Source organism: Crotalus tigris, unplaced genomic scaffold (genome assembly GCF_016545835.1).
Source record: "Crotalus tigris isolate CLP2741 ecotype Arizona unplaced genomic scaffold, ASM1654583v1 scf7180000024151.2778019, whole genome shotgun sequence".
Classification (NCBI taxonomy): Eukaryota; Metazoa; Chordata; class Lepidosauria; order Squamata; family Viperidae; genus Crotalus; species Crotalus tigris.
The window spans coordinates 47,490-1,200,922 of NW_024100413.1; the positions used below are offsets into that span (position 1 = coordinate 47,490).

At 37.0% G+C, this 1,153,433-nt stretch overlaps 4 protein-coding genes and 1 long non-coding RNA gene across 30 annotated transcripts; 4 read left to right on the plus strand and 1 right to left on the minus strand.

Annotated features, from left to right (window-relative positions):
* The first annotated feature begins 791 nt into the window (after nucleotides 1-791).
* On the plus strand, nucleotides 792-142,920 carry PDLIM5 (PDZ and LIM domain 5). Of its 16 annotated transcripts, none has more exons than XM_039322865.1 (22): nucleotides 792-945; nucleotides 9,368-9,494; nucleotides 42,162-42,313; nucleotides 70,707-70,749; nucleotides 72,874-73,301; nucleotides 78,694-78,708; nucleotides 80,159-80,176; nucleotides 81,078-81,250; nucleotides 83,410-83,446; nucleotides 86,592-86,621; nucleotides 90,358-90,477; nucleotides 91,326-91,427; nucleotides 92,155-92,283; nucleotides 93,663-93,872; nucleotides 95,439-95,579; nucleotides 97,428-97,562; nucleotides 109,171-109,352; nucleotides 132,619-132,775; nucleotides 137,047-137,227; nucleotides 138,672-138,792; nucleotides 140,399-140,514; nucleotides 141,506-142,920. In XM_039322865.1, the coding sequence occupies exons 2-22, from the start codon at nucleotides 9,399-9,401 to the stop codon at nucleotides 141,593-141,595; spliced, it is 2,676 nt and encodes an 891-aa protein (XP_039178799.1). In that variant the 5' UTR covers nucleotides 792-945; nucleotides 9,368-9,398; the 3' UTR covers nucleotides 141,596-142,920. The 16 variants fall into 16 exon arrangements, with proteins under 16 accessions (XP_039178799.1, XP_039178801.1, XP_039178805.1 ...); XM_039322867.1 differs by having other exon boundaries at nucleotides 109,174-109,352; XM_039322871.1 differs by lacking the exon at nucleotides 72,874-73,301 and adding an exon at nucleotides 78,020-78,036.
* A 49,037-nt stretch (nucleotides 142,921-191,957) lies between these two features.
* On the plus strand, nucleotides 191,958-380,095 carry BMPR1B (bone morphogenetic protein receptor type 1B). Of its 9 annotated transcripts, none has more exons than XM_039322850.1 (15): nucleotides 192,064-192,083; nucleotides 197,342-197,405; nucleotides 261,763-261,841; nucleotides 269,625-269,687; nucleotides 305,536-305,731; nucleotides 345,091-345,250; nucleotides 357,846-357,948; nucleotides 359,012-359,114; nucleotides 364,397-364,493; nucleotides 368,032-368,179; nucleotides 368,985-369,177; nucleotides 373,302-373,599; nucleotides 374,907-375,082; nucleotides 377,249-377,379; nucleotides 379,569-380,095. In XM_039322850.1, exons 5-15 carry the CDS (start codon nucleotides 305,659-305,661, stop codon nucleotides 379,692-379,694), a joined length of 1,608 nt encoding a protein of 535 aa, XP_039178784.1. In that variant the 5' UTR covers nucleotides 192,064-192,083; nucleotides 197,342-197,405; nucleotides 261,763-261,841; nucleotides 269,625-269,687; nucleotides 305,536-305,658; the 3' UTR covers nucleotides 379,695-380,095. The 9 variants fall into 9 exon arrangements, with proteins under 9 accessions (XP_039178782.1, XP_039178787.1, XP_039178784.1 ...); XM_039322851.1 differs by lacking the exon at nucleotides 192,064-192,083 and adding an exon at nucleotides 192,111-192,481; XM_039322848.1 differs by lacking the exon at nucleotides 197,342-197,405 and having other exon boundaries at nucleotides 191,958-192,083.
* Nucleotides 380,096-388,966: 8,871 nt separating this feature from the next.
* On the minus strand, nucleotides 388,967-750,766 carry UNC5C (unc-5 netrin receptor C). 2 transcript variants are annotated; one of them, XM_039322861.1, is made up of 17 exons: nucleotides 749,933-750,766; nucleotides 533,435-533,656; nucleotides 508,915-509,058; nucleotides 493,437-493,540; nucleotides 466,553-466,733; nucleotides 465,461-465,628; nucleotides 461,154-461,318; nucleotides 442,072-442,128; nucleotides 439,211-439,402; nucleotides 435,753-436,097; nucleotides 433,356-433,443; nucleotides 427,665-427,833; nucleotides 423,485-423,718; nucleotides 418,679-418,828; nucleotides 416,898-417,062; nucleotides 399,218-399,396; nucleotides 388,967-396,707 (listed from the first exon to the last, which is right to left on the minus strand). In XM_039322861.1, exons 1-17 carry the CDS (start codon nucleotides 750,054-750,056, stop codon nucleotides 396,542-396,544), a joined length of 2,853 nt encoding a protein of 950 aa, XP_039178795.1. In that variant the 5' UTR covers nucleotides 750,057-750,766; the 3' UTR covers nucleotides 388,967-396,541. The 2 variants fall into 2 exon arrangements, with proteins under 2 accessions (XP_039178795.1, XP_039178796.1); XM_039322862.1 differs by lacking the exon at nucleotides 442,072-442,128.
* A 20,462-nt stretch (nucleotides 750,767-771,228) lies between these two features.
* Nucleotides 771,229-777,765, plus strand: LOC120298810. Of its 2 annotated transcripts, XR_005554231.1 has the most exons (4): nucleotides 771,229-771,388; nucleotides 771,692-771,848; nucleotides 774,033-774,146; nucleotides 775,584-777,765. It is a non-coding gene; the product is annotated as an uncharacterized LOC120298810 (long non-coding RNA). The 2 variants fall into 2 exon arrangements; XR_005554232.1 differs by lacking the exon at nucleotides 771,692-771,848.
* Nucleotides 777,766-960,783: 183,018 nt separating this feature from the next.
* LOC120298811 (uncharacterized protein K02A2.6-like) lies at nucleotides 960,784-1,121,193 on the plus strand (the record flags this gene model as incomplete). The annotated part of the gene is made up of 3 exons (XM_039322884.1): nucleotides 960,784-961,092; nucleotides 1,120,300-1,120,787; nucleotides 1,120,890-1,121,193. Coding segments are annotated over exons 1-3 (1,101 nt in total), but the record flags the coding sequence as incomplete, so codon positions are not given.
* Between the last annotated feature and the right edge of the window lie 32,240 nt (nucleotides 1,121,194-1,153,433).

Sequence of the window (1,153,433 nt, forward strand, 5' to 3'; positions counted from 1 at the left end):
CAATAGAATTCTGCTCTAGAAAGACATTCTGGGAATTGCATAAATCTGCTTCCTTTAAAGGAGATGATGGCTTCCAAACTGATTGATCAAAGGGATGTAGTTCAATTTTTTTCCACTGAACTTTATTTTGTTGTTTTGGCTTGTATTTTTATTATATACAGTCCAGAGTCTTCGTATTAAATGTAATAAGCAAGTAGAGAAGAATGCATACAGCTTAGGGTCCTATTATTGGTTTGTGTTCTCTCAGCTTGGTTTTATACTTGTTGGTCTGATAATGTAATATCTACAAGGGATAAAAAAAGCTAATAAAAATTGTGTCTACGGCGGTAACCGCAACTAAGAAATGCTACGCCTGAGAAAATCCAGACGATCACTAGATGGCAGCAAAGATGGCAATAGTCCAGAATAACAATGACACGCAGGTCCCCTGTTGCACGTGTGTACGCAACATGCTTTCATGCACAGTTGAAATAAAATAAATTAGAAATCGACTTAAAGAGGCGACTGGACTTGGCAGACTCTGCTAAATTCACCAACCTGGAAACTTCAGCCTGTTAAACGTGGTTAACGCACTAGAATTTGGGCAGGGTTTTCATTAAATGGTGTCTTTATTTCTCCGTCCTCGTTCAAGCCGGCAATTCTGGTCTTAGGGCTCCATTGCGGTCTCATGCAAAGCTGCGGGCGCCCGAGGTTCGCATGAGAGCGAGGCGCACGCCAGGGCCGGAAGGTAGCCCGCTGCCCCCGCCTCCCTCCTCTCGCTCTCAGCTGGAGCCAACCTCGCCGGTCCTCCTGAGCCGGAGTGGGGAGGGGCCAAGAAAGGGGCGGAAGTGCAAACAAGAGCTCGGTGCGAGAGGGCTTCGGCTTGGAGTTTGCCCTCTTTCGCGCACACGCCAGTCGGTCGGAGCGCTTGCGGTCTTGCGCGCCTCTCCAGCCTCCGCTTTGGAAGTGAGTGGTGGACGGGCTTTGCGGAGAAGGGACGGAGGGAGGGGAGCCGCCCTAGGCTGGAGGGAAAGTTTTCTTGTGAGGTGGTCGCGGGAAATAAAGGGCGTGCGGACGGGGCGAAGGAGGCTTTTGCGCGCCTGGGAGGAGCAGCAGCGCGTCCGCAAAGGGGACGAGGGAGGCGAGGCGCTTCCGCGGCACCTTGCAGAATGGGAGGGCTGGGTGGAGGCGTTCTCCCGAGGCGCCGGCTAAAATTTGCACCGCGTTTGGGGACGGAAATGGAGCCGGGGGACGGGGTGGGAGCTGCTACTACGACCCCAGCGCCCTGGGCAGAACCAGAGCTAAAAAAGAGACGCTTTTTACTCGGTAGAGTCCCTTCGTAGTTCCGTGGTGAAATGTTCCCCTTCTTGAGCTGGCCCCTCCCGTGGCGTTGTTTTTTAACAGACGTGCCTGTTAAATGCTGCTGTAAGGTGTCGCTTCTTCGATTCCCGCCCTCCTCTTTCTTTTAATCTAAGAGTTGAGAAGCGGCAACAAGTTAATATTGCTTGGTACCCCGAGATTAGTTTGCTCAGGTTGCTGTACTTCTACTTTTCTTTTTCTTTTTTTCCAGATCTCTTTCACTCCCTCTCCTTGCCTTCCTCCCCAGCCACCAACTCATTTCATCAACAGGACTTTCCTTAAGTGGCCCGACTGCCTGTTAGTAAATCAGTAACTCCAGGCATGTTAAAAGACAGTGGAAATAAAATAAAATCAACTGGGCCATTTTTTTTTCCCCGCGGGAGGGCGATGAAGTAAAGCAGACGTGTGAGAAATTTGCTTTATTTGCTTTTTGTGCTCATGACTTTTTGGCAGCTGCCAAATAATCTAGATCCAGTCCATCCACCAACTTTGTAGCTAGTGATATGTTGGCCTTCAATGCCTGGCACCAATTAAGAAAATTTCTTGAGATTTCTGTTTACCAAGATTTAAGGAGCTCTGGGATTTCTATTAGTGCCTGCAGATAAATGCAACTTTTGAATATGCTACGTGTGCATAGTTGCACATGTTGAAGCTACCAATTTCTTCCATTGCTCTTGTTATCATGAAGAAAATGTAGATTTCATAAAAGGATCCACAGGCAAGCCATTAAAGCAGTTTTGCTTTTTTTTTAGTAAATTTCTGATGAGTGTTTTTCAGTAATACTTTAAGGTGCTATATTAAGTATATGCTTGTGAATGGAATGAGAATAAGCACTTGGAAGCTATAAACAATGTCCTAGAATAGACAGGATTATGGATTTAAGAACCACTAGTGATATTTAATATTTGATTATCTCCAGACTCCCTGCTTCCCCCCCCCCAGACCTGCATGCTAAAAATCATCAAATGATATCTAAGGCTAGAAGAAAAAATTTCCATTTCCAAGAAACTTTTAAAAGTGTTTCATTAATGTCAAGTAACTTTTGCACTGAGATAGACTGTTTATAATAGTTGTATGCTAGTGTGTTTATGCAATAAATTCTAGTGATTTCCGTATGTTATTCCAAACATTTATTACAAGTTATCCAAAATCAGTTAGCCTTAATTAATAAGATGGTTTTTCAATCCATTAATTCATACAAAGGGAACAGATAGGCTTCTGAAAGACTGTGGCCAAGAACTGATTGACAGGCCTTGCTATCCCTCTGAAGTTCTGCCTGCATTCCTAGCTATCTGTCAGGTTCATGCAATATTATGATCCTAATTATTGGATGGTCAATTGGTTATGGCTTACCATTTGCAAATACTGTGTTGCAAATGGTTGCTTGTTCAACAGACTAGGACTCGACAAGGTACCACTCAGCAGATGTGTAAACACGCTCTCTCTTGATTCTATGACTGAGGCATCAAATATCAAACAGCCACTAGAATGTTGCTATTTCAAGACTGTATTTTTTTTTTAAAAAAAAAAATTTGTCCAAGTATATTTCTCTTGGAGATACCTTTAGATATGTATCATACTAAAAGATTGTGCAGAGTTGTTACAAGTTGGGTGGCATACAAATTTAACAATAAAATTGTATTTTAAATTGGCATTCTGATCAGTCCTAAGCAGGGTTTCTAGTTTTGTTGATTTGCCAACTACTGTACATTCATCTAAAATAAATATTCTTCAAAAAACTATGGTTCACCCACGCTACTTAACTGACCTTCCATCTTAGGTATTAAATAACTTTACAACCATTTCTGCTCTGGTTTTATTTTTAGTGTTATAAAATATGCAAAGATATGTAAGAGACACATATTTTCGACCTAGAAAATATTATAGCATTGTAACTTATTTGAGATCTGGGCCAGGAGAAAAGCCAGATCTTTCCATTCTAAAAATTATAGCTTGGCTGCTTGTAAAAAAATACTTCACTTGCTTAATGTCATTGTATTATGTAAGTTGGGGTCCCCAATCCCCAGTCTGTGGACCAGTACTGGGCCGTAGCATGCCAACAACCAGTCCGCACAAACAAGGAAAGTTCCATCCACAGGATGCAGGTACCACACAAAACCAGCCCCCCTCCAGTCCAGGGAAAAACCTCTCTCCATGGTCCCTGGTGCCCAAAAGGTTGGGAACCTCTGATGTAAGTGACATGCATCAATTGCTGCACTGTATTGCAAGAGGTAGGCCAAATACTTCTTTGAAGGCTTTAATTAATTGAAAAACTTAACAAATTTTATTATTGCTTATCCTTATTCCACTATTGGTAGCAGTTATTAAATCCATAAAGATAAATATATTTTTTAAAAGATAAAAATGGGGAAGTAAGTGCCAGTTTTTGCAAAACCATTGTAAAATATCATGCTTGCAGGATAGCAATAGCACTTAGACACAGTTGTTTTACTGTGGTCACATGACCACAAAGGGTCTTAGAATGAGGGTGTCATGGAGAGATTGGATTTTCCCCCCCTCCAGTTCCTAGTCAAATCTGGCCCATTTTTGAACTTAGTCTTTTGCTGATTTCTTTCCTCACCACAGAGTTGGTCTTATTTTATTCTCTTTTCAACAATTATTCTGCTAATGTCTAGACAGAATCAAGAGCCCCTTTCCATAATTTCTTTTTAACATTATGTTAAGTTGGAAAGAAAAAACAAGATAGGAAAAAAACATGCAAACTAACCTTCCCTGGAATTACTTCCAACCCTTTTGCCAACAATGGCTATAAAAGCTCCTGCATTTTTGTTGTTGTCATGAAATAACAGGTTGCCTCTGCATAGGCACATTTGGAAGGCAGGCTGCATATGGTCCAAGGTGGGTCATAACTATAGAAAGGAAACTACAAGTGTGTTAGTATGGGTGAGTGTGCTTTAGAATGGAACTGTTAGCAACATTTGGAGGGGCTGTTCAATGCCTGCTCTGCTAGTTATGCACTGCGAAAGTATTTTATGAGAGGTTCCTTCACAGCCCCTGTAATGTTATTTGGCCTATTTTTGAACTCCAGCTTTCTTTTGCTGGCACTTCCCTCTATACTAAATTTAGGCACTTCGGTTTTTGGACAGTTATTCTGTGATAGCTAGACAGATAGAAACCAACCTCTTTTAATTTATTTCCAACATTCTGTTAGGCTGGAAAGACTAAAAAGCTTATTTGGCATACTGCTTATTCTTTAGTCCGCACTGAGAGCCTTCAGCTAAGTTATAGTGTGTTTTGATCGTAAATCATGGTTTGTGGCTTAATGCAAGGAAAAAAACACAGTCATTCTCCATCACTAAAAGATGAACCAACAGGAAAGAGTTAACTATATCTCTTCCTGATAGAGAGTAGAGCTTTTCTACTTTCCAAAACAGACCTCTCCCCTCAACCTTAATTCTGCTTTCCATAGAGAATGGATTGAAAGGAGATACCCGTAACTAGAGATCAGATTACAATGACACTTGCCATCTGTAATTGTGATGTGTTTAGACTGAGTTTCAGTAAAGAAAAGGCCAAATCACACTCTGTTGAAGTCAATATTTGCATATGAAAAGAGCAGATTTCCTCATGGAGGAAGAAGAAGTCTTAAGCCCTGCCTTCCAGCAGGCAGAGGTGGAGTTAACACTTTCCTATCAGGTTCATTGTTTAATGACCAAAATAGTTTAGGGCCAGTGTTTCTCAACCTTGACAATTTTAAGGCATGTGGACTTCAACTCCTAGCATTCCACAGTCAGCAATGCTGGCTGTGGAATTCTGGGAGTTGAAGTCCACATGCCTTAAAATTGTCAAGGTTGATAAACACTGGTTTAGGCCAAGTCCTGACACAGTCCTCAAGCCATGGCTAAATAATCAATTGGAAGAGAGCTGGAAGGGACCTTAGAGGTCTTCTAGTCCAGCCCCCTGCTCAAACAGGAGACCCTATATCATTTCAGACAAGTGGCTGTCCAGTCTCTTCCATGACTTAAGCTATAATAATAATAAGCTATGACTTAACCTTATTAAGGATAGACCTTCATACCACAATGGAAGCTAACTTGAATTGTTGGAATTCTCGTCCTGGGTGATATCAGAGTTGCAGAAAGAGAACAAATGATATCTAGAAAATTTTATCTGCTGGGTTTTCAGCCCATCTTATTTTGGGCAAACATCAGGCATTTTTATAATGTATCCACATGAAGCATTTTCACTTTATAAGAGAATAACTGATCCTTCGCTTTCCATGATCTTTCAAATGAAAAATGGGCATTTTCAACCTTGCTCTGATTTTTGAGAACAGCTTCCTTTTTTACAGTCTCCATGCAAGCAAGAACACAGTAGCCAGTGAAATCATGAATAATATCTTAGTCAGAATTAGTGCTTCTCAGCTTTCAACTCATATGAAGTCTCTGAAGTTCCTTTTTCAGGTTATGAATTGCCCCTCCCCCCATACAAACATAAATGTGCTAATGTTGCATTACTTGTATTATTATAGTGCCATTAAACAGCAGAAAATTGGTATATAAAAAACCTTCAAACACGTTTTCATCTCAGAATTTAAAAATGCCCAGCCCTAATTTCATCAGCATATTACCATCCACTTCTTTATTTTTCATTTTTCTTCTTCTTGAGCAAAGGACTCAAATGTTTATACACCAATGCACAAAGTATGAACAGCAAACAGGGTGAACTAGAAATTCAGGTTAATGAGGGCAGATACGATATTGTTGCCATTACGGAAACATGGTGGGATGAAGCTCACACATGGAACACACAGCTAGAGGGATTTAAATTATTTAAAAGAAACAGACCAAATAAAAGAGGAGGTGGAGTTGCTCTCTATATAAGAAATAACTACATCTCCACAGAAATAGAGTACAACAATGATAAAAACTGTCTTGAATGCATTTGGGTCAATATAAAAGGGGGGGGAAATGACATTGCCATAGGTGTATACTACAGACCACCCAACCAAACAGAGGAAATAGATGAACTTTTGCTAGTCAGCTAACTAAGGTATGTAGGAAGCACATCACAATAGTAATGGGGGACTTTAACTACCCTGACATCAACTGGGAGACAAACTCCGCACCAAGTGGAAGATCAAACAGGTTCCTGGCAAACCTAGCAGACACCTTTGTCTCCCAAAAAGTAGAGAATGGAACTAGGGGATTAGCCATTTTGGATCTAATTCTCACTAACAGAGATGAAATGATAGACGGTGTTGGAGCCATAGGAACCCTGGGAGGAAGTGATCATGCAATATTAGAATTCAACCTTATAGAAGCACAACCAATAGAACACAGTCAAACTAGAGTCTTGGACTTCAAGAGAGCTAATTTCAATAAACTTAGAGAGGGCTTGGGAAGGATTCCATGGATGAGAATCCTCAAGGGGAAAACAACTCAAGAAGCTTGGGAAATTTTGAAAAATGAGATACTAAAAGCACAGTCTAGCACAATACCAACAAAGAGGAAAAATAACAGCTCTCAAAAGAAACCAGCATGGCTGCATAAAGAACTCTCTGACAAATTGAAAGATAAAAAGGACAAGTATAGAAAGTGGAAAGAGGGGAACATAACTAAGTCAGAATATCAGCAAATAGCCCGAGCCTGCAAAAATGAAGTGAAGAAAGCCAAGGCTCAAAATGAACTAAGGCTTGCGACCAAAGTCAAAAATAACAAAAAAGCTTCTTTCAACATGTAAAAAACAAGAAAAAAGTGAAGGAAATGATTGGTCCATTAGTGGGTGGAAGTGGCAAGAAGGTGACAAGCAACAGGGAGAAAGCAGAACTATTTAACTCATTTTTTGCATCTGTCTTTACACAAAGGGAAAAAAACAGACCAACCTATCAAAAATAGTGCCATAAAAAACAAAACAGAAACACAAGTTAAGATAGGCAAGAAAATCGTTAGTGAGCACCTGTCCAGCCTAGATGAGTTCAAATTGCCAGGACCAGACGGATTACACCCCAGAGTTCTCAAGGAACTGGCAGATGTGATATCGGAGCCACTGAACTATATTTTTCAAAGATCCTGGAACACAGGAGAACTACCAGAGGACTGGACAAGAGCTGATGTAGTTCCCATCCTCAAAAAAGGAAAAAAAATGGATCCAGGAAATTACAGACCTATCAGCCTGACCTCAATACCTGGGAAGATCCTGGAAAAGATAATCAAACAACGAATCAACGAACACCTAGAGGCAAACAAAGTCATTACTAAAAGCCAACCTGGGTTTGTCAAAAATAGATCATGCCAGACAAATCTTATTGCATTCTTTGACCAAGTGACAAAATTAGTGGATCAGAGGAATGCTGTGGACATAATGTACTTGGACTTCAGTAAGGCATTTGATAAAGTAGATCACAACCTACTACTTGACAAGATAGAAAAATGTGGGGTAGACAGAACCACCACCAGATGGATCCGTATCTGGCTGACCGGCCGTACTCAGCGAGTGGTCCTCAATGGAACTGCATCTATATGGAGGGAAGTGTGTAGTGGGGTGCCCCAGGGCTCTGTTCTGGGCCCAGTACTCTTCAACATCTTCATCAACGATTTGGATGAAGGGATAGATGGGGAACTCATCAAATTTGCAGACGACACCCAGCTGGCAGGAATAGCCAACACTCCAGAAGACAGGCTTCAGATACAGAAGGATCTGGACAGACTTGAACACTGGGCACTAACTAACAAAATGAAATTCAATGGTGAAAAAAGCAAGGTTCTACATTTAGGCAAGAAAAACCAATGCACAAGTACAGCATAGGTGGCACCATGCTCAATAGTAGTAACTGTGAGAGGGACCTCGGAGTCCTAGTAGACAATCACCTAAATATGAGCCAGCAGTGTGCTGCAGCTGCCAAAAAGGCCAACACAGTGCTAGGCTGCATTAACAGAGGGATAGAATCAAGATCACGTGAAGTATTAATGCCACTCTACAATGCCTTGATAAGGCCACACTTGGAATACTGCATCCATTTTTGGTCACTACGATGTAAAAAAGATGTTGAGACTCTAGAAAGAGTACAGAGAAGAGCAACAAAGATGATTAGGGGACTGGAGGCTAAAACATATAAGGAACGGTTGCTAGAATTGGGTATGTCTAGTTTAACGAAGAGAGGACAAGGGGGGACATGATAGCAGTATTCCAATATCTCAGGGGCTGCCATAAAGAAGAGGGAATTAAGCTATTTTCCAAAGCACCTGAAGGCAGGACAAGAAGCAACGGGTGGAAACCAATCAAGGAGAGAAGCAACCTAGAACTAAGGAGAAACTTCCTGAGAGTGAGAACAATTAATCAGTGGAACAGCCTGCCTCCAGAAGCAGTAAATGCTCCAACACTGGAAGTTTTTAAGAAGAGACTGGACAGCCATTTGTCCGAAATGGTGTAGGGTTTCCTGCCCGAGCAGGGGGTTGGACTAGATGACCTCCAAGGTCCCTTCCAACTTTACTACTATTACTATTACTAAATTTGTTCTGAAAATAGATTTCAGGAGTAAAATGCAGAATAAATTTAAGACATGCTTAGCTAGAATCTCTAAATATCCACAACTTAAATTTAACAGTATCCACAACTCTATAAAAGATATTTCATTCTGTATCCGAATTGTTTGTATATTCCAGAATAGACAGGAAGAGAGAGATCTCCTTCCTTAGAAGAAAGAAAATAGACTGGCTTGAATTATACTTTCTGCTAAGTGCTTTCTTTGGTTCAGGCTAGCGTGATGTATGAATCCAGTCATTATGGCACATTCAACAAATAATTAAAACACATCCCCCTTTTCTCCCCATTCAAGATTCCTGGAAGAAAATGAAAGTTGATTGCATGGTTGTCCATTATACATTTTGAGGGAAGCTTGTGATTTACCTAGAATCTAGATTATATATGCCTTGTACTAAGACATAAGGTGGATTAGCCACTGTGGTGAGTGCAATGCATGAACCCAGTCAGAACATTAGCATCTGAGCTGCTTATGGACACTTGGGTTGTATCTTTAGCATTCAGAATCTTCAAATGTCTCTTACAGATTGTTCCCCTGAGAATTACTGCAGAAGACCATGAATAACTACAGTGTTTCACTGGTGGGTCCAGCTCCTTGGGGATTCAGGCTCCAAGGTGGGAAGGACTTCAACATGCCTCTCACTATCTCTCGGGTAAGCATGTTTAAAAAACCTTTTAAGCATCATCTGAAATATCGTGTCAATACAGGTATTCCTCGACTTACGACTACAATGGATCCCCACATTTCTGTTGCTAAGCAAGATAGTTGTTAAGTGAATCACTGCAGATGTTAAGTTAGTAACACAGTTGTTAAGAGAATCCGGCTTCCCTATTGACTTTGCTCGCCAGATGGTCCCTAAAGGTGATCACATGATCCCAGGACATTGCAACCGTCATAAATATTAACCAGTTGCCAAGCGTACGAATTTTGAACACATGATCACGGGGTTTGCTATAATGACATGTTGAAAAATTGTGATAAGTCATTTTTGTTAGTGCCGTTATAACTTATTTTTTATTGAAAATTTTTTAAAAGTTTTACAAAAAACAAAAAAAACAACAAAAAACAACCCTCCCCAAACCCTCCCAAGCCACCCCCCTTCATCCCCCCCCCCGAGCTTCCCAGAGCTGAATATAGGCTTAATTAAAATTTTAAAAATTCTAAAAAAAAATTAATATACATTAAAAAAATACTTAAAAAAGAAAGAAAGAAAAAAATAAAAAAAGAAATAAAGGAAAAGAAAAGAAAGAAAGAATACAATCTATAAAATATCAAATTTAAATACAAGTTATGAAAAAGCTAAATGGTATTTTTTATAACCAATTTATATTGTATGAAATTTATCCATTTTTCCCATACGGCAAAAAATTTCTCTTGTGATTGCTCCTTTAAAAAAGCCGAAATCTTTGCCATTTCCGCCAGATAAGAAACTTTAAGAAACCACTCTTGTAAGGTAGGCAAAGATTCCTTCTTCCAATATTGCCCTACTAACAGCCTTGCGGCTGTAATTAAATTTAACATCAATATAATCTCTTTAGTATCACAATCAGTAACACTACCTAACAAAAATAATTGTGGGGTAAATTTTACCCTCCTTCTAAAAATTCTTTGAATATTCCACCATATCTTAATCCAAAAGCTTTTATATTTTTACATGACCACCAGATATGATAGTAAGTAGCATCCAAACATCCACATCTCCAACATTTAGGCTGTAAGTCAGGATACATACGAGACATTTTTTGTGGATCAAGGTGCCATCTATAAAACATTTTATAAAAATTCTCCCTTAAGTTCTGGGCTTGCGTAAATTTAACATTTCTCACCCAGATAATTTCCCAGGTATCCAATAGAACTGGTTCACCAAAATTTTGTGCCCATTTAAGCATACAATCTTTGATTAATTCTGATTCTAGTGCCGTTATAACTTTGAATGGTCACCGAATTGTTGTAAGTTGACTGTCTCTAAAACGTTTGTAAATAAGTATTTTAATACCAATATTTTTATTGGTTGCTATGATACCTCCTATGAGGTATGCAGTTTTGGAATTTAGCTGTACTTTAACAGAAGTAGTGACTTACTGGATATGCCAAGAATTGGCACTAAACTAATTTTTCTTATGTAATATTTTATTTCAGTAGCATGCTCATCTCCTGTTGACCTCCATTGAGAGAAAAGAGGCTTGGTTCATATTCTGGGTTTAAGATCTGTTTGATTTGCCTTGTTTTGGTTTGAACTATTAATGGTAAACTGAGGTCTGTGGCCTAGTGACAACTAGTGTGATTAATTCTATAAAATTAATTCTATAATTAATTCTATAATGCACCATGATTTAGTGGAATCTATACATCCAGACACAGACATTGTTAGCTAAATTTGGTTTTTCAGTGTGTGTGTGTGTACATATATATATATATAAATAAATACATCCGACATGAGTGATGGGAGGATCAATCGACCGGGCCCCATAACGAGGTCTATGAGCCGTGTTTATAAGCTCGTTTGGGCTTATAAACGAGCTCCCCCACCCTCTGGCTTTTAACACCCTGACGATGATGGCAGCAATACAGCCATCGAAAGCTAGGTTATCTATTTATTAAACATTTAATTGTTTTATCTCCTGGTGCTCGTTTTTATCTTTTGAATATATATATATATATATGTGTGTGTGTGTGTGTTTGTGTGTGTGTGTGTGTGAGGGGTCTTTGTGCTCTCTGAGCTTGGTTGTTTTCTTGCAAATATTTCATTACCCAAACTAGATAATAGCATCTGTGCTAGATGATGAACTAGCTCTGATGAAGCCACCTAGTTTGGGTAATGAAATGTTTGCAAGAAAACAACCAAGCTCAGAGAGCACCAAGGACATTTCATTTCAGCCCTGAGCTCCTTTATCAATACATACGTTCTTGGGAGAGGCTGCTTTTACTGAATATCATATGTCAATCAAGGAGATGGGGTGGAGAGTGATTGCTGAGGGAAGAAAACTGTGACCTAATTTGGGCTGGTCTGGTCACTAACTAGGGAAAATCCTACATTGCTTGGGACAAAGAAATGTGACTATTGCTTGGGAAAGGGCAGCTCTGTGCTGTCTTTAGCCAGAAAGCGTTTCCTGTTGCTATTTCAAGCTACTGCATTACTTTTTACAAAGCCTGATGCTTTCAATAAAAAGGAAGCTTAAGTTACTATATCTATAAAAGGGCCCTTATTGTGTGTGATGATAGTCCAGCCGCAGAGGAAAGCATCCTGACCTTATGAGAGCAAGCAGGTGGCTATCGCAGACAAAGGGAAATATGAAAGAAATGCAAAAAGAAAATGTCACAGATTAAAAATGTTTTTTCAGTGAGTCAATACTTTCAAAGAACCGTCAGTAAGATATTTAAATTCGTCCTAGGTTGCCTAGTTTTTGTGTGTTTTGTAAATTCTTTCTTTAGAATAGAAGATGCTATATTGTCCTCTTGTTATTAAAGAAGAAATTTATGAACTCATTGTTTTATTTAAAGAAATATAAATAACTAGCAACAGATTGAACAAATCTATTGAAATGCATTCACCATTGTGTTATAGCTTTTTTCAGAAGTTTACAAAAAAAACCTGCAGTTCAGAACATGCTGTATCTCATGATCACCATGAGTTGTTAGATCACCAAGAAGGGAATCTAGAACACAAAAGTTTTAAGCAGTTGCAAAAATTATACATATCACTGGTACTGTCTGTTATCAATAAGTATCCATAACTATCTGGTGGATATGCTGCATATGAAAAGTTGGGTAGTTCATGTTTTTTGCCTGTATCGTGAATAGATCTGGAAAACAGGTGAAGTATATTATGTTAGTATCAAACGTAATGTTTGGAATTCATTTCTGAACATATTTAGAATTATATTATTTTAATATTTTTGTTCTTTTTGTCCAAAATAGTTTATTGCTTTAAGAATATACATTGATTAATGCTTGATTCACTAAATATTTACTATATATATATATATATATATATATATATATATATATATATATATATATGTAGGTCTTTGGTTGTTCGGGTTTTTTTCCCACGTAAAATTGCTGCTCGAGGCACGAAGCTGAAAGCACCAGCCTGAAGATGACGAATGGGACTTCGTCGAAACGTCGCCAAGACACTTCCAATTTTACGTGGGAAAAAACCCGAACAACCAAAGACCTACATACAAATACCCCGAAAACCTCAGAAAACATATAGTATATATATATATATATATATATATATATATATATATATATATATATATATATCTTTAATAAGAATAGTGAAAATAAAAATATGATTCCTGGGTGAATCCATAGTCAATTACCAATAAAACGTGAACACCAGGAATATAATAAACTATAAAAGTTTAATACCATCACCGATCACCAAGCTTTCGTCAGATGCTTCTGACATCGTCAGGGTTAATGCTGGTCTATCTTTGTATCTCTATCTCTCTGTCTATTCCCCTATTCCTATATCTATCTGTCTGTCTGTCTGTGTCTGTCTATCTATTTATCTATCATCTATCTATCTATCTATCTATCTATCTATCTATCTATCTATCTATCTATCTATCTATCTATCTATCATCTATCTACCATCTATCATCCATCATCTATTTCTCCCTCTAGCTAGCTATCATTAATGTACATATTGACTATATACACTGCTCAAAAAAAATAAAGGGAACTCTTGAACAACACAATGTAATTCCAAGTCAGTCACACTTCTGTGAAATCAAACTGTCCACTTAGGTAGCAACACTGATTGACAATCAATTTCACATGCTGTTGTGCAAATGGAATAGACAACAGGTAGAAAGCATAGGCAGTTAGCAAGACATCCCCAATAAAGGAGTGGTTCTGCAGGTGGAACTTCTCAGTTCCTATGCTTTCTGGCTGATGGTTTGGTCACTTTTGAATGCTGGCGGTGCTTTCACTCTAGTGGTAGCATGAGACGGAGTCTACAACCCACACAAGTGGCTCAGGTAGTGCAGCTCATCCAGGATGGCACATCAGTGTGAGCTGTGGTAAGAAGGTTTGCTGTGTCTGTCAGTGTAGTGTCCAGAGCATGGAGGCGCTACCAGGAGACAGGCCAGTATATCAGGAGATGTGGAGGAGGCCGTAGGAGGGCAACAACCCAGCATCAGTACCGCTACCTCCACCTTTGTGCAAGGAGTGACAGGAGGAGTACTGCCAGAGCCCTGCAAAATGACCTCCAGCGGGCCACAAATATGCATGTGGCTGCTCAAACGGTCAGAAACAGACTCCATAAGGATGGTATGAGGGCCCGATGTCCACAGGTGGGGGTTGTGCTTACAGCCCAATACCGTGCAAGACGTTTGGCATTTGCCAGAGAACACCAAGATTGGCAAGTTCACCACTGGCGCCCTGTGCTCTTCACAGATGAAAGCAGGTTCACACTGAGTACATGTGACAGACGTGACAGGGTCTGGAGACGCCGTGGAGGATGTTCTGCTGCCTGCAACCTCCTCCAGCATGACCGGTTTGGCAGTGGGTCAGTAATGGTGTGGGGTGGCATTTCTTTAAGGGGCTGCACAGCCCTCCATGTGCTCACCAGAGGTAGCCTGACTGCCATTAGGTACCGAGATGAGACCTTCAGACCCCTTGTGAGACCATATGCTGGTGCAACTGGCCCTGGGTTCCTCCTAATGCAAGACAATGCTAGACCTCATGTGGCTGGAGTGTGTCAGCAGTTCCTGCAAGATGAAGGCATTGATGCTATGGACTGGCCCGTTCCCCAGAGCTGAATCCAATTGAGTACATCTGGGACATCATGTCTCGCTCCATCCACCAACCCACGTTGCACCACAGACTGTCCAGGAGTTGGGGGATGCTTTAGTCCAGATGTGGGAGGAGATCCCTCAGGAGACCATCCGCCACCTCATCAGGAGCATGCCCAGGCATTGTAGGGAGGTCATACAGGCACATGGAGGCCACACACACTACTGAGCCTCATTTTGACTTGTTTTAAGGACATTACATCAAAGTTGGATCAGCCTGTAGTGTTTTTTTCCACTTTAATTTTGAGTGTAACTCCAAATCCAGACCTCCATGGGTTGCTAAATTTGATTTCCATTGATAATTTTTGGTGATTTTGTTGTCAGCACATTCAACTATGTAATGAACAAAGTATTTAATAAGAATATTTCATTCATTCAGATCTAGGATGTCTTATTTTTGCGTTCCCTTTATTTTTTTGAGCAGTATATAAATAGGAGCAAACCCCACATTCACTTGCATTGATGATGTTACCTAGTTGGTTAATAATGGAAGATGCTATATTGACCTCTTGTTATCAGTAAAAGAAGTAATGTATAAGTTTGTTGTTTTATTTAAGGAAATAAAAGTTAAGCAGCTTGAACAAATGTATTGAAATGCATTCATAATTGTGAATGCAAACAATCAACCTTAGAATGCCAATGACTCCACAGTTTGAACCCTGAGCTACAGATATTCTATTCTGTTGGAAGCTGTGATCACTTGTAATCTACTTTTCTGATGGAGAAGAGAGTGTGTGTTCTAACAACCTTAATACTTGAAATAGATACCTTAGTACCTTTAAGAACAGTTGGACTGCAGTTTATGTTTCAAAACATTGTTCTCAGAGCCTACCTACAGATTTTTAAATTTTGGACGATCAAAAGGGTACATTCTAACTGGCTGATCTGGGGAAAAAAAGCTAAATAGGATCAGAAAGTGGTTTTACATCTCCAGGAAATCCCAGCACTGATTGAGTTTGGAAGCTGACCAAACGATATCCTAAATATGTAATCAGTGTGTCCCTCTCACCGCTCTAGATTAAAGTTAATATTTAGTGTTCATGGGCACTTTTTTTTAGTCTGAAAATAATGTACTTCACTCTGGTATGCCAACCAATTGCTTCTTTGATAATAGAAGGGAACTAGGTTGTGCTTCAGAACAGAGTGTTCAACATAGAGCTTTCCCTTCCTAATACAGTCAAAAATGTTAGTAATTAAATGTTGATAAAGAAATGCAAGAACAAAGAAACAGGGCTGTTTATGTTCTTCCGCTGTCTGTTTGTGACCTTCTGAAGTTTGGAGCACTCATGCGTGCAGTTCATTCTAATGTGTGCATGCTAGTTATTTTTATGGCCTTTGTCTGGAGTTAGGATCAAAACACTGGTTCAAGCAGAATTCTGTTTAAAAACAACAGTAAATTGAAATTAGTTTCTATTACCCATAAAAGCATCTGCCATCTTAAGTAAACTACTAAAACCGGTTGACTATGATTAAAATCTATCAATTGGTTTAGCACCTTTAGTAAAATATAGTAGTGATTTGTTTGAAATTGAAAGCAAGATTGTAACTTTTGTACTTGGGATTTCCATGAATGGTTGATCAAGTGGGTTTGATGTATGTTAATTGTATATTCATGAAAACGCATAAAAGTATCATGAAATTTTTACCTCCACTCTTGTTACAGCAAATTTCCTATGTTTCTTTATGTGCTTTATGGTACAAGGAAAAGATGGGTTCATTGGATGAAAAAGTCAGATGTACATCTAGAAGACTGATCAAATAAGGTTTAGAATAGGCAAGATTGCTGCATTTAGTAGTAAAGCTTTGTAAAAACATACGCACAAGGTAAGCGCAGAAGAAAAGATGATTGAATGTAATATAACTGCAATATGATGCAACTAAAATAGAGACAAAGGATAGTTTAGAATACATTGTAATTTTAAACCTGACTAGATGGCCACAATCTATCAAGTCTTTTTAACCAACCTTCCTTATACTTTTCAGATATGATGGCCTTCATTTCCCGGGATACTGAGCCACTAGCTCCAAGATAGACCAGTTTGGGTAGTGGTTAAGGCCCTAGGATAGGAAGCAGGAGACTGTGAATTCAAGTTCCACCGTATTTATGAAAACCAGCTAGGTGACTTTGGGCCAGTCACTCTCTCTCAGCCCAAAATCTCTCAGATTTTTAAAATATATTTGGGATATAAAGATAGATGTGTTAAAAGATATTTAACTAGGTTAAGTCTTTTGGAAAGAGCTGGCCATTAAAAAAGAATTAGCCTTGGAAAATAATTGCCACTTGTTTTAATTTTTTTTGACATTTTAAAATGACTTAGTAATAATTATATCCCAGTAGGATTGTTCTTGGAAATGAGTGGAAGATTTTTTTTAAAAAAAGAACCATTATTAATATAACATGAGTAGGCTCCTGGATTTTGCTTAATGTGTCAAAGATTAGCTATGTTCAGTGGTGGGAGTCAGCCAATTTGCACCACTTTGGCAGAACCAGTAACTAATTTTCTGTTGCCCAGGCCCAGAATGGACTTCCGGAAGTGGCATCCACACAGAGAACCAGTTGTTCACATATTTGAATCCCACACTGGCTATGTTCATTCTGACACATTTTAATGGATAACAGTTTTCTTACTTTCTCACACTTCATTGTTTTGAAGAGAATAATGTATAGCTGAAGTATTTTTCCTTAGTCACAGCAGGTGACTTCAACCAACCTTGGAAAGGCTAAGCAAGACTGTGTAAATGGTAACTGCTGGGATGGGAAACCATCAGGAATGCTATAGGATAGATTTGGATGCTAAAAACTGTTTCTTTCATACTGTTGCCAAGAGTTCCATGCCTGGATATCATTATTTTGCTTTTAGGTCAGCTTTCTGAAGCTCTAGGCTGGATCTATATGAGGTCTTTTGATAGAAGGGCTGTAAAAAAAAGTACACACACACACACACACATTTCAAATTATATGCAGTTGGAGATAAGAACAGTGAAATTCATGTGCTCTCTTTTTGCTGCATCATGAATGCAACATAAGAAACCACCTTTCTTTGGGTCCGCTTGCAATTCTTATTTCCAAATAAGAACACTTAAAGTGGCTTAGCAGAAAACTAGCTGCAAAAAAGTTCAAAAGAAATCCATTTGAATTCATTGCGTTTAAGGAAAGCTAAGAAGAGTGAGACACATTGGTTTTCTTCTTTTCCATTCGCCCTTAGGGACTGACTGCTTCAGTCAGTGTCCCCACTGTTTGAAGCAGCTATTTTTAGTCGTCCTTCCCCCCCCCCATTATTCATTTGCTGATGGTTATCTTTAAGGGCATTGTGAGAGGCGATGTGCTGCTGAAAAGTTTGTTTGTTTCTCTTGGTGGACAGCCAGGCATATATGAGTTTCTAACTTCTTTTAGTAGAAAAAGAGAGAGATTGCACTATCCATAAAAGGAAATGCATGATAAAAGTTTAAAATAGGAAGAATACTGGTATTTCCTTGACCAAACGAAATGTTTTTCATAGTTGGCTTATGAACCTTGGGAATGTAATACAGCAGTCCACTGTCAGCTTAGCCCTTAAATGCATGTCTGCAATAACTTGCAAATTCTACACTGTTTTGGTATCTGAAAAAACTTTGTTCTAAAGACTGGTCTGCATTAATTTATTGAATCTAGTAAGTTGCTTAATAAAAATGGGGCGCCACCCATGCTGACTGGATCCTGCATTTTTTAACAGTAGATTCTAGTTTGTGTGCTCTGTAAATATTTTGGCATACCTATTGTGTATTTTTGACCTTTTCATGCAATAGATTAAAATAAAAGGGGGAGGAGGAATGTTTTTCTTTTACATTTCACGGCTCCAGTTCACATAAATGTTTCCTTCACACTTCAATAAAGAGAAGTCTGACTTAGATATGCTAAGATTTCAGTCAGGACATTCATATTGAAGTTACGTTAGCCCTGTTTGCTGCCATAAGCTAAGACTGAGTTTCTGACATTGTACTGGATTAGGAGCTGAGGTTTACTTAGCTGCTTGCCTGCCATGGCAGTAACTCAGGGAAGTATATTTGTTATTTTCTCAGTTTTTTTAGTTGCATGGTTACTGTTGAGTAACCATGCAACTAAATGGGGTCCCGACCCACAGGTTGAGAACCACTGTTCTATGTTGTTAAAAAATTTGTTTTCAAAGATGTTTCAGTCTTCAATACCTGCATCTTCAATACCTGCGTTTCTCTTTGGGCTATCATGTTACAGAAGTGCCTTTCTCAGCCGGAGGCTCTTAAGACATAGTTACATTTCCCAGAATTCCTAATGACCAAATTCCATTTGGAAATTCTGGGAATTTCAATCCCAACGCATGGCATCGTTATAGAAAGGCTACTCCATATGTTCTCTGAATGTGAATTTCAGGTCTGCGAGAGCCCATGATGTCTATTACATAACCTTCCATGTATGTTATGGTTAAGTGCTAAAGCAAACACTCTCAGACAACCCAAATATCTTTTAAACATATGCTTTCTTGGCTTGTATAGCTTCTTTGTTCTCTCTCAGTTGCAGATGGGACTTAAGGGAATTAACCTTTCCCATTTTCTATCAACTATTTGACAGCACTTCTGTAATATACCCAAAATTCATTAACAAATCATATAAGTAGTGATCATGAAATCTTTTGCCTTAGAAAAGTAGTAAGCTTTTAAACAGTCTTCTGTGAATTGCTACAGCCAAGCATATGGTGGCCAAATAAAATTGTAAAATTTTTTGTGAGGTTTTTTGTTTGTTTGTCATGCTTCTTTATTGTATTATAGTTTAGTTGCAACAATGGCTTATAACTAGCAAAAGGCAAGATATTATTGGAAATTACAAAAAGTAGTAAAAATTAAAATAACTTCATTTTTTTTAAAATCACTTTTTATCAATATATTTCCATAATAAATAAAGCTTATGAAAAAAGGAAAAGTAAATTCAAATATTTTCAGAAAAAACAGAAGCAGAAGATAATCTTTTCCCCCCTTATTTTGTTTATAGATTTCCCCCCAAGAATATTCCATAATTTTTGATCTGAAATAACAAGATGCATTAAAGTTGTATAGTATGGTTCTTATCAAATTACCCAGTACACATTATTACACATTCTGTTCAATAAGGAATGGAATAATGTTAAAGATTGTTATTTCTACATATCCTAGCTATAACGTTTCCGTAACTTGTGGAATGGAGCCGCAATATATTTATTTATGTCCTGTTACTGTAAGAAAAAAGTAACAAAGATGCCTCATTTGCAAGTAAGGTAATCTAATCTTCCTCCCAAAGGTATTGTATGTTTTTAGTAGACCAAGTGAGATTATTGCTTGAGTATTTTACCTTGATTCTTTGGGTTAATGATGCTATTTTGGTGAGCAAGTCACAAGCAAGGCAATGATACAATTTTGGCTTTAAAACTACAGATCTGTTGGGAATTGGATATTTGTTCCATGAGTCCTTCTGTTCTGATTGAGAAAGTAATTTGTTACAAAATATGTTCCCTCCACCAGTTCTTCTCATTTGTGGTGGAGTTTTTCCTTTATGAGGTCACCTATCATGCTATAATGCCATATGGTGTGTCAGGTAATTGATTGATATAATTTATTACATAAACCATGTAAATAACTTTAAATAAACCAGGGCTTAACCAGGGTGAAACCAGTGACTGTTTCAGAAATTGCAAGGTACAACAATCAGTTGCATGTCACTTCCTACCATATGATAGCATCCCCTTAAATTGTATGTTGTTTCTGTGAGAAGCCATTTCTAAGTTATGCATTAAGCTGAGCAAGTTGAAACATTTTGCCCTTTCACTTAACCCAATATTGATTATTTGATTATGGTCTCTTGTCCGTGCTAAAGAAAAAAAGTACATGATATAAGGTGAGATTGCGGTAATTATTTCCAGATTTGTCAGTGCGGTGCAGATATCCTGAATGACCTTGGTGTGTTACTTTTCTCTCCTCTGGTATGCATCTGTTCCCAAGCCTCTTTAAGTGGCAGACTGGTATCTAACTAGAAAACATTTCCTTTTTTGGGAATTTTGTGAAACTGTCAGCTGAATCTGAGAAAGAAAAAGTAGCAGTTTGCATTTTTGTACTTGGAAGAGGAAGAATGACTAAAGAAAAAAAGTAGTTCACATTTTGATCCTGTTGTAAAATATAGTGTGTGAAGGAAAACAAAATTTTTCTGGTTTTCTGATTTAGTTCCTATATTGATGCAAAATTGCTGAGTGGTATTTGCTTAGTGTTGGCAGTTTTAGTATTTTATTTTATTTTATTGTATTGTATTGTATTGTATTGTATTATTGGTATTATTATTGATCATTACACAAGCAGATGTTCAGATTAGATTTGGCATTATTATTTATTAGCATTATATTTAGTATTAGCAGTATTAATATTAACTAACCTGATGCTTGCTTACTTTGTGAACATAGTATCAGACTTATTTAATATATTTTATTCCTCATTTTAGATAACTGTTTTCTCTTATTTTCCTTGTTACTTATATGACAAATATGTCTGCAAGTCTGTCGTATTTTTTTAATGTTAAAAGTGTCCAGAAGCTTTTGAGCAATTCACTTTTTCAATAAGTTTCAGTGGCTGGATTCTGTTATTGCATTACACCCCAAACTCCTTGCTTGGTTTCAACTGTTTATTTATACTATGGTTTATGGCTTTGTGTGTTGTGCAAAACCAAGTTTGTGCATTTTTCATTTAGCTTCTTCCATTGTGCTTCTTCTTCCATTGTGTTTCTTCCATTTAGCTAAAATCAAATCATGACATCTTTCTTCTGGGGGGAAAAGGCAGTGGATATGCATGACCATAAATAAATTAATTAAGGTGATAGAATTTCACTTTCTCAGGGAGGCCTAATAAGGTTAAGCTTCTGCTTATTCACAGAGTTCACTTTCTCAGGGATAGAGGATAGAAGCAGTTAAATGGAGAAGTTGTGTGGAGGTGAAAGTGTCTTCTCAATTTAAGCAGCCAGATTTTTTTTCCTCGGATAAAGCTATGGTAATAATTTTTGCTCCTGCAAGTTAACACACAACTTTTGTTAATTTTCAGATAACCATCTGAATTCAACTTTTGTGTTTGTGTGTTGGAAAAAAATCTTCTGAAGTGTAGCCGAAAAGATAATGTATTTCCAAATACTTTGCTACTTTGCTTTCTCTTCCTAAACCAACTTCTCTCCTTGTAACAGAAGGCTGTTAACTATATAGAGCTGCTGAGATATCAACTTCTGGATTTTATTGCAAAATAACGTTTTTCGGTGCATGCACGTTTGATGATTTTTGTGTCATTAGTTACCTATCACAGATTTCTGAAGTGTATTCTTTAAAAGCATATCTTGAAAAAAGTATAAAATAGCACTCAACAAACTCTGAAGTCTATCTAAGCTCTTTAGCCTATTAATGTTGTGTTTTTCATGTAGAAACATACAGATCTTTGGATCCTGTTGTAGATCTGCTAAAACTAGTGGGACCAATTTGTTGTGCCCAGACAAAATCCAGAGTCTATATAACATATTTTTGTAATTATTGGTGATGTGTTATTAGAACTCTTCTAATTCCTCATTGCTCTGGTTGGTTGTATTAAGATAAACTAGTAAGCAGAGGTCATTGTACATCAATTTTGGGGGAGGGTGTTAGGATAAATTGCTTGGTGTGGAATTGAACTTAATCATAGTGCCAAACTTGCCTCTGACCTAAAACTTCAAGATAGTAATTATTCACTTACTATAAGACTGAAATGTTTAAAAAAACTTTTTTTATGCACATCTCTATACATAGTTTGAATTATTATTTTTTTTTAAAATGTACCAAATACATGTAAACGTATTTCTTTGGATATATAAGTTACTGCAAAACATTATGTTGTAGTAATGTATATAAAGCAGTTCAGATCTGAAACACATTATTTATTGAATCATTATTGCTTTTTTCTTGCAGTGTAAGAACCATTTAATTTTCTTTAGAAGGCACTTATCTTACCACGAATGTTATAAACCTGATAGGAATTAATGAAATAATAAATACCAGAAGTGTCATTTTTGGAAAAATACTCTTGTGATTGGTAAGCCTATTCAACACAAACTCTGACTTTTCATGAAAAGAAAGATAAATGTTATTTCAATGCAGTGTTATAAGCTGGCCTTTATATATAAATAAGCTGAACAGGAAATAAGCTGGGTGTTTGAGAGAAGATAACAATCTGTATATGTTGCAACTGGTCTGCCTTATTCAGTTTTTAGTATTATGGAGAGTAAGTGGATGATTTTATAAATGGCTAGAAAATATTGCTATGTGTACTTTTTAGATTAAGGAGATAAAGCTATTCCATTGCAGTTTTTTTAAATAAACATTGTTTATTGAGATTATAAAATACATATACCAGTTGATGTGTTTTTATGATTTGATGACTATTGTTAACTCTCAAGTGCAACAGAGAGACTGGATAATATCCAGGTCTTATGGATGTTCTTAGCTTCCAGTGGGTGTTTGGGGAATTGTCCTGTCACTGCATGGGCAGCTCTATGTGATATCTGGTTGATCTGTGAAAGAGAGTGTTCAGTAGGGTTGATCCTCAATGACTTCTCTTGGGCACCAGCTATAGGGATTCCTTGGTTTACTGAATTATTGAGGGAGATGAACTGCCAAAGGAGTGATAATAGTAAAAGACTAGGAATGAAGATTATCAGAGATGAAACAAGGGCTTATTTAGGTCTACAACATGATGTAGTAATAGATCATTAACACATCTTTGCACATGATATATTTGCAGCATTATTGAAAGTGTCCTCTTTTTAGAGTTTTTGGATAACTTTCTAGCCTTTGTGGAAGTTAACTTAAGAGAACCCAAGCCTTCATACATAGAATTCTCTCCTCCCAGTTTTCCTCAAGCAGCTATCAATGAGAGAGATAGGGCAAAGAGAGAATGACTACTTCTAAGACACTCAGTAAGTTTTTGAGTCCAATTTAAGGTGTTTCGACCTTTTCTGCTTTCAGGACTGTCTTTTTCTTGAAGAATCTGCCTGCCCTGTGTGATTTAGCATGGAAGAAAAGGATCAGGAGCACTGACATCCGTTAGAAAAGTAGTAGAGAATGTCTTCTTTCCAAAGACATTTAGGCAGGGTTGGTTTTTTTTTTTTTTTGCACAGTGAAATACAGAAATTGCAGATTCTGATAAGGTATTGAGGTTTTGTTTTAATGTCCAGAATAAGGTTGCTACTTTAATGTGCATACTGATCTACACTGGAACGTTGTGTCCTCAATTCCAAGAGGGTCCACTTATGATATGAATCATCTCTCTCTGTACAAAGTGATGGAATCTCAATACCAAAGTCTGTTGAAATGCTGTAATCAGTAGTACTGTATATAGAATCTGAGCATGTTTCTGCCTGGGCTTGTTTTCTAGTAATAAAAATCTACTTCATCTAACAAAAGATAAGAATTTGGGGAAGAATTCTGAGAATTCTTCTTTTTAAAAAAAAATCTGAAGGCAGTTGGATTAATCAGAAGCAATTCTGCCTTCATATACAACTTTCTTATCCTCATTGACATTGCGGCCCTGTGTGAAACTCGTCTAGCCAATGAAGGTCAGCTCACAGAAACAGGAGGCGGCTACACATTCTTTTGGTGTGGACGTAGCAGTGACCAACGTCGTGAGTCTGGAGTTGGCTTAGCAGTTAAGAACCATCTTGTTCGCCAACTTGCCAGTCTTCCTAAGGGTGTGAATGATAGACTAATGACACTGCATCTCCCATTACTAAGTGGAAAACAAGCCACACTGATCAGTGCCTACGCACCCACAATGACAAATCCAGATGAAGTAAAGGACATGAAGATCTTGATGCCCTACTTTCATCTGTGAAGTGCACCGATAGGCTGATTTTACTTGGTGATTTCAACGCGAGAGTGGGGTCCGATCACTCTACCTGGGATGGCGTTATTGGTAAAAATGGAATTGGCACGTGTAATAGCAATGGCCTGTTGCTATTGAAGACATGTGCTGCTCATGATCTGGTCATTACTAATACCATCTTTCGTCTACCCACCCGTAAAAAGACGTCCTGGATGCATCCACGCTCCAGACACTGGCATCTCATTGATTATGTATTGTGCGGAGGAAAGACATGCAAGATGTAAGAGTAACTAAGGCTATGCCAAGTGCTGACTGCTGGACTGACCATAGACTCATCATTTCCAAGTTAAATATTCACATCAAGCCAAAGAATCGTCCACAGGGAAACAGAGTTGTGATGAAAAAGATCAACGTCAGTACATTGGAAAACCCCGACGTAGTAGCTTCATTAGTAAAAGATCTTGACAATCAATTCCTGGAGCTGCAAATACAGGAAAATGCTGAGAAGGACTCGGAATGTTTCCGGGACATCTTGCACTCTTCTGCACTTAAGGTTCTTGGACCCTCATATAGGAAGCAGCAGGACTGGTTTGATGAAAATGATGAAGAGATTAAGGCCTTGCTTGCCAAAAAACACCATCTCTACCATGCTCATCAGAACGACCCATTGTCAATATTTCAAAAGAAAAATGGTTTTATAAACACTCGCAGGATTGTACAGAGCAAGCTCCGCAAGATACAGGACTCCTGGCTGAGTGCCAAAGCAGATGAAATCCAGAGGTTTGCTGATAGAAACGATGCCAAATGATTCTATGAAGCCCTTAGATCCCTGTATGGACCTCAGCCCTTAGGAAGCTCTCCTTTACTGGATTCGAGTGGTGCAATTCTTATCATTGAGAAGACCCTGATTTTACAGCGTTGGGCCGAGCATTTCCACTCTGTGCTGAACCGCCGATCCACCATCAATAATGAGGCAATTGACAGGATATCCCAGGTAGATATGAACTATAGCCTGGATGACCTACCATCAGAGGCTGAAACCTCACAGGCCATCAATCAATGTTCCAGTGGTAAGGCGGCAGGATCTGATGCAATCCCAGCAGAAGTCTATAAGGCTGGCGGTGCTGTGCTTGTTGAAAAACTTACCCAGTTGTTTCGATCTTTCTGGAAACAAGGTTCCATTCCTCAGGAACTGAAAGACGTGTCCATTGTGCACTTCTACAAGAGGAAAGGAAATCGACAAGTCTGCAATAATTATAGAGGAATATCACTTCTCTCTGTTGCAGGCAAGATCTTTGCACGAGTGTTGCTAAATCGCCTGATTGACCATCTGGAACAGGGTATACTACCTGAGACACAGTGTGGTTTCCGCAAAGAGCGTGGCACAGTGGACATGATATTTGCAGCTCGACAACTCCAGGAGAAATGTCAGGAGCAGAATCGTGAACTATACACCACCTTCGTGGATCTCACCAAGGCTTTTGACACAGTTAGTCGTGAAGGACTATGGCGCATTATGTCGAAGTTTGGGTGCCCTGACAGGTTTATTCTGATGGTACGACAGTTCCATGATGGCATGGTGGCTCGTGTTCTGAGTAACGGTGAAGCCTCAGAGGCCTTCCCTGTTACTAATGGCGTTAAGCAAGGCTGCGTGCTGGCACCAACCCTGTTCAGCATGATGTTCTCAGCCATGCTGTCAGACGCCTTTCAGAACAGCTCAATGGGAGTTAATCTGAGGTACAGAACCGATGGGAAACTGTTCAACCTGCGAAGACTTCAGGCTGTCACCAAGGTAAAGGAGGCTGTGCTACGAGATCTCCTCTTTGCTGATGACTGTGCCCTTAATGCAGGATCGGAGCAGGAAATGCAAGCCAGCATGGACAAATTCGCAGCCGCTTGTGACAACTTTGGCCTCTTCATCAACATGAAGAAAACTGAAGTGATGTACAGCCAGCTCCAAAAGCCCAATATCAAGAGCCTACCATCACAGTAAAGGAACAAAAGCTGCAAGCAGTGGACCAATTTACGTATCTTGGTAGTACCCTCTCCCGTGCAGTGACAATTGACATCGAGGTCAACTGTAGAATTGCCAATGCAAGTTCTGCATTTGGCAGATTGCGGACTAACGTGTGGGACCGCCGTGGAATAAGTCTTGCTACCAAGCTTAAAGTTTACCAGGCAGCAGTGCTAACTATCCTATTGTATGCTAGTGAGACCTGGACAGTGTACAGGAGGCATGTTAGGCAACTGAACTACTTCCACATGACTTGCCTTCGTAGAATTCTGAGGATCCGGTGGCAGGATAAGATACCAGACACAGATGTCTTCTCCAGATTAGGCCTATCATCAGTTTGCACTCTGTTGATGAAAGCCCAGATGCGCTGGGCAGGCTATGTTGTAAGGATGCCAGATCATCGCATCCCTAAACAGTTCTTCTATGGTGAGCTGTCTCAAGGAAAGTGATCGCACGGGGACAAAAGAAGCGATACAAAGACATGTTAAAAGCTTCTCTTAAGTCCCTGGATATTAACACCATCTCTTGGGAACTTCTGGCGCATGATCGATCAACATGGCGCACCTTGGTGTACCAGGGTTGCCAGACATATGAACACAGAAGGACAATCTTGGCACAAGAAAAGCGAGCACTCCGCAAAGCCAGAGCTGCAAATGCTGAATTAACAGTGTCTACATTTCTTTGTTCAGTATGTGGCAGAACATTCCGTGCTAACATCGATCATATTAGCCACCTACGGACACATCGTTGATGGCCCATAACCCCCAAGATGTCAAGGTCTTCATCGAAATCGATGGACAAACAACTACTAACTCTTATCCTCAAAAATGAGTTGATTATAATAGAGTAATGTATTGGAAGAGGGGTTGGAAGTGTATGCAGTGCACTACAAAGCTCTTGTGGATGTTTCAATTCCATGCAATCTTATTTGTGAATCTGATCATAAAACTCCATATACCTGTGCAAATGTATCTATATGTGCAGTGAGGTCTGTTGAAGAGCTTGTGAACTTTGGGAATTAAAGCTAAATCTAGAATGTAATTATGTAGCCAGGCTGAAACTTAATCTGTAAGGCAGTGTGTAAAAGTGAGCTTCCAGGGTGCTAGGGCTTAAAATAACTTTTGCACTCCCTCCTCGGGACTATAATATCCAGCCTCTTGTATAAAGTATTGGTGGAAGTAGAACCTATTGCTTGGAATGGGCATTTGGGACATTATTTGTTTTTAAACTTTTCATATATATATGAAGAGAGAGTGACTTACAGTTTTGTGTGGTGGTTAATTAAGGCATCAGGCTAGAAACTGCAAGACCTTGAGTTCTATTCTCACCTTAGTCACAAAACCAAATTGCCCTAGGAAGGAGGCAATGGCAAGCCACTTCTGAAAAATCTTGCAAAGAAAAATACAGGGAATTGTCCAGGCAGTCTCTGAGAATCAGACATGGTTGAACAGACGTATAGTATATCATATATCGGAACTTATATCAAATTTAAGGATTAATACGTGTTTAATATAAGCTTCCCTTACCAAAATCCTCTAATATTAAGAATAGTACAAATCTCAAAGCAATGGATTAATTATTAACTTTTGACTACTCTAGTATTCTGGGATTTTACCATCCCGTTTGATAGGACTGAGTGCCAATGATAGAGGTTTTTAATATTTTCTGTAATTTTGGAGTAAGGGAGGAAACTCTTAATTTTTTCACAACCACCCCTCAAAAATTGACTCTCCCAAGGTTTGGCATGCAAATTTGCTTTAGCTGCAGAGATTACCTAATATAAATCCTCAAATTGCTGGGTACGACATTTTGAAGAACTAATAGAAAGCAAATGCTTTTTGCCTTCCTTCAACCATGCAAATACCCTTTAAAGTTAGAGTTCAGGATGAGAAGGAAATAGACTTATCTGGATAGTCAAGGGTGGTCCTTGAATTCATGATGGCACCCAAGTGCTGTGGATGATTGTAGTTTCCTGTGTTTACATCCTTAGGAAAGAAAAAGTGTGCCTCTGCCATGGTCTTGGTGTGGAGAGCAAACTGTTTTCAGCCCTAAATCCATTCCAGCTGTGTCTCTGAGTAGGCACAGGGTTACATTAGGAAAGTAGCTAGGTTTCCATTGACATAGATTTTAAAAGCTGGTCATTCTGCATGTCTCTGGAATTTGTTGTTTTTTCCCCCCAAAATATCAGGACTGATGGTAAGTCACTTTTGAAACTCTGATGGTTTGAAAACAGTGATGTGGTATAGCTGTCTGCAGTTGAAAACACCAGATAGGTCTACTAATCCCCTTGTGTGTGCTGAAAGAGCTAATTGCGATACTTATGTCATTTATAATTGCTACTTCAACTTCTCTGTATCTCCTGAGGTTATTCTTTGGCTTGCATACTCTGTACAGTGACTGGACTTACAACTGGACTTACAATTCTGAAGATCAGCTGCAAGCATCATTTAGTGTTTAATGCTGTCAAGGGGATTTCTTATTGGACTTCCTCCAGTTCTAACAAGTAAAATACTATATAAATCTGTGTACTGCATTGTAGATTAAAAACCACAATTGAAGGATTGTTGAATAGGTATTTGCATACATTGACATGCTTGACATTGGGCAGTTACTGTAATGGAGCACCACAATTTTTGATTATGCAGAATCAGAATAGCCAGGTTATCTATCCCTAGGTTAGTAAGCGGCTTCATGATTCTAAACTATTATCTTTTCCATTGTAAATGGAGGCTGATAATGATTCTCATCATTGTCCATATGGTTTTGCATCCTTCCCAAACTTTTCTCCAATCAGTATGAATTTACCTATACTGGGATAATTGTTTTATTTAATGGCAGGTTCCAATTTAAGGATTGCTGTGGATTTTATTCAGATATAAAGCTGTTCCTATTCTTTTTGTTCTAATGTCTTAACATCCTTTTTGAAAGGTAATAAAGCTACCCGCTTCTCTTTCACTTTTAAGCTTTTCCTGTACTTACAACTATGTAATTTCTTATTGTCAGTTCTGTTGCATTAAATGCACAGTTTTGCTCAGTTTTCCAAGACAGGATTCTTGGCCTTTTAAAAACTTGTACTGAAGTCAATTTACAACTGCCACTCCTTAAGTGTTTAGAACTAAGATCTCTATCACTCTTGAAGCTAATTAGTATAGGAAGCTTATATTGTCAACAAGAAATTGAAATTAAGATGCATTGTGTATGCATAAAACATGCTATGAGATGTGAATGCCAGAAACAGCTCCAGGACACATTAGTCATTTGCATGTCAACTGAACTGCAAACTTCTAAGCTTCTGTGTTTCATCACAACATGTCCTGTCCTTTGTCTCTTTGAACTTTTCTTTCAATTAATCTTGTTTTTCAAGTGAACTTTCCCAGCTTGTAAAAACTAGTAGTTTTTAATTAAAAGGGTTGAAACCATTTTCTCTGCAATTTACCCAGTTCTGTAATGGGTAAATTGAAGGGTCAAGCTTTGCAACAGCATAGTGTCATTTATCAGTGTGTATCATTAGGTGTAATTAAAAAAAATCATACTGTGTATAAAGTGAAGGAAAAGTCTCTTTCTAGTTGATCTCAAATGTTGATAACTTCTTGGATCCATCTATGTAGTTTTCTTCCCATGCTTCTTCCTTCTGATTTCTCAGTGCTAGCTTGCAATCCCAGTGGTCTCTCAAGGAATCTCACTCAAGTACTGATCAGGCCTGACCTTGCATAACCTCTGAGTACAAACAACGTTGGTCAGCGTAGGCTTAAAATGGAATTGTATATTTTCATTTCATTTTTTTGTGGACATCTTGCTGCATGAACCAGGCCTCAATGTTAAGCCCTAAAGCCCTTGTTTAGGGAGGCATAGCATGTCAGAACAGAAACTATACTTATTATGTTTAAAGCAGATTTAGCATACTGTATAAACCCCAATACTAAAAGTCGTGTTGGAAATCTGGGCTGATGCCAGGAAAAGGGTCTTTTTGTATTTACATTCTTCTTTTATATAGTATTGAAGATGAAAATGGAATGTTTTCAAAATTGAAATATTACCTTGAAATCAGCCTTGCTAAATTAAGTGTCGACATAGGATGAGGAATAGCTTATTTCTTTGATCTTATAAACAACAGAATTAAATCTCAATTGAGTTGTTTTAATTTTTCTATTACAGCAAGCAAGAAACTGGAAGATGAATAAGATGACATTGGGACTAAAATGGTATAGGATTGGATTATAACATTAGCAATTTTAAGGTTATGCTTCCTATTACTTCCTTGCTTAATTTTTCTTATTTTAAAGTAGAATACTAACATTTTTTTTCTTAATTTGGTAAATTAATTGTATAATAGTGAAGAGATAGGCCAATAATGGTTAAAGTGTCAGGCCAATTCCTGCTAGAAGATGGCAGTCATATAAATTTGTTTAATGCATTTTTTTTCACAATATAGAATAAGGGTGATATCATTCTAATACCCATAACTATAAGTTAATTTTTCATCTTCATATGCTTTTCCTTATTTGGTCATTTTTTTGTTCTTGGCAGAACAGACACCAGTCTTGTCAAAACCTGAATCTATTGTCTGTCATTGTTTTATTGTATTTAGTTATTATATTGCTTGAAATATTTTTTCCTTTTTTTGCGTTGTTGCTCAGCATTAAAAATTCCTTATGTTGACAGCTGATTTAAACTGTTGATGTGTTTTTGGGTTTTCCAATGAAAATGCTTTTTTTTTTAAATTTAAGTACATATTGTAAGCTTTGTATAAGCATAGCATATTCAAGTATACACATATAAGAGTGTTTTGTATTGCAAACCCTTTTTTAAATTAATTTATTTATAACATTTGTATAGCCATGTGTTATCTTATTATCCAACTCTGTATGGCTCCCAATCAAAAGTTAAAACAGCATAAAAGCCATATTAAAATTATAAAAACTAAACCCATTAGAAACAAAAACCTGGCTTCCAATCAGACTTCTGATGTGCAGTCTCCTCTTTTTATCCCAACAGTTGTGGGAGAAGCCAGCTCTTCAAACTTTATGGAAGAAAGACTAAGACCGCAGAGACCTGCCAAGCTTCAGGGGAAGAGTGCTCCCACAGAGCAGGGCTTGCCACTGAAAAGAAAGATGGCAATGTTATTTAGGAAAGGGACTGTGAATAATTGTATGCACTATTGAGAGTTATCTTTCCCAATATATACACAGTATGTGTGATTGCATAAAAAGAGGATACAGAAATACTTTAAATTGATATACAGGTACGATCACAGTTGAGCTCAAAATTCCAGTTGTTAAGTGAGTTGCATCTTAGTTTTTGACCTTTTCTGCCACAGTTGTTAAGCGAATCAGTGTGGTTGTTAAGCGAATCATGCAGTTGTTAAGCGAATCTGGCCTGCTCCATTGACTTTCCTTGTGGGAAGCCAGCCAGGAAGGTTCCAAATGGCGATCACATGACCCCAGGACAGTGCAACTGTCATAAACACAGTTGCCAAGTGCTCAAATTTTGATCAGGTGACTATGTTGATACCGACGTGGTCATAGGTGTGAAAACTGGTCATAAGGCACTTTTTTCAATGCCACTGTAATTTTGAATGGTCACTAAACAAAAGGTTGGAAGTTGAGGACTACCTCTATAACCCTTCCCCTATTAAATAAAAATTGCGTAGTACTTTTGGTTGAGAACCAGTGTGATAGTGATTAAACTACTCAGCTGACAGTAGGAAACCTAGTGTCTAGTCCAGTGGTTCTCAACCTGTGGGTCGGGACCCCATTTGGGGTCAAACAACCATTTCACAGTGGTCGCCAAACAAGGCTGTCCGCCATTTTTCCCCCCTTTTCTTTGGCCACGCCCCTGGCACCCGGTGATATATAAGTGGTTGGGGGTCACCACAATATGGGGAACTGTATTACGGGGTCGCGGCATTAGAAAGGTTGAGAACCACTGGTCTAGTCTTTTCTAAGATGGGCTTTAAGCCAATTACTCTTTCTTGATAGAGTAGTTGTTAATGGGGAAAAATTAGTGCTGTCTAAAAACTAAATAAACCTGCCTCAGTACATTTGAAATGAAAGTCCCAAATTAAACATACTTAGCTACTTTCAAGCAACATGCAGAGCTGTTCACTGTGGTCTTATTCTAGCCTCACGTCTTGCTTTGCACCTGACAGAAGAAGCATAAACAACTCTAAGTGGTCATTGATCTTTTGGACAATATGATAAATATTAATATCTGAATTTGATTATTATTGTTATTATGCTGCTCAGTAGTGGCTACACTAGATGTTTGATGGCTGCCAGTAATCTATTTCTAGTCCCTGACTTACAAATCTCGCTGTGGCAAGATTTAAGATCTCTTTGTCCGGCAGAATATTGTCACTAGAATATTTATTTTTGGCTTATCAGATAATGATATATGCTAGAACCACTTACTCAGAGCAGTTTATAGCCATGTTTAAATAAAATATCAGTTGAAAAGTGAATCAAAGCAGAAGTTGAATTAAGTTTTATTTTTTTAAGGTTAAACTACCTGATCTAGCCTGCATTGAAGGTTTCAGATTAAGTTCAGTTAATTTAAGTCATAATTTGAGAGAGAGAATAAGAATATGCTGGCGTTCTACTTTGATAAGTACTAAAGGCAGCCCAAAAGAAAAAAATCCAGAGTACAAAATGTTAAAAATACATCAGAAATTGTAAAACATCTGTAAATATTTAACAAAGTTCATAAAAGTTGTGTCTTACAGACTTCCTAAATACTCAGAATGCAATTCCCACAGAATGTTTTCCATTGTCTAAGAGCAATTCACGAAAAGAAGAGAGCCTTTGATAGCAGGGACAATTTTAAAGGCTTTCCATTGGATCTTAACACCTGGGTGGATTTATAATATGAGACACTCTGTCTAGCGGTTAAGGCACCAGGGTAGAAGCCAGGAGACCGTGAATTCAAATCTTACCTTAGCCATGAACCAGCTAGGTGACCTGGAGCCACTCATTCTCCCTCAATCCAACCCACCTCAAAGAGTGGTTTTTGCGGGGAAAATAGGAGGAGATAGAAATATTAGGTATGTTCACTGCCTCGAGTTATTTGTAAAAATAATAAAGGCGGGATACAAATAAATAAATAATGAGTTTAGGACTTAAAGAACATTATAAATAACTTGAATTTTTCCCTTAAGTAATTGGCCATGGATGCTGATTTTTTTCACTGTAGGATTTGTATGAGACACAACTTCTGGACCTGTTTCAAAGGCAGCCCCATGTAGAAAAGGATCTCTGAGTAGACATAGAGCCTAGGCATCTTCTTCCCAGGGAACTGGAATCACCCTAATTAAGTTGAATTTCAGTCCATGAAGTCAATCTCCTATTTTGATTGCTATCTCAAAGCTGCTTTTTCAAAAGGCAACTGGACTTTCTTGTTTTTTGTTTTTTCTTTGAAAACATTTAGTTTCTCATCCAAGAAGCTTCTTTAGTTCAGTTCACTCCTTTTCTTCAGTTTTTCAGCCTTTTGGAAAAGCACCTTTGGGGCAATCATGACCTGGATGACTAAGAATCTTCATAGATGTTTTGATTGCTAGGTAGAAGCAGAAGCAAAGTTCTAGGGATATCAGAGACATCTGTTTGGAGCTATGGCTTTTCCAGGAAGAAATCCCCAAATATGAAATTAAAAAACAGAACAAAGCTCTTCTAATACTGAGCATCTTAGTAATGAGGTCAGATCAAGGGACAAAACCAACCAATTTTTCTTAATAATGCCGACATTAAAGCATTCTTTCAAAACCCTCTAGGCAGCAATTGTGTTTTTTATTTATCTAAACATGCTCCTTTCAAAAATATGCTAAGTGGCCTTTAATGTATTATTTTGATACCCTGTTTAAGATCGTTTTATCTCAAAAGGAGCTAAGCACAAACAGTTGCAAACCCTGCATGTATATCAAGAGCTCCTTTTTTTCTTTTTAGACCATTTGGGTGTGTATGTATGTATGTATGTATGTATGTATACACACACACACACTGTATATGTCCCTACTTTTGATAGGATTTGTGCCATGTCATTAATTCAGTAGTAATGAGTGCTTGAAGTATCATTACTAAAATCTGTTCCTACTGAGGATTTTTAATTCATCCAGGTATTTTTAAATTTGGTGACTTCTTGCTTCAAAAATACACATCTGGAATGGACACCGGTATCCACTTTTAGCTTTTAGCAGTCCTGATTAACATGGTGAAAGATAGATTTGATGCGAGTTTGTACTGAAAAAATAAGTTGAAGGTACAATTCATGGACAATTGGACCAATTCATCAATGTTATGGGGATCAGTTGTCATTAGTCTTGCCGACAGTATGACTGCTTCTAAAGGTCATCTACTGGAAGACTAGTAACCTCTTGGTACAGTTGGTCAGCTGATGTGAGAAGAGATTGCTAGACTAGATGGTTCGAGGTCCCAGCAGGGCACTGCTTATTACTTAGGTTCAATTGTAAATCTTTCATCCATAGAAAGTAGATGAATAAGAATGCTTTTCTTAAGCCATGTATAGGATTAGTTTTTAGAAATTAGCATGTCCTAACTTGTCTAATATACCCCCCCATTTTTATACAAAAACTTCATATTATAACCCCATTTTTTCCTTCTCTGCAGTCCATTCCACTCAGGTTGCAGGTCACAATAATTTTGTCAGCTTTTTTCAATAGAACTTTCAAAGGCTCATTAGAAAAAACAACTTGACAATATGTTTCCTGGGAAAAGTATATCTTGAATTTTTTTTGACAAGTTGCTAGCAGTGTCCTTGTTAGCTACACAATGTGCTTCAGAATGCAGGCATTCGCCAAGAGAAAGTTAGGTTTTTTTAGTTGTAGGAAGGCAATGCAAGATTCTTGCAGGAATGATCTACATTTTGAAGCCCAGAGATGCAGATAGAAAATTCTTGAATGGTTCTCCATGTCTAGGAACAATAAATCAAAGATCTAGAACAATAATTCATGTAGAAATTAGATTAGGCTGGAATCTTAGGCAGGGAATTAAATCTGAATTGGACAGCCTGAGTTCCCTTAGCTTTGTGGGTCATTTGTATGATCACATTTGCAAAAACTGAAAATAGATTTTTGGCATTTTTGATGGGAAATGGATAAACTAGAGTGTAATTCCTGAAGCAGATATATCGCAGTCAAGCAAGTCCAAATTCTGTCTCCATATGTGGCTGGCTCTCTCCTCTGTCTTCACTGCATGCAGCTCTTTACCATAAAGATTTGCAGAATATCAGACTGCTAAGTCTGGCATCATTTCCTGACGAATATATGGGATCTCTGTATAGTTTGCCATGAACAAAGTAAAAAAATTATAAAGCTATAACTGAAATAAATAAAATTATCTCTGTCCATATTGTGAAATAGTATAAATTTGCTAGACTACACAGAATATGCAAAAGTAGATGAAGGATTTTTTTTTCTTTTTATTTGCATACTGAATTACATGGTACAACAAAGAAAATCACTAATGTGACTCCCAGATATATGTTACTTGAAGCTACACTTTCTGGGCAGTGTTACCTGACTATAAATTTATGTTATGTAGCTTGCCAAGAAGAATGTATGAAGAGTATTTTGGAATCCGTATTATTGCAGACTGACATACCATGGCATGGTATGTGTCTAATGACATTTACAGTACTAGCAAATGTCATGTACATTTGGGCTTTGGGCTCAGGCAGAGTCTTGCCCAGCAGTAAATATACTGCAGTGATGCAGTATCTAAGCTATGAAATATCCAAACTGGCAATATCCTATGTCTCCCGTCCATCTGGGAAGCCAAATGCTTTCTCAGCTGATTTGTTCATTAGTGACTCATTAAGAATCTTTGAGGTGTGAAAAATAGTGCCTTACCACAAATCAGGAAGTTTGAATATCAATAAGCCTTGAATTGTGGTTCTGATTAGCTAACCCTCTTTGCCAGAAAAAAAAAGTTGTAGAACTTTCAAATGCTCATAGCTATTAGAGTTGAAAAAGATATTTGATAAATGTCAGCAAGTTGCTAGGAAGAGTAGGGGATCCAAGAGGCTCTTGGTTGATTTAACTCAGGGGTCTTCAAACTTGGCCCTTTTATGACTTGTGGACTTCAACTCCCAGAATTCCTCAGCCAGACATACTGGCTGAGGAATTCTGGGAGTTGAAGTCCACAAGTCATAAAAGAGCCAAGTTTGAAGACTCCTGATTTAACTAGATAATCAGGTATATTAATGGGAGAGGAACAGCTTAAGGAACAGTGCTCAAATATTTATGCACACAGGTCTTATATAATCTTATGTAGAATAAAAATGCACATTTTCTTAGACTTGAAAATAAAATTAAAATGTGAGAAATGTGAATTCCAAGTAAACTCAGCATTTATTAGGTAGGTAAAATACTTGGAATTTACATTTCTTATGACATTTTTATTTTGTTTCTAAGTCTAAGAGATGTGTATTTTAAGAGAGAAGTGAATTTCAATTCAATTCTTAAAATTCACAAGAATGAATAATTTCAGAGCTGTTTGACTGTAGGCACCCAATATTAAAGACAAAAAAATTGTTTTAACACTTGATACAGAAAATACAAACACTTTTTTGTCTTTCTTATTAACAATTATTAAGATTGGGGTATTGTGCTTCTCTACTTGAATTCTAACATCCCAAAGCACTTCAGCATCTTGATTTTCTATTACTTTATCTATTTTGTGGTCCTACCAGTCCTTGCTTGCAGCATATCTTGCAGGTATCCCAATGCTTCATTCTTGCTATTTTATAATGTTATTGTTTGTATTCAGTTTGCTATACGTTCTTGCAACAGCTAACTAGGTGCTCTACTGCAGGGGTGTCAAACTCAATTTTATTGAGGGCCGCATCAGCATTGCGGTTGCCCTTGGGGGGCCTGATGGGTGTGGCAGGGTGGGTGCAGCCAGGGTGGGTGCGGCCTACTGGGTGGGTGTGAATGGAGTGGGTGTGGCCTACTGGGTGGGCGTAGCCAGCTCTACGTCATTCGCATCAAGGGTGCCTGTGGGGGCCGGGGCAGGAGTGGGACAGATCTAAGGGTCTCTGGCAGAAAGGGGTGGGACAAGGGCAGAGCCCATCAAGCCAGATATGTGAAGTAGGCAAGGGCCATTTGCTGGCCACTTCCAGGCGATAGTGCATTTCTTTATTCCTCACAAAGGGTGACACCTCCCCAGTGTACACCCAGGAGGCGGGGCAGACATGGCAGGGGCTGGTTCCTCGCTGTTTCCAGATGGCCTTGTGAGGCTAAGACTGAATGCATTTCAGCATAGATAGCCACCACAAAATTGTACATTGGCTCCCGGCTGGCCAGGGCCAAGGCAGCGGGGGCCGTTCCCTCACTGTTTTCAGGGTGGTTTCGCAGGCCACATGAAACCACTTTGCGGGCCTTGTGTTTGACATGTCTGGTCTACTGTTTCTTCAGCTTTGCTGATGGCATTTGCTGTCCGTTGCGGTCTTCTAATACTGGCATTGAATGCAATTGTTCTTAAGGCTTGGTCTTGTGTAGCCAGAGTTAGCCTCTCTGTCATTTTAATATTACCCAGAGCAGAATTCTGCTTTTATTCTTAATGATATTATTTTAGCATTAGATTGCACCTGGGTTTTTACATGGTTTGATCCTTTTCCTGGTCTTGAATAGTATCATTAACTTCCTTCCCTTCCCACAAAGGAATTGTTTTACACAAAAGTATTGGCAGTGACAGTCCCAAACTGGAGCTTTGACTCATAAACACTAATTCTTCCATAGGCTTCAGGTATGCCCAAAATACCCTCTGGGGGATAATTGTCCCTAGTTCATGAGCCACTGGCTTACAAGAAAAGAGTTGAAAGTTTGGTGATGAAATTGAATCCACTGATTTGACTAGCTGTCCCTTTCTTATCAGGTTAGAAGAGGATACATGAGAAATAGAGAGTGGGCTCCCTATAAATAGCATTTGGCCGAGTCTGCAGTATCTTCCATAAACCATTCCAAATCAGACATTGAGTATCTACCCTGCCAAAAAGCAGCATGTGCTCACTAAAAGGAACAAACACTGATAGCAGTAAATCTGAATGTATTGTCACATGAACTCAGCCATTTCTTGTATATTTAGTGGTGTGATCGACACAATCATGCGAACGAGTTACTTTAAGTATCCCACAGTTTTCAAATGGTTTAAAGTCAGTGTACTTCAAAAGCACAGAATCAATGAGATTTGTTTCAGACAGAAGGGGAAAATAACAGTGCCTCTTTCAATAAGCAAAGTCCCAGCAGAAAATACTGTTAATATGCTGCTTGAAGGTGCGATTAAATATAATGAACCTAAGAATATAAACGTAATGGACCTAAGACAGTGGAATTTCAGGAAAATTGTCTTGAATATCACAGCAGTCCAGCAGTAGAAATAATTATCAAATGATTAGGGCAACCTTTGGTAGAGGTTTTCAGGAACAAGACAGTTGATGTTTTGACCTTGGACGTCTTGAATTAAATAATGGGAATCTCTTTTTTTTCCAGTTCTATCAATTCCTTTTAAGGTTGATAGCAACTAGACATCTTATCTGCTTAATTAAATATGGGCCACCAAAATATTAACAAATAACAAGGAGCATTGGATTAAGGCATACAAATCATTTGCACAATTATGACCATTGTTTTCCTGTATTATCCTATTGTTGACATCTCTTGGTTAGTTGGATAATTTGAGGCTGAATAAATTGGTGGTATGAATTCAGGTTCACCTTCTTTATGAAAAAACAGCAATAATCCTGAATGGCATGGAGAAACTGGATGTGGAAAAGGATTTTCTCACCTTAACAGAATTCAAATGGTACTAGACTTGGAGGTTTGTGGACATGTAATGATTCTAGGCTGAGTCCTCCCTTGACTTCACTCCCATGCTCTGTCTGCTCTACAGACAGCTTGGCTGTTTTATGTATTTGAGCACTAAAATGGAATGGTAGAAGGCCAGCTCAGTTTTTTTTTTATATAAAAGAAAGTATTCAGGCATGTGATGCAAACTGATTTAAATCACCTTGGCAACACATCTTTTCTGATTATGGTTTGATTTTTATTTGGAATCTGGACCAAGTCTAAAAACCCCCTTTTGGGGTAAGTTAATGGATTTGTTAATGCCAAAATATGAACCATTTACGGTAGATATTTTATTAGCATGCATTTGGATGTACTAATGTTGTAAGTAAATAAAAAATATTTAAGTGTGACTAGACATATGTGACATTTCTGTGGCCCGTATTCTATGTAATTCAGGTTAGTTTGCTATCTGGAGCTTTCCAGTGGCATCATGAATTGGAGCCCAGAAATGCAGATAGAAGAACTTTAAGAAAAAAATAAACCTAATTTATAATCATGGATAAAATACAAGTACACTGTCAAAATTAAAGACTTGGAATCCAACATGAATCATTATTACTTGAATGGTAGCTAAAACAACAGATATAATTGTTGAGCAATTGAACATCTTTTTTTCAAAACAAAGATAAAAGAGTTTTATTTGAATAGGATATAGTGTTTACATTCTCACCAGTAGCTCCTGTGTCTCATTATGGCGCTATAATGTTTTTAAGTAAACAAAAAACACATGAACCGTGCTTGAAATTAGATAGGATAGTAGCCCATGCATGATATAGTAGGAAATAATCCCACATTGGCAGTCTGCATGGAAAGGATAATCTGTTTTTTTCAAGTTTTCCTTTCATTTAAAGTTTTTGTATTGTGATGCCATTCATTTATTTGCTGCTTGGACTTGCACTATTTCATTACTTATCCGAAGAGCCTGTAATATTGTCTGCAGATGTGAATAGTTTGATTAGAATATTTCGTGTTAATATCCATGCTGCATAGAAGGCTGCTTTCTAACTTTTATAATATATTATTATGTTATATTGGTGATCATTAACTTTTTTTTTCTTTTCTTGTGTTAGAAGGCTTTACTCAAATCCTAAAATTAATTCAGTTTTCCCAGTGTACTGTTTGATTGCAGGTGCATATAAGCTCCTGTAAATAAATAATATATATGCTTTTTGTGCTGTCTGAAATTGCAAGTTCTAAGTAGTGGAAAAATACCATTTTTTTCTCACTCCGTCTGGTTTGAATGAAAAGAATTAAAATAACTTTATATTTTTTTGTATTGTACAAATATACGAACATGAGAAGATCAACTCAAGATCAAAGGAAATAAGTATTTGAAATTGGACATTTAATTTAGATTTATTGTTGAAGAGATTTAGTTTTATACTTAGGATTTTGATACCAACTAAATGAACTGTTAAATGAAATAACAATTTTATCTGGCTTATATCCTAAGATAAGTAAACCTAAAGGAATTTACAAAGGAATGCTTGCATTCCCTCAGCTATTCTTGTTCTATCTATAAATCTTCTCTTGAAAGTTACCTTTTGGAAGAAATATTGTGTCTGTAAATACCCTTAATAGAGGAGAAGATACATGTCTAAAATCAGACTTGAGGTTTTATAATTAGTTGGCTGAAGAAAATAAGGTTGTTTCTGTACTTTTTCTTTCCCCAATACTCCAATCCGATCTTCCTCAAAGGTTGGTTCAGTTCAAGGACCTCCATGGAGAAAGCATTACAAGATACAGTAATTATCTTCTGTGAGTTAATTCACATCTTAATAGCCAATTTCTACATGCAAGCTGAAAACATTTGGACTCCTTAGATCTTTTCTTAAACAACTAAGTTTGAATTGTCTGATTGGAATTTTTCCTGAACCCAGTGCAAAATAATAACTTGAATTTCTGTTTATTTATTTGACATGCAAGTCCCGCAATGTTATGTTGTGCTATATCAAATCTTGTGATAATTATATGATTACTATGATCAAATTGCACTTTATTTTATCTGTGATATATTTTGTACATCAACTATATTTAATAAATATGGGCATTTTTTGTCTCTGGAAATCTACTACTGTGATCCTGATGGCATAGGATTGACTTTTCTTAGGATATACATAAAGTTGTGCGTACCCACAGTAATAGACTTGCATAAACTAGATGGTTGGGCTTGCAACAAATTATATGTTTGTTAATATATTCATTTCCAATTTGACCATTATTGATAACCCAGTTTCCTAGATTTACTTATTGTTCTAAGACAAAGATTGTTTACTAAAATATCTTCTATAAATTTGTAATTGAAACTTAGTAACTTGGGTATGATTTTCATTAGAAAATTATGCCAAGATTATTAGTCCTTAAAATGTATGCAAATGCATTTTGTATTGAGTGATGTGTGATAGACAAACTGTGGCATATTTATAACCCATAGTTGATTAGTTTAACATAATTTAAGTATGTTAATGTAAATTAAGTAAACCAAGCTATACCATGTGTTATGGAAATCACAGTGGCTGGTTACACCAAATAACCTTAGCTAGAACTGAATAGATTAGGTTTTGATTTAATACAACATTGCAACCTGGTTGACTTCATTTATTATTCACCCCAACCTAAGAGGATTTTATGCCTTTTCTATAGAGTAGATTCTCTATAAGAAGACAGTATTCTTATCAAAGTTTATTTCACTTTGAAATGTTTGTAATTCTTCTTGTTGGCTCTAATGACTCCATTCTCAGAATGAAAATGAATAATACTTACATTACTATGATTTTGCAGTTGAGCGATGGAGGCAAAGCAGCTAATGCAAACGTCGGAATAGGTGATGTGGTCCTTAGCATTGATGGGATAAGTGCGGAAGGTATGACTCATCTGGAAGCACAAAACAGAATAAAGACCTGCTCGGGTAATCTGGTTATGAATCTGCAAAGGTAATTATCATGATTGTTGGTATTACCATGACTATTATTGAATAACATTACCTTAGAAGAAAAAAGCATGCATTCTTCTTTCCCGGAATGCCTATGCTTTTTTTCTAACCATGATTGTACCCTTCATTTGTAATAATGACAGCTTTGTATGGCACCATCAATTTATTATTTAAAAAACAGTCGGACAGTTGTATGGTATAAAATTGCAAGCACCACTTGCATCTATTTCCCAATCCTTCTATGGAGAACTAAAATGTCATCTAACCTAGCTTTATTCATAACAACTCTTTAAAACTTATTTTTGAAATCATATATCCATTGCTCCCTTTTTAACTTACTATGAAAAATATATTTTTTAATATATTGTAAAAAAAATAAGGTTGGTAAACATAGACTCCTTTAAAATAGTCTGCTTCCAAGTTTACCAGTATGTGTGACAGTTATGAAAAAGCCTTCAATTGTACTCTACTAGTTTCCTTCAAAATTCCTTTCTGTATTTTTAGCCAATGATTTGGTTCTGTGTATTAAGGAGTAGTGGCAGAATGTATTCCTTAAATACAAATTTAAATTAATACTCTAAATGGAAGATCAATGTTTAATACTGTATGGGATCTCATCCTTAGGATTTGAATAATAATATGAATAGATGCAATAAAGTGAATTATACATCCCAGTGACACTACAAACTATATCATTGGCAGAAGTTTTCTTGCCACCCCATTGATCATAAAGGATTACACAAAATAAAGTGCACTCAAGAAGGAAATACATCCACTGCAATATTTTTCCAAGAAAATCAAATGGACATTCATAATAAAGAAATGTCAACCTGACACTAGGTAAAGTGTCCCCCATTCATAAAGTATCCATCAAGTTGCGGAGGAGAACAGTATATGTCACTCTTAGGCTGTGATTTGATTAAAGTTGAAAGAATGTTCATCTTCTAATATGTCAAGAAGCAGAAATAAAGTTTGATGATGTTGCAAAGATACACGTATTACTAGTATATGAAACTTGTATGTAGTATTAGAGCTAATATTAGGTGAAACCATGACCCAGGACAAACCTGATGTTGCCAGAGCAGAAATGTCAAAACAGAGACATTCTGGGAATCAGTGAATTGAAATAAATTTCAAATCCACTGCAGACAAGAAAAATATAGGAGAAATGAGGTAATTATCATTATATATACAAGTGACAGAGTCAGTGATCAGATATGTTAGAATGATTAAAAAGAACAATAGCATGATTTCAAAAAATTTAGAATGATCTCAAATTTGATTCCAAGGCAAGCCAATCAGGTATCTTGCTGATTCAAGTCTTGTGTTGCACCTCCAGATGTGAGGAAGTGGAAGTTGAACTGTTCTGTAGCAACTTGTCAACACCACACCCAAAAAAACCACAGCATGTTCATTATATGAGACTGGATGCTAAAGTTGGAACTAAAGTAGCATCTGAAATAATGGAAACATTACGTTTCTATGTATAAATGAAGCAGGAGACAAGCTAATAGTTGTGCCAAGAAAATTTAATATTTATAGCAAATACTTTTCCCCCAACAACCTAAAGCTTGAATTGATGCACCACATTAACAGACGGATGACACCAAAATAAAATTCATTATGTACCCTGCAAGAAAAATGGAAGAGTTTTATTAAGTCAGCAAAAACAAGATTTAGTACTGCCTGTGGTTCAAATCACACCACTAGATCTTATTTTTTTCTCTTTGAAAAGATATTTTTAAGTTGTAATTTTGCTCAGGCTTCTTGAAAAATTACAACTTGAAGAAAATCATCAAACCAACATGATACGATGATTTCCCTATGAAAATGTGTTGAAAGTAAAAAATTTATAGGCTGAGATTTTAAAGTGAAGCAAACCAAAATTCCAGACATGCAAAAAGGAAAAGAAGCGAAATGGCTGTTTGCTGATAGGTTAAAAGTATTCTGCCTCTTTCAAAATGGAAAGCAAAAGGTGACAAGGGATGTGTGTCAAAACAAATTCATATTCAATACATTTTATAAAATGCTGAGTTTCGGAGAGGAACAGGAAAGCACAAGGTAAACGAGCAATAAAAATATGAAGGATCAGAGGTTTGTTAAAGAAAATCACAGAAATCAAGAGATATCTTATGGAAAGATGGGAACAGTAAAAGAAATATTTAGGAAGAATATAGAAAGAAGAGATGGTATGAATATATGAAAGAACTGTAGAAAAAAATGACAGATATAAATGATTACTGATTTAGGGCGGGTCATTTTAGAAAGTGAAATTAAATGGAGCCTAGAAAGTGATGCTAACAATTGCCGTGATTTTATTAAATACTGATCAAATTGTTTAAAGTCTTTCAAAATGGTGCAGTTACAGTGCTTCATCTGATTTGTATGGTGTTCAAACTAGAACAATGGTCTAGGGCAGTGTTTCCCAAACTTGACAATTTTAAGGCATGTGGACTTCAGCATTGCTGGCTGTGGAATTCTGGGAGTTGAAGTCCACATGCCTTAAAATTGTCAAGTTTGGGAAACACTGGTCTAGGGATTGGAAAAGAACAATTTAAATCTCAATACCAAGTATGGTCTCTTCTAAAACTATAAAACAATTGTACCTAATCTGGATGTTGTAGGAAAAGCTCAAGAGCATACAGAGCTCAAGAGTGTACAGTGCAGACAACACATGGATGCAAACTGTCAAATGCTATATTCAGAAAAATACAGAGAAGGGAAATCGAAATAGAAATGTGTTCATTATTTACTGATTATACAAACACTTACATAGACCACAACAGATTGGATAACTCTTAAAAACCTGGTTTACCAGATTACTTTGTTTGCCTATTGAACAATCTGCATGATGACCAGGAAGCATCAACTGGAATAAAGAACAACTAAATTGTTCAAAATAGGGAAACTGTATACCGTCCCCGTGTTCAATTAACATACATGCAGACTATATGATGAGAAATGCTTGAGTAGAAGAAACAGCAATTGGAATTAAATTGTCGGGAGAACAACTTCAGGTAGGCTGGATACTACTGACACTAGAAGTGAAGGAAGGCCTAAGAAATCTCTGGCTGAAGATAAATCAAGAGAGTACAAAAACTGGTCTGATGTTCAATATTTAAAAAAACCTAAGATTCATCAGATAAATAATAGAATTGTTTGATCAAAAGTAATAATTGATCTCTTGAATCTATAGCCAGAGATTATGTTGATCTGAAGCATGACTAAAACATTCCAGTTCTTTGTATGAATCAATTATACAATCAATTACATATCAATTATTTAACTAGTCAACTACATTTTAGGCTGTCAAATATATACCTCAGCAGAAGTATCTTCTGAAGCTAATAGATCATCTTCTGAAGTTAGTATTTTCAAGAAGTATCCTACGAAATTAGCACCTTAGTGATTTTTTTCTCTAGCATCAGGTCTTGATTCCTGAAAACCCATTATCGCAACAAATAATCTCTATGGAGGAGTTTTAAACACATTCTTTCTGCTTTATTTCAATCATTGTAAGAATCCATTCAGCCTTCAATAATGAAGGATTTGCCAACCCCAAAATAAATGAATTCAACTCCATTCATTACATGTGATGCCCACTGAGATTTGCAGGAGAATTGAATTTCTGCTGAAAGCTAACTTCTGGATATCTAAGAAGTGCTGTGGAATAATGTTGACTAATATTGGGACAGAAACAGTAGAAACTAGTTTTTAGTTTTTATTCAATGACCAGTTTACAAATCCTTGGAGGTTTTTGTTACACTAACTTGATAGAAAATGAGTCAGTGTTTCAGCCCCTGTGCAGGATGTGACTCACTAGTGACTGCCATCTTGCCGCTGGAGCAAAGATTGTACAGGATTAGGCTGGTAAAGATCAAATGAAGAGTCCTTGGAACCAGACATGGCATTTTAGCTTTGTTTAAGAGGGAATGTTGTCTTATGGTCTTATGCCAGTTTCCAGTCCTACATTTTCCATCTGTTTTTAATCCTTTTTGCATCTGAGAAACATTTGACAATGTATTTTTGTAGCTGTGCCTACGCAATGGTCTTCTGCCATCACAGATAGATAGTAAATGCTTTGAGCAACTTTTACAAACCCAAGTAATTCAGAATATGCTGGTCTGAGAGGTGGCCTTAAATATTATTGACTGTTCATAAACTATAATTCATTTCATCAGATGCACATATATTTTTATAATGCAGTATGTTTTTTTATCCATTATTTAGTGTTCACTAAAATTATTCTACATGTAAGCCTTGTATTGCCATATTTCATTTTTCACTGACCCTGATTGCATTTTTATACATTTATTATAATTATTTATTAAATTTATATGCCAACGTAAAGGTTGTACACCTATTGAGAATTATACCACAAAAGCCTAACTTTTGAACAATATTAAATATAGAGATGGCTGTCACTTTATTTTATTTTATTCCAACCTATTCCTATCTTACATTTTAGCTTCATGCTTTAGTTTTAAACAAATAATATTCTGGGGGGGGGGGAGGGGGGTTGTCCTAGGGATATAGTTTACAGTGGTAACAACAGTGACAATAATATTCTGTATTCTTTTAGTCTATGTTTAATGTTTTGTCTTTTTTTTACTTTCTAAAGTTTGTTAGTTGTTTTCCCTCTGTACGACTCTTTCACTGTAATAAAATTGACTGACCATAAGCTTTTACCATATCTCAAGGTTTTTGCTGGAATAAGCTATATTATTGATCACAGTCACAGTAAGACTCATTTACTAATTTGCAATTTGTGCTTGCATTAATTTTTTTAAATGCAATGCCCGTAATTAAAAATACATAGGATATACAATTATACCCTCAAATTATTTACATTTCATTTATTACTTCTGTTTAACCCAAGATGTGCATTCCTAATTTGTAGCATAGCTGCTCTGTTAGAATTGAGCCAGATTTACAAGAAAAGTATAAAGCACATCGTGGGATATCAGACTGATGAACAAACTTTTAACTTTTGTCCTTATACTTTCTGTGGGTTGATCTCATATGTAACAGCCAATCCAGAATGGCTGCTTTGCCTCAATATCTTTTGGTTAATTGAAAGATGGGTGGCTATTTTAAATAAATAAAATAGGTTTAAGTGATTTTATATGTTTTTTAAAATTTTTGATTGGGAGCCGCCCAGAGTTGGTTGAAAAATGGATAGCTAAATAAATATTTTAAATAAATAGATTTAAGTGATTTTACATATTTTTTGGGTTTTGGAGCCGCCCAGAATTGGTTGAAAGATGAGCAGCTATATAAATATTCTAAACAAATAAAATAATTTTAAGTGATTTGATATGTTTTTTTTTATTTTCGATAGGAAGACACCCAAAGCTGGTTGAAAGATGGGTGGCTATAAGCATGTTTTAAATCACTAAATAAAGGCAAAATCAAAACATAATGGTTCAGCTGAGACAACTTAACAGTAGTTAGCTAGAATTTCTGAATTGAGTTGATTCAAATACAACTGATGCTAAATTTCAAATGATGATTTAAGTGAGTTTGTATTACATTGTGTTGTTTAATTGTTGGTACTATTTTCTCACAGTTAGATATTGGAGGAGAAGACCTGAATTCATTTGTAAGCTAGGGTATATTATAAGCATCAGTATAATATTTAAATATTGATAAAATATTGAATTCTGCAAAATGAATTAAATTATTAGGAACCCTCTTTCTCTAATAGTTTATTATTAACCAAGTTTCTCTAAGTTTCTACTTCACTTTTAATTACAACATTCTGTGGCAATTTCTATTTAAAAGTTTTATATTTCTAATAACAAAATGTTGCCTGAGAAAAATAAAGTACACAGTTTCATATAAAACTATACAACTTGAAATCACACAGTTTACTGTAAATGACCTTTTAAATTTTGTATTGAAAGACTTTGAGAAGTAATTAATGTCATTTATCATCAGAACATTTCTTTAGTCCAGAATGAGTTTGAATTCAAAACAATTTCTATGCTCAAAACTTTCAAGATTGTTTTGCACTCAAAATCATGTGCTTGGTATTTGAAACAGTTTGAATTCAAAACATTTTGTATTATATTTGTGAATGGGCTCATGCTAGTTACTACTTGATAATTTTAAGTAAAACTAATAGTCTTAATCTTCAGACATTTTTAATGTGAATATAGTTACCTGCAAAAGAGAAAATTGCCTATTGTGAGTCTGCTTAAACTGCAGATTTGCACATGATTGCAGACCTAAAAAATTATAAGAAAAATAAAACCTGTAACTAGAAGTTGCCAGTTCATCAGATGAATATATTTTTGTTAACATCCTTAAGCATTTATTGTGGGATACGTTCTCACTTTGCCATTTTAAACCACAATTTCAAGTATATTGTTTTTTTAACCTTTTGTTCTACGAAATGTGTCTAATAGCATTTTTATTAACATTAAGGTTGTGTCCAGTATTGAGCACAGCACAGTCTAATAAGTATTGGCTGGCAAGATGAGAATAATGTTGAAAGTTCCAATATAGTTTGAGTTAAGAATGGATTTTTGATGGTAGGAAATGATAGCCAGGGTATTCTGCTAAATTTACTTGCAAAACCCGATTTAAATACTTACTTGCAATATTGCACAGCTTGTTTTGTTCATGTATCCTGAAACATATGTACTCTATTTAATGTTGTGAACAGGCCTAAGCATCTTTCATGGCAATCCAGCTTCCCTAGTGGCATTGTAGCACTTTGCTCTCAGGTTTTTTATTTTCCTTTTTCAGTGAAAGTTTGTTGTTTTCTTTTGTTTCACATAAGAACATATGGAAACCAGATGCTCCTCTGGGGGTAAAGTTTCAGTGATTTAACACAACTTAAATAAATTAAGTTGGTAAGCTACTAAGAAAAATATAAGTGGAATGTGGTTTTGGAATCAGTTGAATAAGGATGAATCTCAACCACTTTTTTCCCGTGTTCCAAACATTAACCAGAAGGATAGATAATTATTCTTATACAGGTAGTCCTCAACCACAATCACAATTGGGACCAGAATTTCCATTGCTAAGCAAGGCAGTACTTAAGTGAGTCATGCTCAATTTTACAATCTTTTTTTTTTTTTTGGCCAGGATTAAACAAATCACTTCAGTTGTTAAGAGAATCTGGCTTTCCCCATTGACTTTGCTTTGTCAGAAACCTGCTGGGAAAGTCTCAGATGGTGATCACATGATCCTGGGATACTTAACCATTGTAAATGCATGCCAGTTGCCAAATGCCCAAATTTGGATCATGTGACTGGGGATGCTGCAGTGGTGGTAAGTTTGAGGAGCTGTTGTAAGTCACCCTTTTCAGAGCCGTTGTAACTTTGAAGAGTCATTAAATGAATGGTTTGTAAGTTGAGGACTACCTGTATTTGTCCTTTTTTAATTCTGGGTTTACCTTTTTTTGTGGATGTTGAGAAAATGTTACGTTGATTTCGGTTATTTTTAAAATGTTAAATAATGGAAGATAGATATATGAAATTATGCGTGGTTTGTCAGAATTGGATAATGAGCACTTTTCTTATTTTTTTATAGTGATAGAGGTCAAATGTTGTAAGTTTTAGCACAACAAAATATATGATGCAGCAAAATTATAAGCTGCGGGATATGTTTCCAAAAATGTGGTAACCACTCTACACCTAGAACATTTTGAAGAGGATGAAAAAAATGTAGAATAAAAGTTGGAAGGGCTAAACATCATGCAGGTTAGACTGTGTATATCTTTGTTTGAAATATTGGAAACCTGCTTTCTGTTTTAAGGGGCTCCCCAAACAGTTTAGAATAACAATTACTGGGTTCAGTATAAAAATACACGAGACTAAAAGAAATGGAGAATTGGAGGGTATATAGCTAACAGCTCATGTTCAGAGCAAATGGTTCTTCACTGCTTTTTGTGGCAGAACAGTTGGTTTTGAATTAATCAAACATACACATGCACACATACACAACCCATCAGTTGTTACTTTCAGTTGTCCATGCTAAGGAACAGCAGTTGGACATAGCCTTTGACTTCTTGCCCTGCTTGAACGCTTTTTTAAAGCATCAAATTGGTTCAGGGTTTCCCTATGAGAAATAAGACAAATGGTAGGCCTTTTGGTCTGTTTTTATGTTTGTGTCCCTTTTGTATAACATTTATAAACATTTTCTGTGGAGCTTGGCAAAGAAAACAAATCAAACAGGATTGCTGTACTGTGGGAGCAATTCAGTTGAAGCGATTCCAGTGCTTGAGAAACAGAATTTATGGATTAGTTTCTGGAAATACTTTTCCTAGCATAGGATATCTAAATATCTATATCTATCTATCTATCTATCTATCTATCTATCTATCTATCTATCTATCTATCTATCTATCTATCTATATCTGTATCTAAATATCTCTATATACACACACACACACACACACACACAAACATATATACATACTCTGGTTAGAATAAAAAAAATCTTAGTTTGAACAATAGTTACATATTGTTACTATCTCAGTAATAGCTTGTATATTTTCTATTTCATTTAGTACATTTATATTTTCACTAAGTGATTTAGGTTTTTTCAATTTTCTTCATTTCATGGAGAAGTAAAGGGGAAAAAAGTCTTACAAGACTCATTTTTAAACTAAACTTGAGAAAGTATTTATTTTTAAATTTTCTCTCTAATTTTAAAGTAAAAAAAACTAACAACCAGACCACCACCTATCTTTCAGAATTTCAAAACATACTCTTAAACAGCTTCAAGGGAGCTTTTGCAAAAATTAATCACCTCAGATATTGAGGGATTATTTTCTGTTACAAATGCTCCTTTTTATTTATCCTTATATTTTTTAGATGTTATTTCTTATTAGGGGAATGGAAAACATCTTTGTATATGAACAGTCTCAGATTCAGAGGTAACTATTTTGAGTTCAGAAAGCTGTTTCAAGTTCAGAAGTTGTTGTGCGTGAAAGAAAGGCTGTCTTGATCTTCTGTGGAAGTTGATTACTTTAATTTTGAGAAGTTATTTAGCTCTTCAAATGCAGAACAACTGAAACTACCTGCTTAGAAACGGAAGTGTTTGAAATCAAAATATTTTGCAAACTAACATTTCTGGTTTTGGAAAGAAGTCCTTTGGATTACACTGTGAAACTTCCTTACTTGTACTGCCCAGTTTTCTAATGAAACAAAGCTCAAATATGAATTGCCATATTTCTCATTTAATGGTGGTTTGTTTGTTTGTTTTTTTATTGCTGTCATTATTGAGAGATCTCTAGGAAATTTTACTTCCGCAGTCAGAATTGGAATTTAATGAAATGTCTTTCGTTTGAGTTGATCTGTAGCCATTGGGCATACAAACTGGATTGCAGTGTTGTTTTGTGAGAATGTACACTGATTAGCATGCTCCTGCAGCTGAATGAAAAAATACCTGCACACAATACACATATAGCACATACATACTGATTTCATTTTGGTAGAATAGAGAATTGCATAAAAACTACTTACCAGATAATTATGTTACTCTAACCCTAACTTTTTCACATATTCTACTAAGGATATCACTTGAAAATTGGATGGCAGAACCTCTGCTAACAAAGACTTTGAATAGAAAATATGTGATAATCATCATTTTCTAATTACTTAAATTTCTTCAGTTTCCAAATGAAGGCATGCTTGATTCTTTTTTTGGAAGCGAGTCCCAATCATATCATAGCTCCTCTGAAGTACTTCTCTTCATGGTAAAATAAGTGTAACATTCTCATATTTGTCAGGAATTAAGATTTGCCATTTATCCATTATACAGGTAGTCCTTGACTTACAACAGTTTGTTTAGTGACCATTCAAAGTTACAATGGCACTGAAAAAAATTGACTTATGATTGTTTTTCACACTTACGAGCATTGCAGCATCCTGTTGATCACATGATCAAAATTCAGATGCTTGACAACTGGTTCATATTTATGACCATTTTAGTGTCCCAAGATCATGTAATCACCTTTTGCGACCTTCTGACAAGCAAAGTCAATGGGGAAGCCAGATTCACTTAACAACTTGGTTACTAACTTAACACCTGCCGGGATTAGCAACTGTGGAAGAAAGGTCGTAAAATGGGGCACTTAATAAATGCCTCACTTAGCAACAGAAATTTTGGGCTCAATTGTGGTTGTAAGTCAAGGACTACTTGTATAACAGTAATTTTGCTTGAGGAATATAATTTATATCACATTCTATTCTACTTTTTAAAAAAATGGTCCGATGCGAGTTAAAAACTGTAACTAACTGATTATTTTTTATTTTCATGCCAGTGATTCCTCTAGATTATAATTCCTACTATTTTCCTTAATTCCTATCTTGAGTATTACAGAGTTGCCTCACAATAACATTTTGTGATTTGTCCTCATGTACTTACTACTGTTCTGCTTGGAAAATATAGTCTTAATTTAGAATTATAATTCAATATTTATATGTTGTGCCCAGCCAGGTAGCAGTCAGATGGTAGCACTGAGCCAACCTTGGTTGATCTCAAAAAGCCAAGTAGATTGAGCCCAATTACTACTTGGATGAGAGACTGGTCGAGAAATTCTAGGGATGTAAACTTAAATAAAAAGTTGAAAAAAACATAAGTAAGACAAAGGCAGCATACTTTTGAACTAATTCCAAGAAAATGATTTGGAGTCAACAGGAATCGCTTTATATTCTCATTATTGCCTGTAAATAATTTGGGTTCCATGGTTGATAATATACTGTTGGATAGACATTGACCCTGTTTACTCTTTCTCCCCCATATGCCAAATCATTATTTGTGTAATTTGGATAATTTCCAGTTGATGTAAATTGGATAGAGTCCAGATGATGAGTTACATTGAATCTGTAAAGTCAGTATAGCACTTCAGATCCTGTTGCTGTTGTTAATATATGAACAATATTTATTTTGCTGATTTTTAAATCCATCCTCCCATTAATATTTTGGGCAGAACTGGGAGTTTAGTACACCAAGTGACTTTTAATAACTGTGCAGTGATGATTTTTGATACCATATTAACTCAGACATATGGCATCCCTGGGCTACATTGATTAATTGGAGTCTCCTAAGCTTTACTACCTTAGATCAGTGTCTTAGCTTAAAGCTGGCTTTAATTGGGACATCTACAGCTATGACTTTCATGTTTGGTTTGGGGTTTTGTTGTAGAATCCTGAACAACAGTAATGAAGATGTGACAGAATGGGAAGTTGGTCACAATCTAGTAAACATCTTCATGAGAGTGTGTTGTACTTGTATGTATACAAGTTTTGTAGAAGGATTGGATAAAATTTTAATCTTTGCAATTCTTTTGCAATGAAAGTTCATTGCTTCTAGTTTATGGTAATCTTTTGCTTTATACATTTGCTCCTCTATTAAACAAGAGGTTACTTCGAAACTTAAAAAAAGAAGGAAACTACTTTATACTGAGCAACATACATGTAATACAAAGGGATTTTTATTAGTGCTTCTCATATTGACTAATTAAGTACTGCCCAGGATTAATTTAGCAAAGTATAGTCAGTGATGGCATATAGCATTGTTATTTCCAAAAGGCTGGCCCTGAGAAAATCTCTGAGTATGTTATTTCTTTATTAAGTTCTTTGGAAGTGAAACTCCTGACCCATAGCTGGCAGGCAGTTTTACAATCAGGCAAAATTATTTCCTGTTATGAAGTGAAAGGACCTTTTTTTCCCCCAGTAATTCTGGAATGTTGGATTAGCCATTCTAAAGCCAGCCTGTTCCTGCATTTAGGCACCAGACTTGCTGTAATGAGCCAAAGATTAATTCACTTGGTGCCTTAATAGATAACTGCTTTTGTTTCTCTAATGTAGTATTTTTCAACCTTGGCAACTTTAAGATGTTTGGACTTCAACTTTCAGAATTCCCCAGCCAGCTGGTTAGGGCATTCTGGGAGTTGAAGTCCATGTACCTTAAAGTTGCCACAGTTGATAAACATTGATCTGAAATGCACCCTTTAGAAGTATTGTAGATACCATTGACATTTATTTTCTCACCTCTTACTCTCTAGTTCAGTGTTTCTCAACCTTGACCCTTTTAAGGCATGTGGACTTCAACTCCCAGAATTCCACAGCCAGCATTGCTGGCTGTGGAATTCTGGAAGTTGAAGTCCACATGCCTTAAAAGGGTCAAGGTTGAGAAACACTGCTCTAGTTTGTTGAATTGATACATTCTTGCTAGTCAGTATTAGAAGGAATCTTACACTTTGTGGACCTCTGAAAATGTTCATTTATTTAATATGTGTGCCATCAAATTAGTAAAACTCCTAGAAGCTGCAGATGATCAATTTTAAAAAAAGCTCTGTATCTTTTAATTAAGAACCCAAGAATATAGTAATTGAACAAGAAAACATCTTGTTTAAGTTTTGCATCTACATTTTTTTTAAAGGCTAAACATTTTCTTTCTTCAAAACTAGCCTAATACTTTCATTGATTTTGTGAACAAGATTTATCGGTGAGTCATTCTGCGTTATCTAATGCTAAAATAGAAACATTATACAATGGCATAACCTTCAACTGCCTCCATTTAATTAAAAGGAAAAGAGATTTAAATGTTGGTGCCTGGATCAACAACTTTATTCAGGAGCACAATCATTGACGAGATTTGCATTTACAGCTGTGTGTCAAATTCCTCGTAGATTACATTCCAAAAGCTGTTGTTACATTAGAATTTATAAAAGGTCAGATAGAAACTGGACATACATAGAATCACTGGTTGGCTAGATCATCAGATCATCTGCTTGCTCAGTGCAGGTCCCCAAAACAAAACAACAGCAAAATTTGGCTGTCCAGCTTCAGCTTGGAGAGCACATCCAGTAAAGGGAACCTGCCACCATCTTCAGAAATTGGTCCCATTGATGAACCACTCTTTTTTTTAAACAAGTTTATTATTTATTACTGCTTAGTTCCAAAGATAAGATATAAAGAAATTTTTTTTTAACAAACTTCTGATACCAACAACAAAAACAAAAAACGTGTACAATAAAACCCCAGGTATCAAATACATCATTGACAACTAACATTAAACATATCAAAAAAATCTACTCCAGCTGAATGCTGACAAATATATATAAATATATAATGTATTCTCTTCCCCTTACATCAGTGGCCCCCAACCTTTGGGGCACCAGGGACCAGTTCCATGGAGAGAGGTTTTTCCGTTGACCAGAGGGTGTGTAGTTTTGCGTACTGCCTGCATCCTGCGGATGGGGCTTTGCTTGTTTGTATGGCCTAGTTTCTGGCATACCGCAGCCCAGACCAGGTGTCGTGGACCCCTGCCTTACATAACAGGTCTATAAATAATTATAAACTTTCCCATCTATATTTGACAAAAATAGTATATTACACAAAAAGATGAAAACAATCCTCGCAGTGGTCACCATATAAAAAAATAATGTCCCAAACTGTTTTTCAGTTCTTTGTCACTGTTAACATTAGTATTTTTTTTAACAATCAGAATTGTCTTCCTCTGATTTAGTACTTCTGTTCCATTTATACCTGTGTATGATGTCTCCTCAGATACTTAATGCCAAGCAATCTGGTTTCTTCAGCCCATCCTAATGGGAATCAAAGCTCTGCAAGACCATCCCTTGCTTTTCACATGTAGGAAATCATATGGTGAAATTATTTATATCACCTTTAGGGAACTGATCTGGATAACCATTTCTGCTCATTTCTATAGAAACAGAGATGAACAGAAAATAGGTGTTCAGGCTTCTGAGCCACCTAGAATTATTAATTTGTGGTAGCCAGTAATCAGGAAGGGTCTGGTAGAGTCTTTTGCAACTAAAACATTTATTAAAAGGCATAAACTTCCATGGATCATAGCTCACTTTACCAGATGCAGTAACTAGTGATTGAGACAACATGTAGACTTAAAAAATAATTTCTGATTCTCAAATATTTGACAATGAAATTGCTTGCCTTACTGAGCATTAGGTTCACACATGAAAATTTTGAGGCTAAGGCTTTGGTCTGAATCCACTAGTGCATTCAGAAACAAATTTCAGGGGTCAATATATTCTAAATAAAGATATTGCTCAGTAGGCCTGAAATATGCCCGCTTGTGTTGTAAACTAAAGGTCCTGTTATAGCTGTACTCTCAATGGCAGGATTTAAAAGTATAAATTTCTTGTCAGTTCAGTGGGAAAATGTGTTTACTTTGGTTACAGCCCAGGAAGTATTTTCTTAAATGTAGATATTTCCTAACAGCATAGTCCACAAATAAAGTTTGCAGTTCTCCTCTTCTTAACTTAATATTTATGCATTTTTCCTAATGCCTTTTTTTAAGCTAAAAAGCTCATAAATCCAGGTTATAGTGCTTTGAAAGATATTTACTTCTATGCCATCTGCTTCTAGTCTATCTTGGCTAATGTTGAAAAGCTAAGCAGGGTTAGATGTGGTTAGACTTGAAGTACCAGGAAAGCCAGGAAAATTAGGAAATAAAGAAATAAAATACTGGAAGAAACCAAACAATTTCTTTATTGTTATTATGGAAAATACATGGATGTGTCCATGAAATCATCTGATCTCAAGCAGATGAGACTTTTCTGCAAGTAGATAAATTTTTGTGTGGGTGGACTAAACAGATATAAATTGTTTCTGCAAATGAACAGAGAATTAAAATGCCCCAGAGGATGCTGAATTCTCTTTTTCTTTTGCTAATTTTCAGAGACAGCTGAGCTTTTCAAACTGAATGCATAAACGCATTTCTTTTTTTGCCAGTTGTAGCTTTTATTTGTTATCAGAAATTTGTCTGTTTGGCATGTTAAAAGATAGGCGTGGATCAAACTGTGGCCAATGATTCATTTGTAGGTGTGGATTTTATTCAGACACACAATTTTCAGTTGAATAAAATCTTAAAAGCTACAGTTTGAAATGTTCTATTTTATCTAAATTTGTAAGCTCCTCACTTCCACCTTTCAATCAATTGCTATTCCTAAATTCTATATGCTTCTCCTGTTATGGATCTTCAATAATCCATATGGCCTTATGTCTAGCATTTATTGTTGTTAATCCATGGAAAGAATGAATAAACAGAAAGAATCTTATTCAGTCTCTGATATTCAGGTAGTGCTCGATTTATAATAGTTCTTTTGGTGACCAGTAGCACTGAAAAAAGTGACTTAGGACTGTTTTTCACAATTACGACCGTTGTAGCATCCCCATGATCACATGATCAAAATTTAGATACTTGGCAACTGACCCACATTTATGATGGTTGCAGTATCCCAGGATCATGTGATCACCTTTTGTGACCATCTGGCAAGCACAGTCAACGGGGATGCCAGATTCACTTAACAACCGTGTTACTAACTTAACAGCTGCAGTGATTCACTTAACAACTGTGGCAGAAAAGTTTGTAAAATGGGGTAAAACTCATTTAACAAATGTCTCACTTAGCAACAGAAAAATTGGACTCAATTGTAGTCATTAATCAAGAACTATTTGCATAGCATTAATTGACCTATATTGTTTGTGAATACTTTAAACTGTACCAGATCAACTTCCACTCCACCCTTTGTCCTCACTTAGTGATTTTCTCACTTAGGAAGAATTTCTACTTAATTCATAGTTTCTGTTAGAGAATGCAGATGATTAGTTGGCTTAGTTGATTTGCTAGATAGCATTCAGAACATGGCAGTATTGTCCTTGTACATTTATTTTAAGCTCAGCTTGTTTGGATATGGAGAAGATGACAAAGGGAAACAATGTAAGTTTGGCTAGCATTTATCATAACTTCTTAAAATAATACTGATGACTTGGTGCATGAGCTCTGGTGACATTTAGTCTTGCTGGCATTCTTTTTTCCCCCTTTTAAATAGTTAGTTGGTATCACAAATAACATTGAAGTTAAATTACATGTTCTTTAAATTAGGAAACAATATACTTTTATCCAGATTGGATATCTTTATCTATGAATGTGTTTAATCCCTAGACGTTGATGGTATGTATGTCAGAGAAGACAATTTACAGTCAATAATGTCCTACAGTGTCATAAATGGATATAGTCAGGGCTTTTTTGTCATACAATGCCTAGAATGGAGTTCCGGCATCTTTTTTGGATGGAACCTTATAAGCTAGGCAAGGCGGGTTGTATGACATGTGTGAGTTCCAGCACCTTTTTTTTTTTTTACAAAAAAAAAAAAACACTGGATATAGTTATGGACAGGTTTTACCTATAGCCTTACTGTGAAGCAGCCAAAGGAGTTGAGGTATGGAAAGTACAATGAAATAGCAACAGATTTTACTATGAATTATAAGTGTAGAAGCAATTCATGAATGAATTAAATTGCTAAGATAGCAGGGGAACAGGAAATCGAATGACCTTATTTTACTAATACAAATAATAAAATACACATTTTATTGGTTTTTTTAAATTCTTAAGAAAAAGTACTCAGGACCCACCGTGGTGGTTGGGTGGTCCAACATTCAAAAGTAAAAACATATATAAACAACTCAACTCAATACATTTCACTATCCCCTCTCTATTCTTAAACAGATATTTGATGAGCGAGCAGCAGTTCCCTACTATGGATTATGATAACTTAGTATCACTTAGTTGATTAATGCAATTTTAAATTTAAATTTAATGTCATTAAATCAAGTTAAATAAATACTTTTAATGTTACTCCTAACACATTTCATAGATTCCCATTTCTGGTACATAAAAGATGACAGATTCAAATTTTTAGGGAACTTTCCTGAGACAAAGGCTGCACCCTGCCCTACACATTCTCGTTACCACCCTTAGTCCTCTGGGTAACACCTACCTCAAACTGAACTTGACCCTTGGTGATTACATCAACTTGGTTGGTGGATGGTTTTTTTCCCTCCCAAGTTTGTGCTATTGCCTTTTTATCATTTTACTCCTTTGCCTGTAGTGCTGGGATTCCTAAGTGGTTACCATGTCCTAATCATATCTGACCCTGCTTAGCCTTTTTGAGTTCAGTCAAGGTTGACTACATGCTGTCACCTGATGAGGCCCTCTAACTAATAACTGGGATCAGAGCCTGCTTCCTTGTCAGTTGTGCAAATAAAGAGAAATTGATATTGAAGATAAATTCTTCTTGTCCTAGAGGGGGTTATTTAATATATATTTGCCTTTTATATTCTCAGTCTAGTGATGACTAAAACAGATTTTTTGTTAGTAGCAGCTAGAGAGCAAGCTTCTGGCCGCAACTGATCAAAAGGGAGTCAACTGATGATATATACTTTAAATATATTAGATAGTACATATGTTTACTAAATACTAAATGTATATGAATAAAATTGCACTATTTGGGTGTTCTTTTTTTAAATACCCCATGATAGTAACAGTTTCTAAAACAAATCACACAGAATTCCCAAGAATATTGAAGGAAGGCAATTAAGACTGGTTTTTCTCCAGTGTACAGACCAGGGATTCTATTGACAAGTTTCCCATATGTTTAAGTAACATAATATTTGCAAGAGATGTGGTAACAAATAGGACTTTGGGCTGAACATAGGAAAGATTTAAAAGAACTTGAGGGTCCTTGAATATAAGACAGCAGTTTTTGATGTGGGGAAATTGCAATCCCTGTCCTCATTGTATATTGCTTTCAATGCATTCTTAGATCTTTGATTTTTGCATAGTCAGATATATTCTTTGGTGGGAGAACCATTAATATCTATATCAAATCTGGTATAGAGCCAGGATTTTCACAGTGACCTTTTAATAGCAGTGCTTCATTATAAAGAAATAACCCTTCAGTGGGGCTGTTATTTATCTGGAAAACTGTAAGGCAGTGGTTCTCAACCTGTGGGTTGGGACCCCATTTGGGGTCGAACGACCATTTCACGGGGGTCGCCAAACAACACAGTCCACCATTTTTTTCCCTTTTTCCTTAGCTGTGCTACTCCCTTTTATTCTATTGGCTTTTGAAAGCCAATAGAATAGACTCTCTTGAATAGAGTCTAATTCTATTGGCTTTCAAAAGCCAATAGGAATTGTCCAGGCTGTCTCTACCCTGCTGAGCCCGCCAAAAGTCCCATTCTGCAAACGGTGCTGCACCAGTTGAGTAGTCCTCAACTTACAACTGGTTGAGTAGTCCTTGACTTACGACCGGTTGGGGGTCGCAGCATTAAAAAGGTTGAGAACCACTGCTGTAAGGGAAGAAACTGGTTATCCTTAGAAGAAGCAGTTTTTATTATCTCCTTTTTGTATCTAGAAAGATGTAGAGATCAGAGAAAGTCACTTAGTGGGTTTTTATTTTTTGTTGTTAAATTTTACCATTCTAATTTAATCAGATGTTTTATTTGTATATAAGTTTGTATTTGCTATTTTGGATACTTTTGTAAGCCACCTGAAGTCTGTGGGATGAAGCACAGTAAAAAAACTTAGCAATAAATAAATTTTACCTTTTCTACTCTAAAGTTTGTTTTGCGTGTGAAACAAGATTTACTTCATAAACCAGTAGTCATGTTATACCCACTAATTGAACTTCCCTGGGTGTAAATTTTATTACAGAAACTTGGTTGCTTTTAATGTCTTCCATGGCCTAAATGCACCCTATAAATATGCCAGGGGAAAAAAAAACCCTGTGGTGGTTTCTTGGAGTTAAATATGTTTGTAATATCAGTAGACAGCTCAAATGCCTTTTTTAAAGAACTATCCTTCAGGGAAATTGCTTGTTTCTGCCATGTTTGGTTTGCTAGTTATTGTACTAACTGGAAATTTTACAAGCCACAGTTTAATTTCCGGAAGTGCTTAGATCTGTAACAAATACTCAGATGTATAGTTTGAAATTTGTGTTACATAATCCTGATTTATTTTAAGCTTAAGATGTTGGATAAACCTTGTCACTGTGATTAATAAGTCATAAGTTGTATCGTAATATTACAGTTGCACTTTCCAATTAAACATAGTTAAGCAAATCATAGTTTGGTATACTTATTTTACTTTGTTTTGTCACTGGATATTTAGAAGGATTTATTTAGAAATAAAAATTGTATTAGTTTCCTGGACACAAGCATTCTTGTGACCATTAATTAGGAAATTATTTCCATTTTTATCTCCTATATATAGATGTTTGGGGGTGTATGAGTATTCATCAGGACACAAACATAATATGTAAATTGGTAGAGCTACTAAATATTCCACTCAGAACTGAGAATCTGCCCTTGATAGAAACAGAATTTGTTTGTGGAAACACCTAATGTTAGAATATTACTGATTCTTTTTACAAGAGTTTTTTTTCTTTTGGTTAAATTAAAATAATAGTTCCTACAATAGTTTTCATATTTAGTTTTCAGACAAAATAGTACAAGCCCTCTCTTGTATATGATCACCAAGGATTGCCTGTCAATTAGTTAACTTAGTGCAACTACTCAACAATTCTGCACCAACAGGGTCAGTCAAAAGGCCACAGTGTACTGCCAGTGCTGAGGTTCAGCTTACTAAAAGCAGCACTGAAGACCATGGAATTCAAAGTATAAGGTCTCCAATAACCTTCTGAACACTTCATGTACCTAAACCACCTTTCCTTACTATGGCCACCTAGTACACCTAATACAGTGATCAGATCAAGAAGAGATATGGGAGGAGGTTAGGAACTAAATAGAGATTGCAATTCATCATGAGTTTACTTTTCAGTTTTGAATTACTACTTTTAAGACTTTTTGCCCTTACTTTGCCACTGAGGGAATGTGACCATGTTCATAAACAGCTAAGGAGTCACAGCTTCGGCAGAATCAGTAGCTAATTTTTTGTTGCATAGGCCCAGAATGGACTTCTGGAAATGGCATCCACAGAGAGAACCAGTTTTCTCATATTTGAATCCCACCACTACTGAAATCCAAGCTTTATGTTTCATATATAGATTTTATGTCTAGACACTTTATAAGGTTACTATGGAAGCTCCATGTTTTAGCATGCCATAGTAATACATATGTTTTCCTCAGTAATGTAAAATGTTCCTATTGTCCTTTGAATAATTGTTCATTTGCTAGAATAAGATTTTTATCGGTACATTAATTTTTTATATATATGTTCTTGTTGCACCATTCTGTCTAACATTTGTAATCTCCATTTCATTATTTAATAAGGCTTCTTTTTCTGTCTCCTGTTTTAATTCCAAGAATAATCTGGCAGTCAATAGCTGCATTGGATTCCAACTTTCTTGTTTGATTTCAATTTACATTGTTCAATTATTAAATACTGTCCATTAATTAGTAGTGGTAAGAAAATAGGTGGTTCTAAACAGAGTTGAGGTTGTTTAATGGTACTATGTAAAGCCTCAAATATAATATTTAACGGGGATACAAAAGTATAACATTCTCATGTGGAAGATGTATAAATAAAGGAAATAGAGTTTGCCCTATCTTATTTAAAATAGACCCAAAACTGTGGCAGAACAAGATGGCATGCAATTTGGAGATTCGCTTGAACCCATGGCTCCTGCTTGGGAGCAGGTGACAACTGTGGCCAGGAGGATCATTGCATAAATCTAATTGTTTCTCCTTGTTCCACTAGATCTGGCAGGATAGGAATGCTCTGGTTCCATTCTATGAAATAATCTCCTCTAGCAGATACCAGAAGAAATGCTTTCTCTATGATAGCACCTCCATAACGGGATAGTATCTCTCCAAAAGTTTGGATAGGCCTGAGCTTGTTAGCCTTCTGTAAGCCTTGACTTTTCCCTCAGGCTATGGCCAATGATATTCGTTGAGTCCAGAATATAAAGTTGCTCAGTTTCTCTTTCCCCCGTTATAAGGGCCCCAATAGCAGTGTATTTTTTATGTGTGTTTATTATAGTTGGGGGAGGGCGTATAGATATTTAAGCTCTTGATTCTACTTTTGCGTTATATTATTGGATTGTTAAAATTCATAATTTATATGAATTGTTGGTCAACAAGAGCCATTTTGTTGGCATGAGTAAACCATTAAATCATATGAATGAATGAATGAATGAATGAATGAATGAATGAATGAATGAATGGTCAATCCAGGTTATCCATCTGAATATCTAGGGAGGAGCTGCTAAAGGTCATGAATTTGATGGGCTGTGACAGAAAAAGCAGAGCTTCTTGATGGTAACCTCTATATTATGGAACACAAGGTGTCAGTGGTGTAATTGATCTAATCTTCTATAGGAGATGATCAGGCTGAACCCTGAGGGTGGAGTTTAATGTTTAATGTTTAGAGTCACTACGCTGCCACAAGAGATCCAAGTCCATCCCCCGTGAATTTCATTGACCCCTAGCTAGCTCCAATTTGCCTTAATTATGTAGTCCAGATTCTTGTGTATGAGTAGCATGAGTAGGAATAAAATTTTAGTGCTTTGAACACAACTGCTGTTCCTGATTATTTGTGCCTAACATCTTCCTATCAATCAGGAAGGTTGTTAAACCATTTTGTTTCAGTGGGCCATCAAACCTAGCAACCCAAGGGCAGTTAGTAGGCAATTTTTATTACTATCATTCTGAAAATAAATTGTGATTTGTGTCTGGGGTCTTTTTTGTGCCCTGTCCAGAGCCAGTTTGTGCACTGGAAAAATATAGACATATTTTAATATAAAAATAAACATTACCAGACCTAGTAGTTGCAGAGTTTCTTAGGGTGTTGATACTCTGAGCCATGCCCGATAATACTGTGAGAAAATTCCCTTGCTGGGTTTCCCAGGGACAGGGCTGGAAATCTGGCAGTAGGATTAAATTCAATGGAGAGGTGTCAGTAGGACTTTCACCCTTGATTGTCAACAATTTCAGCAGAACTGAATTGTAGGTCATAGAACAATTTTACGAGACATGTATACTCTCTTGGCTTCATGCAGCCTTTGAGGCTAAAAAGAGTACTCCTCCATGATAAAATCTCTAAATTTCCCTTTAACATTAAAAATAAATTAAAATTTTGGCTGGTAGGCTGACTTAATAACGAACAACTGGCAGTACTAATATTAATATTAATACTACTAAGCTCTGCTTCATTTTGCCTAACCCTCTTATCTTTTACTACTTTTTGATAGCTTTTGTTTTAAAATATACTGATTAATCTTCAGTTGTTAAATTTATTTGCTATTTGTTTCTACAGGTAGTCCTCAACTTATGATCACAAATGAGCCCAAAATTTCTGTTGCTAAGTGAGACATTTTTAAGTAAGCTTTCCCTCATTTTACGCCCTTTCTTGCCACAGTTGTAAAGTGAATTGCTGTAGTTGTTAAGTTAGTAACATGATTGTTAAGTGAATCTGACTTTCCCATTGACTTTGCTTGTCAGAAGGTCGCAAAAGGGGATCACACGACTCCAGGACACTGCAATCGTCATAAATATGAGTCAGTTGCCAAGCATCTGAATTTTGATTATGTGACCATGGGGATGCTGTAATAGTAGTAAGTGTGAAAATGGTCATAAGTCACTTTTTTCAGTGCCGTTGTAACTTTGAATGGTCACTAAATGAACTGTTGTAAGTCAAGGACTACCTGTATTTAAACTGCACAACCAAAAAAACCATTAGTTTGCATCATTTTTAAAGTGGTGTACCTTCTTTTAGGAATTGTGACAATGGAGAGAGTTCAGTTCAGGGAAAGCCTGGTGGTGCCCGCTAAGAAGATGGAGATCAATTCTTTTAAGGAAGCCACCATTTTAAGCTCCTGAAGAAGACCTTGTTGGTCAAAATGCATTTGACAGATTTGGACATTTTGGCTTTCAATTTTAATTTCTAATAGTACCATCTACTCTTGAATGTGATGTCTGTTTTGTAGCAAGACTGTTAATAACACATGTTTTAAATGTGCTGGAATTGCAGTAATCTTATTCATCTATAGTTTACATAAAAGTGCTTTTTTCCCCTCTCTCCCTAACGACTGCTTGTATTATTCAAGCTAGCTGCCATATTAGCGATTTTATTTATGCTTGATTTTATCTAAAGTAGTATCTTTTGAAGATGGAAAAATAAATCAGAAAAAATGAAACGTAAACTCAGTTATTTTGTACATGTTATGAAGTGCTAGTAATGTACAATTGCATTCAGAATACTCAGGACTAAGGGAGCTTTTGTTTTGATTTGTCTCTATTATGCTGAAGTAGAAATTAATGTTACTCCCACACTCTAGTGTGTCTTATTTATTATTCTTAACTGATTCAACTCAAGGCATACCTCCTGTCCAACTCAAAATATATTTGTAGAAACTGGCCATCTGCTAAAGCCCTATTAGGTCATGTTTCTTGTCTTAATTACACTAATAATTATGCAAAAAAAAAATTGCACCCTATTTTGTGCTCATTTTTTTAGCACCGAGAAGATTGGCATAATTTTTACATTTTATGGATATGTTCCAGCGTGCAGACATAGCAAACCTACCGTATGTCTGCTCTTTACTCATGCCTACCATTGTAGATCAACTTCTTTCTATAATTAATTCAACCTTTTTTTCTTTCCACTTTTATTTCCACTTCTTTTTAGTGTTTTAGCCACCTCCAGATTCTACTTCTCAATAGTACTTCTAGTTTCTTATTAGAATTTCAGCACTGTATTTCCTGTTTGCTAATATTAATTCTTCCACTGATCCTGACAATAATGTCTAGATATTCTTGGCTTGTATTTCACCTGACCGGCCTTGTTTAGTCTTGAAAATTAAACAGGAACAGATCAGGATTGGAGACTACCAGGAAACTCCAAGATTATGAAATAATTGGAGAAAATTTTAAAAAAATCCCAGTACAGATAATCCTCAACTTACAACCACAATAGGCCAAAAATGTCTGTTGCTAATTGAAATATTTGTTAAGTGAATTTTACTCCATTTTACGGCCTTTCTTGCCATACTTGTTAAATGAATCACTTCAACTGTTAAGTTAGTAACACAGTTGTAAAATGAATCTGGCTTCCCCATTGATTTTGCTTGTCAGGACGTTGCAAAAGGTGACACCACAATTGTCATAATTACGAGCCATTTGCCAAGTGTCCGAATTTTGATACTGCAACAGTCAAAAGTTACTTTTTTAGTGCAATTGTAACTTCGAACAGTCACTAAACAAACTGTCGTAAGTCAAGGACTACCTAAACCTCTTCCATATTGTTGCTAAGAACATTAAATGGCTATGTCCATGTGTTTAATTTAGAGGAGGCTTTATATGTTATCAATGGCTTCCCTACATTGCACCATTAACAGTTTTTATTTTCTCCATCTCTTCCTCCTTCATATTCTTACTTTTTCAGTCCAGTGCTTTTTCTACTTGGTTGTACAACCCTATCTGTTCAATCTTTAATTTTCTATCCTTTATTTTGCTACTTGTTATACTAGAGTTTGGTCTAGAAGACAATGATTTCTGGTCCTGAGTCTTGTCTGACGATCTGGTTTTGCTCACTATCTGACAGAGTTCCATGCTAACATAGAAAATAAAATAAACAACCATGGGAACAAAATCTCTCCAATAAAACGAGAAATCTTTTGCAATATTACTAAAATAGCTTTTTGGAGTTAGGAGTTAAAACCATAAAATGTCAACTTAGAGAATTATGTACCCACGTGCCTTACTATTAATTGACAGTATGTAATATGCTATGTGGCAGAATTCAATCTAAAAAAAGTATTCTTACAAAGTAAATCAAAGTGTGTGTGTGCGTGTATGTATGTTTGTATGTATTTCACTCAAAAAATCTTGTCTTCAAACTGTATACAAACATAGTAGGTTGTAATGACAAAAAATGCAAAAGCTTTATTGGAGTAATCTCTTAGAATGAACATGAAAGTCAGAATGTGATATTTTTCAATATCTTTTTGATCTGTTCCTGTTAAAAAAGAATGTTGAGAGAGGAAAGAGAAAACTGATAATGAAATGATAGCATTTAGCTTAGTTTTATGATAGAATATGGTAATATTCCGTCATAAAATAATGCTAATATTGATAAAAAATGCACTTAATACTGTAATTGTAGTTACAACTAGGATAATCATTATGGTTGCCAGAATGATATATTAACTCTCAGGTTTTCCATTTTTCCTCTTCCTACCTTTATAGAGGTAGTTAATGTAACACTGCTTATTGTATTAATCCATTTTCTGTATTTCATAATATATAAAGTCAAGCTAACCATGAGCTTCTGAAGGCAGGGGTGTTAACATCTAGCTTGAGTATCCAAATTAAACTCCAGGTTCATTCCATTTCTAAAAATCCTATTGTTTATTGAATACACAGCATGGTAATGTCAAAGCAAAACTAATTCTGAGGTTCCCAGATACCAGTTCCTAGCATTCAACAATAATTTCTCCAGCCAAACCCCCACCCTCTCACACGGTCTTTGTAAACAATTTCACTTTGTTATGGGAACTATCTGCTTCCTCTCCACACCTGCTGCATTGTCCTTGGAAAGGTTTCAGGCTCTCACAGTCTTCAGCGGAATCGTAGAGGTTTCATTTCTCCATCTAACCTGTTCTAAAGCAACACCTCCCCCACTTTACTCTAATGGCAGGTTGAAACAAAGAGGTACGGAGCTGTCAAAGTTTAATTCTTGATAGGGGGTTGATTTAATTTGTCAAGATGTCTTTGTGCAAATAACATGTAAATTGAGTCATTTGCATGGTGATGCCATAGCATCTTTGTGACTTATACGAGACACCTGTGCATTGTGGCTAAGCCTTAAACTAATATATTATCATAGTTGCAGGATTTTACTTGACTTGGTAGAAGCATGTTGAATTGAACCAGCCTCTAAAAATAGAACAATTTCAGATTACTTATGTGTTTTGCAATTATTGAAATGCTGGCATTGTCTGTGAGATTATGGAATATAATGCTTGCAACAAAATTGTATAGTAAAATAGCCAAGTCTCTACCCAATGTTGTTTAGCTTTTTGCTTGAGTGTGATTGTTAACTTCTGTCTTCTTCAGCCAAATACTCAAAACTATTGTGTTATGATGTGCTCCTCCTTTTCCATTCCCTCTTGCATTTCAGCTTTTTGTTTTTTAAAGTAAGTTGTGGCTTTGACTTGAAACAAAGCAGTTTTGCCTTGAAGCAAACATTTCCAGATTGCTGGATGACTTGGCAGAGTTCTCAATATTCTTTTTTTAAAGTCTGAAATAAGTAGGAAAAGATGAACCAAGGAGGAAAAGGTGAAAAAACAAGAATGCAAGGAATGAAGAGTTTGTTGGCTCATATTTCCTGTAGAGAAATATGAAGCATTATATTCCACAATCTCACAGACAGTGCCAGCATTTCAATAATTATATGAAATGGCTAATATAGTGCTAGAAAGGGTTGAAGTGGATTTATTGCTTTGCCTTTTCTGTATATATGATATCCACATTAAAAGGGAAGAGGATATTTAGAAATAATTGTTGCAGCAGGAGCAAATGTGGTTGGATCAGTACTTCAAAGACTTACTGAACTGTTGACTATTTTTGCTTAAAATATACCTGACTAATTAAGCAGGCTGCAATCTGAAGGCACAAAAAAAGCTTATTCTTTAAATTAAATAGATTTACTATGGAGTGGTTGAAAAGCCAGTAAGCTGTCTATTAACTCTATTAAATAGAGTTCGGACACTCATATAATAAATGGGTCATTTTAATAAATATCTGAGTTTGTTCTTATGTTTATTATGGTTTTCTTTTCTAGGAATTCATAAAATCTGGTTGGTTCTGATGCAGATATAACATTTCCAATTAGTTAATTGACACTGAAGGAACACAGAGCAACTGCTTTCAATTCTTATTCTGTATTCTGCTTATTTTTCCATTCTTGCAAGAAATAATTGTTCCCACTTTTCCATTGGTATAGAATGGAAATATATATTATATAATGTATTATGCTCTTTATATAATATAATGCTCTTTGGGCATGAATAATGCTCTTAATATTAATATAAATTATTGTAAATTATAGTGATAGGCAAACTCTTTGCACATAAAAAGTTAATTGTAATTGTGAACGGGGCTTAGTTAATGGATAAATTCAGCCACTTATTTCAATCTGCCCAATCTTGATCTATAAGGACCCAGTACATCAAAGCTGCCATTTCTGCAGGGCAGGGCTGCCTGGTCCTGTTCATTAACTTTTGTTTTCACAGCCACATCAGTGCCTATGTGTGTGCAAGCAAGACTGTTCAGCGTTATTCAATCCTGAGTAATAATCAGTAGACTATTTCAGGAATCTAGCCACAAAATGAATTTAAAAATACGCTTTTGTTTGGAAGTAATTGAATCAGCCCTTAATATGTAAGAAAACTGCTTTCAGTCTTGTTTTTTCAGTACTGTTTTTGCCAGCATAAGTTCTTTTATTTTTCTTTACTGGAGCCGTAGCAATCTTGCTTCCATTTTTTAAAAAAAGATTGGATGAAGTTAAGAGTTATAACTTGAAGGGGGGGGGGAAGAGGAGACAACTAGGGTATAAACAAATTTCTCAAGTGTTCTTAAGAAATTATTTCATATCAGATTAACTGAGCATCAATTTTGTGACTTAAATGCAATAGTCAAGCTCAGAGCACCATTAATTTTTAGTCAAAAATGAGGATCATGCTCCAGACCTCTAAAATAATTTAATGTACTATGGCTGAATACATTTTGTGGCATCTTTTCCACAAATCAGTAGTGCATCTTGGGGGTCCCAGACCTGTATTTCGCAAGTCATTTCAAGAAATTTACATGCACTTTAGAACTGAAAGAACACATGTATTGTAAAGGGAAATTGCTGTAGAAGTTTTATATATTTTAATATAAATATAAATATATAATATGTGAACATTATCCAAGAAATTATGATAGCTAGTTTAAAAATAGATAATAATTATTAAAAAAAATCAGACTCTTCACAGATACGGTGTAGAAGGAAATGAAATGTAAATACATGGGAAGAAGGCTATTCTTTTAAGCTTTTATTTATGTAGCAACCTCTAAAATTCTCCTTCAGTTTATTTTAGAAGTAATTCATTGGCAGTCTATGCATGAAGTAGGAAGCAAAACCAATTGAATAAATGAGATGATGCCATATACGTTGCCACTATTGTATAAACTGCAAGCAATGTGGTTTTTGTTAATACGTTGGAATGTTTTATCATTTATGCATGGGCCCGTTGAGTTACAAATCCATTCAATATACAAAGCCATTCTTGTTTAATTTTGGAATGCAGATGGTTTGCTCTTCAGTTTTGCTTTGCTGGGCGTAGATGCTTTGCTGCTCAATCTACATCTTTGGATGTTTGAAAGAAGACTTTGATTAACAGCTGATGTAAGTTTGGCTGTACTGACAAGTCCCACTGATTAGCACTGATGAATTATTAAGCATGAATTAAGTCAATGGGACCTGAAAAAGTGTTTAACTTATCTGCATTGTGATTTAGAAGCTAAATTGTAATGGACCATATGGGATTGTGGGATAAATTGCTTTAGAAGCCATGTAATTTGTTTCCTTTTCTCTTTCAGACCACCTGCAGCTCCAAAACCAGATCCAATTCCTGTGCAGCAGGTAAGGGGTTCTTCCCCAGTTCCTAAGTACAGGGGAATGCTATTGTGGTCAATTTACTCTTTCACATCTCTCAATGTGTTGATCTTCCAATGCAACATGGCTCTATTATATGTCCATTTCATTCATTTGGACATACTTGAAACATGCTATTTTGAAATCCTTGAAATATGCTATCTTCTTTATCTAAAAATTTGGTAATAAGATGTAATTTTTGGCTTTGAAAGTCCTCCTTACTGCAGCTATTTTGGAATTGGCCAAATTTATATTGGATGATAAGCAACCAATATTAAAAAACACTGTGGTTAGATTTCAAAAACAAGGACTAACATGGGAAATATCTGTTGTAGTTCTTACGGAGTTTTCTTTGAGTTGAATTCAACTCCTGGGGATTTCATAGTCACCCTTCCACAGCTTTTTGGGGTAACAGTAAAGAAGTGATTTGTACAACCTTCCCATTCCAGCGTATTTTCTCCTCCTTTCTAATCCAGTCTACCGTCCTAGAATTTCCTAATCATTCTCCATCCAAGTTTGATACTAATCCAATCCAGTTTAGCTTCCAAGCCTAGATAAAGTTAACAAAATACTACTACATGTAGAGATCAACCATGTTCGTAAAAGGCCTGTTCATTTCTTAAAATTCTAAGAGTTACTGATTACGAGCATCTTTATTAGTAGCTTTATGAAATTAGAAAGATAGGTACCACTTCTGTGGGAAGGTAATAGCACTCCATGCACTTCAGCATATAGTCATGCTGGCCACATGACCACAGATGGACCACGGAAGGACCACACTGGCTCCTTCAGTTAAGAAACAGAGATGAGTACCATCCCTAGAGTTGGACTCGACTGGGCAGAAAATCCTTACCTTTACCTTTACCTTATCTTTTATAAAAAGGTAGCTTAATATAAGACTTTTCCTGCCAGATCTTCAACGGTATGATACAATTACTAAGAGGAGCCTGTAAAGATACAGAAAGATTTGCTTTCCTTAGTAGAACATGATCTCTAATAGGTGCCTGTTGACTTGCTTAGCTACATTAAGATAAAATTCATGTACAGCAAGTCTGATGGCTATTGTAGCACAATGAACTGAGTAAAAGAAAGACACGCTGTCATATTATTTTGCAGCAAAGATATCCCTTTTCAAACAAAATATGTGAGTTTGCCTTTAAGTTAAGCTAAGATAGCAATAGCTTTTAAGTGAGGGAAGGTAAGATTAGGAACTCCCAAAGTCTGGTTATGTGCAATAGAACTTGTAAATTATTTTTTCTCTGGTGTGAGAGTTCTAAATGACCTCAAACTACTTTTGAAACTAACTTCTAAAAACAAACCCGGTCATTTGTCACTGGAAAGGAGGGGTATTGTTCCAATATAGACCTGTCCAAGACACATAATCCTTTAGTACAGCAGTTCTCAACGTTTGTGTGACGGCGACCCCGTCACACAAACGTTATGCGCATGCGCGGCGCAGCGCACATGGGGGCAGCCCCCCATGCATGCCGCGCATGCGCGGCACCGCCCCATGCACGGCATGCATGCGCGGCGCCCCCCGGAGGCGTGGCACCGCCCCCATGTGCAGCGTGCATGCGTGGCGCCACCCCCATGTGCAGCACGCATGCGCGGCGCCCCTGGAGGCGCCCCATGCACAGTGCGCATGCGCGGCGCCACCCCCGGAGGGGAGAAAATGGCGGATCGCCGCCTTTGGCGATCCCTGAAAAATGGTCAATCGACCCCAAATGGGGTCGCGACCCATAGGTTGAGAACCGCTGCTTTAGTAAGTAAAATTTTACTATGAGGATTCTGTCTTTCACTGATTTACCTGTAACCCTTGCATTGGAAGACTGCACTTGTGTCCTAACTGCTGGACCCAGTTTATAGTGAAGTTTTTGCCTAAAATAAATCCAGCTCACGCATGTTGTTGGGTTTTTTTGTTTTCAATGAAGCATGCTGTGTGATGTTGACAGTCAGTGTTTTAAAGCACAAAGTTGTGTACTTGCAACCAGTCAATCATCAATGGATGTTTCACAATAAAACCGCTGCAGATGTCATGGATATACATTTTGCATGTGTGTGTGTGCACGTGTGTGGCTTTCTTGTGTATTTTTCTGTTTTTATTTCACCTAGGTAGAGCCTAAGGACCTAGTTAAGCCTGTGCCCATTGCATCTTCAGCTGTGCCCAAAGTTTCATCCACAACCAGCATGGCCTTCAATAAGGCCCCCAGGCCCTTTGGAGCTGTGTCCTCCTCCAAGGTCACTTCCATCCCATCACCGTCATCTGCCTTCACACCAGCCAGTGCCAGTCTTCCATTACATGCTTCTCCTACACCTCTGGCCACTGTCACACCTCCCCCATTCACTGCCTCAGGAGCGCATGCTAATGTCAAAGCTAATGCTGACCAGCGTTGCCCTGTGTTGAGTGCTGCAAAGCCTATTGTTAATACCCCATGGCAATCTCCACACAATGCACCGTTCAACGAAAGGGCTCCAGAGGTGACAGAGGGGCAGCGAAGTGGATCAAGAGAGAACCAGGGTGACAGTAAACAGCAAAACGGGTAGGTAGTTTTAGGGCAGTTTTTTTTCTTCCTGTTTTAAACATCTCAAAAAGTACTTCCTCAGTAATGCATTGATTGCTCTTTCTACCTGAAATTATAAGTGTAAAAAAAGTCAGGTTAGTTTATAAAGTGCAATCTGGGCAGATCTATATACAAGGAACTTACTTACTTTTATAAATCAGATTTATAAATTGATGAGAGTGTTCTCTGCTGGAGATGATAAATGCCAAATTAAATTTTTCAAGGGTTCACAGCAAAATAAGAATGACTATTGAAGATTTAAATGCACAGCAAAGCTGCAGGCTATTGTGTTGCTTTGATTTTACAAGAGAAAAAAGAGGTTCACCTGTTGTGGGAAATGTTCCGTTTCACCTTTCCAACCAGGCATTTTCTGTGTATATTCCACACAGTTTTCTTCTTGTCATCCTTTATATTAATTCAAGGCTTTTTCTGTACTTAATGACTTTCCCCTACACCTTTTGTTCTTATTCTTCTGCAATTTTCATTTTCTTTTTAAATTTGCAATTATATTATGCTTCTTGACTTACATCATCAACAATATGGACTTGTAAACATATGTATAGTACATATATAAGTATATTTTTATATTATATAATAATTATATTATACTTACAATGTAAGTGTAAACATGAGCTGTGGCGCCGCAGTGGTTAGAATGCATTATTGCATAATTTTGCTGGCTGCTGGCAGTTCGATTCTCACCGGCTCAAGGTTGACTTAGCCTTCCATTCTTGCTAGGTTAGTAAAATAAGGGCCCAAATTGTTGGGGGAAATATGCTGACTCTGGATACCACTTAGAGAAGGCTATAAAGCATTGTGAAGAGGTATTTAAGTCTTAAATAATATTGTTATTGCTAAGTATAGAGAAAGTAATTAGATAGGTTTTTTCGCTAAACCTATATAAATGCATAATGTATTGCAACAAGAATACCACAGGAATGCTGATGGTATTGCTAAGTGCTATTGCTACTTCCAATTTCTGGCAAAAATGCCCATGGCAGACAGTGGGTTCACTTCATGACTTTGTATTCACTTAACTATGGTGATTCACTTAACAACCAACAAAAAATATTGTAAAATCAGATTGGTCACATGATGACCTGCTTAACAACCATCATGGTTTACAATAGTAATTCCAGGCTCAATTACACTCAAGACTATTTGTAACATTTTATCAAAGTAATTTGTAATTGTGAGAAGCCATTAAATCAGGAATGGGAATCTGAAGAGACAGTTACTATTGTATTGAGAATAATCATATTTCATTTTGAGGAAAGCAAGATGATAGAAGGAAAGCTCAATCTCTCAATTCATGTTTTAGTTTCCCATGGTTTTATTTTTCCTCTCTGTCTCACTTAGTACATTCTACTAAAAAAAAAAGAAGTTCATGATTCCGTAATTTATATAGCTGATTGTCAAGTATGAATCCCCAAGGACTGTAGTTCTGTCTATCGGAAGAGATTCAGCAAATCAAAGATCTAAGAGTATGAGCTTGTGAAACCCTTGTCAGTTTGAGTAACTATTATAAGAGTGGATCAGAATCAGGCTTAACCACATCTAATACTGCAGCTCTATTCCATGACTATAAAAGATCAGCACTGGTAATATAAGATAGGCACAAAGCAAAAACAAAAAATGGTGTGGGAAACCAAGGCTAAAAAAATAATTTCAAAGTTACTTAGGCATAGATCTAAAAAAAAGTGATTCACCGAAAGGACTATCAAATAATCCATCAAGTTCCAATTTGCTTATTCATATTAGTTCCCCTAAGCCAGGGATAGGCAACCTTGGCTCTTTTATGACTTGTGGACTTCAGTTCCCAGAATTCCTGAGCCAGTCATGCTGAGGGAAAAGGGAGAGGTTTCCAAGCTGAGCCATGCTGGCTGAGGAATTCTGGGAGTTGAAGTCCACGAGCCATAAAAGAGCCAAAGTTTCCTACTCCTGCTCTAAGCAATGTGTATAGGTCTTAAGTTATAGATTGTTGAAGCAATTGACCTTTGTGTGTTCAATTTTTTTTCTTCCGACAGCACATTTCTTTCAGTAAAATACCTACTATGTAAAAATGGCACACATATTATTTTACGTAGAGGGCATAGCTATTGTTAATAGCCTTAAGGACATAATATTGTATGCAGCCACACTATCTAAAATAGAGAGGATGAATTCCTGACAAATCTCTCAGTACATATAAATAAATCTTGGCAATGCTTCGGGCACCCTGGCACAAGAGCTTTTGCAAATCTAAAGCATAGCCCTGCCATTCAGTTGCATTTATTAGCATTCAAAAATAATTTATAACAACTAAAATAATTTTGTATTAAGAAGACAAGCAAACTATTCCCCCCCCCCCCGGCAAGATCCAGTCACCCACTGTAATTACAAACAATTTTCTCTACAGTTAATGTATGGAATTGTTCTCATTACTTTATGAAATCCTCTATGAAAGAGCTTTATGCCAAGTATCTGTCTATAAAGGAGCCTACATAAGCCCAGACATTTAGATCTGTAATCCTATTTCCATTTTATAAGTTTGTTGGTTTATCAGTGTTTGAACTGAAGCCTTTTTTTTGAACCAAGTTGTTGAATTATATGATGTTTTGTTTTTTTAAAAAAGCTTTTAAGTTTCATAATAAATGAAACTGGTAGGATCAACCCACATGTTAGCTCTATTCTTTAAAACTGACTGAGGTGTCCTGACAAGATGCAAAATCTGAAAATATGGTTTCAAATGATGCTTGTGCAGTTATTTGTGTAAGAAGAATTTGCTTACACATGAAACATCTAGTGCTGATTAAACAGTAAGATGTTGCACTCCCCTTTTTTACAAATATATTTAGAGCTTAGTAATACAATCTGTTTACTGAAACAGGCATAGATGGTAGCACTATATCTATTCAAGCAATGTAGTTTGAGATTAAACCTTAGCAATTAAAAAGGGCTTACGTTTGTGTCATAAAGAATTACTTGCACAGATTAGAAATTAATTCAGAGAAAGGAGTAGTTCATTTATCAGCATATAAAATGGAAAGACCAGTGGCCTTTGCATCCTTGAATGAAATATTCTCATAAGCTTAACATGAAATTCAGTGCTAAATAAAGGTTTGTATTATAAGGAGAATGCAGACTTTTAAAACAATATGCATATTGAACATGCATATAATTATATGCAATTATTAAGCCTGGCACAATTTTTTATGCATAGAGGTACAAGTTTATTGAAAAATCAAAGGACTTGCCTTACGGTAAATTATAAAGAATTGGGCTATGTTTGTGTTTAATAATTCTAGTTATTTTTTTTATATATATTCTTTTTTTAATAGTTCCTTTTTCAGTCTTTTTGACCCAACATTGTTGTTACCCAATATACCTGATAGCAATCATTTAGGGAAACTCTAAGGTTGAATTGGCATTCTAAGTGCATCTATTTAAACATTATGCTACATCAGCTTTGAACAAAAATGTATTATAATGACTCAGCAGTCCTGAAAGTCTGGAATACTTGCCTTGAATCCAGTTGATTTAAATTTTAGCAAAATACAGATGAGGTTGCAGCCTTTGTCCAATATTGTTGAGTTTGCATGTTTATGCAATGCAATGCAATGCTTTGTCTAGTTTTTCCAGAAAAGATACCAGTAGCCACTTGTCACAGAGTCTGAAGCTGATTGAGACTGAGGTGTAACTTGACCAAAGTCACTTAGTAAGTTTCTGTAGCTAAGAAAGAGATAGAACCTAATGTCTCTTGGTCCACCACCTTAACACCATCTTGGTCCAATCACCAACTTAAGCATGTATAACATGCTTTCTCCATATTTCTGAAAATACTGTAGTTTTTGTAGAGCAATATGTATGATTACTAATGCTTTATTTTTTTACCAAAGATAATATGAATTTCTAAGTGCGTGACTGCATCTCTTAATCAAGAATTATATTTAAAGTTGGCAGATAAATATAATTAATCATATTAGGATTTATCATGCGGTATAGAGATAGAAACAGCTATTTCCACTTCATTGATATCAAAAGTAATTGAGTAGTAGCAGCATACGACACCTAGTGGATGGATTAACATTCTTAGGCCAAAATGGAGAAGCAAATGTTTTAGTATCTTGTGCAAATCAGCCACTGTGTAATCAACAAATGAAGTAAAATGTCTAATCTATCCTACTTCCTATAAATCTGTCTTAAAATAGAGTGCTCCTTGGATTTTGGCAGTTTATAAATTTAAAATTGACATACATGTCCAACTGAAGAAGAATAGATACTCCAAGAAGGAGCTAGTTAGATAATGATATAAAGTCACATCTTGAAAGGAGTTTCTGCTATGGGGCAGTGAATGGCTAATCCAGTGTTTTTGAAACTTGGCAACTTTAAAATGTGTGAACTTCAACTCTTGGTTAATGACTGGGGAATTCTGGGAAGTAAGAGTCCATACATCTTAAGGTTGCCAAATTTCAGAAATGGTTTGCTCTTTAAGTGCCTGCATGTGATTTTGTTTTGAATTGTGTTCTTAGTTCATGCATGGTAATTAATTTTATGCATTAGATGGATCCCTTGGGCTAATCAAGGGATAAAATAGATTATTTATATTGGTTTGAAATGTATGAAAACATGTGAACTTACATGGTTTGGGTATGATAAAGTAGAACAGTAGGGAAGTTGCTATAATAAACATATTGATTTTTTCACTCCCTTTACAGATTACAACAGTGACAAAGTTAGTATTTGTTCCACTAGAATGGAGTTGTGCTTTGTGCTTTGGCATGTGCGGCTGTCCCAGAATTAAATTTCTGCAAAATAGAGCCTTGGCTTTTGAAGTTAAAGCAACATAAATTGTTTGCATTTTCACTGGTGTGTGGTTTTATTTACAATATTAAATTTTGTCTTGAGTAACTGGCAAACAGTAGAGATAATAACAGCGAATGAGTCTCTTTTTAATGTCTGCGATTAGACATTAAAATGGGTGATTTTTTCTATCCAGGTAGAAATAAATGAAGACATTTATTGGAATTAAATTTAATTCAAGGATTTTTCAGCCTCTTTCTTGCCTCTTCCCTATTCTTCCATTGACTTAGGGAAGAAATAAATTTGCCATGACTTTACCTTAACTTGTTACACCACCTTGTGGCATGGTGGGGTAGCTGCTGGTAAAAGTCAGCAAGAAATCATTCTAGAAATACCAGTTGGAAATTCTGTTAGCTTCATCTCCTATTCATGATTAAATGAAACTATTTTTCCCATTTGGCTTTAATATTACAATTAACTTTTATTAACTCTTTTTTTGCTCCTATTTTCTATGTTATTCCTTATCTGTACTTGAACATCCTGGAATCGAATCCATTGTTTGTGTCTTTTCTGTCCCTCATTCCTTCAGTAACCCTGATGAGGTGTAAGTACTTTACTAATCACTCTCTTAATGTTTGAGTTACAGTTTATATAAAATAATTGCTGTATTCTGTAGGTAGGCTTTTTGAATTAACTTCCATTTTCTCTAAGTTTGGGAATGTTAAAATACTTTTTGTTTTGGTGAAAGAATTAAAAAAACTATGCAATAAATTAACTTTTTCCAGTCGTTGTTCTCCTGATGTCTTGAACTACAATGACCATCATTCCTCTTTAGGGTGTATTCCTAGGAATGATCAGAATAATTGACACTGTAGTACAGTAGTAGAATTGGGAAAGGTTGAATCTGAAAAGTATATCCTTTCTCTTCTTTCTGTCCAGTATTTTATATGGAGAGTTTTAGTCTATATTCAGTACAGTGGTATCTCGGTACCCATCATTAATTGGTACCAGGAAGTGCGATGAGTACAAAAAATGATGAGCACCCAAAAAAATTCCCCATAAGGAATAATGTAGTGAGTCACAAGGCAGTCGACACCAGTAAGTTGTAGCTTGTGTATTGAGTACCAAACAAAGAATGAATACTGGAACAAAATTTTCATATCAAAATGAGTTGAGTACCAAATTTGATGAGCTTCAAAGCAGTTGAGTACCAGAGTAATACTTTTTTAGTGTATGGTGAAAACATGACAAAGAGAAATAAATGTATACACTGAATTACTGAATTCATTCTTAAAATAGAAGTACAGTATCAGAAAGTTTAGGAAGTAATTTGATGCTAAATGTCAGACAAAAGATCTGAATAGCAAGAGGTGCTCCAGGGTGAGCATCATGAGTTTCTGTGTGATAGAAATTATTAAGCAGAGATGGAAAAGTCACCTGGATTTTTAGATGACCTTGTGATCTTCTTATACTAGATTCTATAATCCTGTTCAGGTATTGCAAAAAAGGGCCAGTCATAGTGTGGGTTGCAATAAATAGCCTTATCTTCTCAGTAAAGTTGAGTTGATGATGTCTGTGAAGTTTCCCAAGAAGACTGTAGTTTATAGTGGAGAACTGTTGCTTATTCAAAAGTAACTGCAAAGGGTCCCACATTTGGAAGAAAAAAAATACCAATATGCCCAACAGTATCAAACAGAATAGGGTGCTTTTGCTTCAGGAGAAATTGGCTAGATGCGTATGATTGTTTTTATTAGCTGTATAAGCTCACCTGACAGGTTGGGAGTTTGCCCATTCTTCTAAATAGAAAGCAGCCCGTCAGCTTTATGCCAAGCTTAAATGGGGAAATTGAGAGGATAAAATGAGGCTCAAATAAGCCAATACAGTTTCTTCCTTGGGAGAATAAAATTATTATTAAATTATTTTATTTGGTGACTTGTCAATAGTAAAAGCAGTTAAACTTAATACTTCTAATTCTTTTGTCTTTCTGTTCTTTCTTCTCCTTATGCTGGACTGTCTTGTATTCTCTTCCCTTGCTCTTTCCAATATGATAAAAGGAAAAACCCACCTAAACGGTAATAGCCATGTGCCTTTTTGATGTTCAATATTATGTGCAGTTTTTAACTATGGTCTGTATTTTTGATGAGGGTGGGTGTGGAGAAAGGGAGCAAGTTGTGATAGTTTACAGTTTGCCTGAAATTGTTCTGCATATCCATAACTAATTTTTGTACCATTCCAAATTCTACTTAGATTATCATTTCGACCAATTTAACTATTGCCTTTCTCTCCTTATTCTTCTATGCTAAACAGTGGCAATAGGATTTCCTTCCTTCTTTCCTTTCCTTTCCTTTCCTTTCCTTTCCTTTCCTTTCCTTCCTTCATCTATCTTTTTCATTGACTTGCTATAAGACAAAATCTTACCAGTTGTTTTGTATTTAAGAAATTTTCACCCAAATTCATACATGTAGGATCGCGTAATCTCAGTACTGTTCAACAATGCAAGTTAGCCATTTTAACAGTTGATCGACTTCATAATATTTTTTAAATTTATCATTCAATTAATGTGGTAAACTATATTTTAGAATAGATATAGCAAGAGAGTAAAAAAAAGAGAATAACATTGCTGTATAATATTTTTCTGTGGAAAATGTAATATGTTTTGTTTTTCCCAGAGCCCAATACAAGGAGATGCAGCCATGTACTATCTTATTAAAAATTGTTCACTGAATTAAATGAAGGATTCTATGAATTATTAGCTTCTATTCATGCAGATTCTAATGTAGATATTGATTGCAGCTTATGTTTCTTTAAAAAGGAACAGCTGAAACCTGGATGCCATGCACTTTAATTTTTTTATCTAACCTGAAGGAAGCAATAACTTTCTCCAGCAAGATCTATATTAAATACATATACTTAGCATCTTGGCCTTGATCAATGTAACTCATCAAGTTTTATTGCCCTTATTCGTTGTATTAGTCCACCACGGAAACACGTCGTGTACAGAAATACAGATTTTTTCCATCCACCGGTTCATAGCAACAACAGCAAGAAGAGACTGATTGAAGATACTGAGGACTGGCACCCAAGAACTGGAACTACTCAGTCACGTTCTTTCCGGATCCTTCAACAGATCACAGGCACTGAACGTAGTAAGTATCTAAAGAAGAGAATATCTATAGCTCAGGGTTAAACTATGTAGTCCTTGGTGCTCTTTTAACTTGGTCATTTGCTTGCAGATGTTTCATTACCCAACTAAGTATTGTTACACAAGTGTGCTTTCAGGTTCAGCTTATGATCACTCACTCACAGGACTGGAAAACTGCCACACTTAATCTCAAATCAACTGAACACTGAGGCACACATACTGAGGCCCAAATACACCCAATGAATTTAAAATAACAGCGAACTTTTACTGATATATTTTTGCTCTTACACATGGTCTCTCTCTCATCCATCCTTACCCAGCATCCATTATTAGGCTGCCACACACTACCCAGAGGGATGGAAGCCACCAAGTCTGGGATCCAAAAACCTACTCAAGTAGACTGGGCAGGTTTCAGGACCTCTTTTTATTCCCTAGAGTTTATTGGGAGGGCTTTCCATGCAGGCCCAACTCCTTTGTTGGCGAGACTTGGGGAGGGGCTTGCCATGTGCTCAAACCCAACTTTTGTCCTTTTGTTCCTTAATGAATTGGTTCCAGTGGTGGGATTCAGACAGTTCACACCACTTCAGCAGAACCGGTAGCTAATTTTTTGTTGCCCAGGCCCAGAATGGACTTCTGGAAGTAGCATCCAAACAGAGAATCGGTTGTTCACATATTTGAATCCCACCACTGCTTGGTTCCTTTCCCTGAGGGAGCTTTTCCTAACCTTTGTCCACTCTGGTTACATGCCATCGCCACGTTTAGGAATGGTGGCTTTGGCCTAGTCTCACAGTAACATCATCATGGTATCTAGTTGAATAATGAAACATCTGCAAGCAAATAATCAAGCTCAAAGAGCACCAAGGACTACAGAGTAATAACTAGTCGGTACAATAATATAGAACTGATGACTCTCCCATATGCTATATATCTATATATTTATGCATTTTACTTTAGTTTTTTTTTCCAGTAAAAATTAAATATCTAGGTGGACTTTTTGCCAGGGTTAGATAAATCTCTTGATTTCTTCAGTTTCTTATTTTTCTCACTTTAAAATTTAATTCAGCCTATTTCCACATGATTAAGATTTTTTTTAAAAAAAAAATGCATGAAGAGTAGTAGTTCAGCTTTGAGAATCCTCCAGGAAAAAAAGAATTCATTAACTCATTCATATTCTCACCCTTTTTCATTAATGCTGTATAAATATAATAATCTAAAAGTGATATTTTTACTTTTTAATTAAAAGGAATTAGTAATGAAATATAGCAGCATTGTATATTTGGCCAAGTTTGAATGGTAAAGAACAAAACAGTAATAAATATGTGAGAAATTAATTCTGTGACCCTGGTAGGTCTTTGAACTTAAGTTCTTTTCATGAACTACAGAGCTGATACTTTGAAAATGGAAAGTTTTTAACAGCACTTTGCAGTATGTTTATTAAGTGGTTTGCTAAATGCAATAAATACTGATGGATTATAAAAATTATAAAAATTCACAGAATTTTTAAGTAGCAATTTAAACTGTGGCAGGGTATTCTACATATGTATCTTTTAGAGCAGCAATGGTGAACCCTTTGGGCCCAGTGTGTCAAAAATTCAAAAAATGCCTAACTTTGATGTGTCACATACAGACTAAAGGGAAACAATTCATGACAAAGATTCACTTTGGATAGTGAGATGGGTGGCACATAAATACATACATACATACATACATACATACATACATACATACATACATACATAATACATACATACATAATTGTAAATATTTTTCAGTTTGTCTCCCAGAAAAAAATGCCTAGCTATGGCACTCCCGGGTCACATGAGGCTTGGAAACTTCGGAGAATTGTCTTTTGTCTCTGAAAAGAGTGGGAAAGCATGCCCCATTCTTGCATGCTTTTGGGTGGCTCCAGATCCCATGTGAGAGGGGGACCCTTCTGTGCAATGTCCAGAGGTCAAGAGACCACATGACAGTACACCACATACGCCAAAAATGACATAGCATGTGTCATAGGTTCGCCGTCGCTGTTTAAGACCATCATAAGGCATTTGTAACAATAGGATGTTTAGATATTAGTCTTGTCATAAATTAAGGATAAAAGTTTCATGGATCAATGAAGAAATGGCAACTTCATGGAAACTGAATGAATGGCTTATTTTGTTGCAGTGAAAGAACCAGAATCAGACAATCTAAAGAAGACAAAGTAAGATAATTATTTTATATATTTATAAATTTATATATATTGCATGGATTTGGTTTGATGTATTAAAAGAAGTCTTTAAGATGTCACAAGATTCTTTATTTTTCCAAAAATCATGGACATTTTAAAGTTCTGGTTCTTGTTTGTATGGCATTTATTTTTAAAGTAAATTGGGATAGGTCTAAAATTGCCAATTTAACATTCGTTATTTTAAAAAGGAATTTGCATAAAATTGAATACTTATGTAGGCATCTAAATTTATTAATAATACTTACAGAAAAATGGAATGGTGTCATTAGTAGAAAGGAATATTTTTAAAAAAAAAATCAGAACTAGTAATCAGACGTTTAGAGGTAATTCTTTAATCTTTTTAAATGTTTTAGAAGTTTGATATTTTTGTTATGCTAAGGAGATTTAGAATTATATGTTTCACTACTGAAATATAGGCCAAATGTGAATTTTAAAATAAGTTTTTATGAAAAAACTAACAAGAATTGGAATGCTACTGAATCTTTATTTAAAAATAACATTACCAGTGAGGCAGGTCACTGCAATTCCTAACACGTCCTGATTCCTTTAGCTTGTGAATATTTGAAATGTTAGTGTGTCTTCCATCTGTCTTGGACTGAGAATGGTCTTATTGACTGCAGGATGGAAGCTTTAAAAGCATAAGAGTCTGTACCCTTGTTTTATTATTTTCCTTTAGAAGATTTTATTATTAAAAATTGTATATTGCTCATCTTTACTGAGTTTTCCTAGGATAGCTTACACTGATCACAATATTAAAAAAGCTGAAATCAAAACAATAATTAAATGTAAAATATATGCAAAATAGCAGAATCACAAAGCTTCACAGAAACACAAAGTATCAATATTTAAAATATAAATCTTTTGTCTGCTGCCAAAAAGACAACAAAGAAGTTGCTAGGTGTGCCTCTCTGGGTAGAGTGTTTTGCTATTGCTTGGTAGCTTTTTATTACATTACAACATGAGGTTACATCTGGAACAGAACCTCTGAAGATAACCATAGAGAAAACATATAATCATATAGGACAGGCATGGCAAACTCACGACGTCATGTGATGTTGTGCGACATATCACGACTTTTCCCCCATTGTTGATTTTTGCCCATTGCCGACATTGGGCTGGGCGCGATTTCGGCATGACGCATCCAGCCCACAGGCTGACAGTTTGACATACCTAATATAGGAAGAGGCAGTGTGATCTTGATGCAAGTTAACCGGTATTTAAATCTTGAGCACTATACAGAGTTATGAACCTATATTCTATGGAAGTTCTCTCAGTCAAAGTAAGTTCCTTCAGTTATAGCTGCCTTGTGTTTGAGCAGTTTTGTAAGATGCTGTAGAATTAAGTGCTTAAGATTTGTGGACTATGCAGTATTTTGTATCTGCACTTTTACTTGTAATTATACACAATTATTCTAGCAGCAAGGTTTATTGGCAGTATTAGAAATAGCATACACTTTTTTTCAGTAAAAAGTTAGATTCTGCAGTGAGATAAACTAACCTCATTAACATTACCCAACTTACCTTGCATAACTGTGACTTTATTAATAATGGAAGGACAGCAGCTTCTATTCTAGCCTTTGAAAACCAGCAGATATTGACTGCTTGTTTCAAGTGTCAGTTCACAACCAGAAGGAATAGAAATTGGCTTACTCATAAATGTCGACAGTTTGCACAGAAGTGCAAGGACAATTAGTGTAAACTCAGATTACTAATTCTGATTCTGAATTCTGCATGCTTTGGTTTGTCGTGTAGAATGGTTTAAGATGTAGACCTCCTTCCTCTTATCTGTCTTCTTTTATCACTTCTCTCTGCAGGGACAAGATCCCCCTCCACATCATAGGCCCTAGATACACAAAATTACGTGACTGGCACCATGGCGTTTCAGCACGTGTCCTTAACGTCCAATGATTCGCCAGTCCTAGAATTTGAATGAGTCTTTTTCTTCCTCTTTCTCTTCCAAATGCTTTGCAAAGAAAGAAATGACAAACAAACACAGCTTTGAGAAAGTCTAGCCTTTTATCTATCTTTTTTTTTTCTTTAAGAAATTTCCTGTCAGTGTATTAAGAATGAGATGAATCTGTTCTGCTTCTGCAAAGCCAGCATCCTCTGTAAAAATCACCATGCAGACACAGGTGGCATAGAAAATTCATAATGACTTGAAAAAGGCAAAAGTAGGGTGCCTTTTCTGGCAGGGAACCTGGCTCTTATTTGAAAAAGGTGCTATGTGCTAAGATATGGAGAAAGTTACAGAAATGCCTGTGTTGGAAAACATGCATAACAAACTATTTAAGCATCATTATGTACTTCCGATACAGCTCTGGTTCGATTCAGTAATATCAACATTTGTTTCTTGTGTTAGATATATTTTATGGCAGAATGTAAATGTTTTCAAAGAGGTAATGGAAGAAGAGGGTTTTTTATGTTAGTTAATGGGTCTTAGCAATAGTTGTGTTATACAGCACATGTTTTACTTGAGGAAAATGTTGTGTGTACATCTGAAGCCATGTGAAGTCTTCTGGACACAGATTAAAGTAAAAATTATATTGTAGAAGAGCCATGTAAAACAGCAAAAGAAAATAGTATGACTTAAATGAATATAGGTTTTATTTATTATGAAGTGGATTGTTTGGAGCTTCTTATCAATTTTGATCATGCATATTACTTTGTAATATAATGTATTATAGTAGATGCCTACTCATCTAATTTAGGCTATGTGGAGCTCAAAACTACTGAATAAATATTGCATTTCATTTGCTTTCTCTTTTTTCTTTATATTCTTTCAAAGTTTGCACACGTAGGTACCATACATAAATTTACTTGAAAACATTACTGGAGAAGGAAGGGATAAGAAAGGACTGCTGGACAGTGAACTTAAAGAAACTATATATTTCCTCAGATCATGTTTTATTTTTTTTAACATTTAAAGGGAGCTGCTATCATGCTTACACAAGAACTCCAAGGAAAAATGATTTGTTTACATTCATATGTATAACAAACTCAGATACAAGCTTTGAGGGGAAATGCTTCAAACATGAACATATTTTCCGTAGAATTTTCTTGTGATATTTATTTTGTCTTTTATGACAACTGTTGTCACTTTCTATTTGCTGATGCTTTAGGGAAAGTCAAACAGAGAATGGAGATCTGAGGTAACTTAGTTCTTTGACATTAACAACACATGTGCACAAAAATTACCAAATACAATGACAGAGTGGTGCTCATCATGTGGTTAAATTCTGAGCACCAATGCCTAATACTGTCTTAATATCTGTATTTTACCTGTTCTTTATGAGAGAGTTAATTACTTAACTGATGCTTCATTCTTTAAATCACGGAATTGCTAAACTTAAGAGTGTAATAAAAAGTCACTTCTCTTTACAGTGCATGTGCACCACATTATTCTTCAGTGAGTACACAAATAGTGCAGTGTGACACTGATCTGTATTCTAATTGTCCCACCTGCTTGTGAAACTGTTCTGTAAGTGCTGTTGTTGCTTTTATTTAACAATTGTGGTGATTTCATATTTTTAATCATGCTAAGAGTGCATTTCTGTAGTTGTATGTTTAATTATAGGCTGCATATAATTAAACCTGTATCTTTACTCAAGCTTAGTTTTAGTTGTATGTTAGTGTTCTACAGTAGCATTGGGTCAAAAACAAAGTAAGTCCATTACATTATGATAAAAATAAGTCCAGTACATATACATTAAAAAGCTTCGAGTTGGTATCTTACTTATCTCTTAATTGACTGTATAGTTTTACATAGATCTCCCCATCTGCATTATGGAAGTGATAATACTTTCAGGAGTAGTGTAAAGAAATGTCCTAATAACACACAAAATGTGTTATTATCTCATTGTACACTATGGAATGAACCCTAGATAATTGAAGAATCTATGGTTTTCTGCCATAACTGAAATCTTGCTTTTGGAGTTATTAGGAGCTCCTAATATAAAAACATGTTAGGGATTCTGTAGGTATTCATGGGAGATATTTGGGAACACTTAATCTTTAATTTCTAGGCACTGTTAACATTTCTGCTGACTATTTAGTGGAATTGAAGATGGAATTCGTGGCAGATGTGGAAATTACTTTAAATCAAATTTCCCAAACCTATGTCATGATAGACCATTTTTCTTTCCAGTATTTTTTTTTTGCAGGCCCAAAATATAAACATACATGTATACCAAATGATGGGTAAACTTTTGTGCATGAGTAAGTTTTAAAGACTTAGGTTGCCCAATACTCTGTGAAGGCTTCAGAGAATTAGTCACTCTTTTTCCTCTTTCCTTTTCAGTAAATGCTATATTCTGAGTAAAAGTGAAAGAGAAAAATATTTGTGTATTTTCTAAAGACTAGGCATTTTTTATCTCAAGGACCAGTACCAGGCTGCACATTGCAATATGGAAATGCTTTTCAGTGGGTACTTAGTTACTTTGCTATCATTATTTTGAGGCTTCAGTCTACTGTTTATGTTGCTTTTTTCAATGTTTAATCTTGTACTTGAGCCATGTTAATCGACGGCAATAAATAGGCGTTATGAATTAATCTTCAGAGTAATCTGTAATTTTTTTTAGCCCTCTCTTTTAAATCTGTCTGATTTCCATTTTAGAGTTGCAAACCACATTAAGGATTGCATGTGGCATGATTTCTACTCTGAATAATGCAATGTGATATTATATCCAGGATTATTTTAGTTCTTACTCAGTACTATTTGACCAACAGTGCCAGATTGGATTATTGCAAATTGGTGGAAATGGCTAAACATCTGTCTTTACTGATGTGGTGCTTTCCAGATGTATTGGAACTACAGTTCTCAGTTTCAAGACAACATGATTGGATTCTGGGAACTGAAGTTGATAAAAATGCTTTGTATCTTCCATTCAGTATTTGAAATGAATAGAATTTGTACATATTTTTTTTACAACAGCAGAAGTACAGACTGAATTCTCATTTGTTTACCATATGCTACTGTCATTATTGTAACAGAACATTTGATCTCTGGCAATAATTACCAGAATATTTGCCAGAAAAAAATGTCTCAAATACTTTCAGTTATCCTTCTAGTGGTGGTCTTTCATTTTTGTAGCTTTGTAGGTCAGGAAAATACTATGCAAATCAGTCCTTGCTAGGTTTTTCTTTGCTCAGAAAAAAAGCATTACTTTTACCAAAAATGGGAGAATACTGTTTAATAAATATATTTTTTCTGTAATTATTTCTATGTTTTTTTCTTAGTGCTTTTTTTAGGTCTATCTGTCTTTGTCATTATATGTCTTTTCTTCATAGCACAAAACTGTTTTCACCTCAACATCATTGCAGTTCTTCCTTGTTGTAACCAAGTCACCAACTTGCTATCAATATTCCTTAAGCAAAAATAGTGATATTCATCAAAAGACCTGCCAGTCATGCTTCTCACTGATAAATAGTACCAACATTGAACAAACAAAGGCATTTAAATACCTAAGGATGACTTTTCAGTCCTTCACTGCTAGAAGAGATCAATCCAAACCTGTCACTAATTGAGCTAGGCCTAAATTTAGGATTGTATTTTTAGAGTCAATGGAGGTGGTAGCCAACTGTGTGTCCGCTACCATAAATATTTTTTAGAGCTAAACTGATCAATCTTTTCCTGGATGGTTTCCATGCAGGATTCTTTAAAGATCTAAGATATATTTTAGTGGTACAGTGAAAAGCTTTAAAGTCCACCCTCCATGGGTCCTAGAAGGGTCCTAATTCATTTTTCATAATTGGAATCAGCATTTGTTTTTATGGGAGTTTGCATTAGCTTCACCACCTTATATTGAGCTTCACAGGAGGTTTTGTAACCCTCTCAAGTCTTCTGAATGATATTTTTTTTACCAAGAAAAAAAGTTTTGATTAATATTTATAAGCTGTTACATTTAGTGACTTTACCTACCCATTCACCTCCCGCTATGATTAAAACAGGAGACATTGATTCACCCCTGGCCATGTACCTTCTACTGTTTCTCAGCCTGGGAAAAGATATTGATTTTGATCCTATACAACATAGCTTCTGAGTTCAATACCGAATTTTATTAGGGTTTGAAGAATCCATCACAGAATTAAACATAATCTTGATATCACCGCATTACCATTTGAAAGACTTGAGAACCATTTGGTTGTTTCCAATTTTGATTAGGGCTGTATATTTATTTATATTGATATATTCATTCATTTTCTTGCCACAATGAAACCTGGATGCTTGCTTCTTATGATGAAAGGCATAAGTATTATAAAGAGCCATTGGATTCTGATTGGAGTCAGTCCCTTCTCAGAGATCCCATGCCTCCCCCTTATGTTGTTATCAGTTTTAATGCAAGCACTTTTAATTTAATCCCTATTCTTGCTGTTTTTAATCTCCAAAACCATAAGTCTTTCTATAACCTAATTCCCCTAGATCTTTATGTCCCGTTGCTATGTCTAATTGCCATGGTGGCACAGTGCTTAGAATGCAGTATTGTAGTCTGATTCTGCCCACTGCCAGGAGTTTGATGCTGACCAGCTCAAAGTTGACTCAGCCTTCCATCCTTCCGAGGTTGGTAAAATGAGGGCACAGATTGTAGGGGGCATTATGCTGACTCTATAAACCACTTAGAAGTGCTGTCATTATTATAACTGTATAACTGTCACTATTGATGGCTGCTACACTAGACTATGAAAACAACCCCCCCCCCCCAAACCTGGCTTTGTAGGGCAGAACATACATTAAATTTGTTTCTCTCTGAAGCTAAGATTTTTTTTAACAATCTGTAATGTATTTGATTGCCTTATATTGTTTCTATTCTGTCAGAAGTTGTATTTTCTACAGTAGCTAGACTTGAAAATACAAGCACTCTATTATTATTCCATATAAATCATATCTAGAAATATAATGAATGGACTAGAAGCTCAGCACTCCCATTCTGAAGCTACTCAGATCTGCGAAATACCTGAGGAATTTCAACAATCAGCACCACCACCACCACCACTACCACAGCCTCAAAGGTTGGCTCATCTTTTGTGATTCCATCAACTCACAGGTCACAGTCATGACTACATTTTGTTATGAAAACTTATCTGTACCATGTAATAATATAACCATTAATAATATCTTAAGAAATGAGAGGTATTCTTGATTAGGTAATTATCACATTTGAAAGTCAAAGCACTATGTTTACCGTCACTTTACTACCAATTACTATTAGATTGCAGGCTTTGGGGAAAACAACAGTTGATTCTTTTTTGCATAAAGGGCATGTTTACACATAATAACTCTTCATATGTCATGTGCTTATTGCAAGGAAGGTTGCTAAGTGATAAAGGAGACCAAGGGAAAATTACTTTGATCTCAACTGCTGTGAAAAAAAAGTGTTTTTGTTATTGATACTCTTCTATTGTGAGGTTAAACTGGGGACACAAAGTAATACTAATGTGTCAAAGGGCATGGCATAAGATGAAACAATTTCTATTGTAGATCTGATTAAATTTGCATGCTGCATTTTTATTGAAACTTCCAGTATTTTTAGGATGTTTTCAGAACATTAAAATATAAGATAAATCTGGGCATCCTGAGGATCTCTTGTTATTTTATCAAACTAATTATTGAATTGCTCCAACGATCTGACTTGTGTGTATCTACTCAGTTTTGACTGTTTTAGAAGAATAGCAGGAACTGTCTAAAATGCAGCAAACTTCAAAGTTAGCATGGATTCTAATCAAGTCTTTCACCTTCAACCTAAACAATTTTGCATATAGCCAAAGAAATGTGTAAATGTAGACTTCGAAAAATTTGTTCTGAACATTTGACTTATTCTCTTACTGGGGTGGAATGAAAACAAACTCCCATGAAACAGGGCAGAAGCAAATTCAACTAGTTCTGTGACCATAGAACCAGCTCTTACTACCATTTCTTCTACCACACTATCTGGACCTAATCTCTCTCCATCTTTCAGGAGGTAAATACTTCATGGTTTCTTCCATATATAATATGTTCTTCGTTCACCTTGTTTTTCTATTACAATATGTATTTCCTGTATTTGAACAACAGTTTTATTGGTAGAATTCCATAAGCTATTTGGAAATATTATCTCATAATATTATTAATGATCATAACATCTGAAGAAAGATTGTATTATTCTGAATTTGTACATGGATATCAATAGGTATTCCATCACTTCTAAAAGAGACATATACAGTGATTAGAAAATTAAATGTAAGATTAGTATTTTAAATCAGTAGTACTTTGTTAGGCATAACTTAATTTCCATTTGTTCCAATAAAGCTAATCTAAATATGGAGTCTTCATAGGTGGCAGTGCCTTCTCCAACTTGACTTAATTCAAAAAGAGTCAGCTTTAGTAGTATTTGTACCATCTGAGAATTCCAAGGAATTTGGCTGAACTAGGAAAATAAAAAAAAAAATACCTTAAAAGAAGGCAAATTCTTTCTGGTATTGCCAAAAAAATGTTTGAATGGATGCCATCAATATGATCTGAATTTTTACTTTTTTAATATTGACTAAATCTGGAAATAATCCATTGTAAGGAATAAAGAGCTGTATGGTAAATGCTGCACAGCATAGTCTATACAAATATTAAGATTTAAGATCAAACCAATTTGTAGGTCCATAGCTAATTTTAGAAAATTTATGTTCTAAATTTGTATTATATATTTTCTTCTTCAGAGAACTTTTTCTCAACAATCCTCTGGAAGCCTTACCCAAGTGTGCACCTCATCCACCTGTGACCATCCATATTCTGAGTATTAACAGTCAAGTAGCCACTGTGTCTAAAACAACATCAGCTATTGCTAGGTAGTTTTAAATATATCAGTTGGATACTGTTTGTAAAACCATAGATGTATTAGAAGGGATTTATAGATTAGCCAGTCTAATCCCAGCTGGGTGCAGAAATTCTTTACACAATTCTTAACCAGCACCAGCTTTAAAATTCATAAGAACTACTGAGATAGTAAAGTGTTTGTCACCTTGTAAAACTAAGGGAAAAGGCAGATAAAATCATTTTCTTTCTAATAGTATATTATTTGACTGCTTTTTTTTCTTTTTCTTGTGACACATTCAAATTTGCACACTTCCCTTGCAGAGAGGGGATTCTCTGTATCTTTTTTGTGCCCGTAAGAGAATTTTGTGTTATAAGATGGAGAAAGGAGTATTAAAAGGCTAGAAGTTTAGTAATGTTGCTTTCTTTTTGACTTGATAAAAAGGTTAATTTCTAAAGCAATATACAGACATAGCTATATCAAACTATTTAAAAGTAGATCTGAGTTTATGTACTGTCAAATTATGCTGACTTATTCAAGATGACTATGTATACATTTAAGTCAAAAGCAAATGCTTACTTGAGGATAACTTGATAACTGTTGAAGTTGTTTTATTCCACCAGATGGCAGCAGTTTATTGAGTAAAAAAACAACAACCTGTAGGTAGAGTATTACATAATCCTTGAGATCATATGTTTGGGGTTCTTTGTAGGTAAAATAAAGATGCCAACACCTTCGTACAGATATAATGTTCTTTGATGGATTCATAAATTGCTATTAAAAATCATAAGTTACTATTTCATCAGAATCAATTCCTGTATAAAGAAAAAAGTTGCATATCATGTATATTTAGCCTTCAATTAAAAAAAAAATCCTTCCTAGAAACAAATAGTTTAGTTCCTCTTCAGAAATATCCGGGTGACCTTTCTGTGGCATTTCAACCGACTTTGATTCAGTGTAATTTATAGTGCTCCCATCTACCAATCTTCCTATTTATCTTGTGAAAGGATTGTAACATCTAGTTTTAGGCAAGGAAACTATATTTCTTGGAAAGTCAGAAGCTGGAAGATCTGGGAAAGACAACCATGATTATATTTCCTTTTATTTCCTAAAAAGTGGACTATTTTCAGAGAAACAAAGAACATTTGATAATGTGCGATTTATATATACTACCCCTGTCCATCTGCATGAGGGCCAGATTTGTGGACTTTAATTTTTAGAATCCCTACTTGTAGGACCATTGCTAAGAGAATTTTGGAAATCCTTAGAGTCCAGAAAGTGCTTAGGTTGGGAAAGACGGTTCTAGATCACAAATCCTTCAATATATCTGTTAGTTCTCTCTTTAATTATTTTCTTTTATTTATTGAGCAATCAATATAGTGTCTGTTTAAACCTAACTCTTAATTGATTAAGGTCAAGAAGACTAAAAACTGGGTGTTATGAATTGATTGCCCCAGTTTCAAAATTGGGGACAAATGAAGCTGATCATAAAAAGAACGTACCCATGATGAATACTGTGGGAACTCAGACCTTTGAACCACTAGTACTTTCTCTTGCTTCTGTGGAATCTACTTCAACAGCCCAGCCTGAGAAATCTACATTGGAGCCTCCATTTCCTGGCAGGTATTCATATGATGACATTATTGAGAGTGACTTAAAAGACTTGGAAACTCCTTGTTCATCTTATGGTTATGTGCAACAGTTATGATAAAGCAGAAAACTAGCTGCTGTCTACCTATCTTAGTTTTCTACCAAGGCAGAGATTGAAAAACAGTATTTACCTTCCACAGTGTCAGCATGCTCACATACAAGTATCTCCAGTGAAAATAAAATATTAGTAAATAATAAATATGAATGACTATTATTTCAATAGCAACAAGTCCTTCACCAAACAAACTGAATATAACATTTCTTTGAAACTTAAGCAGTATCAACCTCACCTATATTGATTTTTCCTGGGAGGGCAGCATCTTGAAATTATATTTACTCCAAGAACTTCTTAAGAGAGAGTTGCTCAGCATAGCTTTATACATTTTTCTTCATTACTACCTTTTTTTTCTGTGAGAGATCGGCTACATTTTTAAACACCTGAAGTTCTTTAAACATTAACTATTGATCCAAATCATCTGAAATAAAATATGCTATGTTAAATTCAGAAGAAGCGATCAGAGATTGTATGCGTTTTTTAAAAAAAGAAATACTTTCGACAAAACCTCTGCTGCCTTCAAGCTATAATTTAAAAAGGCAAATATGTAGCTTAGATGTTGTTGTTCTTTTGAGAATGATAAAAAGCTGCCACAACTTAGTAAGATGGAAGAGCCTTTCTCCTCCATGAAAGCTTCATAAAGCATCCAGACTAATCTGTTGGTCCCTGACATCTGGCAGTAGGTACAATCAAATTGAAAGGAGTAGGATCGGATCCATATCTTTCTTTTTCCCCCTGTTTTTCTGTTCAAATTCTAGCTTCCAGAGGACAATTATTCTTCTAAATATTTGAACTGATAATTTTATAGAGGATTTCTGAAATTAAGCTGGGGACTGTGTAAACTTAGACAAAGATCTATATTCGCTATGGAATTGAAGACTTCTTATATTGTTTTACTGGCTTAGTGCAGGTTCCAGTCATATGTCTACTTTATATAACAGCCCAATGAGAATGCTTTCGATAAGTAGGTATGTAACACCAGTCAGTTCCCCAGGCTGATATTTGGGTCGTGTATTTTAATCATAATCTGATGCACTTTTTTAATTAAAAAGAGATTACATTATTAAGATCAGTGCTTAATAATGCACTTCAAAGCAATACTGTTCAGGCTGCAAAGCAAAGGCCATTACACATTAACTGGACATAGGTCCCACTGAACAAATTAGGAAAATATAAAGTTCTGTTTCTAATGCTAGCCATTTGGAAGAATTCAGGCAACCTAAATGAAATTTTCCAAAACTGTCAAAAGTTTGAAAAGACCAGACTATAAGACTCTGACTTACACATTTTCTAAAAAAAGGCACACATCGAAGTAATATTTCTATTAAGAAACAATTTGTCAACATTTCTGAAAAGGTTGATGTGCTGGTATGCTGCTATACCTTTCAGATTATTTTTGAAATTGTATGCATAACCTATGCTTATCTACAATTATCTCAGACTCAATTTTGCTTTCTTCCCTTGGACTTAATCTTGTATCATAGGAAATTGATATTGGAAAATCCGTTGGGAAGTTATTTAACATATCCTCAAATGCCCTTCACTTCAGTTCCAGTGGAGGCAACAATGCATATTAGGAATAGTGCTGCTGCCGCTGTGTCTGCTGCTGTGTCAATGCGTTCCAGGTAGACATTACATTGGAAAAGAATATGAAAGAAGTACAAATAGCATAGAAGCCCAGAAATATGTGAGATGTAGTTCTGAGTGCTTTTAAGATAAGAAATAAGTGCTAGTACTTTTAATATAGTTAATTCAGTATTGGATCATGTAGCTGAGTCTCAATTTATCAGTTAATTGGATTTACAACTGAAAAAATTGTTTCCAGTAATATGATCCAGATGTCCATATATATACATGTATGTATTTATGGATATAATTGACTTCTATCCCAATGAGTCTGACTTTATAGTAATTCTGATTATAACTTGAATTGATTGCTCTGAACAAAACCTCAGTCTCTCACCTTTAGATTTTGTAAAGGAGTTATAATCAGGATGTAAGGAGGATCATTCTAATTATTTAAATGAATTCATAGAAGGTAATTGAGCAGCTTCTGTGTTTGAAATTTAAATAACTGTTTGACTTAACTTTCTAATTTTGACATATCAGTATCGCTGAAATCTGAATTATCCTGTTGGCATATAATTCTAGTTAGGCAGTCTCTGAAGCTAAATGGGGTTGGTCCCAATTAGTGCTCTGTCAAGGGACTGGCTGGTAGCTTATCTAGGAAATTGGAAGAGATCCTGGATTGAATCAGTATAAATTGAACGTAAAAATTTCTTTATGTATTTTAGTAATAGTACAGTATGTTCTGTCCCAGCCTATGCAAATACTTGCTCAACTGCTTTACTCACGAGGAAAAACCCTCTTCATGGAACCAGGCAGGACCCACAAGAGAAACAAACCCCTTTTTATTTTTACACACCTGACTCAATGTCCAAGACTTTGGAGGCAAACAACCCAATCAACAAAACACAAAGCCGCAGCGTGAACGGTTGGCTTTGGCAACCGGCACCTCCCACACCTCCCCCTTTTATAGTCCAGCCAGGGTGTGGCTTTTCTTTTGCCTCTGGAGCTGCCCCACTGCCTTCCTCTGTCTTGCTTGCCTCTCCTCTCTGCGCATTCACGCATCTGGGATTGGCCCCAGTTGTTCTTCATCATCACCCAACTCAGGCTTCCAAAACTGCTATGTCTCTGCCCGAGCGTGAGTAGAGGGGCTGGGCTCCTTGTCTGACTGTGAGTTTTGGTGCTCCTCAGAGCATTTCTCAGACTCCAATGTCACTCCAGGCCCCTCCTCCTCATCTGAGACCTCAGACTTGGCTGCCGGATCCACTGGCTGGTGAGGAATCACAACACAGTATTTCATGAAGTCATTAGGTCATCATATACAATTTCCAAGTTCATATTTATCAAACAGTAATATGTTTTGCCAAGATATGTTTAGATTGAACATTTCTTCACTGATGCAATTAATATGTCATGAAGAAACAGGATGAAGAGACTTTTGCAGATGCTTTAGATTTTAGTAAGATCTGAGCTACAGATTCATTTATCTAAGATCTGAGAGCATTACTTGGTAACATATATTGATTGATTGAACAGCAATGCATGTTGCTTTAAAGCAGAGATCCCCAACCTTTCCACATTTACAGACTGGTGATGGGTGGAGGGAGTGGGAATAATTACATGCAAGTGGTGGGTGAGCACATGCGCAGCTCCATTTGTGCAAATGGCAGGCAAATATGCCCATCGTTCGCACAAATGGACCTTTGCACACTCGTGTTCCCCTGCTACTTCCACAGCCCAGTTCCGAATGGGCCACGGTCTGGGAATTGAGGATCCCTACTTTAAAGTATTCAGGTACTAGAAAATGAAAGAAGCTATTTCCCTCTTTTGTTTTAGAATGGATAACTTTCTGTTTATTTTATTATGATAATTGGTTTCCTTCTATTTTCTCTTTAAATACTTACTAGACTCCCAGATCATAGTAGCTATCGTTCTCTCTTGGATGCTCTTCTCATTACTCCTATTATTAAGCCCCCACTTCTGGAAAGCACAAGGCCATCAAGGAAATCTACAAGTGTTCTGGAGATGCAAAGGAAGTGGAGGTAGTAAAAGTATAGCAGAAATTGTCCTGGCACTTCATCCTCATCCTTGATCTTCTAACTCGCTCACTGTTTGGATTGCTTTTATTTAAATCCTTCTCACACTATTGTAGTAGAAATTATACCTTTGTTTTTGCTTAAGCTCTTCATTTTAAAAATGAAGGTATGTCACTGCTTTATTTGCACAAAAACTTTAGTGCATGAGTAGTAGTCACTCATTACTAGCATAGTATCTGTATCAGACTAATGGAGTGGGAGAGAAAAGTCATATTTTAATGTTAGGCTATGCTAAAACATTTCAATCATTATAGGAAAATGTTTCATAAATGGCTCGTATCCATTATTGGTACCAGTCATGTTGTTCAAATCAGGTTAATTTAAGATATTTTAGGTTGGTGGTGGTCCTCTAATTCATTTTGAATTATGATGTGATTCATGGCACAGAACCATTTTCCTTTATTTGAAAAGTATGACCTTCAGTTAACTCCAAGGTGGGAAAATATTACTAGAGTGGAATCAATAGGTCTGGATTGAGGTACTGGCAGAATTCCTTCAGTGTGGAAACCACATGTTGTTCTAAAGAAGTATTCTTAGAACAGAGAGGCTTTTTTTCTCCTATTCCCCTGATATTTACTGACTTAGTCTGACTGCAGTAGTTGGGAAATGGGACAGCAAATAAAAGATTATTCACACATTTGCCACCTACTCCATAAAGGTTTCACGTTTCCTGATGGGGTGGTGCATTTTGCTTTGTGTCATACTTTCTGACCGCAGCTATGATAATATGAGAACCAACTTTTCTGGCAACCAACTTTATTTTAACCAACAAAGTAGAGGTTTTGATGATTTAAATGCAGCTTGCTCATTTATTGTGTCTAATAAACTATTTCCTTTGGGACACTTGGATGATTTCATTGTTAAAATGCTTCATAAGCGCACATTATTCAGGTTATCCAAATGTTAACATATGAAAGCTTATGTTGTGAAAACCTTCAAATCTTTTCCATGATCAGTGGAAAGTCACTTTTTGTGATCTTCCTTCCTTCCTTCCTTCCTTCCTTCCTTCCTTCCTTCCTTCCTTCCTTCCTTCCTTCTTTTCTCAGCATAAACCTCTGTATATGATCCTCCTCAAGTCTGAGTTTATGTTACCTTTGAGTTAACCTATGTTACCTTTATGTTATCTTTAAATAGTATGAAAATACTCTCTGTATTTAACAATAGCCATATATAGAAAACTTTGGAAGAATAAAAAAAACCCTTTTCTAATTGTGAATGAATGAGAAAGTAAGTGCAACTATTTTCAACTATAAAATGCAACTTTAGCCAAACATAAAATTTATGACCTGTGCCTTTTAACTAACAGTAATATCTGCCATGTTCTGACAGCACATATAATATGCTTCTGACCACCACGGTATCTTCTGTAGTTTTGTATTCCTTGTTGATGGTTACTTTGAACTTGACTGTATCTTTGAAGACTCTCAGAAGCAATTCTTCACTTGTTCTTCCTGAATTTTACTGCAAACACATCCAGAAAACATCAAGAGTTATGGATTAGGCATGCCTTTTAGATGAATGTTGCATACAAAGTTTGGGCACCCATGTCCCTACTCTGTGTTTCAAGAAAACACTAGATCACAGGTCAGCAACCTGCAGCTCCGGAGCCGCATGTAGTTCTTTGAGCCTTCCCCTGTGGCTCCCAGCTTCCTCTGCCATTTGCAGAGAGAGAGAGAGACAGAGAGAGGCAATTGCGCTTCCCTGCTTCTCTCTCTGTCTCTCTCTCTCTCTCTCTGTGTGTGTGTGTGTGTGTTTGTGTGTGTAAAAGAGAGTGCACTCACAGTGTTCTCCGAGGAGTTGAAAAGCTTATTGAGCGGAGCTCCTCCCTTTGCTGCGTCTTTGCAGGAGGCAGGAAGCAGGAAGGGCAGGAGAGAGCTAGCTAGCCCAGCTATGCTGACTCAGGAATTCTGGGAGTTGAAGTCCATGAGTCATAAAAGAGCCGAGGTTGCCTACCCCTGAGCTTGTTGGAGAACAGCTTGAAGCCAGCTTGCCAGGTAAGCAGCAGATAGGAGAGAGGGAGAGAGCGGGGGGACAGAAAGAGAGAGAGAGAGGGAGGGAGGGAGAGAGGAAAGAGAGAGAGAGAAAGACAGAGTGGGGGAAGAAGACTGGCAGACCAAGGGCAGATAGAGAGGGATGGAGAGAGAGAGAGAGAGACAGAGAGAGAGACTCTTTTGACATCTAAAATGAAGATAACACTGCATATATCCGTTTTTACACACACACGCACCTATAATAAAGGTAAAAAAGGATATATGCAGTGTTATCTTCTTTTTAGATATCAAAAGGATTTTGCGGCTCCCGTTGTTTGTTTTCAGAGAAATGGGTCCAAGTGGCTCTTTGAGTGTTTTGGGTTGCCTACCCCTTCCCTAGATGGATAAAAACTGATACTCGTACAGAATTAATCACATGTTGCTACAGATTTGAATGTAGACTCAAGATCAGAAAACAGTGCAGAAATTTGGATAAATTTTCAATTTGTGCTATGTATTGTAGTTTCTGCAATCCACTTAAGAGGTTTCCCCCTCCCCCATTCTTGTTTTTGGAGTTTTTTTCTTCTACTATTCCTTTCACAATTTTTGTAGCTCTGAAATATTCTTAAACCTTTTTGCCTGGGCTGCATGGTTGAGATCTCCCCAAAGATTTTTGATAATTCTGGAAATTTTCAATAATAGTTCTGGAAACTTTTCAGGCTATTCCAAAACCCTTGTTTTTCCCCATAGGTGTTTCATTTCATTTTATTTGTTTATTAGCAGCTCGCCTTTATTATTTTTACAAATAACGCAAGGCAGTGAACATACCTAATACTCCTTCTATTTCCTATTTTCTTCAAACAACAACCCTGTGAGGTGGATTGGCCTGAGAGAATGATTGGCCTAAAGACACTCAGCTGGCTTTCATGGCTAAGGTGGGACTTGAACCTACGGTGTTCGGGTTTCTAACTTGATGCCTTAACTATTAGAACAAACTGTCACTCCTTTTTCAGGGTTGGTTTAGGGTCCAAAAATATTTTGCAGCCCACAAAAAGAAACATATGCTTATAAATAATGTAGGAACCATCCCAAACCAGTGCTTTTTTTCTATTAAAAAAAAAAAAGGTGCTGGAACTCACACATGTCATACAACCCGCCTTGCCTACCCTACAAGGTTCCATCCAAAAAAGGTGCCGGAACTCCGTTCTGGGCGTTCTATGGGAAAAAAAGCCCTGTCCCAAACCATCATGTCTTGGCCTTCAAACCAATGTCTTATAAAATTCTTGCTAAGCTGTGTTTGTGAACCAGCCAAAATGCTTTAGAATTATGGGAGAAGGATTGTTCTGAGAAAAACGATATTACTCAGGTTCTCCACAAACTAATGAACAATGCATATTTTTCAGCTCCTTTTTTCGTATGACATTGCTAAATATTGCTTTAACAAAGATCAATGTTCCACAAGCAAAGCAAGGGAGAGGAATTTACCCTTGGGAGAATTGAAATTAGAGGTTTCTAACATGCAGATTAAAGTTAGGGCCAGCACTGCTTTTGCATGAAAAGCATGCAAAATTATCTGTAATTATCAGGCAGTGGTTATTGTATTAGAAGGGAATCCATTTTAAAGGAATTTGCTTTCCTCTAAAGTAGTGTTTCTTGATCTTCGCAACTTTAAGAGCCATGCTGGCTCAGAAATTCTGGGAGTTGAAGTCCACGAGTCATAAAAGAGTTAAGGTTGCTTAGGCAGTATGAGCAAATAATATACTGCTCAAAAAAATAAAGGGAACACATCCTATAAGAAATCCTATAGGATGTGTTCCCTTTATTTTTTTGAGCAGTATATTAAGACTGAGGAAGGGATGGGAATCTTATTCAGTTTCAGAAAATCCACATATTTCATTCTGAAAATATTTTTGGACATCTTTCTCTTGTCAAACCTTATTGATGGCTCACAATCCACAATGATAAAAAAACAAGGAAATAACAAATGATACAACACAAACAAAATACCTCTATCAGCCAGCAATGCAATCTGGAAGCCAAGTTGTCATGGTTTAGAACAATAGGGGTAGAACATAATATGCAGAAAGAAATAATTTTGACTAAATAGGTCTGTTGAGCTTGATACATTCCTGGATACAAGCAGTCTTCAATTTATGACCACAATTGAACATTTTGGTCCTAAGTGGTAAGTCAAGGTACCCACATGACCACTTTGCTACTTTCCCAGTTGATGTGGGTTGTTAATTGAACGCAGGGTGCTTCGGGATGAGGGAGGCCTGACACAGGCCATGTGGGAGGACGGTATGCTACAGTGTGGCGCAAAGCCCCAGCTGCCCCAGCCAAGCCTTGCATTGCAGTACCCATCACTGCCACCCACCAATGCTGAGGATGCAATTGCTCCTGCCACTCAATGCTTGAGGTGTTTTCTTTCTGTGGAGAGCTTCACATGACTCACCTGAAGCAGCTACCAGTTGCATCAGGCTTTCTTTTCTGGAATCTAAAATCCTGGTGCACCTTCAGAACACTTTAAAAGCCTAGCATGACGTCAGAGACTCCACAAGAGTTCACACAGAGCTTCCAAATGTTTCCCAAGTTGTGTAGGGTTTCCTAAGGCCTCAGAAGGTGAGTGTGACTTTAGAAAGCTTTGAAATCCTGGTGTGACTGACTCCAAAGACTTCTCAACTTTCACGAGACTTCCAAAGATTTCTGAAATTGCGAGATTTCCAAAGCCATCCAAAGTTGTTTCACAATTCTGAAATTTTCAGAAGCTTCATGCAAATTTTGTTTGTTTGCACAAACAGGCTCCAAGAAAGAAGGCCTGAGGTGACTGAGACCTGCCTTGAAAGGGTTGTAGACACTTTTCCACAGCAGCAGAAAAACAGCCAAAAATAAGTGGCAAATGGCAGATCCTTAAGAGTACTGAGCAGTGAGGCAATTGCAGCATTCCTGAATTCTTGTGTATCTTGGAGAGCGGTGCAAGGCAGTATTTGTGAGGGGCAGTGGCAGAACAAGGGTTGAAGCAAGCCTGAGCCTTAGACAATTGAAAGCTACTTTAGGCTCAGTGCTATGGTTAACCACCTTATAGAGCAGCCTAAGGTGGAGATGGAGATAAGTAAGGAATTTGCAGCAGCCCTGCAATGATAATGGTGGGCCTGCTGCCAATGTTCAAATTTTGATCATATGACTGTTGGGTGCTACAGTGGCTGTAACTTTGGGCAGCAGTCATAGCTCCTTTCATTCAGCACCATTATAATTTCAAATGGTTGCTGAACGAACAATTGTAAGCTGAGGACTGCATGTGATCCTATTGGCATCTTCATAAAATTTAATTTTATACAAAAATATATGTTTATTGTTTGGAATGATGTTAAATAGCTGCTTTTCCAAAATATTCTGTATCTGAGAAAAAGACAAAAGAGCTTTGGATGATTTGGATTTTCAGAGTTTTTCATATTCTTTATAAGCACAGGAGGCAAAAAAAATCTTGAGTCAGTTTGCCTTATTTATCTTCCCCACTTCTATTTTTTCGTATGCCTAGCTGTTCTTTCTTTTTCCTTAGATTCTACTAGAACAATGTTGCCTTTAGCAATATAAACATTTATCTTTATAATTTTACAGTGGAGAGTTATTTAAAAGGAGAAAAATACGAATCTCTTCTGTAGAATTTCTTTGTGTTTTTTGTGAGTCTGGCACTAAGTATTTTTTATGTTGCTAAATCCAAGTAGTTTTTCCAAATATTTTTCTCATAGCCACAAACATTGTGAAATGATTATTATATTTTAAGAATAGTTTCCTTTGTTTAAAATTCCACCAATTGCAAAACAGAGGATATTTTTAAATTTTATTAAAGTAAGTGTTTCAAAAAATAATAATTTTAGGTGTATTTAAATAAAGCTATTCCTTAATTTTTAGTCCAAAACTTGGTTGCACATTAACTCTTAACATTGAAGGAATCTGGTTAGCTTCAATCAATGGCCATTTAGAAGTGACCTTTTATGAAAGTTTGACATTTTATGACCGACGATCATGACATCACATTTGGTAAATCAGGGTTCCCAGCCCAGTGGTTTTCTTATGATATTGAGTAATAGAATGGCATGGATATCTTTCATCATTTCAAGTTCATCCTACTCGTTCCCAGAATTATATTAAGTGACAGTGTTCTTAGCAATTAAAATTGGAGTTCTATAAAAGAACTAAAATAGGTTGAAAAGATTTTTTGCTATCAGCAGTTGAAGAAGAAGTATCTCTTCTGTAAGTCAGATGCTTTTTAGATTGAATATCAGAATCTGATTTAAAATTCTCATCTGTCATGGGCTTATGACATTGGCAAAAGATATTAACCTCATCCTTCCTGTCCTTATAAATTTATCCTAAGCATAGGTGAGATTGTGCTATGCTTAGAATATTTAAATTTCTATGTGTGTTGCTAAGATTAAGAAATGATCATCTTAGCCTGGGTGTTCTGTAAATTGTGGTGCATTAGTTCTAGAGATTGGGCAAGCCACACAGCAGTTTTCTTATACGGGTTATTGATTTTGTTCAATTTGGCAGTTATTATTAAGAAAGAGAAGAAGTCACTGCTTGGAGTATTATTTGTAAGGCTTATGGAAAAATACCAATATATGATATTCTAAGACATTTTCTGGCTACACAATGCATTATACAACCTGACATTTCTTTATTTGGTCCAATTTTGAGGCAGCCCAATGACTCATCAATGCCTTGATGACTCTGAATGGCTTTGGTACAAATAAAGGGGAAAAGAATGCTCATAAACATATATACTGTAAAAGCAGAACCTGGCTGACCTTGAATGGGCCAAGTGAACCAAGGGAGAAGTTAAATAGATTAAAAATAATAATAAAACCAAAAGAATTTTAAAAAGACTGATCAGAAAGCACAAATCATATTAAGTAACTGCTTTGTGTGTGTCTTTAGCTTGCAGAGGTCATTTAATAAGGTTTTCATTTTAAGTATTTTGCTTTTATGTCAGCTTATTTATTTCTGGAAATTTTCTAATTTGGGAAACATTCACTTGGAAAAAATACAGCAAAATGGCCAGTGCCATGCCAGACTATTTATGGGGAAGCCAATTCTTTTTGGAAGAGGGCCTAATGTAAAAGAATTATGACATATAAAAACCAAAGTGGTGGTCCTGCTCAAATGTTGGCACTTTCTTTGATTGTATACCTCTAGCAAATCTCAGACTATTTTCTGAAAATAGCTTTTGAAAATAGCTTTTGATAGTTTGCAGGGAAGAGGTGCCTATCATATTAAATATGTTACAATTGGAATCTAAGTCACTCTTCAGCCTAAATTTCTCCATCTTAAAATGTCTTTCTTCCCTAAAAAGCAATATTGTCTTGCATTGTATTGCATCTTAATTCTTGAATTTGATTCACAAAGGAAATGACTTGGGAAGTGACAAAATGTCTCTTTGTTCACTTTTAAAAGGCCTGTTCTTTAGAAAGAAGATTATAATTTAGGAGAATGGGAAAGGAAAAAAAATTATTATTTGGGAAACTGTATCTGCTTGATAAATTTAATTTTACCTGGGGGGGGGGAATACAACAAATGAAAAAGTAGTGAGGATAGGGTTCAGTTCTCATGTATCTCATTAACTTTGATTTACATGTCTCTGTATTAGTCACTATAGCTAAATTAAAATTTACTAAATGTCATTAATGATATTTTGCGTATTCCATGCCAGACTGATACACTTAGTTCTAATTTGATTTCTTGATAACTTAAAGCAAGTTTCTTTATCTTGAACCATGAATACAGTGACTTCAAATATAACTTCAGGTACAAGCACTTTGTATTGAAATTCAGGTAGTTTGTTCACACATGGGTTTCTGTTATAAAGTTAGGTAAGAAATGAAGACCATTGTAGTGAGGATCCATAGCCCGTGTATCATGGGGGCCTGAGACCCCAAATTAATTCAGATTTAATAACTTTTTGACCACATTCACATTTTGTCTTGTCTCTGCCCGCTTTTGGAATTGACCATTCAGAGCAGAACACTTCCTTTACACCTTCAATTCAAATTGGTAATTTAGGGATGCCAAGAAGGAATCCTTATCAAGAGAGTAGTCAGTGCCTCTCTCTTCTTCTTTTCCTATATCTGGTGTAGCTAACCACAGAGTTTTCATTTCTGTCTTTTCCCATGCTATCCAAAGGTTGCAAGATGTAGTATGCAATATGGAAAATGGAAGAATACCATTGTTCTGGCTGATGAGTGCCATAGTGGATCTGCATAATTCATAGAAACAGCTGGAATGGCATGGATGCTCATTCCTTTACTTATCATGCATTTCCTCTCTATCCAGTTGTAAAGGTGTCTGTGCAGAGGAAGGGAGAAAGAGAATGTGATAGCATATTGTAGAGGCAGATTGGTGTGCTGGTTTATTTAGCATAGCTTTGTAAGCTTTGAAAGTTGGATCTTAAATAAGTGAACAGATAGTCCATCTGTTATGGATAGCAAAATTGCAATTAGATTAAAATACAGTAATTAATATACTATAAATGCTTGATGGAGACCTTGAAGTTGCAGATAGGAATTTAAATAAAAATCCTGTTGAGTTCCAAGGGATTTTAAATGCAGAAAAAAGACAACTTACTTACTTACTTACTTACTTACTTACTTCCCTCCCTCCCTCCCTCCCTCCCCCCGAACTGTTTCATAGTGATGAAAATAGATTTACTTGAAAAATATATCCAGTTGCCCTCATGTGTGTTCTGGTATCCTTTTGGATATGGTAACTTGACAGATGCCAAATTGTTGTATTCTTTTTCTTCCTTAAACCAGGATCCATTAATCCAGTGGTTCTCAACTTTTTTAATGCCGCGACCCCCAACCGGTCATAAGTCGAGGACTACTCAACCAGTTGTAAGTCGAGGACTACTCAACTGGTGCAGCACCGTTTGCAGAATAGGACTTTTGGCGGGCTCATCAGGGCAGAGACAGCCTGGACAATTCCTATTGGCTTTTGAAAGCCAATAGAATTAGACTCTATTCAAGAGAGTCTATTCTATTGGCTTTCAAAAGCCAATAGAATAAAAGGGAGTAGCACAGCTAAGGAAAAGGGGGAAAAAATGGCGGACTGCGTTGTTTGGCGACCCCCGTGAAATGGTGGTTCGACCCCAAATGGGGTCCCGACCCACAGATTGAGAACCACTGCATTAATCAATCTCCAATGCACAGAATTATATTAGAAAGCAATCTGCTATGGAAATTAGCATTTTTTCAAAATCAGGATGTTGCATATTGATAACATTTCCATGAGCATAACTATAAGCATAATATAAAGATTAACTCTGGAAGGAAACCCAGAGGGAATGCAGCCACAGGAACTCAAAATGTTCTCTGTTTTCGTTATGAATGTCTTACAAAACTAGTTCCAATGTTATTGGTGTGTGAGGTCTGCTGCAAATGTTGACAGAAAGACTTTTGCCAACCACAAGAGGCATAGCATGTGCCATAAATCAAAAGTTTCATGTGAAGCCAATTGTTCGGCTAGACTTCAGCCTTTCCTCCTTTTAAAATGCCCACAGTTTCTAGTTTCATGCTTACGAGTTAGCTTTCCTAGCGTGGCTCATCCCACTTTTCATATATCTTTCAATATAAATTTACATATTTAAATGCTTTTGGCAATACAGATAGTTCTCAACCTAGAACCATTCATTTAGCGTCTGTTCAAAGTTACAGTGGCTCTGAAAAAAGTGACTTTTGACTTTTTTTCACAGTTACATCCATTGCAGCATTCCCAGGATCATATGATCAGAATTCTGACGCTTGGCAACTGACTCATATTTATGATAGTTTCAGAGTCCTGGGGTCACGTGGTCACCTCTTGCGAGCTTAAAACAAACAAACTCAATGGGAAAGCCAGATTCACCTAACAATTGTGTTACTAACTTAACAACTGCAATGATTAACAACTGTGGCCAGAAAGGTTGTAAAATGGGGCAAAATTCACTTAACAAATGTTTCACTTAGCAACAAAATGTTTGCCCTATTGTGGTTGTACGTTGAGGATTACCTGTACAGGGATTTTTTAAAATTTGCCCAATACCTGTAATCTCATAATTCCATTGAATTTGTGTATTGTTCAGTAGATTTCATGCCTGATATATCTGGGCTAAGATAAAGCAATTTAACCCAGATAAAGAAGGCACAAAACCTACTGAACAGTACACAAATTTGGATAAAGAATCGGCAGCAGTCTTTATGTTAATATATTCTTCAGCAGAACCATATGTGAAGTCAATTTCATCTTTGTTAGTTATAGACTTAATGCAGTCTTCATTGATTATCAGGGGTTCCAAAGCAATGCAAATGTGAAAAGAGCATGGCTTTTTTTGGTACTTTTAAAAAAATCATACATGTATAGAGTGGATCTTGAAAGATATATAAAATAGTTTAATAACTATAGTATTTTACTAATACTTTTGTGAAAACTGCCACCATCAGCCATAAGCAGAATTTAAAGTCTACATAGCTTTACTATTTAGAAAAGATTCGAAGAAGGCAAGCCAAATGCTATAATTATTATAATGTATAGTTTGAGAATGCTTCCATACAGTTATTTCCTTTGGAATATTTTCAAACAGATTTACTAAATCAGACCAATGTTTTGATAGTGAAAATATAGAATTTCCAAAGTGACTTAACCTGCATGCAAACTTAGAACTAAATCCAAGAGAAACTTGTCATTTCCCAAGATGTAAACTCCCCCCCCCAAATTGCTTCAGTCTTCACTATTTCTTAACCAGCAGATCTTACCAGTTATGTATATGATATACATAATATTTTTTCGCTTTAAGGCATGTTAACTTTCATATTTGCTGAATTGAAATTTTCATCAAATAAATGATGGATACTAAATTCAATCTGTAAAATATATTCTAACAGCCAGAACCATTTTTTAAAATAGAATAAATGAACAGGAAGGCCCTCAAATGTTTTAGATCATTATATTCATAATTTAAACTCTAAACTTGTCTGACCACATCTTGTTAAGTCATCTTTTTTAGTTTGGGATTGAATTGTGAAAGGCAATTCCTCTTTCTTGGATGCTTACTTAATTGCCTGAAATTCTGTTCATGGTAACGAGAAAATCTTTGTTTTATATACTGTGAAAATGAATCCTTCTGGACTTTGAAGAAATGCCTCTATATTTATTGTCAAAAACAAATCAATCAGAATGTGTTTCACATAAGCATATCTTTGCATTAAATCTAAGATCAAAATTGTGGGTCTTGTTAGTACAAGTGGAAAGGCACCAACTGTCTCTGTCATAAGAAGCAGTTAAAATGAGATCCTTATAAACTGCAGTTAATGACACAGCTAGTTTATCTGAAACCTAGTTCACATATGGATGACATACAAAGTAATATGGATTAGGGTGTCCCATGAAATTTCCAGCAATGTGTGCAAAATTGAGAATAAACAATGAAGGAGCAGTTTTTCTGCTAATACTTAAAATTAACTTTCTTTGTATTTGTATAAAGGAACATTTTCATTGAATTCTTGTGCTTGTTTGGGGATTGTGCTAAACTAATATTTTTTTTCTTCAAGCAGCGATTCTTTGGAACCCACACAATTTGCTACTTGTACAGCTGCTGCTGTAAGAAACGTGCCTGAAAACCCAGAAAATGGCGCCAGTAGGCCTATTTCAGCTGCTTCTGGCACAGGATTCAAGCCCTCAGGACCTCAATATGCTGAGAAAACCTCTGGCTGGGAATCTTCTAAGCAATCAGGTAAATTACTGAAGTGTTTGTGTGGTTACTGATTTTGAAATCAAATATTTTATATACAAATATTGATACCTAATAAAATTTGATATCGAGTCCAGATTTGTGCTTTATTTTGGTTGAAAATTTAATTTTAAAATGCCATACAAAACTATAGAAAACAGAAAAGCATATCAAAATTAATAAAATGCATTTTCACAACTGGATCCACTATAGGTAGAATTGTTGTGAAGAATAAAGACTGCCCTTTTAAGACAAGAAGCATGGGAGTTGGTTTTGCTTAATATGGAATTTATTCATATACTGATTTGGCGTGTTAGTATTGTGTACCATATGATACAAAAATATACATCCTACTGCACATATATTTGTAATTAGGACAAAGCAGAGATTCAGGTCTGTCTTCATGTATGTAATACCGTGACCAAGATAGGGCATGTCCATAAATTTAGTACAACTATATGTTGAGTCAGTTTATATGGACACTAGAATATGATACTTTGTGTTTAATAATGGAAGAAAAGTGACTCTCGCTAGAAAAGTGACTGGGCTAGAGCAGTGGTGGCAAACGTATGGCACGGGTGCCAGAGGCGGCATTCAGAGCCCTCTCTGTGGGCACGCATGCCATCGCTCCAGTCCTAGGCCTTCAGCTGAGTTTTATAAAACCTTTTCACTTTAGGCTTCCGCCACCATGTGCAAAAAAAAAAAAAAAAAAGGTTCAATCAGTCAATTTCAACTTCTCGTGGGAAAAAAAAGATCTTGCAAAGTTGGAATTGATTGATTGAACTTTTTAGTTCCACCCAGTCTGCCATTACCGCCCCAGCCATGCCCACCCAATGGGCCACACCAGCCAGTGGGCCACACCCACCCGGCACTTGACGATGCATAAGTGGGTTCTGGGTTGCAGTTTGGGCACTCAGTCTCTAAAAGATTCGCCATCCCTGGGCTAGAGTCTCAGTAAATAATAATATATAGAACAAGGAGAATAGAGAACGAATCAGTTGCCTATGCCTACTTTATGGCATAATATAAGACTGTATATTGAATGGCTCTTAATATGTTTTAAACAATTTTAAATAATTGTTTTCCATATAGGAAATGTTTTTCAAGGGAGAGCTGGATTTTTTTTTTTTTTTTTTTTTTTTTGAGAAAGAAGTTAGGATAGAAGAATTTCCTTCTCTCTCCATAGTTTTAGATCTTTTTATTTTATTTGTTTTAGCCCTGTTGAACAAAGGAAAGCTGAAATGAGATCATAACCCCGGTGACAGTTTCACTGAGCAACCACTTCACTTAACAACTAAGTTGACAGTCCCAACTATGGTTTTTAAACAAGGACCACCTATGTGTTGTACTCACTCAGAAATATGCAGAATTGAGTAGGGGGTACATACAGTTTTATCATTGTTATCAAGGGCCCAAATGAGCATGTTAGCCAGGAGTGTCTGTCACCAACTTGATTGCCATACCATAATTATTACACTTTTGCTAAAGCATTCACCATGGTTCTCATTAGCTACAGAGCCATTTTCAAATAAGGTAACCAACCTGCCATATAGGACAACCAGTATTGTATTAAAAAAAACTTGCTAAATTTTTTAAGACACTAATCATCACAATAGTCTTGCTGATTTACTGTCACTTGTAAAGCACTATCTAGGAATAACTCCTAAGTTTGATTTTTTGGGGGGCAGTATGATCATTCTCTCCTTTGATATTTGTGAGGCTGCTGTTTCAAAATTTTAGACTTATAGAGACCTTCCTTGTGTGAATGTTAGGTATGAATTGGTTTCCCCCCCCCCCTCACTTTCATTCAGTACAGTCTATATTGAAGATTTTAAGCAACAGCAATTTCATGCTGTTGTGTTTTAATCATTTTTTTCTCATTCAGTTGAGCTCCATGAACTTTACGATGCTTCAGCATAAGACTGCAGTCTAGAATTATGTTAATTAATTAATTAAATAAGGCATCAGTACACTAGAAATCAAGCTTGTAATTATTGTTTTTTTTTCCTTATCATTTGTAGGTAGATCATACACTTATGCACATAGCAATTTGGTAATTCTAAAACGAGCATATTAGCAGTTTTTAGATTCTCCTTTTGTTTTTCCTTAGGCTGCAATAACACAGCAACAAAGCAAATCTGTTAAAAGGTTGACTTCATTAACTCAGTGGGAAATTTCTGAGTTAAAACATATTGGATTGTGCTGCTGAAATCTAATAAGGAAAGAAAACTATAGGCCAGGGATCTTCAAACTCGGCCCTTTTATGACTTGTGGACATCAACTCCCAGAATTCCTCAGCCAGTGTGCCTGGCTGAGGAATTCTGGGAGTTGAAGTCCACAAGTCATAAAAGGGCCAAGTTTGAAGACCCCTGCTATAGGCTATTAACCTGAGTAGGTGGTCCTTGACTTACAACCACAATTCGGACCAGAATTTCCATAGTGAACTGGTGCAGTCATAAAGCAACTCATCACACAACTGGACCTGATTTTATGACCATTTTTATTGCATTTGTTTAAGTGAATCATTGTGGTGGTTAAGTGAATCCAGCTTTTCCAATTGACATTACTATTGGAAAAAGTTACAAATCGTAATTATGTTTGCTCAGGATGCTGTAACCAGTCATAAATGTGGGCTGATTGGGAAGTGCCCAAATTGTGATCATGTGACTGGATAGTGAAGAGTCATAAGTGTGACAAAAGTCATAAAACACTTTTTCCAAGACCATTATAACTTTGAACCATTATTAAACAAACTGTTGTAAGCTAAAGATTATCTGTATGTCTTATTTTTTTTTTTCAAATACTTTAGTAAATATATTTCCAATTGAAGATTTTGATTCATATGCATAGTAAAATCATAAATGTACTTAACTGATTTTTGGGGTGCTTATGTTTGACTTTTGTTTTAAGTACTGTCAGTTAATATAAACTGAATATGATACATGTGGTTCTTTAAAGTTTCTAAATTTAGCTCAGAGTTTCATTTATTTTAGAGTAATGTTTTTTTTGGTGTGGGAAAATTTATCATTGTGGATAAAGTTTATTTATGTGGAATTCAGTCTTCACTCTTATAAAAATGGCCAGTCCTGAATAAACTGCAGTTTAGTTTTCCTGATGGGCTTCTCGTCCAGAGAATGTTTTCACCCATAATTTTACATATTTATATGGACTGATGGCAGAACGAAGGGAGCAATAAAGACAAGGAAAAGCAGATTTCTCTAGAAACTTGACAACATCTTCATGCCTGTTTGGCTAATCTCTGGCTGTCTTCACATAAAGGACTTTTTGTAAATCTTCTGGGATAGCTCTGTGGTTGCTCAATGTGGAATCATTATCTGACTATTATGGAAAGGTCTGCTGACTTTAAAATGGTAGGACTATAGCAGTGGTGGCAAACCTATGGCACATGTGCCAGAGGTGGCACTCAGAGCCCTCTCTGTGGGCACGCACACCATGCCCCAGAGATGGCAACCGTCCCTCTTCAACCAGCCACCCACTAACCCGCTAAGGTCCCATGTGGCCGGATGCATCCGAGCATGGCTGGTTTCCCTCCCTCCCGTCCCATCCCTCCTGGCCTCGCATGCTCTCCTTTTCCCGGGCATGACCCATTGCATCACCTCCTCAGCTGTCGGCCGGCTGTCCAGCTCAGAGATGGCTTCTCTGAACTGCTGGCGGCAGGCTGCAGAGCCCCAGAGTATGCCAGTCGAGGGGCCAGCAGGCTGTGGTTACGGACAGACACTGTCGGCCCCCATGCACCCGCTGGCCTCTATGCAGGAGCCAATGGTGTCAGGCAGCAGCCACCCCAGCCCCTGCCTCGCCTTGCCCTGCGACAGTGGCACCCCAGCCCCTGCCTCGCCTTACCTCGCCTCACCCCGCAGGACGAGCTTCCTGCCCATCGCCCCACCTGCCAGAGACCCCCTGGATCTCCCCCAACCCTGCGCGGCCCCCACAGGCATCCCTCCCCATGAGCAACATCAAGGTGACCATGTTCACCTTGGCCACACCCACCCAGTCTGCCATGACCACCACAACCAAGCCCACCCAGTGAGCCACGCCCACCTGGCACCCGGCGATAAGTGGATTCTGGCTTGCAGTTTGGGCACTCGGTCTCTAAAAGGTTCGCCATAACTGGACTATAGGCTTGTTTTGAACTTATGCTTATTCCTCTGTCTTGGTGCTACTTGACCTCTCAGCAGCTTTTGATACCATCGATCATGGTATCCTTTTGCGACGGCTTGAAGGGATGGGAGTGGGAGGCACTGTTTTACGGTGATTCTCCTACCTCTCTGGCCGGTCACGATCGGTATTGGTGGGAGGGCAGACATCAACCCGAGGCCCCTTGAATGTGGTGTGCCGCAGAGGTCGGTCCTCTCCCCCCTCCTATTTAACATTTATATGAAGCCGCTGGGTGAGATCATCAGACAGCACAGGGTGAGGTTTCATCAGTATGCTGATGATACCCAGTTGTATATCTCCTCCCCGAGCTCTCTCAGTGAAGCGGCCGATGTGATGGGCCGTTGCCTCGAAGCCATGAGGGTCTGGAGGGTGTTAACAGACTCAGGCTCAATCCTGACAAGACCGATGTTGCCTCCCAAGGATTATGTCGGCTGTCCAGTGTTGACTCTTGCGGAGGAAAATATACCCCCTTCGGAGCGGGTTCGCAACTTGGGTGTCCTCCTTGATCCACAGCTGAATTTGGAACATCATTTGACGGCTGTGGCTGGGAGGACCTTTGCACAAGTTCGTCTGTTGCACCAGTTGCGACCCTACCTGGTCTGGGAGGCTCTCCTTACAGTCACTCATGCCCTCGTCACCTCATGTCTGGACTACTGCAACACGCTCTACATGGGGCTACCCTTGAAAAGTATTCGGAGACTACAGTTGGTCCAGAATGCAGCCGCGCGAGTGATAGTGGGTGCTCCTCGATACACCCACGTTACACCTATCCTCCGTGAGCTGCACTGGTTGCCTATTGGTCTCTGGGTCCAATTCAAGGTGTTGGTTATTACCTTTAAAGCCCTATATGGCTCAGGGCCAGGCTATCTGTGAAACCGCCTACTACCTCATAGTTCCCTTCATCCGGTTAGATCCCACAGGCTGGGCCTCCTTCAGGTCCCGTCGGCCAAGCAGTGCCATTTGGCGGGGCCGCGGAGGAGGGCTTTCTCTGTGATGGCGCCCACCTCTTGGAACCAGCTCCCCCCGGAGATTAGGACCACTCCCACCCTGTTGGTTTTCTGTAAGCTGCTTAAGACCTGGCTTTTCCGGCAGGCCTGGGGTTTATAAAATCTGACCCCTGGATGACTGTTCTTGTGCTGTTCGTTTTGTTATGTTTTATGTGTTTTTATTGTTAGCCGCCCAGAGTCCTCCGGGAGTGGGGCGGCTTATAAATTTTAAAAATAAAATAAAATAAATAAATGCTGAAGAGGTATTTTTGGTATAAAATACCTCTGCCACCACACATTTGTAGAATAAGTACAATCTCTTTTGTTTTCTCCACTGTGATTTTTAAAAGATTTTCTACTATGTGGAGAAAGATTAAATCAACACTCCATCCTTGCCCCTCAAAAATCCTCTTTTGTAGTGGGAAAAGTTTGGCAGAGAACTGTTCTGAACTCTCTGTGCTTCATACTAAAATAAGAAAAAAAGAGCACTTGCAAGGCGTTCAAACCGGTCAGTCCTAGAAGAGATCAACCCCGACTGCTCTTTAGAAGGCCAGATCCTGAAGTTGAAACTCAAATACTTTGGCCACCTAATGAGAAGGAAGGACTCACTGGAGAAGGGCCTAATGCTGGGAAAGATTGAGGGCAATAGAAGAAGGGGACGACAGAGAATGAGATGTCTGGATGGAGTCACTGAAGCAGTAGATGTGAACTTAAATGGACTCCAGAAAATGGTAAAGGACAGGAAGACCTGGAGGAACGTTGTCCATGGGGTTGCGATGGGTCGGACACGACTTCGCAATTAACAACAACAACAATTCAGTTTTTCTTAATTATCTTTCTTCATTCAGTCCAATCAATTCATCCAATCTTTCTTTTGGGAACCTTTTTAACTGAGATTTGCCAACTGAAATTGACCACTTATCAAGTTATGCCCTTGACCCTCCGAGTTACTTAAAAAAAACTAATTTACTCTTTCAGGGTACTTTTAATCTAGTTAGATCTGTTCTAGTTTTAAAGATAGTCAATTGGCATACTGGTTAAGGTTTTGAATTGGCATAGGTGAAACCCATAGTTTACCTCAGATATTAAAGCTCAGTAGGTATTCTTTGGACCAGTCAATATCTGTCAATAGAACAACCTGACAGAGTGACAGTTGAAGGGAAAAATAGAAGGTGGAATAATATGTATGCCACATGCAGAAAAGAGAGGTTCCAAGGCAATCCGTTAATCAATCAATCTAATAAATAAAGCAATTAGATTCAACCACACTTGTGAATGGATGCATTTCTTTTTTTAAAAAATGTCATATTGTTAGGGAAAGGATTCACAATTATTCTTAATTACCAAAAATGTATATTTAATGTGGTAGGTAGTTTTAATTGTGTGGCCTGGTTGTCTTATGGCTATGTTTGACAATAATTGGAGGGGATTTGGAGGTGTGATACCTCAAAATACCTTGAGGTGGCGATAAATCATTGCATTTGTACTTTCTTGAATTGTTTTCTTTGTCTTTCTTTTTTCCTCTTTCTAATGGGAGATGAAATGGGGGTTAACTTTTAGAGGACAACTTATATTTTGAGTGCACAGTGTTCTTTCATTTATGGTACATTTAACAGAAAAGATCTTTAATGTTTAACCTGCTAAGTATTCTGCATGATGGTAGAAGTAAGTGTGTAACCCCTGTATTTTATAACACAAGCAGGGCAATATTTTGAACGTTTTTTTTTAAAGTTTCTCATGAATCTCATTGCTTGTAATTTATATTTATCTTTCATTTGTTTTACTACTTTGTTTAATAGAATTAAGCCATTTCCAAGCAATGAGATTTGTTTTGGAGAGCTTGCCTTTTAAACTGAAAAGGACTAATACAGGAGTGAAAAAATATAAGAATGTTTGGGGCAGACAAATCTTTGTTTGGGTCAAGATTAAGAGTACAATATAGGCATGTGATTCTGCTTGCATTCCTTTCCATCATTAGTTATTCATTTTATTGCTTTAAAAAAAGTTTCAGCTACAGTGATGCTAAGTGATAACTATGCTTCTCCTCAAATTTACCAGAATTTGAGAATCTGGAATTAAGTTTGGCCTCTATAGTAATCTGAAGTGATATGTGTTGCAGTGCTCTGAAACATGTGTTTCTTCTTGGGAAGCTTTAGAAAAATGAAAATACTATTTATTTATGTATTTATTTTATGTAGCTACCCATCTCACAATGTAAGCACCTTCAGTTCAGTTTGTGCACTATCATGGACCAGGACCGGGCTGCAGCATGCCAGCAACCGGTCCGTACAAACAAGCAAAGCCCCATCCGCAGGTTGCAGGCAGAACACAAAACCACGCACCCTCCGGCCCACAGAAAAACCTCTCTCCGCAGAACCGGTCCCTGGTGCCCAAAAGGCTGGGGACCTCTGATCTAGATCCCACAGATTTGCAGACAAAGCTTGACTTGCTTGCGTGGCCTGGTTCCTAACAGGCTACGAAATAGTACTAGATCAGTGGTTCTCAATCTTTTTAATGCCACGACCCCAACTGGTCGTAAGTCGAGGACTACCCAACTGGTCGTAAGTCGAGGACTTTCCCTGCCCAGGAGCGCCGCGGATGCATGGTGCCGCCCCCTGCGCCAGCCGAGGCGTAGCTGGCAAGCGGCAGAGATGGCACAGGCCGACTACCAGCTGGGCCACCAGCTGGCCCAGCCCAAGGGAGGTAAGGCACCCGCCAGGCCCCACGCGTGCCAGCAACCCTCCTTGTGCCCGCCGGCCTCCCACCTCCCACCCCTGGCCCTCTTTTACTTACATTTTTAGTAGTTGCTCAGCAGGGAGGGGTGGAAACTTTCAGACAACTCGCCTTCGCTGCAGACAACTTGCAGCACCGTTTGCAGAATGGGACTTTTGGTGGGCTCAGCAGGGCAGAGACAGCCTGGACAATTCCTATTGGCTTTTGAAAGCCAATAGAATTAGACTCTATTCAAGGGAGTCTATTCTATTGGCTTTCAAAAGCCAATAGAATAAAAGGGAGTAGCACAGCTAAGGAAAAGGGGGAAAAAATAGCGGATTGTGTTGTTTGGCGACCCCCGTAAAATGGTTGTTCGACCCCAAATGGGGTCCTGACGCACAGGTTGAGAACCACTGTACTAGACCATGGCTAGAGGGTTGGGGACCCCTGTCTTAGTTCACTGTTTTCCCAGTGTTTGAAAATCTTACAAATTGACCTTTATAATTAACTCCCAAACTTGTGACTTACTTTATGTAAAGAAAAATGCGGAAAACATAAAAGGAACAAAGGAAGCAACAAACACATAGACATATTGTATATTTATACTATTCAGACCAATCTTAAATTCATTATTAAATCTTAACTATTCAGAATAAATACTGATCATAATATTTATGGAGAACCAGCGTATAAAGAGTATGTGAAGAGATACTGGTAAATTTGTGAATTAATTTTGAATGTTTGATATGGTGATAACCACATTGGTATGCAATTGAAGAGAAACTTCATTTCTAAACCATACCAGTCTTTGAAATGGCAATTTAAAACTGATGGAAATTAAATAAAATGGGGCAGTAATAGGACAAGGCTATGTGATATGAATAAGTATCTCCTCCTCATCTTAAACGTTCAGTATACAGTCCTTGCCTTACAACCATTTGTTTAGTGACTGTTCGAAATTACAATGGCACTGAAAAAAGTGACTGATTTTCACTTACGATTGTTGCAGCAGCCCCACAATCAAAATTTGGACACTTGGCAATTGGCATGTATTTATGACCATTGCAGTGTCCTGGGATCTTATGATTACCTTTTGGGACTTTATGAAAAGCAGTCAATGGGGGAGTCAGATTCAGTTAATAACCATGTTACTAACTTAACAATTGCAGTGATTTACTTATCAACTGTGATTAAAAAAAGGTTGCATGATGGGGGCAAAACTCATTTAACAACTGTCTTGCTTAGCAACAGAAATTTTGAGCACTTTTATGGTCATAAGTTGAGGACTACCTGTATTGAAGTCGATAGCCATCCCCGTAAAACACTTTCTGGACTTTCCAGAAATCATAACACGTGTGGAATTAGTCTCACCTTAAGATTGTAAGAAGGATTCTTAATATGTTTTAAGACCTTTAGTCTTATGTTTGTTCATGTGGGATCTTTCAGTCCCAGAATTCTTGAAAACTATCAATATCCAACTTGGCAGAACTTTAAACTGCTTATAAAAAAAAAAATACTGTAGACTTAAAACTATCCAAAACAGATTCTAATAATGTGGGAATTCTAGATGCTGCTTATATGTCTGGACCAATTAGTGCAATTGGAACAATGATTATACTTAACAAGTTGCTGCTTTGTAGTATCAGTCGATGCAGGACTAAATGTGCCGCAGAGAAGTGAAGAGGGTGTTATTTGACACGAGGGTGGGCAACATCTTTGGACCTATAGGCATGACCACAACCATTTCAAAAGACTGGATGTCGGTCATTCATCACAGGAATGCCAGCACAATATAACCCAAAATGTAGCATCTGTTCATCTGAAGGCAAATAGATACGTTTTTTTCCTTCTAGCTGATCCAATATGTTTTCTGTGATTCTGCTTATCTTTATTCTTTTAATGGAAAAACGGGAACATTTCCAAATAAAGCAATGAACTAGCTCCCTTTTTTAATTTCCAAAATGCTTATAATTGATATGAGGCTGAGCAACATTTTTTTTTTAATTGGGATGGCACTGTGCGGCTGGTATTATATATATACACCATCTAATTCAGGGGTCTTCAAACTTGGTCCTTTTATGACTTGTGGACTTCAACTCCCAGAATTCCTCAGCCAGGCATGCTGGCTGGGGAATTCTGGGACTTGAAGTCCACAAGTCATAAAAGGGCCAAGTTTGAAGACCCCTGATCTAATTAATTCAATAAACTTTTAAGGAGTGGACAGTTGAGAAGACTGCAAGTGTCAGGGGTGGCAGACTAGAGCTGTTCGGATACAAAACCCATACAGCATTGGTGGATTTGATTTTGACTTGGTTTTTACAAAGTTTCTTTGCTGTATTTCATCATCTTCATTAAATCTTTATTTGATCATAGACCAGCAGCATGTATTTTGAAACTGAGCAGGACATTTAAATAAAAGTGTCCTGAAAGAGTTGAGTACAGTTAAAGTTCAATAGCAACATCAGAGGAGTTTGTTCCTGATGAATAGACAGCCCAGTATTAATAATACTAAATTGTTTTGGCATACCACAGGGTGTGACAGGTTAATGAATGTGAATTCCAGTGTAGCCAAGCAAAGTGTTCTGAAACCACACCAAAGGTCTTCGTGAACATCACCTGTTAAAGCTGGGGCATTTCCTTGTGATGTGAGATGCTAACCTGTTGCAAGCATTATGGAACAGAATAGATGTACCTTTGGTTTTTTCCCCCCCTTTTCTTTTACCTATGTAAAATATGATGATTATGCAACTCACTTTCAACCAGAAAAACCAGCTGATAGAATTTTCATAGGTGGCCCTTGATATTTGCGATGGTTTTGTTTCAACTTGCAGATAACAAAACCATGGATAAGAAGACCTTTAAAAACCTGCTTTACTCATGTACAAAATCCACCTGCCATTTTGCACGTGGAAAGAGAGAGAGAGAGAGAAAGAACTGCAAATATATGAAAGCCTTACCTGCTGCTAATGAAGTCTGGTCTGTTTTTATTAACTGTAGGGTAAATCATGAGTAGTGGAGCCCTGGATAACAAAGGCACCTGTATGTTGTGGTTAAATGGATTTTAAAGCGGTGTATTATTCGTATCTAGTACCTTGCAGAGACAATTTCAGAATTTTTTATTTAGAATAAGAGTTTTGAAATGCTCTTCTTTCTCACAACTTTCATCTCCTCCCACATCAGATGCAAATGGACTACATTAATATGCTCCAACTCATTTTCCTCCCACTAACACTGAGCCACCCTCCTGCCACAGTCTCTCTCCATCTTGTTCTCAAGGAAACCACAGCTTCATTTCTTTATTAACTTTTTAAATAAGTCTCCCTATTCGTTGTCTCATTTAGTCTGCCGCTTTTGGCAGCCAGATGGAGTCAGCATTCTCCAGGTCAGCCCAAATACTGCAATTTGAAATTAATTTGCTTTGGAGGATTATTTTACATATGGCATAAGCAGTCTTCATTATAACCATGTCATTGTTTTTCAATATGGATAACTTTCAGATGGATGAACTTCAATTCCTAGAATTCTGAGAAATGTCCAGTCCACATATTGATAGGATCCTCAAGTTGGGAAAAATTACCATAATTTAAAATCTCCAATATGTGACTTCCTTTAGTTCAGTGGTTCTCAACCTTTTTAATGCCGCGACCCCCCAACCGGTCGTAAGTCGAGGACTACTCAACCGGTCGTAAGTCGAGGACTACTCAACCAGTCGTAAGTCAAGGACTACTCAACTGGTGCAGCACCGTTTGCAGAATGGGACTTTTGGCGGGCTCAGCAGGGCAGAGACAGCCTGGACAATTCCTATTGGCTTTTGAAAGCCAATAGAATTAGACTCTATTCAAGAGAGTCTATTCTATTGGCTTTCAAAAGCCAATAGAATAAAAGGGAGTAGCACAGCTAAGGAAAAGGGGGGAAAAATGGCGGACTGCGTTGTTTGGCGACCCCCGTGAAATGGTCGTTCGACCCCAAATGGGGTCCCGACCCACAGGTTGAGAACCACTGCTTTAGTTCATTTAATTACTGACTGTATAGTCAACAATTCCCCCCTCCCCCTTTATGTGTATGTGTGTGTTTGTGTATATGTATACCTTAGAGCAGTGATGGCGAACCTTTTAAAGACTGAGTGCCCAAACTGCAACCCAAAACCCACTTATGCATCGTCGAGTGCTGGGTGAGTGTGGGCCATTGGCTGGGTGTGACCAATTGGCTGGGCGTGGCTGCATTGGTAACGGCAGACTGGGTGGGACTAAAAAGTTCAATCAATCAATTCCAACTTTGCAAGAACTTTTTTTTTCCCAGGAGAAGTTGAAATTGACTGATTGAACCTTTTTTTTTTTTTTTTTTTGCACATGGTGGCGGAGGCCTAAAGCAAAAAGGTTTTATAAAACCCAGCTGAAGGCCTAGGACTGGGGCGACGACGCGTGTGCCCACAGAGAAGCCTCTGAGTGCCGCTTCTGGCACCCGTGCCATAGGTTCGCCACCACTGCCTTAGAGTGTTGATTCTGGGCAACTGCCCAGACCAGTCCCTGCAGTGTTCTTGGTAAGATTTTGGAAGTGGTTTGCCATTGCTGGGTTCATAGGCTGAGAGAGAACAGCTGGCACGAGGTTGCCCAACTGGCTTTGTGCCTAAGGCAGGACTAGAACTCATGGTTTTCCAGTTTCTAGTGGATTATCCAATTCTGGTTTAAAAGTTAAACTGAAAAGATGTTGGAAGTGCACTGGCAGGTCTTGAGTCACTGCAACCATAGTTATGGCCATTGTTTTACAAGTATCCCTTATTATAAAATCTCAGAGATTTTCCCAGAAATCTTTATGATATAAAGCTGTATAAATAATCTAAAGCAGAAGATTGCATTCAGTTTTCCTTACTTACTCACCTGGTAGAAAAGATTGGTGACCAAACTGTTATATATTGATTAGCTAATTATTGCGATGTCCTGCAGTAACATACACTTTTTCAAAAAGATTTGTTGTCAGATCAAAATGAAGCTGTCACTACATAGGATTTTTATACAACCAAAGGTGTTGGCATGGGGGGGGGGGGAGAGAGCAGCTGAAGATACAGAGATCATTGTATCACCATAGAAATGCCGTGGTTTACCTGATTGTGTTAGGTACAATGGAATATGGGTGACTTCATCCATATCTCATCATTTGATATACAATAACTATAGTTTGGATTACAACTGGATACTTTAGTTACACTGGATACACAAGCAGTTAAAAATAAGGACAATATGAATACATAAAGAAATAAGTTGCCAACTTTTTTCCCAGTTCCTTGATTCCCCCCATCATCTACCAAAGTTATCTCTTTCCTCAAAAGGTTGGTAAAATTAGTTCTATCCCTCTGCCAGTCAACTCTATGATTCTTCCTTATCTTCTCAAACTTAAACCCATTGACATTTGTTTTAATTTGTCGTGAAATTGTTATCAGGCTAATTGTTCTATTTCAGTAGTAATGTATTCCATGGTGGCTTCCAGAAAAATAACAAACTTTACTAATACAATTCTTCAGTCATTTATTTCATGTAAAATAATTGTAGCCTTCCCACAAATAAAAATATTGTATTATGTTTTCAATATTGTAGGTAGGATACATGTCTAAAAATATATTATTCAAGTCCCATGCCATAAAGACATCCTCATACATTGAATTCAATGCAGAATGATGATGCTGTACAATATTTGATCTCAACAGTTTTAAAAGTTAAGTTCCTCCTTTGGCTCAAATGTTAATTATGTAGCTTACTGCAAATAATACTACAAGATGTAAACCATATGCTTACAAAGGCAAGTATGTAGGCATTAGGGATATGCATCGGTTCAGACTGAAAGGCAAAAAAGTTCTCTTGTAGAAGGCAATCATGTCACTTATCTATAAATTCTTAAACTAGTATATGTTATCTCTGGAAAAGGTGTGGCAGTTTTAAGATACTACATTTCCACTCCATACTATTCCAGAACACATTTTTTGCCCTCCTGACTGTTGCAAGCATGAACTTAATGGGACGATACTCCAATTTTCTTCTTTCTGAAACGGACTTTGGAAGGAACAAAGCAAACCCCACAAATTTTACTGAATTTTGACTGGCCCATAAATGCTGCAGATGAGAAAATGATCTGACCCAAGCCAGCCCAGAATGTTCATTTTAATTAAGAAACTTTACAGTCCATTTAATCTGAGCTCTTTAGAGATGAAAGACTAGCTGCTACAGCAGGAAACTAACCTTCTGAAATTGTAACCCGGCCTCTAGTGCACCGGTTGTGATTTTTCATGGTGCACATTCTAGCTTTCCCAGACATTTTAAGAAATGATAACAATATAATCCTTCCTGTTTTGCCTTTCATCGTAGGAGGATTTAAAGCTTTAATTATATTCCACAAATCTAGTAAAAAAAAAAGTGGCTGTTGAAGGCTGTGCTTTCTCTCCTTGCCTAAGCCCACGCCTTTTAGGGAAATGTTCAGAGACTGAAATTTAGTTGGTGGAGTTTTTTGTGGGAAGGAGGGAATATTAATAGCATTTAAAACTCATCAATATCCATTTGGCCTAGAAATAAGAGCCAAGGAGTTATAGTCTATTAAGTAATAGGAACATCTATTTTCTCCCATCTGTTGTACAGTAGTATGATTGTGGTTATATAAGCCCCTGGATGACAGCACTTTATAATGAAATTCTGGCACTTGTATGCAGAGAAGTATCTTTATTATTATTTATAGACTTCATATGATGCCTGATCTTACGTTTAAGTGAGTGTTAAATTGGTCAGTCTTAGTTGTTGCTATGGTCAAAAAAACATCTGTCAGAGAAAGGTTGGTTCAAGTAGTGGACTTTACTCTTGTCTTAAGTAAGGTTTTAATTCATTATTAATATTTAGCATTAGACTGCTATGAATAACACCTAGTCTGTTCTGAATAGTCTCATGTTTCTCTAGAAAACAGAAGCATTTCCAGAAAAAACACTGTTCTTACAGAAGAATAATTACTCCATTTCAGTCCTCTGAAATAGAGTATTTTATTCCATTCTGGATGACAGCCATTATTAAAAACCTTAACAAATTAACATGTACCCAGAAAAAAATCCCCTAGAATTACAAGGGGTCTGTTCCAAGTTTTACAAAGAACAGAAGAGAATTAAAAATGGGAGACCTTCATTATCTAAACAGCTTCCAATTGGTGGATGATGGAGAACATTTCTCTAATATTATTACAAGAAAGCAAGAACCAGGAGATGAAAACTGCAGAGTTTTATATTTTGGCTAAACCTTAGAACAGAGCTCCCCAACATTTCCAGCTTTGCAGACTGGCAAGGGGGGGGAAGAGATGGTTCTGTGCAAGCAGTTGGCAAGCGTGCACGCATGCAGCTACATTTGCACAAGCGGCATGCACGCGCTCCTGCTACTCACGCAAATGGAGTGCATGCAAGTGAGGATGCGCACACACATTTTCCGCATCCCAGTTGCAATCCCCTCACAACCCACTAGTGGGCTGCGACCTATAGGTTGGGGTCCCGTGCCTTGGAAGATACCTCTTATGAGAGCCAGTTGCATGGTGTATTGGTTAAGGTGCTGCACCCATGAGCAAGGTGACTCAGGTTCTAGTTCTCTTTTAGGAACAGAAGACAGTTGGGAGACTTTGGGCCAGTTGGTTCCTTTCAACCCTGATCATGACTTGGAACAAGCCAGCTGAAAAATACAAGCCAGTTTTTGGAACATTGATTATAGGATGAGCACTAAGAACATTAGGAGGAGTCAGCTGGATGACCATGGTTCAGCCAATCCTGCTCAACCCAATCTACCTCACAGGTTTGTTGTGAGGAAAATAGGAGGCAGGAGTATTAAGTATTTTTTTCTGCTTTTAGTCTAATTCATAGTGTGTTATGGCTGTCATCATAGATAGATCTAGACAGCTATAGGTGTTGAAGATTAGCTGTTGGTTTTAAAAAAGCACTTGGGTGGCTAATAATCCTAAAATGGACGGGCAATTTTATCTTGCTGTAGCTTTGTTGTCTTTGTTGGTTTGAAAGAAGACAAAGAAAAAGACCCACTGTGGAAAAAAAAAATCTATCCTGTGCAGTTCATCTGCCAGAGATGGAAGCACTTGAAGATAAGTGGTTTACCAGCCAGAGAAAAACAGCTTCCAGCCTAGACTAACAAACAAACTGCCAAGCAGAATGCTTAAGCTCTTTCTGAAAATGTTAGTTTATTTTATGTTCTACAGTGAAGCTGGTATTTTCTACAGACATCTTTATCTTTTATATCCCAAACAACAGGTGGTGTTTTGTGTTTGTCTCAGCATAAGCTGTCCTTGAGTATTTATGGAGTTGTACTATTCAAACAAAACCCTTTACATGCACACAACTGAAACAAATAGAATCAAAGTATTTACTATCTAATCGAAACATATATCTTGGTGTATTTTGCAAAGAAAGTTTTAGTTAACATAGACAACACTCTGTGCCCAACAGTTGGACAAATTGTAAGGTAGTCTCCCTATGTATTAAATAAAATATGAAGTTGTTGTGAAGAGTAGCATATATGGTTAGAAATTATAACTGAGGGACAACGGTTCTATGATTAGTTTTGGGTTAGTTGTCCTACAGTATCCTGGTATAAAATTGTAAAGCTACAATAGGTTCTAAGGTTCATCTTCCTATGAAGTACATACGGGATTGCATATACAATGCATTCAGAAAGTATTCAGACCCCCTTCCCTTTTGTCAATTTTGTTATGCTGCAGCCTGAATCTACAGTTGTTGAAATTAATTTTGTTTCTCATTAATCTACATTCAGTACCCCATAATTTTAGCATAACAAAATTGACTAAAGGAAAGGAGGTCTGAATACTTTCTGAATGTACTGTATTTTTGCTTGCACACATTTCAAATATTGCCCTCTTCGGTTTGTCGGTAATCTACCACAACTGTGATAATTTTTTTCAACACTGTTGCAATATTCATTTTTCACACCTATGACCATTGTAGCATCCTTGTGGTCATGTGATCAAAATTTGGACACTTGGCGACTGTATTTATGATGGTTGCAGTGTCCCTGGGTCATTGATCACTTTTTGCGACCTTATGATAAGCAAAGAGGGAACCAGATTCACTTAACAGTTGTGTTACTAACTTAACAACTGCAGTGATTCACTTGATAAGAAAGTTACAAAATGGGGGCAAAACTCACTTAACAACCGTCTTGCTTTGCAATGGAAATTTTGGTCTCAATTGTGGTTGTAAGTCAAGGACTACCTGTACTAGTAACTTTCCACTCTTTCTATGTTAATGATAAAGACAAGAACATTTTTTCTTTTAGAACAAGTGACAAAATATTTGACACCAGCTGTAATACATTATGAATTCAGATTTTTATTTAATGCTCCGCTTCCCAAATGCAGTTCAGAATTCATTATTGACTTTCGTGCAAATGATGTGCAATAACATGTTTTTATTTCTAACCTAATTGGGGGAACAAAATCACAACAGAGGAAGTGTGACTTTTGTGGGCTATTAATGAGTCTCATGCATCCCAAATCCAAAGTCTATCTTTCTCTGTCCATTGCCTCAGAGTTGTTCATAATTCCAGATGCTGCAACAATCCAGCAATTGAACAGTGCTAATTAGTTTTCTATATTAACAAAAATTGTACATTTTAATTGCAAGCATTGGGCCAGTAACAAGACAAAGAAGTTTTAAAAGGGATTGGAGAAATGCTGAAGGGGTGCAGCTCATCAAAGTTTCAATGTCACCATCTGTAATCATTTCCAGGGTTTTACCTGAAATATACAAAGAAAACGAGGTCCCATGGGTTCTTCTACGTGTTTGAAGTTACCCAGGCAGCAACACTGTGCTCCTACAAAAATGTAACTTGGATAAGTGCAACCTTTTAAAAGAGAACTTTTCAAACACAATGAAAATTCTCAGCAAATGCATTAGATTGCTACCTGGGGTATTATAATCAGGAAGAATCCATAATTACATAGTTGCTTCATCAATCTCAAGAATATGCTCTGACAATTTTCCTGTTTGCTGATTGTTGAAAATGAAGCCGTAAACTCTCAAAGGTACTGCTCAAAAGTGCAATTTGACACAAAAAACAGCACCACCTTCAACCCTTCAACATTCTTTTTCCTCTTTCCCTCTTATCTGTGTTTATTTGTAGACTTGAAGAGCATTTATAGTTCAAAATAAAATACTATGATCACTAGGTCATAATGGAATGCTTCAGAGACAGCAGAGTGCCAATTTCAAAGAATACAGTGTTTCTTGATCATGAAAAGTTGACCAATTACTTATTTATTGTACCCATTTCTCTGGAAACCTTTTCTATTTCCTTTACTATCGTTTATTTATCAGGAGAGGGTTATCCTGATACTGCATCATAAATAACTACAGGTGTTTATCACACTTTAGTGAAAAGTGGGGGGGAAGCATTGATTGTTGTCACTTTAGGACTGAAAACATTTCAGAAGGTGCCAGCCTTATCTCTTAACTTAAACAGTTTGTCAGACTTTGAAGTTTAATCAGGCAGAAAAGGTGTGTGACTAAACTGCCTTTTCAGTACAATTGGCAAAGCATGAACAGATAAATACACTTTAATGAATTTGACTATAGGCAGAGTTAAAAGCATGCAAGATACTATGGCAGAATATCTGTTTTTGCATTATTTCTAAAGATGCAAAATAGGAGCCGTAGGACAAAAAACAAGGACTGGTCTGGTAGATAAGATAGGTGCTACTTGTGTTGAACCTCTTTTCAGATATGGTAATATAGTTAATGCTACTTATTGCAAAGGCCTGTCAGAAAAATTGAAAAGCAAATACACACTTAAGAATTTAGGACACGTAATTAGAGTTATCTATTTCTTTGGACTTGGATGGCACTCAGTGGCTCAGGATTAAGATGCTGGGCTTGTTGGCTGGAAAGCTGGTAGTCCAGGTTCAAGACCTGAGTGCCACATGATGGGATGAGCTCCCACCTCACCCCAGTTCCTGCCCACCTAGCAGGTCGAAAGCATGCAAATGTAAATACTTAACCACCAAGTTAACAACACTTGGTGGCATAATGTGGCCACATGATTGCGGAAATGTCTTTGGACAGTGCTGGCTCAGTAGCACTACCATGTTTCCCCGAAAGAAAGACTTACCTCCAAAATAAGTCCTAGCTTGATTTTTGGGGGTGGGCCTAGTTTTGGAGCGAAGTGCATGCCTAGGGCAGGGGTGAGGGGGATTGGAGCTGCCCCACGGACCTGGCACCTGCTTACCGTTGCAGCCAGGCTTCCCATGAATCAGCACCTGCCTCTCCGGCCCACTTCTTCTGCAGACAAAGGAAATGCCTCTGCAGCTGAGAATGGAGCTCTGGCATTTTACCATAAGAGATCTTCCGGAAAGGCCTCTGCAGCCAAGAACCAAGCTACATCCATAGCTCGGTTCTCGGCAGCAAGGGCCTTTCCGGAAGGCCTCTGATAGCGAAATGCAGGCCGGAGCTTCATTCTCAGCTGCAGAGGCATTTCCTTTGGCTGCAGAAGAAGTGGGCCGGCTGGGCAGGCTGTTGGTGCCACCGTGAGGTAAGACTGTGGAAAAGACACTTCCCAAAAATAAGACCTGATGCCTCTTTTGGAGGCAAAAATAAAAAATAAAAAAAATAAGACCAGGTCTTATTTTGAGGAAAACATGGTAGCAATAGCACTTAGACTTATATACCGCTTCACGGTGCTTTACAGCCCTCTAAGTGGTTTATAGAGTCAGATTATTGCCCCCAACAATTTGGGTCCTCATTTTACTGGCCTCAGAAAGATGGAAGGCTGAGTCAACCTTGAGCCGGTGAAATTTGAACTGCAGCCAAGAGTCAGCAAAAGTAGCCTGTAGTGCTGCATTCTAACCACTGTGCCACCACGGCTCATGGCCTTGAAACTAAAATAAGCCCTATCCCCTAGAGTCAGCGATGATTAGCAGAATAAAATTCACAGGGACTCCTTCACCTTCGCTTTGCCTTATTTCTTTAGACTAGCAGTAGCTCCGTAGTGTTTCCAACAAGATATTTTTCCAGATTCTGTGTAGAGATGAGAAAGTTTACACTGGACTTCTTTTGCACACAAAGCATTTCTACTTCTACTGATGTCCTTTACTTTCGAATATTTGGTATTATGTTCACTTATTAACCCCTTGTATATTATGTTTATCTGTGAATAATTCAGCATTTCAGACATGGTTGATTTTTCACCCTGCTTTTTTGTTGAAATCCTTTGTTGCTTGTTCTTTAATTTCCCTTTTAGCTGCGGATTTTAAAAAAATGGACTGTGATGTTCCCGAGGGTAGAAATACTATTTTCAAAGCACACCATCCTTATGTGAAGATCCTTTGTGAAGGAATTTATTTTTGATGCATATTTCAGATATTTCATTCCACTTGGATTTCCTTTTAGTAAAGGGCAAAGTATGATTAGTTCTTTGCCTGCTAATGGTACATTTTATTATTTGCTTCATGTAATTGTGCAGCTGAAAATAGAGTAAAGTTTATTTAATAAACCTTTCTTTATTGGAATTGGATAATTCTAGGTAAATTGTTTTAATGGGAGCTAGCCTTTAAAGTCAAAGTAATACAGACTTGCTAGAATGCTATAATATACTAGAAATATCTTACCATTTGCAATTAACAATGAATTCAGTTCCTCTGTCCAGTTCCAAGGACAATTTTGCAATAGAACTAGACTCTAAACTCCATTCAGAAACACAATCTTTTTAAAAAGTTCAGTTACATTCCAAGCATTTAGGTTTAAATCTTAGATTAGAAATTTCTTATTCCATTTTTTCTTCTGATGGTTAATTTCACTTGTACCCTTTGGACGTGACATTCTAGAGATTTATCTAGAGAGTCAAGAATGAAAGTGTAAAATATGTTAATGATAAAATACAGACAACCTTGGAGGATATAGATAACCTGGATTCATAAAAGTCTGGTCTCAAGTCCAGATATGGGTGAGAACCCTCAGAGGAAATAAGGAATTCCTGTCAAGAAACAATTTGTATCACAATCATGAAAATATGTTTCTCAGCATTATCTCTCTGCAAAGGATTTGAGGTGCTTCAACAGAATAATGGAGTTGGAAAGGACCTTGGAGGTCACCACGAGGTAAAAAAGATGCCGAGACTCTAGAAAGAGTACAGAGAAGAGCAACAAAGATGATTAGGGGATTGGAGGCTAAAACATATAAGGAGTGGTTGCTGGAATTTGGTATGTCTACTTTAACGAAGAGAAGGATGAGGGGGGACATGATAGCAGTGTTCCAATATCTCAGGGGCTGCCACAAAGAAGAGGAGTCAAGCTATTTTCTAAGGCACCTGAAGGCAGGACAAGAAGCAACAGATGGAAACTAATCAAGGAGAGAAGCAACCTAGAACTAAGGAGAAACTTCCTGACAGTTAGAACAATTAATCAGTGGAACAACCTGCCTCCAGAAGCGGTGAATGCTCCTAAGAAGAGATTGGACAGCTATTTGTCCGAAATGGTATAGGGTTTCCTGCCTGAGCAGGAGGTTGGAGTAGATGACCTCCAAGGTCCCTTCCAACTTTATTATTATTATTATTATTATTATTATTATTATTATTATTATTATTATTATTATTATTATTGATCATCGCACAGTCAGCCAGATGTTCAAACTGGATTTGGCATTTTGTCTATCTATGGAGTCCTTACCCAGGGCCTGGGATAGGCAGATGTGGATGTTTGATGGTATTACAGATGTCGTCGCAGGATGGAAGCAGTTCCTAGTAAGGCCGCCTTTTGCAATTGACTAATAGCAAATTTGTCGATGCCAATGGTGTTCAAGTGGTGCTCCAGTTGTTTTGGGATTGCACCCAAGGAGCCTATGACTATTGGTACTACCCTTGCTTGCTTTTGCCACAGTCTTTCTATTTCTATTTGTAGGTCTTTGTATTTTGTTATCTTCTCCAGTTCTTTCTCGTCTATTCTGCTGTCTCCAGGCACTGCCACGTCCACTATCCAGACTTTTTTGTCTTTCTTATCGACAATTGTTAAGTCTGGGGTGTTATGTTGCAGGTGCTTGTCTGTTTGAATTCTGAAGTCCCAGAGCAGTTTAATTTTATCATTTTCTATGACTTTCTCTATTTTATGATCCCACCAGTTTTTGCTTACAGGCAAATTATATTTCTTGCAGATCTTCCAATGCACCATTGTTGCTACTTTGTCATGCCTTTGCTAATAGTCAGTCTGTGCGATCTTCTTGCAGCAGCTTACCAGGTGGTCCACTGTTTCTTCAGCTTCTTTGCGTAGGCGGCACTTACTGTCTGTGGCTGTCTTCTCAATTTTGACTTTATATGCATTTGTCCTTAAGGCTTGGTCTTGTGCAGCCAGAATTAGTCCCTCGGTCTCTTTCTTCAATTTTCCAGCTCTTAGCCATTGCCAGGTCTTGTTATTATCTGCTTTCCCAGCTATTTTTTTAACGTATTGGCCATGTAGTGCTTTGTCTTCCCATGCCTCTATTCTGTTCTTCATTTGGTCTTTCTTGTAGGCCAGTTTGGTCTCTCCAGTAGTCAGTAAGCCTTCCTGATATACTAATTTCACTGCATCTTCATCATTGTTCTTCAGATATTCTTCCAAAGCCATTTTTTTTTCTTCAACCATCTGATATACTTGCAGCATTGCACGCCCACCTATTTGCCTTGGTAGATAAAGTCTGTCAATGTCACTGTGTGGATGAAGGGCATGATTGTCATTTTTATTATTATTATTATTATTATTATTATTATTATTATTATTATTATTATTATTATTATTATTATTATACCCCCTGCTCAGGCAGGAAATCCTATACCATTTCAGACAAATGGTTGTCCAGTCTCTTCTTAAAAACCTCTAGTGTTGGAGCACCCACTTTTGGAGGCAAGACATTCTCTCCTTGATGAGTTTCCACCCATTGCTTCTTGTCCTGCTTTCAGGTGCTTTGCAGAATAGGTTGACCTCCTCCCCTTCTTTTTGGCAACCCCTTAAATATTGTAATCTTTTTAACCTGAGACAATGTGAATCAAGCACTTCCCAGTTTATTTGTATCACTGAATCTTCCACTTGGTTTGCACAGTTCTGAAAGCATCTCTGTTCATAAAGGGCATTCATGCACATGCAGAGGCAACCAGAAACGGTTTTAAAAAGGGTCGCATGAGGTTTTCAAAAGATGTGCTCAGTATTCAAAGACACTTATATTTGCTGAGTGAAGCAAATCATTTGAATGCTAGACACATACCTAATCATCACATATTTATTTCTATCAAGAAATTTCTGCTTAATAATTGTGCATTTATGTACTAAAACATTGGAATTGCTGGCATTTCTCCTTGCAAGCTCAATGTTCGGTTTTCTCCCTTTTAAATTCATGGCAGCGGGAAGTGGATGGATTTCCAACAATAATGCAACATCTGGTGAGAAAACAACAGCCACACTTCTGCAAACTAATGAAGGTACTTTGGTTCAGAGAGCAGAGCATATTCCAGCAGGCAAGCGGACTCCAATGTGTGCTCATTGCAATCAAGTTATCAGGTTAGTATCATTGTCTATATACATGGTTGCTTTATGTGAGATGCAGGGCTGTACTTCTTATTCTACAAGGAACTTATATTGAATAATTTAAACCCATTGAATTGAAACTTATTCAGCGCTGTTCTTAGTTTAATCTTGAGTGCATTGATTCATAACTCTAAATAAATGCTAATTAATTAGGTTCATACAAGATGGCCAGCAAGATTAATGCATGCTTCCATCTGGAACTTAACATAAAGCTGAGAAAGTATCCACTTCTGTCCTCTGAAAATTGCTTAAGCATGTGAGTTCTTACATAGTTGAAATACTGCGAGTATTTTACTAGTTCTCATAATTGTCTCAATCATAGAATCCAGGAATTTGCATTGATTGGTATAATATCAAGCTTGTGGCTTATATGAGCATATTGTTAGAAGTGGATAGTCACACAGGTTTGGAAAGTAAAAGGAAAGACAAGTGAGAAGGTAATATAGTAGAATCACCTGGCATTCTTACAAAGATTATATCATGTTATTTCTTTACTCTTGCAGTGCAATACTTTGGGAAGCTTATGATTTGTTGTTGTTGTTGTTAATTGCGAAGTCGTGTCCGACCCATCGCGACCCCATGGACAATGTTCCTCCAGGCCTTCCTGTCCTCTACCATCTTCTGGAGTCCATTTAAGTTCACACCTACTGCTTCAGTGACTCCATCCAGCCATCTCATTCTTTGTCGTCCCCTTCTTCTATTGCCCTCAATCTTTCCCAGCATTAGGCCCTTCTCCAGTGAGTCCTTCCTTCTTATTAGGTGGCCAAAGTATTTGAGTTTCAACTTCAGGATCTGAAGCTTATGATAGCCTTCAGCTTTTGGGGTTGAGGTTTTAGCATAATTACAGTTCATGCCCTTTCAGGCAATATTACCTGTGAAAAGATAAGAACTGGATCAAGTGACATTCCACAGCACATCTGTGTTGTAGCCAAATGCACTGTACACCTAGTTACTATACACTAATGCATAAAATAACCATGATGTGCAAGTCTCCCAAATTTAAGAGTGGTATCTCATAACTTTTTAATTGATATCCTTAATTATTGATGTTTATCATCTAAAAGTTACCACATTTTTTGCAGTCTTATTACAGGGCCTCATTCTATCTTGCAATATCAACATGCTAAAGTACCTGCTTTTTCTCATGTACAATACCTGTGAAATATTTGTAGTAAAATTCTAATAGATTGCTAATGTGCAACAGCTGAGGAGTCTCAGAATATCATTGAATAAAATAATTAAATTTGTTGTCAATTTAAAATCTTGGTATTTAATATATTTCTGTATTCCTTACATGGAACGGAATTTTTTTTTTAAAAAAAGTATGAGTTTCTTTACATTCTTTTTCTCCCTAAGTAATCATGGTGTTACCATTACTGACAAAGAAAAATTTTCTGCAAGATAAATGAGAAACTAAAGTACAATTTAACTGTCACAAGAAGTGAAAAAACCATGTTGGATGGGAAAAAATACTTGAGATAAAGTTTGCATTTTTATCATGCCTTCATGAACCTTTAAAAATCAGGACAACCTCTGGTGATATATCAGCTACTTGGTGCTTACTTAATAGTATGAAAATACCCGTCTAACTTTCTGTCTTCCAAAGAATATGAATTTTCTATCTATATCTTTTCACTCATTGTCTTGCATGAATATTAACAGTTCAAGCAAATGATCTCCACAGAAGCATTTTTTCACAGCTATGGGACTACATCAATGACTTAATTTAACTCAATATTTTACTTTCCATTGACATAGTCATAGTTGGCTACCTCAGAATATAAAACAGCTGTGCATTTACACATTTCATCCAAATTATCTTCATTCGTGTAACAGGACGTTGACTGATTTACATAAATTTCGTATTTAAAAGGATTACTGCTGATGCTGTCCATCTCTGTTTGGAATATAAATCCAACTGATGCCTTTCTGTCAACTATATTATGTTTTTTTGCCTGCATGTGATTTCTACTAAGTCATGCATAGTATAAATAATAAAATTGAATAAGATTCTATGTTACCTCCTCAGTGGCATTAGATGTGCTAATCGTAGCACCAGAGTTAATTGATTCATTCAGAATATAAGATACTGGAAGTAATAATTTTCTTTTTCCACTCACTGGAGCTTTATTGCTCTTTAGGCTTCAAAATATGAAAATTCTCAAATGGCTGAAGAAAACTAAAGCAGACCAGGTCTAAATATTCTTTGCTAAATGGGAGTATCAAAATACTTAGCCGTCCTTCCCAGTTCCTATTATGCTTTCTTCCAAGACTGTACTTTTAGTGCAGACAATTGGAAACTTGATCCTAAGCAGGGCCAAAAGTCTTCCTCAGACTTGGTTTTTTCTAATGAGCCTCATAAATTAGCCCATGCTGTGAGAAGAGAGCAGTTTGTTAAACATAAGGTCTTAAATTGGATCCCTACATAGCTGAAAGAGCATCAGTATTAAAAGGTGCTTGTACAGAGGTTAAAGGGTATCAGCTTAGGCCAATTGTTCAGATAGCCACATGGCAGCAAGGTTACCTGTAGACATTCAAATGTTTGTATTTTTCAAATGACTTATTTTTTTCCCTTTTAATACATTTTTATTAGTTTATCAAAATATAAAATACAAACGGAAATTTTTAAAAAGTAATAGACAACTAGGAGGAGGAAAGGAAAAAAAGAAAGTATGGTGCAAAGAGGTTAAAGCAGGGGTGTCAAACTGCCAGCCCACGGGCCAGATGCGTCATGCCGAAACCGCACCCACCCCTTTGCCAGCAATGGAAAAAAAAGTTGTGATACGTTGCGACATGTCATGTGACATTGCGAGTTTGACACCCCTGGGTTAAAGGAAAGAAAAAAAAGTACCGACTTCCAACTCTCTTTAGCACAGTAGAAGATAACAACATTACAACCTCAACTTTTTACTCTAACAAAGTAGTATATAGTAGCCGTTTCTATAGCAACAAACCTATCTAATCAGCAAAAACAAAGTCAAAATCTCTCCTTTTTTTTTCATTGCAAGCACAAAATCCAGAAGCAATTCTCTTCTTTGGATAAAAGAGTCAGTTTGACTATCTCCGCTTCTCCTTGCTGTGGGGAATAGTATATGCTTCTGTTTATTCATTAATCCTTATAAACCAGTGGTTCTCAACCTTTTTAATGCCGCGACCCCCAACCGGTCATAAGTCAAGGACTACTCAACCGGTCGTAAGTCGAGGACTACCCAACTGGTGCAGCACTGTTTGCAAAATGGGACTTTTGGCGGGCTCGGCAGGGCAGAGACAGCCTGGACAATTCCTATTGGCTTTTGAAAGCCAATAGAATTAGACTCTATTCAAGAGAGTCTATTCTATTGGCTTTCAAAAGCCATTAGAATAAAAGGGAGTAGCACAGCTAAGGAAAAGGGGAAAAAAATGGCGGACTGCGTTGTTTGGCGACCCCCGACCCACAGGTTGAGAACCACTGTTATACACTGTCATAATTTATATTAAAAATTCCCTATATTATTTCAATTTTTAAAATGATTTCTTAAAGGTGCAAACATAGGGAAAATACTGCTTTATATATTTTGAGAAATATTTACCCTCTCTTATATATAGTCAGAAAATAGTTCTAGTGACGAAATGGCGTACATTCTTTTTTTCTTTTATATGAAACTTTTCACTTTGGTTGATTTAATTCTGGTTTTTGATTTGGAGGCACTAAACAAAAACAATATATTCAATCATTACGGTGAACACATCAGAGTATAAGGAATTTCTATCACGTGTTTATCACCTCGTGTAGAATCAGAAAGTTCTACCTTGATCTAGAACCATTTTTTAGAAATAAAATGTTTCAGTTTAATTGTATTAAAGCATAAGCATCTGTTCCAGAGTGAAGCACATTGTGAAACCTGTATTTATTCCACTTTTGGATAACATATAGTGTACTTCTAATATCTCTTACATCACTTTTAGGTCTTCAGTACCTTATGTTCCAAAACTGGGATTGTTTTTAGCTATCATAGTTTTTTTCAGAATTTGTCTTTGAGGAGATGAAAATATCCATTAAATGCTTACTTTGATCAGTGCTTTTTAATGGAATTAGATATAACCACTGATACCTCAAAATAAAATAAAAAATCCAGTAGAATTGTCTTCTCTCATTATCAATAAATTTTGTTTTCTGTCTCCTGAAAGAAGATAGGAAATAGATGTTTGACTGTATTTCATCAAACATGGAGTTTAAAATTAATATTTATTTTTATTTGAAATAGAGGGCCCTTCCTTGTAGCATTGGGAAAATCCTGGCACCCCGAAGAGTTCAATTGTGCTCATTGCAAAACTTCCATGGCTTATATTGGTTTTGTGGAAGAGAAGGGAGAACTCTACTGCGAGGTTTGCTATGAGAAGTTCTTTGCCCCAGATTGTGCCCGATGCCAGAGGAAGATACTTGGAGTAAGTAAAAGGTCAATTTGTAATTAACATTACAGATTAGATAACTCACCTCAAACCAGCTGTTTCTGTAACTAGTATTTATTGATTAAGGAACAATACAATAATTTCTTAATCTCAATTTCAAAATTACAATTCATCTGCAAAATTGTGCATTGCCTTTCTTTAGTTCTTCTCATTCCAGAATTATCCCATTGTACCTTAATCCCAGTCTCAGCACCTGGCCAGTGTTGTCTGGGATTGGAAGCAACCTGGATCTGGTTTTTATTTAAATGGAAAACACCAGAAATTCCAGAGCAGTGGATAAGCCTGGGAAATAGAAAAACATCCCAGTAAGAGAAAATCACAAAATTACTGTGATATTACTCTTAGGAAAACTGCATAGATGTATCTGTAGAGTCACAAGGAGTTGAGTTTGAGAGTAACTTTATCATGTGAAATTATGTAGAGGAGCCGGGATAGCATAGGATGCAGTATTGCAGGCTAAATATGCACATTGCAAGAAGTTTGATCCTGACCAGCTCAAGGTTGACTCAGCCTTCCATCCTTCCGATCAGTAAAATGAGGAGCCAGATTGATGGGGGCAATACAATTACATTGTAAACCACCCAGAGAGTGCTGTAAAATACTGTGGGACAGTGTATAAGTCTAAGTGCTATTACTAGTGCTATGTAGTTTGGGAAATGCTAAACTGGATATGAAAGCCAAAGTTTTAGCATCAGCTCTTTAAGTAGAGTTCAGAGAGGCGAGTGGTGTATGCTTATATAACAGCCAGTTTCTTGCTTGATAATGGCAGTTGAAAATCCAAACTAGTTATTCAAAATAGTAACCAATGAAACTGCTGACAGTAATGAATCCTGAATTATGATTATCCCCCGAAGCTGGGAAAAAATAATTTTTGAACAGAATCTTCCAATGTCAAATGGAAAGACTTTCCAGCATTTAAAAATGTTTCCAATTCTAAAATATCATCACTGAATTTTGTGATATTTAGAACACAAGGTGTCTAGAATTCATCCAGGTCCTTCTACCACAGTGGTTCTCAACCTTTCTAATGCCGTGACCCCATAAAACAGTTCCCCATGTTGTGGTGACCCCCAAGTGGGTGTGGCCACCAGTAAGAGGGAGTAGGACAGCTGGGGAAAAGGGAAAAAAATGGCGGACTGCGTTGTTTGGCGACCCCCATGAAATGGTCGTTTGACCCCAAATGGGGTCCCGACCCACAGGTTGAGAACCACTGTTCTACCAGATTTACAGTCCTTAGCATTTTGTTAAACAGAAGCTGTAGAGTTGATAACATCAATGCTCAAGACTTGCAGTTTCCAGTTTTTATGCTTTAATGCTATTCCAAAAATATAAAGAAAAAGCTATCTGATTCAAATATTAAAGTACTCACGCATAAATCCTGTTTGTGTTTTGGTTTGCTTTGCTTTGGTTTCTACACTAGGAAGTAATAAATGCTTTGAAACAAACCTGGCATGTCTCCTGCTTTGTGTGTGTGGCCTGTCACAAGCCAATTCGCAACAATATTTTCCATTTGGAAGATGGTGACCCTTATTGTGAGACAGGTGAGCATTACCTATAGCAACTCAAATGAGGGGAATAAAGAAATGAGAAGACATTAAAAAAAATACTGAGCTATTCTTTCCTTGCTGATGGGAATCTATCAGTTCAGCTGATAATGTTTCTATTTTTTAAATAAAAATTGAAAATAAGTCAATTGCATGCTGTTAGCAGCATCTAAAGTGGAGCAGAATGTCCCCCAGTTACGACAATAATTATTTCACAAACAAAATAGATGCCACAAAGTTGGTAAATTAAAAAAAATATACCACCAAGATAAAGAAGAATATTTGTAGTTCAGGGTTGAGGGGTCCTTGATGTTGAACTTGGTTGTTTACCTACAGACATTTCATTACCCAAACTAGGTAACCTGATCAGGGGTAGTAGAAAGTGGGGTTTAATCCAGCTTCACAACCTGAATAGAGGTAACAAAGTAATTACAAAAATAGTTGAAGCATTGATCTTGCAGTCAGTGAATTTCATGGGAGATTTCTCTTCAGTTGGAGTTTCAGGTGAAACGACAGGTGATATGACAGAATCAGAGATAGAAATTCAATGTTCACATTTGCAAATCATACATCTCTGATCTGCCCCTTTATGAACTTCTTGCACAGATTATTTTAGGCTGTTGTTTCCATGGTTAATGTAACAGAAGAAAAATCTTAGACTACCGTATGTGTCTGGGGTTGAAAAGGAAAACAGAAGCTCTTCAGTCTGTTCTGGCTACTGTTCTGTAGAAAGCTTGTAAACCTCTTAAAAGTCTAAACAGGAGCCAAGTTAAACAGGTCTACATTTGTTTTCAGTGAGATATTGTGAAATAGAGATGAAAGAACTTGTCAGATTTAAAATAAATATATTTGAATAATGTGTCATATCAAAGATAGCACACAAATTTGGCAAGGTTCTTGAGTTGACAAAGTAGTTCTCATTTAACTTCAAGCATTGAGTTGGTAGCTGGAGAAATGGGTGTACTTGATTGTTTATATAAATCACCACCTATCTTAAATAAATTGTGCATAATTTCACCTCTGCAATAAATAGATTATTGAAGTACATGTGTATGGTATGTACAGAATATGAAAAGAATTGTATAAAAATAGTCACATAATTTGTTAAAATTTCTAGATAAATTCTGCTTTGCATGTGATTATTTTATTATATCCATTACCATATAAATGGAATGTTATCTTGGTCTTTCTAACAGAATCAAATTATTTGATACAAAATGTTTATTCGGAAAATTACAGTGGCTCTAATAATTCCCATGTTGCTACTTAGTTTTGATTTTTTTTTTTTATGCATCATACCAATTCATCAACTTTCAATGTGAACCTCCAATTTCTGAGCTGCAAAAATCAGGACAGAAGTTGGAGAGCAATAAAGAATTCTCTGTATGATTTTTGCTGCCATTTGGTAGTGATAACTAATTTTGTACCCTTAATCAGATTGCCAGATAGCAAAATATTTAATCATTTTCCAAGCAACAGTTGTTAAACTACAAAGAGAGAAAGTCTTCAAGAATTTTGTCCACTGTTGTAGGCATTTATTCTCTTGTGGATTTTGCTGAAATTGCTGGTATTCTTTAGATGTCCATGTTATTGTATTCTACAGATTATTATGCATTATTTGGTTCCATGTGCCATGGATGTGAATTCCCTATTGAAGCTGGGGACAGGTTTCTGGAAGCCTTGGGCCATACTTGGCATGATACCTGTTTTGTGTGCTCAGTAAGTATAAAAACCATATTATGAGTCATGTATGGAGGAATGTGCAGAAGGTGGAGAGGAGTGAAAAGATAAGAACAAGCCAAACTGGCAGAGCAAAACGTCCAGCATCAAGTCCAGCATTCTATTCTCCACAGATTATAATGAAAAGCCCACAAGCAGACCATGAATGTAACTTCTCATTAACAAGAGTATGAAGAAGTTCAAATGTGCAAGCAATAGTTATTTAACATAGAATTCCATCATTTAGTTCATCAGGCATTATGGTTATTGCTAGTCAGTTACTCATGCTTTGATCCTGTCTAGGCTACATGCATTAGATGTTGGGATGCTATTACAAGGGGGTTTAAAATTTCAGCTGCTTATGAAAGCTTAGTATTTAGTATTTGGTCATTCCCACATTGGGTTCACATTAGAAACAATTATTATCTTATTTCCAAGCCTATTCATGGTGCTAGTGTTGATTTTCAAAGACTAAAAAAATAAGTGTAAAACCTAGTGTTAAAATTGTACTCTTAGTATTTGGTTTTTATAGTAAATTTTTTGATAGATTTTTGTTTTACATGATTGTAATTGTAAAACACAGTTTAGAAATGTTTAATAACAACCATCAGGAAAATAGAGTTGGGGAAAACTATGCAGAAGTCAACAATATATTTAAGAAGAATTTCTTAAAGCTGGAGCGGAATTCTCAATAGCCCATAGAAAATGAAAAATTGTGAGTGGAATGCTAGTTGATTCTCATGCAGAAAAAAAGCAAGGAAACTCAAAAAAGAGGGTAAATGGATTACAGAATGTGGAAGTCAATATGATCATCTGAACCAGGACATTTTGCACCACTTTCTTGTAGATCCCACTTTTATATAATAATTCACCATGACAAAAGCAAAGAAATTTAGTTAGTTCAATAAGACATTGAGTACTGAATGGATCTGTATTTTATGTATGTATATAAAATTTTAGAACACTTGGTTTTAATTTTATGCTATTTCAGGTATGCTGTGAAAGTTTGGAGGGCCAGACTTTCTTCTCCAAGAAGGACAAGCCTCTATGTAAGAAACATGCTCACTCAGTGAACATCTGAAAAATTAAAAATTACTCAAATAGAGAAGAAGAAAAGAAGATGGTTGGGTATTGGCCTTCAAGATGTATTTATACAAACTTTAAATTTGTAGAAGCAATGACATGGGAAGGAATAAGGTTTATGACTTCACATGAAACAGAAAGGAGCATAACTAATTAGCTTTGGCCTCAGAGCTTTTGGTTGTGTTTCAGTTATGAAACTGAAATTTTCAATTCAGAATTAATTTGGAAGGCATCAGGTTGGAAATAACTAAATTAAAGTATATAATAAAATATTGAAGCTAAATGTTTGTTATTAATGAGAGTAAATCTAAAAAAAAGTGGATGTTGCTGATTGGTTTTTATAATCAAGTAATATTTTGCCTTAATCCAATATTTTGTGGTAAATTTTGCATTATTATTTAAATACTGTAAGTGATATGCAGCTTCTTGGATACTGCAAGAAAGTAAAGAGGGTGATGCAAGAACTGTGGTACTTAACAAATCTAGAATTGGGTTTGTAGCTGCTTTTCAGGTAGGGACAAACATTTTGTTTAATTGATCAGTTCAGGTAGAATCAAGCTCTTTATCAAAGAAACATTTGTCAGTGAACTGAAAAGAAAAGTCTTCATTATCTTTCCTCTGGCTTTAGACATCTTTGCATGTCCAATTCTGCTAGTAGGGTTTCCAATCCCTTTTGAAGGCAGAACTCTTATAATTGTATTCTGCTGAAAGAACTGTTAGATATTTAGATTTTCCAAAATAAAGCTAACAACTATTGGCACAAAAGGGAGCATTAATGTTTTTTAGAGAATTTGAAACAGTTATGTGTCCACATAGTTCCTTTAATTCCCATGGGGAATACAATTTGTCTTTTGCCTTCATAAAAAAGTTAAATAAACTTCATCCATCAATGATGAAAAGTTCTGTAAGTGTTCAAGAAGAATATGTGCATTATTTTGAAAAACAGCAGATATTAAAAGGAGTCTAAGTAGTACACATAGATAGGATTGAGTCAAGCTCTTGATTACATAAAATAAGTCTATAACTTATCATTTACATTGTGTGCACATAGCACTTATTTTATTGCTGTAACATACAGAAAAGGGTAGGGGATTTTAATTCTAGCTTTCTTAGGCATAGTAAGTACTGAGATTTTTATTTTCTTTTATGGTTTTGCCATCAGCTGCTTTTATCATATGTATATAAAATACATACTGAATTATGTTGAATTTCCATGCTTGTTTGCTTCTATACATGTGTGTGCATGTGTGTGTGTGTAAGTGTATTAACTAACTCTTCGTCCTGTATATCTCAGCTCCTCTTTTGATAACATTAGGAAGAAGAGAGAAAAAGGAAAGACAATTGATAATGTAATGTATTCTTTAATACAAAGGTTTAAAGCAGTGGTTCTCAACCTTTTTAATGCCGTGACCCCCCCAACCGGTCGTAAGTCAAGGACTACTCAACCGGTCATAAGTCGAGGACTACTCAACTGGTGCAGCACCGTTTGCAGAATGGGACTTTTGGTGGGCTCAGCAGGGCAGAGACAGCCTGGACAATTCCTATTGGCTTTTGAAAGCCAATAGAATTAGACTCTATTCAAGAGAGTCTATTCTATTGGCTTTCAAAAGCCAATAGAATAAAAGGGAGTAGCACAGCTAAGGAAAAGGGGAAAAAATGGCGGACTGCGTTGTTTGGCGACCCCTGTGAAATGGTCGTTCGACCCCAAATGGGGTTCTGACCCACAGGTTGAGAACCATTGGTTTAAAGGAATACTTTGATAGATTCCCAAATGGGCAAAGAATTTAAATAAACTGTAAGTGTTCTGAGAAGGCTGTGTCAAGGATCTTTATGAGAGTAGGGGAAAGGTCAAAATTTGCAAGATGGTGAGCTTAGCGTGATGATTCACGCCTCCCACTTTTGTGTGACACTGACAATTTACACAGATAGGATGGGGCTTGGATCACTTTGCTGCACCTGCCATTTATACCTTGGGAATCCAGAAGGACATTGGCTCCTACTACCTTTTGGAAACTCTTTACCTTAAGAAATTAAAAATTACGATACCTGTAAACAAAACTGAAGCATTGAAACAAAGAAAGGCATAATTTGAATACTTTAACATTTACAACTTGAAGCCCTCTTGTAGTCAAGTAGCCCTCATAATATGTTTTCAGAATGGCCATGAGATTCACATGAATGCTTTTTATGTGTACTATGGATCAGTGAAAGCTGAACTATGATAATTTTGCATATTAAACTATAGTATTTCCATATTGGAACCAATTTAGAGTTCCCAAGTATTTAGTAAAGAAAGGAGGATTATATTGAATTTTGTGTAAGTTGTGTCATGCGATGATATCACAAGTTAAAGAGAGTTGATATTAAATCTTCAATAGTATTCATTCCGATGTTGTAAATATTCCAGCATTTTCATTTGAGAAGCATGGAATAAAGAAACTGGATCATTGTTAGCCAAAATAATCTATTATAATCAAACAAATTTAAATTAATCATATTTAATTTAGATTGTATTGTTTTTTATCAGTCTGTTCTAAATCTGTATGTAGCCCATAGATATGAGGTTTATTCTCTATTCCTTAGCCTTAGATATATTTTTTCATTCATTAATAAATATGATTCATTCATATATATAAATATCATATTTATGTATTATAGGAGAAATATGATTACCAATCAGCATTTCACAGGACAAATTACAATTTGCAGAATAAGGTGACTTTGATTTTAGTGGCAAATGTCCAACATTTGAGAAGTTATTTTGCCCTGCATTCTGTAAATACATAGCCTTCTCTTGACTTAGAACTTGAAGAATTGTAATTTCAGTCTCTGGAGAGTGCCAGATTGAATAAGATTGAACTAACCGCTGTTATTAAAAATGTAAATAGGACACAGAAAGAGAGAAGGATAGTGAGTGGGTAGGTTATGAACACTTTTCATAAATTACAGGCCACTTGTTTTATAAGACAGAATTGAAATTCACCTTATTTATGAAAGCTTAGATGAAGAGCAAGCTTTTGCATATTGTAATTAATTAGTACACCATTCTTTGTAAATAGACTAATGTCCCTCTGATACAAGAGCTAAGGTAAAAATTAAAGATGGTTGCACTTTGGTCTTCATATCCTACTAACCAAGGGTGATATTCAAAAAGCAAGATGAATGAAGATGGATTTGGTTATTCTATATCTTTTGCGAATTTACTTTTGTTTCAGTCAGTTTATATTCTAATGATCTTGATATCTCATCTTATTTTATTGCTCTGTTTTAAAACAAGTGTTTTTTTTAATCTTTGCCTAAACACATAACTGCTTCTGTTGTCATTTGTCTAAATTCAGTTGTAAAAAGCCTAGTCATTAACTTGACTTGATATACACATCAATAAACATATCTGTGGAATTATATTTTTAATGCTTTGTTTTAATGTCTTTGAGTTTAATACCATCACAGCAAAGTGGCCATTTATCTTTACCTGTAACAAATTATTTGGTTTTATTTCTTTTTTCTTTCATCAGCTGGCAGAAAAACACAGTAGCTGACAAAATTGTATACAAAGATTGCCTGATGCTCTTTCCAAACTAGAGATCGTCAATAGGACCGCAATTCTATCTCCTCCAGCGAGGTTTATCTGATTCTCTATTTAGCCTTAGCACAAAGCATTCTCTGATTTCAGTTTACGATACTTAACCATCTATAGTAACATGGTCTATTACTTCATGATAACAGTAGCTCATGGGATTCTAATGAGCCTGGTATTTTTCTCTCTAGGAGAATGTACTGTTTCTTTCAACCTTGTTTGTACAACGAAAAAGGAACACTGCATATGACTATAAAAAGCTAGAGGTAAATTACAGGAATCTGCCCTCTGTTGCAAGTGTTTAGGCTACTATGATGATGAATGCAAGTCTATTTAAACAGCATATAAACTCCAAAAGTAAAATTATTAAAGGTATCAAGACTCTTTTCAAAGCTTTGACAGCAGAGAGTATATTATTCTATCCTTTTAGCAACAAGAAACAAAAATATTCATTTATCTATCAGGAAATTGTAATCTAGAATAATATCTGTGCCCTTAAAGCTAAATATAAGCCTTTCATTGTTCAACACAAGAAAAAAAATCAGCTGACTGGTTGAACTGTATTATAGTAAGGGTCTTCATAGCTTTTTTTTACAGAACTTGGGATAAATTTCTTTATTCGATAAAACCTTAGTTTAGGGCAAAGTTTAACTTTTCTGGGAATATTAATATCTTGTTTCAGACAAGGTGTTGCTAATATTAGAAATTCATAGAGATTTTATTATTAATTGACCAATGTTAATTAGAAGGAGTTACCAGAAATAGCATGAGGTTTACTAACAGCAAAAGAGAAGTCACAGAAAGATCTTAGCTTTCACTGAAACCACTTAAAAGGATATTACAATTCCTCTAAGAAACTGTTGGTTATCATGGGACCTCTCAATAAAAAGTATCCTTTGTGCTATTTAAAAAAAAATTTTTTTTAGAAAAAGCCATTTCCTATCAAAGCTTGTAAAATGACTTCATTCTGAGAAATCTTTGTCTTACACTTGGCCCAGAAGTCTTGATTTTACAGTCAAAAATCAGCATGTAAAAAGTGTCCTGACTATTTAGTTTTTTTAGTTCATGCAGAGAAATTATTATAATACCTATTTGTTTCACTGATCATGTATCATAGTGAAGTTTTATTAATCCTTATTTGAATTTTAAAATCTTAATTATCTTTTTAAAATGCATGTAATATTTTTAGAAAATGGTTAGTTGGGTTAAATACATTTTATTCATTTAAAAATCTGTTTTCATAGTTCTTCAACAACTGAAACTGTGGAATTATGTGATTTTTTTAAAGAGAGATAAAATGATGTGCTAATTTTTCATTAAACATGAATAGCACCAAGGAATATGTAATCAAAACAACTTTTAGTTTTGCTGGTCATAAAGTATCAGGATGTGCAGTGTACAGTAGTGGCCAAAAATTGTGGAAACTTTTTGGGAAAAGTATTTTTGAGGTTTGATGGCTAATAACACCACTTTTTTTGGAGAAGTACCATAAAATTATATATCAATGGAAAGATAATTTAATCAAGAATGTAATGCAACAAAGTTTGTTCAATTATCTGTACTGTATTCTATGAAAAGTTATAGCCAAATAATCAGAAAAAGGAAGCACAACTTGCTTAGATTGATATCAGGTAGCTTTCCTTCATCTGATTGTAGCCAATGAGCACGAGTGTTTAGAGAGCCAATCAGGTGTCATCTTGTTTTGGCAATGAGGCAATCAGATCACAGTATGATTCAGTTATTGATGTCATGTATTGAAGCTGAGAGGAGGACATTTCTCAGTGTGTTATGTGATTGCTATCAAGTTGGTTGGGTTTTTTTGTGTTCTTTCATTTAGTGAGCTTGTAAAACGTAATAAAATTAAAGTAATGGTGCAGAGAGTTGACTGGTTGCCCAGAAAGTGATGTAAAATAGTATTATTAAGTGAACAAGGCTACAGTTATAAAGAAATTAGAAGAAAAATTGGTGGAAACTTAACCAAGGTGGCATTTCAACTGTATACTTTTCCCAAAAGGTTTCCACAATTTTGACCACTATTGTATTCCCTATCACTGTTATTGTTCCTATTCGTCCACAGCTAAACTTTTGATTCTTCATGCCTATATCAAAAAATAAGCCACTTTAAAAATAATTGGTCTTCTCTGTATGATTATTCTAGAATTGATCATGTTTTACAGAGATGTAGCTGTTAAAATAATGCAGTACTGTCCTATTACTTTCTGTTTGGCCATTTGGTTGTTTCACGTGCATTATAAGAAATTTAAAATGCCCGGTTAGTTTGGAACAAAGCCTGAAAATTCCCAGAGATGTAAAATATAGTGTATGCATTAGTTGAATAATGCCATGCCAATTGGGCTGGATTTTATCCATAGTTTCCAGTAGTTTCTTTTGCTAATTTAGCTTCTCAAACAGAGGTTCTCTCACTGAGATGGTGGGTACTTACAATACAGAAAGATGAAGGAAGCTCACATGATACTCATTGTCTCACATGGGAAAGCTATTTAGGGAGAAAGTGTAAAGTCCATTAAACATTCACAGTTTTAGTTACATGCCAACTGATATTCTACTCATGGAACAAAGCTAAGCGAGCCATTGGAATTGACCAAGTGCCTGTTTATAGAAAGTGAATGTTGAGCTGTACTTATTGAACTCAATATCACTTAGAAAATAATAACTAGGACTGCAAAGCATTCAGCTGGAACTTCATAAAGCCCATTGGCGTGAGTGAAGTTCCCCTCCTTGAAGTATTAAAGCAGCTGTTCGCTCTGGAAGGTCAGCTCAGCTGCTTTGAAGATGCTTCCTGTTATCTGTACACATAGGAAAACCTGTTCACGGTCTACTGAGAGTCCAGTGGAGAGAGTGGTTTGTGCCTTTGTGCATGTACACGCAGTGAAGGAAAGTTTTTAAAGAAGCTAAGCCAGCCCGTTGTAGCTCCTTTAGCATGTTTGAGAAAGGCTTTCACTCCAAAAGCTTTAATATTTAGCAATAATCCAGCAATACGTGACATCTGGATTTTTTTATATATACTATATTGATAGTGATGGAGCTAGTCTACTGCAGTATATTTACCTGTGGCTGTTTTTTTACAATTACCTGGAAAATCAGGACACTTACACTGACTGACACATTCAGAATTGCTTCCGCAGCTCAGGTCCTCAGTTTAATTAAGTAGCAACATTAGGGCTGAATACTAATTGGAAGGAAATAAACAAGAGATGCCAAAACAATAAATGTAGTACAACAAGCAGTTCAATTTTTGTTATATAATCCTTCAGCAAAATTTCAGAGGAACTCTGTTAAAATGAAAAATGGGATTCATTTTTTTACCATGTAATCTGCCAAACACTGTATTATATTTTTTTAAATGTGAACATTCTTAACAGTGGATTCTTGTGGATTATCTAAAAAAATAACATCTTTGTACTCCCTATGACAATATTTTTTTATAATACACCCACTCCTCATTTAGTAACTTCCTCAGGTGGTGACTTTAAACAAGTATGACAGTAAGAAAAAAATCATTTTCTAATCAATGCACACATTGATGACCAAATAATAATTTGTACACCTGACTACAACATACATCAGAGAGTAACACTGACATAGGTGTATAAGAAACATTTCTCTCTCTCTCTCTCTCTCTCTCTCTCTCTCTCTCTCTCTCTCTCTCTCTCTCACACACACACACACACACACACACACACACACACACACACATCATTTTGCTTAACATGATTCATGGTGGACATGTAAAACAGCCAGAACATTTTTATTACAAATACATGTGTTAATTCAGAAGATTTTAAAAGTTCAACTATGACCAAAAGTACAGACTTTTCTTTTGGGACTAATTGTCAGGCAACTAGAAAAAAGTCACAGAACTTTGTTTTCATATGTGGCAAGTGCACCAAGACTATTATATGTTCAAAAAAGGAATAGCTCCAGACTACTTACCACAGAGGAATGATTGTAACCTCTTTATGGTCGACTGAAAATCCCTTTTGCGTGAAATAGAAAAAATACACTCATCATTTGTGGTTTCCATCATTAGGGAAAGAAATGGATAATAAAAAATAGAGTTTTTTTGTAATTGTGGAGTTAGAGAGAATTTTTTAAATGTAATTGTATTTGCCGCAAAGAAAATGGAAAGAACTTTTGAGTTCTTTCTATACTTTTGTTTTTTCTTTTTTCTTTCTTTACTGCTTTTGCATTTTATTAGTCTGTGTTAGACTTTGTGTGTTTTGTAAAACTTTTATGAAAAAAAATTACTGTAATAATTTTGCTTAACATCCTGGTCATTGGAATGAAACTCAATCACTAAATAAGGAATGGGTGTATCGCACAACAAAAATTACAACCAGACTTAGAATGTACAATTGAATGAAGGATACAAATGAAAGTTAGCATAACAGAAAAACATTCTGGTACTACTAAGCTTCAGGGATGATAGCTTAGGTTTCATCCCACCCTCCTTGAACAAACAATGCTCTTCAAAAGGTAAGGGACTCCTGAATATGTCTTCTGGGGTTAAGATACAAAGCTTCACAGACTAACCTCTCCCACTTTCTAGGACTGTGGTGTTATTTCTTTTTTGAATGAAATATGAAGAAAAATCAATACGGTCTTAAAATAAATGCTAACCTATTTTTTTTCAGGGCACCTTATAAAAACATTGCTTTGTGATGGAGCATATCTGAAAAATACAAGAGTGCTTTTATAGAACTTCATTCATTTCCAATTTATCTTACTGCATAAATGGAAAGCTCACATCATTCTGGATGATGGCTTAAAGCCTCTGGGAGCTTGCAAACCATGAAGAAATGCTTCCCTAATTAGAATAATAACCATAAACAGTCAAACTGGCATATATATATATAAAACATACATTGTGGATGAAAAAATAACATATGCTTTCCAGCAGTGATGGTTTTATATCTGAGCTGATAACAACTAAGCATAGGTTTTCTGTCATATGCAAGCTGAAATATTCTACAAAAAGCACTTTAGAATATAAGAAATGTATTGCTATAGATTTCCCCCCTAAAACATAACATTTTAGATGTTTTGATGGTGTCTTTGCTAGCCTTAGATCTTCCAATGATGCACCCATGACACCCTTAAGATATATACAGTTTTTAACTTGGTTACATATTTATATGCAGGTAGTACTCAACTTACAACAATTTGTTTAGTGACCTTTCAAAGCTACAACAGCAGTGAGAACACTTTTCATTTTTCACACTTATGACCACTGCAACATCCCTATGATCATCTGATCAAAATTCAGACTTGGCAATATTTATGACAGTTGCCATGTCCCCGGGTCATGCGATCATCACCTTTTGTGACCTTTTGACAAGCAAAGTCAATGGAGAAGCCAGGCTCACTTATGAACCCTGTTAACTAACTTCACAACTGCAGTTATTCACTTAACAGCTGTGGCCCATAAGATTGTAAAATGGGGCAAAACTCACTGAACAAATGTCTCACTTGGCAACAAAAAATTTAGGCTCAATTGTGGTCATATGTTGAGGACTATCTGCACACAGATGTACAATATATGCACCTATAATATGCACACATATATAATAGCAGCTTATTTATTGGTTCATATTAGCAATTTTAATCATTTTTATTTGTTAAAAATTAATTGTATTAATTGCAACTGAGAATTGAAAATGGCTTTAATAAAAGTTTCTTACATAAGAGTGATGAAAGAATTTGAGCTATAATGGTCCAGAATTCTGTAAAGTCTTGAAGCACTGCAAAACTCCTTTTAAGTTTCTGCTGGGCGGGGGGGGGGGAGGGGGGAGCCAATATGTCTGTTTTAGATTGTTCAAATGTTTGCACAAGGTCTGCAAAAAAATTTTTTAAAGCAAATAGGAAACTTGTTAAGTAGAATTTATGTTATCTTCTACCACGTCAAGTTATGAAACTACTATAATTTTTCATTTTGTTTTACACACCATCTCTGCTAATATAAAAATCACATTGCTGCATGCAGAATAGAAGCATATCAGTAAACTTTCAAAGCTCCATGTCAATGGTGCAGCTGCTGTGGAAGATTAAATAATCCTAAAGATTAGTTGTCATGGTTCACTGTATTAAACAATCCCCACTGTGTGTTTATGGTATGGAGATTATGTGCTTCATCTGGGGATACTTCGCTGTGAACTTTCCAGCATTACCCAAGGAATCAATCTGGCTTGATATACTGCTGTGTCATTTGACAGAAGATTGGAACTCCTTTGGAACTGTTCTCCATCTGGAATAGTCCTCAACTGTAAAATGGAAGGCAGCCAAAATATTTGGCTGCATTATCTCTATCTCTGTCCCCCATGATGATGTTAACCTCTTCCGGTGGGCATTTAGCTTTTGACAGCAGTTGAATTAAACCTCAAGGAAAAGCACATTTACATCTAACTTGAAGATATTCACTGGGCTTTTGTTTCATGCCCTGCATAGTGCAATTCCAAGAGGGAGGAAGATAATAGCCATTAAAAGGAGTTTATATCACCGAGAATAAACCGTGAGAATTTTTTTTCAATGAGTCAGAATAAATATATCTCAAAATCAGCAGACAAATACTTTGTTTTAGGAAGAATGGCTGTTTTGGGAGTTAATTCGTTAATATTTCTAGACCATTGTGTGTTAAACTTAATTCAGAAAAAAACAACTTATGGAGAATATATAAACTGAACACATTTATTCTGGAATAAGCATTTGCAGGATATATATTAATGAGATAAGTACAGGTGTCACAAATGCTTCATTAGAAAAATCCTTTATAAGGGTATAATATGTTCAAGGACTGATTTTACAAAACAGTCATATGACATTATTAGCCAAATGCTTCATATTACACATTTATTTAATACAATTCAAGGCTTCAGATTGGCATACATGTGTGCAGTCTATATTTTCAAAGCAGAACTCTTCTGAATGGGAAGAATGAAATGTAAAAGCATTTGGAAAGATCAAGGTCTTAGAAATTTGAGTTAGATTCTCCAACATAACATGAAAGGCACCAGGTTTAGAAAAGCTGTCTTATCAATGTTTTTTTTTACTTTATTCAAAATATATTTTTAGCAGTACTCTAGGAACTATTCTACAGTACTGCTAAAATGTATTTTGAATACATTTTCATATACGGAATAAAGTAAACATAACCTTCAATTAGAACATAGTTGGTACCAAGTAAATGAAATCAAATATCTGTGTTTCAAATTAAAAGAATAACTGGATGTTGATTTGTGATCTTCTAGCAACCAACTGCCATCAGTTTCCTGTTAAACTCTTAGTGGGCAAGATGAAAGAACAGTGGAGGGGGAAGGCCAAATAACATAAGTGACTTAGTTCTCCAAGGCAAGGCTGCCAATGATAAATACAAATAGAATCTACTGATAAATCCAAGAAGAAGAAATAATACTATTCAGACAGAGTTTCAAAGTTATAGTGTGGCATTACAACTCTCCATAGGACAATCAATGATTTCCTGCTTTATCCAGCTGGGTAGTCTTGGGCCAGTCACACTCTCAGTCCAACTCGCCTCACAGTGTTGTTGTTGAGAAAATAAGGAGGAATATGTGTTGGATATCTTTGCCATCTTGAGTTATTTATAATAAAAGGTGAGATGTAAGTAAATAAATAATAAGTAAACAATCAGAGATGCTTCTTTGCAAACCAAATTCAACCCTAGTTTATAAGCAAACAGCACTTAAAGATCATCAGAGCTTAGACCTGGACCAAACTTGTAATGTGTCCAGCAACAGTTCTTCAGGACTTCAGCCTGAGTTATTTCCAATCATTTAATTTCAAATCCTGCGCATTGAAAATGGAAAGTATTAAGTGTGAGATACGGGGAAAATACAAATAAATAGAATATCAAACTATACTTTCTTGGAAATAAGAATCAACTATTTCTGATTGTAAAAGAAGAAGAGAAGTTCAAGTACCAATAGTTCTCGGCATTCCCCTTCCAGCATCAAACCATTATTATTGAACGAAGTGCTGAATGCAAGTTCAAAACTGTGTCTCTATAGTCGGTGCAGGCACACATTTCTTACACGTGTTTCAGTATTTGCAGATATTTTCTTTGAAGTGTCTTCTATTGAAGATTTACTGCATAAGGAAAAAACCCAAACTTTTGCAGCATCTATTTACAGGAATCCCTTGAAACTTAGATATTTTTAGGAACTTTATTTTGGTAGAGTTAACTCAAACCAGTGCGTTATTGCAAGTTTCCCATATGACTAGAAGGAAGACAAAGAGCTGAGATGTTAAAGGAACAACCAAGAGTTTAAGAGGCAGTATCCTTTGGAGAAGAGGATTGAAACAGGAAAAATGGTAGATGTTCTATTTGTGTGTGACCTCAAAGTTTATACAAAAAGGGAAGACCTTCAATTGGGTTGTTCTGACCAACAGCTTGCCTGTTTTGACTCCGTGTCTCCTTTCTGCAAATGCCACTCTAGATAGACAAGGAACATCTCATTCTGCCTTCTGTGAAATGTATGTTTTGTGGTTAGATGTGATTACAATGGCATCCATCTGATAAAGGAGCAAGTTGAATACCAACAATTTTGTTTATATCCTGCCTTTATTATTTCTTCTAAATATCCATTGGCAGGAAAAAGTTAACCTATCTTCTTGTAGGGTTGGGAGTTAATAGGAAAATCCTTGGGATCGTTCTGGGATATAGTTGAACTGTTAGATGCTATCTCTGGAACTTTTTCAATCAAAATAGACAGATCCTGTTACAGGGCATGTCAAATCATTAACTTACTGAGTGAAAGGACTTGCAGCTGCCTGACTGCTTTCATGTGGGACATGTGATGATTAATTTTAAATACAAATTGCGAAAAATCATGCTGCTAAAGTTTCCTGTAGTTTTACCACAGGTTTTTTTTGTACACAGTAACAAAAGGAATATTAACCCTCCAAACTCTATTTAGATAAATAGTATTTTATCAAGTTTTAATATCTTGAGACTGCTGTCTATGGGACTAAAATGTCTAAAAGAATGAAGATACAGTTAATCATGTAATCACTGGGGAAAGCAACCTAGCCCTTTCCAGATGTTATGTTCTGCAACTCCCATAGTCTTATCCCATTGGTTATGCAATTACAACTGAAGGGAGTTGTAGACTAAGGTGTATGGAAAAATCAGTAGCTTACCTTTCCTCAACTTAATTTCATCATTGGCGTTTTGCTCTATGAGGTATGTTTTAAAAATACACATGATGGAAAATGGAAAAGTCTCTTTATCGTTGTACTTTCCTGCAACAGTTTGGTAAGATTTCATACGTGCAATCATATTTGCTTTCTTCTAGTTATTTAGAAGAAAAATATTTTTCTTAAAATATGAACTAGCTACATTACTGATTTAATTAAATCAAAAGATATATTAAATGCTCTCTCTCTCTCTCTCTCTCTCTCTCTCTCACACACACACACACACACACACACACACACACACACACACACATATCTCCTAAGCAAGGGGTAAACCCATCCACTCACCTATAATGATTTTTTGTAGGGCAGGGGTTCTCAACCTTGGCAATTTTAAGACTTGTGGACTTCAACTCCTAGAATTCCTCAGCCAGCAAAGTTAGGAGTTGAAGTCCACAAGTCTTAAAGTTGCCAAGGTTGAGAACCCCTGTTGTAGGGTGAAGTGGGGTGAGCATGGAAGGATTGTACACAGACAGGACTTTAATGACCATATAGATCTTCCCTATGAGATCTCCCTAACCTGTTCTTTCAAGTCTCCCAATGCTACATTCATTGCCATTGTATCTTCCTTGATGCTCATCGTTCTTTTCCAGATTTTTATTTCTCAACAATGTGCTGCAGCTGCCAAAAAGGCCAACACAGTGCTAGGCTGCATTAACAGAGGGATAGAATCAAGATCACGTGAAGTGTTAATACCACTTTACAATGCCTTGGTAAGGCCACACTTGGAATACTGCATCCAGTTTTGGTCACCGCGATGTAAAAAAGATGTTGAGACTCTAGAAAGAGTATAGAGAAGAGCAACAAAGATGATTAGGGGACTGGAAGCTAAAGCATATAAGGAACAGTTGCTGGAATTGGTTATGACTAGTTTAATGAAGAGAAGGACGAGGGGGGACATGATAGCAGTGTTCCAATATCTCAGGGGCTGCCACAAAGAAGAGGGTGTCAAGCTATTTTCCAAGGCGCCTGGAGGCAGGACAAGAAGCAACGGGTGGAAACTAAGCAAGGAGAGAAGCAATCTAGAACTAAGGAGAAACTTCCTGACAATTAAAACAATTAACCAGTGGAACAACCTGCCTCCAGAAGCGGTGAATGCGCCAACATTGGAGGTTTTTAAGAAGAGACTGGACAGCCGTTTGTCCGAAATGGTATAAGGTTTCCTGCCTGAGCAGGGGGTTGGACTAGATGACCTCCAAGGTCCCTTCCAACTTTACTATTATTATTATTATCATCATCATCATCATCATCATCATCATCATCATCATCATCATCATCTATCTTTAGAACTTTCCCAGAGAGCTGGGTCTTTACATAATTGCAGAGGTGGGAGCCAGGTAAAGGTCATGTGCAGCAAACTGCCCTTCCAACACCTGCGTTCCTCTTCTCTCTACATTATCTCATCCCTACACATCACCATGGCAATGTGGGAAAGTACTCCAGGCTGGTACAATGACCTCACCTGCCTGATATCAGCTAGCTTACACCAACAGGATGTTACAGCCAACTGCTCCCTGTTTTGGGCCTCTGGCTTCTATATTCTTAAGGATTGGTAAGGAGTTTAACCAATAAAATGCTATTGCCATGTTAAATTTTTGCTGCTTGGAAAACTGTATAAAGGAATAAACACTGCGAAGGCAGTCAGCCATATTTGCACCCTGCAATGACTGAGCACTGATTACTACACATAATCAACTACTTTTTTTTCTTTAATTGAAATTGCTTTCAAATAAAAATCATTTTTTTCAATGATTTGCCTGTCTTTAGTAGAAGATCTGGTGTCCTCTGTTATAAAGTGACCCTTTGCAATCCATTTCACTTGCAATCCCTAAAATATCAATGTTCAATCTTAACATTTTGGTGCTGACATCAGGCTTGCTTGAACCTCTAACATTCTACATACCAAATATAAACATGTTTTTGCACTGTTGAGCTTTCTTTCACCTCTAGACATCCTTTGATTTTAGACTATCCACATCATAATCACCAGTGCCACATGTATTTGGCCACTGATCCTCCCCAGTGGTTCATTGGATATTTTCCAGCTTGGGAAAAGGGAAAGTTAATTTCCAAGCATAATGCTAATACTATCCCATTTTTGTAAATCCATATTGGTTTTCTTGGCAAAATACTAGAGTGAATTGTCATTTTCTTTTCCAGTAGGCCCTATTTATTCTGATCTCTTGTCTATCACCTGCCCATCGTGTGGGATTTTCCTGAGAATGCACACACTCCTTAACAACGTAGTTCCTAGCATCACTAGGATACACAGGCCTCTACAGAAACCATAAGATATGATTAAGCATTCCTATTGTTATAAACATTTGAATAATCTTGGAACTTACTATATTCATATGCAGTACTATATAGTACTGCAGGCCACTTTAGCTGACTGTGTTCAGCAGGCCAGCAGTTCAAATCTCACCGGCTCAAGGTTGACTCAGCCTTCCATCCTTCTGAGGTCGGTAAAATGAGGACCCAGATTGTTGGGGGCAATGTAAATATATATATATATTATATATATATATATATATATATATATATATATACATTGCTTACTGGTGTACACCACTTAGAGAGTGCTTGCACTTAAAGCGGTATATAAGTCTCATAAATAAATAAATAAATAAATAAATATTCATCTCTTATTCTATAATAAGAGCCATAGTAGCACGGTGGTTAGAATGCAGTATTGCAGGCTAATTCTGCTGACTGCCAACTACCAGCAGTTCGGCAGTTCGATTCTCACCGGCTCAAGGTTGACTCAGCCTTCCATCCTTCTGAGGTCGGTAAAATGAGGACCCAAATCGTTGGTGGCAATGTGCTGACTCTGTAAACCACTTAGAGAGGACTGTAAAGCACTGTGAAGTGGTATGTAAGTCTAAATGCTATTGCTAAGTGCTATTTGGTAAATGAGAATGATTTCCATTTGGACTGGCCTAGTTCACACATTAAAATACAAATGTATTTCAGGGGTTTTTTTTACATTTTCTTATTTATTTGCATTTTTTTCTTGTATTTGATATATAACCAGATCTAACTTCACTACAAACCCATTTCTGTGAACATTTCTGTGACCATAGGCTTATGGAAATTTTTGGATATATGTTTTCAAACCTGCTAGAACACTTAAAATCACCTCTTTTTCAATTATTAAACCCGCTGCATTTTTTTCCAGGTTCCCAGGACTGTTTAAGCAGCTACTCCTAACTATCTCTGCCTCCACGTGCATTACATTCCATACATGTAAAGACATTCAGGAATAACTGGGCAGACAACTTCAAAATTGCACTTTATATGCATTCCTTTTTATCCATAGCCTTATTAGGCTTTCAGATTTGGTGACAGGCCTTACTGTCAAAGTAAGTGATTGTGAAAGAAAAGAATGGCAGTTACTGCTTCCAATGCTAAGCAGTAATGTTAGGATTCACAGTACCAACCCACAGAGAGCATGAAGTTGGAAAAGACTAATTAATAATATTCTTAAGAGAAGAGTGACAGTTCCCTCCAAACCAGTATTGTAACCTACAATTGCTAATTGCCTTTTACCTCTCTAGATTGCACTTTCTTTAGTATTCTGAGCACTTAATAAGTTTTCCAGAAAAAAAAAACATGAAGTTTAAAGCAACACATAGGCAGTCATATTAGGGTGGATCCAAGCAACTGTTGCCTGAGACAAAGCATTAAATGTCATATAAAGGGACAACATTCTTCCCTGCATAAAGATAGGAGGCTACAAAGGACAAAAGGAAAGTGATTAATACTATTTTATTGAAGGAAAGGCCAGGAAGCTCAAAAGGAAAAGGTTTAATATGCCTTGGTAAGACCACACTTGGAATATTGCATCTGGTTTTGGTAGCCATGATATAAAAAAGATATTGAGATACTAGAAAGAATGCAAAGAAGAGCAACAAAGATGATGAGGGGATTGGAGGCTAAAACATATGAAAAACGGTTGCAGGAATTGGGTATATCTAGTTTAATGAAATAGAAGAAAGGGACGACAGAGAATGAGGTGGCTGGATGGAGTCACTGAAGCAGTAGGCGTGGGCTTAAATGGATTCCAGAAGATGGTAGAGGACAGGAAGGCCTGGAGGAACGTTGTCCATTGGGTCGCAATGGGTCAGACACGGCTTTGCAACTAACAACAACAACAGTTTAATGAAAAGAAGGACTAGGGGGTGATATGATAGCATCAATATCTAAAAGGTTGTCATAAAGAAGAGTGGTTCAAACTATTCTCCAAAGCACCTGAAGGCTGGACAAGAAGCAATGGATGGAAACTAATTAAGAGGAGAACCAATTTGGAACTAAGGAAAAATTTCCTGACAAATAGAACAATTATTGCCTCCAGAAGTTATGGGTGCTCCAACACTGGAGGTTTTTAAGAAGAGATTAGACATTTGTCTGAAATGGTATAGGGCACAGATCCCCAATTTCTGGGCCGCAGCCCACTAGTGGGCCATGAGCTGTTTGCAACTGGGCGGTGTAAATGGTGGGTGAGTGCGCATGCATCTCCTCTTGCATGAGCAGCAGGAAGGAGTGTGCATGCACGCTCCATTTTCATGAGCAGCTTGCATGCATGCATGTTGCTTGCTCAAATGGAGCTGCACACACATGTGCACTTGTGAGCTATACGTGCACAAAACAATCCCCTCTCCTCCCCAGTGCACTAGGGTTGGACTAGAACACAGGTTGGCAACCTGCGGCTCTGGAGCCACATGCGGTTCTTTGAGCCTTCCCCTGTGGCTTCCAGCCTCCTCTGCCATTTGCAGAGAGAGACAGAGACAGAGAGAGGCACTTGCGCTTCCCTGCTTCTCTCTCTCTCTCTCTCTCTCTCTCCCCCCCCTCTCTCTCTCTGTGTGTGTGTATAAAAGAGAGTGGACTCACTGTGTTCTCCAACAAGCTGAAAATCTTTTTGGGCATGGCTCCTCCCTTTGCTGTGTCTCTGCAGGAAGCAGGAAGGGCAGGAGAGAGCTAACTAGCCCAGCTATGCTGACTCAGGAATTCTGGGAATTGAAGTCTATGAGTCATAAAAGAGCCGAGGTTGCCTACCTCTGAGCTTGTTAGAGAACAGCTTGAAGCCAGCTTGCCAGGTGAGCAGAAGATTGGAGAGAGGGAGGGGGGAGAAAGAGAGGGAGGGAGGGAGAGAGAGAGGGGGGGAAGAGGACTGGCAGATCAAGGGCAGAAAGAGAAAGGGAGGGAGAGAGAGACAGAGAGAGAGACCCTTTTGATATCTAAAATGAAGATAACACTGCATATATCCTTTTTTACCTTTATGATACACACACACACACACATGTATATGTATATATATATATGTATGTATGTATGTATGTATATGTATATATATATATATATATATATATGTATGTATGTATGTATGTGTGTATATGTGTATGTGTGTGTGTGTATGTATATATAAAAAAGGATATATGCAGTGTTATCTTCCTTTTAGATATCAAAAGGGTTTTGCGGCTCCCAGTGTTTTGTTTTTGGTGGGAAACAGGTCCAAGTGGCTCTTTGAGTGTTTTGGGTTGCCTACCCCTGGACTAGAACATTTCCAAGGTCCTTCCAACTCTGTTACTCAGTTATAGGTTGTTATAGCTACATCCTTTTCTTAGCCAATACCTGTCTCCAACAGCCAGAAGTCTGCCTAATGAAAACCTGCCTCTGACTCAGAATATATAATTTCTGTTGATTGATCTTGAGCATCAGTGGTCCACATGTTCTATTCAATGGAAAAGACAAGTTATCTCTGAGTAACTTTTTATACCATCTTCTTCAGAACAGCTTGGGTACCACAAGGAGTACCACAAAGACTGGATTAGAAGTGTGAGGGAAGACATCAGTATCTATCCAGGGCCCATTATTTCTCTAAATTCTTAGCTGTGATCAAACTCCTCATTGAATGTTTTCTTAAATGCATTGGACCACATCTCTAAGAATTGTTAACCATCCAGTAATGGGAGAGGCATTTGCCATCCTCCTTAACCCCTAATTAATGGATTTTACTATACAAAGACTGATTCAAAGAAGGATTTTGGTGACAGGAATTCTTGGGACTCAACAGTTGTGAAGGTGTCTTGATCCTAAACTATCTAGGGTTTCAAAAATAACCACAATGAATTGTGCTTAGAATTTTTTAGGAAGCAGGATAAAATGGGGAATATGTTTTTCCCAAATATTGGCTTAACCTTCCTGCCATATTAAAACTCACTATTGTATATATTGGCTCCTATCTATAAACTAGTCTCCAAGCTAGTCCATTTGTTTAGTCTACAGGAGCAGGACTTAAGCAAACAACTTTTTAACATTTTTAATTAAATCCACCACCTTAAGGATCAAAGCTATAAAATATGAAAGGTATCAGTTGTGCACAAATGTGAACATTTATTGCTTTCCTTGGGATATCTTTGTTAGCAGCATTTGAAAATAGGGCGTTGGTATGTTACAAACGAGACTTTTATCTACAAGCCTATTTCTGACCTGCCCAAAATATTCAAAGACAAGACACTGAGTGGCCTATGTGTTTTGTTATAAGTATCTTGTTATAGATAGATACATTTTGCCCACATAAATTGGAAGTTCTACTAATCTATTTTAAACTAAAGATCTAAAATAACAATGTAACATTCCTTTCAGAAATAATCAGAGTTATTTATATATTAGGTTTGAACCACTGTTTAATCAATCATGGTTTTACTGAGTAAAACCACACTAAGTAACAAATTATGGTGTATAAAACTTAATGGCTGGTTCGTACAAGCCAGTTGGATTCACACATCAAATCAAGCTTATATTCTGCTACATTTTTACCTGGCTCAGCAGTAAATCGGGTAAATTAGCTTCATAAGTCATACAGGATATCTCTTATACCTTTGACTTTATAGCTACTTGGTAGATTGTCTGGTGACTTTGAAAGATGGTGGAAATAGGTTAATATAATGGATTTACCTAGCATGGGAATGCATGGCTCCTGCATTACCAATTTCAGCCCTTACATCACCCCTCCTCCATTTCATCCTTTTCCTCTGCTTTTGGGTCTGGAACTGTAGGTACATCTCCCTCTTCCTCCTCCTAGTTGTGGTCAGCCAAAGGTTGTTATAATCCTCCTCCCACCTCCATTTTTTCTTTGACTGAAGGTGATGGGAGATTCTCCTTTTAAGGTCTGTTTACTCTTCCTTCTGGCTTAGGATAGCATGAAGGAGGAAATATTTGAATGGAACAATCTTTGTCTCTCTTGCGTATTAGTCACACAATTGTTCCCTTTCTATCAATTAGAATGTCTGGCAAGTTAATGAACCTGGCATCTAGTTTCTTAAATAACTCTATGGATGTTCACTGGTTCTTGCTGGGTTCCCACCGGTACTTATATGTTAGCTTAGCATGCTATGTAAAACCATTCATTATGGTATTTAAGTTATCATTAATAGCTTACATTGTTGGTGTAGGGAGTCATGGAGATGATCATGGGAAACATAATCAGAAGCTGTTACAAAAAGAAAATGTGCAGAAGCATGTCTTGAGCCTCAGAAAAGGAAAAATTATTAGGAAGTGACTCAAACTGAATCCATAACTGATTTACTGGGGTGTAAGACTGAAAAAAGGGAAAATCCAATCAGACTTTCAAGATTCTGTTAGTGTAGCCCAGCTCAATAAAGTATAATTCTAGTCTTCTGATGGAATCAGTTTCCTAACTTGGACCACATTGAAGAGTTGGACTTTAAGTCTTTGGAGATTCTCAGTCATCTAGGTCATGGTTGTCTCAAAGGTGCTTTTTCAAGAGGCAACTGGACTTTCTTGTTTTTCTTTGAAGGTATTTTGCTTCTCATCCAAGATGCTTCTTCAGCTCTAACTGGGTGGTGGGGAATGGAAGGATTTATATTCCTTGCAGACAGCTGGTCATTTGCCTTCTTTTAGAGAGTTTTGAGGCCACTTGGAAGTTTGTCTGTGTCCTCAGGGTGACCTGAGTAATGCAGTTGGGTGTGGAGCCTTCTTGCAACTGTTGAAAGGACTCTGATGCGGAACTGTGCTTTCTGCAGGATGTTTTCTGCCCTGTGTCCCTTCACTGTTGTACACAGGCACAGGCTGTTGGGCATGAGTTTGTATTATCTGCCTTTCAAACTGAAGCACAAATGGTTCCTGTAGTCTGCAATTGTTGAAAATCTGTTCATACTCCAGCACCATTCAAAGGGTGTTTATCCCAAAATGCATAGCTAAATGTCTATGGAGATTCTCAGTTATCCAGAAGCTTCTTGGATGAGAAATGAAACGTTTTCAAAGAAAAACAAGAAAGTCCAGTTGCCTCTTGAAAAGCACTTTGGGACAATTGGACTTTATTAATCCAGCCAACTGTTCATTGCTCAACAAATTTGGTTCATATAATTATGTGAATCCAGATTGTAGATTTGAAATATTTATGGATTGGTTGATTGATTTCTATAGCCACCCCTATGAGAAAATGATGCATAAGTCCTTGTATATTTCAAAAGGCTACATATTGTGCTACAAGAACTATCAGTGAAATTAGCCCATGATAGCTTCAGAAAGTACATAATTTAAGTTGCAAGGCAAATATGTTATATTAATTGCCATATATCTATGGGTGTCCATGGAGTAACAAGGGGGGGGGGGTGACAGTGATATAATGTACCATAACATTATGACAAAACTTTGCCTTTGCATCTGATGTTATAACACAAGTATAAAACTGCATCAGGATTTCACAATATATGTTTTATAATTTTGGCGCCATATTTAGGAGCAGATACATATCAACATCTGGCAGATTTTATATACCCATTTATGGGCTGATGCCCTCTATCTCAGAGTTACAATTTTCCACTACAGTTCAGAATGGGATGTAATAGGAAATGACATTGATTGCTCTACATTGCTGAGCAAAACCACAATTGTGGGTAGTAAAGTTGAGCCATTTGAAACAGGAGAGACTCCATGGAAGACATTTGTTCACAGTGGTTCCCTACCCCAAAGATTGCTTTTTAAGTCCACCTACCCCCAATATGTGTTAACCCAGTATTATGTTATTATCCAAAGACACTTACGCTGTTCTACCAATGTAATTCAGCAAGGCAGGTTCTTCTGTAAGAAATGTTACATTCTTTTTAGAAGAAAAGGGGATATAAATGTAATTTCTATACCATGAAAGGCCCCAAGCCCAAAATAGGGCATCTCCATTTGCCAAAACTTTAACTTTGGCATTTGGCAAGATATGTGTGTAAGTCTGGAAATTGGCAAAGAAAAACTGACCTGTGGCCAACCCAACCTTAAATTGCTTTCAGAATAAGCTTTTGGTCAGCCTGTTAAATGTGAACTTTTTGATAATATTTGGCAACTCTTTTTATATTCACACAATAGTAGCAGGTTTTAGCCTTTGAAAACTTGAGCAGAATGTATGTTTCTGCTTTTGCTTTCTATTTTTACTTATTTTTAGTATAACTTTACCTCTATAGTGCTGGATTTTATGAGTTTGCTACTCTCAAGAGAACCCTAGGATTAAGGTTGTTTCAAAACTTCAATTATAAATTCCTGTTACTAGTTTCTATGTTATGCGTATGCAAGTGGGCCCTATCTATATCCTGCTATTGTTGCTGTTGTTTTATTATTATATGGAAAAATGATATTTATAGGGAACTAATGTAGCTACTTTAAAGTGACATCTGTTTTAAATACCTTTCTGCACTGTTATAATAAATCATATTTTTTTACTGAAGTGAGAATTTGATGTTGTAATTTCTTGTTACTTTCCTTGATTCAGTAAATGTATTCACTGATTAAATAGCATGGGTCCAAACTCATAAAACTGGCAGATGCTAACAAACAATGTAATTTCATTGCCATTAAGATCTTGTAAAAAAAAATTTAAACAGACAATTAATCAATGAAAAGTGACTGTAATTGCTTTTAGGTGTAATTTTATGTGGCTATTTATTCCATGGTCTGATCTGTTTGATAGTCAAAATCCTTAATGGAAGAAGTTTCCCTTGTTACTGAATAATGAGCAAACTTGTTGGCTAAAATTAAATGGAGACAACTAATGGAGATGCACCGACTAGTTAATTTTTATCGGGTTGATTGTTCAGATGCTATTGAGGAGTGCTCATATAATCCAAATTAAGATACAGTTCAACAGTTTCTGAAAAATGTTACATGAACATGACTGATTTCCTTCATAACAGGACTGCAATCTCACCTTGTGAAATACATACAATAAAAATAAGACATATAAATTAAACTTTAGTGTAATTTATTTTCTTTTAGAGTATCATATTTCAACTAAACCAATTCCACATACATAGATTCACTATCTCACTAAAACTTTTTTTTTGCAACATGAAATTGTCCCTTTCTTCTCTCCTTGCTTTTATTTAACATAATGTAAGTGTGTGTTCTCTGTGCAACATATTCCTTTAAACATTTTGTGTTTTGCTAATTTTTCACAATATTTAATACCAAGGCACAAGGCTTTAAATCACACTATTGTCTGAAGCTATGTTCAGGTGAAAGTAGTATCCTCAGCATTTCTACATTCACCTTTACATTGCTCAAACATGGTTATATAATAACTATTAAATAAAAATAATAAATACTGAATTGTTTATTAACTATAAAATCCCACCATAAACAACTATCAATCAGGATCTGCATACCTGTACTAGTTAACACAAGGCAAGAGCCCCCCCCCCCACTAGGATGGTTCCCATAATTGATCATATTGATTGTGGCTGCTGGGAGTCAACGTGCAATGGATTTTGGAGTTCTGTAGATTACCCAAACTTGTCATAAGACTTATCTTAAATTAGTCCCTGGAGTTCTTCTGAAGCAAGGCTGTATGACAGGGGTTTTTAGACTTGGCAACTTTTGAAGCAAAGCTATATGATAGGGGTCTTCAAACTTAGCAACTTTAAGACTTGTGGACTTTAACTCCCAGAATTCCTCAGCAGCCAGCCAGGGCTGGCTGAGGAATTCTGGGAGTTGAAGTCCACAAGTCTTAAAGTTGCCAAGTTTGAAGACCTTTGCTATATGATGTCTCCTTAAATACACTCAACCCCCCTTATTTCTGCTCAGTGCCCATTCGTTTGCTCTCTACTGATGCATCTACAAGGTTATTATCCCTATTTTGCTGTTCCCTAAACTCATAGGTAGTTGAAACACTAGGAAGGACCTCATTTCAGGATTTGCACTGACCAAAAGAAAGGTCCAAATAATATTCCTAATTATCCGTCCTCTTGGATCTCAGGGTAAGTTCATGACATATTTGCTCAAAGTCAAGCAAAAGAACAGAAGCAAAAAGATAAGTGACAAGATCAGCATTGTGACAGTGCCAGTAGAATTATATATTGTGTTATTACATTGAACATGATTGAATGGACCAGTCATATTTCACTTGAAGAAAGAAGAAAAGTGAAAGTTTGTTTTGTAAGCAGACATCTGTGACGTGCTTGAGTTGAGAGATCAAACCATAGATGCTGAAGCAGGACATTCTGATTCATTCTGATTCAGGGTAACTGCTTTTGGTCAAAGTAAATAATCCAGATCTAGATCCAGATTATTGGCACTCACGCAACAATACTATATGGGCGCCTTCAGCAAGGGACAATTTGGAATATACTCATCTAGTCTACTCTAGTCTTCTCTGAAACCATTGTATGGAACTGAGAATTATTGTACCTAGATTTGCAAATGTTGGAACTGCAAAAGACTGGCAACTGGATAAACTCACACGGCCTTGCAGATTCCAAACTATGCTGTAAATTTTCTAACCAAACAACATATACCATTGTGCCTTGAGTGTTTAAAAAAAGGTTCTTGTTGGCTAGGAATTAAAAGTCTGGAATAAAGAAATGTTATTCTAATTGCATTTGGACCACAGCAAAGCCATGGAAACAGAAAAATAAGTATCGGGATTTCCCAGGCTTTTAAAGAACTATAGAGAATGATTCTGCAAAATACCCAAGCAAGCTTAGATTAAAAAAATGGCAGAGCTAGATTCATTAACATATATTAAGAAATTAGCTGGAAACAAAACTCAACAAAACAAAATACTGCAGTCTGTTTTCATGTATATGTGTGTGTGTGTGTGTGTGTGTGTGTGTTTGTGTGTCTTTGGTTATTCGGGTTTTCTCCCGCGTCAAATTGGAAGTGTCTTGGCGATGTTTCGACAAAGTCCCATTCGTCATTGATTTTATTGTTTCTTTGCTTGTTGTGGACAGCCCAGAGTTATTGAGAGTTGAGCAGTGTACAAGTTTAATAAAAGAAGAATTCTGAAACAAAAGGAGTAAAAAATATGCAAATATATTAGGAATACAGATAAGAGTTGCTTTATAGGGGAGATGGGTGGCATACAAATTTAATAAATAAATATTAACAATTCAGTTACAACAAATGTCAAATGGTGGGCACTAGGCTTTTCAAGACTGTGAGAAAAATGTATATTAAATCTGCCCCATTCCAGTCCTCAGAATTAGTGATGTTGCCTCAAAGAATCTGAGCGATTGGAAAAATCTGAACTATGTAATAAACTTTGAGCAAGATCTTCAAAAGTCAAATAAGATCCTTTTTTGCTCAGTGCAATGTCTAAACTCAGAATAATTGTACGAAATAGAAATATTTACTTCTGGTATTTCAACATTGTTGGCTGGAGTTTAAAAGGGCAGAAACAACATAATGCAGATGTATTTGGAGGAAGGGCCATAGTTTACTGGGCAAGATGAAAAAGAAACTTAGAGCAAACTTTTCTAAGTGGAAAAGTTACAGCTTTCTTCTGTTTGCGGTTAGAGAAAATAAAAACAAAAAGATATATATTTTCTTTTTGCGAATAGTAAAAGCACAGAAATAAGTAGGAAAACCTAGATGGCAAATCGTGATACATCCATTGTGACACCATGACACAAATTACATGATTTACATTTACAGATATGTAATGCATATTTATAATGCATGAATGATTGTGCTGCATAAACTAATTTCCACCCTTTGCAAAATGTCATAATGTATGTCTCATGTTGATGTCATTGTGGCTTGTTACAATTAGCCCTGTGCGTAATGTCTATTGTATAGTTACTATCTTTTAATTGTGAAATTTAGGTAAGATCTTTTGAAATAAACACCCAAGAGTGATGAATACATGAAGCTGGTGTCTCGTTAAATTACGGTATTTTCTTCCAAAACTGACTATCAACTTGGGCATTTCTAAAAGGGATTGATCAGATTCATGAATGGTTGAAACTATTAACCAAAATGACTGATTTATGCCACATGCAAGAAGTCAGGAACCAGGATAGAGTTCAAAAGTACAAGTTTATTTCATGCTACCTATAGACAAGAATATGAAGTACTGACAGTCAAGGCAAATTGGTGTCAGATAAGAGTCAATGGGGGTCTGGACTTAGGTCTCTTAAGGAAGTGTAGAGACTCAAAACTGATGATGAGTTTGACCCCACTCTTGGGCTCAGCTCAGTCACTTCCTGCATTTATTTATTTATAAATCCTATATAGCTTCCCATCTCATAGCTGCAACTCTGGGTGATCAGCACAGATGAAAGCTAAAAAAACAACTACAAAAAAGAAAAAACTTATTAAAAAAACCCAATGAACCATTAGAAACATAATCTGTGAAAGGAGCCATTCATTTTTTTAGAAGTATAGTCATTTCACAAGCTGTTCCATAGCACCAGTGGATCCCCAGGTGCAACAACAAAACCATGTCTTCTGGTACTTAATTGTTACTTCCATTAGACGTTGAAGTAATACATTATCTGCCATGGATCATCAGAACAGTGTCCTGTGGATGGGTGTCATCCCTGTGGACCTCCTAAACATATCTGGCCACTGAGAGAAGAGATTAAGAAAATAGGCAGCCTTTGTAGCACTCTTGGATGCTTGGATGCAAAGGGGCCTTGGTTCAAATTCTGTTAATTCAAAGAACTCAGAAAACAGGATTGCCTACCAAGATAAAAAATTCTGAAATTGATGCACCTATCTTCAGATTGTATATTAGCTTTCCTATATTGATCTGAACTGAGGCAGAAAAAAGATTTATGAGCATGATGTAAAAGATATTTATTTTATTCATATTTTGCATCAGATCTGGCAGTTTGTAGATTTGATTGTTGAAAAATTCATGAAGACATCAGTGGAGATGTTGTGGTGAAACAATTCTTATTCTTGAGCATGCAAGTAATCCATAAGCAGCATAAGTGATTTGCTCATTTTTTAAAGTTTTTATTTTACTTCTAGAACAAAATAATAACTGCAGTAGGAGGTTCATAAATAATGAAAGGACAACACTTTTGTTTTTGGAAAATTTGAAACAAGAATATATCACACCATCACCTTTTCATAGCTTGAGGAAGCCCATGTTAGATTAGTAGGTTGAAAGCACTGATGATATTTGGGAAATAAGATGGGTGAGAATGATAGAATTGGAAAATAAGCACACCATTAGCCTAGATTAGTTTTTTTAAAAAAAAAAAAAATAGAATGTACTGTAGAGCAAGGCTTTCAACCAGTGGTATGGGTACCACTTATGGTACATTGGCACCTGGCAGATGGTACGCAACAATCCTAGAAAAGTGGTAGTGGGGGAGGGGAATGAGCTGAACCGGTGCAGCACCACACAATCCTGAGCGAGAGATGGCTGGAGCTGCAGGGCTGTCAGGGCACACTGGAAGCGCCAGGATCAGCGCTTCTTCAGGACTGTCAGGGCTCAACGGAAGTGTCAGGATCAGCGCCAGGCTCCACCTGGAGCTCGGTGCTGATCCTGGTGTTTTTTTGCTGAGCCCAGAAGAAGCACAGATCAGCTGGAATGTTGCAACATCTCCAGGCTCTTGTGATCTACATTCAGATGCTTGGCAACTGATTCATATTTATGACGGTCACAGTGTCCCAAGGTCATGTGAAGTGACCAAAACCTGCTGCAACCACCCAGCAGACAGGGGAATAAAAACCAAACACCCCCCACCCCCGCTGCCAATCCTCAACAGAAATGCTCACAACTTTGGACAGGAGAAAGAGCACCGCTGGGTGGGCAGCAGGTGTCTTGCTCAGCTGTGGCTTGGGGGGCACTTTTTTCAGTGCCATTGTAACTTCGAACAGTCACTAAGCAAACTGTTGTAAGTCGAGGACTACCTGTACTTCACTTTTTTTCTTTTCTTTTCTTTTTTTTTGGTCATCAAGTTTTTGACACCTTGCTAGGCGACTGGTGGTACTCGGATATTGCCATATCCTAAAAGTGGTACAATGGGTGAAAAGGTTGAAAAGTCCTGCTGTAGAGATTCTCATAAATATTTTTGCACACTTTTATTATAAAAGACAGATCTCAAGTGGTGAATTAAAGCAGGTGCAAAATCCAGGTTCCAGATCTGTTCTTATCAAACTGCTTTTTACAACGAAAAAAGGGGAAAGGCTGGAAAGGAATCTTTGCTGTGATCTTATGAATGTCAAGTACTGTACATTTTTTAAAAAACATTTTCTCCCTCTTGTTCGGAAACCTATCATAAAAGAGTAACCGATTACTCCCTAAATTGATTGATTACTAGGAAATATGGAAAAGTTCTTGAGACTCTACTGTTTATTGCCGGAAGTTGGAAAAAGAAGTTTATATACATAATCCTTAAATAATCCGTGATTGTCATTCCAAGAGCTGATATTTCCTGCTGATGGTTTGCATTCCAGTACTAACTTGGCTTGGATTTGTGGTCATTGGTCAACTGTCTGAGCAACCTCACTTGGCTCTTCATAGGATATGCTGAGAAGCTTAGCAAGTTCCAAGCTGTATTTTAATTATGCTTTGTGGCTTGCTGTGTCATGCAAATCAGGGAATAGGGGTATGTATCTGCTGAGAGGAATTTTTTTTGGAAGGTTTTCATTCTTTTTTTAAAAAATATATATATTTTATTTAGAATTTTAATTAAAATAGTAAAAACTAATACAAGCTAAATTTAGAGAAAGAGAAGAGAAAGGAAAGAATAAACATTACAGGAGAAAAGAAAAACTCTATTCACTCTTTAAGGAGGCCATGGGAAGACTGACCGGAAAATGAAAGATGGATTAAGAATCTGAAGCAATAAAAGAAATATAACAATTTAGCACTAGGTGTTCCTTTTTTGGGTCTTCTTGCTTACATTTCTCTGGCTTAATGGGAACCCGGCATATCTATTATCCATTATGCACAATAGTCATGGTTTGTATTTTTTTACAAAACTTTGGCGGCATTATGAAAATATTTTACCTTTTTAAAGTCATAAAATATGAAACATCAAAATCAAAATATGAATAACATTATATTGTATTGTATTGTATCGTATCATATTATATTATATAAATTATTACTACTTTATTATGCATCTTTACTTATATATTTATTTATATTTCATATTTCTTAATCGCCCATCTCCCTCAGAGAGGTCTCTGGTTTGTGTACACTATGCTAACTATGACTTATTTCCTGCAATTCATTGAAGAATATAGGTCCCAGGAATAGTTTTGTAACCCTAAGGATCTGAATTATGGTGCAATACAGGTTTACAAAGATAAATATGCCTAGAACCTGGTAGTTGGGGCAGGGGGAAACACAAAAACAAATCTGAACTACACCAAGATTTTGTGTCCAACTATGACAAGCCCCACACTTAAATAAGACATAATTTACAATCTATTGTTTTAAATTAGCTTAGAAGCAGCAGGTGATTTTTTAAAAGTTGGAGACAATATTTACTTGCAAAAATTCTAGTCCGAGAGAACTTCACAATCTTGCTTCAACTGTTAGCTCACAGTTCACTAATCTGGCAATAGGTTTTCGCAATTTTCAATCTCCTAATCCTTATTTTAAAAAGGAAGAAATCTTGGATGTACTGCATGCAGCTTATTTGCCGTTCCACAACATAGGGGCTTCTCCTATCATATGCGGAAGGCATGAATATTGAATGTATTATAGGAGCAGTGAAAAGTCTTCTATTTCTGGGATATTCCATCTTCTATGATAGTCCTATACATTGCTAATATGGACTTTCCAATGAGTTCTCACTTCATGCAACTTATTAAGGTAACAGTAACAGCAAACAATGATAAAACAGAAGATAGTTCCAGATTTTTCCAGCTTTCTTAATCTGGACTTGGGGGCTGTCCATCAGTATACTAGTACATTATGTTATTTTGAATAAGTACATTTTTTGATCCAGGATGATTCTATATGAAAAATGCTCTGGAATTTATCAGGAAAGGTCATAAATGAGTCATCTGTGCTTTAAGATATTCATTGTTAATCTGCCTGTTGAAAAGCAGCATCTCTGATACAACTCTGATTTAACCCTTCTGCTCTAGGCGGGAGAAGCTGTAAAATGTTGGGATTAATATTTATTAACTTAAGGTTCCTAGAGCACAGATGGCAAAACAGAGCTGAGAGCCAAAAGGAGAGGAAATTAAGAGGCATAGCATTGGCTGAACAGAGTCCCTTCTAGAACTTCATTCACTGTTTTATTGCTTTCACTTACAATAGTCCATCATCCTCTTACAATTAGAAAATGGAACATGTTTAAACCTATGAAGATTAGGATGACATCAGGCCCACTTCAAGCCTCAAACACATACAAAGACACATTCATGTAATTTTCTTGTAATGATCTTTCTTTCTCTTTCCTTTTCTCTTTCTTTCTTTCTTTCTTTCTTTCTTTCTTTCTTTCTTTCTTTCTTTCTTTCTTTCTTTCTTTCTTTCTCAATTTATAAAGTTTGTTGGCTGTCCATCTTATCATAGGGTAAATCTGGGTGGCTTACAATCATAAAAATATATATCTATACATGTGCAGTTAAAACATAAGTAATTAAAATAAACATTAAAAGCTAACAACATGTGGTGAAGGGTGGGGGCAGAGTGGGGAGAGGTGGGATCAGTTGTTACTCGATCAACCACCTCCACTGTGCAGTTCCTCTCTAGGGCCCCAAGCCAGCTGGCAGAGCCACATCTTTAGGCCCTTATGAAAGGATAGGAGGGTTGGGACATCACATTGGGGAGCAAGATGTTCCAGAGGGCAGGAGCTACAGCAAAGAAGGCCCTCCTCCTGGACCCCACCAGCTGGAATAATCGAGCTGATGGGACCTGCAGCATGTCTCCCCTGCTGGCACGAGTGGGACGGGCCAATCCCAGTAGGGTGAGATGGTCCCTCAAATAACCTGGACCCATGCCATGAAGGGCTTTAAAGGTGATCACCAACACATATCTGGAAGCAGACCGGTAACCAACACATTGGTATGAAAGTGATTTGCCATTTTTTATTTGCCAGTATACTCTCTGCCCTGAAATTCCCAGATGGTCTGCCATTCAAGCAAATGAATTGCAGATGAAAATCCATATTGTTCCTGACAAAGACACCCTCCCCCAGCCTCTGTTTAAGTCAACCCAAGTCAGATGTTCCTTGTGAGGAGGAGAGGGGCGACCTTCTCATGAGCAACCTTACAGACTTCCTTTGAGCTTGCCTCCACTCCACTCTCCCTGCCCTTGGATCAAGTGAGGGAGGCAGCTGTTCCTCATCAGAGGGAATCTGCTGCCTATCATCACCATTGCCCATCTGCAGCTGATCCTCCTCTGTGTTTGCAAAGACAGACAGCTCCCCATCCAGTTGACCCCCTCTTCAATGCCTGAGGGGCCTGGGACAGCATCATTTTCAGTCCATGGCCTATCCAAACTTCCTAGGGGAGATGTTCCATTCCCATCATATGGTCCGAGTTTCAATTCATCCTCCTCCAGTATCTGATGCGGCCATGACAGTTCAGTTTTGAGAGAAAAATAGAAAAAATGTATTGATAAATATACAAATATAACATTATTTTCATAATTCTGTTTAAATAGCTATTTTCTCTTGTTTAAGATTTCATAAGCATTTGATTACCTAGAAAATTTCTCTTGAATCAAGAGATCAACCGACACGCACTGTGATTTATAAATAATGGTTTATTGTTTTATATGTTGTACAACCAATTATACTTACTCAATAAATCACCCTTAAATATAAATAATGGCCTAGTGCAATGTGCCTATAAATTTTCCTAGCGTGTTTCTATTTCTGTCAGATTCATTGATTCTGTGGAAGTTTCCAGAAGGTCATGACATCTTTGAGAAATATATACAAATTTATTTCAGCATATTGGATAATAATTCAATATTTTGGGAGACAATCAGGGAAATGGAAGGAAAAAAATCACTTCCTTCTTTTTATTGATGGAATCCTTCATCAAATAGAATGCATGCAAAACAGAAACATTCTCTGCATTTTTTTTACTAACTTGTATGCAATTTTATAAAAGATAATTTTCAGGTGCACTATGTGTTCTTGCATTAATTTATTTTTAGTGGTCACAATGCTTTTCTGTAAGAACTGTGATGGCACAGTGAATAGAATGCAGTCTTGCAGGCTAACTCTGCCAAGTGCCAGGAGTTTGATTCTGACCCATTCATGGTTGACTCAGCCTTCCATTCTTCCGAGGTTGGCAAAATGATGATCCAAATTGTTGGGAGCAATATGCTGACTCTGTAAATCACTTAAAGAATGCTGCAAAGCACTATGAAGTAGTATATAAGTCTAAATGTTATTGCTATTTCTTGTACAACCATCTCTATATCAATTATAAGTTTTCTTAGCTTTCCTAGTTTCAATTCATCCCAAGTATTTTGGAGGATATTATTTGTAATGCAGTTTTATGGTTTTAAAATCTGATAATCAATTAACACATGTTTCCTTCTGACATGCCAATATGTTGCTTTTTGCAGTCATTCTAAACATCCAGATTTTATTAAAAATGTCTAACTACAATTGCTAAGGGCTTCATAAGCCAGAGCTCAGGACTCTGGAGACAATTCCTGAAGATGTGTCATTCTTTGAAAAAGAATGTCCTCAAAATAATTCATTTTCCATCAGGAAAGAAGATTAATTTCCCAGACTTCAAAAAGAATTATGTAAATGTGGCTAGAGTTAAATAGTCATGGAAAAATCCTCTTTTGGAAAATAACAGTTGGACTTAAACGTGAAGTGAAATAGCAACCACATATTACCATATTGAAAAAGAATGAGGCAGTTTGTAATCAAAGGGTAATTATAAAGTTGATAATTTGGCCTTTAAGATCCACTGAGAATTACTTAAATTGGATTCCATATCAGATTTTTTTTTAAACAGAATACAAAGCAAAGTTTTTTGTGTGCGTAATCTGAATTTCAGTTCTTTCCACCACAGTATTTTGGATACAAAAACTCACATCTCTTTGATGCATCATCACTTTTTGAAGGAAACCCTTTAAAAGTTCCTATGGTTTACAGTCATAAATTTTGGCAGAATTATGATTAAAAAATAAAGCTTTTAAAAAGAAAGATATTCCTTTTTTGGACATTTTTCCCCTTGCCTGGGTGTAAAAGCACTCAATAATGTTGGCTAGACAGATTACACATAGTAGAATTTTCTTAAAAACTAAACATACTTATATCCTTCCTAGAATACGGACAGATTTATGTCAGTGAGGATGAGGAAAATAAAATTCCAGTATTTCATTTTTTTAAAGCAATGAAAAAATTATTTGTTTCTTTTCCTTTACTAGTACCACTTTACATATAGAAGGAAAAAATAAATTCTTGAATCTTTGGACTTTTCACCACACAATGTCATTTTTGAGTATCTAATGCTTTGCCTCAAAGAAAGGAAGAATGCAATCTACAGCAGGGCTTTTCAACCTTTTCAGCCATTGTACCACTTTTAGGATATGTCAAAAACTTGATGACCCCCCCAAAAAAGGAAAAAAGTAATAAAGTAATAAAGTACAGGTAGTCCTCGACTTACAACAGTTTGCTTAGTGACTATTCGAAGTTACAATGGCACTGAAAAAAGTGCCCCCCAAGCCACAGCCGAGCAAGACACCTGCCTGCCGACTTGGCGGCGCTCTTCCTCCTCTCTGAGGTTTTAATCGGTGTGAGCTTTTCTGTTGAGGATTGGCAATGGGGGTGGAGTGGGAGGGTGTTTGTTTTTTATTCCCTCCGTCTGCTGGGTGGTTGCAGCAGATTTTGGTCACTTCACATGGTCCAGGGCATTGTGACCATCATAAATATGAATCAGTTGCCAAGCATCTGAATGTAAATCACAAAACCCTAGCGATGCTGCAACGTTCCAGCTGATTGGCACTTCTTCTGGGCTCAGCAGAAGCGCCAGGATCAGTGCTGCTTTCCAGATGATTGATGCTTCTTCAGGGCTCAGCAGAAGCACCAGGATCAGCACCGAGCTCCAGCTGGAGGCTGGCACTGATCCTGGTGCTTCCACTGAGGCCTGACAGCCCTGCAGCTCCAGCCATCTCTCACTCAGGCTTGTGCGGTGCTGCCACTGGTTCAGCTCATTCCCCTCCCCCACTACCACTTTTCTAGGATGGTCGCGTACCACGTGCCAGGTGCCAATGTACCACAGGTGGTACCCGTACCACTGGTTGAAAAGCCCTGATCTACAGGAAAAATAGTTTGCTTTAAAAGAAACTACTGTGAAATTGGTCATTAATGCTGATGAATGAAATCAATACCTATGTGCAAATTGAATTCAAACCTGAACTATTTCTTCTGGGTATAATAAATTTAAAGATGGAAAAGCAACTCCAACACATCATTATACATATATTGACAGCAGCCTGCATAGTATACGCTCAGTGTTGGGAGGGTGAAAATTATACACAAAATTCTTGAATGTGCGGAAATGAATAAACTTACGCTAGAATTAAAAGACAAGGAGGCAACAAAATTTTATGAAATATGGAACAAATGTTATGATTGGCTAGAACAAAGAAAGAAAAAGACATGATTACTGATGTAAATAAATTGTAAATAATACCGTAAATGCCGGCGTATAAGACGACTTCCGCGAGCGCTGAAATCGGCGCCAAAGACGGGGGTCGTCTTATACGCCGAGTCGTCTTATACGCCGGAAATACTGGTAGTTTCCGGGGTATAAGACGACGTTCTAGGAATGCGGCCCGGCTATAAAGACGGGGGTCGTCTTATACGCCGGGTTGCCTAATACGCCGGCATATACGGTATATATGAGATATATAACACAGTTTTGTTAAGGGAAAAATGTATTTTTCAGTTTTATTTTTGTTGTATAGTGAAAAAAGCAAAATATATTTTTTTAAAAAAAATCAGTACCTATGAAGGGTTCTCATCTGTTTAAGTTTTGAATGAACATTATAGCCTAAACTGCTGGATCAGTTCTTTAAGGTTACCTTTTCAAACTAATCTGGATAAGGTTCTTGTTCAATAATGATACCTGGACTTGTGGTTCAAATCTACTAGTTTCCTGTTTCCTGTAACATTTTAAACAAGAATGCAGTATAACAAAATCTCTACTGAGCAAGCAAAATCAGAAGTTCATGGTTTTATGAGAGATTAGCCATAAAAATAATCAGTCCATTTATATTCTATCTTCCTATCCAGAGAGCATTCAAAGTTATGTTGTCAGTTTACTAATTTTTTTTTGCATGTTACATAGGGACATCCTGAAGAAACAATATATATTCCGTACCATTTTTTCCTCCATACACACCAAATTGGTTAAAATGGTATTTTCTACATTTATCTTACCTGTAAAAAAATAACAGTGGAATAGATGTAGAAAAAGGAGTTGGGCAGTTATAATAAATGTAAATAAGTGGATGAATAAATAACCTCTAGTGTAGTTTATTAAAAGGTAGGAATATAACTTTTGTTTATATTTTCTGTTTATTTTTATTCGTTAGCTTCATGTTCCTAGCATTTCCACATCAAACATTCCCCCAGAAAATTTTCTCCCTGGTGCCAAGACACCCATACTGCCAAAAAGGCATGATGCTGACAAATTTACAAATTTATCATATAAATAGGGCTTCAGTTAGAATCAGAGCAATACTGAGAAATCACCGCTTTATTGTTGTAATAGAAGAGAAACTTAGCCAGCAGGACTCATTCAGAGCTACTTAAGGTCCTTCCTCCTGCTATGTTCATGGTCAAGGTATCTGCTTTGTCCATCTTGCCTGCATTCCTTCATTTCTTTCTTATGCATTGCTATGAAACAGTAATATAAAGTGGCCAAAATGTATAATGCTTATTTCCATATAAATCAAAGGGTGCAAGGTTTCAGGCTGAAAAATGTAGACTAGTTTCTGCTAAATAAAGATGATGACACCCTCAAGTCAATCCTGTAGTTTTCTTGGAAACATTTTTGAAAGGATTTATCACTGCTAATTTCCTTGGGCTGAGAGAGAGAGAAGAATTGGGCCAGCTAGCTTTGTCTTTAAAATATAAGAGTTGCAGGGATTGGGTATGTCTAGTTTAATGAAAAGACTAGGGATGATGTGATAGCAGTGTTCCAATATCTCAGGGGCTGCCACAAAGAAGATGGGGTCGACCTGTTCTCCAAAGCACCTGAAGGCAGGACAAGAAGCAACGGATGGAAACTAGAGAGAAGCAACCTAGAACTAATTTCCTGACAGTGAGAACAGTGAATCAGTGCCTCCAGAATTTGTGGGTGCTCCAACATTGGATGATTTTTAAGACAAGATTAGACAACCATTTGTCTGAGATGGTATAGAGACTTGTGCTTGAGCAGAGGATTGAACTAGAAGACCTCCAAAGTCCCTTCCAACTCTGTTATTCCCTTATTCTAAGGCAGGACTAGAATTCAGGGTCTTACGGCTTTTTGCCTGTTGTTTTTAACCACTACACAAAAGTGCTCTCATTGGAAACTTGGGGATAATGTAATTTATTAATGTACATAGATAAAATATAATACATTATGAATACACACACACAAAACCTGTCAATAATTGTAGCCATATGATGTATATATAACAATAGCTAAAATTAGGAGCAAAGGGGCAATACCAACTACCATAGTACAGATCAGTGTTTTTTAAATTTGTCAACTTTAAGATGTATGAACTTCAACTTCCAGAATTCCCCAACCACCAGTGGAGTTGAAATCCCCAAATTTTAAAGTTGTCCAATTTGAAAAACACTATTATACATTGAGCTAGAAATAACTGATTTTTGTTCAGCTCACCAACTGTTTTGCCCTTTCCCTGGTGTCATTCTACCAATGGCTAATGCATTCTTCTATTTATATAGTTGTTTCTTTTTAAACAAATGTTTTAAACATTTGTGTCTGCACTGGGAGGACTGTTGGGCTGGCCTTGAAAATAGCTGTCAACATGTACATGAACCATCGTTTAAAATTGTATTAAAGTTCTATGCCAAGTCTTTCTCAAGAGAGACATCTATGTAGGCCTCAATGTAAGCAATAGCAATTGTTTATTTTCCTTAAGACTTAGTCAGCAGAAAATGAACACTCTGTTCTTTAATCTAAAAAAGATATATTCTTTTCCCCCTGTTCACCTGTCAGGTAGAGATTTGAGGGATTTAAAAGGTTGTCATAATACATGATATCATGAGCTTTTTCTAATGGTTTAATCTCTAACCTGAACAAATGGTGCCTGAAGCTTGTTGGGGATCACTGCATCCTGTCTTAGAAGCTATGTTTATTGTGATTACTCACTGGTGAAGGAAGGGCCACTCCCATATATGAGTAAGCTAACAGGTCTACATTCTATTTTTTTTACGTTGAGTATGTTCTCTAGTTTCTTAACAGAGGTATATTCAACTTTCTGGCAGAACTCTCTGTAAATGGATCGTCTGTTCTTTAATAATGATGATTATAACAATAGTCTGGATAGGAGATATGGAAGTACCTGGAGACAACAGAATAGAAGAGGAAGAACTGGAAAAGATAACAAAATACAAAGACCTGCAAATAGAAGTAGAATGACTGGAGTATAATGACTTCTCCCAAGAGAACTGGAGCACTAGCCGAACATCATCAAATCAGTCAGTTGCAAAAGGCAGTTTTACTTAGATCACCTTACATCTTGCAACAATACCTCTAACACCACAAAACATCAACATCTGCTTACCATATCCCAGGTCCTTGGGAAGACCTTGATAGATGGATAAAAATGCAAGATCCAGTCTAAACATCTGGCTAACTGGGCAATGAAGAATAATAAGTGCCTATGTTTAACCAATGTACAGAGTCTTCTAAATGTGTATGTACTATAGATCCGCATAATTTGGTGATTTGGATTTTTAATTGTTTTTCTTAATGAGCCTGACTCATCTTTTTCTTGCTGGATGATTCTACCTTTTTCACAGTAGTAGTGATATAGTGGATCAAAACAGGAATCAATCATCGATTCAAGGTTTTATTCTCAGTCTTCCAGCTCATATCCTCAGTGAAATTGGAATTATGATGACTACCAGTATATAACTATTCTGGCTTTATTTAAATTTAATCCACATAATCATAGTATATGCATGTTGTGTGAAATGCAAATACACTGTATATACCATTTTTCTTACAAATTCTTTCATTGTAGGTCTAGTAGAAAAAGTATTTAAATGTAATATTGGACCTGCTTTTCTTGTAGCTTTTTTATGTGATTTGTTAACAAAGTGGTAGACTATTGTTTTCTCATTGTTTTAAAGGAATTTTAGTTTTTCCGCAGAATAATCACATATTTATTGGTTCTAATCCCAAGACAAAATTCAGACGATCTATCATATCCAAGCTGTTTGGAATTCATGATGCAAGAGCACAGTTAATCCACCACAGAATTCATGTGTTTACTTGAATGATGCGAAATATGCAGACTAGAGTGAAGGTGAGTTTTTATGTAATCCCCTATTTCAGTATGCTGTTCTATGACTAATGGCTTTTGCTTCCCAGTACAGATTCCCAAATGACTTTGTTTCCCTTTGACCAGAGGAGAAAAGATCGGCTGTATACCATAAACTTTTCCTTGACCTAGCCACAACCATGTGAATGGACAGCCTGATTTGTTACTTGCTTTCTCAATAAGAAGAATCTTTTTGAATTTAATTAGACTAAAATACATCATACTCAACGATGAAATGCTGTTCTGACTCTCCAGGATCCAATTAACTATATACTGTAACATAACAATACAGGTAGCCCTCAACTTACAGCAATTCATTTAGTGACATTCAAAGTTACAATGGCAGTGAAAAAAGAGACTTATGACCATTTTTCACACTGATGACCATTGCAGCATCCCTGCAGTCACATGATAAAAATTTGAACACTTGGCAACTGATTCATATTTAGGATGGTTCACGACCTTTTGACTGGGAAGCCAGATTCACTTAACAATTGTGTTACTAACTCAACAGCTGCAGGGATTCACTTAACAACTGTGACAGGAAAGGTTGTAAAATGGGGCAAAATTCACTTAACAACTGTCTTGCTTAGCAATGGAAATTTGGGGCTGCGTTGTCCTGTGGTCAAGGACTACCTGTACTTCTTAAGGACAGACATTAAAATATATAGATTAGGATTCCATAAACACCATGTCTTGAGCTGTTATTTTTAGAACTAATCAGATACAGTAATGGATAATAACAGTGCAAAGATATTGTGCAATGGAGGATAATAGGCAAATCATTAGATATTTCATGCTATTTTACGAAATGTCTGTTTATGCAAATACTTTGTTGTTCTTTTTATGTGACTATTTCTTTTTTAGAAAGTAGGAGTTCAAGAGGGAAGATTTGTGGCGCATCTGAAATGTTATTCTATTTATGAAATCTAAAGGTTGCATCGAGAGGTGAATGTCTAGACCTCAAGAACACAAAGATATTCCCTGGCTATAGTTGTAAGGCATTTTGTTATTACTTCTAAGTAAAAATACAGAAGGATTTCGCTATCATTCTTTTTTTTAAGGTGAAAAATGTAAGGTTTTTTTTCCATTTTATTTCTTTCCAGCATGATCACATGACTTCAAATATCTGTCTGAGCATGCAGGATGGGGTGGGGGGAGGAGAATAAAGTATACTGATGACATAGGCTAAAATTCTAAAGAAATAATAAATTCCTGCATTAATGTGCCAGTGGAAATGAAATACAACTGACATGTTTTTCTAAGTCCATAGCCATAGATACTTAAAAATTTGCCTAAATTTCTGGATGAAAATGCAAATCAAAAGGGAAATAAACATATGCTGCCAAAATCAAGAATTCTGCTGAGTGTGGGGCTTAATTGCCCATGAAAATTCCATGTTCTTGATTCATCTGGATGCCTAAAATCTGGGGAATTGCTTCTCATTAAAAAAAGAGATTTTTTTTTTACTTCAGAGATTTTCCAGGGATTAAACACATGCAAATATATATAAAAAATGTAGAGATACCTTTGCCCTCTTTCCTTTTGACTTCCTTGTGTTAATGAGGATGGTCTGCAGATTATTGTATTGTTGCAGTCTGCTCAATTTTGCTTACAGCATCCTACTAAAATAAAAGCAAAGCCGATTCCATGTTATCAGAGAATAGGGAAGGCAGATAAATCTTTTCATCTATGGCAGTGTTTATCAACCTTAAGATCTGTGGACTTCAATTTCCAGAACTGCATTGGTGGCTGGGGAATTCTGGGAGTTAAAGTCCACACATCTTAAAGCCACCAAGATTGATAAACACTGACCTAGGGCATTGACCACAGGGGGATTGGCTACCATTAAGGACAAGATGGTATTCCCCTAAGTGAACTGATTGATTGACTGATTTTATTTCAAGGTTGATGAAGTTTTCCCTTGCATCAGAAAATTAGAAGCCTAGGTGGGATGCCATTATCCTCTCCAGCAACACATTGTTGCCTCCTGTGAGAAACGACTGAAGCTGCCATAAACTGGACATGAAGCAAACACAGAGAAGATAAAAAGCCAGGAATCTTGATTAAAACATCATTTTAGGGAAGTACATAAGAAGGAAACAAGTGGTTGAAGAAACAAGCATGAACCAGACAAAGGAACCCCTCAATCACAGCTAATCTATAAAGTAAGAACTTAGGGGGGAATAAAAAGGGATCTGAAACCTATCCATTCCTTGATTCATTTTTGGATCTAGATTTTTTTCAGCTGTCTTTCTAAGTCAGGGGTGTCAAACTGCTGGCCCATGGGCCGGTTTCATCATACCAAAGCCAGGCCCACCCCATTGCCGGCAATGCAAAAAGAGTCACGAAATGTCGTGACACATCATATGACATGTTGAGTTTGACACCCATGCTCTAGGTGATGCCTTGTTGGGAAGAAAGTGGATAAGTGTGGGTGTGTGGATATGTGTGTATAGGAGACAGAGAAAGAGCAAATGTATCCTAACTCTAACCAGTAAATAGCAAACCAGTTTGCTGTTACTTTAAATTCACTGGGTCTCCTTGTATGCCAAAGAACCTGTTTTGCCTTAGTGTTCACTTGAAAGTGGTGTGTGTGTGTGTGTGTGTGTGTGTGTGTGTGTGTGTCCATAATTATTTCTCAGCTGTTGACTATATGTTTTGTCTTCTCTAGCTGCACATATCTAGAAAACCCAGATAGAAAGCAAGCGGGACTTACAAGACCAACATTCTTCATAAAATGTGAATGTGTGAGTGTGTGAGTAAATGACCATAAGTCAAACCTGGGAGTGCATGTAACATTTCCGGCATCTTCCATCTCAGGCCATTGTTTCATTCTGTAAGAGTAGGGCTGACTTTAGACCTAGCCATGAAGAGTCAGCACATCACACAAAACTAGCCCATACATCTCTGCAGCATTCTCTACATACACAAGAAAAAACATTGTCTACTGTGGACTCCTTAAAAATGTATCATGCCTTATTAGTAATCCATCCTCTTGCATAATAAAGGAAATAAAAAGAAATGACATGCCTTAGATAATTCACATACAATAAATAGTAAAGTTACTAGTCTAGTTGCTTTTCAGTCTTCTCATAAAATTGGTTCTGTTCTAGAGAGGCATTTTCTTCCATTAAAAAAAATACAATACTTTCATGAGTCAGTTCAAAAGTCATCTTAACAGGAGATTCTTGCCTTGAACACAAATGGGTATAAAATATACATTAACATACATTTTATGCATTAAGATATAGTATTGATATACTAACCAGCTTTCAATTCTTAATTTTTGCCTTTCCCTGTCCCCATTTTAGAATAATCATACTAGCAGATGAGAAACCAGTAAATGCTTGCACTGAAGATAGGATCAGATCCAATGATGAAGTCTTATGTTCTCTCAGAAAATCCACTGAATTCACCTCTATTAGGATGTTGTGAAAAGAATTAGGATAATATATTTCAACACCCCCAAATGTTGGAACAGGAGGGGCCTATCTATTAAATTAAATATGGCTTTTAAATTAACCTTGTGCAAATCAGCCAGACTTCATTCTGATGAGGTGCTTCTTGTAATTGTCATTTTAAAAAAATTCATAGCACACTCTGGTAAATACATACAATAAATTAGAAATATTAAAATTGTGATTGTCCTGATGCTGTTTTAAGGCCTTGCACAACCATGCTAGGATTTTGCAAATACTTTTCAGATGGACAGAAGCCTCCTCTTTGCCTGTTGTGATGTTGGAACACAAGAAGTTCATTTCACTTCTGAAAATGGAGATTCTGCATTACTTGCTGGATATCTCTGGCGTCTTTGCAACATCATCAAAGCTAAATTCCTTTTTTAATTTAATGACAAGTCTGTTTCAAATGGAGTGAATAGACAAAAAAACCAAAAGGGGCATAATTATATACATGTGATAGTTGCTTAATTATTTAGTGACTGTTGAAATTTACAACAGACCCTCCCAAAAAATTATTTTTACCACCCAGACTCAAAGTTCCAATGTCTGCCCCTCGCCGTCACGTGATTGTATTTTGGGCACCTGGCAACTGGTTCCCATTTACAGCTGTTTACAGCTGTCCCATGATCACATGATGGTGATTTACAACTTTTTGCTGGAAAATGGCATTTGCTTCTGGTTTCTGGCAAAAAACACCCATTCTGAATAATAACCATGGCATTTGTTTTATGACTGCCACATTCACTTAACAACTGCTGAAAAACTGTTGTAAAATTGGGTCTGTCATGTGATGGCCTCTTTTAATGACTGGCACAAATTAAGTCCATAATTCTGGGCTCATATGGTCATAAGTGGAGGACTACCTTTAAATCCACATTCTGAATTGGATCAGATTTAGATGTTAAAAATAAATTTAAATAAATTATTTAGGACTATCTTAATATTGTAAATAAATCGACTAACCACTCAGCTCTGCTGAATATCTGTTATTGGCTTAGCAGTGTTTCTCAACCTTGACAATTTTAAGGCATGTGGACTTAAACTCCCAGAATTCCACAGCCAGCAATGCTGGCTGTGGAATTCTGGGAGTTGAAGTCCACATGCCTTAAAATTGTCAAGGTTGAGAAACACTGATCCTTAGACTAATTAAAACCACAGAATAGAACAAGAGAAATGGGGATTGATCTAATTATCTAACTAATAAATGGGGCAGAAAGGTGAAATAAAGCATAGCCTCAAGGTAAAAAGGGCATCAAATCCTTTATGATTTGTTAGCAACTTATTAATGGGAATGTTACTAGGCACAAATGTGCTGGTCTGTTAGCAAATCTGTGTGTAAGCCTACATCTTTGGCCTTAATGGTTGGATACTTGCTTGTCTAATGAGAGATTGAGATCATTAGGACACTATTTTTATCCTTAGGCATTTTGTTTGTGTGGAAGTTTATTGCTATGGATGCAGTCACTCTTCCTTTGTATTTTATATTATTTTGAACCTGAAAGAAAGCTTCTGCAATGTAGAATCCAAAGGCTGTGAAATTGAAGATCTATGGCACCAGCTCAATGAAGAAAAATAGATCATATTCTGGCTTGTTGGACTGAGGAGATTTAGAGATGGCGTAGAAAAGAACGCCATGTCATCATCCATATATTTATGGTGATGAATGTATAGAGATATAAATAATTAAAAGGTTCAAAACTGCATTAACTATATTACAGAGATCCAGTATAAAACTGCTGGAAGGTGGTATTCTAGGCTAGCTTGTGCACAGATCCAGGAACTCTAGATCTTTAGCAACCTTAGGGAATCATGGAGTAGATCTAGAATTAATCATACAAACATTAGACCAGGGTGTTTTTGCAGAAACTCTCCAACTCTTTTGTGGGTGCTGTGAAAAATTTGCTGTGTGAAACTGGTTTTGCACTATTTTGAAAGAGTGCACTAATGTTTAATGAGATTTATTACAATTAAAAAACAATAATTCAAGCATCTTCCTCAAAAAGAAGGAATCCCCAACCTGGCTATAAAGTTTTGCACTCTTAGCTTCATCTCTCTCTCTCTCCAATGGGGTTCCTGGATTCCAAAACACTGTCCACCTTTAAAACTGATGGACAGAACTCATTTGAAGAAAATTAATCACAACTAACTGTGGGCCTTATGAATAGTCAAGAAATCTGGAACTAAGTTATATTATTAGATAGGAACACAATGGAACAAGAGTAGGATTGTTGTAGGACTTGGGGACAGTTGGTGCAAATCTACAAACTGTTCAGTAAGTTAGAGATTTAAAATCTGCAATAGCCTTATATGCAATGGGTAATAATATTTTGCTGTATGGACCTTATCCTTCAGATTATCCACTCAGTTCAGATTTCTCTTCTGCTTTTATGGTTTTCCTCTCCAATAGTTGTCACTCCAGAGCAGTGAAGATACTCAGTCTTCAATATTTTTGGTTTTTCTCTTTTTCCTTTTTTATTGTTGTTGTTGCTCGTCTATCAACTTTTGAATATTTCAGATATGTGGACACTCTAGTTTGGCTGTAAGTGTTGGATTCTTAAGATAAATTAAAATTGGAAATTAAAGAATGGATTAACGGTAGTATACCTTTCCTTTAGCACTGGGCAAAGCTAAAACTAGCACTATTTCTTGCCTATTGAAAACTGTACAATAGGGATACAAAATTTGTTTCTTCATAGTTACTTATGAGAAGTGGACAAAAAACCATAGAGCATACAATCTTCTAGAGAAATGGATCACATAATTGTAATTCTAACATATGGTTATAGTATATTACAATTGACTATATAAACAATAACAGCTATTTTGTAAACGTGTCTGTAAAATTCCAAACATGGTATTTTCCAGAAAATAATGTTCATTTGTTTGTTTGCTTATTTATTTATATATCAAACTTCTTAACAGCCCATTTCTTTTATAGAGGGTCTCTTTATTCTTGTTCTTGGCTATCTCACATAATTGTTTTGGGCACATATATAAATCAATCTAAGCTTCTACATTTTTATCTAGTGATAAAAATAAATAGATGACTAAGTAGCTGCTTCGAAAAAAAGTGCTGTAGGTCAGGGGTCCTCAACCCCCAGTCTGTGGACCAGTACTGGGCCATGGCTTGACGGCAACCAATCCACACAAGCAATGAAAGCCCCACCCACAGGATGCAGGCACCACACAAAACCACGCCTCCTCTGGTCTACGGAAAAACCTGTCTCCACCTAACTGGTCCCTGGTGCCCAAAAGGTTGGGGATCTCTATCGTAGGTGATATAAAATTGTCCAAGAAAAATGTATAAAATTCAACTCTGTTCTCTTTTTCTCAGATGTTTTATGGCTGGGCCTGGAAAACAGGACCCTTTCTGTTTTTGCTTTTTTCCATCTCTTAAGGCACTCGGTTCAAGAGTCATCCAGCTTGTTTAGAAAATACTACCGCGCATAATTGATCATTGTAAGATGTGTTCATGATCACTAACTTGGATAGCTTTAAAACAGGATTGGATAAATTCATAGAGGACAGATTTACCAAGGGTTCAAAGACTAACAGGTACCTCTGGCTTGCTGGCATCAGGACTTTAAATACAAGTTTCCGAGAAAAAAAAAAAAACACTGGGAAGGGTCTCCATCTCCTGTATAGCAGCATTCTAGAAGCTTCTGGTTGGTCACTGTGAGAAACCAACTGCTGGATTAAGCTGCTTAGCCTGATCAAAACAGGGCTATTCTTAGGCTCTAATGTGATGGCATCTAGATTTGTGAACATCTTTCCAGGCTTGCTTGTTGCAGGACATTTAAGACCTATTACTTTCTCCAGGCATTTTGTTGCAGATTTAACTACAATCTCTTGAGACTTCTGGTGTTCCTTTTTTAAACACACGCTGCTCTGTGAAAGTTGTATATAGAGAAGCAAATAAAGAACAGCATAAAAAGTACTATGAAGGGAGAGACAGGGACAAAATGCCTTTTCTTATTTTCTGCTCTGGTTTGATATATAACTGAATAATTCTTTGGTTTCAACACATTGAATTCTTCCAATTATATAATAATATTAATTGTAATTGACTCACTGGAGAAGAGCCTGATGCTGGGAAAGATTGAGGGCAATAGAAGAAGGGGACAACAGAGAATGAGATGGCTGGATGGAGTCACTGAAGCAGTAGGGGTGAGCTTAAATTTATTTATTTATTTATTTATTTATGAGACTTATATACCGCTTTAAGTGCAAGCACTCTCTAAGTGGTGTACACCAGTAAGCAATGTATATATATATTTACATTGCCCCCAACAATCTGGGTCCTCAGTTTACCTACCTTGGAAGGATGGAAGGCTGAGTCAACCTTGAGCCGGTGAGATTTGAACCGCTGACCTGTTGAACATAGTCAGCTAAAGTGGCCTGCAGTACTGCACTCTAACTGCTGCGCCACCTCGGCTCATGTACTAAATGGACTCCAGAAGATGGTAGAGGACAGGAAGACCTGGAGGAACGTTGTTCATGGGGTTGTGATGGGTCAGACATGACTTCGCAACTAACAACAACAACAAATTAATTGTAGGAAGATTATTATCTCATTTTTACTTTGCTAGGAAATGAGGCTATTATAAAATGTCAACACATTTTGGAAAAATGGTGGTAATGGTACTATGCAATTAGTTTTAATACTTACACATAAGCAAAAGTGACACATGGTAGAGTAATAGCAGAAATTGATACAATCTAATACTGGCATCTTAATGAAGTTGGATGAGAATAATACCCTAAAACGATAATCAGAATAAATTAGCTCTGAAGAAATAAAATCTATCTGAACAAACAAAGGTTAATGTTTAACATCATTTTGTGGAACATAAAACATACAACTTAGATCTCTTTGTATTTTTTTTTCCTAAAAATCTCTGGACCAGTGGATACAGAGATACAATACAGGTTTATCAATCCTCAGTTGTTGATAGAATAGTATTTTTTAAAAGTGTTAATGCATCTTGTAATCTTTAGAAAGAGGCAACATCTCAACTTTCTGGAGCTGTGGGTGTTTGTGCAAGTGCTGATATATTTTTTATTTAGTTTTGATGGCTCCAGATAGGAGCCTTGGCTTAATAGGATATCTGAAGAAGGCTCAGAATACTTCTCAACACTTTGAGATCATGGAGGTGAAATCACTAAAAAAAAAAAAAACACCCTCTTGAGAGCTTGAGTGTTTTTGCTGTTTTTGTTTGATTGCTTTGGAAATCATTTTAGATTTAGACAATTCTTTACTACTTTTGCAGCTGACAACCCCAGCAGCAGTAAATGAAGTAGTCCTTCCAGAAAACAAAACAATTGTAAGCCTCTAATCTATGCACAACCAATTTCTTTGATTCAGAATCTTGTGTGGACAGAGTTTTCCCAAGGGATAATAAAAGTGTAGGCATGGACTTTATGTGTGCAGATATGGAATTTTTCACTGTCACAGATGTGCGTTCTACTGCTCTTACTTTTGTGCCACTATAAGTACGAAGTGTGGTATAACTTAATGATCTTTAAATGTAGAGGCACAGTATACACATGTTTTGTGGTGCTTCACTGCACACTCTCTCCATGCTTTATTCTACAAGAGAGATGGGAAATCAGTGTTTGGAAAATAAATGCTTCCCATTAGTAATCCCAAAGGCAACTGGACTTTATTGTTTTTCCTTGAAGATGTTTTGCTTCCAATCCAAGAAGTAGTTTTGAAGAGGCTTCTTGGATGAGAAGTGAAACTTCTTTAGGGAAAAACAAAGAAAGTCCAGTTGCCTTTTGAAAAAGCACCTTTGGGACAACCATGACCTGGATGACTTTCTCTCTTTCTCAGCAGATCATCTTGTGGTAAGAAAGATACACGATTATACTGGAAGAAACATTTCCACAAGAGAGATGAAAAGATGCACTAAGGAGCAGGAATTAATATTGATCCATGCTAGGCACAGAAAACCTGCTTGGATATTCCAGAGCTTCTGGACGCGTGAGGATAATGTCAGAACTCAGTTTTACCAACAAAAGATTCACAAATCAAACAAGAGCAAACTTTCTTGTCATACTTCCAGTATTTCCTCTTCGAGGTTCAGTCAATTTTAAACTTTCTTTGCACACTTTGAACAGTCCTGGCTTGGATCCCAGCAGGTAAAGCCTAGAAGCTCAAAGGTGCATGAAAGGAGAAGGCAAACAAGATTTCACCGAACATGTCAAGGACTTAATCAAAGGCTTAGTCCTCAAAGTGGGTGACAGGTCAGGTGGAGGCACTTTTTGTTTCTCTGTGTTTGCTTTTGAACTGGTTTGCATGCTCCTTGGTCTGTTTCAGTATCCTAAAATCTTGAGACACCTTCTTTGTTCCTTTCTCAAATTTCCTTCATCACAGGGAAAGAAAGAAAGAAAACGATTTGTGTGACTCAGACACATATCAATAATGTTTTAAGACTAGGTGGGTTAGAATTTGAAACCTCCAATGAGTCTTCAATACCCAATCTTTTGAGAAAATTTCCTTTCCAGATAGCTTTTACACTGAGAACTAATTGAGACACTAAGGAAAAGCATGGGGGTCCTTGGAGAAAAAGCAGGTTGGAAGGCTCCAACACTGCAAGTTTTTAAGAAGAGACTGGACAGCCATTTGTCCAAAATGGTGTAGGGTTTCCTGCCTGAGCAGGGGTTGGACTAGATGACCTCTAAGGTCCCTTCCAACATTATTATTATAAACAAATGCACCACTTGGATGGGACCATGACCCTACTTACTTAGATAGCAATGCTTTCTTGTAAAGTGAGCATTTATTTATTTATGAGACTTATATACCACTTTAAGTGCAAGCACTCTCTAAGTGGTGTACACCAGTAAGCAATGTATATATATATTTACATTGCCCCCAACAATCTGGGTCCTCTTTTACCTACCCCGGAAGGATGGAAGGCTGAGTCAATCTTGAGCTGGTGAGATTTGAACTGCTGACCTGCTGAACACAGTCAGCTAAAGTGGCCTGCAGTACTGCACCCTAACTGCTGCACCACCTCGGCTCATAAACGGTAGCGACGAGGAAAACCTGAAAAGACTTATGAATGCAAAACAGGAAAGTTCTTCTGCCATTAGTTATCCTTGGCCCATTAGTATTCTTTTCTCCATGCAAATATGTACAAATAGTTGCCCCAAACACGTATCCATTGCATTATGTATTCACAAACAAAAATAGTTCCAAGTTTGCAATGCTGTAGTGCAGGGTGAACATAACAGTGTTAGAGGGAACAAGGAGAAGTGGAAGAGATGAAAATTGACAATATTACCATCTTGCAGTGATTGACAGGAATTTCAGACAAGAGTGATTCAGTCTTTCAGTCACAAATATCTATTTTCTACAATTTCACTTTTTAAAAAAAAGACAACTGGAAAAAGAGGCTAGTCTAATTTGGAAACATACCTGGTTCTTTTATATGTTTGTGGGGTGATTGTAATAAAAGTGCTGTTTGACTGAATATACTCTTTGACTAAACAATGAGTAGTAAATGTTGTCATATAAGTCAAATGAGGATATATAATATTTTTGTAATATGAGTGGCCATATAAATGTGATTAATAAAGTAAAACATTGTTCAGACTTCTGGTATCCAGATCTTTCCAAACACAGCTAAGGCTTTGGCAAAAAGGACCTCAAACCGCTTTATCAAGTGATCCTTGATCATTAAGGGATCCTGTTTGCTATTGGACACAGCTTTATCATCAGCTTCTGCTATAGGACAGATATTTAACTGAACCCTCCATCTTCCTAGCTTTCCTAAACCTAAAGCTTAAGACAGTGAAATCAAGGAAGATCTGCTCTTATGCTATTTTAGCTAAAATTGAAAAGTATTCTTTCAAGTAGTGTAGCTTATTTAAGATTACTTTTTTTTTTTTAACTGTAGTATTTCAGCAGCCCTATTAGAGTTGATTTTCATCAACTGGACAGCCACCTATCCAAAACGGTATAGGCTCTCCTGCTTGAGCAGGGGGTTGGACTAGAAGACCTCTGAGGTTCCTTCCAGCTCTATTCTGATTAAACGATCAGCAGCTGAAATTGGTTGTTTTGGTTGTTTTCGGTTGCGCAGCATTTATGGCAAGCATCGACTACACTCATGCCAACAAAACCATGATTTATTTAATCGTGCTTTATTAGAAGAGTGGGTTGAACCTGCAAAAAACACAAGCCCAGTCGAGCAGATTCTGACTTTTAACCTCAGCCAGGAGAGGAACCCCAGTCAGGGTGTCTACAACCCAGCTGACACTCCCCCCCCCCACCCCGCTTGTGCGCTCTGCTCTACTTTTTGCACCCGCCTTCCTCGAAGCGTCCGCAGTCTAAATTAGCCACAGAGCAGAACGCGGAGCATCAGAAGTGCGCCACCCGAACGAGTCCCTCGCAAGCGGACGCGCCGCTTCTCACGGCCGCGGCGGATTCCGTAACACGTGCACCACCAGCTCCTAAACGAAGGTAGCCGCCTGTTCTCAACGGGGAAGTGGGGTGTGCGTGGTAGAAGAAGGCAGGCTCGGCCGTAGAGAGACTCTCTCTTTGGAAAGCGTCTGGCTCCGAGTATTCACTAGTGGGAGCTGGAGAGGGCAGGGAAAACGAAATTCAGCAGCGCTCTCGCTCTCGCTCCCTCTCTCTGCGCCGGAGTCCGGGAGCAGCTGCAAGAGCCGGGCAGGGAGAGGGGAGAAGCTAGAAGCGGCGCAGAGAAAGAGGTGTCGAGGCGAGCTCCAGGGCCGGTGTGTGTGTGTGTGGGGGGGAGACTGGGGGAAAGCTCGCTCTTGCCACGACCTCCCTTCTGCTGGCCGATGGGAAGCCCGGCGGCGCGGCTCTATCCAGGAAACTCCAGCGCCCCGGATTTGCAAGTGAGTTTCGGAGCTCCGCGGGATTTTTTTGGTGCGGCAGCGGGACGAAACTCGCCGAAGCGTCGGGTTCCCTTCGCGCGGGTTTGCGACGCTTTCGCGAGAATGGCTGGTCCCCCTCAGCCTTCCCGTCTCCCCTTAGCTAAGGGGGCGCTTTGGCATGGGCAGCTGGGGGAGGGGGAGGCCCGGCTTCCCTGGGGGGGGGTCGGATTAGGCGCACGTTGGAAGGAAAACCTCTTGGGGGGGGGTGAGGGGTTTGCGGCCAGAGTTAGCCCTCCAAGCTTGGGTGAGGAGCTCCTTCCTTTCTGCACGGACCGACTCCCCCCCCCTCCCGCCGCAAAACTCTGCAGGGTCAAGAATCGCGGAGTTTAGGCGGTGAGTAAAACGTGCAAGACGACCGAGAGCCCTTCGGAGGGGGGGGGGGGAAGGCGGCGCGGAAAGTTTGGTGGACGTTGCTGAGAAAAGAGCAAACGACTTCAGTTCCAGAATCACGTGGAAACAGATGTGAAATAATCTGAAGTGCGAGTTGGAAAAGGGCGGGCTATTCTTTTATCCTTTGCGAGTGGAGCTCCCTAATTTGGGGGGAAAGTGTCTCTCTCTGTGTGTGTGGGGGGGGAGGTTTAACCGGTGGAAAGGAATAATCTATATCTCGAGGAATTCGACTTTGCAAATGGTATTGAAACACATACCCTTGGATAGCAGAAAGCATCTCTCCCTCCCCCTTCCCCCCCAAACTGGGATAAGTATACTTAATAAAAGTAAATTTTGGCTTTATTTTACTCCAGTGGCTAATCAGAAGCAGAGGGAAACTAACACTGGTCAAGAAACCGGCAATAACTCTGCAGTTTTGCAGTTGAAGTTGGAGCTTCTTGTGTTAATATTTTAAAGGAAAGTTGCTTTTCTTGTCTCCTGCAGTGCAGTTGACCAACAGTAGTACCTCCTTCACGTGGAGTGCATGTGTGTTAACATGAATTTGAGAGATGTTCTGTCTATGAGGTGTTTTTTTTAGTGGCTTTTCTTGTTTTGGAATTGTCATTTGTAAGCCACAGAGCCTATGGCAGTGGGCAGCTCTAATACTTTTAAATGAATAAGGTCTAAGGATGTTTCAGAAGAAGCAAGCTACACCTGCAGGTTGGACCTGTGATAGTAATAGGCTGTGATGTGTATAGAATGTGTGTAGTTTTGTATAAGGAGAAGAAAGATAAATAACATGTGCTGGACAAACTCCAACTGTACTTGAAGCTTGACAGCAGTTAAATCACTGGTGCCACATTTCAAAGTTACAGTTAGAGAGAGTACTGGGACTGCAGCTGCTCTCTTGCAGGTATGTGGAATGGCAAGGGACCCACAGTTTTTGCAAAGTGAAGAGAGGAAATTGGTCAAAGCTTATTAGAAAAGATAAAATAAGACAATCAGGAATGCTTTGTTGACCAAAAGGTGCTTTTTGAAGAGGCAACTGGTTTCTTGTTTTTCTTTGAAGACATTTCCGCTTCTCATCCAAGAAGCTTCTTCAGCTCTGACAGGATGGTGGGGAATGAAAGGATTTATATTCCTGACCATTTATTGACCATTCTTCATCCAGATTTTATGTTAGTGGCATCTGCTAATACAGGTGTTCTGCTTCATCCTTTTATTTTCAGCATCTGGTAAAATGAATGAGTATTTTTCCAACAACCTGTAAAATCCAAGGCATTGTGCTTTCATTGTTTAGATTCCTCCACTCCCCCCCCCCCCCCCAAGGAGCAGAGCAAAATTTAAGTTAATACCTTCTAAATATCTTTGTCTTTTGGAGAACATCAGTGACTGATCTTTCTGAGGTTAAAAACCAGTTGGGAGCACTAAGCTTTTTTTGAATGAAGATTGTTATGAGTAGAAAGGATTAGTGCTGACATGCTATACTTTAGAGCAGTGGTGGCAAACCTATGGCACAGGTGCCAGAGGTGGCACTCAGAGCCCTATCTGTGGGCATGCGCGCCGTCGCCCCAGTCCTAGGCCTTCAGCTGGTTTTATAAAACCTTTTCGCTTTAGGCCTCTGCCGCCGTGTGCAAAACAAAAGTTCAATCAATCAGTTGATTTCAACTTCTCGCGGGAAAAAAAAAGATCTTGCAAAGTTGGAATTGATTGATTGAACCTTTTAGTCCCACCCAGTCTGCCATTACCACTGCAGCCACGCCCACCCAATGGACCACACACCCCCCAATTGGCTACACCCAGCCAATGGGCCACACTCACCCAGCACTCAACGATGCATAAGTGGGTTTTGGGTTGCAGTTTGGGCACTCAGTCTCTGAAAGGTTCGCCATCACTGCTTTAGAGTCATTTTATAACAGACCACTTGTTCTAAAAAATAATCATCCAGATCATAGTTGTCCCAAAGGTTATTTTCCAAAAGACAATTGGACTTTCCTGTTTTTTTTCCATGAGAAGCAAAACATTTTCAAGGAAAAAATGAAGAGTCGGGTTGCCTTTGGGAAAGCCACCTTGTGGCCTTTGTCACTTCAAAGAAAGCTTCACAAGGGCGTATGAAATATATTGGTCTATATGAATTCTGAAACCTATGGTTTTTGAAAAGGCATTTGAATGCCAATTTCTAATACATTTTATAGAATAATTACGGTTATACATTCAATAGGTTGATTATTATCTGTATGGTTTTGATCACGGAGGCCTGATGGCTCTGCGGTTAAAGATACTAAGCTTGTTATCTGGAAAGCTGAGAGCCTGGGTTTGAGACCCAGGCACTGGGTCTATAGAGATTCTCAGTATCCAGGTCATATTATCCCAAAGATGCTTTTTGAGAAATGAAACGTCTTCAAAGAAAAACAGTCCAGTTGCCTCATGAAAAAGCATCTTTGGTGTAGACAAGCAGTGTGTGTTGGTGTTAGCTTCCGTATACCTGTCCATGTAGTAGTTTGAAAGTATGCAAATGTGAGTAGATAAATAGGTACCACTTCAGTGGGAAGGTAACAGTGTTCCATTCATGTTGGCATATAATCATGCTGGCCACATGATTATGGAAAGGGTCTTCAAACAATGCTGGTTCCCTTGGCTAGGAAATGGAGATGAGCACCAGCCCTTAGAGTCAGACACAACTGGGCAGGGGAAACCTTTACCTTTATGGTTTAGATCTACTGTACTTCCTTCCATATGGAACTTCTAATTCTGAACAATGGATATAAGGACGCTTATCTGTGACTTATTTGTGATAGAATCTGTTGGGGTGGTAGGAGATTGGATTGTCTCAGTGATGGCACTCAGTTTCCTATAGTGAGATGAGATTTCTGCTTAGCTTATCTTTGTTGATCTTTTATTCTCTTAAGTGTTTCAGATTCCATCAACCTCTACCAGTTGGTCAAGGGCAAAAGGTCGAAGCAGCCAGTCAAAGGTTAAAATGAGAACATTTCATGAAGCTTGCAGTAAGCTAGGACTCCACAAAAATTATTGACTTCACTGTTGCATAAAAAACAACCAGAATGAGAGGGCATTTTTTTGAAGAAACAAATTCTATGTCCTTGCAGTTGACTTTAAGCAGAATCACATTCCTTATCTTCCTGGTTTTGTATTCATTTCACTGATATCTCCGACTTGGTAAGATTAACTGGACATGGAACTCCCTGTTGTGAATACAGTTGTACTCCATGATTCAAAGGATAAATATTATATTTTGCTGGAAAGCAGTGTATGTATTATTCATTTGTGAAATGTGAATATCATTTTAATTAAAAATGTAGTATGTCAAATATATACTTTGCTCGGAAAGAAAGGGAAACACTCTAATAGCTGATAAAAATTCTGGAATTTTCAAATTGTTCTTATGCCACCTTATTTTGTGGGCAGATAATAAAGTTACTCAAAATACTAAAAGTGGCTAAATTTGTTAAAAAAACAAACATTTTTGAAAGAAATAAATTACTATATATCATAGATTTTATATCTTATATAATTCCTACTTCAGTGGGCTGCAGTCAAGTATAGAAATGCCTGGCAGAAGAGAAATGGAATAGCCTGATGCCATTAATATAGTAGCAGATTAGCCTCTACTTCTCTCTGCATTGGTAGTTTCAAACAGCAAGAAATTTCATATTTAATCAGCATGTGTGTATGTATGTGTATATATATATATATATATATATATATATATATATATATATATATATATATATATATATATATATATATATATTTTTTAAAACATCATGAAACAACTATTTTCCGATCCAAATACTATTGAGAATGTCCAGACCATCTGTAATATTATTATTTTGTTCCTTAGAAAAGAAACGAGACACAAACTGAATAAGCAAAATAAATCTCTACAGTAGTTTTGACTCCATGGGCCTTTGGGACTAATTCAGTTGTTTCTGAATTATTTCCTTGCTTATAGCTTGGTTCATTTTCATTTTTCAGTGCATAATTAAAAGCAGAAGATGGAACAATCTCTCCCTAACAAGGAAAACTTGCACGTATTTCTTAATACAGGAAATGCAGATGTATTTCAGTATAATCTGTATGGGGTCAACTAGCGCAGCCCTATTTCTATGTGTATTAAGTGGTCAGCTGTTTTCCTGACTGCTCCAATTTCCAATCCTTTTCTAAAAGGGATTAACCAACACAATGTATCTTCTGTCAATCATCTGTATTGTTCCTTTTGGATTCATCTTGTAGCCACTGGGAAATTATATGTCCTATTTTACGAATGATGTTCTCTAGTTGAAGGCCTTCCAGAGGACAGTCCATTATTTTGAAAGCACCCACCATCTGAGGGGTTTTTGCATTCAAGCCATAAGTAAGGACATTTGTCATCAACAATTATCATCTAACAGATTCTCTACTTAAACCAAGATCTCTGAATCATGGTTTTAGGAAATGGATGGAGAACATGGAAGGCCCTAGGACAATTTGCCTCAGCCAACTCACCGCGGAACAAGTGAGTTGTTTTACATTAATATTGTAAAAATGTTGGAATAGAGTCATTAAACAAACTATGCAAAAGGAGATACAGAATGAAATGTGAATGTCAAAAATTAAAATAATTTTTAATTATTTTAAATAATTTAATTGAATTATCCCATGACGAGTTGTCCCATGGCAAGTTGGCTATGGCGACCTGGTCCCATTTTGAAATGAAAGATGCCATATGCAAAATATACTTCAGAAGATCTAAGACAAATATTTAAAAATTCAGACAGCATTAAATAAAGTTTTGAGTGACCGAAGGCACATATGACATATCTTTCAACCTTCATGTGCATAGCTTTTGAAATGGGTAATGTTGGTAAATTTTGTGCTATAGATAGACATCTTTGTGAATTAGGAGAACATAATGTTTACAACATCATGTTTTGGGCTTGAGGAGAAAGATGCCCTTAAGTTTCTTTACTTAAGTAGAGTAAAAATTTAGGAATGCACAATTGTTATAATTATTTATGATCCATCTTAATGAAACTGGAATTAAAATAAATAAGCACCTGGACAGTTGATTGAGCAGAGACATACTGGTAAGTTGTTTAGCAATCATCTCTACTATAGTAGCAGCATATGTTGGGTGGATGCTTTAATCTACTAATTTATATCTACATTTTAATTTACTATATAAATTAGAATAAGCCAATCAAATATGTCTACTTTTGCTCTTTCTTCCTGGTAATGCACTGTCTCTCTTTAAGTGAAAGGCACTATTTCATGAAATTGTATACATGTATACGTTATTTTGATTAAAATCGAGAAGCAGGAAATATAAATTGGTTCATCTGTATGTGTTATTAGAGGTAAAGTGGGCTGCACATCCCATGAATTACTTTGGCTACATTTGTCCCATGCTTCCTAATTAGAATGAGGAAGAATAGGGCAATAAGAAGATACCATGAGAACTTATTTGTCTTTGAAAAAAATCAGCATAAGAAACTGAAGATTTCCACCCATCTCTTCAGTAGCAAAAATGTGATATAACTTTTGTTGACAGTCTTGAAGTTAGGAGTATGTGCTCTATTGAAAGGACCATGCTATAGTAATTAAATAAAAATACTAAGAATAAAGTGGTGCGGTGACTTAGTGGTTAAGATGCTGGGCTTGTCAGCTGGAAAGCTGACAGCCCAGGTTCGAAACCCAAACTCCGCACAATGGGTTCAGCTCCTGCCAACTTAGCAGTTCAAAAGCATAAAAAAATGCAATAAGATAAATAGGTACCACTTTGGTGGGAAGATAACAGTGCTCTGTGATGTCATGCTGACCACATGACCACAGAAATGTCTTTGGACAGCACTGGCTGAATGAGCTTGAAATGGAGACGAGCATTGCCCCCTATCGTCAGCAACGACTAGCGGAATAAAATCCACAGGATTCCTTTACTAAGAATAAAACATCTGGCCTTGGCTATATAACATGCCAAATTTCATGGGCAACTAGAAGAAGGAATCTCTCTTTCAGACACTGAGTAAGAAATAATGAAATATTTCATATGAAAGACTAATCCATATTATGCCAATTTGTAGTATTCCAGATGTTGAACTACAACTCATAATTTTCACTATAGGCTATGCTTCCTAGAAATTTGGCAAGTTGAGCCACATTTGGAGTGCCACTGGCTTATCTTTTGTGCTGTTCTATATTGTGACTTGTTTTATTTTGACTTAGCATTTTCCATGAACTGAGCTTTTGTTATTTGTAAATCATGCTTTATTGTTAGGCATGTATGAACCCAGCCAGTTGTAAAATAAATGCTGTCATAGCTCAGTGTATGAACCTGATCATTGTCAAGTAAACACTTCGTTAAACAGCAGTTAAACGGCTTATAAATGGGGACAGAGTTTAGGGAAAGATTGAATTCTACATAATTTACAGTGGTTTGAATAAGTTGGTAAACTTCAAGTTGATTGCTAAATAAAATTGCAATCTATTTATAATACAAAAGAGATAGTAGCTCTTTGAATGAAGAAGAAAAATAATGCACTATTTAAACAGTACATTTCAAACAGCCATGGGTTTGAAGTTGTTGTGGAAATAATTGAATTATGCAAATGCTTGTGAGTGTAGTCTCACCATTTGTGCTTTTTTTGCTGACTTTCAATTTTCTTATAGACTTCTCTGTAATTGCTCAGCTGTTTGACAATATTGTAAGTCATCTATGTCTTTAGCTAAAATATTATTATAGATATGTTAGTATCAGGTTGGAGATACTATTTAATTATATCTTATTGAAATCAAATATGAGGGCAATTTGGAAATAAACCTCTGTTTGGTTATCAGTGACAGACACTCGCAGATACAGAACTTTTATTATACATATTAGAAAACTACAAGATTACATTACTTTTTGACATAATCGCTATTCAAATTGAGGCACTTGTTGTAATGTCTTACAAGTTTTGAAATTCCTTAGTAGTAGTTGCTTGGCACCAAATTTGGGCTATAATTAAAAACATCCCAATGGAATTGCTTGGGTGCATCTAGCGCTGTGCGGGCGAGTATTATTGTGAAGTGGTGCCATAGAAAATCCAGCCAAGTGTGAAGATGCCAAAGGAGTATTGCTAAGTGAAGTTCAGGAGTGTGGTTTGACCATCAATTCAGAAGTCTATAATGAAACGTTAAGAAAACTGAGATGAACCATCCATAACAAGTGTCGGGGCATGCTGATATCCATTGTGGGGTTGGTTCACGATAATGCTCGCCCCCCCACAACACTAGACGCACCCAAGAACTTTTGAAGCAGTTCCGTTGGGATGTTTTGATTGCACCCTCCATAGCCCAGATTTGGCACCGAGCGACTACTACTAAGGAATTTCAAACTTTGTAAGACGTTATGACAAGTGTTTCAATTTGAATGGCAATTACGTCAAAAAGTAATGTAATCTTGTAGTTTTCTAATGTGCATATAAAAGTTCTGTATCTGTCAGTGTCTGTCATTGATAACCAAACAGAGGTTTATTTCCGAATTGCCCTCATAAGAAGAAGTATAATCGGAACATCCACTAAACTGCCTTAAAACCTAGAATAATAGTAATTTTATGCAAAAATTCAAAATAAAGGGGTTTTCCAAGGTTACTTCCCAGTACTCCTGCTTAGTTTAGCTGCTCAACAAGCTTTTTTAATGAGGAAGAATCCTGCAAGTTGTTTTGAATACCAGCATATCAGGATATTGACAGCACTATAAAAATGACGTTTTTGATGTAGGTTAATAAACTTTTCTATGTTTAATTATATTGCTGATACTATGAATTATAAATGGTAAAGGCACAGAATTTTAGTCTTGTTCCATGACTAAGGAGACCGTTTGAATAATTGAGTCACTGTCTGGGTGAGTTCATGGAGGAATATTTGTTGGAAAATGTGGTAATAGCCTGAACTCTAGTTTTCAAAATTACATCATCCTCCTTCTCAGTAATCCAGGTCAAAATATACACATAGTATGTACTGCTAAGGAAAGAAAACTTTTAAAAGCAAGCTTTGTACTTTGATTCTTATATTTGGATCCATTTGTGAAAATATATTTACAACTTTTTGGATAGTGCAATTAGGCTTGAATATGACCTTTATTTATAAAAATTTCAAAGAGATCAGAATGTATAGGCTATAAGAATCATACATTGTGTGTTTTAGGAAAACATGGACCTCCCAACACTTAGGGAGACTTAGTGAGAATGATTTAGAAGCAGTGGTTGGCATTGACTCTTATATGCAAGTATTAAATGTTTGGACACATATGACAAACACTAACATAAATCTGGCAGAGGCATCTAGTTCTATAAAATATGAACTATCAATATGTAGGTTCAAACATTCTTCCTTGTTCTCATGACAACTAGCCATAATAGTTGTCAGATGGTGTATTTTTTTGTCGGGTAAGACTTGATCTTCAAACAAACCTAAGCTAAAGCTTTTCCAGGTGTGCTGTCAAGAAAAGAGAACAATGATAAATCCTTCAGACTGTGTTGATAAGAAGGAAACTTGTAACTTCAGTTATGATAATGCCATTTTTAAGTGTAAGACATCTTGAAGAACCATGGTGAGCGTTAGTGATAAATAACAAAAATCATTAATATGCAAAGCCTAAAATGACATATGGAGAAATACTGCTCAGATAATGAAGACCAGGGAAGAACAATATGGGAGCAAGGTCTTAGGGGGAACAGTGTCCCAAAAAAGTGAGGTGTTATGGGAAGCCTTTATGTAACTGGAGACTGTAGCACAGGGATGGTGAACCTTTTAGAGACCGAGTGCCGAAACTGCAACCCAAAACCCACATTTATCGCCGGGTGGGTGTGGTGGCTCACTGTGGGGCGTGGCTGTGGTGCTCATGGCAGACTGGGTGGGTGTGGCTAAGGTAGGCGTGATCTCCTTGATGTTGCTCGTGGGGACACCTGTGGGGGCGGGCAAGGTTGGGGGAAATCCAGGGGGTCTATGGCAGGTGGGGCAGTGGGCAGGAGGCTTGTCCTGCGGGGTGAGGCAAGGCGAGGCAGGGGCCCCGGGTGGCTGCTGCCTGACACCATCGGCCTCTGCACACAAAGGCCAGCGAGTGCATGGGTGCTGGGATGCATCTAGCCACATGAACCTCGGCAAGTTAGCTGGAGGCTGGTTGAAGAGGGATGGTTGCCATCTCCGGGGCATGGCACGTGTGCCCACAGAAAGGGCTCTGAGTGCCGCCTCTGGCACGCGTGCCATAGATTCGCCACCACTGCTATAGCACAAGCAGAGACTGATTCTAATGATTGTCAGTATCTCTCATAGACAAGGAAATTTTTCCTGAAAACGTTTGTCTCAAGTAGTTCATTACCTTAGATCAGGGGTCTTCAAACTTGGTGTTGCCTGGCTGAGGAATTCTGGGAGTTGAAGTCCACAAGTCATAAAGGAGACCCCCTACCTTAGATGCTTTATTTGCTGCTTCTTAGAGGAAGAACATACTCCCATAAGAAACGTCTTGATCTTTGACTTGATATTCAAAGGTGAAATGAGGATGACTTCACAGGATGACTTCTCGGTGCCTTTTCACAGTTTAAAGAAGTTTATTCTCAGTTGAATCTTTTGTGAAAGAAGGATTAGATTTTGAATTAACAGATGGGGCCTACTATAGATGTAGAGGCAGGATGACAAGGATCTTGCGATGGCAAAAGGCGTTTTATTTGTATTGCATTTATACAATTGGGAGAGGCTGTTAACATCTTTTTGTTTTCCTCTGGCTGACTCATGTAAGATATTAGCTGTTTAGATCACTGGGAACAATTGCTTTGTATATTCTCCTGGCTTAAAGATCTTGTCCAAAATGTTTTATACATGAGGTTGGCATGCACCCATGTAGTACATGGATACAATATCTGAAAATTATATCAATTTTAAGTGTGCTTCAATACTATATATTGTTTCTTCTAATTTTTCTTTTTTCTTTTTTGCTTCAGAATTTGAAAAGCAGAAAAGTATAACTAACAAAAGTTCATCTGAAAACCCAAATACCCTGACATGCTGCAATAGAGGGAAAATATATGATGGGAAATAATCTGATGCTTACATGAAATAGATATTGAAGACTCAAAGACATCTATTTTGGAAGGTTGTCCTGTAACTTGAGTGCTTCAATCAAGTCCTCTTTCTCTCTTATTCCAACAAATTCATAGGTCACTTGATGAAAATTATCTTAATAATTTCATAAAACCTACAGATTCCAAAATAGAAACTCCTGTTACAAAATAATGCTAATTTACAATCTAATGCACACATACAAAGAGAATATGGAACCAAAACTTAAGTTATGGAGTTATGTTAGATATTAAGCTAGAAAATTTTGATGGAGCAAGACAATATTTGAGTACTTTTCTTTCATTTGATGTCAACTAAAACTTAATGGAGGCTGAGTTCACATATATGGTCCTAAGCCATACTATGGATTGTTTAGATTTGTCTTTGAGTATTTGTAAATTTAACTATATTTTACTGAATAAATCATAGTTTACTGCTTTGTGCAAACACAGTCTATGATAAATACCCACAAACTATAAATTTGTTAAATCAAATAACCAGCCATATTTTCCTGGAAAATATTGATGCATATATCTTACAATTCTGATAACAAAAAAAATCTTGTTTTCTACAAAACAAAGTTAACATTTTTTAAAACTATTATTTTTAGAGTAGACTGGATTCCATGACAATATCAGCATCAAATAGTGCTTCAAATACAACTTCAAAGTTATACTTTTCCCTTTCTTCTTTCACATTGTGACATTTTCAATTGACTATCAGATCTCTTTAGGGATATTTTTTTTAAAAAAAGTATTATGTTTGAAACTCCCTTAAGTGAAGGTGTGTCATATTCATCCTGCTATTTTAAGAGTTTATTTAAAAAGCTTGTTTGATCCATTACAGAAGATTATAAGTAATTTATTATTATAGTGGCTTCTTTTTATTTGTGTTCTAGTTTTTCTCAAATATCTAACTTAACAAGCCAAACCTAACCATTTTTAATTTATTTTTCTCTTAAATTGTGTATTTTATCATTCATTAAAAATCTTAATAACTTTGTATAAAGTGCTGCTGGACCAAATCCAGCGGTATTAAAATCCCATTGTTTTAATACATATAAATTAAGCATATGTTTTTTCTTCCATTGAATCAATAATGAATTGTGTTTAATTTATTCCATTAGATGCCTGGGTATGACTAAGGGTGGTAACCTAGTTTAGCCTTTTCTGTAGTATTAAAAAGCCATATAAATGCCTCATTTGTCAAATGCTGTGATTAGCTGTGGAAGTCAGTACCTTTGGGATCATTTAGTTAGGTTGAATGAAAGAAGAAATAAATGGAATAAAAGGAAAAAAAATAGGATAAGTGGTATGTCCATGGGAATAATATAATAAAAGTGAAGAAGGTTCTCTCAACCAGTGAAGCACTGCTGATAAATACCTGCAGGGAAATGGAGAAGAGGGAGACAATCTATGCTCCAAAGCATATGAGGGCAGGCAGGACAAGAAGCAATGGATGGAAACTAATCAAGGAGAGAAGCAACCTAGAACTAAGGAGAAATTTCCTGGCAGTTAGAACAATTAATCAGTGGAACAACTTGCCTCCAAAAGTGGTGAATGCTCCAACACTGGAAGTTGTTAACAAGGGATTGGACAACTATTTATCTGAAATGGTATACGGTTTCTTGCCTGAGCAGAGGGTTGGCTAGAAGACCTCCCAAGGTCCCTTCCACCTCTGTTCTTCTGTTGTCACAATTTACTCAAGTTAACATGCAATTATCATCAACCTATCGATTCCTACATTTATAACATCCACTGCAACCTAGATGACACCAATTTATATTTCCTAACAAATGTTATTCCCTTTTAATTCATAAATAAGTCTATACCTGAGCCGAGGTGGGGCAGCAGTTAGAGTGCAGTACTGCAGGCCACTTTAGCTGACTGTGTTCAGCAGGTCAGCGGTTCAAATCTCACCGGCTCAAGGTTGACTCAGCCTTCCATCCTTCCAAGGTAGGTAAAATGAGGACCCAGATTGTTGGGGGCAATGTAAATATATATATATATATATACATTGCTTACTGGTGTACACCGCTTAGAGAGTGTTTGCATTAAAAGCGGTATGTAAGTCTCATAAAATAAATAAATAAATAAATATACCTCTTAATAGAATAGAATAATAGAATAACAAAGTTGGAAGTGACCTTGAAGGTCTTATGTTTTCTTTGTACATATAACATATGATGTGCTTGTTTTAATGAAAGATAAGAGAATTGTGAAGGATATAAGTGTGATGAGGAAGTTTTGAAGTTAATCTTGGGAAAAATAGATATGGAAGAAGAAAAGAAATGAAAAAAACCTATAATAAATCGAGGAAGACAAAATATGAATCCTTTATAAAAAGTATTAGAAGATAAACTAATCTCTCAGCAAAATGAATGCTAATGGACACTAGGAAAAATAATATAAAAGTTGCTTGGAATAGAGTGTCAACAATCCAGAGTACCAATAGAAGATTGTAAAAATACAACAGTTAGAAATATGAAAAAGGAGCAATAAAATGAAAGACTGTGGATGAAAAAAATGCTTATAACAGAATTATAGCTTCAAAAATAATAACAGAAGATATAATAAAATGGATATATAATGAAAAACATGCAAAAAATGTAATCTGAGAGAGGAAAAATTATTATTAAGAGTGATTTAAATGGGAACAATTATGGTGAAGTGGATGAAATGTATCGAGCAAGGAGTTTTCTGCAGAATGAATGGAATCCAGAAAAGAAGGGCTTGGACTAATATTTATGAAAAACTTCCTCCAATAGCGTTACGTTATTTTTTTTTTTATTAATGTTGACTAAGCCCTTAAAGCAGCCAGTGGAACATAAACTATGCTGTGTAGGGTATCTTGGCATTTCTCTGTCTTGGTGTCCTCACTGTTGCACATTTGTATTTACTTTTTATTTCATCACTTGCTTTTGGCATATTTAGCTGCTACTCTTGCTCAGTGAACAGGGTTTTTTTTGGTCAAATTTGCATGTCAGTGAGAAAGGTGGTATACAAGGAACGTGACCAAGGTAGCTGGTGGCCTGTGGTGTTGACAGAAGGAAAGTTACTGTCTGCCAGGGTGCAGATTTATTAATAAGACCAGCATCCTTTTCCAGGATAGAAGGTTTCTAATGTGGTTTTCAGCATCATCCAAATTAATTGGCCTCTCTGTGTGTGTTACGTGAGCTGACATCTTTGGAAACCAGGAGAAGCAACAGACACTGAATGCTACACCTTTCTTCAGGAAGGTCATCTCTCATCTGTGATGAGTCACAGTACAATCCCAATTTTGCAGCAAAACGATTCACTGTTGTACTTTCTCCCTGAGATGCAATTTTGCTTCTTTTGACGTTCTTGATGTTTATTCCATGTTTTAAAATCTCATCAGTATGAAATAAATGAATCCTATTTAAATTGGTTAGAGCCCTGAATGTCTTCTGTAACTTGACAAATCAGTAGAGCTGCTTCTGTTAGATCAGTGGTTCTCAACTTTTCTAATGCCGCGACCCCATAATACAGTTGCCCATGTTGTGGTGACCCCCAACCACTTATACATCACCGGGTGCCAGGGGCGTGGCCAAAGAAAAGGGGGAAAAATGGCGGACAGCCTTGTTTGGCGACCCCCATGAAATGGTCGTTCGACCCCAAATGGGGTCCCGACCCACAGGTTGAGAACCACTGTATTAGATTTAGCCTTCTACTAAAATTGGAGAAAAGACGAGCTTTATATTTTCTTAAGTGCCACCTTTTTATTTCCGTAGCAACAGCAGCAGTAGTAATATTAATAATAATAATTTTATCCCTACACATAGGAAGCTAGCTTAAGGAAAAAGGATTAAACCTGTATTTCTTCTTGAAAATATATAAAAAAGTACACAGAAATCATGGTTTGATATAGGTAGGCATTCCATTTGAGGAGGTCCCACTAGCCTGATTCAATATAGTTGTGCTAGAGTCATTTAAAGTAACAAAATAATTTGCTCTTCTGAGTGCAAGCACTCTCTAGCTGAGTGCAAGCACTCTCTAGCTGTGATAATCTTATTAAGCATTTTCTATTATTTCCCCCCTGAAAAGAAAATGTATATCTTGGTTTGAGGGATTTTGGGATATACCATCAAAGCCATTCAGAGGAGCTTGCAGAACATCTGTTGAACAGAACCTCTCAGATTGCCTTGAAGATGTCTTGGAAAGAGTCTTGCTATGTTATCTGGGAGGACTTTGAAACTGTTTGGCTCAAGGAAGCAGGAAGGGTTTTTATGACTGTGAGCTCCGCCATCTGTTTATTATATCCATGCCCTGCCTGGTTGGTGGTGAAAGCTTTCAGAAAAGTGACATGTGGTTGGGTTTCAGAGGTGGTAAATGATGCCCCTTAAATAAGTGTTGCTTTGACCTCTTCTCAAACAGCCAATGCTGGAACCAACCATTCTGGACAATCTTCCATTTTTTAGGGAAGACTGTTGAGGTTTCCCAAGAGCATCAAAGGGTCTTGGACGAAGTGGATTATCTAGCCCCGTTTCAGTTGGATTTCAGGCATGTGTATATTATAATGAGGTAGCATGGGGTTGCAATTTTTAATGATTCCAGTGAGAGTGGGATAGGATTAGGGCATCCATTCTTTTTCTTGTTGACCTTTCAGTGGCTTTTGATACCATCAACCATGGTCTCCTTTTGGACTGTGAATGTGTGGCCCTTGGTTGAACGGTTTCAGTCAATGTTGATTAATAGAATAAATTCCTCTCTGTGGCTTCTAAATTTATTTATTTATTTATTTATTTATGAGACTTATATATCGCTTTAAGTGCAAGCACTCTCTAAGCGGTGTACACCAGTAAGCAATGTATATATATATTACATTGCCCCCAACAATCTGGGTCCTCATTTTACCTACCCGGAAGGATGGAAGGCTGAGTCAACCTTGAGCCGGTGAGATTTGAACCGCTGACCTGCTGAACACAATCAGCTAAAGTGGCCTGCAGTACTGCACTCTAACTGCTGCGCCACCTCGGCTCTTGTGGAGTACTGCAGGGCTTCTAATGAAGCTGCTGGGTCAGATCTGTTGGAGCAATGGGGTGAGTTCAACTCCAGGTGCCGGCAATAACCTGTAAAGCTCTATATGACATAGAGCTGTGAAATTTAAGAAAGCCTCTTCCCCAGTGACATCTCCCTGTTCCATCAAGCCCTCCAGAACAGACTTGTTGCAGCTACTGTCTGCTCCAAAGTGTTATCTGATGGAACCTAGAAGGAGAGCTTTTTCAACTGCTTCTGATCTAGAGATAATCATTCCATAGCCTGAAGACCTGGCCTTGCTAGTCAACAAATGTTTTAATATGAGGAGATCTATCTAATCTATTTATCTGCATGTGTGCCTACTCAAAAAGAAAGAAAATGATATTAATACTCACGGGGGAGGGTTTTGTTGAAAAGGGGCAAATCATGGTATTAATGCATTTTTTCAGTGTAGTTTCCAATGTCTTGCTATTTCCCTACTTTTCCCCACTTTAGTTATTTTAAAAATTGTAATGTTTGAGCATGGGAATGATTGAAGGGTGTCCTTAGACCCCAGATGTTCATTATTTCTAAGTGTGCATATACAAACATCTCAGCAACTATTTCTGTTTAATTCTGCAATAAACTTTTCTTTATGACTTTCCCAGTTTAGCATTTCTCATAGTCTCTCACTGTTTTATGTATTAAAATAAAAAAGTATATGAATATTATTATAAATTATATTCATGTAATCTTCACGGAAAAGTTGATACTGTTAGAACAAACAAAATTTCCTAGCGTGAACCTTCACTTCTCAAACAGCTTGCATAAATTCACAGCCAACTTGTTGGCACATTTAGCAATTCTACTAATTCAGAAGCAAATAGCAAGCAAATGTACCTAGTTGTTTAGAGCAAAAACAGAAATATTAATTTAAAGACCCTCTCCTTCTTTGTGACAGTTAAGTGAAAATCTTCAATTCATCCCATTTAGGAAGTCTCTACTGGCCCCCTCCAGCTGTCACAGTACGAAATTCTTATCAGAAATCTGTTTGCAAAAAGATACACTATGATCTTGATGAAAATTTCTCTTTTCCTTACATTTAAAATTATATACTTGAAAAGGATATAAGCCACACATTTAATGAAATATAAGCCACACATTTAATGAAATATAAGCCACACATTTAATAAAATACCTGATGTAGAGTTTGTGAAAAGAAATACGCTTTCCTTGACCCTGAATTGGAATTCCTTTGCTGTGAAGTTCAGTTTATATACGTGTTTTTAAAGTCTGAAAATAATTGCTAAAATTATAAACATTTTCCTTTAGCAAATAAGGTATTTGGAACTTGGTCTTTTTGATTCAAGAATATGATTGGCAATATTCATATGAAATCTTTGCTGAACGTCTGATATCCCTAGTAAGGAAATCAGTTGTTATAATCCCAATATATAATATTCTTATTTCTTATTGTGAACAATAAAAATGAATTTCATTGTAGTAGTTCCATTCAAATAAAGGACAAGGGCTTTCTAAAATAATTCTTTGCAGCAGTGGGTCTCTGATATATGGTATGTAATCATCTCTCTAATACCTACCAGCTACTTTTGCTCATGAAAGGCTCTTAATATCCATTTAAACAATTTAAAAATTACTAAAATAATATGTGAAAGGAGACAGATATATAAATTTCAGCAGCTGTTGTCTTTGGCTAAAGTTTCTTAGAGAAGACAAAAATGTGCTTTTCCTTTCCTTGGCTCATACCTCCCTTCCTTTGATGAGCTCACCTTTCAGCAGTTGGCTTTAAAATTATATTTAGTTTCCAATATTGTGTCTCGTGGATGAGGCAAGACCCTATCTCAACAAATATTTAAATAAATAAATAAATACTACCTTTTCACTATTCCTTTCATCTTAGCCCAAGTTTCTGCACCACTTTTTCTAAAGGTTCAAGGTTTTTGAGTTTGTTTTCAAATTACAATAGCGAAGAGTATACTCAACATTTTCTATTAGTTCTAATTTGAGAGTAGCCATGTTCTTGCCAATGTGTGTGAAAATCCTGGCAGAATTCAATTTGTTGTTGTATATTATTGTATCTTAGGGTTTGTGGGAACAGCTGCTGTATACAGATTCTCTTAAGGGCCACCTTTAAGGGCAGTCATGGATTTGCACTTTGTGAACGTCAACATTGCAAGATCCAATCTGGATTGCTCACCAGGACCAGAGATTTGGTCTCCAGGTTGGGATCCAGCATGAAAGCTCTGAAGACAAAATTTCTGGTCTCAGTGACCAACCCAGATTGGATCCTGCAACATTATCCTGGGACATGTATCTTTGCCTTCATTCAGGATTGTCAATGTTATAGTGTGAAAATATATCATGATGACAGGTTTCTTCTGAAATTTTTGCTGAGTTCCAGAAGTGATTTGCTATGTGAAATAGAGGCCAGTTGACAATAAATTCAACCAAAAAATCTATTGGCAGGTTGAAATTTTTAACTATAAGGAATGGGTGTTCCTTGAAAGCCATCAAGCATCATCTCAATTTAGTTTCTTTTTCTCTCTCTCTCTCTGTAACATTTCTATACCTATGGGTGAGTCTCTATATTTAAAGGGAATTCTGGGTTAAGCCTACTATGATAGCGATTTTGTACTTTCCCAAGGGCATAACCTATTTGAGGAAACAGAATTCTTTGGTCTTATAGATTTGATACTTCTGGGAACAAAGACATTGGATAGATGTATTTTAAAAAACTTAAGTATTACAAGATTGCATTTTCAATGGGAAACTTTAAAGCAAGTGTCATAGGAAGTAAAATACGCTTCTTCTCAGGTGGCCATTTCTATGTTCAACAAAATTTTGATTTATGTAACATGTTGCCCTTGTATTTCAATCTTAAATATAATGGTATCCCTTTCTTGCTCTTATTTTAATATTTTTTTTAAAAAAGATCAACACACCAATCTATTTGAAAGTTAGTTTCTGTAAGTGCATATTTTTAAAAAGTATGCAAAATTGTTTTATTGAGCATTCTTAACAGATCTTCTTTGATCCCAGTGTCTTCAGACTAATGTTTTGCGGTACAGATAAGGAATAGAATGGCAAAGATGAAAATATTTATGGAATACTTTAGGTGTGGGGAGACTGTCAGTTCCTTAGGAATGTATCTGTGGAACTGGAATTGGCAAGACATCACTGCTCTTTTAGTTGCATTAATAATGACCTAGAATTTTGCTTCCATGTTACTGAGAAACATATTAGGTTATAATATTAAATGCTGTACATGTTGTCCTTCCTTTAATTTCTTTCGTTCCTTAAAGAGTGCATTTTTTAAAAAATGAACAAACAACAATTGCTTGTGAGAAGAGAGGGAGAGATTAGGATTGCTCCATTCAGGTGGCCCTCATGCACTGTTTTCATGCAGTTAGGTTAACCAAAACTAAATCTGGGTAGCCTTTGTCCCTTAAGTCAGTGGCTCCCAACCTTTTGGGCACCAGGGACTGATTCCATGGAGAGACGTTTTTCTGTGAACTGGAGGGGTGTGATTTCATGTGCTGCCTGCATCCCGCAGATGGGGCTTCGCTTATTTGCGCAGCCCGGTTTCTGCGCAGCCCGGTTTCTGGCATTATATAAATATTATATCCAGAAGTCAAAGATGAAAAATTAAAAAGGTCTGCTTGCAATAATATATAACTTTAAACATATGTTTCAAATTTGGGAATTTTGACTAAAGAATAATGGGTTAACGTTGGTGCCATTCTCTACAGAAGAAAGAAGGTCTTATTCAATATTGTTGCTGTTTCTAATCATGTTTTCGTCTGGCATCTTTATACATTTATCTCCTGCATGTTAGGAATAGTGTAAAACACAATTGGTTCATGAATAATATTTTTGCGGTTCCCAAAATTCATAAAGAAACTGCAGTGAAAAGTTGAGCACGGTAAAAAAAATGGAACTTCAATTAAATATAAAGACCAAATTAATGACAACCGTTGTAGCAATCCTTACAATTGAGAATGAAGTTTCTGCCTTTTAGGACTGACATTGACAATAAAGAAACCAGCGACCAAGAAATACGTCACAGACAAGCTCTTGGTAAAGTAACAATTCAGGTGCCATGATCCATCTGTATCTATAAAGTTCAGAACTATATATACAGTGATTTGTATGGATATGAACATTGGATTCAAAGAAACAGGATAGAAAGAGGCTTTGAACTTCAGGGTTGAAGAATGTTGAAAATGCCTTGGGTAGCCAACAAACTAATAGTACATCAAACAAATCAGTCCAGTGTTCTCATTCAAGGCACAAATAACCAGGCTGGAACAAATGTTTGGACATATTAGTACAAACACCCAGCTTTCTTGAGATGTCTATAATACTGAGAAAAGTGGAATGAAAGAAAGAAAGAGGATAATTAGCAGTAATAGCAGTGGATAGCCTCAATTAACAGTAGCTATGGATACAGTACTGAATTCAAGGGGCACATTGGGGCAGATGACCCTGGAGAAGGTTATCCATGCGGTTGCTAAGAGTTGAGACTGACTTGAAGGGATATAATAGTTTTCACATGGCAGAATATGGAAGCCAAGCATTAAATATTATATTTAGTTGATCAAATGTATTTGTTGTAAGCACTATTCCACATGCTTGAGGCAAGTACAGGGCTTGAAATTGTAATTTAAAGTTTCCATCCTTATTTTCCTTGCTGGGCTCAATAGGATATTGCTGCTTCAATTCATAATTAGGTAATTACCCAATTTGGTGTTGAGTAATTACTTTATTAGGAAGTATCAAAGTGGCATAAAAGAGTATAAGGGTTTGATTCTCCAGAGCCCTTCATCACACAGCACATTAAAAAATAGAGTATGAAAAAGAAATTCATGAAGTTACAAGTTCAAAAATTGGGCGTCTTGTTCCAGTGTTAATGTCATTTCAAAGGGAAGGTTATAGACTGGATCCATTTGTTCACGGCAGGTGTCAGGGGTGTCAGGCTACACATTCATGGATTTTTTTTAAATGGATTATATCAGAGATTGATTTCTGTATATAAATAAGCAGATTGTTCAAAGATTGATTTCTTAAGCAGAACTGCTGGCTAAAGAATCCTGGAAATTCATTCTTAAAGACCTGCTTGCTTTGCCCTCAAATTACAGGCATGGCTGTTCAGTGTGTGAGAATAATCAACGGCTGTTTAGTGTGATATAATCAAATCTGTCATCCCTTAAAAGAGATGTTTTTACTTTGACCTTTGCTTATTGAGCAAGGAACATTTTTGATCCTTGGGCAGACTTTTATGTGAAGAACGGATCTCTTGCTAGAGGCATTCACAAGTGTAATCCACAGTGCTTCAGCTTTGAATATTGCTCAGTGTGCTCAAGCAGGCAATCATTCTCCTTACAATGAGATATTATATTGTGATTTTTCTGGCAGTTGTGACTATATCCTTTTAATTTCCCAGAACTTAGGAGCACATCTGTTCCTAAGTGTGGCTGAGTTAGAGGTAATCCTATGTATAAGCTGTTCATTGGACCACCCAAGTGGCTATTCTAGAAAATAAAATGCAGACACTTACGATCACCTATTTGCCTCTCCTTTCCCATCTTTATACACTTCCCATCCTTATTGGTATCTGAAGTTAGTCTAAGATCTGTGAATGGTATGTATGTATGTATGTATGTATATGTATGTATACACACACACACACACACACACACACACACACACACACACACACACACACACACATATATATATATATATATATATATATATATATATATATATATATATTTAGCAGGAATCCTCAAGCCTGTTTCATTTTTGCAGAGATTTTAATTATAGTGCACTATTGGAAAAGTTAGCTCCTGCTCAGCTATGTTCCCTTTGGAAAGGTAATATGCTTTTTTAAAAAAAGAATTGTGCCAATGATTTGGTAATCAGGAGCTCCATTCAGTTCATTTAGGAGTGGTAGAAAAGGTCTGATACGGACAAATCTTTTAACTGTCCCTTAAACTATTGTAGTGTTACTCCTAATTGCCCAGATTTAATCATGGTAAAAAGGTTTTTAAAGTATGGTATAGTGTTGAAACAAGTGTTTCCAAAGGCTAAGTTGAAGAATTCACTTTTGTATAAATTCATGAATAATATTTTTGCGATTCCCAAAATTCATAAAGAAACTGCAGTGAAAAGTTGAGCACAGTAAAAAAATGGAACTACAATTAAATATAAAGACCAAATTAATGACAACCGTTGCAGCAATCCTTACAATTGAGAATGAAGTTTCTGCCTTTTAGGACTGACATTGACAATAAAGAAACCAGCGACCAAGAAATACTCATTTTATTCATTTTCTACTCATTATTTTACTCATTTATTCATTTTCTACTTTATTATACTGTGTGGAATATACTGAGGCAAGGAATATATCTCATCACTGAAAGCTTCTGGTGGAAGGCTATTTCTGTAAATTATACCAAAGGAAATACAGGTAGTCCTTGACTTACGACCACAATTGCTGAATGAGACATTTGATAAATGAGTTTTGCCCCATTTTACAACTTCTCTTGTCACAATTGTTAAGTGAATCGGTGCAGATAAGATAGTAACAGGGTTTTTAAATGAATGTGGCTTTCCCATTGACTATGCTTGTCAGAAGGTCGCAAAAGGAGATCACATGACCCTGGGACATTGCAACCATCATAAATATGAGCCAATTCCCAAGCATCTGAATTTTGATTACATGACCATGGGGATGCTGCAAGAGTCATAAATGTGAAAAACAGCCATAATGAGCCGAGGTGGCGCAGCAGTTAGAGTGCAGTACTGCAGGCCACTTTAGCTGACTGTGTTCAGCAGGTCAGCGGTTCAAATCTCACCGGCTCAAGGTTGACTCAGCCTTCCATCCTTCCGGGGTAGGTAAAATGAGGACCCAGATTGTTGGGGGCAATGTAAATATATATATACATTGCTTACTGGTGTACACCGCTTAGAGAGTGCTTGCACTTAAAGCGGTATATAAGTCTCATAAATAAAAAATAAATAAATAAATAAGTCAGTTTTTCAATGCTGTTGTAGCTTTGAATGGTCACTGAATAAACTGTTGTAAGTCGAGGACTACCTGTAACTACTTTATATTAGGAAATCACTGGCTATTATTGCACTACATATCTCCCAGGTAATCAAAATAACCTGGCCAATGGAAATAGCAATAGTACTTAGACATATGTACTGCTCCATAGCGCTTTATAGCACTCTCTAAGCCAGTGATGGTGAAGCTTTTAGAGACCGAGTGCCCAAACTGCAACCCAAAACCACTTATGCATCGTCGGATGCCGGGTGGGTGTGGCCCATTGGCTAGGTGTGGCCCATTGGCTGGGTGTGCCCATTGGCTGGGTGTGGCTGTGGTGGTAAAGGCAGACTGGGTGGGACTAAAAAGTTCAATCAATCAAATCCAACTTTGAAAGATTTTTTTTTCCCACGAGAAGTTGAAATCGACTGATTGAACCTTTTTTTTTTTTTTTTTGCACACGGCGGAAGCCTAAAGTGAAAAGGTTTTATAAAACCCAGCTGAAGGCCTCGGACTGGGGTGACAGAGAGGGTTCTGAGTGCTGCCGCAGGCACCCATGCCATAGGTTCGCCACTACAGCTCTAAGCAGTTTACAGTGTCAGCATATTGCCCCAATAATCTGGGTTCGTATTTTACCACCTTCAAAAGGATGGAAGGCTGAGTCAGCCTTGAATCGGTCAGGATTGAACTCCTGGCAGTGGGCAGAGTTAGCTTGCATTCTAACCATTGCGCCACCACAGCTCTTGTAAACATAGGCATCTGAGGAAGGGCCAATGGGAACAAATGATGAAATATGAAACATGTCACAGGTTCTGTGATATTTGGTTCTGCTTTCACACGTCTTATGCCTTCCCATGTGAATACAATGAGGAGATGTGATGTGACATCATGATGCAAGTTTCATCACTTTGACAAACCCATGGGTTGCTGTGGATGGTCGAATGAAGATAAATGTGGAGAATTGTGGCTTATCTACATTTGGTGTAGAGTCACCATTGAAACCTGAATGATAAATACCATTTAAGCCAATTCGCTAACAGCTAAATTTACTAGTATTTCATGGAGAAAAACTTGGAGAAGCTACCAACAAAGCCTGTTCCGCCTAGGCATTTTCTTATTCTCATGCTTCTGCTTTTCTACTGTTGGGCAAACTCTGTTAGTTTGGAGAAATATTTCATTCAGTAACATATAAGTTGCTGATTCCTCTCCTAGCTATTTTTATGTGCTTTTTGCACATTACAGAATAAAAGTTTGCCCTTCTGGTGCTTTTTCTTTTTATGGACACCTTTTGAAAGAAGTAGCCGATGAGGGTACTTTTTCAATTGTGAAGCATGAAGGGAAGTCATTTTTGCTTTGCAGATTAGCGTTTAATAATGAAATCACTTAATTTTGTATTGGACTTGTCCAATTAGAAAAAGGTGTTTATCATGTTCCTAAGCATAGTCAGGACATAGGTGAAAAATTGAGATTTGGAAACAAGGGACAAGTCAAAGCAAGCAGAAGATGAAGCTTTCAAAATAGAGCATTCTCAAAGAAAGTGGAAAGGTCAGTTCTTCACAAAAGTTAGGAAAGGTCAATATGCGAAGGATCTGAGATGAAATGACCTGTTCAGACAGCCTAAAGGTCAAAGGCAAAAGCAGAATTAATGGCTAAATTGAAGGCAAGCTAGGGCAAGGTACCAAGAGCTGTGTTTCATTAGAAAAAAAAATCTACAATGTATGATTCCTTAGCATTGGCAGAAAAAGTGGATGTATTAAATCATTGAAATGACAATATATGAGGAGTTGGAATTGGTAGATGTTTGTCCTTTTGCAGAAAGGCTCTATGGGGGATGAATAAGGGCTTGGATGTTCTTCATAATTTTTCTTTTATAAGAACAGTTGTGGAAGTCAGTTTGACACGGCATTGTTCTGCAGAATTATTCTATTGTGTTTGCTCATAGTTAAGGTTTGAAATGTACTTTTGATTTCTGGATGGGTTCCCTTTTTGGATCACTGGAAACAGTCACTGATCAGTGCCTTGGCCATTGACCCAATTTGAAAGGCGTGCTTTGCTCTGCTTTATAATCTATAGTAGCATGCAAAGATAAGCAGGACTAACAACCGTAATTAGGATTGGCAACTTGGTCGTTTAAATGAAGCAGTTGTTAAATGAAAGTGTGATTGTCCCTATAATAATACTTCATCTTTCTTTTGCTTTACAAATCTGTGAAGGTCATACATGTAAAGATTGGTTGCAAAGTTACTTTCATCACTGTTATAACTGCTGTACTTGTTGTACAAGGCAGTTGCTAAGTGAGAACCACATGTACTTGTGCCTCTTCTACTGGTTAATAGAGAGCAGTTCTTTGTAATGCATTTCTCTTCTTTTTCTTCAGAGGTCCTTCCTTCAAGGAAAGGATCTCTGCCTTGATATAAATCTCTAGTTCTTACAATAATGTCCCTATAAGTCAGTGGTGGCGAACCTATGACACGGGTGCCAGAGGTGGCACTCAGAGTCCTCTCTGTAGGCACGCGTGCCGTCGCCCCAGTCCTAGGCCTTCAGCTGTGTTTTATAAAACCTTTTCACTTTAGGCCTCCGCCACCAGGTAAAAAAAAAAAGGTTCAATCAATCAATTTCTACTTCTCGTGGAAAAAAAAGATCTTGCAAAGTTGGAATTGATTGATTGAACTTTTTAGTCCAACGCAGTCTGCTGTTACCACCACAGCCATGCCCACCCAATGGGCCACACCCACCCGGCACCCGACAATGCATAATGGGTTTTGGGTTGCAGTTTGGGCACTCGGTCTTTAAAAGGTTCGCCATCACTGCTATAAGTAAATTTATTGATTGATTGATTTAATAAACTTATGTGCAGCCCATCTCATCTAGAGATTTAGTTTTATATCTCTTGTAAATCAGAATTAAAACTGTACTTTGTATACTGCATTTAAAGGCAGTCCTCAGAACCATAGCTTTTCAAGTTCAGCAGCGATAATATATTCAATATGAGAGTCAGTTTGGTGTAGTGATTAAGGCATCAGGCTACAGCAGTGGTTCTCAACCTGTGGGTCGGGACCCCATTTGGGATCGAACAACCATTTCACAGGGGTCGCCAAAAAACGAGAGTCTATTCTATTGAAAGCCAATAGAATAGACTCTCTTGAATAGAGTCTAATTCTATTGGCTTTCAAAAGCCAATAGGAATTGTCCAGGCTGTCTCTGCCCTGCTGAGCCCGCCAAAAGTCCCATTCTGCAAACGGTGCTGCACCAGTTGAGTAGTCCTCGACTTACGACCGGTTGGGGGTCGCGGCATTAAAAAGGTTGAGAACCACTGGGCTACAGAAAGGAAGATCATGAGTTCTAGTCCTGCTTTGGGCATTAAGCTAGCTGGGTGACCTTGACCTAGTTACTTTCTGTCACCCAAAGGAAGAGGGCAACCAGCAAACAACTTCTGAAAACCTGAATTGTCCAGCAGTCTTCAAGAATTGGACACGATTGAAAATAAGAATATGTGTATATATGTATAAAAATATAGTCTTTGTAAACAAACTGCAAAGAAAAGAAGGAAGAAGGGAATTTTAGGGTTAGTTGAAATAATATCATTGGCTTTACAAATTCTATCTGTAAAACACATATAATATTCATTAAAATCAGTATATGTAGAATCTCGCACTTCTAGATTAGTGTATAACTTCATCAGTTATAACTATCTGAAAATTTATTTCTAATTAAAGTTGGAGGATTCTATATAATATATTATATACTGCAGTCCATTTTATACCACACAGACTTAGAACTAATGGCCTTAAGAGATGCTGTACATAAGTAAATATTTCATCTCTATAAATTTAAACTGAGGATTAAGAAAAAGTATGGGTAACGGAAGGAGAGAATTAAAATGTGTTGATTGGATTAACTAAAATTTCAGCTGTAAATATTAAGGTTAGAAATATCAGGATATTAGTTGATTGGCAATGGAATTCTTGGGGGCCACGAAGTCCAATTGACACAAAAAATATAGTGTTGACTAAGAATATATATGCCCTCTAGGAGTTAATGAGAGCTGATATCAATACATTTGGGACATATTGATATTGTATATTAATTTTATTCCCAGTGATGATTTTTTCTTTTTAATGATCAATGCTTGTGTGTATATGTGTGTGTACACACCCTCGTTTTTAATCCCTTAATTCTGGTCGAATCAGGGTGACTAGAGCGTTTACTGGCTGGATGCCCTTCCTGACGCCACATGGAGTTGGCAGCAGATATTTTTTCTTTCTACCCTAGGAGAGAGAAACCTCTTCCACTACCTAGGATTGAACTCTCAACCTATCGAGTGGGAAGTGAATGTCTTCACCACTTAGGCCACCCTACTGCTGCTGCTGTGTGTGTATGGGTGTGTTTGGGGAAGCAAATGTTGTATGGTCCCAAATCTTATTAGTTGCATACCAACATTTAACTCATCTGGGTGAAACCTGAAATTAGTGACTGATACCTTTATACTGAAACAAGTGACCACACAAGTGTCTGTAGATTCAGTCCACAATGAATAGTTTGTACAGGTGTATATGTGTCTGAAGGTGTAGAACAAGACTACCTGCATGCCAAGCATTTGTGTTTTGTTTTTTTTTAATAAATGTACTATTTCAGAACAGGTTGGGCTTATACAAAGAATTGTCATTTATTGTAATCTGAGAGATGCTGAAAAGATAATAATTGGAGTTTGGGCTGTCTCACATTTTATCTTCTAACCTCTTATTTCCTCAAACTCCTAATGTAAAGATGGCTTTTCACTTTTTCCATCATAGGTGGCATGTAAGTGCTTGAAGCAATACCTATCTCTTATATCTGTGCCTATTTCTGTAAATGTCTTACTCCATATAGGATTCGGAACACAACTCCCAGAATTCCCTGCTGTCTTCTATATCATGTAGAACAGAGGTCCCCAACCTTTTGGGCACCACGGACCGGTTCCACGGAGAAAGGTTTGTGTGTGCTGCTTGCATCCTATGGATGGGGCTTTGCTTGTTTGTGCGAACCAGTTGCTGTTATGCTGCGGCCTGGTATTAGTCCACAGACCGTGGGTTGGGGACCCCTAGTGTAGAAGGAACATCTGAATTACAGTTCCTGGCATCATTTAGAAATTTTGCCTTCACTAACCTTGATTAATTAAATTACTTAAACCAACAGGTTCACACATGGTAACTTTGCTTACCAAATAAACCATGGTTGGCTAGGTTTACACAATTCATTATATACAATACATTAAGAAAGCCTTCTCCCGGTACACCAAAGCTAAGTATTTAACTATACTAAGCTATACATTAGAGTTTATACTGGATTTACACTACACAATTAACTCACTTTGTCTTGACCATGACCTTATTTTGGAATGTAATCTTAGCATGTTACTGAAAAGCAAATATTTAAACTTTTTCAAAGTTCTTGGGTAGATATTATATCCTAACTGGTCAGGAAAGGATAAATTCACCATCTTAGAAAAGAGAGTTTTATAGCTTAGGGGATACAGGATTAGATTTGGAATAACACTAATCAAACTTCTATTCCCTGATCAATTATCAAGCTGGTGTCTTACTCTAATACATTATATGGATTCCAAAAACAAGCAGGGAAAAGATGAGGTGTCTTAAAGCCTTGCCTTGGCAAAGAAAGTACACTAAAACAACTATTAAAAGAATGAAAAGGAAGTTAATGGGTCGATACAAGTACAATTGGTTTTTGTCCCTGAACTTATAGTTACTTATTTACATGTATTTAAAATAGCCATGCCCAGTAGTGTTCCTCAATGTTTTGAAGAGGACACTGTAAAATTAGAAAATACCTTGCTAGCTTCCTTCTTAGTAAATAAATCATTTTGGTAATGATGTAAAAATTAAGCATTTTTTCTTTGCAAAGATTTAAGTGTTAGTAGAGATATGTTTTAGAAGTGGAAAGTTGGGCCTTATTTTTTATTGAAGTGAGGACTCTCACCCACTGGACTTCCTTTCTTCAAACAATTATCATCAGACCTGGTCAATTTGTGTGTGTGTATTTGTGTGTGTGTGTGTGTGTGTGTGTGTGTGTGTGAGGGAGGGAGAGAAAGAGAGAGAGAGAGAGAGAGAGAGAGAGAGAGAGAGAGAGAGAGATTTTTATGCTTTTATGGAAGGCCAGCTGAGTGGGGGCCCGCCTCACCTTTGGATGATGCAAATGTCATGGTTCCTACAGACAGAGATAAATAAAGCAGAACTCTGAGGCTTAAAGATTCCTCAAAGAACATGTTTATTGATACAAAGTATTGGCACTTCAAAAGTGAAACCAAGTCTGAAGAGATGCATAACAATTCAGTACAAAGTTAAGAAATCCCATTCTTAAGGCTATGCAAGCAACTACGTTTCCCCACTCATGAAACGCCCAGCCCACAGTCTTGGGAGCAGCCGATGACCTTGGTTCTCATGAGAGAAAGTCCGAGAGAGAAAGTCTGTTTTGTCTAGCGCAACACCTGGCAACCCGCCTCCCTCCGTGCTGTGTGTCAACTAGAAATGAGAAGGGAAAAATGGCTGCAGTCATGCTCAATCTAAAGTTGACAGCATATTCCATAGAATAAGAGCATTCCTTTAAAAATGGAAAGGTTGCTTCTAAATCAGGGGTGTCAAACTCAATTTCATTGAGGGCCGCATCAGCATTGCGGTTGCCCTCGGGGGGGCAGGTGGGTTTGGCCAAGGTGGGTGTGACCTGGGTGGGCATGGCCAGCTCTACATCATTTGCGTCAAGGGTGCCTGTGGGGCCTGGGCAGGACTGGGACAGATCTGAAGATTTCTGGCAGAAGGGGGTGGGACCAGGGCAAGTGCCAAGGCATGGTCCACTGGAGGAGCCTCACTGTTCCTCTCAGACCATGCAGGGGGGGCTGGATGGTGGTGTGGACTGCCAGGAGCCCTGGACAACAGAGGTCAAATGCCCAGCCTAGCCATTGAGCACCCATGGCACCAAGCCCAGCCCCACTTCCTCAAGGGGGCACCCAGCTGCACTTACTCCTCAAGGCTGCTGCTGCTGTGCTTGCTCTTCTTACCCAGGTTGCTCATGATGGGTACAAGGGTAAAATCAGAGGGAGGCCCATTCTCTCTCCATGGGAGGAGACCCGGCTTTGTATCCGAAGCTTCCTTAGCAATAAGATGGGAGACCCCCAGGATAGGCCAGGTGGAGGGGGCAAGGGGATGGTGAAAGGGCAGCGGGGCAGGACTAAGGCAAGACTTCCCTCAGACCCTCCCTCTTCTTCTTTCCTCCTTTCCTTCCTTTCTAAGTACAGAGTGGTGGGAAAATATTTGAGATGAGGGAGGGAGAAAAACAGGCAACAAACGCAGCTGGGGAGATGTCACGCTTCGTGAGGAATGAAGAAATGCACCATCACCTGGAAGTGGCCAGCACATGGCCCTCACCTATTTCACATATCTGGCTTGGTGGGTTCTGGGAGAGGGGATACCATGAGCAGCGTGAGAGTCAATGTTACCTGCACAATGCCGCCCAGCCCCCAGCCTGCCCGGGTTTGGCAGGCAGCGGGGCATTCTCCTCATAGCACTGTTGAGCTGGCCGGTGCGAAGCTCACCAGCTTTGCACCTTACTGCCTGCTGAAACTGGGCAGGCTGGGGGCTAGGCAGCATTGCACTTCTCATCAGATTTGTGTTTGGTGCTGTGAGGAGAGCACCCCACTGCCTGCTGAAACGGGCAGGCTGGGAGCTGGGCAGCCTCGCATTTCTTTTTGGATTTGCGCCACCTGGCTCAGCCTCTCAACACTGAGGAGAGCGCCCCGCTGCCTGCCAAAACCTCTCCCCAGAGACCATCAAGCCAGATATGTGAAGTAGGCGAGGGCTATTTGCTGGCCACTTCCAGGTGATGATGCATTTCTTCATTCCTCACAAAGTGTGGCACCTCCCCAGCATGCACCCAGGAGGTGGGGCTGACACGGCAGGGGCTGATTTCTCACTGTTTCCAGATGGCCTTGTGGAGCTAAGACTGAATGCATTTCAGCATAGATGGCCACCACAAAATTGTACATTGGCTCCGGGCCGGCCTGGGCCAAAGCAGCGGGGGCTGTTCCCTCGCTGTTTCCAGGATGGCTTCGCACCCACACGAAAACACTTTGCGGGCCGCATCCGGCCCCCAGGCCTTGTGTTTGACATGTCTATTCTAAATGTTAACAATGCATTTTGGGATGCAATGTAATTGCAAATGGGATGCTAGAGAATTGTATAACATCCTAAGGCTGAGTGTGGGATATACTATTCATGTGTGCACATCTCTCCAGGCTACTGACAGATTTTGTATTTTGTCATTTCTCCACTCTCAAGTAGTGTATACGTTGAAAAAAAATTGTAGACTGTGCCTGGGCTAGTGTTAACAAGAGAGATAAAATGCCATTTTGACTTTACTGTCAAAATACTAATGGAAAAAAACAAACAAGCCTAATTTACAGGTCTGTAACTTAACTGTTAGTTGTATTTTGTTTAATGGAAGTTCCTGTAGACAAAGTCAGAAATAATTGAACTTCATTTTAATCCTCCTCATTGAAATAATAAGGTTCATTGGTTAATTTATGTATTTGTTATCCCATGTGTCATATAGAGCAACCTGCCAGAAAACACTTTTAAAGGCATTGCCAGCATTGACATGATAAATTTCATTTAGAGAATGATTACATTTCCTTTTCAGGGATTTTAAAAAAGGTTAAGCTATTGTACTGACAAAAACAACTGAAGAGGCAGTGGGTTTTTTCTTGTCATAGAACTCACTGGAACGGAGTTCCGGCACCTTTTTTTGACGGATTTTCCAAGTTTTAAAAGTAACTTTTGAAAATTTGATGTTTGGTCCATGTGGACTTGAATCGCCCTGTTGAGCATAGCAGGTCGGCAGCAAAATCATTAAAATGGTGCATGCGGGCTGCTTGTGTGTCGAGTCCGATGCATGCTCGGCTTGTGGCACTGCTCGGCTTGTGATTGCTCATGTGGTCGCACACTGAGTGCTTACCGTGGGCAGCAACCGTTACGTTACTCAACTGACACGTATGGGTGTGTTTACACTGATTGATTATATGCGAAAGGTAAATAAAAGATTAACAAGATGTGAGTTCCGGCACCTTTTTTCTTACAAAAAAAGCAATGTGAAGAGGAATTATTCAGAGCAACAGAAAGCAATAGGAGAAGAATTCAGTACGGTACCAATGGTGCCACCCCTTTAATGCTCAAGGTGCCACGCAGTGGTGGGATTCAAATACCTGATCAACCAGTTCTATTATGTGATGCAGGCCTGGGCCTCCGATGCCTAGAACTGACTTCCGGAAGTGGCATCATGCACTTCCAGTGGGCCATTATAGGCCTGGGAGGCTTCCGAGGCCTAGACTGGACTTCTGGAAGCCAGCTGGTTCTCCGAATTCAGGTAAATTTAGCTACCGGTTCTCCTGAACTGGTGTGGACTAGCTGAATCCCACCACTGGTGCCGCTCCTTTAATGGTCATTATGCTTCCCATATCACCTGATGTGATTTGGGTTTTTAAAGACTGTTTTACTTTAAAAATAAAATGGAAAGCCAGCATATTGTCCCCTCTAAAAAATAAAATGGGAAGCCAGCATATTGTCCCCTCTAAAAAATATCTGCATGATCTTTATTTCCAGAACATCCTCTGATTGTAACATAGATTTTAGGCATTCTCAGAAAATAGACAAGATCATTGTTAGAACCATCTCAGCTTATTGTAAGTTGGGATTGACTAGTCCCACTTACTTTGACAGAAGGGACCTTTTGAGGACTCAGCTGGTCAAAGAAGCCTTTTCTGCTGTGCCCCCCACCCTTTGGAACATCTTGCTACTGGGGGTGAGATCTACCCCCACCATTTTGGCCCTCTGGAATGACCTTAAAAGTTGGCTCTGCTAGTTGGCTTGAGATGCTTTATGTAGGGGGAACTGAAAAGATACTATTCCTGTACCACTTGTGCTCTTGCATCTTATTTTTATCTAATTCTTGTTAATTTTGATGTTTTTATATTTATGATTTTACTATATTGTAAATCACTCAGAGTTGTTTTGGATAGAAAGATGGGAAATATAAATTTAATAAATAGATAGCATAGGTAAATTATTGTTTTGGATTCAATAGGGACTGAGAACTAATACCGTGTAGGACAAAAGCAGGTAGTTGGTAGGATTCTTAGCAATTCACTTTTTAATTATGTAGATAAATATATAGGACTGACCATGCCCATTCTGATATCTATTTTGTGATTTATTGGCTCCTTCACCATACATGTCTTTGTGATACTACTAAAACATGCAGTCAAAATTCAAAGTGTGCTCATAAATTTTTAAAAAATATTGGGGGTACTCTGATTTAATAATGCAGTAATATATAGAGTAATGTGGTCATCTTTACTATTCCAGGAAAAATAATTTGTGGTGACTGAAGGTAAATACTAGTATGATTTATGACTTTTCCATATCATTGCTGTTACAGATCTACTGGTCTTAAATTACAATGTTTAATTGGTAAACATTAATTTGCTAAATACTTTTATTTAATGCTGATCTCTTTATCATAAACCAATCTCATTTTTTTTTTTAAAAAAAAAACCTGAGCTACAGTGTCATAGGTAGGAAGTTACAAAGTTACAAAATTTCTGCTTGTGTTCTGTTGCCTGTTGGCTGCACCAGGTTAATTTATAATTGCAAGCTGTTTAAAAATAAGATCAAGTTAAACCTTAAACCTGGTATTTCCTGTTAAATGATTAGGAGATGCAAAAATAATCCCAATGAAAAAGCTGATTATTAATAGAATTGTTGTAAAGAATTACTGCCTTGTGCCGTGGAAAAAAACCAAATGAGCACCTTGGGACAATCATGACTTAGATGACTGAGAATCTCCATAGACATTTAGATCCAGTTAGATTTCATTTACTACCTGGATGTAAATATTATAAATACTCTCTCCTAATGAAGATGTAAAGTTAAATTTCATTGTACAATTGTTTAAATTGCATAAATAAAACCAATATTTTCAAAACTAATAATCTGTAGTAGACTTTTACTCTCTCTCTTAGTTTTAAATTTTTACACAAGATGGAGTACTGTAGACACTTGCCTTTCCTATTTGCTGCTATAATAGCTACTCCCGGTAGATTTCCATGGCTATCTGTACAACAGGTTTTAAATTAAATAATATTTAATTATTGGTTCGGTCAACCTGTATGAGAATCAATAGAAAGAAGGTTAAGAGGAGGTTGTCCACATAACGCTGTTTAACCATAACCATATGCCTAATGATCAAAACGCTGGTTTCATATACCTGTCTTTTTGTCGAGTAATGAGACATGGAATCTCTACATTGGAAAAAAATTTTTTAAATAGCCTGCAGACCAGTTGAAGGAGCAACATAAAATTATGCTAGTCTAAAAGAAAGTAAATTTTTTGCTCTTCACATTAAAATACATTTTGTTAGATAAGGCCCCTTGTTCAAGTTTGTTAAGATCTTTTTGGATCCTGAGCTTGTCTTCTGGCATGTTGGCTATTCCTGCCAGTTTAATGTCATATTGATGAGTTCCCCTTCTATTCCCTCTTCTAAGTCATTACTGAAGATATTGAAGAGTACTGGGCCTAAGACGGAGCCTTCTGCCTTACATGTGTTATGATTCCTACAGAATGTAGAAAAGGGGTTAGTAACACTATGGCAACATCAACTGCTGTATAACATTAGATCTCGCAGTATTTTAAAAAGAGGAATATGGATGAAATTAGATGCAGTGAACTGTAACACTTCAATTGGTAAATAATATATTAAATTATCTGTTCCCTCCATCTTTAAATGAAAATAAATTGGCAAGCCTGTGGTCTGCAAGTCCATTGGGCATCATTTCTAAAACATTATGTGAAGCAGGCAGAACAAATTTTGAAGGCAGCAAAATTAACTTGGTAATGATTAGCTTTGAAGTGCATAGAGTCATTTTGTGTGTTTGGAATGGCTGCTGTAGGTCAGACATGTCAAACTCACGACATCACGTGACGTCGCGCAACGTATCAGAGCTTTTTCGCCGTTGCCGGCAATGGGGTGGGCACGGCTCCAGTATGATGAAACCGGCCCGCGGGCCGGCAGTTTGACACCCCTGCTGTAGGTCCTCTAAATCAGGAACAGCATGGGTAGAACCAAATCTTCTGGTAAATCTTTTTTGGTGAGTTAGAAAAAAAACCCAGCAATTATTTCTGTAGTTTTGTGGCATTTCCCCTGTACTCCAGAAGTTTTTAAAGAGTACTTCAATGGTTCTGAGATCACATCTACCAGTTGCTTTAGCATCCTGGAAAACAATCCAGCCTGGCTCAGAAATATAAATTCAAAGCATTTAATCTGCTAATCTATCCGTAGCTTTTGACAGTTTGGACTATCTTTTTCCTTTTGCAAAAAGACAGGTGAAAAATGGGAATTAAGCAATTGCTGTCACTATTTTGCCATTTTCTTCAGTTAATGTACGAGTCATTTCCTTGAATTTCATTTTTCACACATCATCATCATCATCATCATATAAATAAAATAATAATAATATAAATAAAATAATAATAATAAAAATAAAAATTGGAAGGGACCTTGGAGGTCATCTAGTCCAACCCCCTGCTTAGGCAGGAAACACTATACCATTTCATACAAATGGCTGTCCAGTCTCTTCTTAAAAACTGCCAGGGTTGGAGCATTCACAGCTTCTGGAGGCAGGTTGTTCCACTGATTAATTGTTCGAACTGTCAGAAAATTTCTCCTAGGTTGCTTCTCTCTTTGGTTAGTTTCCATCCGTTGCTTCTTGTCCTGCCTTCAGGTGCTTTGGAGAATAGCTAGACTCCTTCTTTGTGGCAGCTATCATGGAACACTGCTATCATGTCCCTCCTCGTCCTTCTCTTCATTAAACTAGACATACCCAATTCCAGCAACCATTACTTATATGTTTTAGCCTCCAGTCCCCTGATTATCTTTGTTGCTCTTCTCTGTACTCTTTCTATTGTACTGGAAGCTTCAGTTCATTCTGAGCCTTAGCTCTCCTGAATTTAGCCTTATTTGGATTTGGATTACTTCCAGATATTCTACTTAGTTATACACTCCTTTTCTGCCTTTTAAAAAAACTTTAATCATTTTGTTTCTCAGTGACCTATTTATACAGTTATACATACCCAGTCATAAATCACAATTTTTTTTGTTTTTATTTTTCTAAAAAATATACATAATTAACAAAACAATCTTTACATTTTAAAATATTAGTTAAAAAAAGAGAAATAGCCTATCTTATGTTTTATGCTTATTAATAGTCACTGGTATATTAATGAATACACTACTATAATATGTTCAGTAAAAAGATATTACTGGAACTTATTAAAAAATCTCTACCATACAAACACATATTGAAGGAGGCTTTGAATAGTAGGAAATATTCCAAATCAAATTGGTCCATGTATTTCTAACAACTATTCCTTCACTTCTGGATAGTATTACATTTCCAATTTCTCAATATGATGCTTTTAGGTTCCCTAATCCTCTTCACTTATAGTTTTAGACAAACAATCAGGTTGTAGAGCTTTGATATATAGTTCAACTAGATTAAAACTAGATATCAGGATGATTGTGGGTTTAATTTGGATATTCTACATTCTTATAAATCCTGGTAGGCAGGAGATTTATATAAATCTTCTGTCTTGGAGTAATAATTTTTGAAGATTCAATATGTCATCTGATACGTTTAATCAGGAATGTTGTCCTGAAGCATTCTTCTACCCTATTTTCTTTTCTTTTTTTTTTTTTATTGAAAATTTTTAAATTTTTACAAAAACAAATCCCCTTCCCGTACCCCCCCCAACCCTACCTCACCCCCCTCCTCCCCAACCTCCCAAGCCCTCCCCTGAACTTCCCAGAGCTAAGTACAGGCTTAATTAAGAAAAAAACTTAAAACACTTTTAAAACCTAAACAAATTTAAATACAATCATCAATCTATATAAACTCCCTCCAAAAACGCAAATTTAAACATTACTTTCTTTGAATATCTATGCCTATAATATAAAATCTAATTTCTCCCTCTTTCTTTATCCTAATACAAAAAAATAAACATATAAACCTTTGTTATACCATTAAAACTAAATACTCTTAGAAAACTTAAAATAAATACATATTTCCTTCAATCTTCATAATCTTCTCACCTATCCAAAAAAAAAAAACTTAAAAATCCTAAACAAATCTAAGCAAATTATTTTCTCTTAAAAATATTAATAATAATATTTAAAAACTTGAAACACTTTTAAATCCTAAACAAGTCTAAATACAATCATCATTCTATATAGACTTCCTCCAAAAACACAGATTTAAACATTACTTTCTTTCCTAAACAAATCTAGACATTTAATTAAACAAATTATTTTCTCTTAGAAATATTAATAATAATATTTAAAAACCAAATTTAAGCATTACTTGAAACTTAAACAAGTTATACTCCCTTCGAAACACAAATTTATTAGAATCCCCTCACTGAAATAAACAAATTATAATCCCTTCAAAACACAAGTTTAAACAATATTATCATTAAAGGTTTAAAACTTAAAGCTGAAATATATTATTATCCCAAAACACATGTTTAGACATTACATAAGACATTTTCCAAAAACGATATAAGTTTTACTTCTCCGACAATCTCAATAGTAAACTTCTTGTCTAAAGTTCTCATTCAATGTCCATAATTTTCTGTCCAATAACCAGTTACATCCACTATAAACACAAACTTCTTATCTAAAATTTTCATTCAATATCCATAATCTTCTGTCTGATAGCCAGTTGCATCTACTATAAGCACAATCCATATCAGTCTCTCTTGCCCGCAAGCATTGAAAAGAATGCGTGGAATTCTGCCCTTGAAGATCGCTCCAAAGAGTTTGTAAGTCCTGGTTGACCCCCAAGCTCAGGAATCAGTACCTGTGAAACTTCCTCAACCTCCTTCTTCTGTTGGTCTTTCTCTTTACATTTATATGTTACTTTTTCTTTACATTTATATGTTGCACCAGTCTCAAGGACCGATACCTGTAAAACTTCCTCAGTGAATTCCTCCTTGTGTTGATCTTCACAATTATAAGTTGTACAAGTTATCCTCTGCCCGTTCCTCTCTTGTCGGTGCCCCTCAAGCTGAAATTTCCCAATTTCCATTTCTGAAGATTGCTCCAAAGACTTTGTAGGTCTAACTTCCGAAGCCAATACAGGTAAGGATTCCTTAAATTCCTCCTTGTGTTGATCTTTACAATTGTAAGTTATACAAGTTATCCTCTGCCCGTTCCTCTCTTGTTGATACCCCTCAAACTGAGATTTCCCAATTTCCATTTCAGGCAGCAATTCCACCCTTGAAGATTGCTCCAAAGACTTTGTAGGTCCAACATCTCCCAGAGATTCAGAGACCACTGAATATGAAACTTCCTTAACCTTCTTCTGTTGCTGCTTTTCTTTGGAATTATGTGCTACACAAGTTGTCTTCTGCTCCTCAATCTGGACTTGTTGAGACCTAATAGATGGCGATGCACATACCCCCAGGACCGAAGTATAAAAATCTTTTGCTTGAGAAACAGTATTAAGTCTATGACATGTCCCCAGGTAGTTCACCACCATTCCAGTCGGAACATCCCATCTGAATAGAATTTTTCTCTTTTTAAGTTCATTTGCTAGAAAAGCAAACTCCTTTCTTCTTCTTAAAATTTTAGATGGGATCTCCTTAAAAATTATGACATCTTGTGAAGCAATTTGAAATCTCTTCTTATAATAGGCTTGCACAATTTCATTGCGTAAAGATCTTTTACCAAAGTAAATTACCACATCTCTTGGCAGATTCTTCTGTGCTGCCACCACAGAGTTAACCCTAAATAATTTTTCAATTTCACTAAGTATTCCCTCTTTTTCTTTATTCAAAATCAATGCAAAGTCCTTTGCAACCATCTCTTTCAAATCTCCTTGCAAAGACTCTTCCAGGCCTCTGATTCTTAAGGCATATTCCATTTGTCCATATTGAAGCATAAGAATCTCATTTTCCATTTCTTTTTCCATACTTTCAATTTTCCCCTCCATTATGTCCACTTTTTCAGCTACCTCTTCCACATGGGAGTTCACCTTTTCAAGAACAGAAGCAACTCCTTCTAAAGCCAAAACAAAATCTTGTCTCAAGATCTTATTATTTTCCTCTAAAATCTTTTTCATTTCTGCCCTAATTTGAATTATAACATCTCCCATCATGTTTTGCAAATCCTTCATAGTTATTAGCTGACCCCCAGAAGAGGGTGAAACTGTTGATTTAGAAGCTGTAGAAATCCCTGGACGCTTTGGAGCCATCTTAAAGAAAAATCCTTTAGCCCTTCTTAAAAAATTATAAAAATTCCTTCAAAAATCATAACTCCCTCCAAAGAAGGTCATTATAATAAAAAGAAAAAAGGGGGGAAAAAAAAGGAAGAGAAAAAGAATTAAAAAAAAGCTTTACTCCTTCTTAAAAATTGCAAGAAATTAAACAGAAAAAAGTCCTTCAAAAAAGGGTCATTACCATAAAAAGAAGGGAGAAGAAAAAAAAAATTTAATTAAATAGAAAAAGTCCGTTCCCAAAAAAATACTTAGAGATACCAAAAACAACCATTCCAATCATAAGAAAATAAAAAGGGAAAGAGAAAGGAAAGAAAGAGAAACACCAAAAAGCCTGCCGGTCAGCATTCTAACTTCAGAAAAAAAAACACCGAGAGATTTGCCGATCGCCATTTTACTTTCCCTTTCAACAAAGAAAAAAAAATAAAAAGAGAGAATAAAAATAGAAGCAAGTCTTAAAACTTAAAATCCAAATAAATCAAAGAAAGGAAAAACTAAATCCTCTACTCAGCTCTGTCCGTTTATAAAAAAACTCACCAGTTCTCTTTAAGCACGGAGGTGTTTGCAGCGGCTCGTTTTGTCCCTGAGGACAAAAACAGCTGGGAAGCGGAGACAAGTCTGAACTCCGTGGGAGCACTCCTTTCACCCCCCCAAAAAAAACTTGGGGGGTACAAAAGAGGCTCTACCACTATTCAGACACTCTCTACCCCCCCCTTTGCCCGGGAGGGGGATTTTGAACCGCTGAACAGCTGGTGTCTGCTGTTCATAGCGGTTCTTACACTTACCCAGGAGAGACGGCTACAAAGTAGCCGCCATCGCGCGCGCAAAATCCACCGGAAGTCCTACCCTATTTTCTTATAGTGCTTCTGTATTGGCTGGTATATGAGCATGGAAGTATTAACATGCCTCTCAATCTCTTGTAATTGTGAATAAACTATAGTGTAATTGAGACTATTTTGCTTTGTTTAATCTCAGCACACCCTTCCAAAATCAGTGACTCAAAGTTTTAGTTAGTTTACTGTTATGTGTGCCACAAGATTTTGAAATATGGCTGTTTTAACAATCATTGTCTTATCTATGTTTGCTTTTTTTCTACCTAGAAGCAGACTTATTATCTAGTGTTGCTACAATTGTGTCTAATTGATTAGGCTTGGCCAATATTTGCATAAGGACCAATTCGGGTTTAGATTTGTTTAAAAACAGTACAGTAATTTTATTTCTTTAAAAAAGAACATAATGAAGTAGTGAAGTGCATCCCCATCTTAAGTTGTGGATATTATAAGCAATTATCAGGTCACTTGTGCTTTTATCTTTACCATTTAAATGCTTGGGCAATGGAGATAAGGTAATTCTGCTACATTGAATTTTTTTTTTTAAAAAAATCACAAGATGGAAACTTCATTTAGAGATTGCATTTTGTTCACTCTTTCCTTTTTTCCCCTAATGCAGGGGTTCTCAACCTTGGCAACTTTAAGACTTGTGGACTTCAACTCCCAGAATTCCTCAGCCAGCTTGGCTGAGGCGAGTTGAAGTCCACAAATCTTAAAGTTGCCAAGGTTGAGAACCCCTGCCCTAATGCTTCAAAACCTGTAGGAGTTTTGTATGAAGTATGAATTTGTTTATTGTATATATTTTTTTGTTTTAAAAGTTATAGCTTGTGTTTGTTTTGTTTACAATAACCCTGTATTTTGCTCTGGGAAGCGCGGGGGGGGGGTAGGGCAGGAGGGGATGGGTGGGATTAAGTAGGTCAGATATATAGAAATATTAATGTATAAAACAGATAGAGTAATTTAGAGGGAGGTGCCGCTCGGGTATTTCCCCTGAACTGTATCCGAAGAAGGATGAGAGGGGAGGAGGAAGGGATGGAAGGAAGTTGGATGGGAGGAAGGGATGAGGGGAGAGAGGAGATGAGAGGAGAGAGGGAGTAGGGAAGTAGGAAGGAAGGTTGAGAGGGTGGATGCAGTCGGGGGGGGGAGATAGACGAGCGACACCTAAGGTCTTATTTTAAAGGTATTTTTCTTTTTTATATATATATATATATATATATATATATATATATATATATATATATATATATATATATATATATATAAAATGTATTGAAAGTATTAATTGTATTGAAAATTGAAGTAAAAATATTTACAAAAAAAACCACCTGTAGGAGCAAGATCCAAATCAAACAGTTCTATAATGTTGTACTTATAGATCAGGGTTTCTCAACCTTGGCAACTTTAAGATCTCTGGACTTCAACTGCCAGAATTGCTGGCTGGGGAATTCTGGGAGTTGAAGTCCAAGCCTCTTACTGTTGTCAAGGTTGAGAAGCATTGCTGTAGATCTTAGAATCCCTAGTTAGCTTGGCTGCTGGCAACATTTCCTGAATGTGACAATATAGTTAAAGATCAGAACCACTTTAATTAATGAAGAGGTTAAAGAACTTATCTTTATTTGGTTCCGGGAGGCACAATTTTAAGGTGTGCGCCTCATCCCAAAACTAGGGCTTATTTTGGGGTAGGGCTTATGTTAACCCACCACCAAAATCAAGCTAGGGCTTATTTTGGGGGTAGGTCTTACTTTCGGGTAAACACGGTAGAACAATTGTGGACAAGCAAAGGAAATAAAAAAGGAAGTAGTAGGTGCCTTGGGAGTAATCCCAAAACAACTAGAGCACCATTTGAATATCATTAGCATTGACAAAATCACCATTAATCAATTGCAAAAGACAGTTTTACTTGGAACATCTTGAGATTATACCTTTAACACTATCGTACAAATCTGCCTATCCTAAATCCTTGGGAAGGACTACATAGGTGGATAAAAATGCCATATTCAGTCTAAACATCTTGACTGTGTGACCAACTACGATAATAATAATGACTCTTTAGATTCTGTGAATTGGGCTTTTTCCCATTTGGTTATTGAAAATTGTGATGTAGAAAATAGATGTGGGAATTTTAGTAAAAATATTAAATATTTGTCTCCTTACAATAGAATTGAGAGGGTGTAAATGATTCTTTCCCACCTTGTGCTCAGTTAGAATAGTCATTAAAATTATAGTTAGTTATTATAGGAAACAATTCTTGCTGTCAAGAGCTACAGGTTGTTACTCCTTTTATTTATTTTTTTCAATTGATTTTTAGACAAAAGAAAAGAAAAACAAAATCTGATATTTTTCCAAAATGGACTGTGCTTTTTCTTTCTCCTATGCTCCCCCCCCCCAAGTGTCTTGTGTATTGTAACACACACTCCTTTTTGATACAATCATTCTTACTCATTTTGATGTGTAATGGGAAACATTTCATAAACTACCTGGAGAACTGCCTTCCATCTTGTAACATTTTTCTTGTAATTTGCTGCACTCTCAAAAGTCTAATGATAGATTCTTATCATTTGAAATGTTTTTTTGAAGTCTATCGATTTTAAGTAATTTCCTTAATTACTTTAATGCTACCTCCGTAATTATTCCAATGTGTTCCTCTTTATCCGAATTTGTCTGGTGGGGCATGTAATTGGCATAGCAGGATAAGGGCCAATTTACTTTATTAGGTTGCCTTGATTGCGGGATTATTCACAATGGATTAAGTTTTAAAGGCTGGCATTTTCTTTTCCAATGTTGTTTGGTGAGAGTCTTAAAGCAAACTCATTAATAACACTGAGGTTCACTGAGAATTCCCTGCAAAATGTATCTATCTGCCTTTTGTGATTTTAAATAGAACAGGATTAATAAAGAGGCTTTAATAATTATTGTTTTGGTGTTACAAATCTTTGATTTTACCTGAGCTTCTCTAATATTTTACTGCAGGGAAATGTGGAGGAATTCAACCTACCTAGGCGGTTAATGAAGTAATTTGTTCCTGGTGTTAGAACTTGAAAGCTCAAACTGTTGCACTTTTCCTGTTAGCGATGCTACTACTAATACTCCTGCCTCTTTGCTCTATTACAGAATTAGAAATTCCTTCAACAGAGAAAATAATTTCAAAGAAGGTCTTAAGAGTGCAGTGCATGAAAGTTTCCTGTATTTATTATGGAGTAGTCAAGAGTGAGTGATCTGCACTTGTAGCTTCTTCAGTACAGGTGCTCCTTGACTTATGACCACAATTGAGCCTAAAATTTCTGTTGCTAAGTGAGACATTTGTTGAGTGAGCTTTGACCCATTTTACCACCTTTCTTGCCACAGTTGTTAAGTGAATCACTGTGGCTATTAAGTAATATGGTTGTTAAATGAATCTAGCTTCCCCATTAAGTTTGCCTGTCAGAAGGCTGCAAAAGGTGATCACATGATCCCAGGATACTGCAACATTTTTAACTAGGAGCCAGTTCCCAAGCGTAAGAATTTTGATCACATGACTATGGGGATGCTGCAGTGGTGTGAAAAATGGTCATACATCACTTTTTTTCCAGTGCCTTTCTAACTTCAAAAGGTCACCAAATGAACTGTTGTAAGTTGAGGACGACCTGTAATGGTGTTATGAACACTGTTAAGAAGGAACCTTGCTCTGGAGAAATGGGTGGAGAATTTCTGGAGAGGACATTAAAAATATTCAATTAACCAATTTCTCTGGAGAATTTTGAATTTTGAAATCCTATTTGCTTTCAGCTGTACCTTCTATCATTACTGTAGCTTCTATAATTACTATGGACATAGTTAGTTTTCATTTTTATCTCTTTTCTTTCTTATTCTCAAAATTAAATATAATACAAAACCAAAAGTAAGGTATCCTAAAAATCCTGTGTTTAAGGAGGCTCATGGATTGAATTTTCCGTCTGTCTGCTTCCCTTTTTATCACATTTCCTAGAGAACGTGAGGGGTATTGTCCAAGAATTTGACATGATTTTTTCCCCAGTCTTACTCTGAATAGCTGCTCTAGTTCCCAATATTCAGGAGACTGTTCCCCAAACCATTTGGAAAAGATTTTTTGAAAGAATAAGGGTGATTTGAGGGAAAGTAAATATTTAAAAAAGTACAGTAATGTTCAAGGCAAAGAAAAGGACTTACTGTCTGTTTTTTGGTCATCTTGATATTGCACTTAATTTTTCTTGTGGCAGAATATGGATTAATGCCTGTGTTGTATTAGACAAAAGAGAGATAAATGGACAATACTAAACCGTAGTGAAATCAGTCAATCATTACAAAAGATGGATGGCATTTATTTGTGTATTTATTAAATTTTTATTTCACTTTTTATCTAGGAATTGAAAGCACCATGCATTAGCACTCCTTCCTCCATAATTTTTTTACAACAAGATAGGCTGTGTCCAGAATTACCCAGCTGGTTTCTATTTAGAGCATGGATTCAAACTTGGGTCTGTCCAATTCTAATCCACCTTCTTAACCACAACATCATACTGGCTCTGCAAACTACTGGTTCAGAATTATTTTTCTTTCTGGGGTCTTTTTTGTGGGTTCTTACTTTAACACATCAGAAATCTCTTAAACATGTCTTATTTGGAGCACTCTGTCCTAATGCGATAACCATTAACAAGGTACTTCGGAAATCTGAATATTATAGCTCTGTTAGAGAAGGCTAAGTGAAGAAGCGTTTGTTCATACCCCTTATCTTTTCTTAAATTGAATTTCAATTAGTCCTTCATAAAGCACCTATTATGCTTAGTGGTCTGTTTAAAATCCCTAGCACCTTTTGTCAGGATTTACCTATCTAATTTCTCATATGTTGTTTTTTTTTTTTAAGAAGGAAAAAAAGCTGCTCTAATGTTTATTTACAGATCTATGGCTTAGCTGGCAGTGGTACTGCTGAGTACACAATGGGTTCAGTGTTCATTATGTATATATTGGTGTTCTTTACAGATTACTTTAGAGCTTACTCATAATTTTATGAACTCCATTTCTTGTTTTAAGAGTTATGATGCCATTCTGACATTTCTTAAATGTTTGCCTTCATTTTAGCTTTCTTCAGATCTATTTACCTATCTCATCTATTTACCTACCTACCTACCTACTATCTATATCTGCCTGCCTGCCTGCCTGCCTGCCTGCCTGCCTGCCTGCCTGCCTGCCTGCCTGCCTGCCTACCTACCTACCTACCTACCTACCTATCTATCTATCTATCTATCTATCATCCATCTAGCGTCAATCATTGATCTATTACCTAGCTGTCATCCATTTCGTCTGTCTGTCTGTCTGTCTGTCATGTCCATCTATCCAATCTATGTCCTCCATCTATCTTATCTATCATCCATTATCTCTCTTCCTCTGCCCCTCTCTTTTGGAACCCCTGAAACCCAGTTTTTTTCAATGGGGAAAATATGATTCAGTTTTTACTTGTCTTTGTACTGCAGTATAGGAATGGTGAGTTATCAATTCCACCTTTAATGTTCAAACAGAAAGATTAGAACTAGACTTTTTGATTAGTATAGAGAAGGCCTATACTACAGGTGTTAAATCCACACTTTTTCATATGCAGATGAAAGTGATAAAGTTCAGCTGAGTCGATTGTCTTGCTTGATTCTTAGTTTTTGGAAAAGATGACACTTTAGAGAGAATAAAATATGAGGTTGGCAATCTTTTTGTTCCAGCATATGTTCCTATCCCCCTTCGATAAATGCTGAATCTGTCAATGTTCAATATTGAAATGGTGGCTGTTGTAGATCTGTGATTAATTAAATGCATAACTCAGATAAATCAATTGTTTCTGCGTGATGCTGAGCAGTTTTGGAATTTTGTATTTGTCTATTTACAGTTGCTGTATTCTCCTTACTCTAGTCTTCCTTATTATTTGCATTCATTTATATTAATTCATTGTTTGTTTTAACTATACCTTGTTAAACAAACAGTCTGCTTCATATATAATATTTTTGTATGCTACAAACTATACTTTACAGACCATTTTGACTTAAATGTTATATGGCAACATTAGAGCCTGGCATGTGATTGACTATGTAGTATTCCTGTTTTGTTTTTTAGCCTAGGACAATATTAATTTCTTTCCTATAATAAGCATAAAAAAGAAAACCATTTTCATATTTGTTTAAAAAGGCACGGCTCTTTTTGTGCATATAAGAGTTTATTGTAGATTTATCAGCAGTCTTTTAAAATTACCTTAGTTGTACATTTAGATATACAATAACCTTATTTGTACAATCAATAGAGGGTGTGATTTTTTTCAAAGCTATCTTTTCAGATAAGTAAGTGGCTGTATTTAGTAATATTAAATGAATGTTATTTGAAAATATAATCACTTCTGGGCATTTCTACACTCTGTTTAATTTTAAATATTAGCCTTATCCAGCAGTAGTCATCAAACAATGTAAAAGGGAGCAGACCTGTTAAATATATTTGTTGTTTATGAGGCACTTTAAATCAGATTGAAATATGGAATTGCCAGTGCTTTAGTAAACAAAAATTACTGGTTTTTTCAAGCTAATAGATGGAGAATACAAATAGCTGTTTCAGAATTTTGTCAGATTACAGAATATATTCTACCATTTTGACAAAAATATCTATTGTCTACTTAAAACTCTTTTGGATTCTATTGAAAGTGGTGTTTTTTCTAGAAATCTGATTGGCAAAAATGCCAACTGCCACTTGATGGCAGGAGAAACTTACAGAAACCGCTTACTCTTCCCTGGTGGTCATCCAGATGGCTGCAGTCCGATCCTGCTTTTACACCAACAAATAAAGGCTAAACCACTTAAAAAATCTAAGCAAACAAATTCTACATCCCCAAAACTCATTGTTATTGTCCAGTCTCACTAAAGAAAACAAAGAATACTCTTCCACAGCAAAGGAAAAATGCACCTATCTAGCACAGTCAGATTCCTATGTATAAAACCACAGAATCTCTTCCCCAGATCTTCTAGTTCACCAGATAGTGGGAAACTCCCTATCTAAAGTGATGTTAGGTTGATGGTTGAGTTGACTTCAATATAGGTCACCAGCTTAAAATACTTTTTCTTTTTATTTAAAAATTGGGAGAACTGGAGCTTGGCAAGCACCTGCATTTCCAGTCTGAACATTAAATAGTGCCTGGTGCTGAGAATCTTCTCTTTTGCAAAAAGATTTTTAAAATTTCTTTTCAGCGGGATAAGTTTTCTTATGATTCAGAACTCTTGGAATCCTACATGTCTGCTTGACAAATATTCTTTTTTGTGATTTTGACAATTTTCTTCTCATTTGCCGTGACAAGGAAGTAACGACAGAGATATAGCATGTGACTTTCTGAATGCAACGGATGGATTGCTGCAGATTGAAAATTAGAGATTATAACCTGAAGATTTATTTCAGAGCAAAAAACAAAAACAAAAACATATGCCGAGGTGGTGCAGCAATTAGAGTGCAGTACTGCAGGCCACTTTAGCTGACTGTTCAGCAGGTCAGCGGTTCAAATCTCACCGGCTCAAGGCTGACTCAGCCTTCCATCCTTCCGAGGTAGGTAAAATGAGGACCCAGATTGTTGGGGGCAATGTAAAATATATATACATTGCTTACTGGTGTACACCGCTTAGAGAGTGCTTGCACTTAAAGCGGTATATAAGTCTCATAAATAAATAAATAAATAAATAAATATTGGCTTGATTCAGGCATTATTCAAAAACCTGTTTAACTTTGAATTATTGAGCAAGTCCTATTGGCTGAGTTTAAAAGCAGATGCTTTAAACTAAAACTCTGAAAAACATCCTTTGGCTTGAGGGAAGTCAGAGCCCCAGAGAAGAAATATTAAAAAGGCAGACAAATATTTTTCCTCAAAAGGATTTTTAAAAGCAGAAACCAAACCTGGCCCCAAATCTCTCTGCCCCCAAGCAGTAGCCAGCCCTATACCAATGCAAATGCATCAGAAAGTTGGAGCCAGGGAACTCAAGAAGACAAAGGGACTTAAAATCTGCATACCCCACCCAAACTTTTAAGAGTCATTAGCCCAGCCCCAGGACTAACCCATTACCATCAAGTATACCAGAGAGGTACACCTAGGCTCAGGTCAGAATACGTGACACAGGAAATTGCCTCAAAGTTCATGCCACAGGAATAGGAAACTATTCCAAACAAAAAGTTAGAGAGGGTATAAAAACCTACTGCCCATGTGCTCAGCCCTTTTCTCCTCTGCTCTTTCCTGCAAGAACCATCTTTCTGCTTCTTCAATAAACTAACCATCTTCCCAAAGCAGTTGCCATGTTGCTTATTTATTCCTGGCTTGGGAATGAAGGATGAAGACTTAATTCTAACAGGCTCAATGCAATGTGTGATCCCAGCCAGCATTATTGAAATGTCAGAAACTTGGTAATGACGGTATCCTAGTTTATGAAAGGAAACTTCTTAAAAGACTGGGGAACATCCAACATTACTTTCATCCTGTTAACCCTAAGATAAAAACAGTTTTCAGTTGCTCCCTAAAAACCCCTGTAATAATAAAGAGATAAGTGAAACACTAAATATAAATATATACATGTGTAAATGAAATGGAATAGAATTTTGCAATGAAAGGAACTGTAACTCTTTACAGGTAATCCTCACAGTGATTGTCTCATACAGCAACTGTTTACCATTAAAGTAGTGATGAAAAAGTAACACTACAACCAACCCTTGCATTTACAACCTTTGCGAAAGCAAAGGAAAGTTGATGTAAGATCATAAAGACAATCAGAGTTTCACTTAGTGAACACTTTACTTAAAATTGAGTTATGGTTACCTGCATAAACAGTTATATACAGTAAACCAGTTGCTGCTAGAATGGGAACTCGCTGCATTCAAGTAGATAGCAACACTTATTATATGATCAGTGTCCCAGGTGTTTAGACTGCATTTGGCATTTTTATCCAATTATCAAATCCTTCCCAAGGACTTAGGATAGGTAGATGTTGTTGTTTGATGGTGTTAAGTTATTGTTGCAGGATGCAGTTGATTGATGGTGAATAATAATATTATTATTATCACCTCAAGATGACAAATAGAGGAAATAGGCTCTCTTAGGGATTTTTTTTTTCAAAAACTGACTGAGGAATATAACATGCTGGAACAACAAACAGTAATTACTTCCCATTTGGTGCTCCAAATTAACACCATATGGAAGTAGCATTTATGCTTTGATGCTTCAGCATGTGTTTTGTTTACATATTCGTTCAAGTTTTCACACTAGATTTTAGGATGTATTCTTTGTCCCTGTACCTTTAGTTTTCACACCTTGCTAACTTTGTTAAGGCCAAAATGGGACAAAGTTAAAAACAAGAAAGACATTTTATTGTTCTCCAGAATGAAATGATTTGGTTGCCTGCTTGCCACTAACCTGGAGGAGATAAAATTTGCATAACTCTAGGTTTTTTTCTTGAGTATCACATTGGAATCTTAGCTTAAGCACAGAAAAATACACTATTAAGTAATTTCACTATGTATTTCTGTATGAATCTTTGAAATATATCATTGAATCTCTAAACCCAGAATAATAACATGGAATGCAAATTTATAATGTACTTTAAAACATATAAAATAGAGAAAAATATTTTTCCCTCCCTGGAACTTTAATTTGGTTCTGTTTTGTTCCAAATGATATTTTTTACAGAGAAGTTGCTGTGTGTATGTACAAACAAAATCTTTGACCATTATTAAAGAACCTTACCATATCTTTTCCGAGTGTTATTTCATTTTGAGAAAGAAAGGAAAAAACAATGCCAAAAAACACCATTTTGTTAGAAAACTTCCCTGGACATTCTTGGAAGGGAAATGTGTGGAGTATTACAAAAAGTGGGTTGGAAATTCAACAATGTATAATTTATAACTAAAATGTATTTGGTCAACCAGTGAAATATTCGTTATTGTGATGCAATACAATAAAATGTGATATATAGTTTCAGGGTCAGTACCATTGTAGGGCAAAATCTTTGAGCGATGGGAATCTTTTGAAATCTACCATGTAGCATAATTGATGGCAACATGTTTATACAACAGCACTGAAAAAAAATGACTTATGACTGTTTTTCACACCTACAGCATCCTCAGGATCATATGATCAAAATTCATATGCTTGGCAACTGGTTCATATTTATGATGTTTGCAGTGACCTGGAGTCCTGTGATCACCTTTTGTGATCTTCTGACAAGCAAAGTCAATGGGGAAGTCAGATTCACTTAAGAACTGTGTTAATAACTGAACAACTTGCAGTGATTCAACTAAAAATTAGTTGCAAAAAAGGTTGTAAAATGGGACATAATTTACTTAACCAATGTCTCGTTTAGCAACAGATTTTGGGCTCAATTGTAGTCGTAAGTCAAAGACTACTTGTACTTTATAAATACCTGCATGATCTACATTTTTTTTAAACTGGCTGTTTCAAAAATACAGAGGCCTTTTGGGGGAATGGAAATCCATTTCTTATTATATTATGTATCGTTCCAATGTACAGTTTAGTGCCACCACTGAACTCAGTGCAGAAGTTTCCTATATAATGTAGGTAAAATACATTGGGCTGATATTTAAGATGATAAGAACCTAAAAGAAATCCTGCATATTAACTATATAATGGAAAGCTGGAAACAAAGAATGAGTTAAACTTTACTGCTTGCTGATGAGAGTGCCAGACACATTTTGCACAGATTTAGAAATTTTTCAGTGAACGCTAAAAGTCATCTATTCATGACTGATTAGTAGTAGCAAATATATATTTCCTTTTGAACTGAACTGAGCTCATCCACTGGAGTCTTAATTGAAAAAAAGACCGCCTGCATATTTCTGCAAAACACAATTTTTCTTTAGCAGCATGTTTAGACCTGAGATCTTAGATGTCTGGCGTCAGATGTTCAGGATGTAGTTCCTGACATGGTGAATTTTGGAATATCAAAAAAGAACTTTCTTTACAATGGTTCTTTCTAGAGAAATCAGTAACTGATGTGATGGAAGGTTGTCTCAGAGAAGAGAGAAGAGACTGTGAGGTCATTGCAGAAAATATATTTAGGCCTTAGGAAAGCAGTAAAAAATAAAATAAAATAAAAGCTACCTTGAATTGGAGTAGAAAATAGCTGTGAAAGCTTTTCAGGATTCCCAAAGCAAAATAAAAAATAGCTATAATATCTTCCGTTTTCTGTCTCTCCTTTTCTAGAGAAATGCTTCACTTGCTGTTTATTCCCATGTACATGTTGTGATACATTCAAATGCCAAAAACAATTCCTTGAATTGGATAGCAGAAAAAAATAATGGTTTGCTTATTAAATATTTCACAATATTTTGAAAGATAACTTTGGGGTTAAGTTCAATTATCTATATTGGATCCAGGCAAACAATTCCAAATCAGTTTATTTCTTATACTTAAACTGGAATAGGCCTTTTTCATTCTAAAAATTAATGTTGACACATTAACTGCATTTGTCAAGATTGAGTTGTAGTGGAAGTTTTGTACTGTTAGCTTTCTTTTTCCACCACAGTGTTTGATGCACATATACTTTCTCATATTCATTATAATGATATATTACCAAAATATTTAATGAGCAACTGTAAAAGATAAATGATTGGCATTTTTAAATGTGGGTTGATATTAGATGACCCTGAGCTGGCTGAAAAGGGAAAGCTGAAGAGGGAAGAGTAGAAATAAAATACCATATGAAGAGAGAATAATTAGGGCTATGTTTCAAAGGCAAATCTACCTCAGAATGTTTGACAGCATATTCATTTGATCACTGTCATGCTGAATTTCATGTGTGAGGATCAAAAGACAATTGAGTGAGCTGTATATGAGCAGTTACTTCAATGTCCTGAACATCAATCTTGCCAAATTTCACCAACAGACAGGATTGGAACCAAGAAGGTAAGCTTATAGAATTCGTTTGTTTTATATATACATTGATATAGTCACCCATTTCTAACAAATTCTGTGCGTTACCAATCAATAATAAAACAATGTCTAAAACTACAGGTAGTATTTGACTTAACAATAGTTCATTTAGTGACTGTTCAAAGTTACAAAACCATTGAAAAAAGTGACATGACTGTTTTTTACACTTATCGCCATTGCAGCATCCACATGGTCACATAATCAAAATTCATATGCTTGGCAGCTGGTTCATATCGCAGTGTCCTAATCCTGTGATCAATTTTGTGATCTTCTGACAAAGCAAAGTCAACGGCGGAAGCCCGATTCGCTTAACAACCATGTCACCAACATAACAGCCGCAGTGATTCAGTTAACAACTATGGCAAGAAAGGTCATAAAATGGAGCAAAATTCACTTAACAAATTTTGGGCTCAATTGTGGTCGTACGTTGAGGACTACCTGTATATGTAACAAGGAAATATCTTCTGGAAAGTGAGGATTTAGGAAATAAAGAAATAAAACCATGGTGCCAAGTCAAACTTATCTATCCAATCGGATCCCAGTGCTTGTGGGGAGGTGGGAGAAGGGAACCAGGTCTTCAAATTATACAGAAGGCTAGGAAGGTGGAGGTCTGCCAAACTTCAGGAGGCAGAGTATTTCACAGGGCAGGGGCTGCCATGGAAAAGTCACACTTTTGAGCTCCCATCAGATGGCAATATTTAGGGGAAGGGACTAGGATCATTCCTGTCATATCGAACCTGGTAGGATGGGTACATATCCTTAGGAAAAGTGTTCCTGCAGAAAATCTGGCCTCGGAATGAACTCGGGAACGCCTGTATTTACTGCTGATTGAAACAAAGTTTTTGTCTGAGTCAATAAATGAAAATATAGAGAGTGGAGGACACTCCTCACCCCCCACAAATGTATATATTATAAACCTTCCTCTTCCCAAGGCTACTGTGAATGGATAGTTTTTACCCATCTCCAAAATTATTATCAGGCAACCGTCATTTATGTAAATCTGCTTTTGTGTATAATATTCTGCATATAAAACAAACATAGGAATGTTGGATGACAAGGAAGCTAAAAGTGAACAAAATATTTCTTGATGCAAATCAAACTGCTGTAAACTCAGTTGCAAGACTTCATGTTTTCTAGATCTCCGTAAGGGTGAATACAAGTATAAAATGCAAGGTGTGAGGGCAAAGGGACATGATCAGAACAAATTGAAATCTGACATTGCAACCATCACTTTTGCTTCTGGATGCTTTTAAATTTTATCTTAAGATCCCTTGTAAATTGATTTAATTAGGCTTCCAATTTTCCTGTTGGGGAAATTAGGAAGAGTTTTCTAGTGTTGCCCTAATTTTGGAACTGGTCCCAAGCTGGGTGGATATCAATAGATGCAATTACAGAAATACATAGATGCATTTGAAATTCAGTTTCTTTCTTATATTTCATAATCAAAGTAAGATTGATGTTAATGATTCAGAAACCATGATAAAAATATTCAAAGTTTTAATTTGAAGGTAAACAAAATTAGCAGTTCCATTAAACATAATGTAACATTGCTTCTATTTCAGCATAAATATCAGGTGTGCAAATGTGCTTATAGACATTTTACTTCAAGACAAATATAGATAGAATTAAAATCTAAATTATATCAGCAAAACTATATAATGTCATAGAGCCTGTAAATGTGGAAGTATTTGAGAAAAAGGTAAGGTTGATGTTAGTAGCTGAATAACTTTGTATCTCCGTAGAAATACATTTTTCCTTCACAGATTAATACTTGGTAGTGTACTGAATGGATTTAGTGTCAAGGAAAATGAGCATGAATGTATTTTTCTATTATGCATTTTTCTTAGCTTCAAAAGAACTGTGTGTATATGGAATCAAATTCATAAAAAAGAAGCAAAAAGATGGAATAATCTATATAAAGGCATAAGATATTATTTAGGTTGCTTTCTTTCTTTTAAACAAACTAAATATAACCTCCTTGTGGGAAGATTGTTTGAGAAAGTATTATGATCAGAGACTTTAATTTTTTTTAAAAATATACATGTCCTAAATAGTGATTTTTGTAGTGAATAATTGGTGCAAATATAATCAGTGTGGATTGAGACTTGTAGACTGAAAAGGAAACACTGATTCAGAAGTCAAGATATATCTATGCAAAATGTATTAACTATTGTAGTTATTTTGTTATAGACATACAGTATATACAGTATAGTCAAGATATCTCTATGCAAAATGTATTAAGTGTTGTTATTTTGTTATACACATAGTTGTAGTGTAGACAAATCTAGTCTTTGTGTCTTCTAGAATTCACATGGAAAATAAGATGTTGGAAACCACCATCTTTTAAAAATAGAACAACATGAAGAATGCCTGTTCTTTGCACTCTTTTTTCTGATCTCCTTTATACCATCTATCACGCGCTAGCTTTTAACCTTTAGAGGTGTAAAGCTGGAATAGTATAGTCTGAAAATAATTGCACCATGTGTGTGGCTGATCATCTGGGTTAGTTCTCAGACAATTGAGAAAGATATGTAGGCATTTAAAGCAGACTTCCTGGACTTGTGATTAATGTTTGCTCATTAGCTCTGCTTATTAACTGGAGTCAATAACAGTTTGACCAATCTTGATCCAATCTAGGCCACATCAAAGAAGCCCTTTGGCAGGAAGGGACCATGGTATGAAAGGATCCCTGGAGACTTGTGAAGGAAGAATTTAGCAAAATGCAAAATCAAATCTGTTTTGCATTTCTAAGCGAATATTACGATAATTCAGCATCATCTAATTTTGGAAGATAATAATGGTTTATATTAGATAATTAAATATATTGAAATTTACAAAATAAAATTAACTGTATTTATATGTCACCTGATTCCTAGCAACTTTAGGCAGTTTGCAGTTGTTAACATTTAAAAACAAAGAACAGTACAAGACAAATAAACAAACAAAGATGGCAAAAAAAGCGTGTTAGTGCCATCCAAGCTGACCCCATATTCTATTTAATATTTTGCCACATTTTATTTATTTAAGGTGAGAAACCACATGCTAACTTTCTAACTTGAAAACTTATGATGGGACTTTGATTTTTTATGTGGGTAAAAGTAGTATTGTTTTATTTAAAATAATATATTTTCTGTACATTTTAGTTACCATATTCTAACATAAAAAATCATTATTACTTTGATCTCTAAGTGACTGTCTTCCTTGTACTACTGTGTCACTGGTTATACAAAGGTCTATAATATCCCTAAATCTTTTCTTTGGTAATTATTTAATGTTGTTCATTGAAGCATTTGACATTCAAGATGGAAGGCATCAACTTTGGGCTTCAGGGATTCTGGCTTTCAAAGGATTTTTTTGTTAGCATATGAAGAGGGTTCCTGCTGCAGGAAATGTTGTGACAGGGACTGACATTTGTTCTTTTACTTTGAGTCCTTTAGTTTGAATAGTTCAATATATTCTTTATGCAAAGAGCAATAAGATAAAATCATGCAGCTGGGTTAATTTTCTTGGTTTACTAGGTACTTATAATCTATCTTTCTACCTTAAAAATGAAGCAATTCAGGATGATTTTTTTTAATATAGAGTACTGATAGAAGAGAATATTTGTAGCTCAGGAGAGAAGTGTGAGGTCCTTGGTGCTTGGTTGTTTTCTTGCAGATGTTTCACTACCATATCAACATCATCAGTGCTAGTAGAGAGTGGGGTTTGCTCTCATTTTGTATACTTTTGGCTTGCCCTGTGGGAGTGGTCTTGGTGGTTCCTTATTTGGGCTGCTGTACAGGGTTAGCTTGTTTGGCAGTTCCTTTATTGGGATATTGTTTGCTTCTTGATTGTTTGTCTAATGTTAATCTTTATGTTAATCTCTTTCATATGTGTGCTGATTGGTGAGGAGGTGGGTTGTTGGTTTTTTTGGCTTTTTGATTGTCTCTTGAATAATATGTAGACATTTATCTCTTTGTGCCTTTTAATGACTGATTTGTCTTGAGTGTCAGGCTTCCAGGATTTCTCTAGCGTTTTTGGATTTGGCTTGGTTTAGGTCAGGGGCCTTCAAACTTGGCCCTTTTATGACTTGTGGCACGCTGGCTGAAGAATTCTGGAAGTTGAACTCCACAAGTCATAAATGGGCCAAGTTTGAAGACCCCTGGTCTAGGTCTTGGTCTAGTTGAAACTATGGTTAATCTGATCACATTTTGTGAAATTGGGGAGTTTTTGTCATGCCTTCTGACTACTAGATGGTGATCATGGATGCATTCTGCTAGCATTAAATTACATAAAATACATTTTTTGACAAAAGTTTTGGGATGAAAATTTCTAGAAATGTTCAATTGAAGGTTTTTAAAGTCTTCTTTTACATACTGCTTTCTGTTGATTCAAATAAGTGTCTTCATTAAAACAATATTGAGAACAGCCCAGGCTTACCTTGCAAACACACTATAAATATATTGCAGTCAAGGAACTCCCTATCTTTGTGTATTTATGATGAACAAATTGTCAGAGTATGGTAATGTATGTGCCATTAAAACGATCTTCCCCAACTTCCAGGTGAACTGAGACTCCCCTTTTTATATATTTTTTATAATTTTTATATTGGTGAAAAATATTTATTTTTTAAATTATAGCAAATGAAATACTTTCTATGAGCTGTGATAATATTTTAAAATATTGAGTCTGACTACAAGTTACCAATTTACAAAGATTAATTAAGAGTGATTACCATGAGCTGAAATTCAATCCAGTGTACATATTGACCATATTAACCATTATTCCTTTCCTTCGGCTGGTAACCTTTCTGAAGAGTCTTAATCATAGAGAGGTTTCTAAAATAATACCTCAAGCCTCTTTCCTTGTTATAAAAGTTAATTTTTTTCAGTTCAGTGCAGATCACCACACTGGTAAGAGCGAACAAGCAAATAAATAGGCCAGTAAAGCTGCACTAAAGATATAATCAATCCAAATTTTGAGAGTTAGTATAGTGTAAAATTAATAGATTGTGTTAACACTGGAACCCTAGTACAAAAAATGTCAAACTACATTGATTGTGATCTGAACATGACATTATGTTGATTTCTGAAATACTGTACCTCAAAAGTAATAGAAGTTATGGAAATCACATAGAATTAGCTCTGCCACTTTTTAAGGCATGGAAATTTGAAATGTAAAAGCACATGTGATTTATGCACAATTTGGTATATAAAGAACATACTTCGAACATGTTAAAGTATGAGCTTGCTTTCGTATTTAATAGTGTTCTATACCTCATTAATCAGCTGGCAGAAGAGAAAGTGTGATTTTATAGGTTTATATGCTTTGGATAAATGGGTAATTGAGCAAAAGTTTAAGCCATCATTTCTGATGTAGAACTGATCTTCAGTGCCAAAATCAAGTGTTTTATTTTTTAAAATTAATAATTGTGATGCTACTAGTGCCAAGAAAAGAAAACCTTTCTTTTATATCACATTTTTGACATTTAACTGGAACTGCTATTGAAGGCAGGATGAATTTTCACTGCTTTTCTACTGTTACTAATAGAATCTAACAATTGTAGAATTGGAAGGGACAACAGGATAATCTAGTCCAATGGCCCCCAACCTTTTGGGCACCAGGGACCAGTTCCATGGAGGCATTTTTTTCAGTGTATTGAGGAAGTGTGGCTTTGCATGTTGCCTGGATCCTGCTTGTGCACTGAAGCGGCCTGGTTCCAGGTGGATCATAGACAGGTGTCAGTCCATGGCCTGGTGGTTGGGGACCTCTGATTTGTTCAACCTTCTGCAATGGGTGTGACACTATACTCATGATGTTGCTGTTTAGCCTCTTAAAAGCCTCCAAAGAAGAAAGAACAATCTCTATTGGTAGAGTGTTTGTCACTGTTGTACAGATATAATTGTTAGGAAGATTTTCCTGATTCTTAAAATGACATATAGGTTGCTGCATCTTATATCTGATATTCCTGGTCCTTGTTCTAGCTGTGGAAAATAGTTCTTGACCATCTTCTCTGTGACACCCCTCCTGCAAATATGCAAAATTAATTTTCTTGATTTTGTTTTAACCAATTTGAAATCAGACCAACCTAATTTAGCAGTTCAGTTCAGACATCAACATTGGATCAATTTTCTGAATTGGTTTGAATCATCAGATTGAATCAGTATATTCTGTGATAACTTATACGAACATACCTATGTATTACAATTGGATTAAGTGGACCTTTTGAATGTCCCATCTGTGATGGATTTATGGGGTCATTGGGCTTTACAAGTGATTGTACTTAAACTGAAAAAGTTTAAATTTTACCAGGAAAAAAATTAGTGTCCTCTTGCAAACTGATTCTTGAGCAATATCTTAGTGATTTCCATAGGAAATTTGTCTTATGTTTTAAGTACTGAAACTGATCACTTTTTTAATACATCTTTTTTTGTAATAGCTTTTTAAAAATTAGTATTTCAAATTTAATTTTGTTTACTATTTTGAATAGTGCAGCAATACCAGAAACGTGACATAAATTTCAGTGTTTCTGAAAATGTAATTTGTATTGTGTAGTGTATTTATTTGTCCTTTTAATATAGCCACCCATCTCACCATCATGTGACTTAGTTATTAAGTAGAAATAAAAAATGTTATGCAGTAAGTGTTAACATGATTCTTTATGGATGCTAAATATATTCAATGGGTTTTAGGTATGTCTGATTTGCAAATAAGAGAAACTTTGTGTGTACATGTGAGAATCATTCTGTGGTAGGTAAGACTCAATATCTACATGCATTCTTCAGTATTATTTTGCTTATAAACTTCATTTTATTTGGGCTAAACCGTACTCTGAAGGGTTTTAGCAGCTGTTCAGTGTTTTATGATAGCTTTAATGCAAAAGAATGCTACATTGCCACACTGATATCTCATTCAAAGAATTTATAGAAATAGTTTAACCAAGCTTTACTATTTATTGCTGAAAATGTTTTGAAGATGTGCTCCACACGTCAAAAATATAAATCATTCTTCCATACCTTATGATTAGAAAATACTGCATCATTTTACTTCGGGAATAGGAACAAAATGAGTTGGTTCACCCAGCATTTTTTAAAGTTCTGCATAAACTTGTAAAAATCTCCCCTGCTGATCTCTTTCACAACCTACTATGTGCAGATAGCTGTACAATATATACCATAATTTTTCAGTCAACAGCTCTGGTGATAATATTGGCTGGGAATCATGAGCAATGTGGTCAGTGTCGGAAGGTGCCAGGTTGAAGAAAACTGATTTGCATGGATTTTACCTAGTAGAAGAAAAAATATTTCATCTGCTCAATGAAGGCAGGTTTGATGTTCTGAATGGTTTGCATCGTAAAACTTACTGTAAATCCATATCAAAATTCTAGCAGTTGGATTTTATGTATGTTATGGGCTGTTTCACCAATTCACTATATTCTTGGTAACACAGTTGTCTGTGCTTTTCTCTGTATGAAGAATAGAAGCATTCAGATCTTTGTCTAAGTAGGAAAATGATACAAAAACATTTGTAAGTCTCCTTTCACAGCACCTGTCTTAATCAAGACCTTGTAGACTGTTTTGATTCATGGTGTGCTTAAACTTGTCTTCCAATTTCCTGAACACTTTTCCAGCAAAAGAGACAGGTGTCTTCCTATCTTATTTCTCAGAGCAATGGAGAATTTCTTTGGAATCCTTTGGTAATTGATTTTAAGCTTTTAATGTTGAAATTTCCCATTTTGAAAAAAAAAATCTCTGTAAGAAGACATCCCATCAGAAAGCTTCCCTTAAGTTTTAATTTCAAAAATGAGTTTGTGAAATAGAGGTCAGTGCCTGTAAATTCTTGGGATTATGAGAAATAGATCTATTAAATTGGGCCTGCTTAGTTGATTGCATTACTCAAATACTTATCAATGCAGAGGAGCATGTTACTGTAGAAAATTATTTCTAAAGATCTGCATGCTTTGCAAATAACAACAACAACAACAACAATAATAATAAAGTTGGAAGGGACCTTGGAGATCATCAAGTCCAACCCCCTGCTCAGGCAGGAAACCCTATGCCATTTCAGATAAATGGCTGTCCAGTCTCTTCTTAAAAACTTCCAGTGTTGGAACCTTCACAGCTTCTGGAGGCAGGTTGTTCCACTGATTAATTGTTCTAACTGTCAGAAAATTTGTCCTTATTTCTAGATTGCTTCTCTCTTTGGTTAGTTTCTATCCGTTGCTTCTTGTCCTGCCTTCAGTTGCTTTGGAGAATAGCTTGACTTCCTCTTCTTTGTTGCAGCCCCTGAGATATTGGAACACTGCTGTCATGTCACCCCTTGTTCTTCGTAATTCATCATTCGGAAAAATGCTTTTGTTTGAATGGGCATAGCACTTCTTGAAAGTCTAAAAAAATGTTACTTCATTGGCTAAAATGGACATATACTTCTGTGTCACTATCATTTTCTGTTAAACATTATTTTTATGTTTTCACTATCGCATAATGCCAGAAATTGGATAGCACCATAAATCCAGTGCATAAATATATAAAATAATTTACTCCAACTTCTGTTTTGAATAAATTAAACCAGTTTTGGTCACCGTATAAAAAAGATATTGAGACTCTGAAAAAAGTGCAGAAAAGAGAAACAAAGATGATTAGGGGCTAGAGGCTAAAACATATGAAGAACGGTTGCAGGAATGCGGTGTGTCTAGTGAAAAGAACTAGGGCTGACATGATAGCATTGCTTCAATATTTGTGAGGCTTGCACAAAGAAGAGGAGGTCAACCTATTCTCCAAAGCACCTGAAGGCAGGACAAGAGACAGTGGGTGGAAACTAATCAAGGAGAGAAGCAACTTAGAACTATGGACAAATTTCCTAACAGTGAAAACAATTAACCAGTGGAACAATATCTTCAGAAGTTGGGCTGCTCCATCACTGGAGGCTTTTAAGAAGAGACTGATCTGGAATGGTATAGGTTCTTCTGCTTGAGCAGGGGTTGGTCCCTTCCAACTCTGTTGTTCTGTTTTACAGCATAAGCATATATAAACTTTCCAAATGAAAATAACCTTTTCTCCAAATCCTGAGATTTATTACAAATGCTGAAACAAATATTATCCTCTCCCATTCTGGCAGTAGTATTTATTTATTTATTTCTCACATTTATATTGCCGTGTATTAAGTGGACTGAAGTATGGGTTTAGCTGAAAGCAGAATGTTTTTCAATATTTCACTTATGGCAATTGTTACATCACATTCCAGGAATTGATTACCCAAAATTAAATATTTTAAAAAATTGTTGTTGTTGTTGTTAATTGCGAAGTCGTGTCCGACCCATCGCAACCCCATGGACAACATTCTTCCAGGTCTTCCTGTCCTCTACCATCTTCTGGAGTTCATTTAAATTCACACCTACTGCTTCAGTGACTCCATCCAGCCATCTCATTCTCTGTCGTCCCCTTCTTCTATTGCCCTCAATCTTTCTCAGCATTAGGCCCTTTTCCAGTGAGTCCTTCCTTCTCATTAGGTGGCCAAAGTACTTGAGTTTCAACTTCAGGATCTGGCCTTCTAAAGAGCAGTCGGGGTTGATCTCTTCTAGGACTGACCGGTTTGAACGCCTTGCAGTCCAAGGGACTCGCAGGAGTCTTCTCCAGCACCATAGTTCAAAGGCCTCAATTCTTTTGTGCTCAGCCTTTCTTATGGTCCAACTTTCACAGCCATACATTGCAACTGGGAAAACCATGGCCTGGACTATACGCACTTTTGTTGGCAGGGTGATGTCTCTGCTTTTTAGTATGCTGTCTAGATTTGCCATAGCTTTCCTCCCCAGGAGCAAGCGTCTTTTAATTTCTTGGCTGCAGTCCCCATCTGAGGTGATCTTGGAGCCCAGAAATAGTAATTTAAAAAATTACTATTTCTTGAAACTAATCAAGGAGAGAACTAAGGAGAAACTTCCTAAAAGTGAGGACAATTAACCAGTGGAACAGCTTGCCCTCAGAAGTTGTGGGTGCTTCATTACCAAAGCTTTTAAGAAAAGACTGGACAGCCACCTATCTGAAATGGTATAGGCTCTCCTGCTTGAACAGGGGGTTGGACTAGAAGACCTCCAAGGCCCCTTTCAGCTCTATTCTGATTAATTGAAGTAATCTTGTAGGATTACAGAAAGTTTTGAAGAATGGTGTAATTGCATGATATTTCAGCATTTTTCGTCATCCAGAGAAAAATTCTTCCCTCCTTGTACACTGTGAATATCAGTAATATACTTGGTGGCCTGCATGCACTGTTCTGTACAGTAAAGATATTATTTAAAAGAATTTTTCAAGGCTGTATTTGTACCATATTACAATTACATATTTATGCAGAGTAGACAAGAACGTTGAGATAACTCTGTCACATGAACTTTGTACAGAACATCTTTTCCCTTCATGACACTCACTAGATGTGTTAGAATTGCAATTTATTTGGAATCCTAGGAATTATATTCCTAACACACTTAAAAAATACCATCTTGGCAGAAGTCAATGAGTGATTAGTAGCTCTCTTGAACTTACTAGATCTGCCAGTCTTTCTTTCCTCCAACCATTTTCCTGATAGATTGCTTTTGCTCACATATGGTAAAGAAACTAGAAATATTCTTAGTCTAAGGGTCTCGAGAGATTTCCTACTCTTTAGTATGTCATTTCAACGATCTTGCTAATGTTAATTGACTCCCAGTTGAGTATTCTCTAGCTAGGAATCCTGTTTACATCTACTTATCATTTCCTGTCTCTTGAAGGCTGATGAATATTGGTTGAGAGAAACTTCAAGAAATATAGCTTCTCAGCTGGATATTAACCTCAGCTGTACTAGATGCAATGTGATAATTGATACAGATTTTCCTCATGGATAATGATGTCAGTTTTGCTGACTTTGAGAGAAGAATTGTATTACACCTTAAAACAGATTCTGTAGAATTACTTTTATTGGTTCAGTACAGTTGCAATTTGGTTATAGCTTGATTTCTTGCAATGTGCTCAGGAGAATTTATTAATTGGTTAATTTATTTATAGCCAGATCTAGTCTTCAGTCTTGCAGAGTTCCTATGCTTAAAGAACTAAGCAAGAATAGCTTCAAGTGAATCCTCCCCCTTCACGCTCATAAAATACCAGATGTGTTTGTTTGTCATTGTTTTCTTTATTTGTTGAACACCTGTAGACTGAAAAGAGACTGGAAAGGAGAAGAGCCTTCAATACATTTATAAATACATAAAGATATCCATAAAATTTAAAAATAATAAAACTTACTTGAAAAGCAATAAATATGATTGCTTTTCAAACCAACCTTGGGCTCTCTCTTGATGTAAGCAAAGCTAAGTGCTAAAGTTGTTCGTTTCATAAATTGAAACAGTAAACAACTCATGTAATAAATAAGCGGGATCAGAAATTCAAAGATTAGAATTTTCAAACTGGGCAAATCAGTTAATTCTCTCTGTATTCTAAACATTTTTATTCCCAGTATTTAATCAGCTTTTATTGGAAGCTTTTTATTAGAAGCTTCATGCATTGCTATAAATATGTAATACATGCATGTGTTGTTAAAAGTTGAAAGGTTGGCCTTTTTTTCCTGATTGGATGATGAATGTGAAGCCACCCGTTTAACAGTTATGAGTCTTCTAGCTTTGCATATTTATCTGGTTACAAGCAGAGTTTTATTAAATAAAACTACTAAAGCATGACAATTGCCCTCTCTCCAATGATAATCTTTTAAGGGGAACTATTCTTCACTGCCCTGAGCTGTAATGCAGATGGTGGAATATGTGAACACGTATTGTTCAAAAGATTGAATAGCTTGGCTGTCTGATACATTTTAATCAATTCCAGATTTTTTTCCATGACATCATTGCTATAACATACTTTCCTAGCAAGTATGAACAGCTGCTGTGTACTTGTTAGATGTTTTATGTTACAGAATGTGGCAGCTTTTCTGACAGTGAGATCATAGAAGCCTAGCTTTTAACTAGGCAAAATGATGAGTCAGAATACTTTGAACAGATTCTGTAATTTTTAAAAAGGATATTAATATAAGGAACATCTCTAAATGCATTACAGGTTAATAAATTGCAAGTTCAACTGACATATTAAAACTTACTCTGCATGGATCTCTCAACTGTTTTTGAAATTAAATGCAACTTGGAAGGTTGTATTTAGTATAGCAAGCAATATTGTATCAGAGATATTCCAGAACCTTATATCTAATTTAAATCATGTGTTTTGTTTTGTGTAGTGGCCCATCAACTCCAACATGAATCCTGATAACTATAGGAACACTACCTCCTTCCTGGGACTAAGAAAGTGACTGATCACCCAGCTGATTTTGTGCCTAAATCAGGACTAGAATTTACAGCCTCTCACCTTCTAATCCAGTGTCTTTAACTATTGGCTCTGTTTAAAAACTTTATAATTCTTATATTAGTTTAACCTGATTTTCCATCATTGGAGGTTTTTAAGAAGAGATTGGATGGCATTTGTCTGAAATGGTGTAGGGCAGTGGTTCTCAACCTATGGGTCGGGACCCCATTTGGGGTCGAACGACCATTTCACGGGGGTCGCCAAACAACGCAGTCCGCCATTTTTTCCCCCTTTTCCTTAGCTGTGCTACTCCCTTTTATTCTATTGGCTTTTGAAAGCCAATAGAATAGACTCTCTTGAATAGAGTCTAATTCTATTGGCTTTCAAAAGCCAATAGGAATTGTCCAGGCTGTCTCTGCCCTGCTGAGTCCGCCAAAAGTCCCATTCTGCAAACGGTGCTGCACCAGTTGAGTAGTCAAAGACTACGACCTGTTGAGTAGTCCTCGACTTACGACCGGTTGGGGGTCGTGGCATTAAAAAGGTTGAGAACCACTGGTGTAGGCTCTCCTGCTTGAACAGGGGGTTGGACTTAAAGACTGCCAATGTCCCTTCCAATTCTGTTATTCATTCCTTTATATTTCTACCTCCTAAAAATAGGCTTGACGTTTGACTAGAAGAGACATTGCAGTTTACTTCTTATCTCTTTTTTTTTCTTATCTCTTAATCTTCTTTCCCTACATAATTAAGAGTTATATGTGTGTAAAGAATACTCAGACTCTACATTTATGTCTCTATATCTATAATGCCATGGCAAGTTGCAATTGGAGTGGGACAGTTCACTGTGGCCAATTCATTGTGGCCATCTCACAACAGCCAACTCAAGGCAACGGCTATCTCAATGCAGCCAACTCATTGTGGGACAAGTCGTCGTGGCCAACTTGCCACAGAAAATTCCATCTCAACACAATAAATGTTATCTGCTACTGCTTCTTTGACATAATTTCCATTTTTGTCAATGGAGATACTGTAAAAGAAACAGTAGCAGATAACATTTATCGCATTGAGTTAATGCCATGTGGAATTTCTATGGCAAGTCGTACTGCTGCAAGTTGGCCATGGCAAGTTGTGCTATGGTGAGTTGGCCATAGTGAAATGGCCATGGCGAATTGTCCTAGACCCAGTTGCAATAGGTAACAATAGCAATATCCATGTTTCTACAGCTTTCGCATTGGTGAACTCACTATTTTTCTGAGATCTTTTCCTGGAAGAGGAGAACTTGTATTAACAAGTCCTATATACTTCTATACTTTTCCTTTGTGGTTCCCTTACTTTCATATTTCAGAACAGCTACCTTAAATCACAACCTCTAACAACTAGGTTAATCATAGTAATTTCTTAGCCACTGCAATGCTCCTTTATTTCATACAAACCTTACCAGATTAAGAAAAATCATAGAATGATGGCAGATATCATATACTAAATGTCACTAAAATCCAATTTTTAAAATTTTTGGAAAAGATGATTAAATGGGAAAAATTGATAGAAGCAGGGGTATTGACTTAGGGACAACAGTGAGGATACATTATTAAAATACTCTCTGTTAAGTAATACATATTATATACCAGATTAACTCAGTGGCAATATTTATACTTACATATGTTAAGAACATTTTTAGATCAGTGGAATTTTCAGCTTCAGAAACATTTGAGATACTAGAGCAATTTGCTAAATCCATTAAAACTAAAAAAATACTATAAATTTCCATTGATAGTTGTTACCAATAAATAAATTTCATATGCAGATGCTAAGAAATGAGTGTAATAAAGAATTAGGGGTTGTTATAGTACCCAGACAATGGGAGAGTGTTTTAATTTTTATACCCACAATGTAGTATATACTGTATATATTATGACATACAACAAAAGATAGTATTTAGAATTTATTGGACTCTGTTACATATTTATAGAATTTTTATAGAAAAGGATTGTCAAAAACAGCATTTTGTTGGCGATGCAATAAGAGTAATGTTTCTTTAAAACACATGTTTTTACAATGTTTTACACTTATTAAATTTGAGGAGAAAGTATTGATTATACAAATATAATTATGTGACAAAAGCTAAATTCCTCAGCCAATAATATTCTGCTATATATCTAGTACTTGGAATTTACAATTAGACAACGCAAATGAATTCTACATTCCCTTATTATGCCTGAAATTCATTTATGTTGTCTAACTGTAAATTCCAAGTACTAGATATGTAGTAGAATATTATTGGCTGAGGAATTTAGCTTTTGTCACACAATTATATTTGTATAATCAATACTTTCTCCCCAAATTTTGCACATTGGAAAGATTAAATGTATGACCCTTTTCACTCAATGGGTTTAGGACCTGATTGCATTTGCCACCTATGAATGTATTGTCTATATCCCCAATCTATGACCTAGTGCCGGGCTGCAGCCCGTTTGGAATTGGGCTGCAGAAGTGGGTGAGCATGTGCAATGGTGCATTTGTTAAAGCAGAGCACGGGAAACCATCCCCTCTCTGTGCCCCGCCACCTCTGCTAGTCCACCAAGCCGGAAAGGGTGGAGACCATTGGTGAATAGACGTAGATTTTATATAGACGATTTAAATCTTAAAATTGTTTTTCTCCTGCTCTCTTTTGGGTCAGTGAATTTTTGATTCTTCTTTACTTTATGAAACTTTATTCACTCTTATGTTTCTGCTTGAGGTGAGTTGCCATGGTTCCTGCTTCAGCTCTTATAACACCTTTCTCTCCTTGTAAAACATCCTTGTCATCCACCATGCCTGTACAATAGCTTATACACTGCTTTTTGTTCTTTTGTTCTCAACTGTCTCTTTTAGAGGTGTCACCGCCATTCAACTACAACTTTTTCCAGTTTTGCCCCTTCTTTTCAAACCATCAGCTGAATATTCTCGTTTTGCAATTCAGTTTTCTTGAGTTCACTCTAAATGACTAAACCATTTAGCATGCTGCTTTTGTAATGACCATTTTGGCATTCTATCAACATTGATTCAGCATTCATTCACTCCTAAGCAGTAGCTCTCTCCTTTTTCATTCTACTACATGCACAGTTCCTGCTGCATTCAACTATTTCCTTTCGGGGAAGTAGGAAGGTTGGAGGAGAAGAGGAGAAGGAAGGAAAGAGAAGAGGAGAGGAAGAAGAGGGAAGTAGGGAAGAGAAGAAAGGGAGAAAGAAGGTAGAGAAGAAGGAGTGTGGATACAGTGAAAGGGGAAATGGGTGAGCAACACCAAAAGTCATGTGTATGTATTTATTTCATTTTATTAAAAGTATCTTATATATGAATGTAAAAAGAATGTATGTTAACATCTGATAAATATCACGGTATATGTATGGGGCAGAGCTTGGAAAAAAAATTATTAAAAAAAAAAAACTATTTCCTTTCGGGTACATGATCCTCACTTCCACATTATAAAATTTCAGTTCTTTGAACAATTACTGTGTGCAACAAGTCACATAATAACAAATACTTTTCTTCCAGCAGGCACAATACATAAAAATTTTTAGTAATATTTTTCCAATATGTAGGTAGTCCTCGACTTACTACTACATTGAGCCAAAAATTTCTGTTGCTAAGTGAGAAAGTTGTTAAGTGAGTTTTGCCCCATTTTGTGACCTATTTTGCCACAGTTGTTAAGTGAATCACTGCAGTGGTTAAGTTAATAACATGGTTGTTAATGAATCTGGCTTCCCCGTTTGCTTGTCAGAAGGTTGCAAATGGTGATCACATGACCCCAGGACACTGCAACAGTCATAAATACATGCCAGTTGCCAAGCATCTGAATGTTGATCCATGACCATGGGGATTCTGCAACAGTTGTAAGTGTGAAAAACAGTCCTAAGTCACTTTTTTGAATGCTGTTGTAACTTTGAGCAGTCACTAAATGAACTATTGTAAGTTGAGGACAACCTGTATCTATTTGCTAATTTTCTGGAACTTATATCTAACTTTCAACTGATTCTACCATGTTTCTGTCAAATGGTACAATTGATAAATTTACTGAAATTTACTGTATTTTGAAGTCCATATTTTGTTACATAATACAACCAAAGTCCACTACACCTGGGTTTTCTGCCAACAACAATGCATTATCTCCATAAAAGTACATGCAATTTGTATCTCCAATCAGCAGTTCCCTTGATGTAAGTCAAAAACTCCCCGTATTAATTTTAAGTATTACAATTACATTCTTAATAAAATTTATGTATAACTTTACTTTGTGACGTGGTACTTATTTATCTACTCACATTTGCATGCTTTTGAACTACTAGGTGGTCAAGGGCTAGGTGAAGACGGGTGCTCACCTTGTCACATGACACTTGAGTCTCAAATCTGGGTTGTCGGCTTTCCAGCTGGGAACCCAAGCATCTTAACCATCTGCAACGTCATGCTGACCACATCTTTTTAATGGTTTAATGGCCAATAGGGATCCATATCTTGCATATAATACAAAAGAAATGTTCTGTTTGCTATTTAAAACTGTGAATAGAAGGTCTTTTCCAAACATTTTTTGGGGGAAAATAAAACTATCATAGTTCTTGAAGAAAGCATGCGAAGTCCCTAGCTGATCAATACTTTCACAAGGATCAATCCTTGAGACAGAAAAGATGATGTAAGCTTTTCAGTTCATGTAAGCTTTTGAGTTCTCAGTTGGTGAGTTATCTAAAAAAAACATAGGGGAAGGAAAGATGGAATTTTATATATAGCCTTTGGCTATAGCCATGTTGACAGTGGCATTATACATCAATTAGGTTCTATGAGCCTAATTAATATATGTGACGTTGTGAAGAGAATTGGAGAAGAACTAGTTTCCTCCGCCTCTTCTGCTTTCTTGTTTCCCCCTCTTCCCTGTTTCCCCACATAGTTTTCTTTCTTCAGAGGAGTCTTATAATTAGTCTTCTGTGCTTGAGTCTTCAGGAAAAGGCCTACAGCCTCTGTAAAACTGGCAGCCAAATGGTATTTTCCAGCCTGGCGGAAAATGGCCGGTAAGGAGCCAATTCATGCCTTTGTCTGAGCAGCTGAGAGACTTGGCCACCAAGCAATTCCAAGGTATACAATAACACAGACCAGTCTTGTGCAAATGATGGAATGAGCTAGTGCCTGGAAATAATCTTTATAGACCAAGAGGTAGCAGTACTAGAAAGGAGGAGAGACCCCCGTATATGAAGAAATGGAATCAACAGCAACTGTGGACTTAATTTTAAGTTGGTTTTGGAGCATTGTTTTATGTTACCTCTGTTCTTTTCATCTGTTAGGTTCAGAGGGCTTCTTACTGTTAAGGAGAACAGTCTTCTAGCAACACAGTGGAAATTGGCTAAAGGAAAGATTGTGAAGGTATGTAACCACTTTTTATTTTGTTGTTGGTTTTCCCTTCTTCATCTACAGTGAGGAGCTCTGAGTGATTGCATGCCCACTGTTTGGGTGAGCAAAGCTGCCTTCTGTAGGTTTGTTGTGTACTACAGTTGTTTCCATTCATGGGATTACTGTATGAACACTGTTGGCTGGAAATTATTTTCTTATGCCTACAGTTTCGTAGCTTCTGCTTTCAAGTACCAATTGTCATTATTTTGCATATATACTGGGTGCATACAGATGGAATGGGACAATTGCCAGTGCCAGCTCACCTCAGCGAATTCACCACGGTCAAGTCAGCATGGCCAACTTGCTGCGGGACAACTTGCCACGGCCAACTTACCACAGTGAGACAACCTCACTATGGCACAATTCAACAATTTAAATTATTTAAAACAGGGCTCCCCAACCCCGGTATTGGGCCATGCATGCCAACAACCGGTCTGCACAAACAAGCAAAGCCCCATCCATGACAATAACTATTTTCAAAAGCATGCTGCCTTTTTCATGCACTTTTGGGAGGCTGCAGACACCACGTGAGAATGAGGTACACACATGTGCAGATTGTCTGAAAATGAATTTGTTTATTTATTTTACTTTAATTATTTGACATTTCTTTAGATATTTTTTTATATCATATCCAATATAATTGGGTTTTTCATTGTTGTAAGTTACCCAGAGTCACTGAGAGTGAGTTGAGCAGCCATATAAGTTTTCTTAAATACATAAATAAACATAATACATAGCACCACACACAGTTTGACTCTAATTATATTTTAAATAAATGAATATGTTTCTCTTTTGTTCAGAGGTAAGGTGACATGCCAGCAGAATCAGGTTAAGTGATCCAACTTTTTGACTCATTGAACCTAAAAAGTTTGCCAACACTGAGCTAGTTAGAAACAAAGAGGTATATTTAAAAAGTCAAGGTAATCCTTGATGTACGACCAAAATTGAGCCCAAAATTTCTGTTAAGTGAGACCTGTGTTAAGTGAGTTTTGCCCTGTTTTACGACTTTTCTTTCCATCATTGTTAAGTGAATCACTGTAGTTCTTAAGGTAGTAACATGGTTGTTTAATGAACTTGGCTTCCCCATTAACTTTGTCAGAAGGTCACATAAGGGGAATCACGCAACCCTGGGATACAGCAGCCGTCATAAATGTGAGCCAGTTGTCAAGCGTCCACATTTTGTTCACATGACCATGGGGATGCTACAGAGGTCATAAGGATGAGAAATAGTCATAAGTTTTTCAGGGCTGTGGTAACTTTGAATGGCCACTAACTGTTTTAAGTCGAGGACTTTGTAGCTTAGTTTTCTTATTTTATTTTTTAAGATTGTAAGGATTGAACTAAAATAAATATTAGCCTATTTATGTTTTTTTGGGAAGGTGACATGCCTTGTGGAGTTTTACCTAAACTATGGCTGGATTTGTATTTTAAACCATTTGGTATGGTTTCTTTGGTTTTGCCTAGGTCTGCAGTATTCAGCCAGCCATTGTACTGTGTAAACTATGGTTATCTAACCATTGGTGGTTTAATCAGTAAGCCATGGCCGAACACAATTAGTGAACCCAACATATGTATGAAGTCATTAGAGTTTATAGCTATACATTTTTCCAAATTTACCCAAATCAGTTTTCAGATATCAGTTTTTTTAAACAAATCAGATGTTATGTACCTGAGAATAATGTCCAAAATGCCATTACTTTATTTCCTCTCCAGATGTATTCCTTTCATCTAAATTCCAGTGAACTTGATAGGCAAGTTATTCTCTTTTGAAAAAAAATTTCAAAAGACAATAAGTGATGAGTGAAACATTCTATCATTCCCTTGCATGTATTTTTCCTTTGATTGACTCAACCACTTGCCAGTGTGTTTCATACTTGCTTAAGACTAAATTGAATTTAAACAAATGTGTCTGCATGCTTGGATCATTTCTGGATCCATATATACAGTATAATGCTAATATAAATTGACCCTAAAGGATTGGAAGAATAGTCCAATTGTAGTAATCTGGGAAGAAAAAAAACCTGGCTTCATTTTATAGGATGTTTCAAGGAATATACATTGTATAGGAAGGCTTATATCAAAGGATAATGTATCCATAACACAATGGGAGAAAAACCATTTAAAATCTCTTCATTGTGCAAGTGTTTTAGACTATCTATTTGGATAGCATGTCATTATGAAAGTAATCCTCGACTTACGAAAGCAGTTGAGCCCCAAATTTCTGTTGTTAAGTGAAAAAAATTGTTAAGTGAGTTTGCATCATTTTACAGCCTTTCTTGCCAAGTTGTTAAGTGAATCACTGCAGTTGATAAGTTAGTAACCGGGTTGTTAAGTGAATCTGGCTTTCCCATTGACTTTGCTTGTCAGAAGGTCACAAAAGGTGATCACATAGCAACTGTCATAAATATGAATCAGTTACCAAGCATCTGAATTTTGATCATATGATCATGGGCATGCTGCAAAGATCATAACTGAAAAATGGTCATTGGTTACTTTTTTCAGTGAGCAACTTTGAATGCTCACTAAATAAACTGTTGTTAAGTCGAAGACTACCTGTATATTGTATTTTTATTATTAAGTAGGAGTGAGACTCTTATGGGACTTTTTTCTCTTTTTTCTCAGATGTTAAATTAATAGACTGATTTTATTTATATGTACTGTCCCAAGGCCTAGCTGCATATAGAGAAAATGCACAGAAATGAAGCTAATGATCTTATTATACTCTGCATCATATGATGTATTTTTATCAGGTGAAAAGTTATATTGTACAATGGTTAAACATATGAGCAAATTGAACTATGTAAAGGTTGGCATAATTCTTGATGAAACAGATTTAAAAGTGAATGAATTTCATAGAAAAGTATGACTATTCACATTGTACTTGTCACGAAAAGACTCTTTTATCATCCCTGCATGGTTAAATCAGTGCATATACTGCTTGAATCTTTAGTTGGGCTCACTTGTAGCAATAGCCGTTTTTTGGGAGAGTCTCTTCCCACAATACTTGTCAGATCCAAGTGAATTAAAATAGTGAAAGAATCAAATCTCCTAACTTTTCTAAATAATCACTAGCAACTGATAAGCATTTGGGGATCTCATTTAAAAAAAACCTAAAGGTGAACTTTTAGAACCATATTTAAAAGTGAAAAAATGTGTAAACGTGAAACCTTTAATCTGAAGTTTAATTTTAAAGTATTTCCAAATGTGTATGAGAAGGTACAAGAAATATTCTGTTCATGAAGCATCCAACCCATACCAAAATCTGGAAGATAAAAATTGATGCCGCGAATACCCTTTGGAGACAGGCACTTTGATTTGTGAAGATGAATTGCCCCTTGAGAATAACCATCTCATTGAGCAGAGATCCAGTTATGTTTCTATATCCTTTATGGTCCAGATCAGATTACCATAAACCCTTATGTTTAAAAACTTCTTCCCCACCCTGAAGGTCAGCATATCTTTTGCTTAGTGCCAAAGCATTGAAGCAGGACCTGCTTTTGTTGAAGACTGAAATAAACCAGTGAGTTCTGGTTATTTATTACATATCCCCCTGCTTCCAGAAGTGTAAAGTATAAAGTATGACTTTTAATTAACAAGCACATTGTCTCTGTGCTTTGACGTGGAAAATTACATATCAGTTTCTGTACTGGTTAGCTGACTATGCCATCATTCCCGGTGACAATGCATAATCACTCTCTTCGTTTTCCATCATCTGTTTTTTGGCTTTTCACACTACTTTGTTAATTAGCAAACTGTAACAAATGACCAGAGTTGATTGTGTGCAAGAAGTAACCATATTCCATCACATGCTATTGAGCTGCAATCATTTGCCAGCCCATTGATGTTTGCTAATCTTTTGAAATGTGATTTCCATGTTTATATTCTGCTGGTAAATCAAATTTGGCAAGTCAAATACATTGGCAAAGTCAAATAAGTTGGAGAAGCAAAGCGACCTGAATTCTGTTGCAAGCTTTTGAAGGCTGCTTCACTTTGAAATGAGATTTCGTTATAATGGAAAAATCTGGCTAATTATTAATAGGAAGACTTTGAGGAATTGTGGTTTATAACTCTTTCTCAGTGCCAACTTAAGAAATGTAGTAGCTACTAATATTTAGCTACTAAATCCCTAAGATAGGGAAGGGCAAGGAAGAAAAATGGAAGTACAAGCACGTGGAGAATTAAAAGAAAGTATTTAGGTGGAGTTGACATCATTCTTAAGTTTGTGTTAATTAAATATGAGAAAATTAATCAAATATAATACACTGAAGGTCTAGAGGATACTTAGAACTATTGGTTGTAGATTATACTAGAGCAAACTTACTGCCTTATAGATGACCTAAGATTCCTATATATATTTTTGGAGGTAAGGACATGTTCCCTTGGCAGCTAAATGGACAAAACTTGGCATTTATTTGGGGAATGGTTTGTCTTTGCCTTCTTCCTAGGGCTAAGAGAAAGTGCTTCGCCCAAAATCATTGAGTTGGTTTTCATTCTTAAGGCAGGACTAGATCTCACAATCCCCCCACTTTTAGTACACTACCTTTAACCATTAAGTGAAACTGGCTGATCTTTTTCTTTTTTAAATATTTCTGAGAAATAAAGTCCAAACACATCAGAAAGTTTCCAGGTGTAGATTAGGTAGAATTCATCAATAGGAAGGTTGGAGAATCTGTAATAATATGTGGGAATGACCTTGAAAGGTGCTTCCTTCTAAGACAGGTGTTAAACTGCTGGGCCACCGGCCGGATGCGTCATGGCGAAACTGCGCCCACCCCATTGCAAGCAACGGAAAAAAAAGTTGTGATATGTCGCGACACGTCATGTGATGTTGCAAGTTTGACAACCCTATTCTAAGAGGTGCTGTCTAGGGAGATAGCATAGGCCAGGGGTCGCCAACCTGTGTGCCCAATGGTAGCAGGCTGTGGCCTGCTGGCCACCAGGCTGTGGGACAGGCTAGTCAGTGTGCATGCATGTGCGCACACACACTCTCACTTGTGCTAGCGCCGTGGCTGCGGGGCACAAAAACAGGATGCCATGGATTGGGGCACAAAAATTGGTCGCTGCTGTGCCTTGGGGAGTGAAAATGGGCGCCGCCACACCAGAAGGCGTGAAAATAGGCCACTGCTGCACTGCAAGGCATAAAAATGGTCACCGCCACGCTGTGGAGCATAGAAACAAGGCTAGTGAGTATCACGCGGGCGCTAGCCCCATCCCACTTGCAGCACGCATGTGTTTGCTGCGCCATGTGCACGCACGCACACATGTAAAATGCTTCCCCCTCCCTTTTCCTACGGTCTGCCAACCAACAAAGTTTGGTGACCTCTGGCATAGGCCACAGGTAGATAGTGGGAGGGGCAAAAGCTCAGGAGACACTTCCCTAATTTCTCAGGGTGTAAAGGAGACAGGGAAAATTGGAATTTCAGACTTGCAAGAATCTGTTAACGTGGCCTTACAATAAAGTAGAATTAACTTATCTGGTGCTGTTTCCTGTCTAATCTGCCTGATCAAGCTGATAGAATCTTTCTACTGGTCAGCCAGCGAGTCCCACACTGCTTCAAGAATGATAACAGTAAAAGTCTGTAATCCCTTAATTTTTAACCATAAATTTCAAAGTCATTGTTTTAAAAACAGAACCAAGTTCAGTTAATCTCCTGTAATAGAATCTTATACAACATCACTAAGAAAGTGATGTCTGCTGTCTCTTATAGCTAAACAAGGATATAAGTTGTAACATACTACCCACCCTTATCATAGTTTCGGAAGCAAGGAATGAGCCGAGGTGGCGCAGCAGTTAGAGTGCAGTACTGCAGGCCACTTTAGCTGACTGTGTTTAGCAGGTCAGCGGTTCAAATCTCACCGGCTCAAGGTTGACTCAGCCTTCCATCCTTCTGGGGTAGGTAAAATGAGGACCCAGATTGTTGGGGGCAATGTAAATATATATATACATTGCTTACTGGTGTACACCGCTTAGAGAGTGCTTGCACTTAAAAGCGGTATATAAGTCTCATAAATAAATAAATAAATAAATAAATAAGGAAGCTGTTTATTTTTGGCATATTTTCTCTGTTCTCGAATTTAGCCTGCTTCCTAGTCTACCCCAATTGCTTCTAAGAGGGTACTAATAGTGACTCAGAAATCCAAGTTGTCAGCAGAAGTCTGATCCAAGTGCTGATAATTCAGATCCTTTACATCTTGATCCTACAAACTTTGATAGAGACCCCCGAATAAGCTTTATGGACTTTAAACTTCTTTTTATTCTAAGTCAGTTTCTAAATCTTCCTTGCAAGGTGCTATAATTTTAAAGAGAAAGTTTTGGGTGTCCTCTAGATATGTTGTATTACATATCTGAGAAGTGTTTTGCTCCCTGGGAATTGTGAGTTAAACACAATTACAAAGACATCATATAGGTCAGTGTTTCTCAACCATGGGAACTTTAAGGTATGTGGACTTCAACTCCCAAAATTCCCAAGATTGGGAAACAGTGACATACGTTTATGGTTGAAAGCAAAATTTAAGACCAAATCAGTGATATTTGAACTTCTTTTTTATAATCACCCACATTACGTATGTTTAGGCAGCCTATTTGTGACTTAAATAAATTGTAAATACACCACCTAGTGGCTGGAATTAGATAAGTAAAATAATTAAAAGGTACAGATTTGATAATAGAAGTCTTGTCCATGCGGTCTTGGCTTTTTACTCTCTATATAACATTCTGTACTTAGAAGTTTGAAATGAATATTGCATATATTTGAATATTGCATATATTGGAGTGGATGACAAATGTGTTTGAAATAACATTATTTTAGTTCTTAATGCATATAATCAACATACCAATTATTTTAAGATGGTGGAGATTTTGCTTTTTAACTCCACATTTTATGTTTATTTTTCTGAATTGTGATATCTTCATCACAAGCTTATGTGAAATTAAGATGCTTATCATTGCAAAAATAAGCTTCTGAATCAATATGGTTCAGAATTTTCCAATAGCAAAGTATAATTAAACCTTTATATTCTTTGTACGCTGGCTCTTTTTTATGGCGATTTGGGGTTGGGTATTCATTATAATGTCTTCCACAAATTGAATTAATGATACATTTAGATATTTTGTTGTTATGCCTTGGAAATAATGAGGTTTCTGGATGCAGTTTTTTCAAAGATACATTTCTAAAAGGAGATGATGCCAATACAGTGACAGTATTCTTTATCTCATTGTCTGTGTCTTTATAAAAAAAAATCAAAGTTGATTGTTTTCCTTTAAGTAAATATTAATGGCTAATTTATTTTTTTATGTTTCATTGGCATCCTTCAGTCTCGAGAGACTATGGTATCGTGCTCTGGAAAGAGGTCCTAAGGCAGCATCTGGTGTGGCTAAAAAGGCCAATTTGAGAATGGCAGTCCCTTCCACACTGAGGGCAGATACAATCTGTCCTCTGTCCAGTCCCCAAATTTTGCTGGTTCTGGGACTGCCTCTTTGCCTCAGCCTGCTGCACAAGTGTCTCTTCAAATTGGAGAAGGCCATGTTGTCTCTTGCAGATATCCTTATATTGCAGCTCAGGTCTCCCTCTGGGGCGCTTTTCCTGCACTAGTTCTCCATACAAGAAAATGCCTTGTGGCTATTTTTTATGTAGTGCTATAGGAAAACAAGCCCCATTTTATCCATTGTCCAGGCTCGCTCCACTTTTAAAATTAACTAGACATTCTGTAACCCACTGGGTTATTCTTTCCATAAATGTTACCTTTTCATCCTCAGGAGAGTCCCAGGGAAACCTCTATCTCCCTCCACCTTGACTGACCGATGGAAGTATCTACCAAGGTAAGGGGGAACAAAAGGAGTGGTAGACCATGAGTAAAACTGTACCCCTCCATCCTATTCTGGTGTGTCCCCAAGGGTTCCCTCTTCTAGAGAGATAGAAGACTCATCTGTTGCCGGTGGTTCCCAGCCAGCCACTCCCTTGTTCTTCCCTCATTGACCACTGCTGGTAAGAGATTAGAAATTTCATCCTCAGATCTAAAGCAGCTAATGTTCACTTATCCATTTAGATGTGGGGACCAGAGGGAGATGGAAAAGGCTACAAAAGATACACCCCTTCCATCTCCCCTTGCGTTATGCATCCTATGGACTTTGGGGGAGTGTAGTCAGAAGGAATGGTGATATTGAAGCAGGCCCAACTCCCTCAAATTTAATTCCCATGGGAGTCACAGGTCCTGGCATTCTGTAAGTTAGCCCATTACCTTGATTCAATCATTGTTGCCCTATAACTGCCAATTTTGCCCACCCGAAGGTTACTAACAAATAGATATGAGAGTTTTAGTAGTATACAGATGTAATTCAAGTTGTGTAATCCAGAAAATGTACACAAGACTGATTTTGTTTCAAATCATAAGCAGAACTGCAGGACAGGCAATTTTTAATCATGAAAGTTTATTTTGATATTAGTAACAGTTAAATATTGGGTCTTTTAAAAATGCCATTTTACTTGTAAATTATATTTGAATAATAAAGTAAGTTCTGCTACATTTCCAATATCAAAAATTCCTGAAGATAATCCTTGGGAAAAGTGTATTAAGTTGTTCTGTGTCTCTACCCCTGCCCTAGTTTCTATGGAATTCTGACTTCCATTCGGTGATTTTTTTAACCATCCTTTGCATGTATGTATTTATGTATATATGTTCCATTGTCAAAATTCTGTTAGAAACATTAATTTCAATCCTGCTTATATTTTGGCTTCCACATAGCATTGACAAGATCAACATATTTAATGTCTTGGAAGCTGATCCCTGAACTAAATATGTGACTGCATGAAGGGCAGTCAGTGTCATGAGAGTAATGTCAGTGGGGAATAGGGTGGAGGATTCATCATGTGTGAATGATTCTCATATATTGAGTACTTCTTAAAAAGAGCCCTGGTGGCTTAGTGCTTAGAATGCAATACTGTGGGCTAACTCTGCCCACACTCTGGAGTTCGATTCTGACAGACTCAATGTTGACTCATATTTCCATCATTCTGAAGTGGGTAAAATGCAGACCCAGATTGTTGGGGGCAATGTGCTGACTTTGTAAGCCATTTAGAGAGTGCTGTAAAGCACCATGGGGCGGTATATGAGTCTTAAGTGATATTGCAATTGCTTATGCCAGACTTACTATTTACATAATCAAATATATTATGAGCTTTGATTTATTTAGCACTGGGGAAAAGGCTACATCAAGAACTGTAAATTTCTCTGCAACTTCCATATGATATGCTGCCCTTTCAGTTTAATGTAAAAACAAATTCTTCAGTGTCAAATATTGAGCCATGATTTAATAGTTGCATATCAGACTATTAAAGAACAGCACCTTTATGCTAGCTTTTTTGATATATGTAAGAAGTTCAGACACATTCCCATTGATACCTTTCTTATTTGTAACTAAGTATTTCATATTTGAAAAAATGGCCAATTAAATTTTACTGAGTAAACATTGCCAATTTACTGGCTTCCAGCTTGTCTCTTTCAATTGCTGTATTGAGATTTTGAGGTGTAATATTTATTTGTTTGATCACATTCTTTAAAAAATAAAAATGTGATTCTTCAACTAACTACTCATGCAGGGGAAAAAAAAATAGGAAGGATAATTAGCCTTGTGGATACCTGGCAAAATTTGGGCAGCAGTAGAGGATTCCTTTACTTTCTATTGGAATCTCCTGACTATAGTATTTTTTCTTTCTCCTGGCTAGTATAACCTGTTCAGGCAACCTTTTCAACTATGCAAGCAGTGACCAGAATAGCAGTCTTCTAGTCTTTTCTTAAGTTTGTTTCTCACTGTGTATTTCAGCTACATCACATTTGTAAATTTTCCCATTTCCCAACTGCTAAAAGTTTGCCTCACATAAATGATACTGTTATCATTACAGTGTCCTGCCTAATTAAGAATGGTAAAAGTCAAAACCATTAAAAAACAAAAATTAGAATATTTCGGACATGTGATACATCACCCAGAAAAATATGGCATACTCCATTTAATCCTCCAGGGAAAGATTGAAGGCAAACGAGATCCAGGCAGAAGAAGAACATCGTGGTTTCAAAATCTAAGGGACTGGTTTGGACAAAACTCAGCAGCACTTTTTTGTGCGGCTGCTGATAAAAACAGGATCGCCAACATGATTGCCAACGTCTGATAATGGATATGGCAAAAGAAGAAGAAGGAGGAGGAAGAGGAGGAGGAGGAGGAAGAGGAAGAGGAGGAGTTTATTTACAGTCCAAGACCGATCATGAATGATATATCAAATACAGCAAATAAAACACATATTGAAAAGTTCTGAGACAGTCCTGAAACAATTGGTAATATAAATAAGGCATCAAATGGCTTCTAGAAGCCATAGCTACTATATTGTTAAGTATATCGAAGTATATGAAAATTGGTCCGAAAGAAGGTGAATGCTCACCTCATAGTCATATAAGGAACCATGTTTTCTGATAATGATCAATCCCTTGTTATCTTCTGGGTCCTCAGGAGTCCAGAGAAAAGGTCTTAGTGCAATTCTAATCGAAAGAGAATCAATCCGTTTATCAGCTAATTCTCTAAATCCTTATAATGCTTTTACAACCAAACTTAATCATCATTCAAAATTATTTTGACAGGTGGTCAGGTTCTGTTCCTTTTTCTTGATTGCTCCCTTGGACTTCAAACTTGCATCTTGTCCTTCAATTTTTTATGGTTACCTTAAGATGATCCTTTTGCCTTGCTGTGAGTTTTGCAACTTTGATCCTCAATTGTTTGACATGGTGCTGGAATGTTAGTCTCATCATAACCATGTATTTTGCGTACATTTTCATGTTGTTACCGATCTAGACTTTGAACATCTGTAGTGTTTAACAGATAGGACTTCCCAACCTGGTTGCCATCTAAATACATGGACTTTACCCACAGAATTCTCAGGCCCAGCAGGGCTATTGCTGAGAATTGTAAGGTATTAAGTATAAATCTTTATTAAAAGATGGAGTATGATAAAGGGTTTAAGTACAGGTAGTTCTCAACTTACAACCATCACTGAGCCCAAAATTTATGTTGCTAAGTGAGAAATTTGTTAAGTGAGTTTTGCTCCATTTTACGACTTTTCTCAACGGTAGTTTAAGTGAATCTGGTTTCCCCTTTGACACCAAAGGGGATCACATAACTCTGGGACACTGCAACCATCATAAATATGAGTCAATTGTCAAGCATCCAAATGTAAATCAATGACCATGGGGATGCTGCAAAAATCATAAGTGTGAAAAAACAGTCATAAGGCATTTTTTTCAGTGCAGTTGTAACTTCAAATGGTCACTAAATGTACTGTTGCAAATGGAGGACTGCCTGTATTTAAATATGTGAATATTCCCAGAAATAATAAAGATGCCTGCGTAGAATGACTTTCAAAACTGGGTGGTTTAAAGCAGCAGGCAGAGAAAAGGGAACCAAGAATAAATGTCCTTTTATAAAACATATTACTTAGTTTAGAAAACCTATATCCAAATCCGTAAGAAACATTAAGTCTGTTCATAGCTGTTCGCTAAGGTTTTCCTTTCTTAGGAAGAAGTATTGTGTTGAGAATAAGTGATTTCTCAATATAGGTAGTACTGAATTCTTTTCTACTTTCTTGAATAAAGCTATTAAACCATTCTCAGTATATATAGTGCTTTTAGTTTTCAGGGATATAAGGTCTATGCCAATAAATACATTTGAAAATATTCTAAAATTCTATGCCACTTACAAATGCTGATGTGTTTAGCACATAATCATACACAGTTGTTAATACACGGGGGCAGGAAAGGCTTAAGCTGCAGTTGGAACTGGAACTTAGATACTTTGAACTTTCAAAAGTACAAGATATATTTTTTCTGCTTGTCTGCCAGTGGCTATTTATACTGGAAGTGCAATATAGTATTCTTGTTTTAAAATCAAGACTATCATAAATCAGACAGTAATAAATGAACCTAATACTTAAAGACTAAATCAGTCTCTTGGTAGTTCACATACTTGGTAATATGCTATTCAGAAGAATGATAAAACAACACCACAATTTATGATCCCCCCCACACAAACTATTTTCTGTTTCACTGTAGAAACCAACAAAGGTTGAAAGCGTTTGGTTGGGAAGGTGGTCCAAGTGAACCTTTTATGAAGATGAAAACATTCATTATGTTACATGTGTCTTGACTTCTAGAAAAATTCCTGTAGAGGAATCCCAGTGAGACAAATGGAATTATTCTATTGTGCTGTTTGATTTTTGCATTAAAGTTTAGTGCTTCATCTACCTCAATTATTATAATTCAGGGGAGTAGTGACATTTATAATAGGCATTTTGGTTAATAGTGATTATATAAAATGGTACTAGTAAAACACTTAAATAGCTGTTCTATTACTGTATCTTGACTGAAAAACAGTTTTTAGTAAGTGCCGGAAACTTAGTTTTTCTGTTTTACATTATATGATAAAAAAAATAAAATTAGAGTCCAAGATTTTGCTTCACTGTACAATAGATTATCTGGAAGCCTGTGAATAAGATATGTTGTGATATTGATAGGGAACATTTTTCATGTCTTAGAGCAGTGGTTCTCAACCTGTGGGTTGGGACTCCATTTAGGGTCGAACGACCATTTCATGGGGGTCGCCAAATAACGCAGTCCATCATTTTTTTCTCCTTTTCCTTAGCTGTGCTACTCCCTCTTACTCTATTGGCTTTTGAAAGCCAATAGAATAAACTCTCTTGAATAGAGTCTAATTCTATTGGCTTTCAAAAGCCAATAGGAATTGTCCAGGCTGTCTCTGTCCTGCTGAGCCCGCCAAAAGTCCCATTCTGCAAACGGTGCTGCACCAGTTGAGTAGTCCTCAACTTACGACCGGTTGAGTAGTCATTGACTTACGACCGGTTGGGGTCGCGGGATTAAAAAGGTTGAGAACCACTGTCTTAGAGGCTGACAGTCAAAAGACTGTCCCACGTTGCCACTGAATGAATTGAATATGCAATTTATGCAAAATGTAGAATTGAAGATTCAGCTTTCTTAGAATGAAAAAGAAAATGTGTCTGTGTTTTGTATGTGAGATAGAGAGTTTCATTATAATAATATAATTGTAGAATGATGGGACCAAGATTTCTGTATTTTTTTTTTTTTTAACCAGTTCATATGGCAATACTCAGATTTAGGTTTACTTGAACTGAGCATCTAACAAAGCTATAATTGAGCTCATTTGGGCCTCATGGATTACTATTACAGAAATGAATGTTGACTTTACTGTAAGGAAAATACATTTTTAGAAAAGTAGGACGGTATCCTTGGTGGGGGACTCTGCTCTTTTTATTTATTTATTTATTTTCCCCAGAATCACTAAATCGTTCAATTCCTCAATGCTTTGAACATATTCAGTTGGGCTGATTTAGATTACTCTTGAATAGATGAACTATTTGGCTATAAAGCTTGGAATCTGACAGTTCTTTAGCTGGTATTGGCCTTCATATGTATCAAGTTCTTCCCAAGAATCTAGGATGTCATAATGTTTATGTGTATTATACATATAAACAGCACAGTATATATGCAGAGGCAAGCAGTATGGACTTTGCCAATTGACTGATGGAAATTTTGTCAATGTGCAGATTTCTTAAGCACTGCTCAAGAGTTTTTGGAATGGCACTTAGTTTGTTGTTAACCACTGATACCATCATGGCTGGTTTATGCCATAATCTTTCAGTTTCAGTTTTCAGATCTTGAAAACTTCATGTTCTTCTCCAATTCTTTGAGTTCTATCTATTATATCTTGGTATTACCACATCAGTTATTCACATTTTCTTCTTTTCGACCAGTTAAATCTTGCTATGAGCCAAGACTTTATCAGTTTATATTCAGAAATCCCACAATATTTTAACCTTATTAGGGTTCATCGCACAGTTAGCCAAGCATTTAGACTAGATTTAGCATTATCCTCCTCCTCCTCCTCCTCCTCCTCCTCCTCCTCCTCCTCCTCCTCCTCCTCCTCCTCCTCCTCCTCATTATTAGTAGTATTGTTAGTAGTATTAGTATTATTAGTATCATTAGTATCAGTAGAATCAGTATTATTAGTATTAGTATTATATCATTAGTTGGTCTGAACTAACACTATTTGCTCTGATAGTTCTTCAGGCTGTCAGACTTTTTATTTCTGTTTCAGTGCATATATTGTAGTACAAGTCACCACAGTTAAACTAAGGGCCTAAATTTTGAGTTGTATTCTACTACACCCATGATACTTAACCATTTGATCTGGTGTAACATAAATGATCTAGACAGAAATCTGTAGCATTCCAAGGACAATACAGTTTGGGTGGGGCTGCTTTTCCCACGAAAGAATAGATTTGCAGTGTGAGAATATTTTCTTTTATCCTCAGTTGTCACTGGGGGTCAGCACCAGTAGATAGACTAGACCAGATGATCAGCTCCACAGGAAGACTATAATAACAAAATCTCACCAGTCTGATTGTCCTATAGCTCCTCCCCCTTCTTATATTCCAGTGAATCAGGAATGTGCCTGAGTCACTTCTAAATGCTATCTCATTTTTCTGGGTTTTAAAAAAAGTTTCAACTTTTACGTAGGCAGTGGTTCTTGCTTATTTCTATCAAGGTTATGTTCTGTGCCTTCTATATTGATTCACAGGTAGTATTTAAGAAAAGTATAAAGACTTTTTTTATCAGTCCTTTTTACCTGATAGATCAGCAGCCCTCAACCTTTTGGGCACATGGACTAGTTCCGTGGAGAGTGGTTTTTCTGTAGACTGGGAATGGGCAGGGTTTCGCTTGTTGCCTGCATCCAGCATGTGCAGATCGGCGACGTTTCGTGGCCCATGTATCGGGGATCCCTATGTTAGAGGATTGAAGTATTTACTTAAGTGTTAATTTTAATCTGTACTTAAACTTATACTTAATCTATGTTTGGGCTTTTGTAGGGATCATCCGGTATTTTTGATGATCATTTATTGATCCACATAATGAAAATATTGGGATCTCATGGTCTAAAAGCAGAGTGGAATGTGTTGTTGTCATTATTTCTGAGAGCTACATTCAAGAAACATACCTATAGTGATAGAAGTCATAGAACATTTGGCTGCTTTTTCTTTTTTGCCCTTAATCTGTTGCAAAACCCCAGAATATTTATGGAATACAGTCCAGATAGTCAATGACTTTTATGCATTTTAGAGATTGAAGCTGCGTTTGAAATTATGTTAAGCCACAGAAAAGTTTAGGCTACACACAAATGAACTTTAAAAATATTTCTATCCATCTTTAAAGGAAAACAGTCATTTGAGAGGAATATCATAGCACATATCTAAGAGTTTTATTTTATTTACAATGAAATTAGTGAAATTAGTCCTGGAGTCATGTGATCACGTTTGCAGCCTTCTGACAAGCAAAGTCAATGGGAAAGCCAGATTCAGTTAATAATCATATTACTAACTTAACAGCTGCAGTGATTCACTTAACAATTGTGGCCAGAAAGATCGTAAAATGGGCAAAACTCACTTGACAACTATCTTGCTTAGCAAAATAAATTTTGGGCTCAGTTGTGATCGTAAGTTGAGGACTACCTGTAGATACATACCTACACTTAATTGCCACAATGGATAGCTGCAGCTCAGTTCTGTTCACACTCATTTATAAAGAGAATTACAATTTACAGAAATCAATTGGCCTGAATTTTTAAAAATTTTATATATTAAGCTTTCTACATGATACAAATGAGCTTTGAGAACAATTGAACTGTCTTGAAAATGTCTTTAAATATAGCCAATCTGTAATGCTTACAGAGACAAAAATGATAATGTTATTAACCTCCTTTTTATTGTTCAGAAAGAATGGGAATATTGGTTCTATTCACATTCTATGTTCTCAGTGAACAGTTCTTTAACTGATATTTTGTAAAACGAGTCACCTTCGGGGCAGCGGTTATTATGTTTTCAGGAGAAAAAGGCAGAAATTAACCCTATGCTTAACTAGGCAAATATAAGCAACATTTGGCTTTCCTTAACATCTGCTGCATGACCTTCAGGAAGTGATGAGGTGAGTTTGAAGCTTGTCTGGAAGGTTGTTCAAATCATGCTAATAATTATCTCTGAAAGAAGTTTTGTGTTTCATGGCTGCATCAGCAAATCTACTCCTTACAATAAAGCAGTCGGTAGGAATTTAAGAACATGTTGCATCCAGGTGAACAGTTATTTTAGCCTCATGATTTTTACACCATATTGAGTAATGAAGTATCTTTCTTGGGTAGGGGAAAATATAAGAAGACTTCTTTATATGGTTGGTTGAATCCTGAATGCTGTATACTTCAAATAGGGCATAACACAATGGAGTCCTAAAAATATTTAGGAAAATATGTATATATATAATAAAATAACATAACATAACATTACAATACAATACAATACAATAATACTTTTGTATAGTTTTTTTCTGAATTATTAACAAAAGTTTAAAACTGTAGATTGGAAAGAAAGAATCAGAACAGTGTATCACTGCTCCAGTATACTAAAAGTTCTCAGACCCTGGCATCTACCATGTTTCCCTGAAAATAATACTGGATCTTATATTAATTTTTGCTCCAAAAGACGCATTAGGTCTTATTTTCCAGTTAGATCTTAGTTTCAAGTAAATATGGTACTAAATGTGTCCGTTTGGCTGACGATCTTAACTGGGGCTTATTTGGGGTAGGGCTTATATTACAAGCATCCTGAAAAATCATGCTAGGACTTATTTTTCGGTTGGGTCTTATTTTCAGGGAAACACGGTACCTATAGGAGAGTAGAGACCATACACTCAGGGGTGTCAAACTCACAACGTCACATGATATGTCATGATGTATTGTGACTTTTTTTCCATTGCCAGTAATGGGGTGGGTGCAGTTTTGCCATGACGCATCTGGCCTGTGGGCCTGCACTATCTGATCAACTCACCAAATTCCAGTTTGGTTTGTTTCATAATGCTCTTATTGTTTCCTTTTTCATTTTTTCGTTAGTCATGATTCAGCTTCTACAATGACTCTTTGAAGCTTTGGTTGCCATCATTTTAAGGTGAGAAAGTCACACTATGGGAAATCAGCTCCTAAGTTCTAGAACAGAGGCCGACAACCTTTTTGTCTGTAAAGCCTGGCAGCCATTATGTGACAGATTATGAGCTATCATGGGCAAATTTATAGTTCACAACTGGACTCAGCAATTGAAGATCCCTGTCCTACTCTATACAGGTAGTCCTGTATACTACATTCATGTATATCTTAAATTAGGGTTAGCGTGAGAATTTTCACAATTTTAGATCAACTGGGCCTTGGAATTTATGAGCCAGTTGCGAAGCAGTGGTCCTGTCATAAGCATCACAATTAAAATAAGGCATACTACATAACATAAAATTTAAAATATAAAATACCGGATTAAAATATGCACAAATTAAACAGATCTTGCCCAGAAAACTGTCATGCATATTTCAGTGCTATTTTAACTTTGAACAGTCACTAACTAAATGTTTCTAAGTCCAGGACTATCTGTAGTTTAAAAGAAAGGGAAAAGGAGAAGGTGAAATTATTAAATTAAGAGGAAGTTAATTGCTTTGGATGAATGCTGTTAATTACATTTAAATTACCTTTCATTACAAATTAGTTTCTGTTCTCCACTTGCCCAATATTCTTGAGTCCTAATTTCAATCATGCCACTCAAAGGCTAGAAAAATGTTGTCTTCCTGTTCAAATGCACAAGGCAGATTGTTTCCTCTGCCTTTCTTTAGCTGAGAAGCCTATAAGAAGATGCCTTTTCTTTTTTTTTACCCAAACCACACAGAAGTTTGTCTTTTGTCCTGCTTGGAATGCAAGCAAGAGAGGCAAAACTGACAATAAAAATATGTCACGCCACAAAAGATACTTTCAAAACTCTGAAACCCTGAAACCTTTATTTAGAGCCCCTCTCCTGAAATAATGGGAGCAAATGCTTTTGTGCTCAGCATGAAATGGCCTTGAACTATGTTTGCTGACCCCTCCCAGCTTTTGCTGTTAATTGGTACCTCAGATTCAGTACCAATTAGTGAGGTTGCAGAGGGCAGGTGCTGCCATTCTGTTTTGATAATCCTTGTCAGCAGCATCTGTATAATCTCTTTGTTTAATTAAAACAAATGTGGGCTCATAAACTTCGATAGGTTATTGCTGTTGGTTTAGTTCCCAGGTTAAAGCCCCATTGTGGAATTGTCACAGCGAGTGGGGACACACACACACACACACACACATACTAGCATTCTTTGTTTGTCAAAATCTGTATGAAAATATTCACTCCCTAATATACATAATTTAAATTAGGAATGAGGCTTTCACTTTGGTCTTAAAATTCTTCAAGGGAATCTTTATGAATACTCTTGAGATAATTAAAAAAAATTAAACTGTGGAAGGTAAACAAATAATGGAAAAGCATTGGGCAGTCTTAACCTCCATGGAAACTATACTAATATGCCTTTCTGCCTTGATCCCAATGGTGCTTTTTCACAAGGCAATTTGGATTTCCTTGTTTTTCTTTGAAGACGTTTCGCTTTTCATCCAAGAAGTTCTTCAGTTCTGACTGGATGGTGGGAATGAAAGGATTTATACTCCTTGCAGACAGTTGGTCATTTGCATTCTTTTAAAGCACGGCTTCAAACTTGATCACATCACGTGATGTATTGTGATGTTTTTTGTCTTTGCGGAGCAGGGGTGAGTGTGGCTTGTGCGTGATGGGCTGCCATTTTGACACCCTCTTTTAGAGTATAAATCCTTCCATTCCCAGCCATCCAGTCAGAGCTGAAGAAGCTTCTTGGATAAGAAGCAAAATGTCTTCAAAGACAAACAAGAAAGTCCAGTTGCCTCGTGAAAAAGCATCTTTGGGATAACTATGACCTGGATGGCTGAGAATCTCCATAGACTTTCTGTCTTGAGTTTTTCAGTTACCCTTCTTGTTCTAGTAGCATCTAAAGGAGAGCATTTGTACAGGTAGTCAACAGTTAAATGAATTGTTGTAAGTCAAGGACTACCTGAATCAGGATAGTGGTCTGAATGTTTACGTAAACCAGACAGTCCCTGTAGAACTTTCCTCTATATCAGTGGTTCTCAACCTGTGGGTCGCAATCCTTTTAGGGGTCGCATGAGCCTTTCACAGGGGTCGCCTAAGACCATCGGAAAACACATATTTCCGATGGTCTTAGGCAGGACTTGTCAACCGCCTTCTCTCCCCCACCTCACTTGTTTGTGGAAAATACGCTGCTTGGCGGCAGTCTGCATGAACTCTACCAAATGTGCCCTGCAGGGGGCACATGAAGAGCGCAGGTGCAGAGCAAGACCCCGCCCTCCCCAGAGACTCATTGTGCAGCAACCGGATTGACTTCTTCTTGTGCACCCAGGTCAGCGAAGGGGAGGCCACCGCAGCACCCAACTCCTGCGCCCGTCAGCTGGCGACCCCCAAACTTGCGCTTGTCAGCCGGGAGGTCTGGCGACGGCCGCCGATCTCCTTTGCCACCCCGCCCGTCCTCGACTCCTCTGCCCATTCATGTCAAGCCCGCCAGGGCTTGACAGGGAGAGAGGGAGGGAAGGAGGAAGGGACTCCTCCTCCTCTCCTAAGCTTCAAAGCACGATCAGTTTCCCAAGGGCGCCACAATCCTCACAAAAGCGCGGGGGAGAAACAAAGGGGGCGAGAAAGCTCACGGCGGGCTCGAAGGAGCACCTGTCAGCGTTGGTGATGAGAAATTCCCCACAAACCCAGGGAAGGGGTGGAGAAAAGGAGCCCCCTTTGGGAGGAAACCGCCACATTTCTTCTCCTTGGCTTTGCGCTCTTCTGCTCCTCGGCAGCTGGGCTGCCAAGCCTCTGCTGGCTGGAACTTCTTTTCCTTCCCTTCCTCTTGGTCTCTTCCTCCTTCCCTCCCTCTCCCATTGTCCCTTCCTTCCTTCCTTCCTTCCCTCCCTCCCTCCCTCCCTCCCTCCCTTTGCCTCCCTCTTTGTCCCTCCTTCCCTCCCTCTCTCCCCTTGTCCCTTCCTTCCTTCCTTCCTTCCTTCCTTCCTTCCTTCCTTCCTTCCTTCCTTCGCCTTCCTCTTTGTCCCTCCTTCCCTCCCTCTTTCCCCTTGTCCCTTTCGTCTTTCCTTCCTTTCCTCTTGTCCAGGATCGGGGTGAACCCTTCTGCAGAGCAGCCAAGAAGCAGGTCAGCTGTAGCAGCTCTCCTTGGCTCCTGCCCAGCAAACTTGCTCGAGCTTTGCTAGAAAACATGCTGCTTGCTAATTTAGCAGTAGCGTGAATCAGCTGTAGCCTGGCGCTGATCCTGGGGCTTCTGCTAACTTAGCAAGCGGCATGTTTTCTGGCGAAGCTAAGCAAGTGAGGTGGGTGGAGCTGCCTCTGGCAGCCTGTCCCCCTCCCCTTGTCCCTTCCTGGGGAGGAGGAAGGAAGGGACGAAGAGGGAGGGAAGTAAGGGACAATGAGAGAGGGAAGGAAGGAAGGAACAATGGAAGGGAGGGAAGGAAGGGACAAAGAGGGAAGGAAGGAAGGAGACAATGTAACACTCTGAACATTCTGAGCCATTGTGACGTTTCGAATCCGCGAGTGTGAAAGCACCAACCCACAAAGCTGCAAGTGCTGCAGCAGGGATGGAAAGGGGAACCCCTCGCTCTTCCAACTCTCACGCTGCTTAAGGCTTCGCATACAGCGAGCCACCAAGGCCAATTTCCTCTGTGAGAAGAGAAGGCTTTCCCTCTGCTCCCCCCCATCCGAACTCTCCTCGAAAGGGGCGGGGCTGAGAGATAGGAGCTCGAGCGCCACGGCGGGCGCTTCTTAGGAAAATTACTCTCCTCTCTGACCATTTTGAAATAAAATAATAAAATATACTAAGGGCAATTTGGGATTCATTTCACTCCAAATGCAAAGCTGGGAGATGTAGAGAATTATCGGAAAGTTGTCATTTCTATAACTGAATCTTTTTCGAATAACCAGGAAGAAGACAATCCTAAATTGTCATAGAATAGAATAGAATAGAATAGAATAGAATAGAATAGAATAGAATAGAATAGAATAGAATATAGAGCAGAGCAGAATAGAATAGAATAGACAATATGGAAGAGAGAATAGAATAGACAATATGAAATAGAGTAGAGTAGAATAGAATAGAATTTAATTATGTTCAATTTGTAACAATGAAAATACATCCTGCATATCAGATATTTACATTACGATTCATGACAGTAGCAAAATTACAGTTACGAAGTAGCAACAAAAATAATTTTATGGTTGGGGGTCACCACAACATGAGCAACTTTCTTAAAGGGTCACGGCATTAGGAAGGTTGAGAACCACTGCTCTATATGACATAATGGTTGCTTGCCTTCTCCCTTACAGGGAACAGCACAGTCAGTGTTGCCAGCTTCCATCCCATAATTTTCCACTTCAGGGAAAGGGATAGAGCATTTAAAATTTAATTGTCTCTGTAGCCATTTCATATAGCACCCACAAGTGCAGCTCATGTTCCTGAAAAGACCTTAGCATCTAAAAGAAAGCTTTGGTAGCAGGTAAGTTTGATACAGTTAGTCCTCAAGCAGTCCTAAGCAAGGCAGTTGATTACGTGACTTTTGCTCCATTTAAAACATTTTTTGCTGGAGTTGCTAAGCAAATCACTGAAGTTAAGTGAATTATGTGGTCATTAAGTGAATCTGGCTTCCCCCATTGACTTTGCTGGTTAGAAACCGTCTGGGAAAGTTACAAATTGTGATCACATGACCCCAGGACAGTACAATTGTCATAAATACATGCCAGTTGCCAAGTGCCCAAAGTTTGATTATGTGACAATGGAGTTGTTGCAACAGTCATAAACGGTCATGTCTCTTGTTTCAGTGCAGTAATTGCGAACGGTCACTAAATGAATAGTTGTTAAGTCGAGCATTACTTGCAGCAAGAAAAGGTCTCTGAGTCTTGATAGGCAAACAGATGTGTGTTTATTCCTGTCATTTCCGGCAATTAGAGAAAAATATAAAACGCTGGCATTCCCATCTTGCCAAAACATAAAACCAAAGACAACTTATTTTAGTATATTAGTAATTTTTGTTTGGATGCTGGAGATTCACTGGTTTCCTCTTCCCATACTGTGTAACTGGAATATCTACTCTCCTATAGATAATTTGTGTGGGGGGATTATATGTAGAGTTCTCCATGATAATGGAACATTTTATTCTCCATGTGCCAGAATTCGCTATGCAATCTTTTAAATAATGGGGGGGGGGTTTGCTTCCTCTTTGGATTGCAAATCAGAACTGATAACAAGAAGAAAAACAGCAAACAGCCAAAACACAAATATTTCAGGTGATACAGTATCTTAGCAGTGTTTCTAGCCACAAGAACTTATTCTATAAGTCCTTGAAAGCTATTCAGCTGGCAAACTCATCTGGAGAATCAAAGGACAGGCAACCTTTTAGTTACCTTCCTGTTTCAAATGCCTTATGTGAAGATGCCCTTCAAATTGATACTGGCAAAACATACAGGTCTCACGGGAGTTGGACTGAATTTAAATTTCCTCATCTGAGCTCTCTCCTTTTCTGTTGTAGATTTCTTCTCTGAAAACACAAATCCAGTATTTGATTTGCACTGAGTGCAGATAATACAAATGTGGAAAAGCTTGAAAGTGGTGTTGTAACTGGTATTTTTTTTTTAAAAAAATGCCAACTGAGTAAAAGGAAGCTTAATATTTTAAACATTACATAGAAGTATGTGAGAATCCTACATTGAAGGTGAATGTTGTTTTAAATGAATAATGAATTTCTGGCATCAGAGTGCCTAAGCAAAGATATCTCATGACTTATTTCATTAACTGTATTAAATAGGGGGGGATAAATACATGTTTTGCATTCAAAAGGTCCGGTTATCAAAATAGGGCTAGGAAGGACTTTAGGCAGAAATACTAGAGAGTGGTTGTGAGCCTTTTTTAGGTGGATTAGTGTTCTAATTTGACAATCACAAATATTCTTATCCTCCCATGCATAAAAAATATGACAATTAAGTTGTCTTCTAATCCTGGAGTATTGTATCTGCATTTATTTATGATCTCATTCTCAAGGTTGAGATAGTTAACTGTTCATTGTCTATTTTTATTTCATTGGAAATCAAAGATGACAAGATTTAAAGAGGAGCAAGATGTTCACTCAGAGATGTCTTGGGAAATTGCCTGAATTCCTGAGACTTATCAAGAAAATAGTTCAGTGTGACCTCCTGGTATGAGATTAAAATAAATAAAAATGGTGTGAAAGGATGTAATTTGAGGAGCCAATTCCAGGTGTGGTGGGTAGAAAAAGCTGGAAACTTATACACAGCCGAGAGTGTAATCCCTGGAGATTTTTAAATGGAAGAGTGTGTTTTGTTTATTAGTCATGAGTTCATAATTTGGAAATAGTCTGCTAAATGTACAAATTGTGAGGCCAGTTTTTTTTAAAAGAAAAAAGAAAAAAAGAAAAGGGAGTTAGGTTACGTAAATCGAGATAGCTGGGTACATTTAATTTAGAACCCAATTTATTTAGAAATTCATTTTTTTGATCCTCTTGCTAATCCCTTTTATTGGTGTACTAGAAAAATGTCTCCCCATTTTCCCGCGAAGGATGAATATGAACATATTCTGTGCTTACAGGTAGTGAATACAAAATACTCCTCGACTTATGACCACAATTGAGCCCAAAATTTTGTAGTTAAGTGAGTTTTCTTTATTTTATGACTTTTCTTGCCATAGTTGTTAAGGGAATTACTGTAGTTGCTAAGTTGGTAACACGATTGTGCTCGTCAAAAAGTCACCAAAGATGATCATATGACCCCAGGACACCGCAGCCATTATAAATACATGGCAGTTGCTAAATGTCCGAATGTTGATCATGGGAATGCTGCAATGGTTGTGTGAAAAATGATCATAAATCACTTTTTTAAGTGCCATTGTAACTTTGAACGGTCACTAAATAAACGGTTGTAAGTCAAGGACTATCTGTATTTGTAAAGTACCATGGCTTGAATAAAGCTGTTAATTAAAGAACCATTACCCTACATTATGCCATTATTAAACACTGTGCTAGGAACATACATTGGAAAGCGAAGAAAGTGAAGTACATGTTCTTTGGGCAGAAGAAAAGGAAGATTTTAAGGAGGGACACTAGTGTAGATCAAGATTTGGTTTATAGCAAGTAAAAGAAGCATTTTCTATGATGCCTCAGCTCACTGAATGTAGCATGTGTTGATTTTAAATCAAAATTTCAATCTGTTCATCAAAATTTCAGTCTAGTAATCTAATAAAACTTGGAAGATTCTGCACTTGACCATTGCCTGATATTTTTAATTATACATTACTAAAAGTTAGATGTAATCTGGAAAAACATTTAACAACTGTTCTGTTACCTCTTGAAAGGAAGCTAAGTAAGGCTGTAATTCTGTTCTTTTTTTCTACTATTCAACTGTTGTATAAATAATTAAATCAACAATTTAATTATAAATAATATATTTTTTTATATTAATAGTATAAATTATCTGTATTTATACCCTTCTAAGATGAAGAAAAGACTTCTTGTATAAATGATGCAGCTATTTTTTCAAAAAGTTCTAGTGCAGTGGTTCTCAACCTTTTTAATGCGCGACCCCCAACCGGTCGTAAGTCGAGAACTACTCAACCCGTCGTAAGTCGAGGACTACTCAACTGGTGCAGCACCGTTTGCAGAATGGGACTTTTGGCGGACTCAGCAGGGCAGAGAGAGCCTGGACAATTCCTATTGGCTTTTGAAATAGAATTAGACTTTATTCAAGAGAGTCTATTCTATTGGCTTTCAAAAGCCATTAGAATAAAAGGGAGTAGCACAGCTAAGGAAAAGGGGGAAAAAATGGCGGACTGCGTTGTTTGGCGACCCCTGTGAAATGGTCGTTCGACCCCAAATGGGGTCCCGACCCACAAGTTGAGAACCACTGTTCTAGTGGAAGAATCGTGAGGGCCCTTACACAATTAATATTAACACAGAAGATGACTATTAATTCTTGAAAAGCTAAAATTAGAAATCTGGAAGTAGAGATGGTTTTTATATCAATGCGTGTCCCTCTCCATTGTTGTGGTGGAACGTGTAAGAAGATGTCATACGTGAAATGTTGATCAAGGTAGGACTATTGAGAAGATCTTTCTTCATTGCCAGTTCTATAGAGACATACATAAATATTTTATTTTCTTGATGCTGTCAAGACTGCCAGAACATGCTGACTGTGCAGATTTGAAAATGCTGTGGAAATTACAATCCCTTTTAACAAGTTCCTTCTTTTTGTGTTGCAACATAAAAAACAGATCAGAAAATGACTAAAAAAAGAGAGTAAATCATTAGATAGTTTGTATGTTATACATTATAGCTAAATTGATACTGGGTATCTAATATTAAAATATATTTTTAATTTTTATTAATTCACATTATTATCTTTTATAAATTTTATTCTATCACATGTTGGTTAGTAGCATTGGAATTTCACTATAGAATATAGAACAGTAATCATTTATATTAGGTCATTAAAATTAAACTTATTTATTGCTGTAATACCTGTGATTCTTGTAGCTTTGTATTTTATATTGGCTTTTGAATGAACTAAAGATTGTTATCTTTATTAAACAGAACAGCTGTACTTTTTGCGGTATTTCCAAAAATGGACTACAGTTTTTCTAATTGCATATCTGAAAAGTCAGATAGATTATTTGAGTTGTATTGGGGAACTACTTTTAAAATAGGCCTTGCTTTATAATTTTTATGATCTCTTATTGTTAATTGCGATATGTACTGTAGTTGCTGCATAAATCATGAGATTGTTGTGAAACATGTTTCTGGTTATTAATGGCTCGTTATCAATATGGCTGTGTACTATCTGTACCAGTGATGGCATTTATCCTTGGCAAATCCTTGATTATTTGTTTAGCTTCTGTTGTGGTTTTTAATAGTGAGTTTTGCCTTACAACTTCTCTTTAGACAGCAGTGTTTATTCAAGTTGGTTCTTTCACAGAATGAAATTTATTAGCACCTGTATTTCAAATTCCAAACCCTTATGGCCAAATTCTTCTCACTTGGAAACTGAGTAACAATCCATATCTTACTATGAATATGAGCAAAATATTTAAAGAAGATATTTTGAGACTATGCTGAAAATGTTACAGGATCAATTGGGAATGCTAATGTATTTGCTGGGAATACAACTTTAAGGCCTCCAGTTTATTATTACTATTTTAAATGTTCTATATTTCTTGGGATTGCCAAAACTTGAAAATTTTCAGCTGTTTGAATAAGATCTCTGCAAAAATTTCAGGTAAGCAAACTGAAATGGTGGACTATTCCTCCCTTGGGCATGGAGAACTGGGTGACTTTTGTCTAGTCACTCTCTATCAAGTCTAGACAGGGAAGTAAAACAACAACAGCAACAACTGTCTACCAAATTGTACTGGATTAGTCTGATAGATCAGGGCCCATAACCACCAATCAACAAAGAAGCCTTTATTATACAGATTCAGGATGATAATGATGGATAATGTATTTATGTATGTATGTGCCATCATGAGAGGATGCTCAGATCACAAGAAAACATTGCTGAACCCCATTAACTATTAAATGGCATTGTCTCTGAATAAACATGCATAAGATTTTACCTTAATTGTCTGAGCTCGGAGCTTGCAATTCAGGTTTCATATCAGACATGAATTCATAAGTCACTTTCTCTTAATCCACTTATTAGAAAAATAGGAACAATAATACTTTTGTGCTATGTAATGTGACTGTGGTTGCTGCTTGACAGGGTATTCATGTCAAAATTGTTCTAAATCTTTTTCTGTAAGAATGAAAGCAAAGCATGTGAAGTACTTTTCAAATCCAGTACACTTGTTTATGTAGACAAGGAAACTGTATTTGCAAAACTTACAAACTTCTTTGCAGAGTTCACTGAGAAACATGGAACTGTACTCCAACTTGGCTTGATGGCAGCAAGTTAGGTATGGCTGCTTTCCATAATTAGGATAGGAATAGTTAGTTAAACTAAATGAAAAAGTGACAAGATTCACCCTTTTTCATGTGGTGTAAGTGGTCCTATGGATTGCACATCTTTTCTGTTGGGGAAAAAAATCCATCCTTTGTTCAGAGAATTTTTTTTCTAGAATAAGCATATGTTAAAATGTTAATTAAACCAAATAGCTTACAGAATTGGATACAAGTAGAAATTTAAGCACATTTTATGATTAATTTTAGGTAGCTTTTCAGTCCATTTAGTAGATTTGTATTCATTCATTTGTATTCATTAACTTTATTAACAAGTTAAATTGGTGAGTGCAGCTGATGGCATTGTAGCCGACATGATGCACTGACAATGAAGCAGAAGACTTGAGGGAGATTCAATGTTTGTCAAATTGTCAATAGATATTTAAAAAAACAATGTGAAGAAGTTGAAGCCCACTTCTTTGAATAGTCATCTTATGCTGAGTTTGGTGGAAAGCAAGAGAAAAGTGGGCAAATCCTGAATACTTGAATTTAAAATTTCCACACTCTGTAGTTGGTTACAAATTCCACCATTGTTACTGGTGATTCCTGTTTATTTAAGTTTTCTGAGCTGAGATGGGAAAAACAGAGGTTTTCTCTACAAAGTGAAGTGATTCAAATATTTCATGAGGGTTTTAGGAGACGGTATGGGATGAGGAATCTTAAAGCTTTCTGTCTTTTCCTCAGATCAGATGTTTTGAATACTGAGAGTCTTTGAGACACATTTTCTGTAGATATGTTAGCAGTGTGGAGTGGCAAACCCATATAAATTTTGCAAGCAAGGATATCAACATTAATTTTATCATTAATCACAGCATTAATCATTAATGAAATCTCAAACCACGATCTTCTAAATTTAAAATTCTCTTATTTCTTTAACAACATCCATTCCTTCATCCAAACCTAACAGCAGACAGCAAAATATAATTTAAAAATCAGGCAGTCCCAGTCTTTTCTCTTTTTCTTTGCATTTGGGAGAATGTTATATTTAGCTTATATTTCTGCTGCCGTATAAATCTGCTATGTTGCCTCTATTTAAGTGGTGCATAAGTTGTCAAAGCAAGTATTATCTGAAATAAGATTATTGTAAACAAGTCATTCATTTATACTGCATAAATTTTTCTCAACAATGAGAACTGTAATTTCTCCAGCATGTAGGGAATGTAGAATCCACGAATGGGTTGATTTAGTCTTCTAGCCCAATCAGACCAAACAATCAAACTTGCCATGCCCCTGCAGGGTCTGACCATGCCCCAGTTTCGTTTGGTCTCAGCCCTGAAGAGACATGGATTTTTGACTCCAAAGTTTAGAATTAGTCACGTATTTTATTTCCATTCGTGGATTCTTCAGTTTTCCCTTTTGGGGGGAATAGTTCAGCTCTGGGCTCAGAGCTGCACTTGTTTTCCCTTTTTTTGCCTTACAGTTTGATTCCCTCGTAGGCAAAACCTTACCGAGAATCAGCTGATCGTTGTGATTGCTACCTGCGTGAAGCATGAAGATCCCCCCACCCCCATCACCTTCAAACGCTTATATAGTCGTTCCTTTCCTTTTCAATCTTGTTTTTTGGCCAAGTTCTTCCTTTAGGCGAATCCTTTCTCCTCGGCAACCTCGCAGTCGCCATTTTTAATCCTACACGTGATTCCCTCCTTTTCCCTAAAGACTGCTGTTTGCCTTGTCTTTTCAGCGTTTATTCTGCTAAATTACTCACAGTTAGGGGGTGCCTTCCCTAGATCCTCCTTGCAAGTTTTTACTGTTTGAGAAAAATTTCACTCTTAGAGCTCTCAAGCTAAGTGCGGATCATTGCGCCATTTTGAGCCTCTGTACGATTGCAATAGTTACCAAAAAACCCCCACCAAGCTCAATCACACAATTTTAGTCTCTGTGAGCCTTCCTTAAGTACTACTTAGAGGAATAACTTTGTGTGGGGGGAACAGGGGTGCCTGTTGTCCCCCCTTCTAGTCAGATCCTTCTACTCTGTAGCTTCATTCCCTTTTCTTCCTGGCAAGACGCCATTTTAGTACTCACTGTTCCTTTAAGGTATCCAGTGCCACAGATTGAACTGCTGCTTGCTTTGCCTGTTTTCTGCTGTCTGCAGAGACACGAGAGCTTTTAAAAAAAAATTAAAAAATTATATATAGAAATTTTTACATATACATCATTAATTGGCATTTGATATACTATCGGCCCAATTGTCTCAGTTTCACAGTGGGCCTGGAAAATTATAGGGGGAGGATAGCCCCCAGAGTACAGCACGGCTTATATCGCACGGTGTGACTCCGTGCTTGATGGCGGGCCGGACCTCACAGACCCTTCTGTAGGCCTGTACCATTCAGGTGGGCTGTAGCCTTTCTTTCCTGCAGACCAGGACAGATCCAGGGATCTCCTGGTGAAAACCTGCTTTTCTTCTCCTGCAGACCAGGACTGATCCAGGGATCTCCTGGTGAAAACCTACTTTTCTTCTCCTGCAGATCAGGGCCAATCCAGGCATCTGCTGGTGATAACCTGTTCTATATTACTTGTTTTTCAATATGCCGGATAACACCGTTCCACAGGCTTCCACCTCCAGTGGAAATGCAAAACGCAAGCCACCCAGTCAGGATACACCTGCAAAAGTCAAGGCCAAAGTCAAACGGACCTCTAAGGCCGATGACAAGCAAGCAGATAGCAGACATAGGGCGCTGGAACGACAATTCTCCAAAGCTCAGCGACAGGCAGCGGAGACACAGCCTATCCCCACTTCCCCTCTTGCATCCACATCAGGGGACCATTGACCTTCCCCTTTTCCATGGGCTTGGTCTCCCGAGCAGACCCTAGACCAGGGTTCTTTGCTGGGATACGACCGGGACCATCTGTCCCTCTTTGACCGAGAGTTGAGAATACAGCTCCAAGATTCAATTCCGGTTGCCAAGCCAGACCCTTCCTCAGTGTCATGTGGGTCTCGGGGGGGGGTTTACTATAGTCGCCCCTCCCCCAATCCCATCAGCATCTTTCACGCCAACGGCCCCGAACATCCTTTATTTACTGTACAGCTCCAGGCCAGATCTCACAGGCAGTGGCTCAGGCAATGGAGTCTTCAGGGAGGGCCATTCCGGCCCCAGGACCGTCAAACTCCCCTACACCCACGGAAACTACGCATCTCAGGGAGTATGTGATCTCAGATCACGGTTCTCCACCTCACTCTGGGGGGAGCGAGGTATCGGATTATTCCGCACAGATTCTGGAAGAAGGCATGTGATTAAATGAGGAAGACATTCAGGTGGAGCCCACTCCTATGGTAGGAGTGTTTAACCCAAATTCCTTCTATTCTCTTTTGCAAAAGGCTTATGTCACTGGAAAAATTGAACCGGTGAAACCACAAACTGCCAATCAGGACTCTGGACAGAGTTCTGACCCACTGTTTTTGGAACCAGTCACAAAGAACCTACAGATACCTTGTCACCCCATGTTTCTCAAATCCATTCAGGATCAGTGGGGATCTCCTGGAAGTTTCTCTGCTCTTGGGGGAATAGATCGTAAACTCTTGGATACGGTCGCTTCCCTCAATGATGTCCTTGAAGTTCCGGGAGCAGACGAGGCTCTCGCCCCCATATTGTCAGACACCAAAATCCCAGGAGATATGTCGGAGGCCCTTAAGGCTGAGGACAAGAAATCTGAGATTTCCCTCCGCAGGACCCATCAGGCATCGGCTTGGGCTATAAGAGCCTCAACATCTAACTCCTTCTTCGCCAGAATTGCATTAATCTGGCTCCGGGAATTACAGGCTAGAATATCCCCAGACGAGGTAAGGGTTCACCAGGATGTCACTAAGTTGAGGGCTGCACTGGAATACATGGCGGATGTGTCTCTGCAGTCGGCCAAATATTCGGCTCGGGCCATAGCTTCTAACGTGGCTGCACGCCGGTTGTTCTGGCTTAAAAATTGGAAGGCCGACACTAGGCACAAATGGAGAGTGGCTGTGGCACCATATTAAAAGGATCACCTTTTTGGGGAGGCTCTTACTACTTACCTGACTGAAAACAAAAAAAAAGATGAAGGTACTATCTCACATTGTCAAAAAAACGGGCAGACGCTTTTCTCCATATAACCGGCGTCCGTAATTTAAGTCTGGTTCAGACTGAACTTCCTGGAGTGAGCATTGGCCCTTTCAAGTGGGGCCGGACTGCTCCTCGGACCGGTCCAGCTACAGAAACAATCCAAAGCCACAATTCCAGGCTAAGCGACCTTTTCGTGGCAGAGGAGGTCATCCTTTCCAAAAGTCAAAGTGACTTGAGGCAGATTCCCCCCATTGGCGGAAGACTGGCACTTTACTTCCACAAATGGGAAAGCACCACCACGGACAATTGGGTTCTCACCACCATCAGAGACGGACTGTCTCTGGAGTTTCTCACCCTCCCCCCTCGGCGCTTCATCTCCTGTCCCCTATCGTGAAATCCCGTGAAACAAGGTCTCATGCAGGAGGCCATTCGTCATCTGTTAAGCATAGAAGTAATAGAGCGGGTACCCCCAGATCAATGAGGACTAGGTTTCTACTCTATCCTTTTCGTGGTACCAAAAGCCTCGTGAGGATGGAGGGCGATCCTAGATCTCAAGGCCCTAAATTCCTTCCTAGTTTACCACAAATTCAAGATGCAAACTCTTCATTCTATTCTGGGCAGCATTCAGCTGAGGGATTTTCTCACATCCATAGATCTGACAGAAGCTTACCTGCATGTTCTCATACATCCAAATCACAGGCGTTTTCTCAGATTCAGGTATTCCAACCATCACTATCAGTACAGGGCCCTGCCATTCGGCCTATCATCAGCTCCAAGGGTTTTCACCAAAATCCTGGCGGTTCTCGCCGCACAGCTCAGGTTGGTACCAGTCCGCGTTCAGTGCTACTTGGATGATATCCTAAACCAGTTGTCCTCGGCACTGAATGCCCGATCAGACGTGGCACTGACAATCAGGACACTCCAGAATCATGGATTTATGATCAACTTTCTCAAGAGCCATCTGATCCCAACAAACCGTTTGCTCCACTTAGGCGCAGTAATAGATACCAACCAGTGCCACGTTTTCCTGTCTCAAGAGCGTCAGGACAGTATACGCAAGATGGTCACCAGGGTGCGCAAGGAGAAACGAGTAACCCTGCTTCTACTGTCACAGCTGTTAGGGAAACTGATCTCATGTATTGCCATAGTGCCTTGGGCCAGGCATTGTACGAGACAACTGCAGTGGTTTCTACTCCCCTACCAGAAATGAGGTGTAGCATGTTTTCCACAGAGGGTGAGAGTCCCACCACAGACACTCACGTCCCTTATCTGATGGTTGTCCCCAGCATTGTCCGAGGGATCCCTGTTCAGAGAACCGACTCGGGTAACCTTGACCACAGACTCCAGCCTGTTTGGATGGGGGGCACATCTACAATTCCAAGTCGCCCAGGGGCGGTAGTCTCAACGGGATCTCAAGAAAAATATCAATTGGTTAGAACTCAGAGCCATACACCTGGCACTTCGCCATTTCCACAAGAAGGTGACGGGCCGCCATGTGCTGGTTCTGACAGACAATGTGGCGGCAAAGGCCCATGTCAACAGACAGGGTGGCACTCGATTTCGGACTCTAATGTCTGAGGCCCAGTGTCTGGGGTCATGGGCGGAACGGAATCTGTTGTCCCTAAGGGCAGAATAAATTTCAGGGGTGGAAAACCGCCAGGCAGATTTTCTGAGTCGATCTACGATAGATCATTCGGAGTGGCATCTACATCCCCGTCTCTTTCGGTAGATTACTCACCGTTTCGGTCGACCTGACATCGACCTGTTTGCATCCCTGGCGATGCCCAGCTTCCTCGTTTTCTCTCTCGGTACCAATCTCAGGGTTCGGAGGGAGCAGACGGCCTCCGCAGTCCTTGGCTGGCGGACCTTCTATATGCATTTCCACCTCTTCCCTTGATCCTGGCCGTCATCAGGAAGCTGTTACAGGAATGCTCGGAGCTAATCTTTGTGGCCCCGTATCGGCCGAGGCGTCCATGGTTCGTGGATCTCGTGAACCTCACCGTAGCTCCCCCTTGGCATATCCCTCCAGAGAGGATAATTCTAACGCAAGGGACCATATGGCACCCGGATCCGCAGTGGCTACAACTAGCTGTCTGGCATCTGAGTGCCAGTTCCTGATGTGCGGATCTTACTCTTCAAGAGTGATATCTATGATCCAAGCTTCCAGACGGCCGGCGACGAACCGGATCTATGATGCCACTTGGAAGAACTTCTGTGACTGGTGTACCCGTAAGGGTTTGTCTATATCTTCCGTCACTATTCCAGTGATTCTTGAATACCTCATGGATGGAGTGGATAAGGGTTTAGCGCCCAACACCTTGCGTAGGCAGGTGGCTGCTCTTTCCACGGTGTTCACCTGTGCCAACTCCACTCCATTGTCCCATCATCCCAGGGTTGGGTCCTTTATGAAAGGAGTCTCCCAACACCAAACCTCCGGTAGTACATAGGTATCCCTCTTGGGAACTGCCTCGGGTTCTACAGGCATTCATAAGGTCTCCCTTTGAACCTATAAGGTCTTGTCCGCTTCGCATTTTGTCCCACAAGGTAGCCTTCCTAGTAGCCATCACGTCAGCGAGACACGTATCAGAGCTGGCTGCTCTTTCAGTTAGGGAAGACCTGTGTACCTTCTACCAGGACAGAGTGGTGCTGAGGTTAGATCCCTCATTCATTCCCAAGGTGAATACACTATTTCAACGGACTCAGGATATTGTACTGCCAAGCTTTTGTCCCAATTCTTCTCACACACTAGAGAAGCAGTGGCATTCCCTAGATGTATGCAGGGCTCTGCGTCATTACTTTAAGAGGACAGCCCCTTTTCGCAAATCGGAGGCATTATTTGTCTCCTTCCACACAGTTTCCAAGGGACAGAAGGTTTCCTCCTCTACTATAGCCAGGTGGATCAAGGCCTGTATCGCTCAATCTTACCAGGCTTACTCTTTACCTGTCCCTAGTCGCCTGACAGCACATTCTACTCATAGTGCTTCCACGTCAGCGGCGTGGCACACTCAGGCGTCCATTGAGGACATCTGTAAGGCGGCTACGTGGTCGTCCCCTTCACCATTCATTCGCCACTACAAGTTCGACAAGTTTGCTTCTGCAGAGGCCACTTTTGGCCATCGGGTTTTACAACAAGTGATCCATTTCAACGCCGACACTGAACCAACCTGCTTCCCACCCATGGGATCATAGGGGCTTTGGTCTGTCCCATTCATGGATTCTACATTCCCTACATGCTGGAGAAAGGGCGTTGTCTTATCTGAACGCCTTTTTTCAGCATGAGAAATGTAGAATCCATCCCCTCCCTGATCATTATTAGCAGTTAGGTTAGTGTCAGCAGTTCGGGAGCCATCACGTCACACAATCATTAGCTTCGCCCTTTTCGAAATTGGGGCCTGGTCAGACCCTGCAGGGGCGTGGCAACTTTGATTGTTTGGTCTGATTGGGCTAGAAGACTAATTTAACCCATTCATGGATTCTACATTCCTCATGCTGAGAAAAGGCGTTCAGGTAAGACAACGCCCCTTCCCCCACCTTAATAAATCCTTTAAGAATTTGTGCCATATGTGGGTTTGTCCAATATCTTTCCATTTTATAAAATGGAATTCATTTTTTTTGCGAAACATGTTCAAAATGCTTATAATAAGTTGATAATCATGATTTTCGATTGAGTTCTAAGTGTTCTTTGTTCAGAATTTTTAATTCCATGATTAAAGCAACAGAAAACTATAAATAGAATGTTTTAATATGCCATCAGATTTGCTACAGCTGCAAATCTGTCCTTCTACATGTATTTCAGTTCTTATTTATCAACTTTTCAAAAGACTTTGCATTTCAGTAGCTCTGATAAAGAATCCTTTGATTCGACACCACTTTTTAGATATTTTGTATATTCGAGTCATGTAGATTTTCCAGTTTTGTATGATTGATGAAGAAAAAATCCTGTAGAAGTGTCCACTTTGTTTCTTTCTTAATGTTTTCTCATAAGTGTAGGGTTTTTTTTTCCAGATTAACCATGTGTTGATTCTGTAGGACTTTCTGCATATCAACAAAAATGAATTTTCCCGTCATAAAACAACTGGGTAGGAAGTGAATTAGGTTATCAAAAGTGGAAATAAAGAATAATAATACAGATTTAAGAAAATTTATTAACAGAAATAGATAAAAGATGTTTGGAGAGAATTACATGGCAATCAAAAGAGTTATACATATTTTTCTAGTAGACATAAACATTTTACAAGAATAGGATTATATATTTGTAACATCGGAAATATTATCTAAAATAAAGATATATGAAGATGTTATACCTAAATAAGTGAAAATTGTGAAATATTAATTTCCATCAGTCCTATTTAATTTTAAGAAACAATCTGATCAAAATTAAATCTTCTGAGTTTGCTGTGTGGGCTGGTGAGCGAGTAAATGTTGGCTGGACTAGACTGGAAAGCATGTTGGAGTGGGGAAAGAAGACAGTTGAGTCAATGTAGGTTGACTGGGGTGAGCTGGTGACTGAGGTTTCCTGGAGCGTCACAAGGAGCCCAAAGCTGTGTCAGGCTGTCTGGCTGCAGAACTTGGGTTTGGCTAGTCCAAAGACAAGAAGAAATAGGGGTGACATGACAGTAGTATTCCAGTATTTGAGGAGCTGCCACAAAGAAGAGGGGTCAAATTATTCTCCAAAGCAGCAGAGGGTAGGACAGGAAACTAATGGAAACTAATCAAAGAGAGAAGCAACCTGGAATTAAAGAGACACTTCCTAAACAGTGAGGATGATTAACCAATGGAACAGCTTGCCTTCAGAAATCGTGGGCACTCCATCACTGGAGGTTTTTAAGAAGAGGCTAGATATTCACTTATATGAAATACTATAGGTTCTCAAATTTGAGCAGGGGACTGGACTAGAAGACCTCCAAAGTCCCTTTCAGCTCTATTCTATTCCCTCAGGTCTTTTTTGGATCTCTTAGCGCCATCAAGGAAGGCTACAGGTTGGCTAAAAGGGCATATATGGGGTGGGGAAGGTAGGCTAAGGGTAGGAGGGATAAAAGTTGAAGTGCCCTTTCAGTTGTAAGTGTAGACAGGCTGTCAAGCACCCAAAATGTGATAATGTGACCTTGGGGTGCTGCAGTTGCCCTAACAAGGGTCATAGGTTTTCAGTATGGTCTCTGAACAAATGGTGAATATCTTTCTCCCCTGATATTTGTTTTCCACATTATATCTGCTATGCTTTTTTAAAAAACCTACTTAAAAACAAAAGTATGTTTTTAAAGACAAAATTTAGACCACATTCTCTGAAGCTGAAGAAGATCCCATATAAATTAGGAAGTGTTAGGAAGGATTTAAGGAGATTATTGTAAGACTGTTGCTCACAAAAAAGCACCACACATTTTCTAAACTGTGAACCAACAGGCTGCAGTCTTTGAGGAAGAATGGGAAAACAGAAGCAAAGTGCAGAGGAAAGAGGTTTATTTTGAATTGGAAACAATAACAGTTTTTAAAAATAGAATCACTGTATAAGGCAAAGTTCAATGGGATTGCACCTAGAGCAGACAATTAGTTTTAAAAACACCCACTTGGCTCAGACTGGTGTGGATCTGAGAGTATATATGCATGTATGTTTGTATTTGGGGTGTACGTGTGAAAAAGTGCAGATACCCAACCCACTTTTTACTTTGGCTGTGCCTATTTGCTATGTATGCAGATGTTTCAAAGAGTTAGATCTTGGACAGAAAGATATTCATCTTCCTGGTTATGTAGCTTAAGATCCCTAAACTTCCCTCCTTCTTGCAATGGATCTCTTCATCTCTCCTCTTTCTCTAAATCCCTGTCTCAAAATATTAATGCAGTGGATAATTGGGTTCAGTTTTGGATTCTCTAGATGGCTTGTTGTGTGTGCTAATCCTCACAGAGACATCTGGGAAAGTGCAGGGTTAGCAGTGGCCTTTGATCTGGATTATGGAATTTGAAAAAAAAAAAAGACTTCAGCAGTCATGCAAATCATCTTTGGTTGATTCCTAGAATGGGTGCTGAATTGGCTTCCCCCCCCCCAGCTATTGTGTGGGATTGCCATTTTTCTAAACTCTCAGTGCTGGCAATTGTTGCCCCACCACATCTGGAGGATATCAGATTGCAAAAGCCTGCCTTACTGTTTTAAAAAGCTACTGCTATTACTCAATGGAATGGATAGAACTCTCTGTGTTCTCTAAAATATAAAGCATTCTAGTGGTGGAAGCTTAGTGGTGTTAATTCTCACACACACCCCAAGTTTCCTAATCAAAAGAGGTAATTTGGTTGTTCTTTTTTTTCTCTTTAAGAAAAATCCAGCTGATGCTTACTATTGAAAGTCCATGAAAGCACTCCTAAAGTGTCTTTTGCCATTCTGTTCTTTGACTTTTTCTTAGCTAACTGTCTTAAGACATTTGTTGTCGGCAGCAACTGCTGAGAATTTGTTGAAAAAAACACTTTTGGGGGGGGGGTAGACAATTGGACCTAAGTCTACCGTGACACAGCTTTAAACTTTATTAAGTCTGTCTTGGACTCTTCTTTCCTCTCCGAAGTTAAATGGAAGAAAGCTTTGGCAGTCGCCCTGCTGTGAGCTTGATTGATGCAGACAACATCTGAGGGACTTTTGTTTCCTTGCTTGCTCTTCATGAGTGCATAATGTGTGAATACTCATATAAGGTCAGCCCTTATCCCATGTAATCTAGGCCTGAAAGCAGATCAAGAGTGACAGTCATACCCCATAAGTGAGAACACAAATCATCCATTGCAGGCTTTTGAAAAGTTGTGAGGTTGTGTTTTTTCCCCCCCCCTTCTCCTTCCATCTTGGAGACGGGTGGGAGGGGAGTGACCCAACTTCTTTCTGAAAAGAAAGAGAATAACATGCTTGGAATGTAATACTGCTCATTCAAGGCAGATCTGGGGGAATGGGAGGAGGGGATCTTTTTTTTTTTTTTTGTAACAAAGTATTAGTCTTTTCACTGGAAGGTTCAAGGAACTTTTTGGTTTTGGGTTGTTCCTGGCTAGTGACATGGAATATTGCAAATTGGGAATGGAGTGGGGGAAAGAACTGTTTTATTTGAAGCTGGGGAAAGAAAATTTTATTTCAGAATGATTGGGGGAAAAAAAACTTGGGTGGATTTTTATTGTTGTTTTGGTTAACCAATCAATGGAATATTTATGTTTTTTAATCCTCTATAATGCATCTTGGGGGGGGGGGAAATAATTTCTATGGGATCTGGCTTGATTTTAAAGCAACACCAGGCATGGATAAGGGCAGGAAAACTACCCTGATACCCTTGCAGTCAAGTCGATATATAAAAATAGTCAACTGTTTTTATATCCTCTTTTAGGACATGGTAATTTGGTCATTGATTGAGATAAAGTGATTTAAATTTGAATTGGGTAAATATTTCTATTTGGAGAAGGCAAAGTTTGAATGCAATTTGTAGCTGGATTCATCATCATCATCATCATCATCATCATCATCATCATCACATAGTCAGCCAGATGTTCAGACTGGATTTAGCATTTTTGTCTACCTATCGAGTTCTTACCAAGGACCTGGGATAAGCAGATGTGGATGTTTGATGGTATTACAGATATTATCGCAGGATGGAAACAGTTCCTAGTAAGGCCGCCTTTTGCAATTGACTAATGGAGAATTTATGAATGCCAGTGGTGTTTAAGTGGTGCTCCAGCTGTTTTGGCATTGCACCCAAGGCACCTATTACTATAGGTACTACCCTTGCTTGCCTTTGCCACAGTCTTTCTATTTCTATTTGTAGGTCTTTGTATTTTGTTATCTTCTCCAGTTCTTTCTCGTCTATTCTGCTATCTCCAGACACTGCCAGGTCCACTATCCAGACTTTTTTGTCTTTTTTATTGACAATTGTTAAGTCTGGGGTGTTATGTTGCAGGTGCTTGTCTGTTTGAATTCTGAAGTCCCAGAGCAGTTTAATTTTATCATTTTCTATGATGTTCTCTATTTTATGATCCCACCAGCTTTTGTTTGCAAGCAAATGACACATTTTGCAGACCTTCCAATGCACCATTGTTTCTATTTTGTCATGCCGCTGCTTGTAGTCAGTCTATGTGATCTTTTTGCAGCAGCTTACCAGGTGGTCCACTGTTTCTTCAGCTTCTTTGCATAGTGGCATCTTCTCAATTTTGACTTTGTATGCATTTATCCTTAAGGTTTGGTCTTGTGCAGCCAGAATTAGTTCCTCGGTCTCTTTCTTCAATTTTCCTGCTCTTAGCCATAGTCAGGTCCTGTTATTATCTGCTTTCCCTGCTGTTTTTTAATGTACTTGCCATGTAGTGCTTTGTATTATTATTATTATTATTATTATTAATCACACAGTCAGCCAACCTTCAGATTGGATTTGGCATTTTTGTCCACCTATCAAATCTTTCCCAAGGACTTGGGATAGGCAGCTGTGTTAAAGGTATTGTTGCAGGATGTGTAAGCTGTTGAGTAAAGCTGCCTTTTGTAATTAACCAATGGTGATTTTGTTGATGCTGATGGTGTTCAAGTGCTCCAGAGGTTTCAGGATTGTACCCAGTGTTCCTAATACTACTGGTACCACCTTTGCTTTCTTTTGCAAGATTCACTCTATTTGCACGTCTTTATATTTTGTTATCTTCTCCAATTCTTTCTCTTCTGTTTTGCTGTCTCCAGGTACTGTCACATCCACCATCCAGACTTATTTGCATTTATTATGAGTAATATGCTTCATTCTATAGTCAGTCAGATGTTTATATCGGATTTGGCATTTTGTTATTATCAAATTTATTTCCCTCCCGTCTTGTGGTTCAAGGTTGATATTATATTAAGCCATGGTTTCTTGAAATATTCTTTATAGAAAATGTCACAATTGTTTGGGTTGGCACAACATCTTAAGTCAAATCAAAGAAACCATATTAAGACCATAATAGATAAAATGTCAAGGAAATACAATTTTTTATATATACAGAATCTCATTTGTCATGGTTTTTTCTTTTTTCAGTATGCATATTCAAAGTCAGGAAAAGTAACTCCATGGATGTTTTGATTTTTTTAAATTAATGGCTAGCCATTTAACAACCAATATTTAACTAGACTAGATATATACTGGAACATTTTATACGTGCTAATCTGAAATCTCTAATCATTTTCTTTCCTATCTTATTTTTCATTCAGGAACAAAGAACAGCATATTTACTATTGCCTTGCCTTATATTTCCAATTACAATAAGCCTATGTGGTGGGCTAGGCTGAGAGTAATTAGCCGGGTGTCAGCCAATAAAATCCTGTAATTCAAAGTGGATTTGAAAATGGGTTTTCCCACTATAGGTTCAACATCTTAACTCTGCATCACTGTCTCTATATGTAATCAACAAAATTGTTTTTGGGTTTTTTTGTGAAACAAGCTAACATTAAAAAAACAACAACCCCAGAACCAATCATTAACCTGTACAGAATTTCTTATGATTTATTGGTTTCCATATCAGTGAAAGAACAGTAATATTCAGTTCTTGGTTTATGCCATTTTTAATGCTCTCAGACCTTTCTAATACAAGAAAATACACTCTAGGTAATTAGAAATAGGAAGGTAGAGTTCACCGCTGATAGGATTAAAAAGCATAGAAACAATGACAATTCTTCATTTATATATAATTTTAAAGACTTTTATTGATCAAATCCCCCTACAGAATTTAATATTTGTCCTATCAATATGTAATTGAATGATGTAATATAGATAATATCAAATTAAAAAAAATCTAAAAACTAAAAAGTCTTCTTATAAATCTGGCATAATTAGAATAGTTCCACATATTTATTTTGAATTGTGCTGCTGTGATTATATAGGGCCCTAATTATTCATTTAGATGAAGTCTGACTTCCTAATTGATCCAGGGTTATGAAAACAAAAATAAAATGAAATAAAATTGGATCCTCCCAATAGAATTCCTTAAGCTTCTTACAGTTCAGCCAACTTGTTTATTCTGCCAAGGAAAAAAAAGGTAGTATTATGTCAGAACTATCTGTATATATTATTTTGGATAAAGGGTGGAGTCATATGTAATAATAGAGTAATTTTACTAGAGTTATCTTCTTTAATAGCATTACTATCATTTTGCAAATTGTTAAAATCCCTTAAATATGAAACTTATATCCATAAGTTGTTATGATGTTGCCTCCTTAAATCAGTTTTCCTTCCAATCTGTTGTGCCTTAAACTTTAGGTCACTGAAGTTTAGCAGAGTAAGTTACTAAGTAAGTAGAAATGTAGGAACAAATGCACCATATGCTTTTATCCATATGGATGTCTTGCCCCTTTCCTTTTTTTTTCAAAAAGATATGTCAGTGGTTGATAAAAACCACCTTTTTGCAAACTTTCTACAGTGATGACTATTTTTGGAAAAAAATTCAAAGTGGTTTTGAAACAAAGCAGACACACATTCAAGATACATTAAGAACTGTCATAGAATCACTTTCGTGACATGAAAAATGTTGTAAGATAGGGCACAGATTTGTGGAAGATGATTGAGAAAACAGTTTTCAAGTATCTCCAGATGAAATCACACCTGCTCAAAAATAAAAAAGAATCAACATGAGGAATGGTTGTATGTATGCAGTCTAGTTTGTCTAGTTTGTTCCAAATTTTCAATTTAAAAATTGCCTGCCCTTTATAGAATTAAGTATATACACTCTTTCCAGAAAGCTACTGTTGTGTGAATTTTCCTTAGCATGTTTAGACTACATAAGTCCTGATCATATGAAAGGAACCTTGAATGAATGAACAAATGTAATTAATGTTTACAGAATTCTGTTGCTGGCTTTTTAAAAAATCATATAGTATTCATTGGTTGATGATTGGCATATGAACCAAATACATACTCAAGGTTTGAACCAGAAGGATTTACTTTCTCTTTCAGATTCAATCCTATACCACAATAGAGGTTTTTTTTTTTAAAAAAGCAAATTGATGATTTGATATTTATGCCTTAAGTTCTTAGTATGTGCAGCAGCATATAATTTAAGTGTTAAGATAGTGTTCTATAACTAAATGAACAGATATGACATATGTGATTCATTGGGTTCTTTCTGCAAGATGGAATTTTCCTGAAAACACCGAAGTGATATTGGCAAGAGTCTAGTTTAAGATGAAATGTAAACATAAAGGTAAAGGTCTTCCCTGTCCAGTTGTGTCTGGCTCTAAGGGCTGGTGTTCATCTCAATTTCTTAGCCAATGGAACAAGGGTGGTCTGAAGACATTTCCATGGTCATGTGGCCTGCATGACTTTAAGCCAGAGGTGCACATAACCCTGTTACTTTCCCACCAAAATGATACCTATTTATCTATTTGCAGTTGCATGCTTTCAAACTGCTAGAGACTAAATTCCAAGTTATTTTCTTGGTGTTTCATTTTTTTTACAAGGAGTAAAATAGTAAGCCTTTTTTTTTCTTGTAATCCTTGACTGAAGTAGCAATGTTATGCCACTCTAGCAATGTTCTCCTGAGAAATAGATGAGAAAGTTTGTGTTTTAACATAGTGCAGTATAAGAACATTAAACTAATTACAATCACTAAACTAATGGACCTAGATGAAAAATATGATTTAATTTATTTATTAGTTTTTTAACTCTTTTCTATAAGAACTCAAGATGACTAATATGGGGACTTCCTTCTTGTTATCTCCATGGCAGCAACCCTGTATATGGACATGTCTGCAGGTAGGGTCAAGGGAGTTTGAGGGAGAGCAAGTGACAAAAGGAGCAATGGTACAATGCCATCTGGGATGGGCTTGTATTGGGATGGAGCGTCTGTTATTGAGAGAAAATAATTTGATCCTGTAGATATTTATGCATATAAGCTTTGTTGGCTCAGACTCCCACTGAGTATCAATGGATAAGGGTAGATTTGAATCTGGGTCTTTCCACCCTAGCCCAATACTATGGATCCCTTTACCAAAGGATAAACTCCCACTTGATAGAATGGAATTTGCTTCTAAGTAAATATGTACAAGGTTTTGTGGTGAGACTGAGTTACATGCATAGGACAGAGCAGTCTGTTGCCCTCAGCGGGCTTCAAGCTGCTATAGAGACTTATAAGTAAGATTTGATTTATTTATTATTGTTCCTTTTGAGGAAGTGTTAGAAAAGGGCAATTGCCAGCGTAATACATTCAATGAAACAATATTTTAAAAAAATTACAGTTAATTTGTGGAGGGAAATAAAATAGATGTATATTTGTTTCTGGATAATCCCTGGCAGAAGTATGTATTCTGTTAGAAACTATGTGTTAGATTTTTGAAGCAGCATGGCTTTGTTTTGTGAACATAAGTGTGAAATTGATAAGGGAGCTGAGATTCTCTCTTATTCTGTCTGAGTTTCTCTCTCTCTCTCTTTCTCTCTCTCCTGTTTTTCTACAACTTCTAAGTTTACATGAATTCCCTGTGTGGGCAGCAATCAGTCCATGCTCCTGTCTCAGGAATCCAGTCCTGCTTAGAGTCCCACTGCCCTTTTGTTGTCCTTCCTGCAAGGGTGATCAGTTGAGGACTTTGTGGTGACAGAACCAGTTTGTAACAGGCTTGTCTTTCAACTTCTCTTCTTTAGGTTCTGCTGGCACAACTCATCTGAATTGCTGAGAGGCGGGAGCAGGAGAGCTCTCTGCGAACTGAGCAAGGGAAAAGAAGGGGACTACGAGCTGCTGCCGCTATTACTGCTGCTGCTGCTGCAATGAACTGGCTAGATGAACCAAACTGGCAACTTCACATTTCTTTCCTTGTGCTTCTCTCCATTCACACGAAGGGTAAGAAGATAAAATGCTCTGCAATGTATTTCTGATAGGGTGTAGAACATCTTGCTATGAAAAGTGCAACTGAGGCAGAATATCCGAGCTTCTTGTGTGTGTTTTTTAAAGATTTGTGTTCAAGGTTTCACAAGGTAAATGGTTTATAGTGTGGCACATGGAAAGGCTTAATTTAGAAATAGATGGATGTTATACTTGCAGGCCGCTCCTTTGTTTTTCTATCTTTTAAAAATACTGCTATGTGGTTCTTTGAATAATATTTCAAATAGAATTATGCAGTGTTCTAGAGAGCACTTTCAAAATCAGTAGCAAGTGATGCTTAATGTTGCCATTTTAAAAGAGCTATTGGAAAGAAGAAAAAAGGCAGTATTAAGAGATTTGGGCTCTTTGCATTTTTAAGGTATTGTAGGTAATTAATGCAAATGACACTTGAGACACTTTTTTTCCATAGAAGAACTGAAAAACGACTGAAAAGGAAGAAAGAGAATTTAATGATCTCTTCTGGGATCAAATGTTTAATGTGCTTCAAAAATCTAGAGAGATATATAGCAGAAGAAAGAAAACAGACTGATTTAAATAATATTAGTAATTAGTACATCTCCATGAAGTCAGCTGTGGAGTTACTCTGGTCAAAAATGGAACCTTTCTATTAAGTTGAACAATATTGTTTAGCTAAACTTAACTGGTAGTTAAGAAATTAATTTTCAAAGCTTTATGTAACTTACAGTGGAATACAGTCTTTTGACATATTGAAATCCATTAATTTGAACATATCCAGCTCTCACAGTTGTCTGGTAGCAAACTAGTGTCTTAAATATACCACTTTGGATTATGAAGGTTTACCTTACATGCTCTTTGAGGCTACATTGCCTGTATTTACACAAAACCCTGAAACATGGTGACATGAGTTTCAGGCATATGCATATCCTTCACTATGTGTGGCCAAATTCGGGAACATCCACTTAAGTTTTAGTTAAATCACCTTTGTCTTCCTATCCCATCTGCATAGTAGCAGATTCTGAAACCAAGAGCTCCAGAAGTACCTTAATGAATGGAACAACTCATATTTTACTTGTAGAATTATCTGGCTCGTATCCAAGGTAGAATACCACACAAGGAGGAAGAATTTTCTATACTCACATAGATAAAACAATCCAAGGAATTGCTTATGGAAGATAAATTCAGCTTTCATAGATCAGTCATTTTTTTTGGTCCATTCTTGGCCCTCAGTATTTCTCCAATTTTTTTTTTTTTACCTGTGGCCTCCTTCTGACCTGTGTCCCTCCCCTGATTCCCCCTCCTGTGCAGGTCCCATTCTGGTGAAAAAGATCAGTACTTACACATTTAATGTAATGTATTAGTTGAGTAATGTGAGTCTTGGGACAGTAACGGCTGTGTATTCTAGCTTAAACAAAATGGTATTTGCAGTATAATGCATTTTATGTTTGGTGGTCCCCATGGCACTTGCCATGCCCTCCCATTACATGCTTTTCACGTATACCCCTTGAAATATCCTTGTTTTCCCATGTTATTGAGGAAGTTCAAGGGTGACTTGAAGAATTAAAGACTTAAACAGATTTTGGATAGTTTATATTCCATTCCCAGATACATACAGCTCTTCCCACCTTAAAATGCAGATTCTTAATGGTTTGGCTGATTCTCAAGGGAAATAGATCTGTACTGAGATACGAACATCTGTAAGGGTGTGGAGAGATTTATGCAGGAAACCTGCAGTGAACAGCTGAAAGACTAATACTGACAATGTTTCCATCCAAAGGAACTGAATATTGTTTTTTGATTAGAATATTAAAAATGGGAAACATGAGCAAAACTAAAACAAATATGAATACAGAGTCTGAACTAAAATAGTATCTTTCTTTTCCTTTTCCTGAATCTGTGCATAAAGCATATATACAGACCTTACTTTCATTTATACTTAAATTATTAATATTACCAGGTATTTTACAGGGAAGTAAGGCTATGAAATTCATATCCATTATTCAGATTGTCCAGAGAGCAGAATATCTCTATGTTTCTATTTCCAGGTTTTAAAAAATAAAAGCAGGAAGATTGTTCTCTTTCCATGTTTAATCAAATGATATTTTATGCTATGTAGAAGTATGCCATTTGGCACTTACAAAGCCCAAATTATTATCTTCAGAAAAATCTTACTCAGAAAAATATACTTATTCGTACATCTTATCCTAGAGCAGGAGATTGTTTTGCATCTCAAAATGGGTTATCTTGTTTATTTCAAACAAGATTAAAAAACACTTGATGTACACATTGCCCAAGGCCAAGCTAAACAAGAAACTAAATGTATATGGATTTTCCTTGAAATCAGATAGAGTGGAAATGGAATGGACTATCTGTTGATGCTTGTCCTTCACAGGATTTTCCCAGCTGAAATGGAGATCTCTGAGCTTCTGTTGGCTTCATTAGAGAAAATATATATAGTTGTAACTTTTCCGTAACAAATCAAGTAATAATTTGGTTGAGTTTTATTTATATTGGGAAAAAAAAGGAAGAGGGAAGAGCTTAATAGATTGTAATCCAGTTATGATTCAGGCTTCTTCTTGAACCTAAAATGTTTGGAAATCTATTCATATATCTCCAGCAGCTTAGTAGTTTAGCAAAAGACTTCCATTGTTGGATAAAGAATTTGCTTTCTTTTATTTATTCTGTTCTGTTTCTTTTATTTATTTATAAGCGAAGAATGAGGAAACCATTCATGTATATTGCAGGTAACTAAAATAAAAGATATTTGATTTGAGTTTATATCAGTGATGGCGAACCCAAACCACAACCCAAAACCCACTTATTTATTGCAAAGTGCCAGGGCTGCATCAGCACTGTGATTCCCTCAGGGAGGGTGGGGTATGTGGCCCACTGGGTGGGTGTGGCCAGGGTGGTCACAGCAGACTGGGTGGGTGTGGCCAAGTAGGTGTGGCCACCTCAATACTCTAACATCTCTACTCGAGCTTGCTAGCCGGCCATTTTGCCTGCTTTGTGCCGGGCGGCAGCAGCCTAATGGACCTGCGCGAGCTGCTAGTGGCCACGGTGTGCGTGCCCACAGAGAGGGCTCTGAGTGCCGCCTGTGGCACGCATGCCATAGGTTCGCCACCACTTGCCTTACTCAAAAATTGCCTTATTTTTTTTTATTCCCCTACTGTTTTCAGTACAACTTCTGAAGAAAAAGCCTTGAAAATTCTTGAATCACTTAGAGAGCTAAATAATAACAGTTCTAAATTGGGAAAGGGACTTCATGAATACAGAAGAATGGTATTGTGCCTGGAATAGCAGATGTGGACATAATTTGTAGTTAGAATTTATTTATTTATTTGTATCCCGCTTTTATTATTTTTACAAATAACATAAGGTGGTGAACATATCCAACATACCTATCTCCTATTTTCCTCACAATAACAGCCCTGTGAGGTGGGGTTGGGCTGAAAGAGAATGACTGGCCCAAAGTCATCCAGCTAGTTTTAATGGCTAAGGCAGGACTAGAATTAATGATTCTTCTGCTTTCTAGCCAAGTGCCTTAACCACTAGACAAAACTGACTCTCAACTAGGCACACTACTTTTTTTATGCATTCATTAATTCACAAAAATAATATATGAAGAGGAAGTTCTAAGTAAATACAAGTTAGTGTCCCTAGGTAAGAAGAAAGCTGAGTTTCAGATTATGAGGTCTACTTGGAAAAGACTCAGAGAGTATAATGATCAGCTTGTGGATAAGCTATTTAATTCAGTTGAGCTGTTGAAGATATAGTCATATATCTTAACCAGTTTCTCACTCTTGTTTATCCAGATGCTTTTCTACAAAGCAAAGACAGTTGGGTTTGATGCTAGTAAAGGAGTCACAGGTGACACATCTATTTCAGCCATCTTTAAAAATCTCTCCAAAATAGGTCACATAACTAAAAGTACAGATGGTAATTATTTATAAAGAAAACCTGTAGACCCAGTAAAATTCAATTAATACATATTGTAAGGTAGAAAAAAACTTAACTTGAGTAAGGTTGTTGGTGTTTGGGGATGGTAAGAATCAAAATGGATTTTGCAAGTGACTGAGATGTTTTTTCATATGTAAAATATTGGGTTCTTGTCCCACTCAATTTTAGAAGGCATCTGTTATCATGTGATATAAACCTGATTTTGCCTTTAAGTTAAGGGAAGCTGCTCATCTCTATTCAGGAGCAACCATAAATTATTCTGAGTGTCTCCATGACAAGAGTTGATTTGACTTTTAAAATGATTCTAAAATTCCCTCTGTTGAACTCTCATCTGTTGCATACAACTACATAAACTAGTTCAGCTACTTAAAGAGCAAAATATGGCTCTTACTTTGTCCAGATAAACTCAGTGAACATAGAGGAAAATAAACATTGCCTTGATTTGCATTATGAAAATCCTATTCTGGGTTGTGTTTTGGGGCTGGTGATCAGTTAAAAAGATCCACCGTCTTACAGCTGCTCATTCCTTAAATTTACTATTCCTGAGTAATTCTATACGGAAATGTAAAAAATAACTCCGCAAGCTAAACACATACTTTTTATTTAATAACTTACTTCTCAATATTGTAATTGTCCAAATTCATTGGAACTGCTATTGCAAAATGTTGGGAGTTGTAACTCAAATGTTACTAAGGCTACTAAATTTGGGATGATGATCTGAAACTCTGGCTAAATAGATGTATATCATGAGAAAAAGTCAGGTTGTAATAACAGTCAGAGTTCCATGAATCCAGATCAGGAATCTCTTGTTTAATAATAGCTAACAAATTGGGATAGTAAAAATAGGTCACTTGGGTTTACTAATTAATCTGGCTTTGGTATGAACCCAAAGTTTCCTTATTTATCCATAAGGAATCCTTCCTTAATACAAATTGGAAATAAAAATCCTTGGCAAAATTCACTTAGCAAAAAATGGGAGAGACTAAAGAGTTTTACTAGTCATTGTGGCTCAGTTACTCATGATACTGTAAGTTTCAAACAGTGGCCAAAATCAGGCTAATAATTTGTTGCTTTGTGGCACATTTTAAAATAATACTTCATTTCAGAGTAAAATTATCCTAGATGTCAAATTACAAATGTAGTGGAAATCTCATTAGCTGGGACAGCTAGGTTATCCCCAAAAGGAATTTCTGAATATTTAGAACTGGTAAATTATCTTGGAAAGATAATGGGTTCACTCTATTGATTTTAAAACTATTTCCCCAAAATATATGAAATTTATTCCATGCACGTCTGGTTTTATTCTCAACTATACATTCAATAAATATAGCAGTTTTAATGCTCAGCATAAGTGGTTCAGTGGCTCAGCGGTTAAGATGCTGGGCTTGTCGGCTAGCAAGCTGGTAGCCCAGGTTTGAGACCCGAGGGCCACATGACCTGTCCTCGCCCCAGTTCCTGCCAACTTAGCACTTTGAAATCATGCAAATGCAAGTAGATAAATAGGTACCACTTTGGTGGGAAGGTAACAATGCTCCGTGACATCATGCTGGCCACATGATCATGGAAATGTCTTTGGACAACCTGGCTCAATGGCCTTGAAATGGAGATAAGCACTACTCCCTAGAGTTGGCAATGACTAGCGGAGTAAAATCCGCAGGGACTCTTACCTCCTCCTAATGCTCAGCATGATAGATCTTGGCAAATGTATCTATTATCCCTTGGAGAAAATTGGTATTGTTTTTCATTGTTTTTCCCTTTTTGCTGTGAAAAGGATGTAGTATTCCAAGACAACTTCTTAATTAGAGTATGCTTTTTCACACTTTTCCATAGGACAGAGCTATTCATGTTTTATAATAATTATGTTTATTACTTACAGAATACTGCCCATAACTGGTAGTGTACAAAAATGAAGATAACAGGTCCCTAACTGCAAATCTATAATCTAATATTCCAGGCTCCCTCATTTTAATTGTCTAGCAACATTTGACAAGTTTATTACTAAATTTTTATAATCACTTCTAAAATATTATATTAAGTGGATACTTTAAACTGATATGTTTAGAGTTAAATAGAAGTTGGTCTCTCATATTATCTAAAAAGCTTGTCTTTCTTTCTCGGTTGTCATGTTCCACAAAATTCTAATAAATATGTTTCTATAAGACTGCTGTCATGTTGGTGTATTGTTTGAAAAGAATGTAAATTATCTTAAAACCTCAAACATTTAACTTTCTTGGGGTGGAGGAAGCTAACACTTTAGTCAGTCCTTCCAGAATTTGGCAGTTACTGCATATCCTGTAGAGAAAATATTTAGAAGGTTAAAGCTGTGATATGTTTTGCTTATCTCAGCTCCTGGAGACAATAATCCGAGGAGCTTTAGGGTCAGCAGAACAGAAGAAAATCAGTAGCATTTGAAGGGCAAGTTTCAAGGTAGCATAACTACAGTGAGATATCTCTCAACACATTATTTTTCCCTGAACTTTATTTCTCCAAGCTGAACTTTTAGGTGATATGTAATTTCTTTCTTAAGGAAGAGAACACATCATTGAGAAGGAAGGAAATCAGGATCTTGTTTTCTGTCCTTTTTTATACACCTGAATATGTCAGCCTGCTTTCATCCTCAAATAACTCTTCTACATAGGTTAAAGTGGGTTATTACATTCATGCACTTGTATGCGTTTCTTGTGGCCAGTGTAATGCAGCTCAGTTCTGAAGTAGGAGATGTAGGTAGTTCTGGACTTATGACCACAATATGGTCATAACAGAATTTCAGTCGCTAAGAGAGGTGATCATTAAGCAAGTTATCATATGACTAGGCTCAATTTTACAATAATTTTTACTATAATTGTTAAAACAATTCACATGGACATTAAGCAAACACATTTTCCCATTGCTTTCTCTTGTTGGATGTGGCTGGGACAGTTCGGTATTCTGCAATCATCATAAATGTGAGCCACTTGCGAACACCTAAAGCCTAATCTTAACAAAAGGATTACTTCTTTTAAATTAAAAAAAAACCCTGGCACATTGCAGAGAACAAGAACATTGCTAATCCAATCAAATACTGCTTTTTTAAAAAAAAACCTAAATTCCCATCCTTTGCACTTCTGAAGTTGGGGGAGCCAGAGCAAAACTGAAATATAACAATGTACAGTAGTTTGAAGGCACCTATCCTGTGTTTAGATTTTCAGATTGTCTTAAACACTTATCTGGGAGTAAATCCTATTGGAACTTACTTTTGTGTAAGTGGGATATGTGTATGGAAAGGAATGAATTGGGTTTTAGAAAGAAAATCATCTGGAGCCTCTGCTTCATGACTGACCATTTGACTGTGAACTGAACTTCAAATGTCCTTGCTCTACTAGAGCTTGGCTGCATTTCTCTTAGAGTTGACCTGAATGTTTGCCATTTCAGGTTTTGGTTGAAATAAACTGTTTGAGTTGACTCACTGGTTCACTTCATCCAGTGGATACATTTTCCTCATACATGAGGAGAATTAATAATTTGAAGGAGAATGTTGTTTTTTTCAAATCACGACACATTTTAATGCAGATACAATTATATTATAATGCTTTAAAAATATTATTTAGGAGACATTTTATCTTATCATGGAGACTGTAGGCAAATATGCTAGCCTCCCACACAACAACTGTGTGTGTTTCTGACAGAACCAATGACACACATCTGCTGCACTGCCCAGTGTACCACTCATGATATGTGACATTCATCCTGATTATCAGAAAGTTTTGTTGTTTTTCTGATTAGAATGAGAGAAAATCAGAGTTGGAAGGGACCTTGAAGTTCTTCTAGTCATTATACTCTCTTCTTTACACTAAAACAAAGCAATCAGCCAACAGCAATCAGCTTGTTTAACTTGCTAGCCCAAAAATATGTGGAAACATCCAGATTTTTAATCCTTTGCAAAAGCCAACAGGGGGGGGGTCATCTGAATTTGGAGCTGGGGGGGGAATGAGGTTCCACAGGGCAGGTCTAGTGACAGAGAAAACACAACTCCTAGACCTCATAAGATGACACTTTTTAATAGATGGGTGCTGTAACATTTCTGGTGTGATGAGCAGAGACAATCAGAGATGGATGGTTCCAGAAATAACCCTGTTCCATGTGGGGTTTTATAGGTAACTGCCAACATCTTGAATTATACCTGAAGGCCCATTGGAAGCTAACCGGCTTGTGAGGCACAGATGATACATAATGCATTATGGACCACCCAAAATTGCCCATACTGCTACATTTTCAATCAGTGGTAGCTTCTCTGTCCTTCAAAGAGATGAGTTTGTTTTCTTGGAAGTAGGAGTAAAGCTGCCTTGGCAGATAGGTTTTTAAATTGGTAAAATTATATAATGCATAAACTTTGAAATTAGGCCAGATTTTGAAATTAAAAGATAATTTATTATAATTCACTGCATTTGAATGCAGAAAAAGCAGTTCCTCTTTTCTGTGCAAGCTTAAAATAACTCTTAAAATCACTCATAATTATTTTTTCTGTGTATTTCCTTCTTCTGCCTCATTAACCTACCCAAACCATGTATTGCACAAACCTCTAATATTTTAGCCAAGCCAGCTAGGATTTGTTTATTTAGGTAAAACTGCTGCACGTTGTTGGAGTGACTTTACAATATTTCTGTAAAGCAAAGTAAAAACATAGAATCAAACTGAGATGTAGCTGGAAATTCCTATAATTTGGCACAATCCATGTTGTATGACCAATAATTTGTTGGTTATTTATCTGATGATTAGCATGAGCTTTGAAAATGGTATTCTACAGAGTACCGTTTGTGGTATGTGTTGAGTCCTCGAGTCAACGGCGAAAGAAGATCGCACATTCTGTTAATTCCAACAGCCTTTTATTTTCAGTAGTTCTCTCTCCAACACAACTCTGAGGCTTGCAGGCCTCTCTGTCTCCTTTAATAGAATCCCCGGGCAAAAAGGTAACAATCTGGTGCGCTTCCGTGCCTTGCGCGTGCGCGCTAGGCCGGCGCCACTCAGTCTGGTCCCGGGCAGCTTGCAACAGCCCGGGACCATTGCAACGTCCCGAGCCTGCCTTTGCAGGCTCAGGACACAACAGTGTGCATCAACCTCAACTTCTACAATCTAAAGATACAGAGCAAAATAGTGTGTTTGGAGAGTAGAATAAATGGGACAATAAATAAACTTAATTAAAGAAGGAATTTATGTGATCAGAAGAATAAAACTTTGGAAGCAGAGCCCTGGGAGCATCCAAGTAATTGAAATATACTTAAAATTTATATTTCAAGGAATGCACCATACCTTGCTTGTATGATGAAAGTCAGTACAAGTCAGTACAAGTCTGTGCATTTCTTTGACTTGTAAGACTTTGACTTATAAGAACAGAAGTAAAACCAATATAAAAGCCAGAAAAAAATGACCCCGATGTGTAACCTCTGTTACACTGATTAATTTCATGATGAACCTCCTAATATACTTATAGTTAGTATATTAATACTAATATACTCATTTCATACAATAATGTGCTTAGAGAAAAAAAACTTTTACAAAGTGCATCTTTGTAATTCTCAGTTTTTTACAATTTCAGCTTGTGTCCAGACATTTCTGACATGAAATCAGTGTGCAGTCCTTGATGTTTTTGAGCTTGGTTGTCTGCTTGCGCAGGTTGTAAATGACTCCTTTTTAAAAAGAATGTAGAGTGTAAGGATAGACAGGAAGAAGACTAGCAGAGTGCTAGGAGTCAGGAGACCCTATGAAAATCCCTTAATAGCACAATACATTGACAGACTCGACCATAGTTTCAATCAGAAACACTGAACATTCTAGAGCAAGTTCAATCCAAAAATACTTGGCATTCAAACAAATAAGCCATCAAAAGAGAAATAGAGATAAGCCAAATTTACAGACTGTTCAAAACAGAAATAAATAGAAATAAAAAAATGTTAAGAAAGGGACAAAAAGACCAACACCCAGATAAGCAGGGATTAAACTAGACCACAGGTCGGCAACCTGCGGCTCCGGAGCCGCATGCGGCTCTTTGAGCCTTCCCCTGTGACTCCCAGCCTCCTCTGCCTTTGCAGAGAGAGACAGAGACAGAGAGAGGCAATTGCGCTTCCCTGCTTCTCTCTCTCTCTCTCTCTCTCTCTCTCTCTGTGTGTGTGTTTGTGTTTTTGTGTGTGTGTGTGTGTCTGTGTAAAAGAGAGTGCACTCACAGTATTCTCAGAGGAGCTGAAAAGCTTACTGGGCGGAGCTCCTCCCTTTGCTGCGTCTCTGCAGGAAGCAGGAAACAGGAAGGGCAGGAGAGAGCTAGCTAGCCCAGCTAGGCTGACTCAGGAATTCTGGGAGTTGAAGTCCATGAGTCATAAAAGAGAGGTTGCTTGTTGGACAACAGCTTGAAGCTTGCCAGGTGAGCAGCAGATAGGAGGGGGGGGAGAAAGAGAGAGAGAGAGAGAGAAAGAAAGAGAGGGGGGGAGGGAAGAGGAGTGGCAGACCAAGGGCAGATAGAGAGGGAGGGAGAGAGAGACAGACAGAGAGAGAGAGAGAGACCCTTTTGACATCTAAAATGAAGATAACACTGCATATATCCTTTTTTTACCTTTGTGTGTGTGTGTGTGTGTGTGTGTATACACATACATACATACACACACACACACACACACACACACACACACACACACACACACACCTATAATAAAGGTAAAAAAGGATATATGCAGTGTTATCTTCATTTTAGATATCAAAAGGGTTTTGCGGCTCCCAGTGTTTTGTTTTTGGTGGGAAACGGGTCCAAGTGGCTCTTTAAGTGTTTTGGGTTGCCTACCCCTGAACTAGACAAACAAGAAAACAATACCGTCATCAAGGAATTATCAAGGAGAAAATCACATCAACAACAACACTGGCAGGGCAAGCTCCTGAACCAAATCCCACACTCACTGGCACTGATGATGTTACCTAGTCTGATAGTAAAACATCTGGAAACAAACAACCAAGCTCAAAGAGGATCAAGGACTCCACAGTCCCCAGCCTGAACTACATATATTTTTCTACTGATTAGCAGTCAATGCTGAATGAAAAGAAATTACATTCTCTATACAAATTACAAATAGGAACAAATTGAAAAGTTGATTCACCAGGAAGTATTCCCTCTCTTCTTTGTTATCTGGGTAATTTGCTCCTCAAATTCCTGATATGTAACCCACATGTAAAGGTATGTGCTCATTCCAATTAATACATAGAAGATAAAAGGGACAATATTCAGGATAGTTGTGTAAGTGTTATTCAGCCTATCTCAGGGGTGTCAAACTTGCCACATCAGGTGATGTGTCGTGATGTATCGCAACGTTTTCCCCATTGCCGGAGCTGGGGTTTTGGCATGAGCCGAGGTGGCGCAGCAGTTAGAGTGCAGTACTGCAGGCCACTTTAGCTGACTGTGTTCAGCAGGTCAGCGGTTCAAATCTCACCGGCTCAAGGTTGACTCAGCCTTCCATCCTTCCGAGGTAGGTAAAATGAGGACCCAGATTGTTGGGGGCAATGTAATATATATATATATATATATATATATATATGTTTTCTGAGGTTTTCGCGGGTATTTGTATGTCTTTGGTTGTTCGGGTTTTCTCCCGTGTAAAATTGGAAGTGTCTTGGCGACGTTTCGACGAAGTCCCATTCGTCATCTTCAGGCTGGTGTTTTCAGCTTCGTGCTTTGAGCAGCAATGTGTGGTCTTAGCTGTTTCTTCCATTTAACTGCCAGTGGGGGTATGAACTGATTGGGTGGGAGCTTGGCTGTGTTTTGATTGGGTGGAGGTGTGTTCTGAATGGTTAGGGGCTTGGCTGTGCTCTGATTGGCTGGGGGAGTGTTCTGTTTGGTTGTGCTCAGGTTAGTCTGAGTTGCAGAGGGGTTTGAGATTTTGGGCTGCCTTGCTATTTTTTGGCTTCGCGTTCGTGGTCGTGATTCCTCTTCATGGAGGGTGTCAGTTTGCTTCATGTATGGATTGGAGGGGTTTAAAGTGGCTAATGATGCAGCTGTGGTCTGGCTTCTGGTTTGTGGTTGTGCCTCATCATTGGTGTGGCTTTGGGTTTGCTTTTTGCGTGGATGTGTGGTGGTGACCTCCTGTGTGGTTTTTGTGAGTGTGGGTCTGGTATCATTTTTTGTGTTAGGGAGTCGTTTGTCAATAAGGGCGAGTTTCCAAATGGCTGGTAGGCGGGAGGTATCATCTCACTTGTTCATGCTGTGTGGGCGTTTTTCTATCTCGATGGCTTCTCTGATTATTCTGTTATTAAAATGTTCACTTTTGGCAATGGTTCTGGTATTTTTAAAGTCAATTTCATGTTCTGTGGCTTTAAGGTGTTGGACCAGGGAAGATGTTGGTTCCTCTTTTTTGACTGAGTTCTTATGTTCTTCAATGTGTGCACTTATTCTTCTGTTGGTTTGTCCGATGTATGTGGTGGGACAAGTGATGCATGGGATTTCGTATACTCCTTGATTTTCTAATTCAATTTTATCTTTGGGGTTTCTAAGGATGGTGGATATTTTTCTGTTTGTGCAGAATGCTGTTTCACAACATCAAAACAGCATTCTGCACAAACAGAAAAATATCCACCATCCTTAGAAACCCCAAAGATAAAATTGAATTAGAAAATCAAGGAGTATACGAAATCCCATGCACCACTTGTCCCACCACATACATCGGACAAACCAACAGCACAACCATCTCACCCCCTCAAGGAAACTGCAGCACCTAGGCGCGGTGATAGACTCGTCCCAGTGCAGGGTATACCTTTCCCAGGAGCGTCAGACCAGCATCTCCAAGCTAGTTCACCAAGTTCAGAGAAACAGAGTACCTCTGATACAGCTCTCGAAGCTCCTGGGAAAGATGATATCTTGCATGGGCATTGTCCCATGGGCAAGACTCCACTCAAGGGAGTTGCAGTGGTTCCTCCTCCCCTACCAGAGGAGGAACCTCAGTACCTGCCAGAACAAGTACTGAGATCACTGAATTGGTGGATATCTCCCATGATACTCAAGGGGAGTATATTCAGGGAGCCGAACAGGATTATGCTCACAACAGATGCGAGCCTATTCGGATGGGAAGCCCATCTGGGAACCCAGATAGCGCAGGGCCAGTGGGTTCAGAAGGACCTTTCTCACAGCATCAATTGGCTGGAGCTTCAGGCCATTCACCTGGCTCTATGTCAATTCTCCCACCTAGTAACGAGAAGACACGTTCTCGTTCTAACAGACAACGTAGCAGCCAAGGCCCATGTCAACAAGGAGGGAGGAACGCGATCCGCGGAACTAATGAAGGAGGCATTAGCTCTGGCTCGGTGGGCAGAAACCAATGTGAGCTCCATCAGAGCGGAACACATCTCAGGGGAGACGAATCTCCAGGCAGACTTCCTGAGCAGAGCCAAGGTGGATCAGTCGGAATGGCGACTGGATACGGGTCTGTTCGAGGAGATCTCCTGGAGGTTCGGACAGACGCATTTGGACCTATTTGCCACTCCGAAGAACACACAACTCCCCAGGTTCTTCTCCAGATTCCCGACGCCGGGATCGGAGGGAACGGACGCTCTCAGATGTCGGTGGCCGGCGCAGCTCCTGTACGCCTTTCCACCGCTGCCATTAATACCGGCAACCATACGCAAGTTGATCCTGGAAGGTGCAGAGGTAATCTTGATTGCTCCACATTGGCCACGGCGCCCGTGGTTTGCCGACCTCGTGGATCTTTCGATATCACCCCCATGCAGGATTCCCCCGGACCAAGTAATTCTCAGTCAGGGCAAGCTGTTGCATCCAGATCCGCAATGGCTACAACTAGCCGTTTGGCATTTGAGCGGCAAAGTTTAGCCAAGCAATCCTACTCCTCAGGGGTGATATCAATCATACAAGCATCAAGAAGACCTTCCACAAACAGGATCTACGATGCTACATGGAAAGGTTTTTGCAGGTGGTGCATCCCTCTTCAGCTAGATCCAACCGCAGTATCTATTCCCAATATCCTAGATTACCTATTGGAGGGACTTAATAAGGGCCTGTCAGTCAACACTATTCGTAGACAGGTATCGGCCCTCTCAACTATACTTTCCTGTGATAACTTAACCTCCCTGGTGCAACATCCAGCGATTAGCGCTTTTTTAAAAGGGGCGGCTAACACTAAACCTCCTGTTATACACAGGTACCCATCTTGGAACTTGCCCAAAGTTCTTCAAGCCTTGACATCATCACCATTTGAGCCTCTTGACTCATGTTCTCTTCATCACCTATCGCTGAAGGTAGCCTTTCTAGTGGCTATTACTTCAGCAAGGAGAATTTCGGAACTAGCAGCACTGTCAGTGAGGAAGGACCTTTGTACCTTCTTTAAGAATAAGGTCGTTCTTAGACCAGACCCTGCTTTCATTCCGAAGGTAAACAGCATCTTCCACAGATCTCAGGAACTGATCCTTCCTGATTTCTGCCCAAAACCCAGACATAGGCTAGAGCATAGATGGCACAAGCTGGACGTGCGTAGAGCGCTGTGTTTCTACGTGAAGCGCACTTCGTCCTTCCGTAAGACGGAAGCATTATTTGTTTCCTTCCAACCATCAACTATGGGAAAGAAGATGTCATCTTCTACCATAGGTAGGTGGATTAGAGCCTGTATAGCCCAAGCCTACGTCTCGCAGGCACTTCCAGTGCCCACACACGTGACTGCCCACTCAACACGCAGCGCAGCCACATCTGCTGCGTGGTCAACACAAGCGTCGGTGGAGGAGATTTGCAAGGCCGCAACCTGGTCTTCTCCTTCTGTATTCATTAGGCATTACCATTTAGACTCCTTTGCCGCAGCGGATGCTGCTCAGGATTCAGTGGCCTAGACACTCCCTCCCAGGGGGACATGAGGGCTTTGGTATGTCCCATCCATTGGACTCTACAGCCATCCTGCTGGAGAAGGGGCGTTGTCTTACCTGAACGCCTTTTCTCAGCAGGATGATGTAGAGTCCAAGCCCCCCCCCCCAGATATTAGGTCTAGTCAGGTATTGAACAAGGAGCTACCATATCAATTCCAACAAAGGTTCTCGCCTCAGTCAAAACTGGGGTCACGCCCAAAGGAGGGGTGTGGCCAAAGTTTTTACCCAGTCTGCCGGGCAGGAAGGCTGTCATAGAACCCATCCATTGGACTCTACATCATCCTGCTGAGAAAAGGCGTTTAGGTAAGACAACACCCCTATTATTAAAGTCTATTTTTGCCTATCAGATAGTATTTAAATTGAATGCTAATATTTCAATATTAATTCTATCTCATTTAATAACATAAGCATTAGTTCCATTTTTTCTATGAGAAATACACAGTTGCCACATTGTTTTAAAAATTAAATCTCTTCTCCTAGAGCTCGCATATCTCCTTTCCAATTCTGTGCTTTAACTTCTTGTGGCTGTATATATCTTAGCTGCAGCTTTTCAGTGAATATGCACTTTGGCTTTGTGGTTGAGCTTTTAAATCCCATGTTCGATAAGTGAAGGGCTTTAAAGAGCTAATTAAAGATGTGGTACAGTTGGTATATAACATTTTGTCTTTACAAGGCTATTAGTAAAAATGACAAGATTTACCTTTCACTCCTAGCATCTTGGATAGAAGGGTGAGTGTGCTTGAAAACAGACTCTGTGGTTTTGCTAAGCAGTGCAATAGAGAAGGAAAAAAAATAAAGAGGCAAAATACTCACTGCAGTTGCCTTAATTGGTCCACAAAGATTTTGCTTTCTGAATACTTCTGAATGTATCTTACAGATTTTTGGCTGCTATTTCATATTTCTCAAGATTTCTATACAATACAGTCATTCTGAAATTATTTTTGGGATCAATTTGAAGGAATCTTATTATAATCACTAAATGTCTTTCAGGAAACAAAATTTTTGAAAAAAATTGTTCTCCAGTATTTATTCATAACATATCCTCTTATTTTTTGGGTCAACAGCGGATTCCTATATAGGACTGTTTTCAGTTTTTAATATGCATCATATTAATATCATTACAATTAATTTTTTTAACACAAATGTAATTATAATTAACCCCATGCAAATAATTTTCTACATCAGCAATTAGGGGATAGTCCCTCAAATTTCTAGGGGGCTTCTGATAGCCAGATTAAAAGCCTTTTGATGATACAATGGACCTTCCAATTGCTATGCTACCTGCTCCAAAACGTGGCTGTACAAACATTTGAACAAAATTGGTAGTTAACTTAAAATCTGACATCTTGTGAATTACTAATTATTGTGATTCCATGATTTTTTTAAGGATTTTAGTGCTTTACAGTTTGATGACTATTTTTGAAGAATAAAAGACAATTTATTAAGAGATTCCATGTGAACTTTGGGACCTCTTTAGGTATAGTGGAGACTAGAGACATGACATCTTAGGTTTGAGTTTTTTGGTTTTCACTGGTGCTTTTGATAGGAATCATCTTCTTGTAGACAGGTGTTGAAGGGGACCTACCTGGAAAGTACTGAACTACGACTGCTTATAAGACTGGCAGTGTTGTGAATATTATACCTTTTGCCAGTTCTACTTATAAAAGTTGTTGATACATTTGCTGATCAGACTTCTTCTGGCTTATCACTGTAATTATTTCGGTACAAATTCTTGCATTGGATACTATAAAGAATTGTACTTACTCTAATTCATCAATTAATAATAGAGTTCAGAATTACTTCTTCCTATTTCTGTTTTCATTCTTATGAAGAAGATTAGTAGAGCAGAAAGTTCTTAGGTGGATGCATATTCCATGACTATATTAGAATTGCTTTCTCTGATATATGCAGCAGAAGTGGGATTTTTTTTATTACATCAGCAGAAGAAAATGAAAGTTAAGGAAATAGGAATTAAAACTATCCTGCTTATCTGCATAAGCAGAGTTTGTAAAGTCTTAACCTGTCCTTTCTCTTTTCTTCTCCTCCTCTTCATTTCACTGTCTCCTAATTTGTTATGCCTTTATAGTAATTTAAAATTATCTGTAACATGGACTTTTTCAGTCCTGGGGGGTAGAGAGGAGAAAGCAAGATCAAAATGTGTAAACAGAGTTGAAGCTTCTTGAAAACATTTCCAAAACCAGCAGCAGCATCTTAGTGCCAAGTTGAGATGAGTTGTTTGTTTCAAAGATCATCTATGTTGTTCCCCAAGAATAATGCTGAATGCAGTGTCCTCATTGAAAATATGCAGAATTAATGTTAAGCTATGTTTGTTAGGATTATTGTTGCTGACATTCTTTTTGACACAGACCATAGTAATATTCAAAGCATTTTAGAAATGCTTAAAATGCAAGCATTTGTTTCTTTTCCCATCCCACATTAAGAAAAAAAATGAGTATCTTGAAGTGGAAAAGTCTATTGTTATAATAAGAGAGATGAATATAGAATAGAATATTCTTTCTTGGCTATGTATGAGGAAGGAATTTATCTCTGGCGCATAAGCACAGTGTACATACATACAAACAATAAAATAATATAATCATAAGATATCAATCCTTTGAACTATGGTGCTGGAGAAGACTCCTGCGAGTCCCTTGGATTGCAAGGCGTTCAAACCGGTCAGTCCAAGAAGAGATCAACCCTGACTGCTCTTTAGAAGGCCAGATCCTGAAGTTGAAACTCAAATACTCTGGCCACCTAATGAGAAGGAAGGACTCACTGGAGAAGGGCCTAATGCTGGGAAAGATTGAGGGCAATAGAAGAATGGGACGACAGAGAATGAGATGGCTGGATGGAGTCACTGAAGCAGTAGGTGTGAACTTAAATGGACTCCAGAAGATGTTAGAGGACAGGAAGACCTGGAGGAATGTTGTCCATGGGGTCGCGATGGGTCAGACACAACTTCGCAATTAACAACAACAACAAGATATCAATAGTAGAAGGTAATAGGAAAGATGAGAAAGATAAGAGTAATAGCAATTTTTGAGGTATCTTTTATTTGCTGTGCGGTTTTTCCTATATACCTACTTTGCCTTTTTCATTCTTCCATTGGAATGGTCATGAAATTTAGAGTTGTGTGTAATTTGCCATACCTGGTATCCTCCTTCCCCATCATTTTTTAGGATGTAGCTTGCTGCAATTAGATCCACCCCTTGAATTCTGAGGGTTTTAGGCTCACTGTTCAGGAACATTCTCTTTGAGTACTTATTTGCAGCCATTATGATAATGAATTTGCATCTAGATTCTGATGTAATCAGAAACTACTTAAGTACATTTTAGTTTCCTTAAGCCGGTTGTCCTTCTGACAGGCATTGTTTGTTGCCTAAAGCAAATCTTATCCCCGTAGTTGTTTATAATCATGATATTGAGGTGTCATGTTTCTCTTCATCAGTGTAGGGAGATATAGCAAGTCACCTGCTGTAGATACATTTTTTCCGGTGGGTAAAATAGTTTATCTTAAATCAAGAGCTCCTAGCTTCATTCTGACATGACAGCTTTCTGAGAGGATGCAGCTTATTACTGTGCATTATCTATCCCTAGAGTAGGATTGTTTTATGCACGCAAGGGACGTGCAATTTATCATTCTGAGGCCATGGTTTTGGTATCCAAGGCGAGTTATTGTTAAGCTTGTGTGTTGATCACACACAGCTCAGCATTTAATCTTATAAAAAGTCATGATCTCAAATATTTCATAATTGTACCATTTGCAGAATGGCAGGCAGCCAACAAAGCTCTGAATAGTTGTTTCTATCCATCCCCTTGTCTGTCTAACGCTGTGTGCTGGTTTTTGTCTTGTAGACATTACACAGTTCTGTGTCAAGGGAACCTACTTTATATTTAGACCTGCAATAAATTACCTTTGGAAAAGGTCCAAGCCATTCAGTTGTATTTCTATGAGTGCAGGCTGTATATTGCAGTTTTTGGATATGATGTTTTCTCTTACTTTCACCTGTTTAGTACTGAATCTTTAAAAGAAAGTTTAAATAAAGCTTCTGTTAAAGAATGTTGATTGGAATAACTTCTATTTAATGCATTTATTTTTTTCCTTCAAGTTTACATTGTGTAATTATGATAAAATATAAAATTGGGGCATTTTGAGTAGTCAGATTTTATCTTTCTTTGGCAAGAAATAGGTACAAGAAAATATGGTGTTGAAAAGTGATAATCACATTCTTGCTTACTTTTGTCTCAAAATATTTCTCCCTTACTGATAATTAAAAATGTATTTAATATCTATCAATGTATAAAATGGGCAAGAACTTCTACCAACAGGTATGTTTCTTCTCCAGGGAAGATAAAATATTTTTTATTTTACAAAAATTTCACAGGATCACAAAATCCTGCAAGATTTTGGCAGTCTCATCTGAGACCTTGTAATGTTTGCTGTATTTCATTGAATTTTGCATGTAACATGACAATCTTCCAAAATTTTTGCATCTCTTAAACAAATGTGCTAAATATTGTTTGCTATTACATAAGGGCCATGTGCTTGTAGGAGCTTCTAAGTAAGGAATGGCAAGCTAAGACATTTTTGAATGAGACAACCATGGCTAACACTGAAGACTGGTGAGTAGACCAATTCCACAGAAACTCTGATCCCACAGAGTAGAAAAGAAGATGGGAGATTGGCCACATCTGTTCCAGATGCCTGCTCCATGCAATGAGGCTATAAGACAGCTGGTTTGAGTGCTGAGAGACAAAGGGTACCATCATGTTTTCAACCAGGGTGGAGCCTTTTAAAGAACATTGAGTTCGATAACTCATTTTCTATTCACTTTCAGAAATTATCCAATTACCTTAAGGTTACTAGAGATCTTCAGAATGACAAGTTTGAAAAACTAACTGGCAATTTTTCCTTTGTTCTTGAATAAAAAATTAAATGTAAGCTTTATAACACAAAGAATTAGAAATAAAATAGCAGAAAACTAAACATTGACCTAGGTAAGGACTTTCTCCAGGACTTAAAAAAGAAGTTGGTTTAAGCCTTGAAGGAATCTTCAAGATGAGAAAAAGAAAATGGGAAAAAAGATTAAATCATATGACAGCATCAGAATAAACTAAAGATTAAGATTGATAGAAGCAAAAGGAAGGAGTACAAATTTGATCAAGGTTAAAATAAGACATGTTTATAAAAATCTGGGATCCCTTTATGGACTTTCTGCTAATATTCAAACTAAAATGTTAATGGTTTATATATTATGATAAGGGATGGGTTATGGGAAGAAGAGATATTTCCATGTAATGTTGTAAGGGTGATTAATTATTAATGTTGTTTGTACTTGTGATGGAGATTGAAAGCTATATGTTTTTCTTTTTTTCTTTTTTCTATATATTTCATTCTGTTTTTTTTAGTTTCCCTTATTTATAAGTTTAGTTTGTATTTTCTTATACTATTGTTATAAAAACTTTCATTAAAATTATTTTTAAAAAAGGACAATATGCTTGTACAAATTTTTCTTTTTACAGTTGTGAATGAGTATTCTGAACTTAGACTCTGAGTGCAGGAGAAAATTAGAATTGAATACAGATACAAATAGTGTTTTTTTTGTCTGAATCAGTTCACTTTGTTACAATAAATCATTCTATATTTAGCTAAGATATTGTAGTTTGTGACAATTGTTTGAATTCTTAGAGAAAAAATGCAGTAAATAAGAAATAAAAACATTTTTTAAAAAATCTATCACTGAGAAAATTTTAATTGTTAAATGCTGGTAGTTTCTAATTTACTAAGATGGCAATTTTCTGCTACACAGAAAATGCTTTTGTGCAGTTTGATTGCTGTCCTGAGAATAGTGGTATAGTTTTCGGGACTTATTATACTTGTATGGTAGATGATTTCGTTGGAAGCTTTTTTGAATCAAAGAAGAGATTTAGCATTTAGGTTTAGCATTATTTTGTCCAAAAACATTCTGAAATAATACCTTTTAGCTTTTACTCCTTGAGAGAGTAGGGAGTTTATAATCTAAATCGTAGCTCTTGTGAGAATATAGAAACACAAAATGTTCTACTGTTTGCTCTGATAGTGCTAAGTATGTATTTGAGTGGTTCTTAATGAAATTAAATTGCACAAGTCCTTATCTTGGTGTGACTCACTGGGATCAGGATATGGGTAGCAGTAGATCTACTGGCCTTGCTAGCCAAATTAACAATATCCATCTTCTGAAGTACTACTTGCAGCAGAAATAATGTCAAGATATTTGGTCATGCTAATAATTGCGCTATAAATATGTGCACTAAATCTAGATACATTAAAATGGTAAAGAGGACTATTGGTGAGTAGATTTGCAATTTTTATTAGGTAGCTTATCAGTTTATAAATATAAACTTATTATATAAATAAGTTATTATATAATATAAATTAGTTATGCATACAAATTTCCTAGGAGTTTAAAAGCAGTGTGAAGAAAAAAGAATAAATAGTATGTGTCATTTAATTCACACTTGCCACTAATAGTATTTGGAACTGTCTTCCCTCCACTCAACTAATCTTTTTACCATAACACCAGATCCTTTAATTCCAGCCCATTTTTCTTTCCCGTTTAATTCTTAGTCATTACCCATGTGCACAGGACAATAGTAATATTTAACAAGTAAAATCATTCATATATATATATATATATATTTATTAAAAAGGAAACTATTTTCATGGTGAACATCATTAATCACAGAAGATTGCAGTGGAGGCCAATAAATGCAATTCCATGCAAATCCAGTTGCTCTGTACAGATAATAAGAATAATGATGTTTGTTTAATTAAAACAGCAAACTAATAATTGTATGAGAGTAGATAAATGGTTGTGCTCAGGAGCTGTCCAGAGTTATTTTGTGAGCTTAAAAATATATAGCATAAAATTTGAAAAGATGCCCTTATAAAAACCAATTTTTTAACAACATCAGTGATGTAAGTAGGGGAAAAAAAGTATCTAGAGCTATTATTGATCTTAGAGCTGCTGTCCTTTTAACCACATTAGAGTACATATCTTCCATTCTTTGGTTATTTTCTTTTTCCAAAAAAAGATATCTAAAGATGTCTAAAGACATGTCTAGAATACAGGTAGTCCTTGACTTATTATAGTTCATTTAGTCAACATTCAAAGTTCCAAGAACACTGAAAAAAGTGACTTATGACCATGTTTATACTTACAACCATTGTTAAGTGAATCTAGTTTTCCCAATGACTTTTCTTGACAGAAGGATGCAAAAGGTGATCACATCATCCTGCAACACAGTAAAAATCATAAATATGTACCAGTTGCCAAGCATCTGAATTTTGATCACATGACCATGGGGATGTTGCAAAGGTGGTAACTAAGAAAAATGGTCATAAGTCACATTTTTTTCACATGAATGGTCACTAACCAAATTGTTGTAAGTCAAGGACCACCTGTATATGTTTTAAGTTTTAGATCAGAAAAAGATCTCTTATCTCTTAGTCCCGCAATCCAAATGCAATGCTGAATTACTTATTTATCCTTGTAAAGAAATCACGCTGCATCCACTACAGTATTTTCTGCCTTTTGTCTAGCATGCCACTTGCTTGACATGAATGGCTAAAGAAATAGGTTTTATTTTTGTTTTATTTTAAATATTTTTTTAAATATTTTATTTTATTTTTTTTTAAATTTTAAATAAACCAACACAGTGCTAGGCTGCATTAACAGAGGGATAGAATCAAGATCACGTGAAATGTTAATACCAGTTTACAACGCCTTGGTAAGGCCACACTTGGAATACTGCATCCAGTTTTGGTCACTACGATGTAAAAAAGATGTTGAGACTCTAGAAACTAGAGTGCAGAGAAGAGCAACAAAGAAGATCAGGGGACTGGACGCTAAAATATATAAGGAATGGTTGCTAGAATTGGGTATCTCTTATTTAATGAAGAGAAGAATGAGGAGTGACAGGATAGCAGGGTTCCAATATCTCAGGGGTTACCACAAGGAAGAGGGAATCAAGCTATTTTTCAAAGCACCTGAAAGCAGGACAAGAAGCAACGGATGGAAACTAACCAAAGAGAGAAGCAACCTAGAACTAAGGAGAAATTTCATGAAAGAACAATTAACCAGTGGAACAACCTGCCTCCAGAAGCAGTGAATGCTCCAACACTGGAAGTTTTTAAGAAGAGACTGGACAGCCATTTGTACCTGAAATGATATAGGGTTTCCTGCCTGAGCAGGAGGTTGGACTAGATGATCTCCAAGATCCCTTACTACTACTACTACTACTACTACTACTTGTTGTTGTTGTAAATAAGTAACTAGGTAAGTAAGTAAATAAATGCCACTTATGGGAGAAGTATTTGGATATGGCAAAAGGGAGGAATTAAGTCTCTTAATTAGCAATCTTCTTTGGTGGCATTTATTTTAAATGGGTACAATTTCTGCAAGAGTTATTCTTAGTTAAGATTGCATTGTTTTAAATGGAGGGCACATTTCAATCTTGATCTTTCTGCCTTTGGTATACTAACTGTACATGTTCTTGAGAGGTGGGGAAACTGCCCAAACACCTAATCCCAACGGTATTTATCTCACAAGTTTTTTCTCTCCCTCTGACAGTATAAATCAACAGAGATAGTCTTTAGTTTAAAACATTCAGCTTCCTTTCTTGAGCGTTTCTTCTGTGGGAGTGTTAGAATATTTGAAATATAAGCAAAACAAAGTGCAGGAAGGTTTTTGGAATCTAGTCAGAAAAATAAATTTATAGCAACAGCTTCTGTAGTTTACTTCTCTTCAGAATGTTGGATTGAACTGTGGCACCAGAAGCTGGGAAGAATGAACCATGCTACAATAACAACAAGAATAAGGATAAGAATTACAACCTCTTAGTTTGTTTATAGGACAACACATTTGTTTTTATAAAGGATTTTTATTTGTTTGTTTGGCTGGAAGCAAAGGCATCTGCAATTATTCTGGTTTCTGTTCAGTTGGTTCTGAGTGCGACCAAATTATTATTTTGTTTTCTGTTACTACCTTGCTTTTATGTATGAATATCCAAAATGTCACCGTACTGAGAGCATGATATTACAACAGCATTAAAAACTAATCAAATGACTCCATATTTGTTGTGTTTATGGGTCACAAAGAACATTTTGTATTTAAAAAACAGGAGACCAGTAGGATTTTTTTAAGCAAAATCTTTTTGGGGTGCGGTTTAATACAAATAAATTTCACAATGAAACATGTAAGAGCACTTTTCTGCTCACTTCACTTTCTTTAACCTTGGGAAAGTGAACAAATTGTTTCTTCCATGTTGAATTTCAATTTTCAGCTCTCAGAATTCCCATTGGGCATGACCAGTTTTTAATTTTAAGGCTTTAGAGTGGCATGCCCAAATATTATCATGACATATAATTTTGCTGGAGAGGGATCCTTCACAAGTTACAGAGAAACAGGAAGCTGCCTTCTATTGATGCAGATCACTTATTCTCAAGCTAAATATTATTGTCACTGGTTGTGTCTTTTAAAGGTTCCAAGCAGGATTTGGAGGGCTTTCCCTGGAGATGTTAGGATTGAATCCAGGACCTTCTTCATGCATGCATGCAAAAGAAAGAAAAAGAAAAGAAAGAGAAAGATAGTCCTTCTGCACCAAGCCAAGTTTTCCTTCATCTTTAAGTAACATCTCATTGTTACTCATAGAATAAGAGATGAAGTCAGAAAAAGTTGGTGCTTCAGATTTTTTTTTCTATACTCAGGTATTTCCTTGTTTATAGAATCCTTTGTTTGACAACTGTTCAATGTTATGACAGTGTAAAAAAAAAGCTTTATGGCTAATGCATGCATTTACAACCATTGCCACATGCTGTGGTCATGTAATTGCCATTTGAATGTTCACAAGCAGAGTTAGTAGAGAAGGTGGAAATAAAATCATAAATCACAGTCATATAGTTCGCTTAATGTAAATCTGTTCCAGTCATGTGATGTTTCTCTTAGTGACCAAAGAGGAAATGAGATGGTAAATCCATTACAATCACATGATATTTTGCTCAGCAATCACACTGCTTAGCGATGGAATTTCCAGCCATAATTGTGGTTGCTAAATAAGGGCTACTTATATTGCTTGGTATGAAGGTTGGAAATTGTTTTCCCATGGAAGGTACTGTGTAGGACAGGAAGAGTTAAGAATTAAGTTAAAATCTTACAACACGTTAATATGTGTAGTAAGATATTAATATCAAATAACTTTGCACTTGTGTTTTCTCTGTTAATTTTCTTTAGCATATTCTATCATGGGCACATTAACTGAAATAAGTTTGCCTTTTAACAATAATTTATTGGTTAAATATGATTGTGAAACATAGTTTCAAGATTATGGTGATTCTAAATCTGCTATCAGTTATAGTAGAGAATGGAAATTACAGTTTTTCTCACTGTAGATCAGTTGAATGAATCTCTTTGATGTTTGTCACAGTCTCTTTTGAAAAGATTCCAGAATCCCACACATTTTAGTAAGGATCAGTTGTGCTTTCCACACATTTTTTGAATTGTCATGCCTGTTATTTCAGGCATGTTTGTATAATATTTGAAAATATTTAGATGCAAATATCAACCATAAATGCCATAACTCAAACAAACATATTTTATAAAAAGAACTTTATGTTTTCGATTTCACAGACTTAATTAGATGGAATCTTGCTAATTATAACTGATTTGACCATTTGCTAACAAGTAATTTAAAGACATATAGTGTAAGTGTTAGCATTCATTCTACTGCCAGGAGACAAACAGAAATGAAAGTATCGGCTGCAATAAAAAGTATTTTCATTTAGGTAAAACATAATGTAATATTAACGTAAGAGATACTAATATTTAGCATAGTTACTTTTTTGAATATGCTACTGCTTTTAATGTAGCAAATAAATATTAGCATTCAGATAGCATTTCTATTGAGTTCATTAAAGGAGTTGAAATACATTTGACTAAAAAATTTAGGGATATATTACTTAACAGTCTTTTATTTTCTTCTTCTGAACTTATTCTACACAGCTAATAGGCAATTAAACTTCACTTTCAGAGTCCTTTTGCATAATTATTGTGGAGAGTATATTAGCTTCAAAGTGCATAAGTTCATTTTTAGAAAATATTTATGGTGCTGCAGGAACTGTGAAATGCTCCAGATAAAATTCAGAAAAAAAATGTTTAGGAATATGTAGAACATGAACACTACATTTAAAATATCCATCAGCTCTGGAAACAAAGCTGGGGCTTTAAGGAGTCACAGACAGTTGCTACATTCTTGTGCCAATGTGTTCTTAAGCTTTCCTGAAAGGTTGTGTGCTCTACTCATCTTTTTTTCCTGCGTCTTCTTTAATACTAAAATCTAACAAAGCCTTTCATGTTCTTCACTTCTGATGTGCCAGTTTCTTAAAAAAAACTAAACCCTGCAATTCTTCAAAGCCACCTTTTATTCATGTGACTGTATATGTGTTTTCATTTGTATTTTTAGATTATCATAAATAGATGTCAAAGAGAAAGGTACACAGTGGTATAAAGTCCCTTGTACCTTTTGCCAGTTCATAAAAGAGCCCTGAGAATATAGTGTTCCTTCATATTTTTTCTTTGAAATTTCCCAATCTGCACTCCTCTTTATTGCTCTTAACTTCCAACATTCTGTAAAGTCTTTACAAAAAAATTTCCTTATGGAATCATTGATAATTTTTCCCCAGAATATTCACTTCCCCCAATTATTTTCTTACGTTATTAAAGTATACCTTGGGATATGTTTATGAAGAGTAGGATGCAGATAATGAGGCTGTATTCCTGTAGCAGATGCCCTCAAACTGTTTTGAATCCATTTGGGTGTTGATAACAAATTAGTTCTTAATTGGGAGGGGTGTTACATATGCAAAGTGGGATCCCTGTTACCCCTGCTCTGCTCTGCTTGGACAGGTAAAGTAAGAAGGAAAGTCTGCCATATGGTCTGGTTTTATGTGTACAATCTTAGACCACTGTAGACCATGTCTTATTCTGGCCAAGCCTCTATGTAGGACAGCCGGCAAGACTAGTAAAATATATTCATGAACACCAACTAGCGTTCAGAAGACATGATGAAAAGTTCTTAATATCATAACACATGGGCAGACTCTACCATAATTTCAATTGGGAAGCTGTGTGCATCCTAGATCAAGCTAAATCCAAAAATGCTAGTAAATGCCTGGAAGTTTGGCATTCAGATATTGCCTCAAAAGAAACAATAAAAAAACTAAGAAAGAAACAAAAACACCAAAACAGATGCTCTTCAACAGCCTACAACTAGATCTGCAGAGATTAACACCAGTCAAACAATCAAGCAGAATACCCTGATCAAGGATTAAGGAGAAAGTCATACCATCAACAATCCTGGCAAGGCAAGCTTTTGTATCTAAATGGGGAGCAAATCCCACACTCACAAGCACTGATGATGTTACCTAGTGAGGTAATGACACATTTGCAAGCAAACAACCAAGCTCAGGGAGCATCAGGGAGTATAAACTGAAGCTACCAAATTTTTCTACAATATTAGAATGGCAAGGGGTAAGTTGTAAAAAAGGAGATAAAATATTACCGGTAGGCCATAATACCAAATGAGTATACTGGGTGAAGAAAACAGTTTGTTTCTATTCCCTGTAGGAGAAAATGTAAAAGAAAGTGAAAATACTAAACTGTAATTATCACTAAAGTACAATTATTTATCCTATGCTTGAAGGAATAACAGTTAATGTAAATAGGACTCCTGAGAATGAATTGGAAGTATTAAGCGTACTATTTTATTAGGATACACATTTGGTTTTGTTAACTATATTATCCCAATCACTAAGAATCTGGCTGTCTTCTTTCCACCTACCATCTTATTTGTGAACATCAGATGTGGCTCACTGCATTCCTCTAACATTCTTTTCTTATAGCTACTTAATACTAATCCTTATTTCTGCTCAGTTCATTTTTTTGGAAAAACAATGAGTAAGTCATAAATAGAAAGGCAATACTAGTACTTTCCACCCTACAGAAAGGAAATCCTTGTGTTCTCAAGGGAAAGAATTACCTCTAGCCCTTTGTGTGTATGGTGATAGCTCAGGCATTCATAAGTGGGGAAAATAATTGAAGACAGACAAAAGGAGATATTGGTTAGGTCTGTGGATTACATGAAATGACGTAATGAAATTGTGTAAAAGACAAAAATAGGTAGAGTGACTTGGTTAGGATGTTTGGATTTTCTCTTCCATATGGTCTTGTGATATGTGACTTGCACATTTCTTTCAATACTTTGGACTTGCTTTTACAAATGTTTTGCATTCAAAATACTGTAGATGAGATTTCTTCAACCTAATTCCCTCCAGGTGCATTAGCATATAATTTTTATCATCATAAGCTAATGTGTGCCTAGAGGACAATAAATTGTGATTTACTGCCAGGGACTTTACTTTCACAAGCCAGAATTGCACTTGTGTCATTTTAGCAAATATGTGTGTTTGCACCATTTGTTTAGGAAAAGAATCCATTGTACTACATCATTATAAGAAGACAATAGGACTTCAGATATATTTGTGATTTATCTACGAGTGTATTTCAAGACACTAGGAAGATATCATAATATAAATTGAAATAATAAATGAGCCAATAGGGAAATATTTTTAAAACAGATCGTGCATTGCATGTCCAGAAGAAGTGACCGAAAAGAGCATAAAAATCCTTTAGTTGAACAATCCTCACGTATATGGGCAAACCGACTTTGCACAATCTAGGGAAAGGAGGAGGTATGGTTTGTAAAGATGTTTGTAAGAAGTCGGCAGCATTAGTGTAATATTCCTTTAGGGAGGGTTTTTTTTAATGCCCAGAGGAATGTGTGGGTTGTGGGATCAGATTCCAGACAACCTGAGTTGTTTTCAGTTAGTGACATAATGCACACCTGGGCATTCTCACTTCTGGCCTGCCATTGTAGCACCTGACACTTGCAATGGGAGAGCAATGTCTTGTGCGAGCTTTGATTCTTTGTTTGTTGATGGAGAAATAGGAATTATAATTTAGTTTATTTCAACTGATAACACTGCAGTCTTTTTCCAAGCTGGACAGGGAGGGGGTGTCTTCCAGATTAATTGCAATTTCAGCTCTCTCAGAGTTTCTATAAAAAGAGATATTGAGAACATAAGCAACAGGAGAAATATAATTTCAGCAGTCATGTATTCCTTGTTTGGGTTTATCATGAAGCAGAATAATGATCACCTTGAGACAGCCAGTTGGAATAAAAAAATAATTTAATGAGATGATAAATTTGGAGGTAGTCCAACATTTTGCCACAATTTTGCAGGGTTATACAACTCATAGTTCTCCGAATGCTGGACACAAATAGCTCCAGTGAGCATGATTCATGTTGAAATTTAAAGTGCTGATTTGTGTGCATATAGATTGAACAGCTTTAGAAGCAATAGAAAGCAATGTGTTCAGAATTAGAATCCAGACAGACTGTGTCTATCCTAAATTCATTGAAAGGAAATACAAAGTGATGCATGCAGATATCACAACATTTAAAGTATACATAATTGATAACGTCTGAACTGATGATGAAAGTGATCCTCAGCAAAAACATTAATTTAATCCATTGGAGCTGAAGGGGAAGATAATTTAAAATATGATTAGACCATATTTGATTTATTTTACACAGAGCCCTTGAGTTTACAATAACCCATCTCCAAACTGTCCAGATTCAAATTATCTTAATTTGGACACATTGCATGAGAACCCCTATCCCATCTGTGATGGCAAGATGGAAGATGAAGACAAGAAAAAAAAGATAAATTCAATTACAGCAACAGTGACTACAGCATGGAAGACCTAAAGGATGAAGTTGAGAATAGATCCACCTGGGGAAGCTGTATTAGTGCAGTGCTAAGAATCAATGTTGACTTGAAGGTATATATTCAGTTTCTAAAAGATAACTCCTATGAAAGATTGGAAAAAAGCCAACCCAAATTATCAGGACTACTTCCCTACAAGAAAATGAATTGCTATTAAAAATGATAAATATGAAGATAATTGAGTGAAATCAAAGTCCTCACTCAGACAAGCAGATCCCTGCATGCTTTAGAGTTCTCATTGTACCTCAGTCCAGCTTACCTGTCGGAGTTGTTATTATGGGAATAAATTTAGATGAAACCCTCATTTTTACCTCATAGAGAACAAGTTATAGATACAGCAAACAACAAATACAACATATAAATTGTTTTTATATTTTGAATGTAAAATATTTAATATAGAATGCTATTTTATAAGGAAGAGCTGGTCTATCTTATTTTTGATAAGAAAGAACTACACTGAACCTTGAGAATGAAGGGATCTGGCAGTCAAAGAAAAAAGGTGCTTGAATTGTAGTCATCACAGTTGGCATCACAAGCTTAGTTGGGAAAGGAGATATTATTAATTTACTTGTCCTCCTAGGTTAAGAGATTTTTTACACACTATCCATGTGTGGAATCTCCAAACCCTCCTCGCAGAAAAGAAAATACTCCATTGAGTATCCAGTTGGGCTAGAAAAGCAGGAAGGGATCTCTGGCACAGAGCTTGTAATTTCAAAGAAGTAGAAGTTCTATTATCCAATTTTTACAGGACCTTGACTATGGGGTCTATATTCTCTAAATTTCCTTATTTTGGATGGGTCTTCATAAGACTTCAAAATTTAAAGTTTGCCCATTAACCTAAAATATTGTGGTGGGTCTATATGGAAAATATCATTATGCTACATGAATATGCAGTTACTCTAAATACAGTAGCTGCAGAGTAGCAATAGCACTTATATACCGCTTCCTAGTGGTATACATACCCCTCTAAGTGATTTACAGATCAGCATATTGTCCCCAACAATCTGGGTCCTCATTTTACCAACCTCAGAAAGATGGAAGGCTGAGTCAACCTTGAGCCAGTTACTATAGATCAAACTCCAGGCAGTGGTAGAGTCAACCTGCAGTACTACATTCTAACCACTGCACCACCACAGCTCTTATACATAAATGTGAATATAATAACATCTTAGAAGCATGATTGAAATAACATTGCATGGAAAGTTAAAAGTGCTTGGGATGCATAGAGAAGCCAAGAGAGATGGCTGACAAGGCGGAGGACAGGTTTAATATGCTCCTTTGTCTAATGACTCCACTTAACGTCTGTATCATAATGTGAAAAAAATTGAGTTTTAAAATATTTAGGTGCATTGAAAAATCTATGATAACCTTTTCTAGAATATAGTATGTTCAATTAAAAAGAGTAGGATTTTGGAAAATAAAAGCTTTGCTTTTTAAACCACGGTTTCAAGCAAAGCCATAGCACCCAGCAGATTTACCTTTAAACATTTCTAGACTCAGATAGACAGATCTGATTCTGGCATATTTTAAATGTACTTGGCATATCTAGTTACAAATCTTTGTGATTTAGTCTTTTGAATTGTAATTTCCATTGTGGATTTTCTAAATGAATTGTCATGACAAATGGACCTTTTGTGGGTACAGCAGCTTAAGTTATTTACTTACCTACCATTTATTTATCTCAGGTTAGACTGCATCAGCTAAAAGCACATTATTCATTATTGTCTTTTAAACCTAGTATGGAATGACAACAATAAGTCTATTTTTTGCACCTTTGAATAGAATGACTTCTGTTTATGCTAAAAATGTAGATAAGCAGCTTTCAAATTTTACTGCAGTAAAATTGCTCCTAAGGCAAAAAAAAATTAAAAATCAACATATTATCTTTGAGACTGTTGATCATAATTACTGATCTGTTGGCTTGCAACTCAGAAGAAATCAGAAAACAACCCTTCATACAGTATGTGGGTAGTTTGAAATAGTGGTCCCTGTCTAGGAGTTTTACTGTTTCCCTTTATTAGAACAGAATGTGATAAATACTCTTTCACTTCTACAGAAACTTACTGTATCTGAGCAATTAGCTATAAAGGAAATATTGCTCAAGGAAAGTTGCTTTAAAAAAGCAGCATAATTTTATCGATTTGTTAGACAATATACACCAAAGCCTTTTCCCTTTGTTGTCTCTATACAGTTTCTATTCTGCCATTTATTATTAAAAAAATAAAGTGAGGCACAATTCATCATAATTATGTATATGATTTGTAATTAAGATTCTAAAAAGATCTCCTCCCCCACGTTTCTTGTCCTCTTGGTTTCTTGGACTTTATTTTTCTGATATTTTAATTGTTTTGAATTATCTTGTTATCTTTTTATTATGCTGTAAGCATAATAATATGCTTACTGGCATATAAAGTTATACATATTGGGTGATCAATGAGCTCCCATTCTTGTCCCAGCTCCTGGCAACCTAGCAGTTTGAAAGCATGCAAATGTAAATAGATAAATAGGTATCACTTCAGTGGGAAGTATGGTAATAGTGTTCAGTGTGCCTCAGCGTATAGTCATGCCAACCACATGACCGTGGAAACTTCCTTGGACAATGCTCGCTCCTTTGGCTAGGAAACAGAGATGAACGCCATCCCAAAGTTGGACATGACTGGACAGGGAAAACATTTACCTTTCTGTAACTGAAGAAAAACTGTAACTCAAAAAAAAAAAAAATGGAGAACCTACGTTTATTATGGAATCTGTGTAGAACATCTATGCATCATTTGTAAAGCAGTTATACATTCTAATGATCACTTATTGCTGACATGTTTATAAAATAAAGTACATTGGCAACCTAATTGCAGGCAGCTGTAAAACAAATAAAATGCACCATATAGTTAAGTTTAATAGCTTAAATTACAGAAAACCTCAGAATGAAAACAAGGTTTGCCTAATAGTTGAAAAATATTGTGCTTGGTATGAAACGATTTAAAATGTAAGGCAAGCATGCTAGAGATGGCACACCATTATGGAAGGTGTTATTTATGATGCCTTGGTGAAAGATTCTTTATTCCTTGTAATTCATATAATTGCTCTTAGTATTTTCTAAGAGCAAATACTTCAAATTCTTTAGCCAGAAAAACTGCAAATATGGCTTCTGGATTACTATAACAAGTTTTTGCCTCAACAAGAAAAAAAGGAAAAGAGAGGAGGTAGAGAAAGAAACTATGTGGGGCTCTCTTTGAAGAGCACCTGGAAGTTTCAACTATTTGAGGTTGCAGTGGCCTAGGTAGTGATAGACATGCTGTTGTATGCCCATGTAACACTTCTGTTCAAGGTGCTGGTTACTACCTATAACAACCTATACAGCATAAGATCTACTTGAAGGAACATCTGTCTCCCATAATATCTGCCCAGGTGAGCTAGCGGAGTTGGCATGTTCCAAGTTCCTTTAAACAGTGCCATTTATAGACAACTCAGAAGCACACCCTCTCCAAGATTCAAATGGCCCATACTTACTGTGTTTTGAAGGACCCTGAAGTTGTGGCCCTTTCCCCAGGCCTTTGGTAAGCATAATTGAACCTCCTTTCCTTCTTTTACAGAGTGGCCAGGCAGAATATAAATGTTATGTTTGTCTGCACGGCCAACCAGATGTGTGGACTGGATTTGACAATTTTATCTGTCTACTGAGTCCTTTCTAAGGGCCTGGGGTAGACAAATGTTTGATGGTGTTAAAGGTATCATTGCAGGATGTAAGCTGCCTTTTGCAATTGATTGATTGATGGGGATTTTGTCAATGCTGATGGTATGTTTTGGGGTTATACCCAAGGGTTTATTACTATTGGTACTCTGTTTGCTTTCTTTTGCTACAATTGTTCTACTTCTGTTTGTAGATCTTTGCATTTTGTGATTTTCTTCAGTTTTTCTCTTCTATTACTATTTGGTTCTAGACTGAAAATATATATACACACAAACACACACACACACACACACACACACACACACACATACATACACATACTGATAGGTAGGTAGGTATTTTGTGTTTTAATTAACATTTCTTGTAGGTGCATATAGAAGTCAAGATGGTGGCCACAATGGTATGATCAAAGCTTATTGATTTTTCTTATGTGCATCACATTCGTAGTCCTATTAAAATAGGTTATTTACCTATCTATCAGTCTTATTCTGGATATTATTACAGTTGTCTATAAAATTTCACATGGGCTTTATAGGCAATTTTCAAACCTTCTATATTCTCTCTCTTTCATCTTTCTTTTGTCATGTAGTCAGTATCACATGAAGGAGGAGGTGGCTGATCCTCATCCCTGTCTCTTAGTTCTGGTTTCAGTATAATTTTAAAATCTTAATCTGTGTAGTTTTAATATTTTAACTATTTTTCTATGTGTTTTATAAGTTGTAAGCTCTCCAGATTTACCTTATAGGGAAGATGGGAGGCCTAAAAATTTAATAAATAAATAAATTAACATAAGCATCACACATGTGGCGCTTTGCCTAGTCAGACAGATTGCTGCTTGCCAACTGTGCAATCAGAGAGAATAGAGGCTGGGGAGAGAACAGCTGAGATGGATTAAGCACCCTAGCCTGGGCTTCATTTCTTAACGGGTGAATAACTGATCACAGGTGCAGGCTTAACCCAACATACGGTGCTCTGTTTTGTTAATGGAAACCCCCTTAGCAGCAGCACAGTAGTTTTACGGTCTGGTCATGTGATTTTCATTGGGGATGGAGATTTGGCAAGGTTGTAAGAAGTCAATGGAAAATGAATGTAAATAGGCAAGGCCAGTACTATAGGGTTTTTTTTTTTTACACAGGAAGAGTTTTTTTAAAGGAAGAATTATATATTCTTGATATATTAGTATATATCAGAGAATATCCTGGAGGAAGGGGAAAGAAGGTCAGAAGCATTTATTTAAAAAAATATGCATGGTGGCATTATGACTTTATGACTTGAAGCAAGCTTTTGCAGCACCCAGATGACCTTGGCTGTTTTTTAGATGCTAAGCAGAATCAACCAAGGATAGTAACTGAATGGGGACTGCCTTGGAATTCTAGGACTGTAAAGTTAAAGCTGGGAAGTTTGAAAATATATCTATAACATTGCTAGGAAAACTGTATGGATGTAGTCATCAAGAGTTGAATTTCACTTGGGGGACGCTTTTAGATAAGTTTTTTTTTTCCTAATTTTTTCCTAATTCAATTTTCTATAACCATTAACCCTCAGTTGCAACACCCCCAGCAAAAGTGACCCTTTCCATTGTTGAACATGTTTTTTCATTAGGAAATTTTTTCCTGATATCCAATCAACATGTACTGCCTTTTAATTTAAATACAGTGTTTCTTACAATGCTTGAACAAGTCGGATTATTCTGCCTATTTTTTGAATGTACCAGCTCTTTAGATTAGTGTTTGTCAACTTTGGCAGCTTCAAAATGCGTGACTGGGGAATTCTGGGAGTTGTAATCCACACATCCTCAAGTTGCCATTGTAAGAAACGCTGCTTTAGATACTTGGAAACAACTATCCCATCTTCCACAGTTTTCTCCAGATTAAACATATCTCCAATCATATATAATTTTTTTCTTTTCTGGTCATTGATTAGTTTGGTAGCTCTCCTTTGAACATGTTCTACTTTATCAATATCCCTTCTAAATCTGATGTTCAGATCTGTATGTACTAGCCCCCATTCACACTCTCCACCGGCCTTCAAGATATGCTTCTTGTACACAGTGTTCTCCAATAGAAGCTAAAATATTGTTAAATTTACACTAATCTGGTATTTCCATCAGGCAAAAGCAATGCTGCTGGTTTTCTACTGATAAAATAAACCAAGTACTTAGAGCACAGGAAACCTGATGTCGCTTCAGTAATTTCTTTATAGGATTGATGAGATCCTGTGTTTAGATAAATGTAGGATATCTGATTCCAGTTCTTTCTTTCTCCTTGTAGTGTGGAAAAGTGCAGAAGTAATAACAAAAGCCACTTCTAATTCTTTGTGCTTAGTTTCTTTATGTCTGAACAGTCCCTGTAACCTAGCTTCAGTTAAATTGCCATGTTTTATAGATAAGCATTTGTTTTATATTTTAATTCCATTTCTGAGATTTCCAAATTCTGCATATAAACATTTACATACATCCATGCAAACAGATAGGGCTTTATAGATTGCAAAGCAAATTAAAAGATCTGATATATGATTCTTTTTCTTCTGTCTACAGCTAAGTATGAACTAGTTAGTTGACACAGCACTTTTTTGTATGGCCTTAAACAATTCTTCTTACAACCACCTCTGTTCTGAGTTTGTTGGCGGTCTGCCAAAAGAACAAAGAGATACCACTAAATTCCTGTTAGAATATTTGGAAGCCAGGGTGCTTCCACTATAACCAAACTTAACAGCTGCTCTGAATTTCTGGAAAGCAGAAATATTTGTACTGTTTGGGAGTGAATTTGGCAGATTATGTTAAGTGAAAACTCATTGTTGTTTCTTGTAGTCATTAAGATTTGCAGTAGAAAACATTCTCTTCCATTATAACAGGATCCACATTAAGCTGGTGGATTTAGGCTCTCTCCTACTGATACTGCTTCTCTACCTTGTCAAGAAAATTACATGTCCTGTTTTCTTATGTTAAAATTAATAGTCTGTTGTGCTATCATGAAAAGAATTCTCACAAATAAATAAAACCAGAAAACTGGAGACCATATTAAAACGAACCATCATAATCGGTACAGCACACCACACAGAAAAATGTTAACACAATAAGGGCTCTGTTATTAAATTAATCAGCTGGAAAATTATTCATGCAAACTTATAACTGTCTCCTGAATGTAAGGATGGATGAACATCAGGGGAACTCTCTTGAGAAATTGCCTTAACAACAAAAAAAAAAAACCCTCAGAATATGTTTTTCCAGTAGCTACTCTTCTCTAGACTTTAGATGGTGCCTAACATATGGTGTTTTTGTTTCTTTGTTTTTTACAAGAACTATTTTAGTTTAGTAGCCAAGTCTGAATTATAGATTATTTGCTACAGTCAGAGATTATTTGCTACAGTCAGTGACCTGCCTGTACTAAATTACAGATTAGTTATCGTTGCTCTGGTAAATCACTTTCTAAAGAGTGCTTTAAATTTTATAAGATTTAAAAAGTGCCTAATCTTGACTAGTTTGAGTTCCTAAATGTTAGTGATGATTGTGAGCGTGAGAAAGTTATATACAAGATAGATTGAACTTGCTTGCTCTATTATTTTCAGAAAAGTGGAAAATAGTTACATCTTTAAATAAGGCATGTATATCATTGGTTTTTTTATTCTTCATTATTAATAATTTTTAATATTTTTTATTTCGCTTTGCCAGATGTCTGAAACCTCTGCCTAGAACATTTGTGAAAAGTCAGACTTCTGTCCATGAATAACAATGTTAGTCACAATCCCAGTTTTGTGCTTATTTGCTGAAAATTGAGCTTTAGTTTTAAAAGGCTCTGTTCCATTGACCTAAAAAGCTAACATCTGTTGATATAAAAGTCCTCTTTTGTAGGTTGGAATTTAAAATGCCCTAATGCAAAACTTAATTCATTGCAGGTTATTGTGTGTGAGAGAAGTTTTATAAAAGAAGTACTATATAAAAAAATCCTTAGAGAGGATTTATTATCTTATTATTCTAATAAGAAATCTGCTTGTGCTAATGTATAAGCCACCTACCTTTATGGTTTAGACAACATATACGTTTGTTAAGTAAATACATTTTCAATATATAAAACAAGATCAGACTTCAAATTTGTAACTGTTAATATTTTCTGCTCTCCACTGTGCTAAAGAGTTAGAAAAAAAATTCATCTGTTACTTGTATTGATGTGAGACTTCAAAAATTCTTATGCTGAGATATTTAAAAAAGTTTCTGTCTAAAGCCTGCATTGAAAGCATCCTCAATCAGGACTTAGTTTTACAACTAGTTGATTGAAGAAAGCTAAAATGAATATGCTAATGCAGGTAGTCCTCAATTGGGATCCACAACTCAGTCATTAAGCAAAGTGATCATTACGTGAAACCAAAGTTGGGCTTATAATCTTCAGTTTTCCTTTGCTTTCTTCTTCTTCTTCTTGTGCCATATCCGTTATTGGACGTTGGCGATCATGTTGGCGATCCTGTTTTTATCAGCAGCTGCACAAAAAAGTGCTGCTGAGTTTTTTCCAGACCAGTCCCTTAGATTTTGAAGCCACAGTGTTCTTCTTCTGCCTGGACCTCGTTTGCCTTCAATCTTTCCCTGGAGGATTAAATGGAGTATGCCGTATTTTTCTGAGTGTCACATCACATGTCCGAAATATTCTAATTTTCATTTTTTAATTGTTTTGATGATTTCCCTTGGCTTTCCCAGGCAGCTTATCACCTTCTCATTTCTGATCTTGTCAACCCAATTTATACGTAACAGCCGCCTGTAAATCCACATTTCAAATGCTTCTAGTCTCTTCAGGTGGCCTTCTGTCAGAGACCAACTCTCTACTCCATAGAGCAGGATAGAAAAAATATAGCATCTGACAAGCCTGATTTTCAGTCTTAGGCTTATGTCGTGACTGCAGAAGACCTTTTTCATTTTGAAGAATGCTGTTCGAGCTTTTTCTATCCTTGTCTACTTCAACAGTCATGTCCCAGCTTTCATGTAAATTAGAAATGAGGTGCATGATCCTTTCAACTTTTTCTAGTGGTATTCCTTCTGAATTTATTGGTGGTAAATTAACGGGTTGTTTGCTGACGACCATGATCTTGGTTTTTGAGGTATTAAGCTTCAAGCTGTATTTTTCAGAAATTTCTGTGACTCTGTTGATGAGGAGCTGAAGGTCTTCATGCTTACTGGCAAGCAGAACTGTATCATCAGCATATCTTAAATTGTTGATCCAAACACTGTTTACTTTGGTGCCAGCATCGATGTTTTCCAGTGCCTCGTTGAAGATTGACTCAGAGTAGATATTGAACAATCATAAATGCAAGGATTGGTTGGAAAGTTACATTTTCATCTCTGTGGTGACTACAAATGGTCACTAAACAAGACAGTTGTTAAATATGATCTATCTGTATTTCACCTAGAAGATCATATTGTATTCATATATGCAATCAACTATTGCCTTAAATCTAGAAAGGTTGTTATCATGTTCACCTGCTTTATGTTTAATGCTGCTGTATAGTTTCTACTATAATTTGGTAAGTCACAGTGCAGTTCCTGGTTGCAAAAGTATCAGAAGACGATCCCTCAGAGCTAGCCACAGACTTTGAAATGCAAACTTGGAAAAGTTTAAAGCTTCCCCTTTATAGCAACCCATCAGATAGTCTTTTGAAATGAAGAACTATTTAAATTTAATTCACTTTCTTGCAACATACAGAATTTTTGTTCTATATTCTGAAAATATCAGCTTGTTTCCACTGCCCTCAGCTTCAAAAAATTGGGCAGTGGAAACAATACCCTTAATATCGTAAGTATCAAGGATGCCAGAGTCAAACCTGGGAAAGGATCTTTAATAGGAATGTTTCTCAGATACACACACAAATGACAGATGTACTCACTAATAAAATATTGTAACCTTTTCTAATTCATAGCAACATAAACATTTATTAGCCTTATTTTCATGGTTGTTTTCTTTTCCTGTATAGCAAACTTCCTAGACAGCAGGTCCTTGAGGAATTCTGGGAAAGGAAACATCGATGCTAGGAAAGAAGACGGGGGGAGCACAGCAGCTGCTCCTGCCCAGAAGAAGCTGTGGTGTCACTGTCATCACTATTGTCCCGAAAATTCAAAAAACAACACCTGCAGGTTGGTGGGGGAATCTTCACATAGTGTGCAATTTACATAATTTCCTACATTGGTATTATGCCCATCCATGATTTAAACTGGTGTCATGCCCATTTGACTTAAATGCTTTTAAAAGATTAAACCAAATAATTAGAAATGCATCTGTAAATAATTGTTAATTCTACTACCCAAAAAGATATTGAGGTTTTAGAAACAGTAAATATCAGTTGCTAGGGAAAGGGATCAGCTGGTAAGGAAAAGTCCTTGTAGTGTTGTCTAACTTATGCTCCTAGTTAACATAATGTTTCTCCAGCACTGGAGATGGAGAATCCATCAATGGGTTTAGACTGTGTTCCTGCCCAATCAGATCAAGTCAGCCAAAGTTGCCACGCCTCTCCTGGGCTAGAAGGTCCCAGTCTTGACTTGATCTTGCCCATGAATAGACGTGAAAGTTTGGCTCTTAGGCAGGTATAGTCTCCATTGGTGGATTTTCCATCTTTCCTTGACTTTAATAGTTTTCTGATCAGTGCTGGGCTCAGCACTTGAGTCAGATTGCTGTTTATTTCCCTTCCTTCCCCTCTTAACCTTAAAGTGAGGCTGGGATCAGCTTCTCTTTCTGCATTTTGTTGTCTTTCGGTTTCGTTTTCTTCTATCCTCCCTAACCTTCTCTGTTGGATTCCTATTAAGTTCAGTTCCATTTAATAATTCTCCAGGAACAACTATAGTTGTCCTTTCTATTTTGCTTTAGTTTCCTTCCCTGATTGGGGTCTGGAACGCAGCTCCAAGAGTTATGATTCAAGAGGGGGTGGTGGAAGTGCTAATCAGCAGGCAGGCTTATCAGCAGTTTAAAACGCTATTTTTTTGCCCTTTCTTGTTATTTAAGGGCTGTTCTGGGCGGCTGAGGGATCATTGCTTCCCTATTGCAGCCCCTGTTGCCGGCTGAGCACATGCTGCTCCGAACGGGTTTTTTTCAGCTGGCTGGCGGTTCAATTAGGCGGCTAAGCAGGGCAACAGAGGCAGGCGAGCTCCTTTTGCTTTTTAGAGGCTTCGACTGCTCCGTTGAAGCTCTTTAGTGATTTTCTCGTTGGAGGAGTTCTCTGGATCCTATAGGGAGGCTCAGAGACGCATAGTGATGGCCAAATAATTGTTAAGAATTGTATCCGCCATTTTGTGGATCTAACACCATTCTCTGTTGTTGAACAGTCTCAGTGAGTTTCATTTTCGCATCGGCCGCCATCTTGAATCCACCATTTTGAGAACTAACAGTTCTTTTTCATGATTATCTGTTTTTTTTGTTTGGAGCCTGTACTGAATCCTTTTTCAAAACAGTTATTCTTAGTAACACTCTCCTTCTAGCAGAATTTGAACTGGTGTCTCCTCATATACACTAAGTATTATTTACACACACAGTAGGTCCTTGATTCTCCCTGTATAGCAGCATTGAATTCCAGGTGTACCTTTTCATGCATCTGGGTTTACCCACAAAATAGCAGTTTCTGGATTCCAGGTGTACCCTATCGTGCACCTATGTTATCCATTAAGTGGTAGTTTCTGGATACCAGGTGTACCTCATTGTGCACCTGAGTTATCTACAAATTAATAGTCATTGGTTACCAGGTGTACCCTATCGTGCACCTGTGTTAACCATAAATCAGCAGTCCTTGGATACCAGGTGTACCCTATCGTGCACCTGTGTTATCCATAAATTAGTAGTCCCTGGATACCAGGTGTATCCCATCATGCACCTGTGTTATCCACTAATTGGCAATCTTTGGATACCAGGTGTACCCTATCGTGCACTTGCGCTATCCACAAATTAATTGTCCTTGGATACCAGGTGTACCCTATTGTACATCTGTGATTATCCAAGTTGACAATAATAGCTGTCTCTGGATTCCGGGGGTACCCTATCATGCTCCTGTGCTTATCCAGAGTAGACAGACAGCTGCCTCTGGATACCAGGAGTACCCAATTGTGCTTCTGTGATAATCCACGAGGATGGAAGAATCTGGCTCTTCCAAGAAGGGACTTTCACCTCTCTCATCAGCCTCAAAACGACAGAAATCTTCCAACCAAGAGGCGGCAGGTAAGATTTCGGCCAAGGCTAAAGCCAAGGCTAGATCTGCAGGAAAAACATCTAAAAAGGAGGAAAAATAGGCCAGTAGGAGACACCGGGCATTAGAGAGGATATTCTCTAAAGCCCAAGAACAGACCAGGACTGAAGCCACTCAGGCTGAAGTTCCTTCATTTGATTTACCACTTGGACCCTCCACTTCCCCTCTGGGAATCTGGTCCACAGGAGACAGAGTCTTTAACACTCTACCGGGTGATTCATCTCATCGAGAACACATCTTGCAGCCTGTGGCTCAGCGGGCTCTGCATTCCGCCCCAGAAGCCACTTTTACCCCCACAGCAGCTGGACTCAGACTACCAGAGCCGGTTCCTTTGCCCACGGAGGACCATCTAAATGAGTTGATTGCTCAGGCGGTAGAGCGCGCCGTTCAGGCTAGATCTCAGGTACCTAGGGCTACCTCGGTTTCTCCCCTACCGATTCACCAGCCAACGACGGAGGGATATGGTGCACCTACTTCACCTTCACAATCTTCTTACTCTGAGGGTTCATCCTTTCGTGAGTATGATGCAGACGTGGGGATTCCGATGTCGGACCAGGAGGAAGACCCTCCTGAAATGCCATCCTTTACGGGTCTCTTTAATCCGTCTCATTTTGTTCCCTTGCTCCGAAAGGCCACTTCCACAGCCCATCTTGGTCCCAAGTCTTGTACATCAACTTCGACTGCGGCTCCGGACTCGGAGGTGGATCTGAACTTTATTGAACCGGTAACCACACAACACTGCATACCATGTCTTTCTATGTTTCTGAATGCGATCAGGAAACAGTGGGAATCCCCAGGTTCCCTTCTCATCCCAAGTGGCTGTGATAAAAGACTCTATAACATGACCAGGACTTGGCAGATGCCCTAGAGGTCCCCAAGGTGGATGAACCCTTGGGACCCCTGGTATCTCCCACTGCCACTCCTGGGGATGTGTCTGATGCCCTAAAGGCAGAAGATCGTAAAAAGGAGTTCACCTTTCGTAAGACACACCAAGCTACAGCTTGGGCTATTAGGGCAGATACATCGGCCTCTTTCTTCAATAAGTCTGCTCTCTGCTGGCTGAGACAGCTCCAGGCCAGAATGCCGGTGGAAGATATCCGAACCCACCAGGATTTGAGCAAGATGGTGGCAGCAACGGAATATGCTTCCGATGCAACACTGCAGGCGGCCAGATTTTTAGCCAGGGCTATGGCTTCCAAGGTTACTGGTCGTCGTATGCTTTGGCTGAAACACTGGCATGCAGACGCCAGGTCCAAATGGCGCCTGTCAGCAGCCCCTTATCGGGGGGGGGGGGGAGAAGCTGTTTGTGGAATCTTTAGATCCTTACCTTACAGAGAATAAGGATAAGTGTAAGGTCCTCAATCACCTTATTAAACGTCCGGACAAAAGATCCAACACATACTCACGGAGGCAGTCCTTTTGTTCAGGGACTAGGTCCACTTATTCCTATCTGCCCCGCTCCTTTCCTGTTAGACAGGACAGACAGGACAGACAATCGGACAGAATGGGCTCTAAGCCCAGACAACAATTTCAGGGCAACCGGCCCTTTCGTGGGAGCGGTCGGCCCTTCTGTTATTCCAGATGACTCTCCGATGGTCCCTCCCATAGGCGGCAGACTTTCTCTCTTTGCCAGCCAGTGGGAGGTCACCACCACAGACGCATGGGTGTTGAACACAGTTCATCACGGGCTCTCCCTAGAATTCCTCACCTACCCTCCAAATCGCTTCCTCTCTTGTCCCCTATCAAGGAATCTCACAAAGAAAAGGTCGATGCAACAGGCTATTCAGCATCTCGTAAACATAAGGGCCATAGAACCGGTACCGTTGGATCAGAGAGATCGGGGATTCTACTCTATCCTCTTCGTCGTTCCCAAGGCCTCGGGAGGATGGAGAGCTATCCTAGATCTAAAAAGACTGAACCGGCATCTTTTTTACAGAAAATTCAAGATACAAATGCTCCAGTCAATTCTCTTACCAATCCGCCCTTTGAACCCCTCAAAACCTGGGAGTTGAGATTCTTATCACTCAAAGTAGCCTTTTTGGTGGCTATCACCTCCGCGCGGCGGATTTCCGAACTAGCTGTTCTCTCCACTAGAGATGATTTGTGTATCTTTCACCGTGACCGAATGGTACTTCGTCTTGATCCAACCTTTGTTCCAAAGGTAAATTCCTTATTTCATAGGACTCAAGAAATTGTATTACCAGATTTCTGTCCTAATCCCTCACATGATCTGGAATGGCAGTGGCATCTGCTGGATGTCTGCAGAGCACTTCGTTATTATATCTCGCGGACAGCTGTCTTCCGCTCTACCGAAGCCCTTTTCGTTTCATATCATCCTCCTTCCAGGGGTAGGAAAGTGTCATCCTCCACGATTGGCAGGTGGATCAGGGTTTGTATTGCGGAGGCGTATAGGGTGGATTCAGTGCCGGTTCCAAGGCGCATCACGGCCCATTCCACCCGTAATGCGGCTACTTCTGCAGCCTGGGCTATTCAAGCATCCATTGAAGACGTTTGCAAAGCGGCCACATGGTCCTCTCCGTCATTCTTCATTAGGCATTACAAAATTGACAGGTTCGCCTCGGCAGAGGCGTCCTTTGGCAGGAGGGTTCTGCAACAGGTACTATCCCAAAGTGCGTCGCTGGGCAGATTTGATTCCCTTCCTTAGGGACAATTTAGCTTTGGTATGTCCCATTGGTGGATTCTCCATCTCCAGTGCTGGGGAAGGGGATTGTCTTACCTGAACGCCTTTTCTCAGCACGGAGACGGAGAATCCACTCCCACCCTAGTAGGTTATTAGGCCTAGCTTTACATTTATGAGCCAAAACGTCTTGCTGTCAGTCATGGCTTCGCCTTCGTCAAGACTGGGACCTTCTAGCCCAGGAGAGGCGTGGCAACTTTGGCTGACTTGATCTGATTGGGCAGGAACACAGTCTAAACCCATTGGTGGATTCTTCATCTCTGTACTGAGAAGGTAAGACAATGCCCCATCTGATGGTAGCCTTTATACAGATTCTTTTTTTCTCCTTCTAAACTCATATTCCTATTCTGGTATTCCATAACTTTTCTTAATTGTACATTGATGTTAATTTGGACAGCATTTCTGATACCATTCCATTCCTGTTCATGGTAAGACTGATTTTTGTTAAATTGGTACATCCATTGATTTCAGACAGGTGCAGCAATGATCAGAAATACCTTGTTTCTTCACATCCCTGCTTGAGGGCTGGTCTACACATATACAAATAATCCTTGACTTACAACCACAATTGGATCCAAGATTTCTGTTGCTAAGCAAAGTGATTGTTAAGTGAGTTGTGCTGGATTTTACAACCTCTTTTTTTTTGCCATGGTTGTGGGTCACTGCAGTTAAATGAATCACATGGGTCGTTAAGCAAATTTGGCTTTGCCCATTGACTTTGCTTGTTGGAAGCCGGCTGAGAAAGTTGCAAAAGGTGATCACATGACCTTGGGATGCTGCAACGGTCGTAAATACATGCTGGTTGTCAAGTCATAAATGCAAGGGCCGATTATAAAAGTTATCTTTTTCAGTACCAATACAACTTCAAATAGCCACTAAATGGATGGTTGTAAGTTCAGAATTAGTTGTAACCTGTAATTTGGATTATCCCAAAGATACTTTTTCATGAGGCAACTGGACTTCCTTGTTTTTCTTTGAAGATGTTTCGCTTCTCATCCAAGAAACTTCTTCAGCTCTGACTGGATGTGGTGGGGGAATGGAAGGATTTAATAAATAAATCCTTCCTAAATCCTTTCATTCCCCACCATCCAGCCAGAGCTGAACTGGATGAGAGGTGAAATGTCTTCAAAGAAAAACACGGAAGTCCAGTTGCCTTGTGAAAAAGCATCTTTGGGATGACTGAGAATCTCCAGAGACATTTATAATATGGATTGTGAATTACCTCTAGTACTAAATAGTATCTCCTTAGAGTTAGTTAGGAGGAAGGAGGCTTATATTTTATTCTAGTATTAATGAAAAATGTTACCCTGCTATTAGTCTGGTAATAATTTCTCTGGGCCAAAGAACAACAACAGGCATGGGATAATATTATAATCATGGCAGAAAAAGAAGACAAATGTTTTTCCATATGGTGTTGATCCTACTAACCTCCCTAACTTTATATTTGGTGTTTGGAGATAACACTGATTGATATAGCACAAAATATTAAGAATATTTGTTCCGTACCAACAAATTTTCCTACAAGTCTTAGGCTTATAGAGACACAAGTCATACATATAGTGTGGTTGTAGGAGAATGGTTCTTGATAAAATAAGAATGCAAAATGTCCAATCTGGTGTGATTTTTCTATATTTTTTTTACATTTCTGAAAATCCAGAAAAATGTACAGGTACATCTTAGAAGCATATAGTTATAAATGTTTTTCACTCAGTTAAGATGTTGGTTTGAATGGTTTTCAAGTTGCCCTTCCTTTTTTCTTAACAGTACAATTGCTGTCTTGTGCTAATTCTTTGAGTTAAAAAAATCTGTTGTTAGAATTAAATCAAGGAATAAACTTCATGGTTCGCAAATATAATTTATTCAATATTCTGTACAAGGCAGAATTTAAAACACTTGTAATATTTGACTCTTTTATAGAATATATGTTTGTACATGTAAACATTCAATTCTTTCAGAAGACATTAGGATGTCTGTATTGTTGAATGTGACAATGGCTTTTATAAACTCAACATTTTCAGAAACTTTTTAAAAAGTGTTCCCTGCCGTTTCTAACTTTCTTAAGAAGTTGCCAGGCTTTGTGTAATAGAAAGTGTAACTTTAGTTATTCCCTTTGTGCCACTTCATAGAGATAAGGACTGTATGATGAAGAATGCAAACATGAAACATCTAACTGCAAATATTTACTTGAGTACATAATACATCTCTCTGTCTGTCCAAGTGCCACATAGTAAGAGCTGGTAATTTGTATCCTACTTGGAAAATTTCAGAAGGAGGGGAACAAGATTTGTTTAAAGCGTTTAGTTTCAGCTACGAATGAAACCCCCAGACCCTGGTATATTTTTAAGGCCACGGAGTTGGGTTTCATTGTTACCTTACATCACCACAAAGAATATGTAAATACTGTCAACCTACCTGCAGGAAGAGATGGCTGAGTGCGCAGGTGTCTGCTAGATGGATTAACAAGGACCTTTTCCTGGGAGAGGTGAAAGCTATTGAAAGCGTTTCCTAAACCTGGGCTTGTAAAGGTTATGTTAACCTTCAGCCTTTGGAAACACTAACCATCATCATGTAAATGTCCTGTACCTGGGAAGTTCCAAACACACATTTATTTTCCTAGCCCTTTAGGAACAACTTTCTGTAACAAAAACTTGGATGTTATCAAAGCACTCACACATCTCTTTAAAAGCATTGGATCGTGAACAATTCCAGCTAAGCAAATGCTCATTTTAGGGAGCTGACCATATTTAAAAATAACCATGATGCTTATCTGAGATGCTGAATTTGAAACATCTTCTTAAAGCTGGAAGTCAGTGATGCTTATAAAAAATAGCCAACAACTGTTCTCACAGAGTTAAGTGTGCTTTTCATCTTGAAGCAGCTCTACATTATGTTCATTAAAAAAAAAAAATGACAGGAAAGGGAATTTAGGAAATGTTGACACACATTCTCCATAATTGTAAAGGCATTTTAGAGCAGGCCCCAAAAATATGCTTGTCAATTTTAAAATCTGGCAAGTTTAATCCTGCTAATAATAAAGAGCACTTGTGTTGTTTATTTCTATCAAAAATGTTTTAGTTAAATTGTTTAAAAACAATTAAATATTAAAAAAGCCTGGCTTTAAATATCTGGACAGCCATTTGTCCGAAATGGTATAGGGTTTCCTGCCTGAGCAGGGGGTTGGACTAGATGACCTCCAAGGTCCCTGCCAACTTTACTACTACTACTACTACTACTACTACTACTACTACTACTACTACTATCATCATCATCATCATTATGTTGCTTCTACAGATGGTCCTCACTTAAGGGCTATAATTGGGACCAGCAACTTTATCACTAAGCGATTGTTAAGTGAAACATCGTGTAGTTGTGATATCATTTTCTCTGCTCTCATAAAGTCAATCTTTAAGCAAGATATCATAGGACATCCACTAGTGATTTTATTGCCATTGATTTCATTTACTTGGCCCATGTGAATCCAGCTGTGATGTACACAAATGGTGATCCATGATCATGGGATGCTCCAGTGTTTGTGGTAAAGTTACTTTCTCGGCACTATTATAACTTCAAATGTTCACTAATGAGGGCAGTCACTAAGCAAGGACTATCTGTATTTCTTTATAATTTAACAAAAATGTCATACAGAAGTTTTATTTGTTTATCTGCATCCCACCTTTATTGTTTTTACAAACGATATGTCCCACTGCTCCTCTAATTTTTCCCACAACAATCCTCTGAGGTAGGCTGAGAGTTGATTGATTCCTTTTAATTTGTCAATGAGAGTAATGGTGTATTAGATTTTTTTTAAATCTCATTTTGGATAATTGAGTCAAATACTGTGAGATTCAAATTTACTACTTGGTTTATTGAATTGCCCAGTCAAAAACCTAATTGGATCTTCAGGTATTTAAAATAAAAAAGAGAAGGTGGTATTCATGGATTTTAAGGAAAGGACGGGTCAAAGGAACGGAAAAAGAGGAGGGGGAGTTTGATGCTGTTACCTTGGTATCCACAGTGGGCTCCTCCCGATAGCCAATTTGCTCTTTGAATCGACTCAAAGCGGGTTCGGCCAGCTTCATATATGAAACCTGATTCTTTTTGCTCATGATCGAGGATTGAAGAGACAGCAGCTCCAATCACTTGTCCATTTTGCTTCTGCACATGTCACATGAGAGGAGCTGCTCTCAGCGACTTTCTTTCCCTACTTGCCAATGGTTGCGTCCATCTTGGCTTCAGGACAGGAACTATGGCTGCCTGGACGCCTAATTTAAAGAGGGCGCCACTTCAGCGCTAAACGGAGATGAAACTGAAGGTGTGGAAAGAAGAGGATGGTGTCCAAGAGCACCAAGTCAGGTGGCTAAGAGAGGACAATTAGTGGGAGGCTAAAATGGATCTACACTGCTTTCTACACATAGCTGCTCTACACATGTATGACTAGTCCACATAAGTACATCCGCCTGGAGGCGGATGGAGGAGCGGTGTCTCAGTTCCTTATGTGTTTGCCAATGGTCTTAGGTGACCCCCTATGAAAGGGTCGTTCGACTCCCAAAGGGGTCGCGACCCACAGGTTGAGAACAGCTGTTTTAGAGTATCACTCACTCTTTCATCTAGACCAAACAGCAGACATCAAAATGTTGTTTCAAGTCTAGTAAAACCAATCTTTTCTTTCTTTAGCATGTTGCAGGTTTATATCTAATTCTTGGAGGGGGGGTTTCCTTGACATATAAATGTAGAAATATCCTTTTGCCATTGTTGAAATGGACTGTCAGTTATTAATATTGGTAAACTTTAAAATAAAAATAATATCTTTGGTAAAATATCCATCTTATTTACATAGATTCTGCCCAGTGAGGATAATTGCAAGTTATCCCATATTTAATATCATTTCATGCAGCTACAAAATTGTTTTGAAACAATTTAGACACAACTCATCAATGTAACCCCAAAATATTTAACCTTTTTCTCTATCTTGAACCCACTTTTTGATATGCCCAGAATAAAGAAGGTATCTTGTCGGTCCTATTGGTTTCTTTGTCTATATTATGTAGAAGACATGTAATCCAGTAGTAGTAAACCATATATTTCATACACAAGGAATTTTTTGACACAATGTGCTTTTTTTGTATGGATTTTGTAGCCTTTAAATTGGCTACTAAGCCTTTCAGTAGTGAAATCTATTTACCCTAGATTTCATTATTCTAACTTGGTTTTATTGATTTAGTAGATTTATTGCACTTTAAGAGAGTAATTCCTCTTGCCAAATAAATATGTAGATAGTGTTGTAAGGGCTGTTCAGTTTAGAAGGATTGTGTCTGATCCAAAACAAGTTTTAAAATGAATTTAGGTCTTATGCACTTGAGATAAATGGTATAAACATTTCTTCGGGCCATAGTTCCACTTAAATATAATCACTAACAAATTAAACTTATTTTACCTGAGGGAATATATGTATTTCTGAAAATTAAAGCAAGGGTGTTTAGCATCTTATAGTTATAAATTATCATATAATATCCAGGAGCTATAGGGTGTGTTTGAAGAATATGTATATATTGAAGAATTGCTGCTCAAAGCAAGAAGCTGAAAACACCAGCCTGAAGATGACGAATGGGACTTCGTCGAAACGTCGCCAAGACACTTCCAATTTTACGCGGGAGAAAACCCGAACAACCAAAGATCTACATATTGAAGAATATGTATATATTTAAAGCCTGTATAAGTAAGTAGTAGTGTATCTGTCGCATGTGGCTAAAATTTCAGTAGCTTGCAACAGCTGTCCACTTTGGGTTCTGCCTCTGTTCGTCTCAAAGATTCCTATGAAAAAGAGACTGCACAGTTTTCAAAATGTGTCTCCAGGAGGATGAAGTTTCAGTTTGCTTGATGAGGTCAGCGCAAATAAGAATGGCGAGCTTTGAAAATCTTTGCTTGGAGTGGAAACCAGTTGGTTAAAAAAAAGAAAAGGGAGAGAGAAGCGAAGAAGAAGAAAGAGCAAAAACAGATGGCAGAGAGAGAGAGAGAGAGAGAGGAAGGCAAGAACAAAAGAAAAAAGATGGATTAAATAGAGAGAAATGGCGGCAAAGTTATTGTTTCAAGGTTCTCATGTTGCTCAAACTGATTCCCTTGAAAAAGTTCTTGCTATTTCAGTGTGGAATCATATATGTTGTCCTCTGGGGATCGGAATTGAAAATCCTTTGAAGTTTTTTAAAAATTGTCTTTCAAATTCTTTCATTATGATCAATATTTAAGATGCTACAACTTGTAAGATGGAGACTGGATAATTATATTGCTTAAACAGCTGCAAAGCTTCTGGGTTATGCCCCCCCCCCTTAACTAACACCTTAGTTAAAATCACTCCGTGGGCTAGGTAATCTTTAGTTAAAACTTTGCCTCCTATTTTCAGGGTCTGTCAGTAATTCTATTACATGTTTATTTTTTTTTTTTTTTCAGAAGTTTACTTTGGCTGTTAAAAAAATCACTGTTGACCATAAAACAGGACACACTGCATTTCTGCTTTCTTAATTGTTCAATGCAAGGCTGTAAAGTAATAATAAACCAGTTTGCATTCAGACTTGATTGTATGTGTGTATGTTTGCATGAGCATGTATATACATCAATGCTAAAATACATTAATATTTTAAAAAATCAGGAACATTTGAGTTCAGTTGTAAGTCATTATGAGGTTTTTCTTCTTTTGGTTATTGGTCTTTTCTTACCCTGTTTTTATATTGTGAATTGTTGGAAACTTTTATATCTCAAGTTTCCTTATTTTGACTTTGTAGAGCATCATAGTTTTAATAAGTTTAGAATGTGAACACAAAAGTTAGGCTCCTGAGGAAAGGAAGTGCCTTGGGTGGGCATTTATTTGTTTTTAGCTCATTGATCCCTGATTAACACCTGAACTGGCTCAGTTAGAGCTTCTTGCTAATGTAATTAAATATTTCATCTTTCATTCTGAATTCCAGGACAGACATAACAACATACTAGAAATCAAACTGTTTGCCAAAAAAATAATGATGCTACTTCCTCACACTTGGAAGCAGGAAATGATACTGTAGCACTATAATATAAAACATATTGTAAGCTGAACATAAACTGAATATGTCCTCCTCCAAAAATACATTTAAAAAATGAACATCAGAGTCCCATATAGTTTGCATAATTGTACAGCCTATTGTAATCCAAACGTATTGGCTCTCCACCCATCATTCTTGCTAAAACAAGTAAAGCGGTTTTTCTTTGTGATAGGCAGTTCCGGCTGGAGACGTGCTGTGTCGTTCATCATGTGCCAATTTGTTCCTTAGCAAATTGAATCCACAATCTAGATTGGAAAGCTGATTTCCTTGCTGAGATAAGTTGGCTGTGCTTTTGCAATTTTGCTCAGCCATAGTTTAGGATGATGTGAACAAAGCACAGCAAGACACAGCCCATTCATTCTCCCACCCTCTTTCTCATCAGTTTTCCTGGCAGTCCCCAGAGCAGTAGAAATGAGGAAAAATCACTATCAGAAAGTTCATAGTAACAGTTTGTCAAATAATTGAATGTAATAATACCCTTTAGAAGTCAATAGGCCTTACTTACTCTTTTCTAGTCAAACACCGATGGAAAATAACTCCCATATGCCAGAAGTACAAGATTTCTGGAGAAAAGGGGATTTTCTGCAGAGAAGGCTAGCCAAAGGGCATCATACCATTTGATTTAATAAATGTTTACTGCACTTAATTTAATGATTTCTAGGTTCAATTGCTTCATGAATTATGAATAACGCATATGGCTAAATGAAATATCTTTCTCTTTTTCTTGTATTCAGCACGGATGGCTATTGTTTTGCGATGGTGAAAGATGAAGATACTGGAGGACAGACTTTTACTACAGGCTGCATAGGTTTAGAAGGTTCTGACTTCCAGTGCCGAGTAAGAAGATGTTGTAAACTCAACTTGAAATTTCAGAATCAGCCTGAATATTGTCAGGAATTAAAATATTTAATGTTCTACTTTACTTTTGGGAGGTCAAAGAAACAAATTGAGACTATTATTGCCATTAATATGAACAACAGAAATATTATGTTGTGTTGGCCAACAATGCTAAGAAAAATCCAGCTCAGAATTGTAAAAGTAATAACTGTTAAGAAAGCAAAGTACAATAAGTCCTCGACTTACACCAAAATTTCCATTGCTAAGCAAGACAGTTATTAAGTGAATTTTGCCCCATTTTACAAATTTTCCTGCCATAGCTATTAAGTAAATCACTGCAGTTTTTAAGTTAGTAATATGGTTGTTAAGTAAATCCGGCTTCCCCATTGACTTTGCTTGTCAGAACGTTGCAAAAGGTGATGAAGACACTGCAACTGTCATGCATACATGCCAGTTGTCAAGCATCTGAATTTTGATCATGTGACCATAGGATTTGCAAATGTGAAAAATGGTCATAAGTCACTTTTTTCAGTGCCATTTTAACTTCAATCACTAAGCAAATGGTCATTAACCCATGTGCACAATTGGAACTGAAATTTCTATCCTATGTTGTTGCTGTTGTAATTCGAGTCTGACCCAATTTTACAACAATTTTTGACAATTGTTAAACAAATCCAACTTCTCCAATGGATGGTTTTTGCGGGAAATTAGCAAAAAAAAAAAAAAAAGGTAGCAAATCACAAGCAGGTAACTGCAGTACATTGCATCTAGTCATAAATGCCACTAAATTAGGGCCCTTGGTGTTTAATGCAAACTCAAATCCTAATTTGTTTTTTACATTTTATCTTAGGTTTTTGAATTAAACTGCACATTTAAAAAAGGTCCAAAAGAATTTGATAATGATAAGCAACCTGAATTATAGATTACATCTATGTTGAAATAGTTGCACTCTTAATTTTTTTAAGACAAGCAGCTTGAACTGTTTGCATGCAGTTTTTTTAAGTGTTTCCTTATAGTTTAAAATTTAATGAACTGTTTTACTGAAAACTTATAATTATTATAGGACACTCCATTATCTCAACCAAGAAGATTAATTGCATGCTGCACAGATCAGGATTTCTGTAATAAAGATCTTCACCCTACTCTGCCACCATTAGAACATCCAGGTAAAAAGAAGAGCAATCCTAATTTCTAATACATATTTATTTTTGAAAAAGACTGTGTAAGTTTGTCAATGACAGTGATACTACAATGTATGTTGCTCTTTTTCACTCACCTTAAGATGATTTCCTAAATAGTTTGCTCCTCTGAAATCAGGAAAACATATCTAATAATATAGCCATAAAATGCAGGAGTGAATTACTTTGATGCTTGTTTCTATTTAACTATATAACTGGTTTTTATGTCCCAATATCTATAATTCATACTTTTTTCAGTACAACTGACTTCATTTTAAGAAGATGTTTTCCTTGAAGAGTATACGAAATATCATTTTGTGTAGTATATCTCCTTTGTGAACACGTTCGTCTCTAGATTCTCTTTCTTTAATCACTTAATCTCAATTAAAGATCATGTAGTAATTAAGTTGGTGTTCAGTTCAGTCAATTTATTATAGTCTTAGACCAGTACAAGAAATGTGTCCAAGAGTAACTATGAGAATTTATAAATCTGTTTTAAGAAATCAGTAAATAACATTTGAGATAAAGCTAAAATACATTGCATTCTTTGACCAAGTGACAAATTAATGGATCAGAGGAATGCTGTGGACATAATTTATTTGGACTTCAGTAAGGCATTTGATAAAGTAGATCATAACCTACTACTTGACAAGATAGAAAAATGTGGGGTAGACAGTACCATCACCAGATGGATCCGTAGCTGGCTGACCGGCTGTACTCAGCGTGTGGTCCTCAATGGAATCGCATCTACATGGAGGGAAGTGTGTAGTGGGGTGTCCCAGGGCTCTGTTCTGGGCCCAGTGCTCTTCAACATCTTTATCAATGATTTGGACGAGGGGATAGATGGGAAACTCATCAAATTTGCAGACGACACCAAGCTGGCAGGAATAGCCAACACTCCAGAAGACAGGCTTAAGATACAGAAGGATCTGAACAGACTTGAACACTGGGCACTATCTAACAAAATGAAAAAAGCAAGGTTCTACATTTAGGCAAGAAAAACCAAATGCACAGATATAGTATAGGAGGTACCATGCTCAAAAGTAGTAACTGTGAGAGGGGCCTTGGAGTCCTAGTAGACAATCACCTAAATATGAGCCAGCAGTGTGCTGCAGCTGCCAAAAAGGCCAACACAGTGCTAGGCTTCATTAACAGAGGGATAGAATCAAGATCATGTGAAGTGTTAATACCACTTTACAATGCCTTGGTAAGGCCACACTTGGAATACTGCATCCAGTTTTAGTCACTGTGATGTAAAAAAGATGTTGAGACTCTAGAAAGAGTACAGAGAAGAGCAACAAAGATGATTAGGGGACTGGAGGCTAAAGCATATAAGGAATGGCTACTGGAATTGGGTATGTCTAGTTTAATGAAGAAAAGGATGAGGGGGGACATGATAGTAGTGTTCCAATATCTCGGACTGCCACAAAGAAGAAGGTGTCAAGCTATTTTCCACACATGATTTTCCATCACATGACCCTGGGACACTGCAGCCGTCATAAATATGAGCTAGTTGCCAACTGTCCAAATTTTGATCACGTGACCATGGGGATGCTGCACTGATCATAAGTGTGAAAAACGGTCACTAGTCACTTTTTTTAGTGTCATAACTTTGAATGGTCACTAAAAAGGTTGCAAGTCAAGGACCACCTGTAATGTCTAAAATTACAGAAGTGATAATAACTAAAATTTATGTGGAGTGAAGATATCTAAAATACAGAACAGTTATTAATAGTTGAAATTACATTGTGTGTGTGTGTGTGTGTGTGTGTGTGTATGTATGTAGCAGAAGTGTGACCTTGCATGCTAATGTGCAAAACCTAGTCAAGTGCACTGTAATAAAAGGCAATTAATTTGTGAGCAGCATCTGAGCAAAGGCTGAGTCAGAGCAATCAGTATATCTGCTAATCAGAAGGAGGATAAATCTAGTTCAAATGTCTTTATAAAAGGAGCAACGAAAAACATATTCTGTGGTTTCTACCTAGCCACAATCACAGGGGCAGACAATTGATGTCACAGAATTCTTTGATAATTTTTTTTCAAGAAATCTACAGTGTGCTGAGTAGTAAGAAGGACAGCTGGAAATCTTACTAAACTTCTGAACAGTTTTGATTTATCAAATGTCAGCTGTCCAAAACCCTCTAATTCATTTTTCTGAAAATCAAGAATTTAAATCTCCAGCTCAATATTTTTCTTTCATCAGGAAACAGCCTGTCCAAAATTGGTTTCCAAACACAACTGTTTTTCACTTGTCATGTGAAAAGTAGTTGCTTCTGATTCAGAAAGCTTATGACCCATGGTGATATCTCAAGGGAAAGTAAAGAAATCCTCTAGTAGCAGTAATTTTTTAAACTACAAATTAAGTAGTAGTAGTTCCTTAAACTACAAAATTAACTCAGATATAGAGGTGATGGTAAAAAAGCAAAGATACTGTACTCTCAAGTGCTTTTCCAGAAATGTGTATGCATGGATAGAATGAAGAGTGAAAGCTAACTGAACACAAAGGCAAAGAAGTCTTAATTTACTGGAAACAAGATAAAAACAGAACATTCACCCTCACTCAAATGTTTCTCATCTTAAACAGCTTTGCTATGTAGTACAATGAAATGTCCTTGTAAGAACAAGAAGACCATATACTGGTTAGGCAAGATGCTTATTAGTCAAGCAGGAAAAACTGTTAATAATATTGGAAAGAATAAAAATATTGGAAGTGAAAAAAAAGCAGGTTTCAGGCAGAACAGATAAAAAAAATCTCATTACTGATTTTATGCTCTTACAAACAGAAATGGTGGTGCCACTATGTCTGGCTCTCAGGTTGGCGATGAAATAAGCGGGACACTGATGATAGGACAAGAAATTGAATTTGATTGGCTTTCATTGCACATTTCTCAGCGCTTAGATTGCAACTGTAGTAAATCTGAACACTTCCAGTTTGTGAATGAAGAAACTTAGTTGGAAAATATTAGCTATTTCTGAATGTAGAGAAGTCTCTTCAGATATGTACATTTTTACAGGAGATTGCATAGAACCTATCTAAGAAATAGTCAAACTAACTTCAAGGAGGGGCATAGCAAACTGAAGACATTTCTTTGAAAGCCGAGCTGACAACTTTAGCAAAGAACAAAAAACCTAGTGAATAAACCGATTCTTCAGAACCTCTCTAGATAAGAAAAGACATGAGATGACCCACCTATGCTTCACATGGCTGCTTCTCTCCAAGACAGGAGTCCCCAATACCTAGGCTGTGGCCCACTACCAGGCCCTGGCCTATTCGGAACTGGGCTGTGCGAGCGATGGACCGGTGGGCACTCATGTGCAGCTCAACTAGTGCAAGCAGCAGCCAATGTGCACATTTGTGTAGCTTGATTTGTGTGAGTGGCAGGCTGTCAGGCTGGCATGCATTCATGCACATGTTCACACACAGCTCAATTTGCACAAGCTGAGCTGCGCATGCATGCCAGCCTGCCACTCACGTGGCCTGGTTCCCTCTTCCGTCCAGCCAGGCCGCCAAGCTACAAAGGTTGGGGACTGCTGCTCTGGGAACCTGCAGGATAGTGGACTTTCATAGGTTTGAGTGCCAGGAGATACAGGAATTACAGGATGTTTTTGACTTACAACCATGATTTACAGTTGGGACCAGAATTTTCATTGTTAAGCAAAGCGGTTGTTAAGTGAGTTGTGCCCATTTTTTTTTGTTATGGATACTGAAGTATTTTTTTTTCATATCCTTTATAAAAGAAATTACAAAATCATCAGCCTTGTTTTGGCTCTACCCTAGTATTATATGCTATAAAATTAAAACATTAAACCTGATGCAAACCAAGATAGATTCTGTGTCTGTCTCTCCCATCAGAGGCAAACCAGAAAGGAAATGTTGCTCAGGGGCTACAATAGAAGATGAAATCAGAGCTTGAAAGTAAACGTGCTTAATAGAAAGCTAAGAGTCCCATAGGCACATGCTTGTTGCATCACGCTGGTAGATCCGAAATACAATAGCCATATTCCAGGACCAATCAATAAGAATAGAGGACTTGCAGCTTATGGTGTTATTTCTCTTCATCTTGACTTGCTATATAGAACACCAAAAGATCTCCTCTTACTCTAAAACAACCAGATGCATGCTGGATCAGTTTGCAGTTCACAGATAAAGAAATGTATACTTGAAATGGAGACCATAACCTACTAAAGTCTTATTCATATTTGTGATGGTAGCTATTAGAGATATATGAATCACAGTAAATCTTTTTGCTGTTACTATATTAATTGGAGAGTATTTCAATATGAAAAATTTCAGTATTTCATTTCTTTATGGAGTATTTTTTTAGTTGAATTTATTCTTTCCCCCTAACTTTCCCATATCCCAACATTCCCTAATAAAAATGAAATTTCCTTGAATTTGCATAGTTGCTAATAAAAATTACACTGGAAACATTTATAAATGTCAGGATTTGTTGTGTGGATATTCTGAGGCTGGCTTATATGTTTTTCTGGTGTAAATTTAACTTTCATTAAAAAAAAAACTGCTTCTAATTTTTAACCAGCCCTTTATGAGTGCTAACTATCTCTTGAGTGATGAAGTCTGTTTGCAGACCCTGCTAATATTCAGCCCTGGAAATCCCACTGGTGAAACATTTGATTTTTCTCCTGGTGCTGGATACATTTTCTATTAAATTTCTCTGCCACTATATGCATGTAGCGATAAGGTTTCTTATGGAAAAATGTTAATGTTGGTTATATTTTGAACAGAATATGATCGAATTTGTGAATTTTAACTTCCACCCTCATTTTTTTCTAGAGGTAAATTGCCTATCACAATACATATAGTTGACAATTGCACAATACTGTGATGGTAACAATACTCCAAATATGTGGAAGTGATGGTAAAGTATTTTACCATGGATATTTTACTATCATTTCCATGGATCTGCAATTGCTACCATCACAATACCCAAACTGTCAAAAAGAAGTATAGGGGTAATTACCAAGGAAACCTGAATTTAAAGGTGATTCAGCCTATTATAAAATGTGGTTGAATCCAAAAAGTTCAGGAGAGGCATATTCTTTGAACCAATGTGATTTTGTTCCAGCTTCTGTTCTGGATAGCAATGGTTAATGTGAGGAATGTATAAGTTGCATCTGGATACTGCAATTTTTAATATCATCACTGTCTTAATTTTATCATTCCCTCCTGCTTGCTACTTAAAAATATGTGTAAACTGATAAGTAACATTATCTCAGATTGAATAAAGGCTTTTGTTTTCTTATTTAAGCTTTTTCAAAGGGAAATGTTCACCAGAAGGCTCTGCTAATTTCAGTGATTGTCTGTAGCATACTCTTAGTGTGCATCATCATATTCTGTTACTTCAGGTATGTCTGGGAAAAAAAATCATGTTTCTTCCTTGACTATTTCTTTACAGCTCATGCACAGTTTGACATGAATGATCATTTTAATGTGTTCTAATTTCTTGGATTTGTATGGAGATTGATAGAACAATGTGGTTTTAATAATACTTTTGACATGGCTTTGTCAGTCAGAATGAAAACATACAAAAATGAGCTTGTATGTATGACATAAATGGAAAGTGGGGTTGTTAGTAAAGTAAAACAAGGATGGTTAGCTTGGTATGTTAGAAATAGCAATCAGTGCTGGTTTAAATTATTAAGCACTGAGATTTTTAGGATTTGAGGTGAGTTAATAATTCCACAAGTATTTGATATTCAGGAATAGATTGAAATGTCTTAAAAGTTTAGATTTATCAGTTAAACATGACTAGACATCAAATTGTACATTTTTTTTCAGTTAACAATGAATTTAGAAGTTTTATTACTTCTTCAGGTTGTGCCAGAGTTGAAATAAACATTGCAGAACTGTTTTGTGAATTAGAGTCATAGAAATAACACTCTAGTATACAGTATGTTATTCTCAATGACAGCTTCCATAAAATAATTATGTTTATTTGCTGACATGCCTAAGATGCATATATCCCATTATATGGTAGATAGTGGTTTAAGACTTACAAGTGCTTGTATGACACATGTTGGGACATCCTGGTTGAACTTTGCTTCTTTTCTTGGGTATATGCCACTGTCCCTCATGGCCTTGGGAAGCTTATTTTGGATTTAAGAAGGTGTTGACAGTTGTGTCATATTTGCCCATAGGTATTGCAAATCATCCTTTTCCTACTGAATCTGGATCACTGCACAATCCTAAAGCTTAAGTCTTTGTCATTTCTGTTTTTATCTTTCTGAATAACATAGTGTCTTAGAAAAAGAACACTTCCTTCCTTCCTTCCTTCCTTCCTTCCTTCCTTCCTTCCTTCCTTCCTTCCTTCCTTCCTTCCTTCCTTCCTTTTGCAGGAAGAGAGAGGGAGGGAGGGAGGGAGGGAGGGAGGGAGGGAGAGAGAGAGAGAGAGAGAGAGAGAGAGAGAGAGAGAGAGAGAGAGAGAGAGAAAACCCTTATGAAGTTGTGTATTCCCAACAGATTTAAGAAGGTGTTGGCAGGTGTGCCATATTTTCCCATAGGTATTGCAAATCATCCTTTTCCTATTGAATCTGGATCACTGCACAATCCTAAAGCTTAAGTCTTTGTCATTTCTGTTTTTATCTTTCTGAATAACATAGTGTCTTAGAAAAAGAACACTTCCTTCCTTCCTTCCTTCCTTCCTTCCTTCCTTCCTTCCTTCCTTCCTTCCTTCCTTCCTTTTGCAGAAAGAGAGAGGGAGGGAGGGAGGGGAGAGAGAGAGAGAGAGAGAGAGAGAGAAAACCCTTATGAAGTTGTGTATTCCCAACAGATTTAAGAAGGTGTTGGCAGGTGTGCCATATTTTCCCATAGGTATTGCAAATCATCCTTTTCCTATTGAATCTGGATCACTGCACAATCCTAAAGCTTAAGTCTTTGTCATTTCTGTTTTTATCTTTCTGAATAACATAGTGTCTTAGAAAAAGAACACTTCCTTCCTTCCTTCCTTCCTTCCTTCCTTCCTTCCTTCCTTCCTTCCTTCCTTCCTTTTGCAGGAAGAGAGAGGGAGGGAGGGAGAGAGAGAGAGAGAGAGAAAACCCTTATGAAGTTGTGTATTCCCAACAGATTTAAGAAGGTGTTGGCAGGTGTGCCATATTTTCCCATAGGTTTTCCAAATCATCCTTTTCCTACCCTATCTTGGATAGGGTAGCGACAAATAAAATAGCATAAACCCCATTGGATATTATCAAGAAGGTTGACCTGACCAGATTTTCTCAATCTGGGGATCTTCAGGACATATGGACTTCAATTCCCGAGCTAACGCAACCACTGCTGATATTTGGTGAGCTAAATTCTTCACATCTGAAAGTACACAAATTAGGCAAAGCTGCTGGCCTGCAAAATGAAATGCAGATATTTTTTTACTTGTTTTACTAGCAGTGTTACGTTCCTCCAGACAACTCTACCACCAACATAGCATAAAATAAAGCACTTTCATTCATGGGGAAAATAACTGACCAAACTTTCTTTGGAATACACTGTTTTTTTCCATCAATTTAATTAGGATCGATTCCTATTTGGCTCTTCTATTCATAACAGTATTTCTTGCAGCTCCATTGTGTAATTTGATTAGATTGCATTGTATACTTTGGCACTTTGAATAGATTTTTCTTTTTTTATCCCTGTCACTTTTTTCTTTTTCTACCAAGTCTCAGATATTTTATGTAACATATAAACTTGCTTTTACTTTAATCCCTTTATGTACTTTTGTACATTACTTACATTTACAGGTCATGATCGCTCATGAAGTGATCAGTTGTTGTGAAAAATGTACTAGAAAATAGTGTTAGCCACTAGCCCTTTACATAATTTAATTGTGAATGAGAGGACAGACTGGTACATATTACTGAAATATACCATGTTGAAGAGTTCCCTCTCATGGAGGCCTGTTCAGTCAATCTCTGTTCATCAGTCTTGATCCCAGAATATAGGAAATAGTGTGGGAATTGTATACTGGGACAGCTGACTAGACATGAGGGCTTGCTTATTATGCTCAGAACAAACTCAGAGAGCTTGTGTCAGACCTTACCCAGCCGGGCCCTCAGAAAAGTAAGATTCTTAATCCATTGACTTGAATCAAAAGAACTTTTACTGAGAGAAATTGGGTACAGTAAAGTCAGGTGGAATTCGAAGGCCCCGCGCAAAGCATAAAGCAATTCTTTTGGTTTCCCATTCCCAGCCCGACCTGACCAGTTCACTGGCAGCCAATGTGATGCCAAGAAGATGTTTTGAGAATGCTGAGGTGCTAGGCAGATAATAGTTCATGCTCGGGGCACGACGGCCTTGGAATCTGGCAAAAACAGGCTGGGAAGGAGTCCGTCCCATCTTTGAAGACAGTCCCCCTGCCTAATTCCCAAGCGAATAGCAAAAACAAGAAAAGTCCCAAGCATGCCATCCTCCCCCCCCCCCCAGCACAACAGCAGGACAGCAGAATACAAAGGGTGGACCTGACATCTTGTATTTTACCATTCTCCCAGCTGCATGGCAGCATAGGGTTTTTCAATTTCATTGCAAGGATAGTTGTGATTGCACCCAGGCTGCTAGTATGGAGTGATTTTAGCCTCCTTTTCCTCATAAAGGAGGCAGCTCAGGACTTAATGTTTGTCATGACAGCCATGTGCTTGTCCCTGTTTATTACAAAGGTAATACATTTTTGCTCATTGTTAAATGTAATTAGATATAATGTAAGTACATAATGATAATAATGAGAAGAGTAGAAATTTATAGGGAAACAGGTCGTGAAGGCCTTAAAATGCTGAATTATTCATAGCATTTAACAATGGAAAAATGGTAGTGAACAAAGGTAGAAACATAGTCTTTTGCTTGCTTTCATGACCAGCCACTATTAGTAGCATCACGTGTAGTTATTCTTATATATACCCACAGGTATAAAAGGCTAGAAAGCAGACGGCAACCTTCTCATTATAGCATTGGACTTGAACAAGATGAGACTTATATTCCACCAGGCGAATCCTTGAAAGACCTCATTGAGCAGTCACAGAGCTCAGGAAGTGGTTCAGGGCTCCCTCTATTGGTAAGAAAAGAGTACTGAGCTCATAATTACAATGGTCAATCTGTATAAGAACCTTCATCATTTGCACAATTTGTTTGCACTGTATCTCAACTAAAGAAAATAACAGAATTAGTCTTTCATGAAAAATATAGGACATAATCTGTAGGCTACAGGCAGAGAGCTAAGAAGATCCCAGTTATATAGGTTTTCAGTTCTTGCATTTGTTTTATTATTTTGATTGTATTTTGCCCATTTTTAAAACTACAGAAACTTTATTTCATTTTATTTTTGTATTTTTAAACTTCATTTTCATTTCAAAACAAGTTGAAAGAATTTGAATCTTATAAGTGAGCTTTGTCCTCATTTTCCAGCTGAATATTCACAACTGAATGAATATTCAGGGTGAACTTGATGTAAAAATACTAGATAGGCATCTTTATGCAGATAACTTTAGACTAATTGATCTGGGAGTTGAAGTCCAGACATCTTAAAGTTGCTAAAGTTGAGAAACATTTGGTTAAGGAATTGACTAAGACCAGGGAAACTCAATCACATATCTCTACTTAATCATAGAAGCTCACTAGATATCTGAGCATCATTTGTAAGTGAACACAACTGAAAGTATATTTTGACCTGTATCTTTCAGCCACAATGAGAAAAGAATGCTGGACTAGATAAGGCAGACCTGCAAGATTGATCAAAGACCAAATGCTATTAGCTCAAGAGAAAATATCAGTTCTTGCAAACAGTTCCAAACTTTGAGAAATTACAAAAATTGTGTCTAGTAGGAAGTAGGTATAATTCCAACATCGTATTTTTCTAACAGGTACAGAGGACTATAGCAAAACAGATCCAGATGGTGAAGCAGATTGGCAAAGGTCGCTATGGGGAGGTTTGGATGGGAAAGTGGCGAGGAGAAAAAGTGGCTGTCAAAGTTTTCTTTACCACCGAAGAAGCCAGCTGGTTTCGAGAGACAGAAATCTATCAGACTGTTCTGATGAGGCATGAAAATATTTTGGGTGAGTGGCACAACTAAACGTAATCTCTGCATTGTGATCTTGTTTCCCCTGAGGTGAAGTTGGCCTCATCCCTTCTGATCTTTCGGAGGTCTCTATTGTTAACATGTCTTCATCCGCTTTTTACTTTAGCAAAGTTTTTTTTATAGTTTTGATATTTTAATTGTTAATAATTATAAATATTTTTAGTAATTTAATAATAGAGCTAGATTCTTAAAACAAGTACATTGTTGGTGTTATCCATCCTGTTGCTACTTTATTATGATGAAGTAGCTGCTACTGCTTTGAAGCTGGTCTTCCACTAATTTGACTGAATCGGCCATTTCTCAGCTCTTTCTATGGTGGTTTGCTGAAAAGTCCATTAACTGTCCTAAGTTTATGGCCTAGAGCAGTAGTGGCGAACCTATGGGCACTAGTGCGGTTGTCCCAGCCCTGCCTCCCCCCACGGCCCCCTCCTGACCAGTAGCCCCCCCGGAGGAGAGTCGCCCAAGGCATGGCTGTCATAGAGCAGTGCAGCCAAGGACATGGCAGCTGAGCAGCAGGGACAAGACTCTGCCCTCACACCCCATCACACCCAGATGATGCTGTGGGGCGCGGGCGGAAGGCGTGGCTGCCATGGTGCTGCAGGGCTGCCTGGGTGATCTGCTGTGGTGGGCCATGGAGGCGGTAGTTGGCCCTGTGGGTGGGCAGGGTGGATCGGGCAGGGGCGGACCAGGTGGCGGCGCAGGGTGGTTTTGGGGCACTTGGTGTTTAAAAGGTTTGTTATCACTGGCCTAGAGCATCACTTCCAGTGGGAAACTGGATCACTACATCTACACTGAACGTTTTTTATGGAATATTTTAAATATGTTTCAATTATTTGTTACTATTCTCCTGAGGTGAACATGTTGGCTGTTATCTCTTGAAAAAGAGGTAAAAATTGAACATATGCTTTGCAACTGAGAGAGAATTAGAACTGTGTTATTTATTTTCTTCGCTTTAACATAGCCCCATAACCATGTCAGCTTATTATTTTAGAAAAAGCCACATGACAAACTGCTACAGTACTACAGCAGAAAGTACACACTAGGTGTTCTTATGTGGGTTTTGAAGATTAGGCGCTAGACCAGGTACTTTAATTTGTTTTATAAAAACAGATAGCCTGGTCACTGCTGGGAACCATATGCATGAAATAATTGGCATTTATTCCATGTAAGTAATTTTCATATTGCAGGTTAATTTTTTCAATCCATTTTCAAGTCACAAGTGAAATAACTGGAAAGGTACCAGTGAATTCAAAATCATCTCTTATGTTGTCAGTTTTAGCCACAACATTATATACTGTACTCAGCTGAGAGACAACAAAGGGAAATAATAAATTTCAAATCATTTTTTAAAATTAGATTTTCTTCTTTTAATCTATATTTATCTGTTTGGGGCTAAATTCTAGATTTGTATAATAAATCTAAAAACCCCAGGGTGTACATTTTGTACATGTAAGATTTTGTACTTAGAAAGAAAGTAAATTATAGAACAATCTGGAGAAAGCAGGATGACTTTGGTGAAAATGTTATATTCCACATCTTAGCCTTAAAATGCTCTAATTCAGCAAGATAACAGCTCAAACCATTCTCATCTGTGACAGTAAACCAATCTTACTTTTCTGACTTCCTTTAGCATAGAGACCAGAAATGGATTCCAGGTCTTAGTACCTTGGGAACTATGGAAAATGCAGATACATTCCTCTAACTCCTACTTTAATCCCAGCTCAGGAAATTTTTTATTTAAATTGAACTTTGAAGAAGTTGAAGAAAAAAAACCCATACCAGAAGCATCAATACCACTAGTAAACATGTTGACAAATGTTATTTTCCCTTAGCAGGGGTCTTCAAACTTGGCCCTTTTATGACTTGTGGACTTCAACTCCCAGAATTCGTCAGCCAGCATGCCTGGCTGAGGAATTCTGGGAATTGAAGTCCACAAGTCATAAAAGGGCTATGTTTGAAGACCCCTGCCTTAAAGTTAAAGACCTGGGACCAAAACATAAGACTCTAGTTTTGAATTAAAATACACAGAGAAGAAAAATGAGAGCTTGTTTCCATCACCCACATCTTCTGACACAGTCATTTCATTTCAAGGGAGACAAAAGAAAAACACTACATAATATAAAGAGTAAGAGACAGGCAGTCTATGGAGTGTATGGGGACTGCAATGGACAGAATGACAGAAGGAGATATAATGCACTTTGTTAAAACCTTGGAAAGGATAGAAATAATGCCATGAATGGAGCAATGGGAAGAACGACAGCACTCACAAATAATTAGTTTTCAACTTGGGAAGAACTGTCTCTTTCTCCCTGACAGTCCAAATTGGGAGTAAGGGGTAAAGGAGAGAAAACAGAAAAAAGAAAGCAAAAAGGGGGATGGAAAAATAATTATTCACTTTTGTTTCCAGCCTGATTGTAGCTCGAGGTAAGTTACCCTTTCCATGAGGTTGAGCATTGCTTTTAAGCAGAAAGATAAAACAGAAAGAAAAATAATATATTTGGTGACGCAATGGTTAGAATGCAGTACTGCAGGCTACTTCTGCTGACTGCTGGCTACCAGCAGTTTGGCAGTTTGAATCTCACCAGCTCAAGGTTGACTCAGCCTTCCATCTTTCCAAAGTCAGTAAAATGAGGACCCAGATTGTTGGAGCCAATATATTGACACTCTGAACTGCTTAGAAAGGGCTGTAAAGCACTATTTCTATGGCTATTACCTTTCTTTCAGATTTTACCGTTTTCCTTTCAAGGAAAAATGAGTATTTAAGTTTTTTTTTTATCATTGCAGCCAGAATATAAGCTTGCAACTGAAACTGTTTATAGCTGGGCTTCTATTTCCATTTTTTTTTTCATATAATCTAGCGTTCTTGTGAGATTTCAAAGAGTTATAGTACGGGACTATGTTCTGCGTTTGTCATAAAAAGTTGGAATCCTTGAATAGAAAACGAAGAAGATACTGATAGTTCCAGATCTTCCTCTACAGAAAAAGCTTTCATTAGTTCAGAAGCAAATGCTTTTTAGTAAAGATCACATGGCAATTAAATAAAAGCATTAATTTTCCTGATGTGACTGAGCTGAGTTAAAATTATTGTAAATTATATGAATAAGAATCTTGGAATAAAAACTATTTTTAAAATAGACTATCTAATGGCTAAAAGACCTATGGAGTATGTGATATTGTGATATTAAGATGAGACTGATATTTTTTTCAGATATATTGGACACCAAATTATGTTTACAATGTGTTGGCTGCAAATCTTACTCTAATACAAACCTGTCCTACAATTTCTTAATAACCTTAAGTATTGATAATAATGGTGTTATTATACAGTTTAATATATTAATGTACTTTTGGATTAAATACAAAGAATTCAGAATCTATCACATTCTAATGAACTGTACTGAGAATAGGGTGCTACATTGCAATGCTAAGGATTTATTGTAATTAAATTTTATGCCATTTAAATGTTTATGTGCTAGGGCAGTGGTTCTCAACCTGTGGGTCGGGACCCCATTTGGGGTCGAATGACCATTTCACGGGGGTCACCAAACCATGTTGTCCGCCATTTTTTTCCCTTTTCCCTAGCTGTCCTACTCCCTCTTATTGGTGGCCATACCCACTTGGGGGTCACCACAACATGGGGAACTGTATTATGGGGTCACGGCATTAGAAAGGTTGAGAATCACTGTGCTAGGGGATCTGGGTTTTCTGTTTCTTAAAATTACTAATGATATTAGAAAAGTCTTAAGGGGCACAATGATTCAGCAATTAAAGATGTTGAGTTTGTCAGCTTGAAAGCTGGGTTTGAGATCTGAGCGCTATGTGATGGGGTGAGCTTCCATTACTTGCCCCAGCTCCCACCCACCTAACAATTTGAAAACATACAAAAGTGAGTAGATAAATAGGTACTTCAATGGGGAGGTAACGGTGTTCCATGCTCCTTTGGCATATTGTCATGCTGGCCACACGATCACAGAAGTGTCTTCAGACAATGATGGCTCCCTTAGCTAAGAAACGGAGATGAGCACTGCTCCCTAGAGTTAGATAGGGGCAACCTTTTACCTTTATCTTTTAGAAAAGTCTTGTTTTAATTTTCTCTTACAGGATTCATTGCTGCAGATATTAAAGGAACCGGATCTTGGACACAGCTTTATCTTATCACCGATTATCATGAAAACGGATCTCTGTATGATTATCTAAAATCTACTACCTTGGATACAAAAGCAATGCTGAAATTGGCATATTCCTCTATCAGTGGACTGTGCCACTTGCATACTGAGATCTTCAGCACCCAAGGCAAACCAGCAATTGCTCATCGGGACCTCAAAAGTAAAAACATTCTGGTGAAGAAAAATGGAACTTGCTGTGTAGCAGATCTTGGTCTGGCGGTTAAATTCATTAGGTGGGTAAAATACTGCATGCCTTAATGAAGCTACGTCTGTTAAACATTTTTTTAAAGAGAAAAAAGGGAGAATGTTATATACTGTAGATCCTTGAAATTCTGTCCATCCTCTCTAGCAACCAGTCTTTTGTGGTAGGAGTGAACAATTTTGAGAAGTACCATTTCAGAAGGGCACTTGAAGCTCTCCTATGATGATACTACCCACTAGAAGGAGTGGCAGGGTGTGTGAATTTTGTGGTGTCACAAGAATAAATCAGTTTCAACTAATATATTTTCAAATGAAGACTGTCTCTTCAGTAGTTTGAATTATACTGCCACAGCACAGGTGCATGTGAGATAAGGCCACACTTGGAATACTGCATCCAGTTTTGGTCACCATGTTACAAAAACGATGTCAAGACTTTGGAAAAAGTGGAAAGAGCAACTAAGATGATTAAAGGCCTGGAGACTAAAACATATGAAGAACAGTTACAGGAATTGAGTATGTCTAATCTAGTGAAAAGAAGGAGTAGGGGTGACATGATAGCAGTATTGCAGTATTTGAGGGGCTGCCACAAAGACAAGGGGAGTCAACTTATTTTCCAAAGCATCAGAAGGCAGGATGAGAAACGATGGAAAGAAACTAATCGAGAGAAGCAACCTGGAATTAAGGTGAAACTTCCTAACAGTGGGAATAATAACCAGTGGAACGGCTTGCCTTCAGAAGTTGTAGGTGCTTCATCATTGGAAGTTTTTAAGGAGAACCATTTGTCTGAAGTGGTTCTCCAAGGTCCCTTCCATTTCAGTTCTGATTCTGATGGTGATGCAAACACATTAATATAGATGGTTCTGTTACTAAACATTTTTATTAGCTATGTATCTTATATCCATATCTTCTTTAAGATTATGAAGAGTAATTCTTTAGTTTTTTGCTACCTTCCATGAAAGCCTTAGCATCTGAGGCATCTTAAGGTACTTGTAAGAGAAATAAAATTATAAACCCCAGCATCAGAATTCCAATTTCTTGCCCACAAACTCTCAGAAAAATCTCCAGCATCCTCTGATGAATTCTCAATTTTGCAATTGAACGCTTAATGTAATGTTAGGTAAGGATAGTGTTTAAAAATGAGCATTTGGTTAACACTTCACAAGCTTTCTCTGTAGGAATAATTTCCATTGAGATTATCTGTTAATTCTGGCTTGCATAGATACAGTTTTAATTTGAAAAGGAGTGGGTGTTTCTCTTTTAATAGCAGTTTTGGTTTTTGAAGAGAAACTGCATACTTAATTTTTGTGTCTTTAAACATTCCCCCCCCCCCATTTTACAGTGATACAAATGAAGTGGATATCCCACCAAACACCAGAGTGGGAACCAAACGTTACATGCCTCCAGAAGTGCTGGATGAAAGCTTGAATCGAAATCACTTTCAGTCATATATTATGGCTGATATGTACAGCTTTGGACTCATCCTTTGGGAAATAGCAAGGAGATGTGTTTCCGGAGGTAAATATTTTAGGCATGGCTGCATGCCTTTAACAGTACATTATCAGCTTTCAGTATCTACAGCACAAAGTTCATGTTGGAATGTATTACATGTAGTCCTCGACTTAATGACCACCACTAGGTCAAGGCAAGGCAGTTGTTAAACAAGTCACCCTTGACTTTTACGACCTTATTTACCATAGTTGTTAAGTGAATTACTGCAGTTTTTTAAGTTAACCAAGTCTGACTTCTTCTGTCGGCTTACTTGTTGGAATGCTAGCTGGGAAGATCACAGATGACATTCACATGATCCCAGGATGCTGCAGCCATCATGAATATATGCCAGCTGCCAAAAGCCCAAATTTTGATCATATGATTGCAGGGACTATAACAGTGGTGGCGAACCTATGGCATGTGTGCCAGAGGCGGCACCGAAAGCCCCCTCTTTGGGCACGCGTGCCGTTGCCCCAGCCCCCTCCTCACCAGCAGCCCCTCCAGAGGAGAGTTGCCAGAGGGTGCATCCCCTCATGGAGCAGCACAGCCAAGGATATGGCAATCGGGCAGTAGGGACAAGACTCTGCCCTTGCGTCCCATCATGTGTGGATAATGCTGTGGGGTGTGGGCCACCATGGCTCTGCAGGGGCACCTGGGCAATCTGCAGCGGGCTGTGGAGGCAGTAAGTGGCCCTGCGGGTGGGGCAGTTTTTGTGCACTTGGTCTCTAAAAGGTTCGCCATCACTGGACTATAAATACAAGGACCAGTTGTAAGTCATTTTTTTCACTTCCCTTGTAACCTTGAACGGTTGCCAAACAAATGGGTTTGTAAGCCAAGGACTACCTGTAATTAGATTTTTAAGGTGCCATAAAATTTATTTTTGCTGCAGCCGGTTAACACAAACTATTCTCCAGAAAACATTTGGGGTTTTTTTTAACAAGAAAGAAAAAGAATTATAATAGCTTTTTAAAAATAATTGGTGACACTAAACTAAGTCCCTTTCTACTCTTGAGACTTATTAATCCTTTTCTGGAAGGTCTTACTTAGCCCATAAAGATTTATTCTCTATTTTAATAGACTCTTTTAAAGATGCCATATTTCATAATTGTAGTGGGAATTTGGAGTTCATTTATGGCAACTCTTGTGGTTATAAAAATTACTGCTAAAGCAAGAGCACAGCTGTTGTTTGAGCAAAAATACAATGAGGTTGATTTTACTTAGGTACCATGATTAACAAGGAAATTAAATTTAAGAGCAGAAATATAGGCACTACAGGTGTTATTTTGGCTTTAGAAGGCCTGCAAGTGTGTCGGAGGGAACACGTATCCTGATAGAAAATTAATTCTAGATTCAGGAAGATTTGGAATGCTAATCCTAATTTTTATTTTATTTTATTCTGTTCTTTTTCTTATGACTGTTTAATGTTTAAATGTTTGTAAACTGAAATCGGCATATGGTAGTATCCTTTTTAAAGGGGCATAGCATGTAGATCTATTCTAATAATCTGAAGTCACCTAAAAAAGGAAGTTGGGCATTTTGGTAGCACTTTCAATTACTAAAAGTTAGGACAGATTAATCTTGGAAAAGACCAGGTCCTAATTTTATTTCTAAAGGTTTGGTAATGGGATTTGCCTTCAGCTTTAGCAATAGCACTTAGTTTTATATACTGCCTCACAGTGCTTTACAGCAGTCTCTGGGCGGTTTACAAATGTCAGAATATTGTCCCTAACGATCTGATTCCTCATATTATTGACCTTGGAAGGATGGAAGGCTTAAACTCCAGGCTGTGGGTGGAGTTTGCCTGCAATACTGCATTCTAACCAATGCGCCCCAAAGGCTCATCATCTTTGATGACGAATAATTAGAGAGGGGTGAAGGCAGCCTCTGCCCAATATTCCCAGAGTATTTGTTTCATGTAGGTATAGTCTGCTTCAGTTAGGCAAGATTTTATCTATAGGTGTGAATTGATAAATCTGCTTCAAAGAATCACTATGTGTCTTTCTTGATTTCCAGAGCAACTTTCTACAAAAAATTCTCTTTCACCATATTGATGAGAATAAACTATAGATTGATTTTTTTTTCTGCTGCTATCCATATCTATGTTGAATTTAGTTAAATTTGTAAGTTCTTAACCCCACAGGAATGTTCAATTGGACATAATTTATATATTTGCCAAATGGTTTTCTCTGCTAGGTATTTTTGAGGAATATCAGCTTCCTTATCATGACCTTGTTTCCAGTGACCCTTCATATGAAGACATGAGAGAAATAGTATGTATCAAGAGATTACGGCCTTCATTTCCCAACAGATGGAGTAGTGATGAGGTAAGGAGACCATTTAAAAAAAAAATTGAAAATTTTTGTGTATTTTTTAAAAAATTTGAATCACATGCTTAAAATGAAGAAAAGGAATACCTAAATGTTAGGACACTACCCATACGTTAGGTAAGCATTTTCTCTTCAGTCAATCCATTACAGGTAGTGCTTGACTTATGACTTACGACCATAATTGTTAAGTGAATTTTGCCCCATTTTACAACATTTTTTTGCCACAGTTGTTAAGTGAATCAGTGTTAATAACACAGTTGTTAAATGAATCTGGCTTCCCCATTGAGCGAAGGTTGCAAAAGGGAATCACATGACCCTGAGACATTGGAACCGTCATAAATATGAGTCAGTTGCCAAGCGTCTGGATCTGGGTCACGTGACCATGGGGATGCTGCAAGGGTCATAAGTGTGAAAAAAGGTCACAAGTCACTTTTTTCAATGCTGTTGTAACTTTGAACGGTCATTAAATGAACAGTTGTAAGTCAAGGACTACCTGTACTGAATGTTTTTGAAAATTGTTAATAAAATGTAGGCACAAAAAATAGATTCTAACCCTAATCATAATGGAAAACCAGAGGTGTGGCTTAGAGTGAGAAATTTAAAAAAAAAACATCCCTTCTAAAGCATTGATGGATTGTTGTTGAGTAGGAGTCAGGTTGAACTTAAGAGCACTGTTACCTTAATCAATAAAAGTATTTGTAATTTTTATACTCTAGTGTGCTCCAGTGGTTTGACATATTTGCTTGAAATATTGTAATAGTTTGTTCTCATGAACAAAACAACCATCCAACCCATTTCTAGGCATCCAACCCATTTCAGTGTACTAGCTTTTAGTACACTGTTAACCAAATGGGTCAAATTCTTCAACTTGGGTTTAACCCTATGAATTCCTAACTAGAATGGCCAAACTTTGCGTGATAAGGAATTGAGATGGATTGATAAGTAGGAAGACGAGAGCCTAGGCTGGATAACTACTGGCTCATATGATATAAGGATCTCCTACTTTTCAAAGAAGGAATCTAGGGAATTGTGGTTTTTTATGTGCCCTTTATATTCTCCCAGACACAGTCCTAGCTAAATTCTTTGTAGAACATGGATACATATACATTATTGTACAAGCTGACTAAATAGCAGAGTAGCTCTTCAAATGGAATGGATTGAGTTTTCTGCTCCTTATTTCTACTTTTGTAAATTAATATGGGAAATTGCTTTTCTGAAGCTAATATACTGATATTTTCCTTAAGGGGAGGAGGGAGAAAGTCTGTACACTTTCCACTGAGAATTTATAATGAAGCAAAATTGTGTTTTGGAATCAGCAGACCAGTAATTGATGTATTGCAGACAAATCTGCCGACAGTTATGGTGATGCTATGCAGAGGTCATTAATCTTGTTAAGTGGTACAGTGTAATGCTATTATTGTAGGAGACAGCTGTGATTTGGGAATAGCAGTCTTTGCTTAAGTATTCTGCAATTAGATTTAAAAAGACTTAAAAATGGCAAGAGTTGTAAACAATCTTGAGTGAGTGATGGTGGGAGCATAGGCAAAGTGGGCTTTTTAAAAAAGTGAAAAAATGTAATAAATTGCAAAAATTCCACAGAGATGTTTATTTACTACATTTTCTGACTTCTTTGTAATCTTCAGCAATTTAACTTAGAAATTCGGGGTTTTAAATTGCATGAAACTGAGTAGTTATGTTCTATAAGTTGCATATTTCTTATTATAAGTTCAAACCAGCCCCTGAAATATCTTCCTGTCCCCAACATTTTAAGAGATATGATGCTATTGAATACATGTTGGAAGAGAACCAGGGTATTTGTCCTAACTACAGTTGTCTTAGAAAGTTTTGGTGTAATCTTCACAGATTGTGGTTTGATGTAAAACCATCAAATGCTTTGAGAACAAATGTCGTCTCATTTTGAAGGAGAATGGGAATCTCTCGGAGGCCAAGTCTAAACAGAATTATATACAAAGATCTAGTAACATCTACATAATCAGAGCAAAGAGCAAATAATGTGACTGTTTTCATGTAAATGTCCTTGCTCACAGGAGTTCTTTTATTTAGAATAGATTTTTCAGTCATATTGAAGTGTTCCGTCTATAACTCCAAATATGTAATATTGGCCATTGAAATATTCTTGATATGAGAGAGAGAGATTAATATATATACCTATTTTTTTTTCACAGTGCCTACGACAAATGAGAAAATTAATGACTGAATGCTGGGCTCACAACCCGGCTTCTCGGCTGACAGCCTTGCGAGTAAAGAAAACACTTGCCAAAATGTCAGAGTCACAGGACATTAAGCTTTGAGTCAGCTAACAAAAGCTAAAGCTCAGAAAAAATGGACTTTCCTTCTGTGTCTCAAAGAGACAGGAAGAAGAATGACATACCTTCGGTAATATGAACCTTGAATGCAGATTTTGGCAAAGTATTTGCCCACTGGGGCAGAAACCTTTCCAGAGGAAAGAAACATGGCCCAGTTGAGAATTTTTTGTTTCCTGTATGACCGGACAAAGAAGACGTTCAGCCTCCTTGGAGATTGAAGCAAGCCAATGTATCGATAATTGTTTCTAGACTATATATGCTGCTTTCTGTGAAAGCCTTTATTATTAATATTGTTATTAATATTTGAAGTTTTTAATTTTCATGGAAATGAATCATTGCAGTTACAAAGTCCAAGGAAATAATTATTTTCTAACGCTAAAAAAAAAGCCCCACAAAAAACAAAATTGCATCCAAAGTCCTATTACTTTCTACTGATGGAAAAATGTGTTGCACTCTTAAAATGACCCAAATCCAATTTTAACTTGTTATGTAGGATGCATGCTACACCTGGAAAATAGGCTCGCTCATGAAATTGCAGCCAAGCAGTGCCTTGAATACACAAGATATTGTCATGCAGTTCCTGTGCATAACTTTTTAATATTTTACATTCACGAAACTTGCAGGAGCATGTCATCACAACACATTTTTCTTAGCCAGTTCCTAGTTGTGATACTTGTAGAAACATGGGTTTTGGTCATACCCATAGGGTGTATCCTCTACTCCTGGAAATATGAGAGTGATATCAGGATATAGTTATTCACTTAATGGGACTTATGCAAGTTATTCTGACAGAGGCCTGTGCCCTTGGGGTCATTTTGACTATTTTTTTGGCATTTTACACTCCGTGTTTTGAAAGGAATGTCTTACAGAACTTTTGTTAAAGGTTGAACTTGTGTATTCTCACTAGCATTTCAATAATAAATGAAACTGTTCCCAAAATTGCATTAAAAACTTTTTGCCTTAAGGTAATTGTGCTAAAATAAACTGTGTTGATAGAAATGTTCCTAGAGAAAAAACTTTTCTCCATGTTTCTTTTTATTTATTTATTTTTTAAAAATATATATAAATTGGACAATGCTAATCCCTTACAAGAATCCCATAGTTTAGGTGAAAAAGGATAATGTTATTTAAGATTTTGAGCCAAGATGCAAATGTCTACATATTTCAGAATTCCTGTGATGCTTTCTCTCAATTTTGCATTTTTAAACACATTTTGCTAGTTTCAGTATATGGCAGAAATAGTTTTAAACATGGATCTCAGCCTGTCTTAATCTTGTTTCAGAATGTGTATAATTTTCTACCTTTTGATGAACTATCTTAAAAAGAATTGCTCATTTAAAAAAATTCACAAAACAGTAAATGGAATACATATAAGAAAGATACACCTGCTCCAAATATTTCTTAGCTGCCCAGGGATGCTGTAGACTGTGAGATGGGAACATATAAATTTAATAAAAGTTTCTCATATTCATATTAATGTTGATGTAATTTTTAAAGCAATTTGTCTGAGGAGTAATTTTAAATGATAGAACCACAGATTGGTTGGGTTTTCAAAATAGAGTGGGAAAATATAGATTTGAGGACCTGAGATTTTCTGCCTTGCCTTTCACTGAGAGAAATTGAAAACTAGGAGGCACCATGCATTTTGTCATTCTAAAAGCAATGTATTAATAGGACATTTTTAAAACCAATCATCTATGAAATTGTTAGAATTCTACAGGTCAGATAACTACTGAATTTCCTTTCTCTTTGTAAGATGCATGGATGTAAGCGAAGTTACCTTGGTATAAATTATTGGAATGAAAGCAAATATAAACGATAGTTAAAAATTATTTCTAACACTGAATTTCAGAGATGAATATGCTATATTTGGATGGACCGTGTTCACTAGTGCATCCTTTTACAATGACACTTTTAGTAATATGAAGGAATTTCTCGAAGTAAACAAAGCCAACTAGAAAGATTCATTAATTAAATACAGCACAGAGCCTCCATGCTTTTAAAACCTGTATGGACTTACTGCTGCATTCAGTTAAGCATGACTTATTCTCATTGATTTGGAGTAATTTATAGGCTATTCTAAAAGCAATTTGACTTCTGAAGCTATTAGCTGCTTTTACATGAACACTTCTGTTCCAAAGCAGAGTTGATCATGCACAAACCAAGTCTCTTCATAAGTTGTACTCTTCTTTCTCCTGGGTGCCTTGTGTCTTGACAGCTGGCTTCCATAAATTACCCAAGCCATGATTGTGATTAGCTTAATGGAAGCTAAGAATTCAAATCTCTAAAGAATCGTCTACATGGTTTGAACCAAGAGATATATAACCAATTTAAACTCTGATTGCATCATACCTGGGTTAAACTACTGCAATTAAACTGCATATCTCCAAGATATCTTTCATTCCCCGGAGGTACAGATCCCTCAATTTAATTTGGGTATATTCCTTAACTTAAAGTACATGTTAATAACTTGTAGAAAAATATTCCATTTCAAAGTAGAATAAAGTGCTAAGGAAACCTATTGGCCCCTACACAATATTTCTAGTCAGGTTGCATTATCTTCATTGTTTCCATATGTAGTTATTCTTTACCACTTAGTCTTAATTAGCAAACTACCAGAATTTGCAGATGTTACTTCGGAAATTTTGGAATAAATGTCCACAATAATTGACTTATCAAGTCAAATCCTCTCAGGGCTCAAAGAAAGTCCTTTATGTCTTTCTCTCAAAATGTTTCTAAAAGTCTCAAAATCTGTAAATCATTTCACTGCTAACCTTAAAGCTATTTTTTAATCAAAATCTGTTTTTGAAAGAAATGGTCTTCAAGTGACAATATCCTCAAGTTGAATATTTGTGTGATTTACAGTACATCTGTCCAGGTGCCTGGATTTAAATATATATATATATATCTGTTTGTATCTCAAATTGTTGGGATTTGGGATATTAAATGTAAGGTGTTATAAAATAGCCAATAACAGTGGAAATAAAACTTTAACTTATGAAAACACAATAGTGAATCTTCACACTGATACTGTGATCTGAAAACAAAAAGCCATGAAAACATACCATATAATTTTCTTCGTTTTGTTCCAAAAGTGAATTGCACATAGAGTCAGGTATGAATGATTCAAACTGCTGTCCTCAGTGGATATTTTATCTATGGACCTATTATATTTCATGACTACAAATTTATATCAGGCCAAAGGGGAGAATGCCTGGACATGATTGTTTCAATTTCTTCAAAGAATACCAAAAAAAAGTTGTCTGACTATAAGTTACATTGAGAGGATAGGAAGTTTGAGATGAATAATGATTTAATGTTTGTTAATGCAGTTCAAGGAAGATTGATGTGATTTTTTTTAACGATACTGATTTGTGTCCATGTGAGAACCAGTGCCTTATTCAATCTGTAAATACTGTAATTATAAAACAAACAGAAACATAGGGACCAGGCCTGGATTGTGATTGTTCATAATATTGTATTTCCTTTTAACATTCCCCAAATAAATTTTTTCAATACTCATTAAAAAGACAATGTCTTTTCAAATAGCTAGCTTCTTTGCAACTTTAACGAATATTTGTCATTTCCCCATCTATAAGCAGGCAGACAGCTGCCTAAGTTGCTTTAGTTTTCCTTTTGTCAGCATCAAATGTAAATTACTAAACTATAAAAGCAATACTTTGGGGAAAGTATCACAATAGTCTACAATGCATCAAGGATTTTGCCTTCAATATAAGAAAGCCAATGTCAAGTGTGAAACTTTGGCAGTTACTTGCCTCTGTATTTAAACTTGCCTTAGATAAGGGGATGAGAGGTGTTATTTTCAAGTGGGTAGATGGAGAAATGAAACTTCTTTGATTCATCTGCAGACCATGGGAGTCTGAAGCCTTGTCAAGGACACTAGAACAAGTATAGATTTGAAGCTGATGGTTCCCATAACAAAGTGGACTTGTTGATATGGATTGCATAAGACCTTGGGGGCTTGGCTTGGAAAACTATTGTTTAAGTCTATGAACTGGCATGGGAGCCTCAGAGTTAGTTTTGATTCAACATAACCATGCGGGGTATTCAATAAACCTTAAGATTTTGGAAACGAAATTAATCTGGAGTTTTATTTGGATTTTTGAGCTGGATGTTGACAGCAAGTTGAAAAATTATTGAATGATGGAGAAATATTTATAAGCATGTAAGATTAATTCTACAGTAGGAGTGTATTCCTTGTTCCTGGCTAGATTGCTAGAGATTACTAGCTGTTTCAGTTGTAGTTACCATGAAAATTGTTCACTCTGTTCTATAATTTATACTTTTCATAATTATAGTACAATAGAATTGCTGCTACAGGACGAGAGGAAAAAGTATAAAGTTTCCCACTCTGCTGAAAGTTTTAGAAAGTAGTGATGAATGAGCTTTTCTTCACCCCATTGAAATGCTGTTTCTCTGCTTTTAGACATCTATCTGAAACTCTCCATTTCTACCTAAACTTGATGCTTATTTAGACCTGACTTTTATAATGACTCCAATATAAGATTTTGAACCAGTATCTTGGCACTTACAGTATAGAAGGAACAATGAACAAAACTGCAATTTAAACCAGTCAATGTAGGGAATCTGCTGGAAAATTCCAACTTGTCAATGATACCTTTATTACATAGTTGCATAGGTTTCTAATTTAATTCCAAGTCTAAGGGTTTGGTGCTGATTTTAAAATATAAAAACTTAAGTGACTTTCAAGTAACTTTTAAAAATGTTTAAACATGCTAAAATCCACTTTTCCAACATACCTGTGATTGGTGAATTTGAGGAAGATACTTTTTCAGTGGTAGGCCAACAATTGGGTTCCAGATGATAGAATTTTAAGAGGATTTAAAAAGTCTTGAAAAGCTATTTCGTGTTACCTTCAGGGCTTTTTTTCTCATAGAACACCCAAAACGGAGTTCCGGCACCTTTTTGGGATTGAACCTTATAGGGTAGGCAAGGCGGGTTGTATGACGTGTGAGTTCCAGCACTTTTTTTTTTTTTTTTTGGAAAAAAAGCACTGGTTACCTTTATATTGGTTCTGATAGCTAGCTTTTATTGAGTTTATAATGGTTTTAGTGTCTTTTTACTGTCTGTTTTAACTCTTTCAGTATGCTTTTTTTTTAAACCCTGCCGATTATTTGCTAATGACAATGATATTCATTCAGACTTAACAGTGGATAGCAATGAAAAAATTACCTGCACTGAACTCTTGTAAGCATGGTTATTATCTTACTTCTTGTCTGTGTTTTAAGTTCAAAGACATGAAACAATGTATTAAAAATGGACATCTATTATATTCTTTCTTCTACCTGCAAATAAAGGTGGATTTCGTGCTTAGGTCCCTGTAGAAAAAAATCTGAACTTGTATACAGTGGGGCAAAAAAGTATTTAGTCAGCCACCAATTATGCAAGTTCTCCCACTTAAAAAGATGAGAGAGGCCTGTAATTGTCATCATAGGTAGACCACAACTATGAGAGACAAAATGAGAAAACAAATCCAAACAATCATATTGTCTGATTTGGAAAGAATTTATTTGCAAATTATGGTGGAAAATAAGTATTTGGTCTATCAAAAGTTCATCTCAATACTTTGTTATATATCCTTTGTTGGCAATGACAGAGGTCAAACGTTTTCTGTAAGTCTTCACAAGGTTGGCACACACTGTTGCTGGTATGTTGGCCCATTCCTCCATGCAGATCTCCTCTAGAGCAGTGATGTTTTGGGGCTGTCGCTGGGCAACACACTTTCAACTCCCTCCAAAGGTTTTCTATGGGGTTGAGATCTGGAGACTGGCTAGGCCACTCCAGGATCTTGAAATGCTTCTTACGAAGCCACTCCTTCGTTGCCCGGGCAGTGTGTTTGGGATCATTGTCATGCTGAAAGACCCAGCCATGTTTCATCTTCAATGCTCTTGCTGATGGAAGGAGGTTTGCACTCAAAATCTCACGATACATGGCCCCATTCATTCTTTCCTGTACATGGATCAGTCGTCCTGGTCCCTTTGCAGAGAAACAGCCCCAAAGCATGATGTTGCCACCCCCATGCTTCACAATAGGTATGGTGTTCTTTGGATGCAACTCAGCATTCTCTTTCCTCCAAACACGACGAGTTGTGTTTCTACCAAACAGTTCTACTTCGGTTTCATCTGACCATATGACATTCTCCCAATCCTCTTCTGGATCATCCAAATGCTCTCTAGCAAACTTCAGACGGGCCCGGACATGTACTGGCTTAAGCAGGGGGACACGTCTGGCACTGCAGGATCTGAATCCCTGGCGGCGTAGTGTGTTACTGATAGTTGCCTTTGTTACGTTGGTCCCAGCTCTCTGCAGGTCATTCACTAGGTCCTCCCGTGTGCTTCTGGGATTTTTGCTCACCGTTCTTGTGAACATGTTGACCCCCACGGGGTGAGATCTTGCGTGGAGCCCCGATAGAGAAAGATTATCAGTGGTCTTGTATGTCTTCATTTTCTAATTATTGCTCCCACAGTTGATTTCTTCACACCAAGCTGCTTGCCTATTGCAGATTCAGTCTTCCCAGCCTGATGCAGGTCTACAATTTTGTTTCTGGTGTCCTTCGACAGCTCTTTGGTCTTCACCATAGTGGAGCTTGGAGTGTGATTGTTTGAGGTTGTGGACAGGTGTCTTTTATACTGATAACAAGTTCAAACAGGTGCCATTAATACAGGTAATGAGTGGAGGACAGAGGAGCCTCTTAAAGAAGAAGTTACAGGTCTGTGAGAGCCAGAAATCTTGCTTGTTTGTAGGTGAACAAATACTTATTTTCCACCATAATTTGCAAATAAATTCTTTCCAAATCAGACAATGTGATTGTCTGGATTTGTTTTCTCATTTTGTCTCTCATAGTTGTGGTCTACCTATGATGACAATTACAGGCCTCTCTCATCTTTTTAAATGGGAGAACTTGCACAATTGGTGGCTGACTAAATACATTTTTGCCCCACTGTAATTATTTAAAACAAAGTGACAGTGTTAAGCTAGCATTGGGTAGGCAAAACGTTCACTTTTTACAAATACTTTTCCTGTGTGCATGTTAGTTGATTTATGCTTTCTACAACCTCTTCTGATTTTCATCCTCCACTATTGCAACTGTAGAGAGAGAATTGTGCTTCATCATTAGCCCTGCTGGAATGGAATTATTTGAAATGCTTTCACAAAATTAGTTGGCATGGGATTTGTTATGATTATAGGCAGATATATTTATTTGTGAATTTGCTTTGTATCACAAACTAAATTAATATGTTCACATTGAGTAAACATTTTTTTTGATAGTTGAGAAGAAAAGCTGAAGTTGTGAAACAAAATGTAACAGTATGGAGTCCTTAAAATATTGCGAACAACTTGTCACTGCTTTATATTTCTCACTGCTACTGTTATTCATTTTCTCTCAGTCTAGTTAGGTTATTTGCCCCCCTGCATGAGGCAATTTTTAAGATTCCAGTAGACATCCCATGATCCATTGGGTCACTCTTGTTTCCAGATGTAATATAGGCTGGCATCATTTCCCCTTTTCTCAGAGGGCTCCACTGAAACCACCACCTCTTCTTCCCCTCACTTGCAGAACTGTCTGCCACTTTGCTGGGATCAGAGGAAACAAGGGGAGTCATGGACCAGAAGGAGAACTACAACCCTGCTTCCTATCCCAGTGTGTCTCCAAGATGCCTTCAATCCATGGAGGAAGAGGCCTCGACAGTCGACCTCAGTTTCAAAGCACACAGTTGCTGCTCACCCATCAGATCTTGTTGCTAGCTGATTTGGGGGGGGGGGGTAGAGGCAGATGGGAAATAGGGTGGAGAATTCTGGTTAGCCTTATGGTAGAGGACCGGAAGGCCTGGAGGAGCGTTGTCCATGGGTTCGTGGTGGGTCGAACACGACTACGCAACTAACAACAAAAAGACCTTGTAATAAAATAAATGTTTAAAGTCTGTAAAGGAGCCTAGAATAGAGATTAAAGGTAATCCTTATTTAATGATTACCTTTTTTAGTAACTTTCAAGTTACAATAGTGTAAAAAAAAAAAAGCTTCGTGACCAATCCTCACTTTTACAATCGCAATCTGTGGCCATCAGATCATTATTCACGTGCTTCGCAAACAGCTTGTGACAAGAATTACTAGGGAACGTGGATGTAAAATTGTAAGGTCTTGGAATGTTGTGTTTAATGACCAAAGCGGAAGTGAAATCATATGTCTGATTTTTCCACTTAATGACCGTAGCACTTAGCACCAGATTTGCTGGTCTCCACTGTGGTTGCTGGCTTCTCTTTTAACAATTAGTACTTGCTATGTGCAGTGTGCTTGTGTAGATGTAGGAGAGAAGATACTTTGCACCAGCTGCCTTTCAGTTTTGAAACTGGAACTGGAAATTCATTTAAAAGAGGAAGATCTATTAAGAATGGTTTAGAAAACAACAAAGTCTAAAACAAGAGCTTTCAATAAGGACAGAATTGTGAGACAGGTAACAAATAATGCATTTCCATCTCCAATTTTTTCCCTTTTTGGAATAAATTGGTGTAGCTACATTCTACATGGTATTACATGGGAGTAAGACAGTAACTTAAGAGTGTTGTCATTGATTGATTTAACTCCCATTCCAATTCTTGTCTGACTTTTTAGCAACCTTTATTATGTTTTTAGTGTGCTTTATTAAGGTATTTTCCCTCAGTACTTGTTATCCTGTGATTGAAATGTCCATTTTAGTGCAATTCCTTCTTGGTCACCATATGGATTGGTGTTTTGCAATGATTTGAGCACCAAGATCTCAACTTTTCTGTCCAATGTGAAAGACCCCAAGGTACATATCAGAACATACCCCACCATTAATTGCCGGACATAAAGACTTACCTTTAATTTGCTTAAATCCTGTATATGATGAAATTTTAAAGTGTACTCTCTTGAACACCCAATATTTCTACCTTTTTGTGAGGCATACAGCCTTTGGCCATGGTATGGTATGTCAGAAAAAACAGTTTTGAGTTCATGAAGCAAATGGATTCATTTGTGAATTGTGGCTTGCAAAGCAGTTAATGTCTTGAAGCGTGTATATTTTCAATGCATTTGTATGCCTCATTCTCTGCAGTTACTCTCTTGAGGTGGAGGCATAAATGTGAATGTGAACACATTGTGTTATAATACAGGAAAACACAAACCGCTTTCCCACAAACAAGGAAGACTGAAGATGCTTTTACTAAATGAAAACACACACATAATTTTGTTTTCACTTGCTTATAAATATAATTTATAACCTGTTTAAAAATTCTTTCTTACACTTTGTACATGTCAGGCTGACAGCATAAATGCAGGCATTTACAAACAGAGGGCTGAAGGAAAAAGGGAGAAGGGGACAGAGGCACACTCTGAACTAGTAAACTACACCTCCACTGTACAGCAATACAAAGAATGCAATGGCTAGCACTTTGCTCTGTTAGTAATTCTTTAGAAAAAGAATTGCATAGAAGATACAGCAATAAGGGAGATCAAAATCAAACCAAACCTGTTCCCTTAACCTGGTTCAATAAAACAAATGCAAGACCAAAATCTACTCCTAGCATAAACCTAAAGCAATATTCTTGTGGTTTCAACTGCGAGGTGCAAAAAGTTAAGAAACAATATTCTCCTCTCAAATTGTACGTTGAAGTACATTTTCTCCTCTTTCCTGCTTTAGCAGGGATGTCTTGGTCTAAGTTTAAACCAGTATCAAGTGTCTGCTTTCATTCTGTTACTGCTCAGTAATAGATGGAACAAGCATCTCAGTAAGATGTAGATGCTCTACTCTCAGCCCCAAGAGAATCATATTTCTTACCAATGATTATGTTCAGTGCCCGCTCAAAGAATGAGGGGTTAGAAGGTGATGTATTGTGGTAGTGATGGTTATTATTTTAGAAGGGATAATCAGCAAAGGCCACAGAGGGGGAATAAAAATGAACATCAGGCATTTTTGCTTCATTCTACCTTGTCTATTTAATTTGGTTATTATTTCTTCTTTTTGTTTCTTCTGGGTTTATTTTAGTTTGTTGAAACACTCATATGGAATCCAACAAGCTATACAAGCTCAACTAAACTTTTCCAGCCCAGCAAAAGGCATTTATCTGAATCCTAGCAGGCCCAAATGGAACTGCCAAGGAAGTGAAATTTTAATTAAAATCAAAACTATCAGATAAGGACACCATAAAGATCATAACCTTATCTAAAAAAGCTACATCAATCACACAATCTGTACTTTATAAAAAGAAGATAAGAAAGAGGGAGTTGAGGAATTAATATATTTGTCAGTTAAAGTCAATACTAAAACCACAATATACATTTTCACTGTTGTCACAGAGTGTTGCATTAATTTTTCCAGTAAGATACATCTGGCTGTCTTGTTCTTTTTCAAAGACACAGTTAAAGAATTAAACTATAATAGCAGCAAAGTCACAAACTGCCACATTTTTAAAATATCTTCATAAAGAAACAGCCTAGTATATTGTGATCCAATCAGACTAAAGTTAAAGTTCAAAGTCTTTAACCAATAATACAAAATGTAATACTGATAGTTTCTTCACTTTAAATAGTCTGAACCATTGATCTTCAACCAATGGCTTCGAGTGAGGAATAAGTCCATGAGGAGCAACATTCAGCCAGAAAAATTGGTTGTTTTATGTGGATTTAACCTCCATTTGTCTAAAAAGCTATCCAACCAATTTAATAGAAGGAAATGCCCACACAACCAAAATATGCCTGCACTATCCCCACTTGAACCACAAGGAACAACTACAGGGTTATGTAAGCAGCTATTAGCTGAAGATCAAGAAAAATACGGTTAATCATCAGACACATACAATGATCTCGTATGAATGACCTGTGCCTGATTTTAAGTTTTTATGCTGCCCTTTTATCCTTGGTATAAAGATGGACGTACCAAACAACATGCTATATTGTTGCTATTCCTATTTTGCTATTCCATTTCAGAGATGAGTTCATGTTCTATAAAAACAATTTTTTTCAACCTTGCCCTGAGTTTTAGGACTAGGCTACTTCTGTCTAAGAGGGAAGATAAAATGGGTCTTCTACTCATCATTATTCCATAAACGAAAAGCAACAGGCCTTAAAATGGAATTGACACTGACAAGGGTACAGAGGCAGAGCTTAAAAATCAGCAGGCTTGCCTCAAGGTTTCAAGTTATGTTGTGTGATGTACATATCTGTTATCCACACTTCTACCATTGATTTATAGTTCTGTCCTGGATCTATCTACTCAAATAAATGCTGTAATGCTGATGTGTATAATGTGATCAGTTGCAGCACTGCTTGTCTTCTTAAATACATTACTCAGACTGGGAATATATTTGCCTGCTCAGACTGCTACCTTGATTCACAGCATGTAATATACCGAAGAAAGATAAGTAGGTAATGCAGTCTGCCAGCAAATAAGCTATGTTTCTACTGGGCTCAGTCTGTAGATTTCTTAAAGCCATTGTGAAACATAGCTAGTAATTAGCTTCAAGAAAGATACATTTAAATTACATTTGCCATCCAAAGATGCTGGTCATCATATTGAGGATCAGAGAAAGAAATCTTCAAAAAATTTGTGAAAGTCAAATCGAAAGTCTGCTTATCCTAAATCTAGACAGAAAAAGAATGTATAGTATTTTCTACAAAATTCTTGAATGTTTTACTGTACATTTATTGCTGCTGATTGGTAAAAATCACTCTCATGATTAAAAGGAATAGTATACTTAAAATTTTATACAGCTGTTGAAGAGTCAAAGGATTACTTATCTCTGTTATTCGACTGATAAGTTGGACAGTGCTGTTCATGCCAGATGAATAATTGAGGCTGTATCTGGTGGCTGGCTTAGAGCCTTCAAATGGTAACACAACTCAGTTTTTTAGCCGCTGCACTCCACAACGTATAAATAACCACTGAAAAATGCTTCTGTATGAGTCTTTGATATTACTACAAAAACAATAGCTCATACGGAAAGCTATTGATGAATAGGGGAAAGATGTAGGTCCAACTAAGAGATGTTCATGGGGACCATGGTGCTGATATCTATGAAACTAGTTCACGGCAGAAATTCTAAACATTATGTCAGTATTTGCACAGCCACACTTCACACAATATGCTCAATGTGGATGGTGAATTAAATTGAATTGAATCACATCTTACACATTTCCTACAATATAGGCTGAGTTCAAGGAACATACTGGACTATAGTCTAACATATCCAAACTTAGCATGTTACATAAATGCAGCAGCTATATCTTTTAACTCAGGGGTCCCCACCCCTGGTATGTGGACCAGTACCGGGCTGCGGCATGCCAGCAACCGGTCCACACAAAAAAGGAAAGCTCCATCCGTGGGATGCAGGCAGCACACAAAACCACATCCCCTCCGGTCTGTGCAAAAACTTCTTTCCACATAACCAGTCCCTGATGCTCAAAAGGTTGGGGACCTCTGTTTTAACTGATCTAGATAAGTGTACTACGCAAATCAAGCCCATACATTTATATGTCAGATTCCCTCTTCCTCATGACTGAATGTTATATTATGTTAAGTTTTCCTCCATTCAAGCAGTGGATGCAAAGCTGCACAATTAATTATCTCTTGATCATAATCTAATGGTAACATAAAATTCAATGAATTGTGCAGAAATACATATTATTTGTGCATCCACCAAAAAAGGAAGTTACTGCTAAGCATTCCAGTAATATTTGAGAATGAGTTACATTCATATATTCTAGCCGCATGAATATATAATTCACTTCATATGAATATTTTGAGATTTCTCAAGAAAAGAATGACAAGAAAATATAGAAACATAAACCAAAAAACAAACCATCAAACACCCTTAAATGCTTTTTCATTATAGGACTTTAAAAAAGAGAAAAAACTAAAATGTTTTAAATATATTTAGTTACCTTTATATAACTGTATAGGTATAGTATTTATATATTTTACTTCTATCGCTAGCACTTGATATATCACTGTGAGGACCTGAATACACAATACCTATATATTGTGTATACCTGTATGCACAATAGACACATCTGCAGAATTCTACAAAGGCGGGAAAACTTACAAATTCCTTTAATAGGTACCCAAAGTCTCTAGAACCTTAAGTGGGATGTTGTACCAGATAGTCCTGATTTTTTCTATAGGTCACAAATAAACATATGTACCTCGTAAAGAACTTACTACTAGATCTCAATATAGTTAAAATAATATCAAGGAAAGGATAACAAAATTACATTCAATGCTAAGACAAAAACTGGTTTTCAATTTTTCTAAAATGCATTTAGATGGCATAGTAAGCCACTAGATGGCAGTAGGCTCAAGCATATTCAAACTTAGAATCTGTTTTCTCTTATAAACTCCTCCATTCTTTCTGCTTCTACAAACTTAATTTTTCAGGAATGTTTCCTATTTAAATATGAAGTGTGTTTCAAGCTCTGTCTTGGGGATTAACTCTAAGTACTTTAAACTACAGGGCAACTTGAAGGTTATTTGGCCATACTCATCTACTGCACATGCCTTAATTCAGAACAGTCTATGCTTTTTCCCCCCATAACTGCTTTACAGTAACTTAAAAACCTTTGATCTATATCAGAACAACTGTGACGATAGGTGTATTTCCTAGTTTGCTGTGCATTGATGGATTGTAAGTATATATATATACACAAATGCACACACATCCCTATAATCATGCACATTCTATACGCATTTCAGCCAGACACGTTTTTCAAGATGGTTTGAAAAGGGCTACTTTAAAGTAGGAATTCATGTTGTTTGTCTTTTCAAATTTACAGACAGGGTGTCTATACATGTGTATATTTACTATTCATTGCATGTACTGTAGCTAAAGCTGACTGCAGAAAATGACTTTTCAGACACTTTTTATCATGGTAAAAATTTGTGTGGTATTACTATTTTTAAAAAAGTATAAATAAATATTTTAAAAATAAAAATGCAAAAGCATTGTAGATCTTGAGAGAATTGGTTAAAAATTTGTTAAAAACTGGCAAGTTTTATTTTTTATTTGAGGTTTCAGCTAATAGGCACCATCTTGCCAATTCTTGATAATGGTCCAATTAAAAAAATTAGACCAGCTAATGAAAATATGTGTATGATTTAAAATGATAGCTTTCCTTTTAATAACCCTCTGGTTTGTTAGATGAAATGTCTAGGCAGAGAGAGAAAACTGTGGCTGCATCAGCCTCTTTTAGATATCCACTTTTTTCTCTGCACCTGTATGGTATCAGACCTACCTCATTTCACATGATAGCTATTTTTTTGTATGGGTACTTTAAAAAAAATCACATAGATCATTTATTAATGAATATGTTTGACAGGATTGTTAGACAATGATAGCAAAACTGAAACTAGACAGATGACAGAGATAGATAGACAGACAGAAGATGTCTAATAGAGATGGATGCTGGATAGAGATAAATGCTAGATAGATATAGACGGGTAGATAAGAGATAGAGGATATAGATGACATATGGATAGACAGATATAGATAGGCAGATGATAGACATAGATGATAGATGGATAGATATATGATAGCTAAATAGCTACAGACAGACAGATGTGTGAAAGAGAGATTAGAAGTCATCTAAATTCAATGGTTGTTGCATTTAACTTTTGAAGAACCTGACTGAACACAAGAAGGCAACTGTACCAGATCAAAAGTTAATTTTAAAGCCCAACTAGGACGTTCCATGACCAAATGTTAACTACATTTTAAAAACAAAACCCACATTAACTTTGATCAAAACCTGTTACTGTTTCTGATTACTGAAAGACGAATGTCTGAGTTTCCTAATGGAATGTTTTATGAATGGTGCTCTGTGTTTAATAAAAGCATAGTCACTGGATGTATAATAAAACTTTGTGGAAATGTCAAAATGAAGAAAAGGTCAGGCAAAATTCACCTTTCTTGCTAACCAACAGTATTTCCATGGTTACTTTTAGAAATGCAGATCTGAGAACCTTCACAGGAAATATTACAAGCACATACACACAGTATACAGAATCTTAAGCAAGTGAAGATGGCAAAATAACATTTTTTAAAATGGGAAGGGAGAAAAATGAAAGGGAAGGCTAGAAACAAAATGCCATAGTATTTTTTTTGTAACAGAAAAATGTACCCAAGTTTCATATGAGCTTGAACAATTACCAGTTTCATTTGCTAATAGGCCATCAAATCTTCTCCAAGACACCAAAGATGTAAAACAGGACCCAACTCAAGTACTTTAAACTCAACAATGCATAGATGTTTCTATTCTCAACAATAAATCTGAAACACACAAATTAAATTATCATATCCTTTAGCTTCAAACTTTGCAATTACTTGCACAAAATACTTTTTCATGTTTGAATAAAAACCAGTATCTGAAGGAACATTTCTCTCTAAAAGAATAGCAATATGGAGCGATATACATAGAACAGATTGTTTGTTAATGTTAAGACACCAGAAAATTAATCAAGGTCCCATGGACATGCATGAAGTTTTGATGGCTTACAGCAAAGAAAAAAGGCATATTTAATGTCAAACCTACTAAATAAACAAGGGCAACATGCAGTGTTTATTGTGAAACATCTTGTTTGTGTAAAATAATCCATCTAGGCCGAATTCTCTTATCAAGATGAATGCACTGTTACCCATCTGTAAAAGAAAACTTGTCAGGAGAAAGTGTATTGCATGATAGTAATTCATGCACCAGTTCACTGAAATTGATTGGGAGGGGGGCAGGAGGGGGAGCTCCAGGGCCAGGAGAAAAGGGGGAAGAATCTACCTCTTAAAAGGATTAGAAGGCCCATGGCAGCCATCATCAGTTTCCAGGGAGGGTGCTGCCATTGCTCAAATGGTTAATGCTGTAGATAATTTTGGTAAACAAAAATAATACCACTAAAAGAAATATAATATTATTTATACTAGATACTATTCAGTTACAGACATCGTACAAGCAACTTTTTTTCTTTTTCTTTTTAGGGAGGATTCTTTGTCTCAAAGCACACCAAACTCTCTCTCTTTCTCTTTCTCTCTCTGTCTTACATACACTTTAAAGATGAAGGCAGGGCATGTTGTAAGCTGGGGGGGTGAGGAGGAGGGGGAATCCCTGCAGTTGAAGTCACCAAGGGACACAAGCTACCTTGGTGAAGGTAGAGAGATACATGCATACCTGATCAGCTTTCAGATTATTTTTCTTGCCAGTTGCACGTTTAGAATTCTCTCTTAACTCAATCTTAGAATAGGTAGGTTATTTTAAGACATCTAATGGGCAGATTTGCAATTATGAAATTGTCTTAAATGTGTGTTGGAGACTGATTTATCAGAAAATAGCCACAACCCTGCTTTGTCCACAGCTTGGTGTAGAATGGCTTTCAACAAAAGAAGAAAAATAATATATAAAAAGATAGCCATGGACAGTCATTTCCATCCTGCTGCCCAGGATTTGATGTAAACAACGTTCATAGAAACTGGGATTGTTAAGAAAGTTTATCCATATATCTGGATAGCAATAAAAAGCGTTTCCTAGGAAACTGTAAAATCCTGCACTAAGCAGTGTACAGCCAAGCTGAGAGGAATGTTAGGTTGAATTATATTATAAAGGTAACAACTTTGCATGATTTCTTTCAAATCCTGTGATAATATACAAAAAGGATGCATGTGAAAAGGCAGGATTCTATGTCTTGTCCCTCTGGAATGCCTCTGGCTATGAAATACATTGGTTTGGGGGTGCTTGGTTTGTGTTTGTCACAGCTGACATGATGGTGAACATTCCTTCATTCTCATTCCAAGGTCAGTTCAGTACTTTTCTTCTGCTGCCAATGAAACCACTGTCTCGTGTCTTCCCATCTCTTCAAGGACGGTGGCCAGCATGCTCAAATTTCCATCGGGAAAATTTTGAGCTTCCCAAAGGTCTAAGATCACACCGGTGGGACTTGATTTTGTAGCAAAATAATTGAGGTACCTGCAGTGAGAAATCAGCTGCTATTAAAACTGTACTCTTTGCTATATTTTTGCTTATATCTTATATATAAGATATAAATATAATTTACATGGAGCAAAATATAAAATATCTTATATTTTGCTCCATGTAAAAGATCAGAGAAGAGCAGTCCTCAGATTATTAGGCATGGTTTCTAATCCCATTAGATATTGGAGACTATAATAGATGGAGTACTTTATCAGTATTATTGCCAGGAGCTACTGTGCAGTGATTTATATGTGGGGGCAGCAACAAAATGCTGCAAAGACAAGATTGTCTGATAGGTAGGACCGGATGGACATGTTGTTGCTTTTGTTTCCTTTCACCTCTACCATAGCATCACTTTGCCCTTGTTTTGATATGGTTTGGTGATTGAGATGACTAGGTTGATATTCAAGTTTATCATCTCTAACCTCTGAGGGTTCTCAGGGGCTCAACATTTCATGACCACCGTTATAACCAAGGACTCATCTTAAGTCATCGCCAGCCTGACAACACTAGGAGACACATATTAGACATTATTTATATTCCAGGACACCTGAGATGATTTGTTAGTGGAGGATATAAGAACTATGCTCTTATTATGGACTTTCTCATGACTGTAGAGTTGACGGGGGGGGGGGGGTACAAACTTTGAGGGGAGATTGGTCAATTAGATCCCTCCAGACATTTGATGGATCTACTAGGGTTTCATAATGGTACTTGTGGAGTTTCCCAGTGAGTATGGACACTGGGGCAAAGGACAGATGGAGCCCTCAGGTATTCTAGTACGGCGTGTCTAATGGGTCCTTGATGTTACATGAAGCTGCAGGGGAAATTCATGTAATATGTAGGCTATATATCTCTATCCCAGTCGTGTGGTTGATGCAGCTTAAATCTTGTTCTATTACCTAGAGACTGGATGGAGAGAAACAAATTGAAACTCAACATTGCTAAATGGATTGAAAGCTGGGACAATATCTACTTTAGCTTGAGACAAGATTGTGCTTGTCCAGAAAGAGTTGTGTGCAATCTGAGGCTGGTCCTTGACGGTCATCTTCTGCTGGCAAGCAGATGGAAGCAGTGGATAGGAGGACCTTTGCTATTTTTTGGCAAGGGGGCCAGTTGCAACTGTTCCTGGAGCAAAATGAGCTAGTTCAGTTACTTATGCCCTTGTCACCTCATCAGTAGATTGGTTTTGAAAACCAACCACAAACTAAAACTGGTACAAAATAAAGTGGTCTACATATTAACTGGGAAACTTGGTAATGTAATACAACACCACTATTCAGGACTTTTGTTGGATGTTGTATTCTGAATGCAATTCAAGGTAAATTTTGATGATCACCTTTAAAGATCTATCTGGTTTGTGGCTCATCTATCTTTGAGAACTCCAAATTGAATCTACCTATCCAAAATCATGTTTGGGAGTCTCTACACTTGGGAGGAACAACAAATAGGAATTCAGAGAGGAGTGTGGTCTCCAGTCCGTTCCTCTCAACATATGGAAGAACCATACCCCAATTCTTAATATTTAGGAAGGCTCTACAAACTTGGCTTTTAAGACGTATATTTGGAGACTGATAAGATAAAGAATTATGTACTTGATTAAGATAAATGATCGACGTTATGTATTTATTATATTACTTTGAATGTATGCCAATATTATTTATTATTATTGCTTCTGATATGTCTGATAATTTTAAAATGATTGTAATGCATTAAAATATATACAGTATGTTATATATAGGTGATAATCATATAAGTGAAGGATACAGAAGCATTTGTAATTAATAAGTGTATAAAATAAGCAGCCTGGAACATAGGCATTATTTCTGCATGTCCTTCTGCTGTCTCCAGGTATACCATGTTAATAAGGGCATTGTGTCCTTCTTCCCTTCTACTGTCATTTATTAGCAGTCCAGAATATTATTTTCTTCCCTACTGTTTGATCTGAAGTTTTGTTATAAGATAATAGTGTTCACTCAAAGAGTGATATGCATTAAAGAAGAAAATGAACTATCTTTTTTTAATATGATTTTTTTTCTGATCAGCAGAATATAATTAAAAAGGACTAGAGCCTTCAATGAGCCTTCAATTGTCATAGGCTACACATATTAAAGGACACAGAACATAATTACAACTTTCACAGAGTGCTTTCTGTTCTGGTGTGTAGAGAAAAATACCAAAATAATGCCCAGCAGTTATATTTTAACGTATTAATTTTACTATTTGGGATTAAAAGATTAGACCATTTGGTATACCAGTTATAATTTGGATGGTATTCCCAGTGTCGATTGAGACAATTGTTGCCATAAACCATATTCCATTATGCGACTTACTCCTTGCATATGGATATTGGTACAAACTTCTCTGTAAGAAACTTTTTGAAGAGCATATTTCAATGGTAACTCTCTGCTACTAGTTTCAGAAGGATCAGCAATGCACTGCTAGCATAATTAAAAAAGTAACTCAACTAATGTTAAATTTACGTTGACAATATGTTTGCTTACCTGTCCAATTTTAATTTGTGGGCCAACATCCGCCAATCATGGCCTCTTGTTTGAGGAGCATCTAGGCTACTGCAAAGTTTCTGACGGATAGGAAGAGGGATGCTGAATGCGCAGGGTCCTACTATGGATGTAATGGTACTTGCTGGATCTGTAAGTGGATATTCAATGCCAGTAGGTTCCTGCATATATTAAAAGTAGAAAATATGGCCACATAATAAGTGAGGGGACAGAATTAGATTAACAAAAAAGCAATCTATGAAATATAAACCCTTTGGGTTGTGTTAGATGTAACATAATGGTTATGAATCTTTGAAAGTTCTACTTATATATTGCTTTTCTACTACCTTTGACTAGAAAGGCAACATGAAAGATTTTAAAATAAACTTTTAAAATTACTAATACCCTCATACCCTCAAAAACAGATCATGCCAAACCATCTCATTTCATTCTTTGATAAAGTGACTAGATTAGTAGTCACAGTGGAACACTGTGGACATAGTATACTTAGACTTCAATAAGGTATTTGACAAAGTAAACCACAACCTACTGCTTAGTAAGTTAGAAAAAGGTGGGATAGATAGCAACACCATCAGATGAACCTGTAGCTGGCTGACAAACCATACTCAGCAAGTAGTACTCAATACTACTATATCCACATGGAGAGAAGTAAGCAGTGGGATACCACAAGGCTCCGTCTTAGGCGCAGTACTCTTCAACATTTTCATTAATGACTTAGATGAGGAAATAGAAGGGAAGCTCATCAAATTTGCAGATTACACTAAACTGGCAGGAGTAGCCAACACCCCAGAAGACAAGCTCAGGATCCAAAAAGATCTTGACAAAGTTGAACAATGGGCCCTATCCAACAAAATGAGTTTTAATGTAGAGAAAAGCAAAGTTTTACATTTAGGCAGGAAAAATCAAAGGTTTAAGCACAGACTAGGTGAGACCGGGCTCAAAAACAGCAACTATGAGAAGGTCCTTGAAGTCCTAGTGGATGACCACTTGACTATGAGCCAGTAGTGTGCGGCTGCCGCCAAAAAAGCTAATACAATCCTGGGTTGTATAAACAGAGGCATAGAATCAAGATCATGCGAAGTATTAGTGCCGCTTTATAAAACCCTAATAATACCACACCTGGAATATTGCAACCAATTTTGGTTACCATATTACAAAAAAGATGTTGAGACATTGGAAAAAGTTCAGAGAAGAGCAACTAAAATGATCTAAGGCCTAGAGATTAAAACATATGAAGAACGGCCAGAGGACTTGGGTTTGGCTAGTCTAAAGAAAAAAAGAAACAGGGGCGACAGGATAGCAGTATTCCAGTATTTGAAGGGCTGCCACAAAGAAAAGGGGGTCAAACTATTCTCCAAAGCAGCAGAGGGCAGGAAGAAACAATGATTGGAAACTGACCAAAGAGAGAAGCAACCTGGAATTAAGGAGAAACTTCCTAACAGTGAGGACAATTAATCAGAGGAACAGCTTGCCTTCAGAAATCATGGGCGTTCCATTACTGGAGGTTTTTAAGAAGAGACTGGACAATCACTTGTCTGAGATGGTATAGGTTCTCCTGCTCAAGCAGGGGGCTGGACTAGAATATCTCCAAGGTTTTGTTTCTGTTTCTGTTTCTATTCTATTCTATTCCTCATTTGAAGCATACTATCCAGGGAATTCTACCACTGTCTATTGTAGCTTCCCCTATACAGTGTCATAATAACTTAATAAATTAAGCATAGTCTTAATTTTAGGAAATGGACTGAGACACAGTCAAACAGTTCTCTACAATCTGGTGGTTGTAACAATGAATGTTTATTACCATCCCAGTGGAATCATAATAGGACATTCATGTAACAATGAATAAATGAAACAAAGTTGGTGTTTGGCTTTCATAATATCAGCTTCCTATTTATTTGCTTACTTTTTTATTTAAAAGATTATCTGGAACAAATTGGGTACTACATTCTCTCCTTTGCTTACAGTATATAGTCCTCATATATAGTAGGACTTTGATTTTTTAAGTTGCTATTGACAATATGCCAGGGAATGACTTGCTCTATTTTCCAAATTCCTTAGTGGAATATCTTTGAGTAAAGGTAAAGGAGTCCCTGCAGATTTTACTTCGCTAGTCATTGCTGATAATAGGAGGTGGTGCTCATCTCCATTTCAAGGCCATTGAGTGGTAATGTCCAGAGACATTTCCATGGTCATGTGGCCAGCATGACATCACAAAACACTGTTACCTTCCCACTGAAGTGGTACTTATTTATCTGCTTGCATTTGCATGCTTTCAAATTGCTAGTTTGGCAGGAGCTGGAGAAAGGAAGGGAGTTCACCCAGTTGTATGGTACTAGGGTCTCAAACCCAAGCTGTTGGCTTTACAGCTGACAAGCCCAGTCTCTTAACTGCTGAGCCACCACACTGCTCATATCCTTAACTGCCACAAGCAAATCATTCCATGTGTTGCCCTTGAGAGAATTCCACTGCGCTGCTGCTAGAGAACAATCCTCGGTCAAAAGATGCTGATGTTATCAATGATGCATGTAAAAAGCTTAAGGTTCTATTTCTGGTTTTTCAGGTAGGTTTTTCAGAGTTGGCAAAACTCCTTTCTTTAAATCTATAAAGGTTCAGGACTAATTGCCATAGTCCTGAACCTGATAGATCAGAGGTCCCCAACCTTTTGGGTACCAGGGACCGGTTCCATGGATAAAAGTTTTTCTGCGGACCGGAGAGTGCATGGGTTTGGGGCTTTGCTTGTTTGTGTGGACCAGTTGCTGGCATGCCGCAGCCCGCTACTGGTCCATGGACCGGGGGTTGGGCACCCTTGTGATAAATGAGTCCTCTGAACTGTTGTAGAACAATTCCTTCAATCCTAGGAAACACTCATTTTTCTCCAAAACAAAAGCATTGGTAAACATCAAGAAAGATGGGAAAAGGCCATGTCAAATCATACTTCAGAGAGTATATGTGAACATATGGATAGTTTTTTATGATATTTAAAAAGTGCAGTGTGTGTAGTGCAAAATATTTTTATGTATAACAGCCTAAATATTTTACCCTGAAATGCTACTATCATCACTATATTTTTACAGATAGTTCTTGCCCATAAAATATAAAATTCACAAGTTTTTTTTTAAAAAAGACATTTATGCAACAAAAAATGTCACAATAAAATGAAATTTGAAATCTATTGGTTAAAGTATATAGAGAACCCCCCCCCCCCAAAAATAACAACAACAACTCCGAAATGAAATACAAATAATAAATGTAAACACAACATTGGGAATCCTGGTAAGCCTGAAAATACTCACGTAACCCATGGACACATAATATGTTATATTTCAAATCAATTTACAAAGTGTAATTATCTTTGTTTAGAGATAACTCATTTAGAAGTAAAACACTATCACCACCAAATCCTCTTCCTTTATAACACAGCCCTATGCCCTTGCTTTTTGCTTCTTTTCTTGAGAAAAGTACTATACTGCTTGGAAAACAAGATTATGTATAGGCCTGGTAGAAGCAGAAGCATGTTATCAAAAATCTGTATTGTGGTAATACTTATACAATTTGTATACACACACACACACACACACACATTTACAAGAAAACCTTAGATGATATTTACAGCATATGAAACCAATAAAAACTTATTGTTTCAGGATCTTCTATCTATAGCAAAGCAAAGGTTATATAGTTGGTAAACTACTAAATAATAAAAAGGAATCTGCTTTAAATGTCAGTTCTTTATATTTCATCTACAGGTTTGAGTACAGCAGTGTTCCAGAACACATTTCAACAAATAAAATCAATGTTAGACCTTGTCAGCGTCAAAGTATAGTCAACATCTGAGAATATAAATAAATTGCACCTGTGTAGTGAATGAAGCCTGACAAATGTGGATGTGGTTGTTAAGGTTGCTAGGGTAGATTTTCCAAACAGACTACAGCAAGAATTACAGGGGCATAGAAAAGAGATGAGGTTTTATAGTTGCTATAACAATAAAGACTGATTTCACATTCCTACCTGGACTAAAATCCATGGTAGAAAAGAAAGATCAGTTTTATTGACAGACATTTTGCACAGCTTCAGCCAAATTTGTCATGAGGGTGCTACTGACTTTGCAAAGTAGAATTATGAACCTAATGGTATCAGGCTGCTGGGTTATAATATCTAGACTGTAAAGGGCCAAATCAAAAAATAAGAAAAAGGCCAACCTTGAAAAGCCAAATTCATTCTCTGGTTTTCTAGGATGTTCTTCTCTTCTGCAAAGGGTCCATTGGATTATTGTACCATTGGATTATTGTAAAAGTTGGGGCCAGATGTCACTTCCAGTCCTCTAATTCAGGGCTTTTCAACCAGTGGTATGGGTACCATCTGTGGTACATTGGCACCTGGCAGGTGGTACGCGACCATCCTAGAAAAGTGGTAGTAGGGGAGGGGAATGAGCTGAACCGGTAGCAGCACTGCACAAGTCTGAACGAGAGATAGCTGGAGCTGCAGGGCTGTCAAGGCTCAGTGGAAGCACCAGGATCAGTGCCAGGCTCCAGCTGGAGCTCAGCGCTGATCCTGGTGCTTCTGCTGAGTCCGGGAGAAGCACTGATCAGTTTGAATGTTGCAGCATCTCCAGGGTCTTGTGATTTACATTCAGATGCTTGGCAACTGATTCATACATATGATGGTCACAGTGTCCCAGAGTCATGTGAAGTGACCAAAACCTGCTGCAACCACCCAGCAGACGGGGGGAATAAAAACCAAACATCCCTCCAACCCCCACTGCCAATTCTCAACAGAAATGCTCACAACAATGAAAACTTTGGACAGGAGGAAGAGCGCCGCCGGGTGGGCAGGCAGGTGTCTTGCTCGGCTGTGTCTTGGGGGGCACTTTTTTCAGTGCCATTGTAACTTCGAATAGTCACTAAGTGAAAATCGAGGACTACCTGTACTTTATCACTTTTTCCCTTTTTTTTTTGGTCATCAAGTTTTTGACACCTTGCTAGGCGACTGGTGGTACTCGGATGTTGCCATATCCTAAAAGTGGTACAATGGGTGAAAAGGTTGAAAAGCCCTGCTCTAATTTTCTCATTTTTTCAGTTATTTAATACTTCTGAGCTCTTTTTCCATGCCCCTCTTATCCTTTTCTTTCCATGTTTGCAACAAATTTATTCCTTTCCTGTATTCTAAAATTTGTCTGATATATGATAAATATGCTAGTGCATTTCATATACAAATGTCCTATGCACCATAATTTAAAGGGAATTTATCATTCAGGACCCAAGCATTCTCGCTGTTGATGCCACAAGTGGCAAAACTCTTGTCTACCCCAACCCTTTCTCCCTTTGTGCAACACAACCAGTTTTATGAATTGCAGTAGGAAATCCAGAACTTGAGCACTAGTGATACGATTCACACTGGACCATGAAACATATTTTATAGTACATCAAAGTACTGATCAGCAACTGTCAATTTTCCTTTATTTCCCAAAATGTTATCACTATCAGTATATCCAAAAATCAGATAAAAAATAATTATAACTTTGATATTCTGAGTCAATATATCCTTTCTCCAATCTCTCAAAAGCCATTTAATTAATGATGATTTTCCAATATTCAGAACAAGGTGTGGAAATGCTGCTTTGCTGCTGAGCTGGTGCTAAAACCCACTCATCTCAATGTTACACAAAAGAAAACAAAGGACAGACAGACACACATAAGCCCAGGTGGATTGGTTCTTTGTATGTGGCTGGTCCCTGGCAATGAGAAGGTAGAAACTGACCAGAATTGTGTAAATTTCATCCCTGCTCAGTTGCTAGAATTACTGAGAAGATGTGAAACTATCAAGTCAGCATTTCTCTTACAAGAGAGAGTACTAAAACTCAAGAACCAGGAAGATGGGTTTGGAAATTGGGAAATGGGCCAAACCCAAGTTCCATAAAGCTCCAGTGTTTCCAGATGAACAATAAATTCATTTGATAGGAACAGAATAAAATTTTCTCTACTACTAAAGGGGGATTATGGCGTTGGAGTGATTAAAAAAAACTGTAAAATGCCTTTTCTCCCAAGGCAGTAAAGCAAAATTAATGGCAAATGATACCCTTATTCTCTTCCTTAGTCATCCTACATTACTGGGCAGGTGCATATATGGACAAGAGGGAGGGGTTCGTTTTAGAGCAGGGGTGTCCAACTTGTGGACTTAAGTTCTCAGAATTCCTCAACCAGCATGGATGGCTGGGGAATTGTGGGACTTGAAGATGACAAGTCTCAAAGTAGACAAGCTTGGACACCCGTTTTATGGTGACAAAGAGAGAGACAGGCAGTCAAGAGGAAATGTCACAATGAAATGGAGGAATATATCATAACTTTGTGACACAACCATGACTTGCGTACTTGTGTCTGGTGGGGGACAGCAAGTAGGTAACAGTGAAGCTTGCTGCATGTCATCACTGTGGGCATGTCATCATTTAGACATAATCCTTGTTTCATTTAGAAACCTAAGAGGAGATTATGTGGAATTTTTTTATGGTCTGATTGTAATCAAAAACATAAAAGAACACGAGGACTCGTAAAACATTTCAAAATATCATTTGAGATGGCTTTTTAAAAAAATTCAGACATGAAGTTACATTCAGTATTTTTTGAATGGTCCATTCGACAAAAATTAATAAAATATTGATGCTATTTTGACTTCAGCATTATTTTTTGGCTGTCTGGGCTTCACTTGGAAGTGACACTATAGCAATAGGAAAGAGCTGTCTCAATAATATAATACAATGATTGCATTGATGCAAAAATCAGTTACTGCTTTTTGAAAGGTGAACTTTATCAACAAGACAACTATATAATGTAATATGGATTTTCTGAGGTGAAAATGAGTCTGCATGGTGGTTGGAAGCAGCAATTGAAAGGAATTGTAAAGTTTGTGCTTTCCCAACTGGAAACTTAATCTTCAAATCCTGACACTCCCTTTGTGCCCCCAGTGCATGTTCTGGTAGAGTGAAGCAAATAGTTGCTTTTACTCCTTTTCAATCCTTGCAAAACAATTATGATAAAGGAAAAAATGATGCAATCTTGTATGCCCCACTAATATGTGACTAGTTTGTTAGTGTAATGTACTTATATGTAATAACTTTTTCAGGGTGATTAAGAAAAAAATGAACAAATGAACAGAAATTGTTCTGAAAGGCAAAAAAAAGTTGAGTCATTCCATAGATTTCTTTTAACTGTCTGAGAAAGAAATATTATATATATATAAATATAATAAAAATAGAGCTGTCTAGTACTCCAAATCTTACAAGGGCTGGAATAGGGAGAAAGCAGACACTTCAAACTACATTGCTGGAACCAGGTTCTGCTAGGCAAAGATCATTAGAAGAAATGGCTCAAAAAGATAGGGCAAACCCACTTAAAGATTTGCAACAAATGCTGCAATCAATGCAAGAGTTAATGTGTAAAAACCATGAAGATCTGAAAAAAGAAATAGGTGAAATAAGGAATGATACAGGTGAACTTAAAGATAAAATTAAATCTATGGATGGGAAATTTGAATCCTTCCACCACCAACTTATGAAAAATGAACAAAAACTAGTAGAAATGGAGGAAAGGATGGATAAAGAAGAGCAGAGAGTGGATGAAATGAATGAAAGGCTAATTCAAGCTAACAAAGAATTAGAAACCACAGTTATTTCTTTGGAACTTGAGAAGGCTGCTCATTATCTACGGTTTCAAAATGTAGGAGAGATGAAAGGTGAAGACTTCCCAGTAATAATGTCAGATATTCTAGCAGGAGCGTTGGGGTCTACCAGAGAGGAGATGGCCAACGAGATAGATGAGACCTATAGAATACATACAAATTATGCAAGACGACACAATCTTCCCAGAGAAGTGCACATTAGATTTATTAAGAAATCAGTTAGGGATGAAGTTCTTTTCAGGTTCAGAGATGATACATTGGAATATCGAGGTAAACAGCTGATTGTACTTAAACAAGTACCCAAAAGAGTGAGAGACCTGAGAAGGCCTTACCAATACATAACTTCCAAACTGATAAGGAAAAATATCAATTTTAGATGGCTAACTCCAGAAGAGATTCTGGTAACATGGCAGGAGAAAAAGTTTCGCCTAGACTCAACAGAAAAAGCAGAGGAATTCTACAGGGAAAACTTTGGTAGCAAGGAAGATTTAGTTGAAAGAGGAGCAAGAGAGGAAGGAGAGACACTGGTGCAAGCCATTGAAGCTAGAGGTAAAAGAGTTGAGCCTCGAGAGGACATTGACGAAGGGAAAAATGAAGGAAAGCAGGAGGAGAGTAGGTTTAAGGAAATTAAAGAGGCTAGACCAATAAGATCAACAGTGGAAAGAGGGAAGGATTTACAAACCCAAGAGTCTAGACCAGCAATAGTAACTAGATCTAAACATAGATAAGGAGGGGAAAAATGTGTTGAATCTATATCTATCAACGTCAATGGCCTCAACTCTCCAACAAAAAGGAAGAAGTTTTTTCAATAGGCTTAATAAGATGAATTTAGATATAATAATGTTACAAGAAGTCCACATTAAAAAACAACATCAATATTTATTAAATTGTCCTAAACTGGGGAATATGTTTGCAGCACTTTCGCAATATAAGAAAGGAGGTGTGGTAGTATATATTAAACAAGAAATTGTGGCTAAGCAAATTTATAAGGACGAAGATGGCAGAATTCTAATTGTGGAAGTAACTTTGAATAAAACCAAAATTCTTCTGGTTGGAATTTATGCCCCGAATGAGGGGCAAAAATGCTTCTATAAGAAACTCTACAACATTATTAGCCAGTTGGAACATGATAGCATTTGCATAATGGGTGACTATAATGCAATTGTGGATAATAATCTAGATTGTAAATGTGGAAAGAGTAGAAAAAGAATTAGAGGAACAATATCTGATATTTTCTTAAAAATGGCAGATGAGTTTAATATACAGGATACTTGGAGAGAAAGGAATCCTGGGAAAAAACAGTTTACCTTCTATTCTGGACGTCATCAATCTTGGTCCAGAATTGATATGGTGTGGATGTCAGCTGACTTAAATTTAGAAGTAGAGGAGATTGTAATTGATACAAACAGTAATAGTAATAGTAATAGTAGTAAAGTTGGAAGGGACCTTGGAGGTCATCTAGTCCAACCCCCTGCTCGGGCAGGAAACCCTACACCATTTCGGACAAATGGCTGTCCAGTCTCTTCTTAAAAACTTCCAGTGTTGGAGCATTTACTGCTTCTGGAGGCAAGCTGTTCCACTGATTAATTGTTCTCACTGTCAGGAAGTTTCTCCTTAGTTCTAGGTTGCTTCTCTCCTTGATTAGTTTCCACCCGTTGCTTCTTGTCCTGCCTTCAGGTGCTTTGGAAAATAGCTTAATTCCCTCTTCTTTATGGCAGCCCCTGAGATATTGGAATACTGCTATCATGTCCCCCCTTGTCCTTCTCTTCGTTAAACTAGACATACCCAATTCTCGCAACCGTTCCTTATATGTTTTAGCCTCCAGTCCCCTAATCATCTTTGTTGCTCTTCTCTGTACTCTTTCTAGAGTCTCAACATCTTTTTTACATCGTGGTGACCAAAACTGGATGCAGTATTCCAAGTGTGGCCTTACCAAGGCATTGAAGAGTGGTATTAATACTTCACGTGATCTTGATTCTATCCCTCTGTTAATGCAGCCTAGCACTGTGTTGGCCTTTTTGGCAGCTGCAGCACACTGCTGGCTCATATTTAAGTGATTGTCTACTAGGACTCCGAGGTCCCTCTCACAGTTACTACTATTGAGCATGGTGCCACCTATGCTGTACTTGTGCATTTGGTTTTTCTTGCCTAAATGTAGAACCTTGCTTTTTTCACCATTGAATTTCATTTTGTTAGTTAGTGCCCAGTGTTCAAGTCTGTCCAGATCCTTCTGTATCTGAAGCCTGTCTTCTGGAGTGTTGGCTATTCCTGCCAGCTTGGTGTCGTCTGCAAATTTGATGAGTTCCCCATCTATCCCTTCATCCAAATCGTTGATGAAGATGTTGAAGAGTACTGGGCCCAGAACAGAGCCCTGGGGCACCCCACTACACACTTCCCTCCATATAGATGCAGTTCCATTGAGGACCACTCGCTGAGTACGGCCGGTCAGCCAGCTACGGATCCATCTGGTGGTGGTTCTGTCTACCCCACATTTTTCTATCTTGTCAAGTAGTAGGTTGTGATCTACTTTATCAAATGCCTTACTGAAGTCCAAGTAAATTATGTCCACAGCATTCCTCTGATCCACTAATTTTGTCACTTGGTCAAAGAATGCAATAAGATTTGTCTGGCATGATCTATTTTTGACAAACCCATGTTGGCTTTTAGTAATGACTTTGTTTGCCTCTAGGTGTTCGTTGATTCGTTGTTTGATTATCTTTTCCAGGATCTTCCCAGGTATTGAGGTCAGGCTGATAGGTCTGTAATTTCCTGGATCCATTTTTTTTCCTTTTTTGAGGATGGGAACTACATCAGCTCTTTTCCAGTCCTCTGGTAGTTCCCCTGTGTTCCAGGATCTTTGAAAAATATAGTTCAGTGGCTCCGATATCACATCTGCCAGTTCCTTGAGAACTCTGGGGTGTAATCCGTCTGGTCCTGGCGATTTGAACTCATCTAGGCTGGACAGGTGCTCACTAACGATTTTCTTGCCTATCTTAACTTGTGTTTCTGTTTTGTTTTTTGTGGCACTATTTTTGATAGGTTGGTCTGTTTTTTCCCTTTGTGTAAAGACAGATGCAAAAAATGAGTTAAATAGTTCTGCTTTCTCCCTGTTGCTTGTCACCTTCTTGCCACTTCCACCCACTAATGGACCAATCATTTCCTTCACTTTTTTCTTGTTTTTTACATGTTGAAAGAAGCTTTTTTTGTTATTTTTGACTTTGGTCGCAAGCCTTAGTTCATTTTGAGCCTTGGCTTTCTTCACTTCATCTTTGCAGGCTCGGGCTATTTGCTGATATTCTGACTTAGTTATGTTCCCCTCTTTCCACTTTCTATACTTGTCCTTTTTATCTTTCAATTTGTCAGAGAGTTCTTTATGCAGCCATGCTGGTTTCTTTTGAGAGCTGTTATTTTTCCTCTTTGTTGGTATTGTGCTAGACTGTGCTTTTATTATCTCATTTTTCAAAATTTCCCAAGCTTCTTGAGTTGTTTTCCCCTTGAGGATTCTCATCCATGGAATCCTTCCCAAGCCCTCTCTAAGTTTATTGAAATTAGCTCTCTTGAAGTCCAAGACTCTAGTTTGACTGTGTTCTATTGGTTGTGCTTCTATAATGTTGAATTCTAATATTGCATGATCACTTCCTCCCAGGGTTCCTATGGCTCCAACACCGTCTATCATTTCATCTCTGTTAGTGAGAATTAGATCCCCTGGGCTGATCACAATCCGATTAGAATTAGATGGAAGGGGCAATAAAACACGAGGAGATGGACTCTAAAAAGGGCAATCTTAAATCATAAAGAATTCAAATCAAAATTAGAAGAACAATTGGATCTGTTTTTTAAGTCAAACAAGAAGGAGGATACAAATTGCCAAAATCTATGGGATACAACCAAAGCCTACATGAGAGGCGTTGTAATTTCTTATATGGCTAGGCAACATAAAATCAAAACACAACGCCAAAGACAACTAGAAGAAGAACTACGTAAAGTTGAGGATAACCTGCAAAATGAACCACAAAGATGTGATTTGAAACAACAGATTGATTTAATTAAACATAAGATGGATATTATTATGAAGGAAGATCTAGGACAGCAGATAAAACGTACTAAACAAAATTTCTTTGAAAACGCCAATAAACCAGGGAGATGGTTGGCTTACAAAATCAAAAAACATAACAATAAGCAGAGGATTACTAAATTTTATAACGTCAAAGGTGATATGGTATGCCAGAACGAAGGAAAAAAGCTAGTGGCATATGAGTTTTATAAGAATTTATACAAGGACGACGAAAAGAGAAATAACTATGACATAGTACAGTATTTACAATTAGTCGATTTACCCAAGGTGCCAGAAGAATTTAAAACTCTTCTAAATAAAGAGATAACACATTTAGACTCTCGGTTGCAATTAAGAAACAGAAGAATAATAAAGCACCTGGGCCAGATGTTATACCTGCAGAAATGTATAAAATTGCACAAGAATCTTTAAGCCCAATGCTGTTGGACTTATTCAATGAGGTTTTAACCCAAGCTAAAATACCAGCTACATGGGAAGAAGCCTTCCTCACTTTGATTCCTAAAGAAACCACAGACCTGACGCAAATTAAGAACTATAGATCCATTTCTCTTTTGAATTCGGATTACAAGATTTTCATGGCAATAATGGCACAAAGATTTGAAAGGTTTTTAGTGGATTTTATACATACTGATCAAAACGGCTTTCTATCTAAAAGATATATAAGAAACAATATTAGGACTGTTTTGGACATATTGGAATATTATGAAGTACATAATGAAAAGCAAATGTGTTTAATTTTTCTTGATGCACAAAAAGCATTCGACAATGTAAAATGGGATTTTATGTTTAACCAATTACTGTATATGGACTTTGGGGAAAATTTTTTAAATATGTTTAAATCAGTTTATTCTAAGCAGGTGGCCAAAGTAATAATCAATGGAGAATTGACCGAGAGTTTCCAAATTCAAAAAGGCACGAGGCAAGGTTGCCCACTATCACCATTGTTATTTATATTATCTCTTGAGGTATTAACTAGAGCAATCCGGCAAGATGAACAGATCCAAGGTTTAGAAATCAAGAAAGAGACATTTAAAATACAAGCCTTTGCAGATGATTTAGTTTTTATAATTGAAGAACCACTACAATCAGGGACTAGACTGATGGAAACATTGAATAGATACGGGGAAATAGCAGGTTTAAAGATAAATAAAGAAAAAACTAAAATGCTCGTCAAAAATATGACTAAAATACAGAAAAATGAATTGTTTGACAGAATTGGTGTTCAAATCACAAATAAAATTAGATATTTAGGGATACAACTGACTGCCAAATGCGCTACGCTTAAAAGGGATAACTACAATAAGTTAATAGAACAGATTCAAAAAGATTTTGATATTTGGACTAACCTACAGCTCTCTTTTATGGGTAGAATTGCGGTGATCAAAATGAATGTGTTGCCAAAAATCTTATTTTTGTTCCAATGTATACCTATAAAATTAGACAAGAAATTTTTTCAAAATTTGAATAAAATGATGTGTAAATTCATTTGGCAAGGAAAAAGAGCAAGGATTAAATTAAAATTACTGCAGAACTCAAAGGAAAGGGGGGGATTTGGTCTTCCAGACTTGGAGAAATATTACCAGGCCGCAGCATTAGTATGGGTAAGAGATTGGATATTACTAAAAAACAGGAGACTATTATGTCTGGAGGTCCATGACCTACAAATAGGATGGCATGCCATATTATGGGATCATAAATATAAAGTACATAAATATTTTCGAAGTCACTATATTAGGCAAGCTCTTATTGATGTATGGATAAAAATTTGGCAACCAAATTATACCCAAGTACCCACTTGGATCTCACCGTTAGAAATATATGTACACTCAAAATTTACTCAATTAGACAAGACCATAACATATAAAAACATTTTAGATGAAAGAGGGGAATTGAAATCCAGGAAAACCATCCACGATGAAGGGATAGAATTAGAATGGTGGGCATACCTGCAACTGCAGGCGAGATATCAGAAAGACAAAAAAGAGTTAGGCATTAAATTAGAACCAATAGAATTGGATAAAATAATTTTGGGGTCGGAGGATAAAATGATTAAAAAATTATACTACTATTTGCTAGATCAGGCAATACGAGGAACAAGTAAAAGTGACAATGTTGAATTGGGGCAAGGACTTTGGTCTTAATTTTGATCTGCACATATGGCAAGAACTATGGGCAAGAAACAAGAAACTTACTTTGGCCACCTCTTACAAAGAGAACCTTTACAAAATGTTTTATAGATGGCATCTCCCACCCACAAGATTGTCTAAAATGTATACCAATGTTTCCCCTAAATGTTGGAAATGTAATTTGAAAAGCGGAACTTACTATCATATGTGGTGGGAATGCACGCGAGCTTGTGATTTTTGGAATAGGATTAAAATATGGCTGGAAGAAATATTAGAGCAAGCGGTAGAACTAAAACCAGAACTCTTTCTATTAGGTTTAACTACGCAAAAGCACGACAAAGGTGTACTTTATTTAATGCTACACATTTTAACGGCTTCCAGGCTGGTTTTTGCTCAAAATTGGAGGAACAAGGGAACTCCAACAGAAGAAGAGATCCTGCATAAAATTCTATCATGTGCTGAGATGGACAGGCTTACAATGATTATGAAAGACAAAACAGAACACGAATACTTCGAAATCTGGGGCAAATTTTACCGTTGGTATGAAGAACTGCTCGGACTTCAAGTTAATGGTAGAATTAAAAGATATACATAACTGTACATATAATTGTATATATAATTGCATTGTATAGAAGATGAGGCTCATATAGAGGTTAAGAACAATGTATTAAACTTTTGTACTATGATAGGAACTGATAGGAAAATTCACTCTGGAATGTCATGTTTGTCCATTGTTGTTTTAATTGTATTATGAATAAAAATATATTAAAAAAAAATAGAGCCATGGTGGCACAGTGGAATATAGTATTGCAGGCTATCTGTGCCGACTGCCAGCAGTTTAATCCTGACTTGACTCAGCCTTCCATCTTTCTGAGGTCAGTAAAATGAGGATACGGATTGTTGGGGGCAATATGCTGAATCTGTAAATCACAGAGAATGATTTACATGAAAATTAACTTGATTTTGTAATCTGACCATGTCAAATCTTACGCTTACTACCATCTAACAGGGCCTTCTGAAGAATTAATTGTCATCATAATTAATAATTAGAACTACTTTTTTCATAGGTTTTCTAATATTTACACCAATACTCTGGAAACACATCTATGATCAGATTTGATTAGTTATTGTTTTAAAATATTTCTTAACAACTTTTAACTTCTTAGGGACTTTTTTAGTTTGAGGATTTGTTTCAGTTATACTGATTTCAATGTTATAAGCTTCAAGGATTATATTCACTGATTAGAATTTTAATACAGTTAAATATATACACCAAGGTCATTGGTCACAGAAAATGGATTAAAAATATAACTAAAAGTATAAATCCATAAAATTCATGGGATAATAATGAAATGAGTTGGAGGATGGTGGCTCATTATTTCTGTTTGTCACCAAAAGTTCACTTGACAGAGAGATAATTGCAGACCAAAAGTTATGTCACTTATGATGAATGGAATGGAATGGAATAGAATAGAATAGAATAGAATACTTTATTAACCAAGTGTGATTGGGCACCAAAAAAATTTGTCTCCAGAGCAAAAGCTCCCAGTGTATATATGAACAACAAACCAATATGAGAAAATAGTTGAAAAGATGAGAAGGATAATAGTAATACAGCCACACCATGTGGGTAAATGTCCTTAGACATAAGACAGTGGTAATTAGATGTTCAGCAGAGTGATGGCTTGAAGGAAAAAACTGTCTTTGTGTCTAGTTGTTTTGACATGCAATTCCCAATAGCGGCATCCTGAGGGGACGAATTGAAACAGTTTATGTCCAGGATATGAGGGGTCTGTAGATATTTTCTCACTCTCTTTCTGACCTGTGCAGTATACAGGTTCTCAGTGGAAGGCAGTCTGGTTGCAATTATTTTTTCTGCAGTCATAACTATCAGTTGAAGTCTGTACATGTCCTGTTTGGTTGTTGTACCAAACCAGACATTTAGAGAAGTACAAATGACAGACTCAATAACTCTTCTGTAAACTGTATCATCATTTTCTGAAGCAGTCTGAATTTTATATGTTGATGTAGGAAGAACATTCTTTATTGTGTTTTTTAAATGATGGTTCTAATGTTAGGTGCCTACTTCAAATCCTTGGAGATTATAGAACCCAGAAACTTGAATGTCTCTACTACTGATACTGTGTTCTCTAATATTGTAAGAGCTGGTAGAATAGGAGGCTCCTCCTAAACTAAAATCCACTATCATTGCTACAGTTTTAAGTGTAAGGATTGGCAGGCACATTTGATTTATTCATACAATGAAATACATACTTACTGGATCAGACGCACCACTGTGTATGTCATTCTGGGTGGCTTCACACACTTATGAGAAACTTGTGACATGGCTCTTGGCTGTTTCTACTCATCCTTGATTTGACAAGGAAGAAAAAAGGTACTTTCCTATTGCTCATTTCCTTTCCAGCCAATACTTTGCACTATCATAATTTTTAGATATGCTGCTATAAAACCCTTATCAGCATTCTTCCCAGCCGCTGTTGCATATGGAACCTTACACCATACAGAATCATGAAATAACCTTACTAAATCTCACATAAAGTCTTTATACTGATGCCACTGTCCCCTTTGAGGAAACAAATGCCCACAAAAGGGGGATTTTCTTAATCTTTTCATTTGTTTTTCTGTCTGATCCACTTTTTTCCTTTATCCACCAGCATTTGTGGACAGGGGCAGAATTTATCCGAAGGACTGCTGGGTCTTTCCCTATACTGAATTGCTATTCCTCCAGTTGTTGCTGGAGTTGTGCAGTTATTGAATGACACAGACCTGCTGGGCTCAGAAATAAAAACACCATCCAAAGCCAGCAGGGGTGGAGCTGTGTGGCTCAGAGATATGGCCAGCAGAATGAAATTAATGGCTGGTTGCTATGGTGCTGAGACACCAGAATCATTCCTTATTAATGTCAATGAGGTCTTTCGTTGGAGTTGTTTTTAACTGAAAAGGCTAGCGAAAGCCAGAAAGAGAGTGGTAATTCTGCCACTGCGCAAAGCAGAAGGAAGGCCAAGGGATTTTTAAGGCTTGCCCTTTGCTCTTGGAGATGGAAATGAAGAGGAAAGGTTTCATCCTAATCACTTTTTGTCCCGATTGCATAGCAATAACGGCAGGTCTTAAAACACTTTCAAAATAAAATTACATTTTAATGCTTTTATCCCATTTATGTTCCTAGGCGTCCAAAAGACCCATTCCACTGCTCAGGTGAGTCCTAATGAAAATTCCCAAAACAAATTTGATTGTCCATGGTCATTCCTACTGGTTACCTTAAGAATATGGCATTTTTATTCACTATGCTGGAGTACAGTCAGATCTGCATAGGACAAATCTGAATATCACCACAGTATGGATAACAGAGACCAGGCCATCTCTGTGTAGGAGAGGCTGCAACTAGCAGAAATTATTTCATATCAGAAATGCCAATTGAACGTCTAAATTTAACATCTCAGTTGTGCTGAAAACTAGGTCCTTCATGGGAAAAGTGAGAACAACTGATACACTACTATCTTTCAGTTTAGACAAACCCTCTTTTCTGTATTGTCAATATTATCTTTCCTTTTCTTACGTGTTCATTACATAAAAGCATTTCCAGACAAAGTCACCCTTCTGGTTTTATTTCATTATCTGTAACAAATTGCAATCCTAGTTGGTCAGTTCAAGAACTTTTGCATACTCTCACTTGCTACGCTATTTCTTTGATCGGTAGATAACAAATATCTTCCTCTCATATTCACCCAATCGTGTCAGGAAAGAAAGTGAGAGTGTATTGATGCCTCACCTCAGATACCACACAGTTGAGTTGGAATATTTGTCCCTCTCCTTCAACTTGCCGTATGCAGAGTTTGCATACCAACTCCAGCGTGTTCAGGCTGAATCTTTCTAGGGTGAAGGTACAATGCAAATTTCTTTGACATCCACTCCAGATGTGGTAAAAGGGAATTTCCTGGAGAAGAAATAATACTGATAATAAAAATGAATTTCTGATTTTTCACTTAGTCAAATCTATGTTGGACATAAATCTAAAGTGACTAGGTTAGTGTAATAATTGATCAAATATAATTAAGAGTAGAATGGAAGGAAATAAAAGAGTAATAATTCCATAACAAAATACATAAATAAGGTAAGTGTATATTTAACATGGTGTTCTCCAGACAAACATACTCCAGAATTTTAACCATAACCTGGGAATTCTGGGAACAAAAATCTCCATTCTTTCCAATGGTATCTGAGATCCTAAAACAAGAAAAAGTTTCTAACTTAGATTTAATTTAATGTCAATTTACTGATTTTTATATAACTGATATTTATTAAATTCCCACCACTGCATTTTTATGTAAATTTCCAAATAGATTTTTATTGTTATATAATATTTGCATTATAAAAAAGAGATTAATTCTTGGAATTAACAGCAATGTAACCAGGTAGGCAGGCAGATGGATTCTAGCTAAGATATAGCTGTTTCATTTGTTGTTAAAAATATGTATTATTTCATATACAATAGTTTTCCTTACTCTACACTATCAAATATTTCTTTATTGTTTGTGTAATCATTATATGAATTGTCAACTACAGATTTTATTTATTTTTATTCCGCCTTATTATTTTATAAGTAATGCAAGGCAGCGAGCATACATTATACTTCTACCTTCTCTATTTTCTCCACAATAAGAAACCTGTGAGGTAGTTTGGGCTAAGAGAGTGATTGGCCCAAAGTCACCAATCTGGCTTCCATGCTTAAGGTGGGACTAGAACTCACAGTCTCCTGGTTTATAGGCCAGCATTCTAACCACTCACCATACTGACTCTCTCACTTAAAGGTAACATTCAAGATCTGTGGAAATGTGATGGTACACCTTTAAATAATTATTATCAGGACAAAATGTAAGAATTGAACTAGGCCAAGAGACATTTTGTTTCTCATTAGCCAACTGGACTTTGAGATACTTACAAGTAGGAATCTGAGTCTGAAATACTCTCAAACAACAGATAACAGTAAGCCATTAAGAATAATAATACTTGGCAGATCTGTCTTCTATTGGTGTTACTTATTTTTTTTTAAATAAAACTAGCTAAGTTAGTGGCTATCATCACATCTTGTGATAATTCCACAGGTTAATTATACATGGTTCAGTCATATAGTCTATTAGTCCACTGGTTCTTTTTCACATACGAGGTTAGCGATACTTTTGTCTCAATATGCATCAGTTTACACTTACTTAAATGAAACAGATATGCTATTAGGTTGACCCTTCATCCAGTTTAAAGGGATCACATTGCTATCAGTTTGATATCTTTGGCAAACTTGGCCTATTCACTGTGCATTCCTTATCAAGATCCTTTATGAGCATTTAAAAATACAAGCCCCAATACACATATCGAAAATGCAAAGTAGAATCATTTAACCAAACAACGTAGCAGCAGGTGTTAAACATTCTTTTATTCTTATCAAGTATTCAGCAATTTCAGAAATTCTATATTCCCATTTGACTTTGAAATACTGAATGATGCTTAATATTGCAAGACGGCTGATGAATTCTTCTAGAATTTGGCAATTCTTACCTGGTATTTTGCTAGTAGTTTACTCTTCCATAGGGAATGAGTAATATCATGAATAGATAAACGAAGATTATGAGTGCTACCCTTAAAATGTAAAGCCTTTGGGTCCTCCAATAATTGTCCACCCATTTGCCTCTCCAACTGCAGCACTTCCTGAGTGTTGGAAGAAATACAAAGTGCATTTAGCATGGGACTAAAAGAGTCATTGATAACATGTGAATTAAAACAAAGTTCTGCTCTATTCTGTGAAGTCAAGATCATTATAAATTCATTCATTCATTCAATTTTTATAGCACCCCACTTAACCAAGTGACTCTGGATGGCTTACAATTCTAAAACAACTTAAAACATATAAACAATAACATATAAAACAATAAACATACTCACAAAATAAATTAGTTCAAATAGCAGCTAGGATGATTAATCAACTAACAGTAAAACCAAGTAACAGGGCCCTTAAACACATTTGGCATTCCAGGCCCAGGTACATAGACAACTTTTTAAAGCTTTGCGAAAAGCCAACAGGGTTGGAGTCATTCTAATCTCTGAAGGGAGATACAGCAGAAAAAGTCCACCAGCTGTATCTCTGAAATATCTGCCAAAAAGACTCACCAACTGTATCTCTGAAACAATGTTATCAGCTACTATGTTTTATAGGTGAAAGGAAATTTGAACCCAAATCTCATTGTTCTAAGCTTGGTTATCTGAGCTGTATACTGAAGCATTATATACTCATAATTGACTCGTAAATAGGCTATGAACTGAGTAGCCCAAGAAAAACATTTTGCACCAGGAAAGACTGATTGCTTTAGATAGGCTTTACAAGGATGACACCTCTTATACCTCAGCTGGCTGAAGAATTCTGGGAGTTGTAGTCCACAAGTCATAAAAGGGCCAAGTTTGAAGACCCTTGTGTTATTCAAACCAGTTATAGGACATGGCCAGAATTTGGTCAACATGGTAAGATAAGGACTATATATGGTCCTATTCTGATTCAAACAGGAAATTACTTGATAGGATGAATTGTACTATATATTACAATGATTTTGCAAATTGATCCCCCAAATCAAAATTAATGTAATTTCTATTTGAATGTTCATTTGGCCAAGAGGGGTCTTTTTCTGTACAGGTAAAGGCTGCACTTCATATATGAAGGTAAAAAGGGACTTCAGGGTACATGTGTAACACCTGTCACAACTCCTGGAACTAAACTCATCTTCTGGCATTGCTGTGCAGCTGCTTGGTCCTGGGAAAAGATGTAACCATTTCAAGGACTTTCAGATAGGTGCAAAAGTCCTGTTAATTAGTTGATTGGACTTTACAAATCACACTCACAGTTTTTCCCCATGTATGCACGCACACTCCATACATAAAAGAAAGGAAAATATGCCTTTTCAAAAAACATGCAAAATCATTATGATGATCATGCTCACAAACTATTTAGCATAACTGAGAAGGCTGTTGTCTCCAACTAACCTGAGAATTCGTAAAGTCAAAATATTGTTTGCATTTAAATGGGGGCTGAGGGGAGCCTAATTAGAAAGCTTTTAGAATTACATTTTGCCAGTCAGTTTTAGCTTATTGTAAGAACACCTTAATTATCGTGTGAAGATGCCTAAAAACCAAAGCGATAATAATTTGATTGCTATCAATGTTAATTACACCCAAATTATAGTCCTGAGTTGTGAGAAGGAAGATTTTCTGTATCTCCTTATGGTAGTTCACTGATATATTCCTCATATAGTCTACAGTTATGCATAATTAAGATTCACTTAAACAGGAAAAATTAATAACACTATGATCGTTATTATCTAGTAATTCTACTCACCTTTTCAAAGCAATTCAATACAAACTTGAAAGGAAGATGGGTATGGGTATACAGTATTTCTAGTTCCATGTTACAAACATGGAACGAACATTTTAAGGTTTTCTTTGCTTCCCCCCCCCTAAACTTGGAAAAATTGACATTAGGGATTTTTCTGAGTGAATAAGGGAATGGATAACAGAAAGAATAAAGTTTTTTCTTGGTTAATGTATTGGATTACATGCAGGAAGAATTAGATTCAAGTCCAGTTTGAACCATCAAGGCTGATTACGTAACACTACTAATAATTGTGTAATACTAATAAGTAACTTTACTTGGAACAGCTTGCATCCTGAGACAATACCTTTACATCATCAACATCTGCCTATCCCAGGGTCCTTGGGACAAATTTGGTAGTGTCAGGCTTGAATAAAACGCCAAATCCACTCTGAACATCTGGCTGACTATGTGACCAACATAACAGCAATAATAGTGCTTTTTTTTTTTTGCTAAACTTCAAAACAATTTTAGCATGTTTTAGCTTACTCAGAAGAAACATGTAGCATTATAAGATTCAGAGGGCTGATTTAATCTGAAAACCTTACAGTGGTTATATGGTGCCTTGCTATTTTTTGTCAGGACACATGTTTGACATAAACTTAAATAAGTAGGCACTTGTACTGCTAACTTCTTTTAAGACACCTATCTTTACTTTCATCTAATGTTACAGTACTAAAAACAGCTATGAAGGGACCTGCTGTTTGGATACAGGTTTATGGAAGTTTGCTTGAAGGTCTCCTTGGTGCTATGCACAACACTCCCGGAATGTACTATGACTTGCCAAATGCTTCATAATGCTTCTGTTGTCTTGCCTGGTCAAATGTATGGTAAAGTATGATACGGGGCCTTTATGCTGTTCAGTTCCAGAATAAGGCTATATAAGTAAACTTTGGATTTATTTAATTGGACTGGAATATATTAACTTGTATATTATTATACATTATGCTCATTTTTACATTAATCAATATAACATTAAAAATAGGATGTGGTTCTATGTTAAGTATCTGAATTCCTAAAAACCATTTGGCTCCACGGAAAACCCAAAAACGTTGGAACAGTTTCACAGACTTCCTTGCATAAGCCAGAGGCTAGCTCCCTCTATTACTAATTCTCAGAAAACATTTGTTTGCACATAAAAAGTCTAGAGAATATGAGAAAACGCCTACTGATTCTGTGGGCCAAAATGGGCAGATAAGAAAAAATAATTTATCTCTAAGAGACTAAAACCTTGACACTGCTCAGAACTTAATCCCCTTTTAATGAGTTTGAAATGCAAGCAATAATATTCTAATGAATAAAATGCAGTAATTTTCTAACAAGCCGTCAGATACTGCCCAAAAAAACCCCACATGTGGTTCAGAAAAGCTTTGCCAGCTTGTATTCTATTGCTACAGGCAGATAATTGTTTGTAAAAGTTTTAAGATCATATGGCACTATCAGGTTTGGTCTATTGTTTCTATTCAAACAGGGGCTGTATGTTTTTGAAGCACTTTAAAGCCCTAAAATTGCTGTGGTAAGGTGCCAGACTAAAGAGGATTTTTTAAAAAGCTATTTTCTTTTGCCTTTAAAGATGTATATGACTTGTTTTTATTGTTCTGTAGAGTCCTTGTTGTTCTCCAAACTTGATTGTTTGCTTGCACACATTTCATTACCCCAGTAGAGAACATCATTATGAAAGCACCAAGGACTACATAGTTAACACTGAATTACAGATATTCTCTTCTACTTTACAGTTTTATCAAATGTTTCCTTACTGTATTTAAAACAGACGCAGAAGTCATACCATTATCCATTAAGTAACACACCCTGACCACTGTGTTAACTGAGAGACACAATGTAAACAGTGTATTATAACAGCGTATTACCATTATTACCAGTGGTGCAATAGTAATAGCAATAGAACAACAATAATTTTTGTTCTATAAAAGGCATTGCCAATGTCATTTGGAGTCACATGGATTTGCAAGCAATGCGCAACAATTCAGTTTTAGGAAGACTTTATGGATATATTTACTAAACCATTATGTAAACCCACTGAGAAAAATCCACTCAATAGACAACCTACAAGTAAAGACTGAGATATCAATAATGGTATGCTTAATGATGGAGATTATAACTGCACCATAGATTCCAACTACAAAAGAGTTGGAGCTGTACCTGTCAGTGCAGAAACCCTGCTGTGAATTAGTTGAACTCACATGAATGAATAAGATTGTGTGTATGAATAGAGAAAGCAGCAATGCTGGATCATTTGTGTTGCAAATTCTCAGTGCAAACACTGCAGACAAAGTTATCTAACTAAGCAATACAACAGCAAGCATTGCATTAACAACCCCGGAGGTTCTTTTATCATTATAAAGTATTTACAAAGAGGCATTTATATGTTTTGTTCCTCTGGGGAACTGGCACTTTGCATCAAAAATACATGAACCAGCAATTAAATTTTTGAGCACCTTATGGCCTTTTAATAATGCAAATATTGTGGAATCCAGATTACACTGCAGGTAGACAAAAGAATAAGGCATTCTGGGAAAAGAATTCACTTATAGTGTGAGTGAAAGGATGATGAAAAGGGCATTGTTACATTTTAATCTGTATTTTTTTTGTCTTACTCATCTCCATCTTTTGTTATAAAAGATATTAATGGACATTTGTAAGTAATCAAAAGTAAAGTCCACAAGTAAATATTAAAGCAATAATGGTAAGGATAACAACAACAACAACAGCAGCAGCACCATCAAACATCCAACAAACATGGAACTGCCCATATACTCAGACACTACCTTAACAGCTCTTAGGTCCTTTGTTGGGACTTGAACTGTTAAGTTTTTACCAGTCCCAGACTGTGAATCAAACCAAAGATTAAATCTTAAGTAATAACAGCAGCAATGGCAAGAAAAGGAGAAGGAAGGAGAAACCATGATAATATCAAAAATGAAAATTACTTTAAGGGCATCTTGGGTGTCATCCAGACAGTAGACACGAATGTTGTATTCCAAGGATGAGCAGATCAGTGGCCCAAATATGGCCAGCTTCAGACGTTTTGTGGCTGCTTTGGTGACTGACTGCCCTACTAAGGCATAGGTGCTAAGAGTTTCTGTGAGGATATGGCACGCCTCTGGATCCAACTGGATATAACATGGAGTAGTGAAGTTTTCTTCTCCAACTGCTACTACATCCTGAAAAGATAAAAGACAATATAATAAGAACAATTTAATGGCTTGGAAAATGTTGACAACACTGCTTCTGTGCATACCATTTATGGAGTAAAATTGTTTTTCCAGTTATAATACCATGGAGACATGTAAAATATTTGGAGAAATCTGAGAAAAACTGATACCAAGCAAAGTATTTCAGGAACTAGAATTCAAATAAATCAGGGATATACAGTAGCTTTCAAAATACTTGCTCACTTATTTACTGTATATTTGACTATTATTTATATAAAATGTTTTCCTAATATTTCAAGTATGGGTGGCCCCAACTTATTTTGATTTTCAGAAGCAAATTAAATTACTGTATGTTTCAAGCAGTTAACATTTTTCCATGCAAAGGATTCAAATCCAAAGCTGCTGGGTTTTTTTTTTTTTTTTGCGTTTAATGAGACTATAAGAAGAGAGACGTGAACCACACCTTGGCTACAAGACAGTCCATATAACATGGGAATCCTGGATAATCCTGATTAAAAAAAAATTAAAGAGAACGAAAGAAGAAGGCTCTTGTTTTATTAATGAAAGAAAATGCCTCCTGGAATTTTTAATTAATTATCCCATCTGTATTATTTTTTATAAATAATGCAAGATGGTGAACATATTTAATAGTCTTTCCTCCTCTTTTCCTCACAACAGCCATCTTGTGAAGTGAGTCAAGTTGAGAGAGAGTGACTGGCCCAAATTTACTCAACTAGCTTTCATACTTAAGTTAGGAATGTCAAGAGTGCCACTGAAAGCACTGTGAAATAATAATAATAATAATAATAAATCTATTTATTCAAGTAATTATAGTCATTGGATCATTGCATTTTATTACCACAAAATGCACATGATCCAAAGATGCAATATTATGTGGAGAAAAAAATAGGAGCTTGGATCACTTTCCCACAATTTTTAAGCCGTATTCCAATTAGATTAATCCATCAGACTCAAGAGATGCAAAAGCACTTGTGTCAGTGGTTTTGGAAGCCACCAGTTAATCTGAGGGACTGAAAAGGGGGAAATTGACAACTTGTAACAATGGATACAGAGGTCTAATGTTAAATCCTCTCATCCTCACAATGACTCAGGTTATTTAGACAAGCACTTGGTATATATTGGAGACAGACATGGTTAAAAACGGGCAAGTGGAGAAGATTGAAGTGGGATCTAACTTTGCTGGGATCGTGTATGAGAAGAGAAATGGAGGGAAGAGTTAAATGCATCATCAGTTTAGAATCTTTGTGTTGCCACAAGAGATCCAAGTACACCCCCCCCCAAATTCTATTGACCTTTATTTAATGCCAATTTATTGTTGATTTCTAACATATTGCTGACTTCTCTGATGATGACATAACAGATCAAGGAGATGAAAACTTTATCATGATCACTAATGCTTTAGGAATGTCTAGACCCAGCCAGATCAATCACAAAAGAGGCACTCTCTTTTCCATAACTGAAAACAAAATATCCCTATGTCAAAAGAAGACAACACTGGCAACAGCAAAATGCACTTATGAAAATGTGCTTTCATTGCCCAAACTCTACAGTTAGCTAGGAGACTGAGGTAGCCAGAAAGCATTAAAAACAGTCCATTTGAAAATATCTTCATATTCCTGATTGTCTTCTATAGAAGAGGAGTATAAAAGAGGACAAACAGAAGGAACAAATATCTAGTTAAACTAAGGAGAAAATATACAAAAGAAAGAAAGGAATAAGATATGGTGTCAGAAGCTTGTTCAAGATTGCATGCTCACATGTACAACAAGAGATTGTACCAAAATAATGAGTACAGATAACCCAATTCCGACTACAGCAGCAAAAGTTTTCTGGGGTTTGATGTTGGTTAACCTGAAAATAAAATGTGGATCCTTATTTTTATATATTTAATTTGTGATATTTGTGATATTCTTTCATAGCAAAGTGTTCTGAATGGTTTACAAGAATATTCAATAATGAAATCAAAGGTGTAGAAAATAATGAAACATCATATTCAGGATAAAAGTTAATAGCATAGGAAAACATCAAAGGGAAAACGTGATATGAATCTTAATTTGATCAAAGAAAAAATAAACAGAAAAGAGTCTACTAAACAGAGTTCCCTGGACAGGATGACAGTACTATGAAATCTCTAAATGTAACTTCCATACATCTTACTTTAGCTAGTAAAAGTATTGCACAAGATCATTGCTCAATACAAATGGAAAAATGACCACCATTTCTTAATTGGGGCCAGAAACTGATAATCAATGCAAGCAGGAAGCATTAGATATTCTTAAATACAAGGTCTTCCAAGATAAGTATAATGCATATCTTATCACAGAACTACAGTGTTTGAAAAAGCTTTTAGGTATTCCCTACTGTCAAATCCCTATAAATATATATACAAGAAGCAAGAAATAAAGAACCTATCATAAAAATATACCTGACAAGATTAGATCACTTGTCAAGATATCACTCAGTCAACAAATGTGCAGTTTATGTATGTTGAGTGTATATGCACTCATACTTTAGTTTATTTCCTGTTTTCTATATGTACAGTGCTCAAGATAGCTAATATTAAAAAATAACATGGAAATACAAGATAAAACAGCAAATCCACATATAGTAATATCATTCATATTCAAAGGGGTATCTAGAAAGTTCTTATGTGAAGCAAAGAATAGCTGTTCTAGTGATAATTAAGGTTCTCAATTTTGTAAATTTAGGTTTTTGAGAGTGAATAAAACAAGTTGTTTATTTTACAAGTCCATTGCTTTATATTCTGAACATTAATGGAAAATTCCACATAGCAAATATTTCAATATAAAATCAGCATATCAAAGCCTAGAGGTGATTTTAGAACTGAAGTATCTGTTTTATTCAGTTGCTATTGCTATACAACTAGCAAACAATTCAAATTATGATGTCAAGTACATTTTACAAAAAGTAATTTTACAAAAAAAGATGAGAATTTCAACAGAACTGCAACACCTATGTTTTCTCAAAGATGACAGCGAAACAATGCTGACTACTTTAGTGAAGGTACAGATTTATTAGCAGGTGCCTGCTGCAAAGCAACGTATTACCCTTTCCTATAAAAACGTGTTTGGACATATTTCCAACCATTTAGCACCACTGAGTAGATAAAGTAGGTCACTTTCTACCAGAGTTATTAATACTATACCACTGGAATGGAGAAGTTTTTCTTAAACAAAATCCCATCATATCTTATCTTTTTTTTCCAGTGACTTTCAACTGTAAAGTTAATCTTAGATTATAAAAAAGATAAAAACATTTCAAGTAACCATAAATTATAGCAGTTAAATTAAGATGGAAATGTATGAATTAGATATGCCTCTTTTACATCTGTATATTGATAGATAAAGTCTAAAGAAGAACTGTTTTAATACTTGATTGAATATGATTATTGTGTTTTGTTTGATCAGGTTTTATATCTTGGACTATACAAAATTTTCAAGTTCATAAAAGGCCGTAGGATTCATATGAATATAATTACATTCCTTTTCAGTCTTTCCACATCAAGATGGGAGAATCAAACATATATGTAGTATAACTAGCTACATCCCATTTCTCCTTCATGCTTTTAAGAATGTATGAATTACAAAAAAAAAGCTTAAATTGATCCCAGGTGTTCCAGAAAAAAGAAAAGAAATATTCTTTTTTTTTAAAAAAAATTTCCCTAACATACCAAACAATTTCAGTATCAGGAATAACACAATATACTATCTACTATTACTCAGAATTTATAGCTCTTCCCTTAATTTACAACTCAGAACGCTCCATGGAAATTGCAGTCCCAACACCAAGTTGGGAAATGTGAATGAAATGATTAAAAAAATGGCAATGATACATACAGCTCATGAAAAATATATATTTAATGGCTATTCAATCAGACAATGTGAGCCATGCAGGTGAAGGGCAATCATCTCACCTCCCATTGTCCCTGGGCTGCTTGGTTCTTCAACTGAATTTTCCAGTCTTCGGTGTTTGGTTCTGCACAGTGGTGCATCGTTAAAATGATAGGCCGAGTTAGTAATGCTCCTGGAGGCCCACAATTTACTACAGGGGTCAAAAGGGTTTGACAATCTTCTATTGGTGGCCTGAATGGATTATAAAGGAAGAAGGGGGGGGGAAACCATTTGGTATCATTGAAACTGATTCATTTTAAAACCTGTTATTATTTATCCATGAATTGATATCACAGTGAAGCTTGGCATTATTTATTATTTAAATTATAATATAAACTATTTATGCCTAAAATTACTGCAAAAGAACAAGGAAGGAAAGCAGAGGGAATATAACTCTCAAACAATGGCAGGCAGTATCTACAGTATGATAAATATTGGGAAAACATCAAATGAAAAGTAAGCTACTGTCAGTCTGAATATGTTCTATAGTAGATTTGCAATAGAACTTCCACTGTATTTTATTTATTTATTCTTGAAAATGACATTGCTTCCACCACATAGATACTAGGATTCGTGTAACATCTTGTTCACTGAGGATTTCATCAAGTCATCATAACTTTTTTAGTTATTTTTTTTCCTTTATTTCAACACATTCACTCTTCCTTATACATTAATTTTCAATTTGACCATTATTTTTTTGTCTCTATAGATGGCCAAACTTCTCAAATTATTACTGGTCACCAACTCTGTATCAATCTAGAATTATTATTATTAATTTACAAACCACCTATTATCTTTCCAATAGTATTTGTCCATCTTAGAAGGTCTTCTTTTATTTTCCCATACTTAGTAAACATTTTACAAGCAATATCAATACATCCACTTGCTCTAATTTCTCCCCATTTCTATAATGTGTACACACTCACACACATGTAACTATAAAATCATTTCATTTTCTATCAGACACAACTATGCTTGTTCTTTGACACATAAATTTTCAGATTCACACTCTTTGCTATAACTTAGTATCTATCTTACATTCATTGGAAATCATTCAGATTGTCAACCAACAAAACAATAAAAGCTGAGTGCAAAAGTACATGTACATTTACATCTGCAACCAACACTCCTCTAATGTCACCAGTACAATTGCTTATACATTGAACCATAAATATATCATAAAGTAAGGAGACATGACACATCCTTGTCTAACTCCTTCTTTGTGCTGAACCATTTCTTAAGCATTTTCATTCTTAGCTAGACTTTGCATTTAGCAGCCAAAATTTTAAACTCATATTCATGCAAAAAATTCCATACTCTGGGCCTTATCATTTTATCATACATATAATATCTTCTTTCATCAACTTTCTATTCATTCTTCTAGATTAATCTGCCTAATAATACAGATTTATATTTTTGCTTCCTAAAACACTTTATGCAGATTCCTATAAATTCTTCATACAAAAATTCACCCTAGCAATAATACAAATATTTTCCTAATTGAAACCCTCAGTTTGAGCCAGAAACAGTATTATGAAGCTATCACTAATTATAAAACTCAATCTAATGCTCATCCTCATGCTAAAATTATGCAGAGGCATACTGCTTGATTACTCAGTTAATCGCTCATGCTGCCAGTAGGGGTAGCTAACCAAAATAGGAAATCTGCCTGCAGTTTGTTTAGCATTATATGTAACCTGTGACGCCTTGTTTGCCACTCTACACAAGCCAGAAATAAGAAGTCAGGGATGATGGGAGGAGGGCAGAATCAAAGTAGAATTCAGCTTCTTAGAGAATAATCCAAAATCACTAATTTGAACGTAGGTCTTGGTAGGAGGATTCAAGTAGAAACAATTAGTTAATATCGAGCTGGGAGATTTCTGCTAATGCAGGTCTTTGTGACAGTCTTCTGTATAGCACTCTATAAAGGCATATTTTGATTGACGGACTGACTGATTGATCTGTATGCTGCAGAACCCATAAAAAGTCACTGTGGCATAGGAATGACAACTGGAGCTACAGTGCTGCTCAGATATATTTTATAGTCTTATTCAGATATATTTATAACTCTTCCCTCCTTTCCCCCAGCTAACACTAACTCAAATGATGTTAACTGCTGAAAAGACTTGTGTATTTGATACAAATACACACAAGAGAAAAACTACATAGACATTTTCATTAGGAAAAACTCTGACCATGCGGTGTTCTGGCTCATGTGGTAGCCAATGTATGTACTGAGATACCCCCAACAATTTTACTCTTGCAGACAGTTCTGCTCTACAAATGCCCGTATCATTCAAACAACATTGCCTGAGGATTCTTGGGAATTTCATATGGTAAATATTCCAAATACTGAATGGAGTTCACAAATCTGACTGAGATCTGTCTCTCTGTCTCTGTCTGTCTGTCTCTCTCTCTCTCAGTGGCACTGTAGTTCTAGTTGTGTGTGTGTGTGTGTGTGTGTGTGTGTGTGTGTGTGTGTGAGAGAGAGAGAGAGAGAGAGAGAGAGAGAGAGAGAGAGAGAGAGAGAGAGAGAAAGATAAAAGAGCCGAGGTGGCGCAGCAGTTAGAGTGCAGTACTGCAGGCCACTTTAGCTGACTGTGTTCAGCAGGTCAGCGGTTCAAATCTCACCGGCTCAAGGTTGACTCAGCCTTCCATCCTTCCGAGGTAGGTAAAATGAGGACCCAGATTGTTGGGGGCAATGTAAATATATATATATATACATTGCTTACTGGTGTACACTGCTTAGAGAGTGCTTGCACTTAAAGCGGTATATAAGTCTCATAAATATATAAATAAATAAATAAAAAGAGAGATAAAGAGAGAAAGATAAAGAGAGAGAAGAGAGAAAAGGGAAATGAACTTAATTCATAAACATATTTAGTTATAATGAGCCATTATATATTGTTGTTTCTGTATAGAGAATTATCTATTACCAGACACAGAACACAGTATAACTAAGTAAGCCATTTAAATATTGCAATGCTGTTGATACATTAGTCATATTTTGCAACAGAAATTTAAGAAGAATCAAAACAGTAGATTGTCTGAGAAGAAAAATGTAAAATATTTTCTGTTATTCTAGGCTAGTTCTTGTTTGCAGGCTAAAATCTAGGATTATGTTACAAATGCAGTTAGTATCAGGAAATGTCACAAGTGGATCTTCATTATAATTGAAAAGTGTATTAAAATATTCATAAACCTTTATTACTGTATCTCTCCAATATTTTTAATGACCCCTATTTCCAGAGACTAATGACTTAGGTTATTCATACCACCAAGTTTCTGGTGGTGTTTCATTAGAATGCAATGCAATGAAAATACTTTAAGAAATAACAGCTGTGAACTCAAGCAATGACATTTTTTCTTTTGAGCATAAACCAAAATAAGTTTTTAATGGGCAGGGAACAGTTTGCTGTTCTGCTGATGGTTCCTCAGAAATATGTGGTGAATGTCATGTACAACTTAAGATGACATTCACTTATGTACTACAATTACCCATGTTACATCTCTTAAAACTTGGTACAAATCTTTTTTTTTCCTATGTATTTATCCTAGAGGGCATCATTACTATATTAAGCATTCATCTAGAAAATCAAACTTGATAAACAGTTATTAGGACTTCACCCAAGGAACCTGGTGTCTGTAGTTATGATTTCTGAGAATGTCATTAATGATTCTGTCTAATCTAAATTACAATATTGGGTTCTCCTCAGGGAAAGCCATGCTGGCAATTAGTAAGCTTGCATAAGTTTATAGTATATATAATTGTGAGTGACATACAGATTTCATTATTTCAACTGTGTCCTCTTTGTTATTGGGCCAATTATTTAGTTTGCTGGAATAAAATACTATACTTTGATTAACACAGAATTTAAAGGAAAAAAAATAATATAGTGAAAGAATTGAGATGAATAACCACAGGAGCAGATGGTTATCCTTCTAGACATGTTGGATATTTTACAAATTTAAAACTTTTGGGTATTTCACTGAAGTTTTACTTCATGTATATATTTATATAAATGTATTGTCTTCTCCAAATTGGCATTATCAAAAAGTGTTTTGGGCAGCCTTTGCCAATCCTATATTTGCACTTCTTTCTTTTGCTCAGAAATGCCATATGCTAGAATCAGTACTTTTTAATTTTTATTATTTTTTTTCTTATAACAAATATTCTGCTGAAAGAACAATGCCAGATTATGTAGGTGGCAAAAAAATGCATCACTATTCAATCATAGCAAAATCAATATCACATAAGAACTAAAAAAAAAGAAATGTGAAGATATTATAATAGAAACTGTTTTTATGTGTCTTGATAATTAGAGAAAAACTTTGTTTATCTGATATTAGTCATCTACTTGACACTTCCATAAATTGACACTCAACAAAATTTTGGCCAAGAAAATGCATATATATTATTATTATTGTCCATAACACAATAAAAGCTTTTTGGATCCATCTATTGCCAAAAATGCATTCAGAAAACACATAAACCTAAATTTATTTCTAATATTCTTTCAGAAAAATTATTATACTTATATGAGATAGGGTGAGATAGCAGAAACGTCATACTGAACTTGCAAAATTATCCTCGTCTCAAAACTATTTTTTGAAAACGGCAAAACAGGATTATGTAGTGTCAGGGAAAAACATGTACATTACACAAAAAAATGTAAATACATTTTGCAATCCAGTCCTGAAGATTTAGCATAATGAGCCATTACATGTTGTTTCCACATTGAAACATGTTCTTTATCAGATTGTGCATTGTCAAACTCTGAACCATCAATGTTTTTTGAGAGTGTTATCCCTTGTCTTTCCCTAAGTTTCTTTTTTAAAAAATTCCCCAACCTAGCTAATGCCCCTAAGTTTATATGTCATTGCCTTCTACTAAGGAAATAGAATTTGTCATTAAGAGTAATAGCCTAATTTCCTATGAATCTGTGTAGTTCCTTTTAAAACCTAAATTCATTATCATCACACCATATGGCAGTAAATTCCATAATTAACTATATTTTTGTTGTTTATATTTATATTACTACATTTATATGACCTCCCATCTTGCATAAGTGACCCATTTAAAACATCAGTACAATACAGTAACTCAAAATAAAAAAGAAAAATGAACAATACAAGAACAAGAACAAGACAAAAAAAGAACAAAACAAAAACCTATGTGTTATAACACCACTTTTTATTTTTATTTTCTGAATAAACTGTAAAAAAAAATTAAGACAAAGAACCTGTTCTGTTATTCCTGAATTATTCTGCACTTAGTTTCCCAAATACCTCTTAACCACTCAAGCTGTGCAATTAACTGTCTAGAATCACACTGTGAGCGAGAGCAGTGTTGCCTAAATTTGACAAATAATAATAATAAAAAAACAGAGTGCAAGATTTCATCACTTGCTCCTGGCTCATACCATAGAGAAGAGACCTTATTTCCTCAGCAAGCCTTCTCAGTTTGTTTGCAAACCATTTTATGGCCTCAGCATCTTTTTTAGGTTAGTCCAGGGGTAGTCAACCTTGGCTCTTTTATGACTCCTGGCTCAGGAATTCTGGGAGTTGAAGTCCACGAGTCATAAAAGAGCCAAGGTTGACTACCCCTGGATTAGTCTAAGCAGATATGCTGATCAGAAGGTTACATTAGCACAAGCTGTCTCCTCCCTTCAACTAGACACTCAAGCAAATGCGAGCAGCAGAATCTCTTTTACCTCATGTTCTCCTTTCGGTGAACCGTCACATACATTTCATAAACTCTCCCCTGAGGAATCGCCCCCGCAGGAATCAGCAAACTTACTCCTATAAAACAAGATGACAAAAAAAGTTGAAGAAAATAAAAGAGAAGGGGGAGACAGTCTGACCTTTTGAATAATATGCTTTTTGGAGATTGACAGAATTTTACCCAGACTCTTGAAAATGAAATAGGATTTTTACAGCCCTCTTAATAGATGTGGTTTTCTGACTTGTTGGTGCCACGGTGTTTGCCTTCTGCATTCTAGGAGTCTGAAACTGTTTTTGTTTTATTTAAGAAATGAGCAGATGGTTGCACTGCTGTTTAGATGGTAAAAATGAGGGGAAAAAAGCCAAGAGTTGCATTTACTATTCCAAACAGTAGTAATGGGATCATTGTTCTTGGCAATTCTTATTTAATGAAACTCGGAAAAAAAGGGCAACAAAACATTGCTCATGAAACAACAGGAGTCTCTTTCATGTTCCTGAGGATATCAGCTTTATCTGGTCATTATACACTATTTAGATGAACTAATGTAAATCTGGCTACAGAATGGGGAATATTCGCTCCATTTTTGTATTGCCAGCTGCTTGGGATATTTATTGGATTACAATGTATAATACAGCCCATAAAAGTATGCTGTCAAAATGCAATTAAATTGTAATCATTTAAGATTCAGCAGCTGCAAAATTAAATGTATTGTTAAAATCTCTCTAGGTCTACAATCCCTACCCAGATCCTCTCCTCTCAGAGGAAGCCTTTAGGCAGGGGTGGTAGGGATGTTAAAAATTCCAAAAGTGCTTTTCAAAAGGCCACTGGATTTTGTTTTTCCTTGAAGATGTTTTGCTTCTCATCCAATTTCAGTTCTTTCAGTTTTTGGAACAGAAGAAGCTTCTTGGATGAGAAGTGAAACATCTTCAAGGAAAAACAAAGTGCAGTTGCCTTTTGAAAAAGCAGCTTTGGGACAACCATGACCTGGATGACCGAGAATAGACATTTAGGGATACTAAAGTTTCCACTGGTGAACATTCTTAATGGTTCAGGAAGCAATTGATAATCTTCCATTTCAGATATTATAAAAGGTAAGACGAGTGTCTGTACTATGAGAAGAGAATGTTGCATTATCCCCTTGTCCCTTATGAGAATGTTTGCAAGCTTCAAGACAGAGAGATAAACAGGCAGAGAGTTTGCTAGTGCTAATTAGATGCTGTCCTCATGACCATCCCGATTCTGACTTCCTCAACATCACCCCTGGCCTGCTGGTCTTGCCCTGCTATGTTTTGTATATACAGACTATTATATAGTCTCAGCAGCTAAATAAGCAAATTAATTAACAGTGATTACAACACATTGAATATTCCCCACCTTCTCATTCTAAAACCTTTCCTGTATGGTAAGTTCCCCAGTGCTTCCCAAAGTCTGGCAAGAACTTCAGTCCAACTTCAATCCAACTAAAAGCCATGGTGATACAGTGGTCAGAATGGAGTATTGCAGGCTAACTCTACTCACATTGCCAGGAGTTCGATTCCTTCGATCCTGACCCGCTCAAAGTTGACTCAGCATTCCATCCTCCTGAGGTCAGTAAAATGAGGACCCAGATTGTTGGGGTCAATATGCTGACTCTGTAAACCGCTTAGAGAGTGCTATAAAGCACTGTGAAATGGTATATAAGTCTAAGTGCAATTGCTACATTGTTCTGTGTCATATCATCTCTTCTTATGAGACAGAACTTACACATAAATAAGTTGATTGGAATACCTGCAAATGGTCATTATAATTATGGAAGAAATAATGGATTTTCTTCTTTGTTATTGTTTTTTTTTCTATTTGACCACCAAAGAGCTCATTTTTCTTTAAAATATAAATAAATAAATTCTGAGGTTTCAAATGCAGAGAGAAAGGACTATTGTATTGTAAACATCTGCCTTCTTACTGAGCTGGAGGAAACAAATATATTTGGAACTGATTTCTTTTTTATAATTTCTTTTTTTTTATGTCAAGTGACAACAGAATCCTTTTTGCCTTGAACTTCAAAGTTTTCTCCCTCTTCACTTCTTTAATTGTGATACATGAAAGAAAAAAAGCAAAGGGCTGAGCATCCTACATCAAATAGGTTGACAGTAAAAGGTCTCTGTCTGATGGCAATGACTCAGAGTTTTGCATTTTTCTCCTTCAGAAGACCAAAGTTCCTGAGAAGAATATGTATAATAGCCAAGTAAAATCAAATGGGAGAAAAATATTTCTCTGATTTAAATGTAGAATATAACTTTGTATAATGATCCAAACCTTTGCTAGAGGGGGGGGGGAAACCTCCAATAACTCTGGAAATATCTGAGAAATGTTATTTAAAAGCAAATGACTGTAAATAATAATTTACCTGAATTCGGTACAATCAGATGACCTCCAAGAGAATTGAAGGTCCCAAAAGCAGTGCACGATGGATCTGTTTGCCGTGCAAGGCTCTGGTTTTTAATGTTTAATGCTTCATTATCCAGTAGGGATTGAGTAATCTGTGGAGAGAGTTTGGATGAGAAATCGGACAGCTCATCCTGGGGTGTGACTGCACCAGAATTATTGTAAACTTTGATCTTCAAGTTGGGCAGTGGATCCAGAATTGGAGAGTTGGTCATTGGAATTTTATCAGAGACGTCATGCAAGGCATAAACCGGGCCCCTATACATAGCTGCTGCAGAAGTAAGGTCAGGAGGTACAGCTAGGAGATCTGTTTTAAAGAAGAAAAAAATGTAATATTAAAATCAAGAAGCCATGGCCTTAAAAACAGCATTCCCAATAGGCTTTCTCTGGATTTGATATGAATATAACCCTCAGAAGGTTCCATATTCAACTTGGCCTCTAGGGCAACTTTGAACATATTTTGTTAAAAAAAAATATGATCATAAACCACAGATAAAAAGTAATTTATATTAGTCATGAAATTCATTGACTGAGTATAGGGTTGGGCTGTAGAACTTAAAATCTGAAAATATTAACCTGCTGCATGCAGCTAAAATTATATGTAGAAATGTGTGCAGTCATACTAAGGAATTTCACATATGAAGATTCACTTTTACAGAATCTGATGTTTTTCCAGATGATTTCTGTGCATCATGCTTATGGGTAAAGAACATGGTTAAGTATTCCTAAGATAGGATGGAAGAAGCACAGCTGTAACAGAAGCACCTTAAATATTTGAACTACCTCTAATCAATAATTTCTCATAGATGCAGTACATCAACCTGCAGTTCTAGAGATGTCCCAACATATAACTTTTCCTGAAAGAGCAGTAGATTCCAAAAGCTTTGGCAGACTGACTTCTGATTTGCATAGGAGTTTATACCAACAAAGTGATCAACAAAATTGACAGAAATGTTGGAAAGAGTTAAGAAAGCTATGCCAGTGTCAGCATGGCAGAAAACAGATCTAGGACATTGCAAAGGCCTAAGATCTAGCTAATGAAAAAAAATCCCCAGGAGACTAATAGAGTTGGGAAAGGAGTCTTTGAAAAACAGAAAATACTTTGTAGAAGATTAATCAAACTGGAGGACAACCTTGTCAACCTTATACCTTACAATATAGGAAGCATCCTCTTCTAGTGCACAAATCTTACTAATTTGACAAACACAAATTATCACCTACATCAGACATGTCAAACTTGCAATGTCACGTGATGTCACGCAACATATTGGGAGTGTTCTGCCTTTGCTGGCAATGGGTCGGGCACAGCTTCCACGTGACGCATCCGGCCCGTGGGCCAGCAGTTTGACACACCTGACCTACATGGTAGAATACTTGGTGGCTTTCAGTTTGAGCATGCTTATATCTGCTGGCTAAAAAATACTACTACTGCTACATTCACTTGTATTTTAGAAGTGGGGTTTTCCTGAGAATGGATTCTAGAAGATTTCAAGAACTTGGGAAGCAAACTGTGATTAGAAAGGTTTTCCAACTAATGCAACCTAAGTGCAGTGAAGTTCAGGATCAAGTGCTCTCTTGTTTCTTTATATAAAGGACAAATGTTAGGTGTGTAGAAGTAGGTAGAACTGACGTTCTATGATATAAAGGTTCCTTTCTTCAGAAGTTCATAAAGCTGAAATCTGATGGGGCCCACAATGTATCCTTCCAGTCAGTCTATTTTGTTTATGTGGTTTAGATGCTATCTGAAGTGTTCTTGTAAGCTAGACTGCACTGATTTCCCTGCTAAGTAAAGGTCAGTCCTAGAAGAGATCAACCCCGACTGCTCTTTAGAAGGCCAGATCCTGAAGTTGAAACTCAAGTACTTTGGCCACCTAATGAGAAGGAAGGATTCACTGGAGAAGAGCCTAATGTTGGGAGAGATTGAGGGCAATAGAAGAAGGGGACGACAGAGAATGAGATGGCTGGATGGAGTCACTGAAGCAGTAGGTGTGAATTTAAATGGACTCCAGAAGATGGTAGAGGACAGGAAGACCTGGAGGAACATTGTCCATGGGGTCGCGACAGGTCGGACATGACTTCACAATTAACAACAACAACTGAGTATGGCAAAATAAAGAAAAGCTGCTGCCTCAAAACCATAGACACCAATTCTGGAGTGAAGGAACCCAGAAGGGAAGAAAATATAAAAGGGCATCTTACAGGCTATAGGTCAGTAAACATTTAATCATGGAATGGTCCAAACCCCAGGTTGACCATTCAAAGTATTCTGACCTTGAAAATAATGTTTCAAGATTGAAAAAAGCTCCAGACCTTGTGGAATGTCTCATTTTGAGGCTCAAGTACCTCGTTTACAGATAAGATTTTCCAAGACAAAAACAGTAATTTTTTGAAGGAAAGCAGAAGGATGTCAGGAAAAAGATTCTAGGTTATCTTCCTCCCCAAAATGTGTTTTTGTAGGCTATAAATTATTGAAAAGCATATGACTATCATGTCGTCTCCATTGTTTTGAAGATTTTAATCATATTGTTTCCTCCTATTGAAATGCACAATGAGCAGATTTGTTTTTGCATCTTGCATCTTCTAAAAGTTTCATTGGATGGACATGGGATGGACTTTCTCCACACAGAAGAAGGAAATGAGAAGTGGCAGCAGTGAAAATAGAATAAATTAGAAAAATTGGAATAAGTGAGAAAATTTTAAAAAATCTTTCTTCGTATTGTATTCTGTGCGAAATTCTGAAGAATTTGAATCAAAATTCAAAAAAATCACAATGTTTTGGATGTTTTGTAATTTTCTTATCCATTTGGCATTTCTTATTGTTCACGTACAGTATTTATTTTTTTCTTCTTCTACAGCATAGAAAAATGTAATCCTTGCATGGCTAAACTCCTATGAGTCCCGTTGATTTTCATGGAAAATCTTCTTGAAAACAAATCTTGAAAAATGGGCAACCACAGGTGTCTGATATAGTTCTCTAGTAAATGAACTGATTAGAAATAAATCTATAGGCCAAACTAATGGAAATTATCTTGGCATGGCAAGGTTAAATAGAAAAGGAAAAGGAAGCTGGAAGGGCCTGCATTTCGCCTCCCAAATTATTATTCTTTGAATCCTATATAGGATATATAATTGATGAAGAGTCCCTGATCAAAGAACTTACAATTTAGATTGGGTAAGATGCAAGGAAAGGTAATAAGTTTTTTTTTTTTTTAAAAAAAGGAGGATGAAGAAGAAGAAGGCCAAGTGACATTAGCCCTTATAGATTAAGTTTTCTAGATGAATTTATCTACAGGGCATTTAGTTGGAGAAATCGGCTTTATGGCATAACTCTAAATTTTGTTAATAGTGACTGGAAACGAACAGACAAACCTTGTCTTGCAGCTTTTGTTTAAATTTTGTTAATAGTGACTGGAAACAAACCTTGTCTTGCAGCTTTTATATTTACAGGCTGGAATCCGCCATTTAGTGCTGATGAATCTATAATATCTGACTCAAAGTCTCGATGGTTCTTCCGGTAGATGAATAATGCAACAGTTACCGAAATAGCCAAGCACACAATCACAGCTATCACAATGCCAACGTAGAGAGCGACATCATCCGAATCAGGAGCAGCTAGGAGGAAAAAAAAAAATTGGGACATAAAGGTAGAACATATTAATTGTCCCACATATTTCTATCAGCTCCTATAGGTATTTATTATAGTTCTGCAAGTTAATTTGAAATCAAATGCTCTGCCATATGATTTTGTAAGGAGGAAAAAATATTCAAAGCTTTAGTCATAACTGTTTGTAACTAGACTGTCAAGGCAAATTTAATCAAGAGAGCCATTTAGCACTCTTTTCAGTGCTAATTTATTCAGCAGGGCACCTGTTAATAAAAGAAGCTATTTTTCCTTTTAGCATACTGAAGCTTTACTTTTAAAACTAACCAAATCTTAAAAAAAATAAATGGGAAATGGTGACATGTCTGACAGACAATCTGCCTACTTCTTAAAGGAAAATGCTTTGAGGACAGAGCTCCATAATATGGAGACATAGAAGTAATTGTATGTTGGTACTTTTCAAATGTGCATGTGTATTTTATTAATTGGAGTCTCTGTGGATCAGTGTATGCATCTGTATCTATGTATCAATTGGGGTGGTTGCATATACTTTGCCTAAAGAAATTTTAAATATCTATATATTGTTGACAAGCTGTGGGGAATCTATTTTTTAAGTCCCAAATATGCAACTTTACTCTAAGACTATAGATGACTATTGAAACATTAGAAATGTGGAGGAAAATATCATACTGTCAGAAAATTCAAAACATGCTTCTAATACAGTACTGATTTCTTTTCTAAAAAAATATTTTCTATTTTTTCGTGATTTATAGTAAGCTTCAGATTTGAGAACATCACTGTTTTATGCACGCTGACAGAATGCAAGAAGTCTGCAATCTGTCAGAGCCTAAGGCAGCTGTCCAAATCAGATTTGTTCCTCCTGTTTCAAACATGGTCTGACATGAAAATCCAAACAGCCCCTGCTTTAGACAACTTTCAAGAACAAAACAACAATTAACAGCAACAGAACAAGCTGATACCTCAACATGCCTTGGATAGCTTGCTGGAATGTATTGAGATGAAGGATGAAATCAGAGCCAAAGCCATCTAACTCAATAATATTTAAGGCCCTGTATTTTTGCCGTAAGAATATTTTTCATGCATAATCAGTGACCGGTGATGTGTTCTTTGATTGCCTTGAAGCACTGTCACCATCTAAATGTCTTTAAAGTTAAGTTTAAATTTAAAGTATCAGGCACAATTCTTCTTTCTACCAGTCTTTTAAAATACAATTGACTTCTAATTTGTTTGTAAGCGTGTGTGTGTGTGTGTGTGTGTGTGTGTGTATCTGTACTCTTTGATGAACTCTTACTGTTCTGTTGTTTTCATTTTACAATTGTGATTTTATGAAGTTGCTGTCAGTTGGAGTTATTTTAGTTTGATTGTGAGCTCCCGTTCAAATTTTATGTTTGGTTTGATTTAATTTGGCTTGTATTGAAAGACCTGGTAGAACTTCAACAAGCATATAATTATTCATTAATTCATTAGGTAGATATTGTGTCTTTTCTCCCAGAGCTCAAGACAATGTCTATGGAATACCCCTTCATTTTATCCAACAAACTCCTATATCTAGGTTTGGGCTGAAAGCAAGTGACTGTCTCAAAGTCCCCAATTTTTCATGAATAAGGCTGGATTAAATCCCAGGTCTGTCTCATCTTATAGTCCAGCATCTTAACTACTACACGATATTGACTTTATTGTTTATATAGCACTTATATACAGTGCTATAAGATAGGCCAGTATGATGATGTCCACAACACTGGTGAAGTGAAGCTGAACGTAATCAACATCCACCTATTGTGTTCATAGTTTATTCTAAATATCTCAATATTTATTCTAAATATCTCAATATTTATCCTTTAAATTTTACAGTTTATTGATTTTTCACAATGCAGATGAGCAAACTGTAAAAACAATAATAGCAAGGTAGAATTTTCTATGGTTCTGTTGTGGGAATCGGACCAATTTTGGTGATCTTTTCTAACATATCTTTCTCACTAATCCCACTGTAATATCACCTGCCAACCCATTGCTTCCCTCAAGAAATCTTTCCAAAAAACATGCCTATGGGACATAAATATGATGCACTTTTTCATGAACAGAAAATATTTTACTTATTTTTAAATAGACCAATATGACAATATTTAAATATACTGATATGCTTAAATAGTAAGCCTTTGGATTCCTTATTCGCGTAGGCAATACCTTCTTAAAAGAAAAGATCATGTTCTAAAAATGCTTGGTTTTGGTTTTCTTTAACTCCTAAAAGCATAGGTGAACGCCAATAGATTATCAAGAGACATAAGGTTCAATGTATTCTGCTTAATGGAACTCAAAAAATGTATTTAAAAATGCTACTATTTTATTCTATTTTTCAGAAATGGCTTTCATGGAAAAAAAAGTGAAAGGAAAGTCATCAAGGGAACCATTTCCCCTCTTTAATCAAATTAAAATGTTGCAATTGTCCAATGCTTCGCTGGAATCTTGGTTTCTTTGATTTTTTTTTTTTTAACCTTCCTTTCTCAAATTTGTTCCCAAGTTTAAGACTCACTCTTAAACAAGCAAAACGTAACTCTGAAGAAGTTGAGCCTCTCTTCCCCAATGTATGTACAACCTCATGGAAAGTAACTCTTGGATCAGCTAATCAGAATCCAAGCACATTTTATCAAGCAACACTTACAAGAAAATCCATATTCATTCTGGGTTCTCTGTTCAGTTGAAATAGGGTAAATGAAACCTTTAAAAGAAAAAAAAAGATGGGAATAAAATCAAATTAACACAGGGAGCTTTTAAACACATACAATCACACATACCCACAATCACACACAAATGTTTTAATTTAAAAATAAAACAAAAGGAATGGAAAAGGAAAAGGGAAGGAAAGGAAAAGGAAACTCATGGCATTTCAAAATTCAGATTCAGCACACTATTATAACTTTGCATCTCCTGTCTGCTCAATACTCTTACTAAGAATTAATAAGTAGACAGATTGAATTTCAGAGCCAAAAATTGGTCTCGAGTCACTAACTTTGGAGTGCTTAAAGTCTTTCTTTTATTGAGCATAAACTCTAATGGATCTAATTTATTTCAGACATCAAGGATCATTAGCATATGGAAAGTCTTCCTCCCAATTCCTGCCATATGCTTTAATTCCCAGGATATATTCAGCAGGGCTCTAAATAGTTTTTTATTTAATTATAGAAGCTAGCTGCTGGTCTAATAGAACTGAAAGAGGCTTGCCTTCAATGGTCAAAGGTTAAATATCCATTTGCCAAGTGTTCAACCCATGGAAAAGCGTCATTCCTTCCACTCTTCCTTTTCCCCTAGATTTCAGGGGAATGGTTTTTAACCTTCCCTCTAATAGAAATCCAATTCTGTTCTCTGGGGAGCAAGCAATTTGCCAGAGAGTTGGAAAAGGCATGTGTTCCATTTGAGATCATTAGAAAATCAATAGGAACCTTGACATCATAAAGTAATTTATTTTAGATTTTTGAAGCTTTGTGTAATATTGACAAAACTATAACACAATTTTTTTTTCTACAAGAAACAAATAGAAAGAAAAGTGACTTTCTTCTGATTTTTAGTGATAATGCAGTTCTCAAGCAATCTATTTTTTTTTCCTTTGAGCAATTTGCTCTGAAGCTGTGTAGTAAAGGGGGAAAAAAGCTGTTGTTTTTTTTGGTCTATGCCAATGGAGAAACATTTAGCTGGAACCAAATTCCCACTGTGATGAGTGGAAATTGTACTTCTAAATAAGCATGTTCAGAACCAAGGAAACAGCTGGGAGGAAGTTGGCTTACTTACTTAAAAAAAAAGGAACCAAAATCCAAAGAAACCTGAAATGATGGAATTTTTTTTCATCTAAAATATTGGATTCCAGGCCCATCTCTCAGCAAGTAAATTTTGAAGACATTTTAAAATACCACGAGAATGAGTTTGAAAAACAGAAGCCACTTTGATAAGCCATAACACAAATTTCAATATAATATTACTTAGTATTTGATTAAAAAAGGTCTTTCCATCAATGTAGGCTACACTGCTATAGAGAAATGGCAATCAGTTTATCCACCTTGTTACAGAATCCTTACAGCATGGATCTATTATTTTCAAGGCCCACATGGATCAAAGTATGAAATTCAACAACTTTCACAGTTTCCATGCTTTAGCATGATTTTCAGTAAGGAAAGCACAATTTATAATGTTTTTACTTTCAAGTTTTCATTTTCTTTTGACCAAGTAGTGCAAGACCATTTTTGCAGTTATCCTTCACAAATTAGGAACATGATACACATTAAGCAAAGGAATTCCGCTGCATATGTAACTGCTGATGCTCAAAAATTGTTGTACAAGTAGCATTTGGAAACACAGGATATGCTTCTCCAATCTACCAACCTACACAGATATTTTTATATTTGTGGCTGCTTGCCCATAGATTTCAACATAAAACAATGACACATATTACGGTACCTTACATTAATAACAATAAGCTTCAAGAGAGGTATAAGCTTCTTTTTAAACCCCCCCTTTAAAAAAAGAAAAAGAAAAGAAAGTGGGAAAACCTATGAATTGCTGAAATTGAATCAGCCTAGTTTTGAAATACTGTATATAATTCTGAGAATTTGCAAGGTCATGATCCATAATAAAAAATTGATTTAGCTGACAGCATTTGGAAATATCCACTGCCTATTCTAATATACTCCCATTATGAAATGCTCCTAAGTATATATTTTCCCAATTTTGTTTCTTATGCCACTGATATTGACATTGGCATGCGTTGCCACGAAGTTTCTCAAACAGTCATTCTTTTTTCTCTCTTTTTTGCAGCTCAGCTGAGAAGTGCTATTTTGCTCAAGAGTTGCTAGGGACAAACAGAGTCAGCCCATCTCTCATTCCAAGAATTGCTAAACTAATATTACATAGTTATGTTGGCTTTACAAAACTTCTGCTTCAATTCTGAGGTGCTATGGTTTGCTTTGATAGTACTTCCAGATAAGTCATTCTTCCCATATTCCAAAAGTCAACTGCCTGAATAAAGACAACAAATAAATCCACATTGGGAAGTCCCAAGCCATGCACTAATTCAAGTTATAGCTACAGGTAGTCCTGGATTTATCACTGTAATTGAGCCCAGAATTATGGTCATAAAGAGATCATCAGGTAACCAACCTCATTTTACATTTTTTTTGCGGTGGTCATTAAGCAAACAAAAGGCTTGTTAAGTGAAACCATTATCCATAATGCACAATTTTTGCTGAAAGTAAATGTTGGTTTCTGGCTAAAAAATGTCATTAATCACAATCACACAAATCACTGCAAACAGTCATAAATGCAGACTGGTTGTGAAGTGCCCAAAATATGATCACAGGATGGCCATTGGACCTTTGAATCTGGGTCATACTTTTTTAGGGGGCGGTACATCATAATTAAGCCATGGATCATAAGTTAAGGACTAAATGTAGTTATTAAATGGGATGTGTAAAGTTTTTCTTTCAACCATTTTTTGTATGATCTTCTGAGATTTCAAAATGGCTCCTGTGCACAGAGGCAGAAAGCAAGCATTTTATACAGAAATCAACCCTAGTTCTAAATCGCTGTATGGATGCTGTAGTTCACGTTGTCTTCATCACACTGTTTTGTCTCAACCAACAACTAAAAGTCTTCACTACAAGGGCCAGGCAACTCTCTATACGGGCTCACTTCTTCAGGGTTCCCAGTTCTAAACTGCAAAATGTTAGAAAATTTTTGCACTTCTTTGTTGCCATCTAGTGATATTTTAGATTTTGCAGTTGAAATCTGACAGCCCTATTCTTCTTAGATTGTTGTTATCAAAATGTAGTTCAGTGTTGGATTTATATTTCTTTCCCCAGTGTTATTGCAGATGTGTTCAGCAAGGGATATTTTTTCCTATTACTTTGGCAAGAATGAACAAAATGAAACCTTGGTCTAGATATTATTATTTAGTATCTTAAAAGCTGCTATATTTACATGGTTTCCTCCCCATGTGGCCATGAAAAGTTGGTAGATGTAACTTATGAGGAACCCGCTTAACTCTGACCTTTGGCTTTAAATTTATATCAGCAGATCTAATTGCCTATTGGTGTTATTATACAGGAATTTCCAATCTTGGCAACTTTAAGATGAATGGACTTCAACTCCCAGAATCTCTCTGCCAGCCATACTAGCAGAGGAATTCTGGGAGTTGAAATTCACATGTCTTAAAGTTGCCTCAAAATATTATTTTTTAAATCTGGGATTATGACTTTGGGAAATTTATTATTAAGATAATTGACTTCATAACTTGAAATGGCTATTTGTGATAAGTGAAATATGCAAGCTTATTTGGGTTTTCCATTCCTGTTTTAAATTGCCAACAGTTGTAAAGAAGCTGCTTCAACTTTGTTTCACATGAAGAGCAACATACACATAGCTTTTTCCCACTCTTTCACATTGGCTTCTATTTCTCGTATGCAGAACCCTTTCATTCATAAGATTGTTTTCTAACAACTGGAATAACTGAGTAGTGCATTCAAAAGAAAACCATGCCAAATAAATGGAGAAAACTATGTAGGGAATGATTCTAGCAATGCTTTTAATTGTACTGCTCTTGTCCTCTAAAGCAGGTATCCCCAACCCCCAATGTGTGGACCAGCACCGGTATGCAGCATGCCAGAAACTGGGCCGTGCAAACAAACGAGGCCCATCTGCAGGATGCAAGCAGCCTGTGAAACCAAGCCCTTTCTGGTCTGTGGAAAACCCTCTCTCCATGGAACCAATCCCTGGTGCCCAAAAGGTTGGGGGCCACGGCTCTAAAGCATTGATGCAATGAACATGAATTTGGGCAAACTCTAGAAGACAGGGGAGGACAGGGGCGCCTGGAGTGCCATGGTCCATAGGGTCATGAAGAGTTGGACATGACTTAGCGACTGAACAACATCCTCTAAAAAATTTTTGGATGAACTGGAGAACACAATTAGGTTAGAACAAACAGCACATGTGAAGAATCTTACTTTATATCATACTTTTATTGCCTGCAGCTTCCTTATCTGCCAAACAGCCAACAGCAGGCTGGGAGGATCACAGTTTTGGCAACTGCCAAAATATTTCACCATTGATTGAAACATACTCAAGTTTACATAGGAAACATCTCAATTTTTCTGAACTGTTAAGTAAATTTGGAATTTTGAGATCAAGTTATTGAATTTGTATAAAATGGAAGAAGTAGCCAATCAGAGATTGGACAAAAGGAATTTATGGGCTTAATCTTTAAGATGCTCTGGGATTCCTGGTGCTCTCTGAGCTTGATTGTTTTATTTCTGATGTTTCATTATCTAATTTGGTAGCATCATCAGTGCTAGCAGGAGACGGGGTTTGCGCTCATTTTATATTCTAGTGACTTGCCCTGTCAGGGCTTGGTGGGAGTGGTCTTGGTGGTTCCTCAATCAGGCTGTTGTTTACCGTTAGCTTGTTTGGCAGTTCCTTGATTGTTTGCTTTTCAATTGTTGGTTTGTTAATCTTGGTGTTAAACTCTGCTTATCTGGGTGCTGATTGCTGATGAGATGTTTTGATTTTTTTTGTTCTTAGCTTTTTGAATATCTCTTTTGAATGGTATGTAGATGGTATTTATGTCTATGTGTCTGTTGATGACCAATTTGTCATCTTTAAGATGGTCTCTATCACATAAGCAATTTTTTTTTGCACATAGGTGCCCATTTTAAATCAAAGCACTGGTCTGAAGCAAACAACCACTTTTGTTTTCTAAGGATACCTTTGTGGTTTCTGATGTGGGAACTTTCTTTTCTTGAATAATAATATTCATTTTCATTTTTTTCTTCCAAAAATAATGAAGTGGGTAAAAAAGGCTGGCGAGTATCAAGGAGGTGATATCATGAATATTTATTACACCAAGGAATCCAACTTTCAATATCGCTATTGATAGATCACCTATGCCCAGAAGTTGCAACATGTAGATGCAACAGATTGAATTGGGAAGACATAAAAGGTTAAGTAATATGAATATCTAAAATCATTTTAGTTGACAGATTGAAGATCACACTGAAATTCAAATTGCTGCTGCTAAGTGCAAACCTAATTTTTGTAGCTCTGTAGCTATTAACTATGTGGGGAAAAAGCAGCTAACAAACTTGATTCTCTTCATTGCCGTTTTTGCACACCTACAGCCTGGAGAACAGGGACTCATTTTAAGAATTTGTCATACATCAAAAATAATTTTTCCTAGAGCATTTAAAGACCAGCAAAGAAAAATATTGTGAGAATACACATGATTGACAGTTGACAATTGCTTCTGCACAAATATGAGAATTTCAAAAGAGGCATTTTCCCCTCTTCTGCTTCTCTATCTGATCTTTACATAATAAGAAAGGGCATTTTCCTCAGATAATGAGGCAAATCTAGTGAGATTAGTATCTGTAATAACAGAAAAATGACTTTTCTCTGAGTTTGAAAGCGAGAGCAGTGTAAAGCTGGGATTTGTTCTTTTTCCTTGATCTATTTTGCTCATGGTCTCAGCACTACTGCATGGTAAGTACCTGGGGTTCTTCTGATAACACCATCACATAAAAAAACACCTCACAAGTAAATGTATAAAAAGCTGCTGCTTAATTTGACTCCATAATAATTTCTGGGCATTGCTGCTCTGAGACTTGAGCTGCTGAGTTGCAGTCAGTAACTTGTCTCGGGGAAAAAAGTAATTTAAAAAGTCTCAAGTGGTTTTTTTTTTTAAAAAAAAGAAGCAACACATTTTCCAAGGATTCTGTAATTTTTTTCCCTAACTTCTTGTTGTCTTTACTACTAGAGTAGTTACAGTGCTATTAGTACAGTGTTTACATATGTCCCTGCATTTAAATTAATGCATCACATTATTTAAAATCTGGGAAATTAATTTTTACAATTTCAAGAATGAAAAAATGGGACAGAGTTAAACTTAAAAAAGTTTTGTTGAAACTTCAGTTATCATTTATATGTTTTCTTAAATTATAGCTAGGTTTAAAATGTATTTCAGTTTTTATTTTCTCATTCCTTATCAAAAGTCAATCCTCAGAAGTCTCAACTGCCAAAATCTGCCATTCTCCAATTTTTGCAATAAGGTCTCATGAATAAATCCAGATGGATCAAGGAAACCACAGACCAATCAGCTTGATATCAAGAACTAGGAAAATCCTGGAAAGGTAATCAAGCAGTGGATTTGTGAGCATCTAAAAATGAACAGGGCCATTACTAGAAGCCAGCATGAGTGTGTTAAGAATAGATCATGCCAGACAAACCTTCTTTGATAAAGTGACTAAATAAGTGGATCAGGGAAATGCTGTGGATATATTATACTTAGACTTCAATAAGGTATTTGATAAAGTAGACTATAGCCTTTTTTATATAGAACAAAGTGGGATAGATAGTACCACTATCAGGTTGACCAACCTCACTCAGCAGGTAGTCTTCAGTGGAACTACATCTATGTAGAGGGAAGCATACAGTGGAATATCTCTGACTTGGGCCTGGTGCTCATTAGAATATAATAAAGCTGGAAGGGACCTTGGAGGTCTTCTAGTCTAGCTGCTCAAGCAGGAGAACCTATACCAGACTGGTGATTGTCTAGTCTCTTCTTAAAAATCTCCAGTGATGGAGTTCCCACGATTTCTGGAGGCAAGCTGTTTCACTGGTTGATTGTCCTCACTGTCAGGAAGTTTCTCCTTAATTCCCTGTTGCTTCTCCCTTTGATGTGCTCTGGTGAACAACATGACCTCCTCTTCCTTGTGGCAATCCCTCAGATACTGGAATACTACTATCATGTCTCCCTATTTCTTCTTTTCTTTAGACTAGCCAAACCCAAGTACCGCAGCTGTTCTTTGTATGTTTTAGACTACTGGCCTTTGATTATCTTAGTTGCTCTTCTCTGAATTTTTTCCAAACTCTCAACGTCTTTTTTGTGTTATGGTGACCAAAATTGGCTGGAGTATTCCAGGTGTGGTCTTACTGGAATACTGCAGCCAATTTTCTTCTCTTCAAATTCTTTCTAAATGAACTAGATAGGGAATAGAAGGCAGCTCATCAAATCTTCAGATGATGCCAAGCTGGGGGAAATTGCTAAACTTTCGAAGATATACTCAAGATTCAGAAGGTTTTTGACAAGCTTGAGCATTTGACCCTATCCAACGAGATGCAGTTCAGTAGAGAAAAAAGTATTTCCTGCACTTAGGCAGAAAAACCAAATAGACTAATACAGGTAATCCTTAACTTACAACACTTCCGTTAGTGACTGTTCAAAATTACAATAGTACTAAAAAAAGTGACTAATGACCATTTTTTACACTTATGACTGTTCAGTGACCCAGGGTCACGTGATCTCCTTTTGCAATCTTCTAACAAGCAAAGTCAATGGGGAAACCATATTCATTTAACAACTATGTTATTAATTTAACAACTACAGTGACTTAGTTAACAAATGTGGCAAGAAAAGTAGTGGGGAGGGGGAAACTCACTTAATAAATTTCTCACTTAGCAACATAAGAATAGATGGTACCTGACTTAGCAGTAGTAACAATGAGAGTGGACCATCAATATGAGCCAGCAGTGTGCTGCACCTGCCAAAAAGGCTAATGTAGTCCTAAACTGCATCAACAGAGGGATAGCATCAAGATATGATAGTACCACTTTATACTGCACTAGTTAGACTACTGCATCTAATTCTGGTTTACCAAGATACAAAAAAGATGCTGAGACCCAAGAAAGAGTGCAAAGAAGAGCAACAGAGATAAGGTGTCTGTAGGCTAAATTGTACAATGAATAGTTAAGGAAACTAGGGATGGCTAGCCTAAGGAAGGTTAGGGATGACATGATGGCTGTTTTCTGGTACTTAAAGGGCTCACACAGAGAAGAGGGAATTGGCTTATTCTTCAAAGCATCTGAGGGTAGGACAAGAAGCAATTTGTGGAAGCTCATCAAAGAGAGATACAACCTATAACTAAGCAAAAATTTCCTGACAGTAAGAACTATTATTCAATGGAACAGCTCAGCTCCTGGAATTGTGGGTGCTCCATTGCTGGAAGTTTGGATATCCCTTTGTCCAAGGTGGTATAAGGCAGTGGTGGCAAACCTATGGCATGGGTGCCAGAGGTGGCACTCAGAGCCCTCTCTGTGGGCACACGTGCCGTTGCCCCAGCCTCCCCTCCCCCTGCAACCCCCTCCCTCCAGCAGCCCCCCTGAAGGAGAGTCGCCCCTGAGTGGGGCCCACGCAGAGCAGCGCAGCCAAGGACATGGCAGCCAGCACCATAGACAAGACTCTGCCCTCACACCCCATCATGCACAGTTGATGCTGCAGGGCGTGGGCAGAGGGCGTGACCGCTATTGTGCTGCTAGGCTGCCTGGGCGATCTGCGGTGGGTCCTGGAGGTGATGAGTGGCCTTGCGGGCAGGTGGGGTGGGGGATGGGGGGCGGAGTGGGGGCAGGGCAGAGGTCGAGCGGGGGCAGGACCAATTTTTGGGCACTCAGTCTCTAAAAGGTTTGCCATATAAGATATTCTCCCTTTGGCAGGAAGTTGGACTATTATTCTGTAAATAAAAGGCAAAGTGCTCTACTTGGGCTACCTTTGAAAAGTACCCAGAAACTTTAACTGGCACAGAATGTAGTTGCATTAGCCATACTATGTGTCTAAAGAAGGGCATATTTAATACCTTTGCTCCGCGAACTGCATGGCAATTTAGGGGCCAGTTTGCTTCTGAGTCTAATGCAAGGTATTGGTTATTACCTATAAAGTCCTACATGGCATTGAGTTAGGCTTTCTGCAGAACTGGGAGGGGAGATGGACAGTTAAGAAATACGATAGATAGATAGATACTGTAGATAGATAGATACTGTAGATAGATAGATAGATAGATAGATAGATAGATAGATAGATAGACAGAGAGATAGATAGATAAAGCATAGTAGAAACTATCATCATGGGCTTAGCTAAATGTATATATATTTTTTAAAAAACCCTGATATATATCTTTGAATTTAAGGCAGAGGCCCCAAACCTCTTTCTGTGGAGAAAGATTTTTCAGCGGACCGGGGGGCGGGACTGTGTGCTGCCTGCATGCTGCAGATGGGACTTTGCTTGTTTGTGCAGCCCAGTTGCTGGCATACTGTGGCCTGGTGCTGGTCCATGGACCGGGGCTTGGGGATTCCTGATTTAAGGTAAATGAACTTTAAAGCAACAGTGCAAAGCATTATCAGGTTTGCATAATAATTATCAGGATCATTTTAGTTATGGAAGAGTAATTTCTGGAAAACACTAAGACAGGAGTCCCCAACCCCGATTTGTAGACTGGTACTGGGCCGCAGCATGTCAGCAACCAGTCCACACTAACAAGCAAAGCCCCATCGGCGGGATACAGGCAGCACACAAAACCATGCACCCTCCAGTCTGCAGAAAAACCTCTCTCCATGTAACTGGTCCCTGGTGCCCAAAAGGTTGGGGACCTCTGCACTAAGGGATCTTTCAGTGAAATTAAGTACATATAATAGCCTTGTGCTTAAACACTGATCTGGAAGACATAACCAAAGAAGAACCAAATGAAACATGCTGATTTAAGAGAAACAAGCAGTCAGCTTTCAAAAGCAAACAGTAAATTTTGCTGCAGGCTTTTAGGAATTTTTTAATATATATATATATAAAACTAATTCAGAAGGAACTAAATAGGATTATTTTATCATGTTGAAATTCTTCATCTGCATCTGGATTGTTCTTTCAAAATCAGGGAAACTGCCATTAGAATTCTGTAAATTAGGACATAAATGAACATATATTTCAAAGGACTATGATTTCTGAATGTTGTTGTACATTTGCACAAAATAATTGATTTTTAAGACTGTGCAAAGAGGTATTTTGGAAGATGAAAGGCAGTCACATTTTTTCAGGGATGTACAATGCTTCCGATTTTATGGATAATACAATGGCACTAATGATACATACATGCCTGCACATGCTCCACTGGGTCATTGTTTCAAATATATTTCCTTACCTAAAGAGAGAAACAGAATGACAACAACAATGAAAACTGTAGGGACTTTCAACTTTCTGCTGGCTTTCTCACTGAGTGTTCTTTTGGGAGCTGGCAGGCAATATCAGAAATCTTCCTTTCCTTCTTTTCTCAAATTCCTTTTGAGAAAAATTCAAATTCATTTTCTTTCCTTTTTTTTTGGCTTAGAAAGGCTTTGGGTTTTTTTGGGGGGAGGGGTTTGCACTAATGCTAGGGAAGATGGAAGAAATGAAAAATAGAGTGTGAGTAGCAACAAGTGGGTTAGATTCAATTATACAAGGAATGGGTGAACCATTGAAAGACCTGAAGGAGCAAGTTAGAGAAAAATCTATCCAATTACGTGATCACTAAGAGTCAACACTGACTTGAAGGCACATAATCATCATCAATCAAAAAGACTTTGGTTTGCACTAATGATGCCATAGGTCAGTGCTGACACTAGATATATTAGCAATAAATCGCATACATTTATCTTCTTTCTGAATAGCTAATTATTGCCAACTAGAGATCACCTTGGAATATGAAGCCCAGGAGATTCTCCAGCTATTTACTCATCTATTTGATACTGACTTTTTTCTGAGGGGTAAGCTTAAGTGAATCCTGCCTTTCAAGCAGTGGAAATGTCATCCCACACTTTAGAGACAAATAAAAAAAAATGCACATTGTTATCACATAATAGCTATTAAATCTCCCCCCACCCCAATTTCAACCTAAATATGACTATTATTTTTAAATCTTTCTTTTAATTAAAGAATGATACATTTCTCTTTGGAGAAATGCAAGGCATGAATATGTATAATATGGTAAAAAATCTCATGGTTGCTTTTCAAAAGTGATCAGCTTTGATGCTTCGTGATTGACCACAGGCCGGGTATTAAGGCAATTTGTATGTTCAAAAAAAAAAAAAAAGTTCAAGGATGCCAAAAGCAAGATGAATAGGTTAAGACTATAAAGGAAAATGAAAGACAAGTTTGTTGAGCAGCCTTTAATTAAAAGTCATTTGGGAAGAGAATGAAATGCCCTTTTTGAAATGCCAGTAGGATATTAACATCTCATCAAATAGGGTTATATCTTTGTTCCAATCTCCATCCAGTCACAAGACTCAGAGAGAGTTTTAAGAATAGTCAATAAACACAAGAGAGAGCTATGAAGATAAAAGAGAAAAAAAGAACTATGTACATTGACTTGGCCAACTTGGAAATGGACAAAATCAAGAAGTAGCTACATGAATGGCACTTCTCAAGTAGAACAATTGCAGTTCTTCTATGAGAAAAGAACAAAGTAGTCTTCCTCATCTTACTGTTGGCTAGGTGTGTTGTTCCATTATCTTATTATAACAGGATTTTTCTGGCCTGGGATGTACCTTGGAATTATTTTACCACTGTATCCTACTCTTTAAGTAGAAGCTGCAAATAAAACTCCCTCTTGGCCCAGGTTGAGGACAAGGAGAAGGAAAGTGTACTGCATCCTCTAGGTTTCTTCTTATCTGCTTGCTACCTGTGGGAAACTGCTTCTGTATATAATCAATCCTTGGCCTGTTTCAGCTTCCTGGGATAAGGCTTAAAAGAATAATTGTTTGGGATACTGATGTTGATGCTGGCAAGGTCAGCATGAAAGGGCTAATCCAACAGAGGCCATTCCTTTGGACTCTTGACAGGAACAGAGCTGAAAAAAATATGGGTGGTGGCTGGAATCTGGTTTGTCATGACATTTGTTAAGATCTGTATCAGGAAGAGGAGGAAGAGTGGACCATGGAGAGTGTGAGCTGATGGAAAACAATAAAAAAATCTGGCAGGGACAGAAATGGCAAAAAACTACAATTGACTCATTGGATTAAAAAAGGTTAGAGAAAGACGAGTTAATCTATTTCTCTGAACGAAGCTTGTTGCTATTTTGTTTCTAGTCAGCCTAACTATTTTAGCTACCATTTTGTTATCTCTGACAAATGTACAAATGTAATTTAATATAATAATATATTTACTAAGTTTTACCAAAAAAAAAAACAACCCTTCCCTCTAGCCCTTTTACAACTAGCTATACAGCATTGGTATCTGGTATTATTTGCAAAAAGAAAAAAAAAAGTTCATAGAAAAATAAATTCTTCTGGATGGCAACTGAATAGTTTTTAATTTGTTGATTAACATACAATATGGGTGAAGTCTAATTAAATCCCTTATAACAATTAAATAATTGTAAAGGTTGCACCTAAATGCTGTTGTCTACTTAGGCAGCCTCTTCTAATAATGGCACTATAGCTAGTTTTCTAATTCAGTCTCTGTGAAGGAATTGGCTTATTGACTATTCATCCTTTCACATTAGGGGGAAAATACTAACTACATAATGAGAGAGAGAGCGCCTGTGTATGGGCAAGATCATTAGTTTGAATAAATGTGACAGCCAAGTTGCACCAGAAATATCACAGTTTAGCAGTAAGCAGAAACTACGGTTTTGGGTGAAAAATACAGTAATTACAAGCAATGGAGAGGGAAAAGGAAAGCTCCATAGTTTTTATTCCAAGAGAAATCAATACCAGTTCAGACTGCTATTTTACACAGGAATAGGGATAGATGTATGAAAGAGCTTATTGATTGCCTGAGTGATATAACTGTAGTGAATAATAAACTGCAAAGAAAATACTTCTAAATGTGACCAAAATTTACTAAGATATCTTGTTTATATAGCAGTCCTTCTTGTTGATTGTGCAAGAAAGGTGCGATTGATTGTACAGAAAAGATGATTCTTTTGCCAGTTCATTTAAATTGGCTTTGGATGATCATATGGTACTTCATTACTTCCTCAATAATAGTTGCACCCATATAAAGTGCTGTTGTCAGAATAGAGGTAAGCAGCAATCACTGCAATTCAGATGGTGTGGAAGGTAGCAGGGTAGAGAGAAATGGCAAAGGACTGGAGAAGAGATAATAGGATTTGGCAGGATCCATACATGCTTTATGTTCTTAGATTTTTAGTGCCCAATCATTCTGACTACTTCCTGCCCTGTTTCCTTCAATGCAAGTATTGAATTCTAGGGGAGAAGGAAGTAGGAAGATTGGAGGAGAAGAAGGGAAGTGGGGAGAAAGGGAAGGAGAGTGGTGAAGGAAAGAGAAGAGGAGAGGAAGAAGAGGGAAGTAGGAAAGAGAATAAAGGGAGAAAGAAGGAGTGTGGATACAGTGAAAGGGGAAATGGGCGAGCAACACCAAAAGTCATGTGTATGTATTTATTTCATTTTATTAAAAGTATCTTATATATGAATGTAAAAAGAATGTATGTTAACATCTGATAAATATCACGGTATATGTATGGAAAGAGTTTGGAAAAATAAAAAACAAAAAATTATTACAACAAAAAAGTATTGAATTCTGATTAATATAAATAATAATAAATTATCTATAGTAAGCTAACTAGCAACAAACATACATTAATTTGAATTTAACTAGAAACTGAGGAAAAGTGTATGTTAAAGTAGACATTTGATTTACAAGATTATCCTAAACCAAGATTTTGTTAACTGTTTGCACAATTGGAAGAACTTTTCAGCATGATGGAACAGTAGAGATGGAACTGTGTAACAGGTGGAACTATCTAGGAAAGCAATGAGCTCTCTTGTATTGGATGTATTTAAAGTGACATTGAAAAACCACCTGAGATGCATTAATATGGGTTTCTAAATTGAGCAGAAGAGCTAACCTAAATGACTGCATTATTCTCTAATTCAGATGGGCAATCGAGGATGAAGACTTAAAACTTTGCAACAAGATAGTTCATACTTAAATGAACAGTTTAGGAGTCTGTTTGAATTAGTCAACAGAGTCAAGAATAGAACAGTAAATGCAGGTATAGGAAAGATATCTGATGAAGCTAGAGGAACAAAGCAGCACTAATTCTTTCTCTTGATTTGACTAAAAGTTTGATAGGAGTTGGATGTCATCTGTTTCATTTGGCTATTTATGATCTGCCGAACAAATCTGAATTCCTAGTTCTGCTCATATAAATTATATGAAAGGTTATAACTTTCATTCTTGCAGAGAGTTTAACAACTGCATGCCATTGCTGCTTTGCCCAACATAAAAACTGGAAAAAATAACCACAATCACATTATGGCCAACTACAGGGCTTGTAAGAAAGATTCTTGAAGGGAAAGGGGGAGAAAGGTACGAGAGGCCTGTTTCACTTATATTCTTCGTTCTTCATCATATCAATGGACCACTGATATTAAAAGGCTATTGCCACCAGTGAAAAATTGTTGTTTGTAAGAAATTGTAGCATATTTAGTATCCCGTAGTATAATTACTAGGTGGAATAATAAATAGATAAATTCACAATCAGCTAGTCACAGTGATATGTATGGCTTTTTGTTACATGTGAGAATTAAGGCATAACACAAACCATTGCTTAGCACAAGATTATAACCTAGCTTAAGTTTGACTTTGATTAATCTAATAATATTGCATGCAGTGTGGCAAATTACATATTACTTTTAATGTACAATATTTAGCGAAATTTGTTTGGGAAGCCCATAGGAGATTAAGTAGGCTGGTGCTTTATTCTGCAAGCAGAAAAGACCGCCTTCATTTGCTTCAATGGGGTTTTTTGGTTTCTTATTCAGGAAAAAAGTCCCAGCACGCTAGGCATTAAAGGCAGTGTTTATTTTGTCTCTATGCAGAATTGCACCCTGTGGCTGAAAAGAATAGCCCCTCTTTAGTTAACCACTTGCCTTGAAAAATATTAGTGGAGCCAAAAAACTGTAATATATTGGTGGATATGAAAAGTGTAGGGGGAAAGTTTGTGGATGGTCTGGAGGAAACATGGGTGGCAAATCAAAACTTTTAGAGGTCTCATTAAGGAGTGATTAAAAAGTCAAGATGATAGCTACAATGTTGCAATAGAAGATCCACTTGTTTTTTTATGTGGGATGCAGAGATGATATCTTAACTTATTTTTATTATAGTCTGTATACACCCCTGGGCTGGCTCATTTTTCAGGATTATAAACGAACAACTGTAAACCTCTCAACTGTAAAATAGTTGAGCATAATTAACTCAAGCAAAGAAAGCTTAATTAGCACGGGGGTCTAAGAGAGTGATACCACCCTGGGGATGGCTGGTGGCTTGAGGGCACTCCCTCTGCCTTGTTAACTTTTTAGTCCTGTGATTCTTTTTTAACTCTGATTTTTTTATTTTAACTTTTTTCTTAATTTTGTTTTAATTTATGCTTTTATTCATGGGTTTATAATGTTTTGTTATGTTGTAAACCACCAAGAGTCACTTAAGTGATATGGGTGGTATAGAAATGCAATAGATAAATGTAATCTAAGTATACATACGCAGGTTTCTTAATAGATCATAAACTTTCCTAAAAGTAGTGAAGTCTTTAAACTTAGCAAGAGCTGAGGTGGCGCAGCAGTTAGAGTGCAGTACTGCAGGCCACTTTAGCTGACTGTGTTCAGCAGGTCAGCGGTTCAAATCTCACCGGCTCAAGGTTGACTCAGCCTTCCATTCTTCCGGGGTAGGTAAAATGAGGACCCAGATTGTTAGGGGCAATGTAAATATATATATATATATATATATATATACATTGCTTACCGGTGTACACCACTTAGAGAGTGCTTGCCTTAAAGCGGTATATAAGTCTCATAAATAAATAACCTTGCTAAAGAAAAGTACAATATATAATATTAGTACCTGGAGGAACTTTATAATATTTCCACTCTAAATTTCTGTGCAAAAGATTGTTTCATCATACATGCACGAACAGCATAATCCTATCTAAATATAAAGTGGTAGTATAAAATACAAACTGCTGGAAATAAAGAATATTTTTTCTTCATAATTTATCATAACAGGTTATTCACCCTCCAGGTAGTTCTCGACTTACAACCACAATTGAGCCCAAAATTTTTGTTGCTAAGTGAGACATTTGTTAAGTGAGTTTTGCCCCATTTTATGACCTTTCCTGCCACAGTTGTTAAATGAATCACTGCAGTTGTTAAGTTAGTAATGCAGTTGTTAAGTGAATCTGGCTTCCCCATTGACTTTGTTTGTCAGAAGGTCACAAAAGGGGATCACATGACCCCAGGACACGGCAACTGTCATAAATATGAGTCAGATGCCAAACATCTGAATTTTGATCACGTGATCATGAAGATGCTGCAATGGTCATAAATGTGTAGAACAGTCATAAGTCACTTTTTTCAGTGCCACTGTAACTTTGAATTGATTGTTGTCCATTCAAGTTGTAACTTTTGAATGGACTAAATGAACTTTTGTAAGTCGAGGACTAGCTGTTTTGAAGTGATGCATAATTTGCTGTATTATCTCCAAGGCGTACAATCAGGTAGTTAATTTCAGAATAGACTTTTTTTTCTCCATCTAGTATTATCAAAGTCTGACAGTTTTGAAAATCGTCTAATCTTTCTAGAGATTCCTTTCCTTCCTTTATATTGGTGAAATGCAACATACAATTGCTATCAACATCAGAAAAACACTTTGAAATGAATATTATGAGCTTTACTGGTTTTCCTTTACAATACCTTGAACAAAAAAAGGAGCAAAGGTATAAAGGAAGGATCTGAAATGTGTTCACTGTTGTAATATTTCAAAAGCTTTCATGATCTGTATGACTAAAGACTATAAGAGAACATAAACAATGATATGTTTCTTAATAAGTAATAATTGTTCCTTCACATCTGTGCAAACTATTAATATACACAATCTAAAATAGAATCCAAAAACTTATTTATAGGCAATGTTCATCCTTCTCCAGAGAGAACTTGTATGCAGTTTGGGGATTTTCTTGGATTCACAGCTCCTGCTTGAAGAACAAGTGGCAGCTATGTCCTTTGTACAAATCCATCTTGTATGCCAATTGTATCCATTCTTGGATCAGGAGGCCCTTCTCATGAGTCACTTCTCATCTGAGTTACTGAAATATTCTGTACTTGGGATGGTTTTTGAAGACCACTCAGAAGTTTCAGCTGACGCAAAATGTGATGGCATGAACATTTATAGCCTGGCCAAAGTGTGTCCATCTAAAACTTTTGGCACATGAACTAGATGTAATTCAAGATACTGGTTGTCATGTACTGTATTAAGTTCTCCATGGTATGCAGCCTTGTTATTTAAAGTTATCACCTTTCTCCCATGATTCTGCCTGTCCTGTAAGATCTGATAGAGATGGCATGCTTCAAATCCCAATTTGGGTCTCAGAGATGGCATGCTTCAGTATTTCCTTTTGAAACAGAATACTCTCAGATAGCTGAACAGTCCTAATTCTGATTTCTTTCAGAAGTGACTCTTGTCCCAGGCATTTGTCTAAGGCAGGGGTAGGCAACCTTGGCTCTTTTATGACTCATGGACTTCAACTCCCAGAATTCCTGAGCCCGCATGGCTCAGCTTGGAAACCTCTCCATTTCCCCTCAGCATGGCTGGCTCAGGAATTCTGGGAGTTGAAGTCCACGAGTCATAAAAGAGCCAAGGTTGCCTACCCCTGGTCTAAGGAATGCTGTGAGCTCTTTGCATGATGTTTTTCAAGTTACAGAAAATTTGTTTTTTTCTCTATTTTCTTTTGTCTTTAATTTTGATTGTTATTGAGTTTTATGTTTTTAATCTCTCTGCAAATATCATTAACGAGTAAAATAAATACAATTTTATTCAAGTACTTTTCAGGGAAGTGCATAGAATCACCAAATACAACTATATACATGTTTTCAAATTCTATGTTTACCATTGTTGATTCTCTAGTATTGTATGTAAAGATGCAACTAATTAAAAAAAACTTAACGACTTTAGTAACATAATTGTGATCTTAAAAAATCCATATGCACCTATATGTTTAAGCAGAAACTAGCTCTTTTTCAGTGAAATTTGGTATCTTTTCCATCTAAAGGAGTTGTTATCCTGATTTCCATCACAAACTAATGGGTGCATTAGATACTATACATTTCATAATTCTTGGACATTCTGGGATATTGCACTTGCTATCACCCTGCCCCAACTATTTAAAGTGTATATAAAATATGTAGTGAAGGATAAAAGTGCTAAATATGTACAATTCATCCTCACAATGAAACTGCATTTACTACTGAACAGATTTGCAACAGGACTGCAGTATCAGAAAGGTTTATGTTTTCCTTTGTTATTAAAATATGGAGCAGAGCAATGAGAAAAATGATAACATGGACTTATGAATGAACACATGCAAAGCCAACAGAGACCTCTATTCACAATACCTCAGGACTTTTTTGTCAGGTGCCAGCTACACTCAAGAACTAGAAGATAAAGAGGATATTTTGCTACTCATAAAAACATCTCTCCTAGCTTAAATGCCAGGCTGAGTAAATCAATAGATGGAGGGCTTTAGATGTCATGACCCAACATGAACGATTGACTATATTAATATGTTGGAGTTTTGAGGGACATCTGAAGGTCAATTCCTTCCATATTCAAACTTAGCAGGAAGCTGTAATCCAAACACACCCAAAAAGGGATTAGAAGAACACAGGCAATGATTTGTTTCTGCCAAGCTATGCCAAACCTTTTAAAGGTGAGTTTGTTCCTCTGCTATGGCTACAAAGTGGGGAATTTCTTTTGAATTCATTCCAATATAGACTTACATGAATCCTTTCTTTCTTCGAATATCAAAAGAAGGCTGGACCACTAAGCTGTTTCTCTCTGTCTGTCCATCCCAAGTGGCAATGTCAACAAAGCAGCATTAGGGTACTTTCACTTACTCTGCATACACAGCCCATCTGTGCAGTTCTTGGACTGCAAGACAAGGCCCTCACAGTCTCTGCCGCCGTTCTTGGGTGCTGGTGCGGTGCAGTCCCTCCTGCGCCAGTGGGTACATTCTGTTCCACATGTGGACCATTTACTCCATGCTGTCCACCTCCCATCCACTGTCATAAGAAAATGGAAAAATGTAAAGGCAAAATATAAAGACAAAATGAGGTGGGAGTGGGAAAAATAGAAAATATTCAGATTAAAAAAATGATTTTACATGAAATTCTATAAGGAGCTTGCTTATTGAAAATATAGATAATAGAAGTCCTTTCCTTTCCCTTTCATCTCTCCCTCTTCCTAGACAAAGTGATAAATTTCAACTTAACTCTGGTCAGATCATTTGTATATAAGTAGCAGCTTCCTTTATTTGAATGCAAAGTTGAACTCCTAGGATAAAATCTGACTATAGAATCTATGTAAGATGAAATCCTTTTTATCCTATTGCCAATCACAGAACTGCAGAGCACCATAAGAATCACCTAGCCCAACTCTTTGCAATATGCAGTAAAACCAATAAATCATCCACCAGAGGTAGCTGTAGAGCTTATGTTTAAAACTCTTCAGAAATGGAGAACTATACTGATCCAAATTTTTCTTTTTGGTTCTGAAAGATGTTCTGTCTTTGATGTTTTCTCTTTAATGCATTTCTCCAGCATGCAGCAGCAGTAGAGATGCAGTAAATCGAAGAACTGATGCTGTCATTAGAAATGGTGCCACTAGTAGATCATATGAGGTTTACTAATCCAAATTCTGGAATGTCAACAGGAATGTTAAAACGCGTGTACTTCAACTGGCTGTCTGAGGAATTCTGGGAGTTGAAGTTCACACATTTTAAAATTGTTGAGGTTGAGAGACGTTGCCATAGATAATAACAACCAATAAATTGCCGTGCAGATGTTTTAGTTCATTAAATGTGAGTAGGGATGAAAATTTTGATTCACCTGTTTTCTTCTGTGACATCAGGAAATACTCTTAAGTAAGCAAATTAGATATGTCCCATTGTGTCAGTAAAGATTCAAAGATTTGTGTAATTCTACCTACTCCACATGAGCCGAGGTGGCACAGCAGTTAGAGTGCAGTACTGCAGGCCACTTTAGCTGACTGTGTTCAGCAGGTCAGCGGTTCAAATCTCACCGGCTCAAGGTTGACTCAGCCTTCCATCCTTCCGGGGTAGGTAAAATGAGGACCCAGATTGTTGGGGGCAATGTAAATATATATATACATTGCTTACTGGTGTACACCACTTAGAGAGTGCTTGCACTTAAAGCGGTATATAAGTCTCATAAATAAATAAATAAATCATGATATAAAGCCTGCAGTTTATTATTGTGTTCTAATCAAAATACTGCATTAAACAATCCTAATGATCAGTATTAAACATTGATGGTGGAATAACATTTCTTAAAATAAAGAATTATACCTTCCATTCTTGTTCAGCAATAGTCATACTTTACTCTAGAAGCAATATTCCTTCCCAGGTTCAAATCTAGAGGTTTCCCTTAGCAAAATCAAGTATAAACCTGCATGTATGATGGTCAAAAAGAAATGATACTAGTGATAAATAGAAAGTTATGAGTCCAACATACTGCAGTATGTCCAATGTAGAACTCATACTGAAAAAGGAGATCATTTCAGACCTTAAGAATATGGAGATGGAGGTTTTAACAAAAATATTATCAAGTTTCACAAAATAAAAAAAAATGCTATCAGTTTGTTGATTTTAAAGTTATTCATTTATTGTCCATTGTCTAATCTGGGCGAAAAGAAAAATTCTGACTATCTCACCAGTACCCTTTTCCTATAATGCAGTGGTTCTCAACCTTTTTAATGCCGCGACCCCCAACCGCTCATAGGTCGAGGATTACTCAACCGGTCGTAAGTCGAGGACTACTCAACTGGTGCAGCACCGTTTGCAGAATGGGACTTTTGGCGGGCTCAGCAGGGCAGAGACAGCCTGGACAATTCCTATTGGCTTTTGAAAGCCAATAGAATTAGACTCTATTCAAGAGAGTCTACTCTATTGGCTTTCAAAAGCCAATAGAATAAAAGGGAGTAGCACAGCTAAGGAAAAGGGGGAAAAATGGCGGACTGCGTTGTTTGGCGACCCCCATGAAATGGTCGTTCGACCCTAAATGGGGTCCCGACCCACAGGTTGAGAACCACTGCTATAATGTATGTTAATGTCTCCACCTTCTGAAGAACCTTCTTGGATAACAAGGAAAACTTTTTCAAAGAAAAAAAAACAAGAAAGTCTACTTGTCTTTTGGAAAAGCACTTTTGGGACAACCATGAGTTGGATAATTGAGAATCTCCATAGACATTCCCACCTTCTTGTCCTATTAGGATTCTGCATGGTAGTACACAATGAAAGAAGCTTTCATGGGAAATTCATGGATAAACAAGAGGGAAGAATAGTATAGCTATAAGCAAAAAGAAATATGACACAGGGATTAATAGAATAATTGGGTAGAAGAGCTGTTAGATAGCTTCTGCTTTTCCTCCCCCCAGATCACTACTGTATTCCCAAAACCCTACATCAAGAGAAAATAAGAGAGGAAGAAGATTCTTCTCTTTAGAATTCCAAAAGCCAAGAGTCATAGTCTTGCTGATTCCACCTGCTTCATATGTAAAAAGTTACTTAAAATTGCTCTAAGAGCATTCTGAAAAGTCCTTCTTCAAGTGCATCCCTCAGAAGAAGTTAGATAGGTAGTCACTAGAATTCTATGCAATAAAGACTTTAAATTCTTTGTTCATTTGGTATATTATAAAAACTTAACAGACAATCTCCTTACATCCCAACATGGTGTTTGGTTTGACACTGGGCTAGGGAGATGCCATCCAGTCACATATTTCTCCTCTGATCTGATACAGACACCTAAAATAAATATATGCTTACTGAATTGATTTCCCAAAATATTCCCTATTAAAATAATAGGTTCAGACAGAATTCAACAGATCCGCAGCAAATTCTTACAGATAATAGATACAATTTCTGAAGTTGCTTGCACTGTTATGTGCTTTTGTCCTTTAAAATCTATATTTTATTCCTTACTTTAATGTAATGTTGTAATGTTGAGAAGCATGCAGTAACATGGAACCTTGAATTTGTAATGTTTCAAGGGAAAGTTTAATTGATATCAAGAGCAATAGAAATTTAAGAAGGGGCAACAAAATAGATTTTCCTCCAACCATTACATTAATACTATTTAGATCACTATTGCCAAATAGATAAAGGAACATAGCTGGTGATAGAGAAAATGTTTTGTTGGTGTAAAGAGTGAATCAGGTTTTGAACTAGAGAGGCACGAGCATTATTTGAACTTTCTGTCCTTTGAATGAATTCAAATAACTTTCTAATCCATCTAAAATGAATAGGGTGTATTTTGCCATCTTAGTGAATAAGATCGCAGCCAAAGACATTCTGAAACATATTATTAAGAGACTTTGCACATTTTTTGTTTTTAATGTTAAAATTCTGTTATTTTACAACAGTTATAACATGATAATTTTATGTATTTATTCATTTATGTATTTATTGCATTTATATGCCACCTGTCTTCATAGTGACTCTGGGCAGTTCATCAAAGAGGTCTCCAACTTTTCTCGGTTGGCGAACTGGAGGGAAAGGGAGGGGAAAGCATTTTATGCACACCCGCATGCACAAACATAAATGGGGCCACAAGTACGCACGATGCAAATGGGGCGGTGCTAGCACCCGCGTGACACTCACTAGCACCCCATTTTTGCTGCATGGTGCAAATGGGGGTGAGCGTGCACACACATGTGTACCCCCTGGCCAGTCTGTTCCATGGCCCGCTGGCCAGGGCCCAGTAGTGGGTTGTGGCCCACCGGTTGGGGACCTCTGGTTTACAATAAATACAATAATCCAACTCCTTCAGATAATATTTTTACTTTTAGTAAAAAAATCATATCTTTACCTATGTGTAAGCTTACTAATACATAAAAACATGTTATTATTTAAATGCAGAATTTTTAACAGATCCAAGGCCTAGGTTCCCAAGGGTCTAAATCTTGACTCATTATGTAAGTGTTCAGAAATACAACTGCAATGTGAGGCAAACATTGCATAATAATAGTGCTAATTATTCAGCTTATTTGTATTTCAATGGCATAATAGAGTTTACTTTAAAATTAAAAGTAAGAAGTCATCATTTTCATCCCCCACACTACCACCATGAAAAGAAAAAAAAAACAAGACTTATTCTAGATAATATTGCACCACAGTGATACAACATACCTGGACATAATGTAGTACAAGGTATTTTCTGTAAATTCTGGCCTTCACAGAAGGTTCCCCCATTCAGTGGTGCTGGATTGGTACATGTTCTTGTACGCTTCTGAGAGCCTTTTCCACAACGGCTGTTACATACTGACCACTCTGTCCAAGTTGACCATCCACCATTGACTGAGAAGTGAGGAAGTTAGGAAAATGACTTAGATGAAGAACTGACAATTTATTAAGCCTAAAGTTTCCAAGCCTTTCTATGAATTAAGCATTTGTTTGTTAAAAAAGGAAAGCTTATGTATTTCTTTTATGCTTGCTTGGACTTCAAAAATGGATAATAAAAAAAAACAGCAGTTACGGACTGCTGGAAAGATAATTGATCACTGAAAGACGGAAGACATACTTCTTCTTGTAACAAAGTGCAAGAACCTAGTGATGAAATTCTGTTCTTTGAAAGAAATTTTGAAAGCCTGTTCTTTATCATGAAACTGAATGAAAAGTGATGGAAAATGTAGGAATAATGGTACTGCAACAAATTGAGAACTTTGGATCTTCTTTGTGGACAGAGAAAATGAGAATAAGTGCAATCAAGCAGCAGTTATTTATCTCCTTTTTGCTACCTCTCTCTCTCTCTTTTTTCCTACTCTACCTCCAATTCAACAGGAAAGACGCCAAGCTGATCTCAAAGGCTAAGTATAATATGTGTCCTTGTTCTAATTGCAGGCAGATTGAAAACAGTAAGGCTGCCTTATTCAAGCTGTCTCAGTTTTAATCTTTTCATAAACACAATGAAATCTGAAAGCATGGACATGGAACTTGGGCTAACATTCCAGTAAAATGAGGGGAACAAAACTCAGAAGTCTGTGGAGTTTTTTTCCCCAGCCCAACATGTTTTAATTAACTACAAAACAAAGGATACTCTACTTTCATTATAAATTGCCTACATTGTTTCTAGGCTTCAACTAAACATACAGAGCAGAATAAAGTAGAATTCAACCCACTTTAGAAATCAACATTTCTCATGCCTGCACAGATTTAATTTTGTTTATATGTAAAACAAAAATCTATAAATAGCCAAAATATGTAACCTGATAACTCTCTTACCATAGACAATGACAGCAGCAGTGGTGCTCTTCCTTTTTGCCACAATATTTTTGGCAACACAAGTATAATTGGCTGTATCAGAGAGACGTGCTTGCTTTATGATCAGGTTGTGGTCAATAGTGATATAAAAATTTCGGTCTTCAACAGGATCTATCACCTCTTCATTTTTCAGCCACTCAACCTGTTGAGAGATTCACAGATATGATCAGATACAGCATTTTTATATGAAGCACTCCACTAAACTATATTTTTATTACACGTTTTTATGTTCTTTGACAGATTAATAATTCTCTCAAAGTTTATATGTTACATATACAAAACAAGTAAATAAACACAAATACCATTTAAATACAAATACAACAAAGACAGCTGAGAAGTCTTGATTTAGATCATGGCTGAGCCCAACATTTCTACTGTTAAGCAACACAGTTGTTGAGTGAATTGTGCCCCATTTCACAACTTTTTTGCCACAGTTGTTAAGTGAATCACTGCAGTCATTAAATGAAACATGTGGTTGTTAAACGAATCCAGCTTTGCACATTGACTTTGTTTATTGGAAGCCAGCTGGGAAGATTAAAAGGTGATCACATGATCCCGGGACAGTACAACTGACATAAATACATGCCAGTTGCCAAGTGCCCAAATATTGATCACATGACCATGGGGATGCTACAAAGTATAAGTGTAAAAACTGGTTATAAGTCACTTTTTCATTGTGGCTGGAATACTGAATAGTCACTAAACAAATAGTTGCAGGTTGAGGACTACCTATAATGATAATACAGGAAAAAATGTCCAGCTGAAAAGACCTGTAAGGTGTTTTTTTTTTTTTTTTTAATTTCAGGGATCCTTTCCAGAATTCATTGTGACAACTATCAGTGATCAATTGCCCTAGAGACATGAGGAGATCCCACATTACAAGGACAAATCTAGATTTCCTATCAAGATCCCTTAAGTATATTTTGAATCATAATTATTTTTATCCTACTTTTCAATAGGGGTGTGGTGGTTAAAGATGCTGAGTTTGTCAGTTGGAAATCTGGGTTTGAGCACCTTTTACTTGACCCAGTTCCTGACCGTTTAGCAATTCGAAAGCAGGCAAATGTGAGTAGGTAAACTTCAATGGGAAGATACTGCATTCCGTGCATCTCTGCATACAGTCATTCTGGCCACATGACCATTGGACAATGCTGGCTCTCTCAGCTAAGAAACAGAGATGAGTACTTCCCCACAGAGCTGGACACGACTGGACAGGGGAAAACTTTACTTTTTACTTTACCTTTCAGTAATGCTCTTTGGAAACTGAATAGTGAGTTTTTAAACTTAAAGAAAAATAGCATTGAGTGACCTTTTTATGTAAGTGATTCTTTGGTCCTTCCAAATTTTAAGAATGTTAACAGCTATTAGAGACCCCTGTGAAACCTATGTGGGTCATGATCTTTTGAAACAAATGATTTTTTCATTAATAACTTAGTAGGAACATAGGTTAAACATTTCACCAATAATGCATCTTGTGTGTACTTAAAATAAGATACTGTTTACCATATCTATATGGATCAACGTGACTCTGTTATGACTTGTGTATATACAATCACACCCTGTATTCATACATTTTTTTTAAAAAAAAAGGCATTCTGAAAGGCTGAAATTGTTAAAGATCTAAAAACATGTTTCCCAAGCTATATAATATTCCATTCATTTCTATCATAAAGAACCACTCCAGTCTCTTGGAGCTGCCTGAGGTAAGTTAGTCCACATAAATTGGCTGAACATTCAGTAGCTTATTTGCTTTTGAACTGAGCATGTTTTACAACCTGGGATAGATCAAAGAAGTTGCCTTCATGTCACTGGATCACTGGAATTTATGCCCAGCACTTTAATTAAATAAAAAAAATCCTGCCCCTGGCCAACCCAATGGAATACAGAAAATTTTCACAACAAAGAAAGACCTGGTTCATTCAGAGAAACATGCCCTTTACTCTAAACAGTTTGAACATCTGCCCAAAGAGATGGAAAGCCAAGAAGATTTGCTCCTCTGTTTTTTTAAATCACAAAAATGACTGTGATCAATCATTCATGTAGGCAATTGGGCCTTCTTCTGTTTTTGTTAAAGCTTGATTCTTTTCTGAAAGTGTGCTTAGTAAAATACATCCCATTTAAGATAGGAACATGAATATTCTATTTCATTTTATCACCTAAAACAAAACTTGGTTGCAAGTATGCAACTATCTGTTCTCATATCCATAAATTAGTGTGCATCAACTTAATATTTTGCAATATAGAATTACTAATGATTCTATGCACTGCATAAATGAATTGTTTCTAATGGAAACTATTGCATTTGAAATAGTGTGAAATTACATTAATTTTCAGTGATAAAGTACTACATGCAACCATGAATTAATGAATCTACAACCTTAGATTTTTATTACTCTGAAATTATAATTAATAACAAAATATTAGGCAAAGAATATTTCTTCATGGAAACAATCATCAAAACTTGATAGAGTGATTGTATATCAAACACATTCATCCTATACTTTAAGATAGTCCTTTCTATGCTTCTGCATCTACACAATTTGCACAATAGAACCAAAGGCAATGGTAGTATTCCTTATTGCACTCCTGCACTCATGTATTTTCCCTAATATCTTCCAGGATGTAACTCTCAAAATAACATTATTATATTTAGCCAGCTCTCATATAATTTAATATATATATTTTGGGCACTATCAGAATTGTCCTTACTGAAAGTAGATTCTACAGCAGTACAGCACTTAGATTCACTTTTCTGATGTGTTTTGGAGCATGTGCACATATATCATAGTGCCAGCCTGCAACTCTATAAACTATTTTTTTTTACATAATTACCCAAAAAGGATACACAATTTGCAGAAGATAACGTTCACCCTTGACATAATCACAGTCAATTGTTCCCTGTCCTACTTTCATACAGTGCTATAGCAACATACAGAGAACATGGACAATATGGATAAAGGTAGATAATTACCTCCTCAAGAAATAATGGTAATACAAGCCGTATGATAGGTACAGCCTGTGACAACACTAGGCAACCTTGACTAGACTAGAGGCAAGACCTGGCCAGCACTTGGGTGGGATTACACTGTTGGTCTACGATGCCCAAGAAAGGCATAAGTGCTTGAAAGTGTTGCAGATAGGTGCCATGTTTGTATTTTCACATGTTCTGAATGTCTTTTTTGTAGAGTGAAAATTCACTCTACAATTGTTTATTTCGCGAATGAAGGAAAATATACGTGTCATTTTTTTTACTTCCATGTACAAATGCTTTCTCGATGGCAGTCTGTGAAGCAGAATTTATCTTACTTTACTTTCTTAGGTTATAAAGAAAAATCTTACTTCTTTTTATTATATTAGCTCCCATACAATCTTATGACAAAGAAAAGCGAATCTGCACGGGAAAATGTGGTCTCTTGCATTTCAGAGATGAAGTAAGCAATGGGTATGTATAAAGGTCCTATCTTTCACAGTATAGATATACAAATAACAGCTTTTTTCTCCTAAATCATATAACCATTTAACCAAGTAGCCTAGAAATCATAGATGGCAAAGTGAATATTGATAAAAATGTGCATTGAATTATGAAGAATCTAAAGAATGGATAAAGTTGAGAACTTCTCTAATATATTGGCACAAGTTAAGAAGGAAAACTAGATAGTAATGCACCTTTTTTGTTTTCTGTGTTTTAAGGCAACCTTTCAAAGAACACTTGTTTTTTTCCCCTTTATAACATTTTTCAAAGCTAAATCCTTTTTCAGAGAGCTGTTAATATTTTCTTCTAAAACTCATCATATACTTTCAGAGAATGAGCATTCAAGTCGTTTTCCAATGTTTGATGTGCCTAATTTATCAAAGAAGACAAGCTGTTGCAATTAAAGCTCCTTACTGCGTTGATCAAAACCACAGGTCTTATTTGCAGGGCCTTTTAGAAATGAGTCAGTTGTAATGTCCTTGGTAATAGTACTAAATGTCAAATTAAAATTGCTTCAGCTACAAACATAACAACTGCTTCGGAATAAATACATGTCTTCAGTAAGGCGTTTTTTCATTTAAAGCTTTTATATAAAATGCCAATACAATTTGGAACTCCAAAAATATTGAGGTTTTATGCCTATGTTCAAAGAATGCACTGAAGCAAAATGTCAGATCATATTTTAGCACAGCATGCTGTGTGAACCCAGTCCACTATGAACCCACCCACACATATTCAGTATGTTTAGCCAAGCCATAAAACAAAGTTAATTGAGGAAACCACAGTTAAACATGGATAACCATGTAATTCATATTAAGTATTAAGCTTCCTTATACAAGCATATACAGTAAGCCATTTTTCAGCCTCTTTTGTGGAATTACTCCCAGAATATACAATTTATCCTTCATTCTTACCCTTCCCCAAGGCATTACTGCAGGCAGCCTAGTTGAACACAGGCAGATAAGGCAGGAGGATAGGGTGCGGTTGTGTGTGCGCACACCTAAGCACGGAGAAAGATCAGAGAAAAGTAGGCCCAGAAGGACAGATAGTGGAAGGCAAGAACAGTGGATGGATCAGCAGGGTAAAAAAGAGAGGGGGGCAACAGTGGAGAAGCACTAACAGTGCCAATTCTGAGCACCCAGCCCAGAATGACCACAGGGAGACAGCCGGCAGATGCAAGGATAGGATTGGCAAGGATGAGAGGGAGTGTATCCAGGAGCGAGCCGACAGTCAGCCCAGCTGATTACAGACAGATGGGATGGAAGGGCGGGGCAGGGCTGCATGCACACACACTCAGACGTGAGGGGAAACTGGGGAAAATACGACTCATGATGACAAACAGTGAAAGATAGGAGCAACAGGTAGATAAATGGAATGGAAGAGAGGGGAACAGCAGCGAAAGGGCACCTGGGATACTGGATCCTGACCCGTGGCCCAAAGTGAGTGCGGGGGAGTGGCTAGAAGGTAAACCAATGGCAACAACACCAGGAAGGAGAAGATGGACAAGGAGGGGAGGGGAGAGGAATTGTGGAACTGGAGTGCAAACAAAGGGAGGCGGGACAGTTAAGGCAATTACGGTCAGTCAGGACGAATGGCCCTATCACATGGTCAATGAGTAAGAAACTAGGTTATCAAGGCTTATAAGAGATCTCTCCACCCCAACACTTCACTCTGAAGACGCTGACAGTGGATCAGCGAAAGCTAAGTTTGTTTTAGTATTGTAAATAGTTGCTTTTATTGTTTTTTAATTTTTTAACAATAAACAGCTGATTTATATTCCTCCCGGAGTTCGAGGATTGTATATTATTGAACAGATATGCCCGGGATTCAGATTTTTACAGTCATTAAGGATAGGTATGTATGTATGTATGTATGTATGTATGTATGTATGTATATGTATGAAGAGATTTTGCAAAAATGGAAAAGTATAGAGGTAGCTAGCAAATAGTGATGCAAACTAGATTCCTTTTCTTATCTCATGTACTTAATTTCTGTTACTATTTCTCATTTCTCTCTTATTCCAAAGGAATAGACCCAAGAGAAAGAACATGGTGTTGCACATAGACAAAATTCTACATCTCTCTATGAATTTCCCTTTCATAAAATGGTAAAATGTGGACTAGATAATACTGTTAGATGGATGTATAAGTGGACAAATGTCTACCAAAGAGTGCTAATTAATTCACTCGCTTCATCTCTGAATGAAGAATAAATTGGAGTGGCACTGGCCTCTGTTATTCCATGTTTTTATCAATTACTTGGTTGAGGGTACACTTATAAAGTTTGCAGGGGCAAAAAACTGGGACAGTTGCCTAATAGCTCAGATGAAAGAGAGAATATTAAGAAAAACATCGACTTGAGCTTCCGGTGTGAGGCGACGGCGATGGCGGCTAGCTTTTAGCCGTCCAGCTGGGGAAGTGTCAGAGCCGCGGAGCGCAGCGTGCATCAGCTGGCCCGCGGCTCGAAAATCCCTTCCCGGGCAAAGGGAAGGGACAGAGAGTGCAGGGATAGAGGTAGAACCCCTGAACCCCCTCTGGATTTGTTTCTAGAGGGGGTGAAAGGAGTGTTCCCTCGGAGCTCCTGCTGATCTCCGCCTCCCAGCTGTTTTTGCTTCCTAGGAAGCAAAAGAAACCGCCGCTTCTATCTCCGTGTTTATAGCATTCTGGTGAGTAATTTTTAAACGGACGGAGCAGTTTAAAGGATTTTTTGTTATAATTTAGGTGTTTATTTTTTTTATTTTTTGATTTCTACTATTATTCCTCCTTTTTTTGTTATATTAGTGAAAGGATTTAAGATGGCGCTTTGAAAGTGTCGGAGTTTTTTTTTCCTTTCTCTTTTGTTTTACTTTCCCTTTTTAAGGACTGGTTTTTGCTTTTACTTTTGCTTTTGGCTTAGAATTTTTTCTTTTGAATTGTTTGCTCTTTTATTTTTTATTCTTTGGATTTACTCTGGACTTTCAAGGACTATAGTTTCTCTCTTTTTAAAAATTTTTTTTCTTTTTTTTCCCTCCTCCCTTCCTGGCTGGAGGGGAAAGGGAAGTGACAATTGTGCTTTTTAAAATGGCTTCAAAGAGGCAGCAGCCTTCCTCAATACCCAAGGTTATTTCTTCTCCTATAACTTCCACTGCACAGCTACAACAACAATCTAAACATGTACCACCGGCTCAGCCACCACCCTCCCCTCCTCTATCTGGACTTTCAGCACAAGAGGTTAGAGGCATAATGGGAGAGATTGTAGTTCAAATGAGAGAGGAAATGAATCAATTTGTCTCACAGATTAAATCAGAAATTAAATCTGATCTCAAAGAAGAGATAACGGGGATAAAGACTAAATTGCAAGAAAACAATAATGAATTACGACAAGATATACTGGCAGCTGTTTCAGGTTTGGCTACTGTGGTGGTTAAGCTCGATGCAAGGCTTGAGGAAGTGGAAGACAAAGTTGACTCTTTGGATGACAAAATTCAAGATGTGGAAAGGAAGGTGGACTCCTCACAAGAAGATATTTTGATGTTTCAGTACAGACAAATGGAGTATGCCCTGAGGATCAGAGGCCTCAAGGAAGATGTGAATCAAGATCTGGTGGAGGTGGTCCTTACTGATCTGGCGCTGGCCTTGGATATGGATAAAGGAGAATTACAGAGAGAAGTGGAAAAAATTTATAGGCTCAACTCCTGGATTGCTAAGCAGAAGAACTTGCCTAGAGATGTGGTGATTTATTTTACAAAGAAGTCCCTGCGGAATGAGATTATACAAGCTTTTTACAATAAAAGATTTCAGATTGCTGCCCAAGATGTCATCATTCTAAAGGAAATCCCATCCAAAATTTTAAGAAGCAGGAAAGACTTTGCTTTTTTAACCAATGAGCTTAAAGCTAGATCGATGCCATTTAGATGGGAAATTCCGATGGGTATTGTTTTGAGCCATGCTGGGACACGCTACAGATTGAACACAGTTGACAAAGCTAGAGATTTTTATACTTCGGTCCTGGGTGCAGGCTCAACCTCATCTGGTCGGAAATCTCTGAGTGGCAAGGAAGTTGAGCAGCAATCTGAGGCATTAGATTTGGTTTCCGCTGGGATGATAGAAGCTGTAAAGCAACGCCAGACGGAGGTTAAAGAGCAGAGGATGACCCGTGCAGCCTATAAGCGTAAAGAGAAGGAGCAACGTAAAAAAGAGCCTAAAGAGAGTTCTCCTGGAAGTGCATCACCGCCGGTGGGAGGAGCAAGACCCAAGAGTTATGCAACACACGCAGCTCTTTCAGAGTTTGATGGTGTCTTCTCCAGGCTGCGTGCCAAGGGAGATGGCAAAGTTTTTGACCTGGAATGTTAATGGATTGAATTCTCCTCAGAAACGCAAAAAAATCTTTTATTATTTGAAGCAACATACTAATGATGTTATTTGCTTACAGGAAACTCATATTTTACTTAAAGATCAGAAATATTTAGTTAATGCTCGTTTGGGATCTCATTTTATATCTTCTGCTCCTGGGAAGAAAGGGGGAGTTGTTATATATGTTAAACAAAACCTACCAGCTTGTCTGGTAGAATCAGATCCCCAGGGGAGATATGTGATGATTGAACTTGGTATTTATGGTAAGAAAATACTTATAGTTGGACTTTACGCTCCAAATCAACAACAGGAACAATTTTATAAGCAGTTACATCAAAAAATAACATTGCTTGATTATAGATCAGTGGTATTAATGGGTGATTGGAATGGTGTCTTAGATATACAAAAGGACAAGAAAGGTTCCTCTCCTTTTCTTAAACAAGCAAGGCTACCTAAAGCCTTTTTTGATATGAAAGAAGACTGGGAATTAAGGGATTATTGGCGGGAACGTAACCAAGAGGAGAGAGACTTTACTTTTTTTTCTGATAGACACCAATCTTTTTCAAGAATTGACTTTTTCTTGATTACCACGGACTTGTATAATAAAGTAAAGAATGTTAAGATTTTTCCTAGATCACTGACGGATCATAGTCCAGTTTGGATGGAGCTGATTCAAGAGAAAGAGGAAAGAAGATCCTGGAGAGTTAATGAAAATTTGTTTAGACAAGAGAAGAATGTTCAAAAATTAAAGGAGTGTTTAAAGGACTATTTTGCTTTGAATATGTACAAGGGGACTTCAATGTCAATGGTATGGGATGCAGGTAAAGCATTTATGCGCGGTGTTTTGATAAAAATGAATAATTTTTATAAGCGAAATCAGATTCAGAAACGTAGAGAACTTGAAGATGAAATTAAATTAAAAGAAAGGGCTTTGATTCTAAATCCTTCTGATGAAAGTACTAAAGAATCTGTAAAGTTATTAAGGTCACAATTTAATATGTTGATAGCAGATCAAGCTGCAACCAACTTATTATTTATGAAACAAAATACATTTTGTAATGCTAATAAGCCGGGGAGATGGTTGGCTTATCAATTAAGAAAGAAACAGAGACAGAGAATAATAGAGAAAATAAATTACAAGGGTAAACTAGTTTCTCAGAAGGAATTAATTAAAAAATCTTTTTTGGATTATTATCAAAACTTATATAAATCTACTAATGTACAATTGTTAGATATAAATAAATATTTAGCTGAGGCAAGTTTTCCTAAACTGACTGAGGATCAGAAATATGAAATTAATGGCTTAATTACTAAGGAGGAAATTGCCTCAGCAATTCAACAATTGAAATTAGGGAAAGCTCCGGGTACGGATGGGTTAACAGCTGTTCATTATAAAGCTTTAATGGAGGAGATGATACAACCATTAAATGATCTTTTTAATGGTATCTTACAGGGTTTAGAGATTCCTCCTTCATGGCGTAGTGCCTTTATATCATTGATTCCAAAGGAGGATCAAGATCTTACTTTACCAAAAAATTATAGGCCTATATCTCTTTTAAACGTGGATTATAAGATATTTGTAAAAATTTTGGTAAATAGGCTTATGAGGGTGGTGCATCATCTTGTGCATAAAGATCAATCAGGGTTTATAACAGGAAGGTATATGAAAAACAATGTTAGACAAATTATTAATCTATTAGAATACTTAGATAAGAACAACCAAGTTCCTGCAGGGCTCATATTTTTAGATGCTGAAAAAGCATTTGACCAATTGAATTGGCATTTTATGCTAAGAGTAATGGAAGAAATGAATTTTGGTGAAAACATATTACAAGCCCTTAAGGTAATATATCAAAAACAAACAGCACAACTTATTGTTAATGGAGGTCTTTCGGAGGTTTTCACAATAGAGAAAGGTACTAGACAGGGGTGTCCTTTATCGCCATTGTTGTTTGTTTTAACATTGGAAATATTATTGATCAAAATTCGAGAGTCTCAGGAAATTAAAGGAATATATGTTAATAAAAAAGAATATAAGTTAAGAGCTTTTGCGGATGACTTGGTTGTTACTTTGTCGCAACCTGATTATTCTGTAGTAAACTTATTACAGTTGATTCATCATTATGGCTTGGTCTCGGGTTTTAAGATTAATGTAAATAAGACCAAAATTTTACCTAAAAATATGTCTAGTCAGGAGAAGCAGATTTTGACTAACCTGACGGGTTTTGAGATTGTTAATAAGGTAAAATATTTGGGGGTGATGTTGTCTGTTTCTAATGTAAAATTATTTAAAAATAATTATGAAAGGTTGTGGGTCAGGGTACAGAAGGACTTGAAGAACTGGGAAAAGTTGCAATTATCCCTCATGGGAAGAATTGCAGTGATAAAAATGAATATTTTACCCAAGTTTCTTTTTCTGTTTCAAATGTTACCAATTTTGAAAAATGAGATTAATTTAAATGAGTGGCAGAAGGGTCTTAATAAATTTATCTGGGCAGGGAAAAAGCCAAGGGTTAAGTTTAAAATTATGCAAGACTTCCGTGAGAGGGGTGGACTTAAGGTACCAAATTTGAAATTATATTATGATGTGGTGGTTTTAACACTAATCAGTGATTGGGTAAATTTGACAAATTCTGAGATACTTTATCTAGAGGGATGGGATTTACTTTATGGGTGGCATGCCTATTTAATATTCAATAAAAAAATGGATTGGGCTTTTAAATCTCATATCTTAAGAATTTCTTTACTTAGGATTTGGAGAAAATATTATAAAAGTGATTTCAAAGTACCATTATGGGCTATACCTTGGCATGCGATAGAAGCAATAAAAAGAGGGGTTAAAATGGATATGGTGTCTTACAGACAGTTACTTAAATGGGATGGACAAAACTGGCAATTAAAATCACGGGAAGAGTTAGCACAAGAAAACTTTATTTATTCTTGGTTCCAATATAGGCAATTATTAGACAGATGGAAGATGGATTGTAAGGTGGGTTTTCTTAGAGAAGATGAAAATCTTATCAAGCAAGTGAAGGATTCAAGACAAACCCACATTAAGAGAATTTATGCGGTTTTAGTTGAATTGGATTCAGAAACGGAACTAATTAAAGATTGTATGATAAGATGGGCGCAGAATTTTGGTGAGCCAGTCTCATTGGACACCTGGGAAAATATTTGGGTGAGAAATGTCAAATTTACACAAGCACAGAACTTAAGGGAGAATTTTTATAAAATGTTTTATAGATGGCACCTTGATCCACAAAAAATGTCTTATATGTACCCTGACGTGCAACCCAAATGTTGGAGATGTGGTTATAAGGAGGCTTCCTATTATCATATTTGGTGGTCATGCAGAGAGATAAAAGCATTTTGGATCAAAATATGGTGGAATATCCAGAGAATTTTTAGAAGGAGGGTAAAATTTACTCCGCAATTATTTTTGTTAGGTATTGTTACAGATTGTGATACAAAGGAGGTTGTTTTGATGTTAAATTTGATTACAGCCGCTAGGCTGTTAGTAGGACAATATTGGAAGAAGGAATCTTTGCCTACATTGCAGGAATGGTTTCTTAAAGTAGCTTATCTGGCGGAAATGGCAAAGATTTCGGCTTTCTTAAAGCAACAAACGCAAGAGAAGTTTCTTGCTGTTTGGGATAAATGGATAAAATTTATACAATTTAGATTGGGTATACAAAAATATTATATAGTTTTTTCATAAGTTTTATTTTTATATATATTATAGATAATCTTTTTATATATATAAATATAAAGTTCTTAATTTAATTTTTATTTTTACTTCTTAAGCCTATATTCTGCTCTGGGAAGCTCAGGGGGGGGGGAAGGGAGGGGGGGGTTTTTTGGGAGGGGTGGGGTTTTTTTTTTTTTATATATATATGAAAAAATAAAAGATTCAGTAAAACTAAGAAAAACATCTATACCAGATTGATAAATGGACTGAAATGTATAGGATAGAATTTATCAGGAGAAAAGTAAACAAAAGGCAATATGACATGAAACCAAATTCTTGTGGGACTGTCCCTTGGTTGTATCTTCCCTTCCCTTCCTGTGAGATTTGGCAGGAGAGACAGGCTCTGGTTCACATCCATTACCGAGGGTCATCTGGTGAGTCCCTGGAAGAAACTGTCATGGTTCCTCTGGAACATCATTCCCTCAACAGTTGCCCTCATCTTACTGACTTTCTGTAAGGCTTTAAAGACAGGTTCTGAGGTAAGGACCCATGGTGTGTGGATGAACCCATATCATAACTGTCTTTTCATTGCATTTTGAGAGTCAGGAAAGTCCTATATAATGTATTGCAAGTCCTTGCATGATATGCCATACACTAAATAAATAAAATAGTTATGTTGATTATTCCGTTTGGTTTTATCTTGGCTGCTATCTTGGTGATTTATTCATTTATTTGGTATGTTTTTATCTTGTTTTTATTCCCTGTTAGCCACCCAGGTCATATAAAAATAAACTGAATAAACACATAAAGCAATGTATAAACTTGGTAGAAGAAGGATGATTTATAAAAATAGAAAGAAATGTGGTTCCAATATAGACAAATAGTGGATAGATGGAAGATGGATGGTAAAATGGGCTGGCTTAGAGAAGATGGAATTTTTTTAAAAGAAGTAAGAGACCAAAGGCCAACCCATATTAAGAGAGTTTATGGGGTTTTAGTGGAATTAGATTCAGAACCTGAATTAGTTAAAGATTGTATGATTAAATGGGCACAGAATATTGGTGAAACGATTTCAATGGATATTTGGGAACTTATTTGGATAAGAAATGTTAAATTCACACAAGCGCAAAATTTAAGAGAGAATTTTTATAAGATGTTTTATAGATGGCACCTTGACCCAAAGAAAATGTCCATTATGTACCCTAATCTACAGCCGAAATGTTGGAGATGTGGATACTTGGATGCTACCTATTATCATATTTGGTGGACCTGTAAACATATAAAAGCTTTTTGGATTAAGATATGGTGGAATATTCAAAGAATTTTTAAAAGGAGGGTAAAATTTACGCCGCAATTATTTTTATTAGGTATTGTTATTGACTGTGATGCTAAAGAGGTTACATTGATGTTAAATTCGATTACAGCCGCTAGGCTATTAATAGGACAATATTGGAAGAAGGAATCTTTGCCTACTTTACAAGAATGGTTTTACAAAGTTTCGTATTTGGCAGAAATGGCAAAGATTTCGGCTTTCTTAAAGGAGCAATCTCAAGAAAAATTTTTTGCGGTATGGGAAAAATGGATAAATTTCATACAATATAATTTGGATATGGAAAAATATTATTTAGCTTTCTCATAATTTGTAATGAATGCTATTTCTTTCTTTCTTTCTTCTTTTTCCTTTTTATATATATATAATTTTTATGTATTATTATTCATATATATTTTTCGTCTATTTTCTTCCTTTTTCTTTCTCTCTCTCTTTTCTTTTTTTCATTTTTTTATTTTTTTTTTTTTTTTTTTTTTCTTCTTAGTATATATTACTTATTTTAAAGTTTATGTTATGCATATTATTATTATATATATTATTATTGTGATTTTTAATCATTATTATTAACTATTTTATAAATTGTAAATGTTATTTTTAAAAAATTTGTTAAATAATCCTATATCCAGTTCTGGGAAGTCGGGGGGGGGTGGGGTGGTTGGGGAGGGGGGGGGTGGATTTTTATTTGTAAAACTTTTGAAAAATTTCAATAAAATAAAAAATAGAAAGAAATGGAGCGATGTCGTGAACAATGCTAGTGTAAATGAGATTTTTATATCCCCTTCCTTTAATCTCTTTACTTTTACTATTTTAGTCCATTTAGATGCTTTGCATAACATACCTTTAGAAAATAGTGTGATAGGTGTGTATATTTATAAATAATTAGCACATATAGAACCAGCTATAAAGAAAGGTGATGGAAATGAACAGGCATCTGTTCAAAATGCTTTAATTTGGATTTCTGCACTGTGCATGAGATTAGACTTGGTTAACTGAAGTGCTCGTTTTAATTTTATGAAATTTTGCTATAAAATTATGGCTATAATTATGATAGATGAAGATACTATCTATTGTTACATGTGCAGGACTATAATCTACATATTTTTAATTATTTTACTATTTAAGAGGTGACAGTATGGAGAACAGAAGTAGATGAGAATCCCACAAGCTCATTCTGTAAGAAGCACTATAATATCGATATTATCATGCAAAGAGTCAATACTTGGTAAACCTTTTGAGTTTGTTATCCTGGTAAACAATTGGAGGAAACTCTACTTGATCAGGAACTTCAAAAAACTAATTAAGGCAAAGACTGTAGCAAACTGCTTCAGTATTGTTGCTGAGAAAATTACATTACCTGACCATGAAGTTAACTCGGAGAAGACTTTACAGGGAGTCTACAACTTTTCAACAGTTCATTTAGTTATAATGGTACTAAACAAAGTGACCGTTTTTCACACTTGCAACTGTTACAGCATCCCCTTGGTCATGTGATCAAAATTCAAATGCTTGACAACTGGTTCATATTTATGATGATTGCAGTGTCCCGGGCTCACAGGATCAGCTTTTGCAATCTTCTGACAAAGTCAATGGGGAAGCCAGATTCACTTAACAACCATGTTACTAACTGAACAACTTCAATGATTCATTTAACAGTTGTGGCGAGAAATGTCATGAAATGGGGCAAAACTCACTTAACAAATGTCTCAATGGCAACATAAATTTTGGGCTCAATTGTGGTCCTAAATTGAGGACCATCTGTACTTATTTAAAAGATACCATACATCCAGATGAAACAGAAAACCTGGACTTTAATATTATTATTTCTCCAGTAGGTCTTTGCAAATCTTTCTTGCGTGCAATTCTGTACCTCTTTTTCTGTACTAGTAATCAGAAAAGGAGCCAGTTTGGTGTAGTGGTTAAAGTACTGGGCTAGAAACCAGAAGCTCTAAGTTCTAGTCTCGCCTTAGACATGAAGTCAGCCTAAGTCAGTCTCAGCTTTAGGAAGAAGGCAATGGCAATTCATTACTGAAAATGCAGCTAAGAAAACTGCAGGTAGTCCAGGTAGTCATCAAGAGCCAACAGTGACTTGAATGTGTGTGTGTGTGTGTGTGTGTGTGTGTGTAGTGGGCGGCATATAAATTTGATATATATAATCTGAGAGCACTCAGATCTATTTCTCTGTGTCAAACTAGGTCCGTCGTCATCCCGAATGAAGAAAGACAGGAACGCAGGAACGTAGTGCAAGTTAGGTAGTTTAATGCCTAACAAACAAAGTCAGCACTGGGAGTGGTTTGCTCCCAGTGCTTGTTATAACAGTGCCACACCCACAACCCCACCCTCCACCCAGAAACCACCATCTACCCGGCTGCCTTTAAAAGTCCACTCATCTGGCCCCAGCTCTCTTCCTGCTGAGCCCCGCCTCTCTGTCCAGCTTTTTGCCTGATTAAGGTGGGGCCGTTTGCTGCTGCATTGTGTTCAGGCTACTTCAGCAATGGTGAGTCAGCAAAGGGTGGGGCTCCCTTGAACACCCCTTTGCTATCAGTAACAGGCTGGATTGAGGGACTAATATTCACGAATGAAGGTGAATATATGGATCCCAGAATAATGTTGCAGGATCCAATCTGGGTCAGTCACTGGGACCAGAGGTTTAGTCTTCTGAGCTTTTAGACTTGTATTGGAAGTTCAGGGAAGTTTGCTGAAGATGGGCTCCAGCATGAATACGAAAGCTTGGAGGACTAAACCTCTGGTCCCAGTGCCTGACCCAGACTGGATCCTGCGACTAATATCCACTTTTAAAAAATCCTTAAAGCACATGCTTTTAATGTCTTAATTTTTTTACTATAAAATGCTTAGGGTCTTTGGAGTTAATGATAGAATTAAGTCAAACAAAAATATAATATTTAGTGAACACATTTGAAACTTGTTCATGGGTATTGTGCATTCTTATTTAAAAAATGCACAATCCAATGTGGCAGCAGTTTAGAGGCTTTGCACTTTGTTCTTTTTTTTCATCCCATTCCCTTAGCGGGAGACAGATGTGTTGTCTCTAATTATTCACTGATTGGCATCAGGAGATATATTAACATAATTGGGGCATTTGTTCTAATTAGAAAAGAGAACCTGCCACATGTCACCCAACATGAAATGTGAGGCCAACTGCCTCAACAAGAGAGAAAAACACACAACTGTCACAATGACTCTTTGTTACAGTCCTAAACTGATCTTTATTTTTCAGAACATTATCCTCAAAAATTAAATGCTAAAATGTGTTCTATGTACAAATAGTAGCAGACAAACAGATAACATTTCCCCCCCTTATATATAAGTTTTGGCTTCAAATATTAATTGATTAATTGATCAGCTTAAATACCTGAAATTATTAATGTTTAAGCAACATTAATATAATTTAAGTTCACAAGGCAGAATGGAAGAGTAGGAGAGTAATAAAAAAAATGGCTCAGAGCAATTAATATTTATTAAATTCACAAACTTAATTTATGAATGCATTAATGTTATTTTAAAATTAATGCATTACCACCGTACATGCTTCAAAACTAATTTGGAAGAAGTGCTTGGTCAAGCATAGGACCTCTCTCTGCTCTTAAAGCAGCCTGATTTTTTTGCAAGCTTCCATGTCAGCCTGAAAAAATGATGCACTTGCTTAAAGAGTCACCATAATTTTAAGCAGTAGATTCCTTAAAATATTTAAGGAATGGATTGCTTAACGTCTTTGTATATTTTTTTCAGGAACATAATAAAAAGTAATAGCAAAGAGCTGCTGTATTACAGATAGGTCCAAAATTTTTCTGGACTATTTTCAAAGGGTTTAGAGAACCAGAATTTATCATAGCTGATCCTAGAGAGAAAGTAAATGCAGGAAAAGCCGGGGATAAGGAAACCAGAGAAAACAGAACAGGGAAAAGAATTAAAGCTGCAGCTGCCAAAAAAGCCAACAGAGTACTAGGCTGCATTAACAGAGGGATAGTCAAGATCACTCTTAAGATACAGAAGGATCTGGACAGACTTGAACACCGGGCGCTATCTAACAAAATGAAATTCAATGGTGAAAAAAGCAAGGTTCTACATTTAGGCAAGAAAAACCAAATGCACAGGTATAGTATAGGGGGTACCTTGCTCAATAGTAGTAACTGTTAGGTGAGTCCTACTGGACAATCACCTAAATATGAGCCAGAAGTGTGCTGCAGCTGCCAAAAAGGCCAACACAGTTCTAAGCTGCATTAACAGAGGGATAGAATCAAGATCACGTGAAGTGTTAACACTTTACTATGCCTTGATAAGGCCACACTTGGAATACTGCATCCAGTTTTGGTCACCGTGATGTAAAAAAGATGTTGAGACTCTAGAAAGAGTACAGAGAAGAGCAACAAAGATGATTAGGGGACTGGAGGCTAAAACATATAAGGACCGACTGCTGGAATTGGGTATGTCTAGTTTAATGAAGAGAAGGATGAGGGGGGACATGATAGCAGTGTTCCAATATCTCAGGGGCTGCCACAAAGAAGAGGGAGTCAAGCTATTTTTCAAGGTGCCTGAAGGCAGGACAAGAAGTAACGGATAGAAACTAATCAAGGAGAGAAGCAACCTAGAACTAAGGAGAAACTTCCTGACAGTTAGAACAATTAACCAATGGAACAACTTGCCTACAGAAGTGGTGAATGCTCCAACACTGGAAGTTTTTAAGAAGAAACTGGACAGCCATTTGTCCAAAACAGTATAGGGTTACCTGCCTGAGCAGGGAGTTGGACTAGATGACCTCCAAGACCCCTTCCAACTTTATTATTATTATTTAAGCTAGTCCTAAATCCAATCACCCAAGCAATGTAGGCAAGGAACCAGCTATGTACAAAACCCAGCCTAAGATTGAATAAATACAAAGAAAGAAAGAAAAAAGACAGGCTGTTTTCAAGAAAGAAAAATGGAAGCTGGCATTCTGCCTAGATATTCCACTGCAATCCATCTCTACAGCAGATTTTCCCAATCTTACTATTTAAATGCACTAAATTTTTCTTATGATCCCTTTTGTTTCCAACCTTTCAGATACCTCCCAGAAGATAAATAGGATACAACACAAAGCACTGAGAGTGACTATGTCTCTTCTTTGGTATTCAAAGCCATTCTCCTTCCTCAGCTCCCTATTCTTGCTATATAAAAGGTTCCCTTTTTTGAACAGAATGCAAAATGCTGTCAGGTCGATAAAGTACCTGTAAAGAAATAGGTACACATAGGAGTTCCAATTAAAGGCAACGGCTGCAAAATCAGGAACTACTCTCGCTAAACAAAGCAAACAGCAGTTATATTAACAATCAATTAGATGCAGCAGCCACCTGATGCTACATGTTTGTATAGGTCCCATGTGCTCTGTACATTTTGCCCAGCTGAGTAGAATTTGTGTCATATTCATTTTGACTTGGCAAGCAAATGTAATCACTTGGTCACACAGTATAACAACCTCTCACTTAGCTTCGCCCAGCCCCAGTTGTTACCTAACTTGATTGAAGTTAAGTACAACAGTTTTTAAGCTCAACTGGGTCATCAAATATTATAACTGATGCTGTTGAATTGAATTCTTAAAAACCTCCTTCTGTACTTAGCAAGGCTAATTGTTCAACTGCGTATATCTTATTAACTAATCTCAGATATCATTGATGGGTTGATCTATAACCTTACAGTGAGAAGTTAATTCGATGAGGCCGCCTCTGTCTGACATCATTTTTCCTAAGGACAGTGGGGCTTTTTTGAAAAAAACAGAAGCAATGAAAAAAGTCATTAACTGCCAATAATTGTGCTTTCTTTACTACAATGGAATCCCAGTAACTGCCATAGAGATGATTTTTTAAAAATGTTTTTACAGATATCTCAAAATATTTTATTTTTCACTCAAGAAAAAAAGGAAAAAAGGTATTACAGCCAATTGTGTTGTATTGTCAGAACATAAAGTCTCTTCTCCATATCTCGAACATGAGCTTATCTAGAACTGCAAAATGTGACTTTCAAAAAATCCATATCCACTGAGAGCTGTGTAAGTTGAAGAACTGTTCATCCATCCTTGACTCAGCAGGAAACTATAGTAGCATGAAATTGCTGTCTCCATTGTCAATTCCTATCCTGCCTCTATTGCCTTTCTTTTATGTCTCTGCAGACATCTTACTTCCCTCTAAAATAATGGATAACAATGCTTAACAGATTTTGTGCACTGAGGCTGCTCTTGAAGAGTGTTAGAACTTAACCTTGACTGAGTCATGGGCTGGGATCAAATGAAGGCAACCTCTTGAGAACACAGCAATGTGTTTGCGGCAAGCATCCAAAGGTTCTAAAGCATCTAAAACAACTGTACTCTGAATTATTTTTATATTTGATTTTTTAGCCACCCTTTTCAAGTGACTCTGGACAGTGTATGTCCGTGGTGGTGAACCTAGGGCACGTGTGCCACAGGCGGCACGCAGAGCCATCCCTGTGGGCACGCGCGCCATCACCCCAGAGGGAGGCGGGGCCAGGCTGCTCCCCTCCGCATCTCCACATGCATCTGCGCTCTCACTCTCTTTCTCTCTGCACTAAGAGTCAGGGAGCAGCTGCAAGAGCTGGGCGGATCCAGGCTGGATGGTGGAGGCAGCTGCCAGCACGAGTCCAGGTAAGGCTCCGGAGTGATTTTTGTGGTGTTCCAGCGGGCCGATCCAGGTTTGGAGGCCTAGAAAAAGCCTCTGCTGCCCGGATCAGCCATGGAGGGCACGAAATTCCCCCACCCACCGCATGGATCACCCTGCCGCCACCGCCTTTCCCTCCAACCCGCCGTGTGGAGCGTGCTGCCGCCACCTTTTCCCCCACCCACCACACAGATCATGCTGCCGCCGTTGCCATTCCCCACCAGTTTGTCATGTAAACTTAAAAAGTTCTAGAAATTAGGAATAAAAAATAAAATTTCTAGTGCTAGGTGTTTCTTTAAAGGCTCACAAGAACTCTATTGTTTAGTGCAGAAATTCTTTGTTAAACTGTTGTCAGACTAGTGATTCCACCACCTTAATTATCACATATAGCTTTTGGGGTCAAATGCCTGAGACTTTATTAAGATGGGAATTTGGGAGGAAAGTGCTAAGAAAATAATAAATTCTCACCTATGATGTTGTGCCAGACTAGAAGCATAATATGAGAACACAGGCAGTTTAGTTTTTAATATATTTATACCTACCTTCTTTTTCAAGTTACAACAACACTTGGGAGCTTTCAGATTTAGGAATAAATGGAACTTTGGATTGGACATTAAATTTTGGAACAGTAAGTGCGGTTATATTTATAATAAAAGATGGCAGAATAACTCCAAATGGGAGTTAGCAGGCAGTATCAAGGTGAGTGTAATGGTTATCACTATCAAGCCTTGGAGTTGATGTCTATGCTTTGGAAGGCTGAAGTATGTATGGATTTATGATTCATTTAATATTGTTAATGATTCCATATACCAGTTGCATTAGAAAAGCAAATACTATTGGAAGCTCATACTTCTTTTGTTTCAGGTGGTCCTTGACTTACAACAGTTTGTTTAGTGACTATTCAAAGTTACAATGGCACTGAAAAATGTGACTTATGACCATTTTTCACAATTATGACGTTTGCAGCATCCCCACGATCATGTGATCAAAGTTCAGACGCTTGGTAACTGGTTCATATTTATGACCTTTGCTGTGACTTGGGATCATGTGATCAATGTTTGTGACCTTCTGACAAACAAAATCAATGGGGAAGCCAGATTCACTTAACAACCGGGTTACTAACGTATCAACTGCAATGATTCTGTGGCAAGAAAATTGTAAAATGGGGCAAAACTCCCTTAACAAATGTCTCACTTAACAACAGAAATTTGGGATTCAATTGTGGTTGTAAGTCGAGGACTACCTGTATTCAGTTTCTTGCTGTATTTCTACATTTCCATCCATCAAGTGCTGGACCACATCTTTTTAATGCTGTTTGACATGATAATGACTTGATTTTGAAACCAATTAAAAATATAAGGGGCTACACTGCCAGGATTCAAATCTCTAAGAAAAATGTTTCTAGTTTTGGCTTTGGGCTTTACAAACGGCCTAGTGTGACCTACACTTATTTGTTTCAGCTTTTCCTCCTAAGGCCTCTAATAGAATCTGACACCACAAATGTATCTCCTCTAAAGCTGAAACATTTAAAATCAGTGCTTTTAAATATCTTGTTTTACTCAATTTCTAATCTGTGGAGCAAGATTACTAACTTGCATATCATTAAGCTAACCAGCTATATACTGTCTTAAATAAGCAGCTAAAATTGTAGATAGTGGACAGCTTTCAGTGTGGTAGGTTGCCCCTCCTGCTGAGGACAAAAAACATAGCAAATATCCTTTCTATGCTGTAAAATATTCTGAATAAACAAAATTATCCTACTCGTTATCTGTAGTGATTACATGCCATTTATCAGTCATAAGATCCTAAAATCTAGAAGGAGTTGCAAATTCATTTGTAAAAAATGACCATACCCACATCTTCAAACTAATGTGCAGACCATGTGATTTCACATGCTCTGAACCTCAGACACGTGATGTATCACAACTTTTTTTCTGTTGCCGGTAATGGGATGGATGCGGTTTTGCCATGACGTATCTGGCACGTGGGCCAGTAGTTTGACACCCCTGCTGTAAGATGTGGATGATATTATTTTCTCATAGAGGTTTTAAATGTAAATACATACTTATGTATTTCAGAAAAAAAACATTTAAAAAGGCTGGATGTGGCTTGTCTTTCTTTTAAACAGAATAATTATAAGCACTTTTAAGCTCGCTTGTTTTATTTGTATTAAACAACTTGAGTTGGAAAGTTGCAGCCAACTTTCTAACTTCCAGTCTGGCAATTATAATACCTTTCAAGCACATGGAATCTAAACAAAGAACATATACATCTTCAAACTAAAATAATAATCTAATGCTACAACTTAGTTACCTTATATTAGTTTGTCTCTCCCCCCCATATTTTATATCTTGTTAGTTGTGGGTAGTGACAACAATAAAATACTAAAGTAAGTTATTCATACTCATTAATTTTCTGTATTTTGTTCTTCTAACAATGTTGGAAGGAATCTATACAGAAGTTCTCTTAGGCTAATCTCCTCTCTTGGATGTTTAACCTCCCTCCTGATTTTAAGATAAATAAAAAAGTATAAAAGGCAATTGAGAGTTGTGTGGAGTGGAAGATATTAAACGGCTTTATGGATAGGACTCTTGGACCTGCCAAGTGTTAATTGGTGTCTGCCCCGACTGCAGTACAAATAGGCTTCACAGCCAATTAGCTTGTAGTCATCAATCTTTTCTGCTTGACAAAGTGAATTAATATGTTTCAGTCTTCAAAGTACAACAGTTACTAACAGACCAACTTGCGGATGACAGCATATCAAAGCTGAACTGAAAAAAAATCCTTTTTGAATGGCATCAAAATGTTAGCATTTTCTGAATGCCTTTGATGCTATCAAGGGATAAGCAAAATCTTAATATGGCAAGGAGGATGACATTCCAGAAGTTGAGATAGTGTGTGTGTTATTTCCTTACTTAGTGATGTAAACCTTCACAACATCATCTATCTCTAACATAAAGCCTGTCCTATTTACTGTTAGTTGAGAGATTTGCTGCCAGAGTCCACTGGAGTTGGGCAGCTAATAAATTCAAATATATAAATACAATTTAGAAGATACTGTAGAACAGGGTTCCCCAGCCCCCAGTCTGTGGACCAGCAACGGGCCGCAGCATGCCAGAAACTGGGCCATGCAAACAAGCGACGCCCCATCCATGAGATGTAGGCAGCACACAAAACCATGTCTCCTCCAATCTGTGGAAAAGCCTCTCTCCACAGAACTGGTCCCTGGTGCCCAAAAGGTTGGGACTGTTGCTATAGAAGATATTGTAAGAATTGACTTAGGGACAAAAAGAGGAAAGTCAAGTTTCCTCACCAGGAATGTATCCCCAAACTTCACCATTTAACCTTAGATGTGAAATTTAGCAATTAAGCAATTATAGAAACAGTGTGCAATTCTCAGGGGTCCTGCTCTCTTTAACAGTGTTTTAAAGATTTCTAGAATGGATAGTTGCTGGAATTATTAAGGGCTTTTAAATTAATACTTCTTTAATTATTTTTCACAATAAAGAAAACCCAAATCCTGACTTGCCATGTTTATCCTAGAATATTTAGACAAAATTTGATGCTGATCCAAAAAGAGGAGGAAAGAGCACAATTTAAGGGCTTTGCATGTCCTAATATACACCATTGTCAACTTAATGAAATATGACATTTTTAAAATTATAATATAGTGAAATGAAAGATAAAAACACACAAGTATTTCCCTCATTATTTTTTTTTTACTCATGGTTAGAAAGCAATAATGGAAATGACATGTATTAACAGTACTGAAAATCTTCATGTCCGCAAATACCTCCCTTTTGCTGTAAAAACTATTACCTAAAATATAAATAAATTTTGTTGCTAGGTATATATGTTGAAAGATTAATTGTGTAAAGAGATGAGGCAAAGCAATTGGCATTTAATAAATTCTCATGTACATATGATACATATGTGTACACATATGTAGTTTCTCTATATAGAAACAAAATATTACTTGGAGTAAGTAATCATATTACTGTAAATCAGGTGTTTCAAAACTTTTGGCTTGCCTGAGCCTCCATTGAGTTAAGAGGAATTGTCATGGAATATAAAATATATAATATAGTAAGTAGTTCTAAAAATCACATAATATTAAAAGTTTATGATCTTGTGAGGTCATGTTACTAGCTGTTCAGAGCTGCATGTCGCATGGGCTGGATATACTTGATCTAAATAATTATCTTGTTTAGCTCATCTGTAGCTTGCCATACTTATGGCTGAGTGAGTTGTCTGACTTTTTGTAAACCATCATAAAGTAAACCATGGTTCAATTCAAGGGGATCCCAGTTACTGTATAAATGTTAGACAATTGTTATAAGGTTAGATTTAATAAAGCATGAAATAAAGTTACATGTATTTCCAAATATTTTATGTATACTTGCGTTAGTTTGTCCACATACATGTTGCCCTGCATGGTAAAAACAAACAAGACTCTTTCTAATTGAAAATACATATTACAATGAAATGTGTTTAGGTCTATTGAAAAAAGCACAGCCAGAAATATCAACAATGAAATATATGGTTAAATAAAACTATCCTTTTTTGTTATGCAACTCTTAGACTGTTTGATTTAAGAAAACAGCATTTACAAAGAAGATTTTAAAAAACTTTTCTGACTTTATAGTCATTTTTCTTTTGTGGTCTTATAGAATATTTTAAACCATCTGCTTTTAATTACTTTTTTCTCCTGTCAAAAAGCTAATGTTTTGTAACTGGTTGAGTATGATATACAAAAAAAAAAAAAAAAAAAAAAAAAAAAAAAAAAAACCCTGAGAACTTCTCTTTCTATTAATTGTGTTTCTTCTTCCTTGTCTGGCGCACAATCATTTCTGCTTTGGGGACAAAACTATTAAAACTCTGGGAGGGACGATTCGTGTCTTGTACATAATTTAGAATCTAGTCAATCTGCCAGTCATGAATAATCTCAGCTTCTAGCAAAGGTAATGAAATCCCTAAATACCATCGTGCAATTGCGATATGACGTGCCCCATTATAAATATTCTTGTCACTATGCAACAGCTGGTTGTTAGGCAATTCAGAAGCAAAGAAACTGATAAGTTCTTCTTGAGAATACTAGTTGATTAATTCCACCGTTATCACAACGCTGGCTTCCAACCTATCTCCGCATTAAATTATTAATCTCATTGCACCAGTCTATAAAATAAAAATGGAAAAGGAGTAAAATACATTAACCATGTAATTATATTTATCTGCTGCTGTTTTAAGAAATCAGGAGACAGAGAGAGAGAGACAGACAGAGAGAGGGGGGGGGAGGGAGGGAGACGGACAGACAGACCAGATTTTATTTTATATTTACTGTTCTGATATAGAGGTGACATGATAGCAGTTTTCCAATATATGAAGGGCTGTCACAGATAAGAGAAGGGTCAAGAAGTCATGGATGGAAACTTTTTAAGGAGAGATCCAGCTAGAACTAAAGAGGAATTTACTGTCACTGAGAACAATTAATCACGGAACAATTTTGCCTTCAGAAGTTGGGGAGTACTCTCACTGGAAGTTTTTAAGATGAGATTGGACAGTCATTTGTCTGCAGTGATATAGGGATTCTTGCTTGAGCAGGGGGTTGGACTAGAAGCCCTCAAAAGTTCCTTCCAACTCTGATATTCAGTATTCTTAATTTTGAGACCGGTGTGTAGTTTCTAACTATACACCTTCCTTTGTGCTGCTATTGTAATAACAGCATGTTCGAATATACGCAAATGCAATCCACCAGCAGTCACTCCTTTCAGTTGATCTCAACTCAGTATAATCTTCCTATTTTCCAAGTCACTGCTACACCCAAAAACAGACCAGGTAAAGTAGGAGAATATGCATATATTTTTATACAATTGAGCAACATCTGTTTCAAACACAGAGGCAAGCTAGGTTCAAATCCATCTTTAGTTTTAGTAATAGAGGTAATTATGGGATAAAATGATGGGGAATCCTTCTCTTCATCTCTCTCTCCTAGAGAGAACTTGATATGTAATAAATCAAATAATTGGTCAACAGTTCCACAGCATATCAGGTGTCATATTCCAAGTGAATTGTTCACTTTGGGAAGAATTTCAGAAAATCCAATGGAAGTCTCCATAAAGCCAGCCCTGTTAGTAGAGTTATACCTCCCTCCCTACTACTCTTCTTGTAACTCTAATGGTATATTGCTAATACTAGTTTACAAATGCATAACTTTTCCTATATACTTTTCTGTAGCTACCTAACCAATAACTAGAAATCCATGAAATCAGAAAGCATTAAAAACTTTTAGGAAAAGCAAGATATATCACAGGACTCCCCTATCAAAAGATTATCATAGCCAATAAGAGGAAAAGCCAAAAAGAGAAATATATATTATAGTTATAGTGATCTGGATATCCAGAAGAACCTTTATCTTTATCTGGAATTAGAATAGCTGATAGTTTAATATGTAATGCTTTTTTTAATATATTTTAGGTTTTCTAAATCTTGCCTTGAAGCAAATGTTCAAAAGTCCCACCAAATAGTTCCAACCAGTAGAAAGTTTTTACTATGAACTGTATTATAAAGCCTTTATTTATTCAATATAAAACAAGTATTATATACTTCTATTCAAAAAGTAGAAGAAATCTAAGTTTATAAGTCAATTTAAAAGAACGTCCACAAGCATTTTTAAAAGCAGTACAACCTCCAAGTTTGGAAGGCAAGTCTTTTCTTACCAGATGGGCTCCCTAGTCAGAATATTTATAGCTTTTTCTTTTACTCAGTAGGGTCACTTCCTCAAGATAGATATCAAGATACTTATTTCATGTGTTTTTAATTGCTGTTAAGTAAAACAGACATGGAACATTAAAAGATGGATTATAGTTTTCCTTTGTTCCAGATCCTTATCAGACCACAGCAGGTGCATACTTATCGTGATGCAGTTTAAATGAGTCACCATATGTATAATCATAGCTGTAAAACTAAATGCAGCATTAAAATTATTTTAATAATATATATGAAAGCTGGTTATCTCAGTATTAGAATGTTGGTATGACCTGGTGGAGGAAGAAAGAGTTATATTCGTACATTCTACGGGTGCTTGTCTTGAGAGACTAATGTTAGCCGTGTTCTTGTTTCATCACAGGAAGCATAAGAGTGGAAGGAAGCATCCCATTGTAACTCTACCTAGTGGGGCATTTTAATTGACTCTGAAGTCATTAATCAGCTCCCAATCAATCTATTCTACCAACAGCAGGCAGTTACATGTCCATTACCTTCCATTTATCATGCCATCACCTAATTCACTGCACCATTAGCCAGAGATTAGGTCTCAGCATAACAGCATGAGTTCCCCACCCTTCAAAGACTCCTGTCACTCACCTCAGCCACTGGGATTCCTTCAGGTGGGCGACACTGGAGTAGGACTTCTTGTTCCAAAGATACTTCCTTTCCTAATGGTTCCTGTTCAAAAGTTTTCCGTAAATCTAGGATGGGAGGAAAAACATATTTACTTATATTATTTGTTATGGTTAAAGACAGAGATTTTGAAACAAAACTTCTGCAATTGGACTAATACATGGATTGCAGTTTTTAAGTTTTGTGAGACTGTTTCTAAGGAAGAAAGAAAGAAAAAAAGAAATAAGGGAGGCAGCGAGGAAGGAAGATTTGTTGCAAAATGGAATGGAATTGTGGTTCAGTAGACTGAACTGGTGTAGACCAGAATATGATTGATCCAGCCTTTCCTAATTAGAATACCAGTAAAGCACCAACCATTAAGGTGATGGGATGGCCATGTATCAAGAAAAGTAGCATTTTTAATGAAAGATCTCCATTATACCCTGCTATGACTACCTTATTAATGGAGAGTGGTATCTTAGGCAATATGTTTTGCTCCTACTGCCCTGCACTTAGCTTTATAGGAATGAATTCCAGTTATTACTTGTACCAGACAAAGTAAGAGAAGGGGAAGGAAAGATTTAAGGACTAAGGCAGTTTGAGGATAAATTGCTCTTTGGCTTTTTTATATAAATATTTTATTAATTTTCCAATTTTACAATCATGAGTACTTAATAAACAATGTGTTGTCTGGGTCCATTGGTAATTCAGTGGTACATATTAACTTTCTCAGTCTAGTTCCAATACTACACCATCCAGTGCTTCCTTGATCCTCTCTTCTTCTGGTGGTATGCATTTTTCCACACTGGGCAAATACAATTCTTATTACTGTTAATTCATGTACAATTAAATATAGACATCTTCATCACATTTTTCTGGTATTATATATAATATTGATAGTGTCAGTTTATAATATCTTTTCTAGCCAAAACATATCTCAATTGCCTTTGCACTTAAAATCCATTTGTTCAATAAATATCTTGTTTTTCCCACTTTTTAAAAAAATTAATTTCCCATCAATGTTCAAAATATCTCTTACTGCTTATAATTTTCTCATAATAAATTATATTTGGGTAACCAAAGGTTTCTCTTATTCAAACCCTTTTAGAGTTTTCAAATTTCCCATCTTATAACAAAGTATAATATTCTAGTTATAAATCCTATCCTTCTAATTATAATATTTTTATTTCTAACAGTTATCTATTCTCTTAACCATATTCAAACATTTGTTTAATAGTATAATATCCCATCTAATAGGTCAAAACCTCTATTTTCTTTAGCTTTCTTCCTTTGCCAAATAACTTTCCAAGTCAGTGCATTTGAATCAAGTAATTCTTCCTCTGTTTTTGTATATATTGTTTGGAATGAGGAAGACAATTTGACTGAAGTATTTTTGGAAGAATGCTCAACCCATTTATATTTATTAAACAGCCTCCATCCTTCTCCTTCAGTTTTTCTTTTCATTTCTTGTTTGTCAATATTCAGTATTTCTCCTAACAGCTTTATCATCCGTTTAATCAGCTCTTCTTCCTTATCCTCAAATGTGTTCTGAGATCTTGACAAGTAAGATATCTTTTCCATTTCCAATGTTATCACTGCATCTTCTAATTTTTCATTTTTCTGTGTCTGTCTGTTAATTCCTTCCTTTAGGTCCTCCATCTTTGGATCCGTTTCTTCTAATTTTCCTTCTGTTTTCTGGGTTACTACGTCCTTTCTTACTAGTTCCTCCTTACTAGTCATTGTCTAGATTTGTAAGTTTAGATTAGAAAAAGTGCAGCACTTTGTGATCAGTTTTTCTATAGGGTTCAATGGTATGTGGACAGTAGACAAAGTTAAGTTCAAGGGGCTCATTGTTTAGAACTGGCCCAACCATCATAAAGAATAAAGCAATTGCCTTGGATTGCAAATGACAATATAGATAGAGTGGCACCCTTACCCTATGCCAGGGGTAGGCAACCTTGGCTCTTTTATGACTCGTGGACTTCAACTCCCAGAATTCCTGAGCCAGCTATGCTGGCTCAGGAATTCTGGGAGTTGAAGTCCACGAGTCATAAAAGAGCCAAGGTTGCCTACCCCTGCCCTATGCCCTGAGACTCACCTCCACTTTTAATATTTTTCTTTTTCAGTCAGTGCTTAGCTAGAAGAAATTTTATTTTGCCCAGGTACTTTCCTTTATGATGTCATTGACAGTATTTCTGTATATGTGTGAGCAGAAAGGCACAAGGACAAATGGTCCAGCGGGACAAATACCTACAGTATGTGTTGTTCAGTTCCCAGGATACAAATTGCTGCACTGCAGCATTCATTGCTACAACCAGTCAGCAGTGTCAATGGAGAAATGAACAACTAGCAAGAAATTAGAGGGCAAAGCAATTAGCCTGCTGCCTGCAAATGTGTAGTTGGAACTGTTCTGTATTAGCTTAATCTGCTGTTGAATTTATGTTCTGCTACCAGCCAACTTGGGTTAAAGGGCTGGATGGAAACAAATCAAGGAGAGAACTAACCTAGGACTATGGAGAAATTTCCTGACAGTTAGAAAATTTAATCAGTGGAATGGTTTGCCTTCAGAAGTTGGTGCTCCATCACTGGAGGTCTTCAAGAAGAGATTGGACAAACATTTGTCTGAAATGATGGAAGGTTTTCTGCCTGAGCAGGGAGTTGGACTAGAAGACCTCCAAGGTCCCTTCCAACTCTGTTATTCTGTATTCTGTAATTTTGAGACTGGTGAGTAGTTTATTCTGGACTGAAAACTCCTGAGTTTAAACCCACAGTCAATGACTCGGATCAGTTCCTTTTTTAGCTCAGTTTATGACACACAATTGTTGGAGGAATAAGATAATGGGAGATAACCCCCTCCTCTTATATGAATTTGAATTTCAGGGGGAAAGGTAGAAAATAAATGCAATAAATAAAATGTCCTTTTTATTCAGGCATAAAATATGCTAAAATCCCTTCACTGCTTCACACAGCTTGCATTTCTATATATAGAGAGATTATTACGGCACTATGCTATTTTAAACTTAAGATGACAAAGAGAAAAATACAGTAATAATTGCAGTAGCAATAAAGAACATCAAGAAAATAAACTAGGAACATTTATATTTACTGCAGTGAAAGAAAAAGGAGTATACTTGGAATAGATAAAAATCTAAGCTAGTTCTTGGAGTCTGGTTTTAGCTCTCTAAAGCATTAATTTAAACTTGAATTTAATGTACATGTTTTTAATCTTCTCTGTTCCTAACATACTATGTTTACGAAGGAATCATTCTAGAAACAGCTTCATTAACTTGTAGCAGTGATAATTTGTTGTTACTGCTTCCTAACACCCTAAACTCTCTTCTGTCTGCTGAAAAAACTGACACAGGTAACCACAGATAACATTTTCCCACACACACACTTTGGAAGGAGTTTCTTTTCGTTTTCTTTATTGCTATCAGCATGGAATGATGTGGTTTTAACACTTGAAATGACACCAGGACTGTCCACCAGGTCAGTGATCTATAAACTAAATAGACGTCTAATATCAACTGGCACAATAAGCTGCAATGTCCTTAAAGTACCCATTGGAGAACATCAAGTGAATAATACCCCTTTTAAAGAAAGGGTGTAATTGTGTATTTACAAGGCAGCAGAGTTTGTTGGTTGCTTCCTTTTGCAAACTTAGAATGGTAGCCCACTAATCCACTACATCAATGTTTCTCAACCTTGATAACTTTGAGATTTGTAGACTTCAAGTCCCAGAATTTTCCAGCCGGTATGCTGGCTGGAGAATTCTGGGAGTTGAAGTACATTCATTTTAAAGTTGCAAAGGTTGAGAAACACTGCACTACATTAACAGACACTGATTAGCTGTGAAATATGCTTATTGGAGGCAATTCCATTATATATAAAACAAGTACAAAAAAGAGGTAAGAAGGTTAGTAAATTTATTGTGGATGTACAACTACAAGTCTGTGTACTATGCAGAAGTCATGTTCTCACTATGATTCCAGTCTTTTGCCTACTATGTGCTAAACAAAATCTCTTTTTGTCTAAAAGAAAGGTCCCCAACCTTTTGGGCGCCAGGGACTGGTTCCGTGGAGAGAGGTTTTTCCACAAACCGGGGGGTGCAGGTTTTTGTGTGTTGCCTGCATCTCATGGATGGGGCTTTGCTTGTTTGTGCAGCCCAGTTGCTGGCATGCCGCGGCCCAATACTGGTCCACAGACCAGGGGTTGTGGATCCCAGGTCTAAAAGGAAGGTATGATTTTTTACCACAATTTATATAATGAAAGAATTGCTTACAGTGTAGAAATCAACATTGGAAGTTGATTTTTTTCCCCCATTTTCTGTTGAAACTTTTAAAATCCAGATCCAATATTTCCTTCCAGGGTTCATGTGATCTGTTATGATTATTGCACTGAATGTATTTGCATATCTAAAGTACTTTCCCCCCAAACTGGTACCCTACAGTTGTGTTGGGAAATCAGAGATGCTATGGAGAATTCTAGGAACTTCAGTGCAAAACTCTTGGAAGGTGCATCAGCCTGCAGATAGCCAAGTTCAGAATAAGTTTTTGTAAATACAAACCTGTGCCTGAAAACCTCCAAACAACAGTGAGATTCAACTCATTGTTCATGGCATAAATTAAAAACAAACCAAAGTTCTCTTTTTAAAAATATGCAGTTCAATCTCACCTTACTTATATTTACTTTATCAGAGAACTCATCAACAGTTCTTCCATTAATTTTCATTAAAATAATTTTAATAATTTAAAAATATCCTGGCATTAAATTCACTAAAATTAAAGTGGTTGACTGAATACTAAGTCATTTCACATATAGAAATCTTACTATTAAAATATTGATCCAGTGCATTTTAATAGTTCCGTAGTTTGGATCTTTCAAGGTGTGTTAAACATATCCTCCCTAACCAGCATGCCATCTGTCACAACACCTGAGGAAAGACACATCTTCAAGCCCTCAACTTAGGAACATTCCCTAGTAAGCTTAAGAAATACAAGAAGCAATCATATTTCTGAGTTAATCTATTCCATTTAATAATATATAGGAAATCTCAATCTTACAAAAACACACAGTTATATCTCTGAGAACCGCGGGAATTAAAATATCAAATAAAATAATGTAGTGTGTTTCTAACAAGTAGCCTCTCCTGTTCCTTCAGGTTATCTCCTTTCGTGTATTTCTTTTACATTTGAATAAGCACGACATTTCTTTGCCAGTTAAGATCACATTTTATTTTGCCTTATCACTTCCAATTTAAATTCATAATCCATAGCGAATTTTTCCCCTGAAAAAATGGTCACTTTATATCCTTCTGGTACCTTTGCTGGACTTTACTATGATAGAAATTGTTTATGGGTAAAGCTAAAGGATATCTTTTATCATGTTCTGCAAAATGTGATAAGAGTTAGGTGAAGTGCCTTCAAGGCAGTAGTAATACAAGGGTGACTAATGAATAGGCATAAAAAACACACACTTGTCAGCCAGGAATTAAATGTAAACTAGGAACATGCTGCACTATGCTGCATTACTATCAAAAAATCAGATGGATTTCTGCCCTTGGTGGACCTTAAGGACTTATTTCTTTCACATGTACTTGTCAGTAATCCTAGCTAAGACTTCTTAAACAAATGCAGCAGAATTCTATGATAAACTAGAATAGTTTGTATTTGTATTTTTATGCAACAGAAATCTTGATTTTGAGGAATATTGTCATGTCTAAGCACTATTTTCAGCACATAATTTCAAATTATTCAACTTTAAAGACCACGGAAATCATTCACTTAAGGATTTTTCAAATTCAGATGTTGACACATACATAACGACTGTAAGATTCCAAGATGAAGGTAAAAATGAGAAATCTGGTACCACCTTTTCTGAAAAACAGATTTTATTAAATTCATAAGTTAGTCGGAAAAGTTGTCACCAGATTTCTGGTTTTATGATTAGCTACCATGAAGTAAAATCACTCTCTTCCTATAAGACAATAAGCTACTTAAAACATGTACCGGTATCTATGATTATATGAAGATACATGTAGTCCCTTATTTAGACAAAGCTTTATTCTGTAACACAGATAGATACATCTATGGTAGAAGGGGTATCACTAGATTTACATGAATGTTGGAAACACACATTGCATTTTACTTCAATTCAACATCCCCACCACTTATGTATATCATAATTTATCAAGGAAACCTAACCATTCAGATTGAAATGCTTTGCCAGTAGTACCTTACAGAAACCTTTATTTCTGGAAAGGTATCTATAGGATATATGCATCCAATATATGCATATGTACAGTATATTGGATATATATATCCTATACATCTATGTATATACACAAGAACAGGAAGAAGAAGAGGAAGAAGAAAATGTCAATCAATATGAACATTTAATGTAATTTATATAATAAATGTCTATGGGGCCTGCTTGTGTTTAAGTGGTCTCACTTTTAGTACAGGCTGATAAAGTTCACTAAAAGTAAGAATAATTGTTATAGGCAAACATTGGTAGATTTGTTGTAATTTATTTAGTGTAAGAAATCATTACGAAATGATGATATTTTTCACAAGATTCCTACAGAATCATTTCCAACAGAAAGGAATTTCTATTTAATCCGTCCGATTCATTGCTGGTTTTTACAAGTTGAAGATAACGGAATGAGTGTTAATTTCATGTGAGATGGGTGGCTATATAAATACAGTAAGTAGGTTAAGCTAGAATGACATTCTAGGGAAATTATTTTAACAACTTTAAATAGGTAAGTCATTATAGATATATTCACTAGTTTTTCCAAATCTTCCAGCTTGGTTGTTCTGACCTTGTTTTCATACCCTCTGGTACTTTCAATGTTAACACCGACTATAGCTCCTTCATCTTGAAGTGAGCTACCACAGCCTTCTCAGAAGCTGCTAAAACCTTTAAAAGAGGTTGATGGTCTCTCTAGATGGCCATTCATTCAAATAATAAACACGTTTTCTCCAATAATCAATGTATGATTATTTTGTAATAAAAATATTAAGTAATTTTAAAATACCTGATTCAAGCAATAAAACCATAATGCATTGGAATATTAATTGCCTGTTCTAAAGTTTCAGGATAATGGCTGAGGAATTACAAAAATACTTGAAGGGAAGGACTTAGAACGGTGTGAAAATATTCTTATTTCCTTACTTTAAAACAAATACTGTAATTATGTGTCCTTTCCGCCCCCCCCAAAGCATTAATCAGCATTGTTGCCATTTCTATTTTGTTTCATTTTTGTTTGTATTTGTCACCAACGTTGGAGTTTCTTAAGTCACATTTCATTAGGCTTTGGCATTTAAATATTTTAAGCACTGGATCAGGCTTTTTTTTTTTTTTTTACTAATTCTTGATTTATTATCCAGATTGAATGTGAATAGAATTGTGATAAAATCACGAAACCTTGGACATAATGGAGACAGAGAAGGTCTCCCACTATCCTGTAGAATCTGTAGGGCCAGACCTTCCCTTTTTCCTTCTCCACCTAACGTAAGCTTAGAAAGGGCATTCTGTGTTTATAAGAAATCTATGATTGTTGTAATTTAAATGTTGTGAATGACCTGTGGTGACCATTCTGCATATTTCACTAAGATTACGTTTTCAATACTAAGCTTACCACTGTTACTGTTTCATTTCAGGCCAAGGGTTTGATCATTTAACAGTAATTATCCTGCCAACATAAATTAGAGGATTTTCACATTGCCTAGCTCTCCAAAATAACCAATGTAGGTATTTACCTAAGTCCAAAAGCATATATTTAAAAATTTAAAACTGCTGCTTCTAAATTCACTTTGTAGGTGTTTTTTTTTTTTTGGATTATCATAGGAACATTTTTTTCCAATCTTCCTTTTTTAAAAGAATAATTTCAAAGATTATTTAATCAGAATGACATTGTTGCTGCTATTATTATTATTGTACAAAATATTAATTATAAACCAGGAGAATGAGGAAGTTACATAAAAGGTTCAACATTACATGAAAGTCTATGAATTGATAGTTACATATTGATCAAATGACACAAAAAGCCAGTGTGTCACAATTAGCTAATAAGCAACAATTTTCTGATATATCCCTGGTTGGCTCAAATCAATACATCACACTTAAATGAAGCATTTGAAGAACTTCAACATAGAGAGGAGGAGTTATCATCCATAAATCTTCCTGTAGAAAGCTAATTACAGTCACACCAACTATGCTGATACATAACCCTGATACATCAGATAACAATAACTTCAATTAAAATTCTAAGTATGATATGCTGGCAATCTGTCATGACTATTCTGGCAAAAACCCAAAATCAAATACATTTCATAATTTAACATTTTCAGCATTTAAAACTACGTATGCAGCATTTTTCAATTTGTCTTGGACTCATTATTAGTACTTTAAATGAATAGTTATTTTGACATTTAACAGTCAGAAAGCTCCCCAGAGGCTAAATATGTGCTTGTTGCCAAAAACATACTTTCAGTAAAATGCTAGAACTTGCATCTTTTACTTAATAAATACTTATATTATTGTTACTGGGAGATATGGAAGCATAGTTAACATGCATGTGTTTATCCATTTGAGCTTTAAATATCATATATGTATGTATGTATGTATGCATATGTATATGTATGCATGTATGTATTTATGTATATGTGTCTGTGTGTGTGTGTGTGTGTGTATGTGTGTATATATATATATATATATATATATATATATATATATATATATATATATATATATATAATGTTTATATATATAGCAAAGAGGGAGGAGAGCCTGTGGCTTGGTGGTTAAATCACTGCCTTGTATGTAAACTGTCCAGGTTCGAATCCCATAAAGGGTGTGGCTAACTGACGAGAGCAGAATGAGCTCGAAATGGCCATCTTAGTCTCCCAATTTAATTCTTTAATTCTTTGTGAGAAAAAGAAATTTGGATTTGTAATGTTTCGCAGTTGCGACTTGAGCCTGCTTAACGCCCCTAGTTGGGGGCTGCAAGGCAAAAGAGATTGTAAAAAGTAAAAAACTGCAGTATAGCAGTTAAAAAATGTCAAGGTGTAATCAATTAGACATCTGTCTGAAAAACTTCCTGCATATACTCCCTTGACTCAGCTGGCAAAGAGGGAGGAGAGCCTGTGGCTTGGTGGTTAAATCACTGCCTAGTATGTAAACTGCCCAGGTTCGAATCCCATAAAGGGTGTGGCTAACTGACGAGAGCAGAATGAGCTCGAAATGGCCATCTTAGTCTCCCAATTTAATTCTTTAATTCTTTGTCAGAAAAAGAAATTTGTATGTATATATATATATATATATATATATATATATATATATATATATATATATACACACACACACACACACACACACACACACACACACACACACACAGCACAAGCCCTATTAAACTCACGACAGCATAGTTTTAATAGACAAGATGAGTGATTTACTGTACATGAGATAAATCATGCAGATTTGTTTTGTGAAGTCTGTTTCTATTCTATAAAATTTGTTCTCTGTTCTATGAAAAACCTATAAAAAGAATTTTTATATCAGTGCTGATATTCCTAGCCAGCCTTCTGCTTTTCAGAAGTGCTATAAAATAATAATAACGCTTAGGCCCCAGAAGCTACCGAGATAGAGCACTGAGGTTCAACACTCCTTTCAGTGCTGTGCTTTTTAATTAATTTTCTATTTTTACAATCAAATCCCTAATAGACAATGTGATCACTGAGTCCATTAGTGATTCCATGGTACGTGTAAACTTCTTCAAAGTAAATCCAATATTACACCCTCCAGTATATCCTCTCTTCTTCTGGTAATAGACATTTTTCCACACTAAGCAAATACAATTCTTATTGTTGTGAGTAAATATACAATTGCCTATCAACATTTGTTACATTTTTGTAATAGTGTCAATAATATCAGTTTAGAATATCTTTTCTAACCAAAGCATATCTTAATTGCATTTGCATTCAATATCTATTTACTCAGTCTATATCCTATTTTTGCTGTTTTCAATTTTAATTCCCCATCCATGTTCAAAATATCCCAATCATTTATAATTTCAGAACAAGTTATATTTGGGTAACCAAAAGCTTCCCTTATTCAAAGTTCTTAGCATATTCTTATTTCCCTTTTCATACCAAGATATGATATTCTGATTACAAATCCTATCTATCTAGTTATAATAATAATTCTATTTCTAGCAGTCTATTCTTAACCATATTCAAACATCTAATTGGTAATATAACATCCCTTCTAATAGATCAAAGCTTCTGTTTCCTTCAGTCTTACTCTAGCTTTCTTCCTTTGCCAACTAACTTTCCAAGTCAGTGCATTTGGATCATCAAATAATTCTTCCTCTATTTTTGTATATATTATTTGAAACAAGAAAAACAATTTAGTTAAAGTATTTTTGGAAGAACTAGCCTGTTGATATTCATTAAACAGCCTCCCTCCTTCTCCAGTTCCCCACAGTTCTGTTAACGGCTTTATCTTCCATTCCATCAGTTCTCCTTCCTTATGTTCTGAAACCTTGGTTTGTAAAATATCTTTTCCATTTCCAGTATTATCACTGTGTCTTCTAAGTCTTCATTTATCTGAGTCTGGTCATTAGCTTCTTCCTTTAGATCCTCAGTGTTTGTGTCAGCATTCTCTAGTTTTCCTTCTATTTTCTGGGTTGCTGGATCCTTCTCTGTAATTATTTTCTGAGTTTGTAGATTTAAATTAGAAAATTGTTCTTTTATCTCCTTTGTGTTATTTTTAATCTCATCATGAGCTAAAGCGATAGTTTCTTGTATTAATTTCAACATGGAGAGAATTTCTTTCTGTGGTTCATCAGTATTTTCTTGGTGATATGGCAAACTGAGGTTTCTGGAGACAGATGTTAAGGTTGATTTTTTACTATTTAGAGCTAAGTATGGAACATCCATTTTATTGTTTGTAAATTTATCCAACCAACTAGCCATTCTTAAACCTCCCCTAAACAGATATAAGTAAAATTCAAATTTTTCTGTCCAATGAGAAAAATATCCTTTCTGTCCAGGGAGAAAAAAAGAACCATTAAAGTCTGTTTAACAATCAAGATTTATAATCCAAAGTATTCCATCATATGAGGCAATAGTGTATGTTTCTTCTACAGGAAAATAGTTCCACAATACAGTTCTGAAAGTCAGTATTTGTGTTCATAGTTCAGACAAGCCAATTTTAGAATAATATTATCGTCTCTGCCACACAGATAAGCAGCCTCCAAGTCGGTTCCTTTTTCTCAGCTGCAATTCTCAAAAGTAAAAGCTTCAAGGCCAGCCAAAGTCTTATCTAGCTCTGTGCTTCGAGCCAGGTTTCTTTTAGGCATAAATAAGTTGTAGTGCCTAATTCACCACTAGATGTCATCAATTCCATTTTTCAGTTTTTAAATTCAAAACTTATATTGTAAACTTTTCAAGTCCGCTGGTTTGGAAGGCTTCCTCAGATCAAACAGGAGGGCTGCTGCCCCCCCTGCAATTAATGAGGATCCCCTCTTTGCTTGCTGCCTCTATGGGGTGACTTTCGACCCTTTCCTGCATCTGCTTTGCCGCGACGCGAAAATTGGAAGCAGCTTCAGTACTCCTTTCACAGGTATTCATTGATAGCAACTTATAACAAATGCGGATTGCCTATGCTTTCTGTTCATTGCTCTTCATAAAAAAAAAAAACATATTCCACCCACAATGTACGATAACACCCTAATCTAGTTTCACATGTAAAATAAGTATCTTAAATCTGGAGAACATATATGGTTAACAGAAGACAAACAAAATGCACTTGCTGATGCAGGTTTTTAGCTAGTACTGGAAAAATGAGGTGTGTGAAAAGTATGCTGTGTTGAATTGCACCATGACAACTTGTCAATTCAACGTATTTTAATTTAAACATGGTAGGCTTCCATTTGCTAGAAATAGGATAGGATGAAATACAACTCTTCTGCAACTGATGGACTAAAAATGCTACAATAAGAATAAACATGATGGTTTTAATTCATTTATAAATGTCATTTCCAGATGTGGCAGTCAAGTGATAAAACATATAGGTCTGGATTTTAAGTTTAGTTTTTTTTTTTTTTAATTTGTGCACTTTGGTATTGGAAAAAAACCTATGTAATCACTTGTTTACCTTAATTTCCTGCAAGCATCACCCAAAAAATAAAACAACCCTACACACGAAACTAAAGAAAAACCCCAACCTTAAACATTAGTTAGAAATTTGAACATTAGGATTTAATAGATGATGCTGAAACAAAGCATGTCTCCATTTCAAGATCCTTTATGTGTCTTAAGAATTCTTGTCTATGAATTATTTTAACAGCTTTTATAGTGTTTCATGGAGAAATTGTACATTCTGATAAAAGGGTTTTCTGGAATTTATTCATTTTATTAGACGTGCAATTCTCTTTCACTAAAATGTCAGGCTAAATGCCAGACTGATAGACAGTTTCCAGTGAGCATTCACCAAAACTTGTTTATTTCACTTCCCCAAAGGCAAAGAAAGGCTGACTCTGAGTAATGGCCCTGGCTTTCATTGTTAAGTCAGAGTAAACTCATTTTATCCACATGATGGTAGAATGAGAATCTCCAGTGCAAATACTGTTTTAGAAGAGAGTCTTCTATTTGAAAATTAATGGAAATTAAATATTTGTATAGTAAGGGGAATATCTGCGTTTCTGTTCGCCTTGAATAATGCCCAAGAAAGAAGGGAAGAAAAGAATAGAAGAAATAATATACTATTAATATGGATGTAAGTTAAGGACCTTTTTGCAATGTTATTCTCTTCTCTGTTTAAAGCAATATAGACTGTTATCCATTCTTTCTTCAACCTGCTAAAAGCAATGGAATGAAATGGTTACACAGATCTAATCTACTACCATGGATTGTATTTATCCTGTCAAAAGCTTTATTTGGATAAAATAACTGTTTGACTGCAGACAGTTTCTCTAGATGGAAGGCCATTAGTTGCAGCACACTTCAGTTCTGACAGATTAATGGATCTACATGGTACAACTCTAAAGTTCATGAATCCATCAAGGGAAATAAATATTCAAAGTTGAATTGTGAATTTGAGAAAAATAAAACTTCATTCATTTTCATTTAATCTTCAGCACCAAAAGAAGTATTCACAATATGTTTAACAATCAGACTTATTCCCACTTTTTGCAATTTATGTTCAGTGTAGTAAATAAATATGGAGAACCAAGTGACTAAACTTAAGAGGTTTTATTGCCAAGTTTTGCAATGCTTTTCAGAACTCCAACAACATTTATCTTTTGAACGACTTGAGAATCCTACATATGTCAGTAGAGTCAGCACAAAAAAAAAAAAACAGCAGAAATTGCTTTCAATATTGTTAACACAATAAATTTTCATGCATTTTCTACTTTTACCTTTGTCACATTAATAATTCAATTCAGCTAAAATTTTTGGAGGAGCTCTGGAGACCATGTTTGGCTTTGAGGTCACAACTTACCTCTTCTATTTTCTGGATGGCAATTTCATTGGCAGTAGATATACCAATTGCCTAAGTTTGATGCTGGTAACTGGGAATCTTCATTCAGCTGCCTGCTCATAATCATTCTGTTAATTTGAATGTACTGAGCCATTATTTGCTCTTCTTGACTTTCCATGTCACACATTTATTTATTAATTGTAACGGAGCTGGGGTGAGAATGGGCCAGCTGAGAGGTTTTGCGGGAGTCCTGCCAATCTGGCACAGAAATGAGGAGCTCTGGCAGCTGCTGTGGGTCTGGCGGCGGGGCGGGGCTCTGAGGAGGGAAGATGCTGTGTCTCCCACTGCCAAAACTCCTAAACAGCTGGTGGGCCCCTCCCCAATGGTGCCAGTACAAGTGGAAGGTATTTATATGAGGGGCCTCTTGGATTCGGGTGCACAAGTGACATTATATCGGGATTTTTATGACAGACACCTGACGCATATACCCATACAGAAGTTGGGCGATTTGAAGATTTGGGGTATTGACATGAGACATTCCCATATGATGGGTACTTGCCCACCCAGTTAACATTTGGGCCCTCTATTGCTGGGTACACAGAAACTTTTGACACCTTTGCCCTTGTGTGTGCCTGCTCCCCAGGAGCTAGTCAGGGCTCGTTGATTGTGGGGACAAATACCAATTTAATTAGGCATTTGCTCACCCCGATTGTCCCAGTAGGGAATGATTCGGTTATAGGGGATGTCCATCCTGCACTGCAGACAGCATACCAACATTTGGTGTGGGAGCAACAGGCCCTGGCAGAGGGGGTGGGACGATTGTGCAAATTAGATCGAGCAAAGAAGATATTACAACCAGGGGAAGTGGCATGCTTGCAGGCCTCTGTCAGATTAGATTGGGAACAGCCTGGCCTTTACCTCATCCTCGAATCCGATCCTAGAAGGCAGAATGCTGGAGTGGAGGTAATTCCAGAGGTGGTCTCTACAAAGGCCTTACAGCAGGTCAGAGGACGGATTTCAATTGGAGTCCGAAATATTACGAACCTCCCTGTGAGGTTGAGAGATTGGATGTTGTTGGGGCAGGTGAACCCAGCCACCCCAATTGCACCTTCTGATACTAGGGAAAAGACTGAGGGTGAGGTTTTAATAGATCAGTTCTATCCTAAGAACATGCAGTTTTCCCAAGAGTGGCAAGAGAGGGCTAGAGACCAGCTTTGGAGGTGGCAACATCTGTTCTCAAAAGATGAGTTTGATGTGACCTGTGCTAGGAGCGCCCAACATATAATCTGTTTGCAGGAGGATAAGCCCTTTTGAGGGAGATCCCGGCAGATTGCCTTAGTGGGAAATAATCATTTTAAAAGAAGAGATAATAAGTCTGTGCCAATTGGTGTAGTGGTTAATAAGCTGACCTAAAAACCAGGAGACTTGATTTGCTGCCCAGAGTCGTTGGCTACAAGACGGGTGGCAAATACATTTCATAATAAATAAATAAAATGAAAGCCAACTAGGTGACCTTGGGCTAGTAACTCTCTCTTGGCCCATTCTATCTGACAGAGCTGTTCTAGTATGGAAAATAGAAGGAGGAAGGAGTTTTATGTATGTTCACCATCTTGAGTTGCTTATAAAGTAATAAAGGCAGAATTTTAAAAAATCTGATAAATAATTTCATTTATCTTTCAGGAAAGAACACTTTAAACAAGAAATTACAGTAAATATCTATATGTACAATAAGTATATCTATGATGCTATAGCAAAATCGCTAAAGTATACATGCTACACTGATCAAATATAATTTGGGATACAATTTTTTTTTAGAACTCTACCCAAGCATAAATGCTGACACAAATAAAAGTTTAGTGAAATTCCACTGGGTCAGATTCTGACACAAAGCAAAGTAATGAAAGAACTTTAATTTGATTACAGTATTTATTAAAAAAAAGCTTTCTAGTAATGTAAAGAAGGAAATACTTACATGCAATACGGACATAGGCCTTCCTACTCTTGGTTGTGCCTGCGGAACTCCAAGCCACACATTGGCACCAGTAATCTTCAGGTCCAAAGAGTTCTTCAACTTGTTGCCGTGAAATCTCAATGCTTACCTCTCGAACAATGAGTCCTACCAAAACATAATCAATATGTCTATACTGGTTTCAGAATTTGGCATTTTTTAACAGTAGGCAAGTAACTCATTGGTGTACTTTTTCTAAAATACAGTTTTTAGACTCGAAGCTGCTTCAGATATTGAAAAACAACAGAGGAAATGCAAGCCTTTTGGAGACCCTTTCTCAAACTCCAAGAGATCATTCAGAGGGAAGGATTTCACTTCTATGTTGTAATAGAAAACTGCCCAGCTCAACTGTAACAAAGAAGTCTTGAGAAGAACACAAAAATTGCAAACCTTAGGCTTGCAATCTGGCCATTTCTAGGAACATGACACAGATATTCTTCTGTCTTCCTCTTTAAGAAAGCAAAGCTGCTGAGAAATCTGAAAAACTCATACTTTATCAGAGAGTCCACCATAAAGTTTTTGGGACCTGTTCACATAGCTGCTCATTTGCTTCTTATTATTGCCACCCGCTTTCTCACTTATTCTTCTCCCTTTTAATCCAGAGGAAATAAGCAAAGCAAAATAATAGAAAAGCGAAGGTTCAGTGAGATTCTATCTGCCAAGGGAATGGATAGAGAAATAAGGAAAAATGAGCGACAACAGTAGAAGACAATAGTTTTAAAGAAGTAGACTGCTAAGGGAGGAGAAATGCTGAGAAATAATTCCAGTCTTACATGTATCTGTAACTATCTTACTGAAGAAGTGATGAAGGTAGGAAGAAGGGGAAAATATGCATTTTTATAAAATATATATTTTACACAGTTAGGCACACAATTATAAAACAAAGTTAAAATAAGTAGTAGATTATTGTCAGTGCCATAAAATTAATCAAGTTATGCTCACTTACATTAGTTGGGCATCAAATAGCTTTTAAACTGGATCATGTTTTCTCATTCTTAAAAAAAAAATCTTTTTCACATAGTGTAAAGCTATGCTAGTGCTTGCAAAGATCATAGCTATCTAATATAATAACATACCCCAAGTTTGCAGTTTAACTATAAGTTTTAGAACCCACACAAGGTTTACAACATGCTGAGTAGCCTTCATTTACCCGATCCATACTGTGATTTTAAATTACAGTATGATACTGAGTGACAAAGAAGAAACACAGCACTTCCATTGTTGATAAAATATTTATTTATACATTTTACATCTAAGGGTTTGCTACAGACAGTTTCTATTGTTTCAGTTATTAGATTTGAATCTATTTTTATTATATTTTTATGTGTTGGGCTTACAATAATGCCTATATTTGCTTTACAATGCCTTTAAAATTTTTTTTCTATTCTTGTTCTTTCTCTTATTAGAAGACATGAACTGTTATAATTGCTATTGCTTAGTTTATATTCTTTTTTTTATTGAAAATTTTATAAATTTTTACAGAAAAACAAAATAACAATACAAAAACGAAAAACAACATATACAAAAAAACTAAACATGACATAACAAAACTCCCCTTCCCCGACCCCCCCCAAAACACCCACCCCCTTCCCCCCCCTGAGCTTCCCAGAGCAGAATATAGGCTTAATTAAAAAAGAATTAAAAAAGTTATATATATATAAAAAAGAAAATATAACACTAAGATATATGTATATATATATAGAAATAAAAGTTATGAAAAAGCTATGTGATATTTTTTTATATCCAATTTAAATTGGCTTAGTTTATATTCTTGTGACCTTGTTGGATTGCCCTCAATACAAATGTGCTAAAATGCTATCTTCTCTGTAAGTGTAAGTGAGGAGTCATAAGTAGCTTAGAGCTTGGATAATGTCAACAAAGCTAATGGAATAGGGAAGAGAGGGTATATATACAGCATCCTATCTGCCAATCATAAAAGACCTAAAGTTGGAGAGTTTGCTTGAATGAATTCAAACCTGAATGAAGCCAAGCTGTGAAGGCGCTGTATGAAGCCTAAATGAGGGTCCAGGTGTGAGTCTAAACCGGGGTAGGCAACCTGGCTCAGGAATTCTGGGAGTTGAAGTCCACGAGTCATAAAAGAGTCAAGGTTGCCTATCCCTGGTCTAAACCAATGTGATGAGAGTCTTCAAAAGAAAGTCAACCTTTGAAGAAGTAGAAGGGTTTCATTTCTAGTTGCTTGATGGAGGGGATTTTATCATACGTTTTCTGACAGGTGGCCATCCCTTTCAGCTTAATGTATAGCTTTTCTTTTTTGGCAATAGCCTTTTTAACCTATTTCATCTTTCCATATAAGGTACAGTGCTTTTTTTCTATATAAAAAAAAGGTGCCGGAACTCACACACATCATACAACCCGCCTTGCCTACCCCACAAGATTCCATCCAAAAAAGGTGCCAGAACTCCGTTCTGGGTGTTCTATGAGAAAAAAAGCCTTGATAAGGTATATTTGATGAACACAAAGCAGATTAGACATACAACTCTTGATTCTGCATCTAGATATATTCTTATTCTGTTCCTATCACTTTTATTTCCTATGCAGTAAAGTTCTTCAAGTAAACACTTGCAAAGTTCCTAAAACAAAATTAAGTAAAATATATTTAAATGTATTCTTTGCTTTCTTTCATTATATAAACCGAGCAAGGTATTTATGAAGGATATACTTTGCTTGCTGTGTAAATGTTGCATGCATGAGTGAACGTGCCAGATGAGTAATTCATAGTCCCTAGGTAGATGATACAAGCCAGAAGTATTTGAACATATGCTCTGGATCCTATGAATCAAATGTTTTAGGTCACAATTTAACCTTAAGCTATTTTAGTCTGTGTTAGCATTTTTTTTTCTCTTTTGTACAAGACTTTCTTATTTGGAGTTCAGGAGGCAAGTTTTGTTGCCCCTGGCTCCAAAGACAAAGAGGCCTAAGCTCTGTCTTTACAGTGGAAAATAGTGTTCTGCAAAAGCACTGATTACAGAAAGCACACAGTGTGAAGTAGACTATTGTAGAATTGTTAAAAGCATCAAAACCCACATAAATGTGTTGGCAGTAAATGAAAAATGTGTCCAGTTCATAGGGTACAGTGGCCAGAGAAGTGGAAATAAAGATTACTACAGTTGACAATAGAGAAAAAATAGATGCAGGAATGTATCCATGAAACCTGCCATTACCAGTAAGATGATATATATAAAAGTTATGATATAAGGCTAGCCAGCTTCCTTCTTAACAGCTAAGTCCAAAAATCTAGATGAAATGTCAGAAAAAATAGGGCAATTAAAGCAAATAAAATAGTAAATTTTCCACCACATCTCCATCAGACTCTGAAACCATATGACATTTTCTTAAAACATTCTGGTAAAATACTGTAGTCTATTGGCATCTATTTTATTGTAAGTTGCATGGAAGAAGTTCTAAGGGTAAGGTTAAAAATACATTTTAGATAGTTATTCACATTCAAAAATATTTTTTATCAGTAAAATATCTTAAAGAACTAATGGGGTAGGGTGTATGGTGAGATTTATTGCTAGATTCTAATTTCTGAAGACAGATAGAATGTAGGAAAAACTTTCTGGCACTAGATTTCTTCTGTTCTCCGGGTAAATACTGAATATCTTTTTTGTTTCAGTAGATGTAAAAACAGATATTAAAAATACACAAAAAGTGTATATTTATTGTATCTTTCAACTACATGTTGAAAGAAAAACCCTTTTATTTTATCAATTCAGTTATTTTTCAAGAATGTTAACCTATAATAGCCTTAATTTTACTATAATTCATAGCTATTGAGTTTTTTAGGGAGATATTTGTTAATGTTGCTATTTTGGATTGGAGATACAATAGACCAGGGGTAGGCAACCCAAAACACTTAAAGAGCCACTTGGACCCGTTTCCCACCAAAAACAAAACACTGGGAGCCACAAAACCCTTTTGATATCTAAAATGAAGATAACACTGCATATATCCTTTTTTACCTTTATTATAGGTGTGTGTGTGTTTGTGTGTGTGTGTGTTTGTGTGTGTGTGTGTATATGTATATGTATACGTATACACACACACACATATACATACACGTACACACACAGGTAAAAAAAGGATATATGCAGTGTTATCTTTATTTTAGATGTCAAAAGGGTCTCTCTCTCTCTGTCTCTCTCTCTCTCTCTCTCCCTCTCTATCTGCCCTTGGTCTGCCACTCCTCTTCCCCCTCTCTTTCTTTCCTCTCTCTCTCTCCCTCCCTCTCTCTCTCTTTCTCTCTCTCTCTTTCTCCTCCCCCCCTCTCCTATCTGCTGCTCACCTGGCAAGCTTCAAGCTGTTGTCCAACAAGCTCAGGGGTAAGCAACCTCGGCTCTTTTATGACTCATGGACTTCAACTCCCACAATTCCTGGGCTAGCTAGCTCTCTCCTGCCCTTCCTGCTTCCTGCAGAGACGCAGCAAAGGGAGGAGCTCTGCCCAGTAAGCTTTTCAGCTCCTCGGAGAACACTGTGAGTGCACTCTCTTTTACACATACACACACACACACACAAAACACACACACACACAGAGAGAGAGAGAGAGAGAGAGAGAGAGAGAAGCAGGGAAGCGCAATTGCCTCTCTCTGTCTCTGTCTCTCTCTGCAAAGGCAGAGGAGGCTGGGAGCCACAGGGGAAGGCTCAAAGAGCCGCATGCAGCTCCGGAGCCGCAGGTTGCCGACCTGTGCAATAGACCATGAGATTTCCTTTTTTTTTTTTTTTTTTTTTGCAGAACAATTGTACTGTGAAAATTTCTGGCAGCATGTAACAAAGTTAACATTATTAGGCAGACCACATTTTTGTGTAAATCACAGACACCTCTTTATGCTGCTTAAAATCTTCTCAGGCACTTGATAACAATATAACTAGATAAACATTTATTTAAAATTAGGCTCTATTCAACTTCAACTGACTCAGGGCAGTTCACAATATAATCAATAATTTATGCAAAACAAACAAGATGGAACCTATCTTGTTTTTTTTTTCTTTTTATGACCTGTAATTCCTTTTTAACAGGATGGACTCGGGCGACTAAATGAAGCTGAGCGCTTACTGGCTGGATGCCCTTCCTGACACCTAGATGGAGTTCGCAGCAGATATTTTCTCTTTGCATCCTGATAGAGAAACATCTAGCACTGCCTAGGATTGCGTTTCAACCTTCCAAATGGGAGGCAAACATCTTCATCTCTGGGCCAACGTGCCGTCCCTTACTCAGCCTCTAGCCTAACTAGTTACTTGTTATCATGATACAATTTCACAATATCACTAATATGGTAAGTCAGCATGTTACCGTTTAAAACAGTAATAATCTCAAACTGTAACACTGAAACAAACAGAAAGACCGAAACAGCTTTCTTCAACTTGTGGAATCATCAGATAGTGCCTGGGGTCACACACTGTGATACAACACAGTATGATTGTTTGGATCCAGACTTAGTGTGTTGCTGAAGCCAGCCATTATGTTTTTTAAACAACTTTTTATGGCTTACCACACTGTAGCAATAAAGTTCATTATGGTTTATTCAATTGACTTAATACAAATTGTGTGAACACAGCCTGTAACATCTTATTCGGTTGCTACTAAGGCTTTTGTTGCATTTCATTTCCTTTTTCTTAAAACAAGCAAATAAGTCAACAAAATTTATTATTCTTGGCACTTTATCCTTCAAGCTGTGAATTATTTTGTATAAATAATACTTCATAATAGCATTTTGTGAAATTAAAACAGTCAAAGTATACTGCTGTGATTTAAGGAAAGCAACATAAGAAAAACTAACAGAATCTACAGTATATCTGAAAAACCCAAGGTGTTGTGTTATATCCTGCTTTCCTCTGAAGACCTACTTTGATTCCATAAAAGGTCCCAGATATGTTTTTTTTACTGTTTAGAGTATGATTTTATTTAGAACTGCAGTTGTCTCTCAGTTAATGCTTTTTATCTATTTTCCCAGAATTACTTTTAAAAGGTGAGAACAACAATTCAATAAGAGCCATCTTATGCTAAGAATCTAACTATGTTTGGAAATGGCCTTGCTTTTCTTCCTAGGCAGACTGCAGTTTATAATCATTTGCTCAAGACAAGAAACAGATGGACAGATGGTTCATAATAACAGCATTATGATGTCTTAAATGTTCCAGTATCAGCTTTTTGTTGGGGTTATTTTAGATCACTATAACAAGAAACAGCTTTTTAGTGTTTTTAAGCAATAGCTGCCTTCTATCTGTTTCAAATTATCTGTCCTCTCTTCCTTGGTGGGCTCTTGTTAGAAATTTTCAAGCGTAGGCTAAACACTCATTGCATAGAGTTGTCCTTAATATCCTGCATAAACTGGAATATCTGTCTTATGGGAATTTCCTCAATTGTACAATCTTCAGTTGTGCAACATATCATTCTACCATCATCAGTTTTTTTTTTAACAAGGTACGTAGTGCTACTTACTTTAGAAGCTTACCCACTCACACTTTTGCTACATTTCTGAAAACCAGCTTTCATTTTGACGAAAAGCCAAATTTCAAATAGTAATTAAGACCTTCAGCCCCAATCAGTATAAAGTAGTCAGTGCATCCAGTACTGTAGCTCAGCTATCATGGGTATTTATGAGTGGAAAACTTCATGAATTATTCATAGAATTTTATGAACCTCTTTAGAAAAGCTACACAATGCTTTTTGATTAGTTGTGCTAAGAAGGCTGGCTGTCAGGAGCACCCAAGGCCTGATTCTGCTCTTCCTCCAACCCACCACGATACTCAAAGCACCATTAAAGAATTGTTTCATTATTATCTTACCTGCTTGTATGTAATTCTTTATGCAGCTTTAGGCAATCACGGCAAAAGGCACCGGTGCATTATAAAGGGAGTTAACTCAAATAGTAAATTAATATTTTAAAATATTATGTAAACTTGTTAATGTTAGCAATATGCCTTAAAATGCAAATATAGTGTGTTAACAAGTCTCGACTTCTCTCTGCTGAGAACATAAACTTGGCTTATGATCGTGATGTGTTAGCAATACATCTATAGCATCCTTCTTGCCACAGTAGTTTGCTTCTGAAACAGCAAATAAAAGAAACCTCTTGTTGAACTAAATGGTTGAATGCAAATATACCACTTCAGTAACCAGGGCTGAGAGTTTTTTCATCCATGTCTCAAATCAGCAAACTAACACTTATCATCAGTTGCCCATAAGGTTGAAACCACTAATATGACAACTCTTCCTTCCCATGTTAAAGAAAATTAAATTTATTAAAACATCTGTAGGGGTGTACAGTGTGATATTGTAGATTATATAGAATATTTTTCCTTTGTGATCATCTTTGCAAATCCTGAAAAATTTGTATCTTTGTTCTTCATGTGAATGCCTCATACAGACAATTGTGTCTGTGAAAGACATTCCTGTATGATTATTTTATTATTGCTGCTATAGAAGCAAACAAAAGGACTTTTGATTTAGTACTAGCAGCTATGCTGGGTTTTTTTTAATGGATCAGAGAACTATTCAAGCATCTTATTAACTCCATCCTTTTTCTTTAGAATAAATGATTGTTTTTTGCTTCTGATTAAATGGTTTCATATTGATTTGTATCTACGCAATCACAAAAAAGAATGCCTGCCTACACACCATCCGCTCAGAACTGTTCTTGAACAAGTTTCAAAAACAAGTAGGCAACCTTTGATCTGGGCCTCAATCTCTTTTTCTGCGCCCTTGAAGCCCTCCTCCCCCTGAATTTTACAGATCATTGAATTTTTAAGGCATGATAGCTAAAAATCAGCAGTGGAGGTTCAAAACATTTAATATGAAAAATTTAAAACCATCCAAAATATCTTTCCAAATTTAAATCTCCTTTTGCATCATTGACTATTCCACTCTACAGTACATCAATATCCTCTGCGACCTTCAAGAACCTATCAAATTTAGCATGAGTTCCAAAGGGCTCTCTCCTCTGTGAGCATGGGGATGCTGGTAAGAAGACCAGAAAAAAAAAACAAGAAACATTGTATGTCAGCAAGATATCAATAATACTGAACATTAATTAGAGCCTGCTTAATTAGAATTTAAAAACTCTTCAACTCTTTACACTTTACACTATCTACAGCCTGATATCCTTTGTAGAGGACATACTACGCATATTACGTGGAACAGCTTTCTCTTTCTTTCCTATTACAGGTAATCCTCAACTTTTGTACAACAGATCACTTAAGACCATTTGAAGTTACAACAGCACTGAAAAAGTGGCTTGTGACCATTTTTCACCTGTATGACTTTTGCAGCATCCCCATGGTTATGTGGTCAAAATTCAGGTGCTTGGCGACTGACTTGTATTTATGACAGTCGCAGTGTCACTGAGTCATGTGATCACCTTTTGCAACCTTCTGACAAGCAAAGTCAATGGGAAAGCCAGATTCTCTTAACAACCCTGTTACTAACTTAACAATTGCAATGATTCACTTAACAGCTGTGGCAAGAAAGATCGTAAAATGGGACAAAATTCACTTAACAAATGTCGCACTTAGCAACAGAAATTTACATTTTGTGGTTAAGTTAGTTTACACTTTCTGTTTTCCCTTAGTAGAAATGTGCTAGGTGAAAAGCATAAATCTAGTTATTGGGGCAATACATGATTTGTTTCACGCCATAAAATCATAGTTATTTGGGAAGGGACGTAGGGAGGAAATCTTCCCTTACAAGATTTCCAAGCTTATGTGTACTTGCTGGGAAAACTTAACATCTTTAGTCAGCTTGCTAATTCTACATGCTGAGTGATTGTAATAGTACCCCATTAAACAGGTCTGTTAGGAAAAAGTTATCAAATTGAGCATTCCTTGCACACTATGAAACCACTAGGATGAAAACAAAAAGAAGTTAAAAAATGAGATAATTGTTCCATATAGTTCCTAGCAGATGACTACTGGCATCAGTCATTCATTTTTATACATAATACTCACAAATGAATAACTGCCAGTAACCTCTGAGAAAAATCCAGGAAATTGCAAATTTGCATGCATTAATAAATTTGCATAAATTCAAACACCAGGGCTCAGAAGCATGTGCTTTTCATTTAAAGTTATGTCATAACAAACTTAATTGCAGGGGATTAATTGTAGGAGTTCACAAAACACTCAACAAGAGTTGCCTACTGTATAAACAGCTAGTAATTAAAATTGTTAATGAAATGCCTTGTATTTTCATTTGCAGCTCTGGTTTGGTTGTTTTCCATAGTGGAAAACAATAAAGCCACAGAATTTGGGAGCACTGGGACTCATTCATCCGTCATCTACATCTTTATTTCCAAAATGATGTAAAAACATAACAGAATTTTCTTTCCTTGGGAAAAGGTCATAGTTAAGGTTTCCATATATATTCCATAGTGAGAAATTATTTCTTAATGGGATTGAGAAGTATTTCTGACTGAAATCAAACAACGGTATACAAATGATTGTAAACCATGCTGTCATAACACTTATGTGCATTTGAAGGTTGAGTGCTGTTTTGAAATTGATGCCTATGTATATACTTGGGAAGAATGTTTACTAAGGATGAAAAATGGAGAAGTTTAAGGCATGCACATGCTGGTAGATAGATAGTGGATAATATGTGAAAAATAAATGCTTGTCAACAGAAGTGTATAGGATAATGCTTCAACCCATTTTGTTATACGAAAATAAGTATAGCAGGACAAAATAAAAGTTGAATGTGTAGTGAGAATTGGGGTATGTAAGAAGTATGATAATGTTATATTAAGAAGAGATAAAACAAGAGGTTGGATGGAGAATAAAGAGATACTGAAGGAATGTGAATTGAATCCAAACGAGATGCAGAAGTTTATTTACTGCAGGCCACTTTAGCTGACTGTGTTCAGCAGGTCAGTGGTTCAAATCTCACCGGCTCAAGGTTGACTCATCCTTCCATCCTTCCAGGGTAGGTAAAATGAGGACCCAGATTGTTGGGGGCAATGTAAATATATATATACATTGCTTACTGGTGTACACCGCTTAGAGAGTGCTTGCAGTTAAAGCGATATATAAGTCTCGTAAATAAAATAAATAAATAAAATAAAATAAATAAATAAATTGAGATTACTTGGTCATACAGACAGAATGAATGAAGAATGAATATATCTCTATTTCTACCACTCGCAAATAATGAAGAAGGAAATACTTAAAAGGAGAGGGAAGGCCAATAAAATGGACTGAATGATGAGATTTTCAAGAGTGAGATGAGAAGTTTAAACAAAAAGTAATATATGAATCAATGTATGGGTATGACGGAAGCAATAGTTTGCAAGAATAGAAAAGGCATGCAGTAAAACAGATAGCTTATTGATTGATTAGTCTTACAATCAGATCAAATGCAAAACAAAAATAAAATATAGGTAGAAGTCCAGGATAAAATGTATAAAAGAAACCATGTGTGTTAAATATAAGGAATCAACATTCAGGTAAATATTTCACCTTTATAATCTGTTTATAGCCTTAGCTATAAATAGGGAATAGGGAATAATGCTTAACCACATTTTTCCACATCTCACTATTTTATGTTTTAATTTTTTTTAACCTTACTGTTTCCTACTTTTTCCTGTGCTTTTGCGTAATATTGCCTACCTTCAAACAAAATTGAATGGGTAAGAATGTATTTCTTTTTTGGTCTTCAGAAAAAAAAATGTATTTGTGGGCTTCTAGAATGTGGTATCATTTTTATTCAAGCACTTCAAAAGCTTTTATTCAAGCCCTTCAAAGCAGACACTGCATTTTTGCTATATAGAAATTAGTAAATAGGATCCATATGTAAAAAGGGAAGAAACAATTCCAAGGGAAAAAAATGACGTAAGAATCTAAACCCAAAGCACCTAGTTATATATAAATATCTGTCTTGTATAAAATGTTTTTTACAGTTAAACACTCTTTTTATAGTTTACACTTATGGAAGTTTTCTGGAAATATTCTAGTAGAGACATTTGATAGTGGGATACCACAAGGTTCCGTCTTAGTCCCAGTACTCTTCAATATCTTCATCAATGACTTAGATAAGAGAATTGAAGGGGAACTTATTAAGTTTGCAGATGACACCAAACTGGCAGGAGTAGCCAACACCCTGGAAGACAAACTCAGGATCCAAAAAGATCTAGATAAACTTGAACAATGGGTCCTATCCAACAAAATGAGTTTCAATATGGAGAAAAGCAAAGTTTTACATCTAGGCAGGAAAAATCAAAGGTACAAGTATAGGTTGGGCAAGACCTGGCTTAAAAACAGTAATTGTGAGAGGGACCTTGGAGTCCTAGTGGACAATCACTTAACCATGAGCCAACAGTGTGCAGCAGCAGCCAAAAAAGCTAATACAGTCCTGGGTTATATAAACAGAGGCATAGAATCAAGATCACGCAAAGTATTAGTACCGCTTTATAAAACCCAGTAAGACCACAATTGGAATATTGCAGCCAATTTTGGTCACCATATCACAAAAAAGATGTTGAGAGTTTGGAAAAAATTCAGAGAAGAGCAATTAAGATGATCAAAGGCCTGGAAACTAAAACATACGAAGACCAGCTGCGGGACTTGGGTTTGGCTAGTCTAAAGAAAAGAAGAAATAGGGGTGACATGATAGCAATATTCCAGTATTTGAGAGGCTGCCACAAAAAAGAGGGGGTCACATTATTCACCAAAGCAGTAGAGGGCAGGACAAGAAACAATGGTTGGAAACTGATCAAAGAGAGAAGCAACCTAGAATTAAGGAGAAACTTCCTGACAGTGAGGACAATTAACCAGAAATTGTGGGCACTCCATCACTGGAGATTTTTAAGAAGAGGCTAGACAGTCACTTGTATGAAATGGTATAGGTTCTCCTGCTTGACCAGGGGGCTGGACTAGAAGACCTCCAAGGTCCCCTCCAGCTCTATTGTATTCTAAATAGAAATGTTTTGCTAAGACAAAATTATTGCTATAACATAGCTACTGAATTTGGCTTTATACATTTGCTGAAATGGTCCATTTATTGAACAACAAGTCACACTGGGTGGATTCATACTAAGCCATAAATGACATCTTACAAATCACAATAGTTTATCACAGTTATTCAGATCCAAACAACCCATTCTCAGAGCACTATGGGAACCTAGCAATTGTGATGGAAATATTTGAATACACATATCTAAGATGAGAAGAGAAACTCAATCAACTTTAAACAGTGATTAATCTAATTATGACTTTGCATCTCTTTCTGGTGCTAACCTTCCTTGGGATTAACAAAACTAGTACAAAATAAAGTTCTACATAAGTAGCAATCTTAGTTTTTGTTATCAATATATCTGTGTATTTTACTGGCCAATTAGGACAGCAAGTGAATATTGAAAATAATTTCTTATAAACATGAAATCACATTTTTAAATAAACAGGCCTGAGGCAGATTTCATTCAGAAATATACAAACAATTAACAGTGAAATATAAACTTCTGGTATAAACTTAAATGAAGCGAAACTTTTATTTTGATTGGGTGGTGGAAGGAACTGCCTAAAATTTCTAAGCATACAATGCTTAAAATGAAACGTAGTAGCCAATGCTTAGAATATTCAGACTAGGACTTTTTCTGTTTTGTTATTTAGGCTGAGAAAAGCAAAATAGTTGAAGCAAGTAAAATTTCAGATGAAATGCTGACATACCATTTTAACACAGATTTTCACAATTTACCTTGTAAGTGATATGTTTGTATGTTTAAAATAGTTACTTCTTTTGAGACCTGAATAAAATATAGCATATTTCCTCAGAAGTTATTTTGAAGCTTCAGGTGAAACAAAAAAAGGGGTGATATGGGGCATAATTAGCACTACTAAAATGATAGCAAGCAAGAAATTTCGTCATTTGACATGTTCACATTAGGGTTGTTTATGTGATTAATTATCTGAATAGCAAATCATTCTGTGATCTTAAGAACTCTGCTTCTGTCACCATTGTTCAAACTGTGGTACAGTAAGACAGCAAACAAAAATTAATCCCAATTTGGTTCATTCCTATTTAAAACTTGGGAATAACCTGGAACTTTATTCCAAAAACTTTGGAATAAAGAGTTGAAAAATCCTATCAATAAATAGATTGTTAGAGAAAACTTTGTATAGGTTGTCTGCACAAAATTAAGAAGCCAGATGGACCTTTATTCCAATCCCAAATAATTTTTCTTATCTCATTTTTCTGCTGACTTATCTGCCCTAGATATGTTGAGGTTAGATAATTCTAATCAGCATAGTCAGAGCATATATCTGGAGAGCTCAAAGGAATAGGAAAGTTCCTTATGTATTTATGATACATGGTATTATCTCTCTTACCACATCTGGAATTTAATATTTAGCTTCTAAATAATTTCATATTCATGTCTTAGCCTGACTCATTAAGGGTATCATTTTCAAGACTAATGTAGAATGAGATGATAAGTATCTGATGTAGGACAAGCAAAGATCAAACTAATGACAGCATCCAAAATAGGGTTTTGCACGCTTTAAAAACAATACCAAATGAGTTACATTAAAAGGATAATCCTTTAATTAACAAACTCCCTAAAGAAACTTCATTTTTTAGATTTTGGACAGGAATCTGAAAAACAGCACCAATTCTTTCAAGAAGAATTGCAATGATGTTCTTGCTTTAAAGGAAGCAGATTTATCCCAAAATATGCAGAAAAACAAAGGTATTTCATAAAAGAAAATATATGGAAGAAAGGTCATTTGGGACCTTACAAAAATTGTTCAGTAGAGCTGAATTTAGCAGTGCAATCAAATAATAAAATTAACATTCATATGATTATGAAAATAAAATTATTTTTGTTTTTAAGCCTTTTTTGCATCATTTATGAAACATACAACACGATAAAACAATATCAAGGATACTAACACCATTACTGGAATGCATAATTTCTAGTTTTCAAAGCACAATCTAAACATTTTTCAGAGACCAGGTTATTACTGTTTGGATTTGGTAGATAAAAAACAAGTGAATTTAATTTGATGACCATTTGGTGGTAAGTGTCTGTCTGTCTGTCTGTCTGTCTGTCTGTCTGTCTATCTATCTATCTATCTATCTATCTATCTATCTATCTATCTATCTATCTATCTATCTATCTATCTATCTATCTATCTACTGTATCTATCTATCATTTTAAATAATCTTAGTTTGGTTTTCCACTATATACTTTTCATCTCAAGATTCTTGTAAACCTGAGACTAGATATAATATTTATTAGTACCATGTTGATAATGGTATAGAATGTCACTGTATACATTTACTTGCATATAGAACTAAATTTAGTAGGTCGTCCTTTCCCAATGTTTCACTATATAGCATACATTTTGGAGTTCATCTCTCCATCCCAACCAACTTGTAGACAGTGGTCTGGAATTATGGAGATTGTGATATAATAAAACAGGCAAGCACCCAGCTGTCCTACAGTGCAGCAAAAATCTACCATTAGCTTCTTGGTCAGTCTGAGAAAGTAATTCCAAAAAATTAAGAATTCATTCATGAGCAGAAATTTATTTAACAGATTTATATGGCTGACATCTTACGTAACTCTGGGTGACTTCCACTATTCATCTGTCACAAACAGACTGTACTGCTTGGTGTTTTCTGTCATTCAGTGGCTCTTTATTGTCACATTTGGGGATTCCCTAAGCAGAGCTTTGGAGGATTGTTATAAATATAAAGGAGCAAGGGGAGAAAAGGTCCAAGCAAAGAAGAATTCTTCTTGACAGAAATCTTGACAGAAATTGTCAAGAGTTATTCTTGCATTGGTTATTCTTGCATTTGACAGCATGGATGTTCAGCATAGAAAAAATGGAGCTGCAAATGACATAGAAGGAAGGGGAAAGGAAGGAAATTTCAAAATTCAGAAATTCTAGAAAATATGTTCACTCTCGTATTTTTGGTTCAGTAAATATACATGCTGTTTCTAATGATACAGCTGTTTGAAATCTGGGAATACATCCCAGATGTAGCTTAGCATTTTTGCAAAACTGAAACACTTTGAAGCAGTTAAGTAAAGCCAATGAATCCCAGAGTGTATAGGAAAGCATAGTAGCCATTTAGTACTGCCTGCCAAAACACAATGAGAAAATTAGAAATCTAAGGAAGCTTCTCTGACCATTCAGAAACTCAATAAAATTTTGCCCAGCAGGGTTATATCCTATTTATTATTTTAGCTTATTTTCCAAATGTAGTTTTGAGAATAAAATAAATATTTTTACTTATTACAACTTCCCCTCCCAAACAAAACAAAACCCCTCTGAAGATAGTATTTTGATGGAAAATGCATCATTTCCATGGCTTGATAGTGTGTCACAATTCAGGGCATGGTGAAGGAATGACAGAAATAAGTAAAATCGACACAGTGACACAAGGGGTCACTGGGGAGCCTTACTGAAGCCTTTTGCTTCTTCTTAGTTCATGAAATGCAGATCCAGAAAGCAAGGAGAAAATTGCTCTTACAGCCCCTGCACATACAAATATTTCTGGCCTATTCCACTGCTAATTTTGAAAGGAAGAAAGATGTAATAAGTCTCCAAAGTTTCTTTTTGCCCAGCTTTTTATTTTTTCCTAAGCTTGTTGTCAAGCAAAGTGACTTCTTGCAGAGAGGTCCTAGCTTAGGGAATGCAATAGCTGCTCCCAAATTTTAAGCATACTCAAATTTCTGGGAAGCAAGGTGTTTTTAATTCTTGACATGATTATCACGGCAAAATAATTGGACAGGAAAGTGAGTCACTGAAGAGGATATAAAAAACTTTCACAACTTCAATAACTTCAGAAAATGCTTATCTTTATATGCAATATGAAACCCTGGTTAAATTCATTGGTGTCCCTTTTTAAACCAAGTATCAATAGCCCTGTTGGTGTCTTGTAAGAAAATTGATATCTAAACCAGTGAGAATAAGAATCCAGAGGGCTTTGCATCAATGGAAAAATATTAACCAGAATGATTTTCCAGCCTTGTTTCCAATTTAGTATTTTGGTAGTTCCTTCACTAATAAGATGGGGAATAAATCTGTTATATACAATTTCATTTAGTCTCTCTTTTCTCTAATTCTAGATTTGTTCTACAGTATTTCTTCATAACATCAGAAATGTGGTATAGATATTTTTGTTGCACAATTTTCTTCTGATATATTAATATTTTCATTTTGAGATGCTTATTTTTCTAATCTACACTTCTGGTATATTTTCATTTTTTAATTGGAAAATGAAAGCCTTATCATATTATAAATATATTGTTAATCTCATGATATCTGGAACTTAGTATTAAATTATTGAGGCTCAATTTTGTTTCGCTGCCTTTTTTCCAGTTGATTAAAAAAAAGGTGGAGCTGTTTTTAAAGATAGTAATGGTTCTCTCTTCTATTCTGTTTTTCCAACAGTGAAGATGCAAGAAAGAGATGAAAGAAGCATAGAGAAACCTTGTGCAAATAGAAAATGATAGCAATATAAGTGTTAAATATATAAAGGAAAAAAATGTATGGACCTACTTTATATCTGGTAGGAAAAGATGCTTTCCATATTTTATGGCTACTAAGTTGCTGAAAAACAATAGCCCTGCTATGAAATACAGCTATCCGTTGAAGAGGCAGAAGGGCGATATATTCCACATTTAGCATACTGAAAGAATATTTAACATCTTTGGCTTTCCTGCTCATGCAGTACCTCTTCTATTCTGTTGTTAAGCTAGTATAGGGTCCTCAACCCCCAGTCTGAGGACCAGCATCAGTCTGCGACATGTCAGAAACAGGGCTGCGCAAACAAGTGAAGCCCCATCCACAGGAGGCAGGCAGCATACAAAACCACGCCCCCTCCGGTCCGCAGAAAAACCTCTCTCCACAGACCCGATTCCTGGTGCCCAAAAGGTTGGGGGCCGCTGAATTAGCAGATGTGACTTTGGGGGTCCAGCAAGATGGCAGTGATTAACAAAGGGAACTAGAGCGTACTTTCTGTGGTAGATGTGGTGGGACTGGTAGTCCCATTAAAAAGCCCATTTCTATGCCATTTAGTTCTTTATTGGTGGTAACCAACACTTCAAATTGGAACCAGAAGCCTACTGGGAGCCAGTGCAACTCACTGTGAAGTTATATGAGAATATCAAGAGATTCTGTCAGGTGCAAGAAATCAGGAACCACGGCAGTTTACATGAATACAGGTTTAATGCATGCTAACACTTTCTACAAGAATCTGAACTATTAATGGTCAAAGCAAATTGTCAATAGATAAGAGTCAATGGAATTCAAGGTGGGCTGGATATAGATCTCTTATGTATGTGAACGGACTCAGGACTGATGACACACTTAAACCCTCCCTCAGCCTAGTTATCTCTGTTATTTCTGTTTTTAATTACTTAACATTTGTTTTGAAAAGGAGTTAAAGTATAGATTGATTGATCGTATAGTCGGGTAATGTTTGTTAGATTACGATTGTTTATTTGTTACCCTGTAATCAGCTCTGGGAAGTAGGGGAGGGGGGAAGGGGTGGGAGGGGTTTGGGTTATATTATATTAAATTTGTAAAACTTTTAATAAAAAAAAGAGTCAATGGAATTCAAGGTGGGCTGGATATAGATCTCTTGTGTATGTGAACGGACTCAGGACTGATGACACACTTAAACCCTCCCCTCAGACTGATTATCTCCTACAGATTCTCATCTAATATTACTGCTTATACCACTGCATTTTGAATTAGCTGCAACTTCCAACTGTTTTGCATGGGCAGTCCCATCTAGACCACATTATGGTAAATCAAATGGGAGATGAATAAAGCATGATCAAGGCCTCCTGCACCATTAGTACACAAGACAAATTTGTGCAAAGATTCCCCTTATCATGGCTACCACCTGCTCTTCAAGCACCAGCCATGAGTCCAAGATCACACAGATCTTACTGAGAAAATGAACCCTGCAAACTGAGTTAATGATAGGAAATCTCCAGGTTGGGGGAGGGAGCTTAAAACTCTCAGCCACATAGTTTTCCACAGATAAACTAAAATCTATTCTCAACTATCCAGACCCTCATAGTTTCCTGGCACTGAGAAAGGACCTTAGCAGCATTGTTTGACTGGCCCAGTGCAGAGTTGTGCAACTGTGTATCATCACCCACCAACACCAACAGGAACTGGCCCTGGAGGAAGAAGAGAGCTATGGTGTCATTATGTCTCCTCCTCCTAATATCCCAATACCATTCCAAGTCTCCTAAAAGCTATCAACAAGTCCAATCAGTGCGGCAGAGCATATACACACAGATATTTACACGCACCATTGTTAAAGCTAACAAGCTATACTAACTTTCTCCAGACAACTCTCAAAAATGCATTAATAAGTTATTTTATCAAGCAATGTAAGAATTCTTGAAAATTGGTCTGCCTGGACTTTATCTGATATACAAAGTAAACAGAGGAAGATTAAAATTTACCTTATACTTAGAACACTGGGCCACTTAGTTCCATTTTAATAGGCTGACTGGTAGCATTTTTTCAGGTTTTTAATGAAAACATTAAAATATGTAACAAAATATCTGCAGGGAAAACTACCAAGCTCAGAGAACACCAAGAACCTAATAGTTCAACTCAGAGCTACATAAATTCACCACAGTGGCAATTTGCTTCAGCATTTGCACTGTTTTCTAAAACAAATGATGGCATCAGTCTGCGTGGCTCAGTAATAGGTACTGGAATGACAAACTCCCAGACTCCAAAATGTTGAGAAAAAGTACAGTCTTCAAGAATATTTATACCAGGGGTCTTCAAACTTGGCCCTTTTATGACTTTTGGACTTCAACTCCCAGAATTCGTCCCCTGATTTATACCATTGTGAAGGACATCTGATTAGAATTCCAACCAAAGAGATTTTCAAAGAAGACTAAATTAACTTCCTTCAGATAGAACCAAAAGATGATGATATAACTTACTTCATCGTTAAAGGATGAATTGATTATCTGAATAGGGCAGCAAGATTTTTTTCAAAATGCTTCTCGAAACGACATGCTTCATTTAAAATTTGCTTGGGTTCTGTGGTACATTTTGAAAAGTATCTTGTTTTACCAAGAAATTCTGAAGCAGTGAAATCTAATCAAATCAACCCAAATAACTATCATAGGGTGTAGAGAAAAGTTAATAAAATAAAAGTAAATTTGTAATATTTTTGTCTCTTGTAATTGAAGCTATGTTTCATATTGGTTATTGAAATTATTGATCAAAATTGCAAGCATAAACGACCTTGTGAGCCCTCATTTCTAAATTCTGTTGGAACAAATGTAGAAAAATTCTGCCCTTTTCCTGTCAGTTTTCATTTAGTATAAAACAGAATTGTTTTGGGAAATTTCAGAAAAATAATAATACTTTTAATGAATGAGGGAGAGGGAGAGAATCCTGGTACTTAGCTTTAAGGAGATCTGTGAAAGGTCATGGTATTACCATATAACAGGCTGTAGCCCTCCTGTCTTCCCATATTTTATTTGAAAACTAAAGGACAATTTCATAAAATATTCTTATGAGTAGGCAGACATGGATTTTTCAGTTTTCAGACCAGTAGTAACACCTTCTATCACCTCCAACTATCAAGTACTATAAGAGAAATCTCAAAGAAATTCTCAAGCAATCCTGAAAGTATAAAGAACCAGAAGCCCTTTCTCTGAGAAAAAAATTGTAAAGAATATTACAACTTGACATTAAGGCCCATTTATTTCAATAATTTGAAATGGTGAAAAGGGAAGAAGTTAAATTGAGCTAAAAGGGCCCTATGAAACAGCGTCACCCCTGAGATTCGGATGAGCCTTAGTATTTTTTCCATAAAGTACTAAAAACCTGGCTGTTTCAACAAATATTTCAGCTGGAAAGTTAACAAGCTGTTAGTTGCTCTTTTAATTGCTACAATTTTTTGCTACCTGGGACTATTTTGACCCTGGACCTTGATTATTGATTATTTTACTGTTGTTTAATTTTAACCCTCTGTACGGCATCCAGAGTCATTGCTATAAGATAGGTAGCCATATACATTATTTAATTCAATGAAACAACTAAGTTTTTTTTTAAAAAAATTATCTAGAAACTTCATTATTTTTCATTGTCCTTGCAGTAATAAAAAGAAGAATCAATGGCTTCATTGATCCTTTAGAGCATTCAACTCTATAATATTACACTGCATCTGTCAGCATTAAGATACTCAGAAATATTTCATCAAATACAGTGATAATAACTTTTCACCTTAGTCAGCAAGTAGATATAAGCCTTTTTCTATTAAAATAATTGAACCTCTGAGGGCATAGTTTTTCCAGTTATTCTTTATGGGAATAACTAAACCCAACCTTGTTATTTTCTGCATCCTCAATTATAGTTGGATTATAAGATACTCGCAATGCCATATTTATCAATGAGAAAAATGCATTCCTGCAAACAGAAAAAAAAGTCAAGGACGGAGCAAGAGAAATGAACAAACGAGTCCACAATTTTATCTGGTTTGGCCCTTCCAGCATTTATGAACATATTAAGAGTCCTTTGATGGCTTTCTTTCATCCCTTTACATTTTTACAATTTCAGATATGTAGCAGTGCCAAGGATATGCAGCATTAGGCTTTTCATTCACATTTCTGATCCTCCATCGCTGTAATCTCAGACTAACAGATGCTTTTATTACCAGTGCCATGGTCATGGTTTGCCATCCCTAAAATGGCTATGTGTTGTATTTGCTCATTGTTTAGGATTTGAGGGTTTAGGGGAAAAAAATCTGGTTTTAAGATGGCATGTCACAAGCAAGTGAAGATGTACTTGACTTCTTGATATGTGAATGCCAATGCAACTATAGTAACAGGACTGGGACAATGTGAATTTTATCTTCTTTCACAGACCAGCAACAACATAAAGGTTCAATAGCTATTTACAAGGCTGTTTATTGAGAATTAAACCATAAAATGAGAAAAATAAATACATCAGCATCAATAATTACCCGTATTATTCCCTGGCTTTCACATACAGTTTAGACCAAAGATTTTAATGCATGGTGCCTTTCTGCTAGATTATATTACACAGAAATAAAATCATGAGGATGTAAATATTTACTTGTGGGAATGGTATGATTTTGATGGACATTTTGTAAGCTATTTCAGAAAAAATATATTTCAAATAAAGGACCATAAAACGATACTTCGCTTTCACCATTTCTACCACTCATGTGATGAGACGGGATACTAGGGCTGTGCAATCATTGCTAGGACTAGATAATGCTTACAGGGCTGCTTGGAAGGTTGTTGCGATGATATGTGACAAAAGCTTTGGGAGACTGGGCCCACAGACACTTTCTCAGGCTATAAAGGACAAGGGAATGGGGTGAATTGTACTTTCAGATATACAAGACTGTTGTTGGTCTTGCAGGGTAAACCTGATAGGAATTACAATCAGATGAGCTATTTCTACTTTATTATAAACCTATATTGGCAGACTCTTGCAAGTACATTTCCCCTCTCATTTCTTTTATAGCCTGGGATACTAGGGAGGGTCTCTTATGAGGTCTTGCCCTACTCACTATCCAGCTGTTGAGTACATTATCTCTTATTTAGCTGCTTCCTTGGCAGTGTTTATGGGCTCAGTCTTCCAAGGACTTTCCCAAATACCAGCTGACTTTGTGGCTACTGGAGTACTAGAACTCAGGGTCTCCCAGTTCTAACCTGATGTCTTAAACACTACACCAAACTGGCTCCAGAGGATGCTGCTGCTCTAATAATGTGGGGAAGGTTTTGTTCTCACTGGGAAGTTTCTACCTATTTTGCAAAAGCCCATCTATTCTGGAACGTACAAAAGCCTAACTAGAGAGCAAGTATCAGTATGTTAGAATATCTGGCAGTTATTGGGTTAAATGCTAGGTATGTTGATGGGTCAGTGGGAGGAGTCTAAAAAGGTCATTGGGAGACTTCCTGGACACAAGCCAGATGGGAATCTTTTTGTCTACTACAAGAAGCATGGGTCATCAGATGTCACCATGATGAGCCTGCGCAGTTATAAAGATGGTATGGAAAAGAACATCATTCATTTATTACACTGACTCTGAGTTAAAAGCGCCTTCTTTAAATCAAGTCAGATAGACAACTCGGTAGAAATGATTATAACAAAAAATATATTTCAAACAGAAAGCTCATTTGCATACATACTGTGTTGCTACTTCTGGAAATTACATCTTTTGTATGTCAGTTCAACAGGTAAATGAATGATGCTCTTTTCCATACCATCTTTATAACGGTGCAGGCTCATCATGTTGACATCTGATGGCCCATGCTTCTTGTAGACAAAGAGATTCCCATCTGGCTTGTGTCCAGGAAGTCTCCCAATGACCTTTTTAGACTCCTCCCACTGACCCATCAACATACCTAGCATTTAACCCAATAACTGCCAGATATTCTAACATACTGATACTTGCTCTCTAGTTAGGCTTTTGTACATTCCAGAATACCATCTGTATACAATGTCATGATATACTTTCTTGCTCACATAGTAAAATGTTAAGAATGATCTATGAACTCTCAGTGGTATGAGATTACAATCCTGGGGTATATAGACAATAAAAGATCTACCATGACAAGAGGTCATTCCATCAGAACCATGTCATTATCCACACAGAAGTATGAAAAACTGATATTCTTTGACTAAAAACTCATAGGTTCTTAGATCTCTTCTTCTTTTCTCATTCTTTCAGATTATATCTGACTATTGATCAACACATTCCCATAATCATGAGAGATAAATATTGTATGAATAGAAAACCCAAAATTTTCCTGGACAGGAGATATACAACTTTAGGTGAAAACATCACTGGAGAAATTTTGAGTTAAACTATAACTTCCTGACTCATCAGTTCTGTGAATAATGAAATTGACTTAGTTGTTAGGTGGTGTCTAATCTCCACCCAACCATTTCTCCAAATTAGAAATGCTGAAAAAGCAAGGGGCCCATTAAAGAACTCATGCTTAAGGATCAGCAGCCAAAATAGCTGCTACTTGGTGAACCATTGTAGAAGTATTACATTGCTAACCTTTTTGACAAAAGAACTCATGGAATAACAGCAAAAGTGGAAAATAACTCTAATTTGTTCAAAACAGCAACCTGTCTTCCAGAATTATGAAAATTTATTCCATACTTTCCCATAGAAATGCTATTATTTCAAAAAGCTATGGATTTTTTTCACCAATTCAACAGTGATCTGTACTCTCAAATATTAAAAAGATAGGAGTTTTTTTATATTGAACTATTTATATGAAATTTTTATGCATTCACGTACTAAGTAGATTTTTTTCCTTGAGTAATTAGTCAAAGTGTTCAATTCTTCTGTAAAAGAAATTGCTTGCTAGCAAGTTATTTTTCATTGCTGTCAAACAGCACAAGACTCAATCTGCCATTTTGAATGGGATCCCAGGTATTGATTATTAATCTTTCAGAAAATATCATTGACACAAATAGGTTTATAGCTCAGGAGATACCTTTTCAAGCCTATTGATTGATAGACAGGCAGACTGACAGAAAAATATTTTGGAGTACTAACTATAATAAAATGAATACTAAAAGTAGATAAGTAGAATGTCTATGCCCTGAGCAATTAAGAGTATACGTGGATTCAACATAAAAATATATCCTTGAAACTGATTCTATATGGTTTTGACAATAGTCATCTTCCAGTAAAGTTTTATTCTTATTAAGCCATGAAAAACCATAGATGGTGATCTCTAATTTGGATAACTATATTTATACTTAAGGGTAGTACTCAATTTACAACAGTTCACTTAGTGACAGTTCAAAGTTAACAGCACTGTAAAAAGTGACATGGTCATTTTTCACACTTACGATTGTTGCGGCATCCCCATGGACACATGATCAAAATTTGGATGCTTGTGATGTATGTATTTACGATGATTGCAGTGTCTCGGCTGTCATGTGATCATCTTTTCCAACCTTCTGACAAGCAAAGTCAATGGGAAAGCCAGATTCACTTAACAACCATGTTACTAACTGAACTGCAGTGATTCACTTAACGACTGTGGGAAGAAAGGTCGTAAAATGGGGCAAAACTCATTTAATAACGATCCTCCTTAGCAACAGAAATTTTGGGCTCACTTATGGTTGTAGGTCGAGGACTACCTGTATTTGATTAGAAGTAAGATTTTTTTTTTTGAATGAAAAATAACCAACAATTGAATTGGTAAGCCTTAATCTTTCCATGACAAAAATCTGTCTGACTTTGTGGAGTTAGAATTATTAAAGGATAGTATAGAAATATTAAAGCATTAATGTCACTCTTTGAACCCTCCCATTCCAAAATATGTCTCTAAAATATTTGATTCTATCTATTTAGGGTTCCACAAAAAAGGATTCTTATACTATAAGTCTATAGACATTGTCACCTTACTGCAACAGGATTTAAGGCAATCTGTCTACCAAAGCTATTATACACTTTCTCAAAATAATTGCAACTCACCAGAGGTTTCATCCACCCTTTCATCTACAATATGGTCCTTCTGATGAACCCATTCGCTGTTGCATTTGAAGTAGATCTGAGTGGCAGGGCTGGCTTTACAGTAAAGGTTCACAGGCTTGTTCTTGACAATGTAAGCTTCTTCAGGCTCAATGAGAAAATGAGGAAGAGGTTCTGGGGGATCAGAAGGAAAGGTCTCTGGGAGCTCATGAAAAAAATCATCATCTGTAGGAAAGAATGAAAAGGAAACATTAAAGCATGGTTAAATAACATCTAGTTTTCCTTTAACTTTCATAAAAAAAAACAACAGTAAAAACATTGTGTTTGGGCATGAGAGACCTGCTCTGGGTTCTATCTAAAAGGCATCTGGCAGGACCTTGTTATGGCGCCCATCCTGGGAACATCATCCCCCCAGGACCCTTCTACTAGAATCATAGAATCACAGAACTAGAGACGGTTGTGTCACCAAGCTTGGAGAATGTGTAGCAGAACCCGCATTATTGTGTTTATTTGTTTGCGGGTTCTTTTGTTTTTTACTTCAGCTGCAAATCATGTTTGCATTCTTGTAATGTGTTGTCATATAGTGTTTTTAACTGTTGTTAGTCATGAATATGAGATAGACACCCATATAAATTGAAATAAATAAATAAATCCTTAGCTGGCAGATATTCTTTCACTATGTCATATAATTTGCAGGTTCTAGATTGTATAATTTGTAGACAGATTTCCATATGATAATCACAGACCATCAACAGTAATTGCAAAATCACAACTATATTTTCAAGTAGGTGAATTTAATTTGCCAACAGTAATTTTTTTTATTAACAATTCATGAGATGGACTCCTTCAGAAGAGAGTTTTAGTTGCTTTGGTTAACCTTGATAAATTCAATTGGAAGTATTTTATGTATCTTTCTGGATCAGCTGCACTTACTTGGCACTACTGTAATAACGTAAATATGTCTTTAATAATGTTAAGAATATTTTTGTGAAATTATATTAAGTTAAGGATTAGGTCAGGCCAGTTTATGACTACAGCAAGAGTTCATGAATTAAGATTACGTTATATTTTTTTTCTTTACAGAAAGAACTGAATAAATGTTTTATTTAAATCTACAGTCAAGGTCTTACTGATTAGTTTTAATGCATGTGAATATTTTAAACCCCAGGAATAGTAGTACTCATAGAAAGTGACAAGAATTAAAATCACACTATCTTAGTTACATAAGAAAGCTTAAGATGTAGTTTTCTTATATGGGCTCAATTAGTGAATTACTGGAAGAATAATCCTCTAATTAAATATATATTTATGTATATATAAATCTGTCCAACAATATATATTGCAGAACAGTCTTCACCCAGAACCTTTTGCATGTGTTGGGATTTCTAGCTGCTGGTTATCTTTTGACTGGATTATTTCAACATGCTTTACATGGGGCTACCCTTGAAGAGTATTTGGAAGCTACAAATGGCACAGAATGCAGTGGCATAGACAGTTCTGGAGCCCTCTTGGATGACACGTTACCCTGCTGTTACATAAGCTACACTGGTTGCCAAATTACTTCCAGGTCCAAATAAAGATGTTGTTGATTATCTTCAAAGCCCTTTATGATATGGGTTCAGGATATCTGTTCACCCATTTCACCCTGATGGGACTAGTCCACCCACACTCATTCCAACAGGAAGGCCTACTTCGGATTCCGTCTACTAAAGATTTTCATTGGCAGAATCCAGGAGAAAAACCTTTTCTGCTGTGGCCTGTCCTCTGGATTGTTCTCCTGCCAGGAGTCTGTCCTCACACTCTTGACCTTCCAGCTCTGCCGGCTGTCCTCAAGCTCTAATAGAGACACACTATGTTGGGGTGGCTGATTGGATAGAAAAGGCACCTCCCCTTATTATCCTCTTGGTTTTTAGCTTTCTATTTAATTCTACTAATTTGAATTGCTTTGTATTATCTGTTTTTACTTTTTATTATAATACAAGCCACCCAGAGTTGCTGTATAGTGAGGTGGGTGGCATAAGAAATAAATAGAATAAATAATTCTCAGAATCTGGCCTGTTTGGATTCTCTATGACCTATTTTATAAAAGAAATCTGTAAAACTCAATTAGGAAGACTCTGCACTGATGTTTCATTACAGAAGTCATCAGTGGTGTCTGCGTGATCTTGCTTCTTTTGTCAGAATTAAAGCAGTATTGATGCATCATTTTGCAATGTGCATGGTGATAACGGGCAGATCTTCCATTGTAATGCTGCAAGTCCGGCTGAATCTATTTGTTCCCTGCTTTTCTTCTGTTAACATCACTGTAAGCCAAACTCAATCACTAAGAACATGCTGCTAAGAGTATGAGTCATTTAATCAGGAAACTTCATGAAAACCAGAACACAACACATATTACTGAGTGCAATTGTCAAATTTTTCATAAAAGATGTTTTGCGTATCTGTGTGTCTTTCTATGTGTCCTTTACTTCCATTACCTTCAGAGTGCATATAGTCCTCAATTTACAACCATTTGTTTAGTGACCTTTCAAAGTTACAACAGCATTGAAAAAAATGGTTGTTTTCTACATTTACGACATTTGCAGCCTTCCCATGGTCACATGATCAAAATTCAGATGCTTGGCAGCTGGCATGTATTTATGACAATTGCAGTGTCTCAGGGTCACACTATCATCATTTGCAACTTTCTGACAAGCAAAGTCAATAGGAAATCCGTATTCACTTAACAACCATATTAGTAACTTAACAACCGCAGTGATTCATTTAACAACTATGGCAAGAAAGGCTCATAAAATGGGGCAAAACTCACTTAACAACTGTCTTGGGCTTACCCAAGGACTACCTGTAAGTAACTAACACATCAGTATTGGATGAAATGATAAGTGGTCCACTTGTAGATAAACAAAAAATGAGCATCTACTTTCATTCAAATTAAACATCATCCACTATGGTTGCATCCATAAGGGCGAAAACACTGAAGGGATCTGGTAGCACTTTTCTGATTAACAAATTTTATTCAAAGCTGTAAGCTTTCTTAAGCTGCCACTAATGATGTCTGTGCCATCTATGCATCTGATGAAGGGAACTGTAGCTCATGAACATTTATGTATTTAAATATAATGTGTTAATGAGAAAACCTGCTATTGGAATCTTACTGCTTTATATCTGCATCCTAGTTCCAATTCTGTATTCACAAATCATTTGCTTGAAGCATTATGCATGTATATGTTGTGCAGTATTTTAGCCTTGGAAAAACAAGTGATATGAAACCAAGGAAAGTTAAATGCAATTCTTTTATTTCTGATGTAAGGACAGGCTTTGACTTTTTCACTGCATGTCTTTCATTGCAAAGGGAAATTTACAGAAAGTTCTTTGGTAAATAGTTGAAAATAAGTAAGGGTTTATGACAGCCCATTTGTTCTCCACATCAAGACTTAAAAAAAAAAAACCCAACCCCTTTCTTTTCTGAAACAAAAATACAGCAACTCATTGGAAAAGTCCATAGCTTCTCATTGATTTTAAAATATATTGTCAATATGCAAGAGCTTTTGAAATACCCAGACAAACCGTTCTTATTGGTAAAAGGATGAGGGAACAGTCACTATTGACAGATCTCTCAGTAAGAAGCTGATAGGCCTAAAGGCCTTATTCAATCTCTTCTTTTCTGCTTCTGAAGCAGTTATCATTATGCACAGTGACGGACGCCAGCGATGATCAATAAAGCACCACAGAATATCAAACTAAAAATAATGCAGAAGGTTAGCTCTTCTCTTCGTGTCAGTTTTCATGAAGATTAAATGTCAGACAACTACTCTTCTTTGCTCTCGATATACATATATTTTCCGGTGTCCAGAATTACAAAGGATATGAAAAGACTTTTCCTCTCGGCACAGCTTTTGTAGAAAGACAGATAAAGAACAAACAATGATGGATGAAAGGGACTGGATAGATTGCTATCAGGGTATCTATCTTCATAGCTTCAGTTACACTATGTCTTTATTAGAAAAGTGTAAATTGAGAGGGTTGAGGTTTCATGGGCCTTCAGACTTTCTTGAACTATATTGGAAAAATACAGATTGTTCCTTTGTAATTATAAATAGAATATTTAACAGTTGATGCAACGCAAGCTACTGCTTTAAGATGAACCCTGCTGTTTTGCAATGCCATTGAGCCCAGCACCATTAAAAGAAAACAACCAGAACAAGTAAGAAATATTGTTCTTTGTGTTTACACATTTTGGTAGATTTAAAAAAAAATATTTTCAGTAAACATCTAATGATTAAGACACCAGGCTAGAGACCTGAAGATTGTGAGTTCTAGTCCCACCTTAGCCATGAAATTCAGCTGGGTGACTTTGGGCCAGTCAATTTCTCTCAGATCAACTCAATTCACAGGACTGTTATTGTGAGGAAAATAGGAGGAGAGAAGAATATTAGGCATGTCCATCATCTTGAATTATTTGTAAAAATAATAAAAGGCGGGATACAAATTAATGAATAAAATTAAGCATCAAGGCAAACTTAATTTTTCCTGAGTTAAAGTATCTTGATTTAAATAAATTAACCTTTTAGTTATCCTCTGCAAAGATAATGAATGGGATCCAGGCTCAGTCTTACCAATAGAAGAGTCTTTAAAATCAGTACAATAATATAATATCATTAATAAGTCTTATTCATTTTATTGGATCTCTTCTAATTATGATTAACTATGGATTTTTTCCATTTTAAGTCCTGATGTAGGAAGGTCTCTTCACATAGGTATAGGTCAAATTTATACCAGAAATTAATAATTTCTTTTTAATAGATCCAGACCACATTTTTTTCTTCTGGTAACTTAACAGCTAATCAATAAAAGAGACAGATATATAACTATGTAAACACATATGTTCTATAATTAAACAAAACTACAGTTCTGGATATTAGCAACAGAAAAAAATGTAGTCATTTTCATCAATGGCTCCCAGGATACATATTACAATGATCAACATCCTATTAAAGCAATACACAAAAAAATCCCTTTTGAAGATTTAGTGTTTTTCTGATTCAAGTTGACTGATCAGGACCTTTGGGTTGTTGATTAATTGACCCACTAAAACACTTTGGTGTTTTAAGTCAGTTGCTATATGGTAGTATATTGTGATCTGTTAGATTTGCCTGCTCACTGATATAACACAGCTAGGAAATATATTCTGCATAACCAAAGCAGACAATAGTGAATTAATGCAAATATTTCCATTTTATAAAAAGTATATGCTATATCAACAATTTGGTTTGCATCTAATCATGTTCCACAGAACCAAAAAGAAATACTTGATTGTCCAGTGTTTGGACTATCATTTAACAGCAGATTAGAGAATAATAGAGTTAGAAGGGACCTTGGAGGTCCTAGTCCAATCTCCTGCTCAAGCAGGAGACCTTGGCCTATACCATTCCAGACAAGTGGCTGTCCAGTCTCTTCTTAAAAGCCTCAGTGATGAAGCACACACAACATCCTCTGGTTGCAAGTCATTCCACTGGTTGATTGTCTCACTGTTAGGAAATTTCTCTTTGGTTCTAGGTTGCTTCTCTCCTTGAGTAGTTTCCATCCATTGTTTCTTGTCTTGCTTTGGAAAATAGGTTGACCCCCTCTTCTTTGTGGCATAATTTGTTATTTTCCTTATCTTGTCCTTCTAGTCTGCCATTGACTTGTTTGTCATTCCCCCTTCTTGAGTGACTTTTTCCTTTTATTTTCCCAGTCTGGCTTACAGGGAGTCCTACAACCATTCATTCAGTGACTGTTCAAAGTTGCAACAGCACTGAAAAACATGATGACCAGTCCATGCACTTATGAGCATTGCAGCATTCCCCACAGACATGTGATCAGAATTCAAGTGCTTGGCAGCCAGCATGTATTTACAACGGTTGCAGCATCCAGGAGTCATGTGATCCCCATCTGCAACCATCCCAGCCAGCTTCTGACAAGCAATGTCAATGAGGGAAGTCCACATTCAGTGGTGGGATTCAGCCAATTCGCACCACTTCGGCAGAACCGGTAGCTAATTTTTTGTTGCCCAGGCCCAGAATGGACTTCTGGAAGTGGCATCCATTCAGAGAATCAGTTGTTTACATATTTGAAATCCACCACTGCCCACATTGCTTAACAACATGATTCACTTAACAAATGCAATGATTTGTTTAACAACTGAGGCAAAAAAATGTGTAAAAGCAGGTGTGACTCACTTAATAACCACCTTGCTTAGCAAAAGAACTTCTGGTTCCAATTATGGTTGTAAGTCAAGGACTATCTATACTTTGGCATTTCTTGGATATCCCTCACCAGGACCATTTCTATTGACTTTTTCTGATGTTAGGACAACCCAGTAATCACTTGGCAGGGCTGATTTATCTTAATGTGGGGAAAAATCATGTCTGAATTGGAAAATTCACAGTTATAGGAACATAGGCCAGCTCCCATTTCTTGAAAAACAAAAATATTCACTAGTTCATTTCCTCCAAACGAAAAAAAATGAAAGTAATCAGAAATAAATATAAGGATATCTTAAAGAGATGTTCGAAAACTGTATTGTTAAGGACAGAAATTATATATTTTTTTCCTACTCAGCTAAGAAAAAAAACCCCCTAACCATGCACTTCCAATAACTATTGGCATATTTTCGGTAATTTATAGATGTTATATATATAATATATATATATAATAATGTTTTCATTATTCTCCAAGATAATAGTGACGTGGAAAAGAATATATAACAATGAAAAGATGATTGTATTTTGTCATGTCCTATGGGGAAAAGAGAATGTCAACAGAAGACTCCTGTCTCATCTCCTTCAGCATTCAAGGCCTCTATCCTATACATCTGCTACACGCCACTAAGAAGTAATAGTCTCAGCCTTATCAAACTGATAGAATCAATGCTGGAAATTCAGTTTGCTTCTCTGACTTCCCAGATGAGATTAGATCTCCTGCAGCAAGAACACAAAACATTATTTCTTTCTCTCCTAGGCAGCAAGCTATGTTTTAACAAGTCCTTTGTTTCCTATATATACTTCTGATAAACAGTACCATTTGGGGATGAAGGAAAATTAAAACTAGCTATCCTCAAGGACATTTAAAATATACATTTGTATCTCATAGTTAATATATGATAATCTCATTCTATGTTCTATAAAGTATAAAACATTTATTGAATCTATTTGAAGCAGAATTTAGCTAGAAAACTAGTTTCCTTATAATTGTCTCATAATACATGTGCTATTGTTGTTTGTCTTCTTATGCTACAATTCCAGAAAATTATTCTATTTCCCCGATCTCTTTGTCTCTTTCAAAGATGAAGCAATTACTGCCATATTTATATAAAAAAATCTTTTCAAACTTCAATATGACTCAAAAACATTTTAAAATGAATAAATGCCAAGATAATTCTGTTCGCATTTGAATTCCAATCATTTAGTGAAATCTTCACAGTGTATTACAACAATGGCAGCTGGAATTAACTGCATGTTTGGGAGCTGAGCTCAGTTTTTAAATGTTTTGATTAAATGGTCTTCTAGAAGAATATACCCCATTTTGCATGTAATTAACAACAGGTGTTATTTTGAACATATAACTCTATTAGGCAAAGATAATGCATTATTGTTGCTATGACTTCATTTTTAAAAAAATCTTACGCCCTGTCAAGATAGACAAAGATAATGTGGAAATTCTACACAGCAAATGATACCCTGCAAAATAATATATTCTGTATCTTTTTATCTTTTAGTCCTTTTTTCTACAAACAACCATCTAATCAGATCCCACAATTAACCCATATTGATGGCTGACCAGAAATCTGAACCCAGCACTTTCTGCTCCTATTTCATTTGTTTATCTGTTCTATCCTACCCAACAGTTTAAATAATATATCACTAGACAAAGGGGGGAAAAACAGCTCATTCACATCCACAAAGATATTTAGGATCTGCATCTAAGCTCTAGAATTATTTATTTATTTCCTTCCTTCACACACCTGTGTAGTATTGTGATTCGGGTGCATGTGCCTTTTACCTATACCAGAAGCTAAGTAGACAAATTAATACACAAAAAAGGAGCAAGGTTAGTTTCTGATGGCCCAAGATTCCATGGGACATTTTTGGAGGAATTAAGAATTGCCAGTCAGGCAGGACACATTACAGTCTGAGTTTGGAGAATTCCTTCCTTTTTTTAAAAAAAAAAATTGTAGCATATCCACATAAGACTCACACTTCAGGTTTTATTTTCTTGCCTCTTTGCATTAGGGCTACTGGAGCTGCTTTTGGTTTTCAGCAATCATTTTAAATCTGAATTCAGACTTGCAAGAGAGAGAGGTGGGAATGGATGGGCAGGAGGTTTGTGAGTGGAAGGTTGACTTTTTTGTGAGAGTATATATACTGTGCATTAGCCCACTTACTATGTTCCATGTTTAATGGTTTAAAATCCAAATAGTGAATAAATTAAGATTTAACTTAGAGAAAGATAAAAAAAAACAATTTTAGATGTAGGTCAGTGATGGCGAACCTTTTAGAGACCGAATGCCCAAACTTCAACCCCAAACCCACTTATGCATTGTTGGGTGCCGGGTGTATGTGGCCCATTGGCTGGGTGTGGCCAATTGGGTATGTGTGGCCCATTGGCTGGGTGTGGCTGCAGTGGTAACGGCAGACTGGGTGGGACTAAAAAGTTCAATCAATCAATTCCAACTTTGCAAGATCTTTTTTTCCCCGCGAGAAGTTGAAATTGACTGATTTTTTTTTTTTTTTGCACACAGCAGCAGAGGCCTAAAGCGAAAAGGTTTTATAAAACTCAGCTGAAGGCCTAGGATTGGGGCGATGGCACTTGTGCCCATAGAGATGGCTTTGAGTGCCGCCTCTGGCACCCATGCCATAGGTTCGCCACCACTGATATATAGGTAGTCCATGCATGTTGGCAGTGGATTCTTTATGAACAACCAAAATGACAACAGAATGCAACTTTTCAGGTTTTCTGGAACTCTTTATCAGGAAACATGTCATTCTGCCTCCTTCACCTACCCGAAGAGGAGGAGGAGGAGGTGGCGGCGGCCATCCAAAATTCAGGGGATCTGCACTTACTGTAGAAGTCATTTGAGTAAAATCAGGATCAAGAACAGTGACCATGTTAATCTATCTGTTTCTATCTAAAGGCAGACTAGATATTTCCAGAGGTTTCAGACACAAAGAATCAGAATCAATAAATAAGTTCCAGTTCAAAAGATTTATTGCTGAAGCCTATACATAAGAATCCTGCCAACTAATGGTCAGCACTAAATTGAGACTAGATGAGAATTAATGGAATTCAAGGGGAGGGGGAACTGGAGTTAAAGCATTTGTGGACATGTAATGATTCTAGGCTCTGAGTCCTCTCTTGACTCCATCACCAGGCTTTGCCTTCTTGTCTCCTATAGGGATGCACAGGTGTGCTCCAACAGGTGTTAAGAGTAGTTTGCTTTAAATCTGCATAATGTACATTGCTCATATCTTCCACAGAAATTCTAAATTAGCTAAGTTAACTCTTTACTATGTGATTAATACTTCTTTCAAAGGTATGAAAATGTGCTTATTTTGTCCCATTACATGAAGCTGATGAACCCTAATTACATAATCATAGAAAACCAGCAACACCTTATTTTTCTTTAACTAGCTTGGGACACATCAAATCCTCTTTTTTCAAACTTATATGCAACTACTTATAATGAAAAAAATTACACATACCTGGCCAGCAAAGTTAATAAATATGTTGTAATGTAGATTAATAAATGTACTCTTTATAAGGCTTATATAGAGTTTCCACTCTTGGAACCAGAAAGCAATTTGCCAAGCCAGGTGCTAAAGACACAACTGACTATGAACTACTGAAAAAGAAACTGAGATAGTTGGTCCAGACTGTATCATATCTATCCTTAGAAATAAAACTTGCTGTATCCATTTAAGTTAAAGGAAAGGAGGTTAGGACTACTTTCTGCTGTCAATTTTTCTTTTCATTTATTTAAATGCAAAAAAAGGCTTTTTTTTTTGACAGCAAGAAAGAAGTGCATGATGAACTGAGTAGGTAACTGATCGCTTCAGCACTTCTCATATAACAAAGCCCACAGTCTTTAGCTCACAATTGTTCAAAGTGAGAGCCCGAAGCACTTTATCTAATTAGCAAACTAACACTTATTGAATTAGATATGGTTTGTAATGGCAGTTTATGAGCAATTCAGTATCGTTCATATCTCTTGTCTGCTTCCCTTGAATAAGGGAACATTGGATTTAGAGAATCAAGGAGCTGGCAAAGAAACGTATGGTGAAAAGACCAGATGTTATTATTTCAAATTTTTCATGAAGCAAAAATGTCTTATTCCATTTGATGTTGGCTCCCGAAAGCCTAAGCAGTCTTTGCTTCTGAATCACCTGCAATGCAAGATTTTTTGTTTTACTTTTAACTGCCATTAGTAGCCCTAATGGTTGACATGGGGTCATAGAATTATTGCAGCTCTAAGCAGCATCATTTCCTTCTCATTGTAAGGCTTCATTTTTCTTTGACACATTAGTCCTGAAACAGCTCTAGGCTCTTGACCCTCCTTTAACCTTGGTAACTAATTAAAGATGGACAAGACCTAGGTTACAATATTTTTTTATAAATCTATTCATTCAAGCCCACTTAAGGCACCCTTTATCACTTACAACAAAATTTCCTATATTTATATGAAGATGATGGCTGATGTTAGCATGAAGAACAAATGGGAAGAGATGTAACTTTAATGGTAAACTATTTTAAAACTTCATTATAGCATTCCAGATGACTTCTAGCTATAGCAATATTAGCAGCAGTTTCTTAGTTTTTCAAAGTTTACATTAAACTTGGAAGATGATTTATTTTATGTGTCCTTACTCTTAGAAATAAAAACTTTTTTCTTTACCAGAGATCTGGTTCATTCTGATAAAAGAAATATATTTTAATTGTATAAATGCAAATTTAAATAAATGTAAATATATTCAAATAAAGTATGTTTTTTTAAAAAAATAATTTTCCTGAGTATGTTAAAGATTGTATTTACCAAAGTATGTAGGACATCTAACTACTCTTTTCAAACCTAATAATTTCTGTCCTAATAAATACAATGGTGAAGATGCCTGCCTTTGTTGTTGTTGTTAATTGCGAAGTCGTGTCCGACCCATTGCGACCCCATGGACAATTCCTCCAGGTCTTCCTGTCCTCTACCATCTTCTGGAGTCCATTTAAGTTCACACCTACTGCTTTAGTGACTCCATCCAGCCATCTCATTCTCTGTCGTCCCCTTCTTCTATTGCCCTCAATCTTTCCCAGCATTAGGCCCTTCTCCAGTGAGTCCTTCCTTCTCATTAGGTGGCCAAAGTATTTGAGTTTCAACTTCAGGATCTGGCCTTCTAAAGAGCAGTCGGGGTTGATCTCTTCTAGGACTGACCGGTTTGAACGCCTTGCAGTCCAAGGGACTCGCAGGAGTCTTCTCCAGCACCATAGTTCAAAGGCCTCAATTCTTTGGCGCTCAGCCTTTCTTATGGTCCAACTTTCACAGCCATACATTGCAACTGGGAAAACCATGGCCTGGACTATACGCACTTTTGTTGGCAGGGTGATGTCTCTGCTTTTTAGTATGCCTGCCTTTAGGGTTATAAATAATGGAGCAAAAATAACAAGCAAAAAAGCTTTTTAGAAATGATTAAGGATTAATTCTGAGCACTGGATTGGAAGAAATACTTTACTGAATATATTTAAGCAGTCATAGACAACAATCATCAATTAAGGATGTTATCATTTGGGTAACTGTATGAGACAGGAGGTTGGAATAAATTATTTCAAACATCCCCTTCCAACTCCATAATATTCACACGTCATGACATGATAGAGTTTGTATTTCTGAATTCTTTATAGAATTAAAATATTTTCCTTATATTTTCTGTAACATAACATATAATGCACATGCCCTCTTTATTAAAACAACTCACTCATAAATGTGCCATCCTTATGTTCAAAGACTGCCAGACCACTACTTTATTTTTAAAGTCCTAATGGTACATATTTTTTTGCCAAATACCTTTTGCCAAGTTTCAAAGAATCACAAATTCTTTACTTTGTGACTGATTTATATCCAACTTCATTACAAGTCCATTGTAATTCTAAAGAGGAGAAGGGCATGAAAAACTCCATACTTTAAAAACTATATAGTTATTTGAATACTGAACTAGGTAAAATGATCCTTAAGCAACATTGTTTTACTGGTAAAAATCAGAATAAATTCAAAATTAATCTCTGTTCAGAAATATATAACAAAACTTATTAATTCATTGTAACCCAAATACTGATTCCAAATTCATTGTGCTATCATTGCATGCATGTTTGTTTATCTTTTTTCAAAGAAATTTAGGCTACAAAGGTAATGCCCTACTGAATTCATTGCCTTGGAAACACAAGGTTTCATTATTCCTTCAAAATACTCATAGATGTTTAAAATGAAAGTCAGTTGAAGATTAAAAAAACCACATTAATATTTGAATGCTCTTTCATAAAGGAAACAAAATCTAAATATCTTCTTACATTCTCCTACATAAGGAAAATGTTCCACAGTTAGTTGTCCGTGTATAATTTATATAGGAAGATCTTTCATTTTGGATGTCCTATTTGAATACCTTCTTCTTTCTCCTCTACCTGGAAAGGTACAATCTAATACAGGGGTGTCAAATTGGTGGCCCGCAGGCCGGATGTGTCATGGCGAAAACACACCCACCCCATTGCCAGCAATGGGAAAAAACTCAGGATACATCACATGACATTGCAAGTTTGACACCCATGATCTGCTAGGTTCTACCTTAATGTAGATAACTTTCTACTTCGACAGTTACTAAATAATGGTTTTCAGTCTGAAGTCAATCTTTGGTTGATTAAACATACTTGTTTAAAATCTTAAAGATAAGAAATGTAAAAAGAAAAATAGCTTATCAATAGCTTGACTGGGAAATTCACGTGATCACTGCCTTCCCTGTTAAACTCATGAATTGTTACTTCAAAGCCAACACATGTATAAATAAGACATTTTATAGAAATCAATTTCTTATATTTGCTTGTTTTGGGGTGGTAGATTTAGTTTTGGACAATGTGTTAATGGCCTCCCTAAAATATTGCTGTGTGATGATGATGACAATGTACAGGTAGCCCTCAACTTACAACCATTCATTTAGTGAGCATTCAAAATTACAACAGCACTGAAAAAAAGTGACATAACCATTTTTCACCCAACCGTTATAGCATCCCCATGGTCACATGATCAAAATTTGGATGTTTGGCAACTGGTTCATATTTATAATGGTTGCAGTCTCCTAAGATCATATGATCCACTTTTTGGGACTTTCCGAGAAGCAAAGTCAATGGGGAAACTAGACTGATTTAACAATCCTGTTACTAACTAAACAAATGCAGTGATTTATTTAACAACTGTGGGGGAAAGGTCATAAAATGAGGCAATATTCACTTAACTGTCTCAGCAATGGAAATTTTGGGCTCAATTGTGGTGGTAAGTCGAGAACTACTTGTACATGAAAACAAACAAACAAAAAATGACAAAAGACTGCTTGTGTAAACAGACATTCAGAGAAATTACATTACAATTTTCAGACATTAAAATCCAAATCAATATTTTATTTCTCTACTATCAGAAGTAAATATAAATGTGCAGCTGGTGTTAATATGCCAATACAGTAGAGATATTTCCAAGAGTGTATGGGAATATCCTTTTTAAGGATCTATCTATATAATCTTGCTCTTTCAGCTCACATATTTTATCTACAATAGGACATATCTTTGTAGTTCTTTTACTTTGTAGGTACACAGTCTCAGCAAAACATTCAGCAATGTACTGGGGCACTGATATAAAAGCCCCATGGTTTTCCAAAGGTTTAAACAGCAATAGATTAATTTCAAGACTCACAAGGGGCAGTACAGTTCCATCTGCTCCTATAACTTACAAAGCAATCTATAGCCAGGAAGTTAAGAGTTCACAAAGAATGATAGTATCTGGTTACATGTTGCTATGTTTTATTCCCTGCAGAAACTAATTCTATCAACTCTTTCTTGCAAAATCTTGCTGATTTGCTATTCTCCCATTCCATTTCCCCAACCAACCAATAGATTTAATTTAAAAGATTACCGTAGATCAGGAAAGGAACTTCTGAAATTTGGCTCTCTAGCTTCTTGCTCCCCTTTACACTCAAAAGTGCAGCTAAAAATTCTGTTCAGTTTGATACTTTTATCCCTTTGTGACTGACATCAAAGCTAATAAAACAACAACAAAAAATTGCTGGTAAAAGGAAAATATATTCTTGCTATTTAAAAAAAAAACCTCACACAATTATTTAATTCTTTATACACATTAGAACAATGGATCAGAAAAATACTGGCTCAAAATACAATCCATTCCTGTAGCCCAGGGATAGGCAACCTTGGCTCTTTTATGACTCGTGAACTTCAACTCCCAGAATTCCTGAGCCAACATAGCTGGCTCAGGAATTCTGGGAGTTGAAGTCCATGAATCATAAAAGAGCCAAGGTTAGGATTGTGATGACAAAGAGATTGTTTTAATGTTAAATTTAATTACTGCGGCTAGGTTGTTAATAGGGCAATATTGGAAGAAGGAATTTTTGCCTACTTTGCAAGAATGGTTTTTTTAAAGTTTCTTACTCAGCGGAAATGGCAAAAATTTCGGATTGTTGGGGGCAATGTAAATATATATATATATATATATATATATATATATATATATATATATATATATACATTGCTTACTGGTGTACACCGCTTAGAGAGTGCTTGCACTTAAAGCGGTATATAAGTCTCATAAATAAATAAATAAATAAATAAATAAATAAATAAATAAATAAATAAATATCTCTTGGTGTGGAAAAGATGGATAAATTTTATACAATATAAGTATGATATAAGAAAATATTATTTAGCTTTTGAATAATTTATATTTAAAGTTTAAGATATTATCTAGAAGTGTAATTATTATTATTTTTTAATTTTTTATTTTTTTATTTTTTTATCTTCTCTTTTTTTCCCTCTTTTTGTTTTTTATATATAATGGAGTTAAAGTATTTTACAACTTGTTTATTGAGTGTAATTATATTTGCTTAAGGTTTATTTGGGTTTAAAACTTTTTTTCTTTTAAGTCCTAGTTAAGCCTGTGTTCAGCTCTGGGAAGAATGGGGAAGGGTTTTGGGGTGGGTTGGGAGGGATTGGGGAAGGGGCTTTTATTGTAAAATTTTAAAAAAATTTAATAAAAAAAGAGAGCCAAGGTTGCCTATCCCTGTTTAGTAGTCTAGCCAAATATGATAAAACAAAGCCATAGTTTACAGTATTTGTTTTTCCTTGTTGTTTCCATATTTTATGTCCGTGTGAATCTACTTAAATGGCTTGAATGTTTCAGATCATGCAGCAGAATCTTCTTCCAGCATATGCAAAGAATTCATTATATCAGTTACACCAGGGGTCCCCAACCTTTTTGTTCCATGGACCAGCACTGATGGTTTTGGCAGCCAGGAGAGGGGGGGGGGATAGTTTCAAGCACATAACCTAAACCCCGTGCATGTGCAAATGAAGCTTCACGCACTTTCCCGCCACTTCGGTGGCCCAGTTCCCAATGGGTTGAGACCCAGTAATGGTCTGCGGCTCAGGAGTGGGAATCATGATTCCCACCTTACATGATCCCTACATTATTATTTCTTTTGACAATAAATCTGCATGTAAAGAAGAACCAGTTCCCAAAATCTATTTCTTCCCATTAGGACTGTCTTTTAATCATCTCGAGAAATACTTATTCCAATAAACATATTAATCTTGCAGAGACGAATATTTAGCACTCAGCTAACTCGGTTCTGCTGGAATTATGCAAAAATAACTATCCACAGCATTACAATTTTCTTTTGGGATATAACTAGGTTATATAAATCTTGCCTAGCACAAGTCTTGAGCATGCAAATATATATATCATATACCGTATTTTTCTGTGTATAAGACGCTATTTTTTCCCCACAAACATCCTGTTCAAAAATCAGGTGCATCTTATACAAGTGCAGGGTCTTATACACAAAAAAAATAATGGTAACCTCCATAGCCCAGGGCATGCCTGTGTAGCTTCTTTACATGTCGCTGCCATGCCACTTGTGGGCTTGCCACTAGCAGGAGGAGGGAAGGGGCAAGATCGTCGGCCGGGCAAACTTCTGGATTTGCTGATTGGCTCAGCAGATTTGCTGATTGGCATAGCTGATTGGTACAGAAAAATGGTGGGGAGTTTAAAACCTGCGTTTGTTTCCCTTGCCTTGCTGTCATGCTGGGACTCACGTTGATTTGTTTACCAGGGTCGGAAGGCTGCTGTGAACTGACTATGCATGCTCACCGTACCGGATGCTAGTTAGGTGGGTGGGGGGTGGGGCCGGCCGGGAGGTGTCTATTTAGAGCACTGGGAGGCGGTTGCTCCCAGTCTGACTTTGTTTGATGTAAGCTTGGAACTCGCATGCCAGAGTGTCTTATACAAGGGTGCATCTTATAGACGGAAAAATACGGTAGGTAAATTTTTGCCTTCATAGCAACTGAATCTATTTACACATCATATTCAGTATGTTCTAATCTAACAAAAGCCAATGAGATATAATGGTTAAGACATTAGACTGGTTCTAGTCCATGCTCAGTCATGGAATCTCAGTGGATAATTTTGGATCATTCTGTTTTCCTTCTCTCAATCTAAATCATTTATGGGGGTAAATAGAGACAGTGCTACTTATGCTGTCTTGAGCTCTTCAGTGATAGACTGAATATAAATAAAAAAAACAAATAAATCATAAATTCTGTACTTTCTCCAAAATCAGAATTAATAGCAGCTAAGGTCAATAGATAAATGATTTAAAGGGAAATGATTAATCTGTTCATATGTGTCTAACAAGCTGATAGTACACTATCCTGTTTCTAAAATAAAGAGCTATAGAGTTATGTTTCTTTAAAAAGTTGGTCTTTCTGGACTTATCCATGCAAGCATTTTTGGACAATAAGAGTGCTGGACTACATGTGTGCCTTTTAAGATGAAGTAAATACTGTACAAAGATAATTTCCAGATAGTAAAAATTATGAATTTGTCCAAAATTCTGTTGCAGAGGAGAGTTGGAAGCTGTATGCAGTATTTTTTACGCAGAAGACAAAGTGACCTATATATTAATGCATATGTAAAGAAATACACATCTTTACACAAAGAAAATAGTACTGGATCATCTAATATTGAGAGTAGTATTATATTTCCATATTAATAACTTGCTCCGAAGAGACAATATTCAGAAACAAAGGTCAAACCCGGCTGAGCCACATGTTAGCAGAAATATCAGTGAAATATATAAGCTCACAGTAAGAACCAGGATGACAGGAAGAAAATTAACCTACTATCCTTTCTCATATTGCTAGTTGGTGTTGTTGTTTTAATGTGCTAGGCTATTTTACTGTGAGATTATTCAAACAGCTCCACAATTTAAACGTGAAATGGCATGCACCACATGCTACTGTCGATTCATAATTTGATCTTAACTTAGCTAAAACACTAAGCACTATGACTTCAGAACTATCATTTGTGATTTTAATATTTTATCTCTCTCTCTCTCTATGTCTCTCTCTCTTCTCATAGGGAAGGATGAAAAATTTAAATTTAAGCAGCTTGTTCCTCCAGATCATATAAAAGAAAACAGTTCTCAAGAGTAGCAAGGTTTTTGACTCTCCTCTCTTTTTCATCTAAGGTACCCAAAGAAAACTTATGAACATAATATTCTACCACTGTGTTCTATAAGATATGGTTAACAAATTATACATTTTCTATTGGGAAATATTTGTAATTACTCTCTATATAGGTGATTTCTAAGTGCTATCACTACTTATCTACAAGTGCAGTCATCTGATATGAAAACTTGAAATATGCACTAATTAATGTAGCCTGTATTTCACAACTTGCATCTCTATGAGTGCACTGAAGCATACATAAATGTTAAATTAGGCCCACTTCTTTTCTAAATTCTAAGTGTTTATTATTTAGCAAAGAATAGTAAGTAGTCATTAATGCATATTAACTCTGAATGCTAAATTAATGACATATTTTGATCTGTTTTCCACCAAAAATATTTGTGTCTATTTTAATAGATATTGTACCCAGGCATTCTGTGCCCCCAGTTCATAGACTGAAGATTAAGCTAAGACTAATGGGAATTATAATGATCTTATCTATGGATTTATCAAACATCAGTTATCTGCACAGATTATATAATGTTAAGATGAAAAGTTGATGCTAGTCCTGAGCATAACAGCATAAAACCTCATTGTGTAATATGATCTAATTTTAGCTCATGACGTTTTGGGCTCAGAGTCTAGCCCCAACATCCAGTCAATAACCAATAACCATTTGATTAGCCGCAAGGACCTAATCTAAGCAATATAAATATAAGGTCAGCACAGCACAGCTCGTTCAGCAGGTTTCTATTCTGCAACTAATAGAGTAAGGTAACTTTATGCCACATGTCAGCAAACCTATGGGGAAAGGTTTGGAGTATTAATTCTAAATCACTGACACAAAAGATATTTACACCTAATGGTATTTTTTACTTGATGTGAAACATAAACATAAGTTTGCAAAATCACAAGTAAATTAATTTGTTGTTGTTGTTAGTTGCGAAGTTTTGTTCGACCCATCGCATCTCCATGAACAACATTCCTCCAGGCCTTCCTGTCCTCTACCATCTTCTGGAGTCCATTTAAGCTCCCGCCTACTGCTTCAGTGACTCCATCCAGCCATCTCATTCTCTGTCATCACCTTCTATTGCCCTTAATCTTTCCCAGCATTAGGCTCTTCTCCAGTGAGTTCTTCCTTCTCATTAGGTGGCCAAAGTATTTGAGTTTCAACTTCAGGATCTGGCCTTCTAAAGAGCAATCAGGGTTGATCTCCTCTAGGACTGACCGGATTGATCACCTTGCAGTCCAGGGGACTTGCAGGAGTCTTCTCCAGCACCATAGTTCAAAAGCCTAAATTCTTTGGTGCTCAGCCTTTCTTATGGTCCAACATTCATAGGCATACATTGCAACTGGGAAAACCATGTAAATTAATACATAATTTAAAATTATTGCTGTGAATTTTGGTATTAATATGGTGATATGCAACCATATATTAAGGATCAATGATCCTGCGGGATTAGATATTTTGACATAATTTCATTGTTCATTCATGATTTATTGTTCACAAATATAGCTTTGATGTGATCTCACTTTATTCTTTAGAGATTAAGCCAAGTATTCAATAAGTTTTTACCACCTTTTTTTCAAAGTTAGTAGGAAAGAGGACTGTGGTTCATAAGTAGAGAACATGCTTTGCAAGATCTCTGGCATCACCTGTTGAAATAATAGGCAGCAAAACATGGAAAGACTTGTTTTAGTTGAACATCCTGAAATCTTCTGCCAAAAACAGAAAAGACCATAGTAAATTACAGCAGATGGGCAGATTTCCAATAATGACTACGGAATGGCACTTTCTCTGAAAATAATCTATTGTATGTGTTAGAATGTCGCAAATGAGCAGATATGAAAATTGATCTTATCATGAATTATTTTGCTTTAAAGTGTTGCATTCTGGCCACAGAAATACTTCATCTTTCAAATAATTATCCTAATTCCTCAAAGCTTTAATTACATTGTAGATGTGATTAAAAAGATTTTGGGGCACTGAAGCATAATAGTGTGTTGAAAATCATAACTTAGCCTATTTAAACTTAATCTGAACACATGAAATGAAATCATACTAAGCAATAATTTTATTTATCCCTAAATTTCTCTTTAAACAGTAGCGTTTATACGGAAGCCCAAGACCAGATCTTAACTACAATAGTATTCCTCCATCATCATTCTACTGCCAATGATACCCAGAAGCATGCTGTATCCAAATTTAGAGGAATTTGCCAACATTGACTACTCTAAAGGATGTTCAAATTGTATTATGGAATTGCTTTTCCTATATATCCTACAAAATGATCAGGCTCAAATTAGCTTACTTTGGCCACTTCATATGAAGACCTAGTTCTTGGGAAAAGGGTCTAATGGTAATGTTTCCTAAGTTAGAAGATTTATTCAGGTAGATAAGCAGGCTAATAGCATAGATTTCTAGACTGGATAATTTTTGTTCTATATTCAATGTTCCTTCTCATTATTCAAGTTAGAAAGACAAAGCTTTTTCCTGAAATTACTTGCGTTTTAGAATCTCATTCACTGGCAATACCTAGATTTAAAGACAGTAGCAGAAAAATATTTAGAGAAAGAAGCAATGGATGGAAACAAATCAAAGAGAGAAACAATCTAGAACTAAGGAGAAATTTCCTGACAATTAGAACAATTAATCAGTGGAACAACCTGTCTCCAGAAGCTGTGAATGCTCCAACACTGGAAGATTTTAAGAAGAGACTGGACACAACCATTTGTCTGAAATGGTATAGGGTTTGGACTAGATAATCCCAAGGTCCCTTCCATCTATTCTTCTTCTTCTTCTTCTTCTTCTTCTTCTCCTTCTCCTTCTCCTTCTCCTTCTCCTTCTCCTTCTCCTTCTCCTTCTTCTTCTCCTTCTTCTTCTTCTTCTTCTTCTTCTTCTTCTTCTTCTTCCTCCTCCTCCTCCTCCTCCTCCTCCTCCTCCTCCTCCTCCTTCTTCTTCTCCTTCTCCTCCTCCTCCTCCTCCTCCTCCTTCTCCTTCTCCTTCTTCTCCTTCTGGTGGTGCTCTCACTACTTTAAGAAGGTATGAACGCTTGCCTGATGGCTCCATTTACCTATGGTTAGATCAAGGCACTTGTTTCTTCCAGGAATGGAAGAAATACTTTCAAGTATTTTAGATATACCTGAGAAAGTGGTTCTGCTTTTGCATTTGATGAAATGTTATTGTGTTATATTTTTAAGTGCTTATTTTATACTTGTACATTCTGCATTACAATGATTTACTGTTATTTCTTCTGTTTTATTATTGTATTTTAACTGTTATATAATGCCTAGTTTATGAGCCATTTAATAAATATAATAAATGAATACATCATTTAAGTGACTCATTAAATGAGAAAAGAGCTAGCAACATAGGCACATGTTCTGGCTTATGAAATGCCAAAAGTGTCAGACGTTCTTGTTCACTTTAATAGGAATAAATATGCTCATATTCTAATGCTTCAGCTTAAATGGCTCTATTTAGAGCCTTAGATATGCTTTCTTTTAACATTAAAAAGTGGTCACAATATAAGGATAATAAAACTGTGCCTAATGGTAGCTTTACAAATCTAATTTAATTATAGTAATTGATAATATTCATAATAGTAAAGAGAAAATAATAACAATAAGGAATAAGCTGCTTGCGAGGATTAAAATAACATCTGTTGAAACAGATTGATCAGTTTGTGTACAATACAGCATGGTGGTTACAGAAGGGGCATTGTCTTACCTGAACGCCTTTTCTCAGCACTGAGATGGAGAATCGACCAATGGGTTTAGACTGTGTTCCTGCCCAATCAGATCAAGTCAGCCAAACTTGCAACGCCTGTCCTGGGCTAGAGTGTCCCAGTCTAGACGTGGGCGAAGCCATTGACTGACAGCAAGATGTGTTGGCTCATGAATCTAACCCTAGGTCTAAGTAACCTGCGAGGGTGGGAGTGGATTCTCCATCTCCGTGCTGAGAAAAGGCGTTCAGGTAAGACAACGCCCCTTCTCCAACACTGGAGATGGAGAATCCACCAATGAGACATACCAAAGCCTACTGTCCCTGAGGGAGGGGAGCAGGCCGGTCCGGTGTGAAATCTCGAGGTACAACCTGTTGGAGAACTCTCCTGCCAAAGGAGGCGAACCTGTTTATCTTGTAATGATGTATAAAGGGCAATGGTGAAGACCACGTGGCCACCCTACAAATGTCCTCAATGGACACCTGAGTGGCCCAAACCATGGAAGTAGCCACTCTACGGGTTGAGTGGGCTGTGACATGTCGTGGAACCGACGTGTCGTAGAATGCATCGTGGAACCGTGATGCGTCGTGGAACTGATTCAGATTGGTACGCCTCTGCAATACACGTCCTGATCCACCTGCCAATTGTGGAGGAGGATACCTTCCGACCCTTGGAAGAGGGGTGGAAAGACACGAAGAGGGCTTCGGAATTGTGGAAGACAGCTGCCCGTGAGATGTAGTAACAGAGTGCTCTGCGAATGTCCAGAAGATGCCATTGCCGTTCCAGAGTATGCGATGGATTAGGGCAGAAATCTGGAAGTATGATTTCCTGAGCCCTGTGGAAAAGAGAATTGATCATGGGAAGAAAGGTAGGGTCTAGCCGAAGGACCACTCGGTCCCGGTGAAATATGCATAGGTCATCCCTGGTGGAGAGTGCCGCCAATTCCGATATCCATCGAGCAAAAGTAATTGCCACCAGGAAGGCTACCTGGTGCGATAAGTATCTCATATCACACATCCTGAGAGGCTCAAAGGGCGGTTTGGTGAGAGCCCGGGGAACCCACGGAAGTTCCCAAGAGGAGTACCTATGCACTACAGAGGGCTTGGTGTTTGTGGCATTCTTGATGAATGAGTAAATCAACGGATGTTGACCAAGAGATACCACAGTGTCGCAAGTAAGTATTGTGGAGAGAGCAGCGACTTGTCTGCGCAACATGTTTGGAGCCAAGCCCCTCTCCAGACCCTCCAGAAAGTAATCTAAAATATTTGGAATCATTAAGTCAGAAATGGACAAGTAATGAGTCATGCACCATGAATAGAAATTCCTCAACGTGGCCTCATAAATACGGTTAGTGGAGGGCTGATGGGAGGCCTGGATTATGGTAATGAAGCCTGGTGAGCAGGACTCTTGGGCTAAGACCCTGCACTCAAATGCCAGACGGCTAACTGGAGCCATTGGGGATCCGGATAAAGAAGGGTCCCCTGGCTGAGCGAGACCCGGTCCAGAGGAATTCTCCAAGGGGCCGCTAAGGAAAGGTTCACCAGGTCAGTGAACCATGGTCTTCTCGGCCAGTATGGTGCCACTAAAAGAATCTCCGCCCTCTCCCGAAGGAGTTTGCGGACAACCACCGGAAGAAGAGGGAGAGGGGGAAAGGCATAGAGTAGTCCCTCCAACCACGGGCTCTGAAGGGCATCTGTCCATTCTGCCCCTAGAGATGGAAAACGGGAGAAGAACCTCGGTAAGTGAGTGTTGGTTGGGGAGGTGAAGAGATCTAGTACAGGCAATCCGAAGTGGTGGGAGATCTCCTTGAATAAGCTTGGATGGAGATGCCATTCCGAATGGTTCACCATCAACCTGCTCAGGAAGTGTGCCTGTGTGTTCGCCTCCCCTGATATGTGGTCAGCCTTGATGGAGGCAAGTTGGTCTCTGCCCAGGAGCCCAGTAGAAGGGCCTCAGTCAAGAGTGCATGGGATCGGGTGCCCCCTTGCCGGTTCACATGGGCCTTCGCCCCTACGTTGTCCGTGAGGACCAATACATGGCACCTCGCCACCGTGCTGCAGAATTGACGGAGCGCCAGGTATATGGCTCTGAGCTCCAGCCAGTTGATATTGTGCTGAAGGTTGGAGCAGGACCATCGGCCTTGGACCCACTGTGAGCGGAGGTGCGCTCCCCAGCCAAACAGGCTGGCGTCGGTCGTAAGGGTGAGTCGATCAGGTTCCTTGAAGTAGGACCCCTTGAGCATGGCCGACGAGATCCACCACTGTAGGGAGCACGAGACTTGAAGCGGGACTCTCACCCTTTGATTGGAGGAACTGATGTTTAGCCTCTGGAAGGGGAGTAGGAACCACTGGAGGTTCCTGGAGTGGAGCCTGGCCCAGGGTACGATTGCTATGGCCGAAATCATTTTCCCTAGCAATTGGGAGAGGGTGGCCCACGTCAACGTTCGTCTCCTGCATGTCTGGAGAACTAACTCCCATATGTTGTCCCGGTGCTTCTGGGATAGAGCCAGCATTCCACCATGTCTATGATGGTCCCTAGGTATTGTAGCCTGGTTGTGGGAACTGTATGGCTCTTGGAGAGATTTCCCGAGAACCCATGACTCTGGAGCAGCCGTATCACCAGTTTGAGGTCCGACTGAGCGGCCTGGATCGACGATGATAGGATCAGAATGTTGTCCAGGTAACACTGGACTCTGACAGGCACCATTCTCGGGTGAGCAGCCAGAACTGCCAGGATCTTGGTAAAGACTCTTGGGGCCAAGGACAGGCCGAACGAGAGTGCCCTGTACTTGCAATGGTGGCCTCTGTAGGTGAACCTTAGAAATCGGCGGTGGTTGAGAGAGATGGGGATGTGGAGATACGTTTCTGTGAGATCGAGGGACATCAGGAAGCCTCCCTTTCTTACGCTTGAATTTTCGGTATGCAAGATGATAGTTTAACCCTTTTAGATCTAGTATAGCTCTCCATCCCCCGGAGGTTTTGAGGACGATGAAGAGAATGGAGTAAAATCCCCAACCTCTCTAATCCAACGGCACCGGTTCTATGGCACCGATGCTCAAGAGGTGACGAATGGCCTCTTGCATCAGTTGTTTCTTTGTGGGATTCCTTAAGTGAGGACAAGAAAGGAAGCGGTTCGGCGGGTTGGAGATGAACTCCAGGGACAGTCTGTGATGGATGGTATTCAGGACCCAGGCATCTGTGGTGGTGGCCTCCCATTGCCGGGCAGAGAACGTCTGCCCCCAATGGGAGGAGCCACCCGAGAGTCACTTGGATAGGCGGAATGGGTATCCGCCGCCTCGAAAGGGCCGCTTGCCCTGAAATTGTTGCCTGGGTCTAAGAGCCAGTCCATCATGCTGTCTGTCCTGTCTGACAGGAAACAGATGGTTGGGATGGAAATAATTGGACCTGGCTCCAACATGAAAGGACTGCCTCCACGTGTAGGTGTTGGCTCGTTTGTCAGAGCGTCTGATAAGATGGTTCAGGACCTTACGCTTGTCCTTGTTCTCTGTAAGGTATGGACCAAGGGCCTTCCTGAACAGTTTTCCTCCTTGATAAGGGGCTCCTGATAAGCGCCATTTGGACTTTGCATCAGCATGCCAGTACTTTAACCAAAGCATACGGCGTGCAGTGATGTTAGACGCCATGGCCCTGGAGGAAAATCTGGCAGCGTGGAGCGTGGCACCAGAAGCATATTCTGCGGCTGCCACCAGTTTGCTCAGGTCCTGATGCGTGCGGATATCCTCCGCCGGGATCCTGGCCTGAAGCTGTCAAAGCCAGAGGAGAGCAGACCTATTGAAAAAGGAAGCAGAGATAGAGCTCTAATAGCCCACGCTGCAGCTTGATGGGTTCTGAGGAACATGAGCTCCCATCTGCGATCCTCCGCCTTTAGGGCTTCAGATATATCGCCAGCCATGGCAGTGGGAGATACCAGGGGACCTAAGGGCTCGTCCACCGCAGGCACCTCCAGGGCCTCAGACAGATCTTGGTCAACGTTGATGAACCTTTTCTCATTACCACTGGAGAGAGGAAAGGTCCCCGGGGAGGACCACTGTTTCTGGACCGTGTTTAGAAACATGGATGGACAAGGAATATGATCTTGGGTTGTTACCGGTTTGGTAAGACTGGATCCGCCTCAGAGTCTGGTGTGGTTGTCATTGCCAGTGTCAAGCGATCGGGTCTGATATGGGCTGTGGAGCTGGCCTTGTGGAGCAGGGGAACAAAAAAGGAAGGGTTAAACAGACCACCAAATGAAGGTGTTTCTGTGGAAGGTTCCTCCTCATCTGACCATGGGACCTCCAGTTCAGTGTCATACTCGTGAGGAGATGAGGCTCGAAGTAAGAGGACTGAGAAGGGGAAGAAGGTGCGTGGAAAGCTGCAGAAGTCAACTGATTAATTGGAAGGGAAATAACCGAATCTGGCTGTTCTGTTCCAGCCTATTGCCATCCTTGTTAACTTCACAAGGACAAAACCCCTGCTGCTGCAATAGGCTGGAGACTTGCAAACAAAAACAAAACCCCCTTTTAATATTGTAGACAAACCTGTCAAATACAGCAAACTCAAGTCCAAAAGAGCATGATGAAAAACAAACAAGAAATCACAAGAGAAGGGGCGTTGTCTTACCTGAACGCCTTTTCTCAGCAGGATGATGTAGAATCCACCTGATTGGGTTTCACGACAGCCTTCTAGCCCGATAGACTAGGTCAAAACTTTGGCCACACCCCTCCTCTGGGCATGACTCCAGTTTTGACTGAGACGAGAGTTGCTTGATGAATTCTCTGTAGTAGCTCCTTGTTAATCACCTGCCTAGACTATCTGTATGGGGGTGTGTGGATTCTACATCATCCTGCTGAGAAAAGGCGTTCAGGTAAGACAAAGCCCCTTCTCCAGCAGGATGGATGTAGAATACACCTGATTGGGACATACCAAAGCCCTCATGTCCCCCTGGGAGGGAGTGTCTAGGCCATTGGATCCTGAGCAGAGACTACCTGTTGTAGCACCCTTCTACCAAAGGCAGCATCTGCCGCCGCAAAGGAGTCCACACGGTAATGTTTAAGAACACGGAGGGAGAAGACCAAGTTGTGGCCCTACAAATTTCTTCCATCGAGGCTTGTGTGGACCACGCGGCCGATGTGGCAGCGCTGCGTGTTGAGTGAGCTGTCATGTGTGGGGGCACAGGAATTGCCTGAGAGACATAGGCTTGGGCTATACAAGCTCTAATCCACCTACCTATGGTTGAAGATGAAACTTTCTTCCCCATAGTCGATGGTTGGAAGGAAACAAATAGTGCTTCCGACTTACGGAAAGAGGAAGTACGCTTTACGTAGTAACACAGAGCTCTACGCATGTCTAGTTTGTGCCATCGATGTTCTAGCCTGTGTGTGCGTTTTGGACAGAAATTGGGAAGAATTATTTCTTGAGACCTGTGGAAGATGCTGTTTACCTTCGGGATGAACGCAGGGTCCGGTCTAAGGACCACCTTGTTCCTGAAGAAAGTGCATAGAGCCTTTTTGACTGATAATGCTGCTAATTCTGAGATCCTTCTAGCTGAAGTGATAGCCACTAGAAAGGCTACCTTTAAGGATAAATGGTGGAGAGAGCATGAACTGAGAGGCTTGAATGGGGTTGATGTCAAGGCTTGTAGAACCTTGGGCAAGTCCCAAGAAGGATACCGATGTACAACAGGTGTTCTGGTATTGACTGCTCACTTTAGAAAGGCGCTAATCGCCGGATGTTGAGACAAGGGACTTGAATTGTCACAGGAAAGAACCATTGAGAGGGCCTCTAACGAATGGTGTTGGCTGATAGGCCTTTATTTAATCCTTCTAACAAGTAGTCTAAGATATTTGGAATAGTAACCGAGAGTGGGTCCAAGTGATGTATTGAGCACCACCTGCAGAACCCCTTCCATGTAGCGTCGTAGATCCTGTTTGTTGAAGGACGCCTGATGCTTGAATGATCGATATCACCCCGGTTGAGTAGGATTTCCTGGCTAAACTTTGCCGCTGAAGTGCCAAGCGGCTAGTTGCAGCCACTGAGGGTCTGGATGTAAGAGTTTTCCCTGACAGAGGATCACTCGGTCCGGGGGAATCCTCCACGGGGGTGATATCGAGAGATCCACAAGGTCGGCAAACCACGGACGCCGTGGCCAATGTGGAGCAATCAAGACTACTTCTGCCCCTTCCAGGATCAACTTGCGTATGGTTGCCGGTATCAATGGGAGTGGTGGAAAGGCGTACAGGAGTTGCGCCGGCCACCGACATCGGAGAGCGTCCGTTCCCTCCGTTCCCAGTGTCGGGAATCTGGAGAAGAACCTGGGTAGTTGTGTGTTCTTTGGGGTGGCAAATAGGTCCAGGTGCGGTCGACCAAACCTCCGTGAGATCTCCTCGAACAGAGCCGGATCCAGATGCCATTTCGCGTGGTCCTCTTTGGCTCTGCTCAGGGAGTCTGCCTGGAGATTTGCCTCCCTGGAAATGTGTTCCGCCCTGATGGAATCCAAATTTGACTCTGCCCACCGAGCTAGGACCGATGCTTCCTGCATCAGTTCCCAGGATCGTGTTCGTCCCTCCTTGTTGACATGAGCCTTTGCTGCCACGTTGTCGGTTAGAACGAGAACATGTTTTCCCGTTACAAGGTGGGAGAATTGACGTAGAGCCAGGTGTATGGCCCGAAGTTCCAGCCAATTGATGCTGAGAACGAGATCCGAGTGTTTCCACTGATCCTGAGCTAGGTGAGTTCCCAGATGGCTCCCCATCCAAATAGATTCACATCTGTTGTGAGAGTGATCCGGGTCTGTTCCCTGAATATGTTTCCCTTGAGCATCTTGGGTGATATCCACCAATTTAGGGACCTCAGTAAGTGAGATGGGACTGTGATCCTCCTGTTGGAGGTACTGAGATTCCTTCTCTGATAAGGGAGGAGGAACCACTGTAACTGTCTTGAGTGGAGTCTTGCCCATGGAACGATGCCCATGCAAGATATCATCTTCCCCAGGAGTTTTGATAGCTGTGCCAGAGGCACTTTCCTGTCTCTTTGAACCTGATGGACCAGTTTCGAGATGCTGTCTCGATGCTCCTGGGAAAGATATACCCTGCAACGGGATGAGTCTATTACTGCTCCCAGATGCTGAAGCTTTCTTGTGGGAGCGAGGTGGCTTTTTTCGAAATTGACTGGAAATCCGTGATTCTGCAGGGTGCGGATTGTGGTTTGAACATCCAATTTTGCTTGCTCGTGTGAGCTGGATTGAATTAAAATGTCGTCCAGATAGAATTGTACGTGTACCAGCATTATCCTGAGATGGGCCGCTATGACTGCTAGTATCTTGGTAAATTCCCTTGGGGCTGAGGAGAATCTGAAGGGTAGGGCCCTGTACTGGTAATGCCGGTGTGCGTACGAAAATCTGAGGAATTTGCGGTATTTTGGATGAATGGGAATATGCAGGTACGCCTCCATGAGATCTATTGAGGACAGGAGGTCTCCCTTCCTGATACTGGCTAATATGGACTTTAGGGACTGCATTTTGAACCTCCTGTAGGTTACATAATAATTCAGACCCTTTAGGTCCAGTATCGCCCTCCACCCTCCTGAGGTCTTTGGTATCACGAAGAGGATGGAGTAGAATCCTTTCCTCTCCTCTTCCTTTGGTACCCTTTCTATGGCCTGAATTGACAAAAGGTGTACAATGGCCGAGGCTACCAACCTTGCTTTGGATGTGTTTCTGGAGAGGGGGCACCTGATGAAAAGGTTTGGTGGGGGAGAGTAGAACTCTAAGGTGAGTCCGTGCCTGATTGTTTCCAATACCCAGGCATCGGTGGTGGTCTGCTCACAGACCTCGCTGAACTTCCCTAACCGACCCCCCTATGGGAAAGTCTTGTCTGGCGTCACTTGGAACGTTTAAAGGTTCGGCTTCCCGATCCCCTGAAGGACGCCTGGATTGGAATTGGCCGCTGGCTCCCATGTTTGGGCGATCCTGGGAACGATCCTGTCTTGGATAGAAGGATTGTGAGCCTCTAGACCAGTCCTAGGATTGCCCTGTCTCCACTCCCAGGAGTTGCTTGGACGGAATCCCTGTCTACAGAATTCTTGTGGATTTTTCCTATCCAGCTTTTTTGATGGGTGGACTAGGATCTTACGTTTGTCCCTGCTTTCACTTACATGTGGATCCAAAATGGATCCAAACAAGAGTGACCCATTGTATTTGGAAGTTGATAGACGCCACTTGGCTTTTAGGTCAGTTTTCCAATTTTTGAGCCATAGTAGTCTGCGAGAGGCCACTGTGGCTGCTATTGACCTTGCTGCGTATTTGGTTGTATGTAGCGAGGCGTCAGCCATGTATTATGAGGCAGCCAGTATTTTGGCCAAAGTTTGGTGAGTTCTGACCTGATCAGGAGGTACAGTGGTTTGCAGCTCGCGAAGCCACATAATGCAGGCCCTGGCGAAGAAAGATGACGATGTAGCCTCCTTGGCCGCTCAGGCTGAGGCCAGGTGTGCGCGACGGAGGGAGTGTTCAAACTTCTTATCTTCCGCTCTCAGAGCTTCTGCCATGTCCCCTGGAATAGCAGACGTGGAGAACAGTGAAATCAGGGGACTATCCACTGTGGGCACATCTAAGAAGGCGGAAAAGGAAGGAGCCACATTAAATAGCTTCCTCTCCATGCTGGTAGGGGTAGGTGGTTTTGCTAAAGATGACCATTGCTCCTCTACAGAGGCGCGAAAAACCTCAGGACAAGGGATGTAACTGTCCTCTGTTACCTTTTTGGCGAAAAGGGGATTCGCCTCCTTACTTGTGGAAGGTTTCTCTTCCTGAACTGACGTTAGGTTGACAGTGGAAACTGCCTTGATTAAGAGGGATTTAAGAAGAGCTAGGTCAAAGAGACCAGAGTTTGTTGTCTGCTCAGGAGTGGTCACTTCGTCCTCCGAAAGGGGCATGTCAGTCATGTCCAGGTCCACTGATTCCGCCTCTCCCATTTGAGAGGAGGTCTCAGAAATATTTGTGGCAGGAGCATTGTTCCGCCCTTTATGGGATGGAGGTTGAAAAGCTAATTGCCTTTAGAGGACATAAATTGGGAGAAAGCATTTTGCATAAATGCTTGAAATTGAGCAGACCATATGTCCTCCTGAGCCCTGTCATTAGATGCAGGCACATGAGGAGTATGGTCTGGTGAGGATGCTGGTGAAGAGGAGTGAGGGGAATCCAACTGCTCAGTTTCCCCCAGAGGAGACCAGGTTCTGAGGACTTCCTGAGAAGTAGCTAAGGTAGGTTCTGGTATAGGGGCCTCCAATGGGGCAGGGGAAACCATGTCAGCCTCATTGGATCTGATTCTTTGGGCCCTGGAGAATTGTCTTTCAAGTGCCAAATGTCTCCTCGAAGCCTCTCACTCAGCTGTTTTAGAGGGTCCCTTCTGAGAAATATGCTTTGTTTTGGCCTTCTTTTCCCCCCCCACTTCAGACTCTGTAGATCTGCGCTTTTGTTGTTGTTTGGGACCCTGTATAGCTGAATGCGAGACACAGTCTGCCATTGTTGCCAGGTACCCCGAGTAGGCAATACCTGGAGTGGGGGGAAAAACAGACACGCAGATCAATCAGAGAGATTAGAGGCTACAAGCCTTACTCTGAAACAGACAATGGCCAGACAGACAGGCACCTTACTAAGAAGGTCCTGTAAAGCTGGTGAAAAGTTTCACCTTAGAGAACAGCTGGAATTAAATTGGACTTTCCTCACACTCCTCCACCAAGAATAGTGGATGACAATAACCACAGGCTTAATGAAAGGTGATTATTTGGAGTACTTATTTTGCCCCCCAATAACTGGGCTGTTAAAACAGACCCAAGAGTGCCTTATAAAACTCTATTTCTCTCTCTCTTTCCTCTTCTTCTTTTTTTATACACAGGAAAAAAGGAGGTACTGAAACAACCTCCGGGTGGTTGAACCACCTAAAATGGAGGACAATAGCAAGTACACCCAAAGGAGGGCTGAGGAAGAAGGCCATGCCCCCTAACTGCCAACTGTCAGTTTCTAGAATGACACGAGGGTAAAAATGGTGATTACAGCCTTAACGGCAAGTTTGTAGGCTGAGGTAATCAGCAAGGAGAGCTAAGGAGTGTTGGGGGGGGGAGCTGGATCTGAAAGGAAGCTCCCTTTAACTACCGCAGTCTGTCAATCTCCTTATTTGGGTGATCTGCGGTTTTTTGTTTCTCAGTTGAAATGAAAGGAGAAGCAGCCTCTACTGTGAGAAAGATTTGCCTCACCCAAGCTCCGTCTCTCTCTGACGGGAGATCCGTGGATCTGCCGGTCATTCCGGAGCCGCGGCAGCTTGCGCTTCACAGCTGGTGAAAAACAACCCCCGGGTGGTGGAAAGGAGCGCCGCTGCTGCTCTGCAACAGCTCTGAGATTAACGATTAACCTGAGAGTCGGCTCGCTATGCGATACGCTCACCACATTGTATGGGAATCCCTCAGGGACTCGAGGCTCTGATGAAAGGCTCAGAGCTCTGAGCTACAGAGTGGAAACGTCCTCCTGTAAACTCTCAGCTAACAAGGTATCAGATTGAGAAGAATTTTCCTCCAATTTTTGACTGTCTGAGGAGCTGAAAAAATTTGCTGTTAACGGGCTCAAGACTAAGTCAAAACTGGAATCACGCCCAGAGGAGGGGTGTGGCCAAAGTTTTAACCTATTCTATCGGGCTAGAAGGCTGTCGTGAAACCCAATCAGGTGGATTCTACATCCATCCTGCTGGAGAAGTCACAGATCAAGATTCCAAGATGCAGTTTTCAAACGGTTGCCTTCAGCAACCAGCACCACCCACACCTCCTCCCTTTATTTAGCAGTCCTAAGGCGGTGCCTCTCCTTGCCGTTTTTTCTTACTTTGGAGGTGCCTCATTGACCTCTGTTGCCTTATTCTGGCTAATTGACGCCGCCTGCGTGCGTCAATTAGCAAGTCCATCTGTTGTGATTCTTCCAAGTCTGATTCATGCTCCTCACACAGCTGAGCTTCATCAGAAACACGACTGGAGGGCCCAGGCTCTGCATCCAACTGTGAGTCCTGTACTTCAAAGCCTCCCTCTGGCTCTGATGGCCCTTCACATGCCTCCTCTACCTCCTCCTCAGATTCCTCCAACTCAGCTGTTGGGAGCACAGGCTGACAAGGAATCACAACACTGGCCTAGGTGCTTGCGCCCTGGCCTCAAGAGCACGCTCTACCGCCTGTGCGATCAATGTTTGTAGGCAGTTTTCCATGGGAAAGGAGACCGATTTGGTCACCCTGAGTCCAGCCGCCGTGGGAGTGAAAGTGGCTTCAGGGGCCGATTGTTGAGCCCATGGAGCAGAAGGTTGAGAGATGGGATTCTGGTCAAGTGAGTCGCCAGATGTAGGAGAGGACAGAAGTTCTCTTGTTGACCAGACCCCCTGGGCAGAGGTAGAGGGGCCCAGGGGAAAATCGAAGGAGGGCATTTCGGCTTGTGTAGCCTCGATCCTGGCCTGTTTTTGTGCTTTAGAGAACTCTTTCTCTAAAGCCTGGTGTCTCCTGCTGGCCTGCTTTTCCGCTCTTTTGGAGGTTTTTGCCACAGATCTGGCCTTGGCCGAGACCTTGCCTGCAGTCTCCTGATTGGAGGATTTGTGCCATTTTGGGGCCTATGAAGTCGGCAAGACATCCCTCATGGAAGGTCTAGTATCCTCCATTCTCGTGGATAAACACAGGTGCACGATAGGGTACCCCTGGTATCCAGATACCGCTAGGCAGGAAGGAGGAAGTGAAGGGCAGGGGATGTACTGCCCACCCCGGTCACCAAGCCGGTGCAATGCACAGTAGCTGCTGCCTGCCTCTAAGTGTCCAGGTATGGAGACACCAGAGTCAGGACTTGAGACTTAGCAGAGGCTGAGTAAGAGGTCTAATCAGAAGGAGAAGATATACCTGGGTCTGCTGAAGGACAAACCGAATAGAGAGCATGCCTTGCTTACAGCCTGGAGTGGGCTGGGCCTGCAGGCTTGTGTGGTTGCGGCCTAGATATCCTCCAAAATAGTGGCTGTGATTGGTAGAGGATAAGGAAGGATGATGGTGAGGGGGATGAAAACTCGGCCTTCTAAGGCAAGCTGAGACCTCACAAGTCTCAAAATGATGACTGCAGAGATAAAGAGGCTCAGTGTAGGCTCCAAGATGGTGTCCTCTGAGATAAGGAGGGCCTCATGTGGTTCACAAGATGGCAGCCGTACACAAACTAGCGGCTGCCTACAGAATGGTAGGCTCTCTTGTTCTCTTTTGTGAACTGACAGATCCTGTCCCCCCTTCTTAGGCCAAATTGATTGGGCATAGAGGGGTGGAAGAAGGAGCCCCCTCCTCCGGTAGCTATTTGTAAAGAAACGAATAGCCACGCAGTCCGCAAGATGGCAGCTGCGTGAGGGGAATGACGACTAGGCCCCAGACATCAAGGATTTAACAATCTGGCCTTGCAGCCTTGAATAAAATTGCTGTCAAAAAAGCGGGTGTTCGCGATTCCTTGGAGGGCGGCAGCCATGATTAGGGGCCTAGAGGAGCTCATCCGAGCAACCTCCGATTGCGCGCCAGTTCAAACGGCTGCCTGCCAGCTGAGAGTGACCCCCGCGTCTAGAGGCTGAGAGGAGCTCGTCCGAACGTCCTCCAATTGTGCGCTGCTTGAAAACGACCGCCTCCCAGCTGATCAGGCGTCGGCTGAATGTCAGATGGAGCGCGCGCGCGTGTCTGGCCATTGGAGCTGCGGCCGCAGGCTCCTCTGAACACACTGAAAAAAACTATCCAGCCTAAACACAGGCAGGGGAGCTGTAGCTTTAAGGTCTGGAAAGAGGAAGGTAAGCCTTTGTTAAATTAAAGAAAAAGGAAATTGTGGAAAAGCCTCAGCGTTCTGAGAGTAGGGAAGGCTGTGAAATGAAATGCAGCACTTATCCCAGTGCTGCTTGGGGAAATGAATAAACCTTGTTGAATAGGGGAGATAGCTCCCCTCAGCTGAAGGCTTTAACTGTGAATATCAGAGGAACGGAAGCTTCCGGTCCCCAGGGAAGGTGAAATTCAGTCAGGCCGAAGACAGCGCTGAATACTGCGCTGTTCAGGAGACTGAGGAGAGAAAACGGAAAATCCACCAATGGTAAGTGTACCTGTCTATAAGCCAAAGTTGCACATCTGTCCTGGGCAAGATCAAGTCGAGACTGGGACACTCTAGCCCAGGACAGGCGTTGCAAGTTTGGCTGACTTGATCTGATTGGGCAGGAACACAGTCTAAACCCACTGGTGGATTCTCCATCTCCAGTGCTGGAGAATAATCAAAATTAGAAACCCAAAATAAACATCATATTCAATCCCAAAGTGAAAAATCCCAGTGAAAGCCAAGATAAAGATATTAAGATCAGATGCAATTAATATCAGCATCAGCAGTATTAGGAGGCATACAAAGTCCTCATCCCAACAGCTTCCATTCATAGTTTCTTCATTTTAAACTATGCAAGAGTAAGACCTGTTCCAAATTCCTTTGGTAGAAAAAGCTTTCTGTGAGGGGATTTCATAGAAGTAAATCTCTCTATGAAATGTATACACCCCATCCCGCAAAGCCTGGCAACAGGCTTTGTTCCAATATCTCAGGGGCTGCCACAAAGAAGAGGGAGTCAAGCTATTTTCCAAAGCATAATTAAAATTATAAAGAAGATATATATATAATGATAAGTTCTGTAGAAGAGCAATTCTTTAAAGCTGCTCTGATTAAATTACAGGAGAGTCCCATTTGAAATCCTTTTCATTTTGGAAAGTCTTCTAGTCTTCTTTCATGTCATTTCGCTCAACCTGAACAATCTTTTTTCTGGGCAAGTGAAGCATTGGCAATGATAAGTGGGGAATTCTGGGCATGGATGTTCTCCCATCTAGATGGGATGCAGATAAGAGACATGTGTCTTGAAAAAACAAATATGGTTGACAAAGATAATGGAGCACCAATAAAGGTGGCTAATATATCTTATCATTTGCTATGTATGCTCTATCCTGTTACCTGTTTTCATATATCTTCTTTATAATTTTTATATTAATGCAATGGAATGTGGGTGGATATTTATATTCTCAGCTAAAGTAACTAAAGTAAACTTTAGTCAACTTTTAGTCAGCATACAAATATTTTACAATCACTACAATAACAGGAAGCACAGGAGACTTGAAAATATTTCAACCAATAGTGGATTCAAGCTTTTTCCTGACAATTTCCAACTTCATCGATTTATGTACATGGTCACATTTATTCACACTCCCCAGATACTTTAATCAAAGAATTTTATATTGATCCATTACTTTGTAAAAACCTGTTAGGTTATTTCCTACAGCAGCAGGGATACATAACTTATCAGATTCTACACTGCCAATGCTTGTTCTTCAATGCTAATTTCTCTGAGCTCGCTAGAAAAATTGCTATCGATTCCTTTCATTAGGCAACAATTGACCCTGCTCCACTGGAGCATTAGGAAGACCAAATTCTCTAAATGCACCCATAGATCATGCTTTGAATGTGAAGATGCAATAGGCACGCCACAAGATATGGTTTATTTAATCCAAAATTAAAATTTTATAGGCTACATTATCTAAAGTAAATTGCTTAATATATTTAGATGAAGAACTACTGCTACAAAGCCTGCTAGAAGGAGTGTTCTTGCAAATCATTTCTAAGAAACAAAGAGCAACAAGAAATTTTTTACAATAATGCATAATTATTTATTTAACTAACTCTGTACCACCTTAATCTCAGTGACAGAGTTACTGACAGTAAGGTGGTACAGAGAGTTAGTTTAATAAATTATTATTACTATAACTGTGAAAAATGTTTCTGTGTTTCACTAAGGCATATATTTAAATATACAACAGCTATTATTGAGATTGTAATAAGTTCAATAAATTAGGAAGGTTTTGTTTTCTGAAGTTCTCTAATAACTGTTTTTCAATGGAATCATTTTTAAAAAATATTTTTCTTGCTAAAAGTGAAATTAATTCATATGAAACAATGTAGGGATATGACAAAAATGATTTTGCTTTCCAAGAATAAAAGAAGAGGATTTTGATGTAATATCAGGGGGAAAGTAAGTTCCTGAATTTATTTAAGAGCGTGAAAGTCCTTCTTTAAATGTACAGTCATCTCTGCTATAATTCATAGTTCCTGCACTCTCTGAGCAGTTTACAATGTCAGCATATTGTCCCAACAATTTTGGTCTCATTTTACTGAACTCAGAAAAATGCAAGGCTGAGTCAACCTTGAGCCAGTAAGGATTGATCTTCTGGAAGTGGGCAGAGTTAGCCTGCAATACTGCAGTCTAACCACTATGCCACTACAGCTCCTTAACCCAGGGGTCCCCAGTACTGGGTTGTGGCATGCCAGCAATCGGTCCACATAAACAAGCAAAGCCCCATCCACGAGATGCAGGTAACACACAAAACCATGCACCCTCCTGTCTGTGGAAAAACCTCTCTCCACGGAACCAGTCCCTGATGCTCAAAAGGTTGGGGACCTCTGCCTTAATCCATCCTATCAGGTCCAACATGGAGGACATGTTGCAGGTCCTGTACATGAAGGGATATCATCTTACAGAACCCAGGAAGAGAGCCTTTTCTATCATGACTTGCAATATGGAGTATAATTTTCCCTGAAGTTGGTTGCATTTGGCTGGGGGAACCTACTGAAGAATATTTCTTCATTCAATTTGCCTTTCAGTAAAGTTCAAGCTTGTTGTTGTCAGTCTTAAAGCGCTATATAACTTGGGACTTGAGTATTTGGGACACAGCCTTCACCATGCACTCACAATGAGTTTAAGTAAGAAGAGCATCCCTTGAATCCTGTCTTTGAAGCAGTATATCAGACACCATAAGGATGTTTTACTTTTCCTTACTGCTGGTCATCTTTGCAACACCACTCCCAAGTCAGGGCTTTCCCACCATGATGGCATTTTAAAAAAATGCTAAGCCCTGGTTGTTTGTAATGGTACCTGTTAATGAACTTGGGAGGCAGGAGGAACAGTTACAGATTAGGCAAAGGTCAGGTAAGAGGCAGCTGAGCCCACAGAAGGATTGGCAGTATGGTAAATGTCTCAGAAGGCACTCTGCCTAATTTCTTGAACTGTAAAGGGAAGGGGAAGAAATGCAGGCCACTTTAGCTGACTGTGTTCAGCAGGTCAGCGGTTCAAATCTCACCGGCTCAAGGTTGACTCAGCCTTCCATCCTTCCGGGGTAGGTAAAATGAGGACCCAGATTGTTGGGGGCAATGTAAATATATATATATACATTGCTTACTGTGTACACCGCTTAGAGAGTGCTTGCACTTAAAGCGGTATATAAGTCTCATAAATAAATAAATAAATAAACAAATGTACTTTTAGACTTGCAGGACTGTTAATGTAACCTTACAATAAAGATAGAACTAATACTCCTAAGTTATGTTTCTTGTTTGTACTACCACATAAAACTGACACCAGAAAAGTTTCAGAAAAATTTCAGGAAGTAGGGAATAGTTGATTCCCACAGTGTCTGTTTTTAACTAAGAGTGATATTTCTATTAGTGCCATTACTATTATGACTTGTTCTTTGTATGTTACTATCATTTACTGTTATATCTACCTTGTGTACTCTATTGGAGTGTATGATACTTGGCATAAATTGTGACTGAAATTAAAAAAGCAAATATAAGACAGAGGTAAAGAAATCTCTAAACTGTATTTATTCTTTCTAACATATGTGCCTTCCCCAGCAACAAATCCGTAATCCAAAAATGGAAATCTATATTTATTAGCAGCCTACATCATTAGCAGCATTTGGATAATTATATGAGGATTTTGGCATACCAACAGTAATTTTTCCCTATAGGTACAAATAATCCATCAAATCCTGTATTTTCTTCTTTTGTACAATTTACAGTTTCAGAACAAATCATAATATTTTGCATTATTTTAAAAAGTTAATATCCTGTCTCTTTATGCAGCTATCTATTGTTTCCTCATATAAAAACTTCCTGGCTTCCTTAGCCATTCCTTCCCAGCAGGAGCAAAGTGGCTATGTGCACAGTTAGCATAATTTGGATTATTAACATTTGTTATCTAATATTTTTTTGAAAGAAATTCTTTTGAATTAGAGCTAAGTAGGAAATAAAATAACTTCTAGCTCTACACTGCAGCAATTTTATAAGCATGTAAAAAGAATAATGGGAAAGAAGGTAAGATGAAGGTAAATGTATCCTGTTCTCTGGGAGTTGCAAATTTATCCAGTAAATCTTTGGCTTATTCTTAAATTGATGAGCTGAGGCTGAAGAGCATCCTGGGAAATATTCCTTGAGAAAAGTTTCTATATCAAAATTGAGCCTACAGTCTATATTTGTATATATAAACTGGATCCATCCAGAATAAGAGAGTTGGAAGAGACCCTGGAGGTCTTCAAGTCCAATCCCCTGCTCAAACAAGATACCCTATATCATTTCAGACAAATGGTTATCCAGTCTTTTCTTAAAAACCTCCAGTGTTGGAGCACCCACAACTTCTGGAGGCAAGTAGTTCCACTCTTTAATTATTCTAACTGTTAGGAAATTTCTTCTTAGTTCTAGATTGGTTCTCTCCTTGATTAGTGTCCATCGACTGCTTCTTGCCCTGCCTTCAGGTGCTTTGAAGAATAGCTTGACTGCCTCTTCTTTGTGTCAGCCCCTTACATAGTGGAACACTGCTATCATATCATCTCTAGTCCTTCTTCCATTAAACTAGGCATACCCAATTTCTGTAATTGTTCTTGGTATGTTTCATCTTCCTGTCCCCTAATCATCACTGTTGCTCTTTTTTGCACTATTTCTGGCATCTCAACAACTTTTTTATATTGTGGTGACCAAAACTGGATGCAATATACCAAGTGTGGCCTTACCAAGGCATTATAAAGCGGTATTAATACTTCACATGACGTGAACATCCACACTGATGATTTTCAAATTAAGGTTTTCTATTGAGTGATCTGCATACTCTTTCTGGAAGCAAAACAGAAACAAAACCATCCTATTAGTATTTTTTGTAAAATTCCCCTGGTAGCTGGATGGTAGTGTTATATAAATTATATGAGACATTTAACTACATCAAGTATACTGATCTCTTTTGCCTCTGTGGGTGCCTGTTATGTATATAAAGGCTATTCAAAGGGGGGGGGGAAATCTGGGAAGTAAATATACATGCACATTCATGCGCACAAACACATAATCCTATATTCAAAGTTCCATTTGGGGGGTAAAACCTGCTGAAATATATTCACTTATTCAGTTTGCTGATAAAATATTTTATCGCTGTGCACGCAGTTCACATGCCTTTATAGTAGAAGTGATAGAACTTCCAGCACTAATTTAACACTACTCTGAGGCTAATTAAGTGTGAATGCTACATCATCAATTCTGCAGTAGATCTCAGATAAAAGCAAGGCTAAATTGTTACCCAAGTAGTGTAAAAGGTCATATTGCTACAACCGCACCTTGTTTTTTTATTCTCCCTTTTCCCGTCCTTTAAAAGGCTCTTTTTAATAGAAGCCATACCACCAACAATTTCTACAGTATTCCCTCCAAAACATAAAATGTGTGTGAAATCAGCATGTACTCCGGCCTTCAGAATTCTTAACAAATTCCATGTTGGTAAGTCAAGTCTGGCAGATTAAACCTATACATTCAAAGGGCACCCAAATTGGCCACAGATGGTTGCCATAACAGAGAAATGGAGAGCTTTTGAAGGTTAAGGATACCCTGGAGATTCAGAATATCTACTGGAAAAAATGCAGTAGAGAAGATCTAATGACTCATAACAGGGGTGAGGAACTATAGGCCTACAGTCTATAAAGGAAATTCGAGTAACTGAGTAGAATTTCCTACTGCACCTGCTTCATTTTTAGCACTGCTGGTATCGCAGTTCATTTTAGCCTATCAGCTCACCTTGGGAACTTCTGTCTTTGAGTTTCCATTTTAGAATAAAATTAGATGAAACAGTATGGCAAAGTCTTAAAAGGTTACAGGTAGTGCCCAACTTACAACCATTATATTTAGTGACCATTTGAAGTTACAATTGCACTAGAACAGCTAGTACTCGGACTTATAACCATTGCAGTATCCCCACACTCATGTGATCAAAACTGAGGCACTTGACAATTGGGCATGTATTTATGATGGCTGTGGTGTCTTGGGATCACGTGGTTGCCATTTGTGACTTTCCCATCTGGCTTCTGACAAGGAAAGTCAATGTGGGAAGTCAGAATCCCTTAACAACCAGGGCCAAAGAAAAATTGTAAAATTATGTGTGACTCACTCAACAACTGCCTTGCTTAACAACAGAAATTCTGGTCAACCAGCACCGCCTTCGGGGAGTTTCGCTAACCGTGTTACATGTTTGAATCTATTTTTGAGTTTTTAAAAAAATTTTCAAGCAAATGTGTACAGGTAGTCCTTGATTTACAACAGTTCACTTAGTAACCATTCAAAGTTACAACGGCACTGAAAAAAGTGACTTATGACCATTGCAGCATCCCCAGCGTTAAGTGATTTACATTTGGATGGTTGACAACTGACTCACATTAATGACGGTTGCAGTGTCCCTGGGTCATGTGATCACCTTTTGCAACCTTCTTGACAAGCAAAGTCATTGGGGAAACTAGATTCATCTAACAACCGGGTTACTAATTTAACATTTGCAGGGATCCACTTAACAATGTGGCAAGAAAAGTCATAAAAAGGGGCAAAACTCACTTAACAAATTTCTCACTTAGCAACATAAGACTGGGACTCAATTGTGGTTGTAAGTCAAGGACTACTTGTATTTGACAAACATAATATATAATCTTTGTTCCCAGTCTATTAAACAGAGGCCATTAGTTTCAGCTAGATAGTACATTTCCATGTTAGAGTAGATCCCAGAGATTGGATTGTGAATGAATAATTAGTTATTGCTTTTAATGGCCTCAGGTTAATGCCAGGTAATGTTCTGAAAGAGCCCCCAATACTCCCTTACTTATGAAGAATTGGTCCTTTGCCCAGGCAATTCCAATAAGTACTTAGGCATTTATAAAGTTTCCACACTGATGGCAGTGTGGCAGAGAATGGAAAGTGGCAAAAGAAGCAATGTAAGATTTTAAATGTTAAAAAATGGACACATACAGAAAATGAAGAGAAGATCAGATCACAGAAAAAGAATATAGATATCCCAGAATAGTAGAGGTGGTGTCAGGAAGATGAAACTGGAGAATATGTTGATGTTAGTGAAGTATACTAAGAAAAGCAAAATAGTAATAGCACTTAGACTTACAGTATATACACCGCTCCACAGTGTTTTACAGCACTCTCTAAAGCAGTTTATATAGTCAGCATATTGTCCCCAAGAATCTGAGTCCTCATTTTACTGACCTTGGAAGGATGGAAGGCTGAATCAACCTTCAGCTGGCCAAAGCAAACACTTGGCAGTCGGCAGAGTTAGCTTGCAATACTGCATTCTGATCACTGCGCCACTACAACTTAAAAATTGCTTCTTTGAAAGAGAGTCAGTGTGAATTTGACCAGAATTAAGGAGTTCCAGATTCAAATCCACCTTCAGTTGTGACAGTGCTGTGTGATGGGCCAGGTACTCTCTTTCAATGTAACCTACTTTTTCCCCTCCAGCCACTGGGGCCAGAAGATCTATTGAGCTGATGGGGGGGATAATGGATGGATAAATACAAATTTAATGGGGGAATAACATTGTTTAATTGTTTTAAATTGTCTTTTGCCGTGTGTGGTGTTTTTATTTGGTTTGCTGTCCAGAATTTCTTCTGATACAGGGGAAACTATATATGTTTGCTTAATAAATAAATAAATAATGGAAAGGAGAAACAAATCCTTTAAATATGTTGGAAAATATCTCAAAGACTTTTAGACACTGATATATCTATTAAATATGTAAAACTGATACTAAACTCAGTACATTTAGTACATTTTTGATCCATATGTTAACCTTCTATTAAATTAGTGCTATGGTTTGCTCTAACTCCTGTATGTCAGAGGCTTAATGATCTGATCTAATGAGTTCTCAATCTTAAAGCTGGTAGGCCATCAACTATCTGAGGCAGATCCAGAAGCAAAGAGCAACAACAGATGAGGGAAACTAGTGTTAGACAAACCAGAAACTTTGTAGAGCAGAAAAAGTAAATACTTGGCTATTTGGCAGCAAGGAGGACAACTCCCCTAACTGAGTAATACCCGCAACTGGGAGCTTCCTCTGATTTACTGGCTGACAAACCGTACTCAATGAGTTGTCCTTAATGTTACTACATTTACATGGAGGGAAGTAAGTAGCGGGATATCACAGATTCTGCCTTAGGCCCAGTACTCTTCAATATCTTCATAAACGTTTTAGATGAGGGATTAGAAGGGAAACTCATGATATTTGCAGATGACACTAAGCTGGCAGGAACAGCCAACACCCCAGAAAACAAGTTCAGGATCCAAAAAGATCTTGACAGACTTGAACAATGGGCCCTATCCAACAACATGAAATTTAATGTGGAGAAAAGCTTCATCACTGGAGATTTTTATGACGAGACTAGATCAGGGGTGTCAAACTGCCAGCCCGCGGGCTGATGCAGTCACAATGAAACCACGCCCACCCCATTGCAGGCAATGGGGAAAAAGTTCTGTGATGTCGCATGACATCACATGACATCATGAGTTTGATATGTCTGGACTAGATAGTCACTTGCCTGAAATGGTATAGGGCAGGGGTAGGCAATCTTGGCTCTTTTATGACTCGTGGACTTCAACTCCCAGAATTCCTGAGCCAGAATTCTGGGAGTGGAAGTCCACGAGTCATAAAAGAGCTAAGGTTGCCTACCCCTAGTATAGAGTCTCCTGCTTGACCAGGGGGTTGGACTAGAACAGGAGTAGGCAACCTCGGCTCTTTTATGACTCATGGACTTCAACTCCCAGAATTCTTGAGTCAGCATAGCTGACTCAGGAATTCTGGGAGTTGAAGTCCATGAGTCATAAAAGAGCCGAGGTTGCCTACCCCTGGACTTGAAGAACTCCAAGGTCCCTTCCAGTGTTATTCTGATTGACTGATGGATGGAAATAATCTTCAAAAGTGGACTACATTTTTGTATCCTAATTCTGTTCTTGGTCTGACTTATAGAAGATTTTGGCACTGAATCTTGCCCTGTCATGGACCACAAGTGTTTCTTTGCTACTGTTTTACTCTGTTTTTCACAACTTATATGCTATTTATTGGCAATTTTCTATCTGCCTATTGTCTCTTAAGGCTACATTTTGGGATAGACTCTGTGAGCTTCTAGCTGTTGATTTAAACCAGGATGGCTCTGTCAGCACTGCACCCTACGAGGCAAGATTTTTCTTTTCCTATATTTTTCCAGGAGCAGCTAATTGGAGGAGTACTGAAGCAGAGACGCCTACTATCCAGTTGCTTTTTGTATAGATAATGCCTCCTTTATTAGAGTTTGCCTTAATATGAATTTGATGAGAAACAAGAACTTGGAATGTGCATCACACCTGTCAGCACCTTCATGATCAAGTGTATCTTCCTTCATGATCAAGTGTATCTTTAGAGACAGTTTCCTTAAAAGATTTGCCGACAAATATTGTCATTGCTTTGCAGTTCCATAGAGAAAATTCAGAGAGTTTCGTAAATAATACGAACAGGCCTAATCTTTAAAGGCTACTATTTTATTATGAGAAGGTGAAGGCTACCACATGTCCTAAAGATTGAAGCAAGGAGTTCAGAGCTATGTGCCTTCAAAATATTATTTTGATTGTTTCTTTGACGAATGAAATGTGATGACATATTGGAAATTTATGCAAAGGGAATAGGTAATTGTAAGGAATTAAGAAGAGATTGGACAGCCATTTGTCCAGAATGATGTAGGGTCTCCTCCTTGAATAGGGAGTTGAACTAGAAAACCTCCAAGATCCCTTCCAGCTCTTTTATTCTGTAAATGTGACAAGACTGCCCATGTATTACGACGCTTCAAATAATTTTTTTCTCCTTCAAATGCAAATATCTGCATATTCCTACTATTAATGAATATTATCACCCTCTGCATGTGTCTTCTGTGTAGAAATATGCTTTGCAGAAAATATTCTTTTGCTGTTTGTTTTAAAGAAGCTCATTTGGAGGGTTTTTTCAACAGATTGTACCAACTTGTTCCTGATTGCAGAAGTAATAACCTCACTGTAATAGCTTTTGCTCAGCTGTGAAAGCACTCATCTATTTAATAAGACACATGCAGTATTTTAGAACCTCATAAAATAAAACAGGTAATGTAATACAGAAATATTGCAGTTGAGCAAGAATAATTCCATTTAATTTCACCATCTAATTTTTCTTTCATCCTCGGAGTGGTCTTTCCCATACTCCTCACAAAGACTTTCAAAGATGTTAAATTTATTTCCATATGCTTTCAGAACTCTTCTTCATGTGGATCACTATCAGCTGCAGACTGTTTTTTAAAGGATATATTTTAATTATTGAGGAAAATGGGCTAAGCAAAATAAGAGCTAACTAGAAAGAAAAGGAAAGGTATAAAACACATTACTCACTAAGAACCTAAACTTCCTCTAGAGACCCTGGATCTTCAACTTCATTCAAACCTTAACAAATTTTACATTTCAAACCACATCTTGCAGGACAAGTGATAGGATTACACAGCTAAATCCATAAGCATTGATTTTGTCTCAGTCACAGATGCACTGTGTGCAGTATTGGAAAATCCTTTAAGACGATAAGGTTATGACAGATAGTAAACAGCATACAGTATTATTTAGATAAATCTAGCCATATCTGCACTTCACATCATCTGAAAAAGTACAAATGTGCCGGGAAGTCTATGGAGATTTTTCCTTCAAATCAATGACCTTTCTTCTTCAAAGCAGGTACAGAATATTTGCTACCTTAGTCATGCCATTAATATCAAAAGTCTTGATTTAGGGATTAGGATTTCTTACCTTCTGGAACTACTTTATTTATAGGCAAATTTTCAAATTGAAAGAGAGTGAGATAATTTTTTTGGGCGGTGGGTGGAAGGTATGATTATGGTTCTTGGCAGATATTTGGTAAATCTAACATTATATTAAAGGGGATGGTTAAGACTCTGGGCTTGTCGACCAGAATGTTGGCAGTTCGAGACCCTCCTGCCAATCTAACAGTTTGAAAGCATGCAAAAGTAAGTAAATAAATAGGCACCACTTTGGTGGGTACATAACATGGTTCCCTGAGCCTCAGCATATAGTCATGCTGGCCACCCACATGACCACAGAGACATCTTCAGACAATGCTGTTGTCAAGACTGATTTGCTCTTTCACCTACATTTTCTCCCTTGCTTGACATAGCTTGACAAGATTGTGGAATGGAATGCAAAGGTGGGAGGGATGGTATCTAGGCAACCGAAGAGTCTTTGAGAGCCTGCAAGAATGCCAGGGTCACTAACACAGGTGCCCAATGTTTTCCCATAACAAGAAGAAGTATTACTATTGGACAATGTGAATACCCGGTGGGTGGGGGCAAGGGAATCTATTGTTTAATTAAGTTTTCGAAAATCAGAGCCGGTTTTGCTTTTTCTGTGCCAATGTAAATTTTCAGTAAAGTATTATACTCTTGGTAAAATCATGTCCCAGGAGTTTCTTTTTCTGGAAATGCCAACGATAGTTGACAGCTGGCTCACTTGGTAAGGAAACAGAGATGAGCACCACACCCGAGAGTTACAACTAGTCAGGCAAAATCTTTACCTTTTACCTTTTTTTATTTAGTGTTAAATTATCAATGGAAGCATGGCTCACACATAATGTTATTTTTGTTTTAATTAACTCACTCAGACTTTAAGTAGCTGTAAGCTTTCTTTCTGGAAAGCAAGGATTTATTTCTTGAATGATATAAGGTAAAAGTAACTCAACAGCAAATAAACACCCTAAAATGACCATAATTTTTCTATATAATGTAAGAGTTTTAAGATAGATAACTTAACAAACTAGGAAACAAAATACAGTTATTGTACTTAGTTTCACCCAAACATTATATAAACTGGATAGAATCATTTTAAAATGCCAAGAGATATATTTCTAGGGGTATTCGTGTGTGTTAAACTATTTTTTTTACAATTTCTCTGTGCCTTGCTATTTATTAAAAAACAAACAAATGTACAAAATGTAATTAAATAAGTAGCTTAAATCAAGTCTACATATGGAATTATAAAATTTTGTACTTGTCTTTGAAAGAACAAAGTACTGATAGCATACAAAATAGAAAAAGATATCACTGCTTGGGAATTAGACAAAAAAGATTCTCTTGTCAGAAGCGTTAATAACTTTTGTAGAACTTCACATGAAGATCTTGACTTCAGAGATAGCAGCTGCAAATCTACTGAATACATATTATACAATATTTATATTTAAATACCAGAAAGAAATCTTGGCAGTATGGTATAATATGCTAGTTTTTCCAGAAAAAAATCCAATTGACTACAATTTATTACCTCATTTGTTGGTTTTGCAAGGAAGGTGTTAGAACATGGAATGGAAGCAGGCCTAAATCAGACAAGAGATTGAGCTGAATTATGCAGGCCAAATACAAACAAAATATAAGGAGTAAGTTCTAGGCCTTGATCATAAGCACAAATGAGAATTCACTAAAGCCATCTTGAATGTCTAACCCATTCCAGCTCCTGAACAGAACTCTTTCTAGGAGATACTGTCAGGAATGAAGAATCTGGATCACAGACATTTTTAATTCAGAAGTTTTATTGCTCACGCCTATACACAAGAATTTGGTCAACTAACGGTCAGCACTAAATTGGTGCTATATAAGAGTTAACAGAATTCAAGGGAAGGGCTGGACTTGGAGCATTTGTGGACACCTAATGACTCTAGCGGAATGGTAACTGAAGGGTCTTGGTCTCTTGAGTCCGCCCTCAGATTCTGCTCTGCTCTGCCTGCTCTTTTCCTACATATAGCATCTTTTCCCTGAGATCTAGGAACAAATTTTCAGCTAACCATAGGAAGTTGCCGGATAGATGAATATCCCTTAGGCTTTCAATATGTTAGCATAAAGATGGCTCTTAAACATAGCCAGTCCAATGTAGCCAGACTAAGCAGTCATTATTTATCATAATGAGTCATGTGTGATGTTAAGATTGTCCAGAATTGAGAATCTATATAAGCTTCTGATAATGCACAATGTTGGCACATAGGAATGAATCCTTGTACAATTATACGGATAGACCCCATTCATTTAGCAAAGATATGATGGCACTGAGAAAAAATGAATTGCGACTAGTCCTCACATTTACAATCATCACATCATCTTCACAGTTACATGACCACAATTCAGATGCTTGGCAATAGGCATGTATTTATGATGGTCACAGTGTCTGGGGTCATGTGATCATCTTTTGTGACCCTTCCAGCTGACCTCTAACAAGGAAGTCAATGGAGGAAGCATGATTTACTTAGTGATTGCAGTGATTCATTTACAGTGGCAGCCAAATAGGGAATATCAGATGTGGTCATATGATGACTCACTTAAAAACCACGCTGCTTAGTGACAGAAGTTCTAATTCCAGTTGCGATCCTAAGTTCAGGATTACTTCTATACAAAAAGGGAATTTCTTTAGAAAACTTCCAGGAGCATGAGGATATCTGCAGAATATGCCACCATTATAAGTACATAGTGCTGAAGGGTTCAATCTGAGTCAGTCATCGGGACCATAGGTTTATTCTTCCAATCTTTCTGTTTCATGCCAATTGCATCTGCAGGGAATTTCTCAGGGAACTTCTCTCTCTCCCTCCAGAACTGGCACGCATTCTGGAAAGAGAGAAGTTCCCTGAGAATGTGCTCCAGCATAAGCCTGAAAGCTCAGAAGAATAAACCTATGGTCCCTGTAACCTACTCAGATTGGATCCTGCAACATCCTGGGACACATATATTTGCATTCATTCATGAGTACATACAGTAGTGTATTGGAAATACCCAACAAATGAATGCATCGAAGTTCCTTGGACAAATGAGGTTTGGAAGAACAAAATAATATGGAAAACCCTTTCTTCTTGAGGCTACTAATGAACAAATAGCCATGCATGCTCAATTTCATTCTATTTTGTTTAAGTTCAATTTAGAAATTATAGTACTAAAGTAGGAGAATTCCAATTTTTACTTTCTTTATAGTGAAAACAGAACTGGACATGAGTAATGGTTTCAGTTTTAGAATCAGTCCTCTTAATTCCTGAACATTCCCAATGATTAATTAAACTACCATTGCATTTAATATTCAAACTCTTAGGAACTACAGTAAAATATACAACAGTCTCATGCACACAAGCAAGTTACTGTCTTAACAAGTAACTGGATGTATCAAACTCTGATTATTAAGCATTCTATATATGTAAATATTTTTCCATATCCTTGTTTTAAACTAGTAAATATATCTAAAAACTCTCTGGAGAAAGTCCAAAACGTGCTACGTTTTTCCCCACTGTGTTCATTAAAGTTAAAAATAAAACAAACTTTCTTTAAGCAGAAATGCCAATGACAAAGCTGCCAAAGAACTGCATTTGAACAAACCCCCAGGACCATGGGATAAACGGTCACTCTGTTGCCTGATTGGAAAATGATTTCCCTATTTAGCTTCTGCTTCATCAATGCTTGGCTTCCCCAGAGTGCACTATTCTTGATAGGTTAGCTGTCAAATGCTCCATTGTCCAAATTACACTACTACTGCAGATTTCCCGCTAAGAAACAATTTACTGCAGCTTTCTGCCATCCATCTTATGGACCATGTCTTCCAGGGAATTTTTCAAGTATCAAAAGTTGATTGACTTGGCTAGAGACATATGAACACTCTTGAGATGCTCTTGCCATTATCCAACCAAACAGATCTTTGAAAGCAAGTTAAGCAAACTGTAATGTGAGATGGTATTAATGAATTCAGAGGGCAGTATGTTAATTGGAAAACACAGTTGCCCTTTAAATATTTTGAAAAGAATTTAAAAACAGCTTTGTCACCATCTTTTCTTCTTCATGCACTGTCAGTTCCTTGATCTCATCACAGGCCTAACTAGTATACATTAGTTTCCTTACTTCCAGGAAACATGACACAGAGAATAAAAATTGGGGAAAATGATTGCTGTTCTGCTTTTTTTTAACCAGTCATATTCAATCTAATAACATTTTTTTTTACTCCCCCCCCCTCTCAAAGTAAAAAAAGGTGATAAACCAAGGATTAGGATATGGGTTTCCTATACTTTGAACTTTCTAAAGGTGTTGTCCATTCTATAATTTTTTTATTTAGCAGTCTATTGTTTCTTTTATTTCCAAACTTTCCTTAAATCCCAAGGAATCATTTCTCCCCAATAAACTCTTTCAATTTGGGGAGCAGAGACAGCAAAGAGGGCTGCAGAATAGTGAAAAAGTATATTTTAAAACAAAAGAACAACACTACACTCTGCCATAATCCCACCATCGAAAGGCAAGTTGAGGCTTTAAAAAAATGTGAATCTACTTTCTCAGTAAGAGAAACGGAAATTGAAGAAATAAAATAACATCATTTCTGCATTATTTTTTTAGCTGCCTGTTTTTGTCTTTACAATAAGCTACTAAGATTGGGTAGAAACATTGTGTATTAGCTGAGATTAATGGTTTGGATATTCCATCTAAAAATCCTATTTATGCTATTTTTCCCATTTCATAGCACTGAAACTCCATTGCAATGATATTTAAATGTAGTTATCAATCTGAAGTAATATTCAGTTACTCAGACAGCAGAGCCTTATGGAAAATGTACTGCCTTTCACTTAATATTTTAAAAATTATCATTATTATTTTGTAACTGGAATAATTACCTGGTTACCTTGAACAATATTCCCTCAAGTTGAGCTCAATCTCTGGTTTTATTTAGCTTTTCAGGCAACAGTATGAAAGTACAGTAGTTTATCACTGCCTTTTTCTAAGAATTTTTTTCACTTCTCATTCTAGGGATACCATTTTAGTTTAATATTAATAGTTTAAAATAGGCTGTTGAAAAAAAAAATAATGTCTTTGTTTTCAAAATGAAAGAAAGGTGTGGGATCTGTCAATTAGGTTTATATTGGGCCAGGTCCTTAAGCAATTTTTTAAACAGCATGTTTATGAACAATAGAAAATTAGAATTAGTAAGAGCCAATATGAGCTTTTAGAAACAAGTCATGTTGGACTAAACATATCTCCTTTTTGTTAGCTTAGGAAAATATCTGTACATTACTCTGATCACAGCAAAGCATTCAACGCATTATTTCATAATATCTTCATTAAATATGAGCTGGATGAAACCAGAGTTAGATAATTATAGAGGATAATTGGCTGAATGACTGCACTCAGAAAGGACTCAAATTGATTCAGACCACATTGGTGAACACTATCAAGTGAAATGTCAGAGAGCTTTTCTGAGACCCTTTGCTGTACTATATTTTTATTAATTTTTATTAATGATTTGAATGAAGGGGTTGACAGGTCAATTATGAAACTTGCCAATGATACAAAAGTACACTTTCAGAAAGAAAACGAAGGCTAAAAAATGCAAGCTTGAACAGTGGATCAAAACAAAGAGGATGAAATGTAATAGGGAAAATTTAAAGTCTTACATCTGGATGGAAAAAATGACAGAGGTAGACAATGGAGGAGACTTGACTTGTACACATGGTTCCCAATTAAACAGCTGCTTTTAAGCAGCTGCTAAAAAGGACAAATGCTATTGTCCCCTATCCATTATGTCCTATCAAATCCCACTTGAATATTATGACTAGTTGTGCAAACTGTAGCAAAAAAAAAAAAAATACTAGCAAACTGGAGTGAGTTTAAAAGAGGGCTCAGGGTGATTAGGGAACTGAATACCAAATTGTATGGGAAACAAAGGAACTGGCTATGTTTAGCCTGCAGAAGAAAAGACTATGAATCTGCATAATAAGTAAAGGTTTATCACATAGTAATGGAGTGGAGTTGATGTTATGGAGTGGAAGGCAGGACCAGAACCAAATGGGTTGAAACTACTACAAAGTAGATTTAGGATACATATTAGGAAAAAATATGAAACTTAGAGCTGGTGGAACAGACTGCCTTTGCTGAAGAGATATGTTTCCTAACACTACATGTGACAGCCTTCTTCTTCAAAATAAGCTTTAATATGAATATGACTGCTTTGCCACTGAATATTCTTCATACATATATAAAAATGTAATCTATTATACTATTCTTAAAACTATACTTTAATCATTATTGCAGTGGTAGGTACATTTCAATATAATTTCACTAACAGGCAACATTTTTATATACCTATTTTGCTTTTAAGTTCTGAAAGGTGTAGAGTAATTTGCAAACATGTAAATGTTAATCTAGGATGCTACAGCATTTTACATGGTTTCAGTTATAATTATGCAGAATATTTTGGCTCTCAGGGGTAACAAAGGAGGCTGGCCAACATAAAATGTGGATTGGAATTTGTTTGGTAAAACAGGTGAATGCTATTAATTTGGTGAAAGTATGCAAAAAATAAATGTGTTTCCATTACTGAGGAAGCACACTATTTATTTATCTACCAAGTGCATTGTCTCTTAAATTCCACTACATTTACTAAGTGATGGAAAGGGTTTTGTTAGCATCACCAATTATTATTATTTTTTTAAAAAATCCAATATTCAAGGTCATGAACTATTTATAGGAGGCTTTTTATTCACTTCACATCTAAAAGCAAAGTTGCCTTTTTTGTTGAGCTCAACTCTGCTTGACTTACATGTAGTCAATCATGTAAATGCTTTGCATTGCTTTTTTTCAGAATATTTTTTCACATGTTATTTTCTTGGCAATAATGTAGAAGCAGCTTACCATTGCTTTCTTTCTGGTTATTTTTTAAACAAAAACAAAATTTCCAAATTGAGCCCACAGCTCTGGATTCTCAAATTTTATTCTATCCCAGTCTTTCCCAACTTGGCAATTTTAAGAGAGGGAACTTCAACTCCCAGATTTCCCCAACTAAGCTTGATTTTCACTGGAAAATTCTGGATGCTGAATTTATTTTTTAAAGTTACCATGATTGAGAAACACTGGAATAGAGGAATATCTTAGAAGCCAGAGCTGACTTTGTTCAGTTTCTGAGGTGAGCCAAAGTTTAATCAAGTTGGTTATCTTGAACTATTTCCTTCTTGTTGGACCCTCTGCATATGCACAGAAGTTCAAACAGAAACCAACTTTTTAAAAGGGCAGCTTGTAAAATACAAACACCAACAAATTTTAAGTCTGTCAGATTCTATCACAGCAGACAAACACTGATTTTATGCATAGGCAACAAGAAAATGAAATGTCATTCATATCTAGCTCATAATCTTGGGAAAATGTTATTCCATGTGAATATACATTCCCTTCTCTTCTTTTGCATGCAAGGTGTTCTTCCAGTAGATTTTTCCAAACACTCAATACTCAGTTCATAGCCCAGGCAGCTGAAGAACAGATTTTCTTTCTCTCAGCATTGCATTATCATTCCTTGGAAAATGCCACTAAAATCACCTCAAGCAAATTCCTGAGGCCTCATAAACAGCCTATCATTTTCCACTAGAATGCTATTACACCTGCACACTTTAACAACGGTCCATGCTTGAGTAAACATTGGTGAAAGTACATGCTGTTGGAAATGATGGCAGCTGAAATATATGGCTGAGAAGGTGCATATAGTTCTAAAACAGACTGTAGTCTATTTGAAGAAAAAAGGGCACTCCTACATAATATGGTGTTCCATAGATGCTCTAGACCTGTATCCCTGGTGCAAAAAATTCACCAATGCTAATCAAAATTGGCATCTCCTTTTAATGTTATGCCCTAATAGACACATTATACTTTTCTCTCCAACTCTGTCACTTTAATGTAATTATCTGCTTTTGTTTTCAATCCACATTACAACTGCAGGAATAGAAAGTATAGATATATTTTTGAAGGGCACTTCTGACCTCGTTCTCCTTACAACGTATTTCTGTAAAGATCAACTCATGTGGAAAAAAAAGGCTACAGATGTCGTGTTAGAGAACAATATTTGAAAAATAGCACCATTTCTTAAGTAAAAATAGTATCCTTTCTTATTTGTAGAAGCCTTAACACATGGAGATGTTTTAAACTTCAGAACGGAAAGATATGCATACAGAATATTAGTATATGCTCAGTCTTCATTTCAAAGACTGAAGCCAAAGTGTATAAAGTATATATAAACAGCAGCAACTTGCTTGCCATTGTACTCTCTGCAGATTTTTTGTAGCCCAAGTAAATATCAGAAAAGACTTGTGTACCTGCATCAGCTGGTGTTTTTATTAAACTTCTACAAGGCCCATCTCACCTAAGTGACTCTGGGTGATCTTATCAGGGAGAACTATCAATTTCTAATAAACCAAAAACTTATGAAGAAGTTTGCATGGGATAGTAAACAACACCCCTGTTTTCATTTGGACAGGAAAATCTCTTACTGTAATGACCATTGGTATTGCCTGAATGCCTGATACTATTCCTCCAGTCCAAGGATGAAAAAACAGAAAATGAATCGCCTGAATGAATGCTCTTAATAGAATATATGTTTTTCAGTTTTGTTTTCTGTTCCACTCATGCATTATCATTTGGATGCTCTAGTGAGTTCCCTTTCTCTTATAGGATTTGCATGAATTACTTCTGAACTGTTTCTAAGGTCAGTAGATGTGGTCCTCTTTCAAAGAAGAATTGTTCCATCCTAACTACTCTGTACAATGAAGTCACAGAGGAGACCTTGGAAAACATACTTTGTACATGTACAAAAGCCCATTTGTTCTTTGTACATGTGTAAAACATACACAAACATTCCAAAAGTCCTCCTTCAAACAAATCTGCATGTCCTAAAGAGCACATGCACAAAACCCTTTAGTGTAGACAATAAGGACAGGTCTGTACTTACTAACCACAGATATACAAAAATATGGTAATGGAATTATGAATAATGAGGGCCACATGTGATGCACAATAAAAGTACTTTCCAAATTGAAGGTCCCGCTTCCCCTTCATTTTCAAATATATATATAGAAAAGCCATTAACTAGAACCAGTACATTTTTAATTGTAGGAACATGTACCAATATATTTTCTTCTGTTGTAGGAGTTATTTATTTCAGATTTAAAGTATAATGAAGATTTTATTTTGTTTTATTAAGGGCAGCTGTTACAGAAATTGCAAAAGGATTTTATAGGGTACAAGAATGGATTCTTATGCAATCTGCTGCCTTACAATAGCTTACTGTAATTTCTTTCCTCTTGGTCTGATGGATTGCAGGCAGAATTGTGAATTTAAACAAGATTAAAATTATGATAATGTTGTCCCATTATTACATCTGTTATTAACTAGCTAAACAGAAGGATGAATACTACAGTATATGCAATTATTTCTTTTATCTTTAAATATGCATTAAATAAACTATCCTTTTCTTTAGCGAAATATGGGTGATATGATGGAATAAATACAGTACACTGAAAGCCATTTTTTGCCACCGATTCTGTAGGGAACAAAATTGTTTGCTACAGAATCTGCCAAGTTGATCATAAGTGAGTGACCTAAATAGACAGAATTCACATTTTATCTTCCAAAATAACCTCTCTCGTGTAATTTCTTTAATACAGTACTAGAACTAGTGAAAATTAATCAGCCCCCTTATCATTCAACTGCAGACTCATTAAAAAGGTAGCTTCAGCTGTTAGATGATTTTTTATTTGCTTGCTAAACCGATGAAATTTTGCAGAATCAGAAATTCAATAATTTTACCAACCCTATTCTTGTTTTCTGCTACATTCTATAATTCTCAACAGTGCTCAGGAATGAAGGAAGAAGAGGAAGAAAATTTGCTGAATAACATGCAATCAGAAGGGCCGATGATTGCTTTTCAAGAATTACTTTTTTAATTTTAATTTTTTTAAGGTCATAGACAAGCATTACTAATAGTAGCATTAAAATCAATAATAATAATTAAAAAATAAAAGTAAAAAACAGGCAAAATAATATATTACCATAAGTGGTGGATTATCAGTGAGCAGTTAGTCTACCTAATTTTGCACACAGTATAACAAAATTTGGTTACATTCAGAGCAACTACTTCATACTGATCTGATAACAGCAGTTATACATAGAAGAGATCAGTATTTTTGGGTATTTTATTAGGTGAGGTATTATGAATTGAGTCCGTGAGTCCTTATATAAGATACAGTATAGTAGTACATGATCTGTAGTTTCAATGGTCCCTTGTCCACAGGGGGACTCTTCAGGTATTCTTCAGTCCTATCTTCACTGACATGTTCTACTACACTTATAAAAGTATTTGGCAAATAATTACTTCAGTTAAGCTCATAATATTTGAAATTCTCCATGATTCTTACCCAGATTTCTTTCCCTAGAATCCTGTTTTTCTAATAAAATATAGAATCTATGGCTTGATTTAAAAAGGAACTTCTCATGGTTTTGCTTAGAAGTGGCGCAAGTTTGTCTTTTTTAGACTGGTACGAAGTTTCTTGAATTCTACACTGCTAGATCTGAGTAAGAAGATCCCCCCAAAAATCTTCATTCCCCCCCCAAATTAGATTAAGAAAGGACTCCTTGATTAAAAAGAATTCTCCAACTAATCAATCTACAATGTGTTAGGACATGGGTGTCAAACTTGCCACGCCACGTGATGTGTCGTGACATATCATGACTCTTTTTGTATTGCCAGCAATGGGATGAGCGCGGCTTTGGTATGATGAAACCGTCTCATGAGCCGGCAGTTTGACACCCCTGTATTAGGAGGTTCAGTTCATTAGTGGCAGCTTACCAGAATTGTCTTTCCTTGGGAACTATTGAAAGAAGGAGATCTTGGAGCACCAACAATTTCATAGCTACTATATTCTCTTCTGGAAAATTTTTTATTATATTACTTCATAACGAATATAATTTATGTTGCTGCATATCAATTCTGAGCATTTATATTACTACTGACAAATGAAAGTATATAGCTGGTTACTAGCTGCTTCCCCAGCAATATTTACATTAACATCTGTTGGAAAAAAATGATCTTATCCTCTTTTTTTGAACAGCTGTTAACCTATATCTCATGTTTAAGTACAATCCTAGCCCATATGTGTAAAGCTTTATAATTATCTTTTTAAATGAAATTGTTTCATCATATATCTTTGCTAGTAACAGCAGAACTCAGTAAGCTGCGTTATTATTTTATTACTAAGATTTGATTTCAAGTTTCATTCACAAGAAGAATTGTGTTTGTACTGCTGATCCAACTAATCTAGATGCCTGAGTAGGCTAGGAAATGTCAGTAACTCTCTGACTTTCAATCTTACCATTTTCAGCTTCATATCTTAAAAGCAAAGAGATCAGGACACAGAAATGGTGCTGGCTTCTAAATGCGCAATGAAAAATATGAACTGTGGGTTACAAAATGCCTGGTGGAAAAAAAATGAACAATCAAAAAATGTTGTATTGTTCCACCTCATCATAGTAATGAATAGATATTGATTTTATTTAGCAGTATAGTATTCTGTGTTTTAGGAAATATTATTTATAGACTATCAACTTTATTTACTTTAACTGAAGAACAGGATTTTAATCTTAAGACATTTAAACACCAATCCTCTTGAAGTGAATTTCTCTTATACTGAAAGAAGTATCCGATGAACCAGTAAGTACATCATTTTCTCCAATCATGAAGCAGTGATCTAAGTTGAGAAAAATAAGACGATTTTTTCCTCATATTCCCTATTTTTCAGCAATAAGAAGCAGTTTGTAATCTTTACATGTGTGCTACAAAGTACAGATATTAAAATAAATGCTAGCATGAAAAGAATACAAACATAAGGATTTGATAAATATTTTGTTATAATATTCTCTTTCTCTTTCCCCCTTGTGAAAATAATTATGGTGTTTTCAGAAGACTCTTTAAAAGTTTATTGTGAAGCACAGAGTTAAAAACAACTAAATGGCACCTGCAAGAATAAAAGAACATATATATCAACAATCATAACAAAAAAGAGACTCAACATATTGCAAGTGGGTGGTTTTGGCAACCATCTATCTTTCTAAACAATATAAAAATAGATAAATTCATTCTTCTGCATTCTCAGCATCAAAAACAACAGGCCTTGAAAATGGTTTCATTAAAAAATAACAAGCATAGACTCACTAGGGGATAGATCAGGGCAAACAAAATAAAAAATTCTTCCATCATTGCTCAAATAGGTCAACTCGAATTAATTCAGAGGGCAAACATTCAAATTAAGCTTGCTGGCTTCCATCCCCCAACTCACACCAGCTGAATGACCCTTTTCCCAGGATGTTGACATGGCCAAGTTAAAACCTGAATACTGATTTGATTTGATTTGAAACACACACACACACACACACACACACACACACACACACCATGCTGTTCCATCCTATGCGATCTGAAAAATACCCAAAACCTGCATCAATAGATAGGAATTCCTTGGTTTCTTGTCTTTGGATCTTAACAGATATTTTTATATTTTAAAGGAATAATTATTGTTATGATAATAATTATTAATGCACCGAGGGCTTTTAATTGACTAAATTTGTTCAAATGGCTTAACCAGGATTAAAACGCATCCAAATATCAACACCTTGTCAGCAGTGGGGTAGGAAAGGATTTGCCTTATATAGATTTAAATTAATTTTTCCTTTGCTAGTCAGTTATATAGTACAAACACCATAATCTAGCTTACTTCCTCTAACTCTGTTCAATAAATATTCCCATAAAAAAGTTGGAGATCTGAATTTAAAAATTAAAAAAGACAAATCTCTCTGTTACCAAATACATTGCCAAGGTCTGGCAGCAATGACTTATCTTGGTTGGGTACTCTACCCAAATCCTGCTAGGATTAAGGAACCAGTGATGTGATGTGATCTTCTTCTTCCATGTCTAGATCAAATTTTAAACTGCCAGAATGAAGCCACCTTCTTGGCATTGGTCAAAAATAAGTCATTATCAGTACATATTTTGGTAGTAGCCGACATACCAGCAGGTAGCTGGGGTCTGCATCTCTCGACATTCACACAGTGTGTTGTTATCTGTTAAGATAACACTTCAGCATATTGGTTTTACGCTTAGGCTCTCCAACTTTCAACCTATTCAGGGTCCTTCAAGTGGTATAAGGGAGATCAGATCCTTCAGCCAGATGCTTCTTTAGTGTTATTCCTTGCTTAATGGTCTCCTTCCTCCATCTTTCAATTTGATTTTGTTATTATGTACCCTCAAGAATGTTCGTTCTTGCCATAATGCTGCTCCTATATCTAAATCAATGGGCTTGGGGCATATGTCTATTCAGAAGAGTCAAGGATCATTCTCTTGCTTAGTTCTCTCAGTGTCTGCTGCTATCTCTCACCTGATCTTAGGTGGGACAAGACCAGGAAGAAGATATATCTTCTCAATTGCTGTAGGCTTCAGACATCCTGTCATTAAGTGTGCTGATTCACTGACGGCAATATCAACTTGTTTTGTATGTGTACATGTATCCCACACTGGAACAGCAAACGCTGCTGCAGAGACACTCAACATTAAAGCTGATGTGTGCAATGTAGATGGTTGAGCTCCACATGTGTAGTTTATCAATTTCCTAATGATATTGTTCCTTGAGCTAACTTTAGCCTTAGTATTTAGGCCAGTGGTTCTCAACCTTTTTAATGCCGCGACCCCCAACCGGTCGTAAGTCGAGGACTACTCAACCGGTCGTAAGTTGAGGACTACTCAACTGGTGCAGCACCATTTGCAGAATGGGACCTTTGGCGGGCTCAGCAGGGCAGAAACAGCCTGGACAATTCCTATTGGCTTTTGAAAGCCAATAGAATTAGACTCTATTCAAGAGAGTCTATTCTGTTGGCTTTCAAAAGCCAATAGAATAAAAGGGAGTAGCACAGCTAAGGAAAAGGGGGGGGGGGAAATGGCGGACTGCGTTGTTTGGCGACCCCCTGAAATGGTCGTTCGACCCCAAATGGGGTCCCGACCCACAGGTTGAGAACCACTGATTTAGGCAATGCTGTTTAAAAGAGAGCCTCCTTTCAAGTGTCATGTTGAGATATTTCAATGTTGGACAGTGCTGTAGTTGGTTCATGTAATGTAATGAAATATTGTCATTACTTTCATGAGACAAGGAATTACGGAATATCAGACACTTCCAGCAGAAGTAATTGCTTAGTTCTGAAATGGTTACTGCATGTTCAGTTAATGTATGTACAACAACTGATGAGAAAATATAACAGCATTACTGGCTAACTGAATCAAACTTCTTATGCTAAAGGGTTAGTACAAGTAATCATTAATTTACAACCATTCACTTAGAGCCATTCAACATTACAACAGCTTTGAAAAAAGTGACTCACAAAGTCCTGGCACTTACAACTGTTGCAGCATCCTTATGGTCATGTGATCAAAATTTGGGCGCTTGGCAACTGGTATGTATTTATCACAGTTACTATGTCCCTGCATCATGGGATCTCCATTTGTAACCTTCCCAGCTGGCATCTGACAAGTAGAGTCAATGGGAGAATCTGAATTTGCTTAACAACTTCATGATTATTTAACAACTGCAGTAATTTGCTTAACAGCTGTAGCAAAATCAGGGGCAACTCACTTAACAATTGCATCACCTAGCAACAGAAATTCTGGTCCCAATTGTGACTGTAAGTCAATCACGACCTGCTTAGCTGCCATACATCCTTGCTTCTATCCTTCCAACTTACCCACAGATTTGGAAAAAAAATTGAACTTGCATTTCTTTTAACCTGACAAGAGACTTGTAAGCTATACCACTTTGTTAACACTTTAGTTATACCTGCTTAGCTTCCTACAATTTCTGAGCAAGAGAAGAATTATTTAACAGTTATGTAAGAAAAAAAGCATACTAACAATTTATAGAAACATGGGAGAATTCAAGATTTGTAGATAGTTTTGAGGAGAACAAAGAAAATCGGGGGACGTATATAAAAGCTAGAATAAATATAACTGATATGGTACATTAAATGGAGTTGCTAATTTTAACATATTTTATATATTCAACATAAGACCAGAAAAAAATAACTTATATTAATTTATATTGATATATTTTCAATTTAGTTTAAAGGCTTCTAATTTTTTTAAGTACATTATTTTGATCCTGGTTTAGTATATAATACAGGTTCCCTGTAGAAATTAGCCCTTCTGCATTCATTTCATAAAATTTGTCCTTGATTGAAGAGGTAATTTGTTTTGCATAGTTCCTCACTTAATAAACATATTCCTGACTCACCTGTGCACCATTAATTCCTTTAATGGCTTTCAGCTATTAGTATATCATGAGGCTGGCAGATTACTAGTTATGCTTAAGACACTTGCTTATTTTATAGAAAGATAGTTCATAAATGTCACAAAAATACACATGAATGTTTCTCTTTCCTCTTAGTGGGCCATTTCTATTTTAAAAAGAAAAGAAAAAAATGCAAATTGCTAGAAAAGATAAGCTGTTTTCTTATTTCAAAGCCTGTAATCAAAATGACTTCATTAAAATATAAATCAAGAAAATAACACCCCCTTTAGCTGTCTGGTGAGGAAAGGTTAAATCTAGGTGGGGTTCTACTACAACAGCTGTGCAATGTGGCCTCTCTAATATACCAGCTGTTACAGTTTAAGTCATTCCTTTCCTACTGCCCTAACAAAGCTAATTAACCTTATCTCTAGGAGAAAATCAAAGCAAAACAGCCAGCTAGTATAATAAAGATGCACTGCTTTCTTGACATTGCCATTATGAAGATTCATGGAGTGGCAGTCAACTCCTATGTTCTGGCTTAATCTCTCCTTTGCCAGGTTGAATTGCCAAGATATGAGGTTAAGACAACTGACAGAAAAGCATGCAACACAATCTGTCCTTCCACATGCATTCCTTTGTATTAAGTTTCTTACAGCTAATTTAAGTAACTTCTGCATGAGACAAAGTTTGTGCATTGAGTTAAGCAAACTTTAGTTACGTTTCTCTAAGGTGCTTTTTTCAAAAAGCAACTGGACTGGTTTTTTTCTTGAGGAAGAAGTTTCGCTTCTCATCCAAGAAGCTTTTTTCTTTTTCCTTAAGAAAAACAGTCTAGTTACCTTTTGAAAAAAAAGCTCCTTTCAGACAACCGTGACCTGGATGAATGAGAATCTCCACAGACATTTAGTCATGTATGTTTTATTGCATAAACTAATGTTGATCATGTTCATATAAAATGTTAAGTCACAAACTCTGATTTGCAAACCATAGTTGCAGGGCGGAACCCAACCAAAACTGCACCAGGTTTAAAGAACAGATTGAGAAAATAGACTGTTTATGATACTTTGGTCAAAGTAGAATATTGAAAAGGAAACAAGTTCAAGAAAGCAATAAAATGATGAATACAATAAATCAGAGGTCTCCAACCTTTCCAGTTTTGTGGCACGGAGGGAAGGAGAACAGCTTCCACACTGGTGTGCATGCATGTGTGCACGCAAACTGTGCCACGCATGCTGCCGCAGCACTAGTGGCCCCGTTTGTGCATACATAAATGGGCTGTGCATACCGCTCGGTGCTAGTGGCCCCATTCATGCATGGGCAAATGTACCACACACACCTCTCTGGTGCTAGCAGCCCCGTTCATGCATGTGCAAATGGGCCACACACACCCGCCCAGCACTAGCGCGAGTCGGGGGAGTGTGTGTGCACACATGCACACAGCAGCCAGCCATTTCCGTGGCCCTCTGGCCAAGAGGCCGCATCCTGGTTGTGGAGGACCCCTACAATAAATGCATCCAAGGTGGAACTTCCTGAATATTGTTTTAATCTTAGGACAAGACATTTTCCCTTGTTTATTTTCTTCACCACATGAAAACATCTTTATAAGAATGAACAATATGCATAGGATGGATTTCTTCTCTTTGGAATAAGTTTCTTATTAAACATGACCATCCAACATTAACTCATTTAATGTGTATTATGTAAAGTTATTTTAAATGTTGGAGTAAAGTTTGTCAGAACATCCAAATAATGATTACAGGCATTAAAGCCCACTTTAAATCTCTGCTTCTTTACTTGAGGAAGCAGAAAGCATTTTACTTTAAATTGTTCCTCTGTGTGAGATACATGAAACCCTTTGATTGTACTATTACAAAAATTATTATCTAAAACATTATCCACCGTACTCATTTACATTTAAGTAGAGCAGCCATAATTGATGCTGTCCTTCTCACACTTCACAATTTAATGTGTCTGAGACTGATTTGGACTTCATAGAATTAGTCTCTTTATTAGACCCTCAGGCTGCAATTTTCCAAAAGGAGCTGTCTAAATGTACTTTTTCTTTCCTTTCCTATATAAAATGCTTCTCTCCATTACCTGCAACCCCAGTCCCATAAGGCAAGAAAAGAATTTGTATTTCTCAATTTGTGTGAGCAGAGACACAAAGACGTCTGTGTCTAGAATCCAAGTGTTTCCCTTTCTTTGACTGCATGGTTAATCACAGGAAGTTATTTCACTCTACTCACTGCAAGGAAAAATGTCTTTCCCTGCAGATTGTTTATGTCCCATGATTCAATTACTATGAAACTGGAAACAATCAGATGTAGAAATAGACAAGCTGCTACAAACTAGAACAAAAATTAAACCAAACACTAATTTATAACAGTTCTAAGTTCTGGAGGTATCAAGTATTTGGCATCAAGATTCAGTCTTCCATCCTTCTGACGTCAGTAAAATCAGGACCCAGATTGTTGGGGGCAATATGTTGATTCTGTAAATCATTTAGAGAGGGCTATAAAGCACTGTGAAGTGGTATATAAGTCTAAGTGCTATTGCTATTGCTATTAAGTAGTTTGAATCATTATGATTACAAGATTGGGTGGGATGCAGGCATTGTTTATTTATTTATTTATTTATGTGACTTATATACCGCTTTAAGTGCAAGCACTCTCTAAGCGGTGTACACCAGTAAGCAATGTATATATATATATATTTACATTGCCCCCAACAATCTGGGTCCTCATTTTACCTACCTCGGAAGGATGGAAGGCTGAGTCAACCTTGAGCCGGTGAGATTTGAACCGCTGACCTGCTGAACACAGTCAGCTAAAGTGGCCTGCAGTACTGCACTCTAACTGCTGCGCCACCTCAGCTCTTAATGTTAATGATCACAACTTGTGGCTTCCTTATGTGCCCAACAATCACCCTGGGTTTCTTTCAGCTAACAAATTCTGTCTCAAATTCAGACACCAAATTGAAAAAAACCACTTTTTTAAAATTTGTTAAGTTGTGACCTATGCTAGGAAATCTGAAATAGGAAGCAGAAATTTCCAGAACCTTAGTACCATTTCATGCAAATATAGATTCCCCCCCCCCCCCCATTTTTCAGAAGCTGCATTTGAAATAGAAGCTATAATTAAAAACAATAACAACAGATAGTCCTACCTTGGGTAATATCCACTCAATCAGTGTCCATTAAAAGTTATGATGGCATTGAATGAGAAGTACTTGTGATGGGTTCTCATAGTTTCATATGTCTCAGTGTCCCTGTGATCACATGATTACCATTGGCAACTTTCACTGCTGGCTTCCAACTAGAAAAGTCAATGGCGAAGCCAGCAGGAGGTCACAAATGGTGATAATGTGACTGTGGGATATTGTGATTACATGGGATTTGCCTAACAACAACTGGCCTGATGGAACTGCTATTCCAAATTGGTCACATGATATCATACCTTACTTAACAACTGAATTTCCAGTCCCAATTATCATTGGTAAGTGTGGACTACTTGTAAATGTTACAAATTATGGTCCATTGAAAATATTGCAGGATTTCAAACTTCACATATATAAAGAATCTGAATTTTTAAAAGAATAAGAATATTAAACCAATACTTTCTTAAGAATCATGTAATATACTTATGAAAGATGCTAGATTCAAAGCCAAGAAAACTCTGAGTTCTAGTCCTGATGTTGGCACAAACATCTGGGTGACTTTGGACCAATCAACCTCTTTCAGCCCAAGAAAAAAGCAATGACAAATCACTTCTAAAAATATTGCCAAGAAAACTGCACAATTGCCAGGACAATCTTTTAAAAAAGATTTGATTTTAATCTTTCAAAAAATTTCCCCAGTAGAATGTTTTCCTTCTTTTTTAAATAATGGGTAGCAAGCCTTTCCCTTGGGAAGGTATTTTTAAAATAGAGAAGAAGAAATAGAAGTGTTACCACAATTCAATTTAAAATTAATTTAGACTTAATTACAGGAAATCATATTCAAAGAAAATTAAGATCATTCCAAGTCATCTATGGCAGGGCTTTTCAACCAGTGGTATGGGTACCACCTGTGGCACCTGGCAGGTGGTACGTGACCATCCTAGAAAAGTAGCGGGGGAGGGGAATGAGCTGAACCGGTGGCAGCACCACACAAGCCTGAGCGAGAGATGGCTGGAGCTGCAGGGCTGTCAGGGCTCAGCAGAAACGCCAGGATCAACGCCAGGCTCCAGCTGGAGCTCGGCACTGATCCTTGTGCTTTTGCTGAGTCCTGAAGAAGCACCAATCAACTGGAAAGCAGCACTGATCCTGGCACTTCTGCTGAGCCCAGAAGAAGCGCCGATCAGCTGGAATGTTGCAGCATCTCCAGGGTCACGTGATTTACATTCAGATGCTTGGCAACTGATTCATATTTATGATGGTCACAGTGTCCCAGGGTCATGTGAAGTGACCAAAACCTGCTGCAACCACCCAGCAGATGGGGGGAATAAAAACCAAACACCCACCCCAACTGCCAATCCTCAACAGAAATGCTCACAATGAAAACCTCGGACAGGAGGAAGAGCGCCACCGGGCGGGCAGGCAGGTGTCTTGCTCAGCTGTGGCTTGAGGGGCACTTTTTTCAGTGCCATTGTAACTTCAAACAGTCACTAAACGAATTGTTGTAAGTCAAGGACTACCTGTACTTTATCACTTTATCACTTTTTTGGGGGGTCATCATGTTTTTGACACCTTGCTAGGTGACTGGTGGTACTCGGATGTTGCCATATCTTAAAAGTGGTACAATGGGTGAAAAGGTTGAAAAGCTCTGATCTATGGTACAGCACATAAAGAACAGAACATAGTAAATTGTACAAAGCTCATATTGCAAAATTCTCTTTCTCCAGCATGATTGGATGGAGAACCCACGGATGGGTTGTCTTAATCTATCTGCTCCAATTGGACTAAGTCTGAAATTGGTAACGCCCCCTCTGTGCCAAGTGCACCTCAGTTTTAGACTTAGTCCTATTTGCTCTAAGACGCGTTTTGTCTTCGCTCCTGGAGCAGAAGACTGTTAAATTCCATTTAATTACTTAGCTCAGGCTATTATTATTATTATTAATTGTTATTTATTATTGATTCAGAATCGATTATTCTCTAGGAAAAAGGATCAATTAGACCAGTCTGAAGCCTATTTAGGCTGACAGACTCACAACCCTCTCCCCCTGGGGGGAGGGAAGCTTTCCCCCTGTTTGTTTCCCTCAGTTAGGGACAGCAGTTCAAACCTTCGATTTCACTCGCTTTCATCCGGAGCTGCTCTGACGATCCTCCGACTGCCAGCTGATCGTCGGAGGCATCTGGCATACTCCGACGACCGGCACCTCAACAAAGCAAGCTGCTGATCGCATTGAGGGCTCCGCAACGACGTCGAGCCTCGTCAGGCCGGCAGGGAGCCTTCCCAGGTCCCTCGGTCCCAGCCGACAGGATCAGGTGAGAAATTGGGCGCGGCCCAATTTTCGGAGCCGGGAGGGCCCGTCAGGCCTTGGACGACATCTTTCCCAGCCGGCCTAATCGCATGCCACCAGCTGCTTAGGAGCCCAGGCGATTCATCCGAACGAGGGCTCTTCGCAGCTTAGACTCGGAGCCTCAAGGCCTCCTTCCAACGGCCGTTTTTTCTGGGCTTTTTTAATGCGCCAAATTGGCGGCCGCCATTTTGAATTGCCTCCGGCGGCCATTTTGGGTGTGGCTCAGCCCCGACGGCCATTTTGTAGGTGGTTGAGGCCAGTGGCGGCCATTTTGGGAGTGGCGAAAGTCACTGGTGGCCATTTTGAGTGGGGCTGAAGCCTCGGCGGCCATTTTGTTTGTGGCTGAAGCCCTCGGTGGCCATTTTGAGTGGGGCTGAAGCCTCGGCGGCCATTTTGTTTGTTACTGAAGTCATCGGCGGCCATTTTGTGCGTGGCTAAAGCCACCGGAGGCCTTTTGGGTGTGGCCGGAGTCCAGGCTGCCTGGAACCTTCTTCTGAAGGCAGCATTAGATCATCGGTGGCCAACTCTTCAAGAGAGCAGCTTCGACCGGGGAGGGCCTGATCGATCCTAAGTGATTGGGGTGCCCACATCAGTTCCCCGCCCTTCCCCTCTAGGGCTGAATTATCTCTGTAGACTCCCTTGGTGAACTACAGCGCTGAGGGGGCGTTTTGCCAAGGTTGAGACCAGAGCAACCGTCATGGCAGAGAGAGGCAGCGAGCCGGCCAAGAGAAGTCGTCAATCAGAGGCAAGTGGAAAGAGCACCACCAAGCGAGCCCGACTAAGCAGGGAGCCACAGAGGGAGGAAGGGGGCCAAGGACCGAGAACGGTATCCCCAGATCTGGCAGGCACGAGGGGGAGGTCTATTTTTGAGCCCCTTTCTTCACATAGTGCCTCAGCCCCAGGGGCTTGGTCTCCCCCCAGAGGAATTACCGAGTCAGATTCGAGCATAGCTGTGGCCTCAGGAAGGGGTATGACTGGTCAGGACACCTCAGGGCCCCAGGCCACATTTACACCCACTGCAGCAGGGCTTCGCCTCCCTGAGAACCAAGCCCTGAACCCGAACTTGCTCCAGTCCATTATAGCCCAGGCTGTGGCTCAGTTTATGGCCTCCAACACTCCACAGCCACCCCCCCAGACCACACATCACTCACAATCTCCGGACTGGATGGATGACCCCACATCGGACCTGGAATCTACAGGAGCTGAACAACCTGACCTGATCTTGTCTGATGATGAGGGCATCGCCCCATCCGAGCCCACCCCTCCTGTTGGTCTCTTTGACCATTCCTTCTTTAATTCCCTGCTACTCAAAGCCCGTACTACTGCAAACCTCACCCAACAACAGGAGACCCCACCAACATCCCAAGGTCCCCATGCCATATACACTGAACCCTCTGTCTCACAGAATCATATTCCCTGCCCTCCCCTTTTTCTAAAGATGGTCCAGAAACAATGGGAGAACCTAGGATCCCCCTTGAACCCTGGTGCAGTAGAAAGACAATTGTTCAATGTCGCTCCTTCCCTGACCTCCCTTTTGGAGATACCCGAAATTGATGAGCCCTTGAACTCATTGTTTCCCAAGTCCAATATTCCTGGGGACATAAATGAGGCACTAAGAGCAGAGGACAAGAAGATCGAGTCTGCCCTACGCAGAGCCCACCAAGCGTCAGCCTGGGCAACGAGGGAGGCAACCTCCATGGCCTTCTTTGCCAGGGCTTCGGTCCTGTGGTTACGGGAGCTCCAGGACATGATCCCTCCGGACCAGCTCAGAGCCCACCAGAATCTGGGTAAGTTGGTGGCCACGTCCCAGTATCTGGCCGATGCCTCCTTACACACGGCCAGATACACTGCCCGGACCATCGCGGCAGACATTTCAGCACGAAGGCTCCTCTGGCTCAGAAACTGGCGAGCAGACACCAAGGCCAAGTGGCGTCTGGCCTCCAAGCCTTACACAGGTGGACAACTCTTTGGTAAGGCGCTAGAGCCATACCTAACCGAAGGTAAGGATAAACGCACGATCTTGGTCAATACATCAAGGAGGGGAGATAGGCGCTGGGAGAACTTGTTGCAGAGTAACTACAGAAGGCAGCCCTTTCGGCCAGCGCCATCCTGGGACTGGGCCCAGGCTTCTCGCCCCTCCTTTCAGAGGCAGGAACGACAACAAGATCGTTCAGCATACAGAGGCAGATCACAGTTCCAGACTAAGCGGTCCTTTCGAGGCACAGGGAGCCGTTCCTTCAAGCGAGGCAAGTGAGCCTGCAGCCTCACCTCCCATAGGAGGCCGGCTGGCCCTCTATTCCAGCATTTGGGCGGCCACTACTACGGATGCATGGGTGTTAGACACCGTCTCCCAAGGCCTGAGATTAGAGTTTTGTTCCCATCCACCTGACAGGTTCCGCTCTTGTCCTATTTCAACGAACAGGGCCAAAGCTGAACTTATGTCAGAAGCAATAGCTCATTTATTGCAAATACAAGCAATTGAATCAGTTCCACAAGAACAAGAAGGGCGAGGGTTTTACTCAAACCTCTTCGTCATTTCCAAGGCTTCAGGGGGCTGGAGGGCGATCTTGAACTTAAAAGGTCTAAACCTCTACCTGAGGTATAAGAAATTTAAGATGCAATCACTTCAATCAATCCTGGCTAGCGTCAGGCAAGGTGACTTTCTTACCTCCATAGACCTGACTGAGGCATATTTGCACATTCCCATTTTTCCTGGACACCGCAAATTCCTCAGATTTAGTTATGCCCGACGCCATTACCAGTACAGAGCCCTTCCATTTGGCCTCTCATCTGCACCGAGAGTATTTACAAAGGTACTGGCAGTGATTGCAGCCCACCTTAGACTAATTCCCATCAGAATTCAATGTTATTTAGATGACATTCTAATTCAGTCATCATCATGGCAGAGGGCCCAAGCAGATCTCGCCCTAGCCATCAAAGTTTTGCAGAAGCACGGGTTTTCCGTTAATTTCCAGAAAAGTCAGACTGTACCATCAACTCGGCTCCTCCATTTGGGCGCAGTTATAGACACAGACAACTGCACGGTCTACCTATCTCAGGACCGACGGAACTCTATCCAGACTCTTGTACGTCGGATCCGAAGGGACAGAGTAGTCACATTGGCATCCCTTTCACAGCTACTAGGGAAGATGGTGTCCTGCGTGCAAATTGTGCCATGGGCACATCTCCATGCCAGGGAATTACAGTGGCTTCTCCTTCCATTTCAGAGACTTCATACCAGCACATCCCACCAGAAGGTCTGAGTTCCACAGACGGTGTTGAACTCCCTTCATTGGTGGGACTCTCCGGCACTGTCAAGGGGAGCAGAATTCAAAGAACCAGACAGGATCACCATCACCACAGACGCAAGCCTATTTGGGTGGGGGGCACACCTCCACACACACTGGGCCCAAGGGCAATGGTCCAGGCAGGATCTAAAGAACAATATAAACTGGCTGGAACTAAGAGCCATACACATGGCCCTAGAGAGATTCAGCAGCTTAGTACAGGGCCAGCACGTCCTGGTCTTAACCGACAACATCACAGCCAAGGCCCATATCAACAGACAGGGGGGAACGAGGTCCAAGCCTCTCATGCAGGAGGCCAGATTGCTGGGGTCTTGGGCGGAACTGAATCTTGCCTCCATCAGGGCGGAGCACATATCCGGAGTGGCCAACCAGCAGGCGGACTCACTGAGCAGAGCCACCGTGGACCATTCCGAATGGCAGCTGAATCCGGAGATCTTCAGAGAGATCGTGGACAGGTTTGGTTCCCCAACCCTAGATCTGTTTGCCTCCCCAGCCAACTCACAGCTTCCCAGATTCCTTTCCAGGTTCCCGTCCCCATCAGCGGAAGGAACAGATGCACTCCGCAGTCCCTGGCCCAGGGAACTGCTCTATGCCTTTCCTCCACTACCTCTCCTACCGGCCACGATCAGGAAGATCCTTCGCGAACAAGCAGAGGTTCTCCTGGTCGCCCCACATTGGCCGAGACGACCTTGGTTCGCCGACCTGATGGAGCTCTCCGCATCCACTCCATGGAGGATTCCAGCCAATCGGATCTCCCTCATTCAGGGAGAGTTACATCATCCAGACCCTCAATGGCTCCAGTTAACCGTCTGGCACTTGAGAGGCAGGCCTTAGGCCTAGACTCATATTCGTCAAGGGTCATAGCCATGATCCAGCAATCCAGGCGACCCTCGACGAATAGAATATATGATGCCACGTGGAAAAGCTTCTGTAATTGGTGTTTAGCGCACAATATTGAACCCTTACAGGCTACAGTGCCAGTTATCCTGGAGTTCCTGATGGATGGTCTGGACAAAGGTCTTTCCACAAGTACCATCCGTAGACAGGTAGCAGCACTTGCCACGGTTATTTCCTATGGCAAGGAGCCCTTAACACAACACCCTATGATACGCTCCTTCCTAAAGGGAGCTAACAATGCCAGACCACCAACGGTACATAGATATCCCTCCTGGGACCTTCATCAGGTTCTACAGGCTCTCGTCTCACCACCCTTTGAGCCTATTGACACTTGTTTGCTCAGACAATTATCAATGAAGGTGGCATTTCTGGTTGCTATAACTTCAGCTAGAAGGATCTCTGAGCTGGCTGCCCTGTCAGTAAGAAAGGACCTGTGTATTTTCCATAAGGACAGGGTTACTCTCAGGTTAGATCCCTCCTTTGTGCCCAAGGTCAACTCCTTATATCATAGGTCCCAGGACATAGTGTTGCCGGACTTCTGTCCAACCCATCTAATAACACAGAGGCTCAGTGGAACAGATTGGATGTTCGCAGGGCCTTATATTGCTATATACAGAGAACCTCATCTTTCCGCAAGACTGAGGCTCTGTTTGTGTCATTTCACCGTCGTTAGGACAAAAGGTTTCCTCACCCACTATAGGCAGGTGGATTAGAGCTTGTATTTCTCTGGCATACCAAACTCAGTCACTTCAAGCTCCCAGCCATATCACGGCCCATTCCACCAGGGGCGCAGCCACTACAGCAGCCTGGTCTACCCAGGCGTCCATAGAGGAGGTTTGTAGGGCAGCAACATGGGCATCGCCCTCCTCCTTTGTCCGTCACTACAAGATGGATGTATACGCATCTTCTACGGCTTCATTCGGCCGCAAGGTACTGGAACACGCATTAACATTGGATGGGACCCAGGCCCAATCTAATTTCCCACCCTAGGGACACAGGGCTTTGGTATGTCCCATCCGTGGGTTCTCCATCCAATCATGCTGGAGAAAGGGGCGTTGTCTTACCTGAACGCCTTTTCTCAGCATGATGATGGAGAATCCACTCCCTCCCATTAGGTCAGTTGGCCTGGTTCCCATTTGTTCAGACGCGTCGGACTAAAGTCTGGTATCGCCTTAGTCTAAAACTGGGGTGCACTTGGCACAGAGGGGGCGTTACCAATTTCAGACTTAGTCCAATTGGAGCAGATAGATTAAGACAACCCATCCGTGGATTCTCCATCATCATGCTGAGAAAAGGCGTTCAGGTAAGACAACGCCCCTTTCTATCTGTTTGGTCCTACCAAACATATGACATTCATATTCCTTTATGAAATGTTACTTTGAAATGTAAACTCTATCACTCCTATTAATCACACATGACAGCCTTTTATCCTAACAAATAAAGCACACTCAGCAACAGCAATGAGTTATTGCCCAATCATTAAGAGATAGCTTCTTTGTTCAGTTAACTACCAAACTATTAAAACTACTAGTAACTTTGTACATTAGTGCAACAATAAAGACAACTCTAGCCAGGCATCTTACTTCAAAATATGTCCAACCAAATGTATATGGGAAGGCTACATTATTTATTTACTTGAAGGCTCAAGACAGCTTATTTGGGGGCTTCACTTCAATTTATTTTTTATGAAATAGGGTGATAAGAAAGATTGGTGATTTTTTCATGGCTAAAAATGGACTTGAACCAGGTTCACCCTGGTCTGACACCTTAACCACTACCCCTACCGTGTTTTCCCCAAAATAAGACCCAACTGAAAAATAAGCCCTACCATGATTTTTCAGAACGTTCGTAATATAAACCTCACCCCAAAAATAAGCCCCTGTTAAGATCGTCAGCATTTAGTACCGTATTTTCCCCAAAATAAGACCTAACTGGAAAATTAGCCCTAATGTGCCTTTTGGAGCAAAAATTAATATAAGATCCGGTCTTGTTTTGGGGAAAACACGGTAACTGGTTTAGGAATAGGAAGTTTTCTGTTACTTCCTTCTTCTTCCACTTTTTCTCTAGTCACAATCCTATCTGAGTAAAATATGGTGCCCCAAACTAAACACATTAGTTGAGGCAGGGTTTAACAATACAGAATAAAGTGGAAATGATTGTTTCTGGAGATTTAAAAACTGTAATAATACATTTCATTTGCCTATTCAACTGCCAACTCATGTGGCTAATTTAGTGTGAAGGAAAATAACTTTTTTTTTAAACTGCTGGGTTATTTATTTATTTGCTTTTCTTCCTGCTGGTATGAAAGGGCTGAACTGTGAGAAAGAAACAAACTATTTTGTTCCATAGTAGATATTTTAGTTCATACAGATTTGTTGTTCAGATTAAATGCCCCTTTAAATAAGAGGCTTATGGTCTAATTTCAACATGTTTACATGCAGATACAGCAAATGGAAAAATAACTTATACATAAAATTCAATTTTCTTTAGAGATGAATGGTTCTTTTTGCTGTCCTAGCTATAGAAATAATAAATGAGAATGGCTTAACTAGATAATTGAAGTTCGAATCTGAAAATTTCAGCATGATGAGGAAGGAATTGCAAGAAGTAGGATCCTGGTAAGATTATATATAGAGAGAGAAGTTACAGTAATTATCCTGCCTGCATATGGTAGTATTTTCAGGATTCTACCCCAAGAATATGATCATATAAATCAGTGGTTCTCAACCTGTGGGTCGGGACCCCATTTGGGGTCAAATGACCATTTCACGGGGATTGCCAAACAACGCAGTCCGCCATTTTTTCCCCCTTTTCCTTAGCTGTGCTACTCCCTTTTATTCTATTGGCTTTTGAAAGCCAATAGAATAGACTCTCTTGAATAGAGTCTAATTCTATTGGCTTTCAAAAGCCAATAGGAATTGTCCAGGCTGTCTCTGTCCTGCTGAGTCCGCCAAAAGTCCCATTCTGCAAACGGTGCTGCACCAGTTGAGTAGTCCTCGACTTACGACCGGTTGAGTAGTCCTCGACTTACGACCGGTTGGGGGTCGTGGCATTAAAAAGGTTGAGAATCACTGATATAAATAGTAGTGTTGTGCAGCACTTCACATTCAGAAGTAATATGATGCTTTAGAGCAGAGTTTTCCAATATGTTTTCCATGGAAATCTAGGGTTTCCTAAGATTTTGATAAAGTTCTATGAAGAGAAAAGACAAAACAAAAGGTTTGTTTTAATGCACCCAGTTCACATCTAGGGGTGAACTAGTCCAATTATTTTTTTCTCAAAAAAATAAGTCAATCTTTGGGAGGAAGAAAACAAGTTCCCCATTCACAAAAAATGTGTTCCATAGGAAAACAAATACTGTGTTGGTCAATGTAAAAAATAGTATTTCTTTACAACTCTAATTTTCTTATTTTTTTTAATAAATCAAGTTATTATGCTGAAGTAGCACACATTTATTCATTGGAATGCATGAAGTAGATTTTAATGTACAGTATTGTTCAGCTATTGATACCTATGATTTATAAACAGAAAATCCAGAACTGATTTGAGAAATGCATTTATTTACCATGCTTCCAGAGGAATGATCAATGGTTTCTTTTAACAAGAATTCAAATGCTGAATAACAAAAGAGTGATGAAAATAAGATACATCTGTTTATTTAAACACAAGAATGGGGTGTGTAAAATCACAGATATTTGCTAATAAGAAATGTAGGAAGAGATTTTATGGAAAAGCACATGATGTACCTGGAGGAAATAAATCACAACAAAGGGTTTATAGTTACAGTATACATGAAGTGATGATAAATAATTCAGGCAACTTAAACTATAATGGAATATTTTCAAATGAAAGGAATGTGATTGGTTATTTTTTCTGAATTAATGAAGTCAACATGAACTAAAGCAAAATTTTGTAAAATGTATTGTCTGCTAAGAATCATGAAGCATATGGTTCCCTGTATTTAAAATTCTAAATTTAAATGCATGCATGAATGCTGATGTTGAGTTAGTGCTGCAAGGGAGGCCAAATGATTTTCCAAAACACTTTTTCAACATAAATCAAGTCAAATCAAATCTTTATTATAGTCCTAGGCCAGCATTTTTAGCACAAAAAGTACTCCATTCTTGGCAAATAGTTTTAAGGACAAAATATACTGAAAAACCCATGATATCTGTTTGTCTATAGCCATTAAGTAAATTACAGTTGAATACTAACAGAATGGACAAATGAGGGGTCTCTGACCTTGGTCGTCTCATTGTAGAAGTTTTTTTTACCAAACTAAGTAACGTAATCAGTGCTAGTAGGGATTGGGGTTTGCTCTCAGTTTATATTCTAATGGCATACCTTGCCAATGTTGATAGGAATGGTCTTGGTAATTTCTTTACTTGTTCTGTTTACTGTTAGCTTGTTTGGCAGTTCCTTGACTGGAGTATTGTTTGCTTCTTGATTGTTAGTCTAATATTAATCTTGGTGCTAATCTCTGCTCATTTGGGTGTTGATTGATGAGTAGGTGTTTTGGTCTTTCGTTCTCTTTTTGGCTTGTTGAATGAAATGTTGCGTGTGTGTGTGTGTGTGTGTGTGTGTGTGTGTGTGTGTGTGTGTGTGTCTATCTGCCTGATAATGGCCTATTTGTCAGAGTGCCAGGATAGACCAATGCTTGAAAAAAACATTATTTCCCTTGCTGCCCGTACTCTTCTTTAACTATTGTATGGAATGAAAGAATCTTTATATGCCTCAAGGATAAGGAATATAAAGTCAACCACTTGGGTTTTACAGTCAGCTCCCTGTGGATTTTCCTAATGGTCTGAGAGCACTAAACTAACATAATTTGTCAAATAGGGCAAATGATGCTATGACATCTAAATTCGGGCATGGTTCAGTTTAATTGTGAGACACCTTTGCAGAAATTAAAGGTTTTAAAATATGAGAACAGGGAATATCTTATTTGTCCATCCTAACTGAACATTTCAGGGATGTAAATCTTGTAAGCCCTTAGGAAACAAGTACAAAGTGATATTAAAGTCTAATACATTTTCCTACAATTGATAAAAGTATTTTAGAAATATAAGGAATATTATCATACTTGTCTGTTTTTAAATGTCTTTAGCTGCATAAGATTTATGACTCTTTTTGAAAAAGAAACTGAACTATAGAAAAAAGTGCACAAAAAGAGTAGAAAGGTGAAGATGTAGAACAAGCTAAATACGAAAAAGTTTTAGCTGCATGTTATTTTATTCACACATAAAGTAATAAGAGTCATTACAAGATAAGGCAGATATTATCATTTATGGATTTCAAAAGAAGTTATGTCATGAGGAATGTTGGTGTGTTGGCTTTTGAAAGAACCATCAAATAGTAATTTAAGAAATGCAAATCCTGAACTCAGTCCAAAATACTACACGAATCAATGTATCTATTTACATTCTGTTTTAACTATATAAAATTTATTCATCTTGGCAAAGCCAACCACAATATTTTAGGGCCAAAGAAAGAATGGGTAAGCACAGCTCCTCCCCATACTTATAAACAGCAATAAATATAACTACATTATAGTATGGCAAAGAAACCATTTAAAAATCCCATGTCTGCTTGACTGAAATAAAAAAGAGCTTATGCAAATAAATTTCTCAGTGGATTTCTCAGTCCTATGGGCCAGACTTAACTAAATCCCATTCTGCTACATTTAAATGGCATTCAAAATGACATTTATATTAAGATTCTTTAATCCATGGATATTCATTGTAATTCTTTTGTCCATGGAAGGCCATATTGCTGAATGAAAATTATTTTTCATTTATTCTAATCGGAATCTGAAAAGAAAATTTGGGTGAAGAAATATCAATATAAAGAAGAATTACCTTGAGCTCAGCGCTCTTTTACACTTGTTAAAAAGATGAGTAAAGTATCTAAACCTCTACTTAATCAATCTAAACTCCTGGTGACTCCATCCCTGTTATTTTTTTCATGAATGATATTGAAGTTTTTCTCTTGCAATGTTTTTCAACTTCGCAGTCCAATATGTGGTCACATTCTTCCAAATCATCTCCCATCCAAATAGTAAAAAGGCCTGATCTTAATTAGTTTCCAAATTTAAACAATGCGTCTGATGTTCTGATATGGCTCCTATGTATAAAAAGTTGCAAGACAAAATCAATTCATGGGACAGAAACCAAACCTCTACCAAGAACATAATAATTCCTTCATTTAACTGTTGCAGCATTGTGATTAAGTGACTTTACAACTACAGTAATAAGAGCAATTAGAAAATTGCATTAATCTAAACATGGCAGAAAAATCAAAGATCTCATAGGTAAACTAGCAACAGTTTAAGCTGTAAACACTAAAACAATGGAATTTTGTTCTTATGGATTTCTATGATACCTGATTACAGTTAACTTTATTTTCAGAGCCTGATAGACTTATTTCTTTTTTTCCCTTAAAAAATTATCTTGGATATTATTTTTACTTTCTTCAGCTGAATTCTGCACAAATTCCAAAAACAGATCAACCCACTTATTCAGATTAAAAACAACTTCTTGTCTATCATTGTTGAAAAATGAAGTGAGAAGAGGGTCTTGATGTATAACATGATTCATTAAGTTTTTTTCAGTGATGCAAATAATTAAAATAATAATAATAATAATACAGCAGCATGAAGATTTAAAAAATGCTCCTTTAAAAAAGTCATTAAGCATTTTAGCAAATATGGCTAAAATAGATAATTGATGTACAATTTTCTGTTTTCTTCTTTTATGCCCTTGCTACATTCTATCCCATGACTTTTTTCTATTCATAGTTTAGCATGATTACTTTTATATTTTCTAAATATGCCAATAATTTGATTCCTTTTAAAGTTTTTTCTTCAGAACATCAGTTGAAGAACATAAAAACAAATTGAGAGAGGTGAGCAAGGATTTTTTTTTACAAACTGCATGTAAAGTAGTCTGAATATAGAATATTTTCCTTCAAAATACAATCTTAACATTTAAAATCAGAAAGAAAGCATAAGCAAACATGTAACAATTATTGCAAGGGCAGTACAGAGTATTTGAGGCAGATCATAGCAACTCTTAAAATTCTTTTTTGCTGTTAACATTTCTAGAAATTACTTAATGTGGCATTTTTGTGATTCTTGAGTTGAATTTATGTTTCAATCTTTATAATTACAAGAGGAACACAGCACTGATACAAAATGCAGTTATCAACAGAATAATAAAGACAACCATAACCATTGATGTCAACATGTAACTATACATTATAACAATATATAATCCTGTCACCATGGTCAAACATATTTGGACAAATGAATGTGTCTCAGCAGTAACCATAAGTAACTGAATAGTTTTGCTTGAATTCTGCTGATTTTACAGAAGCCATAAGGAACCCCTGGAGATATCAGTTCTAAATTTAGAAAAATATGCTAATTGCATACTGTACAATGGAACTATATATTTAAACATATAGAGTTGCTAAATCATAACTACCTGATAGACTAACTTATTTGTAGGCATCTGTTCCTTTTCTGGACAAGGGAAAACCAATTTAAAAAGAACATTCAATTTATTATTGTCCAATACCACAGGTCTTCGTCAATCCAAGCAACAAAAAAGTTGGGGCAAACTTAATTTGACAGTTCACTTTGAAAATATTACCTTTTCTCGAGCACATTATTTGTTTTTAGTACTTGCTTCTCAATGGGTGAAGATAGGGATATCATATGTGACTGTGTACCCCATTCAGTTCTAACAGAAGATATGAAGAACAGCTGCAGGACTTGGGTTTGGCTAGTCTAAAGAAAAGAAGAAATAGGGAAGACATGATAGCAGTGTTCCAGTATTTAGGGGCTGCCACAAAGAAGAGGACTTCATGTTATTTACCAAAGCACCAGAGGGCAGAACAAGAAACAATGGTTGGAAACTGATCAAAGAGATAAGCAACATAGAATTAAGGAGAAACTTCCTGACAGTGAGGACAATTAACCAGTGGAACAGCTTTCCTTCAGAAATCGTGGGCGCTCCATCACTGGAGGTTTTTAAGAAGAGACTAGACAGTCACTTGTCTGAAATGGTATAGGTTCTATTGCTTGAGCAAGGGGCTGGACTAGAAGACCTCCAAGGTCCCTTCCAGCTCTATTCTATTCTGTTCTGTTCTATTCAATTCACTTAGCATCCGTCTTGCATAGCAATGAAAATTCTGGTCCCAGTCGTGGTTGTACGCCAAGGACTAACTGCAGCTAATTTTTTCCTGTTCTCTTTTTCTCAGATTTTAAATATTTCATAATTTCTTAAGTGTCTACCGAGCTTTCTCTCTCACCCCTCTTTCAAAAGATTAAATATTTTCTTTGGATTTTTCAACCAGGCTACAAAGCTCTTTTTATAGTCAGAATCTGTTCAGATTCTGTCAACAAATGCATAAAGCAACACCTTTATGTGTTTGTGAATCTGTTTATCTGGAATCTCTGCAGTTCATTTGAAAAAACAAACTGTTCTTCTCTTGCCTGAAGATACTATTTTGTATGCAAGTTATGTCTGCCTGGAGTTCTGTTCCATAGATGAAAGAGGATAATCCCTCTGAATAGCTCAAAAGTCAGTTCATCACAGGTCAAAAGTTATGAATTTAGTAGATTTAAGAAAACTGAGATGGTGGTTGAAAGAGAGAAATAAAATTGAGTGGAAAAGCTAGAAGAGAAGCCAGTTGTGCATGGAAGAGGTAAACTGAACATCAACCGTGTGATGGAGTGAGCAACAAGATGCTGAAGTTAACACAGCTGAGCATAGAGTAGCAAAGCCTCAATGTTTCATAAGCATGGAGGTTTCTATGGAGCAGTGTTTCCCAAACTTGACAATTTTAAGGCATGTGGACTTCAACTCCCAGAATTCCACAGCCAGCATTGCTGGCTGTGGAATTCTGGGAGTTGAAGTCCACATGCCTTAAAATTGTCAAGTTTGGGAAACACTGCTACGGAGAGATTGGCTAGCCATTTGTCTGGAATGTTTCAGGGTGTCAAAGTCTATGGAGATTCTCAATCATCCAGGTAATGGTTGTGCCAAAGGTTCTTTTTGAAAAAAACAACTGGTTTTCTTGTTTTCGTGTTGAAAACATTTTCCTTCTGATCCCAGAAGCTTCATCAGCTTTAACTGAATAGAATCTTCTGCTTGAACAGTGGGTTGAAGACCTCCAAGGTTTCTTCCAACTATTATTCTGTATTCTGCATGCCAAACACAGCTAGCCAGCAACATGTAATTGCTTCCCCTTCTTCCACATACCAATAAAGATTGAAAGACAAAGAAGCAATTACCAAGCTAGTTCAATTTTTCAGCAGGACCTACAGAAATGTGGAATCTGGAAAGTGAAGGAAAATATAGGGCTAGGTATAAGTTGAGGTACACTAAGCCCTGGCTAACAGGAACAGATTTGCCAGTCCTTAAAGGGAAAGGTTTTCTAAAGAACCGCCTTTATTAGTAGGAAAAGGGGGCAGTTAAGAGCCCAGGATAAAAAAGAAATTTGTAACATTGTTAAATCCTGTCACTTATTGATACAGCATTGTCACTTGTCATTTATATAATTAGGCACAGATAAGTATATAACTTGTACATAATAGCTTAATACACTAGGACTCTATAGTTTAATAACCCTATTAATTCTTCATTCAGCCTTCTGTTCTGTTGTTTGTACCATAACTTAAAAGTAATCTTGCCATAACATGAAATTTCAGATAAAAATAAATTAGCTTAGCTTTCAAGTGCCATTTTTTTTTTTTTTTTTTGCTGCAAGAGACTAATACAAACAGTCCTCTACAGGGCTTTTTTTCTCATAGAACGCCCAGAATAGAGTTCCGGCACCTTTTTTGGATGGAACCTTGTAGGGTAGGTAAGGCGGGTTGTATGACGTGTGTGAGTTCCGGCACTTTTTTTTTTTTTTTTTTTTAGAAAAAAAGCACCGGTCCTCAACTTTTAATGATTGGTTCGAAGTTACAACGGCACTTACAACTGTTGCAGGATCTCCATGGTCACATGATCAAAATTCGGATGCTTGGCATATTTATGACAATTACCATATCCTGGGATCATGTGATCATCTTTTTCAACCTTCTGACAAGCAATGTCAATGGGGAAACCAGATTCACTTAACAAACATGTTTCTAACTTAACAACTGCAATGATTTACTTAACAACTGTGATAAGAAAGTTCGCAAACTGGGGCAAAACTCATTTAAGAACTGTCTCACTTAGCAACAGAAATGTTGGACTCAATTGTGGTTGTAAGGGTGAGGACTATTGCTATTGGTAGAGAGTACTGCTCCTCTCTACCAAATTGCAGATAATAGGCTTTAAAGTATCTAAGACACAGAAACTTGAGAAATAAAAATTTGCAACACCTCTCTGATAATGAAGTTATGATGTTAATTATAATAATTATAATGATATTATCAAGTCATTATCAACTGTCAATGATCACAGAGAGATCTGTATGGTCTGTTCTCTATCTGGTCCTTTAGGATTTCCATCACTGCTTTATTGAAGTCTGCCCACCTTGTTGTTGGTGCCCTCTTTTTCTCTGTCCTTCCACCTTTCCCAGCAGTATAGATGTCTCAAGAAAGCTAGGATTTGCAAATAATGGCCCATATTATAATAAGTTGAGTCTGGGATTTGTGCTTTTGAGTGAGAAATCTGAACTGATTTGTTCTGGATTAATGTGTTTTGGGTGTCTTTTGCCTTGATTCTAAAATTATTGTATATGGAGACTTACTGGTCTATAGTGTGATATTTTTGAGATTGTCTTTTTATATCTATGGTTAGAAATGTTCAATGAGTAATTTCCAGATTTTTCCACCAGTATGTGCACTACATGCCATACACATGATGCAGCTACATACCATACCATACACAGCTGCAGCTGCCAAAAAGGCCAACACAGTGCTAGGCTGCATTAACAGAGGGATAGAATCAAGATCACGTGAAGTATTAATACCACTCTTCAATGCCTTGGTAAGGCCACACTTGGAATACTGCATCCAGTTTTGGTCACCACGATGTAAAAAAGATGTTGAGACTCTAGAAAGAGTACAGAGAAGAGCAACAAAGATGATTAGGGGACTGGAGGCTAAAACATATAAGGAACGGTTGCTAGAATTGGGTATGTCTAGTTTAACGAAGAGAAGGACAAGGGGGGACATGATAGCAGTATTCCAATATCTCAGGGGCTGCCATAAAGAAGAGGGAATTAAGCTATTTTCCAAAGCACCTGAAGGCAGGACAAGAAGCAACGGGTGGAAACTAATCAAGGAGAGAAGCAACCTAGAACTAAGGAGAAACTTCCTGACAGTGAGAACAATTAATCAGTGGAACAGCCTGCCTCCAGAAGCAGTAAATGCTCCAACACTGGAAGTTTTTAAGAAGAGACTGGACAGCCATTTGTCCGAAATGGTGTAGGGTTTCCTGCCTGAGCAGGGGGTTGGACTAGATGACCTCCAAGGTCCCTTCCAACTTTACTACTACTACTACTATTATTATTATTACTTAGTTAGAATTATATATCAAAAATATACAATTAATGTGCTGTATTTAATAAGCTTAGAAATATGACTGTACAAAGGTGTGTGATACATTTTAATAACATTCAATTTACATTCAACATTTATGAATGTTCAATTAAATTGTTCATAAAGCTAGTTCCATTCTCTCTCTCCTTTGATTAAGTTATACTTCTTTCTTATATGAAATTATTGAATTGGCCACTTTCTTGAAATTCCCTTATTTACTGAAGAATAACTATCTGATATAAAAAGGAGGTATTTCAAAGATACAAAGAGTCTGGAAGATCTGTTTATTTTAGCCTTGTTCTTTTTCTGAAAGTCTTCAGTTGTGATGTTTAAAGTTAAAGTGAAGCCAGGAGTGCCAAGCACTTTAAAAGCACTTATATTGAACGATTGACATATCTAGTGACTGAACAGAATGCTTAGGTTTTATATGCCTGTAGGCGCAAGCAGATTTACATTCATGTGGTTGTCTGGCATCTATAAACTTCTAACAAAGTGGATTTTCTTCCTATGCCTCCTCCATCCTTCAATAACTATTATTTTTTTGCAATAGCCAAAACCATTTAGAATAATTGGAAATTTTCTTTCTTAGCTATTGTTATATGTTGCTAGCCATTATAGAAGTTTTAGTGTTGGTGTGTGTATATATTTTTGAATTCCCCTTCCTTCCTTCCTTCCTTCCTTCCTTCCTTCCTTCCTTCCTTCCTTCCTTCCTTCCTTCCTTCCTTCTTCTCTTCCCCTTCCCTTGCCTTCCTTTTTTGTTTGTAGCATGTTCTGAAAGATTCATTAGTTCTGTGATACTTGAATAGTATTCCAGGAAACCATGGTGATCTTTGGAAGCTGATTAAAGAGTAAGCAATATGAAGATCAAAAGTTGTTGATAGATAAAGTTTCTGGAAAGACAGCTTGTCTATAACCACCAGACTTCTTAGCACAGCTCAGCTCAGCTATATGAAAGTTTATATTACAGGTAATCCCCGAGTTACAACAGTTCACTTAGTGACCAGTCAAAGTTACAACCTAACTTCCCCGCTCAAGTACTTATGACACAGTCCCAAAATTACAAATGTTGCAGCACCATGGCAGTCATTCACACTTACAAATGACTGCAGAGGCTCTGCAACATTCGCCCTGAATTTCCCCCTCCCCCCGCCAGGTCTCTACAGGCGCTAGGCAGAGCTGATGTCATGATATCATAATGCACATGTCATTATTTTTAGTTTATCGTGATTAGGACCTAGTTTCTAGCTGACTCCTTACTGAGCTATAGCAACTTATTAAGTCTTATTCTTTTCTCCAAATGGATGTCGTATCAAAATAACAATTCATGCCTATAATTTAAAGCATTTCATTATATTGTATTCGTAACACTGGATTATGACCCACATCAAAAACCTATTTCTACTTAATTCCATCATATCACAAACATGCTGCTATTTGCATCTTCCTCACATATTCATCAGTATCCCCAAATGGAGTGTGACTCACTTGGATTCTCTGGTACATGCACAAATTCTCAGAAAAGATTCAAGGTAGGCAACATTCCATTTATTTTTAGAAAAGTTGTAAGAAGTTCTGATTCCCATTATAAAGTAAAAAGCTAAGGACTCTGATTTAACATTTCATAGTCAACTAATTACTTTAAATAAACTAATCATGAAATTATAATCATCTTGCATATTTGTGAGAGGGGGGGCTCTTTGCCCTAAAGACAGAAATAATTTAAACAACAACTATTGTGGGGTGAAGAATTTATCTCCTTGTAGTAACCTTTAAGAAAAAATAATATATCTATTTGCATTGGTATTTACAACAATCAGATGAAATGCAATAATTAAAGACTAATTTGTTGATCACTCAATCATTTCTCATCTTTGTTTACTTTGATTCAAAATCTGTCTCTCTCTCTCTTTCTCTCCCCCCTGAATTGCTAATTGTAACTCTCTGTAAATATCCTAGCGGGAAGCAACATCTTTATCTTATGCCATAAAATATTTACAAAAGTTCACAAAAAAAAAACCCCAAACCATCCACAACTTACAAAACAATACGTGTCTTAAAGAAAATGCAAAATCTTCTCCTCAAATCCTTTAAGTAATTCTTGGGTTATATTGGTGATTGGAACTGGAATTTCCATTGCTAAGTGCAAGTATGCAAGGATAGCTGGGACTGATGGTGCGTGTGTGTGTGTGTGTGTGTGTGTGTACGGGCATGCATGCGTGGGTGCACAGGTGGTCATCACAGGCAGGAAGCTGCTATGGACACCATAGCTAGGCTCGTCAGAGAGAAAAAGGTTACCAGAGTGACTTGCAATCTTCTCTGCTGGGTACTTTACTGACTTTCCTTGTAGAAAACAAACAAGGAAACAAACAAGAAACCGTGATTATTTTTGGTTAGAATTCCTATCAGCTCTCTATTTTCCCCTTTCTTTTCCTATCAATGTCCTAATTTCAAATCAATGACCTATTTGATGACGGAATATCCAAGTTCCATTTTTATAGATCCCGGTAAAGCAAGGAAGTATCAGTATATATCAGTTCATTTGAATATGAGTATTAAGCTCTCCTTTTCAGTCAATTTTTTTTTGATCGACATAGAAAGTGTTCAGGCATAATAATCACTCTGCAGTAGCAAGAACAGTAAATTCGCTCTTGCATCTCTACAATTAAGGTACACATGGAAAAATATGAAAATTACAGGCCCCTGTACTCATCATTCTAGCAGCAGGTGCTGGTAATTCCATCCTGCTACTCATAAAAGCAAGTGCAAAGAACGGGACTCTACTCCAAGCATACCCTGAGGCATTCTGTATCTTCATATGCTTCGTGCAGAGAGGATGCCTCCAAGCTTCTTACTTCAAACACTGCTGAAATTCTAGGTCCCACTGTTTCTGCAAAATAAATTTAAAAAGGATCTATTTGACCCTGCTAATGGAATACGTCTTTGTGAAACTGTCTTGATTGACTGTAGGTTAATGAAAACTATGTTACACTGTGCACAGTGCTTTTTGCATCCTATCAACTGAAGAATGAGTCAAGTGGGAGAGAGAGAGAGAGACACCTTCGCTCTGGTGACCAGTAGCAAGGATGAAGAGACAATAAAAGACACTGCTATGACATAGAGCAGAGGTCCCCAACCTTTGGAGCGCCAGGGACTGGTTCCGTGGAGTTTTTTCTGCGGACTGGAGAGTGCGTGGTTTTGTGTGCTGTCTGCCTCCCGCGGATGGGGCTTTGCTTGTTTGTGCAGACTGATTGCTGGCATTCTGCGGCCCAGTACTGGCCAACGGACCGGGGGTTGGGGACCCCTGACATAGAGGTATGTGGATCTTCAGATGGTAGTTTCTCAGTCAGGAAGAACAATTAATCTTTCTGCAAGATTTTTTTCCACAGGTAAGATTAAGGGTTAAGATAAGGGAACACTTTCCCACAAATATGCAATTACTGTGGAATGTGATGTACAATTATTATTTCATTGGAACAGATTACATGTTGAAAGCAGATGGGACAGAGTGTCAGCATCGGAGGACTATGGCAGATATCTTTACCGATATGGCACATGAGACTGTGATCACCTGCCTTAAGTCTGGACAAGGTATGTTTGACTAATACCATCAGATATTCTAAAATGAACTGAAATAATGAATCTTGAGTTCATGTGATACAATTAAGCACACATGCACTAACATATAATTTTATACTCCTTGACTAGACCAAAGGCCTATGCTGACAAATTATGGCTTATTTTAATAACCCTAATATGCTGCCCTTAATTGCCTTTTTCTAAATTAAAAAGTCTTATATGTTGCAACTTTTCCAGCTCCCTGATAATGTGATGGCCTCTTTCTGCACCGTTCCAGCTTAAGCATATTATCTCTTTAGATCTGATAGTTAGAACTGTTACATATTATTCTTAAGTATGTTCATGGTTGAGATTGATACAAACACAGTGTATATTGTAAGTTTTATTTATCACTTCCCTAATAATAGGAAAATGAGATATGCTGAATCAAAACAAATTACATATGCAAATTGGGCCTCACATTTATAAAACGGTCTGCAAAATACAATTTCTGTTTGAGGCATCATTTATGCTATGGACAGAACTGATATTCTCTGTAATTTCACAGATGTACTGTAAACAAGGACATAAACATTTCAGGTTCTCAGATTAGGGACCATAGTTTGATTCTCACATTCCCACTTTTTTATGCATTATTGATTGCTCTTTGCCAATTGCATTTACTCATAAGTCAAAGAGTATCTATCATGTTGCTTAAAAAAAGATATATATACAATAGTAAGTGATTCATTGTTCAGAATAACGTCAAAAGGCAGATTCTGAAATAGAGTTTTGTGCTATATATGCGGGTTTCCTATCATGTGCACTGCTGGAGGAAAAAATAAATTTATAATTATATAGAATGACAATTCTTTGTGTTTATTGTAAGAAAAGGTTAGAAGTGCCATTAAAGGTGAACCACATTCACTAGAGGGGTTACGAGAATATATGACATGCCTCTTCATAAAAGTGGTATTTTTATCATGAACTAGTTAACTAAAATAAATAATATAAAATATGTATTTATACAAAGTTTAGTACAGATAATCCTCAACTTACAACAGTTTGTTTAGTGACCATTCAATGTTACAACAGCACTGAAGAGTGACTTATGGCCATTTTTCACACTTACAACTGTTGCAGTCCTCCCATGGTCACATGATCAAAATTCAGATGCTTGGCAACATATTCATTTTTATGATGGTTGCAGTGTCCCAGGGTCATGTGACAACCTTTTGCAATCTTTTGACAAGCAAAGTCAATGGAGAACCCAGATTCACTTAACAACCCTGTTACAAGCTTAACAGTAGTAATTTACTTAACAACTGCGGCAAGAAAGATCATAAAATAGGGCAAAACTCACTTAAAAAATGTCTCAGTTAATAACAGAAATCTGGGGATCTATTGTGGTTGTAAGTCAAGGATTACCTATACAGTGCATGGATTTTAGATATTAGCCTACCTCAGTGTTTCCCAAACTTGACAATTTTAAGGCATGTGGACTTCAACTCCCAGAATTCCACAGCCAGCGTTTGGGAGTTGAAGTCCTCATGCCTTAAAATTGTCAAGTTTGGGAAACACTGGCCTACCTGAATAGTTACAATATCAGTTTGTATCTAACTGTACAAGGTCAAGAGTGCACAATTAGCAGGATCATTGATATAAAGCAGGTTAAAGCAAAATATCTCTTTCCAAAAACAACTTGTAGCCAAAACACTGTGCAGGTTAAGATTGACACACATGAAATATTTATGCCTGTGATTGCCTACATTTGCATAGCAATAAAAGAGAGCTCATTCTCTTGGTCTGCTCTGACCCCAATTAAGACTTCGATCTGTCTACCTGAGATTGGGAAAGATAAAAATGGAAAAGGAAATCTGCTGTAAAAATATTTTTCCCTAGAAAGGGCATATTAATGGAGCTTATCACCACCACCATTAATTTAATCAGAAAAAGCTTGAGGCAGAAGGCTACAACTATCTGTTAAGAAAACATTTTTCCATAATGAAAGCAATTCTAATTTCAGTTAGGACCAAACTCTTGTTGGTTATTTTTGCCCAGCTCCTTTTTTTTAAACCTTCTTCTTGAACTTTTGTTTTTTTAAATTTTTTGAAGTACTTTTATTAAAGATTATAGTTAAAAAAATAAAGACTAATACAAACTAAAGAAAGTTAGAAAAATACAAAGAAAGAATAAAACGTGGAAAGGGAAAAATGTAAAGAGATAAAGAAAAAGAAGAAAAAAAGTAATAATGTAGTAAAGAAAAAAATATTTAAAAATGCCTGCCTCCTTCATCGTAAATATAAACAATTCTAGTAACTTTTCACCTCCTTTTAAATTACAACAAGCTATCTCCTCTTCCCAAATTTCATTTATGATCAATAAACAAATCCACAAAACATTGTCATTAAGCCCTGGTATCAGCAAAATTCATTAAGGATAACTAGAAAGAACAACATGCCTATTTAAGCATTGATCAAATAAGCTAACTTTATAATTCCTCCCTTTATTTCTAACAGTCTTAACCTAAAATAATATTATATAACTTCATTATTTTTCATTTTTTTCCTTTGTCCCCTCTCACAAGATTCCTCAATACTTTAATATGCCTCTTTTGTAAGTCCAATATAGACAAATTATACAGATAATCTCTTGGTTAGTTATTTAGGTATTCTTTTTAAATATTAAAAAAATCAGTCAGGTTCCTTTCTATGTCCAGTGTAATATCTTTTTCCATGTCATTCTTGTAGTTTGACGTTTGTAAATCCACTTGCAGTTTCTGTTTTTTCAAGTAAAATATGAAGTGAGATTTCTACTACTAATACTACTACTACTACTACTACTACTACTACTACTACTACTACTAAAGTTGGAAGGGACCTTGGAGGTCATCAAGTCCAACCCCCTGCTCAGGCAGGTAACTCTATACCGTTTTGGACAAATGGCTGTCCAGTTTCTTCTTAAAAACTTCCAGTATTGGAGCATTCACTCCTTGTGGAGGCAGGTTGTTCCACTGGTTAATTGTTCTGTCAGGAAGTTTCTCCTTAGTTCTAGGTTGCTTCTCTCTTTGATTAGTTTCCACCCATTGCTTCTTGTCCTGCCTTCAGGCGCTTTGGAAAATAGCTTGACTCCCTCTTCTTTGTGGCAGCCCCTGAGATTTTGGAACACTGCTATTATGTCCCCCCTCGTCCTTCTCTTCGTTAAACTAGACATACCCAATTCCAGCAGCCGTTCCTTATATGCTTAGCCTCTAGTCCCCTAATCATCTTTGTTGCTCTTCTTCTAGAGTCTCAATATCTTTTTTACATCGTGATGACCAAAACTGGATGCAGTATTCCAAGTGTGGCCTTACCAAGGCATTGTAAAGTGGTATTAACACTTCACGTGATCTTGATTCTATCCCTCTGTTAAATGCAGCCTAGCACTGTGTTGGCTTTTTTGGCAGCTGCAGCACACTGCTGGCTCATATTTAAATGATTTGCACTAGGACTCCGAGATCCCTCTCACAGTTACTACTATTGAGCAAGGTACCCCCTATACTATACCTGTACATTTGGTTTTTCTTGCCTAAATGTAGAACCTTACTTTTTTCACCACTGAATTTCATTTTGTTAGATAGCGCCCAGTATTCAAGTCTGTCCAGATCCTCCTGTATCCCAAGCCTGTCTTCTGGAGTGTTGGCTACTGCTGCCAGCTTGATGTCGTCTGCAGATTTGATGAGTTCCCTATCTATCCCCTCGTCCAGATTGTTGATGAAAATGTTGAAAAGCACTGGGCCCAGAACAGAGCCCTGGGGCACTCCACTACACACTTCCCTCCATGTAGATGTGGTTCCATTGACGACCACATGCTGAGTATGGCCGGTCAGCCAGCTACGGATCTATCCGGTGGTGATGCTGTCTAACCTGCATTTTTCTATCTTATCAAGTAGTAGGCTGTGATCTACTTTGTCAAATGCCTTACTGAAGTCCAAGTAAATTATATCCACGGCATTCCTCTGGTCCACTAATTTTGTCACTTGGTCAAAGAATGCAATAAGATTTGTCTGGCATGATCTGTTTTTGACAAACCCGTGCTGGCTTTTAGTAATGACTTTGTTTGCCTGTAGGTGTTCGCTGATTCGTTGTTTGATTATCTTTTCCAGAATCTTCCCAGGTATTGAGGTCAGGCTGATAGGTCTGTAACTTCCTGGGTCCTTTTTTTTTCCTTTTTTGAAGATGGGAACTACATCAGCTCTTTTCCAGTCCTCTGATAGTTCCCCAGTGCTCCAGGATCTTTGAAAAATTTAGCTCAGTGGTTCTGAGATCAGATCTGCCAGTTCCTTGAGAACCTTGGGGTGTAATCCATCTGGTCCTGGTGATTTGAACTCGTCTAGGCTGGACAGGTGCTCACTTACCATTTTCTTGCCTATCTTAACTTGTGTTTCTATTTTGTTTTTTATGGCACTATTTTTGATAGGTTGGTCTGATTTTTCCCTTTGTGTAAAGACAGATGCGAAAAACAAGTTAAATAGTTCTGCTTTCTCCCTGTTGTCACCTTCTTGCACTTTCTCCCACTAATGGACCAATCATTTCCTTCACTTCTTTCTTGTTTTTTACATGTTGAAAGAAGCCTTTTTTGTTATTTTTTACTTTGGTTGCAAGCCTTAGTTCATTTTAAGCCTTAGCTTTTCTCACTTCATCTTTGCAGGCTCAGGCTATTTGCTGATATTCTGACTTAGTTGTGTGTCCCTCTTTCCATTTTCTATACTTGTCCTTTTTATCTTTCAATTGATCAGAGAGTTCTTTATGCAGCCATGCTGGTTTCTCATGAGAGCTGTTATTTTTCCTCTTTGTTGGTATTGTGCTAGACTGGGCCTTTATTATCTCACTTTTCAAAATTTCCCAAGCCTCTTGGGTTGTTTTCCCCTGGAGGATTCTCACCCACGGAATCCTTCCCAAACCCTCTCTAAGTTTATTGAAATTAGCTCTCTTGAAGTCCAAGATTCTAGTTTGACTGTGTTCTATTGCTTATGCTTCCATAATGTTGAATTCCAATATTGCATGATCACTTCCTCCCAAGGTTCCTATGGCTTCAACATATGGCTAATCCCCTAGTTCCCTTCTCTACTTTTTGGGAGACAAAGTTATCTGCTAGGTTTGTCAGGAATCTGTTTGATCTTCCACTTGATCAAAAAGTTTCTAACAGTTGAAAAGTAGTTAATAAGCAATTTCTGGATGTGATTAGAAAAATAAGTGTGTACAGTTATTGTCCTTTCAAAGACATAGACTGCAGTTTGCCTCCAGAAGCAGTAAATGCTCCAAGACTGGAAGTTTTTAAGAAGAGACTGGACAGCCATTTGTCCGAAATGGTACAGGGTTTCCTGCCTGAGCAGGGGGTCGGACTAGATGACCTCCAAGGTCCCTTCCAACTTTATTATTATTATTATTATTATTATTATTATTATTATTATTATTATTATTATTATTATTATTATTATAGATCATCTCCCACTGCTTGAAACCCATTGGAGAACACTATCTTGTCATCACCTCTGGAGCACTTGTGGATGATTTTACATACTTTCCTTTGTCCAGAGAGATTGAAAGAGTTGGTCACTTGTCAGATCTCCAATCTTCACTGTCATTTGTTCTACTTTTTGTGTGGTCATCTTCATTCCTTCATTCTTTCTCCAGAAGCCCAACCCTTTATTCTTTTCACAATCTTCATACTCTTCTTTTTGTAACACGACCATTATGATTGTTCTCTAAAAGCTATTGTTCTTTAAAAACTATTCCCTGGTATATAATAGGTTATAAATTCATTTCTTTCTTTCTCATCCAATTCAAAGTATATCATTAAGAGCACTGAACAAGAATCTATTGCCATGCAACATTTATTTTCTTCTAGTGTCCCATCATGGATTTATATTATATTATCTATATGATCTTTTGCCAAGCTCTCCATTCTTAAGATTTTCTTGCTAAGCAGTTCCCACATTTAGCATCCAGAATATTGTTAAGGGGAATTATGACAAAATCTGCTCCAATTCTATCTTATTTCTACAATCTGTGGATCTCTTATTTCTTAAATTTATTCACTTAAAGATGTTTTATTCTGCATTATTTTTTAAAATTGTATTTTTATGTTGATATCTGCCTTAATTTTGGCTAAATTTCACTTGCAAGACTGCGGTTTCACGACAATTAGTGGACTTATAAAAAAAAAAACAGTAGGCTTGGTGAAGCTTTGACATCACCAACCCCCATCTTTTGAAATTAGCAAAAGAAGAACAAAAGTGAAGCCTTACAGAAATTATAGATTTTAAAATTACTGCAGAGTTTGGGTGAGAACATTCAAATTTCACTTAACTATACTTATCTTATCGCATCATATATTAACAAATGTTTATGGCAGAGTTTTATTTTTCTGCACCGTTTTATTGTACCACATTTTAAGTAGCTTATTTTATTCTCAAATCTGTATGCTGCCAAAAAAACATGGATTGATATACAGCAATAAATATAAATTAAACAAATCCATACATTTCCTTTCATTCATGTGTGACTGTTGTACTGTGCATTCTCAGTGAAATGAATACTCCAAAAGTACTGTTAAACAAGAAGCAAAGGACAACTTAAATAGGACACAATCTCTTCAACATCCAAGTTTCCTAATGAAGTGTTGGCCACCAATGAATCTGCACTGAAAGCAATTTTGTTAAACCTTTTATAATCTCTCCACCCCTTCAGAGTAAAGGTCAAGCGGGCAAAAGCAGTAGAGCGACAAAGCTCCTATCATTATTGCTTGTATGTTGGCTATCGAACTAGAAGTCTATTCATTTTCTGCAGGAGCCTGATCTGTAGCTTCACATCCTTTTCTAACAGTTTCTGTATGTCATGGGATTCACTCTGTGCCCTTTTATAGCTTGAAATAAGATGTCTGCAATATTTTTTTCCTCTCTCTTATGTGGAGCAAGAAACCTATACAACTGAAAATAGCATGCAATCTTTTTTTCCCCTTGCTGGAAATGATGACTACAAATTTTATTTCTTAAACTTTATTTTAGTTCATTAGGTCCCATATTAACAAGGGCTTTCAAGAATCTCAGCCATTCTTCCATTAAAGCAACCGTCTAGCATATTTCCTTCCATTAGCTTTGATATAACAAGGACTTTAAAATGTGCAGAAATGTGAGCAGTTGCTTAAGAGAAACCCGAGCTTTATTGTTGAAGTCTGTATTGTATGGACTTTATTACGACTTTGAGCGATGAAAGATTTTTCCTGTATAGTATCTGTCTTAAGTGGAAATGAGTCTCTTGTCTGTGAGTGAATCCAGATCAGGTAGTCAAGGAAATAAATCCAGATGCTCACAGGGGCAAACAGATCCTTGGCAATAATAACTAAACATCTGCACTGTGTTCTCCAATCCACTATATATTTCCAGAACTGGGAAAAAAAATTATCCCTCTGCTCCACTCACTTAACGCATCAGCCAAAGTTAAGTACTTTTATAACCTCCCATTCAGGGAGAATTTAAACATAAGCATTTTTTTTTCTCTGAATCAATGAACACTTGAACCTCTTAGCTTTGGCAAAATGATGTCTTCATGTTTTAATTGCTGCTGCTTTCGTCCTATTAATCTTTTTTGCAACTTAGACAACATGAATATTGATGTACTTTTATTTCAAATTCAAAGGCTGAGAAGGAAAAAAACCTAGAATCGGTACTTGTATGAACCCACCTTACTTAAGTGTTTACTTACTCTTAAAGTAAGAAGTTACTTGCTTTAATTTCTGGAAACCTTCCAGAAAATATGGGGCTAACAAAATGCTGCTGGAAATCTATTTTTATTTATGTATTCTGCGAATATTTAAGCTGCTTTAAACTCATTTGTATACAGAAATGTCTTTGAGCAGCCTGTATCTCTAAAACCAATAATAAAACCTCATATACTAACATGATATAATAAGGCTTCAATATTTTTCTAGCAGAAAAAAAATATTCCATATTCATAAAAATATGAATTCCATATTCATACTCACAGCGTCCTAAGATATTGTGTGATTACCCACTCTACTATTTTAAATGTGCTTAGCAGTTTGCTCTAGATCAGGATTTATAGAAACTGCCATCTTAATGCATTTGGAATTATGGAAGTTGCCCTCATAATATGTCAGAAAGGCACTTGGTGGAAAGGAGGTTAAATTAAAACACAGTTATATAATCAACTGAGTTGTTATTATCAACTCAGTAAGTCTCAGATCACCTATCATACAGTTTGCTAAATCTCTAAGTCAAAATGATATTACTCCTTCAAATAGTATTAGTTTTTCAAATATGGAATCAGTTGTCTAACTTAGGGATAGTCATTCAGAACTGTAGTACTATTTTCAAAATATTAGGTCACATTTAAACACATCAATATTAAAACCATTTTGTCTTAGTATGTTAAACTATCTTTATAAACCAGATGATAAACATGGATCAGAATACAGTAAACCAATAAACACTTCCATATATACCTAAAATCTTGAAGTGTGTGTCTGTGTGTTTATATTGGATCCATATATTTTAGTCTGTTCTACAACACACTTACACTATACCCAACATCCAAGCTCCAATGTTATGAAGGGGCTGCAATTTCCACATTGGCTCAAAAATTCTGTGAACATCTGGAAAATCCCTGCTACTTTAAATGCAAACATTGCTCTTTTAGCTTGCTTTACCTGGAGATCCTGGGCTTGGCTTCTAACCCACCATGGATGCATGCACTGTGAAATTACAGATTCTGCTGAAGTATCTCCCACTTGAACATCCTCCCTGCCATTGTGCATTTGGAAAGGCATAATTTACAGTCCTTGGTCACCATCACGACCTACTGCTGCTGGAAAAAGCTTAAGTTTAATGAGATTGTACAGGAGTCAATTAAACAGCTCTTTAGTATTTCTTCCTTTTCATCTGTGTCAGCGTGTTACAGGAAACATCTCCCTACCCACAAAGATTGCAGCATAAGAACTAATTATAGAAAGATGTCAAAAGCAATCCTACACACTACTTTCATGGCAAATACCATGGGGAAAAAAAATTGAGATAAGGTGCATCCTTTCTCTTCTGGCTTCCCTCAGGTGTTTTAATTGGCACATTTTCCACTTGAAGAATCTTTTTATTTTCCTTATGAGTAGCACTATGTAATCTGTTTTTCCAACCCAGAATAACTATGTGTGCAGGGGCTTGTACCGCAACCCAAAGGATCTATTGTTCCCTTGAAATCTTGGCCACTTTCTGCCAGACTGTCCTAGAGCATCACAGCAGATTTGCTCACTTGCTCAGAAAAATACAAAGACATGATTCAGCTGGCAATGGCATCTTTGCTCAATCTTAGGCTCCCCATGTCTTTCAGTGAAATACAGTCCTTATTTCTACCTGCCAGAGTCACATCCCAGGTTATTACCAGAAATTCAGCAAACCAATTGTTTTGTATGCTGCTGTCCAAATAAAGATGTAATACTTTTAGCCTGCAGAATTTAAATCTCAAAATTTATGCATACAAATTATGCCAGGGAATAAAGCTTTTAATTATTAAAATTGGCATTGTAAACAACCGCATCTGCTTCAGTCATCTCAATGAAAAATAACGACACTCAGCAGGAACAGAAGAACAGAACATATTTTTACTTTCTTTCAAACATCCTACGAAGGTGCATGATCCATCAGGAGAGCAAAAGCATATCATTTTTTTCTACTGATGTGTCGAGAAAAGGAACCAGGGAAAAATGATGGACTGAATTATTTAGGAAACAGATTATTTCTAAAATGTTGTTCCAATCATATATCCAAAGCTCAAACAAAATATTTGTTAGATTAAAAAGACCTTTTTCACTTGAATTTAACTTCTGGCATCTTTCAGCATCAGTACTGAGAGATTTGCCACTGCTTTCTCCCATGATCTTTTTAAAACTTCCTGGTCTATTTGAAACCCTGGCATTCCTGATATTTTCCTATCTAAATACTGACAAAGTTTGATCTTGTTCAGAGTTTTCAAAATCAGTCAAGATCTGGGTGCAAAATGCTGCCACTGAGACACTTGCTACTTCCTTTTTCTAGACATACACCTCAAACTGGCACACGATTTAAGAACTCAACCATTCATTCAACTTTATTTTTAGTAGTTCTTTGTTCAGAAGGGTATCTGGGGAATCACGATGATATAAGTCAGTTAACTTAGATATTATTTATGCACACTCATCTTTCAATAAGCTGCATTTTTTTAAAATTGAAGCAATTAAATCAGACTGCAAAACATTTTAGATATACCGTAATCCCATGTTTTTGGGGAATAAGCTTTATTAAAAACAGTGGCAAGACAACTTCATTAAAAACATCTTGGCATTAAGCAAGAATGTATAGGTAGTTCTTGACTTTTGATCACAACTAAGCTTGGAAATTGGGTTGTAATTTGAGTCAGCACATGACTGGATTCGATTTTACAGCTGCTTTTATAACATTAGTCACCACAGTAGTTCAGTGAATCACATAGTCTTAAATCCAAATCCAGCTTATCCATTGGACTTTTTTTTGTATTTTTTGCTGGAAAAGCACCATAAAACAATTACAAAATGAGATTAGGTGATTAAGAGGGTGGTGTGGAAGTCATAACTTCAAGGATAGAATTTTGGACCTTGTCTGCACAGCAACAGAAGTTTTAGAAATTCTAACTTCAAGAAATTAGAAAAAGAATACTTCCTAACAACTCAAATTTGTTTGCAAGCTATACAAACATGTGATAATAGCTGAACTGAATCTGGCAAACTGATTTACACATCTTAAAATGGCCAAGTTTGAGAAAGATTGTTCTAACTTAAATCCGTTGACTTTCTTTTAGGAGACATCTTTTTATATATTTGAATAATGCGTCAGATTTCTTCCAGTTACCTTTTAAGTTTAAATATATTCATATTTTCTGATTTCTCTTCACAACTCTGTAGATATTTGGAAAGTTTTTTTTATACAGAAAAATTACCGTATGCTACAATAAGATCCACAAATACACACATACTTACACACACTTATTGTATATTCAGGTACCATTGCCACATTCTGCTGTTTTCTCATAATCCAGGTTGGGTTAATATTCTGCCTAACTATATTGTTTTTTTTGTAGTGATCTATAATTGGACCACTTTCTATCTTCTTAATCTTGTTTATTAAATGGCAGGTTCCTATTATATCAACAGAATAAGAATAGGCAAATCCAAAACAAACAACTCCTCCACTATCCTTTGGACACTTTGGAAGTATTTAAAAAGGATTATTTACTTATTTTATTTATTTATGAAATTTATTTGCCTCACATCTCTTATTCAATGATTTTGGGTGATATTCAAATATAAAAACATTGAAAAACATTAAAATCATCCATTATAAAAAAACACAGCAGATAAAAAATAATAGATAAAATGATGGACACAAGATGGCAAAGGAGGGATCTGGACACGGGGGGGGGGGGTGTGAGGTGAGGTTGAATTTTAATTAGTAAGTCAAGTCAACCGTTGGGTCCCAGCCAGGTCTTAAGGCTCTTATGAAACATCAGAGGATAGGACTTAATCTCGCTTCAGGGCATAAAATGTTCCAGAGGGCAGGAACCATGGCAGAAAAGACTCTTCTGGATTCCATCAGCCAAAATTCTATAGGTAGTGGAATCTGCATCTTTATCTGATTTTCATCTGATACAATGATGTTAAATGTATCAAAGAAACACATTTTTTTGTGAGATTTTGCCATCAAATCAGTGTCATCTCTTAATGATCACATAAATGTTCTGTCCTCAGGCTCTCTTTTCAGCTCTCCCAATGACGAATTTATGAATGAATTTTCTGTAATTAAGTCCATACATTTTCCTATTGATCACTCTCTTTTTTTCAACTTTCCCAAATATTATAAAATTTTCAAGGAGAAGTATGATATTACAACGATGAATCTGAGACTAAAATTAATATCAGGCAAAAGAAGTAGAGACAGACAGGAATCCAAAAAAAAGTAATTGCCTCCTACCAGCAATGAAAAATTTGTAAATTTAATACCTATGTCATTTCCATTATGCCATGCACTATTGAACTTTTAAAAAGAAAACATTCTTTTTTTTAAAAAATGGATCTGAAAACTCTATTTTTTCATACCAAACTGCACCTGGAGTCAAATGAAACCTGGTATGAAATTAAAAAAGAACAAAGATAATCTTTATGCATTCAAAGTATAGCAAAACACTTTTAAACTTTCATTGATATGGAGCAGAGTTTGAATTTTGAAATGTTTTTCCGAATGTATGAGATCATTACTTTCAATTAAGCCTGTCAGGATGCTTAAGACAGCTGAACTATCTGTCAGCATATCATTATTAAGTTCTTTTTCTTCCAAAGTTATGCAATTGAGACTGTGCACTTTTATGCTTGATACTGATAAATATTGCTCATTATATAGCTTGAGGAAAATGTGATGTTTTTTTCTTCCATAATTTGTTACCTGAGGGATCTTTAGCATGGATGTGTTCAACTGAAAGTTTGTAGACAAGTTGTTAGCACTGAATTGCAAACATCTGCTTGATATGAGGTTACCTAAATCGGGATGAGAGTTTAGTTAAAGGCCCTTGGTTAGAAATGAGGAAACCATGAGTTCCAGTCCTGATTTTTGAAACCATCTGGGTGATTTTAGGTCAGCCATTCTCACTTAGCCTAGAACAGGGTTTTTCAACCTTTTCACCCATTGTACCATTTTTAGGATATGGCAATATCCGAGTACCACCAGTCGCCTAGCAAGTTGTCAAAAACTTGATGACAAAAAAAAAAAAGGAAAAAAGTGATAAAGTACAGGTAGTCCTCAACTTACAACAGCTCGCTTAATGACTGTTCGAAGTTACAATGGCACTGAAAAAAGTGCCCCCCAAGCCACAGCTGAGCAAGACACCTGCCTGCCCACTCAGCAGCGCTTTTCCTCCTGTCCGAGGTTTTCATTGTTGTGAGCATTTTTGTTGAGCGGCAGCGGAGCTGGGGTGGGGGGTGGGGTTTGGTTTTTATTCCACCCGTCTGCTGGGTGGTTGCAGCAGGTTTTGGTCATTTCAAATGATCCTGGGACACTGTGACTGTCATAAATATGAATCAGTAGTCAAGCATCTGAATGTAAATCACAAGACCCTGGAAATACTGCAACATTCCAGCTGATCGGCGCTTCTTCTGGGCTCAGCAGAAGTGCCAGATCAGAGCCGAGCTCCAGCTGGAGCCTGGAGCTGATCCTGGTGCTTCCACTGAGCCCTGACAGCCCTGAAGAAGCGCCGATCAGCTGGAAAGCAGCACTGATCCTGATGCTTCCGCTGAGCCCTGACACCCTGCAGCTCCAGCAATGTCTCGTTCAGGCTTGTGCAGTGCTGCCACCAGTTCAGCTCATTCCCCTCTCCTGCTACCATTTTTCTAGGATGGCCGCATACCACCTGCCAGGTGCCAATGTACCACAGGTGGTACCCGTACCACTGGTTGAAAAGCCCTGGCCTAGAAGAAAGAAATAGCAAACTATTTCTGAAAATGTGTAGTACTTGTCCAGTTGCTTATCAAGATTCAAAACTGATTCAAAAATGTGTACCCATACAAACACACACACACACAGTTTGGATAATCTTGCTACATTTCCTTTCCTTTTCTTATGTATTTCAATTTTCTTCTGTTTTACTATTTATAGTTTTTTTGTTTTACTGTTCATTTCCTAAACATTGTTTAATCCAAAACAGAGCAGAATGAAGGGGATGTATGTATAGAATAGCATAAAACAGTATAAAATACTATTGACATTGTGATGGTATGTGTCTATAAACAAAACAATGAACATAAATCTTTACAATAATGAAGCAGACGGTTTTTCTGGGATGGAGAATGAAGGCAAGACTGTGTTTCTTCCTTACAAATGACTGGCATAAAAACAAATATTACACAAATCTTATTTAGGGTTTAAATGATTATTTAAGTGAATATGAATCAGGGCCGATCCTATCAGTAAACATGGCAAAAGTCCCAAAACATAAGTTGCAAGTATACATGATACCACTGTAGGATGCTATAATGGTCAGTGTCTGGAATAAATGTCATTCGGAGTTCACAGTAGAAATAAAAACAAAGAATAAATGAGTAAATTTAAAAATGATTAAGTATTAGCTAATACAGGGGTCCCCAACCTCCAGCCCATTACTAGGCTGTGAGTTGTTTGCAATTGGGCCACAGAAATAGCGGGCAGGTGCACACATATCTCCACTTGCACAAGCAGCAGGGGAACATGTGCGCTCCATTTGCTCGATGAGCGCGCGCTTGCCAGACACTTGTGCAAATGGAATTGCACATGTGCATGCTTGCCAGTTGCTCGCACAGAAGCACCCCCTCTCCACCCCACCCCCCCCCAATCCACAAAGCCAGAAAAGTTGGGGAACTCAGCCAGTAGATAAAGTATGTAATCACTTGAAATATAAAACTTGCAATTAATATTAAATTAAAAATCCTCCACTTCTTAATGTCAATATTGACAGCAATAAAACCATGTCTAAATTTTAAAACAAATTATTTTACCTAGTTTGCAATTAAAGAATGAAAAAAATTGCACTTTGAATCAGTGATGATCAAAATGAGGAATTGTCAAAGATTAAAAAAAAAAAACTTACCTGAGAGGCAAGGACCACATTACATTTTAAAATAGGGGACAAAGATTTAACAAACATGTCCATTAAAAATGAATTAAGGACGATTCAAGCAGACAGTACAAATTTCTTTTGTAAAATCAGTGAACCAGGAAACATGAACCACCCTCTAAAGCTGAACTATAATTAGTTTTCCTGTCCCACTTCATTTAGCAATAAAGTTGATAAAGGTGGATATAATCACTGAAATGCTATTCAATCACACTTAGTCATTCCTAATGATAAGATCTAAAGCAATCAGACAGGAAGTGGATTGGAAGTTAACTGGCACATGCTGAACAATACTACTAAATTGTTTCCCATTCTCAGAATAAAAACAGTGCCAAATACTTAACAGGTAGTTCTAGGTCTGTGATTTTCAAGTGATTAACTCCACAATTTTTACCATAATTCAGTTGGCAGTAAGAGATAATGGCAGAGCAGTGAAAAAAGGCTTTGTTATATTCCCAATTCTGTTAACAAAATGTGCCAATTTCATTCACCTTGTTAAAAAGTAAAATATTATGTCTATACTGCAGTGAAAAAGAAGCATTATTCCTTTTTTTCCTTTTTTTTTTTTTTTTACTAAGGAATTCATCACTTCCAAAGTCAGCAATGCAGAAATACCTACCTTGTTAATCAGGCCATTCTCCTGTCTCCATTGCTTATAGAAAAACAAACACAAATACTATGGAACTTTTCTATAGAAACTGCTAAATATCTCTTTATCTTAATTACTAAAATTGTATTGTCCTTGACTCAAGTATCAATTTAAGGCAATTTTTTTAAATGCCCTGCTGCATCTTCAAGTATTTTTTGCAAAGTTTCCTACTGGACTAAAACTTTATCTTGATGCCATTTACCAATTAAAATAAGGATATACATTTTATATGCTAGTTAAAATTACTGTCCTAGCACAAACTGGTCTCCAGCCCCCAGTGAGTTTTAGCTATTATGGTTAGGATAAACTAAAGCAGTGGTTCTCAACCTTTCTAATGCCGCGACCCCATAATACAGTTCCCCATGTTGTCGTGACCCCCAATCACTTATACATCACCATGTGCCAGGGGCGTGGCCAAAGAAAAGGGGGAAAAATGGTGGACAGCCTTGTTTGGCGACCCCCGTGAAATGGTCATTTGACCCCAAATGGGGTCCTGACCCACAGGTTGAGAACCACTGAACTAAAGAAATGCAGTAAAATAATGACCAAATAAACAAAGGCAACCATAATAAATTTGGTGCTCTTAAATTGGATAAATTGGACCGAAGAAAACTGCATAGATCAGGGGTAGGTAACCTTGCTCTTTTATGACTCGTGGACTTCAACTCCCAGAATTGTCACCTTATGATTGTCGCAGCATCTCTATGGTCACGTAATCAAAATTTGGATGCATGGCAACTAGCATGTATTTATAATGATTGCAGTGTCCGGGCTCATGTAATCATCTTTTGTTGTCATCTTTTGTCACTTTTTGTGAACTTCCGACAAGCAAAGTCAATGGGGAAGCCAGTGTTACTAATTTAACAACTGCAGTGATTCACTTAACAACTGCAGCAAGAAAGACCATAAAATGGAGCAAAACTGGAAGGAAAGATAAATATGCAGACCATGAAAAAAATAAGATATTTGGGAATCCAATTGACAGCGAGATGCATCACACTGAAAGAAGATAACTATGATAAATTAATGGTGCAAATTAGGTCTGATTTGGGAAAATGGGGAAAACTACAGTTATCTTTAATGGGTAGGATAGCCACCATTAAAATGAAAGTTTTTCCGAAAATGTTGTTTCTATTTCAGTGCATACCAATTCGGCTTAAAAAGGATTTTTTTACAAATTTCGATAGACTCATTTCAAAATTCATATGCAAAGGAAACGACCAAGAATCAGATTAAAACTATTACAAGATGCTAGAGAAAGAGGAGGATTTGGCCTACCAGACTGGACAAAGTATTATTAGGCAGCGGCGTTGGTTTGGCTGAGTGAGTGGATGCATCTCAAAAATACAAGATTATTAGCACTAGAAGGTCATGACCTACAGATAGGGTGGCACGCTATTTTATGGGAAGAAAGACATTTAGCCCAGCAGTACTTCCGGAAGCATTATATTAGGAGAGCATTATTGGTTATCTGGAAAAAAATAAAAAGAAATAATTATATGAAAATTCCCAATTGGGTGTCTACATTAGAAATGTACATACATCCAAATTTGATAAAATGTGGGGGTGCTGCCACCTTTAAAGATATTTTGAATGAGAAAGGAGAATTAAAAGCGAAAAATACTTTAAAGGAAGAAGGAATCGAATTGGAATGGTGAGCGTATCTTCAAATCCAATCCAAATTTAATAAAGACAAAAAGGAACGGGCATAAAACAAGATGCTTCAGAATTAGATAAAATCTTATTTAGTAGGGAAGGCAAGACCATAAGTAAACTATATCGATATTTATTAGAGCAAGATATGATTGAGGAACAGGTGAAAGAAACGATGATAATTTGGTGTAAATATTTTGGGCACAATATTGATTTGATAATTGGCAAAGTTTATGGGAAAAAAACCTAAAAATTACTTTAGCAACCTCCTATAAAGAAAACCTCTATAAGATGTTTTATAGGTGGCACCTCCCTCCTACAAGATTAGCACGAATGAATAAGGGGAAATCCTCGATATGCTGGAAGTGTGGAGAGACCGTTGGGAATTACTACCACATGTGGTAGAAATGCCCGAAGGCACAAACATTTTGGAAATTATTAAAGAAATGGCTGGAAGAAATTTTGCTAATAGATATAGAAGCCAAACCAGATTTTTTTTATTGGGAATTACAGAAAGAAAATATAAGAAAGATACAAATTATTTATTACTGCATATAGTAACAGCGGCACGAATAGCCTTCGCTCAAAAATTGAAAGAGAAAGATATTCCAACTGAAGAGGAAATATTACTGAAAATTTTCAGTTGCGCAGAAATGGATAGATTTACATTGGAACTCAAGGATAAAAGTGAAATTAAGTACTACAAAATCTGGGAACAATTTTATGATTGGATAGATAATAAGAGGGTAGCCAAGACAAATGTATAGTGTTAGAATAAAATATAGATTATAGACAAATGTATATTTAAAAGATAAATAAATATACAGAAATAAGCGAAAAAGTGTTAATATTATATTATAAATAGCGAGCAAGCTCAAGAACTATATGTCTATATGAGTACTAATATTATTGTAAAGTGACGAAAGATCTATGGAATCAGTGATGTCATATCTATGTCCAATGTGTTTTTAATTTTGTATTATTAATAAAATTTATGATTTTTTTTTTAAAAAATTGGATGCATGGCAACTAGCATTTATTTATAATGACTGCAGTGTCCCGGGCTCATGTAATTACCTTTTGTTGTCACCTTTTGTCACTTTTTGTGATCTTCCGACAAGCAAAGTCAATAGGGAAGCCAGTGTTACTAATTTAACAACTGCAGTGATTCACTTAACAACTGCAGCAAGAAAGACCATAAAATGGAGCAAAACTCACTTAACAAATGTCTCACTTAACAACAGAAATTTTTGGCTCAGTGGAGGTTGTTGGTTGAGGACTAATGACACTTTCTTTTAATTTCTTTTCCTCCCAATTGGAAATCTATTGAATAAAACACTATCATTACTAAAATAAATTAAGTGCCATTATATATTTTCCATAGAACAATACATTACCAGATGCATCAACTACATTACATCCAAATGTTCTCATATTAAATGAATTTTCATTTATTTCATTCACACTATCTTACTAAACAAGCTGTTATCCATTATCCCAAAGTGTAAGATATTACAAATAAATAATCAAGCTAAATTTACAGTTTTCATGAGGAGAGGCTGCAGTTGGTCATGGCAGAATGGGCAAATGAACCCAGAATTGTCACAAATAACAAAATGAATAGCCAACATTTACAAGGAAAACCATATTTGTGCAAGAAACTTAATGCTGTAAAGGAAATTGAAACATCTGTTCTTCCTTATAACCCTAGTTATTAATCTTTTTCCAGACAAAAAAAGTGCAAAATTGAAATTAAGGAAATCTACCTCATACATGTCTCAATCAGCCTAGACAAGTTCCATGACTTCACTAATGGACTATTTATAAAGCAGACTGCATTGCATGACATCAATGGATTCTAGGACTTTATTTTACTTCACTGACACTTTGCGAGTAAGTTAGCTTTATTCGTTTCCTGTATTTAAGTAAATGAATCTCCCCTTAAATTTGTAAAACATATTTTCATTTCTTTAAAAAAACAGAAATTTTTATAAGTTGATAAATGAACCTATGAAAATAATCATTTTCTTACTGACATGAAAAGTGGCTTTCAGAACGAATTAGGACTATACTTCAATACACATTTACGTGGAATCAGTCTCACTGAATTCAGGAAAACTTACTTTCTCATATAAACATGCCAAAACATTTGTTTCAGTGTTTCTGAGTTCAGGTACTGATGGTCATTGGCTTGAACTAGTAATGTTCTCCTGTATTTTTTCTTTCTACTTTCCACTCAGTTTGGTGAAATAAATTTTCCTTTTAGATGATTTCAAAAGATAATAAAAATTTGGCAATTTCTTTTCAGTAGAATGTGGTTTTCTTGTAGTTATGAATGTCCAAGGTCCATGTGAAAATGAACAATGTCAGGGGTGGATAATCTCTATAACTGAATCCCAAAAGAATCACAGGGGAAGAACACCGCTAACTGCACTATTCAATTGCCCCATTACCATTCCAACTAAGCAGGAAAGTTGGTTTCTGCAAAATGGGTACAGAATTTCAAAAAGTTGTGATCAGCTATCTTGATTTTGGACAACAGGGAACAGTGCCAAGTTAATCTTGGATAACCTGAAAAAGCTAAGCAGAGTCAGACATAATTAGTATTTAACAAACTATCATGAAATCCCAGCGATGTAGGTTAGGCTGGGAAGTTAATGGGGGGAGGGGGGACAACAACTGGAAAAAGGCAATAGTAAACTTCATCTATAATGTGGCCAAGAAAATAGTATGGGCAGGGTTTTCTTATGAAACATATTAACCAAATAAAAATGCAATCACACTATTTCAAGCATAAAGCCCTACCCTGTCTAATTTTATTTTTAAAGGTTTCTTCTAATGTCTTTTAAACATAGAAAGTTGGCATATTGCAAAGTGAAGCAATCTCCAGTCCATAGAAGAAGGAGGGAGTGCCTGAAATTCAGTGTTTTGTGTAGGAATGGGCTCACCCACTTTAAAAAAGAAAAAGAAGTATTTGAGAAGTAATTGAAAATATCCCGTGATGAATTAGTAGGAGGGATTATCAGGGAAACTTCTTGTCAAAAGAAAAGGCCTCAGTGTAGATTATTTTATGTGAATTCTTACACCATGCTTGCTACATTTTCATTGGACTTATTGGCCCCCAAACCCCCAAAGCCTTGCAGTTTAAAAAAAAAACCCTTTAAAACAACATCAAATACTTAAGAAATGGCTTTTCTAATTGGTAAACCTAAGTTCTGGTACCTTTAATAATTAACAAACATTTCAGTCTTCAAAAAAAAAAAACCTATAGAAACCATAAAGGGCTTAAAATGTACTTGAATCAGTATAGGCTAACCATAAAGAATCCTTTCCCAAGGCAGATGGGCAGCTCAAAAATGTGAAAAACAAACAAATAAATATAAAGATAAATTTTCTACAATTGGCAATACAGGTAGTCCTCATTTAACAACCACAATTAAGTCCAGAATTTCCATCGCAAGTCATGACTTGAGTCCATTTTACAACTGTTTTTAGAATAGTCACTAAGCAAATCGTGTAGTTAAGTGAACCACATGGTCAGTAAGCAAATTCATTCTCCTAAATGGGTGTTTTATGCTGGAAACTGGCAAAAGAAATGCCAGAAACCAGCAAAAAACGTAATAAATTATGGTCATGAGGTCATATGTTCAAGCACCCAACATGCAAATGTGATTGCAGGATGAAGGTGTGACAGTCATATTTTTGGGGTCCATTGTAACTTTTAATAGTTGTTAAGTATTTAAGCAAATACTACCTGCACATATTTTGGGGAAATAATTTCTTCTTTGCTGCAAGATGAAATGTTCCTAAATAATTTGTTTTCTAAGATGAGCTATAACAATTTTTATTTTAATTTTCTAGTTAAAATATGGAAAATATATTATTGCTAATAAGTAATTTTGGTTGGATCACTATGTCAAAGTTTATCTCCCACATTTTATTCTTTTTATCAAAAGCTATAAATATATCTAAATGCAAAAGGAATATATAGCCCACTGAACAATTAACCATCTGAATATTTAGACACTGGTAGATTTTACCACACAGAACAAATATGGAAACTACTTAGGTAGAATTGTTTATTTTCACCATTTCAGTTTCTCTGACAGAACGCTTCTAGATTTTTTTAAATCTACAATAATAGATATACAACAGATTCCCCAATAGATATGAGAAATCTTGACTGTTATTGTTTCTCTACTTTTTTGCATATAATTTCCAAATAAGATTAATTAGACATTTATAATATATTAAATACCACCAGGTGGCAATATTGTAGCTTGGGCACTGAGACTGCAATTAATCATTCCATAGATCACATTATACACAGAAGTGTGCAATAGTTAAAATACTACTGTATTCACTTAAAATGTATATGGAAGTATATGTTCAACATAATTCAAATTTATGATGTCAAAGGGATCCTAGATACTTTATGGTTGCTTGACAATTGACTGAAAAAACAAGAAATCTAAGTCACTGCAGGAAGGAAGGAAGGAAGGAAGGAACAAGGAAGAAGGGGAATTCAAAAATATATACACACATCAACACTAAAACTTCCATAATGGCTAGCAACAGATAATAGCTAAGAAAGAAAATGTTGGTTAATGTGCACATTCCTCTTTAAAGAAAATAAGTTACCGTACTTTTGAAAGGTCATAGTTTCTTTTACATAAAAATCAGTTCTCACACAAAAAGCCAACATTTCTCAATATATGTGATTTTTGCAGCTGTTCCTATTCCCACATCTGTATAGCTGTTAAACAATGAAAGATTCTTAAATTTGTTTCTTAATTCTGAATTACATTTTATATTCTTCCTTTTAAACTTATTCAGAGGACTAAAGGAGTTGAAGATTTTAACCAGAATACTTTTTTTTGCATATGTTCTACCATGTAAGTATAAAAAAATATATTCTTATATTGTAGGGTTACAGTTAAAACGATATCTTTCTTTGTATATACAAATATATATGCACATAATATATATGCATGCACACAATATATATGCATGCATACTTAGAATTCTTTTCTATTTCAGATATCATTGCATATTATAATTCAGTAGAAATAATATATGACATGCTACTTAATTACAAGTGGCACATAATACTGTATATACAACTATATAACAATTTAAATATTTAAATATTGCCTTCACTTTAAAAAAATTGAGCATGATGACTTACATATTTATTTTTAAAAAAGCAATAAAAAAACAAAACTATAATGAAAAAAACAAGCAAGAAAAATAGTAAAACAATTCACTCTGTGGAATCAGCAGTTTCCATAAAAATGTCATATTTTAAAAGCCAGGAATCCAAATATCTAAAATAAGATCAAGCAGGATCTAGATTGAATCATACTCAGAAGAGAACAAATGAAATTACCAAACAGAATTCACTTCAAGTCTATGAAAACTTTGTGAAACTAAACATTTATTATATAACCTCAGAGAGTTTTGAAGAAGACCACAACATAAAAGTAGGTTACCAGAAAAACAACAAATTGCCTTGTTAAAAGTTATAGAGTGATTGTAAATGTACAGTATTTATTCGGGAGTATATACTCTTGAGTTCATGGTAAATTATTTTTAATTTTTATATGTGTGGATACAGTGGATGCTATTTTTCATACTACAGAGGGAAGGAATAAATTTGCTACTTCAAACTTAAATTATTAGTACCAACTGACGATAAAAAAGCACAAATTCCTATATTCTTATGTCCCTGGCCTTCTGTAGTCTAAATGCAGTTATAGCCACCTTTAACAAGTAGGTTTGTAGCAAATGAGACTACTGAAACTGGAAAATAAATGTAAAGCAGACATGTCAAACTTGCGACATCACATGACATCGCAAGATGTATCAGGACAGTTTTACCATTGTCGGCAATGGGGTGGACGCGGCTTTCAGATGATGTGTCCGGCCCACGAGCCGGCAGTTTGAGACCCCTGATGTAAAGTGATGTAAATTGTATATGGAGAGGGATGCTTAATTATAGGTTGCTGTCATTTGAGATGGCAATGACTGAACAAGAAATTAGTCTTGAGTAAACTGATAATCCATTGTGTGCTTGGCATGGAAAATTTTCTAACTTGATATTGGGGATCCTAAGAAAATAAAAATAAAAATAAATCTGCCCATATTAGGAATGCCTTTAAACCAGGGGTCTTCAAACTTGGCCCTTTTATGACTTGTGGACCAATTCTGAGAATTCCTCAGCCAGTGTGCCTGGTTGACGAGTTCTGGGAATTGAAGTCCACAAGTCATAAAAGGGCCAGGTTTGAAGACCCCTGCTTTAAACACATTTGTGATCCTTAAGGTCGAAGGGGCCTCATCTCAAAAATAATGCTGTAAAGCAGGAACAAATGCAGAAAAATGTATGGCAATGGGACATGAAGCCCATTTACCTTTTGTAAATGAAGGTGAAGGGCACAGAGAAAGTGATGCTGAATTTTCTGAAAATAGTATTTCAAAATTATGCAATGAAAGTGAATTTATACAGATAAAAGGAAGAAGAGATTTAGGAGAGGCAAAAGTAACCCACACAGTGAATAGCTAAACTATAAAAGCTGTGAACAGAAAGTGGAATAACAACAAATGTAGACACTCTAAATCTATTATTCAATCAAACCGTAACAGACAATTGATGTCTTTGTGCTTCCTCCAGAGTTGGAGATGATGGCTGTCAATTGTTAGGGAATGTATGCATTGCAGGTTGTTATTTCATTACTGCATTCTTTTTTTCATTAAAAAAAAAACCTTATAAACATCTGATTGATTGCTGTGAGAATAAAATTTTGACTAGAATCTTTAGAAATACTGTTCCTTCTCTTCTTACCATCATGGACTTTAATTAAGCAAGGGCCTAAGAAAGATTTATTGAGAAGACCTATCTAAGTGTTTTTGCCATGCTCTTTTCTGCGTTAATGAGGCTTAAGAGTTATGCCACAAATAAAGAGTAGAATACCACATCTAATTTTCCTTAAACTTCTATGCTATGTAATGTACACACGTATAAGTACATTATATCATATATAATGCAGATAATATGTAAATAGATAAATATGACACCTACAATATAATACATACAAATACTCAAGCAAGATCTGCAACAAAACTATCACAAACATGAAAACTTTGTCTTTCTAGATCACGGGTGTCAAACTCGCGACATCACGTGACATGTCACGATGTATCATGACTTTTTTCCCATTGCCGACAATGGAGTGGGTGCAGTTTTGGCGTGATGCATCCGGTCCACGGGCCAGGAGTTTGACACCCCTGTTCTAGATAATCTGTTCCATCACCATGGGCCTTTTGTTTCTATGTTTGCAAGCATTCACCAGAAATAGGCACTGCTCAGTCCAATTTGGCCTGTTTTTGAAAGGAATTTCCATTTATTCTCATTAAAAATTATTCCACTGCAAATCATGGGTATTTTCCTTAAGATCCCATCTGTGGATGGGCTGCTCAGCATAGGACGGGAAAGAAACTCTGTAGTTATAATGTGCAAGCCCTAAGATCTGGATTGGAGAAATCTGAACTACAACTATGTGGCAACAAAGAAGTAAAGAAAATTCTAATCTAATGTTCATCTAAAATGTTATTACCCAGTATCTGTAGCCCTCGATTGATTGAATGGATTTCTATGCCACCAAGAGAAATTTCCTGTTTAAACCATAAATATAAAAGTCAAATATAAAAGCGCCATAAGATAATAAAAACAATAAGTAAAATGCAAAAATGGTCAACAGTGAAAATCTTCCCAAATAGCTTGTGTATTTCAATATTCCCCTGAGTCATAAATAGTTGAGGAGAACAATTTGAAAAAAAAAAGGATATATATTCACACATACTAATTTTGGCAAATAACTAAATAAAATGAATTGGTATACATTTAAATGGAAACTAAGTCCTATTTTATAAAAAATAAGGTTTCTAATTAGTTTATAGGGACCTATGTATTGCATTTTGCTTAGAGATGTAGCATGAATAACATATTTCTCTTGTGTACAAAAGACAGAGTTTAGGTATAAATAAAAAGAGATCATTAATTAGACTATTCTTGTTTCATTTTCATTACAAGAAGTTGAAGATTGAAAGCACCACAATAACAACTTTTACAACTTGTTCGGCCAGTTCTTCATGTAAAGCTGGAGAGAAATCTATGGCATTCACTTTAGTTTGAATTAATATTTCTTCACCTGACTAGCTTTTATGAGGCTGACTTTGAGTAGCACCCTTGAACATAATTGACATGCTGGAAGTCAATCCCAACATTTGTCAGTGTCTGACAATGGTCTATTTTGCTGTCACATATTAATTAAAAAAATCATTATTCTCCACATTTTTATTCCATAAAGGAGACTAAATTGTGAGGAGGGGCATGGCCAAAAGACTACGCTTTGAGGTTAATTGTTCCATTCTGTCATATTTTCCCAACCTGGCAGAATACACATGAATGCATTTTGTGTGATGGAAACACTTATTTATGGTCCTCAGTACAGAAACAGACGTACTATAAGAATATGCTTTTCTTCAAAACCAAAAGCTTCTTTTCCACACACGTAAATTCACACATACTTATAATGATATTCAGTAGATATCCATAATCTTTGACAGTTCTTTAAATTAAAATATAAATCTCAAGAACAAGTGTCATCACAATGTTATTCAAAGCAAGATCTTTTGTAACCCAGATCTTTTATTTCCCAACCCAATATGGCTTCTATTATGTACTGTAAGATGTTGCACTTTGATGCCATTAACATTTAGCTGCATCACCTCTGGTGAAGAATAGTACTCTAGGTGAAAACCCTAGTGGTCTCAAGGCCTCAATTTACCAAGTCCATTATCACTCCGGATGTGTAGAATGATAATGGAAGTGACAGAAGTACAGCTGAAAATTGGCTGTTAATATTTTATGTGTTAAAGCCCAGGCATGGAAATCTCACACCATTCTTTAGAGAAATGTGTCTGTGTGTGAGTGCATGCATGTGTGAAATATATACACAGAGAGTGTGACTCTCTTTCTCGTTTTGTATGAACTCTGCCTTCCATAGATTCCTTAAATGCAACTATTTCAGCAGTACTTAAAAAATTAGAGAACTAAATGAAATAACTTATATCATAACATGGATGGTGGTTAAGATACATATCATTCCTGGGTTAATAAAAAAAAATGCCTTGAAAACAAACATGTCACAATGTTCCTTCATTTTTCATTTATGTATTCAGTTTGGGGAGAGGACACAATATTTTTAAATTGCCTTCATTAAAATTAACCCCAACTTCTGACTGTCCTGTACTTTAGCCGAGGTGGCGCAGCAGTTAGAGTGCAGTACTGCAGGCCACTTTAACTGACTGTGTTCAGCAGGTCAGCGGTTCAAATCTCACCGGCTCAAGGTTGACTCAGCCTTCCATCCTTCCGAGGTAGGTAAAATGAGGACCCAGATTGTTGGGGGCAATGTAAATATATATATACATTGCTTACTGGTGTACACCGCTTAGAGAGTGCTTGCACTTAAAGCGGCATATAAGTCTCATAAATAAAATAAATATTCTTTCCCTTTCAACCTAGTGATATAATGTTTGTAAATTAAACCTTTATAACAAGACAGAAAACTGAAAAACTATTAATCAAGGCTGTCAGGCATCTGTTGCTATGTAATGGGAAAAGGAAAAAAAACAATGATTTAAAAATTAAAATGCTTTTTGTATTCCTTTTAAAGTGATTGCTTACATAAACAGAAAATCAGCCACCTGGCTCCAAGCCTAGTCTATCCACAAATCTCATGCATCACTTATACAGCTTAGGGCAAACAGCCTGGAGGTTTGTTAGCTCTTGAACCCTTCAGTCTGTTACCTGAACAGGGCAGTAATTCCTTGAAAATGACTTGTCTAACATTCCTTCTTCCACTACTGCAGAGTAAGTAGGCATTAATCCATTGCTTTCATTTTCATTTCATGTTTCATTTTCTCAAATATAAAATAACTCTATAATGATTGATTTCAGCAATCAACACTTAATATGTATGTTAGAACTGACTCAGCAATTAAAAAAAAATTCAAATGATTTTGGGGGATCTATACATTGGTACCAACTAAATACATCTTGAGGAAGGTCATGCCCTCTGTACTGTTTATTGCCATTTAGCCTAATGTATATGGGTTCAATCTAATTCCGCGTGCATATAATTCACAGCCACTTAAAAAGTAGATTACAGTCACTCTTTTTCAGTAGAAGCTTTTACAGGAACCAACAAAGTCAATTATGAGAAGGAAAATGATCAGACCCAGAACAATTTGCCTTGAGTTTTATATGCTTAAGTGTACAGATGGCAGAAATAATTATTTTAATATCTAACTGATACCATTTGGGGAGAAATTGTTTTATTTTTATATTTTTAAGTTAAGTTGAAAAAAATCCTTAAAGATGGTAAATCATGTAGTCACTTGTAGATATACTTGCTTACTTACACACATACATACATATAATCTTGATTTTGTGTTTGGGTACCAATTATTTTTCCCACTGTCACAATAGCTCTCTCTGTCTCTGATAGGACCTGGAGATCAATGTAAAACTTCATTAATATGGTTTTTACGTCTATCTATTTGCATATGCATCATTCTCTTAGTTCTTTTTTACTTTAATATTGGTTTTGTACAAAAGCTACTAAGAAAATGCATAATTTATTATGTATGTTAGGAAAGTAAGAATAGCACAATATCCATGTATCAAAAAAATGAAAAATAATATTAAATTACTAGAAAAAATGTAAGTTCCATAATAAAAAGTTTTAAAAAACCTTTTTTCCAAAATAATAGTAAATTAAAATATATCTTTGAAAGGAGAACACTGGAAAGAGAAAACTTAGAAAAATATTTCAAGGATTGCATGAGCAAATGAGTTTTTCTGTGTGACTGTGTCTTTGAAGCTAATCTTGCAAATCTTAACTAGACATTTTCATAGTAGAGAAAAGAAATATAGACAACTGAGCCCGTGCCATTGATAGCTTTAAAAGTTTAATATACGAAAAGGGACATGATTTGAACAAATAATGGACTCCAATTAAAGGTTAATTTTAAGATTTTCATTCACAAAATCTTTACAATGAGCTATCCACTGCATCTTGGTGAAGAAAGCTTTAGATTTATGGGGAAACAATGTCAATCTGTTCTATGCAGATGCAGTTAAAACAGTTTTTTTATACTGTCCTCACTTATCAGGAGAAAATCTTGAGCTTTAGTTTTACATTAGCCTGCACCATTCCATCATCAACTGAATAATCACAGAGCATATGTGTATAATAGATTCATATTTTCTACTTCCATTACCTTTTAATGGTGAAAATTTGATATATTAAGAAGCAAAGCAGTGCAGTTTATTTTTCTCCTTTTCCATGACCATACAATACTGAAATGTAATAACTTCCAAGGTTGAGTAATAAATATGGTTCCTAGATCATGCATTCAATTTGCTATAACTGACCAAGAGTTTGTAAAGGTAGGGCAACAGCAGTATAAAGAATTACAATTTTGGAAGTTCATTAGGTTGTACTATTTCTAATTTTCATGCCTATGATATTATCATCTATAGTTAGAATCACAGTGTAGGACTAGTGTACACTTAAATCTTACAAGTCCTAACCAGGGAGATAAAAATTATTAAAGTATAATCTTAGTTCCAAACTGAGTGGTTTTTTGTAAAATTAGGGTGTTCAGGTCTGATAAATTCTATCCAGTCATCAAAAAAATCCTTTAAGCATCATTCTGAAGGTTCCAATCATAATTGGTATAACAACAATTTTTTTTTCATGAGCATTCAACTTTGATCTGCAAGTCTCAATATTTTATATTTTTCCCAACTGTTTTTCCTCAATCCTAGTATTACAGAATATCAACATCAATGATCCAGACTTTCTCTGTTTAATAACTGTTATATCACATAAGTTATAAACAAGTTTAGTTCTTAAAGTCCCACTCATTTTCCAAAACTTTCTCAATTTGATGGTCCCAGTAGTTTTTATTGCATTCAAATCCAAAGTTTCCAATAAATAATTTTGGCATCTTAGTCATAGTTTTGAAATTTTGCTGCAGGCACTGATCAAATGGTCAGTTGTTTCAACCTTTTTATTATGTAGATGACATTTACTATTACATGTTGAAGATGCAGATTTTACCCACCTGCTATTAATAATATAGTTAGTTGCACACTCAGCTAAATGTTTAGACTTTCGCATTTTTATCCACCTCTTGATTCCTTACCTAAGTTGGTATGTTAAAGGTAATGTTGCAATATGTAAGCTTTTCCAGGTAAAACTGCCTTTTGCAATTGACTGATGGTATGTTTATTAATGCCCATCGTATTTAAGTGTACTCCAGATGTTTTAGGGTCGCATTCAAGGCACCTACTACTATTGGCAGTAGCTTTGCTTTCTGTTGCCACAATTCTACTTCTATTTGCAGGTCTTTGAATATTGTGATTTTTTTTACATTTCTTTCTCTTCTATTTTGTTATCTCCAGATGATGCCACATATTCCAGTATTTACAGGAAATGCTAAAAATTGAATACCTTACACCCTCTCCATATAAACGTGGACACTATTACAGAGCTGTGGTACTTCTTTAACATTTGTTTACTAGAACAGACCCTATACTTTAACACTAGCCCAAAAGATGTAGGCGACCAAGAATTCTATTAAATTAAATGGTCTGCCGAATAGAGCACGGTTAGAGTGCTCAAACTCTGCTCTGAATCTAGAACATACATTTTCTGAAATATTCTCCTTCTAGACTCCTGAAGACTAACATCTATTCCAGATTTCTTCCCAAGGCTATAATATTTATATGTAAGTTTCTGCTAAGCAAATAGAAGCTTAATGGAAAATTAACAGGCATATAGCAAAGACTAATCTGTGGTCATGTTCCCTTTTTCCCATTAAGTACATCTTCACAGCTATTTAAGCATAGTTCTTGGGGAGGAAACAGGGATTGTAGTTAATTTTATAAATACCCATATCACATTTTCCAGGTGACACCTTGTAGCTACTGGTATCTAAAAGGACCGTTGAATGAACAAATTAAATTATTATTTATGGATATTTTATAATACATGAAAGTAAAATCTAGAGCAAAGAATATATGAGTCAGAGATTGTATTAAATTTTTTTCCCTGGAGTTCTTCTGTACTTTTCAAAGTTAGCTTTGTATTTCTTGAAAAACCTTTATTGCCTGCTAAATCTTACCAGACAGCCAGCTTTTGCTACAAAATAGATACTGTTGCAATATCCGCAGTCCCCATCACCCCTGTCACTCTTCATTTGGAGAGCAAGCCAGATGTGATTTCACTCTTATGGCAATTGCAAAGGAACCAGCAAGCCAGAAGACAACTGCCTAGAAGAGGTGTAGGCAACCTTGACTCTTTTATGACTCATGGACTTCAACTCCCAGAATTCCTGAGTCAGCATAGCTGCATGAGTCATAAAAGAGCTGAGGTTGCCTACCCCTGGCCTAGAAGAATTTTTGCCCACACAGACCTTTTTAATTCACCTGCATTTAATTCAGCTAATGCAGTTGAATTGCTACAGATCAGCTAAAATTTGGATCCCTCTGATTCATCCTGAAATACCAGTAATTGCCTTTCTGTAGTTTTTTGTTTGTCCTCTTTTTTGAAGCTTTTGTTTAAATTAGAAGGATAAATGAGGAAAATAAGAAAAACCAGGAAAATTAATATAACTATCCACAATGCTTAACATTTAAAACATTGCAAGGCAAATACACTAAGATCTGGACATTTTTAGGAGGAGGGGAATATTCCTTTTGGTTTCCAAAAAACATACTTGAAACAGGTAGCATGGGCTGGATATACTTTATAAGGAACTATATTTGTATGTTCTTATATTTATATAGTTCTATATAAATCTTCTCCTGCCATCTTCTATACTAGTTCTGCTTTAATCTAACAAAAATTATTTATATTTATTATATAAATTATTTCAAAGAGAAAGCTCAAATTGTTTTCTATAAAATTTAATTTTAAAAACATCTAATTTACCTTTAGCTCCACGAGTTCTTGGATTGCTCTGTTGTTCCTAAGTTTACAAGTCTCCCTCTGAATTAAAGCACTGATTCTCTGGCTTTTAGTCCAGTTAAAGGAGGTGCTGCCAGAATTCCAATGAAAGAAAAACGTAATACAAAAAATATGGAAATGGCTCTATTTTCAAATAAGAGAGTCCACAATGTGGATACATGTAATTCTTATAAACAAAAATAGAAGATGCAGGTGTCTGGAAAAAGACTACGATGCATGTAATCTTACGCTACAGATTTCATATAGATATGTACTATAAATACTTGCTCCTTGTTTTCATAGTAACCATCCCTGTCCTTTGGGTCAGCTATCAAACTCAGTGCAGTGAAGCAGATTTGAAAAGTTCTGAAGTTCAAATGGAATGGCATAAGTGTAGTGTTAAATAATAGAAAAGAACTAGGTTCTTCATGCAGCCATGTAGTCGTTTGATGGTGTGTGGGTTTTTTTTTTTAAGATGTCACAAAAATGGCAGAAGAGTTTCTGCAGGGTGTCAGAAAGGGAATTAACAATGCTGCAAATAAAATCTGCATGGGTCAGCTGCAGGTTAAACTAACAAAAATAATAAAAAATTAAAAGTGAACAATTACAAAGCTGAAGAGCACTTAGGAGACAGACTGATGGGTGGTTTCTCATGCAGACAAAAGGATCAATCCTAGCGCCTCTCCCTGGAGCTGATCTTTCAAACTGTGAAGTAAATTGTAACTCTGTTTTCTAAGAGACAGCGAGAAGCTTCCTTCCCTTGAGTGGTATTTTGTCAAACAAACTGCCTTCTGTATTCTCAGAGATAGTGAAGACCTCTTGTAAAAGATTTTTCACACTATGCTTTACAATACAAAGCAGCTGTTCATTTCTTCCTATGTCCCATCAAGTTCCATGTTTGATCTATCATTTAACCATTGTATCTTAGGTATTCATAGGTTCCCTTCATTCATTTATACTGACGTTATTTAAATATAATGCTTTTTAATAGATATCGCACTATGTTCTAAATTGCAACTCTCGAGCTGTTTGGATTTGAAGGAAGCAAGTCTTCTGAGACCTTTATTTTTGAGTGAATCCTTGTTAGTTTATTTCTGGTTCTGTAGAAAAAAAAAATCAGAGCAATATAACAAGTTAGAACAGGAGCGGGGAGACTTTTGTTCCTAGAAGTACAAGATTCATTAACCAGAGTTCATGGTACAACAAAAGAAAGCAGGGTCATTCACACGACATTCATACTCTAGTTCCAAGATGTGCTGCTCATCAATCACTGAGGGTACATCCTCAACATGAGCTTCTATCTCAAGGCCCTCAACAAGAGCGTCCCAGAGATAGGTTGGCTCATTTAATGACAGAAAAACACAAGGTGAAGTATAGGAGAAAATATTGCTGGAAGTAAGAAAGAGTTTTTAATACTAAAAAAAAAACTTTCTGTCCAGGTACATTTGAAAACTCAAGTGATCCTAATTCTACACTAAGCAAACCTTGAAATACAGTGCTAGCTTCTCTCTCTCTCTCTCTCTCTCATAGATATAGATATGTGTATGTGTGTGTATACATATACAAATATATACATATACACACACACACATATATATATAGAGAGAGCAAGAGCGAGAGAGATTTTATATAAACATGAATTTAAAAACCTCTCTGCACTGAGTATACTACATAGTGTATACTACATTTGCTTTGTACTGTCACGTCCTATTCCACATGGTGACATACTATCTTATCATCAGATATCAACAAGCAATTTGTTAATATGACAACTTTCATTAAAGGTCGACATGTATAACTCTGAAGTTTTATTTGGGATGATTTATTAATGCTGTCTTATTATATATTCCCATATCAAATATATTCTAAAGTAATGCATATTTGGTTAGCTCTCTTAACTTTTTCATAGTTCTAGCCCACATACTGCCATCATGCTATTTTGCAGAAACCATGAACTTTTTATTACAAGTTCGGTATATAATGTGCCCTGATGTTGCTACATTTTGTTTTAGAGTAATATTTGACAGATGATGTAGTTACCTTTAAAAGAAAACTGGCTCTTTCTTTCTTAAATTTATATTCTTTGAAGATGGTAGAAGGCAGGAGATACTGGTTTGCTAACACATGGAGTTATTTTCCTGTCTGTTTCTTCTTCACATTGTAACTCAAAATGAGTATTTCACTCTTTTAAATACAATTGCTTACTAATTGTGTGCAAAAAGGGATAAAAGTTTAAAAGATCTTTTTTCTTCCACAATTTGCAATATAATTAATTAAAAACAGCATATAAATTACAGTCATATTGTTTCCATTTTTCTCTCCCAAATGATGTTTTTTGTTCTATCTTGGTTACCTTCCTTAAAGCAATTCTAAAATGTGAACGCTATCAAGTGATTAACACAACGTTGTAAACAACTGTAGAAAGAATTGTTTACTTATTTAAAGATCAAGACAAGGAAATTTGGAATTCAGTTTTAAACTATACAATGAGTGGAACAGCAAAAGCAACATAACATCAACACCCTACAAAAGGTGAAGTAACAGAGTAGGTCTCAATCTCACCAGACTCTTCATTCATTTGTAGAACCATACAAACCTGTGGCCAAAACAAAGGTTGTAGAATTATTTTAGTCTTACGGACACCAGAGAAAAAAGCTATCACTCACAAAATGTACACTAGTCTGAACTTGGATGAAAAGATTATGGATTGTTTTGAAAATCCAATTTTCTTCAAGTTTTCCAAATAATGTTAACATCAATTTCAGTACTTGTTATAGATTCCATCTTCTGTCCCAAGTACAGACGATGTACAGAGCTTTAGAAGCTCATGTTTGGGGACATGAAAATCTCATTTTTGGTACATTCAATATTATTTCCCAGGAGTCACATTAATATTAAAAGCCTGCATCTTTAGAACAGGACAATGCAAGTATGAATTTGCCATTCAATCATTTTTCTAGGTTAATGACATTGAGTAATAGCACATTAGTAAAGTGCCATTTCAGTCACTAGTCAGGCATGCCGAAAAGATAATCTGATAATAATTTCTGATTCATTTTCCATGAACAGAGACATTGCTAAGGCTTATTAACTGGCATATCTGCACACAATGCAATGTGGAACATGAGCTCAATTACAAGTAGCAATCTCTTTCATTAGTATAATTTATGAGGATATTTAGCTTGTTTTAATGTTGTGAAACATTCTTTTTTTTAAAAAAATGCATCAACACTTTAGCTTATTTGCACTAATTATTTAAGTGCCTTGAACTGTGTAGGTGCCTCAAAATCACACCATACCACTGAAACTGAAATGACATTTTAATACAGTCAATAATAAAGTTGAATATCTCAACTTAATATAAATAACACTGACTTTCTCAATTTGTTTAAGTTTCTCCTCTGTTAATACAAACATGTCTTAATTTCTATCTGTTATTATTTGGATCTGTAATATGTACCTTTTGAAGTTGGCATTGTATTCTTCAATATTTTACTAATTGAGAAGGGAGGGAGGGAGGGAGGGAGGGAGGAAGGAAGGAAAGAAAAAAGGAAGGAAAGAAGGAAGGAAAACAAAGATGAAAAATAGACAAGTGCAGAGAGAGAGAAATGAATGACTAGGGCAGTGAAATGCTTCACATTCACTTTGAAAAAAATATTACAAAACATAGGAATGAGTCATTAAAGCAGCCATTCTTCTTTATATCACTATAATATATTCAACTTTTGATTTCCTGTTACATTCTTCTGGATATAAATTTACACTCCTCTTGTTCACAATAGCACATTTTAAAAATTCATTTGTAATCTTTATGTGAGAATCATAAATACAAAGTGCATAAAGTTACAAAAAATTCTGTGATTCTATCTTGAGTATCAAGTTAGGATTACAATGTTAGTAGTTTCTATGCAATTTCACCGGAATCTAAGTTCCAATTTCTTCCATGAAAATTACCTTTAATATACTAATTCCTATTTTCAAAAACTTTGGGCAATGAAAGAAATGTCAAGCAGACTCCATGTCTAAGCCTTCTGAACTGACTGCAGTAGTTGGTCCCTTGTTGTGACTTTTTTCTAGGCGACAGAACATGTTATTTGAAGCCTCTGCTGGGATCCTAATAGCTTGTGCTGCTGTTGCTTCAATGCACCCAGCAGAGGGACTTCATAGTGCCTGCCAGCAACTTGTGGCTTGATTTATCACCTATGCCTAGCATGGAAGTAAGCTGGTAAATTTGTTGCACTCCACAGAACAAAGCTAATGCTAGCTTCTTGACTCTTTTGACTACTTGTTACATTATCACAAGCCACAGGCTCTCTTTCATATACTGTACCTTTTATTCTGAAAAACTACAATGTAATTTCATGGTTTGCACTGTACTGTACTTGAAATAATTATTCTACGAATGACTTAGTGACTTGTATAAGAACTAGGATTCCGGATATGTTATATGCTATATTCATATATAATATTGCACTGTTAAACTTCCTGTGGGATAGTAAGAAAAAAATGTAGTGCCACCTACAAAATTTATGAAAAGAAAAAGTAAACTCTACCTCTGATGCTGATGGATCCCTCCCACCACTATGTTTCTTTATATCAAGGGTCTTCACACTTGCCCCTTTTATAACTTGTGGACTTCAACTCCCAGAATTCCTCAGCCAGCATGCCTAGTTGAGGAATTCTGGGAGTTGAAGTCCAGAAGTCATAAAAGGGCCAAGTTTGAAGACCCCTGCAGTAGATGGAAAGTAAATGAGGAGAGGAGCAACCTAGAACTAAGGAGAAATTTCCTAACAGTGAGAACAATTAATTAGTGGAATGACTTGACTACAGAAGTGGTGAATGCTATAACACTGGAGGTTTTTAAGAAGAGATTGGACAACCAATCTGTCAGAAATGGTACAGGATTTTCTGCCTGAGAGGAAGGTTGGACTAGAAGACTTCCAAGGTCCCAACTCTGTTATTCTGTTAAGAAAAGCCAAAATGCAGCTCAAGCACTTTGGAACAAAATAGCTTGCATTTGTTTACAAAACTAGATTGGGTTGCCCATTCTTATGTGGCAAGAATAACCCACTTTCAACAGGTTTTCTTCTGATGATAGAATGACATTCCTTCTATATCAGGGGTCTTCAAACTTGGCCCTTTTATGACTTGTGGACTTCAACTCCCAGAATTCCTCAGCCAGCGTGCCTGGCTGAGGAATTCTGGGAGTTGGAGTCCACAAGTCATAAAAGGGCCAAGTTTGAAGACCCCTGCTCTAGATATAGGCTTCCACCCCCCCCACACACAACACTGTACATTTTCTACTGCAGATATTCTTTGTACAGGAAACATCACGCTTTCTTTAGCCACTTTACCTCTAGCATTACTATTAATTTACTTATAGTGGCACAAGTATATTTATTTTAAATCCCTTTTAGGATTTTATATCATCCCTTTAAATAGTATTAAGTTGTACAAAATGAAATAATAAAGGCTTATTAATTGTTTTTGACCCAGGGGTTACATGCATATATTATTTTGCTGCCATTTTTCAAATAACATCCTGGTTATATTGCTTATGGCAATTCATGGAAATTTTCATGCAGTTACTTTAGGATGCAGGTAGAAGGTTACCCAATTTTTACTTATCTGTCAAGAAGCTATTTTTATCAGTATTTTAGCAATGCAGTCATACATATTATTTCTCCCAGTTCCTTTCTTCCATATTTTTGTTGCTCTTTTCAATTTTCCCCAGAAAAATTCTAGAGATATTTTTTGTAAGCATTATCCAAAATAGTATCATAATTATTCCCATATTAAGATGTTCATTTTGTACACCAATGCATCTGTATACGAAATCTGTAATTTCCATTACAGCAAAAAAGCATATGGCCAACCACCTACTTGACAAACTTTTAAATATAACTTTAACAACACTGTGGGGTGTGAGGAAAAAATATCACTGCAGTATCGAACTGACAAGTAAATATTGTTGCAGTTTCTACAGAAGGAATAATCTTATGCACAGGTGATATACTGGGATTTGACAAAAATAAGCTCAGTTCTTCAATTTGTCATAAAACACTTATATTTGACTCTGAAAACATCTATTTTTTCTTTGTTTGTTTCAGATACTTCTTGGGACAACATGAATCTTCAAATCCATAACAAAGGATCACAGAACTGTAATTTAAGAACCTAAACTAAATAGAAACAGATGCATAAATGTTGACTAGAGTGAACTCTAGTTCTATGGCCTGGCCACTGTATCAAAAATATATATATTTGTAATTGATGTTGCGTTGAACAAGAAAGTATGAAATAAAGTCCCCCAGAGCATTGTCTTAAGTACAATACTATTCAATGTCTTTATAGAGTAAAATATAAGAGAATTTTATCTAATGTATAGATGACACCAATCATTGGCTAACACGTGAATTAAGTCAACATTGAGCCAAATGGAATAGACCATGTTCAACTATGATAGGTCTTTGTTCCTGCATAAAGGTAAGAAAAACATCCATATAGGCTCAGGCCTGTGAGAATCCTTTGGAATCCTAGTGGATTAAAATGGCTAATACAAATTTTGGCTGCATTAACATCCGCATAGCAACTAGATCATAGAAGATATCAATCTCTTTGTACTTGTACTGATTACACCACACATAGAATACTGTTCCTAATACTGAATATTTAAAAAAAGGTAAAAGTTTCCCCTGTCCAGTCATGTCTGGCTCTAGGGGGCGAAGCTCATCTCCCTTTCTTAGTTGAAGGACATACTGTTACCTTTCCACCAAAGTGGTATCTATTTATCTACTCACATTTTCATGTTTTCGAACTGCTAGGTTGGCAGGAGCTGGGGCAAATAAAGGGGGCTCACCCTGTTGTGGTACTCAGGTTTCAAATCTGGCTGTCAGGTTTCCAGCTGATAAGTTCAGCGTTTTTAACAGCTAAGCCATCGTGCCCCCATGAATACCATACTTTAAAAGAGATATGGACAAATTGCACTTGGCTGAGAAAAGAAATATTAGGGTGATTAGTGTCTGGAAATCATGTCCTACAAAGAATGTAGGCCCATTTAGCCTGCAAAAGAAAAGACTGAGGAGAAAGATGCTACCAATCTATCATGTGCAAGGGAAGGTCACTTGCATATTCTAACACAGTGGTTCTCAACCTTTTTAATGCCACGACCCCCAACCGGTCATAAGTTGAGGACTACTCAACTGGTCGTAAGTCAAGGACTACTCAACTGGTGCAGCACCGTTTGCAGAATGGGACTTTTGGCGGGCTCAGCAGGCAGAGACAGCCTGGACAATTCCTATGGGCTTTTGAAAGCCAATAGAATTAGACTCTATTCAAGAGAGTCTATTCTATTGGCTTTCAAAAGCCAATAGAATAAAAGGGAGTAGCATAGCTAAGGAAAAGGGGGGGAAAATGGCGGACTGCGTTGCTTGGCGACCCCTGTGAAATGGTCATTCGACCCCAAATAGGGTCCTGACCCACAGGTTGAGAACCACTGTTCTAACAAAACCAAGCACAGAGTAAGTGCCAGGGAGTTGAAACTGAAAAAGAAGGGAATAGTCAGCGAAATTTCCTGACAGTAAATTTTAATTCATTCACGACTATACACCAGCAGCAGGCTGATTTAAGCAATGGAACCATCTACCTAGAGAAATGATGGAGATACCTTGCTGAAAATTTTCAAACAGTGGCTGGATGGCCATTTGTCCAGGATAGCACTAAAAATAATCAGATATCAAATAGAAAATACAATTAAAATATTTAGCTTAATCCAGTCAACCAAAGCACCAATACTTTTTTTAAACAAACATAGTAATTCCCAAGATGAATATATATGTAAAAGTAGTTTTCCAAACAAACAATATGGGAGCAGTGCTAATTGGTTTGCTTTTAAATAATGTGACAGAGATTCCTTTGCATTTGGCAAACAATAATACAAAGCCAATTATAAAGAAGATGAAAACTAGAGTGAAGAAATGCATGCCAAGTTCTACATAAAGTCAATGTTTTATTACATTTTGTACATCATGTTCATCTATTTTATACAATTTACGGAGCTAACATTAACCACATAGCAAATAAAAATACCTGTCAAACAGCTCACCATTAAATAGTCAAACATCTACACATACCTAGGATACCATAATAATCAACACACATATAAATGTAAACAATTATTACTGATACAAGTCACAGCTTGGTTACAAATATGTTACATTCTAGATAATTAGCCATTATTATCACATCATTATCTAAAGAGTACTTTTAAAAAACTAAAGTTTGTTCAATGCCAGACTGCTGAACTAGAACTCCATCAAACGTATCTTAGCTACTACAAATAAACTGGAGATGTAAAATATGCATCCTAAATATATTATACACACATATGAATAACAGTAAAAACATCACCAGTGACAATTTAATGCTTACTTTTCAAGATCCATTTCATGTACTCTGAAGAATTCACTACTCCTTTGGGCCAAGACAGCTTGCTTGTTTTGGAGGAGACTTTGCTTATACTGTAGAAGATCTCAGAGCCAGGAAATTTCATGCCTCATTGCCCTGACACAAATCATGGAAATATGTTCAGAGAGCTAACAATTTAACATATATGTGGTGTCTGTCTGTGCTACAAAGGGAAGTAGGGTTGAAACTGACTAAACTAATTTCAGTGGTAAATGAGTGCTTCTAAAAAAGAGATGGAGAAAGAAAAAAAATAAGGACACAGAGCTAAGATATGTTTCTTTGCATCCTTAAAGTTTCACCAGTTGTTAGAAGAAACAGTAGCTGCTTATGTACAATTATCAGTATTTTGGTATGTGTTCAGTCACTGAAATACAAAATCACTTTTGTATCATTTCATTTAACTTCTCATTCCAGCATGAATAAACAAGCTCTGTCTAAACTCTGGCATGAATAAACAAGCAATTTATGTTAAGCCTAGCATAGAATAAATGCAGTCAGAAGGCAGAGATGGTGAATGACAGTCCTACAGACTATTAGCTATTTTTCTGCTTCTTTTCAGCAAAACGTTTCTTGGAACTTAGGGGCATTTTGACAAAAACTAAATTCATACAAGTAGCATCAAAGAAAGAAAAATTCGTCAAAAACAAGGGCTATCCTGCTGGCATCATGTCCACTTCACATTGACAGCCAAGAAATTCATCATAAAATTGTCTCATGATAGAAAGACATTGTTAAGTATATTACTCATATTTTTACAACTTCCCTGACATCATTCACGACGGAGCATTTGTAGACCTTCTTCCCCATGTTATAGCAGGCAGAATAATTGGTTTTTATTTGGCCACAATGGGATCTGCCAGGATCTCAGTGGGGAACAGCAGCAGTTCCCAAACACCAACTGTTGCTGTCCCGGTGCAAATAACAGCTTTTTATTGCTTTTCCTTCAATACCTCTTGCTGGGATTCAAAGTCCAGGCCTTTGCTTTGGTAGGCAAGAACAATCAGTTAAAAGTAACTCTGGCTGGATTCAGGCACAATGTGTCAACAATCTTAGAACTTTCTAACCAGAAAATAATGGCCTGAGACACTTATCTCTATTGTACTGTATGAGTTTTGACCTCTTGTTGAACAACGAAAAGAGAATCAGAAACATTGAATGTATTCTTAGTCCATATTACTTAGCATCTATTTTATCCAATCAACAACTCCCCTTATAAGTGACTTTGTTTCTTCTTTTCCTAGTTGTTCATTATACAGGACTCTCTAACTAATTTATAATATAGTTCAAAAGAAAGGCTATACAAACAGTAGCCTAATTCTAAAAAGATTCTTTTTTAGGAAATCAGTGATATAGTAGAGACTGTGGCAAAACTGTTGTGACAAGGAGCATAGGACCACATTTCCAAAAGAAACTGTTCTGGCAAACTATGTATAAACTATTTACATCATTCATTTTTATTACAGTTTTAATCTGAGAAATTAGGTAGCTAATTTTCCCATTTTCCCAATTTCCCATGTTGGTTGACCAATTTCAAAAAAGAAATCATTTAATGGTTTCATGTTGCAATGCCTCACATAGCCTGTGACCTAACCTTTGTCAGGTTCTACACTTTCAACCTTCACTCTTGTTTTCCATGTTTGTAATGCAAATCTGATATAAATACTATAACGTGCTACAAGACGTACTTCAAACGATGACTACACTTAGTAGGTCTCACAACATCCCAAGAATTCATTGCTTCATAAAAAACTCTTTTATCACAAAGAATTAGAGTTTTATGGAATGGTACCCAAGCCTTGAGCCCAACAACAAGCTTTTTCTACTGTACTGTTGTTTTTGTATATCACCAACCTTGTCTGTTACATCCATGCCTACTTTTTCAGGATATAAGCTACAGATCTATATAATTTTATAAGATGAAGCTTAATTTGCCCCTTTTATTTCTTAACTGGGGTAAACATTTCTATCTCAAAGAATAAATACATATCATGTAGCCAAATCTTTGCTTTCTTCAAATGAAAGCTTCTTTTCCTAAGCAAGTCTCCAGTTGATGAGCATAACAAGTACACAATCACTGTAATTAATGAGCCAGGAATAATCTACACATGGATTCTATTTGTAATGTTATAAACTTAATTATATTAAACGTAATTATTTTTTTCATATGGAAGAAAAATGGCATGGTTTTTTTCATGCAATTTGGCATCTGAGCAGGGCATTATTGGGCTGCATAGTGAGAGAATTTGAAAAAAAAACCAGCGTTGACTGCTACCTTATACAGCTCTTCCACCTTTCTGTAGATCTATAATTATTCCATAAATTTCCTTTTTCTATATTTTCAAGAAAATCATGGTAATGTGTAGTTATGATGATAATGCAGCATAACTTTTCAAAGCTTTAAGAAGGCTTGAGAGATGATCTTGACTGAAATTTTAATTCTGGGTTAGAACACCTGCTTCCTATTGTAGTGGAACCATTTCTATTAAATAGCATTAAATAGTAAAGCCATTCATTCAATTTCTACTTAGAAAGAATTTTCTAATGCAATGATAAACCGCAGATTGAAATACTCTAATCCTGAAAAATCCAGCAAAATATTTCCTGTATTCACAATATAAGGCATTAGACAAGCCATTTGAACAATATTAACCAATACCTGCACCCCAATTTTTTTTTATTAAGAAAAGTCAACAACAACAACAACTCTGAAACAGAATTGGTTAAAGACTGTATGGTTAAATGGGCTCAGAATATCCAGGATCCGATCCCATTGGACTTATGGGAGACAATTTGGATTAGAAATGTTAAATTTACACAAGCTCAAAATTTGAGGGATAATTTTTATAAAATGTTTTACAGATGACATTTAGATCCTAAAAAATTATCTTGTATGTATCCAAATTTACAACCCAAATGTTGGCGATGTGGTAATATGGATGCGACATATTTTCATGTTTGGTGGAATTGTAAAAAGGTAAAGGCTTTTTGGATTATGATTTGGTGGAACATTCAAAAGATTTTTAAAAGGAAGATAAAGTTCACCCCTCAGTTATTCCTATTGGGTATCTTTGTGGATTTAAATGACAAAGAAACTACTTTAATGTTGAATTTATTAACTGCAGCAAGGTTATTAGTAGGCTCATATTTAGAAGAATGGATATTTAAAGTTTCTAACTTTGCAGAAATGGCAAAAAATTCTGCTTATTTGAAGGATCATACACAAGAAAGATATATTATTTTATGGAGAAGATGGATAGATTATATTCAGAAAAAATATGGGACTATAAAGTTTCATTTACTTTATGAGTAAATTTTATAGTAACTGTTGTAGAGATTTGTTTATATGACTTAATTTAAGGGGAGTTAAAGGATAAGTATGATGTTTTTTTGTTTGTTTTTCTTTTTTCTTTCTTCTTTTCTTTTTTTTAATTATTGTTAACTTTCTTATTAATAACCTTGTACTCTGCTCTGGGAAGTGAGGGGGGGAGGGTTGAGGGTGGGTAGGTGGGTGAGAGGGTGGGTAATGATAATGTAGTCATGGTAAATGCTTGGGCATTTCTCCTATGCTGCGTTCATGTGTGTGAGAGGGATGAGAGGGGAGGAAGGAGCAGGGAGGAAGTAGGAGGGTTAGAGGAGAAGGGGAGGGGAAGAGAGTAGGAGGGGAGGAGAGAAAGAGGAGGGAAGTAGGGAAGGATTAGAGAGGGTGGACGCGGCCTGGGGGGAATGGGCAGGCGGTACCAATGGTTAGGAATTTATTTTAATTGAATTGTATTTTGTATGAATAAATGGAAAATAAAAAACTTTTTATTAAAAGAAAAAAGAAAAGTCACTTCAAAGAGTATAACTTATTTGACCCACTTTTTCAGTGGGACTGAATATGAAATTTTATACTGGCTAACAAATGGAAGAAGGAATATGTAAACAGAGAAACATTTATCCTTCACCTTTTTTTCTAAATATATATAATGTTTTAAACTGCAGCAGTCTTAAAGCAGATGCTGTTTAGAATATCTATTACTTGTAATTCAATCTATCATCTTTTCAATACAGGCATTTTATGGTGCTGAGTTTATCCTGTAATTTAAATTCAGCACACCATCTTGATTGAAGTGCTTCTGATGAAATTCCACAGAAAGAAGTAAAAATTCATTAACTGTCAGCCATTAACTCACATTGGCATTGCTCTGAATAATTTTCATGATTAATTTAATGATTTCTATTAATGTTTAAAACTTCCCTGTAAAAAGGCACTGTGCATAATATAAATGTATACAAACAGCATTCTGTTAATGTATTTAAATCAATGAGATTTTTTTAGGTGATTTGCATATTTAAACATCTACATAACACCATTTGGAAAGAATAGTCAGACTATTTTATTATTCAAATCATGTTTTATGTACTAATAGAACTCATGAGGGCATAAATTGGAAGAGGCTGCTTAAGATACAAGTTTCTTAAGTGTAATGTACCATATGTAGTATCACATTTATACTACAAGTTATAGTTCTCCAATGGTGCAGTGGTATCCACATAAAAGCAAGTCTTGAATTTGAAGAAAAAAAGCAAGGTAAAAAGCAATCTCACACAGGAAAGATCTATGCTTGCATTTTAATTCTATTGATCTCCTGCAGGGAGAAGAGTATACACTACATATGCAATAACAAGGAGCATAGTACAAAGAAAAGTATAGTGCACTGAAAACTTCAAAATGCAAACATCTTTCCCCCAAGCTGATACAAAACCAATAAATATTACTGGATATCGCTGCTCCTGTAAAGATATTAGCCAGCCCGGGTGAACAGGAAACACAATTAGATACTTTATTTTAAAGCTATATTAGCAGACTTCCTGCCATCATTTCTAACTATCTGATCAGTTAGAATGGATCTTTCCTAAGTTTGTTCCTCTTACTTTTAGTTATGCAAGTGTGGCTCCTTCTTCTCTTGTCTGATTGTTCTCTAGGCATCCTCCAAGGTCATTCACACATTCTATTACAAATGCTTTAATGGCATGACATATACTTTTAAGGGGAGAAATGAATAAATCAGAAGGTGATGATTAAACTACGAATTAAATATTATTACTTTAATGTTTGATATAAGGGCGTGCTCTTTATAAAGTATGTTCTTCATTTTATTCCATCAGATATGTTGGACAAGAACAGTTACTTTCATTTCACTATAAAATTAACTCTTAACATTTCACACTAACTGATGGACCTGTCATCAGCAGCTATATCTCTTAACGTATAAATAGTATTAATACTTATTTTAACTATGTTAAAATAAATTTTTCATTTTTATATAGTTTTTTGTACAACTATTCATAAGAACCCCTTCCCAAATCTTAACCATGTTTTAACCATGTTTCCATGTTCCTAGTCACATAATGTCTAATATGTATATATTTCTTTAGAAATCTCATTTACTATAAGCTAGGAGTATGTTATTACTCACAGCATTAATACTTCTGCTTGATTCACTTGTGAATAGACGTTGAAAAACTGAGCTTAGATCATGGTTTGTTTTATGTGATAGTATGATTTTTACTTTCCTAACAAACCATAGTTAAGGGCCCAGAACAAGAATTTAACAAATGCCATAGGCATTCTTATAAAAATCAGGATGACTGATTCATGACCATTTTCCATAGTACAGACTATCAGTATTCATTTTGATTAGGCAAATTGATTAAGTTTCATTCAGTTTCTCAGGTCTATTTTTTAATTAAATAAATTTTGTTGACAAAAGTGCAAAATGCCTTATGTGTGGAGACAAGGAAGCCTTCTTTATGGAAAAATAACAGTGAAATATTCTGCAAGGATAAATAGATCACTAGAAGAGAATATTTGTAGCTGAAGGTTCAACTGTGGCCTCTTTGGTGCTCTCTGAGCTTGGATGCTTTCTTGCACACAAACAGTAAAACAACACCCTATTTCAAATAACCACCCAGATCACTCCCACCAATGCTGACAGGGAAAGTCCCCACAATATAAAATAAAAGCAAACCCAGTCCCTTCTAGCACTGATGATGTTACCCAGTTTGGTAATGAAACTGCAGACACCAACCAAGCTCAGAAAGCACCAAGGACCGTATAAATAGACCACTATTTAGAAGGATCCAATTTCATCTTCCCATTCTCCCACTTTATTTAAATCAGGGGTGTCAAACTCACAACTCATATGACATGTCACAATGTATTGTGAATTTTTTGCCATTGCCGGCAATGGAGTGGGTGTGGTTTTGCTAAGATGCATCTGGCCCATGGGCCTGCAGTTTGACACCCGATTTAAATCATCTCGTCTTATTACATCAGAAAGCTCCATTTTAATTTTAGCATTTTAAATCTCAGAGAAAATTAGGATCTTTGTTTCATAAAGCAAGGAGTGAGATAGGACAGACAGTACAGAAGTTTACATTAACATAATGAATTCAATGTAAAATAATCTTATTCATTTCTCAAGGAGCAAGGTGGCTCACATGGTTAGGGTGCTGGCTTTACAAGTGCCAAGCTTGTGTCTGAGACCCAAGTGTTGCTCCAGCTTCTACTGAGGACAGGAAAGGAGCCCCCAACTGGGCATCCTCTGGGCAACAGTGATGTCAGCAGTAACCCTTTCAACCCGGAAGTGCCCCAATGTGTCCGACACAAGTGCAATGCAATCATTTTTCAACAGTAAGTATTTTCTGGTAAGAAAAATTGGCGGTCAAAGAATTCTATTGCCCTAATGTACAGAAATAAAATAAAAATATGAATTTATTTTATAGGAAGAAGCTTGAAATACATAAAAGAATCACAGATTCGGAATAAGGAAATATTCAAATCTAACCAATAGTGAAAAAGGAGATAGAAACTAGAAGCTTGCAGTTTCATTAAGAGAAATGAAGGATGAGATGGCTATGTAAAGTCCTTCAAGCTTTTTATTTTATCTCTAATTAGGAATATATTTTCCTTTTTACCATAATTTGTGGCTGTTTTTCTAAAAAAAAGTTTATATTCTGATTCTTGTGTTGCCTAAAGGAGGGGTTCCCAATCTGTAGGCCGCAGCCCACTAGCGGGCTGTGAGGGATTTGCAAGTAGGCCGCAGAAACTGCCAGCAAGCACAAACACACACACACACATCATTTGTGCAAGTAGCAGGCAAGAACACACACTCCATTTAAATGAGTGGCAGGCACACATGCATGCCATTTGCACAAATGGAGCTGTGTTTGTGCCTGCTTGCCAGCTACTCATGCAGAACCATCCCCTCTCCCCCTGCCCACTGATCTGCAAAGCCAGAAATGTTGGGGAATTCTGGTCTAAAGGAACCCCGTTTGTCAAAACAGAGATATGATAATGTAGAGTAGAGTGGAGTAGGACAATGGAGGTACACTATTTATAAAAAAAGTTCAGCTGCATAAATGGCTCAATATTTGATCAAATGTAAACAATAACTTTATTCAAATCTATTCAATGATTTATATACAGAAATCAAGTGGGACAACACAGTATGTGATCACCTTCCCAAACCACGATGTTAGCCAGTCTCTCAAATTTGTCCATCATTATAGCACTAGTAAAGCTTTTCTTTGAGCAAGATGGGCAATTTAGAAACATGAAATATAAATAAATAAACAAATAAGTTGTGGGAGGATGGGACAGGGGAGATGGAACTGCATCAACACTAAGGAAATTGTTAGGAAAGGAAATGGAGAACTGGGAATGAACAGGAAAAAAATGAAGTTTTAATCTTAAGCTTTAAAATTCCAAAAATCTAAAATATCTCATACTTGCTTAGTGGTTGTAAATTATTTATATAATACATAAACATTTATTGCTTATTACTGACAAAAGTCCATAAACATTTATGTAGCTGCTTTACTTTTTTTTTTTTTTTTACACAGAATATGAACTTGGAAGGGATATATTTTCAACTAGTCAACTTTCTGGATGAGGTTGTATTTTGCATTCCTAACAGAGATTGGTCTAAAGCTACTTATTATTTATTGGAAAAGGAGTTAAAGCATAACAGCTATCCCTCATATATCTTGGACAGTGGGTTAATTCTTTCTTGCTGCTCATGTATTAAACACAATTTAAATGTGAGCTTTATTTTTGTTGTTGTTGTTAATTGCGAAGTCGTGTCCGACCCATCGCGACCCCATGGACAACATTCCTCCAGGTCTTCCTGTCCTCTACCATCTTCTGGAGTCCATTTAAATTCACACCTACTGCTTCAGTGACTCCATCCAGCCATCTCATTCTCTGTCGTCCCCTTCTTCTATTGCCCTCAATCTTTCCCAGCATTAGGCTCTTCTCCAGTGACTCCTTCCTTCTCATTCGGTGGCCAAAGTACTTGAGTTTCAACTTCAGGATCTGGCCTTCTAAAGAGCAGTCGGGGTTGATCTCTTCTAGGACTGACCGGTTTGAACGCCTTGCAGTCCAGGGGACTCGCAGGAGTCTTCTCCAGCACCATAGTTCAAAGGCCTCAATTCTTTGGCGCTCAGCCTTTCTTATGGTCCAACTTTCACAGCCATACATTGCAACTGGGAAAACCATGGCCTGGACTATACGTACTTTTGTTGGCAGGGTGATGTCTCTGCTTTTTAGAATGCTGTCGAGATTTGCCATAGCTTTCCTCCCCAGGAGCAAGCGTCTTTTAATTTCTTGGCTGCAGTCCCCATCTGAGGTGATCTTGGAGCCCAGAAAAAATAAAATCTGTCACTACCTCCATTTCTTCCCCATCTATTTGCCAGGAATTGAGAGGGCCGGATGCCATGATTTTGGTTTTCTTACTGTTGAGTTTCAAGCCAACTTTTGCACTCTCCTTCTTCACCCGCATCAAGAGGCTCTTTAGTTTCTCTTCACTTTCTGCCATTAGAGTGGTATCATCTGCATATCTTAGGTTGTTGATGTTTCTCCCGGCAATCTTAATTCCAACTTTTGATTCATCTAGCCCTGCCTTTCTCATGATGTGCTCTGCATATAAGTTAAATAGGCAGGGCGACAGTATACAGCCTTGCCGGACTCCTTTTCCAATTGTGAACCAATCAGTGGTTCCGTGTTCGGTTCTCACTGTTGCTTCTTGACCCGCATATAGGTTTCTCAAGAGACAAATGAGATGGTCTGGTACTCCCATCTCTTTAAGAACTTGCCACAATTTGTTGTGAGCTTTATTTTTGCTGCATCTTAATTAGTAGTACATACAGTAGAATATTCTGAAATTTCATTCTCAAATTTAAACTATTCCTAGGTCTCGTGGTCAGTGATATGACTGTAAAAAAACAAAATGAATAGAACTAGAACTAGAAAATATCCATTATATTAAATCCTGTCCAATTGACTTCCTTAAGCTTAGTACCACACTCACACAGTTCATGTACTGAATGCATATTCAGCACAGCATTGATCCTGGGTATTGTTTTTAGTATATTTTTTATACTGGAAATTTCAAAACTGACAATGCTGCATTACATAAAATTTTCTTATATTTTGATTTATATTTTGTTGCATTGTTATAATCTACTGTAAATCCTTATACAAACATAAAGAATAATTTAAAACGAATAACTGAATATCGGTAAAGTATTATTAATAGTATAATAAGCTCAGTAAAGTTGTGGGAGATATAATTTTATTTAAATAAACAATATGTTCTTGGTAGTACACTGCTGGGTATTTTATATATTGTAAAAGTAGATAAACTTCCATAATTGTCCTACTAAACCTGAATTGGAGTTGAATTTAAATCAGTCAAACGTTTATTCGAGTTTAAGAGATAAGAATTCATGTTTTTTTTCTTTTAGAATGAGTGGTTTTAGGCTTTTGCCTTGAAACACATTTAACAACACCATTTAACAATACTGTATTGTCTAGTTAATGCCTTGTTCACTCTGATCTTGTATAGAGATAAAGATACAATACTTCAAATTCTGGTTCAGAATTGATAAATCATCTCAAAAGAAGCATCAGCTCTGTCTAGCAAATCTTAAACATACTACCCATTTTCAAAAATGTCATAAATATGTATTTTCTCTTTCATCACTTCTATTCTCTTTTGTGGCAACATAAAATAGGGAGGTTTTTTTTCTCCTTTGTCCATTTTCCATTTCATAAGCATCTACCGGTAAGTATTGGGACACAACTTCATTAAGAGTTCTATTTCTTTCCAAAAGGCCACAAATAATCATTGATGAAGTAAGATGTGATCAGAAATGTTTTCTGGAATTTCCCCAAACAATTTATTGTACAATTTAATAGTCTTAACTCTTAATTAAGAGTCAAGGACCAAATTGAGAATTTCAGACAGTTCACCTAACTTTGCTGAATGATAAATTGTCTCACAAAACACCACTCAACAGAAAACAAATGGTTAGGTTGCTTTTATAACTAGCTATATAGATCTTCAATATGTTCTCCATCCATGCAGCTTATCTTTCCCTTTATATATTTATCAAGATATTAGAATAAATCTGATTTTATATGAGCATTAGTTTATACAACAGTTTATAAAGGTATGCTTTAGCAGAAGGACTGAATTGGGAATAAGTTATAAGTTCAAAATCTTACAAGATAAGTATATTGAATTAACATAACTAACATAAGCTCTATTTCCAATACCCAGTTGACATGCTGTGCAACTATTTTAAAAGCCAGGACTACAAAATAAAATGGAGTATGCAATTCTGTGTTGTACAATCATATTCAATCTAAAAAAACTTCTGTAGTCCTTCAAGCTTTTGCAATGAACTTATTCACTGAGCTTTCACTTGAACAAAAATTATTCTTACTGTACAACTAGATGAATGTATGTAAAATAAAACTGAGAACTAGGATTATTTTCTCTCACTACAGTTATGCTAGATTACAATGCAAAACATTGTATATTTGAAAAGTTAAGATTACTTATTTAAGAGTTTTTATACAATGCAAAACAGATCACTATATCTCTCTTCACAAGGTTAAATCAGTTTCTTGATCTCTATTAAGTAGCATGAATAGGCTGGAGGCTACTTATAGCAGACTTTCTAAATTAACTCCTCAGGCTGCAACATTCTCAGACTGCATGGATCATGAAGATCAAGTTCTAACATATTAAAGGTCCATTTGGGTACTACTACAGTATATGCAAAAAAAAGATCCAGCTACACAGTATTCTAATGGATCACAAGTTAAAAGCCATGGTGCTGCACCTAAGAATATAATTTTTTTCATCTTCAATTAGGTTTAATACCAATATGTCCATTCATGAAATATCTGCCTGCAAACTGCAGATTATAAAGAAACAATTATTGCTTTGGGCAATTGCATGCTCCTACAAAAAGAATCGTAATCACTAACCAAGTCCAACTACCTTGCTGTTAGTCATCATCTTCTTTGTCCTTCCACCTTTTTTAGCACTGATTTCTCAAGGTAGCTAAATCTTCACATAATATAAATTCAGCCTGATTATCTGTGTCTTGACTGAGAACTCTAAATTGATTACTTCTAAGAATCATATGTTTGTTTTCTTGGCTATCTATGGTAACTTCTCCAACAAGTTCAAATCATCAATACTCTTTCCATCCTGTTTCTTCAAAGTCCAACTTTCAATTTCATAGTGTGTCACAGAAAAAAAAACCCATTGCCTCCATGATTCTAATATGCATAGTTATATCATGGCATATGAATATTTTTTTCCAAGATCTTCATTGCTGTCCCAATTAAGTACTAGTCTATAAAGCATTTCCTGACTGCTGGCTTCTGATCAGTGTGTGTGTGTGTGTGTGTGTGTGTGTGTGTGTGTGTGTGTGTGTGTGTGTCTGTGCTTTCAAGTGACTATGGACTTCTGATGATTGCCTGGATTATTCTCTGAAAGTTTCTTGGCAACCAGAAATGAGTTGCCATTACGCCTTCCTAGGAGTAAAAGATAATCATTGGCTCAAAGTCACCCAGCTGGCTTTTATGTCTAAGATAGAGGTAAAACACACAGTTTTACCTCTATCTTAGAGGTAAAACCTCATGTCTTCAACTGGTTCTCTCATTTTTGTTGATAGTTAATCCTACAAAGTGAAGCTAAACTATCTACCACTTCCACATTTTCATTCTTGATCCTAAAGGATAATTGATAAACCTGTTGTCATTTGATTGGTCTTGTATTTAAGGTATACCTGGCCCAGAGGTATACTATCTTGCTGTCAGCCCATGTATTATAAAATACCTTGTCCTTGGGCTTGCGTTTCATAAAACTGAAAAAGTATAAAACTGACCAGCATTCCCTATGCTGGTCCATGACTGTAATAATATATATTTGATCTGGTATACTATTCTGGTGTGCATTTGAAACAAATAATGAACCCAAAAATTGCTATTGCATTTTTTTATTGTCTTTGACTCGATTTTGTAAACTACCTTGAATCAAAACTAGTTACAGCACTACAGAAATGTTATAATACAAAATAAAAACAAATATTGTAAAAGAATGTATCTACTATACTATTATTTTGGTTGAAGCCATAAAGCCATCCTTTATATATTTAGGCTATTCCTAGGCATGTTTTCAATTTCTTCTGAAACTGAACTGGAGAACTTTTTTTTTTTTTTAAAAAAAGAAGACAAATCAGTAGGAAAAAACCCTGAGACATTAGATGAGTGAGCATGCCACAAATCTTCTTTGCTTTTTAAAGATTGGGGCAAAACATAGGTCCTTCCCAAAACCCACACATATACACAGAGACATTTTGAAATCTGAGACATTGGCTTTCCCCTGCAAAGAATTTGCTTTTAATCCATATTTTTTTTCTTAGAAGGTATAATTATGATGTAGCTTTTTTTTGTCCACATGCTTGGCTTTAATGGTACTAAGTACAGAAAGATAAACTAAATACTCTTTCTGGAATACTTTTCCTAATTCCTGTATCTTTCTTCTATAAAAACCAAGAATTAGTGCTGTTTCTTTAGTGCAATTTCAGAACTACCCGCATTTTTTTTAAAAAAAAAAAAAAGCTAAACATAAGACACAAAATTGAGTATTTAAGACTGGAAGACATTAAGCTAAATCATCCAATTTCTGTAACCAGACATGCAATATGAGAAGACTTTTTTCTCCTTCTATTTACCAGCTCCAACTTCAACAAAGTGAACAGAATAGGGCTCTTTAGAAAATAACAGTCTCTGTTTATGCAGAATCAGTCTGCAACTGCAAAAATAGCCATCATCCTTATTTAATACACTGAATTGACGTGACCACTAAATAGGTGCTCTGGTAGTTCAGTATTTAAAGAATTTCCAACTATAAGTATCAGGGAGAAGGAGACCGAAAGTGTCTGTATTCATTCACTTATATGCAATATGTAAGCAAGTAATAAGTAAGGTCATAGTTTATGCTATTAACCACAACAAGAAGAAAAAATACTCATATATTGCTACAAAATGAAAAATGCATTTTTAAATAAGTGTAGTGTCAAGAAATTGCACAAATCAAAACTGCAAGTTCAACTCTTTTTAAAAGATGGTTAACAGATGGTAGAGCTTCCTGATTATTTATTTCATTTATATACCATTATAGTTGACTAATTATCCATTGTGTTCTGATTACCTATTGTGCTTTTTAAAAATTCATTATCTCTGAACATGCTGTAGGGCCATTGAACTAGTCTGCTCTTTGCTAATGGTATCATAAATAGACCTGATGAGCTAGAAGAAATATTGCTCAGAGTTCTTTTGAGTTAAAATTAACAAAGGCAAAGCTGAAGAGAAAGCATGGTATTCAAATAGCTGTAGCACCCTACATTAGTGGGCCTTAAATTATTAATATGGCTTTGTTTTTTTGTGATTAATTATTAAAAATCAAAGGCTTGTCAACATATTCATCATAGTACCAAGAGATTAGTGTTGCTTCATGGACAGTATTATCCATATTTTAAGCAGTGACCTTTGAGTTTCAGAATTTAATCTGTTTCCAGTTTTGGTGTAAACTTACTTAATAGGAAGCAAGAAGCAGGCTCTGATTTTTATAAACCACCGACACATTTAACAGACTGAACCTAGTTCTGTTCTTATACAGCAAAGAAGAAGTGATAGATCAAAGGTAAGATCAAATTAACAATAAGGTTTATGTTGATAAGAAAGAAAAGAAAGAAAAAGAAAGAAATAGTAATATATTCAGTATACATGAAGATCACCAAACTCTTAATTATCAACACAAGGTGTCTAAAATTAATCAATCAGCTAGACAAATACCAACAGACCATTTTCTCCAATTAAATGGCAAATAGAAACTATTTTATTTTTCTCTTGATTTGTCTGTGAATAGATTGATGGTCAAATAAGGAATTGATATTTGGCTAAATTACAACAACTTTTCTGTTATTGTTATCATTAGTATGTTTTAAATTAGGAAGTTTTGATGATTATTAGATTCAATAAGAAAGAAACAATTACAAGGGGACACAATAAGTTTTGACCAGTATACAGTGACCCAAAATGATCTCTATATTGACCTCTCCTCTCCCAAATTCTCATTTGTTAAGCTAATCTGATTATTAATTTAATTTAATTTTAAATTTAATTTGTTGAATTTGGATCACATGACCATGGGGATGCTGCAACAGTCTTAATGTGAAAAAGGGTCATAAGTCACATTTTCCCAGTGCTGTTGTAACTTTAAACCAGTGGTTCTCAACCTGTGGGTCGGGACCCCATTTGGGGTCGAACGACCATTTCACGGGGGTCACCAAACAAGGCTGTCTGCCATTTTTTCACCTTTTCTTTGGCCACACCCCTGGCACCCGGTGATGTATAAGTGGTTGGGTGTCACCACAACATGGGGAACTGTATTATGGGGTCGCAGCATTAGAAAGGTTGAGAACCACTGCTTTAAACGGTCACTAAGTGAACTGTTGTTAAGTCGAGGATTACCTGTATAAAGCAGCTTCTTCATTGAGTTTCTAGGCATGTGCATATTTATACAGCAAACATTTCCACTGAAGCGACTGAACACAGTATAATACAAATGAAGCATGTGGAGGTAGTTTAGTCCCGTAGAAAGAACAAATGAAAACTGAATCACAAAACAAATATATGAAAGAAGAGTAAAGAGGGTCAAGAGGAAAGGGAGGACAAAGAAAGAATTGATGGGATTCTGGAAAAGGGAGGGTTAAAAATTTTAAAGAGGAGAATGGAATGTGTATGTTCAGATATGATGATGCTACTTTTTACTTGTTTTCTGCATAATATTGCTTATCATAAAAGAGAAAATTGTGATACACACACACATACATGCATGCAAAAATGAACATATATCTGAACATCACTTTATATTTGCAGCTACATATACTTGGAAACTTTGAACAAGTTTGGGCTGAAATAAAGGAAAGTTTGTGCCTTTCATTATAAGTAGAGTAAAAAAAAAAAACAGGAATCATTTGGCCTTTTGTTCAATTTTCTCAAATCCCTGTCTATTCATTCTTTGGGTACATATTATTACTTGAACTTAATTCAAAATTGAGAGGTTTGAAAATGAACAAATGAATTCAATGGCCTTGAGAGTGTAAAAATCCAAGGATTTGACTGAGTTAATTAATTTATCATGCAAAATAGACAAATTAGGCAGTGCTTGTTAGCATCTCTTATTCCAGTGAGTAAAGAGTGGCATTTATTTATTTGGAAGATAATTATTTAAATCTAGAATAGATTAAATCTTAAATTAGATTTAAATCTAACACCAAGCTTATCTATACCCAGGTATTTTTTTTTCCAAGTGACATAGGAATAGAAATTTCTTTTGGCATCTGAAATGTTACTGTCTAACTCTCATATACCCTGATATTTTGTTTAAAAATCAAAGGCATTCTCCTTGGCTTGAATAGCTTTCACAGCTAATTTGGTTATACACGTTTCAGGCCAGAAAGCTTTTTTTCTCCCTTATACTTGCCTTGTTGTATAATGATATGTCCAATAAATTAGTAGCAATAATTAATTTATAATGGTTAAAATAAATTAATATCAGATTGGTATGTACCCATATGCGTAATGTTGGAAAAAACCAACAATGTATGTGCAATGATACAATAAAACTTTTACCTGTTCATATTTATATCTGATCTGAGACAAATAGTTTTCACTGTAACAGGGTGTCAAACTTGCAACGTCACGTGATGTGTCACGATGTATCGCAATGGGGTGGGCACGGTTTCGCCATGACGCATCCTGCCTGCGGGCTGGCAGTTTGACACCCCTGTACTATAACATCACAAGCACAATGCATATTTATGTATTTATCATCCAGCTTCTCCATACTGTTTCTTCATGTATTTCTATTTCTATCTGTGAATTAGTAAGCCAGGTAATTTTAGATGAATAGCTCTCAGTTTACTATATTTCCTTGGGCTAGAAACTTGATCTTAAATAGGAAAGAAGAAGACAAGATTTTATAGTCATTGTAGAACACTAAAATGACAAACTTTCATTTTGAATCTTTAATAAGAAAACTTTAAACTGTATCATTAAAGATTTAAAACAAAATGCTTAAAATGCTTATGGATCCATTCTAATGCAAAACATAAGGAATCTTGGCTTTTTACTGTAACACTGTAAAAAGATACAGGAAAAAAAGCATAGTTTAATCAAATATCAAATGACTTCAGTCCTTAACAGCTACAACTAAATAAAATATCTTAAAATCATCTTTAAAATGACACTGGTCAAAGAAACAAGCTTGTATGTTGTTTTTGTTGAGTTGCATGTTCTCCAAATTTATGCATCAAAACTGGATCACTCCAGTTAGAACTCCACTAGTTCAGTTTGACTCCATAACATTCTGATGTGCTAATTTTCCAAACTTATTTACTGGTGCTCAAAATAGCTAAAATAAATAGGAAAATACAAATGTAAAATAATATCAATCCAAACCCAAATTAGCATAGGAAAAACTACTAATAATAAATGAAAAATACCAATGGGAAGAATTATATTGCTGTTATATACTGTGGCAATAAGCCATTACTTTATTTTTAAAATTGTTACTTTTTAAAGGTGATTTTAAAGGTGTACCTTTTTATGTAAACTGTGTTCTATTGTAGTTAATAATGAAGTGATCTGTAAAAAGACACCTTTCTAATGATGCTGGGATATATGTTAAACAGAATCAATCTGGCAGTACTTTGGTCATTTAAAACATATTTATGTTGTCTTTAAATAAAATTTGCCAGGGCAATTCAAAAATACAAATGATCAGAACAGAATGAAACAGATTGGAGTTGTTTCAATGAAAAGACCCATGTTTTTTAGTGTTACATGAGATATAAGATAATGAACTATAATAACTTATAGTACAAGCCTAAATATATTTAGTCACATGAAAAAAAAATCATTCCATTTAAATTGTTGACTTTTTCAAATTATTTCAACATTTGATCTTAATGTCAATAAAACTGATGAAGGGGATATAATATAATAAATATCATGCACCATTTACATGTTGTAGACATTATGTAATAAATAAATATATAGCATATAATGTGGAAAAAAGAGTTATATCCTTACATTACTACTACTGCAAATACCTAAGATAAGAATTAGATGTATCATATCAGGTGCAAATTATTAGAATGGTATTTCTCAACCTTAGTAACTTGAAGATGTGTAGACTTCAACTTCCAGAATTCTCCAGAATGCTGAGAGGATCTGGGAGGAATCTGTGCTATTTGAACCTTAGACATTTAGTTTGATTTGCTTATTGTTGTTGTTAAAGAGTGCGTATCACCATGCCTAGAGCTTTCTGAGACCATTAGAATGAAGGTTATAGATGCCAATGAGTCCAAGAAGGGATTCAAAGAGATCATCAAACTACTGAACATCTATTCCACTATCTGAAAGATCATCCACAAGTGGAAAAGATGACAACTTACCCAGGTGAGAACTTCCCAGCATAAGATGCCAAAAGAAGTCTTTAAAGACTATTTCATGATGTGACCCACAGGTAGATCTTGCCACTACTGATATCATAGTGCATGAATTTATAACAGGGGTTTTCAAACTTGGCCCTTTTATGACTTGTGGACTTCAACTCCCAGAATTCCTCAGCCAACATGCTTGGCTGAGGAATTCTGGGAGTTGAAGTCCACAAGTCATAAAAGGGTCATGTTTCAAGACCCCTGGTCTATAATTAGAAAGAGCTGCAGTTCTTACATGGGAGGTACACCAGCAGAAAACTTTTGTTGACCAAGAAAGAGCATGAGGATAACGTTAAAATTTGAATATGAAAACCTATGCTAAATCTAGAACCTCTGGAACCATGTACTCTGGACAGAAAAGCTTAAGATAGACTTACTTAGCCACCATACCAGAAGATATGTTTTGTCAAAACTGAAAAACATCATTTCACCAGAAGAAGATGATACCAACTGTACAGCCTGGCAGTGAAGATCTTATGGTTTGAGGCTGCTTTACAGTACCAGGACTCACCATCACAGAGAATGCACTGTGAATTTTTCATTTTACCAGAGGGTGCCGTCAGAAGATTAGAGCTCAACTTAAAGTGATAGTGCAACAAGGCAATGACCCTAAATATTTCAGTAAATCCACCAAGCAAAGGCTGGGAAAATAAAAGAAATAGGGATTTAATCAAATGAAAGCCTGGAAAATAATCCCACTGGGATGCTGCAGGGTGATTTGATAAGGAATGTATATGCAAGAAACATCTCACATATTTCTTAACTGAAAACATTCTGCATGGGGGACTAGGAAGAAATTACTGCAGTTGATGTTATAGACTGGCAGACAGTTATAAGAACAGCCTACAATAGGTGAGATTGTTTCTGCCAAAGGGGCAATGCTAGGTATTAGAGCCAAACATATTTTTTTTCCACAAAAGGACATGGCATATTTGTTATTTTGTTGTTGAATAAATGATTGTAAAGAAAATTTTTCATACTTATGTGATGTTCAGTTCTATCACTGTTTATCTTTATATGTTATACTATCTGAATGAAGATAATATATTGATATGAACACACGTATTAAAAAAAGAAAAAAAATCGACATGTAGTAGATTTACTTTTTCGCATAAATCTAGATGTACAGTACATCCCAATGAATTCAACAGAGCATACTTTTTATAAACTGTAATTAAGTTCAAAAATATTTATATTCAGGTTACTTATTTATTTAAATTATTTATATCTCTTTTTTCATACTATTTCCTTACTAGGAAATTTATTTGATTCATCACAAATTCTAAACAGCTTTATAGAGCTCCATTTGGTAGAGCTGTTGTTGTTGTTGTTAATTGCAAAGTCGTGTCCGACCCATCGCGACCCCATGGACAATGTTCCTCCAGGCCTTCCTGTCCTCTACCATCTTCTGGAGTCCATTTAAGTTCATGCCTACTACTTCAGTGACTCCATCCAGCCACCTCATTCTCTGTCGTCCCTTTCTTCTATTGCCCTCAATCTTTCCCAGCATTAGGCTCTTCTCCAGTGAGTCCTTTCTTCTCATTAGGTGGCCAAAGTATTTGAGTTTCAACTTCAGAATCTGGCCTTCTAAAGAGTACTACCATTAAAAAAAAAAATACAAAAAGTATTTCCAACTGTGGTACCATGTTGAATTGTATATTAACTGAATATCACATTGTCTACATATTCTACTTAGTTTTATTCATCATCTAAATGGCAGCCTTAAAATATTTGACCCTAACAAATTATTTTTCCTTTGTCCTTCAAGCACATATAATGCTTGTACCATCTTTATCTCTGATAATATGGCAATCAAAGAAATAACCCCATGAACCTTTTTTATGACTTGTATTGCTGCATTGCAAAATATGAATTCAGCACAAGAACTTTGCCTCAACGTGCCTGGGAATATCTAGCTTGTTATGTAGTTAAGTGACTGAAAATTGCAATCATGCCATTGAAATGCAGGCTGAACTTAAAAAGACTTTTTTAAAAAATGAAAAACAAGTAATTATGTGCACTGTGCTGTGTATTTTCTGTTGTATTTTCTAGACATATACAAAGAAGATGAACTCCACATTTCATCAAATGGTATACTGTTTTTCTCAATGCTAAAATAAATGCCTTAACAAATAAATAAAATGGATTCCCAAAATATCAGTTTGTTTCCTCTGTGATACCGATTGCAGGAGATTAAATGAAATTCAGATCCCTGTTATAATTAAGAATTATAAAATAAGAATCCAAGTGTTACTGAAGCAATTTTATTCGTGTTGCCTGCTAGTGCAGATTAATCTTTATTTAGGCAAAACATGGAGAATACTAAATTACTACCATGCATAAAGGGGAATAGTGGCATAAAACAATCCTGTGAAAAGGATGCTGTGACATTTTAAGTCCACATTTCAGATCGGGAAATACGCCGACAGCCAGTAGCTCATTCCTCTTGGCTGCTGCCGAAAACTGGTTGTGGCCCAAAATTCATTATAGTTCCTTGAAGGGCACTCTCAGTCCACCTGCCTCTGCAGACAGCTTATTCCTCTGTAGTAAGTAAAGCAGCCATTTGCTAACACAAGAGAAATAAGCAGAAGCAATCACTTCTCTTGGAATCCCGACTGCCATACAGCCATAAAGATCAACAGGCAGTTTGCAAATAATTGATCCATTTAACTTCTAACATTGAACTGGACCAGAGAAGTGGAGCAATTGTACAGGAGTCAGAAAAAAGAGAAGTGTAAGAAGAGGATGTGAGAAAAGAAGAGTTTCTTGCTGAATCAATAGCTATTTAAACTTTAAGTTTAGGAAGACTTTAAAACATGTATATATTATTCTGCAGCTGCATTCCGGCCTACATTTTGTAGTCAGACCTTTTTGGAAAGCCTATTCATCCGAGTACTAAGCTATGGATTGAATTGGTTTTGCAAGATCTCTGCAGAATCCATAGCTCAGTTCTTGGCTGCAGGGGCCTTCCAGAAAGGCCTGTGATTGACAAATGAAGGCCTGGCTGCAGAAGATGTCACGGAAGAGAGGCCTGGCTACAAGGTAATCAGGTGCGGGGCATGTGGGGCAGCTCCAACCACCCACCTCAGCTTGATTTTTAGGTATGTGCACTGCTCCAAAACTAGGGCTTATTTTTGGTGTAGGGATTATATTAGGCCCAACCCCAAAAATCAAGCTAGGCTTATTTTGGGGGTAGGTCTTACTTTCAGGGAAACACAGTATATACATATATATATATATATATATATATATATATATATATATATATATATATATATATATATATATATATATATATATATGTTCTGAGTTCTCTAAATGACTTGCCAGGAGCTGAAGGCATTTAGTTCCCTTGCTTTGATGATCGAATAGAGGTATGAGGCAAAAAAACAAGAGGAAAGTATCAAGAACATTTAGAGCAAAAATGTCCAATTCTGATGATAGAAACTCATTTTTTCAAATTAAATATACCTTAAGAATCTTTACTTATCCCTAGTAATTTTATGAATTTTCCCATATTTGCTGTGATTGCCCCAGGATGAGTGAAAAGTCAAAATAAATCAGTGAAAAGCAAGGCAGAAAGCATGGAAGGCAAATGGAAGGTGACACAATCAGATCAGTGAATCTATGATTCATAGACTGAATTATAACAGACAACTATTATAAGTAATTATAGTGAATTATAACTATACAACTATTAATGGGGCCATTAATTTGAAAATTATACTCTAAAGTAGGGTTAGAGAAATTTCCTTTTTATTCCAAGTGTCTAGATTTTCTTCAAAGCTAGTCAGTAGGGATGCCTGTTTTAGAAAATGGACAGAGACCAAGAAAGATAGGTCTCTCTCTCTCTCTCTCTCTCTCTCTCTCTCTCTCTCTCTCTCTCTCTCTCTCTCTCTCTCTCTCCCTCTCTCTCTCTCCCTCTCCCTCCCTCTCTGCCACACACATGCACACACATACATATACACACATACAGTTACTTACTGACATCCATTTCTCTAAGCAATTAGTAGGAAAGAGACAGTCCAATCTCTGAACTTTTGACATTAGTTAAGGTCTAAAAATGTTAAAGCTTCCCCTCTTGTTCAAAACCACAGTAGAAGTATTATGTTATGCAGTCAAAGGGAATTTATTTTTTGGGAATTTCACCAAAGAATGATCCCCCAGCTTTTTTGGCCAGTAAGCATATTACCTTCAAAAGATAACTGTGACAATGGGTAACAGGAATGTGGGGGGCAGGTTCAAGGCTGTGGAAGCACCGCAGGCACAATGGAGGGGGAGAAAGGTAGGGATTGCTGCAACACCCGTCCCATAAGGTGAGGGTGTGAATGATTGCAGGGACATTGCAGCAACTATAACTTCAAAACAGCATTGTAACTAGCTTTTTGGGAAGTAGTAATATTTTTAGCCACTAGGGGACCAATCATTAAGTGAGGAATACCTGTATTCCAGAAATACAAGGATGCAGGATAAACACACTGTTGAACACATATGGAGCTTTAAGACTCTGATCTATAATGTAGATTGAGTTCACAATAATAACTTGAATCCCTCTTCAATACATTGCCAGAATATACAAATACTTAATTTTTCAATTAAATGAATTCAGCAGAATTTGCATACATTTTTTTGAAATATTTCTTTCCATTTTTTCTTAAAGAGAGACTTATTAATTTCACAGAATTTTTTCCACCTGGTAAAAGTGTTTCTCTCTCCTCCAACATTTTATACTAGTGGCTTGATCCAACAAGATGCAGTTCAGTGGTGAAAAAAGCAGGGGCTTGCAGGAGGAAGGAAAAACTTAATAAATAGGTCTAGAACAAGCAATGGCTCAACAGTAGTGCCTGTGAGAGAGATCTAGGTGTCCTGGTGGACCACCACTTAAGTATGAGCCAGCAGTGTGCTGCAGTTGTCAAAAAAGCCGATGCAGTTCTAGGCTACATCAACAGAGGTCACAGGAAGTGATAGTATCACTCTATATTGCACCATTGAGGCAGCATTTGGAATATTGTGTCCACTTTTGGCCATCATGACACAAAAAAGATGCTAAAGTCCTAGAAAGAGTGCAGAGAAGAGCAACAAAGATGATAAAGGGTCTGCAGGCTAAACTGTATGATGAATAGCAGATATTTGTCTACCTGAAAGACAATTTCTTTATTCCCATGTATCAAACAATGTGAAATAATTAAAAAATTAAGACCTATCTAAGTTTTAAAAAAGATTCTTATCAAGGTGTCTTTTCACTTCCTAAAAGGATAACATATGACATTTTAAATACGTCATTCTGCAGAAGAAGAAATGAAGCATTCCCAAGGTTTAGCTCATTCAGGGGTCATCATATTGGGTATTTCTCAACAACAGTGGAATGGGAAAAACACTACACCCACAACCAAAAGAAATGAAATCGTTATACAACTATGTTGTGAAAAACATTATATTTAAAAGGGAAGAGATGTAGGATTAGAACTAAGCATCAGCAGAATCGTGATGTCTATTTAGTATGGGAAATCTAGTCTGCGAGATAATCTTTTCTATAAAAAGGAAGAATATTAAAGTAAATAACTGAAAGAAGCCTGAAAAGTGGTAATGGTTTTCTTGTGTAGCAGATGTCTAATACAATCTGGTAAACCATATGTCCCCATTCTGCAAGCACAATATAAAAAGGGGACTTAGGCGTGTGTTTGACGCATTTGTGTAGCATATCTCCCACCCACACCACAACAACATTTCATACACAGGAACGCAATGTACAAATATAAATAGAAAAGGAAAACAAAGGAAATATTGCTAATTTAAGTGCAAAACTCTAAGATTATTGAAAGCATTAACCATCGTAGTAAACTCCAGTCTTTAGGCTTGACAGAGATATCAATTACTAAAAAATATAACCTTCTCTAACTTTGTTTCTTTAAATATGTAAGGTCTGAATTTAACAGAAAATCTGCATAAGGCTGTCAGCAGCCACTAAGCAACAGACTGGAATCCTTTAGAATTAGTATTATCTAGTCAATTGTCACCATAAATGTTCTATTTTCTCATAAGAAAATCAAAACATGCTGAAAGAAATGTAAGTTTACTGGAGAAAACTGGAGTTTTGGTGGGTGCAGAAAGTGAGATAGAAAATTATTAAATAAATAAAATTTCAATACCTAAAATCATTGCTGTGCTTGAAAAAAAATCTTTCTAAATGTTATTTTCAGGTTCAGTTAGATAGGATCACCGGCCAGCCTAAATTAAACAAACTAAATGATTTTGCAGACATTTAGTTTGATATAGGATATAAACTAATGATTCTTTACGCAACTGTTCAACAACCAAAATATTTCCAGGAATGCTATTCTGAAAAAGGAATCTGTGATCTAAGCAAAACAGTAAAAGTACTATAATTAGCAGAAAGTAAAGAAATCTTAAATTTGTGCCTTGTGTGCTAAATAAAATTCTTGAACTCTAAACTAGGGTACCTGGTATTTGGTGTGAGCAAGGAACAAACATAGGGAAGAAATTCTCCCAACAGATCTGACTTAATAGGTAAAATCTTCACCCACAATTTCCTAAGAATCTCTTACGTAAGTTACCTGTTTGAAGTTTAGGAGTATTCCTGCAAATTCCATCTAATTTATCTAACTATTTCACAGGGTCAGGGTTCTTACTATTAGGTATGAATAATTATGGAGTTACTGAACTACTAATTAAAACTAAGCATTATATAGATGTCTTTACAGTCTTCCTTATAGTCCCTTGGCAAAAAAGTTTGAATGTTTAACCTTATGCAGTAAACTTTATGAAATTTGAGATTTATAAAATTATGATTTGCCAGTATAATTTTTGAATGTTGATATTAAAGTGATACAAAAGAAGCCAATCCAGGATACAGAAAACATTTGTAAAATCTGATATGTAAATTCAAGTTCCTTTTTCTTTGTTCTTTGCATAGTGTTTCCACAGTAGTACAGTAATATGGCAAGGATTGTTTGATAAAGATTATTTATGGGACGTTTTTGCTGCACTGAAAAAAGCTTTCATAGGTTGTCACTGAAATCATCATTGGAAAAAAAATCAAAACAATTTGGGTTTGTTGACTTAACTGCCTTTTGCTGCAAGCGAGAAAGGCTGAAGTTGATAAACTAAGAATAGGTGCTGACTAGAACTGAATCAAATCACTGATGATGTTACTTACTTTGGTAATGAAATTTCTGCAAGAAAACCACCAAGCTCAGAGAGCAGCAAGGATTCCACAGTCCAACCTTGATATTCTCTTCTATCTGAATCAAAAGATTTGGAAGCTAGGTAAACAAATTATGGACTGAAAAATTTTTCTATCCCGCAAAATTTTGAATACATCCTTCAGTCCTCATCCAATAATTAACAGATAAGAGTACTCAAAAAGAAATCATGTTTACCATATTTATGTGCAGTAGATTTATCTACATGATTGCTATAAGTTGATGACACTAACAGTCATTGTTCAATATGTTTATTGTTATTTCTGCTGCTTGTGGGATTTATCTGTGATGAGGTAGTTTTTCTTAGTTGTTTTTCTATTGCATTAAGATATTATTTTTGTTAAATCCATGACCCGAGCTACCTACAATACTATAAAAAAATAAAAAAAAACCTTGATTTGATGAAGCCATTTTATTAGAAGGGGTGCATTTTGTTTTTGTTATTATGAATTATTAGGATTGTCCTAGTAAACGAATAGCTTGGGGGAGGCAGGGAATAGCTCTTTTTAATCAAACAAAGTTGTTTAGCCAGATGGGAAGCTGCTTATTTACTTGCTATTTCTAGTAACTGAAAACACAGTAGAAGAGCACATCAGTTGGTTGATTTTAATCTTTCCCTGAAAAAAAAACCCCATAAGCTACCTGTTGTTATTTGTTTCCAAATGTGATTATACATAGTTATTGCTCGTTTAAGGAATGGATTTTTGAAGTTTTCTAGATGCTTATATATGTCACTCAAAATAGACAAAAGCTCTCATCTAATTTAGATTTTGGCAACTAGAATAGTAAATTGGACTTGGAAGATGAATGCCATAGGACAGGGATACCCAACTCCTGGTCCATGGACTAGTACCGGGCCCCGGCATGCCAGCAACTTGTTTGTCTGCACAAACAAGCAAAGCCCCATCCGTGAGAGGCAGGCAGCACACAAAACCATGCACCCTCTGGTCCACGGAAAAACCTCTCTCCATGGAACCGGTCCATGGTGCCCAAAGGTTGGGGACTTCTGCCATAGGATAAGCGAACATTAAAGTCTAACTCTCATTTATATTAAGTCAAAGCTCAGAACTGCATACCTATCTCTGGCCTTTATCTTTTGAAGGTGGCCACAGCAAAGATATGTTCATTCCAAACTCCAACATTATTCTGAAAACTACTTAAGCTCCTTATCATTCTACTGAACATAGCCCACTTCTGTAATTCAGAGACTGATATAGAATTCAGACAAGGCAAACAAGGACTTTTATGGCCTATTGATCTGTCCATGGTTCTAAAAAGTTTTTTTCTTGTTTAAATAAATGGTCTTGCTCCAAGACATTTTATTTATGCTTGTGTAGCTCAAGACTACTCTAACAGAAATTACCATTCCTGATTAAAATGTAATAGTTGTTACTAGTGTAATATTTTTACATTAAGAATACAGCAGCAGTGTTTATTCTGCATGTGAATGGATACATTTAAATGCAGTTTTTTAAACTGCTCCTCTGCTTATTCATTGCCTTTCAGTTTTGAAAGTACTTTGAATTGCAAGATTGACTTTGGGCCTGAGAGATTTATTACCATGATCCACAATACTACCAAATATTATTATTACTGTTTAAGAATGCTTAGCAAATGCTAATGTCAATATAAGTTCCATTCCAAAGTCTAAGAATATTACCATAAAAAGATTTTGGAATGTGAATTTGTAAACTAAATGTTCTGAGGTTAAATGATTCTATTTTTTTCAACTGTTTTGATAACTGTTGAAAAAAACAACTGTTTTGATTCTATTCTTATAGCTCCTAATGCAATCATGGGAAAATGTTTTGCCAATTTATTCTGTAATCTCAGTATTTCAGCTGTTAAATTCCAATATTTTACAGTCTTTTCCAGGTCATTTTGAGTTTGTTTTCATTCGGTATCGTCACATCTATAAATAAAACTTGTTTTACTGGTATACCTAGAGTACTGTGTTCTAGATGACAGGTCTATGCAATTTGGGAAGACTTATACATTTTTTACAAAGCCATTCTGGAGCACACTTTCAACACTATGATCATACTAACATTTTGGGGCCACTGAGTCATAAAAGGCCCAAGTTTGAAGACCTCTGTAGTAGATGGAAAGTAAATGAGGAGAGGAGCAACCTAGAACTAAGTAGAAATTTCCTAACTGTGAGAACAATTAATTAGTGGAATGACGTGACTCCAGAAGTTGTGGGTGCTACAATACTGAAGGTTTTTAAGAAGAGATTGGATAACCATTTGTCTGAAATGGTACAGGATTTCCTGCCTGAGCAGGGGGTTGGACTAGAAGACCTCCAAGGTCCCTCCCAACTCTGTTATCCTGTTAAGAAAAGCCAAAATACAACTCAAGCACTTTGGAACAAAATAGCTTGGATTTGTTTACAAAACTAGATTGGGTTGCCCATTCTTATATGGCAAGAATAACCCACTTTCAACAGGTTTTCTTCTGGTGGCAGAATGACATTCCTTCAGAAGTCTGGAGGGTTATAGGTCCTTTTTTATATTTGAGATTCCAAATGATGTTTTCTACTACATTTGATCCCTAGATATTAATATTCAGTAGAAGCTGTCTAATAATCATGACTGATAGATATTACTAGGTGGAATGTACTAATTTATGAAATTCTTTTTTAAGGTTAGTTAAACCAACAATTATCACCGTACCTTAAGGAAGTACATTTTACACTTTCATAATTTAATTGCAAACTATGAAAAAGAACACTTCCTTCACCTGTACATTCTTTCACTTTTCTCTTTAGATGATTCTAATATTATGAGAAAGGAAGAGACAAAATCCATATCTATTTTCTCTATATATACACACAGAGTGACAAATTTAATAAATAAAATCTTCCTATATGCCAGTTTAAAAAATACTCCATCTTCCAATTCAATTAATTTAAGGGGAAAACTAGGGACAGTTGGGCTTTTTTAAAAAGCAATCATTTGATACGGGCCAGTCCTATCCTATATAAATATATATATTTAAAAATACTCTTCTTATTATAGTGGGTTTTTTACCTTACAAATATTAGGCATATATCATATCACATTCAAAATAAAGGCTTGAATACCTTTGCAAAAAATGATTCTTATCAGTCTAGAAAAAGTTATAAAATAACTTCTAAAGCTCAGTCTACAGTCATAGTCTTGAAATGGAGAGATGGGATAATAATGAATCTTCCCCAGAGTGGATATTCTTTCTGTCAGGCACCAGTATTCAAGATAACACAAAGAACATCTAAGGTTATGTAGCCATCTGTTGCCTTAGAAGACAAAAGTAGGATTTTCTGGGATACTAGCAAGGTAGAAGAAAAATATTTAAAACTAGTCTCAAATATAAAAAAGGACCTATAACCCTCCAGACTACTGAAGGAATGTCATTCTGCCACCAGAAGAAAACCTGTTGAAAGTGGGTTATTCTTGCCATATAAGAATGGGCAACCCAATCTAGTTTTGTAAACAAATCCAAGCTATTTTGTTCCAAAGTGCTTGAGTTGTATTTTGGCTTTTCTTAACAGAATAACAGAGTTGGGAGGGACCTTGGAGGTCTTCTAGTCCAACCCCCTGCTCAGGCAGGAAATCCTGTACCATTTCAGACAAATGGTTATCCAATCTCTTCTTAAAAACCTTCAGTATTGTAGCACCCACAACTTCTGGAGTCAAGTTATTCCACTAATTAATTGTTCTCACAGTTAGGAAATTTCTACTTAGTTCTAGGTTGCTCCTCTCCTCATTTACTTTCCATCTACTACAGAGGTCTTCAAACTTGGGCCTTTTATGACTTGTGGACTTCAAATCCAAGAATTCCTCAGCCTGGCCTGGCTGAGGAATTCTGGGAGTTGAAGTTCACAAGTCATAAAAGGCCAAGTTTGAAGACCCCTGATCTACTGCTTCTTGCCCTGCTTCAGGTGCTTTGTGGCCTTCCTCTTCTTTGTGGCAGCCCCTTATGGTAACCCTTCTTGGTTTTTTGTTTTTGATATTGATTTGAATTTAGCTTTTATTATATTTTTTAATATTTGTTGTTCTATGCCACCCAGAGTCTTTGGACTTTGGGGCTGATAATAGGTAATGGTGGCAGTGTAAACTTGTATTCACTATGTTTAATTTTATTTTTAATTTTGTCTTTCTAACCTAAGTAAGGAATATTATATTATTCTATCTTTCTGTTTTTTTTCTACAGAACTTTGGAGATTAAGACAGCTTTTGATTATGATCTTCCCCCTACAGCAAATCTGAAATGAAAGATCCTTATCCTCAGAAGTGTTCTTTTTTAAAAAGTTTCATATGAATTAGGTTAGTGATAAAAGGCAAAGATCAACTTTTAATATGAAAGATGTACAACAAATCAAATATGAATTAGATATTCCAATTGACTGTCATTGGAATTCAACAAAAGGTTGTATCTTGTGTTGCTTTAAAACAGAATTGTAAAATATTGGCATTGTATGAAGCGTCATAAAATTAAGTATGAGATTTTTATTTTAATCTTGAAAAGGAGGTACCAGCTAACTTTAATTAATTTTGCAGAACTGGATGACATTTCCAAGATTACTATTTACTTCTGAGGAGATCAAGCCCACTAATTTGCAGAGGAGCAATTAAAAGGAGTTGGATAAGAGTTGCCTACACTGAATGAGATGTACAGAAAAATTAGCCTTAGTTAAGAAAACTGATTATTTTAAATGAGAATATCTGGATCAGAAGAAAAGAAAATCGTAATCATGAACTACATTTTTCTCACTTTTTCTTCATAAAGGTAAAGGTTTCTCCTGCCCAATCATATCCAGCTCTAGGGAGTGGTACTTATCTCGTTTCTTAGTTGAGGGAGACAACCTTTTTGGAAGAAACTTCTGTGATCATGCAGCTAACATGACTATACACCAGTGGTTCTCAACCTTTTTAATGCCGCGACCCCCAACCAGTTGTAAGTCGAGGACTACTCAACCAATCGTAAGTTGAGGACTACTCAACTGATGCAGCACCGTTTGCAGAATGGGACTTTTGGCAGGCTCAGCAGGGCAGAGACAGCCTGGACAATTCTTATTGGCTTTCAAAAGCCAATAGAATAAAAGGGAGTAGCACAGCTAAGGAAAAGGGGGGAAAAAATGGCGGACTGCGTTGTTTGGCGACCCCCGTGAAATGGTCGTTCGACCCCAAATGGGGTCCCGACCCACAGGTTGAGAACCACTGCTATACACCGAGGCATGTGGAACAGAAGTGATACCTTTTTATCTACTTGCCTTTGCATGCTTTTGAACTGCTAATTGTGCAGGAGCTAGGGCAAGTAACGAGAGTTCACCCCATCAGGTTGCACTCAGGTCCAGGTTGTCAACTTTCCAGCTGAAAGGTTCAATGTCTTTAACTGCTGAGCCATTGTTACCCCTTCATAGCACCTTTTTCATATGAAACTTTTAGAGATAGATACTAATTTTTGAAGGTATGATATGTATCTGTGTCTCTGCAAAATACTGCATGAGATAAATGTGTTTTGAAGTGATCCTACTATCTTTGGATCTTTGTGCATCAGTCCAAGTACATCCCGGATTTAACAAAAACCATACATATGCTTCTGATTATTTTGTTGAATTGTCTCTTAATCAACTGGATGCAGTAGTATTCTTATTTAAGTATGTACTTCAGAATGGTAATTTCCTACTGGAAAAACAATGATTATATTGGAAAAAAGAACAGTCAGATCTCTCTGCTCCTATATCTGTCAAGCTGAGGATTGATAATTATTTAAACATCTTCTATATACTAGCAAAACTTTGGATAAATATCACCACTATGCCAGCATGTCCCCTATGTATTGCTCTTGGGAGCATAATTGCTTACACTCTTCTTGGAAATGGGAAGGCTTGTTTCTTTACCAGTCTTCTTATTTTGTTTTTAATTGTGTTTCCCCCAATGGAGAAATGTTTTACTTCATTTTCACACCAACTCATATGAAACATAAGCTTTTATAATGGCTTATTTTATCTAAATGGTTTTAGGAATGGCTAAAACTTCAAACAAAATGTACGTTCACAGCCTAACAACTATTGTCAGAAGGGTGCAGAAAACAATAAAATGATGCCAATTAGTTATAAAATAAGAAAAGTTAAAGCACCTTTCTCCAATCTAGCTGTTTACAGATCATTTGGGACTTAGGTCTCCCAGGATTTTCAGACTGCTATATACTAAGTATTATGGTAAGGAATTCTGGGAAGTGCAGTCTAGACTAGAGCAAGTGTCAGGCCCCCAAACCAAGAAGATACATAATGTTTCTTCCAAGCAGATTTCTTTATTGTTCCACATGTATAAACAGAATCTTGCCAAACTGAAGCACTCTACTATCCACATTTGGCATATACTCTGAAAACTATTAGGTAGGGTTTGTCTTCACCCTCTTTTCTAACACAATTTATATGACTGAGCTGCCTCCAATTCCTCTGAAATACACCCCTCTTTTCTTCTGAGAATTCAGATTACAACTTTCTGTCACAGCAAGGATTCTCAAACTATTTTTTTTAGCTCATAGCTATCTTCAGAAGGGGCACTGTGTGGGCTTGTTGGCTGGAAAGCTGGCAGCCCAGGTTCAAGACCTGAGCTCCACATAATGGGATGAGCTCCAGTCCTTGGCCCAGCTCCTGCCAAACTAGCAGTTCAAAAGCATGCAAATGCGAGTAGATAAATAGGGACCACTAAAGTGGGAAGGTAGTGTTCCATGACATCATGCTGGCCACATGACTGCAGAAATGTCTTCAGACAGTGTGGACTCAATGGGCTTGAAACAGAGAGGAGCACCACCCCCATAACTAGCAGAGTAAAAATCTGCTTACCCTCAGAACCTCATTTACCTCCTGAATCTCTCCATCACCACCATCATCGCTGTTACCTGGAAAACAAGTACTTTACCATCTGCACTGATTATTAATATAAACAGTTATCTGTGGCTCTCCATTGCTCCCTGATGAATTATATGGCCCACATTGAGAGTCCAGAGGACAGGTTGAAACAACTGATTTAACTTTGCCAAATAGTCCTTATTTGAAGATTGACGACTCTCATAAAATTGCAACTTCAGTTACACATGCAGGTTATAAACTTAAAATTCTGCATAGTGGTCTGCATTTAGAATATATAATTCCAGATTTCAATTCACGAGGGACTACTGCAACACAATATGTCAAAGATTCATTCCAGTGATAGGAGGCTTGAGTTCAAGTCTTAATTTTTAATATTTATGTATTTCTTCATCTATTTTCCATGGGAGTACCAATCATTAATTTTTCTGAAAAATATTAAAAAAAATAAGAGACTATTGATCTCAGGGGGAAAGAAATATTCTCTCTCTTCCCACCTTTCTACCTCTTTCAGAAACTTTAATAAAATTATCAACTTGGATAACTAGGAACAATTAAAGATTACATCTCAAGCATGTCAGGATAAATACACCAATTTGTAGCCCCTTTAGTTTATTTAGTCTTCACTTTCTCTATGATGTGGCTAGTAATTACTCCATAATAGTATTAGTACAGATAGGTGCTATCTATCCCTCTTAAGTGAAGTGCAAAATCACTGAATTTTTACTTTCCTCTTCCACTTCTTGAGGAAAGTCCATCTGCTTGACTTACTTACAAAAATCTTACTAATTCATCTTCATAACTTGGCAAGTGGTTAGGAGGAAAAGCTTAGCTTTATAGGTTCCAAAATGTCACAGAAATGCAGTAAGGATGAATAATACTTCATTAAGTAGCGAAAGAGAAACTAGACAAGTGTTCCAATTGTACATGTTAAACCAAAAGTGTAAAAGTGTAACCAAACTACAACTACCTTCATAGTTCTTTTATTGGGGATCTAATAATATTCTAACAGTAGTCCTTTTTACTGTATTTTTTTTGTTGCCTTTTACTCTGTTGTTTATATTTTTTCTCCTTTTTCCACAATAGTTTCCTAGAAAATAATGTAATGTCTTAACTGAGATATAGATTGTGTTCCCTATAGATATAATTGATGAACCACTCTATACCAAATTTGCCAATTTAGTTCTTCTATACTTTAGAATATAATTGATTAGATTCTTCTTTAACTCTCTATGTTGGCCTAATATGTCAGATTCATCTTTGTGCCTTTAGGGGAAAAATCATACACACACACACTGTTCATGTAAGTGTTTCTTTATAGAATTAGCTTCATAAAGCAGTGTTCTAAAAAGAGCTGGGATGAATTTTAAGGATCCCTGAGACTCCAAGTTTATATGCAGGTCATCTTTCAAGATACTGAAGTTTTTAATATATTTTCCGGCGTATAAGACGACTGGGCGTATAAGACGACCCCCAACTTTTCCAGTTAAAATATAGAGTTTGGGCTATACTCACCGTATAAGACTACCCCTCTTCCAACGCACACCAAATAAAAATTAAAAAACATCAGATTTGATTTCAATATGGTAATTTTAATTCAAATGCTTATGACATGCAGGTACTTAGCAGAAAAACTGTCATTTATAAACATAAGGCTGTCATCAAACATATAAACATAAAACAGTGCAAGTGGATTAAACTTTTCCTAATTCACTCTAAAGCTGAAAGGAAGGATAAGACAATAAAACCATGGGAGCTGCCATGCTGTTTGTTTTCTAAGCTGTCAACCAAACTGAACTGATGATGATAGGAGGAAGATAAAAAACAATAGAAAGAGCAAGTGCCGGGCAAGTCAGCAACGCCCATCATAACTGCAAGCTATTTTTACAGGTTTTGCTTGCGTGACAGTTTCCCTTTAAAAGCCTTCAAAATCATCCTGTTCATCATCTGATATCATAAAAATATCAATGACATCTTGTGGTACATTTGTAAGGCAGTCATCATATGGATCGAATTCCGTATCAGATGGTGTGGTCTCAGCTTCAGCTTCCTCTTCATCTTGCCACAAGTAGTCATCCTCCATACCATCTAATGAATTTGATATGCCACACTTCTTGAAAGACTTGATTACTGTTTCTGCATCAATATCATTCCAGGCTTTTATGACAAACTTGCACAAAACATCCAACTGTGGAGCACGCATGTTTCCTCCTTTTGTGAATGACTTTTCGCCGCTAACCATCCATTCATTCCACTGTTCTCGAATGCGATCTTTAAATGGCTTGTTTAGGCACACATCCAGTGGCTGTACCAACGATGTCAATCCTGCAGGAATAACTGCCGCATCTGTGTTTATTCTTGCAAGCCTCTGCTTGGTGCTGGGAGTTAAATGAGCCCTGAACATATCCCACACCAGTAGACTACGTTTTTGAAGAAGTCCACCTGGTCGCCTGCTCCATACATTATCAAGCCATAGCTTTACCCCTTCTTCATCCATCCAGCCTTTTTCATTCACATGTACAAAACAACCAACAGGGAACTTGAGTTTCGGCATTGTTTTTCTTTTAAAAATAATCATTGGTCTCAGTTTGGCACCATCAGCTGTGCATCCTAGTACCACTGTAAAACTGGACTTCTCATGTCCTGTTGTTTTAATTAAAATTGTTTTTTCACCTTTTTGATGGACAGTTTTATTTCCAACCATATCAAAATTCATTGGAGTTTCATCCATATTTCCAATACTACTTAACGCATAGCCATGTTTAATGCGCTGTTGTATTACGTATCGATGGAAACTAATTACTTTGCTATCAAGATCTGCAGGTAATTTGTGTGCCATTTTTGTCTTTTGCCTCAGTACCATATTATGCCTTTTCAAGAATCTAGTACACCAAGATACAGTGGCCTTAAATCTGTTGCTGTGATCTGGGTTAGATTTGGCCCACTGAAGTGCAGACAAACATATTTTATTTCGTGTCACTACATAACCATTTTGGCGATGCTCATTCACCATGTCTGCTACATGTTTTTCAAGTTCTGGCCAATGTGGGGTGCCTCTTCTTAATGCACACTTACCCCTTGCCATACTCTTTAACGCTTTTTCATTTGCTTTCCAGTCCCGAACCATCTTTTCTGTTACTCCATATTGTCTTGCAGCAGCGCAGTTATTATGTTCCATGGCAAAGTTTACAACTTTAAGTTTGAAACTGGCTTCATATTTCCTTCTTCTTGCTGGTGGAGCCATGATGGCATCTTGACTGTTGGACATTTGTATACAGTACTGTATGTACTGGTGCTCTACTGTATGAACTGGTACAGATACTGGTGCTGTACTGTACCGGTACGTACCCAGTATACAACAACCAGCCAATCATGGCAAGCGATATACCTTATCACTGGCAAGCGATGTACCTTACCGGTGATTGGCTTGTTGTTGTATACAAAGCCTGGTTGGATTGGGTGGGTCAGCTCTCCCTGCCTGCCCAGCCCTCCCTGTCCTCTTATATGCCCTAGGGAAAAAATGGACATGCTAATACACCCTTTCGCTGAAGAAGGGGAGAGGGAGGGAGGAAAGGGAGCGAAGTTTTCTGAGTTCTCATTGGCCACCTGTAAGCCCAAATGAGTACAGTATTCTCTCCTCCGCAGGCGCCCTTTTATGCCAGTGCTGAGCGTGTGTGTGCGTGTGTGTGGCATGCATGCGACTCCCCCGGGCTGCGCACCGGGATCTCCGGAGACTGGATCTCCTCCTCTTGGTCTTCCATCCCACATGCGCGCGCGTGCACACACACACATGCCTCCTTTCCCTCTTCCCTCTCCTTCCAATCCTTCCCAGCTCAGAAAGCAGCGAGGAGAAGCGTGCGCGCACACACACACACACACACCCTCCTTTCCCTCTTCCCTCTCCCTCCAATCCTTCCCCCCCACCCTGATTTCCAGCTCAGAAAGTGCAAAGCAGCGAGGAGAAGTGTGTGTATGTGTGTGCGTGCACGTGGCCTCCTTTCCCTCTTCCCTCTCCCTCCAATCCTTCCCCCCCACCCTGATTTCCAGCTCAGAAAGTGCAAAGCAGCGAGGAGAAGTGTGTGTGTGTGTGCACGCGCGCGTGGCCTCCTTTCCCTCTTCCCTCTCCCTCCAATCCTTCCCCCCCACCCTGATTTCCAGCTCAGAAAGTGCAAAGCAGCGAGAAGTGTGTGTGTGTGTGTGTGTGTGCACGTGCACACCAGACTGCCAGAGACACTTAGGGACAGGGAGCACAATGAGAGACAGCAAGGGAAAGAGGAACTTGCCTTACTCTGTTTCCTGGAACGCCATGGAGAGAATGGCACGTCAAGCGGAGGGGGGGGGGGTGACGCCTCTGCTAATTGCTTTTATTCACCACAGGCCAGATGCTGGTTTGCCGGGCGGGGGGTGGGGGTGGGAACAGCAAGTGGGAGCCTATGTAAAGCACTGGGAGCAACTCACTCCCAGTGCTAACTTTGTTGCTGTATGGATTAAAGGCCATTCGCTTGTCATTCGTTCCTGTTTGTCGGCTCTTTTCTGGGCACCGAAGAGGACGCGCTGACAGATATTTCAGTAGTTGCTTGTTGTAATTTTTAACTTATTTAAACCTTGCTGATTTCTGTACAAAATGATTCACCTGCTGAAGCATGCATATCTGCATTGGCTATTCATGGCACATTAATGAAAATTAAGGAGTGAGATAAGGAAAAAGTAATTTTTGTGCAGTACTGTAAAAATGGCTATTGATTTCCAGTAAGCACGCACGCACGCACGCCTCCTTTCTCCCTCCAATCCTTCCTTCCCAGCTCAATTTCCAGCTCGGAAAATGCAAAGCCTGTGTGTGTGTGTGTGCGTGGGCGTGGCCTCCTTTCCCTCTTCCTCCAATCCTTCCCAGCTCAGAAAGCAGCGAGGAGAAGCGCGCGCACACACACACACACACACCCTCCTTTCCCTCCTCCCTCTCCCTCCAATCCTTCCCTCCCACCCTGATCTCCAGCTCGGAAAGTGCGAAGCAGCGAGGAGACAGATTGAGACCCCCAGGCATTTATCAGCCTGTGACTTCAAGTTAGCAAAAAGCAGCTGCAAACCACACGCGTGGTAGAGGTGAGCCGCAGGGACGGATTGCTGAAACAAACAGCTTAGAGTTTAATTGCTCTTCCCACTGCCACTCTACCAATCAAGGACTCTTTTTGAGTGAGGGGGGGAGAGAAAACTTGATGAGTAATATACCAAACCACATGTGTAAAGGAATAAAATAGAATACCCGTATTTTCCGGCGTATAAGACGACTCGGCGTATAAGACGACCCCCAACTTTTAAGAAGGTTTTTGTGTCTTAGAAAGTCGTCTTATATGCCGGAAAATACGGTACTTAAAGGTCATCTGTTAGATCAGTGGTTCTCAACCTGTGGGTCAGGACCCCATTTGGGGTCGAACGACCATTTCACGGGGGTCGCCAAACAACGCAGTCCGCCATTTTTTTACCCTTTTCCTTGGCTGTGCTACTCCCTTTTATTCTATTGGCTTTTGAAAGCCAATAGAATAGACTCTCTTGAATAGAGTCTAATTCTATTGGCTTTCAAAAGCCAATAGGAATTGTCTAGGCTGTCTCTGCCCTCCTGAGCCCGCCAAAAGTCCCATTCTGCAAACAGTGCTGCAAGTTGTCTGCAGCGAAGGCGAGCTGTCTGGAAGTTTCCACCCCTTCCTGCTGAGCAACTACTAAAAATGTAAGTAAAAGAGGGCCAGGGGTGGAAGGTGGGAGGCCGGCAGGTGCAGGGAGGGTTGCTGGCACGCGTGGGGCCCAGCGGGTGCCTTACCTCCCTTGGGCTTAGCCGGTGGTCGGCCTGCGCCGTCTCTGCCGCTTGCCAGCTACGCCTCGGCCAGCACAGGGGGCGGCACCACATATGTGCGGCACTCCCAGGCAGGGAAAGTCCTTGACTTACGACCGGTTGGGGTCGCGGCATTAAAAAGGTTGAGAACCAGTGTTAGATAGAATAAATAGACTGAAAAAGCAGAAACTTTTCCCAAACCAGTGACTATGCCATAATTGAATATAACTACAACTATGCTGTAATGGAATTACAACTACTAGTTCTGCTACTAGTTGAAAGTAGAATCAAATATGAACTAAATAAACTCCAAGAAAGTCAAAAGTCTTTCATGGAAAGCTAAAACTTAGAACCAGTTCAAATCAGGAAATCTTTATGAGATACAGTCTACCAAACTTGACTTTCCCGTTAAAATCTTGGATTCAGAAAGAGAGAGATGTGACAAGAAGTGATCTGAAGGATCAAGGAGTGTTATCAAAGCAAAAGATGAAAAAAACCATTTCTGTGCTAGGCATTCTCTAAATCAGTGGCCCCCAACCCTGGGGTATCGAGCTGCAGTCCATTTAGAACTGGGTCATAATAGTGGCAGGCGAACACGCAAGCTCCACTTCAATGAGAGATGTGTGCACACGCTCCGCTACAGTCCGCAAAGCTGGAAAGGTTGGGGACCGCTGCTCTAAATGCGCTAACTACTCTACAAATAATGATGCTAGCTGGGGAATTCTGACATTTGAAGGGCATAAAACTGGGGAATGTCATTTTGGGGGAAGACAATATAGAAATTAGGATTCAAGTAGGACTTAGGAACCCCCCCCCAAAATCAGGGTAAGTCTTATTTTCGGGGTAGGTCTAATCTTTGGAGAAACGCCATATGTGTGATTAACCTATTAACCTAAATTTGTTTCTGATATCGCTGTTTTACTAACCTGACAACTTATTATTCTAAATAGGAAACCTTCATTTTGTTTGAAAATAATAATATTAAAGATTCTAACTACCAGCAAGAGTGAGTCCTTACATTTAAAGAAAACCTGTCATTTCAGATCCATCATGGCAGCAGCGTCTGTTAGCGGGCATCCACTAACCTGCTGCTCTTCACATCCCTCACCTTGTTGTGTCACTGCCCCATCACCAGCCATCCCATTAAAGTGAAAGGGACTGTCGGTGAGTCAACACCGGTCAGAGGAGCCGCTGCAGAACAGAGATGACAGTTGCTCTTTAAAAATTATGATTTAAATCAAGTTGATTTAAATCAAGCCTTTTTACCAATGATTTAAATCGACTTGATTTGAATCAAATCCACCCTGTCTGCATGTTTTCAGACATTGTTGTTCTATTGATTGAAATCTGCTGCAAGTCACTAGTAAGTCTTCTGTAGTATTAATTACCAAAAGTGATTTTCAAAACATGCATTGTATTTGTTTTACCTTGGATACAACATAAAAGGTTTGATTATAATTTCTCAGGATGTTATACTAAGATAACTATGAATCTGCTATTCATTTAGATAGATGTGCTTCTGATTAATTTTTCTTCTCTACCATAAAACCAAAAAATTAAATAGGAAACACAATTACAGTCATTTACTTTTTGTATTATTAAGGAGTCAAAACAATGTTTCCCTCCTGCAAACTGGATCACAGCTTCCTTTTTATTCAAATTCATTCTGCAGTTTCCAGGGACCACTTGGCCAGGTTCAAGGGTTGGGGAAATGTCATTTAAACAGTTTAGACCCAGAACAATTAGCAACCAAGACATTTATCATTTCAGTTTTGTTGGCAAGTCAATGAGATTGCCAGAGAAAATCAAAGATCCTGATTCAGATTCCTATTATGCTGAATATTCGAATTTACCTCCTATTTGAAAGAATCGCCTTCCAAACATTTTCCCTTTGTCAGAACATTTTAAGCAAGTAAATTGATTTGACAAAAGACTGTTTAGCAGAAGGTGCCAAGAGGATAAAACTGTATTTTATTTGCATTTATGGGAAATGAAGTGACTGAATTTATTCCTATTATTCTATTTTTCACAGTAAAAAATAAAGAATAAAACATTATAAGTCAATTATCTGAAATTACTAATGATATGCATTTTTACACCACAGATCCCAAAATCCTCCTCCAAAAATAGACAGTAGAAAGATACTTCAATAAATATTCAGTGTCTACATACACTCAGGGAATTGCAATGTTTTGCAAGCATGGTATGGTGTAAATCTGTGTACTTTCTGAATTCTGGGGGTTGAAATCTATGGGATTCTTGATATTACTGATCTACCAATATCTAGAAATTGTACTCAAAGATAATGAATTATAATGTACAGACTGGGGACTGTAATTCTTCATCTTTTAGGGTATCCCAAGATTGAGACAATCGATCCTCAGTATAATCATAAAAATATTTTCATATTTTGAAATGTGAGCATTGAGAGTAAATTTGGTAACGTGTGAATGTCAGATTATATTAAAAAATACCTCTTGTAAATTTTTACAACCATTATAATTGTTTACAATGTTATAAATAAAATTCCATTAGATTTCCCTAAAACTAGACTTCACAATATAAAAAAATAGCAAATCAATAAAAATATTTATACAATTTATAGGCCGCCCGACTCATAAAACCTTTGGTCAGCTTATAATAAAAAGTATAATCCTCGCATCATTCTGTTTTTTAAAAGATACATCAAATATACATCGCTTAACCAAACTTGGCTGCTTTCAAAAAGCTGAGCTCAAGTACCATCAACCTAATTAGCATTTGAATGAGAAACTATCAGAAAAATTGAAACATTCTATCATATTTAAAGAAGGGAATAAAGTACTTTTAAGACACTGCCAAACCCCACCCCCCTCCTAATCCTGAATAGGTTTGCCCATGTGGGAGATTTTATTTTACTATACTAAAGTGAAAATTCATTGACTCTTAAATTGTGTGTGTTTATATGTTTGCATTTTTGTATGTTGACTGCCTGGACAAGTCCCTGCATTTTTCTTGGATACATTTTCAGAAGTGATTTGCCATTGCCTTCTTCCAAATCCTTAGAGCAGGCGTTCTCAACCAGAGTACTCGCACCCTCTGGGGGTGCAAAATGATATTCCAGGGCGTGCGAAAACTTGGGTTTTCAAAATTATAGTGTATATGCATAATTCATTGCCATTATTTCAAACTTTTGTAAGGGGTGCGAGAATATATCAGAAGCATTCTAGGGGTGCAGGCAGTGGTGGGATTCAAATATGTGAACAACCAGTTCTCTGTATGGATGCTGCTTCCGGAAGTCCATTTTGGGCCTGGGCAACAAAAAATTTGCTACCGGTTCTGCCGTAGCGGTATGAACCAGCTGAATCCCATCACTGGGTGTGGGGTATAGAAAAGGTTGGGAACCACTGGCTTAGAGAAAGTGAGAAGCCCAAATTCCCACAATTGACTTAAGGTCTAAGGCAGGACTAGGACTAAAATTGACAGTTTTCCAGTTATTTTAGCCTGGTGCCTGATTGGCTAGCTCTAAATTGGCATTCACATTTGATTATTTTCAAATTTATCACTTACTTTCTAGAATGCAAACCCTTTGCAGCTACAAAGGTGGAAGTTATTTACTATCCCAATTTCTCTTTAATGGTAAACAATGTATTTAATACAGAATAAGCACATTAAAATGCCTATTTATTACATGGATAAACAATTGGAGTGGTGAATGGTCCAATACTGGAAGTTTTTAAGAAGAGACTGGACAACCATTTGTCCGAAATGGTATAGGGTTTCCTGCCTGAGCAGGGGGTTGGATTAGATGACCTCCAAGGTCCCTTCCAACTATTATTATTATTATTATTATTATTAATTAGAAAGCATGGAAGATTATTTCACTATATGATTACTGCAGCAAAATTATTATATACACAGAGGTGGAAAGATTCAACACTAATCACTATGAAAAAATGGTTGGCGAAGTGAACAGATTTTGATGAAATGGATAGACTGACTTCTTTGATTCAACAAAAAAATTAATATTTCTACATTTATTGACAATTGGAAGCCTCATACTTTTTGTGTAAAAATGAAAAATGATCTTACAATTTGTGCTTTTGATTATTAGATAGAAAAGATTACATAAAGAAGAATATGTAGCATTAGAGAGAAAAGTTTAACATATTTACACTTCTAACTGCTGTGAAGAATATTACAATATTATTTCTTTTTAAATATTTTTCTTTATTTTCTATTTATTTTCTATTTTCTTTATTTATTCTTTTTTCTGCTTATGCATTTTTTGGTTTTTGCTTGCTTTCTTTATTTTCTTCTTTCTTATTCTACATTAGTTTGTATTAATTTTTAATTTTCTTATTGAAAAGTTTTAATAAAAAAATTATACACAAAAAATAAGTTAAACTAATTACATCTTGTCCCACAGACTTAGGTTTCCTTAACCAAACGAAGGGTGTATAAAGTCTCCAATGAAAAAATGGTTTTGATGAAACTAAATGTTATTATCGCATTGACTTAAAAACAAAGGGAGAGACAGATCACATAGTTTTTAAGCAGTGGGCAATATGATAATTTCAAACTCTAGTAATCACTAAAGTATAGTTTTACAAACATCTGGGCAACAAAATGGAAAAGAGTGGGGACAGGCCAGCCACAAACTTCTAAGCACTTTAGATGCACATTAAAGAAAGGGAAAAATACAGAGAGGATTTCTACAGTTTCCTACGAATAGATAATGATAGATCAGTGACTGAACACCGTTGCTATAATAGTATTGGCTTAGGCAATTTTAGATTGTACTACCATGAAATAGAGGAGAATTTGTCATTGTCACTCATATTGCTTTAGCAGTGCAGCTATGACAAACTGAGTAGGAAAACTAACAGGAACTGGGGAAGGGAAGGCAAGACAAGGATAGATTCATAAACTTAGCCCCATTAGATCAATTAAAAGCTCTTCTATACTGGAAACTGATCTTACATGGCAATGTATCTTTACTAAGTTTCCTGAAATACCTTCATGATGGTGTAGCAGATGTATTGTGAAACAAATGGATAACAGTTTTGGAACAATCCAGAAAAACAGGAGACTCTTATGCTTTTTGCTTACAGTATACGATGAGGCCTGTTTATCTAAGTGCTTTGCTGTCAAACATTAGTTATTATTATCCTCCTTTTGGTACTTGAAGTAAGATGATTCAGCCATTTCAAGGAGAGGGGACAATTACGTCATGTTGTATTTTTAGTTGATATCATTCCCCCATTCCCCAGCATTTTTGTATTTCTAGAAAAATCTTTATCAATAACCAAAGAATTCCTGAATAACTACTAAGAAGTTCTTGTGTTGTGGTCTAATCTTGGCCATCTTCTGAAGCTTGTGTTGGAATTCTAGAGCTTGGTACAAAATATGGCTTGGGGGTTGCAACCACATGGTTGTAAAAGCAAACCTGTTTATCCCATTTGCAGAAAATGGTGAAAAGTGTCACAAAATGTGATCGTGTGATTGTGATACTGCAACTGGTCATAAATACGAGCCATTTGATAAGTGCCTAAAACGCAATCATATGACTTTGGAGATGACGTGGTAGTTAGTGCAAATTATATCACTGTACTGCAGAGGTAGACATCCCTTACTCATGCATCTGCAAGGAGGAAAATTATTAAATGGGCATCATATGTCATGACATGAAACACAACTTACACACTTGTATCAAACGTCAGGGTGGAAATATATAAGGAAAGAATTTGTGATAAGGAATATATAAGGAAAGAATCATTACCTCACTATATGAATATTTTCATTAAGAATGTTCAACCATGCCCTCATTATTAGAAATACTAGATCATGGGTGTCAAACTCGCTGCACCATGTAACATGACTTTTTTTTGCATTGCTGGAGCTGGGGTGGAGGCGGTCTCCATATGATGAAACCGACCCACGGGCTGGCAGTTTGACACCCCTGTATTAGATGAAAAGTTGATTTAATCTAATTAAGTAATAACCTTATTACTACTGCACAACCCACAAACTATCTTCTACTATATAAAATACATAAATATTTTATAATCCTGCATACTTTATGGATACATGAACAGTTTTGTAAATACCCACAAGCGTGCAAATTAAGAAAATCTAGGAGGAAAAAAGTACCCAACAAGGTATCCAGTGTGTTATCAATTAACTGTGAGATTGTATATCAATCACACCTGTTCTCAACTTGTATCAAGTTCATTAAAATTTTAAAATCAATTTAGGAATAAAAATATTTAAATTTTTACAACTAATCAGAGACAAGAAGTGAAAATCTTCAATTTAGATTGAGAGAATGCACAGCATTTATTATGTTTTAATACACAACATAGAACAAACATTGTGATCCTTAAACTCACTAATTTCATTCTAAAAGTGAAATTGAACATAATGGAATTAAGAAGGTAGAGATATAAATACAGACCACATTCTGATACATCTGAAAATTGTTTTTTTGTCTATTTTTTTCTATCGCAAAATTACATATCACAGATTTATTTATTTATTTATTTATTTATGAGACTTATATACCGCTTTAAGTACAAGCACTCTCTAAGCGGTGTACACCAGTAAGCAATGTATATATATATTTACATTGCCCCCAACAATCTGGGTCCTCATTTTACCTACCCCAGAAGGATGGAAGGCTGAGTCAACCTTGAGCAGGTGAGATTTGAACCGCTGACCTGCTGAACACAGTCAGCTAAAGATGAATGTAGACAAGCTTACATTTGCATATCACATTGAAGGATAGACAGAACTGCCCATTTTAAGTTCAGTGATAGATATTTAGAAATGAATTCACAACTATGCTATACTTTTTCAATCAGATATTTTTAAATATGTTCTTCAAAAAAAAGCTGATTTTTTCTATCATAATCAAGTATGAAATAGAAGTAGTGAAACAGAAAATACTTTTCACTTTTAATATTCCATTCTGGCTATGTGATAAAATTTGGTATTGTCTGAATAATATATTCAGATTAACAGATTTTTTAAATAGCATTCTTGTGGATTTTTTTGGAAATGCTTGTTTCCTGCATTGGACTGTAGACTCTGCCATAATATACATAACTTTTTCTCAAAAACAAAAGAAAACACATTAATTTTGACAACTAACCATGGCTTCCATAGGAAATTTGATCTTAAGAATAAGCTATCCATACAATTTTAAATCTATATATAGACTGTAATTTCTTCATAGATTGTAAGTTTTAAAAAAACTTTAAAAATAAATGCTTGCTAAAAATGGAACATTCCTTAAGATTTAACTTTAAAGCAAAGCATACTCTAAAAAATATTAGAGTATGTAATTTTTTTTTTAAAAAATGCAGCTTTGATACAAATTCTGAAGTTCTTTATATTTTATCATCACCAAGTGCCACTAGAGGGAGTTGTTACTGCAATTTAATGCCTTTGCTATATTCTTTATTTATTTATATATGTGAGAGACTGAATGTTGGCTGATCAAATTTAGGAATGCTAATTTAAGTTTTATAGACTTGAAACGTGGCTAAGAAGAGAAATATCATTTTTTTTGCAGAAATGTTTATCACATGGTCCTGTCATGGAGTAACTTTAGACAGCCTCAAGAAAGAATGGGTAGAAAGAAGGTAGACAAAACTCAGCTTTTTCGTGCAACTGCTGATAAAAACAAGATCGCCAACATGATCGCCAGCGTCCGATAACGGATATGGCACAAAAAGAAGAAGAAGAACTTACCTATTTTCAAAGGACATCGCAGGTTTGTTAAACAGAATCAAGCCTACACGACCCAAATTTGATATAATCCAAACTTCGCAATTTCCTGAGTTTGCCTTTCCTGCTATACAGAGATGTACAGCATTGATATGCAAGTATTCGTGTTATGTCAGAGACCATCAGAGTTTCCTCTTCTGTGCCCATTAGCTGAGTGATTTGGAAGTGGCGCTGTGGCTGAGTCAACCCCTTGGGACATTAAAGAATAAGGACACCAATACTCTATCTGGGAATATTGATTGAGACAGGCGAGTAGCTAGGATACTTTTTCAGTGACAAAGAAGTTAATGATTTAAGGATTCATAGCACAGAAGTTGCCTGCAATGGAGACAAAGCCACATGATCTGACCTTGTCAAATTAGCAGAAGACTCTACTAATCTAATAATTAACTGTAGCTGCTTTCATAGCAAACTCAGAAAGAAATACACACATTTACATATCCAGAGAGGAGTCTTTTTCAGGCCATTTGTACATGAGGTGTTCAAGCTCAGGGTAGAAACAGAACATAGTATTTCTGCTCACCTTGTGGTATTAAATAATGTTTTCATTCCAATATTATTAATATTAAGATTTGAATATTTGAATACTCATATTAATAATAGATGAGAACCAGTGTAGTCTAGTGGTTAAAGAACCAGGAAACCTGAGTTCTAGTCCTGCCTTAGGCATGAAAGCCAGCTGAATGATTTTGGGTCAGTCAGGCTCATTCAGCACAGCCCACCTTACAGGGTTGTTGTGGGGAAGAAAGGAGGAAGAAAGAATATTTGGTACATTTGCCACCTTGACATATTTATACAAATAATTGTTTAAAAAAATTAAAAAACTTTTAAAAAATTGCTTTCTCCTGTGGCTTAAATAAAAGTATATCTCAACTTACTGCCTTTTCTTCCATCCTACATTCATAGATGTTTTGGATCAGAAAAAGACTATAAAAAACTATAGAATGAGTTCTTATTTCAGCTTCAGCTTGCTTTCCACTTTATTACTTCTCAGCATAAAGACCTGCAAAAAATGAGTAAGGGTATGAAATGAAATTTGACAGTTAGAAATATAGCTAGTTGGAGGATAACAAAACCCCTGCAGCTTCTGTTAATGGGTTACAGCAGCTGTTGCCTTGAGGTCATTATATATGTATATATCCCTAACCTCATCCACAGTTTATATTTATAGGAGTTGAAACTCATTTATTATTAATTACATTGGCTTTTAGAATTTTATCATAAAATTATTTGAATAGCATAACAATTTAATTTATGTTAAATGTGGGTTGTGTTGACCTAATGATCACTTAGGCACTCCTCTTTCTATATATAGTATAAATGAAAGTTGGAGAAGTGAGTACCTTGTCAACCACTGACTATTACACATTATGGGGAGAGATTTGCCTAAATTGCATAGACTTTTGAATTATTCTTGCCTGCACATTATGATTCATAATTCAGTACATAATTGTATGGTATATAAAATTATATTCATCTTTTGAAAATGAGCAAAACAAGTATCATAGGTAGTTCTTGAGTTATGAAGTTACAAGCTACTTAACACCCAGTTCCAAAGTTCTGACGGCTGCCTCCCACTCTTAAGCTCATGTGACGGCAGTTTGGGTGCTCACGTGGCCTGCATTTATGGCCATTTGCAGCATCTCAATCACATGACTGAGATTTATAATGTTTTAGGCAAAAATTACATTTACTTCCAGTTTCAAGCAAAAAGTGGCCCATAGCAAACAAAGGATTCGTTTAATGACCATTGTGTTGGCCATTAATGTCTGCAGTGATCGCTTTGTGGCTGCCATGTTCACTTAATGACCATCACAAAAAAAGTTGTAAAATTGGGTCAAGTCATGTGATAACCCACTTTTCAACCACCATGACTTATGATAATAATTACCAGGCTAAATTACTGCTACATATGTTTGGAAGATACGAAGCAGGAACACTATGTTTGCTATGTTCATCTTACAAAGTTTAAGAGTTATATTTGTCACTTATCGGAAATGCAGCCCATAGGCTTTATAGTCACCCAGCTTCTTAAAAGTCAGTCCTGCTATATATATAATAATGTAAAGTATGATAGCATAGTTCAGTTTAGAAATTATTCTTAAAAATTTTACAAAAATTCTAAAATAAATTTTTCTACATTTTTTCTATTAACCAACTTCATGAGGTATTGTTTCTGTGCAGACAATATCCAAACACAAAATACAGACGTTTAAAATTGAATGCAAAGAGGAAAAATAAATCAAAGGAGAATATTTTTCTCATAAAATAAAATGAAACTACAAAATAAAACATATAGTAGAGATATACATTTATTTGATTTGCACTCCTATCTAGATCTCTTGAAATCATCTAATTAACTCACGACAAACTCATGAAGGACTGCCTGACTTTGGAGCAAGGTTTGTTAAGCTAGCTAGCACAACTTCCACTGCCTAATACAGGAGAGATCCTGAGTTGTACCTCTGTTTTCTGAATAATGGAATTCAATTTCCAAACAAATTTATGAGGAGATTAGCCTGCCAAATTGCATGAAAAATCCATACAGGAGTTTTTAAGTTACAATTTAAACAACAGGATTTAAAAATACCTAATGTGGGATACAGATTATTGAAAGTTGTAGCAGTAATAGTCCTTTCAGTGAGGATAGATGTTTTCCCAAATTTCAGACAGATATGATGAGGCCTTCTGTGCAAAGGGATGACGGAAAGGAATTATAGCATCATTGCCTGAATATGGTGCAGTTGCACCACACTGTGCTAACTTACACATAACCATAAGAAATGGACAGTTAACCAAGTTCACCTTTCAAGAATCAGTCAAAAAAGAGAAAACATTATATACATCTTCCAAACTATTGTAATAGTATGAAGCTCTGCCCTTCAAAAACAGAACAGAGGAAATGGTTGTTCAGCCCTAGGAAGGTCTAAAATGAGAAGAGGTTCAAAACAGCTCTGCCTTGAGCCTGTTGCACTAAAAAAAAGTGGGAATGAAGGTTTGGGACAGGTTTCAGGATTCTTTGGGGTCCTTGGTGCTCTTGAGCTTGGCTGTTTTCTTGCAGACCTTTCAGTAGGTAACTTGAATCAGTGCTAGTGATGCTTGTATTGATGATATCACTTAGTCTGTGTAATGAAATGTCTGCAAGAAAACAATCAAGCTTAGAGAACATCAAGGACCCCACAGTTCAACCCTGAGCTACAATATTCTCTTCTTTCAAGATTCTGCATTGCTAGAATTCCTTTTGCATCTATATCCTGTGATTAAGCCACAATTTCAGTTAACAGCTCTTCCTATTTGCTTTCTGAAGCTCTATACCAGTGGTGTCAAACTCGCAACATCACATGACGTGTTGCGACATATCGCAACTTTTTTTCCATTGCCAGCAATGGGATGGGCGCAGTTTTGCCATGACACATCCGGCCCGTGGGCTGGCAGTTTGACACCCCTGCTCTATACACACAAACCAACGCTCTCTCAGTCTGATATTAATTAAGTGTTAACCACTTCACTTCCAATGCAGTTCACATTTCACCGTCAGAGGCTTAATAAAACAATCGAGGAATTGTATAATTTTCTTTGCAAATTCCTCATTATTTGTTTATGTGCTTTTTTCATCTTCTTTAATTATAGTATCGAAACAAGAGAAATGTTTAAAGGTTTAATTTCATTTTGTTTAATCTTCGTCAAACCAGGGTAAGCATTCAGGTGTAGGGACAGATCTATGCTATAAAGCAGATGCCATGGTCACTTCCTTCTTGTTGCTATTTTGAACTAATCACATGAGTACAAGCACACTGCAGCCACCCAGAAAAAGGAAACATAGTGGAAAGGAATGTGCCTCCTGAGTTTCTTTCCCAGCCATTATATACCTGTCAGCTATGCTCTTCTTCTTTTGGTATAGATTTTATTAGTTTTTATAGGCTTAGGAATAAGGTGGGGTCTTCTTTGACCATTCTCTAGGCAGCATCTCTTTGCCCCATCTCTCAAGGTTTTTCCCATATACCATCATATTTTCCTTCAGAGTCATCCACTCTCCCTGTTTACCCATATGGTATTCCCAAAGTATCTTTTGGGTCCTGATAGTTGTCCAGCAATGGATTGCCCAATTAGCTGCTGTTTCCTTCAGCAAACTCAGCACAGAAGTCACTTTTGTTGCGATCTCTAGAAAATTCTACCAGCCTGCCTGAGATAAACATTTCACATTGAGTGGTGAATGTCTGGAATTGGTCCCTCTAAAGTTTTCCAGCAAGCTCTCAGGGGAAAGAAGGGGCATTGGCTAAGCCACAATCTGTTGTGCAGTTCAGTCAAGTACTGCCCCAGCTGTTACATTAGTTGTACTATGGCAGTCTGCAAATTGGTCATCCGTGCATCCACTTGCTGCTGAAGTTGCAACAACACCGCTGCCAGATTCTTGGAAGATAGCAGAGTTCCTTGAGGACTGGAGGCCATCCCTGAAATTTCTCTCTTTGGAAAATAGATGAGATTGATGAGACTGTCTATTTTATTAGGTAAACAAGACAAGAAATATGATCAGATGAACTAATTTTACTTTATTTAAAGGTACACTAACAGAATGAATCCTGCAAGTCTGAAGATAAAATTTTCCCATAGACACCTTTATAGCCGAAGAATTTAAGGAGGATCCTTTCTGAGCTCAGTGAGATAAGTGAGTTAAGTCAGTTAAGCATTGCCTCTATTGAATATGCTGTCTCTTATCTGACCATTCCATCTCTTCACCTTCTCTCCCAAGGTCTTTCCCACATTCCATTACAAAGATATATATTCTCCACTGAAAGAGTAGGAAGGAAAGGGACAATCAGAATGTCATGGTAAATATATGTGACAATGACCCCGATGCTACAGAGTACTGTATATTTGTATCATACCTAGACTCTAATCCTGACACCTTTACTCATCCTACATTCTTAGCTAAGTGAATCTGGAAAGTGAGTAGATATAATTTGCCTATTCTAGGACAAAGCAAACCTGCTTCTGGCTTGTCTAAATTTAGAGAGAAGCGGGCTAGCTACAGTATATTTAAAAGGAGTCCACTGTCTTTAATTTTATGCAGGACAAAGTAGACAAGAAGAACAAAAAATATGCTAGAGAGTGAACAAATAATTTACATCAGAAATTATTCCTGTTTATAAAATATAGTTTGAAATAAATATGAACTAGGATAGTTGCTCTAGGACATTTTTATTTGTTATCCCACTGTCAATTTATTTACCATGTAAGTGGCGAACATATATATTGTTTTTTACTTTTTAAGGTAAGGAACTTTCCTTAATTAAAAGAAAAATAATTAGCATGATTTTACTGACATATTAACATTAATGACAACTGGAGAAGGAACACGTGGCTGCAGTGCAAATGATGTAAATCATATTGAGCAACATTCATCTAAGTGGAAGTGACAGATGATTATAACTGCCATTAAAACCTTTATCACTTCCCTGCCATGTAATACAATTAGATGGCAGGAAACAACTAATGTATATCACTCTAGTGGGAGAATGGAGAAAATATTGGATTTTCTTACTTAATCTATTTATATCTTGCAGAGAGGGCATTAATTGGATTAAAACTAGAGATGTTGCCCCCATTCAGTATGCTAAATACTGTTTGTCACTCATTGTGTTCTACAACAGTAATAGCTGTAGAAGCCAAGCACATTACTATCATATTGCATTAGCTGGAAATAATACCTTTTTATGCAAGCTTAACTTTATTTTCTTATAAATAGAAAGGAAGAAAGCCTAACTAAAAGTTCTTATAAATGAACATGGTTTCTCACAAATTAGTATTACAGTCACATTACTGCAATTATTCTTTTAATAGCAAGTAGTATGGTTTCTTTTTAACCAACATGTATTTAGTTTTGTCATGCTTTTACCACATGTAAAGCTACATTCAGCTTCACTCCTCTGATGAGCTGTAAATGTTGGAAAGCAATAATTAAATAATACTGTGATGTATAAGTAATTTTTACAAAAATTGCATTGTTGGTCTACATCTATATACCAACAGCAGGCCTGATGAAAACGTAAAAATTCTGGAGAAAATGAAAATTGAATCCAATGGCTTTTCTGGGCATTAACTTTCAAGCACCTAAGCCACTGGTGTTAAACTCGCCATGTCACGTGACGCGAAGTATCACAATTTTTTGGGATTGCTGGAGCAGGGGTGGGCACGGCCTCAGCAAGATGCAACCGGCCCACTGGCAGTTTGACACCCCTGACCTAAGCGAAGGCCTTAAAGACCTTTTCAGTAGTATTAAGTTTGCTGTTTGATCACTTTTTGAAGTTTTCCTTGATTTAATCACTTCAGCTTCCAAATGTCAAAAATTAGATGGTTTGAATATTTCCTTTTAACAAGAAAACAAGATCTTTTAACACAGAGAAAAATAGCTTCCTGTCATGCTTAGTATCTAGATGGATAGCATTCTCCCATGAGAAAACAGTTACAGAATTGAAGCTTGAAAGTCTTGGAAAGGGGTTACATGTGATTTCACAGATGGTATATATCTACATATTCTTACCACAGATGGACTATATTCGTTAATGTTTGATGACAGCCATTTTACATTTTTATAATGTTGTACTTTGTAGTGCAACATGTAGGATCTGGATTTTAGAAACTGCCTCAAATTAAATCAGGCAGTCCAATAATGTAGTTTTGACTAGTGATTGCTCTCTAGAATCCTAGCAGAATTCTTTCCCTTACCAGCTTATAAATGGTTCACTAAAGATGCCATACATAATTTTTCGACATGTAATACTTATATTTACAACTATATTCCATCCAGGTAAAGGTAACATATTGTATCAAGAAAGCACATGAATAAACTTATCCATCTATATTTGCAAATACAAAATTCTAATTTCTGATTCTGAATAACCAATTTACTTTGCAATGTTAATTATAGTTTTAATAATGTCATAGTCAATGTAAAGAACCATCGTGATTCAAGTTGGTTTCACTGAATTACGCAACAGCGAGTCTATCATTTTTAGATTTTCTGAATGCTTTTACCCTGTCACAGGACCTTTAGATAGCCTGATATATTACCATCTTAAACGTACTTTAAAAATGTGTGTTTCTTATCATCATTTGACTAGCGACATATATTGTATCCTTTCTGGCAAGAAAAGCAGTAGCAGCTTGAATAATGAACAATTCAACCTGTCGTTTTTCTTTGATCACTGTTGCCTGGAATAATGCAGTTAGTGGCATTTTGCAAAGGACTTGGGTTAAAAGAAATAGAATTGCCCTTCTAAAACAAAAACAAAAAAACCCCAAGGTAACTCAAAGTAACAGCTGGAATGAAAAAGAACAATTCTACATCACTGGGCCACAGACATTTCCCTTACCTTACATTAGTTTTCTGAGAATGTACATATGACCCACATGCAGAATGGAAGATAAAAATGATTGAACTCATATTTTGCTTATGAGTTTGCCATGTGATAGAGGTTGGCCACTAAGGGAAACAAGATCATGCACTGGAAGGCCTTGGGTATCTATCTAGAAATGCTTTGCTTACGCTGTATTATATTTTATTAAAGTAAGCCTCAGCCCTCAAAACAGCTAGATATGAAAGCTGTCTAGGTACATATTTACATGACTATTGCACTTTGCATGAAGACAGGCACCACATTTTCAATTTGAGCATCATCCCTAATTTACAAATTACATCTTCTCTACCCTTCTCTTTTACACTTTTTCCCAAACAAGTATGGTATTCATTTTACCTCCTTTTTCTTCCTTTCTTTTAGTTTTTCTACAGTACTACTACTGTCTCAGGGTTTAAAATGATTCTGTAACCTGGTATTGTACACCAATGACACTCAGACAAAAATATTACTTTTAGCATTTAATTTTAACATTCTGAATAACTATTAAGTTTTTAAATATTATAATGCAAACAACAATGCACACATATAATATCAGCATTCTCAGAAATTAGTTTTTTTTTTGTTCCATGTAATTTCTGAATTATAAAGGGCCCAACAAATGATATTGCTAAGCTTTGTCTATATATTCTGGATCCCTGTGGCACCATATAGTTTTATGAAATATACAGTGAATGTTTTATTGTTTGATTTTCTATCAAAGCTAACAGTTTTGTTCTCTTTCATTTTGTTTTGATCTGAAATAGTTTGTAGGGTATTGTTTTAGTAGCATTTATTTACATAAAATGATTATTTTTTTTCCTTTTCCCTGAGATAGATAGAAACACACACTGAATATATCTTGAATGTGACAGCAACAAATCTTGCTGATTATTTGATACAGTGTTACTATGTTATAAATTTTTCTTTTATAAATGATCATTTCTTTCGTGATATTCATATAAATGTAGCTGTAGAGTACAGAAGTTTATTAAACTTAAAATATATTTCCTCTCAAAGCCATTACCTTGATCTAACATATGTTACATAACAGAGTTATATACAAATCTTTCCTGCATGTAGCTGATAAAGAACATTATCAACACAGAGTCTCATTGAGATGTTTATTCTGGCTACATAAAAAGAATTCATTTTTAGATATGCATAGGAATTAACTTCTCAGTCCAGACCTAACAACTACGCTGGCATAACAAATGGGAACATTTTTACTTAAAATGAAAGTTGAAGCAAGCACTCAAAAGACTAGTGAACTCATTCTCATTTTAGCAGTATTTGCCCATCAAATAATTGCTTGAGTTCTCATTTCAAAATGTAATGCTCTTTAGCTCAAATAAAAAACAAAAAAAATTTTTTTTATGTAAACTGCATCAAAGACTCACAACATCTGGAAGAAGTTAACTAAAGCATTTAGTCTGAACGTTAAGTACCATTATCTGTATACTGATAAGCAGAAAAATAAACAGAGATATAAACAGTGCTCTCCAAGTTAAGTCTACATTCCCCTACTCGATAAACTATTAAAAAGACCCACATCCTGGCACATTTTGAGAAGAGAGGTTGCTTAATCTCATTTCAGCTTAGCCTAAAGATCACTGAAAGTTGAAAGGAGGAAGAAAAATCCAGACACTCTCTGTTTCAGTGTGTGTGTTTGTTTTTAATGACAAGATCTTCCAACTTTCTGATGGATAGACTGATAAAAAATAACCCGGCCCAGAAATATTTTCCTGCCTTAATTTTAAAAAACCAAAGGCATATATCATCAAGACCACTAAATGCTATTTTGAAAAGGTACTGTAGATAATAGTTAGATATATAGAGTATTGTAGCCTTTTGAATTTATTTTTATATTTATTTTTTTGCTAATTATGGAGTGCTCTATTGCAAATAATAGCATAAGTATATAAGGGCTACATTTATGTGACAGAATAAAAGCTAGCCCCCTACTATTTATTTAATTTATATCATCACTGTCACATCAAAACAAGCTTGTCTACTATCTGGGACCAGTGTCTGGAAGAAAAACCAGTCTTCATGATTATATGAAATATTAGCAACATTGGTCAACCCAAAGATCGGGAGAAAGTTCACAAGAGCAGGCACAGTAACAGAGCAGGTATTTTAATTCAATGTTTATTTAATCAATCCAATTTGTGCTTAAGCCAAATATGATTAGTCAAATAGCCATTGATTAGTTGACCATGTTGTACTATGAAAGCATTAGCACACTAAATCCATTCTTTAATCTATATTGTAATAGTGCAACTTTTTATTATTGATTTCAGTAAATACTGAAATCATAGCATGAGTTATAGCAAGAAGCTTTACCCCTACCATTATACCTAAGAAAGTTCTATGAGAACTAGAGTATGTGTGTGCAACTTTATACATAAAGCTGTACATGTAAAAACCTCAATACAAATATTGTTATGCATATAAAGGCATTCTCTCATAGGTATCATAGATATATTCTTGGTACTGATATTTAGTAGAGGTGATAGCACATAACTATTTCCTCTGTCTCTTTTATTGAGTTCATCAAAAATATTCAGAAAATGGTGGCTGAAAGGAGTATCACAATACCAACTGAAACCCTTCTCCTCTTGTGTCAAGACATCACATATACAGTGGGGCAAAAAAGTATTTAGTCAGCCACTGTGCAAGTTCTCCCACCTCAAAGATGAGAGAGGCCTGTAATTGTCATCATAGGTAGACCTCAACTATGAGAGACAAAATGAGAAAACAAATCCACACAATCACATTGTCTGATTTGGAAAGAATTTATTTGCAAATTATGGTGGAAAATAAGTATTTGGTCACCTACAAACAAGCAAGATTTCTGGCTCTCTCAGACCTGTAACTTCTTCTTTAAGAGGCTCCTCTGTCCTCCACTCATTACCTGTATTAATGGCACCTGTTTGAACTTGTTATCAGTATAAAAGATACCTGCCCACAACCTCAAACAGTCACACTCCAAACTGCACTATGGTGAAGACCAAAGAGCTGTCAAAGGATACCAGAAACAAAATTGTAGACCTGCACCACGCTGGAAGACTGAATCCGCAATAGGCAAGCAGCTTGGTGTGAAGAAATCAACTGTGGGAGCAATAATTAGAAAATGGAAGACATACAAGACCACTGATAATCTCCCTCGATCTGGGACTCCACGCAAGATCTCACCCTGTAGGGTCAACATGATCACAAAAAAGGCAAGCAAAAATCACAGAACCACACAAGGGGACCTAGTGAATGATCTGCAGAGAGCTAGGACCAACGTAACAAAGGCAACCATCAGTAATACACTACACTGCCAGGGACTCAGATCCTACAGTGCCAGACATGTCCCCCTGCTTAAGCTAGTACATGTCCGGGCCCATCTGAAGTTTGCTAGAGAGCATTTGGATGATCCAGAAGAGGATTGGGAGAATGTCCTATGATCAGATGAAACCAAAGTAGAACTGTTTGGTAGAAACACAACTCGTTGTGTTTGGAGGAGAGAGAATGCTGAGTTGCATTCTGTAAGCAAGCCCCCTTGGCTAAAATTGACCATTCAAGAGCCAGACGGCTAGTTGTAGCCATTGCGGCTCTGGGTGGGAGATCTCCCCCTGCTTGAGGGAGATCCTCTCCGGAGGAATCCGCCATGGATTCGTGTGGGAGAGACTACTCAGGTCTGCGAACCAAGGTCTCCTTGGCCAATAAGGGGCCACAAGGATTACCTCGGCTCTTTCCCGCAGAATCTTGCGTACTACCGCCGGAAAGAGAGGTAAGAGTGGAAACGCGTACAGGAGTCCCCTTGGCCATGGGCTCCGTAACGCATCCGTCTGCTCTGCTCCCCTGGATGGGAATCAGGAGAAGAAGCAAGTTAGGTGGGCATTGGAAGGAGAGGCAAATAGGTCCACCTGGGGAAGCCCGAAGCGGTGACAGATCTCCCTGAAGATCCTCGGGTGTAGTTGCCACTCCAAGTGATCTATTGTTGATCTGCTCAACAGATATGCTTGGATGTTTGTCTCCCCCGATATGTGGTCGGCCTTTATGGAGGCCAGATTTTGTTCTGCCCAGGCCCCCAGTAGGAGGGCTTCGGTCGAGAGCGAGCGAGAGTGTGTGCCCCCCTGACGGTTTATGTGGGCCTTGGCTGTCACGTTGTCCGTCAGGACCAGTACGTGCCTGCTTTTTATGCTGCTGTGGAAATGCCTTAACGCTAGGTGAATAGCCCACAGCTCGAGCCAGTTTATGTTGTGTTGGAGGTCCACCGCTGACCAGCGGCCCTGTGTCTACTTGGTCCACAAGTGGGCTCCCCAGCCAAATAAGCTCGCATCTGTTGTGACTACTACTCTGTCTGGTTCCCTGAAGGGGGACCCCCTGAGGAGAGCTGGAGATAGCCACCACCTGAGGGAGTGTCATACTCTCAGAGGTATGCCTACCCTCTTCCGGGATGCACTGATTTGCTGTCTCTGAAACGGGAGCATGAACCACTGCAGTTCTCTTGAGTGCAGCCTTGCCCAAGGAACTATTGCTATGGTCGATATCATCTTCCCTAGCAGCTGGGAGAGGCACACCAGCGTCACTGATTGACCGCGGCTTACCTGTTTTACGGCTTTCCTTTTGCTGCTGAGGCGTTCCTGTGATAGGTACACCTTGCACTCCTCTGTGTCTATGACCGCTCCCAGATGGAGTATTCTCGTAGTTGGGGTTAGGTGGCTCTTTGGAAAGTTCACCGAGAAGCCGTGGTCCTGCAGCAGTTTTATCACTAACTTTAGGTCCGCCTGAGATTGTTGGGCGGACGATGACTGGATTAGAATATCGTCCAGGTAGCACTGGACTCTCACTGGGATGTTTCTTAGGCGTGCTGCCAGAACCACCAGAATCTTGGTGAACACCCTGGGCGCTGATGACAGGCCGAATGGAAGTGCCCTGTATTGAAAATGGTGCCCCCTGTAGGCGAACCGTAGAAAGCGGCGGTGAGCCAGAGAGATAGGGATGTGCAAGTATGCCTCCGTGAGGTCGATCGATGCCAGAAAATCCCCTTTCCTTACGCTTCCAAGGATGGAGCGTAGTGTCTGCATTTTGAATTTGCGGTATTTTATGTAGAAATTTAGCCTTTTTAGATCCAGGATGGCTCTCCAACCCCCCGAGGGTTTTGGAACCACGAAGAGGATAGAATAAAACCCCTGGTCTCTCTGGTTCATAGGCACGGGCTCTACGGCCCGTATGTTTAGAAGGTGCTGAACGGCCTCGTTCATGAGCCTTCTCTTTGTTGGGTTCGTGGGACAGGGGCATGGGTGGAAGCGGTTCGGGGGCTTTGGGAGAAATTCTAGAGATAGACCGTGACGTATGGTGTTCCTGACCCATACGTCCATGGTGGTCTCTTCCCACTGGGGAGCAAATCCTGCTAGTCTGCCCCATATGGGAAGGTCTGGGTGGGAGTCATCTGGTACGGCGGAAGGGGCGGTTGTTCCCCCGAAAGGGCCGTCTTCCCTGCGTTTGCCTATGTCTTGTGTTCTGTCTGTCCCCCTGTCTTTCCCTATCCTGTCTAGCTTGGAAGGGTTGGGAATTTTGAAAATAGTTGACCCTGGTTTCCGTACGAAAGGATTGTTTCCTTCCCCAGGAGCCGGGTCTCTTGTCCTGCCTTTTAAGCATGTGTTTAAGGACCTTGCGCTTGTCCTTGTTCTCTGTCAGGTATGGCGTTAGTGCCTCACCAAACAGCTTTGCCCCTTGGTACGGAGCAGAAGCCAATTTCCACTTGGATTTGGTATCCGCCTGCCAGTTCTTTAGCCAGAGGAGGCGCCTGCTCGTGTTGTTTGCCACCATTGCCTTGGCTGAAAACCTGGTCGCTAAAAGTGTCGCGTCCGATGCATATTCCGTGGCCGCTACTATTTTGCTGAGTTCCTGGTGAGTGCGCACGTCCTCCATGGGAACCCGGCCCTGTAACTCACGGAGCCAACAGAGTGTGGCTCTGGTGAAAAAGGACGCGGAGGTAGTCGCCCTGGTAGCCCAAGCTATTGCCTGGTGCGTTCTCCTGTAGTTGGACTCACTCTTTCGGTCCTCGGCTTTAAGAGCCTCAGCAAAATCTCCTGATATGGCCGTGTCCGATATCAGGGGACCTATGGGCTCGTCCACCACCGGCACCTCCAATGTTCCCTCTAGCTCCCTTGCTACGTTAAATAGCTTCCTCTCCGCATTGCTAGGAAGTGGTAAGGAGGTTGGCGCTGCCCACTGTTTCCTTATTGTGTTTAGGAACATGGTCAGGCATGGTATGCGGTGTTGAGTGGTTACCTTTTTGGCGAACGTTGGCTCAGCCTCCGTGTCAACTGTGACGGGCTCCGCTGGTGTCCCATGCCCCAGATGGGCTGTGGCCTCAGCCTTGCGCAGAATGATAACAAAAAGAGAAGGGTTAAACAGGCCGCTGAAGGACGGCCCTTGAGGTGAGGTGTCCTCCTCTTCCTCAGACATTTGAATCCCTTGTGACGTACCTGACTGGTCCAGGTAAGCTTCCTCTGAGACCGACGAGTCTGAGAAGGAGGAGAGGTCCTGATGGTCCTCCATTTCCTCCCGATGCCTCGTTCTAAGTCCTAGAGGCTTGGCTTTGGAAGTTTGAGCCCTGGCCTCAAATGCTCGGTCCACTGCCTGTGCTATTAGGGTAGCTAGCAGATCCCCCGTCAATGCAGGAGGTGTAACCATTGCCTGCGACCCTGCAGGTGCTGTGGTTAGCATGGTCCTCGGGGTTTCCTGTAACCTCCGTGGGGAGGGGGATCGGGAGAGCGATGAGAATTCGCCTATCCCGTCCTCTGTTTGGGACTGTGATGAGTTCCCTATTGACCAAACACCCCGTGGGGATGAAGGAAGACCCAGCGGTAGATCGGGACCAATCCCCCCATTCTGCCTATTTTCAATTCTGGCCCTTTTCTGGGCTCTGTTGAACTCTTTTTCTAGGGCTTGGTGTCTTCTGATTGCCTGCTTGTCAGCCTTCTTTGATGACTTCCTTGCAGCCTTTCTAGGGGCTGCAGAGGATTCCGAATCCTCTGAAGCGGGTGCTCCAGAGGATGAAGACAGGGCTCCAGTGGAGGGAATGATTGCTTCCTCCATTCTCCACTAACGCCGGGCTGCGATAGGGTGGACCCAGGTAGTAGGAGAGCTCCAACTTTGAGTAAGGACAGGCGCACTACAGGGGGCATCTGGAACTCCGGAGCAGACTCTGCAAAATTGTCAGAGTTAGTCACTGTGCACGGATAAGAACAGGCACGCTAATGGGAATGCCTGGAACCCGGCTTGACTATGGTGGGTAAGGACAGGCATGCGACTGGGGATGCCTGGAACCCACCACTAAATCCAGAAGCGTACGGGCCACTAATAGGGGACCCGAAGTCCGGAAGGAGCCAAAGGCAACTGAACACAGTTAGTTATGAAAGGTTCTTATTTACTTTGGATTGAAGACACCAAGTCCTGGAACAAGCAGCTATGTGTCTGATTTGAATGTCTCTAAATGAATAATAGATGCTCTAGTACCCTAGTACTGCTTGCCTATTATTTTACTCCAGCGGCTGGATCTAGGCTTCTCAGGGAGCCTTGGATCCCCTGTTTGCACAAAATATGGCCGCCGCTGCCAGGAGACTACTGCGCATGTGTTAAAAGGGCCAGGAGGCTACTGCGCATGTGCTAAAGAAGCAGGAGACTACTGCGCCTGTGCTAAAAAGGCTGCCGGTGCCACGTGCAGTTGTAACAAAGAGCCGCGCGTGCTCCCAGCTGCCCAGACAATGGCGCCTCGTTTAAAAGACCCTGAGCAGCCTGGTGAGTGAAAGAAACTGCTCCTTCGCTCGCCAGCTGTTTCCCGTAATCAATCTCCCTCCCAGCATGCGTCCCCTTTGTCCTCCGTTCCCCTCGCTAATTGCTTGCCTTTCTGTCTTTCTTTTTTTCTTTTTTTTTTTAAAGCGAGGGGTTGCACAAGCTTCCCCGTTTGTTTAAGGCAGCAGCCAGCTGCTCCGGCTGTGGCAGGGTGGTTGGGGTTTGGGTGAGGGAGGGGAGTTAGGGAATTCCCCCTTTTAAGCGAGGGTGGTTTCCCCTGTAGGGAATCTGACTTCCTGAGTCTTACAATTTAGCAAGGGAATTTTAGAGTAATCAATTAAATTGAATTAAATTATCTCTAATTAGCTTTTAAACTAAGCAATTTCACCCACTAGAAAATAATCCCCCCAATGGAAAGGAACTATACCTGCCTAGGAGCCAAAGTTGTACGTCTGTCTCTGTGGCCAGATCAGTCAAGACTGGGAAGTCGTGGTCCAGGACAGGCATGGCAACTTTGGCTGACTGATCTGATTGGCCAGGAATACAGTCTCAACCCACTGAGTGGATTATCCATCTCCAGTGCTGGAGAAGTGACTGGGTCTTTCAGCATGACAATGATCCCAAACACACCATCTGGACAACGAAGGAGTGGCTTCGTAAGAAGCATTTCAAGGTCCTGGAATGGCCTAGTCAGTCTCCAGATCTCAACCCCATAGAAAACCTTTGGAGGGAGTTGAAAGTCCGTGTTGCCCAGCGACAACCCCAAAACATCACTGCTCTAAAGGAGTTCTGCATGGAGGAATGGGCCAACATACCAGCAACAATGTGTACCAACCTTGTGAAGACTTACAGAAAACGTTTGACCTCTGTCATTGCCAACAAAGGATATATAACAAAGTATTGAGATGGACTTTTGATTTTGACCAAATACTTATTTTCCACCATAATTTGGAATTATAATTCTTTCCAAATCAGACAATGTGATTGTCTGGATTTGTTTTCTCATTTTGTCTCTCATAGTTGAGGTCTATCTATGATGACAATTACAGGCCTCTCTCATCTTTTTAAGTGGGAGAACTTGCACAATTGGTGGCTAACTAAATACTTTTTTGCCCCACTGTACTGTGTGTCCCAAAAGGGGAAGCTTCTAATAAAAACAGCAATATCCTGCAAACGCAGCTCCATTAGATACAAAAATATTTTAATAACATCCACAATATTTTATATAGGACTTTGATATATTCAAGTACTTCACACTCAGTGTGATTCACACATCAATCTGCTATGTTTATTTTAATTATTGTTAGCTGAATAAGCATAATGACTAAGTTTATGCATTGCATTAAGCAATATATTATGGTTCATAAGCCTACACTAAGTCAAAATCATATGGTAGCTCCGTGCATCCAGTATTGTGATTCTTTGCAACAGTAATGTAAGGCAAATCAACAATATTTATTTTTCTTCTACCACAGATCATGGAATGAGACTAAAAAACAGCAGATTGACTAAATCTGTAATAGACAGTGAAAACAAATTTATGTGGATGCTAGAGAGATTATTATTTGTCATTTACCCAAACTTCTCAGGATTCAGATAAATAAGAAAGATATTAGATTATTGCTAGTGCAAATAACACTGTAACCCTATTCCTTCTGTCCTTGTTTATATTAGTGAATTATGGCACACGATTAGGTTGGAAAAAAATAGCATTTTTTTTCCAATTCATGAGTTTCCCTATCATCCAGAATAAATTCATGACTACTGTATAGCATGCAACCAATATGTTATTAAGAGTTGTATACAATAAGCATCAGCAAAACAATAACAATTAAACGGTAGATCTTTCAACATTTATAATAGCAGGGCTTATTTCAGGAACTAAGAAAATAATGCCTTTATAAGGATGGAAAAGTTACTGAAAATCAAATGCACAGCTGTCAGTTGCCATTGCATCTTTAAGCATTTTGGCACATAGCATTTCACACATTTAGGCATATGACAATTCACACTGTTTAAATCTGAAGCTTTAGGAAAAGAGTTTAACAACTTTTGTAAAGTGTGTATCTCTATCTTTACAATGAAATAATGAGTACATGTTTGAGGGTAAAAACTGTGTAGATTTCAGGAGGGAACTTAGAAGTTTGGTATTAAGGAAATTGTAATATATACAGGTATATGTTATTATATTTAATAACATGTCTTTTTTCTCCTTCTGTATTTTATTATTTTGTATAAAGAACTCAGTAATCAACAATTTTATATTTTATTTTCTTAAACTCTACAAACAACTAGAAACTCTACAAACACTCTTACTTTCACCCCACTTTCGCACATTGCATCGCTCTCTTAGCATCTAAAATTGTCACTTCTGATGAATGGAGGAAATGTATTTCTTTGAGAAGTCCTTGTTCAGAATCAGGAAGCATCTTCTCCAAGTTATTGACTTTGATCCTTGGCTGGTACTGCTGCCATATAGAAAATATACTTCTGAAGATTTAAAATTAATTTATATTTTCTTGTTTCACACACCACACCATCAATATGATTTATGTTCTTGTCAATTTTTGAAATATTTTATGGTGCCAAACCTTGTAACGCTTTCATCATTGCAGGAATTCTTTTAAAAGAACAACAACTGAATGGAAATACAGTAGATAGTCAGTGAACGTAACATATCATTTCTCTTCCCATAAATTTATTCATTATTATGAAGGAAAACATTTGATACAGCATACATTTTATTTTATTTTTTTCTTTAAAAGCCAAAGGGGTAGATCTTGGTCACTTGGGCTGGAGTGATATCCCAAAGCAATGATTCAAGCATGGAAAGTGTTTTCACAGGAAGTCCATTTACTGTAAATGCAGACATTACTCATATAGAGATACATGTACTTGACACTTTTAAATGCACTTATCAACAAAGGTCTATTTTTGAAGAAAATCTAAAATGCTGAAAGACAACTTAAATTTATTGCCATTAAATATCAAGAATACATACATCACTGTTGTGCACTATCAAAATTAAAATGACACTCCTTTTTTCATTTTTTGAAGCATGTCTCTACAATTATGTTTTAATACATTATTAATGGACAATAAGCATATTTCAGTAATTTGCAAAATGGAAGTGACTTGTCTGTCATGCTTAACTTCTTCACATTCATGTCACAGAAAATCCAGCAATGTTATAGACCTGACCTTGTTCTCTGCCTAAACTCTTCATTTTACAAAGGAAGGAGTTTTACTGTGTTCCAGTTTATCAGTCCCAGACAGGATCTATAGAATGAACCAAAGATTAGGACATCAGCCAGTAAATGTGTCTAAGGCAGTGCTTCTCAAATAGTGGGGCACCCCCCCAGGGGGGGCGCAAGGCTCCGTAAAGGGGGGCTCGTTTGACCTCGGCAAATACTGTCATATTGGATTTCTAGATCGGATCATCCGACTCACTCGCAAGCGGCGTCCCACACGGCATTGGTTGCCTAGCAACTCTAGAGCTGAAGAGAGGGAGCAGCGCGGCGCAAACACTGAAGATTGTCCCAGCGCAGCCCCAGTAGCAGTCCGACGCGGAGGACAACATGACCGCCAACGCACGTGACACATGCAAAGGACCCGATTGGATAGACATGATGCTCTATCCTGATTGGCCAAACCCGCCTGTGTGACTTTTAGACCCGGAAATCGGTCCTCTGTACAGAAAAAAAATACAGGTCTCGGCTACACATTGAGAAGGAGCTGAGAGTTGCTGTGTCCTGCTTCAAACCCTGCTTCGAAAAGCTATGCATTGAAAAACGTGCTCATTGTAGCCATTAATCCAGACATCACCTCTGATTAAAAAATCAGCTCAAATTATTTTATATATTTTTGTTTTGCAGGTTAAAGTTTTTTTTTAATATTGTGCTCCTTTAAATCTTTTCTGCTACAGTTAATAAAGCTATTCTTTGTTGTAAATTGATCCACATTTCTTTCTTTTTTTATTCTCATATACATTAATAAGGATACAGTGTTATGCAGAGGTGTATTTATAACAATTTTATAGACAAATGATACTATTTACAGTCGCGCGGGGGACGCGAAATGTTTTCTTCTTCCTCGGGGGGCATGACAGAAAATAATTGAGAAGCACTGGTCTAAGGTAACATGTCATGTCGTTTGTGTTGATATGATAGCATTCACCAAAGCACACCCTTTCCTTGTGTGATTTCAGAGGCTGCAGAGAATACAGAAGAGCATTCTTTGAAACCACTTTAAGAATGAAGGCAGGCCTTGTGCAATCTGGGGCAGCTTGGGTAGGCTTCAGGGGCCTGTCAACAGAAAGAGAACATTTCCTGAAAGTAAGCAGCATATGTTAGATCCTGGGGAGTACTGAACCAAGGGGAACTGCAAGTTGGCCTGTTTGAGTGGCAGTGGTGGCACTAGAGCAGAAGTTGATGCCCAGGCATCTCTATCAGTCCCAGCCTTGGTGCTATCATCAAATGTCATTTAGGGTGACATAGATTGGGGAACAGGTTGTTTCTCTTTTGTTCAGTCTCTCTCTCTCTCTCTCTCTCTCTCTCTCTCTCTCTCTCTCTCTCTGTGTGTGTGTGTGTGTGTGTGTGTGAGTAGAGTCAAGTCAGGCATTTTCTGAATTTTGACACAAGGCCAAAAGGCTTGACATCATTACACAGGCTCTAGAAAATATTGTACCATATGTCCATTACTTTTATTAGAGCAATCAGCATGATTTTAATTATAAACTTTGCTGGTTGCTCACAAATCTATCACATTGGATTGCAAATATTTGGATGACCACTAGACAGGTGAGTGAACAAATATAAAAACTTTCTGCTTCCGTGTTGAGGTAATCCAAATGTCTGAAGACTTAGATATGGTAACTCCAGCTCTAGTAAAGCTGGCTTCAATAAGAGAAATACAATATTTCAGACATATGTCTGAAATATTGTATTATATTAAAATTTGGATTGCCTTAACTATAACGGAAAGAAACAAACTGATTTCATGTATCTGTTCCTAACAATGATTCATTTCCTAAATCATAGTAAGTGAAACTATAATTTATGCTGGGAGAGAATATCATATCAATAAGCAAATGAAACAGCATAGTATATTGGCTATACTTTTAAAAGGTATCATGGAGTTGACTAGGTGATTTTGGCTGATCATTTTCTCTCAGCCCAACCCCACTTCAAAGGATTATTGATATTAAAAATGATACCACATGGAAAAAATGGAATATAAATATAAGGAGGTTGAAATACAGAAACTCAAGAATCAAAAAATTCAGACAGCTTGGGTTAAGGATTAGTTTGAATCAGTAGCTAACATATGATATATGAGCATGAGTTTTAATACCATTGATAGCATCTCAGTTACAAGTTACAGTTAAACACAAGTGGAAACCAAAAATAAGCTTCTTAAAAAAAAGTTAGGATGGCAGCTACATTATTGACCTTCTCTCTTAGATACTGATCTTTTGGTGTGTTTTCAGTTTATTTTAATAAATACCTAGAACCATTATAATAAAAATAAGTGTTAGAAGAAAAACCACAGATGTACATTTTAAAATAACAACTTCACAACATTTGCATTCCCTTATCTACATTTTGCTGTATTCTAAATAACAGACGTAAATATCACAGTAAGCTGTATTTCCTGAAAAAGCATAAAGAACAAGTTATTTGAAAATATTAAAATATTACATTCTAGTTTTTGGTCCTAGAGATGTAGCTTACAATGTTAACCACAGTTGACAATATATTCTGTGTTGCTCTTTTAGCTTGTGTTTATTTTTGGTCCTCCTCTTTTACTTTTAAACAGTTTGTTGTTTTGTTCTTGACTGACTGCTTAACTTTAACCTCTTCCTCCTTTTCCTCCTCATTCTCTGATTATTATTTTAAACAATTGAACTATGGCACACTGTAATATGTGTTCTCTTACTTAAAATAATGCACTCCAAAATTCTACATCAGGCTATAGAAAAGCTAAATCTGATTTAATGGAAAGTGACATTCAATTAACATTACATTAAATTAAATTTAACATGAATGCTCTCAATGTGTTTAATAATTTTCCTTTTTATCACATTAAAATGTCAATGTGGTAGCTTCATACCACATATGCCAGTGATCCAAGAAGCATTAAGGCTCTTTGGGACTGCAGGAAGTTGTAGGGCTTGGTTATATATCCCTGAGCTACATGTTCTCAATAAATTACTTCAGAAGAAGACAAGTAAAGTAGTAGTGTACCCGAAGCAATGGGGAGCTACGCAAAACGTATTAGGCAGGATGAATTCAACTTGCTAAATAAAACTAGTATGTAGTGTATAATATGCACATTTATGATAGCAGACCACACTGATACGAACCTTCCAAGAATTAAGTAGAAGCTCAGTGGTATACAGTATAAACAAGATAAACAAGCCCTGAAGTTTTTTTCTTATTAATCTGCCAGTTCATTTGTAAATTTGACTGAATAGATTTATTGAAATATGCATACTCACGAAACCTATCTGACTAATTCAAAGGTTTTCTTTTAGATATTGGTTTTGGTAAAATTTCAGCAAAATCCTAAATCTCTAACCCCCTTTACTTTGAGCTCTTGTGGTTTCTTTGACAATGCTGAAGTTTCTACTGAAGCAATGTTTGTGTCTTCAAACCCCTGTGGCATTCCATTACAGACACTTGCTGCCGATAATTACAGGTTTGTCCCTTAACCACTTCCTCTGTTTTATGTCAAGACAAGAAAGATTCCATCATTTGATAACAAACTACTAGTAGTATGAAAACAAGGCACACAAGACCCCACCGGTAATTATATACCTTTGTGTTTACAAGAAGGACCAGTTTGAATAATGTTCCCTTTCTTTCCCTTCTTCTCTCTCTTTGCCTGAAATAACACAATATGTAAGATTTAATGTGTTTTGCTGATCTTTAGAAGTCACTTTCCTGACTCATGTTGAATAATTAAATTCAGAGTATGCTGTTTTTCTAAAATTAATACTTCCTCAACTGGAGATTGAAAATCAAAAAAAAATCCAACAAAAAGGGTTTATTTTTCTCAAACTCTTAGACAGCAGCTATGTTTAACCAAAACAATTTTGTGCTCACTATAAAATTAACATTCAGAAACAACAAAAAAAATTAGGATAAAAGTTCTATTTTCTATACATTCAAAATAGATACATTTGGAAGAAATTAATACACCCAGAAAGTATCACATGTTTTTTGTCCAGAGAATGCTGTTATAAGATGACCATATAATAGCCATGTTTGGTCAGTATCTGATTTACAAGGAATGGTTGGTAGAACAAACCTTTGCTTTATCACCATTGCCTTCTTGCCTTAACTTACATTGAATATTTTTTTTCCTGACTTCTGATTACCCAATTAATTTTTTTTTAAAAAATGTGATATTAACTCTATGGAAATATATTCTATATATTCAACAGCTCCTTTAGAACTATTCTGATTAAAGCTATACTTTCCCATTTTAGGCAATTAATTACTGAATAAACATGAATCAGATGCAGTTGCAACTGAATCTACTTTTTGATGTAGCTTCAAATAACAAAGAGTCACCAGATTGCCTTTCCAACTTCCTCCACTTTTTTCTTGGTCTACCGAGACTGAATTATACATGATCATATGTAAAGGATAGGATAAGGAAGCAGGAAAATATGTTTTTCTATATTTTTTCCAACAGTTGTCCTTTCATTTCATCATCAGGATTTACTTTCTAATTTTTTTCAAATCAAACTAGAATTTCAGGGAAATTCACATAACTATGATTTTTTTTTCAGGCAACCAATGACTATATATAAATGCTTTCCAGGATTCAGTTAAATTGCAAAAGAACTACATGTTTAACTATGGTAAAATACACGTAGTCCTCGACTTACAACAGTTCGTTTAGTGACCGTTCAAAGTTACAACAGCACTAAAAATGTGACATGATCATTTTTCACAGTTACGTCCTTTATAGCATCCCCGTGATCATATAATCAAAATTCTGGTGCTTGGCAACTGGGTTCATACTTATGACCATTGCTGGGTCTCAAGGTCATGGGATCACCTTTTTTGCGACCTTCTCATGAGCAGACTCAATGGGGAAGCCAGATTCACTTAACAACTGGGTTACTAACTTATCAACTACAGTGATTCACTTAACAATTGTAGCAAGAAAAGTTGTAAAATGGGGCAACACTTACTTAACAAATGTCTCACTTAGCAACAGAAATGTTTGGCTCAATTGTGGTCATAGTCACTACCTGTACTACTATACACTATATAAAAATCAGTGGGATCCAACTTGGAAATTTGTTTAACATAGGATGAAAAAGTTCCATATGGGAATGGATAGGTTATTTTTAATTTTCTGTTTGTGCATGTGTATTAGTGTGGGTGTGTGCACATGCGCCTTCAAGTTAGTTTTGAGTCCTGGCATCTGCTTGAACTAGTCCCTGCAGTTTTCTTGGCAAGATTTCAGAAGTGGCTTGCCATTGCTTCCTTCTTTTTCATGGGGCTGAGAGAGAATAACCAGCCCAAAGTCACGCAGCTGGTTTCATGTCGAAGGCAGAATTAGAACACATAGTTTCCCAGCTTCTAGCTTGGTGCCTCAACCACTGAAAACTACTGCAAATAAAATAGGAACAAAATACAATCATTTTTCTAATATTACCAAATTTGCTTCTTTTCACAAGTTACCAAAGCAGGAAAATTACATACAAATGTTTTTCAAAGTACCATATTAATAAAAGCTCCTCTAGAGAGACATCACTACTATTTTTATGTTTTACTCCTAATTGTTCAAAATGTTGTTTCAATTACAGTACATACCTAGCAGCAGTTTACTAAAAGCTTCCCAGTAAACTTTGCAAACTGAGCTCCTTTAAAAGTATTCTTAAAATCCTGATATACTTGCTTTTAAAAGCATTTTGCTGTATAATTGCTATTCTAGATATATGTCTTTTCTTTTGGTCCTGTTAAGTGGGATGAGATTCTATAAAGTTTCAGAAGGATTATTTTCCTGCCTGTTGAATGGCACTCAAAAATCTCCTTGTTAATGCCAGACTTTCTAGCTAATGGGGCGACTGCTGTGTTTGCTCTTGTTTTAGTTTCTCTTTGAAATTGTATTCCCATAGTAATGGTTATATTTCTAAAGCCTAATAATGTATGGCAGAAGTATTTTGAAAATATTCCTCCTGCCCCTAAGCTCAAGCTTTTAAGTTGATATAAAATGGGTTTTGGTCAATTGCACCAAAGCTGACATGCTGTTTTAAATGATCTGACTCTAAGCTTTTTTCCATTTTGATATAGTACCTTATGTACAGAAGCAATTGCTATCTTTCTCGTGTACTCAGTTTGTTTTCAGAATTTGCTAATTTATCCTACAATTCATTATGAATTTGGTTTTGCTTAGCTGAGGACTTTTATCCAGCCTTCCTTTATCTAGCTGTGCATTAAAACTGAGCAACCTCATAGAGGTTTCTATGAGCACTAAGATATCCCAGAATAACTACCAGGTTCCTGATCATATCAGGTTTTGCTTGGTTTTGGATTTTTGCAATTTTTTTATTAGCTGAATTTATATAGAGAGCAAACATGCTGCCAAAAAAGAAAAAAAAAAGCCTCTTGAATTATATTTGCAGCAATTCCAGGGATGAGAATGAGTTTCTTGGGGGAGGCAAAGAGGAAAGATTTGTGTACTGGGAGAGGGTCATTTTTGTAACTGGCCATGCTCACCATAGCAACAATATTGCCTGTAGCAGGGGTCTTCAAACTTGGCCCTTTTATGACTTGTGGACTTCAACTCCCAGAATTCCCCAGCCAGCATGCCTGGCTGAGTAATTCTGGGAACTGAAGTCCACAACTCATAAAAGGGCCAAGTTTGAAGACTCTGGTATAACAAGTGTCCCATTGTAATTAATTTTTTCACTGCAACCTAAGATAATGTAAAAATGTGCTGAACCCTTAAAAAAAGCTGTGTAATAAAACAATTACAGAAGCCATAGCCATCATATTTTACCAACTAAACTGATAAAATAAGAAGCACGAAGCTGAAAACACCAGCCTGAAGATGACGAATGGGACTTCGTCGAAACGTCGCCAAGACACTTCCAATCTGAGGTTTTCGCGGGTGTTTGTATGTAGGTCTTTGGTTATTCGGGTTTTCTCCCGGGTAAAATTGGAAGTGTCTTGGCGACATTTCGACGAAGTCCCATTCGTCATCTTCAGGCTGGTGACGAATGGGACTTCGTCGAAATGTCGCCAAGACACTTCCAATTTTACGTGGGAGAAAACCCGAATAACCAAAGACATCTATCTATCTATCTATCTATCTATCTATCTATCTATCTATCTATCTATCTATCTATCTATCTATCTATCAGGCAATATTAAAGCACTGATCTCTCTAAATTATATTCTATTAAGGCCTAGCTCTTGGAGAAGGTTCTAATATTAAGAAATATGTAAGGAAAGAAAAGAGGAAGACAACCAGCAGCAAGTTGGATGAACAAAGTTTACTGAAGACTTGAAAGACCAGATAAGGGACAGATAATCATGGAGACGATCTATATATGTAGTTACAAACAATTGATTATTGTGTCTTGATACATAATACTTATTTTGTACAGACACTTTTCAACTTTGCAATCATTAAAATGTTGTTACTTTCTTAATCAGACTTCTGTATGCAGATTTTGTAGTTGGTTATGATATTGGGAGCCAAAATAGATTAAATAAACCAGTCCATTTGTAAATCCATGTCAATCTCCAAATTTTTGCATTGTTTATCTGTGGATGCTAAGTATGCATTTAAGCCTTTTACTGAGCTAGCAATTCTCTGGACCACAGCTAACAGAACATCCTAACCGCGCTTCGCGAAAGCCAGGAAACAGGAACGTTGCAGTATTCAACAAGCTTTATTCACTATGTTGAAACTAAGTTAGCACTGGAACGAAGCTCCATTCATTGCCCTAAATACATTCCTCCACCACACCCAGAGTACACACCCCAATTGACGGTTAATTAGTCACCTGGAATCCACCTGTCCCCCTCCCCATACCTGCCTTGTGATAGTCCTCCACCCTACCTACGCCCCGATCCAGCTAGTACTTATGTTCAAACCTTACATTGAGTCCACGCCCCGATCCAGCTAGTACTTATGTTCAAACCTTGCATTGAGTCCATGCGTTCCGTTCACGCCATTCTCATCCCTAATGTCCCACTCAACCTCTTCCTATAATACCCCCTCCCGGTATCCAAGTGTTGTCAGACCCAGCGTCCCAGTTCCCATCATTCACAGAGTCACGGTTCCAGCAACATAAGCCATAACAGTTTTAACAGCAGTCGGCTTCTCCATCTTCCATTTCTATGTAGCCTCCGTCCGGTTATGTGCTGGCAACATAGGATGTTCATGTGACCCGTTCGGCCGCCGCTGTTGGCGATGTAGCTCACGAAGCTACCGGACTCAGCTGGAACAGGGTTAACTGGAACATTCTGGACTTTGGAAGGTAAGTATCACGCTGAGTCTGACAACAGCCTATATTATCATAATATTTGATTTGGAAAGAACCATGTTTACAGTGTTATGTATAGCTTTTGAAAACAGGCAGAATAATATCATTCTAGTTTTAGTATTGAACGGCATCTTCTACAAATAAATCAAGATTGCTCCCAAAAAGCGTATGTTATGAATCAGTAAAAAGGTATGTGCAGACTTGCAACAACCACAGGTCTTAATACACTTATTTACGATCAAACACAAGTGAAATAAATCGGACAGGTTTATGAATACATAAACTGCATATTGGCTCAGAATTTCCAAGCAAAACATATTTAGAGAGTAAACTTAGATGGCTGAAAACAGCATAGAACCATTATATAATATATATAAAAATGCATGAAAATAAGTGACAATCTTCTATAAATGGCATTTAAAATAATTAGTGATTTATCTACAAGTATGATCAGAACCTTCTGTGTTATCCTAATTTATATTTTAGTTGATATTAACACAACTCACCTATCACTCTTTTTCTTAGATACATACAATGTCTTTCAATCAGTTTCCAATTATTCAATTGCTGATCCTTTGTCTTAAAAAAATTATGATTCAATTCCATTTTTAGTGGGCAATTTCTTTTTTAAGCTGCTACTTAAAATAGTCTTTGATTTACAGTCATTTAACAACTGTTCAAAGCTACAACAGCACAGAAAAAAGTGACTTACACAAGTCTTCACCTTTTTGAATCAACACAGAATCCCCACAGTGACATGATCAAAATTTGGGCATCTAGTAGCCAACATGTTACAATAAGTTCCAACCAATTGCTCACAAGCAAAATCAACAGGGGAATTGGATTCACCTAATGATCATGTGGTTCACTTAACAACCATGGCAAAAAGGTCATAAAATCAGGTGTGACTCAACAATGGAAATTCTGATCCCAACTGTGGTCATAAATTGAGGCAATCTGCATGTTATCTTCTCACCTGCCAAGTAAATATTGTACTGAATTGAATGTTAAATTCTTAAAAGTTTCCAGGCTAAGGAGAATGGAAACTACCTGCATATGCAGTATTTTAAGAAGACAAGATTGGATAATTTTGATGCTATATGTATAACTGACCTATCATTCTTTATCATCAGCAAATCATTTAAATTAGTATACCAACATATGTCTCAAAATGAAATGCTGCTGAGAATTTCATTTATATAATAGACAAACCTGTATATGTGCATATAATGTGAACAAACAACAGAAAAGGAATAGTTTCACAAAGGAATTTTGTTTCCACAGCAACTTAGATATATCATCATACCATATGACTATCCAGTAAGCCATTCAGATTGCAAGATCTATTAGCAATCCAAATGATTGTTGTTGTTATCAGCAATTTTGTACTTTATGATGATTGTTCCAATGTATTATTTCTACAAACTCAAACTGCAGAGCACATCAAACTATTATTTCTATTATTTTCAAGAAATGAATTACTTGATCAAAAAATGCATGATTTGTAATTGGTGTAAGAGAAATTATCCGAGACAGGGTTAAAAAGTGTCTAGGGTTAGAATTTAGAATCACTTAAATTCTGGATAGACTTATAAAAATGTAAGTGCTGTAACAGTAAAAAAAAATGAAAATAAAAGAAGGAAGAAGTCATTTCTTTGGTCTATATTAAACCTCACAACTTTATAAACACAAATAGTCCTATGATCCTAGTTTTATAACATTTTTGGGTTATTAGTAATATATTGTCTTTCCAAGAATTCTCTACAAAGGCTTGGGGAAAAATGATCCATCTATGTCTGTAAATAAGCAAGTTATTTTTTAAAAAAACTACTGCATACAGATATATGTTGTTTCCTCTAGTCATACAATAGGAAAGCTTTACACTTGTTACATTGTACAAGATTTTGCTAATGGACTAGGGTGCAAGCAGGAGGTTATGATAATATTTTATAGTAGTTACAAATGTGACAGGCGTTAATTATTGCTCAATTTCTACCCAAGAATGCTCATTAGCTTAGGAAACTAATCCCTTCCTCCACAGAGACATTTGCTCAAGCCTAGTTGCCTTCCAGTTGTATGGAATTCTTCTCTTATCTTTCATGGCCAATATACCAAAAATTCTGGGGTCCATAGAGAAAAAATATTTACGAGCCACTAGCTGATAAAAGAAACAATAAATGACATCTCACCTGTAGGAAAGGAAGGCACATGAGAAAGACATTCTAGCTCCACCTTGATTCTGTATGAGATGGACTAAAGGGAAATTAGATTAGAGTAAATACATACTCTACAGAATTAAATAATAAAATACAGACACGTGAGAAACATTTTCTCTTTAAGATTTTCATGGTCTTCCATGTGTCATCTTTCTATCTTTGTTTTCTAGCAAATCCCTATCAAGATATCTACCACACCATGACTTTCATCTTCAACTGTCCTAAAGAATATTGATCTGCTAGGTAAATCAATCTACTGAGAAGTGCTTTTCATTTTGATGCTATTTCTATCATTGTTGTTAGCCAACGTTTGCTTGCAAAATGACTTCCACAGATCATAAATTCATTAATTCAGAAATTACATTGCAGTACAACTCTAGTTCAGGGGTAGGCAACCCAAAACACTTAAAGAGCCACTTGGACCCGTTTCCCACCAAAAACAAAACACGGGGAGCCGCAAAACCATTTTGATATCTAAAATGAAGATAACACTGCATATATCCTTTTTTACCTTTATTATAGGTGTGTGTGTGTTTGTGTGTGTATGTATGTGTGTGTGTGTATATATATATGTATGTATGTATACACACACACACACACACACAGGTAAAAAAAGGATATGTGCAGTGTTATCTTCATTTTAGATGTCAAAAGGGTCTCTCTCTCTCTCTGTCTCTCTCCCTCCCTCCCTCTCTATCTGCCCTTGGTCTGCCTGCCGCTCCTCTTCCCCCGCTCTCTTTCTTTCTCTCTCTCTTTCCTCTCTCTCTCTTTCTCTCTCCCTCTCTCTCTTTCTCTCTCTCTCTTTCTCCCCCCCCCTCCTATCTGCTGCTCACCTGACAAGCTTCAAGCTGTTGTCCAACAAGATAAGGGGTAGACAACCTCATCTCTTTTATGACTCATGGACTTCAACTCCCAGAATTCCTGAGTCAGCCTAGCTGGGCTAGCTAGCTCTCTCCTGCCCTTCCTGCTTCCTGCAGAGACGCAGCAAACGGAGGAGCTCTGCCCAGTAAGCTTTTCAGCTCCTCGGAAAACACTGTGAGTCCACTCTCTTTTACATACACACACACACACAAAAAAAAACACAAACACACACAGAGAGAGAGAGAGAGAGAGAGAGAGAGAGAGAGAGAGAGAGAGAGAGAGAGAGAGAAGCAGGGAAGCGCAATTCCTCTCTCTGTCTGTCTCTCTCTGCAAAGGCAGAGGAGGCTGGGAGCTGCAGGGGAAGGCTCAAAGAGCCGCATGCAGCTCTGGAGCCGCAGGTTGCCGACCTGTGCTCTGGTTAATCCAGACTCATAATAAAATCTAACTATGCATAATTACATTTGCTGATAGTAATGCTTAGTTTTATCCAGTCACATTCTTTAGAGCATTTACACACACTTCACTACCACTAAAAATCACAAGTTCTAATATCAGATATCATATTATGCTTTAGGCATTTGGAGATATGCCTTAAAAATTGATCTTCCACTACAAATATTTGCTACTCAGCTTATGCTTTATATTTCTTCTGATTAGTCTGATTGATTATAGGTTCTGTTTTATTACCTATATATTTCAATGACAAAATATTTGATTTTCTAAATATCCACTGCATATATATTCCATTTGTGCATTATGTGTAAAATTCCAATATACATTTAGCTGACATAGCATCAGCTGCTGTTTAAACTAGACTTAGCTAATGGATTTCTAATGTCAATGGGGTTATATTCAATGAGTGGTTATTAGGAGAAATATCCATTTCTATTTTTTTTAAAAAACATCCCTTCCCCCCAAGTGTGTGTGTGTGTGTGTGTGTGTGTGTTTTAAAAAAAATCCTTCCTTTGATTTAATGACTGTCACTGAATGCAAAACAAACTTGAAGTATCTGGAATATGCTGTTATCTTTAGTTCTAACTCATTAACCTCAGTTCAACCTTACAATTCTCAAAATCCTCACTGCATTTGGGGCCAGGGTTTAGTAAATTTATAAAAGGCAAAGGCCAAGGGACTTCACATAATTTCAGTCAAGGAAGCAGTATTTTTCAGATATCCTCCATAAAATTTCCTTTGTGATTGAAAAGCAATGGCCTGAAAAGATCAAAATCTGCTCCAATAGTCTAATTATTACTTTATATTTTTAGATTTAAAATATTTAAGATTTCCTTTACATAAAAGTTTGGCAATTAAGATAAATTGCTTTAGTCTTATAAATGGGTTTAGTCTATTTGTGAGATATACCAGATAAAAAAATTAACTTCTATTACTCAGTCGTTTGAAGTCAGTTTTTCATGTGACTCCTTATATATGCAAATTTTAAGATTTTCTTTACTGAGAGACTTCATACCAGAAAAATCCTTATTTAGTTCAATAAATGAATACGAATAAAACATTTCAGAAAGTTTGGTTTCTCTGGTTTCTCCTTCGAAGTATAATTTATTTTATTTTGTTCTAATAAAATAAAGACATTTTCAGTAATGTTTCTAAATAAAGGGACAAAGCATTATATCTTGAATTGCTAATGTGAAAGTGTTGGAGGTAACACTTCATCAATGTTGAATCTAGTCTAACAGAAAAGCAGGCACAGCTAGGGGGCAGAGTTAAACAAATCATTAGTTTAGATTCCTTGCATTCCCACAAGAGATCCAGGTCCAGCCCCTTTTGAATTCCATTAACCCTTCCTTACCTAGTACCAATTTACTGCTGACCATAAGTTGACTATATAAAAGACTAGATTCTTGTATATAGGCCTGAATAAATCTTCTATGATCCAACCACATGAATGGTCCTGATTACTTGTGTCTGACACCAGGTTATATCAAAATTACCAGATATATGTACTATTTATTTAAATTTAGTGGCTGCCCAAATTCAATGGACTCTGGGTGGTGAATGTAAAAGATACATTTTTATATAATACATAATTAACTTGGCTTATATTTTCTGGAAGTATTGATAAACATGTAAAGCAGCAGTTCTCAACCTGTGGGTCGGGACCCCATTTGGGGTCGAACGACCATTTCACGGGGGTTGCCAAACAACGCAGTCCGCCATTTTTCCCCTTTTCCTTAGCTGTGCTACTCCCTTTTATTCTATTGGCTTTTGAAAGCCAATAGAATAGACTCTCTTGAATAGAGTCTAACTCTATTGGCTTTCAAAAGCCAATAGGAATTGTCCAGGTTGTCTCTGCCCTGCTGAGCCCGCCAAAAGTCCCATTCTGCAAACGGTGCTGCAAGTTGTCTGCAGTGAAGGCGAGCTGTCTGGGAATTTCCACCCCTCCCTGCTGAGCAACTACTAAAAATGTAAGTAAAAGAGGGCCAGGGGTGGGAGATGGGAGGCCGGCAGGCACAGGGAGGGTTGCTGGTGCGCGTGGGGCCTGGCGCGTGCCTTATCTCCCTTGGGCTGGGCCAGCTAGTGGCCCAGCCGGTGGTCGGCCTGCGCCGTCTCTGCCATTTGCCAGCTATGCCTCGGCCAGCGCAGGGGGCAGCACCACGCATGTGCGGCGCTCCCAGGCAGGGTAAGTCCTTGACTTACAACTGGTTGGGTAGTCCTCGACTTACGACCAGTTGGGGGTCGCGGCATTAAAAAGGTTGAGAACCACTGATGTAAAGGATCACACTGTAGGTCAATTTAATTTAGCTGAAATATACTGAGCAGTAAGGGTCCAATTTCAAAGCAATCTTTAAAAATATATCTATTTAAAGAACACCCAAAGCCAGTCATTACATTTTTTTACATTTAAACACTAACTGATCTGCATATTTTAATGCCAGTTTACTGTTTTGGACAATTTCAGAAAAAAAGAAAACACTCCTTGAACAAATTCTTTAAAATATGTTTATAATGTCCTATTTCTTGTAGTGAATAGAATATTCACCACAAGAAAAAAAAATTTACCAAAATAAATTCAGTTCCCATTTGGAAAGTACAAAAGAATAATATAAACATTTCCTTAGCTGTGACATATGCAGTTAGGATTTCCCCCCCCCCCCCAGACCATTAGACCCTGCACCCAGGAGAGAAAGCAAGGTAAATCCAAATTTGATCTGTTCTCACAGGATTTGCAGATAATCCACATAGCTTAACATTTCAACCTCTCAGCAATAAACCTACTTTGCTTTGTGAAAACTGACTGAAAACAGTAATCAGCTACTACCAGGCAAACCTACTGAATTATTCAGCATTATATTTGCCAAGCAAAAGTAAAGTATAAAAGTTGATTTTCTAAACATCCTCTAAGAATAATTTAGCCCAACAACATTAAAACTCTTTTTACATTAAATCAACCACATTGGTAGCTCAGGTGCACAAGTGAAACTTTTTTTGTGAAAAGCAATTTATATGACTAGATCTTCATAATCATTCAGAGCATATATCAATTCGGTACAAGGTTAAGTTCCACCAGCATTGTTAAGGTGTCATGAGCATGTCATGAGCACCTTAATTAAGCAGCTAAACCTGGAGTGCTGTATTATGGCTGGCTGTCCCAGTGAATGGCTGCAAACACAACATAATAATAGAATATAAACCTTTCAGGTAAAAGCAAAGTACAACTCAGACTGACTACTAGATAGTCATGCAGCTATCTGGATTTTTGAAACCCCAATATAGTACTAAGAATAAAAGAATAGAAATTTAATCGAATTAGTTTCTAAAACACATCAATTCTAGTGTGTTTTTAATTTGATTTTTTCTAGCCTACAAATTTTCATCTTGAAATAAACACTCTAACCCAAACAATTAATGCTTTTCTTATCTATCTATCTATCTATCAATCAAATTTGTATGGCTGCCCATCTCACAAAAAGTTATTTTGGGTGGCATACAACACTTAATTTAAAAAAACAATAAATATATAAAACATTCATTATTAAAAACTATAAAAACACAAAACCAGGAAATGATACTAGTAAAGGAGCCATCACAATATGTCTCCAGTTCCCTGGGATTCTTAGGCCTGAAGGGGCATTCAGGTAGTGACTTTTGAGAGAAAATTAAGAGTGATGGAGTTGATGTCATCAGAAGATTTCATAAAGCAGGCACCACAGCAGAGAAGGCCTACCCCTGGAATCTACCAAGTGTAGCTTCTTGATAGATAATACTTTGTAGTCTTTTTTCTTCTTTCCATGTATACTATAAATACAATAATAAAATAAAATATAAATGTTTTCTATTATTACTGTACCCAAGAGTCTGTGAGGTTACTATTTCATGTACAGAAATCAAAGAAATGTGAGATTATAATTTATACAAATAATGCCGGTAAAAATAGAACATACAAATTAATGCTTGGAAGCAAAGATACCATGCTGAAGATCCAAAACCAAGATAAATTATATGGTGTGATTAGAATATGGTTAATGTTCCAGGTACAAATGTAATAGCTGAATTTATTAGATCCTTATTTATTAGTAAATATTTATTGTACTTAGGATTTAATTACTTTGTTTTCCAGACATCCATGCTGAAAGCATATCACGCTGATATTTTTAAAAGTTTATCGTCAATAAACTTTATACATCAGATTGATATTGTTAAAAAATTCACTTGTACATCATCAAATGTACATGTATGTATGTTTATATATAAAACTAGTCCTTCTCTCCAAAGGACTGTTTGTTATTATTACATATTTTCATATAGTTTGTGTTTAAAAAGTTAAGGATCACAGATGAATGGTAACATTTCTCCCCATGAAAATAACAAAAATAACTATCCATTCCCCTACCATAAAATATACAAATAAAGTATTTTATATTGATTAATTACTCTATGATTCATCCATACAACCCAATAAACTATGAAGCTAAAATAAACGATGTTTTGCCTTCTTAATTGTGATACCTAAAAATGACAAAATGGCAAATGACAAAACACTGCTAGCAACATATTCAGCAATAGTACTTATTTTGATATTGAAATAATGGACTATGTCTTTAACTTGCTGGTACAGTGATCCACTCTATGATAAATTCCTAAACAAAGTACTAATATTCACATTTATGCTAAAATCCAGAATAGATAAATGCTCTAGATATTTTACAATGAGTCTTGAATCTCCATCTTCTCAAAAAAATAAAAAATACACAATTCTAAGTATACTTAAGGTAATTAAGTTCAATTCGACTCAGTTAAATTTTCTGTATAGCTAATATATTTATGATTATTGTTTTTCAATTTATTCTGACTCTTCACAGTCCAATGGATATCACTTTGCCAGAACTGTCGGTCAGTAAAAGTTTATTTGAGTTCCTCTTCTCATATGCTTGCATCATACTCAGAATATCTAGCTATCTTTTATTGGCCTCTGCTTATATTGTGTTCTATTTTTCCAAGCTGCAGGTTATTCTTGCTTTTTTTGTTATGTTTTCAAAATATTTAATCATTAGGTTTATTAATGGTATTTCCATTGAGCAATCGGTTTTACTTCATTTAGCAGTGAATGATTTATTCTTGAAATTCATGATATTTTCAAAAAGCTTTTTTAGCACAATTCAAAGATATCTACTTTTGTTCATTTATAGTTCCTGATGGGCCAGCTTCCATAACCATATATTACAGGCTGTGAAGTTTTGATTCTAAAAAAATTAAGTCTATTGTTACTTCCACAACTTCTCCATCTATTTGTATTGGATTACTACTTTTAATGCTGACCATTAGCTTTTGCATAACCTTCTATTTCACTTTTAACAAGAGATTCCTTAAAGTTTCCTAGTAGTATTATTGGCTTATTTCACACTGCTGATCTTTCTCCCATTAACTTCACCTTCTATTTTCTGTAATCCAACTATTTTAATGATATATTTTGTTTATACATTAAATAGATAAGGTGATAGCATGCATACTTAGTTGACATACTGTTTTTCCAAAATGAATCATTTGGTTACTCCAGATTCTGTTCTACCCATTCTGATTATATTTTACAGCAAACATTGGTTACATGCAATTAAATCAATCATAATAGTAAAAGCTTAACTGCAATGCAATGCAATGCAAATAATAACACAAAAAGAGGGATTTTTGTTAGGTACAAACCGAAGGAAAAAATAATTAAATCCCTCTTCTCTACTACTGTAGTCCTAATCACCAACACTACTGTGTAAGCAGCTGTATTTTGGGGGAAAATGCATTGTAAATCAAGGACATTTTAATGCTGTAAATAGCTTGTTCTTTATATTTAGCACTAACAGATAAAATGTTTTTAGGTAACATTTCATATTTTTGTGACTTTGTTAATTCTATCACACCACACAAAATGATACGCTATGCTATAGTTTCCGGCTTGCTTCTGATTCTGTTTTTTTCTCACCCATGTTCATCACATTCATTACAAAACTTTGAAAATTAACTTGAATAAAGTAAATGTTTTATAGTTTGAATAAAGTGTATACTCCAAAGACTTAATATTATTTCATTAAGATTGCCTACTCAAAGTATTATAATAAAATATGCTTACGAAGTCTGAATTTAAGATTAAGATTGTATGGAACACATGTAATAAATCAGTTACTTTATTACTTCTCTTTTTAAGGTCTTGAAAATAGCTAATCCTGAACTAACGTTTCTTATAAGACTTTCTTTAAAAGTTCATATCATTTCATCATATAATGTGATGAAGGAAAAAAAGCAGTAATGAAAATGATATGCACAACAAATGTTGCTTTCTCTGTCCCAAGGATGCTGCCTGCAAAACGTGAACATTTCCACTGAGTGGCTAATAATTGCATTCCTGACAAAAGGAAAACATTTATTTTTTCAGAAAAATGTACACAGTTCACTTACTAAGTCACTGTTCTTGCAAGAACTAAGCTTATATTCAAAAGTTAAAATAATTAAAATCAAAGTTTACCACTTCTAAAAACATGGTCCTATCAGGTGCATGATTTATGTTGCTTGCATCAATACAAATGAGGTTATGTTTGGATTTAAATATCTAGGAAGAATAGAATAAAAAGTTAAAATTAAAATTAAAAACCAAGATGATGGGCAACCTAGGAATGAGAATCTTCTCTATTCTATCAGCCCTAATGTAGCAGCCCTAATGAAATGCCCTTAGGCTATGGGTAGAGGTAGACTTAGAACCACAAACAAGTCCAAAATTTCCATTGCTAAGCAAGATGGTCGTTGTGAGTCACACCTGACCTAAGCCTTTTTTCACATAATTATTGTGAATCATTGCAGTTGTTAAGTGAATCATGCAGTTACTAAGCAAATTCGGCATTCCCCATTGGTTTTGCTTGCCAGAAGCTTGCTGGGAAGGTCACAAATGGCAATCACATGATCCCAGAATGCTACAACATTGTAAGTCCACGCCAGTTGCCAAGCACCTGACTGCTGATCATGTGACCAAGGGGATGTTGCCATGGTCGTGAGTCCGAGGATTGGTCATAAATCATATTTGTAGTGACGCTGTAATTTTAAATGGTCACTAAATGAATTATTGTAAATCAAGGACTATATGTATAACCGATTCCAAACTGCTAAAGGAAGAAAAATTATTAGTATTCTACATTTTTCATTTAAAAAAGAAACCTGCAATAAATAGATACATTTTCCTATGTTATGCTCTCAATAAACTTTCTCACACGTATCATAGAATTTTACTTTACATGCTGGCTATACTCTTTGTATTGTTAAAGTGTGCATTTTATTGTACAAGAAGCCTCAAAGGAAAGCACTATAGTTAGGGTTATAAGCTGAAAGTAAGGATGTTGGCCCCTGGTGGTTAAGCTGTGTTTCTCAAATGTTCATTTTCAAAGAGAAAGTAATTTAAAAAGTGTTGCAAACCCTATTCAGCACTTCTTTTTACAAAAACAAAGTCACATCTGACATATCAAATAGAGCTGGTTCATTGATGCATCAAAATAATTGTTTTTGCTCCATGCAACCTCTTTCTCTCACTTTTTTTTGACAACAGAATGCATTTATGTGCTTAATTAAAAAGTGTATCCCTGAAGATTAGCATATTCACATATTATATTTTTTTCCACACCAAGCATTTTCAAACTGCTGCTGTTGCTAATACAGCGGGCTAAGGTAAATATCTGCACATATGGTTTCTTTTATTCTTTCTTTTTAAAATGATCACTTGAATCTAATTATAAGCTCTTTGGGATGGGTTTTGCTTTTTGAAATTTATGTACAAAACACAAGGAACAAACAGAACAACATCTGGGGGATATGCATAGGATTTAGCCCCCACTTTCAACTTTAACCTATCAGAGTCTCCTGAGCGTATAGATGGTCAATATTTTGTACTGCACTACAGAATCTGATTGTTTCCCATATAGGGAAAATGTTGCTATATCCAATAGCAGCGAATGTATTTCATAATGCATTAAGACATAACATGGAAGAAGAGTTCAATAACTGTTTCCTAGAGAACTAGTGATTTATATTAATCTATCAAAATACAAAACTACCTAGATTATATTAATTCTAAGTATAGATATTTTCTAGCCTTTACTCCTACCAGTTCACATTTTAAATAGAAGATAACTGATTTAGAAATTGTTTCCCAGAAGAGGTTGAAGTAGAGTTCTTTGATCCACCTGGATGATAAAGTAAGCAAAAAGTACGTGCGACCAACGCCTCCTGAGTGTGTGCACTTCTTGATTATGATAATGATTTGGATAATTGTTTCTTCTGTGGTTGTATTTTAACTTTTATAATGTTTGTTACTGTTTTTATTTTATTGATAGGAAGAGCCATGGTGGCACAGTGATTAGAATGCAGTATTGTAGGCTAACTCTGCATTCCATGGCCAGGAGTTTGATCCTGACCAGCTCAAGAGTGACTCAGCTTTCCATACTTCTGAGCTCAATAAAATGAAGACCCAGATTGTTGGCAGCAATATGCTGACTCTGTAAACCACTTAGAGAATACTGATAAGCACTATGAAGTAGCATATAAGTCTAAGTAGTATTACTATTGCTATTCTTTTATTTTAATTCTGTTCATCACCCAAAGCCACTCACTGACATGTGGGAGAGGGGCATTTAAATTGGATAACTAAATAATCATCTTCCAGTGATGCTCAATCTTCTTGCTTTCTTATACTGAATTAAATCCTAAGAAAAGACATCGGGCGGAAACCTTGTGGGTTTTTTTCAATATCACTGCTATCTCACCTGCTGAATAAATAAATTCTTGAACAAGGGAAATTTAAAAAAAAAAATCTTTGAACCAATGTCTTGGTCCACAATGAGTAAGGCCTTCTACATCCACTTCTTGCTTATGATAGAATTGTTCCTTATGTTATCCTTAAATGTCAAATTCACCCTGGTAACCATTTGAATTCTAAAGGCAATATCTATTCAACCATGTCTAATACTGAGTTAGATTCTGAAAGAGTCAGATCAATTAGTACTTGGGTGAGAAAACAGAATGAAACCCAAGGCTATAAACTGAACTGTGAAATAAGGGGGGGGGGGAAGCCCAGAAGCAAGTAATGTCAAACCACTTCCATACTGTTTTGAAGAAAACTATCTGGACATATCCATGTAGTCACCAGGAGTCAAGTTAAATTTGAGGAAGATAATATTAACAATATCTGGACCAGTTAGCACAAAGAACTTGGAATTGGAAAAAGGAGGATGGTTCTGTGTCAGGCACTTTTATTAGAAACAAAAATGAAGAAAATAATGATGTAGTATATGCTAAAGAAGTTATTGTCTCTGTATTTTTGTTTGAAAATTTTTGATCCAAATATTACCAACTAAGTTGGTCACATTACAATACTATTAAGTTAATGCTTTTGTTTCAAAAAGTATTATTTAGTTTGGACTCAGCACAATAATTTTCTCCATACAAAAAGAATTTGTGGACTGGCAGAATGAAAATTCTCTCTCAGTATTTTAGACCCCTTTTATTTTCAGAGATAACAAAGATAGGCATTTTAGTACAAATATGAACGCCCACACAGAGCAGTAGATTGGGATTGTTCTCCATCATCATTATAATGATCACCATCATAGGATTTTAATTCAGTTTTTTAAATGTATTGTTAAGTGGAAACCTTAGAAGTTGAGGTTCCAGTTCTACAGAACTACATTTCACAAAAGAATTATCATTGTACTGTACCTCCCGTACGCTAATCTAATGTCACAGCCTAAACAATGCTGATAAGCAAAAATTGCATGCAGAGATAGAAATATAGCAAATATCCTTTTATAATTACAAAATACTGCTGATCTAATAAGCCAGTCTGAATGGGAAAATAACTTGTTTGTACTGATAATTGCAATTTGCTCACACTGATAACAGAATCCAGCTACTGTTGGATTCACATCCCAACATTCATCACCACTGGCCATGCTGGTCTGTGTTGATGGAAACTGGTGCTACAACACCTGGAGAGCTACCAGTTTCTCAGCATTATGTTAGTAATTGCAATTTTAAAAAGTTCAAACCAACTTCAAATGTGTAGTTTTTTCTCCAATGTCTATATAATTGCAGCTAGATTTATGGCCAGAGAATATAATTCTGCTTGTGAATAAATGCAGTTAAACCATTTCTATTTGGTATAATATTATGAATACTCTACCCTGAGAAGCAAAAATGAATTAGGTCCATTTTTTTTAATTTAACTTCAATATCTTGCTAAATTATATATTTAGCATTATATTTGCATGTTTGTTACTGGAAATTACCAGTACTGCTTTTATGATATAATTCTAGATAAAATTGTGTAAATGTGAAAAACAGTGAAAGCATAAGACTGAGTTTGATTTCATTTTTGTGTAATAATAAAGCCTTCTGGAAAATACCATTCTATATTCTGTACATCTAATAGCCTCTGAGAAATTGTAATAACTGAATAAAATTAAAGGTGTACACAATTCAATATTTTTTAAAATGTTAAAAAACAAATAAAGTTATTCTTCCTGGCTAATTATAAATATGGTTTGCCCTGAATAACAACTGTTCATAACTAATGCAGTACATATCTCTAGGGAGAGGTGTAAAAAAATCTCCAACAATTACTGAATTAGGGAATGTATTTTCCAAAATGTAGTAAAAAGGACTCCAGAAACATGCAAGGCATCCAGTCCTACCTCAAAAAATCAACACAGGACAAAATTCTCAATAATTATGAAACCATGATATTAGAAGCAAATAAGTTTAAAATCTTTTCAAAGCATGTGTTTAAATTTTAAAAGAAAAAGGTGAATTTTAGAAGACATTTTCATTCAGAACATAGATTTTATTGGATTCTGCAAAGATAACATCAGTTTAAAATATTAGAGAGCTGCTCACAAATGCTTGTACTCATAGGCAAGTGGTATAAACGGACTCAAGGAAGAAAATACTTTGGTGCAGAAATCAATGAACCCATAATAGGGTTGATGTAAACATCCGGTTTTATGCATTGGTGGATAGTCTTCTCAAGTGCATAAGGTCTAATCAGAAGATGCACTTGCACAAATATTCAAGGCACATTAAAAAGTTCTGCCAATAGGACGGCAGTTCTGTTTTACAGAGTCCATTAACATCTGCAAAGTATAACACTAACAGGTAGTAGGAAAACCTATAGTCCATTGTAATGTGTAAAAATATAAAATAAAAATTCTGCTCATTGTAATAAATTACACTGTATCTCAGTCATGCAAAAACAATAGGTACATTGAGGTCAAAGTTTTACGTACTTGTTTAATACTTATTTTATAGTTGTCTTAACTGATATCTACTTTAAAACATGCTTGGCTTCTGAAACAGGTAAGTATGAAAACAAACTTTTAAAAAAGGAAATAAATGCCTACACTATTGGAAGGAGTTCCAATGATTGTATCACTTTTTTACAACATTCATAATAATATATTGGTAGGATATATTAATATATCCTACCTATATATTACTTTTGTAATTGGATTAATTATCCTATTTTCATATTATCATTCCTTTAAGCATGGGGAGTGTTATCCTCTTTTTTTTCACTACACTGTATTAAAACCAGAAAATGAGTAAGCTGTTTGGGGTCATGTTCATCATTATGAAAAGTGAACACAAGACTAGGAACTATAATTGACAAAGGAATAAACCAATTAAAAATTAACATGCAGTATAATGCTGAAGACAAATTTCCTTCCCTGCATAAAAATAGCAGAAGACCTTTCATAATTAGTTACTATAGTTACATCCATCTGTAGTAATAAAGTTCTCTATGTTTTTATCACATTTCAGATGATATCATGACAACCTACATTATAGTGGTAATCATTAATGTGGAAACCAAGTTATTCAAATTACACAAATTATCATGAAACATACTATCAGCGCTTGTAATGTCATGGTCTTAGTTTTAAATTTAGAACTTTTAGAAGTTCTAAATTTTAGAACTTCAAACTGGTCATCATATTACTTATTTTTGCATACACAGAATCTCTTCATGTATGCTTAATGTAGAAATCACTAGTTTTTCAGCTTCATGTACAAAGAACATCAAGTGCTATAATTATAATGATTATAATCACCCACATGAACACTATATTACTCACATCTGATTCAAAGAAAAAGAAACAACTATCAATGACTTCTTCGTAGCTTTAAAGGGATATTCTTATGTGTGAAATTTTGTTCATTCTATTCAACTCCTGCTACTGTACTCCCTCAAAAACGGCAACAATTCTTTGAAAACCATCCCTACTGATGCTACACTAAAAAGTCTGACAGTATAAATCAATCTTATCTATATTGTTTGTCCTAGAGGCTAATTTAAAATTGTGAGAGGGGAAAGGAAAGCATTTTCAGGTGCTGTGAAACCCCCAAAATGAAACAAATGCACCCTAAGATTCCTTATGCTTGCTGTGGCTTTCTCATATACTTTGCTTAGACTGAGAACAAAAGCTTTGGAAAATGTCCAACAACTTTGTCACACACAAGTCTCTTTCCCCCAGAATGTTCCTCAACTGTGGTTGCAATAAATATGTATTTCTGCTCTCTCTCTCTCTCTCTCTCTCTCTCTCTCTCTCTCTCTCTCCTCTCTCTTTCCTTCCCCATGGTAACAATGAAAATGGGTTACTCAGTCTGATGAAAATGTTCATCTTTCCTGTAAACAGTGTATATAGATCAACACAAGAATGGAATTTCTTTTCAAGCCCTATTATTCAGCTGCTGATGTGTGGCAAGAAAGTTCAAGGTGGCAACTGCAGAAAGAATCCTGTAAACCAAATGCGCTGTATTGTAGCAAAGAAAGCAAAAATAATCTAGAAATTTGTTATTACATGCAACTTTAGTAGTCAGAATATACCAAATCATCAAACAAAAAGTAGAGAACCCTGAAAATAGGGAGACACAATTCTGATTTGGTTTGGTTTTTGTTTTACAGTGTTGGTCACAAAATGAATACATGCTTAATTCTTTTTGGAAACCCATATTTTATATGCATTTTAAAAGAGATGGAGGCACAGAAAAAAGCAGGCTCAGGAAACATCTATTCCTGCTGAGCAAAACATGCAGAAGAACAATAATCAACTCTTAGGCACTACAGCTTGTTGAGATGTCTAATATACAAAGAAACATCCAAGTAATTGTCCCACTTATATTGCTTTTCCCCCATCTCCTCACTTTCCACTACTAATCTGATTGTCTTCTCATTTGGCTGCCTTAAGTGAGCATGCTTTGTTCTCCCATTAACCCTTTTGTTTACTTTCAAACTGTGAGCTGAAGACAAGGAATTCATCAGACAGCCAGACTTTGGATATCAACTGGATGAACTCTTGTCTATTTCCCATGTAAGAAGAAAGCCTTTTTTCATAGTTCAAAAGTGAGTCAAAAATCACAAAAAGCAACCTTTCTAAGGCTTAACAGTCACCTTTTCTGCTAGTAGCCAATGATAACAATTCTCATGGAAAAAGAGTTTTGATTTGTGTTCTGAAAGAAGTTACTGATTGGATTTGAAAGTACGACTTTTTTTTTTAAAAAAAGGAATCACCAGTTATAACAAATAGTTGAAAACAAAATCTCATACATGTCGCAAGTTCCTTTTTAACTAACAAGAGTTTAATATCCAAAAAAGAGGTCACAGAATTACTGTTTGAAGAAACTTTTTCTAAAGGGTTATTTTATTTTCATGGCAATGAGAAGACAGAGACACCAAGTGGTACAGTAATCTGGTGCCAAAGCTATGCTTAGAAAGAGGGCACTGACTTCAGACAGAACTTTATAACTTTCCAGTATTTTATAATACAAATTGACAGTCGGAAAAAAGCCCTGTGTTATGATAGTTTTAGTATTAAACAGCTATTGTGGCAAAAATCTGAAAGGAACAAATTCAGGCCAAAGAAGAACCTAGTCCTGCATCTCCCTGAACCTTCTGAAATAAAAAATCCAAATGGCATTTTATTCAACTCCTGAGTATAAAACAACGTTTGTCGAAAAGTTCTCCTACACAAGCCTCATTGATATGACCAGCAACTGTGACAGAAAACTAGTGTTCAATGTGTTTATTTCCACAGGCTTGCCCATAGCATTATTTTTAGATTGTGGTCCATTAGTATCACCGTGCTAATTCTTTTTCTTTCCTGTTCTGTTATCCTTCATGATTGCCCAAACCTGTCACCTCTGGGTCAATTCTAGAATGACCTCTGATATGCTAACATTCCCTTGTCTCTGAAGTCTTCCCCAGTGAAAATCAACTTCCAGAGGGATAGTCAAAGGGCCAGCCTTATTCAACCACCTAACATGAAATCAAGCAGAAAACAAGAAAGGCGATTGACATCTTATTGGCATTTGCCACACTAAATATGCCACTTACTAAGGCAACAACAATTTGGAGAATGAAGAACATCCATTAATGACAAGCATACCACTAAATGAGTGGGAAGGGAATACATGGGTGTGATCTAACTAGTGAAGAGCAGAAAAGGAAAATAGGCGAGACTGTTTAATTTTTACTGTGGAAAGAGGAAACATTAAAAAAAAAACCTGAAGAGAGATGTATATAGTTGAAACGATTCAGACCTGTGCCACTAATTAAATAATGCCCAAATCTAAAGGAGCCGGCTGAAAGGCGGAGAAGTGAAGGAGCTCAGTCTGCAAAGCAGGAGGCAACCATTCGTTATTTGCCTTCTTCTCCACCTTTCTGCCAACCAAGGAACGTCAGAAGGGACATGCCTGGTATCCCAGTCGAACTTGCCCGCTTGTCCTAAACTACCGCACCCCGCTACCTGCCTGGGTGCAAATCTTAACCACCCACTTTGCTTTTTTCTCCCGTCTGACTCAGCAACAAGAGATCTGCTCCCGAAGGCAGTTCCACCGGACGGTAGAGCCCCACTTTCCAAGGAAATTTTCCTATTCCCGCATAATCCTGGCAATCCGGAGTAGCGGAGACAGAAGGAGCTTCGCGCTTATTCTTCTCCGGCGTCTGCAAAACTGCAGTTCTCTCCCCGCCACTCCGGCTTGGATTTTGCAGCGTTTTAGCTGCAAGGACGACAACGGAGAGCAATGCAAAACGCCTTCCCGCCCATCTACATGCCGGTCCCAAAATCTCTTCGGGAAAGAGTTTGGAGCGGCCGCCCCGGGGAGTTGAACCCGGCTAAACTCGGTGGGACTTTCTTTCAACTCCCGTGACACGCAGCGGAGCTGCACCGGGGCAGGAAAGTGGCTGGAAAGCCGCGTCTCCTCCTCGCGCTCGGACTTCCCTGCTCCAGCCTCCGTGCGTCCGCCTGAACCAGTGGAGGCGAGAGAAGCGGAGAGGGCTCGCTTTTGCCTAGGTTTGCCCGGCCGTCCGGGCAAAACGGACGGGGCCGCTCCGTCCAACCTTCGGGAAGGCGGCCGTCCAGGTGCAGTAAGAGCCCTGCGAAGAGAAGGCAGCCTTACCTTGCGCAGCCGAACCGGGGCTGCTGGCACTCAGGATAGCCAAAGCGGGCAATACGACCATCTGCAGTAAGTATCCCAGTCCCAGTCCATAGCGGGCAGCGGCGGCTTCCAGCCCTTTCCCCATGGCTGCTTCGGAGGAAAACGACTCGAAGCCAAGAGCCCTCGAAGCCCGAGTCCAGCTCGAGCCCTTCCCGCCGTTCTCCACCTCCTTCGCGGCGGCCGCGGTGGCGGCGGTTCCTCCGTGAGCTCTCGTCCTCCCGGCCCTCTCGACTTTCCGACGGGGAGGGAGCAGTCGCGGCGGACACCAGCCCGCCACCCGCTTGCGGAGCGCTGCGCTCCCCCGCTTGGCCTCAGAGCAGGGCAGAGAGTGCTGGTCTCCCCGCCCCGCTCCTTGCAGCAGTTCAAGCCCCACTTGGCGACCAAAGCGACCCTCCGCAAGAGTCCCTTGCCCGACCGTTGCGGCGCTGCTTCTGCTTCAACCGCCCAGGCTTGGCCGGTAAACACAGCCGGGGCTCCACCTCAGGTGGGTTGCGCGGTCCTTAGCCCAAATTGCGCGCGGTGGGAAAGGCGTCCAGGCGACGGCGACTCCGAGACGAGCAAGAATGATCATTTCATAGTCTGGCCAAGAAGTCGGAGGGAGCTCCTGGATGCCAAGACTGGAGTGAGAACGGAAGCCGCACCGGCTCCCTCAGCATCCCTTCCCAACTCCCTCTAGAGACGCGGCGACCGACAGAAGCACACTCCTCTTAGCGCGACGCCGCCGGCGTGAAAGCGGAGCGAGAGAGAGCGAGCCAGCGCGCTGTTCTCCCTCTGCTTTCCCGCCCCTTCCTCCCGATGTTGGCCACGAGCTGAGGAGCGAAGCCCCGGCTGAGGCACCTCGCGGTAGCCAATAGTGCTCGGCTTCCCCAGGAACACTGCAAACACCGGAGCTGGACTTTAGGAGGGGAGTGGCTCCTCCCTGCTAGTGCCGCCTGCGCACTTCAAGGGTGGAGGATAGGCAGGCGGTGGTGCCGGAGTGGATTCGCAATCCTAAACGCTCTCTTCGACATTTCCAAGACTGGAGAAGAGAGAAGCGAGACAGCATCCTCTACATGCAGCAAGCGGGATTTTGAAAAGCGCTTACTTTACCCCTTCCCCCCCCCCCTTCCCTCGGAATCCGGAATAAGAAGGTCACGAAAATGGCTTTCCGCAAAAGTAGGTTGTTGCGGGAAGTGGAAACGAGGGGGGGGGGGAATGCTGCACGCACCACTTTTGAACACCCGAAGAAAAGCAACAGGATGAAATGAATAAATAAAGGAGTAGGTGGATGTGAGGTTTCTGCCAGGCATTTGCGAGTGTCTTATTAGAGCGTAAGCCTCATAGAATAGGTAGGGATTCATTTCTGAATAACCTTGTTTAGGATTGAGCAGTGTGGATCAACTAGGAGATGCTCGCTGTTTTGGATCGAAGAGCACTATCCATGTGTGCCAATAGTTGAGTAGTTATGAAAATGCCACCTACCAGTGTCTTTTTACCAGCACTTTCACCAGCTATAAGGGATGCAGGGCTTGCCTTCTGGAGTAGCTGATTGTAGACAAGAAGAACTGAAGGCAGAGCATCAGAACACATTCACTGTAAAGAGGATTCGGATTGATGCTAGTTCCTAACCTGGCAATAAATTTGGGGTTCTCTAAATAATAGTTGCACTTCTAATGGAAATAAGTGGTTACTAAGGTAAAGATAGAGACTTCCTCTCCACTCCTGATAATTCAGTGGATAATTCAGTTTTATGTGCAGCTATACAAGACTTCTTTGCTATTTTCTTTCTGAATTTTTAAAAAATGTTTCAAACCCCTGTGAGCCATCAGATTTCTTTTACCAAATATATATTTATTAAAAATTTTAAAAAAGGTACAAGGTAATAATAGGCAGTAAATGAGGGAAAACAGAAATCAAAGAAAAAGCAAAAAGTTTTTTAAAAAGAAAAAGGTTAATAAGAATAGAAAGGAAAAGCATATAAAGAAATGGTTTCTGATATTCTTCATAGCAGTTATAAGTACAAATATATTTTACCTTTTTCTCTAAAGTTAGATCCTATTACTCTTCTTTCTATAATCTATACTGTCTAATTGTCAAAAACATAAGTCACAAATTCCTTTTTCACTTTTACACAAAGCGTCCAGAAGAGACTTCCACTAAGCAAAAAAAACCACCGATGATGTCTCTTCTCTAATCAAAGTAGTTAATTTATCCATTTCAGCAAAGTCTGTCAACTTCACTAACAATTCATCCATAGTGGGGTAGTGTCAAATATTTCCATCTTTGTGCATACAATAATCTCTCAGCTGTGACTATATATGTTTTGGGAAATGAATTGTTTTCAAGGAAGTTGAGTACAGGAACATTTCGATAAGACCATAAGCTCATACTCAAGAACAAGGCAAAATTCACTAGCTGAGCTCACACATTGCATTTAATTTGTGTTTGGACCCAACATGCTGAACCACAATCTAGCCAAGTGCATTTTAGCTTAATATAATAATTATTAAGTTATCCATGGGTTCATGAATACAGCTAGTGTGCATTGTTTGATTTGGGCTTAGAATAATATAGGAATCTAGTCTTTGTAGCTTGTAAAGCACAGTTTATGACTTGGTATTCTTTGAAGCTTGCCTCTGTGGTTTTGCAAACTGTGGTAAAATAAACCATGGCTTAGCATATTGGAACAATGCACTCTGATAAATATGAACCTGTAGATCAGAGCTGTGTAACCTGATGCCTTCCAAAAGTGGTAGGACTAAAAAAAATTATTTTCCCTTTGTGCTGAGTCCTTCCACTGACCTTATAAACATATTCTAGTAAATTTCTTCCTAACAATATAGAAGTAGTTTCCTATTTCTTCTAGGGTGTTTTGTTAATCTCCACTCTTGTCTAGAATTATTTGATGGTGTCTTCTTTAGATCCTAATTAGGTGTGACTCTGTTTAGCTTTTCAAAATCAGCCTAGTTTGACTAGCGTTAACACTTGACACCAATATAGTCTGCATGTTGAGACTATAACTGCCAGAAATCCCGAAATATCTGGACAGCTTATGAATAGAAGGCACAGGTAGGCCTCAGAAGATGTGGTCCGGATAGAACCAACTTCTGGTTGCATTATTTTTTTTAAAAAAGTATAGCATTTTGCATCATTGGGCATAACCAAAAGAAGAAAAAAAGAAAAGACAAATGCCCATTTTTATAAATGTGAGAAGACAGATTTCACCAATATGTACTGGTTCCCATTTCCTATTCCTTGAGCACTCTAAGGGTGAAAAAGAATAATCAAATTGAAATAATAAATCAAATGCATGCATTTTCTAAGAAATCTGTTTGAAAAAGCAATAGGTTTTGCTTACTAAGTTAGGAAAACAAAGCATTTATTTCTTGCCTTGTTCCATATATACTGCTATTTTGCTAAAATACCTAGTCACAATTCCTGGAACTGCTTTCTGGCCAACTAATTAAAAAAAAACAAAATTAACTCTGTAACTCAACATCTGTTAATCGTGTTAATAGCTTATTTGTTTGCTGCATAGTAAACTAAGGGAGACTCAACTTAAGATACATGCAAACAATTAGTATGAAAATGCTACTTGCTTCACTGTGCATTGCCCTAATGGATTACTCATTATTAGGTGTGGTAGACATTAGGCTTTTGTGCATTTAACCAATTAAAGGAAGACTTAGGCATAGTTGGGCTTGATTTGGAATGCATACTGTGACAATTTTGGAAAGCTCTCAGGGTATCTAAGATAATGAATATTCCTAGGACCAAGTATTGAAAAGGAAATTTGCCCTGAAGAATTAGATGGGCTGTATTACAGTAACAGAAACGTCATTTTGTGCTCCTAGATTTCTTTTTATTTGCGATTTCTTACATTCCTCTTATCATCTGAGATTCCTTCCCAAGAGCACCCTGAGATCCTAGATCCTATGTTGAGAGAGGATAAAAGTAGCATTCATACCAGGAAATTAAAAAAAAAAATGACTTCCAAAGTCATGCATCAGGAACAAGCTGACTCTGTCTTTTGTTCCACCATGTTTAGAGCACTGCAGACAATTATTGGTACTATATAGAGCAGTGGTTCTCAACCTTTTTAATGCCGCGACCCCCCCCCAACCGGTCGTAAGTCGAGGACTACTCAACTGGTGCAGCACCGTTTGCAGAATGGGACTTTTGGCAGGCTCAGCAGGGCAGAGACAGCCTGAACAATTCCTATTGGCTTTCAAAAGCCAATAGAATAAAAGGGAGTAGCACAGCTAAGGAAAAGGGGGAAAAATGGCGGACTGCGTTGTTTGGCAACCCCCGTGAAATGGTCGTTCGACCCCAAATGGGGTCCCAACCCACAGGTTGAGAACCACTGATATAGAGGCAGTTTTGTTTAGTGGTTAAGGCACCAGGCTAGAAAGAGGGAGACCAGCTGGGTAAGTTTGGGCCAGTCTTTTTCTCAGCCCAATTCATCTCAGAGGTTGTTGTTGTGGGGAAAATAAGAAGAGGAAGGTGAGCTGGATATATTCACCATCTTGTAAAAATAATAAAGGCAAGAGATAGATAGACGGACAGACAAACAGAAATTATAAGCATTTTAAGGGGTCCTTGTTGCTCTCTGAGCTTGCTTGTTGTTCTACAGACATTTCATTACCCAAACTAGGTAACATGATCAGCACCGATTATGTTACCCAGTGTGGGTAAAAAAAAAAATAAAAAATCTGCAAGACAACAAGCAAGCTCAGAGAGCACCAAGGATCCCTCATGTCAACCCTAAGCTACAAATATTCTCTTTATTTGTATAAACATTTTCCATTATTATGCTGTTAGGGGCAAAGTAATGGAGAAAGTATTCCTGATTTTATCTGTACAATAGTATCTTTACCACAAAACTCACACTTGAACATATTCTAGTGAATGGTGTAAGTTCAGAAGGCCCTATTTTATCCTGATAGGGAGGACAAACTATTCCAAAGGAAGCTGAAATTGATCAATCTGAAATAATTGAAACAGATGGTGGTGGCCAACAGGACTACTAATGCATAGGAAGGAAACAACAGAGAAATTGGTGTTTTCAGTCATTAAAGAATTTACTCCCTTTCTTGTGCATAGTTGATAACATATTTTGTTTCCTTTTTTAAAATGCAAAGTTTTGTAATTAATTAACATGGTTCAGTTTCTCTTTTCATCTATGGCAAAACTATAATGTCCATCATATCACTTAATAAAAAGTAAATAAGATGACCTACTGAACTATTATGAAATTTGTATTTGAGGAGTGTGCTGCTGTGTGTGATTTATGGCTTGTTTAGCCCAACCTTTCATATGTTTTATAAAGGAAGGGGAAATGGTTTGTGTGAGTTTCTAACTCCAGCAAAAAGCTACATATTGCAGTTCAGATGTAGAAAAAGAAATTAAACAGAAATTAAAGGGTTATGCCTTTTATAAACTTTCAATGTATGCTCAACAGTGAAGTGGATGTGTGATGATGATTATTAATACAGAATTAAGAGCTGCAACATCTATCATCTATCTGCAATAAGAACCAGTACACTGGAAAAGGTTAAAACCAAAGACAATATACCATCTGTTGTTTCACTAGTAGTAGGTGAAGTGTGTTTACAACAGTTATGCAATCCATCTAATATTTAGAATGTCACATACATTAATAAAGATTACTGCTTACATTTCTGTTCTGACCTAATATGTAAAATTATTTTTACAGCATAGTACTTTCTAGCTTTAATTTTAAGATACACAGTCATTTTAATTTTTTTTTTTCAGGGTACATAGGAAAAGAAGTACTGCAGGCACCATGCTCGGGAGAACATGCACAATATTTATAATTGCTTTAATCCTATACATAGTTTCCAGGGAAGTCAACTTGCTTTTGTGCAGAGCTGTTGGGGACTGTATCAGTAATCCATAAAGCCAGAATGTGCTGCTCCTTCAAATTCTCAGAGACATTCACTGATAAAAAAAGCCCCAAGGGGTGTATCTCTTTCCAAAATGCAGCCAACTGGGAGTTACATGAGGTGGAAATTAAAGAAAGAGGAAAGAGAAAGCCATTTCATGCCACTCAGTATATCGATTACTCCTTCTATAGCTACTAAAAGCAACAAGTGTAAAGAAATAGTATTAATAGAAGTATTAGTTATATTTATTTCTATTGACAATTGGATTGGATCTAAAGCAAAACAGGATTTAGTCCCCTACAGAAACCCCTTGAGCAGGGTAATTACATTTATTGGAAGGAATTCTCCAAGACCCAGGGACCTTGATCTCACAACACAATTTGCCACTTTCATATTTGTTTGTTTGTTTGTTTATTATGTGTGGCATGTATTGTATATCTATCCATTTTTCCTTCAGGATATTGGGTTAACCTATCCTTCTCCCAATGTTACATTGCAAAAACTATTTGGCTGAGAAAAAGTGACAGGCCAGAAATTTCTCAGATTTTTTTTTTGAATGTATTTGTTGTTACGGATTTAAGTCCTTAGCGGATTTCAAAAAGCAAAGCAAGGTCCAGCCTGGTTAGTTCATGGATCGGAGACTACCACAAAATCTGTTTTTTTCTGGCTCCCCCAGCTAAGAAATGGAGATGAGCACCCCTCTCTAGAGTTGGACACAACTAGGCAGTGGACACGTTTATCTTTATTTTTAGAAGTTGAAAAACACCTCACAAGAAAACAATGCTAGACCACTTCCATATCATTGTCAAGAAAAATACATGGGACTTCCGGTTCCAGTTCGTGGCGTCTCTAGTCGTATGGGGAGACTCGTCTCCTCGTCGGCTAGCTTTCCCTCCACCGGTAGACCCTTATGCGGGTCCAAAGTCACCCTGGAGGGTGCGACTTCTGTTGAGGAGGCTCTGCTTGGCTGCTGAGGAACGGCAGCTCCTTTAGCGGTCTGAGCTATCTCTGAGGGCTGATGGAGAAGAAGATGGCCGATCACCCTGCTGCTTCAAACTGCAAATCAAAGAATATTTAAGCTGTAAGAACCCCCGTGGTGAATCCGGGTGAGACTTTGCTTTGCTACTCTCTCTATTCTATTTTGTTTTTGGTACCTGAAAGAGCCTTGTTGGAATTATTTCCCTGGCTTGAAAAGGCAGCTTCTACATTCTTTGGGAAGAAAGGCGTTCTATAAAAATAGAACAAAATTTTAAAGACTGTATTTTACTTTTATATTTTTTGGGGTACAGGAAAATTTTTTTTCCTTTTTCTCTCTTTCTAATAACTGTATTATTATCCTATACTGGAAGATTATTTCTTTGTTACATTATACTTTAAAAGATAGAAAAAGAGGAAATGGTTTCTGGAAAAGACCTTTTTTAATTTACTGAGGACATCTAGTGGTGAAAATTTAAAACTGCAATGTCTGGTTACTTGGTGTGAAGATGGAACAGATCTGACCTTCAAAACACTTTTGAAGAGAAAAGATAAGCTGGGCAGCTGTGGGAACTGTGGGGGTGGATATTGCCTAAATTATATCAAATATAGCCTCCACAAAAAGAAAAAAGAAAAAGACTCTTTTTAATTACTATCAAAATGGAGAAACCTCAGTCACAATTAAACTGTACACTTATATTGGAAAAGATCTATGAGGCTACTGCAGAAATATGTGTTACAGTGAAAAGGTTTACTACAGAGCTAAGATCCAGAAATTTCACTTCAAATGTTCAAATGGATGTCCAGGCTACATCTGACTATGATATAAATCAAAACATACTAGAAGAAGAATTAACAGAGATAAAAGAGGAACTTATTTTAGCTTACAAACCTTCCATCTGCAACTTAGAGGAACTGAAGAAGCAAAGACTGAGACTTCAGACTACAAAGCAACGACCCTTCAAGGAGGAGAGAAATAGACGTCTAATGCAGAGGATGGGATTGCTATTATTTCAAAGGCTACTGCAAGCAACAAAGACAGATCTACTGGTTGAAAGGGAAGCATCCCTATGGAAACCTGCTTGGCACAGGAAAACAGCCAGAATTAGACTGAAAAGAGAAATTTAAAATTGTGTAATGGATTTAAAGGCAATGTTTGATTTATGGTTTGTTTTAAGGATTATGATTTAGAGTTAGAAGCAAGAAAAAATATAAACATATATATATATATATATATATATATATATATATATATATATATATATATATATATGAGGGTGATTTTTAGAAAATATATTTTAAATAGATTAAGAATACTTTTTGGAATAACAGATTTATTTTGATGAAAATTATGTATTGGAATTGAAAGAATGTTGATTTTTTAGATTGGGATGGTTTTAATAATGGAGTGTTTTAACTTAGATGATTTTTTTTGTACAATAACATAGATGTGATAAGGTATGACAATCAGTTGGATGAAATTTGAAGTTTCTGTAATGAATTGAAGTGAATTAAGGTTTAACATTTTTTAACTAAGATAGCTATTGTGTAATGGAAGAAGAAATAAATGAGATTGGTGATAAAAGGAGGGATGAGAGAAATTAAGAACTAGAATATATTTGGAAGGGATGCCGGAATTGATAACTTGTTGATTTAAAGTGAAATTTGATTTTGGTAATTGTAAACTGATAAAGTTTTAAAACAGGTTTAGTAGTAATAGAAATTTAATTTAGAAATGGAATATTTTAAACGTATTACGTTATTTGAAGGAAATAGAGAGGAGACAGTGAATGTATTGAGTTGAGTTGTTTATTTATGTTTTTACTTTGGAATGTCTGATTACCCAAACACCATGGTGTGTCCTGAGTACTTTTTCTTAAAAATTAAAAAAACAATAAAATATTTAAAAAAGAATAAGAAAAATGGAGCTGCCCATAAAGTCACAGGGAAAAAGAAGACTTTAGTTCTTTATCTCATTAATGCCACTGCATTCTTATTTCAACACATAATAATTCAGATGAGCTTTAGATACTGCCTGGTTAAGCATAAGCTGAAAAAAGTTGCTGATTTCTCCGCCCACCCACCAGGTTCCCTTGGCGGGGGAATCCGTTCTTGTTGGTTTCACGCTTCTTTCTGTCAAAAGAGGCAGCTGAGGTAGATGTATTTATTTTAGAAAACCTGGATATTCAGACGCCCCCAGGATTTTCAATCGGTGCGCCTTCCAACTCAGCCCTAAGCAGAGCAGAGTAACCTACGATCGTGGCTCAACGCTCGCCACGGCAGGCGAGTTAGAAGGGGCGCGGGTGGGATTTGCCTCAAATCTGCGCAGGGTATATAAAGCAGAACCGAGCTCGAAAGCCTTCCCAATGATCCCGGTTTCACGGGATGGAGGATTCACCCGCAGGGTGATCGGTTACGCCAGGCGCCAACGGCGCCCCAATCCTGACATTAGAAGTTGCGCGAGATTTGTTAACTCCCAGAGATCACTCCTCGATCGAAAGACGACGCGGAGAGATCCATTCTGTTATTTAAGGTGTGTCCAAGCGGGATGAAGGGAAAGCGATGAGTAAATATGGAATAATGCTGAGGTTTGTTCTCCTCACCCCCGCCAGCCCATAATGTTGTATGTGATCGTCTATCGAGAACAGAGAGCAATTCTGCTCCCAATCCAAAGGAGCTCAGCTTTCCGCGAGTTTCTCGCAAAATCCGAACTGGACTCTCCAGCGGTGCAGCCGCGGCCAACTGCAGCAAAAGAGACGTTTTCGTTTTTGTTTTAAAAAGAAGCTTGTGAGGAAATTGAGAGTGGCGTAAAAAGCTATTTTAAAAAGAGCTGTCGTTCCTCTTTGAGAAAAAAAGGCAAAACAAAACTGGAAAGTCTTCTTCGCCTTCAACATTTTTTTTTTTTTTTTACTACCCGCCGTGCCTTGCTGAATCTCCGGGCATGGAAAGTTGTCTCCCCTCTTTCATTCCACACAGATCTGTGGTAATGCTGGAGTTTTGCCAGGAAAAGAAAAAAGAAGAAACCTGCGGTAATGGAGTAGTTAAGAACTGAACTGGAACTTCCAACATCACCTCCTCCTCCTCTTCTCCTCATGCCCTTAGGGAAGCAAGAAGATATAACAGCTGCCAACTTGAAAAAGTTGTTGGGATTATGGATATCATATGTGAGATGCTTTGGAAATGTGATTTGTACATTCTTCTTCAAAACTCAACAAAACCTACCTGCTGCCACCAGAAGGAAAACTGTTTTGTAAGCATATCTGGCAGCCATTTTGAGCATAATATTATTTACTGGTCAATAATAGGGGAAAATCTTATCTTTCAGTTGGGTGTGCCAGTCATAGTAGTTAGCAACAGTGAAAATTAACCTTACAATACCATAAAATAACAGTATTACATACACACCTATCCATGGTGCTATTTCATTCTGGAATAAGTAAAGTTAAATGCCAGAGATAAGAAAAGGAGAAAGAAACATGCCTAAAACTAATTTATACCATTCACTATATCTCTCTATACTTGTCTGCCTTTCCAAATTTTACTTCCATCATTTTTATATACGTTATATTATTTTTATTTATTTATTAAATTTATTTGCTGCCCATCTCACCACAAGGCGACTCATACAGTGCTACATAGATTGTCTTTTCTTGTTTTTTTTTGTTCTGAAAAATTGATCAACCTTACTTTCTTTGGTCTTTCTCTCCATCTAGCCCCATTTATTCTACCTTATTTCTGTTTTGTGAATTGATCCTTATTTTCATTGTATGATCAAATCACCTCATTTGTGTATTTCATCTACACTGATTCAGCACTTATTCATTCTTGTTCTTATATTCTTAAGAACTCTTAAGAATTGCATTTCTAGGGCAGTCAACTAACTTTCTATGTTTCTCCTGACACATTCAAGACTCAGTTCTACATAGGATAAGACAGGATAGTATATTCTTTATTGGCCAAGTGTGATTGGATACACAAGGAATTTGTCTCCAATGCATAAGCTCTCAGTGTACATACAAACAACAAGTGATAGGTCATAGATCATAAATCATTAATCATAAGATACAAACAACAAGTGATAAATCATAATAATAAACACATTAGGCAGAAATAAACATACTTTAACCAGTCATAAACATTCTTTACCTATTTCCCATCATTGGAAACATCCTGCAATCATATACAAATATATCTACCTGTTCTAGCATTTGGACATTTATGTATAACTTGTGATAGTTCATTCATTCACTCGTTCTGTCAACTACATAGGACTTCGATACATTAATTTTAAGATTCATGTCCAGTACTACGTCCTATGGTCTATTTAGCATTGTAGGAAGTCATTTCATTTCTCAATCAACAATACCATATCATGTAGACAAAAATGTAGGTATATTCACATCTCCAATAAGCACACTTTTAACGCATTTCTTATATGTGTGTCTAGAAATCCATGAAATAATCAAGGAAACATAACACATCCTTATCTTATTCAATGCTTAGTATGGAAATATTCACTAAGTATTCCATTTATTTTCTCTCATTTTCCTTTTATTATATGCTACTCTTATCTTATTCAGTTAACCAACTTTCAACTCCACAAAATATTCAAGTCCATTATCTTATGCTTTTTCTAAACCAGCAAATGTTAAATAAAATATCTCAAGGACCTGCTGAAGAGCAAAAATCTGGTCTGCAGCCCTGCGTGGCATAAAGCCACATTATGCTTCTCAAATTTTACTTGTTAGTTCTTTTTTACACTCTTTCAATCAGAATTCTGCAATATGCTTTCCAAGCCCCACTTAACAAACAAATCCACCTGCAGATTTTGCATTCATTCTGATTGCCATTTTCTTTGCTCCGGGAAGTCATAATGCCAATCTTCCATTTGTCAGCTAAGATACTCAACTCACAAGTTAAAACAAATTATGCAACAGAGCAAGGGATATATACTTGATAGCAAACAATTTTTCCTCATCATACATCACTACAGAAATAGAGCACAACAATGATAAAAACTGTCTTGAATGCATTTGGGTCAATATAAAAGGGGGGGAAATGACATTGCCATAGGTGTATACTACAGGCCACCCAACCAAACAGAGGAAATAGATGAACTTTTTGCTAGTCAGCTAACTAAGGTATGTAGAAAGCACATCACAATAGTAATGGGGGATTTTAACTACCCAGACATCAACTGGGAGACAAACTCCGCACCAAGTGGAAGATCAAACAAGTTCCTGGCAAACCTAGCAGACAACTTTGTCTCCCAAAAAGTAGAGAAGGGAACTAGGGGGTTAGCCATTTTGGATCTAATTCTCACTAACAGAGAAGAAATGATACAAGGTGTTGAAGCCATAGGAACCCTGGGAGGAAGTGATCATGCAATATTGGAATTCAACATTATAGAAGCAAAGAAATGAAACACAGTCAAACTAGAGTCTTGGACTTCAAGAGAGCTAATTTCAATAAACTTAGAGAGGGCTTGGGAAGGATTCCATGGATGAGAATCCTCAAGGGGAAAACAACTCAAGAAGCTTGGGAAATTTTGAAAAATGAGATAATAAAAGCCCAATCTAGCACATTACCAACAAAGAGGAAAAATAACAGCTCTCAAAAGAAACCAGCATGGCTGCATAAACTCTCTGATAAATTGAAAGATAAAAAGGACAAGTACAGAAAGTGGAAAGAGGGGCACATAACTAAGTCAGAATATCAGCAAATAGCCCGAGCTTGTGAAGATGAAGTGAGGAAATCCAAGGCTCAAAATGAATTAAGGCTTGCGACCAAAGTCAAAAATAACAAAAAAGCTTCTTTTAACATGTAAAAAACAAGAAAAAAGTGAAGGAAATGATTGATCCATTAGTGGGTGAAAGTGGCAAGAAGGTGACAAGCAACAGGGAGAAAGCAGAACTATTTAACTCGTTTTTTGCATCGGTCATTACACAAAGGGAAAAAACAGACCAACCTATCAAAAATAGTGCCATTAAAAACAGAATAAAAACACAAGATAGGCAAGAAAATGGTAAGTGAGCACCTGTCCAGCCTAGACAAGTTCAAATTGCTAGGACCGGATGGATTACACCCCAAGGTTCTCAAGGAACTGGCAGATGTGATCTCAGAACCACTGAACTATATTTTTCAAAGATCCTGGAGCACTGGGGAACTAACTGAAAAAGAGCTGATGTAGTTCCCATCTTAAAAAAAGGAAAAAAAATGGACCCAGGAAATTACAGACCTACAAGCCTGACCTTAATACCTGGAAAGATCCTGGAAAAGATAATCAAACAATGAATCAGCGAACACCTAGAGGCAAACAAAGTCATTACTAAAAGCCAACATGGATTTGTCAAAAATAGATCATGCCAGACAAATCTTACTGCATTCTTTGACCAAGTGACAAAATTAGTGGATCAGAGGAATGCTGTGGATATAATTTACTTGGACTTCAGTAAGGCATTTGATAAAGTAGATCACAACCTACTACTTGACAAGACAGAAAAATGTGGGGTAGACAGCATCACCACCAGATGGATCCGTAGTTGGCTGACCAGCCCGTACTCAGCATGTGGTCCTCAATGGAACTGCATCTACATGGAGGGAAATGTGTAGTGGGGTACCCCAGGGCTCTGTTCTGGGCCCAGTGCTTTTCAACATCTTCATCAACGATTTGGATGAGGGGATAAATGGGGAACTCATCAAATTTGCAGAAGACACCAAGCTGGCAGGAATAGCCAACACTCCAGAAGACAGGCTTAAGATACAGAAGGATCTGGACAGACTTGAACACTGGGCACTATCTAACAAAATGAAAAAAGCAAGGTTCTACATTTACGCAAGAAAAACCAAATGCACAGGTATAGTATAGGGGGTACCTTGCTCAATAATAGTAACTGTGAGAGGGATCTCAGAGTCCTAGTGGACAATCACTTAAATATGAGCCAGCAGTATGCTGCAGCTGCCAAAAAGGCCAACACAGTGCTAGGCTGCATTAACAGAGGAATAGAATCAAGATCACGTGAAGTGTTAATACCACTTTACAATGCCTTGGTAAGGCCAACTTGGAATACTGCATCCAGTTTTGGTCACCGCGATATAAAAAAGATGTTGAGACTCTAGAAAGAGTACAGAGAAGAGCAACAAAGATGATTAGGGGACTGGAGGCTAAAGCATATAAGGAACGGCTGCTGGAATTGGGTATGTCTAGTTTAATGAAGAGAAGGACGAGGGGGGGCATAATAGCAGTGTTCCAAAATCTCAGGGGCTGCCACAAAGAAGAGGGAGTCAAGCTATTTTCCAAAGCGCCTGAAGGCAGGACAAGAAGCAACGGATGGAAATTAATCAAGGAGAGAAACAACCTAGAACTAAGGAGAAACTTCCTGACAGAACAATTAACCAGTGGAATAACCTGCCTCCAGAAGCAGTGAATGGTCCAACACTGGAGGTTTTTAAGAAGAGACTGGACAGCCATTTGTCCAAAATGGTATAGGGTTTCCTGCCTGAGCAGGGGATTGGACTAGATGACCTCCAAGGTCCCTTCCAACTTTACTACTGCTACTACTACTACTACTACTGCTGCTGCTGCTGCTGCTGCTGCTACTATTACTACTACTACTATTATTATGGATCATCGCACAGTCAGCCAGATGTTCAGACTGGATTTGGCATTTTGTCTACCTATCGAGTCCTTACCCAGGGCCTGGGATAGGCAGATGTGGATGTTTGATGGTATTACATGTATTGTCGCAGGATGGAAGCAGTTCCTAGTAAGGCCGCCTTTTGCAATTGACTAATAGCGAATTTGTCAATGCCAATGGTGTTCAAGTGGTGCTCCAGTTGTTTTGGGATTGCACCCAAGGAGCCTATGACTATAGGTACTACCCTTGCTTGCTTTTGCCACAGTCTTTCTATTTCTATTTGTAGGTCTTTGTATATTGTTATCTTCTCCAGTTCTTTCTCTTCTATTCTGCTGTCTCCAGGCACTGCCACGTCCACTATCCAGACTTTTTTGTCTTTCTTATCGACAATTGTTAAGTCTGGGGTGTTATGTTGCAGGTGCTTGTCTGTTGAATTCTGAAGTCCCAGAGCAGTTTAATTTTATCATTTTCTATGACTCTCTCTATTTTATGATCCCACCAGTTTGCTTAGAGGCAAATGATATTTTTTTGCAGATCTTCCAATGCACCATTGTTGCTACTTTGTCATGCCGCTGCTTGTAGTCAGTCTGTGCAATCTTCTTGCAACAGCTTACCAGGTGGTCCACTGTTTCTTCAGCTTCTTTGCATAGGCGGCACTTACTGTCTGTTGCTGTCTTCTCAATTTTGACTTTATATGCATTTGTGCTTAAGGCTTGGTCTTGTGCAGCCAGAATTAGTCCCTCGGTCTCTTTCTTCAATTTCCCTGCTCTTAGCCATTGCCAGGTCTTGTTATTATCTGCTTTCCCAGCTATTTTTTTTATGTATTGGCCATGTAGTGCTTTGTCTTCCCATGCCTCTATTCTGTTCTTCATTTGGTCTTTCTTGTAGGTCAGTTTGGTCTCTCCAGTAGTCAGTAAGCCTTCCTGATATACTAATTTCAGTGCATCTTCATCATTGTTCTTCAGATATTCTTCCAAAGCCACTTTTTCTTCTTCAACCATCTGATGTACTTGTAGCATTCCACGCCCACCTATTTGCCTTGGTAGATAAAGTCTATCAATGTCACTGCGTGGATGAAGGGCGTGATTCATTGTCATTATTTTTCTGGTCTTCTTATCCATTGCTTTTAGTTCTGCTTGAGTCCAGTCCACTATTCCAGCTGTGTACCTAATGACTGGAATTGCCCAGGTGTTGATTGCCTTTATGGTATTTCCTCCATTGAGTTTGGACTTTAAGATCTTCTTCACTCTCTTGATGTATTCACCTCTAATCTTTTTCTTGACTTCAGCGTGCTTGATGTTGTTGTTGTTGTTATTATTATTATTATTATGATTATTATTCTTATTAGAGAGGCAACCAGCCAAACCTCTAGGTAACTAAATGGCAAAGAAATTACAATTCCAGTTAAATTCCTGCCTTAAATTCTTTCTCCTTGTAATAAATGTAATATGACAAGATATCACTGTGGTTATCTTTTTTCAGGATGTTTTTTGACACTTCAGTCTGGTTCATAACTTTAGTATTTTCAGATATGTTGTATGGACTGATATGTTTCACTTCATTTAAGGCCATTACCAGAGCTAAGTAACCACAACTAAGCTGGTACAAACACTGTCAGCATAACAATCACCATTTCCGTTGCCTGACTACCTGACAGTGCTTAGTTTGTTTACTTCCATAAAATCCCTATTAAAAATGGGATGGTGAGTTCCAATATAATATTATAGACCAGAAGAGATCTGATGGAATGAAAATATCCTCATAAACCAGTGGTTCTCAACCTGTGGGTCAGGACCCCATTTGGGGTCGAACGACCATTTCACGGGGGTCGCCAAACAACGCAGTCCGCCATTTTTTTCCCCTTTTCCTTAGCTGTGCTACTCCCTTTTATTCTATTGGCTTTTGAAAGCCAATAGAATAGACTCTCTTGAATAGAGTCTAATTCTATTGGCTTTCAAAAGCCAATAGGAATTGTCCAGGCTGTCTTTGCCCTGCTGAGCCCGCCAAAAGTCCCATTCTGCAAACGGTGCTGCACCAGTTGATTAGTCCTCGACTTACGACCGGTTGGGGGTTGCGGCATTAAAAAGGTTGAGAACCACTGTCATAAACCATCTGATATACACACAATTGTTGACGCTGCTAGTGGACCCACACTATTATGTAATATACACAATTACTGTGTTTGGACAGAGAAATGAAGAATATTGGACTTACATAACACAGAAAAATAAATCAAGTATATAATGAATGTTCCTAATTAAATTTTTACGTATCTCTGCAGAGACAAAAGATTCCTTTTATCTGCTTTTTTTTAAACTGAAACTTCTTTGTGAGGTTTCAGTCTCATAGCTGTTTGGAGAGACATGCTTATCTTCCAGTATCACTTCAGCAGCTTTCTTCATGGTTCTGAAGAATAACACTTTTTAACATCTCCAGCAAAGGATGGAAAATTAGGAGCTTTTCTCCCTTCTGGATGTTTATTGGGGATACTGGAGCATCAGTGGATACCTGAGCCTGTTGACTGACTTTTACAGTAGCAATAAAATCCTCATTTAATGATTGGTGGATGAAAGAGCTATCTGTTAAATCAGCATGTCTGTTAAATATGAATTGGATTTAATTCATTTTCTGCATGGAAATGGGATTTTATGAATGTGAAATTTAAATATTTTCACATGCAAAAAATAAGAAATAATATTTTATACATGCATAGAAATAAAGCATGTAAAAGTCCTCTGTAGGAGAAGAAGTGGCAGAACGTGGGGACAGAATTAAATGAGAGATCAGCCTAAAATCCTTACGTAGTCACAAAAAGAGTAAGACCAATCTCTCCTGAATTCCATGGACTCTTATCTAACTCCAAGCGGGGGCAAACCTTTAGTTGGGAATATTCCTGCACATAAGATATTTTGCAGTAAATCATTTAATTGGACCTTCACATGTGGACGTGGTCTTTTGCACCTGACATCATCTTATCTATTATATCCATTAGGTAGATGGTTTATTGCACTATTAAAAAGAAGTGAAGAAGTCCCCTCTTTTCCCCATACAAAACAGTGAAAATCTGTTTTCTTCTTATCTTTTCAAATAATGAAAATAAATTTCTTCAAAACAGAGGGTCAACATTAGACTCAAAATATTAAGCAAATAATTCTTTCTTTAAATACACTATATATTTTTTCCCTTGATGTAGGCAAGGTAGGAAAACATTTCGAAAGACTATAATATTGTATCATTGATATTTTATGGTGTCAACTATTATTAACTGGTCACATCCATTAAAAAGAAGCACTCATTTTTAATGAATTTTTAATGAATATTTTTGAAAAAGTATATACACCAGAGGAAGAGAACAACAATGAGGCAGTAAAGTAAGATCCAAGTGAACAATAAACAAGGGGTTTACAAGTTTTGCATAAACTATAATTTTTCAGTATATCATTGATTTATTATAGATAGATCTTTTGAGGAAGAATTTTTTTTCATAGGCAATAGCCCCTAAACACATTCTGCAGTGCACATTACTTGTGAGTTCCAATGCATTCAACTTAATTCTAACAATTTCTTATGGAAAGGATAATGCTGCTTGGAGTAATTCAGGATAGGTTTCAAATGTTCTACAAAAGCTGAGCCTTTATCTCTTAGAACTATGCAACTCAATTTTCACAAGAGAGGATTTTCAAATATCTAGTCAGCAACTCATGAAACTTGCAGAACTGCCTTCTTTATAACAATTACAATAGCTATCTGTATCATATTTTCCAAGGTACAAAACTTTGTGCTTTGATTGGTCAGAAAATGTGATATCCTTGCAACAGAATCTCAAGGGAAGACTTATACATGGAAAAAAAATCCTTTGTGCAAGTAGACAAAGACTGATGGTTCAAATCAGCATGTGTACAACATTAATATGCATATCTACTGAAATCTAGGCTACAAGGCATAATGAATATACGGAAGCCAAAGCAATCTGGTTCTTTCAAATACCAGAATTAATCATGTCTTCCTTAAAATAAACAACAACAAAAACCCCTAAGTAACCCACTTTGCTTATTTTGCAGGACCTGAAAATAAGATTTGTACCTGTCACATAACACTTTTAGTAATAGAAAATTACTAGGCTAGGTTACCAGCTTTAGTCATACCTGTGCCACGTGTTGCAATAAAGGTACATTTTGGGCAATCTTCTGCATGTACTACCAAGATCTAAGCATAATCAAATATTCTTACCCTATTCTATGAAACTAAAAGTTCAACCTAGAGATGAACTTGCAAGTCAAAACACTGTTGACTGCATCCCACAATTAGGAATACTGTAAATATTGACATAAAGCATATTGAAATAAACTCAGACTAAATATCCTAAGTAAGTACTTTGAAATTCAATAAAAATTGTGTGAATATGAGGACAAAGTTTTACTAAATTTTTGTTGATTTAGAAAAAGTACATGATAAAGTGAATAAGCTTGATGATTGTGGAACACTTTGAATAATATGGGATTGAAGGCTGGTTACTGAATGCATTAAGAATTACATATGATGGAACTATATGGAATGGTTAACAAATGGTTCAGCGCTGAACAGGGAATAAAAAGTGTTTGGATGAATTTATGAGATCTGCTAAAAGAGAGAGATAAGTTTAGAGAATAAAAACAGTGCATGAAGTTGTGGAAACATGGACAAATATGGAGAAGTATAGTAAATTTTGCTCTGTTTCTTTTTGTTTTTACCAATAGAATTAGTTCACTATTTTTTGCTCATTTTCTTCAATTTATATAATGTTGCTCACTTAAAAGAAATAATTTGACTTACTGTATATGAATGTATGTGTGCATGTAAAAACTGAAGCAGGGTTCAGAAAATATTGTTCTTGTGTTATAGGCACAGTTATTTTTGTAACCTGTTAATAATTGTAGGTCAAATAGAAAATTCAGCTCTCTTTTTGGAGACAAAAATGCCAACTCAGTTTAGCATCTATATACAATATGTGTACTTAAGCTCTCAGGAAGAATCAGTGGCATATGCTTCATGAGCAATGATTACATATATGATTACCTGATGTGTCATTTCTAAATGTCACCTAGGGCAGCTGTCCTGAGATATTTATTATACTATTGTCATATCTTATTCACATAATTTTACAATGGGTCCAGACACAATATTCATTTATAACCTTCCTATCTATTTTCTTTCTTACCAGAAAATCAATTAAGGAAGGGAAGACAACATAGTTAGGCAATATTTTTCAATTGTAGCTGTAGGATCTCTGTATCGGAAAGCATTGCTTGAACATTAAGGCCACTTCAGCCACAACTATAATGAAAATTACATACTTCATCCAATAGGGCCCATGGTATTCATATGTACCCAAATGTTCATCTCAGCTCTCTCCAATTTGCTATCTTCCAAGTATTGAAATTCAGTTCCTTAATTCCCAGTCAAAGCCCTTATGTTTCATGAAAATTATGGGAGTTGAAGTCCAAAACTTCAAAGTTCACCAAGTTTAAATGCAGAGATACACAAGTATCAGGCCCAGATCCATCTTTGAAGGAGAAACTGCCACTAAAGCAAGAAGTTCTTAGAACTTTGAAGCCTACTTTCAAAGATATTTCTTTTTTATCTATACTAATCAGGCCTGGAAGAGGCTGTTTTAAGTGAATTAATAGGCATAAAGTCAACTACAAGGACACAAAGAGATGAACTAGATGGCTTGGACAACATTTGACTCAATCTGACATGGGTATTTCCTTAGGGGTTGGATTGGTAAGTCAATCTGAAGGGTGTGTTTGTGTGATGATAGGTATTAGGCAGAGGATGAAAATCTTGAGTAATATATAGTGGGATGTAAGGTTGTCATTGCTCAGCTTGATGCTAATGATCATAACCGGAAGCACTGATCAAATAGATGGCTGTCTTGGGAGAACACTATATGAATCATTAAGTGAACTTACGTGTGTTCATTCTGAGTTTAAGCAGCTGATCTCAATCTGCTTTCCTGGTCTATAAAGATCTTGCAGCCAAAATATAGAAAGGTGACATCTATATTTAGAAAAGCCAGGGTACAAACATCTAAGAATTCTTGTGTCAGACTAAAACACTTAACAGCACATATTATGGCAGGATACAGTCCATTTCATCAGATATAACCTTTCTGTAAAAAACAAGTATTATTGATTGTTTCCTCTGTGCCTCCTATACTATCATTGTTGGGAAGGCTAGAGAGCAGACATGCCTTAATAAATATATGCAGACATACCTAGGATAATTATTTCATTTAATCAGAAGTGACTTTTCAGGAGGGAAAAAACGCAAAGTGCGAGTATAATTCTGGCCTTAAAATAATATTTTACTAATGCAACCTTATGCTGTAAATTAAAAAACAAAAAAATATATGCCTTACAAATGAAAGCTTAATTCATTTTTCTTATCTAAGGATAACATATTTTTACTTAGAAAAATTCCATCATTTCTTTCCTATTGGAACTATTTCACCGCCATTCTTCCTCCACCTGTATTGTTGCTACATTTGAGGGGCTCTAGTAAAGGCATGGAATTAAGTTGAGGCATCTTTTTTTAGAGAAAGTATCTCTGTCCAGTTTTGGGTTAATTATTGTCCCCTTTCTCCCCCTGCCTGCTGTATTTTAATAGATGGGACTATACTCCACTTATCATAAGGTAATGAAGGAGCATTTGGGGAGAAGAGAAAAGAGAAAGTCTGTCTTGCCCAGGCCAACTGAATGTCTCTAAATTTTGCCCCAACTCACTATATTTTATCTACAAGGAGGTAGATTTTTCTGCCTTAGAATTTTCTTCAGAAGATGTAAAGCTGGCTGTTATGCTGATTTATTTCAGATAACAGCCAAAGACGATGTGTTTGTTTGAGCAACTGCCCCCAGGTCCAGACTACCTCTCAAATTAAGGTTTGTGTTAATTTTTAATTTTTACTTTTGATAAATAGTTTTAATTGTACAACTTAATGCTACACTTTTGTTTTTATTACTTTCATTGCTTACTGTTTCACTCTTAAGACTTCTTTATTGTAAAATTTTTATCATCTGCGTTACTTTGGCTCCTGGGGAAGAAAGAGTTAGAAATATAATTGTCATCACTGCCGTGATCATCATCAGGGGGAGCAGTGGCATTTGTTAATTTCTATCATAATACATTTTCCAACTTTTCATGGATGTATAATTTTCATAACCTTGCTTTCTCCTATCAATCAGTGAAACAATACTTCTTCACAGTGTCCAAATAAATTAGCTATAAGCCGAGCCGTGGTGGCACTGTGATTAGAATGCAGTATTGCAGGCTAATTCTGCCGATTGCCAGCAGTTCGATCCTGACCAGCTCAAGGTTGATTCAGCCTTCCATCCTTCCAAGGTCAGTAAAAAGAGGAGCCAGATTCTTGGGGGCAATAGGCGACTCTGTGAACTGTTTAGAGAGGGCTGTAAAGCTCTATGAAGTGGTATATAAGTCTAATTACTATTGTTATATCTGGTGTACATTGGGGAAGTCTATAGGCTGGTAGAAAAGTATGCTGGCTTAAACAATGCCACTCTTCCTGAAACGTCTCACTATAAGTCCTTGACTTACAACCATTTGTTTAATGACAGTTCAAAGTTACAATGCTGAAAAAAAAATCTTTCAAAAGGCTGAAAAAAGTTCTCATATGTATGGTCCTCAAACATATGAATTTTGTAGTGTTCACATGATCATGTGATGAAATTTGGGCATTTGGCAACCAGCATTTATCTACAATGGATGCAACATCCAGGGATGATGATCTGCAAATTTCCTAACTGGCTTCCAATAACCAAAGTCAAAAGCAGAATTAATGACTGTGTGATTCACTTAACTACTGTGGTGATTCACTTAATGACTGCAGCAAAAAAAAAAAAGGGTATGGCTCCATTAAAGACTGCCTCATTTAGTGCTTTGATTTTGTTTGATGAAAAGTGTTGTGGAAAAGAAACTCTGGCTAGTTTCAATAATCGGTTATAATACTTACAACAAATAATTATTTCTTGACTCTGCTTACCTTGAAGGAATGACACCAGCCTAGAGGTGACAAGAAAAAAGAAACAGAGTAGAATAGTGTGAAATACATGGAAGTTTTCCAGCTACTCTTGCTTAATGCAACCCCTCATTGGTGCATGTGATTTGTCAGTCAGGCTATTCCTGAATTCAGGCTTGATGCTCTTCTGAAAAAGCCTAAACCTCTAAACTCAAAAACACTCCACTTGAAAGGGAAAAGGAGTGGAGAAAAGGCCTGAGATGAAGTAGGATAGAGTGATCAATAACAGTGAGTTTATTTTCGATTAGTACTGTAAGGGAATGGCAGGGCTGGTAGAGCGTGGCCAAGAAGTTCAGTTTTGATCTTCTAGCTGGCAGCAATCCATGTTAGAAGATCCAGGAAATCATACAATTAAGATTGGTGCACATAAAATAAGTTGTTACCAGAATATAGAGTCCACATCACCATAACACACAGAGTAAAAAGTGTAGCCAAGTCAAACTCTTGTCATCAGAAGTAGTGAAAATCTGTAATGCACTTAGTCATGACAAAGCCACCAATACACAGCTGGCAAAACTTGTCTCTTTTTTGTGGTTAAAATTGACTTGTGTCCAGAATTAGACTATTGTGCTTCAAAGAAATGCTCTTTTAAATATCAGGAATCTTATAAAATCCGACATTCTGACTTGGGAACTTTAGGTAGAGGCATTAGCCATAAACAAATATCTCTGCAGAAGTCAGGGATCCAGTCTGTCTTTCAACCCAAACCAAAATACCCTTGTAGGGCATTTCCCAGTGACTGGCAGAAAGGGGGCATAGTGGTCCAGCAGCTTAAGTGGCAAGTGGGTTATTCTCAGTTCTTAACTGTATCAGCAAACATATTTTTTGGTGAAGAATGACCGATTATATTGCCAGCATTAGGAAGAGAAGGAAAAGATGGGAAGGGTTAAGGATGACCTTAGGATGTATCAAATATGAACTAGGGATGAGGTAAAGGCAATGTCATGAGGACATCCAAGATAAAAGAGTTTTTCAGGTAATTTTCATTGCATAATTATGGAACATAAAGGTGAACTCATAGTCTTTATTAGTGGTTAATAAACTAAAATTCAGTTTGCAGCAAGTTGAGAAAGGGCAGGGCAGTTGATTTGTTTATAAAAATGAAGCCTTGGATATGAAAAGAAAAATGACAATGTTATAGAGCATGACAACAAAAACAAATGATAAGCTGGCAAGATGTCAGCCTAATTTTGCAGGCAAGGCTCAAAGCAAAAACAAACTAGAATTGGAGAGAAGATATTGACACTGTAAATGTAACAGACTAATTATAAATAATTCAAACCTAACTATTTGATCTCTTTTGGGATGCTTAAAATTGCTTTGTAAGGTTTGACTACTTTATTATGGTTTGCCACCAACTCTACAATAGACTCTGGAAAAAAAAACTGTGGCCGCAAGCCAAGCTTTTAGAATGATCTCTTTCTTCAAATATTCCAGATCCAAACCTAAGTTTTATATTTTTTTCTGCCTCTCTCTTGCTTTCCTTGCAGCTCCACAGTGATATAAAGAATATGCAGATTCTTTGATGAAGATATTACTCTTGCTTCAACCTTCAAGGTCTTTTAACAACCTGACAAACCTGCTTTGGAAACATATGGCTTGTGGTAAGCTATCATTGGACCTAGTTAGACTGACCCATAGAAGATTTCTAATTCATTGTTCTTCATTAGATGATGATAACAGATGTAGGAATGCAAAGCATTTTTAACTAAACATTTCTCCTTTTGAACGATATTAATGGGTCAGTTATCTATGTTAAACATTCAGTGCAAATTAAAGGGGAGAAACCCCAGACATTATTTTAAGTTTAAACCTATACAGTAAATGATAGACATTGTTGCTGGATATATTTGATTGAGCTATATATTGATACAGTGCAATATTCTGTGCTGGCCTAGGCAAAGGAATTCTAAATATTGTAAAGAAATACCACCTTAAGGAAAGACATATTTTCCAGTTGCAGAGAGTTAAGAATTCTGGCTCTACATTAGAATGATGGAAACATTTCTCTTTTGCCTTTTTTTTTAAACCTAACAATCAAAACAAATCAGATATCTTTATGACCGTCTTTGCCAGTATGGTAAAAAGAGAAATTTTACAGTAAAAATAAATAGTTTATGAAACCATTTTTGTTTTTGGGAAAGGGGGAAAAGAATAGGACAATAATAAGACAATATTATTAATTCAATTTAATATTGAATTAAAAGTTTTGTGTAGTTGTATAACTTGTGAAGATACTTGGGCACCTGGTATGAGAGTGTAGGGGTTAGCATTTCTTAAAAAGTAATAAACATAAATGTATCAGCGTGGCTTTCATCATTGTAAATAATTGGGGAGATCAGATGACGTCTTGGAACTCATAGCAATTGGATATTGCCCTGGACTATGTGATTTGACATTGTTACATTTTCTGGGCCAGCTACTGCTATATTGGAAATCAACACTTTACAAATGTCAAAAATGAAAAGATAATTTCACATAACCAAGAAATATGTTTATAACAGTATATTGTACACCTGTTTTAGAATTCAGTAACATATCCAGGATTCTATTAAGTCTCCTGTAGTTCGATGTAGAGCCTTCTGGTTGTGAAATAGCAGGGGAAAAAACCAACAACAGGTGTGAAACATGCCTTGCAGTTCTGCAGAAGGAACGCCACATGCTACTGTATGCTGCAATGCTTTTTCACAGTTGGAGTAAGCAATTTCATTTGGTTTTGGTTCAGCATCACATTTAAAATATGCTAAAGGAAGGATACTCATTTCAGCTATTTGATACCTAATGCAGAAATAATATTTATTTTACATAAAAAAAGCATTCATGAGTATCTGCTTTTAGATATGGGGAACTGAAAAATCTTGCCATTAAGAAAATACTATTTGTTAAGCACAGTATGTGGAAGTGGATAATTGTAGTTCAGTTCTGTGCATGTTTATGGAGAAGTAAGTCTCACTGTCTTCAGTGGGGTTTCCTCCCAGGTAAATAAGCATACAATTACAGCCTTAGAGACAACTTGTTTCAGACCTTATTTCTCCCTATAGGAACCATGCATCAATTGAGTGTTGACCAGCTGGGTTTCTGCTCTGTTAACAGAAAAGGCTAAAAGCTATCCACAGTTAGACCTGTCCTTCCCAGCTGATGGATTCCTAGGTGATGTGGAAAAAGTATGTTAATATACCAATTATAAGCAAATCCTGCAATGTAAATTAAAAGAAGACTGAAATTCAAAAGTTGTTTATTTGAAAGTTAAATTCTACATTAATGTTTACAGTAGTACTGATGTTTACAGATTCCCACATGTGAGACAAAGATTGCCTTTGTATTGCATTATTTCCCTCCTATTTTTTTTTCTGTTGTCACTATTGTGAAAAAAAAATGATAAAATTTGCAACTTTACTGGGACTCAGATAGGGTGATAAAATACTAGCACTGAATGATTTTGCTGTCTTGCAATTAGCTCATATTTATTTTCTTCTTTTGTTGCTTGCATCTATTGCTCATTTTTAATGTTTTTTTCCTTGCTTGTCTATTACTTCAAACTGGCAAAAGGATATTTATAAATATATAAATTAACTAAAATTACTAAGACTTAAAGCTGTGTAAATATGCACAACTCAAATTGCTCCAAAGCAAATTTCTTCATTATCATATTTATGGAGACCCAGAAGTATAACATCTTGTGTGATTTATACTTAACTACTCTTTATACCTACTCAGAAACAACTTTCCTTGTCTTCAGTGTGGGTTATTCCAACTTTATACATGCATAGCAATGTTTTTAAAATCAGCCACTAGCTATGCCCTGTGCAATATAGTTAAGTGCGTCTTTTTGTAAACAAAATATGCTTCTTTATATTTATTCAAAACAAAATGCAACCATTTAAAATGGAATTTTTAAGGAGATGGCTTGCAACACATTAAACTTAGTATCCATCTCTTTCTTTCCTCTTTCTCTTATTCTCTGACCTGGAAAACTAAATATCTCTTGGCTGGACAGCTGTACTTAAGAGGATGTTCAGGATTGAAGGTCAGGTAATATTGAGGAACTATATTTCCAGATAGCCCCTTTGACACCCAAGCAAGAGAAGGCTACCTGAAAGAGGGCTTCTAAGACTGACTGCAAGATATGAATAGGAACAAAAGAGAAATAAATATAAAGATATATAGTACTCATGAAAGATATTTGACTTCATAAAACTGTTGCTCTTGGCTGCTCTTAGGTTTATCTAGTTCAGGGGTCCCCCAAAAAACTCATGGTCCCTTTTATGACGTTTCAGATTGTTCATCAACCTCCATCGATTTTATTACATGAAATAATTAATCAGTACTACTTTAACTAATAGTACTCTGAATAAGGATATTATAGGTAGATCTCACTTTGCAGTTGGCCTCTTTAGTAACCCTTTGAAGTTAGGACAATACTGAAAAATAGCATTATGACCATTCCTTGTATTTCCAACTGTCCTTGGGTCACATGATCCATATTTGGGCATTTTTCAGCCAATGGGAATTTACAACTATTGCAGTCAAATAACTTCCTGAAAGAGATATCTAGGTGGTTCCCTGATGCTTCAACTTCATAAGATAAATTCTAAGTATTCCCATCAACTAAGTTTGTTGGTTCTTGATGATTATCACCTTTGCTCTGGTTAAATATTTTAGCCTCCAACTTTATTTCTAATGTTCCAGCTAAATACATACTTTGAAATGTAATTATGCATTAGTAAGCTGAATTAATAACATAGACAGTTCTCTTTCTCTAGAACTATAAGAATATGCGAAAGACATGTCTCCCTTGTGTTTATATGCACAAGGTATACATAACTGTAACTAACAATCTCACTGAATGACAGATTTAAGCACACAGGCTATCTAATTGTATTATGACACATGGCTAAATATACAAAATGATTTTATTGAAAAGTGTGTCTAAGATGCTAAATAGTTTGACAGTTCAGTTGATGATCTTTCATCTTCAGATATGCAAGTCATTGTCAATTACAGATGTTGACTTCAGATCAATTTATCTAGTCTTTGCTTATATAAATGTACATCTATTTATTATGTAAGAAAGGATGTGCAAACTGAATCTGCTGGAGAAACTAAATTACTTTAAGTATGGCTTGGAAGCTTAGGTTTGGCATGCAGAAACCACTGTAGGCTAACCTATTGACAGTATGTGGTATAAAAAGGAATAAAATAAAATAATTATATTCTTATTGCTGCTGTCATTTATTTATTCATTTGATTTGTAGAGCCACCCACTCACAACAGTGACTCTGGAAAATAGGCATTTAAACATCCTTCCCAAGGAGAAGGCTGAGATGTATTTTATTTACTCTGTGTTTATTTTAAATATTTATTTGCTGCCTGTCACACCATGCCACCTGTCTCATTACTAGAATAAAATTTGAAACTGGATACCTCTGTGGATAAATTAAAATTTTCCAAAATTAACAAGAGAATGTTCATATAGATCAGTGGTTCTCAACCTGTGGGTCGGGACCCCATTTGGGGTCAAATGACCATTTCACAGGGGTCGCCAAATAACACAGTTCGCCATTTTTTTCCCCTTTTCCTTAGCTATGCTACTCCCTTTTATTCTATTGGCTTTTGAAAGCCAATAGAATAGACTCTCTTGAACAGAGTCTAATTCTATTGGCTTTCAAAAGCCAATAGGAATTGTCCAGGCTGTCTCTGCCCTGCTGAGCCTGCCAAAATCCCATTCTGCAAACGGTGCTGCACCAGTTGAGTAGTCCTTGACTTACGACTGGTTGGGGGTCACGGCATTAAAAAGGTTGAGAACCACTGATATAGGTCATTTGTTAAATGTTGATTGTTATAACAAAGCTGAGGTGAGTTCATTGTATATCTGTCCTAGCAGAATTATGTTACAGTGAATGTTGCTCAAAATAGACAAAATTCTTCATGTACTCTTTTGAGCTTACTTACCGCTTGTTTAGCAACTGTTCAAAGTTGCAATGTTGATGATACAATGTTGTGAAGTTCAAAGGTGCTGAATGAGGGGTATTTATCACCAGTCCTTGAAGTTCCACCTATTGCACCATCTCCATGGTCATGTGATTGTGATCTGGGTATTTGGCAACCAATGCAAACTTATGAAGGTTACAGCAACCCACAATAGCAATAGCAATAGCACTTAGACTTATCTGCCATTTCATAGTGCTTTACAGCCCTCTCTAAGTGGTTTTACAAAGTCAGCATACTTCCCCAACAATCTGGGTCCTCATTTTACCAACCTCAGAAGGATGGAAGGCTGAGTCAACTTTGAGCCACTCAGAATTGAACTGCTGGTGTGAGCAGTGAGTTAGCCTGCAGTACCTCATTTTAACTACTGCACCGCCATGGTTCTTATATCACAATCAGACGATAGATATTTGCAACCTTCCCTGATGACTTCCTACAAGCAAAAGCAAAGTGGAAGCCAGCAGAGAAGGCCGAACGTCACTTGGGTAAGTCTCTTCCATCTGGTACAGCCACACCTGGACTCCCAAAAAAGTGCTTAGAATGTGTATGTGTGTGTGTCCACCATATTTTAGAAATGCAGATCTTCTTTCATGTCACATAAAATCTGGTAACACAAAAGAGAGAGAGAGAGAGAAAAAAAAGTTAGTCACATGTTCATACCTTGAGCTGAATTGATATAAACTGTACCTTGATCAACATTATAAAAAATCCTGTTTAGAAAGAAAATCCATATTTGCATATGAATCCATGGAATATTTAAAACATCTGTAACAATTTGCTTATTGTGCCCAGTCTTGAAGCCATTTGAAATCGCGTATGGCAGCTGAAATTAGCATACATTGGAATATTTAACCATGATTCACCATATAAAATTAGTTAATTTTTTAAAGTACAAAATGGTGAAATAGAAACAAAATAAGAAAAATAACAGCAGCTGTTCAAGATGTGTATTAGATCTTTTTTTAAAAAAAATTCCCCTGCTCACAGAAAATTAACAGGACCAAGACGAAGTTAATTTAAAAGTTCAGAAGTTCTTTTAGGAACCACAATTCACCAATGGAGCACATGCTTCACATAATAGAAGGTCCTAGAATTGAATAGAAGATTCAATACCCAAATATGCCAAAAAAAAATCCTGCTTGATGCCATGAAGAATCATTGGCAGTCAGTGTTAATATATACCTCTGTGCAACGCTTCTGGTTTCACTTCTTTAGGTATTGCTCTGTGGAAAGGAACCTTTAGAGTACTATAAGAATTTACTAACATAAAGAGATAAACAGGCAAACTCTTTGAAAAATTTGAATAAATCTTAGGTAATCAAAAAGAAGTTCTACTATTATCATTAATGTATATTATAAAATTGAAACTGATTTCAAACAAATGTAAAGTAAACAAAAATCACAAAAATCCACATTTCTTTCACAGGTAGAAAACTTTTAATCTTAGTGCTTCAAAATTGCTTCTTTGTTAAGACACAATGTGCTTGTAAGGACCTACCTCAGCTAAGTCACCCAAGAAAGCAGAACTCTTGAAACAGGCATTGTCTCAAAAGGAACTTTTATTAGGGGCTAGTGACAACAGGGAATCAAGGTGAGGTCTGAGAGAAAAACCCACAAAGCAGTATATTAAAAGCACCATTCAATAATCCTCCCCTCCAGTATCCCAGTGTTCCTTTGAATCCTAACCAATCCATAGGTGGCATAGTGTTTCGGTAACTGGTCTTTTTGGTGGGTTCAAGGTCTTTCTCACTTCTGATTTCTTCTGGCTCCAAGTGCAAACCGTCTCTCAGATAAGAGAGAGACATTCCATCCTCTGGGGGAAGGGCATCATAGCAGATATTGCAAAGCAATCCCAAATCTCCCCCCTCCCAACAGAATGGCAGGTCACAAAGAAAGGCTACAGAAGTAGAAAATAGGTATAGGGTTAAAATACATTTCTTTGGGGACCCGATAGTGCTCCTATTAAAACTGTATGGATGCTTCCAGATAGATGACACCAGAATGTATAGGAATGTGGATGTTTCCAGATAAATGCTACTAATATGTAAATTGTAGAGATGGGTTTGAAAAAAAAATATCCAGCAGACATTAATAAACACCAGGTTAGCCATGAAAGGGAAGAGAGAGTCAGGAAGAAGCTCACTGTTGCTGTGCCTTGATTCTCTAACATAAGAAGGGCTGAAAAAAAGGCTTTGAAGACTATTATCCATCCATCCATCCATCCATCCATCCATCCATCCAGCCAGCCAGCCAACCATCCATCCATCAATCTATCCAATTTATATAGCCACTCATCTCAAATATATGACTCTCGATGGCTTAAAAATGATTAAATAAATAAATAAAATAAAATTAAAAAACAGAGCTGCAGAAAACCTATTTCTTGAGTTAGTCAACCTTAAAAGACTGACACCCCCCCCCATGGAAAGACAGAACAAACAAACAAACCCTGTTTTGCCTTCTGCTGTGGATTTTTTTTTTAGTTTAAAAATGAATGTGCAGAAATGTATTTAAAAAGGGGGCACCTCATCTGGATGTGTGTCATGATTTTTCAGTATCAACGTGTATTTTGGTGTATTGCATAGTTCCAATACTTACATATATGTGGGATTTTGCTAGGCATATTTACTTGGAATAAGCTGCACTAAGTTCACTGGAGGAACTACAATTCACAAATCAGCTCTAAATATAAGCTAAAATCTGATATCATTTATAATTCTGACAAAAGTATTTAAAGCTACTGGGATAGAAATGAGGACACCATTAGCCCTAACCCTAACCCTTAAGCATAAAATCAGCAGGTGGTTCTGAGGCAGTTGGTCTTCTTCAAACCTGGGAAGAAGACTTCTAAACCAAGTCTTCTAAAGATGTTAAGAAATCTGCAAGGACTGGTATAGACAGATGCTAAAATTCAACACTGACTTAATGGACACCAAAACCCCAAATCATATTCATGATCCAAAAGTCATATTCACCAAGCCATATTAAGATTATCTGGGCAATGGATCTGATATTGATAATATCTGGCTACTTGTTTAGGTCATTTTTGTTGATCCTAAAAAAAGGACATTACCAAAGTGATTTTGTATTTGTTCTGATAGATAAACATAACCACAATTGCTTTTTATATTCTTTAGATAGTAGAATTTCAATTCAGTTCTATTTATCTTTATGCCAAAATAAAACTTCACATACAATTTATCCTGGGGTAAATTAACAGTGCAACTTAGTCTCATCCTTCATAAACATTGCAAAATTCTGATGGTTATTAAGAGTGGTATCTCTTAGTACCATAGCAGTCTTTCATTTCTTGCTCTAGGGAACTCAGGGTTATCAGTTTCTGTCTAGACTGTTATGTCGTTAATTTGAGGGTTATATTTTGTTTTATACCGTTTTGGTTTTCAAGAACATGTGGGAATCTAATATCAAATAAATGACTGTATAATGGATAGTTCTTTAGTTGTGATAGCACACAATGTCTCCAGTTATTAGAAGTTGCAGACAATCTGTGTTCAAGGATTATTAAGTAGTCTGCACTGAATTTCGTCATTCATTTCATACCATATGCAGTCATGAATTAGTTGATAGTAATCTGTTAATAAAAATGTAATATTCTAAATTATCCACCATAAAGATATTCATGTTTTCAAAAATAAAACTTTCTTTGCAATCTTTTAAGATGCTGAAATGATTAAAATATTTCTTTCCATAATAAGCTAGAGAAAAATAGCATCTTTATTTTCTGTGAAAGGATAATCTCATATTAAAATATTGTAGTAACTTTGACAAGGCTAATAACTTTTATTATTCTGGCTATGCTCAGTATAACCAATGATTTAAAATATAAATAAAAGATTTTATTATTGAGGCTTTTGAATGTTTCTTTAAGTTATAATCTATTCTTTGGCTTGATAGGCATGACTAGATGAATAAATATGCTAAGTATGGTGTAGAATAGAGATGATCTAAGCACCGTTTCATTCACTATAACGTAAGCGGTTATCATCAAAGATCGCTTACCTTTAACCCCCTCCATGTTTGAATTTTGAATTCACCTGGAAGAATGCAAACAGTCAGAAATAGAAGAAAAAGAATTGCTTTTGCAATTGTACTTGCAGATACAATGCAGTTATTGCATTGATTCAAAGGGACACAAATAACCTTTTTTACAACTGTTTTACTAGGTAATAATTTAAGAATATGGAATGTATGGAGAATGGTGGTCTAAGCAGTTGAGTTAGCAACTCTACAGGTTGATCTACACAACCAAGTTCCCTCATTCCTATATATTTTTCAAGGGTAGGAACACACCGGTTCAAGGTTGACTCAGCTTTCTATCCTTCTGAGGATGGTAAAATGAAGACCCAAACTCTTGGGAGTAATATGCTGACTTTGTAAACTGCTTAGAGAGGGCTGTAAAGCACCGTGAAATGGTATGTAAGTCTAAGTGCTATTGCTATCCTCTACTTACAGTTTCACCTTCTGCATTTTCCTACTACACATCAAAAGTTGTCATTTCCTATTTATACTGATACAATAGTGCTGTCTATGTGGTCTGCTGTGATCCAGTTTTTACTGTGCAGTGTGGTGGGAATGTTCCCTGTCAAATCTCACTACCCTTGATAAACTTTTGAGCATGAGCTGCTGGGATATCTGCTTTCCTCTGAAGAGACTTCAATCCATGAAGTCTCCATCTTTATTTCACCAGAACAATGAAACCCTGACTTATAATATTTCATCTTTAGTTATCATATAGAGAAAACCCCAATTCTGCTTTCTCTGGATTCTGCCATAAGAGGGAGAGAAGGGGGAGAACAAAGGGGCTTTATGGCCCTCACTTCCTTCAGTATACTTCTAAGGAACTGAATGTGTGTATTGCAAAAGAACTAACCATAAGAATGGGCCATTTCCTTTCATGTAGTTTCTTTGAAGTCTCCATCCAGCCGGGCAGTAATGAAAAGGGGGTGGAAGTGTAATGCCTGAGACTGTCGCTGAAAGAGGGGATTGATTGGGTGGGGCTACTGGGGAACCCCTTAAAACCTTGAATTGGGGAGCTTGGACCCCAAGTCCTGTCTAGAACGCCTGCAACCATTTTCTCTTAATAAAGGATTCCTGTTGGAAGAATTATTCCAAGAATTCTGTCTTCTTAAGATGCAAAGTGGGGTGGGTTGAAACTTCTAGTCCAAATGATAGGAAGAAATGTAAAGTAGTGAATATTTCTTCCTCTTCCTTGGTTCTGGCTGACCAATGAACAATACTTGAAATGTATCAAGTATGAGAGGAATAAACAGAAAATTGGTCATGTAAAGCAAAGGCAACCACACGTTCTTAAAAACCAACCCAAAGAAAAGAAAGTAATTGGTACTTGCTTTCCAGACAAAGATATGTGTAGATTAGACCATAGAAGCCCATCAATCAGAGGTCATAGTAAGTATATTCAGACTTCAGATTGTCACTGTAATAAAGGCAAAGGACATGGTTGAAGCCATAAATATTTCTTAATCAGTCTTCATTGCCAGCCAGTTTAAGACAGTTTAAGGCTCATATAAGGGTCCTATGTCTGTTCATAGTGATCATATCCCATCACAAGTTACTTCTTTTAACAGTAAAGTGATTTTTCCTGTCTTCCTGTCACATGTGAAATTGTATTTTGGTTTTACTGTTAAACACACCTTTTCCAATGTCCCATATATATCTTTGCTGTTTTATGTTAAATATTTCAAACTGTTTGCATTCAACTCTTCTGTTTAGTCAGAACATTCTATCAATGGATAGTGATTTAAATTGCTTATTGTGCCTGTTCTGGAACTTGGAAAGCTAAGCCAGCGGGATAAAATTTTAGAAACCAGAGATTAGAGAGAAAAAAATAGCTTTACACTTCTTACACACACATACAAATAAGTGTAGCTTCAATCAACTCATACGTGATTAGAAAATAGTCCTGTTCTAATTTGGATACATGTGGCTGTATCAGTTTAATCATTAAAGAAGCAGGGTCAGTTTGATACAATGGTTAAGGTGCTGGCCTAGAAACCAGGAGCCTGGGAGTTCCAGTCCCATCTTAGGTATGAAACCCAACCAGGTGACTTTGGGCCATTCATTTTTATTCATCTAAATCCATCACACAGGGTGGCTGTTGCAGAGAAAACAGGGGAAGAAAAGTACATTAGTATGTTTGCCATCTTGAGGTATGTATGTGTGTGTCTGTGTGTGCGTGCTTGTGTGTGTGTGCATGCGTATAAATAATTAAATAGCATTAGGATAAAAGTCTTAATAAAAGGGAAATATTGCACAATTGGTGCTTGATAATTTTGGGTTAGCTTAAAATCAAGTAGGATTGACACCATAAGTGACTTATTAGCCCCTTTGGATTAAAGATAATGATATGCAGAGTGGCTTATTAGTAAATATTAGCCCTGTTGGATTAAAGATCATGTTATGTAGAGCCTCTGTAGGACAAATTATAAGGGGAAAACATATTATATTTTACATTTTGCAAATTGCCCTAGGGTATTTTTTCGCACTCTGAGTAAAAAGATAATATTTCAGATTTTCACATTACTTGTGAAAATATGCAATCAGATATTGCTGCTGGTGTTTTCTATACAAAGGCAAATACAGTTAAAATGAGTAAATGAGAACAGCATTTGATCTCCAAGATAATCTATATTGACCGAGAAGAGAGGAAGAAAAACAGTCCAGGTTGCCAGGCTTGGCAAGTTAACATAGCCAGTCATTTCCCTTTTACTGTAAGTACCACTTTTGGGGGTCTAGTTCCCAGCAATGGTATCACACCATGGGGAAGAGAATGATTAATCCCTTTTGTTATATTCATTTTTGGGAAAACTGTCCCAGGACAAAACTACTTCAATGGCTAAAATATATCAAAGATAGGTTGACAATTGGAGATATACAATAGATAGAGGTCTAAGATTTTCTAAGCAGGCTCATCTCTTAAAATCAATATAGATAAAAGACATTTATAGCATTATGCTATTACACTTCCAGGCGGCTGATATTAACATTTTGACAGTAATAATGTTGCAAGCTCAGAAACTGAATTTATAAGAAGCAATGTCTGTAACATTAAATTTTAAGGGGTCTGACACGGTATTTTATGCAAACTCTCCTCCTCCATTCACTGAAATGAATTTGATCCCATAAATCACACTTGAAATAAAATTTGCCTAAAAAGCAATTGCTTTTATCTTAAATATTAGAGCTTAACAAATAACAAAACTTCTTCTCCAAATTTTCCATTTTTATTATAGACATTTGTAATATAACCTTTTTTATTGTGAAACTTTGGCTTGAACATAAACGGTTGCCTTAGAACTATAAATATTTCAGATGTGCTGTACTTTCTGATATAAGCAGGTATAGAAGGAATATATATTTCAGTTGCCATTCGACTTTGAGTTATCTTCTTAATGTAAAATTATGTGCTCTCAATAATGTTGTCATCAGATTAATAATTTATTCTTTCCCAAATGAGAACATAGTTTTTGCTGAAAAGAAGAACTTTGTTCCCATTTCCTAAATCAACAATATCTGAAACTGGCAAGATGGTGGTCACAGAAGCATGATCTTAGCCCTTTCTATGTGTGTACATGTATTGATGTAGCATGCATATTTAAGGAGGTATGCTTCAGTTGTGCTACTGCGACCACCATCTTGTTTGTTTTTGTCCGGCTCTCTCATGGATTCCATGGCCCCAGTATTATTCCTCTCAAATAGGAAGGTTTTATTTTATTATTTTTTACTTCACTTTTAGTATTTTTATAAATATCTCAAGGTGGTAATCATATCTAATACTCTTTCCTCCTCCTCCTCCTATTTTCTTCACAACAACAATCCTGGGAAGTGGGTTGGGCTGAAAAAAGAGTTACCTTTCATGGCAAAGGTGGGAATAGAACTCACTGTCTCCTAATTTCTAGCCTGGCGCCTTAGCCACTTGACCAAACGAAACAAATTTACCAAGAATAGATTACAGGTAGTCCTCAACTTAATTACCACAGTTGGGTTATTTGCTATACAAGGCAGTTGTTAAGTGAGTTGCACCCAATTTTACTCCTCTTTTGCTACGGTTATTAAGCAAATAATTGCAATTGTATGTGAATACACAGTCATTAAATGAACACTCCCCCCCACACACACTTACTTTGCTTGTTGAAAGTTGGCTGGGGAGGTCACAAATGACAATCATGGGAACCTGGGATTCTGCAATTATCATAGAAATAACAGGAGTCAGTAGAACCATCAGAAGCTTTGTGTAAAGATCAATGGCAAAATGGAAGACATGATTGTTGGTCAATGGTACTAGGCTGGGATAGGTTAATATCATGACAGGAATTTTTCAAGTAAATTCACTATCACCATTACAGTTTGTCATTGCACAGACTACCAATGAAGGAAAATATTTGTAGCTCGGGGTTGAGATGTGGGGTCATTGGTGCTCTCTGACCTTGCTTGTTTTCTTGCAGATGTTTCATTACCTTAACTAGGTAACATTGCATAGACTCCTCTGTAAACAATACTGAACAAATCAGGTCAGGCTATCAAATAATATAAACATCACTGCTCAACACTGTTCATATATGTAGCCAAGATATTGCAAAGTTGTTTGGCCTGGACAAAAATGCAACTTTGCTATCAACAGGGGAAAACAGTAAAATCTGAAGGAATCAAGATCCTCTTTAGAAATAATATTAAGATCTGGATAAAGAGGATGACTACAAATACCTGGGCATTCTTTAAGCTGACAACATCAAGCACACTGAAATCAAGAAGATTAGAAGTGAATGCATCAGGAGAATGAAGAAGATTTTGAAGTCCAAACTCAGTGAAGCAAGTATCTTCATGGCAATTAATACCTGGGCAATTCTGATCATTAGAAACAAAGCTGGAATAGTGGATTGGACTCAAGAAGAATTATGATGAAGTCTTGATCATAGTTAAGCATCTTTTCTGCCCTTCCTTTATAATTTCATAAAGACATCCTTAGAGGCAAGACTTCATAAAACTAAAGCCATAGTTGAAGAAAAAACACCACTGAACAGAGTAGCAGTGACATTTTGCACTTGTAGATGAGCCTTCGATTAATAAAAATTCTAGCTCTCTGGGTAAACATCATACCAAGCATATCAGTTTGACTATACCAACAATATATATGTATATGCATACAACATAAATTAAAAGCTATTTATTCAATTCAACATTGAATTTTACTTATAAAGGACACATGGTTGTCTCTTGAATAACACTCCTTTGTCATCTTAATGTACAGTACATACTTTATTTACAGAGATTAAGAGTTTTGTAATTGTGTGACCAACACAAATCAAGAATACAAACCAATGTACATCATAATGTAGTTTGCTTATTTGTTTTAGCATAAATGAATCATGATATTTCTATGGTTGAAGAAGAAGACCTCAGCTGATTTCTGGAAATGAGTTCATAATTACTCAATAATTTGGAAATAACAATTACTGTCTTTTTCTGAAATCCTTTAGTCCAGTAATCTTTTCTTATGTTAACTAAACTCATTCCTGGTTTCAGCCTACTTTTCATTCCCTTCTTAAGCTAAAATGTTCTTCTGCAAATGAGATTTTATTACAAAAGGGAGGGATAAGAAGAGAAAGTAGCCATTTTAACTGGGCTCAGATGTTTCAAATTTATCTAAAATGTTAGATTTAAAGGAATGTTAGATTTAAAAGGGTGTTAGATGTAAAAGAATCCAGCTTCTTACAGCAATTATTATCTGTGGCTCACATTATTCCTATTCAATGATTATTAATGTACTATGAATAAATCCTTACAGATGAAGATATGTTCTTTAAGTAAACTCCAAAGAAAAAAAAATCAACTTATTTTTTGTCTTTCAAATTTATAGAAATCAATATTTAGATAAGGCAATATTTTACAACTTGTCTTTGTCTAGGGAATGCTGAGAGCTGAGATACAGATATTCATCACATGATACTTTACCAACATAGAATTTCTTAATTAATATAGGAAGAACCATGATAGTATGTAAATGAATTCAAGCCACAGAATTTACAGTACATGGCTTTTTGCGCAGGAATGTTTTCTGCATTGTTGGAACAGTACAGGTGAAGGTCAGAAAATGACTGTATTCCCATAATATGAGAAATGGAACATTTCCCCAGTTAGGAATGATGATGATGATGATGATGATAATAATAATAATAATGTGCAGATGGAATTAGTCCATTCTGCTTGCCCAAGAAAGAGACAAAAAAGTTAATTCTGGCTGCACAAGACCAAGCCTTAAGAACAAAGGCATACAAAGCCAGACTTGAGATGACAGCAATAGACTACAAATGCCGCCTCTGCAAAGAAACTGAAGAAACAGTGGACAATTTAGTTAGCTGCTACATGAAGATTACATAGACTGACTATAACCAACAGTAGTAACAATGGTACACTGGAATATCTGCAAGAAATAACATTTGTCTGCAAGCAACAGCTGATGAAACCACAAATCAAATAAAGTAATATAAAATGAAAAAGCTAAAGTACTCTGGAACCTTAGACTTCAAACAGACAAGCACCTGCCCCATAACAATCCAGACTTAACAACTGTCAATAAGAAAGACAAAAAAAAGTCTGGATAGTGGACATGGCAGCACCTGGGAGAGAAATCAGAAAAGAAGAGAAAGAACTGGAGAAAAATCACAAAACCGCAAAGACCTGCAAATAAAAATAGAATGATTTGAACAAAAGAAAGTGAAGTTAATACCAATAGTGCCTTGGGTAAAATCCCAAAACATTTGGAGTACCACTTGAACACCATCGGAATTGAAAATGTCACCATCGATCAATTGAAAAAGGCAGCTTTTCTTGGAACAACTTCTATCTTGTAGGATACTTTTAACAGAATCAAACAATAACATCTGCCTATCCCAGTCCCTTGGAAGTACTTGATAGGTGGATAAAAATGCCAAATCTAAAAATCTGGCTGATTCTGTTATAGTGACTCTGGGTGTTTTACAATTGTTAAAATATTTAAAACTCAGAACAAAACAAAACACCCCCACAACAACAGCACATGACAAAGGAACAACAGTGACATTTGGGGGGGGGGATTTTTGTTTTGAATGATATGCTATAAATGCTTCCTTCTATGCAATGCTTTGATTAAAATACTAAGAGGTATTCCAGTTTGCAGTTGTGAGAGGTTTTATGTGCAACTATTTTCTCCAATTGTTATTGTGCTAAATATGGTAAAATATACATACTGTCATGTGGAAAGAGAATTGCACTAGTGCAAAAACATCTCATATTCTAATTTTTATATTGAGATTTGGGGAGCAGGAAGAATTCTTCTTGCTATAGAAATTCAGGATAATTTTTTTTGTCCGAGTGCAATTTATCACTTTGCATAAGAGATATATAGAGAGATAATCAGGAATAAGTAGCACAGTAATCCTATCTCTGTCAACTGAAATTAGGATACAATAGTATGATTGGAAAACACAACTATGATTTAATACATATGAGTACTTTTCAGAAAGATTTATAGCTTAGTCACCATAATCTGCAGGTGATGACAGAAGTCAGCATGCTATGAAACTTACCAACTGGGCAATCAAATCAGGAATAGATGCTGTCTTTTCAAGACTTCATGTCTGTAAATAACAGAAAAAAAAAGATACCAAGGGAAAAAAGGGGGACTCAAAATAGCCCATAGATTAAACTGAAGGCTGTCACAGATCAAAGGATGTTGACTAGTAGTTTAAATCAATTCAACAGGGAGCATTAGAACTGCTTTTCAGAATAATGAATTGTGTTTACTTGATTCTTTCTGGACGGTGAATGTACTAAAAAAAACCTTAAAAAGCAGCCATTTCTCAGTAAAATGAGTGATTCAAGATTAATAATGAAGAATAACTCTTTTGGAGCATCATAGCATTGTCAGAGGACAAAGTAGACATTATAATACCACCATTATCAATGATATCAACATTAAGATTTGATTCATACAACATGACAAACCACATACATATATAAGATTAAATGACTTAATTTAGCATATGAGATCCCTAACTGATCAAGTTAAACATTTTATACAATACAACCAGAAAGGTTTCACAGTGCTCAAGAATCTATGGTTTCCAATAGTGTATTTAAATCTTCTTTTAAAACTAAATTGTATTACATTAAATGCAACAGGGGACAAATGGTGTTAAAACCTGTACTTTTTGCATTGTCCATTTTTGAATGGCAAAGATTTCTGTAGGATTTGTATTTCTGTCAAAATGACAAAAGCAATACTGTATCCCTTTTGTATATGTGTCCAGTATTACAACAGAGGCATAAAATGTGTGTGGCTTGTGTTGCATCAGCACAACACTGCATTTGTTATTTGACCTCATCTGAGCTAGGAGGAAAGAAAACCTTTAAAATATTACAATAAATAGTGGTCAGCCTGGAAAAAAACATAGGGACATTTATTCCCATTTCCTTCTTTATAAATTTAGTATATCAGCCAATGCGATACACACCCATTTTATACCTGTTTAATTAAAAAAAAATGCTCTGGTTTGACCCTAGTAGTGGCATTTACTGTGGGGAAAAAAAATCAATCATTTTGGAAAAAAAAGCTATAACTTTGGTTTTAGGAGAATTAGATCATTAATCACTGTATGGTTTCTCAGAACTGGTTTCAGTGGTAGTAACTCCTACTTTTATTTAACCCAGTATCTTCCAGATGTGCTGGAGTATACCGTATATGCCGGCGTACAAAGCGACCCGGCGTATAAGACGACCCCCATCTTTGTCACCGAGCTGCATTCCTAGAACGTCGTCTTATACGCCGGAAACTACCAGTATTTCCGGCGTATAAGATGACTCGGCGTATAAGACGACCCCCATCTTTGGCGCCGATTTTAGCGCTTGCGGAAGTCACCTTATACGCCGGCATATACGGTAACTCTCATCTTCACTAGCGATGCTAATTCACTTTCCTGCCATTTTCCACTGAATTTACTGCATGTTATCTCCGAGGAAACAGGACTAGGATTGTACTTCTGGCTTCGTAAGGTATCTTAGTTTAACATGTTTGAGCATTTCAGCTTGAAAAATGTGTGCAAGTGCAACTGTGGATAACTCAATAAAGTCCAATCCCATAAAGAAAATTTGGAGGAAAGTTCTTTCTTGTGATATATTCGGAAGTGATCGAGTTTAAATTTCTAAACTGTGATACATGTATTGAATGCAAACCTATTTTTCTATCCTGTTCTTACAAAGTATGTTTCCTTTTCTACATTGTTTTTTCTTGGAATGTAAAAGTCAACAGGTGCAGCAGAGTGTATTGAAGACATATGGTGTTCATGTTTCACTGCTGATGCCAAAATATGGTTAATTAAAATTTCATCAATAAAAATAGTTTTCTGTCCACAATACAAATTTAATATAGATGAATCTAACAAAAAACATGTTCCATTTCTGAGAATAGTAGTAAACAGACTTACTTCATTCGTGATATGCGTTAATAAGTTAAATGTGCTCCAAGAAGAAATAAAATAATACAAATGTCTTAATGTAATACATTTTCATAATGAAAGCACTTTTCATTATGTAATCATGTGGGACATAAAATGCTACAACCATCATTTTGGTTAAGAAACTTCATTTGGAAGGAGGAAATATGCTGTCGAATTATCTTCTGGAATTTGCTGCATTTTTAAGAATATAATATAGTTTGGCCTTTGGTTATAACTGTAGTAGAATATAACATTACACAAGTAGGAATGAAATCTCTTAACATATTGAACACACAATGGCAATTGATTGCACCAAGTAATAAACTTGTTTATCTTTTCTATCTTCCTATCAAGGGATCCAGTATTGCAGGCAAACTCTGCCCGCAGTCTGGAGTTCAGTCCTGACAGGGCTCAAGTTTGATTCAGCCTTCAAATCCTTCCATCTTCCAAGGTCAGTAAATGAGGACCCAGATTGTTGGAGGCAATAGGCTGACAATGTAAATCTTCCAGAGAGTGCTGTAAAGCACTATGGGGCACAATATAAGTCTAAGTGCTAGTGCTAGTGCTATTTTCAATACACATTGGAGTCACCTATGATGATAACAGTTCCATTTAGTTTAGAGATTAGATTGAGGCAGGAAGAACTAATATGTCATATAATGTGTATAGTTTTCTGCTTTTAAAAAGTTATTATGATCCCCATAGTATTGATAAAGAATTCTTATTTAAAATTTGTTCTCATTATTACGTATTTCTTTAAACTATATTACAAATGAAACTGAATATTCACAATGGTGAGCTACATAGGGATGCCCCTAAGATGCTTTTTCAGAAGGGAACTAGACTTTTTTTTCTTGAAGACATTTTGCTTCACATCCAAGAAGCATCCTCAGTTCTTACTGAATGCTAGAGAATGGAAGGATTTATGTTCCTTGCAGTCATCTGATTGTTAGCACTTTGAATGTGGGACATTAGCTCTCTGAGAGCTATTGAGTCGCCTTGTGGGTTTATCTGTGCCCTCAGGGTCATCTTAATCAGAGTGTAAACGGGTGTGGAACCTCCTTGGAACTGCTGAAAGGACTATGTTGTAGACAGGAGATAGGTGGTGTCATATCCCTATCTATATCCCTATCATCTATTTGTCTGTCTGTCCCTATAGATAGAGATATATCCCTATCTATCCCTTCTATGTAGAAGGTTTCATCTATTTCCTGTTTATGTGTGTGTGTGTGTTTGTATACATACAAACATTTGTATGTATGTATGTATATGTGTGTATATATGTGTGTATGTGTGTATACATACACACACACCATTTCATTAAAAAGTTGTCTTGCTGCCTGATATTTTTTTTTCTATTAACTACATCTTATTTTTGTGGTTAGTTGCGAAGTCGTGTCCGACCCATCGCGACCTCATGAACAACATTCCTCCAGGCCTTCCTGTCCTCTACCATCTTCTGGAGTCCATTTAAGCTCACGCCTACTGCTTCAGTGACTCCATCCAGCCACCTCATTCTCTGTTGTCCCCTTCTTCTATTGCCCTCTTATTATTGGTATTGACAAATGTCTTCACTGCACATGAAGATGCCATGGTTACTTTGGAGGCAGACGTTAGATCATAAACATAGATAACCTATGCAAAAGTAGCTAATACATCTTTGTCTGACTGTTTTACTTGCCTTCCTTGTTTTCTGTTTTCTGAATTATGCACAGGTTTTCATGAGGAAATGTTTTGTATCTCTAAGCATACATATGGATAGCTCTAATTCTCCAGCACTAAGGTACAAATAGCCTATAGTACATTACTGCTGTGCAATTGTTATTTTATATGAAGCCTCTTACAATAACTCTGCTGTTGACCAAATAATGCAGAAGTGTAATTTATTTATAAAGATGCGAACTCTTGCTGTGGAAAAAAGAAGTAGCCATTTCTTCCTCTCCAGTTGATCAATCATCGTGCAATTCCAAGGCATGTATTTGCGTATTTGAGGCTACTTTGTATAAATAGTGGAGGAATTGAATGGGATCATGTAAGTTAAGCTGTAAGTTGTTTCTGTTTCTTGTATACAAATCTGAGTTTGGGTTAAAAATATTTTGGTTTCTGGGAATGCTGACTTCATCTATTTATTGAAAACAGATGCAAAGAGCAAACTAAACTTTTCAGCCTAGACAATCTTGATTGCATCTGTGATAAGACTGCCTAAGGACCGTGGTAAAATGTTCTTATATGGGCATGCATTTGAAAATATTATTTTTTATATAGTCTGACTGATTTATATATGTTCTTGTTTACCTTCATTCCCTTTGATTAACTGCATATTCCAGTAACTAAGAGAAGAATTAATAGAAACTTTCATTTTAAAGGATTTCAAAATTAAAATAAAATTAAACCCATAAGATTAGAAAATTTAATGAACTGAAAACAGACTGTATGCTTAAAAAGAATAAAAGTTAAAGTAAATTCCATCCCACTTTATAACTGATGTTTCTAATATTAAGTTTATCTGATTTCAGAAAATGATAAATTGTTCTTATGGACTGTCCATTTTAAAGATATTGAAAATCTTTTTCTAATACTATAAACAAGGTAGCTACTTCCATTTGATTGGTTAAAGCCAATCACATATGACCACATACCTGGTCCGATACCAGAAAGCTAAACACAAATTAAGTGGAAAAACTAATGCATTTTGATTAAAAGTCATAGAATTTTTATTAGATAATTGTTATCTGAAGACATATTACTCAGACCCGGGTAATGTGCTCTTGCTGTGCTCTCTACCATACAGCTGCCTTTCTTTGTCTACAGATATTTTCTTTATACTGTGTAGTGAGATTTTAGAGCAGGAAGAATTTCTCTGAGATTCCATATAATGGCATTCTAGACCACAAACAGTTTGCATAACCATTAAAGAAAATTTATCAATAGCTATAGTCCCTAAGAAAGCAGCTCCTTAAGAAGGCAGCTACCATGGTCATTGGTTCTTTTTTTTTAAAAAAATATGTTTTATTGATTTTTAACATACACCTTAATATTTGGTAAACTGTGTTGTCTGGGTTAGTGTTTACAAAACAGTCAATAACAATTAATTTCTATAATTCTATAGTCCATATAATAGCTTTGATTTCCTCTTCTTCCAATAATATTCTCTTTTGCCAACTTAAATTAATACAGTTCTTATTTAAATAAATGACAATTATATATAGACATTTTTCTCATGTTTCTGCAAATAATAACCACATCAATATAAAGCTTCTTTTCATTGATCATCTTGATTACCTCATCATAGATCCTGTTTACAAAATTCTTATTTAAATTTGTTTTCTCCACAATATTCAAAGTGTTCTTACTAGTTAAGATTTTCTCAAAATTAGTTACACTTAAGTATTTAAGTCTTTTTTCTCATACAAGCCATCACATTTTTACATTTTTCATATCTTAAAGAAAAATAAGAAAAAAAGACAAAACAGAGAAAATATTTTTTATATAAACCATCCCAATATTTTTATATTTCTCATGTCAAAAAACCAAACACAAAAGAAAAAAGAGAGAAGATACTATGTTACTTGAGGGGTTCATCCTTCTTAAACTAATCTTCATTTATATTCAAAATCTTTCTATTTCTTTAACCATATTCAAACAAATGTTTAATTTTTAAATATTCCCTCTGGTAATTCCCATAATCTAATTTCTTAATTCTCACTTTAGCCTGGTTTTTTTTGCCCAACATCTTTCCTGTTCAATATGCTTCGCTGAATCAAAGAATCTTCCCATAATTTTATAAATGTTGTTGCCGGTACAAAAAGCAAAACAGGTAAGGTGTTTTTATAGAAAGGTTTCACCCCTTCGTATTCATTGAGAATCTTTTCCTTTCTTTCTTTCTTGATTTTATTTACTATTTTTTGTTTCTCAAGTTCTCGTAGTTCTCCTAGCAAAATCCATTTCACCAAATCTTTTTTCTTGTCCTCAAACTTATTTTGTAATCTTAAAGTGTTGTTTGTCTTTTCCATGTCCAGAATTTCCTGTAAGTTTTTTTCCCATCTGGGTTAAGTCATCTTTCCTTGTATCATTGGTTCTTATTGGGCATTGGTATTTATTTATTTATTACATTTTTTGCTGCCCATCTTCCCTACAAGATGACTCTGGGAGGCTTACATGTTATAAAACAGGTAAAAATAATTAAAACATTAAAACATTAAAACTACCAAGATTAAAATATTATTAAAAACTATGCTAAAATTGAAACTAAGAGGTCTAGGAGATGGACGGGATGGGGATGAAGTCTTCTTATCTTCTTATTAGCTACCTGCAGCTTTGGGGCTGCAGAGTAACTGGTGAAAGGTTTAATGCCCTTCAGGAAGGCCAAAAGGGAGGGGCAGTTGTCACCTCTGGTGCTAGAATATTCCACAGGGTATGAGTGTTTATCAGAAATATAACTATTTTGAGACCAAATACTCTGTATTGTTTCATCTAATTATTTAATATATGATTTTTACTCAGAATAATATAGTCACAATTCTCATATTTTTCTGTGATAGTTTTTGTTCATAAAACTACTTCATATTCTACTGCAATAACATTTTTATTATGAACTTATTGACATGCATTGACCAAGTGCTACTGATAAATTGTATTGTCCAACTTTGCTGCAGCAAGATAATACATCAGAAGCATGTTGTAAAGATGATGGGCATGTGTCAGGTAGCCGAAAGACTATTTGATTAATCCTCTGCATCATATCACTTCATATTATTAAACTTTCACAGTAGCTCCTTTTTAAAGATATTGTTGAAAGAGTGAGATAGTTTTTGTTTATTGAATACAAAGCTACTATTCTTTTTTTGAAGGCCAGCCAACAAATAGAATGCATGCATATTGGTTTTATATGTTGATCCAGGCATCTGAATTGAAAGGACGAACAATATTGTCTCATTGGCTGCTTTATTACAATAAATAAAAATATATTAAATTGATACTAACCTAAGATGTATATAAAATATGCACGCACATTTATCCATTCAGTCCAGTCATGATGGCTTGAATAAGTCAGGAAATCCTTCAAGTTGATATGCAAATATTTCCACGACATACAAAACTTTAAGGATTTACAAAGCCGCTTCTAAATTCCTCAGAAGTTCTGCACCCTATAAATATTTAAAAGAAATTTCTGTACCTAAACAGTCACTCAGTTTCTTGTTTGGGTTTATGAGCATGAAATAAATCAGTAAGGCAGGGGCCAGAAAAAGAAGGGGAGTGTTTTTGCTTTATTTAGATGTTATTTAGCATATCCCCTGATACAGCAAAACTTTTTGTGCTAATGATCCTTTTCAGTCATTCTTTTTCATCACCCCATCACATTTTCAAGGAGGAAAAAAAAAGATGAATTCTAACTCTTAATCTTAGTTAATGGGAAATGTGTCTAATTAAAATCTCATCAGTGTAAAATGTGTTTTGTTCATTGCACATATCTAAAGCATATAGTCTAAAATAGCTCCTTCCTGTATTTTTTTCCACTTTAATTTGCAATGCAACATGTATATAATTACATAGTGCTTTCCCTCAATTAAACTACTCTATGGAAACAAAATGGAGTGCCTTGTACATAAATGCTATCCTTCTTCTTTCTCTTTTAAAGGAAACTCCATGAGTTCTTGTGAGAAGACCTCTACTTACAGGATGCTGTAAAATGGAAGAGGAAGCAGTTCTTATTAATTCCTCTTTCCCTCCATAGTGGCTATGTCACCAACCAAACAGATGTGAGAAGTTAGACACTTTTTGAGGCAAATTGAAAATATTGCGGAATTAGAACTATCATATCTTCCAATCTCCTGAAAGGTTTCAGAATTTTGGCCTCACATGGTAGACTTCGCATGTTTTGTTAGAACTGAGTTGGGGAGTTGTTATATGTAGAATCTAACTGAACCATGAGAAGCAAGGAAGGTTGCAGGTTAGACAAAAGCCACATGCCCGTCCACCACACTAATAATTACAATTCCACAATTATTCCACATCTTGCTCCAGTAATTCCTTCTCATTAAATGGAATGAGACTGGTTGATAAAAAGTAACTAATACTTTTATTATAATCTGGCTGAGATTGCACAGCTTGCCAGAAAAGGCTAAAATAGTTTGAGACCTTGCAAGTTGTAAGAATCTGTCATTGAGTCTTGATATTGCATTAAGCTGGACTTGGTGTGTTCAGTATGTAGCCTGGCCTCAGACAATTTGTCCCTTCTGTTCAAGAAAAGCTTCCTCAGGCCATAATCCATTCTGCAAATTTAAAGAAAATTCTGACTCTTTTTCTGACACAATTCTTCTGTGACATTTATTACTCCACTCCTGAACTGAACATTTCTTTGAGATGAAGAACTTAGGGGCTCCAAGAGAAACTACTTTCCATTGCTGTTGAGGACACTACCCTTTTGCTGAAATAATATAAAGAATCTTTAGTCTCTGAACTATTGAAAAGGAGAAAATGCAGAAATGTTTTGAAGGATCCTTTTCCAACACAGATGCACTTCTTACACTTGGTTTTCAGCAAAGAATTCTCAGCCCTCGCCATCATAGGTAGGAAAATTCATACTTCTCAAAAGCAACCGGGGGGAAACTTATGGCCTAAAATAAACATTTTTTATCAACTCTTGTGTTTTCTATTGCCAAATGTTTACTGTGTGGGAAATTTGGAAAGTTAAAAAAAGACAGTAGAACCAGGTTGGAAGAGGCTATTTAACACATCTTAGTAATGACCTTTATAGTATGTGTGCTTCCATTAAACAAGTTCTAAGTCTTAAAACTGCTCTGAACTTTCTTGTAATTTTCTTAAGATCATGACACAAATATTTTCCTAACATTAATGTTTAGCAATGATGGTATACAATGACTATGTTACCATGTAGATACAGAGATGCCATGATCATAGGTGGGCTGCTCTAGCCATGGGCAGAATGAAGGAGAAGACTTACGTAACTCTTATCAAGCAAAGAAGGCATTAAATAGGTTATTGATGCATGTATTGTAATGTTTATTTCCAGTGAGAGATATTTTCAGGATATTTTAAGATACTCTGATACTTTAAGCTGCCTTGGGAACGATTCATCTTGATTTTGTGTAGCAAAAATAACACTTGTAGTTACACTTCTGATGGTAAAAAAATGTTTTGGCCTGATGATTGGATTCATGAATATTCTCACATGCAATGCTGCATCCTTGAAGCAGTTGTCATTTGCTGTTATAAAGACTTGCACCTCTATTTCAAAGTGCAATGGCCTGTAAAACTGTTTGATTCGTTTATTACACATATTTCAGAATAGGACATTGCCTCTGGCTGCCTGTGTGATGCAAATGTATCATTTAAATGACTCAAATGTTAATACCACTTTATAACGCTTTGATAAGAACACACTTGGAATACTGCATCCAGTTTTGGTTGCCATGATGTAAATTAAGAGGTTGAGACTCTAGAAAGAGTGCAGAGAAGAGCAACAAAGATGACTAGGGGACTGGAGGCTAAAACATATAAAGAACGCTTGCTGGAATTGGGTATGTCTAATTTAATGAAAAGAAGGAGTAGGGGTGACATGATAGCAGTGTTCCAATATCTAAGGGGTTGCCACAAAGAAGAAGGAGTCAAGCTATTCTCCAAAGCACTTGACGGCAGGATATGAAGTAATGGATGGGAACTAATCAAGGAGAGAAGCAACCTAGAACTAAGGAGGAATTTCCTAACAGTTAGAACAATTAATCAGTGGAACAACTTGCCTCCAGAAGTTGTGGATGCTCCAGCAATTGAAGCTTTTATTAAGAGATGAAATGGTATTGGTTTTCTGCTTGAGCAGAGGGTTGGACTAGAAGATCTCCAAGATCCCTTCCAACTCAGTTCTTCTGTTCTTCTGTATATACCCAATAGGATGGACCTTTTGAAGAAGGGAAAATGGGCATCTCCAGGTACTGGTTGGGGGAAAACATTGTATATTAGAAACTATAGACACCTAAGAGTTGGATGTTTTCCAAACATAGACAAATAACAAATTTCTTTTTTTAAAAATGAAATCTTGAGATACTGTCATTTTACATTTCTTATGTTGTAAACTCTTTCATCCATCTTGGATATAACTACAAAAAAAAGTTATATGAATTGGAAGCATCTCCATCTGACAGCTTGGGAGGTCTGTTTATTCACAAATTAGATGGAGCACAGATTCTCCTGTATTTTTCTGCCCATGGTCCTCATTGTAGACAAATGAAGCAAGATTTCTGAGATTCTTGAATGTCTGTTGCCACATGTTAAATTTGTAATGCAAATTAATTATCGTAAAATGTTAGGGTAAGCAGAAAAAGAATTTTGTATATACATGTTTAGCAAATATTCTCTGAATGTCAGCATTTCATTTAAAATTAGCCATAAGTGTTTATATTGTTGCAAACAGAGGTTGACTAGAATTTCAAAATGATGGTTACTCAAAAAGTTCAACAGCTGTCATATTCTGGCCAATTCTCCTAATAGTTTATGGAAATGAAAAAATAGGCTTTGTCTTTCTTTTTCTTTAATTTTCTTCCCTCTTCTCCCCTATTTTTTTAGAATAAGAGATGAGAATTATACTTTATTAGGGTCTCAGAACCAATATTTAGTTTCAGACACTTAAGGGATGCTGGAGATTGTATTGTGTAGCCATCCTTTCCATACAAATGGATCAGGGTCAACAGTATATGGATTTTCTGTCCCTTTTCTGAGTTTGGGGACCAGTTTGTGTGTCTCTGAGCTTTAGCACAATTAAGCCTACTATAATTTATGCTTCTTTCTCCCCTAAAAATAGCCATAAACTATGCTACTGATTTTGTGATGATTGCATTTAGCAGTATATTCAGAGGTCAAAAAGAAGGAAGGGAAGGGAAGGCAAGGCAAGGCATGTATACTTCTCAATATATATAATCACAATAGAATATATTTAAAATGCTTTGTTGGATAGCTCAGAAATAGATATCCAATTATCTAATTATGAGGTCATTTTAATAACATTTTAATATTTCTCCCAATTATTACTTCCCAGTTTTACAGCCCTGTAAAAGAGTTGGAGGAACAAAGAATACCCATAGATTGGTGGCCGTATTTACAAATTCAATCTAGATATAATAGGGATAGGCAAGAACTTGGAATTAGTCAGACCCCACATCAACTTGATAAAATACTAATAAGTAAGGAAGGAAAACTATTATCAAAAATTTATAAATACCTATTAGAGATAGAATTAAAGGAAGAAATAGTGAAGGGGCCAATGATAGCATGGGCACAAAATGTGGGGCGAAATATAAATTTAGAGGAATGGGAAAGATTATGGAACATAAATTGCAAATTGACGCTATCAACTGCATACAGAGAGAATCAATATAAAATGATTTACAGATGGCATTTAACATCGGCGAGATTGGCTAAAATGTATAAAAATATAGACCCGAAGTGTTGGAAATGTAAAATCAGAGAAGGAACATTTTATCACATGTGGTGGCCGTGCCCCAAAGCAAAAAATTATTGGGAACGAATAAGAGATTGGATACAGGAGATAACGGAGATACAGATGGATTTTAAACCAGAATTATTTCTTTTGGGCATAATAAATTTAAAGAGGGAAAAACAACTCCAACATATCATTATACACATATTGACTGCAGCTCGTATAGCATATGCTCAATGTTGGAAGAGTGAAAATATTCCCACAAATGATATGATTATGTACAAAATCTTAGAATGCGCAGAAATGAATAAACTTACGTTAGAATTAAAAGACAAGGAGGCAACAGAATTTTATGAAATTTGGAATAAATGTTATAATTGGCTAGAACAGAGAAAGGAAAAGACATAATTATTGATGTACGTAAAATGTAAATAAGATGTAAAGAATGCTTAAAATGTATAGTACTGTTCTGTTAAAAGAAAAGATTTATGTTTATATATTTTAAGTTTGTTTGGGTGTATGGTGTATGGTGGAAAAAAAAAAAAAGAGAGATACTTGCCCCAAACAAAAGCTTAAACACTGTTGTTCTGACAAGCTTTCGATATTGGTTATATGAACATAAGGCATCTCTTTTTAAAAGGGAACAATTATATTAAGAAATTGACACTAAACTGCAAGGGATATAGGATTAAGGGAAATATCAAACATGTATTCAAAATACTGAGTAGCATGGACAGAAAAGAAAAGATGTTTTGAGGCCACAAGTAGCAAAGCCAAGACCCTAGAGGGGCAGAGGGATCACACTGACCAGTTCCTTGACCGTCACATCTTCAGGCATCTCACAGTGGGCTGTGAGATTCACCTTGGAAGACAGGAGGAGAAGCCACAGCCTAAACAATGATCAGACAAAAAATATCTCATTTCAGCAAAGGAATTGGGAATGGGGAAGGGAAGATCCATTGTTCTCTGGAAAGTAAAGGCAATTGAACAACAAAGTTGGTAAACATACTCATGGTTTTGGTTTACAGTGTTGCCTGTAGTCTTTAACTTTGATCTAGGCTTCAGGTATCTTCTCCCTGAAACTTAGGATTCCAAAACTTAGTTTTAATAACAGGAATTACAGTAACGTAAATAGTTCACATCATACTTTAAACTTTTCCCCCTATCACATTGTTTTAAATGACTGTTCTGGCAGTGCTAAAAGTATAGGCTTTGCATAGAATTTGTTATTCAGTGATTCTAAATTTAGATTATGAGGTTTTCTATTTTTTCAGTTATCTATAATGATAAAACCAACATCTATTGGTAACTTAATTTTGCTTTATCTCTAGATACACTAAGATCATATTTCTTGAAATATGAGTTTTTTAAAAAAAAACTATTACATTTTAGATCTACAATACAGATTGAAATGGATTTATCCACACCCCCTCTCACTATCTTTTTTATCTCTTCTTTACCTATTTAAATAGGAGAAACACTAAATATAGATCATTGAAATCACTGCACCACTCCTTAATGATATGAAAATATCACAAATGATATGCATGGTTTTAATTTTGACTTTAGTATCCTTATTTTGCTTTATGTTTTTTTAAACATTCTCCTTTTTATTCCCAGTTATTATATTAACACAGTTTGCACTCATGAAATGCAAATATCTTTGAAAGATTATTGTTATAATGTAGAATACAAGTAGTCATTGATTTACAACAATAAATTTAGTGAGCGTTCGAAGTTACAACAGCATCAAAAAAGTGATTTATGACCGTTTTTTTCACACTTACGATTGTTGCAACATCCCCATGGTCATGTGATCAAAATTCAGATGCTTGAGAACTGGCATGTATTTATGACAATTGCAGTATCCTGGGATCATGTGATTTTTTTGCAAAAATAGACAAGCAAAGTCTATGGGGAAGCCAGGTTCAATTAGCAACCATGTGTAAAATAGGGCAAAATTCATTTAACAACTGTCAGCAACAGAAATTTTGGGCTCAACTGTGGTCATAAATCAAGAACTACCTGTAGTGGATTTGAACTTATTATTCCTCCAGTATAAGCAAATGGTAAGGATTTGTTTGCTAATACATTCAAAGGGAAATGCATTTAAGAATTCTCATTCATTGTACTGGCTTCCACATTTTGTACAGAGGATGGCAAAAAAAGGTTCCAGATTAGAACTTTCAAAACATTTTTGTGAACTGTCATTAAAAAATGACATTAAGAGAAGAAAGTATTTACCATCTTTGTACTGTGAATTACAAAAGAACCAGTAGGAAGAGTTTTTGCCAGCATAGGAAAGTGAGGAAAGGAAGCAAAGAAAATCAATGTATGTTATGTGAGGGGGAAAAAAAACCCACCTTATCTGCTTTCATAGAATTCCATAAAATATTTTTTTTTTGCTTCACACATAGCATTCTAGACAGTCAGGTCAGTGGAATACGTGGTATCTACTGATATCAGCAAAACAACAATTCTGGTGCCTGCAGAAAATCAAGGAGGGCGAAAGAAGACTGAACACAAAGATTTATTAATGATTAGAAGTCCCTGGCATTTGATATAGGAGAAAACTGTGATTGCCCTAGATTTTGATGTAACAAGCAGAACTTGTATTTCAGACTTTTTCCTTGAAGCAAGGGCAAGCTGGCTCTATTCCTCTTTGACTTCAAGTAAACCAGCTGGATTTCAGCTGAACATTATTTTTCATAGAGGATGAGGCAGACCATTCTATACCACTTTAGAGAATGGCAGTTTAACTTCAAGGGCACCATCAGGTTTGGCACACAGAAAAGATAAGTGGCTGAAATGTCTGCCATATATCTTCTCACAAGTCCCCTGACTATCTCTCAATAAATACAAAATGCTACAGGAAGAGCTGTGGTGGCACAGTGGTTAGAATGCAGTATTGCAGGCTAATTCTGCCAACTGCCAACAGTTCGATTCTCACTGGCTCAAGGTTGACTCAGCCTTCCATCCTTCCGAGGTCTGTAAAATGAGGACCCAGATTGTTGGGGGCATTAGGCGACTCTGTGAACTGTAAAGCACTTAGGGAGGGCTGTAAAGCACTGTAAACTTTTTGTTGTAATTAAAGTGAAAATCAAAAGAATGTTGTCAAGCATCTCTCAATCACAACAGGTACAGAACCCAATCAACCTTGATTCTTGTCCATGTATTGGGGAGCTGAGTTCCAGTCAAGGGAGGCCTGCATTTATTTAATAGTCATGAAGCTGGCTCTAAATTGAAACAAAAAATAGAAAGAAGAAAATGAGATAGAAAAATGGGGGGGGGGGAATTCTGGGGCATATTAGAAAACAGATCACAATGTTGTATCAGTTATAAGTAATATTTATTTTTATTTATTTATTTTCAGTGTTTATATGCCGCCCAATCCCAAAGGACTCAGGGCGGCGTACAAAGTTAAAACAATGATAAAACAATAAAATAAAGCAGTCATACCGCGAGTCCGATCATATCCCGCCCCCCCGGGGACATCAGCCCCAGGCCTGCCGGAACAGGAGGGTTTTAACGGCCTTCTTAAAGGCCGGCAGGGTGGGAGTAGTTCGAACTTTGGGGGGAAGTTGATTCCACCAGGTCGGAGCCACCACAGAAAAGGCCCTTCCCCGAGGGCCCGCCAGCCGACATTGTCTGGCCGACGGGACCTGAAGGAGGCCCAATCTATGGGACATCACCGGTCTCTGGGAGCTGTGCGGCAGAATGCGGTCCTGTAAGTAACCTGGCCCTATGCCATGAAGGGCTTTAAAGGTGATAACCAACACCTTGAATTGCGTCCGGAGACCCACAGGAAGCCAGTGCAGCTCGCGGAGGATAGGTGACACGTGGGCGTACCTTGGCGCGCCCACAATCGCTCTCGCGGCTGCGTTCTGAACCAACTGCAGCCTCCGAACGCTCTTCAAGGGTAGCCCCATGTAGAGCGCGTTACAGTAATCCAATCTTGAGGTGACAAGGGCATGAGTGACTGTGAGTAAAGCCTCCCGGTCCAAATAAGGCCGCAACTGGTGCACTAGGCGAACCTGTGCAAAGGTCCCCCTGGCCACAGCCAATAGATGTTGTTCCAGATTTAGCTGTGAGTCCAGGAGGACACCCAAGTTGGGTGCCTGCACTGAGGGAGGTAAATTTGCCCAACCCAGGACTAAAGATGGACCATCCAGTTGGCCTTTGGGAGGCAAGACCCAGAGCCACTCGGTCTTGTCAGGGTTGAGTCTAAGCCTGTTCACCCCCATCCAGACCCTCACATCTTCCAGGCACCGGCACATCACGTCGACTGCTTCACTGAAAGGACACGGGGTGGAGATATATAATTGGGTATCATCCGCGTACTGATGATACCTCACCCCGTGTCGCCGAATGATCTCACCCAGCGGTTTCATGTAGATGTTAAAAAGGAGGGGGGACAGGACCGAGCCCTGAGGCACCCCATGATCGAGGCGCCTAGGGATCGATCTCTGTCCGCCCGCCAACACCGACTGCGACCTGTCAGAGAGGTAGGAGGAGAACCACTGCAATACGGTGCCGCCCACCCCCACCTCTCGAGACGACGCAGAAGGATACCATGGTCGATGGTATCGAAAGCCGCTGAGAGGTCAAGAAGCACCAGGATAGAGGAATGACCCCTATCCCGGGCTCGCCAGAGGTCATTGGTCAGTGAGACCAAAGCAGTCTCAGTGCTGTAGCCGGGCCTGAAACCAGATTGAAAAGGGTCCAGATAATTGGTTTCATCCAAGGATCGCAAGAGTTGAGATGCCACCACCTTCTCTACAACCTTCCCCACAAAGAGGAGGTTGGAGACGGGACGAAAGTTCTTCAAAACAGCTGGGTCCAGGGAAGGCTTCTTGAGGAGGGGCCTCAATAGGTTGAATTAGAATAGAATTCAACCAAACATTTTGATTTTGTGCTACACAAGTGTTGACATTCTATGACACTAGGCTTGCCTTGTAACGAAGAGTCAATATAATCCATTCAAAATGGAAAAAAAAGAAAAAAGGAAGAAACTGTACTAAGTACAGATAGTACTTAGACAATGCATCTCAATGTCAGTGAAAATGTATTTGTTTCTGACTATCTTTTGGACAGTGGAAGGAATAAAGGAATCCCGATTCTTTTTAAATGTTCTATATATGTGTATTTGTCTGTAGCCACACTGTAAGTCCCTTTGTTTCATTGTAGGCGTGGCTATTTTTTTTACCATGTTTAATATTTTATCTGGTAATGTTAATCCTTGTATTTTGCAACTCAGAAATTCTTCTTTCTTAAAAGGCTGGTCAAGGCAAGGAATGGCATTTATATGTCAGCACTACTCCCAATGTAAAGCTTGACTTCAATTTTGCGGTCATCATTCAATGTGTCACCCAAAATAATTATTAGTGGACACTTGGCTGACACCAAAAAACACACACACTTTATCATCATCCTAGGAAAGCTGTGAAAATAGTTGGAAGCAGTGATGAATAAATCAAGAGAAGCTTGGGGACAAGAGGTTCTGTAGTTTGCTCTCTGACAATACAGATGGTCGTGGACTCTGATTATTAAGACATCCCTAATGACAACCTGCTTAAAACTGTCTTTTAGGGACAAGCAAGGACTGTCACTTCTAGAATATTATGGTTAAATGAACTTCTGAGTACATCTCAAAGAGGCCAGGTTGGGGATATTAATATTTTTATTTCAATCTCAGTCCTACTATATTTTTTATTTTCCCCATCCTAAAGACACTTAACAGCAACTCAAGACATTATGCAGCAGTAAAAGTCAGGAAGTCCCAAATGTTGTGTCCCTAAGATCATCTTAGTATTTAAGAGAGGGTCTTCTCAATGATAGTGTTCTATCCCAGCCTATAGCCATCCTTGTTAAGGGCACAAGGACAAAACCCCTGTTGAGAAAATAGGGTGGAGACTCAAAAGAAAACAAATCCTTTTTAATATGAGTAACAAACCTGCCAAATAGTCCAGAAACAAAAGCAGCAAACACAATCCAAATGGAGGAAATTGTCCACATGAAACACAATGCAAAACAGAAAAGTAGTCACCAGCAGTACCAACAGAACATGATCTCATGAAGTACTTGCAACGGTTGCCTTCAGCAACCAGCACCGCCCACACCTTCACTTTTTATACAGCAGTCCCAAGGCGTGGCTTCTCAATGCCTTCTTCTCCTCTCCTGGAGTTGTCGTATTGACTGCTGCTGATCTGCTCTAGCCAATTGCCTGTGTCTACGAGCATCAATCATGTCCATAGGTGTGAATCCTTCAAGTCTGACTCATTCTCCCCACACAGCTGAGCTTCATCCGGAACATGACTGGAGGACCAAGGCTTTTCATCAAACTGTGAGTCTTGTAATTCATCAGAGCCTCCCTCTGACCCTGATGGCCCTCCAAATGCCTCCTCCACCTCCTCCTCAGATTCCCCAGACTCAGCTGTTGGGAACACAGGCTGGCACAGAATCATGACAGATAGCCCTTTGACTCCCAAAACTCATTCTTCACAAAAATATTCCTGGCACTAGGTTTATTATCTTTTGGATTCTAGGAATGATGTCGACTAAACTGTTGACTGATATTCCAGAATTTTTGCATGTGGAGAGCAGCTGGAAGATTCACAAAGTGGATAGCCCAGTGAACTGATTGGAATGAATCTAGATTTAGAAAGTCAAAAGCAGGAAAAGGCTGAATTTAGCTCAGTCAGATGGAAAAAGACATTATGATCCCAGCAAGAGATCAAGTGGAAAATAGCTACGTATGCAGAGAGATTATGGACATTTGCAAGGGGAAGGTATAATAGCATTAGTTTAGAATGTACTGGACTTCTAGAATGTAGAATTCTCTAGGGAAATCAGTGCTTGAACTCCAGACATATTTTTGAGGTCACAAATGTAATATATTTCACAAATGGCTGCCTATATTCTATGGAAATTTGTCAGGCTTGCATGTCAAAGAGGGTAAGAGCCAAATGAGGGTGGAACCAGAATGTTCCCCCATTTCTAGGGCCTCTTTAATCCTTCTCAAGGCCAAGCTGTGCCATGTGGGCAGTTGTGAAAGAAGGGCAAACAATAAAGAGGATGAAGCTGGCAATATCCCCAGAACTTTATATTTTTGAACATAAGTGGTGGCAATTGAATAACAGATGGCTACCTAGGAGAACATAGCTGTCATAGAAACAATATATTTCAATTAAACAGTTACATCAGTCTAAAAGACTGCACTGTAATTTTTCTCCTTTCAGGTAGTTCTGGAGACACTTTTCTTGCACAAATGCTGTGAGAGTGAACTTCTTCTATAACTCATTCGCATTGGTTCATTCATTCTCATAAGTCAGCATTTCACGAGTGATAAATAACTTCCTTTGAGTTGAGCAGATGATAATTTGCAAGTAAACATGTATAGGTTGTTTGTGGCTATTTTAATATGGAAAAAGCTGCTTTGACTTATACCTGTGCCATGTGCAAGCTATTAAACTATTGCTGGATATCAGAAGAGGAACCAACAAATAGCAAAAAGACTTATATAACTCTTACAGTGCTTTACAGCCCTCTCTAAGCAGTTTACAGAGCCAGCATATTTTCCCCAACAATCTGGCTCCTCATTTAACTGACCTCGGAAAGATGGAAGGCTGAGTCAACCTTGAGCCAGTGATAATTGAACTGCTGGCAGTCAGCAGAATTGGTCTGCAATACTGCATTGTAACCACTGCACCACCATGATTCATCAAACTTGAACCTTATGTATAAGCCATTAATATTTTCACTAACTGTTTTTTTGCTGCGCTAATGAACTTGAATTTTCAGTTGGGGCTTGCACTTTTAAAACAAAGATAATTATTTAAATAATCCAAGAATACTGGGCGCTATCTAACAAAATGAAATTCAATGGTGAAAAAAGTAAGGTTCTATATTTAGGCAAGAAAAACCAAATGTACAAGTATAATATAGGGGGTACCTTGCTCAACAGTAGTAACTATGAGAGTATCTCAGAGTCCTAGTGGACAATCATTTAAATATGAGCCAGCAGTGTGCTGCAGCTGCCAAAAAAACCCAACACAGTGCTAGGCTGCATTAACAGAGGAATAGACTCAAGATCACGTGACGTATTAATACTACTTTACAATGCCTTGGTAAGGACACACTTGGAATACTGCATCCAGTTTTGGTCACCGCGATGTAAAAAAGATATTGAGACTCTAGAAAGAGTACAGAGAAGAGCAACAAAGATGATTAGGGGACTGGAGGCTAAAACATATAATGAACGGTTGCTGGAATTGGGTATGTCTAGTTTAATGAAGAGAAGGATGAGGGGAGACATGATAGCAGTGTTCCAATATCTCAGGGGCTGCCACAAAGAAGAGGGAGTCAAGCTATTTTCCAAAGCATCTGAAGGCAGGACAAGAAGCAACGGGTAGAAACTAAGCAAGGAGAGAAGCAACCTAGAACTAAGGAGAAACTTCCTGACAGTTAGAACAATTAGCCAGCGGAACAACCTGCCTCCAGAAGCGGTGAATGCTCCAACACTGGAAGTTTTTAAGAAGAAACTGGACAGCCATTTGTCCAAAGTGGTATAGGGTTACCTGCCTGAGCAGGGGGTTGGACTTGATGGCCTCCAAGGTCCCTTCCAACATTATTATTATTATTATTATCATTATTATTATTATCATCATCATCATTATTATTGTTGTTGTTGTTGTTGGTGTTATTCCTTTTTGGCCATTTATGGGAAAGAAATATATACAATTTTAACTAGAAAAGTGCATCTTTTTAAAAAAACAACTTCTTGACTATAGACTATCAAATTTTGTAGTAATTACAAAAATAAATGCATCAAAAATTAGCTTCCAATGTAATGTGATATCACCTCATTTCTTTTTTTCATACAAGTTTCTGTCTATGTGACATCAACAATGTCAAAGGTGCCAGATAGATTGGTGTTCTCCCTTTATAAGCATAAAAAATGGATGTGTTTTTTTTTTAAGATGGAAAGTTGAAGTTATTATTAAAGATGGCATCTGCTGCTGACCTCATCTTTTTTCAATCTTCTGACATACAACAGTGCTCTCAGGAAAGTGGAGAATTCAGTTACTGTTCCCTTTGAAATGTTTAGGTGAAGTTTTGTCTGCTTCTATATTATCTGAACCTTATGAAAAATTCTATTTTATCAATACATGTTAAAGGACCTGGGAAAGTACCAATCCTGTAGAATGTGAAGTAAAAAATCTTTTATGTCTGGATGTTCTACTTGAGGATAGGTTATGATTGTTCTGAGGTCTTAGTATACGTTAATCAGAAAGCACAATAAAGCAGTTTCCTACATCATTTTTGGAGGTGTCAAATCGAAAACTTTCATGATGCTGAGGGACAATTTCTCCATATTCAAAGCAAGCTGCCAATTAATCCCTTCTGTGTTCTCCCTTTTTGTACTTCAGTCTTCAACTATACTCCACAGGCAATGGAAAGAAGTTATGTAGATTCCATAGATAAAATAGAAATACGCTATAATGATAGGTTGTTATTCTGTAATTCTCAATATAATTTCAGTATTTCTGTTAAAATAGGTCAAGATGCTCCCTTTGCATGCTATTCATCCTTTTATATAACTGGGGGTGGATTCTATTTTCTCAGTAGTTCAGAAGTAATCTTCTCAATGAAATCCAGTTTGATGTAATAATTAAAGGCAAACTGGAAGCCTATCAGCACTAGTCCTGCCTGACACTCAAAGCTAGCTAGGTTATCTTGGGCCAGACAATCTCTCTCTCTCTCAGCCCTAGGAAGGAGGCAGTAGCAAACACTTCTGAAAGTCTTTCCAAGAAAACTGCAATTGCCAGGTGTCAAGACTGCCTCAATTACTAGTCTAAAGAAAAGAAGAAATAGGGGTAATATGATAGCAGTATTCCAGTATTTGAGAGGCTGTCACAAAAAAGAGGGGGTCACATTATTCTCTAAAGCACCAGAGGGCAGGACAAGAAACAATGGTTGGAAACTGATCAAAGAGAGGAGCAACCTGGAATTAAGGAGAAAGTTCCTAACAGTGAGGACAATTAACCAGTGGAACAACTTGCCTTCAGAAATTGTGGGTGCTCCATCACTGGAGGTTTTTAAGAAAAGACTGGACAGTCACTTGTCTGAGATGGTATAAGTTCTCCTGCTTGAGCGGGTGGCTGGAATAGAAGATCTCCAAGGTTCCTTCCACCTCTATTCTATTCTACCATACACTAGTAATAATAAATAATAAGTAATAATAAGACAGAGAGGCTAATTCTGGCTGCACAAGACCAAGCCTTAAGAACAAAGGCATACAAAGCCAGAATTGAGAAGACAGCAACAGACAGCAAACGCCATCTCCACAAAGGAGCTGAAGAAACAGTAGACCACCTGGTTAACTGCTGCAAGGAGACTGAACAGGCTGACTACAAACAAAGCAGCAACAATATTGCACTGAAACATTTACAAGATATACCATTTACCTGCAAAGAAGAATTGGTGGGACCATAAGATAGACAAAGTAAGAGAAAATGAAGAAGCTAAATTGCTCTGGGACTTTAGACTTCAAACCAACAAGCACCTGTCACATAACATCCTAGACTTAGGAGTTGTCGATAAGACAGACAGAAATGTCTGGTTAGTGGATGTGGCAGTACCTGGAGACAGCAGAAAAGAACAGAAAGAACTGGATGAGACGAAATACAAAGGCCTTAATATAGAAATAAAACTATTGTGGCAGAAGAAAGCAAAGTTGTACCAATAATAATAGGCACCTTGGGGACAATCTGAAAAAAACCTGGAACACCACCTGAATATCATTGGCATTGACAAAATCACCACCAGACATTTACAAAAGGCAGCTTTATTTGGAACAGTTTACATCCTGTGACAATACCATCAAACATCCACATCTACCTATCTCGCTAAGTGGACAAAAATTCCAAATTCAGTCTAAACATGTAGCTGACTATGATGAATCAATTATAATAATAATAAAAGTCACTATCCCAGTGAATTCTGAATATTTTGACAACCTTACATTGCACTAAGAGATATCCTAGAAAAATAACAAAAGCATCTGGCTGGTAACCATTCTGGACCAAAAATAACAATCCCCGTGATTTTGGAAGAGGATGGCACAATTTTGGACACTTCGTTTAAACCATACCACTATACTTTCACATATTATTAATAGTTTAAAAATTCCATAGTAATTATTAGACCCTGTGGTGCCTCTCTTTTCCTTACTACTGATAATCTTTCAGATCTTACTTCTCTACTGAACATCTTGCAAGTGTTTCTCATCGCTCCTTTAAAGTTTAGATTACAAGTCAACATTGTTCACATAAAATTGATTCCTCATGTTGCTCCTGGTGTAACCAAATTATCTCAATCAGAAAACTTGACAATTCCATTAAAAATGTCTAAGATATAATTAAATATATCACATGTTGTTTTCATTTGGAATTCTGAACATATTTGGCAAGTGTATCCAGCGCTATTTTATTTCTATAAAACATAATAGGAACCATGGTAGCTCTTATTACTTACAGTCATTTTAACATCAGTTTAGAGTTAGAACAGAGGTCCCCAACCTTTTGGGCACCAGGGACCGATTCCATGGAGAGAGGTTTTTCCATGGACCGGAGGGTGCGTGGTTTTGTGTGCTGCCTGCATCCCATGGATGAGGCGTTGCTTGTTTGTACGGACTGGTTGCTGGCATGCTGCGGTCCAGTTCTGGTCCACGGACTGGGGGTTGGGGACCACTGAGTTAGAAGATACTGAGATACAGGAAACAATCCACCTGATGGTATTTTGCCAAGTTCTCCTCAAAGACTAAACAAAATCTGAAAGATAATTATTTCTCTGCATTCCATCTTCCTATATCCATTTTCTACTTCTGTTTATATCATGAACTATAAATCATCTGAACAAAAATCTGTGCTACTCTTCGTCCTTTTTTACATCATGCTGATTTATGGGGAAATAACAGTATCAAGTTTGCATTTATTGAAAATTAAGGAATGCTATTAGTTTCTTTGGATTATGGTTATTATTTCTAAACTATCAAAAATAGTGCCATAAAAAACAGAATAGAAACACAAGTTAAGATAGGCAAGAAAATGGTAAGTGAGCACCTGTCCAGCCTAGATGAGTTCAAATCGCCAGGACCAGATGGATTACACCCCAAGGTTCTCAAGGAACTGGCAGATGTGATCTCAGAACCACTGAACTATATTTTTCAAAGATCCTGGAGTACAGGGGAACTACCAGAGGACTGGAAAAGAACTGATGTAGTTCCCATCTTCAAAAAAGGGGAAAATATGGATCCAGGAAATTACAGACCTATCTGCCCGACCTCAATACCTGGGAAGATTTTGGAAAAGATAATCAAACAACGAATCAGCGAAACCTAGAGGCAAACAAAGTCATCCAACATGGATTTGTAAAAATAGATCATGCCAGACAAATCTTATTGCATTCTTTGACCAAGTGACAAAATTAGTGGATCAGAGGAATGCTGTGGACATAATTTACTTGGATTTCAGTAAGGCATTTGATAAAGTAGATCACAACCTACTACTTGACAAGATAGAAAAATGTGGGGTAGACAGCATCACCACCAGACAGCATCACCATCAGCATGTGGTCCTCAATGGAACCGCATCTACATGGAGGGAAGTGTGTAGTGGGGTGCCCCAGGGCTCTGTTCTGGGCCCAGTGCTCTTCAACATCTTCATAAACGACGAGGGGATGGGGAACTCATCAAATTTGCAGACGACACCAAGCTGGCAGGAATAGCCAACACTCCAGAAGACAGGCTTAAGATACAGAAGGATCTGGACAGACTTGAACACTGGGCATTATCTAACAAAATGAAAAAAAGCAAGGTTCTACATTTAGGCAAGAAAAACCAAATGCATGGTATAGTATAGGGGGTACCTTGCTTAATAGTAGTAACTGTGAGAGGGATCTCAGAATCCTAGTGGACAATCACTTAAATATGAGCCAGCAGTGTGCTGCAGCTGCCAAAAAAACCCAACACAGTGCTAGGCTGCATTAACAGAGGGATAGAATCAAGCTCACGTGAAGTATTAATACTACTTTACAATGCCTTGGTAAGGCCACACTTGGAATACTGCATCCAGTTTTGGTCACCGCGATGTAAAAAAGATGTTGAGACTCTAGAAAGAGTACAGAGAAGAGCAACAAAGATGATTAGGGGACTGGAGGCTAAAGCATATAAGGAATGGCTGCTGGAATTGGGTATGTCTAGTTTAATGAAGAGAAGGACGAGGGGGGACATGATAGCAGTGTTCCAATATCTCAGGGGCTGCCACAAAGAAGAAGGAGTCAAGCTATTTCCCAAGGCACCTGAAGGCAGGACAAGAAGCAACGGGTGGAAACTAAGCAAGGAGAGAAACAACATAGAACTAAGGAGAAACTTCCTGACAGTTAGAACAATTAACCAGTGGAATAACCTGCCTCCAGAAGCGGTGATGCTCCAACACTGGAAGTTTTAAAGAAGAGACTGGACAGCCATTTGTCCGAAATGGTATCAGGTTTCCTGCCTGAGCAGGGGGTTGGACTAGATGACCTCCAAGGTCCCTTCCAACTTTACTATTATAACTACTTTTATTACTATTATTATTATCATTATCTAATTTCTAATTTTGAGTTTCAAACATTTCACTCTTTTTCCAGAAAAGGATAGATACAAACATGACCTTGAGGCCAATTAGGTAGGATAAACTATAGTCACAGAAGGCCTTTTATGCCTGGACTTCATTTTAAAGTTTAACCCAGGATGACAGAAGGTAAATGTCAGTTCTGTAACAACAGCTGCTTGACAGCAAGACATAGTGAAATGCCTGTTCAAAATCCCAAGATAGAGGCATTAGCAAAGTCTTTCTACCTTATTTAAATTCCTTCTATTAAGGTCCTAATCTACACTTTCCTGAAATCAGCAAATCATTCCTCCCCTGAAGTTTCAATGCCGCCTAAATTTTTACTGTGCTCTCTATAAAATCTATATTTATAGTATTTCATTTCTTCTTGAAATTGCCTGAAGCCAACATAGTTAACTAAAATGTATCAGTGCAAATAGATTATGATTGTATTTCAAATACAAACAAAGCAAACAGTTTCAGAAATAACAAATAGCCCATATAGACATACCCCTTAGCTCTTCCTTGTATTGCTTTTTTATTCCTCCTTCTTATTTTAGTTATGTTGCATCCAACCACATATAAAACTATCACCCTATGTTAAAATTTTATATAGTGTAATGGTTAAGGTGCTAGCCTAGAAACCTGTGAGTTTTAGCATCACCTTAGGTATGACTTTGGGCTAGTCATTCTCTCTCAGCCCAACTCACCTCCCAACATTGTTGTTATAGGGAAAATAGGAAGAAGGATGTATCTGTACATGTGTGTGTTCACCACCTTGAGTTACCTATAAAGTAATAAATCTAATCATACATAATAAAAATCTAATAATACATAATAAAATATTGGTGGCTGTCTGGAGCAGATGTCTATTAGTATGGGAGAATTCCATTATTATTATTTATTGTTCACCAAGGAGAAGGATTCATTTAATCAGTTGAACAGCCTCTGATAAAATTAGCTACCAAGTAGAGTGAAATTTATACAACTGTAAAACTCCATGTTTTTGCCTTTTTTGGCAATTCTATTAAGTATAGAAAAGGTAACTAAATAATGAATATCACAGTCATAAGTGCTTTATTGTCTATCTTGTGTATAAATGTTGTTTATCTCTATGTGCTGTTTATCTCTACATCTGTGCTGTTTATATCTAGAATTTATAAAGTGATCTAAATCTTTTAAAAGTGATTGCCAACAAGCCCAAATTCCTGTATTTTGCAATCCTTAAGACACAACCCTTAATGTATTATGGTATCAACTTTGGAAGCCCTATTAATTCTCTTTATAATATAAATTGTAAAATAGGATCTTTGGTGCTCTTTCAGCTTGGTAGTTTTCTTGCAGAAGTTTTATTATCCAACTAGGGATAAAGACAACTCTGTTTATATATTACTAGTTTGCCCTGTATTGGTGTTGAGAGTGTGGTTTTCTGTTGAGAGTGTGATGTAACATAGTCAGGAGTTGCATGAAGAGAAGGGTTGTTTCCCAGAGAGCAAGGAGACACCAAGGAGAGCTTGGAATTTTTGGTATGTGGATCTCCTCCTTAGCGATCCACAGAATCTATCTAATAGTTATGCAGATAGATGCTTTAATCTGTCAAGATTTATGTCTATAGGTAAGCAACAATAAAGAAGCTACTCAGAAGTAACTTTACATCTTGTTACATGTTCTTTGGGCCTGGAGAGTTAGGCTTTATTTACTGCTTACTGCTTACTAACAGAGCACATGGATCAACACCAACTAGCAGTTAGAAGACAGAATGAAAACTCCTTAATTTTGCGACAATGGACAGACTTAGCCATAGTTTCAAATTAAAAACTGTGAGTATCCTAGCCCAAGCAAAACCCAAAAATGTTAGAAAATTCCTGGAAGCTTGGCAGAAGACAAATTAACCATCAATAGGCACATAGAGATAAATAACATTTACACACCATTCAAGAGAGATGATAAAAAAGCCAAAAGGGAAACAAAAAGACCAGAATGTCTCCCTAAGCAGCAATCAACTCCCAGATGAGCAGAGATTAAAAACAGAATTAACACAAGGCAAACAATCAAGCAATAAACAATAGCTTAATCAAGGAACTACCAGAGAGAGAAACCACACCCCTATCAACAGTGACTGGCAAGCTACTGTATATAAATAGAACAAATTCCACTCTCTTCTAGCACTGAAGATCTTACTTAGCCTCATAATGAAATATCTGCAAGCCAACAACAAAGCTCAGAGAGCATCAAGGATTCCATAGTTCAACCCTGAGCTACTGATATTCTCTTTTATTGGTAGAAACTGCATGATAGTAGGAAAAATTATTATGCAGGAAGAAATTGGAAACAGGAGTTCTGGGGAAAGGTTTCTATTTTGGAAACTAACCTAAGAGTATTAAAGGTTTATATAATATTGTTATTATAAGTAACTAAGTAAACCACATTATCGTTGTTCAAAGACCATTTTTTTTTTAAAAAAATAATCATTTGCAATGTTCTCATTTCCAACAACTGTGCTTTTTTTCTTTTCCTGGAAAGTTTGCACTGTCTTTAATTGGTTTCTTATCCTTACAGGTGTTGCTTTTGCCAAGAAATAGAGATTTAGTTCCCTCTCTGTGCTCTAAAGATACTTTAATGTACCCATGCCAGATATTTCAGAGGCTTAAGAGTCTAGGTATACCAAGATATCGTAAGTAGAAAATGTTATCACAGCTTCTTCAGGGGCGAGCAAACTGGAATCCTGGACAGAATGTTCAGGTTTCCTGAACTCCTTCTGTTCCTAGTAGCTGGAAACTAATGACATAACTTCCTACTAATTTGTGATAGGAAATGCTTGAAAAGTAGAGCATAAATCCCAGAAGAAACTAAAACCTTCTAGAAACTATTGTCTTTTTGTTTCATCACTCTGTCTACCTTTAGTTTTCAGTTTTCAAAAGAAATTTAGGATTGTTCGTGGATACTGTATGAAAGATTGCTTGCTTCTAACCTATTAAAAATAAATCATAATGTTTTCTGAGGCTTTCCTCAGGAAATATTAACTTCTTGAACCACTATACATACTGGTGCTCTGCACATGGAAAGCATTGAAAGGCTCAGTTTTTTAAAATATCAACGTCAGGATAATTATATAGAACAAGAAATATCAGATCATGATGTATTATTACTAAATAACATTGACTGTTCTCCTTTCCTGAAGGGGCAAAGAAATCTGGAAATTTATCTCATAAAAAAAACAGTTCCAACAATTTTAACTTCAAGCCCAATATTTCCTTTACAGAGATAATATATAGAAAACATGGCTAGTGAAATTTAGTGCGGCTGTGGCTTTTAGTTTTTGTTCTGTGGTATTTTGAGGTAGCTGCCCCCTGGATTAATTCCCTATATCATTGGCTGGGTTGGGAGGATATTATGCTACCCAGCAACACCCTGATCCATCATGAAGCTCTAGAACAGTGGTTCTCAACCTTTTTAATGCCGCGACCCCCAACCGGTCGTAAGTCGAGGACTACTCAACCGGTCGTAAGTCGAGGACTACTCAACTGGTGCAGCACCGTTTGCAGAATGGGACTTTTGGCGGGCTCAGCAGGGCAGAGACAGCCTGGACAATTCCTATTGGCTTTTGAAAGCCAATAGAATTAGACTCTATTCAAGAGAGTCTATTCTATTGGCTTTCAAAAGCCAATAGAATAAAACGGAGTAGCACAGCTAAGGAAAAGGAGGAAAAAAATGGCAGACTGCATTGTTTGGCAACCCCCGTGAAATGGTCATTCGACCCCAAATGGGGTCCCGACCCACAGGTTGAGAACCACTGCTCTAGAAAAACCTGGAGTCTCAGCTGCCATAGAATGCATAGGAAAGAGAAATGTCATGTGGGTGGAAGTCACACGGATACCTCTTGTCTTGAAGGAGATAACGGTGTGTTCCTTCCTTGAACCTAATGACTAATGATTGTCCTGTCTTCAATTTTTCTCTGTTTTTAGAGAAGTTTGTTGAGAAGGTGGTTCATCTGCAATAGATGAGAACACTGGATAAATCTAACTATCTAGAGCCATTTCAGTTAGAGTTCAGGCTAGGATTTAGTATAGAGGCAGCCTTAATCATACTTCCAGATAGTTTGTGGTGGAGCTGGGTGGTATATCTCTCTTGTGCTCTTTGATTTGTCAGTAGCTTTTGATACTGTTGATGCATAGTGTCTTTCTGTGCTAACTCTGGAGATTTGAGGTAGGGGACACCATTCTGCAATGATACTCTTTTTTCATTCAGGGCTGTTTTCAGTCAAAGTTTTTTGAGGGGGAAATATAGTTTCCTAGTCTCCTCTTTGTAGGGTGCCACACTACTCAGCTTTCTCTCCCCCTTTATTCATAGTTACATGACCATCTGGATGACATCATCTACTGATTTGGGGTTCAATATCATCATGTTGATACTGATATTATCATGCTCAGCTCTACCATGACTAAGTAGCTGTGCATTTACCAACACTTAGTTTGGTGAATGTTCCGTCTCTAACCTTAGATAGGGTAGTACTCTTCTTCCTTACAGTCCTAAGAATCATTTTCAAGCAACAAGGGATGGAGTCATGCAATTTATAATTCTAATAAAAGAGTAGAGGTATATTCCCATGTTTAAATAGATACTAGGAATTTCTGTACAAATCTTGCTAGGTGCAAATATGATTCTTTGACACGTAGAAAAATATTTTCTCTTGGTTCACCTCTAGGTCATGTGGAGGTTGCTGAGCTGAAAGATATACCCACTGAGCTGAAAGACATACCCACTGCTAGATAGTTCACTATCAACAACAGCGGCCCCAACCTTTTGTGGAGAGAGGCTTTTCTATGGAGTGGAGAGGGCATGATTTCGCATGCTGCCTGCATCCCGCAGATGGGGCTTCACTTGTTTGCACAGGCCAGGTTCTGGCATGCTGCAGACTGGTGTCAGTCCACAGACTGGGAGTTGAGGTTTCTTGATCTAAAATTTGTCTTACTGATTTCAATTTGCCAGGTGAATATTTGATTCATTTATCCAGAATCAGGGTTGTTTTTTTTTGTAACAGTCTGGACTACACTACAATGTAATTGAGTAGAGTTGCTTACCTCTCTGTTAGACAATTGGGGGAATGAGCAGTCTAAAAACAATATATGCTATTGACAAATAACTATCCGCTATGTGCTGTATGACCTAGTTTTCAGAATTTCTTCTTTCTGTGTTGCCATGCTTGTGGTTATGTTAATTTCAACACTTCTAATTTTCCCTCCTTACAGACTGTATATTCTATAATGTTTGTAGGAAGGCAGCTTAATAGTATTAAACATGATTGCTTAATCAATCATGGTAAGATTTATGAAACTATAATGACTTAGTACAATGACTAAAATCAGTTTTTAAATATAAAAGTGCTGTGCACACTTAAAACTTTCATTTATTCTGTCACTGACTTAACTGGGCAAGATCAAAGTTCAGAAGATATCAGCTTCACACTGTAAATAATTTAATATAAGAGTTTAATATAATTTAAGGAAACTGCAAATTATTAGTATGGGTTCCATCTTGCCTGTTTAAATAATCACTATCAAAATTATCTAAGTGTTATTATTGGGTTCTTTGATCAATTTCACAAACATTGTAGTAATATTTGTAATAGAAATATATAGATTAAAAATACAGTGTAAATTGGCAAGATTATGGCAATATTTTAGAAAGGAATAATTTCAAACTGATAAAAAGTGAACAGTTTTATCTGCTCTATAATTGTTCAATAAAATCTGGATTTAATGGATCTTCATTTAGTAGATTTGGAATGCTACCAATCAAATATCTATCTATATATACCCTCAATAGATAAATCCATTACATTCAGTGATGAAGCAATTAAATATACATTCATTTTGTTTTAATTTTATGATTTCTAGGTATTTGCATCATTTTACAATATGTAAATGATGCATATTTATCAATTTAAATAAATTGTATAACGATGATGTACTGTCACTGATTTGGCAACACTGTGGTTAAATTGGTTGACTCGAAATCTCACATAACAGTATGTTTGTTGATAAGGTATAATTTATCTTTAAATGTAGTTCTGATCAGTGATAAAATTGTTGCAGAAATCTCTAGAAGGTCAACTCTTTACCCAATTCTGATTTAAACAATGTGAAGAGAAGAATTTCCAGAATTCATTTCCATGTGAAATTTAAGCAGAAAATGATAGCTAATCATCATTATTAGATTTTTATCCCACTGTTTTACAATATAGCATTTATATAGGTCATCTCAAGATACCGAACATACCTAATATTCCTGTCACCCATTTTCCTCACAACAATCACCCTGTGAGGTAGTTGGGTTGAGAGGAAGTTGCTGGCCCGAGTCACCCAGCCAGCTTTAAGGCAAGCATAAAACTCATAATTTTCTGGTTTTAGACTAGCACCTTAATCATACAGCAATTGATTCTCCTAATGGTGAACACTCCATGGCATTGTCATAACCATTATTATGAAAACAACCACAAGTTGAAAATGGGTAGTTCTTATATCATAGGGGACCACCATTTGCAAATTTGACACTTTCTATGCACATTAGACTACAATTTTCATAATCTATCCCTTGAAAGTCACCAGGTTTGGAAAGGCTGTTTTACATATATTTTCATTTTGTATTTATTGTTAAATTTTATGTTTATGTAAGCATTCAGGAATGTACAATGCTTTCCATTCTTTCTCGGTAGATACTAGGAATAGATATTCTCAACATGACTGACAGTTTTATACTATATGTGTCTATATAGTAATGTTTAAGGCATTCACTAATCACTCATCATGGGCAATCTTCTTCTGAAAGTGCTCCCCATCTGTAAAATGTCTGTTGAGTTTCTGAGTAATTTCAGTGATGCAAATAACAACATCATTTTGGAGAGGCAGTTTTCACAGTTCCATCTTTCATCATGTGCTGAAGGCCTCTTTTAAAACTCATAGATATTGGTATATCAAACACTGCCAATATTCAAGCTTACTAATGCAGGTCACTAGATTTCATTTATGACAGGAATGAGGAAAAAATTTACTTACATCCATCTTGAGAGATGCTAAGCTCCTGACCAGAAATCACACAGTACCTAAAACAATACCCACATCAAGAATAAGAGAAAGGGCAGCCAAGTAGCATTTTTGAAAATTGTTTAATAAATATCCCCATCTTTAAGATATAATGGGGAAATAGGGTATAATAGCAAGTAATAGTCAAAATATTTAGGTGCCTTATTATTCAATCTCAGGAGCCCAATTATTCATTCATAATTTATCAAGAAAAACAATGTCTAAAACCTGCTTACAAACATGCGAATTCCTATTCCTTGTATTTTTCTTGGGTGCATTTCTTTATTCTGGGTTTATATAACCTCATTAAAAAAATTAAAAAAAGAAGTAGTGGTGTTAACCATAGTAGATGGTTGGACTCCATGAAGCTTCTTACAAAGGTAAACTTTTAAGGTGAAAATATTTTTTCCTCTTCTTATAGAAAAACAAAGACATTTCCTGGTTTAGCCTCTGCATTGTATCATTGAGTACTGTTATGTTCTAACCATCTTAATGTTGTTTATGGAACTGTGCAAAATGATCACTAATCTAAGAGTCAAATTATCTGTTTATGATGAAAAAGGATATTCCATTGGTATGGTTGAGTCAATAGCTCTGGATTTCAATCAAAAACTACAACTTCCCTACAAAAAAACTTACTGCATGTGGATTGTAGGATTTGAATAATTGGCATATATGGATGAGAATTCTACGGGAAAATGTGAAAGCTCCCATAATTCCATTTGCCTCTTGCTGTTTCACTGCTATACTGAATAAGTTGCTTGAGGACTTGCTTGAATAAACAACTTGAAGTGGCAATAGATGGCTTAAATTATAAAATTTGAAGAAGTTCACTAATTTCTCATATTTCTGAAGAGCTCTTTTCAGACATGTGTTTTGAAACTTCATTGGCCTTGAAAGAACAAGAATTATCATATTCATTATAGTCTGCATATTCTACTATTCTTTATCTGTGAATTTAAGAATAGCTTTAATGCATATTTATAAAAAGTTAACATTTTAGAAATAATAAATAGTATTTGTGTTATTCTGTTTTCCACAGAGCATTTCAAAGAAAATGACAGATAATGAACAAATATATATTTCAGTTTCTCATAAATGCTTTCATATCTGAACATACTGCTTTGTTGCCAAAGTTTCATTCCCCTGTTTCTTGAAAGAAAAAAATATACAACTGCCTTGAAATCACACAATAAAAAGGGAAAAACAACTCACACAATTAATTTATTGGTTGCTTTACAAAAAATCAGTGGATACAACTAGAGACTTTGGGGTAAGCTGTGAACATGGAAGCTATTTTAATTGGGGTTGCTTTGGTTTGATTTGACTATTTTAGCTTATGCTAAAGAAGGAATTCCATTGGGATGAATAAATATCAAAACAAAATGCATTCCAAAATACAAGACCCAATGCATTTTTAAGTTGGCATTGTAGTCCAGAATTTTCTCTGAGAGATTTTTTGAAGTTTAGTATATTCTTAGAAAATGTTGACTGACTTTGAAATTGAAAATTATTGTACCAATTATCAAAACTTTGTAATGCTACCCTGAAGGAAAATACTAAACTGAGACCTGTTTAGGATACATATTTAATTAAAATGAATTAAATTGTGATTAGATGAGGTATTAAATCTTAGTAGTAGATTTATAATTTTTGAAGAAAGGCAATAAAGACAATTGGATCACAAACACATTTGCACTTCTCGAAGCTTATCAGACTATAATATTTTACTACATGACCTAAATGGAAAATATAAAAACAAAGCACATAATCTAAAACATGATGAAGCAATCACAATAGACATAATACTCCAAATCTTTGTATTATATTACAACAGAATACCAGAATTTGGAGTATAATATATATTGTGACTGGTTTATCTGAAAATTTACTCTTGGCTAATAGGTTTTAAGATTGCAATCATAGTTTACTGAGCAATTAAGTTAACTCAATATTAATGTAAGTGTATTTCAATAGGCAAGGAGATTAATAACAAATTGATTCTATAGCCAGTAGTTTAAACTCACCATGTGTTTAGAATAATGACTGTATTATCATCAATAACATGATGATATTGTATTATGGCTTGTTTCACATTTCATGATAAATCAAATTACAAATGGCTTCTTTCACATTTCATGATAAATAAAAAATAATACTATGTGTGACCCTTTGGGAGTTGTATATTATAGTTTAGGAGTCGTGGTGGTGCAGTGGTTAGAATGCAGTTCTGCAGACTACTTTTGCTGTTTGCCGACTCCCAGCAGCTTGGCAGTTTGATTCTCACCGGCTCAAGGTTGACTCAGCCTTCCATCCTTCCAAGGTCGGTAAAATAGGACCTAGATTGTTTGGAGGCAATAGGATGACTCTGTAAAACCATTTAGAAAGGGCTGTAAGGCACTGTGAAGTGGTATATAAGTCTAAATACTATTACTATTGCTATAAATGATTCTATTATTTAAAAGCAGGGCTTTTTTTGTCATAGAATGCCCAGAATGGAGTTTCGGCACCTTTTTGGGATGGAACCTTGTAGAGTAGGCAAGGCGGATTGTATAACATGTGTGAGTTCCGGCACCTTTTCTTTTTACAAAAAAAGCACTGTTTAAAAGTAAGAATAGAAGTCCCCAGCTTTGCACACCACCTACTATAATTGCTAGTGTTTGTTGATGTTTTTGGTATTTTTCACTTACAATAAATAGAACTGGAGGAATCATTCTAGAAAAACAGGAAAATATTGCATTGTAGAGAGAAAAAAATGCCCCTTGAAAGTTTAGCATCAGATAACATGGCTCTACAAGTGTAACTCTAATAGACAAGGAAATGGAACAACCTTTACTTTTCCAGAAGCTACACTGGGCTAGCAAGTACAGTCTGTGAGAGAAATAATATTAAAAATAGAAATAAGTGTTTGAGGTGTCCTCTTGATTTAAATATCTAAGAATTCATGTTATCAAAAACTAGTTTATCTCACAGATGTTGAATGATATTCTCTATGGAATGCTTCTGATTATATATTCAAATGAAGACAAAATTATGCTCAGGGCAGTATGAATGATCTTTCCCCACCCGATAATTTCTCTCCATCTGAATTTTTTAAACAGAATGTAATGAATTTCTGATTTCACATGAGAAAATATCAAAATCAAATACTTAGGACAAATATAGGATCTTTGTACAGTCTAGTATAGCTTTTCCAACTCAATGCAGAATCTATCAGGCTGAAAATGCAAGTGAGAGAGAAATTGGGGAAAATTGAGAGGTGAATGAGGGAATATCATATTGGAAGGGGAAAACTGATGTCATGCAAGAGCTCTGACATTCATGGAGAAATGAATATCATTATAAGAATGATTTCTGAGTTTTAAACACTTAGGATAGGAGATACATGAAGGGTTGCTAGTACATTTTAATATTTGCATTGAAGAGCTTAAGCCCTCCACAGTTGACCTCTCTTATTTCAGATTTTCCAAGATACATTCAACAATTTCTATATATTCAATCAGATATTATTATACCTATGCAATAACCAATTCCAGTAACTTCCTTCAGCATCTCTTCTTCCCCTTATGTGCAGTAAAAAAAAAAATTCTTCTGAGTGTGTGCACATCTCCTCATGTAAATCTCATGATCCACTCCTATTTCTCTCCCTCCTGCCACCCCTATAGTAGAAATTTCCTGACAATTATAACAATTAATCAGTGGAACTTGACTCCAGAAGTTGTGAATGCTCCAACACTGGAAGTTTTAAAAAAGAGATTGGACAACCATTTGTCTGAAATGGTGTAGGGCTTCTTGCCGGAGCAGGGTGTTGGATTAGAAAACCTCCAAGGTCGCTTCCAGCTCTGTTATTCTGTTAACTTTCAGTTATTCTGTCCTTTCAGTGAAGCAGTCGATGTGATGTGCCAGTGCCTGGAAGATGTGAGGGTCTGGATGGGGGTGAACAGGCTTAGACTCAACCCTGACAAGACCGAGTGGCTCTGGGTCTTGCCTCCCAAAGGTCAACTGGATGGTCCATCATTAGTCCTGGGGGGGCAAATTTACCTCCCTCAGTGCAGGCACCCAACTTGGGTGTCCTCCTGGACTCACAGCTAAATTTGGAACAACATCTATTGGCTGTGGCCAGGGGGACCTTTGCCCAGGTTCGCCTGGTGCACCAGTTGCGGCCTTATTTGGACCGGGAGGCTTTACTCACAGTCACTCATGCCCTTGTCACCTCAAGACTGGATTACTGTAACACGCTCTACATGGGGCTACCCTTGAAGAGCATTCAGAGGCTGCAGTTGGTTCAGAATGCAGCCGCGAGAGCGATTGTGGGCGCGCCAAGGTACGCCCACGTGTCACCTATCCTCTGCAAGCTGCACTGGCTTCCTGTGGGTCTCTGGACGCAATTCAAGGTGTTGGTTATCACCTTTAAAGCCATTCATGGCATAGGGCCAGGTTACTTACAGGACCATATACTGCCGCACAGTTCCCAGAGACCGGTGAGGTCCCATAGATTGGGCCTCCTTCAGGTCCCATCGGCCAGACAATGTCGGCTGGCAGGCCCTCGGGGAAGGGCCTTTTCTGTGGTGGCTCCGACCTGGTGGAATCAACTCCCCCCCGAGGTTCGAACTACTCCCATTCTGCTGGCCTTTAAGAAAGCCATTAAAACTCTCCTGTTCCGGCAGGCCTGGGGCTGATGTCCCCGAGGGGAGGGGCGGGATATGATCGGACACGCTTTATGAATGTATTTACTTTATTGTTTTATTGTCAGATTACTGTTTTAATTTTGTACGCCGCCCTGAGTCCCTTGGGATTGGGCGGCATATAAATTTTAGTAATAAATAAAATTTTAGAAATAAACTTACTCTCTTTCCCAGTTCCATATTGAATTATAAGGGGACTGAAAGGGTGGAAAGGAATTTTGCAGGTAAGTTCAAATGCTCCAAGCTGTTAATGGCATCCTACAAGAGCAAGAAAACTCAGGTTAGTTGGATGCCCAGGATCCGGATCAGGATTCAGGATCATGCCCCACAAGAGGTAGTTCTGGAACAGTGAAAAATATGTAACAACAGGTCCTCATGAATTGGACAGAACTGTCTAGATAATATTCTTCACATGTACCCCAATTAAGCTTTATCCCAACTGTAAATTGGTCTGTATTTCTATCAATACAGATACATTTACATCTACTCAATCTTAGCTGGATGAATAGGATTGAAAAGCTCTGTCTCCTTCCACGATTGGTTGTTCCTACTGATGACTTTCCTGAAAAGATTCTGTGTTAAAAGCATTTCTGCATACTAGGTTTGTGTAGCCTTTGGGTTCATTCCTTGCCAGTGTGATCTCAGTATATCACCTCTGTTTCATACTGAGAACTTCCTTTAGTCCCTTAACATCTGTAAAATCATGACAAATGTTAAGATGTCTTCCTTCAAGTATTCAATTTCATAAAGTTATGATTTTATATTTTAGGATGTACAATCCCTCAAACAAATAACAATTTGTTGGCAGCTTTTAAAGATTTGGAAGAGAGGTCTTATAATGAGCAATCACTTAGAACAAAGGAGAATAACAAACCAGATTGGTATTTTGAAGAGAAACTAAATAGCAAAGGCTATGTACTAAAGGATTTATATGATTTTAAGAAAAAATAAAGTATGCTACTATATAGCGCACTAACTAATAGGGAATTTGTTTCTATTGCGTGTGTACTAGATTGCTCAAAATGAAATTCAATAACTGCCTACAGTTTGCTATGACTAAACAGGTTCAGACTACTCCTGTAGAAAAAGAAAATTACAGTTATCAGATTTAATTTGCAGAAAGATAGATGCAGATCCTGAAAAGTTTTCATATTTGAAAGAGCCTGACAGCATTATGAAGGCCACAGAAAATGAGGCATAAATAGTAAGTCAATGAAATTAAATGTATTGGGGTAAGAGAAAAAAAAACCTATTTTATATCACCTTCATTCACTGTACTTCCATATACCTTTGTATTCAAAGTAAAGCAAACTGGCTGGAGAATTCTGAAAGTTGAAGTCCATATGTCTTAAAGTTGCTAAAGTAGAAATACTGATCTAAAGTAATACCATTTCTGCCAAGGATTAGCACCACTTATCTCTTATTACACTCTACTAATTTCTTAAATATTTCATTTTTGCTGCATTCAGCATACTTTTATGTTTCTCCCAGCCTTCTCATCTCTCATTTCCATATAATAAACATAATCAAAAGTAAACACTCCATCTTTCTAAAGCTTTTTGGCAATTATAATGTAGTTGTTTAAGAATGTAACAAGTCAACAGTTCCATGGCCATTTGGCAACACAATCAGGATAAAGGCATTTTGAATAAACAAATATATATTTACAAAACATATTTAAACATGTATAAATTTAAAATGTATACATGTAATAAAATGTATTTTTTAAATATGTTGTTGACATAGAGAATCAAGAAAAGGAAGTTTTCTATATAATGCAAGTACTCTAGCTGTCTCAGTCAAAATACTAGACCATGAGCAAAAACTACAGAAGCTCTTTATTTTCAAAGCACATCACAGAAGAATAACTTCATTTTAAACTTACAGTGGGGAATTTGAGGTAAAAAGAACCTAATTACCTATTTGGATCCAGTCCAGAACACTGAGGTTAAGTTAACATTGATTTTCTTGGAAGAAAGCCAGTGATATATTAATGACCAAAGTGCTGGGGTATTCAATTTCCTATTTTAGGGAAAAGGTGCAGCCAAGTCCCTTAGCACCACATTAGAGTACTGCTTGGATACTTACTGGAGTAGGATGAGGGGGAAATCAGTGGAGTAAGAAGCCCAAGCAATTTCCTGGAGCAACTTGGCAGAATTTGAATATTACCTAAACACAACTGAAGATTCAGATTGTGCCAAACCATTTTCTCATTGTTAAATTTTTGGATATTTAAGCTTGTCTGCCTATCCATATAAATGAAGTAAATACTGTGCAACAAAATCTCAGAATTATTCTTTTTCAGGGTATCTGGATACCAGATAGTCATGACCTTTCCTTTAGTGTCCACCCTTCAAATGTTAGATACTCCAAAACCACTACTGAATACTTTAAGATATTTAATTTTTTTTGTTATTCTGAAAGAGGGAAGGTCTTTCCGTTGTTTGCATTTTTCTGTGCTATATCAAAATCTGCCTATTTTCTTCTGCAAAAAAAAAATATATTTCTGCTGTTATATTTTATTCTCAGAGCACTTGGAGATATTTTCTCTCCAAGTTTACTCAATAATGTTTTTGAGCTCATTTTATTGTTGGAGGTGATAGAGGATGTGAATTCCCAGCCTAAATGAGGTTAAGGGAAAGAGTTCTCACATATTGTTTTCCCCTGGGTTTTAATTGAAGCAAAGGAGACTGCAGGCTGCTGGTGAGGTGATGGTATAGTGAAAGACAGGACTACTTTTAGCCTTTTGTATCTACGAAGATGCGATAATGTAATTTCAAAACAAAATTCTCCCTCATCTTATTGCTCTTCAAAGTGGTATTAATTTTCGCTACCCAAACCAGACTTTTGTTGACTTCTGTAATGGAGTTCTCCAGAACTTGCTGATGCAGTCTTCTTGTAGATAGGAGAATTCATTATCTTTGTATATTATGTAGCTAAAATATTTTCTACTATTTGGGGCATCTGAACAATGTCAAATTGGGAAAGGCTGCTTATATTCTCCCTGGACCAGCTATAAGTATCCAAGTTGAATACAGTCTTCTGGTCATACATAATACATAAGCCCTATCAACAGTGCTGAAAATGAGAATGAAAATTCTCTTATGTTGGCTAAAAAGTCATAAAATCAGGAAACAGGAAAGCTAAAGTTTTAGCAAACTCATTTGTAGCTTCCCTTCCCTGTACCCACACCTTTTAGGTAATTTTTGCTAGGTCTCCTACTATGCTTTCAACAAGAGCAGCCTCCTGCGATTCCTCTGTTTGTAGATTGCACAAAGTGCCCATTTGCATTGGATTTATGTAATCCTGCATTTCATGTCAATACAAATTCCTCCACAGGAGCCACCAATCACTTCACCTTCCTCTCTATTTATCTTTGGTTTTTCAGGGTTGCCATTCTACTTATAAAAGCATTGTTCCCGATTTGTACCAGCATAATGGAAGTTGCATACAATATTGTGAACAGCAAAAACTGAGTCCTGCAATGCACATAAAATCCACCTTTCCTTCTACATGTCATGTTCTTGGAACTCCTCATTGTGCTCTATAGATGTTTTCACTCTCCCTCCCACCTACCCAGAGTTATTTTTATTCCTACCTGTAGAACAGTACAACGGCTTTATTCCTTGTAGCAGAGCAGTACATATTATCTGAAGGAAAGGAAACAATGATCATGTCAAACTCACCTAGGCTGCTATTCTTCAATTCCCTGTACAACATCTGATTGCATTTAAATTGGTTCTATTGGGTTTTTATTGCTATCAGTGATCGAGATATAAATGTTATTAAATCCAATGGGAAATCTTCTTTTGATTGTAATGGATTTGGATGGTTCTTTATTAAACTTTAAAACTTCTCCTCTTTAGAATAGACAGTATTTCCATTTCCATTCATAGCAGTTACATTTTCAATTAGAATTTTGAAAAGCTTTTTAAAATAAAATATTGTCTTTTATTCTAAACAAGGTGAAAACAATAGCTTATTGTTTCAAAAGACTCATAGATCCAGAAATACAGAATGTCTAATTTTTTTTTGGAAAAAATATCTTGCAGTAATACAGGTATGAAAATATTTCTCAACATTTTAATTTTTATATTTTTTAATATTCAGATGAAACCAAAATTTTTCTTACTAGGATTTATAGTCAATTAGAAAAGTCGCATGGATGATTGGTTTTCTACATTGTAATTGCAATGAAGTTATTATATGCACAAAGATGGAAGACTACAGCAATACCAATAATGTAGGAATGAATGATGAAGATGGCCGAGTTTGCAGAAATGGCTAAACTGACTTGCTTGATTAAGAAGAAAACTAGGGTGACTTTTATAAAAGACTGGATTTTTTTTGTTAAAAATGGATAAAAATGAACTAATGATTTGGAGATCTGTTAATTAAAAATGCTTATTTAAGGAAGAAGGGAACAGTGGTATGTAATTTGGGAGAGTGAAGATGGCAATGATTATGTTTGTAACTGTTGCAAAGAAGATTAGAAGTTAGTTCAGAATTTGTTTCGTATCTCTTTTGTTATCTTTCAACTTTTCTAATTCTTTTCCTTTTTTTATATTCCTCTTATATTTCGGTAGTTTAAAAATGTGTTTGAAAACACACAGACATTTGAATACAACTGGAAGGATTCAAGTCCATATTTTTAAGAAAATAACTTTTATTATAAGTTATTTTCTTAAAAATATGGACTAGAATCCTTCCAGTTATATTCAAACCATTGATTCTTTGAGACATATTGCAAATATCAGGAAGATAACAACACAGTTGTCCAGATTATGAGCTATACCCCTGCTGCTAAATACCATTGCAGCAAAACACATGTAGTATTTAATAATAATAATAATAATAATAATAATAATAATAATAATAAAGTTGGAAGGGACCTTGGAGGTCATCTAGTCCAACCCCCCTAGTGACAGATACTTTGTCCAGACAAACCAGTAAAATCCTCTGTTATAGGCTCAATTTAACTTAAAGCAGTATTACATAACTCATTGCATATTTCTGAATAGCTGCCTCAGTCAGTAAACAATACTGCTTTCAGATCTGTCTTACACAATACATTAGATATGAACCTTATTCATGCTTGCTGTATATAACTCATTATTGTAGAAATGAAAAACATAATAACGATTATTTTTATAGTAACAGGCTTCTGTTACTATAACACTGTTAGGTACTACTAAAAGCAAAAGAAATACAAAGCAAACAAAGCAAAAAACCTCAACCTTGTTGGACCACTTCTCTGTTGGCCATGGTTGAGTCAAACTTTTAATCACTTGTAGTACATTGTGAATTTTGCTAAAAGAATAAACCATCCCAGTGAAAAAAACAATTTATAATTACACCATTGCCAAATATTCCCTGAAGTAGAATTGTAGTTTATATTTGTGAACTAAGAAGTTAGAACTACTTGGATATTATAGTTTTTCTTTCAGTTATCTAGATGTTGCGAAAAGAGTCATTTTAGCTAATTCTATTGCCACTAATTGCAGTAATTGCCATTTCAAAAGTATTCTTGAAAACATAACAGCTAAAATAATTTTTAAAGAAGTCATTATAGATAATAGAAACCAATTCTCATGGAAAAAATGTATACAGTTTGCAAAAAACAATATGTCTACTCAAATTTCAATCATTTCCAACTATCCACAACCCAACAGGAAGCAGAAAAATTGGATTCAAACTGCCAAGCAAATTATAGAACAAGATTTGTTTTAAGTTGTGGATGATTTCCAAGCTGACCATAACTAAACACATTTTGACCGCTACAATTTTTGGGAAACAAATCCATACATCATTGGCATCATTTCAAGGAGGTCTGTGTATCAAAAGCAAAATGAGTTTTCAAATTGTATTTTGATAAAAACATGATGGATGTCAAAATTGCATTCAAAATTAGATCATATGACCAAACAATAGGGTAAGAATCAGCCACCATGCAGAAACAGTTTAAGATAGTGGTTCTCAATCTGTGGTCTGTGGACCCTTGGGGGGCTGCAATGTTATCACAGGGGGTGCATGAAGGCTTGAATAAATGTTATGATTTAAATCTTGAGTTGAGTCTTGGTGGTCTATGGCCATGGTCCATGGCCACAAAAGGTATTTAAAAGGGGTCCATGGTAAAGAAAAGATTGAGAATCACAGGTTTAAGAGAAAGAACAGTGTGCAATATCAACAAATAGGGTCAACTTATATCAGTTTGCCAACATATCAAGACACTTTTAGTGCTGTCAAAGGAGATCAACAGTAAAACAACATTACCAGATTGATTATCCTTATCTTCAAGTCTAGAACCAATGACTTCTAGAAACAGAGTGTTAAAGACTACTTTGAATTGATAGAAATAGCTGCCATTAATTGAGAAAAAATAATCTTGAGATAGTCTTATAATTGATTGGTTAATTCATGACCTCAGGTTGGGTGGGCAACATTTCCAGGTTCAGGATGATATATCTCACCTCTGATTACCCAGAAAGCTGCAGTGAGATTAATTGTAACTTTACAGAAAGGTTGAAATAGTTTTCAATGGTGGAATTAAGAGTGGGAAGTGAAAACAATAATGCTAGTTGTGTTTTATGTTTTCTGGGTTAAACTATACTCAGAGGATGGTGAAATGTGAGCCTAATCAGTGAATAGAAGAAAAACCAAATATTTTACTTGGCAAGAAAGAACACAGAAAAAACAGAAGCAGGGGGTAGTAGTGGAATGAGACTTTTTACTAGGAAAAGCAAAGAAAAGGCAGTAAGTAGTTTATATATTGTACTCATTGTAAATAAAATCCAGTTATTGTTTAACTGAAACTCTTAGGCCATTTTATAAAGGCCAAGAATGCAGCAAGTATAAAGTAGCTGTAACTATTTCCAGAGAAGGAAATCTCATAAAGTAAACAAAATAAGCCTCTGTGTTTTCATGAAATGGTAATTTGCAAAGTTTTTGGAAGCAATGCCTAATAGTTACATTGCGTTCCCATCAGTTTAAGCTGCTGGTATTGTTGTATCTATAGGGCATCTTCTGGTTAAGCAAAAAGCAATGAGTCAGGACTTGATTTTTTGGGCTGCTTGAAGAATTTAGAAGGACTAATTCCATAGTTTACCTTTGTGGTTCTGTACTTCTTGCAATCACTGGGTTACAGTATTTTCTGGACCTTTCTAGCCTAGCCTGGAAGTTTGATGTTTGATATACATAATGAAGAAGCTAAAAGGAAACTTGTTTGTTCATTTGTTTGTTAGTTTTGCATCAGTCTTTTCCTTTGGGACATCAAGGCAGTGTATACAGCAATCTGTCCTCCCCAAGAGAGCCTTGTTAAGTAAATTAGGCTGAGAGAGTGAATTTCCATGCCTGAAGGCACACTTGAACCTGGGTTTCTCCAGTGCAAATTTCTATACCACAGTGGCAAACACATATCAAGTTTTAGCTATAAAGTCTCCAGAGTAGCTTACAAATAACGCCAAGGTGATAGTCTTTCCTTCTAGACTGATACTTTTAGAAATAAAATAAAATGAATAAGAGGATGGGGAATAAAATAAAATATGTACAAAGCATATTATAGCTGGAATCCTTTAAAAGGATCTTTTAAAGACCAGATTAGTAAAATGTTTTCATTCTTTATCAAAAGGCTATCTGGGATGGTGCTAATCCCTTGGTAGGAACAATGTTGCTTTAAACCACTGGTGAAAATAATTAGTTTCAGATCCTGCATTTAATTGTGTTATAGTGGTAGAATGGTAGTCTTAGTTAGCATAGTGCATTATTTTTCTGAAGATGTATAAACTCAGCACTTATGAATTCGTGTATTCACCTTGAAGTCCCATGTTAGGTAGACTTGTAATGGCCCAGAACTCAGACTCTGATTCTTAAGAAGCTGTTTCAGCTGAACCAGTGGAATGTTAGCCTCAGAGACATCAAGCCAGGAGTCACCTGAGGCTGATCAAACACAAGAACCATCAGAACAACTGGAACAGTCAGATGATGAGGTACATCATCCTCTGTCTCTGAAGCTGAAATGCGGTTGGTGTAAGCAATGTTAACTGTAAATACTGCCATTGGTTGCGTTGATATTTCCATCTTAACACAACATGTTAAAAACTCGTCATCATCTATCAGTTGATTCAAGGTCAATATCTCTACTTTCATCCAATTTTTCTATATCATTTCCCCCAATTTTTTTAAATTTGGTTTCCCCATAAAGTCAATTTGCATGGGAAGAGGGGTCAAATCTTTTATTAGATATTCCATAACTTTCTGATTGACATAATTGTTTCTATAGATAAAGAATTTCTAGTGTATTTTGATCCTAATACATTCCATTGAATCAAAGTGTTTTCTGTGTATCTTTTGTTATATATCTTGGCATGCACACATTTATGTAGTTAATGAATATAGTGCAAATATGGAATTAATATTTCATAAATGGCATTAATATTTTCCCCTACTGGCATCAATTCCAATTAATAGAGTATCTTGCTAATTTTGTTTCCAAGATTTTTTGTTGATTTACTTTTCTTCCCTTATCTGCTGTTATCTGGTCAGCCTTGAGGAAATTGCTTTCCTTACCTAGCAACTGTGTGTGTGTGTGTGTGTGTGTGTGTGTGTGTGTGTGTGTGTGTGTAAGAGAGAGTTTGAGTCCTGAAACAGGACAGAAGCACGTGGTTTAATCATTTTAAAAGTTCCTTGTTTTTGTCTCTCTATCTCAGTGTTTCTCAACCTTGACAATTTTAAGGCATGTGGACTGCTGGCTGTGGAATTCTGGGAGTTGAAGTCCACATGCCTTAAAATTGTCAAGGTTGAGAAACACTGCTATCATAATCCAGGTGAAAATAAATATTGGCATTGCTTCATAATATCAAACATACATTCAGACAGGTTTCTAATTTCTGAACTGTACAGTTCAAACTCTTTGGGCAGAAGGAATAGTGGTTAAAGTGCTAGGCTAAAACCTGAGAATTCCAACTTCATATTTATCAGCTAAAGTAAAGGGGTGACTTAGACCAGCGGATGTCTCCCAATCCTACCTATCACAGAGGGCTATTGAAGTAGGGAAAAAAAATCAGTACAAGACTACAATGCCACCTTTACTTCCTGGGAAAGGACAATATGAATCTAATCAATAAGATCTGATGAAGATCAGGGGATACGCTCATTATAACTATAGGTATCCCAATTTTTGCATTACACTTGTTTTCTTGCTCTAAATATGGCAATAATTAGAACAATGAAACAACAATACTAAAATAATTGCGATTTACATAATTTGAACAAATGTTTCACATGAAATTAATCCCTTTTAAGTTCATGACTTCAAAAGGAATGATTTAATCATACAATTAACCCTTCTTCACTCAAATGACCACCATTTAAGTTCTGTAATTCAAGGTGGGGAATTATTATAAAATCATAACTAGACAAGAAAGGAATGAATTTTCCATATGCAGGAGGACCTGACAGAAACTGAGCCATCTTGAATGTTTAAAAATGAAATATGTACTTACATCTTTAATGGAACATACAATTCAGTTCTTAAGGCCAGATCAAGCCAGATTCAGAATATTCCATTTGTTCCTTTCTTTGTTAACAGGGCAATAAAAAATAAAGCCATTCAGTCCAATATCTCACTCACATACACTTTTCTTGATGATACTTTAAAGTACATTTACAGTTAATAATTTAGTAGCCTGACTTCTGAATTGTTTGACTTTGAAGTACTTTAGCCAACCTCATTCTGAGTAAGCTTTCTGGCTCTGTTAAGTAATAAGCCACCTCCATCCAATCACTTGAGCTTGATAAGAAAATTAAGGGCCAAGGAATATATCTATATATATTTACCCATCTACACATACACATACACACACACACACACACACACACGCACAAACACACACACACGTACACACACACACACGTATGTCAGTAGTGCAGGGAATAGGGAAGATAAATGATATTCCATTTTGATGACAACACTGATGACCTCACAGAAATCTGTCCTCCAATTTTCCAAAGGTGCCTTCATTTAAGAAAAAGTATGTTTCTCTCTTATTCACAGTTCTTTAGAATTTTTCTTCCTGACTTTTTTTTTAAGCCTTTCTTCTTTTTGGAGGTGACAGATGATACAATTCTCTCAGTTTTTTCTTCTGTTATGCGTTTCTCTGACAAGCTGTAGCCCCCCTGGTTGCCCTTGCTTGCTGATCTGAAAAAAATTCTGTAATGCAAGAAAGGAATTCCATAATGATGTCTTCTCTTGGGACTTAATTGAAGCAGAAGAAGCTTAGAAAGCTTCAGATTACTGGAGAGTTGATTGTACAGTAGCGAGATAGGACAGTAACACACATTTTTTAGGTCTTCAACCACACTGTAATTAAGGAAGGTGTCAGAGCCCTGCCAAATTTTCTTTGTCCTTTGCAAAACAATGGAAGCAATTTATTTTCATCAAAATGAATGAGGATGAGTTAAAAAAAATGCAGAAGAAAATTTTGTGCTTTAGAAAACACAAATTCTATTCTATTCTATTTTTCAGAACAAATAGTTTCTCTGCAGAGAAGTAGTCTGTTTCTAAATCAGGGGCATTCTTCTCTGTCATAAAGGGCTGTGTGTTGAACATTCGAAGATAGACAAAGATTTGACAAGTCTTAACATATCCCAGTAACTAGACATTTGCATATTAATCAGTCTTTTATGTTCTACATAGGAGATGGGAAAAATAGCATTCTATATTTCCACAGAGTTTCACTCATATGTGGCAAAAATCAGGTACCATATACTTGCAAATAAGCTGAAAATATTAGGTGCTAAAATATATCTCCAAAACTGGGTTTGACTATTTGAAAGTACATAGAGTAGGGTTTTTCTTCAACTTTTTAAAAGTAGCCATATATCCTTTATAAGCACATTTATGAATAAGCTAACTCTTGAATTTTTAACTACAATAAATCTCAGATAAATCAATTGTGAAAATTAAAACAAAATTTCAAGGATTGGCTTACCTACATGTGGAACTTACACTATATTTGCTAAAAATTATGTGCTTATATATGGCAGACATCCTCACTGGTATATACAGTAAATATTCTAGATGGCCTTTGGAAAATAATTTGACCCTGGATAATATGGTCAGTGGTTGTAGGATATGCAAGCCAAAACCTCTGGAGAACATTTCTATGACTTACAGCAGTGATGGCAAACCTTTTAGAGACGGAGTGCCCAAACTGCAACCCAAAACCCACTTATGTATAGTCGGGTGCTGGGTGGGCGTGGCTCATTGGGTAGGCGTGGCCCTTTAGGTGGGTATGGCTGCAGTGGTAATGGCAGACTGGGTGGGACTAAAAAATTCAATCAATCAATTCCAACTTTGCAAGATTTTTTTCCCACGAGAAGTTGAAATTGATTGATTGATTGAACTTTTTTTTTTTGCACATGGCGGTGGAGGCCTAAAATGAAAAGGTTTTATAAAACCCAGCTGAAGGCCTAGGACTGGGGTGACACCTGTGTGCTCATAGAGAGGGCTCTGCGTGCCACCTCTGGCACACGTGCCATAGGTTCGCCACCACTGACTTACAGTATATTCAGTAGATTTGTGGCCAATCTAATTCAGGGTAAGTAAATTAGAGAGGAATAGTAGTGTTCAAAATAATTCAGTAGTGGAACAAATACTTTCATACCAAAGATCCAGCATCCTCAGAGCTGCCGTCATTCAGAGACAACAAACAAAGGCAACAACAGTCAGAATCTTAGAAGGATCAAACATCTGACTCCAAATAAAGTTTGTATATTCCTGTTTTAGGCTTATTTGTCTCTATCAGATTTGTTTATCTAGTGGATGATTTTGCAATATGAAGATTTTTGTGATTGGATAAGAAACTATCCCTTCTCTAAAAACCCAATATACATCATTAATCAGCTTTTCATTATACTTCTAATAGTTAAGATCAAGTCAGCAGTGTTATCCTATAATGATCAATTATATTCAACATGAAGTATAACATCAAACTCAATTATAATTAAATGAATAGTACATGTACTAAAGACATCTAATCTCCTTAGATTTAATTAATACATTATTGTGACCTTTCATCCAAACCTACTTGAGGTTGTTCAGTCAAGGATTTCTACCCACTGCAGTAAGAGAAAAATTATCTTCAAGGAGAGCATATTATCCCTTGTAGCATCTCTTACAAAGCACAGATTATTCTGTATTTAAAGATAACATAATTCAGCAAGTCATCTGTTCTTTTCATTTGAAGGAGAAAATGCAGTACAAATTGTTCACTCAGTCCCAGAACACCTACTCATGAATCAGAAGAATAAATATATAACCCGGTGTCTATTAGGCTGTGCAAGGTGGCTTTGATTTGCCTTGATGAGGTATTTTGCTCTGCAAAAGCAAAGCACTATGTCTCCTTGGGGAAAATAAGGAACATGATTTGCCTCATTGAGGTGCTTTGCCTCACCTTGCAGCCTCCTCCAGCCCTTGAAATAGCTGGAGGAGGCTTTGGGGAAATTTGCATCACATGGGCAGAAGCCACTTACAAGGTCCAGAAGATCAGCAGGAAGAGAAGACATGTGGTGCTTTTCCTTTGCTTTAGAAATAAGGGCTGTTTTGTTTTGAGAAGCAACTTCAAGAACTGCTTTGCTGGAGCTTTTTGTTGAAGCAAAGCACCCCCATGATGATGCTGTCTACGCAGCACATTGCTATTTGAACTGTCTTTGATTTGAGCCATTGCTTTGATTCAAATTGTTAATATGATCCAATTCAAATAACTTCTAAAATAGATGTTATGAACTGAGCAGTAGATTTGATTATTCACTTTGACTTTCTGATTTGAATCAGAAATTCAATCCAATTGACTCAATCTTTGAACAATTTCTGACCTGGAGGTGTATGAAGTCCTTTGATTTAATAGAGCTTACAGAGGCAAACTATAAGAAACTGGAGAACAAGTGAAGATGGATTTGAACAAGAAATGATTGCTTGTTTGGACCAGGCTATAGGATCTAGCTTGATTGAGAAGCATTCACCCTTAATTAATAGTCATTGATAGATGTCTAGGGAGAATCTAAAACAATAAATGGCTTTTTGACACCACTATCTGGAAGAAAGGGACATAGTGCTAATGATCCACATATCAATAACATCATCATCTTTGGATTTGTGTAATGTGTTCTTCACAAGGTAGCCCTGTACATAAATTGTAGCTGGCATACAACAGCATGGGTGGTGAATGGCATGTACTAATTATGGCACAGCATTCTGATATTAAAACAGCTTCTTTGCTCTCTAAGTTCAAATTAGAAAACTTGGTACAAGCTTTCCTACCATATTACTTAGTCCCATACAGTCTAACTTTATCCTCAGGTTCTCACAAAGCACCACTATGTAGATTTTGCCATAGAGATTTCTAACACAATTCTAACAAACTCTGCTCTATCATGGTGGGAATTTTGCTTGTTTTACATTTAGAGAAGTTCTGATAAATTTCAAGGAATTTCAAAGTTCACCAAATTCATAGGGCATGGCTGACAAAGAAAATGTTCACGATAATTTCAGGTTTTATAAAACTGTCCCTGATTAATGGACTTTGTTATTGTATCACAAAGTCTAATTTGATAATGAAACAGATCACTTAGAATTTATCAAGAAATTTAACACTATTTCACACTAAGTTTTCATGTTACACTATACCCATTAAGCAGTTGATTAGTGCAATAATGTCTCTTTCACAGCTCTGTTGATGAAAACATAGAAACACATACTATTTTCACAGTTTTATAGTTCATGCATGAATGGACTTACTCTGTTATCTGGGAGCAATTTCATCTGTTGGGCCAGAGGAAGTGGACAGGGTATTCAGGGTTGTCAGTGCTTCTTCCTGTTTCTCCTGGCTATTGAACTATTTGCTTGCTACTTGCTTCCTGTCCTTCCTGGTTATTGGCTGCTTCCAGGATGGTAACTTCTGGGTGTGTGTGTGTGCAGTGATTAATGCAACACCGAGAAAGGGGTGTTCCTGACACCTTTTAAGGAGGCCATCATTAGACCCCCCACCATAATGGATAATTAGACCCCATGAAAATGGATAATTTTCATCTAGTTTCCCAACTTCCCTTTAAAGGGAAAGTGATGAAAAAGTGACTGTGCTGCAGTTCCAGGGAGTTCTGCATGAAACAAGTTATCTATACCCCTTTCAGCAAGGTTTCAGGCCCGGTTATGGAACAGAAGCAGCATTGTTCACACTTGTTGATGATCTCTGGCAAGAGAGAGAGAGGGAGGTAGTGCATCCATCCTTGCTCTCCTTGTCCTCTTGCATCTTTTGATACCATCAACCATGGTATCCTTTTGAACCAGCTGTGGAATTTTGGACTGGATGATGCAATGTTACATGACTCAGTTCATTTCTCTGTGACCAGTTCCAATTGGTTTTAATGGGAGCAAGAGGTTGAGCCCATAACTGCCTTTGTGGGATGCCATAGGACTCAGTTTGCTCATTTTTAACATCTACATGAAACCACTGGGTGAAATCATGCAACACCATGGGATAAGATATCATCAATAAACTGATGGTATCAAGCTTTACATCTCCATCCCCACAGCATCAACTAAGTGATGCCATGGCTCCTGAGATATCCTGGACCCATACCATAAAGGGCTTTACCCCTTGATTTCACCTAGGGTAAAATCTCTCTTTTAGCCTTACAATTGCTATGTTATCTGGCATGCGGTCATGAAGGAGAAGCTGTTGGCTGGAAGTGGTTAGTGCACTAACAGAGAAGACAATCCCTCTGTCTTCTCCCAACCCATATTTTTTAGTTTGTTTTTTTTTAAATTGTAATCTGCTTTTATATTTATAATTGTCTAGATATTTGTATATTTTATCACTGTACATTGGTCAGAGTCACTTCAAACTACAATATGGGTGGCAAATAAATTTAACAACAACAACAACAATAATAATTTCAATCCAATCAGAAACATTTCTACCAATCCATCAATGGAGAAACTGCAATGAATCAGTCAGTACCTGACAAGGAAGAAACACTGCAGTTCTGGACCTAGATATGGGATAACCCAAAGAAATACAACAAGGATGCAATTTGGTTAAAATAGGTGGATGCAAATAAAACAGAAGTTGAAATGAAAGAACTAATAATAATAGCAGAAATGGTAGAGAAAAGAGCAAGGAAAATTAAGAATTGATCAGCACCAGGTGAAGATGAAGTGCATGGTTTTTAGTTGAAACATCTAACTGTTCTATACTCACTCATTGCCAAGCAGTTCAACAACATACTACAAGGAGGAGAAATTGAAAAGTGGCTAACAACTGGGAAAACTTACCTGATAATGAAAGATCCAGCAAAAGGGGCAACACCAGGAAACTATAGGCCAATTACTTGCTTGCCAACAACTTTCAGATTGCTAACTGGTATGGTAGCTGGTTAGTCCAACAGCATCTAGTTGAAAACAGTCTCTTTCCACCTGAGCAGAAAGGAAACTGCCCCAATAGCAGAGGAACAAAAAATCCACTCCTAATAGACAAAATGATCTTGGAAAACTGCAAGAGAAGGAAGATCAACCCAAATGTGGCATGGATTGACTACAAAAAGGCTTCGACTCTTTGCCACATGACTGGATAATCAAGCGCCTAGAAATAACAGGAGTCAGTAGAAACATCAGAAAGTTTGTGCAAAAGTTGCAGGTCAATAGTGAAAGACTGGGAGAGGTTAATATCAAGAGAGGAATATTTCTAGGATATTCATTATCACCACTACTATTTGTTATTGCACTGTTTCCTATGTCAACAATACTGAATAACTGAGTCCATGGCTATCAAACATCAAAAACATCTGCCAGACTATCCCACCTCCTTTACATGGATGATCTGAAGCTGTATGGAAAAACATTATCTGAAATAGAATCATTGTTCAACACTGTCTGTATATATAGCCAAGATATTGCAATGGAGTTTGGCTTGGACAAATGTGCCACATTTACTATCAAACAAGGAAAAATAATGAAAACTGAAGGAATTAAGATGCCCCATGAAAATAACATTAAGAGTCTGGATAAGGAAGATTACTACAAATACTTGGGTATCCTTCAAGCTGACAACATCAAGGACACTGAAGTCAAGAAAAAGATTAGAGGTGAATACATCAAGAGAGTAAAGAAGATCTTAAAGTCCAAACTCAGTGAAGGCAATCAACATCTGGGCAATTCCAGTCATTAGATACACAGCTGAAATATTGGACTGGACTCAAGCAGAACTAAAAGCAATAGATAGGAAGACCAGAAAAATAATGACAATGAATCATGCCCTTCATCCATGCCTTGACATTGACAGGCAAACAGGTGGGTGTGGAATGTTGCAAGTACATCAGATGGTTGAAGAAGAAAAAATGGCTTTGGAAGAATATCTGAAGGACAATGATGAAGATGCACTGAAGTTAGTATATCAGGAAGGCTTACTGACTACTGGAGAGACCAAATTGCCCTATTAGACCAAATGAAGAACAGAATAGAGGCATGGGAAGACAAAGCACTACATGGCCAGTACATTAAAAAAAATAGCTAGGAAAGGAGATAATAGCAAGACCTGGCAATGGCTAAGAGCAGGAAACTTGAAGAAAGAGACCGAGGGGCTTATTCTGGCTGCACAAGACCAATCCTTAAGGACAAATGTATACAAAGTCAAAATTGAGAAGACAGGAACAGACAGTAACTGCCACCTATGCAAAGAAGCTGATAAGCACCTGTTAAGCTGCTGCAAGAAAAATCACACAGACTGACTACAAACAGTGGCATGATAAAGTAACAACAATGGTGCATTGGAAGATCTGCAAGAAATATCGTTTGCCTGCAAGCAAGAACTGGTGGGACCATAAAATAGAGAAAGTCAAAGAAAATGAAAATGTTAAATTGCACATAACACTCCAGACTTAACAATTGTCAATAAGAAAGACAAAAAAGTCTGGATAGTGGATGTACCAGTGTTTGGAGACAGCAGAATAGAAGAGAAAGAACTGGAGAAGATAACACAATACAAAGACCTACAAATAGAAATAGAAAGACTGTGACAAAGGCAAGCAAGGGTAGTATCAATAGTAATAGGTGCCTTGGGTGTAATCCCAAAACAACTGGAGCCCCACTTGGACACCATTGGCATTGACAAATTCGCCATTAGTCAGTTGCAATCAGTCAGTTACTATCCTGCGACGATATCTGTAACATCACCAATTCAAACATCCACATATGCCTATTCCAGGTCCTTGGTAAAGACTCAATAGGTAGACAAAATGCCAAATCCAGATTGAACATCTGACTGACTGTGCGATGATCAATAATAATAATGAACAGAATGGAAATCCACAAAAGCATACGTGATGATAAATTAGTGAATTTATAAGGTGCAGTAGGACCCATTTTTGCATTCTATATGCAAAATTTAATTACAGTATTTCCTATTTAAGTATTGTACAGAACAAAGTCTGACCTTTTACAGTCTTTTTAGAACCCCCAAATCCCCAAACTGCATAATTTTCTCTGTTTCTTGTTGGTAATGTAGCTCTTCAACTATAGGTGCAATTAATTTATGATTACTATCATTATCCCTTGAACTGCAATAGAACTTTTCATCCTCCCACCTGCCACCTTATTGAGTCTGACATTTGAGTCTTATGAGCAAGACTTATAATAATGTAGATGTTTTTAGCTCATCAGATAAATCTCTTAAGGAGAAACGCACAGACTCACCCAAGAAAAATCCAAATAGTGACAGATGCCAGTAGTACAAAGCATGTGTTTTCATCTAGATATTTCAGTACCTGAGAAAAATGTCTTTTGAACAATTTGCCACTTCTAAGTACCTTTAAAACAGACAAACTTGTGAGATATTGTAAATTATTGTTGATGGTTATCATAGACTGCCACTTTCTCCCTTTATTCTTTTGTGAATTTTTATTTTGTATTATTGGTGTTTTCAACTGTGTTCGCCAATCAGAATTGCTTATCCAAGATGGATGACTGGTAAATTGGATGAAATAAATACAATAAAATAAACTCAATGTTAGACTTCTTTGCATTTTAATTAGAAATATATTGGAAATGAAGCACTCTAAATTTGGGTTCTTAAGAATGTTTAATATGGAGAATGGAAGTCTAACAGGGAGATATAGATGTCCTTGAGGGCAAAAATGTTTATAGTTGTTCCAGACAATAGGACAAAAAAGTAGGTTTGAATTACAAGAATTTTTGTATCGTTTATTGGAAAAAAATGAATGACCAGAATGAAAGAAGTACATTGAAATAATCCTGTAGAGAGAATGAATGAATGAACAAATGAATGAATGAATGAACAAACGAACAAATGAATGAATGTTGACTTGTAAAACAAATGTGAGCAAATGGAAGGACCAAGGCATCTGTAGGTGGATGGAGTCCATGTGCTCCTCCCCCCCAAAAAAGGACAGAGCTTTTTTTAAAAAGCCATATATTGTATGAAGCAGGGGGTGTGATGGCTCAGTGGTTAAAGATACTGAGCTTTCCAGCTGACAAGGTGAGCTCCTGTTACTTGCCCCAGCTTCTGCCCACCTAGCAGTTCGAAAGCATGCAAATGCGAGTAGATAAATAGGTCTCTCTTTGGTGGGAAAGTAACAGTGTTCAGTGAGCCTTGGCATGGCTGGTCACATGACCATGAAATGTCTTCAGGCAATGCTGGGTCTCTTGGCTAAGAAACTGAGATGAGCACCACCCCCTGGAGTTGGAAACAACTAAACAAGGTAAACTTTTACCTTTATTGCATGAAGCAGTACATGGAAAGAGTAGAAGTAAGGGTGGTTTGAAAGAATTAAAATGTATGATTTTTTTCTTTATGTTCCTTCAAGCTGGTATCAATGGTTGGTGAGCACATTGATTTTCTCAGGAATGAAATCACTTTATATTGTCCATCGATGTGATTTTCTTACTATTGCCTTCCTCCACCCTGTAGGAAATGATGTGTTTGCCATAGTCAATAAATTGATTATAAAAAGATATAGAGATAAAATAAATGGTTTTGATGTCTGCTGGAGCTAGCAATATTTCAAAAGAACAAGCCCCAAGCAATTCATTTTTAATGGGCCAGCTAAAGTAAACATTAACAAAAACCAAACAGGTGGTTAAAATTACACAAAAAATAAAATCAATACACACCCACATTGATAAGCACAATAAATATAATATTATAAAGCCTAACTACACAATCCACGGTAGAACAGCCATGCTACCATTTTCTTTCTTTTATTCACGCCTTATTTCCTTGGCTTACTATAAGGTACTGCTTTTCTATGTCTTGCATCACATTGTTTGTTTTGAAAGAAAGTAAGATAATGGGAATGTCAATATGTCAACAGAAAGGGATAGTTGGTTTGTGTCTGTTTGGCTCTTAGCATTAGTATTGGAATATTCTTGAACGTGAGTGTGAAATATGGTAATAAACCACACATATAAGATTGACATTTTTCTGTGCTGCTCACCCTCTTGGGGGGAAGCAATTCCAAATCAGGCATCGGTTTGCCTGTGGCCAGAATCAAAGCAATTCAGAGTAGTGCGTGTATGCCCATTTCCCTGAGGTTATATTCGTTGTTCCTTGTTTACAACCAGAAAGGCTTTCAGCAGTGTAGGAGTGATATGTTTACTCCACAAGAAAATGTGAATTTGTAGAGGGTGCATTTTGCTGGTATTTGCATCACTTTCTTCTTCTTCTTATGAAAAGGAGCAATCTGAGTGTAGTGCTAATTTTATGTGGAGCAAAGAAAAACCAGGTTGGTCCTCGGGGCACTGCAATCATATTACCTAGGCTTATTAGAAGGGAAGATTTAACAAAGCTTGATAATAATCAGCTGATGTTCAAAAGCTTTAGCTTTTAAGAAGGGAAGGTTTTACAGGCAAACTCAAGCACTTTTTTTTCCTGTAGTTTAGACTTGACCTATGGAGTCCTCTCTGAGCTTGGTTGTTTGCTTGCAGATGTTTCATTTACCAGCTAGGTAACATCAATGTAATAACTCCAACTTTTTTTTTTCCTCCAAAGGGCTCGCCAGTACCTCATGATGCCTAACAGCTGTGTCCTCCATACCATCTGAAGATAACAAAAATGATCCAACCATTAGTGCAGCTGAAGAGACTGACAGGTTTTATGGTCAAATTCAATTTGAAATTGACAAAATATGCAAGCAAGATAGGCTGTTTGGGGTTGGAGACTGGGATGTCAAAGCTGGAAAGAGTAAAGAGGAAGTGTACTTGGGCTATATGGTCTAAGAAATCAAACTAATGTAAAAGGATAAATAGAGGACAGAATCTTCTGAGGACAGTTTACTTATATAGTCAGTAAGAGTCAACACAAACCTGATGGCACTTAATCTGTTAATTACATTAGTTTTCTCAGAGTTTGCTTGAGACACTTCCTTATTAAATTTTGAGAATGCTGCAGATGCAATATATCTTGATTGTAGTAAAGCATTCTGTGAAAAATTTAGAAAAATGAAATACCTCATGTAGGAAGTCCCTCCCCCAGAGAAGGAAATTTCTTGGGGGACATTAAAAAAGACAGAATATTATATTTTCCCAAAGGAATAATGGGAAAAAAATCTTAGGCAGAAAAGTCCTCAGTCTCCCTTTCCTCCAAGCAGAAACTGAGCAGGCGAGATCTTTAGAAATGTAGATTTGGTAATCCATTCAGGAAGATTGGGGTTGGGAAGCATGAAGGTTGGAGCTGATGAAAAACAAGGACAGGAACATGATCTTTAAGACATAATAGGATTAACCCACCATCATTAAATACCAAAAGGGCACACTCAAGCTCAGGTCAAAATACTTAGACAGAAACAGATATTTCAAATACAAAGCCCAAGAAGATATAAAAACCCACCCATTCTCAACTCCATTTTGTCAACCACCCAAGAAACATGCTGTGTCACTGAAGTTTCTGGCAACTAAGTAAACAAGAACATTCTTTCCTAAGCAACCTCCATTTTATTTCCAGCATCTTAGCCTCTATTTTATTTACTCCCAGCTTGGACTGGACATGATTTTTTTTCAACACTCACAACATTTTTTTAAAAAATGGATGAAAATTGTGCATACATTACTGGCTTGAAAAGTATATTCTTATCAAACTGAGTGAAATATTGAAGAAGTGCCAATTCAGTCCCGAAGCTCCCTCATATCTGTATTTGTGGAAGGCATATTTTGCTAAACTGAGGACAATCCAAAATGGAGAGAGGTAATTAATTCCTGAGAAAATAAATAAAATTTAAGAGTATCTTGATGATTAGAGAAATTGTGGAAAAATAATAGAATGATATTTAGCAATAAAAATGCATAGGAAACCGAAATTAAATGTACAAATATAGCATGGAAATACCTGGATTGATAATTAGTGTTAAGTCCTGGGAGCGATGGCGAATGAAGAATACACATGTTTCTGGAACAGCTCTTTATTGTGCTTATTTCAAACTCCAACAACAAGCAAAGGCATGCAGGCCTCCTTTTATACGTCCCCATTCCCCAGACAAGATGGCAACATTGCTAGGCACTTTTTGTGCCTTGTGCATGCGTGCTTGGTCGGTGCCACTCAGTCTGGTCCCAGGCAGCTTTTGCAATTGCCCGAGAAGCTTGCAATGTCCCGAGCCTGCATTTGCAGGCTCAGGACACAACACCCCTCCCCTCTTAGCTAGAACACACACAGTACTTGTTCTTGCAATCCATACAAAATATAAAATAATAATAAATTTCTTTCCATCCTACAGACACTCCATTCTGCTATAACTTGTTGCCACTCTCTAATGTGTGCCTTGTGGGTTCTGTTGCTACCCACATAGGTTCCATCTCCTCACCATAGACTTGTAATGTCCTTATGCTGACAAGAACCTTACATACTCATCTAGGTGTTTAGGAGGAGCCTTAACCCATTGGGACCTTTGCAGGATGAGGGAGGGTGCCTGGCCTGACAGCTCCCATGCTCGACTGGACAAACCAGGACTTGATCTTAAGGGTGCCTGGCCTACCAGCCCGCCTGACAGGCTCGCTAGACCAGGACTTTTATGCACAGGTTTTGCAGGTGACCCCTGGTAGGGCATACCGGCAGAAATACCAGACATTCCCCCTGGCTGTGTGAGAGCAGCTGCACTCTCCCAACCTTCTGAGTTGGCTGAGGATTCCAGAACTACTCTGGATAGTTCCTGAGAACCAATGTCCTCGACCCAGTGACTGTTTTCGGACGTGCCCTGTGAAACAGGTGTGTGTAAGGGGCCCCAGTATTCGGCGGACCCCATGGTCATGCCTGTGGTGCCAGAGTCAGGAGAGGCCTCTCTGCTTGCCCCCCTTACATAGGACCTCCTTTTGGAAGCAGTTGCAGAATTGAACCTGCTTCCTAGCTGGGTTGACAGTTCTTGCGTGTTCTGTGAGTTCTGTGAATGCCCCCAGTTATTCTCCCTGTCTGGAGTATTACTGTTTCTGTATGGGCTATGTGGATGCCCCCGGGGTGCCCCCCTGGCTGGAGTGCATCTTGGTGTGTAGGGTAGTTCTTTGCCCCATTAATTCTTGTTTGGAGCACTTGCGGAATCTCGGGATGGGGGATCAACGATCTCAGTTGCCGGCACTGGCTGCTGACATTGATCCTCAGAATGTATTCTATAACCTTCCTCCTCCCACAGAACAGAGCCAGGAGCGGAAACGTGAGACTTCAGCCTTGTACGCAGCTGATCTATGTGCTGCCGAAGAACGCGGTCGTCTTCCAGGGACACTTCATAGGACAAGGGCCCCGAGACCTTGCAGACCACAGCTGGTACCCAGAGATGACCAGGCCCATAGTTTCTGGTCCAAACAGGAGCACCCACTTGCAGACACCTTGGTGGCCGTGGATGCGACCCTTGAGATGCCACCCGGTCAGGGTACAGTCTGTCCAGCTTGGTAATGAGCTGGTGACCCCAACGAAGTTCAGCCGGGCTCTTTCCAGTGGCAGTGCAAGGTGTGGTGCAATGTGCAAGAAGAAAGTCTGCTAACCTGTGATGCCAGTCACCATAAGTCAGTCTCTTAAGGGCATCCTTGGTGGTGCGCACCATACGTTCAGCCATTCCGTTGGTGGATGGGTGGAAAGGAGCAGAAGTTGCATGGCGGATCATGTTGGCCTGGAGGAAAACCTGGAACACAGAAGAGGTGAATTGAGGACCATTGTCTGAAACGAGAACATCTGGAAGGCCATGAGTTGCAAAAATACTTCTCAGCACCCGGATAGTCTTGGCAGCAGTAGTGGAGGACACAGGAACAACCTCTAGCCACTTAAAATGGCTATTAACAACAACCAAGAAGAATTGCCCCTGAAAGGGCCCAGCGTAATCTATATGTACCCTGGACCATGGGGTGTGAGTTTCCTCCCATCTATGAACTGGGGCCTGAGGCATTTCAGGCCAGGACCATTGGCACACATGGCACCCATGCACCTGAGCCTCAATGGCTTTATCGAGGCCAGGCCACCACAAATGGCTGCATGTAAGCGCCTTCATCCTGACTATGCCAGGGTGTCCCTCATGTAAAGAATGCAGCACTCTAGTCCTCAGTGAGGTAGGGATTACTACCCTACTTCCCCATAGCAGACAACTCTTGAAAGTGGACAACTCACGTCTTCTTTACCAGAAACTCTGAAACTCAGTATCAGGGCATCTGTCAGGCCATCCTGACAACACCCATGACAGAACGCGTGTGAACGTGTGGTCAGTGGCAGTTTCAGCAGCCACATCCCTTGCATTGAGGGGAGACTCAGGCAGCTCTTGAATGGACAGAATATTAGTGGCTGGAGCAGGATCAGGCTCTAGTGTTGGAAGGGGTAATCTACTCAGAGCATCAGCATGACCCATTTCCTTTCCAGGCTTGTGAATTAAAGAGTAGTCATATGCTGACAGGAAAATGGACCAATGCAGCATACGAGGAGAAAGAATATGTGGGGTCTGTTTGGTTGTGGTGAACAACCCTAGCAGAGGCTTATGGTCAGTGTAGACCGTGAAATGGCGGCCATATATGAAATCATTTTAATGCTAGTCACAATGGCTAGTGCCTCTCTGTCAATCTGAGTGTAGTTCTGCTCAGATGGCAACATTACTAGGCACTTTTCCAGCCTTGCGCATGTGCGCTTGGTCGGCGCCACTCAGTTTGGTCCCGGGCAGCTTTTGCAATTTTCAGGAATCTTGCAATGTCCTGAGCCTGCAAATGCACAACAATTAGTATCTGTAAAAATGATCTTCAGATTACATTTGATTAGTAACAAAATATGAGCTGGTGGTATAATGTGATTACAAAAAATAAAACAAAAATCCAAACCCAAAATATACTGAATTTTCCCTGAAAATCTCCCAGAGGTTTATGTTACTATTGGGATTCCACAGTTGAAGAAGAATTCAGAAGTTCAAGACAGACAAAAAAAGATGATTGGAATATTAAAAATAAAGTCTTAGGAGAGGCTGAATATATTGGAAATATTTAGCTTTGAGTAAAGATTGGTAGAGGGTAGAAGGTATATTTGAAATACCTGAAGAATGTAACTCATCACAGCACCACAATTATAAATTCAAAGACTAACGCTTATTAACCTAGGCCTTGATGATAGTCTTTATAAGTTCCATCATTGACCAAAATTACATTCTTAAACCATGTCCTTAGAAGCCTGAATTCTCATAATGACTTTTTTAGTCATCATAAATAGAATCATATTTATGACTGATGACACATACTGTTCTAAATTCTTAAATTAAAAGTAAGTAGTCCTCCAGACAGCTTAGTTCTCAATTCTTATGAGCTTCAGGAAGCATTGCCCACAGTCAGTGATTATGGAAATCATAGCCCAAATGTTTGGAAGATATCATATTACTTATCCCTGACTTAGAGTTATTCCTATGTCCAGATAAGAGAAAATGAAACATATACACAAACAGGATTGTGGAAATCATTCTAATTTGCAGTACTTTTGAAGACATGAAATGTGTGTATGTGTGTATTCTTTTAACTGCAAAATTTATTTTTAATGAATAACAATTAGAAACTATATTAATGAATATATATTAGGTTTATTGTATTTTTTTTCAATCTGTCAACCAATAATCCCATTGCTCTTCAATGTCTATTAAATTACTTCCCCAAATATCTTTTTTGAACAGTGTGGGCCATGAGAGTAGGTGGAGTAGTGGGTATTGTCATCAATAACTTTAGAAAATTCTCATTTGCCTGATATAATCTTTATACTGATGTCATTAATAAAAAATCTAATCAAAACATTTATCAAAATATCAGCTTCAGATTAACAATTCAACAATAGTTTCATTAATAGTTAAATATCACCAAAGTGCTTGGAGTTAAAGGAAAAGTTAAAATAAATTGATATTGAAAAATAAAAGGTTTTTTTTGGCCCTTAATTGTATTGAGTATTGTTAGCATATATTTACTATTGACTGAGATGTCTTGTGTATGATTAGTCCTAAATTTAATTAAAAATATTAATTGCTTTGGGATTTGCTAAATTCAGTTCTCTGCTATGCTACCTTTATTTACCCTATTATCTGGAAATAAGATTCTTTTTTAATTCAGGTGATCCTAAATTTTATTACTTAATCTGCAACATGGATGTCTCCTTGATTACCCAACCCTGATATGGGATGGTTCTAAGCGAAGCTTGTAAGACAATACATACAATGACCATCATAGTGCAAATTCTGACAGCGCTGTTATCTACTGTAGAAAACTGACTGCATGCTGAATGGATTCATCCAAGTTGTGAAAACATTTGGCACTATGTAATTGCATGGATTATCAAGTAAATAGTAAAAGTGGTTGTCATAATTTCTTTTAGCCTCTTTAAGAAGAAACCTAGAGGAATCTTGGGCATGAATTGGTAGTCATAGCTTTGGTAGGATGTTGAGAAAGAGCTGGAAGATGTGCCATAATTAGTAGATACAATACTATTCACGTTTTCTTTTATTATGGTGACTTATTCATAGTCTCCCATGTCAAGAAGACTTTAGTTGATTGCAAGCTTAACACCACAACTGATTCTATTAGAATACATTATTGATATAAAAATGTTTTTAGAGTAATAGTAATTTGATTGATCATCCAATAAGTAAATTATGTTTTATGTTTATGTCTTCAACATGGAGACTCCAACACAACATGGAAGATTGTACTTCTACACACACACACGCACACACACAGACAGACATTAAGGCTAAAATCAAGAATTATCATTGTTTCAGAATGGCCACTTTTATTTATGTCTCATTGCTTTCAGTTTCATGGTAAATTGTCAGGAGAGGATAAGATTTCAGATTGGCTATCGCATTTTGATAACTAACAGCAGAAAGAAAAGAATTAATACAGGCAGTCCCTGCAGTTTGATTATTAGCGTCTCCTCACTCCAATATTTTTCTCCATATATGCATACATATATACATACATATACACACATATATGCAGATATATAAGGATGCATCAGATTGGGTGGCATTGTTGTAACATATGATCCAAATAGTGTAAGCTGATGTAATGCTAATCTGTATTTTTGGGGATCTTGAACTTTCCAGAACATAATTTTAGTGGGTTTTATTCTCATTTGGAATCATACAGAAACATACATTATGTAAACTTAGAGCTGTAATGCAATTGTGTCATAAGAATGCTTTCCCTCCTTCTGTATGTTAAACACTGATTAGGCAGAGGGGTAAAAGCTTTAATCAAGTTTCAAAAAGTTATACTCCCGCCCAAATGACTGGATTGTAACTGAGCTGCAATGCTGCCGTTGAATTTTTGCATGTATTCCAACTGTTTAAAGGGAAATGGTGTGCAATTAAAAATAGCCAAATTATTTGCAAATTCTGCAAGAGAAGTGAGAGGTCAAATCTGTTATTAAAAAGGGGGGGGGGAATAAAACATCTTCACCATCTAGACAGCTAGATTGCCAACTGAAGGTTGAGTAATTATTTTATATTTGATTTAAAATACAGATAGTCCTCAATTTACAACCACAATGGAGTCAAAATTTATGTTGTTAAGTGAGACATTTGTTAAGTGAATTTTGCCCCATTTTCCAACCTTTCTTGCCATAGTTGTTAAGTGAATCACTGCGGTTGATAATTAACCAAGTAAGTGGTGGGATTCAGCCGGTTCGCACCACTTTGGCAGAACCAGTAGCTAATTTTTTTGTTGGCCAGGCCCAGAATGGACTTCCGGAAGCGGCATCCACACAGAGAATCAGTTGTTCACATATCTGAATCCTACCACTGAACTCAGTTGTAATTGAATCTGGTTTCTCCATTGACTTTGCTTATCAAAAGGGGATCACATAACTCCGGGACACTGTAACTGTCATAAATATGAGTCAGTGGCCAAGCATCCGAATTTTGATCACATGTCTATGGGGATGCTGCAAAGGTCGTAACTGTGAAAAATGGTCATAAGTTACTTTTTTCAGTGCTGTTGTAACTTTAAACAGTCACTAAATGAACTGAGGACTATCTGTATTTAATATTTTTAATTAAGTTTTTTTCATTTGCAATGTTACTACTACTTTTACAATAGTATGAAACTTTGATCTGATGGGGACAACTTTTATTCCTGTTTAATTATTTTTGAAAAGATTAAATGCACTTTTTTCCTTTTAACAGATAGTATGCAAAAACCAACTTAAAATAAGAGTATATAAAGAAAAACAATATTTTCAACTGACCCAATGAATGCTGTTATGATATTGTTTCTGTCCATCTTAATGTGAGATTTTTTTATTTATTTTTTGCTGCTCTGGCAAATAAATCTATAACAAAATGTCAAAGAGTTTCTTCTAATATAATGATGTTTAATCTTTCTTCTTTTAGTTCTCACATCTTCCACATAAAACACTGGTGGATAAGTTTAACTTATATATGGTGAAATGATAAAATATGGACAGAAAACTGTCAGCTAGGAAATATTTTTTGCTGATGTATTAATTTGTTTCATCTGCAATGTGGCATCACCATCAAGGCTAACTAGATTTTATGAGAAGAGTTACTGAACTGAAAACCAAGCCAATGAATCGCTTAATATGAACTAATGAAAACTAGATATAAAAGCCTTTAGTAACTGGCTTGGCACTTTAATTGTTGAGCTGATGTGAATTCAGAGTTCCAAGAAATGCAGTAGCACTACCAGGCAAAAAGGTGGAATTCTTCCACAATAATTGATTTTAATTCAATAGCCTTATAAATAGCTCCAGCATATGGGAAGAAATAAAAACAAGACTTTTCCAAAGTGAAATGGAAAAAATAATAATTTTTTTTTTTGCAAAAGGTTAAAACCAGGACAGACCTCACCCTAAGGTTTGTATTTAAAAACATTTCTCCTTTGCTTGTCATAAGTAACAACTTAATGGATTCTGATTCTTATGAAATAATCCTGTGAAAGACAGAATGAAAAGGATAGCATAACATGGGATGAAGCTGACCGCAGGTTATACAGAATTCAAAGATCCTGGTTGCTGTATTTTTAAAAATGTATGTTTTAATTTTTCTTCTTTCATTTGGTGAATTTCAAACATACTGTAAATAAAGCTTTCTTTTTTTTCTATTAAAGTTTACATTTAACTTTTGGCTGTGATCCCCTGCCTAGTTACAAATAATAGGATTGTTCCATGTACAACAAAAATGGTGGGACTGGAAGCTATCTAGTGTTCCAAAATCCCACATGGGAGCTCCTTAAATCTCTTGTCTATTTTGGACAATTTGTTATTTAAATCATATATAACAGCTCCTTTGTGGGTATGGAATGGGTATATAACATCAATATTTTTATTACATTTGATAGCAGGATTGCACAATGACAGAATAACAAAGTTGCGAAGGACCTTGGAGGAAGCAGGAAACCCTATACTCTTTACTTTCGCTTTGTAGACAAAAGCATGTTTATGGACACCTGAAGCGTCTACCTGTCTACTGCTCTGAAAACCAAACCTTTTCCTGGATTCACACTGCCATTGCCAAGTGCCAACAGTGCTTTTTCCAAAACATAACTGGGTTTTCTTGGGGTTTTTTCCCTTTGAAAAAGTTTCGCTTCTTATCCAACAAGCTTTTTCAGAAGCAAAACATTTTTAAAGAAAAACAAACCAAGAAAGTCCAGTTGCCTTTTGAAAAAAACACTTTTGGGGCAACCATGACCTGGATGATATGAGAATATCCATAGACATTTTGCTATTGCCAAGCTTCATGATTCCTGGGAAAAATTCAGGTTCCTTAAAGAAATATAGACAATATTTATGTGAGTGGTCTCTCCCAGGTTTCAAAATACTTTTCACTTTTGAATTTGGAGCACATCGTACCCCTGATTAATAGTTTTGTTTGCAAAACTATTGTTGACACTGCATCCTATCTATCTATCTATCTATCTATCTATCTATCTATCTATCTATCTATCTATCTATCTATCTATCTATTACCTACCTACCTACCTACCTACCTACCTACTTACTTACCTGATTAGTTATAGTTTTAACCCCATCAGTTTACATATGAAATCAGGAGTTTATGTATCAATACGCATTATTTTACATTTATTTCAGTTTATTTATTGTTTATCAAGTCCTTCCCACGTACATATCCTGGAGGAATAATAAGTTTAAGACCACTTGACTTAGGAAGACAACTGAGGCCAAAATTTCTGTTGTTAAGTGAGATATTTGTTAAGCGGGTTTTGCCCATTTTACAACTTTTCTTATCCCATTTATTAAACGAGTCACTGCAGTTATTAAGTTAGTAACAAGGTTGCTAAGTGAATCTGGCTTCCTTATTGACTTTGCTTGTCAGAAGATTCCAGAAGGTGATCACATGACCTCAGGACACTGCAACTGTCATAAATATGAACCAGTTGACCAGTGTCTGTTTTGATCATGTGACCACGGGGATGCTTCAATAGTTATAAGTGTGAAAAATGGTCATGTCACTTTTTTCAGTGCTGTTGTAACTTTGAATGGTCACCAAACAAACTGTTGTAAGTTGAGGACTACCTGCATGTGCACATTTAGGCAGCTCACTGCTTATCCAAAGGATCACTTCTGAACAAGTCAAAAGGCACCAGTACCCACACTGAAGGACTTCAATTTTGCGTTTCTATTCATTTAGAAACGTTTTCATTCTCAAAGAAGGCTATAGAGAGAAAACTGATTGTTGCAGAGTCTATACTTTTTTTTTTATTTTAACCTGACTTTTAATTAACAGGACAGATGTCTTGCTTTGTATAGACTCAAATTAGACATTTCAATGGTTTTTTTTTAGTGTTTTAATGGTTGTTATTGTTTTTATTGTTTTAAAATGTTAAGATTTTAATTGTAATATATGTTTCTGAACTGTGAGCTTCCCAGAGTCATTTGCTGAGATGGGCAGCTATAGAAATCAAAAACAAACAAACAAACAAACACGTATGTACATACACATATACTTAAATAAATAATAGTTATTTTTCCTGTGACTAGCCTTCCTGTGAATTTCTCTAGAAGAGATGTTGAGATGATACGTCTATTCTTTCTCAGATCTCTTGAATATTTTTGTTAGTAGGTCAGGAACTTCACATTTGAGGTCTTTAAATATTCTCAGGAAGATGCTTTGAGGATCCGTGATCTGTTACTGTATTGTTCTGAAAGGCATCCTAGCATGTCTTTTCGTATCAATTTGTTTTAGTTGCTCAGATTCAAATCATTTTTACTGCTGTGACATGAAAAATGATTGCATAGCTTCTTTAATGTTCAATTTTTATTATTTTATTTTCATTACAATCATAAGAAAAAAAATTCAGATACATAAGAAGTTAAAATAGAACACAAATTCCACTATTGTTCACCCATTTTCCACCAGACCACATCCCCCTCTCATCTCTTCACTTCCCCCTTCCTTCTTTAGCTTCTTTAATGTTAATATACCTTCTTTAATATCTACAAAGAACTTACAATTTTTTTTAAAAAAAATCAATATAATGATATTTTCAGATTCCCCTAAGACAGGCGCAACTTGCTTGAAGTGTCCCAGAAATTTGTTGCAAAACATTTAGAACTAAATTGTTATTGTAAGACAAGAGTTGTAGCCATTACTAAGAGTTGGCATTTCTGAAACATTCAGACTGATTCCTTAAGTTAATATTTTTTTAGATTCAAATCCAGTGACTTCTCTTCCAATGTGTGCTTTCCTGTATGGAAATTATCATTAAACCTTTTGTATATCACACTCACTTGGAAATGGCAATTGCAACTTACATTTTGTATTTTCCTGCTCTGAGGACCTCTAGATTCTAATGAAACCATAACAGACATCATTGTTTTGAAATCAGAATCTGTATGTCTCTTGGTTGTCTTGAAATAATATAAGAAAATTTTGGTTCGCCTGCCATACACCCGCCTGTATTCACATACAAACATTTTTACCTCAGTCCCATCCAGGGACTGATACCTCTGGCCTTCTGGACAATGCTGAATTACATCTTCCAACTAATGTGGTGCAGCTTGTAATTCAGTAGTATTTGGACATCCCCAGATTCCCTACATTGGTTGAATCGGACATTTTCTACTGAACTATAGTTTGGGTTGTGAAAGATTAGACTTCAGTTGTTATTTTTCTCCCACCACACGATGGCAATTTGACATGGAATATTTTTTTTCCTGAGAACTGAATAAGCAGTAAGTAATTTTCTTGGCAGCACAGTTGTTCCAACGGCTCCCTCCTCCTCTTCTTTAAAGGGGGAAAAAAAAAGAAAATATGAAATGAATGTTCTTAGTCTTTCATGCTATTTTTTAAAGAGAGGCTTGCTTGTTTTCAAACAGTATATTCATGTGTTTTTAGTTTTCGAACAACCTGTTATTTAGCCTTTTGTATGGAAACTACCATCATCCATAATTGTAGTAATAATATTTATCCCACTTGGATAACTCTGAATCTTGAAAGCTGTGTATATTATATACACTTCATGACACCCCAGTGATGGAGGTTGGCTGAACCAATTCAAGCACTGCAGAAGGAAAACCTGGAGTGGGCTGAGACTCATAATCAATGCATGGGAAGAAAAAAATGAATCAAGAGCTTTTGGCTTCAGTGTTAAAGCCCAGTTAGTCTACTCTTCTGTATACTCCCATGCTGCAGTTACCACTGTGTATTTCTTCTTGTTCCTTTTCAACTTCACCTCTGCGTCTACCTTTGTGTTGTTAACACATTTTATACTTTATTTTATCATGAAACACACTGGAATTATTTCCCATCTTGAAGGTTAAAGCAAGGGTTCTTTCAAAGTTCTTCTTTCTTCCTAGATATCTTTTCTTATGCTTCACGGTAAAAATCCTTACCTATTGTATAGTTCAAAACTGGGTTACTTAGCACTTAAAACTTATATATTGCAAGGTTTGATTGCTTTCAATAAAAGGCATGTTCTGCAAGCATTGGGAAGATCTACATTTATGTATATTTAATATTAACTGTTCCATGGTTTCATCATGTTCTGTATATCTTGAATTCGCATTTAGTTACCCAAATGTTTAATAACCTTTCTGGGGTTCGGCATAGTTAAATTAGGTAATCCTAAATCTTTAGGATTACCTAATTTAACTCACCTGTTCAGTTATGTCATTTGATTCTGAACATCCTTTCTGGAAAGTCCAAATCTGACCATCTGCCCGACTGATGGATATCAGTTTAAGAAGGCTTAAAATTGATTGTGATTGGGATAGACCATAAGATTTAAATAACAATGCTTCCTAGCTTTTGCACAAAGTAGATATTCCTTGCAATTATTACCATTATCTGTTGCCATGACTTTGCTGCAGTTACATCCCCTCTTACAGCTTCCACATGCTGAAATGGACATAAACATAGGCCCCTAATTGATTCTAACTGGTTCAGTATCAAGTGGGGAAATGACACTGAATTGAATAGTATTTGTCAGCTTCTGTGTCTGTTGGCTGTTTCATATTGGCTTGTGCCCTAAAAGGCTGCTCTCAGAAAAGTCAATTTTGGTATCATGACTGGTTCATTTGCTGTTTTCTGAAAGAGGGGGGGAGGTGAAGAGGGAAAAATGATTTCAAGAGAAATTGCTACCCATTCTGCTGGATTTCTCTCCTGAGAAATACATTTTAGTCATGGGAACAGAGCTGTTAATGGTTGAGAAAATAGCCCTTCAGCTTAGAGTTTTTCTGAGCATTACTTGCTCTTTCACCTGAATATTCTCTTTGGTGAAAATTATTACTCTGTAGACTATGAGGAATGAGTGTTTCCAAAGGCAGCCTATACATATTACTGCAGAAGTACTGACAGTTTTCTTAAATGTCCAAGAATATATTTTCAATGCAAATTCTTTTTTTTCTCCTCTGCTTCCTCCTTTCTTTTCTATTTCTTTCTATGCACTTATTTTTCCATTCATACATCCATTCTCTTATGAGTGCTGAAATGTGTCTGCTCAGATATTGCTCACTCTTGGTTCTATAATTGCTGTCGCTAAACAGCAGTTCCATTCCTCTGCAGAACACTTTCTATATATTGGAGGAATTATATGGAAGCTTTAAAAATACATAACACTAAACACATACAGTGGTGAAATGATTAAAAGTTAGATTCTGAATTGGTTGGTCAAAAAAGACTATTCAGTTGTGAAAGCAATCATTCTTCCCCAAAACATTAAAAAGTTTATATTTATCATACTCTTTGTAGGACCTCTGTACACCTCTGTGACTATTTTTGCATTTAAAAATTTACAATACATTACATACAATAGCTTTGGTAGCTTTCAATCCATAAGGATGTTCCCCTAATTCTCCTGAGTATTTTGCTAATGTTATTTTACAATCTTGAGTTATGCATAAATATGGCGTTACCATGTTATTCATTCAATAGAGCAATGGCACAGTTGGAGGTTTGATGAAAAATCATCACTTTCTGTTTGAATGCCAATATATGCAGGAATGAAACCTGACACCAAGGTAGCATATATGTAGTTAATCACCAGCCCAAGTAGATATTTGGATGTTGAATAGATTTCACTACACAATGTAGAACATAATAAATTGTTGTCAATAGATTGCTGTAGCTTCTTTTGTCCATTCATATTGTCCCCACATAAAGACTGTCTCTTCATTCCTAAGCAACCTCTCATCTCCACTGCTCTGCAAAATATAATAAAAATTGTGCTGGATCCACTGAATGAGCCAATTTACTGTAGCACTCTGCTAGAACATCCATTGAACAACAATCTTTCTGACTTTTTATCCCTAGTAACTATTGTAATTGTTCAACACTTCTTAAATTATGCCAAACAAAAAGCATTAGCAAAATTGAATTCAATATTATAAATGGACTGCTCTGTATCAACAGGAACATAATCAGAGATCACAAAAATGAATTCTCTTCAGAAGAGAAGGCGAAGGAGAAGCAACAGTAGCAGCTTGAGAGAAATTATAGTATGATCTGAAAAAGAGCTGATCATAAGGAAGAAAGAATCAGTTCAGCAAGAACTGGATCTGAGCAGGAAGAAGAATTAGGAATGCTTCTGAGCCCAATAGAATTCTAGAAATCTCTGTAATGAATCAACATCACAGTTTCTGCCTTCAGCAAAAGCTAAATATGAGCGAGCTTCTTATTATGCTTTTATCTGAGAAACTTTGAAATGATACTCAGAGAAACTCTGACTACAAAAGCTTCTGATTGAGACATAATCAGATATCAGAAACAATTCAGGATATATTCCAGTTCTTGTCATGTTATCTGCTTAAATCTTACTATTTTAGGCTAGTCTTCTGACTTCAGTTTTATGTGTTGGTTGCTTACTGTTACATCTCAATTTCTGATTTTGTTTTACTTTGTTCTGCCTCTTGATTTTACTCTGACAAGGACTTTCAGCCTGGCCAAACATATATATTTTATTGAGAGCTAAGAAAACAAGGTTGCTTTTTCGTCCTCTGTATCATTTAGCAGAATAAGTTTGAAGCTACTAACAAATTTTTATATATGAGTCATGATGTCTGGATTTGCATTCATTTTACACTTTTAGCCCTTTCTATCTAGATCCTGTGCAATTATGTAGAATATATGTTTTGAATACTTGGTTTTGGGAAGGATTTGGCATCTGTATTTTCCAAATTGTTATTTACAACCATCCAGCTATTCATATCTACTGTACCCTTGCTCAAATTATTCTTTTCACATATTATTTGTAAATTAGGGAGATATTCTTTAAGTGAGTTCTGAATATAACAAAATGTAGTCCAGATTTCTTTATATTGATGCCTAAAAAGATATCCCTTAACTGTTCTTCACAGTACAATGAATTTGTCTGTAACAAGATGGGTGGCAATGAGCAATTTATCAAAATAAGTCACTTTTCTTCTTTAATAAATCTTTCTTCCAGATCAAATTAATCAGAGATTAATGTATTCATCTGCAGAGGTTGACTGGAAATTGTTGTCTGGATGGGTTTTCTCTAATTGGGCTGTTTTTGTCAGTTGTCAAGATCTTTAAGAGCTGAACACTTATCAGAGAATGGAAAACCAAGCTCAAAGACTACAGCATAATTTGTTCAATCATGCTGTTACTTGGGACAAACTGCGATATGGATTACATGGATGAATAAGAGAGAGTAACAAATCTGAACAGAAAAAGCTGGCAAAGTTATTTCAAGTTGCTGCTGAAGCTTCCCTTTCTAAGATTGGTTCCTGGCAAAAATCTCTGCCACGTACATTAAACCCCCCCCCCCCCACATAGTTTTACCACTTAGGATGCTAATGCATTTATACAAAAGGCTATGAATATTGGGATAGTTGTGTAAACTCTAGTTTCTAAATATTAGCAGAAATATTGTTAAGTTAGAAAAGGTGTTCAAACACAATAGTGTAAGGAATGTGTCATAATTTGAGATGTTGGTTGATATGAATAAAGGCAGATAAAATCAAGTATAATGCAGTGAAAGCAGACAGATTGAAGAGACTGCCTCTTTTCCCATGCTCACTCTTGGCTTTTAATTGAAGGCAAACTTGTTCTATAGGAAGTATCTTTTGATTTTGTTGGCAGCTCTCTTGGAATAGAAATTTGGGGGTCCATTTTTAATGTATTTTCTGCTACAATGTATTGGTTTTTGTTCATTTCATTTGGCCTTATTTTAAACTAATTTCCATGATGCTGATTAGTCTTTCTGTTTCAGAAAACAGCTGTGACAACACTTCCAAAAATGGTATCCTTAAGTATGCCTAGTTATATATTATAGACCATCCAGCACTTCCTCACTTATTCTTCTCAAGCTCAAAGAGAAAAGGCAATGCAGCAATGGAAAAGCCTGCTGGGTATTTTCAGGGCAGGCATTCTCTCTTAGCCCAACCCACTCACAGAGTTGTTGTTGTGGGTAAAATAGGAGGACGAAGAGCATTAGATATGTTCAGTGCTTTGAGTTATTCATCAAAATAATAAAGGCAGGATAAAAAAAACCCTAACAAATAAAATAAATAAAACTTGTTCTTTCCACAAAGGATGATTTTCTCGTCTTGTCAATTTAGAAGTGGAAGGATGGAATTACACACACACACACACACACACACAAATTTTAAAGAGTTTTTAATATTAGATTTCAATTGAACAGAATATATGTAGCTCACAGTTGAACTGCTAGGTTGTTTTCACTATCTGAATTATTGTCTGGCAGATGTTTCATTACCAGGCTAGGTAATGTCATAACCTGGATTGTAATTATTTTTGATTGAGTTGCTTGTCAATATACGTCAGCAGTTTAGATCTTCAACATGGGACAGAACAACATGTAAAATGTTTTTGATATTCACCAATTAAGAATACCTTCGTTGCCAAAACTAGGCAAATGTGTTTCTTGTGGTGAGCTATCAAATTATATTTGCGTCATCGTCCTACTCTGATTTCTCTTCAGATCGTATAAATCTTTTGCCTTTTACCACTAAATTATTTCCCACTGATTGCTTCTACTGAAAGTGGCCAATGAACATCTTATAAAGATATAAATATAAAAGAGCTGCCTGTTTCAGTTGAGATTTCCTTGAGTAGCTGAGACTTTCTGTGTTGGTGGTTATTATTTGTTTCAGATGTCCATAACTTCAAATTTATCCTTACATTTTGAAGTATTCTTCAGTCATGATTGCTACATCCTCTGCAAAGAATAGAGGAGAAATCTACCTGGGTTGCATTTGAAAACAAGCATGTTAAAAAACAAGCATGGGCTGAAAACATTGCTATGTCTCAATATACGTAACTTGTATCACAATTCTTCAGCTCAAAAATGATACAAGTGCATATGTTAGGGAATAGTATATATAGAAGTGCAACTTATTATGGCAACTTCCTTTAGGAAAAAAATGACAGTGTTGGCAAATAGCTTATAAGAGATGTTTATATCTGAGTAGAGATAGGCAGCCATTAAAAGGATAAGAACAGCCCTTAAATTCTTGGATTTTTTTTCTTGTGAGAATTTTTTAAGTCATGTTATTTTATTTTAAAACTCATCTCAGATCAACATCATCATTAAGTGAAGTCCATTTACCGTACTTGGACTTCAGTAAGCCATTTGATAAAGTAGACCACAACCTGCTACTTGATAAGATAGAAAAATGTGGGTTAGACAGCATCACCACCAGATGGATTCATAGCTTGCTGACTGGCCATACTCAGCATGTGGTCCTCAATGGAACTGCATCTACATGGAGGGAAGTGTGTAGTGAGATGCCCCAGGGCTCTGTTCAGGGCCCAATGCTCTTCAACATCTTCATGAATGATTTGGATGAGGGGATAGATGGGGAACTCATCAAATTTGCAGATGACACTAAGCTGGCAGGAATAGCCAACACTCCAGAAGATAGGCTTAAGATACAGAAGGACAGACTTGATCATTGAGTGCTATCTAACAAAATGAAATTCAATGGTGAAAAAAATAAGGTTCTATATTTAAGCAAGAAAAACCAAATGCACAGATATAATATAGGTGGTACCTTGCTCAATAGTAGCAACTATGAGAGAGATCTTGGAGACCTAGTGGACAATCACTTAAATATGAGCCAGCAGTGTGCTGCAGCTGCCAAATAAGCCAACACAGTGCTAGGCTGGCATTAACAGAGGGATAGAATCAAGATCAAGTGAAGTGTTAATACCACTTTACAATGCCTTGGTAAGGCCACACTTGGAATACTGCATCCAGTTTGGGTCACCACGATGTAAAAAAGATGTTGAGACTCTAGAAAGAGTACAGAGAAGAGCAACAAAGATGATTAGGGGACTGGAGGCTAAAGCATATAAGGAATGGCTGCTGGAATTAGGTATGTCTAGTCTAATGAAGAGAAGGATTAGGGTGACATGATAGCAGTGTTCTAATATCTCAGGGGCTGCCACAAAGAAGAGGGAGTCAAGCTATTCTCCAAAGCACCTGAAGGCAGGACAAGAAGCAACAGATGGAAACTAACCAAGGAGACAGTTAGAACAATTAAACAATAGAACAACCTGCCTCCAGAAGCTGTGAATGCTCCAACAGTGGAAGTTTTGAAGAAAAGACTGGACAGCCATTTGTCTGAAATGGTATAGGGTTACCTGCCTGAGCAGGGGGTTGGACTAGATGACCTCCAAGGTACCTTCCAACTTCTTCTTCATCATCATCATCATCATCATCATTGTTGTTGTTGTTATTGTTGTTATTCTGAAAAAATTGAAATTGGTACAATCTGAAGAAGTTGTGGATGCTCCATCACTGGAGGCTTTTAAGAAGAGACGACAATTATTTGTCTGGATTGGTATAGAATCTCCTGCTTGGAAGGGGGGACTAGAAGACTTCCAAGGTCCATTCCAACTCTGTTATTCTGTTATTAGATTAGTCAAAGCTGTTTAACATTTTAATTTCTTTTGTTTTAATCTTCAAAAGCATTGATTTTGGCTACTTCTGCCTGGAACAGGGGATCAAAAAGTAGTTCACCAACAACTTATAGTGCTGAAGTTCAAGCCTATGTTAGGGTAATATTCTAAAACATGTACATATGTCATTAGGCATGTACAGAGACACAATAGTGTTTATTGACATTAATGCAGACTTAATTCTTAAACTGATGTGAATATGAGATAGAATGAACCTGATTAAAAAATTAATTGAAGAGATTAACCCAATTGTTTTCCACAAGTCAATATTCATTGGATGGTTTATGTCTGAGTACTTACTCTTCATTTACTTAGTGTTCTGTCAAAAATAACAAATGTATATAGTTATCTATATATTTAAGTGTTCACTTTAAAAAAACAGCAACAAATGAATGCTTGTAATTTCCTGGATAAATACCCAAAGTGTTCTTGATGAAATTTTAGAGATAATTTGCCACTGCTGCTTCCTAGGGCTGAGAAAGAATGACTAGCCCAAGATCACCCATTTGGCTTCATGCCAAAACTGGGATTAGAACTCACAGTCACCCAATTTCTAGGCTGGTGCCTTAACTACTATACCAAATGGCTCTTCTACCAAAGAGTTATACATTAATAGTAATTTAATTTGTACAAACTTGGATAAATATTAAGTTTTCATCCCCATTTATGCTGCACCTCCTTTATTTTTCATTACAATATATCTCTTTATTTTTCATTACAATATATTTCTTGACAATACATTGGAATGATTAACTTTGCTTGTAGTGTAAGAATATTAGCAGCATTACTACTAATTGTATATGATGTTAGCTACAAATGTAGTACTTGGTTATCACCAACTGATGCACATTTGAAATTCATACTATTAGAAAAATTGCAAACGTGGGATATTAAATTTGGTTTCAGACTTATTAACTTGCATTCTTCATGCTGAATTTCAGTGACACGCAGCGACAACCTTTGGCCTCATTTCAAAGACTTTCTAATCAATAGTTTTCAAGGTAATGTTCAATCTTTTTAGTTACAGTCAAATCCAAAGCAGTTTGGTGCTCCCTATATGCTAGTATTAAGTGTGTAATTTAAAGTTTGTGATTAAAAGTTCATACCGTTAACAAAATTTCTTCCTTGTGACCTGAATTGGAAGACTTTCTCCCCACACTAAAGAAAAGTAGCATTAGAAGCAGTTCAAATGCTTTTTCTGCTTCTGATATTTAGTACGTTACTGAAATATAAAATATATAGATTTTGAAGAATCAAATGTGTGTTAAGGTCTAACATCAAAAAGACCAAAAATCTTTATTGCTGGGTGCCAGGTGGGCGTGGCCCATTGGGTGGGCATGGCCGTGTTGGTCATGGCAGACTGGGTGGGTGTGGCCAAGGTGACCATGGTCACCTCGATGTTGCTCGTGGGGAGGGCTGGGCAGGGTTGGGGGAGATCCAAGGGATCTCTGGCAGGTGGGACATTGGGCAGGAGGCTCATCCTGCGGGTGAGGCGAGGCAAGGTGAGGCAGGGTGGGGGTTCCATTGTCGCAAGGCAAGGTGAGGCAGGGACTGGGATGGCTGCTGCCTGACACCATCGGTCCCCGCACACAGAGGCCAGCGAGCACATGGGGGCCACAGCCTGCTGGCCCCTTGACTGATGCACTCTGGGGCTCTACAGCCCGCCACCAGTAGTTTAGAGAAGCTGCCTCTGAGCTGGATGGCCAGCCAACAGCTGAGGAGGCAATGCAGTGGATCGTGCCCATGAAAAAGAGAGCATGCGAGGCTAGGAGGGATTGCACGGGGGGGAGGGAAACCAGGTATGCTGGGATGCATCCAGCCATGTGGGGCCTCGGCAAGTTAGCGGGTGGCTGGTTAAAGAGGGACAGTTGCCATCTCCGGGGCATGGCATGCGTGCCCATAGAGAGGGCTCTGAGTGCCACCTCTGGCCCGCGTGCCATAGGTTCGCCACCACTGTGCTATTGCTTTTGCTATTACTATGTTGACAAGATTTTCTTTAATGTGGTACTGGTATTGTATCCAGTACCGCATCCCTGAGAAGAGCAGAGAGCAAGTCTTAGATGGAATTAATATAAACTTGAGGCATTAATGGGTGAAGTAGCTATGGATTGAAGGGATATCAGTGAAAGTTTGTATGTCTTTTTCTCTAGTAATGTTCAGTTTCTTCCATCTCAAGACTACTTTGGTGGCATGAATTGGTAAAATTGTTTTGCTGGCATATGAAGCATTTCACTATGATTTATGGCATGTTGCTAGTATATCTTGAATTCTAGTAGATTTGAGTATTTTGCCAAATCCTCATGACTTCTGAGCTGACATTTCATCATGATAACATCGTACGCAAAACATGACATAATCTAATCCAGTTATGGACCTGAATGGTTTATTACATTTAGTTACACAGTTTATGTGCTAAATAATAAATAATTGCGGAGAGTGCATGGAATTAATGCAAGAGCAAGAAAGAAAACAGTTTGGGTTTTGTTTTGTTTTGTGTTCACTTGGTTTGTTAAGATTTCAAAATAAATGGCATGTTGACAAGCCAGAGGACATGAAGAAAGTAGCACCATACGGCAGAAACATTGAGAGAATAACTTTGGTGACCAAGTGGTGATCAATGCAGAGGAACAATATGTACAGCCAATGATACAGATAATTAAACCATGAAATGAGCAGAGTAGAGAATTGCAGATAAAAGAGGACAACATTGAATCAGACCCCAAAAGTAATGAAATAGGTTGGAAATTGTGACCTGATGCACATCTTTTTATTTGTAGATCTGAAAAGGACATTGATTCTGTCTAAGCCACATTCATAAGAAAGAGAGAGGTACAAGAGCTTTAAAAAAATTCTTGTAGAAGTCCATTAGATTTATTATCATACAAGGTATACTTTTGAGTGCTATATTTCATAGTTTCAGAAACTTTATTTAAGGAAGCTACAATGTGCTTTAATGTACATATAAATTAGGCACATTTTTCATTTGCATTGTTTGTATACTATTATATAGTGATAATTTTCAAATATAGAAGTGCATGGGATTATCCATCTGGGTACTTTTACTGCCAAAAGAGTCTTGTTTAAGTCACAGAATGTATAGCAACTAAATGAAAATAAACTACCGTACCCCAAATATGCAAGAAGCCAAGAAAATATAACCAAATCTAATTGGGGAGTATCCATAATTTGCAAAACAGAAGTAAAAAAAAAAACTGTATGCTTTTCAGTTTTGGAAAAGTGAACATAAAAAGTTATTATAAAAAGACAAATATACATAAATGAATTCCAGAGAGGCTAAGGATATTGCTTGCATATATCAAGATTAGTCTATTAACATGCAAAGATCTCAAAATGCAGTTAACTCTTTCTAAAATATTATTATATGCATTATCAAATGCAAATACTGAGCCAAAGGAGCAGTGATTTGATTCTGGTTACTTATTTAATTTTACATTTAACTAAGCTTCCATCAAACTAGCTAGTTAAATAAATCTCTTTATAAATTCCAACTATACACTGATGTGTATATGTGTAACATTTTTTAAAAATGGGAAGGTACACCTTTAGTACAGCAGAAATTAGAAGGACAAGTTGAAGAGGAGAGTGCCTAAAAAATTTTAAAGGGAAAGGGAAATCTTAGAAAATTAAAAGCAGTAAAATAAATTAAAGAGAAAGTGAAGAATTTTATTTCTCTGCTAGAATGCAATTTTGCAATACCCTTAATCTTCCTACTTGCTGAATAATCTTTTTTCTGTCCCAGCCATACATTTATATTGGCTGAGATTTGGAGGCAGAAATTTGTAAAAATTTTTATTAAGGCTGTCAAATTCTTGGTGTTTATCAGGATAAATGACTTTTTGGAGATCATTGAGCAATAGTAATAGGTGATGCTGATTTGTATTTTCCTGCCTTATTTATCCATTGTCTTGTTTTGTTTTTAGCACATCAAAGCAAGTTTTCTGTCTTTCTCACTTTCTAGAGCCCAGACAGATATTTTCACTTGAATGGCAAGCAAGCCTTATGTGATTTAAAGCTTCATCCTCGTTCCATTGACATCTACCATAGGTTTCCCTGCAAACCAAGATCTGAAATCCAAAATTCCAGAAACTGAACAATACTTTTTAAAATAAAAATGCCAAACTTATACTATTTGTAGACCGAAAATTATTATTACACTTTATTATGGGTGCATGCAGTTGTTCAAATAATCTGTGTGTGCGCGTGCTTGTGTGCGTGCACACACACACACACACGTCACCAATAAATCAGTGCCTAATTTGTAAAATTAGATTTAGATTATCCATATTCAGAGACAGCATATCTCAATATGCTAATTACTGAAATTGCATATTTAAAAAGGTAAATCTCTTTTAGATTCTTAAGCATAGATGGCTTACGGTTAAAGTCAAAATAGGGACAACTCTATGTTAGCATACCTGTGGTTGTGTTCTGTTACTTTCAGTTTTTTTGACTCTTAATTTAATTTCATTAAAGAAAACTTCATTTACCCAACTAAGAGCCCTGGTGGCACAGTGGTTAGAATGCAGTATTGCAGGATACTTCTGCTTACTGCTGGCTGCCCACAGTTTGGCAGTTCCGAGTCAAAGGTTGACTCAGCCTTCAATCCCTCCGAGGTCAGTAAAACCCAGATTGTTGGGGGCAACATGCTGAATCTGTAAACTGCTTAGAGAGGGCTGTAAAGCACTGTGAAGTGGTATATAAGTCTGAGTGCTATTGCTATTGCTATTTTGTATAAGATAACCAACCATAGCCGAGGTGGCGCAGCAGTTAGAGTGCAGTACTGCAGGCCACTTTAGCTGACTGTGTTCAGCACGTCAGCGGTTCAAATCTCACCGGCTCAAGGTTGACTCAGCCTTCCATCCTTCTGGGATAGGTAAAATGAGGACCCAGATTGTTGGGGGCAATGTAAATATATATATATATATATATACATTGCTTACTGGTGTACACCGCTTAGAGAGTGCTTGCACTTAATGCGGTATATAAGTCTCATAAATAAATAAATAAATAAATAAATAAATAAATAAATAGCTGACCTGGGGTAAAAAAAGTAAACATTTTTTTCTGTATAAATTTGGGCTATCATATGGATCTTTCCTACTCAAATATGGACTCCCATTTTATTCTTAGAGTGGTATAACTTAAAATACCCCGGGTCTATGGGTATAATCTTTTAATTATACCCATAGACCCGGAGGCATTCTTGTAAAAGGATTCTTTAGGTTGACATTTTGCACTGCAACACTCCATCTTCCTATCTATTTTTAATTAAAAGGATGTAAAAAGGATTGTAAACTCAGGTATTCAAGCAAGGCATACGCCAACAGACATATTTTAGAGCATTGTGCTCCTGGTCAAAATGTTATTTATTCCTGTTTTTGACAGTGCCTCAACAGATGCCAGTATGAAGCATACTTTTATGGACAACAAAGGATGAAATCACAGAATAAATCCCACAAAACAACTGGGCTTGTGAATTCTAGACTCAGCAGGTTAGTGAAGCATCCAGGACTATACCAATGGTTAGGTTATATATATAAAAAAGAAAGCCAGAGCTCCCTTAAGGCAAACACAAAGCACATCATAAAAATAAAGCATAAAACATATTGTGCTAACATCCATATATTTTTCACAATTTGTCTTTCATACATTGAGCTGAGCGCAATGAAGACTGGATCCAAGGCCCAGTGCAAAGAAGGATAAGGAGTTCTGGTTTATACCCTAATCATAAAAAACCAAACGATAGTTGGAAAGAAAGAAAATCAGATTGTACATAGAAAACCAGTCTTCCAGGATGGCAAATTATTTTGCTTTCTTTCTAATGAGAAAGCATTTAGCACTCTGAAGTGGCCTGGAAAAAGACTGATCAATATAACTGTTAACATTACCAGCTCAGTAGACAAGCATCCACATTTTGCATTACTTGGAGTTTTCAGATTGTCTTCAGAGGCAGAAAGAGTGTCCTACTATGGATCAGTTTCATTGTCTAAGGTCTGATTTCTTAAGATTGGGTCACCACTTTTTCTGCAAAGGTCTTGTTTTCCTTGCTAGTTTAGAAGTATACCATACACCCATAGTTCTTCCTTGGAGTGACTCATCACTGAAAAGGTGAATAGCATTTCTGAATGTTCTGCGCTATTACCAGTAATGAGTTCTCTGAAGGATCAGGGTCAATTTTTTTCTTTTCTCTTCAGGCATCCAAACACAGATGTTTGTAAAATAACATCAATTGTATGACAAATAGGACTGGAGAAAATAAAATGTCCTGCTCTTAAATTATCTGAGTCAGTCCCTCCTGCAATTAAAGTCAGTCATGGTTGACCTGCTCTTTATTAAACATTAATTCTTGACTGCCAGTTAGTGCATCAGTGAGCTCAGGATTGGATCTCTTCCTGAACCAGTAAGCACTTACGCTCCTAAGCAATAAAGTAGGGAAGAAAGTAGCCAGCATTGTTCTTAACTGTCTTAAGGCAGAAATGGGAACTGTTTGGAATGTTAAATTTAAAAAGCACAAGTTGTGGTCTGCTGCCATACAAAGAGCCTGAAATATTCAGCCTTCTGTCAAAAATCCTGTAGCATGGATACATTCTTCTGGGACCTGCTGTAGCTTTGAAATTTACGCTACCATAGGTGAAACCTTTAGAAAAGGAAGCAAGAATTTTGGGGAAAAAATCAGCACATTATTACTAGAAGTTATAACACAGATGGATGAGTCAATTAAAATACATATCTCACTTTTTGATCAGTGACTTTTGATTGTAGTTAAATCCTACTAAATTTATGCTTTTCATACTTTTAAAGGTAACCAAAATCTTTTTTCACAGTTCCATGCCTTATCCCACCTAATGGAATTTTTATCTTTGGTTGTTTCATGGAATGAAACTCACTTTTTCTAGACAAAACCTTCAAACCTTTCAGATGAACAGCCTACATCAGGGGTCCCCAACCCCCGGTCTGTGGACCTGTACTGGGCCGCGATATGCCAGAAACCGGGCCACACACAAGCAAAGCCCCATCTGCAGGATGCAGGCAGCACACAAAACCACACCTCCTCTGCTCCACAGAAAAATCACTCTCCACATAACTGGTCCCTGGTGCCCAAAAGGTTGGGGACCTCTGCCCTACATAACTACTTCAGGTCATTTAGAGGCTGTAATGTTCCAAATTCCAGCTGCAGAGGCATAGATAGTATTAGTTTTCAAGATTGCTCGTAGAACTCCTAAACAATGTCTTTCATAATGACATTAGTATTATCTCAATCTTCAGTTTGTACCTCATTAATTTGCATCTTTTTCTCCTTAAAATTTGTTGGAAAATCCAGGATATGTTTTATCAAAGAGTTATATCCATAGCTTACTTCTTTCTTATCTCTTGATGCTGAAAAAAGGTATTTCATAGTGTTTTTATTTTTGCTGGTCCTCTTATAATATGTGCAGAACTAAGCTGATTTCCAAACTTAAAATACTGAGTAGTGTCCTTTAGATATACACACATACTTTCACTTAGAATTTTGTCTTTACTTGATTTTTGTCAGCAATTAGGGGGGTATGATGTATGAAAGGAAGAACACTAGGAGGTTCTGATAAGCCTGCCATAGCATACTGATTTTGTTTCTCTACTCTTCAATTTCCTATTCAAATGGCTGCTGCTTTTGTATGAGAAGCGCTGAGGTGCTTCTGGGTAAAAAGTATTAGTTGGTGACATCACCATTGCCCAGCAGTTTGGGGCTCCTTTCTGGTTCTCAGTAGTACCTTTACTACTGCTTCCATTTTTCAGGGCCTACAATAGCACAAATTAATGGACTCTCATTCTAGAGTAAAGGAAAAGAAAGGAGGGAGAAAACAAAAAACAAGAACACTTCAGGTGACCCGTGGCTTGTTCTCTGAAGAAGAAGGGAACAACTGACAAAATCTTCTCTATTTTGTCCTTTCTCAGGGTGATAGGAGTTGGGGAGATGAAAAAGTGTCAACATTCCTTTTCTAGGATCTGCTACAATAAGTCATGTCCTGGATCTTGGAGAAACATTGGCGTAAGAATTTAAATCATAGCATGAAAACTGTGTTGTAAAATTGTGCCACATTGATATCTAAGGTCTTTAAATCAAGAAAGAAAAAAACAGCATCATTTTCCTACCCTTTGGAGCAATTGTCTGGGGCTAATTAACAAGGAAACAACTTATGTTGGTTTTTATAGGTTCTCTCTCTCTCTCTCTCTCTCTCTCTCTCTCTCTCTCTCTCTCTCTCTCTCTCTCCATTAAATGACATATATTTGGATCATGTCCAGCCAGGGGTGTTTGCAGGATTCCAAAAAAACCAAGATGGTAGCCACAACCAACCATACAATCAAACTCCCATCCTCTGTACATGCCTTGAGACACATGAAACTATGGTCATATCTGTTTATCTATATATTCATTCAATTTGGATGCTGCTTGTCTTCAATTGATTTATTTGTTCCCTCTCTGTACATTCCGGGATCTACCTTGGATAGTTAAGCCAGTTTCCCAGCAAATAACTAAACCAAGTAACTACCAAACAAAGTGTCATTATGCAGTGAGGAATGTGACTTTTTTTATTTTTCTGTTCCAGATTCTATTCCAGAACAGACTTGGAAGGCTTCTCATAGTCTCAAACTTTTGTAATGCCAGATTTCTACCACCACACCTTTAAAGATACATAAAGCATTTGATAGAGCAAATACATGACCAGTTTAAATATAACATCAACACCTATTTTTAAAAATATATGAATGAATTGATAGATTGCAACTATACCACATTTTCTCTCTCAAATTTTTATTATGTTATTTCTTCTACTATATCCTCCCACCCAAATGCTTTCTTGTTAAAAGCATTCCTCAGACCAGCAGCTTTGTTTGGCTTAAGAAGACTGTGCTGAGTTGTGTAAAGAAAGCACAACTTAGCAGAATGCTGCTAACTATATTACAAGTACACTATATATTGGTAAATGACTGGAAAGTTATCACTGTATATCACTGTATACTGCAAAATACAGAGGTGGTAATACACAGATAGAAATGGTCAGGCTGGATAATATTGTTTATATGACCATTTATATCTGTAAGTGATGCATGCTTAGGGAATACTAAAAAAGTCAGTGATCTTCTGTAGGTTTGCTACCTCAGATTTTTCTCTCAAGTGGAAAAAAATTGCTTATTTATACAATTAATAAAATATACCATATACCACTGGAACATTAATATCATGCATTAAAAGAATATTGTTGGCATGTATTCTAGCATTCTTGCATATTGCTATTACAGCCTGTGGCTATGACAAATAAAATATCCTATCTAAAAATGTATCTGAAAATTCAGTGTAGGCAATTTGTAGAGATTAGACTCTTAGGGAATTGAAATGACAAAAAAAAAAAAAAAAAAAATGGAACACTTGCAGGTTATCTTTAAAATTCTGAATACTTGCCAAGAATGCAAAGGGAAAACATGTTCTTTGAGCACCCCAAAAGGCAAACTCTATACAAGTTAGTCCATTTGTTTTGCAGAAGACTGAGTTCACTCATCACCCTAAACCACAGTTTATTTAAAGTGGTTAGATTAAGCAACAATAACTGAATACACACAATACATGAAGTCAAAATCAAGCAAATTATGTTAGATTAGATATTAGAGGGCCTTCTTTGCTGCCCTGTGGAACATTCTCCACCCTCCTGCCAAAGGCACTCTCCTGCCTTTTGGAAAGGAGTAAAAAACATGGCTTTGTGGCCTTGCTTGGGGATTCCAGAAGAGCACACAGACATGATGTTGGTTATGTCTCTGAAAGCCCTCCCCTGGCCTTTCAATTAACTTTTAATCATCCTTGCGTTTTTAAATTGTAAATTTCATATACTGTTTTTTTGATTACACTGCACAGAGTCCTCCTGTGAGGAAAATGGACAGTTTCAAACAAACAAACAAACAAATAAGTAAATAGTGGAGGCTATAAAGGACTGTTAGAAGTAAGGTCTTCATCCTGGTTCATCCAAGCCGGGAATAAATAAGCAAACATGGTGACTGCTTTGGGAAGAAGGTTACAGTTTATTGCAGAAAGATGGTTCTTCAGGAAAGTACAGAGGAGAGAGAAGGAGAGCGAAGGAGAAGGGCGAGATTGAGCACATGGGCAGTAGGTTTTATACCCCCCCTAGCCTTTTGTTTGGAAGTTCCTGTTCCTGTGGCATGAACCTTGAGGCTGTTTCTGAGTGTTTGTCTAGGCCTTGATATCTATGGTTTAATTCTATTATCATATCCTGCTTCCCAGGTGGTGGGGCTGACTCCTAGAGTTTGGGTGGGGTATGCAGATCTTCTCTTTTGTCTTCTTGATTGCTCTGGCTCCAACTTTCTGATGGTTTTACATTTGCATTTGTATGGGCCTAGCTTTTGCTTGGGGCAGAGAGATAGATTTAGGGCCAGGTTTGGTTTTAAAAAGTCCTTTTGAGGAAAAATATATTTTTCTGCCCTTTTTAATATTTCTTCTCTGGGCTAACTTTCATCAGGACCAAGTACAACATTTTACTTTTTTGGTATAGTCGAACAAGAACTCTTTGCTTCTATAAAAGAAAATATAGTATCCCTCAGGTTCAGGCTATCCTCGATCTGGTCACTGAAAATATTTGTTTTGGGTGGATCAATAAATCAAAATAAGCCACTCTTGGTTATCTCTGTTGGCCCACACAGGGCTGCTTTGCTTTGCTGCCAATCCCGGTGGAAGTGTGGTCTGTGAAGAAGCTTCCTGACACTGCTGTTTTAGTGTTTTAAAAGAAGTGCTTCCTTTATAATAGTGTGCTTTGTAAAGAACCTCTTTCAGGTCGTTTGGTATTGGTTTGCACAGTCATAATGTAGCTGATTTTACACATGGTTTTTCAGCTCATATTAATCAAGAAATAACCTGAAAAAGAATCCTTTTTTGTATTGGTTCTCTTGATGTCTTTTCAAGGTATTTTTATCTAATTTCTTTAGTGGCAATCTCACTCTCTCTTTCCTCCCTCCCTTCCTTCAACTAACTTTCTACACTACAGGTACTGAAAACATTTGCAATACAGCAATCTCTCTCTCTCTCTCTCTCTCTCTCTTTCTCTCTCTCTCTCTCTCTCTCTCTCACACACACACACACACACACACACACACACCTATCTCCATCCCATCTATCTCCCTCCCTCCCTCCCTCCCTCTCTAAAACTATCTTTCTATGAATACTGAAAACATTGGTAATATAGAAAGGTGGCTAACAATGATGATTTATCTATAAGTACTTATGTTTTGATATTAATCTGACTACACTGAGGCCAATTTGATGAAAAGGGGATGTGCAATTGAACAAATGAATAAATGCATGTAAATGTGACAAAACTATAGCTTGTATTACTCTCTCTAAAATTGTTTCTCAAAGAAAAAAGGAACAAATCACTGTTCCTGTTTAGTTCAGCTTCTGAAAAAGTACTAGTACAGTAATGTGTGGTTTAAAAGATAAATAAATGTATGGTTTAAAGATTTCATATCTGTAATACCTACTGAACCAGCCAAAAGCACTCTTATTATAGATATAGTACTATAAATGAAAGCTCCTTATATATTTTCTGGTTCAAAAAGCTCAAGGTACTTTGGTATGTAAATATTCTCACAGTCTTTCAATAAGAATAAAATAATTCTGTGCAGTCATCCATAGCAAGGCACAAATCTATCTTGATGTCATATTTGTTCCAAAGAAAATAGGTAACATGTCATCAAGGACTTCAGAAAATGAAGCATTTTGTCAAAGCCAGGGGAACTACAAGAGTTTTACTGTTCATGCATAGGATTGGTTGCTATCAGCCAGAATATTTTAAAAATTGTTTGATTCTGGACCTTCATTAAACAGTTTGATAATGATGCTGTAAACCAATCAGCTAATTTAATGAAAAAAACCTCAGTGCATTTATTTCTATATGTGAAATTGACAACAATATACGCTATATGTATGTGGCATAGCATACTTATTCTGAACATATTCTCACTCTATTTTCAGATACTATTTATTTTCCCTTCAAGAAAAATAATACAGGAAGAGCGCATGGGAAAAGACTGAACAAGTTTTTCTCTCCCTACCTGCTCCAAAAAAGTTAGCATCATCCCAACCTGGTGAAGCCATTTTTAAAAAGAACCTGAAAACTACTCATATTTTGTTAATCTTCCCCACCTAATTCCAGATGTATTGAACTACGGAATTTCCAACAAGCCTATAAAGTTTCAACATATTGGTTGTTAAGATCATACAAAACTGAAAGACACAGGATGGAGAAAACATGCAGTCCTCAACTTATGCTCATAGTGGCACCAGAAAGATAGCTGTTGAGTGAGTCATGTCCAATGTTATGATCTTGTCTTTTTGCCACAGTTGTTAAGCAAATCACTTCAGTTAAGAGGTCATATGATTGTTAAGTGGATCCGGCTAAGTGAATTCCCCCATTGAAGCAATGGATAGAAACTAACCAAAGAGAGAAGCAACCTAGAACTAAGGAGAAATTTCCTGACAGTTAGAACAATTAATTAGTGGAACAACCTGCCTCCAGAAGTAGTGAATGTGCCAACACTGGAAGTTTTTAAGCCATTTGTCTGAAATGGTATAGGGTTTCTTGCCTGAGCAGAGGGTTGGATTAGATGACCTCCAAGATCCCTTCCAACTGTATTATTATTATTATTATTATTATTATTATTGATCATTGCACAGTCAACCAGATGTTCAGACTGGATTTGGCATTTTTGTCTACCTATTGAGTCCTTACCAAGGACATGGGATAGGCAGATGTGGATGCTTCATGGTATTACAGATATCATCGCAGGATGGAAGCAGTTCCTAGAAAGGCCACCTTTTGCAATTGACTAATGGCGAATTTGTCAGTCCCAATGGTGTTCAAGTGGTGCTCCAGTTGTTTTGGGATTGCACCCAAGGCGCCTATTACTATTGGTACTACCCTTGCTTGCCTTTGCCACAGTCTTTCTATTTCTATTTTCCCCTGATTGTAATGATAGGCTGCTAACACTTGGAAATGCAAATATCTGATCAGCTGTGGTTTCATATCAAAATCGAGTGTCAAAACCTTTAAGCTCAAGGGATTGGCTTTCAATCCTTCTTGAAAAAACCAGAAACCTATATTTAAAAAAAACATGAAAAGGTTCTGCTTAGCAGCAGATGAGAAATTGTATTTGCAGCAGTATACAGTTTTGGATGCATTGCTCAAAGTGCTCCAAAGAATGGCATAAGATCTGCTAAAATGAAAACATTTAACTAACTTAATTTTGTAAGGGCAATGGTGTAAGTGTATAGATTTAATATATTGAAGGATGAAAAGTCATTTTCATGCTAAATCTTTGTGGATAATGCACTCAGCTTCTTGTTTTTATAAATCTTTACTTGATTTGTCTCATATCTATCTGATGCCCTTTTTAAACTAAAAACACAAGATCTGAGCTTTTCATTTCAACTCAAAATTCAATATCCATTTATACACATAAACTGTTTATTCGGACTATAAATTTAGTAGTAAATATAGTATCACTACTTTCTTTTCTCCCTCCATTATCTCTATGGATGTCAATTTGAATTCACTTAGAAAATAACAGTTTAAATCAGTGGGGTTTAAATTTGTTATGATTTAAGGCTGTGTGAGCTTAACTTAGTCTCACAGGCCAGATCAACTGACCTCTGATGGACCAATTTCAGCTGGTGAATTGGAGTCTATCCCTGATTTATAAAGAGAGACTTAAGGAGGTGGTGGTGCATTTTCAAGATCCTTGTTCTTCTTGACCTCTCAGAGGCATCTGATACCATCAAGGCTGAATGCTTTGGATATTTGGGTATTCCAATGATAAGGTTTTTCCACTCTTAGTACTGGAAAAGATGGCATTGTCCCAGATGAAACAGAGCACAGTGCAAAATCCTCTTGGATTTGTGATTTCTGCTTAGAAGAACAGGTAGCAGTTGTGACTAGTAAGGCTTTTACACACCTAAAGGCTGTTTCTCCTCCTTCCTGGACTAGGAGTTCAGAGTTACTCAGGCCCTTGTGACCTTCCATCTGGATTACTGCACATGCTCTACATGGAGCTGCCCTTGAAGAGCTTTTGGAAGCTTTAGTTAGTACAGAATACACCTGCATGGATAGCAAATGATATAGGATATTCAACACATGTAATATCACTGCTTTGTAAGCTGCATTGGTTGCCAGGTGAAATTCAAGGCATTGTTTCCAGGTGCAATTCAAGTTCCCGGTTGTTACCTTTATCTTCATGGCTTGGAACCAGATTACCTAACAGAGCATCTCTTTCCAGTTGTTTCTATACATCCAATTTAGTTCAGAAGGTTGGTCATATGATGGGCCTATTAACCAAGGAATTTAGGAGATGTGCATTCTCTTCTGTAGCACTTTTCCTCTGGAAGGTTCACCCAGTAAAGATTAGGATGGCCCCAACCCTGTGGTCCTTCATAAGGCTTTGAAGACTGAGTTGTGTGCCTATGCCTGGGGCCCCAAGTGTTGTGTGCCTATGCCTGTTTCCTGTTTACCTCAGCAGATGATAAATGTGTGAGGGTGTATTTGTGTCTGTTTGTGTGTATGTGTATTGCTTGTACTTGGTTTTAATGGATTTTATGATTGTTCTCTGGCCAGAGTCTTCAGTCTGACAAATTGAATAAAGAAATCAATAGACAATATTTATTGTCAGCATTTCACTCTAATAACAAGGCATATATTGTAGGATTATTCAGTTGTGAGACACTTTCAGTCAATGTATTCTTTTCCTCTCTAATCAGCAAATCAATTAATTAGCCAATTAAAAATTATTATATCAACAACCCTGGTAAGTGAAAGGTGAGACGGTGTGTTTACCTAATTATGTCATGTTAAGTAGTATGATGATGAGCTTGAGAAAATGAGTTTTCTTTTCTTTTTTCAATAAAACAGAAGAAACTGTTCCAGTATCTGAGAGGCTGCCACAAGGCAGAGGGGGCCAGTTTATTCACCAAAGCACCAGAGGGAAGGACGAGAAACAATGGTTGGAAACTGATCAAAGAGTGAAACAACCTGGAATTAAGGAGAAACTTCCTGACAGTGAGAACAATCAACCAGTGGACAAGCTTATCCCCAGAAATCGTGGGTGCTCCATCACTGGAGAAGTTTAAGAAGAGACTAGACATTCATCTGTCTGAGATGGTATAGGTTCTCCTGCTTGAGCAGGGGGCTGGACTAGAAGACCTCCGAGGTTCCTTTCAGCTCTATTCTATTCTAAATACTGAAATGCTTTCTGGGAAATTTTTTGACCATACATGGCTCAGAAAAAGGTAAGGCAAATAGTAATGGGAATATGGAATTTTATAGGATACTCCACAGGGGGATCCCCAAGTTCTATTTTCCTAGGATATCTACATCTTCAAAAAGAGGGAATCTTTTCTGCATACCTGCATAAATCTCCCACCTGAAGCTAACAGCATCAAACAAGAATTTTTCCTTTATCTTCTTGGTATTTAAAAGAGGATACATAGTGCACGCTTCCTGAGATTATGTCCTATAACAATTTTGTGGGACAGATTCGTCTGAGTTATAATTAGCATCCCTAGTAAAGCTAATGAGATTAGACTAAAAATCCTGGTTTAACGCCATCACTACATGACATAGGGACAATTACTATGCAAGTTTTCTCTTTAATTCTTGTTTAAAGTTTCTGTAAACTTTATCAGTGTCACTACAAAAAATAAGGGGAATCTTTTCATTATGGAATAATTTTTATGATGTGCCAAATTTTATTCTGATTGCATTTTTTCCCTTGATATTAATCTAAAATTAATGCTCAAATGATGTGATGCACTTCTAATTTACAAGGAGGAGTCTCTGAGGATTTTACTCTGCTAATTCTTCTGCAGGAATTGGGTATGGCCAGTCTAGAAATTGGGAAATACTCTGCAGGATTTCAGTATGGCCAGTCTAGGGAAAAGAAAGATTAGGGGTGACATGATAGCAATATTCCAGTATTTGAGGGGCTGACTGCTCTTTAGAAGGCCAGATCCTGAAGTTGAAACTCAAATACTTTGGCCACCTAATGAGAAGGAAGGACTCACTGGAGAAGGGCCTAATGCTGGGAAAGATTGAGGGCAATAGAAGAAGGGGACAACAGAGAATGAGATGGCTGGATGGAGTCACTGAAGCAGTAGGTGTGAATTTAAATGGACTCCAGAAGATGGTGGAGGACAGGAAGACCTGGAGGAACGTTGTCCATGGGGTTGCGATGGGTCGGACACGACTTCACAATTAACAACAACAACACAAAGAAGAGGAAGGAAGTCAACTTATTTTCCAAGGCACCAGAAGGCAAGGCAAGAAACAATGAATGGAAACTAATTAAAGAGAGAAACAATATGGAATTAAGGAGAAACTTCCTAACAGTCAAGACGATTAACCAGTGGAACAGCTTGCCTTCAAAAGTTGTAGGGGCTCCATCACTGGAGGCTTTTTAAGAAAAGTTTGGACAGCAACCTGTCTGAAATGGTATAAGGTCTCCTGCTTGAGAAGGGGTTTGGACTAGATACAGTGTTTCTCAACCTTGACAATTTTAAGGCATGTGGACTTCAACTCCCAATGCTGGCTGTGGAATTCTGGGAGTTGAAGTTCACATGCCTTAAAATTGTCAAGGTTGAGAAACACTGGACTAGAAGATCTCCAAGGTCCCTTCCAGCTCTATTCTGATTGATTGATTGAAGTTGTGGGTGCTTCATCACTGGAGATTTTTAAGAAAAGACTAGACAGCCACCTATCTGAAATAGGGTTTCCTGCTTTAGCAGGGGGTTGGACTAGAGGACCTCCAAGGTCTCTTACAGCTCTATTCTGATTGATTAATTGTTGCTCCTTATAAGGGGTGGTGCTTATCTCTGTTTCAAGGCCATTGAGCTAGCGCTGTCTGAAGACATTTGTGTGGTCATGTGGCCAGCATGAGATCATGGAGTGCTGTTACCTTCTCACCAAAGTGGTAGCTACTTATCTACTTGTATTTGTATGCTTTTGAACTGCTAGGGTGGCAGGAGCTGGGGTGAGGATGGGAGTACACACCATTGTGTGAAGCTCAGATCTCGAACCTGGGCTGCTGGCTTTCCAGTTGACAAGCCCAAAGTCTTAACCATCTAACCATCATGCAGCCTAGTTTTATAGCATTGCCGCAAATCCTAAATATCCACCAATAGAAACAAAAATCTAAATAAAAAACACAATTTAAATGCCTGCAATTTAAAAACCACCAATTCATTAATGTGTCTAAGAAAATATTGGTCTGAGAGCATAATCATATTTTATGCTTTTGCTACATGCTATCAAAACTGATTTCCCTATGGATATTTCACAATTTATACTATTTAAAATAAAGTAGCTTTGCAGATAACATTGTACCATATCTTATTTTTGTTTAACATTAAAAAGGACCAATGTTTTTCTCTTATCACTTGGCAGAAATAGTTCTACTTCTGTACATAAATGGATATCTCTAGCTATCTCAAGCTTAAGCAATGTTTCCCCAGTTTTCAGTTCTGCAGCTAATCTAAAAGTATTTCTAACCAAAATGAGGTCACTACAGGATATAGATCTGTATTTTAGCCTAAAACCTCTAACTGCAGAAAAGGAAAGAAAGAAAGAATGAAAGAAGGAAGGAAGGAAATGAAACTATGTCTGAGGCAGTGGTGGGATTCAAATATGTGAACAACCGGTTCTCTGTGTGGATGCCACTTCCAGAAGTCCATTCTGGACCTGAGCAACAAAAAATTAGCTACCGGTTCTGCCAAACCGGTGCAAACCATCTGAATCCCACCACTGGTCTGAGTACATTGAAGGCAATGGTGGGATTCAAATATGTGAACAACCGGTTCTCTCTGTGGATGCTGCTTCCAGAAGTCCATTCTGGGCCTGGGCAACAAAAAATTAGCTACTGGTTCTGCCGAAGTGGTGCAAACTAGCTGAATCCCATCACTGCTTGAAGGGCTGTCACAGGGAAGACGGGGGCGGGGGGTCAATTCTTTTTTTTTTAAAGATTTTTATTGATTTTTTTCATATATTCAGTAGTATTTGTTCAACAAACATGCTGTTTTAGTTTACATTCACTAACACATATTTAGTTCCTAATTCTTTATTCTTTCCTCTAGCCGTCAATAAAATAAGTCCCAAGTCTGATAATATTCTGTTTCTTCTTTTTCTTTCAGCCTCAGAGTCAGTCTATCCATCTCCGCACATTCTAGTATTTTTTAAAATTATTTCTTCATCTGATGGTATTTCTTCATTTTTCCAATACTGCACAAATATAATTCTTGCCTCTGTTGTAACATGCAGAATCAAGTATATGCTTTGTTTATTAATCTTTTCTGGCATTATACCTAATAAAAAAAAGTTCAGGTTTAAAATCTATGCATTCTCCCAACATCTTTTCTAGTCAATTCTTTCTTCATATCACCTGACGGAAAGGCAAGAAGCAATGGATGGAAGCTCATCAGAGGGAATTAAGAAGAAATTTCTGGACAGTGAAAACAATTAATCAATGGAACAGCTTGTCTTCTGGAGTTGTGGGTACTCCATTGGTTGAGATTTTCAATAAAAGAAAGGATAACCATTTGTTCTGGATGTTATAAATACTCCTGCCTTAGACAGGGAGTTGGACTAGAAGACTTCAAAGTCCTGTGATTCTATGATTCTTAATCTGGGTGCAACATATGTGGCTAATTTAAAAAACAATTATATAAATAAATATTTTTACAATGAAGTTCTTGATATTTAATGAATGTTTAAATGTCCACATATTTTCTGTCACAGAGGTAAACTACAAATTGTTTATTCCAGTTTCATCTTAAATTATTATAGAATTCTGTACAAACTGAAGCTTGGGAAAAGGAAGAGAGTGAAATATACAGAAAAATATAATATGTCAGTGAAATTAATGCTTTGTCAATATTTATGTTCATAGATTTGTGATTCCAGTTGCAGAAAAAAGAATTAGGGGTGGGGAAAAAGTCTCCCATTATAAAGGGTAGAATCTTGGAATATGTCTTGTAAGAGATCTAATATGTTAGGATAATTGCTTTGACCACCTTTGTCCATGGTACATAAATATTATAGTTTCCCCCCAAAGCTGTTCAGAACAGTTGTTCCAAAAAGTTTTATTTAAGGAGCATCTATGGAAATGGAAAGAGGGACATAATTCCTAGTACAACTCAGAGAAAAGAAATAGCTTCTGTAGTAAGAAAGCTACAGAATCTGATCTGATATGCATCAGAGAACAAAGAGCTAAAATTTCAGGAGTGCAACACGTTACACTTAATTAAATATGGATCCCTGCTAATCAATAGTGAGTCCATAATTACTTTTCTCAAGGTTAGTTAGACAGGGCATTGAGAGGGACAGTTCTTAGTGAAAGAATCAACAGTTTGTTGTTTGATAGCCAGAGAACCTGCTAGGATCGCAGCTACTTGAGAGGGTCAGGCTGAATTTTTTAAACTGTAGTCTTATTAATGAGCCACTGAACAAGGTCAAACAGGCCTCTGAGATATGACAAAAACTTTCAAATGGGGTTGCTATCTCCTTTTGCTTTGCTCCTACAGAGAAGTAGAGACACGTTGATTACATCAGACTTTACAAAGCTGGAACAGAGGCAAAATAGGAAAGAAGTCTTCCACAGGCCTGCAAGGTGTAAAATGACCCTTTAATAGAGGTATATCTAGGCATTTTAGGAGATACATTTGATCATGGTGTTTTTTAGAGCTGAGAATCTAGAGTTTTGAGAAAGCCTTATTCCCTCAAATGTTTGTCTCATATGCAGGCCTGAGCGGCATTGTGGACCATTGCCCTAAGACCTACAGAGGAAGCCTAAGTCAGAGGCAACTTTCATGTTTGCAACAATATTTAAACTTTTCATTATTGGTAAAAAAATTGATCAACTTGGGTATAATCCCCCAAGAGTTATTTTGTACATTATGTTTCTACACTCACTTTTATATGCTGGCATATACTTTACTAGAAGTATTTCTAGCAGGACTACTCGATTCTGTAATAGCTTTGTTCCCTATGCCATCAGTCTGGTAAACTTGCAAGATTCATTTTCCTCGCCATGCACATGTAAACATAACCCAAACTAGACTGTTGCTTTTCTGTGTCATATAATATATGTGGGTATATGCTTACATCTGTATGTATTTATTTTTGTTATATTTATTCAGTGTATATCAGAGGTGGAGACCCTTTGAGAGCTGAATGCAATGAAATTTCATTTTAATGTATACCGATTAGTGTACATTCAAAGCGACAATAAAGTTATTATTCTATTCTATTATTCTAGAATAAACATACATACATAAACATATACAAAAACATATATATTACAATAAAAAGAGGGTATCTTATCCCTTAATAATTGCCATCCTGGATTAGACCTTAAATTCTGTATGACATTATACCCACATGATAAAGATAAAGGTAAAGAAGTCCCTGCAAATTTTACTCCACTATTCGTTCCTGATTACTCCACTATTCGTTCCTTCTCCCTTTCAAGGCCATTAAGTCAAAGATATTTCTGTGTCATATGACCAGCATAACAACATAGAGTGCTCTTACTTTCCCACTGAAGTGGTACCTATTTATCTACTCACATTTGCATACTTTTGAACTGCTAAAGTTGGCAGGAGCTGGAGCAAGGACAGGAACTCATCCTGTTGCATGGCACTCGGGTTCAAACCTGGACTGCTGGCTTTCCAGCCAACAAACCCAGTGCCTTAATTGCTAAGCCACTGTGCCACCCACCCAGACGATAAGAGATCTAAAAGCTTGAAGAATATTTTACTATATGACTACCTTTCATTTCCTGATCTAAAATTTTAGTGATTACATCAATGCAGCCACAAATTACGGTCAAAGCAAAGGATGAAATGACTGCAACTGTTAGCCCAGATTGTCAGACAATAACCTCTGTTAGCTACCAAGATAATAAAACTAAATTATTTCTGGTGGAAATAAATGTCTATTCACAATGGTGGGATTCACATATGTGAAGAACTGGTTATCTGTGTGGATGCCACTTCCGGAAGTCCATTCTGGGCCTGGGAAACAAAAAATTAGCTACCGGTTCTGCTGGAATGTTGTGAACTGGCTGAATCTCACCACTGTCAATTCACCAATGAGTGCATTTCTGTAACTTCCAAGAAACACATCAGCTTTTGAGAGACAAGGGATGGAAGCAGGGATATATCTTCTGCAATGAAACGTTTTCCTGATATTATAACATCTCCCTTCATTTCCCTCTTTTATAATAGCAACTGCCTTGTTTTACCTGTTGGAAGAAGCAAGTGGAAATTGAAGTAAAGAGCAGCTGTTGAAGTGCTATTGACCCTTCATTGTACATACAGATGGAAAAATCCAAAAGATTAAATTCTCACTGTTGACCAGAAAAATTAGACAAGAAAATAAAGAGTTGGCAGCAGTCTTTCCAAAGAAATACTCCCTTAGTTGTTGCCCAATGGATTTTGGCAGATGAAGTTGGCTAATAGTTCACAAAGCAAAGTATTTGACTATGCCAATTTTATGTACTTCTCTTCATTCATACGAAATTGGCAAATTATGAATTATACATAATCCCCATCATGGCAAATTTGGCTGAGAAAACAGCATGTCAGGCCAGTGTTACACTTCATGCACTGGGTAAAAATGAAGTTGTTATTATAGACTGTATTATGATATTTTTCTGGTTTTCTAGTTAAATCCACCCTAGGCAATTTATATGCCGCTTCTGTTCCATAGGGTTCAAAATGCTATATATAGGATTATGTTGTAGTGTGGCAGAAGTGCCTTAACTAGAATATAATTTCAAAACTGATCAAGATATCAGATATTTCAAAAAGGCATACAATACATATCAATTTAATTTACAGTCACTGAGAGACATTATCCTATCTTCATTTATCTGCTTAATGTCTTTAATACAGCTACCATACTTGTGTCAACTACTCATTATGGAAAAATCTATTTTGTTTCTGTGAAGTTTTCATATTGAGAGAAATTATTGGTTTTGGTAGAGTAATACTCAGAGATGCATTTTTATGCAGGGATTTTTTTTGCAGCTTTGCTCCTTGAGACCTTTACAACTGGTAATGTCAGGGATAGACTAAGAGTGAGAGGTTCTGTTTTATTCCAAGCATGTACTTTGCTATAGAGTTACTCCTCCCTCTCTCACCAGTTGCACATTCTACATTAAGTACAAGTGTAATAAATAATTCTGTTGCTTTTAATTCGATTAAGTTTTATGTTTCAATGAGAATGTCATAGCTGAGCTTCAAGAAAATGCAGGACTAAAATTTAACAAGTCTTGGAAATTACAGCATGGCAATTAAATAATTTTTATGGCAGAACAAACTTTTTGAGCTGGGCCTATCGCAATTATTCACTAACTGTATACATATAGAGGGTCAGGGTTCACAAAAGGCTGATGCCAACTGTAAAGGACTGAAAATTATACTTCAACTGACAGATGTTAGATTGCTGAAATTATAAGTGAATGCAACTTAATAGAGTTGTGTGCATTCTAGTGTAAACAATTCTTTGGTTTCTATTCTACCACACAACCATATGGGCCAATCTCCTAGATGAGGTAGACTGAATTCTAAACAAAAATGTATGATAGAAAATGCAGCATCAGGATACAACTGAAAAACAGATATAAACAATCTGGTGCAGAGAAATGAATGAGGGGGATAATCACAACAACAACAACAACAACAACAACAGCAATAATAATAATAATAATAATAATAATAATAATAATAATAATAATAATAATAATAATAATGTCGTCTAGTCCAACTCCCTGCTCAGGCAGGAAACCCTATATCATTTCAGACAAATGGCTATCCAGTCTCTTCTTAAAAACTTCCAGTATTGGAGCATTTACAGCTTCTGGAGACAGGTTGTTCCACTGATTAATTGTTCTAACTGTCAGGAAATTTCTCCTTAGTTCTAGGTTGCTTCTCTCTTTGCTTAGTTTCTATCCATTGCTTCTTGTCCTGCCTTCAGGTGCTTTGGAGAATAGCTTGATTCTCTCTTCTATGTGGCAGCCCCTGAAATATCGGAACACTGCTATCGTGTCACCCCTTGTCCTTCTCTTCATTAAGTTCAGTGAATCAGGGTTCAGTGAATCAAATATCTCCCACTTTGCTTCTGTTTTATGAACTAAATGAAACTCTGAAAGATGTGATTTAAACAGATTTTCAGAGTTCAGGATCTAAGTCAGGACGGGGAGATGGATTGAGAAACTAAGCAGAGACAACGGAAAGAATAAATCCTGCAGAGGAGAAAATATATTAGTGGCTTCTTTTAGTTCTAGGAAAGAACTAATCAGTTGAGTCAGGAACAAGTCCAATTTCGATAAGCTAGCTTAGCTATTGGCATTATCATTTTATTAAATTTTGTTAAAAATATAATTATAAAAATCTCATTCACTAATCATCTCTGTTATCTATTTCTACAATGCCAGAGTCAAGGAAGATGAAGGGTCTTATTTACAAGCTTTTCTTTAATTTTGGACCTCCACTGGATTTTCTGCTATATCTTCTTCCTATTCTTGAGTAGACTTTCCTCTCCAAGAAATTTTTCATACAGTCATCTCTAGATCTTTTTCTATGCCTAACTAAATATCTGTGTGGTGTATCAAAACAGAAATATTACATAGGCAAACCAAGTGACACTTTTAAGTGCTTGAGCCATGCATTCTGGACCAGCTAAAGTTTCTTTATGGTCTTCAAGGACAGATCCATTTGGAGTATATAAAAGTGATCAAAATAGGAGATGATTAAGGCAGTATAGAAACAGAATCAACTATTTGTTTTGATATATCAGTTTGAAAGTTTGAGGGAAGATACTAATATAATAAAGACATATTGGTTACAAATCATAGTTGGTCAATTATTCTGTTTCAAATGAAGAACCATCAAGTTAGTATTAATACAGAAATCACCTGAGTTAAATTGTAAATAATATGGTCAGACATAATTTGATCCATTATTTAAGAAGATAGGTTAATTGATTTCCAGGAGATACTTAGCAAAACAAAGGAAGCATCCATTTCTAAGTTAAAATGCCAAAACTTGTCAGGTTTTTTCATTTAATTTTTCACCATGCAAGCATTTCTCCATATCCTGTTTTAAAAACTGTATGTCAGAGAGCTTCAAGGAACTGTAATGATCAGTTAATGTATTCAGAAAAAGAAAAGACAATTTATATACAGATGGAGATTCAATATGAGAAATGTAGAATGAAGAGCAAATGAGAAAATATAGATGCTCTGTCCTTGACCACATTTTGAGTTTTGTCCATGTACTTACATAGCCATTATCAAGTAAGAATAAAGCATTTCACTACAAGAATATAATTTGGCCGGCCAAAGGATGCAGCGACTGCTTTTTGTGTGTAGTTACAGCCTGCAAAATGAATTCTTTGTCATCATTCATATGTAATAACATTCATATTTCATACTTTCTGAAGAATAAAATGAAATAAAAATGGAACACAACAATCAGGTTTTAGTGCAACCAAGACCCAGAAAAGTAGAGAGAATGCATGCAGATGCTGGTGTCAAATACAGCACATAATCAAATTAGACTTATGCATTATTTCAAAATAAATTGAAGATTTTTAAGGGATGCAGGAGTTATGATGATGGAACAGAAGAAAGGGCTGATGCTTTAGCATCTTTTTTGGGGTGGGGAAGAGTTTTTGAGGAAAGGTTGCTAATTTGTTCCAAATAGTAAACCTACCAAAGCTTTAGTTAGCTATTTTAGGTGTCTTTTATTTATTTTTTAACAAAAAAGTTCTCTTTCTTGCAGCTGAAAACTGCTATTTCCCCAGAAAATTTTCTGGTGTAGTCTTGGAAGGGAAGAGGGTAAGAGTAAAAGTGGTCATGAAGGAAATGAAATGCATTAATATTATGCATGGTGTCAAGGAAGATGTCCAAAGAAACAGAAGTGCTTCTTTATGCTTCTTCACTATCCCAAGGTATTGCACAGATAGTCAACTAAGCAGGACTAAATAAATTTATGGACAATAAAACTAACACTGGCAACTTGTATAGTGACAATGCAGAAAACCATTGTTATTCTGAAGAGGACTTTATGAGTTCTGAATTCTCATTTATATTAAGAATAAATGACAAGCTGGAGTGGGGGGAGAGAGTGTTTTTTACATACCTGCAAATCTGTGAAAGTCTCAGATTTTTTATTCCCATCCCAGAGTCATGTGCCACCTAGTCAAGGTCAAGCCTTGCAGCCTCATGAGCATAGAAGCAGGGCTATAAAGTCAGGGTGCCAATTTTTGATACAAACCCTGGGGCTGTTTGTTGGGAGCTTCTTCACAGAACGTGACACTGGGCACTATGGAAATTGTTTACCTGCTGTTATTATTAAGGGACTCCTGACAGCTTATAAGAGACTGAGGTATCATTTTGCTTGGCATGTATACTTTTTAATGTTACGCTTCTAAATCTATTTTGCTTGAGTTAATAATAAAGCTTAATTTTTTTTTATTCACTGGTGTGCTCATTGTCTCCAGATCCAAAGCAACCAATTGACTGGGTGCTGTTACACTGAAATTCAGAAGGAACAACCACACATAGCATTTATTGGAAGAGACAAAATCCTGACTTACCTTGATCATTTATCTTCTGAATAGGACAGATGCATGTCATTCAACTTACAACAGTTCATTTAGTGACCGTTCAAAGTTACAATGCCACTGAAAAAAGTGACTTATGACCGTTTTTCACACATACAACCGTTGTAGTGTGTGGTTGTGATCAAAATTTGGACACTTGGCAACTGGTTCATATTTATGATGGTTGTAGTGACTTGGGGTCATGTGATCCCCTTTTGCAAATTTCTAATCAGCAAAATCAGGGGGGAAGTCAGATTCACTTAACAACTGTACCACTAACTTAACAATGCAGCGATTGATTTAACAACTGGGGCAAGAAAGGTCGTAAAATGGGGCAAAATTCACTTAATAAATGTTTCACTTAACAACAGAAGTTTTGGGCTCAATTGTAGTTGTAAGTCGAGGACTAGCTGTATTCCCAAGCATGGAAGCACCCCTTCCCATTTATGTTCAAAATAGTAGAAAGTATAATAATAGTCCTTACTCTAGTATAAAATTCTGGAATAACTTTGGGTTGTCAAAATCCGTCAATATATATAAACTAATAAAAATCTGAACCCCTAGGGACTTGCTGGCAAGAAGGGGATTTGCAAGAAAGCTAATAAAAAGCAAAACTAGTAAAAAAAATTGAAAAAAAATATATCAATATATATTTACTTCACAGAGTTGTCTGAAACTTTTTTAAAACTGAGGAAAATTGCATATGTACTGAAGCTTTGAATTATATGAAGTATGAAGACAGAGAGGTACCAGCAATAAAATAAACAAATAAATAAAAACAAATTCCATTGATTAATTTAATTAGAATTAAATGGGCACGGAGATAGCAGCCTTAAGGCCATTCATTATCACATATTTTTAAAAGCCAATTCCATGAAAAAAAATGCTCATGGTATGGCGATGTGGTGAAATAGAAACATAAACATTGCTTTTGCACTTACATAATGCAGGTTGCGATGAGGATTAATATTAATAAAAACTGATCATGTCAAATCAATTTATTCCATTCTTTGACCACATAACTAAATTAGTAGACCAACGAAACGCTATGGACATTGTATACTTAGGCTTCAGCAAGGCATTCAACAAAATAGACCATAACCTACTTTTTGGAAAGCTAAAAAAGTGGGATAGACAGCGTCACCATCTGATGTATTTTTAACTGGATGACAAACTGTACTCAACGAGTAGTCCTTAATGGTACTATATCTACATGGTGGGAAATAAACAGTGGGATACCACAAAGTTCTGTCCTAGGCCCAGTACTCTTCAACATCTTCATAAATGACTTAGATGACAGAATAGAAGGGGAACTTATCAGATTTGCAGATGATACTAAGCTGGCAAGAATAGCCAACCCCTAGATGATAGGCTCAAGATCCAGATGGATCTTGACAGACCTGAATACCCGGCCCTATCTAACAAAATGAAATTCAATGTAGAGAAAAGTAAAGTATTACACTTAGGCAAGAAAAACCAAAAGTACACATATAGATTGGGTGAAACCAGGCTTAATAGCAGTAACTGTGAGAGGGATCTTGGAGTCTTAGTGGACAATCAATTAAATATGAGCCAACAGTGTGTAGCAGCAGCCAAAAAAAGCCAATGCAATCCTAAGTTGCATTAACAGAGGGATTCAATCAAGATCACATGAGGTACTAATACCACTCTATAAAGCCTTAGTAAGATCACAGCTAGAATACTGCAACCAATTTTGGTTTCCACACTTTAAAAAAGATGTTGAGACTAGAAAAAGTGCAGAGAAGTGCAACAAAGATAATTAGGGGACTGGAGGCTAAAACATATGAAGAACAGTTACAGGAACTGGCATGACTAGTCTAGTGAAAAGAAGGACTAGGGAAAACATGATAGCAGTATTCCAATATTTGAGGGGCGGTCACAGTGAGGACCTGAAGGCCAGATGAGGAATAATGGATGGAAACTGATCAAGAAGAGATTCAATAAAAAGAAATTTTCTGACAGTGAGAACAATCAACCAATGGAACAGTTTGCCTTCAGATGTTGTGGGAGCTTTCAAGAAGAGACTGGACCGCCATCTATCTCCTGATTGGGTGGGGGATTGGACTAGATGACCTATAAGGTCCCTTCCAACTCTGTTATTCTAATTCTAATATTATTACTATGAAGAAGAAAGAACACACAAAATGATCTTAATTTAAAAATCATTCAAAGATTTTCTGAAAGCAGTGTTGTTAGTTCAGATGTGTGTCCTTCTATATAAGGTTTACTCTCATATTTGCCAGTTATGCAGAACTATATGTGTTTATGCATGCGCATTTCTTTTTTTGGATAAACCAGATCTGTACTTCTATTATATTTTTGTTAAGAACTGGTTTTTGGTTTGGGATAAACACACTATGTGCGATTTTGCCTTCTGATTTAAAGCAATAAATCTCTTGCGGTGACAGGCAGTCATTTTCTTTATTTTTGTGATGGGATGAAACCAATTTCCATGCTTTTTGCACTCCCTGGCTTCTTTCAGACACCTTTCGATGGCATTGCCTACTCCTGTGTGGCATCAAACTTCACATTTCAGGGAATGTGTTGTAGTTGAATTGTTCCAAGAAAAACCCACAAAATTTTGCATGAACAGTCCAGGTCTTTAAACACTTTGCTTTTTGCTTTGTTTTTAAACATGAAAAGAAAGCTATAATTTGAGCAAATTGCTTCTTGTAGCTGAAAATGGACATTCAATGGCCACTGTGGAGCACATGACAGAGAAAATGACTACCGCTCTAACTGAAGCCAGGAGTCCATTTTTAGGTGTTACTCCTATTAATTTTGTTGGTGGTTTATATGTCTAGTCTAAGATTACTGTGGCACTGTGAAAATCTTATTTTCTCCTTAGAATGAAAAACATGAAAAAAGAGATATAAAAAGATCCTGAATTTGTTTTCTGCAGAAATAGCAAATTCAACAGAAATCATTAATTTTATGCCATGGGAGAGAAAGACAAATGGTTGTTTATCTTCTTATTGTGTTTTCTAGCACAGAAACATTCTTCCACAAAAGAAAGAATGGCAAGTGATGAAATATGATGTAACCTCTAAATATTAAATGTGTATGATGACATAAATATAAAGAGTCAGATTATGTATCATACAGGTAGTCCTTGACTTAGGACTATAATGGACCCTGCCAAGTATGGTTGTCAGTTGTGAAGTTCATAAAGCGGCTCATCATGTGACTGACCTGATTTTACGCAGTCATAAAGTGAAGCCATTTTATAAACTCTATGAACAGAAAACATTCTAAGGTTGAAGAATTTCTGAAGAGTTCCTTTTGGGATTAATTGAACTGAGAAGGTAAGTTGCTTGTCATAATCACTGTATAGCATTTTATTGAACTTGCATCTTCATGGTAATTGGCTCAAGCAGCGAGGCATTAGGTTATTTTTGGCTTGCACACAAATCAACCCCCAAATCTATAATTTTAGTGAAAAGCCTAAATACAGGCAGACATATATTCAAGTTAAGAAGAGGATGTGTTAGACATTAAGTCTCTAAAAATAATATTTAAATAATATCCTGGATATCAGTTTTCATGGATTGTCAAAGGCCTTTTAAATTTGTTGAGAGTTATTGTAGAAAAATCTATTAATTATCCAAGTCATCCTATACTTGAAAGCATGTATTGATATATTAATTTAAATATGCAGTTTGAAAGTTATATTTCACAAAATATATATTTCTAAACGTAGTGATAAAATGATTGGATATTATGTTTATATTAAATATTAACCCCCTTGGTATTTTTATACATTTTTCTGAGCCAAGACATGCACTGCAAATGTTTGAAGAACTGTAAAATCCAGGTGTTCACTTCAGACCAATTTGCATATTACTCTTGGAGATGCAGATCAGGTGCATTCACTTTGAAATGAGGATCAAAAGCAAATTCTCTAGTATTTCTATAACTATTGCAGCTTGCCAAAAATCACCTTAGCTTTTCTTGGATAGTCTTCCTTCTATCTTCCAGTACTGTCTTTTCTTTAGATGATGTTGTACATTCCTAGTTAAATCACAATCAAGTTAATATCAAAACTTTTTTTCTGTGTAATAATTAAATGAAACCTTACCTAGATCTTTTAATCCTGCAAAAAATGTACGTAGATGAAAAAATGTACATAATGAAAAAAAAATATGGTACTTGATGCTGCTGAATAGGTGAATTCCACTTTCCATACTATCAAGGAAATATCAACTGCTTTTTCAAACATTTTTTGATAAACTATTTCAACTAGCCTTAATGTATATGATATTAGATAGGAATTGTGCACAAGTATTTTAATATTTTTCAAAGTAACTCTCTACATATTCTATTTAAAATTTTAAAAATGCCAGTATTCATAATCCAGATTTAATACAAAGTAGATTATTGGAATGAAATAGATTAAAGCATGGCCCCAAAACAATCTGTTAATAATTAATGTAAAAATCATGGACTTCAGCAGGGATGACAAATGATGACACAAAAATAATTGTGACATAAATTCTGCCGCATTTTTGCTTGCATATCAACATCATATATAGATTCAGCTGATGGAATGAACAGGAAGAATCCATATGCAAACACATTAGGGGAAGAGTTTTTATCATGATGTCATGATTCATATTTTGTCATTTTAATGAAATCATAGTTTGAGGCAGTTATCTTTTCCAGGAGGAACTTTAAATTGAAGTAGGTAGATACTGGACTCTGAACAATTCTGAGTTGTATTCCATGAGTAACTATTTCTGCATTTCCTAGGTGAATCCTTTTGGCATCACTTTGCATGCAGCTTAGTCATTGATATATAAAGGATACTAAGTCTATGGACTCTATTTATGTACCTACTAAGCTTTACAAATTATCATTTTGACTTTGTTTGTAACCATGAAGATGGAGAGTTGTAGCTCATATAAAATGTATTGTATATAATGCTTGGCTTTGCACTGCAAACAGTTGTGCTGTAAGCATGGAGACTTGCAATTCTTTCACCAGTGTGGCTACATAAGAGAACTATATTGGTCTCACAATGGACTGAACATCTGAAGATAAGTCTAGAACAGTGCTTGTATTTCTTCCCCAGTCCAGAAGGCCCTAAGCTGAAAGTTTCTGGGGAAACTCTCAGGGCAATCACTTATCTTTTCCACAGAGGTTAAAAAGTTGGAGCAGACTAGTGTGTAAGTATATTTTAATAAAATCATGGAAATACAAAGAAAATCTAGCCAGGAATACTCAGCTGTTTCCAGGCTGATGACATTAGGCCTTTGCATAGCAGGTTGAGGAACACATGCTAAAAGGCAGTGTGTGAGGTCAAAACAAAATTGCACTTCATTTCTTTTGCATTTATAATTAATAAAAATAATGTCATTAATGTGATTATTCCATAGATATATGTTTAATACAAGTAGTCCTTGACTTACAATTGAGCCCAAAATGTCTGTTGCTAAGTAAGACATTTGTTAAGTGAGTTTTGCCCCATTTTACGACCTTTCTTGCTGTTGTTGTTCTTGTTGTTACAGTAAGTGAATCACTGCAACTGTTAAATTAGTAACATGATTGTTAAGGAAATCAATTTTCCCCATTGACTTTGCTCATCAGAAGGTCGCAAAAGGTTATCACATGACCCTGGGACACTGCAACTGACATAAATATGAGTCAGATGCCAAACATCTGAATTTTGATCACATGACTGTAGGGATGCTGCAACGGTTATAAGTGTGAAAAACAGTCTTAAGTCACTTTTTTCAGTGCTGTTGTAACTTTGAGCAGTCCAGTTTAATGAAATGGCCTGCTAAAAGTACACAATAAATTGCTTCCTATCCTGTGCCTAAATACTTTCAATTTAATAAGAGCACAGGAAGGTAATCACTTTCAATGCTGACATTCTAAGGCCTGTGATAGCTAGTTTCCCATAATAAAATGGCTGATTTTTATATTCACTCATATTATTTGACTTTTCATTCATTGTTTAGTCAAGACTCAAGTCTTTTTTTAACCATTCACACAAGACTAAAAGAAGACTATTAAAGTATAACATGGTAGGGAATACTGTAGGGATTCAAGCTGCCGACTCTACAGTCCTATTCATTTTAGTCTTAAAGGCTTTTTCTGACACTAAAATGAACTTCTATTCTTTCACACATATCGTTATACCAGGCAAAAGACTGGCACTTTATATTAGACAGAGCATTTGAAGTATGGACCAGATCTGTAGAAAGATCTCATCTCATAAAGAGTTTTTCCAGTAGTAATATGCCTTTTTTTGAATGTTTATTTACTTTACAGTTTTTGTAGCCTTCTATCTTAAAAGTTTCTGGGTGGGTTACAAGTTAAAATATAATAATCTTTCCTTCTCCCCACCTCTCTCTCATCTGTCTATCTACTTATATCTATATGTCTGTCTGTCTATTTATCATCTCTCTCTCTCTCTCCTCTCTCTCTCATTATCTATTTATCCCTCTCCCTCTCCCTCTCTCTCTCCCTCTCCCTTCTCTCTCGCTCTCGCTCTTGGTCTCCCTCTCCCTTCCCTGTCCCTGTCCATCTTCCTCTCCCTCTCCCTATTCCTCTCCCTCTCCCTCTCTCTCTCCTTTTCCCTCTCCCCCCTCTCCCCCTCTCCCTCTCCTTCCCTCTCCCTCTCTCTCTCCTTCTCCCTCTCCCCCCTCTCCCTCCCTCTCCCTCTCCCTCTCCCTCTCCCTATCCTATGGTAGTCTAAACAGGAGCTGGTAATATTCTGCTTGTGAGGAAAGAGTGGCAAGGAACACTATTAAAGCAAAAACATTATTTTCAGTGATCCAGTTGAGCTCCTGTCACTCAAAGGCAATGAAATATTTCTCAAGCAGACGTGAAACAACCTAGCAGAGACACAGGAAAGGTTGAGGAGTAAAAGTGAGACATGCCATTTAAAGTCATTTCATCAACCTTTGCTTTCTTTCATATATTATCTGTGTGGCTCCTGGAAGCCCTTGCTGGGGGTTTTGAAGAATGAATTTCTACTTGGCATTTGAGCTGGATTGGAAAATCCTTGCGGTAGCTATAGCAGAGTTCAAGGCATTCCAGCAGAGGAAATCAAGCAAACCCAAAGCAGCCATTTGTTAAGTGCACTATTTGCTACAGGTCATGGTTTTCAGAGGCTTTTTGTCTGTTTGGTTGGTTTTTGAATCTATTCAGCATATTGATCTGTGTCAGAAATCTGGCTGGAGAAAAAGAACTTCGTGTTCTTGAGGGAGGGGTGGGAGCAGTTTGAAGACTGCTTGATAACCTATTTTGCACATCATTGCCGGCTACACAGTCACAACATTTTTAGTATAATAGAAAACTACAGGTAGTCCTCGACTTACGGCTTCCATTGGGACCAGAATGTCCATTGCTAAGCAAGGTGATTGTTAAGTGAATCCTGCCCAATTTTACAATTTCCCCCCCACAATTATTAAGTGAATAACTGCAATTGATAAATAAATCATGTGGTCATTAAGTAAATCAACTTCCACCAATCCACCATGACTTTGCTTGTCAGAAGCTAGCTGAGATGGTCACAAATGGTGATCAGAATAACAGAATAACAGAGTTGGAAGGGACCTTGAAGATTTTCTAGTCCAACTCCCTGCTCAGGCAGGAAACCCTATACCATTCCATACAAATTAGTTATCCAATCTCTTCTTAGAAGTCTCCAGTGTTGGAGCACCACAACTTCTGGAGGCAGGTTGTTCCACTGATTAATTGTTCTAACTGTCAGGAAATTTCTCCATAGTTCTAGGTTGCTTCTCTCCTTGATTAAGCAGAGATGATCCTTGGATGTTGCAACCATTGTAAAGATAGGCTGGTTTCCAAGTGCCCATATGTTGATCACTTGACGGTGGGAATGCTGCCAAGTTCATAAGTAGAAGAAAATCATAAGTGACTTTTTTCAGTGCCATTGTAACTTTGAACATTCACTAATTAGATGGTTGTAAATCAAGGATTACCTATGGTCAATTACTTTCAAAGCAGAACTCTTGAAATCACTAGATTTAACCCCAAATAACCCAATTTTGCATGCAGATGGTTCTTTAGTTCAATTCTGGACATCTCCAATTAGCAGAATTATATAGCATGAATCTAAGAGGCCTCCAGTCACAAGATACCATATTGAGATGAAGGTAGAAATACTTTTCCCTTTTATAAGGCAGGTATTCATGAGTTTGGTATAGATGAGATTGTTTGAAAAATTATCCACTGATTGAGCTCAGACATTAGGCAAACAAAGGTTTATTGAATAAGCCATGGTGGCTTGTCTATATATAATATTAAGCCATGGTTTTAACCATAATGGATTTATTGATCTTGATAAGTCTAAGCCAGGCATGTCAAACTCATAACGTCATGTGACGTTGCACGACGTATCCTGACGGTTTCAGTATGATGCATCCGGTCTGCGGGCCGGCAGTTTGGCATGCATGGTCTAAGCAATGTTACATATTTATACAATGTTACTAGCCATTTAGAATATCACTATCAACAGCCGTTCCCAAAGAACAGCTTATCTACCATTATCAATCTTTCCTCATGATATCAAAGCTTTCTAGATTTTGAATAGGGCTCATTGCCCTGTGTCTGGACTAACTAAATAATAAAGAGCACTCTCCACTCTATAAAAGGAAATGTTTTTACCTACCACTATCTTGAAATATATACTTTTTTTTAAAACTTTCTCTTTGATTTGATTGCCTTTTTTAAATCACACCCAGTTAGGATGGAAAAAGTTTTTTTCACGAAGTATTTAGTCCTAAATGAAATCATATCAACAATAAAGTCTTATGGACTTTGTCAAGCAGAGTTAGCTCCATCTATCTTCATTCATACACTTTTACTTGAACCCATTCATCTTGGCCAAAGCACTTCCTAAGGGCAATAGAAAAAGGCTGGTCTGAACACAGAAACAAACTCAACTCTTTTCTTTGCTCCACTTACTTTTATATTTATATATAAAAATGTTGCGGGACATAATTTGAGACATGGGCTATTGATGGATCAACTTAGGTACTTGAGAAATGAGTCATTAGTTTCCAAGCTCTGCTGAAGTTACCAGGACCTTTCAGCATACAATATATATATAGCTGGCTTCCCCTTGTGAATTCCTGCCACTATGAATGTGCTGGCTCTACTTCAAGTTTATGGCAGATAGTTCATAAGTTCATAAAGATAGCTGTGCTCTTGCCTTGTGTATAACACTTCACAGAAGTGAAGAAGAGATTCTCATAGGAAAGTTTCTATGCAAAAGTATAGGGCAGTGGTTCTCAACCTTTTTAATGCCACGACCCCCAACTGGTCGTAAGTCGAGGACTACTCAACCGGTCGTAAGTCGAGGACTACTCAACTGGTGCAGCACCGTTTGCAGAATGGGGCTTTTGGCAGGCTCAGCAGGCCAATAGAATAAAAGGGAGTAGCACAGCTAAGGAAAAAGCGGACTGCGTTGTTTGGCGACCCCCGTGAAATGGTCGTTCGACCCCAAATGGGGTCCCGACCCACAGGTTGAGAACCACTGGTATAGGGTGAATAGTTATTAGATACCGAAGTCTTCTGGTGTGAAAGATGATCGTATGCTAGATACCCCACAGTTATTTCTACTTATTTAGCTAATCAGTTTAAAAGCAGATAAGTTGTATATGAATTTGTGTGTGTGTGTATGTGTGTATAAATATATGTACACGTATAAATTCATACACGATTTATCTGCTATATATACAGTATATATTTAGAATATTTCTTCTTTTTCAACTAATGTGGTAGAACTGTCAATTTCATCTAGTTTCTCCAAATTAACAAGTAAAAGAGATTATCTGTTAACTTAATGTATAAAAGTTTATCATATCTTAGAGCATTGTATGTGTTTGTGCATTATGTGCAAATACTTACATGCACACATACATACACACAAGAAAATAATTGATGTAATCCTCAAGGATTCTTTGCACTAGCGGATGAAATCAGAGTAAACATAAGTGAAATTAGAGTTTCCTGATGTGTTGCACAGATAGAGAAGAATGTAAGAATTTTGTTCCTACACATGCCTTTTTAAAAAAACAAGTCAGGTGCATTTTCCAATTTGTATGTATTCTGCCAACAAGATCTTGCTTCTGCTAAATTCTGTTCCCCCTGTTGCTAGTCTGAAATGGGATTAATAATGTCTTAATTTTAATGTACTGCATTCATTGGGAGAAGCCACTTTTCACTTTAACTCATTGAATCATAGAGCTGGAAGGGACTTTGAAAGTTTTCCAGTCCAACTCCTCCAAGGCAGGAGTCATTATCCATGGATAACAAATGGTTGTCCAATGTTTTCTTAAAAACCTCCAGCAATGGAGCACTCACTATTCTGGGACATAAACTATTTCATTACCTAACAATTCTTACTGCCAGAAATTCCTCATTACCATGTTGGATCTCTCTTTCTCATGATATTCCATCCATTACTTCTTGTCTTACTGTGAGGTGTCATGGAGAATAAATCAATGTTCTATTCCCTATGGCAGGGGGGAGGTCAAACTGCCGTCCCATGGGCCGGACACATCACAAGGAAACCGTGCACACCCCATTGCCAGCAATGGGGGAAAAGTTCTGATACATCGCATGATGTCACATGACATCACAAGTTTGACATGTCTGACCTATGGCATCCCTTTAAGAATTGAACCTATTCAAAGCAGCTAGATGTTCTCTTACAAATTCCTTACCTATTTAGAACTACATTCTTCTTCTGCCTCCCACTAGTAGCATTTTCCAATTGTGGATACCACTCCATCAAGTTTTGGTAATAGCAATAATATCACATTGTACTGGGACTTTTTAAGTTCTCCCTGTTTGTTCCCGATACATTGAGCATTAGTGTATAGGCATCTAAACCTTTTATGACTGACCTTCCATTTGCTAGTTGCATCTCCTATTTTGTATCTGAGTGTTCGTTCCTTCTCATCACTTCATTCCTCATTGTCAGAGTTATTCTTCTGGGATTTATGCATTGAGTTGGATCCTAGAAATTGGTCTCCTTGCCCCTGTAGATTTAGTTTAAAGCTCTTGAGATGACCCAAGAAAGTCTTTCAAATACATTTTTCCACTTCTTGTGAGGTGCAGCTCATCTCTTTCCAAAAGCCCTTCATGTATACTGTATAGTCTAGACCATGGTCCAGAAATTCAATGTTTTCTTGATAGCACCATCCCTTGAGTCAGCAATTTACCTCTGAAATCTTCCATTCTCTCATTGGACATTGACCATCTGTTGGACATAGAGATGAAACACCACCTCTGTTCCTAACACTTTTCCCTTCTAAGCTACTCATTCTCTGTTGATACTTTTCTCAGTCTGCTTTTCTTGTGCTCAAATGAATGAACTGAATCTTTGCTTTAGTTTTTCTTTTATCTCTTTAAAGTTGCTCTTTTCATATTTGCTATTCACCAGAAAGATCTATAAGACTTTAGAAAGTCCTCAGTCTGCTTGAGAAATAAATTTTCTGTCTCATGTCATAGCTGTCAGACTGATATAGTAACTGCATATTGCTTTTCATTGCCTTTGTATCTAAATGTAAGCACAACTGTTAAACAAAATCAAAACCAAATGTGCATTAAATATGCAGCAAATATCTTCCTTCATATCAGGCCATATCTTTCCATTTTTCATAAATGATATAGTGACTCCTATTATGTTGAGAACTATCCTTTCATCTTTATCTCTTAGTACTGATAAGTTCTTTGCACCAGTATAAAATAAATGACATAGCACTGAAAGTGTTAACCTGGCCAACTTGCATACAGTCTAGCTTTATCTAACATAAATAAGCTATATTTACTCCAATAACTTCATCTTGTAGGGGTCAAGATTATGGGTGTATAAAGTTAAAGGGTTACCTGAATGTGATCTTTCAGGTCCTACCCGTTTGTATGTCCACTTAATACTATTTTGATGACAAAGATGCACTGAATTTCTACATTTTTGTTTCAATCTGAGGGAAATCTTCAATGCTGGCCTCTCCATTGTGTACTGAATATTAACACTTACTTAAGATTCTCCACATTTGGTTTAGTTAGACCAGTGTTTCTCAACCTTGACAATTTTAAGGCATGTGGACTTCAACTCCCAGAATTCCACAGCCAGCAATGCTGGCTGTGGAATTCTGGGAGTTGAAGTCCACATGCCTTAAAATTGTCAAGGTTGAGAAACACTGAGTTAGACCCTACACTTTGTATGCATAACTCATTGTTAGTATAACCATGGCATTGAAGGTGTCCACTGTTCCTTTGGTGTTTCTCAGATATTATAGTATTGAATATGTTTAGAGTTTGATAGACTTAATAAATTCAAATAAATGAATAAAGTTGCTGTTATAGAATTAAAGCTGAACTGTGTCATGGTAATTTGGTGGGATTTTTTTTACGATGATTGTGCATCACATTAACATCCTCTAACAGTTTATTATCTAGTTTCATTTCATGAGAAAAATGAAATTGGTTTTTCAAGCATTGAGAGTTTTTTGTTCATTTCAGGGCAACTGTTATACTTGCCATATTGAACTCATGTAATCCAGATTGTAGACTTCAGATCTTTTTCTGTCAGTATTCTCTGTCTGTCCTTTACAATGGAAGTTCTACATCCACTCTTTTGTGGTACTTGTGGCTGTACACCACTTGTATTTCAGTGCATCTTGACCTTTCTGTAGAGTATTTCCCATTGCTACTACTTGGAAGTGTCAATATTGATGGTGCAACAGCTAGCACATTTCATAATTGTTCTTAATCAAACCACTCCTCAGAAGCTGTAAATGTCTACATATACCAAAAACAGAAAGGTAGACAATGCCAACGTTTTAATCAATTCGTTGAGTTTTGCAAATCTTAGCTCCAGCCCTGGGTTTCAGTTCAGTTCAGTATATGCAGAGATTGACAAAGCAAAGAAACAAAGAATCAAAGATAAAGTTGTAACAATAACAATTTTGATTAAAATCTTTGAGAGTTGCAAAATGCGCACACTACATATTGATTTTTTTTCTAAAGATTTCAACACTTTGAAAAATTTAGAAAATTAACCAATGGGCACAACGTAAAGTCTAGTGTAAGAAAGTTACATGCATTTTAACATGGTTTCAGAATTTGAAGTCTGTTGGTTAGATTTTTGCTTATCTCAAAAGACTCTATGCAAACTTACAATCAAGTGTCTTCTTTTTTAGCAAAATGGGATGGACTTTTCATGACATTTCAAGTTCTCCTAAGAAAGAAAACATCTTTCCCTCTCCTATTACTTTGATTAAAATCCAGTGCGTAAAGATGAGGCTGGCAAAACATACTTTGTATTTGTCAATCAAGAAAGAGAAAAATACAAAAAACAAACAAACCCATGAATAGTGAAATCAGCCGCTGGCTTGTTGGAGTTATCTTCATGGGAAAGATGTCAGTATATTGTTTTCCATGCCTGACTTCTACACGTGAGAGGTAGCAGAGCATAGCCTGCTTCTTTTATGTTTCTAGGAGAGCAGCCAAGTGGCATAATCAATTCTTCCAGCTTTTTGTCTTTTACCTGATGTTTATTTTGCTCAGTGCATAAGTCTCTTCTGCACCACCACTATTTTGAAATCTCCTGGCTTTCTTGCAATTATTGGAAGAAAAGTTGAAGGGGCTAATATCAGACTGCATTATACTGTAGTCTCTAGAGAGACGTTTCTTGCTGCCCATCTTTTTAGCTACTATAGGAACAACAAAGTGTTCCTTTAATTCTTTAAGAAAAAAAACCAAATATATTGTCCAGGAATAAAATGAAATTAAAGAAAACAAAGAATAATCTTTTCCAGGCCAGCTGCTAAGGGAAACTGAGCCATACCTATAGCTTATTTTAACAGTCTTAGGTAGGCACTACTGTCCCCAATGAAGGTCAAATAGAAGAAACAATGATTTTTTTTATTTTAGCGATTGGAATGGGTGGGTGGGTGGAAATCAAATTGGCTAAGGACTACCAAGCTGACTCAGGTGATGCTTCACTTTAACTTTCAAAATAAGATGATCTTAAAGTTCATATTGGCTAGCTTCTGCAAACGTATGGCTTGTGGAAGAATATAGTTGCTATCTGAAGCTAAGTTGATAGAACAGACTGAATTTGAAGGCCATAAAGTTGCTCCAAGTTAGATATGATATACAATTTGATGTGTACTAGTTTGGAGCTATAGCATATGAGCCAGAAAATTTAGTAAAAGTGATTACAAAGAGTAATGTGTTTGTGTTGGGTAATGGAGAGGCAAAAGTTTTCAGCTTGAAAGACATTTAGAAAAGTGTTTGGATCTTGTTTTTTTTTAATATAGTTGTGACAAAAGGTCATGTTTAATGGTCAAGTGAATAAAGATTTCACCTGCAAGATGTGCAGCTGTCCCCTCTAGTTGTTTTTGCTTAATTGCAGGCAAGAGCATGTAAAATAGGAATTATTGACTTTTGTTGGCCTAAGTCAATATATACTTCTTGGGACAATAAATCTTGATATTCACTGAAACACAAAGTCAATGCACCTTATGTACCTCTATGTCTGTTCATTTGCAAGACGTTGAAATAGGGGCTTGACATTTCATCTCACTCCATAGCAAGACACTTAGAGAGAGAAAAGTAACTTTAACCTAGTAAACTGGTAGCAACCTCCATAAAAATGAAACTGTTTGGGGTCGTTGTGATGTTGCTCTGTCAAGAGATGGATCAAAGTTATCATAGTAAACACGAGACTTAGGATAACATTCCCTCTTCATCTATCTTTATCCATCTTTATACATTTGAAAACTTCAGGAAACCAATATATCTGTCTTCCAGAAAAGAAATGTAAATACTAATATATCATCAAGAACACAGTAGCTTTCTCTTTGTCACTCTCCTCTCCTCTCCTCTCCTCTCCTCTCCTCTCCTCTCCTCTCCTCTCCTCTCCTCTTCTCTCTTTCTCTCTCTCTCTCTCTCTCTCTCTCTCTCTCTCTCTCTCTCTCTCTCACACACACACACACACACACACACACACACACAAAGACACAAACAAACTTAAAACCAGATGACCCAATACATCAAGAATACTGTATTTGTTATGCCTCCAAGTTCCACTCTGCCTTCCTCTTCTTTATATCTGATCAAGAAACCAAGTTGTGGAGTTGCTGAATTTCCACCTTTCCAACCATCACACTAGCCAACACCTTTCTGGCAGTATTTTAACAAGCTAAAATATGTCCCTCATAATGCTAATGGGAATGGAAAGTCTCTTCCATCTGCTGCTACTAGAAGGATGATACTTTCTCTAAAATGTAGCCTGGACTGTTGCCTGTAATTGTGGGATGAAATTGAACAGCCTGGCCTTATAAGTTTTCATCTCTCCCACCTCACCTTGTTTCTTTTCCAAACTGGAGGTTTATAGTGAAACAACACTTTAATGTAAAATAAGTAAAGCTGCAATAAAATCTGTGATCCGTTAAGAATTATTGTATTATGAAAAATAGCCTTCTATTTTACTTGAGAATTTCTTTAAGACATTCCTTATAATACCTTTAGGATTATTTTATATAGAAGGGTGAAAGTGCTACCACATATGTTAGAACATTACCACAGGCAATCCCTCTCTCTAGGAACTCACACCCAAAGTTAGATTCTATAGCAAAGAAGGAAGAAGGTGGTTTGTATGTAAGAAGGCTTTTATTGCATATATAAGGAACTCAAAAGGGAAAGATGGCTAGTGAAGAATTAAGTAATCAAGGGCTTCAGCCCTAGAGTTTAAATCACGTAGTTCTTTCTCTTACTCAGCTGTGGTAACAGACATTCATTGTTTGATGTTGAATGTAGAAGAAATATGCCTGTAGTTTGAAAATATTTAGGGTTGAACTCTTCACTTCCAGCTTTGCCCTCATCTTACTTCATAGCACATGGTATTGTTTCATTCCTCAAAAGCCTAAACACACACATACACACACACACACACACACACACACAAAGAAAGAGATGTTGTAGGTTTTGGGAAAATAAAAATTCCCACATATTCTCTTGGTCATTCAGTAACTTAATAAGTTGAAACAACTGACTGAAATATCTGCTGCATTCAATTGCATGTGGTTGTTTTAGAACTTTACAGTGAAATGTAAAGAAAAAACTGGCCAACCATCACTTGTTGAGATAGTTAGCGATAAAAATCAAATAAATAAAAATAAATACCTCTTTTCAACTTGCTTAAAACATAAACTTTACAAAGATTTACACTTTTTATTTGAATTTAAAAGACTTTCCAGCCTCTGAAACAGGGATAACATTGGTAAAAATGCAATATCCACAAATATTCACAGATATTAACAAGTTCAGAAGCTTTGAATATTTGCCTTAAACTATACAGTAGAGCAGGGCTTTTCAACCTTTTTACCCATTGTACCACTTTTAGGATATGGCAACATATGAGTACCACCAGTCGCCTAGCAAGGTATCAAAAACTTGATGACCCCCCCAAAAAGGAAAAAAAGTGATAAAGTACAGGTAGTCCTCAACTTACAACAGTTTGCTTAGTGACTGTTTGAAGTTACAATGGCACTGAAAAAAGTGCCCCCCAAACCACAGCCGAACAAGACAGTGCCTGGCGGCGGTCTTCCTCCTGTCTGAGGTTTTCATTGCTGTGAGCATTTCTGTTGAGGATTGGCAGCGGGGGTGGGGGGTGGTTGGTTTTTATTCCTCGCGTCTGCTGGGTGGTTGCAGCAGGTTTTGGTCACTTCACATGACTCTGGGACACTGTGACCATCATAAATATGAATCAGTTGCCAAGCATCTGAATGTAAATTACAAGACCCTGGAGATGCTGCAACATTCCAGCTGATTGGTACTTCTTCAGGGTTCAGCAGAAGCACCAGGATCAGTGCTGAGCTCCAGCTGGAGCCTGGCGCTGATCCTGGTGTTTCCACTGAGCCCTGACAGCCCTGAAGAAGCACCAATCAGCTGTAAAGCGGCACTGATCCTGGTGATTCCGCTGAGCCCTGACAGCCCTGCAGCTCCAGCCATCTCTCACTCAGGCTTATGCGATGCTGCCACTGGTTCAGCTCATTCCCCCTCCCCCACTACCACTTTTCTAGGATGGTCGCATACCACCTGCCAATGTACCACAGGTGGTACCCGTACCACTGGTTGAAAAGTCCTGAGTAGAGAATCAGTAAGTCATAAGTAAAGAAATATTTTTCTTCTTATTTAGCATGCTGTTCATGCTAGTAGTAACAATGAGAATGACATGTTCAAACTTAAGTGAAATCATTGTAGATTTGAATGTGATATAAATCTATTGAGGCTTCAGTTGAAACTAATTTTTGCATAGAATAGAATAGAATAGAATAGAATAGAATAGAATAGAATAGAATAGAATAGAATAGAATAGAATAGCTTTATTTGGCCAAGTGTGATTAGACACACAAGGAATTTGTCACCAGTGCAGAAGCTCTCAGGGTACAGTTATTACTGAAGGAAGAAAATGATACTTTAATTTAGATGGCCTATATGGAAAAATAATTTAAGAGCTATGTCAATTTTTTTTCCTTATCTTTCATTGTAATCAAAGTTCCAAAATAATCATGCACAACTGAATGAAATAATGCATGAGAGAACATACCTGCAGGTACCCAAACATAATGAAAGCAGGTTGATATGAACCCATTTTGAGTATTTCTGACTTCGTCATCCACTAGACATTGCCAGATATATATGTTTTCATAGAGGTTATTTGAAAAGCAAGGTCATTATTTTATTGTTATATTTGGAATAGCAGATTTTGTACAATGCAGCTTTGGTCAATGCAACCAGTGTTGCTGTTCTCTGGCTAGAATGTGATTGCATGGGCAAACAAAGTTCATGTACAAATCATTCAGTCAGATAATTAATCAGACAATCCCTCATATTGCAATTAGAACCCCAATGTTCGTGTGTGTGTGTGTGTGTGTGTGTGAGAGAGAGAGAGAGAGAGAGAGAGAGAGAGAGAGAGGGAGAGAGAGAGAGAGAGAAAGAGAGAGAGAGGGAGAGAGAGAGAGAGAGAGAGGGAGAGAGAGAGAGAGAGAGAAAGAGAGAGAGAGGGAGAGAGAGAGAGAGAGAGAGAGAGAGAGAGAGAGAGAGAAAGAGAGAGAGAGGGAGAGAGAGAGAGAGAGACTCAACCAACTTAGATTTCAGTCATTTTTAATCCAAGGGTATAGCGAGCCTGGGAGATTTTGCTGCCTGAGGCTGAGCTGCAGATGGTCTCTTCCTCAAGTTATGCTGTATAAATATGCAAGCCTTTCAGATATTTTGTTCCCTAATATGGAAAAACTAGCAAGTATCAATTTCTCTGCTAGCAAATTAAAACATGATAATATTGAGCATGGAATAATTTGCTAACTTTTCCTAAATTTCAAACTCTCCAGCAACCACTTCTCCCTTGCCTTCAACATTCTTTAGAACTATTACACAGACATGAAATACTTCTTTGAAGATGAGGATTTTTCGCATTTTCTTAAAAGTTGGAAAATGTTCACCTACATTCCTTCCAGATGCATGAGATAGACTTATTAGGAAACCTGCAACATTTCAAATGGTTACATATAAACTGAAAGATGCTATGAGGAATGAGTTATTCCTGAGAATTTCTACCAAATCTGTCCTTTTGAAAAAAAAAATGCAATTATTTGAGTTGAGTGGTAGATTTCCAGCCACAATTAATGAGAAACAGAGATTGCCCAAACAATGAATTAGGATTTCTATGGAGATTCTCAGTCATCCAGGTCATGGTTGTCCCACAGGTGCTTTTTCAAGAGGCAACTGGACTTTCTTTGTTTTTCCTTGAAGATGTTTTGCTTATCATCCAAGAAGCTTCTTGGATCCTTCCATTCCCCACCATTCAGTCAGAACTGAAGAAGTTTCTTGAATGAGAAGGGAAATGTCTTCAAGGAAAAACAAAGAAAGTCCAGTTGTCTCTTGAAAAAACATACAATGAATCAGGATTGAAACAACATACAGGTAGTTCTCAAGTTATGACTGTAATGCAGCCTGCCCATTATGGGTATAACTTGTGATGGTCACAAAATGGGTTAGTCAATTTTACAATCTTTTTTGAGGTGGTTGCTAAGTAAATCAAGACACTCATTAAGCAAATACTGCATTAATTGAACACAGTTGTTAACTATACCAATTATGGTTCATTATGGGCGCTGTTTTGCTGAAAAACAGAAGTAAATGCTGTTTTTGGCAAAATCATCATAAACTGCAGTCACATGATTGAAGGATGCCACAAAGGGCTGTAAATATGTGTCAGTTGGTGAGCCCCTAAAGTGCAGCCACGTGACCATGGGGAGAGGCCCAATCAGTGAAACTTCAAATCTGGGTCATAAATACCTCAGGAAGGTTCACTGGAATTTCAGTCACTAAGCTACCATTGTAAGTTGAGAACTCTCTGTTAATATTCTACTATCCTATCTCCTATGTCCCTAAACCTATCTGCAAAAAGAGAAAAATCAAAAGTATATTCTAAAAAAATAAAAATAAATAAAGGAAGACGGAAACAGGAAACAATAGCTACAAAATTCTGGCTCATGAAATTACTGTAGAATTTAACAACTTACCAGCCAGAACAATATGTCTAAAGAAAGTCAATTGCAACAACTATAAACATGTAATGTAGAGTCACCTTGTAGCTATATGGGCAATAAATAAATTTAATAAATAATAAATATGTAATGTAACATCCTTCAATTCAAGCAAATATCCACAATGTACATAAACAAATATTAGCTAGTATGAATCTTGAGAAGAATAGTATGAAATAAACAAGCTGCATACTGACCCACTAATTCTATAGTATATCCTTTTTTCACCATTCTCCCACCATGAAGAGAGAACTCTGAAAGATGAAAGTTTATTTTAAAAACATATCACTTTTTAAATTAAAGTTATTTGATCTTTTGGCTCATAAGCATCTATTCCTAATAACAAGCTTGGGTTTATATATTTATACACATATACTGTGGCCACAGTAAAAGAACAGAAGCATTCTAACCAAGATTACCTCAATTTTTTTCTCATCATTCAGTTAATAGTCTTTAGAATCTTGCAACTTCAATAAAATCAATTCAGGAAGAGAAAAGAAGCATGATGTAAATCAGGGGTCTTCAAACGTGGCCCTTTTATGACTTGTGGACTTCAATTCCCAGAATTCCTCAGCCAGGCATGCTGGTTGAGGAATTCTGGGAGTTGAAGTCCATAAGTCATAAAGAGCCAAGTTTGAAGACCCCTAATGTAAATGGAATATTTCAGCAGAGTTGATTGGAAAACAGGTCAGCTTCTCATCTTTCTATTAGTTGATGCAGAAAGGGTTAGTAATTCTCTTTCAAGCACATCTGAATGCAGGATAACTTTCACACAATTCTTCAATGCAAAAACTTTTGGCCATGTACCACTCCATTCTTGAGTGATGGAGTGGTACAATATCCAAAGGCAAAACTTTATTTCTTCATCATTGGATTGATCTCCTACCCTACCCTACCCTACCCTACCCTACCCTACCCTACCCTACCCTACCCTACCCTATCCTATGCTATCCTATCCTATACTATCCTATCCTAGATAAGGCTCAAGAAGACAGTTGAATTTGAATGCACTTATCCCTTTTAACTGTTTTCATGGTATTCTCTAAATTTGTAGTTCTATAATTACTTAGCTATGAACTCTCTGAGGGCAATTGTTTGCTGAAAGAGTTTGCGTGAAAGCTGATCCTTCAGGTATATTGTCAAAATTATACAATAAAGCAAGAAGCACCGTATGATTATTTCTGCTTTCTTTTATTATTAGAATTATAAGACTTGCCACTGACCTTATAAAAATGCTCATCTGTTTCTCCTTTTAATTTTGGATAGATTAAAAATGAGATTTAACACTAATTAAAATGTTGGATATACAGTTAGTCTTTATTGCCAACAGATCCGCAATAGTGGTATGTGAGCAAATCCTTTGCACTGTATTTGGTCAAAGAATTCATTCAGCAGCAACAAGCAATAAAGGTTATATGTATTTCCTGGAATTGCTTTATTAGAGCAGACTTTTAAAAACAATTATTTTAAAAATCTAGAGTTCTGACTTTGGCAGAAAACTTGTATCTTTGTGTATAATTTAACACCTTTCTTTGTATCTTGGGCCCATTCAATCTGCTTCCTTTGATTTGCTTTAAATCTGTATTTAAATCTCAGTTAAAAATAGATCTTACTTGAGTGCAATTATTCTATTATTAACATCTTCCAGTGCTCCATTAAAGGCCTGTGTCAGCATGAGCTTTGTCAAAGGAGGCTCTTAAAAGAAGCCCAGTGTGTACAGTTTAGGTCACATGTGACAGAAATTAAATTGGCACACTTCAGCAAAGAGACTTTGTGTTCCTGGCATTGATAGTGAGCCCAATGCCGTTGAGAGAAGGCTCAGCTGTCATTCAGTGATCCATTAGCACTCCAGTTCCAGCCTGCAGTGTCATATTCCTCATTCTCACAAAGATAGTATTCCATGGAGAAGCCAAATACCTGGAAGAATTAAAAGAGGACAGAAGTGACAACCACACTATCAAACCAAGAGCAAATGGCCTGGGCAGCAGCCGAGATGTCAGTTTGAGCACCAGCATCTTAAATCGAAATGAAGAATTGAAACCTACCGTGTGTATTATTAAATGATCCCTTATGATCCCTTCCTTCTTTCTAGTTGGAGAGCATCTTTAATGACATCCTTCTCTTTTCGATTCCAGCAGGAAATCAAGGCAACCATCAGGCATCCTTTAGCTTTGAACAGCAAAAATGTTTCACTCAATTTGTACAGCAGGCTTGTTTGTGGAAGTGGTGAATAAAATACACCTGCTGTTGCCTGTTTGGCTGGGAGGGAGAGTCTTCTTTCAGAGTTATCAGGAAGTAAAAAAAAGGAAAAATATAGAGAATACATTTTCTTCTTTTAGTCTTTTGGCTGATTTAGGAATGATGAAACTAAGACGATTAGCCTGAAAAAAAAAATAATTCTGTGATTTTGCGTGTGTGTGTGTACAGTATGTCAGGATTGATATGCCTTTTACTACCTGGGTGATGGTAAAACCCAGTAGGGAATAAGCAGATTGCCAGTCTATCTCTGGAATTTTATCAACTCCCTTCAGTGAATTAATGCCCCAAGGATTGAAACAAGTATGATGTGGCTTTATCTGTAGCCAGTAGAAAATTCCATTGTATATTTTTCTCTGTTTGGCTATCTGTATTTATGCACCTGGTTGAGAAGAAAAAAAAAGATAAATAAAGTCAGCATAGGACTGGTAGGTTCTTTATATACTAATATTGGAGGTTACCAAATCTCCTTCCAGCCCTACATCATTGGATTAAAGCTTTCAGCATTATCCTCAAGGGTCCACCTTCAATATTGCAACTCAGTTTGCTGTAAAGAAAATGTATGCCACCATCTTATTCAGAATGGACCAAATAATTTAATCAAGACAAACTATATAAAAAGGACATATGCTAATTATACTTTACTTTTCCCCCAGATACAATTCTTCATAATTTTCAACAAAAAGCACACTAGGAATGCTGTGTTAGCCTTAGGTGTGCTTAAATATAACCTGATGTAAAGCTTACAAACTTTAAAATTCGTATCATTCCAAATATTTTTCATAGCTAACCTCTCAACTTTTTTTTATAACCCTAATAGTTTATGATTACTCCTGAGAAACAATTCTGAAAGATTTCATGGACAAATTTCAGCAGCAAAATTATTTCCTGCCAAAATTTACTGGTATATGCCCGATAACTAGCAATTGTCAGCAACAAATGGTTGTTGGAATCACATCCAAATTTCAGATACAGGTAGAGAAAACAGGCCTAATTATGTATAATAACTATTGTAATTCCTTTTGTAGTTAAGGAAAATCCTTTGTTATTCTGACTCAGAAACAAGGCAATGGCAAACCACCGTTGAAAAATGTTGCCAAGAAACTGCATGGTCCTGCCCATGTAATTGCTAAGAGTCAAGATTGTCAAAGTGTTCATAATAAACAGAACATGACTGAGTTAGGCAATCAATTTGACACTAATACCTATGTGGAAATACATTTTAAAAAGAATGAATTAGCTTATCAGTATTCTTAACTAAGTCAGATTCACTAATGCACTAATTGATGGATAAGATGTTCCTGCACATTATGTGTAGGAAATGGAAGCATTAAAAGATTACACTGATCAGCATAAATTTTCATGAAGGACTAATATTTACTGGCTATTCCAAGATTATAAGAAAAGTCAATAAAAAGCTCTAACCAAAGTGACTGGCACTCCTTAAACTCAGTGCACCCTTCTTATCAAACTCCTTTTTCTAGCAATCACTTAAAGAGACACACTCTTTCCAGAAAAAAATGTACTAGGAATAATTTGCCAGCACTCCAGTTTTTGTAAGTGTCAACTGACAATTGTGCTCCTATTCTTTTCTTACATTTGAAATGTCCTTTTAGGAGAGGGTTGTTTGCTGCTTTTCCATTGATATAATTCAGAGATCTCTATATAAACATTCATTATCTTTGGTCTTGAACACTATCATTTCTCCCAACAATAGAGTTAGATTACAATATAGGCAGGTAAAAACAGAATTAGCAACATCTTTATTTAAAATATTAGTAAACTACCCAAAAACATACTTTTTAATTTATACCATTGAAATTGGATTTTTTTCTGTTTTAATTTTTCAACCAAGGAATCTCTTTTGTAGCTGTATTAGATTAGACTAGATCAGTGGTGTCATACTGCTGGCCCGCATGTCAGATGTGTCATGTGGAAGCCATGCCCACCCCATTGCCAGCATGGCAAAACTGTCCCGATACGTTGTGCAACGTCATATGATGTCACAAGTTTGACATGTCTCGACTAGATTATCCAGTTTTGTCTCCAATTGCCTGTCTTATTCTCTAAAATTCCAGATATTTGCTTTTATAGAACTTTCTGTCTTTTAAACATCTTCCTTAATCTCCCCTCTCATCTTTCATCCATTCTTTTTTCAAAAGCATCATTTTATTTTCCATTTTATTTCAAATAATTTCTGAAGTATATCTTGTGTAACAATTCTTTTTCTGCAGGTTGCTCCAATGATCCTTTCTCTTCCCTTGTTCTAAAAATCATTTTTAAAATAGTAATAAAGAAAGTAAAGATGTCTCAAATAGGCAAAATAAAAAGACAAGTCTCTTCTTTTTTTTCTCCCTTATAATCTTTTTGTGATTTTAACAGTTTGTTTTAGTAGTTCTCAATAGCTTCAGCTAGAGCATGCATCAAATCTCCATGGCAACTAAACATCACAGTCTGATTCTTTACTGATTCTTTTGTTATGTAGAATCTGCCAATTAAATACACTGTTTAGAAATAAATAATGCATTCCTATGCAGAAATGGTCTATTAACTGGTTTAGTACAAATTTATCCCAAGGAACTTTCATCAAAAATAAACATGATAAAAATAGAAAATGGAAAAAATATTATTTTAAAATTTTACTGTTTTAAGTTTACTCATTTTGCAGCTTACTCATGAGAAACTGCTGTCCAGAGCATAAAGGGTTTTTCTCACATTCTCCCTGTTATCCAGAGAGATTGGGTTGGCCTGAACCCACCTTGCAACTCACATTCTGATTTGTGGTGTCTCTCTGCACTTTCAGAGAGTGTCAACTGGTTATAATTTCTCACTGGAAACTCCAAATCAATTTTTAGGCTTTTGGGGCCAAAGGTAGATGTGCTATGGATACTGTCCCAAAATATTTGTAATGCCTGTTGCAGTTAGCTTTTAAAAAACTCTTGAGAAACAACTACAATGTGAATTTAAAGGAATGTAGAAACATGATTAATAGATATGAAAAAAATCATATACTTCTTGATCAATAAATTATTTATTCTTGCGTCCTTGGGAGGAGAAATATAAAAAAGTGAACCTTTGACATTTTGAAAACATCTGAGTATTTTCTGTTTGAAATGTGCTATATTTTTTTTTTATTCTGGTGTGACATTTAAATCAATAACAGGCAGTAAAAGCCCATATTGGTGTGATTTTTATTGCTCCCAAATGTTAAAATTTCAGTGTACAATATAAGGAAGGGGGGAAAGGGGGAAACTAGGTTAAAAGCCAAACTAAAACTACTAATACCATCATCTTGCTAGGTGGGTGAAAGAGCAGTGCTTAGTAATGAACCATCACATTGCTAACTCTGAGTGTTAAACCTATGCTCCATAGCCAGATTTCAGGATTCATCCATACTGTCTGCTGTCAATAAATGCAATAAATTCTTTACCATATTCTTTTATGAGAAAATAGACCAAATATACTTGCAAAAATATAGTATACATAAATTGAGTTGGAATATTAGATCAGAGATGATTTCAATGTCTGCCTGGTTTTAGCCCAAGAAATGCAGTTAGGTGCAGTTAGCAAAAGCTAGGTGTATTCAGAAACTCTAATATTTCATTTGGGGCCTATATCCCGAATATATGGGAGGATATTTGGGATATATAATACATTTCTGTCTTGGATTATAAGGTTAAAAAAAAGAAGCTGCTGTCTTGAGGAGAGGAAATAAGGGCAGGAAAATAAGATCTGGCAGCTAATTAGTAGCCTTCAGTCACTCCCATAACCTTTGCAACATATTTCCAGCTAAATTTTATGGGCCCTTCCACATCAGAACTCTGTGCCAATTCAAAGTAGCTCTGGAATTCTTCTTTATACAACCTCTGCAGAGATGGTGAGTATTTCATTTCTCCATTGGAGGTTTTTCCCCAAGTTCTGTAAAAGGAATATTGGCTTGGATTTGGAGGAGTGGAAATGTCAAGAAGTCTCTTTGTTTTTCCTTCTCTTCAGTAGGAGATAAGCAGGCCCATTGTGTGTCAAGTTTCTTGAGAGAATTTTTGTTTCTGTAAGGGCATATCATGCTGTGTTCCCATGAGAATTTTAATACAGGAGACAACTGGTTTGATAGCTAGGCAGCTTCAACCAGTTGCAGATACTTTAAAAAAACCCTAATAAATAAAACATGAAATTAGTGGAAATACTAAGGAGTAAATGTGAAGATCTTTCTTTCTTTCTTTCTTTCTTTCTTTCTTTCTTTCTTTCTTTCTTTCTTTCTTTCTTTCTTTTCCTTTTTCCTTTTTCCTTTTCCCCATTTTTCAGCTGGAAGGAGAGCACTTATTGACTCAATTGTATTGTCACCGTCTTTCTCTGCTTTTCAAACTCAAGTAACAATGAAGACAATGACCAGATGTGCTGCAAACATCCCATCCCCCCCCCCATGGACAAAGAAACGGAACAGAAAGATGAACACAGAAGCAGGCCCTTTGACAAAGTAGTCTTCCTTCTTTTGAAAAATGGGAAAATGCCCTTGTCAAATAATGTCCTGTTAGCAGGATAGAAAATTAGAGGAATATAGCATGTTATATTTAAAAAAAAATAAGTAAAGAAAAGGTATAGCAAAGCTACTTGGGCCTTATAGCTAATATAATGAAGTGCCCAATTTGATCTCCTCTTCAATTTGTCCTGAGGGACTGCAACCCCTATAATCCTGGTGCTTCACCTTTTTGGGATTTCATAGGACAGAAGACCTAGGACAGTGATGGCGAACCTTTTAGATACCGAGTGCCCAAACTGCAACCCAAAACCCACTTATGTATCATCGGGTGCTGGGTGGACGTGGTCCATTGGGTGAGCATGGCTGCGGTGGTAACTGCAGACTCAGTGGGACTAAAAAGTTCAATCAATCAATTCCAACTTTGTGAGATCTTTTTTTTCCAGTTGAAATTGACTGATTGATTGAAACTTTTTTTTTTTTTTTGCAAACAGTGGCGGAGGCTTAAAACAAAAAGGTTTTATAAAACCCAGCTGAAGGCTTAGGGCTCTGCATGCCACCTGTGGCGCATGTGCCACAGGTTCACCACCACAGTCCTAAGAGATGCAAGGTTACTCTGGACTATGCTTATAAGCCACCTTTCTTCCCTTATATCCTTCCCCACTTGCAAATGTGACTTTTTGCTCAGATTTAATGCTACTGCTGCCTACAGGGAGCAAGCATGGAGCTATTTTATTGAAAGTTGATTGGATTTCAGATCTCATCATTGCTGATCACACTGAACTCAAGAAGAAGGGGATATTTTATAGATAATTCTAAGGCAATCATTTGTAAGGCAATCAGAAAGGGAAACATTTTGGTGAACCAATTCCTGGACTGGGTGATGATTCAGAACAACTTCTTTGAACAGAGATCACTGAACAGACACATTTTCTTTGGGAGGTAAGGGCAGTCAGAATGAAGGGGAAAAAAAATCCCAAGCTTTTCTCTCCCTCAAGAGCTATCACTTAAGTGAAACTCTGGAATCCTCTTTTCTCTTGCTTCCTAATTAATGTACACTATGTAAGCTTCCTTTTCTTGACCCCTTTATCTTCACCTCCTCCTTTTACTTAACTCCTGATGATCCAAGCTATATGCACCCTCTATATCCCAAATCCACAAACACACACCCTATTTCATTAGTACAGGTAGTCCTCAACTTACAACAGTTCATTTAGTGACCATTCAAAGTTACAACGGCACTGAAAAAGTGACTTATGACCATTTTTCATACTTACAACCATTGCAGCATCCCCATGGTCACGTGATCAAAAATCAGACACTTGGCAATGGCTCATATTTATGACTGTTTCAGTGTCCTGGGTAACACGATCTCCTTTTGTAACCTTCTAACAAGCAAAGTCAAGGGAGAAGCCAGATTCACTTAACAACTGTGTTGCTATGTTAACAATTTCAATGTTCCACTTAACAACTATGGCAAAAAAGGTTGTAAAATGGGGCAAAACTCACTTAACAAATGTCTCACTTAGTAACAGAAATTTTGCACTCCATTGTGTTCATAATTCAAGGACTATCTGTACCAAACATATATTGAACTTACTCTAAAACTGCACTGTACATGTTCTCCTACAGCAGGGGTGTCAAACTACTGGTCCCTGGGCCGGATGCGTCATGAGGAAACCGCACCCACCCCATTGCCAGCGATGGGGAAAAAGCTCTGATACATCGCACAATGTCACATGACGTGGTGAGTTTGACATGTCTGTCCTACAGGGATCATTCATTCCATATTGCTTAAACCCTATTGCCCTATTTCTTTTTCAAATTTGTTGCAGTTACCTGTTGACTTTCCTTCTTCCACTGAGTGCTCTGGGAATATTTCATGTGGTCATTCAAAACCCTTTGATGTTTTAAAAGCTATGTCCCCATTGCTACTTCCTCAATGATTTCTACTTTTTGTTCAACTGTTTCCTCTATTTTTTTATTTATACATCCAGCTTCTCTGTCTGGGGCACATGTGTTCTTTAATTTTGAGATCCATATTCATTTCAATATGTTTGTATTTTAAATACACTTTAGTTAACACTGCTGGATTTTATTTATTTATTTATGTCTTAAATTTATATGCTGCCCATCTTGCTGTTTGAGGCTGTCAGGTGTCATGGTTCCAATTATAAGACCAACAAAATCAGAACTCTGAGGCTAGAGATTTCCTCAAAGAACATGTTTATTGGTTACAAAAGATCGGCACAGTCAAAAGTGAAACCAAGTCTGAAATTCCCATCAAAGAATTACACTATTACAAAGTCAAACTTCCCACCCCAGCCCTATGCCATCAGCTATGTTCCCCAATAGAATAATTTGGTGGGCTTTCTAACAAAATGCCCAACCCACTAACCGATAGAATGACCTTGGTTCCCATGGGAGTCAGAATTGTTTAGACTAGCAAAAATAGTTTGCACCCCTTCCCTCTCATGTGGCAACCTAGAGTGGCAAGATGGCTTCAGCCAGGTTTGTTGTAGAGTTGACATCAGGATGGCCTCAAGTACTTGTATATACCTTGAATATAAAACCTATGGAGTCTTACAGTCCATAATGGGTTTGATTACATTTCCACTGTAACCTATATGTGAATATGAGAATTTTAATTGAGAGTGGTGAACACTCAAAATGTATTTTTTTTTTAAGTTCTTAAATTAAACCTGTGGATGTATGTAGCAATTCTTATTAAATGCATTAAGTCTCCATGGCTTTTTCCATAACATTAACCATAGATGAAAATATATGTAGTTCATGGTTGAACTGTGGAGTTCTTGATGCTCTCTGGGCTTGATTGTTTGCTTTCATGACTGGATTAGATAACATCATAGTCTGTGCTAGTGATTATGAGTTTTGGTCCCTATTTACATAAAATAGGTTACCCTGCCAGTCTTCGCCGAGATGTGGTTTGTTTCTTGATTAAGGTATTATTTTCTGCTTTATTGTTTGTCTGGTTTCCCTGGTTACTTGGGTTTTGGTTGTTGGAAAATATATATTCTGATCTTTTTGTTTCCTTCTTAGTTTTTTTTAATGTCAACATTAGGTCTGAATATTTGCTTAATGTTTATTTTTACAAATTCATTTTATATTAATAGTTGTATACTGAAGACAGAGTGAGATGGATACTTGTTGGATTAAACTTACTTTCAGTAAACATGTCTAAGTTTGCTTAAGAGTCTGATTTCTTATGGTATAATTCAGTATAAGCAAGGTATAGTTAATATGGGATATTTACATTTAATAAGTTGAACTCTTTAAAATGTCACATTCTAACTAGATCTATGACATTTTGAGAAAGACATTAATAAATGTTCTTAAATATTCTGCCTTTTTTATTCTACTGAGCTTTTAACATTTAGAAAACACATTTTGTTAAATCAGCGAAGATAACTGAAAGATTGTTGTTACTTGTCGATTTATATGATGAACTTTTTAGAATCCTGAGATCCATAGCTTTCTTATAATGTCTTTTAAATTCAATAAAGGTCAGACAGATGATAGCTGTGTGTACTTCAAGATATGTGCAGAATTTTAACACATTCAAATTTAGCTTCCAGTAACAGAGAATAATTGAGTTAAAAATGATAGTTGACACAGTTTAAAATATGATGGCTTCTATTTTCCCAGCAGTAGTAAATGTTGCCTGGGTGTAAAAAAATATAGAGAGGATGGTAGACTTATAAAAAGATCAATTTATTTTTGCCAAATAGGAATAGATGACCATGATATTTATTGATTACAGCTAACATAAGTGCAAAATTGGAACCAAACCCAAATTACCTTTTCCCAGATGAGAAAAAAACTTCTGAAGACTACATCTGAACCTTTTAATGCTTTTCCACCATTAGATAGTGGGGGAGATCTTGTATACTACCAAACTGAGAACTAGTAAAAAATGTAGGAATTTTTTCTATCTGGAAAAAACTTTCAGAAGGAAAGAAAATTTCAGATGAATTCTCACTGGTGGAATGTATTTTTTGTTTTTGCATTTATTTAGTTATGAAGTGACAAATTGTACCAATAACTAAATATGAAGTGTAGGGGTGTCAATGCCCAATTATTACCATACAATCCATTTGCAATTTCTTTAGCCTCCCATACTTCGATTAAATCATGAGGAGAAATACTGAGGTAACTCCATTACCTCTATGGATATATTATTAGATATATTTTTCAAAAGAAGTAATCTTTTAAGAGGTCTTACATTTAAGAAATAATTGGAGAATTTGGAAAAATCATTTAAAAGGCATTTGTCCCTGGATCTATCTTCAATTGCTAAATATGAGGATCATTGGATAGTGGGGGTGAATGAGAGGGAAGACAACCCTAATTTAAGCTTAGCACCAGAAACATTGGTAAAAGAATAGCCCATGTTCCAAGCAACCAATCACTCATTAATTGATTAAGTTTGGCAATTTAAATTCTGTTTGTCTCAAATTCAAGATGTCTAAATCTTGTAGAGGAATTTTGAATTTTGATAATTTAGGCAAACAACCAAACTGTGTTTCTCTGCCTGTATGAAATACAGAAAGTTTCCATTAAGCATAATTTTTTCCAATCTCCAAACCTGACACACCAGAAGGACTATTTTATGTATGTTTAATACATATTTAATGTCTTTGGTTTGATGCAATTACTGTTATGACCATTCCAAATATAATGCTTAGGAAGCCAAAAATACAATTAGGTAGAAGGTTATTTTGCATAGTCAAAATTCAGTTTAGGGTTAAAGTGAATTATTCTAATCTCATTCCTCACTTCCCTCTTTTGTGGGGAAAGAGTATTTGGAGAAGATTATTAAAATTCTCCTTCTTCTAGTAACTTCCAGTTGTATTTCATTATTTAATTTACCTTGCTGTTTTAGAAATATATTTTAAGTTTTATTAGAAAGAAGTTGACATCTCCCAGCTTATTGCAATGGAAACTATAATATCAATGCTTGCTCATTTTGCTTTCTACCATTTTAGGTCCTCTTAACCTTGAACAGTCACCTCACCTTCATTAATTCTGAACTCCCCAGGTAAGACTGAAAATTATCAGATGTGAACTTTCTAATTCAAAGTGCTTTCCCATCATTAATAGATAACATGATTCAATATTGGAACACCATAGGTTCCCCATTCTGTCATTTTAAGATGTGTGGACTTCCTCTCCCAGAATTCCCTGGCTAACATGCTGACTAAGGAATTCTGGGAGTTGAAGGCCATTGATTTTAAAATAGCGAACCTTGAGAAATACTACCATGGATAATGGAAAGTTCATGTGTATATGTTTCTGTGTGTGGGTACAGATACACACATACAAACATATATATATGAAATTAACATCTGAAGCTATTTTTAAAGCTAAATTCACTCTATCATTTGCAATACTAATACAAAACTCTTCTATCAAAAATTTATTTTCATTTACCTGGCACAGTATCTTTTTATTGAAATCATGCCAGAATAACATTAATATCAGCTATTTCATCTGCAATAACAGATACCTTAATATACCTAATTAAAATACTACAGGGAGGTACAGGATAAAATATCAGGAATAGTCAACTTTGATAAAGTCAAGCTGTCAATTCAAAGAACAAACTGACAATGAATTAAAATGTTTTTCCCTCTTAGTCTCCAATGCATGTTGGTGTACTTCCTGATGGCGGAAGAGCTTTGAATGACTTAAATAAATAATTCTAGTATAAAAATGAATTCTTTGTGCAGCAGTCTGCTTTCCACTCAGTTGATAGTTGGACCATGAATTACAAACCAGTAAGACTGACAATTAACTGTATTTAAGACTTTTAAAGGGGTTGTTATGCATTGGCATAAGTTCTTGCTTGAAAGTTTTATTGAAAAGCTTCAAGAAAAGTTTTCTGGGAAGAAAAGCTCATTTAACAGTCATGAATCCTAAGTAAACATGAAACATTGAGGGCTCAGGGCAGAATCCTCCTCTGGCTCTAAATGGCAGAAGTTATCTAGTTATTGAAAATTTTCTGACATGCTAGTGACAACTGAAATCAGTTTTATTTCATATCTAATAAGCATATTTGTGGTGGTTTTATCTCTGTTTCTGATGGAGGTAGTATTGTGATTGCCAAACTCTTCAAGGCTGGCAAACTCAGCAAATAAGAACCACTTGTATTTCTTTGTTGATAGTAAAGTAACAGATTCTTGGAAGCATATCAAAGCAATTATCTCAATCAAGTTGTACTTAGTATAATTAAAGTGAGGTCATCCTAAGTCTCTTTCTTACATTTCTCTCCTATTCCCAAATTGAGAAATATTTTTGTAAAGTCCCTCCTCCTCCTCCTCCTCCCTTTATTTGTATTCATTGGATTTCTTTAGGATTGGAGCAGGTTAAAGAAACAATGTAACATTGTTTCATAGCTTCATAGCTTGAATGTTGCCCATCACAATTAATTAGTTTTGATTTGTTTCTACAGACACCCTATTAGGGCTGACAGAATTGGGACAACCACTAGAAAGCACCAAATAATAATGAAAAGATCTAACCTGTCTTCTAACGTCTCAAAAGTGCTATTCAAAATGTAGCTTGTTTTTCTTGTGTTTTTTTTCTTCTGAAAACGTTTTGCTTCTCATCCAAGAAGCTTCTTTATTTCTGAAGAAGCAGAACTAAAGAAGCTTCTTATTCTTCTTATTCTGTACTTGTAGCCCTTGGGCCGGACAATATTACTTAGTCAAGCCTCCCTACTATAATCAATAAAGTGATTTTAATGACCAGCACGGAATTTGCGGAATGAAGATTCTGATTCATGTGTTGGCTTCCCATACGTAAGACTGTATCTGTGAAGCTTCATTCTGCAGACATTTTTATCATATGGTCCTCTGTTATACATTAATACAAGATACGTTGCTAGGGAATTAATATCTTTTGAGAGGTATCAGGGAGAGAGGGGAATTAGAAAGCTAGTTCAAATGCTACCAAAGCTATTCTGTATTTGCTTATGTCAGTGGTTCTCAACCTGTGGGTCGGGACCTCATTTGGGGTCGAACGACCATTTCACGGGGGTCGCCAAACAATGCAGTCCGCCATTTCCCCCCCCTTTTCCTTAGCTGTGCTACTCCCTTTTATTCTATTGGCTTTTGAAAGCCAATAGAATAGATTGTCTTGAATAGAGTCTAATTCTATTGGCTTTCAAAAGCCAATAGGAATTGTCCAGGCTGTCTCTGCCCTGCTGAGCCCAGCAAATGTCCCATTCTGCAAACGGTGCTGCACCAGTTGAGTAGTCCTCGACTTATGACCGGTTGGGGGTCGCGGCATTAAAAAGGTTGAGAACCACTGGTTTATGTCCTTTGCTTCACATTAAGGCTGCTGTAGATCATAGAGTGTGCAAGGAAAGGTAACTATAGAGACACATAGAGAAAAACATTAAATTAACAGAATATGCCAAGGGTTATTGTTTAGAATAAAAGCTTTAATTAATAGATTGGCTGTACGTGGCAATCTGATCTGACTAGCTGTCGATAATATTTTCCCTTTGATTTTTTTTTTAAATGTCCCTTCTGATGGAAACAAAATTGGAAACACTGTAAAAGCTGACAAGTTCCTGCACTCAGCAAGAATTTGTTCACAAGGGTTGGATGCACAAATTCCATATGTGGATAAAACACAAGCTTGTTCTTGATAATGCACAATAACCTGTTCAACTCTGCACTTAATAGACTGAAGCTGCAATTCTTTTTGGTGAATTCTGGCCCATGCCAAAATTTTGCTATAATACCAGTGATTACAGGTGCATAACCAATATTTAACAAATCTCGCTCTCTGTCCCTACTTTCTCATATACCGAGATAATATATATACTTTTTACATAACTTTAAAGATAACAATTTGAAGAGTTGTATATTCCGTGTTTATGTGCATGTGCATGAATGAGGTAAGTTTGCCGCTTTCAGTTACACATTAAAAAGGTACAATAAAACAACAGGAATAATAATCATATGATTCAAAGTGTAAATGGTGCAATGACGCAGAAGAAGTAGATAATATACTCAGCTCATACAAGATGGCACAAACTGATTACAGACGGTCCTTGACTTACAACAGTTCATTTAGTGACCACTCAAAGTTACAACTGCACTGAAAAAGTGACTTATGACCATTTTCCACACTTATAACCATTGCAGCATCCCCATGGTCACATAATAAAAATTTGGCTCATATTTATGACCTTTGCTGTGTCTTTTGTGACCTTCTAACAAGCAAACTCAATGGGGAAACCAGATTCACTTAACAACTGTGTGAAGAACTTAACAACTGCAGTGATTCACTTAGCAGCTATGGCAAGCAGAGTCATAAATGGGGCAAAATTCACTTAAGAAATGCCTTGCTTAGCAAGAGAAATTTTGGGCTCAGTTCAAGTCGTAAGTCGAGGACTACATGTATAAAACTCTGAAGTTGTTCAGAATTACTATGTGCATCTCAAAAAATTTGAATTTTACATGAGAAGACCACAACAGAACATCCTTCTACTCTTCATTAAAGTGCAAAGGAATAAAAAATTCAGGCTGAATTAAGGATTAATACATAGTTATGGTGATTGCACAAGTTCCGCAGCAATTCTAATTAGATGCAAAACTGTCCCCTCCCTCAACCAGAACCCCTAGAGTTCCATATGTCCTACAACTCCAAATAGGGCTACAGCAGAAAGTTGCTGTGCTCACACAAATCATTTTAAAGCATTGTTCAGAGTTTTCATACTATTTTGCATACTATGCTAAAGCAAGTGAGATACTGTACCTCATTTTCAAAATGTCTTTGGGGGGTAGAGAAAAAAAATTCCAGTTATATTATATTTTCAGCCACAGCCAGCATAATAGACCACTGCCATAAAACATTAGCCAATAAAGCTAGATGAACCACATTATGCATAGAAGTTTTAATATTTAAAAACCATATACATTTATACATATATTACCTTGTTGAACATGTTTCAGAATCAGCTTCAAATCATTTAGGAGAGTTGGAACTGACTTTTTGAATGACACTGTGGTTTTCTGAACATTAATGGTGTTTCTATAATGGACTGTTTAAAGAAATTTCCATCTAATATGGGGAAAAGAACTTAACCTTCACAGATGTACAGGGATAGTAGCAGATATTAGATTTCATCTAATATTAGATTTCATAATGTTTTGTGTTTGAAAGAGATATCTGTAGCAGTGAGCACAAAGTCTTTTTTTTTTTTTTTGCAATCTTTTACTGTATTTGTAAATAAACAAATGAGATGATTATGAACATCTCCAGAAGGAGAACTTCTCAACAACTTCTCAAGGATAGGTCTTCTCCCCCATACTGGTAACTGTAGCACAGCTACTGAAAAGACCCCTTGGAAGAAATTCCCTGAATGTTAATTGACATGTGTGATCGTAAAAAACCTGTAAGTTGGTAGCGAGAAGAACACTACCAGGAAAGCTACAAAAATCTTATTAATTGTCTTTATCTACTTCATTATTAAATAAATGCAAGAATGCCATACTCCATATAGACTATTTTGATAGTTACTTCACTTTGAAAGAATTTCTATAGGGAGTCCTCTTTTATAAAACGAAATGAAAATTACATCCTGCTCCTCTAACTGCTCAATTGTTGCAACAATTTCCTGACAGTAAAGGGCTGTCACAGGGAACAGGACAGTAAAGGGTTGTCACAGGGAACATTTATTCTCCAAATCCCTAAGGGTAGGACAAGAAGTGTGGGTATAAGCTCATCAAAGGGAGATCCAACTTGGAACCAAGGAAAAATTTCCTCCCAGAGTTGTGCTCCATTGGTAAAGGTTTTCAAGAAAAGATTGTCCAACCATTTGTCCAGAAGCAAATAAAGACTCCTACCTGGAGATTGGACTAGAAGGCCCCAAGATCCCTTCCAGCCCTATGTTTTATGATTCTATGATTCTACATACATATGCATGTACATTATGTACAACTATATGTTGAAAGACAATTGTTTTCAATATTTTTAATTATTGTATTCATTCTTAGGGGTCAGCTATTGATTTGCTACCTAAGAAGCCATCGATGGCTGATTGTGAAAAGGAGAAGTTCATAATGTAATACTAAACACTACATATTCTCTTCATGATCTGTTTTCCTTGTTAGCTTATGGAAGGAGGCTTCATGGTATCCGAAGCAGAACATCCAGATTCAGCCAGAGTTTCATTCCATACAGCATTAACCTTGCGAACTCTCAAGCTTCCTCCTTCTGTTATATATTCAAGATGGACAATATTTAATATTTATTTGCTACGTATATGTAGGGATGTAGGTCTATACATATGTTGTTCATAGTATGTTTAGGTGTGTGTCATGTATATGTTTCACTTTGAGAGCGGGCAACTAAATTTTTGTTGTGTGCCATTGTGCCCACAGTATAAAAATGACAATAAAGGTTATCTTATCTTATCTTAAAATTTATTATTTGTGCGTTATTACTTTTGGGTATCTCTGGACTTCCAAATTTTGCCATCATATAGTTTGTGTGTCTGAATATGTAAGAGATTCATTTAATTCCTAATTTTGTTCATCAGTAAGAAACTATCATTTCCTATTGGTTGCAAAAGAGATCCTTGAGGATACAGGTATTTATTTATGAAGTGTGCTTTCATTTTCCTGAATTGAAAGAGATTATTACTGCTGGAACTACTTCTAATAGTAGTTAACCTCAAATGCATAATCTTCAACTTGACATTTTTTCAAGCATCAAATTTCAAAATAATAGGAATAATGCAGATAAAGTACTACAGAAATGAGTTTTAAGCATAATGCACATAACATGTTATTTATCAACAAATGCACTTTAGAGACCTTCACTGAGCAGGAATTTGAAGGTTGCAAACAAACAGCATTTGATAGTTCACTGAAGACATCACCTTTGAGTACACAGACTTTATTGAGAGTTTTATCACATATTTTTAGAACTTCCTTTATCTTTTAAGATACATACAGTAGATATATCCAGTTCTTCCTGCTTTTTTGATTTCTTTATTTTTTAAAGATTGAAGATATACATCATATTATCGAATATGTAACATATCTATTGGATAAAATGCATATTTGAAAAAAGACCGGTATCATTACATGTATGTCCATAAGGGAAGAGTTGAAATCTGTAAGTCGGTGGATGTGGCATTGCAGTACAAATGTCCATTTAGTAAATATGTGTGACATAACAAACATACAGTAGAGCTTGGACTACAATGCCACATCTGAAACCTTGCAGATTCTCTCTCTCTCTCTCTCTCTCTCTCTCTCTTTCTCTCTCTCCCCCTCCCTCCCTCCCTCTCTCTCTCTCACACACATACCACACACACACACACACACACACACACACCCTTTCTAAATGTCTACTATCAGTATAATCAAAACATTCAATTTCCTATTTGAGATTTACTGTTTGGTTAATTTCACTTTTTGTTTGGCTGAGGAAATCACCCCCTCAAATTAGAAATATTTTATTACCCAGAAACAATTTTATTTGGAGACATTATTTACTTGTCTATAAAAGCTTAATGTGGATGGTTGGAATTACATAATCATATGTAAACTGAGTTCTGTGACTTGAATTTGTACCAAAAGTTAATATCATAAGATTTTTCTTAGTACAATAGTCTATTGTTTGTCAGGAATAAGCAAAACATCAAAAACTGTAATATAATTTTGCAAATATATGTTATATGCTAAGATGAAAAACTATAAAAACATATATAAAATGAAAAAAATGGATACTGCAAATGCATATTTTTCATGGTCTATTACTCAGATAGTATAGAACTGGATTATTATTTCAGGTAATAGGATACTTGCAGCATAACTGCAACAGTTTTAATATTTCTGCACAAAAATTGCTATGTCTTCAAAGATCTGCTAGTAAAATCTCCACTTAGTATGACAATAATTGCCTGATTAGATAGAATATGAAATAAAAGAAACATGCATCCTGCACAACCTAACTATGTATTTGGAGTTATTTCTTTTTTCCCTTTCTCAGCTTTCATTTAGTGTAAATGGTTAAAATAATCTTTTCTTTTGATATTGTCCCAGATGGTCCTATGAGACTCCTGTAAATATTCCCTGAAGTCAAAATAATTGGAAAACCATAAAGAAGTTGGGGACAGGAGGTGAACAAAACCTATTAAAACTCCTGAAGCTAGAATTAGAAATAAAGAATAGAAATGCAACAAAACATGCTCAGTATGCAGCACAGCAGAGCCCCTAGTGCAAATACAACATTAAGAATATGAGAATCAGGCAAGAAAATGGAAGAATTATCAGCTATAGAGATACTATAATAATCCTTGAGCAAATTTAAGCACTATGTAGGGAGTAACATAACATTTTTTCTGTACTTCTGGGGAGATTACTAAAAAGTAAAATCCAATTGAAGGATTGGATTGGATTGGATTGGATTACATTGTTTGCCAGTCGGAACTTTTACTGTTTGACATGTCATTGTCAAACACATTGGTTCTATGAATTGAGTGACCTGGGACCAGCCCAAATCTCTTCATGCTGAAAGTAAAATAGAAGTCAAGCAGTCTTAACTTCATATAACTTGCCATTTAATTATCTGGAAAACTTTTAAAAAGAAACACATTTATTTTATTATTTTCCAGAAGTATCAACTTGGGTCAAATATTTTACCTCATGTTGAGTCATTGTACAGTGAGAAATTATTCCTACAGAGACACTGGAAGACATGAGCTACTACATTCCCCAGAATATGTAAAAGAGTGGAGGGTGGGAAAAGCATGGGATAATGTAACTGATAGGTATATCAACAAATCATAGGAATTGGCTTAGTGGTTTTCCAGTCAAATTGCTATAAGTCCTTTGCTTGAAACATTACTGGAAAAATAAAAGCTGCAGTATCAAATATATGTCATCACAAATTCTGCAAACACTATAATAATAATAATAGTAATAGTAATAATAATAATAATAAATAATAATAATAATAATAAAGTTGGAAGGGACCTTGGTAGGTCATCTAGTCCAACTCCCTGCTCAGGCAGAAAACCCTATACCATTTCTGACAAATGGCTGTCCAGTCTCTTCTTAAAAACTTCCAGTGTTGGAGTATTCACTGCTTCTGGAAGCAGGTTGTTTCACTGGTTAATTGTTCTAATTGTCAGGAAGTTTCTCCTTAGTTCTAGGTTGCTTCTCTCTTTGGTTAGTTTCCTTGTACAACTTGCTCCTCCCTCTGATATCACTCTGAAACTGGGCAAGTATGATCCCCATAGGATGAAAAATATTGCATAATTTTAATTTCAATCTGTTATAAACACTTTTCTATTAAAAAACAGAACAAAACAGATTTTTTTAAAAAAACTTACTTTCTTCACTTGATAGGTTTTTTTTTAAAAAAAAAACTAAGACAAACATCTGCCTTCAATTTTCATAGAAATCATCTACTAAATGATAGGATGTATACAAATTCATGCACACACATATATACACCCTCGCCACTGGGGAACCATCCGATAGCAAAGTGTACCCAGATACGTCCAAAGCAGGCAAAGAGAGCGACAATAAGAGAGGCGATGATCCCTGAGCTTACAAGTCTACAGATGGATGCGAGACTATTAGAAGCAATACAGTCAACTGGGGCGGGTAGACTGGTGATGCGTTCTATGAGCAGAGCGCACAAACTGCCGGTCTTATGAGCAGGCTTTCAAACCTCCGGCATTCCACTCTGATGACGTCGGCAGTTAGCTGACAAAAGCTAAGTTTATCAAACAGTTTTAGTTTATTAAACAGGTCTTTGGTTACGTGGATTTTCTCCCGCATAAAATTGGAAGTGTCTTGGCGACGTTTCGATGAAGTCCCATTCGTCATCTTCAGGCTGGTGTTTTCGGCTTTGTGATATATATATATATATATATATATATATATATATATATATATATATATATATACATACATACATACATACATACATACATACTACATATATATATAATATATATATATATATATATATATATATATAGTGTGTGTGTGTGTGTGTGTGTGTGTGTGTGTGTTTTCTGAGGTTTTCATGGGTGTGTGTATGTAGGTCTTTGGTTATTCGGGTTTTCTCCCACGTAAATCATCTCCTTTCTTTGGAATCATTTTCATTTCACAAAGGAGCCTAGAAAACAGACATAAAGTAACCTTTTTTATATAGGTTATAATATATTGATATAGGTAATGCCTTTGTAGTTTTGACCTCACTATATAACAAAGCAGGTGTATTTTACTGTACCTTGTCAACAGCGAGGTTAACTTATTCTACAGAAATATAATTGTATTGCTTGGTGAAAACTAAAAAGCAAACACATTTTTTAAAAGGAATGTGAAAGAATTTGCTGAGAAACCCAGTATCTGGAGTTGCCCTACTATCACAGAAAGTTGAATCAATGGGATATGTGTATAATAAAGCAGAAGAAAATGTCTGTTTGCAATAATATTTTCTCTGTAATGAGCCAACCAGGGTGACTACTGACTGCATGAAACATTCATATTCCTTGATTCATTCATAAATAGATTGATTTCTATGATTCCATTGACTTTTTGTGAAGTTTTCCATGAGGAATGGTTTTAATAAGAGGCAGAAGCCTATGAATACTAAAACCAGCATGCGGTAGAGGATAAAGGAAAGTTCTGTATGAACAAACCAATGTAAATAGACAACTGCTATGCCAAGCACATTACAATACTGCAGTGTGATGCCAAATGGGGAAATTGTTTAGCAGTTGTTATTGCTATCAGTATTTAGTCATTATTATTTTGCTTTGTTGAAGTCAACCAGATGTTCAGACTGGATTTGGCATTTTTGTCTATCTATCGAGTCATTCAAAAGGATATGAGATAGGCAGATGGGGATGTTTGATGGTGTTACAGATACCTCTGCAGGAGGTATGCTGTTCCAAGTAAAGCTGTCTTTTGCAATTGACTGATGGTGAATTTGTCAATATTGTTATTATTTATTATTATGTAGTGTTGAATGGGTTCCAATCCACAAATTAGCACAAATAGAAGGCAGATCAATTGCATAATGCACAATTATCAACAGTCTACACAAGCAAATTAGACTGTAACAGTTCATACTAAATGTAGTGCTTGATAGTTAGGTGGAATAGAAGTCATACCTTTTCCCCTTTCCTTTAGAACAGATATGTCAAACTCACGACATCACGTGACATCACGCAACGTATCGGATCTTTTTCGCCATTACCAGCAATGGGGTGGGAGTGGTTTCCCAATGATTCATCTGGCCCATGGGCCGGCAGTTTGACCCCCCTGCTTTAGAACATTCCATGTTTTTTAAAAATCAGTCATGTAGGTTTCCCTAGTTGCTGTTTGACACAGCTCTATTTCATCATATTATATCTTATGTAGTATATGGCACTACCCTTTGGAAGTGTAAACTCTTTTGCTCACGTGTCTTAGATCCACCTTCATGGTGTTCTCTTAATCAACTTTTAACACCTGGTTTCAGTTCAGCCAAGCTGAACTTCTTGTTCTGATGAAGCTGAATAAGTTTAGCCAGTCGAAGAAATATTTTTTCTACCGTCATCTTGATTAATTAAATAATTATTAAAATATTTAAATACTAAATTATAGAATTTAAAGAGAACTTTAAAAAGGGAGATCTTATATTTTGACATTAGTCAATTCCATAATAACAATTAAAACTATGTTTTTCTCCATCTTCAAATTAAAACATTAATTTAGTCTTTTGGTCTTATAGAGGAATGTGTCAGAAAATAACAAAGAACCTTTGGCTTGAAGTTAGACAGAAATAAAATTTCTATAGCAAAAAAACCCAATCACTGTTTTCTTCAAATTCTATGGGAATTAATTAATTAATGCTTCACTGCCTCCTTACGAGTGAAATATCATTTTCCTGTGACTGATTTAAATAGCATTTTGTAACCTTTACTTGACTAAAAGTACATGTTTTTAGGAAAAAAATAAATGGTACCTACCGTTAGTAGTAACAGAAAATTCAACATTTCATAGGGTTGGTTCATCTTTTGGTCTTGAAATAAGAATGCAAGCAAAAACAGGACTGTGTCAGAAAAAAAATAAATCTAGTCCATTTTGTTCATTCAATTGTCAGTGAGTTTGTTAAAATTCCAATAGTTGTTTCTAAATGGTTCAGTTACCTCTGCAGTTTTCTGATATACTTGGGTGTTGTACAAACTAGTTGGACATTGGGCCTTTCCAAACTGTCACACCAGCCTAGATTTGAACCCTAAGCAAGAATGATCCATGGCTCCATTTTATGACAAAGAAAGTCTTTACTGAAAGCCAAGTGTAATACAGTAAGGCAAAGCCAAATTCCAAAGCATAATTCCCCCTTCCCAGGATCCTCTCCCCCTGTTAGCTCTCAATTGTCCAATTATATTCAAACTAGATGTTGTTGGAATGGTCATCCTTGGTCTGCGGCTACATTCTTTCATGGGTGGTTGTCCTTGAATTTGAGTTTCCTGTAACTACAGTGAACTGTGGGAGTCTTCTCCCCCCTCCTATTCGGCTTCCTCTCCCCCTCCTATTCGGCAAACTGGCACTGAAGCAAAGGTGTAAGGCGGGTGTGAGCTAGCAGTTCTGACACAAATATAAACAGATCGAAACATACAAATCTGTGAAGTATATGTGCATATGTCAAAATATTCAAGATAGGGAATGGTATCACAATGGAAGCCCTGCCCCCTTTGTATATGAATGTGACTTCAGTTACAATGAGGGAGTAGCTATTTTGCAGATTTTAAATCTCAGTCTTACAGGCTGGATCTAGACCTTGTAAAAATATCTCCATACTTCTAATGATCTTGAAGGGCAAACAATTTTTGAAGTGAACATTTCACAACCATGCAGGTAGACATCTGCTGTTCAAAGAAAACAAAATAGGAAATTCCTCTAAGCCATACATAAAGATAGTTGGCCAAAGCAGAACATTCTTGTTGATTGAAATAAGAGGAAGCTTTTTCTTTTTTTTTCTTTTTTTGCTTTTCAAAGCGGAGGTATGAAGAAGAAAGTATCTCTCCTTTCCATTCTGCGATCAGGGACTAGGAAAAAACTAAATTTCCCCTACCTTGAAATTTTCTTTTGCTGAATTCTCCTATAAATTATTTAACATCTATGAATGTTATGTCTGGACTATGTCACATGTAGATGTTTGGGGATCAGCAATCAATTTTAATCTTTTTATCTTTTTAAATGACATACAATGAATAATGAATACAAGCCCATTTATTTTCTAGATTTAATAGCATAGGTCAGATCCCAGCAAAATTCTAAAATCCATATTGACAAGCAACCATGCTTGATGATTTTCATCCTACTGGGAAGATTCAAAGCTTTATGAACTGCCCACACTCACTGTAAATGCACAGCCAAACCTTACAAAAACAAAAAAACAAACAAACAAAAAACAGGAAAACATGGTATATCAAGGAAGACAATAAGAAAATAGAACTAAGGAAATAGTAAACTGATCTACTGTACAATATATGATTTTCAGTCTATCATCAATTTTTGTAATATAAAATAGTATTTAAGATACCATTGTTGATATATTACTATCAGCTTCAAAACTCATGTTTCCACAATGTTCCTCTATCTCCTCTCCCTGCCATTTCTCTGCGGCAAGAAATGTTTAAGGATTAAAGTTTTTTCAAGGATTAAAATTTCATTATGATTTTGAATGCCTGATTTTGGAAAGTACCATATTTTTCAGGTTTTTTGATTCATAGCTCCTCAAAATCCACACCAAACAAGGTATTTAATTATGGCAAACCAAAAACTGAAAACAGCTGTTCAGTAATTGGAGGCATAGAGAGCCAGTTTGGTATAAGGCATCAGGCTAGAAGCTAAGAAATCATGAATTATTAGTTTAAACATAGCTCATCTAGTTATTTTAAAAGATAAATTAATATTTATACTTTGAGTTTTTTTAAAAAAAGATGTTTGAAAGATACAAATAAATATTTTTTATAATTATATATTTCCAAAAGTCTTGCGGTATTAGAATCTCCAAATATGAAGTTTCTAGATATTCACAAGTTTTGTAGGCCACTTTGGATCTAGTGCTATTTTGATTGTGTTTACATGTAGATGTTTGGGAATCAACAATCAATTTTAATCATTTTATCTTTTTAAATGACATACGATGATTAATGAACACAAGCTCATTTATTTTCTAGATTTAATAGCATAGGTCAGGACATGTGCCCCAGATCCCAGCAAAATACATAAATGTGTATATATATATATATATATATATATATATATATATATATATATATATATATAATGCTATACTATATTATATATATTATATGTAGTAAAACATGTGAGTGTTATCTGTGTGCAGAGAGAGAAAATACAGTATTAGATTATATTAGTACTTTATAATAGTATTTTCCAATTTGTGTAGTGGTAGTCCCAATTGGACTTTGTTTTTGGGATGACAAAATTAAGCACCTTTGGGATGATCTGATTTCTGTTGTACCTAACTTGATTGAAGTCTTCTTCATGCTGGTGATGGCTGTGAATGATTACAGCTCCAGAACTAGACTGAGCCACCACTTAGAAATTATATTTTGCATGGATATATATTAATACTTTTATAGATAAATGTCATGATATCTGATATCAATTAACAGATACTTAGAAATAGTAACAGGAAATGTTTCATATACATCCACAAACATTAGTAAATAGTCTCCATAATAGTAAAGCAATGTATCCCAGGATGAGCATCTCAGTTCTGTTTCTAAAGCCCTTAGAGGAATTTTGCGATTGAGCTAATAAATTTTGGTGACAAAATGTTAAAATTAAACTGTGTAATTGTGTAGCTTTTATTTTATTTTGTTGGACTGCTAAACATGAAAAATAAGTGTATTAAGTTCTTCGGGGCTTAATGTAATTACTTTCCTTTTGAAACAATTTCCAACCTTCCCCTGAAACCAAATGAAAATGTCATCCCCATCCTACAATAACATTATAATGCTTCTATCCTTGCAGACCTTGGAGTATTTGGTATACAATCACTGAGTGAAGACCATCATTCACATATAGGAATGCTTCTGGATACAAACCAATAAACCAACAAACAAATAATTGGTTGTGCAATAGTTCACAGATGTATGATGACATGCTTTGCTCAACAGAGAAGCTAGTTCTTTGAAGTGGGAAATAATGTATTTTCTACTTGTAGGTCATCATGGAATTGACTCTTTAGACTCTACAGATTGAATTCCAAGATTGCCTATGAATAGAGGTTATATCATATCCTATTTGTTTTATGCCATTCTTCATCTAGTTTAATTTGCAGGGCGTACCTTGCAGAAATGAAAACTAATATTTGAAAGTAATGAACTGAAAACTTTTGCCATTGTGTCATTATGTTTGGGTGGGCTATTATTATGTTAATCAGGATCAGGGATGCTGAAAACCCATTATTAACTAAAAAGTTTCCAAAGAGACTCACTTCTTGAAGAAGTCCTTAATAAGGTTGCTATCCATTATGATTCATTAAAATATAAGGTTGCCAAACTGCTACCCTATTGGATAGTTTCCATGAGTCATTCATAGTTCTGGCAATATATACCAGAATTAAAGGCTAAAGGCCTCTTAAACATGAGAAAGTTTAAATAACTATTTCACAGAGATGCATTCTGTAAACCAAGAGAAGACAGTATGACAGACAAACATGCACAACATTTGTAAGCAATTTTAATCCAGCTGTGATGATTTTTGCAAAACTGTTAATGTGTGAACAAACTGTGGCCTTCCAGAAACCTTTAAACTAAAATGTCAGATATACCTCTTATACCTTCACCATGCTATTGGGATTGCTGGCTATTGAAGTTTAACACCTGGAAAGCCACTAGTTATTTATCCCATATTAAGATGTCAAATAATCCATGTTGCCCCAATTGCTTAAAACCTACTAAACTTTGAGTTTACATGGAATTTGTAGAAGCAAATAGAATTCACAGAAACATTGCATATTGCACCAAAACAAATACAGTGTATATGAGGACCCATCACTTCCTTTATTTCTAGTCTTAGCATAACCCAAGCACCTGAGAGAAATCAGGCAGATAATCACTTGTGATTCAGACTGAGAAATATTATTGAGGCAGTCATTTTATTCTATTAAGTTGTTAAACACTTCCTTGCAACTGGGTAAGAAGGTATTGTGATTGGCTGATAAAAAAACTTAAATGGGAATCTTGCAAATTTTTAGTAGCCCTAACTGTATTATAAGACAGTGTTTCTCAACCTTGGCAACTTTAAGTGACATGGAGTTCAACTCCCATGAGTTCTGGGAGTTGAAGTCCACACCGCTTAAAGTTGCCAATATTGAGAAACACTGTTATATGACACTTATAATTTACATTTACAATTCAGAAATGGCTCCACTACAACATCAACAACTTTATTGTCACTTTGAATGTACACTAATTGGCATACATCAAAATGAAATTTCATTGCATACAGTTCTCAAGGGTCACCACCTCTGACATACACTTCTTGTTCGTGGCCAGCTCAAGTTTCAGAATGTCCATTTTAGTCTCTAGGGAGCGAACGATGGCAAACAAGACAGATGCAAACGGAGCTCCATGTGGATTAGCCCTCAAATTAGCTTGTATTCCTGCATGACAACCTCACCTCCTTTCCTTTTTCTGATCCTGTCTCTTCCACATTTTCCTTAAAGAGGCCTTGCTTCTTTTCACCCCTGGAGCACACTGCCACCACCACCATCCCCTTCAAAAGCCTGTCTCACTTCCTCTGGGCCTGTCAACAGCCTCCTCCAGTTCCTTTGCTCCATAAGCCCTGGGACCTCTCCTCCTCTGCCTCTGGAAACAGCCCTGATTTGCAATAGAATCTGTTGCTGGGCCAGCAATCAGATCTTGCTGCTGGCAGAACAATTTCAAACAGTGCCAACAACTTTTAATGGTCTCACCAACAGTTCTGAAACAGCTAGAAACTCATCATGCCAGCAAAGATTGTCGGTCGTTACCTTAGTTCCATCACATTGCTCAGACATATTAAAACCTTCCTGATCATATGGCCTATATCTAAGATGACCAACTTTTTTACAGTGAAAAGGAGGACACAAATAAATTGAAGAAAAAAATATCGTAAATAAAAGAAACATTTTATTCATTGCAACAATAATACAGAATAACATGATAAATGCATAATAAAAAACATTTGTAACAATAACATTTTATATGATAATTATGCTTACATGCTGCACCCCCACCCACAGCCATCCTGCCAGCACTGCTGCCCTGCCGTGTAGAGCGGGCCCCATGGCTCCCAAAGCACCAGCTGCGCCGGCTCCAGCCCTGGGGGCAGCCTGCCATCGATACACCCCAACTGCAGCCGCCCCGCCTACAGCTGCCCTGCCTGCAGCCGCCCACCCTGCACAGCCCCGTGTAGAGCAGGCTCCACGGCTCCCACAGCACGGGGGGCAGCCGGCCACCGCTGTCCCTCACAGCAGCCCCACCGCCCCTGCCTCTTGCGCCCACAGCCGTTATTGCCCTAGCAGGGCCGAAGATCAAGAGAAAGTTACTGGGGTGTTGCCGCTCCAATCTCCTCCAGGTATCTTCGGGACTAACTAGGAGATGGTGTAGTTGGGTAGCAGGGAGGGGTGCAAAGTTCCTGCCAATTCGCCTTCGCTGCAGACAACTTACATGAGCAAAGTTTGCTGGCCGGGTGTTTTGGCGCACTCAGCAGCAATTCCTATTGGCTTTTGAAAACCAATAGGGGGAGTAACACAGCTCATGAAAAAGTTGAAAAAAAACCCATCAAAAAAAGTGCCGGAACACCGTTCTGAGCGTTCTATGAGAAAAAAAAGGCCTGCAGATTAGTCTTCAAATATCGAAAAGGAGGACAGGGAAGACAGAACTCACAAAAGGAGGACTGTCCTCCCTAAAGGAGGACGGTTGGTCACCTTACCAAATCCCTTAATATCCCTCCCAAAACTTTTCACCTTCGAGAGCCAGTGCAGCCACAGCTGATCCAGGCGCCACCATCTTAGAACTCACTAGTATATGTACCTGACCATTTCTTCTGATCAGATAGGGTGAGGATCCTCATTGTCATTGTATTAAACAATGTCATTTGGTGGGACCTAGAAGGCAGATCATTTCCATAGTGGTAAAAGAACAGCTTCCCATTCTGGAAGACTGTGAAGACTTAGATCTTCCTTGAGGTACTGGGCACAGATGGGAATTGAGCCTAGCACAGGTGTAAGTTGGTGTAAGAACTCTAGGGTACTTTGGTGTGTATGATGGCTTTAATTCTGTGATTTATTTTTATAAGTTGCTGTTGTTAACTATCCATGTTGTATAAGATTATTTATTATACTACAACTTCGAGCAATCACATGAATTTCCCCCTAAAGTATTATTTCCAGTCTTCTAATGGTGCACTCAGTGCCACTGCAATTGAGTCCATCCACTTTGCACCTGGCTATCCTCTTCTTGTGTTTCCTTCAACCTTTCCTAGAATTAAAGCTTTTTCCAGAGAGCTGGGAATTTGCTTAATGTGTTTGAAATAGGATAATTGGAGCCTGGTAATATATGCCATGAGTGAGAATTCTGGATTGATTTGTTCACGGATCTGATCACTTTGTTTTTCTAGTATAACACTGTATGTATTAGAAATCTTGTATATACTATCATCTAAGTCAGTGGTTCTCAACCTTTTTAATGCCACGACCCCCAACCGGTCGTAAGTCGAGGACTACTCAACTGGTCGTAAGTCGAAGACTACTCAACTGGTGCAGCACTGTTTGCAGAATGGGACTTTTGGCGGGCTCAGCAGGGCAGAGACAGCCTGGACATTTCCTATTGGCTTTTGAAAGCCAATAGAATTAGACTCTATTCAAGAGAGTCTATTCTATTGGCTTTCAAAAGCCAATAGAATAAAAGGGAGTAGCACAGCTAAGGCAAAGGGGAATAAAATGGCGGACTGCGTTGTTTGGCGACCCCCGTGAAATGGTCGTTCGACCCCAAATGGGGTCCCGACCCACAGGTTGAGAACCACTGATCTAAGTAGTAACAGCCTTGTACATCTAATAAATTTTGGTCAACTATTAAAACATTCTCTACATAGAATTGCTCTTGAAGAACACTCAGGAACTTCATCTGGTCCAGAATACAACAGTTATGGGCTTGCCTTGCTATTCCCATGAGACACCTTTGCTTCATGATCTGGACTGGTTGATTAGGGGTGTGAGTCAAAATGCTGGCTTTCTCAATTTTACCAATAAAGCGCTACACGTCATAGAACCTGGTTAAGTGAGAACCTGCCTGTATGATTTACCAGAGTGGCATGGTCTGAAACTCCTTGATTAAACAGTTTCATCTTTCATGAGGTATATTATGTATGCCATTCAAGCTCCTGAATAAAAAGTAGAATGTAAGTCTAACAAATAGACATACTGAAATGTGATTTTCATGTTGCCATGATGTCTGCCTGATTCATATGAGCTGGCAGAATTGGTGTTCTCCAGGCTCTTTCTATTGAACAGTGTCATCTGTCATGATGCCTGTCCCATGACAAATGAGGTCCTCTCAAGGTCTGTGTGTCTCCCACACCATGATTACATTCTGCAAGACTTTGAAAACTGGCTAGTCTCCTACCCTTGCAATAAAGTGGATGGGACCTCTCTGTTTGTGATGATTTGTATTTTGATATATTACTAGGTTGCCATCTCTTAATTATTTTTTGTAGTAATTACTGATCTATTTTATGGCATTTTGTTCTTCTCACATTGCTCTTTATTTTTGTGAGCCGCCCAGAATCAGTTGGAGTTGGGTGCCATGAAAATTGATTAAATAAATAACTAAAACAAATGAATACATGAATAAGAATAAACAAACAACTTGGTATTTCTCACAATGTGACTCATGCACCTTCAGAACAAAATGCCAGCCAGTAGGAATGAAGGCATTATTGTGGAACAATATTTACAGTTCATGGGAACAATGAAGAATGGAAACCAGATTTATTTTTTTTAAAAGATACTATATAAATCTTACATAAACTTATAAGAAGAGTTTCAGGTTGCTTTTCACTTTGTAAATTTAAACATAGATTTTGCAGGAGAACCAAGAAGATCCTCATTTTTGCACATTAATGAGGATTTCCAAGAGCTCTCTGCCACACAGCCTCTTATCTAATTCAGGAGTTAGATGTATTATTTCTTTGCAGAAAATGTTTAATATACAGACTTATCTTCCTTTCTATTTTCTTTTATTCAAGAGATAATACAATTTCAAGGACCTTGAATTTTAACCAATTCAATGAGTAGGAAAGAATTACATTTACCATTATAAATCCTTGCTAATCTTTATTCACATGCTGAGTCCACCTCCCCCCCAAACACTTGGTGAGTTAAAGGTTTCACAAAGAACCAAGAATGCTTTTCCCCTTTAGTGATGTTTGTTTGGCAGATTGATTATAACTTTGAAGCCCTTCAACAAATACAAAACAGGTAGAAGAATTATGAGGTGTTTCAGAAACTTTTATTGCAATAAAGCGAGATAAACTATTAACTCAGCAGTTTGTATACATATTTCACTTTGATCCTTCAGTGCAAGTTTTGTGTCAAATAATGTGATAACCTCAGAAACAAAATGCAACAAGAAAAGCTATAAAGACCAACAAGAAAACTTCTAAATCTCCATCCTGTCCCAAAACTTGTCTCCAACATCAATACTTGCCTGAATAAGAATCTGCTCCATCGAGATATTGTACGAGTTTTTCAGAGTCTCTGAATGGTACATCAAGGACCATATTCCAAAGAGCCATATGGCATGGATTTATTTGATATTTAAATATAATGTTATGGCCCAAAACTTGGCTTAGCTAAAGCAACCAAATTTCTTTGAAGATAAACATAATTTTATTTGCATACATGATGTAGAAGATGACCAGCCTGAGCCTGAGGGAGGTGTCAAATGTGTCATCTGTCTTGAATCCCTTCACACCTACAAGACATGTGTCTATTGATGGCTTCTAGAAATTCCCTAGCATTTTTTTAAATTAAGTTAATTAGTATTAACTGATATAAAAACTTCTTACCCAATTCCTCATACATTTTGTGCAACAACTCTTACGGAATTCCTCTTTCTGTCTCTAAACAAGCAACAATAAACAACTACTCTGAAGTAACTCCTTGAGTCATTCTTGGGCCTGACTCAAGTTACCTACAAAAAATTCACTTCCCGTGTTCTCTTCATGAGGAGAAGCTATCCGGAGTATAACTGGGAAATCTCATGTTCTCATTTTGTCTAGAAAGACTCCACTGGCTGGAATTCACCAATCTGAGCTGCATGTATAGTATTTAGTAAATTCTCCTTTGTGGGATATGGAAAATTATAATTTGATAGCAATCTTTGAAGATTTGGGGTGAGACTCAATTGCATTGGCCCTTGGGTGACCTTCTGTTGGAAGTCTTTAAGACTGTTGGTGCTGCAAACAGAAGTGGTCAATTTAAGTTTGATTTTTTCATTCTTGAGATGGAAAGAGAAAAAGAAATTTTAAAATTTATAAACAAAATAAAACAAAAAATGAAAAATTACTTTTAAAAGCATGCATTCATATGGCATTGCTTTGCAAACTGTGAATCAGAAATGTGCATTCAATGTGAGCCACTCAAACCTTTTAGTTTAATGTGAAGACTCTTCACCAGTTCATATATACATGTTGATTGGATATCAGCCTGGCAAGCATAAAGGAAGCTGAGCAAGAGGGAAAAAAAGTAATAAATTTTAAATTTCTGAGACATCAACTCTGAAATTCACTATTATAATTGCATTCATTTTGTGTCTGCAAGCAATTTTTTTTCAGATCTCTGTAATTGCATAAAGCTATATTTTAATGATGAAAACTTTGGCTGCAGCTTTGTCTGTGTAGCTATGTGCTTTCAAGTCTCATTGCGTTCACTGAAATTTAATTACATATAACGATACAAAGGATTTCTGCCAAAATGTGTATCACCAAAAGCAAACTTCATGATGTAATTCTTTATCATTTTAATAACTTTGTATAAGCAATCAGCAACTAGCTTTAGCACTTCTAAACTAGAAGTTTGACCACAAAATGGACCTAGTCAACTTGCATCTTCAGTGTCATTTGAAATAAATTTATTTTTTGAACACATATCTAGCAATTTTCTAATTGATTTCTATGCCTTCTGCTGCTCGTCCTCCTTCCTCCTCTTCCTCTTCCTCTTCCTCCTCCTCCTCCTTCTCTTCCTCTTCTTCTTCCTCGTCCTCCTCCTGCTTCTTCCTCTTCTTCTTCCTCCTCCCCCTCCTCCTTCCCCTTCCCTTCCCCTTCCTCTCCCTCCTCTTCTTCTCTGCAACAATAGCCATTACTAACTCTTGGGCTTTGCTTCTGTCTTAGCATACAAGAGTTCATTTCTTTGACAATAAAACCAGATGAGACTAAGAATCACTATCCCATCCTACATTATTTTTTTAAAGTTTTTTATTTATAATACAGTTAAAACAAGGATGGACATAACGTAACATTCCAGAGTAAATATTCCTAACAATTTGTTCCTCTTCATATTTATAATTCTTAATCTCTCTATATAAATATGTTTCTATAAAAAACAGTCTCTAATTTGTTTCTCTATATACTAACATACAATTATATATATTTCTATCTTAACACTAACTTAAAACCAGAGCAGTTCTCCTTGATTCACACCAGTAATAAAATTTGTCCCAGATTTCAAAGAAATCTGACTCTGTCTTGTCCTTCATTTCCATTGTGAGCCTATCCATATCAGCACACGATAAAATTTTATATAAAATCTCTTCTTCTGTTGGAATTTCTTTATTCCTCCAGTTTTGTGCATATGCCAATCTAGCAGCCGTGAGAATGTATAACATCAAATAAAATATCCCTTTGTTGTATTTCTGCGTGGTTATGCCTAGTAAGAAGAGTTCTGGTTTTAACTCTACCTCTATCATTAGTATTTCTTCCAGCCATTTTTTTATCTTGTTCCAAAAGTCACGAGCTTTTGAGCACTCCTATCACATATGGTAATATGTCCCTATTGCCAATTTACATTTCCAACATGTGAAAGAAACATTTGGACCCATTTTAGCTAATCTTGTGGATGGGAGATGCCTTCTGTAGAACATTTTATAGAGATTTTCTTTGTAGGAGGTGGCCAAAGTAAGCTTCCTATTTCTTACCCATAATTCTTGCCAGATGTGCAGATCAAAGTTGAGATCAAAATCCCTGTTCCACGTTAACATGGTTTCTTTTACCTGTTCCTCATACATCCTATATTATTTTTGATGGAGTGGAGAGGAATGAAACCTATCAACTTCCTTCTTGTTATGTGCTAAAAACAGTAATAAAGCTTTCCTCAATTCATGTCTTCCAGATGTGTTGGAAATACAATTCTAGTATTCCCAACTAACAAATGGGAAGACTTCATTAATCAATCCTTTCTGATCCTGCTCACATTTAGAATCAGTTGAGTTAGAGATAAAAAATATTTGAAACATCATGAAAGGCTGAAATATTGCAGGAAGAATAAAATGAGTAGGTACAGGAATAAATCTAGGCTGGAATTTTCTTTCTTTTTTAAAAAAAATATTTAACTTTATTCAAATACAAATAATACAAACAATACAAACATAATACATATAAGTATAAATAAAAACAATATAAAAATACAAATATTACAGTGCACCCACTCCCCTGGAGACCATTTTTATTACCTATATTTCTTCTCATATAACAACTAACAATATACAATATATTTCAACTGTGCCTTTATCCTCTCCAAAACAGCATATATTACTGAGTAGGTTTATTCCCTTTGCCTTCCACCAACACTGTTTTTATAAAATCCTCCCATATTTCATTATAATTATTTACTTTAATCATCCCTTTTTTAAATTTAATTTCTGTTGTTAATTTTTCATTTATTGCCATATTCCATATTTCATTATACCGCTCATTTCTTTGAATAACCCAATTCCGTGTCCAATATTTAACCATCACTAATCTAGCTGCCATTATCAAATTTACAATCAATTCCTTTTTTGCTTCATTTATATCTTCTTTTTCCACCAGTAACAGTAATGCAATCTTTGGTGACATATCTAAATTTACATTCAAAAGTTGTCTAATTTCCCTAAACACCATGTCTCATATCTTTAGTGCGCTATCACAATTCCACCACATATGTTTATATGTTCCAATCTCTTTCTTGCACTCCAGCAAATATTTGTATAATTGACATATTCTTATATAGTCTTCTATATAACCAAATATTTTTCCAATCTTTATCGTTTATTTCTCCTAAATCTGTTTCCCAAATTAATTTTAAACCTTTTGCATGATCTTCTAGTTCAGTTAATATTCTATATATTTTCCCAATTCTTCCTTTACCTATATATTCTTCATTTACCTCACTTTCTTTTATAATCATTTCAAATTTTGTTAACTGTCTGTCTTTCACCTCCAATTTTTCTTCATTTTTTATCCATTTCTATAATTGTATTAAATTCAACCAATTTAATTTAATATCTGATAAATTACATTCTTTAATTATATTATATTCTTTATCTTGTTCTTCTAGTCTTCCCATTTATATATCTGATTTTTAAAAAATTTACTAATTCATTCTTTCAATTCAGTCTTAGGGAATTTCTTTATTTCCACCACCGGAAATGCCAGGAGAAATTCCTGGCATTAACCGATATCTCTATTAATTCCATAGTTCTATCAAATTTTTTAAAAAGGGATTTTGAATCATCTTAACATTTTTTTAAATATCCTTTTTAAACCAATATGTTTCTATAGGATCACCTATTTCCCTTAATTCCTTCAACTCTATATCACTCCATAAAAAATCTCTATTTAATATTATAATATCTGAGACCACCATTAATTGATTAGCTACCCAATAATTTCTAACATTTGGAAGATCCAGCCCACCTTTTTTTAATGGTTCATACCATAAAGCTTCATTTATTCTTGCTCTCTTGCCTCCATTACAATACATCTCCAGCAATCTCTGTATTTCCTTTAATTCTTTATCTGAAAACTTAATTGGAATTTTCTTCTAACAACTTTCAAACTTGATGTCAGACTTTTCACCAAAGTGAAGAATGTACACATTATCCAGAATACATCCTTCTAAATAGAAGAAAGCATAAGATGATCAAAGCTGAGAAGTCAATGGCAATAGAATTTGTTATAGCCATTAAATTAACTTAACGAAGGATGCATTGTAATGACCTGATTTTTTTTGTATTTTTTTTCTGTAATGGGTGAGAATCCAAAGAATCAGACTATAGAGACCATGACTTACATTTTCTATCTATTTTACAATCCTTCCTTCCTTCCTTCCTTCCTTCCTTCCTTCCTTCCTTCCTTCCTTCCTTCCTTCCTTCCTTCCTTCCTTCCTTCCTTCCTTCCTTCCTGTATTATTTTATACAATCTTTCATGTAACACAGATATATACCAACACAGAAATTTAAATCAGTATGGAGTAGCCAAAAATTAAACTCAGTAAAAGAAAATGGAAACTAGTGATATTCTTGGGACCAATGAATGAAATATGCAGGAAATGGAAGATAAAACAAGGATATTCAAAGAAAGAAAGAAAGAAAGAAAGAAAGAAAGAAAGAAAGAAAGAAAGAAAGAAAGAAAGAAAGAAAGAAAGAAAGATAAGCAGCTGGTTTCAAAGGACTTACATCATCTATAAATTTTGTAGCCATCTTAATTATAAGATGTATCTTGGAACAGAAGTTATACCTTTAAATATCCTACATATTATTTCTTCATTACTGTCAGACATTTTTAGCATCTTTTTTGTACTAAATTTAATGCTCTAAGCAATGAGATTTAATATGTAGGCCAAGCCAGGATATTAGATAGCTGTTTAATGTTCCTTTTTATGTGCTTGATGATCTTATGCTTTTCTGAATAAATGCTATTATTTATTTATTATCTTTTTAAAGATTTCTTAGTACATTCAAAGTATTACCATATTCTTGGAAAACATGTATGCCTGTTGTATTGGAAGAGATTGATGAAGCTTGTATATGTGTCTGGCACAGACAGATTATATGTGAGAATAAATGTGCAATCTTAGCCAAATAAAACAAATGTTCATAAACTTATGTCAGATTATCTGACACAAATCCTGAAAAATCTGATCTTTATTCTTCTGGTAGATACAGTAGATAAGTAGTTAGCTAGAAAGGAAAGTAGATAGGTAGGTTATAAGTAAAGATTAGATGATAGGTAGGTAGGTAGGTAGGTAGGTAGGTAGGTAGGTAGGTAGGTAGGTAGATAGATAGATAGATAGATAGATAGATAGATAGATAGATAGATAGATAGATAGATAGCTGATGGATGATAGCTGATAGATGACAGAAGATAGAATATAGATGATAGATTGATCAATTGATTTATAGAGATAAATAGAGATGATAAACAGACAGACAGACAGACAGACTTGATAGATGATGGATGATGCTGACTTGCTGAATATGTGGCTCCCAAAAAATTCTGAGTGGATGGACAGATAAGGACAGGCACTGAAAACAGCTGAAAAGATTTTGCTCCATTTGCTTAAGGAAATGATATAATAAAGATTATTCTTATTTTAACTATTATAAAAATGTTATGTTTGTATTCTCTTCTGCATTAATCATAATATATATCTTTTTCATCCCCTTTTAAAGTTAATCAAATGTTTTGTAGAATAAAGGCTTTGTTTGACATCTGATTCAGCTTAGTAATTATTGGAGGTGGGATACAAATAAATAATGGTGATGTGATAATGATGAACTTTATGATTATCATATAATTACTCCAAATCTTCTGATCAAAATTTGTTTCATGGTTGAATTTTCACTTATGAATATTGATATATTACCCTAAAATGGATCTGAAATTGGCCCTCACTTAGATAAATAATGAGCAATCATGCCTCAGTGGGATGACTATGAATGGAACTCATTCAAAAATGTACAGCAATGGACATTCAGTCAGTTGTCGAGACAATTAACTAAATGACAAGAACTAAATTGGACAAGCAGTCTAATTCTTAACGAATAGCATAACCACCCTATGATTGACAATTTCCAGTTTAATTGCATTGGTGTTAATTTATAACTCTTTTTCCTCTGTTTTAATTATGCAATGCTGGTGGGCCTTTCCAACAGAGGAAGCAATGTACTGAGTCAAAGGCTGTGGCTGGAACTGTTATAATCTCCATAGGATACATGTGCTGCATAGTCTGATCTAAGAACTGAAAAATGTCATTAATCATGTTCACATTCTTGTTTAACATGAAAAAAACTAAGAATGAAACATATGAGTTATACATATGAGAGAGTACGGGACTGAAGGCAATGAAAGGTATTTCTTCTGTAAACTATGCCTGCTTCTAACACTGTTACTATTTAAAATGTAATACAATTTATTGGATCATTTAATTCAGTAGTTGTTTATGATTGATTGATATTATGCCATCAAATCAATGTTGATTTTTACTTACCACAAAGAATCCAGGGTGATCTATCCTCAGTCTGACCATTCAAATCCCCATACAATGAATAGGTGCTGTAATTGAATCCATACACCTTTTATGTATGAACACTGAGAGTATGTTCAGTGTGTATACTGAGAACCTATGCACCCCAGACAAATTCCTTATGTGACCAATCACACTTGGCCAATAAAGAATATTCCTGTTCCTATTTTGGCTTCACCTTTGTCAGCACTGTAGACTTCTCAAGGGAACTAAACTTGCCCTAATGTTTCCAACTCATAACAATTTGAGCCAACTTATTTGGGCCTCAAATGAAAACTCAAAATGAGTTTGATTTGTTATATTATTGGTTTATTTTTCAGTATTTCATGGTACTTTCAAGGTTCTTTTTCAACTCCAGAATTCTAAATACTGTGTAAATCTTCTTTCTTTAAAGTCCAACTTTCTTTGTCATATAGCCTCATAGAGAAAACCATTGCTTGTACAATTCTGATCTTTGTAGATATAGATAAATTATGACATCTTAACATATTTCCCAAGGTCTTCATTGCTACTTACCATGATATTTCATAGCATATGTCTTCATTGCTGGTTCCTTTAGCATTATTAGTTGATCCTAATCAACTATCCACCAGTTAGTATCTTCATCTTCAGTTCTAAAGCTGGTTGCTGTACAGTTTACATTAGAGTAATCTTCTTTATACTTTATTGTTGTGTTCTTGGTAGTTTCCTTGCAGATGTTTCATTACCAGGCTAAGCAACAAAATTGGCAAACCCCATACAGTATCTCATAACACAATGAAAATCAATGCTTAATCAAAAAGGTGCTTGTCACAATCCGCTACAATACAACCAGTGCAACTTATGAAATGTTATTTCAAACATCAAGGACATCTTTGAGAAAACCATCTTTGAGACTACTCCAACCATTTGGCATCATTGTAGGACACCAACCAACAAAATCCTTCCAAAACTTCATACATGGACAAATTAAATTACAGATCAGCTGAGAATATTTTAGATCAAGCCAAATCCAAAACTGACTGGGAATTTCTGGAAAACCTGGCTTCCAGCCAAATCAATATATATAGAGAGAGAGATAAATCCAATTTACATACTATTTAAAAGACAGTCAAAAGCTAGGAAGGAAGGCAACGGCCCAGAACATATTCCCTCTATCAGACAACCTTCAACTAAGTGAAAGCAGCATCAAATGAACAATCAGACAAGAAAAAAAATACCTTAATCAAGGAAGCATCAAAGACGAAGCTTGACAGGGCAAACTACCATATATATATAAACAGCCATCAAACCCCACTCTCTTGCACTCTCTCACACTAGCCTAGCCATTTATCATCACAAGAAAATCACAGAGCTCTAAGAACCTTATTCTCTTTTACATTTAAATATAACATCATTTCCCCCCTCATTTTTCATTACTTTGTTTATTTTCATTTTGCAGATCATTTACATTTTCATCTATCCAAGTAGTGTCATCGACATAGTGCATGTTATTGATATTTCTTCCTCCAATTTAAAACAATAATTATCTTCTTCTAATCCAGTCTTCCTCGTATATATGCAACAAGTACTATAGGGTGAATAAAGGAAGGGCTAATATGCAGCCTTCTCTCACTCCTTTACTGACCTGAACCCAGGCTGTCTTGCTATTTTCCATCAGGACTGTGGCTTCCTCACCTGGGTATAGGTTTCACAATATTCAATATTCAGTGGCTAAATAAGCCAAGGCATAGAGCATGAATAAGTCTAAGAGTAAAGACAAACTAAATGGAATTGACTGATCCATATTAAAGATATCTTCTGATCAAGACAACTTAAAGTCACATAGTAAAGTACATTTTTCTAGAGCACTGGGACCCAAATGTAATTCAAAGGTGAGAAAAGCAAAGTTTTACATTTAGGCAAGAAAAAATCAAATGCACAGGTATGGAATAGATGCCCTTGGCTCAATAGCAGTAACTATGAGAGTGTTCTTGGAGTCCTAGTGGACCACCACTTAAGTATGAGCCCGCAGTGTGCTGCAGCTACCAAAAAATCCGATGCAGTCCTGGGCTACATCAACAGAGGGATCATATCAATATCCTGTGAAGCATTAGTACTGCATGCCCTGGCTTACCCTGTTAGCATTGGTGGCCACTAACATGTAAAAATAATAGATTCACTACTACATTCCCTTCTGACACTGATGGTAAGTCAGGTGGTCCTTGCCTTTCAGAAGTTCACTTAGTGACCGTTCAAAGTTACAAGGGCACTGAAAATAGAGATTTATGACCATTTTTCACACTTACAATGGTTGCCGCATTCCCACGATCCCATTATCAAAATTCGGACACTTGGGAACTGACTCATACTTATGATGGTTGCAGTGTCCTGTGGTCATGTGATCACTTTTTGCAAATTTCTAACCAGCAAAGTCAACTACCTTACTATTTTGTTACTATCTTAACAACCACAGTGATTTACTTAACAACTCTGGGAACAAAGATCGTAAAATGGGGCAAAACACAATGCCTATCTCACTTAGCAACAGAATGTTTGGGCTCAATTTTGGTCATAAGTCAAGGACTATCTGTACTTAGTTTGGAATGAAATGTCTGCAAGAAAACCACTAAGCTCAGAAAACACCAAGGACCCATACAGCCTTGTACATTTTCCAGTCCTTATTCTATGGCATGTTGTAGCCTGTGAGTTCTGCACAGATAATGTGTTTTAAGGCTTCTGTCATTATGGGCAAACTAATATAATGGCATGTTTTCCATGAAACACATTGGGTCTATTCAGTGGTGGGATTCAAATATGTGAACAACCGGTTCTGTGTGTGGATGCCACTTCTGGAAGTCCATTCTGAGTCTGGCCAACAAAAAATTAGCTACTGGTTCTGCTGAACTGGTGCGAACCAGCTGAATCCCACCACTGGCTCTATTCTTTAACTATTTTTAAAAGCATATAAAAACATTTTCTTTAAGCAGGTGTTTGTCTAGTGATGTTTTATTTAAAGCACAAGCAAGTCAGTTTTTAGTTTCTTCGAAAAGTTACTAAACAACAAAAAGCTAGTGGCATTCCCATGTTCTTTACTGTTTTCCTAAACACTTTCTTTGCTAAAACATAGTGAGTTAGCGAATCACTTTGTGTAAACTACTGAATTTTAAATGTATTTGTACTCACCCATCTTCTGAATTCTGCAAGGTTCCTCTTTCTCCTTTAGTAGATTGCAAAGTTCATCCAATATTGCCAAGAAATAAAAGATACTAATGCTCAATTTTGAAGGAAGGGATCTATGTCCCTATATTAATGAAACTGAAGGGGAAATCGTGCGCTCAGATTTCATCAAATTCTTTCAAAAATGTCGCCTCTGCAATCACATTTTAGGTAGGTGATGCCTAGAGGCAAAGGCTGTGTAGCTTAGTTTCCAAACATAGTGTGCTTTGGAAAGACTTGGTGATGGCAATGACCTTTTTATTGGATCACAACTTCCGGCCCATTACATCAACTGATTGTATTTGAAGATATGTATTGATTTTTTCCTCTGTTTTATTGTCCTGTTTCTTTTTTCAGTGGAATGGGTTTGAGATTTATTTGGTATTTGCTATTGTTTTTATGATTGTGGTAAGCTAGCCTGACAGATCTGATAAACTGAAATGGGCAAGAGAAAAGCTCTTTTAAATAAATACTCTGAACATCCATTTGTTTAAGGGTGAGCCAAGATCAACCATTAACATATCTTTCAGTGACTCCAACACTTTGTCTTCCTCTTGCACAAAATTGTTCTTGTTAGTTGACAAAGAAGTTATGGACATTAAAAGAAAACTTAAAATAATCAACAGGGAAGGGTGATGTTTCATTTCCCCTCAGACTTTAAGATGAATTAGGCTTTAATCTAAATCATAAAAGTCAGATTCAAACTCGATCTTCTGTTCAATTGATAGCCAACCATTAAAATATATAAAAAAATATCTAGAACCAACCTAAGATGCTGATTCTTATATAGAAGCTTAGTACATATACAGAAGCTTATAATTAATAAGACGAATAATTTTATAGGAAATTTTATTAGACTGGAGGAAGTCCAGAAATAGATCATGTAATCTATCCCTCACACAGAAATGAACTGGAAGTATAAAATAATATTTATTCCTCACGTTGTCATTCCTTCTGTCTTGTAAAGTTAGATCTAATAGCAACTGCATAAGGTCCCTCACATTTATATTTTCAATATCATGATTTTATTCTCCTAATCTTAACCTCTGACCTTTGGCCCACAGATTACATGAAGTCTCAAACTCCTTTTATGAAGTCCCAGATTTTTCTAGGTTGTCATGTCAAAGTCTGGCATTGTGGTTTCACCTTAATGCACTTTTAAAAGTAAAAGAAAAAACTCGGTTCCGTTGGAAAGAAAACAGCTCCTAGCATCAAAAGATCTTCAGACCCTGCCAGAAACGTACTGGATCCTTATGAACTTGGATTTATGTTTTAGCAGAGCTATATTTATGAAAAATATATTTATTTTATTTGGAATATCAGAACCATACAGGAAGAAGGACATAGTTTTCATTAACAACCACTTTTATATTTGTTGAATCTATTTATATGTCTGTCTGTATGTATGTTTATGTGTATGTGCGTGTGTGTGTGTGTGTGTTTATCACTCTAAATTTGATTAATAACTCAGCATTCCTTTAGCTAACTTAGCTAACTTAAGTTAGCTAAGGAAATGCCAAATTATCAATCAAATTTATCAATATTTTTAGTAGTCATTTAAGTTTGAAATTATGAAGAAAAAAATGTTTAGTATATAGTAACATCTGATGTTTTATTAAATATTTTCCCCTTACATTTTCATTATTAAACCTTAAAAAGTTTATTCTGCCTAAAATTTCTGTGAAGGAATAAATTTTAAATGAAGTGGATGAGTGAGATTGCCATCCTCTTCCCTCCCACCATCTTTTGTTGTTCAGGGCATTTTCAAAACAGAGAAAATTTATCAATTCAGGCTTTCTCAATGCTGAGCAACAATGGACTTTCCTATTATTATTCTCTCATCCTTCCTGTGAATCTCTATGTGTTCTCCACTGATATGTTTTTTTTTCACCTGTGATTGCCCATCACATACTTTCTTTTACTGGAATAGAATAGAATAGAATAGAATAGAATAGAATAGAATAGAATAGAATAGAATAGAATTGTTTTCTTGGTTTTGGGTTCTAGAGATTCTAAAGATTGGTTACCACTCAATTTTAGTTTAAAGCCCTCCTGATGAGTTGGGCCATTTCCCCCTGTTTTCGTGAGATGAAGCCCATCCCTTGCCAAGAGTCCTTCACATAGGAAATGTAGCCCATGATCCAAGAAACCAAAGTTTTCTTGGTGATACCAATTCTTTAGCCAATGGTTTATTTCTAGAATTCTTTTTTTTCCTCAATGGGTGTTGGCTTTTTGTTGGGAGTACTGATGAGAACACTACTTGTGCTCCTAGCTTCTTAACTTTATTGCCTAGTTGTTTATAATCTCTCACTATTGTACTCAGGTTCTTTGTTGTGTCATTCATCCCAATGTGGAGGAGGATGAAAGGGTAGTAATCTGTAGGCCTAATTATTTTGGTTAGGTTCTCAGACACATCTTTGATTTTTGCTCCAGGGAGACAACATACCTCCCTGGATTGTATGTGCGGTCTGCAGATGGATGGTTCTGTTCCTTTGAGGATAGAATCTCCTATTACCAACACTTGCCTTCCTTTTTTGGGTGCTGGGGTGTTTTTCTGTTTGTCTCAAGTGTGTTTGTTGATGTGACTTTTTTAGGGATATTTGAAGTTGTTTCTTTGCTAGGTGTCTGCATGTTTTCTTTGAGGGAGAGGTTGTGGGTCTGTGTGTTTCCATCTAAGGGGAGAAATAGATTGTTCAGTTTTAATGGGGCTGCTTCTGGTTGGGTTGGATTGGACAGAAAGGGTTTGTTAGTTGTATGCTGCTTCTTTCTTTGAGTATTGTGTTTCCTTCTATGTGTGGCATATCTCCATTTGTCTTCCGCCAAAGATTATCAGTATGGTCAAATAATCCTCTGGGTGTTATTTGTTCATTATTTGGTCTGGTTTGGGTAGAGCTTTCTTTTGTACATTGGGGTTTGGCTAAGTTGCCTCTAAGTCCTTTACTTTTTGATTCTGCACGGACTTATATAAGGGGCACCTTAAATTTGTAGCCGTAAGTACAAGAGAATCTCAAGGTATTAAAAATATACATGAGGATAATGGAGTTTGACTCTGCCTCCTTAGTATGTAATTTTAATATATGCAGTATACTCAGTAAGTTTCTCCTGGGTGCCAATAAAATAATCTAAATATTTCTAGGTGGCCAACGGGCTCCCCATATACTTTTATAATATACATTATATGGAAAGTTTTCCTGCACCACTAGCTTTTATTTTTCTTTAAAAGCAAAAATAAATAAGCAATCAGCATGAAGTAAAGAAAAACTGGTCTCAAGCACAACAGTTATTTTCAAGTAATTATGTGGGATTCACACAGGCACCAGAAGTATTTGTGGAGAATAAAATGCTGATAGCCATAGTATCTTGTCTTGTTTGGGAGAGTGTTCATAAATTAGAAATGTGAGATGAGGTGTTTCAGAACAGTCTGAAACTTGACAATATAATAGAGCGCCATCTTCCCATTTTGCCTTCTAGTTATTTTATTACTTTACAAATGACTCAGTGGACATATCCAAGACACCTTTTTCCTCCTATTTTCTCCATAACCCTGTCAGATGAGTAGGATTGAAACAGAGTACTGCCCAAGGCCATCCTGTTGGCTTTCATGGCTAAAGTGAGACTAGAACTCACCGTCTCCCACTTTCTAGCCTTGTGCCTTAACCACTAGACCAAATTGGCTATGAGCCATAACTCATAATCAGTTTTCAAATATCAGCCATGACTCACCCTTCTTCCGTCTCTCCCTCCCTCTCTCCCTTCCTGATCTCCCTTCTCTTCTCAACAGGCAAGTAAGTGGCTGCTGTTGGGTTGGGGGAGTGTGAGAAGGAGTGTGTGAGTGACAGTGTGTTTCAAGTGCAGAGGGACTGAACCATTTCTCCATTGACTTTCTCCCTTGCAGGCATTCCCACAAACAAAGATGGCAAAGATTATAGGAGGCTTGTCAATTATTTCTGTTCCTTCTAAGTTCCCCATCGACTTATGGGAAACTGTAATACAACTTTGAAAATGAAGATCACATGACCACAGCTGACTCGGCAGCATGGTGGCACTGAACAACAGCATTGAAATGGGGAAAAAAGTCCCCAATTCCATTCCCTCAGAAGTAATGGGTCTAGCCATTCTGTAAGTTACAAACTGAAGGTTACAAAATATCAGACACAAGAGTTTTACTAGGTTATAATATTGTTTATTTTTATATGTTACATTTATTTACTTGTAAACTGTTCAGATTTACTTGATTGAAGCAGCATAAAAGTACATGTAAGAATAAATAATAAAATTATAATCTTTGTTTTAAGGACTTGTTTATAGACAAGATATGAGACATGGGTCCGTAACCTTAAGAACCACTACATTTATTTATAATTGTTCTGATAAAGGTTAGTTTGTATTAAATTTTACTATTATAATAAAAATTCTTAACAAAATCAAAATGTATTTTAAAGATAGATAGATAGATGGATAGATAGACAGATAGATAGATAGATAGATAGATAGATAGATAGATAGATAGATAGATAGATAAATAGATAGATAGGATGGATGGATAGATAGATGGATAGATGGATAGATGGATAGATGGATAGATAGATAGATAGATAGATAGATAGATAGATAGATAGATAGATAGATAGATAGATAGATAGATAGATAGATAGATAGATAGATATAATTTTTTGTATTGTTGAAATCTTTGGGCTAATAAATTTTGTATTAATGACAACAAGAGTTCAATACTTCTGTCCTAGTTTAACATTTTTCTGCTTCTTCCATTTTTCTGGAGGATTTTTTTCATTATCTCTTGCACCACTGAGAAATGACAAGCAAGTACAAAGATCAAAGATTAAGAATACTTAAAATTTCATTTACAATTCATTCCAATATTTACATTTGATTTGAAATAAGTCACCAAGCATAGAGAAAAAAAAAATCTCACTGCTTTCCCTTTTACTTTTAAACAAGGAATTTCTTTAAATAAGGTAAGTGGTTGGATTACCTCTACCTATTGTGAGCCGTGATGAAATAGAAATAATATTTAAAATTCATTTATGATATTTATATTCTTAAACACCTTGACAAATATTGAACTTTCTGAAGATGGTTCCTTTAAAATGCTTTTTAACTGGTCATGAATTGTTGCTAGTAGAAACTATTTCAGTGAAGTGTTGTACAGTTTCTGGCTTTGTTTAGAAAATCTGCTGACTGATTTGTTTGTGTAAGTTCGGTGTCATTGCTTGGTGGTGCTTCTTGAATCTGCAAAGCTAATTCAACGTAAACATTGCCCCTTTCTGCTTTCCTACTTCCAACATCCTTTGGTTAAATGGAAAGTGCTTACTATATGTAGATTAAAGATTAAGAATTTTAATTGCGTCTCATGATCTGCTGTTGCTAAAACCCCACGTGATGTCCCCCAATTGTATAGATGGTGGATGGGGAGAGTATATTAATTCTGAAGTTTCTTGAATATGGGAAGTATTATGAAAATGCTCCTAGTACATGAACAGGTATATAAGCAGCAAAAGATGTATTGGACTAATTATGCAGAGAAAGGCCTGAATGGGAAAGAATAATTAACAGGAGAATACCGAAAACTAACTAAGGTATCCTACATTAGATACTGAGTGCATAGATATTAGAGCAACAAAGTTGTGAGAAATGGACCAAAAATGTTATTTACTTGATTGTATTTATTCAATGCAAGCATTGCCAAACTTTCTGAACTAGTGGCCACATTTGACAACAGGTGAGCAAGAAATTGTGACTTGTCATTAAGCATTGTCTCAATAATGATGTACCAGGAAATAACCTAAAACCCATTCTGAGATCACTAATATTTGTATGCACCCACTTATGTAAGTGGGTGATGCATGTCATTATAACTAGTTGTTGCACCTGAAGGTAGAAATAAAATGAATTAAACAGTAGGTATGCTGCTCCTTGCAAGTAGTGATTATATTTATTTACACATAGTCCTTCCAATGCTTTAGAGGCAGATGCTGTTCATTTCTATTCCTTTTTAATTTCCAGTTCTTTGGTGACCACCAAAGTTCCTATTGTGATGTGTGGGTGGAAGCAGCTCTTAGAGATTCTATTATTCCATGTCTCCTTTCTCAATAAAAAAATTATGCTTATTCATTTACCCACACATGTTCTTTTATTCTCCACTTAATATGGCAAAGTGTTCTGCATTCATTAGGTTTGTATTTTAAAAGGAAGTTGTGCAATATAATACTACCAGTAAACAAATTTGAGTATACATAGCACCGTATATATCTACTTAGTCCTCTGCATTAATATATAGAAAGATTCTTCTTCTCCATGACAACAGAATATGCACTGCAACATGCTATGCTATCCATTCTTTTGGCAAGTTTAATGAAACCCAAATGTCTGCAGGAATCCTGCTAATTTAAGATTTGGATTAACAAGCAGGTGTGCAACTATTGAGAACCTTCCAATATGTATTACCCATACTATTCTGAGCTACCTCAGTCCTCCATGTCCTTTTAAATTAAGTGAATTTATTGTTTGTGATCAAGGACTAACAATAACATCCTTTAACTCAAGATCATGGCAGCACTGCCCCAAGATAACAGCATAACAGAGTTGGAAAGGACCTTGGTGGTCATCTAGTCCAAACCCCTGCTCAGGCAGAAAACCCTATTCCATTTCGGACAAATGGCCATCCAGTCTCTTCTTAAAAACTTCCAGTGTTGGAGCATTCACAGCTTCTAGAGGCAGATTGTTCCACTGATTAATTGTTCTGTCAGGAAATTTCTCCTTAGTTCTAGGTTGCTTCTCTCTTTAGTTAATTTCCATCCATTGCTTCTTGTCCTGCCTTCAGGTGCTTTGGAGAATAGCTTGACTCCCTCTTCTTTGGGGCAGCCCCTGAGATATTGGAACACTGCTATCATGTCACCCCTCGTCCTTCTCTTCATTAAGCTAGACATATCCAATTCCAGCAATCATTCTTTATATGTTTTAACCTGCAGTCCCCTGATCATCTTTGCTGCTTTTCTCTGCACTAGAATAGAAGATAGAAGAAAATATCTGTAGCTTGAGGTAGAATTGTGGAATCCTTGGTTGAATTGTGGAATCCTGAGCTTGATTATTTGCTTGTAGATTACCAGACAAGGTAGGTGTTGTGTCCTGAGCCTGCAGAAGCAGGCTCAGGACGTTGCCATGGTCCCGGATTGCTGCAAGCTGCCCGGGACCAGACAGTGTGGTGCCAGCCTCGCGCACATGCGCGAGGCGTGAAAATGCACCAATCAGCTGTATCGGATTTGCCCGGGGATCCGGGCATACTTAAGAGGCCTGAGAGCCTCTTAGTGTCAGTTGGGTTGTAACGAAGTGAATAAAGAGTTGAACTGTTAAAGATGAGTCTTCAGGCCTCTGATTTCTCAAAGGACTTAACACTGGCGACGAAGGTGGGATCAGAAGAGCTTCAAACAAACAAGCTTTAATCACCCACAAGAAGTCCTGAAGAAGGGGGAAGTCGGCATTGGAAGCAGCATCTCAGGCCTATCAGTACAGCGTCGCTGGAGGGTGAGCTTGGCTGAATAACCCTTTCCTCCACCACATTAGAAAGAGTAGAGAGAAAATGGCGAAGATTGGGCGTATTTCTGAGTTTTACATTGCTCATCCAGAAAGATGGGACTCTTATGTTGCCAGGGTGGAAAATTATTGTAGAGTAAACCAGATAAGGGAAGATGGATCAAAGGCTGCAATGCTCTTGTGTGTCTATGGTCAGGAGACATTTGAAATAGCTGAGAACCTAGTGGCCCCTGCACCTCTAGAGTCCGTTACGTTCACTGACTTAAAGAAATTGTTAAAGGAACATTTCCAGCCCAGATTGCCTGTGATTGCATGGAGACACACATTTGAGCAAAGAGACCAGAGGGCAGGTGAATCTGCTAAAGACTTTACTGCAGCCTTAAGGAGAGCAGCCAAGCCTTGTGAGTTCAAGGATCTGGAAGAGAGGCTGCGAGATCGCTTCATTTGTGGTTTAAGAAACAGAGATTTGCAGCAGAAACTTTTTGCCAGAGAAGATATTTCCTTCCAAGATGCAGTAAGGGAGGTGATGGCTGAAGAAGCAGCTGGAGGAGCTGTAAGGTCTCTGCGGCCTACCAGAAGCATTTCTGAAATGGCAACAGTCCATCAGGAAGACATCAAAGAGGAGTCAGACACAGATCCTGAAAATGAGGTGAATAGACTTTACCTGCCATCAAGGAAGAAGCAGAAGTGGCGTCTGGACAAAGCCACTACAGCCATCAAATGCTTCGGATGTGGTGGAAGCCACAAAAAAGCTGAGTGCAGGTTCCGGTCTGACATATGCAGAGGGTGTGGAAAGCGAGGCCACATTGCAGCCGTATGTTTGAGTCAACAGAAGGTACAACCTCAGGAAGAATTGCATCTGAAAGGTACCAGGGTCCCCAGCCAAAACAGGGTGGGTTTCTGCGCATCGTGCAGGAGTATTTTGAGGACAGGAACACATAAACCCTTGAAAACTGTCTTTAAAAGTAAGGTTGCAAGGGGTTCCTATAGCTATGGAGTTGGACACAGGGTCCGCTCTCTCTATTATTTCTAACAGTACATTTAGAAAGATTTGCAACAGTAGTGGCATTAGGGCCAAACTAAGACCATCCCACATAATTCTCACAGATTTTCAGAATTCTAAAGTGTGTGTTAAGGGGGAGGCCACCCTTAAGGTGCAACATAAGGATTTTGAAGGTCCTCTAGACGTGTTAGTAGTGGGGGGGGAACGCACTAGCCTTATTGGACTCGATTGATTCGAGGCTTTGGGCATCCAAATCACTGGGCTGCACAGTTTGCAAACGTCATGCCTGGCAGAAGTCTGCAAGGAGTTTGCAGATGTGTTTAGTTCAGAGCTTGGATCCTTCAAGGGGCCTCCAGTCTCATTAAGGTTAGACCCAACAATCACCCCCATCAGGGTTAAGCCAAGGAGGGTACCTTTTGCCTTCAAGGCCAAGATTGATGCTGAACTGGACAAACTGCTACAGCAAGGTTTTAGAACCTGTAGATTCAAGCCCATGGGAAACCCCTATAGTAACGCCTTTAAAGGCTAATGGGGAGATACGTATTTGTGCAGATTACAAATGTACACTAAATAAGGCTTTACAACAGCATGCTTATCCAGTTCCAGTAGTAAATCACATTCTGGCATCCCTTAAGGGGGGCAGCATCTTTGCAAAGCTTGCTCTGGCACAGGCCTACCAACAGTTGCCTGTTGATGAGGCAGCTGCAGAAGCACAAACTATAGTCACTCATAGAGGAGCTTTTAAGGTCAAGAGACTGCAATTTGGGGTTAGTGTAGCCCCTAGCATATTCCAAAGCATCATTGAAAGCACGCTGCGTGGAATTCCAGGGGTCTGCCCATACTTTGATGATGTCCTCATTGCTGGGGAGTCATCTCAAATGCTAGCTGAGAGATTAAGAGCTGTCTTGCTTCGTTTCAGAAAAGCAGGCCTTAAACTGAAAAAGGAAAAATGCAAAATTGGAGTCAATTCCACTGAATTCTTGGTATTTAGAATAGATGCCCAGGGTATCCATCCTGCTGAAGGCAAGTTGCGAGCTATACAAGAGGCCCCTAGCCCTAAATCCAAGGGTGAATTGCAAGCCTTCCTGGGCCTCTTAAATTTTTATCATTCATTCCTACCTCACAAGGCTGCTGTGGCAGAGCCCTTACATAGGCTCTTGGACAAACAGGCTCCTTGGCAGTGGACTAAGGTCCATGAAAAGAGTTTCAATGAGGTTAAGGCCTTGCTAACTTCCAATACTGTCTTAGCTCATTTCAACGAGCAGCTGCCTGTGTGCATTGCCTGCGATGCATCTCCTTACAGGGTAGGAGCAGTACTCAGCCATCTGAAGGCTGATGGGACTCAAGTCCCTGTAGCTTATTATTCCAGGACCATGTCTTCTGCTGAGCGTATTTATGCTCAGATTGACAGAGAGACTTTGGCCATAGTGGCTGGCATTAAGAAATTTCATGATTTCTTATATGGCCGCAAATTTACAGTCTATACTGACCATAAGCCTCTCTTGGGGTTGTTTACCACAAACAAACAGACCCCACATATCATTTCTCCTCGTATGCTGAGATGGTCCATTTTTCTGTCAGCATACAACTTTACCTTGATTCAGAAATCTGGTAAAGATATGGGCCATGCTGATGGCCTGAGTAGATTGCCCTTGCAGCAATTGGAGCCTAATCCGGCTCCAGCTGTTCATATTCTGTCAATTCAGGAATTACCAGAGTGTCCCCTCAATGCCAGGGATGTGGCTGCAGAAACTGCAACTGATCACACGCTCACATGCGTGTTGTCATGGGTATTGTCAGGATGGCCTGACAAGTGTCCCGATATGGAGTTTCAGAGCTTCTGGAAAAAGAAGCATGAGTTTTCCACTTTCAAAGGTTGCCTGTTATGGGGTAGCAGGGTTGTAATTCCTACCTCGTTGAGGCCTAGAGTCTTGTGCTCTTTGCACAATGGACATCCTGATATAGTAAGGATGAAGGCCCTTGCGCACAACCATCTTTGGTGGCCGGGTCTCAATAAGACTATCGAGGCCCAGGTTCATGGATGCCAAGCATGCCAACAGTCCCGGCCTGAAATGCCTCAGGCCCCAGTACACAGGTGGGAGGAAACTCAATTCCCATGGTCCAGGGTGCATATAGATTACACTGGGCCCTTTCAGGGGCAATTTTTCCTCATTGTGGTTGACAGCCATTCCAAATGGCTAGAGGTTGTTCTTGTTTCCTCCACTACTACTGCCAGGACCATCCAGGTGTTGAGAAGCATTTTTGCATCACATGGTCTTTCGGATGTGTTGGTTTCAGACAATGGTCCCCAATTTATTTCTTCTGAGTTCTAGGCTTTCCTGCAAGCCAACATGATCCGGCATGCGACGTCGGCTCCCTTCCACCCATCCTCCAATGAAATGGCTGAGAGAATGGTGCGCACTACCAAAGATGCCCTCAAGAGATTGACTTATGGTAACTGCCATCACAGGTTAGCAGATTTCCTTCTTGCTCACCGCACCATACCATGCACTGCCACGGGAAAGAGCCCTGCTGAACTCCGCTGGGGTTGCCGCCTCATAACGAAGCTGGACAGGCTGCATCCTGACCGATGGCTTCACAGGTGTCTCAACCGCGGGCACCTAGGAGGGTCCAAGTGGGGGATCCGGTCTGGGCACGTAACTATGGGCCTGGTCATCTCTGGGTGACAGCTGTAGTCTGCAAGGCCTCGGGTCCATTGTCGCACAAAGTGACTTTGGGAGACGGCTGTATCATTCGCAGGCACATAGATCAGTTGCGTTGGGGATTGGACTCTCACTCTTCCGCTCCTGGCTCTGCTCTGGGGGGGGGATGATAATATGCAGTATGAAGATTCAAGATATAGGGGGTTTCCCCACTTATTCACAATTACTCCAGACAGGGAGACATACCGGGGGTGTCCACATTACTCACCTTCAACAGATAACACTCCAGACAGGGAGTTTGACAGGGGGTATCCTCATATCTCACAAGAGAACAGTGACCAGGAATTCCAGCAAGGGCGAGGGTACGTCCCAGCAACTACCTCACAAAGGAGGTCAGCAGGAAGAGGGGTGGCCAGGGAGGTGACTCCTGATTCTGGCACCTCAGGCACAGGTGGGAAAACTCCCGAGCTCAGGGGTGGCCCTGATGCCCAGAATCCAGCATTGGCTGGCCTCGAGGCCGAGGGACAGTGCTCCCAGGGAAGGTCCATTGTGGACCTGGGGATTACCACTCCTCCAAGGTATGCTGAGTTGGACAGCCTGCAGAAGCAAGCTCGGGACGTTGCCATGGTCCCAGGTTGCTGCAAGCTGCCCTGGACCAGACAGTGCGGTGCCAGCCTCTCGCGCATGAATGAGGCGCGAAAACGCACTAATCAGCTGTATTGGATTTGCCCGGGGATCCGTGCATACTTAAGAGGCCTGCGAGCCTCTTAGTGTCAGTTGGGTGTTGTAACGAAGTGAATAAAGAGTTGAACTGTTAAAGATGAGTCTCCAGGCCTCTGATTTCTCAAAGGACTTAACAGTAACATTTTCAGTGCTAGAAGGGAGTGAAATTTGGTCTCTGTTTATATATAGTAGTTTGCGCTGTCACAGTTGGTGGAGGTATTGTTTCATTCTGGGTAGGTTTTTTTATTAGACTGTTGTTTACTGCTTGATTGTTTTTCTGGTGTTAACACCAGAAATCCAATCAAATTTTGGTCTCGCAGAAGACTCATGAGAATATTATAGCCAGTGAAGGAAAACAAAACAATGGATATTGAACAAATCAACCCCTGAATTTTCACTTGAGGCACAAATGATGAGGCTCAATTATCCTATTTCAGGCACATTATGCAAAGGCCTAGCTCTCTGGAGAAGGCTGTAATTCTGGGAAAGATGAAAAGGAAAAGAAGAGGGTAACCAGCAACAAGGTGGATAGACTCAGTTACAGTTGCAATGAATACACCATTGGAAGACTAGAAAGATCATCATAAAGAAAAATCTTCTTGTTGCTAAGAACTGATCACGATTTGATGGCACATAATCAATCGATCAATTAATCTGGGATCCTAGTTAAAAATCTTTTTAAATGGATATTGTTGCGTCCTTGGCGGGAAAACAGACACGAGAAGCAGCTTGAGTTCTCAGGTTCTTTTATTCAGCGTTCAGCTTACAGGAAGATGGCTTCGGCTCAGCCCAAACGCCTCGCAGCCCCTTATATAGGCAACTCCCGGGTAAATGGGTTACTTTTCCCGCGCCAGCACCCGCGCATGCGCACGGCGCTGGCGACAGCCTGTCTGGTCCCGGGCAGCTTTGCACCTGCCCGGGACTGCCTGCAAACGCCCGAGCCGTTTGCAAAGGCTCGGGACATAACACCCCTTTCCCCCGGGCTAAAACTACTACCAACATACAGCATTTATTTTATATAACATTTTGCTCCCCAGTGCTCCCACTGTTTACTGGCCTTTGCCTTGCCAGCAATGTTATGTAGTCTTCTAGGTACTTGGGAGATTTCTTTGCTCTCTGTGACCTTCTTAGCTGTGGGTTACTGGCATAAGTCCCCTGACTGGAGGGAGGCGTGAGCCTATTCTCTCTATTGTGCCCTGGTGTCTTCCAAGGACTGTGCCCCGATGCCTGGCCTGCTTGCTTGCCCACCGGGCTCGTCAGGCCAGGGCTTCTGTTGCTTTGTGACCTGGTTGACCTGCCTAGCTGTAGACCCTCAGGCCCCTTGAAGTGATAGCCGCTGCTGGGCGTCTCTGTAGGACCTCCTAGGTCAGTCCAAGACCTGTCAGGAGGCTGTCCATTCCCTGAACCCCATTCTGTGTTTGGGCTCATGTGGGTTTCTGTACTCTCCCAAAACTCAGGTGTCCCCTGATTTGTGCTAGGGGTGTTGTAGTCGGGACTTGGTTCCTCGACTAGCTCTGTGTATGTTTGACCCTCTGTAGGATTTGGGGTAAGGTCAGGCCAACTTTGGGGATTGTGTGCCAGCTCTCTTGCGGGGAATGATTTGTTGGGATGCCCCCGGGTATCCTCCGTGACTGGAGTGCTGTGTGATGTGTGTGGAAAGTGAGTATGCCCCCGGGGTGACTCCCTGGCTGGAGTAGGCGTGGATGCCTGTTGTGTGGGTAAGCTCCATGACTTCCTTTTCGGAGCAATTGCAGAATCTTGGGACGAGCCGTCTGTGGCTCCCTCAGTGGAGATGGGCAGTAACTCTTGCCCTTCCCTTTGCTCCAAAGGGTCCCCCTCCCCCCCTGGAAAAGACCCAGGAGTTTCAGCAGAAAAGTCCCGCCTAGAGCGGAGTTGGTCGATGTGCCGACGCAGGACACGACCGTTGTCCAGGGCAACCTCGTAGGAGAGAGGACCTGTGATCCTGGACACAGAAGCGGGGACCCATGTATGACCAGGCCCGTAATTGCGAGCCCAAACCGGGGCACCCACAAGTAGTTGTCTAGGTGCCCTAGGATGTGAGGTAGATGAAGGCAGTCTGTCCGGATGCAACCGGTCAAGTCTCGTAGTAAGTTGGCGCCCCCAACGAAGTTCAGCTGGACTTCTCCCTGTAGAAGTGGACGGTGTGGTGCGATAAGAAAGGAGAAAGTCAGCCAACCTGTGATGCCAGTCCCCGTAGGTGAGTCTCTTCAAGGCGTCCTTTGCGATGCGCACCATGCGTTCAGCCATACCGTTGGTGGAAGGGTGAAAGGGCGCAGATGTGGCATGACGAATCAGGTTTGCCTGTAAGAAAGCTTGGAATTCGGAGGAGGTGAATTGAGGGCCGTTGTCAGACACAATGACATCTGGCAGCCCGTGTGCAGCAAAAATCCCCCTCAGTACCTGAATAGTCTTTGCAGTGGTGGTGGTCGAGACAGGCACAACCTCAAGCCATTTTGAATGGCTGTCAACAAGGACCAAGAAGAACTGGCCCTGAAAGGGCCCAGCGTAGTCAATGTGCACCCTAGACCATGGGGACTGTGTTTCCTCCCATTTATGCACAGGAGCTTGGGGCATCTCTGGGCGAGATCGTTGGCACATGTGGCATGCGTGTACCTTAGCCTCAATATCTTTATCTAAAGCAGGCCACCACAAGTGGCTGCGTGCAAGAGCCTTCATACGAACAATGCCAGGATGACCCTCGTGGAGGGATTCTAAGACCCTAGTCCTCATTGAGGTGGGAATGACAACTCTGTTTCCCCAAAGCAAACAACCCTGAGAAAGGGACAATTCGTTCCTTTTGGACCAGAAACTCTGAAACTCAGGACTAGGGCAGTGCTCAGGCCACCCGGACAGGACCCAGGAGCGGACACGTGAAAGTGTGTGATCTGTACCTGTTTCAGCGGTAACATCCCTGGCACTAAGAGGAAGCTCGGGCAAGGCTTGGATTGATAGAATGTTGACAGCTGGCGCGGGGTCAGCTTCTACTACTGGCAGAGGCAACCTACTGAGGCCATCAGCATGGCCCATTTCTTTCCCAGGCTTGTGGAGTAATGAAAAATCATATGCAGACAAAAAAATAGACCACCTAAGCATTCTAGGGGAAATGATGTGGGGAGTCTGCTTACGTGTGGTAAACAGTCCCAGCAGAGGCTTATGGTCAGTGAAGACCGTGAAATGCCTGCCATATAGAAAATCGTGGAATTTTTTAATTCCAGCAACAACAGCCAGAGCCTCCCTGTCTATCTGAGCGTAGTTGCGCTCGGCAGAAGACAATGTTCTGGAGTAGTATGCAATAGGAACCTGAGTTCCATCAGACCTGAGGTGACTCAGGACAGCTCCAACCCCGTAGGGGGATGCATCACAAGCGATGCACACAGGAAGAGACTCGTTGAAATGTGCAAGAACACTGTTAGAAGTGAGCAAGGCCTTGACTTCTTTAAAGCAAGCCTCATGTGCTTGTGACCACAGCCACACAGCTTGTTTGTCTAGTAGCCTGTGAAGAGGCTCAGCTACACTAGCTTTATGTGGAAGAAAAGAATTGTAGAAATTCAGGAGGCCTAGGAAGGCCTGAAGTTCGGCCTTAGACTTTGGCCTGGGTGCTTCTAAAATAGCAGTTAGTTTGGATTCAGCAGGATGAATCCCAGCAGCATCAATTTTGAATCCCAGAAATTCAGTAGAAGGCACCCCAATCTTGCATTTGTCTTTTCTGAGCTTAAGGCCTGATTTCCTGAATCTTAACAGGACAGCCCTAAGCCTTTCAGCTAGAATGTGTGTGGAGTCTCCTGCAATCAAGACATCGTCAAAGTAGGGGCAGACCCCTGGTATACCTCGTAGTGTGTTTTCCATTACGCTTTGGAAAATCCCAGGAGCGACATTCACTCCAAACTGTAGCCTTTTTACCTTAAAGGCTCCCCTGTGGGTCACAATGGTCTGAGCTATGGCAGCATCATCATCAACAGGCAGCTGTTGATATGCTTGAGCTAGGTCAAGCTTTGCAAAAACACGCCCCCCCTTGAGAGAGGCCAGGATGTGACTGACCACAGGAACAGGATAGGCATGTTGCTGCAATGCCTTATTGAGTGTGCATTTGTAATCAGCACAAATGCGAATGTCCCCATTTGCCTTTAGAGGCGTGACAATGGGGGTCTCCCATGGGCTGGAATCAACAGGTTCTAGGATTCCTTGTTGGATTAGTTTGTCTAATTCAGTGTCAATCTTACTTTTTAAAGCAAAAGGGACCCTTCTTGCTTTAATCCTAATGGGAGTGACAGTGGGGTCTAGCTTTAAGGACACAGGTGGTCCTTTGAATGTGCCCAGCTGGGGGCTGAAAACATCTGCAAATTCCTTGCAGACTTCCTGTAGGTCGAGTGTTTGTAAGCTGTTGAGTCCTGTGACGTGTATCCCCAGGGCCTCAAACCAATCGAGTCCTATGAGACTCGTTCTTTCACCCCCTACTACTAACAAGTCTAGTGGACCTTCAAAACTCTTGTATTGCACGTTAAGGGTGGCCTCCCCCTTAACACACACTCTTGAGTTCTGAAAATCAGTTAATACAATATCAGAAGGCCTTAACTTGGCCTTAGTCCCACTACTGGAACAAATCTTCCTAAATGTATGCAATGAAATGATGGAAAGGGCAGACCCTGTGTCTAGTTCCATAGATAATGGAACCCCTTGTAGCTTCACGTTGAGTGACAGCTTTTTCTTCATGGGCTTGTGTGTGCCTGTCCTACAAATGTTTCTACGCGAAGCGCAAAAACCTACCCTATTCTGGCTGGGGACTCTGGTACCCTTCAGGCGTTCTTCTTGAGGTTGTGCCTTTCGTCGGCCCAGACACACAGCTGCAATGTGCCCTTGTTTGCCGCATGCCCGGCAGGTAGCGGAGCGGAACTTGCAGTCGGTTCTCCTGTGGCGACCTCCACAGCCGATGCACTTGAGCGGAGCTGAAGAGCTTTCCTTCTGATTTTCTCCCTTCGCGGGGTGTAGACGGTCGACTTCTTCGTCCGGATCCTCCTCGGAGTTTCGTCGGACGTCTTCTTGGTGCACGGACGCACCCTCTGCACTGCTTCTGATCGGCCGCATGTTCTTGACGGCGCCGCCTGCTGCTTCTTCCGCGGTGGCTTCCCTTAAAGCGTCTTGGAAGGATAATTCTTCCTTAGCGAAAAGTCTCTGTTGTAGCTCTCGATGCCTCAACCCGCACACGAATCGGTCCCTCAGTCGTTCCTCGAGGTCCTTGAACTCGCAGGGCTTGGCGGCCTTCCGTAACGCGGCGATGTACTCCTTGGCTGACTCCCCGGACCGTTGATCCCTCTGCTCGAAGGTGTGGCGCCATGAGATAACGGACACCTTGGGGTGGAAGTGGTCCTTCAGCAGCTTCTTCAGGTCTGCGTAGCTTACAGACTCTACTGGAACAGGTGCTGCAAGGTTTTCTGCGATTTCGAAGGCGTCTTGGCCGCAAGCGCAAAGCAGGGTGGCAGCCTTCAAGCTATCTTCCCTCACTTGGTTTGCCTTGAAGTAGTTCTCCATTCTGGATACGTAGGACTCCCACCGCTCTGGATGTGAGACGTCGAATTCCGCAAGCCTTCCGATTTTCGCCATCTTCGGATCTTCAGGAGACGGGTCTATCAGCCAGCCTACCCCCGAATGCGCACTGGATTGGCGGGCAGCTGCTGAGTCAACACCGTTCCTCTTCCGCCGCTCAGGACTCCTTGGGTAAGCTTACACTTTTTCCTTTCCAGGTAGTGCAAGGCATCCCACCTTCGTCGCCAGTGTTGCGTCCTTGGCGGGAAACAGACACGAGAAGCAGCTGGAGTTCTCAGGTTCTTTTATTCAGCGTTCAGCTTACAGGAAGATGGCTTCAGCTCAGCCCAAACGCCTCGCAGCCCCTTATATAGGCAACTCCCGGGTAAATGGGTTACTTTTCCCGCGCCAGCACCCGCGCATGCGCACGGCGCTGGCGACAGCCTGTCTGGTCCCGGGCAGCTTTGCACCTGCCCGGGACTGCCTGCAAACGCCCGAGCCGTTTGCAAAGGCTCGGGACATAACAGATATACTTTTTATTTTTTCAGTTTCTGTTTTTTTAAAACAGTATTGTCTGTTTTGCTAAACTAGGGATTGCTAGAAAGAGAGATGCTATTTAATGGAAAATGGTTTTAGCTGTTTTCCCTTTTGTTTAAAAACCCACTTGATATGCTTATTGCTTGGTGTTGTATACATCTTTGGATATTTTAATTAATAGAAAATCAGATCATAGCTTCAGGTTGATAGAATTACCTGCTGAAAATATTTTTGAACAACCATGACCCAACTTTATTCTATTATTTGCCTCTTTTAAAATCTTTTTTTAATTGGCTATTCTTTCTGTATTTTTAAAATCTATTATTGGCATATAAAGAAGCTGAAGAAGGATTAATTTTCAGTTCATTGCATTGTGGCTAAAGAGACATTAATAAAAACCCTAGAGTCTGGGCAGTTTACTAGTTGTCAGAGCTAGGGTTACTCTTAAAGATGCCACAAAGAGAATATTGCATTACAGTATCTTTCTCTAGTTTCCAAATAGTGATATTGATATTACCAGCCCGCCTGAAGGTATCAGTCATCAGAAAGCTTATTGACTCTTCAAAATAGCTGTATCAATATCCAATTTTCTGTCTGATCTCATGCATGGGCTATGCAATATTAGAGTATTGACTCCTATTTTTCATAATCATGAACAATATTCTTTCTTTTTTCTTTCTTTCTTCTTTCTTTCTTCTTTCTTTCTTTCTTTCTTTCTTTCTTTCTTTCTTTCTTTCTTTCTTTCTTTCTTTCTTTCCTCTTATATTTTAGTTAAAATACTTTACAACTGGACTTGAATTTTAGCCTACTTTTCAGAAAACTGCTTGTTGAGTATTTTTAAAAGCTAAGATCTGTCCCAGTTAAAGGTTTTTTAATGATTTTATATGTATCTTTCGTAGCTCCAGATTTGCAATTGGGAGAGTTTTTCAAATGTTTTGATTATATGAGTTCTGTTTTCTTTCTTGGAATGATATGATACCACATATAACTAAAAGTGATTCAGCAAAAGCACGTCTGCATGTAATGAAGATAATCTAATATCATAGAGACACCTAAATTCTTTTCTTGAATTGATTTTGTCAGTTAAGAAAGCTCCATGGGTGTGAGTGTCCAGTTTCTCTTCTTATTATCTATTGCTAGGTCAGTTCAAATCAGCTTCTTGTCCTCAAAGAAATGCTATAATATTTTGCAGTATTTTAGGGCATTGGATAAAACCCTGTGTAACATTAAGAACTAATGTACTATATCTTAATGCAAGATTAGATGCTATGTACTTGAGATTTCACTTATTTTGTTTTTTCCTCCCAAGTATTGAAGAACCCCCAGTTTACAGTGATGAGTCTTAGGAAAGTTTTGAGACCATATGAAATTGAACATGTCCACTTTGAGAAATAGTCCTAATTTGTTGTTGTTGTTGTTAATTACAAAGTCGTGTCCGACCCATCGCGACCCCATGGACAATGTTCCTCCAGGTCTTCCTGTCCTCTACCATCTTCTGGAGTCCATTTAAGTTCACACCTACTGCTTCAGTGACTCCATCCAGCCATCTCATTCTCTGTCGTCCCCTTCTTCTATTGCCCTCAATCTTTCCCAGCATTAGGCCCTTCTCCAGTGAGTCCTTCCTTCTCATTAGGTGGCCAAAGTATTTGAGTTTCAACTTCAGGATCTGGCCTTCTAAAGAGCAGTCGGGGTTGATCTCTTCTAGGACTGACCGGTTTGAACGCCTTGCAGTCCAAGGGACTCGCAGGAGTCTTCTCCAGCACCATAGTTCAAAGGCCTCAATTCTTTGGCGCTCAGCCTTTCTTATGGTCCAACTTTCACAGCCATACATTGCAACTGGGAAAACCATGGCCTGGACTATACGCACTTTTGTTGGCAGGGTGATGTCTCTGCTTTTTAGTATGCTGTCTAGATTTGCCATAGCTTTCCTCCCCAGGAGCAAGCGTCTTTTAATTTCTTGGCTGCAGTCCCTGCAGTCACTACCTCCATTTCTTCCCCATCTATTTGCCAGGAATTGAGAGGGCCAGATGCCATGATTTTGGTTTTCTTAATGTTGAGTTTCAAGCCAACTTTTGCACTCTCCTTCTTCACCCGCATCAAGAGGCTCTTTAGTTCCTCTTCACTTTCTGCCATTAGAGTGATATCATCTGCATATCTTAGGTTGTTGATATTTCTCCCGGCAATCTTAATTTCAACTTTTGATTCATCTAGCCCTGCCTTTCTCATGATGTGCTCTGGATATAAGTTAAATAGGCAGGGCGATAGTATACAGCCTTGCCGGACTCCTTTTCCAATTTTGAACCAATCAGTGGTTCCGTGTCCAGTTCTCACTGTTGTTTCTTGACCTGCATATAGGTTTCTCAAGAGACAAATAAGATGGTCTGGTATTCCCATCTCTTTAAGAACTTGCCATAATTTGTTGTGATCCACACAATCAAAGGCTTTAGCATAGTCAATGAAGCAGAAGTAGATGTTTTTCTGGAACTCCCTAGCTTTCTCCATGATCCAGCGTATGTTGGCAATTTGATCTCTAGTTCCTCTGCCTCTTCGAAATCCTGCCTGTACTTCTGGTAGTTCTCGATCCACATACTGCTGGAGTCTAGCTTGTAGGATTTTAAGCATAACTTTACTAGCATGTGAAATGAGTGCAATGGTGCGATAGTTTGAACATTCTTTGGCATTGCCTTTCTTTGGAATTGGAATGTAAACTGACCTTTTCCAATCCTGTGGCCACTGTTGAGTTTTCCAAATTTGCTGGCAAATTGAGTGTAGCACTTTTACTGCATCGTCTTTTAAGATTTTGAATAGCTCAGCTGGAATACTGTCACCTCCACTAGCTTTGTTGTTGCTCAGATTTTCTAAGGCCCATTTCACTTCACATTCTAGGATGTCTGGTTCGAGGTCAGTGACCATCTCATTGTGGTTATCTGGGACGTTAAGCTCATTCTTGTATAGTTCTTCTGTGTAGTTTTGCCATCTCTTCTTAATCTCTTCTGCCTCTGTTAGGTCCCTGCCATTTTGGTCCTTTATCATGCCCATCTTTGCATGAAACGTTCCCTTCATATCTCCAATTTTCTTGAAGAGATCTCTGGTCCTCCCTATTCTGTTGTTTTCTTCTATTTCTTTGCACTGTTCATTTAAGAAGGCATTCTTATCTCTTCTAGCTACTCTCTGGAATTCTGCATTCAATTGGGTGTATCTTTCTCTTTCTCCTTTGCCTTTCACTTCCCTTCTTTCCTCAGCTATTTGCAAAGCTTCCTCAGATAGCCATTTTGCTTTCTTGCATTTCTTTTTCTTTGGGATGGTTTTAGTTGCTACGTCTTGTACAAAGTTGCGAACTTCCATCCATAGTTCTTCAGGCACTCTGTCTATCAGATCTAATTCCTTAAATCTATTTGTCACCTCTACTGTATATTCATCAGGAATATGATTTAGTTCATACCTGATTGGCCTAGTACTTTTCCCTACTTTTTTCAGTTTAAGCCTAAATTTTGCAATGAGAAGCTCATGATCTGAGCCACAGTCAGCTCCTGGTCTTGTTTTTACTGACTGTATAGAGCTTCTCCATCTTTGGCTGCAGAGCACATAGTCAATCTGATTTCTATGTTGACCGTCTGGTGATGTCCATGTGTAGAGACGTCTCTTGGGTTGTTGGAAAAGAGTGTTTGTTATGACCATCGTATTCTCTTGACAAAATTCTATCAGCCTGTGCCCTGCTTCATTTTATACTCCAAGGCCAAATTTGCCTGTTATTCCGGTTATCTTTTGGCTTCCTACCTTAGCATTCCAACCCCCCATGATGATAAGGACATCATTTTTTGGTGTTAATTCTATATAAGGTGCTGTAGGGCTTCATAGAACCGGTCAATTTCATCCTCTTCAGCACCAGTGGTTGGGGCATAGATTTGGATTATTGTGATATTGAATGGTTTGCCTTAGATTTGAATTGAGATCATTCTGTCATTTTGGGGATTGTATCCCAGTATTGCTTTTCCTATTCTTTTATTGACTATGAAGGCTACTCCATTTCTTCTGAGGGATAGTCCTAATAATCTGTTTCAATTAAGCATCCATTGGTTAATTTTCATCTAATCCACCATAGCAGCCATGTTTCTAAGATCACAGTTTGATGACAAACTGCAATTTTTCTATTAGATGAATTGACCCTGAAATTAAGTAAATGTACATATGAAACTCTAATAATGTTCTATGTAGGATATTATATCTATATCTATATCTATATATTAGTAATTACACTAAAAATATGATCCCTGGGTATATCCATACTTAAAATCAGACAAATAAACATGAGCACCAGAGAATGCTATAAAAATGTAATAAAATTTAGTAAAACACCAATAAAATTTCAATAAAATTTCGATAAAACGCCTAGCTTTTGTTGGCGACTGCCGAAGTCGTCAGGGCTCAAAATGCCGGTCAGTAGGAGAGTCCCCTTTATAGGTTGGTCAGGGTCTGCACCCAGCTCTTAGATCTCGTCACCAGGCCTGATGAAATAGACTGTATTCCGGTTGCCGGTTTCTTATTGGCAATTATTCCTTTCTTGTATTTTCCTGCTTATGTAAATGGCATCAGGTGTGTTCTCTTCGCTAGATTCGGGGTCTGGTGGAATATTTCCCCCCTTTTTTTGCTTCATTGCATCCTCCACTTTGTTTAATTGTGTATTTCCATCATCCCCTCCCCTGCTCCATTCAGGTTGCTCCGTTGCAATACACTGTCCCCTTTTTTCTTTATATTTCCCACCCCCACAACCATAGTCACCGTGGGTGTTATCCCACTTGATTTCTGTCACTCCCCCTTTCTCCTTCTCATTTCTTGCTTGTGTGCTGCCGTCCAGAGTGCATATATATATATATATATATATATATATATATATATATATACTCTGCAAATAAAAAAAAATAAACCCTCATACGGAATATGTTGTTAGATATCATATGATAATTATACCACAGTTTTTAAGGTATACTATTTCAAATGTCAGAGAGTGAGAGAGGCTGAAAAAAGAAAACCAAGAAACAGAGATTTAACATTGAAAGGTTGCTGCAGAAAGGTGATTACACAAGGGAATTGGAGTTCTCTGTTATTCCTTGCACTTATGTTCTTCAGAAAAAGAAAAGGTAACTTTACCCAGGAAATATGTTTTTATTAATGAGATGTTTTCAGCAGGGACTTTAAAGTCAGAGGCAGACAGATTAAAGACTGGACAACTATTTGTCCAGGATGATATAAAACCTTGAGCAGGAGGTTGAACTAGAAGACCTCCAAAGTCCCTCTGAGCCCTATAATTATAAGATACGACCGGGTAGGCAACACTATGCATTTGCCTCAAAGCAGCAGTGGGAGTCAAATATGTGAACAACCAGTTCTCTGTGTGGATGCGGCTTCTGAAGTCCATTCTGGGCCTGGGCAATAAAAAATTAGCTACCGGTTCTGCTGAAGTGGTGCGAACTGGCTGAATCCCACCACTGCCTCAAAGTGGCTAACAAAATACATGAAGAAAATAAAACAATATAAAAGTCATAAAAATACAAAATTTAAAGTAATATCAGCCTTTTGGGATAAGGCATCTGGAGGCTAAACTATATGAGGAATGGTTAATGAAACTAGGTATGTCTAGTCTAAATTAGGGATAATATCTTCCAGTACTTGGGAGGCAGTCAGAGTTAGGAGAGGGTTGACTTATTCTCTAAAGCCCTAAGAAAAAAGCTATAGAAACTGAGATCTTTGAAGCTCTGAAGACCAGGCCTTGCAGCCCTTCATGGGGGATGAATGTTGTATTAGCTCAAGGCCATACCATGTTTCTTACTATATCTCCTTGTGTCCATCACACCCTCAACCTCCCCTCAAAACACCTACCCCATCCTTTATCCTCTCTTCCCCTAGACAAAGGGGCTCAGCATGCATTAAATGGTACATTCCTCCAAAATAGCTGATTGAGCTAAGGACCAGGATGCTTCTAAAAGGCATTGTATGCATGCAATCACTTTACTCCTATTTAGAATTAATAACAATTCAGGGTAGTTTAATGTACTCAGCAACTATGTGTTAAATAATTTTGGATTTCATTACATTAACATTACAATTTAGAAACAACAAAATGGCAATTTAGTAATTGTATCCAAAGGTTTTAGAGACTGTGTGTATACCCAGGCTTTGGGGTAGTACTATTAGTATTTATAATTATTTATAAGTACCTGGGTTGATTGAATTATTTTAGAGAAAGTGATCTAGAGCAAGGCTCCCAACCCCTGGTCTGTGGACCAGTGCCGGGCTGTGGCATGCCAGCAACCGGTCTGCACAAACAAGCAAAGCCCCATCCGCGGGATGCAGGTGGCACACAAAACCATGGCCCCTCTGGTCCACGGAAAAACCTCTCTCCACGGAACCGGTCCCTGGTGCCCAAAAGGTTGGGGATCTCTGATCTAGAGGTATTTATTATGTTCATTATTCAGCCAATCTCTGATGTATACAGCATAAACACAGTGACATATTGAAGTCCCTCATATTTATGCAGTTTTTCCTTACCTGAAGGTTTGGAGCTTTTCAGACTCACATGATACTGCATCATAAAAGATACATTGGCATATGGAAAATGATAGTGGCAGCCTTAGCCAATCAGGAGATCCCTATTTGTTTCTTGAAGCAGATGTTCTAAACTTGCTTTATGGTTTGCTATGTTGCTGTTACAACTCTATATAACTTTTCTGTAATGGGCTCCCAGTTGCTAGCCTTTTCCAATATTTAGTTATTTTTATTTATTTATTTATTTTAAAAAATTATATGGCCATCCATCTTTTAGACAATTCTGGGTGGCCCCCAACTCTGGGCAACCTCAAATGACAAGTAAAAAAGAAATGACTTCACCAAATGTCCCCAGAAGGGCAAGATAATTTCCAATAGCTCTGCTTCTTGCCTTTCCTCCCAAATGTTATTTATTTATTAATGAAATCTTTTATATGCCACATTTCTTTTCCTTAAAACCACCTAAGCTGTTTAAACTAAAAATAGCCTACCCTCCCAGGTGATCACAGTGGTGTTTCTCTACTACTATTAGCAGTAAGAAGCCAGCACCTTAATTAATGTAGTAGCCATTCTTAGTATTTGCTTGCTATTTCCAGTCCTTGGAGAGTGGATGCTTATGAAAAGTCAAAAGAGAAGTCCTGAAAAGTAGAACTGGTGGAACTGTACACAAATGCCATTAAATATTTCTCTCTAAATTTCTAGGAAGAAAAATTGGGGCGATCCCAAAATTTCTGAATGATACAAAATCCTTGCTGTTGGTGATACGATTGATTGAAAAGTCAAACAGTAGGAACATCTTCCTGGGGAACTGAACTGAAACATGGGAAACAGACTTTAGACTGCTGGAGACATTACCATACACTGAAGAAAGGGCATTCACAAATTTCCACATTCCTTGGTTACTTTGTAACTAAATGCAAGAACACAGAGTGTTCTTTTCCTTTGAATAATACTCAAAGCATTTCCCCCATCAAATATAATGAGAAGTAGACAAGTGTTTTTTGTTAGTTTGTAGCATATATAATCATTTACATATCAGTCTTCAATTTGTCAGTCAAATGATTAAAGAAATATACCTTATGTCATTCTAATTACAAATCATGGAACTTAAGTTTTAACCTTGTTTTAATTTTATTTGATTCTTCTTCTTCTCCTCCCCTCCTTCTGCCATTAAATTGACAATGTTTTGGGATAATTGCATATCCCCAGTGATTTAAACTGTGAACTAAATTAATGTTTTGGGGTAGTCTGTAGTAATGTGAGCTCTTGGGAAAATCTACTCACAGCGATAACTGGATTAGAAGTGGACAAATCAAAGAAGGGTAAGCCATAGAACTGGGGCAATTATGTTGCGTACATCCTGCAGCGTTTTTTTAAAAGGTTTAACCTGAACAGTTGATGTGAACATGATGAATTACATTGTCTTTTCTAAGTGGCCATTGGAATAGCAAAAAGCAAGAAAACATTTGTCAGTATATTTTGGACAGAGGAGGAAGGGAAGGAGGAAGAAGCGAGCAAAGAAAACAAAAAAGTCAGATGAGAAATTCTGCTGAATGACAAACATACAAATATTGAATCTCATGACGTATATCAACAATGGCATTTTTCTGAATGCTTTTGCCAGATTCCCAACTAAAAAAATCTTATGAGAAAAAACCCCACAAATACTAGAGAAAAATATGTCAATTTTATAAAAACATTGCATGAAAAAAATGCACATTTCCTAAAATACAAAATACGAAAATGAATTCATGGGAAAGTTGTTTAAGAATATAAGATCTAAATAGTGTTTACAATTAAAAAGTGATAATGTTGTGGAAATGGAAAAACTAATCCAACCCTCTCTGTCTCCTATACTAATGGATAACAATTATAAAAACAAAGTATTATTTTTTTTTCAAAGATAATTTTTATTAAATTTTTGAGATTTTACAAAAACAAAACAATCTTCCCCCCAACCTCCCCAACCCTCCCATTCCCTCCCCCGACCTTCCCAGAGCTGAATATAGGCTTAATTAAAATTTCATCAAAAAATCTTAAAAAAAGATATAAACCATAAATGAATCTAAATACATTAGTTAAAAATCTAAATACATTAATTAAAAAGATTATAAAATAATTAACAATAGTATATATATATATAAAAAACATGAATACAAAAAATAAATGTTTAGAAAGGAAAAGAATAAAAAAAGGGAAAAAAGAAGAACAAAAAAAACCAAAAAACAAAATATTCAATTTTAAATATAAATTGTTAAAAAAACTAAATAATATTTTTATATCCAACTTATGTTGTATAAAATCTATCCATTTTTTCCATACCGCAACATACTTCTCTTGCGATTGATCCTTCAAGAAAGCCGAAATCTTTGCCATTTCCGCCAAATAAGAAACTTTAAGAAACCACTCTTGCAAAGTAGGCAAAGATTCCTTCTTCCAACATTGCCCTACTAACAATCTTGCGGCTGTAATTAAATTTAACATCAATGTAATCTCCTTAGTATCACAATCAATAACGATACCTAACAAAAACAATTGTGGGGTAAATTTTACCCTCCTTCTAAAAATTCTTTGAATATTCCACCATATCTTAATCCAAAAAGCTTTTATATTTTTACACGACCACCAGATATGATAATAAGTAGCATCCAAACATCCACATCTCCAACATTTAGGCTGTAAGTCAGGATACATACGAGACATTTTTTGTGGATCAAGGTGCCATCTGTAAAACATTTTATAAAAATTCTCCCTTAAATTCTGGGCTTGTGTAAATTTAACATTTCTCACCCAAATAGTTTCCCAAGTATCTAATAAAACTGGTTCACCAAAATTTTGTGCCCATTTAATCATACATTCTTTAACTAATTCTGCTTCTGAATCCCAATTCTACTAACACCCCATAAATTCTCTTAATGTGAGTTCGTCTTTGATCTTTTACTTGTTTTAAAAAAAATCTCATCTTCTCTAAGCAAACCCACATTACAATCTACCTTCCATCTATCCACAATTTGTCTATACTGAAACCATGAATATATAATATTTTCTTGTGCTAAATCTTCCAAAGATTTTAACTGCCAATTTTTGCCATCCCATCTAAGTAATTGTGCATAAGAAACACTATCCATCTTAACTCCTCTCCTTATCCCCTCTATCGCATGCCATGGTATGGCCCATAATGGGATTTTAGAATCAGTTCTATAATATTTCCTCCAGACCCGAAGTGAAGAAATCCTTATAATATGAGATTTAAAAACCCTGTCAACCTTTTTATTAAAAATTAAATAGGCATGCCATCCAAAAAGTAAATCCCAACCCTCCAAGAGGAGTATTTCTACATTTGTTAAGTTAACCCAATCACTAATTAATGTTAAAGCCACAGCATCATAATACAATTTCAAGTTCGGTACCTTGAGTCCACCTCTCTCACGAGTATCTTGTATAATTTTAAGTTTTACTCTTGGTTTTTTCCCTGCCCAGATAAATTTGTTGATACCTTTCTGCCATTCATTTAAATTAACCTCGTTCTTTAAAATAGGTATCATTTGAAATAAAAAAAGAAACTTTGGCAGAACATTCATTTTAATCGCCACAATTCTTCCCAGAAGAGATAATTGCAACTTCTCCCAATTTTTCAAATCTCTTTGTATCTTGACCCACAGCTTTTCATAATTATTTTTATACAATTTTGCATTAGAGACAGATAGAGTAACCCCCAAATATTTTACCTTATCAACAACCTCAAAATCTGTCAAATTAACCAAAGTCTGCTTATCCAGATTAGTCATATTTTTAGGTAATATTTTAGTCTTATTATTGTTAATTTTAAAACCCGAAAACCGTCCATATTGATGTATCAATTGTAGTAACTCTACTACAGAATAAATAGGTTGTGGTAAGGTAACCACCAAGTCATCTGCAAAGGCTCTTAATTTATATTCTTTTTTATTGACTTCTATTCCTTTTATTTGCTGTGATTCTCGAATTTTAATCAACAATATTTCCAAAGTTAAAACAAACAGCAGTGGTGACAATGGACATCCCTGTCTAGTCCCTTTTTCTATTGTAAAAACCTCTGACAAACCCCCATTGACTATAAGTTGTGCCGTTTGTTTTTGATAAATAACACCAAGAGCTTGTAAAATTTTTCCTCCAAAATTCATTTTCTCAATTAATCTTAACATAAATTGCCAGTTCAATTGATCAAAAGCTTTTTCAGCATCTAAAAATATCAATCCTGCGGAAACTTGATTATTTTTATCTAAATATTCTAATAAATTAATAATTTGTCTAACATTATTCTTCATATACCTTCCAGTTATAAAGCCTGTTTGGTCTGTGTGTATGACATGATGCAAAACCCTCATAAGCCTATTGGCTAAAATTTTTGCAAAAATCTTATAATCTACATTTAAAAGAGATACAGGTCTATAATTCTTTGGTAAAGTAAAGTCTTGATCTTAATAATAATAATAATAATAATAATAATAATAATAATAATAATAATAATAGTAAAGTTGGAAGGGACCTTGGAGGTCATCTAGTCCAACCCCCTGCTCGGGCAGGAAACCCTACACCATTTCGGACAAATGGCTGTCCAGTCTCTTCTTAAAAACTTCCAGTGTTGGAGCATTTACTGCTTCTGGAGGCAAGCTGTTCTTCTTTTGGAATAAAAGATATAAAGGCTCTACCCCATGACGGAGAATCTCTGAGCCCTGTAATATATTATTAAAAAGTTCACTTAAAGGTTGAACCATCTCTTGCACCAAAGTTTTATAATAAATAGATGTCAAGCCATCCGTACCCAGTGCTTTACCTAATTTTAATTCTTTGATCACCATCTCAATTTCCTCATTAGTAATCAAACCATTAATTTCTTGTTTCTGATCTTCTGTTAATTTAGGGAAGTTGGCTTCATTTAAATAATTATCTATATCTAAAACCTGTACTTTAGTACTCTTATATAATTTTTGGTAATAATCTAAAAAAGATTTCTTAATCAACTCCTTCTGATATACCAATTTACCATTATAATTTATTTTATCTATAATTCTCTGTCTCTGTTTCTTTCTTAATTGATATGCCAACCATCTCCCTGGTTTGTTAGCATTACAAAATGTATTTTGTTTCATATACAATAAATTAATTGCAGTTTGATCAGCCATCAACATATTAAATTGTGATTTAAGCAATTTTATAGATTCTTTAACCTTCTCATCTGTAGGGTTTAAAATCAAATTTTTTTCTTTTAGTTTAATCTCATTTTCCAATTCCTTATGTTTCTGAATCTGCTTCTGTCTGTGAGCATTATTCATTTGTATCAAAATCCCTCGCATGAAGGCTTTACCTGCATCCCATACCATAGACATTGAAGTTCCCTTATGCATATTTAAAACAAAATAATCCTTTAAATGCCCCTTTAATTTTTGGACATTCTTTTCTTGTCTAAATAAGTTTTCATTCATCCTCCATGATCTCCTCTCCTCTTTTTCATCAACCAACTCCATCCAAACTGGACTATGATCCGTCAATGTCCTAGGAAAAAATTTAACATTCTTTACCCTAAAATATAAATCAGTTGTAATAAAAAAAAGTCAATTCTTGAAAAAGATTGGTGTCTATCTGAAAAGAAAGTGAAATCTCTCTCCTCCTGATTGCGTTCACGCCAATAATCTCTCAGCTCCCAGTCCTCTTTCAACTCAAAGAAGGCTTTAGGTAATTTAGCCTAAATAAGAGCCGAGGTGGTGCAGCAGTTAGAGTGCAGTACTGCAGGCCACTTTAGCTGACTGTTCAGCAGGTCAGCAGTTCAAATCTCACCGGCTCAAGGTTGACTCAGCCTTCCATCCTTCCGAGGTAGGTAAAATGAGGACCCAGATTGCTGGGGGCAATGTAAAATATATATATATACATTGCTTACTGGTGTACACCGCTTAGAGAGTGCTTGCACTTAAAGCGGTATATAAGTCTCATAAATAAATAAATAAATAAATAAATAGCCTGTTTGAAAGAAGTAGATCCTTTTTTGTCTCTTTGAGTATCTAACACACCATTCCAGTCTCCCATTAATATAACAGATCTATAATCCAACAAAGTTAATTTCTGGTGTAGTAGTCTATAAAATTGTTCCTGTTGTTGATTTGGTGCGTACAATCCCACTATAAGTACTTTCTTACCATATAAGGCAACTTCAATCATGACATATCTCCCTTGAAGATCAGATTCTACCAAACAGGCTGATAAGTTTTGCTTAACATAAATAACTACTCCCCCTTTTTTCCCAGGAGCAGAAGATACAAAATGAGATCCCAAGTGAGCATTAACTAGATATTTTTGATCTTTAGGTATAATATGAGTTTCCTGCAAACAAATAATATCATTATTGTGTTGCTTTAAGTAATGAAAGATTTTCTTTCTCTTTTGGGGGGAGTTAAGGCCATTAGCATTCCAGGTCAGGAGCTTTACCATCTCCCTTAACCAGAAGCCTGGAGAAGACTGCTTGAAGATCTGCCATTGAAGAATATGCTGCAGAACTCTTGGGTCTTGCTCCTCCCACCGGCGGTGAAACAATTTCTTGAAGAGATTCTTTAACTTCTTTCTTCTGTTGTTCCTTTTCCTTACGTCTATATGCTGCACGGGTCATTCTTTGCTCTTTGATCTCCTCCTGTAACTTTCCAGCAACCATCACACCTAATCCTTCAGACTGCTGTTCCACCTCTTTGCCATCCAAACCTTTCTGCATCATAGATGATGGTGAGCCTGCTCCCAGGACCGAGCTGTAAAACTCCTTTGCTTTAGTAACTGTGTTAAGTCTATAACGCGTCCCCGCATGGCTCACGACAATACCCATCGGAATCTCCCATCTAAATGGCATCATTCTTTTTTTAAGCTCATTAGCTAAAAAGGCAAAGTCTTTTCTCTTTCTTAAAATTTTAGATGGGATCTCCTTTAAAATAATGACATCTTGAGCAGCAATCTGGAACCTCTTATTATGGAAAGCTTGTATGATTTCATTACGCAGAGATCTCTTTGCAAAATAAATCACCACATCTCTTGGTAAATTTTTTTGTTTTGCGACCCAGGAGTTAACTCTGTAAATTTTTTCAACTTCTCTAAATATCTCTTCTTTCTCTCTATTCAAAATAACAGCAAAGTCATTTACCACAATCTCTGTCAGGTCCTGCTGCATGTCCTATTTCAGCCCTCTGATTCTTAAAGCATGTTCCATTTCCCTATACTGAGACAAAACAATATCATCTTATGAAATTTCCATCTTTTTTTCCATGCCTTCAAACTTGTCTTCCAGAATTTCAACCTTGTCTACAACCTCTTCCACTCTAGAGTCTAGCTTCTCAACCACAGAAGCAAGTCCTGTTAATGCCATAACTATGCCTTCCCTCAGAATAGTATTGTTCTGCTCCAAAAGCTCCTTCATTTCCCCTCTGATTTGAATTTTATTCTGCTCTAAGAGCTCCTTCACTTCCCCTCTGATTTGAGATACAGCATTTCCCATTATATCTTTCATATCTTGTACCGTTATTGTTGGCAAAGGAGGAGAGGATGGTGGTGTAGCTTTAGGTTGTTGTGCCGGTAGAATCGCAGGAAAAGAAGCCACCTTAGGAACAGTAGAAGCTGCTTGCCTCTTTGAAGCCATTTTTTTAAAAAAAACAAAAGATCTTGTTTCTTCTTTCTTCCTTCTTAAAAAAAGAAAGGCAATAAAAAATATCCTCAAAAAAATGAAAACAAAGGAGAGTTTAAAAAATCTCAAATCCACCTTTAAAAAAGGAAAAAAGTTTAAAAGAAAACTATATAGTCCATAACGTTCCGTTTGACTCACTTTTTTCCGGAAAAAAAAAAAAACTTTCAAATTGCCATTTTACTTTCACTCTCCACACAAACAAAGAAAAAAAAAAAAGAAAAAAAGATCAACCTAAACTAAAAATAAAATAAAAACCAATAAATTCAATCCTTTACCCAGCTCTGTCCGCTTTAAAAGTAACTCACCAAGTTTCTTTAAGCACGGAGGTGGTAGCAGCGTTTTGCTTTGTTCCCAAAGGATCAAAGACAGCTGGGATGCGGAGGCAACCCGAACTCCGAGGGAGCTCTCTTTTCACCCCCCAAGAAAAAAATTCCTGGGGGGTTTAAGAGGCTCTACCTCTATTCGGGTGATTCTCTTCTCCCCCCCCCTTTGCCTGGGAGGGAGATTTCAAGTCGCAGGACAGCTGATATCTGCTGCACTCCGCGGTTCTCACGCTCTCCCAGGAGGACGGCTACAATGTAGCCACCATCATCGACGCTATCCACCGGAAGTCCAAAAACAAAGTATTATTGATATACTGGACTTGGACACGGTCCCCTGGCAATCTATAAAGAGCAGACCTGTTGAAGTAATTAAAGTTAGTGAAACGTAATGAACTATAATGGATATAAGACCTTGAGAACTTTATTCTCCAATTTGACTTTCTTCAATGAAGGAACATATTGAAGGGAAAGATGATCATATACAAAAATTTAAGTGTGATCAGAAAATATAAAGCTAGAAATAAAGCATCATCTTCCAAGCAACCCAAGAAAAGATTTTCATCATAGACTTAAAGAAAAGGATGGTTAAATCCAGTTAGTCTTTTTTCTATAAGTGTAATACCAATGTCCTTATGTGCTTAATACAAAAAATAATAATAACGAAAAAGAGAATCCTGAATGCTACAGAACTGAAATAATGAAGTATCCTTTACAATAGTGATGAGCACTTTTGTATCATCTCATTGGCATAAACATTTTTTTCCTAACAGAAATCTCCTAGAAACTGATCTGAAAAAAGATTTGTCCTAGATAAATTAACTGAGTGCAATTCTAATTTCTACACATTGAATCCAATAAAAATATCCTTCTCCCATTATAATTTCTGAATGTACCATCCTCTAGGCATACCATACTCATTTTATTTCATTCAAAGTCATGTTAGTTTAGCTGTCTTTGACCATATTGGCATGTAGGATAATGTTGAATATAGGACTGCAGTCCTTTAACTCAGGGTCTTTCAACCAGTGGTACGGGTACCATCTGTGGTACATAGGCACCTGGCAGGTGGTACATGACCATCCTAGAAAAGTGGTAATGGGGGAGGGGAATGAGCTGAACCGGTGGCAGCACTGCACAAGCCTGAGCGAGAGATGGCTGGAGCTGCAGGGCTATCAAGGCTCAGCGGAAGCACCAGGATCAATGCCAGGCTCCAGCTGGAGCTCAGCGCTGATCCTGGCGCTTCTGCTGAGCGCAGAAGAAGTGCTGATCAGCTGGAATGTTGCAGCATCTTCAGGGTCTTGTGATTTACATTCAGATGTTAGGCAACTGATTCATATTTATGACGGTCACAGTGTCCCAAGATCATGTGAAGTGACCAAAACCTGCTGCAACCATCCAGCAGACGGGGGGAATAAAAACCAAACACCCCCCCCCCACTGCCAATCCTCAACAGAAATGCTCACAACAATGAAAACCTCAGACAGGAGGAAGAGCACCGCCAGGCAGGCAGGCAGGTGTCTTGCTCGGCTGTGCCTTAGGGGGCACTTTTTCAGTGCCATTGTAACTTCGAACAGTCACTAAGCAAACTGTTGAAAGTCGAGGACAACCTGTACTTTATCACTTTTTTCCTTTTTTTTTTTGGTCATCAAGTTTTTGACAACTTGCTAGGCGACTGGTGGTACTCGGATGTTGCCATATCCTAAAAGTGGTACAATGGGTGAAAAGGTTGAAAAGCGCTGCTTTAACTGAAATGTATCTTTTCTTTTCTTTTTGTAGGTTGGCATTTTGTGCAAATCTATGGGCTTTTCTAAGTGTTTGCACTGGAGCCCTTGAACCATGAAAGAGAGTGGGGGGGGACTTATTGTTCAATGTTACTTAGATTTTAAAGTATACATGTAGCACCTTACACTTTTATAATGAAAAAAGTTATCAAAAATTTTTATGAAAGTCTGCAGACTAAAGCAGAACAATGGCCTAATCTGCATAATAGTTTATTTATTAATTAGATTTTTAATCATGCTTTTATTACTATATAAACAAGGTGGTGAACTTACATAATACTCCTTCCTCTTCCTGTTTTCCCCAAACAACTCTGTGAGTGGGTTGTGCTGTGAATGGCATGTTACCCAGCTAGGTTTCATGCCTTAGATAGGACTAGAACTCATTCCTTATTTCTAGGCCAGCACCTTAACAAACTGGCTCTCATTATAATTTTAAATTACTTCCAAACAGGTATGCCAAAGGAAAGGGAGCATCCCATGCCATTCAACAGATATTGGATCAAGAAGAAGATCAAGAATGGATGCTTAGCTCATAAATATCTTTACCACTGTACTTATATTGAGAACATTTTATCAGCACCAGAGTGGCACTTTCTAATCTTATGAAAATTGACCTAGAATATATTATTTCAGGTTTTTATATCTAGTTTGTTTATGTCAAAACTGTTTCCAAAGCAACCATCATGAATACTTAAAAAAGCATATATCAAGCATCAATTATCAATCGTTAAAATTATCAACTGTTGTTGCTAGCTGCTATGTTATTTGGCTCAGATGAAACAGTGTACATTACTAATACAATTAAAGTAGCTCTTTTAGGGGATGACAGTGGAAATCTGAATTTGTGTTGAGGTGAACGAAGTTAAAAGACTAAAACAACTTAATATACATCCATTTCAACTTCAGGGAATCTTTTCTGCTGAAATGTCAAACCATGACATCCTGAAGCCTGGAAATATTTTAGAAGACCTACTAAGTTTAGGCTTGCATACTAGGAGGATACTACCTTGGCCCAATACTGGAACAAGCTAAAATATACCCAGGTAATTCCAGTAATAGGGAATATATGCAGCTCAGGGTTGAAATGTTGTATTCTTTGTATTCTTTGAGCTTCTCTGATTGTTTTCCTACAGATGTTTCATTACTAGGATAGATAACATTATCAGTATATGGAAAAGTAAAATTCACTGCTTCTTTATGTATGGCAATGTGTCCTGCCTGATGGCTCCTTGTTTAGGGTATTGCTACTTCCATGATTGATCTGATGCTGTTTCCTGCTGATCTAGGTGCGGGCTGCTAGGAAAGATGTGGTCTAGGATGTTTCCTTCCTTCCTTCCTTCCTTCCTTCCTTCCTTCCTTCCTTCCTTCCTTCCTTCCTTCCTTCCTTCCTTCCTTCCTTTCCTTCCACCTGCTTTTTGATTGTCATCTCTTATGGGGTTTATCTCTATGCATATTTGATGACTGATTTGTCTGAATGATTAGCTTCCAAGAATTCCCCAGCATTTGGGGATTTGGCTTGGCCTAGAATATCAAGTTTCCCAATTGAACTGTGTTTGAATTTGTCAATGTGTTGAGAGATTAAAGAAGGATCATCATGTCTTATGACTGCCAGTTGATGTTCATGGTTGTGTTCTGCCAGTCTTCTACCTTTTTGTCCTACATAGTAGTTATTACAATCCTTATACTGAATGTTGTAAATGATTCCTGTTTTTTCTTCTTTGGTTACTAGGTGCTTACAATATTTTGGAGGGCTTTTGTTTTTGTTTCTTTGTGTGTTACAATGATGCCAAGAGTCCAATGCCAAGAGGTTGTCTCAGAGATGTTTTTGATCTATGGAAGAATTATATTTTTCATCAGTTGTGATGGTTGGGTTGCAATGAGTTTAATTGCGAGGTATGTTTTAATGATGTTGTGTAGCTATCCTTTGTGCTGCTAGATGATAAATTGAATGGCTATCCTTTGTGTTGCTAGATATTATAAAGATAATTAGTTTCCTCTTTTTAGAAATCTTGGTTACTAAAGTGTTTGGCGCTCATATGCTATCAACAAAAACATAGAGATAAACTCCATCTGCATACATTAAAAAGATATAACCAAAACTCAAGAAAGGAAGCAAATAGCCCTGAGCACATAGTCCATAGCAGCCAACATCCGATAAGGAGGAAACAGCATGAGAGTAGGAATCAGGGAAGAAAAAAAATAGTTTAAGAAGGGATACATCAAGGAAGAAACCACATCCCAACCAAGACTGGCAGGGCAATAGAACCAGCAAATTCCACTTTCTCATACACTAATGATGCAACTTACCCTTGAAATGAAATTGCAGGAAAACAAGTCCAGGGAACATTAAGAACCCAATGTTCAAGTAGTTTTAAATTATAGGTAAGCTTTTAGTGGCAAGCTATTTGCATTCTTAAAAAGCTTGCATGCAATTACTGATATTTCACAACTTGGAAGACGTTTGCAATAATTTCTAAACACATCTGGGACAATTTTGAGAGAGCCACAACTTTAATAGTAATCAGTTGTTGAGTTTGTATCTAGTCTGTTGTCAATGGTTCCGACTAATGAAGCACTTCAAAGAACTTTCAGGCATGTTTCCTAAAGTCTTTATTTGCAGAGCTACAATTTTGCCGGTCACCATGATGGACGGGTTGGTGCCAGAATCTGAACTTCCTTTCACTGGCATCAAGCTTTTCTTGCTAAACCCCTCCCTTCTCATGCAGTCACAGGTCACATTATCCAATTAGTGTGAAGGTCAAAAGTTTACTTCCTCTTTCTTTCCCGGGCTTTCCCCCCCCCCGACTCTAAGCTAAGTATTAACCCAATAAATACCAGACAGTTTTGCATATTGTCAAAGCAAGAATATACAGTATTTGTAGCATTGACATCTGTGATGTGTGTGTGTTTGTGTGTGTGTGTGTGTGTGTGTGTGAGTGAGAGAGATATTTATGAGTATCTTCTTTCATTTGGACTAATCTTTCCCTTTTAACCTTGGTAGGAGAAGCAAATTAGTTTCTTTAGGAGATTTTTTTAAGTAGATAGTTGGAGCAGAAAGAATTTGAAAAACAGTGATAAGTAATTTTAGTCTTGTGTATTGACTAAGGCTGTGATCCAGCAAGGCACTTAAGAAAGGATATAAATTTAAGAGATTGGTCAATCTCTTTATTTAATGAAACCACAAACATTCCTTATTTGAGACATAGAGGAAGAAAAAGAAAGACATTTATGGACTAAAGGATAATTCACAATTCTTATATTGCACCATTTGCTTTAAAAAGACTGACTAAATAGATCTCTGATGCAAATTATGATATAGAAACACTCAATATTTTTTATATGTATTCCAGATGCCGATTTAAACAAAGTTAAATATTGCAGAATTTATGAATAGTAGAGGAGGCCACAGATTGCCAGCCTGGACAATTGGAGTCCCTCTGTTATCACTAGGCTTGTAGGATGCCTATTCGTTAAGTGTAATGTTTACAATGAGATATTGAAGTTGTTTCCCAGGTTCTGTCAATTAATATGTTTGTTTGTTTATTTATTTAATGCTGCCCATTTCTCCTATGAGGTAACACTATAATATAACAATTATAGAATATAGAATATAATAATATTCTAATATTCATCGTCTAATAGTATAGTTTCAACTAAACCTTTAGATTTTATGACTATAAATTATCCATGAAGCAATTATAGGAACTGTGGTGGCACAGTGGTTAGAATGTAGTTTTGCAGACTGACACATTTCATCCTTCCAAGGTCAGTAAAATGAGGACCCAACAATCTGGGTCCTCATTTCATATGCTGTCTCTGTAAAGTTCTTAGAGAGGGCTGTAAAGTACTGTGGAGCAGTATATAAGTCTATTGTTATTGCTATGTTCACTATAAGATCAGCCATTTATTCAAGCAAGACAGAAATGATGTAAACCAAGAGCAACAATCTGATGCTAATCTAATCAGAGAGATGACTATTTTAACTGAACCTCATTCTTTTCTAAGTTCAAAATTTTTGATACCTTTTCTACCCTCCTTCCTCAAAGGTACCCTTTCAAATTTCATAGATACCCTTCAAGAATACAGCCTTTTCAAAATGGTTTAATCCCCTGCATTATATAACTTTCTAACATTTACTTCATATATCTGATTTGCTATACTGACTTTATAGTCAATATGTTAAGTATACAAGTTCCAAGGTTGACTATGCTTCTGTTGATTAACAAGGTAGAATATTCCTTTAGGACACCACAATCTATTTATTTGATATAGACTATATTAGCAAAATCTTGAAAGCATGACAGCATTTCGCCTTCAATCAGCCCACTTATATCAAAGAGAACCAGGGCAAAGCAATCTGTAGTTTCTTTCTCACACTTTCCTGTTTTTCTGTTTAAGCTCATGTTTTACTAAAATTTGCCATATATCCCCTCCATGGTCTTCTTTGTGCTCCTCAATCAGATGGACAACATAAAGTGTTTCATTATGTACTTCTGGATGATGGGCCTTTCAGGTCTAAGAGCACCCAACAAGTGATTGAGGAAGACCTAAAGATCTATCCAAATACTAATGCTGTTTATGATGCAACTAGATTAAAATCTGTGGGATGTATATTTGCTGGACTTCTCAAAGAAAATCAGAGCTGTAAAGACAGAATTATGTTGGGACATGGAGACATATACACGATAAAATTCAATACACTAAAAATGAATCAATAAAACATTTATTTCATGAGCATCAGTGAATTGAAATGGGCTGGAATTTGACACTTTCAAATGTTTGCTGTTTGCTGCTCAGGAAGTGAACAAAAAAAGAGATAGTGTTGCTTTTGTAATCAAGAAAATAATAGTAAAAACTATTTACAATTCTGGGATTCAGTACAATTAGTGACAGAATAATACCAATTAAATTTTACAGATCTTTAATATGACAGTTGTCCAAATTTAAGCTTCAACCATGGATGCAGAAGAGCAAATTTACAAGTTTATGATCTAGTTGAATCTGAAATTGACAGATATGCAAAGAAGATTTGTAGTTGAAGAATGAAATACCAAAGTTGGAAATATTAAGAAGGAATGTATAGTTGGACATTATCGTCTAGAAAACAGAAATGAAACAGAGCAATTACTTATCTATTTCTTTATTGTTAACACAGTCATTCAAGAGTAAAAATATTGTAACACCTATGTATGGATATCACCAAAGTGCATAGAAATTAAATTGAGTTTCTATATCATTCGTACAAGAAAGTGGAAATTACAAAGATAGTAAGATATAGCCAGATGTTGACAGATTACAAAACAGATTACAAAATGTTTATTTGCCAGTTCCAGATAAAGCTAAAGTGGAAGAATAATCTCACAGTTCTGTATCTTCATTTTCAATAAGAACATTCTGAGCCTCCTTGATAGGGAACCAGTGAAACTATGGAATGAAATCAAACTGCAAAAATGGAAAAAAGAATTCTTTAAATCAAATGAATAGAGACAAAGATCTCAGGAACAAATTTAACAAAAAATTTCAGACAATTATTAGGAGAAGAAGCAATATTACAACATTGTCATTATAGATTCTGAAAGAGGGAAATAATAACAGAAAAGCAAGAACAGTCTTTCAAAATATCTCTGTTCTTTGATGGAGGTTCTAACCTCAAATTGGCTCAATCATCCCATTATGCCGGCAATTTTGACACTGTTGACCCCAGCTGCATTTGTCCCTGCCCAGAGTCATAACTGATAGTATATTTCAGATAGATTTCTCCTGAGATTTGGATTGGATTTACATAATCAAAGTGGGTACTGCATGTTTCATGAAAGAAAAATAGCTTTACAATTTTGCTTTTTGGTTCTTAATGGACCTAAATAATTACTTATATTGAGAGTAATTAAATAAGACTGTTGCACACCAAATTTTTAGCAAATCAAGTTCAGCACTGAGTGGAGTCCACTAGATTTTGTTATATTGGTTTTATATTAAACCTTTTTTTAAATTTCTGTTTTGAATGTTATTCATGTACTTGACTCAAATTGCAAACTATGAGTGGGACAGATTTATAAATTAAATAATCAAAAAGCACAAATTGATCCAGGATGAAAAATGAACTGTCCAGCCTGAGCAATATTGATAAAAATGAGTCTAAAATGGATTGCTTATAGTTGTTAGTGGCAAGCTGATAATGTGGGATGAAGGATAGTCTGAATTTTTATTTTACAAATCAGTAAATGAGTCCATATTTAATGTTATTCTTAGGAGGAAAGAAAGAAAAAACTTGAATTTGTTCAGTGTAATAGTTAATATCAAGACTTTTACTTTTGAATGTATGAATGACATGTGCGCTCATCATTAGCTATCACTAATAGGTAGTTCAGCAAATTTCTTAAATCACCTGAAGGACAAATGGATATTTCCCACAGCTGTGTGTCTGATATTGTGTGTTTTTTTCTGGCACATCATGTTGAAATATATCATAGGGCAATGTTTGTTAAATATGACCTTTTATGTTTCCAAATATTTATTTATTTATTTATGAGACTTATATACCACTTTAAGTGCAAGCACTCTCTAAGCGGTGTACACCAGTAAGCAATGTATATATATATATATATATATATTTACATTGCCCCCAACAATCTGGGTCCTCATTTTACCTACCTCGGAAGGATGGAAGGCTGAGTCAACCTTGAGCCGGTGAGATTTGAACCGCTGACCTGCTGAACACAGTCAGCTAAAGTGCAGTACTGTACTCTAACTGCTGCGCCACCTTGGCTCATAGATCCCTAACTGCCTTATTTTCAAATCTACTGAATTAATGACATGTTATTTGCCTAGAATGACTAGTACCCAGCTGTGCAAGGAAAACAAAGCACAACAAAAGAAAAATGTGTAAGTTGTTCTTGGAGCTTCTGTAACAATTTGGATATGCCAAGCTAAAATGGTCTAACTAGGTTTCTTTTCAGTTGTCTGAAACAACCGCAGAAGATCCCTTTTCTTAAGATAAAACTGGATTTTATTGTGGTTACTTTTGACCAAGAATTACTTTGTCTTCATCAAGAGCCGAGGTGGTGCAGCAGTTAGAGTCCACTACTGCAGGTCACTTTAGCTGACTGTGTTCAGCAGGTCAGCGGTTCAGATCTCACTGGCTCAAGGTTGACTCAGCCTTCCATCCTTCCGAGGTAAGTAAAATGAGGACCCAGATTGTTGGGGGCAATGTAAATATATATATATATATATATATATTGCTTACTGGTGTACACCGCTTAGAGAGTGCTTGCACTTAAAGCGGTATATAAGTCTCATAAATAAAATAAAATAAATCAATTCACTTTTGTCCTGTCTTTGCTGAAAAAATATCTTGTGCTCAGGATGACTGCCTCTTGGCTTTCTGTTGTCTGCTGTAGATTGTTCAGCAGAAAGCTGTGTGGTCAATTGTATTTAAAATTTCTCTTCTGCACTGTAAGTTTAATTATCAAAACTGATAATGCTTACTAACTGCTGAGGGAGAGATCTGCAAGGAGAAATGCGATGGGAAGATGTCCATGTTATTTGTTGAAAATTTCAAGGCTTCCAAGTGGCTCATGGCATATCACTCATCAGTCTGGGGAGACACTTAAAATTTGTAGTGCTTAACAGAGCTTGAAATATGTACCTGTTCCTTCATCTACCTTGGAATTAGACTGAGAAGGTGGACAATTGTGCAGATAATAAGGAATAGAAGAACGTAAGGCAATTTCTCATAATGTTAGGAAAAGTATTGATTTGGTACATGGGTTTTCAACAGCCATAATATGTTTTTCTGTTGTTGCCAAATAATTCAATCAGTAATATTTGCCTATGCAATAGACCTGAGTTTTTGATTTTTTTAAAAAAATTCAAAAGCAGAAATTGCGGTTTAAATCCTTCTGCCAAGTAAAATTATGCATAAAACTGAACTTTTTTTCAGGCATGAAGAGGCTCAGCCTTTAGAAATCTATACACTCTCATTTTACATCTTCTTTTAAAAATATCTTCATTCAAAAATAAACATTAAAATACAAGCTCCCGTAAAAGGGGGAAAAGGAGAATTAAAAAGTAACAGAAAAAAAATCAAACAAATATATAACAAAAATAACCTCTGACTTTTTCCAGTATAGAAAAAATAATACAATACAACAAGCTCTGTCTAAATTTACTCTACATTAATAATACCAATATTAAAATGCTAATAATCAACATTCTTAAAAAACAGTATTCCTAATATAGTCTTCTCTTAATTTTAATTCTAAGAGATAAATAAATTGTCAGATTTGAATAATTGGAAAAACCACAATATTTCTCTAGTCATATTAGAGGTAGTGCTTGAGTCCAGTCCACTATTCCAGCTGTGTACCTAATGACTGGGATTGCCCAGGTGTTGATTGCCTTTATGGTATTTCCTCCATTGAGTTTGGATTTTAAGATCTTCTTCACTCTCTTGATGTATTCACCTCTAATCTTTTTCTTGACTTCAGTGTGCTTGATGTTGTCAGCTTGAAGGATACCCAAGTATTTGTAGTACTCTTCCTCATCCAGACTCTTAATGTTATTTTCGTGGGGCATCTTGATTCCTTCAGTTTTCACTATTTTTCCTTGTTTGATAGTAAGTGTGGCACATTTGTCCAAGCCAAACTCCATTACAATATCTTGGCTATATATACGGACAGTGTTGAGCAGCGATTCTATTTCAGATGATGTTTTTCCATACAGCTTCAGATCATCCATGTAAAGGAGGTGGGATAGTCTGGCAGATGTTTTTGATGTTTGATAGCCATGTCCTGAGTTATTCAGTATTGTTGACAGAGGAAACAGTGCAATAACAAATAGTAATGGTGATAATGAATCTCCTTGAAATATTCCTCTCTTGATATTAACCTCTCCCAGCTTCTCACCATTGATCTGCAACTGTGTCTTCCATTGTGCCATCGATCTTTGCACAAATTTTCTGATGTTTCTACTGACTCCTGTTATTTCTAGGCACTTGATTATCCAATCATGTGGCAGAGAGTCAAATGCCTTTTTGTAGTCAATCCATGCCACATTCAGGTTGGTCTTCCTTCTCTTGCAGTTTTCCAAGATCATTTTGTCTATTAGGAGTTGATCTTTTGTTCCTCTGCTATTGGGGCGGTTTCCTTTCTGCTCAGGTGGAAAGAGATTGTTTTCAACTAGATGCTGTTGTACTGCATCAGCTACCACAGCAGTTAGTAATTTGAAAGTTGTTGGTAAGCAGGTAATTGGCCTGTAGTTACCTGGTGTTGCCCCTTTTGCTGGATTTTTCATTATTAGGTACTTGATTATCCAGTCATGTGGCAGAGAGTCAAATGCCTTTTTTTAGTCAATCCATGCCACATTCAGGTTGGTCTTCCTTCTCTTGCAGTTTTCCAAGATCATTTTGTCTATTAGGAGTTGATCTTTTGTTCCTCTGCTATTGGGGCGGTTTCCTTTCTGCTCAGGTGGAAAGAGATTGTTTTCAACTAGATGCTGTTGTACTGCATCAGCTACCACACCAGTTAGTAATTTGAAAGTTGTTGGTAAGCAGGTAATTGGCCTGTAGTTACCTGGTGTTGCCCCTTTTGCTGGATTTTCATTATTTATTTATTATTATTATTATTATTATTTATTATTATGGATCATCGCACAGTCAGCCAGATGTTCAGACTGGATTTGGCATTTTGTCTACCTATCGAGTCCTTACCCAGGACCTGGGATAGGCAGATGTGGATGTTTGATGGTATTACAGATATCGTCGCAGGATGGAAGCAGTTCCTAATAAGGCCGCCTTTTGCAATTGACTAATAGCGAATTTGTCAATGCCAATGGTGTTCAAGTGGTGCTCCAGTTGTTTTGGGATTGCACCCAAGGAGCCTATGACTATTGGTACTACCCTTGCTTGCTTTTGCCACAGTCTTTCTATTTCTATTTGTAGGTCTTTGTATTTTGTTATCTTCTCCAGTTCTTTCTCTTCTATTCTGCTGTCTCCAGGCACTGCCACGTCCACTATCCAGACTTTTTTGTCTTTCTTATCGACAATTGTTAAGTCTGGGGTGTTATGTTGCAGGTGCTTGTCTGTTTGAATTCTGAAGTCCCAGAGCAGTTTAATTTTATCATTTTCTATGACTTTCTCTATTTTATGATCCCACCAGTTTTTGCTTACAGGCAAATGATATTTTTTGCAGATCTTCCAATGCACCATTGTTGCTACTTTGTCATGCCGCTGCTTGTAATCAGTTTGTGCAATCTTCTTGCAACAGCTTACCAAGTGGTCCACTGTTTCTTCAGCTTCTTTGCATAGGCGGCACTTACTGTCTGTTGCTGTCTTCTCAATTTTGACTTTGTATGCATTTGTCCTTAAGGCTTGGTCTTGTGCAGCCAGAATTAGTCCCTCGGTCTCTTTCTTCAATTTTCCTGCTCTTAGCCATTGCCAGGTTTTATTATTATCTGCTTTCCCAGCTATTTTTTTCATGTATTGGCCATGTAGTGCTTTGTCTTCCCATGCCTCTATTCTGTTCTTCATTTGGTCTTTCTTGTAGGCCAGTTTGGTCTCTCCAGTAGTCAGTAAGCCTTCCTGATATACTAATTTCAGTGCATCTTCATCATTGTTCTTCAGATATTCTTCCAAAGCCATTTTTTCTTCTTCAACCATCTGATGTACTTGTAGCATTCCACGCCCACCTATTTGCCTTGGTAGATAAAGTCTATCAATGTCACTGCGTGGATGAAGGGCATGATTCATTGTCATTATTTTTCTGGTCTGCCTATCCATTGCTTTTAGTTCTGCTTGAGTCCAGTCCACTATTCCAGCTGTGTACCTAATGACTGGGATTGCCCAGGTGTTGATTGCCTTTATGGTATTTCCTCCATTGAGTTTGGATTTTAAGATCTTCTTCACTCTCTTGATGTATTCACCTCTAATCTTTTTCTTGACTTCAGTGTGCTTGATGTTGTCAGCTTGAAGGATACCCAAGTATTTGTAGTACTCTTCCTCATCCAGACTCTTAATGTTATTTTCGTGGGGCATCTTGATTCCTTCAGTTTTCATTATTTTTCCTTGTTTGATAGTAAGTGTGGCACATTTGTCCAAGCCAAACTCCATTACAATATCTTGGCTATATATACGGACAGTGTTGAGCAGCGATTCTATTTCAGATGATGTTTTTCCATACAGCTTCAGATCATCCATAGAAAGGAGGTGGGATAGTCTGGCAGATGTTTTTGATGTTTGATAGCCATGTCCTGAGTTATTCAGTATTGTTGACAGAGGAAACAGTGCAATAACAAATAGTAATGGTGATAATGAATCTCCTTGAAATATTCCTCTCTTGATATTAACCTCTCCCAGCCTCTCACCATTGATCTGCAACTGTGTCTTCCATTGTGCCATCGATCTTTGCACAAATTTTCTGATGTTTCTACTGACTCCTGTTATTTCTAGGCACTTTGATTATCCAATCATGTGGCAGAGAGTCAAATGCCTTTTTGTAGTCAATCCATGCCACATTCAGGTTGGTCTTCCTTCTCTTGCAGTTTTCCAAGATCATTTTGTCTATTAGGAGTTGATCTTTTGTTCCTCTGCTATTGGGGCGGTTTCCTTTCTGCTCAGGTGGAAAGAGATTGTTTTCAACTAGATGCTGTTGCACTGCATCAGCTACCACACAGTTAGTAATTTGAAAGTTGTTGGTAAGCAGGTAATTGGCCTGTAGTTACCTGGTGTTGCCCCTTTTGCTGGATTTTTCATTATTAGGTAGGTTTTCCCAGTTGTTAGCCACTTTTCAATTTCTCCTCCTTGTAGTATATTGTTGAACTGTTTGGCAATGAGTGGGTGTATAACAGTTAGATGTTTCAACCAAAACCCATGCAGTTCATCTTCACCTGGTGCTGACCAATTTTTGATTTTCTTTGCTCTTTTTTCTACCATTTTTGTTGTTATTACTAGTTCTTTCATTTCAACTTCTGTTTTATTTGCATCCACCTCTTTTAACCAAGCCGCATCCTTGTTGTATTTCTTTGGGTTATCCCATATCTGCTTCCAGAACTGCACTGTTTCTTCCTTGTCAGGTACTGACTGATTCTTTGCAGTTTCTCCATTGATGGATTGGTAGAAACGTTTCTGATTGGATTGAAATTGGAGGTTCTGCCTATAGTTTGCAATTCGAGCTTCATATCTACTGATTTTCCTGGCTATAGCTGTTATTTGTTGCTTTATTATTTCCAGTGCTTCCTTGATCTTCCTTGTTTCTAAGTGGTATTTCTTGATTAGGTATTCTTTGGTCTTCTTGTTCTTCAGCTTCTTTTCTTTCATCTGTTCTAGCTTGCTTGCATGTGATCTTAACTTGCTGATCTTATTTTCTAGTCTAACCTTCCATTTTTCTGGTGCACTGTTTGTTTGTTTTTCTTTTTTGTTGATTTTGCATCCCAGGTATTCTGTTATAACTGCAGCTGTGCTGTACATTAGTTGGTTTGTTTCTTGCAGTGAATTGGTGCTTATACTTGATATTGCAGTATTTGCATCTTTTAATGCTTGTGCTAGCTGTTTCTTTGGAACAAGCTTCAATGCAGGCAGCCTTATTCTGTTGTTTTTGTGCTGTTCTAGATGCTCAGTTATTCTTTGTTTCAATTCTTTTATTTCTTTAGTTAGAGGGTTTTGTTCTTCCTGAGGAAGAGGTGCCTGGTTTCCAAATGAGAACAGTTGTATATCTCTGCTGGATTCCTTCACTGCCAACTCCCCCTGGTTTGCCTCTACATTCTGAATTACTTCTGGTAAGTCTTTGATTTCTTTGCCCTGGGTAAACCTTTGCAGTTCGTCCAATTCTGTTTCTGTGAATACTTTATTTCGTGTTATAAATCGGTGTTGATCTGCTAGTCTCTGTTCTGTTATTTCTGATTATTATTATTATTATTATTATTATTATTATTATTATTATTATATTGCTCATTCTGAACTTCCTGTTCACCATGCAGAGTGCACAACCATCCCAATAGAATAATAATTAAGTAGGATATTGCATCTATTTTGTGCATAAAATATTGCAGTTTATCCAGTGTAGGTTATAGCTGGTTTAGGACTTGGCTTGAAGGGGATTTGTCTTCATTTCCCACTACTCTAGGCCAGCATAACAATTTGGAATGATGGAAGTTATTGGGTAATATCTCTGAAGACACCAATATTATGAAGAGGGTGCTAGAAAGTAAAAAGAGAGGGAAGAAAGCAAAGCATGTAAACTTTTATTAATAAAATAGGACATGTGAAATATTAATGCAATCACAGAAATCTGACTACCAAAAACAATTAAAACAAATAGAAAAATCCTGTTTCTATATTTCTTTAGAATTACAGAAAACCTTTATGTTACATTTCTTTTTGTTCCAGTTCAGATAAGATATTGGAAAATCTGATTTAAAAGTTAAAGTGCTTTTTTGGAGCAGATCCAAAGTATATCTATATTGCACCTTTGCTCTTTTGCTTCAGTGTGTATTTATCAATATGCATTCACCGAAGAGGATCAGGTTTGAATTCAAGTGGAAAGTGGAAGAAAGTAACACAAAAAGTGGAAAACATCATGTGTTTCTAAGCAGAGAAATTGCTTAGAATTTAGCATAGAAGAAAATTCATTTGCAAAAGGAAAACATTTTATAAAATTCACAGAGCTATCCCTTGAAAAATAATAGTAGAATGAATTTTATATGTAAATCTATTATGGGCAGTTAATGTGGATAGTAAATATATTAGTTTGAGGAAATTAAAATGATGTATATCCCTTCTACCACAGAAACATCCAGCTAATTCTAAAGTCTGCCAAAAGAAAAATTTTCTGGCAGATGAGGGAGCAAAGGCCAGAGAACAAAACACTGGAGGAGCTGAATTACAATTCTAATCCAGACTTGAAACTGCTATACTGTAATGCTGATATAAAACTTAGGCTGGACTAAGAGTAATTCTCAGTAGTGCTCTGAAGGGGGAAAAAATCAGATTTTTTTTTCCAATTATTCTTACCCAAATGGATAAATGGGAAATTGCTTTTAAAATCTTTTTCATAAAAGAAAAGAATAGCAATAGCAATAGGACTTAGACTTATTACCGCTTCATAGTGCTTTACAGCATTCTCTATTGCCCCAACAATCTGGGTCCTCATTTTTCCGATCTTGGAAGAATGAAATGCTGAGTCAACCTTGATCGGAATCAAACTCCTGGCAGTGAACAGAGACAGCCTGTAATACTACATTCTAACCACTGTGCCATCACAGCCCACAGATTTCTGTGGAATTATTGTATATAAAATTTCCTTGTTCTGAGTTACTCACAAAACAACCAAGGTTTCTGTTTGAATATTTCGCCTTTCATTGCACAATTATTTGCAAGGTCAGAACTTTCTCTGGTTTTCCATGCTTCATTTTAATAAAGAAATATCAAAAAAATTACCCACTGGAACTTTGTAACAAGTAATTCAAGCTGTAACAGCTAACAAGTGGTGAATAAAATGTATTCATTTATTATTAAATTTCTATTCCATCCATCTCTCCAGGGTGACTCTAGTCAGCTTACAGTCATGTAAATACCATAAATAAATAAAAAGATTTGACAAACACACAAACTTATATTTCTTTTATTCTCTATTGCTGTGATTGTTTTTATCCTATACATCCTGGATACTCTGGAAGTTGTCTCATGCATGTGGATTGGCTCAGTTGACATATATACCATAACTAAGTAGTGCAAATACTTCTTTTTATATTCTAGTTTATGCTCAGTCACTAAACCCAAGCTACTTTATAGGGCTGTCTCAAAAGGACAAAATTAAAGGAAGTAGGATTGATATTCTTTCTCGAAGAGCCAACAGTATCAGCATCTTTTACATGTTGGTGGCCATCACACGATAAAGACCTAGATTGTCCAATACCATTTTTTAAGCAAAAAAACCCTAAAATTTAGTTTAAAAAGAAAAAAAGAAAAATGTTACATAGAGCGTTTTTTTTAAAAAAAAAATACCATTAGAGGGTATTTTTTAATAATAGATTTTTAAAAAATCAGATGAAAGCCAACTAATGCCTCCCTAATAATATCTTTCTACCTTCAGTGCTTTGTTCTCCTCTTAGCACAAAGAATGCTTTTAAAAGTTTTTTTTTAATAAAAACATACCTAGCAAAATAGATTTTCAATATGTCTTGATACTCAAAGGTTTTAAGGATTTTGCTAACTTATAGCAAACTGCAATTTGTAGTCTTAGTGTATTTGGAAAGTGCCACTTTTTCATAGGAACATAAGCATGTGCTTCTCCAGATAAATGCAACGCTTTTTAAAAAAATCATTGTGATGCTTATTTAATATTGTGAGAGATGCTTAGTCTCCTGTGGCATTGTTTAAAGCAAAGATGGAAGGACTGCATTTATTAAACGTGAATAGCTTGTTTGCAAGGGAAGTTACCATAAGGAATAAAAATGCATGTGTTGATAAAATTGTTAATCCCTTTATAACTGTTATCTTAGAAAAAAACCCACTTTACTGATTGATGATATACTGTGAATTCAGAAAGTATTCAGATCCCTTTCACTTTTGTCAATTTTGTTATGCTGCAGCCTGGTTCTACAGTTGTTGAAATTTATTTTTTCTCTCTCTCATTGATCTACATTCAGTTTTCCATAACAACAAAGTGAAAACAGAATTTTAGAAGTGTCTGTCAATGTATTAAAAAGAAAAAACCTGAAATATATCATTACTAAATGAATGAATGGTGGTTAAGAAACCAAAGTGAATCCACAGAAGCAAAAGAGAAATATCCTTATATACAGAGGAGACTCCAAGGTTTACAGAAGACAAAATTTTGAAAAATTAATACCTAAGAAATTGATGGATTGATTTTTATTATTTAAATTTGTTATGGCTGCCCAGCTCCTATGGACTCTGGGTGGTGGACAAAATACTATAAAACCCTATAAAAACAGACAAAACCTAAAGCTACAGAGGCATCCCAGACTAAAACAATCTAAAAATAACACACATCAAACAACCCCTCGTCTCCAATAACACATTAAACCAGATCTGGGACCAAAGCCAGGTTTTAAGAGCTTTCTGAAACCCTAGGAGAGTGGGTGTTATCTTTATCTCAGGGGAGATGCAACAGAAGAAGGCAATGAGTACTTCTTCATTCACAAAGAAATGCAGACTTCTGCCTCTGAAAGTGGTTCAGTCTTTTATTTCCTTTCAGGGAGACCCTGAAAGTTCATGATATTTAGTAACATGGTTTATGGTTACATGGAGTGGGACTAAGAGGAAGTCAGCAAAAAGACACCAGCCATCCTTGGCTTGATCCTAATTTATAATATTGTAAGATTAACTTTATCTCATTTATCTCAACATTTCCTTTAGTTGTTCATTCAATTTCTGTGTCACCTGATTCTGAGCAGACTGTGTGTGTATTTGTGTGTATCTCTGTGTGTGCATATGCATGTATGTGTATATTTGCACACAAATATATCTACATATATCTATACACAAATCTTGGTGCATTTTTTTTAAATGTTCTGCCACCATCTACATGCCCATTAGTAAAGTGGAGAATAGAAATGGATCTGAAGAAATTGAAAATCATAATAAATTCAATATGCTCTAGTTCCATGACCGATACTTCAAATGATTTTTGCAGGAAAGAAATTCTGATTAGAAAAAAAAAAATCCAACCTTTAAAAGAAAGCAATAGAAACAAAGAAAAAATTCTCTCATCTTTAACCCAAACTTTATTGATTCATTTATCCAGTAAATACTATAATTAATCTTTGTGGATAGAAAGAGCCTTCTACAAGTATATTGGAAACAATCTGTCACAATGTAAATTTTTCACCTTTGCAGAATTGCTTTCTTTGATGAGGATGGTAATAAATGTACTTGCTGTTTAAGGCTACAAGTTGTGTTGAGATCTATGCAAGTGAGTAGCATTAATGAGGCCAGGTATTTTTCAACGAACTGGATATTCTGAAAATAAAAGAAAATTCTCAGTTAATTTTCTGCCAGATTTATTAATATCATGATAATAGCACTTACAAAAGAATAGCAACCAAATCTGTAAACCAAGAATTATATTTCAAGTATGTGTTTTTCTATCTGTATATCTCAGGCTGCCATTTTCTTCAAAACATTGTCTTCTGCATTTGACACATGAGCTTTGTACTTTTCTAAGTACAGTAAAATTTTCTTTGATATTTGAAAATTCAAATGTTATGGTGTCATTTAGACAATCTATTGACCTATGAGACAAGACCTTTGGTAAAGGCTGTATATAAATATTGAGATGATTTTATATTTAAGTTCATTTCTTCACTCCTCTAACTCTTGACCAAAATTTACATTTAACAATGTAACTATATCATATCAACTACAAAATTTAAGCTACCAAGATAATTTCCCAGCAGTATGATGTACCTGTCCAACGGAACATAATTTTTGCAAATGGGAAGTGTCTGCTTACATTTAGGTGGTGTCATTCTATCTAATGCAATTTGCAAAACTGTTAAAAAAGCAGAAGAACCATTACCTTAACCAACAAAATTTCTATCTATGCAGGGTTTTTTTTTGTTTTTACAAATATTAATCTGTGCTTATGTCATATTCTTTTGGAGAAAAATAAGTACTGTCATCACCAAAAACAAATGAAAAGAAAAGAAGAAAAAAATCCTTTTATTCTATGATTAGATTTTAAACCCAAGGCCAACTTTATCCAAAAGATAAATGAGATATGCCTCTAACCATATATTTATTTTAGCTTATTTGAATGTGCTGGCATATACTGTATGTGCATTTACTTCTCATTAGTTCTCTGAGCTAAATGTATTGTTTGTGCAAACAGTATAAAAAAATCCCATGGAAGATACAACAGAAGTTTGGTAACAAAATGCTATTTTTTGTATTCTAAAATTTCAGCCCAGATTGAATTATATGACTACTGCTTGATACCTCAGTTGTGGAGATATATGGAATTCATCTATATATAGAATGAGTATCTCTATATGGTCATTTGTATGGATACTGATGTTCATGAATCAGATAAGTAATGATCTAGTTGCTGTGGACAATTTCAGGAATTTAAGCAGGGAAATATGGGGAGGAGGAGAGAATAGAGAAAGGGGAGGAGGAGAAGGAAGGAGGAGGAGGAGGAATCGAAATAGAATAAGCAATGTTATTCATTCTTTTGCACTTGCATGTATTTTTAGACTAAATAAATCTTGGCTAAACCAATAAGCTAATCTTGGATAATGAGGAAATTACTCTTTATTTATTAAGTAACAGATATATATAGATTCCACGGTAAAATGGGCCAGACATTTTATGAATCTGCTAGTGTTGTATTCATGCACAGAATGTTATTGAATGTTTCAGTTCAGAATTAGTCGTTTTGCTCACTTCCTAGATCATTATCACTAACATTTTTTTAACCTCTCCAGTGGTTTATGACATAATTTAACAAATTGTAAAGACAACCATGAAACTTGAATGACAGAATCTGGAATTGTCATAATCATAGACCACTATGGTTCATATTGCATGTATAAACCTGCAAGAATTGCCTCAAAATATGGCAACATAGGAAAAGCTATCCTGGATGAGGCCAAAGGTCCATTTTGTTCAGCAATTTATAGCATGGCAAGTTGCATCTGGGAACTTCACAAGCAGAAGAAAAGGATGATTGCATATGTCTTAAAAATCCACCACATTTACTTGTCTTTCTAACACCCTCCCATAGATATATAGCTTTAAACACTATAAAGGAAATGAATAATGAAACTCTAGCAGATTGTCATATACTGTGCTTCTCTTAAGCACTCAAATCAGAGATATGCATATGTTACATTGTGTCATGTAGGGATGAAGCTCCATAAAATAACATCTGGCTATGTATATTTGAAAAGTCCCAATAAAGATGAAATTGATTATGTGGTGATTCCTAAAGGGCAATGCATAATAATAATAACTATTACGGTTATAGACCAGCAATAGACATCACTTTTTACAATATATTAAAAAAATAAAATGAAATAAAAACAGTACTAACATTAATAGTAAATAATAACATCCCTGTTAAGAAAATACATGACATCACTTTTTACAATATATTAAAAAAATAAAAATAAAAATAAAATAAAAACAGTACTAACATTAATAGTAAATAATAACATCCCTGTTAAGAAAATACATGTTCTCAAAATGTTAGGGTCACTCCCTAGTTTACATGAGTAGATAGCCAATTAGTGTGTGAGTAAATATAATGTCCCAAACATTATTAGAGATATCTCCAAAAAATTGGCACAGGTTGATGGCTATAAATCTGTAACCAATTTTTTTCTTGTGGACATTGCCATAACACAGTATTTTGCCACTGCATGCATGATAAAAGGGTTTGAGTCCTGGAGGAGAAAGCCTACATAAAAATTGTCTGCCCTCCCTGGCAATCTCTCTAATAAGGGGAAAATATATGCTGCCCCCTTTATGGATTACTGCCTTGTTGTGGCAAAGGGGCTTGCGTAACTCAATGAAGCTATAAGCTATGCTGTGCAGGGCCACCCAAGACGGACAGGTCATAGCAGAGAGTTCAGACAAAATGTGATCCACTGGAGAAGGAAATGGCAAACCACTCCAGTACTTTGCCATGAAAACCCCATGGACAGTACTAAAAGGCAAAAAGATTTGACGCTGGAAGATGAGCCCCTCAGGTCGGAAGGTGTCCAATATGCTACTGGGGAAGAGCAGAGGGCTAGTACTAGTAGCGCCAGAAAGAATGAAGCGACTGGGCCAAAGCCGAAAGGACGCTCAGCTGTGGATATATTTGGTGGTGAAAGGAAAGTCTGATGCTGTAAAGATTTTTTCTCCATAGGAACCTGGAATGCAAGATCCAAGAATCCCTCAGAAGAAATGGAGTAGCCTTCATAGTCAATAAAAGAATAGGAAAAGCAATACTGGGATATAATCCCCAGAATGACAGAATAATCTCAATTCGAATCCAAGGCAAACCATTCAACATCACAATAGTCCAAATCTATGCCCCAACCACTGGTGCTGAAGAGGATGAAATTGACCGGTTCTATGAAGCCCTACAGCACCTTATAGAATTAACACCAAAAAATGATGTCCTTATCATCATGGGGGATTGGAATGCTAAGGTAGGAAGCCAAAAGATAACTGGAATAACAGGCAAGTTTGGCCTTGGAGTACAAAATGAAGCAGGGCACAGGCTAATAGAATTTTGTCAAGAGAATACGATGGTCATAACAAACACTCTTTTCCAACAACCCAAGAGACGGCTCTACACATGGACATCACCAGACGGTCAACATAGAAATCAGATTGACTATATGCTCTGCAGCCAAAGATGGAGAAGCTCTATACAGTCAGTAAAAACAAGACCAGGAGCTGACTGTGGCTCAGATCATGAGCTTCTTGTTGCAAAATTTAGGCTTAAATTGAAAAAAGTAAGGAAAAGCACTAGGCCACTCAGGTATGAACTAAATCATATTCCTGATGAATATACAGTAGAGGTGACAAATAGATTTAAGGAATTAGATCTGATAGACAGAGTGCCTGAAGAACTATGGATGGAAGTTCGCAACATTGTACAAGAGGTAGCAACTAAAACCATCCCCCCAAAAAAAGAAATGCAAGAAAGCAAAATGGCTGTCTGGGGAAGCTTTGCAAATAGCTGAGGAAAGAAGGGAAGCGAAAGGCAAAAGAGAAAGATACACCCAATTGAATGCAGAATTCCAGAGAGTAGCTAGAAGAGATAAGAATGCCTGCCATTCTTAGAAGGCCAGATCCTGAAGCTGAAACTCAAATACTTTGGCCACCTAATGAGAAGGAAGGACTCACTGGAGAAGGGCTTAATGCTGGGAAAGATTGAGGGCAATAGAAGAACGGGACGACAGAGAATGAGGTGGCTGGATGGAGTCACTGAAGCAGTAGGTGTGAGCTTAAATGGACTCCAGAAGATGGTGGAGGACAGGAAGACCTGGAGGAACGTTGTCCATGGGGTCGCGATGGGTCAGACACGACTTCGCAATTAACAACAACAAATATGCTGTCCTATAAACTCGGTACAACTCACAGTAAAATTAAATATGTGAGATGTTTTCAACTTGTCCTTTACCACATATACATACTGGTTCTGCTATTGGTATTCTCTTATACCTGCCCTGCAGAGTGCTGAGGGAAGAATGTTAAATCTGGCTCTGAAGAAAGCTATTCTTTGTTTTGGGAAGGTCAGATCATTCAGATATCTTGCCGATTCCCACACACCCTGTTTGATTCTATCCCTACTGTGGCAAGGCAACCTATTTAGTTCTTCTTGAAACTTCATGTCCTTTATTCTATTGGATACTACTTGCTTTACTTGGTCAAAGCCTACGGACATTAAGAATACTGATGAGAGCCCATAAGAGCCCAGTTTATGATCTATCGCCTGCTTCCAGGGGGAAGGGAAGTTGTCAGTCAGCACTAACAGGGACAGACCCTCTGGAAAGAAATGCATTTTAAGCCAGTGAATGATCATCATCTTCCAGACTCTTACCTAGATTTGGGGCATGCCTGTCTCAATTCTTAATTGGGCATTTGGGGTTCCTTTGGGTGCAGCTAAGATGGCTCACAGGAATTTGGTTTGTATGGTTTCAAGCAAGTTTTTCTTTGCAAGGATTCCTGTTCGTGCCCCATATAGAATTTGTGCCAATGTTTTGGGCCTTGAAAAGTTTTAAGGCAGCGGGTACTATTTGACCTCTGCCTGTGTAAAATTAATGTTTGATTACATTTACAGACCTATTGGCTAAAGGGCAATGCATTGTGTCAAAATAGAGAAATTTCCCCCACCCAAGAGTGGGATAGTTGCCATGTACAGTTGAACTCCAAACATGACACAATGTAAGATCTGTACCTCTGTGCTCTGAAAGCTTAACGAAAGGTGGACTGTATATATTATACTGATAGAACTTCTATATAACCCTTCTTACAATTGCTGAGAACTGGATACCTTCTAAAATTAATGCACTGTATATAATTACCTCAAGTGCAAAGTGAATTCAGTTTGAAATTATTCAGCTATATGAGGTTCAATGAGGTTCATATGAATTATATATGGGATTGAGTCAGATATAATAAAGGATCTGAGGATGTATTCATTTGGTAATCTGATGCTTCTGGTGAATAGTCTAACCAAATTAAAATATGCATGTATGCATGTATTCATTCATTCAATCAATTTATATAGCTTCTATCTCACATATATGACATACAATGTATATGTCAGTGTGGCTGGTCAGTCCTGAAGCTCAACTTGACCACATTTGAATCAAGTTATTTACTGCTCCATTCATCGAAATTGAGGTTCATAATTGGAAGGATGAAGGAATTAAAAGCCATAAATATTTTGGAAGCTGAACCCTGAAGTATTGCTAAATCAAGCATTGTTCTCTTGACCCAACCAGTCCTGAAGGCCCAACATGTGTATTTAATAGATGGCCTGGTCAATCCAGAATGCTCTTTTTCTATTTGTGAGAGACTGATAGAAACTCATTTAGGAACCAAATTAGCCTCTATCTTTCAGGTGTTTCCTACCTACTTGGAAGACAGGAGATTAGAGAAGACTGCCCTGCAGTGTTTTATGTCTTCTACTTTGCTTGAAATGATTAATAATACCCCATATATGTAGAATCTGCAAAATATAGTCAACACTTTCTTTGCAAGAGTTAACTAAGCATAGGACTAGAAGGCTGAAGTCATTGTATACTAAGGCTGCTTGGTTTCTTCTACAGCTTTGTTGGAATGTCAGCCATTGAGAATATTTATAGTTATGTATAATGTGTATTAATGACAGCCTTGTTTTTTTAAAAATAAATCTTTAGCTTATATTACTGCTTGCGTTCAAAAGCAAGAACTCAGTGCCTAAAAGCTGGTCAATAAACATTTTAGCATCAGTCAGTTCAAGTGATCTGAATTCAATAATGTTACCTTTCCAAGAGCCACAAAATGGAAAGTGAAAGAATGATTTATGAAGCTTAGCTATGCTTGGCCTGATGGGAGTGGTGGGAAAAGAGAGAGTTTAAACTGATGATTGCAGGATTCCTTTTAATGAAGTAAAAGTTGCCAAGACAAGTTTAGGTAAATGAAGCCGATGTCACAATCAGTTACAAAGAAAAGAAATGACAGACACAACAGAGCAGATGGTTGCTATTATTAAATGTAATTGTCAAGAAGGTACGCTAGGTAACCGCAAAGATGAAGCAGTTGCATTAGGACTGTTATTACAAACAGTAGCATAATACCCTAATCAAGGAACTATCTAGGAGAAAACAACACCCCCACAAACTGTCAGGAGAAAAGTACTGTATATAAACAGGGAGAAAACCTTTCACTATCTAGCATTGATGATGTTACCTATTGAATGAAATGTTTGCAAGTAAATGACTAAGCTCAGAGAGCACCAAGGATAATACCAACTTGCATTTATAAAATCTGTTCAAATTGAGCCTCACAGATTTTGCTTGTGTTGGGTCTTTGAGTCAATGTTGACATCTGGCAACTGCTTGTACTAGCCTACAGTTTTCTTGGCAAGGATTTTCAGAAGTGGTTACCTTACTGGCATCGTGAACAAGGGTTAATTACACCTCATGCAGAGTGTTTCTCCAAGCAATTGGTTTACTGACCCAGGAAAAGTCCCAGTTTTTTAAAAATCCCTTTATTATGCTGCTATGCTCTCTGTTGCTATGTGACTCACATTCAGTCCGCTAACCTTTTCTTCATCTAGTAATTTCAGTCTTTTTGATTATCCCAAGCCCCTGTTCAGTGATAGAAAATAGAGAGGCACATACTGCAATCATTTTTAATTCCCAGCTCCAGACATCTGCCTAACTATAATTCTTGAAATTTGGTTTCATCTTTGTCATTTCAAGATTTAAGAGGAGGGAATAGAAGGGGAACTCATTAAATTTGCAGATGACACTAAGCTGGCAGGAATAGCCAACATGCCAGAAGACAAGCTCAGAATCCAAACAGTTCTTGACAGACTTAAACAATGGGCCTATCCAACAACATGAAATTTAATGTGGAGAAAAGCAAGATTTTACACTTAGGCAGAAAAAAAATCAAAGGTACTAGTACAGATTAGGCAAAACAGTAACTGTGAGAGGGACCTTGGAGTCCTAGTGGACGATCACTTAAATATGAGCCAGCAGTGTGCGGCAGCAGCCAAAAAAGCTAATATAACCTTTGGTTGTATAAACAGAGGCATATATTCAAAATCACATGAAGTATTAATACCGTTTTATAAAGCCTTAGTAAGACCACACCTGGAATACTGCATCCAGTTTTGGTCACCACATTACAGAAAAGATGGACTTTGGAAAAAGTGCGAAGAGCAACTAAGATGATTAAAAGCCTGGAGACTAAAACATATGAACAATGGTTGCAGGATTTGGGTTTGACTACTCTAGAAAAAAAGATTAGGAGTGACATGATAGCAGTATTCCAGTATTTGAGAGGTTGCCACAAAGAGGAGGGGGTCAACATATTTACCAAAGGACCTGTAGGCAAGACAAGAAAAAATGGATAGAAACTAATCAAGGAGAGAAGAAGCTGGAATTAAGGAGAAATTTCCTAACAGTGAGGACAATTAACCAGTGGAACAGCTTGCCTTCAGAAGTTGTAGGTGCTTCACCGCTAGAGATTTTTAATAAAAGACTAGACAGCCACTTGTCTGCAATGGTATAGGGTCTCCTGTTTGAGCAGGGGGGGGACTAGAAGACCTCGAAGATTCCTTCCAGCTCTATTCTCATTGATTGAAGATGAGACACTGATGAATGCCCTGAAGTTGGCATAACAGTTTTAAAAATGAATGAAAATTAATAACATGCTTGAACAACCTGAAAAGAATAATTAAATTATAAGTATCACATACTGACATTTTGCATCATCACCAAACTCATGTGATCATTAATTAGTAAATATAATAGCTGAGGAAAGAAGAGAAGCAAAAGGCAAGGGAGAAAGAGAAAGATACACCCAACTGAATGCAGAATTCCAGAGAATAGCTAGAACAGATAAGAATGCCCTTTTAAATGAACAGTGCAAAAAAATAGAAGAAAACAATAGAATAGGGAGAACCAGAGATCTCTTCAAGAAAATTGGAGATATGAAGGGAACATTTCATGCAAAGATGGGCATGATAAAGGACCAAAATGGCAGGGACCTAACAGAGGCAGAAGAGATTAAGAAGAGATGGCAAAACTACACAGAAGAACTATACAAGAATGAGCTTAACATCCCAGATAATCACAATGAGATGGTCATTGACCTCGAACCAGACATCCTAGAATGTGAAGTGAAATGGGCCTTAGGAAAACTGAGCAACAACAAAGCTAGTGGAGGTGACAGTATTCCAGCTGAGGTATTCAAAATCTTAAAAGACGATGCAGTAAAAGTGCTACACTCAATTTGCCAGAAAATTTGGAAAACTCAACAGGATTGGAAAAGGTCAGTTTACATTCCAATTCCAAAGAAAGGCAATGCCAAAGAATGTTCAAACTATCGTACCATTGCACTCATTTCACATGCAAGTAAAGTTATGCTTAAACTCCTACAAGCTAGATTCCAGCAGTATGTGGATCGAGAACTTCCAGAAATACAGGCAGGATTTCGAAGAGGCAGAGGAATTAGAGATCAATTGCCAAAATACGCTGGATCATGGAGAAAACTAGGGTGTTCCAGAAAAACATCTAGTTCTGCTTCATTGACTATGCTAAAGCCTTTGATTGTGTGGATCACAACAAATTGTGGCAAGTTCTTAAAGAGATGGGAGTATCTCATTTGTCTCTTGAGAAACCTATATGCGGGCCAAGAAGCAACAGTGAGAACTGGACACGGAACCACTGATTGGTTCAAAACTGGGAAAGGAGTCCAGCAAGGCTGTATTCTGTTGCCCTCTATTTAACTTATATGCAGAGCACATCATGAGAAAGGCAGGGCTAGATAAACCAAAAGTTGGAATTAAGATTGCTGGGAAAAATATCAACAACCTAAGATATATAGATGATACCACTCTAATGACAGAAAGTGAAGAGGAACTAAAGAGCCTCTTGATGCGGGTGAAGAAGGAGAGTGCAAAAGTTGGCTTGAAACTCAACATTAAGAAAACCAAGATCATGGCATCTGGCCCTCTCAATTCCTGGCAAACAGATGGGGAAGAAATGGAGGTAGTGACAGATTTTATTTTTCTGGGCTCCAAGATCACCTCAGATGGGGACTGCAGTCAAGAAATTAAAAGATGCTTGCTCCTGGGAAGAAAGCTATGGCAAATCTAGACAGCATACTAAAAAGCAGAGACATCACTCTGCAACAAAAGTACATATACTCAAGGCCATGGTTTTCCCAGTTGCAATGTATGGCTGTGAAAGTTGGACCATAAGAAAGGCTGAGAGCAAAAGGATTGAGGCCTTTGAACTATGGTGCTAAAGAAGACTCCTGTGAATCCCCTGGACTGCAAGGTGATCAAACCAGTCAGTCCTAGAGGAGATCAACTCCGACTGCTCTTTAGAAGGCCAGATCCTGAAGTTGAAACTCAACTCAAATGAGAAGGAAGGACTCACTGGAGAAGAGCCTAATGAGAGCAATAGAAGAAGGGGATGACAGAGAATGAGGTGGCTGGATGGAGTCACTGAAGCAGTAGGTGTGAACTTAAATGGACTCCAAAAGATGGTAGAGGACAGAAGGCCTGGAGGAATATTGTCCATGGGGTCGCGATGGGTTGGACATGACTTCACAACTAACAACAACAATCTATCAATCACTATTATGTTTAACTTTTATAGATAAGGGAAATTCAAAGAAATGTTCTGAGTTCACAATCTTCTTTTATCAAAAATAGATGCATGGGTTTCAGAGTGTCAGGGTGTAGGGGTACCTTGTTTAGAAATAGAGATTACAATATCAAGTTCTTCTCTATATATACTTGTATGTAAAGTAATGACACAATTATGAAAAGGATGAGCTTGCGTGTCACAATCCACATTTTGTTCTTTTGTCAATATTGGTATATGACTGGATAGTTACCTTTGTAATCTGGATAACAAATGGGGAAAATATTCAATTATCTCTGTTATGGCAAAATTTAAGCAGTGAAAAAAGAAGTATTATCATTACTGAGGTAACCCAGGTAAATATCTGAAATAACTGATGCAAATACTGAAATGTTAATGTCTGCAACAGCAGTTGAACACCTCTTTCTACCCTTATATTTAATTTAAATAGAATGTGGTCCTTGTGGGTGAATTGACTTCAATAATCTGCAGTGACAGATGCAGAAAGTAATAACTTCAATTTGTGACTTGACATTGTGACTCAATCACACAATGTTTAAGTCATAATTGACTTAGTTTCTGAAGAAAAAAATAGTTGTGTGTATACTATATATGTAAAAACTAAACATTTTATTTATTTTATTTTACTTTATTATTTTGTCACCAATTCCTTTAATGGTTCAAGGAAGGCAACTGACAAAAATATAATTAAAACAGTGGAATTTCAATTAAAATAACCCCCCCAAATTACCAAAACAATTTAATTAAACATTTAATTCACAACATGCATCCTACAGTGGCAAAAACATAATTTTTAAATTTATTGGTAACAGAACCAATAAAAGATGACTTCTTAATATTATAAGAGCAGCAGTCAGATTTTACCTTGTAAAGACCTTGAATTGGTCATGGAATGAAAATGATGGAGCCACTTTCACATATGATTCTCAGAAGGTACCATACACTATTTTCAGCCTGACTTCATGGACCACTGAATTATGTGCTGTCTGGTTTCAGTGATGGATTCAGGACCATATCTCAGCCACAGAAGTTTATCTAGCCATCATTACTAAAACTTGGTGATCTCATTTCTGATATTTTGAGATGAGAATAGTAGTATGCCTTTAAGTAAGCATAACACGTTTAAAAATGAAGAAAATTCTTAAATATCCCCCTCCCCCCAAGTGATTTCATGCAATGAATTAAATATTACAGGGAATGAACACTTTCCAAAACCACAAAGGAGAGTATCTAAGGAACTGAGCAGAAGTATCCAGGTGACAGATTCTGGTACTGTCCAAAGAGTTAGAGCCTTCAAACTCCAGTTTTCTTAAGTGCACCCACAAAATGCTGTGGTCAGCAGCCATAAATCATTATAGACAGAAAAATATTAACAGATCATGAAAACTGCTTCTCTCATGGTATAGATTTTTCTTCATGGCAACGAAGTCTATGTCTGTGCCAAATCAAAACCCAAAGACCAAAAAATATGATAATATGTTTCATTGAAGAGCTGTTGGACCTGCAGTGCCTTCTCCTTCAACAACAGCTTGGCTAAATTTAAAGTATTCGACTCCAAAATAGTTTGTTGTTAAAAATAGTTTAATCCAAACTTACCTTCTTAAGAAAGTCATTATCATAGATTCCAAGGAGCTTTTCCTGAAAAAAGAAGTTATAATGACCTTAGAGATTAATTAAATCATGTTTCCAAGCAATTTCATACAAGAACCATCAAACTACTCATGGTGGAGCTCAGCTAGAACTTCAAAGGTAGCTGGAATTATTAAAGGCTTGGTCATCTGTCCAAACCTAAAAAAAATTCTTGTGCTGAATTCTGTGGTTACAAATGGAATGCTTCTTTGCCTTTGTAACCTCTACTACATCAATATTATGAGCATGTCATTTTTATGCCCACTCATTTCAACACCTAGACATGCCATATAATTGTTTAAACCTCTTCTCGTCTCACATTAATAACCACAACTCTTTCATAAACTGTGGCATTTTACAATATTGGTTAGAGTTCACTGAAGATTCGCCATACTGTGTACATGGGTGTTTTCACGTTTCCAAATTTCAGTCAGGTTGCTTCAATTTTGCTTTTTTCAATTTATGTTTCTGATAAAAAAAATGAGCCTATATTCTATATGAATAAAGTATAACTTGAATCAGCTTCTTGCTCTTTGTGACATTTTAATAAGAGTTTAATTAGTGTTATAAATTTTTTTATCCCAGCAAGTTATTTTCTGCATTCAATTTTTTTAAAGGGAAAGGGAGGATATTGAATCAGCTGTATTTCTGAGAAAAACAGCATTTGCTAGACATATTTACAATGCATGTCATTTTATAGTCATATGCACCACTTAACATCTGGGATTCAAATTATGTATTTCCTACATTTGAATGTTGTCCAAATTTTGGAGAAAAGATTAGACTACAAAACATGAAAAAGCAAATGAGTTTCCACATCAGGTAGCTCACACAATAGGAAGAGTTTGTGCATGTATTTTTTTTCCCTAACACTTGCTACAAGTAAATTTTATTTTTAGCTTTTTAAACAAATTGAGACAGTATATCTGCATTTGCCATAGAAAATTAAAGCTATTATTAAGAAACAGTAGGTACTGTTGGTGTAGATGTGCTTTACAAAGAATGCAAACTATAGAAAGGAATCACAGTTGAACAGATTTTAGGGGACTTCAGATTTTTGTTGAACTGATGGTGAGTCATCTGAAATTTAGGTTTGTTTAGCATTTTATTTCTTAAAATTAAAAATTATAATCTTTTTTTTTCTGGTGCGTTGGAAGGAAATCTTTCCTTCCATTATTAAAAAAATATACTAATCTTGTTTAAAAAAGCTTTAGGTCACATTTTGCTACAGATTTCATTTTTAGGCCCACTGAAACAGAACTGAATTGTTTATATTCTGCAAATCTCTATGCATGCGCCAGAGAGAAGTTGATGATGTTAAATGGATATTAGCAAACTATGCTCAGATGCCAAAAGACTACCTTTTATTTTATAGCATATTTGATATTCCTCTAACTTTTAAAAAAATGTTTTTAAAATATAAACATATATAATGATCCAAATATCAGAAAAACAGGTTCATATGATTTTTCCCCCTTTGTTTCTTTAATGACTTGGTTCCTTCTTAACTACTATTTCTAAGGGATCTTTTCCTGGCTTTTGTCTGCCCTGTTTACATGTTTGCTTCATCTTTAAGTATCGTAGCTTACAATCAATATAACTTCAATGATTACACCTGCTATAAACAATGATGTTTTTCTCCATAATCTTTAGGTTGTTTATAATTTACAACCTAAAGAAGATGCAACAACAGACTACAGGGATCCAAAAAAAAAAAAAAAGCAACAAAACCAGATATAAATTCAGAATACGAATTTGTTCTAACAACCCTACTACAGAGCCAAATGACATCATCCAAATTAGTCCTTATACCAGTTCATCTTCTAAAGCAACATTCCCATCACTAACCAATAATGGTTATTTATGCGTTTTCCAGCAAGATCATGATTTAATACATGGTATCTCTTAAACATCTGTAAAAACATGTCAAAGGTTTCAGAATGTTACAAAAGAGAATAAAATCTCAAGACATTTCTGTAAACAATCAGATATTTCATCCAGATCCTGTTGGATTCTGAAATTTTTCAAATAAAATTTGCGGGCACTATGGAAGGCATAGGTTCTCTGATTGATTGATTGAGTGAGTGAGTGAGTGAGTGATTAATTGATTGATTGACAAACTGATTGCACATATCTCTATATTGCCTCAATCAAAATGACTCATGGCAGATTGCATAGAAAAAGTATATATCTTATGAGTCTGTGCCTGTCAGATCTTGGGCATAGGACAAAATAGCCAAACTGTGGGAAAAGGTGAATGATCTTGGAGAGCAGAAAAAATTCACTAAGACTATATTAATATAGATGTAGCCAATTTGTTATTTTTGGACCAATGCGTGAATCAAAATATATAAAAAATAATGACAAAGATATAGCAACAACCTTAGAATTCACAGTGAAGATACTAAAGTGGTAGGTAACTTCTGCATATTAAGTTCAAATATAAACAATAAAGGAATCAGCAGTCAAGAAATAGCAATTGGTAGAGGAGTAATGAAGGACTTGGAAAATATATTCAGATGGTTTAATAACTGCGAAGATTGGAATTGTGCAGGTAATTGTTTTCTTTGTAACACTATGAAAGTGAGTGTTGGACTGTAAAGAAGCAGGATAGAAACTTAGTATTAGAAAAGACTCATAGTTATAATAATATTTTTATATCCCTTTGGGGAAGGAGGGGCATACAATACAGATATGTCTTACTCCTTCCTTTTATTTTTCACAACACCCTGTAAGATGAGATTGGCTGAAAGCTAGTGACTGGTCCAAGTCACCAGCTGACTTTCATTATCTAAGGGAGGACTAAAACTCATGCTATCCCATTTCTGGTCTAGTTACTTAATCAATACATCAGACTGGTCTATAGATAGAAAAAAAATCAAAACAAAAGAACAGATCATAGAACAAAACAATATAGAATTCTCATTTCAGGACCAAATAACCAAGCTTAAATTATCATATATTTGGACACATTATGCAATGACTCAGTTCTTGTGAGAAATCCATAATGTTGGGAAAGAAATCCATAATGTTGGGAAATAAAAAAGCAGAAGACAATCCAGTAGCAAGATAGAGTGACTCAATTAAAGTGGTGATGAATTCATTGTTAGTAAGTCTGAAGGACTGGGTTGGGGACAGATCATTCTGGAGAAGGTCCATCCATATGGTCATCAAGAGTGAACATCACTGATTTAATGGAGCATAATAATAAGTAATTTGACTGTGAAAGAGTGTGGATAGTTATTCTTCTCTATTTCACTCATATTCTCCCAATGATTTTTCAAAATAGCCAGTTGCCTATTAGGTTTCTGTTATATAAAAGTAAACAAGTAAAAAGGATATTGAAATTGCTGAGATTAGATTTTTTTCCTATTTAGTGCACAATATATTTATATAGATACCCACATTAAATACTGAACATTAATCTCTGTACTGTTTCCAACTGAAAAATATAGTTTACAATTAAAACATTTGGTTAGAGCTATTAATAACAACATACTAATTCCTACATTCCTCTTATCCTGTGAGATATGAGATAAGTACATTCTTAGGCAATAGCAATAGCAATATCTCTTAGACTTATATACCTGCTTAACAGTGCTTTACAGCACTCTCTAAGTCAGTGGTTCTCAACCTGTGGGTCAGGACCCCATTTGGGGTCGAACGACCATTTCACGGGGGTCGCCAAACAACACAGTCCACCATTTTTTCCCCATTTTCCTTAGCTGTGCTACTCCCTTTTATTCTATTGGCTTTTGAAAGCCAATAGAATAGACTCTCTTGAATAGAGTCTAATTCTATTGGCTTTCAAAAGCCAATAGGAATTGTCCAGGCTGTCTCTGCCCTGCTGAGCCTGCCAAAAGTCCCATTCTGCAAATGGTGCTGCACCAGTTGAGTAGTCCTCGACTTACGACTGGTTGAGTAGTCCTCGACTTACGACCAGTTGGGGGGTCGCGGCATTAAAAAGGTTGAGAACCACTGTTCTAAGTGGTTTATAGAGTCAACCTATTGCCCCAACAATCTGGGTCCTCATTTTACTGACCTTGGAAGGATGAAATTCTGAGTCGACCTTGAGCCCGTGAGACTCAAACTGCTGGCAGTCAGCAAAATTAGCCTGCAATACTGCATTCTAGCCACTGCGCCACCATGGCTCTTAATTAATGACTTTGGCTTTTGAAATTATTTTTGGGTTTTGTGATTATGGTCATATAATTATATGTCATAGTGTTATTATATGATCCTGTGTGAACTAGTTTGGTGTAGTTAAGGCACCAGGCTAGAAATCAGGAGACTATGAGTTCTATTCCTGCCATAGCCGTGAAAGCCACTGGATGATCTTGGACCTGGCTTCATTTGAGATTAGTCCATTGGGTAAACCATATTACACTGATTGGCTGGAGGAAGCCTTTCTGTGATGTTATATCACAGATAATTCATTCTACACTAATTGTAATTATACTAGTATATTTAATTATGTTTGTAATATATTTTCCCATGACCATGACTATGGAATTATAGAGCTAGGAACATTGGAAGTCATCAAAATGAAGCTATAGTTTGACTAATGTCCAAAAAAAGATATTCTGTTTCTACCTTTTAAGGAAGGCTGTTCTAATAAGAACAGTTCTTATTGGTTTAACCCAAATCTGCCCTCACACAATTTAAAAAACAAGCTTATTGGATAAAATTTCCTATACGTTAAAACCATCCTTATGTCTTCTTCTAAGCTTCTCTTCTCTAGTCTAGAGTATAAACAGATTTAATCAGTCTTTGTAACACTTCTTCATCTTGACTGTCCTTCTGTGGACATGCTCAAATCGGTCAGTGTTCATTGTGAAATATGACATTCCAGACATAAATAATTTCTGAAAATAGAAGTTCCATCTTGTCTTCTTCTGGTTGTTTCTGTATAATTACTGGTCTAGATATTTTGTAGTGTTTTTTTACATATAGACCAATCACTGTTGCAAGCCAGAGAAAATATACAATGATTGCGTGGTCTAGATGACAGTATTCTATCTTTGATAAGTTCTGCATGTGCTCATCAGCAGACTCTTAATATTGACCTTGACTTGAATTTAAATTGTTGTTGGAATTGCAAATTAGCTCACATTACAAGCTTTGTTGTTAAGACAATGCCCCCAGGGCGACAAATCTGTTTAATGCTAATTTTAGTCTATATTGTGTTTTTTATATATATAGTTAGGATTCTAGAGAACGTTTTCTAGCAAGTTGGTAAAAAAAATCTTTTTAAAAAGTCTTATACTAAGATTTGGTTATATTACTGTACATAATCCTTTCAAATTAATTCAATGTTATCCTGTTTCTATTAGTGTGGTAATAGCCTTTATTGAAAGCTTTTTGTGTTGATTGCTAAGGCTTTTCCTCAAATGATTCCAAAGATTTTTCTACAATTTAATTAAACGGCAAACAAAATCAAAATGTGTGCTGCAAAAAAAGAGATCTTCATAAAATGTGGTACCATTACTAAAAACAACTTTTGCCAAATGTCTGAAAACAAGAGACATAGAAAGCATGCCCTACTGGTATCAGCATCAAGTATTTCCATGAGTGTTTCTCACTTTTGGAGCTGAAGATGTGTTGACTTCAACTCCCAGAATTCCTCAGCTAGTATGGCTAGATGAGGAATTCTGGGTGTTGAAACCAATCATCTTTATGTTGTCTAGGTTGAGAAACATTGGTCTTTGGCATTTTTCCAAGTTACTTTGGTGATGTATATATTTTTTCTTCAAAACAATACTTTGACATTTGATTAATAAAGTAAGAAAAAGTTTTATCTTTGGGAGGTTTCAGACTAACCGTTAATCTAAAAATTGAGTTGTTCCACTCTACTATCACTCATAATCATACTGTGAGAAAGGTGAAGATACTTTAAAGCATGGGAGACAAAGACCTTGAAATCCCTCTGCTACCAAACCATTCATCACTTCTTGGGGGGGGGGGAGTTTGCCTTTATCTCCAGAAACATCTGTCTCACATTGCATTTGAGAACTTAAGACTCCCTACTTAGTACTCCTTATTCTATTCCACCACCATCAACCTCAATGAATCTGTGAAGTAGGTTGGATTGAAAGAGATGATTGGGTCATAATTTGACTTTGGGAGCTTCTGTCTGAGAACTAGAACTAACATCTGGTTCTCCCTGCTCCTAGTTCAACTTTTTAATCACTATACATTTCAATATTGCATTAGGACACAATAAGATATCTTGGGTCTCCACTTAAAATTGGATATACTGTGTTATTGGAGCAAAGAGTTTCTTTTTGCCCAATAAGATATTATGTTCAGGGTTATGAGGATTTCAGCATATCCACAAATACACAGTTGATATTTTTTGGCAAAGAATGCCTGATTTACCAGCATCTGAGTTTTTCCTTAATTTCTCAATCTTCTCCATCATTTACTATATTTAATCTGAAGAAACTTCTCTCAGACACATCAACCATGTCAAGATATCAGATGGAAACTGAAGCATGCAAATTCATCTTCTCTGTACATAGTTTCCCAAGTTCTAGAAACCATTTTGAAGCCAGTATATAATTATCTTCATTATGGCAAACCTCAGAATGTGGTTTGAGAATTTACTATGTACTTTTCAACTGACCAATGAGAGAAAGACTGCAAGAACTGTTATTAAGTATGACAAAATGTTTTTTCCATGCTTTGTGCCAAAAATGATGGCAATGTTCTTCTTTATTATTTGGATGCAGTGAAAATCCTGGAAAACTCACTTTGATGAGTTATATACAAGTGCCACAATTACACTCTATGCTTTCTAAAGCATCTCAAATTAAATCCAAAGCATAGAACAGCTCTCGTTATTTTATTTTGATAACAAAAAAGGATACATAGTTATCAGTTCCAGAAATAATTCATAGTGACATGATGATGTATTCAGACAATTTATTTTCTAAGTTGCTAAAGATGAGTTTCTGCATCTCAGATAAAAAACTGCACCCTGTGTATCCATAAAAGAAGTAAGTCCTTTCTCAAAGTAAGCCACACTGTGTTCGGTATATAAAAAATAAGCATTCTGCTATTAATGGCAGTTTATCTGTCATGAATTGGTAAAGCAAAGGGAAGCTGCATGGTGAAGGGGAGAGGAAAATATTATAATGACATTTATTAGAAATATTCCTGATCTTGAGAGACTGTGCAGATGGATATGCAGATGTGTGGAGACAGAAGATTATCTTCCTATCATCTGGAGTAATCTCCAGAGTAGCTAGCAATTTCCAAATGGGTTAGGAGCACAGCTATAAGCTTGTCCTTTTCAAGTTGTTGTGATGTTAGGCAAGAAGAAGAGAGATCCTAGCCATTTTTTCCAAATATTTTAGTAGGTTGGCATGGGAATAATTTAAATACAAATTAGGTTTTACCTAAACTGGGAAGCGATTAACACCGCCTTCTTTTCATTAAAAGATTGTGGATTGGCTATTATCTGATATAATATACTGTCCACAAAGGCAGCTGTCTACTCAGTTTCACTGCTGCCAGTTCAGTCTCAATGAAGCCATTTATTTCTACGGCCATCCATCCATTGCTTGTGTGCTCTTTATAGTTTTAAGTACAGAGTCAAAAATTAAAGTTAAAGCTCTTAGAGGTTTGCTTAAGTGACTGAATTTTGCTCTCTTGCAAGTTTGCTGCTATAGCTATATGTGGAAAACATATATATTTGTATATGCATTTATATTTTGATGTTGAGTGGACTACAAAGACACCCAGAGATGCAGTTCCTTATTTCAGACCTTATAATATGTTACTGACACATTTATAACTATATAATTTGGTATATTATTTCTTCCAAGTCCTGATATTTTAATATCGCCTATATAATGCATTATTTCTCTAAATAGTTAAAGGGAGACATATTACACTATGTCAACATTTTGACTGGAGAATTCTGGGAGTTGAAATCTACATAAAAGGACTTAAAATGGTTAAGGTTGTGAAACACTGGTCTATGTTATATTACAAATTAAGCATGCACACTGGCCACAATATTTGATTTGGTCCTAATTTTCTGCTTTGTGAAATAGTCTATTATGAGCTTGACTGAAGCAAAGCTGTCTACTTGATTTTGATATCTGAATCAGAAATGAGATTCAGCTTCTCATAGGAAAACTACAAATGACTCTGACTTTTTATTTTACATAATAGGATGACATTTGCAGACTTTTCTACTAATGAGTCATAATTTGTCCAATTTCAAAGGAATAGATGAAGGGATTTGAGGATGCAGCTTGTGTTACATATGATGATTCTTTCAGAAATTAATAGTCTATATTCCACATCTTCATCTGGGGATAACGTCTCCGTGGCACAGGTGCGCAACCCATAGGCCAAATGTAATGGTGCTTTGGGTAGCTGCAGTAGGGTGATTTTAACTGAAGAAAATTTGATCAAATCATCAGACCAAAACAGACCTATGAAACAAAACTGCATAGTATAGTTGTCAGAATTGCCACTTCATGCCTGCACTTTACAATCATTCAAAACCAATCTGCCATGGACTATGGGGGAGGGTGGAGGGTGGAAGGGAGGGTGGAAGCTTGGGGGGAAATGAAACTGATAGAAAGAAACATGCTTCTCAGAGATGAGTTCTCAGGCTGTTTCCCTGGAAGAAGAATACAGCTGCAGGAGTGACTGTTTCAAAAACATCTCTTTTAAAACTAATTGGATGATGGAGAGACCATCAATGGGAAGTGTCTGGGAGGGAAAAGTTAAACCTAGGGATTTGGAGTGTGAACCTCAGTTCTGGCTTTGCTTTACACTTGACCTTTAGTAAACTATATCTTTCTCAACAAATGAAGTCTAGGATAATTCTTGCGTAAAGGTTCAAGCTGAGGCAAGGCTGACAATAGTATATATTTGAACAGTTATTATATTTCACTTTAACTTCTTCTCTAGTCCTTTAGGATCTACTGTCCATGCACAAAAGCCACAGCTGAAGTAGAATTGTCCCAGTCTTGATGCTTTACAAGATGAATGTTTTCCAACACAATACTTCAACTGATGATTTCATATAGTATTACTGTTGACATTTGAGACAAAGCACCGAGATAGCTTTCTATGGGCCTAGTATCATCATCATCATCATCATCATCATCATCATCATCATCATCATCATCATCATTCTAACTATTGTCTGTCCACTGCAGGATGAAGATATCTTTGGCATGTTTCCAACCAAAATGGTCTTGAGTTTTCTTTTGCCAGTTGAGCTCGCAATATTTGCTGATGTTTTCACTCAGTCTTGCTTTAGGTCTCTTGTGGATGCTAATAATAATAATAATAATAATAATAATAATAATAATAATAATAATAATAATAATAAAGTTGGAAGAGACCTTGGAGGTCATCGAGTCCAACCCCCTGCTCAGGCAGGAAACCCTATACCATTTCAGACGTGATCTTGATTCTATCCCTCTGTTAATGCAGCCCAGCACTGTGTTGGTCTTTTTGGCAGCTACAGCACACTGCTGGCTCATATTTAAGTGATTGTCCACTAGGACTCCAAGGTCCCTCTCACAATTTCTACTATTGAGCAAGGTACCCCCTGTACTATACCTGTACATTTGGTTTTTCTTGCCTAAATGTAGAACTTTACTTTTTTCACCATTGAATTTCATTTTGTTAGATAGCGCCCAGTGTTCAAGTCTGTCCAGATCCTCCTGTATCTTAAGTCTGTCTTCTGGAGTGTTGGCTATTCCTGCCAGCTTGGTGTCATCTGCAAATTTGATGATTTCCCCATCTATTCCCTCATCCAAATCATTGATGAAGATGTTGAAGAGCACTGGGCCCAGAACAGAGCCCTGGGGCACCCCACTACACACTTCCCTCCATGTAGATGCAGTTCCATTGAGGACCACACGCTGAGTACGGCCAGTCAGTCAGCTACGGATCCATCTGGTGGTGATGTTGTCTAACCCACATTTTTTTTTATCAAATGGAATTTAGGGTGGTCTACTACTGAACAAAGGGTTTCTAATTAAGGGAACAAATTCTGTAATCATTAAAGTGTCTAGCAGCACTGACCAATAAAACTACACTCAGTTTGTTTGTTTTCTGTACAGAGAAAGCAGCACTTAAACATACTGCTCAGAAACCTATTTATAAGCAGGCAGGATTTTTTTCAGAAAGCAAAGAAGTAAAAACCATATAGTTTCATGGTTGCTGTGGAGCACTCCTATAAGAGTAACTCTGAACTAACACAACTCCTGTGTCATTCTAATTACTGTATCTGTAAAAACTTTAGAATGTTTATAGAAAAGGTAAAGAAGCAAGGGAATACAGAATTGGTAGTTGGAAATGAAAAATATGGGCTTGTTAACATCAGGAAAAACATCTTCCAGAGTGACTCATTATCATACTTGTTATTTGCTATGATTGTTTTCAGCAATTTTGTAATAAACAAGTATTGGCTATCCAAGGGCAGCAGATATTAATAAAATTTCATGTTTGCTTTATATGAATGACCTGAAGCTTTACGGGAAATCAAAAATCAAGATCTAGTCATTGACAATGCTGTAAGAATTTTCAGCAAGATATAACAATGGAATTTGGCCTAAACAAATATGCTACAGTAGCAGTAAATCAGGTAAAATCACAAACAATAATGGAATTGAAATATTTAATGGCCAAACAATCAGGAACCATCAGGATGAAGATTAGCAATATCTAGGCATTTTTCTGTAGGATAACAACAAGCACAGACAAATTAAAAATGTGATTAGTAAAGAATACATCCAGAGAGTTAGAGAATTGCTAAAGACAAAATTGAACAGTGGAAAAAGCATCAAAGCTGTCAATACCTGGTCATACTTGTGGTACATTGTATGCATTATCTGGTCAATTTCTACAAAAAAATTGAGAAGAAAGAGGATAAAGAAAACAAAACTGAGGGCTTGGTTTTAGCTGTTCAACATCTAACTAAACCAATGAGTGCATTGTAAATCCAGAACTAAAAAAATCATCAAATATTGGGCAAAGAAGCAGAAGAAATAGTAGATCATGTACTTGAGTCACATAAGAAAATTGCACAAACTGACTATAAACAACATAACAGAGTCAACAAAATGACAATGTAAAAATTATAATGTGCTAGCAATGAAAAATTGGTGGTAACATATAGTTGAAAAACTGGTAAAAATGAAATGGTTAAAATATTGTGGAATTTGCAAATGCAATCTAGAACAGGCATGTCAAACTTGCAATGTCACGTGATGTCGTGCAATGTATCGGGCCGGTTTTGCCATTGCTGGCAATAGGGTGGGTGCAGCTTCCATGTGACATGTCTGACCCCTGGGCTGGAAGTTTGACACCCCTAATCTAGAAAGTCTTGGCATATAATACACCACATTTAACTGTGGCTGAAAAGAAGAAAGTGTAAATAATTGATGTGGCAATACCAGGGACAGTAGAGTAGAAGACAGAACTGGAGAAGATGACAAAATATCAAGATCTGAAAACTCAAGTTGCAAGATTATGGCTGTGGTGGTCCCAATATCAGGAGACATTGGGTACCATCCCAAAAATCTTGGATGGCACGGAGAAAAATCTGTATATTAACAAAATTTCCATCGATCAATTGGAAAAAGCCACACTGCTTGCCATCCACATTGATTTACTACACCAATACTTTATGATATCCTAGATTCTTGAGAAGAACTTGAAGTATACAAAGGTTTAATGCCATCTGTAGAACTGGCAGCTGTGACTTTACACTGTTGTGAAAAGAGAATAATAAAAATAGCCATTTTTTAACCTTACTTTTAAAAGAAAGTTTCCAACCATTCCAAGTATGACTTTACTTTTTAAGGTGAATTTCCTGATTTGTTTTAAAAATACACATTGATTTAATGTATAGAGATGAAGGGAGAAGGAATAATGACCTCAGTCTCAGCTTGCCTGAATGCTACTCACTCTGACTGGAATAAGTTGCTGTAGAAATCTTCTGGAAGGCACCAGGTCCTAGTAGGGAATCATATGATATACAGAATCTTTTTGCAAGCTCCCCTCTGATCTTCATAACAGACATGGGCAAAAGGACAATTGGAAATCAAAGAATCATCTGATTTCTATGGTTGTCCACTCCAAACAAAAGCCCTGGAAACATGCTAGAAAACTCAAATGTCTCATATATTAACACAACCTCTTTGTCCCATCCACTCTATTTCTAAGTGAGAACAACACAACAGAAGAGGTGTGGTGGCACAGTGATTAGAATACAGTATGGCAGGCTAATTCTTCTCACTGCCAGGAGTTCTGTCACTGTCTGACCGACTCAAGGTTGACTCAGTCTTCCATCTTTCCGAAGTTGGTAAAATGAGGACCCAGATTGTTGAGGACAATATGCTGACTCTGTAAACCACCTAGAGAGGGTTGTAAAGCACTATGAAGTGGTATATAAATGCTATTGCTGTTGCTAGCAACCATAGCAGTAACAAAGAAGCCACAAAGTGTCTGGTCACAAAAAACATTGCTTGCCTCTAGTTTAAACTGACAAATGAAGGGGAAAATGTTTAGATAAAGCTATGACCCCACTAATATTCTGTGTATTTGGCAAAACAGTGATAGATTGAAGGTGGAAAATTACTAATACTCTTTAGACAACAAGATTTTCTTAACAGTAGGCAAATAAATTATCCTGTACTTTTTGCTAGGAGTTTTTAACTAGTTTGAGGAAAAGGAATTTGCTTCCTAAATTGTTCTAAAGAGACAAGAAATTTATGTTAATATTTGATTATATTTGACAAGACAAGAAAAAATATTTCATTTTATTTTCATTCTTTTCCACCTCATGTGGGCTCATGTTAGTAAAATACATTTCAGGTGTTTAATAGTCTCCAATACCTCCTTGGTCCTAAATTTTGATTATAAAAAATCCTGTTATTATTTAATTTCACTGTAGATTTCCCTTTCTGTGGGAGCACATGAGTGAGAAGGTACTTTATTAGAAAAGGATCCTCCTTTAAAGAGTCCATGATGCTACAAGGCTATCAAATTATTTTATCTGAAACAAAACAAAATGCATGAGCTTGTATTATATAGGCAACTACTCTCATCAGATGTTAGAGAGAAATGGTGGGGTGCAAACTACAGAAATCAATTAATGGAGTGTGTACATTTCATCTGCCTTTTTAAAGGGATAACTACCAACACTTTGAGCTTGGAATAAAATAACTTAAAAACAATGGTTTTTCTCCAAATACTTGCTGCATGAGGATTGTGGATAAGTAGAAAATAAATAAATAAATAAATAAATAATAAATTTAAAATAGAAAAACTGGGCAATTATGATATGCCCAAATAAACTTAGAAACAATAAGACTGTACAGTACACATTATCCCTGCCTCCAATATACTTGAATTCATATACTGAGCAGGAAGGCTTGCAGTAGACTTCTATATGAATAGAGGTCTTCATAAACAGAATAGAAATAGTAGTTGTAGTAACTTTAGTAGTATTAGTAGAGATAGTAACTTTTGTTTCTTAAACACAGATATTATTTTCTAAACACAGAGAAGTGCAGGGCTTACACATTTTAGAATATTAGGATGGGATCAAAACATGTTATCTCTAAGTTTCTACTGCTGCAGCTTTTTCAAAGCTGTCAACTTCCAGGTGTGAAAAATGGAGGATCATATGGGGATGTTGGCTGGAGAATTCTGGGAGCTGAAGTCCACCCTTTGAAAAGCTCTGTGCTGCTTTATCTTCCTCAGCATATTGACTGAGTATAATTGCTGTGTGTCCATTGTGTACAGTACAATTCATTTTAAGACTATACTGCACCTTTCCTATTTTACTATCACTTTGTTATCAGTTACATCACTTCCCAAGGCATTCCAGATGTATTACTGATAGTAAGATTTAGCTTATCCTATGATAAGAACAAGATTTTTTTTAAAAAAGTTGAACTTTTCTCCCCATATCCATTTAAAAAAAAAAAACATTTGTCCAACTTTCTCCATTTTCCATTGGGAATATTGTCAGTGTGTTATCAGTGTAATTAACTGAAATATCAAGACTAAATTCAGAATTATGGTGAATGGCATACTAATTGTACATAGTTCAAAGGGCTAAATTGCCAGTGCAAAAAAATTTCACAATGGACACTGTCTGTTTTCTTCTCCTTTTCTTCTTCCTTGGCAACTATTTACTAATTACCAGCTTATGAACAAATAGATATGGAAATAGATAAATAAGCACCTCCTGATGTAATGTTCATATTTCATATATATTATAATAATAGCATTCTTAGGAGTTTAGCACTGTAGACTGAAATATGACAAAAATGTTAATTTTGTGGGTGAAATTTATGTCTGTATGTGTATTCATCTTCAAGTCATTGCTGACTCCTGTTGACTGTCTGAATTAATCCCTGCAGCTTTGTTGGCAAGATTTCAGAAGTGGTTTGCTATTGCCTCCTTCCTAGGGCTGAGAGAGGGGGGCTGGTCCAAAGTCACCCAGCTGATTTCATACCTAAAGCAGGACTACAACTCATCATTTCCTTGTTTCTAGCCTGGTGCCTTAAGCACAACACCAAACTGACTGTTTCATATTGAAGGAGATTTAGGAAAAGATGGGAAGCCATTTTAAATATGTGTAGTCTAAGATGTGCAGTGATTGCACTTAGCAAACAGGGAGCATTTTGGTATACTTATTAAATGCTTTGTTTTGCAAATAATGAGAACAGTGCAAGCTGTTTTTCTTTTTGTGTCTAAATTCCCACCAGAGGATCTCTGAGCCACTTTGGCTTTCAGAGATTGATTCCTGTGGAGCCTAAATCTGATGTGGCTGTCAGCTATTTCCCATAGTTGTTAATGCCAGCCAGGCATGAGTGGGAACGTAGCCAGCAGTCTGAGATAACTTCTGGCTTAAGGTCTGCTTTCACATGCCCTCCCCCTGTGTGATTATAGCCTCACCTCCTGTACTGTGATGAAGAACAGTCACTCTAAAACTCATCAACTGATGACTCATATTAATTTGTATTGCCTCCTCTTAACTAAAAGTGATACTGAAAAAAATAGTTGGCCTACAATATGAACAATCAGAGAGAAGGAATTGAATCAGAGCATTCTTGTTAGATCATCAACAACCATCTTGACCTTTCTAATTCAAATTTTTATTTGCTTCCCAGTCTTAAGCAATACAATATTGCCTACTAAACATACTACATTCTTCCTTAATTCATTAAGACATTTATATTCTCAAAACATTTGAAGTGGTTCAAAGATAGCCAAAAAATGGGGGGCAGGCAGGGGTTGGGGCAAGGGAAGACAATTGAGGAAAGAAGCATTGGGTGCCAGTCCCTTATCTACGTGTTACAATATTGCATGCATTTCTCACAGGATGGATCTTGTCGTGTGATGTCATGATGCTGTTTTTTTTCCCCTGTGATGAAATTGGCCAGATCCTAGAAAAATCATTGGATACCTTCTTGCTTTATGTTCCTGATGCCAACAAAATAGAAGAGAGCCATCATGTTATTATAGACCATCTATTTTTTTCAGTATCACTGAACTAGAATGTGGAAACTAGGAGTTCTAGTCCTGCCTTGGGAATAAAACTAGCTGGGTTACTTGTTCTCAGCCCTAGAAGAGGGCAAACTGCTTTTGAAAATATTGCCTCCCCAAAATTCATGGACTTTCAGGGCTGCTTCCAGAGTTGAGACTAATTTCATGATACACACACACACACACACACACACAGAGAGAGAGAGAGAGAGAGAGAGAGAGAGAGAAACAAAAGTCAGTGATTCCATAGTCACCAATTGCATTCCAAACAATCTTTACTGTTAAATTTAATGGAGTCTGTTAAAAGTCTTATTATAATTCATCAATTTGCTAAAGTGAGTATTATCTTCAAGTGGGTGCATCCTATCTTATCACCATCCAATGATTAATGTGTTATAGATGGAACAGGCTTGAAACATTCTTGTAATCTTAATGTCTAAGTAAGTAAGGATTCAACATGAAATCTCTCTAGGCCAGGGATGTCAAACTGGTCGCCCACTGGCCAAATGCGTCACACACAGGCCACACCCACCTCAGCTCCACAAAGGCAAAAAATGTCACAATGCATCATGATACGTCACATGACGTGATCGCATTTGACACCTGTGCTGTAGGCCATGATCACTATTCTTATCACCTCCAATAGCTTCAGAGAAAGAGCCAATCAGCTAATGTCTTTATCATAAGCAATGGTGAAACCTGAAACAACAGGTTAATAGGATTAAAGCAAAGAAAGCACCCATTCTATATTTTCACACCATTAAAAAAATATTCACTGATATTTTCTCTTTTCTCTGTCTATCATCCCAGAGGTTTAAAATGATAACTTGCAGAGAGCTTTTCAATTAGGCTTAAGGTTACAGACTCTCCACTTGTGCACAAACCAAATAGGCTCTGAGCACTTTCCATGGCCAGAGGTTTAAATGTAACGAATATAGCACTGAAGATTTCTTAAGAAACAAATCATAACTGTTACTAGTTAAAGAAGCCCAAGTTTCAGAACCTCTTTATGTCAACACAAGATACACACTGCTATTAATCTGAAAACAGATTTATTAAATATCTGTTTCTATTCTATATTAGTTTTAATTTCAGAAATCTCTAGAATTACAACCTTGTTTCCATTATTACTGAAGATGGATGGATGGATGGATGGATGGATGGGGAGGAACAAATACATTTTAGACTAACTAAACTGTATCAGTGTTTTTCAGATTAAGGTATAGGGTAAACATTTTTGGTCATAAGAAGTGGAAAATGAGTAACTGTATTAAAATAATTTAATAGTTCTTGCAAAGGCTAAATTTTCTTTCTTTCATCATTACTGGATGCTATCATTGGATAATCTCAAAACTTTCCTGGAGCAGGAGAAGAGATGGTAGCAGTGCTATTGTTGGAAAACAATTTTATGAACCTCTTATCCCAATTCACCCTCTTACTCCAAGTAAGGGAAGACATGTAAAAGGAATAGCAAAAATCAAAATTTCACACATATATGAGGACTTTAAGGAATGCTTTCTCGAGATGCTCACAAAACACTGTTTAATTTTGAGAAAATTTCTATTCCTCTCAAAGTTGATGAAATTCATGAAATAAATTATTTTTTAAGACATAGGAAACATTTGAAATAGTTCTTCTGAGTACCTACTACATTTTTATATTCATTGTTAAATACATGGCATAATCTTTCTATACATACTACTGTTTTACAGCGGTTAACAATTTTCTATCCATCTCCTAGATGGACTCTGAATTAAACACTTAAATGTTGAATAATTAAACTCTTCCACATAGTCAAATATGTATGCACTATCTCTAGTTACAGCAAAATGTGAAATAGGTGGAGGAAAAAATTAGTTATCAATTGTTTAATCCTAGTTATGCATTAGATTTCTGAAATGAAATACCTTTCTTATCTTGTTTTGTATAATTAATTCCACATGTAGGATACATGGTGGTTTTAATGTCTAGTAGATGAGTTCTGAATTAATGAGCCTAATGAGTTAAAACAGTAGGTAACCTTTTACTTTTCCAGAAAGATTAAAATAAATGATATTCTGAAGGTCAAACAAGAACAATAAGCATCTTGAACCTGTTTTATGAGCAAATTGCCATTGTGAGTTATATTGTTGGAATTATAATCATAAAAATAATCCTGGAAGCTGTGTAATGCAGTAACACTACACTATAAATAAGCAGCACAATAACTGATTCATTTGAATCAATGCATTTCCTATTGGGACTCGTACATGAAAGAGAAGAACATATGTATGAAAGCAAAAATGTTTCAAAATTCCTTTTTAAATAACACAATTAATAGATTTGTATCTTGTCATTGGAAAGTTGGAGTTGTTCTTCTGTCATTATCTAAGCAATGGGAAGTATTTTCCTGGAGAAAACCAGGCCTAAATAGCTTTTCAACGAGGAAACTTTTTTAAAAAAACCTTTTTCCTGTTGAGACCCATTTAGTTATTGAAATCTGCATTCCAGTAATGAATGGATCAGGACAAAATGTGAGATTAAGCAGAAGTCAATGCGAATAGGTCAAGGCAAAAACCAGGAAAAAAAATCCCCATTGTACTTTCTAGTAGTTCTCATTCAATTTTATGAAAAAGATGATTTTGATTAGGGTCATAGACCAGCGTTACAAATGAAAGTATTAAAAACAATAATAATAGTAAAAATAAAAATATAAGGCAGAATAATATATAGCGATTGAATATCAGTTAGATAAATCTGCCTAATTTTGCAATACACCATAACAGAATTTGGCCACATTCAGAATAACTACTTTGTACTGATCTGATAACAGTAGTTGCATGTAAAAGAGATCAGTATTTCCCAGATATTTTATTAGGTTAGAGTTATAAAATGAGTCCACGAGTCCTTATAGAAAATGCAGTATGGCATGATGTGAGTTATAGTTTCAATGGTTCCTTGTCCACAGGGGCTCAGTCTCAGCTCATATGGTATTTTTTTGTATCAACCCCCCAAAACTGCTGTGGGAAGTGTGTTGCAGTGCACTGAAAAAGATGTTTTCCAAGTTTTTTCTTTAAAAAAACTACAGGTTAGAGTGACATTCTCACAGTGGATGAAATGCTCCTGCATTTTTTTATTGATAAATATTTTTATTTATAAAGCAATGTCTATAAATGTCCTGTCTTTCAATATTTATAATCAAGAAGAAGAACTTTAGTTATTCTTAATGTAATACTACCAGTAATCAACAAAGAAGACTTACTTGAAGAACTGGAAGTCATAGGAAAGAGTGATGTATCATGCTGAAACTATTAATTTTAAGGGAAAGCAAATCTATGTAATCTTGGGCATCAGAAAAGTAGATTTCAGTAAGATCCCATTAAGTAGACTCTTCTAATGATAAAAGCTAATTTGAAAAGGAAATCAAGAAGTATGAGAATTCCTTAAAAGGACATGTTAAAAATACACCTGCAAATAATTCCAGTAAAGGATTGGGAGTGAGGATGACAATAGAAGAAGCCATTGTGGCAAAACAAAAAGTATAGAAAGCCTGGAAAATAAAAAGAGACCTAAACAGAGAATGAAAAGAGAGACAGGTCTCAAAGGAAGAGTTTGGACAGGATGTCCAAAACTGTACAGCTGGTGACAGGAAAGCTCAAACTCCGCATGAACTGACTTAGTGTAGGATGCTAAGAATGATAAAAAGGGCTGCTTGAGATCATGTTCAAAATAAAAGAAAAAGAGAAGAATCAGTATATCAACTGCTGAATGAAGAAAGCAAAATGCTAACAGGTGACAAAGAAAAGACAGAGTTATTCAAGTTCTCTTTCAGTTCAGTTTTATCCAACATAATATATATGAAGCACAGGATGGGCTATTGTGGATTTTATTTTGGGTAGCTGATTTTTTTTTCAATCTGGTTATTTATTATGTTTTATTTTTTCTTTGAGATTCTACACAATCCAAATGTTTTGGAACTGAGATAGATTATAAGTATTATGAAATAATAAAGATGATAAAGAAAGACAATTGAGAGAGAGAGAAAGAGAGAGAAAGAGAGAGACAGAGAGACAGAGAGCAAGCAGATGAATATATTTGCTTTGGCAGTAATGCTATCAAACAAGAATTTAGAAATCTTACAATGTGAGGTTGAATCAATGGAAATATCATTTCAAAATCATGGGAAGTAGTTGCTCCTATGTTGGTCAAGGTTCTTTGAGCAAATGTCTAGTTTTAGGCACTGCACTTTGGCAAGGATTTAGAGAAATTGTACGGATAGGTATGGAGAAAAGCAAAATGATCAGGGGATTAGAAAGTAAGCCTATGAAGAGTAAGTCTATTAAAACATGGGCTTAGCTAGTTTTGAAAAAAAAAGAAAATGATGGGGAATTTGACAGTATTTTTCAGGATGTTTACACTGAAGAAGGTCAAGACCTTCTGTCTCTCGTTCTAGAGTACAGAATATGGAATAATGAATTTAAACTCAGAAAGCAGATCTCTTTTGAGTACTTCAAAAAAAACCCTTCCCAATGAGAAGACCATTTCAACGGTGAAACCAATTCTCAGAGAAAAGGTGACTCCCTGTAGTTAATGTTTTCAGGTGGAGGTTAGACAACCTTCTCTTGGAAATATCTTTGTTTGCACAGATTTCTGTTTCAAATACCCATTTCTAGTTCATGATTTTACAGTCTTTATTGCCCAATGGGAGTGTGCAATTTTTTTTCATGCCAAACGCTACATTTTATCTTCAAGCAGAATTTTGAGAGTCACGGTAAAGCGTGGACATAGAACTGTACAATAGATGTGCCTGTATAACTGATTATGTAATTAAAATTAAATTTATGAATTACAGTGCATTACTCTCTGTATATTAAATATGTTGTCTCCTTTTGCTACAATAAAAAAAATCACTTCAGCAACAGCTCTGGATGCTTCTAAGCATTGAAGGCATGAAAAAACAGGATGTCTATTGCTGAATCAGATTATAGTATATCTAATTTAGTCTTTCCTCCATTAATTGGTAACAGTTCATCTAGGCTGAGATCATTCCTTTCACTTTTTATCTGATGCATTTAACAAAAGATTTCAGACTTGGAACTTAACTTAAAATCAAATCACTCAAATAAAAATGTATTTTCTCATTCCCTAAGGGAATGAGAAATATACAGCAGCCACAGCTGCTTAAAAAAAAATGTTATAATGTACTGTACAAGCATTCCCTAGGTCCACATGTCAAGAACTTTGGGAAAGGGGATTTTCATATTTTAACATTCCAAGACTAGTTTCTTGAATATGTCTTACACTTGCCACAGGTCACAGGTAAATGTGATATGCAAGCCAAAAATTGGAAATTGCTATTTTTTTTTTCAAAATACTTTTCTTATTAGATAATTGAAAATGTCTCCAAAATGCTTTTTCTATACCAACTTTTTAGATATTAATGATTAATTAATTAAAAGATATATACTGATGAAAGACAAAGGCATTGCAAGCCAGATTTCTTTATTAAGAACCAGGCTGGAGTTGTCTCCTTTAAGCACCTCCACACATTGTGTACCCTTTTTAGGTTTTTCCTTTCTTCTTCATTTCATCTGTGAGGATCTTTTCCATTTGGTTTGATGGTGTATCTGGGGAAATCTGTCTTACTGATTTAACAGAGCCAGGAGAACGAAGATGAACAACTCCATCCTTCTCATTTTTCTTTTTCAGGGTCTGGCTTCAATAATGATCAGAGCCAAACTTTGAAGTCAAATACAAATTCCCCCCAAAGTGAGGTATTTATTCAACTGTCTGTCATCAGAAGAGCTACACAAATTTCAAGATCATACTTACCATCAGAGAAAAGTATTCCCATTGTTTCACCATGAAAAAAAACTGGAAAGATGAAATGTATTGATCGGGGCTTGTTCTCTGTGAATGAGAATATGCTTTCAGCAAGTGTCTGCAAGAATTGGATGGGCAGCAGTGATGGGAACCAAGGCAAATGGGTGTCCCAAAGGTGTTTTTTTCCAAAGGCAACTGGACTTTGTTTTTCCTTGAAGATTTTTTGTTTCTTATTGAGCGAGAAGCAAAACATCTTCAAGGAAAAACAAAGTCCAGTTGCCTTTGGAAAAAGCACATTTTGGACAACCACAAATTCTAGATGACTCAGAATTTCCATAGACACAAGGCAGATAGATAAAACCTGTGGTTGTATGTTGATTTTTGGAGATTATTAACTGGAAAAACAGCCATTGGACAGGTCCCTTAGTTAAGAGTTTCTGTCTGAAGCCACGCTGCAGAAATATATAGTGTATATCCTAGATTCCCATTTCCTTAGGGCTTGAGGATAGTCTCTAATAGGTCTTCTTTGCTCTCTTTAGAATAATCTCTTCATTTCCTTATAGAGATTATTCTAAAGGGAGCATACAGGATCTATTAGAGCCTATACCCCATAAAAATGACTGATAAATAAAAGTAATTTCTCACTATGAATATGAGTAATATTTTCAAATGTGTCAAGTAATTTTCAAAAATTTTTCTTACCCTGCAAAAGAGGGGTTTATGTTTCAGGAAACCCTGCAATTTTTTAGGGATTTCTTTGAATTTAAATTATCTTGCAAGGTGAGCCTTGTTAGATATTTTTACAACTCTAACCTAATTAACTCTTATAAGAAAATTACTCAGGTTCTACATTATGTTCGTGTCTACACAGAACATAGAATAACAAAGTTGGAAGGGATCTTGGAGGTTTTCTAGTCCAACCCATGCTTGAGCAGGAGACTCTATACCATTTCAGAGAAATGACTGTTCAATAATCTCTTCTTAAAAACCTCCAGTGAAATTTCTCCTTAGTTCTAGGTTGCTTCTCTCCTTGATTAGTTTCCATCCATTGTTTCTTGTCTTGCTTTCTGGTGTGAAACAGAGAAGCTCATTTTTTATATTCAGCTTGCTTCGGTGCAAACAGATTCACTAGCAATTATTTGAGTGGATGTTTTCATGATACAATTGTCATGGTTTTGAAAGATGAGACCAATTAAAGCAGAACTCTGTGGTTTGAATTTTCCTCTAAGAATATGTTTATTGGTATCAGCATGGTCAAAAGTGAAACCAAGACTAAAAGTCCCTCCAGAAAGTAACAGTATTACAAAGTTAAACTTCCCACACCAGAAATTATGGCAATCAACTACATTTCCCAATAGAATAGTTTGGCAGGCTTTCTAACATTAGTCTCAGCTCCCCCAGTCAAACGAACAGAAATGACCTTGGTTCCCATGGGACAGAGAATTGTTTAGATTAGAATAAATTCCCCATCCCCCCACCAAATTTCTGGCAACCTAAAATGAGCAAGATGGCTTTAGCCAGGTTCATTGCAGAGTTGACAACAATACGGGAACTGTAGGATATAGGAAACAAGTAAGATGCAATTATTCATATCTATTTTCCTCCCAACTCAAGGATGAAGAGAAATCATGTGGGCAGGCAGAAGAACATCAAGAACAATGTTTTCAGACTAATGTTAAGTCCCTGACCAATTATGTTTCCCGATTATTTCAGCTGGAGAGGAATCTATCAATCATCAATTAATCATCTATCATCTATCTACCTCTACCTCTACCTCTACCTCTACCTCTACCTCTACCTACCTACCTACCTACCTACCTACCTACCTACCTACCTACCTACCTATCTATCTATCTATCTATCATTATCATCATGTCTGTTTCTCTATCCTCACACACAAATACACACAAACATATATATGTACACACACACATATACACACATACATAAATACATAGGTACATGTGCATACATAATAGTAACATTTTGGATTTTATTTTATTTTTTTCAAAAGTATAAATGGTTTCCATTTTGTTTTCCATTTCATGGGCTGCTACTTATTTCCACTCTGTCTTAGTCACTGAGGAGCAGACATATGTCTCCCCAGGTCTAACTTACCAGCAGGTTTCCCCAGGCTGTAGTGAGTTCTGCACAGGACCAGATAAGAAAAGAGTATACTTCAAACAGCCAACATTAATCAGTCAGCATGGCTCCTAGCTACAGCAAAGGAATACATTCAGAGGATCACTTAAATTAAATGAAATTAAATGAGACAGCCTCACTTAATTCTTTGCATTTTTTTTTATAAAAAGAAGCTCTTGAAGTGCTGTTTTCCACTAGCTGGTCTGTGATGTCATCATATAGCAACTATTCCCTTTTCACAAAAAAAGTGAAGTGGCAACAGGTCCACTGAGATTATTTTCAGAACTCTAGGTCTGGCACTTAAAACAGCCACATGAGATTCCCATTAGTCATAGGTTATGCAAAACATGTAGCTAGAATACTAAACGATTCACAGTCAAAAATTACAGCTGAAGCATTTTAGAAATTAACACATTTGTTGAATGCCTAACTTTTCATGACTGCATCCTCTTCATCAGATCCATGGAGGATTATCTTCAAACAGAAGTAGATACAAAGAGACGTATGCACAAACGTGCTCCTGAATGGTTGAATAGGGTTGTATGCGCATGGAAAGGCATAGAATTGAAAACAGTGAGATGGAAAAATAATGAAAAACAGAATTTACAGGCAGTGATAATTACCTTATTGAAATGACTATGAATAAACAGTTGCTGAATATGACATAAGCACCATTGCATTGACAAGCTGATTAATGCAAGGTAAAAATAAGTATTTATTATACTCACACTGTCTTTAATATAACTGTTCAATCTGTAGGATTTATTTAACACACTTTAATGTTCTTTATTTTACCTGGAAGAGAACAGTCTCTTTAACCCAAACAGACAGAAGTCTTTAGATTTAATAAGCTGAAGCACAATAGGCACAGAAGCCCAGATGTTCAGAATATTTGCAGACAGCTCCTACCGCTTCAGTTAAAAAGCATTCATTCAGCCATTCACTTTCGGAAATCAGGAAAAAAAGTGGAAGGATGAATATAGAATGGATCATCATGGGTATCTCACCCTGGCCATTTTGTTGTAGCCATCTTGCCACAGAAAAACTTGCTGTGGCCAACTCACTGCATGACAACTAGTCATGGGACAATTTCACATGGGATGACTCAGTGCAATAAATGTTATCCACCACTGTTTCTTCGACATTATTTCCATTGACAAAAATGGAAATAATGTAGAAGAAACAGTGGCAGATAGCATTTGTAGCATTGAGTTATCCCATGTGGGTTGTCCTATGGTGTGTTGGCCACAGTGAGTTGTCCTGCAGATGGTCATGCTGGATTGGCCATGGTGAAATGACCATGGAAAGGTGACTGGCGAGATTGCCATGGCGTCGTGGCTACTGCAAGTTGTCTTAAACCATGTGAACAACATACAAGGTTTCAAAACAATGATATTATCTGATCCTCTATATTGTGTAATGACTGAAACTGTGTAACTCATAAGACAGCCTGAAGCTCCAGAATTACCTATGTTACTCCCACAGATCTGCATCCAAGAGACACTTTCCCAAATTCCAAAATTATGATGTTGATATGATGGAAATGACATACAGGCCTAGAGAGTAAACTATATTAAATAGATTTGAACTCAAATGTACCATTTGTCCTAGTTCAAACTATCTCATTTTGAAGTGGGTTCCCAAGTGCATGAAACACTATTGAAAAAAAAAAAGTTGTTTATTGCTAAAGCTTCATTTGAAAACAATCCTTGTTTTTTTCAGGCAGAAGATTGCTCTGAGATGTTAGAGAAAGAGGGAGTATATATACACCATTCTGATAGAGTTCTATGCATGCAACCTTCCCTGAAAGTGCTTAGGGATCTGGATAGCTCTTAAAGTTAAGGAACTCCATATTGTAAAGTACAAAAGTCTTGTTTTGTACTTTACAAAATTTCCTCTTCCCGGAATTTAAGAAAACAGAATTTGAATGTAGCCATGCCCAGACAGGCACTATTTATAACACTTACAATTATTGCATAAGCCAAAAAGCAATACATTTAACCTGAATACTGGCCTTATAGTTATGGAAATTATTCCAAAGTAGCTCAGTAGCAAAAGCTTCTTCCTAATTAAGTGATTAGCCAATCAGAATGATCAATTTATGCTAATGGCAAGGCTAATCATAAATCCCCTGCTGGGATTTAAATCTATGGCTGCAAGCTCAGAAGCATCTGTTGTAATGATTAAACCATTTGCTCGGTATGTATCTCATACAAAACATTAGCTAAACCCTTGCTAAGTTAACTAAGCTAACCTTTTCTCTTCAGGAACCGAGCAACAACAACAACAGATAGCGAAATTGACTACCTCTATAGATTTATTCAGCTGACAAAGGTGACCTATGAACTGTGCTGTAAACCCAGAGAAAACTAATCAGTGGCATCTCAGGCAGGTAACGGCCTCTCTCATTTCAACTAAGAAATCACAACCACTTGACTCTCATTTTTTAAAAACAAATATAATTTCATAGTTTTTATGGGGATAGAGCTGTATTGCCAGACTTATTAATAAGCCATGAATCTGAAGCTTTCAATAAAGTATATCAATGAAAGAAAAAAAGAAGACTATATTCCTTATATCCCCAAATGACCCTTTTAGTATCAGTAATTCTTCACTGACCTGAAATATTGAAGAAGATGGCATTGCTGACATTTCAAATTCCCATTCTATAGGTAAGTGCAGCAAACCTATAGAATGTGTCCCAACTGGAAAAGGCTGGAAACTAGAGTTTCTCAGGACAGATTGGTCAACAACCAACAGTCACTCAGTTCCAAGGCTGATAAGCATGAAGTCATTGGTCCATGAAACCATAAAAAAGGATGGAAAATGAAACACAAAATTAAACCATTCTGAATATAAGAATGGTTTCAACTGTATCTTATGCTTTTTACATCCAATTTACTGCAGAAGAGGATCTTCCTCATATCTGCTGTTTTCTCTTGCTTATAGTCAGTTACTATAAAGGACAATTCTCACATCCTTTGAGTACCACCATGCCTTGACAGTTCTCATGCACATTGTACTGTAATGTGCAGTAGTTTCATGACAGCAAATGGCAGGGTCTCCACCATTCTTTTTTCTCTTGCCAACTGTACTACATTGAGGAAACAAATCAATTGCTCATGTGAATGTAGAAGCAAGGATGGGGTGTATGGGACAACTGTACTCAAAATAAGAGTTTGATGAGGTTATTGTTATGGTTAACCTTTTGACTGAGTGACAAAAGTCTCTGTTTTGCTCTACCAATTTTCAGCTACAAGGGAAAACATGTATAGCTATTTTAATCCTGTTTGGAATTCTGATGAAATAGGTGTTTCTCTTCATTCAAAAAAACATTGTTTTTTGTTTGGTTGGATTTTTTAAAAAGTCAATAAACACTTAAAAAGTGATTTCTAGCTCCTCAAAGGGAAGAGCTGTAATGAAAGCCTATAAACAAGGAAACCAACCAGGTTGGCCCTCTATAGTTTCAGCAAAAAAAAAAAAAATATGTCTAATTATATATAATTAGATCAAGTATCAGCCAGGCACCTATTTATCTAATGTGTCTATCCTGCTCTTTCTTGGATTGGGAGGGTCCTCTAATGGTCACTTATGCTTTAGCCAACTGGATTACTGCAATGTGCCCCACATGGCCCTACTCTTGAAGACTATTCAAAGGCTGCCAATCATTCAGAATACAAGGGTGACAATAGTTATAGGCATATTCTATGTGTTCTATAAATGATGTAGACATACCCAATTCTAGCAACCGTTCCTTATATGTTTTAGGGGACTGGAGGCTAAAACATATAAGGAATGGTTACTAGAATTGGGTATGTCTAGTTTAACGAAGAGAAGGACAAGGGGACATGATAGCAGTATTCCAATATCTCAGGGGCTGCCATAAAGAAGAGGGAATCAAGCTATTTTCCAAAGCACCTGAAGGCAGGACAAGAAGCAACGGGTGGAAACTAATCAAGGAGAGAAGCAACCTAGAACTAAGGAGAAACTTCCTGACAGTGAGAACAATTAATCAGTGGAACAGCCTGCCTCCAGAAGCAGTAAATGCTCCAACACTGGAAGTTTTTAAGAAGAGACTGGACAGCCATTTGTCTGAAATGGTGTAGGGTTTTCTGCCTGAGCAGGGGGTTGGACTAGATGACCTCCAAGGTCCCTTCCAACTTTACTACTATTACTATTTATAATATATATTGCTTTTTAAAAATTTGTTTTAATTCATCATAATGATAATGTATATACTACCAAGAGTTGCTATGGTGACTACCATCTACCAACTACTAAGATAAGTCTCTGTTGAATTTAATATTATGTATATCAAAGTTAAAACAACTTATTTTATGTGGTTTGTTTGCTTATTATATTTATAAGCAGCCCATCTCTGTCATAGAGTAACTCTGGTCAGTATACAAAGAGACATAAAAACATAAAATCCATATATAAATATTATAATAAAAATAGTTTAAAAGCAAGAATAAAATAATTAAAATGAGTGGGGGAGGGGCTTCTGTAGTCCCCAAGCATGTTGGCAGAGCCGGGTCTTCAAGCATTTATACAGTTCAGGAGAGACAGTCCCACTGCACAACTGGGGGGTGGGAGGGAGGGAAATGTTCCAAAGAGCAAGGGCCACAGCAGTGCAAGCTCTCTTCCTTGACCACATAAGTCAAAATTCTTTAACTGATGGGGTCCTCAGAATATCTTCCCTTCTTGACCAAGTGGAATGTGCCAATGTAATGGTACAACAATGGCTTCATTGGTAATCTGGCCCCAAGCCATGTAGGGCTTTAAAGGTCATAAAAACACCTTGAATTGGACCCAGAAGGAAACTATGCATCCAATGCAGCTCAGACAACATGGGTATTCTCTTTGTTTGCCCAAGATTGCTCAGGCAGCTGCATTCTGCCCCAGCTGAAGCTTCTGGATATTTTTCAAGGATAGCCCCTTGTACAATAGTCCAGAGGAAAGATGATCAGGGAATGAGTGACTGAATGAAAAAGACTTCGTATCCAGGAACCTCCTGGATGGTCTACATTTGGTCTTACATGAGATCATTATTCCCATATGTGACCTCCTCCCAATAAAACAGTTGCACATGTGAGATATCTAAACTCTGTCAGAGTCAGCACCAATATCCATGAAGTCTTAGTGGCTAAATGGGAAGAGGAATTCCAACATTATGCTGATTGCTGGGATAATGGAACAAAGCAGTCCTGTTATAACAGGGAAAATACTACAGTATATCAGAAAAAATAAAGCTGGCCTTGGGTACGCCTCAGCTGTTGGCTGTCAATAAGACGTGAGTTACTTTGAAAGAACAGATCCTTTAAGAATGCTTAGTGGATCACCTTTATGCTCCAGGAAGTGGGGTATGAAAATTAATTCTGTGATCACAGTTAAACTCTGAATCCCATGATTATAAAATGGAAGAATTTGATATACAATTTGAATTTCCTAGAATTATCTATCCTTTGTTTTATAGGATCTACTCTGCACTTATACATCCATCTATTTCCCTTCCTAATACAGTATATTGGGTCTCAAGCTTTGGGATTCTGGACACTTTTAAGATTTGGGATTTTTCTATTATTGAAGAGAATACATGTTAGAAGCTAATCACGAATCTACAGTCAGAATTCTCAGCTCCACAACCAGCCGTGTCCAAACATAAAGAGGAGAAATCTACAAAAAGTATATTTCTGAACATTATCCAAGGCCATGAGATCATGCCTTCAAATTTGTGTTCAAGACTATGTTTAAATAGAGACTTTTAAAATATGTGGATTAAAGCAGAAATTTAGTGGGGTCATGATGAAAAGTATGTATCAGTGGCCCAGATTATATAGTTAGATTTATTTATCACTGTATAAAAAGCACCCAAATTTGTGATTATGTTTAGTGTTTCAGTAATATCTATCTGAAGCTATAACGTGCTATTTTTTTGATGAGGTAGAAGATTTCTTTAAATCAAAAAATGGATTCAGGTTTGATACATAGTTTATTTTGCGGCTTGTAGAAACATCCTTTACACAACAGCATACTTCTTACAATTTTATTGCTTTTCCTATACTAAATATGACTGCCAAACCTGATTCTCTCTATAAATGTCTCAGAAACTCTTGAAGAAAACCATATCACTTAGGCAAATTGCAATAGAAAAAACAATATTTGATTTATGGGCAGATACAATAAAGGCATGTATGTAAGTACTATGGTTGCACTTTTGGTGTATAATTAAAGTCTTTGTATGTGGGTGTAGGACAGCACAATACATAAATTCTTGCTCATCAGCTTCTGTTGATTACTTAGAAATTTATTGGCAAGTGTGTCATAGCAGGAGTATAATTCAGCATGCTGACAATGGAGAGAAAAATAATTAATAGAAATTCTCTGCAGACATGACAAAAGTTTATAATTCCCTACTTGCCTAAACTTAAGGGTAGAGCAGAAGAAAACTTTGTATTTTGCAGAGCTTTCTCATTGAAACCTATACTTTTGAGAAGCTATAGCGTGTTTGAGTGTCAGTTAAATTGGACTCAATCTTTGAATACTATGCATCTTCACACACCAATGAAGCAGAACAGAAAGATGTCAGTGAAGAATCCAGGCCTATAGGTGAAGATGTACACCCACTTTCATTTCACTGTTATAAAAATGTGTATCACACTCTATTGCTGAAGGATGAAAGTGATGACATGGCGTAACACCAGCCTTACAGAAACTTTGCATTTTTTTAAAAAGGTTTTTGATAGCAAATACAATTCACATTTTGCAGATGCAGAATACGAGAGTCATAAATAGATATAAACAGGAGCTGTGTTCCAACAGTTAAAAATATTGAATATTCTTTAATGTATGCTCCCCAATATAATGCCATGGAAATTTCCCGTGGCATATCCATGCTCTCTCCCCACTTGGCATTTTAGAGATAGATTATTTTAATTAAATAAGAATAATTTAAAAGCTGCTGTGTTGCAAACCAAGGTGGTGGCCTCCAGCATCATCTTTATTTCCAAAAAGAAAAAGAAAAAACCCTCAACCCCACAAGCATTCTTACAAAATAAGATTGTACAGTACTTTGTGTGGAGGTGCTTACCCACAATAAAGACAAAGATAAGCTGGGGGTCTGGGGTAGGAAATATGCTGAGAAGTTATTCACCCAACCTTTTCCTAGAGAATTCATATTTACAACTGGCTGTGTATTTTGAAAGCCAGGAAAGACTATAAAATAGTCTGGCTGTCAGCAGAACACCCAGTCATAGGAAAACATATAAATGACCCCATAAAAAAAGTTTCCAAGCCTTGAACTACCAAGTCAGCAATGGACAATCCTGAATAGGATTTGTACCTCACATGGCACCTGCCGAGTCTCTCTGGATAAATGGGGCATAGTATCCTCCCCTCAAACTTTAGATCACATCATGACCAGCTATAAGCTAATGGCAATATACCAGTCCAGTATCTGATTTTTTTAAAATATAAATGATACTTCAATGCTTACATGGCCTAGATCAGGTGTAGGCAACCTTGGCTCTTTTATGAGTCGTGGACTTCAACTCCCAGAATTCCCGAGCCATGCTGGCTCGGGAATTCTGGGAGTTGAAGTCCACGACTCATAAAAGAGCCAAGGTTGCCTACCCCTGGCCTAGACATTGATATATGAACATACATCTTTTTAACATTTATATTATATTATATTTTTATTTCATTTTAACATTTATATATTTATTAGATTAGTATAAACTAATCTAGTTGAAATATTGATATATATTGCTGGTCCATGTATGATAATAATAATAATAATAATAATAATAATAATAATAATAATAATAATAATAATAATAATAATAATAATAATAATAATAATAAACCAGGGCCAGCAGCTGCAGAACTACTGGAAGAAAAGGTGTTTACCCGTCGCAGATACACAGTGATGGAAAACAAAGAAATAATGATCTGTTACTACAGATCAAGTCCAACAAGAAGAGGATATCTAAAACGAATGCACCAGTTCTGGAAAGAACAACATCCAGAATCAGAAATAACAGAACAGAGACTAGCAGATCAACGCCGATTTATAACACGAAATAAAATATTCACAGAAACAGAATTGGACGAACTGCAAAGGTTTACCCAGGGCAAAGAAATCAAAGACTTACCAGAAGTAATTCAGAATGTAGAGGCAAACCAGGGGGAGTTGGCAGTGAAGGAATCTAGCAGAGATATACAACTGTTCTCATTTGGAAACCAGGCACCTCTACCTCAGGAAGAACAAAACCCTCTAACTAAAGAAATAAAAGAATTGAAACAAAGAATAACTGAGCATCTAGAACAGCACAAAAACAACAGAATAAGGCTACCTGCATTGAAGCTTGTTCCAAAGAAACAGCTAGCACAAGCATTAAAAGATGCAAATATTGCAATATCAAGTATAAGCACCAATTCATGCAAGAAACAAACCAACTAATGTACAGCACAGCTGCAGTTATAACAGAATACCTGGGATGCAAAATCAACAAAGAAGAAAAACAAACAAACAGTGCACCAGAAAAATGGAAGGTTAGACTAGAAAATAAGATCAGCAAGTTAAGATCACATGCAAGCAAGCTAGAACAGATGAAAGAAAAGAAGCTGAAGAACAAGAAGACCAAAGAATACCTAATCAAGAAATACCACTTAGAAACAAGGAAGATCAAGGAAGCACTGGAAATAATAAAGCAACAAATAACAGCTATAGCCAGGAAAATCAGTAGATATGAAGCTCGAATTGCAAACTATAGGCAGAACCTCCAATTTCAATCCAATCAGAAACGTTTCTACCAATCCATCAATGGAGAAACTGCAAGGAATCAGTCAGTACCTGACAAGGAAGAAACAGTGCAGTTCTGGAAGCAGATATGGGATAACCCAAAGAAATACAACAAGGATGCGGCTTGGTTAAAAGAGGTGGATGCAAATAAAACAGAAGTTGAAATGAAAGAACTAGTAATAACAACAAAAATGGTAGAAAAAAGAGCAAAGAAAATCAAAAATTGGTCAGCACCAGGTGAAGATGAACTGCATGGGTTTTGGTTGAAACATCTAACTGTTATACACCCACTCATTGCCAAGCAGTTCAACAATATACTACAAGGAGGAGAAATTGAAAAGTGGCTAACAACTGGGAAAACCTACCTAATAATGAAAAATCCAGCAAAAGGGGCAACACCAGGTAACTACAGGCCAATTACCTGCTTACCAACAACTTTCAAATTACTAACTGGTGTAGTAGCTGATGCAGTGCAACAGCATCTAGTTGAAAACAATCTCTTTCCACCTGAGCAGAAAGGAAACCGCCCCAATAGCAGAGGAACAAAAGATCAACTCCTAATAGACAAAATGATCTTGGAAAACTGCAAGAGAAGGAAGACCAACCTGAATGTGGCATGGATTGACTACAAAAAGGCATTTGACTCTCTGCCACATGACTGGATAATCAAGTGCCTAGAAATAACAGGAGTCAGTAGAAACATCAGAAAATTTGTGCAAAGATCGATGGCACAATGGAAGACACAGTTGCAGATCAATGGTGAGAGACTGGGAAAGGTTAATATCAAGAGAGGAATATTTCAAGGAGATTCATTGTCACCATTACTATTTGTTATTGCACTGTTTCCTCTGTCAACAATACTGAATAACTCAGGACATGGCTATCAAACATCAAAGACATCTACCAGACTATCCCATCTCCTGTACATGGATGATCTGAAGCTGTAAGGAAAAACATCATCTGAAATAGAATCGCTGCTCAACACTGTCTGTATATATAGCCAAGATATTGTTATGGAGTTTGGCTTGGACAAATGTGCCACACTTACTATCAAACAAGGAAAAGTAGTGAAAACTGAAGGAATCAAGATGCCCGACAAAAATAACATTAAGAGTCTGGATGAGGAAGATTACTACAAATACTTGGGTATCCTTCAAGCTGACAACATCAAGCACACTGAAGTCAAGATAATGATTAGAGGTGAATACATCAAGAGAGTGAAGAAGATCTTAAAGTCCAAACTCAATGGAGGAAATACCATAAAGGCAATCAACACCTGGGCAATTCCAGTCATCAGGTACACAGCTGGAATAGTGGACTGGACTCAAGCAGAACTAAAAGCAATAGATAGGAAGACTAGAAAAATAATGACAATGAATCATGCCCTTCATCCACGCAGTGACATTGACAGACTTTATCTACCAAGGCAAATAGGTGGGCGTGGAATGCTACAAGTACATCAGATGGTTGAAGAAGAAAAAATGGCTTTGGAAGAATATCTGAAGAACAATGATGAAGATGCACTGAAATTAGTATATCAAGAAGGCTTACTGACTACTGGAGAGACCAAACTGGCCTACAAGAAAGACCAAACGAAGAACAGAATAGAGGCATGGGAAGACAAAGCACTACATGGCCAATACATTAAAAAATAGTTGGGAAAGCAGATGATAACAAGACCTGGCAATGGCTAAGAGCAGGAAAATTGAAGAAAGAGACCGAGGGACTAATTCTGGCTGCACAAGACCAAGCCTTAAGGACAAATGCATATAAAGTCAAAATTGAGAAGACAGCAACAGACAGTAAGTGCCGCCTATGAAAAGAAGCTGAAGAAACAGTGGACCACCTGTTGGATTGCACAGATTTTAAGCTGTTGCAAGAAGATTGCACAGACTGACTACAAGCAGCGGCATGACAAAGTAGCAACAATGGTGCATTGGAAGATCTGCAAAAAATATCATTTGCCTGTAAGCAAAAACTGGTGGGATCATAAATAGAGAAAGTCATAGAAAATGATAAAATTAAACTGCTCTGGACTTCAGAATTCAAACAGACAAGCACCTGCAACATAACACCCCAGACTTAACAATTGTCAATAAAAAAGACAAAAAAGTCTGGATAGTGGACGTGGCAGTGCCTGGAGACAGCAGAATAGACGAGAAAGAACTGGAGAAGATAACAAAATACAAAGACCTAGAAATAGAAATAGAAAGACTGTGGCAAAAGCAAGCAAGGGTAGTACCAATAGTCATAGGCTCCTTGGGTGCAATCCCAAAACAACTGGAGCACCACTTGAACACCATTGGCATTGACAGATTTGCTATTGGTCAATTGCAAAGGGTGGCCTTGTTGGGAACTCCTTCCATCCTGCGACGATATCTGTAATACCATCAAACATCCACATCTGCCTATCCCAGGTCCTGGGTAAGGACTCGATAGGTAGACAAAATGCCAAATCCAGTCTGAACATCTGGCTGACTGTGCGATGATCGATAATAATAATAATAATAGTAATAATAATAATAAAGTTGGAAGGAACCTTGGAGGTCATCTAGTCCAACCCCCTGCTCAGGCAGAAAACCCTATACCATTTCAGACAAATGGCTGTCCAGTCTCTTCTTAAAGACTTTCAGTGTTGGCTTCTGGTTCCAGTTTGCGGCGACTCCGGTTGTGTGAAAAGACTCGTCTCTCCACCGGCTATGTTTTCTTTGCTGGTAGACCTCCTGGTGGGTCGAAAGTCACCTGGAGGGGCGACCATCGAGGAGGAGGCTTGCTGGTGACTGCAGGAAGGTGGCAGCTTCTTCCGCGGCTCCAGCTAACTCCTTAGGGCTGACGGAGCAAAGATCATCCTGCAAGATGGCCGATTCCTTAGCTGCACCAGCCAAAAGTCACAGCTACATCTATGCGTGAAAGACCCAATGCGGATGATCTGGGTGAGACCTCTCCTTCTCCTCTCTTCACCTTATTTTATTTTTTTCCTGTAAAATCTTTGTTGGAATTAATTCCCTGCCTTGAAAGAGCGGTGCTTGTATGCGTGGGAAGAAAAGTGTCTGAACAAAAAGACAGATCAAGTAACATTAATGATTATATTTTATTTTCATTTACTTTGGGGTACAGAAAAAAAGAAAAAAAATATTTTTTAGAGCTTCACTATCACTTTATACTGGAATAATATCTCTTTTTCCACCTTTTCTCTTAAAAGAGAGAGAAAAAGAAAAAAATGGTGTCTGGGAAAGATTTTGTAACCCACTGAGGACATCTTGTGGTGAAAAGTTAATATTGCAATTGTCTGTTTTCCCTTGGAGATGAGGTGGGCTTGACCTTCAAACTTCTTGAAGAGAAAAGATAAACTGATCCAGCTGTTGGAAATTGTGGGGGTGGATATTGTTTATATATAGCCTCCACTAAAAGATAAAAGAGACTCTCTTCAATTACTATTAAAATGGAGAAACCTTACCTACAACTAAACTGGAAACTTATATTGGAAAAAAATTACGAAGCCACTGAAGAAATTAGTGCTAAAATCAAAGAGATTAGTACAGAAATTAGAGCCAGAAGCCTTACTCCAAATTCTCCAAACCTTCAAACTGATCTCCAGACCTCATCTGACTATGCTATAAATCAAAACATACTAGAAGAACTAATTGAGATTAAAGAAGAATCTATTTTACCTTACAAGCATTATATCTATATTCTCGAGGATCAGAAGAACCAAAGATTGAGACCGGAACTTTTGAAGCAACAAGAATTTAATGACAAAAGAGCCAGACACCCAATACAGAGGACGGGGTATTTTCTATCGACTCAAATGATATTACAAGCGACAAAGGGAGATCTATTTGCTGAGATGGAAGCCTTGTTATGGAAACTGGCCTGGCACAAAAAGAAAGCCAAAATAAGACTGAAAAAAGAAATTTAAAACTATATGTAATGGATTAAAAGGCACTGTAGAAATATGGATTGATTTAAGGTTTAAGATTAAGATTAGAAGCAAGAGTAAAATTTGTGATTACCAAAATATATACGTTAAATAGATTAAGAATGTAATTTTTGGGAATAATAGGTTTATCTGTATGAAAACTATTTTGTAATGGAATGAATGAAAATGGAAGAGGTATTATAGTGACTTGGATTGATTTAACAATTAATTGAGTACGCTAAATTAGTAAAATGATGCTTTGTGTAATAATATGAGTGTTTTTAGACATAAAAATTATTGAGATGAGATTTGAATTTTGCCTAATGGACTGAAATGATTTAAGGTTTGATATTATTTTGTTTTGTTAGGGATAGACTGATTGATGGATTGTATATGTATAAGCTAGGGTTATATTTTATTTTAATTAGGATAAATATTGAGTAGTGGATGAAGAAACAAGAGAGAGGTGTGATAAAATTAAGTTTAGGAGATTAAGAACTAGAATACATTTGGAAGGGATACCCGAAGTGATATGTTTACTAAGTAATATGTTTACTTAGGTTTAAGTAGATTATGGTAATTGTAAATTAATGAAGTTTAAAAACAGGATTAGGATTTATAGAAATTTAATGTAGAAATGGATTATTTTAATTATGTTATATTGTTTGAGAGAAATAGAGAGGGAATATTTAATGTATTTACTTGGGTTATTTTATGTGGTTTTGTTGTTGGATGTTTGAGTCCCCCAGCACCATGGTGTGTCTCGAGCACTTTGTTGTAAGAGTAAAAAAAACTAATAAAACTTGTTCTAAAAAAAAAAGACTTTCAGTGTTGGAGCATTCACCGCTTCTGGAGGCAGGTTGTTCCACTGGTTAATTGTTCTAACTATCAGTTCTAATTGTTCTAACTTTATTTGCTAAATAAATAAATACAACTGGCCAGGCATAATTTCATGAATAGGCATGTTTTCATGAAAATATTTCATGAATTAGAAAGACTCTCCTTGTCTATTTATTTTGTGAGACTATGATAACATTCTCTCATTACTCCAAATGTATCCTTTGACTCAAAAAGGCTGAATTTTAAAGCTTGAAGTAGCATGGAATAGAGTTCTTCCAACTGGCCTGTCCCAACATTCATGCACAAATAGTGTTGTTAAATCTATACTATCATTCTACATTTGGGCTAGCATGGAGAAGCATTCTACATTTGGGCTAGCATGGAGAAGGGATCAGGCCTTACTAGCCTGTAAATCACTTGAAAGGATACAACAACTGAAGCAATAGAAATGGAAATGTCTTCACCAACTTTAACTAAAATAAAATAGTAAAGTAGGTGGATTTGTACTTCATCAGAGTACCAGCAAATAAATATCAAATACAAACTTATTACTTGTGCTTCAGAGGCTCATGATTGGGATACTGCCAGATAAAACAGGATCTTAAATGTCAAGTTTTGAGGGGGAGTGTCTAGATAATACCAAGGCAAGTTGGCAAAGATTTATGTTGCTTTGAAAAATAAATATATAAAGTTTTTGTTTGTCTTTTGATTGTCAGATTTTGAATCACAAGTTAACTTCTTAAAGAGTCAACACATTGCTCTTGAATATTATTCCTTCTTTTCTATCAAGGGGTACATTTATATTGGGATACAGTTTAAATACTTTTTTATGTCGTAATCTGCTGAAACCATATTGAACCACTGAGGAGATCAAAGCTGCCATGGATGATTTGCTATCCTATATTGACAAAGCAAATTTATGAATGCCATAGGTGTGAAATCTTTATAGGGCTTATGTAAGTTAGAAGGAGGCCCTTAAAGATCACAGCAATTGGTTAATTGGTATAATCCAAACTTCAGGAAATCTGTCTCCAAAATGAAAGCAAATGAACTAAGGATGGATCAATCTCCTCTTTGAAATTTTCTTCTTTTATGGGCTCTTTTTTTTTTTTTGATAGAGATAAGCACCTGTGAAAATATCTCTAACCTCCAAAGGCTATATTTTGTCTTCTGTTGTACATATGCATGAGTCTCATTGGAATCAGTTGCAGTTAGAAGACATGAATTCAGAGGCTGAAGTTTTAAGCAACTTTTTCTCACACTCAGTGAGACATGTTTAAAGCAACCCACACCATACATTTCTGTCTTGGTTTGTGGGTCATTGTGCATCTCCTAAAACTGATTTGTGAAAGATAAAAAAAGTTTGCTTTTTGGGAACAGTTCTTAGAATGACACAAAACAGTACTCAGAACTTGCATTTTGAGAATACTTGAGCAGAAGAAATCACATCTCAAAGTGAGATGATTGGTTGGTTGATTGATTGGTTGGTTGGTTGAATACCTAGCAGCCAGATACAGAAAAATGAAGTTCACTTTAAAAATTATTATTTTTTTGAAAACAAGAATAATCTTCATCTAATCTTTAAACTAAATTTGAAAGAGGCTGAACTCCTAGTTCCATTATTAAGAATTCTATGATTCTTTGTTAGATTTACATCTTGTCTTTCTTTCAAGAGATCAAAAGATTGTACATACTTTTGTCTCTTCCCATTTTACTCCAATAGTATTTGTACTGAAAGATAAGTTTTTTTGTGTGTGTTGTGGTGTGTGTGTGTGTGTGTGTGTGTGTGTGTGTGAGAGAGAGAGAGAGAGAGAGAGAGAGAGAGAGAGAGAGAGAGAGAGAGAGGGAATGCTATCAAATAATAACCTCACAATGAAGTATAACCTTGAATCTGGGTTTCTTTCATCTTGATACAATATCTTAATTACTCTACTATATTACCACAAATCTGGAAGTGTTTGAACAATCCTCCCCTGCTCTTACAAAGTGTGGTATAATTAATGGAAACATGTTTGTGTGAAGGTTGTGTACTATCAATTGTTTCTTACCTTTTATAGAAAATAAAAATGAGTATACCACTTGTTGATGAAAGAAGAGTAGAGAATTCTTAAGACAGACTATACTGGTTAACATATTTTCCTGGGATTAAAGTTCCTTGTTTAACTGCTGTGACAGAACACTCTATGTGTTTCAGAATTGCTTATCTCTATAGATGGGTAATGTGGGCAAAGCTTCCTTAAATTCTAATTTGGCAAGATTGGTTTTGTGTTTGGAATCCAGCATAGTTTTATAACTGAATTGAACTGGAAAGACTTGGCATACCAGAAATATCCCAGATGAGCAGAAGTAGATTTTTTTTTAAAACTTAAATGTGAATTATAGAACTTGGGCTTTAATATGGAAAGATTTCAGAAATTAATTAATTGTAGGGCCCTGGAATAAGTACTACAGCTGGATTCAGCCAAAGCAAAAATATTAATTAAGAATTAGCCTGTAGCTTCATTTTGCAAAAAAAAAGTCATGGGACAAGATGGTTTTGATATTTTTTCTAGGACAGTCTGCTTAGAAATAAACTCAAAGGTACACTAATCAATGTTTTCAGTCTCCTCAATTTGCTATTTTGTTGGCATTTGAGGATATATTTCAATATATTATGGAGATTCATATAATATGCTAGAGATTGACAATATCCATATACAGTGTCAATGTTGCCCATATTTTACTATTGCCTTTCACACCTATTTTCTTCAAGTATTTGTAATCCTAATTGTGGAAACGAAATATCTCTGCTCCTTCAATTCCCACATGTTAAACTAGAAGGTCAAAATGTAGTTGTAGTCCTCTGTGCAATAGATTGTACATTGTGTCTAACCCCCTGGGAAATAGCAACTACCTTTAGTTCATCACAAGTGCAATGTCTGCATAGACCTTCCTTGTCAATATTGCAGGTTGTTAGAATGGAGGTCATATCTTTCCTGTATATGAATTATGGATTCCTTGACAGAGCTGAAAACTAAGCTTGACTTCTGGTAATATCCAAAATATAGCCATGTTGTTTTCTTGGAAGAATATGGAAGGTCTGCCAATGGTTTTTTTCAAGATGTTTCATAATTGTCCCAGTATAGCCTACAGTTCTCCCATAGCTTTCAGTTTAGCTCCCAAACCCAAGATTAGGTACAGAAATAGACACATTTACTGCAATTCAAGCACATATAACAATCATTGTGTGTGTGTGTGTGTGTATAAGTTAAACAACTGTACAGCAAGTTCATTTAAATTAGCATAATGTAGTCTAGGGAATATATGCAACATTTCACATTGTGTGTGCAAGTTCATTTATCTTACTAGGACCACAGTTGTATTATTTTGTATTTTTCCTGTTATCTTTGGACCTTGGCTGGAGCGTTTTCCATGTTCAAGGGCAAATGATTCCTGAATGAGCAACTGCTGCTAAATATTGGTGCTTTAGTGTCACAGAGCAAAAAGCCATCAGGAAACTGGAAAGAAAAAAAATAATTGGAGGCCTATCATTATGGTAGTTAATGGCTTCAGGGACAGCACTAAGGTAGACAATATGGTAAGAATGAAGTCTCCATCTGTGTCTCAGTGTCTAGGGAAATAGTTCCATATCATTTCTTATCTGTTTTTTGGTCCCTATGACAAGTAGCCCACGAGGTACACTGAAGTGTCTAATGAAAGATGATAGGCTGGGAATTGGAAGTGAACTCATTCTTCTAAATCCTACCATGTCAGGGAGATGGCCCTCCCTTAGCTGATTTGATAGCTTTCCTTTTCATATGATGCTGCTGAAAACCTTCAGTATGAATCTGAAATGCCATCTTCGCATGGCTCAGGAAAAAAAATATATGGAAAGGCAGACCAACAATTCAAACAGTAATAGCAAATTAATGGACTGTCAAAAAAAAAAAATTCTTAGCTAGGTTTTGCCTTCCCCCAGGCCAAATATCTTACAGGAAGCAGCAAAAATAACATAGGGAAATATCTAATGTTTGCAAAGTAGCATCTTTGGCAACTGCAGGACAACTTTTCATGAAACAGTACTGAAAAGATGGTTTGGTCAAAGAGAACAACCCCGCTTTGTTGGAAACATGACAATCCCAGTCTATATACAGGTAGATCTTGACTTACAATGGTTCACTTAGTGACTGTGCAAAATTACAACAGCATTGAAAAAAGTGACTAATGACTGTTTTTCACACTTAGAATCATTGCGGAATCCCCATGGTCATATCAAAATTCAGATGCTTTACAACTGTTTCATATTTATGATGGTTGCAGTGTCCCATGGTCGTGTGATCATTTTTTGTGATCGTCTGACAAGCAAAGTCAATTGGAAAGCCAAATTCACTTAACAATCGTGTTACTAACTTACCAACTGCTTTGATTCAATTATCATCTCTGACAAAAATAGTTGTAAATTGGAGCAAAATTTAATTAAACAAATGTCTCACTTAGCAACAGAAATTGGATTGATTTTTGGAATCAATTGTGGTCATCAGTCAAGGAATACCGTTACTGTCCATATCTATGTGTGGATTTGCTTTTGCCTTGGGGTCTTGCTTTTCTCTTGGGGTCTTGCCTTGTCTTTGTGCTGTGGACTAGTACTGGCTTCTTTTGAGTAGCTTGTTCATTGGGAGTGGGTTGGTGCTGGCAAAGGGAATTTCTGGGGAATACTAACTAGGACTTGGAAGCCTTAATAAAGACTCTGAACACCCATGGTATGCATGCATGTGTGTCTGTGAGTGGGACAGCACAGGCAGTATATAAGTCTAAGTGCTGTTGCTATTGCTATTACTAAATACCAGGTAGGTATGCAATAAATTCCCCCCCATCACAGTTTCTTTCATCTATTCCCAAAAGCAGTGGGGTCCCAAAACCCAGAGAGCCAACACAACCACTCTTGGCCTTTAGGCAACAAAGAGACACAAGCACACAATGTGTAGTATTCACAGTTCCGTTTCATATACTTTTCACATGTCCTCCTCCTCCTCCCCCTCCCCCCTCCTCCTCCTCCTCCCTCTAATATTAGACTACCAGTATTGTGAGCCCTACTGCTAAAGAATAGCATTTCTGTCTATTAGCCTGACACTGATTCCAGTTACTTTATCTCCACATGGTAACAGAAATCACCTTGCTTCTCACTCCCAGAGCAACTTCAGAACATCCACAAGACCAAGTTGCTTTTCTGCTTGACATTTATAGTTGCTCATTGCTGGGCAGATGAATTGGCTAGGGAGAGGTCTTTAAAAGTTAGGGATGCATCAACTCAGATGCCAGCCAATTTTCAGGCAGTTTGTCCTCTTACCGCTCCCACCCATGAAATGATTCTGAATGAGGAAGATATATAACTTAGGCTTGAGTAGACCTGGAAAGGACAGTTCCCCTTTTGGAATGGCCCATCGGAGTTTCAGGTTTGGTAATTGGGGCAAGAGAGTGTGATGTAACCACTCTCAAGAATCGACTGTTGGACCCAATGGTCCTAGAAATTTTGTATGGTCTCCAACCATACAAATTTTTTGGCATAAGGATGTTGAGAAAGTGGTCACGCTGTGGCTTCAGAGAGCACTGGAGAAAATAAATTATCTAAGCTGCTTCTAGTTGGATTTCAGACTAGAACATAGTACATTATTTGCATTGCGGATATTTGTATATATTGGTTTAGATCAGTGGTTATCAACCTTTGGGTCGGGACACCATTTGGGGTCAAATGACCATTTCATGGGGGTCCCCAAACAACGCAGTCTGCCATTTTCCCCCCCTTTTCCTTAGCTGTGCTACTCCCTTTTATTCTATTGGCTTTTGAAAGCCAATAGAATAGACTCTCTTGAATAGAGTCTAATTCTATTGGCTTTCAAAAGCCAATAGGAATTGTCCAGGCTGCCTCTGCCCTGCTGAGCCCACCAAAAGTCCCATTCTGCAAACGGTGCTGCACCAGTTGAGTAGTCCTCGGCTTATGACCGGTTGAGTAGTCCTCGACTTACGACCGGTTGGGGGTCGCGGCATTAAAAAGGTTGAGAACCACTGGTTTAGATTATTCCAATATTGTATGCCACCCACAGTCAAGATAAGCTGGGTATCAGGCATGAAAAACCATGTCCACATGATTTATTGCTAGTAGCACCTGATTAGAGCTAGATAGGGGTCAATGGCATTCAAGAGATTTTAGGCTTTGTTCATAATAATTCTAATACTGATGCCCCTTTTACTTCTTCCTCCTGGCTCTGCCAGTTCTTCTTCTACAGTGGGGTATCCTTATACATTTAATATTGGAGTTTTAAAACTATTTATTCAGGCCAATTTTCTACTCAGTGTAACCTTTGGGATCTTTCCTCGTGTTTATTTAAAAAAAACAAAATATAATTTGTTTTAGAAGTTGTTCATATCTGAGAATTACACTATTGTTTTGGAAGTGAAATTTTCTTTCTGTTTTTCTCCACTTAATATTACTTATTTCATGGTACCCTAACTTTCATATGCACTTGATTCTTCTAATGGTTCTTTGAGAAATACTGAGCAATGATTTTATATCATTCTCATGAAAGATATGATTCACAGCTATATTGGGAACTGTATTAGCTAGAGCTAAAATACATCAGCTGAAGCCAGGAAGTTTAATTGTAAGTCTCTTTTCCCAAAATACAATCTGCCAGTCAATCTGTATGAATCTGTGGGTCTATCTGGATATCTCTCCCTTTATGCCTAGCTTTCATGTAGTTACATTTTCAATGAAATTGCAGTTAATTTGCATGCAAAATGTATTTTAACAGAATTGAAATTGTAATTTTGTATCTTAATATTTTGTGTATTCCTTTAGAGGGAAATGATTGCCTTTTAATTGGGAAAATCGAATAAACTCCTTCCTTAGCATCCAAACCTGATGTAATTCTCAGTAATATTGCTGTTCTTAACAAAAGTACAATAGAATTTAGTAAAGAATAGAGAAATGAATGATAAATGTGATATCCCATTTATCTCTGCAGCATGTCTAATTTACAGTGTAGAAAATGTTCCACACATGTGGGAAAAATCCCATCTGTGCAATGAAATGTTATAAGGAAGCAGGATTTGAAACACCTGGGTCCCAGTTGCCTTGGATTCCTTGGTATCTTCAAATAAACAGGCGGTTCTTGCTGCTAATCTATGCAAAATAGATTTTTTTCCCTTTATGGAAATGGAAAACATATTCTAACAAATATCATTTAGGTCAGACGTGAAAAGTTTTGGTTTTAATGCAAATTATACAAACAATGGTGCCAGAAATAATCTATTGGCCTTTTCTGCCTGATGTTGATCTGCTTTCTAAGCCAGACAGTGATTGACTATGTGATCAATCTCAAAAATACTCATTTGTCATCTTTAGAAATGTCTGCTAGTGTAGACCCCCATGAAACCAACTATCGTAGAGATGTAAACATTATGTGAACTATACACATGTCTTTTGGCAGCATCGCTTCTGTTTGTAGAATGGGCCACTTAAAAGGAAGCATGTCTTACTCTTGGCATCTTCCATCCTTGTATCAGTTTCAGCCAGAAATACTTTGGGAGAGATTGAGATAGAATTTGGACAATATACTGTTCATTCTATTATTACATGCAAACTTTTTTCTTGAGTTGGATTCCAACTTGGAAATATACAGACCCAATCTGCCAATATATTTTCTCTAATTCTTCCATTCATATCAGTAGATTTGCCAGTTCTTTCATCATGTCAGATAAATTGGTTAGCAATTTTTCCTACGTGAACTTTCAAAGAATCAGGGAATTTTCCAGATATTTGGGCTAACAGGTGGAAGGAAGAAATGAAGGACATGCAATGCAGGCTTAAAAGGGAGGTGGATGGTATTTGCAATGGAAGTATTTGATAAAAGAGAAAAAGCAGCAGAAGAGTAGGAATATGTACATTTCCTGGAATTGCATTTGTATGAGTTTATCAGAGCCGTGGTGGCACAGCAGTTAGAATGCAGTATTGCAGGCTAATTCTGCCCACTGCCAAGAGTTCGATCCTAACTGGCTTAAGGTTGACTCAGCCTTCCATCCTTCCAAGGTTAGTAAAATGAAGACCCAGATTGTTGGGGAAAATAGGCTGACTGAGTAAATCATTTAGATAGAGCTATAAAGTAATATGAAGCAATATATAAGTCCAAGAGCTTTTGCTAAGTGCTATTGCTATCAAGAATTGGAGTGCTACCATCAACAGTTTGTTCCTTGTTTGTACCTTGACCCAAAATAAAAAAGAAAGATTGTTTTTGTAAGCTGTCTTTTCTGCAGTAAATTTTAATTGCCCATCAAGCAAAATAATGAACCTATTTCCTGCTACATAATCTCACTCTTTTTTATATATATTGTTTTTAGAGGTGTGGTCTGAGATTGTAAATAAAAAATATAGACCCAGTCACATTGTTTTTCAATCTCCTAAAAGGTAGAAATATTTTCTAAACTAGGAATATGTTACTTGGGAAACTCAATAATATGCCTCTTTTCCAATTCAAGAGATACTTCCACCACCACCACCAACAAACACCTAAATAATATAATTTGAACATTTTCATAGTACTTTAACAGGTCTAGTATGAGCAGTGCAATGTCTCTGTTTCACTATCAGTAGCACAGACAACCTCAAATATATTTTTACTTAAATGGTACTAGACTTGTAAATCATTTATCTCATTTATTTTTCCATTTTTAAATACAACAATAGCACTTAGACTTGTATACTTCTTCCTAGTGCAGTTTTAGAGTTAGCATATTGCCCCCAACAATCTGGATCCTCATTTACTGACATTGGAAGGATGGAAGCTTGAGACACTCCAGAGTGTGGCCAGAGTTAGCCTGCAATAGTATTCTAACCACTACACTTCCACAGCTCCTTTTGAAAATATGTTTTCAGAACAAAGTTATTCAATAGCTGTCATTTTTCATGTCCCCATAGCTACCCATGGTTGTGAAAGCTGATCTCAAAAAGCAAGACAGGAAGAAAATTGACTCATTTGAGCTATGGTGCTGGAGAAGGCTCCTGAGTTTTCCTTGGACTAATAAGCAAGGCCTGGGACACATAATACCAGGCATGTCACTAGAAGGCAAAAATCACAAAACTGCATCTCATTTATTTTGGCTATGTCATGCAGGGAAATTCACTGGTGAAAGCAATTATGTTTGGAAGAGTTAGAAGTAAAAGGAAATAAGAAGCCAAAGAACACAATGGCTGGACACCAGCTAAGCTGACAGTAGCCAGAACATAGAACAACTCAAAGAACTAATGCAACATTGGAAGATGTGGAGACATCTAGCCTATGGAATCGCCAACAGTTGGACATGTCTGAATGAATAATATCATTGTCATCATCAACTCTTAGGAGGTCAAGACAAAGATACCCTGGATGGTATTCCTTATTCTTTTGAGCTTTCCCTTTATTTCTTCTGTTCCTTCTTTCAATGTATCTTTTTTTTTTAGCTCTTGTATCTCTTATCCTATCTTTCTCTGACTAAGACTTTCTTTAGAATAGAAGAATTCAATTAAGAGGATTGGATCAGGGAGAAGAAATTCAAATTACTTATCAACAAAATGAGCAGCAGGTTATTTTGAAGAAACAAAGTCCTCTTCCTCCCTTCCCTGATAACAAGGCGGGATATAAAATTATCCAAGTGCACTGCTGATCAATTCTTTCTGACCACCCAAATCTTTTGGGCAGCTGTTAACTCAAATGCAATTTGCCAGAAGCTTCACCAACTTCACAAAATTTCCAAGTAACTATCAATTTGCTTGGTGACTTTTGACTTTACACTTGTTGAGGACAAAGATTTAAAGATAAGATGTTGCCACTATAATAATCCAAAAAGGTAGATCTAGCATGCTGTGGATTGGTATCACTGCTCAAGTGTTTTATCAGAATTCAGTTCAATCATTCCTGAAGACTTTTAAAGTCTTTAATTAAAGCCTTTTACTTTCCTTATCCAGCATAACTATCTATTATCAGAATAGTAGTGATAGAAAGTCTGCTATTTATCACTTTAAAGAAAAACTAACAAAGCATATAGGATAATGTCACAGTGCAAACCCCAGTCTTTTGTACTTTGGTCTGACATTGGTCACAAGTACACAAATCACAGATTACTGTGCTGAAATGTAACAATGCATGTTCCACCACTTGTTTTCTTTGCAGACACCTATAGCCAGCAGCTATGGCATATTTGGACTTACAATAGATACATAAATTCTCTTTACTCATTTCAATTACTTTATTTTAAAAAGAAAAAAATGCTAATAATTAGCATAATAGCAGTTGAGCAAGAAACAGAATTTCCATTTCCTTTCTTAGTTTTCTTTTCTTTACTTTCTATTTTCATTGAGAGATTAGTTTCCCCATTACTATCATTATTTAGAAATTGGGGCTATCTTGTTTTGTATTATGAATAAATTTATATTGTTTGTTAAAGATTCTCTGAGTTTAGGTCCTTCGTACAATTGGATTTCTCCAGTTACATAAGCATGTCATTTCAGACACATTATGTGAGGATCCAACTTTTTTGAAAAGGCCTAAAGTAGGGACTGGTAAAAGGAGGTGGATGGACTTAGTTACAGTGACAATGAGTACACTGTTGGAAGAGCTGAAAGACCAGATTAGGGAAAGAATGTTATGTTCTGTCTATTTTTGTGGTCATTAAGAGTGAAAAATTACTTGATTGCATCTAATCAATAAAGGGTTCATCATGGAATTAAATTTATATGAATTGATTTCTGCTTAAAGCAATGAGGTTATCAACCATGGCTACTTCTTAAGATCCCATTCTTAACATGATCCCTGAATACAAGTCTAAGTGATACACATGAATAATCAGCTTTGGTGTACAATTAAAGCAAGTGAAAAGCAGTTCTATGTAAGTGCCCTCACACACACACACACACAGAGAGAGAGAGAGAGAGAGAGAAAGCTCTTCAAGCAATTAGAAGAATGTGAAGAAGAAAAGAGATAAGTGATATGTATTTCTATTCTGCTGTCTTCTGAACTTGGACTATTTGCAGCCACTAAGCTGCCAACTCAAGTGATTTATATACTGATCTTCCAGGTCTCTAAATTGAATGGCAACTTTACAAGGATATGGCAGGGTACTTGCTACAGACAAAGTCCAAATCATTACAGTTTGTTGAACCAATACTGTGTCTTCCCAAATTTTGTTGGTGCATAATGTGGAGAAGTCAGCTAAGAGTGATCATTTTATCAAATAAATATGTTTTGAATTCCTTGGCAATTCTTTCTGTTCTCTTTTTCTTTGTCACAATGGAAAATTTGCATCCTTCTACAACATCCAATCTCAACTTGGGTCTCAAAACACTGTTGGAATGAAACTTGTATTACTCCAGAACATTGATTATATTAGCTGGTGCAAACTGGAATTGTAACATAGCCAGAAAGTTGACATACAAAGTTAACTTGGGTCTTTCAAGCACGCTAACTATGTTTAGCTTTTGAAAAACACAGATGTCAGCAATCCAGCTGGCAAATTCAACATTAAAAAACTCTGTGGCCTTGAGGTGCCATCAGAGATAATTTTTTATTAAATACACATCCTGGCACTGAAGAAGTAAAATCAACTCTCGTTTTCCCATGCAAAATTCTGGTTAGTTAACAGTAGCTTTTCATAACCCCCATCCACCATGTGTTCACATTGGCCAATCACATTCTTTCTGTTTGTTTTGGGAATGATCCACTTCTATGCCAGACACCTGCTTTGGATGACCTTGGTCTCACAATCCATGGATGGCTTCCTGAGACTCCTGTTTCTTTCCCAGACTCCCCCTCCCCCCTCTTTCTATGGCAAGTTGAGCAGTTACAGACATTAGCAAGCATCTTAGCAATTCAGCCTTGACAACTTTTTTCTTCTCTCTTGACCAGGGAGGAAATATTTTGCTATAACCCCTTATTCTTTGGTCAATAATTACTAGAAAGTGATCTTGGTAAAAGCAGACACTGACCATTTCTGATGATTAGACAAAATATGTGCTGTTACTGCAGTCAAATTGACCTTTCACGTATATTCTGCTTTCCATCACATACCTGATGTTGCTAGTTGGATAATTCTGGGACTTGTAGCACTCACACATTTAGTGGGTATTTCTGGATATCTGGATTACATGAAAATTCCCTGGTGGTAGAGATTAGTAGAAAACCAAGTTTGAAAAAGAAAGGCAAGAACAGTCAGGGAAGGCCTGTGAAGGAAAATAGGGTGAAATTTAGGATAATCCCACCTTGATTTTTGCACTCATGTCAGAATCAGGTTGAAAGGATTAGCTGGTGACATCACCATTGCCTGGGGGATCCTTGGCAGGAGCTGGAGCAAACGACCAGAGTTTACCCTCCCCATGGCAGCACCTGGGTCTTGAACATGGGTTTGCTAACCTCCAATCCAACCCACTAGAGCCACCATGCTCCTACCTCACCTTAATGCTCTTTAGTATAAGATGGGCAGAGGAAAACTCTGCCTGCTTTCATGATTCTATTCTACTCTCTAGCCATAATGTAGAATTCCAGCCCTTGCGGTGTCTGCTTCCTGTTTCAGAGGGCTAACGTGGGAAAAATAAGAAAGAGTACCACATCTTAATTCATCTTTAAATCTTTAGTACAGTAATGGGTGAGGCCTTTTGAGAAATGTTATTACTAATATAATCAACTTGTCAAGCTTTAATTTTTTGGGGGGTCTGGTGTCTGTCATAATAAAGACAATAGGAAATGTAGTGGTGAGTGAAACCTTAAAGAGATCAAATTATAGAAAAGTGAGTTTAAGAGAAACCTATCAAAATGAATGTTGACAAGACATAATAATGCCCATAAAGTGAATATTTAGATTCATATAATGCTATAATTACAAAATAGTTATATGTGTATATATATATATATATATATATATATATATATATATATATATATATATATATATATATATATATATATATACCATAGACAGTGAACTAAGTGTCCTAAATGCAGATATACTATGCAAGAAAACAAGGGGTCAAAGGTGATTCTGTGTTCTGGGGTGGGTTGAGATATAGAGCCAATTTGGTCTAGTGGTTAAGGTATTAGGCTAGAAAGCAGAAGAGCATGAGTTCAAGTCCCATCTTAGCTATGAAAGTCAGCTGGGTGATTATGGGCCAGCCACACTCTCTCTCATCTCCACCCATCTCACCAGGTTGCTGTTGTGAGGAAATAGGGAGAATAAGATGTGTTGGATATGTTTCACTGCCTTGAGTGATTTCTAAAAATAAGAAAGACAGGATACAAATAAATAACACAATACAACACATAATATAACAACATATAAGACTTCTTAATAATATATCAGAAGTTATAGGCAGACTTCAACAGGTTTGTTTGGTGACACTATGATATCAAGAAACAGATGTGGTGAAAATGTTCAGCCTGTAATAGAACAAATGAGTCTTGCACAAACTTAAAATATAGGGAAAGTTATCTGATTTTGGATGATAGGGATTTTTTAGGCATTAAATTAATGCCTATGTTCTGTGTTTTGTTGTAAGCCAATTTAAGTTGCTGATATAAGCAGAAAGGTAGGGTATAAATTCAACAATAAACAAAAATAAAGTTAAAGTATCTGTTTGATCCCTTGAAGTATTTCTAAAAGAATTGGTATAGCAATGTTTTGAATAAATACATAAACAAATCTGTCAGTCTTAAAAAAGAAATGGGTTGAAAAAACATTGTCTCACTCACTCCAGGGATTTTCCAAAGCCTCTGGAACAGATCTGGAAGGATCCCACAAAAATGATGAAGAACATTGTTGCCTACCTCTGGTTAGAAGAAACAGTTTTAAAGGGGAACATAATTGTGCTTAGATAATTCACAGCATGTGTTCAAGAGACTGTGCTTATTGGATTCACACATTCTTCATACATTAAAATAGGAGAGGAAATTGCAAAACTATCCATGCTAAATCTACTTTTTGCCAAGGCTAGATCACTTTCTCCGTGATAGTTGTATATTCAGCATGTATATTAAAAATGACTTGCATCTCTACATAAATGTATGCATACTGAACTCACCGAACAATGTAATAGGAGAAAAGATCTACTGATATGCATTAATGCAGGAGTCCCCAACTTCTAGCTGTGGTTTAGTACCAAACTGCAATCTCTTCAGAACCAGGACGCGGAAGTGGCAGGCAAGTGCGTGCAGCTCCACTTACATGAGCAGCAGATGAGTGTACACACATTATGCTCCATTTGTGTGAGAGGCATGCACATGGAGCTGCACACACATGCACACTTGCCTGCTGCTCGCATGGAACCATCCCTCTCACACACCCCTTGCTGGTCCACAAAGCGGAAAGGTTGGGGACTGCTGCATTAATGTGTACCAAATCAATTATTAGAGCACATAGTTAATAGGTGAACTGGCATCCAGAGGAAAAAATAACTGCGCCCTCTCTAAATATTATTTGAATGTATTGGGGCATTGGACATACCTTGTGTATGATTTTTGTTTGTTTGGATTGGCTTAACTAGTTTCATTGTCCATTGTTTGTGACATTTTCTGTTGAATTATACAGAAACCAGTGAAAACAAGATGCTAATATTAAAAATGTGCTATTTCCAAATTATTATATCTTTGCTTGAATAGATAGGGAGACAATACATTCATACACTATTTGTTTCCTCCAAAGACCTTTTGCAAATCTTGTCTACAAAAAATATTTTGGAAGGCTTTGTTCAACATTCCTATATATTACATTTGCTTAAAGTACAGTATCAACATTAATTTAGGGAAATATTTGATGACATCTGAGAGAATCAGAAAGGGGTCTCAATAACTTCAGCAAAATTTCGCAGGGCATAGAAATCCATATTGCACACACAGCCATGATTTGCGGAATAAACTTCAGCTAATTCACATGACATATTAAACTGTTAATTAAGGCTTATAAACTATATTACAGCTTATTTTCTCAGTTTTGTCTCAAAATTCCTTACAGCCATGAACCAGTTATTGAATTATCTTAAGAATGATAAATATCTTTAGAAGTAAATAATATTTTTTTAATGGTTGAGAGACATAGAATAGTTCTACCCTCTTTTTGCACCAGAGGTCCTTCCATTGTTTCTGTCCATTGTCCACCACCATCTTCTTGATTCCCTGTTGGAGTCCTGGTGGTGCAATGGTTAGAATGCAATATTGCAGGCTAACTCTGCCCCACAGTCTGGAGTTCAATCCTAACTGGTGCAAGGTTGACTCAGCCTTCCATCCTCTTGAGGTCAGTAAAATGAGGACCCAGATTGTTGGGAGTAATATGCTGATATTGTAAACCTCCCAGAGAGTGCTGTAAAGCACTGTGCAGCAGTACATGTCTAAGTGCTATTGCTGTTGCTATTCCGGGATCAGCCTTGGCCAGTGGATACTTAAAACAAAAACATGATTTTGGAGTACAGCAAGAGGAACTAGGTAATGACATATATATGAAGCCTCCAGAATAAGGAAAAAAAACTATAATTTTTTTTATCAGCCTTTTCCAAGACTGTATTTCAACAAGACTGAACTGTTCTCTTTTTTTCCATTTGGGATTTGCCATAAGCTTTACTTATGTGCTATTGTGAAGGCTGGTAAATAAATGAACTTTATCCTATCAAAATTGATAGGGAGGATTGCATTGGTAGGAAGGAGTGATAATAAATGTTGGTAGGTTCATGAATTTGATGCACATACTATCAAAGGACATGATCCCCATCAGACATGTTGCTTTTCCAATTGATTGTGTATATGTGCCCTCAAATCAGGGTTGACTCCCAACAACTGTCTGGAATAGTACCCATAGTTTTCTTGGCAAAGTTTTTCATAAGTGATTTGCCCTGGCCTTCTTCCTAGCACTGAGAATGAGTGACTACTCCAAGATTGCCCAGGTGGCTTTGTGCTAAGATATGACATGGTCTCCCAGTTTCTAGTCTGGTGCCTTAACCATTGCATGAAATTAGCTATTTTTCCAGTTGTTACTTTTACCTTTATGATGGCTCTATCAGGTAAACACACAACTGGTATAGCTTTATAGATGGATCAGAACTTTCATGAAATATTCCTGTATTATAGTTCTATCCTATATTTATTAAGTCTGTAGAAATCAGTCAACTTCTCACTGAAATTTCAGATTTAAATTTTAGAGGCAATCTGATTTGATTCAAAGAAAGTTGATACTCAATAAAAAGTCTCAATGGGGTATTATCAAAAAATAAATGGAGATAGAAGATATATAGATTAGATAGATATATAGATATATAGATAGACAGGCAGACAGACAGACAGACAACAGACAGATGATGGGTGATGGGTGATGGATGATAGATGGATAGATGGATAGATGGATGGATAGACAGATAGACAGAAAAACAGACAGACAGACAGATGATGGATGATGGGTGATGGATGATGGATGGATAGATGGATAGATAGATAGATGGATAGACTGATAGATGGATAGATGATGGACAAACAGACAGACAGACGGACGGACAAATGGACAAATGATGGATGATACTGTAGCTAGACAGAAAGATAATATAATAAACAGGAATGGAAGACCTGTTTAACTCCTGCAGTTTCAGATAGATAGATACAAGGGTTTCACCTGTTTGAAATATACCTTCATAATATCTTTTTAGACAAAGACAGCACAGATGATGAAAAGACAATTCAACAGCATTGTTTGTGTTGCACCAATGCAAAAAGCATTTTACTAAATATTGAATATTTAGTGTGTATATAAAATATAGGATATTATATAGTGTGTATATAATGCTCTATATTTTATTTTCTGGGTGGTCAGAGTTATTATGTAATGCTTGTGCAACAAAAGAAAAAAATCTGTGAAGAGTTATCAGTTGTCAGTATTGTGCATCTAATAGTCTGTGTTATAAATAAATAGTCCATTGTACATAGTAGTCTAACTGCAAGCATTTTATCTTGAATGGCTGTGCAAAGCTTTAAAGGCGTATTCAGTTTGACAAAGCATCAATCAAATCACTCCATTGAAGCGCTTTGCCTTTCAAAGTGCTTTGCAGATTTGATGGCTTTTTTTTTCTGTTTTGAGGGTGTTACAGATAGCATGCAATACTGCAGCTTCAATTCCATAGATGGAAAATGCTGAACAACAGATGGAGGCTGAGTGCTGTGATGGGCTCTTAGACACTGACATGAGTAGCCAGTCATATAGTTTTGATGCCTCATTAAATTCTCTGCCTATCAAAGCTCTTTCAGGATGGTGAGGCTAACAGTACTTTGGGCTTCATTCACTTTCTCAGCTCTCAGCTTCTTTAATGCAGCCAAAAGCCTTAACTTTGCTTTCTCTGGTGCTAATGGAATGTTAAATTTCTATATACGTTTTGCAACAGAACTGGGAATTCTCAGCTGTTAGCACTCTCAGCCTTCCAGCTTTCCAGAAATCTTATTGATCAAGGATACCATCCACAAATGCAAGACAATGATTCTTCTTCTTGAATCCTGCCCAGAAGACACCAAATTTATCAATGTGTCCCACTGAGACTATAACAAAGCCAATTGGGAGGGGGTTCCAATCAGAAAAATCCAAACTTACCAGTCATCTTTGCCAAGCCACCTGGCATCACAGAAGGCAACAAAACATCTCTTTCTGCTAAGGAAATCAGTGGTCAAATATTAGGGTCCGGTTAAGCTTTATAGTCAAGAAAAGTTGTGAAGTTTTTTAAAAAACAACAGCAATAGTTTTTATTGTAACTTCTATTGGTTTGACGAATTTCTTTAATGATTCTTGACGAAGACTATTGGGAACTGTTATTTTTTTCTTTTCCTGGTTTCTGCTATCTCTACTGTAAAAGAAGTATGAGAAAAACAATTTAAAATGCATCATAATACATTTAGTTTAGTTTAGACAGCTATGGGGTTGGCAAGGTTGGCAACCTCTAAATCAGTGGCTTTCAAACTTTTCAGGTGGTCAGGAGTTGCTAATTAAGAGACAAAACTACCTTTATGCAATTAGTCATGCCCTGGTCACCTTCTGATTGGATTATTGTATTGTGCATTATATGAGCCTCCCTTGAACACCACCCAGAGCTTACATCTGGATCAAAATACAGCGGTTGAGCAGTAATGGGCACTTTTTAGTATCTCATGAATAGTTGTCATGCTAAGTTCAAGAACAACATCAAACAATTTAGCCAGAGTTCAGTTATTTGCTTACACACAATAGACAGAATCTTGCCAGATTAAACCCTCACCCCCATGGACAAATCCTGGAAGATTCTAGGGAGTAGCTATCCTTGCTCTCCTAGCCACTCTGGGTTATGCTGCCTCTTGTCTTACCCTTCTTTCTGGAATGTGCTCATTCTTATTGGGAAACTGCCACTTCATTGTAGTCCATTGGACAAGCTTCCCCTCCATAGGAATCATCTCTCACATCATTCCAATAAAGCCTGTGTGGTATATGGCATGGATACTTGAGGGACCATTTGTCTCTTATAGTTTCTACTGAAAATATTATGTGCTCCTTCTATATAATGTTATTGCTGTTGTCTATATGCTCTATGACGTATGCTAAATAAATAAGTCTATTGAATGTCTATTGAATTTCTATAACCAGCTGCAGTCTAATTGAAATGGCTTCAAATCTTGAATCAGGAGCTCAGATTGAATCATTAAATTTCCAATCTGACTCCATCAAGTGTACTATCTCAAACCCACTCACACAATAAAAGGTGGCTGACTACATGACAGATAAAGAGTAGGAATAAAACACTGGGTTAAAAATATATTGAGAGGATAAGAATAAAATGGTGAAGGTTTGGTCAAAGGTAAGGGATCATTTAATAGACATCAAACAATAAAGAAGAAACTAAACAACAGAATAAAGCTTAATCTTATTTTTGAATCCCTTAAGCCTAGTGAGACATAAATAATAGCACCTTACTCTTATAAAATGTTCTATTAGACAAAGTTTAGGAATGCAATGAAACTCATTGGCTGACTATTCAACTCAAATAACCAATACACCTTTACTATTAATCCCAACTTTGTTTCTATACAGAAGAAAAGCTGTAACAATATTTGAGATTTTAACTGGGCCAAACAATGCATCAAGGTACTTCATTGAACTAATCTACAAAATGAGTCCAAAAGCTAGGACAGATGACTCACAAAGGAATGAAAATGAGTCCAAAGTCTGGGACCGATGACTCTCAAAGGAATAAGTTGTGCTGTTTCAGGCTCTGCTGTGATTTGGTTACTGCTATGGTCACCTGATCTTAATTTTCAATTTTCCATTGCAGTTTCTGATCCAGTCTGGAAATCCCTTACTCCCCTACCCACCCAACAGCACAGAATTGACTCATTGTATGGCTCTTAACAGCTTTGAGGTTCATTAAAAAAAGGCTTGATATTTTTATTGCTTTATGTGCCTCTTCTCTGGCACAGAAACATTTCTGCTGATGTTGATGCCACGGTGAAAGTCTACCCTCATTGTTGTATTTTCCTGTTCCTTGGAGAAACCACCAATTTCTGTTGTATGAAAGGAAAGTTCACAATAGGCAATTTTAGAACCTTTACCTAATAAATCCCTCAATTTATATAGCAATGATGAAACTATTGCAAATGAGTTCAGGAAGAACTTCAGACATTACAACTGCCTCTTTCAAATCAATCATTTAATGCCAAATCACAACTAGCAAAGACAATGATTCAAATGTTCTTCATGGATCCTCCTGACAGTGTAAAATTGATAATGGATATACTGCACAATGATGGAATTCAACATTGGGATTGTTGAGTTATTGGAAAAACCTCTATGATAATGAAACCTTACTTTATGTCCCTTCAACTTGCAAAAGAACAACTCAAGACATGCCAGAAGCTTCCACTGACATTGATCCTGACCGGAGACTAGCATTTGAACATGAGAGAAAATTTAATGCACAAATTGCCAATGAAGTTGCCAACATTATACCAAACAACACCAATATCATAGCACATTATGATGAAAGAATGAGGTGGTTTGCAAACAATTTCACAGTCCCATCACTCCTATGACAGTTTTCAGTACATATTTTTCTTTCCTGTTGGACATTATGGCTGGTGTTATGACCCAGGGTTGGTGCACAAACAACACGTGCTATGAGGAGGCATGTCAATGTTTATTCCACCACCATCTCCCCAAATCCCAACAATCCAGCAATTTCCAGTGTGTTCCCAAAGTCTCTGCACACAAGTTACACCTACAGTCCCAAGAGCAAGGCTTGAACATACACACATGCACACACTTTGTGCAACTTCCCGGCAATGGAAGTCCAAGAGAACACAGCAAAAACCTGGGATAGAGCTGTGTCATTGTTAGCCAACAGGCGTCAAGGCAAAGAATCAAACACGAGTCCACAACAGCAAGGATTCTGGAGCAAAGTTCTTTTCGGAGCCATGGAATATGTTACCACAAAATACAATACTTGTACCTGACAAAAGCACCTCCTCACAGCATCTCCTTAAATGCTATTCTCCAGGTGATCCTTGTGAGGAGGGATGGGGTGCCCTCTTCCTGAGTAGTCATGATACCCTGCACTGACTCTGCCTCCTCTCCATTCTCTGTGATTGGGGATCAGTTAGGAGAGGCATTTGCTCATTTCCAGAGCTCCGCAGCTCCTCTGCTTTGCTACCTGCCCTTTCCATCTCCTCCCCCCTTTCTCGGTCAGCCTGCACCCTCTCTTCCTCCTTGCCTACTCTTCTGAGGCCCGAGGGACCTGGACTGCTTTGTCCTTGTCCCCAGTTCATTCCTCATGGGCTATAGGGACTCCCCCCTCATTTGCCATGGATCCATCTTCTCCTCCTTGGACCCGAGCTCCGATGGGGCCATGACAGCTGGCATCCATAGCTCTAAATGACAAACAACAAAAATTAACAGCAATGGGTTAGTATCCATGTCAAATAATAAACCATGAAGATGGGAGTCTATTCCAACAGTGCATGATGGGCATGGCTGCTAAGACTGTGGGCAAGAGGCTGAGTTACACAATAGCAATCCACTCATGGTGATTCGTTTTTTTTTTCTGTTTAGGTAAGAAAATATCTCTGAAAAGATGGCCCAGTGTGGAATGGGTTGTCTAGTATATTGATAAATGCTTCTCTTGCATCTGATGGACTCTCATGGAGAAAAGCTGTCACCCAACACCCAAAGAGACACTGGGTTCCATAGTGGTTTCCAAAATTAGGAAATTCAAAATGATATCATGGCTGGGCCTGAGAGTAAATACAGTGATGACAAAACAGAATTGGACTAAAGAAGCAGCAGTTCTAGAGATACAAAGCTTCAGTGCAGAAGAAATAAAGCAGAAGAATCCAAGTTGCTGGAACAATAAAAAGTCTAATTAAGAACAGGTGAGTTTCATTTCTTCAGGCATAATTAACTATGGTAGGATTGCCTCTGGCTGGAAGCTTATGAGCACCCACAGAGGTCTGAGGATGTCAAGCTGGTTGTCCTTCTGACCAGCTTCTCCCCACTCTTCAACTAATATTGTTACTCTGGCATGTCAACTAAGATTATTTTCTTTATATGATCCTTGTTAAAGAGAAATGTGACTGTTCAGGATGAATAGTATGTAAAATACTCTTGGTACTACTCATCTCAAAATCATTTCATGGTTTCAGCATAGTCCTGCTACCTTTTCTTTTCATTCTTCCTCATAAACATGTAATTGTGCAATGACACAAAATATTTTAATAAGGATTTTCTGGTAAATTGCTGAGCATATTGATCCAAACATGCACATGCTTTCTATCATACAAATATGAATGTCATAATTTGTGAGTGGAAATGAATGGGACAGCTGTCTCTATCATTGTAGATACAGTATATGGGGCTGCCATAAAATCTAGTTAGATGGTTTTAGAAATTCAACTTTAAAAAAAAAACCCATGTATTTCACATAAAAAGCTAGAGTTTAATTTTAGACTCTAATGGAATGCCACTTGTTGAACACTTCTTGCATCCACCTAATATTTGTTATTTTCTCTAGTTTTAAAAACATAGCTGTCCAGATTATGTTTGAGAAGCCTGAATTATGCATTTTTTTATGGTTGCTATGTAACACCACCTATGTGGATCTCATAACAATTATCATGGTTTGCTAGAAGAATGGAAAATGCTGGCTTTTAAAAAAGAAAAAGGCATGCGTCTGTCTAAGTAAACTCCAAAGACAGCCATTAAAAAAAAACCTGATTAGTATTCGAATAGAAAACATTTCATCTCCAGTTGAATTGATTGCATGAGAAATGTTTCTTTAAAACATGAGCAAAATAAAAATAGCACTCACAAAGATTAGAAGATAACTTCTAATGAAAATGCATTTTAATGAAAAGTAGCCTAGTATCTTAGAAAATTGCTGGGGAATCTTTTTCTTCTTCTTAAAAGGTCTCTTCATACAAATGGAAAAAAGCAGCACTCAAGTAGTGTTGCCCAGGTGTGTTGGGCCACAACTCCCCAAATCCCCAGCCAGAATGACTAATATTTGTGCTGATTTCCTGATGATGGAAATGATAAAGATACCAAGTACAGGTAGTCCTTGACTTACAACAGATCATTTAGTGATTATTCAAAATTATGGCACTGAATAAAATGACTTATGACCATTTCTACATTTACACCCATTGCAGTATCCCCTTGGCCATGGGATAAAAATTCAAATGCTTGGCAACTGATTCATACTTATGATGGTTGCAGTGTCCTAGGGTCATGTGATCACCATTTGCAATCTTCTGACAAAGTCAGTGGGGAAACCAGATTCACTTAACAAATGTGTTACTAACAACTGCAGGGATTCAATAAACAACTATGGCAAGAAAGGCTTATAAAAAGGGGCAACACTCACATCACAACTACCTTGCTTAGCAACAGAATTTTTGGAATCAATTGTGGTCGTAATTCAAGGACTACCAAAAGTCCAAAGCTAAGCTATATCACTGGATTTGAAAGAACACACACATAGTGGAAAAGTCCACAGGTTTGAGACCTGCACAGATGTATAATCATAGCTTAGCATTACACAGACATGAGAAGTGTGCCTGAGTCATTTGCATTGGGACAATGGATGAGGCTTTAAACGAGTATTTGATGAGGATTCAACCAAATCCTTTTTCAATTATTCTTGGCAAAGCCAGGTTGCCGTTTTCCTTCTCAGAGCAAAGAAAGGCAATCTTTGTGGCTTTCCTACAAAAAAGCCCTTTCTGGCTTGTGCAACTAAGAAGAAGAAACACAGCATAGCAATATTTCTCTTTTAATATTCTCTAGTGCTCTCAAAAATTGGACAATCTCTTCCAGTTTTTGTAAGCCACAGATATAAGAAACATCAAAGAGTTTTTGCGGGATAAATTATTCTACTCACCAAACTATTTCTTTTATGGTAAAGAATAGAGGAAGGATCACCTGGTATGATCATAAAATGATTAAAGCTGGAATAACCAAGGCCACTCCCTTTGGGAGTGTAAATGCTAATTACCTACAGTATTGTTTATAGGTGTCTCTGGAAAATCTAATCTAAATTCTTCTCTCCCTCCCTCCCTCCCTCCCTCCCTCCCTCTGCCTTTTGGTCTATTTTTTTTTATCTTGATATCAATATACATTAGATAAAGATATATTTGAATGAGGGGGCCATAGGAATTGATCAGGCATCTAATGGGGGCAAATTGAATTGGGAATAATTTTCCAACAGTTTTAAAGCAATGCAGACTGCTTAATTGAGGAAATTGTGTTGCCACTCTGCCTCACTGGAAATAGCATGAAGCTTTTGTCAAGACAAGTCCAGATCACCTCACAGAGACCTGGAATGGAAGCATTTGCCCTGAGCATGACACACAGAAATTCAGTGCTTAAAATGATTGAACATATCCATTTCACTCATGATTGTTAAAATATATTCTCCAGAATTATTTGTGTATTTGGAGAGTTTCCTGGCAGTACTTACTACATGAAATGCATTTGCATTTTGTTACTTCATTATGCACTAGTAAAGAGAATAAAGTTCAGGAAAGTTACACCTTACATGTGTATAGAGGCATCCTTTGGCTTTAATCGTATTTGTTTTTTAGAAGTAAGAAACATGGAGGGAGGCACATTCATCTCCATTAGTTTCATCTGAGGACTGATGAAGTCTGTGGTTCATATTAACACCCATATCATAAAAAATATGTGTTGGACTGGTGTATCTCAATGGGTTCAAAGAGATGATACCCCGAGAAGACTGCATGACAAAGATTGCAGCTTTTAGCTCAGTGAGCTTCAAGTCTAGGTGAAATTCACTTGATACAAATAGAGTTGCTGGTAGATAAATCTGTATCACAATGAATTCAGTAGAATTTATTTGTCAGAAAATATGCATGGATTAGGTAAAATGATATATTTTCTCTCTTTCTACAAATATACTCCCATCTTCTCCAGGACAATAAACTAAGTAATCCATTCTGAGATCTGGCATCATTTTACAATCTACTTGATCCATCACTCTCATGCTTTAATACAGATAATACAGATTGTTTCTGCTATGGATATTGAAAGTTTTCCTCTCTTAGTATTGGCAGATAATTATTGGTGTAAGCTATGGGGCTGCCTATTGAATTGCATTAGTAATGATGAATGGTTTTAGATTTTGTGAGTTATTAATCATGATAAAAAGGCCCACGAGCAAAGAATGGGCAACTCTGTAGAGAAAGCTATAATGCAAAAATATATATTCTCATTGGGAATAGAATAATTTATTGCATTAAAAAAGAAACTTGAAAAATAAATGATACTTCCTATTCCTTGCAGGCAGATGATGGTTGTAATATGGTATACGACTAAGCCTTTTTGGCGATATCAACTGAAAATCTACAGAAATTGTGATTGTTTTCAAACAAGGTAAGGTTCCATTCAAATGACAGTTTGAGTTAACAGGGTAGCTAATATAGGGCTAATATAAGAGCAAATATTCTTGAAGGCAAGTAGGAGCAAAACCGAATGAGAAGATGGAGGAGAGAATTTAGGGATAAGGAATAATTCCAGAAGAGAATATGGCTGAGAAATCTGACCTCCTTTATATTAGGGAGTGCCTAAATGCTCAAGTGGGGGTTTCTAGAGGATAACAACATGCTGTGCGAATGAGGAGAGATGCTGAGTCCATCGCCCATTTGTTGGTCTATCGATTACTACCAGTAGATTGTCCTATTTTGACAGTTGATCTGGACAATAAATAAATAAATAAATAAAGGCTTGTGAATAACTCGGCATGAAGTATCATTTCTTTACTTTTGAATAATCAGATTCTATAGATATAGGCCAGAGAAAGTTTTCTGACTCAGACAGAATATCTTTTGTATTTAATGCTGGTGTGGACATTTTTCCCTTAAGGTCAATGCTGCATTTGGTCCTTGAGTGACAAATTCATTGACCAGACTCTAAAAAGAGGACCAAAATAAAGAAATACATAAAACAAAATTAGTAAAAACTAAATTGAATTGAATTTACATTTAAATGCAATATGTAGCATGTTCCTTGTGGCATTTTAATCACATTTTACTTATGCTATACTGAAAAAAATGGACAATATTGAAACCTTAAAATGTATGCAACAGTTTGGGTCACGGGTAGGCAACCCCGGCTCTTTTATGACTCATGGACTTCAACTCCCAGAATTCCTGAGTCAGCTATACTATACTATACAGCTATACTGACTCAGGAATTCTGGGAGTTGAAGTCCATGAGTCATAAAAGAGCCGGGGTTGCCTACCCCTGGTTTGGGTGATAGAAGCAAATGGAGTCCTGGAACATCAGACTGTGAAGCCCTTGATTAAGAAAATGAGAACATTGCCAAGGCAAAAAATTACATAATCTATATGAAGGCTGAGGAACTGAGACCCCATCACTGTGTACCATCTGTGTATGACAGGTGAAACAACTGGAGCCACTCTTTAAAAGTCGCATACAGAAGCTTTATTGTTAGTCACCCATATTACAAGAATCTCACTAGACTTGAGGGAAAACAGTCAGATAAGGCTTCAGGGATTCTGGAAGAAGTCAAGTCTATGCTGCTTTCTGCAATGCAAGGCTCTAAGCTGGGCCCCCTTTTAACACCTCTCTCCAGTGTTGCTGGAGATTCCAGCACAGTTTACTTTTTTTCAGCCCCTTACCCTTTTAGCTATAGTTATCAAAAATTGTGGGTGTGATTTCTATCCAGTTTGTGCTGGGAAACTATAGGAGATGACCAGGCTGAGCTCAAGGGAGAGGTCAAATATATCATCAGTTTCTAGTCCCTTCACATCCACCAGAGATCTAAGTGCAGCCCACCTTGAATTCCACTGACTCTTATCTACCACCAATTTGCTTTGACCTTTAATAAGTCAGATTCTTGTAGTGTTCACATGCAAAAAATATGTATTCATTTGAACCACACTGACTCCTGAATGAAGTTTCTGCACTTGACAGAAACAAAGTAACAACAGGGCATGCTCTAAAATAGGCTTAACATTATGTAAAAACAATAGCCTCAACAACACAGATTCAGTCTTCCAAAATTTGAGAACAAAGCTAGAAATAAGGTCCAAATCACACGTGTAACATTTCTATTCTACCTTATCATCTCTCTCATCATTTTTTTCTAGCCTGGTACTCTTTTAAATGTACTGCAGGTCCCCAATTTCTTTTAAACCCAAGCACTATACAAAAGGAATAAAAACTGTACAGAGAATGTTTATGAGGCCTACATTGAGGAAGCCAAGAAAACTTTGAACTTTTATTGGATTCATGTTAAAGTCAAAAGACTTAAACATAAATAAGAGACAAATGGAGACATTTTTCTCACCCAAACATGGGTTTGCTGCAAAACTGCATTTTCCTCACAAAATGCAATTATGACTCACAAGCACATAACCAATGTGCACTTCGTTCAGGATCCCAGCTGATATTTTTAATGTTATTTGAGCTCATGACAAATTTGATTTACTGAAGCCTTTTCCTACTGACACCATACAAGGCAAACTAATTTGGAGACACAGAAGTCATACAAATACCAAGGAGGGAACTTTTCTTTTGTGGATAACTGTGTTTGTGAGTGGATCTACCTGGTAGAACAATTTTATTTTGGAACGTTTTTGTAGAATATGTCTATTAATTTGACTGGACTGCTCACTTTTTCTTAAGGCTTTCCTAAACCGTATATTTCCCCAGGAGGTTTTTTAAAGCCATGTCAGACAGCAATTTGGTTAATTGAGGAAAACGCTGTACAAAACGCTGATTGAGTGCTTCCAAAACAACTTGGCCATGAAGCAGCAGTTCTCGCTGTTTTTACAATTTAAGCAAAATGGAACTGAAATGTATCATTAAGTATTAGTGTGCCCAATAACATTTACTGCCATTTTTTAAAAAAACAACAACAAAAATATAACAAATTACAACAAATTGCAGCCATGAAGACTTCCTTAATAAACAATTGTTTTGACATGTTAGGCTTTTAACCAACTGAGTATCCAAATGGGTTTGTTTGTGTGCTTGCAGTAGAGATTAAATAAAGCTCATTAAGGAAAAAAAGCAACTTTCTTTTCAGACAAAATAGGTGGTTGATTAGCTATGTGGATGTCTAGTACACAAGCCCTCCTAAAATTAGAATTGATACGGTACTTCCAAGTTGCTACAATGCTTCAAAGATATGTCTGACACTTCTATGCTGAACTGGAATCTATTATTTTATTTATTTATTTATTAAATTTGTTTGCCGCTCACCTCACCATGAGATGACTCTGTGATATCTATTAGTATGCTATGACAAGGAGATAGCATACTAATGCCTCAGTTCCTATGCCTCAGCTCAAAGTCTGATCTAGATTAGTTCCTGTTAGCTGATCAGAAGCACATAAGGGCCATTGCTTTCTTTGATGCTTCCTGTTGAGCACAGCACTGATATCATGTGGCCTTTGCTTTCGATGGTATAATTCATTTATCAGAACCAGAAAATGTTGGGAATCCATAATTTATTCTATTACTATGGGCTAGAACATAATAGTTGTGTTTGAGTGAATTCTCCCACTGTTCAGTATTTTTACATGTGATAAGTGTAGCATATCTGTTGATTGTTTTATTTCCAATGACATCAATCAATAATATAGCCATTATTTCCCCAAAAAGAGAGTATATAACATCTCCATGACAAGAAATACCACAATCCACTTGAATCATGATCTTCTACTCTTTTAAAAAAGTAATCTATTCATCTGTTGACTTAACATATATTTCAGTTTATGGCATGGATGCCAAACAATTTTAGCAGTTTTTGTCCTACCAAATTTTAACTCAAAATCTACTATGAAGGACATCTAGGATTGACTATTTTTCTGAAGACATTCGGTTGTTCCTATTTACATTGCTTATTATGACAATCATGCACAAAGCAATCCTCAAAGCAATCCTACACAAAGCAATTCTCATTTTCTTTTTTTTTTATCTGAAATATGGTTTATCCAGGCAACTTTTCTCATCAAGTCTTGGTGATATATCACATTTGTTTACTGAAAATCAAGTAAATATGCGCGGTATTATGTTTATATGGATTCCTGGCTATGTTACATACTGTATCTAACATTCTTTTTTTAAAAAGTTGATTGCTAGATTATAAATAGCATCAATAGATTCACAAGTATGACTGAACTGATGTTGGAAAGACTTATGGAAGCAGATACATAGAATATAAAAAGTTGGAAGAAGAAAATATAATTTTCTCCATTGTGCTGGGAGACACCCCTCCCTTTTTCAAAATTATCCTATAGTTAAATTTCCAGCTCCATGTTTTTAGTTTATATGATAACCTGGTTAACTTCCAAAGAGGTTGTGTTGCAGTATCAGTAGATGCATTGTGTGTATATGTTATAGAAAGAAGAGATAAACTTCAAATTGCTAGCAAATTCTATTTTTTTTCTTTCTATAGAGAGAAAGGTATGTAGAATGAGAAATGGATTAGTAAATGAACAAAGCAAATTGATATCTTCAGTTTGTTCTTCACAGTGCTCAACATGATATAGGTTTGATTGAGATGGCATACAAAGATCCATTTAATAGACATTCAGAAGGTTCATGGTTTTCAAATTTCTGTACATGTCTCTCTGTTATACACATTGTGTTGAATCTAGCTCCAAAATAAAGCATATATAAAAAAAATTAAAAAGAAACACTCCTTTTGAATTCATCAACTAGCGAGCTTTTTAATTTCAACAACAATGGACATTTTATATTTATCCACAATGAATATGCCAGTTGTTGTGAATGTCAAGGCATCCGTATTTGTCAAGTAGGCATGTATAAACCAGATCTCATTTGATTTAAATTAGAAATTCAAGATTTGTATGAATTGTTTGATGGTCCTTATTTGAGGACAAATTCAGAACTTTTCAAGGTCCCTGCCAAAAACAATTTGTCATAGGTCATAATGGAGAAGCATGGAAATCTCTACAATTTTATGTCAGAATGGAACAAAAGCAACAAGAATGATATACCTTTATGAAACTATTGGACAATATTGCTCCTGCCAAGAATGTCTTCAAGACTTTCACTGCAATACATTTTTGATATATTCTTCCTGCAAGTCAGAGATAGCAAGAATGAGGTGAAGACAGCAGCATCCAAATTCTCCATCCTATAAGGAAGAACTGAATCAAATCAGTAAATGTCCTACACTAACCTAAAAATGAGAAAAAATATTTTAGGGCAATGATAACAGAATGAGGAATGGAAATAACAACAGCCAAGGTTCTAACCAAGAGTCTATAGAAAAATTGTGAAATCAGTGCAGAAAGTGTTCTATTTTGAGAAAGAGGGAAGGAAAGAGAGAGAGAGGAGAGGAGAGGTAGAGAGATGATGTGATATAGACATTTAAAAATCATCTTTATAAAGTAGAATCTTTTCTACTGGCTTTGGAACAGGATTGATATAACACTGAAAACTGATAATTAGCTTACTATTGTGGGATGTGTCAGTTCTATAAAATAGAATAAGAAATCAATGGTATATAGGTCAAGACTACTTTTCTTGCAACAGCTATAGTAACAGAATCTAACAAGTCTGAATGTGCTTCCCCCTTACTTTATCTTTATGTAAACCAGGAAGGGGCCTATCTGAGGTGTTTACTCATAGTTTCTTGGGATGGGCTGAAGCCACAGTTATCCGATTGTTGCTTTTTTTCCTGTCCTTCTAGGCCATTCCCTATGTCCTCTATAGGATGATGTGCTTTGATGCTTCAATCCCAGGATTGTCTGTGATATCAGGAGGCTTATCATAGTTTGTTGGCAAGCTTATATAACCAGTAAGGATCCCCTCCTCACTGGCTTGGTAAGATGCCAGGTTGGTAGGACAAAATGGCAAAGCTTAGTGTCTTCCAGTCAGGACTCATATAACCATTGAATTGCCCTTCTGGGGTACTGGGAATATTGATATGACATAACTGTTTTAGGCAGGGACAGTGAAGAGAAGCAGATAATGCCAGACAAAAAGATAAATGCATTAAAAAGCTAGTACAGCCTTATGTTGTTACTGCATCTGAAAGTGTTAGTCTGGTACCTGCTTACTGATTTAACACTGCCCAATCATGTAGAGTTTAAAAGTAAAATTTCACTCCTAAATTCACACCAACTTGGTACCATTGAGCTTCTATTTGGAATGCTGAGTCTTGAGTTGAATTTACAGCAGCAAAGGGTAACATTCCACAAGAGACAACAGGGTACAACCTGGGAAGGTTGCCAGTTCATTTATGAAGTTGTGTAATATATATCCTGGAGAAAATCTATGTGGTTGCTAAGAGTCAACACTGATTTGATGGCACATCATGAATTAATGTATTAAATGAAAAAGTGGGAAGCAACTAAGAATTCTAATGGCTCATCAGCTGAAAATGAACAGGTAGTGTTATGTAACAGCTAAGAAGATCAAAGCAATTTTAGGTTGCATTAAGCAGAAGCACTGTGTCCATATCAGAAGACAGAATAATTCTATTGTATTCTTCAGAAGTTATAATGCATTTGTCTGGTGCTGATCCAATTGTGTGTCCAAAGCTTCTGGCTAAGGTTCTATGATGGACTAGTTATCTTTGAAAGAATGGAGATGGTGCTATAGCAGTGAATGGCAGCCAGTAGTGGTTTCTGGCTAGTGAAGTCTTTCCCAATAAAAAATGGAAGAAGTATGAGAAACTGAAGAAGGACCAGGCTTGAAGGAGGAATTAGAATTCATTTAATGTGAGGCTCTTGGGCGAAACTAACAAAGATCAATGAATATTAAAACAGTCCTGTGTGTGTATGTATACACACACACACACACACACACACACACACACACACTATATATATATATATTAACCATGTACATTAATAAGTAATTAATCATGAATAGATCCTGGAGTTGTTAATTAACAAAAACATTCCTCTTTCTCCCTTTTCTCACTATGATTGTATCTTTGCACTTTCCATATAGGCAGTATTTGGTAACCTCTTGATTATTAATGAAGCTCACAAGATTTACATTAGGGGTGGATCAACTAGTCTGCTTGACTTTGTACATGTCTTGAATAAATCCAGTTTGGCACAGGATTTGGGATTCTTCCTTGTTCCCCATGAGACATCAAATTCATCCAGCAACAGACATTGAGAGCAAAACTGACAAGACTTATTCCACTATTGTTGGCATATATTCTGACTGAACTTTTTGGTTCAGGTACACTATAAAAGGAGCTTTTCTGCATAAATACTATATTATGCTTAAATCTGTTCAAAAGGATTTCTATATCTGTTTGGTCGGTGGGTTGATTTTTGATAATGTTCTAAGCATTTTCTTCTGGATGAGAAATTAGTGAGAGTTTAATTTGTGTCTTTTTTTTTTTCAGTTACACATTTCTGAGTAATTCTTTAGCCTCTCTGGCTACCTATACTTTTTGAGGTGAATATTTCCCTCATGATATTTTTTCCTTCTGGATGTAATTCAGATATGAGAAGTCAAGGAAGCTAACCAGTTATGGAAGGTGAAAATGCTTCTTTGTTACGTGCAAAGTACTTTCTGTGACTAGAAAAGAGACAATAGTCTTTCACTGAATCTACAGAGATGTCCCTAAACATTTTTTTTTCCTTTAAAAAAGGACTGAGAAAAAATGCTTCATCAAAATGAGTTGAAAATAGATGCAGAATAAATATTGGCTGAGTTCTAATAAATAACATCTGCAGTGAAGCAAAATAATGAAGAAAAGCTTTGCCTTCATGAGTTTCCTGAAGCATTTTACTCTCACGTATTATATACTGTTATGGACCCCGATTTGTTCGTTTTTCCTGATGTAGCAGTACTTTCTTTATTTTGTATTTTTCTGTTATACCATATTTCTGCTGGACCATTAAAGCATAAAACATTATGGAACGAAAGCTTTCTGATGATACCCACCAATTTAAATCACTGAAATGTTCTTTGAAGCACAGTCCTTGAAATATTTATTTAGCACTATGCAAGATGTACCAAGATTGGCAACAGTCATTCAACTGCTCTTCATAATCTCAATGGCATTATATCAAGGAATTATAATATATTAGGATAATAGATGCTGGCAAAAAAGAGCCAGTAATGAAAAGGAAGGAAAAAGAAAGACTGAGGAGGCAGAAAGCTGAAATATTATGTTTAGTAATGACTTTATTTAATAAAGACCATATCATTATTTAGGATCTGCTGATTTGACCTGTCAACCCAACAGATTTAAATAGGCAGAATTACTCATATTTCTTCTGCTAAGAATCAGGATGGACCATTTTTATTTTTGCAATACATATTACCACTCAGAGGAAATAAGGAGCCCATGGACCACAAACTACAAATGGCCTGGAAATTCCACCCCCACTTTTTGGGGGGAAGAGGGGCAATCTTTGCAGCTCTCAGGAAGATATTAGAAAAAAAAGTCAAATAGAGTTAGGACAACACAAAGAGCAAAACAAAGAAACTTGTTCTACTAAAATCCCTCAATAGAAAAATTGGCACTATCTTATTGTCTGGTGTCACAATGTTATTGCCCTGCTAATTTTGCAGCCCCAAATGCTAATGCTAATGCTAATAATGATGCTAATGCTAATTCTAATGATGATGATGATGATGATAATAATAATAATAATAATAATAATAATAATAATAATAATAATAATAAAAAAGCTCTTGGCTAAAGTGTCCCTAGTTCCAAACAATTGCTACTACTTGATGGAGACAGACTGCAAGTTCTAGGTTGCAGATTAGATTGGGAAGTAGAAAAAAATATTCTGGAAGATATCAATGACAAACCACATCCATGTTGTTGCCAGGGGAAACTACATGAACATTTCTTTAAAACCATGGAACTGACCTTGACTTAAAAAAAGATTACTTTTTATGCTATCAGTTACTAAATTATTTTATTATATTGCATCCATTTGTATGTATAGGTTATTGCAAGCACTGGGGAAGGTGACAAACTGGTGCAATTCTGAGCATCATAGAGGGTATTGTGAAAAGGAGAAAGGGGTGATGTAATCATCCGGGGAGACCAAATCATGTCTGGATGATAGTATCAGAATGTATGACATAATGGACAATTCATTTCTATACAGTACATAAATAAGGAAGTAGAGATAAACAATAATTTGGGATGAAGCATATATTAAGTACGAGAACTTATTCAGGTTCAATCAATCAAAATAAACTGGAAGGGACCGTGGAGGTCTTTTAATCCAACCTCCTGCTCTGGCAGAAGACCTGATACTCTCTTAACCACAGATGGAAAAAAACCCCTCTAGAACTAAATAGAAGTTTAACAGATATTGTATTATAGAATACTTAAATAAACTGGGAGAAATTCAGGACTAAAATATACCATTCCAGGATCATTGTTTCTTTGTTCAGCCTCAAGAAGAAAAAAATACCTGAAGCTCTACATTAACAGATTCATAAATCTTCTGAAGTTCAAGAAATATAGAAGTCAGGAATAGCTTTCCAGTATTAGGAAAGTTGTAGAGTGTCTCCAAAACATTTCCAAATTTGAATTATGCTGATAATTTCAGCACTGTAGTGAGAAGCTGGGCTCTGCACAAAAGTACAAGTCTTAAAAAAATATATTCCTATATGAATGAAGGAAAAGGATAACATAAAATGCTTGCATAACCTTCAACAAGACAAAAGAATGCCTCAGATAAAAGGCAGCTTGTTTTTACAAAAGCAACTATGAAGAGTACAAGATAAGGGGAAATAATGAAAATGCTTATAGAAAATTAAATGTGTTGAGTTACAAAATAGCAGAACAAGAGGGAAATAGGTACTTTAATTCAAATAAAAATATTTCATCCTACCACTGAAAAATACATACCTTATAGCAATCACTTTTTGTATCACATTAAAGGACAACAGAGGCATTTCTTAGGGTTCAAGCCTGTTCTTTAAACGTGTTAAAGTGAGTTGGGTAAAAAGTTTGATTCCTAATTAACTAGCATTTGCAGTCTTCCAATCCTTAGAGTTTGATTCTTATGTTGTGTCTTTATAAAGGAAAATTGAAACATCTGGAGTTTTGGGGTATTGTAGTCCAACATGTTTTTAACCATGTTACCAGGGATGGACAACTTTGTCTTGATGATTCCCACTTGTTAGACCAGCCCTGCAGGGGGGAAGTGTGAATGGCAGGTGCATGTGTGCATGCACAGCTCCATTCGTGTGAATAGCACACACAGCCTCTGCTCACATGAATGGAGCTTTGTGTGCAAGTGGAGGGTGCTTGCACTCATGTGTGAAGCTCCACTTGCAAGAGAAGAGGGTGCTTGAATGGAAGGCACTCATGAGCAAAGCTCCATTTGCAAAAATAGAACTTTGTGCGTGAACACGTGCCCTTTTCTCATGCAAATGGAGCTTTGTTCTCAAGCACAAGGGTCCTCCACTCATGTGAGTGGAGTTTGTGTGCACTTGCCCATCTCTCTCGTGGCCCAGTTTCAAACAAGCTGCTGCCCAGTAGTGGGCCATGGTCTAACATGTTTAATATTTTAATCCTATTTAGGATGTAGTTTGCACGCCAAACTAGCTAACAAGTAGATATTACTATCCTAATAAATTTTAAAGATTATAGTGTAAAGGATTATGTTACCATTTACTGATATTTTTATTATAAATCAAAATGATGATAAATATTTCAAGAATGGAAGAAAATATTCCTAGCAACTGTAAGAGCTCGATTGCAGCCTTCTCCAAAGTCCAGACATTTTACTATTACAATGTACAGAATTCCTAGATAGCATATAGCAGTCTACTATGAACAGATTTGAAGGGTACGATTAGAGTTAGAAAAATGGTTGCTTTTACCAAGAAGCACTGCAACCAAGAAACATCATCTGATGGTTCCAATTTCTTCTAATACATTGATGTTGTATTTGGAGCCAAAGCATGTTCACATTTCCCTTCTTGCTATTCCTACCAGTGCCAAATCAACAGCCTTCTTCAAAGGAACCCACACTTTTGAATAATAATAAAGAACATCTCCTTAATGGGTGCTGAGACAAATTTTCAAGATTTGTTTGAGATGAAAGCATCCACGTTCATCCTGGCTTAAATACTACTTAGGAAGAGCCTTGCAAAGATGGTCTTGTGGGGCATGTGGTATAACCTGGAATTCTTTTGTGCTTGTAGAACTCCATAAAGTGAAAAATATATATTTTTTTAGCAGGATTTCTGCCACTGGTGAACTTGATCCATGTGCTGCTTGATTCTGTTGGTTAGGATATGTGCTATTTCAATTATGGTGACTCTTTTCCCTTGAAGGAAAATTGTAATCCGGTTTTATTCCAGTCTCTGAAGATTGCGAAACTTCTTTTATAAATATTTTAATCAATTCAAATAATCATCATTCTTCCAAAACCATGAACGCTCATGACAGAATGATTGCAGGATAATATTGCTTGAAGGCTTCATTGTTCATGATACAATGCAAATGTATGGATGGAAACAAGTGCAAATACCAATGAAATGCTAGTAAAATATGCTTGGCTGGAATTCAAATCAGCAAACTGATATGGTAGAAAAATTTCCTGAATTTAGCTAAGAAGATTAAAATAAAATATTTATTTACTTAAACAATCTATATAGCTGCCCATCTAAGGCAATAACTCTTGGTGGCGTACAAGAATTAAAATCAACAATCACCAAGAAGTGCCCAAATAATGAATGTGCAATTACAGAAAAGAACATTAAAAATTCAGTACTATGGCTTAGTGCTTATACTAGTAATCAGGATATTAAACTTAAGCACAAATGTGAATATATTGTAAATCAGTCTTTAGTTTGCTGCAAGGTATAGATTTTATAAATTATAACTTCTTGCAGAATATTTGTTTTTTCAATTTCCTAGTCTAGGCAAAAGCTCTGGAAAACCCAGACTGTTTCACTTTGAAATATGAACTAGAACCACATTGTTTAGCTTCAAAGATAATCTAGACCTATCAATATTTTCCTTATTACGACCAAAGTGATATTTTCTAATTTTTGAAACAATATTTAGTGGTTTTTTTTCCAAAGATCTCCCTCTAATCCTTTGCCCCCATCCATTTAAGCATGCATTCACTTTAGTTGATGCTGACTTGAATAAAGAATTCATATTGATATTTCTGAAATACTGAAGTACCACACATGCACAAACCGTGCAATACATTTTGTGTATTTTAACCGAATAATAAGTATGCATTTTCTTCATCATGATAAGAGGGTCCTGGAACCAATTATCTTACAGCTAAAGGGAAATAACAGAGTATAACAGCATGCCCAGCAATTAGAGTGCCATTTAAATTGGGAGCCAGACTATTGCAAAAGTTGTTACTTTTACTATTTCATTGTTCCATATTTTTGCAGGAATTCATTTTGCTGTCACTGTAAAAAATACAGTTTAAAATCATTCTGTGGAGAATGTAACCATTCTGTAGCAACTGCAGCTAGAGGAAATTTTCATGTTGCCAAATTCTTGCATCTACCTTAGCAATGAAGGACTGAGGTTTCTGTTGAGGGTCTGGTTCATTATACAATAAACCCACCTGGACAGTTTTTGAATTGCTGAGCTTCAGCAGTTAAATCCCAGGGGGAAATATCCTGAAATAATTATTGATGGAACTTTTTCAGGTCAGGAAAATTTGACATACCAAGTGAGATGTGTAAGAGAAGAAAATAATATCTGCAGTCTTCATTGCCTTACAACAATCATGTAAGCTCTAAAGAAGTACCAAAAGAAGACTTTCTGAGCAGAAAGTCAGAAGACAGAAGAAAACCTGTATAAAATAAAAAGGGTAGACTTTTAATGATTATGTGCCGTCAAGTAATTTTTGACTCATGCTGATCACAAAGATACATTTTCTTCTTGATGATCTTCCCTAACACGATGTTTCAGATCTTCTAATGGTGCACCCATTGCCACCATCTTGTTGCTGATTCATTGTCTTCTCCTCTTTCTTTCCATCATTTCCAGCATTAGACCCTTTTCCAGAGAGCTGACTCTTTGCATAATGTAATTCCTTTCACATAATGCTTGCTGGTGATTACTATAAATACAATTTAATTTGCAAAGACTACTACTTAAATCCTGTATGAAGAACAGAACTGGGTACATCTAGTTTAATGAAAAGAAGAACTAGGAGCGACAGGCTAGCGATGTCTAAAGAGCTGCCACAAAGAAGAGAGGATCAAGCTATTCTTCAAAGCACCTGAAGGCAGAACAAGAATCAATGGATGGAAATTAATCAAGGAGAGAACTGATCTAGAAATAAAGAGAAATTTTCTGACTGTTAAATCAATTAATCAGTGGAACAACTTGCATGCAGAAGATGTTGGTGCTGGAGGTTTTTAAGAAAAGATCAGACAACCATTTGTCTGAAATGGTATAGGGTTTCCTGCCTGAGCAGGGGGTTGGACTAGAAAATCTCCAAGATCCCTTCCAACTCTGTTATTCTATTCTGTTCAGACTTTATGCAATGGCATTTCCTCATTTGCATGTTAAAAAAAGAATCTGTCTTATACTTTGGGGCTTTGTTCAGTATTATGGAACTGTAATTAATAATGCAAAGTGATCACCGTGGAGTTTGCCTGTCAATTTTGCCTAAGTTGTCTTTAAAATTGATGTGCCATCAATATGAATATAATTTATTCACTAATTTATTTTTAAATATGCCAAGCATTGACAAATCACTATCACCTTTTTTTTGCTAATATCATTGGGGAATTTCAATATGCTGGATCAATGAGATGTTTCAATAATGATATAAGCTATAAAACTAGGACAGATCTGAACAAAATTTAGATCTGTGCAAAACTCTGGTGGGATGATTTGATAAATCAAATCAGTGATGTTTCAGTGGAATCAGCCCAGTCTAAGCAGATCTGCCAAATAATAGAACTCACTTAAGTCATCTTTCTCTGTTTCCTTCAAATCGTTCTCCATGTTAGCTCTGTCCAATGAAATTTGATGAGGTGCTTTATATCATAGAGGAAACACCAACAAAGCAAGGAAGCAATGTGATTTTGTTCAGTGAGGAACTTGGGGTCTCATCAAAGCTTCTCAAAACAGTTGCAATAGCTGAAAGAGTCTTCAATATTATATGGACTATGCATGTACAAAGCCTCTTCAAACTCCTAAACTGGGTCCTCTATGGCAAAGCATTTTATCAAAGTAAAATTAAGTTGCTTTCCAGAGATTTAATGTATAAACTGGTTGCTGCATTATCAGAACTAATGGCCTATTACTGTTCATCCATGTGAGTTTTTTTTCTTGTTTGGCTGCCTTAAAACTAAGTTTGTGTTTGTATGTTTAATACCAACTCTTGAAAACAAGGCTCATTTTGCTGAGAAATGTTGCCCACAGAGTGCATACTTAATGTACAATAATGGAAACTTAAAGCAGAGATTTTGTATCATCTGCAATGGCACATTTTTGAGAAATAATTTGCTGGACCTGGATGTTCTTGGTTCCCCTGCGTACATTGCCATCTGGTTTTAAAAGAGCAATATACATGCCTAGCCTTCAGCTATTTTGCCAGCAGTTCAGGAAATTGGATACAGAAGCCAACAGCTTGACACAGATAGTGCCACTTTCTGCTTTCACCATAAATACAAACTGCAGGCTTTTAAAATTATAAGGCGGGATGGTTTTCCTCCACAGCAGCCACCAGCTTAAACTGCTATGATCTATAGAGACCATATCAAGTGATATCAAATATCAGAGTAGTTTGTATATCGCAGAACCTTCAATCAAGTGTGGCACACATTCAAGAATTGGATGAAAATTCAGCATGTGTAACTATGATTTACAGAACAGCCAGCAGTTTTCTGCCTCCTGTTCAAAGTGTGAAAAGATAAACATAAGGACAGCATGAATGAGTTTTAAACTATAATGATGCAGAATGTTATCAGACACAAGATACTTTACCAGTATATTCAACCTTAACATGTCCCTGTTCACATGTTCACTCTAAAGACAGCAGTCATACATGCATCTCTATTTCACATCTAATGACTGGAATTGCCGATTAAATTTTATAACATGTAATGCAGTTGTCATAACAGCAACAACAATAATGATATATTCATGTTGCATTGTTTCTCTTGCTCCATATACTTTCTTTAGAGTGATATAGCTACAGGTAGTCCTTGACCTATGATCACAACTGAGCCCAAAATTTCTGTTGCTAAGTGAGCCAATTGTTAAATGAGTTTTGCCCCATTTTACAATCTTTCTTGCCACAGTTGCTAAATGAATCCCTGCAGTTGTTAAGTGAGTAACACATTTGTTAAATGGGTCTGGCTTCCCCACTGACTTTGCTTGTCAGAAGGTCGCAAAAGATGATCACAGGACCTTGGGATAGTGCAACCATCATAAATATGAGTTAGTTGCCATGACATGACCGTGGGGATGCTGCAACAGTGGTAAGTATGAAAAACTCTCATGACTTTTTCCAGTGGTGTTGTAACTTTGAACGGTCACTAAAATTAAGGTAAGTTGAGGACTAACTGTATTTATATTTTACATTATTAAATAGGGCATAAGGTCCTTTTGAATGTCTCACCAAATGCATGGAGAGAAAAAAATAATGGACAATTGCACCAAATGCCGCCAGTGGAAGAAGAAGTTCTCAATTTCTTTTGTTTCCTTTAGCAACAAGGAGAAGCATCATTGCTGAAAAACACCCAGTAGAAAGCATTCCTTTCTCATGTGTCTCCCTGGAATTCAATCAAAGTGGCATGAGGATTGCACAGTAAATGTTAGGATATTCATCCCTACTTTTTTTGCCACTCATAACTAAATAAGTAGAAGACCATTTCATTCAACCCTTAAGAATTTCTTTGGGATCCTTCACCCCTTTGAAAGAGTCTCTAAAGCAAATTCTCTTTCATCATATTGTATGAGAACTGGGAGCACAGAAATGCAGGAGAACTCTGTACTGTATATTATATTACAAAGGATGAAAAACAAATCTCTCCTCTCATTCTTGGCCAAGGGCAAACTGAACAGTCTCTCCTTGGTGAGAAGAGAAGGCGTTGCATTCTATGCCAACAATAGTTCAGGAAGTAAAGTAAAGATGGTGGATTCAACTAAGTGATCAATGTCCTGATTCTTTATTATGTGCAGATAATGTATATTAAAAAGGGCATTGCTTTGATCGCATAATTGTTCCTAGAAGCTCAACCTTTTGTTTCATCCCTGTTTGAAACCTTGATAAAATTTGTTGGATTTAGGCATTTTTAAAGATTTTTTTTGCCCAAGCTCAAAACTTCTTATTTGACTATTGCTTTGGTAATGGCGTTTCCTCCTATCCTTGCCTGCAGAGGCAATTCCCTCTACAGTTATTTACAAAAGCATAACTTTGAAAGGGACCCTGTAGATCAGTGGTTCTCAATCTTCCTAATGTCATGACCCTTTAATACGGTTCCTCATGTTGTGGTGACCCCCAGCCATAAAACTATTTTCGTTGCTACTTCGTAACTGTAATTTTGCTACTGTTATGAATCGTAATGTAAATATCTGATATGCAGGATCAGACTCTAGACTCCAGAAAATAGAACCATCCAACAAAAGGAATTCCACAACTACAGGCAGTCCTCACGACCACGACTGAGCCCAACATTCCTGTTGCTAAGCAAGGCAGTTGTTAAGGGAGTTGCACCCATTTTACGACCTTTCTTGCTGCAGTTGTTAAGTGAATCTCTGCAGTTATTAAGTTAGGAACACAGTTGTTAAATGAATCTGGCTTCCCCATTGACTTTGCTTGTCAAAAGTTTGCTAAAAATAATCACATGACCCTGGGACACTGCCACTGGTCATAAATACAGGCCAGTTACCAAGCATCCACATTTTGATCACATGACCAATTGAAGGAAAAGCAGCAAGAGAATGGAAGAAAGGAAAAGGGTTATAAATAAAAAATCAGATCATTTTGTGGATGAAGCGAGGGGTACGTGACTACTTTTTCATGGATGTTTCCCAAAACAGAAGGATATGACTTTACAGCTGTCCCAGATTCCAGCTATTTCATTCCCTCCTTCCAACATTTTCACCTTCCACTGGCGTACCTGATTCTCATCTAAATGTTTTCTGACAAGTCCCTCTCAAAATGCATTTTCTTTTTCCTAACAATTTCTGGCAGTGGAGTATACACTTCCCCAATTGGAGCCTCGCCTTTGGATCCCGACCAATAAAAGGAAGCCGTTTAAAGGCAGGAGGAGGAAAAATTCCGAGGTTGGCTTGCTCCCGATTCACGACGAAAAAGGTGAAGGGAAGCTCGCAATTCGGGCTGGCAGGCAGGCAGGCTGGCTTGCTGGCTTTCTCGCCCGTGCCAACTCCCTTCTCTTTGGTTGCAGCCGGGCGATTCTGAGTTTAAGCACAGCTCCTAGCAACCCTCAGGGAAGGAATAAAAATACAAAAGGAACCCACCCCGCAGCTAAGCCCTCCAGCGTGCTGATTCCACAGCTAACAACCCTTCCTTCCCTCCCTCCCTCCCTCCCTCCTCCTCCTCCTCCTGCATCACCCCCCCTCAACTCCCTGCCAGCCCATCTCCCCTCTTCCATAGAGGCTCGAGTGACTGCACGCAAGTGCGATTTGGAGCAGCTCCGCCGGCTTCACAGATTCCCCAAGAAGATACGTCACGGATACCAATTTCTGGGCTGCGGCTTCTGATTGGTGAAAAGGCTGGGAGAAGGCGGGCTGAGTTGTTGGCTTTTGCTAGCTCTGCCTGAGAGGTGGGGAGTTACTCCTTTGATGCTTTAAGTCTTACCATTCTCTGTGTTGTTTTTATCCGCCTGGAGACAGATAGAGAAGCGGTGTCTCGGTTCCTAAGACCATCAGATGGTTTTCTGATGGTCTTAGGTGACCCCTGTGAAAGGATCATTCGACCCCCAAAGGGGTCACGACCCACAGGTTGAGAACCATTGCTGTAGATCCTTAAACCCAGCTTGTTGCCAGTACAGAAATTCAAGTTAATCCTCACAAATGCCTATAAGACCTTTGTTTGAAAACATCCAGGGAAGGTTCAATTTCTTGAAGAATTAGTTCTACATGTTCAAGGCATAGAAAAATAGAAAAAGACATAAAAATATAATTCAGAGAACCACAATTGCTGCTCTCCTGATCTGTTGAAGGAAGTCTTGTTTTATGACTCTTTTCCCACTACAATCTAATGCAGGCATGTCAAACTCGCGACATCACGTGATGTCGCTCAACATATAGGGCCAGTTTTGCCATTGCTGGCAATGGGGTGGGCGCGGCTTCCATGTGACATGTCCGGCCTGTGGGCCGGCAGTTTGACACCCCTGATCTAATGGAATAGCACCTGGATGACTGTTATTACACATATAGAAAGCTTGAGAAAGCAGTTTCTCAAGAGGGCTACAAATATAGATACCACAGAAATGCAGACCTGAACAACCAAACTGACTTTTGAGTGTGGATTTTCTGTTACAAATCGTGAGGGAAAACAACACTTTAGATGCAAGAGCTGCAAAATATACAGTATCTATATAGAGATGCATTACTGTATATGCATGTGTATTTCTTTAAATGTATATATAAATCCATGACACAGAAAAAGAAATTTAAGGAATACAAGTAACTGGCTAAAATTCCTAAACAATGCAGGGAGATTAGAATTCGAAGGTCTGAACTAGGAAACCAATTTTGCCTTGGTGAACCACAGCATTTTTGTGTAAACAATGCAGCAAGAAGTGCTGTAGTTCCAATTCCACCCTCATTAGCTTTAGATAAATATTGCCATCCTTCACCAGTTGCTTTGAGTAATAATTGCCATTCTTCAGCAGTCTGAAGGTTGCAAATCATACCTAATAAATGGACTGAGCATGGTGTGACTGTCATTGATTCTAATGGGGCTGTATGCGTGACATTCCAAATATTTGCTTTATTTTCATTTGGCATAAATGATGAAGAAAGATAAAAGAATTGCATTTCTAATATTGTATTGGTGTCCACATAATAGGTTTCTCTGCTTCTTAATATAGTCTCATGATACCACAATGCAAATAAAACTGGTGCAGTTGGTACTAAGTATTCATATCACAAAGATGTATAAAAGGAAAACAGTTATTCCTTTCCTTTCAAGACCCCTTGCCCTCCACACTTGAGAAGTGTCATAAAATATTGGGAAGATAAGAATCTCCTTTGCTGAGCAATAGATTTTTGGTTTCATTTGCTAGTGCTATGCTGACTATAGACAAAGGAAACCCATTAGCCACAGGAACTATATAAAAATACCATGTTTTAAGCAACATGTATCCAGAAATATTACATTGGAGATCAAAAGAAAAGGAAGGTACAGTTATGCTAATAGGGGTGTTATAGGTTTCTTACAAACCTGCATGTGATATCAGAAAGAATGCTACATAGATCCAATAGATTCTTAATATTCACTATCCTGTGATTGATTTAGCAGAATTCCTCAACCTATCCAGCTTTGCAGGTTGGCGGGGGGGGGGGAGAGACAGAGGGGATGGTTCTGTATGAGTGGCTGGCAAGTACGTGCGCAGCTCCATTTGTGTGAATGGAGTGCACGTGCTGCTCATGCAAATGGAGAATGCATGCAAATGCTCACTCATTGCTCGCACAAGTGGGGATGTGCATGCACACTCGCCCACCGTTTCTGCGGCTCAGTTGTAAATAGCTCATTGCCCGTTAGTGGGCCGCAGCCCAGTGGTTGGAGACCCCTGATTTAGAGTTCTCAAAAATCTCTATGGAATTTATGAGTGATTTTAAATAATACATTAGAGACCTCATTCCCATAATATACAATTCCTTATCCTTGCTTCTATCTCTAGTTGCTTGGCCTTCTCCAAATTTGTTCTAGAATATTGCAGATCTTTGGGAAGGCCATTTGAAATTTTGAAAGTTGTGTCGTCTCACAGAAAATGTCTAATATGGAGGGTCTTGACTTTTGCCAAAATGGTTGTCATGATAAATGTAGCTTGAAAAAGAAACACCCAAAGTGTCAGAAAGCAGTCCTTCTGGACTGCATTTTGCTTTGTCTTCTAGCTTTGTAGCAGATTCTTGATCCATCATGTAGTTTGTGATTGTTGTTTTTTAACACACTGCTAATAAAACACTGGCTGATAGCCTTATGCTATTTTTAATTTCTAAGATTTTCTATGGTTTCCCAAATGCAGGCCTACAAATAAATACTTTAAGCATATTCTCTGCTTTTTAAAATTAAAGTAACTCATATTTTAAAAATTAATACCAAGAAAAGCACAGAGACTAATTGATGCCAAATTTGTACCCATAGGTGCCATATTGACACTCGCATCTTTCGTGAACTTGTGAAATTTAATGAGGTTAAAAGAACTGACATATAGTTGTTCATCCTCTGAATATCCAAATTTTAGAATACAGATTTTAATGTTAGATTTTATCATCAAGATATCTGACTAAAATTTAAGTGGCAGGTGGACATCTAAGTGTATCAAGCTTATATTTATCTGTGCAATTAATGTAAAGCTAATTAATATTCAGATATTGACAGATGTTGTTCCTGAGCTCCTAGATTTCACCAAATGTTGTGCACTTCGTAACAACTAAGGCTTAAGTCTGATATTGACAACTGCTGCAATCAGCTGCCAGATATTATTAGATTCTTTTTCAACTTTTAACTCTTGGATGTTTAAATAGTACCATGTTTACTATAAAATCTTTGAAAGTTACATTCAAGGCCCTGCTCACTGTCACACATGCTCTTGTAACATCCCATCTGATTTCTGCACTTTGGTCTCCTTGGGACTGTCCTTGAAGAGCATTTGGAAGTTTCAACTGGTGCAGAATGCAGCTGCACGGGCAGTATATGGTATTGGTTACTTGGCATGTATGACACCATTGCCACAGTAGGTGAAATTCAGGGTGTTATTTGTCACCTTCAAAGCCCTTCATGGCTTTGGACTGGGATATCTGACAGATGGTCTGCTCATTGTTTCTTTTTGTCCAATCCAGTCTGGCAAGATGGGCATGCTCTGGGTTCCATCAGTGGGGAATGTGGTCTAGCTGTGCTCAGAAGGCATAACGTGTCTCTTTCATGCCCTACACAATGATCATCCTTCCCAGAGATTAGATTGACCTCAAACCTGCAGGCCTTTTATAACCCCTAAACACCAGGTTATTTGCCCAGGCTTGGGCCCTGCATGTGTAAAGAGGACTCTGGTTGTGCTAACAATTATGACATTTTTCTCAACTGCTGTGTATTTTAATTTTTGTATTTATGAAGGTAATTTGCTTTTAATTTATTTTAATATTGTTTGTTGCCCAGAATCTCTTGCTGAAATGGGTAGCATACAAATTGAATAAATAAACGATGGCATCAGTATAGAAAACACATGGAAATTATTCATCAGTGAAATTAAGTTTTCCAGTTTCATGTTCTCATGAATTACAAAAATGTTACATGTTTGTTATGGCTTTTGTTTTATTTTGATTTTTTTAAAGAACAGAGAAACTATTCAGAAAATAGACCTTTTTTGTATATTGAAAAAAAATTACTTGAACAATTTAAAGGCATCTGATTCGACAATTTAATATAAATCATTCATCCAATTTAGAAAGTTAGTTTAACTCAGAGATTCAGTTGAATTGGTTTTGAATAAAACTTTGGAATGAAATCAATATGCGTTCATATTAACTGTACTTAGCTAATTGTAATTTAAATTAAGTCAATTTAGCTTCTTTCCTGATATCACATCTACTTTGGCTTGATCTCATCCACTTCCTTAATAAGGTCCAATCATCCCAAATGGACCGCATTGATTTTATCCTCCCCCACCATAAATTGTCTACTTCTAGATTTTAGAAGGATCTTGGGTTTCTTGATCCCAATCACACTTTAGCCTATCTGCTTGAAAAACTATAAGTCCAAAGCTAAAGCAAATATCTTGTTGTAGCTTATTATCTATTACAGAATGTATGCTCTATGTAATTTGAACCATCATGCCAATCATCTCCTATCTCTTAGACAAAACAAATAACCTTGACTTTAGTAGCTGGGAAAACATGTCAAGGGTAATTATATCTGAAAAGATAGGATCTACTCATGCAGGAAGTAGAGAGAGGCAAGCAGCTTATATTCCTTAGTTAGCTTATATAACTGATTTGGGCCTAATACCTGCTTTAGCAGAGTTGTATCATGCTGCTGACAATGGTACTTGCTATTTCTCCAAAAATAAGACAAGAAAAAATTTATTACGAATAGGGCACTTTAAAAAATCATATTCAAAAATACGGCATGTGACTATTATCTTAAATAAACACTTAAATAAACTTCTTATTTTTACAGTTTAAAAGGTAGTTTGGAACTTTAGTAACAGATTGAAGAATTTTTTCTCTTTCAGCCAGAGTGTCAAGATCTATCCAAAGGATAACAGAATAGTTATAGAACTGGGGAAGAATATTTGGCTTTATAAAAAGTTAATTTCTGCAGGCATATGCTGTTGAATAAACAAAATGCAACTATAAAACATTTTTTTCCAAGTGGGTAATAATTGAACACATACTGTGGTGCTTCTTTTTTTGTGTTGCCTATAGATTCATTTTCTTTATGTTTTCTCATAAATTCATTTGCCTGGCATTTTATTAGAGAAGTAATAGAAATTCATAAAAACAGGGCATCCAGAAGAATATTAGAACTATATTTCTTAATAAAATAAGAACATTATTAGAGAAATGGGGGAAACGAACAAATGCTGCAGCTATAGAGACCTATTTAAAAAGAGCCAAATTGTTGTGATTCCTCGCCAGCCAGTGGATCCGGCAGCTGAGTCTGAGGAATCAGAGAAGGAGGAGGGGCCTGGAGTGACATTAGAGTCAGAAGAAGGCTCTGAGGAGCTCCAAGACTTACAGTCAGATGAGGAGCCTAGCCCCTCTACTCGCGCTCAAGCTGAGACACAGCTGTGCTGGGAGCCTGAGTTGGACAGTGATGAAGAACAGCTGGAACAAATTCTGGATGCATGAATGCGCAGGCAAGAGAAGCGAGTAGGACAGACGAATGCGATGGGGCAGCTCCAAAGGCAAAGAAGAAAGCTTAGGAAGCCACGCCTTGGCTGAATTATAAAAGGGAAGGTGTGGGAGGTGCTGGTTGCTGAAGGCAACTGTTTGTGTTGAGGATTGAGTTTCTGTGGACTGTGTTTGTTGCCTTGGACATTGACTCAGGTCTGTGAGAATAAAAGGGGTTGGTTTTTTTCTTGTGGTTTCTGCCTGTTTCTTGGAAGAGGGGTTTTCTCCTTGTGAGCATAACAAGGACTCACATAGGCTGCGACAGAACACAAATAGCTTTTGCATCCAACTTCCAGATTATGATTCTCTGTCATTTATAAATATTCAGATGTAATATATCAGTTTTCGTTAAATGGAAAATGGTTTCTAAATCACTAAAACTGGCATTTTGGTAATGTGATCATAGAATGTTTGCTAAAACTGGTAACCAATGCTGTTCAAGCAACAGTGATGCTATCTAAGCTGCCCAGGAGCCTTAGAACTGTGTGCACCACTACATTGTGCATCCAGATATAGCATTCAATATACTTCCAGGTAGCCCCATATAGAGCACATTGGGGTAATCCAAATGATGTCTAGGGCACAAATGACTGTGCACAGGGTCCCATGATTTAGATAAGGGCACAACTGGTGCACAACCTGAAGTTGCACAAAGGTGCTCCCAGCCATGACTGCCACTTGCTCTTTGAACAGATATCATGAGTCTAGGAGAAGCCACAAGTTTTCTGAGGAAAATGCTAGTAGTCCTCAACTTATGGCTGTGACCTAGTGACCATTTGAAGTTATGCAGACTCCTCAAAGAAACTTACAACCTAGTTTCAAAATTAAGATTTCATTTCCCCCTCCCCAACAATCATATAATTTCATTTGGGGCACTGGGCAACCAGGTATGTATGCCCTGTAGTTACATGACCATGGTTTACACTTTTGCTGGAAAACAATATTTACTTCCTGTTTCCAGAAAAAAACTGGCCTGTGGCATTCACTTAATGACCATTACAGAAAACTGATCCAGTCATGTGACCTTACAACTCTCATGACCCATGACTGTAATTTCTAGGGTCAGTTACAATCATAAGTTGAAAACTATCTGAATTTATCTCTCTACTTTGTGAAGAAAGATTGCTGAGTCTGTTTTATTGGACAGGATCATCTTTAAAGCCATGATGGTGCAATGGTTAGAATGTAGTACTGCAGGATATTTCTGCTGACTGCTGGCTGCCAACAGTTCGGCAGTTCGATCTTGACCAGTTCAAGGTTGACTCAGTCTTCCATCCTTCCGAGGTTGGTAAAATGAGGAGCCAGATTATTGGGGGCAACATGCTGACTCTGTAAACCGCTTAGAGAGGGCTGTAAAGCATTGTGAAGCAGTATATAAATCTAAGTGCTATTGCTATTGTTATTAATTCAGTCTTCCATCTTTCCAAGGTTGGTAAAATGAAAACCCAGATTGTTTGGGGCAATATGCTGACTCTGTAAACTGCTTAGAGAGGGCTGTAAAGCACTGTAAGTGGTATATAAGTCTAAGTGCTATTGCTAGTGCTATTAATTCCAATATAATATTTGAGTTATCACTACGTAATATAAAAATTTCTGTACTTTTGGGAAGGAGTATACAAATTCAGAAGCATATTTTAACAGGCCTAAAATAAACCCTAGATAGCAATAGTATGCTAGAGTATTTACCTGTTCACTCTGTGAACATCCAAAGTCAAGACATTTGTTTGTTGCACAGATCACAAATTGCTTTCATTTCTCAATCTTGCATAATCCTCACCATTTGCAGAGAAACAATCTTAAAATACCTTCAACAGTGGATATCAAATTTATGGAAAGACTCTTCTTCTCCATTCTTGTTTGTCAAAGTCCAGTCTTTTGCTTTTTTACCTTGTTAAGTCTACTAATTTTTTTTGTAATTAACTAGTGTGAATAACAGCTGATAATAATAAAGATCAGTAAGAGTCATATGAATTTAAAACTCCTTCTAAAAGTTTTAAGATTCTGAGAGGTCTAAAGACACAATGATAATTTCATCTCTTATCCTAGATTTAATTGAAGAAGGGAGGAAGGGAAAGAGGGAGGGAGGAAGGGAGAGAGGGAGAGGGAGAGGGAGAGGGAGAGGGAGAGGGAGAGGGAGAGAGAGAGAGAGAGAGAGAGAGAGAGAGAGAGAGAGAGAGAGAGAGAGAGAGAGAGAGAGATGAAAAGTAATAATTTATCTGATACTTTCAAATACTGTGCTAATATCTTTGACTCTCCTCCTGTCTATGTGGGCTCAGGAGCAATAGCCTCCATTACTCCACTTAAAAAAAAAAATCTTGTTCCATTCTATTCCACATTTCAGATATATTTCCCCAAAATGTCATTGGAAAAGTCCATAAAGATTTTTGTGCAAAAGAGTATTTTCTCTATGAATTTTATTTTGGTGGATGCATATCAGAAATATTTTGATATGGTTTTAGAGCTGGGTACTGAAGTTCAAAAGTCTGGAGAATTGGCACATCCAAAAGATAAAAACAGGCAGCTTGACACATTAATTCAGAAAGTGCAGACTAAGTCAGTTTCTATGCAATTCAGAAAGATTAATTGCCACAAGTGTCCCTAGTTAGAAACTCATAGTTCTACAATGATGGAGGAATGACATTCACAGAATTTAAAGATCACATTTCTACTTTGGAATATATGCAAGAGATGAACATCCTGAAAGAGTTTAAATTTATGAGTCTATTAAGGCATAATAAAGAATCAAGTGATTCACATTGTGTACAACAAGATGTTTCATTTATCATTTAGACAACTAAAAGTATTCCAGATTGGGATGTTTCCTAGTCATTCTTTCTGATTTCTTTAGAGGCATTAGTTGAGCTCAATTCTCTTGGCTTAAATGAAAGTTTGTAATTATGGACTGATTAAGCTGTGAAACGTACTGATTTAACATATTGTTTTATTAAGGAAAGTTGTTCTTTCCTTCCTTATTAAAATAATTTCATATTTAATCACTCCTGGTGTATGAAATTATTACTGTTAAAAGAAAATTTACATAATGTTTCCAAAAGACTTAATAGTTATAATAATTTTAATCTACCATTATAGGGTGTTTATAATATATATTGAACTGAAATGTTTTTGGTAAATGATTAAAACCAATCTTTTTAGCATAGAAGTAATGAAAAATATTTGAATATGTTCTTTGTTTTTCTAAGAGCCAAGCAGAGCTCTTTTTGTTGAATAAACTTGCTTTTAGCCAATTATTTACTTGATTAAGCAAAAATCCTTGATTAAATTAATTGAACTTTCTAACATATATTCAACACCTCAGTATCAGGAATGGTTTAAAAACTGAAGGACATAATAAGTAACACTATTCATAGATATATGCAGTTAAACAAAAGTTCTATTTATCTATGCAAGTATGCACTTCATTTCTATCCTGTTTTTTTTAAATCATCAATTAAAATTTGTTTTGCTGATTGATCCTTTGTTATGGCTGAGGCCTCAGAACAGTATTGCTTTCCACAGAAATGTCCTACTGAGTTAAATATATTTTAGTTATGAATCCACAGTGAAAAAAATCTCATTGGAATGCAAATATACTAAGATGATAATCTTTAAAGTGTTTTTAATACAATAAAATAAATCCTCACAGGTAGCATTAGAAACACAGCTCTGCTCTCACCTACAGAAAAAATTGCCTTATTTAGAATCTGTTGTTTAAACAAATCCTCTGAGTTACTCAGACCGTAGATAATATGGCTGAGAGAACAAGTGATCTTTTAAATGTATCTTTAAGTTAACACATCCCTTCTGTGTTTTGGCTTTTTTTAAAAAAAAAAAAAAAAAAACTCATTCTAGTGGTGCATTGATTTTTTTCCCTTAGGCCCAGACTTCCACTTACTTGACAGATCAAGCTAGAGATTTAGCAATGTGCCCTATATTGTAAATGGCTAATATTTTTGCTCTCATATTTACTAAAAACATTTATATAGACAACCAACTTATAAGTAATTCTGGTTATAAGCAGAGCTGCCAATTGAAAGATAAAATGGATCTATAAATGTTTATAAAAAAGACTGGTGGTATATGAACAACATTACAAGTAAGGCACAAAAATAAGTACAGATTGGGTACACATATCAAAGTTTTAAAAACCCCAATATTGTACTGGTTATCTTGTCAATCACATTTCATAAGCATTAGTAACACTTGTGTAAGAAATGCAATATAGGCAGAGGCCAGCTTTTAAAAATGCAAATTCAATAATCCATTCAGGAAGGTTGGAGCCAGGAAGCTAGAAATTAGGAAGAAAAAGACACCTAAAATCTACATAACCCCACCCAAATTCTAAGGATAAGAGACATAATAGGATTAACCCACCAATACCAAAAGGGCATACTCAGACTCAGGTCAAAGTACATGACACAGGAAATATAAAGCCTCAAACAGGAACAGGAAACAACCTCAAGAGCCCCACTCTGTTCCATGTGGTCAGTTCTTCCAGAGCCATCTTTCTGTCTGGGTCTCCTCTTCAATAAACTGCAACCTTCTTTCTAAAGTAATCTCCATTTTGATTATTCCCAGCTTGGGCTGGATCCTGATGAAGATTTTTCTCTCAACAATAGTATACACACAGATATATACACACACACTCACAGATCACCTTTGAAACACTCACATGAGCCTATTTGTGAACATGATACCCTTAACATTTGAAATGCACTAGTCAATCTTTTTGCTGGGCAAGGCAATTTAAGATTGCTTTTACCAGAAGTGATCTAATGTTACATTTATTTCAACCATCCTCCATATTACTAAGATTTTTTTTCTTTTTTAGAAATCCATGGGTTGCCAGTAAATTAAAACCAACCTTTTTTGTGCTTTGATCAATCTTACACAGAACTACTAAGATATCTGTTCATTAGCTGCTGTTCACACTTCATTAATGAAGCTACCCATCATCCCCTAGCTATAGGCTCTTAATTTATTCCCAGAATGCCTCTGCTTGCTACAGCACACTCAGAATAAATTTTTCTTACAGAATCAGCTGTTTAACCAAGTCTCAGTTTCATGGGTCAATTAAATAAGTTATTTCACAGTAGTGGATATTTTTTAAAAATATATTTTTTCTCATAAAGCTTTAAGACAGCTTTCTAAGAAGAGACTCTGCATGTGAGATATCTCAGGGAATCAAGTAAAGATGACAATAGTCTGACTCTTTTTTGTGGTAACTACTCCTTCTTTCAGCATGTGATAGTATAAGAAAAGGAAGTTCACAACATCTCCTTTTTTGATTATTAGTTTGGGGTGCTGTACAGTCTAAAGCTGCTTCCACAATTATCCCTATGAACTTTTCCTCTGCCTAATCTAAAAGTCTTGTGGCTGAGTAGCTCAAAAAGGCTGCATACTTTTCTGGGCCAATATAATATATTTAAAGAAGCTTACCCCTAATCTGAAAAAGGTAAAAGAATCAAAGAAGCATCTGAAAGTTTTAAGTCATCTGAAATATTTGAAATCTGATGTTATTTGCAAGAGAGTCTTTAAATAGAAGATGTTTATCTTAGGTACTAAGTTGAACAAGTTTATTTGATAAATTTTCCAATGTGGGTAAAATGGCTGACTGTCTTCTTTCATCACTTTACAAGACCATATTTGGAATACTGCATCCAGTTCTGGTCACCACGATGTAAAAAAGATGTTGATACTCTAGAAAGAGTACAGAGTACAGAGAAGAGCAACAAAGATGTTTAGGAGACTGGAGGCTAAAATATATAAGGAACGGTTGCTAGAATTAGGTATGTCTAGTTTAATGAAGAGAAGAATGATGGGGGACATGATAGCAGTGTTCCAATATCTCAGGGGCTGCCACAAAGAAGAGGGAGTCAAGCTATTCTCTAAAGCACCTGAAGGCAGGACAAGAAGCAACGGGTGGAAACTAAGCAAGGAGAGAAACAACATAGAACTAAGGAGAAACTTCCTGACAGTTAGAACAATTAATCAGTGGAACAACCTGCCTCCCGAAGGTATGGATGCTCCAACACTGGAAGCTTTTAAGAAGAGACTGGGTGGCTGTTTGTCTGAAATAGTGTAGGGGTTGGACTAGATGACCTCCAAGGTCCCTTCCAACATTATTATTATAATTGTTGTTGTTGTTGTTATACTTATTGTTATTGTTATTAAATAAATGTCTTCCTTTTGAATGTTAATACTGTAAGCAAGTAAGACCATACTTGGAATACTGCAGTGGGTACTTTTCTTTGGTTAAACCCCAAGAAAAATATCCACTGATTCTTAAAAACGTACCAGGAAGCCAACCCTATCCCTAACCATAGCTTCACCTAGCTCTTTTAGAAATACATCTACTCAGTCTTAACATGGGAAGTACACACCTCCAAGGCTGATAGGAAAGTGTTCTACTAAACATAGAAATACATCCTAAGCTAATCCTAACTTTTGTTTACAGACTGAAATAAAAGGAGAAGATTTAGTATGAGTTGGTTATATTGTGAAATTTATAGCATTGTCAAATAGATCTTTTTTTTATGTATCCTTGGGTTTTTTTGTGTGCATTTCTTACATCCTGCTCAGAGTCACCTTTGGTGATATGGGCCGCTATATACAGTAATTTTGAACTATATCTATCTATCTATCTATCTATCTATCTATCTATCTATCTATCTATCTATCTATCTATCTATCCTGATTTCTTTAGTTCTGTTCTGAAAATTAAACAGGATTAGTTTTAAGGTATTCTTTATTGGTTTATTAGTATTTAATAGTATCTACTGTATTTCTACATTAGTTGCAGTAAAGTTAAATATTAAGATTAGGCTTCCATGAAATTGATGGTCTAATTGCTTGTGAAAAAGAGCTTTAGTGTGGTTTAGATTTAGCTTTTCCCATTCTTATAGATATCTGTTGCATAGCTTTCTGAAAAGATGCACTTTGGGGACTGTGGATCTTTTCATACATAAATCTGAGAGGTTTTCCCAAGTGTCTTTTGCTTGATCTAAAGCTGACACTCACAATAAATTTCACAATAGAACTCAATGAACCCTAACCCCATTTCCAACTTATCCTTACAACAATAGAAATATATATGCTCAAGGTTACCCCAGAAAGCAAATCCCCACAGTAGCATAAATTTAAGACTACTGTTAAACACAACAATTCACCCTGAAACGAACACTCACAATAAATTTCACAATATAGCATAGAAAGACTCAGTGTTCACTATTGTTTCACTGAAATGTTAGGATAACATTAATTAAGCATTACCCAGAGACACAATCCCAATCCTAAGATTACTCCTACCCATTAAAACTGGTATTATAATTAATTATACCGATTTTCAGAATTATGGCCTACCTTTAGTCATAATTTTCCTGGAATGCCAATAGAAATAAATATCCTAAACATTACCTAAAGACACATTCTTTCCTCAACATCTATCAGAGTATTTCTATGCATGTTAACTCACTCTAAAGATAACAGGAATAATACATTTCAACTTTAACTTCAAGGTACCCAAGAACACAGTCCTCACTGCAACATAAATCTAGTTAAAGAAAGGCATATTATGCTAAATTCAACAAGTCATCAAGGGAATCCAACCTTAACTGTAACAGAAACAGAAATATTTACTATAAATGTTACACTGACAAGCTATGTTTACAATAACATACACGTAAAACTATAATTAACTCTTAAAAATTCATACTAAATCTAACCTTTTTACTAAATTTTTCATAGAACCCCTAAGGCTACCTAACTATATGCCTTATTTTAACCTAATATGAAGAGATTTCTACCAACAAACTTCTTGTTCCTAGTGTTAGTCCTTTTTTATGGCAGGGTCCACTTTTTGGCAAAGCTGTCTCCATTTGGGCCAATCCAGCGTGTTTTGGGGACGTGTATTTCATGTCGTCCTTGATGCAATCCATCCACCTTTTCTTGGGTCTGCCATGGGGTTGCTGGACATCAGGGTCAAGATGCATAGCTGTTCTTACCACCAATGTCTTCTTTACCACATACAATGTGTCTGTGCCATCTAAGTCTTCCTTCCCACACTTTTGTTATGATTGGCATGACTCCTAGTCAACGTCAGATGTCATCATTCATGCAGCCAAATCATGTTAGTCCAACAATTTCTACCAACAAACTACTGTAACATAATCATAATATTCCTACTAGACAAGAATCTTATTCTAAAGATAGCATTCTCATGTTTCTGTAGTGATAACATCATGCTTAATCATTATGCCTACATCATGTCCCTGGAGCAGTGGCCCCTTCTCAGGACCAAGAAAAATGAACCATGAGACATAAGAGGCAAAGGTGAGTTCAACTTTGTATAATAGTCATTGCAGATAATGATTGCTACAGAGAAGTAGTTATATGGTCGTTGATTTTATCAAATATTTAACATTCAGACTCATCTCCCACTTATAAAAGTCCTGTTAAGCCATCTATTGAATCAGAATCAGGCACCAACCTCTTGTAACCCACCATTTCTCTGCTTCTCAGCTTTTTGGTTTACAACTCAAAATTATATTTGTTCCTTAAAGCTTGTTGATTATTATCTGGATTAGATTTGATTGCTAGATTTTTTTTTAAAATAATGAAGAACAGAGACTGGTGCCTCTTTCCTGCTGGATACTACTGTATGTCTGATGGTTCTCTGGTTTTTTTTCTACCCCTTTCTTTTGTCCAAGATTAACTATCAAAGTGGTGGTTGGGAGATGAACATTAATGGCTGATTAGAATCAAGCTGGTGATGCTTCTTTATACAATTAATTTTCAATGCTCTATGCAGAGTAGTGATTTCTAGTTATCTTTGTGTTAAAACAATGAAATGGTTTGCCCAGTAACCAAAATTATTCTTCTTTCATACTCTTAATTACATATTTTCTTTTGTACCACATGAAGCTGCTTAGTCATCCCCATCAACTGAAGTGTGCAAATTTTTGACACCACAAATTGAAAGGAGCCACTATTCATGCTAAACTATTTTCTGATTTACCGAACATGCCATCTGTATACCTTGGAAAGCCAATACTCATCAGCTTCAAAGGAACTAAAAAAAATATCAGCATTTCAAAAAAAAAAAAAAGGAAAAAAATAGTGGTTCATTATCTTTTCAATCTGCAACTAATTTGCACTGTATAAAGTCATTTAATTCAAATATGAGTGTTGACAGTCACAATGATCTTTAATATGTTAGCCAATTCAATTTCCCTTAGAAGCTTTAATTTGAATAGATGGAAGAATGCAGAGCTGAGTCTCACTTACTTTACCCCTGTATATAGAGCAATTACATACAGGATTTTAGGAGTGATTTTATTTGGCTTGTTATGTGCCAGTGATCCCCAAAATCATTTTGGTTTATGTGAATTCTATGAGATCCATAGGTTATACATCTAACAATCAGACATTTCAATATAATTCAGCAGAGTAAAGGTAAAGGAGACCCTGTGGGTTACTCTTCTAGTCATTGCCAACTATAGGGGTGGTGGTGCTCATCTCAGTTTCAAGGCCATTGAGCCAGTGCTGTCCAAAGACATTACCGTGGTCATGTCGCCAGCATTACATCATGGAAGGTTGTTACTTTCCCACTGAAGTGGTACCTATTTATCTACTTGCATTTGCATGCTTTTGAATTCTAGGTTGGCAGGAGCTGGGGTAAAGATGGGGACTCATCCCATCATGTGAAGCTCGGGTCTCAAATCTGGACTGCTGGCTTTCCAGCTGACAAGCCCAGAGTCTTAGCCACTGTGCTATAATTCACAAAGGTTTAGAAAAAAAAGATGTCACACTTCAATTTGGGCATCTATATTAGATATATTTGAGGCAGTGTAAATTGTATACACCTGCTTGTATTTGTATTTTAGTCCACTTCTTGGGATTGCAGTGTGATAGAGTAAGAAGAATGTGTCTTCCTGGCTGCTTTCCAAGCCTCTTGCATCCATCCAGCCATGATATGACTCATATAAGTCCTTTAAATTTTAAATTTTCTTTAAAAGTAATACATAATCAGAGCTGATGTGCACTGCTTTATTTAGAATTATAGCCACTTACTGAGAAAAAGAGCAAGGTAAACAAGTTGTCATGGGGAAAAATGCTCACTTTAATAAGCATCCAAAGTGATTGGAGAAAGTTGAAGCAAAGTATATTTTTATCGGCATGTACAAGTATAGTAATCATTGGGCTCATTGCCAAAGGAACTCAGAAGGACCTGAACAAAACAAGGTTACAGGTTATACCCCCTTCATTTCTTTACAATGATAAAGAAAATATTGTAAATCATACTGTGACCTCTATAACTGGAATGTCTTAGATAATACTTAGGAGATGATCTTAGTGCAGTGCCTGGACTTTCCTCTAAACTGGTGGAAATGGCTTCCTAGTTTTAGATGCTAACACCATGTGCCATAAACAATGGGATTTATTGTGTCCATACTGTACTGCTTCCTTTTGCAAAATAGAAAAGACAAGAATTGAGTTTTTGTTACCTGTCTCTTTTCCAAACTCACGCATCTATCTGCCTGATTCTTACTGTCATGATTTTGCATATACTCAAGCCACAGCATCATACTTGCTCTTAAACTTCCACATTTCCAATTCTTTTTATCCATGTCAGCTGGATAATTTCTGCTATGTTGGAAATGTGCCTTCTGCATTTCTGGTTCCAAAGCACCAGAAGGCAAGACAAGAAACAATGGATAGAAACTAATCAAGGAGAAAGCAACCTAGAACTAAGGAAACATTTCCTGACAGTGAGAACAATTAACCAGTGTAACGGCTTGCCTTCAGAAATTGTGGGTGCTTCATCACTAGAGATTGGAGAAGCCGTCCGGAAAGCACCTTTGGGACAACCATGACCTGGATTTTTGAGAAACTCCATAGACATTTGTCCTTCATTTTGAATAAATTCCTGATTTCCATAGCAAATGAGCATGTATTTGAAATCAGAAAGTCAGGTTTTGGTGAATATTCAGATAAGGGGTAGCAACTAAATACTGGGCAACAGGATTGCCTTTATTTCTATATTTCCAGCATAAAGGGAATGTTGATTAGAAGATGCATGAGCATAAATGAGCATGCTGTATGAGCAGAAATGAGCATGCTATATGTCATTTCATGAATGACAATGAAATGAAAATACACCAATATCTGATTACCAGCAGCCTAAATTACCTTCAAAGAGGCAAACAACAATCTTTTCCCCAAACCCCCCCCTAAAGTTTCACTCCTTCTTGTGTGAAGAAAGAGCAGAATAAATTGAGGTACCTTCTTGGAGAAGGGAAGGATTCAAGCATGAGGCACAGACTTCTGTGAGATGATAAATAGCAGTTAGTTTGATCCCAGCAGTGTCAGTTCCTCCTCACATGGGATGGCCTTCCCTTTTGCCTTAAACCAGTGTTTCTCAACCTTGACAATTTTAAGGCATGTGGACTTCAACTCCCAGAATTCCACAGCCAGCATTGCTGGCTGTGGAATTCTGGGAGTTGAAGTCCACATGCCTTAAAATTGTCAAGGTTGAGAAACACTGCGCTTAAACCAGTGGTTCTCAATTATTTTCTGTCATGCCCCCCTAGGAAGAAGAAAACATTTCGCTCCCCCCCGCATGACTGTCTATCCAATCGGGTCCTTTGCGTGTGTCACGTGCGTCCAATATGACAGTATTTGCCGAGGTCAAACGAGCCCCCCTTTACGGAGCCTCGCGCCCCCCCTGGGGGGCCGCCCCACTATTTGAGAACCACTGGCTTAAACAGTCAGCAGAAACTTTCTTTAGGAGCTATTGATTAATCTACTTTGCCAGACTGGCACATTTCAGAGTTGTATTTAAAAATAAATCTTTTTAAGGACCTTTCCAGCTGAGTTTCATAGATGTTTGGGGGAGAATAAGTTAAAAGAGGTAACAGATAGCATTTTAGTAAATTAGTACTGAATAAATAGGATGGAATCCATAAATATAATACTTCCAGTTACAGTTGCGTGTCATCTGTACAATTGGCATATAATCTGTACAAAGTCATAGTTTCTATTCATCAGTTCATTCACAGCAATTGAGCACTTTTCTTCAACTGTTTCTATTCCTATTCCCAAAGCAGTTTGAAGGTAATCCATAATTATCTAAAGTTCTGCCTAAAGCCAAAAACAAAGAGTGAAGCATATAATTAAATCATTGCTTTAACCCTGAACTGCCATACATTCTGTCATAACAAAAATATCCTTATCTCTATTCCACACAAAAGAGAAATTAAATTAATGGCTTGCAAACTCCCTTCCCAGTTCCACCTTCTTAATCACAAAACCCTGTACTGTAGTGCTGAATAGATATATCTGAAAAATACTCTTCTTTTGAACTGAGAAAAATTGTTGCAATGTATCAATGCCTGGGTGGGTCTAAGGTTGCAAATTTTTATAGCTGGATGAAGAGCAAGAAAAAAAATGCATTTCTTTCTGTTTCCCTCTCTTTGCTTTGAACTGCCTTTTTGGAAAGCAGTAACTTGTTACTCCACAGTTCATGTCTAATTTATGGCTTATGATATTCTGTTTAATTCTAGTGCTGGGTAGTACAAACATTTAGCATGAAGCTTGGACATCTTATTCACAACATAGCCTGCAAAGTAGAACAATATCACTTAACATCTAACTGGCGAGGGCAACTGGGAAAGTAATTTTGTTAGTAACACATTTAAATCTTTTCAACTCTTTATAAGGTTTGGAATTGTTTTGGAATATGGTTTGGAATAGTTCTGTACCAGTAATTTCATCCGGTCTAATATGTGTTGTTTTATTGGTTATATTGGCTATATTATATACCGTATATTGGCTATAATAGGTTATATTCTATGGTGCAGAACAGATAGTAGAACAGCCTTTTTCTTTTTTATTTTTTTGGGGAGAGGTGAGGGGAGGTAATTAAAAATGTCTACTATAATCAAAATGGCTCATATCTGATACAATGCTGTAGAATAAAAAAAAAGTTCATTTGGTTTGATGAGTATTAAACATTTCCTGAACAAAATAGCATAGATTGACATAATATACAGACACAGCAAATGCCTAAATAAATGGGATGGAACCTGTCAAACGATTTTTATATCTGAATAATTAGGGGAAAATGTGTTTATCTGTTAGATCATTTAAAAGAGAGAAAGAGGGAGGAAGGGAGAGAGAGAGTGTGTGTATCTGATAAACCCCATCTATTCTGAAAATAAATATTGATGGACAAAAGACAGCCATTAAAATAGGCCATATAACACTGACCTTGGAAACTGACAAAAGACTAATTGTTTTGCTAATGTGTGACTTCTTTGCTCAAAGGCTACTATTACCATGAAATTTTCCATATAGTAAAATCATGAATTATGTTCAAATAATTAGGCTGTTGTGATTGAAACTTTGGTTCAAGGTTCAAGAAAATATCTTAAAGGAAGATTATCCTTGGAATTGCATAAAAATATAAAAGCTTGCCATCAATTTGTTGGTAAACCTGAACCTTGTAATTTTCTAGGAATTAAACAGAATCATTCAGGGTGTTTATTTGCCTCGCAGAGCAATAACAGATTCTCACAAGGCATGACAAATTCTATAGAATTGCTATTATGTGCTTTGACTTTAAAAGAAAAATGAAACCTAAATAATCAATAATATTAAATGTTTAAGGATGAATGGATCATGACTATTCTTTCTCCTGTTTTATTAGCACTCATAGATTCATACCATACATATTGAACAGCATATTTCAACAATAAGCCACAAAAATGTAACAGATTCAACTTATCTTGTTGTGTTTATGCAGCTATTTAGTTTTCAACTAACATGGCTAAGCAAGAAATATGAATTCAGGGTTAATTCAGTGGGAGAAATTTAAGCATGTGCTTATTCATATAGTTAAGTACTTGGTACTTTGAATGGTAGAAAGTACTACTAGGTAACTTGGTTTTCCTTAGAAATATCTGGGATGTGGGCTTGGGATGTGGTTGGAATTTGCCTGAAAATATTGAAGAGGATAGCTTTACATGGCCTATAATGTGGAAAGATTTGGTCTTACCATTTTATAATGCCTCAGTAAGACGACACTTAGAATAATGGATCCAGTTTTGGTTGTCATGATTCAAAAAAGATGTTGGGTCTTTAGAAAGAGTGGAGAGAAGAACAACAAAGATGATTAGTGGGCTGGAGGCTAAAACATATGAAATACGCTTGCAGGAATTTGTTACGTCTAGTCTAGTGAAAGGAAGAACGAGGGGTGACATGATAGCAGTCTTCCAATATTTAAGGGGCTGCCACAAAGAAGAGGGGGTCGACCTATTTTCCCAAGTACCAGAAAGGAAGACAAGAAACAATGGAGGGAAATTAATCGAGGAGAGAAGCAATCTAGAACTAATGAGAAATTGTGGGTGCTCCATCACTGGAAATTTTTAAGAAAACATCCATTTATCTAGAATGGTATAGGGTCTCCTGCTTGTACAGAGGGTTGGACTAGAACAGAGCTCCCCAACCTTTCCAGCTTGGTGGCCCAGAAGGAACGGAAAGAGCAGGGTGCATGTGCAAGCAGCACACACACCCACACATATGTGCAATCAGGCCACTGGCACCAGTGCCAATGGGCTGCTGGCACATATGCACATGCACAAATGGGCCATTAGCGCCTGTGTGAGCCTGGTGGCAGGGCTAACACCCCCCTGCATGAGCAAACAGGGCCACTAGCACCTTTGCAGCAATGCTACCGCAAGTGGGGGGCCTCACCAGCTATTCCCACAGCCCAATGGCCAATAGGCCACAGCTCAGTACCGGGTCACGGACCATAAGTTTGAGACCCCTGGACTAGAAGACCTCCAAGGTCCCTTCCAACTTTGTCATTCTGTTATAAGATAAAGCAATGACGGGCTAAAACATCCTTGAAAACTTCTCATGATTAAGAATTAGCAAACACAAAGCCAGGCAGAGCATGTGAGAGCAGCTAATGGAGATGAGGAAACTCAATATTTAATACTTTTCATAATGTGACATAATAAGAAGTATAAATGTCGTTATCTTCAAAGCAGATATCTTTCTGCCTAAATCATAGATGGAAAAAAAGTGCTTTTCAAGCTGCATGTAGTATGTACAAACCTTGGATGATTGCAGAGAACTGAAGACACAGTTCTTGTTGTTCTGAAAAATGCAAATTCTAAATGCTAAACTTTTGAAATTAAAACAGACATTCCCAAAAATGCAAATGGAATCTAGCACCACTCAATGCGTCCCTACTACTCTTTAGCTACTCTCAAAACAAATAAGTTTTGAGCAGCCAAAAATATTCCACCTGGTCATAATCTAGAAATTGGATAGCTGTCTTTGGATGTATGACAAAGTTAGTAATGGACAAGCACATATTCATGAGCCATTTATAAATATATAGTCATTGATCTTCATGGTCTTCATAAAGCCATGTGATTTTCTCTGCAGCCTTTTAGAACATTTAACCACAGATTGTGATTAAAAATCAGTTTCCTATGCTAAAGAAACAGAACTTAGAAACAAATAGTCACCTTAAAAGTTCACTGATTTTCTTGCTTCAGTGACACAATATAATGATGTCAAGGTCTAGGAAAAAAGACTACAATATTAACAAGATAGAGGACTAACTTAATGGAAATTCCATTGATAAAATGCCATCCACATATAGTAAGTAATTGTTCTTTGGCTATTATACTCTTACCAAAGAAGCAATATATCAGGGGCTTGCTCATCTGAGCATAACTCTAAAAAAGTCTGAGAAGGTGCAAGCTCTATATCACCAAACCATGGAACATTAAAAGCAACTAACTTATTCATTAATTATTGTATTCCACCAGCTTGTAGTCAAAAATTATGACAGGCATATTAATCTAAAAATATTTTGAGTATAAGTGAGGTGAATGCATTATTTTCTTATTATACTGAGGATGATTCTGAAGGGAGTCCCTAAGATAGATTTGATTCATCTAGCAAGTGGCATTGCAGTTGATCACATAATGTTGGCATTAATTTGAGTAAGAACTTTCACAAAATTTACATGCCCAAATGCTGTGCTGTGGGATGAGATGAAAGCTACAAATGAAGGCTGCCTTTGGTGTCAAACCAATAATGTTGTGCAATGTTCTGTAATTCAGCTATGGAGCTAAAACATCATTATTACTAAAAGCAAACATTATGTTAGCTATGAGGGGAAAAACAAAATACAAAAATCCATATAGAGGGAGTAGCCCTCTAAGGTCAAACAAATACAAAATGATGCAGCCTTTGGACTTTCCAGAATGTTTTCATCAAGCAAGATGATTAAAAATTGGGGCCAAAGTACTGTTTCCAGGAATCCATCCTTTTCTGTAGTGGGTTATATTTTTATGCAAATGAGTCAACAGACATGCATATTGCAGCTTTTTGGGTATAGAAGAGTGGTAGGTGACACTGAGGACTTTAACATGCCAACCTTGGAAGAGAAGAAGTAATTTACTAACAGCAAAAATAAAGTTATTAAAATCAAATGTGTTGCTACTTCTTTTAATGTAAATCCTACTGTTGTCCTTCTCATGGTAAAGGAGAATTTACCAAATTGGAAAGGGTAAATTAAGCAATTGATTTTCAAATTTGGAAGTTCCTGAATCACTGCATGCCAAGCTGATTCTATCTCAGTTATGTTGTCACAATTTATAATTGCTTTCAAATACCTTTGGGCATTGAACTCCATTTACATCTCAGATTTGGAACAAATATATACAGTAAACAAATAAATATATATTTGTTCCAAATCTGAAATGGAGTTCAGTGCCCAAAGATATATAAAAAACAATTAGATGTGGGAAGAAAGACTGGATGGTGATTGTTATGTCCCGAGCCTTTGCAAACGGCTCGGGCGTTTGCAGGCAGTCCCGGGCAGGTGCAAAGCTGCCCGGGACCAGACAGGCTGTCGCCAGCGCCGTGCGCATGCGCGGGTGCTGGCGCGGGAAAAGTAACCCATTTACCCGGGAGTTGCCTATATAAGAGGCTGCGAGGCGTTTGGGCGAGGCTGAAGCCATCTTCCTGTAAGCTGAACGCTGAATAAAAGAAACTGAGAACTCCAGCTGCTTCTCATGTCTGCTTTCCCGCCAAGGACGCAACACTGGCGACGAGGATGGGATGCCTTGCACTACCTGGAAAGGAAGAAGTGTAAGCTTACCCAAGGAGTCCTGAGCGGCGGAAGAGGAACGGCGTCGACTCGGCAGCTGCCCGCCAATCCGGTGCGCATTCGGGGGTAGGCTGGCTGATAGACCCGTCTCCTGAAGATCCGAAGATGGCGAAAATCGGAAGGCTTTCGGAATTCGACGTCTCACATCCAGAGCGGTGGGAGTCCTACGTATCCAGAATGGAGAACTACTTCAAGGCAAACCAAGTGAGGGAAGATAGCTTGAAGGCCGCCACCCTGCTTTGCGTTTGCGGCCAAGACGCCTTCGAAATCGCAGAAAATCTTGCAGCACCTGTTCCAGTAGAGTCTGTAAGCTACGCAGACCTGAAGAAGCTGATGAAAGAGCACTTCCACCCCAAGGTGTCCGTTATCTCATGGCGCCACACCTTCGAGCAGAGGGATCAACGGTCCGGTGAAACAGCCAAGGAATACATCGCCGCGCTACGGAAGGCCGCCAAGCCCTGCGAGTTCAAGGACCTCGAGGAACGACTGAGGGACCGATTCGTGTGCGGGTTAAGGCATCGCGAGCTACAACAGAGACTTTTCGCAAAGGAAGAATTATCCTTCCAAGACGCCTTAAGGGAAGTCACCGCAGAAGAAGCAGCAGGCGGCGCCATCAAAAACATGCGGCCGATCAGAAACAGTGCAGAGGGTGCGTCCGTGCACCAGGAAGACGTCCGACGAAACTCCGAGGAGGATCCGGACGAGGAAGTCGACCGTCTACACCCCGCGAAGGAAGAGAACCAGAAGGGAAGCTCTTCGGCTCCGCTCAAGTGCATCGGCTGTGGAGGTCGCCACAGGAGAACCGACTGCAAGTTCCGCTCCGCTACCTGCCGGGCATGCGGCAAACAAGGGCACATTGCAGCTGTGTGTCTGAGCCGACGAAAGGCACAACCCCAAGAAGAACGCCTGAAAGGTACCAGATTCCCCAGCCAGAATAGGGTAGGGTTTTGCGCTTCGCGAAGAAGCATCTGTAGAACAGGCACACACAAGCCCATGAAGAAAAAGCTGTCACTCAACGTGAAGCTACAAGGGGTTCCATTATCTATGGAACTAGACACAGGGTCTGCCCTGTCCATCATTTCATTGCATACATTTAGGAAGATTTGTTCCAGAAGTGGGTCTAAGGCCAAGTTAAGGCCTTCTGATATTGTATTAACAGATTTTCAGAACTCAAGAGTGTGTGTTAAGGGGGAGGCCACCCTTAACGTGCAATACAAGAGTTTTGAAGGTCCACTAGACTTATTAGTAGTAGGGGGTGAACGAACGAGTCTCATAGGACTCGATTGGTTTGAGGCCCTGGGGATACACGTCACAGGACTCAACAGCTTACAAACACTCGACCTACAGGAAGTCTGCAAAGAATTTGCAGATGTTTTCAGCCCCCAGCTGGGCACATTCAAAGGACCACCTGTGTCCTTAAAGCTAGACCCCACTGTCACTCCCATTAGGATTAAAGCAAGAAGGGTCCCTTTTGCTTTAAAAAGTAAGATTGACACTGAACTAGACAAACTAATCCAACAGGGAATCCTAGAACCTGTTGATTCCAGCCCGTGGGAGACCCCCATTGTCACGCCTCTAAAGGCAAATGGGGACATTCGCATTTGTGCTGATTACAAATGCACACTCAATAAGGCATTGCAGCAACATGCCTATCCTGTTCCTGTGGTCAGTCACATCCTGGCCTCTCTCAAGGGGGGGGCGTGTTTTTGCAAAGCTTGACCTAGCTCAAGCATATCAACAGCTGCCTGTTGATGATGATGCTGCCATAGCTCAGACCATTGTGACCCACAGGGGAGCCTTTAAAGTAAAAAGGCTACAGTTTGGAGTAAATGTCGCTCCTGGGATTTTCCAAAGCGTAATGGAAAACACACTACGAGGTATACCAGGGGTCTGCCCCTACTTTGACGATGTCTTGATTGCAGGAGACTCCACACACATTCTAGCTGAAAGACTTAGGGCTGTCCTGTTAAGATTCAGGGAATCAGGCCTCAAGCTCAGAAAAGACAAATGCAAGATCGGGGTGCCTTCTACTGAATTTCTGGGATTCAAAATTGATGCTGCTGGGATTCATCCTGCTGAATCCAAACTAACTGCTATTTTACAAGCACCCAGGCCAAAGTCTAAGGCCGAACTTCAGGCCTTCCTAGGCCTCCTGAATTTCTACAATTCTTTTCTTCCACATAAAGCTAGTGTAGCTGAGCCTCTTCACAGGCTACTAGACAAACAAGCTGTGTGGCTGTGGTCACAAGCACATGAGGCTTGCTTTAAAGAAGTCAAGGCCTTGCTCACTTCTAACAGTGTTCTTGCACATTTCAACGAGTCTCTTCCTGTGTGCATCGCTTGTGATGCATCCCCCTACGGGGTTGGAGCTGTCCTGAGTCACCTCAGGTCTGATGGAACTCAGGTTCCTATTGCATACTACTCCAGAACACTGTCTTCTGCCGAGCGCAACTACGCTCAGATAGACAGGGAGGCTCTGGCTGTTGTTGCTGGAATTAAAAAATTCCACGATTTTCTATATGGCAGGCATTTCACGGTCTTCACTGACCATAAGCCTCTGCTGGGACTGTTTACCACACGTAAGCAGACTCCCCACATCATTTCCCCTAGAATGCTTAGGTGGTCTATTTTTTTGTCTGCATATGATTTTTCATTACTCCACAAGCCTGGGAAAGAAATGGGCCATGCTGATGGCCTCAGTAGGTTGCCTCTGCCAGTAGTAGAAGCTGACCCCGCGCCAGCTGTCAACATTCTATCAATCCAAGCCTTGCCCGAGCTCCCTCTTAGTGCCAGGGATGTTACCGCTGAAACGGGTACAGATCACACACTTTCACGTGTCCACTCCTGGGTCCTGTCCGGGTGGCCTGAGCACTGCCCTAGTCCTGAGTTTCAGAGTTTCTGGTCCAAAAGAAACGAACTGTCCCTTTCTCAGGGTTGTCTGCTTTGGGGAAACAGAGTTGTCATTCCCACCTCAATGAGGACTAGGGTCTTAGAATCCCTCCACGAGGGTCATCCTGGCATTGTCCGTATGAAGGCTCTTGCACGAAGCCACTTGTGGTGGCCTGCTTTAGATAAAGATATTGAGGCTAAGGTGCACGCATGCCACCTGTGCCAACGATCTCGCCCAGAGATGCCCCAAGCTCCTGTGCATAGATGGGAGGAAACACAGTCCCCATGGTCTAGGGTGCACATTGACTACGCTGGGCCCTTTCAGGGCCAGTTCTTCTTGGTCCTTGTTGACAGCCATTCAAAATGGCTTGAGGTTGTGCCTGTCTCATCCACCACCACTGCAAAGACTATTCAGGTACTGAGGGGGATTTTTGCTGCACACGGGCTGCCAGATGTCATTGTGTCCGACAACGGCCCTCAATTCACCTCCTCCGAATTCCAAGCTTTCTTACAGGCAAACCTGATTCGTCATGCCACGTCTGCGCCTTTTCACCCGTCCACCAACGGTATGGCTGAACGCATGGTGCGCATCGCAAAGGACGCCTTGAAGAGACTCACCTACGGGGACTGGCATCACAGGTTGGCTGACTTTCTCCTTTCTTATCGCACCACACCGTCCACTTCTACAGGGAGAAGTCCAGCTGAACTTCGTTGGGGGCGCCAACTTACTACTAGACTTGACCGGTTGCATCCGGACAGACTGCCTTCATCTACCTCACATCCTAGGGCACCTAGACAACTACTTGTGGGTGCCCCGGTTTGGGCTCGCAATTACGGGCCTGGTCATACATGGGTCCCCGCTTCTGTGTCCAGGATCACAGGTCCTCTCTCCTACGAGGTTGCCCTGGACAACGGTCGTGTCCTACGTCGGCACATCGACCAACTTCGCTCTAGGCGAGACTTTTCTGCTGAGACTCCTGGGTCTTTTCCAGGGGGGGAGGGGGACCCTTTGGAGCAAAGGGAAGGGCACGAGCTGCTGCCCATCTCCACTGAGGGAGCCACAAACGGCCCATCCCAGGGTTCCGCGAGAGCTCCAAACAAGAATTCCATGAGCTTACCTAACTACCAGGCATCCACGCCTACTCCAGCCAGGGAGTCACCCCGGGGGCATACTCACTTTCCACACACGTCACACGGCACTCCAGTCACGGAGGATACCCGGGGGCATCCCAACAAATCATTCCCCGCAAGAGAGCTGGCACACAATCCCCAAGGTTGGCCTGACCTTACCCCAAATCCTACAGGGGGTCAAACATACACAGAGCTAGTCGAGGAACCAAGTCCCGACTACAACAACCCTAGCACAAATCAGGGAACACCTGAGTTTTGGGAAAGTACAGAAACCCACACGAGCCCGAACACAGAATGGGGTTCAGGGAATGGACAGCCTCCTGACAGGTCTTGGACTGACCTAGGAGGTCCTACAGAGACGCCCAGCAGCGGCTATCACTTCAAGGGGCCCGAGGGTCTACAGCTAGGCAGGTCAACCAGGTCACAAAGCAACAGAAGCCCTGGCCTGACGAGCCCGGTGGGCAAGCGAGCAGGCCAGGCATTGGGGCACAGTCCTTGGAAGACACCAGGGCACAATAGAGAGAAAAGGCTCACGCCTCCCTCCAGTCAGGGGACTTATGCCAGTAATCCAGAGCTAAGAAGGTCACAGAGAGCAAAGAAATCTCCCAAGTACCTAGAAGACTACATAACATTGCTGGCAAGGCAAAGGCCAGTAAACAGTGGGAGCACTGGGGAGCAAAATGTCATATAAAATAAATGTTGTATGTTGGTAGTAGTTTTAGCCCGGGGGAAAGGGGTGTTATGTCCCGAGCCTTGCAAACGGCTCGGGCGTTTGCAGGCAGTCCCGGGCAGGTGCAAAGCTGCCCGGGACCAGACAGGCTGTCGCCAGCGCCGTGCGCATGCGCGGGTGCTGGCGCGGGAAAAGTAACCCATTTACCCGGGAGTTGCCTATATAAGAGGCTGCGAGGCGTTTGGGCGAGGCTGAAGCCATCTTCCTGTAAGCTGAACGCTGAATAAAAGAAACTGAGAACTCCAGCTGCTTCTCGTGTCTGCTTTCCCGCCAAGGACGCAACAGTGATGATGATACCTGAGCTGTTTCTGCCACCAAAGTAGTATAATAGATGTTAGTGGTAGATTTTTGTTCTTGTTGTTGATTGACTTTTGGTTAAGACTGTTTTGCATGTACTTTATCCCACATGCCTTTCAGATCTGCTTTTGGGTTGGAAGTTAAAGGTGGGATATCCACTGATTTCCTTTAATTAGGTTGTCACAGCTAAATAGAGATACATTCCAGGACTATTGATCTCCATTAAAACTGCCTGGTTGTCCCACTTCGAAGAGTCAAAAACAATCATGCCCTGGGCCTAGAGTTTGCATCTGAAAGGTATTTCAGGAAGAACAAAATAGAACGATTCATGTCCAGGATATTCTATTAACTCATTTAAGAGGAGATTGGAACATCTATTGCAGCACCATTTTTGGTAATGTGAGCTGAACTTTCAGAAATAACTTCTACTTGGAATACTCAAATGAGCTGCTTCAAGGGCTAAAACTGAATATTCAATCAATCTGAATTCAAATTCAAATAAATTCAGTTCAAATAAAACAATACTGGATGACCAGGAGTTCTAGTCCTGCCTTAGACATGAAAGCCAACTGGGTGACTTTGGGCCAGACTTTCTTTTTCAGAGGGCTGTTGTTGTGTGGAAGGACTATTAGTTATATTTGCCACCTTGAGTTATTTATAAAAATAAAAAGTGGGATATAAATAAATGCATAAAATTAATAGTATACTATTGTGTAAAGCCTACGTAACACAGGTGCTGTGGGCATAAAAATAGGTTGTCCCAAAGGTGCTTTTTCAAAAGCCAATTGGACTTTGCTTTTCTTTGAAGACGTTTTGCTTCTCATCTAAGAAGCTTCTTCAGATTCTGAAGAATGGATGAGAAGCAAAATTCTTTAAAGAAAAGCAAAGTCCAGTTGGCTTTTGAAAAAGCACCTTTGGGACAACTATATCCTGGATGACTGAGAATCTTCATAGACATAAAAATAGGGATTTGAGTAGCTTTCTCAGCCACTTCTATAGGCTGACTTTTTGTGTCAATATGAAGATTTTCTTCTTTGGAGAATTACAGTAGATTCTGGATCAGCTAGGTATTATGCCAGTTTGAGTTTGCAAGTCCATAATATAGTTTGGATTTATTTTCTATTCCTTTTAAATCATTGAGGAAGTAGAGAGCCAAAATTGCAAATGAAAAGATTGCTGATCATGAACTTGTTTCCAGACATTCATATTCACTATGAAAAAACAATAACAACTGATAGCTGGGATAGATATATATATATCCTGGCATATGGGGAGATTTTATATATTATTTTTCTACCAAATCCTCCATTTATTCATCATGTCCTGTAAGCAGCATTTGTTTGTTTCATGGTCTGCAATCAAAATCCATGCTACTCAGAATTCATCCTTTCTTAATATTTTGAATACATGTTTGATATTTCCTTTAATTCTATGTTACTCGTAATTTAATGTCAATTTCCTAATACAATTGTTTCCTTTTAAAATGAGATGGCTTATGCCCATGTAACCAATGTTGAAAGCTTGTCAGAGCAGCAGTATTTTGTTTTCAGTCAATTATCTGTTTTTGGGAGCTGTAAAATTGGGGAATAATAATTTGGAGAAATATTAAAATATTATTAAAATGGCCTCATAATTAGTTAGTTGGATATCTATTTCTGAGCATCACGTTTTAGCAACAAACCATTTTAAACATATTCTATTGTTAATATATAATAAGAATTCAGTTGAAAAGATATATACTTTCCTTTCCTTTCCTTTCTTCTCCTCTCCTTTTTATTTTCCTCCCCTCCCCTCCCCCTCCCCTTCCCCTTCCCCTTCCCCTTTCCCTTGTAATGATAATGATTATAATCCTTACTGAAATAGATAAGTATAGATCTGTTTGATGTGAGGACAACAGTTTTCTCTGGAAAGACTCTGTTTTATCATTTTGAAATAATGTACAGTATATGATGTATATGTGTATAGGAGAGTACTTCATCTTGACATAGCTGTTTGGTCAAGGGGATAATATTCCCTTCCTTGACAAGACACTTCATCACAAGGAGGCAATATGTTCACCTTGATGCTTGCATAAGAAATGTTGAGGCAGGAAAGCTGCCTTTATGGGACCCACGCAAATGAAAAAGCTAGTTCTGATGACTGAAGTGCATAGCAGCCATGTTTGCTTAAAAGTGAGGCACCACAGTTTTTCATGCAGCATCCCAAAGTTTGCTTTGATAGAGGTGTTGAATAAAGCAAAATGCCCCTTCAAAGTTTGGATAGCCCCAATGAATCATATTAGAACAATCCGACTGTATTGACTATATGACAAATAGCTATATACATAGATTAATGGGAAATCAGCACAAAATATGGGAAATTGCCAGTGGATTGTAGCATTGGTGGCTGGATATTTTGCTTGGTCGTCGTAATTGAGGACAAATCTTTTATACTTTTCATTATACTGGGACAAATGTCATTAATCGTAGAACATGCTGAATGACTCTGTCTTTAGAAGTCCCTCCTCAGTGAGGATTCATTGGAAATTGTTTTAGGGATAGCGGCCTTCCAGTACTTGAGAGGCTGTCACAGAGAAAGGGTTGACCTATCTTCCAAAGCAGCTGGGGATGCAGAACTAGAAATAACAGGTGGAAGATCATTAAAGAGATACCCAACCTAGAACGATGGAGAAATTTCCTGAGAGTGAGAATAATGAATCTGTGGAATGGCTTACCTCTAGAGGTTGTGGGAGCTCCATCACTGTAGACTTTCAAGAAGAGACCGGGCAATCATTTGTCCAGAATGGTATAAGTTTCTTGCTTGAGCAGAGGGTTGGACTAGAAGACTTCCCTTGCAACCCTATGATTGTATGTCATAAATGTTTGTAGCAGTACCAAATTAGGTATGCTTTGGAGAGTTCACTGTGCTTCATATACTTCTACAACTCTACATAAAAATGGTAATGGTTATTTACAAGCCAAAAACAATAAAGAAAACCAAAGCAAGGATACAAGAAAAAACTAAAGCAAGCAGAAAAATAAATAAAATTCAATACTTATAAGCTATGAGAAAATTATTATAATAGTTTTTGAACAACAAATTGAAACTTAAATACACTATATATCTTAATAATGAAATTTGAATAAGCAACCTTTTGTCTCCAAAGTGCTATTATGTACCTTTGGAAGAATGCAGTCTGGAGTCCCAGGGAAGGCCTGCTTCCAAGAGAACAAAGAAGCAACAGATGATGGAAAATCTGGGAGGCCGCAAGAAAGCTAAGACTTTCACACCTAGCAGTTCACAGTTGCTTTAATCTGACAAGATTTTGCCTGTTGGTGAACAATAATAAAGAAACTACAGGTAGTCCTCAACTTACAACTTAGTGACTGTTTGAAGTTACAAGGGTAGTGAAAAAGTGACTTATGAGTGCTTTTCACACTTACGACTGTTATGTATGCCTGACTACATTCCTTCATGACCAGAGGCAAGCTCGCCTGACCAATAACCAGCCAAGACACAGTGAAGGCCTTTTGTTTCATTTATTGCAATAAACGGGGAGAGAAGCTATCAAAGCTTGGTTCTCTCCAAAGTTTCAACCCTTCTTTATATAATCCTGTCCCGGCCGCCACATCTCTCCTCTTTCCTCATTGGCTGAGGCACATGAAGTTACACTCTTTCCGACCGCCTCCTATTTCCTGCTACATACTAAATCATACATCATATGTACATTAACAATATAAAATATTAGACATATTCAATTGTTGGTTTTGAATTCTGGGCCCCTTAGAACAGGAGCCTTCAAACTTGGCCTTTTTATGACTTGTGGACAGTGTGCCTGGCTGAGGAATTCTGGGAGTTGAAGTCCACAAGTCATAAAAGGGCCAAGTTTGAAGACCTCTGCCTTAGAACAATAGGTTCTTTATTTATTTATGAGACTTATATACCGCTTTAAGTGCAAGCACTCTCTAAGCGGTGTACACCAGTAAGCAATGTATATATATATTTACATTGCCCCCAACAATCTGGGTCCTCATTTTACCTACCCCGGAAGGATGGAAGGCTGAGTCAACCTTGAGCCGGTGAGATTTGAGCCGCTGACCTGCTGAACACAGTCAGCTAAAGTGGCCTGCAATACTGCACTCTAACTGCTGCGCCACCTTTCCTGTTTTTCAGTTTAGTTAAGTTTTCCTGGCTAGCCATTTCCTCTTACAGATGTTTTTATAGCTTGTCTTCTTCCTTTCCCACTCTAAGACCCAGCTATTTTTTGCCAACGTATTTATTTTACATCCTTCCTTTATGCTATACTTTCCTGCTTCCCATCCATTGTTTCTTTGGTAAGCTTATTTCTCCAGGAATTTTCCATTGCAGCAAATTCAATTTTAAATTTCTCTTTCAATAAGCAAACCATTTGCTTATTCCTATCACAACCATTGTAGCATCCCCATGATCATGGGGTCAAAATTCAGCTGCTTGGCAACTGACTCATATTTATGATGGCTGCAGTGTTTCAGGGTCCTGTGATCACTTTTTATGACCTGAGAAGCAGTGTCAATGGGGAAGCCAGATTCACTTAACAACCATGTTACCAACTTAACAACTGCAGTGATTCACTTAAGAAATGTGTCAAGGAAGGTTGTAAAATGGGACGCAATTCACTTAACAACTGTGTCACTTAGTGACAGGAACTTTAGGCTCAGTTGTGGTTGTAAGTCAAGGACTAGCTGTACTCAGAAGTAAATCCACATATTCTTTATTTTGGGAGCCTTTCATCCCAAAAGCAAATTCTAAAACAATATTTTTCAGTATTACATGAGACATAGAAGAGGAAATAATAGAGGAGCAAGCATAGCAGAATATGATTTAATATCTTGAAATGTTGATTTTATAAATCTTGTTGCTTGAAATATTACAATTGATTTAATGGCATAGAATCATAAACAGAAATAACAAACTTAATAAACTGTTGAGTACTATCCACTCATAGGAAAGTCAATGAAAACCAAATAAACTTATTGAACACATTTTTTTCTAACATGAGTTTATAATATTATAGGGTGCTAAACACAATAACCTATCCAAAAAAATTAAAATATGTTCTGCAAGTTAAAATGAAAGTTTCTTTAAAGCTGTTTAAGTTGATTGCATAGGGGTATTCACTTGCTATCGAATGTAGAAAAAATATCAAAGTAATAAAACATGTAAGAACGTGTTATCAATATGGATATTATCAAGAGGTGGCAAATTTTGCATTAGGAAACTTAAATGGCATAGATTTTTGCAACTCTGAAATGACACAAATATCTCAGGGAGACTAAATGAATTTTTTTGCATAACAATATCATTTATCTGAAACTTTAAAATATTCAAAACCTTTGCCAAAGAATATTTTTCTAGTTCGTTAGTCTGATGTTTTTCCACATTGTTTAATATTGCTAAAAAAAACCCACTAAATTTGAGACTGCCTTACAGAAAGATATCATGATGTTTTATAGCCGAATAATTAAAGGCAAAGTAACCAAATGACTTCAAACTGAAATAAATTGATATTATATTTGAATCTAAGTCTTCTCATTAAATAAACAAACAAACAAATAATGTGGGATTCTTGGTGCTCTCTGAGCTTGGTGGTTTTGTTGCAGATATTTCATTACCAAACTAAGTAACATCATCAGTGCACTTCTTCTACTGAGACAAATAGTGTCCCAAAATTCTGACTCTGAAGAAGAACTACAGCTGAATTAATGGAATGTCAGCAGAAGGGGATGTCAAGCCAAATCATCCTGAGGCTGATCAAACATAAGCACCCTCTAGACCTGGAGTTGGAGCAGTCAGTTGATGAGATGCGATCTCCTCAGACTCTATGAATGGAAAGATGTGAACAAAGCTCTTTGCTGAGCAAGGGAATGACTATCTTAATTTGAGATACTTGGCTGCAGCCTGATTTAAGAAACTCTGACCTCTTGTTCCTCTATTGCAAGGGTGTCAAACTACCGGCCCATGAGCCAGATGCATCATAGCGAAACCGCGCCCACCCCATTGCTGACAATGGGAAAAAAATTGCGATACATCGTGACACGTGACGTGATATTGCGAATTTGACACCCCTGCTCTGTTGGAAACCACCATCTCATCTCATGGTCTGGTGTGTTCCTATGACTTTTTTTTTTCAAAAACCCTGCCTATTCCACATGGATTCCATTTCTTGGCTGTGTCAATCATTAAAAACAATTTAGAAAAAAATTACATTTAAAAACCAAAACAAAACCCTTTGATCATACTTATAACAATCTTATTGAATGAGAAATAAGCAGTACAACCTATGTGGTAAAAATTCCAAGGCCCTCCCTATTAAATCTCAATATCTGAGATAGATATTGTCTACAAAGAGGAAAGTGGTGTGATGGTCTACAAAGAAATATCAATTTTCCAGGAAAGAGGGAACCCATTACAAGAAGGGAGGGGGGGGAGACAACAGCCGGGGTTGAATTATAGGCAATTTTTATTTTTTTACCCAATAACAATGTAAATAGGGAAAAAAGGAGCTGAAACAGACTTTGGTACTAAAAACAGACATTTGTAGTGTTAGACTGTCACCATAAAATAAAATAAAAACTTTGATTCTTGAGAAGAGGGCTATGGTAAATCTAAGCTAGATATTAAAGTGCACAGATATAACATTGACACCAAATGTATTTATTATGAGGGACACAATATTTCTTACTGTAACATATGTGTCATGGTTCCGACAAATGAAACTCTTCAAAGTACTTCAAGGCATTGTTTACCTTAAAGAATCTTTATTCGAGTAGTATAGCTTTGGCACATACATGATTGAAGCCGAAATCTGAATTCCCCTCCCCTAAACACATTGTACCAAAGCACAATTTCCTACTCTGATTAACAGTCATAAAACACATTCTCCAATTAGTTTGAAATGCAAGCTTTCCCTCCCGTTTTCCAACCCGCCATTTCTTTATCATCTCTTATTTCAAAAGCCCCTGAATTGTTATGTCCAACTAACTCCCATTACATTCCTCCTCCTCCCCCCGGTATCATCTAATTCTAAGAGTGAAGCATAGGAGAGAAAAAGGCTGCATCTCCCTGTGTTGTCAAAGCAAGAACATCTGATGTTAGCAGCATTGACAATATGATTGTGAAAGCTAAATCATCAGAAGGGCTAAACAAAAACTTATATCTTTGAATTGTAGGGATGGAGAGAGTTGTTGAAAGTATTTTAGACCAGAGTTCCCCACCCGTTCTGTGTTGGCAGCCAAGAGCAGGGAGAAGGGGGAAAGAGAGGATGATTTTGTGGGAGGGGCAGGCGCATGTGTGTGTGCATGCTTGTGCATGAGTGCCTGCGATGTTTGTGGCAATGCTTGTGCAAGTGGGGCCACAAGTGCCCGCAACAAGGCTTGTGCAAGTGGGGCCGTGAGTGCCCACAACTAGGCTTGCCAGATTTACTTAACAACTGTGTTACTAATTTAACAACTACAGTGATTCACCTAACAACTGTGGGCATAAAGGTTGTAAAGTAGGGCAAAATTAACTTAAAATTTGTCTTGCTTAGCAGCAGAAATCTTGGAACCAATTGTGTGACATTTAAGACAACTTGTCAGTTGTACTGACAAATATTGGTGGTCAATGTTATTGAACAAACATACAACAATAAAAATCCTAAGTGGTCAGCATTTACTAGAAGAGCTTAATATTTTTAAAATAGTGTGTTAGATCTGATACAGATAAATATTATTTTCATTCAAAGTGGAAACTGGCTAAATAAACTATTTTGAGCAAAATAAATTTTGAGCAAAATAAACGTCACTGACGTTATGTTAATATATGAACTCTGAGTTGAGCTTTCTAAATACCTTACAATGGAATTATACAGACAGATATATTTTTCAAATATTCAAAAATTCACTTTTTCATTCTGGCTATATTTAGGTTATACATAATATAAATATGTATATGTTTTACTGTGAATATTTTTAACTTTATGGAAAGAAGAATAGTGTTAGGTAAAATGTAAATCACAGTGAGATTTTGTCACCTTTCCTGTTGGGTAATAGTAACTTCAGGGAAGGGGAAAAAAGTTGGTTATTTTTTAAATCGTTCCCCCCCCCTTATTTTATGACCATTTTTGTTTCTTTTGGTTCTCTCCTATATTATATTTTGTTTGCGGCTATTACAGACCTATAGAATATCATTATTAATGGATATAGGGATTTGTGTTGTATTCCTATTTGAAATATCTCAAGTGTTTCTCAAGCATTCATTACTTAATTCCTATATTCCTTTTAAGTTAATGAAGCTGCTTATTCATTAAGCCTTCATTTCAAGTGGGAAATGAAGGCATAATATTTCTTTTAGTGGCTTCTTCAGATTGCTAATAGAAAAGATTCAAAGCTTTGCTCATTTTCAGTTATGCACCAAACATGCTTACAATGCTTTCAATCAAACAGTTATGAATACCTTTCATTGGTTTAAAGGCAAGGTATAAATTCCATAAATGAGTCCCATGAATAGATACTGTACACAGATAAATTCTCAATCTAGACCTTGTCTCTGTTACAAACGTTGGAACAATAAGAAGAAATAGGGGAGACATGATAGCAGTATTCCAGTATCTGAGGGGCTGCCACAAGGCAGAGGGGGCCAGGTTGTTCACCAAAACACCAGACAGAGGGAAGGACGAGAAACAATGGTTGGAAACTGATCAAAAAGAGAAGAAACCTGGAATTAAGGAGAAACTACCTGGCAGTGAGGACAATCAACCAGTGGAACAGCTTATCCCCAGAAATTGTGGGCACTCCATCACTGGAGATTTTTAAGAAGAGACTAGACAATCACCTGTCTGAGATGATATAGGTTCTCCTGTTTGAGCAGGGGGCTGGACTAGAAAACCTCCAAGGTCCCTTCCAGCTCTATTCTATTCTATTCTATTCTATTCTATTCTATTCTATTCTATTCTATTCTATTCTATTCTATTCTATTCTATTCTATTTCTTTTTGTAGCAATGGATTAATGACAGTCATTCTCATGAGCAAAGTTGACTTAAAATGCTAGAAAATATTTGTAGCTTCCTAACGTTTAGTCACTAGGCTAGGGAACATCAGCAGCAGGACTTCTGTTGAAGCATCTCATTCCAGTTCTCCTCTGCTTTTATTTTGTCTTATGTGGTCATGTGGTTGGTTGGTCATGAGCTCGATTAGTCGTGTTTTGAGAAGGTCACCTAGTGAAGAGGAATCGGCACTGTCATAGGTTGATCACTTGGTTGATCCGATTCCTTACGGGCTTGTAGGCTGGTTCCAAATCGATTGAAAAAATTGGTTTAATTTATTCACTACTCTGAGGAGTGGCCTAAGCCATACCTAACCCTAGACAACCTTTTCTCTGTGTTTAGGGCAAGAACTTCATTAAACACATTTATATTTAAAGGAAGAAAAGCATTTAAAAACCCAACAATACCATTTATTAGTATCCTTTAATTTACACTGTTTATTTCAGGATTGTTGGGTTAATTTTTACTGGGCCATCAGCCATGAGAAAATTGTGGTCTGACCAGTCTTAACAATGATTTATCATTGATAAAGGGAAAGTAAGAATAAGCCCACTTTAGGAGGGAGGGTTATCTGACCATATTGAGAGTATAGCTTGATCTCATCATGATATTAACATCTAAACTAAGCTTTAGATTTATGTGTGACTTCCTGCAAATAAAGAAAACTGATGTAATCTTTAGCAGTTTGGCATTTCTCTTACAAGGAACTTTGTGCATTTAAAAAAAGAATTTGCTTTGAAGTTGTTAGTAATGTTCTTTGCAACTAGTGGAACTGCCCAACTCTGCTTCAAAGTTTGTCCAATTGGAGTCATTCTGCTGTGGTCAGACAGTTGTTGAATACATTATTGGAAAAGACTATGCTGATGTATATGTAAATATGTAAATAATCTGAGGAAGTCCATTAAACAACCATTCCATCTCTTAAATCTTAGCCCAGTCTATTAATGTGGGTTGTGTATTTTTGTTTTCTACCAGTACTTATTCAACTTGATGAAAAAGGATTTTCATCCATTCCCCACCCCCACCCCAAAAACACTTTGAGAATTGCCTATTAACCATCTTAAAACTATTAAAGACCTTTGGAACAGCACATGTGTAAAATCTTCATCAGGTGAGTTTATCTTCAAATCTGAACAAAAAAAATTATAAGCTGAAGAATTTAAAGGGTTTGAAATAAATGGCAAAGAGCTAAATATGATCTTGAATGTTCCAACACTGGAAGTTTTTAAGAAACCGGGCAGCCATTTGTCCGAAATGGTAAATGGTATAGGGTTACCTACCTGAGCAGGGAGTTGGATTTGATGACTTCCAAGGTCCCTTCCAACTTTATTATTATTATTATTATTATTATTATTATTATTATTATTATTATTATTGTTGTTGTTGTTGTTGTTGTTGTTGTTATTGTTATTGTTATTAATCTAAGAAAGTTATAAATTGGCAAGACTACTGTATGCACAAAAATTCATGCTATGGATGAATGGCTACAGAAGTTGATGGAGCTGGCAGAGATGGCTAAATTAACTATTTTGATTAAAGAAAAGAATAAAAATACTTTTGTTTCTACATAGAAACCGCTTCTGGACTTTGTGGTTGAGGTGGGGGAAAAAATGAAACTTTGATTCTGGGTTTCACTGATTAGATTGATTTGTTGTTATAGAAATGGCTAGTTTTTACTATTGTGAAAAAGTAAATAGTTGAGGCTCAATGTTAATGCTTTATTCCACTGCAACAAGGGAAGTTGGAAGTAAATCTCTCTTCTTTTCTTTTTCCTCCCTTTCCCTCACTTTCTTATCCCTTTTTCCTACTATTTGCTTTGTAGTTTTTATTTTACTTTACAACTTAATAAAATGTTATTAAAAAGAAAGAAATAAAGTTATAAATTGATTAAGGGTTCAGATACATTTGGAATATTGACTTTCATTTTAAGATTTTGGAATTAATTATAAAAAAATTACTTGTAAGAAACAGACTTATTTTGGCTATGACTGCTATTACTACTTTATGGTTATTACTGGGACTTTTTAAAAAAATCACAATTTTTTTAAATATAGAGACAGTTTTGCTAGTGGTTAAAGTGCTGGTCCAGAAACCAGGAAAGTTCTAGTCCCTCCCTAGGAATGAAAGCCATCTGGGTGACTTTTGGTCACTTTCAGCCCAATCTTTCTCACAGAGTTGTTGTTGTGGGAAAAATAGGAAGAGAAAAGAGTATTAGGTATGTTCATCACTTTGAGTTACTTATAAAGTAATAAAAGTGAAATAAAAATCAAATAAATGACATCAGAAATATAAAAAAAACATTTGAAGAATAGAGACTAAAATTAGTAACTACATTATCAACTGTGTCAATAATGATGCCTGCTTCTATAGATAGGCTATGTCTAAAACTTATTTATGAAAGAATGACAGATGTAAAATGACAGGCCAAGAGAAAGATTTGGAAAAGGAAACTTTATTGGATATACAAAAGTAACTGGCTGAAGTTTTAAAAATTAAAAGGGAAATACAAATAAGACACCGAAAGAAAAATGTTTTCTCATTGGATTCACAACAAAAATCCTACAACAAAATCTGATTGAATTAAGATTAAGAGTATTAGAAGTAAGAGGAAGGAATATAAAATTGATTTATTTGATCAAGATTAAAATAAGGCTTTTTTTTTCTTTTGCAATGTTGAGACACTCTTTTATAAACGTTCTGCTGATACCAGGATTGAAATTATGGATTTGCTTATACTCTACATAAGAGGTGGAATGGGATGAAGAGATATCTGTTTAACCTTATAGGAAGTGAAAAGTTACTAAATTTGTTTATACTTGTAATGTAGGTTGGAAGTCACCTCTTCATATATTTCTTTTCATTTTTTATTATATTCTTTTTCTTTTTTAATGTATTTTTATTTTTTCATTCTCTTCCCTTTCTGTAAATTTAGATTGTATTAGTTTTTACTATTGTAATTAAAATTCTTAATAAAAATTATATTCAAAATTCTTTCAAAATGCATTGTTCTGCTAACTATTTTGTCATAGAGATTTGGACATAATAAACACAAACGATATGAAAGCAAAAGAAGATTTATTGAATAAGCCCAAGCAAATTATAGCAGTATTTAAAAGTGATGAGTTAAAAGAAAATGCTAACTAAGCAAAAGATGGAATCTTATGTCCCTTTAGCTATCAGAAACCACTTCTTCTGTCCAGACATGACAGCAGACAAAACCCCATAATAGTAGTTAATGCACAACACTAGATCTGGTTTGGGCTGAAGTTCCATCTCTGAGAAAGTCCCCAAACTTTTTATACCAAACAATAATGAGCTAATTAGAAAATAATTATTTTAAATTAGATCTAAAAGTTTACTCCAAAAGAAAAGATATGCTACTGCATTTTTCTCACCATAACAAATGTCTTATACTACTGTTTAGAGCAATAGTTCTCAACCTTTTCTTCACCACAGGCATCCCTTAAATACCTTTTGTATCCAAGAACCATGGCCACAGACCCCCCCCCAAGACTTAACTCAATATTTAAATAATAACATTTCTTCAAACCTTCATGGAGCCCCTGTGATGACATAGTGCCCCCACCCATGGATCCATGGACCATAGATGGAGAACCACTGGTATAGAGCATAGTCTATTGTAAAGGGTAATTTCTTGCTTTAGTTTTAACCATACCAGATAAATTAAATTTTAATTGGCAGTAAACTATAGCCATTGCTTCATCAATTATCTATAACATGTTTATTTTTTCATGCAGAGACAAAAAGAACTTTCAGCATTATCCTTTTTCTTACTTTTTCCTTTGCATTTCAGGATTGACAAGTTTTCGTTCTGCCAATATTTACTTTCATGTAGGGCCCTTGCCATTTCTTTCTGCTAAGTAGCATCCCTGTGTGTTTTCTTTCTTTTCATCTGGATATAGTGAAGCAATTTGCCTGATGTTTTATCAGAAGAAGTAACTGGGCAAGGATGGGGATAAAATCTCTTTGGTAACTCTGCCTATCTAGGAATGCCTTCATTTTAATTTTCTTTTATTCTCACTACATCATCAAGATCAAAGATGTCAGATCAATTAAGTGAAACACAAAAGTTTTTTCTATCTCCATCTCAGATTCCAGTACCAGTTTTCAAAACCGTAATTAAAAAAAAATGAGTCTCTAATGAAAACATTTGGCATCCCTTTAGCATTTTATATTGCTTTCAAATGACTAAATAAACAAATAACCTTTCTGCATTTTTTACAACATAAAGGGAATTCTCATTTTTGAGAAGAGGAGTAGGTAAAAAATAGTTAGGTGCTGCTTGTACAATGATGCTGATTTAGATCAGTTTACATTTTAATGTGCCATAAGGAATAATGATGGGATAAGAACCTGGAAAGTACCAGTATCTTCTCTTCCCTGAATAGTGGTATTACAACAAATCATCTTTAAAAAACTATAATTCTTGAGATAAAATAAGGAACCATATAATTTAAAACATTGCAACTCCTTCATATACTCTGTTACTCAGGCAACTATTTTGCTAATCAGTTTAGTTCCAGGGGACTTGTAATCATCCATTTTCATTGATGGTTTGTAGTAGTTCTCCCAACAGAAAAAAGCAAATAGTTATAAGTGTTCTGTCAAATTAGTAAATTGGACTCATATTTTTTATAAGGAATAATAAATGAAGTAAATGGAAGTACTTAGTTCTTGGGTTGAGAGCTACCAACACAAGATTTTGATTTTCTTGTATTAAAACCAGAAATCCTGATTCTCTTTTTTTTTCAATGGCAGTTGATTTTTTTTAAAAAAAGAAAAAAGAAAAAAAACAGTTCTGCTGAAAAGGACATATCTTAGTATCAATTCTGCCCATTTATGGAAATTCTAGAATGAGTTACGTCATGTTCCAGTATGGTGTTCATTTGATTTCCTTGCTTCATTTATAACAACATTTACTAATCTGGAAACAAACTTGATACGAGCCTGTCATGCTTAGCAGCATCCTTGTGTGTTTCCATTTATAAAGTTTTACTGTTTGTTCTACATTTGAGTCCTATTTATTTATTGACAAAATAAGTGAGCCCATTAAAAAAATGAAAATGTTTAGTGCTGTGAACTGCATTTATTTCAGTCTTTCTTTGTTACAACAGACAATGGCTCTCAAAATTACACTTCTTAAGTCTCATCCATAATTTTATCTAAGAATTGGAATTATACCAACATAGAAATGAAAAACCCATAGTTTTTCCAACTTGAACTTGTATGATTCCATACCATTATTATCTTTATTAGTAACATAAAATGGCAGATGTTAAATTTTTTGAGAAATTCAATAATAGTGATTTTAACAACTAATTATATCAATTGAGAAGATACAATATTTAAAATTTGCAGATAGGAAACGTGTAGTTTGACTAACTAGTGTTACAGTCAAAATAAAGTCAAATACCTAGGTACACTGGAGTAACAGAGTGTTCTAAGGCAGAGGCCCCAACTTTTTGGGCACCAGGGACTGTTTCCATGGAGAGAGGTTTTTCCACAGACCGGAGAGTGTGTGGTTTTGTATGCTGCCTGCGTCCCATGGATGGGCCTTTGCTTGTTTGTGCAGACTGGTTGCTGGCATGCCATGGCCTGGTACTGGTCCATGGACCAGGCTTTGGGGATCTCTGCTCTAAGGGTTTGTCTCAGCCAAAAGCAAATATTTCTATATCTTTAATCTGACAGTTTTACAAATGATAGTGTGTTCTTGATGGCCAGAAGCTTCTTGCTCTGTGTGCTTTTGAGTCACCCCCAAATACATCACCTCTCAAGTGTCACCTTCCTTCCTTTTTCCCAGTACTTAAATCGTCTCTATTCCTTTTGCCTTTCGTAGCACCATAGCTGCTATCCTAATAATAAAGCCAAATTGCCTTGACTGTATAAGGATTTCTATCTGACTTCTTCTATCTTCTCTCTCGGTATGCTCTTTTGTCTTAAAGCCCTCATGAATACATTGGCTGAAGAATACTGTAGATAACCATATTAACCAATGTGATGTTACAGTTGATCTTCCAGTTTTCCCAAATGGTTTTCCCACTTTAAGAGATACCTAATTTTAATATTGATTCATAGTGGAATTCAGTTTTTCTGCCGATACTGTTTTTGAGCGTACTTTGTGATTGCAAAGTGATTGGAATTGTCATTTGTTAGCATGGCTTCCCTTTAGATTTAGTTGAAGTATAGAAAACAGGCTGCTATAGATAAGACATGACATGTGCTTGGTTTTCATGCTCATCACCAAACAGATCATAATTTAAAGGTGTGCTAAAAATGCATAATGTAGCCTAGGGAACTGCCTAAACATACATTGTAAAAGAAAATAACAGAAAAAAAATCTACTTAATACAGCTTTTAATTGCCTTTCTTCTTACAGATAAATGAAAAAAAGTTTATAAATCACCGAAAATTATATTATACAAAAACTTTCCAAATATCAAAGAAGAACATTTTTTAGTCAAGAAGTTATGTAAATTACATTTCTGTTTTACAATAATACAATTTTCTTTAGTTTTTCCTGAAATGATATGCATAAGAGAGAGGTTTAGAAATTAAATTATTCACTAGATATTGGCAAACATCTGATTTTAATTCCCTTCTTTTGCTTATACGCAGCTGCTATACAGTTGACCTAAAACCCTTTTAGCTTCTTTCAAAGTAATATGAGCACATATGAGTAATATGAACACAAATGCTAGAAATACATATTTATGCAAAATTTGCTTTAATTTTCTGTCTGATGATTGCCTGTCTCTGAAAAATGCTGAGTTATTTGGGAAAGTCTTCTGTCTCCATCTATCTTCTTGTCAAGAGTGGGTTAGCTGCTTCAGTGCACTGTGATTCGGAACAAGATTTTAAATTGCAGACTTTGTTCTTATTGTTTTCCAAAGAGCTGCTATATGAAATCTGAAAAATGGAAAAAGAAATCAGTCTTTCATTAGTTTTACCACTGAAAGGAAAATAAATAAGAATTAGTGGATGCCATATTGACCTGCCAATAAATGTACAGATCTCTTCAAACAATGGTTCCTATAAAGACTCAGGCATACAGACTCAAGTGAGTCAGTAAATGCATTTGCCCACTTATTTCATGATTTTACTTCCACTTTTCTGGTGATCTCTTGGATTAACTGGATACCCCATTCCAGTTATGAGGACTGGTAAACCTGGGAGTGCCTACTTTCCTTGAGAAACAGATCATTTGTTACATTAAGATCATATTGTAGGCAATATCATGGATTCATTCCTATAAAATCCATCACTATTATTTATTTTTTTAAAAATTCTTTTATGTTCTGTGTGGGGTTCTAGGTCCAGTGTTTGATTTGCAAAATGCTAGCCACCTGATTCAGAAGTCACAGCAAAACTTCCCCACTAGTGATCCTTGGTGGTGCAGTAGTTAGAAGCAATATTGCTGACTCTGTAAACTGCTTAGAGAGGGTTGTAGAGCACTGTGGAGTGATATATAAGTCTAAATGCTATTGCTATTTCCTGCTTAACACAACCCATCTAAATCTTTCAAGCAAAGGAAGACATACTCTGATGAATTCAGAAAAAAATGTTTCCCATTTTCAGATACATATCCAGTCTATTTTCAAAGATATCTGCAAACAACTTGTGTCCGGTTCTTTAAATATGAAAAACAAGTTGAATGATTACATAAACCTGATAATGAATTCTACTGGCACAAGTCTGAAACAAAATGAGCACATGCTAGGATTTACATTTCGTGATTTTCAATTAGGAAGTCGATGGAATTTCACTCTACTGAAACCCATTTGGTATGTGCCTGATTTATTTTTAATTGAGAGATGAGGCAAGCTTGGTTTATTTAAGCAAGATTACATTGGATATGTTTCATTTTTTCCCTTTTAAGTAATCTTATTTTTCCTTACCAGTAATACACCAATTTCAGCTTATAATTCTGATTCATAAGGTAATAGCTCAAATGCCAGTAAAACTGAGCTTTCTCTTCTATCAATAAAGCAATCAATTGTGCATTAGATGATTTTTCATTTACTGCTTAGTTTGGGAAAAGCAACATGCTGTATTAGCTTGTGTTTGGTTCTAAATATATATTTATTAGTAATACAAGCTTCCTAAAGGTGTTTTTTCAAAAGTGACTGGACTTTGTTTTTCCTTGAAGATGTTTCTCCTTTCATCCAAGAAGTTTTTCAGTTCTGACTGAATGATTGACTATTCAGTCAGAACTGAAGAAGCTTCTTGGATGAGAGACAAAATGTCTTCACGGAAAAACAAAGTCCGGTTACCTTTTGAAAAAGCACCTTTGGGACAATCCTGACCTAGACAAGAGTGGTCCTTCTTAGATTTAGATTTCAGCTTTCATACAGGAACACAGGGCATCATGCATAACATTCCCTCTCTCCACTTTTTCCTATAACAACCCTTGAGGTAAGAGAAAGTGAGGGCCCAAATTGAGATTCTCCGGCTGAAGGTGGATTTGAACCTTGGTCTGTCTAGTTTCATATCTTTAGTATAGCTACTATGCTCTCATTAGCTGGATAAAAAAGCCCTTTCTATGAATGATTCTTTCATTCATTCACTCCATTTATAATCTACATTTCCACACATATAGTAAGCATTCAGATAAGAAAAGACAAATGACTGAGGTAGGCATTTTACACATCTATTTACATTATGGAAAGGCCTGTATTGTGTGGATTTTACCATTTGTATAGCTTTTCACACCACTTGGCTTCTTAGGAAGATCCCACCTATTTTGTTACAAAGATAATTTGATGTTGAAATGAGAACTCATTTCTAGCTTGACAAAGGAACTGGCAAAACTTATCCATTATAGATATTGATATTGAGAGTCAGTTTGGTATAGTGCTAAAGATGTTATTCTAGAAACTAAGGGACTATGAGTTCCAGGCTTCCCTTAGCCATGAAAGCCAGCTGGGTGATTTTGGGCTAATCACTCTCATCTCAATCCATCTCAAAGGACTGTTGTTGAGGAAAACAACAGGAGGCAGGAGTTGCTGGGCAACTTCTGGCAAAACCTACCTTGTATGGAAAGATTGAACAAAAAGAGCTGCATCAGGCAACTACTGGCCAATTACTGTACCTGCTTATCAATGACTGTCAAATTGCTAACTGTTGCAGTAGCTGAGGCAGTCTAACAGCATCTAGTTGAAAACAAGCTCTTTCCATCTGAGCAGAAATAAAAGCTCAGAGGAACAACAACAACAACAACAAAAATAGAGCTCCTAACTGACAAGGTGATTTTGGAAACCTGCAAGAGAAGGAAGACCAATATAGCTGCATGCAAGAAGGCATTTGATTCCTTGCCACATGATTGGATAAGCAAGTGCTTAGAAATAACAGGAGTCAGTATAAACATCAAAAGCTTTGTGCAAAGATCACAAAAGAAGACATAGTTGCTGTTCAATGTGATAGATTGGGGGAGGTTAATATGAAGAGAGGAATATTTCAAGGAGACTATTTCCACTACAGATCAGAAATGAGGAGGTGATAAGCCGCCTGTGAAAGCCAAGGGAAATCATCAAAACAATTAAAAAATGAAAATTAGGATATTTTGGACATGTGATGCGGCACCCAGAAAAATACGGCATACTCCATTTAATCCTCCAGGGAAAGATTGAAGGCAAACAAGGTCCAGGCAGAAGAAGAACATCATAGCTTCAAAATCTAAGGGATTGGTTTGGACAAAACTCAGCAGCACTTTTTTGTGCTGCTGCTGATAAAAACAGGATCGCCAACATGATCATCAACGTTCGATAATGGTTATGGAACAATAAGAAGAGAATTTCCACTACTGTCTGTCTGTCTGTCTGCCTGTGTATCTATCTATCTATCTATCTATCTATCTATCTATCTATCTATCTATCTATCTATCTATCTATCTATCTATCTATCTGTATAGCCTGCCCATCTTACTTCAAGGTAACTCAAGTCATTGCAGTGATTCTTCTGTCAATAATACTGACCAAGTTAGCCCATACCTATCAAACACCAAAAACAACAGCTGGGCTATCTCATCTCCTACACATAGATGATCTGAAGCTGTATGGAAAAAAAAAAACATTAACTGACAAGAATTGCTTCTCAACACTGTCTGTATATACAGCCAATAAATTGCAATGGAGCTTGGAGTGGATAAATGTGCCATCTTCACCACCACCAACAAGGGGAAAATAGTGAAAAGTGAAGGGATCAAGTTACTCTGTGGAAATACAAACTGTGTGGCCCAATGGTTACAATAGGTTATTGCAGGATAATTCAGCTCACTGGCTCAAGGTTGACTCAGCCTTCCATTCTTCCAAGGTCAGCAAAATGAAGACCCAGATTGTCGGGGGGGGGGGGAATATGCTGACTCTGCAAACCACTTAGAAAGGGGTTCTAAAGCACTGTGAAGTCTAAGTTTAAGTGTTAATGTTAGTGCTATAGAGTCTAGATGAAGAAGATCACTACAAATACCTGGACAGCCTTCAAGCTGTCAACACCAAGCAAACAGAAGTCAAGAAGATTAGAAATTAATATATCATAAGATTGAAACAAATTTTGAAATCTAAAGTCAATGGAGGAAACACCACCAAGGTAATTAACACCTAGAAAAATTCAATAAGTAGATACAGAGCAGGAATAGTGGACTAGACTCAAGCAGAACTAAAAGTCCTGGGTAATATGACAAGAAAAATAAAGACAATGTATCATGCCCTTCATCCATGCAGCAATGTTGACCAATCTCTTTACCAAAGAAAATAGGTAGGCTGGTATTTGTTGCAAGTACACCAGAGAGTTGACAAAGAAAACAAGGTCTCAAAAGAATATCTGAAGGACAGTGAAGGAGATGCCCTGGAGCTAGTACACCATGAAGGCTTACTGAGGACTGAAGATACCAAGCTGGCCTACAAGAAAGACCAAATAAGATTTGAGAAGTAGATAAAAAATCCAGTTCTGATCCAAACATCTGGCTGACCATATGATCAACACTAACAACAATTATTCAGAAAAGACATATCTCAAGCAACATACATGGGTTTCTCCCTTTGGTGGATATTTGTCTCCTTTTAATGTTCTACCTTCTTCTTAAGACTTTCAAAATTGTAGATTTTGCCTAAAGCAAGAAACATAGAAATAGCCACAAAACAGATTTGATTTGAACCATACTATTTATGCCACAAGTGGAGAATAGTTATATAGTTTGTATGTGTTCATACATAGATACATATACTACTTCTTTTATTTTTTTAAATTTTTCTGCTATTGACTGTGAATTAAATAAAGCCATGAGACATTGGAATACAGATAGTCCTCATTTAATGACTACCTTGTTGGTAACTGTTCACAGATGATGAAAATGTAATTTTTCCTTGCATTTATTACCATTACAGGTCATAAAGCAGAGGAACACAGGAGTAAAGTTTCAAACCCAATCATGGTTCCACTTAATGATCACTTCTCAACAACTGAGTTTCTGGTTCCAAGTGTGGTCACTAAATGAGTATTATCTCTAATGTATAATTCCAGAATTTAATTTTACAATGTCTTGATGGTACTGACAAATATTCATTAATCCTTTTGTAAAAATAGTGCTAAAATATCTTATTATCTTTCTCCTACTCTCTTGAGCCGATTAAAAAAAAAGAAACAAACAGAATTCTTTTTTCTGCTTGATATCTTCTGGATGATTTCCAAAGTCCAGATGGTCTGTCAAAGAAAGAGCATGGTTTAATTTTCTTAATTTGCCAAACATCTCAATGAAGGGATCTATCAATGTTTCCTGTAGCAAAAGGGGAACAATGATTTTGCTCAACTGAGCACTCCCCTCCATTTTCTTTTCTCTATCCCCTTTCTTCTATAATTTACAGTTGAGGTTCACAGTTTTTCTTTCCCCTTTCTTCTGGTTAGTTCAAACTTAGCTCTCATAACTCTTTTACCTAACAGGTCCATAAACCATTTTAGCTCTACTCCATGTGACCTTTCTTAAGTTTTCACTAGGAGTTCAGCCTCTTAACACCTCCCTGAAGTTTCCATCTTCCTATTCTCTTCACCTCTTTCCTTTAGGGATTGTTTCCAGTTCTATGTTTAGATGACCTCTAAAGCTCATTCCCAGACTCTGATAAACAGCACAAAGTTGCCTTACTAGCCTTTTTAAAGGAACATAACCTCATAGTCTCATTTCCAGTCCAGTGCAGAAGCAGACACTTTTTTAGCTGTTCCAGTGTTAAATGTCTGTGGAGATTTTCAGTCATTCAGGTCATAGTTGTCTCAAAGATGCTTTTTCAAAAGGCAACTGGACTGTTTTTCCCCTTCTCATCCAAGAAGCTTCATCAGTTCGTGTTCAAGTGTTCCAGTGTTAAAATTTTCCGCTTTCTACCTTTTTAGTCTAATTCTAATAAATAGCAACTTTATATACATTGCCTTGCTGCAATACAGTGGGGTTTTTTTTACATTTATTGTAGAACACTAATTTCCTTCATAACAGCCTTAGTTCATGGGTAATTTGAATTCTACTATTGCATGTAGAATTACATTGTATATAATAAACACTATAATATTTATTATTTATTAATACGTCTGTAAAAAATAAGCAATTGGTTATCAGAACATTATCTGTGATCTTGGGGATGTTTAAATTGTCTTTATGCACCCACCGTTCAATATTATCAAATCATATGTGTGCTCAGTTTACATACATGCAATGCATATCCATAAATGTAAATGAACATACTTATAAGGTACATTTTTCCCTATCTGCAAACAATGTGGCCTTATACAGAAATCAGGAGATGGTGAGTTCTAGTCCTACTTTAGACATAAAGGCAGCTGGATAATCTTGGGCCACTCACTCTTGGCCCAATTCATCTCATTGTTGGGAAAAAGGAAGGAGTATTGGGTAGCTTTGACACCTTGAGTTATTTATAAAAACAATAAAGGAGAGGCAATAAATAAAATATAATGTGGATTTTTGTGCATCTTTCTCTTGTGAAGATACTTGCCTCTCACTTGAAAGGTTGAGAGTTCAATCCTAGGCAGTGACAGATGTTTCTCTATCAGGGCACAAAGAGAAAATATCTACTATGAACTTCACGTAGGTGTCAGGAAGGGCATCTGGCCAGTATACCCTCAGCTACACTCAGTCACCCCAACTCCACCCCAATAAAAGGGCTTACAAGGTCGTAAAAAGAAAAAAGAAAGTGCATTTGTCCAGTTCTATGTACAATTTTAGCTGTAAACTGCATGGACAAATTCAGCAAAGGCAGGTTTTTGTGCATCATACTTGGAAAAAAGTTTAACAACTGCAAAATTGGAACTATCCCAGTAAAAATGAGGGGGACAAAAAATATTTAGGGATAAAAATTGCTATTCCACCTGGAAAAAACAACAACAGGTTGCCTAGAATCCACAAATAAGCAGCCATTGCTTCAGGTTAAAGAAATCTGAAAGGCCCAGGCACTTACTGCTGGAATTTTTAACATAAGCAAAAAAAAAAAAAAAAAAAAAGAATACATTTTGTCAATATTTTACTCCTATCATGGAGATTGCAAAAATGACATATTCAACAAATGCCAGAGCCCCTAATGTAAAAACCAAAATAGAGATGAGTAGTTTATTAGGCCCCTTTTTCCTCACTTTTCATTTCAAGACACCATGACAGTGTTTTTCATTTTTAAGTATTTTGGTGGAAGGAGAGACAAGCAAGTTGATCATAAAGTGTAGGAGTGAATTAAACCTGAATGCAGTTCTTGAATAGCCATTGTTCCTTTTTTTCCCTCTTTAAGCACATATTTTTATATTTTGTTAGCAATAAGTGCATTTCTCAGCAGGCTGCCTGAATTATTGCATATCCATCATTACTTAATGACGTTAGCATTTAAGGGTTGGCTGGCAACATGAAATAAACATTGCCAATCAAATAACAAAACTGAAGCTTTGTTATCATCTGACATTATCCTTTAAATCAAAGATATATGGGATTCTGAGAATGGAATGATAAGACATTGAATAGTAGTCTTCTATCATCATTATATTACGAGTCATAAAACAATAAACATTTTAAGTTTCCTCAATCCATTCCTAACTTTTTAACTGTAAATTAAATGTAGTCCTCTGAGGACAGGACAACATTCTGTCACCATGTTGCATAGTGGATGGTACAACTTCTTAGGACATATATGACACGTATTCCAAGAATATGAAATAAATGAATTATGGTATGTCTATGGAGATTCTCAATCATCCAGGTCATAGTTATTTCAGAGATGCTTTTTCACGAGGCAACTGGACTTTCTTGTTTTTCTTTGAAGACATTTTGCTTCTCATCCAAGAAGCTTCTTCAACTCTGACTGGTTGGTGAGGAATGAAAAGATTTATATTCCTTGCAGACAGTTGTTCATTTGCATTCTTTTAGCGAGTCGGTGGCACAACATAGAAGAACAAGCCCATCAGGACAAGAGTCAACAGTCCATGCATATTTAAAAGACAAAGACCACTCTTTCAAAGACAGCAAAGTCCACATTTTGGACAGAGAGGACCGCTGGTTTGAAAGAGACTCCTCTTTCAGAGGCCATCTATGTCAACACTGAACATCCCTCTCTCAACATGGGGGGAAGGATCCAACATTATCTATCTTCACTCTACAATGCAGTCCTTTCAACAGTTCCAAGAAGACTCCACACCCATTTGCACTACTCAGGTGACCCTAAAGACACAGATAAGCCTCTGGGTAGGACTAACGACTGGCTAAAAGAATGCAAATGAATAATTGTCTGCAAGGAATATAAATCCTTTCATTCCTTACCATCCAGTCAGAGCTGAAGCAGCTTCTTGGATGAGAAGCGAAACATCTTCAAAGAAAAACAAGAAAGTCCAGATGCCCCCTGAAAAAGCATCTTTGGGATGAAATATGGTATATTTATGTGGGAGTAGATTTGTTTTTTGCCTACTGCTTTACATTGTTTAGCAACTCAGAGTATAGCTTATTTCCTTAAGATAGCTCACTATGTTGGAAAGGATCTTTTACATCAGAGATCCCCAAACATTTTACTTCTGCAGATGGGCAGCAGTGGAGGTGAGCTGTGGTGGCTGTGGTGGAGAGGAATGGTTTGGCTAGTAGTGATCCACAAACCAAGGATTAGGAACCCGTTTCAGATTACTGAATCCAGCTTGCCCACCTTTGCTCATTGGGTATCCAAATTAAAGCATCCAGAAGGAATGGTTTGGGTTTTTTTAATATGTTTTACTTATTTTTATTTAAAGAATTTATATGACTTCCTACTGCACACCTTAATCTTAAATATTTTTCCAACCTTTGCTTCAATGCCACCTCCTTAAATAATTACATATTCTGTCAAGTTTTTCTAAACATTCAGAATCTGTTTTCCTGTACTTTAAAACCATTGTACTGTAGATAAATAGAAAACATGACATCATGATCCCCTTTACGATGTTGCTTCAGGTGTTTGAAAAGAGTCATTATATTGTTTTGCAATATAATGCAGAACAATATATTGGGTTGACTCAGCCTTCCATCCTTCCGAGGTAGGTAAAATGAGGACCCAGATTGTTGGGGACAATGTAAATATATATATACATTGCTTACTGGTGTACACCGCTTAGAGAGTGCTTGCATTTAAAGCAGTATATAAGTCTCACAAATAAATAAATAAATAAAAATAAATATTGTTCTGCAATTGTTCATTCTGAAGCCTAAAGATACACAGTGGCCTCTCTTTCTCCTTGGAGAGTTGCCAGTCCTCAGACCATCCATATTGATTTTTAAAAAACTTGATTCAGTTTATTATTCTTGAGCATGGTGGTTTGTCTGGTTAGACACTGTGTTGATAACTTGCAAGCCCACATTTGAAGCCCGAGTGTTGCTATGGGCAGGGTGATCTCCTATCATTTGCTTCAGCTCCTGCCCACCTAACAGTATGAATGCATGCAAATGTGACTGAATAAATAGGCACCAGTCATTAACAAGGGCATGAAAGGCAGGCCTCAACTAGGCATGCCCCAGGCAAGGATGATACCACCTAATCCAGTGGTTCTCAACCTGTGGGTCAGGACCCCATTTGGGGTCGAACGACCATTTCACGGGGGTCGCCAAACAACGCAGTCCGCCATTTTTTCCCCCTTTTCCTTAGCTGTGCTACTCCCTTTTATTCGATTGGCTTTTGAAAGCCAATAGAATAGACTCTCTTGAATAGAGTCTAATTCTATTGGCTTTCCAAAGCCAATAGGGATTGTCCAGGCTGTCTCTGCCCTGCTGAGCCCACCAAAAGTCCCATTCTGTAAACGGTGCTGCACCAGTTGAGTAGTCCTCGACTTACGACCAGTTGAGTAGTCCTCGACTTACGACCGGTTGGGGGTCGCGCCATTAAAAAGGTTGAGAACCACTGGCCTAATCCTTTCACCACAGAAGCATTTCAGCACTTTCAACATGGAAATATAATATATAATTCCTATCTTGGTTAAATTGATATCAAAATATAGAATTGCAACTTTCCAGAATTTGGAAACTAATCTTTTCTTAGTCATTACTGCACAAAGTGCAAATATCATTCTGAACACCAGCTAAAGTTGGTTGCTCTGGAGGAATGACCAGTAATGAAAGAACTGCTGGGAGAACTATCTTTTTTTTCACATTACATTTGCATATTTTTAAATAATTTTATGTCTCTCTTTCTTTCTGGTTCCTTCTGTCTCTAGTTTCTGCTCATCCCACCCCACATTTTTACCATCATGGCCATCTCTTATAGCTTCTTTAGAGATGCCCAGGACATAATCTTGCCTTCTTATCTGGGATGGTTGATTCTGGAGAGTCTAAGAAAGTGGACAGGGTCCTCATGACCATGAGCTTGACTATCTGTTAGATCCATGTCCTTCTTGGTTGGAAAAAGCTTCCCAGGAGACAACATGGCTGTATAGTGGTTAATTATTCCTTGAGAGAGGTGATTGTCCTTTCACCTCTTAAGTAGGCATTTATTTGTTTTCTTCTCAATAAACCATTTCTAGACTCAACTATGCTGGACAATTTTCATCCAATTTCCAACCTTTCCTTTTTAGGGAAAGTTGTTGAGAAAGTGGTTGTGCAGCAATCTCAGAGTGTTTTAGATGAATCAGATTATCTGGATCCCTTTAAGACAGATTTCAGGTCTGTGTGTGGGTCAGAAAAAGCATTGCTTCTGAGCAAGATGGAAGAAGTATTTTCACCTTTGCTCTTGTTTATTTTCAACAAGTGGTTTTCAATACGATCAATCAGAGTATCTTTCTGGATCAGCTCCAGATATTGGGGAGAATTGATACTGTACTATACTTGTTTTCTGGTTCAAGTTAGTACTGATTAGCAGTGATAAATCCTACTCTCAGCCCTAGCTTTCTGGCATTCCATAGTGTTCAGTGCTCTCTCTACTCCCATTTAACCTCTATGTGAAGCTAATGAGTGAGATCTTTCATTGCTATGAGATGACGTATCATCCATAAACTGGTGACACCCAGCTTTATATATCTTTCCTCTGTGAATTAAGCAATGCTGCTAAGGCCCTGTCTCTGCTTTTAGAGTTTGTAAAGATCTGGATGGGGAATAAGAAGCTTCAACTCAACTCTAGAAAGACTGAGTGACTTTAGGTTTTTGATGCATGAAGGCTCTAGGGACATATCATCTTTGGTCCTGAATAGGGTTGCACTGTCCCAAATAGACCCAGTGTGCAATCTGGGGATTCTCCTGCACTCATATCTCCTGCTTAAAGAATAGAATGCAGATGTGACTAGGATGGCCTTTGTGCAACTTTATGTTATACACCATTGTCCCCATTCCTGGACTAGGAGGTTGTGCCTCCAATCACCCATGGCCTGAGGATTAAATGGATTACTATAATATCCTCTCCAAGGGGATGCCCTTGAAGAGTACCTGGAAGTTTCAGCTGGTATAGATTGTGGTGGCACAAAGAGGTACTCACACTCCTGAATCAGAGCACAATACACCTCTCTTTCATAAGCTGCTGTGGTTACCAGTATGATTCTGAGCTTAATTCAAGTGCTGGTAATGGTTGTAAAGCACTATATGGCATACTTCTTTTTGTAGTTACATCCAGCCATCCCATCAGGACCAGCAGGAGCAGTATGGCCTGGATATCATCTAGCAAAGAGTGTCATCTGGTGAGACCTAGGGCGAAAGCTTTTTTTGCCTTGCCTATTGATGATTTTTAAATAATTGTTTTCAGTGATTGATGGCTTTACTGTTTGTATATGGATCTCTTAAATTGTTTTTATTTAATTATTGTTTTTGCTTGTTATGAGTCTCCCAGAATCTCTTATATAGGACAGGCAGCTTTACAAATTGAAACTGAAGCAGCTTTAAACCTGCAACAATACTTTAACACAATCAACATCTGCCTATCCTTAGTCCTTGAAAAGGACATCATGGGTAGATAAAAATGCAAAATCCACATCTGGTTGATGTGCAACCAACCATAATATTTTTTTTTCATCTTTCCCTTTGGATCCTTCTGTCCCTAGTGTCTATTTCCCTCCCCCTCCCCCCCCCCCCCGCTTTCTATCCCCTTGGCTGTCTCTTCCTGTTTTTTTTTCCCCTCTTCCCTCTGTTTTTCTTTGCTTCCCCTCATCACCCAGCTGCCTTTCACAATCTCCTTGCTCAGTGTGTTCATTTAAGCAGAGCAAACATTTAATGAAATAGGCATATGCATTCACACTGAAAGCAGAAATAAAAGTTGGAAGCTCAGGGAAACTTGACGCAGTACAAGGCAGCTGTATTTCCAGGCCAGTGCAGCTCAAATATACATCCATAGAGACTTTCCATATAATCCTCAGGAACTACACTCCAAGATGTGACAGGAAGAGTTAGTTAAACATTTGAGAAATGCATGGCCAAGCCAATAAATTGATAATTGTAATTTTGTAGTACTTGCTGCTCATTTGCCCCCCTTCAGCAAGTCTAGTATAACTTGGGAAAATGGGATTCTGAATAATCACGCTTTTCCCATTGACACTTTTTGATCAGTCCTGTGTCACTGAAAAGAATGATTCATTTTTGAATGGAACTGAAAAAAATGAACACACTGAATGCACTGAAGGGAAAAAGCTATAAAGCTTCTGAACCTAGTCACTGTATAGCAAAGGAGTGTATAAGAATGCTAATATTGTGCAAAGTCCTTGCCTCTTTTATAACACTTTATGAAGTTCAAAAGTTTTAGAAAGTAAAAAAAAAAACCCTACAAAGACATATCCAGGAAGGAAGGAAGGAAGAAAGGAAGGAAGGAAGGAAGGAAGGAAGGAAGGAAGGAAGGAAGGAAGGAAGGAAGGAAGGAAGGAAGGAAGGAAGGAAGTTTGGGCATCATTTTTAATTATTGCTCTTTCTGTATTTACCAAAGCACTTAGGTGTGATCATTCAGTGCAGGGTTAAATCATACTATCCTGCATATCAAATTCATTTTACGGGCAAAGCATTACTGGAAACAAAAGTGTTAATACTGCCTTAACTCACAGGATTGTTGTTTGTTGGATGTTAGAAGTCCTCCCCCATTTCTATCCCTTGCAACAGATCAGTTCAAAGAAACAATTTAAATTTGAATCATTGAAGTCATAATTCTATAATCTCCTGATATCCAATTTAAGATAACATTCTGCAGTATGTGCAGAACGGATACCAGGGTCAGCTCTGGCAGGAGCTGCGACTGAAACCAATAAAAAGAGGATGAAAGATTTATTCACAGATAAGTCACTTGCCTTCAGAATAAAATTATTCAACCCTTTATCTGTTGAAGTAGGAATGGATTTCATAGATGAGAGATTAAGATGTGATTTGTCACACTGTTAACAGTTTCAGTGCAAGCTTGTTCCATTCCAGTTGCATAAGATCACTTTTCAGAGCTAAATCTTTCTGAGGAATTTACAGTTGTTCAAGAGAATGTAATTAAAAACATAGACTGTATAAGTCACTATCACTTGTCATTTCTTAACATTCCCTTAATTATCTATCATGTAAATTATGTTTCAGAATTTGGTACCAATGAAGTAATTATAAATACTCAACATGTACTGGCAGCGCATGCCATAATTATGGAGAATTCAGAGGAACCTTTTTTCTCCAATTAATGCTACATTTTAGATAAGGTTAAGCTTATCTAAAGAGGTCCCAAACTTTATTTCTATTGCAAAGCTAAGGTACTACATTTCTACCATTTTATTCCACTTGTCACAGAGATTGTATCCCAACAATTAAACAGGTATAGAATTTGGTGTGATGGAATGTAGTAAGTTGGATTTCCAGGAGGGAGGGGTGCATTCCAGAAAAATAAGAGACAACTCCGTCCAAATATTTTCATATAATTCTGCTATCTACTATCTATATCTACTATATTTTCAGTTCAGATTATATGATAGGTATAGATAGAGTGCTTCAGTTTGGCAAGATTCTGTCTATAGTGGGCAACAATAAAGAACTCAGCTTGAAAAAAATCACTACATGTCTTTCTGATATCAATCTTGCCAAATTTGGATCTACCATATATTCTGATAACTCTTAGGGAGGGAACAAATACATCCAATCGCTTCCCACCATTATCTATTGGATAATAGTAATAAAATTACACCATGCACAATTAGAAATGGAATCTAAAGGGACCCACTAGGTGGGGACTATGGTCTCTTTATGATAAGTGTTTTGTTTTTTTTTCCTTCATGGATATCTGTAGATTGAAAAGCTAATATAATATAGGCACCTTTCCATAAATAAACAAATAAATAAATAAGACATGTGCAGCTTTCCATGTAGTTTTAGAGACTCCATAGAAGATCAGGTTTGCAATTATCAAAGGAGATCCAATGCTACGTATGTATTCTTTTCAGGTGCCTGAGAACATTTTTTTGTACAGAAAATGATATTAAAACAACAAAAACAAAATACCATCCCTCACATTGGCTGACTGAGACTGATGAGCATGGAAGTCCATAATACCCTTTGATACCAGATTACCTATCATGGCTCTGTTCAGACAGTCTTATGACTTTTTAGCACGTGGCTTGACCACAGTATGGATGATCCTCTTCTCCATTCCACTTGTTCCTATCATATTCAGGCTCCCATGTACACAGATAAAATGATGAGCAAATTTTCTTTTGAATCTCCATGAAATTTCTCATGTGTCTTTTATTGCAGTACTTATGCCACATTCAAAATTTTATAAAAATGTCTCTCTTCTGTTTAATCATTTAATTATTTTAAACCAAAAAAAGAGGAAAGTAATTGTTATAATTACACACAAGTATTTAACCATTCTCTTTAGGGAGGATTCATAGTTAGATCTCAGGTTGAAGTAACAGGCAGATTTCTTTGCCTAGATGTGAAGCTGGTGTGGGTTAAGATGTGATATAATAATAGCAATAGCACTTAGACGTATATACCGCTTCATAGTGCTTTACAGCCCTCTCTAAGCAGCTTACAGAGTCAGCATATTGCCCCCAACAATCTGGCTCCTCATTTTACCCACCTCAGAAGGATGGAAGGCAGAGTCAACCTTGAGCCAATGAGGATCGAACTCCTGTCAGTGGGCAGAGTTAGCCTGCAATACTGCATTCTAGTCACTGCGCCACCACAGCTCCTATACTTTCTATAGGAGATAACAGTTTGATAGCTAAAATCCCATCAGCTACCAAGCAGTCTCTGTGAGAAAAATAGATAGACACGGTTCACCTATTCCTAAAATCCGCAATACTTTTTCCAAAGTATATAGCATTATGGGAAAACTGAATATTCCACATTTTGTAGCTGCTAAATGTTTGGGAGTTGACAAAGCACCCACATTCACTGCCTAACTGTAGTGCTTCACTTTATTTTCAAATTCACAATAGGATTTGCAATATGTACTTGATGATCAACCATGCATTTTTGAGGATAGTTGATGTAACTAACTGCTGTTATTTCCGAATACACTGAACATGTATTTGTGTATGTGT

What these genes read in the sequence shown, in the direction of transcription:
- PDLIM5 (XM_039322865.1), top strand. Translation starts at nt 9,399, where the DNA reads ATGAATAACTACAGTGTTTCACTGGTGGGTCCAGCTCCTTGGGGATTC. An exon ending in GATCACAGGCACTGAACGTA is followed by an intron (nt 81,251 to 83,409) that starts GTAAGTATCTAA and finishes ATTTTGTTGCAG; the next exon opens with TGAAAGAACCAGAATCAGAC. An exon ending in TGACCCTTATTGTGAGACAG is followed by an intron (nt 138,793 to 140,398) that starts GTGAGCATTACC and finishes TGTATTCTACAG; the next exon opens with ATTATTATGCATTATTTGGT.
- UNC5C (XM_039322861.1), bottom strand. Translation starts at nt 750,056, where the DNA reads ATGGGGAAAGGGCTGGAAGCCGCCGCTGCCCGCTATGGACTGGGACTG. An exon ending in TTGTACTACATTATGTCCAG is followed by an intron (nt 461,319 to 465,460) that starts GTATGTTGTATC and finishes TTCTTATGACAG; the next exon opens with TGGATGGGAGGTGGACAGCA. An exon ending in ACACCCAAGATGCCCTTAAA is followed by an intron (nt 418,829 to 423,484) that starts GTAATTTTCATT and finishes TCCAACACTCAG; the next exon opens with GAAGTGCTGCAGTTGGAGAG.
- BMPR1B (XM_039322848.1), top strand. Translation starts at nt 305,659, where the DNA reads ATGAACTGGCTAGATGAACCAAACTGGCAACTTCACATTTCTTTCCTT. An exon ending in GTTCAGGGCTCCCTCTATTG is followed by an intron (nt 368,180 to 368,984) that starts GTAAGAAAAGAG and finishes TTTTTCTAACAG; the next exon opens with GTACAGAGGACTATAGCAAA. An exon ending in ACAGATGGAGTAGTGATGAG is followed by an intron (nt 377,380 to 379,568) that starts GTAAGGAGACCA and finishes TTTTTTTCACAG; the next exon opens with TGCCTACGACAAATGAGAAA.